The 1,050,646-nt window shown below is 38.0% G+C and overlaps 9 protein-coding genes, 3 long non-coding RNA genes and 1 other non-coding gene across 39 annotated transcripts; 5 read left to right on the plus strand and 8 right to left on the minus strand.

The window, feature by feature from the left end:
* Window positions 1-1,192: 1,192 nt before the first annotated feature.
* Window positions 1,193-24,107, minus strand: LOC142040331 (uncharacterized). Of its 2 annotated transcripts, none has more exons than XR_012653173.1 (5): window positions 24,009-24,107; window positions 22,305-22,377; window positions 4,167-4,229; window positions 2,077-2,200; window positions 1,193-1,968 (listed from the first exon to the last, which is right to left on the minus strand). It is a non-coding gene; the product is annotated as an uncharacterized LOC142040331 (long non-coding RNA). The 2 variants fall into 2 exon arrangements; XR_012653172.1 differs by lacking the exon at window positions 24,009-24,107 and adding an exon at window positions 23,235-23,365.
* Window positions 23,444-57,799, plus strand: AMPD3 (adenosine monophosphate deaminase 3). Of its 4 annotated transcripts, none has more exons than XM_075048073.1 (15): window positions 23,444-23,745; window positions 27,228-27,453; window positions 29,968-30,163; window positions 30,625-30,790; window positions 33,191-33,410; window positions 35,925-36,054; window positions 46,252-46,446; window positions 46,692-46,823; window positions 47,680-47,843; window positions 49,015-49,141; window positions 49,980-50,143; window positions 52,203-52,323; window positions 54,316-54,489; window positions 55,610-55,720; window positions 56,658-57,799. In XM_075048073.1, exons 2-15 carry the CDS (start codon window positions 27,233-27,235, stop codon window positions 56,832-56,834), a joined length of 2,298 nt encoding a protein of 765 aa, XP_074904174.1. In that variant the 5' UTR covers window positions 23,444-23,745; window positions 27,228-27,232; the 3' UTR covers window positions 56,835-57,799. The 4 variants fall into 4 exon arrangements, with proteins under 4 accessions (XP_074904174.1, XP_074904175.1, XP_074904173.1 ...); XM_075048074.1 differs by lacking the exon at window positions 23,444-23,745 and adding an exon at window positions 23,945-24,335 and having other exon boundaries at window positions 27,197-27,453; XM_075048072.1 differs by lacking the exon at window positions 23,444-23,745 and adding an exon at window positions 23,945-24,335.
* A 5,930-nt stretch (window positions 57,800-63,729) lies between these two features.
* Window positions 63,730-74,693, minus strand: RNF141 (ring finger protein 141). Of its 2 annotated transcripts, none has more exons than XM_075048077.1 (6): window positions 74,556-74,693; window positions 72,387-72,586; window positions 70,774-70,882; window positions 69,598-69,779; window positions 66,285-66,392; window positions 63,730-64,577 (listed from the first exon to the last, which is right to left on the minus strand). In XM_075048077.1, exons 2-6 carry the CDS (start codon window positions 72,569-72,571, stop codon window positions 64,427-64,429), a joined length of 735 nt encoding a protein of 244 aa, XP_074904178.1. In that variant the 5' UTR covers window positions 72,572-72,586; window positions 74,556-74,693; the 3' UTR covers window positions 63,730-64,426. The 2 variants fall into 2 exon arrangements, with proteins under 2 accessions (XP_074904178.1, XP_074904177.1); XM_075048076.1 differs by having other exon boundaries at window positions 72,387-72,589.
* A 2,121-nt stretch (window positions 74,694-76,814) lies between these two features.
* On the minus strand, window positions 76,815-88,695 carry LYVE1 (lymphatic vessel endothelial hyaluronan receptor 1). Its single transcript, XM_075047070.1, has 6 exons — window positions 87,906-88,695; window positions 83,131-83,290; window positions 82,885-83,024; window positions 80,048-80,347; window positions 79,178-79,256; window positions 76,815-78,430 (listed from the first exon to the last, which is right to left on the minus strand). Exons 1-6 carry the CDS (start codon window positions 87,985-87,987, stop codon window positions 78,244-78,246), a joined length of 948 nt encoding a protein of 315 aa, XP_074903171.1. The 5' UTR covers window positions 87,988-88,695; the 3' UTR covers window positions 76,815-78,243.
* A 2,443-nt stretch (window positions 88,696-91,138) lies between these two features.
* Window positions 91,139-171,143, minus strand: IRAG1 (inositol 1,4,5-triphosphate receptor associated 1). Of its 6 annotated transcripts, XM_075048086.1 has the most exons (24): window positions 170,847-170,930; window positions 141,215-141,312; window positions 137,420-137,473; window positions 136,529-136,717; window positions 134,684-134,795; window positions 129,847-129,947; window positions 126,949-127,019; window positions 120,980-121,153; window positions 119,917-119,994; window positions 119,427-119,476; window positions 118,955-118,996; window positions 117,192-117,785; window positions 114,788-114,866; window positions 111,654-111,774; window positions 108,904-108,934; window positions 107,661-107,801; window positions 104,697-104,828; window positions 103,790-103,931; window positions 103,108-103,157; window positions 101,174-101,281; window positions 99,966-100,033; window positions 96,892-97,011; window positions 95,868-95,999; window positions 91,139-94,564 (listed from the first exon to the last, which is right to left on the minus strand). In XM_075048086.1, the coding sequence occupies exons 4-24, from the start codon at window positions 136,645-136,647 to the stop codon at window positions 94,324-94,326; spliced, it is 2,706 nt and encodes a 901-aa protein (XP_074904187.1). In that variant the 5' UTR covers window positions 136,648-136,717; window positions 137,420-137,473; window positions 141,215-141,312; window positions 170,847-170,930; the 3' UTR covers window positions 91,139-94,323. The 6 variants fall into 6 exon arrangements, with proteins under 6 accessions (XP_074904187.1, XP_074904182.1, XP_074904185.1 ...); XM_075048081.1 differs by lacking the exon at window positions 134,684-134,795 and having other exon boundaries at window positions 170,923-171,143; XM_075048084.1 differs by lacking the exon at window positions 134,684-134,795 and having other exon boundaries at window positions 91,139-94,561.
* Window positions 171,144-217,075: 45,932 nt separating this feature from the next.
* On the plus strand, window positions 217,076-240,193 carry CTR9 (CTR9 component of Paf1/RNA polymerase II complex). Its single transcript, XM_075048087.1, has 25 exons — window positions 217,076-217,234; window positions 219,379-219,477; window positions 220,078-220,317; window positions 220,774-220,891; window positions 221,554-221,643; window positions 222,941-223,089; window positions 225,657-225,764; window positions 226,219-226,326; window positions 226,447-226,683; window positions 228,498-228,587; window positions 228,690-228,818; window positions 228,923-229,106; window positions 230,146-230,234; window positions 230,494-230,679; window positions 230,859-230,946; window positions 231,193-231,341; window positions 233,396-233,512; window positions 233,689-233,834; window positions 235,318-235,389; window positions 236,582-236,717; window positions 237,267-237,413; window positions 237,842-237,999; window positions 238,283-238,379; window positions 238,728-238,840; window positions 239,105-240,193. The coding sequence occupies exons 1-25, from the start codon at window positions 217,190-217,192 to the stop codon at window positions 239,511-239,513; spliced, it is 3,504 nt and encodes a 1,167-aa protein (XP_074904188.1). The 5' UTR covers window positions 217,076-217,189; the 3' UTR covers window positions 239,514-240,193.
* Window positions 240,194-249,886: 9,693 nt separating this feature from the next.
* Window positions 249,887-256,778, plus strand: LOC142040337 (uncharacterized). The gene is made up of 3 exons (XR_012653182.1): window positions 249,887-251,770; window positions 254,881-254,975; window positions 256,405-256,778. It is a non-coding gene; the product is annotated as an uncharacterized LOC142040337 (long non-coding RNA).
* A 2,266-nt stretch (window positions 256,779-259,044) lies between these two features.
* EIF4G2 (eukaryotic translation initiation factor 4 gamma 2) lies at window positions 259,045-268,848 on the minus strand. The gene is made up of 21 exons (XM_075048088.1): window positions 268,785-268,848; window positions 268,558-268,623; window positions 267,992-268,060; window positions 267,509-267,611; window positions 266,685-266,816; window positions 266,525-266,591; window positions 266,289-266,440; window positions 265,741-265,851; window positions 265,055-265,138; window positions 264,874-264,972; window positions 264,489-264,630; window positions 264,243-264,403; window positions 263,702-263,815; window positions 262,775-262,900; window positions 262,431-262,535; window positions 262,128-262,343; window positions 261,555-261,813; window positions 261,119-261,323; window positions 260,428-260,639; window positions 260,159-260,280; window positions 259,045-259,869 (listed from the first exon to the last, which is right to left on the minus strand). Exons 7-21 carry the CDS (start codon window positions 266,370-266,372, stop codon window positions 259,804-259,806), a joined length of 2,106 nt encoding a protein of 701 aa, XP_074904189.1. The 5' UTR covers window positions 266,373-266,440; window positions 266,525-266,591; window positions 266,685-266,816; window positions 267,509-267,611; window positions 267,992-268,060; window positions 268,558-268,623; window positions 268,785-268,848; the 3' UTR covers window positions 259,045-259,803.
* LOC142040667 (small nucleolar RNA SNORD97) lies at window positions 263,503-263,660 on the minus strand. Its single transcript, XR_012653263.1, has one exon. It is a non-coding gene; the product is annotated as a small nucleolar RNA SNORD97 (small nucleolar RNA).
* A 2,048-nt stretch (window positions 268,849-270,896) lies between the features above and the next one.
* LOC142040336 (uncharacterized) lies at window positions 270,897-619,743 on the plus strand. Of its 8 annotated transcripts, none has more exons than XR_012653175.1 (8): window positions 270,897-271,623; window positions 373,893-374,028; window positions 377,548-377,631; window positions 394,618-394,781; window positions 398,118-398,267; window positions 583,102-583,198; window positions 591,735-591,769; window positions 617,950-619,743. It is a non-coding gene; the product is annotated as an uncharacterized LOC142040336 (long non-coding RNA). The 8 variants fall into 8 exon arrangements; XR_012653178.1 differs by lacking the exon at window positions 617,950-619,743 and adding an exon at window positions 592,305-592,382; XR_012653174.1 differs by lacking the exon at window positions 591,735-591,769.
* On the minus strand, window positions 571,514-824,380 carry GALNT18 (polypeptide N-acetylgalactosaminyltransferase 18). Of its 6 annotated transcripts, none has more exons than XM_075048089.1 (12): window positions 824,087-824,376; window positions 823,680-823,945; window positions 701,930-702,122; window positions 689,179-689,345; window positions 654,223-654,406; window positions 653,096-653,293; window positions 650,496-650,610; window positions 632,927-633,112; window positions 627,857-627,994; window positions 623,687-623,782; window positions 590,183-590,347; window positions 571,514-571,997 (listed from the first exon to the last, which is right to left on the minus strand). In XM_075048089.1, exons 2-12 carry the CDS (start codon window positions 823,912-823,914, stop codon window positions 571,851-571,853), a joined length of 1,824 nt encoding a protein of 607 aa, XP_074904190.1. In that variant the 5' UTR covers window positions 823,915-823,945; window positions 824,087-824,376; the 3' UTR covers window positions 571,514-571,850. The 6 variants fall into 6 exon arrangements, with proteins under 6 accessions (XP_074904190.1, XP_074904195.1, XP_074904194.1 ...); XM_075048093.1 differs by lacking the exon at window positions 571,514-571,997 and adding an exon at window positions 581,085-581,179 and having other exon boundaries at window positions 824,087-824,378; XM_075048090.1 differs by lacking the exon at window positions 571,514-571,997 and adding an exon at window positions 583,867-587,253 and having other exon boundaries at window positions 824,087-824,379.
* Window positions 824,381-918,129: 93,749 nt separating this feature from the next.
* USP47 (ubiquitin specific peptidase 47) lies at window positions 918,130-975,377 on the plus strand. Of its 5 annotated transcripts, none has more exons than XM_075048099.1 (29): window positions 918,130-918,642; window positions 932,279-932,338; window positions 935,424-935,627; window positions 936,572-936,688; window positions 937,855-937,993; window positions 939,661-939,757; window positions 940,297-940,442; window positions 941,257-941,336; window positions 942,172-942,321; window positions 948,513-948,608; window positions 948,693-948,845; window positions 950,249-950,413; window positions 952,744-952,875; window positions 953,570-953,646; window positions 953,959-954,014; window positions 957,266-957,378; window positions 958,290-958,394; window positions 959,415-959,622; window positions 960,045-960,160; window positions 961,207-961,326; window positions 962,647-963,424; window positions 965,261-965,436; window positions 965,623-965,703; window positions 966,778-966,893; window positions 968,280-968,398; window positions 970,773-970,903; window positions 973,046-973,093; window positions 973,184-973,314; window positions 974,332-975,377. In XM_075048099.1, exons 1-29 carry the CDS (start codon window positions 918,604-918,606, stop codon window positions 974,504-974,506), a joined length of 4,128 nt encoding a protein of 1,375 aa, XP_074904200.1. In that variant the 5' UTR covers window positions 918,130-918,603; the 3' UTR covers window positions 974,507-975,377. The 5 variants fall into 5 exon arrangements, with proteins under 5 accessions (XP_074904200.1, XP_074904198.1, XP_074904199.1 ...); XM_075048097.1 differs by having other exon boundaries at window positions 918,131-918,642; window positions 950,246-950,413; XM_075048098.1 differs by having other exon boundaries at window positions 918,132-918,642; window positions 936,575-936,688; window positions 950,246-950,413.
* Window positions 975,378-978,649: 3,272 nt separating this feature from the next.
* DKK3 (dickkopf Wnt signaling pathway inhibitor 3) lies at window positions 978,650-1,008,323 on the minus strand. The gene is given in 8 exon segments (XM_075048102.1): window positions 978,650-979,015; window positions 981,293-981,449; window positions 983,952-984,096; window positions 986,092-986,190; window positions 1,004,944-1,005,027; window positions 1,005,528-1,005,665; window positions 1,007,683-1,007,939; window positions 1,007,942-1,008,323. Coding segments are annotated over 8 exon segments (1,506 nt in total). The 3' UTR covers window positions 978,650-978,771.
* Between the last annotated feature and the right edge of the window lie 42,323 nt (window positions 1,008,324-1,050,646).

A 1,050,646-nucleotide genomic window follows, 5' to 3' on the forward strand; every position in this document is an offset into this window, starting at 1 on the left:
ATATTGCTTGTACTGTGCAGAGATAGAGGAGGGTTTTCATTTCTGTTGACTCCTGTCTGAAAAGCTCCTCCAATCTCTAAGTTATTTTCACCCATGTCTAACATGGAAGATTTTTGAAACAGCATTTAGCTAAAAAGGGAAGCTGACATAGAAGTGTATGCCAACTTTTCAAATGCTAAATTACAAGTACTTTCTTGCCTCACTGCCACCTGTGAAGAATGTGGCTACACAGATAACCTAGAATTGGAAACATTAATCTGCAATACAGCTGCTCTTCACTAAATATTTAAGTAATTACAGAATTAGAAAGCTGAACCTGTATGATGGTTCAGTTTGTAAGCTTGTGGGGACATCTCTGTCCCTGACTTGTTAAGATAAGTTACCTCTTTTAGCAAAAACTTACTCTTCCTGGGCTTGGTGACAGATTGGGGTTTTCTTCCTGTACTACTATGTACCTGACACTCATTTTGTGAAGTAGTAGGACTCACTGGGCAAGGAAATACTTACCACTAATCACATTAGGGCAAGAACAGGAAACAAGGATACTCTGGGGAATCTGGGACCCAAGTGGACACGAAGAGGCTACACCTTCATGGATGATGTCATCTCTTCCAAGGAGCAATCCCTAGTCCCTGAGACAAGCAGTTCTATGACATTCATGCCCACTGTGCTACATTGCCATGCAGAGTGGTTGCCTATGTCTGTGGTGACAGCTGGGGTGTGGTTGGGAACTGGGACTATCTGGATTAAAAACAGCCAGGGTTCAGTCTCTAAATGAAAACATGGACACTCCAAAAAAAAAGAGCTAGGAAGGGTCAAAAACCTGAAGAGTGGACACTGGGGGCAGATAGGCAAGGAGAATGAGACAGGCCAGATATAACACAGATTAGAGAACCTGTGGTAGAAGTCAGTCCTCAGGGAAGAGACCCAGGAATTCATTAGTCTGTAGGGGAACACAGTGTGTTGTATACACTTCTACAGAACAGCAACACAGGCTCCTTGTGCAATAAAAGTTATCCAGAAAAATAAATGCAAATAATAGCATACTATGTATAACAGTGCCGAATCCAGAAGATCTAAGAAGTAGTCAGAAGATGATATATCTGGTTAAAGATACCTTTTATTGATAACAAGAATTAATTAAATGTATCTAAGAAATTATGAAATGTATAGAATATCATGATACCTAATATTAAACTTATTTAGGTGTGGACTTCTCTATAAGTTTGTGGAATGTTCAACAAGAGGCATAAATGTCCATCTTCATTTGTTTACTGTCCAAGAACAGTATCTGTGCTCCTAAATGGATTTCCAAAGCACATAGTTGCTCAGAACTGACCTTTGAAAATTCTAAATGAAATCTGCATGTGTATGCCAGTGTTTAGGTGTTACTGTTTAGCTTTGGAAAAAGCTCGTTGGAAGTTTAAGAAAATGGGAAATGCATCAAGTTAGAATCTTTTTCCTATTACCTCCTGTAGGAATCTGTAGTCTTTGTGAACTCATGTTTTTCTTCAGCAAATCTGCCAATAATTTTCAAGGAAACCAAAACCACTGTGTTAAGGTTCCAGGATTATCTGTTTCTGTTATTTTGGTTATTTTCCCTCTATATACAATTCTTTAAAAATTTGCATCTATACATGGTTAAAGAGGTTAGGTGGTGCATGCAGATATGCCCTCACTTGGACAGAGGACTAACATTCAAAATGCCTTGAAAGGCAAAGTGGTAAGAGAGAAATAACAATTCATAAAGACTGTTATATATTACAACAGAGAATATTATTTTTAAAAGTTATAGGCTTATGGTTTACCTTGCTGAATTCAACACAATTACAAAATGGAGCTCAGTTTACCTCCCACAATCTTCAGTTTTTCTCCAGAAAAGTGCCTTTTCCTGCTCCATGTTTCTCTTTTGTTCTTCATGTACCACTTGATGGATCCCTTGCCAGTCTCTTTAGTTACTAGAAGGCACTGAAAAGAATACAGATAATAGCGAGAAGGATTTCCTGGTCTCACTGCAATATCAAGGCACACTTTAGCCTTGATCAGCTATGGCAGGGAAGAAAACTTTCACTTTACCTTGAGAGCTGTAATCTCTGCTCCCCTTGTCACTGGCCACTGGAAAAAGCCCATGGCTGATACTCTTTTCTTCAGGCAGCGTCTCAGTTTATCTCATCACATTTTGCCAGGGTGGACATTTTTCCTGAAGCAGTAAAGAGAAATGTCTACTGCCTGCAAGCACCTTTCAGTGACATGTTTTCAAACAGTTAGGCAAAAAAGTATCAAGGAGGACGTGGGTTTTCAGGGGCTGCCAGGCAAGACAAACCACCCCCTTTCTGTGGCTCTGGTGACATGCTTATGTCCTGCTTCTGAAAGCTCTGCAGGTAATGATGAAACAGAAACCTATTTCTTCTGGCAGAGAGCAGTTAACCTTTGGAAATCTAACTTGTATATTACAACAGAGGCTTTGACTAATGGTACTTTGAGGGAGTCTTTGTGAACACAGACACAATGCAGTCAGTTAACTGTCTTCAACGCCAACATTGACAGACTCTTCTTGGTGGGGTACTAGAAGCCCCCTCTGGGCTCCTGAAGCAGCAACCCAACTCTCTGTGTCCTTACTCTAGTTACAGATATGTAGCTTTCCCCTAGTCAGTGCTTCTGGCAAGGAAATTGTTGCTCTTGCAAGAGTGGAAATGGGAAAACCTGCATTTCTCCAAACTTGTCTGGATACCCAGGAGTCAGGAGGACTCTTCTAACAGACTGCCAGCTGGACCAAGAATAATGAAGTTCCAAGGTTTAAACAGTGGTCTGCTCTGGCCATTCTTGATGTAAAAAGATACTTTTACTCCCCTCCCCTCCAGTTCAGTCCTCCCACTCTTTAATTTTTTAGTTCCCTTTCTTGGACTTCTACGGATTAAAACCAGAAAAGAAACAGCATCCCTTCCCCCACTTCAGATGAACACTTTTTCCTGCTTTTCTTGGCTGAGTGCTCCTTTCATACTCAGCGGGTATCCTTGGGATATCTCCCAAGGCAGGCTCTGCACAATGGCTCAGCACCAAGAAGTGTGGCTGTCTAGTGCCTAGCAACACTGACATGACCTCGAGTGGCTTAATTTTATAATTGCTGTCTCTTAGATAGTATGTGAACTCAAACCGGTCTCCAAGACTCATAACCACACCAAATCTCCTGAAAGGAGCAGACACTTTCACTGGCCTCAGTTCCCTTTCTGAAGATTCCGAGATATAGAGCCTGTTTTCTCTGTTTTTCATTCATGCAATAACAGGAAATCCCAGAGAGCAGAACAAGAGATTTCATTGTTTCCCAGAACTGGTAACACCTTGATGGCTAATTTGGTTTAGCACAAAATTAAGTAAAAGAACCCCAGAGAACCACCCCCCTCATTCAGCTGTATGGTCTTACTACTAAGCAGCAATTGCAAACTTACATTGACCTCAGTGGAGCCAAGATTTCATTCCAAACATATTATCAGTGCAGATGACTATCTGCCACTGTGCTGTGATCCATATTCTCAAATTCTTTCTAAGAGTTTGAAATCAGACATCACTTGCCACAAACATCTTCTGAGTAATGTCAATGCGGAACCACAGTGTTCTAAGGTAGTTGATGTCCTTCACAGTAACAGATTAGATTCACAATGTAGTTAATTTCCTGAACATACTAGTCATTTAGATACCTTAGCACTATTTCAAAAGCTGGCAACATAATACTTGAAATCATATAATTCATAAGTATTAGGGGAGCATATTCTGGTAGCTCTTCCAACTTCTGGCCAACGATTGAATAGTTTGGCAAACATCCTTCAGTTCTTCAGACACAGAGGACAAACACAGAATTTGGACAAGAATACACTTCCATTTCTTGGCCATGTCATGGTCTTTGCAGGGATAAAAATGCATCCAACTTATATGAAGTTCATCACAACATTTCCATAACATCTGTTCCATAGCATGGTGGTTGACCTTGGTTGGCCACCATGTGCCCAGCAAGCCACCCTATCACTCCCCTCCTCAGCAGGACCGGTGCGGGGGAGAAAATAAGATGGTAAAGAACTTGGGGGTCAAGATAAAGGCAGTTTAATAAAGCAAAAGCAAAAGCAAAGGCTGTGTGCAGAAGCAAAGAAAAAAAAGATTCATTTTCTACTTGCCATTAGCAGGCGATGTCCATTTACTTCCTCGGAAGTAGGGCTTCAGTATGCATAGCGGTTGCTCTGGAAGACAAACAAGGTACTAATGAATGCCCCCCACACCTCCTCCTTTCTCTTAGCTTTTATTGTTGAGCAGATGTCATATGGTATGGAATACCCCCATGGTCACTTTGGGTCAGCTGTTCTGGCTATGGCCCCTCCCAAGATCTTGTCCACACCCAGCCTACTGGCCTTTGGAGTTGAGAGGGGATGTTGAAGAGACAGCCTGATGCTGTGGGAGCACTGCTCAGCAGTAGCCAAAACACTGGTGTGTTATCAACACCTCTCTAGCTACAAATACAAGCACAGCACTATGAGGGCTTCTATGGGGAAAATTAACCCCATCCCAGCCAGACCTTGTACAGATAGGTTTGCCAGTTCTCTGGTCCTTTAAAATTGTGGAGGCAATGTTCAACATACAAACAAACTTTCAGTTACCTATATTGATTTGCTGCAAACAACTGATTGCCAGTTGCCATGATAAACGTTAGTATTTTCCTTTAAAGTTTGGTATTTGCCCCCTCTAATATGTGAAGGTGTTGACTCACAAACATAGGCAGATTTAACTGATGGTGACTTTCAGCTGCCTGTCTTTATGATTGCTCTTTGCTTCCCACAACAGGGAAATGGAATAATCCATCCAGCCATTTCTAAACTGTTCCACTATAAAATCAGGACTGATTTTGCTTATGTTATAGAATGTGGTGACTTGGGAGCATTTCTGTATGCAGTTCAACTGTCCCTGCAGCAGAGATGACAATCTTTGGAAGAAGCAAGTCATAAGCACTGGGAAGGCCTCCACTTCCAAGCTGAGTCCCGCTGTGCTGAATCCCACTGTGTCACTGTTGGGTGTTATCAGCTGTCTTCATTTCTATACAAGAATTTAACAGCATATTGTTTACGAATCTCAACAGAGGACTTAATTCCTCCAAAGACTTGGGATATGAATAATACCTCTCTGTGATAGGCCAATGGTGACAGTTATTCTTAGACTATTTACAACATACATTGGCATTGGAATTTAAAAAGCAGTGGACAAATGTTGAACTTACTTAGACTGTTCAATTGATAATTCAAAGTGAAATAAATTACCCGACCACTCTTGTCTAAAACATAAGAGATATACAACTGGACTATTGCAATTTAGGTTACATCAGTCCCTGAATGTAAACATGAACTAGGTCAAAACTGTTTTATAAAGAAGGTTTGCAACATTTTAACCAAATAATCTAAAGGTATGAATCTATAACTAAGGTTTTATAATTTGACTAAATCTAGTTTTCACATCTTGTTAAGCCTTAGTTTATTTAATGATGGAAAAAAGCCCCCACAATTAGGACTGGATCATCACTTTGTAATCTGCCCTGAACAAAGCAGTAACATGGAGTTGTCTGTGTCCCCAGACTAAGAAAACTGCTCCAGTCTTGCATCAGGTGAAACTGAAGGCTCTTTAGTGCAATGATCTTAGCAAATGATTGGGGAAAGTGAACCAAAGCCTCCTTTGTAGTTCTACAGAGCCTGCTTTACCTCTCTTACCTGTAGGATTAAGAGAAATAAAAGGAACACTTTATGCTCACTTATATCTCCATGTAGGGCCATGATATTAGACCTTAAGGAACTGTTAATTAACTGACAGACAAACCATCAAGACATCAAAGAAATGGTTGGTTCTTAACAGCTTTTGCATGACTGATAAGGCAGCTTGGGAATTAGAACGCACATCTCCCCCTGCCCATCCTCAAGTTCTAAACATAAGAGATGTTTTACTATTCATTTAAATAATAAATGAAGTTCTGGATCTATCTTTAATCAAAATTTAGCATCACATAGCTTATTTGGAAATATAAAGAGAACTGGGGGTCCGATTGATCCCACATGCATATTAGGAAGTACATAACATACTGCAAAGTTATAAAATACCTGCTGATTTCTATTTGTTTTAATATTAGGCAATATGTGTGCTTGATTAACATTCCAACTCAGTAAAAGCCCAATAAGTTCCCCGCAAGTTATGTAAGAATAATTTTGAAGTATTTCATGAGAGAAATTATTTTCCATTAAAGAAACTGGGACAATTCTAGATGCCTTCATATGTTAGCCAGCTAAAAATATTTTATCATAGGAACCACAAAACTTATCTCTAATGTTCAGGAATTCATCATTATTTCTTCAGTAAAGCATGTCATTCCTAATAATTCCATATTAAGTAAATGTACTACTGATTTTCATAATAAAAAAGTGCATACTTGGAACTAATTTGTAATTACATTGTGTTCTTTAGCATTTTGTTGAAGGTGGACTATTTTATAAGCTTTCATTGTTCATGAGGTTAAGTTAGCTTAATTTTCCCATCACATATAAATGTATCTTAATTTTTTTCTATTCATATGTTGAAGTCATGGGAATTAATCTTCCACAATCACATTCAAAGGAGGCTTACTCACATCTGCAGACAGAGACAATAAAAGGGACTGTAGCCATTCCCAATGCCATTACACATGGTCTGGCCCAACTCAGCCATGGGGCTTATGGCTTCAGTAGTAGGAATGGCTGAATTAAATGCATATCCACTCTTTCAGCAGTCTCAAATTGAAGACCGATCCTTTCAAAGATAAAACCAGAAGCAGCTCTCACTAATACAGCCATCTGTAGCTGAAGTAGAGAACACTACCTCCATTAAGCGCTTTCAGCTCCAGAGACTGTAAACTCCAAGAGAGGAAATGCATGTGAATAGGCCATCTCTCAAGAGTTTTTACAAGCAACCTGGGGGAATTCTGACAACTGCAGTACACCTATAAATTACTGTCACTGTTTGTGACAGCAGATAAGCACCAGTAACTCAATTTATAGTCCTGTCTCCAGCCTCTAGATCTCTCTTGGTTCCCCCACATCTCTGAATTCCTGTCAGCATCAACTTGGAAATGCCTCCATGTGATGTTACGTTCTGAGTGATTCTTGCTGCTCTCCTGGCAGCCTTGTCATCCTCTGCAGCTGGTTCCCTTCGCCTCTGCTCCAGAATCATTATCCAGCTCAACCCCTTTCTTGCTGAATGGAGTTTGCAAGCTTCCTACATCACACTGTGACAACTAAATCCACTTAGGACCATGAGTCAGATACATCCCACAACATGAAGTTCCAGTATTGCTTCATGCATCAGACATGTCCCTCCTGAATTGCAAGAGCAAGGGAGTTAATTGATTCATTTTTAATTTGGAATTCTCTTTCTAATCTAATTTTCAAAAGGTCATACTAAAAAAAATAATCAAAGATATGACTGGTGTTATGTAATGGGGTACGTTTGTTTCCCTCCCCTAAATAGCCTTTTAATTTCATTGGAATTAGTTGCATAAAGCAAGCTGGATTTAGCTCATGTTCTCCTTCCTGCAGATTTTTAGCTTTAAATTAGATATCTTGTGATTTTTTCCAGTGGGTATGAATATGAAAGACAACAAATAAGAGCTATTGAAGATACTTCAACAAGATCAATGAGATGGCAGGTAAATGTTGGGTTGAACAGGAAGAACTTATCATGAGGTGGTAGGCTGAGGAATTGTTTTCCAGAGGGCTGACTAGACCTCTGCTCCTGGGATTTCTAAAAGCAATTTCAATGCAGGAGCATGAGACTGAATGGGTGTCAGCAGTTAGGGGAACACATTACACATTTTTTGGAGTAAAGCTCTAGCATATTCTGCTATTTCTATCAAATGCTATTTGCTCTCTTAGTTTCCAGCTAATTAATTTTATTTAAAGATAAATAAAATGTTCCATGTTGCTTTGTTTTGCCATAGCTCTGTAATTGATCTGTTTGCTAAAATGGTGTTGCGTTAGGTATCAGTGAGATGTGGACTGTACTCCTTCAAACAGAAGGAGTACTGCTCACCATCTCATGATGTGAGAAAGAGGCATTATGAAGAAAATTAATTTTGGGGGAATAAGATGACCCAAGAGGCCTATTGTATTTTTATTTTTCATTACCTGGGTTTTTTTGTAATGTGTTCTCTCCTACAAATAGATACTTAACTGGATTTGGACCTACATTTAGCATTTGTGGACCTTATTTCCTTTACCTTCTCTGGCGAGATCAATGTTCTGCTGTGATTCACAGAGCTATGTGGATATGAAAGCAGTTTGAGAAAGAAGAGTTGTCTCGCAGGAGCTGAAGGAAGGAAAATGCCCAAATCTCACTGGAACCCTATGAGAGGTAAGTCCCATGCCTTTTGTTGAGCTGTTCTTTTTTTCTTCTGTTCCTTCAGAAAGGAATTTGTAGCCTCTTGGTGGATGGGAACCAGAAGGATTCAGGTATGACCTCTACCTCACAAACTGATGATTACTGGAATTTGGGAAGATATGCAGAGAAAGGGTGACTCAATACCTGCCTTGTTCTTATGCGCTTTATGTAAGCACCCATTAATTTTGCTTTAGTCATTGTATACTAACTATATAATATTGTTCAATGCTTATGTGACCAGCTCACTAGTTTTTATGATAAAACACTGCAATATTAATCTAAAACCAGAGTATAAATCAGAAAACAATGTAAAATTCACAATTATTTTCACTTGCAGAAATATTCACTGGAGCATAGAAATCAATGTGAAACCCTTAGGCAGGACCTTCCCTAAGTGATTTTGCAGGGCAAAGGAAGGAAAAAAAAAAAGCACTATATAGAACAGTTCGAATCTTGCAGATATATCACATGGATCCACATAGACCTTGGGGACATATTTTTGTGTAGAGTCCCTGTACCTGTGCACAGCACAGGGCCCTATGACCTGATTTGAGGAAGCCCGTATCTGAGGTGTGTGATTTGCTCGGCAAGTAACAACGGAGCTGTTATTTTTAAGAGAGATTTTCCCTATACTGAGGATGCTACAGAAGAATCATTGGGCCTATCAGTGTTTCTGCAGGGCTGGTGGAGGCTGCACTACTCTCCCACAGAACTGGAGTGATTAGTGGAAGGCATCACTGCTTCTGTTGGGCAAAAGAGTCACCAGATAGATCTAAGTCCTCTGTTATACCCCCTTTGAGACCATCTCTTTCCTTCACCATTCCCTCCAAATCATTATTTTTCTCTTCAAGGACTGAATTATGGCACCCTGCCTGTGTCCTTGTTAAGATCTCAGCTAGAAAAATGCTTTTGCTTGAGAAAATAACATCATGGGAAAGGCCATGGCAACACAAACACTTGTTTTGCCAGAACACATTTATACTGGATGGGTGGGTAGTTCAGATGGCCATGAACACTTAATAAAGCTCATTTTTCTAGTAATTCCCCAAGGCACTTCCTTCAAAAAAGCTGTTATAGAGAGACAGGCATTTCAGTGGAAACTGCCAGAATTAAACCAAATATGATTACCTTCTTTTCATAATTTTTTCCTGTCACCTTAGCAATCTAGGGAAGGCAATTTCTAGTGTAAATAAACTGGATCATATTATGCCTTTTGAACTCTTCAGTCTTTTCTAAGCTTTATTTTTGCATCCAAAATCCTAATAAGAGCCTGTAACACATTTACATTCCTACATTCTTGCCTCTGTTTTGTTGGGTACACAGTATTCCTTCTTCTTTTTTTTCTCTCTCCCTTTGGTAATATAATCATTCCACATTTTTCCAGATTTGGACAAACAGAAATGTTTTCAGCCTCAAGTTAGTGTTTAAACAACAACCAAAAAAGCACCTCTGGCCTTCAGGCACGGATTTAAAACATTAAACTGAATGCAGAAAGAAGCAATATGAAGTCTAGGATGAGGAAGTCAAAGCTGTCTAAGAAATTTCGCAGGTTTAGAGAATTTAAGGCCAGGATGAACCAACAGATCTCTTAGTTTGACTGCTGTTTGTCAAGGCCATTACATTTTACCCATTTATTACTACATTGGGATCCACAACTCTGTTCAACTGAAGCATTGCTTCCAGAAAAGTACTCTGCTTTGAAGCGAGAACATCAAAAGGTAGAAAATCAACAACTTCCCCAACACTGATTAATCATACACACTGTTAAAAAGCATGCCTAACTTCTCAACTGAATTTGCTGGCTTCACCTTACTGCCTTTGGTTCTAATTTTCCCCTCTTTCCACAATATTAAAGAGCCTTTATGTCCCTGATAACTTCACACAGAGAAATTATTTGTGAACTCATCTACTCACCCTTGGTCCATAGATCTGTTCAAACTGCACCATGGGGAGGAACATATGCTCCCCAAACTGCACCAATATATGCTCCCCAAACTGCTGTGCTGGATTTCATTCCACTTGTAGCACTAAGCTTTTCTTAGTAGGCTACGGCATTACCTCTTCCATTAGCCTCCATGGTATATACATGTCCTGGACCCTGGTTCTTTGCTCCCCCTTAACAGAAATAGACCCAACAATTGATCTGTCTCCAGTTTTCAGAATTGCAAGGGAACCCTAAGGCACTCTCTGCAAAACTATAGTTGGAATTACATTTTACACCTTAGGAAGTACCTAAGGTGGAAGGTATATCTACTATAACACACATTGCGTGTGTTTTTAAAACATTACTGCTCTTCATTTGGATAACACAAGAAATACAATGTGTATTTTCTTGACACATCCTAAATCATTTGTTACAAGTAGAAACGGTATGTCTGGAGTTATCTAGAAACCTCCTCTGAAAGCCGGAATCTCCCCTGTCCAGCTCACTTCCTCAGATCTCACTTCCTGCAACTAACTCAGACCTCCCATCCCATGTTTTAACTTCCATCCTATATAAAATCCTTCCATTTCTTTCTCTAGTACTTTTATGTGCTTGAGCCTTTTCCACTTTATATACCTGTTTATAGCACCTGGCTTCTTTGGGTTTTTTGTTGAAGTTTCACTCCCCTGCAGAAACATTTGGAGTAAAAGGTTCATCTGGCCTCCTTGACTAATTGTTTGGTCAAACTATAAGATTTAAAACAAAGGACTCCCTTTTATTCCTAATCTCAGACAGAAAGGCTTTCTTAGCAAATGTGTATACACATTCATACACAGGCATTAAAAACACACCTAACATTAAAAAACAGGTAAAAGTTTCCATTGCATAGATAACATTGCCTCAGTTATCACAACTAAGATTAATTCAATTTTTTTAATGAAGGTAATCTTTTATCAGCTCCTGAATTATGAAAATAAAAGAAGCAACACTTCTGTAAAATCACTTTAGCACCTGATCCTGCATGGATGGGCAAAATCCATCCATAAATTGTGTGGGAAGCAGAGAGACTAGGGGCACACCATCTCAGACAGTATCTCAGGGCAGGTCTGATAGGGTGGCTCTGCTTCCCTATTCTGTCCTTATTGTCTCTTGTTGCACAGCATGGGTCCTTGTCATTTCACCTGCTCAACAGCTTGTGCCATACGTGTAGAAACAACATAATTTTCCTTCAATCTATCACAGTATTTAACTCTGCTAGAAAGACAGAAGCGTCTGCCACAGGGAGGGAAACAAACAGCAAGTTGCTTTGTACTGTTCAAACCAGATAGATACTCAGACTGAAATGTCACAGAATTTGGCTTTGACATATTGTGAGTAAATGAAGCAAGTAATGAAAAGACTGGCAGAACAATGGCATGCAATGGAGAAAATACTGTCTTGGCATTGGGACCTACGTGAGGGATGTGTAAAGTCACTCTGCAGAGAAGGCTGAATTCAATGTTTAATGACTGCTTGCCTAAATTTAGGACTATATGATACACTTAATGTACAGCAAGATGCACACCGATATCAGCGGGGTACTGGCATTAAGATCAAGGGGATAAATTATCCTTCTGTAGTGTAGTAGCTAACTCAGGCTTACTACCATGATAGTTTCTCAGTTGAGAAACACTCCCATCTTAACTTTCGCTGTTATTTCTGCACTTTGATTTTTCTTCTTTACAGTTTTCCTTTTGCTGCTATTCATTCCCTTTCAGTCCCCTTTTCTGTCTTTTTCTTCCCTTCCCTTGGGGTTTTCCTCCCTGAAATAATTCCTCTTTCTTCTCATGCTTAATTCCTATTGCCTCCAATCAAAAAGTTTTAATAAGCATTCCAAGTCATGCCATTAGATTTTAGAGTTAACTGTTCAAAGACAACTAACGTCATTCAGAATATTATTTCAAGTTGTCTATTTGTAGAGTCTTGAAGAAAATGTTGCAGAACTTTACAATGAGTTCACGTTTAGAATATTGTAATGGATTTTTTTATCTCCAGGGAAAGTGATGGGTGTAACCACTGTAGCATAAGCTATTCCACAATAGTTGCTCTTAAATAACTAGTTGCAGCTTTTAGAGTGGCTCAGAAATAGCTTATGCCATGAAAGATGTATCAGTCAATTTTCTTGTGTAGACAAAAGCTTTTGTAAAAAGGACGGCTTGGCACATGATCTACTTTAATGTAAACTTAAAATTCTGGAGTAACTGGATATATCATGGGTTTCTGCAGTATATCATCTAGGGAAAATGGAAACACTTCACAGACTCAGATAGGTCTTTCTTGTGTCTTTTCTATGAACCACATTGTTGGCTCTTCTCTGTCCCTAATTGTTGTACTATGATTTTTCTGGACTCTGGCTTTTTGTTCTAATGATTAAACAAGACTAACATTTTTTGAGGTCATAGTGATAATATGATAGTCTCTTTGAAGGGATTCAGTAAACAGAATACTGCAATAATGCACTGTGCTATTATCAGAATCTTAATTTTAACTTTTGGCAATATCATCACTCAAGAACCTCTGACTGTTTTGAAAAACTTTAAATATATAGTGGGCAGAAGAACCACCAATGATAAGCAAAATAGATTTATAAAGCACAAGACTCACTCAGTTTCCTTTCTTGAGCACAATAGGCAATTACTAAAAGGAGTACAGCTGTTAAGTGATTCCTTTAAAGGACAGCATTCTTATTACATAGTCCCCCCTGTCTAAAATGGCCATCCAAAAGTAGCTTCCAAAATAACTAATATAATTCTGCCTCACTCTTGAGATTCCAGGTAAGCAACTGATTTTCAGTAGTTACTGTTGGCCACGCGGGATTCAACTCTTGAGAATAATTGACTCCAGCATTCTTAGGCACCTATGTGGAGATCAAAAGAAACCATTTTTTACAGTGTTTGCTTCTTCTCACAGACTATAAAGAATCTTAGAACACCAGCTTAGATTTAGACAACTATCTTTCAAACACCCAGTTAGGTCAGATAAGTTCCCATGCCGAAAGCCTGTCCTACCTTTGAATTACACATATGCTAGATTGCTAAATGGACATTAGGATTTAAGCAAATCACTGCATGCTACCTAAGAAAACCATACTATTAGACCAGACTTGGACAGGAAAAAAAAAAGAAAAAAAGGAGAATGATTATGGGACAACGACTTCTGACATGGACCCAGGAAGAGGTGGTTTGTCTCAGAAACATCAGTGGCTCTATCTCGTGTGACTCCTTTTGTCCCCTGTCCTACAACTCCCATGGCAGCAGAAGCTGTTATGTTGGCTCAGTCATAGACCCAGCTCTGCTTTGACCCCAGGTTTTTCTCCATAGGGCAGCAAAATTCTGTTTTGCCTATTTGTTGAGTAATTAATTGATCTGCACTCACCTTCTTAGGTTACATTAGGAGAACAAAGCCAGCCCAACTATTTAGACAATAACTATAAAAATCATGTTTCTTCTTCTCTGTAAGTTATCTATGGAGGCAGAAAATGACAAAGTGAAAATGTCATAAGGGAAATGACTGTGGATGACAAATGTTGAGCAATTATATCTGAGTTCACCATGAGAAATGATGAGGAAAAAATCGGTGTAAATTTTGTGCATGTTTGTCGTGTGCATGCATGTATGCTTGTTGATTACCAGCAAGGGAGATAACAGCCATTGGAGCTTGTTGCAGCATTTTGAGGAAAAAAGTAAGAAACCTGCAGTGTGGCCTCTTCCCAGCTTTCTGACCAACTCCAGAGCATTGCATCAAGTTTGATATGCCAGACTGCCAAAAAGACAATTCACAGAAGGAATGCCACAGTACACCCTGAAGCACCAGGCAGCAAAGCAGCACAGGTATCTGAAGGTTTTAAACGCCAAAAAGAAATGAAAATATATAACTAAAAATGATAATATGAAAGTGGCTGTGGCTAAGTATCAGATAAAACTTTTTGACTAGTCTTGGGCATCTCTAGTGATGTAATAGAAATCTCCACGTACAATTTTAACACTGTTAATTCTAGCATCAATAACTGTACAGTTTGTAAGAAACAAGAACTGTCAGGGATTAATATGAAAGACTATGAGCTGTTTTCCCTCTTTGACCATTGAGATCACACCTAGATCTTGCTCTTCCATAAAACTGTACATTTTTAATTTAAACACTAGGTGGCTCTGTTGGCTTTTTTAAGTACAGCATTTCCCAAGTCTGCAAGAGTTTTGAAAAGTAGATGGCATTCAGAGAGATGTGCTCCATTGACAGTCATTATGGACTATGTAACTTTTTCTAGCAGGGCCTATATATTGTGAATGATCACAATAATATAAATTTTAAATAAAATTTTAATAATATCTATTAAAAAAAAAATTGTCTTCAGCCTTTGGCCAACTTGGAACCGATAGCCAGCATAAGAGGCAAAAAGGCATTGGCTTTCAGTTTCTCTCCCGTGTTTTACCGAATTGTCACAGTTGGCAAAAGTTTTAAGTCGGTTTTAAGTTGTTGATATGCTCTTCCAATTCTTGAACCACTTTGCACCAGTCTGTGTTCTACTGGCACAAGAAAAACTCTCTCCTTTTTGTCTTGAGCTTGTTACAAGTAACTCAAGGCACTGCTAAGGCAGCTATGGATCCCCAAGTCATGTAAGCACCCCTTCTTTCCCACAATGCTGAAAAATGCTGAAAAATTGTCCTGAGGGATTATACTTGCATTCCATTCCTCCAAAGTGATCATCCCAGAGCTGGCTGGGCTGACTGGCAGTCAGATAGCTTCTTTTCAGAATAAGGGACCCAAACTAGCCTAATGTGGAAAACTGATTCCACATTATCAATCAGCAAAATTGACTAATTTCATTGGGGACTGTGAAAACATTTTATATGTCTTTCAGAGGTATTGCAGATTTACAGGCCTTTCTTCTCTAGTCTTTAGCCACAGTTAGCATACTTCCTCATGTCAGAAAAGAAATGGATGCATTTTTTTTCTTGGCAACCTTGCAACTATCACCCTGGACATAGCCGTAATGGTTATGCCTTTAACACTTTTTTATTCTTCCCTAGTGCACAATTTTCACCTGTAGAATTCATCACTGGAGTAATCCTTGCAAAGTATTTTGGCAATTGACAACAGCTGTATTTTGCATGAACAGATTCAGTACATTATGAACTGCCTAAGTGTATCTGGAAAAGCAAAGAGATAGAATGTATGTGAAGTTTACTCTTGCTCTTTTACCAAATGTCCAGTTTTGGTACCAGATTACTAAATGTTTGCATACAGCAAATTTGCCTTTCCCCACTGTTTTGGGGTAGCATACACATAACGGTTTAAAATTTATATTTCAATTACATGAAATAACAACACAATCTGAGTTTTGAAGAAGGACTAAATCAAATTGAAAAAAACAAAGTTGAAGAAATATCAATGTGATGGTCTCTTTTTTAATTATCTACTAATTTAAGTTCTAGATTCTTCTGATGCTTCTGTTTTGTAAACAAAAGGCTGTCAAAACTCAGAAACTGATTATTAGGGAAGCCAAACAATTAGTTTAACAGCTCTTTTTTTCTTCCACTTTTGTCCAGATCTGAGAAGACTGGCTGTTCCCCTACTCTCTGCTTATGCCCACTGGATCACACAGGAGATGACAGGTATAAGCCATTCAAACAGCTTACAAATCTAGCAGGTTACCTTTCACTTCATACTTTCTTCCATCTGCTCCAGTCTCTATTGACTGCCTGAGTCTCAAAGAGATTTGTCTACATCAGAGCTACTCCCTGTGGAAATTAATTCTTTTCAGCTGCATGATGTAGCAAAGAGTTTATTACATACAGAGACCTTCCCCATAGATCATTTGTCTTTCCATGGTAACACAATATGCCTGAGGATGGCAATCTGTGGCACATTCATTTGGCTTAATAGTGCATTGCTGTGACCTGTCTAAGCATCAGTTAGAGGATGTCTTTGCAGTATACCCGGGGGCAGACATGAGCTTACACTGGCTGTAGTCTTGACCAGCAAAAGCTAAGAGCTCAAAGAACTGTGCTATATCTGGTCGTACAATTTTTGGATCAAAGCTGGCTCACATCCCCCTGGCTCATAGTGCACAATGAAGCTGTAGAACAAGCTCACTACTATAGGATGTTGTGGACACCAAAATAGACACCGTTAAAACTGGAACCAGACTCATTCTTGGAAGACATTCACTGACTGATGACAATCAGTTAGGATAGTCCAGATTCATGGAGATTATACACCAATCCAGGTGAAGCACAACAGGAAAAGGATTCCTCTGCCTTTGACAACATCTAACTATCTACTAATGTTTTTGTTCATACTGGATTTTCCTTATAGGGCTGGCTGGGCATTAGCAACAACTGAAAAAGGAAAGGGGTATGAAGGTGTATGGTCAAAAATGTTTAAATAGGGAACCAGAGCAAAACCATGAGCAGAGCACCCCTGTACACCAATCCTTCAAGGTATCCATGGAATTCAAGGTCTTTCTGGGGACAAAAAAGGCTAAAGGGGAAAAAAACCAACATAAAACCAACCAACCCAATGCCCCCCCCCAACTTATCAGGGGCACTAAATCAAAAAGGAAAGGTATGTAGGAGTTGCAGGATCAAAAATAAGTATAGAGGTCATAGAGTAAGCATCAAGCACAGAAGCCCTGACAGCATCTACTACTCTGTGAAAGTATCCCAAGTGTACACCACCTGATGATGCCTTGCCTGCACATGAGAGGACAAGGGAACAGAAACAGGCCCCACTGTCTCTGGGATCTCTCTCCTAATACCTGCTAGAGACTGAGTTATGGGGCTCTTTTCTTTAGCCCCGATGGCACTTAAGTGACTTGGAAATCTATGTTTGCACACAGACATTGGAATCAGGTCCTCTGATTGTGGCAGCAGCTGAAACATAAAGCTTGAGATACACAGAACTTGATTTCCCTTTGTCCGTATTGGATCAAGTTTACTCTCTGCAATAACTATGAATCAGTAAAGTCTTCCTTAGACCCCAGAGAAGGGCAAAAACATGACTTAGGTATGTGTGCTGGTTTTTTTGAATAGAAGGGAACTTCTGCCAGGTCAGAGGAGAGACAGGAGTCTCACAAAATTGCCCGAGTGAGAAGTATGACAGCAGCGAACAGGTCAAGTCACTCTGGAACCAGAAAGAGATGCATCTCTAATAATGCAACCGCTGATTTTCCCTCCTCTTAATTTATACGCACTAATGGCACAAATAAAGAAGTCTCTGATAGGAATGAACGGTTATGTAAGGTGAAATCTGCATTCCTTGCGTAACTGCTGTTTACATAACGCCGGCGCGGCCACAGGCCGCAGGGAGGGCGGCGAGCTCCCGCCGCGGCCCCGCGCAGCCGCTGGTGCGGCGGAGCCCGGCCTCGGCGCTGGCCGGGCGGAGAGCGCGGCGGGGCCGGCTGCTGCGCGGCGGCAGGGCGACGCTGCCCTCTTGGCAAACCGCGGTGACAAAAAATAAAAGACGTTATTTCCCCACGGCCTGTAGGGTGGGGAAAAAGGATGGGAAATTTCACAGGCTGTAGCTTCCCATATCTAATATTTCAGATGAGCTTTAGGGAAAGAAGACGGGGACTTTCTAAGTCACTTTGCGTATCAGCATAGGCCTAACTATAGCATTTTTCACTCGGGCAGGTTGGATAAAAACAATCAAGCAGTTCTGCCCCAGGTGAAAGTTTAAGTTTCTACATGAAAATAAGAATGTCTTGGGTTGGATTTCTTGCCAACTATGCCTGCTTAGCACTAAACAAGCAATATAGAGGTTTATTTGGGCTGTAAGCGGACGCTTAGACCGAATTCCTGTGTACAAACGAGCTGGCGGCTTCGGAGGTTGCAGAGTTTCACTCACACTTGTAAAAGGAGACTTGTAAATTACGCTTATAAAACAAAGAGAAGACAGGAACACGGAAGACTGCAGTTCAGCAACACCTAGCCGAGTTTATTTAAGGCCATATAATGTTTCTGTGAGGTTATGACTAAACCATATCTTGCGTTTCCCAGTTTCTGGGCAGTTATGTGCTCCACCCACATCACACAGATATGTTATTTAGGAATGAAACTTCTGGCTTGAGGGCCAAATAATCCAGATGCAAACCCTTGTCACAGATCATCACAAAAACCTTAATGGTCATCTAAAAGTAATACAAATGCAGAACTGAGTATCACTTAATGGAACTATTTGCATTGCCACTGCAAACATAATATGTAAACCAATTCTAAACATACAGTTTAGATTCCAGTACTGATTTTTGCAGAAATCAAATAATTCAGAATATTCTTTATTTTAGGGTTTTCCAGAATAGACCACAGAGTTCCCCTTTGTGAGCTTTAATTACACCGTTTCATTATTTATCACGCACTGGCAGTGTCTAATTTATTAGACTGTTGCTTGCTGAATATTTTATTTTATGTGCATTCTGAGCAAATAATATTCCTCTGAAAACAAAGCTGAGTAAAACAGCATTGTACACCAGAGCGGTGGTTAAAAAGTATTTCATCTGCCTATCACATAACTGATATGAAATGTAATTTTCAGAAAATCCTCCTTTTTATAAATCAGATTAAAGGTCTTTCAGCTCCACGTACAGGTTTGTCTAATACAGTCAGATCTCTCCTTCTTAGAACAGTTGCAGAATTTCAGATAAATTAGGTATAATATCAGAGCAAGGCAGACTTCCATCAATGGTAAATACTTGCAAAGTCCAAGCTAAGTGGGTTTGAGATAAACCGGTTTTAAACTAGCATTTTTACATGGCTGTTGTGACAATGCAAGGCAGTTAGTCTATGCCAACAAAGAATCTGCCAACTGGCTGGAAAGAAAGCTTTCCAAATATCTGAATGACAGCTTACAATTCCAAACACACCAAAGGGTCCCATCTTGCTTGTAAACCTTTCTTGTGCAACAAAGTATTACAGTATATTCCATTTATAAACTCATGGAAAACTGCTGTTATTTCGGACTCAGATTATTAGGACTGTACAGATACTTTCCTAGTTTATTTTTAAAGCAGTGTCTGAACAGTCACATCCTCTTATAATTTCTATAGTTTTCGCACTACCATTTCAGTTTTTAAACAACCAGATTTACATTTGCACACTGTATTTTATTTTATAATAATATACTACAGGATAACTATACTCACAGGTATCCTTTCAGAAAGGAGAATGTCATTTGACTGAAAAAAAACAAGAAAAAGGATTCCAAACCTACTATCAGTTCTAATGTCAGTACAAGTAATTTCCAAAACATTTTGCATTTTATATAAGCATAGTTGTATCTTGTATATACGTACTCTGAACACCACAACTATCCAAGATGGGAGATTATGAAAAATTGGCCTAATCATAGTTTCTCCTCCTTGTTGCCCCTCTCACATACTTTCTCAAATAGCCTTGAGCAGTCTCCAAAGCCTAGAAAATTTGCTGCTTATATTTAGAGTAGGAATCAAACTTTTAGATTTACAAATTCTAGTTTAACTCAATACTGAGAAAGACCCAATCATCTGTATCAAGAGTTCTTAACTGGGTCTCATTCAAATAGACGACTGAAAACCCATATGCGCAATTAATTTCTACAAGCTTTTTGAAAAGCAGTGGATAAGATGCTTTTTGATTTGCTGACTTTATAAAACAGACAGATACTACTTGCTTTGTATAATTTCAATCACTCAGTGGAATAATTCTCTCCCTTTTTGAATGATTACAATTTTCATCTATTGTTTTGTTTAAAAAGTTGAATCATTCTTCCTTTCTAGTAGAGCATTTGATAATGAGATTAAATTATGTTTCACATTTGGCACAAACCTCCCCTCCAGCTTTTGGAGATTACTTTATTTAACTGTGTTTTTTTGCTGTTGGAACATCAGTTACACTTCTGTAAGTAAATGCACGTGGGCCAAGCATATCATTAACTGAACTGACTGAAGATCAGAAAAGTAAGTACTAGGTCTAATATTGCTTGTACGCCACTAATGGGTACGTTATAGATTGAAATATTTCATTTGATCCATTAGTTGTTTTGTTGTTATCAATATCACAGTCAGTAATATGAATCTATTAAAAAAAATGAATTCAAAATCCATTAGCTTTTAAGGCACTGTTCAAATGAAAGCAGTGTGTTATAACAACAACAAATGAGAGACCATTTCCTAATTTTGATGAATATGCATTCCAGCTTTAATCATCTCCCGGACAAGATTTGTCTGTTTCTAAAAATAAGTATTAATAATACAGATGTATATTTAGGGTTTTCTTTATTTTATTCCACTCCTCAGTAGATGTTGACATGCAAGCAAATCTTTAAAACTTTTATTGCATTTCCTTTCATTAAAATAGACTGATTGCAAAAGAGCAGTCCAAATACCACGTACACTGGAATAATCATGAGTTTACTACTGTCACCAAAAGAATAATCTCTAAAGTAGGGCTTAAAGAAAGTTAAAGGCATAATAGAAATACAGAGTTTAAAAAATAATATAAAGAAATGTAATCAGTTGTAACTTTGTGGTGAAAGGAAGGCAGTAACTTTTTTCTTGTATAAGATTAAGAAGATAAAAAGAAATACATTTTTACACAGTGTAAAATTTTCCTGAGAGAACTACGGCTCACTACACAAAAGAAGTGAACCAAAACCCACACAGCTTCAGGAAGTACTGACATTTTACAGTAGGAATCAGAACACTTAAAGTAACTCCAGACACTTGCACTAATCTTAATAAGGTGTACAAAGTATAGTTCACCCACAAACTGCACTGGCAGAAAGACTCCTTCATGGGCCAGATGGCAAGTGTTTAACATGGTGTTGACTGACATCACTGGGCTGTTCTAAGTCTGGACGCAAAATTTAATGCTTTATGTTTTACAGGTGCTAATGGAAGAGTACAACAACATCTACTATTGAAAATATGCTATTTCATTGTTGTCAGCTGAGTGTTACTTCTGTTTCCCGAAGATACATGTGAATTGTTCATTATGAGAGCAGAGATGGGACATGAAACTAGACCCACTAGTCGAATGTATGTTCTGAAAACAGTTTGTAAAATAACTGATCACAATAATTACTCCTGCAAAATGTGAGAGGACTTGAAGTATTTTCTTGTTAATTTATTACCATTACCCTATTCTTACAATCCATCCTGACGTTATTACAGATCTTGCAATAGTATTTTCTTAATGCTTCAATTACTATAGATGAATTTACTAAGTTATTATCTCAGTTTGCCTTTAAAGGTTTCCAACTTGTTACGAAAGGAGAGCTCACTTAAATAGTCATGGTCACCTAGAACAAGTGTCCTGTGTCCTTGTGGATTTGTACTCCAGTGCTCATAGAAGCTTTTTCTTTGTTAAGGCATTTTTAAGGTCTCCCTTTTGCATGAATTCTCTGGCCTTCATAAAGTGTGAACTCACACTGCAATGCTTTCTTCACTTGAGGCATACAGAGCTGCCTGTTTCCATGAAAGAAAACTGTAGAAACTCAGTTGCCTTTGAGACCGTTATTTTTTCACTGCAGTTGGTACAAAGCCAGTGATAGCATAAGAGGGAACTCTTCCAGTCTTTTGCATCCCATAGTTAGAAGAGAGATTAAATCAAGAGTGGAGGCAAGACCAATTTGCCAAGCTGAGAAAAGGAATCCAAGAAGCCATGGCATACCTGAGTCCAGCAGGTAGGGCACAATTATGATTAGAGGGCCACTAAGGAGCTCAAACTGCCAGGCAAACTCTGTGATGGGAAGCAGGCAAGTTTGGGCAAGTTCAGGCAGATGGTTGGGAGAAGGACATGGGAAACAGGAGAAAGGAAGCAGGACTAACAGATCAGCAATCAATGGGTGTACTAAATGGCCAGCAGCAACAGGTGTCCTTTACTCATATATCATGTGGGCAGGGCAACCGTGAGTCAGAGTTACAGACACTTACAGTATGTAGCTTCCTGGGTGGCAGATGGCTTGTCTGGGTGTAGCCTGGCAGCAGCTGATGAAGACAAGAGTTACTGTGGGAGAAACATGCACACACAGCATAAGCTTTTTCTTCCAAGCTAAGAAACAATGTCTATTATTTTTAGTAGTATTATTTTAAAATAAATTATATTTTTATGATTTTGGATGGCTGACTCATTTTCAAATGCTTTGGATTGGTACATGTCTCATACAACAGCTGTGGCCATAATTCTTAGCTTTTTTTACGAGCACATGAAGGTGATCATGTTGATACTAGCACAAGAGTGAAAATACCTAGTCGTCTTTGCAAACTTTTGCAACTCTTCTTTGCAACTCAAACTTCGTATGGTCACCTACTTTCTTTTCGCTTCCATTTCTTCACTATCTGTGTAGAGGAATTTCTGGAGCCAACCCCCCCGGCAGTTTATGAATGGAGCATTTCTTCATTTACCAAGTTGGGAGGACAGCACACTTGCCACAGAACTACCTGATCCCTCACACTTTTTGGGAAATCTACCCTTACCCTGCTTGTCTTTTTACACCAAGGACCTTGTTCTTCAGTCGCTACCTTCCTTCCCAGTGCTTCCCACCACTGTAGATAGTTTTATATTTAAATACCTTCAGATTAGACTCCAAAGTACTGTAAGCCCAAACTTACCACAAACGCCCCTAAACCTTTCAGCTTCAGGGCCCAGAATCTCTCAAAATAAGGTAAAATTATTATACATATTAAGATCCTCATTCCTGCCAAGTCATGCTTGTTTTGACCTTCAGTTATTTGTCTTGGGCTTTTTACCCGGGAAGATTTTTTATTTTTTGTTTTTTTTTTTTAGTATATACGAGCACCTGAACCACACCCGGTACATTGTTGAAAGCACTTCTGATAGGGATACATCGTCCACAAACTTACTTGTCGGGTGTCATCTTTGCACCAGCCTCCCGAGGTTCTGGTCTCGAACCAAAGTTTTCTGCATTAAAGCGCTTTTTGAGGAGGAGTTTTGAAATGAGCGCTTGCGAAGGCGGCACTCGTGAGGCGCCCCGCGCCGGCCACCCCGCGGCTGAGGAGGCCAGCTCAGGCAGGCTGAGGTGGGCCGGGGCCGGGCTGAGGCGGCGCGCCCCGGGTAGCTCCCTCCCACGCCGGCGAGGAGACGCGTGACAGCGCGACTTCTGTCTAGAAGCCGCCGAAGGGGAAGGGGAAGGAAGGGGCCGGCGCGGCGGACGAAGCCTTCCCCTCGGATCCTCTAGCTCCCGCTGAGGCCGCGGCCCCGAGGCGGGGAGGCGCCGTCCCTGTCCCTGCCCCCGCCAGTCCCGTCGCCGCAGGTGCAGCCGCGGGACGAGCGGCGCCGGACAGTGCCCGAAACGGCTGCCGCGTCCCGAGAGAAACAGCTCCCGCCGCCCCGAGCGGGCGTCTCCTCAGCAAGGTACGGACAGGGCGCGCGCCCCTGCCCGCCCCACTCCGCCCCGTCCCGTCAGGGCGACCGTTAACGGCCCCCCGCGCCGCTCGCCCCCCGCGTCAGGGCTGGGCGGAGCGGGGCGGGGCAGCCCCCCCCTCGCCCCGCCGGACCCGCGGGCAGGGAGGCGGGGGTCGCTCCTGTGGCTGGCGCTTCGCCCGGCGGGAGGCTGCAAACCGCCCCCCCCCCCCCGCCCGCCTCAGCGCCCTCCTTCCGTCTGCCCCCGGCCCCACCTGCTGCGGAGCCGCCCCGGGCCGCGATGCTGCCGCCCAGGAGGCAGCTGGCCGGCCTGGCGGGGCCGGGGGCGCGGCGAGCGGGCTCCTCCGCCCGGGGGCCGCGGCGGCCATAAAGGGCCGGGGAAGCGGCGGCGCGGCACTGCGGTACCAGGGCGGCCGGCCGGCGGGTGAATGCGGCAGAGGGGAGCGGCGGCGGCATCTGGCGGGAGCAGCTCCTCCCTCCGCCTCCTCCGCCGGCGGCTTCCGACAGAGTCTTTCCAGCCGGCGGGAGCGCAGGTGGCGTGGCCCTGCCCTGCCCCAACATGGCTTTCCCCGGGGCGCTAGGTAAGTCCCGAGGCAGGAGGCAGCGCCGTGCTGGGCTTGGCCCGCTGTGGTGGTGACCTTGGCCGCAGCCCCGGCGGGGACGGACCCCGGGCTGCCACCTCCGGGGCTCCTGCGGCGGGAGCGCCCGCCGCCCGGCCCGGCCCGGGCCTGGCCCCACCTGCTCGCGGCGGCGGGATGCGGCTCCCCGCGGTGCCAGCTGACCGCCCGCGGGGGGTCGGAGGCGGCGGGGGCTGCTGTTTTCATGGCGTGTGCTCATTACACAGTCAGTCCCATTAAATTCTTGGTCAATACTTGCTTTTTAAATAGTCATTCCATCATGTCTTTTATGCAGCGTGTTTCAAGGGAAATAGCTTGCTTTCCTTCCAGAAAGGTGCAGAACTAAAGAGCAACCAAAGCAGTTGCTCTGTGAGAGAGAGGTATTTAGGAAAAGAGCATTTTTGCTGGTTGGCATTCGTACCCTCTCCCCATCCCATTAAGATGTCTAGTTGTCACTCTCCCAGGCACTCACCTTGGGTAAAGGACAGCACTTCTGTAGAAGGATACTGGATGCAAGATCCCCATCCGTCTTCCAGTTCGGGATGGCACAGTTTGCATGAGTATCGCATGAAGTGCCTCACAACAATTTTGGGTTTATTGAACTCATTTTGGTGACATAAGCTAGTAAGTGATGTGGGTGAACCTACCTTTCAAAATGTTTTGTGCATTAGTCTCTCATTTGCTTTAGTGGAGAACATGAGATCAGGTTCTGTAAGAGAGAAAAAAACCACCCTTTGGTCTCAGTAGAGGATCACGCTTGTACCTATATATTCTGACTCTTCACTATCTTATTGTAATGATATGAAATGCAGTATAGTTTCTCATGCAGTCCTACTGCATTTCTGTTTCTGACCACAATTCTCTAAGAAAAAGTTCATTTGTACTAGGAAAATGCTCAGCCAATGATAAGCATACAAACAATTGATTTTTCCTGTTCTAGTCAGCTAGTACTGAAAATACTTTAATTGCTGATTTAGCAGCAGAAGAAACATTATTATTCCACATTTCACTATTATTACTAGTACTCTTACTGTAGTCGAGTAACTATAAAGGCTGTTCTTGCTTGGCTGAAGTGGCCCAAAAGGCCCTTCTTGCTGGCAGCTGTATGTATGGCAGTTACTGTTGCTGACAACTGCGTTCATTGAGGTCAGTGGAAAGACTCCCATGACTTCATTGAGGTTTGAAGTTGAGAAACCAAATCTAAGTTTGGATGCTTCTGGGACAACGTAGTGCATTGTCATTGAATCATTCAGCTAAAAATGTATGTATTTTTATATTTCTTGTGTAGTTATACTTGATTTTATGAAGACTTAATACTAACTGTGAAACAAATACTATCCAGGCAGAAAAACTGCATAGAGTCAGATCCACAGTTCTTTAAAAGCAGTGATGTTTTTCCACTGGGCTGTGAGTTGGTTCTTACAAAATAAGAATGAAGAATAACGTAGATGATGACTAAGTCGTCATGTCATGGTCCAATATATCTCTTGTCACCTTTTGATACTATATTTGCTTTTAGAATAAAAGCAAAAGTGTTCTCAAAGCAACTGTGAAAACAGGTGGACATTAATTATAATCTTTTAGGCTGAAAACAACAGGATCACATATCATAAGGATCACATATCAACACGTGAAACTTGCAGCATGCCTACAGAAATACCGTAATGGGGGCCCTGATAAGTTATGCCTGGAGTGATTAAAAACTACCATGCTGACTTTCAGCCTACATCATTATTTGAATGAGTACCATCTTATAAAATATGTTTGCATTTTTGTAACCAAAAAGGATTCTGAAATGCCAGTTTTTGGACCTAGACTTCACATTCTTGGCAGTGCTTGGATCCATTTGTTGTGACATGTTCATGGCTATTTTTAACTTATGTAATAAGAATTTAATCTTACTTGTTACAAACTCCATCATACTGAAGGCATTCAAAAAGCTTTATAGTACATAATAAATAACGCTGGTCAGTAGCTTACAAGCACTGTATTTTTTTCTCCTCCAGAATGCTACCAGATATGTCAAAATTGACATTTTGGATTGTATGAGAAGGAAATATAAAGCAAGACATGAAACTACAGAAGAAATACTAAAGATGGTATTTTCAGTAGTGCTGCTGTAACAAAATGAAAATATTTTGTGATGAAAGGCTACTTAAATAAAAATTTTAAATATAAAACATATTGTTTAGAAAAATAATATTTAAATGCCAAGTAGAAATTAAAGTCCATATCCTCTCTGCTTCCTATGTACAATTCAAAAGCAGGATATGAACTACTGAAAACAAATTAAAAAAAAAAAAGTCACTGAATTAACTACACCATGTTTGCTCCTGTTGTGCAAACATTTTACTTTACAGCAGCTCCATGACTTTCTTATTTGTGGAAAGGATGGGGTGAGGTAGAAATGTGCAACCTTCTTTTCTAGCTTGTGGCTCCAAAATTGGTTTGAAGTCACTGAGCAGGGAAGAAGTCAGGCAACTGAGTGAATGTTATTTTCAAGTTCAGTGCAAGTACATACAGCTGAGCATACGTTATATTGCAAGTAATAGTCTATGTGATTATGCAAGTGGAATTTACTGGCAAATCTGTACATACATATCATAGGAATTTTTATGAGTATGCCAAGAAGTTCCTGGTTCACAAATTGGCATGGCTCCACAAGTAAAGATGCTCAGTGGATACCCGTGGTTCTTGTGTGCTGCATAACAGTTTAAATTCTGCATAGCTGTTCTACTTTATTGTGCTTTTGCTCTAAGCTCTTAATTTTCATAGGCATATGATGAAAAACCCCAGTCTCTCACATATCTTTATTCTTCTTGTAGTTGTAATTTTGTCAACTGTCTTCCTTATTAGCTGAGATGCCCAGACAGTTTCCAAAGCTGAACATCTCTGAGGTTGATGAGCATGTACGACTTCTAGCAGAGAAGGTATTTGCTAAAGTTCTACGAGAAGAAGACAGCAAAGATGCCTTGTCACTATTCACTGTGCCTGAAGACTGCCCTATTGGGCAGAAAGAGGCCAAGGAAAGGGAGCTGCAGAAGGAACTGGCAGAACAACAGTCTGTGGAAACAGCTAAAAGGTTTGTTCGGTAGTTGCTTTCTTAGTGGAAAATAGTTTTTTTTAAATGAGTTTGAGTTAATATTGAAATATCTGGTGAATAACATTCTGTCTCTTAGTACTTCAGGAGAAAGGTCAACAGCAGGTACCGGGACATCTGTGTGATGTTCCTCCGTGCTACGCGCAAGTTGCAGGGATGGGCCCTAGGGAGCTTAGATTGGTGAGGTCTCGGCTGTGTTTCCAGCAGTAGCATAGGTAACTGCTTATGCAAGTTTAACAAACAGCATAGCTGGGTAGAAGTGAACACAACCCTAAGACTCTTTAATGTAAAACCAGTCAGAAAAAGAAACGCTTCCCCCCCACTACCCTTTATTCTAGTTTCATTCAGAGAAATGGAAAATTTTAACACGGAGAAAATGACAGTGATATGATACTTCTTTTAGTCTCTGTAAAAATAGATGAAAGCAAAGGCTTGACATTTAACATCAAGGGAGAAGATGAAAAGTGGTATTGGCATAATGAGGTTATTCATAGGTTTCCTTAACTCACAGAGATAAAATTTAACCACTATCAGCCATGAAAGCACGCATTTTGAGTTTTCTCAAAAAAAAAAAAAGGAAGTACAGTCCACCTTTGGTTTACCCATGAATCTAATGAAGCCAAACTTGATTTGGTTTATGATTCTCTTCTGTGAGAGGTAGCCTTACCGCCGTACCCTGATGTCAGGCTGTTCCAGTGTCTTAACTTTAGTGGACTGGTTAGACTATCTCCTAGAGGCACATGAGCTCAGCAGCAGTCTGACACCAAATGGCTTGGATGTGTACAGACTCTTCAAAAAGCTGGCAAACAAGGAAGCCTTTGAAAGTGATAGCTAAACACATGTACCCAGTTAGCTGCAGACAATCAATTGGGCAACGCTTGGCATCATACTTCTGGAACAGAAGGGAGAAGAGTCAATTTAGTTAAATTAAGGTATGACATGCTGATGATACAGGCTGAGACTTTAGGTTTTCAATTGTGCAAGTGGGTTTCCCAGTTGGCATGTTCATAGATGTAAACAAGCACAGAAGGGAAAACTAGATGTTTTCATTCAAACAACTATTTGGTATATAGTTCCTCCTGAACTGCTAAGTTTCACTTTTAATTTGGGAAATTGTCTTATAGAAATATGTTCCGTCAAACTGTACCTCAAGTTTTGCACAAGCTTAACTGTGGTAAGTGGCATATTGTATGTATGTTGTTTACCTGTGGGAACAGAACAAGTATTCATCCCTGTCCTACAGAACTGAAGTGTACTTCAAGGACAGTTAGATGAGTAAAACTTCTGTTTTCAGTTGCAGTTGATCCAACACTGCCTTTCAAGAATTTCATACTGATTTTAAAGGTGGCTACAAGTCCTTAAGAGAGGATGGAATTTGGTCGCAGGGTATTAATTGTACCAGCACTATATGTTCTTATTCTTCAGAATGTCACAGAAGTAATGCAACTTCCAGAGAGTATTCTAGTATTCCTTTTTCTTTGTTAGTGGTTCTTACTAACATTTTAAGGTTTTACTACCTCATTTTATAAACTAGATGCTATTTCCACAGTGCAAAAGAAAGTGGTATCACAGGTGGTTTATAACATATGTGAATATTTAATATACATTTAAATACATTTCAACTGAGTAAGGAAAATTAAATCTTTAGAGATATTCCAAAACTTCACTTGAGGTATTACAATTAATTCACTGAAAAATACAGCATTCTTTTTTAGCTGGTTTGTCTAAGGTACACATCTATCACAGTTTTGCGGAGAAAGGGCAAAAGGTTTTAAGTGTATGGGGGTTAGCCATTTACTGCCCCGAGGGGAGGAATGGACTTGTATATCAAAGCCATGCTATGTTGTTACTCTGATAACCAACATTAGCCTTTTGCTCAAGTCTCATCAAACAGTGCCTAAGGAATAACTACGTGCTTATCCCTTTTCTTACAAGTTTAACTGAATGACTATATATGAAGTTTTGATGCATAGTCTTGTCTGACAACTAGATGAGTTTTTAAATCCTGCATGTTTTGGGAAGAATGAAAAGAATGTGTAATAGCATGGTAACTTACAACAACTTACTGTACGTAACATTTACTTGTTTCTGTCTGATACTTTGTGAATTCTGATGCTACCGGTTTCTAAGAATCAACTCCCACTAAAGTAAGCACAGTGATTGCATTTTCCTTCTGTACAGTGACGTGCTGAAACTGAATTTGTAACAAGTGAAACAAACTTTAGGGCATCTTACAGTGATTGTAAATAAATTATGGCATATTGTATTCGTGTGGAGGGTAAGCGCAATTGTGTGCAGCGTATATCATGTGAAATGTCAATAGAAAAAAGCTAAAAGCACAAATATTTTGTGACTAACATTTTTCCTGTGGTATGAGAGATTTAATTTAATTTTTAAAATTTCTTAGGGGGTGATTTCTTTGCTGTAATCAGTTTTCCAGTGTATTTAATGTTTTATACCATGGTTTATTTTATGCTTTATACCATGAATTCATAGGAAGAAGAGTTTCAAGATGATTCGATCCCAGTCTTTGTCATTACAAATTCCGTCTCAGGAATGGAAAGCACCATCAGCCAATCCTGTTCCGTCTCCTGCAACGCCAGTTCTTCCAAGTGCTTTTCTGCCAGTCCAAGTGCCATATGATGTGCCAGAGTTTCAGAGAGTTTCAATTAGTGGAGACTACTGTGCAGGGGTAAGAAACCATTTTTTTCCCCTTTCTGTATCGAGGGGGGGGCGGGGGAACATTCCAAACCACAAGCAGCTAAGGTATATGAAGTGTGAAATGTCACTATATTACAGCTCTCTGCAACAAACTAAATTGCTATGTGAACACATTAATTTATGAAATAGTTAAAGTCAAGTTCAGGTAGTTTTATACTTTTTATCATAAAAAATAAATAGATAAAAACATAATCAGGCATTAAAAAAATGGATAATATATGATTGGAGAAAAAATGTGTGTGTGTTCTGCACATCATATTTGGACTCTGTTGCTGTCACTGGCTTCCTGAGACCTTGGGTAAGATCCTTATGGTTAAGCCACATACACTTACATTTCTGGAAATTCAGTCTCCTTGTTACTGGCATGGGTTCAGTTTGTTGCTAAAACTGCTGTTTTATTTTTGTCAGTATTTATCCAGGCTTTCCTTTCAGGTTACAGTTGATGATTATGAACAAGCTGCCAAGAGCCTGGTGAAAGCTCTTCTCATTCGAGAAAAGTATTCGCGTCTTGCCTACCATCGCTTCCCAAGAACAACGTCTCAGTATCTGTGTAGCATGCAAGATGAAAAATGGAAGGTTGAAGATGAAGTGTATCCAGGTGAATATCCTTGTTCTTCTTTTTACAATATAGAATTAAACCCATGCACTGCAGTAGTAAAGGTAAGTTGGATTTTTGTGATGATCTCTTCTGAATGTCTTTGCCTCTGTAATTTATTCTGTTAGTAAGTGGTGGAGAATCACTGATGGACTGAAGTCATAAATTCTGTGTCTAATCTGAAACTTAGAAGCTGTCAAACCTGAAAAAAGATACTAGATGCTCATTGATTATTTTTTTTTTTTTGCAGCAAATGGGATGGTAAGTAGTACACTTGTGTTCCTCCAGGAAAAAGATATATGGATATGGTTTAAAGTGAAAAGTCATTCCTCCTGATCTTGGCATGGTGAAATAAAAGGGATTATGAGCTCATCTACATTGTAAATTGAAGCACAATACAGACATGCCTGTTAGCAAGCCCTGATTCAGTAATTTCACAGGCATGGTACACTTACCAGACTGGAAGCTGTGTAGTCATATTTGTTGGACATTCTGCCTGGGTTAATAAACTGCTCTCTCAACAAAGCTTATTAGGTTGAATATATTCCCTGCTATGTATGTCACAAATTATATTTGTCACTTAGGTGGATTGTGTCTTGAAAGCTTTGCTTGTGCATTAAACTGTTTGCACTGCTAGTTTTTGGATTAGCCTGTGAGGATCAACCTTTGGTCTGTACAGATGTGCCATTGTAGATGTGTCCATATTGTTGGCAATGTATTCTCAGCCATAAAGTGACATTTTAAATCAATTACCCTCTAGCTCAGTGGTTGAAAGAGGGTGAATTAACATGTTTTCAAGCGTTTGTTATATAGAAAGAGTGTAAAGAGGACAGTATGCTGAATATTCAAGGTGGGAAAGGTGTTTTGGAACAGCTGCCGGGGAGGTATTTTCAAGCTATTATTACATTAATAACTTTTTTACAGTTATGATTTTAAACTTAAGACATAAAGAATAAAATCTCATTACATGATGTCTTAATTAGGACAAGTTTGAGCTGGATAGTTATGAATATTAGAGATAAGAATGGTATCAGTTTGTAACATATGTTCAGGTTCTCTAGGACTGGCTAATTACTTTTCTGTCTTGGCTTAACTGAACAGGTAAAAGAAGAAATCTCGGTAAGAAGACTGAGCCCAAAAATGTGGTTCAGTTGACATAAATGTAGTTGAGACACTTATTTTATACTAGTTGCATTAGTAAGATACTGTAAAAGAAGTGATGAACATTGATTAGCATGAGTGATAATGTTTGAGTTGTTCACATAAGCTGAATGTCCCAGAAGTATGTGTGTTTACCTGATTCTTAGAAAAAAAAACAACAAACAAACCAAAACCCCCTGTAATTTTGTAAAGGGATTACAAAACTGTACTGAACAAATCCCAACTGTAATTCTGGTGCTGTTGGATTTTGGTCATGATCAGAAGGCCAAGGGGAAAACTAGAGTTGTGCTTCTGGCTGGCTTCTGCACTTCTTGGTTCTATTCAAGAGCAATTAAACAAAAATAAGGAGTTTTATTTAAAAGAAAAAACAAACAAAGAAAAAACCCAAAGAAAGAAAGAAAGAAAAAAAACCCCAACAAAAAAAAAAACCCAACAACAAACCAAACAAAACCACAAAACCCACAAACCAAAACACAAACAACAAAAAAGCACGAAAGAAAAAACCCCGATCAAAACACAACAAAACCAACCAACCAACCCCCTCCAATAAACTACAAACCAACCACTGCCTTGGTCAGAGTGAGAAGCACTGAGTCTTATATTTCCTGCTCTACCATGACTGAGGTATATTCACTAATGGTTGAGAGAAAGAGGAAACAGTCCTAGTATGCATGCACTAGTCTAGCTCATTGGATTGTGGGAAGGGCAGAGGTGAAGAAGTAAGGCACAGCCAGTTCTTTTCTCACTGGTGTTTCAATATGAGAACAGCTGCATTACTGTGTGCTTAAATACAAACCTCCAAAATTACTGCAGGGAGTCAGAAGGTGAAAGGAAAATAATGAAGGTGGGCATGAAGTCAACAACTGTTTTATTGTTCAAAAATCTCAGCTGTACTTTCAACCATCCTAACATACTTCTGGAAACTTATTTTGAAACTTCTGCCATCATACATTAATAAAAAATACTACTAAATCTATTTATACATTGGTTCAGTGAATAGTTCTAATAATGTATAATACTTGAATTAAGGTAGGTACTTAGCTTAGAGAGGGACTGTAATTAAAGCCTGTCAGAATAAAGCTGTGTTGTAAAAACAGATCTTTTATAGTAACTGAAAATGAGATTTTAATGAAAGTACTAAGATCCATTAGAAATTAAGCATTATAGAAGCAGAAAGTCCTTTTTGTAATTATTTTGCCTTTTGTGTTATTTCTTCTAAACATAATGTAAATTTATTTCCAGATTTCCATTCACCCCCAGAAGAAAATGAAGATCCTTACAATCTTGATGATGCTCCAGACAATTTGGATTATGTTATCAAGATGAAAGGTGGCATTCCCTTTGTTTATGATAACAAAGAAATGATGGAACTCAATGAGCCTCGGAGTCTGCCATATCCTGACCTGGAGACCTATACTCTTGACCTGAGCCATGTTCTTGCTCTAATTGCAGATGGTCCAACGTATGTTACTCTTTCTTCTCTGCCCCTTCAGGCTGCTGGTTACCTTTAGTTTAATACTTCCCACGTCTGTGATATTTAATTCCTCAATGTACTCATTCTACTGTAATGTTTTGTTTTGCCCTTCTTGAGCATTAATGCATCATGGAAGGACTTAAAAGGAAAAAAAACCAAACCAAACACATACAGCTATATTTAATTTCCTTAGTTTCTTTGCATCTACCATGGCAAAATGAGAAGCAGTTAACAGAAAAGCAAGAAATTGGCCCAATGTTCCCATTCAAGTCAAATCTGACCCAGACTTCTTGAGGCATGGGAACTGAAACTTGAACCTCACCTTTTTAATTTTGTTTTGGCCTATGCTGAATTTGAGGTTTTTGAACAGTTGTCTGGAATTCCTTCATGTCTGTTGTACTATTGTTGCATGAAGAGAAACCCTGCCTATGTAGAGCATACAGAACAGCTCACCAACATAAATATTCAGTCTGATTTGTTCCAGATGTAAATTAACTGCTCATGTGCTGCAAAACTGATCTGCACGTGCACAATCAAAATAGGCCTGAAATTTCCTAGAACCATCAAACTCCTGGCAAATCTGTAAAAATCAGAACTACAACAACTCTAGTATGTATGGTCACTGACACGCTTGTGACAAAGCAAGTCCAGTGCATAACAAAAACATATGCAACCAGTTTTTAAGTTTACTTCCCAGCTGAGGACTGGAAACATCAAGGTTTCTCATGGCCTCAACACCTGGAAAGGAAAAGAATCCACCCTAGGATGGAACAAAGCAGGAACCTGGACTGTTCTTAAGAACTATTTGGCCTGCCGGCCAGCACTGCATTCCTAGTCATGCCTTTGAGAGATCATAGCTTACAATGTGACAAGTTAGTCACACCTGATGTATTCTTTCCCTTTTGGGTCTGTCTGACACCTGCAGCATAATCTGTCTGCCTTGCACATTCATAGTGGCAAACCAGATGGGCTGAACAGAACTGTCCCATTCTCTAAGCACTTTTTCAAGGGCAAAAGCCTATGCTTCCACCAGCATTATCAGCACTCCTGCTCCAAATCAAAGCTAGCTTGAGTCTGCTTGTTTACAGTATGCAATAGGTAAATGCATTTCCAGTTTCAGCATGTTATATTCCAAGATGCAGACACTGAGAAGATTAAAGGACAAGAAAGAACTTGAAACAAAAGTCATGCCGAAGACCCTTCTTTTTGCAGCTTTTGTTAACAGTCTTTATCAGGAAGCCATAAATAAGAATGGCACTTGGATGTGTTAGAACACTCGGCACCTTTGTGAATGTAGGAGCAATCATCTGCTCCTTTCACTCTTTCAGATTAAGCTTTTGCAGGCTGATTTGCACTCGCTGATAAATACACACAAACTAAAAGGAAAAAGTCTTTTCAGTAATCCTGTTGCATAAGATCTTCATACAGTATTGTTTCCCTGTTTGCAGCAAGTGCTTTCCCGTCATTTATGTCTATCACACATGGGGCTGCTTGGAGATCAAGAACCCATTGTTCTTTAATCTGTGCTGTTCTTAAAGTGGTGAAATCTCACCCCTACTCCTCGGTCTTCCAGTCTCTTGAATAATAATATAACCCGACAAAGACTTCCTGCAGCGAGCAAATGGGTCTTGATACAGTGAGACTGTGTGTTTGAATCAGACTTTCAAATGTATAATGGGATTTGTGTCCCATTGAGGAGAGATTGTCAACAATAAAGCAGAAAAAAGAAGGCTATTACATCAATAGTGCTACAAAAATATTGTAGATTCAATAAGAATTGACAGATGGTGAAGAGAAAAACCATGTCCTTGGTTAAAAATAGTATGAGAAACATAACAGAAGATGAACGTGAAGACAGAGGAATAGGCAAGCAGGAACAAAAAAGCATGATTTTTCTAAGAAGAACACAATAAATTACTTTGGAAAAAAAAAAGTATTTCTACACAATATATGTGTTTTTTAAGGGATAAAAGATGAAAGTGGATTGGGTTATATCTTGGCTTCTTACATTCACATTGAAAAAGCAAATAAACTTAAATGGCAAATTTTTTTAAAAAATTATTTCCATAGTGAGCAAATCTGGCTTACAGATTGTTTCTATTATATATGAGGTGATGTGCTCTATTGGAGATATAGTTTCAGAGTAGTAGCAATTGACATCACATTTTATTATAGGTTTTATGCTTTCTCTGGCCATCATTACTAACGATGCTAAGTAAAGATACTAAAAGAACTGCAGTTTATGCACAGATACAGTGATAACAATACATGGACAACTTAAAGGACATAGCACAGTTACGTAGAGCTCTGTTTGAGGTCTGAAATCACATTGGATATTGACTTACATATTTGTTAACCAGAAGGATAAGAAAAATGAATTTGTTTTCCTCTTCATTAAAAAAAAAAAAAAAATGTTTTTACTGTGAAAACTTTCAAGTTCTCACTGAACTTGAAATACAGATAGTTTTAAGTTACAGTTAATTTTTGTGTTTTCTTTTACAGAAAAACATATTGTCATCGGAGGCTTAACTTTTTAGAATCTAAATTTAGTTTACATGAGATGTTAAATGAAATGTCGGAATTTAAAGAACTAAAGAGTAATCCTCATCGAGACTTTTATAATGTGAGAAAGGTAAGTGTGTAAAGGATTAAAGGCATGACATTGTTTGTAGTAGGAGTTCCAGCAATTTTGCTTTTCTTGTGTGAGGTGTAGATGATATGTGTGAAGTGGTGTGTGCATACCGCTCAATTGAATTATGTTACTTTAAGAATATTAAAAGTTTTCTACATGGGAACACGTCCAGGAAAATTAACTTGAATGTAAGTGGGTTAAGTGGATTATGCTAAACTCATCTGTTCACATATTCAGAATCAAAGGGATTTCATTGTATGTAGATTGCTTTAAAGGAGTGAAACAGTTAATCAAATGAAGCTCACTTGGATTATGAATGAAAATATCCACGTGGAGGTTTAGTTCATTTTAATTAATTCACTTAAAGACAGTCAAGTGCATTTTCCTGCTTTCATGTAAGTAAGTCATACTAGACATACTACTACATACTAGACATGTAGTGGGAACAGCTGTATAGATTTTGGCTAAAAATTTCACTTCATATTGAAAATAGGTGTTCAAATACATGCCAGAAGAAAAAACACCTCCCACAGAAACTGAACTGAGGGTTCATGCTGCCATCAGTATCTGGTAAAAAATGTCTGTGAAATATTAAGTAAAGAGATTGTTATTTTGAGTTATATTCTTAGCTGCCTCTGAGATACACTGGCATGTAATTAGGAGACAGGTAGGGGAATCACAGAGCTGATTTCATTTCCTGACATACTCAGACCCAAGGGAGCTGCATTCTCTTCAGAGCATGGAAGCAACAGTGTTAATGCTGCTTCATTTGCTTCCCTTTCCTGAAATTAAGAGGAGGTTATTGGAGAGATAATGCTTCAGTTTGATAGGTGAGATTTCTTCACAAAGCAGTAATTGTTGCTGGTGTTTTTAACCACTTCAGGTCCATTTTGCATTGTTTTTATATGCAACTGGAAGAGGTAGTCCTTATTTTGTAACTTCAGGGGTTAGATCAATGCTTTAATCCTTCTGCTATGTTTTGGTTAGCGCTAGTACCTCAAAAAGTCGTTTTAGCTTTTCTCTATAGTGTGCAGTGTGCTGGCTACTGAAAGTTTGCTACTGTTGTGGTAATAAACTGTCAAATACAAAATCTGCTAAACAAAAGTATTTGATGGATGTACCCCTGTCCATCGCAAGACTAGAAGCAGATGGATTGTTAGGTAAATTCTAATGAATTTCACACTTTTATCTGTTAAGCATATGGATGGGAGGATCTATTAGCTAATTCACTCAAGCAGGATTCAAGTGGTGGAGACTCTACTCCTAACTTGACAGTTTTTTTGTATAACCCCGGACAAGATATTTACTCCATGCCACATTTGATAAAACACTTCACTAGCTGACAGAGACCTTAATAATAAAACACGTGGTGACTGAGAGGTGCGAAGGACAGGTGTGGATCGAGTAACTGCCTAGATGATCAGTTTGATTACTGCGAAGTTGTAATTAACAGGATTGTACTTGCCGAGTTCAGCTTTTGATTTAAAACCAACAGTTTAATGTTTCTGGGTGTATCTTAATTATTTTCTAATTATCTACTATTAAATAAGCTAATCTACAAATGCATTAATGTTGTTCAAAAGCACAAAATGTGCATCACTTCCCCTCTGGCAATACCCAAATTCAAGAGAGCAGGAACAAGCTTGCTCTCCTCTGGCAGAGATCACTCCTTCTGCTAGTTACTGCTTTAAAAATTCTTGCTGCATACAGTTAATCTTGCTTAAAGTAGTATTTTTATGAAGCAAGCACTCTCTATGGAAAGTAAACTGCATTGTAGATAGAGTTCCTCTAAGACCCCAAATCTTGTCTTCTCTATGTCTTGCTAACCCAAGTAATGCTTGGACCTGTAACTTCCCTGAAGTGCTTCCTCCCTAATGACACTGTCAGCAGTGAAAGTTATAATATGAAACAGACACTTCTAGGGCCTATATTTTCAGGATGTCTCTCTGTTAGTCTGTCCTAAACAGTGCGTACTGCTCACAAGGAAAGCAAGAAATAAGATTCACCTCCCAAAAGAGCTGTTAGTGAAGTTGTCTGTTGCATCCCTCAGACACTAGTATGGAGATCCTACTACAATCTGTTTGCTTATATAAAAGAGCCAAAGTAACTGATGGAAAGTGCCAAAATTAAAACAATTGTGAATGTAGTGGCAAGGTCAATCAGTGAACATGTACTACTGCATTTAGAAAGGTACAGTAGAAAGCTGGCCAGCATTATTTGCTGGCATGACAGTCAAAGGTTACTGGGTTTTTTTCCCCCTTCTCCCTGTCACCTTCCCCCCTTTTTTTTTCCTGGTTTAATAGGTTTTCTCTTCCAGTGAGCTCATCTATTTAATAAATCCCAAGATAAGGCTCCTATTAAATAAGGGAAATGTATGTGTGTATTTTACACATTGGACTTAACCAGAATGCAACCAAAGGTAGGTTTTGCACTGATCAAGCTGGAACTGGAAAAATGCCCTTTAATAACGAGACAAATACTTCTCTAGACAGACAAGAGTCCATAGGTGGTAAGACGGTGTGCCTGGCTCCACTTGGCTCCCCACAGGAGGTGGACAACTGTCTGTGTAGGAGAACGCTAACTTTAGAGAAGACTCTTGGGTCTGCCTTCAGCAGGGTTCTCCCACATTTTCTAGCTGATGCATAGCAAAGTGCAGTCAGTGCAGATTCTCCACATAACTCCTGGGTTGCCTGTATTAAGGATGAAATTTAGTAGTAAGAGTTTAGCTCTACAGCACACAAACTTGGAACTGAGTTTTAGGCTTTGTGTACTAGGGTGTCTTGCCTTCCAAAGAAAGTATGTGAGTTTTTTTTGAGTGGAGCTTCCAATAGACCACTGTGCCCAACAGCCTCAGATAATTCAGGGCTGATAGTTCAGTTTAACTGAAATACACCTTCAGAGTAAAGGACCTACACCTGAATGTTATTTTACTTTTAATAAAATGTGGCTAATTGCAGGAGGCATTTACTGTGTTTTCTTGGTCTTGGAGCTGTTCTTGTTATTAGCAGCTTTGGTTTGTCTCTCTTCTTTCTAGGGTGGAGGCTGTTGCTTTTTTTTTTTTTAAGGTGAAGCCAAGAGATTTGTTTACCTAACATGTATTTGCTACCTTTATGACGTATATCTATGTAATGCATTGGCTTTGATACATTTTTCTAAAGATGACAAAATGACAGCCTAAGCCTCCTTTTGTATTCTTATTCCCTTTAGCCATTATTTCAGTGTGTCAGCAAACCAAGCCTGAGGATATGTCATAGCAGTGACTTTTACACATCATATTCTTCTACCTACAGACTCACTAGCTCAGATGCCTAGCCTTGTGTGGCAGCAGAGCTTTAACTCAGCCAGGGTAGCTCTGCATAGAAGAACGCAGTTTCTAGAGTGGCTTACACAGCTCTGCTGAAGTCTGTGTTGCAATAGCTGGTTGCTGCAGTGAGATACCATTTGGTCTAGATCGTTGCAACTGATGTTTTTTTTTTTAAAATATTGGTTAGACAAAAAGAAAGTAAGTTCTAGCTTTTGTTTGTGACCACAGGGTTGAAATACCACTTGTTACTTCTAAGAAAGGAAGTTAGAGTGCGTTTATATACTTCTAAATTCTGTAGATCTCACAAAATACAGAATGAAATTAACAGATGTCTGCTTTTTAAACATATGATTAAAAGCCTCGTGAGTGAGCAGTGAATCTATACCTTAACTTCCCTGAACTTTGAGTCATTCTGAGGTTGCTTCTTTTTTTTTCATTTCTTTTCTTCTCTTTTTCCTCCCTTCTTTTTCCTCCCTTCTTTTTCCTCCCTTCTTTTTCCTCCCTTCTTTTTCCTCCCTTCTTTTTCCTCCCTTCTTTTTCCTCCCTTCTTTTTCCTCCCTTCTTTTTCCTCCCTTCTTTTTCCTCCCTTCTTTTTCCTCCCTTCTTTTTCCTCCCTTCTTTTTCCTCCCTTCTTTTTCCTCCCTTCTTTTTCCTCCCTTCTTTTTCCTCCCTTCTTTTTCCTCCCTTCTTTTTCCTCCCTTCTTTTTCCTCCCTTCTTTTTCCTCCCTTCTTTTTCCTCCCTTCTTTTTCCTCCCTTCTTTTTCCTCCCTTCTTTTTCCTCCCTTCTTTTTCCTCCCTTCTTTTTCCTCCCTTCTTTTTCCTCCCTTCTTTTTCCTCCCTTCTTTTTCCTCCCTTCTTTTTCCTCCCTTCTTTTTCCTCCCTTCTTTTTCCTCCCTTCTTTTTCCTCCCTTCTTTTTCCTCCCTTTCCTTTTTTTTCCCCCAGTAGCTACATACTGACTTTGGTGATGAAATTCAGTTTCATCATACAAACCAAAAGTGATAGCGAACGGGAAGGCTTATCGGTTAGCCTAAGATTAAAAGGACAGGAATGCCTCTGTACCTCTGTTAGCATTACATGTAATGGTGCCTTACCACTGTTAACTGACAGTAAAGCTGTATTTTGTACTTCCAAAGCAGTGCACATACTACTTCTCCCCTCCTGTCTTGCAGAGATGCTGAGGCAAATTCTTGTGTCTGCCCTCAGTCTTGCAAGTAAGCACAAAATGTTGAGGCAGAAAGCCATCAATCATTATAATGCAAAAATTCTGTAGAGACCATAAAGAAAGCTTTTCCTCTGTCCTTTCTTTTAGTAATTAAAAGACCAAAAAAAGAAATTTGTTTCTCTTCACAGCAGTGTTATTTCTGTATTCGTGTGAATACAAACATTATAGGGCTTGATTCTTTGCATTTTGCAATGAGTACAGCCAAAGAAGAAGCTGGAGACACAGAGATTTGCATCTCCTGTCTCCTGGGTTTGGGGTTGCTCTGGATGGTGTAAGTATGAATTAGACAAGCTCCTGAGGGGCTCTGCCCAGCTCTAGGGACTATTTTGGCTGTCAGGAGCGTTACTGCTAGGGCAGAGTATTTTGTGTCTTCTGCCTCTCATGCTGATTACAGAGCTGCAAGGAAAGAATCAAGCTCATTGTATAAAGCTGTTGCATCCTATCTGAAAAGCTAATGCAATATAAATATATTGGTGAGCAGGGAATCTAGCAGTGGGATGTGAAATGACTTCCCTTCAATCCAGCATTGAATTAAAGGCTGCAGAGGACTCACTGTCAAGTTCATGAAACCCATAGCTATCGGCGTAGAAGTATTTCCGAGTTAAAGTGCATGTGTTTGGAAAATCAGGTAGTTGTCAACTGTGGATACTAATCTATGCACTGGAAAAGTTCAGTATCATTTAAAGGGCTTCCCTTGGCATTTGTTTTTGCTCTATTTATCACTTATTGCTCTGAATCTAGAGCATATGCCTAATTCAGTGCAACACTATTTCTGATATGCACAGCTAAGCATCCATAAAATAGATCTGAGCTGGGTGTTTTGTGGAGATTTGAGAGACAGTGGAAGGAAGGAGAAGCAATGCAGGAAGACAAGGAAGGCAAGAGTGGTTTAGGGAAGTTGGTGCTGGTGAGACATGATTTGGAGGGCAGTGGGAACTCCTTCAAGCTGCAAGTTGTACATAGATGTAACTATCTTGACTGAGAAGTACAAGCATTTAATCCACAAAGCCTGCGGACAGAATGGCTTGGGTGGTCAGATCAATAACGACAGGGAAGGGCTAGCCTGAACTGGGAAGGTGCAGCGGAAGACAGGCTGGTTTCATTACATGGAGAACTGCTGAGTGAAGGGAACTCTACCACCCTTTAATTGCAAGGAAATTGATGTCCACCGTTGCTTGAATGACATGATGGAATTAAAAGAATTAAGGAAGCCTTTGTGTTAACAATTTTTTTCATTTGTTAAAAAGGCGAGTTCACTGAAGGCATATTATGTGTTCCAAGCTAGGCTTCTGTCACTCATTGTGTTTCTTCTTTTCATTGAAGATTAATGTGACCTTGAGTAAAAGGTGTCCTCCTGGGGCGAGGGGAAGATAAGAACTGCAACAAGAAATTTGGCTAAGGGCATGCCACTGAGGTTTTTTTCCACTAATGGGAAATTGGGCTAGAGTGGCATCGTAACAAATTTGGAAACGCAAGTAGAATGTTCGCAAATAGAAGCAAATAGACCTTGTGGTAGGGGCTTATTACTCATGGCCCTGAAAAGCCTCAGCTTACTTCATGTATAGTATGAAGAACAAAATAATAACATCTTAAAATGGGACTGGTTTTGTCTTTTTTGGGGGGAGGGAGGAGGCAAAGGTGGCATTTGTCACCCTTATATAAATGCAGTCTGTTCAAATTTTCATAGATGCCTTTCATAATTAACAATGAAATTAGTAACAATTTCTTAGCACGATAACATTGATAATAATAATAATAATAATAATAATAAAATCCCTATAAGGTATGTCTAAGGATTCTGTGTTTAGATGCTTCATTTAGATAGGATTGCACACTGAATTGTGAAAGTGCATAAAAGCATACACACTAATTATGTGCTAGGGTAGGTCAAAGCTCAAATCATTAAAACCTTCCAAAAAGTTGCATTGCTTCTAAAAAAATGAAGAAAAAACCATGTGATACTCTAAGACTTTTGTTCTTACTCAAGTTGCTGCTTACCCAAAGGTCAGAATACACCAGGTAGTTAAAAAAGGTAGCCAAAGTACTGCACATTCTCTGGAAAAAACCATGAAAGAGACTCTAGGAAAGTCTTTTTACTCTTGGGAATAAATATATTTAGGGAGAGGGAGGAGGAAAAAAAAGGGGGAAAATCTTGGTTCTTAGAGGATAAGCCTGACGTGATCAGCTCAGCTATAGAGCTATGTGTGATATGCTTGTGGGGACCAGAGAAGATTTCACAGGAGCTTACTGAATTGCAGAAGAACACTTGAGAGAATTATTTCTCAAAGGGAAGCAGGACTTTAAAAGAAATGCAGTTACTACTGTGTCATTCATGTGATCCTTGCATACAAGCAAACAAAACAAACAAAATGTGGCCTTGCTTTCTGTCCTTACCCTCCTAACAGTAGTGAATTCATGTTGATTTAAAGAAAGAGGAATTGTTTTTGTTTGGTTTGGTTTTTTTCAAGACTCATTAATTCCAGTAACTGAGCCACCACTGGAACTAGTGCGTTCTGAAATTCAATAAACTACACTTATTCAGGTTCCCTACACCTGGTATTCTAATCTTGTGACTTGCTTTTCCTGAATGTTTAATGCTTATAAGGCATCTATTAACTGTTATTTCATTCTCCCATGTAAGTTGACCAAGCCTAGCAGTTTGGAGTATTTCACTGGTCCAGGAGGAGTTTATAGTAAACAATATTTGTTTCTAAAACAGAAGATGTTTATTATCCTGAGTAAGCATATATATAATACATTTGGGTTTAAATGGCTATACAGGTACTCTGAGGAGCGTAATAATATGTCAAGTGGAGCTGTTTTTACTATTTTAGACACAGCTTTGTTTACTGTGCATTAGTAGTGTACTTCACGTTGTGTACTTCATGTTGTGTACTTTGAGAGAGTAATATGTTTCTTGCTTTTTCATTTAAAGTGTCCAGCATATTTGAACTAGGCAGTGATTAACAATTAAATGTTAATGTTTAGGATTCAGTTTATATCCTGGTCTTCAGTTATGCTATTAACAGTCACATGGAGATAGATTTACCCTTAGAAAGCGACAACTTCTGTATGCATAAACTGCAAATTTAGTGACTACATGTGCCAAGTAAAACAGGCATTTCTGTGGACTGTATGTCATAGCATAAGCTGAGGTTTACATTGCAGGAGTACGGCTGTTACTTATTCAGGTGCTCCATGATCTGCTTCCTATGGATCCTTAAAAGCAGATCAGGATGTCTGTTGGTGGAATCTGAAAGCTGCAGACATAGTCACTACGCAAAGGGGAACACACTGGTCTCACATACGTGTCCATGTTTGCAGTTTCCTGGACAGAAGAGTCCTGGATGAGAGTCCCTGCAGAGAAGTAGGTTCAGTGACTCCTTGTAGCTAGCTGGTTTATCTGAGAATTCCTTCTAGTGTGAACTCCTGCATACAGGCTGTGCAGCTCGTGTTGGGAGTGTGTCCCTGGGAATGCTAGTTATTTCCATTTTAAAAAGCATAGTGCAGTGGGTTCAACTTGTATTCAATGTCAGCATCCAGCCTTCAGATCTTGTTCCATTATTGCTTGTGAGACTGAAGTGTCCCCTCGTTGTCTCTTCTGGATGTACAAATACCTGTTTACAGTTGATCACATTAAGTCTCAAATTGCACCTTGAAAGCCAAATAAGTTTCATTTTTACAATTATATGGCAGGGTGGGTTCTCCAGCTCCTATTTCCTTTTGTGATGTTTCTTGGGAATGTTGTCAATATTTGGGTTTTTTAAACCTTTAAATGTAGACAGCAAAATGGTGCATTCTGACAGCTGCATTACCAGTATTGTGCAGAAGTAAGATTATTTTTTATTTCTGCTTTGAAGCTCCTTTCTTACTCCATATGAGGAGTTGGAGCAGCCTTTTCCACTACAGTTTCACATAAGACTTCATGGTAAAGTGTTACTTATAATAATTCCGAACCAGCTCCTACCAATATATGGGACAGTACTGTGTGGTGCTTTTTAGACTTGTTATCTGAATAATCATGTCCCTGTTACATTATCATCTTGAAACTTGTATTACAAACTGACTGTCTAGCTTCCTACTCCTTCTGCAGAACCATTCTGCCAGTTGGTCTTGTAAGACTTGTCTCCAGTACCAGGCAGTTGGTGCACAAGGCACATGTTAGAAACAGTGAACGAGTTGGTGATTGCTTCTGACCACAAATCCCTGTGCTCACACCCGTCTGTGTCCAGGTAGGGCCTGGGCCAGAGGAAAATGGGAAGCTTGGCACACAGGCTGCAGCACTGTGGCTTCTGGGTGAGCTGAAACTGCTTCTGCTAGGATTTGGCAGTCTGGACTTGAAGGTAGTTTCAGAGTCTGTCAGACTGTCCCCAGGGCCATTGTGCTCATTATGTGTCAACTGTGAAATCTAATCAGAACAGTGGTTTGGTTTGGTTTTAAATTGATAGGAATTTGTTGGTAGAGTAATTTCATTGTTTCGCCTAGGACATGCGTTAGGCTGTTTTCTTGTTCGGTCAGAATTTCTCCAGGAAATTCAAAGCAAATGGACCCTGGAGCAGCAGCTCTGCTGCTCCACACACTGGATATTGCTGTGCTGTTAGATTCCTTAAGGCCATTATTCCAGCTAAGGCCTATTCTTCCCTTTAAAGTACTTGGTCCTTAGAAACTGCAATTAGTATTACCTGCCTTTTCAGACAAGAAGTAATTGGGGACTATACCTGGTTTTCTTCTGTTCTTTATTGGTGTAGTTAAGATAACAAACGCTTGACTGCAAGGAACTGCAATGGATTTGTTTTACATGTCTGCTGGAGGCACCTAAGGAATTACACGTACTGAAAGGAAAACTTAAATCAACAAACCAACCCCCAAATCTCATCAGTTATTTCTTTGGATTGTGTTCTAATATAGGCTGCTCAAATAGCAGTGCAAGCTTCTGAGTAAAAGAAAAGTATACCTGTGGAAACCATTTGGTTCTTGTAATTTTTTTTAAAAATGGGACTTCAACAAAAAACTGAAGGAGTACACTCAGCCCTTCTGTGAAGCTTGCACTTCCCTTAGTGTGTGAAGAGATCTGAAGAAACTGAAAAATCTGTCAGCATTATGAGTAGCTGTATTATTATTAAACTTGGGAAAAAAAGGTGACGAAATCTCTCATATGTTCATTTTGCAGTTCTAGTGACCCAAGGTGTTTCATTTGGCTGAAATAAAAAAATGAATTGTACTTTTAAAAATGGCTGAGAATTCCAGGTTCTTTCAGTCAGAGAGGATTGTTATAACTACAGTCTATAACTAGGAAGGCATCATCAATTTATGGATGAAATAAAAGGATACTACAGGTTCAGAGTGTCCTTTAAGGAAGTATCAAATTTAATTTGAACTGAGGTTCTGTGATTGGCACTTTTAATGTATCTTAACTTGTCAAAAATTTTCTTATTTAAATAGGAAAGTATTAATTGAGGGCTATTTTATTTATAGTTCTGCTTATTGAATAATTCCTCCAAACCCCAAATCTCAGGGTTCTGAAACATTTTGACTTGCTTAGGCAGTAATCCATTTGTTACTTAAGGAATATTGTAGAAGGCTTTAGTCATTGTTGTCACTGACATAGATACTTTGCTAATTTAAGTTTATGTATATGGATGATGAGCATGAATAACCTTTTGATTACAGGTTGATACTCATATCCATGCTGCTGCTTGCATGAACCAGAAACACTTATTGAGGTTTATTAAACACACATATCAAACGGAGCCCGACAGGATTGTTGCAGAGAAAAAAGGCAAGAAGATGACTTTAAAGCAAGTCTTTGAAAGCCTTCACATGGACCCTTATGACCTCACTGTAGATTCTTTAGATGTCCACGCAGTAAGTCTATTAAAATGGCAAAATAAATGAAAGAAAGCTAAGTTTTCTAAGTGTGAAATTCTGGTTTCTACAGTTTTTGCATGATAACTTATTAAATCAGAATTTGAACTCATGCATTACTTTTCATGTTTGAAGTAAATTAGCATAGGCTTTTTCTTTCTGTGCCTTTTATTGCTAGGCAATTTAATTTATAAACTATTGTATGTACTTAAAACCGTGGTTATTTGGGTTTTTTCCTCCTCCAGGGTCGTCAAACATTTCATCGATTTGACAAATTCAATTCCAAGTACAATCCAGTTGGTGCCAGTGAGCTGAGGGACTTGTATTTGAAAACTGAGAACTACATTGGTGGTGAATATTTTGCTCGTATGGTCAAGGTAAATAAGTTTCAAACTTTTCCAGTTGTAGAGAAATGAAGGTTTGTAAAAGATTTGTGATGTCGTAATTGTATCTAGAGCTAACACTATGGTTAAGTGATTCCAAGTATTGGGCTTGCTCTAGCAAGTCATCGGAGAAAGACCTCTGCTAAGTCAGCCACTGCTGCTTGCTAAATAATTTTATGAATTAGAAATTCATACACATAACTTGTGTACGAGTTCAAAGCAGAGTTGTGTGCAGTTTCAAACTAATGGAGAGCAGCCAAGGATCAATTCACTGGCTTAATATTTTGTTAGGCTGTAGTTGGCTAGTGGTAGCTGCTGGGAAGGAGGAGCTCAGGAAGCACCTCTGCATGAATCTCTATCTGCACATGCATGCACAGGCTTCAAATTCATTTCTTACAACAAAAGAATTAGTAGTTTTCATCAACAGGATGCCAGCTCTTCTAAAATGTACAGAAGTGCTTGTCTAAAAAATTAATAGCCTTTAAATTGCTACTACCATGGATTCTGGGTCAGAGTCTCCATTGGTCTGCAGATTTTATGTAGTCATTTACTACAGTTTAAATAGTATAATTCTGATTTACCAATTTTAACCATATGTCTTACAGAGGTGTTAGGAATAACTGCACAAGAATATTGTCCTCTAAATCTAGGTGTTACAGTTAGTTATACTCAAATGGTATCTGAGGTAGCTTGCTAGTAGAATATTTAGATGCCTAGAGATTACCTTTATCTTTAAAGGGTGACAATACAGTTATTTCTGGTCTGAGGAAAATACAATGATAAATTACACTACTAGGTGTAAATGATCTTCAGTGTTCATATTAAAGCAAATATATTTATTACTTACTAGGAAGTAGCCCGGGAACTAGAAGAAAGTAAGTACCAGTATACAGAACCCCGCTTATCCATTTATGGACGGTCTCCAGATGAATGGCTGAACTTGGCAAAATGGTTCATTAAGCATAAAGTTTATTCCCCTAATATGCGCTGGATAATTCAGGTTCCCAGAATCTAGTAAGTATTCAGGAGCTCTTGGTAATTTTAATAGTTTGAACTCATACCAATGATTTGTTTTAATTTCTGATATTTTGTAGATGGTTTATGAGCTGTCCTGTAGTTCTATTTATACGCAACAGCTTGGGAAATTTATTCTTGACCATTGCTGTGGTTTTCCTGACAGTCTGGGGGTGGAAGACAGGAGATGGGGTTTCAATTTACTCTTTATGAAGCTGTTCATACCTACTGTGAATTATTTGTAAGTTTGAAGATACTGAAACCAAAAATTACAACTGGGTGAAATTAAACTGCATTCAAAGGCAAGTTAAAATGCAATTTAGTAATGAAAATAAATCACCTCATAAAGGAGTAGAAAATGCTCTGTAAAACTGTTACCATCAAACCTCCTCAAGATCAGTGACAAATGACAGTGAACTTGGAAATGCAACCCCGATTGCTGATTTGCAAGCTTAAATCAATACCAGTTTTTCTTAGTTTTTAAGCATCCTTTGGGACTTTTATTAAATGGTTCTTTGTTTCTAATACTGTATATTGTAATACAGTCTCCCATGATAATTTTGTCAGCCTTAATAGCTGAGCTTCATGTTTTGAAATTGCATAGTTGGAATATGAATAGAGAAGGAGCTGTCATGGTCGCATATATCCCCCAGAGTGCGTTTCTCATTAGGGAGAAAGTTTCTCTAATTTCCTTTCTTACGTACATAGTGGAGTCAACACTTTCATTACGTCATGCACTTAATGATACACTGAAGTACTGTCCCTCTTTTCTGAGAGGCTCACTAAAACAGAACATTCTACTTTGATTTGGAGTAGTTAACAACTTTGGAAAACAACCTGTCATGAGAGGTAATTCCTTATCTCACCTATTAGTATTTGGATTGCTATAAGGGAAAGGGTCACTGTACTTGAGACGGCATCTACCCCTGCATGCTGTCTCTATTTTTGGAGCACTTGGGAGCTTTAGCAGAGCCTGTATGAAGCAGAGTGCCAGGCAGTGCAGGAAACAGAGCACAGAAACAATCCCTGCCCTGACATAAACTTTGAATTTCTGAATCCTGGTAGAACTGAAGTGGTAGAATATACACAAATAACAGAAAATATGAAAGTGGAGGAAAAATATAAGCTGATTAAAGAATGATCAAAACTGTGTATATTTTTTCCCCTTCAGTGACATATTTAGGTCAAAAAATATTCTGCCTAGTTTTGGGAAGATGTTGGAGAACATCTTTGTACCTTTGTTTGAAGCAACAATCAATCCCAAAGACCACAAAGAATTGCACCTTTTCCTTAAATATGTAAGTATGTTTGGATTTTCTGTCTCACGTGAAATAGATCATCTCCTACTCATAAATTTTGTTTGTCCACAGCTGTTTCCAGACACTAAAAAAGCTTCCTCCTCCATAGATTACTTGTATTATTGTTTTAAAGCCCTGACATAAAATTTAATAAAAGCCTGAGTAAGGTCTTGTTGTCAAATAGCTGCTGTTTATTTCCTCTGAAACAGCTCAACAGCTATTTATTTGTCCTCTCAGTAATCCTCTCCATAAAGAATCACCAAAAAACATTTGCACACTATTGTGCAGGGGGAACATTGTAATCCAGGATGTGTACTTTGAGTTTACCTCTGGGACTGGCTTCCAAAAAGGAGGCAACTGAAAGGAAGCATTATGTAGATCCTGATGGGACTCAGGAGAGAGGTGAGGATGTAGCTGCTAGGATGTGATTAAGAGACACTTCTGAGTGTGCCCCAAATCAGAACTCTGAGGTTTCCTGGGAGCTTCTGGCCTTCAGCTGCTTTTCAAATAACAAAGAAGATGAGTTTAAAGGATTATAATCTGGATCTGAGGGAGTCTTACAGGCCTGTGCCTCCCACAGGAGTCTGAAGGCTTTTGTGCACCTGGGCCTCATATATGTCTCAGAAGAAAAAAAATGGGTGAAACTTCCTTCAAGAAAACACATTATTCCTGCTGTCTGCATGGTGTGGTAGGAGGGCAGAGCAGCAGGACTGCTAGCGTAAAGAGGGAAATGAAGGAAGAGGACTAGATGCTTTGTACAAGCAAGTCCTGAAGCAAAAGTAATGTTGAAGTTTGCTTCTAGAAAACACTGATTTCTGTGAATCTCTTCTCCCACCAGGTGACTGGGTTTGACAGCGTTGATGATGAATCCAAACATAGTGGCCATATGTTCTCTGACAAGAGCCTTAACCCTGACCTCTGGACCATTGAGAAGAATCCCCCGTATAGCTATTATTTGTATTATATGTATGTGAACATCATGTTGCTAAACAACCTTAGGAGGCAAGTAGTCATTTTTCTCTTTTAAAAGCTTCCAGAAAGAAAAAACAATAATCTTGGTCTCAATCTAAGTCAGTGTCTAGATAATGTAACTTTTGAAGCAAAGGTTATCTTGAATTATTTTAAAGAGTTCAAGAGGAGTATGTGAGTTATTTTGAAAATGTTTAACTGCAAAATGAATTCAAATGAAATGTTCAGAAATTGTAAAGGCATCAGATTATTATCTTGGTTTGACATTTTTGTTTTGTGAATTCCTTAAACCTGAATATATCAAACAAAACAAAAGAAGAAACCCCACAAAATGGACTTGTTGACCTTTGCTTGGATTCACAGTGGATTTCCAAATATAATGTACCTCTTGGTAGCTTGCTAACTCCTGGTAATTTAAAAGATACAAAGTTATGTTGTGAAATACTGGTTTAAGGGCTGCTGCTGTTATCAGAGATAGACAAAGGAGGACATAATTATGAACTGCACATCTAGCTAACTTACGTTAGCCTGCTTGTTGATTCATTCAGTTTTACTACTTTTGAGACTGATGTCTAGGCAATGCAGGGAGTTACAATACTGAATGTGAGATCATGACTGTAAAAGCAGATTTTGGCATCAGGCTCAGTAAAGCCTGAAATTCAACTTCAGGTTATGTTCCTGACTTTGTGGCTGACTCACTGAGTGATCTGCACAACTGACTCAAATTGAGGCACAATGAGGTTATCCACTGATATTATGATGTCATCAATTACCTTGCAAGGATTTGGTTCATTATTATTTATAAAACATTTTGGGATTTTCTTATAGGAGGTGCACAGATTTGTCATTTTAATAGGTCTTATCCAAGCTAACATTCAGAATGTTACTTCTTCTCTCCCACTGCTACCTCAAGCATTTCTTTCTCTACCACCCTATATAATCAAAACTCATAATAAAAACATCCACCTTAAATTACCTTGTACCTGCAACACAGGCCTAGTTGTTAGTTTTCATTCTATAATGGAAAGGATATAGTACAGCAGATATCTAAGTCATCCCTTTCTCCTGACTTCCTTTACATTCTCTATAGTCTACGGTTTTTTCTTTTCCAAAGACAGAGATTCTGTCAGAACTTACACATTTCTTTTTACCTCAAGATCATTTCAACTACTGTTTGAAAATCTCCCTAGATAATCATTAAATATTCTTTACAGCTAAGGCAGATAATGACACAATTCATCAATGAGTCAGTAAAACTGTTCACCCTGTTAAACTGAGGCACCATAGCCAGTCCATTACAATAGTGTTTTATGCTTTTGGTAGCATTAATGAAGTCAGCAAGGATGGATTACACCCTCACATCCATTTTCAGGAGAAACGTTACTAAACATCCGTTCTAGAACTGCCTTATACTCTAGCAGTCCTTGTTGAAATTCTTTGTTTTGAACATTTCCAAACACTTACAGGACATTCGTCTGCACTGAATAACAGGGTCCATTATAATCTAAAACCCAGCATCACTTTTAATATAGATGATAAAAATAAAATAGTTCTAGAAATTATAGTGTGAAGTCTGGTGTAATAACTAACACTCCTAGATCATCTCTGTGCTACTGAGGGTGTGGTTTTATGCTACACTTAACCTGGTGAGATGGCAGGTTGTCATCACACTAGATAGTGTTAGCTAACACTTGGCAACATGCTTCCTCTTCTTCCCTCATTCTGAATCTAGGAATTACGTGGCCACAGGTTGCATCAGTTCATTTAGCTTTCCATCTGCCAGTTCCCTCAACTGAAATCAGTTCAGTAACTGTTCACCCAGTGGCTAAGCAATTGCTAAATGAGATGTAACTGGGGAAGGAAAGAAGAAGGAAGACACAAATATATCAGGTAGTGGAAGGGTCTTGGGTAGAGGGACCTGCCTCTTTTGACAGCAGCCCACAGGCAGGCCTGATTAGATGTCACATCAAATTGTATGAGAATGTGTAACTTCTAATTTTTTTTAAATTTTCTTATTAATGATAATTATATGCAAAATAAATGAAGAACAGTGCATTTTTTTGTTAGCGGAACTTGTGTTTAATCTCCTCAGGGAAAGAGGCATGTGTACTTTTCTGTTTCGACCTCACTGTGGAGAAGCTGGGTCTATCACACACCTTGTATCAGCCTTTCTGACAGCAGACAACATTTCTCACGGATTGCTCTTGAAGAAGGTATTGCTTGGTTGGTCACGTAATCACTGTCTGCTTAGACATCAGTCACTGGTTCAAACAGTAGTCACCAAATTGACTTTATCTGGGCAGCCCAAAATTAATTTTCTTAGCAAGACACAAATAACTCTTTTCTTTGATCAGAAACCCCACCTGCAGTACTGTGTTCAGTTCTAGGGCCCCCAACATAAGAAAGACATGGACCTGTTGGAGTGACTCCAGAGTAGGGCTGTGAAGATGCTCAGAGGGCTGGAGCACCTCTCCTATGAAGACAGGCTGAGAGAGTTGGGGTTGTTCAGCCTGGGGGAGAGAAGGCTCCAGGGAGACCTTACTGCAGCCTTCCAGTACCTAAAGGGGGCCTAGTGGAAAGCCGGAGAGGGACTTTTTACAAGGGCATGTAGTGATAGGACAAGGGGTAATGGCTTTAAACTGAAAGAGGGTAGATTTAGATTAGGTGTATGGAAGTTCTTGACTGTGAGGGTGGTGAGGCACTGGAACAGGTTGCCCTTAGAGGTTGTGGATGCCCCATCCCTGGAAGTGTTCAAGGCCAGGCTGGATGGGGCTTTGAGCAACCTGGTTTAGTGGAAGATGTCCTTGCCCATGGCAGGGGGGTTGAAACTAGATGATCTTTGTGGTCCCTTTCAACCCAAACCATTCTATGATTCTAAGAAATAAATAAGCTCAGCTGAACTTCCTATTTCTTACTTAAGCTACAAAAATACAGCTTTTTCCAAAGTATTTTAAAGCTATGTCTTTATAGGGAAGATCAACTGTTCAGATACGTCAAGGACTTGGTGGCACCTGTTTTTGATTACTCCAAGCAGAGCTAAAATTACATGGAAAAAACTGCTTAGACTTGTTATTACTCCCTGGTATAGGTCCCAGAAGAATTTAAGGAAAGGTCTAGTTTTTTCTGTACAGAGACAAAGGCCATTTTCCCTGACTGGCATCCCTTTACTTAAAGGTTCATTCAGAAGTTCATTAAGGTTTTGATTATTTATATCTAGAGTAACTGGGATCACTTGATCAAGAAATTTAACACAGCTGTATAACACAGCAATATTTTATATACAACTTGATTGTTACGACAGGACAAACGTTATCATTCCTGGCATATGGGTTAATAAAAACTATCACACAACTCATTGCCAGGCCACTGTTTTGTAATTAAAATAATTGGTCAGTGGGTGGCAGACTTGCACTGAGTTTATTGCAATTTTTTGGACAGACTTCTCTTATAAGTTGGATTTTCTGGTTAATGCTGGAAAATTCTCACTGTATTTTTCAACATACCCAAGAACAAAGAAAAATTTTGCCTGAAATCATGTCTGATGTAATGCTCAGAATGAGTAATTCCTAAAATATAAACCCAGATAGAGTAGTACTAAGGCTGTATGTGACCAAAGCATTCTCCTTTTCACTCTCTCCTGTTTAGTCTGGTGTGATAACCTGGCACAGCAGACAATAATAATAAAGGGACTTGTTAGGTTCACAGGTTGGTTAAACCAAAAATAGTAATAAAGATGAGGTGACCACAGATTATTTACATTGTGTGCAACACCAACACACGACTTCTAATAAAACTTTTTCTGCTCCTACAATTTACCTGTTGGACTGCAGTTTTGAAAATAACAAATTGCTTAGCAGTTCTTACACATCTATTATCTATGACTTTCAGGTTTTGGGGGAAGGTATGCAGTTAGTATCAAATGCAGTGCTCTTATTAGTCATCTATACTAATCTACAGTAATATTAGTCACTGTATTTTTAAAAAAGTGACATAGGAGGAATATAAATTACTTTTATAAAGATCAGTAACATTTAAAATTCAGACTTTCAAATATTTTCTAAAGAAGTCAGAGTTTAGTTTCAACCTACTTTTTTTGGTCTTAGTCCTCCCTCTGTAATGCTTTTTCCAATTTTATCCAAGGGAAATCCTTCCTTTTTTCATTATCCCATACTACCATTAAATGCTGATTGTGTTTTGTTTTGCAGAGTCCTGTGCTCCAGTATCTTTATTATCTTGCACAAATACCCATTGCTATGTCTCCACTTAGTAACAACAGCCTATTCCTGGAGTACTCAAAAAATCCACTACGGGAATTTCTACATAAGGGACTTCATGTCTCTCTCTCCACAGATGATCCTATGCAGTTTCATTATACAAAGGTAAGAATTGCAAAAAGCACTTGTCTTTGAATTTGGCAACAGTACCACATAGGTCCAGAATGACCTGAAAGCTATTTTATGTCATTGCTTAGGATATAAAGTTTCATGTCTTTCAGTCACTTCATTCATTATTCTTCCTCATTCTCAGTCTGCTACTCACTGTTAGGTTTCAGAGGGAAATGTCTGATTTCCTAATTATGTTTCTTTTGTACTCTTGCCTCTCCAGTGTTGGCTGTTGAAGTATAGATTGAAGGATGAGGCTGAAGGGAGATTTGAGCCTTCATAAACAATCCTCTAGAGTGCCAGGAAAGTCCAGTTTCCTTACTAATAAATCTGGGGAAGTACATTACAAAAACACTATGTGGAATCTCAGAAGATGACATATGAGCTGTTTGCTCAGTGAACGGAAGCTGATTCTTGCCCTTGGGTGGCCTGGCAGGACAGAAATGCCTGGTCACTGGTTTTGATGCCCCAGTTGTGTGGTTGGCGCTGACTTGAGTCATGCTGTACCTTAGAGTGGCCTGTACGTCGCTCAATTGTCTGTGTTCTGAGGACAAGCTGAGCTCTGGTGTGCTTCACCCAGGCTTGCTTCTGGCCTATGACATGTCTCTGCTAGAAAAGACAGCTTCTGTGGGGGCTTTCTGCATGGATGTAACGCAGCACCAGCCGAGTTACACGTAGCGTGGAAGATCCTCAGCTGTGACAGCCCACTAGAGTCAGACCCAACCTCCTTGTGTGGAAGGTCAGAAGTGAGAAATTGCCCTGCTATCTGTCTATGTTCATATTCATTCAAGATTTACGACTAGATCCTCCAAGGTGTTTATATACCCCGGGATCTCATTTGAAATTGCCTCATAAATGCCTCCAAGGATCTGGACTGCAGGCTGCAATTTCTTAGGCTAAGATAACTGGATATCCAGTGCCTATTAACAGTTGCCCTTGGGAAATTTGAAATAAACAATTCTGTTTGTTAGTAATTGTGATTTTAAAGTCTTAAACCTCTAATTTTTCACAGCTATCTAAAGAGCATGTATAAATTCCTTAATTAGTAATGAGTACATATCGCCGTTTACATTTTATTTACATATAATTTAATATTAAGCATATTTTGGTGATACAGGAAGCTCTCATGGAAGAATATGCTATTGCAGCCCAGGTGTGGAAACTAAGTACCTGTGACTTGTGTGAAATAGCAAGAAACAGTGTACTACAGAGTGGATTGTCAGATAAGGTAATTATGGCTGAAAAAATCTCTTCTGTGAATATTAGGGCAAGTGGGAACTGAAAAGTCAGTAGTCTGAAAATTGAATAGTTGGTGCTTATGTGATTTATTTGTGCACATCCCTATCCTCTTTTCGAGAAATGTTTGCAAAGTATCTGCTATGCAGTCTTACATTTAAAAAAAAGTATTAACATTACATTTTTCCTCATTAGCTTTGTTTTGGAATTCCCAAAACATACAGAGAGACCAGGTGCCTGTTTATACTCAGTTCTGCCTCCAGTCCCAAACCTTTAATTATTTGGGTGATATCCCTTTGCCAGTAATTTTACACATCCATGTCTTGCCTTGAGTGAAAACAAACTACCTATCATAAGCAAGACATGTTTTCGCTTAGAAGGGAGTATTACAGAAAATATTCTGGTTTAGATAGGCAGATTAGATTAAATTCCCTTTGGGCTTTAAAATTCTATATATCCATGGCTTTCCCTAGGACTTATTTTAGAGCATCCTCTCCTCTATGTCACTTTCAAACATTCCTCTCAAGGAGCTGGTATGTGAAGGGGCTTTACAAGTATATTCTGTTGTTTCTTCCAATATTCTCTAGTGACAACTACTAATTTTCCTCTTGTGCAGCATTTAACTAACAAAAGAAACCTAAGCCTCTTTCTGACTTCTCATATGAAAGATGTAGTAGCGAAGACTGAACACTAGCACAAAGGGTTTTAGCAAGCCAGACTGAGTGCACTGCTTAGTAATTATATATATAAACCTTGGCCTTAAAACTCCCAAAACTGGTTAAGACTCTGAGGTAAAGTTCAACGGCCAGCTGGTTGAAGCTGCTCTTTTCACTTGCGCTGGAGTCATCCAACTAACAAATACTCAGTTAAACAATAAATCAAAGCAGTTGAACTGACTTATTCCTTTTTACATTTAATCCTGTTCACAGGAAAAACAGAAATTCTTAGGGGTGAATTACTGTAAAGAAGGGCCTGAGGGAAATGACATTCGAAAGACAAATGTTGCCCAGATCCGGATGGCCTTCAGGTATGAGACACTGTGCAATGAACTTAGTTTCCTGTCTGATGCTATGAGAACAGAAGAGATTTCTACTCTGTCAAAGTAGTTACAAGCTCAAAGAAACCAGAACATTTCACTCCTAAACAGGGTAAGATGCTAATTAACATTGAATCATCTGTCTTTGATGCTACCAAGACATAATTGAACAGTACAGAGAAAAATAGAGTATCTATGGAAGGTAAACAGCATTTGCTGTTATCTTTTACTGCATTATTCTCATAGCAAAAATTTCAGTTTCTACAAACATGAGGCTTTGTAAGATTGCTGTAAATATTAAATGCAAACTCAGAATCATGTAATATTTGTTTCATACTGTCGTAACTGTGCACTGTATTGTAGCTTGGAAAACAACACAGAATATTCACAGCACATCTGTGGTAATGCACCTTAGGATTCTGCAGATGTGGATAGTATACATGCACCTGTTTTTGTCCTGCTAGTCTCAGTAGCAATCATTACATTTAGCACTTGTAAGTTTAACCCTTTATTTGCTAGCATTTTGTATGGGGTGCATAATTTTGAGGCTACCCTTTCATTCTGGAAGGTGTTCTGACAGTTTTTATCAGCAGTTATACTAGAAAACAAGAAAAAACAAAGTCTGGTAGTCTTGTTTAATGAGTAATTAATTACTTCCTGTTGTCATGTAGGATGTCTGGGAAGAACAGCAGATTAATGCTTTTTAATCTAGTAAGTAGAAAACATGGTGTCAAAATCATCACTATTGTACATTGTAATAATGAGTCTAATTGTATCATGAAAACTTTGCCTTGAAAGTTAAGAACACTTTTTTATTGCTTCGTAATGGGAATATGTGGATATACCAGTTCAAATTACCTGGAAATTTATGCAGATAATTTTGGTTGCATGTGAAGAGAAATTTTTTACTTGAACAAAGGAAGTGTTCTTATGAATCAGTGGTAGAAACTCCAGACCTGGGTTCTGGTCCTACTTCTGACATCTTTTTACACATTTGTGTTAGTTTGTATTTTAGTCAATCAGAGTTGAATGAGAAGTCAAACTGTCTATTTATACAGAAGCTTGCCTGCTTGAAATATGTCATTAAAAATCATGTTATGTTAAACTTTTTATTTATGATGGAGTGGCTAGTAACATACAGCTACTGGAATATTTATCACTTTCAATCTTTTTTCTATTTGATCATCCTTTGTAAGACACAGTACTACTCATTCAGAAAGGATTAAAGGTAACATGATAGCATCTATGTATTGTAGAAGCTGCATGTAGTTTCACACCAAAAAATACTCAGGCTAGGGCCAGCAGAGGATGTTGATGCCTGCAAGTCCAACATTACACTACTTAATTTGAAGGCCTATAGTCCCTAAACTAGGATCTTGAGCCTATAGTTAGAGACCTGGGTATCTAATATAATAAATACATAGGGAGGTTAGGCATGAGAACATTAATTCAGAATTAATGGATAAAAAGCAAATAATGAATACTAGCCAATCAAGCCTCGCTAGACCTAGAACCCTGCGTGTTTTACTACATCAGCTGTCTTGTGCAACTTGTATTTCTTAGGCCAGGCTCTTCTCCTGGGGCTTGGGCACCTACATCCTTCCTTTCAAGAGCTGATCAGGTCTCACTTTCCCTTGTAAATGCAGCCAGAAGTAGCAGTGGTGACATCACCAGTACCAAACAAGTCATTAATGGCATAAATGTATATATGCACTGAAGACATACGCTCTCTCCTTAGGCTGTGGCAGTTCAAAGCAATACCTACAGGGACACTTTTTTAATGTGCCTGCTGTCCTGAATGGTGATTGCAGGGAAATGGCACCAACGGAAGGGAGGGAGGAATCCCCCATCACCTCCTATAGCTGTGCAGCCCTGTAAGAGCTGCGTAAGAGAGATTAAACCTAAAGACCTTTAGGAAGCAGCCTGGAAGTAAGGCTGCTCCGAGGGAGATCAAGACACAGGAGCAGAGTTCTGGCCATCCAGTCACCATTACAGTTAGCCAGTGTTATGCACAGGAAGCTGCAATAATTGCAGACATTTTTCATCCAAAATATGGTTGCAGACAGGTGGTGGGAGACTTGACTTCAGTGCTTCAGTAACCTAGCCTAACGTCTCCAGTGTTCAACTAGTGCCAGATTTTGTATTCTTTGTGCAGCTAAAAATCACGTGAAATCGTGCTACGCTGCTCAACTGTATGATAATATAATTGTCCAAAGTTCTTGGTCAACAGTGCCTATTGGCCTCACTGTTAGAAACTTCAGCAGCTTATATAATGCATTATCAGGATTGGCGAGTGTAATTTTCTTAGGTTGAAGTCTGAAAACAGTGGTTCAAGCATTTTAGCTGCATAAAATGCAGATGTTTTCATTCGTACCGCTTACTAATAAGTTGTTATCAACATAACATTATTTACCGGAGAAAAGCATCTGCATCCAGGCTAAATAAGCAACACGCCTGGTTTTAAGAATTTAAATTGTAAGTATTTTCATCTGATAAACATTGCTTTACTTGCGTTGTTTCGCCTGAAGTTTGCTATTAGTGCTGCCTTTGTTGTCACTTAGATTTCTTATTTAGTTTTCTTAATATTATACCAAATCTGTTATGTTTGTTTAATACCTTTTCAGCTTTCCTTACCTCAAACACATGAGGTTCTAATATGGCTGTAGCTCATTAAAGAAAAAAACAAAACTGGATTTGACTATTCAGTTAATGGACAGTAATTGGGATTTTGACAATAATAACAATTAACACACAAGTGGTCATGACCACAAGTTCTGCTTTCTGTGCTTCTTTATGTGCTGCTTTTAAGGATAAATTGAGCTAATAGTGTTACATTTTGGGAAACAAACCAACATCCTTTCAAGCTTCCACTACCCCATCTCTTTTGGTCATCTTTTAATTAGGCAAAAGTTATTGATTCTCAAGCTCAGTTCTTAAATTTCAGCTTGTTTTCTTTTTTAAAGTTGCACTTCTGTTCTGATGTATGGCTGTTCAAAGTAACGTTGCAGTCTTAGGATATGTATGTAATGAAGGGCAATCCAGTGTTGAAGTGTTACTGACATCTGAATTACTGTTGTACACGTTTACTCAAATGCACGACAGAGCAGTTGCTGATTCCCGCCCCCTTGCCAGTGATGAGATCAAACCTGGTTACACCACAGCTTACGTTTTACTCAAACAGAAGGGGACTAGAACAACGTCACTGTAGGTAGTGACTGGGACAGATGTTGCTTCAGAATGGAAGAATATCCTATTTTCTCATCATTTCATTGGTGTTAAGGTTCAAATGTTATTCAAGACTTCCTTAAATCTGTTAGCTCAGAGCATTTTATACTTTCACCTAAAATGGTTAATTCTGGTTATCTGATGTTTACAACATACCTATCTGAACAATTTCTAGTGAAGCTTTTCCATTCTGATGTTACTTCAGCAAACCTAAGGCAGCTGCTCTGCCCCTGGATAATACAATTCTTTATCTCACCCCAGAGCTACCTTATCTCCTCATATCATTGTTCTTTACTTGTGGCTAAACCTTTCTGTTTTATTTGCCTAGTTAAAATCTAAGTCTGAAAAAGGGGGGGGGGGGGGAGAGATGTCTGTAAAAACTGCTTTTTCTTTCTGTGCCTGGGTTAAATGATGTTTTATCTTTTGCCTCTTGTTGAAGCATTAAGCTAATAAATAAATTATAAAAGAATATGGTTAGGGTTTTTGTGTGTGTATCTCAATAAAACTCTAGCTGCTCAAGATCTCTGCATTTAAGTAGAACTAAAAACCTATGCAATTAGACTGTTAGCAGTACAGAAGACTGAACCAAAATTAAGGACTACCGCAGCATGAAAACTGAAAAAACCCAGTGGAGATAGAGAAGATAATAAGCAATATTTAGGAGAAGGAGCTAACAGCTTAGCTGACAAAGCAATTCAGTATTAATGAAAACCAACTGTTCTGATTTGTGCCAACAGAAAACCTGGCACGAAGTCCTGAAGTGAAGCTGTACTGCAGGGCTGCCCCCATTGTCTCTTTGGTTCCCTGCTCATCCAAACTGGCCATCAGGGTAGGGCATGCAGCACCTCTCTCTCATGCTGGAGCCTCATCTTGATATTAAAACTGAGAGTCAAAACACCTAAATTTGGGAGCAAGAAAACAGTTCTGACACTCACAGTTGAAACAATTTAAGCACTATAGACAGCAGTTTTACCTGACAAAAAGAACAAAACTAAGAAGCCAACAAGTGACAAATTGAAATAAATAGTTAAGATAAACATTGACAGTCTGCTACAGTCAAGATGACTTCTGAGGAAAAAAGTTTAACACAAATTACTTTCTTCAGTAGGAAATGTAATAAAGATTTTTAGATGAGATTAAAATGTGCCTCTCTTTCTGTACATAAACCCTTTATTTCTGTACACAAGCAGCACTCATGAAGCACAAAAGTACAGATTCATCTGTAACTGAAGAATGTGCTTTTCTCCCTCATACCTCTCAAAGCACTAAATACCAACGTTAAGCAGCATAGAGCACAGTATAATATAATAGTGAGACACCAAACACAGCTAATTCATTAATCATTAACCATGACTAATGGCTAGTCTCACATAAAATGTTTTTTGGAAGGTCTATTAAAGTGGGTTGGAACCACATTAACATGGCAGCATAGACTGTTGTATGAAAACCCTACCGGCTTCCACATACAATCAAATCCCAGAAGGGCAGGTTTCTGACTAATTTAAGCTTAATTCATAAAAACACCCTGTATTTTTAAATAGCACTTTGAACCAAAGAAGAGTGCTCATTTAATTACCTGTTGGATAGTATTCTTCATTCCACCAGACTCATACTGGGCAAAATTTCATCCAAGTTCACAAAACTTAGCTTTTTTTTTTAATTTTAGGCCTACAAAATTGAGATTAGAATTCAGTTTTCAGACTTTTGTGGCATTAAAGCTAAAAGATTCCTTAAGCTTAAAAGAACTTTGACATTTCTTCCAAAGTAACTTTATTGCACAATTCATACACAAAGTTTAATATACTGGAATGTCCTTAGCTATTAATACACGCTATAATGTTTAAATTACAATTTCACATTAAACCTGTAAGAAATCTTCACTTAACACAAGAAAGTTTAGTTTGTTCTAATGCCCCTCACCAACAGCTATTCGTAGTAATTCACATTTTCAACGTCTAGCTTCTGGAACCCATTGCCATGTCCTTACCAATGATGTGATTCCTTTTCCTTTTCCAAAATTGTTTGCTAAATGTAGTACTTCGGACTAGGTAATACCAACCAGTATGAAATTACTAGTTTTTCAGTGTCAATTTACCTATTATCCCATATAATATACAGTACATATATTTTACAAGGCACACATTACAGTACCTACATCACAGCAGTGTGAATTACAGCAACTTAATTAAAAAAAGCTGTACAGAATACAAAGTTTACTTTTTCACTATTTAAATAATTTTTGCATTAGTTTATATTGTAATTGCAAGTGTCATTATGCTGCAATTAATAATCTGTTTGCATCATTACAAAATTACATTTTAAGTTCATGTAAGTTCTCAGCAGAAAGTCAACTTATAAAATGTTAGTTCAGAAGTATAATTCTTTAAATACTTGAAAAATAAAGTTAGCTTGAAGCTTTAATTTAGATGCTCTTTCTGTTCCAGTGATATAAAAAGTTTAAAAAATTCAAAGGTTATTTGAAAGTTCTGAACATGGACTAATGCAAGCTCAAAAAGCAAAAAAAAAAAACCCCAAACCCAAACTGGTGTGTGATTAGGAATATTTGCAAATATTTTAGTGGAAAATCCCTGACCATTAACAATTTTTAGCCCAAATAATAACTGCCTTTATGCAACCAAACAGGCCATACATTTTCTGAAGAATATCTCATTGATATCAAAGGATTATTAACAAAGGGAAAAAATTCGTTCTAAGCTATCTACATTCATAAGGGGATTTTTCAATAGTTAAATACAGATTTACACACTAAGCCATACTGGCTTTCAGAGGATACACACAAGAAGAGTATGTTGCTTATCTGTCTTAATATCTATGATAAATTTGACAACTGTGCCATAAGCCAGGCTCACATGGGTGCCATATGCTATGCACATTCCTTAACAAATTGAAGTATAATAGAGGAATTCCCAATATCTAGTCCCCAATGTAATTACATTATTTTGTAGCCAATTAGGAAAAATAAACAAATGTGCATATCTATGTGTGCACAGGCCTTTTAGTTCAGAACCTGTCTGTGATAAAAGGCCTTAGCCTTATGGCATCACTGAATTTTAACAAGTATGGTAATTAAAAATAGAGTCTTACAGTAAGTGAGATTTATGCTGATATTCCCTCAAATGCTACACTCGAGCATTTCTCACTCAACAGCCTCAAGTTAAGAGTAGTATTTGTTAATATATGTTAAAAAAAATAATCAATTCTCTACAATAGCAGTTGATTTTCATAACACTATGCAAAAGAGGCTTAAGATGGGTTTCCTGATACTTAACGATTTATTTTAGACTGTCTAAACTCAGCTCTTGTGCTAGACACAGAAATATACTGTTGCGCTACAGTTATGATATCCCTTCTCCCTAGTCGTATGCACATCTCACTGCAAGCAACATTATTAATAAAGTGGAAGTTTCCCTCTGCTACATAAAAGCATATTGCACTTATAAAGCACAGCACCCTTACTTAGATTATCATCTTATAACTCTTAATATATCTTATAACTCTGATTTCATCACTTCAAAAACTCAAAAGAAGCAGATAAAACCACAGCTTCGGACTAATCTACACCTTAACTGCTAATTCAAATAAAGTCATTCTCTTCAGATATGCCTCATGTTTAAAAATAATTTTGGCTGTTCTTGATCAAAAAACTATAAAGAAACTGATTTACTTTTTTTTAGGATTGTGTATGAAACTTTAATGTTTCCAAGCTAGTAAGACTATGCTAAATATCATATTTAAAAAAATATTCTAAGAGATAATCTTGTTAGAAGAATAAAGGGAAGCGCACAAGTATATCTACAGAGCTGCCTACACTCTCCAAAACAGATTTAAAATAATTAATACTAAACCTCCTAATAAACCAGATTGAAATCAGTGTCTGTAAACACTAAAAGCAGCAATAACTGGCTACTGAAGAACAGTCAGTGGGACATCTTCAAGTTTCAACAGTAAAATTTCAAATCAATAATCACTAGTGCTAACTTCTCTTTATTCACATTTGTCATGAAACTAAAAGGGACTGCTTTTAAGGATAAGAACTATGAGGTCAAGCCATCTGACATGGTTCATCTTCTGTAGTAGTACACTGTGATGTTCAAACAGCAGTTAGCAGTTGTAGTTGTGCTGTTATAAATTGCTTCATCTAGTAGTCGAACTGTTAATTAATATCACAAGTTCTTGTTAAAATAAACTTTGTTAATGATCAAAGAGTTTACTGAAAGTACAGATTAATAATTAAGACTGCACACACATACACTGGCTCATATACTCTTGTGTTTTAAAAGAGCAGTGTAGATTCACAGCAGCCAAGAAGAGAAGTAAAAGACAGACTGTGGAAGAACGGCAATGAGAAGTAAAAACAGACGTTCATGAAAACGAAAGCTTCAAGTGCTTCTGCTATTATCAGCTTGTTGGCCACTGTCAGGGTCTGTGAGGCTGGCCTGCCTCATCTACCATGTTAAGTATATAAGTAGCAATATCATCTTCTGTAGGTGCATCTGAGACCACCCAAGAATCACTTGCCCCAGTCACTTGCCGACGGCAGACAGGACAGCTTCTGTGACGATCACTCCTGTTAGGAAGTCAGAGAAATTAGTATTTTTCATCGATGGTCTCTTCCTGGCCAATAAAAGCCAAAAGAGCCCCAAAGAAACAAACGAACCCAAAACAACCCAGTGAGAACTTCAAGAAAATTATCAGGTTAACTGGATTAGACCACCTATATATTTCTTTGTTTCTTTAAAGACTTTTTCTTGTGAGGAAGATTGGCCAACAATTCTGAATGTAGCCCCATTCTTTGAGTGACAAATTTGGAGTCATGTTCCCCATAATCAAGTTTGCCCAGGTTAAACAGAATGCATCTAGCTACCTGTCCAGAAAGTTTAAATAGAAATTCACAGTCTAAATTAATTCTTCCTATCTTTACATATTCAGCTGAGGTACTTCAGAAACCAGTCCCCATAAGCCTCCTATATAAAGAGAAAAAGGAACCCTTTTCCTGGATCGTTCAGCCCACTTAAGTTTAGGATTGGTCCCTCAGGGTCCCATGCCCCTCCACTGACTAACTCAGGGGTCCCAAACAATTATGCTTCTGAGCTGGGAGCCTCTGTTATCTGCCTAGGTTAAGAAAAGATTAATCTTAAAAATTGATTAGCAAAAAAAGAATGGTATAACTGGAACTTAGCTAAGAGTTCAGCTGATTCATTAGACAAAGTAGAATATAATCCACTCTCCACCACAGTCACTAAACTAAGCCCTGTATTGCTGATAGATGTTAAAATATTTTCCCAGAAAAGAGATGACTAGTTATACTCCGAGATCCAGTGATTTTTTACATTTTTTCCTTGTGGGAGCATGGTATTACAAGAGTAACTTCCTTGATAAGCCTTTGAAAAAGCCACAAAACAAATTCTTGTGCACAAATTAAGTGACTTAAATGTAAAATCATTTACATTAACTAGTCAAAAAAAGCCTTTAACTGAGAATATCTGTATCACCTAATGCTAGACTTCCAGAACACCTGCCTAATCCTTGTAGGTCTTCTGCATGGTCAGAGAAGAGCCATGCTCCTCCACGAAGTAATTTTTCTCTCTCTTCCCAACAACTGGTGTATCAGACAGATGCAGAAGCTGAAAAGCTGTTCAGGTTACTATGAAGCTGAACATACATTATAAGATACATGTTCTACATAAATTCGAAGGCATTGCTATTGAGAAGAAATCTCTTCCTAGAGAAGTCTGATATATTTAAATTAGTAAATTGTATACTATTTGTTTCAAGTGAAAGCATAATATATGGAAAAAAATTCCTCTGATAGTTATTTTCCAAATAAGTGGTAAGACTGTCCAACTTGCCTTCATATTTGCATAGTCTCACAAACTATTGATTTTTTCCATAAAAAGACGCTTTAATGAGATTTTGTGAAGCATAACATGCCAGCATCAGCATATACCCTGTCTTCTCTAGTTTTTGAGCAAGAATACAATGATTTAATTTTACAAGAATAAAGAGATAAGAAATTATAAAACAAATGCTGAAAAGTACTTTCACATCTTTTTCCAAAATGAAATTCTTCATGTTTACAAATTTTGAAATCCTTCTTTCTTTCTGCTGTAGTCTGATTTTACTCAAGCTTATTACATATCATATGTACATTAGCTTGCAAATATCTTCAGACATTAAATTATATGGGTACTAAGTAATCTGTCAGACCAAACTGAAACATGTCAGATAACTAGTACATACTATAAAATAAGGAATATCCTTTAATATGTATTACCATTTATCAATGCATTTCTGACAGAAACTGTGAGCACACGGCAAGATTAAATCAGCACGCCCATCCATGCAGATGCAACATTCCTCTTCATCTGTCAACAGTTTAACCCTGCAGAAGAGAAGACAGTATTTTGTCCCAGATAACTAAAAAGTTTTATATTTATGCCCTAGTAACTACACTAGTTACTACATTTTTAATAATAATTAGTGATGGACAGAAAGAAACACCTGTGCTTATCTGCAAGGAACATGTAATTTTGTGAACGAACTAGTTACATCATCCCAGTCTATGTCAGCAGACATAGCCTCAAGCTACCAAACAACAGCAGTAAATGAACTAAACTAAGTTAGAATATGCATTTATTTTTTGTGTCATGTGGTGCTTTCGGTGTTGCAAAGGTTTATGCAAATCCTTTTTCATATCAACAAGGAAGTGTGAGAAGTTGTAACTGTTATGTATCACATGACTGGGCAAAAGAACAGAAATACTGTTTACATTAAAGGCAGGAGAAGAATCTGCCTTCCTTTCACAGAGTGTCAGGCTGCACTATTTCATAATGAACTTTGTCACATTTCTGTGTACTGGCTTATATCCTAGATAAAAACATGCATGGCCAGAGGATCACTACTAGAGTGCACGTTTGCTAATTTCACATGCCACCAAAATGCCAAGACCTAAACTGCTCATTAGATTGAAAAGGCTGGTTTGAGCTTACAATACCCTCCTCATGATTGTTCCTTGAAATTAGGACTCTCTCTCAAGTTGACTTTTACCAGAGCTTTTCCAGTTAAGCTTCTAGGTGTTGGCGGGGGGGGCAGAAATGTAAAAATTAGATCACTCCCTGGGACAGACATTTTCATTTTATCTGTCTTCATTCCCCACCACCACCAAATAATAGATATCTGTATCTAAAGTTCTTAACAGTAGTATCTCAAATATTTGCATTACCAAGACTTCTCAAACATTAAAAGGTGCAGAGAATCCTCAGCTTTCATGGACCTAACTAGATGTGCAAAGTTCCCTAATTTTATAGTCATGGCTCACTTCTAAGACAGCCAAGTAAGTGTTCTGAAATTTTTAGGTTTTCCAAAAACCCTGATTTGGGAATCCCTTTTGTGACTTGGGGCACAGAGGCAGCATTCTAGAAAGAATGGCATTTCAGGAGAGACAGTCCATGTTAATAACTATTGACCAGACCGCTTTTGCTTAGGTATCTTGGGAGCCTGTCAAATACAGTTTAATTTTTTTACCTGTACAGATTAGCCAGCTAATTGACAGCAATTAACATGCTTTTGTTTTATTCTTCAGTAGGTCCTTGGGGTTTCCTTTTCAATCTGCTTTTTGAGAAATTACTTTAGAATGCTAGGAGATTTTTTTGGTAGAATTAACAGATGGCGATTCACATACAGTAAGGATAACACTTTCAAAAAAACCTATCTTTTGATTAGCTCACTATGTTTTTTGGACTTGCTCCCTTTCACTTCCCTCCCCCATGCAACTCCCAAATACTAACCTTTGATAACACTTCAATTTTTGAGATTTGCTGCTGTATATACAAGCAATTATACTTAAAACAGATGCCCTATTTATAAAGTTTCTGGAACCTAAGATTTAGCCATTTTAAGTTTCTGAAGAATGGTAAAATACAAGCGTGACAAACTGAGGAAATGCTTGTCTCTTCATTATCAGAAAGAATAAAACACTTAGGGATATTTTGGAATGCTCCAAATAGGAAGTGGATGTTCTAGAGAAATGGGCTATTATTCCAGTGGAAGAAGTTAAGATAAGAAGAAGAATGAAACAGATAGTATTTGCTATTTTTGGACAGTGATGGCTAGCTCTTGCAGAGCTGAAAAATGTCTAAAGGTGAGAAGAATTTAAGCAAATGGGAGGACATAATGGAAAAACAAACAGAATATTTCCTCGGTGTAAAATACTTGAAGGTGCTTCAGCCTCTATTTTCCTTAATGACTTGAAAAACTTGGATAAGATATAAACTTACTAAATTCCAGCATATTAGAAAAGTATACTCCTTCTTTGCAGTTGTTACTTGTCACTAATACTACCTCAAGCGATGAAGTTCACAAATATGAAGGATACTCACCTCCCCCATCTCAAAGTCTGAAAATTGAAAAAGAAACTCACCTAGAAAACCTTATATCTTACATGTTTTGCATAAGCATCCAGGGTTTTTTTGTTCGGTTTATTTGTTTGAAGTAAAAGGCCATTTCCAGATACATATGTGTTCTAGTATAACCATATATCTTTGAGAAAGAGTAGGAAAAGATGCTTTCCCAAACACATCCACAATTTGCTACCTAATTCTAGCATTTTAATAACTCAGAACAGCTAATAATTTAAGATTATTTGTTCCGAAAGAAGAGAAATGGGAAATTTAATGAAAACATTCTGCAATCCAAAGACTTAGAAAAACCAGTGGGCTCTATCTGTAGAATGACAACATAGTTGACCCCTTTCTCATTCTAACAGCTGGAGTATGACATTCTAAACACAGTTAACTAGCTCAGCAACTTGTTTTGTTAAAATACCTGGCTACCAGCTCTTCACTGGTTGATCTAGAGAACTATACCATTTACTACTTTTTCTTGTAAAACCTATCTCTACCTCACTTAGAACTGAGTTAGAACTCTGAACTAATTCAGAAAGTTAAAAGTAAGGAATTACTGGTAGCAACATTTCCACATAGGGAAAGGGTGACAAGTTTCTTGCTGTTACATTCAGTTTGAACTGAAGTTATTGCAGGTGTTGACCTCAGTCTTTTGCTTTTCCTCTAGTTAACAAAGCAGGATGTCAACATGTGTGAGACAGTTCACATTTTTCCAGTCTTACAAGTTAAATTATTAGTATAATTGATGACTTTCTAGTGGCAACAGATGGGAACTTTCACATGCCAAAATGTAAAAGAGGAAGAGAAAGTTTAAGTGGAACAATAACAAAATCTGTTTAAACAAACACTGTCAAACCCCCTAGATTTGTAGCTGCAGCTGATTCCATTTCCTCCTGTTTCCTTATTCAGGAGATTCAATATATACCTTGTTTGTATTAGAACTGGTCGTCAAAACAATTGTTCTTAAGCTAAGGTATGGCAGCACCAACAGAATTTCACCCAAGTACGCTACAGCTCCCTTGGTACAAGAGAAGGTGTGCTATTCATGTTTGTGATGATACAAAGTCTGCATCTGCCAAGAGCATGCAGTTTTGATCGCCAGGTGTTTGTAGTTCAGGTTCTACATACAACGTCCAAAATATTTATGTTGTAATTGTGGTCAGAAGCTAGAGTATATCAAAATACCTTCCCATCCACAAGCTGGCCTGACAAGATGACACAGACATCAAACTCTCAGCAGCTTCTTCAGAAGTACCACTCTGTGCAAGAACTCCTGCTGCTTGACTGGTGATATCTTTATAAAGTTGAATGAACTGATACAAGTTCAAGATTCTGGAAGCTTCCACGATGCCACTTGCTTTATTTATCTTAAGATATAAGAATTATTTACAATTACATATCAGATTTTTACTTGACATTGCTCAAAATTCTTTTAATGCACTGCAATTCTCATGGCAGTAGCCACCTTCCCAAGCGTCCATCACTGTTAGCAAATTGCAGTCTGATTCAGTAAGAGTTAAGACCTGCAAACACAGCTGTTTCATCATGAGGAATGCCACAGTTAGGATTACATTTTTAGGGCAAGACAGTTACCATCACTACTTAAATGGATTAAGTTGTGAGTAGGGACCTAACGCCTAAAAACTGGGCTAAACTTAGAACAAAGAACAGAATAATCAGTCATTTCATATTTGAACTTAAAATACCCTACAATGATAGCTGCCTTAATGAAAACTAAAAGCAAACAGAAAATTACAAACTGTTAGTTTCCAACAAAGTTTGAGAGCTGGCTTGGTTGAAACTGCATGTTAAGATTGCTCAGTGGATTCAGGAGCATTTAAGGATGTTACTTGATAGGCTACAGAGGGGAAAAAATCTCATTAGAGCAAACTTAGTTTGAAGACCATGACAAAACTTACCAAGTTAAACATTTAACTTATAGATTGGTTTTCTAAGGAATCAGAATATATTCAGTTACACTAGCTCAACTAATAATGCTTGGAATTGCTGACTAACCTCTACTACTACCAAACTATAGAGGTCCCAGTTTGCTGTACTATTTGATTACCATGACTTGGCTTCACAAATTACCTGAATTCATAACTAATGGGCTGTAAGCACTCCATTGGAAGATATCATTCCTTTAAACTTAGTTATGAAAATTTTTTTGTTAACCTGCTTTTTGCAGAAACTTAGAATTTAGACTTAATTTATGTCAAAAAGTATCCTTGAATACATCATCTGTATCAAAATATATACTCAAAATATATGTAGCAGGTGTTAATTTTACCAGCGAAAGTGACAGTCCTCAAATATCCGTACACAAAACCCCCACCAAATTAAAATTTTCAACAATCTTACTTTAGTACATATTATCCGAACGACCACCTTCCAGAAAGCAGAAGAATCAGAACCAGGCTGCACCTCAAATAACAGATGTTTGTCTTGTCCAGAAGCCAATTTTTCAGTACTGAAATAAAGAAACATCAGTTTTAAATCACGTGCTAGACGTGCAAAGATCAACAACCTCAGCCACTGTGGCAGTATTTACTGTTCACCTATGTGCTCTTTATCCTTAAAGATATTTTATCAATACTGCCCAGAGACATGAAAAGAAAGAGTAATGACCTTCTTAGCATGTCATTAAATATAAAATACACAGTCCTTTTGCACTTTAAATTGCACAGTAAATTTCAGAAAATGATGTACATGTCTTTTGATCCAGCATCAACAAGCATCCTTTATAGACATTTTACTTTATATATACTTTCACTGTTTATTACAGTAATCATACAATCTTGTGGTCCAATCTAGAAAGGTTATTTCCTTACCATGTATGTAAAAAAAGCATGCAAGTACCAACACATGCAGATGAGATGTCTTTTTGTTAGTATATATTAATAATGAAGCAGTCAGGTGAAAGGTTCATGTGACCCTGGGATTTATTTTTTTTTTTAAATGGAACAAGACACAAAGGTCTATTCTGTAAGAATCAGAACAAGATATGTTACATTCAGGCTGAAGTAAACACTATAAAGAAATTAAAAAAATTTAAACAACAATGATATTTTGGAGTTAATTATACTGAGATATGCTTAGATTCTCAGGCAAAACATAAAGAAATGTTCTTCAAAATCTATTTATGTGTCTACCCAAAAGACAGCTATCTGTTCTTGAAGGTCATTCATAAAAGTATGACACTCTAGAAGACAATTTCTAAACTGAATACAAATTCACATTATAGTTAAACATCAAACGCTACCAAATGCCACACACTACAAAGCCCCTTTTCAGTGTGTATATTTCCATTTCCTATCATTTTATGCTATAAATATTGGGTAAAGGTGACAACTCTGCTTTTCTGTTCATTTCTTTTTACCGTCAATGTATCAATCAAACAAAAGGCAGGCTATGAAAAAATCTTACTTATGCAGCCTTTTGTTTGAGATTATCTTGGCCACTGGTTTCAGATAGCGAAGCATGTCTCATCTTTAATGAGGAACTGCGCTGCATGTCCACAGAGGTGGGAGAGATGGTCACAAACGGTTCCATCTCAGGTACTACCTTCCTTGTGTACTTATACTGTCTTTATAGGGCTCGTATTGCTTCTTTCCACCAAAAGTGATGGGCAGAGAGGAAGCAGCACTGCATCCTTAGGTGGCTGGCAGAGGGGGGCAGAGTAAGGGAGACAGGTAACACTAACAAAAAGATACTGCTATACAACTACCTCTTGTGAACTTCTGAAAGAAAGAAACAACACTTGCTGGAAGAAGAGTATTGAAGAAAAGAGATTTTTAAGGAGGAGAAATAGGTTTGGTTTTGAAGTGTAATTACAACCACAATAGAAATTTAAGAACTGAAGGAAACATTTCAAAACCAGATGGCCAGTTCTGGCTTAGTCAGCACAGGAGAATATATTGCATACAAGGTCTCTGTAAAACATTAAAAAAAGAAGGAAACGAAGTAAGGCTTACACATCATTAAGTTCAGCTACTCTTCCCAGAAACTCTTCATACGTTAGGAAACCACTTTCTTGAACCAAAGAGGCATGCTTTGCTACTTTTTCTGGCAACTTGTTAATTACAGTTTGTGTGTGGTTTGAAATTTGTTGACCCATGGTGAAGTTCTTCACCTCAGTTCCGTAGAAAGAAGTTCTCATTCACTTGTAGAGTCTCTGCTAAAAATATTTTAGAGAGTTACATTTGTGTGTTTTATGAATTGCTACTCCCTCATTTTCTTTTAGTGTAAGAGTTTAGCTACCCACTAACCAGTCTAATTATTCTACAGTAACACAACTTGAGCAGTCAAATCAGAAACAAAGCAGAACACTTAAGAGACTGGAATGTGGCATTAACAGCTTATGAAAGATGTATTATTTTGCTTATAGCAATACTTGTATTAAATAGAGATAATTTTTCATGCAGATTTTTCAGCAGCTCCAACACACACATATAAATACATCCAATGGAATGCAAAAGAAAATCTTAAGATGACAATGGTAATTTATTACGAACTTTGTTTTTCCTAAATATTTGTGCATGTGAAAGTCAGAATGTCTACAAATAAGCATACCAATGTATGTCTCTGCACAGACATTACATTAGGAATTAGCTTTCATACATCAGACTGACACCGGCAGATCAAAAGAACTCTCACAGCATTCTTAAACTGGTAAGCCAAGGAATCCATGTCAATATAAACCCATTTAGAAATCTCCCTATCTACACAAAACACTCAACTTTAGGATGTATTACTGAACTGACTTGCTCAAACCTCTCCCAACTTCAACTTATTTCACCTTTCCTTTACACTCCTCTTTTCCCCCAAGTCAGCATAAGGATCAACCCTGTGCCTTCTGAGTCTTTATCCATTTCCTCCCCTTGATCCCTCACATCTGACATTCCCCCAAAATTCCTCTTTGCTCTTTGTCTTGAAATAGCAGAGGCATGCAAATTAATTGTCTGTACAGTTTGTCGCTTCTAACGCAAGCCAGTAGTTTCACACCCTTTCAAGACTTCTACAGATAGAGGTCTGCAATGGCAAGCTAACTGCAGAATATCAACCTTAGCTTAAATGTGGAATAATCTGATACTAGGTACATTACAAACGCCTTATGAGAGACATCACAGAAAAACAGAACTTCATCCTGCATTATGTATCGCTGCGTTTGGGCATAAAACTGCCCAGGAACATGGTCTACAGCTGTCAAGATCTTGCCACGGCATAAGAAAAACATGGCACATACCAGAGCATTCTGTGAACTATTCCAGTATTTCACACGAGAATTAACTTCTAACTTGATGTTTGAATTTTGACCAATTTCTATTCTCAGACAGATGTGTTCCCACTCAAGTCACTTTTCTCCTTCCAAATTACCCTCCAATCAACTCCTCTTCCACTATCCAGACCTCACCTTGGGTGAGCACTCACCCAGAAGATGCACTTGAAGCCCAACCTCTCAGCAGCCTCACCTTTCGCCCCTCGAGTACAACCTATCCCCTAGCTTCCAGTTTTTGTGTGTTCCCTCTAGCCGCAATACACTCTTCCTGAGGAAACAAAGTGCCGCATGTGAGCCTACTGAACGAACAACGTAAGGTTGTACCACAGAGAATTTGGACCACCCCCCCCGCCGAGACGTTTGCGGAACTGGCTCCTCTCGTATATTGTCCAAGACCAGAAAAACACACAACCCTACACAGGTAAATCAGGTGTACCGCGACCCTTCTCCCTTTCCCGCCTCTCCGAAGCCGCCAGCCCCTCACGGCCAGGGCACAGCAGCGGCTTATCCTCGACCGTTTAACCGCCCTCAACGGCCGGGCTCGAGACAGGCCTCGCGCACAAGCCCGCCTGCGTCACGCCCGCACGGGCCGGGCCGGGCCGGGGCGGGGCTGGGCGCGGTCCGCTCCCCCCGCCCCCGCGGGTAACCGCCGCTCGACCCCTCCCGCCCCGACGGGCGCGGCAGCCTAGGCCCGGCTCAGAGGGGGGGCGGCCGGGCCTTGCTCGGGGCGCCCGCACCCAGCGGCGCCCCGCCGGCCCGGACCCGAGGCCGGGCCTTGCGCTCCCGCCCCCATGGCGCCGTGACTGCGGGCCAGCGCGTCAGGCCCCGAGGGTCCGCGGACGGAGGACCCCGCCAGCAACCTCACCCCAGCGCCCCGGCATCCTGCCCGCCGCCGCCGCCGCCCCACGGGGACCGGAGCGAGGCCGCCCCCCCCGCGCGCCTCCGGCCGTCGGCTCCGGGCGCAGGCGCAGGGGCGGTGGCTCCCGGCGCGGCTGGGTGACGCCAGCGCGCGGCTCTCGCCGTTGCCGGGACACGGCGGACGCCGGCGCGGAGGCGGGGCGCGGGGCGGCAGCGGCGGGCGCTGAGGGGCGGGGCCGCTGCCGGCCTGACCCGCCGCCCGCCCGGTAGCGGTCCGGGCTGGAAGAGCGTTGCGCACGGGGGAGCCGGCGATCGCCTTACGGCCGGGCGAGGCGGGCCCCGCCTGGACATCCTTTCTGTTCTGCCGCAGAAAGCTCGGTGTACCGAGCTGTTTCCGTTAAGAGTCGTCCTGTCACAGCTGGAACGACCGCAGCGGGGTAACTTTTCCGCAGACGGGCCTTGCTGCACCCCCAGCAGGTGCCCACTCGGCGCTGCACAGCTCAGGGCTCCCGGCGTCTGAAGGGACGTGCGGCTGCCTGTACTATTCTCTTTTCCGTTAGCTCTCATCAGTAGCGATGTACATGATACTTAATTGCCTTGGGGAGACCATCCCAGGCCAGCAACTGCTGGTGCAAAACACCGCCCCACCCTGCCGTAACAGCCCGGGGGGGCGGGAAGAGAGCACCCCGGTCTGCGCGGAGGGTGTGGGAGTTGGATGTGTGTGGCAAAGGTCAACGCTCGCTGGCCTTTTTACAAAAAAACCAAACATAAATGATAACAAGCCATTTAGGAACAGAAATTGTAGAACATCCTCTAGGTCATCCACATCCTGATGCCTCAAGGTTTAATTCTAGAGTGGTTTGGGTTGGGTTTTTTTTTTTATTTAAAGAGGAGAAAAGGAGTAGTACTTCCCCTTCCTGCCCGCTTCTGTTCACACATAGGCACGTGTACTTCCCACAATAAAGGCATCCCTGTACTCCAGACAGGGATGGGGTTGGACTGGGAACATCGCTCTGTTTCCTGCAGGCCAGCCACCCCGTTCGCTGAAGGTCAGCAAACATCTGTAGCCTCAGTGTGGGAATCTGGGTAGTGTTACTGTCAAATGACTAATACAAACTCATCTCCTGCTAGGTGGAATGAATTATTTGTCCAAGACACTTGAGCATAATGCCATTTCTGAGACGGCAAGGACCTTCATAGCTGTTGAGAATGCCTTGTAAAAAAGAAGCACAACACTTGAGAAAAGTCAGAAACATAATGAAGAATTTCTCTTAAGTTTCTGCTACTACCGGTTAAGGATTTGGGTTTTTGACACTTTCTGTCTAGAACTTAAATAAATGTTTCCTGTTTGCTTTGTAGTGGTACATCCCTTGCAATTCTATTAAACAATGAGCAAGTATGTTTTATACCTTCTAGTTTGAATGTGACTGAGCAGTACTCATTATATACAGACAATATCAAATACAGTACTTGTTGATTAGTACTTATAGCTAGCTTTTATTACATACAGAACAGTGTAACGGGTTCCTTTTAGCCTTTGTAGTGTTAGCATAAATTGTGTGATGGAAAGGAGGGGCAGATTACACTACGTGCATTGGCCAGGTGTCAGTGTGAAGGTCAGGATGAAAGCTATCTGAGCTTTTAAGGTACATGATAAGACATTTATAGGTTACAGCAATATCTTATTATATTGGCTGGTATAGATTTTTTAGAAAGTAAACACTTCAGGGGAAAAAAACCCTTATTTAGATCTAAAACAAGCAATAAACTTCCAGCCGGAGTAGAACTAGAGAACAATTTTCTGAATTTCTTTAGGTGTGAATGAGACAATCTGAGAGAAAAGAAAGTTGATACTTGTGGAATAGAGGTAATGTCAGTAGGAGAGTAAGAGAAGTGATAATTATCTCTTGGTGGTGGAGAAAAAGAATAGAAAACCAGGTAATTTCTAATCTCTAAAACATGGAAAAGAGAGGTGGAAGAGAAATTGTAAAGTGTCACAAAAAAGTCCAAAATTACCTGGAATCCACTAACATTGCCTGTGTCCTTAAGCCCATTTGCTATTCTGACACCATCATGACAAGTGTTGGCTGTGGCCTTTCCTGATGGCCTTATTTCTGCTGTGTACTCTCACTGCTTACACAGCATAGAGTGCTTTCATTCGGGTTGCCAGGAGAGATACATGGCATTACTGCAGTATTTTGCAATGAGAGGAATTACTTATCTGAGTGGGAAGGCTGTATCTAGTGTTCCCTCTGTTGCACATTTTTCTGCTGAAATTCTGTTGATGGACATCTGAAATTAGTAGTTTTTAGAGCTGTACTGAATCACAGTCTTTCTGCAGTAGTACAGTAGTATAGCTTTAATGGCAGTGGTGGACTGCATATCAACACAGTCCAGACTCTTGGAGGCATGAAATATTTCTGAGCTATCAAAAAAAAAAAAAAGAGAAAAAGGAAAAAGAAAAAAAAAGAGAAAACAAAAAAATAACAAAGGGAATTGCTAAGTATGCTATTAGCAATACACTATAACTCACTATCGAGTGGAATATATAACCACTGGGCAATTTTTAAATTTCTGTGAATTGAAAATACGAAAGTTCATAACCCAGTATCCTACACTGTAGAAAACACAATACAGGTGAGTAGTTCTATTGCTATTTTATTTAAGACTTAACGTTTTTCAACTTGCTGGATCTAAAAAGAAACTCCCTTTGCTATAATAACCCCTTCACATATAAAAATAAGTTATCCAAACAACTTAGTCAAGAAAATATTCAATAAATTGCCAGTGGTGTTGTTTTAGAACAACTAATTACTTCTGTAACATTAAGGTTATATGAACTCTTTTTACCATGAGACAGCTTTCATGAGAATAAGTTGTCCAGACAGATATATCTACCATGCTTTATTTTTTTATGAAGTACTGTAAATGTCCCATAACATTTGAGATCTTTATTATGAAAGCCACACTTAAATATACATAAAAGATCTTAAATATAACTGTTGAGATACAGTTCAAGGGGTTTTTTTCCCTGTCAAATATCTGATACAGAAGAATAATACAGGTTTTAATAAATAAAACAGTAAATTATGATATGATGAAGATATCTAAGAAAGTTATTAATTGCTATATATATATATAAACATCAGCTTCTTTGTACCCTTCCTTGGGTATTTGAATGACAGTGGGTTGATCCTTTTTTACTCACTTGTAAACAGACTTATTTCTTCTGTTTGTAAACAGACTTTTTGAAAACAGTATGCAACTACTTAATGGAAATAAGCTAATCTACATGAGGAAGAGCTACCGTATCATCATTTTATTTTAGATGTTAAGTTAGCAGACATCCTCTGCCCATATAAAAAAAACCCCTTTCATTATATATTGATCTGAATTCCATGCAAATAGTTAACACACTGCATGTTGTTAATAGCATATTCCTATTTACTTCTTTATTAAAGATGAAAAATGAGCTGTAGTATGGATTTCTTATTTATTTCAGGTAAACAAGATACCATATTCTTCTGCAAGAGCATTTATAGCTAAAGATGTAATTATTAAAAAAACAAGTTTTCATATGTTAAGATAGAGAAAATGTTCATTCATGAGTATTTACAATCACCCATGTTTAAAAGCATTGCTAAATTCTGTTTGCTTCATTTTACATTTCTATCAAGAAGTATACATTCTTCCCCTTAAACTTCTGCTTCTAGACATTTTACTGTTGCCTCAGGCTTGGTTTTAGACTCTTCTACCTTTTTTCCATTATTTGTTGTTTCCTTCTCAGGTGTTTTGTCATTTGACTTAGTCTCTTTGAGAGCAGTAGTTTCAACCATTTCTTTTTGCTGATTCTTGTTTGAAAATGGGAAGGTTTGCTTGTACCTTTAAATAGAAAAAAGGTTAGTAAAGCAGGAACACTGACATAGTTTGGGCAGTATCACTCAAGAAATAAAGTGAAGAATATCTAGAATTAACTTTCTTTGCCATACTCAGGCAAAACTCTCACAGAGAATAGTGGCATACTAGATCATTGTACTTTTTCAAGCAGTGTGCTTTTTAAAGAATTTTTTTTTTTTTTTTTAAACAGACAGTGTATATTCAGGATTCATGGTACATAATGATAAAGCTATCTGGTCTAGGATGTGAGAAATGCACACAACTTTTTGATACGATTTAATGATGCACTGTGTTGAAGATCTTTAGGCATGACAAATGAGCTCAACAATTATTTTTTTTCTCGACACAATCATAGTCCAAGAATAAAAACTTTTACCTTGAGTCTGACATAGAAAGAAACAAGAAAAAACCTGCATAAACAGGCTTATATACAAACAGATGCACACTTCATTTTTTCTATTTTGGCACTCTTGGAAATGTTTCATGCTAGGCATGACTGACTAATCAAAAATAGGCAATGCTTGTCCTTGGTTCCTTTTCTAAAGCAGGGAATGGCAACAGCAACAACAATCTTTATCTGCATAACAACAGGGTTTCAGATTTTGTTCTTTGTGCTACAGTGTTATGTCATTATCATTATTTCTCTGCTCTTCAGCTATATATTGAAAATATTCACTGGTTGTACTCTAGGAATTGACTCAGTCCAAGAGTAAAAAAAAGAAAAAAACTTACTTTTTGATATAGCAGACTGCTAGAACAACTGAAATAATGAAGAAGATGACTGCCAGTACAAGAAGTGCAGTGGGGATGCCTAGAGATAAAAGTGTGGAGGTAAGCATAGAGTTTTTATATGTACTTAATCCTGGCTTTCTAAAGGCTCATGAGCATAAATCCAGATTATTCTAAAAACAGGCTAGTGTAGGAGGTACATACACATCAACTCAGGAGTAGGGGTATTAGGAAATCTCAAAAGGTTAGTTACTCCTGTTCGTTTTTTCAAGAGAGACTAAAACACATATTTAGGCAGTCCCTGACAGATGCTTGTCTAATCTGCTCATTGGAGGGTTTTTAGAACCTGCCTAGAGAACACATTTTTGTGATTAACTATCCTTACAGTTAGAATGCTTTTCCTCATATTTATTCTATTTCTCAATTGCTGTATATTAGGATTACTTATTCAGACCTCATATCTTGAGACCACCTCCATATTTGGAGAACAACAATTCTCCTTAAAACTTTCTTGGCTTCTTTTGTTTTTAAGAGCCTGCAGAGTTTTCCATTACTCTGAGGACATGGTGTTTGCTAAGACTTTCTCAGAAATGTATTTACCCCAAATCACATTAACCAGAATGAACTTCCACTATTTCGTATAAAAATATTATCAAAAAGTTATAAAATAAGATCTTACTTAAAAATTATTTAAAGATCCTCGGCCTTCAAGCTTTGCTTTTGCAAAACTATAACACTCCTATTCTGCCTCTGGGTTCAGCTATATCGAAATGGATGCTGGAGTAGCAAACAAAAATAGCAGTAAACAGTTTTACTGCTAACATCTACGTAACTAGCTCTTCTAATTAAATAGCTACCATATATGATCTTTACCTCCAAAGACAATGGCATCATTCTTAAAAGCAGCATGGGAATTGTAGTTAGGAGAGTTGATCGGTGAGTGTTCCTCTGGCATTTTTGTAGTAGTCCCCTCTGTTGGCAATATAGTTTCAGTTATACATATTACGCGGAATTTTATGTTTTTCAGGGATTGTTCTGACTCAGTCACATGGGGCGCTGCTGTGATGTTCTCAATCAAATCAGAGCCTGAATATGCAGTTAAGTCCGTTGGTGCACTTGATGAAGGTAGTATGGTTGTAGTTGGATCTGGTTTACATGAATTAATATGAACATCTGCAGCAGGGAAAGGTAATACATAAGAGTTGTTTCGGATGTTAGTTTTGTACTTAGTGTATACACGTGTTTATTGAAATTGTTCCTCAGTCACTCCCTTCTGGAAATTACTATTTGTTTATTCACAAAAGCGTTACCCAAATCAGGCATGCCTATTTCAAACATGTGTCTACCACCCAGATTACGCACCTTTTATCATTACTCACACAGTTAAACACTTTTTTGAGGAAGTGTGGCACTCATTTTATAATTACATACCAATGACAAGATTCTTCCTGAAATGTACTTAGAATGATAATGCATATAAAACCCAATAATATGACCTCCTGCAGAGCAGGAGACTTAACTGCAGATCCCAGATTCAAAAATATTTCTATTATATTGTGTATATATTCAAAAGATATATATGCACTGTTGCTACTCGGAACACTACTTTGATTTTCTGGAAACAGAAGTAGCCCATAAAACTTTCAGGTAAACCAGGCACCAGCATGAGATTAAAAAGTGACACAATTCTAATGGGGGCTAGAAAGAAACAAACTTCAGGCGTGCTCAGAAATTAAGTAATTTAAATGATGTGAATGTTGTCTATATAAAAATGTGGGTGCAAGTGGACTTTCATATGTAAATGGAAAAGCTGAGTTCTGAATCAGGCTCATGTGAAAATGTGAAAATTCTTCTTTTCTAGTGAGGTTCTATATTCTATAAAGCTATAAAAATTTCACTAAAGTAACAAGCAGATTACAACATAAATAACAGGGAAACAATGAATGTACTGTTCTCCAGATGAATCCCTGTGGGACGTCTGATGACGCAGTTACATTCACAGAATAAAAAGCTAAATGGCAGGAGCTTTTTACTTTTTCCACTACCGTTTTCAAGTGATTTTGGCATTTCTTTGGCACAAAGAAAATTGACAGAATGAGTTTCTGCCAAATACTTTGGCTAAGTAATAGCCAGAACAGGCAACAGTTTAGCAATTAAGATGAAGAAATGCAGAATCATCCCAATAGTAAATATACATTACTTTAAGTTATTTTCTAAACATTCAGCAAGCTTAACTTTCTTCACATACGGTAACAGTATAATTTTTTTGAGTTAAAGTTAAACAAAACAAGTAATTTGGAATTACTTGCTACCTCCTTAGCATTACCCAACCTACCCAACATTTCCGACACATATTTCATGCACTGAAACACCATGTTGCATAGGAACAGAAGAAATAACGGTACCAATAGGAGCAGCTTCTTTTAAAGCATGTTGCCCGAGTTCTAATTCACCTATGCATTCATCAATAAAAGCTATGGGCTGTAGAGAAAAACTAAGTTAGCCCAATCATGTAATTTTTAACTCTACAGGTTAGGTGATAAGTCAATTATTAATGGTGCTTTCTCTCTGCAGTGCTTTCTTATCAGATACTTTGTAAGCTGACTGCTTATATTATGTACCCTCCTTCACTAAAATGGCCCAGGATCATGAAAAAAGTCCCGCTAGTGAAAGCATGGCCTTCTCCCTAACAGCTTTATTATCAGTCTCTTCGTAAGCTCCAATGTGCACAGTCACCAGGCATGGTCTTAGGTCTTTGTATCTATGAATGGGTATATCTTGCATATCCATTTTTCTCCTGATCTTTCCAACTCTTATTCACACATCTTTCCTGAAAAATTTCAGGATTTTGTACATAATTTCTTGCTCTTGTTATCTAAAACTCATTGGCAAGGTCTGGGGACTGATCAGAAATAATTTATTGATCCTGTATATGGTCTAATTATCGGGATAGTTGTTACATAATAACCATAGATACAGGACAGTAGCAGGAACACAATGTCTCTCGTTAAATAATTATTTTTAGTTAATACCACAGAAGTCGTTAAGAAACAATATTGATCTATTGTGCTGAGAAGATCTAACTTATATCAAGGCCCAAGTTCCACTGTTGTATCTTCAATCTGGAAACAGGCAGTCAAGAATGAGGGGAAGGACAGGTCTTTTCACACATAGGATGATGCACATTAAAGGAAGCTGTTTGATTTTACTGATAGTAGATTGGGAATCTAGTTAATTTTATGGTCTCTCAGCTGTTCTAACTTATATTTTAATTTAGTTTAATGGATACATTTCCTTTCATGAAAAAACATTCAACTTTTCCTGAAGTACCCTACTCTTGGTCTTTTAAAAGAAAACGCACACCTCACACAGATGCTCTAGTTAAAGATTCGATTCACTCTCTTTCAAATTAATGTGCCTAAGTAATCAAAACATATTAAGACCATTATGTCAACATTACAGAATGGTAAAAGCAACTCTTCTTCAAGAGCTTTCATGGCAGCACCAAATTATTAATTCAGATTAACTGAATTGACCTTTTGTATTTCTTGGAAGATTTTTACACTACAGAGCTAAGTACAGCTTGACAACATGTAAGACTAGGGGGGAAAGGGCCAACAAATTATAAGAACTCACTCGTGATTTTTTCATGCAGGTATTAATAAAAAACAAACCAAACCACAAAAAATGTAGTTGTCATGCTTACATACCTGAGGAATTGAAGCAGTAAACTTTAAATGTTTTAAAGGGTTCAGCATGCCATGGCACTAGTCCAACGTTGCCCTTACCACATTTCTTGTTTGATGTTATCCGAGGAATGACAACCAATCCATCTTTTACCCATCCATAGCTACAATAAAAAGCATCAGTACTTTTAATATTAGGTTTATCACCAGCCTCAGATGTGTGTAAAGGCATTCACTAAAGGTAATGAGACACTAACTAATGTCATATACCTGCATGTTTCAAAGCCATGTTTCAAAGCCTTTTCAACTTGGTCTTTACTTGCCAATTGTAGATTCAGTTGATTACATGCATTACTTGCTTCTGAGAAATTAACTTTCTCCTCAAGATAAATTCCTACACCTGTGATCCTGCAAGGTGAAAGAATGGAACCTGTAATTTAGACATAAATATTCAAGGTTAGTATTTGAATATTAACATTTATTCCTCATGAAGAATTTAAGATCACATTCAACTGAATTGAACATTGTTAAAAGTTTCTAGCTTGAGGATAGTAGAAAAATAATTTCTAGCAAAAAAGATATACTTTAAAAATACAACATATTTTCTTAACACAACAGTCCAGAATTTCAAGAGGTTTGGCTGTTGTTAGAATAAATGCATATACAGTTGGCATTTGAGTCATTACCGGGAGTCAGTTTCTTACAAAAGACACTCTTATTTGTCATACTTATTCATGCAAAATGGGAAGAGTAATCAGACAGGGTTTTTTTTTCCTTTTCTTTAAATTAAAATGATAAAACTAACAGTTGCACTGAGGCACTGATTCTGTTAGTACACCACTCTTACCAATATGAGTTCTATCAAAGGTATTATACATAATTTTTCATGGAATTAATATACCAATAAGAAAATATGCTTATAAAGACTTTATCATTCCTTATGTTCCTTATTCCTCCTAAACTTATCATTTTTTTTCCTAGCTTGGCATGATGCTTCCACCCCCCAGCCACTGTCAAGTGTTCAATCTACTGAGTGCTTGGCAGGCAGCAGGAAAAGAGGACATAGGCTATGTGAATTTATGACACTTTTCCCCATTCCTCCTCCATAGGTAGTTCCTCCAGCTTTTTTCGGTAACCACAGCTGGCACACTATTCATGACTTCTGCACCAGGAAATGGATAGCTTAGGTCTCATTACACCTGCTTTACTTTCTTAGCCTGTGTTAAGGACATAGGACAGAATTCAGGATTTGACACAGATGAGGGGAAAGGATATTGCTCTTTTACCTCTATATTTCACTGGAAGCATATACTGGAAAAAAGATTTTTTTCTTTCTTGAGTTACATACAGTAATTGCCATATTAAATGAAACATTTCAGCGTTTCCTTGCAAACATTTCAGATAACCAACAGCCACAGGTGTTACTTCCTTACTCAATATGCTTTTCAGACGGTGTGCTCACCAGGTATGTACCCTAATGAATATTTGATAAAATCTATGCATCAGAATACAGGCAAGACACAAACTCTGAAGGCAGGATGAAGTGATGCCTGCAGATCCACCACATGGCTTATTAGCAACAGAGGTTAAACTGAATTTTATGAATGAAAAGATAGAACTAGCAGCCAAGTCACTCTCATGATGAGAAGGGGATAAAAAGATGACTAAGCTTTTGTGGAGTGCTAAAAGAAAGGCAGGCTTTTCGCTCCCACTGAGTGTGGTGGGGTTGGAAATGGCTTCTGGTAAAAGATGTATCTCTGCTGTCCTTACATTTAGTTTAATTGACTTAAATACTTGGTACAGCAATCATTGAATTAGGTGGATTTATCTTAGCAGCGATGGAGGCTGTGGCCTCCCATTAACTCTTTTTGGTACTGTGTAGACCCAGTCACATGGCAGGTGAGCCACTGAACACTTGAGCAGTCTCCATAGCCAAATCATGGCTGCATCCAGCCCTGACTTGAACATAAGACAAGCCCAAACATATTGCATGAGGATGCAGAGAACCCCTGTTGCTCAGTGAAGATGTGTATGTAGGTATCAAGGACCTCAAGTCTATCCAAGTAGTCCCAGTGTGAAGATGATTCACACTGTCAAATTTCTTCCTTTCAGCCAGCCTGTCTTCATGGATGTCCTCTTGTATGTCTTCATTTTGGCCAAAGCACTTCTGTGTCAGAGAGGTCAAATGCTGGAACAGGCTTCCTAGAGAGGTGGTCGATGCCCCAGGCCTGTCAGTGTTTAAGAGGCATTTGGACAATGCCCTTAACAACATGCTTTAACTTGGTCAGACCTGAATTGGTCAGGTTGGACTAGATGATCATTGTAGGTCCCTTCCAACTACTCTACTCTACTCTACTTGTTCTGGTATTAAGTTTTCTTGATTCCCTTTTGCTAGCAGGCAACTCTCTTGGTCCTCTTGAGAATAATTTCTGGTTTCCTGAATAACTCCCTGTCTCAGCTGCTGAGGCACATGCCACAATTCCTCTTTCTTTGTTTTCAAGACCTCACTCCTCCTCTAGGGTTTATGCCTAATTCCTTTCTCCCCTTACTACTTTTTATGCTGAGACTTCAATCTTATTGTTTACTTGGTCAATTATTTTCCTATCTTTAGATATGAGCTAATACAACTTTTAAAAAATATAATGTGGAGAATGAAAGTTTCTCAATGACCAACGTTACAAATTTCAAATAAAGTTGAGCAGCTGACTGAATGGAATTTCCTGAAACCTTAGAAAGTTGCTGAGATACTTGTAAACTATGACAGTCTTTAGTCATTCAATTACAGGACAAGTATTTTTACATGAGAAATGCATTATAGATACATAGCATAATATAAAAATTCAGTACCAGAAAATTAAGTCTTAAGTGATAAGAAAAGTGACTGTAGGACATCGACCAAAGTTGTACCTTAGAATTCACTAAGCCTTTTAAAACAAAATGGTGAAGTAAAAGAAATGTTTTGGAAAAGTTATCAGCTTCAATCTAAGTTCCAGACATTTTTACAGTACAAGGAAGAAATCCAGAAAAAGAACAGTAGCCTCTTCAAGTCTTTTCATCAGTTCTTAAATCACCTCTGAACTCTGTTCTAAAGATGACTGAGTTTGTACAGGAGACAGACCAATCCTTCAGAAGCATATTATCCTTTTTAGTCCTCAAGCTACACATAGCTGTACTTTAAGCTTTGCTCTATTTAGTTAACCTACTAATAATAGGACATTCTCCTCAGTATTTGGGTCTTGTGTGAAAAAACTGTTATACTGAGAAAGGTGGGAAGACCTAGACAGAAGAATCTCACAACAAGACAAAGTTGTCATAGGACAGGAAGAAAATTGTTTGATTTTTGTAAGCTATGGGTATTGGCTTTATTGGGCATTAGTTATCTTATTGCTTTTTGGGGGAAGCTCTTGTTTCTATCTCTTTGCCTTGCACCAAGCCTTCACTCTGATTTATTAGAGAGAGTTTCCTTTGGCTGCTGATGTCAGGGAGCAGCAAGAATGAGGCTGTTGCACAAGGAAAGAAGACCCAGGAGCTGAGGGTGACCACAGCACAGGCAGGACAGTGCCCTCACCACCGGGGCACAGTCCCACAGCACCTGAACAGGACCACAGTGGTGACAGTGGCAGGTTTCACTGGCAGCCACAGAGAGAGCAAGACAATGAGTCAGATGCAGAGTTCATCCAGAAAGTCCATTTGGGAACAGCAGAAGATGGTGCTACGTGTAACGCATGCCTGAAGTCCATCCTGGAGAGAAGGCTACCTACAACTTAAGTCCAGAGTACGTCTGTGAAGCCCAGTCAGTAAGTCACTACAGGAGGGGACAGGGCATGCTACAACACAGCTCCAAGACACAGCTGGAGATCAGCCCTGAGCTTAACTGGAGCTCTTGGACCAATGAGCAGAGGATGCATGAGTAGGTACCCCAAGGGAGGCTTGGAGGGGAAGTAAGAGGGGTCCTAACAGCTGGAAGGAATAATCTTAAGACTCAAGCTCTCCATTTCCCCAGTGAAAATTATTCAGTGGTTGGGATTGCTGGAGGAGACTACTGTTGTTAGGTACTCCAATCCTGTGGAATTTCAATAGGATTTGAGTTGAGCATCTAATTCACAGTCTAGGTTTCCTTCAAAAGCCTTTCAGTAGATAAGAATATCAGTTGTCTGCAACAATGGTGTATGTTCTTTTACATAGGTAGAGCAAGCATTTATTCCTTGCAAATTACAGTGAAACATGTGGAAACATCTGATGTACATTGAGTATCTGCAGATATCCTAGTAGCTACTGCAGTTAGAATAGATTGCATCAAGTTCATTATGGAACCTGAAGGAGAAGATATTCAAAATTCACTAACACATAGAAGAAAGGGCTATTATATGACCCTGACTGAAAAAATAGTTTCATATAGTAACATTTGAGGGAGGAGGGTTATCTAAGAACTGTGTGATAAAGTTGATGTTGGCAATTCCCTATGTTAATTTTTTTCACAGATAGTTTATACAGAATAGGAACTTTTGCACTGTATTAACCAGAGACAGGCATGACTGCCCTGGAGATGATCCCTGCCACACATTTCCTTCGATGTTGCAAATTAAGACAGTGTCAGGATATTGCCAAATCAGAGCAAAACACTGCATTAAAGGTAGCATTTTATCACAGACACACAGAACTGGTTTCATGCATGTTTTGCTCTCCGAGGATTGTACAAAACTGTTTGCTGTGGTATTTTAAATAATAGAAAATAAAATCACATTTCAATAGATCTGAACTTAATCCTAAATGCAATACCAAATCTTTAAAACAAACAGTTCTGTAGCACTTAGACAATAATGCTACAGCATTTAAACTGTAATTGAATTAGACTAACAATGAAAGTTCCCCTATATGCTAGAGTAGTTTCCATTGCACGGTATTCTCAAAACCCTGTGGTTTCCTATGCCAGAAACACATTTACACATGCTCCCTTGCCCCCATTTTTGTTTGTAAATCCAGCTACTTTTTTCAAGTACTTCACTGTTCAACTAGGAGACTTTAAAAAGTGGAATTTTACATACCTGTTATAAAGTAATTTTGAGCCATGAATGTCATAATCCAGACGAAAAACACTGCTGAAGTAACTCCAAAATAAGTTGCCATTGTCACCAACTTGGAAAATTAGGAAATTCAAGGTGATTTGTCTCCTTTGCTAAGAAAAGTTAAGGTATTGGATACTGTCAGACCACCTTTGAGATGACTTCTTGAAAGCAACTTCAGCTGTCACCGCACTGCTTCATAGAAAGAATGTCAGAGCAAATGTGTTGATTGTCCCACTCAAAGGTGAGGTCACTGACTGGAAATCCCTAATCACCCTTTACACTTTCTTTCATGTAGGGCTTGCTGGAAAATTTAACTACTGCTGACTCAGAAAACACAGCTGAGGAAGGGAGATAAGACTGTTAGACTGCTAAGTCAGTAAATGCTTTGAAATAAGTTGTTCTTTTGCTATTTTTTCCTGTTTTACTGATTAATAGCTCATTACTCATGTTGTCTATTCATCTGGTAAATAAAACAAATTCTCTATTGTATCACAGCACGCCAGGCAGGACTTTTCTTTTGGAATTGGAAGGGCATCCATTCCCCACTATCCTATTTGTCTTCATGTAGTACTTTTACTTTCCTTTGCCTTAGAGTTCCAATGCAAAAATAGGTACCATAACACAGAGATACCTAGTTTTGAACAGATTTGGAGATACACTACTGTAAATGGGATTCCTTGTGAGACTGTAGGGACAGAGGTGGAAGCCAGTCCCTTCACTGCTGCCTTTTGTGAAGTTCCAACAAACAGTAACTCCAACAGATTGATTCAAAACACTGATGATCCTCACAGCTATAACTTAAAAAACCTTCAGGAAGCCTTAGCAAAGAAACAATTTTTTTGCAGAGATTCCAACACAGAGCAGGAGTGGAGTTCAAGAGATCAGCTAGTGACCTTTACTGTCAGTAGGATCAGCTGTATTTATGTTATTCCTGACGGATGTTTGTCTAACCTGTTCTTAAAGACTTCCAGTGACAAATTCCTAACATTTCCTCAAACGCTCTATTCCAGTGCTTCACTGTTCTTTACTGTTAAAAGGTATTCCCTAGTCTAAACTGACTTACCCACACTGTGGTGTAAACCTATCACTTTTTTTCCTGTTGGAAATGGACATGAAAAATAGTTTATTCCCTTATGTTTTGCATCAATCTTATGTATTTAAAGAGTTATGCCTCTGCTCCCACTTTTCTTTCAGCTAAGAAACCCCAGCTTGCTCACTCCTTCTCTCTAGCTGAGGCCTTGCCAATGCCAAGTACTGATTAATAAATTACTTTACCTGCTTATACAGTTCAGAATGGTATGAGCCTTTTTTTGCAACAGGATGATTTTGTTACATCGTGTTTGTGATTCAGTAAACTTTTAGATGTCCTATATCCCCACGCTGTTTTCAAGGTCCTGTAAACACAAGCATAACAGTAGCTACCTCTTTAAACTGCGGTTTGCATTGTAGAAAGTTCCCACTTAATATATTAAGATAGTATTAACTTTTATCCGGGCACAGGCTCAATCTCTTCCAGCAGCATACAGCATGGTTATGGGTATACTATAACATAGACAGGCATCTACAGGCTGACTGGAGAATGCCATGGGTTAATGAAATGATGTCTCCGTTAGCAATAAAGAAATGAAAATCGGGTTGTGTTTGGGCTGTGGTTTGGAACTGAATATTGGTAAAGCTCCTTGAGATCTTAAGACAAATTTCTTGCTCTAATTTCTATTCACTCCTTTATTGAGTTGTACTTACCTGCCTCTACAAAATGATGGCAACCTGAAATAGTGTAATCAGACTTAATCTCACTGAAGCAAGTTCTAAGTGGATTCACTTGCATTTACAATGCAGGAGCAGAAACTAATAGTTATTCTATAGCTCTCACAGACTAGTAGTCTGTGGCTGTAAACCACTGATAACATGAAATAAAATCTTACCATCTCCATGCTTACCTTGAACTGCTAAGTATTTCCTACCCTGAAAACTAGTCAAAAGCCGAGTTTCTGACATTTTAAAATTGCATGCTAATTGTCCTTCCAAGTTTTAACACTTTGTGCCTATTATCCTCACTGTGGCAAAGTTTCTTTAGTCAAACACTGTCCATGCTACTGATGTTTAGTAGGATTTTTAGCTGGAAAAATGAGATAAACACCTTTGTAACACCAAACAAAAGTATAAGCTCCTTCACATGATTTTGTAAGAGCAAACTACAGATTAGGAGAGGGAGAAAAGAATTTTGGAATGATGAAGTGAGACTGAAATAACTTTTTTTTTTTTTGGTCAGTATCTTCCTTTTTATATTTCAGCTGTTCCAAGACAGTGTGGAAGATCACTTACCTGGACTGTAACAGTACAAAAAGTCTTTAACCTGTGTGTGAGTCTTCATCACAACTTGTGTGGTGATAAAAAAACAGCCTTATACTGAATGTTTAATTAGCATTTGACCTACTTATAGTAACCTATAAGGAAAATTCCCAGCATTTCATGCCAGCATGTTTTAAAATGCTGATGAGGATTGCTAAACAGAAAACTTTTGATATGGGAGAACAGACTTAACTGTTCTCTACAATCATTTGTAAAGGAACCTTGAAGCCTGAACAACAGGAGATGACAAAAGTTTAAAAAAAAAAAAAGTTTATGTGGAAAATACAAATGTCAGGGTCTTTTCCTGGGAACAGTAATTCCTTTCAAGGTTGTTGCTGTCCCAACGTTTTTCTCCCTGACACAGACCATCAGAGATTCATCTCTATTCTTTGTGAAAATTGAGCATTGTCTCCTTCCTGCTGGTGTGGCAGTTCAGCTCTCCACAAAGCGCAGGCTTCCCAGATCTCCCAAGCCTACAAGAGCACAAAGCAAATAAAGAATCCTAACCTTTCACTCAATCTCCTTAGGTTACAGATTTCCCTTGTGGCTTTCTGGGTTCAACCTCCTCAGTGACATGCAGCCTCCCTCTGATGCAGGAGTTAAACTCTTTCCAGGATATTTCAGTTTCCTCTCTCGTTTCTAGGGTATGACAGGGATGACCCTGCTTACAAACACTTTCTCTATTGAAACAGGAGTTTGCTTGCTTCTTCTACATCATTTTCCTGAAGAACTGAAAGACTAAGAACAAGATCTTTGGTATGTGTAACATGGCACCACATTATGCAGTATATACAAGGCAGTATGTATTTCATAAGAACATAACCATTAATATGCAGACAGAGTACATGTAAAAAACAAACCACTAAGGTAGCAACATTGAGGACTTTGAAACCATACTTTTATTTCAAAACTCAAGTATGTGATACTATACAGTACAATACCAGCACACTTGTGCAAAATCTTACAATATTACAAATTTAAATATGATACACAAAAATAGTGCCCTTTTAAAATTCTTTTACTAGAAACATCTGTGCTGTGCAGGAAAAACAATAAATGTGTCTTGTTAAAGCAGAAAAATAAATATTGCACCTCAACAAAACTATTTGTGTTAATAGCATAAATAATAGATCTATTTCTCGTTATCTGATGTGATCTTTGAACACAGAAGAGGTTGGGGTTTTTTTCTGGATAAAGAAAACTAATATCCAACAGATAAAATTACATTTAGAATAGTTTTTGAGCTCAATCTAGTTTCCTATTAAAAAAGGTGTCTTCATTAACTAACTGAAAAATATAAGCAAAAATATTTAATGTGCTGTTAGTCATTGTGGTTCATTATTTTTAGTGGACAGTTTGCTCAAAGTAGTTATAAAAAGAACAACAATCTTTTAAGAAATAAACTTTATATTCAACTTTTCATCCCATTAAAATCTCTTGCCTCTTTCAGTCCATTCCCCGCAACAATTAGTAATTTTGTAGCTGAATTATACTTGCCTTAGACATGCAAGTAGTTCAGTTCAAATCAGTATATCTACTTATGGAAATTTGCCTTTGTGCACCAAGTCCACAAAAAGCCAGTGTGCTGAATTTCAAGAGATGATGGAGACTTCGTTCACCCACTGAGCAAAAAAAATTTAGCACGTGCTTAACATTAAGCAGTTCAAGAGTCCTATTGATATCGATAATTTTCTACATGTATTTAAAATAAAGTGTTGGACCCACATCAGTACAGATGTAAATAAGAGCTAATTAATTTGATTATAGTCACTGTTTATTTTTCCTCAGCAGCCCAACATTTCCATAATCACATAATCAAAGATGTGCCATAATTTTTGGCATAGAGGATTCTGAATCTTCAGGACTATTCACCTTCAATTTTTTTTGTCTTATTAAGTTATCAACATTATTTGTAAAGAATATTAAGTTAAAGAAGCTGATTTTAATAAAGTATTCAAAGAGCAACTGACAAGGTTCTTCAAATACTGAAAGTATGTGAAATGTCACAGTAGTTCTTCATAGTCAGATATTCTAACTGAACCAAACAGATACCAAGTAATTTGCAAGAAACTTCCTTCTGTCTTATTCTTTACCAATTACAATTTTAGACCAAATGACACTTTCCCATTATCCTTTTTGAACTTCCTTAAGCACACTTATTAAATATTCCTCAACAATATATACTTTAAAATAAAAAACAAACCTCCCAACTGCTTATAGACTTCCCCCCTGCTTCTCCCACCCCCCAAAAAGTGGTAGTAGTCTGCTTTTTTTTTTTAATCTATTTTTTCAAATTTTTCTTTTCTTTCTCCATATAAATGTCTCTTAAGAAACATGTGGCTAAAGATGTAACAAACAAAATTCATCAGCAGGATATATGTTACTGGTGCCAGATATGTGAATTAAATTTCTGACTGAGTTAGAAACCTGTTTTCTTTGATAGTTACTTTGAGGTTCAGTGTTTACACCAAAAGAAAACAAGACAATACTAACTGCATCTGAACTGAAATTACAGTCCTTCATAACATATCCTTCAGTTGGTAAACAGACTTGCTTATCAGTCAGAAAATACCAGAAGAATGCAATCACACTGATTTTGATATTGTGATTAGAGTCAAGCATATACCTATGGAAAGACATAGTTCATCTTCAATCAGAAGTGATGTTCAGCAGGTACATATGGTATACCTTAAGTGACATGTTTTGGTCTCAGCCCTAGATGGTGTGGTTTTTTACAGGTAATGGCTTCACCATTTTGAAGTTGCTTGTCTAAAAATTTCAGGCTTTCACATTCTTGTGTAAGAACTCACAACTCCCAAATAGGCAGAACTGTTGAAAAATCTGGGCAAAAGATTAATCCATCATGATCTCATAGTTTATATTTGAAAGCATATCAGAACACTTATATATACTTGGCATCAGATTCTGAAAATGAACTACGAAAAACATGCAGTGACTGCTTTAAAGTCCTCTCTGCTTTCATGTCCTGATTCATCTAGGCACTGGTAGGGTTTTGGCTGTATGCAGAACTGTGTTCCTAATGCAGATCTCAAAGGATATCTATTTCCAGTATTAGCAGTAGGGCAGAGCCCACTTAGTGTGATCACTAGTATACAGAGGTTTGAAGAGTTTTTTTTTTCTTTTTTTCTTTTTTCTTTTTTTTTAAATAAAGTATTGAAGATTGCTTCTCATGTCCAAGACTGCTGTATTTTGGGCTTGGGCAACACATCTAATCTTCCAGACAGCAACTACTTTTTGCTGTAACCAGTATTGACTCTGAGTGGCATACACAAATTTGTTGCAAAGCATGTCCCTTTGATATATTGTAAATTCCAAGATTTATTTGATGATATCAACTGTGCTACCTAAAGCTCATTTTAGGTTTTGGTGTGTATCCCATTTAAAAAAAAGTGGTGGTCCCATTCTTAAAGTATATCACAAAATACATTTATGCATGTACTTAGTATTCCATTTAAAGAATCATACAGATAACTCCTCTTATAAAATTACTTTATCAGCACAGCATTTGGTCTGATAAGATAATTCTAATGTTCCATAGAAGAGCTTCTGTTTCTACGCAATAATAATGAATAAGGAAATGAATTAGAGTCTTAAAACCCAAAGGACTTAAATGGCATTAGTACTTCAACAATCACCAATAAATTCAGGAAATGCAAAATAAAGCACTAACTGCAAATGCAGGTTTTATGATTTTCTTCAAAATTATAGCAGAGATGTCAATATCCTGTGCAAATCATTCTTTTAAATGTCATGCTGGTTGCTCATTACTGCCACAACCTTATGATTCAATATTACTTTATTTCTATCAGTCATTTACAATAAGAGGACAGACAAGATTATTTATCAGATTGTCATTTTGGCAAGGTACGTTCACAATGTATCCCCAAACCTCATGGTGTGGAGTAACTCACTTGTCTAACAGATCACATTTAACAGCCATAAGGATGACTAAGCACTACCTTTAAAAACAGTGTTCTAATACGCATACTTGCTCAGGTACCATAAATACATGATTGTTCCTTTATTATTCAGTGCGTTGCTCATGTTGAAATCGTGAGTTCCACCAGGAATACTGATGGGCAGCAGAACAGCTGGCCTTCCCTTCAGGTCCCTCTGATTTTTCATCACAGGAGTTGTATGAATGGTATATTCCCAACACCACAGCAAAAATGATTATCGCAGCCACTACAAGCCATACCACATTCCAGTGTTTACACAGTTTGGGGTACAGTATATGTAAATAATTAATGATGACTTCAAGTCTGCTGTAAAATTAAAAGAAAACTGTTATATATTAATCATATGCAAATTTATTATCTTAAGCTTTTCAATTTGAGAAGTTTCATAGATGTACAGTGCACCAACTTTCTTCCAAATACAAACACCTTGTCAAAGAAGAATCAGACTGTTCTTAAAAGAAGAGCTGTATGCTCAGATATGTGTGATATTTGCAAGATGGCTGAAGACTGTAAACTTGACTTCTACTTCTCCCACCTGTCAACTGGCAAATCTCAGAGCTTGATGTGATGTAAAAATTCTGCACTGTTCATAGCTTGCTCAACTAAACTAAACATTAGAACAAGTTGTAAACATTTCTTCCTAAGAGTTTCACGCCTAGTGAGATAGTTGCCCTTCTGAAGATGGCTGAAATCTCAAATTAGCAGACGTTTATAACCATAATGGTTATGGAATGGAAATTAATTCTTCTGGACCAGGTAAGGATCCCTACCTTAGCTTGGAATTGGACACATTACTTGCTTTGGTGAGCATTCAATTCCTCTCTAATGCAGGAAATTGCAGATATATTGAATTGAGTGGTAGAACCACCAAGGAGACTCAATAATTAGCTCTAAGAAAAGTTGACAATTTCAGAAAAGTTTTCCAGTTAGGCATCAAATGCTTCAGGTAAGACTATAAGCAGATGATTCAAAAGTCCCCAGTACAGACAAAAAGCATTGGGTAGAGATGAACGCAATAAACATGTCACTCTGCTGAAAGGCAGGAACTCCAGCACAGTGCTGTTCTGCTGCACCTACAGAGCTTCCAGAGGGGGCAAGCACCTGCCTGTCCAAGTCAGAGCAAGTCCAACATAACTGAGGAGCTTATCTTAATCTGCGTTTACCTTGTAGATGTACTGAAAGACTCACCTGTGAAGACCCTTTGGGAATGACATATGGCACAAATACGGGCATCAGATTCCTGAATTACGTTTCATGAGACAATGCATGCCTACTGAGAGATACATTCTGGCATCTAAGAACTTCTGCGGAATATTTTTTACCTCAAATCAAAACCAAACCCCATCAAGAAGAAGCATCTTGATGTCAACATACAATTTTAGTTGAAATATCAAAATAAAAAGTTTTGCGTTTTGCAACTATGTTATCTTGGAATATGCCTTTCTGTGAAAATACTGTTATTTCAAATATGCTTCCCCAGACTGGAAGAAAACATGTCAAGGTAGTAGAATAAAATACTTGGAAGATAATAGTATAAAATACTTGGTTGGGTACCACAAATAGAAAAAAGTGGCTCCTCTTGTATGGACATATTACACCACTGCCTCACCTGCTTTTCAGGTTTTTTATCTCATCTTCATGTTCACTTTCTTCATGTTCATCATGACTTTCTTTTGGTGTGTCTTCATCTTCTTCCTTCAATTCCTGAAGTTCTTTGGTTTTCTTCAAGCCTTCCTGATAGCTTTAACACACAAAACATTTTTCTTAATCTAGCACGCTGTATAAACCTGTTCTTATGTGATGAAAAATTAGCTTTATGTTTTGTTACATGCAATAATACACAAGTAGCAGTGTTGCAGCACTTGGAGAAGAGTAAAAATTAGCTAAAGACCCTGAGTATGGCACACAGACAGCAACCCTTCCTTAACAGAGGATTATATTAGCTCTGTTACCAAACTTATCTTGAAAAAGAGATAATAGTCCTCAGCAGAGCACAACTTTTGTCTGTTGTAAAGGAGTTGGTAAGTATTTTTCTATTATTTTTCAATAATTTTGAACACCCTCTAGATATTTTTTTTGCTAGAGAATAAATGCAAATCAGTGCTGAAGATAGATGGCTTATTGGATTCCACAGAAGATCAAAATTTTTGTCTCACTCTTTACATAGTACAAAGTTCTTTGCTTGACATTCAAAAACAGATCCCCAAGTTGTTAATCACCCCAAAACATGCCATATAAAGCACTTTGTGACACAAACAACACAAGTTTACTGCAAGAGTTGATACTTTTTACTCATTTCCATGTATACTTTTGAGAATAAACATTTTAGAAAGTTGTTTTGGATTATCTTATCATGAAGCTGAACACTATTGACATAAAAACACCCACCCAGCTCAGAATCTCTAACTACTGTCCCAAAGTTTGGCTAACATCAATAAAGGATGAAAGCTATGATGCAAATACAATGAGTGAAGCTCACTTGCATTGTTTCCCACATTGCTTCAATTATGACCATCTTCTAGGAGCTCATATGGATGATGTCACTCATTTTGCATCTTAAATGACATTATAAAAAACATATGTCCTCATCTGGTAGCACATTTACAGATTTAGTTCACATAAAATATTCCCACCCTTTGTTATATGCTTCCTCTTCTATCTTGGCTTTAGTTTCAGGATTGATCTCTTCCAACCCACTCTGTGTCAGCACAGAAGTAGAGGTTTCACACTCAGGCTCTCCATTAGTCTTTCCACTGCCAAGGCAAAAGAAACAGACAAATAGAAAACCACTGAAATGTATTGTATTTGGAGTATACTACTGAACAAGAATAATAACACGCAATTTTGTGACTCCTGATTTTTCTTCTGCAATGTACATCGGAGAAATGAAATGTCTTTCTAAACAAAAAAATAAAACACTAAGCAAAATTTTAGTTTCCAAATGTTGTCGTTTAGGAGCAGTAATTAAAATGTTTCTAAGGTATTAAAACTTGCATTTTGTTTCTTCTTTAAAAAAGAAAAGAGCATTTGTTTCCTGGCTTATCCATGGCATTTATTTGCTATTCTTGAAAACACTTCCCTCGACTTTCTAAAAATCATCTTAGAAATTGTAGCCTGCTACATCAGAGGAAAATAATAGAAATAATACCAAATACTAATTTAATAATTTTTTTTTTTATTTGCCTTTTAGGTACTCCCTTCTGCTGACTTTATACACTGAACTGATGTAGAGGTTAAGAAAATACAAACTCATACATAGCTTTTGTCACTAAAACTTTTCTAAAGTAAAAGCTTCCAGCATTTAGCCTAAAAATAAGCCATTGTATATTGCTCTCTTTCTGCAGTGTTCACCTGCCCTTATTTATTTAAGTCTGAGACAAAGAGTTTAAGCGATTCACACATGACTTAGCAAATCTATCAAAGTCAAGGTTTAATAAGCTCAACAGTGGATCCCATTTCAACTTCTAGAATCTAACCCTTTTTGTAGGCCTTATTTTTCTGGCACTAAAATCAATGGCAGAATAATTTGTCCTGACTGACCCCATCTGTGGGCAATGGATTTTCTCTCAAGAAGTTGTATTAACAGTAGACATTATTTTCACTTGGACTTTAAACAAATCATGAGTGTAAGCTTCAAGTGCTTAAATATAGAAAACTGCTGAACTATATAATTTTACACTACTATAGCAGCTGGCCCATGCATACATACTTATGCTCAAACTTGAATTTCAAGTTCTACTTCTGTTACTTGATAACATGATTTGTTTTCTTAAGATCCAATAAGAAATACTGATAAGGGTTTTTTTGGTTGGATGGGTTTTTTTTAGAGTTTCTGTACAGTTTCAAAAGATGGTCTAAATCTTGCAGAGCTCTGTTGAATTGTAACAACTAGTGTCATAGTTCACCGTTTTTGTTTTCCCAGTTGTTGCATATTTTCATTCTTAGTAAAGCACAGAGAAAAAACAAAGACATAAGATAAATTTTGTCCTGCCTCAGCACTAATCTAAAGCACATGAAATTCAATATTCTGTACTGATGTGAGATCTACATATTTTAAAGCTTTTAATTTGCACGTTTAAAACATCCTAAAAAACTTTAATTTAAATTAGTATTACAGATATTTTATTGTGATATTGTAAATAGTCTAAACTACTGAAGTAGTAGTAGTAGTAGTAACAATAACAACAAAAATCAACATGATGTTTTAGTAAGTTTTACTGTTGAAACATCAGCAACCAACTCCCTTAGAATGTACGACATTTCCTGAAAGAGATAAGTATTTGGAAAAGTGCCTGACAATTTTTTATTTTTGCTATCTGGGCTGATTATACATACAAATAAAGTATATACACACAAGGGTTTGCAAATGCACCAGTACCTGTATCCATAATGGTAACTGTTTACTAAGACCTTGTAGAACAGCTTGAGTATGCCTTCACTTCTCATCCCAGTCTCACATGTTTTCATATTGCCCACCTTGGTATTCTATTAATATAGGGGCTTTACATTTGAATAACTTGTATAAAATTAAATTACATGTCTACATGAATTTCAACTGAAACAACTTAAAAGTTCTTTCCAGAAATGTTCAGATGTACATGCTTTCCAGCAGAACAATTCTTAGCTTTCCTTGTTCATATAACTATTATTTTGCTCCGAAAGTGGTACTATTTAAACCCATGGAATGACTCATGAAACTATTATGGAAAATGCCTAACAACAGCACACCTTAATCCAGCCAGGACATCTACACTAATGGTAAGTAATATAGAGTCAAAAGGGCAAATGTTTTAATAAATAATATTTTTGCAATTTATAGTTACTAGGAAAATATAGATATTGAGGTATTTGCTTGTTACTAGGCTAAAAAAAAATCTCTTTCATGTATCTATTTTTTCATTTTAAAATGCAGCCTTCTCTGGCTGTTAAAACTAAAATTGCAGGTTGTTAAAACTAAAATCTCAAACCTAATGCTTTAGTTTAGTTGAATGTTCAATTCATTTTATACTAAAAAAGGAATTACTACTCAATTTAATAATTGTTTTGACTTCTGCAAAATTCTGATGATCTAATATTATGATAAATAATATTATGATAAATTATACTTTGATAAATTATACTTATGTTTATTCATATAAATTTAAAAAGCTGTAGGACACTGGATATCATAGTATTTCAAAATATGACTCTTACCAGCTGGCAACATGTCGAAAAGGTAAGGGCAAAACACTAACTTCTATTACTGGGATAGTCAAGTTAAGAAATATTCATAACCAGGGTTGCTCATAGCCAACTTTAGATACAGCATTAATTTGTTCCAGGAAATATATTAAATAAATAAATAGATAAAAGCCATGTGCATTGCATGTAATACTCTTAGTTTTGTCAAGTTCTGAAGGCAGGCCTACTCAAATGTGTAAATGCATAATCTGCTGCATTTTTTTACTTGATGAGTTCCAATGATCGTAGCAGGCTCAATTTAGTTCTGAGATACTGCGTGTAAACTCTTTGAACATGAAAAGAACAATATGATGGTGATGTAATAAAATACAGTTACCAGATCATGAATCAACCTAAGTCAATATTGTGTCACTGATTTCAATACCTTATGCCTTGATATAACTTCTGTTAGGAAAGATAGAAATTATATCATTTTCATTTCATACTAGGATTTAATAGGTAACAAGATGACCTAGAGAAAACTTACTTTTCTAAAAGTGCTGGCAGAACAGGAGTAGATGTTAGATTGCTTCTTCCATTACCAGGTGACTCAGACTGTAAGTGAAAAACAGCAATATATGTTACATCCATGAATTAATTTCAAATGAGTCTTCAGTAAAATGACAAAGTCAATGTGCTGCTTAGGTTTTCTTCCCACACCCATAAGCAAGGTATCTGTAACACGGAGCTTCCAAATTACTCCCACTAACCACAGTAAACTACAGACTCGCACATTTTCTGTGACATTCCCTTCTACCCTCCTTATTTTGAAGAAGACTTTCTTCTTCATATATTGATCACTGAACTGTAAAATTACTCTATTGCTTCTCTCCATATTATCCTAGGAATATAAGTTTCTTAGCTGAGTTTTTGTTGGAAAATTTTAAACAAAAATAAATCATAATAAATCATGGTAAAAAACCCACACTTGGTTCCTGAAACAACTGACTCTGAGTACTTAATAACTAAATTGCACAAACAGATTGTTTTCTTAAAACTAAAATGGATTTAGCTTCTCAGCAAACCCCCTCATTTAAATAGCCCTATGTTTTTAACAGAAAACTGCATAATTTTCAGGTTATGTGCCATCACAGCTCATCTGTGAACAGTTGGTATATCTTGCAGTTTTTCTCCAAAGCATTTATATAGATTTATTAGGTTCAGATTAGATCCTAATTTAATTTATTAAAAATTTTATAAACAAAAAGTCAAGAGGCTGATAGCTCCACTAATCCCAGATCATCACAGAACCTCTAAATTTGTACCACATACTTTTCTATATGTTTTTCTGTTTAGTGGACTTTTTGGCAATGAAGAGAAGCAGTCCAATCATCTTCTATGGCTTCTAGTTAAAATTTCTCTCCTATAGTGGACAACTATTTTTACTACTTGAAACGTCCCAGTATGTTACTACAGATTAAAAGGCAAATTGCCTCAACTAATGTCCAATGCCTCTGAATCACCAGCTAGCCCTATTCAGCTCTGTGTCCGAAGTGATCATTTATGGTGGTAGATTCTGAAAGCATATTTCCCTTACACAACAGAAATAACCTTTGTCCATCCCCTTCTCTAGGACGAAGTCAAAACAAGTTAAACCAATGAAAGGGCTTACATTTTTTTAGTAACTATGGCTTGGCCCCATGCAAAAGTGGTTTAGACAAAAAGTAGTGTATTTAAAATGTGGGTTTTACTTACCAGGGATGGCATTGAAGGTATGGGTGAAGCTGTTGGTGACTGACCAGGAATGTTTAAGGAGTTAAATTTAGGAACAACAGCAACACTGACTCTCCTCCGAGGCATATTCTGTGAGAAACAACATTTTTTTTTTCCTGTCATACAACAAGATAGACTGAAGAACAATTCTGCAAGTTAATGGGTGTGGCAAAGATGTAGGTTAATGTCCCTTGGGGGAAAGGAGAGTTGGGAGCAAAATTAAGATAAATGGCTGTTAGGGCTGTGGTTTTCCCCAAAAATTCCTCTAGTACTGTCTGGTATGGCACGTGCTTAATGTGAAATGAGGTGTTGTACAGGGATGCTATTCTTTTCCCTCCACACTGAAAGCCCAATAGTGTAAGTCACACAACAGGTATGTTCTGAGTTGATATTGTCAGTTCTTATTAGAGGCTATTATCTTTGGTTAAACCAGGTGTATAATGATAGTGGGAAAAGTGCCAGTGTCACAATGACCTGAAAATAATGAAGTTACACATGAAACTCTTCTCTTGCTTTGTGACCATTATGATATACTGTACCCACTAAGATATATAATTATTTCTAAACCTACAAATTATAACTTTCAGAAACAATAACATCCGTTCCCTCCACTAAAGAGCAGTGCCTTCTTCCCCACCCTTGAGTTGTTAGATATCTATCTAGCATCATGCAACATTGCTTACATTTCCCAAAGACCATGGAAATTCTTTATATGATAAACACATGCTAGCTGTACACAATACATTCTAGCTCAAGTACAGATCATGTAAGTTTTTGCTGTCATTAGGTAACCAAATGCTTCATCCTGTGATATACAGCCTAGTAAAATCTATGCTTCCAACTGAGTAAAAAATCCAAGCATCTAACTGCTTCATCTTAGTGCATATCCAAACACTTCTAAGATTCTGCTCTAGATAACTTTACAGGAAAGTAGTTAAACACAGATTCAGTAAATATAGAAGAGTCACCTACTCCATGATTCTGGTTCTAGACGAAACCAACTATACCTATTCATTAATGACAGATGTTTACCTAATGAGCCTCTGAAAAACTATATTGGGGGGTCTGCAGCCATGTTATGCAGTTTATTCTAGTGTTTGTGGGTGTCCCCCCCCGTTATTATTTTGGGGGAAATTTTTAATATTTACAAATATTTAATATTTTTACTTGTCCTTGTTGAATTTCTTCTTTTGGGGGGACTTCTTTTTCAACTTATCTGGATATCATTCTGAAACCCAGTCTTGTCCTCAGCATGCTCTGTGCTCTAATTCTTTCTACCCAGCACTCAGAGGTGGCAGGAATAAACTAAACCTAAAGGACTACAACCCAAGCAAATAAAAAAACCACTTGGATTTTTGCAGAAATGGAACACTGGCCATGTTAAAGTTATTAATTGGTCAAGCCAAAACAGTCTGAGATAATCTCTCACTCTGAATGCTTTGTCAAACCAAACAAGATACTTGGAGGCTAACTGAAAAATAAGCCCCACATAAAAATAACTGTTTACATCTAAGGTACTCTGAACATGATATAATTCTTAAGATAATGAAAATGGTATGATCATGGAATCCTGACTCGTATAATAAGTTTTGATCCAATGTTCAGCTTCCTCACTGAGGAACTAGAATAAAGCACAGGACCTAAGCCATTCTCTGGAGCACAGGTATGTGTCCTGGAATACAATTATTCTTAAATAAATAGGTCCCTTTATTCACAGCAAGCATTATCATTATTGCACAAAGACATACTTAATCATGTATTCAAAATTACAAAGCACTTGCACTAAATTACCTGAACAACACTGAGAATTTACCAGCACTATGTTTTGAACACAGCCTATCGAAGTGAGCGTATATAGACAAAGAAATTTCACTACATAAAACGTCCCTTTCATTTTCTTTATATTGTAGAAATACCTTTCCAACAGTAAGAGACATGGATCTAGATGAACGAGGTACTCCATCTTCTGCATAAAAACAGTAGAGAAAGAACAGTCTTAGACTATATGAATATCTATAAATAATACGAATAGAGCCCTTGCTTGTATTTCAAACAAGGTCTGTAGTTACTGCATATTTATCTGTCATACAGTCCTGGTCTCAATTACACCTGCAAAAGAGATTTGAAATAAGTGCAAAAAATTGAACCATTAGTATCTGTACTGAGATCAGGCAAAAGCCCACTATTTACCTCCATATACAAAGAAAATACTCATATTTCAGTTTCCAGCAAACTAGGAAAGAAAAGGTTGCAAAAAGAAAAAAACTTTTTAATAATGAAAATTTGCCATCATCTGTCATCTAAGAGGTAGTTGCATTAAAACTGTAAAAGCTACACATATGTGCAAGAGGCCAATAAAAATGTCATTGGATCTCATCAGAATTTGGTAAGTGATAGTGATTTTACATTACTGTACGATAGCATTAAATATGTCTTATATGAAATATTTTAACTGTTATATCTGTAACTTTTTGAAATCTACTCCTGTAGATCAGAGCTTCACGAACAGGTTTCATGATACTTCACATTTATCATTAATAGCACCAACACATCTCTGTATAGAGGCAAGATAAACCCTTAAATTTTAATTTTTTTTACCAGGTGCACCATAGCTTCTGCTAGAATTCTGATTGGCAAGTTTCTTGAACTCCATTAGCTCAGCATGATCCTTTTCATATGTTCTTTTCAGATTTTCCACATACTGCATCATTACTTCTGTTGCCTTTGACATACGCTTCTCCTAAGGAAGAAAAGAGGGGAATACTCAGGTAACCGCTACATTTCTCAAACAAATCATTTGCCTCTATGTGGATGCTCCCTGTCAGGGCTAAATCTGGAATAGTTGTTCTTAAAGAAATATTGGTACCTCCATGACTGAAAATTCCTAAGGTAATTAGAACACAAATGCACATGCATTCATACATATCCACAGAATATCATAATTTATTTTGTCATATATTTATATAGTCTGCCTGTGTGCCTGTCTTATTAGTTAGGTGGTATACGTACATTTGTTTTCAAATCCTTGAAGGTCTTAGTCACTGCCATCAGTCTAGTTACTTTAGTGGGCAGAGGCAACAGTCTTGAATCTGGGGGGTATTGCTGTGTTCTCATTTATACTTGCTCTGTTCTTATACTCTTTATAGTTGTCTGACTAAGCTATTGCCAAGGGCAGGTGACTGAACTAGATGAGCTTTTTGACCCAGAAAAGTTTTCTTATTTGTGCTGCACTGACTTTAAGTAAGTTTCTTGTGATGCAGCTATAGTTCTGGATAATGTATGTGCTCCTATTGTACAGATGTTGAATAGCTTCATGGGTAATCTTCTGTTTGAATTCTATTTCCAACTGAAATGGTGTCTTATCCGACACTACAATAAATATCTTTAATCTGTCAAAATGGCAAATAAAATTCAAAGGGCTAATATAACCTCCAGCTAAGGCTGAAAAAGAGAAAGGGTGAACATGTGCAGCCAGGATACATGTTAGACACCAGGATGTTCTTACCTGGCGAACGGCTCCAACCATCTCAGCACGACTAGATAGTCTAGCAGCTAAACGCCGCAGAACAGCAATATCCTCCAATAGCTTCTGGTAAGCTTCTCTGTGTTCATAGTGATGCCATAAATGAGCTGAAGACTGAAGTGAAAATACATAAGCTTTATCATCATGTCTTGCCACTTTTATTTCAGATGAAGTAGCCTGAGCCACAGAATTGGGGTAGAGATGCCTAGGCAGAACTACACACAGACATATTAGCCCCAGACAAGTGCCATGACTACCACCATAGATAACCTAAAGAATGCTGCTGCTCCGTTTTGGAATGGTGCTTCACTGCATACTGCAGGCACACCTTTCAAGGAGTTAAAGAGGGCTAAGTATATTTGCAAGACTTTTTGTTTTGAAAGTAATGATGAATCATGCCTCGCTACCTGTGGACTTTACAAATACCAAGTTTATTTGAAGTAGTACTTAAAATGATTGCCAAAACACAAAGAAAATTTTAATTCACTGAGCACAAGGTATTAAGAAGGCCATTTTCTTTCAGTTCCATGATACTTCACTTATTTGGAAACTAAGACATTATAGTCTCAAGAATTCAAAATGTGTAAGAGTAATAAAAAATAATATGGCCTGTAAATCAAATAGCAATTGCAATTCCTTAACCATTTTTTGTCAATCAATATGAACATTTATGCACTGGATTAATATCATCACTTCGATAGCTCAGACTAATACTGGAAAGCATCAAAGCATACAAATTCCTTGGGATTAGTTATCAAAGCAAGAGTGAATTTAGATGTTTTATTAGCCAAAGCTTTAGTGAACACCTCTTCAATGAATGAGTTTTCTGTTCACAGAAAAGTTTGGTATGAGGAAACCTGATACAATTTACTTCAGACTTACAGGCAGATTTTGTGATGCTGGATGATTCCTATATTCTTAAAGTGCATTTTCAGGATGCACCAGTTTTGGCATTGAGGTTGTCTTTAGTAATTAATCATTGTGTTGCCATTCACACAATTCTGCCTTTGACCAGCTGCATTGTGCCCTAGTTCTCTGCAACCTCCCGCTTGTATTACTGCAAGAGTAAGTCAACACATTGAAATGATGTGTGAAAAGAATAACCTCTCCTCCTCCTCTTTTTCTTCCCGCCTTCAAAAGAAGGGAGTGATGTGCAGTAACTTTTTGAGTCAAGTCATTTGAGAAATTGCATTTGTAGTGCAAACTTTTGGTGTAGAAACACAGCCAAGTGACTAATGAATCTGGTGCAATGACAACAATTGCAACAACAAAAAATTCTTAAACTTATTTATCACGGAAGCCAGTGTGATAACAAATTGCAGCCAAAATTTGACTGCAAGACCCAAGAAGGCATAAGGGAATCTGTTTGAGAAAACCATGCACAGAATTTCAGACTTTCAGGTTTTTCTTGGCAACTGTAAGTTGCTTATTTTCTCAAACAAATCTGAAGTTCATGTAAATCAGCTTTCTCTTGAAGTTGCGTTTTTGAATAAAACATCAATTATCACAAGATTGATAAAAAAAATCATAAAGACTGGTAAACTGTCATTGAGCCATATAACATATGCCTGTCCTACAGAAATTAAGATAAACTCCCACTGAGATTGGAACAAGTCTAGGTCTAATATGATACAGATTATACAGAAGCCATCACTTCATTTAATTGCTTGTTATAGAACACAAGCTTTCATATGAATGGCAGTTTCCACTTTGTTATAAATTATGTAAAAAAGCTTGTAAAAGCCAGACTGTAGAATGTGAACTGCATAAAGGAGGAAAAAGTTGATCACATGTGTCCCATGCTGGCAACATGGTCCTTGGTGCCTAATTAGGGATTCTTAACAGAAATACATGTCAAATCTAACAGACTAATTGCTTTCAGTTTCAAGAGCCCTTATACACTAGTTGTAACAATGTGTATGTATACAAAATACTATAATAAACAAACCCCTGAGATTTAATAGGTTGTTTCTGCTTGGTCTTTAAACAGAGAACAGAAGGAAGAGCAACAAAATATTCAAAACTTTTTTTTTCAGGAACAATTAATCTGGAAATGCAGATTTGAAATTCCAGATGAAAAGATGTAAATATCACAATCTTTTTTTAATTGTATCCTTTCTTGCCTGATGATGTTCTTGATAAAGTAAATGGGAGGATCACATTCTCCTAACTATTTCTCAAAAGTATGGCAGCAGCTCCTTGTCATATGCAAATTGGGTCTACAGGTATTTCATTTAGCAGCATGGTATCTAAGCATCCCTTCCTTTTTTGGAAAAACTGTGCACAGCACATAAATTGATACATCTCAAAGACATATTTGTCATTTCAGTTAGAAAATCCAGAGAAAGCTGGCAAGGACTGAAATCTACTGCTGATAAAAGAACATCAGGGACAGCTGGAATGAAAGTGTATTCAGGCCCAAAACCTCATCTTGAGATTGTATGTATTCCTCAAGTAATCCTCACTGTTTCCTTTCCTATATCGCCTTCTACTATCTGCAGTTAAAAGGTCTTTCAAGTCACAAATCTCAGGACTCAGGCTTCAGATCACTCCAGTATCTCACCTAACTGGACACCTCACTAAAGAAGGTCTTGCCCAGGAGAGCATGGATCAGTGCTTAAATTGCAGTTCTGAATGCTCTTAGCTTTGTCACAGGCTTATTCCAAGAACTGAACAGCAAATTCATAGTATTTATTCCTGAAGTCTGCTAGACGTAGGGCAACATCCTTTATGCATTTCCAGCAATAGTAGCCTACTCTGGTAGAAAATGATCTCTCTTGTGTAGAGTGGTAGGCAGCTTACAGTAAGGAGCTCAAGCAGCAGAAAATGAAGTTTGGGGGCTGAATTTACAACAGGTATCAGCAAGCATAGCCACACATATTTCAAATGTGTGTGCACTTTCATGTCCGCTATAATTCAGAAAACAAATTATTGTTGTTTTCTTACCATAATGGCTGCTTTAAAGTTTTCCAGTTCCTTCTCAGCATTCTCTTCAGTGAGATTTCTTTCTCTCTCTGCTTGGTTAATTCTAGATTCCAAGGTATAACTATCATTTCTAAAGGCCAAGGAAAGTTGTACAAATACATTCTGTTTGGATTAAAAAAGGCACTTTTAAATAAGTGTCACAATAATGTAATTTCCAATAACAAGTTATGAATAAGGTATGTGTTTAACAAACTTTGGTGCTTAAATAAGTATTGAAACGGAAAATTGAAAATATTTTTTAAATTAGATTGTTTAAAAAAAATTACTTGTCTTTACTTCCTCTAAAATATGAATAAATGTGTTGCTGCCTCTTTTCCTGAATGCTTTTCTGGGAGATCAGTAGAGCAGACACACAATGAAGGAAGCAGCCTACCAGAAGTATCAGAATCACAATGGATCTGTTTTCTAGTTGGACTTCCTCCAAGGGTCCCCAAGGTTTTAAAACAGATAATCTGTGCAGAGGAAGTCCAGGGATGAGCTCACCATTAGCATTGTTTTACCTAAGGGATAAACACCTATCACTGAAGCCAGCAAAAGATTAAGTGCTAACATTTTTATTCTCTTGCACCCTGTTTTTAAAGATTGTTTCTTTCTTTACCAAATGCATTATTTCTTAGGATTAAGACTTTGCAAAGCACAAGGCACCAAGAGTTCCATTAGATTGGAGCTATGTAAATAAAGATCATTTTCTTGACTAGTATATGAAAAAAGAGAAGAAACAAAGCCAGCAAGCTAAAGAGCAACCTACAAAAAAAAATTATTGGCTTGAACTGAAAAAGTAAAAATTATGTAAACTAACTGCAAGATATCATCAAAAACTGCCCCAAAGCTCCTATTGGCCAGTACAAAAATGAAATTTAACTAATTTAGTTTCTGGTCTCATTAAAGTAGTAAAAAAATTGAGATTAAAGTAGATTATAGTGATTTCCAAAATGAATGCATATTTTATTACAAAGAATGCACAAACAAGTGTTTTATTTATTCCTACTCTAAGTCTTTTTACAGTTTATATTGCCTGGGACAATTGCCCATATTTCATAAAATTTTTCTTTTGATTGAGCTCAATATGGCTTTTTTCCGAGAAATAGTTTTTGGAGAAAAAAAAAAATCCCATTACCTGATTCTAATAACCACCCTTAGACTTACAGTAACCACTTAAAATTGAGGCATATGTCTAAAATAATGAGTTTAAGAACATACTTACCTCAACTTCTTTTTCAGTAAGTGGAGGGGAGCTAGAAATAAAAGCAAAAAATTCAGTTTAATTAGCTTTGTCTTTAAAAACTAAGCTATTGTAATACTTACTCAAGAAGAACAACAAAAGACATCCTCCCCTTAAATATTTTATGGTTTATTTTGGTGAAACCAGTATTTAATTAATTCAGTTGTACTTGTTATGACTAAGCCCCCTGGGTTTTTTTTAAAAACAACAGCACAGTATCACCTGAGTATTGGCGAAAACACCAAAGTGTCTGGCAACTGCAACTATCACTACATTGTGATAAATTGTGAGTAGAAGAGCAAGACAGAAGTTACCCTTTTGGAGCTGCGGGTGACTTAATACGCTATACTTTGGATTATTATCTTTACCCATTTTCCTTCTGTTAACAGGTGAACCTCATGATGTTGATCACATATGGGCAGAATTCAAAACCCAGCTCACTGTATACTGAACTATGCTGTTTTGGCTGCTAACTTTGTTAGAAGTTAGCTAAAAATGATTCTGACCATGATTCTGACACTGACAAAATATATGTTTGAGTTTTATGAGTCTTCCACCACAAGAGTGATTACTGACTGTACAAAAACTAGAAAAAGTTACCAAAATGCAGTTTCATAGAATACTATAAAAGAAATGAGATAGACAACATTATATTGCAAGACCTCGCTTAAAGGCAGTCATCCCATGTGTTTGAATCTACAGGTTCTTAATCCTTGTAGTTGTTCCAAAACAGCAGAGAGCTATTCAGTTTTATGCAAGTGAATAGAGATGAGAAACATCTGAAAGAAATGACAGGAGCTGTATATACAAATTCTAGTGGATGCCAGTGATAGAAGTTGTGGTTGACATACCTATCATGTACTGTGCAGACAGGATACTTTCAGAAAATTCAAATATTATTGTAATATTCATTGCACCATTAATCCCAAATATAGAAATCAATGCATCTGGCATCAATGAGCAGCAGATTTTTCTTGTTGGGTAGAATAATATTGATACTTAGAGTAGTGACTAGAAAAAGGGAGGCCAGTATGTCCCCTGTGTTGGAAAACCATTTTGTGCCTAAAGTATTAGTATTCCTATTACTTATTCTAGGAGGAAGCCTACTAGAAGGAGTAGTCCTTCTAGAAGGAAGTTCAAGCATCTGTATATGTTATATAACACAGCACAGGATGCTAAAATTTGTGTCTTTCCTTTGGCTGGGAACATTCTGAGAAATTTATCATAAGAATGAAAAGTTATGTGTGTACTTGTTCAATAGATTAAGCCAACTGATTAAAGAATATTACCTGAAAAACAGAAGTTCTGTATATTATCTGATCCTCAAAGCAAGTTCAGCATTCACTTATTTTGTACTTAGCTATGAAATTACTTTTCTTTTCAGTAGTTGATTACAATCAAGCAATGGTCTCTTAGAACTTCTTCATGTCATGCATTCATTTATATAAAATGTTGTATGTAACAGTTCCTTCATGACAAATGTTAAGCATTTATTTCATCTGCACAGAGAACACTTATTGACTGCTTCACATGACTGAAGGCCTCTGGTATTTATACTATAAAAACACATGGGTGAATTTAGGAAAAGTTTTGGCCAAATATGTTTGGAATTGTTTTAATGTCTAATAAGCATTTTTGGTTATGGTTTTATCTCTCTCAAAGAAGAGGCTTATGCAGAAATATGGAAGCTTAGCTTTGTTCTAATGCAATACAAAATAAAATATGCTCAGTCTCTAAAGTTACCAGTGGTGCAAGGTATGCAAGGCAAGTGGTCATAAATGCTTCATTTGAGATTTCTTCCCTATATTTCTTGGGCCAGAGCAAAATATTATCTGAAATTATGGACTTTTGTATCATTTTAAACATAAATCTTACCCACAAAAGGAAAATTCCACTTAAATTCTGTCAAGAAAATGTTAAATTTGGATAGTAGTAAAGTCAAATCAGAATGAAAATTGGTATTCTTAAAGGTCTGGACAAACACCTGGCAGGTATAGTTTATTTTGACTCTACCTCAGTAGAGTATGGACCAGGGGATTCCCTTGCTATAGTTACATTGCATTATGCAACAATAGCTCTAGTTTCAAATGATTTCTTGTATGGTGCTGCCCTACACATCTGTAACACGCAGACATATTGTTTCAGATTGCATAAGATAGAAAGGAGAAACTCCTGAGCCATGGCAGGTGTTAAGCAATCTGTTGATAAGTGCCTACTTGCACAGCCCAAGATCAGGGAATTCGCAAGCCAGGCCTTCAACTATGTTTGCAAAATAAACTCCATTTTCCTGAAAACTCATCACCTGCATAAAAACTGCAGAATTCCTACATGCCCAAATTTTACCACTGAAAAGCATTATCTGGCCTGATACTTTTCTGGGGAAAAGAAATACTAACATTTTCAATATGAATTTATATCTGCAGCAGCAATCCTGAAAACCAGGAGTGGACAGACAGTGGAAAAACCTGTATAAAAATGTACTTGCAGCATGCAAGTTAGGTTACAGACTTTTTATGTAGAACTTACAAACTAATTTTAAAACTTGGACAGTTACTGTAAGTTGGTACACTCACCAGATTTTTTCAGAAAAACTGTGTTGCACATTTTAAGATGCAGCAAGTTCTCTACTTATATGGATCCCCTATGAAAGGAACTCCATAAAGGGAGCTCACTGGAAACCATTAGTGTGCCTTCCCCCGGATGATGTCTTTCTACTTCTAATGAGCTTTTACCTTCCTGGAAGCGATTTGTGCACTCGTAGTTTTCGCAGCAATACATCAGGAATGCTGGGCATGACGTCAGAGCTATTCTTTGTCTCTTCCTCTTCAGTGGGGGAAGGGAGAGGTGAAGGGCCTAAAGACATTTTCAGATAAAAAACTTTTAATGTTATTTGAAAAGTCATGCATTAACTATCAATAGTCAGCATCTCAGAGCCGAATAGGACCTTGAAAAGGACACAGTTAGGCTAAAAAGTCAATGATGCTTTCACCCCAACTCTACTGGGAGCAAAAGTGACATGAAGAAAAGGTCCCTCCCTTCATGCAGAATGTTACTTCCTTTACAGTATATAGTGATACATCACTCATCTCTCCTTTCCTGCTAAAGTAAAGATCCCCGTCTTCCTTTTGAGCAGTGGCAACAAAAGTAATCAGTACAATTGTCATCCTTTATGTAGAAAGACTGAAGTAATATGAATTCTGACAGTCTCTAATGCACTGAGAAATAATTATTTTATTAGTATTTTTCCTAGAAGTCAAACTGATCCCAAATTCATTACTGGAACATCTAACCTAACATTTTCCATTTGGGCTTTACCAGTACCCTTACATTATTTCTTGAATATTTTAGCTTAGATTTTGTAATAGAGGGCTGTCATTTTCTAAGGCTTTAAATGCCACCTGCCAAGATGAATTCTAGTATAATGTACTATGCTACAGATTTTGTGCACCACTTATGGTGATGAATCTACAACATGTACTTGTTTGCAATGCACGTTCATTGAAACAGGACATAAAGGTTATAATTACATTCTCTACTTCTGTCACTTTCATAAGGACCAAGACATGTCTCAAACTTTTTAAAAAAATTGTATTACTTAACTTTTTAATCTCCATTTTATTTAATTTCATATATAATTTTCCCCAAGTTTTGCCTGTGACGGTAATTGGTTGAGTGATCTCTCCCTGTCCTTATCTTGACCTACGAGCCTTTTGTTATATTTTCTCTCCCCTGTCCAGTTGAGGAGGGGGAGTGATAGAGTGGCTGCATGGTGCTTAGTTGCTGGCTGGGATTAAACCACGACAATAATAATTCCCCTATCTCCTTCTATCTTGCCAGAATTTAATGAAGGACTCTCCTATAGGAAAGTTAGGTTCCCCAGTCTGAATCTCAGAAGGTATCTTCGTACAGGTCTCCTATTCATTTGGTGTAACAGAAAGATTCTTAGACTTGCAAAACAAATAGTGTGAAAAAGCTCAAATTTTATAGACATGGAGAGCGTTAACATGAAAGACAGAAAAGAATGGGAGATTCTTTCTAGCTACATTTTAGTTCTGTGCATTTCCTTTGTATTTAAAAATTCCAGTGTTTACTTAAGAACAGTCATGTGTGTCCCCATAAAAAGCCAGCCTGATACCACAATGCCTCCAGATCTAATACATCCCACTTATCTAAGCTTCTGTAGATGCAAAGTTGTGTTTACTCAGATGAGCACAACAACTTGGCATTGATAGCAAAACATGACGGAGCCAGTATATTTGATTCATAACAGTAATAATGAAGTATCTGGCTATTTCCTATTGTTTAAGCAAAGTTACTACTGCAGTTAAAAAGCACAAGGTGACTTTTCTGACAATGTAAGGAAGTAAGTCTCCCTAACAAATGAACTAAGGATTTGACCCCTCACTTCTTTTCCCCTCTGAGGAGAAGGAGTTGACCCTTAATGTTCTGGCTATCATTTAGATAAGTTACTAGACTTTAAAATGATGCTCATGAGACATTGGTTGAAAAGCTGGATAAAATAATGCTTAGCTTTTCATAATGTTTTACTCAAAAGTTTCAGATCTGCCAAAATTATCTAACAGGTTGGTAAAATGGCAACTATTTTACACTTTCAAACACAGCCTGCTAAATATTTTCTAGGAAATGATATATTAGCAGAGTGACAGGAATAATATTACTATATCTAAGAATCCAAAGATATAATCACTAAATACAGAAAGAGGACAAGAAGTCTCTTTAATCTTGTTTCATTCAGACTGAAGATGAGTCTGTTTCCAGAGATAACATGAGATGTAATCTCAGCCATCTCCCTATGTAACAGAAACTTTAAGGCCTTATGAAACAGTCCCAAAGCAAATCTAATACTGTTCCTTTTGCTAATTAATAGGAAAAATGGAAATTGTCTTTGGATCAAATCTTGGACCATCAGCTTCAGCTCCTTTCATATTAACCATCTCCATTTCAGTTAATGTGGCCTTAAAAACACTCTGAACAAGTCTTGACTACTTTCAAACAAATATACAGCTTTGGTTTAAATATTTTCAACTGATTGCTCAGCACTACTGCTATTTAGTTCTTCCAGTTGTTGAATTGTCCTCAGGATTATACCTTTGCTCTTTATTTCTATTCTGAATCTTTTTTAGATGCTGCCTACAGGCATCAAATCTCAATTGCTTGTGTTAGACTGGAAAAAAAATTTGGTGTCAGATTTCTGTTTCCTCATTTATGTAGAGTTTTAAGCCTTTTCCTTATTAAAAAACATATAAATTGAGCTAAAAAAACCCCAAACTTATTGCAAGGCATATTTTTCCAGTCCTTCAATCACATTTATGTCTCTTCTCTGGCCTTACTCTTACCTATCCACATTGACATAGAGCTGTAGACCACGAATGAACATGCCATTTCAATATTTGCCACACATATACTAAAATAAAAAAAGCAGGAAAAAAGCATTCCATCTCTTATTTATACTTTCAGGGATCAAATTCACCCTTACGGCCACAATATCTTGCAGAGGTCACATCCATTCAATCCATCACTGCTGAAACTTTTTTTCAGAAAGTCACTGAAACTTGAGACAGTCCTCCATCTATTAAGTACAAGCTAGACTCTGTTCCAGGTATGGATCTTTTCATTTGGTTGTAATAACACCTACAGTATCTTCTTGGCTCAGGTCATCAAGAAATTCAGGTACTTCCATTATTGGTCTCTCTTATTCATCATTTACTACCCTCGTCCATGACTGCTTCATTACAACTACTATTGCAATTGAAGAAAAAGACTTTTTTTTCCCCTCCATATTAGTCAATTATAAAAATCAGTGTATAACAAACAAACACCCCTTCCAGCTTTTATGATACTGCACCTTTTTCCTGTTCAGCTGCTTCACTAAGTTCAGGAAGTTTAAGTCCAACTAAATTTTGATTTCTCATCAAAATATGCTCCTGTTAAGAAAAACAGTAACATTTCTAATTAACTTAACTAGAAATCTCAATTTAAATATCCCTGCCATGTAAAGACTAAATATAACATTTACTTTAGTTAATAAACATAATGGAGATATTTATATTAAGCTATAGTCAGATGCTACATTGCATGGATACATGTACATTCACACACACACTCCGCTTTAAACATCAGATATTTCAAATTTCATACATGCATTATTTAGAAAAATTCCTCATCATGTAAACAGAGATTTACAACATGTGCCCCTTAGTCAAGTAGAAAAATTGAGTTTTGGTAAATGAGAGTTTTAGTAAATGAGAGCAAAAAAAACAATTTTGGATATAGCCATAGTAATAAGTAAGTATCCCAGAAAGGAGAGAAAATTCAGAAAACCAGACATATGAGACTTTGCCACTTTGACTCAATTCAGTAGAATTTATTCACACCAAAGCTTAGTATGCTACAGCTGAAGTTAATACTTCACTGTTAATGTACTCTGCCTCTATTTCTTACAGGTAGGGAAGAATGTACTCTCAAGGATTAAACTTTGTTATCTTTTCTCCTTCTATCATCTCCTCATTTTCTACTTTCATATTCTCAGGTATGTTTAAAATTCACAAACACCTGCTTTTGTTTATAAGTAGACAATTCCTACTGGGGACAGAGTTCAAATCTCACCTAACTGGAATTATATATCATGTTGTATTAATTTTCTGATTCTAGCTACTATTTGGGCTTAACAGCTTCTAGGACTTTTAAAGTTATATGGCTCAAGTGTCTCTATAATCAAAACTTCTAGTACGTATATGCTAAGAATATGTGTGTTATATAAACAGGAAAAGATGAATAACTAAGCTACCATTCCCAAGCAATACAATGGGAATGAATTAACCAAAGTGCAGAATTTTAGGTCCTCACTTGTCAGCCCTGTGTTCATCTTAAAATATTAACTACTAGAGATCAAAGAAAATATTCATATTAGGCTGTTAAGGAAACCACTACAGGAAAAAGGAAAAACTACTTTTTTTTTCTCTCCTTTCAAAGGTAATTTTTGCTATATACACATGGTAGTTGCTTTATGATGGTGGTTTATCATTTCATGACATTTCTACTTTTTTCAATACACTAATTAATTCTTAGGGTTTAATTCTTAATTTTTACCAATCATTTAGACAATCATTTAACAACAGATTAGTTCATAGATTTTGCCGTCCAAGTCTGTCCTTCAAGTAGCTGACACATTTGCACCATGTTAGAATTAGGAACTGTAAGTCTGGCCATCCTCTACCTGCCCTGGCTCTCAGAGACACCCAGTTTTAAAACTTGGGATGCTTTGAGACATTTTCTGAGAATGTCAATAAGCAAAAAGTCATAGCAAAACAATTTCCTGTCCCCTGAGATCTTGCAAATGTAATGTTACTGCAAAGGTTAGTATTCTTGAAAGACAGGACTATTGCCCTTAGAAGGGAGAATACCAACCAAGACTCAAAACCACTCAGCTGAACAAAGTAAAAGTGATCTTTAAATCCAAAGAAAGTTTACAAATAGTATATGATACACAGAGGCTTGTAAGCCCTTAAACAAGAGCATAGTAACCGTCTACAAACTTCAGTTAAAGATTTCTGTTTATACACAGGTCTCAGCCCACTTATACAGAAATCAGTCAATTAGTCAATGTATTGTGAGTCTGTGAATCTGAGGACAATTCCAAAGGAGCGGAAAAAGCATATCACAGGGAAGCAAAGGAAGTAAAAAAGCCTAAGTGACCCTTTTAAAGAGAATGTTGTTACATCCTGAGGAAGGAAAGATTCTTCAGATCTAAAATTCATTTTAGAAATCAAAATAGATCACTTTAGTACCAAGTACATTTTACAAATGACATGATTGTTTATCAACTGTTTCCTGTTTATAGGTCATGTAAATGATATAAAAATGAGATATATTGTGTTTTAGACTCACCTTTCTGTCACAATGAAAGCAATTAGTACTTTCTTGACAGAAGTATTACAACTTTTTTCTGGGGGCCAAAACCTGCATATGCACATACATATGTGCATATTGAAGATACCACAGTGCAGTTGATGCATATTTGAAGAGAACTAAGAAATAGAATAATTCCATACAATTTAGTTACAGATTACAATTTACTAAAGTTGCAATGGAAAAACACAACACAATTCTGTATTGATTTTGCTGAAACTGTTTCCCATTATATTACTGTATGTTTGTTGCAATGATAAAAATAATGCTAAGCAAGTTGAAAGTTTAATAAGATATGAAAATAAATTTAAAACAGGATACAAATGATGACTACAACTTACCTCTCTGAGCTTTGTCAATTTCTGCATTCGAACTGGTTGAACTTGGATTTGAAGGTCTTTGAATGCTTTTAATTGATTGGTGGGTTTATTACCAACAACAAAGCTTTTATCTTCCTCAGATGGTAATTTTAAAGGTGTTTTATCCTTCTGTCCAGGCTCCAAGCTATCCCATGATACAGCCCGTAGTAGAGGAGGACGTACTCCACACAGTTTAAATTCTGGTTTACATGAAACTTTATGGTCCCTCATTTCTGGAACAGGAATTTTTAGCTTCGAGTCTATATTTCCTATTCCTGGTCCTGGTAGATGGGTTCTTAAAGGAACATCATTATCTTTTGCTTTCTTGAGGAATGACTTTCCAAGTTCATTTTCACAAACATTCATGCAAGTGTTAAGAGACGTTCTGCCACCATCACCACCTGAAGGGGAGCATTTAGGTAAAGTATCCATATGTTTACGTGGATCAAAGTTTTCTTTTTGTTCTGAGAGCTTCTCTTTGGAGTTTTCAAAACCAGCAGAACGAGGAACCAACCTTCCCTGAGAAATCTTTCTTTGATCATTCTGCCTTCGATCAATTAATCCTTTTGCAGCACTCTGAAAGTAGAGGGTCACACATTAAACAGAGAAACAAGTGCAGATTTCTCTTTTCCCCTGCTCAAGGACAGATTTTCACTGTAAAAAGCCATTTCCTTTTCAGGGACATATGCTTTTAAATATGCGCTGTTGACAAGAGAAATAATTTTTAAAAGGCGCTTGAAAGCACACTGAATTGGGAATCTTTCCTCTGAACTTTTGAGATAACCTCCTCCCATTCCAGAGTCCATTATAGCAATCCTCATATAGTCAAGTTTCTCATCATCTTAATGTAAGGTTTGTCAGAGTACACACCTTTAACCTTGTATCTTATAGCACTATTACTTTCCTTTGATTGTTTTCATTAGTCCCTCACTTCCCAAGGGAAAAAACCATGGGCTTGTACACTAAGTTAAAGCACATATTGTAATTTCTCTCTTCTTTCTTTGTGTGCAGTACCATAGATTATAATTTGGCTGCAATCTCTACAGGAGAACAGGCAAAAGAATGTTTGCATATACCTTGGCTACTTTGGTACAGAATCTGTAATCTGTACAGAATCTGCCCCTTTGTCTAAGGGCAGCTGTGTCAGCAATTTAAGGCAACCAACATACAAACTGTGGGCTCTGCCTTAGATATATTACTACTCCTCTCCTTTATAGTTACTGCTCCAAAATTCTGCTGCCATACTGGTTTTTCTAAGTATTGCCTAATCCACTCACAGCAAAATCTCTTTAAAGGGCCATCTGATATTACCTAAAACAAATTAGGAAGCATTCATATAAACTGCTCCACCAATAGTTTTGTCAAGCAGTAACATCCCCTCAGTGGTGCAGAACATGAGGTACAGTAATGTCTTCCACTGAACCAAAGGGATCTGGAAGACGATGTCTGCCTAAAACACCAGCATACACCAAAGTGTCTATAGTAGATATTTATACTTTACTTATAAAGGTATTTTTTATATCCATTTTAATTGAGCTAGGGCAGGGTGCATGATAGGATGTAAAGGCTAGCTGTAAGGCCATTGTCCTCCACTACATTTGCAGGTGCTTCACAGTTTCCTAGAGCAGTATAATTTTTCTTTTCACTCAGTGAACAGTCTTTTAGCCTTTTTAGTCACATAAATAAGTCACGTGTGCTAAACCAAACAGACAGATTTTGTTCAACACTTGATGTGAAACACTTACCTCTGCAGTTTGCCTGTCATCCTCTTTGACGGTTCTGATATTCTAGCAAAAAAGGAAGAAAAAAGTTGCCTTACAAGGTTATCTTTCACAACTATGCTGCAAATATTAGATATAGATATTAATGGATGAACTTCAAATCTCTTAATTTTTACACTGCTTGTCACATTTATTTAGGAAGTAATTTTAGGGATTAGTTTTTCCATAGATTAGGATTATATTGGATCTTTTTCCATTTTCTACACTTAACAGATCTCTGTGATCCTTCAGTGCTTGTCACCTCATGGATTTTTATCTTCAGAGTAAACATTTATTAGTCCCTCACTCTGCAGAAAAAACGTATCAATAATCCAGTCTTGGCATATAAAATGGTATTCAAAACATTCGATTTTCCTCAGGGACTAACAGGACAGCATAGTGTAAAATAGTACTGTAATAACCAGGTTACTGTGCAGACTATACAGCTCCTTCTTACCTGCCCTGGAGATACTGACTCGACACTAGTGGTTGTGCATGCATCAGACCCTAGAAAGACACGCACATAATTAGGGCACATCCTGATGTTTTGCTCAAAATTTTTACTACTACAGTATTAGCAAACACACACATGCACAGTTCCACATAATATATTAAGGACAAAATTTAAATGTGGAAAACTCTATTTAAAAGGAGAAAAAAATTATCTAAAATATAGTCAGTGAAAGATCATTAAAGCTTCTCAAAACTCCATTATTGAAAAGAATAAAAAATTAGAACATGTAACCTAGCAGCACCACAGGAATAAAAACACAACAGAAAAAATATATATACGTAAAAATATATATTGTGGGCATTCATGAGCTTTGTCATATTCAGGAGGAGATGCTTGAATCTACAGATTTTAACTTCTCCTCAAGAAATATTAAAAAATATATTTTTGGTGAGCTTTTGTAAGTTAAAGTTTGAGCCTGCATAGATCATTTTACCTGATGGAACTGGAAGACTGAGAGAGTTGCTCCGAGATGCTACTGGTGAAACTTTAGGACTAAGTGTAGGGGAAACCGCTTCATTAAAACAAAGACAAAAACAACAAAAAAGGTAATTTTACTTTCTAGGCTTGTAGCTTCTGAATTTTTAAAATTCAGGTAAGATTAAAATGTGAATCTCATAATCATCAGTCATGTGTTTGTCCAAAACCTGACAAGTCATTTTAATTGTCATGTTGTTCTTGGCAACTAGGAACTTAGAGTAGGTTTTATCTTGTATACCTGCCATAAACTAATAGAATTCTGTTGATACACAGAATGTTTATTCTCCTCAGTTTTCTGATACTGTAAGCACTGCAGAGAAATAGATAAAGAGTGGGATTCACAAGGAATTTAGGAAAAAAAAAGGAAGATTTAATTTAAAAAAGTATAGTTGTTTTTTCCTCCAGAGAGTGTCAAGCCAATTTTAAGAGAGAACTTTGTTTTGAATTGACATTTCAGAGCTAAATGAAAGTTCTACTTCAAGATAACATGGCATTTTGTCCTGGTTCACAAACACTTCATATGAAGAGGGGAAAAAAATAATTTCAGTTGACATTCTAGAACATAACATTTTATTCTGCTGTTTTGAAAGGAGGATCTGGTCCATTTAGCTTAGTTTATGACTATGTTCAGAATAAAAGTCTGTGTAATCATGTCTGAGGGGAATGTTTTTTCAGTAGTATGAACCTTGCCATTAATATTTCATTTTATGTACAATAGGAACTTTAGGAAGAAAATCTTCACAAACAGAAATTTGTGACCATTTTTTAGATTTCAATAGAAATACTTCATGTTTTCCTGTTACAGTGTTTGCAGTGTGTCATTCAGGCAATTAAAAACTTTACACCATCTTCCACTGTTACATCTGAATATAGAAATTGGTCATTTCTGTTTTATATGGAATTGTGAGGAGGGGCAGAGGGATTCTGACCTTTGAATTAACAAAGTGTATTTATACAGTAGCAATGTATGCATTACAGTAGATGCTTATTTGTGCCTTTGCAGATGAATCTGCACCTACCTGTGGGTGATTCCGGAAGGCTGCTTCTTGACTTTCTGCCTCTGCGCATTAGAAACCTCTCGCTCACTTTCTTTGCTTCTTCTAGTAATTCAAGGTTCTTCTTTTTGTCTTCCTCTGATATTTTGACATCTGGTAGCTGATCATTTACCAGATCAATCACATGACCGCTGTTGTCTGGGTAGAAAACATCAGAATTAAGAGCTGTACCTCATATTTCCAGATATGTTGTGGAATTTCGGAGTGACAAGTACAAAACATATCTATAAATTTAGATTTGAGCTTGCATTTAACAAACATTAATGTCTGCTCATTTCTGATGTTCTTATATTCTCAAGTTTAGAGCAAGTCCTTAAGATACTATCATCAAAGATGCTCTGATACGTGAAACTGGCTTTTCCAGCTGTGTCCCCAATACAGTTTTTCTAATTCATTAGTAAAAGTGGCATTAGATCCATCTCAACTAGCAGTCATGGCATTTCTGTTGTAGATTCTGTTTTTCCGTGGATTTTGTATGTCCATTTTTTCATGACTAAGATCCCACAAACTCACCTGGCAAAGATTTATGCCCACTAGTTTTAACATACAGGTGATTCCATCAAGTAATCTATAAAATAAAGTGCAGAGTTTGGAAGTATAAAGATTTTATTCTATGCAGATAGAATAGCTTTTCCCACAAATGCAGAAGCAACAGTAAAGCTGCATCTGGCAAAGCTGCAGGCAGAAGAAGTTGAATAGCTAAAGTCTGAAAATTATAAAGCTATTTCAAAAAGCAAATCAATCTCTACCATGTGGTGGACCTCCAAGAATTTTCCAAAGGAATTGCAAATCCCATTAGAGTATCCAATGGTTAAAGAAGGCATTGTTAGAGATTGCTTTTCCTCATGGCCACTTACGTGGTTATGTTAGATATGTGACCCAGGAGAATGCATGGACCACAAACTGAAAGCCACTGCCTTATACTTAGACCTTTAGGTTAATGCATTGTTTTCTAAACAATTTTTAATTAGTTATAGAAAGAACCCATTAATCCCTGGCTTCCAAACTGGTCAAAACCACTAAACTTTGAGCACTAATTTTTACAATTCTCCAGGCTATGATTAAGCAAAGAATGTAGCCTGTTGTCAGAAAGGCCCTTTCTGTGTGAGTTGGTACGAATGGCTTCTATAAGCATCTAGGCTTGTATGGAGAAACAGTTACCTGAAGACAACAGGCCAAAGACAGGAAACATATATGCTGACAAGGTAGTGTGTGCAAGTTTTTCATGGGTTGATAAACTCTGCAGACTAGTAAGCTTGTTGGATCTGCAAGAACTGATAAATAGATCACCAAGAGTCTGCTTAATCTGTACAAGGCCACTGGCACACACTAGCATCAACAACAGGCTGCAGGTCAGACATTTATTCTCAGGTAACTATGAGAAAATTTGTGATTGTGTGAGTAAACTAACTGTATGAGTGAATGTGACTCTTGTGTGTGAAGAGGTATCTGGCATTAATAACAACTCGATCAAATTAACAACAGCTTAGTGAACAAAATGTGCTCTAAGAAATACCAGTTGTGACTGTCTCTCTCCCCTGCTTGTTGCCTCTATGAGGGAAGAGGGCATTTATAACACTGTTTTGCAATAAGAACAACTTACTAAAGAACAGCTTGGGTGAGGGAGAGGGAAGTCATCATGTAATATGAGAAAAGTATTTTTAAATTTGGCAAGAGCCATTACAGAACAATCAGTCTCCAGAAAATATAAGGACATAAGTAAGCAGCAAAAACTCAAGGGTTTTTTGCTTGTGGGTGTGGGGTTGTTTGGTTTTTTGGTGGGTTGTTGGGGTTTTTTTGGGGGGGGGTGGTGGTTTGTGGTTTGTTTTTAATTTCCATAAATTTAGTTCAATTTCAAGGCTGTCAAAAAGCATGCCCACAGATTGGATATTCTTAAAGCAATCTATTTTAAATGAAATATCTGTTTGTTTTACACTAAGATTTGTGTGTTGAAAGTTTGAGAGAGGGACCTCCCATGGCACATTCCTTGGGCCAGCAAAAGAGGAGAGCTGCAAGGCATGGTAATTTCTGTCTTCCTTGAGCAGATAAGTTTTCCTCACTATACTCAACATTGTTGCCTTTTTATATTTCCCTTGTCTTCTGCCTCTTCACCACTTCCATTTCCCTTCCTCTTTGCTGCCATTTCCTCTTTTCCCATGAATTCCCTTTAGTTTCTCCTGCTGCGTCCCATCTCAGCACCTGCTTACAAATGACAAGTGTTCAAAGAATCACGTGTTGATTATTTCAGGTCTACCAGTTTATGATTTTGTACATGTCCATTAAATTACATTTCTTTCAGCCAAGTCAGACCTCCAACAGGAGACATTTTGTAACAGGTTTAATTAGAAAATGCCTAACTTATAAAAGCAACATCTTAGAGTCATAGAGTAATTCAGGTTGGAAAGGACTGTTGGAGGTCATCTAGTCCAGCCTGTTCAAAGCAGAATGAGTGGTGTAATCAGACCAGGTTGCTGGTCTTTCAAGACAATCTGGTCTTGAAAAACCTCTAAGGATGGAGATGCAAAATGTCTCTGGACAGATTGTTCTAATGCTTCACTCTATAGTGAGTGAAAAGTTGTTCTTTATACCCACTTAGAACTTCGCTTGTTTCAGATTATGGCCATTGCCTCTTGTCCTCCTGCCATGGGCCTGGATCCATTTTCTTCATAATCTTCTCATTGGTATTGAAAGGCTGTATTAGGTTTCCCCTAAAGCCATCTCTTCTCCAGGCTAAATTAGGCCAGCTCCTTCAGCCTTCCCTCAAAAGGCAAGTGTTTCAGCCCCTGAACCATCTTTGTGGCCCTCCATTGGACTCACTCCCATTTATCAACACTCTTCTTTCACTGGAGATCCCAAAACCAGATGGAGTTTTCTAGATGCAGTGTAATGAGTGCTAAGTAAAAGGGAATGAACGCTTTCCTTGATCTATTGACTAAGCTTCTCTTAGTACAGTCCACGACACTGTTAGCCCTCTCTGCTGCAAGGGCGCACTGCTGGTTCATGTTCAACCTGCTGTCTACCAAGGCCTCCAGGCCTTTTTCAGCAGAGCAGCTTTCCAGCCATCCATCCCCCAGCCTGTACCTACTGCAAGGGGTTATTCCTTACCAGATGTAGGACTCCAAATTTGTCTTTGCTGAATGTCATAAGGTTCCTACTGGCTCATTCCTCCAGCCTGTCTAGGTCTCTGAATTGCAGCACTGCCCTCAAGCATATATTAATTAATCTCTGCCAATTTGATTTCATCTGCTAATTTGATAAGAGTGCACTCCATCCTCCTCCAGGTCATTGATAAAGATTGAAAGCACAACTCATTTTCTTGAGTGGGTTCCAAGACACAGCCAAAGGCCAGCCACAGCAGCTGAAACAGAAAGCAGGTTTGAAGCAAAGCTCTGTCTTCAGCAGAATGACATCTGCAAAGGTTTTTGTTTCTTTCAGAGAACCCTCTCCTTTTGCTAACATCTAGGGAGCATATGACCAACCAACCAGTCACTACCGTCAGAGCCAATTTTTTACCTGTCCAGTTGTCCACTCATGGGGGGATAATCATTCTTTTGTATAAGTCTGATTTCGGTCAGTACAGTTCCATAAATTTATTTAGTTTCCACAAGTTTAGTTACCTCTGAAATCAACTGCTGGCAAGCAGGATAGATTTTAAGTGTTCCAAGTTCCCTTCAGTGTATCTGAGCTGATTTACATGGATCTTATCTCTATCTTAGTTTTACAGGACATATAAAGGAAGTTTCCCTTTCAATGCAAGCAGCCAAACCCCACATCTTACTCACAAATTTAAAGGATCAATTACAAAACTGGAGGAAATGCATGAGAAGTCACAACTCTTCGAAGCCTCCTAACAATCTTTCAGTGGGCTTTCTCTCAACTACATTTTTACAGGCATACTGATGCAACTGAGTACCCAGTTACAAAAGCATCAGGATCACAAACTAGTAAGGATTAATTCTGACTGTTACTGATACGAATAGTTAGTACCTTATCTCTGCATGGCTGAGAAGCTAACTCTACTACAACAGTGGAAATACTACTTACATAAAATATTTTATTATCTTACTAAGAAAAAGGCAATGTTAAGGATGTTTTACTATATTTTAAAATCTCCAATTCTCTGTTTGTGTGAAACTAGCCCAGGATCCCAGATGTATAAAATTATTATGGTATTTTTGTCATGTCACAAATACCAAATTAATTCCAGCAAACTAACCCTCATAAATCCACAAAAAGGGAAATGAAATGTGTAATAATACATTAGATTCTGCCTGAAAGGGTTCTGGCCTCTCTGTTTTGACCACCAGAAAGAAAAAAATAAGGTATATACACTGCTAATAGCAGAGAGAGTTTGGGTTACTTTCAGAGGTACCAATTAATTTTTTTCTTCATGCAATACTTCCTATACAAGAGAAAGTAGAAACATAACTATAATTTCGGGAAAGTATTCTTAGCTGTAGCCATTTTTCATCCCTAGGGATGCATAATCTGCTGTCATCAGCAGATCAGTGCTTCTTATAAGAAATATTTGCTACGACTGCCAGGAATCCCTTTGCTATTGGAAAATTCAGAAATGCTCCATGAATCCCCATGCCTATGTTCAATATATTGGTCAAGAACAACTCCACATATCTGAGTTTCTTAAAAAAATCACACAAAAAGGACTTATTCATCAGAGTCCTTAATAGAATCTCAATTACTAAAAGCAATCTAGGTTGATAAAACATAATTTTTATTCTGAGTATTTTGAGTATCAGAGAGGTAGCAGGGCTCTGATGTTTGCTGGTTCTTTAGTAAAGAAAAAAAGGAACAGATGCATCTGTTTCAAGACGCCTAAGAACTAGGTTCCTTAGTAATAGTAGAAAGGGTGCTTCCCTTTAAAAGCCTCTGGGAGTATTGGAATAGTCACCTGATAAGCTTGGTTTTAAGTCTGTCACAAAACCAGTATTTTTTTTTTTTTTTAAAGTATGCAATGATCACACATGTCCATGATTTTACAGAAAACTGTTTTCATGCACAGCATAAAGCAGCGATAATTGGTTCAAATTAAGTTGATGGCTGGGAGAAAGTAACATTGTTGTAAAGATAAAAATAATTTAAAACATTTATTCCACATTTCTGATGTAGAAATGTACACTCACCCACTCCCCACCCTGATTTTGGTAGGAGGTCTCATATGCTTATTCCTTCATCCTTTACGTGTGATAGTATAAACATTCTATCATCAACTCTGTTCAACTTTTACTTTACAAGAAATACATAAATGGAGACAACTAACAATCCAAATGCAAACATACCAAGACTAAGAACTGATGGGAGCTTTGCCACTGACTTAACAGGATGAGCTTTTATCTCAGTCTGTAGTACTCATAAATCTGCATCCACACCATTAGTCCCCTTGAAAAACAATTTACTCCACAGGTAGCTACCAGAAAACTAATATAACTAATTATGTAGTAAGAGACTCATTAGAAAGTGAAGAAATGAAGAAAATCTTCCCCTGGATAGCTTGTTTTCATTTGAAGTTTAATCTGATATATTTGCCAAACTAAATAACTTGAGACTTAAGTGTCTGTTAAGCTCCTTGCTAAAAAGTAACAAAACCAGTGTTACTGAACGGTATTTTGCATACAACAAGAATTTTAAGCACGTGTATCTCCAGCCTTCTAAAAATGTTAAGCTAACACACTAATCTAACAACTTTATAAAACTAACAGGCATATTTCCCTGGATCTGTCTGCATGCGATCCACTTATGATTGTAAATGCATGATCACAATTCAACATGCTAGCAGTATTCCCTGTGCATGCATTACAGACAGTATGCACAGGAAAGAAGCTGTAGTCTATACAGCCAGACTCTATATTTAGGTCTTTATTGTATGTCACATTTTCTGAGAACACTCCTAACTTATATGAATAATCACTTCTTACCAACAGAAGTCAATGAACTTGTTGGATTCCTAGTGGCACGGTTAGAATGTCTCCTATGAGGACTACGAGGCCTAGAGAGAAAAATGAACAAGCAAAAATTATGGGAGTATGCCACCAAAAAAAAGTTCTAATTCTCTATAAAAATTTAATGTTAAAAAGAAAGCACTTTTTCTTTGATTAAAAAAATGAAAACAAAAAGGTTTTATTCCAATTTCTCTCATCTCCAAACAACTGGAAAATGGAGGAAGATTGCAGAAAGAAGGAAAATTACAGAAATTGCTCTCACAAAGGAGTTCTGACATTTGCTGATAACCTCATACACTGTGAACTTTTGATTTCTCAGAAAAACTACATTTCTTTAGTTCGTTATCATGACTTAAAACTCATGCAAATATGGTACATTGCAAAAAAAAAAAAAAAAAAAAATTTAGTCTTTGTAAATTGTTATTGCTTCCTAAACTAGGTTTTGTGACTGAAATAATTTCTTAGGCTCCCACACTGATGCTCCCATATAGCAATATGGGAACCTTCTAGATTGAAAACCAGATGAAAGTCTCAAATGACTACAGAAAATTAAATGCTGACCCAGCAAATAATGCTGCTTTTAAAGGGCTGCATTCTGACTCTTAAATAATCTTGAAGTTTGGGGAAGTACACTATAAAAACACAAGCAAATTATAGTATAGATTTATGATCAATACTTTCTGATTATCTTTTCCCATGTTTTAAGTCTAATGGGAGGTCAATAAATTAAAAAACCCAGGTCAAAAAGTATGCTTTATCAGAAGACTGAAAATTAATTCAACTCAAAACTGAATTGAAGTTTTCAACTTCAAACAGGATTATTATTTCCATTCAACAGTTTACTTTCACATATGCTTAACGTCAAGGTGGTATTCTTGCCCTGTCTACCTGAATGGGCCTAAACATCTGCTTCAAAACTCACTGTACTATAGTATTCAAGCTAGACATTTAATTTGTCCAACCATCTAGCTTAGAAACATTATCTACTTGAATTTTCAACTGATACCTATTTTATTTCACAAGATCAGGAATGTGGTCCTATCCCAGTTTTCAGGTGCTAGGGAAGTTCTTTTGCAGCTTCACTGAAACAGTAAGGAGGACTTAACAGATACAAGGGAGGAAGTGAAAGAAGAGAGTTGGGAAAGAGGCCTACATTTGTTGCATCTGGTTTTTAGATAGCAAAAAAGTCCAGTAACACAATTTCCAATGCTTTCAACTCTGGACTTTAGAAGAACGGAGCATATCTTAATTGGCTTTAGAAGAAAATTTTAAAGATGCTGGCTAATAATATCATGCTATTCTAATATCTTAGAATATTATCTCATGAAACAAAGTTAGTCAGCAATGCCAGACAACCAACAATATTTGTAAGGAAAGAAACAATATACAGTAACAGTAGCTTCACCAACATCACCTTAAGTTATATAACACAGTATGTGTTCTAAGTCAATACCAAGATAATATGCACAAGACTGGAGGGTACATTTATTCTGAAAGATATATGTAATATGCTAAACCTGTCAAAAGAAGATAAGGAGCATTTTCAGCAGTTCAAAAACTATAAAATGCTAAGTATAAAAAGTAAATAAAATCCTTGCAAAAGCTATTAGTTAAAAAATGCAAAGCATTTTTATGATCACAAGCCTTCCTTGGAAATTTTCTGCCCTCACAAATAAGCCTTATTATACAAACTGTCATACATTGCAAGTCCATCTTTTGCCAAAAACCTTCCTTCTTTGTTAAAACACACTTCAGTAATTTAAGGATCATGCAAACAGATTGTTTTTAAGAACAACATAGTTTGTTGCTGCATTTCCTTTCGATAGACGAAACAATTAGAACAGGTTGCAAATATTATTGCTACAATGTCTATTTTTCAGCACAATACTAAGAATATTGTTATAAGATGGTAATATAGCTAGTTCTTTAATTCAAGAAGGGAACAGACAACACAGGCTTTGTATATAAGATACACCCATTTGCAAGAGTCAACACTGATGGCTGACCATACCTTCAGAAACTTACATCTTTAGTATTTAAAAAACAGTAATTTTTTAAAGTCTTACAAGGATTAACTTCCTAACTCTACATCAGTCTACAAAGCTCTTATTGGTTCAGTGGAAATATTTATATGATTAAAGGCAGCACTACTGGTGTACATATATAATTAGTAGACCAGAATTAGGTATTTAGCTACTGAACTGAAAAATTTCTCTGTGTGTGTGTGTGTGTGTGTGTAATAATTCAGGAAACACAAAAATGCTCAATTGTACTTTTTATTGATCTCAGTTGTTCTTTGACTGGGTCTAAGTAAAGGTTAAAATTTGGACAGATGGACGGTATTGCACATTGCCATGCACAGAACATGAGGAATCCAACTGTCACTCATCCTTGCAGTAGGTGTAGGATTGTAGCATACACATGCACACCTCTATATGTCTACAAGAGGATTTGACCAAGCAATTTTTTCCTCACCAGGCCACATTTTATTTGCTAGCAAAAGGATGGACTTAAAAGTTACAGCTTTTAGTCCAAATTATGCAAAGCTTTGATTTACATTTTTGTTTTAGTTTCAAATTATGCTATTCTGAAATATAAGAAAGTTCATGTAAATTTACAATATACTGAGTCATGTTGGCAGGCTTAGTATTATATGAAACTCTACTCTTTTAGTATCAACTATATTCCTGTCCGTGCCAAACCCCCCATCCAAAAAATCATCATCAAAATGCAAAGACAGCACGATCAATTTACAACTAGAGATACAGCAATAATACTTTAATACAATATAAATTTGAAAGCAATATTTTAGAAACACAGGTCCTGGAATTACTGTACAATTTATGCACAGATTGGTAATGTATTATATAGTACCTGTTAAGCAGATTTTTATCAATTTCTACATCTGGCGTAACAGCACTCTCTGGAAGAACAACAGAAGGTGTACTGCATGTTGTCCCTTCAACAGTAGTGTCCTGAATGGTTTGTGACAAATATAAAAATGTAGTTAAACAGAAATTCAAAACACTGAATATTGATGCTCTATGTGGAAATTAATGTGTATTGCTCAATTTTGGTAAAACAGAAAATGACTGAACTAAGTGAGAATTAGCTCTTACTTGATAAAACAAATGTGAATTAGAGGCCTATACTTAAATTGCTAAAAAGTGAAGATGGAGACCTGGAATATCCCTTTTCTTTACAAATTTGTAATGCACACAAGCTAAATTCAGTAAGAATGGAACTAATAAGCAAGCTTTAAAATGGTAGACAAACTGATTTTTTACACAGCAAACCATTCCTCTACTGAAGTACACATATAACACTTAGTGAACTTAGGAGCTGAATGCAAGAGCGAAAAGCAGCTATGCATAACAGGGCTAAATTAGGCACACAAAACCTCCAAACTGTACTAGTGTGCAATGAAAGCTTGAATAAATGCAGTATTAAGAGTACACATGCAATCCAAAAAAACCAGAAAATAATTGTAAGGTTAACTTGTTAGTGTTCTACTTAGTTTTCCCTCCCATGAATTGGAAAAATATTCTTTTAAAATATAAAACTTCAGTATTTAATAAAATACAATATAGTTAATTGACAAAAGAAGCTGGCACTAAACATCAATGTATGCTTGCCTTCTTAAAAAATATGAGAACTTGTTGCAAGAACTTAACCCCAGACCTTCTACCACAATGATGCCAATCAGCAAGAGAAGAAATCTGTTTCCTGTGAGATATCCCAAATGGAGATGCATCAAGTTGGAATAAAGAACTGTGCATTTCTCATATGTAGTAAAAAAATTATTACTTCTACCCCATGTACTACATTCAGATTCACACACACACACGGAAAAAAAATAAAAATCAACCCCTGTACTGTTGAAAGGCTACATAAGCAATCTGGTGTTTACAGTCAGTCAAGAAGTTGAAGAAAGTGATTCACATAAAATCATGCAAAGGGGGGAAAGTGTAGGCACCTGTTAGAAGTTGCAATTTTTCTTTTAGAGTACAATCATGAGGTAAGTAGAACATATCATAGCAGCGTAAGTATTTATAGCTGGAGGGAAAGCTTCCCAAAAGCAGCAGGGGACTGCCATCAATCAACTTGTAAAACTGAAAGAATAATTTGTAAATTCTCAAATCCTAATTGCTTCTGCTAGGCACTGGTATGTATAAGTATTTTAATTTATTTAGTTATTTGGAGTCTAATTTTTTCTTGAAACTATATCCCAAAGTTTCTTAAGAAAATTTTACTTCAGTTGGCATTGGATTAGAAAATACAATAGAATAGAATGGAATATTTTCATTTGGAAGGGACCTACAATGACCATCTAGTCCAACTGCCTGACCACTTCGGGGCTGACCAAAAGTTAAAGCATGTTATTAAGGGCATTGTTCAAATGCCTCTTAAACACTGACAGGCCTGGGCCATTGACCACCTCCCAAGGAAGCAATGCTTCTGAATTTTCTAAAAAAGCATGCTTGCTATCCACGGCACAAAGCCAATTACATTCAACTGTTATAAACATAATTTTGCTTTTATTGAAATAGCATTTGCTGTCAGTTTTGCTTGCTCCTTTTAAGAATGTTTCCCTACTAGAGGTTGACACAAGTGTAATGAATTCAGAATAACATTTATTTTGGTAATATTCATTAAACAGGCAGGTAATAAAAAGTTGTTATAAAAGCATAATTCAGGCATTTACAGAATGATGCATGTAATAGCTCACAGTTTAACAAGTCAACATTTTAGAACAGAGAAAATTAAATAATTTCAATTATTTGAAATAAATGCCATCTATGAATAATTATTTCAGTCATCTACTGTCATGTGGAGAAATTAGCATAGTCATAAGGTTTGTTACAATAAACAAGTAGCCACGAGTATAAATTGAAATGGAATTACATACATCCAGAAAGCTAACAGTCACATGACTGCTAATATCTATCAGATACAATAGAACTCCTTTCAACACCTCTCTCAGTGATGCATTTTATTCTTGTTGAAACGAGGTATTTTCTGATCAATTCAAACAAAATGGCACAATATTAAAGTATATAGCATAACCTTTCTTCCTCCCAAAGGCAATAAAATATGCTTTGGTTTGGACATCTAGTTTAGGATTCTTGATTCTGTTGTAAACAGCTTTTTTTTTTTTTTTACTAAAATAAATACATTCCTTCCAGCTCCACACTTTTATAGTCATAATTCTCATATGACGTTCCTCAGCAAGTTTACATTGTCAGTCACAGGAAAGCAGGATGGGAAACATGCCAAGAAAATAATACAAAGATTTAAGTTTAAGAAAAATATCCTTGTAATATTGGAAATGTCAGAATGTAAAAGCATGATATATTATGTAATTTAAGTGCACAACTGACATTGTATGATAACAGTCTGAAAGCAAGTTTTAGTAGTATTCTTGAAAATGTTACTAAGTAACAATGTATTTTGTCTAACAGTCAATGACAAAAATTCAGGTGACTGCCCTGCTTGTAGGGCAAAGCAGCTGAGTACACATGTACATTGTTTGTACTAATCTCATGACTGCCAAAGAGCAAAAGCTTTTGAATGACGTAACATCAGCCTTGGAGTCATTCAAGTCCATTTTAGGACTCTAAAAACAGCTCATTGAAAAAGAAGAAAAGAGAAGAAAAAGAAAAAGGCTGTACCCAAGGCTGGTTCAGGTCAGGTAGAATACATTAATCTTGGTCAGCAGCTATGTAGCTCAACTTCTACACAGGTGAAAACTCATGCCTCTATTGTCCAAACCTATTGCACATCTGTATAGGATAGGGGCAGGAAGAGGTAGAGCATGAAGCTCTTTTCAGGGCCAGCTGGCTTGAATCAAAAGAAATCTTTGTATTATGAAGAGTACTCCGGCTGCTATATGCAGACCTTGGAACAGAAGGTTTAACGGGAAGCTTAAGCCGTCTCACAGTTGCACATCTGCACAAGACGATACATAAGTTTTCCACCACCCTCCCATTGCCTGCCTGCAACTGGTGTCTCTGTTAGCTTCCACACAAGTCTGCTCTTCAGCTATTCCCAACAGCTGCCTGATCTCCTAGTACCAGTGACGGCCTGCTACCAAGTCTTTGCTTCCTTTTTGTCCCAAGGCCTCCTCCCATAAAAATGTAGGGTAGAACTGACTCCACTTCTATGGCTCAGGTGGGAACTGATCCAGATGTTCTACAAGGACGACACCATGTGCCATCTAGTCTCGCAGGGAGAATTGTGCAGGGCTGAGAAGATGGCACATGCAGTTTGGTCCACAACAGAAGATCTAAGAGGCTCAGGGATACTCAGGGTAGATAGGATCTCCAGACATTCTGGCTGTTAAGCTCTACCAAGCCCTCAGTAAGCATACAGTAAAAGCATTTTTAGAAGTTTATAATCCAGCCAAATTTGGATAGATTTGAACAGTAATGGGGAAAAAAAACCCCAAACCCCCAAAAAACCCCTCTCTGCTAAAAGAGCTACCCTGCCAGGATAGTCAGATGATAAAGCTTTACTATATACCACCTGAAATCTTTAGAGCATTGGGAAAAAAAAAAACCAAAAAACCAATCCTCTGCCACCTGGTCATATTCTTAGAAATTAATTAAAGGTCTGGACTGAATTTCAGAATAAATTTGGCCTGAAACAGACACTTATGTGAAAGGCCTCAGAAAAGTTATGCATCTCAGACAGCAGTCTTTTGAGTAAGATGGGGTTTTAAATAACCTTAATTTTCGATGTTTAAGTGAAGTGCTGAGCTTAGAGTTTAGCAATTAAAGTAATGAAATTCAATTGTAACTGCATCTAGTTGAAACAGACAGGACAACAAAGTAAACGTGGGACATCTCCTTCAGAACAAAAAGATGACATACAGCAATTTGATAAAAGTACAATACAAATTTAAATAGGAATAATAATAAAAAAAAGAAATGCAGAAGCTTGAATGATGGAATAATCAGTGTACGAGAAACATTATGAACATCTGAGGCAGACTTTTCCTCAGCAGTCAGAAGAGCCAGTAAATTCAGGATACAAAGAGAGGAGAAAGCTGGAAATAGAATAGGGATTTTTGATTTAAAAAGAGGGAAAGATGGCAGCTCACAACCAACCCTGAAAGTGTAGGGAGATTTATAGGCCACTATAACATAACTGGTAAGGATCTAATTTTCTTTGCTGCAGGTATGCATTACATGTATAGAAATTACATTTTTAATACTAAAGACCTGAAATCAGTTTTTAAGAGTATCATTGAAAGCATATTGTAATAGTATACTATTCTATGTGAAATAAATCTAATGACATTAAAATATGGAAAGTACTAAAAATGACATCTGATTATGAAGTTCTATAATTTATGGTGGGAGAAATGATTCTGTATAAAACAGTTCTAAAATGTTCAATACCTACTGTAACAAGACAGCACACAAATTAAGAGTTCAACTACATACTCTTAATTGAGACAACATTTCAAACAAAGGCCTAAAGTTCTTTGAATTAGGCTAACTGGCCTCACACCTATGTTAATGGGAATTTCACATCCACTTTCCTGAGGAACACAGAGCTAATGAGTACTTTGATGAATGTTGTTTAGAGTTAGTCAGAATGGTGAACATAGGCTGCTTTAAGAAATACTGAAATGGGAAACCATATTTGTTTTCTCAAAATGAATTTGAGAAATATAACTCAGGTCTTCCCATCATGTAAAAGATACCTGAAGTAAGCAAGAAACTACATGTGGTGTAAGGTTCATTTTCTTTTTCTCAGAACTGTTTTGTGAATGTGTGTGCATTTGTGCATGCAGGGAAAAGGTGGGGAAGCATCTCCTGAAACAGATTGAGGAAGTTGTTAGACACCAGACAGCACTTTAGATAAGATGAGATTCCAGACTTGGAAAGTTTTGTTCAATGGCGGAAAACAAGTCCACAAGTTGTTAGTTCCTTCTGATGCCCTCTCCCTGCTTGCAAGTCCTTATCGCATAATGATAAACTATTTTACTTATTACATAGTCATGCTGTAGAACTTGGACTGCAGCAAGACCCAAGAATGATAACAGGTATGAACAAGATCAAATTCTCACCACACTGGTTAGCTGCAATCTTTAACTTAAGTAGACTCACGAGCAATGTGTTGGTTAAAAACCTTCCACTGTTACTTTGTGCCTAAAAATAACAATTTATCTAAACTGAAGCATTTTGCACAGTTAACTGGTTCATGAACTATCACATTATCATAGTTCATTTAAGACCTACCTTTAAAAGGCCTGTAAAATGTATAAAAAATTATTTTTAATAATTTTTTTAGATTAGGTGGTTGTAATTCTTCATTTCTCCCATTTGACAAGCATGCTCAGGATTAGATTCACTGATGTCTGGTCTGCTAGCTTTTCAGATTTTTTTCTCTTTGAGTATGTTTTACCCAGCAAGTCTTTTGTAATAAAATAGTCTTCACATAGGTGAGTTAAAAAATAAAATAAATAAATAAAAATCTTCTTGACCTAATATATGTTCTTAGCTAATAGTCTGATGAACTTGCATCCATCTGGAGTGTTTGTCTTAAGTCAGGAAACTAACAGGCAGCACAATGTGCAATTTCGATGGAATGCATGACATATCAGTGTCGGGCTCACTGCTGACAATATTTTCCAACAACGTTAAAGTAGCGGATGTTTTCACCTAAAGCGTAGAATACAGTGTCCTCAAATCCAATGACAGGGATACATTTTTAACTGAGAATGTGCCAGATTATAAAACCTCTCTTTCTTTACACCAGTTTGCATAAAACAGGATGATCTGGATAACCTGTGATTTTATAATCACAGTAAGGTTCTTTACTCCAGCTAAGCTAACAATTCAAAAAAACCCCCACTTTATTAGAACATAAAATTACTTTTTATCAGTGGTATAAAATATTCAAAAGGGAGAAGTATTATCTTTCTTTTTTTTTTTTAATTTATCTGCAAATAAAACACGTAAAAACATGTAGATGCCACAAATTTGAGTAGCAAAATGATGAATATGTCTGGGGAGCACCCACCCGCCCTCTGTACAGTTCCAGTATATGTTCAGCTACTGCTGTGGCAAATAAAACACTGAGAAAGACTACAAACCAAAAAGCAGATTTCCATGTTTCACACATACTTGAATAGCATAGCACCTTCTGTATCTGTAATGGCAACACTAGATGTTTCAAGACTACTGTGAAGTACAAGCCTAAGTTCTTTTCTCAGAGGTTAAAGTTTTCTGTAATAACATCACAAAGGACATTTTTGGACAGCTTTGATATAAATGTTTTCGAACAGACAGACATATAAGCCTCCAGATCAAATTGATAAACAAGTGCATGAGCAACTTCAGTTCTCATTCCTTAGTCTACAAAATATTTGAAGAATTCTAAGAACGTCAACTGAAAGATCATTCATGACTTCATCAATTAATCAAAACACACTAATACATAGCAATGATTTGATTTTATTTTATAAACTCCTAAATATACACAAACAGGTTTCTGCCTCAGGTTTCCAACAAGTGTCAGAAAACACCTTTGTAAGAGTGCTTACTTTGGCTGGAGGAGAACTGTTGTGTTGTGCCTCTTTTGATTGTCCCTTGTCTTCGGGTAAGGTTGGCATGGTGGACAGTGTGAAGCACGTGGAACTGCAATGTGGACTAACAGGACCATGCACTGCTGAGAATATCTGTTTCAAGTTAGCCTGAAGGCATAAGCGCTGAGAGGCCTTGTGATCTGCAGGCTGTGTTAGATGCCAAAAATACAAATCAAATCCATTTAAAACTCTGTGCTCTAACACTTTACAATAACAAACAGTATTAAGGTTTAAAATTAAAAATGCTATCTTGCGTTTTATTAACTTAAGCTTTCAAGATCAAGTATAACTTAGTAAATGCATTAAATATGGACATCCTATTCTTGCTGCTATTTCCATCTCTTCCCTCTGTTTTAGCAATTTTTTTTCATTATTATGACTGTTTTGGCTGTGACCAAACTACCGTCTCTAAAAATCCTCTACGAAGGAAACAGCATCCTGGATATCCGTAATACGCCTTTTAGTAACTAACAAAGTCCTAATGCTACAGAGAGTGATCTCAGATCTCAAAGAAAGGAGTAAAACTGTAAACCCAGATGGTGGCACTCTTCCTTTGAGCAACAGCAAGCCCTAAGCACATTGCACAAAGACTTGGTGTACATCTGCACAAGACAACACTGTGCAAGACACTTCCAAAGCAAAATAGCAGTAATGCCCAAATGGAAAAAAAAAAAAAAATCACCACCTATCAGGTGAGAAAATTCCTGTTATAAGTATCAACGGGAGCTACTGCTTTCACAAGGGTATTATTAGCATTAAAGCCTGTACAGTAGTCTGAAGATGACAAATGTTATGTACTAGTCCTTATAGCTACAGTGTATGTATTACAAGACTTACTATGACACCTACCGGATAGTTAAGGAACAGTCCTCATAAATAAATCATTCAACTCCTTGGTGGTGCCTACAGATGACAGACAATGCAGTTATCAGAGATAATCTGGCACACAGTTTCTGTCTGGACTAGTAAGAGCTAACTATATTCCCTTTACAGTTAAGTCACACCTGTGTATAGAATGGAGCTACACACTCCAACAGTAATGTAACAACTTCAGTAGTGTGCCAAACAGATAAATATACCCAACAAACATAGGTTCAACTTCCAAAACATGTTATCTTCTCCCAAACCTGAATTACTAATCTCATCTCAACTCTTTTACTCTTCTGGAAATCAAGATACATGGAACAAAGAGGTTGAGATGGGCAGATGATTTGAAGTTCAAGGCACTTAGCAGCATTGTAAGATTAACCTTCTACAGTTTTCCCTTCCATTTCAGGGAAGGGCCAAGAAACATATTTAGGAACATGTTGGTTTATGGAGGCTTACAATTAAAATTGTCGAAATACTTGTGTTGATTTGGAAAAAAAAAAAAAAAGGCTAAACCATCCACATGAAATACTGAAGCAGCCTCAGCAGTGACAAGTCCCTCACCTCAGCTTTCACAGAAAAAATTCTGTGTTGTAAAACCTACCGAATGTGTGAAAACTTTGGACTACAGAAGCAGCTAAGACCCATACTTTTATTAGATTTATTTCACATTATATTGGAAACTTAATTTTGTCTTTTACTAGAGGAATACAAAGCCATCTCACATAAATTTAATGCAGAACGAATAGATTGTAAAAATGATCTTTACATAAGTATTAGTGTGTTCAGAAAAAATAATTATTTCACTGAAGTTCTTTGAAAAGTTCTGTAGAAAAGATGCAGCATATATGACATCATTATGAAGACCAAGATAAAGACTTTTTTTGAACAGTCAGCATACATTTTTTTCAGAGCATTATATGCTGTAGGAACAGTGTGTTTCAAGCTTTTTGTAGACATTTTGAACCTGTTACAGGTGAATTTCTAGCTCTACTGCAGTAAGTGGAAGCTCATGTTTGTATCATGATTTTACCCACCTCTGACTTCAAATAAGAGTAGAGGAAGCTCTCTATGAATAAAAAGAAGATTTTAAAATGTTTATTAAGGCAAAATATCTTGAAAATCCCTAACATGATGGAAAACAGACATTTATGATTACATATTTTGATAAACCCACAGAGATTAGGCAGACAGCAGTAGCATTAAATATCTGTGTGTTTCAACAGTTAAGTATTTTTGTATCCAACAACAGTCACCAACTATTAAAAACACATGAAGATGAGATAGAAGCAAGGTAACTACAAAAAAGTGACATGGACTTGCTTTTCATCTCTGTAATGAAATCCTGTCATCCTACGCAACTTCTGAGTTTGCAAGAACTCAAATTCAAACAAAAAGAAAAAAGAGAAGATATAAATTTGACTTTATCTAATCCCTCTTAGTTTTTGTTTTAAGAATTTACAATGGTTCTGATAGGCTCAACTCAACAGAATGCTGGGCCTGAAAAATCAGGAACATTTCAAGTCATGACCAAAGTGTATTTGCAGTCCTACATGGAGTTGTATAAGCTATTGTATCAAAGTAGTTTATTTGCAGTCTTAGCTGAGTTCCTAGTACATACTAAACTTAAAAAAGTAATGCAAGTCATATTGAAACAAGAAAGAGCTATTAAGCACATCAAGTGTCAGTTCATTTTTCAGATTTAAAAAGCAAAAAAACTTTAAAAGAAAAAAAAAATCAGCAGGCTTGTCTAAGAATAGAAAGGGACAAATCCCGAGCTGTGTTGTTTTAGAGATGCAGCACAGAAAGTACAGCCAAGGGAGAACGGAGGGTAGAATGATGAATTTACGCTACCTTAACAACCCCCAGATTTGGAGTGGACTGAGTTCAGTCCATCTCTGACACAATTAGAACCTTACTCTGACTTCCTTACAGAGTTATCTTGCAAATAGGAAAAAGCTCCAAATCTTTGTGGTGCTGATCAGTAGGAAAATTTATTCTTCTGACTTTCCATTTTTTCCTAATAGCTCTCCAGAAAGCCCCAGTGCTGAGAACTGTGTTGGAGCAGTGAAAGCTTGCATTTAATTATTCATATTCTGAGGCTTGTAAAACAAATGCAGTCTTTGCACACCTTGACGGCTCTGCTGTAGTTCTCTAAGGTACTGAAGTAAGGGCTACTACTTACTGGTATTTCAACAAAATATATAAGGACATAGTTCAATTAATAAGCTATATGATTTAGAACTCCTGAATGATTATTTTTTCAATCTAAAAGCCTATTTTTAACCTGTGCAGTGTTCTTAAAATCAGTAGTCCAAATCCTTTAAAGACTTTATGATGCTTAACCAGCACAAATACCACATCTTATAAGTGCAAATGGATATAACCAAAGGAGCCATCTTCTTGCTCCATGCTATGCAAGAAGTTCAGCCTCCTGAAATAGTAGGAAAGGTGAAGGTTTAGAAATGATGGAACCTTAAGATACTATTGAATAAATGTTCTTCTTCCATCACTGCTGAAGTGAACTTATACCTATTTGATTGGGCAATGAAAATACCCCCAGTAAATGTCAGTGAGAGTCAAAACACATAGAAAAAGGGGACTTCATGAGAACACTCTAACAATAATTAGAGGAGCTTATCTGCATCTCACAAATGTAGGAAGAAAAGAAAGAAACGTCCTTGGAAAATTTATTTCCCTGGAAGGTACATTTTTTCTCCTTCAGCAGAGCATTAGGGAGGAGTACAGCTTTGGAACCTACAAAAATTCGCACCTCAATCTACAAAAACAGCTTACAGTCTCACTGAACCCTGAGCCAAAGTGCAGGGAGCATGACTATCCTGGTTTTAAGCCTGGCTCATCTGCCAGCTCAACAGCCTTTGGAATCATGCCGCCATTAGCTTTGCCAGCTTTATCTTCTTTCCACAAGCATAAACATGTTTCAGCCAAAGAAGGAAACGATATGTTAACAATACATGCAATACAGTGAGATACTAACTGAAACAACTGTAATTATTGTCCCTGAAGATATTGAAAGGATAGATAAAAAAATACATCTGCACTTTAAAAACAGTCAAGGTCCATAAGCACGTTAGCACCCTATTCACTAAGACAATTTCAAGATTCCATTATTTCTTTTGTTAGGTATTGATCAAACTCTGTCTGGCCTACCTCTATCCTACCAAAGGATGTAATGAGATTATTGTAGTGTAGAGTAAATGACCTCCCCAAGATTCCAGTCTTTTAGAAATTGCAAGAGCTTCAAAATTACCTTTTAAAATTAATACTTGTAGAGATTAACACATATGTCACAAGCAGAGTGGATGTGGGAAAAGATCCACAATCTTAGTCTGCATAAGCCTTTTGCACCTACAAAATGAGTTTAAAAAAAACCACAAATTACCTATCCTATTCACCAGATTCTGCTTATTCCCACACTAAGATGAGACAATGTAAAGACAAAAAGTAAGAAAAAGAAAGAAGAGAGGATGGAGTGCTTTTTAACATTTTGGTCTGTTACTGTAAACTTACTGCTTAAAATAGTTAGGAAAAAAATGATCCTCTGAGCTCAAATTTGTAGTCAGATATAGATCAGTGAATGCAGAGAGCTTTCTTTTACCACTGTGTAGACTTAGAGTACAATCTCCAGGAAATGGTGATCTGGGAGCTCTATTCCATAAAAGGGAAAAGTATTTAGAGGCCCTTTGCTTTCAGTGCGTTCTCTCTGCAACTCATTTTACCATAGCAGAGAAAGCTAAGTATAATCAGTTAACTTACCCTCTCTGAGTCACAGCTGAGTACTGTGTTAGTGAAGGCTTAGATAAAGGTGCTTTACTCCATCTCCACTGAGAGCTTGGCAGTTGACCTCAAATGCTCTGTCACATCACAGCAAGGATATATAAAAAAAGCAGAAATAAACAGTTAAGAAAGCATTTTAGTAATATTTCTTGACCTCATACTGCCTGCAGTCAAGTCAAGCAACTCTCATTTGTCAACAATGGGAGTTGCATACTCATGAACACAGCTGAACTGCACAATTCTGAGCTGCTTTTTGTAACTTTTTTCTTTGTTGTCCTGCAAAGTGGTCGTAAAACATTACCATATTAGAAAGGTATCTTTTTGCACTCCTTTTGTATAGCTGTAAAAGCATATGGAATTCATGTAGCATTTTGAATTAGGTTTTGCAGCTTTTAAGTACTTAAAAACACTAAACTAATTTCATTCAAACCAAGCATGAGCAAAACAGGGTGTTTTTCTTATGTTTGTACCACAGAATAAGTTTTCAAACACAAAGCATGGTTATAGCATTTAAGATACACAAATAAAGTTTGTTGGCATACATTAGCTATCTTATGAAATTTTTAAAAAACAACAACACAAGAAAAAACGCCAAACAAAATCTATAAAACCAGATTCAGAATATCTTAATAGAAAACCTTTAATATTTTGCAGTAGGACTTCAAAATTTTTGTATAATAGAAAAATTCACTGGAAAAGAAAAAAACTAAACCTGCAACTAAAGCTGACTCATTTACATTCTTACCCTATGTGACAAGAGATACTATGTGGAAATTGGAAGACTCTTTATTGTCTGCGACGCAGAAAAAAATTGACTGTTTCCTACTGCATTTAATTTTTATGACAAGAGAGTGGTTTCTCATATTAAATACTTAAGTTTGCAAGATATTAAGATACTGCTTCAGTCAGTTTACCAAAACACATAGTCACAGCCCTAGGACTAATAGAAGGCATCTCTGTGATAACCGTGATGATCTGAGTTCTACTCACATTAATACCCATACAACTGTACAAGGTAAAATCTGGAAGACAAAGTGGTGTTTCTATTTATAAGATACAGAACACCACCACTGGGGCATGCAAAGTGTATGCAACTACTACATGAATTCAAAGCATCTGTTTTCATTCTGAGAAGTATTGAGATTAATTCCCGAGCATTGATACTAATTCCTGAGAGACTTAAATAATAATTCTTGAAAATCAGAGCACTTTCAGGTTGCAACCTCAGAGACAAGGGATAAATGTGAATAATTCTGTCACAAAAATATTTTAAAGGAAGAAACTAACTGTCCTGGTTTCGACCGGGATAGAGTTAATTTTCTTCCTAGTAACTGGTACGGTGTGTTTTGGATTTAGTGTGAGAATAATGTTGATAACACACTGATGTTTTAGTTGTTGCTAAGTAGCACTTATCATAAGTTAAGGATTTTTCAGTTTCCCATGCTCTGCCAGCAAGCAGGTGTACAAGAAGCTGGGAGGAAGCATAGCCGGGACAGCTGACCCGAACTAGCCAAAGCGATATCCCATACCACAGAACGTCATGCTCAGTATGTAAACTGGGGGAGTTGGCCGGGAGGGGAGGATCGCTGCTCGGGCATCAGTCAGTGGGTGGTGAGCGATTGCGCTGTGCATCACTTGTCTTTTCTTGGGTTCTATTTCTCTCTCTTTTTGCTATATTCCTTTTCATTACTATTATTATTATTATATTTTATTTTAGTTATTAAACCATCCTTATCTCAACCCACGAGTTTTACTTTTTTACCCCGATTCTCCTCCCCACCCCACTGGGATGGGGAGGAGTGAGCAAGTGGCTGAGTAGTGATTAGTTGCTGGATGGTGTTAAACCATGACACTAACAAAAGCATAACAAGAATACAGCAAATGTCCCCCAGCTTCTAAAAAACTTCTCTCTCTCAAACTCAGTGGGCGCAATCTTCTTCAGGACTACAAGCTACCCATATAGGACTCGCTTTACAGAGTAGCATGACAGGAAAGAATCTCCTTTTCTGCTTCCTGTTTTCCTCATAGCTCAGCAATACATAAAACTTGATGGTTTTCAATAATCTGCTTGAATAAGAGAAAGGAAAAGTTACGTCAGGCAGAAGTAAAATGTTCTTTTGACGCATGTCCAGCCTGATCTGATTGCGACCATTCAGGAGAATATGTCTAATAATGGCTAGTTATGACACTCTGCTACGACTGAAAAACAAAAAGTTTGGGGGTGAGAGGTGATGCTGGCCCATTACCAACAAGACCAACTCCTACAACAAGGCATTTGGTTTGGTTATGTATCTAAAATTTTATATTAGATTTTAAAGAAATCTGATAACTAACTCCCACAGAGTTTAATGGATAATGTTTTCTGGGAGTTATGTACTTAACTCCAATAGGATCCATTCTGGTCCCAGCTTTAAGATTTTCACTGATACATTAAGGGAAAAATCAATTAGACCCAATTTCACCCACAGACAATTATTTTTAACATAGTTAAATGGAAGTTTAAGGCTTACTAAAACATTGCAACTGTATCTGAAAATAGTGGGCTTTGCTGTGAAATACTATCAGCCAGCTTCATTTGTTTCAGTGATAGTTACAATTTTGTTTTGTCAGCAGTGTTTAGGTTTACTTCTCTTACAGCAAAGCAAATAGAGGAGTGGCTCACAATCTTTTTTTGCAAGAATTCTAGGCTGACTTTTATGCTGCAGACAATCAGCAAATAAATGAAGAATGTACATATTTTAGAAACACTGAGGAGCAGTATTTTCTAACTTTTTAGACTACTAGACCCAGATTAAAAAAAAAAAAAAAAAAGTTTTTTCTTTTAAGGTAAGTGGTTTTTTTAAGGTAAGTGTATTTTAGGCAGCCTGGAAGTTTCCTGATTCCACTTTTTTTAGGGGCAATTGGGAGTTAATATTGCATGAATCAAACTTTTATAAATTACTCTGTTTTGGATGCAAAGTCTTTGTTTTCAGGTTTTGTTTTTATTTAGCACTAAAAAGAATTTAAGGAAATGAGGTTATAAGTAGCATTACCTCCCCATGAAAACAAATTATTGTAAGAACTGTAACACAAGTTCGCAATGGTGAACAACGGTTCATTTGTAGTTTTTCTTCATTCTGGGGTTTTCTTTGAACGAATTGGCTTAAGACAAAACTGCAGTAACGTTATTTTATCTGGTTAAGTATGTGCCTATTATACTGGACCCAGCTCTAAAATAGAAAGGACAGCCAAAGGCAGTTATGGGAAAGGATATATTTGCGAAGCTTTTAGAGCAGAAGCTTCTCCCCAGTCATGCCACTGCAAGAACCTGGCACTCCCCACTTCCCATGCTGGAGACAACATACAGCTGCGGCAGGAGAACCAAAGGGAGGTGGCACTTCCTCAGGGATTCCAGACCTGAAAGCTTTTACTCATCTGGTCTCCCTAATTCAAAGCCTTGCATCCAGCATGAGCTACAGTTACATTAACTTAACTGGCAGCTGTTTCCAGGGTCATTTTTAAGACATACTCTCCAGAGTACAGAACTAATATGGCCAAGGACTCTGTGACAAAAGAGAAGACAATACATGTATCTCTCTCCTTTCCTTTCCTTTTTTTTTTTAAGCTATCTACACTGTCTGTTTTGTTCTTTATTGCGCTCCAAGTACTCATGCATATTTCTTAGCCAAAAGCAAGGAAGCCTCTTCAGAAACGAGAAGAAACTGAAGTGAATATGAAGCCGTATGTTCAATCTTTCAAAACATAATAGTGAAAGCCACCTAGATATTTCACTGAACTTACTAAAGGTTTATGCTCAAATCTTTAGAGAAAGCTCTGCAAAAGTGAACAAGTTAGAGATTTAAAATTTTAATTATGGTAGATCCTTTACCTCACAGGAAATTGCCTTTCAAAGCCGCGTAACAAACCTTTGCTACACATGAAAAACAAAGCATACAAGCATGCCACATGCCAGAATAGGTCATGAAATAGTCATAACTGCCTAACAGATCTTACCATCCAGAAGTTTTTCGATACGCCTCCTACATTTTAAATTTCAACTAATCATTCCTAAACAAATTTGCTTTTATAATTTCAACAATTCTTTCCCTTGTTTTGTGTAAAAAAACCAACAAAACCACACACAAAAAAACCCACAAACAATTCCTCCAATGCAAAAAAACCCCACCACTCTACAAGTCATAGATAGCTGTTTCCATAAGTACTGTTAACTTGCAAATAAAAATTTTACCTCATCCTACTTCTTACTGACCTCATTTTTTTTCTGTCAGTGGGCTTTCAGCTAGAATCACAAGAACAAGAAAACAAGCAGCATTGCCTAGCCAGATGGCCTCTAGGAAAGCAGCTGGGCTGAACTTTGGGGTACTTTAAAATATATATATATTCGGAGAAAAAGATAGTACATGTGATATTAAGAAAAAATGAGGCCCTGATTTATTCAATATTATGCACAAGTTAAAGAATTCAGCCTGCAGTAGCAAGTCTGATGATCAGAAGACTGTCAGATCTCAAGGCAGAGTTGATATGTTTCTTAACTTGCAGATTATTTTTGATAGACTTTAAGGAAATGCAGTTTAAAGGAAGAATGTGAATGTGTGGAGTGGGTGGATATTTGGCATGGAGAATAAGGATTTTTAAGCATAAGGAACAGCATATAAGAAAGTGTGAAGATAAGAGTGGGAGAACGGTACATTAAGTGTCATTCAGGAGGGTAGTTCAAAAGGAATCTAGAGCCAGGAAGTATCTGGAAAAAAACCTATTGTCTTACAACATAAAGGCAGTGACCTTAAAATAGGAGAAAATCCAAAAAAGTTGAAAATTATATGCAAGTAAAAAATGCTGCTCTCTTCCTCCTCCTAAACAACTTAGTATTTGAAAGCAACATACAAATTTGTTTAGGAGGCAGCATCAGTCTTTGTTCCGTGGTCCTGAAAGATCCCTCTGATGCAGGACCTGTGCATTGATAGATCACCCAACAGAAATTGCTAATAATAGTAGTAAGAATACCAGGATATAACATTACCACCAAACATGCTTTTGCCTAAATGAGCATCATGTACTCAGTAACACAGAGTCATTTGGGTTTCTTCTTCTTCTACTCCTTCTCACAGATTTGGAGAAACCTAGGTATGATTCCACTGTCTGGACTGCATGTATTATACATCACATTCTAGTTATACATTTATTTTTGTCTATGATGTAGGCAGAGTTGGGAGCTTGAGATGATATTTTCTCAAATTGCCACTTGACTATATTCTTAGTTAATGTAAAAAGAGAAGAAATTTGCTTGTAGGAAAGGGAGACAGATAAGATCAGGGAAAAAAAAAATTGTGTCCTTTGGTGCAGATTTATTTTTGTTTAAGAAAAACCTTAAGGTCGTTACATGAAGTAATATTTTCAAATGCACTTTTTACATATAAACATTTGATAAACTCTTCTGTTTTCCAGGACAGTTGGGTATGAACTTTATATAATTTGGAAACAAAAGACTACCAAAGACCTAACTTAAAAACATAAATAAGCTGAAGGCAATTAGGGCAGAACACTATTGCTTAGTGACCCAGAAGTCTTGTTGCTAGTCAAGCAAAAAATTTTCCAAATGAAGAAATTAAACAAAATTCTTTCTTTCCCAATTACAAAGGGTAATCCCAGAGGGCACACTCTATTGAACAAACCAACAATAAATAGCTTTCTTTGGGATCCTAAAATGTAATTGTGGTCTTTCAAGCAGGGAGATTATACTCAGCTCTCCATCTTCCATAGATAAATGACAAAGCAGCAAAACAAGTATTTTACTGTCATTTTATGCTTCCTGGACAAAATCAGATTCACATTTGCTTACTTTAGTGACACAGGTACACATTTTTGTTTGCACTGGAAAAAATCAACTCATGTAAAAGAGCCTGCATGTGCCTCACTTCCTTTTTGTGAGAAAAGAATTACGAATCCAGTTCCACTGAGGTTTTTTTAAATGGTGCTCTACACCAGGAAAGGAGTAACTATAGTATCAACTTATTCAAATAGTCAGCCACTGTGTGGACTTTGACTGCTGACTGCTTATTTGACTACAGTTAACTTACATATTTTACTGTATGATGACCAGACTGGAGGATCAATTCCCAGAATCAAGGAATTCTTCAGGTTGAGGCAGTTATTTGGACCAACATCCTCCTTGAAGTAGGGTCAGCACTGAAGCAACTAGACTAAGTTGCTTTGGACTTTTTCCAGGTGGAACTTGAAAACTTCCAAGGACAGAAATTGCAGAATTTCTCATAGATCTGATCCAGTGTTTAATTACCCCCACAGTAATTTCCCCCACCCTTACATCCAGTCAGAATGTCCCGTGTACTTTATGATCATTGTCTCTCATTCTCCTGCCAGGCACCTCTATAAAGTGCTGAGTCCATCTTTTTAGTAACACCTTCTTAAGTATTGCAAGACTGCAACTAGTTTCTTCTCCAGGCTAAGCAGTACCAGTTTGTTCCCTCAGCATCCCTCCATGGGATGTGTGCCTCCTGACTACCATAGTGGCTCACCCTGGATTTGCTCAAGTTTATCAACATCCTGGGGATCGAAACCCAGACATGATAAGATATATCTGATGAGAATGTATTCCTACTCATCCTCCACACCTAATAAATGGATAAATAGATAAATGGATAAATAAATAGACGCTCAAAGAACTTCACTTGTAATGCCAAGTGACATGTAATGCCAAGTGACATGTAATGCCAGTAGTATGAACTAACTACATTATTTGAATCTAATTATTCAGCTGCTTTTTCTACTAATCTGGTAGTTCACTCGTCTAGACTGTAATGTCCTAACCTGGATACACGGATGCCTTATAATTAGATCACAAGAATTGTTGCTTTTGCTAGAAACAGTCCAATTTTATCCCTACATTACACATTGATTCTGCAGGCCTAGCTGTCTGTGAAGAAGCAAAACCCAACATATATACCTCTTTCCTCCTGCTAGCATGTGATATAGAACTGTGAATAAGCAATAACATTTTGTAATGCCATCTTTCAGGCTCTTTTGCTGGAAACAGAAACAACTTGAAAGCCAGCAGCTACACTAACTTCCCTTATCAATATCTAGCTTCAGAAATGAGTCATAATAATAAAAAGATTAATCATACAAAGGATGACTGTTCATTTCAGTATTATCCAACAGGGGGCGTGTGTCTCAGCAACTCATTGAGGTGTGATGTCAATGCAGAATCAGGACCAAAAGCCCTGTTCTTGCTCAAAAGATGCATTAAAGCAATACAAGATTTTGCAAGCACACTTTACAGAAGGTCTTTTGTCTGTATTGCTGAATCATCTACTGTTTTCTGTGGGCTGTGTTATTCCTTGCTACCGACAGTATGCTTCTGGGACCATATTAAAAATATGCTGAAGTGTACCTTTCAGATGTAGTCATACAGTATTATTTTCACACTATGAGGTTCTTACAGTAAGCATTCCCTGATTTGTTTTTAATTTAAATTTAATGTTTATAAGGTGTGATGGGAAGAGGCAATGTATTTACTGGACAGTTCAACTTACGTACTATATAAAATTAGACTTTCAATAGTTTGGAGGAAGCTTTTTTTTTTGTACTGGGATTTAAAAACAAAGATCCAGAATATCTAGAGACAGAAAGACAACTATGTTACTGCTGAATTTAGCAAAGAAATTCAATGTGCATTTTACAGGCCAAGTAATTGGATTGGATGACTCTCCAATAAGGTACATATATTAGCTGAAACAGCAACAAATTCCTCAGAGTTGTGTTTCCTCTTCTGCTAATTGTGCTAATAGAGACAGTTATGACATGACTGTTCTTATACGTTATACAATAAAATATTAATTTGCATTCGTTAGAAGAGTATTTCATAATGCAGCCACAGCACTGATTCAATCCTCATAAATAACATTTGGTGAGCTTTGTGAGAGGAACCCTTTTGCAAGCAGGCCACATTATGGCTTTCTATACTTTGTTCGGATTTCTAATCTGAATCGGTGCATGTTCCAGACTCCCAATGCAAACAAGTCTTTGAAATAAAAAGATTGAGGGCAGCTGAATTCTGACTGAAACTTCTAATAGAGCAGCGCATCATATTACCATTACAACTAACTAACTAACTACACGGACACTTCAACTGATTACTTAACAGTGAGGTTCTGCCTACTGTCCCTAGTTTGAAAATATCAGCATCCCAGAGGGAGACTTAATCTTAGGTAGTACGTACAAGCCTCTCTCAAGCAACCTCTGGCTGTGTCTCCAACCTGAGGCATTAAATGTCACGATTCTCTTCTGCTCTTAGATGCCATACTCCACTACTTGGCCTGAACTATATGTGGCCCAATCAAGGAACAGAAAGTCTGTCAGAAGGAGACCTCCCAGTGGCTGCAGTCTAGCACCCACAGCCAAAATTACAGGAGAAATAATTTGCTTTTGTTTTATCCTTATTTGACATGCAGATGAAGTAGCTTCAGGAAAAATAAACTTGAGCTCTTTATTTTAATGTGGGGAAAAGGGAAAACACATACTGCTTTATCACTTCAGAAGGAAGAGATTTGCTGACTTGCAGAAAGGATGGTCAGAAAATGAAAGCAAACAGTTGTTTGTGAGAAAAGAAAAGCAAGTTCCCATTTCCTGTGTTCTCAAAGCTCTGCCCTTAGGCTTCATCAGAATCCAAAATGAGGGATGAGAGATTATTGCTAGTACAAAAAAAAGAAGATATTCCAGAGCTGCCTTTCCACTATACCTATCATACAAAGTCTTCACCTACAGAATCTCAGGATTGGGAAAACATGGTAATGCAAAAGTGACAATTCAACATTTTCTTTTGCAGGTGTCCTTAAAAGTGAAGAGCTCTCTTTGATCATCCACTCCACTAGCAGCTCAATCATTCCATACTGCTTGACCTTCAAGATATTAACACTGAGGACCCAAAGAAGAATTTAACCATCTACTGCTGGTTTCCTCACTTTGAGGAAACACAGCTGTATACTGAACATGGACTACATTGAAGTCAGCAGTTTTAAATGTGCAACATCAAAGCTAAGCTCCTACGCCCAGATAAAGGTGAATGAAATATATAATTCTTCTTACTTTTAAATCCTTCTCAGCAGGATTTATGGGTATTCATTTGGAAGAAAATGAGGCCTGCTTTGGTTACTGGCTAAAGTTCTAGATTCAGGAGCTTTACAATTTGCACTCTAATTTGGAAACTATCATCATGGGCTTTCATCTGCTAGAAAGCATGGCAAGAAAAATGACAACTTTTCATTTTCTTTAGAAAGCTACCAAATACAAAACTCTAAGTCTTTAAGAACAGATGGTTTGCTAGCCTTATTTTTGCCATTTTCATAGAATCACAGAATGGTTTGGGTTGGAAGGGACCACAAAGATCATCTAGTTCCAACCCCCCTGCCATGGGCAGGGACACCTTCCACTAAGTTGCTCAAAGCCCCATCCAGCCTGGCCTTGAACACTTCCAGGGATGGGGCATCCACAACCTCTAAGGGCAACCTGTTCCAGTGCCTCACCACCCTCACAGTCAAGAACTTCCATACACCTAATCTAAATCTGCCCTCTTTCAGTTTAAAGCCATTACCCCTTGTCCTATCACTACATGCCCTTGTAAAAAGTCCCTCTCCGGCTTTCCAGTAGGCCCCCTTTAGGTACTGGAAGGCTGCAGTAAGGTCTCCCTGGAGCCTTCTCTCCCCCAGGCTGAACAACCCCAACTCTCTCAGCCTGTCTTCATAGGAGAGCTGCTCCAGCCCTCTGATCATCTTCGTGGCCCTACTCTGGAGTCACTCCAACAGGTCCATGTCTTTCTTATGTTGGGGGCCCTAGAGCTGAACACAGTACTGCAGGTGGGGTAGCACAAGAGTGGAGTAAAGGGGGAGAATCACCTCCCTCAACCTGCTGGTCATGTTTTCTTTGATGCAGCCCAGAACATGGTTGGCTTCCTGGGCGGCAAACACACATTGCCAGGTCAAGTTGAGCTTCTCATCAACCAACACCCCCAAGTCCTTCTTGCTGGGCTGCACTCGATCCACTCATTGCCCAGCCTGTATTTGTGCCTGGGATTGCCCCAACCCATTTGCAGGACTAATTTTCAACAACTGTTCTCCAAAAATGGAACTAGGAAAGTTAATAATAAAGATCAAAGCTATCAGAACAAGAAAGGAATTTTTATTGATTGACTGGCATGTACTGTACCAAAAAGCCACATGTTTCTGTGTAATTAGACAGTTCAGAACAAAGCTCTGAGGCAAACAATAACTCTGCTCTTCTGGAATAGCACAAGCCAAATGTAGCAAAACATTCCTCATGTCCAATTTGTCAACATCTTTCCCTGATAAAATTATTTAGCCAACACCATTCCATCACTGATTATATCCAGGAGTTGATCCAAAAACAATGTACCAGCTTTATCCATAATCTCATCTCAGCAAAAGCTAAAAAAACCCACACTCATTTATTATGGTTTTATCAGTATTGTGCATAGGAAGCCCCTAGCAAAGAGGTGAGCTTAAACCAAAGAATTACTTCTGCAGGGAAAGAAAATTATAGACTTTGGGGTTTACATTGTACATGCTAGGTTTTAAAATTTTGGCCTCAAAACTCAAAATGAAAATGGGGGAGGTGAGAAGGGGGTAAAAGGAGCAAAGTTACTCATAGAAGAGACTTTTTAAAAGAGAAACAGAACATATCATGGGTCAAGATTTGCAATAGAAATGTAAGATCCACTCCAGTTGTTCTCTGCGTCTCTTTCAGACTGCACCATCTCTATAGTAAGAGCAAGTGAATAAGGTGCATACTTGCCTTTCAGTCATCTCAGTTTATAACCAGCAGTTTAGCTCAAGCTGCTAATGACGGAGGTTGTATGATGTGTCCTGTTCCATTGTAGCTGCTAAAAGTCTGATAACTTCTGGCAGAGGAGCAAGGTGACAATGAGGGGGAGGAAGAGCAGCATTTACATCTTGATACTGAGCTAAATCTACCAGAACTCATCTCTCTTAGCCCTGTTTCATAGCACTTTATCAGCTATGCTAGAATTCAATATTGCTATTGTTGTTACTTCCTTAAGAAATTGTGATGTGTATCTAATTATGCTCATTTTACAACTTTATATATAATGGTATTCTGTATTTGCCTACTTATAAACAATTTGTATACAACAAGTATATAGTCTGTATACATTAGGATTTATTGTCTTAACATTTTTTATTCTTTCCTTATATTGAATAAACTAAAAGTTATATTAAAGTAATGGAATGTGGCTACTTTAAATTTAAAACAGTTGTAAAAAGTTATGGAAAGAAAAAGATTCAATGATTGTAATATGTTATGAAATAAAAAATAAAAGACCAGGGAAAATATTTAGAAAATGTGTCTTAAAAGAAGGTATACCAAGTCATTGTAATTTTAACAATACCATAGAACTACACAGATAAGACTAATCTAAAATAGAAGAAATGCTGAAATACCAGTCATTCAAAAGTTTTATTATTAATCAAAGTTTTGGGGTTTTAGAATGCCTCTGAAGAACATTCTGGCAAATGCTGAGACAAAAAGCTGCACATTAACTACCTGAGGTAATGCAGGGTGAATAAAAAGAAAACTTAAAGAGACTGAGATAAAGGCAAAAAGCAATGAATGATGCTCACTCTTTCCGAACATCTCCTTCAATATTTTCATGTTGACCTTGAAGTGCTTTGCTATTCTGCCAAAACACAACAAATTTCTTGTTTGAGGACTGATTGCTTTATAATTTTATTATCACTTAATGTTTTCATCCTAGTTCCTAACTTTAAGATAACTGTCCTACATAAGAAATTAATGTAATATTTTATTACTGAATAGATGCAGATATGAGAATGATAAATTAACACAGGGCTATACAGCATTCCAAACTTTGCTATTTCATTAAATTTCTTTACAGAAGTCAACAAGTATTTTAATACAGGCAATATGTATTTTCAAAGAGAGGTTTTGACAAAGTTCTCTACCAAACATCTTAAGGAAACTCTGCTCTCACAGCACAAGAAGGAAAGACCTCTTGTAATTTAAGGAAGAAAATAAAGAGTAGGTGTTACAGGTCTGCTTTTCTGCTACAGAGATTACACTCCCACAGGGACTGTGGCGTTCAACACAGTCATGAAGAACCTGGAAAAGAGGGTGCGTACAGCTTATTAAAGGTGAGATGGGGTAATCAGATCTAAAGCCAGCCAAGGCTGTTTACGGGATATTGAGCATGTGAATGATAAAATGGCAGGTGAAATACACTGCTGAAAAATGCAGATCAACGCACATGGGGAAAAATAACTGTAAAATATACTTAGCTAAATCAGAGCCCATCATTATGTTTTACCAGTCAGGAAAGACATCTGATTCATTTCGGATAGTTCTCTGAATACAGCATTCAGCAGCAGCCCAAAAGGCAAAAATGTTAAGAATTAGTAGGAAAGAATTGAGAACAACATAGATTATGAGCATATTATGCCCAAACGTTCAAAACAGTTCTAGTCACATCTCAAAAAGAAAAAAAAGTAACATCAATACAAAGGGTACATAGAAGAAAGAATGGTCAGAAATTGCAAATGGTTTTCACACAAAAAAGACTAGAGCACTTCAACTTGAAAAAGGGACACAACCTAACCTGGATAGAAACAGGTTAGCAATTTTAAAAAATCATGAACAGACTGGAGAAGGTGGCCTATTAATTATTTGCTCACAATTCCTCACAGTACACAACGATGAGGACAACTGCCAAAAGCAGTTATTAGGCAATAGATTAAGTACAAAAGAAGCTCCTTCACAACAGCATATAATTAAATAATTGAATTTGTTATCACAGGAAGTTGTAAAAGAATTGGAGCATTTGAGTGAGTTCAAAATGGGATTAGATGCATTCAGAGGAGAGGTACAGTGGTAGTTACACAGCCTCTGGATCTGGAAAGCCCTAACCTGCAGATGGTTGAAAAAAGTGAGGGTTAAAAAATGTTCCTGCTTTTGGCATAATGTAAACATGATCCTCATGTAGGATTAGGTGAATGGTTTGCATGATCTGGATATGCAGTTCTAATGTTCACTGGTGGAAGCAGGTTCAATTTCTGAAAGAAACTGATTTTGAGAAAGTGAACAAAGGAAAATTGCCTTTATGCCCATTATGAGTAATTAGCAATACTGAAGGAAGGGATGGATAGAACAACAGAGAGATGAAAGTAATGGGAGAAAAAATACCTTTTTTTTTTTCTTACATTTTTCTAGTCAATACAAGACAGTACATGTTAAGATCACAGCCAGGACTAAGATCCTGCTGTCATAGAATGGTACTGTGCTGGAGTCCTAAGTAGCCTTCTTGAAGAAGTAAACATATCTCAGTCTGAAGAATGTCTGGCATCTCCCTGCTTTGTCACATTTCAGATTCTTGCATATAAACAAACTTCAGACATTTTTAAGAGGCTATTTGGATGGTAGGCCACTGAAAGTATTTTCAGTTCTTTAAGATTCATCATACAAGTACAGGATTTCACAGGAGAAAAGACAGTGAGCTAGCACTTTTCAAACTTTGCGGTCTTACACATACATACACACATTTGCTCGCACACACACTAAATGACATTCCCAATTTTATAGCTGTATGAAGAAAATTCCATTTGACTGCAATACTATTTAATAGAAGACACAGGTGCAAATCAGTATCACAGGTGCAAACCAGTATAGAATCTTCTTCCCCAGCAGATCAAGAAACTGAGACTAGCATGATCATTTACACACCTCTCAATTACAAAGGATTGTTGCCGTTCTCCACCTTTTTTCCTTCTTATTATCTTAGCCTATCAGTTTCTTCCTTTGCCAACCCCTTACCTATCACATACATTCTGTTGCACAGTGCTGCCTACACTCCTGCTCCCAATGCCTCACGTGTGACTGAGTCAGAAAAAACATGAAAATAATCTCTTCTCAAATCAGCAGTACAAGCTGGGGGAATGTTTTAAGACACTCTTTCAACTCCCACTGTTTTTCTCCCACAGAATCTATACCAGTAGAGTGCAAAGGAATAAATCAAACTTCCTGAGATAGAGGCTGGAAGTATCTCTTCTCTTTCTCTAATTAATATTTCTTTCTAGTTCAGCCAGTATAAAAGTCAGGTCTCAGTAGGCAAGGAAACATTAAAAAAAAAATAAAAAAATTGGTCTCAGATACGATGGATGATCTTCCCCCCTCAGATATTCAAATTAAAAAAAAATAAAATTAGAAATACTATATATCAGCCACATGATTTTAGAGCTCTAGAAGTTATTTCACACTGTAAGTAATATTTCCCTTGTATACCTAGTAAGCTGAATCTATAAGAGAAATTCCACAATTAGATTGCTTTAACAACAGAGAGATAATATGTAACATTATAACTTTTCACTAGCTATTGCTAGATTCTACATCATAGGCTAACTGTACATAGACAACTAACAGTCCCTGCATAAGATCAAAGCAGACAAACTGAATTCTTGTCTACCAAACTTTGTAAGCAACCTACTTTCTTTTCCAGTAATAAAAAGCACAATCAAAGCTTCTACTCATTAAAGTAAGGCTTTGAAGTGACAGACTGTACATTTTGTTTGCCTCTAAACTTCCAAGCTTCCCCTGTGCTGGAATGCTGCAACACTAAGTTAAATATTATGCCTTTAACCTTAGGGGGCCACATCTTATCCTCCTGTTGTAAGGCCTGCAGGACAGGACTAAGCAAGGAAAGCTTACTAACATCAAATCCTGGGAGTACAGACAAGCAAAGGAACATGATAGCAAGCAGGGAAAGACTCATTATTGAAGAGATATTATGCTTCATTCACAGTCTCTGAATACGTATTACATGATTACCTTCACCCAGAAGACAGTTACTCAGAAAGTAGCAAGCATCTGTCTTTTGGGGTGGTGGATGGGGAATGTCTCAATATAAACACAATAACTGTATGTTAAGGAACTTAAAGGAATTCATAATTTCTAAAATAAAAAAGCCAAAATTCTTACCCACTGACATCACAATAGCTTTGCTTGACTACTCAGGATATGACCCATGTGAAAATTTTGGAGAAAATGTCAACTCTTGATAACAGACTAGTAAGGAGCTGCAATACTGCCTCCTTTTCAACCTAATAATTTTACATGAAACATCATGTTTTCTAGAAAATTATGTAATTTTCCATGCTTTTACCATATACTTGGGTTCTACTGTCTAGTATGTCCCTTGTTATCTTGCAGACCATCTTCTTCAGCTACATAGCACAGTGCATACTGGTAGCCACACCTGAAACAGCTCATGAAACTAAGTAAAGCTTTATTTTGAGAAAGTAACCAAACAAATGTTTTTAATCCTGGTGATAAAGGTTTTAAAATTTATCATGGAAGAGGAGCGAGAAAGTGGAATAACAGTTAGTATTCATGCAGAATTGGTTTGGACAGGAATACGCTCTTCCAGTTCACTGCCTCTTCAACTGAGGTAGGTCAAACGCAGGTTGAATTATACCTTTGTGGCACTCAAAGTATAAATTTCTCAGTAGCTACAATCTGTCCCACAAAACTGTAGCACTCCTAACATAATACTGATAAATGAGCTAAGACTGGGTTTGTTTACCTTTTTTTGCACATGCATTCTCAAAATAGAAATTACAAGTTAATGTCTGAGGACAGAGAATAGCTTTATGTCACTAATTCATTAAAAAATATTTGCCTCCAATAGAGTTTTACCATATTTCCTCTTCTTGGCTATAAAGAGAAATTGTCTTAAGAACAATTCCATTTAATTAAACTACAAAATATTTTTTTATACATCATTAAAGCAACAGATTTATTGTAAGGGAAACATATGTAATTTCAGTCTACCTTGTGTGATTGCTTTCATAGTCAGTTTTACAGGTATGCCTTTTCTTATTTAAAAGATTTTATTCCAGTTCTTGTCTTTGGCCCAGGGAGTAATTGTTATGAAATGTTAGTCATCATCTTTATCACATATGTACTCCAAGTTCAAAGCTTCTGTGATACAAACATAACACTTTAGTATCAAGCATATAAAAAGGTATATTTTCTTCCAATTAGAAGTCATTGGGATTGAGAACTTTAGATAAACAAAATATATCCACACACATTTGCTACAAAGTAGGAGCAAAATATAACCTGTTTGTTCTATCACTACAATGACAATTTCTTCAAGGAAAAAGAAGAGGTGTTTGTAACTTTTTTTTCCTTTCGCACATAAAAAAAGCATTAGAGAACTTTTAAAAAGAAACAGTTTTTCCAACATACGAAAGTCAAATTCTTGTCTCAGTATCCCTCTTCCCCATTAAGCTCTCATGTTTGCAGTTTTGCCTTAGAAATTGTGTTTTGGTAACTATTATGAGACTTTCTCCAGTTTACTTGTATCTCTTTATTAATTCAGTTAAACTGTAGTGAACACTAGCTTTACATTAGTCGTATTATAGTTATTAGGGTTGATATAAAGAAAGCAAAACTTGATAAGCTGAGGAAGTGTTTAGGTTTTTTTTTCCTTACAGAAAACGCAGATATTTGCTTTTATGTGTCAATTGAAAATGCTGTTTTCATTCAAAGATTCACCAGTTTGGATATGGCTGGATACAGTTGCTAAATACTGATCTAAGATTTCTTTCAAATGTTTCTATCAAATCCAGTAACACCAAATTTGATGTTCTCTGCGGGGGAAGGAGCAAGAGAAGAAAAGGAGCATAGACTTATTCCATTCTGTACATCATCTTCAATAAAAGAGCTATTTTAATACCACATGCCTTCAACAGACTGAGAGGCATGAGAATATGTATAAAGGGGACCTTTCAGGGAGATTCACTTTAGCCTAAGGCCATTTGTCTCCCTAAGTTTTCTGTTTGTTGGTTTGGTTTGGTTTTTTGTTTGTTTTTAAGTCAACTTAAGTTCCTGCCCTAAAATGAGGAACTTAATTTAGGCTCTCTGAATTGCACTCTGGAGGAACCTCTCTCTTCTCAGCTGACTCTAAGGGAAGCCCAGGGAGACAAACTTCATTAGGCTAAAATTAACCTTTTTTATGTTATATAGAAATTTCTGAAGTGATTTACTTCAGATTACCTTCCAAATAAATTGCTCAGGACAAGAGAATGAATAGTGGGCTAAAGAGAGATAGGTTCTATCCTTTTAATTCTTAATTTTATTGGCTGAGAAATTAATTTCTTAAGAATTAAAATCTTCTCTTTATTAGTCTTCTCTTCTATCCAAATCCAAGGCTGCAGTCATTAGGAATTGATCTTCCCAGTAGTTTTCCCTCACAAATTGAAAGAAATGAGAAAGCTAGAACTAGAGTTACTAGGTTTTCTATAAACACTTAATGTATGTTCCATTAATTTTTTTCACATCCTTCCTTTATTTCTTACTTATAATACGTAACAACTGACTATGAACAAGTAACACTTGCCAAACTAGCTTAACAAACAAGATATATAATGTATCTATGAAAAAAAAATTAAATCTATCTAAAGATAAATTAATACCAATGCTACTTTGTGTAAATAAGATGATGTCAAACTGTGTTGAGCGTGTTTCTAAGGCATGTAAAGATTTATTTCCAACACAAACTTTTTTGTTGTTAATGTTTCTTAGTTAGAACAATGTTTATTTTAATTTCCATGGCACTTAATGGCAACCCACAAATTCATTTCTAAGTGTTCCCTCCAAATGTTTTGTTTTTAACCCTCTTGGAGAAAAAAAAAATACATTCTTACAGAGCGAAGAGGATAAAGTTACTAACTGAACATGCCATTTTTGTGTTTTTGTTAATGAAAATATTTAAATTTAAAGTCAGAGCCAGCTATTTTTTTTTTTTCAAAATTTTCATTATCCAGTTAACTCAGAAATGATTTTCTTAAGAAACAACAGAATCTAGAAGATAAACAAATGGGCAACTACAATACTTTCCATAACAAATCATTTGGCAGCCTGAGTGAATGGTACCACACTGTTCTATCACACACGTGAAAAAAAAACCACTTCAATTCTAAATGCACATTAAGCACACTTTTGAACTAAGCTGAAGCAAAAAGCAAACTTCAATCACATAGCTTGTTTTATTACAACCAATACCCTAACTGAACATTGTAGTACAGAGCTTCATGAATATTCAATGACAGAGTAACCACTTACACAATATTAGTGGTTTTGGTATTTAAAATTACAGTTTCTTCTTCAATTTTTGCAGCAGAGTGGAATAATAGAATTTTATTTAGTTTACTCATCAGGCTCATACTCTGTCTTCATTTGTATTTCTGCAACTATACCAAGCCAAAAATCAGGCATTAGTAAGTCACATAACTTTTCTAGTCAATTTATTCAGCAAAGACATGCAGAAATTATTTGTTCAATTGACTTTCACAAAGCTACACGGTTGTAACCCTTGCTATGATGAGTTAATATTCCTTAGGGAGTATACTGAAAACATGCTGAATATCCTTTACATTGGTACATTACTCAATATTTATAACTGAGAGGAACGTTGAAAATTCACCAATTTAAATCATTATTTCATAGCGCAAATGAAGCAGAAAATACTAGAACTGTGTGTTTAAGAAAGCAAGGGATGCAACAGTTCAGTTCTGAACTATTCAAGAGATCTGGATCTTCACTGTATATTTTCACTGTATAACAGTACATCTTCCACTATATTCTGCAAATATTTTGGGAAAGTTGAGTTTTTGGGGGGGGGGGGGGTTGTTTTTCAAAAGATCTAGTTAAGAACCTCAGAGCATTCAAAATACTAGCAAAATAATTATTCAGCTTTTTGAAATAAACACTTGCTAATATAGCTAAGATTTACCACTGTGAAGAAGAAATGATCATTCCCCAATGCACTTAAGTGAAACCGGTCACTGTATCTTACTTCTTCACCTAGACTATTTATCAGAGGTTGGTATTGTGTAATACTGCTTCAGGATGCATCCTAATTATTAAATTCACTATAGTAAAACTCATCATGTTACCTAACAGTAGCTGTCTGGTCTTCTGCACTTCTGAATTAAATCTCACTTTTGTCACATACCCAAACCATATTGCACTTCCAGTTAGCAAGAATGCACAGTTACATACTGAGTTTTATGATGTAACTTCCATCCCTGAACACCCATCTAGGCAGAACATTGAACTCAGTGGGAATTATGTTTGACAGTTACGGACAAAAATATAACTTTTGGATATTAGTTAGACAATCCAACACTTATTTTTATCTTTTAGTTCATTAACTTCAGTTTCTGATCTGGACTGCAAAGGATTCATTTTTTCACAGACAGTAAGCTATTGCTGTTTTCTTCAATAGAAGAGTGTACGAACACAGAAATTGGTGTTATATAAATGTTGTCTTGGTATCCCATATCTTCTCATCTACAACTTTTATACTATTTTTTATGAACAATTTAATTAAAATTAGTTTAAAAACTAGCAAATAGCCAACATACACGTTAATCAACAAAAAAACCCCTGAAATATTTTTAAAATGTCAGAATAAAAAGTAGCAGACCTACATAACTCTTACATGCACAAGACTCCTATTAACTTCACTGAATGAGACCTACAAATGAGAAATTAGTCCAACTGTTTCAAATAACAGAAGTAAAATCTAAAATGCAACCAGAAAGCCAGATATTACGTATCAGAGGAATTTAAGGTCTGCAACTGTCATGGTCAGTATAATGCCCTGTAGCACAAGTGAAGAAAGGATAGTAAAAATTCAGCAGGCTGATGGTTGGAATGCTGTAGGCATGAGCTTTCTGTTTTAAACAAAAAAAGAAACAAATTTAATGTTATCTAGACAGAAAAGGGGTTTTTCTGTTTGTTTAAGCAAAACAAACAACTCCTTCCAAACAGACGATCAAGCTAAGAAAGAAAACAGGATGTTACCACAGGTTAATTTCTTTCAAATAATCACAGAATAACTAAGCAGTGGCTAACAGAAATAACATATGTAGTCAGTTTGATTAAGAACAATTGAGATCTTATTCTGCCATTTTTTACTGAAGTTAACTTCAACAAAAAGGGTCTCTAGAAATTTCTGAAGCGAGCTGAAGGAAGCCAGAGGGGGGGCTCCTTAATAGGATCACCATCTCTGGGTTTTGTGAGCATCTGTTTAGTGTTGCTGGTTTTCCCAAGGTTGTGCAAAACCCATGAAATCAAGGGCAGCGGGACAAGTACACAATCTAATCCATAAACCCAGTATTTGCATACTCTGAGTAATCTTCAGAGAAAGAGTCCAGTATTTTGCTGTATATTTTCAAGAAAAAAAACAAATCTATGACAGGTGATTAAAAGGGTACCTAAAGGAGCAGGTGCAAGTGAGCCGTGTCCGTGATGTGGAACTCCTGGAGCCCTATCAACCTTAGAGCTTGCATATTGACCTTGTATATGCACAAAGGGACATCATTAGTGGAGAAACCACTTCAGATGCAAGGAAATTTTCAGGGAACAGATTCTTGAGCTGATTCAGCTGTCTTCTTCAAATGACGAGAAAGCAGATGAGGGCTGCTGTCTCTGATTATTACTTTATTCTCCCTGGCTGAGCTTCAAAACCTCTGTTGCATAAGGAAAGACTAATTAGAATGGCTGCCTCTACTCAGACAGCTGACATTTATTCACCATGGGAAGAACCTGTCCACTAACAACATTCCCATGAGCCTGACTGACACGCCTGAAGGGCAGACTGAGTAGAGTCTATAGCCTGTTCCCAATGACTGCAGAAACCTCAGATCTTTTCCCTTTAGGCATTGCAGCCCTGATGGAAAAATCTGCAAAATAGATGAGGGTCTGTTTTACAATCTAACAGTGCTCTTCAGTGCTTTGGAAAGAAGACAAACATATGGACTCCCACCAACTATTAGAACTTAGTGTGAAAGCACAGGACAGCTATCAGCATGTAGCTTTCATGATCTGTTTCACACACATTTGCAAAAGTTTTCCAAAATAAAGTTAAGATTTCAGTGCACAGACAGACAGTTTGGTAACCTATGTCTCTCTACATTAAGAAACAAGTTGTTTCTATGCAGCTGAGCTAACAAAACCTGTTCTTCAGGTATTTTATTTTAATGATTTTGTATCTTATCTCCCTCATAACAAGTTCATGTGTCTCCTAGTCTCCTGCCAGTCCGGAGGGACAAGAGACAGCATTTGCTGTTCCTGGTTTTAAGCTTCACACATGCCAGGTTGCCAGCTGGCAGATCAAACAGAATCAATGACAATTTCAGCTCACAGTGGAGCCTTTCCCCCAGCAGCACTAAGCTGAGTCTCTTCTCTCCTACCACACCACTGATTTTCACTTGTAGGAACATAATACCTTTGAGATCCTCTCTTGCCAAAATCAACAAGTTGGACAAGTTCAAAGGCTACTGGGAGGGAATGAAGAGAGGGCAGGGAAGAAGGGGGAAGGATACTTGGCTGATGACCAGAATAACAGCATAATTTTTATTCCAAGGAAAACAAGACCAAAAATAGATTTTGGAAAGAATAAATGCATAGCTTACACTTAAAGAAGGCTAGTGGACAACACATAATGAGAAATGTGTCTCTAACAAATAGCCATATAATTCTTTTTTCCCTGAAAAAAAGCTTATGTAGTCATGTTGTCTGTTCAACTCTCTCTCTTCCCCCCTGCACTGCAATAACTTTTGAAGCTTGGTGACCCAGGGAATGGCAGGTATCTGGCAGTTTGCATTTCCATGGCAGATGCAAGTTCAGCAGTACAGCATCTGAAACAGAGACTATATAGAATAGCTTTGAAATATAGAATAAACTGACATCATAACAATTGTAGTGAGGGTGTTATATATATAGGACACAGTTATAAGGAAAATCAGGTTTTTGTGTTTCAAGTATTTGACAGTTTCATGAAACCTAAAAGCTACAGTTTACAAATTTCACAAATCTCCTCCTGTTGCCTTCTCCCCCTCCCCATTTAGGTTATTCATATAATCAGGTATTGTCAACAGTAAAAGTTATAATATTGTAAACAAAGCATAGATGTGCTAATTTTACAGGCACAGTGTGTAACCACAGAAGCATCTCCCAAGCTTGACATAAAAGATAATCATTGGAATTCTAAGAAAAATTTAATAAACAAGTATAAATAAATATTTATAGATCTAACATTTGTGCTCCTCTATGAGATCTGTTAAAAAAAAAAAAAAAAAAAAAAGGGCAAACCAAACCAAACCAACAATCAGTCCTGTTGACATTTTTGTTTAGGAATAAACCCATTTGGAAGGTGATTGTCCAGTACCCTGTGCAGAACAGTTGAGAAGGAAAGTAAACAAAGAATCCACAGAGAGGTTGAGAAAGACACACACTTCCACAAACATGGAAGTTTGTGCAGCTATAAAGCTACAAAATGACAAAATTTCTCAACTGTTAAAAACAAAATTGAAGTATTAAAATTAAATCCAAAAGATGCTCAAAATTCATTACAGAAAAATATTGTAATGAGGTTGCAAATAGCAGCTATTCTGTAGCAGAAATGAGAGGGGTGCTACTGTCTATGTAACATTGCAACTCTTTTTTTGAGAAAAAGTATAAGCCATGAACATGGTAGTAGTTTATTCAGACTTTTTACAAAAATAAAGTAGCCCAAATGTACTTAGAAATATTAGAGGATTTAGGTGTGCCCTCAAACTATAGAGTAGCATAGTGCCTCCAAAAATCACTTGATCTATGTGTTTACCAGCATAACAACCCTTGAACAAAAGTATTAATCATTCTCTAACAACTAACAAAAATTAAAAATACATTTTTCTACCACTAATACATTCTTGATATCAGACCTCACAATTGGACTTCAAAGCTTATGTTAAGCAAAATGCTTGAAATAATTACGTGACAGTTGTGGATTACCATATTCAAAGTGAACAGCACACTGTTACGCCAATTAGAGCCAATCTCATTTGAACCTTGAGGATTCTTCAATTAGGAATAAAGAGAACAGAATGGTTATATTGCTTTCAAACAAGGTTTCAATTTTCCCAAGTCTTTTTTTCCCCTAACTTGTTCCTCAACAGAAGAGAGAACAAGGCATAGAAATGCCTGAAGTAACAATTCAATTCCATAACTGAACTTATAGTTGCCAAAATAACATGCCTTCCTTTACTTGCTCTGTTTAATGAAGGAAGTTGAATTTCCTGCTCTCTTCATGAAGCAACTGAATGTTCAAGGCTTTGAGCCCCAGAGAGATGCTAAGGATTCCATTAGCTACTATTTCATTTCTTTTCTTTTTGATAGCAGGGTTCCCATAGCTGCTCCAGGACCAAGGGCATTTCAGACTGACTATTATAATGTTACAGAGAGCAAATCTACACAGTCCGATGCGCTCTGTATACCGATTTTCACACTTGATACCATGGGACTGGAGGAATTTAGAGAAAGGTCAACATTTTCAGCAACTTCTCTTGCAGAGAAATGGGAAGTTGATCAAAGTATTGAACTCTGTCACACAAGTCATGAAGAAGCAACTGAATTAAGTAGGGATCCAACTGTCCCTTTTGACACAGCCACTTTGGGATTTATACAGTTAGGCCACATTTTGCTCACAGAAAACAGCACAGGGCACCTGGAACTACATTGTAACTCCGCCCTCTAAAACACTGAGCATCTTTGTCATATTCTCAGTCCCACAATCTCCCTGTCCCAGAAAGGGCTGGTAATGCACTATGGCAAGTTGTACATCATTTTTTATATTTTTATTGCTATAGCAACTGAGTGTAGGCATTTAAACATAGCAACAGACTTTTTATAGCACTTTCTTGGATGTCAAAATGGCATGTTGTTTTATTTTCTAAGCAGATGCTCAGAAGATAAGTACACAAGATGATTGTATAGTACCCACCTTCAAAAGGAAGAAAAAACCTCCCAACTTCACAACCCCTGAATCATACAAGCAGACAGGTAAGCATAAGGCATATTGTGAGTTTAAAGGATTTTGTTCTGAGAAAGCATATCACTAACTACTACCTGAGAACAAGATTAGGTGAAAAACTTTGTTGATTTGTGCCCATTTTGTAAAAAGATGTGCAAGAAATTTACAAGGTCCTGCTCTCAAGGGAAAAACGTTCTATCAACTCTGATCTTTACCTGTTAAGCAACAGAAAAAGGGAAATTGTCTTCATATTAGGTGGAGCCAGATTCTCAGGAGGGATCAAAATCCACTGAGACAGACCCTTAGTTCACGCACACTGGCAAAGCTCTGCACATTCCAAACGCAGCAACAGTGATTTACAAGAAGTGAGAGTTTGACCTGCTTTGTGGTTTAAGGAAATACAATTCATCATTTTCATAAGAAGGGCTACTTTTCTCTGTTATAGTATTTTTCTGTGGGTCTTTTAAGTTCTGTATCATTTCTGCAAGTGATCAGTGAAAAAACACCACTTGGTGTTTAATGTAATTTCTGAACACATTCCTAGACATGGAAACACCAAGCAGCAACAGGACAGATTTCCTGTGGGATCTTTAGGTATTATTCACCTTTCTGTTATGGTTATATATCAGCTTTGTATAGAGTGGGCTGGTTGATGTTTGCCATTTTACCAACAAAAAAAACATTTTAAATCTGTTAAACAGCAAATATCAGAGACTTTAAAAAAAAATTAATCCAACAGGAAATGCCAAGAGCTTCTTATAAGGGTACAAGGTTGTTAATATTCCAGTGAGTCTATTCCATTAGCACACAATATACAAGTTTTGGAAGGGACATTTTAATGCTGTGCTTTATGCAGGAGAGATTTCAAACAGGTCCCAAAAGCTCAACAGGCAGATAAAAATTGAGTTTCTAGAATATATCACACAAATTCTTTCTCCCTGTCCCTCACAGATATTTTCACTTAATTCAGTGAGTAAACACAGAGCAGTTTTCAAGCCTCCCAGTCTTGCTTTAAGTGTCCTAAGATACTTGGGAATTCTGATACCTTTGCTTGGGTTTCTACAGTCTGCTCCACTGACTACTGTGCTTACTAAAAAAAGCTTTTGGAACAATGCTGATAATTATACCTATCAAAGAATAGGAACGGTAAGTTTATTAACTGCAACAGCTTTCAGGGAAGTCAAGATGATAGGCACAACTATACTTACATAGGGAACTGAGCAGAGTATTTAGATTTGCTTCTGATATTTTTCCAGTCTGAGATGATGTGCAGAACATCAACTCGACCTAGCACCTCCTCCTGGGGCAAACTCCACCCTCCATTGCAGCTAGGCCCCTAATTATATTGTACAATTTTCATGAGCCCCAAGTTCTGTCACATTCTTTCACTATTTAAAAAGAAAAATATGGGAAATTCAGTGGCTGAAATTGTGAAGCATGTGTGCATTTTTACACATCGTTAAATTATTTCTCTTCCTCTCCAGAAGCTCTCCTTCAACTTATGGTTAGACATTTTATTTTTAATTTTTCTGTTCAGCAGTTTGAGCACAGTTCAGCACAACTTCGGAATTTTTAACAGGAAATGTTAATCAACATATCATGCTTTATTATATTCCACCACCTGCACACATACACGCCCTTCCAAAAAGGCCATTTCAGAGGCATTACAGAGAAACCAGGGGTACATTTGAAAATGAAATAGCAGATTTTTCTTTTCCAAAATTTCAGAAAGAGATCTCATTCTATGGATCCTACCATGTTAGTGCATCCCTCTAAGTCCAAAATAAGATGGGTGAAAATAGACCCGCTGCTCCCATTCAAATTCTCCTAGATTTCAGACTCCTATTTCCTGCTAACTAACATAGCTTTTACCTTTGTGGTATTCATTAAGAGCCCGATCTGGCACCACTGAAGTCAATGGAAACTTTGGTGATGATTTCAAAAGCAAAGGCTCAGAGCCAAATTCCCCATATATAACTTCAGTGTTACAAAACATTCTGCAGAATTATATAAACAGCAATAATTTTACTCTGAAGGCAAGCCCCTAGCCCAAAGCAATTGCTGTACTTGACTCAGCAGCACAGAATTTCTACCATGTAACCATTTCCACAATGCAAAACCTTATAACTGGTAAGAAAAAAGTGTGCAACTCCTACATAAACTGCTTTCCCCACCACCACTGTTTGTTACATCAACTTTTCAACTCCTTTGCTCTTTGCTGAAATTGCAGTTACTAGCCCACTGGACCCCATTTTATAGCCATGAGATAGTGGCTCTGTTTGGACAATCACCAAGATAAGTATATTTGCACGTAAATTAGGGGACAGCACAGTGATTCTAAAGTATAACTTTGCATCACGACAAAACACAAAAGAACATGTGTTACCATTAGTTGGGGAAAGAAACTTTCATGTTTACATACACACTTGGCATGCATTAGCTGCCAAGTTTGCATGTTTCCCTTCCTGACCCTCTCATGCTCCCCTCTCCAAGCAATCCATGCTTAGCATTAAAAAAAAATAAAAATCATTCTACAGTCCTTACTTGTCCAAACCCACAGTTGATCATATCTACAATATTACATGTCCCTGATGACTTGTGATACCTAAACGCTCTGGGTTTTGTATATTTGAAGGGGAGGTAAAAGTTCTGGCAGATGGTAAGGTATTCTTGATTTCAGCTATTAGGTGGGGCAGGAGGTGGTTGTCGTTGGTGGTTTTGTTGCTCTTTAAATCTTTCAGATACTTAATACATTTGGTAATTCCTAAGTAAAATAAAATTTCTCCAATTATTTTTCAGATTGTAAAATTAACAATAGACACATTGAAATACACAAAAGTAAAGGAAAATAAAAGAAACATCTACCTACTGAAGAGGATTAAATCCAGGGATGCTGTTAGAGCCCAAGCTCGCCAACAAAACCTGAGGCTACAAGTCCACTTGCTTTAAGTATCAAATCTCCCCCTCCTTTTCAGAATTCTTAGGACATACTTTCCAGGGAGGGAAACTGAGTTATTATTTCGAAGTGCTACCATAACAGTCACACTCTTAGTTCTCCATAACATACCACTACACATGTACACAAGCAATAATTCATGTCTTTAGTCACTAGTTTATAAGCTTACAAAGATCCATCACCCACTCAGATTTCCTTTCTGTCAGTGATACTGAGATCCAAAATATCTCTTTGACCCACTTTTCAAAGGAAGTACGAGCGGAGAACACATCACAAGGAAATTCTTCTGCTTAATTTACAGGAAGGCTGCAAGTTAAGACAGAAAAGAGAGATCTCTCTGCCCACAAATCCCCCAGATCTTTAAATAACCCACAAACCTTGAAACAGCAAGGATTTTCTTTCCCCTTCCACTTAGAAACCATTTGATGCTTCTTTTTCCTGGACTTATACACTTCTCTAAGAACAGCAAACACATGAGGCTAGAGAACTCCATGACATGTAAGGAACATACACATGATCCTTGAAATGAGAAGCTTTCACATCTATCTCTTCTCAGTACCAACTCTCGATACCTCAGTTGCCACACTGTCTTATCCAGCTTTTCAAAAAGTGATTTGATACCATACTATCATTAAAAGCTGTCAGAAAGCAGACTGATCCAAAGGAGGATGGAAGAAGCTGGTGCTAAAGATTGCAACTATGAATCTGGCTGCTAGGTAATTCTTAACTTCCATTGCTTTGGTCCCAGGTAAATAGGACTATAGTTATTAAATCTGACTCAAACATATAAAAAGATAGGAGGGAGGTATACAGGTTTCATGTCTGCAGACAATTTAGGGCTTAATCCAGAGGGATGTAAAGCAGATGGATTTATGTAAGTTAAATACATTGTACATGTTATTATATAAGTTAAATAGATGTAAAAATAAGCAACTTATACTTTTTGTATTAAATTACACTTATTGTCATCATAACATCTTTACTGAAGATAAATTTACACATGGGCACTATATTATATATTCTAAGTTAAAAAATAAAAAAAGAATTGTATGGAATAAGAACAACAGTTGCTGAAATGCTACAAGATATCATATATTAGAAATATATACTTAGTTCAGACATGGAGGAGTTAGATGCAGATTAGTTATTCCAGTCCATACACAAAGTTAAAAATAACTTATTAAAACTTAGATGCTTTCTAAACACCGTCTAAAGTTGCACATACTTGCACAAGTTGAAGGGGTGCATAAAACATCACAAGGAAAGTAACACATGCAAGACCAGCAAATCAGAATGAGGGCCTTTGGAGGCTAGAAAATACAAGAATATTGAAAGAGCAAGGACTCTAGTATTCAGCATTTAGTATATTGGACTGTTTCTTAATTTCCACTGTTAAGTCTAATAAACTTAGATTTCTATGGGTTGCATTGTTAAATTATTAAGCTCCAAGTTTAGTATAATTGTTGATTTGAAACATGAAAGTCAGCTAGGAGATTAACCTAAAAGTACTAACCTGTTCACTAATGATAGTCCAGAGAAAAATAAAAGGAAAATTAATCGCAAGTTTTGCAAACAGAGCTGAAATGTTTTAACAAGATTCATTTATCACATTCTCTTGAAGGTGGATAAATTTCTTGAAGTGAAATTTCATTAAAGTATACACAACACCTACCATATCAAATATAAATGCAGTAACTGTTAGCACTTGCAGGAACAGTCTATGCTCAGAACTTTAAATTCACCCAGCCTTTGCATAGCATAAACTAAAAACTACTGTCTAATCACTCCACAAAGATGGAAATTTGCTGCTGATTGCAGAGATTTTTTTCACCAAACGAAACCATGCTACATACAGTTTGAAAAATCAACTCACTAACACAAGTTGTTACTAATATGAGTTAGTAACAGAAACCTGAGTCTTCAATTTCAGCTATCATTTCCTTGTACTGACCTCATTCTTTCAAGCTGTTTACATACTGCTGCCTGAAAAGAAGAGCTTAACAGACACATTAGTAAGACAAAAAGAAAGTGTTTTAATTTGCCAAGAAAATAAAATACACTTCAGTGCAGAGTATCTACCAAATAGCACAGATAAAACTAAAGACCAAAATACCAGGAAATGTAAATATTGTTATTTTTCATATTAAAGCAAACATGCTTTAACATTTGAAGGTGTTGGGGTTTTTTTTCCTGTACAGCATTCCAATTAGACAAAACTTCATGGTATTAAATTACATCTAATAGGATTAAAACCAAACATGTACTGTATAAAGAAATGGGTCTGGAAATGCCTTTTTAAAAGATAGGTTCCAGACACAAGAAGCTAATCCACCAAAATTAACAACTCCGTCACTGTTAAAAAGCAAGCATGTGGGAAGGAAAGTCATACAATAAAAAAAAAGAATCTGTTAAATATCTGTTTCCCCATAACATGTATTGCTGTTAACTAAGACTCTCTAATGGTTAGCACAATACAGATGACAGTATCTGTGAATCAGGTTGCCTTGAATTACTGACTACGTACCTTTGTTAATCAAGTCTCAGTATAATTAACACAGCTTTTTCTTTTTCATTCTTGTATGTTCCCAAACAGTACGTAAGAACTAGGTTTCATTAACTACACCCACTTTTTAAGCAGCTAAAATCTGAAGAAGAGGTAGAATTTGAAGGGGGTGGGAGGGAAGAGGTAGAAAGAACCAACTACTCAGTATCATAACAACAAGGTACTGTACCTTTAAGGAGGAAATATGGTTCCGTTCTGTTTCACAGCTGAAAAAGAGCTTATTCTCCGTTACAGAGATTACTTACCTAAAACTTCAGTTATTCCTCTTTTTCCCCTCAGGCCAGCCTCTCTTTCACTCTTGGGAGCTTTTACCATTTAAGGTCAATGTTACATCTGGCTCTAGTAACTAATGCTGAAGCAATTTTTAACTCGGAGATCCAACAGGCTGTCTAACATTAGAATGAGAGTTTAAATTTAAAGTAACTCTTCAGAAAGCCTTTTTCTTGTCTCTGAGAATTACAGCATAAAAGGTTTTCCTATTCTGGCATAAGTACTCTGAGTACAACACGATGCAGACATCCCATTAGCATTCTTCAAGTTCACTGCATATAAGGCTCTACTTACTCATTTCTGATTAAAATGGGCAAGTAGGAAGAACAGATGAAATAGTTTACATCATGTTATGTTAACCCTTAGAATTTTTACTGAAACAGCTGCTACTATTTTTCATTCCTTCCCCCACCCCCCACTTTGTTTGGTTAGGAGTCTAAATTAGAGAACCAATACAAGGCATGTGAACTTTTAAAGAACATTGGCTTCAGTCCAGTCATGGGCTCTGCTCTCCACTTGCAGAGTAGGAATAATTCCCATTGAAGTCCACAGAAGCTGCTTGTATCCCATGAGAGAATGTAGCTACAAATGGGGTATGAATAGGGAAAAGAAACCCAAAACATTTACCATGCTATATTCAGGTACCTGCAGGAGAACCACATGCACATGATTCAGAGATCTCAGCTCTGAAATGGACATAGATCTTACTCCAGCCCTTTAGCCAATTCAGATGATTTATTTCTAAGTATTACAATTACATCCACAGACCCCAAGAGTTCTGCTTATGCCAGGTGCTGTAAAGTTACTAAATATAAGTAAGCCAAACCCTGTCCAAAAAACCTTTCATAATTCAAGTAGAGACAAGAGAGCTGAGGGTGGGAAACATAAAAAAATGCACGAGAATGTATGTAAAATTATTAGATAGTAAGTTTGGAGGGGACATATTAGGGCTGCTTTAAGAGAATGGAGCAAACAATGATATTAAATTAACTTCCTTTTGATAATGGCTAATAAGAGCAGCAAGACAGAAACAGATCAGCCAAATGAAAGTAAGGATTTGATGATTTGACTTGGAAAGCACACTCCATAGGGGAGTGATGCATGGAAACATGAAGATGCTTGTAGAAGTGGGCAAAGATGAGTTGATTGCAACATAGCACAGTCCCTGTAACAGGAAGAAATAAGAGGCTGGGCACCTCACTTGTGCCATATCAGGCTTGAGGTTGCATTAGGAAGTCTATTATTCTACATTTAAGACATTCTCTGCCCCCCAAATCAAATGTAGTAAAAAAAGTTCTGAAAAACTTCTCTAAAATTGGCATTTAAGCTTGATCCCAAGACAACAGGAGTAGCTAGGTGTTTCAAAAGCTGTTTCAGGTTTTGATGTCCTTTGTTCACTTACAGTCCCTTGCACCATTACTGGGTCTCTGACAAGACATTTTAACATACCTTCTTTCATCTTCCTGAATTACTATTTTATTACCCACAAACTCAAGTACTGAAATATTCTCTTGTGGGTCAGCATGGTTACAGTCTTCCATCTAGTTACCTGCAAATACAGGTCTTACTAGCTTCTGTAATTCATTATTTTTCAGTTTTATTTTCTCAGAATTTCTAGGCCACAAGTGTCAAATGTTTCATTTGTCTGCAACAGAAGTTGTGTTTCTCTTAAATCTGCGTGCATCCCTTTCATAGCAACAACTACTTTGAATCCAGTTGGGGCAAGAACAAGTTGCTTACTGCCTTTTACCACTACCATCCTCTGGGAAATAAAACTTTTTTGATTAAATTGCTTGTTCATTGATCTAGCATCCTATAACCACTGTTGGCCAGATTTAGCCAAAGTTTGTAAAAGTAATGGATGTCTCAATATTTTCAAGTTCCTAGAAACTCCATGAAGTCAGTAGTTTGTAAAGGAGATTTAAGCTACTGCCCCTGCTATGGGAGAAACCTATAGCAACAGAGAGTTTTGGTTCTCTTTTGTTTGGTCCATCCACTTGTACCATACAATCATGAGCCCTGCTGTTTAGCTAGTATTTAGGGAACACAGAAGGACCCTGGAGGTACTCACAAGAAGGGAAAAATGATGCTTCCATCGATCTTCAGCTCCTGAAGCTGCTTGTATGTTTTTGTATGCTATAGCGTGCTCAATGCTTTGGCAGGTGCTTTACCCACAGATTTGTTTACAATGAATGAATGATCTTGGGCCAAATGCAGGTGAAACTTGCTAGCTAAAAACTAAGTTTTGAATAAGGGAATCTTAGCATCTAAAAATTAATTATTTTAACTAGATTGTTAAGATTATATTAAAAAGGCATATAACATGTACCATATAAGAAACATTTTTCATAGGGCTTTTTTGTTTGTTTGCTTTGGTTTTGTTTAAGATCTGGTGATACCAGCTTCTTTTAAAACATTCTAATACAGATGGCTGGCCACATACAGTAGCAGCAAACTCCACCCAAAATATTTATTTTGTCAGTATTACAGTAGTATATTCCCCAGGAACAGCATAAAATTATTCTTTTATGAATATTCTGAAGTATTTCAGAGTAGCTAATTGTAGTACTCTGGGGGGATACATATGCCTTGGCAGTGGGATGTATGTGCCTCTACCAGTTAACTTCCTGTTTTCTTGATTTTCATAGCTCTGTAACTTATGAAAGAAGTAGTGCAGTATGTATCAACACTAAGTTTCGTGAGTTGGGCTCCCTAAGTTGAAAGATTTTTACTTGTGCCTTTGAAGAGATGAACACAAGCACTAGAATCCTGGTCATACTGAAATAATTGAGAGTTCTGCCTTTAGGGCTGAAGCATAGGTAAGATTTCATGCAGGAACTTCATTTTGGGGGCACAACCATTTTCAAGTGCAAACTTTGTTTGAGCAACAGAAGACAAGTGATCTTGCTACACTTTCTTTTCTAGTTTTGGCTTTAAGTGGGTAGTCTGGGTAATAAGAACTTTAACTCAGAAGGCTTATTTGGGTAGAAATAATTGTAGGTGTTTTCATTTGAGTTTTTGATGGGCTCAGAATAAAGTCATAAATTCTCCACCATATGTATAGAGTAATGCCTAGAAAAGTATTATATAAAAGAATTCCCATATTCTTTTGAAGAATTTATGCTTCAGGACTTTAAATTACAATGTATTAAAAATGTTGCTCATCACCCTTTCTGCCCATACATGAATTGCCATCCATGTGATAAAAAGAAGCATGTAACAGCTGACGAAATATAAGTGCCAAGACATGATTATATGCTCTATTCTTTATTCAGTGACTAAAGTATAAAGATTATTAATCAGGCAGGCTAAAAAATTGCAGCAGAAGTGATAATATTTGCATTTAAAACTGGAGTTCTATGACATGATTTTTCATATTTCATTTAAAAAAATTCCCAAAGTATTTTTATCAGTTAAGACTTTTGTCCTACCTATCTAGAATGCGTTTCTGTCAATCTCAGGTCCACCTCACAAATGCCAATGAGCAGACAATTTTGTTTACTGAATCAATCGTATTAGCCATCCTCATAATCTTATTTCTCCTCAACTGTATGGAAAAGCTAGTTAACCAAGTTCAAATTTATGCCCAAGTTTTCCTATGTACCTTTGTTTTCTTGCACAGATTTTTTTGCTAATTTAAATATTTAATCTTGCATCAGATCTGTGCTTTTTGTGGGTTTTCTGGCTTGTATGTTGCTACTGCTATAGCGCACACAAAGTTAAGTCATCTTATCTCACATGCTGGCATCCGTTACACAGATTTCATTTATGCATGCAACTCTTAACACTGTGTGGCAATCTTACTTGCCAGTTTCATCCAGACAGGAGAAAAAAAACAAAACAAGAACAGGTCTGATAAGTAAATACATTACATAAAAAATATACAGGGCAAAACATGCAATAAACTTTCAACATCTAGGACTCACTCACTCTGCTGAATACTGAATCCCAACTAGAATCTAGAATACTTGAACTAAAATGTATGCTGGTTCAACAGGATCGTATTAGTCAACATTCACTCTGCCAGTCAGCTGAGCAGCTATGCTAGATTATTTGTGCAAAAATGTAACAAAACTTTATGGTACTTTTAAAAAAGTTTATGCAGCAACTTTTCTAGAAGAGTCTTCCGAAAGATGGGAGTTTTGCTTCCAACTTTTTACAACAAAAGAAAATAACTTCATATGAATCAGAAATGTTAAGTTAAAAGAATATGTAATTGCAGAATAAAATAAGAGCCTGCAGAACAAGATGAGACATATGATAGAGCCCAGTCATCTTAAAGAAAACATTTACATTGACAACAATATAAATAAGGTTTGCTTTGAGGTCATACAGATGATCCTGTAAACTACTCCATGTTATGTGGAAAGATTTGAGGCCTTAGAGAGAAGTACTTGAAGTGCTTGCAAAAAACCTACTAATTAAGCCATAACGAGTCTTTTTATTTATAAAGCTAACATTTTTTTCAGTCTCAAAATAGCCAGCTAATAACCTCCATATGAGAAACAGAGTCCAAGAAACAAAATGTCAATCTGCTTACTAGCATTCATTGCCAGATAATCAATAAAATGATCCAAACTGACAAACAAAGTTTAAATGGCCAAGTCTTTCTGCACAAAGGTTACACAAAGCATTTACAAAACCCATTATATTTTAATTTCCCATATTCGTGTCTTTGTCTTTTTTTTCCTCCTCCCTTTAAGAAAGTGGTTTTAAAAGTGAAGTTCCAATAAAAGTGCCATATTAAGACATTTATAATAGTTTACAGGGAAAGCAAAACAGTATCAGAAATTTAAACCTTTGTGGGCAAGAGATTCTGTTTCCATGCCCTTAAAATCTAGCCTGCCAAGAAGCTAAATACATCTAATACGTTTTAGCATACACAGATTCTTCCAAGGCCATCGACGCATTTCATTTAGACTAATGAACTCTTTCTGAGGTTCAGCTTTAATTTCTGCTAATAGTAATTGAAACCTTAGCTTGTGTACAAGTGATGTGTTTAATACATTGCTAAAGGATTGTCCTGTGTTCTGTGGAAAAACCTTTTGGGAAGATGATCCAAAATGAAGAGAAATTGCACTCATACTTTTGATATTAAAAAAAAGGAGAAAAGAAAAAAGTTTTTCAGTCAAAGAAAATATTCCAGAAGACTTGACACAATCACGGCCATTGGGTGAGTAATTATCCATAGAGAACACCTCCCATCAGAGCTCATTTTCTGTTTTGATTTGGGGGAGTAAGAGGGCGCGGGGTGAGGTGTTGAAAAGGGGTCTACAACAGCAAGATTCCACAAAAAGAGGAGGGATAAAGTTTTACAATGACTTTTCTGGATCTTTTTAGAAACCCGAAGGTGTTAATACTCACTGTAACTAAACTCCATCTTAACTTGTCTGTGAGAAGTTAGGCAGAAGTGAAGAATTAAGAGAAAAAAAATCCAAAGGATGACAGGCTTCTCCTTCCACATGGATGTACATACATATAATAGCATATTGCTCTACTCTAAAGTACAGCTGAAGGAGACTAGTACTGCACACTAATCTAGGCCAAAATAGTAAAGTCATACGTCTTCCTGAATTCAGTATTCATATTGAAGTTTTGTCTTCCTATCATATTCCAGCCTAAGAAAAGGGAAATTAAAATATTGCAATACGATATTTTAACCCATACAAAGAAAAGCATGACTTTGCTTTTTCTTAGGAAAAGGATGCAAGACAGACATTTTTTAGGCTTTAAACTGACATTCCCTTGCTGAATTAATCCTAAATAATAATTCTTAATCACATGTGAAATTTGATATCAGCATATATCCTATCCATATTGAGCCACAATGCTTGCAGACTTAAATAACAGCCCTAAGTTTTAAGAATTAGTTGCAGGGTGAAGAGTACATTTACCACATGGTAAAAATAAACTTATCAGGAAGTAATGTGGGAAGCTTTTATCAGGCACACAGTAAGTGATCTCGGTTCCTACAGCAGAAAGTAGAAATAAGTACAAACCCTGACCAGAGACTGATTTTGGTTAATACTTGTTTTCAATGCTGGAATTTTACTCTGCATCATTTATTCTAAACGTTCCAAGCAGCTTGTGAAAAAAAAATAAGGATAGAAAACATATTCCACCTCTACCACTAGAATGCTAGAGAAAAGCTTTAACTCACATTTTTGTTGACTGGATGATTGCTGCTGCCAGACTGTTGCAGGGTTCATTGGATGGTTTGTGTCTTTGTACTTCTCTTCAGAGAAGCTTAATGTGGTGCGCTTAAAATAAGCAAACAAAAAGGACAAATCCATAGGAATGTCTCTAGATAAAATTGTCTGTCACTTTCCATCGTAACACCGCAGTTTTGCAGTTTCAGTTATTTGAGATATGACAAAATTGTGATAATTTGTGTTAAAGTGATTGGCTTCAAAACACTGATTTTCAGCCACCATGGTTCAACTGTTTCCCCAACAAGAAGTAAAATTTGTTACATATGCTGAATATATGTAAGAACATTTTTGGAAAATTTTAAATAAGTTACTTGATATTTTACAGAAAGGGGATTTTGCCTGTCCCTTTGGAATTATCAATTTTTTTTTTTTTTTTTTTTTTAAGTCTCAAATAACACATTTCTACTAAGCACATGCTAAGATTTTGGCAGTTTCAGAATACAACATTATCGATTGTGCATATCCGGTATCACTATATGTATAGGTATATAGCTAAATGTTTGTATGCCTCAAAGAAGCACTGCAAGCAGAAAGCTGGGATTAAGAGAATAATTTATTCTACTTTTTCCTAGCTTCACATAGAAGTAGCTGTTGGGCATAGGACTGGTGCCTCATACTTTACCAATATTCAAAAGGATGTATTTCCAGTGAGAATTTTTGCCAGATCACACTTAAAGCACACTGCATTTCTGTCATGCCTCCAGAACTGCCTAAACCACAGTTTTATGACTTGTTGCAAAGATATACCAGTATCAACATGAGACTCTAAAATATCTTTTTGCTGCCTGCTCCTTTCCACTCCCCTTTTTATCCTTCCCTCTGATCTAGATTGTATCTTTTTTACCTCAAATCTAAAACCTAATACCCCCTTCTCTAAATTTCTTCCCATACTTCAGTCTGATCATAATTTCCTGGTGGGTGTTTCTTAATGGGCAACTATCTATTTTCCTGTATGTTCTCTTCCTAGGATTCTCTTCAAGGGGAATGTCCTAGTTCTAAAAGACACAAGTGTTTTTGTTCAAAACCGCCAGCAAAATCAGGGTTTTTTTGTTTCAGTTATGAGCAAGATTTTCTATTTTTCATAGACATATTCATCATTCAGAGAATTATAAAAAATAAATGTTTATCCTTTTAAAAGAAATGTTAAACCTCTAACAGCAGTCTTGTATAAAGAAAATCAACACCAAAAAGTCTGATAAGCAGATACCCTAACGTATATTTAAATATATACATATAAAAATCAATGTCACCTTATGAGATACTGAACTTTCACAAGAGACTGACACGCTCTTACTAGAAAATGCATATTCAGAGTTGGCTTATGTCATGCTACAATAAGGCAATGAAACATTCATCAGTGCTGTGTTTTAATCACTAGAGCAAGTGATTCTGTTTTTTGAGATAGTTTCTGCTTTATTTGAAACATACAACCTCCATCCACAACTGCTTCAGACCTTTCTTTCACTTACTGTCCCATAACAGAAAAAAAAACCAAAACCAACCCAGAAATCCAAGACAAAACCAAAACAACTCCAATGTTATTTAGAGACACCTACCTGAAAAAAGAGAACATATAAATAACAGTGGATATGTGAGAATCCAGTCACTTCGATGAGATATATTGATTTTCGAACTGAGAGAGTTAAACTAAATGTTAAGTATATTAATTAGCCTTGAGTCCAGCCATTTTATATTCTGATGCTGCCATTGTAGTAAAATTTAGTAAGAAAAAACAATTGCCAGTATGATATACAAGTGTGCCAACAAGTATACCCATGTATATAAATTAAGGATGCGTGTTGCATCTGGGAGTGTCATAATACTATGCTTTGAAGTGGATGTTGTAGCATAAGATACCAGTATTAATAGGTGCACAGTACTCATGCAGGTCCCAGGCTGGCAGCAAGCACACATTACCTCCTTTTCCCTCCAGCAAGGTTGGAACAGAGTAGAAACAGCTTTTCTAATTTTATGGAATAGGTCAAATGGGGCAGGTTGAAAGCCACTCCGCTTTTTACCTCCTATCCCACAGATGTTAATCAGAACATCTGGGCTTTCACCAGAAGGACAAGAACAGCTGGCAGCAGCTTGGCATCTAAAGCCCCTTTATTCCACCCTGAATGGGATTCGAACACAAGCATGTGCTCAGATCCCCTGAACAGTGCACTAATAAGGGATATAAACACAGCATGGCCAAAAACATGCTCCAATCCTCCACACAGTGATGGAGATGATGGTGGCATAGGCTTTGACAGATCAATGTTTTCTCTAGAACAAGCTGCATCGCTTTTACCAGGGGAAGGAAGAAAACTATTAAGTATTGCTTCATCATTCTCTCTTTACTGACAGCATTAGTTTTATTTGCAGAGGATTGCTTCTGTTAGGAAAAATTACTATCAGCATTCCTTTTCCCTGGAGATGCTCCCACTGTTTGAGTTAATCACATGGTTTCACAGCATTTTAGGTTCTGTGTCTTTCTTCCAGAAAAGCCATGTACTTGCCCTAGGTGCCTGCATCATTCTCAAAAGCAGCGTGTCAAACGAAGGTTATGACTGCCCTTCCTCCCTGACTGCAAGCTGCAAAGCATTTCTGGTTTCCCTTCCCTATGAAGTCTGGCTACTGTACAATATAATTCAATTACATGTTCTTTGTGAAAAGAGTTGGAGAATAAAAGCAGCTGCAGGCAGAGAAATAAACCAAGGAGGGGTATCAGTTGTAAAGTAGCCAATTCCACAGCAAAAGTGCCGAGTTGTACGACATCGAGAGAGGCAAATTATATAGCTAAAGAATTAGAGCATTCCAGGTAGCCTGAGATTTAAACACAATTCACCAATCTCTGAGCTGTTGCTGCAGGCTATCCAAATGTACTTAAAACTTTACTTACTTGACATAGATTTTTTCCCCCCTCAATTGTAAGTTAAGGCGACATTTGTCTTTTGAAACAATACAGAGTTTTAAAAATAGTTATTTCCTCAAGGAGAATACTCTACTTGACAATCTTCATCCCTCTTTGTGCATTGAAACCCGTATTTCTTTTGAATAGTTTTGTTAATACCAGAAAGTATTTAACAGCACAGGATAAAGGAACTTGCTCAACACAGCAAGAAAAATGATTCCTCAATATAAATACAATAAAATAATCCTTGTTCTTGTCCTCAGCCTCAGAACTTGCATGGTAGTATTTCATACCAGAATCAGTTATGCCAGATATTAGTTATGCCACAAACTGAAAGTTTCTGCATTGCAGTATTTTTAAAATTGCTTTAATAGTATGATGACACTGTCTTGGTATCACAATCCCCCCTTGTTTGTTTTAATTAATGTCACTAAAATATTCAAGCAATACAACCTACGTTAGTAGCCCATAAAGAAAGTATAGTATATCCTTCAATATTTTCAGATGCATTTGTAAGGAGACATAGTAAATAATGAACTAGAAAACGGAAAATAAAGAAAGCCCCAAACCCTTTGTTTACCTGATTCACAATCAATTCACAGTCCTAATTTCTTACTGAGAAAAAAAACAGGCAACATAACTAATGCACAGAGGTAAATATTTCCTGCTGATTTTTTGTTAAAAATAGCCACTAAGTTAACAATCTCTTCTTTTGAAATCTTAGTCCTCTTGGAAAATCATGCCGTTGCAGTTTTGACAGGAAGCAATTATCAGTTTTAAAAGAGTAAGAGACAATTAAATCAAAGGTATCATTAGGCACAAAATTTTTTTTCCCTCCCAAAAAAACAGGGCTTCAGTGAAGAAAAGCACGCTAAAGATCATGTTTTACCCATCTACCTTTTAGACTATAGGGACAGCTGCTTTTTATAGAACTGAACTACTGATTTCTGTAAGGCAAAAGTTTGGTCTAGAGGACAACAACAAAAAGCATGCTGAAATAGCACATTAAAATACTGGGCTTCAGAGTGCTGTTTTGTACACTTTACTATTTGATCCCTCTTTAGTGAAATGCACAGTTGGCTAATACCTTCTGATAAACGTTTTAAAACTTGCTTTCTATCCTGCTTTGATGCCTCTTCAGAAAAACCTACTATGCTCATTCTGGTTTATTCAAAGACTTATATGTTCTTTACATTTACATTTCTTAGACTTATTTGTTTCTTCTCCAGTTTTAGTCTCTTAAAAACTAGCAAGGCTGCTAGTCTTTGTGTTCTTGAATCTATGCTAGATTCTTGTATTTTCTTACCAACTCCTCAAAGTCTCATATCAAAATGTGTATTGGTATTTGTTTACACAGCTATCGCTGTTCTACTTTGCAGAAGAAAAATGGAATGCTGTACCTGGCAAATATGTTTTTCCCAATTGATTAAAATGTATTTCTATTTTGACAAAATTTTGTAGCCCAAAGTATGTAAAAAAAAAAAAAACCCTTTAACTCAGATTTCTCTTTTTACACGTGGTTTCTTATAGTGACTGAATTTATATCCAACTGAAATAAGCTCTGAAAGCCTTCAGTAAAAGGCAAACAAATGAGGAAGAACAGCATGAATTGGGAGAAATTCAGTCAATAGGACAGTGAAGTGCAGACAAGCTATTTCAGCTACAGAAGAGAATATGCACAATTATTTGTTATCAGGCAATTATACATATAAAAAATGAAGATGTAAAATCTCATATTATCAGCTTGCCATCTTAAAAAAATAAGAAGTCTTAAATGAGCATGTGCAAATACCATACAACTTTACAAGCTACAGAAATCAGAAAATATGTATAGCTAAGTCAACGTCCTGCATAACTCCATCCTTTTCCTTTGCTAAGGATACATTAGGTAGAGCTAGATATAGCTATATAAATAGAGTCTAAAACTACATTAGGCTTCTACAGAAGCATCAGTAGAATTTGATCAGCTTGAATTTCATAGGGAATCATTCGAATCTGGAACAAAAAAAAATATGTATCTTCTACGTTCTGAAATAAAAAACAAATTACCCAGTTACAACTCTACTATATAGGTAAAATAAAAATAGGAGGGGCTGGAATTCAGCCCCTGCCCAGGCTCTGCTTTTCTGCAGTTACACACTATCATCCTAGATTTAGAAGGAAAGGGAAAAGCAATCACAACCACCACCACCACTGACTGAAACAAACAAAAAACCGTAAACACACCTAGCAGCTTTTCCCCCTGTCAAGACAATAAAACTTAAGTACAACAACTGAACAACAGGTTCTTATCTGCACACTCTGGAGAAAATTCCTCTGAAATCTGAATTTGGCATCCAGTTTAAACTGAGTAGAGTGACCATAACTAATAATCTATGCCAATTATAATCCATTCTATCACTACATGACCAACCTATCCCTCCCATACTTTTTATTTTAAACTATATATACAAAGCCTACCGCTACTACCTGGGAGAAAGAAGCTCACCATCAAAAAAAAGGGGCAACAGACATGTTTACACAAGTGGTTTGGTGATTAAACTGTTAAACCACCTGACATCAGGAGGGGGCAACAAAAAGTATGCAGAAGTCACCTTAGTGATTTGAATTTTACATATAAAATTCTATTAAGATACCTTTGATTTGTGGCAATAAGCCTTCTTACCAATAGGAATCCAACTGGAGTGATGTGTAATTGTTCTTGCATCATGGATTGGAAAAAAGGTAATTAATTAATGACAAGCAAAAAAGGTTTCTTAGAAAGTCTTTTCAAGCTTTTCTGCTACTTTATTTACCACAGACAATGTGTATACATGCAGATTAAGTGGAAGTCAGTGGAACATATGTAATGTTTTGGGGAACTGTTATATGTATCAATGAGGAATAATAGATCATACAATATTATCACTATGAAGATTGCTGTATCCATAGAACAAGTTTATTTCTGCTAGTAGAGCATATATTCACCAAGCTAGGAACAATGAAAAAGGCTAAAATCTCTCCACTGCTTTGACTGATAAAGTAAAATGTTAAGGATATTGGCTAGAGTTTGAAAGAGCTACTACTTTTATCCATCTCAGGGATGGGGTTTGGGATTCACCCTTCCTTAAACAAAACAAACCAACCCCCCCCCAAAAAAGGAGTCTCCTGGGAAGAAGTCAAGCACTAAATCCACAGAAACAAAGAATAGACTAGCATAATCTTCACAAAGCTCGGAAAATGAAAGACAATAAGAAACAGGCAAGGTAAGTAGTAAAAACCTAGTCAGGATAAAGTGTAGTAAGTTGGACGAACTTCATGGTTTAGAAGACAATAATGATGACAGAGATCCTGGACATCTTTCATCCCCCAGATTGTTTCAGGCAGATGAGAGAAGACAAAGGCAAAGGAAGATTAATTGTTGTAGTTGAAATTGGGTATTTTTCATGCCATTAAATAAAGCTTCATGTTGTTTGAGGACTCCCTCAAAACTACTAGTTTCTTGTATTGCTTCTATCATTTTTGGATGCACTTAGACAAACATATCTATGGAGTAATGTGAGGAATCCATCAGTTAATCACTTGCCCTCAAACAAGACAGAAACCCAAACATTCAGGATGTTTCCAAAACACCTGGGACTTAGACTCCTACTACTGTGAAGCAGCAGCAGAGGAAAAAATGCCAGAGCCAAAGGAGGAAAGCATGTCAGTGCATACCAAAATCCTTGGAAGCTTACTTCATGCAAGTCCTGTGGGCTCAGTCCAGAAGTCTAACAAAAGCCTGAACAAGAAGAGGATGACCACATTTGTGGCACAATTTGAGAGCAGATCATATGTTTAAAGCCTTATAAGCAGTAAGTCATGAGGCACCTCATCCAAGTATCTATTGTTTGCTAAGACATACAGTGAATTCCAGTTTATTTCCCAGCTTTTCCAAGAAGGTAAAAGAGGTAAGTTTCAGCATGATTAAAACCAAACTACACTTGCACTACAGAAAAACAAAATGACTCACTTTTCAGAACATTGCCACATAAACAGAAGAAAGCTTGATAAAATAGGAGTGCTACTTGAAAAGTTCCAGGATTTCCTCAAATAAAATTTAGGATTATTTTCTCTCTAAGAGTAACTTAACTATTACTTGCCATTTTATTACCCATTTTTTAAACACTTTGGTCAGAAGTCTAAAGATGCCTTTGGACAAAATATAATTCTTCTATATCAGGTCTGGTTAACAGAGACCATCTCATGTCCCTTTTTAGTATGGTAATATTGCCCTGCCTTTTGTGTACACCTCAATTTGCTTGTACATTTTGGTAACACATGCTATGACAGGTAGATTTTGTTATGTAATGGGTGACTGGGTCTCCACCCACCTGCAGACAAATAAATTCTAAGAATTTACTTAGAGTTTTCATGTTCTGTCCCTCTACTTTGCTATATCAACCTATAATCCACTAGATTTCATATGCTGTGTTCTTAAGAGGAAGTATTCTAACATTTTGTCATCAACACTGTTCTTTTAAATTAAGATGTGGTACAACAGGTACTTTTTAAAAAGTTTTTTTTCTAAACAGCTTCTTAAAAGCAGGTGCATAAAATCTTCTTCAGGAAAACTTAATCAGAACCACTCAGGGAACTGGGAACTGTCACCCATGCTGTCTCCAAGGCAGAAGCTGGCTAAAAGGGTAGTTGCCATTTCTTCACTACCCATACAGTAAAGTGGTTTTATGAAAAACCTCATCCCTACTTGCTTACTGACAAAACATACCCTTCAGCACATGGATGTCCCAATGTTGCTGGAGAGAGGCCAACATGAGACAGGAAAAATCTACCCATTTACAAATTGCATCAGAGACAGAAATGTGAACAATTTATATACATATGTATAAAAATACACAGGAAAAATTAACCTGCATGTATGGTACTGTAGATGGGGATGCGGGGGGGGGGTGGGTGAGGGAGATAAGAAAGCACAAGATTGGAAATACTGAAATTTATAAAGGATCAGAGCTGTCAAGCAATAAAGTCAGAGAATGCAAAGCTTATGTGTGTTTGCAGCAGGAGAATAGCAATCCCTTCATACAGACAACAGTAAAATTTGCACATATTTTTGCATTTAAATTTGATTTTTGAGCTTGAGATTCTTTTAAATAAGGTTGGATAGTTTCTCCCCAAAGTCCAAAAGTAATTGGTTTTGGGTTTTTTTTGTTCGACTGGTTTGGGGTGGGGTTTTGTGTTTGTTTTGTGGTTTCTTTTGAAGTTTCAAAATCAAGCACATTTTCTGATCATTAGCATTAACTTAGAAGGCTTTATTTTGATATTTTCTCCCACCCTGTTCTCTTTCAAAGGTGGATTAACAGAGTTCAACACAGCAGTTGGAAGCCGGGATGAAAAATTTAGTTTGTCTTAATGTGTCTTAACACCTACCACCTTGCTTCTTGAGACTATCTCTAGTCCAATTTGCAAGATTCCTCTCTTTGTTTTTCATGCAGCTTCAGACTTGGACCAGTATGTTTTGGTGTGCTAAAGATGCAAATTATAGAGTCCCCTGACACCACTTTGAAATCCCAGGCTTTCATAGGAGGCTGCAAATCCCTCACCAACATAGAGAAATACCCACAGAAAGCCTCCAAAAAAAAAAAAAAAAAAAAAAAGCCCCTGTTTTCTAGATACTGCATGAAAGAATTTTTGGTGCTGCTAAAATACATACCTATACATACAAACATAGGTCAAGCACATTAACTATAAAATGAGCACTTTAATTTCATAATTTGTTAAAAGAATATTATTTTTTTTAAAAAAAATCTTCTTTTAGCCTGACCATGAGAAAAAACTTATGCTAATAAGATGTTACTTCTTAGCCAAATCACAGGAACTTTAGGACAATTCTCCTGTTAGAAAAACTTAACTCTTGCAAGGAACAGGAACAAGGAGTGGGGAAGAAGGTTTGTTTGCATATGCATGGCAGAATGAAGATACAGTATTGCAAAGAAGGAATGTTAAGCAGACATCGTTCCCAGGAAAGGACCTGAAGTTATTAGAAATCCTGACCACAAGTCAACATATTTAAAAAACAGGATCATGGAATGTTTTACTGATGAAACATTTAAATAAATAAATAAATAAATAACCAACACCCAAAGCCTTCAACAACATGAGAATTAATTATTAGCCAGAAGAGGAAAAATCTAAAATCACTGAAATCAGATCCAAATGTGTAGTCCCTAAACCAAAATGCTGAAAGACAGTTCAATATTTTCTATTGTGAAGACAGATTTAATGCTCTTTTTAATCATTCAGAGAGGATTAAAGAAACTCACACATGCTCTACATTCAAATAATCTATATATGCAAATTTAAGAAAGGGAAGGAAGAAATAAACTAAAGATGCTCTTTTTAAAGCCTATTAGCTTTTTAACACATGTGCTATCTTATCTGCAATGGGATAACTGCATGTTTGTCCTGTAGGAGTAACTTTATTCTTTTCCCTACAAACTCAATGTCATTAATTGACTTTTAAAAAAAAAGAAGTCCTCTTCTGAACCTGTGCAGTCCTAATGCTCTAGGCCAAATATAGATAAGCCAGCTCTAAGTGAGATATTGAAGAGAGTCTGGGCATTGCAAGAACTTAATTAGCTTTATACTGCCATTGCAGGGCTAGTACTTAAGCTAGCTCGTTTGTGCTGCCTTAGTACTGGTATGTCACACTCCAGCCTATAGTGCACAGGGGCTACAGTTTTATAAATTCTTGAAAGGCAAGTCATTTGAAGAAGCAGCCTGAATTACCCTACTTCAATTTAGCCCTTGTATAATCCTGTATTAGCCTATAAAACTCCAAGATTTGGTGGAGCAGTACGCTCAGTTAATGATCTGAACATGTTGATTTATACAAGTATAAAACCAGAAATTAAAATATCTGTCTCAAATTTAATCTCTTACCTTGCTGAGGTCTTTCTTGTTTCTTTCATCTAAGATGGATTCTTCACATACAGAGTAACTTCTCTGTTCACGTTAAGCAGCAGAAATAATGCAACACTTCAAGTATACAGATATGACTATTAAACAGTATCTTTGAACTGCATGAGAAATGCTCAAATGGGAAAACTTTGCAAAAATGTTGTCATCCTTATACTCTGTACAAGCAAGAATATAGCATCTGCATTTGTCTTCTATATAACTCAGGCAACAATATCCTGGCAACCACATTTCAATGGAACAAATCCAGGTAATTAAAATGACTAGATCTAGAATCCATCTCTTTTTATCATTGCACTTGATAGGCAAGATTTACTCATTTGGGAAGTGATGGTCAAAAGTCTGCTACATACAGTTAAGAAAGACATTATCTGTTTCTCAGCTACAGGGCCTTTAATTTTGTTTGCAGTTGTCCATTTAGCCGCCTCTTTCACAGCACTATCTTTCTGAGAACTTAAAAAGTTAACTTTACTGTTTTGTACATGTTGTACTTTTTAGACATACACATAGTTTGGTGGATTTCATTAATACTTCACTAATAATCCTGTCATGCTTTGTATTTTATGTGTAAAGGCTAAAAGGATTAAAATCACAGCACCAATAATCCACTTGATGCATTAACATCCTGCATCATGTACACTCACTCAAACGTTTTACTGGATTCCTAATACCATTAGTCAAAGCCTTGGCTTCCACACCTCTGCAACTGCACAGCTTAATCCCACTTTGGAAGCTGAACTTCTGCTAAATCAAACTATGGAATATGAGTTCAATAATAAAGAGCTTTTGGATTCACTTTATTTCAATGGTCATGTAAGCAACAGCTATGGTCTGTGTGTTGACAGCTGGAGACTTCCAACAGTCACACTGTTCCTCCGAAAAGGAAAATGAAATGAGAAGCAACTCTGCAGCAAAATACAAATGAATGACTGTTGATGTACTTCATATCACTCTTGATCAAAACAGACCTCAAACTGACAGTGTTGTACAAAGTAAAAAAAGCGATCTTGCATTTTGGCTTTTGGATGCATAAATTTAACTGTAGGGAGGTATTTTATCTAGATACCTACATTCAAACTCATTATCTGTAAGATTCAATTCTCAACATTAGGTACCAGGCTATGACCTCACTGTCCTGAAAGAAACACTAGAAGAGATGTTAAGAAACAGGCCTTATGGTGATAGCACCCTCATAAGCAGGCACAACAGAGCTGGTAACCTATAGGAATGCTTTATGTTTCCTTGCACCATATCACCACACACTTACCTCCAGTTCCCATAGTCTAACCTGTTAACAACTACCTCATTCTCTTCCTAAGAAGTAGCAACTTCATTAATGGAGAGGAAATTTCTGTTCTCACTTTTTATATCTAAGGTTGCTGGTACTGCAACAATGACCCATTTTAGCCAAGTCAAATACCCTGGGGAAACTCATGGGGAAGGGAGAAGAAGAAAGAAACTAACTCCCTCTTTCAAGAAGCCTGACTCACCATTCCCTTTTTCAAGCTTACCTTCACAGCCCTAACTATCACGTTAAAATAGGTTTAAGTGCACAATGTGAAGTAGATTGGATTCCCTTAATTATATCGCCTGGTTAGGAGACTAGCCTAACACAACAGGTCTTAAGTATGAATAAATTTGGCTTTGAATTACGTACAAACCATAGTCCCGCAAATACACAGAGATGCACAGTGTCAGTTTTTCTTACAGAATCACAGACAAAACACAGCTTTGCAACAGTCTGTCCATATCCGTCCACACAGTTATTCTCTTTTTCTTCTCAAAGTTTACCTTGCAGTTTACCTTGCTAAAAAAAATTTTCCCCATTTGATTACATGCTCAATCACTACCAGCTCACATTCTGCTGCCCAGTTACTGTGCTGAAACATAAGACACGAGACCAGGAAAACCTGATAGCATTTTTCAAACTTAGGGCAAAAGAGGAAAACACACACATACACAACATTCCCTGCCACCCAAGAGGACAAAACATAACATGCCGACAGGAACAAAATACATTGCTATCAGCTTCTGCACAGAGGACGCCCTTCTTGCATTTGAAAAGGGCAAGAATATTTTCATTACAAATCATGAAATAGAGCAGCTTTTGCTACAGATTCAGAACAAATAGCTCATACTTTCCCCATTTCACCCCTGTAAATACAAAGATTGCTTCAAATGGCTAGGGTATCTCATCTAAAGAGACTACAACGACCTAGCAAAAAGGAATAGATGGGAGTTGAAGGATTCCTTTTTTACTTTTACAAGGCTACTTTTAATTTAGTTTTTAAAGTACCTTAAGATTTTATTCTTTTCAATAGAAAATTTTTTCTTTATTGGTCTTATTTCTTTACAGAAACTCTGGTGGTTTGAAAGTTACTGTCAGTTGTTCTGCAGTGTACAAGCAATTCTTCACATGGAAAACAAACTGCACCAATCTGACAACAAATGGGCTGCAGCTACCCATCATATACATAGATCAAAGAACAAAAGAACAAAGTGGCAGCACATTTGCAAAGTCCAGCAGAGAAGATGGGTCTTAAATCTATCTTAGAGATTACTAACATACATAATAGAGCATGCATTAAAATTAATATGTTAAAAATTCAAAGTTAATAAACTCATACTAAGTATGAGTGTATTAGACAAGGTTATGCTGATTATGCACGAAGTATTGCAATTCTTTAACTAGATTTAACTGAATCTACACAGCAGCCCCTGCAGCATACAAAAAGCACAAGCATTACTTAATGAACTTTTCAACTGCTGTTGAACTTTCAACAAGAGGGGAGCATAAACTTCCAGTCTTGGAAACATTACTTTTCTTCAGCATTTTAAAGACAAGGAAAAGGCCAGTGAAAACTGTCAGCTGTTAGACTCAGTGATTAAAGTCACAATGATCAATGATCACATTTTAAACTTGCTGAAAGCTAACTTTCATCAAGGTTCTCTTAAACAAGTGATGTAATACAGAATAAGTATATTGGTGATATTGTTATTCAGAAGAGAACAACGGATGAAAAGGAAGCACCGCAAGAGTGCTGCCAAGAGACTGCAGGTAGTACCTACGCTGCCAAGAAGGCCAATTTCTGTTATTATTAGAGCTGAGTGTGTATACAATAAATTTGACTTGAATAGTAAATTCAAGATGCAAATACTATCTTTCCCCTCTACTTCATGAAAAAATGGGCTCTCAGAAAGAGAAAACAAACATTTATAAACTACTAGCAGTAGCTCCCAGGGGGTAAAACCAGTCTTCTACTGCCACAACACTCTACTAAACCCTCACTTTGATGAGAGCTACACAGCTACAACCACTGCAACCAGTTATTGCCTCTGTGTACACTTGAAACAGAGGCACATTTGCCTGTTGTTTCCAGATGTTCTGTAGTGAGCACTTACAAAAGCAAGCCTAAAGAAAAAACCTGAACATACAGCTGAGTCTTTAGGACATAAGTCACTGCTTCATCACCTCCTTGTAGTACTTGCATTTCTCACAGCAAGTCTGACATTCTTCTGAGACTATAAAAGGCAGCAACAGATAAATTAATGCAATTTTTAGAACAGAGCAATAAAGCGCTTTGAAGTAGCAAGCAACTAAAAAAGGAAATCAAACAGACATTGCATCAGATGAATGACAGTCATCTGAGAATTGGTTCAATATTTAGCCTGCCATATTCTTATGTGAGAATATTATTCAGATACATGTTTAGTAAAAGGTTTTATTGAATCTTATGACATTTTAAGCTTCTAAAGCCCCAGTTCCCAGAAGAAGTGATTATACATGAGTCTTAATATAGTTCAATGAATGATCAAATATCAGCTATACCTCACTGAGGTTTAAGCAAAGCATTTTTACCTCACATGGTAGAAATTTGTTTCAGTACTTGATTAGCTGCAGGTGAGTACATACTTCATGAGTTCTAGCAGGTAACATGGGACAACTGTTGTGTGTTTGAGCCTTGAGAGTTGCTGCCACATGCTTTTCAGTCTTCCTACCTTGCTGACCATAGAAGATGACTTTATAGACTTTGTGTAGCCTAGTGGGTAGGGAGGCCAAAACAAAGAGCGTGAATTCTACAATATCAAATACCCCATCTCACTGACCTGGCTTTTTGGTTTACATTATCCATACCACATCTTGTATTCCTTCAGTAAAGACATATCTCCAAATAAGCAGCACATAAAAAACCCAAACCCAAGGAATGGGACAGCTACCATGCACTAATTAACTCTACTTCAGATGTCTTCAGAGACATACCTTTCTCCTCAACAGTATATCACTCATATGTTTAGCTCAAAAAAACATGATTAGAAACCCTGGCCTTCAATTGTTTCTCTTGCTTGCCATCCCGAACAGTGTTCCATTTTTTGGTTTACATAATTCTTCATTATTTCATCTATCTTTATTTCCCTTTCCCCAGCTTTCTGACTATTTTGCTCAGAATAACTTATTTGCACTTTCCAGACAACATGGTTTTCAATTTTTAATTAAAATAACTGTTTTTCCAATTCAAAATCTAGAGCTCACTGTTAAACTCAGAACTGTGACTTCTCTCAGAAAACGTGAAAAATTGTTTCGACACTTAGCAATCTATCCCCAGGGGGATAAAACTTTGCTATATGCAAAAGGAGTTCTTACTGAAACAAACCTGAACCAATATGGCTTGCCTATTTCTTTTACCACACTCTTCCAATAGTCAAACGATTTTACATGCTAATATATTGGCTTTTCCCACAGACACAAAGCCAGTGAGTGGATTGGGTATATTTACTATAAACAATACCATACACATGGAATCTTCACTGTAAGATAGGGAGAAACTGAATACCTGAACATAAGATGAAAAGATTATCTCAGAAATCAAGTGTTTGCTAAATTGTACTGTATTACTTTGCTTCACAAATTAAAACTGGATTGTATTGCTCAAATAGCTTTTGCAAGGCAGAGAGATATTATAGAACTCATTCATATTTGTTGCAAACTGATTTTACCTAAAAGATACTCAGAAAAATAGTAAGTTACATGAATTTTACTTTGCACCACATTTATGCTTCCACCAGCATAATTAGTTAATGCCAGATCTCTTCTTTCAAAAATGGGTACAGTTTTACATTAGTAAGAGCTTTGAAAATTCTACATGAAATATGCAAGTGCTAACAAACATGCCCTTTGTTTACAGCATGAAACCAAGAGCTAGTCACGTTTACCTTTGCATTGCAGACTGCCTTTAACTCAAGTAAAACTGAAAGACTTGGTGAAGAAAGTTTTAACAACTGCAAGCATTAATTTCTGAAAACCTGCTGAGAATAGAATTATGAGACCTCCCTACCAGTTGTTTTGTGGATTTTTTTTATATATCTGTTATTAAGTGCTACTGCATTTTATTGATTTTACTTTCCAGGTTTATTCATGTTTTGGAAGACAATGATCCAAGAGTAATACAAGCACACATTTAAATACTTAATTTTTGTGCCAGATCCCCCAGTGAAGATTTTCTTTTAAAAGTTGTACAGGTCAGCTGAAAGCTAAGGGGAGAAAAATGTAAGGCTGAGATGTTTTAGAAGACAAAGATGCAATTAATAGATCTTCTCTTTTGGCATGATGCAAGAAAAACTAAGCAAAACCAGAACCATAAAGTCACATGTGATTATTCCTTTTATTTCCTACAAAACTTATAATTCAATTGCTTAGAAAGGTTCCCAAGGCCAGATAGGACTAGGAAAGATTGGGACCAGCATGGGTACAGGCCCAGCAAGTGCCTTAAGAGACATCAACAGAGATTTTTGAAGGCTTACAGAAGTTACACACTCCTTCTTTTTAAATAGGGATAATACTAACTAATCCAAAAACACTGAGAATGAATGTATGTTTGACAACTGGCATCATACTGTCACCTAAGAGTGTATTTTAATTGTAATTGTTTATAAAATTCAGGGCACTGATACAAACTATACAACACATACACAAACACAAGTTTGCAACTGCACTAGTTAACATCTGATTAAGAGGCCTTAAGCACAAAAAGACTTTGAAATATCAGTTCCTAACTGATTAATTTTACAGTCTTTGAATTCTTTAAAAATAGGTTTTGTTTGAAGGGTTTTGGGGATACAATTATTACTAATAGCATGCCATATCTGTGACAACCCTTTTGCATGTTTATGGTTGAAGGAACCATCTCCAAGGGAAAATTGTAGTATTTGTCACCTGAAAAAAAGCAGGTTTCATACTAATTTAGGCCTCACATGTCATTATATAGTTAAGAAGCAACAATATTTTATACATGCTAAGACAGGAAAAAAGTATTCCCACTTAAAGAATCTTTTCCTCTATTTGCAAAGTTTTATATAAAAGTCTTTATATAGATTTCAAATTATTTAAGTTTGATGAGTATTCTATTACATTACAGTACATTAGTAATTTCTAAATTTATTCATGAAGTTGTTTGCTTCCTTAAGATAATATGGCTTCAGTTAGATCAATTAAACATCTACTGTCCATTCCACTGGATGCATAGTTTTAATTTATTACAGCTAAAGTCCTACAAATTTATATATTTATCTGGTAATACTTTTGTGGAAGACTTATTTCTGCCTTCCACCTGCTGAAGACCTGCTCCCCTTCCTCATTGTTTTGAAAAGGATTTTGACCTTTATCAGGCATTGGGGAAACCACTAAGTTTTTCACTGTCAGAAAGCTGCAACTGAGCTGCTTGAAGCATTTGCACCCTATTCTACAGTTTTCCTTCTACTGCTTTAAATACCTCTCCTAAATATTTTTACCTGGTATGAAATACAGATGACACTTGACCTTGGATTTTGGTTTTATTTTGAAAACTGAAGTTCACATGGCCTGGGAAGATGGCAGAAATAAGTTATTCTTACTTTTCACAGTCTCAGTAATGGTTGGATTTTCTGCCTTTCTTGTACATTGTTTTGACAAATCCTTTATTTCATTTGATTTTTTCCAAGAGCAGAGGTTGTATTTTGATATCTTTGCTACTGTATAAGCAGAACAATATTATTTATTAATATTTACTTTTGTTATAAATATTTTATTAAAATATCTTCTTTCTCCTTAAAATATGAAACTGAGCCCTCTGAGCACAGATGCTTATTTTACATCTAGAATGACACCTTTGCTAGCTTACAGCAGTTTTTCAATGGCTTATTTGTTACATTATAGTTGACTTAACCAAACAATATTGAAGTCCTTACATCTATAAACTTTAGGTATCTGTGCAATCTCCGCTGAGTCATTCATAAAGAGTCTGCTGGAGACTGAAGCAAGTAAGTGTCATCTATGTCCCTTTGATAACGCATCTTCATACTTTCAAATATTTAAAATAGCTTTACTTGGCAAAGCTATCTGCTTGGTAAAATTATTTAAGTCAGTTTCTCTCAACTTATTCTTACTGACTAAATATATCAAGAGGGAGCATGTTTAGACTGCAAGGTCTTCAGGATGGGGACAGTATTATTTTTACAATGTCAGGAACAACAATGTTAGGATCTTTGTATCCTACTGTTAATTAAATAAGGAACTCTGTTGCAGAAGATAGATGGGCAAGTACAATCAAAAGTTAGCACTCTGCCTGTTTCTCCTTGTCCCTCCATTATTTATTGAAGTTGTTTGGATTTGTTTACAAAAAAGCAATAACAACAAAGTTCTAAATATATTTTTTTCCTGAAAATGACTGAAGAATAGCTTGCAACTCTTCCCTTTACCTTAAATAGAAGCAAAGCTGATTAGAACAAAAAGCCATTTCCATTAAAATTCAGACCACATAATTTCTCGTCTATGTAGAGCCACCCTAACAGTAGTCTTTAATCAAAAGCATTGTTATGATTATTTTATATGCCAAAACAGTAAAGACACAAAAGAACAAGTATACCTTCATGAAGTTTTCCCTTTTGACACTGCCCTTTGAAAGCAAATAACCAGCTTTCACTACTAAACACTAACTTACATATTCTACAAAATTCAGGTAATAAGAAATTTATGTGGAGGGAAGCTCAAATTTTATAATATGTGCTTACACATTATGGTGGCAATCCTACACTTAAATGAAATCAATGCAAACTCATGCCAGGAATATAGAGACACATACAGGCATATGGAGTGGATGTAGGCCTTTTGCAGCCGAAGCAGAAGAGGAAGGAAAAAATAATGATGCTTAGAATTTATGAATTTCACAATTTACATTTGCATATGTAGGTAAGACTACTCAGTCTTTACAGCAAAAAAGAAAGCAAACATTACCCCCCATTACAAAGAAAATGCATACATCTGAGGTCCCATCCACTTCTGAAGTCAGCAAAAATTTTGCCATTGATTTTAGTGACAGCGGGATAGAGCCTCAGGTGACTGACTACATGAAAATTACTGTCCTGTTCACAGCTTTATGCACAGTTCACTGAAAAAAGACGCCTTTCAAGATACTTGTTACAGAATGAATGCCTGCATTCCCAATTAAGTATTTTGACACTCATTCTCACAAATTCCTCACCAAGGAATGTTGCTATTAAATGTATTATTCTCAACAACCGGATCCTAAGACCAGCATGGCACTTTTTGTAATTATTATTAGCTATTATGAGCAGCTTTTATTTATCTTATTCTTCCCCTGCCTTAGTTATGACTCATTTTCTCCTCACATAAAAAAAAAAAAGTAAAAGAGTAGTTAAACGGTGGATTAAGTTTCTCCCTTTGCTGCTTGAGATGGTTACTATCTATCCAACTGTTTCCTTTAGAAAAATACAAGCACATATATGGCATGTTAGTGTGTGATAGGACAACTAAGTGTAGAAGTGTGTTTTATCCGCTACAAATAAACTGGCTGTAACACCAATTAGCATTGTCATCACTCTGAGTTTTTGTTACACTTGCAAGAAAACACTGGTATAATTCCCTCCTGGGAAAACAAAAACAACGAAAATATCTATGCAACAACAAAAAACCAAACTGAACAAAAAAACTAAACAAAAACCCCTCTTTGCTATAAACTAACAGTACCTGATTTCTAAAATCCTACTTAATTAGAATTTCTGCCTTTCTTTACTAGTTTGATACACAGACAAATGCTTACACTGCTGTTTTACTTTCAGTTACAAGAGCTTAGGTTCGAATGTGCTGCAGATTTTGCATTTCATCCTCAGGCTTAAAAGAAATCAAAGCAAAAAAACCAACCACACAACCCCCCCCACACAAACAACTTCTCAGAAAAGAACTGTCTCAGGAAAAATTACTTTACTGTAGTAGGATTCCTTATACAATTGATGCTTTGCAGCACTGTGCTATTAGCAGACTGTTGAACTCTCGTGGTTCTATTTAATCTCTGGGTTTCATCATTGAAACCCAAATGAAGTCAACAGAAGTGTGCCAAGGCAAAGTTTTTTTGGCTCATTTACTAGTATCCTGCTAAGTGGTAATGTCAGGAAGACTATGCATGGGGTGAGAGGGGAGAGGCAGCAGTGGCAGGGAAGATAGCTAAGCATTAAACTATTAAAATGTGTTTACTTATCCCATCATGATAGGCTCCATTTACAAATGCTTAGTTTACTGAAACTTAGTTATAACTCTAAACCAGTGAATTTCACATGAAAGCTTTAAAAATGGTCTTGACAAAAAAATGGGCAAAAATTTGGAATTTAATTTTATTGCGATATGTTTTCAAATTTTTCTGTGTTTTTTTTTTGTTTTGTTTTGGGGTTTTTGGTTTGGTTTTTTTAGGTTTTTGGTTGGTTGGGAGTTTTTTTTTTCAAAATATTGAGAATTATACCACTCATGAATACCCAGCAAAAGGAAGAGGGCAATCAATACAAAGTCAGAGTACCAAACTTGCATCTTAATTATGATTTTGTAAGTTACTGCTTTTTATTTGAATATTACAGTGGCTAGGTCATATAAGGTAAAGAGAAGGTCACAGAAGATTATAACTGGATAAAGTGATGTCTTTCAAGTGCCATGTGGTACTTGGAAAGCAACAACCCTCATAACATCTCAGTTGTAGTTCTACTATTCACTTCTGTACATATGTCACTTAATTATATTATAAGTTGCTATTGTCATACATAGCTTATCACCTGAGCATCTGCTTCTTCATCCACACCAACTGCCTGCAGATATTGTTGTATCTATGCTGTAATGTATTTGAGTGTTCAGTCTCATCATCTTAAAATCCTTGCCTGACAAATACCACTCTTAATGAGAATTCTGGTATTTTGGGCTTGTAATTGCTTCAGTTACTACTCAGTTTCCTATACAGAAGATAGTTTATTACACTGATAAGTTAGAGGAACACGGATGAGCCTTCAAGCATACAAGCACCTCTCTTGGTCTCCAGAAGCCTTCTCTTTTTACACATATCAGTCTAATAAGCCATAATTGCTGTAAACTTCTTTTTGTAAAGTTTGAATAAGTTTGCCCAGCCTTAAGCTTTCATAGAAGCAATACTATTTTTCGCCATGTGTTGTCATAACTTTTTGGTCTTACAAGTCACACCCAAATGTGTTTGAAAACAATTTCATTTATATGTAAACACCTTGAAACTGCTTTTCATTGCATATAATAAAACTGTGGTCACTATCTTTAAGTTATCTGCAATTGATTTTTGTCTTGCTTATTCTTTTTCATAGATGTTAGTTAAGAGAGAATGGAGTTTACTACATTATCACTCTCCCTTCTTCTCCCATTTCCCATCCCTACCCCCAAATCTTCTATATATCTTCAAAGACCTTATTGATATAACTGAATCCCTCCATACCATTCCCCACCAGGCCTAGTCCTCTTTCTCCTGTAATCTTGGAGAAAAGAAGATACAAATCTACAATTATTAAACACTGAGTGCTTCTGAACCTTACCAGTATTTTTCCAGGTCTTTTTTCCTAGGATACAGCCTCTGCAAAATTTATGTAATATGTATGCATTCTGTTTGGTTAATGAAATTAAACAGCAGTGCAAACACTGCTTTCATACACATCTCTATAGGTTTACCTATGCCATCTTCAAGGTCTTAAGACTTCACTTTGTGGCCCATAAGTTACTACTACTCTTTCCTCCATTCAGCCATCACCATTTAGTGCTCAGTGAGTAGGCTATCCTGATATATTTGGAAAAAATCAGAATGTTTAAGAAGGTTCTATTATGACTAATGCTCCTCTGATGTCCATTTAAAGTCCCTAGATGTTCACAAACAATTAAAACTATCTTTTTAATAAAAAATAAATGTCTTGTAGTCCCTTCAGGTGTAACCTTAGAGCTCCATCATGTTATCTTTGGATAACTATGCTCACAAATGAGAAAAATCCTGTACAAAAATAACAAAAATTTATAACACCCAACTTTGTTAAGCAGCACTAACATAGAGAGATGACAAGGGCAGTTCTGAAAATCTTTCTTTTTTTAATATAGCTCTGTTTCATTTTGTTCACAGGCACAGACGAGACAAAAAGTAAGAAAAAGTTACATAAGTTTCTACAGATGTCAGATGAGAAGGATCAGCTCTTTTTGAGGGAAGTTACGAGAGGAAGAAGGGACTAGAAGTCCTAAAGATTCTTGTTTGCATTTCAACTGGTATTCACAGGTCCCCAGAGGTGCCTTCAGTGTCCTGTGCAGCCTCTAAAAATCACAAATTCATGATTCTGTAATGCAATACAAGCACCTCTGCCAGAATTTAATCCACAACAGCTCCACCTTTCTACCCTTCCAGAATGCCGAGATCTGCAATAGTTGGTAATTCTCTGGAGGATAACAGCTCAAAAGCAAACCTATTCAACGGCCCAGCTCTTTCTGTACATTCAATATAATGTAAGAAGGAAAAAGAAAGTTTAAAAGAGTTGAGAGAACATCAGATAGCAACACCCAAGGCCACCTGCACACTTCCCCTCCTAAATTTGGGCAAGTATTATTGAATTTTCTATATTGTTAAGAACAATGCATCCACATGGGCTTTCACCATGAAGCAAATATCAGTTTTAAGTTTAATAAAATTCTATGCTTGTGCTAAGCACTTATCTGTTTAACAACACGACTTAAGGAGACAAGCAGCCACTGCTAAGGTAACAGTTTAAAAAAAAAAGGGGGGGGGGGGCAATCTACTTACATAAGCCAATAAGATGGCACCCCCCAAACTGGGAGGCATAAATTTTCACTTCAATTGCATTAGTTGGCACAGGATTGCTTATAAGAATGCTTATAGTATGCAGTCCTTAAAATTTACCAGGCATGCAATACCCCTAGTACGTATATTTTTTGTTGTTCTTTTGCTAAAGCCTTACCCAGAAACTCTAGGCAACTAAAAAAAACCCAAAAAAACCCAAACACCACAACCAAAACAAAACATGGATACAAAGGTTAGCAGGCATGTTGCATGGTATTTTGTAAACCATGAGGCAGCAAATGCATTAGCAGCCATTTACACACTAGTGTCTAACATTCACATGAATAGAAATGGCAAAATCAAAAGAGAGGCTAAGGCTATGCCATGCCATTAATGCTTTCACAGGTGCTTCATAACTGAACAGAAAATTGAGTTTCCAAAGTTCATTCCAGAAAAAGGAAAAAAAACAACCACCAGAAAAAACAACAATCAACAGCCGAACAGACAGACCCCAAACATACTTCTGTGGATTTTTAAGATATAACACGGGGGAAGGCACCATCTGCCACAAGCATACATATAACATCTGCATCCAATTATTTTCATGTGAACATGAACACTTATAAGAACAAAATTAGAACAGACCTAAATTTCTAGGCCCAAGATTCTAAAAGTCAAGCCTTAAGCTTCCCAAACACATCTGACCACTATAAAACAACATCAAAGGGAGCCAATCTCGCAGAACAACAACAGAATCAGCTCCACCACCCTCCACCACTTCCCTGCACAAAGCTTTACTTCTTTGGGAGGCTTTTCCTCCCCACCTTCATCACTCATATATGAGGTAAGATTTCCTGTCTTTTGCCTACCCACAAGAAACCAGACTCACTCTCTCACCCCTCTTCAGAAAAGTCTGTCTATGCTACTGCCTTGTTGTCCCCTTCTTCCAAGCTTTCTGCATCTGGGAAACAAAGCCATTTTAACAAGTAGGATTACTTAAACCACAATCAGCCTCATTCCTCAGATCTGACCTAATGAGGGAATAAACATGGTCCAGACAAACAATACAACAGATGCCACTACTCTCTATATTCCACCCTGCTGGCTCCAGCTTCTTGCCTACAGGAATAGTTGCCTGTCACTTCCTACCCTCAAGCATTGGCATTGTCTTAAAGCCACCTTCATGCAAGAAGTTTTGCATTTAGAAAACAGATTTAACAAACTGGTTAGCATTTCATAAGTGGAACAAGAAGGTGCAACACTGAAACATTCAGCATAGAATTTTATCCACTTCCAGGTGCTTTTTCAACCACTTCATCTGCTCAGTAGCAGGTTTGTATTTTTCAAATACACTGTTTGCTCACAGCACTGCATATAATATTGTATGCAATAACTCTACAAAGTTGACAATAAGTTTGTGTATATACTAATAAAAACCTTATTATTTTTGCAGTCATAGCAAGACAACATTGATACTGCTGCTCATGGGGCACCCAGCTTAGTTCACATATGCATTTACTTTTTAGGAGCTGCAGTAAGTTGCCCTACAGTTCACAGTGCTTAATTCCCCGCAAGCCCTCTTCTCACTCAGACTGTAAAGCATCTTTGTCAGACATTGGAATAGGCTGCCCAGGGAAGTGGTTGAGTCACCATCCCTGTAGGTATTCAAAAAGCACATAGACAAGGCACTTCAGAACGTGGTTTAGTGGGCATGGTTGATGGTTGGACTCTATGATCTTGAAGGTCTTCTCCAACCTAAATGATTCTATGATTCTATGATCTTGTATTCTTAATTTTACCTCCAAAACATTGATCCTTTTCATTACACATAATGTTTTCGTTGTTCTGATGTCACACAGAACACATACTGTATAGAACATAGTAAGTGCATTAGCAGAAAATATATACTAAATGAGTTAGCAGGCTTAAGTACTACCTGAGCATGGTCCTATCTTCTTCACAAGTAAGCAGAGTTAGCATTAGCGTTAGAAGGTTTATGGTTTTAAACTGCCAAATTGAGATACAGCATACTCGCTGGAGGGTCCTTGAATTGGTTTTCTTTCCAAGTGTTCAACCACAGACATGAGAAAATGCTAGAAAAAAACATAACAACTGATTTGACTATCAATAGTCGGTAAGTCAAGCTTACTGCCACACAAGATGAGGTAGCCATTGCCCACTGCTCTAGTTATGCATAAACTACCCAGACATTGAACTACTACAGAATTTTAAGTTGGTTTTTTTTTCTTTTTTAAAGAATCTCAGGAACAAGAAAAATAATACAACTTTAAAAACAGATCACTTAAATAACATCAACTCACCAATTATTCCCCATATGTACCCATCTGCTCAGTACTAAACCTCCATTCCTACTTGCAGTGTTGCAAAAAATGCCATTAAGTATCTGTGAGCTGAGTTAATGGTTAAGAACTTGACTAAAAGGATATAATAGAATTTACAAACCTTAACCAAGCTCAGAAGCCCTTTAGGACAGGCATTGTACAGAACCAAGTATAGACACACCTTCTCACTTTTGGAAATACAGCTATTACCTACCATTTCTTCAAAAAAGGTTGAATGAATGAATGAAAGGCAAGAGGCTTGCTTCCTTCCTTTATACAGTTGCTCTGTCTACATTTCACTAGTAAAAGAACCCGTAGATAATCCACCACTACCAGTGTCAGTCTTCTCAAAATAAATGGAAAATTCCTACCAATTTTGTTTCCAGATCAGAGGTAGAGCACTCATATGAAACTTCTCTTATTAGATATACTGATCTAATCTGTTTGCTTTTGGAAAGTTTATTGTAGATAATTAGCTACATGGATTTGGGAAGATACACTACATACAGTTGCTTCCAATTCCAGGAATTCAAGAAACATATGTTTATAAGTGCCCCTAGAAGTGTTTATAAGAAATTCCCCTCCCCCATGCTTTTTTTTTTTTTTTTAAAGGTTCAGAATAAATTTGGGGAAAGGAAGGATTTTAAATTCACTCTAACTTGTTCCACAATACAAGAACCATTTAAACATCCTTGACAGTAAACCCCACTGATTCTATTTTAAACAAAATTTTTTGAACAAAATTCAAGTTGCCAAAACAAGAGCAGCACCTTGGATGTCATCCTTTTCTGTATAATAATGAACTTAACTCTTCCTTGAAAACTGCTAAGGAAACATATGGATAATTTCACAGAGAAGTGTCACAAACCAAAGCCCTACAGAGGAAAGTAAAAACAAACAATATCCTCTTCTCTTCACTCAACCCATTAGAATAGTAACAGAATATAAACTAAGCAAGAGAGCAATTGGTCATCCTCATGGAAAAGTCACCAAAAGAGTCACAACTAAACTTTACAATATTAAGATAACAGAAGAGACCATAAAACTCTCCCTATAATTTGCTATGAAGTTGAAGTAAAGCTTGTCATGTAAAACTAGACAATGGTGTGCAATTTATTCTTTTTCCCCCTCAAAGAGTATACACAATAGAGTCACATTATTCAAGTACAAAACTGCTTGGCAGCCATTTGAGGGCAATGTGCTAGGGTTTGGGGCGGGGGGGGGAGGAAGAGGAACAGCAAAACACGGCATGTTACATGAAGGATCTGGAGTGCTATGTGCTTGAGTCTAATCAATCAGATTAACTTTGATCTCACAAAGTCATGACTAAAATAATTACTTGGTTTTTTGTAGATTCAGTACTTGTCTCTGAAAGCACTAGGGATAGGCTCCTTTTACAGTCTACCAGGTAAAATTCAGCTGCTTTCCCACATAATTTCACATATCTCAACTCTTTCCAGTTGCTGGATGATACAATGCATGACCTTACATTCCTTTTCACCAAGAACACTCCAAACACTCACTACAAGAAGGATTGTCAGCACAAGTGCTAAATGTGCTATTGTTTACAATAGTGTTCACCACTGTACCTTGGGAGTTAAGAGCGATAATTTAAAGGCCATTCATAATTTCCATGTTGTTATGGTTTGGTCAGTGCCTCATCACTGTCCCCAATATCCCTTTTGAGCTACATTTTCTGCAGGAAAGGTACAAGTTTACAGTAGGGGTCCTTCCCACATTAGCACTACTGGGACTGCCAAGTTGTGAATTTTACATTGCTTAAAGCCCGGACATTATACAGTCTCAGTCAGTACTCAGAAAAGACAGTATTGTCATTAGCAGTTGTCCTAAACCAATTTTTCCTCCTCTGTGCCTTGCATGGCCACAAGCCACTGTACACCATTTAAAAAATCACTACGGAAGTACTTTCTCACCTCCATGCCAACATCTTCCATCACACTCAACTATCATATTACCTTCACAGATGTTTATGCCTACCTCTGTTCTACAGCTAGTATTACTCATCTGCATGTTTAATATAAAATCTTTATTATTGAAATCAAATAGGAAAAAAAGTCCTCTGCTGATGTTATCTAAACAAAAAATAGAGACATCTTCAGCATTTTGAAACTAAGAATATTTCAGAATTTGTAAAAATATTGTTGGGTTTTTTAAATAACATACTGACTGGAAGTACATTTGCTGACTTTATATTATTCCTACATGACAAACATTCCCATCCATCAAAGACAAAAGCTTCTTATCAGTGACTAAAATATATAGTCTACTCATTTGGACCTGCCTCCAACTTTTCACTAATGACTTATTTTAACAGTGGCAGAAGGAGCAGTCTCATGCTGCTTCAGGAACCAGAGATACTGAGAGGCACAGTGCTGATATGCAAACTGGGCCCACCCAAGGTGTGCAGGCCTTGAAGCAGTGTAACTACGCTTATAAAACATCATATAATCCCTGCCAAAGTTCTGAATACAACCAAAATACATACCATACTCAAGCTCTGCTGGGTACTGATAACAGAACAGTTCAGGCCTAGTCTGCATCCACCTGAAGTCCCCACAGCACTTCCTAGTCTTCACCGAATTCCACATCAACTGGTATTTTCTCTTGCAAGGATATATACACAGCAACACTCAAAAATGCATGTGGCTCCTGCGGCCATTTGCCTGAGCTAGTTTAAACTAGTTTGCTTGGATAGTTGCCAGGAATCTAAACTGCTGATTTAACTAAACCCCCACTATTTATGTTAATGGAGTAGCTAGCCATCTAAGAAGAGCTAGAATTTTAGCTAAACAGCTTTCAAACCTAGCTGATTTAATAGAGAGGGAAAAGTGCTTTTAAGATGCCTTCAATCTCTTTTTGAGTTGTTCCAGTTTGCCATCAATAGCAGTAGGCAAACATTTGTGTTACTTGTAAGAGTGACTTAGCAATACTCTTGGTATCCACTTTTCTAGGAGCAAAAGGAGAGTTTAAAAAACATGTTCTCCTTTTTAGCAGTTCTATTTAATATGTAGAATCACAAATATTTTGTCTGAATAAACATTATAACTAATAGTTTGTCAAAAAAAGATGGACAACTATACACTGAAACGTAACAACATTGCTTCTGACTGAAGACAGTAGTAAAACATTTGTCTTAAAGTCAATTATACAAATGATTAGTACATCTAAATGGTTTAAGTAAATGTCAGAAGCACTTTTACATGACATGAGCATCAGTAAACTCCCTAATGTAGCATTGGGTTTAGTATTTTATAATAGACATTTGTTCCACAGCTCGGAAGTCTGCAATTTTGTCTCAAATACATTCTTGAAAAGCACTGCAGAATTGGATAAACTAAAGGAAAATGCTGTATCCTACAAAATTCAACAGTTTACCATTTTAGCCAACAAAATTTTAGCTAATGTAAGCAAGCAGATTGCAAAAAGGAACTGGAATTAATTCAAGTAATGCTAACAGGCTAGGACTGTGTTCCTATTAAAAAAAGAAAAAAATTCGTTAATAAAACTTACTGATTTGGAGATGCCTCTGATTTGTATACATCTGTCCACAAATTCAATACAGTAAGTCTTGGGAAAAAAAGGTTTTAAAGATGAGAACAATATTCACTTTTGCAAATTCTTCCTGTCACTGTCTATCTCAGGTCTCCAATAAAGGTGTAGGAAAAAAAAAAATCATACTATCGAGTAGCAAATACTATAGAAACTATACTTAAAAGCAAAAAAACCTAACAATAAGACATTGTTTCAAGAGAAGCTACACAGATATAACCATGCTGGTCAATCTTGCCTTGCAGAAGTAACAGACAAGATACTTGTAGGACTAATTTCCCCCGCCCCCCCAAGATGCTTGCCTATTATTATTAAAATTGATGAGAACACATAAGAGCAATTATTAAAAAATACTGTTTCCTGACCTTGTAAATAAAAATGGCTAAACATTTTTTTTTCTAGTATTATTCACACAAAATAACTACCCTTCAGCACTGGGCATGCTTTGCATCCAGTCTCACAACTGGATGTAAAAGTGGTTTGGAGACAAAACTAATCTGATTGCAGGTTGTTATAGAACACCCAACAATGTAGACACATTACCATGACCATATTGATTGTACCTAACTTTGAATTTGACTCTGAGACAGGGATTGAGCCAATGACCTTCAGAGACCCCTTTCATCTTAAATTATTCTGATTCTGTGAAGGAAAACTGAACACACATGGCAACACTTTTTTTTTTTTTTATTTGTTTATTATTATTGTATTTATACCTCAATACTGCCCTCTGCTGATGTTTATACTGCTTGATTACTTGCACGGAAAAACTGCAAGGCTATGTTACATGACTGTTTTAACACTTCTGCAAATGAAAGAAGGAAACAATTGAAGCATGTTCTTGTTCTCTGATATTCAAATCTGTACAGCAGGCCGAATCTCTAGGTTTATGGCAGAGAACGTTAAGTGGTCAATACCCTTACCAGGTCAGTTTGGAGAGCATATATATATTTAAGGTCAATGTAGATCTCTTCTCCCTCACACCCTAAAAGTTTAGGTTATTTCACAGCAGCCTTCAGAGCCACAAAACAACCCTATCCAGAGCATGTAAAAAGCTCCAAAAAGAACTATCAGCCTTCCTTGCTACAACAATAGCAAGTCCATGCAGGTAACTTGAAGGAGAAGATTAAAAAGGATATGATGGAGAAACCTCCCAAACCTGGAAGATCAGAGTGATCACAAGAATTAGCAGCCATTCATCTCCAGCTGCCTGAGCTATAGTTTTACATACACAAAACCGTGCAAATGATAGAAAAGAGACCTTAGTAAACTTAGAATCTCTAGTACAGAAAGGATTTAGGTATAATTTATTGTCATTAACTCTTGGCAGGTTCTACTTAGGAGGGCAACATCAAAAATGCTTTTAAGACACAAGTAGAATGGACATATGTAAAAAAAAACCAAACAATACAACACACAACAGAAAGTCAGCTTCTCCAAACACTTGTCAGGATCATGACTGGCTATTTTAGAAGTTCCTCACTTGTATGAGAATTAAATTTTATTAAATCTGCTATAAAGCTTTGCAACAGGAGGTCAAAATTTTCCCTTCAAAATGTTCAGTCTACTTAAATTTAGTTCCTAAGCAAAATTATTCTTTTCTCCAATGCTTACCCTAATGTCCAATCTTTGAAGTGTTCTGCAGAAGTGTTTTTTCTCAATTTAGGCATATCATTGCTAAATTTGTGCTAAATTTTTTCTTTTCTATTCCTACAGTTTCAATGACCAGTAAGAGATCCTACTAAATATACTGCATTCCCTAGTTAATGAGGAATAATAGCCTATTAAAAGTCACCATGATTGAACTTTTCTGAGGGAAAGTAATACAGGTATTTTTATATTAGAGTTAAGGTATTAGCAGAAATATTTGCAGAAGTGACATTACCAATCACATGTATATGAAATCAAAGGATTGATGGTTTTCACATCTCCTATGATGTTTACAAAGAACAAAACAGACCGCTCTATTTACATGCCCATGGTAAAATACAAATTACTCTTAAGAAAGGTAAAAAGACATCTTTTTCTTCGTACTGCTGAATGGGACGTAACAGCATTAAATATCAGCAAGGGAAATTCAGGCTAAACTTTCTGAAAAACATTAACAGCAAAGTTAAGCAATGAAACCAATCACCACAAAGATTGAAGGGTTTCCATCACTACAGTTTCAGACAGATTATTATCAGTATTGTATTCCTTGTGTACAGCTTCTGCACAAAATGGCACAGCTAAATTAAGAAGCATATCTTTTTAAGATTACATCACAAAATAGAACCACCTTTGGCACTGTTAAAAAAGGACTCAATATTAGAAGTACATCTGACTAAAAAAGTGAGAATCTGAGACATACATATCTGTTCTTCCAGACTTGAGTCACATAGCTGTCAAATGTACTAAGTCTACCAATTTTGCCTACATGAGTTGCCTAGTTTGTTGCTTGAGTTGTGTCACATTTGATTAACACAAAGGATTTATGCCTGAACAAAATATTTAGTTATTAACTAGTTAAAAGTGTTTCTCATCCAAGTTTTGTGTTTCCAGCACATTATTAATAACCATACATACACCTTGAAACTGCAAAATAATCTGCTGAGGTGCAAATAGGAGCCCCTCTTTAACCAGTGAGGTAATAACCAGAAGTAACTTGTGAAAGTTGCATCTTCCTTCATTTAAATAATCTGATCTGTATACATGCATAGTCACTTGACTGATATAAATAAACTTTTACTCATACTTGCAGAGGCAACATAGTTCTGGGAGTTTCTTTACTGGCCTCTGAATCCACAGAATTCTTGACTAAGTTCCAGCAGCAGCTCTATTAGTGGTGATGTGCAAGCCAGAAAGAACACGACTTTACATCCCAGGCTGAGCTTGCAGATAGAAACAGTTTTATTTATAAACATACTGCATCATGGATGGCAATTCCAGCAGCAGAGGACTACAAGACACTAACAGTACCACTACTGCTCTTTGGCAAATTAAATCAGCTCTGAACTCCAGGCAGACATCCATATGCAGCTTACTGAGAGAGGCCAATTTCATTCCTCACACTATTCAGTCTTAATCACACTGAGGATGATAGATATTGTTCTATTAATATGCAAACCCAAGAATTTCCAGGCAGCTTGCAATACAGCATTTCTAGCCTGGTAGCTTGCTACTGCTGTGAGCTGCACCCTAGACTCCATTAACAACATGGGTTGAAAATATTAAGTCCAGTATCTCCCTGCAGAACCACCCTGACATACCACGGAATACTGATTTTAAAAGATGCCTTGAGAAGGGGGAAGGAATGCCTGAAAACTTACAAGTGTACATTATTTCTCTTCCTAAAGGCTGTTACCTGCTTCTGGGAAGTTACAGTTAACAAGGAGTTGTTTAGTTAAATTACTTTTGAATGGATATTCATTGCTGCTCACACACCAGCATTATCCACTTGCCACATGACTTTAGAAGTTGAGCAAGAAAGTATACTCAGTGTAATACATGGAAATAGGTTCCAAATTATCTAGTGAACCAGTGCCTAGAATACCTCCTTGCTTCTGAAAATAACGTTTGCTTCTGAAAATAACGTTTGCTCCTGGTTGATAAGAATTACTGGTTGTCTTCCAATCTGAGGCCTTAATTCAAGAAGATAGCTAGGCATATGCCTAGTCAAGTTAAGAATCAATGGCTCTACTTGCATGGATCAAATTAATCATAAACTTAAGTTACATGTTGATAGGAGGTATGAATACAGTCTTCAAATATGGCATCCATCCACATTACTTCTCAAATAACTGAACAAAATGTCCCTGGCCTTCTAAGAAAAATGTGGAAATAAACACATCAAGTGCTAGACAGAAACACAGAACAGACGTTTCTTAAATTAATAGCTAGATAGACATTGTGCTGTTACGCTGGGGTTTTAAAGTAATCTGGTTTATGTTTTTCATCCACAATGTAAGATGATAAAAAATAAAGTGTTTTCCATTATTAATAGTAAGATGCATGTTAAGAAATTAAATAGAATCATTGGCATAAAGGTCAACTTTTAAAAGTTTATTTTTTCCTCTTCGGATGAAGTGAATTACAGAAAATAAACCTACTTCACAACTAGTAATTAGATCCAGTAGAATAATAGTTTCCATCTTGAGGAGAAAAAAAAAAATAATTAAATTTACTATTTTTTTTGCCCATACAAAGATCGTCCCTGCCCTAAGGTTATTAGTGTGTCCAACAAAAATTAGTGACTTCTGTTTAAACAGTAAGAAAGATGTGTTAATGAAACATTAGAGATGGAGGGGGAAGAGGTAGACATGAAAATACACTGGTGAGAACATAAAGTAAACCTTAATAAAGTCCCAACATCTCTTACAATTAATGCTGTGGTTAGGAGTAAATACTGTTCAACCTGTAACTATGTATTCTAGCAATGTTTCTATTAAGGTCAAAGGAAACATCCATGAAATCTAAGTTTATGGATATATAAATAGACAGAAGAGCTAGGTTACTTACAGTTTATCATTTTAAATGTATACATAATGTATTATACAGCATATTATATAGTATATTATAAAATATATTATACATGAAATATAATATGCACGGGTGTAAGGAGGAGGAAAATATATCTCTATGTGTGTACATATACTTTATTTCAAAATACAAATATTGCTTTATTTTGACATTCCTCATTTAAAAAATTGATCTTAAAAGGTTGTAGAATAAGCTTTTAACAGCTTTAAATGTTTACTCAGAAAAAATATTAAAAAGACAGGTTTCAAAACTCAACACAGGATCCAAACTTCCAAGCTTGGGTCTCCTGTTTACATCTTAAACTTCACATATTCAGAACATCTACACAGGCAGGAACTCCAAAGCATTTATAAATTAAAATATAAATCATACCCAGTTTCTGCAACATCCATAACATTCAACTTTGTCCTCATGCAGACTTGGGATTTTGCTCTCCATGTTTTCAAGCACATTAGAAATGAGCTTTAAGTTTTCAGAAGAATTCTCTGTGCTGTAAAAGAGATTTATATCAACTTTTAAATATTTTTTTTAAACTAGACTAGTAGGTATTTGCATTCACAGGCTACTGAACAGATCTTTCAGATCTCATTTGGCAGGATAGAGCTCTGCCCACAAAAAGTAAGGGCATCGATCTGTTTAAACATTGTCACTTTAAGTGTTTAAACAAAAGTGGAAAGGGTTCTGTGGAAGAAGAAAAGAAGGGAGACACAGAAGAAAAGTAAGTCATCAGAGAAGAGACTATGGATGTTAGAGACATGAAAATTAATTGCTTTTCCTATTTAATTTCTATGTATAGAAGTCAGTATATAGTTTATATTATAAATCACAGTAACGAAAAGGACATTGAAAGCAACCAGCCACCGCTAAGAAACAGAGAAAGATCTGTGCACATATTCCCAAAAGCTTTCTTCATCTTCAGACTGATTCTCAGGCTTCATTCTTCCTGAGAATTTCAGCACAAGCGTTCATTGTTATTTTTGGAACTGACTTCTACACTGAAGTACTTGCTTGTATAATGTGTTTTCCTTTCCTTAAACTTCCTGTTAAAAGCTTGGGTTTTAGAGAGCACGCACAGATTTCAGGATGAAAATAATTGTTTTAGCAGTGATACAAAGCAAGGAGGGGATATTTTAAATAAGGTGTAGACCCTCCACTACTTTCATAACATTTTCAAAAGTGCAATTATAGTAACAGAAGACATTGATTTCTGTACCTATTCTGCAGTCTTTTCTTACCTTTGATTTTCAGTACACAAATAACATTCCATTGAATATGGAGAGCATATTTTATTTTAAGCATTTTATGGAAATAACTGTCACTAAATTTCATTATTTTACATCAAAGTACCTGTCAAAAAAGCATTTTATGAAAAATAATTTTATCAAAAAGACTAGAGAATGATGGAGATGCTAGATCTCGATGTTCTTGGGTTAGCTACTGATATCTCTGTTAAAACATTAGATAATTTTGATCTACATGTTGAGCAATTTCATTTCAAAGAACATGGTATCAGAACTCAGGAGTGCTCCTGGAAAAAAGCTTTGGCAGAGAATAATCAGTGTAGTCTCCATCTCAAACTTTTTTCTTTTCTTTTTAGAAGTTTTGTTCTGTTCAAGTGCAAGCTTTTGTAAAACCAAGTATTTTCAAGAGAGAGAATACAGAATGGCAAAATTCCTGAAGTTCATCAAAGTTAAGAAAAAATTTGTATCTCTCTCTCTAGGTGTAAAACGGATTAAAATCTTAGATGCTAATTCTTCCTAGCAAACAATCTATAGTAGAAATCAGTGACACTTTCATTCTTTACATTTCAGCACTGCAATTTCATCTGATATCTCTGTAGTCTTTTGTATAATCCTCACTTGTCCTATTAATTGCTGACATGCATTTGAAATCTGTAATACTGTTGCATAATCCCAAAAAAAGCCTTTACCAGGAAGATAAGATGAAAAAAAAAAATCCGCCTTTGCTAAGTAGCTCTTTGTATATCAGGTGTTTATCATTCAAATAAAATTTATCATTGAACAATTAAGTATTTATCAATCAGAGCTTCCTGGAACAAGTAAGCATATTTTTTACATGTTGGAACATACTAAGGCCAAAGAAAAAAAAGATTACTCTAACAGGAAAATGCAAGACTGTGACTAGAAAAAAATACTAAACTTAACTTCACAGTATAAGCCGAAACCCTCTCTAAACAGAATGCTGGATAGTGACTCTGAAAATGAATCATTCTTTTTGTTGCCTGAAGGTGGCAATAATGATACCGTACTTACAAAGCATTTCATTGACAGTTTTATATTTTGAAATTTTGTGAGTTTTTAAGCATTAAAAAATTAACTGTATAGAATTGCACTTGTACTGCCAGCTTTTTATGGCACTATTCATCTTCCATTAGCCCCACAAAGGACAGAATGAAAATCTCCTGTATCGTGCAGCTGCCTCTTTAGAGTTTTCTAAGAGAAACTATAAAACAAGGCAAAATCAAGACTGTACTGTTTCTGTGACTAGTTTTTTTTTTTTAAACCACACTTCTATACCTACTAATCAAAGCTAGATGTAATTCACAAAAGGTAGAAGGCTATCAGTGCAAAAACTACCCCCAAAAGAAAAAAAATCATCCTTTGAAAACCAACCATGAACCATACTGGGGTCAGACCTGGTTCTGCATCCACAAAAAAATAAACAGAAATCCTTCCCTACACCCCACATGAAGAAGGATACTGAAAAGAAGTCCAGCTATAGTCTCAGCTCCACAATATTTCTGAGACATTACATTTTATGCAACCCAGGCAAACTACAATGAACAGTATAATAAATAGAAATAGAGCTGTATAAAGCTGAAATTCTTGGCATGCTAGTACTAGGTGAGAGGATCCGAAGAGTAACAGTTTTAAGTATCACAGAATATACTATTTAGATCAAGTCTAGTGATACACCATTTTTCGTGAAGTTACTTGCACCTTTCAGGTCTGCAGGACACAAGAGAAGTTCTTAATGTTAGGTGCTGATGTTAGAAATTAAAATTCAAGTTACTTTGCTGTTAGTGTTTCTGATGCTAGGAATTCAAATAAGCATATGGTTAATAGAAGTGAGAGTGCTAATGAAGGCTAGCAAACCAGTTCATTGACAGAGATTAGAAAGAAGTCAGCAGTACAGTTAAGAGTTAAGTGTGTCTCATGGTTTTGTACCTTAAACACAAAAGCATTCTCTCTCTATTTTCAAATATACAACTTGCTTGCAAAACACAAGCTATCACAGACATCCCTTAAAGCTTTTGCTTGCAAAACAATTCTTTAGATTTAAGTGACTGAATAGAACTTAATTATATTTATCAGATAAATAAGGCAAATACAATCATGTGAAGAAGCATGAACAACAACAAAAAAGTTACTAATCCTAGCAGCATAATATAACACAGTTTTTAGTAGCTATACAAAACATTGCTCAGTCTGTAGAAATACTACACTTTCAAGTAAAACATTAAAATAAAGCTGTAAAGACCATCCATTCTTACAACTCTGTCTTGTTACATTTCACGTTGTTTTATTAAAAGAAAAAGAGCTAGCTTTGTAGGAAAAGAATACCTATAACATTGCTCAAAGTACATTTAATAGAGCCTGCCTCAGTGTTCCCTTACCAGCAGAATAGAAATTCCTAACTCCTTACTGTAGCAAGTTTGAGATGCGCAACTAATTTAATAGCCTCTGGAACTAGCACAATATTAAACTATCTGATGATAGCATATACCTATTAACTCCATTTTTAGCACTGCCTAAACCAACAAATACTGTCCCTTCAAGGTACACATACCATATCAGGACCTTAAGTGCATTAATAAGCTTTAATGGCCCTGACCAGTGCATCCTGCCACACCCCTGCCTACAGCCCAGGAGCCCCATTGAAGCTCAGCCCAGGACTCCCAGTCCTGGCCTGAGTTACACTGTGAAAGCATTGGTTCCCAGCTCAATCACAAGTAGGTCCCTGTCTAGCTAAAGGTACACTCCTGATCTGGACCTTTGCCCGAGAACTGATTTTTATCTTGACCTTGGATTTGTCTTGTCAGTAAGGACCTGCCTGGCAAGCACTAGGCTGTATTAAACCCTGCCTCACTGACTGGCACTTCTAGCTTGACCTCAGACCTGCCTTATCACAGTGGACTTGCCTAATATCTGCCCTGCTCAGGTACTCTGACAAAGCCCCTGACCTGCTGGCTGTATGCGCTTACCTCCTAGGCTCCCTCCCTGAGTGAGCAGCAGCCCTCGCTGCTCCCTGACACACAACGCTGAGCTCTTCAAGCCACCAATGTGGGATCTCTTTCTTTTTTTCACAGCTCAGAATAGGAAGCTCAACAAGTGGGTGCTGGTCTCTTCTGTCAGCTGCCTGGACATAGGATGAGAGGAAATGGCCTCAAGTTGTGGCAGGGGAGGTTTAGGTTGGATATTAGGAAAAAATTTTTTACTGAAGGGGTTATCAGACATTGGAACAGGCTGCCCAGGGAAGTGGTTGAGTCACCATCCCTGTAGGTATTCAAAAAGCACATAGACAAGGCACTTCAGAACGTGGTTTAGTGGGCATGGTTGATGGTTGGACTCTATGATCTTGAAGGTCTTCTCCAACCTAAATGATTCTATAAGTGACTACTGGAGTGATGGTTCACACTGTTAGAATGGAATTAATTTGCACTCTGAAGATTTCTAAAACCATGCTTATCTTAAAAAAAAAAAAACCCCACACACAAAAAAAACTGAAGAAAAAAAATTTTTTACTCTAACAATAAAAAGTAAAGAAACTTTGCTACTAAAATACCCTGCTCTGAGCACACAACTGTTCTAAATGGAGGCTTATTTATTTAAGCATACACACCTCAAACATAAATGGTAATTTGCTTGCAAAGAGTAGTGGTCAGGTAGGTAGAGGCCATTTTTATTATGTTATTAAAGTAGCTTAGTTAAGCTCAATTTTCATTCCTGAAAAAGGCTTACAATTATATGTGGTAATAAAGTTTTTAAATATTATTTTTCACTGTATATAACATATCACGACGGGAAGTTCAATTTGCTATAGATTGCTTTCTATTTATATCAGTATTTCTGACATTGATAAAAATCCAAGTTTAAAAGTAGTAATGTAAATCTTCATAATAATAAATTTCAATGAAATAAAAACAAAAGACAGCAAGATAAAACAAGTCTCTCTTCTTGAAATGCTCCTAAGCATTCAGAAGGTAACCCCCCCAAACTCTTTTCACTAGAACAATATTTTATACATTAAAGAGGTTCTACATACCTAATAGTGATTTATTGTTATCAGTGTATATGGAAAAAAACGAGTCTTCCCGCTTCAAATAATATAAACGTCAATATTTTGCATAGTGTAGTAATAAAATTTTAAACAAATTAAACTGTTTCTACTAGATTTATACCAGGAAGCAAGAACGTTTTCACTCTTTAACTTTGGTTTAATATTCTGAAGGCCTGACCCTATAAAATCTTTCATTTAAACTAGTTTTTTTTTTCCATGAGGAAAGCTAGTTTACTACAGACACTAACTGGTGAACAAACACCTCAGGAACAGACTGCCTTTTCAGTCCAAATGGATTCAACATTAATTAAAATATCTAAAAAGTAGTTTATTTGTGAAAAATCAGCCTATAAATCAGAAAAGTAGGCTTAGGAACTCTATTAATTAGCATCTTACTCTGCATAACATTGGTTTTGGCATGTTTTTAATGAAGAAAATGCACACGTTGGCTCCTATTAATTTCAATGTTGCTCCACTTTCCTGCCACATGCAAAAGTTTCTCTGCAAAAGATATTTATGGCACATACCTACTCAAAGACCTATATGAGTAGGAGAAATACTAGTTACACTTCATTGGACCAAGTAACTCAGTTCAGAATAATTAGTGCATAAATAAAAATCAAAAGCTGAGATTCAAAATGTTAAGTAATTAAAATTACTTTCTTTGGCTTCAGAGAACAGGTGACACTGCAAGTAAGCTAGCCATTACTACTGTAACATATACTATCATAGTAATTCCAATTAATTTTTAAAATCAAATTGAGTAATGCTTTATAGTTGTGACTATCAGTTCAGTCAAAATTCTGTATTCTGTGGATGATTAGCTATAGGACAAAATCAAGTTTGTTTTAGGGTTTTAGGCTGTGTAAGTAATATGTCAGAGTTTTTTGTTTTTTTTTTAAATCTTCTTACTAGAAATGTACCAGAAGATCTTTTAATCTTACGTTGTTTTTTTTACCTTGGTACAGCTACAAAAGTAACTAAGAATGGTCATATGTTACTATGCATGCTGAGTTTTATCCAAGTACATCAGTGCGCCTACCATCGTAATTGGAAAAAAACCAGTTTAGGAACCCAATTTTGTAATTTCTTCTTTACTCGTGCACCTCCATGTGGCTGAATGCCTCACACAAATCAAGTTCCAGGATCAGGGCCTAGGTTCAGGATTCAGAATTTTATCAGATTCTGTGTATGTAATTAAAAACACTTGGATAATTTGAAAATAGTTGGCCAAGCTGTGGCTAAAAACTTGTAAATATGTATTAACAATATCACACCACCTAAGCTAGTCAGACAGTACATATTTGGATTTACAAATTATCTGTTTTTCCACAAAGATAGGGAAAAGCCACACATTTTTACGCATTTGGTTGGAAATCTTGAACGACTTTAAAATGACGTGAGAAGAGGCACAGCCCGAGGGAGTCGTGGTCTCAAGACCAGAGAGCAACCGGGTGCAAATCTATTCGATTTAGCAGTGTGCGCCTGTATAAATACAGGGAGTTATCTCTTGGTATGCTATATATATATATTTCTATGGGTAAGATGTGACATATATATGTACAAATTAGCGGGACTAATACCTGCCTGCAAGTCCCCGGTAAGCCCTCACTCTGTCCTGAGGAGACCGCTCGCGTTTTAAAAGGCCCCCCCACGGAAGACCGCCGCGAGCAGCCGCACGGGAGGTCACACAGCGCAACGCGGAGCGCTCCAGCCTGGGGAGGGCACAGGGCCGCCGGCTCCCGCCGGCTCCCGCCGCCCGCCCAGCTGCCGGCCCCGCCGGTGCCTCGAGGGGCGCTCGCTGAGGGGCGCTCGCTGAGGGGCGCTCGCTGAGGGGCGCTCGCTGAGGGGCGCTCGCTGAGGGGCGCTCGCTGAGGGGCGCTCGCTGAGGGGCGCTCGCTGAGGGGCGCTCGCTGAGGGGCGCTCGCTGAGGGGCGCTCGCTGAGGGGCGCTCGCTGAGGGGCGCTCGCTGAGGGGCGCTCGCTGAGGGGCGCTCGCTGAGGGGCGCTCGCTGAGGGGCGCTCGCTGAGGGGCGCTCGCTGAGGGGCGCCCGCGAGGCCGCCGTTGCCGCAGCAACCGGGCCGCGCGCGCCCGGCCTCGGAGCCCTCCGGCCTCCTCGCGCACGGGGGCGGGGCGGCCCTCCGAGCTCGTGCGTCGCTAGGATTGGCTCGTTGCGCCTCTGGGGCGGAGCCGGGCCGCCTCCCCGCCCCCGGCCCGAGCACGTCCGGGTCAGTCGGTGTTAGTGAGGGGAAGTGCGAGCGGAGCGGTCGTTGCGTGCTCGCGGCTCGGCGGACGGCGGCGTCGTCGTCGTCGTCGGCGTCGTCGTCGTCGTCGGCATCGCCATCATGTCGCGGGGGTCTATTGAGATCCCTCTCCGGGACACCGATGAGGCGAGTCGGGGGCTGGGAGGCGGCGGCGGCGCGGCCTGGTCCCGGGGTGGGGGGAAGGCAGGGGTGCGCTGTTCGATGCGTGCCGGGGCGCGGGCGTTTGTCGCTTCCTCTGGTAATTTTGTCCCGGGCTCCAGGGGCAGTGTCGCTCCCTTCCCTGCGCGGAGTGAGTTGCTGGGGTCACAGGTGTATGGCTTTGCGGAAGGAAACCCAGAGCTGCCTTCGCCGGTGCCCCTCGGTGAACGGTGTCAGCCCTCTGCTAGCCGTAACCTCCCTGCCCTTGCCTAGTGGCTTGCTGGTGCAGGAGAGCCGCTGGGAGCAGTCAGGCAGTCTGTCCGGGGTCCTTCCGGACCGCACGTCTGCGAAGAAGGGGCAGCCTCTTCTCCCACTGTGTGTGCTTCAAGCACATGCAAGCCAGGAGCGGAGACCCTGCGGGGAGCAGGATCTGATCTTTAGTTCGTGCTTGTGGACGGTGGCTTTGTCCAGCTAAACTGTCTCCTTAGTTCCTTAGACGCTGCTTTTTCTGACTGCACTGATTTGTAATCGGTATGCGTGTTCCTAAATCAGCATACAGACACAGGCTGGGCAGTGGGGTCCACTCTGTGAGGGTATTTCAGTGTGGCTTTAGAAATTTATTTAACTTCTCTTTATTTAAGGTAGACTGTCAGAAGGCAAGGTTAAAAAGATTTAAGAGAAGTATTTGGAAACTTACAGGGTATTGTAAAGTTTGAAGTTAAATCATTCTACAGCAGATATTAAATTAATACTGTAGCTAAATAAGGCATTGAAACATACTGCTTGTAGGTTGAAAAATGTTTTTTGTGAACATAAATCCATACTCTAGCAAATTTTCATATGAGTACCATTGAGTTTTGAAGTCTCACGAATGTACTTAGCTCTCTGTAGGTTACATGTTGGAGGGCTTTTTTTACTGTGACAGAAGTTTCTGTCTGAGGTGTCAGCATGAATAGTTGATCTTGGTGCTGCTGTTCAAGTTCTGGCTAGGACTGCTTGAATCCCAAAGTTCTGAATTAATCACTAAAAAGGGCTAGAAAATACCTTTTTTTTTTTACTGCTCTTTTTTACTTCTGTATTTATTTGCTGTGTTGGTAGTACCTATTTCTCATTAACTGCTATTTTAGTTTGTAGATGAGGGTTGCCCAGATTCAAAAACATTATCCATCAAACAGAATGTACTGTGCAAGACAAACTCAAACTAAAATTAACAATAGTAGCGGAAATATTTTTGCTGGTACTCTCGAGTTTTGCATAGTCAAAACTATAAGCCCTTATAAACTGGATTGCTCGAATCCAGTCTTCAGAGAAAGAGTCCCTGCATTGGTAATCACAAGCCTGGGTACATCAACTGGACCTCTTCCTTGCTGTAAAATTAAATTGTAATGTAGATGACTAATATTAAAGGCAGCATGACTGAGTAGCAAGTGAACTAACAGGTAGTTAAATTGTGTTCCCAAACATCCCACCTTGGGACTATCTGTTCCTTTTTACTCATTTTCCATATCAGAAGAGTAGATCAACATGGGAAAATAGTAATTCCAAAATAATACTTGTGTGTTGAAAAGTTGTTGATGTCTTTTGCTCATGATGACTATGGTTGTTAATAATCAGAAATTTAGTCTGTTCTTTATGATGTTTGCTACTTCAATAATCTCTTAATTTTCTTGGGCATAAAGATGACTTTACATAATTTCAGGGCTCTGAGATAAGTCTTAGGTATTGATTCTCTGACACCTGGTTACTTGGAAAATTTTGACTGTGTCCTAGATCTTTGTATTACCTGTAGGAGAAGTTTTAGAAATTCTACAGTGTGCAGTCAAGTTGGTTATTAGCTGAACTGTAAAAATTCTAAGCCTGAAGTCTATAGTGAAAGAAGTTGAGTTAGCATCTCTGCTTATTTTCCCCGACTAATATCCAAAACATTGGGCTGTCTTTCCTCTGATATTTGTGAGAGACCATCACTTTTGTCTTGTACAGAATACAGTACATTATCACTTCTTTCTTTGTCTGTAACCTTGCTTTAACACAATTATTTACATTTTGTGCTCTGAAATGTCCAGCTTCCTTTGAGCTCAGTGATAACATTGTTAATGCTTTGTGAAAAGAAAATCTGTATTGTTTGGTTCTAGGTTATTGAGCTTGACTTCGATCAGTTGCCTGAGGGTGATGAAGTTATAAGTATACTGAAACAGGAACACACTCAACTGCACATATGGATTGCCTTAGCGGTTAGTAGATATACAAATTGTGTATTTGAATATTACATTCAGATAATCAAATAATGATTTCCACTTCCTTACTTTTATGACCAGGGATAACTGCATTCTGAACAGGAACTTAATGGGGTTGTTCAGTCACTGATTCTAGGCCAGATATTTCTGATTGGACATATGCATAGTAAGATTTTAATTTAATCTTTTTTCATGAAACCGTGCTGCTTTTGAGGCCTGCTTTCTAAATTGTTTTGGGTTTGTTTTGTTTTTTTTTTTCTCCTCAATTCATAGTTTTCCTTGTTTGTGCCTTTGATTATGCACTTCATATAAAAGGAGGGGGCAGTATCTGTACTTTGGAAAGCATGGTGAAATGTGCAAAAAGTCAAAGAAGTTCAGAGGAAAACCAGTTGATTCTTCACTTATAAATAGTTGTAAGACTTGTGTTTTAATGTAAAAATACTAAGTTGGGATGATAACAGAAAAATATTTGGTGCTATCGGAATGGCTTTTTCTGATTTATCCCTACATCCTGGAAAAAGAATGTGTGTGACACCTAAAGCATCAACTTGATATGTTATGTACTTGCTGGGGTAGTTAAAACTGTATATTTTATAGCTGGAATACTACAAACAAGGAAAAACAGAAGATTTTGTGAAGCTGTTGGAAGCTGCGCGCATAGATGGTAACTTGGACTATAGAGACCATGAAAAAGATCAGATGACATGTCTGGATACTCTGGCAGCATACTATGTACAGCAGGCTCGAAAGGAGAAGAACAAAGATAACAAGAAGGAGCTCATTACGCAAGCTACTTTGTTGTATACTATGGCTGACAAAATTATCATGTATGATCAGGTAAAACCAAAATCTGTTTAAAAATCCATATTTGTAAATTATTCAGAGATTGTAAAGAAAACAAGTATTGATTCACAAAAGGGAAGATAGAAACTGCTCAGGCTTTAAAGTCTGTTAGTGTAGTACATGTAAGCAAAACTTGTAAGTATCTGAAATGTGTGCAGTGCCACCAGGAATAATTATCTCTAGCTTGGGACATCTGATAGAAGTATGTCAGTCAATTTTTGAGGCTTGGGAAGGAAGGATTGGTTGTTACTCTCTTGCTTGATAATATGTGAACTTTAGAAGTGGATGATAAAGACCCTTTTTGTTTTATTTTTCTTCCTGATGTAAGAGAAATAAATTCATCGTAGAAAGCATTATAGCATAGCTGTTAATCTTTGTGTAGTCTAATCTTCATATTTTACAAAGATAAATCTATTGGGGGTTTTGTTTGTTTGTTTTTTCCTTATCTAGAATCACTTGTTGGGAAGAGCCTGCTTTTGTCTGCTTGAAGGTGATAAGATGGACCAAGCTGATGCACAATTCCACTTTGTGCTCAACCAGTCTCCAAATAATATTCCTGCCCTTCTTGGTATGAGTTTATGGGTATTTGCATAAAAACCTGGTCTCTCCAGTTGAGTTTTGGAATGAATTATGTGCTTAAGAAGAGGTTGCATATGTGAGTAGAGAGAAAGAATGTGATAAAGAAGTGTGCACTTTTGACCAGAAACACGTGACAGATATTACTTTAAACTTGGGAAGTATATGTAGGTGGAAGAGCTAGGAAAAAGTATAATGCTAGCTAGCATCTTCTGAGACCTGTGGGCATACATCCAGTCCAACTACTTATATATCCCTGATGATGCCAATGAAGCTGTTTACTTTGTCAAAGGTGAAGATACCAGTAGTGAGGGGTCAGCGGGCTGTAACTATTACAACTAATACTGAACAAGTATTTTAACTTGTTCGCTAATTAATCTAGTCTTAGTAAGTGTCTCTCTTCTGGACCAGGAAAGAATTAAGTTTCTGCAGAAAACCATGAAAATGTAAATTTAATGTGTTTCCATGTTTGACTTTTTTCACTTGACATCATCAAAGATAATAAAAGTTGTAGCTGTCTGAATTTTCAGTTAGTTTTTAACTGTAACTTTTGAAAATCGGCACAGCACAAGTTTACCACATAATACTTATGAGCTGATTTGTAACTGCTTTGTTTATGTCTCTGATTTATTTGTAACTGGTATGTTCTAACAGGTAAAGCATGCATTTCTTTCAACAAGAAAGATTATAGAGGAGCCCTTGCCTACTACAAGAAAGCATTGCGTACCAATCCAGGTTGCCCAGGTAAGACAGAAAGTATTTGCTAGTGGAAGTAATTCAAGTCTTCCTAATTCAAATACCTATGGGCCTTTTTGTGATCTATATCCATCAAAAAAACCCAGCCCTCATTATAGAGGAGTTCAGCTGTTTGATGACTTGAAGTGTTCCTTAACTGAAGAAAATTGTGTTTAAGAAAATACTTTTCATTTTTTTCTGATCATTACCTTTTAAAGAGCTATTAGAAAATGAAAAGTTGCATGTAAGAGAAGTTAAAATCGTATGGGGAGGGGTGGAACTGTTCAAGACTGTTGCAGGACATATCTGTGAGCTCTTGGAATACGGGTTAAGAAAATGATGTGCTAACATGAATAATGAAACAAGACATGAAAAGTAAGATTCTACCCATAGTGCATGATGTGAGTTTTCCTGGTGTTGTATGATTTTAATTAATGCAAAAATCTGCTAAAGCTATTGGTACCAGCTGTAAATGTGCATGTAATTTAGAGGTATTAGTTCAGGGTATTTGCATTAGGATCATAAATACTCTAAAGTCTCTTGAGACATGTAGTATACATTGCCATAACCTATCTGAAAAATAATTTATTACAAAGTTGATGTGTATTCTGTAGTCTGGTTTAGCATAAGACTCATTGCTGCAAAAGTGATTTAGAAATGCAAGCCTTACTTTTAAACAAACATCTTTCATTCACTCCCCTTTTTCATACAGACACAGATTTGAAATTGCTGTATATAAATGTCTCTGTATTCTTAGTTCACAGGCAGTCTGAAAGGGCAATATGATGTGAATTCTCTCTATTAGTTCATCTGTACCTGATCATGGAAGTTAGAGGATGATAAGCAGCATTTTGTTGGCAGTGAATCAGTTGATCATTTGAGGAGAAATGTCTAGCTAACTTGTTTATTCATCTATGTTTTCTGAAGGCTTACTAGTCTCAGGTGAACTTACCCTGCCTAAGAAATTTCCAGCCCTTTCATCTGGCAATTTTTTTACTGCCTTTCTCTATCATTTTTTTAATACATTTCCATAAAAGCAATTTTTATTTGTTTAGTACCGGTGTCTTTTGGAGGTATAGACCAATGTTCTGGGGTGTATGAAGAAATGAAGTCTTACTAATCTGTTAAAGTTAGTTTTCCTGCCAAGTGTGGGAGGCTGCCTTTAAAAACAGCAAATCGTTAGATTGCTTCACAGGTTTTAAAGAAGTATTAAAAATTCTGCTTTCACTTTAGTTGATGTCCAGAATGTAACAAAGTCATAAAGTTGAAATTTTGTGATTCTGAATGGTGTCATCTTGTTCTCTAGCTGAGGTTCGATTGGGTATGGGCCATTGCTTCGTGAAACTGAACAAGTTGGAAAAAGCTCGCTTAGCATTCAGCAGGGCTCTGGAGTTAAATTCAAAATGCGTAGGGGCTTTGGTTGGACTGGCTGTTCTGGAACTCAATAATAAAGAGGTGAGTCTGACTTAACAAGAATCCATACTCAATTTACTTTCTTCTTATCTGAAAAAGCAGTCTTTTTATCCTTTGGAAGGTAGTCCAGTTTTTAAAAGGAGTAATAACTTTTGTGGTTAAATTGTTTTAAGTCTGTGTCACTATTGAGTGATATTATAGATAGGTACTTGTGATGGGAGCAACACATTCTGAGTAACTTCCTTCTGTTGCTAAACATCAACACTGTTGCTTACAGAGGTGTTAAGTACAGAAAAACAGTGCTAGCTATTTTAATTAAAATAATACAAATCCATGGTGAGATGTGTGAATACATGCCCAATCACTTAAAAAAACCCCATAGTGCTGATTTCAAAATCTTACTTTAATGAACAGTAGTTATAATATGTATAATAGCCAGCCTTACTTAGTCATTTGTGACTCTGTGAAGGTTAACTAAATCATTTTGTACTCAGGATGCTCTGAAAGCCCTCGAATACTTGGGAGACCTCACTTGCAATGGCAGCTCTATTCCAGAGCATCAGGAATTTTTTTTTGAAAGAGCGTCATGCTAACAGGAAGGTCAAGGTAAAAGATGTAGTCCCAGGAGCTTAGTCCTGGACTTTAAGGAGCATAAGCTTTCAAACAAGTGTAAAAGTTGTATTCAGGCTACCTTAGCATGCATGTCAAGTGGTAAACCAAAGAATAGGCAAGAACAAATTTTAACTAGGCTGATGAAACTACGATAAAGTGGTGATCCTACCTCACTAGGTGTTGTATCACTTGGAAAATATGTATGCTCATATAGCTTATTTGAGATCATAAGATCTGAGATGGTTAATCCATGCGAAGGAAGTTATCAGTGGAGGATGGGACCTTTAAGTGTTTAAAAAAAAAAAAATAGTTACATAATTCTTTGTTGCTGAAATTTAGTGTTACGCTATCTGTAGAACACGTAGCTCCCTAGAAAGGTCTTTTGTTAGCACACAATGTCTGAAAATTACTTAGTTTACTACATCATGGGAAAAAGAATAACTGTTAGGACTTCCATGAAGAATTCTGAAAAATGTGAGCATGAGAGTTTTCTTTCATAAAACTACAGAGACAACCAAAAATGTTCTAAAGTCAAATTTTATTAAATAGTTCCATGGGTGAGAAACTAATGAAACCTGGTATCTTTCTTTTTTTTCTGAAGGTGTTTTGACTAAAGTCAAGGGATGAGTCCACTCATCTTAAGCTTCAAAAAGCTGTGATAAAAAGCTGACGCATTCAAATATGTTTTTTGTTCTTTGTAAGAAATGTATCATCTGTGCTTTACTTCAAACTGTTTTCACAACTTGCACTGCAAAGTTAGTATAACATCAAAGAGTTGACATGGGGGAGGGAGACCACTTTCTCTGGGGAAAAGATTCTCTCAGAGCTGCAAACTACTAATTGACATCTTTTCTGTGCTTAGATATTTCTAATGTTTCTCTCTCCTAGAAGATGTAATGATGTCAAATCAAGGTTGAGAGTACACTGTGTTCTTATTGAGGTCTGTCTTATCTCTAGTTTTCTTTAATGAAAGCGCTTAGGAGCTCTGAGACCTCTAGCCATCTATTGGCTATGGTTGAAATTGGATATGAGACTCAAATTATTGGAGAACCCAGACATATACATAGTGTGCTTATAAAAAAAACCTCTTTGCCTTTGAAAATTAAACTAAGAAGGATTCAATATCTCCTAATCAAGGTATATTGTTATGCTAGGTTTGGAAAGATAATGCCTCTTCAAACTGAAATTAATGTTTTTTAGCTGCCTATTGGACTTCATCTTATGTCTCAACTTATAAAACCTAATCTGTTCAATAAGATAGCTTTCTGCTGCTAATTATTGCAAAGTAAAGCACAGATGTTACATGATTACTAGATACCATTTTTGGTGTTTCTGTTCAGAAGTAAATACAGATTTAAGTTGATGTGCTTGTGATAGAGATCTCATGGATGTCCCAAATAAATAGCAATTGTTTTATCAGTTATGGATTTGAACTTGTAGGTAAGTCAAATTTGTACCCATGGAAAACTTTCTTTAAACTGTAAAGAAAAGAGTAAGTTGATATAATGATATCTCTATGTAAACACAGCAAACTTTTACCATTTCTTTAATTAGAACTAAAGTTCTGGTAGCTCTTAATTCAACATCGGAAGTTCCTGTTTAGAATTTGAACAGGAGAATATTTTAATTTTGCTGTTGAATGAATTGTGTAAAATGTTGAAACCTAAACCAAACAGGAACTGGGGATATTGAACAGTAGAAGGAAGGCTATCAGGGTGTGAGTGTGAAATGTCAAAGGACACCAAGACTAAGTTGTTTTCTTTTTTTCCTAGAAAGTCCTGCTCTGCTTTTTTCCATCCCTGTTTGGTGGCTTCATTTCCCATTTTCCATCTGTATGCTGCAGAGAGATAAGCTAGTAGCTGAATTTACTCTTTTCTGTGAGCCCAGCAAGGTTTTGTCAGAGTTCCTGCAGCACCCTAGACTGAAGAATAGTTTTGAAGATGTTAATAAGATACAGCTATTGAGATGCTTCTGATACCTGTCAATGTTTCATTTAGGCTGATTCCATCAAGAATGGTGTTCAACTCCTCTCTAGGGCTTACACAATTGATCCCAGTAATCCAATGGTGTTGAATCACTTGGCTAATCACTTCTTCTTCAAGAAGGTAAGAGGTCTGTGGAACTTTACGGTTAAATACTTGATAACCTCTGAACAGCAAGGATTCCAGTGTTAGATTCAATCTCATTTCATCAGGCTAAGTGGTGCCTAATATGGAACTGTTAATCTAGATGGACAAGTGTAAAGTTTTTGACTTAAATTTTGTATAAACCTTTCTCAAGAAAGCCAAGAAAAGGTACCCTGATTTCTTAAGTCAATGTCACCTTTGTGTCCTGAAGGTTGTTGTTTTGCTGTTGGTTTTTCTGCACCACCACCACCCCACCCCCCCCACTAGAGAAAAGAACAGTAACCACTAAAACTATATCTGTTGTTATTAATTTAGTTGGTGCTGTGGCTAAAGCTTTCCTCTATTTTCCAGCTGTCCTTGTTTAAATAATAAATCACTTGACCATAAATAATGTGAAGGCTTTCAAATTTCCTTTAACTTCTTGTTTTTTCAGGACTATGGTAAAGTACAACACTTGGCTCTTCATGCTTTCCATAATACAGAAGTTGAAGCAATGCAGGCAGAGAGTTGTTATCAGCTGGCTAGGTCTTTTCATGTACAGGTGAGGCAGTTTTTTAAAGCCCTCTTTGAGATTACACTTAAAAAATCTATGTTATAAATGTTCATACAAAGCTTATATATGTAAACACTACCTGTTCTTTATTTACTTCTTTTTAATTAGGAAGATTATGATCAAGCTTTCCAGTATTATTACCAGGCCACTCAGTTTGCCTCATCTTCTTTTGTACTTCCATTTTTTGGATTGGGTCAAATGTACATTTATCGAGGGGACAAAGAGAATGCATCACAGTGCTTTGAAAAAGTTTTGAAAGCCTATCCTAATAATTATGAGACTATGAAAATCCTTGGATCTCTTTATGCGGCTTCAGAAGACCAAGAGAAACGGGATATTGCAAAGGTGAGTTTTGCTTCTGCCAGCATCATACTTTTACATACAAGAGTAGAACTTGAAAATCAGACTTGAAATCAGACTGTGCCTTAAGTTGCATAAAACTCAGGGTTACTTGGCTGTAGGTATAGAATATTTAATATTGGCTGTTGTGAGGGATCCTCCTAACTGTGGAGAGTCATAGTGTGATGAGTTGATGCTAGCTGGATGCCAGGTGCCCACCAAAGCTGCTCTGTCACTCCCCCTCCTCAGCTGGACGGGGGAGAGAAAATACAACAAAAGGTTCATGGATTGAGATAAGGACAGGGAGAGATCGCTCAACCAGTTACTGTCACAGGCAAAATAGACCCGACTTAGGGAAAATTAACTTAATTTATTGCCAATAAACCAGAGTAGGGTAATAAGAAATAAAACCAAATCTTAAAACACCTTCCCCCCACCCCTCCCTTCTTCTCAGGCTCAACTTCACTCCTGAATTCTCTACCTCCTCCCCTCCAGTGTGGTGTAGGGGGATGGGGAATGGGGGTTACAATCAGTTCATCACATGTCGTCTCTGCAGCTTCATCCTCTTCAGGGGCAGGACTCCTCACACTCTTCCCCTGCTCTAGCGTGGGATCACTCCCATGGGAGACAGTCCTCCACAAGCTTCTACAGTGTGGGTCCTTCCCACAGGCTGTAGTTCTTGACTAACTGCTCCAGCGTTGGTCCCCCGTGGGGTCACAAGTCCTGCCAGGAGCACAGTGCTCTAGCATGGGTGCCCCATGGGGTCACAAGTCCTGCCAGAAAAGCCTGCTCTGTGGGCTCCTCTCTCCACGGATTCACAGGTCCTGCCAGGAGCCTGCTCCAGCGCAGGCTTCCCACTGGGTCACAGCCTCCTTCGGGCATCCCCCTGCTCTGGCATGGGGTCCTCCATGGGCTGCAGGACAGCCTGCCTCACCATGGTCTTCCCCACGGGCTGCAGGGGAATCTCCGCTCCGGCACCTGGAGCACCTCCTCCCCCTCCTTCTTCACTGAACTTGGTGTCTGCAGGATTGTTTCTTGTACATGTTCTCACTCCTCTCTCTGTTTCTGTGCTGCTGCAACTTTTTTTTTTCCCTTCTTAAATATGTTATCACAGAGGTGCTGCCACTGTCGCTGATTGGCTCAGCCTTGGCCAGTGGCAGGTCCATCTTGGAGCCAGGTGGCATTGACTCTGTCGGACATAGTGAAGGCTTCTAGCAGCTTCTCCCAGAAGCCATTGCTGTAACCCTCCTGCTACCAAAACTTTGCCACACAAACCCAATACACATAGCTTCTGGACAGAACTGAGACTCCTACTGGGTTCTGACTAAAGCAAGTCCAAGAATTTAGAGGACCCCTAGCCTCACATTTGTATTTGGTACTATGAAAAGGACAGAATTCTTCCCATATGTGTTAAAAGTCTCTGGAGATGATAAGTTAGCTAGTGATTTCCAGAAGACACTTGTCTTAGCCTATCTGGAAGGAACCCTTAAATGAAAGGGATTTTAAATCTAATGTTGGGAAAGTAAATGCAAAAACTGTTAGACATCACTTTTCTAGCTGCTCATGTTGGTGTAATAGTTTCTGCTTCTCTAGGACTTTAAGCAGGTGTTACGTTCTACAGAAAAATACAATTATGAAGGTAGGAAACTAATGCCATTTTATGGTGACCAAATTGTGCAGATGTTTAGGATGTTTTCGTTTGCAGTACAGTATAGCTTTCTAGTGTTAAGGTTAATACCTTCACTCTTTGATTTTATTTATATGTTTTTTAAACAGTGTGTGTCCACAAAGAGGCATAATTATTTTCTACTCTTTTTCAGGGGCATCTGAAGAAAGTTACAGAACAATATCCTGATGATGTAGAGGCATGGATTGAGCTAGCCCAAATTCTAGAACAGACTGATATACAGGTATTATTAATATACACTTGGTGAATTATGTGTGTACTTTTCATGAGAGCATAAGAGCTCATTCTCTTACTTCTTTTATCCACTTTCCCTTTCTTTGTAAAGGGTGCACTGTCAGCCTACGGTACAGCCACACGCATTCTGCAAGAGAAAGTACAGGCTGATGTCCCACCAGAGATTTTGAATAACGTGGGTGCCCTGCACTTCAGGCTGGGAAACCTAGGAGAAGCGAAGGTATGTAATTACTCAAAGTTTGAATTGAGTTTCTTGATCACCCAGAAGTTTTCCTTTAAGAATATTCTGGAGTGCTTTATTCCTTTTTTCTTTTTATACTTTAGAAATATTTTTTGGCATCACTGGATCGTGCAAAAGCAGAAGCTGAACATGATGAGCATTATTACAATGCTATCTCTGTAACAACGTCCTATAACCTTGCCAGACTATATGAGGCGATGTGTGAATTTCATGAAGCGGAAAAGCTCTATAAAAACATTTTAAGAGAACATCCTAATTACGTTGATTGTAAGAAACATTTGGTATTTTAGTTCCACAGTCCTCCTTATAATACCAAAAATCTTCCCGTTTACAGTGTTTTCTGGTCTCCTTATATCTCTCTTCACTTCTTTTCTTAGTAGTTTTGGGGCCTGCTTACCTACCTGCTATTTTCCCTATTTTTTTTTTTTTTTTTTTTTTTAAGGCCTGCATCATCCTTATAGTCCAATCTCCAGCTTTAAGTCTTCTAATTATTGGTAAATCATACTGTACTAAAAAAATCTAGCAAAATTAGCTTATGTAGACTTGCATGCCTTTGCTCCCTTGCTCTCCACTCCCACCAAAGCCTAAGCACCTCAGCACTTGGGTGCAATCAAGGCCATCCACTTGATATGCCCGGGCTCTGCAACTCTATGTGGGTGGAAATAGACACCCTTTGGGAGAATCACTTTATCTTGGGTCTTGGCCTTCCTCCAGGGAAGAAGGGCTGTTGAGTATGTTAGCACAGCTTCTATGGCACATCCTGTTTTTTCTCCTCACTCTGCTCTTCCTCTTGCCCCTAAGTAGCTGACCTGTGATATTTGCTGCAAAGACGAGGTGGTAGCCCTTGCTCAGCAAACTGCAGCACACAGCATACCCCAGCCTAATCTGTAGCCTTTTCCCTGCTTGTTTTCCATTGTCACCTGCTAACTGATACTTTTCCCAAAGCTTGCAGAGACGGGAGAGCTGTTTAAAGTGGAGGGAGAACTATGTAACTGATGTATCCTTCTTTCTTTGAGGTTTCTCAATTGTCTTTAACTTATGAAACCAATTAAAAACATTTACATGACTTTAACTGTTAGAAATCTGCAATTCTGTATCACCATTGTGGACAGACATTCCTCTTCACATGGTGTGTCTCACTGTGAATAGAATATGAAAGGTGTCTTAATGTTTGCTGTCCTTAGCAGATCAAGAAAAAGATTGCTTTTGAAATTCATGCATGGCCAATATTTTTTTTGTTTGAGATGACTTTAACCTGTTTCCTGATTTTTTTTAATTTTATTGTATTTTCTATTTTTATTCTTAGGCTACTTGCGCTTGGGAGCTATGGCTAGGGATAAAGGAAACTTTTATGAGGCTTCTGATTGGTTTAAAGAAGCACTTCAGATAAATCAGGTTTGTAACCCAAGTTAAAACACTTGAAATACTACCTTAACTTAAAATTTTATTTTCCTTTTGTTGCATTCTTATTTTCTTTGTTCAGATAAACTAGGTGAAGAAGAGAGAGCTACTGTAATCTGCTCTCTGTGTGTGTTGTTTGTTGGGTTTTTTTTAATATGGAATTCTATTTAAGAAAAACAGCATTTTATACTTGAAAAAGTAACCTTGCAAGGGAAAATGATGCTTTTGCAACTTACAGTGAATTTTTATTTAGGACCATCCAGATGCTTGGTCTCTGATTGGTAATCTTCATTTGGCTAAACAAGAGTGGGGTCCAGGACAGAAGAAATTTGAAAGAATATTGAAACAGCCCTCCACACAAAATGATACTTATTCCATGCTGGCTCTTGGCAACGTCTGGCTGCAGACTCTACATCAACCCACAAGAGACAGAGAAAAGGTAATGAGCATCTGTCTGCCCTGTGTGTGTTTTATTTATTTAATTTTTGTATGCTCTTAGGTACTCAAAGCCTTTTCTTGATGCCTATTTGGCATCTTGTAGCCCATAAAACTTATGGGTAGATCTTTTAATACCCCATTATAGAAATGAGTGATCAATTGGGATACTTCTTTCTGCAGGAGAAGCGTCATCAAGACCGTGCATTAGCGATCTACAAGCAAGTACTCAGAAATGATCCAAAGAATTTGTATGCTGCTAATGGCATAGGTGAATATAAGACTCTAATTTTCCTTGAGAGGTGATGATATTCTTATGTTTCATGTTTTAATATAGAATTGTTTTTGCAGGGCCTGAACGCTATGTAGTAGAGCACAGGAAAGAATAGCTTTCATATGGCAGCTTTGTCACTTAGTTTTTAATGGGGAACTTTATTCAGGCAATACTTTTTCTTTGGTAGGAGTGCATAGTACATCAACCTGGAAGCTTACACTGTGCATATTACTTTCCCCTTAGGAGCTGTCTTGGCGCATAAAGGATATTTCCGTGAAGCTCGTGATGTTTTTGCCCAAGTGAGAGAGGCAACAGCAGATATCAGTGATGTGTGGCTAAATTTGGCACATATCTACGTAGAACAGAAACAGTACATCAGTGCTGTGCAGATGGTAACATCTCTAAATTGAACTACATAATATGTTGGGTTAGATGACTTCTGGATGTTTCTCTGCTGTCATAGCAACTGTGAAAGTTTCTGAATAATATTTTAACAAGTTATAGGTCTATTTCTAGCATGCTGTTGGCTGTCAAGTCTAGATTTAAAAACAAACTGCCAAATGTGGCTAGGGGGTAACAAACCACCTACCAACTTGTTTTTTTGGTAGCAGAGTTAAAACATAATTAGGTCAGAATTTTGGTCTCGGAATTGATTTTTAGTCAGAGGGGTTTCAGTTATTGTAGTTGCTCTGTGATTTACACTCAGATGTTACTGAAGTAAGTAAATGCAATTTGCTGCTGAGATTTTTTTAATAGCAACACTTCCTATTTTTTTTCTTGCAAATGATTTCATAAATAACGATCAGAGCTGTCTGACAAGCTGACTGTGCCATGATTTCTTTCACCACAGTTAACATTACAAGGTAATTCATGTTAGAAGAAACCTGTTGAGGTCATCTAGTTCAACCTGCTCAAGCAAACTACCGTCCAAGTAACCTATTCTAACTAAACTGACTCAGTTGATCAAAAGCATACAAGTAAGCTAAAAACAAAGTGGATGTTGGACAGAAGCTCAGAACAAACATGTTTCATTAAGACTGAGTCCACAGTGAGGATCTAAAATACTTAGTTCAGAGCTATCCTGAAGTTTTTTGTGATGGTTATAAGGAAGAGATACTGGGCCTTTCTTACCTGATCAAGACCTCAGTAGTTGCTATCCTCCAGGGAACTACTGTTACAGAGCCTTGGTAATATGATCAGGTTCATTCTGTTGTGTTTGAATGGGGTTTGTTGTCTTTTTAGCACCTCACCTGTTTTTATTGACAAAAAGCCTAATGGAAATTTAATTTTAGCAATTGTTAAAGCAGTGAATTACAATGGGAATATGGGTATCGTTTTCAGCTTTTGATTTGTCAGAAAAATATTGTACTCATTTGCTAATATATTTTAAGTAAAGCTGTTAGTAGAAACGTGTTTATTTACTGAGGTGCTTTATTGTTCCCTGGGTTCTGCTAAGCAGCCAGTACAAGCCGCAGTCTGAAATACGCAATATTGGACTCAAAGGGAGATGAATTGAATTTAATAGCCTAGCCTACTGCAGCCACAGCAATTATTCTAGTGAGTTCTCTACCATAAAGCATACAAATCTGAGAAAGACTTAAGCTAAATACAAAATTTTTTGACTAAAGGTGAGTGAAAATTGGGCACTCACAACACAGTGTGATCCAAGAGTAGTGAGTTCAGGCATTACAGATCAGGGCAGTTTCTGTATTTGAGCTGGAAATAAAAATTATTTTGTTTTTTTTACTATTTTGGAGGTTTAGAAAGGGTGAATGGTTCCCTGAGAAAAGAGTATGTCAAACAAAAGGCGCTGGTTACTCCAAAGACTAAGCTTCATAACTGTTTGAAGCTTTAATTCTAGACCCACAAAACTTACAGTAACGAGTCTTCTTTTATACTTTAGAACAGCTAGATATCCCTTGGTATGCCAAGTTATTCAGCTAGGTGGACAGAACAAATTTGACATTACCTGAAAGGTGTGGATTTATTTTTTTTTTAACTAATTGCATCAGATATGTGGAATTACTACATTAAATATATTTCAATTTGTAAAATATCTTGTATGAATAAAGAAAACAGATTCCCCCCCAGCAATCCCCCATACTGCAGAGAATAATTGAGTGCTCCTAAAATGAGTCATGTTTGTTGGACTTTGTTACAATAGATGGTACTTGCAAAGTATTCTATTGTATTTTAAGACCTACAGAGCCTCCTGGACTGCTGCCAGTTTCCAGAAAAATCAGGTACTTGCTATGGAATAGCAGAAAGAATTTTCTGATCAGTGAAAAGGAGGCATCCATGTAGCATGACACACTTCTTTAAAAAATAGAAGGCATATCAGCAATAATGTTTTTTAGGAATAGAAACATTTGCTGGCGTTAGCTAGCCAAAATAACTAACCATTGTCACGTCTTAATTTGATTATTTTTTTTTTTTTCCATTTCAGTATGAAAACTGCCTCAGAAAGTTCTATAAGCATCAAAATACTGAAGTATTGTTATATTTGGCCCGGGCACTCTTCAAATGTGGCAAATTACAGGAATGCAAACAAACTTTGTTAAAGGTATGAATATAAAACATCATATATCATAGAATAAAATTACTGTAAGTTGATGCATGTTTGTGTCTCTTTAAATTCAGTAGTCTGAGATTGAAATAATAGTGCTTATTTTCTGTATGTCACTTCAGTATACCTCTGTATCATGTAGCATACCTTAAAAACATGCTTATTATTTACAGGCCAGGCATGTAGCACCAAGTGATACAGTCCTTATGTTTAATGTGGCTTTAGTGCTACAAAGACTAGCTACCTCTGTCCTGAAAGATGAAAAAAGCAATCTAAAGGAGGTGCTTAACGCTGTGAAAGAATTGGAGCTAGCCCACAGGTAAAGACAACTTATTTCTACTTGTTATAATCTGTTTTGTTGTTCCCTTACAATAAATTTGCAGTATAGCTCACAAATCTGGTTAGAAGACCAATCATATCCTATAAAGCACTGTTTTCCTACTAGAAACTCTAGAATTATATTCAAAGATTGGGCCTGACAAAACTACATGTTCAGACTTTGCTCCAGAGCCAGTTTTGTTTGGCCAGGTGGCCAATAGTATTTCTCAGAGTGTTTTATATTACTGTGGCCAAGATGCACTTCTTCCTGGAAAAGCATAGTTGAAAAAAATGTTGAAAATTATTCTACGAATACTTTTTTGGATTATTTCTTTCAAAACAACTTAAAAGGCTTAAAAGCAAATCTATTTATATTATATAAGCGTAGTTAATGACTGGTAGCCCTTGAAAACCAATTTTGCCCTACTGTTGGCAAGTAAAGCCTAAGTACCCTAATGGCTTAAGAACAGAAGCAGTTTCTTAAGTGTGTTTGAGATCTTTTAGTTCTCTTTTAAAAAAAAAAAAAAAAAAAATTCTGGGCAGAAAACTGTGATTAATCTCATCCAGTTGTCACCATCTTTGAACAGAAATCTTTCAACCATTTATTCTGCTCCTAGGTATGGCTGGTGTAGCTGGTGCTTGCTTTATGCATTCCTAACTCTGGATGGATGTTGTCTTTCAGTAATTTTGTCAACTAAAGGAAGCCTTTCATACTAGCAAGCATTTCACAATTCTAGTGCTTTAAGTGATGCAAACTAAACATTTGAACACAAATTCTAATTTACATTAACTAAAAATTCAGGTATCTATCACACTTTAGAAAATATTTTCCATAATCTGAAACTTCAGCAAGGAATTACTTTCTTCATGTGCACAAGAATTTGAGATCAGTCTAGCGCACTTCATTTAAAATGTCTCTGATGGAATATGGGAAGAAACTGTGGCAACCTTGAAAGTTAGAAAGTTGTTTTCCTTTAAATGAATTGGAGAAGCTGTTATCAAAACTCTGATCATCATAGCTTACCCATTTACTTGAAGGTTTGTTGTATTTGCAAGGGCCTGTCAACTAGGTTTAAAGAGGCTTTTCTGGAAGGATTTTTAAAAAATAAGTTTTCCTTCCTTTTCTTATGCTGGTTTCAGGCACTTAAGCTGTGTCAGATGAGGAATAAATCTACTGGGGTCAGCAATGTACTTATTGCTAGGAGCCAGTAAAGGAAATCTTAGAACTCTTTTTAGAATTTTCTGAGTTTTTGTTCCACTCTAGAGTGGTTTTAGAAAGTTTTAAATTTGGAGAACTCTGAATGTACTTTTATGCTGTTGTATTAAAAGGGGCTGCACACAGAGAAAACTGGTGAAGTTTCCTCATCTGTTGAGTTTTATAGGATTGTAATTCAGGAGGAAATGCTCTGGTTTAAGGCAAAATTATAATAAATATGTAAGTAATGCCATATTTGCTTAGTTTGGTTTGTTGTTTTTTCCTGCAGGTACTTCAGTTACTTGAGTAAAGTAGGTGATAAGATGAGGTTTGACTTGGCACTTGCTGCTACTGAAGCCAGGTAAAAAAACCCGAACAACCAAAACCATAAACAAATCCTTCATCCAGATACCAAGTGGAATATTTTTGTCTTGTTTTTTCATACTAAAACTGGATTCCAAAATTTCAACTGACAATGTCTTAGAACAGTAGAAATACAAGTGAAGGGTTACTCCCTGTTACTGTTTCATTCTTTTCCTGTCCTTGCTTTCTAACATTTTTTTGTGTAGTCTAAAACTCTCAACATGTGGTGTCTGCCATTAGCTGGAGCCTGCAAAACTTCAGCTGTTTTAATGGTAAATTTTCCATCAGTGAGAGCGCAGTGACACTTGTTTAAACATCTCTAGCTCTCACTGTTTTGACTTTAAACATAATCCAACAGGTTTGCTTTCATGGAGATTTTTTGAGGTAGTTCATGGGTGAATAGCATGGGTCAGTTATGGAAATATGAAAAACTTCTGTTTTGCAGAGTCTAGTCTGCTTTAATTTTTGTTCAGGGTAATGAGCTTCTACACAAGCCTATTCAAATCAGTTTCCTTGTAAGCTTATTTCTCAGGTTTTCACTCAGTATGCCCCGTGTTTCATTTATGGCGCGTTCTTCTAAGATTTTTGTAGCCATATACAAGTAACTTCCGTTGGCCATCATGCACTGTACATCTTAAACGTATGGTTAAAGCACTTTGTACAGAGAAAATTTTAATATTAAAAGAAATGTCATTGTAACATTAGCTAAGAGGGTATTGAAAGTGCCTTGCTGTAGTTTTTCATGAGACTTGAACACTTCATGCAACCTTAATTCTTACACAACTGGGTTTTTTAAGATAGAATTTGTACCTACCTTTCTGATTAGGTTTGCTAGTATGTTGTGATTAAATACAAGTTCTTTTTAACCATACTTCTGCAGCTGCCCAAATTAGTTGGGATGATTCTTTGTATGTTCATGTGGGGTTTTTTGTATATGAATTGGCTAAATTTTAAGTGTGAAGCAATATGTTCTGAAGTTGTATGCTGCAAGATAAATTAGCTTACTAGAAAGTGACTTAGTTTACTCAAAAATCTGTACTACTCTACTCTTCTATTGTGCTATTTCAAGTAGCTTTTTTTTCCTTTGTCGGTTATATGAACATAGTGTGATGCATGCCCTTTATAAAACTGTTTGTTCTTGTAGTATGTGTCTGCCACCTTCCTTTACTTGAAAACATTGCATGTTACAGGCAATGCTCTGACTTACTGAGTCAAGCCCAGTATCACGTGGCTCGGGCACGCAAGCAGGATGAAGAAGAGAGGGAGCTGCGTGCAAAGCAAGAGCAAGAAAAGGAGCTGCTTCGCCAAAAACTACTTAAAGAACAGGTTTTGTTCTGTTACATTCTGTATGCTGTATTTTTTAAAAAGTATACTTGATTTTTAAAAAGTCTACATATCAACAATATATATGCTCCTGTTGCTCTGTGGTGGTACGTGGTATTACTAATAAAACATCTAGTAGCTATTTTTCTTAGTTATAGTAAGTGCTAGCAGAAAATGTTGTAGGTAACAGATGATACTCATTCTTTCTTCCACATAGCCTCAGAAATAGATTTTTTTATTTTATTTTATTTTTATAATGAAATCAAATTGGTGGCCCAGAAGGTCTGCCATCAAATTTCTGTACTGACAGTCTTGATGAGGAAGCACTTGGTGCAACAGTTCTTTTGGACTTTTGCCTACTCTAGCATAGGTTTGTAGAATTTTTTTCTTTTTTTTTTTTTTTTTTTTTTCCATGTGGACCTTCTGCTATGACACAGACTGTCAAAAGTCAATTTTCCTGTTTCTTGTCAGCAAATAATTTATACGCCTGTGATTATAATCACTGTGATGCTGCAAATACAATACTAATGGTTAATTTTCTCTCTGTTTCAGGAAGAGAAGCGTCTAAGGGAAAAAGAAGAACAGAAGAAACTTCTGGAACAAAGAGCTCAATATGTGGAGAAAACTAAGAATATTCTGATGTTCACTGGTGAAGTAGAAGGATCAAAAGAAAAGAAACGTGGTGGTGGTGGAGGCAGGGTAGAACAGAATTTTTTTTTTTTTTGTAATGTCCGTTTTCCCCTTTCAATACATGGTCTCTTGCAGTAGTACAGGTTTTTAATTTCAAGCTCCTAGGCTCAACTGAGTGAAATTGCACAGGTTTAATACCCAAATGTAAAAATTGGAAGATAACACTTAAAAGTTCCAAGCACGGTGGCATTGCCAAAATCTGTTCTATTCAAGCTGTGAAAATAACAGAAGAAGATTATTTTATTACGTGCAAATTTGGAATCACTTTCTAAATGATATCAATCTAGAGGTTATGGGAAGGTTGGCACAAGAAGGTCTGTATTTTCATATCTTTGAAAACGTCTTCAGATAAAGTTTCTATTATGAATTGTTTTCTGATATGTTTTTAATTAGAAGGTGAATAATAGCCTATATTGTGGGGCTTTTATTTATTGCAGCGTTCCAAAAAAGGAGCAGGGGAATTTGATGAGTTCGTCAACGATGACAGTGATGAAGATCTGCCCATGTCTAGAAAGAAAAAGAAGAGGAAGGGCAGTGGTAGTGAACAAGATGGGGAAGAAGAGGAGGGTGAGAGAAAGAAGAAGAAGAGGAGGAGGTAACTGATCCTTTAATGTTAGACTTTCCTGAGAAATAGTATGGCTTTTAAGTATATTCTTCTGCAGTCTTTCATAATGGTTTAAAAAATGAGCCGTTGTCAAGAGGTCACATGATTAATTTTTATTTACACATGCACATTATAAGACTTAAACAGCCACTCTGCAAAAGTAGTATGAGTTACACTTGATAAACTGGACATTTCTTGAGACTGCTATTTTTGCACATGTTAAGGTTTTTTTGTGTTGTTATGTTTTACATAATATAAAATGTTTCTGTTTAAGACCCCAGAAAGCAGATGAGGGGAGTGATGATGAAGAGCATGAAAATGGTCCAAGACCTAAGAAAAGACGTCCACCCAAAGCAGAGAAAAAGAAGGCTGTAAGTTAAACCCCAGATAACTGCATCAATTTCTAAGTATGCATTTGGAATTGAGCATTACCCTAGTTGAGATATTTATTAATGTTGAAAATTGCAACAAAACTTCTTGTAGCAAACTGCCTTTGAGCTTATTTTTATCCTCCCCTGTTGCTATTGCTGCTTCAAGGATGAAAAGGATAATTCCCAAGCCATCTAGAATTAAGTGATAGTAAATTGAAAATTTTTTTAAAAGCATGTCTGGTTTTCTGAATATGTTTCTACAGTTGGGCACTATGCTTTAACCAGCCACATGAACAAGCAACCCTTTTTTTTTTTTTTTTTTTTTTTTTTCTCTCGCCACCTGTACAGCCCAAACCAGAACGTCTGCCTCCTTCAATGAAAGGAAAGATCAAATCAAAAGCCATCATTTCATCGAGTGATGATTCCTCTGATGAGGATAAACTCAAAATTGCTGATGATGGGTAAGAACCTTAATTAACTTTGTATGTACTAAAGTTTCAAAGCATGCTTTCAAGAGAAACTGCAGTGTTAATAATAATGAGATAATGCGAAGATAATGAGAAGCCTTCCATTGTACTCAGAACATCACTTTCCAGTGCAAATTAATTCCACTCATTCTTCTCATTCTGATAGTGCTAGCATTACTCAAATCCTGGTGTCTCATTTTATTTTTAAGCTAAGGATAGCATCTTTTAATACTCATTTTTGTTTTCTTTTCCCTACAGACATGCTAGGAATAGCAACAGTGATTCAGATGATGGGGAGCATCAGCACAGTAAACGCATTGTTTCTGATAGTGATTCTGATAACAGAAACAAATCTGGTAGTGAGGCAGGTAGTCCAAGGAGGTCCAGTGTCCACCCATCTGAGGAAGATTCTGACAGTGACAGGTCGGCTAGAAAAAGGAGGCGATCAGATTCGGAGCAGTCTGACAATGAGTCTGTACAGTCGGGGAGAAGTCGTTCTGGTGGTTCAGAAAACGAATCTCGCCCAGCTTCTCGCAGTGCTGATTCAGACAGAGATTCTGAGAGAGGATCTGACAACGAGGGTTCTGGCAGAGGATCTGGTAATGAATCTGAACCAGAAGGATCCAACGATGAGGGGTCTGAAGGTGGTTCAGATGACAGTGATTAGATCTAAATTACAGACCATCTTTTTAAAAAGTTCATGTAAATATGTTTCAGTTATAGGGAAAATCCAATTTTTATATTTGAAAACTGTGATTTAAAAGAAAAACCTTAATGTTTTAGTAAACTGTTGTGAGACCTTCCTGTGATTCTTTCTATTAGCAACTAGTGGATGTTTCTCTAAGTTGGCTTATGGTGTATTCTTAAATTGAAACTGCTGTAGAGGAAGAACAGAATCCCTGTACTATAATCAGCGCACCAAGGATGGAATGCATGTAAAACCTATGGAACATAAAATCTCTGTTTAGGTGGTTCCAGTGTGGCTAAAACTGTGTGTTCTGTGCTTATACATGCATAGATGGATCTTAAAATCCTACCAAATGGAACAAAGAGCTGTGGATATTTATCTTTTTCCTCATTCTGAATAAAGGTTAGTAGGGAGGTTTTTCTTACTTTCTATTAAAGAATACATTTGCCATGATGCAGCTCCTTATGTTTCCAACAGTTTGTTCTTTTGCTTCTGTTTTTGTGTTGAATCAGTTGAAAAGATGCAGATATTAAAGAAATTTTATAAAGTAGACAGATGAAGTATTTAAATTGGCAGGTAAAAAAAAAAAAAGTTTAGAGAACTTCGTATTACTTGAGAAAGGTAAAGTTGCCAGTGTCACAATAAACTGTTCCTGCTTATTTGCTTGGAGTGATTTATTTTATCCCTTAAAAGGTATAAGCAGAAAACCTGAAAATGTTAAATTTGACAAAGGAATCTGTTTTGAGAAAGTAGTCTTAACATTATTTTAGCTTAAGTACATGGATTTTGGAATTAAGTCCTTTCATATAATGTGTTCAGGAACAACAATGAAAAATTGCTGTGTTGTAAAGTAAAGTGAATCTGATTTCTCCCTGCAGTTCTAAAAAAAAAAAAAAAAATCAGTATTTTTGCACCAGTCAAAACCAATTTTTTTCCTAACTTTTTTCATTGGGCATCAAGTTCTATGTTGAGCCTTTGCTAAGAGAAAATTATGTGGATCTGGATAGTGTATTACTACTGTTTTTAATAGACTGTATAGCCTAAATTATGTTGCTTTGTTTTTAGAAGGTCTGAATCGTCACTACTGATAATTCACTTCAAGTACTAACAGAAAGTTAAGTTTCCCATGCTGCTATTTCTGGTTTGCTGTTCTCATTGTGTATGGCTGGTTTTTTTCATGTGTTTATGGGCTGTTGGTAACCATAGCAGACAAAGCAGAATGTAGAACAGTTGCGATCTCTTTTTGTGCCTCAGTTTGGTATCAAGTTTCTATATGTGGTCTTACCTAAAACTTACACAGTTGGTAACATTCAGAGTAGAAGAACAGCTATCATATTTATTGGATTAGAGCAAAACTGAATCTTAACTCGGTCGTCTTGTTGATACAGTCACTTAGGTGGAAGATTTGCGACAGTCCAAGACTGGAAGCTAGATAGCTTTGAAAACATGTGCGTGAAGAAAATTTGTGGCCCTTGTGGGAAATGATTCTCCTGTCAAGAGAATCATGACCCAGGTGCTCACCTCTCAGAATCACAAGGAAGCAGTGCATAGATGAGGTATGTGCCCTTGATGTCACACTGCTTCACTTATGAAGCTATGAAGAAGTGTGAGACTAGTGCAACTAAGGAAAACTAATACATGCAAGGTGAAACAAATGGAGCACTGACAGAAATGGCAAGTATGAGAGTAACCAGCTTTTAGCAATAGGAAGGAAAAAGAAAATGTACAGCACTTACTGTGGGATCTTAGAAACTTTTTTCTGCCTCAAATACATCTCTACTATCATAGCCTTCTCTATCATGTTATTAATTGTATCTTGGTAACGAAAGGTCTGAAGGTCTTGGTTTGGTGCTGTATGTAGCAAAATAAATTTTCTGTAGGTAAAAGCTCTAGTTAAAGTGCTGAGTGGGTCTTCAGATGTAACAGCCAGTTGGAGAGAAATATTTTCAGTAAGTACAAAATAAAAGGGGTTTCCATACATCTGTTGTCTGAGGAGTAAGTGCATTTTTTGAGCTTTCCACAGTCAGAAAGGAGGCTTGTAAGAAGAGGTTATGACTTGAAAGGGCTTGAAATGCATGATACAAAAGAGGCCAATCAGCAGGGAAAGAAAGGGGATGGGATGCCTTTGCTTCTCTCTTCCTCTGCTTTTGCTGAGCAAAAGGAAAAAAAAAAAAGAAACAGGAGTCAACTTTTCTTTTTATTTCCCTTTGATTAGGTGGGTTGATGGGAGGATTAAGGTTACATAAAAAGTCACATGTTGCCATAAGTGGAGAGAAAGCTGTCTTTTAGCTTAATTCGTGTTTTCTAATGCTTGTTTTTTGAAAGGGCAGTGGTGGAACAATGTTGCCGTCATTCTCTTGGCAGCATTCCTTGCCTTCTGAAGTAGGTGGTTGGCTTGCAGCTATTAAATTCCTTTATTTATAGCAGTAATTATTCCAGAATAAAATACAGGGAGTTAGAAGTATAATACTGCATTGCTATAGATGTGTTTTATTCCTAGTTTCTATTATGCATCCACTAACAAGTTGCATGACTGTATGAAAAGAGCATTTCCTGTTGAGCCCTGTTGTAGCTTAGCGTTTTGCTTTCCTCACATGTGAGCAAGTCTTCTCTAGAATACAGTAGAAAAGGATTGTGTAGAGTTTGCTGTTAGCAAGCAGTTGGGTTAAAAAAAAAAAAAAAAGTGATCTCATTCCTGAGATTTATAGACTAGGCCCTTCACAGAACAAACACTTCAAATGTAAAAACTCAGCAACTTTTAATTATTTTTTTTATTGTATGGTTTTGGGTTTTTTTTTGTTTGGTTTGGTTTTTTTAAATCCACCTACTCAAGTTTTTCTCTTTCAGAAACTTTTCCAGGCCAGTACTTAGTGGGAAGGAGTAGCTGTCACTGCTGAATAACAAGGCATCTACATCTGCATGTAAATTGATTCATTATCTTTCTAAATGTCCACTTCTGCTAATTTAACTCTGAAAACAACAGTAGTCTATCCACATAGAAGCAAGGTGCAGGAGTATATTTGGGACTGTGCTGCCAAGGAATGCTTTGGACAAGGCAAGACCTATGGTAGGAGCACTACAACTAAAATTATATCAGTTCTTTTTATAAGGAAGGGCCTCTTTCTGGGAATAAGTTGCTTTCCATGTTAAATATTTCACTGTTTAGAGCAATGTTTAGTGTAGCAAGGCCTTTTCCTCCTGCACAGATTTAAACTGTTATATTAGGGGCTGATTAATACTCTTGTCATCTTACATCATAACTTGCAGGATTTCTGAAACAAGTTTCTACCCTACTTTGTTTTGTGCAGTTTCTTTGCTTTTACAGTGTAGTACTCTGATGATCTACCTGTTTGATAGTAGTAGCTAACTTACAGCAAGTCTTAAATTCAGAAGTTATCTGGAAAAATTCCTACAGCTGGAGCAGCAGTCAGCAAGGACAAATTCAGTATTAATATGGGTAACAAGAAAATAAGTTGACAAAATGGATGTGAAAAAGGGGTATGTAACCAAATACTTATTCTTCTCATAACTAGTAGTATTTACCACTCTTCTAATAATAGTCATTTATTATTTAGCTAAACACTGTAGTTGCTCTACAGAAGGGGGTTTGAATTGGAGACAGAATCTGAGGGAATACCAAATATGGGAATACTTGGGAGAGAAATTCAAAGTAAGTATACTGAAAATGTGTAGTATATCTATCTTATCTGTGAATTTCAGTCCACATGCACTCAAACTTTGTGTGCTTTATACTAGAAATACTTGAAACGTCAGGATTTTTAGTCTTGGCAGAACCTATAGAAGGTACAGTTGTATAGTCATGCAGCTTGTAACATCTTTTTTTCCTTCAGTCCATAACTACTAGAGAAGTTAAGAGTGCTCATCATAGTTATGTTCTTCTTTGAATTAAGCTTATTTTATTGTCAGTGATAGACCTGTCCCTCTGGGTTGTTCTCTTCCCTTTTTTAATTTTTCCTTTACACTTAGGCAAAAAATTCTCCTTTCTCTGCAGCCTCCTGGGACTGGCTAAATATTTGACCTGTGAACTATGTCATACTGGCACACTTGATTAAGTTTACCTTTTTCTTATTGCTCCATTTGAAATGGTACATGCTAAAGAGTCCATATTGCTGCTTCTAAATATGTATCATCCTTATCTTATGCATGTCCCTGTATCTGACTGTTTGGAGATGCCCCCAACGTTGTTCTGGTGTTGCCTGAACTCCAGACATGCTGTGTTTGGCTCAATAGCATACACGAGTCTCCTATCTTCCCATCCATCCCTTGTTGATCAAAATACAAATACCCTGCTTTAGCCAAAGAAACAGTTTCTGTTAGCACCTTAGAGTAAGTGTCACATGGTGGTGACCTCAGTGGTATTTTCTGTTGCCTTAAAAGGGCCAAAGCAATGCTCTGGCTCTTCAAACATTTTTGAACCCTTCAGAGTTCTTAGCAGATGAATCTGGTCTCTTGCCTCTCTTTAAGGCTGTGCAAATACCATATGCCAACTGCAACATTGAGGACTGTCATGGGTCCGCTCTGGTTTTTAGGGCTCAGATCACTGTCCTCCTGTCAAAGGTGCAGTTCAGTGGTCACACAATACCTTCAGTGACAGATACAGTCTGAAACGTTCTGGCTTAGACCTATATTCCAATGCATAATTGACTTTCTAATTTAGGTCACAGAGCTAGTAGTAGAAAACTTAATCTTTGCTAGCTGCTTATTCTGTAATACTAGGACAGAGAAGGTTGTAGTTTAAGAAGAATCTCTTGCAATACTATGTTCTCTCTGGCTGTTTCCAGAAATCTGTTCAAAGAAAATTGTCTTTAGAGTCCTCTCACCTTTGCACCTGATGGTTCTGGCTATACAGGCACTGCTAAATCAACAGACTGCTTTAAACAGGACTCTTTCAAGCAGAGGCAAGATATTAATAAATACCAGTCTTGACTTTTCTTGCACTGGTGACAGTTTACTACTGATTTTGAAGATGCATCAGACAATATGCAACATGTCCTCTTCATCCATGTCCACTCATTCAAGATGGATAACTATGTTTTGTTCCAACTTTCAGTACAGTTAGAACTGCTGTAAACTGGCTCTTCTGTCTGTATCTGCTATGCTGTACTAAATTGTCTAGTACATGTCCCGTTCTCACGGGAGTCTATCTAAGCAAAAGGCAACATTCTTTTTTTCTTGGGGGAAGCTGTCCTGGACCAGCTAGAGAGGAAGAATTATTGTCAGCAGCTGTTTTCTAGCACTAAAAAGGAAAGAGGAGTTGTGTCTCATTTGGGTTTGCAGGAGGTAAGCATATTCATGCACAAATTCAATTTGGTGATTTTAGTCAAAATGATCTTGACTTTCCAGGCAGATATATTTTTAACCTCCAGCATACCTATTTCTAAATTTCAGCAAGGACATACTTGTTAAGAATACTTGCACTTAATGGTAGGTACAGACTGCTTGTGGGGCATATTTTTCTGCTTTTGATGATGTCTTAACAGGTATTCAACTTGTTCACTCTCCTGATGACCTACAAGAAGTTGGAATTTGTTTCTCAATATCAGAGCTACTACTTCTGGTCAGATCTTACTTCTTTCAGATTATTATCACTTCGCTGAGTTTCTATTAATGCTCCTTGTAGGTGAAGACTGTGCTGGTTAGACAGTAAAAAGCATTTCCCTGGATGTATACCTGGATGCACTGGGTTTTCTGCCTAGTATTTGTGCAGACTAGTTCCTCTCATCTTCATGCATCTGTTTTGTTTTATGGTCACTGCATCAGGGGAATTAATGTGTACTTGCAGGAGTCTTAACCCATAACTTTTTCTTGGAGTGTTCCTCATTTTTCTTCAGTCTGTAGGCTGTTCATGGTTTGTGCAAGGCAAAAGAGCCTTACAGGCATCAGCTGAGTTACAGATATAAGGTAATTAGGTGTTGCCACCTAAACAAAATTATATTACTGGAAAGGAGAGGGAAGGAAAGAAACAAAAAGAAACGATGTGTCAGATTAGTGCTTAAAATACATATTATTTATGGTCTTGCTACTTAATTACTTAGGTCTCTGTATTTCTAACTTGGATCCTCTATTTTGGCTTTCTTTTGCTCTGCACTCATTTATTGATAATTAATTCCCGAAGAGACACTCGCTTTGCCCATGAGTGTTTTAATTTCCATTGTTTTTAAACAGTGCATGGGAAAGGATATTTTCTTCAGTACATACGCAAGAGCTATTGATCTATCCAACTATAAAACCAGGGAGTGGAAACTGTAACAATACATTAAAAAAAATAGAAAAAAATGTATCACAAAAGACATCAACTAGAGACAGAAAATCATTCACCCTTAAGAACAGCACTCTATGCTTGCAGTTGTAGAGGTGCTTTCTTGTATAAGCAGCAGCATTATCAGTGGAGTTAATGTGCCTTCCTCATGGAAAGTTAAGTTTTAATTGACCACGCGGAGAAAGACACGCCTTGACCACCTCTCTCAACTGCCATGGTATATCTACATCATGGATCTAAGCTGATTTGTCCAGTTCAATCAAATAGTTCTGTGAATCCAAGAAGAAACTAAGGCTCACATCAGCTGGCTGCAATGCAAGCTTGTACATAAGAGAAAGGTTGGTAACACCTAGTATTTACATAGAAATGATTCTTAGTAAAAAAGAATTGCAAATTTTAAGTTGCTCATTGTCTTGGTCTAAATTGCCTGCAAATATTAGCAGTTACCTTCAATTGTACTTTTGCAGAATGTCCTATTTGTTTATTCAGCTGAAGTGATATAGTGTTTCTGTTTGCATACATTTTTGTCTTTGATGTTACTTTTAAGAAATGTGTAAGAACGCGTAGTGGACAAGGAGATGGGCAAAGAGGTGGGCTAACAATTGTATATGAGGAGACCTGCATTTCACATAGGTGTTCTCACTAATACCTCTGCATGGAGAAACAACCACTCAATTCTTTTTACCCCTTTCACAATTTGTGTGATTTGAATAGAATTTAAGCAGCTTTGGGCCAGGATGATTTCTTATGTAGTTGTACAGTACCTAAAATACTGGAACCCAAACTTGTTCAGATTTACAGCTGTTATTTAAAAATCACATTTATTATTAATTTTTATGGTTGTTGTTTCTAATAATAATGCAGTAACATATTTTGCTGAACTATTGTACTCTTTGTAAGCATTTTATTTTCCTATATTTAAGTAGATTATTGAAAGCATGTGTAGTCATTACTGTGGCAAAAAAAATCACTTTACGAAAATAGAATAATACAGATTGGGTCAATGTTTCTCACTCAAATTCTAGATGACTTACCCTTTTTTAGCCATTAACTCACAACAGGAGAATACAGGCTCCTGTAATTCATGTCAGACCCTTTTCGTCTGCTCTGCAAGGTCCTTGGAGCATGAATTGTATCTTACTTGATTATAAAATGGCAAGCATTGTTGCTTGATTAATAATAGGATACTATTTACAACATGTACAACAGCCTCTTTCTCCTTCAGGGTAGAAAGACTAGTGAAAATGATCTGGTTTTGTTTTTGAATGATTTAAAAGAGAAGAATATAAACACATAATTTTACTATTAGAAAGGTTGAAGTCCTGGCCAAGAGTATGAGTTGCAAATAAATTAGGTCTAGAATTGTCTTACGGACTTAAACCTTTATTGCTAATAGTTAATCTTCATTGTTGATCTCCATGTGGAAGAGCTAGGTTTTGGGCCAGGCATGCCTTGATTCAATTCCTGTCTTACGTAAACTGCTACAAAGCTGCTTTGCTTTTAGAGTACTTTCTGTAGGCAGTTAATCAGTATCTTCTGGAAAGCTTCAGCATAGGCTGTGGTCATAGTTGCACAATTATTGAGGTTGCCAAATAATCACATGCATTGATTTTGTTTGTGGAAACTTCCCATGAAGATTTGTTAAAAACAAAGCCAAACAAACAAAAACCCCACACATACAGATAAAACCCCACAAACCAATCATTGGGGGTGAGGTGGGGGATGGGTTGCAGAACCAAAAACCCACAAAAAACCTCCAAATCCCAGATGAGTATAAGTGAGCAGCTTGTAAATCACTGGAAGACTGACAGCTAACTTACCCTAACAGAATTATCATGCTGTAGTTAGCTTTTCTAGTGTAGAGGGAAAAGAGAAGATACTTTCCTGGTGCCTGAAGCATACTAAGACTTACCTGGTGCCTCTGGTATTGGCACCTGTAGTGCCCTGAATCACTTCAGAGGTAGCCAGTACAAAGGGTTCCAGTCATGCCTGCGTAACCCTTGTTCCCTCACAGCAGGGGACGCGACAGACATGTTTCAGCTTAGATGTTTCTTTCAGGATTTTTTGAAGAAGCTACCCAACTAAACAACTGTCTAGGAAATTTCTTCTCAGTATGTGAGTTGTGCTTGAGGCTGGGTTATAGAAATGTTCATCTCATCTTTTGGACCTCTTGTAGCTGAGGCTGAAGCTATATGCTTCCCAGCAGAAAGCAGACCTGTGCTTCGTACTTAGGGGAGATGTCTGGCTATAGTAGAGGCAGAGAAATCCTGGGCAGAAACTTACAACTGGGAGCAGCAATTTCAAGAGAAAAAGGAGGCAGCTGTGCCTGAGACAGTTTAAAAGAAGAAAACTTTGAGCTGAACAAAGAGGTGTAGACTTCCCATCAAGAATACTTTACTTTCAAACAACTCGTAGATCCTGACATAAATTCTGTTATGTCAATTATCCAGAAAAGCTTCCCTAGACAAACCTACAAGCTCACAGATGATATCATAATCAGTGAATCAGAGCTGCATTAGATGCAGTCTAGTGAATGTATCTCCCTAGACTTAAGGGCTTATCCTAATATTTAGTATCCCTCCCCTGCCTTCCAATTTGATTTAGTTTAACATCTAATTGTAATTTTTTTTGCTGTGAACTCACTGGTCAACTGTCTTATGCTGTTAATTGCTACAAATGCAAACATCACTTCTCTTAATAGTTAGGAGTATGAATTTTTATTATTTCTTTTCAAGAATTAGTAAATGTGATACGACTAAAATGAGCTAGTGTTATAACTGTTGGGGTATAAAAGAAAAGGTACAGCAAGGCTGGTTATTCCAGAGCCAATAAATTTATTTTTCTCAAAGCAGAAATCCTTCAGATTTGCATCTATCTGATGGGGATGACAATTTTGATCAACATGTGGAATATACTTTCTTGTAAATGCTCTAAGTAGCTCATAGGTTATATATTTAACCAAAAAAAAACCCCTAACCAACAAAATTCAACACTGTAAGCAGGATTCAACTGCAGTTTTTCTTTTGAGGGGGCAGCGGGAAGAGGTTAGAGGAAGACATGCACTGGTTAAGCTTCTTCCCTTTCATGTAAACCGGTGTGCACACTGCCTTGAGAGGCAGAGTGCCATAGCCTGTGCTAGTAAATATGGTAAATCCACACTTAATCTTTGGAATTATGTTTAGAAACTTGTTACTTGGCAATTTTTATTTTTTTTTTTAACAAAAGCAGTCATTAACAGTAATTTGACAACTCAGTTGCTACTATATAACTTCATATTAACCTATGAAGTTTAGAGATGTAAAAGGGAATGCTATTGTCACTTTAGTTAAAGGAATTACAGCCACAATTAGTGTCAAGTGGAAAAGAATTATTTTGAAAGCAAGTTGGAGTTGCACAGAATAACCATTGAAAAAAATTATTTTAGAGAACAGTCACATAGAGCATGAAAAGAATAAGTTAAAAATCCAGCTGAGAAAATCAAGGGAGGACAATTCTAAATTTAAAAGAAAAGTAAGCTTCTTAATTAAAAGGTATCAGTAGATACCTAGTGATTTCTGTCAGATTACAAGACTTCTTTTCCTACTGTCTGCTTCACAGGAGTTGCTTTTGATTAACACAGTTTTACCTGAGAGAAAGAGAGCATCAAGCTTCTGTATTCACTATTGCCAGCTCATTTGATCCTGATTCTTGTTTTACCCAGTGCTTTCTCTAAACCTCACCTGCAAGAATAATAAAAACTAACACTCTGGTGGTGGGGTTGTTTTTTTGTTGGTTGGTTGGTTGGTTTGGTTGTGGGTTTTTTGTTTGGTTGTTTGGGGTTTTTAAGTGTTTAGTCCTTGTGGTTGCAGTGAAAAGTTTGAATGTCTGAAGTCATACAAAACTGGAAAAGCAAATAAAAATGAACCAGTATTTACTATGTGCCTCTATTTCTAATTTGAACCTTCTGGATTTAGGTTTTGATGGACCCATCTCATGTTTTTGAATGGTTAGGATTGAAAATGAGAGAGGAGGAGGGACATAACACATATACAGGGTGATGCATGGAGAAGTATGCATGGATTTCTTTCTCTTTATGGTGATTCTGAATTTTGTAATAATTGTCTCCCTTGGCCTCACGGAGAACACTCTCAAAGATACAGGGCTGCAGCAGCTGAAGAGGCTGTAGAGAAAGCAAGCTGGGGGGGGTGAAGTGAGGCTGGAAGGCAGAAACACTTACTTGAATAGGGGAAAGAATGCAGGCTATAGATGTGGAAATACAGTGTTTTGGAGAAACTCCTGAAGTCTTCAGAAGAAGAAAAATCAAGAAGGATAAACAAAAAGACAAAATAAATCTGTATATAAGATTGATGATTCAATAAAATGAGCATTTGAAAGGAGATATTTAAAAATATTAATTTTAGAGACCTTGTGAGACATTATGGTCAAGATTTTCTTTATGTGTAGCGCTATTTTTATTTTTCTCATGTAGAAGTATGTATTTCCTGCATCATGTCTCATTTTTTTCTTACAGGTCGCATATCCAAATTTAAAATGCTAATTAAATGGGTTACTCTAAGTGCTGTATAGAGAAAATTCCCATGTTGATTTCTAAGTTTCTTTCCCAAAGACAAGTCAATCTAAGACTGTGATCAGAAAAAAGAAATTTAGGGTTGGATCAATCAGATTCCTAAATTTTCCTCTACCAACAAAAGTGAGACAAGAGTCAGTGACTAAAAGTTGAAGATAACTTCATTTAAACAGGAAATAAGGTGTATATTTTTAATAATGAAATTAATTGAAAACTGATGGAGATTGCCAAAGTATGAAAGTCTCAGTGTTGCTAGCTACTCCCCAGAGTGGGGCTTAGATTTTCCAGGGCACAAACTTTAAAACAAATTATAACTTCTGTATATTAGGCAAATGGACCAACTCAAATTGTTTGAACTTCTAGCGATTCTAGAAATCTAGGCATTTGTATTTCTAGAACACTGCTAGGAACAGGAGGTTCAGCTGGTTCCACCAATACAGTTTGAAACTGGGTTTTGATGTATATTCTTCCCCACTATGTTCTCGCATTTTATTTTGTCCTATTGAAACACAATAAATGCATTTTTAAAAACTTAGTCTTGATGAACCAAGAGGGGCCAGTTGCTGCTAATGCTTTTCAGGGACAGTTGTGGTCTGCCTTCAGCAGGTGTCAGAACGTGGATGTGCCTAATCATGGCAGAGCACTGGGACACCACACAACTTGTGTACAGTGCAGTTAGGTCTTAACATGGGATTATGGCAAACTTTATTTCAGTGTTATATGGCCAGGTGATTCACATGAATTTCATTTATCTTCAGACATCTAAAAATTAGCAGTCTAGACACCTTGTACAGGCCTATGGAGGCCCATGGACTGGCATCCCCAGAGGGCAAATCCTCCTATCCTAAGATAATTATCTAAGGTAGGTGGAATGAATCACTTTTGAGGAACCTGTTTCTGTTTGTTGCCTAAGGAGCGTATAGATGTCTAGACACTCAACATTTGGGTAGTTAAATTTAAGTAAGAGGAATCCCACCCAGCAAAACAGTAGCTCAGACATTATCTTTGTTATTTGTTTGAATTGGTTTCCAATTTTAGATGCAATTTACCCCTCTCCTTTCCCCCAAGAACAATCTGGTAGGATCAAGTTTATGTGAGCTTGGATCGCACTCTGAAACTTAAAGGGAGATTTCCAAGAACAGGCTTGTTATACAGTCGGTACCCATCTACCAGTTCCCTTCATATTTTGGCTTTTATGAGATTTTTTTTTTGTTGTTACATTTAGGATTTTTTCCAAATTGTATTTTAGGTCTGCTATTTCAGCAAATGTCAACAGGAAGCTCTTTCTCAGTGTCAGCTAAACTTAAGAATTGGTTTTTGTGCATCTGTGAAAGTATCTAGCAAATTAGCATCTGAAAAAATCAAGATGGAACTCTCAGAAGTTTTGTGGTAAGTACACATAGACAGTACAGCGTGTAACTTACCCAAATTTATTAGCATTGCAGGGAGTGGGGGACTCTGAGTGTATGTACTGGTATCACAGAGGTCTCAGGTGGACGTATGTTAAGATTTAGCTGTTTTAGTGCATGCACTAAGTTCTATAGAAAGCCTATGCTTATTCTAGTGTTTTCATGATGTAGTGTCTTACTTCTCAGCTGCTGGTTATGTATTTTACTGCACAGAGAGGTGGATTACCAGTATTCAACTAAAATCTTTTTTATTAATGTTCCTTACTTAAACATGAAATCCAAAGCTCATATGATGTCAGAAATAACAGTATTACCTGAATTTATATTGTTTGACCAAGGAGCAGTCCGTTTATAAAAGCAAGAAGGAAAGGAAGTGTTTGAATCAATGAAATTTCCTCTTACACATCAGATTGAGTGTGGAGAGTTTTTTAGGAGAGTATGTGAAATACTAAATGATTTGCATGTTGGCCCACTTCCTGAATTAAGTTCTTTTTGAGTCCTTCATAATGATTACTATGGACTTTGCACTGGCAAGAATTCAGCAAGGAGAGCTGATTGATTGATAGAATAACATATTCTTTAAGATGGCTTATACTAGCAATGTATTTTATAAGAGATATTCCAGCCACTGGACTGCTACAAACAGTATACTCCTGCTGATTTCAGTGGGCTGCCACAGGTTTAACCTATTGAAGATATGTGCCAAAATGCAGCTAGAGGTGGGTTTTTTTGGCTTTTATTGCATTATGATCCATACCAACATTGTAAATATACTGAGCCATTTATCGAATTGAATTTATGAATGGCCTTCCATCATATCCAAATACTTCATGGTCTTGAAAGTTAAGAGTTCGTACTGTTATTACCTCAATTCTCTAGCTGGAAAACTATGGGAAATTGCAGGTCACCGTGGAAATATTCACTGGAGCAGGACACGAAAACCAATGTATTGATCTAGTGAGTAATCCGTTATCTCCCTATTCCTCAAAGTAGTGCAGTACACCTACCCTAGCTCTCATTACTTTGTCATGCTTTGCACTTCCTCCAAGGCTGGCCAGGGCTCTAAAACAACTTGCTTTGTTTGAAAATTGAGACAGTCTTGCACTTCTCAGATTGGCTCACTGCGCTACATGTTTTGAGAATATTTAAGGTTAAAGTGTCAGCTGTACCCAAGTACAGTTCGTGTTGTTTTCTTGTGTCAATACTGGAAAGGGGGATTAGTATTAATACTTCTACTGTTCATCAGAATCTGAGATACTAAACTCAGCAAGTAATGTAAGCTTAAAATAACTTAAGTGAATGGCATTTGTGTAAGTGGAACAAAAGAAATACAAATAAGTGGGGATATCTCTCTCAAATATGTATATAATGTACATATAGAAAATATATATATATGTGTGTGTATATATACTTATAGAAAAAAACAAGGCCTTAAATGCTTCCCCTGCTTTACGCATCTGGCTTGGAAGGAATGCAGAGATGGCCCAATGCGCATGCTTGGCACTTTGTGCGTTACTTTGCTGGGGAGAGCAACTGTTTTCTAAAGGAGCAGCTGTGAACTGATTCTCCAGATTTCTTTGTATGATGTCACCTTATCGCTGAATCATAATGGCAGTATAGTATCACAGCAATCTGCCAAATTCCTTTCCTCAGAATGTAAATTCCCAACACAAAAGTGTACTAGACTTTGGCTTTATAGTTTGACTAATGTATAGGAAAAATGTTAAGAGACCAATTCCAATTAAATATTTTTTCAAGTAGCTGATCATACCCTTGGGTCCCAGAACTGATGCAGATCAGTACTTGCCCTGGCAAACAGCAGAAATGAAGCAAGGCTCTAACACCATGAACTCTAACTTTGGTGTAATTTAGTATTATTTTGAATATTTAATTCAAATCTGCAAGATTCTTCTCTGAAGAAGGTCAGTCATTCAGTATTGTAAAGGGATTAAATCTTCAATTGTCTATGAAGTGTGAAAGAAAATGCAATCATTCCTTAAACGGTTAAACAAAATCACCTTAGAAATACAAATCAAACTTTCACCCATATTTAGATTTTAATTAACGTTTTAGCTAACTCACCCTTCATTTCTCAAATTTCACTTCGTCCCACCAAAAAGAAAAACATCTATTTTGTAACAGAACAAATTCTATAAACTCTTCATCCTCCACATACTTTATCAAACCAGTTAAAGATCCCTTTGCCTTTTACAATCTTAAGTGTTTTGCATAGCTGCTTAGATAATAAAATTCTGGGAATACTTCACAAATCAGAAAGCCTTCAGGCACTCTCACTAACATAAACAAAAACTAGCTGTAAGTTTTACATTGCTATTAACTTCAAAATATTTGAAAATAAAACCCCCACTCAGATGGTTGCTTTCTTCACTCCAGCCATGTATTTAAGCCAAGTCAACTCTGTTGTCATGGCTGCTTAGTAAACTCATTAAAAATAACATTTCACTAGGCTCCAACTACCAGCTGTATGGAATCTGTTAGAGGAATGGATGTGGGCTCCCTAAAATGAATCCAGATGAGCCTATATCACTTCAATATCACCACATTAAAAGCCACACCATTCAAGGACCTCTTTCTACCCCAGAATCTTATTCAGTCCCTGAACCTCAGAGGTAAAGGCCTGATTTTGTTCCAGAGACTTCTCGGTCATTTGGAAGTGAAGCTTATTCTGCACTACCTGGATAAGAGTGGATCCAGGGAAATACGGTAACTGGTTTGTATCTTAGTAGAGAGCAAAGTTTTCATGCAATTTTTGAAGCAATAGCAAGCTTTGTTTGGAGGTCTTGTCTTGGTTGTTCTGGAAGCAGATGCATAGGAACTCTGCAGGTATCTCAAAGCCATATTGATATAGTCTCTTTTAAATTACTAATCCTGTTAAACCCTAATATTTTCAAGTATAGATGTACTGTACAATTCTTTTTTTTTCTTTCCTGTTACAGTGAGCAGCTTAAATCTCAGCTGCATAGCTATTTCTATTTTGAAGATACAACATATGAGTAACTATACCAATTTATATATGTGCCTATAAGCATACTTTGCCCCCCTAAACTGAGACCTTATCTGCCTGTACAGGCAAGACAACTGCTGAATACTTCTGGTCTCGGCCAACATAATTCAAGATAAAAAGCAGCAACGATAAAGTTGGAAGATACGGCAATTTTTATGAGGTGAGAGGAAAAAGCAGCTTCACCAAAGTGCATTTGATCATGGAGTACTCTATGTGACATCCTGACACATTCTGCCACATTCCAATTACCATTTTCCATATTCATTCAAATCATAATTGTATGATGTCACTGGCTTCAAAGCTGGTTTGTATTCAATGCAACTACTTAAGCAACTCTTCAAAATTAACATATTGGTCTCAAACAGTGAGAATATTAAAAAAATACTTGAGCCCAGACCCTGTTTTAACCACAGCATACACTCACTCCTCAGCAATTCTGTATTATTACAACATAACATGGCATGTATCACCACCCTCCTTTTCCTCTATAGCCTGCTCCCTCCTTCCAGGAGGGTGCAAAGCATTTATTGCTGCTTTATTCTCTCCCAAACACACCCCGTTATCACCCTTGCTTCCCTAGTTCAGCACAGTACTGTGTCCTACCCACCCCTTCAGCTGTTAACATTGGCCAGACAAGGCATCAGTTGCAGGGAACTCTCTTTTAACAGCCCTGCATTAGTTCCCCACCCTAAAGGGAGTGAGGTGGAATGGGGGCATACACAGGGAGTTGCACTGTTGTTATTCATCAAAGTATCAACCTCTTCACGATTTATTCTAGGTTAAGGGAATACTTGTGACATTGCTGCTGCCACATACTCTAAACCCTCTGCACACAAGACGAGAGCACGCCAATATACTTGTTTGCCACTGTTAAGGCCTTAGCTGAGCAGCATTTAAGTAAGCACAGCAGCAAGCAACAGTTCATATATGTAGGTTTCTCCAGGTACATGCAACAGTAAGCTCTCCCCTTCACTTTACTGCACCAGCTATCTAGTAAATGATTTGAGAATAAGCATGAACTGGCAATAAACCCATTTTTTGTCAGTCACTGCAGCTGCTAGCCTGGATTGCAACATAAACTATGATAATTCATGTTTCCAGATGCATTCTAAAAATTTACAGTAACTATTCTTCAAGACTATGCTGGAATTATCTAATCATTTGGATTTATTCACTGCTCTGGAAAAAAAACAACTTGAAATCCAAACCACATTCAGGTGGAACCTTCCATCTGCTAAAAAAGCAGGTCAGTAAAGTCACACTCACAAAAATGTTGTTCTGTACCCAATCTCCTCTCCCCACCCCCCATAAGGCTTCTTCCTGCAATTTTCCCTGAGAAAAAAAATGCCTGTGCAGAGTTACAAAGATGTTTTGACTTCTGGGAACTTTTATCAGAACACTTTCCTGATCTATCCAAATTTAATGCACCAGGGACAACTGCAGCATGAGAAAGAGATCTAGTCTTCTACTGGTATAAACAGTGACAATAAACAGCAGTCCAACTATTACACTTAGAATTTCTTGGAAAAAAGGTGAGAATTCGTGATCACTGGTCATTTTCAATAACCAGCCTGTAACTTCTTTTGTAGGAACCTTTAAATCTGATATGGACTGACTCATTTAAATGGACATGCTTTCCAACACTTCACTGCCAAGTACACCAGGCAACTTTGACACATGGAAGTGAAGTTTCCTGAATGGTAACCACAACCTAGTACAACATTTCAGAAGATAAACTTCATAACTGGTATGAAACATCTTTTAATATGCATTTTTTCCCAATCCTCCTGTAAGCATAGTTATATTATACCTAACAAAGTAATACTAATAAAAGCCGTTATCATTCATCAGTTATATTGGTTTAATTTTGACTGTGACTTTACTATTTGAGTACGCTCTATTTACATTTGAAGTACAACGCAACTCATAGTTAGAAGCCACACAAAAGTCAGACCAACTGAACACCCACCCCCTTTTCCAGATTGACTTAAGTCACAAGCACTGCAATAGAGCACTAAAAACTGTAGTGAAGATCAGGTTAAGATCCTCCCTTTCCTATCTATGGAAATGCCATTTTGATGTAGACATTGCAGTTCTAAGAGCCATTTTTATATCTGTTTCAAACCAGATCTGTTCATGCTAACTGCATGTAAATTTTGCAAGTGACTCATCATGGAGAATAATTCTACAGTTCAGTAGTATTTTCTACTACATAGGTTCTAGTCCACATTTTTGGTCATTCTTCTATCCTACAGGAGTTTTCTATAAGAGCTCCTACCTCGGTGCCTAGTTACAAACAAGCCAAGCAGCAAAGCCTCCATGCACAAGTACGTAAGATCATAGTAATTGCATTTAGACTGGGCAAGAATACAAGGCTTAATTATGCTCTTCAAACCATCTACAGCTGCCAGCTTAACCCTCTCCAAAACTTCAGAAAAGGTTAGTTGCAGGTTCTGGTTCTATTCTCCTGAAGTTTTGACTAGGAATTGTTTTACTTGCACCTCCTTCTACTATTGCCTTTTTACCTCACCTCTGCAGGAAGTTTAGTTGGAGCTACTGGTTAGGACTGTTCTTTCACAAATTGCGGTTCCTCCCTATCTTCAGCTTTGCAGCATATGGGAATGAAGTGCATTGTTTATCTGGTGACCTATAACTGAAGTACACAAAAAGTAGTATTCTGGTGGCATGCAGCACTAAACTGATCAGCTGCAACAGCAAAGTTTAATCCCATTATTGAAACAATGCTAAATTTCACTACACTGCATCTTACTACACTCAAAGTAAAACTGCAGTTCTGAAAAAGAATTTGGAATTAATTAGGAGTAAATGAACCTTTAAACTATACTTATGTTCTTCTACCCCAGTCAAAGGTATTGAACTGCAGAACCTTAGTGAGTATAAAGGACATCCACTTGAGAAGCATCTTTGTCTACCCAAGAATGGACATGAAGTGAAGGGTAAAGCCTGCAGCCCCTGTAGATTTAACATCAGCTGTATTACTCTACAGCTAGGAAATACTTTCATAAATTGAAGATAGCTCTGCATCATGACTGGGAGGAACAATATATCATAAAGAACTTTTTTGGAGAGCCCACGATGTCACTGCTTGCCATTGTTACGCAGACATTGCAGCTACATCAAAAGCAGCCAGCTCCCAACCTCAAGCCACCTAAGTGTAGTTAGTGCTTTCCTTTCCCTCTTAATTGAACTAGTCCACAGAAATACCCTGCTCTCCCATTTACTGCTAGATACACATTTCTGAAACACAGAGATGGTTGTTTCGGTGTCATGAAATTGTTAGCAATTCAAGAAGTTAAAATAACCTTTGTGAATGTCATTTGGTTTACAGAATCACAGCACCTTGATTTACTGAGCTACACATTGTACAGCAAGTTGCTGAGGCATGTGAAGAAACTCACTGAAGCAAATCTAACAAGTGTACAAGAGGCCACTACTTGTAACTGTAGGTTAGGAAGCCTGCCTTTCACAGCAGACTGCCAGCAAGAACAGGAGAACCAGACCCACTGCCCCAGTCATAGCACTTCAAAAAACATAAATGCAAACTATCCCTCTCCTCAAAGCAAACCCTTTATCATATCTAGTTTTCTCATGCTCCACTTTTTCATTTCCCACAATGCAGAAGACAGTATGCAGTCTAAAGCACTTCCATCACTGGCAAAACCAAGTTTTAGTCAAGGAGACACTACTGTTTTGCCATTACGAATATATCACTTTCCAACTGTCAGTGAGGAAAAAAATTCCACTGGGGACAAGGTTCTAGGAAGTTAAGAATTTTGAGTATTTAATAGATGACATTTCAAGCCTGTACAATGCAACATCATTAAACTCTTTTGTGTTTGGGTTTTTTTGCCAATTTGATTTGAGAAACAAGCAGCTAATAATCAGTGCCGCTTAATTAAAACGCATGCATGTGACCCTGGGGCAAGTTCAAAGCATTAGGAAGTTAAAAAGCACATACTCACTGCTAAAGCATGTATTGGACCACAATGCAAACACCTACCATTTCTTCAAAAATTCTTAATTTTCCTCCTGTCACAGCAAGTATGTAGTGTCTAATTTTATCTGTGACCTTATTTAGAATTCATTTGCTTGTTAAGACAATTATGAAAAGAATCTTAAGATGGTCCCAGTCTAAGTCAACTCCCACTGAGGTTTCCTTCCATAACTAGTTGTCAAAGCTCTTCTACTGGGAGACATTCAGAAACAAGTCAAGTATCACAATGTTTATTGATAGATACAAGTATATAAAATCAGGGCATGAACATGTCTTGATAAATTAAGTAGACTTAATTTCAGTACTATAATAGAGGGACCAATTCAAATTTCTCACCATGTCATGTTTCACACCCACAAAAACCTCTTCCAAAGGGCATTAAACCATCTCTTCAGCTGATCAGTTTTTGTGCAAGTAAACTGTTTCTTTTTAAAAGACTTGTGCACTTGCCCAGGCTCAAGGATATTAAAACCTAGCACATAAAGCCCATTACTAGAGGTAGAAATACAGGCAATATACTATTACGGCAACAACCATCGATTACAGTTAAGGATTCTCTGTAACAACCAAATGGATAATCAAATATTGCAACAACTCAAGTATTACACTGAGCAAAGTGCATTTCTACAGTATTCAGTGTTGCTATTCAGTTTTCTAACTTAAAAACAGCCTATGATAACTGGCAGCAAAGAAGACCCTTGCAACAGACTGCTTCTGCTCGAGAACTTATGATGTAATTATTGCATGCTGCTAATACACTGTTATCTAAACATTAAAGATACTCTAAAATATTTTTATTGTAGACTATTAAGACATACTACAAAAACCTTTTGCAGAGGATATCCTATTGACATACTTCTGCTTTAAATATTGTGAAACATTACAGCGGAATGAATTTTCGCAGTGGTTAGGTCAAATGCAGTTACATCATAGCAACAGTATGTTTGCACAATTTAAGGCTTTGGCTGGTTCTTTAGTCAGCTTCTTCTTCAGATTCTTCTTCTTCAGCAGTTTCCAGCCAGGTTAGCCACTGGTTTACCTGCAGTTACATAAAATTGGTGTAAGGGAGCAGGTATTATTTCCCCGCTATGTACTTCCACAGAATGCTACTTCCCCCCCCCACTCATTTTAAAAATCTTTCAGCTACACTTTGCACTAAATGTAGGTCCCTAGTCAAGATCAGTTCATCCTGCCTCACTTCTTCCTAGTGAAATACTCCATGAAGTTTCTAGACATTAACAGGTCTTCAACACAGTCTGAAAGTGTTCTCAAACACTCCAGTGCACCAAAGATCACAAAAGGCAAGTGTCTAATGTTAGCAAATTTACCTGGAATAAAGCTTTGCCTTTCCCTGGAAACTCTTGAGTAATATCTTCTTTCCATGCCAAAAAGGCTTCTTCTTCAATGATCTCCATGTCATAGAAATGAACAAAGAAGCGCAGTAACATGCCTACAAAAGTAAATTTAAGCTTCGTTAGCTTCATAAACTTCTGAACAGCTTGACTCTAAGAAACATAGTGACAAGCCTGAAAGCCACATACAGACAGAAGCAAGTAGACACAAGTTAAGTTTTGGCTAAAGATCTTGATGCACATACCTTTTGGAAAGTTATTGTTGTAGCAGTGCACCTGGAGTGCATATAAAGCACTCACTTGCAGATCAACATGGTCATGGAGAAACTTCTGCATTACTGGCTTGAAGGAAAGAAGCAGTTGTTTTTCCTGCTCTAGCTGCTCTTTAGATGGAGCAGATGAAGAATCCGATTCGTCACTAGGTGGGTTTACTTCACTAGAAATATACTGCAAGAAACTGGACAAAAGAAAAAAAAGCTAAGTTCTGTAAACTAAGATACAACAGCTGGATTTCGTGGTCTAAACAGTTAAGATAAGTACTCCTGAGTTCAGTTTACTAGCTATTGCTAAAAATACCCTCCTGCTTCTATCAGCAGTTAGGTGCATGCATAGTGAATTAATATTGTGGTTGACCGTGCACCACAAAAATCAGTTTTGCTTCTGTTATGGCTCTGAAACATTTTAGAAAAAGAATACACAGGTCTAGACTTCTTCCCAAGGAAAGGCAACACTGGACACTCATGCAAGCCTGGAGACTTGCTTTTCTTCTCAAATACAATGTGTGTTTAAACACAGGGGATGTTTGCTCAGAACAATTTATCTCCCCATGTACTCTATCTTTTTCTGCACAGAGAACACATCAGCCTTTACATGGTTAATGACTTACTGGTAGCTTAACAAAACATGGGCCTAAACTACATCAAGATAGCATCTCACCTGGTCATCAATATATTCACAAATCCCTTATCTACATGAAGTTTGGGTGAAATGTTATCTTTAATCCACTTATAGATGGCTTGAGGGGATGGATCCGATTTTATTTGCTTTAGCAGTTCCTTCTCCAGTTTCAGAAGTGGGAACAAGAAGCTAAGCCCCTTCCCTTCTAAGATCTCCAGCATGCGGTCCTTGTTCTGGTCAATTTCTGACAAGTAAATAAGAAAGACACACTTGAGTGCTGGTGCTAACCAAAAGCTATCATCAATGGTTCATGGGTCTAACCACCTCTTAAGAAACACCATTCTTAAGAATCATGACAGTTGATTGTATCAAAATAACCCTGTATGTTATTTTACTTTGGTGAAAAAAACTAGAGGAAAAAACATTTTGCATACACCAATAAGAGGTGTCATAGGAGCTATTTGGTAACTCTTACCTGGTAGCATTTTCTGCATATTCACTTTGCTTTGTTGGAACAATTCTGTTAGCCATTCACGATCTTGTAACTTAGCTAACTGTTGAAGGCAAAGCAGGAAGAGAGGGAAATGGGTGCCGCTTTCCAGTGGTTGAGCCAGTTCGGAAATGCTCACCAGTTCTGAAATAATGGCACGGGCTGCAAACTGTGCTAAGTAGGATTTCACCAATGGGATGTCCACCTCCAGTTTTGGGCACTGGTCCAATACATTCAGGAATGCCTAAGGAACAGTGAACACACAAGTTGAAATTCTGAAGTAGTTTTGTTCCTGTGCACAGTAATACTCCTACTACATAGGAACATCATTTTTCTTTTTTGCATTTAACCAGTTGCCAGAAGGTTCCCCCTTTCTAGTTCATGAATCCTGTACCTACACTTCTTCCTTTCATCACTTCTTATGCCCGTTAGAGGTTCATACGTTATTTTTACCTCCTCAGATCAGCAGCATTTGAAAAGTTTGCACACTGCCTTTACACAAGCTAACACCATCAACAGCCAAACAAAAAGGACTGTGAGCCTAGCGGATTCCAGTACCTGCATGAAGTTGTCACTTGTGGCTATTCCCTCCTGCTTAAGCAAGCTGATCAAAGTACTTGCTTTCTCCTTGTCTTCATCTGATCTATCTAGGGATTGAATGATTACTTTGCTCAACATCTCAGGAATGAAGTGTTTTGGAGCTCTCATTTCTCTCACAGTATTGACAGCATCATTAGCATTTCCATTGTTCAGATACTCAGTCACAACAGCTTCCTAGAGGAAAAAAGTATAGTTAAACATTCATTTTTGAAGAGCATAATCAAGGCTTCAAGAAGCACTACTACTACATACTTAACTTACAGTTTGTTTAAGTAGCTCTTCTTTAGAAGGAGGTGGTTTCTTGGTGGTCTTTGCAGGCTTTTCTTGTATAAGTGGTGGATTTGTTTTAAGACCAAGTTGAGGAGGCTGTAAAAGATATCAGAATTTGTTTCTTTGCAGTACATCTACCTACATTTACATCAAGTTTAAGAACACTAAATATGTACAACGGCAGATCAAAGTCAAATTAGGTTTTCATACATTCTTATCTCCTGCTCTGTGCCATTAGAATTCTCTCTCCCTTCCCATACTAGAAACTTGTCTAAGCTTTCCATGCATGAAGAAATCAAGTATAACCAACAATATACAGTAGTTTTCATATTTACCTGTCCCAAAGGTGGTGTCTGAGTGCGTGGTGGTTGAGCACTGGGAGGAATCATAGTTATCTGGGGCTGAAGCTTTGGCACTTGGTTTTTATTCATTAGAAAAGACTGAGCAGGTCTCAGGCTAATCTGTAAGCAGATAAGTCAGAAAAAACTCGAACTGTTTCAAGTATTCTGACCAAGAATACATAGCCATGGACTCACACCAACTGATCCCACTGAAGCATGATTTTTCCATTTCTACAATGTTAACACTCAAATACAGATTAAGCCACGTTACTGAAATTCCCCCAAAAGCACAACTTGATGAATCACAACCTGCTGCAAGTTACTGGTATTTAGTTCCATTGGTATCAAGATCTGGAATCGCTCCTTTTAGATGCAGTATGTTAGAGACCCAAGAAGACACTTAGTGAGTTTGCTGATGTATTTTACAGCCAAGATAGAAGTCTACCAATTGCTCAGAAATCAAGATACAAGTCTGGTTAACACTCAAAATAACAATGCAGTTCACTTTGCTTTTGACATTTTGCCTATTTGCCAGTTCTAAAAAAAAAGAAAAAAATCTAAAAAAAAATAGATTTAGCCTGGTCCAGCACTTCAGGGTTTCTAAAGTTCAGGATTTTCTCAAGTTTTAATTAAATGTATTGTTATCAATATGATGCATGGGAACTGATGTCAGAGTAGTGTTCTTGGGGAGGTGTGGGGCAAGGAAGGGACACCCCAAGAAATTGCCCTCATATCTCAGTCTTGCTCATAGGACGCTGGATACCCTAAGGAAAGTGAGGGGTAAGGTGAAAGAGGAAGGGACAAAGAAGGAGGAGGAGAAGGAGAAAGAGTTCCAGCATTAGTCCTCATAATAACGCGTCTTGCTATAATCATTGGGCAATATTTAGAATAGGCTTTAAGTAATGTAGGCATGTAATGTACCTCATCTGCATTAAGCTGTCCTTTCTTAGAAAACCGAGGTGGCATATCCTTCGACTGTCCTTGTTGCTGGGATAAGAGTCCCTGATTCTGGTTATGGTAGAGCTGGCTTTGCCCCTATTTCAGAAAGGGAGATATAGAGAAAGAAGTGCAGATGATGGAGTGGTGTACATCATATGGTAAGTAGTACCAGAGGGACCAGAGGAACAAAGATTCTATTTGCCAGGAAGGGAGAAAGAAGGAGCAGGGGTGGTGGGAGAGTAGCATCTATCCCTAAAAACAGGGCTATCTTTTAAATAAAACACACCATTCTGACCCACCAAAGCCACATGCACCTTTTCTTGCAGTAAAAAGTGTATTCCTTGCATCTCTTGCACAATTTAAAAAATGGTTTAGAATTTTTGCATCAGCTGAGCATCAGTTCTTATCAGAATCAAATCTGAGGAAGTCTTTCAACATAAGCAGACTATAATCCATAACATACGCATCTGTAGAAGAGCTTCTAAACAAGCTGAGGTCACCCTGTGAACAGCATCTTCCTTACCTGACTTTTCAGAAAAGATTTGCCTAGTTCTCCAAACTGGGATTGAGCAGAAGGCATGAGGTGACCCCCATGGCCATTGAAAAGTTGGTTTGAACGATGGCGTCCCATGGTGGGTGAAAATCTATCCTGAATAACCCCTGGACCAGTACCAATTCCGCTACCTGTATTAAGGAGACAAAAGACATTTTCAGTTCTTCAATACAGTACAACTGCAGTCATCCCATCAGCCTTGCAGTTTCAGTGTACCTGGCATTTGTCCAAACATATCAGCAAGCCCTCCGAGTGGGTCCCTGTCAAGTTTCATCCTGGGTGGCATAAAGGGTCCCTCCAGAAAGAAGTCACTTCTCATCCCTTGAGACATAGGAGCAGGAATAAAAACTCCCAGATCCTTTGAAACAGGAATTGTAATTTTGGTCAGTTGGGAATAATAACCTCTGATAAAGTCAAGTTTTTAGCCCTGAACTATAAAAGTCCAACTGATTTTAATCCTTAATCCCTTACTGTCACACTCTGCTGTGAGAACTATTCATTAGTGCACAGCATGAGTTTTGTGACATGTAGTAAGCAGCATAAGGATTCACTTTAATACTTAAGCAAAAGCCAAGTACAAGCCTTCACATGCGACACTTACTTTTACTGCATCTTGACGGATTTGATTGATAGTCTTTGGTCCATTGTCAAGAAAAGCTTTGCGAGGAACCCAGTTGTGTTCTCTCAACTCCACAGTATCCTTAGAACATAATGAATTATTAGGAAAGGGTTCAAGAGAACTTTGCAAGAAAAGGATGCAGTAAGCCATTTTATCATCATACCTGCAGCAGGAAACGAATCCTTGCTGGCAATTCCTTACTTGACATCAAGGAGCGCATACGGGCAAAGTACTGATCCATTAAGGACTGGGGGAACAGAAGCGATGTTACAAGTGAGGGCTAACTCTATCCATGTCAAATATTTTCAGGAGACGCGATAACATTCAAGACATCTAAGATCAAGTAATAAAACAGAATGCCCTTTCCTGCCATCTCAATCTTCTTGACAGCAGTAGAGCTTAAGGAAAGCTAACACATCAAGACATCTCATCTGAATCAAAGATGAAAACCTGCCAAAAATTCTCATTACTATGACACCATTTCAAGTTTACATTCACAACTCACAAGTCAAGGTCCAAAATACATCTGTCAGATCACCTAGTTGTGTTCAGATTAGAGTTCCTCACCACATCCTTTCAAGGCAGCATTTAGAGAACCAACATTCTCACTTCTATGACTTGCTCATGACCCTAACTGCATTCTGGGAAGACATTTAAACCCATTTCAAAGATGGGCTCTTTTTGCTATCAAGAGATTTGATGCAGGCGCAATTGTTTGCACTCTTGCTTTCCACAAGTCAGACCTCAGTTTTGTACTTACGAATAGAACATTGGATATAGAAGGTTCGAGCAGTTAAAGTCTTAGCCATAGTTTAACTAGTTTAATGACTGCAGTGGGTATGCACATACCTTGGCTTTTGCATGGTCTAATCTAGGTCCCACTGTCCTCATTATCTGACAGAGGCACTCCAAATCCTCCCCCATATCTTTGAGTTGGACTCTCTTCTTCTTTTCCAAAAGCTGAAATATTAGAGGTGAATTAGCTCTTTCAACATATTATAAATGATGATTTACAGTAAGAGATAACTTTGTACACACACACATGCAGAAACATTTCATCCTGTTCTGACGACAAATGGACTTGAAAATTAGTTTAAGAATTGCTAATTGAAGTACTTACTACATGAATTGTATGTACTTTGAAGTACCTGCAGTACTTCTGTCTAGGCCAAACTACACCTTCACTTGGAGACAATTCCCATGGATTTGAACAACGCCAATTTTACTTTTTAATCACACCAAGACTGTTTATTTCAAACAGCAGGGGGTAGATAATTGACAGGAAACATTTTTGTGGTATTTTATGCTCCAAGATTCCCAAATCTACATGAACATTTACATTTTTTAGTTTAGAAGTCTTATTTTGCTCTTAGCCCCCAACCAATCTGAATACTCACTGTTTTGATGCACTTATGAAGGATAGATTCATGAATAAGATCAAGCTTGCCAAGTTCTCCAATGAATTTGATGTTCCCCAGCATCTTGATCTTGGCAATGGCTCTCTGTTCCTCCTCCTCGGGGAGGAGGGGACCATCATGCTTATCATAGACTAGAAAACAAAGAAGCCTGTTTAACACGGCTGTGGAAAAAAGAAGGTAAATAAAATCTCTATTAAAGTGGTTTTAAAGCTTACTATCAACATTTCTGGTTCGGTTTTCAAATTCATCTTGAAGTTTAGATATTAGGAGGCGTCTGAATGTCTAAGAAGAGAGAACAAAGAAAATAATTACGCTGGTCAGTGCAACTGTATGTGCTAGGGAAATTTATCATTCCAGATTGAGGGATATACTCACTGTGCTTTGCTTCTGTCCTGGATGACTCTCTGCTGATGGGCCATCAAAGTTGGGTGCATCTTCTGCCAGTCGCAGACATAGTTGAGCATACAGTGAGCTATACTTGGGCTCTTCAAGGGCTTTGTCTACGATCTAAATAAATTTATTTTGAGTAAGGTAGCATGTAGCAGGATGAAAAAGTTATTAGTAAAGTGAGTTGCAAGACACACAATGGAATATTACCACTCTGTATGATCTAGAACATCTATTTTTTGCTATTTCAAACATACAGAAATAATGGATTTTGTTTTAACACTAGTCTTACTGCTGAAGCAAAGGAAAAAAGCTACTCTATGCTACCAAAGAGCTTCTATAATCCTTAGCCAACAGACAGGACAAATTTGAAGTTTATCATCAGAACACCAAAGTTAGTATTGCCAATCTAATCTCAGATTAAACAAAGTGACATGATAGTGAAACCCAGTATACGAAGAGGTCACCTGTGGTAGCATTTCCAAGACCATTAGGCTTGTTTGTCAGGAAAACAGGAAAAGGAAGAGGGGGGCCAGGAAAGTAAAGATTGCTAACTAGCATGTTAGACTATTAAAAAAAATCCCCAGTAACCTTTAGTAATTCTTGAGACTTCTAAAACAGAAAGCTAAAGCATTAGGTCTACTTCCTCCTCAGTATGTCCTTTTTACACAAAAAGCTGGAATGCTATTTTTGTATGTTTGGATTATCAAACACCACATTAGCCATGCTACTTCTGTATCCCATCAAAAACAGACAACCTCTATTTTCAACATGCAAGAAAACTATAGTTAAAAGAAATGCAGCCATCTTACCAGCAGTATGACCCCTTTTAGGATGAGCTTAGATTCTACACCCACATTGAGGAGCTCAAGGCATAGCTTGTCAAACTTTTCAGGAGTAAGCTTATTTAGTATGCTAAAGAGAAAAAAACAAAATAAAAATCCAGATTACAAATATTGTAAACATGCTACAAGTAATTTAAGAAGTAAACTTGGGTCTAAAGTCTATTAAACAAAAACTGAGAATTGCACTTTCCATTCAACTATTCTTCTGGTAGAGCTTTAGAATGTAAAAAGTATTATTGAAAAGACTAATTCTCTCATGAGAATTATTTCTGAAGTGTTTGCTGCTGATGGCCTATCAGTTTCTGCCTCCTTCCCTCCCGAAGATATCCCTACCCTGGCTCCCCCCCCCACAACTCAAGACCCACATATCTTCCTTTCCTCCAACCCATTTATTAGATACATATTGCTGAAGAAAACAGTAAGGGAAAAAAAAACTCACAAAGAACTTACCCTCTTACTTTCCTGAAGATTGCATCATGTCGTTCTTTGTCATTTGCGGAGTCGTCATCTCGTCTAGTGCTTCGTGAAGGAATCCATTTCTGAGCGTTTTGCCCTGGGGTTTTCCCCAGGAACTCGCTATAAAAATTTTAAGAATATGCTTGTTAAACAAACAATTTCAGGAACTGACCTTTTAACCATTCAGTATTACCTTACTTAAGCTAATTCTGTTACTAGCTTTGGTAAGAGCAGGCACTCGCCCCTACCAACACTGCAATATCTGATGCACAGTAAAGTATTCACTCAACAGTAATAAGAATTAAAAAAAGACACCCAAGAAAACCCTCTGAACTTTAAATGAAATGCATGAAGAAGTCTGTGCACCTTGTATTACTCATGACACACACTTTCAACAAATTATATGCTATCTTGCCACAGACCGGAGAACATTAACATATCATGAACTCAGTAAGTATTCCTTGTACAACTTCAAGAATACTCTACTTTCAACTCAGTATTCACCATCAAGCATTCGCTGCCTTTGATATCATGCCAAATTGAATAGCAAGATGACATACCTGTTGCTGGCAGTCTTGGGATAGTGCTGAGGTGCACCCCTACCACCTCCTCCGCCTGAAGAAGCACTGTTAAAAACAAGCACGTAATCTTGTTTAAGTTACAAATCCCAATGCTTACAGTTACACATCAGTTTTGGTATAAACATAAGACAAATTTAAGTTCTCCTCAAAGGACAGTTTCCACTGCCAAGTGTTCATCAAACAAACATAAAAAAAAGCACTGGTACCTGAAACGAGAAGCACCCCCTTCTGCAATCGCACTCTCCACTTTGGCGGCTTGACAACGAAGAATCTTCAAAAGAATAAAATTAAATTGACGGGGTGGGGAAAAACAAAACCTAGAAAGACAAATCAAGCATTCATATTATAGTTGTTTTACTAGCAGCCATAGTATCTAACTTACAAGAAAAGTACAAACATTTGTTAGAGAAGGGGAACCCTCAAACACTAAACTTCATAAAAGGTAAGAAACTCTTACTTATGCAATACTGGGGATACTCATAGAAAGGCCAATTTCATTATTATTGCCATGTTTTCCAACGGGGGTGAGGAAGGAGGTAAGTGAATCCCAGACTGAGAAAGTAAGAGCCTCAAATTTACCCTGTCAACCGCTCCCGTCCCAAAAGCGCTTGCAAACAAGAAAAAAGCACACAAAAAGATGGTGGTTTTTTCCTGATAATATAGCATAATTAAATGAATCCTTTATTGGTATGCTTTACAAACTACAATTATGGCAAGACAAAGTAGTTAAGTTTCAAAGTGAGAAGTACCAGATCACAAAATGCACTTAATACAGTAAAAGGGATGTATTCTACATCAAAGTCCAAACAGCCAATTAAGCTGCTAAATAATGAAAAAAATATTGCCTCTGCCCACCTCAAATTTTAGCTTGCAAGACAGCAGCAGAAAGCAGAATTTCACTGCACTGCTCACGTAGCAGAACGCAAACCATGGGGATACAAACGCCTGGGGAGCACGAAAAAAGACCCACAGGCATTCTGAGGCTCCATCACAGATCTGCTCCGAGACCTTATGGTACTAAGCACACAGTCATCTCCTCGGAAAGCCAGCCTGAGAAACGCCCAACAGAACGCACCTCTCCCCACTAAGGCGGCGGCTGTTAGCACCGCGCCCCGGCAGCCCTCCGCACCCCGCCACCGGCCGCTCGCCGAGGCGGAGGAGCCGGCGCGGGCACGAGGAACGGCTCCCAACATGGCTGCCGCCGAACAAAAGGGCTGCGGGAGCGGGAGGGGCGCCCCCCACAGGAGGCAGGCGCTACCCTGCCGCATGGAGATGGCGGCTCCGGGCGCACCGAGCCGCCTCCCCTTCCCCCAGCGGGCGCCGCCCGTTTCCAGGCTCAGGCGCCGCCAGGAGCCCGGCCGGCTCTTTGTTCTCTGCGAGGGAGGTGAGCCGGCTCCGCTCCTTCGCCGCCGGCACAAAACGGCGCCCTCCACTCGCGGCACCCGCCCCGGTCCGCCCGGAAAGGGGAGGAGGGGGGAAGCAGTCGGTATCCCCCCGGCATCACCGCCCCCGCCTTCGCTTTACTCGCCGCCCAAGCCTGAACAGGAAACATAGGCGAGGCGAGGCTGCTGCCAACAGACACGGCTCCTCGGTAGTCCGCTCTCCCTTCCACGACAAACAGACAAGAGTACATGAACAAAAAAAAAAAAAAAGAAAAAAACCCTCTCGCCACCGACTCCTGAGAACAAACAACTCCCCCCCCAGCAATGCGGATCCCAGAAGATCCCGAGACCGCAGTCCGCTACGCGTACTGAAACTACTCCCCTCCAAGGGCAAATCTCTCGGGCACCCGGGGCCCCCAGACACCGCAGCTAGAAACAAGGATCCTCCAGCCGATCTTATCTCCCGAAAGGCAGAGCTACGAACCGGCGCTACCCGACGCCATCTCCCTCGCTGCAGATACGCGGTTCTACCCTCAAACGCTTCTGCTCAGCTTCCCTTCCGCGCCTAGCGGGGGCTGCCGATCTCCTCTACCTCTTCGCTTAGCACGCCCGGGATCCGAAAGCAAACAGCGGGAGAGGCCGTCGAGCCGGGCCGCCATTTTGTGCGGAAGAAAGAGAGAAGCAGCCGAGCAGAAAATGGCGGCCATTTCGGGCAGCCGCCATTTTAAGCGACGGCTGCAGCAGTACCCGTTCCCTCCCGGCCCCAGATGACTCTCCCGCCACTCTCGCATTTCTCACCTTCCCTAAGGCCTTGTCAGCTTCCCCGGGTCCCGGCGGCTACCAAGGGCAGGGGAAAAGGCAAGAGAAGGGGGGGGAGGGGAAGGGAGCCGGGGACCGGGGCTGGGGAGGGGAAGGGGGGAGCGCGCGAGACAGGGCGAGTCTCCGAGTCACCACAGCAGGCGCAGCAACGGCCCAACGCTTCCCTCCGCCACCTCCATAGAGAGCCGACTCGCCGCCGCGTCTAAAGCGCACCGAGACAGCCCCACTAACTTTATTACCCTTCACGCAACCTACCCCACCTCCCTCCAGCAACCGCCAATCGCCGCGAAGGGCTCCGCCCGTCTTGCCAATCACCACCGAGAAAGGAGGTGGCCTTAACGTCGAAGTGGGCGGGGGAGGGAGGAAGTTTGGTTGAACTGTGCCATCGCCGCAGTGCAGCATCCGTATTCGCCAAAGCCGTTACGCCACATGGCTAGCGGTAGGGCCTAGGAGGAAAGGGAAATTTGCGCAAGTGGCGTACTTGGTTAATGGCGGCGGCTTGGCTGCCTCTTTCCTTCGCTGTTTGCTTCTGTGCTTCAACCACCACAGAGCCCCAGTTCTAGAGGCCTAGAGTGTGAGTTACAGTTGATTCTGTCACGTTCATAGAAGGGTAGTTTAATATATATGTATTCTCGTAAGTTTTTTTTGTTTGGGGTTTGGGTTTTTTTATTATTTAATAAATTTATTTAAGGCTAGGTTTCCCTTCAGTCAGACCACGTTTCAAATTCGGTTGAGGTAAAAAATTAGCTGATTATAGACTGTAGTCCTGAGCTTGCAGTCAGATCCGAAGGAGGAGACTTGCCATTTGAGCTCCAAGAGCCTGGCTGTACGGATCCAATTTCAGGTTTGCTTTCTGGGTTTGGAAACTATTTCTATCTCTGCATGTGCTTTTAGCTATTAACTGGCCTGTGCGTGGCAGGGCGTCCTGCAGGCAACCCATGGACAAGGAGGATTCTTGAGAGACATTTTTGTGTATTTATCATGCTAAGCACTCAGCTGGTGCGGTTTTCTTGCTGCTGCTCAGTTAAACAAAACAAAGATGGCCAGGCTTTTAGCTGTAGGTGGAAGTTTGAGTCATGGGAGACTTCCAGAGAGGTTTTATCCTTTAACTGTCAGGTCTCAGTCCCAGATTGTCGCTGAAGTAGCAGCTACCTGGACTTGCCAAAGATTCAAACTTATTTGCCCTAGATGGGGCAGGACAGAAAACAAGAGCTAAGTAAACCTGACAACAAACTCCACAAACAGGCACATCGGCTTTGTTCACACGTACGCCTTCCGCTTTCAGTTTGCATGACTCATAATTCAGATGACTGGGAGAAAGTGATACATGTAACAACTCTTGAACCATATAGACAGCAAGTCCAAACAAATGATATTGCAGAACTTAGTTTCCCAGAGCCAACCTCATTCCTAATGTTTTCAACACAGTGTGCCACAATGTCCCAAGGGTTATACAAGGCCTAAAGGGTGCTGTCATACAGGGGTTCTTGCATTGCATCTTATGTGGGATGAAGTTTGTTCAAGATAAATTTCCCCATCTCATACCTGTAAGGATTAAGGACAGTTTACTTATCAGATTGTGTTACGGAAAATCTTGAATAAACTACCTGAAAGTAAGTTTTGAGCACATATGTGTCACATAAGGGTGAACATAACTGCGACAGGTACTTGACACACCAGAATTTTTATATAATGACTCTTTCCTGCATTTAACAATAGTCGTATTACTGCAAGAGCTTGGACCTGGCATGTGAATCTGTAAGAACAGAACTGTACAGAACTCCATTGTAACCTGTGGAATCCAGTTTGAAAGAAGGGGTCAATGGGCACAGAGGCAACAGCAAAGTCACCAAGATTTAAACCAATATTAAAACCAGTTAATATTGTTGAAGTAAACCTTCTCAGAATAAAAAGTAATAAAAATACTTGCAAATCTTAAAAATGGAAGTGAAAGCAAGGATTTTGTTTTGCATTGCATGGCAGAATTTTCTCATGCAGTGTAAGCAGTCCAACACTGTTCAGGGCAGAGACCCCATAAGTGAAAATTAAGGAGAATTTTTCTTTTGGGGAGTGGCAGGGGAGAGAGGAGAAAAGAATGGAAAACCTGCAAAACATGGTAGGTACATATTGACAGATTAAAGCATCACCTTTTTTGTTTATTTTAAAGCATACTATAAAATACTTATTACCATAACAACAGAAAAATACCCAACATTTGGTTGGTAAGAGAATAGCAGCAAATGATCACTGTTTTCTTAAAACTGTGATTCGTTTTTTAGGACTTAGTTCTGCATTATATTAAGACCAGCAGGATATATGCCATTCCATAGCTCACATTGACTTTGGCAGGTGGGAATCTAAGAAGTTTCTGCACTTGGCTGCTGATAGCTTTCCTGCACATCTGTGCCACGCTTTGTCAGCCTCATACACCAGCTGCACTAGTACAATTGATGAAGGCAATGAACTGTAGTACAGAGGACAAAAAAGGTTGTGAAATGCCTTCTATTTTATATATCTCACCTACTTCTTAAATTCCATAAACTAATGTGCAAGGCACCATTATTCATGTCTGAGAATGTAGCAGCCCAATTGTTGGTACGATTATTCGGTAACAAATATACCTAAATAATTTTTTTTCAATTTGTCGCCTTCACAAAAAAAAAAAAATTAAAAGATCAGCAAATGGAATTTAATAGCTATCAGTTTCAGTATCACCTTGCAACTATCAGTCACCTTAGTGCCTTGTCCAAATTCCACCCCCACCTTTGTATTTTCCCCCTTTCTGTCTTCCACTTGCCCTGAACACCAGTGATGCTTTAATTCAAATAAGCTGTTTTACAATTGACGTAGTGGTAGTTCTGGATTTGTTTCTGCAAGTCTGAACTTGCAGAATCTATGCATAATTCCAGCCTGAGTGCACTGCCACTGGTTATTTGGAGGAGAAGGGTTGTCTGTAAAGTGTTATGAGGAACCTATTGTGTTGCAGACTGTGTGGCACTGAAAAAGGAGTTGCTACCACAGATGCAGCATCTGGGTGAGAGGAAGAGGAATGCCTCTTGCTGCACATATGGCATAGCTCAGAACCTGGACTGGCTGCTGTCGTCTACCAAAACAACCCACAAAATGTGGGAAAAGAGCTTTGCAGAACTGGGAGTTTTTCCTTACTATTGCAAAGCTGGAATCACCGTGACTTATCCTGTGTAGCAGGTTGCATTGCAGTGATTACAAAGCTGAGCCCTGCTGGGTGGAGATTCCAGAGCGCTGATGACAAGGTGGCTGTAGCAGTGTGGCGCTGTACCATCTCCAGTAAATACTGGATCTCATCACTGTGCTGGTTGTGGATCCAGCTAGGTTGGGTTTTATGTAGACTGCCCCATTAATGTAGTACAGACATGCATATAATATGAACCAAAGCATCCATGTAGAGAGCTACTGCAAAGTAATTCACTGAAAATTTACATCCTAGTTTACTTCACGCTAATTTCTCCAACATAATCACCTCCTGTACCTTACTTTCCAAACTGTTTTTCAGTCTGCCTTTTCAAGTGAGCCTCATTTTTCTCCAAAGCGGTGTATATATAGTTCCTGACCCATCCCACGGATAAAGCAGCTGTCATGAACATTTAACCAAATGTACTCATGTAGTTTTTCCTGTGATAGAAGTCTGTCTCAAGGAGAGCTGTACTGTAGGAAAAAGGCCTGGGGGAGAAAAAAACCAACAAAAACCAAACCCAAACTGAAAAAGACACCTATATTTTTCATTTAAACAATTTTCTTGGCACTTCTACTGAAGAAGAACGCTCTTAGTGGCAAACCCATTTATACTGCGCAGATGCACTATTACAGGAAGTTTGCATTGTCTTTTGGAAAAATGCACTAATATATTGGTTATGTGCCTAATTTGTACAATATAGTACGGATGGTGTGAAAGTGTTGCAGAAGTCTTTGTGGTTGCTCTCCACAGGATTTTAATTTGCAGAGTATATATTGGTATTAAACTTCAGAATATCTGTAGAGATGACTTTTAGTGAGACTGATTTAACAATACTCACTGAGGCAAGAGCATTCCAACACTTCTAAACAGTGGTGGACTTCTAACCACCTGGGAGGTCACTTCTCTTTTCCCTTTCTTTGGAACATCCTTTGCAGTAGATTTCAGTGAGTCTTCCATCTAATAAAACAAATGATTTTGCTTTTGTCCAGTTGTCTTCTGAAATGCTGTTCCCTATACCTTAACTCAGCACCTGGATTTCCTGCTGCTCAGAACCAGTCCTTTATACTTTGTCAGGTATATTAAAAAAACCAAAAAAAATCTTTAGTCTCTATTTGAGACCGTGAAGACTTGCGAGATTTCTTCAGTATAACAATTAGTCTGGCAGTTACAATTGCACGGGACTGTTATTGTGGTTCTTTGTCAGAAATTTGGAAAGATATCTGGGGTGTGACTTTATAGTTAGCCAGTGGAAACTGCTTAGAATACTCAAATGTCCAAGATACTGATATTGCATCAGCGAATGTTTATACAGGCAACTAAGGAAAGTGAGGCAGTGCCTATAACAGTAGAGCTTGCTTTGCTTTCAGAGTCCTATTTAGAACAGTGAATATTTTTAGCAGATATAATTGTACTAATGCATAATCATAACTTTCAAAGAGGAAGATTGCATATGTATTCCCAGAATCGTTTAGAAAAAAAACCAAAAAAAAACCCCAAAACCAAACCCAACAGTGACTGTCTTCTCAGCAGGTCTAGTTCAATGAAACATGTAAGCTGCAAAATTTTTGTATTCTCTAATCTTCTAAAACGACAGATTTGTTCATGTTCTTTAGCATCAGCAGAGTGAGTGTGCTGTACTGCAATGTTCTGTTTCTGACATTGGTTAGCACCAGCTTTACAATAAAATAAGAAAGCTTTAAAATTTATCTTTTTCATTATTTGACGAGAAAAGAGCTTTTCCTTCTCTTAACCACTGCCGGTTCTTGTTTGAATTACCTTAAAGCATGGCTATAATTTGTAATTTTAATAGTTATTAGTATTTCAATTTTCTGTGTTAATGTCTAATTTTAGACACCTTTTAGGCCTCTCCAATATCATGTCTTAGTGAGTTCTGTGGTTTAATAGTACGGTGTTTAAGGAGTAATAATCCTTGTATCAGTTTTAAATTGTATTGGCTTGATTCCATTGTAATCTGCCTGCTTAAGTGGCTTTGTGGCAGTCATCTTCTGTATGAAATACTTATCATATTCATAAACACCTACTTGAGCTGAACACAAATTACAGTTGACTGAGTTGGAAGAGCATCAGAGTGTCCTATAGCTGCATTGCATTACTCTTATCTTTATAAAAATATATTATTGATGAATTCAGAAGCATGGATAGAAAATTACTTACTATTATTAAAATGCTGCACTTGGTATTATCAAAATGATTTTGTATCATCTTTTTCATTGCAGAAAATGCTATGTCATGGTTTGTGTGTGTAGGAAACACTAGGAATATACCACAGAACACATATATACTTTTAGTTGCTCGTACAAATGGGCTTTTGTTGGATGTAGTGAGCTACTCTGCTGTTTGCCTTACTTTTCCATGGTCAGAAATGTAGTGTGTCTTCTTACGATTTAAGGTAATATTCACATATAATAGTTATCAATGGTTGCTACTAATATAATTGCTATTAATGACAAAGGATAGCATTAATACTCTGTTACTGTAAGGGCTAGATTTTCTGTTATTTAGAGATCAAAGATCCACTTGAGCTAGAAGAAGGGTAAGGAAAAGCTACTTAGCATTTTCAGTCATCAAGAGGAAGCAAAAATACAGGGAAATCAGGCAAATAGTTATAAATCTGGGTTAACCTTTTGGAAGTCAGTGAAGTCCTTGTGTTTTACCTAGTTAACTGTCTGAAAAGTTCAAAATCTTCCCCTAATATAAAAAGATGATTACTTGTACATATAAGCATGTTATTACAAACCTATATTTTAAAATAGGTTCAAGAACACTAAAGCATTTGATTACAATGAACGGCATTTCCATTGTTTGACCTATGGTTTCCTTTATTAAATCCAGTGTACTTACAGTGTGTTAAAATTGTTCTGCATTTCTGTAGAGTATTTTTATATTGACATTCTTTAGTCCTTAATCAATTTAAAGCAAATATAGCTACTCATTGAAATTATGTAATTTTCTCCTATTGTGGTGAAATCAGTTTGGTTTCTAAAGAAATTGCATAAAGGAGGCTTTTTCCCATTCGTACCCAAATTGTTGCTTATACCTACTTTGGGAAGAGAGATGGGGGAAGAGAACCGAAACCACTATCAGAATGTGACCTAAATCAGGCCAAACATCTGAAGACTCTTAGATACTAAAAGCAAGCTAGATCTGACACTTAATCTAGCTTTTATTAACCAGTAGGTATTTCTGGCCTCATGTGGCATGATTTTATGTCATACGGTAAAACTTAAACAGGTCCATAGTAGGGCCACAAAAATGATCAGGGGGATGGAATACCTTTTCTATGAGGAAAGGCTAAGGGAGTTGAGGTTTTTAGCCTGGAGAAGAGAAGGCTCTGGGGAGACCTTATTGCGGCCTTCCAGTGCTTAAAGGCGGCTTCTAAGAAAGATGGGAACAGACTTTTCAGTAGGGCCTGTAGCGATAGGACAGGGAGTAATGGTTTTAAACTAAAAGAGGGTAGATTCAGACTAGATATAAAGAAGAAATGTTTCACGATGAGCGTGGTGAAACGCTAGAACAGGTTGCCCAGAGAGGTGGTGGATGCTCCACCCCTGAAAACATTCGAGGTCAGGTTGGATGGGGCTTTGAACAACCTGATCTAGTTGAAGATGTCCCTGCTTATTGCAGGGGGGTTGGACTAGTTGACCTTTAAAGGTCTCTTCCAACCCAAACTATTCTATGATTCAATGAAAATGTTAAATGTGTTCTGCAGATTGAAAATATTTAATTATTTGGGGCAATACAAGTCATTTCAGCACCATAGAATTATTTCCCATTAGCCAGCTTCACAAGTTTAGTAAACTTAGGAAATGAATCATCATTAACAAAACATAAAAAGGACTTCAGAGATGTATTTGAATAACATGATCCCATTTGTCTGGATTCTCTCTTGTGCACTTTTGAGTAAAAATGGAAGGTTTTAAAAGAAAAGGTTATGAAAACTTAGTTCTTCTGCAAGTTCTGAGCTAGTATGGCCTTGCCACCTGGCAATAGCCTCACATGCAGCTGCGGGAATTGCTATATTATGGTTGGTGAGCAATCTCATGAAGGGTTGTAAGGTGAATGGGGGTGTGGTGTGGGGGAGGTAAGCTGTATGTATGCCTATTTGTAAAATACCTGTAATCAGAAGAATCTCCAACTGGGGTGTTTTTTTCCTGGATTTCCTTGGTAAAAAGGAAGTGGTTTTGTTCCTGTTTTGTTTTGTTTTGTTTGTTGTTGTTGGTTTTTTAAGAGAAAAAATATGAGTAAGCATAACTTCATACTAGGTAGTTATTCTGGTTAATATAAATGGTTTACTGAAATTATTTTAATTTTGCAAGACTTTCAGGCTTAGCATTTACATGCTGTGTGTCTGAAACAGAAGTCCCACACACAGTGAATCCAAGTTAAACACATCTGTCCACAGACACATGTTTGTTTCAGATGTAAATAGCTGGATCCCTAGATTGAGATGATATTTAGTTGAATTACAAAATTTTCTAGAGATGAAGTTCCTAGATAATTTCTGGTTTCAGCATTGTTCAGATACTGTGAGAGCTGAGCCTGCTGGGATTGAACTATTTAAACGAGTGACAGAAAAAACACTCTTGAGCTAATCAAAAGCCTTTACTCCTTCTATAGACTCTTAGTACTGTATTTTTTGCAAGTGGAACTCTGTTTAGGCCCTAAACAAACAGAGAAGGACATAGCCTTGTAACTACTAACTTTATGTTAGTTTTATCAGGGATGAATTTGACTCAGCATCTTATCCATATTGTATACTTTATTGACTCATTTATTGAATGCAGCAGCTGTCAGAGAATTAGCTGAGAGCAGAGCTATAGGGTGCTTGCTTCATATATACTAACTCTGATTTTCATCTAGCTCCATTAGAAAATAACAGGTTAATTACTGTTGTTTCCTAAACAACATTGGTGGAAAAGCTTAAGAAAAATAGGAGTCAGTAATTTATTTAAGGTTAAAGCTTGTTCTAATTAAAGGAGACAGTTTGCTTTGTCCAACTTTGCACATTAGAAGCTACAGTAGAAAACTTCAGTAAGAGCTCAGCTTCTTACTCCTCTAAGGCGCTAAAGTACCTAGAGAAGCTAAAACATATACAAATGATGTCAAAACTATTCCTACCAAAGGGTGTCTCCATCCTCAGTTAGCTTGGTAAAAGCTTTCTGATGTTCCTTACACTTGTCCTTCTCTTCCTTGGTCCTGATTTTCTTAAGTAATAAATACATTCTTAGCCAGCTCCCCATTCATCCTGCTTCCAGCAACCACACTGTAAATATCCTCACATTATGTCTTTTAGCCAAACAGATATAGAATCATGATAGCACTGTGACAAATAGAAAAAGTACAAGACTGAGGATGTGTCAGCTAGAGAACACTCTGGAACATGAGTCCAAACGCACAAACTTTATGGATTAATTGAAATTAGAACTTGGATACTTTCAGCCAGGTGTCTTTAATGTTTAAATATGTGTCTTTAATTATTAAAGCACTTTCTAAGTAAATTAAAAAAACAGTTAAACCAAATTAATTTTGAGCAATAAGAATGTCTGATTAGAAATATAGCATGGTGTAACTGGTAATTTAAAAAGATAACTAAGATTACTTTTCCTGTGTATATCTACATAGAAGCCACAGAGAAGAGTCCAAGGACTTAAGTAAAGCAGTTTGCCACACATAGGTAAATAAGGACTAAAGCTGTCTGCCTTTAAAGTGGAGTGAAACAATAGCTATATTCTGTGAGTCTTTATAAAAGACTCTCTTCCTTTTTCAGTACTCTAAGTTGTGTTTCCCAGTTTCACTTTTCATGGCAGTCAGAATGAATAAGGGATTGATTTCAGGTAGAATATGTATGGAAAAAAAAATGCTTATTTGGTAGCATTAACATTTGCAAAAGGGAAAACAAATGGTACATTGCTCCTGCACAAATATTAGTGACATAGACCATGGTGTTTGGGTGTACTAAAAACGGGAAAAAGGTAATTTGTTCTTTATTTAGCATGAACTTCATTTTTGTTCTGTCTTTTTTGTCTTTTCCTGGCTTACATTTTCCTCATAAATAAAAGATACAGCTTCTCTATTTTCATATTTGTACCCTTCAATTAATAGTAAAAATATAATGCACATTTGTTTCTTTAACAACAGATTTGGGTGGCATCCTTAACCTCTGTATTTTCCTAGCAATGACCATGGATACCATTAATTTCTTCAATGTAAGCATTATTTTCTAGGAAATGGATAATGAAGTTTGGTAGGCAACAGGTGTTGTCACATCAAGTGACTAAGATGAGGAAGAACTGGTACAAAGCTAGATTATATTATGAGTAGGAGATTATCTATCCTCCTACCTGTAATCAACCAACACTATACCCTTCCTGTTTAACACACAGCTGTTATCTACAGATAATTCATTGCCAAGAGAGTCACTCGCAGAAAAGATACTTTCTTTAAGAAGACTACACTTAAAGGGACTGATGATTGCTTTGCACTCTGTGAATTGTTAGGAGCAGTACAACATGAGGAGGCAAGGCACAGAAAGATGCCAAGAACAGTTATACTCCATTTGAATTGACTGGAGGTGAGCTTTGGGAGCGGAGTGCTCCTCTCTAACTGTTATTTCTTTACTGTGTTAGCAAAAGTTGCAAAGCAGTAGAAGCCAAGTTACAGAAGACAGATTTTATCTGTAACAAGCTTCATCCTGCCCTAATTGTATTATAACTGCTACAGAAACATCAGATAGAATACAGGCAAAAAAAACCCAACCCAACTGGGCATGTACTCTACCTTCTAGCAGCTATGTTTTGGACTTCTGAAGTCTTTTCTCTCCTCTTATCAAAGTTGCATAAACCCTCTAAATGTCTGAGTGTAATCTTATCTAGTTCAATGCGGCCTCTTTACCCTACCTTGAGCACCTGTGTGAAAGTGGAACAGGAAATTTAACTCTATACTTGCTGGAGATCGTTGTCACTTCTCAATGGAAATAAAAACAAAAAAAGTCTTTTAAAGAAATGCTAATTCATGTTCAGGTCCAGTGACTGCCCAGATCTGCAGAAGTTCTGAGTAATAAACAGCATTTGAAGATCTGATATTTGTGTTGCTGATATATTAAACTCACTAGTGACTTCCTCCATTCTGATAGTGGTCTCTTTCCACAGATCTTTGCAGGACAGATGGATTTCACAAGTTAAAAGTTATCACTATCAAGGATATTTCAACAGAAAACACATCCTAGTTGGTATGGCAAAATTTGATCAGTCAATTATTGCTCCTTTATTCAAACTGCTATTTCATTAATTTGCGTGTTTTAGGGAGAAAGAATCTAAAAAAAGTATTCAGGCTTCTTTGAAAAAATGCAGAACATCACTATGGTATTTATGTTTTCAGATATGAATTCATATCAAGAATATTATCTATTTATTATATCTGATGAAATTTAATATATTTTTATTTCCAATCCCTGTAAATATTACTAAGAAGCATTCATTGTTTTCCCTGGGGTTTAGCCAGCTATCAAGAAAAAGAGAAAAAACCCCTGCTTCAGTATTTATACTCTAGGCCAGCAAAGTCTCAGAATCAGTGAACCTCAGGATTCAAAAGAAGCTTTTGCAGCTACAAACTTTACCAGAAAGTAAACAAACAAAACTGATGTCAGAAGGCTCACTCCTCAGTCTTGCTAGAGCTGATCTTAAAAGGGTTGTCAGTGATCCTTCAAACTGTTTGTTCTTTTACAAGATGCAAAATTGTCACTTCTGCTGTCCCCTCTCAGAATTGCTGTCACTGAGCTCTTGAAGGAAAATCACTTCTAATGCAACTAGGGCTGCCTGGAAAAAAAAAGAACTGAGAACACTGTTGGCCTTCTTTTGATGTCAGTTGATGATCTAGCCTCATATGATGCTATTTCCTTTGTATGGTGTTATAACCTATTACAGATAACAACTGTAACTATCTGTAATTAAAAAAATATGGTCAGACTACTATAATACTGGTTCTTGCTTTCATTGACTGTTTTTTAAGAGGGAGAATTCAAAGGGGTGCTCTTGAAGGACAACATCTTGCCTTACAGGCAGGATATGCCTGAGGTGTACCTGGCTAAGAGGACAACAAACACACAAAGTGGGATGGGTATTTCCTACTTACAGAGAGAGAGTACACAACTTGCTTTATCTCAGGTTTAAGTATGGTTACTTAGACAGGGAGTTTAAATCTCCAAATCTGTAGGTACAAGTATACAAAATATGCTTGCACCAAAATGTCTTTTTTGTTATGCAGTTGCAGGATTTATGCAGGCCTTATAATTACTAATTTTTGAAAGAAATTTTAGAAATAGACAGTGAAAGCAAGGTTTGTAGTTTGGGTGGTAAAAAAGGAAGAAAATAAGCAGCGTATACCATACTGACATCTAATTGAAGAACGAGTGGCATTACTACCTTGCTTATGATATTGTGAGTAGAATTTATGGTGCATTTAGCTTGATAACCTTTGCTATTAGGCCAGACTAAAAAATGTTTGGGGCTACATATATGCGTAACATATGTTTTATTATCAAATTTAATTGCCAAGACAGTTTCTTGGCTATTCACTGGTGCATAATTTAGATAAAAAGATAGAAAAGAGTAGTCACACTTCATACAGGGCATGTATAAATACTCACCAGAGCATCTCCTTTTCACATTGTCCACAATGGAGTAACCATAAGTAACCAGGATTACTGGATCTTGGTTGGGAACAGGAAGTATTTTGGTTTCTTGTGCAGCGTGAAGCGTTGAAAAATGTGAAATGCAGAATAATCTGTTACTGTCACAATACACCAAGTAACATATATCGTCTTGTACATTGGCAACATAGATTTGTTTGCAGGTGGTGAGTATTGTTAAGTAGATATTTTCATAAAAATACCAGTTCCTTTCAATTCATCTTACAAATTAGACATGATCTTTGTGATGTAATTGGCAGCACATCTTTGAATAATATTTAAGCCACTAGTGACGTGGAAATATGAAAGTGGGGAGACAGTGTACTACATTCACAATGAATTAAGAGTTCAAATTTATTATGTTACATTTCTTGTGACTCATCAAAAGAGATCAAAATTAAAAAATGGAGTGAAGAGCAGAGCTCAAATTACAGGTGCATGTAAATGAAATTAATAGCTCAAGCTATTTTGTTCCCCTGTACTTGGCACTGGTGAGGCTGCACCTTGAGTACTGCATTCAGTTTTGGGCCCCTCACTACAGGAAAGACATTGAGATGCTGGAGTGTGTCCAGAGAAGGGCAGCGAAGCTGGTGAAGGCTCTAGAGCACAAGTCTTATGAGGAGCAGCTGACGGAACTGGGGTTGTTGAGCCTGGAGAAGAGGAGGCTGAGAGGAGACCTTATTGCTCTCTACAACTACCTGAAGGGGGGTTGTAGTGAAGTGGGTGCTGGTCTCTTCTGTCAGGTGGCTGGAGATAGGACGAGAGGAAATGGCCTCAAGTTGCTGCAGGGGAGGTTTAGATTGGATATTAGGAAAAATTTGTTTCCTGAGAGGGTTGTCAGGCATTGGAACAGGCTGCCCAGGGAAGTGGTGGAGTCACCATCCCTGGAGGTGTTCAAAAAATGTGTAGGCAAGGCACTTCAGGACATGGTTTAGTGGGCATGGTGATGTTGGGTTGTTGGTTGGACTCAATGATCTAGGGGGTAGAGGGGTAGAGGGGGTTGACTGCATGTTTTTCTACAGTCGCAAAATTGTGGATGTGTGTAGAAAGACCTAGGAGCAATGCTTTTCATCCCAGACAATCTGTTCTTTGTTGACGGATCTCTGTAAACAGCAAGTGTCTTCTAAGGGATGTGTGCCTCAGCCTTTTTAGCATATAGGTGGTAGGAGCATAGGTGATTCAATTATTAGAAATCTGTAAATTACTATTATACAGAAAGTACTGTAATGAAACAACAAATCAATTTGCATGTCAGTAGGTTAATACTGGTTGAATTACTTACCATGATTCATATGTCAAAATCTTCACTTGTGTGTCCTTCATTTTTGTCTGCTTTTGCTTTTCTAGATATGTGTGTAGTTTCTATCACTGTAGTGTCTGAACAACATAGAAAAATCAATACTGTAAATTCCTGTGTTATTAAGACCTTTCATGTAGTAATTATAATTTATGTCCCGTTTAAGCATGTTTCACACTACTGTAACAAGGACATAGGGGCCACAGTGCAAGACCAAATGAAGATGTAGGTAATTAGTCTGTATAGCAGTCTCTGCAACTGGGGAAGGAAGATTGAGAAATAAAGGCATTGTCTTAATGGAAAAATAAGTGCTGTTTAATTACGAAGTTTGGGATATTCTGTATACAAATGTATGTTATGGACAGTGAAAGGGTATTTTTATGCCAAAAGGCAAAGCTGTATACAGTATCTAAAACTACCCCTAAATTAAATCAGAGAACATTTTAGAAGCAGGATATATATGACTAGATGGACGATATGCTGCTTCTGATACTGAAACTTTAATTTATTTTTGTAAAGCACTGCATTGTGGAATGTGATTACACCTTTGGATTTTACTATGACTGTCTTTGTTCAAAGTAGTTTAATCCATACTCAAAGTGTGAAAAGCTGCCTTTGCTTTCTGTGTGGTAAGAATGTTTATATTGGGAGTTAGTTCAGAATTGGTATGGTGGTCTGAATTGAGGCTGGTTTTTCTTTATGTTTACTTCCTTGTGTAGACAAACCCCAGGTAAGTGCGTCACACAGGAAGTCTGTGGAGTTACTCTAGATTTATGCTGGTGTGACAGGATACGAGAGAAATTTTATGACTGTTTCTGTCCCAAGCAGGTGGAATACTGTTAAGTGACAGTTCCAAGAGGAGCAGATCTTGGGAAGTACTGTTTTAAAGGCTTTGTTAAAGAATATTTTAAAGAAAGGTTGGAAATGGCAGGAAGAGGAGTCGCATGTCTTCCTTCAAGTTTAAATAATGCGTGAATAGTGCATTACAAGTCCACATTGCTTATAATGCTGGAATGCAATCCAGTGGCCTCTGTTTTCCCAGTTTTAATGTAGACTATTTAAATTTAGATTATAAGGGAAAAAGATCAATGTCAGTACTGCTCCAAAAAGTACGTACTTCCAATCTGTGCTGGACTTGTAGTATACTACCTATCCTTGGCTTGTGACCTTCCTGTTCTACCTCCGAAGTACTGAGAGAAAAAAATTGTAATATTGAAAGAACTGAGAGAAGAGACCTTATAAATGTGTTAAAAGGCCTCAGTGCAATTTTATAGCTCTTCATAACAAATAAGACACACGTGTGGACTTACTGTCTCTCCACCAGTGTAGTAAATGTCATCAAACTTTCCATTAGTATCATACTGTGTTTTCCATGAAGAGAAATGCCATCATGTTCATGCAGTTCAATTTTTAAAAATCTTTCTCTCTCTCTCTCTCCAGCTTCCAAACACTATTGAGGGGGCTGGACAAAGTTAAACACAGCAATTCAAAAGCCAGATCCATTAGCCAAGATGGAATTAGACTTTCTGCTAAAAGAAGAAGAACGATAAAAAATATTGACAGAGTGAGCAGACTGAAGCTTTCTTTAATTTAGATATTGTAGTTTCTTCATATCACATATTCCTGGAATAGATTTCACTGGATTGATTTTTTTCTGGCCTAGCATTTCCCTTTCTTCAATAGCCTTATGTTCCTTTCTGTATGATACATTAGATACATTAAATAATTTTGTTCCATTCTGTAATCAGTATTTGTTAGCTTCCAGGAGTCAGATCTTATTGCTAGGCAACTAAACAAGAAATCTCCATCTTTGTGTTAAGCAGTTTGCTGTATCAATGACTGACCCTATGCTTATCTATACATATATCTATCTATAGTTACCTAAGTGCAGCTGTAAATGCCAAATGTAAACATGCTGCATATATTATGCATACTGAATTTATCTTGAAACTGAGTTGTTAGTAGTCAAAACAGCTTGGAAAAAGACACAGATTTTTCCCTCCCCCTTTTTACATGTATTTCCTTCACGTGCAACTAGCTTTAAGGGCAGCCTTGGTGCTGAAAATTACTTTTGTATTTTGGGCTATTAAAAGAAGACCTATTTATATATTAACCACTACAATTTATATCTTTTTACATCAGGATACCTCCATATTTTTATTAATGTCTCTGAAAGATTTTGATTATTGTAATTCTCTGTTTGCAAGTTTTCCAAAGGAATTATGAGACAGATGAGTTAGTTTGAAAAACCAACAGCAGGGCTTCAGCAGATTGTACAGACAGCAGTCTTTCTGCAGTTTTAACAAAGCTTATACATTTAATATTTTAATGAGTTCATATCTGCCATCTTGGTGCTTGATTGCATTTCCAGTGCCATCCAGCTTATTTTGTTGATCGTCTAATAATATGTCCTCAATAACATCATAGTCTTATTACTAAGGATTTATTCTTCTTTTCTTCAGTGTCATTTTTACAGCTAGAATATTACTGTTCTGCCATGGAGAAAAAGGCTTCTTATGTCACACATTGGCATGACCTTTTTTTTTAAGCTATTTTATATTGATTTTTAACCAGTTCATGTCATGCTTTTAACATGTATATTCCTACATGTGATGTGGGAGTCTTAGCTTTAGAATTGTAGAATTAAGGTCAGAAAGGATGTGTGGAGGTCATCTAGTTCACAGTCCTGCTCAAGGCATGGTTAGTTGCAGATGCTCAGGACCTTGTCCTGTTTAGTTTTGAAAATCTCTACAGATGGAGTTTGTGCAGCCTTTCCAGGGCCTTGCCGCAGTGCTTAGCCACTCTCATGGTGAAGATTTTTTTCCTTGTGCACAGTCAGAATTGCCTTTTGTTCTTTCCTTGCGCACCTTGGAAAAAGTCTGCTTTTGTCTTCTCTGTAACTGTTCTCTAGGTGGTAGAAAACCGCATTGAGGTTCCTCGCAGCTTTTTTTTTTTTACTTGCTAAACAAACCCAGTTCTCTTAGTCTCAGCTCATGTAATGTGCTGCAGTCCCCTAGCCATTGGCAGAGGCTGCCTCTGGACTCCTTCCAGTTTGTCTTTCTCTCTCCTATACTGAGTGCCAAACCTGGACACAGTATTACAGTAAAGGGTATTCTGGATGTGGCCTCACAAGTGCTGAGCAAAGGGGAATAATAGCTTCCCCCAATATGGTAGCTATGCTTGTGCTAATGCAGTCGGGTATGTGGTTTGCCTTCATCACTGCAGAAGTGCATTGCTGACTCACGTTCAACTTGCTGCCCTGTTCTATACTGGTGTTTAGAAGCTCCCATCTCTGTCAGGGCCTCAATGTGCTTAGATCCACACAAACACCGTAATGAAACCAAGGTGACGAGGAGGTGAATCTTACAGGCATTGCTTAGGCATGCTACTGTCACCACCCCTTAGATGATTACTTAATTTAGCTGGCTGAATTACTTAGCCAGTTTTCTAAGTAAAAGCTTTGGACAGAACAGGCCTCTTCCAACACCTAGTTCTGTGTTTGGAATTACACTTTAAACCAGCTTCTGATCCTCAGTATCTACAGAAGGAGCTTATGGATACTCTTTATTCTGACTGGCTCATATAGGTACACCTACAGTTGGTTAGTATAAATAAAGCAACTGAACTGATCCATTTTTTGTTCTAATTTTGGTTCAGCGGTGATTAAAGTTGTTCTGCTGTCCTTCCTGTTCAGATCAGAAATAGATTGGTAACTGACTCATGTTAGAAAATATAGCATTTAAAAATAGGAATGATTGCATGCTGTGGGTGATCCCATGGAATGGGGCTTCAGGTGGAGGTAGGGTTTAAACCCTTTTTTCTGCTTTGCTGTCATAGCACTGCTATTATTTGCGTTTCCCTACACAGCACCACTGCTTTTCTCACCTCTTCAATCTCACTTGCCATATTTAGTAACTGAGGCAATCTGGCAAGTACAGTTGAGGAGATGAAGAAAAGCTGTAGGTCTGCACTATACTTAGTGTTTTAGTGGTGCTGTCAGCTGTGCCAAGTATGTGGGAGATCGGAAGGGAGATGCTGAAGCCCTCTGAGTCTTGCCCTCCTGGAAGTAGCATAGACACAGGTGTTTGTACTGTGACAGACATTGTTAGTTTTGTTGAGTGAAGGGAAACACAGGCTGGGGCCAAGTGGGGACTTGGAGTGTACTGGTGGCAGTGATAGCACACTATTGCTCAGGTTAGCCCACGTGACAGTTTGTGGTCATCACGTATCAGTTGACTGAGTGCACAAAGAAGGCAGACCGTGTAGCGGAGGACACAGAACATGTGGAAATAGCATACATTGCTTTAAAAGCGGCAAACCTCATTTCAATCGTAAGTTCATATCCAGACTAAATAAGTGCATTTTATTAATCTTTCAGATTTCTTAGTTCTTTCTCACTGATTTAGCTGTGATTTCTAAACCTGCATTTTTTTATGGTGCTTCAATGGAGACATGAAGCTGTTTGCCACAAAAATAGTCTGAAATGAGTACATAGGTTTTTAAACTTTAGGTAAAATGTGTTGGAGTCACAGTATAAGCATGATAGCAGATTCTAAACATGATAAAAAGAACTATGTAAACCACACATTCAGTATATTCATCTTTGTACATGCAGATAACATGCATGTACATGCCTGTAACATACCAGGTTGTGATTGCTAGAACTTGGATTTTCCATCTTGAACCTCCTGACGTACATGAATCTAACTTGCACCCATTCCTCCTATGCAAACAAAAAGATCTATTTTAAAAATAATTTCATCAAAGGAAATTTTATTAAGAGGAAAGCTGAGATGGAAGAAGGAAATATATCCTGCTGTGCAAAATATCCTGCTGTGCTCCAGCCTCCCCACTGCCCTGAGCTAATATTGCCCGTGTCTACATTAGCAACTAGTGTTGTGCAGTAAGATCCAATCTGTAGTTGGTGCTGAGAACCTGACATCCACATTATATGTGAGTGGGGGGAAAGGAGGGAATCTGCTTTGAACTAGCTCCGGTTTGCTCCTGCGAACTGAAAGTCCATTAATAGTTGCAGCACATTAGATGCTCTGGAGAGTGCATCTTTCAGCTTTGTTTCATTTGGGGGATATCTAGTTGTACTCTCTGATCTGTGCTGTGTGAAACAAAGGTAAGAGGGAATGAACAGGAGATTCACTTCAAAAGTTTACTCCTGGTCTGAACTTACAGACTCATGTAGATGCATCCATTGATTGGATGGTTTGAAAAGCTAACATTCAGCCAGACTGTAGGGAATTAGTACCTTCTCCCCTTTGAAAACAAATTATCTCTATATTCACTGATGCTGAAAAAAATTATGCCAGTATATATTCTCTGTGCTAGGATGAGAGAGAGGGAAACATGATAGAATATAAGGGTGTCCACAGTGGAAGCTGCTTGTTAAGTTAGTAACAAAGGACTAACCTGGTAAGTGATGACATTCTGTTTCAAAATTAAAATGGAGTGTACATGGACAGAAATATATCTTCTATATATGTGATTTTACTGTTTGAAAGCCTTCACTATTTACCTTTTTATAAAGCTACAACTAAAAGAACTTGCCCTGATCTAAAATTTTGTATTCTCCACAATCTGAAAACTGGTAAATTTAGGACCTTGCATGAAATCCAGTACATGACTTAATTCTATAGCATTAGGTGCAGACAATACAGTGAGACTATTGCTACCTTTTTTCTTCTGAGTTGTTACTGTAAAATACTACAGCCGTGAATACAGAGAAATATGATAGTTCTGTAATAATGATGGAACAGAGGAAGGTTATGTAATTCAAACATTTGTGAAAATAGTAGAATTATGGATTTCTTGCCAAGGCTTGTCTTCTGAGACTGCGGTTGTCTACAGGAGCTCTAGCATAGAAGCCCATGAGGAAAGATGATATGAGGAGGCTGATTCTGCAGTCTTATTCAGATGAAGCAGGACTTGCTCTGAGCAGTGAATACATTCATTTTCATGAGGTAGCCTAATAATGGAATACTAAAGCACAATGGAATCGAACCCTACATCTTAAGCGTTCAAACTCTGTTTAAATAACTGAACGCACAATGCTTTATTGTACTTATGTTTGGCATGGTTCTCAATGGAAACTGGTAATGTAGTACATACAACATAGGTAAAAACAAAAAGACAGAGGCCATTTCATTTAATACACAGATGTTGCTAAAAATAAGTAATTGATCAAGTGAGCAGAGGTAGTGAGCTATATAGCAATTTCTTACCAAAGTTTTTACAACCTTAGCGCTATAGGTGCAGCATTTATGTAGCTTTAAACATGAGTATTATTGGCTTTATGTAAAGGAAATCAATCCGTAACCAAAAAATTGTATTAAAAAAAATACGTGTAAAATGAGCATTCTTTAAACTCAAACTTTCTCTCCCCTTTTCTGAACCACTATATATTGGTGGTCCACATGTGGTACTTCCTTCAGCACTATGTCAGCATGTCTGCTGGTCAGTGGGAGTTTTGCCAGAGTACAGTCTAAAGCAGGTTTTGGCAACCCATGATTGCAGATTAGGAAAGGCTGGCAGCAGAGCTATCAAGGGGTTAGGAGCCATAACATATTGAGGGAGTTGGCCAAGAGAACTGATATCTTCTTCAGAACTCAGCAGAAATCCCTGACTTGGAAGTCCCTTCATCATACTGCTGATTTTAAGATCTGGTAAGCAGCGTTTCATTTGTTTGAGTTGGAGAGGTTTTTAAATTCTGCTAGGTTTCTGTGACCATCCTCAGCCTCTCATTTGGGAAAGAAGAGTATAGTCTAGTGCAACACATTTGAAAAGTCTCTGACCCCTGAGCATTTGAGCTTTGATATCTTACTGTGAACATCTACTTTTTGATTGTATGTAGGGCCTGAGTAATTCTAACCATTGCTTGATTATTAAGTGCTACTTGGTCCCTCAGGCTTGTTTTTTGAAAAAAGGCTATGGCATATGTAGGAATTAATTAATTCCCTGCAGGCCTTTGTATTCTCTTCAACTCCCGGTCTGATTTTCTGGATCTTTCTGCCTGTTCATATGTATGCAGCAGCTAAGTAACTATGGTTAAAAAAAAAAGGTCACTGTAAAATACAAAAATGGCATTTCCCTCCTCCCACTTTTCATAGGATAACTGCAATGGAGAGGGTCAGGAATTTAACTGCCAGCTGAATTGATACCTATGAGAACAAATAACTACACTACATTTTTTGCCCATGTCATCTTTGTTCATTATTATTGATTGAAATGAAGCTTAAAAGTACGTTTCTTCTGAAGCCTTTTGAGAAATGGTGGCTCTCAATACACATTTAAGGCTGAAACATCCATCAGCAGCGCTGTAAAGATGGTGAATTAGTTCTGCTGAAATATGTGTGACACCTCTGAGAGCTCCTCAGTGTGTCTGATGATGAAATCAGGTTACTTTAAAATTTTGCATACAGAAGGAGGAGAAGAAAAATTTCTGTGCAATGAGACAATTTATGGCAATGAGTAAGTGTAATACGCAGGTTAAAAGCACCTTTATTGAGAAAGCAGCGAAGAAGAAAGTATAACATTATGTCCTGAGGTCTGACCCCACAAGTACTCACCTTTACAAAAATTATCCACTGCGCAGCCCTGTAGAACTCAGAGAGACTTTCCTGGGGAAAAATTCTTTGTGCTTGAGTATAACGTCACTAGTTCCAGAGGGCTGTGATCTAGTGAAACTTAGTTTATTCTGTGAAACTTATTTAACTTCAATTACAATTGGAAGTATATTCCAATTGTAATTGGACAATTACAAGTAAAAGCAGAAATCATCACAAAAGGTATGTTTATATGTTAAGAAAAAAAACTTATTAAGTCTGCAAACTAAAGCATATAAAAAATAGGAATTGCCTCAGAATTTAAGTTACCTGGGCTTAATTGTTTGATCTGAAAAGTAGGCAGTATCAATAAGCGAGATCCAGAAAAAAAGATTTGGACCCAAAAGATTTCTGTTTATTGAAATTTGTGTGAATGTAATTGAATAGATGACTCTCAGATACACTCGTGCATTTAGATACACGTGATACAATACACTTAGTTCATGTGCAGATGTATACGCTACTCAAAAGCACATCATTAGCTATATCCTGGATAAGTGAAGTCTTACGACAGATGTGACAGATGTATACAAGTAAAGGCAAAGTAAAGTTGTTGCAAACCAGAAACATTTGCTAATTGTTCTACTGTCTGTATTTGGACAAGTAAAAAAACCACTTTTGGAAGTAATTACTAATTGGGGGTGTGTGGGGTGTGTATGTCTAAGGCAAATGTCCTTGCAGTTTTCAGAAGTACTAAACAGTCAAGATCACTAAAGTTGAGGATTTTGAGTTCTTAAGGAAACTGACTCGATATTTTTGGAAATCAACTTTTTTGTATAAGCCTAGTACACTTTAAAATCCTAATTTCACTCACCTCTGAAATGTTTTGCCCTAACCTTAACAGAATGATCATAGCCTATAATCTCAAAATAATATATTCTGATGACTGAAGAACTCATGTAGAAAATACTTTGGGTTTTTTCTCAGTAGTAAAAGACAACATATTTTGTGCTGCCTTTTTTTTTTTTCTTCAAGGTGATATTTGACTTCTGTCAAGTTGAAGGTCCTGCATAAGAGTGGAAGTTATTTTACCAAAAATTAGGTGTTACAGAAATAATTGATTTCCAAGTGCATGGTCATGTTTATGAAGTCTTAAGAAGATAATTTTCATTAATTTCTATTCCAGAAGGCAGCAGTACATATTTAAATTAAAAAAAAAAGTGTGAAGAATAAAGACAGGTATGTTCTGGTAATATATACAGGTTATACTTACTGATTTGGTTAATATATTATGTACAGATAATGTGTAAACTCCAGTGAAGTAGAACAAAAGCTTTAAAGATACTCTTATGATCTAATTTATGATATTCATAAATGTTATCACTGAGGAAGTAGAAAGCAATTTTTCCTGAACTTTACCTCCATGAATAACTGTTGACAAAAGGCTCTTCAGGATGAAATGTCGCATCATTTTTTTCCTGTGGTTTCTGATTAAGTCCTACAATCAAAATGTTAGGGTGACTAATTTTTTGTTAGGAAAGAGTTTATATGTCTACATGCCCAGAAAGTTTTCCAGTTCTCTGTGACTCTGAGGCCACAATATGTGATGGTAGTAAAGGACATTGAGGTAGTATTTGCGCCTGCTGATACAAACACAGCTGTACCACCTCTTAGTAGTTACATAAAAATTCTGTCTGCATAGTTCATATCTGGAACCAAATATCAAAGATGACCAACGTTAAATTTGTTGTTTAGTTTAGGTCCAGTGTTCAGTTTGTTTCCTACTGTAGTTTTCTGTGCTTATATTGGCAATCCCCACTTGCTTAAAAACAACTTAAACAGATAACTCATTTGCCTCTGCAGCTTAATAAAATAAACTCAAACCCAATTTTCTTTTCTCAAATACAGTTATGTCTTTATGGAGCACATTGCTGCATAAAAGTACTGAGTAGGGTTGTGATTTTTTTTGTTATCCTTTTAGCCAACCTGTCTAGGATGGCAAAAACTTAATTGTAGATCAGGTCTTATTGAGGATTTTTGCAAAGATTGGATTAATTTATTACAGTACGTAAAGCAAATGTAATTTTGACTCATCCTGTGTATAAATAGCTCCTGTAAGGTACTAGATTTTTCTCAATTACTCAGATTACCCATATGTTTCTTAGGTTATAAACACATTTTTTTATATAAAGAAGAAGGAGGATTGATTCTGACATTTTCTCAGTTGTGTGCAATGACACTTGAAATTTTAACAGTCTACTTCCAGCTATGGATGTTGACTCAGGCATGAGATTTTCAAAAGGCATGCTTACTTTAGAGACTAGTTTATCATGTTTCCATCTGTTGGATAAATATTTTTTTGACTAAGTGTAAAACCTCAAATATATGTCATCCCAGATGCTCAAGAAATTTTTCATCTGACTGCTGAAAAGCAACAAGATGAGATAGAAAATCCTTTCAAAACACCTGCCACGCAAGACTGTACACTCCTGTCTCAGGCAACTAGAAACTGCAGATTACAACTGGAACTGTATCGGAGGGTAGTCACCTGAGATTTTGGACTTCAACAATCCAGAGTTTAAAAACAGCAATCCGTATGACAGTGAGGACAAATCTTACTGATAGATAGCATATGATTACCCAGCAGGTGGGAGATGTAAATCAGTGGCCTGGAGAGAATCAGGAGATACGAGAATGGCAGAGGGTTGTACGCTCAAGTGCGTGCCCTCTGCAGCTGAGTTCCAGGAAATCTGACCTTGGGTTATTTTGGATTCTTGCTGTCTGAGCACTGTGGCTGAGGAAATTTGCATTTCTACTTTTTGCATTTTATCCTACTGGCTTTACCAGATAGAGCAGGTGAGATTACCAGATTGATCAGAGCAGGTGAGACTGAAATCCCATTGTGTAAGCTCCCTTGCTGGCATGCAGAGATTTCTTTGTTCCTCACAGGGATTATTTGGTAGATAGATGTGGTGAGTTGACCCTGGCTGGACGCCAGGTGCCCACCAAAGGCATTCTATCACTCCCCCTCCTCAGCTGGACAGGGGAGAGAAAATATAACAAAGAGCTTGTGGGTCAAGATAAGGACAGGAGAGATCACTCACCAATTACCATCACGGGCAAAACGGACTCAGCTTGGGGAAAATTAACTCAATTTATTACAAATCAACCAGACCAGGGTAATGAGAAATAAAACCAAATCTCAGAACACCTTCCCTCCAGCCCTCCCTTCTTCCCAGGCACAACTTCACTCCCGGATTCTCTACCAGCCCCCCCCAGTGGCGCAGGGGGATGGGGAACGGGGTTTACGGTCATTTCATCACACGTTATTTTCTGCCACTTCATCATCCTCAAGGGCAGGACTCCTCACACTCTTCCCCTGCTCCAGCGTGGGGTCCCTCCCACGGGAGACGGTCCTCCACAAACTTCTCCAACATGGGTCCTTCCCACGGGCTGCAGCTCTTCACGAACTGCTCCAGCATGGGTCCTTTCCACGGCGTGCAGTCCTTCAGGAGCACACTGCTCCAGCGTGGGTCCCCTGCAGGGTCACAAGTCCTGCCAGAAAACCTGCTCCAGTGTGGGCTCCTCTCTCCACAGATCCACAGGTCCTGCCAGGAGCCTGCTCCAGCGTGGGCTTCCCACGGGGTCACAGCCTCCTTCGGGCACCCACCTGCTCCGGCGTGGGGTCCTCCCTGGGCTGCAGGTGGAGATCTGCTCCCCCGTGGACCTCCCTGGACTGCAGGAGGACAGCCTGCCTCTCCATGGTCTTCCCCATGGGCTGCAGGGGAATCTCTGCTCCGGCGCCTGGAGCATCTCCTCCCCTCCTTCTGCACTGACCTTGGTGTCCGCAGGGTTGTTTCTCTTACATGTTCTCACTCCTCTCTCCGGCTGCCGTTTTCCGTCCCAGCAACTTTTTTCCTTCTTAAAAATGTTATCACAGAGGTGTTACCACTATCACTGATTGGCTTGGCCTTGGCCAGCGGCGGGTCCGTCTTAGAACTGGCTGATTTTGGCTCTGTTGGACACGGGAAGCTTCCAGCAACTTCTTACAGAATCCACCCCTGTAATCCCCACTGCTACCAAAACCTTGCCACACAAAGCCAATACAATAGACCTGGGGAAGTGTTCCTTCAGGATTCTAAAAACAGTATGTTAATTTGTAAATACACCTCTTTTTCCCTTCCTGCATTCACCGAGATAAAATAACACTCTAGTGGTACATTCTCTGTAATCCTTCTGTGCCTTCTCTTGAATAGATCTGGAGGGATCTGTTGCTCAAATAGAAGCCTCCTCTGCAACACCAATGTGCTTACATTGATACTGATTTTTTTCCTTTTTTTATATTGTGTCTATTGATGTATTTGCCTAGGAAAAAGCAAAATCAGTTAAAGTAGAAGAGATTAAGTGAGTATGACAGAAGAACAACTTTATACTCTTGACTACTCAACAGCAGGTTGATGACAGTAGGTAAGGACAAATTTGTATTTTTTTTTTTTTTTGAGTCAGTTATGAGTTTTACTTAATGTAGCCACTAGGAGACTTGGTGACCCTATGACCCTTTTTATATGGCATGATTTTAACCATGCATTTTTCCTCTTTTCTCTGGCAGGGTAACCTGAAAAGCAGGTTTCTTTTATTTTGTATTTAAGTTTGATTCTGACCAGGGCAGTGAACAACTATGGTCTTGGTGTAAGTTGCTGCTGTTACTTTCCCAATACTTTCCTGATCTCTAGCTGCAGAATAGGAATGTGAGACTGGAAGTGACTCTTTGGATCACAGAATCCACCTCTCTGCTGCAGCAGGCATCGCATCTCATAAAACCTGTTAAAAAACCCCAGTCTCAGTCCTGAAACTACTTCTTCACCCACCTTACCTGTACTGGGATATCTTACATTGTTTTAAAAATGCTATTCATGAACTTCAAAGGCCTCAGCTTTGCTCACTGCTAGCAGAGAAGGCCTCTCTTCATAATAAGCTTCCTCTCCTCTAACAGCACTACTGCTAAGTAAGCTTTTTTTCAGTTAATAAAATGCAGGATATACACATGAAAATATGGTGTGTAGCTGTTTGTTTCTTTCTGATTACTCCTGCTAGAATGCTGTTCTGGGACCCCACTGGTGAGAAACCCCATTTCTTTGTCCAGCCTTCACAGCTAGTCAGCCTGTGCTTGAAAGGTAGTTACCCAGCTTGCAGACTTGATCGTGCAGTTTCTTGGTCTGTCAAAACTCTTCTGGGGAGGTTTGTTTAAAGCTTTGTTTAAGATATGTCTAAGATTGCTCACTGAGGTGAGTTATGGAGTGCACAAACTATTATTTTGTCAATATGTGTTCCGTAAAGAATGTAGGAATAGGGTGGAAGATCCAGGGTTGCTAAATAACACTATAGCAGGGGAAGAAATGCTTGGCTTTTCTGAGTATTACAGGCTGAGACTGATTACAGAAGCCTTGTAAACAGGAATATTTCAGGACATCTCAGTTGTGTGTTTAAAGTCAGCATTATGGAATTCTTCTCATCCATAGGGAGGATTTAATTTTAGAATGCATTGAAAAGTAGTGTTAATGTGTCTATGATAGCTTTTCTAATTCAGTGAAAAAAAAAAAGCTTCAAGAATGATTCTATGATTTTGTGAAAGGAAGTAGCATGACCTGAACCTATGTCTTCTGGCTAGAAACAGGAAAGAGAAAAATGTCTTTAGAATTTCTGTTTTCCAGCTTTTTTTCTGATTCAGAACTTCAATTTTCTTCAGTGTTTATCCGAAATGAAATTCTAAACATGCAGAGGTTTGTCCATCCATAGCTATTAAGTTGTTCTCAGTTCTATCTGATTTCCTGGTCTGATACCATAACAATCTGCATTGATTCCATAATTTATGAGTAGTATTATAACTAAAGCAAATTGCTTTATTTTTATTTTTTAAAATTAAGGTTTAAGTAGATTTCATTTTCACCTGGTATTCTAAGGATTCATTTACCGGCCTCTGACAAGGGAAATAATATGGATTTTTTAGAGAAATGCAACATAAACCACATAGTTCCAGAAATACCTGTCTAGCACTATATTTTTTGGATTTATGCGCTAGTAATCATGGAGTCGTTCAGAGGAAATTTTACTCATGAGGTAGTATGAGGCTCTTTCATATATTTCTTGGAGTTGCTTATTGATGCTTTCAGGTCACAGATGCACAAATTACTGCTTTTGGTAGGGTTCTGGCAAAGACAGTTTGATCAAAGTGCATAGAAGGGTAAAATTTAATGCTGTAAATGGGACTGTGTACTTCTAAAATTTTAAAATGGCTCCTTGGGGCTTAGTAACTGAGGAAACCTCCTCTGAGTCCAGTCGTTCATCCACACCTTTGTAACAGAATTGCAGATCATCTCAATAATCCTCTCTCTTATCCTAATATCAAATATTGGACATTGCTTCTACATTCACGGAGTCCGTCAACAGTATTTAATATTTTTGGCTGCAAGGGGTAACAGCTGTAGATGGAGGTTTTTTTGTGGGGGAAAGTTACAGGGTCTGTTCATGTGCTATTCTGCCACATGATGTCCTCCTAACCTAGGTTAGAATCATCGAATGCATACAGTCCAATTTCAATGGTAAAATTCTGTAACATTCAGACATGTATTTATATAAAAGATATCAATCTTGTTACAGACTATTACTCTAATCAGAGGGATCGGTGTCATTTTTTTCGGTTGCTGTATATGAGTTGTGAACGTTTCTTCTGAGTCTGAGCATTATACGTACAGCCTTATAAATACCTGCTTTAAAATCCAAAGCTTAAGAAACTTAAGCATTTTCATTTTGTCCTACTGTAATGAACATAGTCCAGTTTAGTGTTATTGGTACTGCTCACTACTTTGTACAAATATTTTGTGCTAGTTGTGTATTTTTTGCACCAAGGCACGATTTGAGTGTTGCACACATTATGTGAGAGTTGTAATTAATCTTGTTATGAATAAATGACTGAGCAAAATTTCTAGTACTTGTATTTGAGGTATGGCACAAATGCAGACTTTAAATTCAGATACAGCATACTACTTATCCTTTAATTTGTACCATGTTATTTTTTGCTTAAATTTTTTGTCAAAAACAAGTATACTTTATAATACTAATGTAGCATATTTCTACTTGAATGGTAGTTTTCCGTCGGTTCATAAAAGTGGAGGGATAATCTCACATCTTCCTATTCCAAATAAAGGAAAATATTTAAACTAAAGAAGAATCTCAGCAGCCTTAAGAATTTCGGTGATAGTGCTGAATACCTGCATCCACTGGAGGTCAGTAATGAGTTGATGCAGTGTGCCGTTGAGCATTGACTCCTCCCAGCTGTGTCACAGTGATTAAATCTAGGGCTTCAGAATATTAACCAAAAAAAGGATTTTAAAAAAACCCACCAAATGCTTTGTTTGCAGCAGACTCGATAGATCTGTTTTCTCTCCATGCTTTATCCATGTGTATCTGTGTATATTATTATATGTGCACAGGTATGTATTTTTCACCATATAGAAACCAACAGAGATAAGAGTAAAACTTCACCTCTTCCTGCTCATCTGATCTTTTACTATGGTAGGGATTTACATTGGGCATAAACTATTTAATAACACGTTTTACAAGGTGGCTGGATAGTAGCAAAAGGAAAAATTTCCAACACAGGTATCTAAATTTTTGAAAGCTTACTTGCAAATCTGACTCTTAACTGTGTCCGCTAAACAAGACACTGAGACGTATGTCACACTGCAGGGCTTTCTTCTGATATGGAACTTAAGTTTGACCTTCACTTCAGTTTAGGACTTTTAAAATGAACACATTCCTCAGTTAAAAAAGGAGGAAAACAGTTACATAGAATATTATTAGGGAAATGAAAGGAACTGTTTTCCATGGAATACTTAGTAATTGGTCCATCCCGCTCCCCTAAATGCACCCAGTACTATTTAAAGTAATTATACTAATCATCACAGTATTTAGGCACAGATTACATTCATGAAGAAAAATGAAAATGCTGTTCTAACATGCCAGTGAAATCTGCTTTGACAAGTTAATCCAGTATTTATTTAATTAAACAATGGTAATAAAATATTTAATTGCACTTTAAGATTTCTAATTCTGTCATCCAACCAGGCAAAAAATTCAGAACTCAGTTTATGTGAAGCAATGAAAATACCTCAAGCACATCCAGTATCACTGTGTTTTATAGATTAGTGAAAGAGACTAAGCTGCAATGTGCACAGGTATAAATAGTTAATTATTTAATTCCCTTCCTGCTATTTGAGGCTGAAGCAAAAGGGAAATATCCCTCTCCTCCCCCAACCCAGCCCCGTTTGTTTCTGAGGAATGTTAATCAGCTTCCTAGTGCCAGCAGGCTACAATCACCAACTACTAATTAGTTTTAGATAATGATATTGGTAATGAGCCTCTAGTTCCTCAGAGGCAGTAGACTGAGATTGACTCAGATTTATTCGGTTGCTTATCAAGAACGTTATTGTGACAAGCAACGTGAACAATTTGGGCATGTTTAATGCCAAATATTTTCCTTTAATTTAATAATATCAATACACCATTTCTTTACAGATTTTGCTGAAATAACTGCTGGTTTTAAATTAACTTTCTATTAAACGATGATAATATTTGTCTCTTTGTTAGTCCAATTGTGTGATTACTCTCTTGGACATCTTTACTACTCAAGCAGTTACCTAATCACCTGAGGTAAGAACACTTAATTGGGGAAGATTTTTAAATTAACTACCTGTTGCATTGCCTTTCTAGGAGGTATGGGTCTGGTTTGATGTCAAACAATTATCTTACACTGCTTTTTTTTACAGGGTATAAAATTCTCTGCTTTGCAATCGGCTAGGTATTCCACAAGGGAGGTTATAATGTGTTGGAGCTGCCAACTGTGACAAGTAGAGAGAATAATTCAGTCTCTACTCCTTGTAGAGCTGTTGCTACAATTCAGATGTGGGGTTATTTTCTATGTTCCAAAAAGTTATCCTCAAAATACTTTTCATCATTATGGTAGAGAAAGAATACCATTATCCAGCAGATGATAACAAATATTGTGGAATGATTTCAAGCCTGGAGCTGCAGTAGGGAATTAGAAATAAGACATTTTAGCAGTTGAGGATGTCAGTTTGGTGCCACCTTTCTTCCTGGTAAGTTTACATTGGAGGATGATTGTGTTTAATGGGTAGACATGTGGAAAAAATGCCATGCCTGTTTCCTTGTAGCATTGAAAATGAGACTACAGAGGGCAGAAATGTAATTTACATGTTTCTTGACTGACCTGTCTCTGCTCCTGCTAAACATTATAGAACTTATTTGATCCTTAATCCCTTGAAACACCAAGCCCCTGTTAGAAAATTAATGGTTGAAAACTGTAGCATGTTGAAACATTCTGGACTCTGTGCTCTTTTTGTCTTTCTGTGCCTGTCTTCTGTTTATACATGTTCAGTGTCTTAGAGTAAAATCCTGAATCTTACTCTTGCTCCCAAAAGATTAGGTATTTGAAGGCATCATTTTTTGTCAAATACACATATTTAAATTGTAGTTCTGAAAATGCTTGCAAGTGCTTTCTGGTGGTGCATGGAGTCTGTTTTTGTTTAGCTTTTGTAATTGAAAGTGCCCTAGTATGACTAAAACTTTGTCAATTTTGACCAGTTGAGCATTAGAAACTAATGGAATTGTTATTCTTTTGTATAAGTATGTGGTGAGCAGGCTTCAAGGCATGTAATTATATTTATGCCATCAACAAAATGTGTGATATTTTTGTATTCCACTCAACAGAGCATCTGTCTGAGAAGAGAAATATTTTGAGGTTTTGTTCTGGCTTCTAGTAAAGTTTCTATTACTAATCTCGAATGTAAGAATCATTAATGAGATGCTGAGTTGCACTCTCTCATGTGATCCTTCTACCTGGCCCAAGAAGTCTTGAATTATTTTCCTTACAGTAGTGCAGCTTCAGCTGAATATTGTAGAATAGTTTCTAGGTTGCTTGTTAAGACCTTTTCTGTGAAAATGGAAGACATGAATTTGAGCTCCCTTGTTCTGAGGAGAAAATCAAAGCCAGGCTTTTTAGTTCATAGGTGACTGCTAGGCTCTTCTATGAACAATGAACTTCTTTTTCTCAAGTCATGTTTTACAGGAGTAGAATAGGTGCCAGTCAGCTCTTGAAGGAATCTGTACCTTTCTTAGGGGAGGGAGATCTAGGCTATGGATCTCTAGTGAATGAAAATGCTTTCCATCAAACCTGAAAAAGATATTTAGAGACATACTGTTGTCTATAAAAAAAGGTTTGTGTGTACTAGCTTTTGGTAATGCTACTCTTCTCCTGCTGACTTAAGTTTGTTCTATCCCTTCTTGAGCCCTGTGTAGGGCATGTGGCAACTTGTCTTAAGGTCGTGGACTCTGATTTGAGACCAAGCACCAAAATATACCTATTACAGCATCTGTATGTAAGCTTTTTATTGTATTTATCACTTTATTCTACTTCCGCTTATTTGTACTTAGTGTGGAATATTTTGTAGCTACTGTTGAATTGCTTTTATCTTTGCTGTGTCATGATTTTCAGATGCCCTTCCTCACAGACTGATCTGTTGAAATTGTGAGACGATAGTAATGAGTGTTTTAAAAAACCAAACAAACAAACCACCAAACCCCCCCCCAATCTCCCCCAAAACCCATAGTCCTCTGATCCGCTTACCAAAGATATGCTTAATTTAAATTGAAATTAAAAAAATAGCCCAATTAATATTGAATTTCTAACCCTCTGATGACAAGGAGATTTAAATAAAGATTTCATAAATTAAGCATGAAATTGGAAGTGGTATTAATAGCACTCTGTACTGCTGTTAGCTGTATGGGAATTCTGTGGTAAGTAGCAGTGTTAATGGCTCTGCAAATGTTAGTACAGAAGGATTACAACTTTTTCTCAGTGTATGAAGTATCCAGCTTTTTGATTTCAGGTTATACTATATTCTCTGTTTGGAAGAATTGCAATGGAAGAAGCTTGGATTTTTCTGTCCCTTTACTGAAAATGAAAGTAGAAGACCTAGTCAGCTATTTGTATTGTTACTAATATCAGGACACATACTACTGTATTCTCTGGCATGATGGCAAAGACATGGTTGTCTAAAGAACAGCTCTGCTTCCAAATAAAAAAATATATTGAGTGTCGCAGCCTCATAATCAGTCCTGCTGAAGACTAAGGATATTGGGATATATCAGTTATAATGAAAATACAGGTTCTGTGTAACTGAGAACCTAGGTTCCATTTAGGCTAGCTGTGTCCTTCTCTGCTCACTAGCTGTACTCACATGAAGCTTGTTTTAAAATATGCTTTCCTTGTATTAGGATTGTAGAAAGCAATTTTTTTTTTGTTTAATGTAACGGGGGACAAATCTACTCAAAGGATTATATTTTATAAAACCAAAATTGTCTACAGTAGGTAAAATTGTATTTGAGGTTAAGAGTATTAGAGTATGGTAACTTGTGAGTGACTATGCACTTTGACAATTAGGAAGAAATCTTGAATCAGGAGCAGGTTACTTCATATCTTTTAATTTTGCGTGTTCTCAAAGCTTGTTTATCAAACATGGGATACATTCCAGCTGTGAGATACTGGAATCTGACTAGCAAGATCCCAAGCATGGCCAATAGTGTAACTTTGTTTTGACTCCAGAATTTTATTTGTCCTATCCATTTAGTTTGTGATATTCAACTTATCGTTAATTGAGCTATTTAAATTCAGTACTACTGATATATAGTGAAAGAAGCTTAGCTCTATTTAGACTGCAGATGTCATAGTTGTTTTACTTCAAATAAATTGACATTTATCCCACTTTCATCCAGGACAGTAAATATTCTTTTGTGAAAATTCCATTTTGGAATTGCATGATTAAATGCTTAGAAAGACTTTACTGTATGACATAGGCAAATGGTGTTTTGTAAGCATAAGAATCATGCTGCATTTATTTTTTCTGATAACTCATGAATCTTGGTATGTCACAATGTTTTGTTGCTCACACTTTAAGATTAAGGAGTTTCTATGGAAGTACCTGTGACTTTCTACTTTCCTATCACTAATTATTTTTTTGAGACCATACTATGTAGTTGATCATTTGGTGCATGCATATAGCTATTCAGAACTGTAATGTGTAAAGTCAGTTTACTGGTAACATACTAAGGCATCTGTTTTGTTGTTTGTTGTTCTGAGAAATTTAATTGCTGTATTTCCACCTTCTTTCTATAGCTTGCAATTTCTGTGAGTATCTTTCAGGAGAAGCTTTAAGGGGGGGAAATGGGACTTTTCATATTCTAAACTAGTCAGGTGTGCTTCTTCCAAAAAATAGACATAGGAAGAATCAAAGAATTTGAGGAGGAATCATAGAATATCTCAAGTTGGAAGGGACCCATAAGGATTGTCAAGTCCAACTCCCCACTCCTTGCAGGGCTACCTAAAACTGAATCACAGGACTAAGAGCATTGTCCATCTGCTCCTTGAACTCTGACAGGCTTGGTGCTGTGGCCACTTCCCTGGGGAGCCTGTTCCAGTGAACAACCACCCTCTCGGTGAAGAACCTTTTCCTAACATCCAGTCTGAATTTCCCCTGACACAGCTTCATTCCATTTCCTTATGTCTTATTGCTGGTCACCAGAGAAAGGAGATCAGCACCTTCCCTTCTGCTGCCCCCCTCCTTGAAGTTGTAGATTGTGATCAGGTCACCCCTTGGCCTTCTTCAAACTGAACAAACCAAGTGACCTCCACTGTTCCTTGTAAGTCTCGTTCCTCAAGGCCTTTCACCATCTTGGTCACCTTCCTCTGGATATACTCTTATAGTCTTACATCCTTATATTGAGGTGCCTAAAACTGCACATAGTACTTGAGGTGGGGCCGCACCAGTGCAGTGCAAAGTGGGATGCCTCAGGACATGGTTGGCCCTTTTGGCTGCCAGGGCACACTGTTGACTCATATTCAACCTGCCATCAACCCAGATCCCCAGGTCTCTTTCTGCAGTGCTGCTCTCCAGTCTCTTGTCCCCCAATTGGTCTGTATAAGCAGGATTACCCCATCTCAGGTGCAGAATCCAGCACTTGCTCTTCTTAAATTTCATGCAGTTGGTGATTGCCCAGCTTTCTATCATAGAATGGTTTGGGTTGGAAGGGACCTTAAAGATGATCTAGTTCCAACCCCCCTGCCATGGGCAGGGACATCTTCAGCTAGACCACGTTGCTCAAAGCCCCATCCAACCTGGCCGTGAACACTGCCAGGGATGGGGCATCCACAACCTCTCTGGGCAACCTGTTCCAGTGTCTCGCCACCCTCACAGTCAAGAGCTTTCTGGTCTATCCAGATCTCTTGGTAAGGCCTCTCTACCCTTGAGGGAGTCCACAGCTCTTCATAGTTTAGTATCATTGGCAAACTTACTTAATGTACATTGGATTCCTGCATCCAGATCATTTATAAAAACATTAAAGAGCACTGGCCCTAAAATTGAGCCCTGGGGAACCCCACTGGCTGCTAGCCTCATGTAACCCTGGTTATTTACTATAATACTTTGAGCCCAACCTGTCAGCCAGTTGCTCACCCAACGTATAATGGACTCATCTAGCTGTATGCTAGATGTTTTGTCCAGAAAGAGACAGTAAGAGACAGTATCAAAACTTTTGCTAAAATCCAAAAAACCCTACTGGCTTCCCTTGGTTGACTAGACGGGTGATCTTGTCATAAAAGTAAATTAAGTTGGTTAAGCAGGACTTTCCCCTTGTGAACCTGTGCTGGCTATGATCAGTGATTGCATTGTCTCTCAAGTGTTTTTCACTAACTCTCAGAATAACTTTCTCCAGAATTTTACCAGGCCCTGGAGTGAAACTGACAGGCCTGTAATTACCAGGGTCTTCCCTCTTACCCTTCTTGAAGTTGGAACAACATTTGCCAGCTTCCAGTCGACTGGGACCTCTCTGGACTCCCAAGACTGTTGAAAAATAATGGAGATAGGTCCTGCAATAACATCAGCCAGCTCTTTCAGCATCCTGGGATGAATCCCATTGGGCCCCATAGACTTGTGTGCATCCAGCTGGAGCAGGAAGTCTTGAATGAGTTCAGAATCAGCTGGGAGTTTATCATTCCCCAGTCATGGTCTTCCAACATAAGGCTCCAGGGGTCCCAGGGCCCATCATTGGTGTTACAGGCAGAGGCAAAAATGGCATTAAATGTCTCTGCTTTGTCTACGTCCCTATTTGTGAGGTGACCAACCTCATGAAGTAATGGACCAATGTTTTCTCTGATCCTCCTTTTGAGGAAAGAAAGGAAATGCATAATACTGAGAAATCCAAGTAAGGGGGTAAAATGAGAAGGCGAAAGGAGATGAGGGTGAAATAAAGCAGTTTGGTTCTATTCCCATGGGTCAGATAACTTTCTCCCTTTTCTGCTTGTAAGCACATAATGCACATGGACATATTTTCAATTTATGCCACACGAATTTTCTGCTTCCTTTTGTCATAGAAAATACGAAGTGATTGCAGTTTACTGAGGTAGCACTAAGTGTGTACTTGCTCAGTGAAGAGCTCATGTTTTATTGTTTAGGCATGTGATATTGTGTGTCACACATCACCCCCAAGAGGGTTATGATGTGCTTAAATGCATTACTCTTTGCCAAACTCCCTATGACTTTAATTTCTATATTTATGTGGCAAAACCGCTTAATGATGGTGATTTATATTTCAAGTCTTCTGTTAGCTTCAGTTCTCTTCAGCTTGTCTGCTGTGTGAGAAATGTAGATCATGAACTTGTCAGTCAGGCAAAGGAAAGAATGTTTTACAGCCTTTTAATTACTTGAAAAGAAGAAAAAAATTTCTGTACACACATTTGTCCAGTGAACTTCTGAGGGTAAAGTTATCTTTGAAGTCTGAGAAGTATGGCAGAGCAATGTCGTAGCAAGTACTGCTACTTGGAGGAATTCTGCTGACTTTTATTATAAAGAACCTATTTAAGTTGACTCTTAAACTTGCTTTGCTTTTTTGTTAGCTACCTAAAAGTATAAGAAATTTATTTTTTTAACCTTCTTATTCTAGAGAACTGTATGAATTAGATTTACAAAGCTTGCAAAAATTTGTCTAGAGTTCTTTTGTTATTTCCATCAATGCATGAATTTTAATAGAACTACTTAAACTGGAGCTCTGTTTGTGACATTTGCATATGTTTCAGTGGGAAATTAAAAAAGTTAGTGTAGCCAGGAGCATATTTTATAAATATGAAAAAACAAAGGAATGAATAGATTGCTAGTCACATGAACAAACCATTCATCTTTGTATCCAAAAACATTGTGTAACATGCATAGAAGTCAGATTTCCATTAGAATATTTTCTAACGATAACAAGTGAAACTATTAATGGGATTTTGAAACTGTTCATATGAATATTGAAAAAAAAAAATCCAAAGAAGTGGAAAGAATTTGAATTCCTTTAACAAAAAGTTCAGAGTAGTACAGCAATGAGGTAAAGCTTGCACTAATACTGAAATTGCTGAAATGTCTTTGGTTACTTTAGCAAGGGCTTTAATAACATTTTTCCTCTAAAGATTTTCAATTTAATTATTGTTGAGATGAGCAGATCTTTAATTTCCGCTGAATTGAACTCTTAATTCTGTTTGAAAAGTTTCCGTGCAGAGCTAAGTTTTGATACAATGACCAAGAAAAAAAGAATCTGATAGTGTCTGGGGGGTGGTATCTTATTTTTATCATGACTTGCAATATTTGAATTCTGCTGTCCAGTGTACTAACTCATGACATCTGTGTTTTGGTGACCTCATTTTCCCACCTGGTCTTGAGGGCATGATTTTCTCTTGTTTTAGGATATTCTGTTGTGGCAAGAGGCTTTACAATGAAGAAGAGACTAGCCCATAAAAGTGATCATCTGATTCATCAGGGAACTTGGCCTATGGTTTTAGTGGAGTGTGACATACCTGTTAGACATCATGGTAGTATATCTGACTCAAGATATGTTACTTTTTATCTAAAATACAGGTAAATTTCTCCTCTCCCCTCACCTCTGAAAAATTTTTGTAAATTATTTCAACAAAGAGCTTTGAAGAGGTAGGGGTATGAATGACTGTGGCTGACTGCCATTTCTGGTTTCTTCGTTGTTAGAAAATACAAGGAAGGTGATGTCTGCCAGAAAGGCAAAACAGAATGTTCTTTTAATTGAAGCAGCTGTCTGTTTTGCCAGAGAACATGGTGTTTAGCACTAGATTCCCAAATTTGATATTTATTTTCTGAAATCTTGTAAGATAACCCTTTTTTTTTTCCCTTTAGTTTGTTGAGTCTATGTTATGGATGCTCCTGTTAAAGAAGTAACAGCTATTTACTGACATTCCTAAATGTGGCCTAAAAACTTCTTTCAGTTGATTGCAGTGTGCAAGAACCTTTATTTTATCACGTAGGAAACAAATGGGAAAAAAAGGTAACTTCCTTATATATTTTAAGTAAATTTCAGATCTTCTAGTGTTTGTATGTGAACATCTCAGATGGCTGATGTCATACAACATGATACACTTTTTTTTAATGAGAAAGGCACAGTAAAAATGAGTGAATTAATCCAAATTAAGACCAAGAGAGTAGAACTCAATGATTATCTGTAATTTTTTTGGTATTATATCCTGAAGTTCCGTGATAGCTAGTTGGCATGCTCTCAGCGAAAGGCAGTTTCGTGCAACCTTATTTAAAACATTTTGAAATGTAGTTTTAGAGCACTAGAAATGGAGATGGATGAAGTTCTTTTGACAGTTCAGTCTGAAAGATATATAAATGTTCAAGCTCAAACTCAAGTGTTCTAGTACTTCTGTCCAAGTTTATGCTATGCTATAGCATGTATCATTAGAGTTGTTTTTATGGACCTGTGAAGGAAGCCAATTTTTCAAAACATTCACTGTTATTCAGCTCTTCCCAGGCTTGTAAGACAACTTTTAATGCTGTCTCTTCTTTCTCCTCTTATCCTTTTAAAATGTTGTTAGTAGTATTCTCTTGCCTCAATCTTTATACCCTAGGAGTTGCAGAGATTGGAATTAAGAGTTGTAAAAGAAGCATTGCTTGACTAACCCCTTTAAAAAAACCAAAACCACATCAAAAGCAAAGCAAAAAACCCATGTCTTCACCTTGTCAATTGACTGAGAGGCTAAGTGAATTAGGACTTTGGTAAGTGTAGCTTGCTTACCTCCTTCCTCAAGAAGATAAAATGGATTTTTTTGTAGTAAGACGACACTTGTCAAAATCTACACTTCATACGCCTATTTTTCTATTTTTTTCAGGAACTCCTGATGTTTCAAGCTGTTGTTCTCTTTCATGCCAGAATAGTATGAAATGTTTTGACCATTTTCCTGAAATTGGGTTGTCAAAGTCAGAATTTCAGCTTTTTGATTTTGGGAAGTATGCATGTGTCTATCACCAATATGCATATCATGCATAGGGCACTAGCATGAAATGTGAGATTTAAATCTCTATTCTTCTTGGTTCAGAGCAGTGTACCTTGCATTACCCAGAGTCAGGCAGAGCATGGACTTGAGTATGGAACCCCTGTTTCAGACCATGCCATTAGACAGGCTTATGAAGCCAGACCACAAGTGCGTGTGAATATGTACATATGTATGCCTCTCTTGTATATCTTTTGTGCAAAGAATGCAGCTTAAAACAACATCTTATGCTAAAATTTCATTTAATCAAGAATACTCTGTCCATGTCTATGCATATAAATAGCAAATAATTCGTTATACTCAGAATAACTCATTAAAATTCCATTTGAAAGCCATTAAGGTTTATCTGGGCATTTAAAAGGTTATTATCAAGCAATTAGTTTGCTTTCTGTTGAATATTGGATTTTTTTTTTTTTAAATGCATCTGAAAGGGGAAATTGCTATGGAAGAAACTTTCAGACTAAGCAACAGAAATAAATAAAATGACTTGATGTCTCGTGAAGGAACCCTCCAGACAAGCAGATAGTAATTTCCAAAAGTAGGCTTTCTTTCTGATAGCCTGTTCTTTCCCCTCCCCCCTTAGCTCTGCAGAAAAGTTATGTTTCTGTCACTTTTAACATTTCCATTGTGGTTACATCACAGAAGACCAAATTATTTCCTTAGTGATGAAATGGGGGAAAAAAAAAATTACTTGAAAGATGAAGTCCTTATTCAAACAGTAGTTACCAAATTCCAGCATTCCATGCCAGACTGAAAGATAATGTCTTAAGCTCCCTATTTCTCACTGTCAGTCCTACGGAGTAGCATGTGTTCTGCATATCTGCAGAGTAAAAGCATCCCAAACAGTGGCAGATTTCCTCAACTTGATTTTGTTAATAAAATAATTAGCAGGAAGGCAGTGATACTGATGTTTTAATTGTATAAACCTTCAGAATTATCATGGCAGTCAAGTGACTGGGAGAATACAAGGTCAGAAGGACAGCCATTTCAGGGTGTCTGGAGACTCAGTCCATGTATCACACTTCACTAGTTACTTTTTCATGCATGGGGATAATAAAAATAATAAACCAATGCTTTAATTCAGGAATGCAGTTTGATGGCAATTTGAGTAACAAGATGATGTTATTAAGCAAACATTATGAAGTGGTTTAGGTACTGAATGTGGTAAAAAAGGAGATAGAAACTAAACTGTTATATACTGATAGTGTGTTCATCTGACCTTCCTTTTTTAAAGATGGGTTTAATCCTGTACTGAAATCTTTGTCTCATCTCCAAATTTTGCTTATAAAGCACTTAAATTCTCTAATTGTTACTGCTTTGTACTCTAGAGTTATGTATGAATGTAAAATAAAAAATTTTCACTGGTGAGTTCACAGAATAGCATAGTGACGTATTCTGTTAAAATTTCTAAGAGTTTCAGTCCAAAGAGATTGCTGGAAGTCCTTCTTGTGAGATAAAATACATTCTACACTTGGACCGAATTCAACTAACAATTTGGATTTTCAGTCTTATCGCTTGTCACAAAATCATTGAAGCAACAAGGTCTGTCCCAAATATTTTATTTAATTAGTTTCATTGTGCTGCCATGATGGATGTGAGCAAAGGCCAGTGCTTCCTCTTGATGATGCCTCATCATTGCCATAGTGCACAGAGGCACACCAGTTTTCATCTTTGAGAACTGGGTGTCTGGCTCAGTGTTGTCTCTGGCAGGCCTTGGTCACTGACTGTGTTCTCTGCTTTTATTCCAATTATTTCCAACTTGTTGTCTTTAATGTTTTTAAGTGGAGGATGAGATGAGCTGGCAAGTTAATTGGAAAGGGAAGACAGACTTATAAATTTTTGATTCTAGGGAAAAGAAATTGCTGAATTTGTGAAAGAGGGAATCCTGTTAATAGCTGTTAATTGACATCTTGGCCACTGAGATCAAATAGGTGGGTAGTACTTCCCCCCCCTCATTTCAATGGTCAAATACAATACAGAGTATTTCGATTCCTTACCACATAGGTTTCTCAAAAGCTTGTAAGAAAAGAGTAACTAACACTTAAACTTTTAGTTGCTTTCTCTCTAATCTTCAGGTCCAAATAAAGTTTTGGATCTAGATCTGATGTTCAACCTCTGTTTTGCTAATGTGTTTTATCCTGTTGTACAAATCTGCAATTATTAGTATGTGTGATTAGCTAGCCTGAGTAAAGGATTTAGGAATTGGGTTTCAGGTTAGAAATAACCAGTCCTTGAGAGACTGTAAACTGGCAGGTTAAGGGAAACCTAGGTTGCAACAAGGCAAATATTAAAATACAGATGCCTCAAAAGATGATTAAGTACCACCTTAATTGGTACTTTCAATAGTTATGCTATCAATTTCTGTGTGCCTCCTTAGTGTTTGTTCCATTGTCTAGTTAGATCTTGTTTTAAATGAGATTATGAACCTTCTGAGTAGTGATGAAGCATAGAACTTAAAAAAAAAAAAAAGTATTTTCAGCATAATTAACGTTTTGCAGAATAAGTCTGGTCTCTCGTGTTTAGGCCAAAAATGAAACTTGTAACTTTTAAATTAAGATCTGAAATCTTTTGAGGACAAATGGTGACTATTTTTTTTGGAACTGCTTTTATGACATTTTTCACAGGAGTTACCTCCTCCCCATTTAAATCAACTTTGCATGGAACGATTTCTTTTTGAATGTTTTGCTCTGCTAGCCTAATGGAGCTATAAGCTCTAGTGATCTTTCTAGATGCTCCTGCAATACACATATAACCACCCCCTCCCCCCAACAAAATAAACAAAAGCCAGCTAACCAAAAAAACCACCCCAACATGCCAAAACTTCTCGATGCCCTTATGATCCTCACAGAATGCATTAACCTGGACTGTTAACTGTAAGGCAAACACAGCAGATCAAGGCTATTACCGTTATTTGAATTAACTTGGTTTTGTTTCAGCACAAGCAATCTGCAGTGACTATTCCTGTTACAGTGTTTTCCGGAGTGCCTCAGAGACACTCACTTTGATTGGCAAGTGTTGTAGTACTGGGCTCTTCTGGAGAATTTATGCCTGTTATAGCAGCCACTCAATGTTGTTAGTTAATGTGCAGTGTTCTATCAGAGCTATAATTTACAGCAAATTGAACATATTTCCCACTCTGTTTAAAGACTGTTCCATTGTTAAAAGGCTCGTGTCCTCTTTTATGTTTTGTTGTTATTTTTGTGATGGTTTTTGAGCTTTTCCTGGTACCAGTGGCAGATTTATCTTGCTGCTTCTGTATTTAATTATAGTTCCAGTGGAATTTTTGCTGTAAAAGAGTAAGTGTGATTTGCACTCCCTCTGAAGCTGTTTTGACAAGTAAAACACAATGACTTTCTGCATAGTGCTATTCACAGTGTTTCAGGCCACATTCCTGACACAGAGAAAATAATTGTGAGAAAAGATGGATACTTTAAAAGTTCTCCTTCCTCCTGTTTTTGTGGTAAGTAGTTATAGGGTCCCCGTTCAGATTTGTGTGTCATGCTGCATGAGGTTCTGTGAAAACCTAGAGCTCTGAACTTAATGACTGCTTGTCCCTCAAAGCTTCAGAAGCTTGAGTAAGGATGGACAGATTATACTTACCCAGAATTTGTTTTAGCAATAACATAAACCTGCCTTGAGAGTTGCATCATATTTTGTGACTATTTTTCTGTGTGGGCAATGGATCTTTGTACACATTTTTCCTTCTCATGTTGTCAGTGTGAGCTGGTAACTTCATGGAATTGCCTTCAGGGAGCCTCGTTTGTTCTTTTTACCAACTTTGCAGTACAGCTGTGTTGTTTAATATATAGTTCCTTCTTTTGGTTTGTCCCTAGGTGGCATACTTTGCAGCGTGAAATTAAATTCTCTTTGTCTTTTACTATCAAATTCTTTAAATCTGGTTAAGCAACTCTTTGTTTACTTTTAACTTGCTGCCCTCTGTCCCATATAGTTACTCTTTCAATATTTTGCCAGCTTTTACTGACAAACCACTGGGTATATAAAAGCTTAGCCTAGCCTGATGGAAGTTTGGTGCAGACATAGTGATCTTTCCTCCCTTTGTTCATAGCAGAATTTGGACCAGAGGGAACCTTTTTATTCCTCAGTTGTTAAGAGAGATTTGAGGACCAGAAACATCCTTTTCTACCCTTAGCCTTTCTGATCTCTTATTCTGTTTACTTAGGAGACTTTAGTCCCTTGCTCTATGCTGCCTATGCAAGTCTGTTCCTAATGTCTTATTGCTCTGTTGCTATGTTCCTCTGTTTCATTCACATTGACTTCATAGGAATGGCTGTTGCTTCACTGTTCTGGGTTCAAGAACTGGTTATCACTGTTTGTAGCTTGAAGCCTGTTTAATCTGATGTGACTCTGGCTACTGAGGTGGCATCAGTATCCTGTTTGTGTAATTTTTCCCAGTGTGGTAAGATAACATGTATAAACAGCAGTTTTGTAATCAATTGCCTTTCTGTCTAAATATGTCAGATTCTCATTTTGACTGAGGCAGCATTCACAGCTTTGATTTAAATGGAACTATGTTGCTTTAAACCAATGAAAGAACTGTTCTCTGTTTTTAATACATTTTTGTGATTCTTAAACTGTACTTTGCTATGTTGTATCTACTTAAGGAGTCGTACAAAAATGACTAGGGCTATTCATAGTGACTGCAATTTAACATGTCCTCAATATTTTCAGTGCTAGGTTCATAATCTCTTGTTACTTTTCTGTAACTGTTTCTGTTTTTGAGAAGCAGGGCTATTTTTTTTGCTTTCCAGGTGGCTTTTAATTACAGTGAAACAACAGTAGACTTTTGACAAATTCTGTCAAAAAAGCAGACTTATGCTTCTGTTCATAGAATATTTCTTGAGCTTTTGCGTAAATGTGCTAGATTTTAAGGTTGATGTATTTTCTACTGAAATGAAATCTCCCATTAAAATAAAGGTGTAGTACAAAAAGAATAAATGCCTCTGCGTGCAGCTTCAGCTGCAGGACTGAGGTATAAATGGATGGGGGGAAAAAAGTGACACTTTTCTTTCAATGGACTCAGTAATCAAGAACTCTTTGGATGGTTTCTTTTTGTCTTTACTGAGAAAAATTCCAGTCATAATTATAGCATACCCAGTGCATCGAGGCATGCCTTTCTATTTTTAAGTTACCTTCCATGTTTTCCATCCAAAATGTCCTCATAAGACTTATAATCATTCTCTATTATTATAGCCACTATTTCTGTCCTGAAGAAAGATCTTTCTGATGTTTCACATTTCCAGTCATGTTCCTGGTTTAACCAGCTCCATCTTCTCCAATGCAATAATTAGAAGATCTACATGCTTTCTAGTTATTACAGGTAGGTATTTCAGTGTTCTGTTTTATTTGATTTCTTGTGTATTTTAAAATGCACTCTATTACACAATATTGCTTAGTTATGACTCTTATTCCCACAGCTCGTTGCCCATTTAGTAATTTGTAATATTATATGAAGTGCACATACTGATTAGATGTGAGAGTCTGTGTATGCAGATGTGCATCTCATCTGTTGCATCTTTGAGAGGTTAGTCCTTTATCCCTGTAGGAACTAGTTTTGTGGACTGAAATTCTGCTTTTGGATAGTGCTATTGATCATTTGGTTAGGTTTCCTTTACCACCTTAGTGAGCTCCTACTGTAAGTTTGAAGGAAAATAATTTTACTATTTACTTATGGAAGGAATATTGTATAAGGGTGATTTATTCTGAATGATGAATCCCCCCGCGCACTTATGCTACAGTACCTGATACTATGCATAGTTATTGTTATAAAAAAAGAATTTGACTGAATAAAGACCTTGTCAGTACCCTAAGCCCTTGTTAGATTTTGTGCATGGAAAGCTAAGCACTGAAAAGGTGCCTTTCTTAAAATAAGGTGGATACTTGTTCTTGCTTTGATGTCTTACCTTTTTTGTCTAAGAATTTGGAATAATCCTCCACATCGTAATTACTTCAGTATCTTTAGGTACATGAAATCTATTGCAGAATGGTAGAAATATAAATGTTATCTTCTCTTTATTAATGCTTATTTGATTTGGAAGCCAGGGAATGTATTGGGAAAATTACTTGAAGATGTAACAAAAAAAAAAAGGTAGTGCTTTTGAATATTGTAGAGATGACTACACCAAAGGAAGAATCTTTCTGCCATACCTTATAGGTAGTTATTGTTAAACTTAGGAGCTAAATACTTTCATTTTTCTTGGAGAGGCAATATTGTATGTAGGACAGTGGTAGTGAGCAGGTGATAGAGTAAAAGCTCCTGCTTGTGGATTTGAATTTGGCTAGCTATGAAACAGTGTCTAATTATATTGAGTATGGATTTACCTTGCAACTGCAATTAGAAGATACTTGGAAATTCTTTCAGGAGCACAGAAATCTTGCAAGAAGCTTCTTACAATCACCATGTGGTTGTCTACTTTGTCTTTAATCAGTGTCTGTTAACAACTGAGTACCTTTATTGACAGGGGCAGGGAGACTCTCCCATGCCTACCAGACTTTTGCAGTAGATGCTGTCTGTTTAACAAAGAGATTTTGACTGATTTAAATATGAGTTTGCAGAGATGAGACCTGCTGTGGTAAGAGCCAGTAGCTGAAAGGATACAGTGGAAAGCAAAAGCACTTTTTACCCCCAACCCTTTCTCTGAAGCCATGTTGAATCTAAGATCAAGCAAGGTAGGAGGCAGAGATAGTGAAAATGGAGCCAGAGTAGTGGGAAGCTTTCTTCCCAGTATGGTCAGACAATAATGGAATGAGAACCAGTGTGTTGGAACCATTGAGAACTCCAGAGAGGAAGGAGAGAGTAACATCATGGATGCCTGTTCTGCCTTCCTATGTGTATAGGAAAAAAAGTAGGGAAAAGGATGCTGGTGATATGGAGTACATCTCCCTTTGCTTAAGTATTCACATCTCCCACTGCTCAGAAGTGCAGAGAAATGTACCTGGGATTCTGTAGAGGGTATCTCCTTGGTTGGTTTTTTTTTTCTTTGCTCAAGCAGAGTATGTGTATATCCAAAGAGATGAATTGGGGAAACAGCCTTGTTCACATACAAGGGATTCATTTCCATCTTGTACAAAAAAATTTCATCTCGTCAACCTTCGCTTAGCTTTTTCACAGTTCAACTCCATTAGATCAAAACATAGTAGCTTCCATGTTTATACCATCTCTCTTTCCTTTTAAAATTAATTGCCATTAGGAAGTTGGATAGAGTATTACTAAAGAGAACTTAATTAGTCATCTATGAAAATAAATACCTGCACAAATGTATCATCAGAAGCATGTTACTTTTTTTGTGCAAGATCTTCAGTTGCTCCCTGGTTTAACAGTTAACTTTAAGGTAGATAATTGGTTGCGGTGAAACAATGGTAAGAATTTTGTCTCTTAGGCCAAATGAATCAAAGTGCAGCACAACTTTCAAGTCCATGGAAATCCAGTGCTATTTGTCATTCTTGCACACCTGTGTCTTCCCAGTGAGTTGTATAATACAAGACAGACATAGCTTTCTGAATATTCATAACATAAACTATTATGATAGGTTTTATCTGAGCTAAAGCTGTCTCCACAATAGCATGAAGAAGGAGAGGATATAGACTGTCTTTCCACTGGATGTCACTCTTAGCTTAAATCTGTGGTAACTTAATACTAAGGCATTGTCTACATAATCCTGACATCTGGTTTGTGGTTTTTTTGTTTTGTTTTGTTTTTTTAAGTTGAAATTTTAAAGAGGTTTATTTAACTTCATGGCTTTAAGAATTTTTTTTTAAGGAAAAAAGAGTGCTTGAAATATTAATGATGATTTGTGGAGTTAGTTTTTACTTGTGTGATTCTAGTGTATTTCTGAATGGGAATGAATTTGTGAAAGTTAATAGTGTAGAGAAGCACTTGGATAAGATTCTCAGTTATTAAGAGAATGTACTAATATGAGTCTGTTGCAAGCAATTCCCCTGTGCTTGGTAGACCTGATACTCCACAATGAATTTTCTTTTTCATTCTGTATTTAACCTTTCCTTATTCAGTCTCTTTGCTTAAAATTGTTTGTTTGTTTTAAATAGAGCTAGTGAATAAAAAGATTCTCCTAAAAAGAAGTCTGCTAAACCACCATCATTTAGGTGTGCAGATGTGGATATCAATGGAAAACTTAATTTTGTCTTAAAGCTTTATAAAACTCATTTCTGTTCTCATGATTTCTATGTGCTTTTAGCCTCAAAAGATAGATTATACGCTGTATTCATTAGTGTTTGTCCATCTTTATTTTTGGCAGTGGATAAAATAATGTGTAATGAGAGAAAAATGTTACTTGTCTGACACGCCTTTCAGAAGAAAAATCCAAATCCACTGAAGTTAAAGAATTACTCCCCCCCCCCCCGCCCCCCCCCCCCCAAAAAAAAAAAAGGTGGCAAGAAGTTCAGGGGTTACCTGGATATCTAAGGATAGCTTTTTTTTTTTTCCTGTCTAGGGGAACAGTGTTGCAGCCTGCCATACAGTATTGCTATTCACTAATCCTTGACATTGAACTTCCCAGTTTATAGCTTACAGAATGGCTTCCAGTGATTGCAGGGAGCATTATTCTGTGGACCCAGAAGGGGTGGCCTTCCCTAGGCTAAAGGATGTTCCAACATGCTAATCCTATTTCTACTTCTTACTGTCATTAGAACAGTTAGATCTCTGTGGATAGTAGTGGGATCCTGTGGAACTGAGAGGATGCTAATACAGTGTTTGCATCTCGTAATCTTCAGCAGAGCCTCTGTGTACATGAGTATGTGTTTATCTGTTTCATTAGGAGCTTGTACAAATGAAGCCATTCCTTTCTCCAGTGTAAAATGATATGTGGGAGATGTAGCTTTTCTACAGTCCCGAGACAGAAGTGGCTGGTGTGGAGTGGACAAAATTGCATTCCTTTCCATCACTTGCTGCCTATTTGATATGTTCAGTATATGAGAGAGATTTGACCCTAGTAAATATACTCCTGAAAGACATTTTAGGTTATGCCAATGAGCTAAACTGCTCATTAATTGATGTTCTGTAATGCTCCATTAGAAGCAGCAATTTAAAATATATCATGCATAGGTTTTGTTTGCCTGTGTTCCATTAAGTTGTCACAGAATGCTTCTGGTTCTGTGGCATTTTATTTTGCACTACTCCTCAGGGTCACACAGAACAGCACACAGCTGTCCCTCTATAATTACATTTCAGTGACACAACTCAGATGTTTGGCTGTTTGGCTTGACACTAACAATGTCAGCATATATTGCCCACAAATGAGCTTTGAAATTAACATTCCTTTAAGGTGATTTGTGAAGTTCATGTCTTTGATACTTAAATGTCACATTACTTTGATTCAAAGTCAGAGCAGAGGGGACAAAATTTATATGGATGCAGGAACCTGCTCTCCTTTCCCTGTGACTGCATATTACAGTAAACATTTACGTGGGCTGAAAGTGAAGCATCAAGGCTGAGTTTGGAAGTTCCGTACTATGATGGCTTTTGCTCCCACCGAGCTAGTTTAAACAGCTGCTGCAAGTTTGAACAGCTAGAAACAATACAGAGATTAAGTATGCCAATCTGGTTTAACTTGCAAAGTTTTTCAGTTGTCAGTAACATTTACTCCATGTGTGTCCCGTAAATGCCAAATCAGTGTGTTTGTATTCCAGTCTCATCTGCGAGTTATTGTACAAACATAAGCAGGCCTAAATTATTGCAGCTTATACGTGGCCCTTGGCTGCTTTCCTTGCCTTGGTCTTTTAGGCACTGACAAGGCTGATTTCTTGTCAGTGTCTGCTAAAGAGATGGATGACAGTTTTGCATGGTCACCTGACCCCACGTACAGCCTCTGGAGTGGGGAACAAATGAAAGGATAATTAAAGAGCAAATGGGATGTGCAACCTGTGCTTCTAGAACATCTGCATGAACACCGAGAAACATCCCACCCAGAGCGTAGCAACTTGGGTTATTTGTTGCAGTATCTGCTCTACTAAATGCAGTTGAGGAATCTAGCATCTTTTTGTTCATGCCAAGTGAAGTGATTTGCTACCATGGTACTTTGGTTTCATGTTACTCCTATACAGACTTTTTGTTCCTGTTTGGAAGAATATACTTTTAATATTTATATTCAGTTGTCTTTGATATTTCTATTGAAAATGTTGGCAATGATAATGATTAATGTATTTGATGATAGTATTTGAGTATTCAGGATCTACAAATACACCTCATACCCTAAGGTCTGATTAATTTTTGGGGGGCCATTGGTAAATGTTGCAGCAGTGTTTTCATGCCTGGTCTCCTGCTAAAAAGGAGTTGTCCAGTTAAGAGGTAAAAGACAATACAAAGCAGCTTAAACCATTTTTCATTTCCTTTCTGGAATCCATTAGTTTTCAAAGCACCGTTATATTATCCTTTGTAAAAAGCATAGTCTTCTGCATTCATTTTGTAAAGGTAGAAATTACAGGATGAGTGACCTCCCAATTCTAACTCTGCTGTCTTTTTTTCTTGGAGGAACTTTGAGCAAGACAGTGGCTACCAGTAGTTGAGTCTTGTACTGGTTTGAATTCTGGACACAGCCTCTGAACTAACTACAGATTATTTATAAAATAAGTTTAACTCTTTGACTCTTGCTTGTATTTTGAAATGCAAAAAAAAAAAATTTATCTTGAAATATATTTTGAGCAGCTTAAGCCTTCAGAGTTGTGCTCAAAATGTGCATTTGGGTCATTCACTAAAAATGAGAAGCTGACATACAGTCTGATCAAACAGGCGTTTACTGATGAGAAGAGACACTTTGCATATTTAGGCCTTTATGTGCAACTGGGAAAACTACCCCCCTCAGTTTTTTTTATCAGACATTTAATATGTATAATAGTAAACCTAAACCCCTTCTCTCTGCATCCATCCATAATTGCTTAATTTTCAGCAAGTGTGGTTATTCCATCTTATCCCAAACATATGTTTGCATGAGGCGTTGAAATGCAAATTGTTAATGGGTTTGATTATGTAATTATCTCATAATATCAGTCATGATTTTCCTGTTGAAAGGCAGAATTTTGTAAGCATGATCTTCCCTCTTTTTCTCACCTTCCCTCTGGCAAAATAGAGACATGTGAACTGAATGGCATATTATAGCTATACAGAACAGGTTTTGTATCAGTTTTTATAAAGGGAAACTTTTGAGGGGCTATTTCTGTTGTATTCACAGTACTTGCTACATTCATTTATATGCTCATTAAGACTTTAAAAAAATTATTGTAGATTTATTTCTTTGCATTTCTAATATTGAAGACAAAACTGTGCACAACTGATGATAAAGAAAAGTGGTATGATTTGAGGATATTATCACAGATTGTGCTTGGTGTTTGCTTCTGTGCTGAATAGCATCCCTTAATGTGTGAATATTGTCTGAACCTTGCCTGAGGGAAGCCTAAGGAGCTGATGGAATCACATGGGCCTGGAGCTTAGCTGGAGATACAGTGATGCTTTCCAATGCGATCATGTAGATCAGTTGTTCCATTAAATACTACTCAAATGTTAAGTTCTATTATGCTTTAGTAACAGAGTATTTAGTATTTTGTTTAGACTGTAACTGATTTGTTACTGTTTTAAACTGGAAGAAGTTGCACTCTGTTTTCTTACATTTGGGAATATGTCTTGCAGTAATTTTGAGTGTGAATTCAGATGTAGTAGTAGCAACAGTGGACTGTGTCTAGCTATTGGAAAAAATAGATACTTAGTAATATTTATCTGGTAGATCTTCTGAAGAGTAGTTGCTTTGTCTGAAATAACCAGATAAACAAAGGCCTGGAAGGGAAAGAGGGCTTAAACACAGGCTTAAAAAGGTTCATAAATAGATGTTTTAAGGAAGGGAAAACACTATACATAAAGAACTATGTCTTATCTCTTATTCTGGAAATTAGTGGCAAGAATGTCCCTGAACAGCAATGGAAACTATATATATTTTTTTTCCTTGAATCACACAACAATTCATAAACAAATACTGGAGTGGCATTTAGATTTTTTACACACTGGCAATGTGTAAATTTTCTTCCCACAGGTAGCGATCCAAACACATGGATCAGTAGCACAGTGAATCTCTCTACTAGTGCAGGAGTTTGTTGCTGTCCCAGTTCACTGTGGGAATCATTTCAAGAATGAAATGTACCAGTCTATGAGAAATGATTTGGTTTATCTCAGAAGAAAATATTCATATGAGGAAATGCAGCACAGTGTTGCCTGTGCTTTCTACATCATATAAAGAAAGGAGGCTGATGCAGTGGTAACTGAAGTATCAGATAATTTCCTGAATTATAGGTAGGAAGAGATTAATAGTTAAGCTATGTTCATGGTACTGTCAATGGGGGCTCTAGGAAATATGAAATAGCAGGGCTCAAGAAGTGTGTGTGTTTGACACCATACTTAGGGTATTTAGACACTGAATTTATTTGCAGGCACTTGTAATCCTGTTCTGACTAGCACTTTTAATGACTTCACAGATTAAACTATCAAAATTAAACTGGATATAGATGTCAATTTAGAAATGGTCTCTTTGGACTGGGATTAAGATACATGGGTTAAATTAAATTGCTGCTATCTAGCAGGTGCTAACTGTATGAAGAAAAGGAGAATTTCTTCCTCCACCTTTGGCAAATCTAGTACAAATCACAGGAATCAATTTTATATTTTCTAGAACTGAAACAGGAAATATAGCAATAGAAATCAATTTATTTCTGGTTTCATTGGAACTATCTGCAATAATAAATACAGATAAGAGTCCAGGTATATGTTACTTCTAAACAATGTGAGCCCTTAGACACTTAAAGGAGGGAAAGGTGGCAAAAGTAAAGAGAAAAGAATGAATCAGACTCCTAGTTCTGCTTGGGGGTTCCTGAAGAGATGGAAGGATAGGACATTTTGCATTAAAAATGGCATCTATAGCACCATTATGTGTTTTCCTCCTGTGTTTTGGTGTATGAAGTACATTGGTCAGAGTCCATTCCATATTAAGTATCTTAGAAACAGTCTGCCACTGTTTCAACTTACCTGGATTCTCCTTTGGCTGTCCTGGCATATCAGGCTTGTTACTGAACATAGGTGCCATGTTTGTATTTGTTCTTGCATTTATAGTTTACATTTGTACTCCTTTTTATTGCCTTTGCATGCATTCATTTAGAACGAGTCTCTTTTATTTGATGTTTCAATAGCAACAGGGGTTTGGGGGGGGTGGTAGTTTGGTTTTTTAACCATTACTTGTTTGAGAGTTACAGATACGATTTTGGCTTATGATTTCTGTCTTGGAAATGCCCTAAATATAGTACTGACTTTTTAAAAATTTTTGTTTCATTATTTCACCTTTTAAGGTATGTTCAGCATATTATTGGGAGTCTTGAATGTTTTCTTTTGTAAGTTGTCATCATGAAAAAAATTGACAGCCTACTAATCACTTCATGCCATGGTGAAGTTGGCAGTGTAAAGAAGAGAAGAAGAAACAGCTTCTCTACAGAACAACAAAAAAAATGACCCTACTATACTAACATTATTGTTTTTCCTAAGATAGGATTTCTTTTTCCCCTTAGGCCTCCAGTGAGTGTGGAATTAAATGAATAGTGTAGTAAGAAAATGGCTGAAGGACTGCTATTGAATCAAGCTTTGTAAAATCAGTTTGCTTAATTTTGTCTGTTGCATTTCTAATGTTTTCTTCATAAGGAACAGTTAGCGCTTTTATTGTGACTTTATTATGTCATCTATGTTGTTACTTAACATTATATGTTCTGCAGCAAGTACCTCTGAACTTTTCTCTGTAGCTTTTCTCATTAAACAGTGATCATCAAAGCAGTGTTGCGGAATTAGGGTGTAACTTCAGACCTTTCTGTGTTTGGTCTTTTCAAAATGCAGAAATACCAACTGACATAAATTCAGAAGTTTTAGAATCCCTTTTGGGAAAGCTATCAACTTTTGACATTTGTAGTCACTTTTTTTACAGCTTAAAAAGAGATTGAACTCTTTTTTGTAGCTCTCCTGTCAATGTTCTTACAAAGTTACCTTCATAGAATACCAGGGAATGAGAGTCTTGATTTGTTTGACTCTATTTTTTTTGTTTACATAACAACTGTAGGAATTTTCTTTTTCTAGCTGACTCAGTGCACAAAAAGAGATTGCCACTGTTCCTAGGTGAATGAGTTGAGATGTTTATACCACCCATCGTGTCTTCATGGTAGAAGGATGTATCAGTTATCAGAGCAACCTACATATGACCTAGCATTTATTTTTTGCTAGTTAGGCACAGGTGAAAACCTACATTCCTGTCTTGTGACCTTTTAAAGAACATTTATTTCCCTATTCGGATACTGTTTCCCAGACAGTTATTGTTCCCCACTCCCCCCTCCCCCCCCGAGTTAATCTCCAGTTTTTAACAAAAAACTATAAAACTGGAGATTCTCTGGAAGAAAAACAAACAAACAATCACTCCTTGATATCTGATGCACAGTGGAGGAGAATGTTTGAACGTAAATCCTGTTCAGCCTTTCTCTTACATTCTGGGGAGATGATTTAACCACTGAGCTTTTCTTTTTACACCTTCAACTCAAGTATTTAAATTGTCTGGTTTGTAAAGCAACTTCCCACACAATTACATCAACACAGTGGAGAAAGGAGTGAGTGTGGGTCAAAGGTTGATGCAGAGAGTAGGGAGAAGTTTTTAACTGGTGGAGAGGAGAAGCCGCAGCCTTTGTCCTCCCATATATGCATGACCAAAATTTCTCCTTATGCACAAGGAAGTCTTTTTTGTTTTGACAGATGCTGTATTAAAAGTGTGGAAAAGTCTGTGGTTTTTTTCTGTGTTGTGTCCCCGCCCTGAACATAACATTTTCTGGTGAAATTTTTTCTTGTTGACAATTTCCTAAACATTTCTAATACCAACCTATCCAGCTCAAAAGAAAATGCATGTAGTAAAATCTGGTTTTATCAGTCAAATGTTATATCAGACTTTACACGTGAATCTATTTGATAGTGTGTGTGGGGAAATAATGCAGGATATATTATCTAACTTCTACTAATAGGCAGCAGGAACACTTCAAAGTTTCTACAGTGCTGTGGTCCTAATCTGTAACTCTTGTTATAGAGGAGCATTTGTCATACTGAGAGGTAAATCCAGTATCATTACATGGGTTATCTCACTGGTTTTAATGTTGGCTTTTCCCCTAGTGATCAATTTACTTGGATTATGTATCTGGCTTGCTGCAACAGGATGTCTGCAAAATGGACAGAACCTAATAGGATGTGTAAGACTGCCTATGTATAGGGAGGAGGATGTATAATAGCCTGCCTCTAGAAAAAGTGAGAAATAGTCTCCATTCACTAGGCAAAGCTCACCCTTGCTCTAATGAACATGTAAAATTGGAATTGTTAAAAATAATAATCAAACTCTGTAAAAATCTTGAAGTTGCATTGGTTTTTGCATGAATAGAAGTGTTAACCTAAAAGGTTTGCAATGATCTTCAAGAGAAACTTGCTGTCGTGAAGATTTTGTGCATATTCTTGCACTCAGTGATGCATGTCTGGATTACTGCTAATGCTGTAAGAAGCACAATTGAGTCAACTTAAATTTTCCTAGTGCGTTGAACCAAGGGATGTTAGCCAAGCTTGCCTGCTGACAATAGCATTACAAGCTCATTTTTCTAGTTCAGATTGAACAGTATTTGCGTATTCCTTGCCACTATGTTAATTAAACAACTGTGATGCTGCTCAAGCTGCAGATCAAGTCCAGCAAACAGGAAAGAAAGTGAATCATAACTAGGCTATTAACTCAAATGAGAGTAATAAGACATTCTAAGCCTATTTCCTATTTCAGTTCTGGGCTTTGAAATTCTTGTTGAATCAGAACAAGACTGAACTATAATCTTTGGTCTGTTTCAGGTAATTCTGATTCCAGTATAGAATGTCCTAAATCAATTAATGTTAACACAGGTAGCTAGAATAGCTAGCTTGGGTCATATTCTTACTTTTTCAGAGATTACTAAAGCTGTATTTAGAAACTGAAGAACTGCTTGGGCCATAGTGACTCAGAAATTGTAGGTGCTCCAGAAACTGCTTGTGACAGGAATGACCTCCTTTATCCCAAATGATCTCAGAAGGGGTTACAGGCAAGTGTAGAACTCTGCACTGAGCTAACTAGCTTCCAAGCCAGTGGAGTTTAATCAGGTTGAAAGAGCAGGAGCACAACCAGGCAATTCTGAAAACCTTCCTTAAACTTGTGAGATTCATGAACTTCGATGCTGTTCCTAATGGTGCCACTGACAGGAATAACACTGGTCAGATCACTTAATTTACCTTTATAAGAGATCCTTTGTTGTACAATTGCAAAGAGTTATTAGAAGATCCCTGTCTCTCACTGGTTTGTAGTGTGTGTAGGTAGAAAAAAGTTAATAAACTCTTATAGTGATTTACATGGTAGACCTTCATGCTACTTTAATGGATGTGTATGTGAACATAAATCCTAAAATGATGTTTCCACATATTTCCACCTGAAATACTTTTTTGAAAAAGAGTAGTAGTTGGTATCATCTAAGGTACTAGGTATATTTGAAAGAATGAACCCCAAATTCAGTTGTTTTCTGATACTTTTATACACATTAATTTAATTGTCATTTTTTGTTCTGCTAGCAAAGTTCTTCACAGTGTCTCTAGTCCTGTTTTCTTCCCAGTGGCTTTACTGGAGACCGAAGCTTGTACTGTTAGTGTGTAGTAACTCATTTTTCATTCATTCAGGTGGTCTTGGTGTGACCAAGAAATGAAGGAAATGGTATGGAATGGGAGAATGGGCCCTACCACATTCAAGTGTATATTTTTAAGATAAAAGTTTGGGGTTTTTAATATGGTAATTAAAACTAAATAACCTTTAGACCATACTTGAATCCAGTGAGATTTGATTTCAAAGTTACTTTAAAGGAAGTTCTGTAACTTAAAAAATGTGTTCTGTTAATTTAATGGTTTAATACATTTGAATTAACTAAGTAATTTGAAGGAAAATTACTTTGCAATCTCTTTGAAACTTGCTTCCATTGGTTTCTAATGGGACTTGAATTCCTTTTCCAGATATAATCTGTTTCAAGAGGGTGGCTTCATGTTGCAATAATCCTTCTCATTACATTTCAAGGACTTAACTCCTTTTTTTCCTTAATAACGTACTCTTGGCAACTAGTATGTAGCAGTTTCCTGTTTCAGTAGTATGCTGCTTGTTAAAAATAACACTGAAGCTCTGAAGTTTGCCTAAGGGCACTTCTTGATGACTAAACTGGGAATTATCGTGTATCTGCAACATTTCCAACATGCAAAAGGGATCTTGAAATCTCTGGGTTTGTGTGCATTTACTGGACCTAAGAAAAATGTCTAGGGGGTTGGAGATCAAGGATGAGAAAACAGATTTGGTTTTGGATTTTTGTTGGTTTTTTTTGTTTGTTTGGTTTGTTTGTTTGTTTTTGGTTTTGTATTTTTAGCAGCAGTTGTTGTACAAAGCGTTTAAGAAAAGGCTGAGTGGGGCTGCAGCACTGCTCACATCAAGAAGTCTGTATGCAGTATTTCCAGATTGATGGTTCATAACCCTGCAGTACACTCTGGGAGAAATCCTGATAGTTTCTTGCTATGTGAGAAGGTTGTTTCCAGTGCCTGATGCTGGGGCATAAATGTCTGGGTTTTAGTGTGTTTAGAATACTCCTGCTCCTCAAACACAGTGGAGATGGTATACCTTAGTGTTTTTTCTATTTCAGTGCTATTTTAAAAACTGCATTTAAGTAGATGTAGCTGATTCTGCAGCATCTGAAAGGACTAAGCCTGCAGGGTGTCTCATTAGACTGTTTATGTGGTTTTGTGTGGCTTTGAAAAGAAGTACAGTGAAAGGGGATGTGACAAACTTGTCTTCTTTTGTGACTAGAAAGGCAGTTGGCAGGCTTCCAATGAAATGACCGTTGCAGTTCAACTAAGCACTGTCAGAAAACAGTCTTGTCCCATCAAATATGAAATATGAATATTATTATGTTGACTTTATTAATTTGGTCTCTGTTTTTATATATTGATTCACTTAAAGAATAAAGATTGACAGCCATGTGTGATAGGAAAAATGACTGAAGAAGCTCTGAAGCTAGGTACCATTCTTAAATGAAGTTAGAGAGAATCACTTTTTCAGTATCCAGCTTTTTGATGAGTTGCTCTGTATATTCCTCCATTAATGTAGGAGTTTGCTTTAACTATAGTCTCTTCCTTTCCAGGTTTTCCCAGATTTCTTCCTTCCCTACCCCCCAAGATGGTTGGGCTGCCAGCCTTGAAGCTAAAGCATAATTCAATCTTTTTATGTCTTCCTGTTCAGCTCAAGTCCAACTGATCAGTGAGTTATGACTAGAGGATTCTTGGTGGAGGCTATGATTGCCTTGGTAGCTGTGTGCACTGATTAGAGGAGAAACAGCTGCCTTTTGTGTCCTTTGTTCTGGTGGTCCTTTAAAGATTGGGCCTGTGTCAGAGCCTGTTTGCATGTCATTGCTTAGGTAGCCTAAAATAGTTGGGTGCTCTCAAGCTCCTGGCATACTCAATGATTTGTATTCTCCTTTATTTAAAAAAAAAAAAAACAACCCAAACTCTTCTTCAGTTAACCCTATGCACCTGCATTACAGGTGTCTTATCGCTTATATTGCTGCTTTGCATATGGTTTGAAAAGAGGCTATTGGCCAATAGCAGTCTGCATTATTGAAAGTGATCCTTTCTGAGCAAAGTATGAGAATGGTATCTTTCAATTTGAACGATATTTTCCCTATTAGTATCTAAATGTTCTGCAGTTACACAGTCCATGATGCAGATGCTCACCCCTGTATTTATACGAGCTCCATAAAACAGTATGCTCAGAAATGTAGAGGAAGATGTGAAATAACTATGAATATGCACAGACGGCCACTGGTAGCTCTTCCTGCCTCTGAGAGTGAGAAGCAAAAGATGTTCTTACTAAAAATCCAAGTCAGAGACTGTTAAAATTGCTATTTATATACAGCCAACAACCATATGTCAGGTGTAACTGGATGGTAGAACTCTAAATTGAGCCAGTAGTTAAACTCAGTGCTGTGATGAATATAACATATTGAATTAGTTGTGTGCTTTCTCCATTGAGGCAAAATGTTAATCTTTAATCCAAATTAGTTCTGAATATCTCAAATGCAGCTTTATACTGCTTTGCAAATCGTGCTGTAAGGACCTGGAGTAGTCCTCATCCTGGTTACAAGTGTTTTAGCTAATGGGGTCTTTATATAAATGGCATGCTCTTAACAGTAAGCGATGGTGTAACTCTTCTCTAGTTGCAGTGCAGGAAATTCTAAACTCTAGGTCACATTTATAATAAAATTTGAACTTTATGGCTTAAAGACTAGTGTTTTTTTTTTTAAATGGGTATATGCTTGCAAATCTTAGCTTGGGTTTCAGACATGTACTGGTTCAAAAAAAACCCCAAACCAAACCCCCAACATCCGTTGTTCTGAATGGAGTTTTGAGTTCTAAATCTGTTTGGTAAATGCATTTTGCTGTCCCCAGTGTTTTTGCTCCTGTTTTATTTTGGGTAATAAGATTTCTAAGATCTCTGTTCATCTGATAACTCGGGCACTGGATAAAAGCAGCATATTTTAGCTAGTTTCTGTTTTGTTGTTGGATTCAGCAGCATTGGTATAATTGCTGCAATAATGTTTAGTTAACTGAGAGTGTCAGGAATCACAAGACACCCAATAGTCTCTTAAAAAAGTGATACTGTTATGAGGTAGTGGGTAGCACCGTTCCTGGAATGGGCACTGTCACAGCAATACTATATGCTTGATCTGTCTATTGGGGTGTTCCCTTGCTTGCCAGGGAAAGTACTCCTTTCTTCCTGTGTCTCCTAACCATAGGAGTTGGTTTTGGGCTGTGTGGCATGACCGGAACAACAGGTTTTGTTTTATTGGCTTGATTTAATCTGAGATAGTTGAAGACAATGCTTCCCAGCAAGCAGCCCAAGGCAGCATGATTTTCATACCTTATTATCCCTTTTCCTATTTTCTGGCCCTCCTTTTTGCTGCCCACATACCTCCCTTTCTTCACCCCAGTCTTTTCCCTTCCTTGCCCCCCCTTACACTTTCCCTGTTGGTCCCAGTCTTGCTGCACCTATGCCCAGGTTTGGCATTTCTGATACCATTACCTAGATAATCTCAGCCTTTTGTGCTGTTACTGATCTGGTTACCTAAATGCTGCTGGCCTAGCACAACTCTGGTCTCCAGAAAGTCCCCAGCACTCTCCTTCAGTTATTGATGGAATTCATCTGTTTTTCATGTAACTTCCCCATTATCCCCTGTGAAGCTCAGTCATTCTTCATGGTGCTATCTGTAACTCTTGTCAGCTGCTCACCTTTGGCATTTTCACATGCCGTGTTCAGCGGCTTTCCATGTCCTCTGCAGTTGGCTTAAGCTCATGCCAGGGCCTGGTCAGTGGCCTAGTCCTTTGCCTACAGCCCTAATAGGTATATAGGACAAACTCTGTGCTTCTCCCATGCCTTTTTCCAGGTGGCAGGGCTTCTCTGGGAAAGAGCATATTTTTTGATCATGCAAGAGTCTACAAAAGGCTTTCTGTTTGCCCAACAACCAGGAGAAGTAAAATAAAACTGTCATGGCATGCCACTGAGCACTGAAACTCTGTGCAAACATCGAATTTGATTTGTTCTACTGGAACTTGCTTGGAATAGATATATCAGTCCATTCTTTTGAACCTGCTGGACATTTTATGGGAAAATCAGCACGAATATTTGTGTGATACTGCTTCACGTTTCTATTCTTCCAGGCCCTTCACCAACTTGGCTGCCCTTCTCTGGACATGCTCCCGCACCTCAGTGTCCTTCTTGTAGAGGGGAGCCCAAAACTGAACACAGTATTTGAGAAGCAGCCTCACTAGGGCTGAGTATAGGGGGATGATCCCTTCCCTGGTCCTGCTGGCCACACCATTTCCGATACAGGCCAGGATGCCGTTGGCCACCTGGGCACACTGCTGGCTGTGGTAACTGCAGCCTGTTTTTCCTTGTAGAAATAAGTAATATCGACAAGCTGCTGAGAAAATAAACTCCACTCCCACCAAATTGACACGTTACCTGGTGCTTGGGGAAATTTGGTTACAAAACTACATTTCTACCATGTTTGTCAGCACTGTCTGACTGCAGGATTGCATGTTGATTAGCATCAAAACTTTTCTTGATGCTTTCAGGCAGATCTCTTACTACTGTAATCTCTCCAACTACTGTTGCAGTTCCTTGGTGTAAGTTTGATTCTGATCAAATTTTACCAAAGACAACTTAGGAGCTGGTAAAAGAGGAGAAGTACTAAACTGCGAAGAAACTGGAAAGCAGCCACACTGTCTCTGGAAGTTATTTTTTTCCTAATAGACAAAAAAATTGCTTAAAGATTCCTTGAAAGGAATAATGGAGTGGGGAACAAATAGTAACTAATAGATTAACACTGCTTCATTAACATGACAAGTCCCTTTACCTGGCTTTGGCAGGTTCTGGGAAACACTGCTCCTAGTTCCTTCAGACTCCCAGGTACGGGGGTAGAGAGCGACTCCCAGATCTCCTTGCGTTGACGGAAAATAACAATTTCTGAGAACTCTTTAGAAATGTTTCTGATTGTTCCTTATCTTTCAAATAGCTCCATTGTTTTTCCTGATTCCTAGAATGATTTTGATATGAGTTGACATGTAAAATAAGAGATTAATTTATTATTTTGATTCAGGGCAGTTGTTTCGGGAAAAATAGTGAGGTTTGTCATCTGGAATGTCACAGTTTCTGTCTTGGAAATATTGCCAAGCTCTTACTTAAATGGTAGAGAGGTGGCTTTGCAACCTGTAGGAATGGACATCTTCAGATGCAATTCTTCTATAGACTAGATTACTGTTCTTGGTTGAGTGAACTTCTAAACAGTTGTTTCGTGTTGTGTGTGTTCTGGGGCATGTAGGAAAATACATCATGTATTATTATTTAGAAGATTTAAATGCTCTGAGGCCCCTACCTGTTGGTGATAATATATGGCCTTCTGCTTAGACAGTAAACCCATTAGAAGTTAATTTTAGAATAGAACATACAAATTTGCATCATTTTATTATGTTTTACTACCTTCCCTGTGTCAAAAAACATGATGTAGAAGGAACCTTCTTAGAAAGTCTATTTACTTTAAATGGCTTAGCTTGCCATTCGTATCAGCAAGCCGAATGCAAACCTATTGGTATATATTTCTTAATTAGTTTTTAATTATTAGGGGGAGCTCTAGGAGTTTACTGCCTAGATACATAAAGAGTACATGACTTCTAATGTATTTTGGTAGCACTCAACAAGTCCTCTAAGAGCCAGGATCCTGCTGTGTGTGGCACTATACATCTCGACTAATGGTTAGACTGTATCTGAAAGAGCATGAAGTCTAACGAGACAGAACAGTTGAAAGAAGAAGATTCTTCTTGCACAGATGGAGAAAAGAGGGTCATGGGGGAACTTGGTGGCAAAGCTGGATATTGGAATCATATTTTTATAGTATTAATCTTAGTACGTTTTTCATCAGAAGACTCTTCTACTTAAGTTCATTTTAGGCAAATGTATGCCTAACTGAGTGTAAAAGTCAGAACAGAGTTCTGTGACTATTATTCTCTGTTTTTTTTTAATGATAGGAGGGTATAAAATACACTCTTTTAAATGGCTATAATTCCTGGATATGTTGCAATTATTAGGAATTAGAATTGGTTTGGGGCAAAAGAGCCAATTAGAGCTGGTTGCATTTGTATGTATTTTCATTTTAAAAAAATCTTCATTTCAAGCTGAATAATCAGCTTTAAACGTGAACTTTCTAGTCTTTTCAAAGATTTTTATTCTCATGTGATTTCTTTTCTCTCAGAATTTACTGTAGTCAATAGAGTATTTCCTTTGTTTTTTAATGGGCTTTTACTCAACTTCTAAGGCTAGATACATAAAATAAGCCACAGATAGTTTCACAGTCATTAATAATGGATTTGTGCACTGCTAGATCACTTAACCACAAATACGATCTGGATCAGGCATGAGGAGAGCATCACATTTATGTTTAATTATTCAGAGCAGAAGATAGGCTATCTATGCCCACAGAAGTCTTTGGCATCTTATTTTGTCTCCTGTAATGCACATATGTCCTGTTTGCTTTTCTCTCCAGTGTGTTATGGTATGCTTACCCTGTTTTCCTGGGAGGATATTTTGAGGTTAGTCGAGGGGGAAAGGTCCTGGTGGAGTTGGTGAATGATTTAATGCTGGGGCTAAAATTCAGGAATTGGAGTTGGTTAGGCAAAAATTGTGGAAAAAATATAAAAGTTGCATATTTAGTCCATAGCATATTTCAAGATGAAAGAGTTCCGTGTCAGGAGACAGAAGTAGAATCGATAGATGCTGGAACAAGGGTAGAAAGGACTGGAAGATGTCTATTTTATTGGTCCTGAAAGAGTACAGAAGAACCTATGTCTTCACACTTGCTATGGTCTTACGTATGTGAAACCTGATTCAATAGCTTTTTTTACCTCAAGCCTTGATGAGTTTCAGATATGTTTCTCGAGCTTCCAGAAAAGTTTCTTTACCAGGTAGTGTGCCCTTGTTGGGTGGGATGGTATTCAGAGGTGAGGTGGAGTAAGAATTGCTGATGCCGTTAAAGCTGTGTCTCTGTGCAGAAAAAAGGGCAGGATTGCATGGGCTAGAGAGGAAAGGATGCTTGAACCCATATCCCAATGTTGAAAGCACTTACCTGGAAGAGAACAGGCCTGGTTTCTAGTCCTTTCTCCAAAACTTGTTTATGTATTTTACACTGAATATTCACTGGGTAAAATGCTTAGATATAGATACCAGTTTGTGATTCTGATGGAGTAGGGGAGATCAAGCAGACTTCAGAGGAAAAATTCAGAGCCTGGGAGGAGGCTGCTCTTGGATGGCACATCTGTAGAAGATTGGACAGTTTGGGTACTTTACTGGAAAAAATCTGCCAAAAAAAGGGCTGCATTTTCAATAGCCATGAAAGGGTTTTAAAATGCTTGTAATTGTGCTTCCAGGGAGGATTATTAAGGACACTTTATTTTAGATGGGTTCTCAAGTTGTAATAAAGACCTACATTTTGCAATAGGAACAATTAACTACCTGTATATAATACCTTTGAGGGAGATTTTCAAAGACATATAGGTGCCTTTCTTATAATAGCTAAAGAGTCATATTAAGGACGTAACGTTAACATCCCTTACAATAAACAGAATCTTGCAACTGCAGAGCTCAAGGCTGCTTGAAGTGCAAAGCAGCTGCTACCATGTGAGATGTCATGTGCAACCCTGCTGGGCACTGATGAGCAGCAGTGAGAACTGGATTTTTATTTGTAAGGGTATTTCTAGGAAGACACTTCTCCCTTTCTCTCAGGCTACTAGGCTTATACATACATTTGAACACAGTAAGTAATTTTCAAAATAAAATCTGAGAGATATACAGGAGGGCACCCAAATCTCTCATGATGCTGCAAAAATTCCAATCATATACTAAATGCAAAAAAGATCAGGTCATAGTTCTGCAGTTGATGTATTGGATGACTGCATGCCAGAGTGTACAGGGTACTGACTGTGTGTAATCAAATTGTGACAGAAAAAATACGAAATTCAGTGCACTTGTGGATGAGGAGAATCTTCCTAAAGAATGGACCCTTATGCTATATTTCTTAAATTACTCTAAGTTAGTTCAGGCCTTCTATCAGTTTAACACTAATGCAAGAGGAATAATTGAGATAATCATACCTCTTTTTTCACGGCAGTGAAACTTTGCTTGTGTTTTGCAGTCAATTTCAGATAACTTGAAGTCTGTCATGAAACAGTATTTATTATTGAAAGAGTTTTTTAGCAGGGGAGTGTAGAAATTAAATACAAAATCAATGGACCAGTTCATATAACAGCACAGAGAAAGCTGGCATTCTGTAAGCTTTCGGGGGTTGGGGAAAGGGTTGAGAATATGGTGATTATCTGGAAATTAGTTTGGCAAACAGCTTATGAGTGTGTTCCTGTGCCATTCTTCACTGTGGTGGCTAGCCTATTGCTACGCTTTAGTCTGATTTTTATAACCTGTGTGTAAACATTGACTTGGCTGTAATTCTGCATGCAAGCTCTCGGACTGCGAAAATGCTTCTTGCCCTTAAAGACTGCAGTTCTATCAGCTGGATGCTTTTCAAGAGTTCCTGTTTTAGAAAGAATTTGGGGATTTAGGATTCCACCTGGAATCATCTTTATGCCTATTATAGTATTCTTATAGAAGAAGAAAGATAACAGAGCATGAAAGATGCTAACCTTCTCACTGACCTCCTTTAGAACTGAAAAGGTAATGCCTGTGCCCAGGTTGTTCCTACGCTCACTGCTGTTTTGTACCTTGAAGTCATTGGATGATGGAGGAAAGTTTGTACAACAGGTCTGTATTTACATTCCTTACTTAAAGCCTTCGTGTTGGTTTTCTTGGGGACAAATTCCATGAACAGCTGCATTGTCTTGGCCTTAGGAGGTTTCGTGCAGGTGGCTTACTTGGAATGTTCCTGTGTACTCCTGGAGGCAGTCTGGACACCCTGTCCTCAGATTCACTCTCTTTCAGAGTTATTGTAGGCTACCAGGAAAAGCAATGTGGATTGTGCTTCTGTGACCTCGCATGCCATAGTCCTATTATTTCAAGTACATCCTAATTACCAAAAAATTCTGTCGTGCAGGCAGAGCTTCCATCTCTCTCTGGACTGATCTAGCTGCTGCATCATCAATAGACTGCTGGGATAGTTATCCATAATAGTACTGGGGAATGTCAAGTGAGACTCTTAGGATCTTTTCTTACATGCTGAGATCTGCTTGAATAATGGACCAACAGTACAGCTTAGTCCCTACCCCTGTGTTCTCACCCCTAACATAAGTGGTTCATACAGAACCATTTCCCACTTGTCAGCTGCTGACTGGTGTCTTCTGTGGAGCTGCTGCATCACTGAGAGTGTGTCTTTTTCCCTTTTGTAATCAAAACTAAATGTTGTTATGCTGAGGATCCGCCGAGCCTTTCTATTTATTCCCTGATGCACAGTTCCAGGGAAGTGATGTTATGCAAACAGGTCATGCCTTGGTTTTTGAGTCTTTCCACTTCTGTTCTTTGTTTTCTGCAAAATGCTCATACAGCACCTTCTCTGGACTACCTCTGTTCTGGAGGAGGATGAAATTTTGCCGAGCCTTTGGAACACAGTAAGTAATTGGTCTTTCCTGTAATGAGTCAGTGTAGGGAATGTAGAAAATGCAGTGTCAGTGTTGACACTCTTTGTGTTAGCCTATCAAGGTATGTCTCTGGTAATACTGAAAAGTAAAATAGAGAGAGGAAAGAGTTTCTCACAGAGCCAGTAGTTTTCTAGCAGAAAGTTTGGCATTCAGATGGTTTCCTTCATCTTTTCTTCTGCTGTTCTAAAAGTAGCAGCTTCCATGCCCAAACTTGTTTGCCATGGGACTTTTAAGAGTCACTGTCATTGCTGTGCTCCAGTAAAAGAGAGAGATTGTTCTTGTAAAGACCTTACAGATAACTGCTTTTAGTGATCAGTTCATGGCTTTTCAGGTAGAGGATAGATCTGTGATTTCCCTTTTCCTGAAAGTAGGATGTAAAGGATCTGGAGACAGAAAGTTACAATTTGGCTCTGTGGAGTATGAATGCAAATAATCACTCCAGTTCTGAGGTTACTTTACTGGTACAGATTATCAGAGCCATTCTAGCAACGACATGTAGTTATACTTTTCTGCATGTGAGTCTAGAATGTTTTCTGCCATAGAACAAGTGTCAGATTGTGATTCTGCTTAGGCTTTGATATAGCTTTGACACTAAGACAACTTTTAATGCAGCTAAACTGTACATACAGAGGAAAGAAAGTATTTGAACTGTGCCTTTTAATGGAATGTATGTGTATATAATGGACTGGGCTTTTATTCCAAAATGCCAGCTTTTATTGTAGATACTCTTCATTGCAAGATGCTTCCTTACAAGATGCTTACAGTAGTACATACTTGCAAAAAAGATAAGTGAAGCAAAATGTTTTACATGGATTAAGCCTGGCTTCAAGCTAAATACTGTTAATGTCTTATTACTACCTAGCAGGGAAGAAAATATACTTGATTCACTTTATACTTCTCTGATAATTTTAGAAAGCATGTTTTACATTATCAAAGTTGCATTGCATAGGCAGGCAGTACTTTTAAAGCTAATTTTTCAGGAACTTGGATTTTCAGAGGCATATTGGGAAGAATGTGTTGATGCTGTGAAGAGGGAGACATAAGTCAGCCAGTTTGCTGGGAGGGTGATGCAAAGCGGCTTGGAGTCACCTTACTTTGTGCTGTTGAGATATTCACCTAATTGAAGCCTGACTCTGTTTTGGCTCCCTGTGTTCTCCCTTGTGTTCAGCTTACATTTTAATTTTGTAGTGATGGTTAGATATTGTGCTTTTGACCTTGTTTGCTTTTTTTAGCGTAAACTGAAGCTATCATAAGAGCAAAGTGCTGCAGCCATTGCAACACTAATAAGCTAGATGTGGTGGGAAAAGTCTTACTGTGTTGAGATCTAGGCTTGTTTAACCATGAATGACTTCTGGATTAGTTTTTAAGCTAACTACCTGACAGATATTAAGATATGTTACCATCTGTGCCACAAAGATACATGATTATTCAGTGCAGTCTTGTCATGGTTTAACCTCAGCCAGCAATTAAGCACCAGGCAGCAGCTCATACACTTCCCCCCCACCCAGTGAGATGAGGGAGAGAATTAGGGAAAAAAAACCCAAAAACCAAAAACCCCATAAAACTTGTGGGATGAGATAAGAACAGTTTAATAGAACAGAAAGGAAGAAACTAATAATAGTTACAATAATAAAATGACAATAATAATCAAAGGATTGGAATCTACAAAACGTGATGCACAATGCAGTTCCTCACCACTTGCCAACCAATGCCCAGTTAGTTCCTGAGCAGTGATTACCCCCAGTTTATATGCTGGGCATGACATCCCATGGTATGGAATACCCATTTGGCCAGTTTGGGTCAGCTGTCCTGGCTGTGTCCCCTCCCAACTTCTTGTGCCCCTCCAGCCTTCTTGCTGGCTGGGCATGAGAAGCTGAAAAATCCTTGACTTAGTCTAAACACTACTTAGCAACAACTGAAAACATTAGTGTGTTACCAACATTTTTCTCATACTGAACCCAAACCATAACACTATACCAGCTACTAGAAAGAAAATTAACTCTATCCCAGCCAAACCCAGGATAAGTGTTCATCTTCCATCCCTGGCTACTGAAAAATGTATTTACCTACTCCTCCAAAATTCAGACTATATTGTATAACATCCCTGATGGGTGTTTTGGATGCCTGTATGCTGTGGGATATATGAACTAATATTGGGACTTCAATTTTTTTCATCTTTGTAATAATGCATCATTAGTCTTGGAAAGTCATTGACACTGGAGTTTTGGATTGCTGCCCTGTGAAGCATTAGCAGTAAAGCTGTATGCCGCATGAAAATCTTGATTTGGATGCTCTTATTAACTAGGTGCATATTTCTTGAAAGGCGTTGTTGCTGAGACTTGCAAACATTTGTGTGGTGGTGGTTTGTAGCAGAGCTTTGCACTGATATAGTGCAACCCCCCCCGCCCCCGGCTGAATGATTTTTAGCAGTCCAAGGTATGTGGTGAAACTAGTCTGTATGAAAGGGAACATCCTAGTCCCATCAGTTGCATATGGGAGAAATCCAAAATACAACAGTAAATATATTGTAGGTGATATGACCTAATAAAATACAGCTGAATAATATAGAGCTGTCTGATGTAGTATTGTTACTGACAGATAATAGTGGAGTGAGGACAGAGCGTCATCTACTGTGACTGACAGAAAAGGTGGCTTGGCGATTCAGGTAGCAGAGTCAAGGGAGCAGAGTGAAAAATAACCAACAAGTTCATTTAACAGCTGTTCTTCCTCAGACCCATGCTGGCTGATTCTGAAAGAGGAGATGGGGTGATGTGTCTGCCCTTGTGTCTCTTTCTGGGATGGCTGCCACCTGCTACAGCTCTGGACTTTTTTTATCCTAAAGGTTAGAAAGTACAAAACCGGGAGTATTAATTCCTCTGTCTTGGTACAGATTTTGTCTTAAATTGTCCATTTTCTAGAAATCTCAGTGTGTCAGGATCTATGAAAAATTATATACTTTGTGGTGTAAGAGTTTCAGTAGATGTTTGTTCAGATATGTGTAAACAGTAAATAGCATTACTCCTTTGTGTGCTGTAACATTGGATCTACTGCCTACTAGTTTGTACTCAGTAGAATCCAACTACTTGAACAAATAATTGACAGGAACTGCTGTGAAGGATGAAAATGTTTGCATAGAGCCTATTCCAAAATAATAAACAGATTTGAATCCCTCCTTTTAAGACATTACTTCACCTTTTATTGGATTTTTAATCTTGCTATACTTTCTTCTTATGTATGCAACATGTAAAGGAAAGAATAAGTGGATTTATCTCTTGGACTGTATACTAGGAGTGCAACTGAAAGTGTGATACAATGTCATTCATCACAAATGCTTTCACACATTGATGTGTGGCTGGGCCCGAGTAAATTTTTTTTTCTTCTGTTGATAAGCAAGTAAGTGAAATTGCATGTGTTTATTATCCTCATCTAAAAAAAAGTTATCTTAACCCATAAATTCATGTAATTTAATTTCCTCCTTTTTTTTTTTTAAACATATACTGGGAATTGCTGGTATTTCCTAAATAATTTTGAACCTAAATATCATGATGGTGAAATGTCTCTTATTTCTGTCTTGCAAGATCAATATGATCCTGTACCCCTTTTTAAAACTCTCTGATATAGTAGTAAGCCATTTCTTTGTGACTGTCAACACTGAGAAAGACAACACTAGTGTCTGTGGCAGACTGTACAATGGGCTATAACATTAATCAAAGAACAGATTTGCTTCGAGAGCATGTTTCTCAGGATGTTGCCATTTAGCAGGGAATAAAATTTCCCTATTACACCTTGTGTTCCACAGTGTTTATTACAGTGGTTGCCATCTTATTCCTTAAGGTTCAACTAGTATAGTAAAGCAACTTGAAAACTTTGATTGATAAAACAGCAAATTGAAGGGGAACGTGTCTGCTCTCCTAATGTTTCAGTGTTCTGATTTGATTTCTGTAAGAACACTCTCCACTAGTGACAGGTAAATCCCCAAACTAATTTACTTACTCTGTCTTCAGCTACTTCATTGAAAACTAATCTTGTTTGGGTTTCATTTTTGTTTTGTTTTTTCCCCCCTAAAGGAACTTGTGCACAAGTAAATATTGCACTGGCGGTTTCAATCTTGACCCTTTGTAATGTGATGCAAGAGAATGGTTTCTTAACAACAACAACAAAAATTACTTACGGGAATTCTACAAGCAAAATACCTTCATTTTACACGTTGACAATTCAGAAATTAAGATGCTGAAAGAAAATGTGTTTGTTTTAATTGTGCTTTGGCTTTAAACTAAAACAATATATAGTCTCCACTAGCATCCTGCTGCTGAAAGGAAAGGAAAGATACAAAAAACATTTATGAAAGGGTGTAATTTCTGAATTTATTTGAACTCCAGAGAAGGAGATAGGAATCAAGTCCTGAATATTTTTATGAGTTTGCTTAACTGATGGGTGTGTTTTGAAAGTGAAGTTCTTTCCCTTTATTTCTGTGCAGCTCCTCTTCCACAAAGGAAGATGTTAACTAACATTTATCATGCTTTTATGGTAACTGTTTGGGTTTTTTAGATAAAGAGACATTGGATAAAATTTGGCTCAGCATCTGAACTTATAGCTGCTTTATTTGAACATAGCTTAAAACTTTTTGAAAATCACATGCTAGTTCACAAATGCTTCTCTCTGAAGTCCCAGCTGTCAGATTCCTACTCATATTCTTCTCTTATTTATAAACTAGAACTATTTGTGCACAAAGAGTCCATGGGCATTAGATGTCTATAATCATATAATTACACTGACTTATAATGTATGTGTGTGTTTCAAGTTAAATACATTAATACTGAGGACTAGTAAAAGAACAGAAATTTTCCTTCACATTGAATCTCCATGTATAGGCCTGTTTAGTATTCTAAAACCTCTTCTGAAGAAATTTAAAAATTTCTCCTTGAGTAGATTTTAAAATTAGCTTTTCTTTTACAGGCTACAGATGCATAAGTAAAACGATGTGCTGGGTGCAGAAGCAAAGCACTGCTGGCATTTTAGGACTGTTAGCAATTTGAGAACAACTATTAATTCTGCCCTCTCTTGTCTTCTAAAGTTATTCCATGCATGTGTTATATAGAGCTTTCTATGTATTCATCCATTTATCTTTGTCTCTGGACATGATAACAGTTACTTAAACCCTGGAATTTTAATTAGTTGTGGGGAAAAAGTCCCACATTTGTGTATCAGTTATCTCAGTTTCAGCAGTGCAATCTTATTGAGATGCATAATTTGCATCAGTGTCATCTGTGTCAGAATTCAGAAAGGATGGTAATATATCACAATGTTATACATAAAGAAACAGGATAAGGGGGAAAAGGCACTATCCGTGTGTATAGGGACATTAAAAAAATTAGATAATCACTTCTCCATGAAGCAATTTTTGAATGAAAAATATGTCCTTCTGCTCTTGCTTCTATTATCCTGAAAGTTACCAAGTGATTTAACTTGTCTTTGAAGCACTTTGTATGTGATGCTAGCTCATCTCTTGGCATTAGCATCCAGTTGTTTCTTGGGAAAGTAGGTGACATAAGCAGCAACTAGGCTGGAACCCTCTGGCAGCAGTTCAGATCGTCTACCAGCTGAGCTACAAGACCTAGGATCAGTATTAGATATTAAGGGGGAAATCATTCTGTGCTCAAGGCATATGTTTCAGTATACAGGTTTGCACACTGTGTGAAGTATTGTATTTTAAGATGCAAAGGTAAACTTTGGACAGAGGTGAATTCTTTAAAACCATATACTTAAGATGGAGGCTGGGAGGACATGACTGAATGGGCATAAATAGAAATAAGAGCAGGTCTGACTGCTTGTCAGGTTCACCACAAGGAAAGCTAACCATTGGAGCACCCTGCCCACAGAGGCAGTATGGTTTTCATCATTAGAGATTCTCAAGGCCTGACTGGGTAAAGTCCTGAACAACCTGGTCTGATCTTACAGCTGACTCTGCTGTGAGCTGGAGGCTGGGCTATGAGACCTCCCGAGGTCCCTTCCGCCCCGAGTTATTCTGTAATTCTGTCAGAGTGCCCCAAAGTGCATATAGCCTGACCTAATGCCTCAGCATGCAGTTCTTCACTTTGAAATTCTGTAGTGTTGTTGATGTGTGTCTAATTCTACTTGGGATGTAATCTTATCTTTAATACTTCTTTGCCCTGACTATCTGTGCATACACTTAAGGTAAATCAACCCAATCCCTGGGGAACACAGAGAGTTCCAAGTTGAGTGTGTGAAATTTAGGCGGTTGATAACTGAGTCTTTCTGGGCCTTCAGCCTGGCTATGAATTTCACATCAAAGGCTGCAAAAACACTGGAACAGACTTGTCTCTAGGTTTCGCAGTCCACACCCATTGATTTGACAAAACCTGTAGACAGATTGCTGGCAGTCCTTAAGTGCCTGTTAGCCTCCAGGAGGTGTTTTGCCAGAGAAGACTTTCCCATAAAAGACTTACTTGGTTGATCTTCCAACTTATGCTCTAAATTTTGAATTGAAACCATTGGAGATTGTAAAATTGCATTAAGTCTTTTTTTTCTCCATGTCAGTAAAGCTTTTTACCTTTGAGATATTCCTCAGTCTTTTGCAGGCAGTATATGCTTGTCTCTGATTATTTTACAATTTCCCTCTTCAATACTGTTTTCATTACATGGTATGACTTTTACTTTGTCAGTATTATTTTATCAGTACTAAGTGTCTGTACCAGTGTATTTCAGATAAATATATCACAGCCCATAATCATGCCTCAAAGAATTCACAGAATATGTCAAGGATAGGTATAGGCAACCTTTCAAATAGCATATTCACTTAGAGCTTGATCTTTCAAAGTACTCCTGAGCGTATTTGTGTTTCTGAGCATATTCATATTTCTGCATGCAGGCATACTTGAAACAAGGAGGCATGAAAATGCAATGAAAAGCCAGTGGGAGTGACAAGATTAAGTAAAAATACTTAACAGGTGGTAACTTTTTCTTAAGACTGTCCCCTGGGTGGTAGACATAGAGAACTAAAACATCTCAGATATTTGGAAACATAGCTTCCATTTCTGTACTCCCAATCCTTCCCAAAACAGTCCAGTTTAAGAATGTTATGTGAAGGAAGTGCTTCTGTATTAGAAACTAGTGTCAAAGTTACCATGTAGAGAGGAACTCTAAGTTATAAGGGACCTTATGACATGTTAGATACCTTTCTTAGTCATTACAGGCAGCCATGTAATTTGATCACTTTCATGTGTGTTTTTGAAGGTGCTGCATATAAAGTCTTTCCTGGGAAAAAAGGTTGGTAGGTCATCTTTTGCTTGATTTTTTTTTTTATTTTTTTTTTTTTAAAAACAGTACCCTTTTTCATATCCTTTCACTCCTTCTTAGTGCTACCACACACTTAAAAACCACCACTGATGTAGTTAACTCCCTACCTCTGTTTAGTACCTGTAGGTAACGGAATTATTTCGTTTGCCTTTGTTAATCTGGAAACGTCACGTGCACAGCTGTAACCCTTGAAACAATCCCCAACTGGGTCATAATCTTGTGTATCAGAGGAAGTTACTACAACTGGTAGGCTCTGTGCTGTTCTTTGGGAGAAAAAAGAATAATATTGAAGGATAAAAGCAATGGAAAAGTCAGACAACAGATTCATCTGAAAGTTTCACAATTCTTAGTTTTGTCAGATTCCTCTGTCAGACTTCCTCTGATTTTTATATATATATATATATATATTTTTTTTTTTTTAAGTGAAATTCTGGCTTCCTGTTTAGTGGGCCATCATTTAACCCCAAATCTGGTACCAGTCCTTCCTCTGACTCCATAATGATTCTGAAAATTTACAGTGATTCCTTTTGAGCTTATTGTGATCTCAGTGGTAGTGCTGACAAAATTTAAAAGGCCATGCTTCAGACAGAGAAAACCTTTTTGTAGATCTTATCACACTAGTTTCATTGTGGTAAAGAGATATTAATTGGAAATGAATTCCATTAGGGAAGGTGAGATCAAACCCTACACCCTTTATGCAAGTTCTGTCTGATATTCTTCTGCCCTATGCAAAGGATTCATAGTGTGCTGCTTTGTTATTTTTCTCTTTATTCTCTTATTTTATGGAATTTCTATCCTGTCTCAGAAAAATGTCATTATGTCAGTTACTAGCTGCTGCATGTTTTCTTGCATATGTACCCTTGGGACCTCTCCATTCATATATTTTTCTGTTGTAGCCTATTATATTTTCACTTCAACATGCAGTGTGGTAAAACTAAACAGTAAAGGCCACCAAAACCAAGTAGTTACTTTCTGTTCCTGTAGGCATGTCTTCTAGTTTCCAAGGAAACTTAGAAATGCTAGATAATATGAGGACTCTACTTAAAGGTTACATACCTCCTTTTCACGACTCAGAGAGGGCATCAATGCTTTCAGCTTATGGGTATTCAAAAGACCCATATATATATATAAGACCCATATTCAAAAGACATTCATATATATGAAAGCTGTTATTTATTTGCATGGCCATAAAAGTTACATAAGGGCCATAACAGAAAGGTGTCCTTTGCAAATAGTTGACCATTTAGGTCCATACTTGAGATCTGCCGAATTAAGAAACTCACTTTGTCATCCTCCTAATTTTTGGTGGAGTTTATATTCAGATTCAGTTTATCTGTGTAAGGATCTCATTCCCTCAACTCAGTTGGGTTGTTACTCCAGCTAGGTCAAATGAGAACATTGATTTTTCTAAAGTTACAGTATGATACAGTAGAAGTATGGCTCAAGTTGCCTATTTTGTTAGTTAATTTTCCTATGATTAAATTTAATTAAATTATTTCTGTAGTCTTTCTTTGTGTGTCTATGGGGACAGCAACTTAAGCAACTTCAAAACAGCTAGAATTTTTTTTTTATAATAATAGAAGATACTGTTTTATTTGGAGTGAATTAAGTAGATGTGATGTGATTAAAAATTTTGAAATTCAGAGATGTGAAGATCTGGAACACATCTATAATAAGAACAATAGTGCCAAGAAACCCTATCTACTTTTAGGATGGACTTGATCTCTTTTAGAATAAAGTATTATATTTTGCCTCCTTGGGTATGATAGCCAGAGATCTTTCAATTCAGTATTCCTGTCTTTGGTGCTGATCTGGAAGTAGTCAGCCACAGAGATTAGTAGCAGAGATAGGTAGCACTGTTAAAATGGGTGGGTTGTAGCTCATCTGGTACGGCATTCACTCTTCAGTGGAGAGGGTAGAGGCAGAAACCAGAACACATATATATATATATATATATGGCACAGATTGCAGGAAGAAATCATGAAAAAGTAAGAAAGCATTTGAGGAAACTAGATCAGAGTCCCCCAAGTGCAAAAAGCATGTAGAGAAGAAGCATGTCCGACTGCCAGAACTAGACATCAAGCAGAGCATGGAGATGCAGAAGACAATTCTTAGACTTAACCAAACAGAAGTTGTTGGGTAAACTGGATACTCGGAGCTTGCACTGCAGGGAATTAAAGAAAAAATAAAAAACCCCAACTTGCCATGCAGTGAGAGCAGTCATCAAGAGTCAGTACTTCTGTGCAGACTCACAGGGGCAACAGGAGGCACAGAAGAGAATATACTTAAAGGAATGAAGATGGGAATAAAGAATGGCTACAGAGAGGAAAGTGAGAAAATAGAGATGCTGTGATAGCACAAATGACCCCTGCAAGGTGCAGAGAGTATCAAACACAGTGCAAGTGAAACAAGTGCTGAGGCACAGGATAGTATTCTTCCAGCTTTATCCAGTTTGAGGGCAACTAAAGTATAATCTTTCAGAACTAAAAGAAAATAATGTTGAACTCCATTGCAAAGTCAGTTGATTGTACCTATGCTAATCACTTCAGTGTATTTGTATGCAATGCTACTCCATTACTAGAAAAGCTTTAGTGGCATGAATGTTGAAAAAAGTGAAGTTATAGAGGTTTTAGCAATCTGCACACTTTTAGCTTTAGCATTTGCTTCTATTTATACAACTAATAAGAAAATATACATTTTGCTTTCTGCTAGACCATTGTAGGTGTAACAGCACTGCAACTAAAAATATGTTCAGAAAGTATTTGATTTGAAATTGATGTTAGACGCTCTGCTATTGCAAGGAACGAAGTAGTGAAGTAAATTAAATTAATGTTTGAAAATCAAGAGACTTGATAAGAGGCAGTGCAGCTGTATTTTCAGTATCCTTATGTAGACAACTTTTGTAAACTCAGAAGTGAATGGGGGACTATTTTATTCCTGTAATGTTCTCATTCCCATTACACCTTAAAGAATTTGTTTCAGTTGACTTTTAAAAGGACTGATGTAACTGAATGGTATTGGTAATGTCTTTGCTTACAGTAGGTAAAACCATGCATTATATTCTGATTAGAGAGTACAAGACGTGTTGTGATCGGTATAACATACCTGCCTGCTCCTCATTTGGAAATTGAATAGTCAATTTGAAAGTTTAATTCAAAGTTGAATGTTCTTGGCTTGATGTTCTTTTCTGAAGACCCTAGAAAAAGTAAGAGCCCTTCCTTGCTTTTGGTAAGGGTGTTACAAGCACTAAGAATGCCACCAGCACTCCCCATGTGCATGTGGAGATTTGGGCTGTAAGATAAGGAATATGATCCTGTCTTACTGACAAAACAATAGGCAAAACCAGAGATAGTACCTTCCTCTTCTTTTTAGTCCTCCTTCTTGCCTGGTGGGATTGGTTTCACTGAGTGTAATGCACATAGGTCCCCGACTATGTAAATTTTTCCGCACTAGCTGCCAAACTTCACCTTAATTACAGCATAGGCGTTACTGTTGCAGGTTGGGTTGAGTTTCATTATGTCTGTCATTCATTTACTTGCTACTTGTAATCATTACAGTGAAAATAATATGGAAAATGGCTACAATTAAAAGCTCACCAAGCTGAAGGGAAGAAGGAGCAGAAAGAGAGGCATAATGAAAAAATAGCTAGATATGTACCAGATACGTGAATGTATCATCTGCCTTGTTTATTCAGGACTATTAATAGAATTATAGGACTTTAAGCTCTCTCTAGCTAAAAGGCTTGGTAGCTTGAGGGTTTTTTAATGTTTTTTAAATCAAATACTTTTTGTGGAGAAAATGCATGTATAGGGATGTAGTCAATTTAATGGTACAAGCAGCTGGTAAGAATTTTTCCCAAAAGAGATCTAGGTGAGTTACATTGTGTGTTCTAATATGAATTTGTTTACAATTAGTTTCAAGGTAGCAGGAGAAATATGCCTGTATGCACAAGTCTGGAATATTAAGAGTGGTTGTGGCACTAATAGAGCTTTACAAGCTTGGAATACTTCTGTACTATTACCCAAAACTATACAATTGCAAAGCTATAAAAACCTGTTGAGGCAGATAGGAAATTGTGCATCACATGTGCACTACTTGGAAATAAAAAATCCTTTGTGTTTTGGAATAATTGCACTTTTATCAGATTTTTCTATCCTGTGATCTCTGCCTCCTCAAGTAGCCAGGAAAGGAATGGAAAGGGCAGAGAATGGGCAGAACCTTGATGACAGCTGCAGGTCAGACACCACACACATGGTGAAGAAGTGTGATAGCCTGTTTTTTTCCCTGAGGAGGAGGAAGGTAATTTCAGCTCATAATCTCCTTCCTAGTTGCTCCATGGGCAGCAATACAATGAATTTTACTTTGGACCAGGTTACATACAGGCTGTTTAGTCCTTACTAACTGTTGTTAATTTATCTGATGGTTTTGTAGTTTTTATAAATAAATGATGCATTTTACTGTATTTTTTTGTGCAACTCTTGGTGCACTAAAGTGCCTTCAAATCCCCTTTAAGGCATGCAGTTATCAAACAAATAGAGCAGAAGCATGTAGGTTCTCTCTGTGGCACATCAGGAGCTTATAGAACAGTTACATATTAAAGAGCTTTTCATTTCTGTTTTCCATCAGCGTTTGCACAGTGGAAAAAAGGTATCCTAGAGCCTGCATGCTGCTTTAAAGATGGCATTTTGGATAAGTTATGTGGTGGAATAAGTTCTTATAAATCCTCTGCATCAAAGGTCATTGTAACTCTTCTTTTATCTCCTGATTTCACTTGTACTTGCAATCCAGAGAGAGCAATACCATTTTCTTGTCCATCAGATGTAAAAAGCAGAATTTCTGCTATATAACATGCAGTACAATACGCAGCAGCTATTCAGTCAGGGAGCTGGAAACCTCAGCTGTTGGTATGTGGCAGATCTCCTCATAACCTGTTTCACCTTTGTTTCATTGAAATAATTATTTTCTTATTATGATTGGATACCACTGTCAATGAATCTGTGTTATAGAATATGTGATATATCAGATTTCCTTTGGAAAACCAACTTTACTTTTACAGCAGGATACTCACTCCATTCTGATGTGAGAAATAGACACTAGCTTTCCCTCCACTGTTATGGATCAGCAGAGGTCTCTACTAGGTGAATTTGCTTAGGATTGATGAAGAGTTATGGAAAAATGTCTTGACTGTGATTGTATTTCTATAGCCCTTCCCAGCCATAGCTATAGAAGAAAGCTGTTAATTTCCTTTTTCACTGAAGTTCCTTGAGAGAGAGGAAAGTCTGGCTGTGTGGCTTTGGGGGTGGCATTTTAGAAGTAAGTCAGGATAGGCTTGGGATAGCATAACATGTTTTTCTCAGAATATGGATGACAGTGTCCAAAACTTAAACAAGATTCCAGAAAATCAGTGGCTGCTTATTTTCGAAGTCTGTTAGAAGGTGACAGAGTGAGTGTAATGGGATGAAGCTGAGGAGGAGAGATTATATTAAAAGTCAGAAATAAACCTCTGTACTATTTTGGAGTAGTTTCCCAAGGGAAGTGTGGGATGCTTTATATCTTTGAAGTTGTGTTTAAAATAAGACAGGGCTGGAAAACATAGTACAGTACAGTAAATGAGTAATGCATCCTGCCCTAAGCGAAAGAAGGAAAATGGGCCTGCTTGGTGCTTTCCAAACCTGATTTCTCAGACTTTATAAAATGAATTAAACAATTTTTTTGGCAATAAAAATGCTTTATCTGAAAACATATTCTGCATCCATTCACAGAATGTATTTCAAAGTTCTCTTCTTTGCACTTTTAATTCGTCTAATCAGCCATTCAATAAAAGCCAAATGTCATTCATTAAACATTGTTATAATATTGCTTGGGAGATTATCTATCTAGCAAATGAGATTGTATCTGTGACAAATCTGATCCTTAGTTTTCAGAAGATAAGGAAAAAAATTTCATCAGACATTCCTCTTCTTTTTACTCCCAGCTGAGTCAACAAGTGTTGGCAGTTGCTGCCGACAGGATGTTGGCTCACATGAATAAATGGTCTGGTCAGTTATGGCAAATCTTCTCTGCCTGTTTGAAAGCCCTGGGCTCTGACTGTGCTCTTGTCTTTCTGTGGTTGTGTTTCTGCACTTACATAAACCCTTGACTACTTTAGCATAGCTTTGTGAGTACCCACCCACATCTTACAGCTTTGGGTAGGATTGGAGTTTTTGGACTTGCTTAAAAACCTTTCAATCGTGGTTTAAAATATCAGGAATATATCCTTTTAAATGGTATAAACTTAGCTTTCTGCATTAGGCGGTGCAAGTTAGACTTGATTCATGGGAATCCTTTCTATTCTCTCCTAACCTTGAAGATACCATGCTACTTCACAGCACTTTATAGAATCTTCCTTTTTTTATGCCTTGAGATGTCTAGTGGCTTCCTGTTTATTTGCTGTCCTTTACCTCAAGGGCAGGTGTATTTAGAAGTATATTCAATTTGTAAAGGTCATTTACAGGTCTACATGCAAATATAAAATGTTATTTGTACTTCATGCTCTTATTAGACTTCCTAATTACATGAGGCAATCAAAACGAATGGAGGCAGAGGCTTTAATCAATACTTATCTCAGCAATAAAAATGTATTGCATCAAGCCTATTAAAAATAAATAGTAAAGGTTAGCTGGCTGAATTCAGCATCAATAAAATTAAGTTAGTCTAAAGCAAGAATGCAATCAGTAGATGAATAACTCTTCACAAAAATGCACATGCAATGGGCAGTAGAATTAAAAGCAAGCATAATTTGGCACCTGTTTGATCTGGACTTCCTGTTGTGCTCCTGGCTTTTACTGTAGCCTTATTTTCAGAGTTTCTATCCAGAATTTTCGTTGTTTGTTTTGCTAGGTGAATGTGAATGCAGTTGTGACTCAGTGCGTTTTCTCCAAGATTCCATGAAATCAACTTTTTCAGTTTTTATCTGCTTTCCAAACATCCAAAATAGAACAGTTTTGTGAATATGCCATGGTTTTGTGGTGATATGTATTGGAAGCTTTACAATGAATGGATTGCATTGCCTTGCTCCTTTTTTTGTTTGTTTGGTTTGGTTTGGTTTTTTGGCACCTCCCACTGCCATGGAACAACAGTTGCCTTCAAGTTTGATAGAACTTACACAGCCAACACCCGGCACAGGGTGTTTCTGGACTAATAGGAAGCGCATTCCTTTGGGAAAAAAATGACTGTGGATGTTCCGCCTTACATTTGACTAAAAAAATCCACTTTCTTTTTCTGATGTGTGTCGTCTTCATCTTACACCCTTTCTCTTGGAGAGTCAGCCTTCTGACTCTCACACCTCAACATGTCACACTCTGCTTTTCACACTGCGGGTGCTTGATGCTGATGATGGTGCAGAGAACAGCTGGAATGAATGAATAGAGAAGAGAGGTGTCTGACTGGCAAATGTGCAGCTTGCTGTAATATGTTACCTTGTTTATAGCTGTGATAGCCTATGGTATAAAAGGCAGTAAGGTTTCTGAGGGGAAATTTGTTTTGTTGGCAAGGTAGTATCTTTTGTCAGATCAAATGAAACATATTAAAATGTTCATATTTCACTCAGAAAAACAATAGTTAATGTTAGTGCCAAGGACTGAGAGTATATAAAATTATTGGTCTTTGTTGTTATATGATATATAAATATACTTTGTGTTATGTGCTAATGATATGTTTGTGTATCATTGAAGATAAAAAAAGGATGTCTTAATATGATTAATGTGCAAAATCCCTGTTTCATAAATCACTGCACATATGGCTCTTGCTGGGAGGGTAAATTTATATACACTGTACAAAATTCAGACATCAATAAGCATATTTTAAACTTCTAATCAGAATTAGTTCATGATTCAGACATCTGTAGCTTCTGCTGACACAGGTAGGACCTGAAGAGGCCATGTATTTTTTGAATCAAATGGCTATTTTCTTAATTGCTAAAGTTAAAACATGCAAGAGGGAGAACTTGTGTAGTCTCTGTAGTCAATATAAAGTCTTGAAATGAGTTTTAATAGCTTTTGTGTTCTAAATAATATAATGCTATATACCATTCTTCATGAAATCAATCACTTTAGTTTTGTGTCTTTGCCTTGGGTCATAGAGGTTTGGAACCTATTATTTTCTAAATAAATGAAATTTAATATCTCCTTTATTATATTATCAAAGTTCCGCTGCATATCTGAAAATACAATTAAATGTCTTCAAAAGGGGAATTTAATCTTCTAGGCCACTGACAAAAATTGGACTCCAGGGTGACCAGGGGTCTGTTCACTGTCCTGTTTTTTTCTTAAGGATAAAAATTATTGCTATTCTTTGACTCAGCAGATCCAGATATTTTTCCTGCATTATGGACTCTTTCAAGATTTTTTTTTTTCCTTAGCCTAACTGTTCTTTTCTTTGTATGAGAACCATACTATCAGACATTATTCAGGCAAAAGATGAGCTAGGCAAAACCCTCTGAACTTAATAGAATTAGATACCTCTATGGGATATTGTCTTTGATGCTATTTTTTGAAGGCTCAGACATTGTAATTTATCTTTCTGAACTCTGTCCTGTTTCTTTATGAACCCTTGCTGTGATACTGAATAGATGGAAGACTCATTAATTTGTTTCTGTAAAGAAAGTAATTAAAGAAATTCAAATTAAAATAAATGAAAGAAGTTAAAATTGAAGGAATTAATGAAGTTTCTTTAGTATGTTTCATTAAGGAAGACACCACATAAAATCCTTCTGTTTATATATAGAACAGAAGGAGTGGGGGTTAATTTTGCAAACCCATAGCTTAATGTAGAATATTCTGTTAAATTTTATTTGATGTTCTGCTTTAAGACAGGTTTCTGTGACCTTCCAGGAAAAAATTTCTTCCTGATAGGAATATTTGGACAAACCTTGAGCTGGCCAAATATTAACATGGTTATCCAACACTGCTTTCTTGTTCAGCAACTAATTGAAGACTTCTTTTGTAAAGGTTTTGGTTAGGTAAACAGTAAATATAAACAGTGCAGTTTATCATGAGGAACAGAGGGCTTGAATATTGCTTTATAATTACTGAATGCACTGAAATATGTATGGTGTTTTAGATGAAAATAGGTTCTGTTGAGATTTATGTTAAATCTACCACTGGCCTAGCTGGGGTGTTTCAGGAACTAATCCATTATTCTTCATGAATACTTTTACCAAATGATGATATTTTTGAATACTAGCTCTTTGTTACAGTGTAAATCTTTACAAGAAAATGCCAAAATAAAAAATCAAAGTCAGTCTCATGTTTTTCTTATGAATGATGTGGGGCTGATACAAGGGCTTGTTATGAGCTAGAGAGATCTTTATTTCTGCTCCAGGATTGGGATTTGGGACAGCTTGGTCATGAATTCTGAGTAACGTCTGTGAAATGAATTATTTCCTCAGTCCAAGTTCTACTGAGCCAATAATGATGCTATTTGCAATATGACTGACTGTAATGAGAAATGGAAATCTGCGTAACTATTAGTTATGATGGAAATGCCTTTAGAAATACAGCATTAAATTATTTAGAAATAAATAATGTTCTATGGAAGACCTTTGGTATCTTTTATTATATATTTTGAAAATTTCCCTAATCTCTTATTTCCTTACTTATCAAATATCAGAAATGGGTTCTGTATTCTGCTTCAAATCTGTCACTAAATTAGCGCTTTCAGAAACTGATCTGAGTAAAGTTGCTTCTTTTTTTTTTTATACATCACTGTGGCTCAGTATAGAATATGGACCGTTAAAGTTGATGGGAACATTAGTGACACATAAGGGTTAAAGATAAACAACCATCGTTACTGGAGATCTTCTGATAGAAAAAGTGTTGCATAAATGCTGAACACCTTTCTGTTAAACTGGAGATGCTTACCAACTGTGCTAAAATTGGTTCTTAACAATTGTGGTTATCTGTCATGTTTTCAAATGGAAAGTATTGTGGAACATGGGACTTCGACAGAATTAAAAAAAACATATTGGACTCCATGGTGACCATGGGTCTGTTCACTGTGCTGGTTTTTCTTAAGGATAATAATTGTCAGGATAAAACATAGAATAGCCTCAGGGCTGTTACAAAATATAGTCAGGGGTGTATAGATAGAAGCAAGACTGGGAAAAGATCGTAGGAACTAGATGAAGGCTGAAGCTGCTATATTTATTTTTTTAATTAACATGGTTTTACTTTACAATGAATATTTTGTGAGGATGAAGTGAGACAAAATAACTCACTTCTGAAGGTACTTTGGCTATCAGGAAAAAAAATACTCAGTCCAAGTTGCCTTTATACAAAAAGGAACAATTTGGGGTAACATTTTATGAAATGGTGTACTGACACAGTGACCAATCATGAGATGAAGAATTTATCCCTGTATTTGAGGTCAGTTTGAGCTGTGGGAGCACATCAAGTGTTTTGAGCTGGTCTGGACTGCATGCTTGAAAAGCAGTGCCAATATAAGGCTTTAATGGGCTAATCAGTAGCCTGTTTGTATGGTAGGTGTGTTAGAAGGGGGCAGAATTTTATTAAATTTATGTACTAGCAAGTCATTCCCTCTGAGAGTCACATAATTTGATTACAGAGCACATAAGCATTAGGAAAATTTCTTAAAATTATTTGAAGGCAAAAAGTACTTCTATTGTTATCCTAGAACAGTTATACCTACAGATTTTACCTACTATAGTTCATATTTATTGCATACCATTTAACTTGATCATTAAGCAACTGATGGAAATTGTAGGGGAAAATTTGTGAAGCAATGAACCACTCATCGTGAACAATTCTGACAACATTAGGGCCTTGAATAAGTGATGTATATCTAATGTTACTGTCAGCTAGTTCTCATGTCTTTATATGGCTAAATAATTTTTCAAATGGTTTGTGCTTTTGGGGTTGGGGTGGAGGGTGTGGGGGTGCGTTAGTTAAGAAACCTGCTTGAGTTTTATCACTTACTTTAGTTACTGTTCTGATTGTCTAGGCAGAGCTCAGACTTCAGAGCTCAATGTGGTTGTACAAATTTTTGTGTCTCAAATCTTTTAAATCAACATCCTTGGTTCTGTAAACAATCCATACAGAAAGAATTTGAGATCTGTGCTTCTGATCTACTGCAGTCGGTGGATATCAGCACACTGAGAAAGAGGAAAGTAGTGCAGAGCTGGCTGTGGGATGGCTGCTGCTACTGTAAAACAAAATACAGTAAATACAGATAGTGAGTGGGTAGAGCAAATGTAGAACGGGTGAGCCTTAGAAGTGATGGGATTATTTGGTTACATAAACTAGGTAGCTTGATGATGGATTTAAGGGATGAGAAGATATTTGTATATTTGCATAAATAGAAGCATTAGACGACACTGGAAATGAAAAGACACTGTAATGCAAATCTATATGACAAAAGCACAATGTTAGACAGCTCAGTTGCAGGAATGTAGCTGATAAGCATTAGTAGTGACAAAAATCAGAATGTCCTTCTGTAGATTAATGTACCAAATACTTGATGTTTGAATCCAGATCATTTTTGACAGAAAGTACCTATATGTGGGATTTAATTAGAAGCAAATATAAAGTCAGCAAGTGACAAGTTGATTTGGTTACAAAAGTGATTTAGTTATTAGGAGGGAGAAGGGGACTACATCAACCCACTTCGGATCAACCTGAGGAGGACCATGAAAGACAACAGCAGTGATTTTTCTTCCCCCGTCCCCACCCTCACAGAAAGGATTGTTTTGTGTTATTGGAGCAGTTCATTCCTACATGTAAAAAACCTTCTTACTATCCTGTGTGCAGTATTGTAACTGAGCTGAAAGTTTCTAATCTCTCTCCAGGATCCTTATCTATCATCTTCAATAATATGGTATATGTGCAGCACAACAAATTTTATAGTTCCACCAGGGAACAAGTCTTGTTATACTCACACAAAGTAGCATATTGTTTTAAAGACAATTGTTTATGGCAGTTGTGACTCAAAATAATAGAAACTCAGCATTTGTTACATTATCAGAAGGTGAGAAACAATACCTTCTGCTGTCTTTTGAACTGGAAATAGTTGTAATGCTCTTGCACAATTTACTGTAATGATTGCATCTGTGTATTAAACATGGGATGGGAGCGGGGGAAATGTACATTATCATTAAGCTTCTTGTCTTGCTAATTTTACCCTGTAATCTTTATTTTAAAGCTTTTACTAGTCTGTTAGTTTCCTTGTGATCAACATGGCTATCTCTTTTGCCAAAAACAGTCACTCACAAAGAGAGGTCCAAGCTTTGATGGTCTCATTTGTCTGAATTCCATCAGTCTTCCACGGTTAAGCAAATTATGATTTTGTTTTTTCAATTTAGCTTGAACATAACTAGTATCTTATTTTTTAAAATAACGATGTAATCTGTAGCCTACATACCTGATCCAAAATGAGAGGAAATAATTGTGCAGTAGAGTAATATTTTGCTCTTGTATTGTATTGAATCTTGCAGAGTTAGTTATGTCTAGTGATGGTTACTAATGCTGTGAGAATAGCCAAAAACACTGCATGATTTCTCTTCAGGCTAATAATTATGATAAAAAATGTATAGTAAATTTCACAGCTGCATAGTTTGCTGAATTTGAGTAGGCTTCAAGCACAGAAAGAGCAAGCATTCATAGTTTCCTTGTAAAGTAAAACTCGTGTAAATAGCATTGACTAAGTAATGAGATCTGTTGTGTGTGTCCGTCCGTCCTGTCCCCCCCCCCCCCCCCCGCCCCGCCAGGAGAAGGTGATACTATGTGCTGAAGTTTAATAAATACATTGATTAAAACCAGCTTGGACATTTTGGTCCTAGTCTCTCTAGGTAGCTATTATTGCATTTTTCATACTCACAGCTTTAGTTACTGGAGTTTAAAATGCAGCACAAGGTTTTGGATGGAAAAAAGTACTGATGGCTTGTCCTTGCAAGAGATTAACTTATATATTTTTAATTCAGGGAATTATTTCCCAATATAGGTCATATAATATTAGCCAACCTGGAAAAATTGATATCTGTGGATATACAAATAGGTAAAGTACAAAGGGACAACTGTTTTAAATTGGAGCATCTAAAGTGGAGGGTAAGCTGATTGGGAAGAGGGGAATAATTTTTTTTTTTCTTTAAGACTTGGTTGTTGAATAAGTGGCGAGATGTGAGTTTATCTGTAGTACAAACTAATGCTGGGTCTGGAACAGGCCATATAGCATCTCACGGAGCCACTTATGGACTGGATTTCCTATTCTCTTCCCTGTTGTGTAACTTGAAGGTGTCCCACAACTAAAACAGAGTTGTTCTTTATGACCTCTTCAGAGCTGCAGACAGTGTGTGGGATGCCTGCACTTTGGATGGGTAAACTTGCTGTCCTGTGGTTGGTGAGAGACTGAGGGGTGGCCTCAAGGAAAAAAAGCCGAAAAGAGGCTGAACACAAGATTCAGTATTCCAAGAGACTGCAACTGGCCCATAGTGCACAGGTTTGACGCCTTATTGTACAAAGCAAATATAATCTTGAAAGCTATGGATTTCACTGTATAAATGAGAGATTCCACTAGCAGGAACTAGAAGATAAACAGAGGGAAGTCTGCATAAGTGTAACGATAATCATATCAAAACCAAGTTTAAAGGTAGATTTCTGTAAAGCATACTATTGTTTAGCTCAGAGATGTAAAAGTAAAAGATGAGGTATGTAGTTTGTCATGAGAACAAAGGCTAGTTAACCAACAAGTCTGACATCCTATTTCTAAGAGAAGATATTGTCAGAAGAAGGAGGCATGAAACCACTGTAACTCAGTGAATTATGTAATCATAGACCATGAAAGACTTCTGTCTGTTTGGAATCTATTCCCTGCTGCCTGGCAAGTTTCTAATCCTGTATTGAAAAAATTTGTGGAGCTAGAAGATGGCTAGAGTATTGCAAACTGCTTTTAACTCAATGAAAAATCTGAAGTCTAAAATCTGGATTATATATTTAGATAAATAGGGTGCTGTAGTCAGTTAGGAGGCCATACTTCCTGGAATTTGTAAAAATAGTTTCTCCCAAGGACAATGAAGTTAGATATTAAGAACAGTTTACCGGATGCAGTGCAATGTATAGTTACAGTCTTAAGAATCATAATTCTGATAGCTGCTTTAAGCCTGATGAATAATGGTCTACCGTGGTAAGAAGATAGACCATATGTAAAGGAATAAAATCTTGTATTTTTTTTTTTATTAAGCAGTAATCAATCTACTACTAGTTGGTTGATTAGCCTGCTTGTCTGCTTCATTGTAAGAGACACATTTGAGCTCCTACTGCTTCAGAGATTTTTTTTTTCTCCCCAGATCTTTATACTCAGTCAGATCTTGAATATATTCAGAAAAAGTTTAGCTTTAAAAAAAAAAATTAGTAAAGAGGAATTAGAAAGTGAATTATTAGAAAAAAGAATTAGAAAGTGAAAAATTCAGAATTTGGGCTATTGCATTCTGACCTGGATACTAACCAGGGGAAACTGAAGGAGCAACATCTACACTAAAATAAGTCAACTGAAAGCATTATTAGGCAGTACAATAGGTACCTATATCTCTTACCTGCTTAAAGTTTACTTTGATGACTGATTTTTTTTTAATTTCTCTTGATAGTCTGAGATATTTACATTTGAAGAAGAAATTAAATGATTGGTTATGGAGGTAGGACAGTGAAACCGAGTGCACATTAAGTGTACAAAACAAAGTGCAAGAATGTGTATTGTAGGGAGAAAGAAAAAGCAGGGAGCATATCTTTAATTTTAGTGATGATATTGCTAAGACATACCTGTTCAAGCAATGGTAGTATTTTGTAATGCAGATATCACTTCTATTGATGGTGCTACATTTGGCTCTCAATTTTTTTATCCACTCTACACAAACTCAGACAAATATGTTGACACCTCATGTGTTTCAAACGGGTTGTTGGAAAATCAGCCTCAACTGCCCTCCATTTGAAGTGCAGATGACTTTTGTAACATCCATCTCAGAGTGATGCTTTGTATGGTCTCTAACAAGTTAATCTGTTTGTGAAGAATTTTAATGCATTGTTGTCTTTTGTCTAGTTTGACTAAAGTTTTCAGAGAGGCAGATGAGTCTTGAGCAGAAGGAGCCCTCAAAGGGGGAAGGTAAAGATAAGGGGATGAAATCCAACAGACATAGATATGTAAGGAGAAGGAGAGATAGTGGAGGCAAAAGAAAGAACACCTGAATTCAAGGGAAATATTGAAAATCCTTTAGCATATGCACCAAAAAGCATTTATCTTCTTAATTGGTATGAATATGCAATAGATCTTTCCCAAGAGAGGAAGACAGCACCGTTTCCTTCTGTAGCATTCAGAACAGTCATAGTTAAATCCTTATAAAGTAAGTTCAACATGGAATGATGTTCATACTAGGGTATCCCTGTCTCCTGGTCATCATGCTGAAGGTGGACTTGAACTACTTTAAGCTGCTGAACACTAAGCCAAGGCCAAGGCACAAGTTCACCATTGGATTCTGTCACATTAGATCATCATGGCGTCATTGACTTGGCAAAATTTAAATAATTTTAAAACTTGTACGTAGAGTACAAAACTGCAGAAGTTACAGAGAAATGAAAGAATGAGAAAACACAATACTTTAACTCATGTTAAAAAATAGATGGTGGAGCGGAGCGCCTATCTCTCAGTAGGTGCATGCACTGGCATGACGAAACCAGTCATTTATGGACCAAACAAAGGAAACTGTAGTCTGACTGTAAATGCACTGACTGGACTGTTGAGTGAATCCATTCTGATTAGAAAGGGGCATTTCTCTGAGATGTCATTTCTATTATATTATAAATTTCCCCTCTTTAAAGAAGAAGAGGAAATATAGTGTATCATGGAAAGTAACTAAACTCCATTACTTTAGAAGAGTTAGAAATGTTAGTTTAATTTCAGTAGCATCTCTTATCTCTGAAAGAATATCTGCTCACTCATGATAATTAGATGCAGTTCCTATCCAGCTTTTGGCCTGGGGAGTTCACAAGAAAAAAATATTTAATGAAATTGTTTTAGAAATTCTGAAAAAAATGGATTCAGAATTTTACATATGCTGTGGGAAACTTTAGTAATGTGTATACTGAAAGATACCATGTCGTACCTGGTTTAGAGTTCAGAGAAAGTAGAAGTAAGAGAAATGCTCTTTCACAACCCAAATCACAGTGATTAAACAGTATCATGTTTTCAGATCTTTAAATGGACTTGACCTCACCTGGTGATCACAAGTCATTTACATCTTTTCCATATAATGATGTAAATTGGCAAGGTGGTCATCAGAGGAGCTAAAATGCTATAGTAATACCAAACTGTTTGAAGATGCATTTTAGACTTGTGAATTCAGAAAAATAAGTGTATTGAAATATCTGTTGCATAAGATATCAGCACACTTACCTATCAGAGCTACTATCACCTTTTTTGTTGCTACATTTGTTGCTTTGTAGTAGAGTTATGATGGCATTAATTACATGTTCCTAAACTCAACCGTGAAACTCCAGTTCTCAATTGCCAGCAGAAAGGTTGAGTCCCCCAGATTTTTTTGTGTGGCTTTTACTTTGTTAAACCAAATTCTGACTTGTTATAAACTACAAATCAAAATTACATCTGAAATACAGGGTTGTAGACTAAAGTGGAAGCCATTTGCTTAATCTATAGCTATTCTGTGCTAGATGCTATGTAACTTTTGTTATACTGTAATGGTAATGCTACATAGTGTCCTTGCTAGAACCATTTCTATGTTACTTTTTGTTTTAGCTACCTAAGCAATTTTAAAAGTATTTATATCTGTTTTTCAATATGTATATAAGTATTTTCCTCCTCTTTAATTGAGGAAAAGCTTTGGTGGAAAATAGAGTATTTGTAATACATTCTGAAGTTCTAGGTTAAATTTTTCTTACTCCTAAATATTTTTTATGTAAGCAATTTTAAGTTTTCACATCAAGACTCTTGCTAATGAAGAATAAACTAGGCCCTGTTTACACATGGGAGAGGAAGGGGTAAAGGAATACATGAAACTCTATAATTACACCATTTCCATGTGAAGGGCTCATCCATCAAGTAAAATACTCTGTATGATGATTTTGCAGCTGATGGGACTATATTCCAGATGCCATAGGAACAAAAAAAAAATTAAGTATATTGTATCAAGGCACCTACTGCTTTCTAGACAAGTCATTTTATCTGGGAATCAGAATAGTGGTTACAAATTTCTATGGAGAATACCGGAAAGCTATAAATATGGATACAAGTGACACAGCTGTGTGTCCCATTTTTGCTGTGTTATGCCACTATGTTCACTGTGGTGAACAATGCTAGCTGAGGCTGGTCTGGATTTGGTTCATCAAGTAGTTAGTCTAAGTTTCAACTTCTCCCTCTTTTCCAGCACAAACAGCATGTATGAACCTATTAAGTCACCCATGTCCAGATTTGCTTTTGGTGAGCTAGGGTTCTGGGTGTTTAGGAGATACTCAAGATTCTTATTTGTATTTTAGGTTATCAGAATACTTTAAAAATACAGTACTGTGTATTACTGCTTTCCCATTCTCCATTTCTGTGTGTCAGAGATGTAGTGAGGGTATTTCAGGCTTGTGATGTACTTGGATACTATGGTTAAAAAAACCAAAAACCAAAACTACAACCAAAAAACCCCCTCAAAACCCAAACAGCAAGAAACAACCCCCCCAACACCAAACACCCTCCTTGACAAACAGTCACCTCCCACCCCCCAACAACACCCACCCACTTGACTTAAAAACCTTAAGTGAAGGCTAGGCTTGACTATACCATCACACTCAGGAAACACAATCAGACTTGCAAGTGGGTGAAACACTGTGCAGTAGATCATAGGGTCATACTGAAGGGACATGAGGAGGTCTCTAGTCCAATATGCTGCTGGTCAGACATAGTCAGACCAGGTTGTTCAAGTTTTCCTCCAGTCAGGTTTAAAAACCTCCAAGGATCTAGACTGTACCTCAGGCAACCTGTTTTAGTGCTTGACTGCTGTCATGGGGAGAGTTTTTAATTTTCATACGTCCAGTCAGAGTCTCTCTTGCTTCAGATTATGCCTGCTGACTTGTACCCCTGCTATGTATCCCTTTAAGGAGCTTGGTTCCATCTTCTTGATGACCTCTTCATATGTATGACTGATGTTGAGACGATTTGAGCTGTTTGGCTTAATCAACAGGGTTAAAATTGTAATTTTAGGTGATTCAATTTGGCAAGCACAGTGCTTGAGGGAGCAGAGAAAGGAAATAATTCAAGTACCTGATTTTGAACAGTTCTGCTACTGTCTGTGTCCTTCTAGTGGAAGGATAAAGGTCACACATTGAAGGAAATCAGTGGAAATACAAGCTAGGGGAACACTGATCTTTCTTTACTAAAACTGAAAACACAAACAAGTAACAGAGCAGCCAACACCACCATTGTTCCTAATAATTTTTCAGAAGTGGCTTGAAACCATGGCAAACTCACACCAGGTGAGCATTAAAGAGCTGACAAATAAGCTTTTCTAGTGTCATTTTTTTGTTTGTTGTTTCAAAAGTTCATGTTGCAGTGTGATGGTTTGCCAACTGAACATTGCTCCCTGGTGTGGTGACCACCCCTCTGGCCATGCTTTGAGTTGCTCTCATTAGGTCATGAGAAATTCAACTCTCAGCTATAAAGGAATAAGATCCTGATTTACTTAAGCTGATTTTAAGCTTTTTTACTTAAGCTTATTTTACTTAAGCTCTATCAAGTTAATGGTGTGCAAATAATTGTAAACAATTGGATAAATGGGAGTATATATACTAATCCAGTGTTCAGTAGACTTCTGGGTGCAGTTGATGGGGACTCAACCTTTTTTTCTGAAAAAAAATCTGTTCAAATCCTAATTTGAAGCTGGATCCAACAGATGAGACTGAGGGTTTATAGCTATAGTCTCTAAGCATTGGTGGGCTATTTTGTCTAGTGACTTCTGTTATTGGTATCTTTAGATTTCTGACTTTCATGAACATAGACTATATTTAAAGAATGCTACAGAGTGTGTAGAAATATTGAGGATTTTTGTAAAGAAGATGTAAATGATCCTGGAAATGCAGTTTTTAAAATCTTCTTTACCTTTGTTTTCAGACTTAAAATATTGTAGCTTAGCTTCAGTTGAAAGTGACATGGAGGAGCATGTTTTCACATACGTTGAAGATGTCATGAATAATCTGTAGGCTGAAGCACTGACACTGTTACTGCTCAATTTCTGTAAAGAACTTAATGTTTGTCACACATTTTTAAATATGCATAGCTGATGTGTGGATAGACTCTTTTTGTCGGTGCCCAGTGACAGCACGAGAGGTGATGGCAAAAACTGAAACACAGGAGGGTCTGTCGGAACATAAGGAGAAACTTTTTTACTGTGAGGCTGCAGGTGACCTCCAGAGGTCCCTTCCAACCTCAGTCATTCTGTGATTCTGTGGTCAGCTGTATTATGCTTCTTAATTCATTCAAATGTAATTCCACTTTCACTATTTCTGTATTGGGTTGAAACCAACCTTAGTGAAGTATTTCTTCTGAGAGAAACATTTTTTTCATACCTCTACAGAATTGCAGGAGCAAAAGAATATTTTATGCTCTCTAGCTTAAGAACTTGGAGTAATGAAGTTTAGCCATGTACACGTAAATTTTTTTTTTTTAAGACTTTCTTTCCTACTATTACTCAATAACAAAACCTTTCCCTTGAGCGTGACGTATCTTAATAAAAGAAGAGGGTAGGGACTTAAGTAGGCAAATCTTACTGGTTATTTGAAAACTTTCTAAATTTGAGTGTAATTTAAGGTAAGCAGATAATGGCTAAGGAAAAAAAATGTCTTCAGAGACCTGACACACTGATCTGCCACAGGATTTTAAATGGTTATATAAACACTTCTATTAATTGAAACCATCAAATTAAAGTTATGACAGTATGTCATGTTGAAAGAAGTACAAGTCTGGTTAAACTTGAGCAACAGAATCACTAAAAGGAAAGCAGCTTGAGCATGAAACAAACTATTGAAATACTATTTTTGCTATAAGACAAAGGTAGAAAAGATGCTATAAGAGTTCAAGTTGGTTGTTTTTTTCTTCTTTTTAAAGACAACTAAATAGGGTGAGAAGAGCTATGGAGGTAAATGTAATGTGAAAAGACCTCTCTCCTCAGTTTAAAAATGTCAGTTTTTAATGGAGGAATAACTGGGAAAAAGAAAAAAAACAAACCTACACCTCAACTAGGAAAAACTTAAACCAAAAATATGGGGAAAACATTTAGTGAGCTTTTCTTTTATTGTATCTGGCACCACTCAGTTCAGCTGTGACTTTGCAGCACTGCTTTTTTAATTCCATCCCTAAAATGTAAACATACAGGGATGTTTTTCCTTTTGCATTTTATGACTGAGATTCCAATGCTGGCCGTTAGCACAGAGTGATTTTTAGCAAAGGATAAAAGTGATGGGTGTGAGTACCATCTGCAAGTTGTCAAAACTAACATGCAGTTGGATCTAGCCAGTAGGAACAGAAAAAAATGTTAAGTTTTTCTGAGCAGTTTATGTTTAAGGGGTAAATCTGAAAAACTAAAGATGATAACTTTCATCTAACAATTGATAATTATTTGCCACCACATGGTCTCTAATTTTGCTTAATTAATTGTTTCTGCAAAATTCTCAGAAAAAAACTTCCACAGAAAGAACAGTTCTTGAATGTAGATCATTAGTGGTCTTTAGTCATAATAGCTCTATCTGTAATGGTGGTCCTGTAAAGCTGTTAGGTTTAGACTGTGTCCAAACAGGGAGTTCAGCCTTCTCTTGAACTTCAAAAATGCCTTAACTTGCTGTGTGAACCCCTCTAGCTCACTTAAAACTTAAGTTCCAGCTCTTCAGTTCCGATTTTCTGGGAAACTAGATTTGCATACAAAGCCAAACTTCTAGCACTCCATTTTATGTGGAATGAAAAGAACTTTAAAACATAGCCAAGAATTAAGTCTTGAGCAGAAGTGCCCACTTTCAAAGCACTCTCATCTTACAAGTCACCCAGACTCCTAGCTGCACTTAGTGTTGTTCTGATGCCTGCATGGTGATACCTTACATGCTACCTGTCTGTCACTTTTCAGCTGCTTACAGCTATTTTATCCTTTTTAACTGGTTCAAAGTGGAACCAAAAATGCACTTTCTCTCTCCAAGTAGGCCTGTAGATTTCTGATGATGAATAGTAGCTTTCTCATCACTATAGTAGCATCTAATCTTCAGAGTGTAGATGGAGAGACCAGGAGCTTGCTGCTCCAAAAGACTCACTACATAGTCTGCTAGAAGCATAACAGGTTCTTTCATATCTTTATCTTGCCATTGATCACTGAGAACACAAAAAAAGAAAAAAGTATAATATATGGAGCAAGGAATATGCAGGAAGAAGAAGAATTTTTTGTAATCTTAATGAGAGGTCCTTAGAAATTGCTTGAAGTAGCTATGAAAAAGATGGAATCTAAGGACTACAAAGTTTGTTGTGCTTCTTAATGATGGTATTATTGGTGAGCCAAACTTAGAATAGCATGTTACACAGGTACAATGTTACTGTTGGTGTCACAAAATCATGTGTTCTGCCAACAAGCTTAATACATGCTTTTTTGTGACTAACACATACATGAGTAACAATAACATTGTGTGAATATTAATTTAGTAAGTTTGAAAAATGAAAGCTAGCTCAAATCTTGTACAGCTAATGTGTACATCTTTCCACTGGCTTGTTCAGAGTAAGTTTCTCAACATGGTGATTTCAGATACAAATAATCTGCACGACTAGCTGAGAGTGACCTGGCTCAGTTTTCTAGAAGGGGTTAATTCTCACTCGATTGATTTCATTTGAATTATGTGCTAGTTCTTGATATTTTAACTTGTGCAGCGAAAATGCAATTGAAGCAGGAGGAATTTAGCCAAATAGATTCATACCCCTGACACGTAATTAGCCAGAGTCAAAATTTCTCTCTTGCGCTCAGGAACAGCAGGAAAGTCCCTTGAATAACATCCAAATACCTGAGTAGTTCTACATTTTGGGGTAGTGACATGCTTTTGACAGCTGTTTAAATGAAGGGTGAGTAAGCTGTCCAGTGTCAATGAAGTTTGATCAGATACCACAGGTAGAGATGGGGTTTGATTTGTAATCTAAAGTATGTGGATTCTTTCTAAACTGTACACCAAAGATCATTATTAACTGATGACATATATGCCCTACAGCAGTTAACCCATACTATATTTCTATAATTTGCACCTTTGTGAGACATAACATGGAGCACTGAAAAAAGTAAAAAATGTGTGTTACTGCTAATTGAAATGAGTGGATTTTAAAAGTGGGAGTGCTTTTCCTGTTTCATTTGAAGGAGAACTCATGGAACAGCTTCTTAGTACCACCTTGGAATATTGCTTTAGTACTCACAAAGTCTTTGAATTGCAACCAGACCTTTTGCAACACTTCTGCTGTTCTGTGACTTTGCTTGTTTGAATACTAAGGGAAGGTAGCTGTTCCTTTATGGTGAAATTTGAGATCAGGTTAGCCTCTTGTGTATTGCCTGACAGGTGAATAAAAAGCTTTTAGTTAGTGACTAAAGCATTTTTCAATGATCTGGTAATAGCCTTTGTTCTCCAAAGACAAAGCTTGAGTTTTATTTATAGGCTATAATCTTTGGTACCTCTGCACGTTGTTACCTAATAAAAGATATTGTAATCCCGTCATTGACAGTAGCATGAAAATAATCTACTTGTCACTTGTTAAAAATAATTGTATGTTTTTATAACTGCAAGTTACAGATTTTTTTTTTAAATCCTCAATACTGTTCAAAAGCCATAGTTTCCCCATTGGTGATTTATTCCTAAAGCTTTTATCTACTTAAAAAAGGAAATTTCATATGTGACAAAAGTAAATTTTGTTGAGAAGGCTATTTTCTCTAACAAATAATGCTTGTTTCTAATGGCTGAACTTGTCTTGGATGGAAATAAAATCTAACAGTCTATAACAAGTTCATACTGATTTATTAGAAACTGTTAGCTTTCAAAATTGAAAATCTGTAGACTTCTATGTGCTGTTTCCTGAAAAACCTGTCTTTATTCCAGAAAAATAAATTACTATTTGAAACAACACATCTGCTGAAGGGGAGCTAGTGTGGTGAATCCATTGTGCTGTGCTAGTGAGTTTAGTGATGCTAGTATAATATGACAAGCAATGCGTTCAGAGAAAATACTAGGCTGTTACATTAAAAAAGCAAGGCTCTGAGACTGGCCTTCCTTAATTGTTAATCTGAATCAAGTTTCTCTCTCAGCCCCTGTGCTTTACTAAATTTCCTCCCACCTCCATATTGACAGTGTCATTAAAGTGTTGTCTACAGTGAAGCCTTTTGCATATGCACTGCTCTGTATCTGACCAGATGCTTTAATGATGCATGATCTATGCTCTTAAATGAGAAAAGCTTTTCATCATTCCTGAAAAGTCATTTTCTTCTTCTTTGATTAATTTTCTTAATGATGTTCAGGCTTTGGCTTACTTTAGTGTGTCATATATTCCAAAAATAGTTTAGACATTGAAACAGCTCTCATCATAAAGTATTTGCAAGTCCCTAAGCACAGGTGGAGAAAAGACATCCACTGCACTAAACCTGTTGTGAGGCTGGAAAAAAACAACAATGTAAGGGCAGCAGCTGATCTTACAGGGCAAATTCATTGGTATAAAATTAGCTGTATGAAGATGCAAGAATCAGTGGAATAGAGAGGCAAAGGAACTAATTTAAATAAATACATTAGAAGAAAGTAATTTTTTTAAAGCCCTTCCATGCTCGTTATATAAAGTTGGTATAGATAGTTCCATCTTTGATCCATAACATTTGCCAAATTGGAAATGGAGTATAGGAGTAACAAAGGGGACTGATACTGGTCCAGAGATGCAAAGATAATTCTTAATTAGTTAGAAATCTTCAGGGTTTTTGAAGTGGTATGAAGATGAATAGAAATTTTAAATGGATTTTCAAGTGATGTAGTGAGCAATAAAGTCAATTAAAGCATAATGACAGAATGACCAAAAAAAAAAAAAATCCTTTAAGCTCTCTCTTTCCCCCCCCCCGCCTTTTTGTCTGGAAACTAAAAACCAATGATCAGAAAGGTGAGAAGCTGGCAAGATGATAGGAAATCTATTGTAATACGCTGTGATGTACTACAGACAGAAATTGCCACAGGCTAATCTGGCTGTCAGACTAAATGCAGCTCCCCCCCCCCCCCCCCCCCCGCCCCCAACCACAAACACCATTCCTGCCCCTCCACCCCAGGATTCCTGAAACACTTTGATTTGTTCTCTAGTACTCTGCACATAACAATTTTGGGGATATATGTAGCCTTAAGACATAGTGAGGCTACAGAGGCTTGAGCAACCATATCTGTAATTATCATTGACATTCAAAATTATTAGTATCCATGGTAGGAGTGTAAGAATGTGGAATTTTGAATCTTTTCAGGCAATGGTCCCAATAGGTCCTAGAGGTAAGCAAATATTTTGATCAGCAGCAATATTCAGTTATTCACTGGGGAGGTTTGCTTGACCTGTAATGAAAGTATTATTATTTATATTTAATAAGTATAAATGACAACCTAGATTCACCCTATTCAGAACCTTCCTAAAATCTGATTGCTGCATTTGCTAACGGTGGTTTAAGGCTGTACTCACCATATTTCATAAATATGTATTGAGCATTGAAAAGACTATGTAATCAGAATGATGGTGTTGCATTCATATTTTGCAGACAAGTAAATAAGGCGGTCCTAATTTAATTTCAATAGAAAAGTATCGCAAAACATAAAGTACATTGTACTAATGAAACAGCAGTAATAGCCTTGGAAGACTAGTCTGTACTTTAACTGGCTATTTACCCCATGGATAGTTTTTTGTTATATGTTAGGAATGGATACAAGTGGAATAAATGAAAGATCATATAATATGAATTATAATTTGCATGAACGGGTGGTTCTTTCATGTTCTGAAGACAAATTTGGTGGTTATTAAAGTTACTAGGGCAAACAGCCAACACTGAAGTATATTTATATGTATGTTATAAATTTTTTGTGTCCTGTTTTACATGTGTATTTCTTGTCACTGAGGCACAGCCAATATAAATAACTTCTGCTGTTGAGAGAGCTTAAGCTCAGGGTCTAGAAGTTTGATCTTTGGTACCTGAAAATCTTGATGAGTAAGCCTGCTCAAAGGGCTGTCTCAGCTTGTTGTAAAATATTTGTTGAAAAGGCAAACAGTTACAAATCAGAGAGAATCTTTCTTGACAGCAGCCAGGGATTAATAGCTCACCTTTGGAGAAGAAAATGTTGGAAAAGGTTTCTGGTTTGAGAGATACACACTTCGTTCGGTGTTTTCAGGTTTATCAAAGGCAGACTCATTATAATTTACAGAATCAGTGTGCTTCTCTGCAGTTTCTTAGACTGCTATGCTTGCTAGTTCATAAAAAGTATATTCCTGAGATGAATAGTTTTATACTTTTTGCAATGAGAAAGAAACCAGATGAATAAGCATTGATTTTTCATCCCCAGTGACTGAAAAAGAAGGCAGGGACTCTGTTAGTATCTTTTACTCTTCATTTGTGTGCTCAGTCTCACTTTCTTTTTTTTTTTTAAGTTCTTCATAGCCATGTGAAGGGCTTAAGAGGTTTGTATGTATATATCTGTTTGTACTGCTGTACCATTTCATCTTTTGTGAGCAAAAAGACCAAATCCTCTCCAAAGATGTATTGGGTCTTTACACATCAAATCATGTAAATAGGGCCAGCATGCAAGCACCCTGTGGGAGTTTCAGGGTAGATTCTAGACTGATTTGTTTCTGTGTATATGCTGAAACTACATCATTACATATTCCCTTCAAAAAGATCTTACATGTAGGGTAGGTTTTTTTGTTTATTTTCCATGGAAAAATCCTGACCTTTCTTATAGAAAGGATTTTAAAATGCTTTACGAAATCCTTGAAATGTTCCAGAGCAGTATAAAACAGGCTTGAAAATGTTCTGTATGTTCTTCTTAGGAATGAACTATCTAAAGAAAAATTAGAGGGTTTTTTACATATTGAAATTAAAAGCTTCAAAAAAATTAGTTCTGATATTCCCTCAGTATCCAGTAGATGGTTCCCTGAAGTTAATACTAATTAAAACAAAATTAATTGAAACTGTAACTTTTTTAACTTTCAAAAGAGACAAGACCTTAATGCCTGTTATGAATTGCAGAAACTGATAAGATTCTGCACTTTAAGAAAATATGTTCAGGTTCTCTTCTGATGGTAACTTAATACAATTGTTTTGCATCGCTTGGAAGAGTTATTTTGGCAACAACCATTGAATTCAATCAATAATACATTGTTTCATACAAATAGGCAATCTACTAGGAACTTTTTGACATATAGGAACAGTCTAATCATTTTTGCAGAAGATAGGAGAAACTTGATGATAACCAGGTGCCGCTGGCCAATGCTATTGGGTTTTAATGTAAGAATTCCATAAAGCTTTTATGTTGTTCTGAAGTTCCCTATGTTATCTGATTCCTACCCAGGAGACTGTACTCCATTTGCATTACAGAAACAATAATACTGTCACAGAAACTGAGGTCTCAGTCATGACCTCAAAAGGTCCAAATAGTTTTATTTTACATTAATGTAAAAAAAAAAAGAGAAAGTGAATTATTTGACTGTTCCATTAATTTCTTAGAAATACCTTTGGATTTTGTTTTAATGAAGCCAAAATAAATTTAGGTTGACTAGTAGCCATTATTCAAGATTGTGTATTTCCCACTTAAGTAGGAAATGAGGGAAAGATATCGGACAACAGAAGAAATTTAATATAAATTAAGCTAGCACTATAGTGAACCAATTTGTCTTGAGTCTCGTTTATATTCTGCAAGAGGACTGGCAGTTGGCTGGTGTACTCTGTGGTATCACTTAAGTCTGACCAGTTTAAGGCAATGATCAGTTTAAAGTTCAGACTGTTTTCTGTATGTTCTGGACCTCTAAAACCTAGCAGCGACACCTCTGTGGGTAGCGGAACATAACCGTGGCTTGCGCATGGTTGGGCTGTGTATTGAGTATCTCTGGTAAGGACGTTAATCTGAATCTGTTCTGTCATTTCTGGTGTTTTGCCGGTTGGATCTTACACACCTGATCTTTATCTTATACAGATAGCACTGAACCTTTATGAACCTTGATGCTTCATCAGTTTGGATCCATCTAGAGCATCTAATTTTTTTGTCTCAGAGTTTGTGATCTTTATTTGACTAATATGCTTGTAAATGTTAATGCAGTTTCCACAAACTTCTGTTTGAGCATTGAGTGTTTATAATTTACCATAAAGTTCCAGCACAATGCTTGGAAAGGGTTGGGCTAACTCCCCAAATCAGTTAGCTGAGTTAGTTGCTAAATAAATCAAAATGGGACCTAATTAAAATACTTACGAAAATAAATATTTGCTGAGTGGATTGGTAAAGAATTTCGAGTAACTGCACTTAAGTTACTGAGTTTTAAAAAAAAATCTCTGCTTGCTCTAAGAAGTCAAATCCTGAAATGTTTGTCTAAGACAAAATATTATGTGCTCATGGCACCATCTGAGACAATGGCAAATTTCTGAAATTGTTGTAAATGTTTATTTAAACAATCTTAGTCCATCATATGCTTTTACTATGGAGGGACTTCTAAATATACTGGTATGAATAACTCTTCATTTTCTGCACCTCGGAGTGATTACTGTGCTTGTGTTGTAGCAGAAGGAGTTTTGGAGTCTTGGATCCTTCCTCAAAGAGAAACTGTGCTGTTTTGCCAGCCTTGAAGCTGATAAATACTGTCAGTGTTGTTTCTGAGTTCCTCTAGGACTGGTGGCCATATGCTTATTAAGATACCAGTATTGGTTGTACTACTGTTGTTAATCAGACAGGTCACTTTTCTCATGACAGTCTGTTACAAGCCAGTCTTAAACATTAACCAGCGGAGGCAGTATTATATAATTAATTCTCTAGGTACATTTAGCTTAATTCCCCAACCAGACCTTGTGTTTCAGCATCAAAGATGCATGGCAAATTTTATCAAAAAGATGCATTCCCTTTGAGCTGTTACTCTGTTTACAGACATTCCTAATATAATTAAGTCAGATTCATAATGCCTGTCACAAATGACAAAAGTAATTAATTCTGAAATCTGGACTATGGGACTTTATGTGGAATACATACCTTCAGGGGATTATGTCTCAAAAACATTTTGGGTCATCATTTATTGTGTCTGAGTCTAATAGCATGCCAGGTTTTGTAGGGTTTCAATTATGATATTTGAATAATGTAGGAAGCAAAGAAAAAGTAAGGTTCCATGCATTAATTTCAGTCAAAAGAGAAGGAACACTTTGCACTGGGGGCTACAAACAAACTAACTGCAATATTCTGTGAAGCCTGCAAAACAAAAGTAGGTTATGTTTTCAAAACTGGGTGAAAGTTGCTCATGCAAACAGGCAATTAAAGAAATCAATGTTACTTGCGTGCTGAAATACAATAAATGCACACCTACAAGTTTTGTTTGCGTTTTTTTTTTCACCTCTAATTGGATCAGAATGTTTCTAAGACTGTGTATGCGGTATGGTGTGTTTTTTCAGGTACTAAGTTTACAGTAATGCTTGAAACATGTGGCCAAAAGAATGAAGTCCTTCATAAGCAAAAATATATAGCTGTAACTTAAACTGCTTGCTTCAGACACTGCTATCTGCTGTAAGCACATCTTGGAACGAACAAAGTCCATGCTGGTGTTGAGTCATTTTCCCTCTCACACTTGAATTGCCCAGTCTTAGAAGTGGAACTGCTGATTTGTCCCTGTTCGTTCTTTAATCTGGTGTTCAAATTACCTTGTTCAGTGATACTGTATCCACTTTGAGGGTGGTTACATCACTTGAAGTGGTTTAGGACACTTCATTCTTTTCATTGGGACCACCAAGTGTTTAGGTGTGCTGCAAAATGACTGCAGCTGTGCAAAGAGCGGCGGATGCTCCATCTCCTCTCTCAAGTCTGGTTTAAGAAGCAGCTTGATACTTTAATCTTTTCTAAGCAAATTTTCTTAGAGGCAACTGATGTATTTTTTCAAGCACCAAAGTGGTAAACTATATGTGTGTGTTGTTCTTTCTGTTCCTGAAGACTTCAAATAAAGTCTGTCTATATTTGCTGTCTATATTATGGTGTATAGTATTTGAGATCTGGATCCACAAAACATCAGTAATCTTGGAAGATTCTTGTAACTCTATTTAAGAACTATGCTACTAGAATGGCAGGAAACTTCTCAAAAGCCTGGAGGTAGTATCTCCTGATTTAATAGCTAGAGGCAAAGATTTCTATAGTATAAGTTAGGAAAGCCTAGTCTAATATGACCAACTCATAGTTTGACTGTGAGTTTGAATAATTCAGTGTTATTTGCTTTTCTTATGCTTTTTCTTTCCTTTTTATTGTAGACCTTCTGCATATTACCAATTCCTGTGCTTTTTTATTTATTCATAACAGTTGATTTTAAATTCTGATGCATTGTAAAACCTGATTTATTGTCTTTATGCAACAATAATTAAATATGTAGACATCTAAAAGTTACACTGAGTCTCTATATTTCAAACATTGTTGCTTAAGGGTAGAAACTTTGAGCTGTGTTCTACTGCCTGAACAGATTAGTTTAACCTGCTAATGACACCTTTTCTATTTTTGCCACTTCTTGTATCATTATTAGTAATAGTTGTCATCATTATACTGGATTAATTGCTGACTGTACGTGACTAAACTGTAGTTTTCAGTTTATAAACCAGTGGTAACTTGTGAAGTAAACTGCCAGTGTGCAGCTTCTAAATCTTTCAGAACAACCAAATCTGAAAATGTCTGGCTTTGGATACTGCCTTTAGACTCTTAAATCTTGCTTGTCTGCAACATTTGGTATTTAGGGAAACATTTTTTAATGAGGATGACAGCAAAACTCCAAACTAATATTTCAAAAATGGTTATGTAGAATTAAGTAAGTAACTTTGGGGTGAATTTGTTCAGTAATATGCTTGAATAAGTAAGTCTGTGATTGCTCGTCCTTATGAAAAGAATGTGGCAAAGTACCGTTTATTGTATAAAACTGCAACACAGTTCATGAACTCCAGATCACAAATACTCTCATGTGAGAAATGTGGAAGCTACTTGGTGTGGCTTCCACTGTAGTATTGAAGTCAGAACATACTTTACAATCAGAAAAGAAAGGAACTGTATTTAAATTATTTTAAAGATAACATAGCAAATGAAAGGAAGGTTTGCAGACACTAAGAAATGGTATCCAGCTCTACAGTAAATTAAGCAGACAAAGAGGAATTTATCATGGGTGGCTTGGTGAGATGCTGTCTCTCTGGAGTATTAAAAAAAAAATAAAAAAAAATCAATGGAAACACATTAGAGACCATGTAGCAACCATCCTGTTGTCTAGGGGCATAAGCTATATGACCCAGAAGGCCCCTTCTTTTCCTGAAGGCCCTTTCTTTTTCTGAAATGTATGATTCTGTCTTTCAGTAAGTAAGCCCATTTTCCTTATGTTTCTCTAACCTTGCCCTGATCTTTTCTTTTCTGACACAGGAGTTTCACAACTGTTTCAGTTAAAAGCAAGCAGAGTTAGTGAGAGAAAATTTAATGCTTTATTTATTTATTTTAAATGGACAGATTAGACTTTTTTGTGAGTTCCATAGTAAATGCTCGGTCTAAAAAAAAAAAAAAATAAAAAAAAAAAATTGTGAGCAGCAAGCCCTCACTGTGGAACTTACTTTAGTGTTAAACCCAGGCAGCTTCACATGAAGGAACCCATAGAATAATTGTATGCTGCTGATAACTGAGAGAATTTGCATTGGTTAAGTGTTTTCCTTCTATCAACAACTGGCTCCAGGCAAACCTACCTGAGGTTCCTTTTTTCTGAAGAACAGTTATGCCCAGGGTATATACTTTAAGATGAGTAACTTTGGTCTGGGCAATTCCAAGGTGGAACAAGTTAGGGGCTAAGACAAAAGTCTGACAACGCCAGCATATTAAACTGCTGAAAGGGCTAGCACTGTAGCTGCAGCTTCTGAAAGGAATTGTCCACGTGCTGCTTCTAGTCTTTCTGTACAGGGTAAATAAAAACATGCTGCTAGAAAATATCTTGACCCTCCATCACTGTTTTCCTTTCAGTTAACAAGTGAACTAATGCAAGGCCCTGAACCACAGTGAAGGTGCAACTATACCAGCTACCACCATCCTCAGCAGTTTGTGAAGTTGATATGCCTCCTACAGAAGACTGAGGAGAATTATGAGCTTATGCCTAAAGGCAAGTAGCAAGTCACTTATACTTTGGAGTATGTAAGAACATACTGAGTGTAAATTGGGTATTTTACATTCCTTGGGGGTGTATGAATTGATTGTGGCCCTGTAAATTGGGTTTTCTCTTTTGCTTTGGGCCAGCTGATATGCCCATAGTAACTGTAGTAACTGTCTTGCTTCTTTTAGGAACTAACGCTTTTCTAACAGGCTGCTATTTGAATGGAGGGATGCTTGCTAATGGAGTGAGGGGAAAAGAAGAAGTTGCAATGCCATTCCCTTGCCTACTATATACATATTATACACACACACACACACACACACACACACACACACACACACACACTTACCTGTGCCGAGCTAAGCACAGTCCCTCCCATGGAGTCATGTGGTAAAGTGAAAAACGACAGGGAGAAATTACTATGACAACCCCACAGTGAGTATATGGAACATACAACTCACTGCAGCTTTTTGAGTTCAGTGAGTCAAATCCATAAGCAGCTGGCCTTTTTGTTTAGCTCAACGAGTAAAATGGAGTAACAGTCTGTTTATGCTCTGGAGTCTGCCTGATGTGTTTATAGGAAAAAATATCCAGCATCTGTGCCTCTATATGACTTTTTATTCTTTTAAGCATGTATAAGGAAAAGTGACAGAAACAAGATAATGGAATTTTTATATCTTCCCCCCCACCCCCAGTGGTCCTTTTCTGTATTTTAGGGCATCTAGAACTCTTTCTCTCTGTTAATGTGCCTATAATTTTTGGTTGTCCTATTTTATCCATAGCTCAAGTGACAGAGGCTATTAACCTTTGACAGTGAGTAGCAAATGATACACAATGGGTCAGCTGCAGACAGTTTACAACAGGAAGCTCTCCTAGGCAGCTACCATTTTTTTGTTATCTGTATGGTAGAATTTCTAAGTGGTCTGATGCAGCTAAAATACTGACTGTGAAATGGGTTGTGTACTGCCTGCCTTTTCCTGCCTGAAGAAGCTGCCACTTGATACACATGTGCTGGAATCCTCTGTCATTCCTTCTTACCTGCAACACTTTTACATGGGGGGATATTAAGGCGATGTGAGCCCTTAATCTTGATTTATTAAAGTATTCTTTGAGCTTCTTTGAGGTGCCCTTATCCTCAGCCAAAAGACAGTTTTTCTTCTGTTTTGTTTTAAACAACAAATAAAAACTTTAAAAGTGCTGTTGATTGCTGTTATGACTTGCTGTTCACCTGACTTAGCCATTTGTCATAATGGTCATTGTGGTCAAGTTGTAACCAGCAAAATACTTTGAGATACTACCTGTGGATTTACATTCCAGAGTAGAATGACAGTTCTGAATAAGGAAGCCCATGAATGTATTTAGGTTTTGTTCTTTTTCAGCTGGAGACCTGTGTTAAAACACATTGATGGGATATATTCTCAGGTGCTACCCTGTGAATTAAGTGTGTATACGATTTTTGTCTCAAGATGCAGACGATAACCTTTATATCAAGCAATCCTGTAGTTGAGAAAACTATTTCAGATGTTTAATGACTCATTATGTTCATGGGAGCACAGATATTTGCAAAACAAATTAAAATCGTGATTGTGAAAACTCAAGTTTTGCCCAAATATCCAGATATTTTTAAATGTTGTAAAGAAAAAATTAAACTGCAGTGACTGCAACCAAAGGAAGAAAGAATATGACTGAACTAATGCCTCTCACTTCTTGTGTTGCTAAAATGTACGTTATCTTGGAACCTGCGTGCATCCCTGTCCTGGTTTCAGCTGGGATAGAGTTAACTGTCTTCCTAGTAGCTGGTACAGTGCTATGTTTTGAGTTCAGTATGTGAAGAATGTTGATAACACTGATGTTTTCAGTTGTTGTTCAGTAGTGTTTAGACTATAGTCAAGGATTTTTTAGCTTCTCATGCCCAGCCAGGGCACCTGACCCAAACTGGCCAACAGTGTGTTCCATACCATGTGACGTCCCATCTAGTTTAGGAACTGGGAAGTGGGGGCGGGGGAATCGTGGCTCAGGGACTGGCTGGGTGTCGGTCGGCGGATGGTGAGCAATTGCCCTGTGCATCATTTGTACATTCCAATCCTTTTATTACTACTGTTGTCATTTTATTAGTATTATCATTATTAGTTTCTTCTTTTCTGTTCTATTAAACCATTCTTATCTCAACCCAGGAGTTTTACTTCTTTTCCCAATTTTCTCCCCCATCCCACTGGATGGGGGGGGGAAGTGAGTGAGCAGCTGCGTGTTGCTTAGTTGCTGGCTGGGGTTAAACCACGACAATCCCAATGCTATAGCCACAGATACAAGGTTGTATCACCAATGGTAGGATGCTAAGAAAAGTGAGGTTTCAGAGTTTCTAAGACTGATTTGCACTGTTTGTAAACAAGATCATACTCTTGAATACACTTCAATTAACAGAAGTGACAAGACTTATCCATTTGGAAGCACAGCTGTTTTTAGGGACAGAAGTCAGGGCTGTTGGGCATTGCTGGAAATCACCTTGAGTTGTGGACATGGAGAAGACAAATCTACATTGTGACTGAGAGAATGATGTGGCCTTAATCCTGAAGAGAACCTGAATGGCTTTCTGTGGTCAGATCAGGGCTGACTCCTTGGGACTGCACTGGTGGCACTTAACGTTCTGCAGCCTCTGATATTGACAGTTACGTCCACCTTTTGCGTAGTGGTTTCATAGTTAAGGCACATCACAGGATGCCTCTTTTTAATGCAAAATCCTGCAGAGATGTGAACTGAAGAATTCATCAGCAAAAATACTGCATCCTGACTGGGCAGGTCTCTGTACTTGCCTCTGATGTACTGGGCCAGACCTGCTATCAGAGATAGGATGTGGAGTAGATCATTCTCACACCTGGTCTGGTTTGGTGATTGCTGTAAAAAGACACCAGGATGTGGTAGCAAATTCTCTGCTGCTTTCCTTTGTGTATGCTGTAAAACTCTATTTCAGGACAAATTTAAAACTATGGTAATTGTGCATCATGTGGGATGCTCTTCCATTTTACTTTTTGGTAGCTGTTTGAAAGTGAGTAAATGACTTAACAGAATTAGATTCAGGGACAAAAGCATCAGAGACCTTGTCACTCTATTAATTTCTTCTCACTGGAGTTACAAAAAGTGGTGTTCAAATGTGATCTATTTATCCTCGTTTATTGTTTAATATGTTCTGCTGTCTAATTTTTAACAATCTTGTCTATGCAAGTGTGCTTACTTAACAAAAAAGCAAAGTCAGAGATGAAGAAGTCTCTTAACAGTGCTGTTCACACCTTCGGGGTAAGGGGCTGAGATGCTTATGCTAGTTAATCCCTCACTGCATGTTCAAACAGGGTGCAAAATAGGCATACAGTGCAGTAGTCTAAAAGGAAATTATTTTCTCCATTTACTATTCTGAAAGTAAATGAGTTGATTTTTCAGTGAATGTGGGATTCATCTGAAACTTACATTCTGGGCCCTTTTTTACATAAAGCAAGTAAAATCCTGAATTATTCATGTTTTTCTCATTTCTTTCAGTGGTTGGTTATCCTGGAAGGAAGGAAACTAGAGTTTGTTCTACAGGCACTCTTTCTTTATTGCTGTAATGGGAACATTGCACTGGTAATTATAGTTTTACTAATTATACTTACTCATTTTTTTTAATCCTCATAAGAAGAATATTATTTAAGTCTGGTTTGCTGTTTGACACTGTAGTTAAGTTATGAATTGTAAGCAGGAAAGAGGTCAAGTCTGTTTGTGTGATCTTGTCCCTGATGCTGTATTAGATTCCTGGGAGGTTCCTTCAGAAAGAAGGCTCAGTCAATTTTGAATAATTCAAATGGTCTACAGACCTTACACTTGTACAGTGCAAATATGCATGTTACAGGAAAAAATTGTAGAAGGATTTCTAGCCCTAGTATTGGTTGCATCTTGCTATCACAGTTGTTTTGTTTTATTGCTTTGTTAATAAAATCCTTAATGTCTTTCTGTCAAGTTAATTCTCACTGATAAATGTAGAGGACTCTATTTTGTTCTGCTTAGAGATAGTGTTTTCTTTTCTAAAGTCAGAAATAGGTTTGTTCTTTCTTCACAGAGAATATAGAGCCAGATCCAAAATGCTTCTGAAGGAAGATGACATTCTCTTTGTTGGTTTAAGCAGACCTTGGATCTGGCTTGTTATTAACAACCTCGGAATTTGAACACATCAGCAAAGTACTAATCCTAATTCTAGATTGTCATCTGATTCCTGTGGTTTTCCTAGGCAAGTTACCTTGTTTTACTCATGAAGTATTGGAGATTGAACAAAATCCCTTTAATTGCTTTAAGTTTATGTATACACTTGGAATTTATTTAAACATTTAATGTGTGCAAAATCAGAATGGCTGACAGTGGGTAAGACAAAGGGCAAATAATTATACAATATCATGACTAATTGTGTAAAGTTCAGTGAATTTTAATGATTCTTAAACATGCAAACTGAAATGTACCCAACAAAGAATTTATGTTCCATAAAAATCACCATTTAGCACATACATAAAGGCAGGAAGGGTTCCATTCACTGCCTGTAGAAATCAGGTAGCTGCTACTACATATTGCCAATATTGTTAATATGAAGTCTTTTAATAGTTGTGACAGGAGTTGATGGTGAGGCTGCAAATAATTAACTCCTGAATATCCATGGAGCATAAGAAGTTTCATAGATGATAACCACACATCAATTTCTGCAGTAGCTTTTTAACCCCCAAAGCTTCCTTTTGTATTTGAAAGCAGCCAAAACTTTTTAAAGGACAGTTCTATTATCTGGAGTTAACATGACCTCATAACATGGTGGGCTGGATCACTTATAAGAATGAACTGGCAAGACTGAAATTGGTGCGAGTGTGCTAAAGCATACCATCTGAGACTGCAAGACCTGAGCTTCGTAAGAAGTGAGTTTTCTATGACTCTGTCATTACTCTGTTTACTCTCTGTGGAAAAAATGCTTTATCGATAAAGGAAATTCCAAAAATAAAAATAACAAACTATGTCTCTTGATTGCTATGGGTGGACAGTATTAGTAGAAGAGCATTAGTCTACTCATTTGATGGAAGAAGACAAGTGCACAGCTGTTTCTCAAGAAGCTTGAATTCATCCATTGAGTTGTATGATATTAGGTAGGTGGACTCCTCTTTTCTCACTGAGAAATTTATCTCTTCAGGAAACTGGCTGAACAACCACTGGATTGCTTGCTTTCTGTAAGCTGTAATTCATATCTTACCACTGTAGTGCATGCCTGGGTATGGCAGTTATCCGATTGTCTGTTTTAAGATAGAGTGCTTTATTATACTTCATGTTAGTGGAAATGCTTCTTGCATTGACATTTGGGAATGTTCTCCCTTTACTTTTTTTATAAATGATTTATCAACTCTGTTACTGTTTGCATGGTCTTTATTATGCCTCCCAAAAGATTTTTCCAGAACCCTCTTTTGCTTAAGGACCACAGGAAGAAGATGAATGAAGTTCAAAAAGGCCAAGTGCAAGGTCCTGCACGTGGGTCAGGGCAATGCCAAGCACAAATACAGGCTGGGTGGAGAATGGATTGGGAGCAGCCCTGAGGAGAAGGACTTAGGAGCGTAGGTTGATGAGAAGCTCAAGATGACCCTGCAGTGTGTGTTTGCAGCCCAGAAAGCCAACCATATCTTGGGCTGCATCAAAAGAAGCATGACCAGCAGGCTGAGGGAGGTGATTCTCCCCCTCTACTCTGCTCTCATGATACCCCACCTGCAGTACTGTGTTCAGCTCTGGGGCCCCCAATATAAGAAAGACATGGACCTGTTGGAGTGAGTCCAGAGGAGGGCTGTGAAGATGATCAGAGGGCTGGAGCACCTCTCCTATGAAGACAGGCTGAGAGAGTTGGGGTTGTTCAGCCTGGGGGAGAGAAGGCTCCAGGGAGACCTTACTGCAGCCTTCCAGTACCTAAAGGGGGCCTATTGGAAAGCCGGAGAGGGACTTTTTACAAGGGCATGTAGTGATAGGACAAGGGGTAATGGCTTTAAACTGAAAGAGGGCAGATTTAGATCAGATGTAAGGAAGAAGTTCTTGACTGTGAGGGTGGTGAGGCACTGGAACAGGTTGCCCAGAGAAGCTGTGGACGCCCCATCCCTGGCAGTGTTCAAGGCCAGGCTGGATGGGGCTTTGAGCAACTTAGTGGAAGGTGTCCCTGCCCATGGCAGGGGGGTTGGAACTAGATGACCTTTAAGGTGCCTTCCAACCCAAACCATTCCATGATTCTATGAAGCTTAATATTTGATGAGGAATTTACTTTAAATCTTTTAAGCAACACTTTGTAACTACCGGCACATCCTTAATAGTCCCAGAAGAAAAACAAAGAAGGTAGCTGGTCTAAGTTGAATATGCATTTAATATCCTGTAATATGCACTGCAAAGTAGAGACTCAAGAAACCAGCCAGATACTTTTCCTAGGAAATCTTCAGAATATGTGACAGCAGGGCTTAGACTTGACAGTACTTCACTCAACTTTGAGACTCACATGACCCTCAGAAACTTCTAACTCTCACTGGCTTGTGTGTCTTTGAGTCCTAATTTGTTACAACTCCCAACCTAACCCTACAGTTTATCTTGTTTTAACTCCTTCATGGTTGCTGTACATATGTGTTTGCCACTGTAAGAAGTGATGCCTCTGGGTCTTCTGGCATACAGAGAGACTTCTGAATGTGTGAAGTATTATAAAACTGCTCAGAAGAGAGTTCCTGTTTTCTTAAGATCTATTAAGTAACGGAATTACTCTGGCATGTACTTCCCACTGGCCCATAATTCCTCCCTTTTTACCAGGAGAAAGCTGAAGCAGTTATTTGTTAAACCTCATAGAAGGGGTTAGTGTCAGAGCAATGCTTAAAATTGTGGATGACTTGTCTCTCAGATTGACAGGTGCCACCTCTCCTCACAGAAATCAGACTGGAAGTTGTGCTGATCGTGCTGTCAAAACAGCACAGCCTCTGTCTTTGATGGCATTGTTTGTGATGATGAGAGCTGGGATAAGAACTGCAGGTCACTAGGAGTGAGTGACGTGAGGTAGAGGGGTTCTTTTGGGTGTGAATTTGCATTGTGCCTGTACAAAACTTGCTGTACGCACTGGAGCGCATTATGTTTTCCTTCCTGCTGGAACCAAGTCTGAAGTCATGTATTGGGGTGCCATTCAGACTACTCTGCCTGTGGGGTAAATGAGGGTACTCCAGCAGTGAGCTCTCTGTGCATGCACAGTGTGCACCTAGGATTGGCAAGTGGCATGAACTTCATTGTGGGTAAAGATACAGTGTGGACATGTGATCCTGGAACCATAATGGAGTGCAGCACATCAAAGCCCCACCCCTCCTTCTTTATACCTCACTATTTGATCCTGTAAATGCACCCAATATCCTGGAATTTCTGGAAGGTGTTAATTTCAGATTATACCTATGTGAACAAAAGTGTAGTCTTAAAAGGAATTGTAACTATTTGAAAAGTTCCTTCATTCAGATAATATATGTATTTCTTCTATGTTTTTCATCTTGCAGCTGAATTACTTTAGGACTTTAAATGCTGTGAGTTTACATGTTTTCTTCTAAGAACCTGAAGTGGAAGAAACTAAGACTGAGTTTTGAAATAGCTTTGATCAAATATGCACAGTAATGTTCTTCAGGACAAATTAGGAAAAAAAAAAATCCCTTAGCTATTCAACACTGTGGTAACAGTACTAATCAATATGACATGATATTGAGACACTCCATAGGACAAGCTTTGCTCTTCTAGATTAATGTATAGAGCTTTATTCCTCAGGTGTATCAATGTATATGCATCTAGTCTCAGACCACGGACACAGATATGCATCTTTCCTCCATTTATTTTGATTAAAGTACCCTTACTTTGTATTTTGATCTGTTCCATGTGATATTTAATAGACAACAGAAAACTTAAAAAATACCTACAGCAGGACAAACAAACATTTGCTTGCAGGCTTTGTAGCTTTTCTTATGTGAGATCCATCTTGAGTGACCTGTTAGCACTTGTTTAGTGTGTGCCTCTGCATGACCATCACAGAAGTGAAATGGTACTGCTTGGTATCAGGCATATTTGTCTAAATTGCCATGCTGTGACTTACCAGAGCATTTTCTTATTGTGGGGCACTCTAACATAGTTCTGGGAACTACAAGAAAGAGAGAAAGGGAAGGGGATTCAGAGACCTGAGATCTGATAGGGTGTGGTGAAGGTAACAATCTAATGGAATAATTTCCCTGTATAGTATACATGGCTTCTGAAGGACAAGTGAGGAATGCCCCTAACTCAGTCCTGCTTACAGAGTATCAGTCAACCAAAAAATCACTACTTACAAGCAATTAGCAATGTAAGGAAATATTTTTTAGCATTGTCTTGTGTTTCCGCATTCCAATTTCTTCCTGTTTTGTTTTTTTTTTTTTTTAACTGCCTTCAATATTTTCCACAATCCTGCTGCATTATGTTTCATTTTCTTATCATCTGTTCTCAGCTCATCTCTATTCAAATCCTCATTTAATCTTGCATGCTCCCTCCTCCCTGGTACTCTTCCTCTGATTTCTTCTGTGATCATTCTTTTTCAGCCTTGATACTTCTGGTTTTTTGTATGCTTTAAGGAGAGAGAAACTCATACTTTCTGGATGTGGCACAGTATGAATTTTGAGTTGATAACATCCTTTTAAGCACCATTCCAGATCTAGATATGCCAACTTTTTCTCTTGTGGTAGGGACTGTGAGTGCTGCAGAAGCTTTAGAAGAAATTTCATACCCAAACATTTGACAACAGCAGCATTATTAAAAATAACTCACCTAATGGATCACCTCTCAGGAGAGATGAAACTAAAAGTAATGCAAGCAAGTAGTCTGTGCAAGAAAGGTAAAAGATCCAAGAGAACGAAATTAATAGCATCATTAAAAAAATAAAATTCTGCTTCAGTGCTTTTAATTTGTAAAGAAAACAGGTTAATGATAATGTAGACAAAGGGCAAGTTGTTATTGGTTTCTCTTTAATTAAAATCCTTGCAGTGAGTACAAAGCCATGGAAGCACACTAGAACAGAAAACCTCAGCATCTTCATTCTTTGATTATTCACAGAAGAGGAGGATCATGACAGAGCAGTTTTCAGTTTCTTATGTCCTTGGTATTCCCTGACACAAGGCTTAAGAAGCCAGCTTGTTTCCCGTGTTTGCCCGTGAATAAATTCTATCTATGAAAGAAGAGGGTGGAAAAGGGCAGTATTTCCCACACATCTGCTTAGACTGCTGAGTTGCAGGAAGGTAGGCATTACAGCTATTTCCTTTGCCCTGGGCCTGGGGGCTGTGCTGTAGTGGGGCAGGATTATTGAGAGATTGGAGATTTTTGGGTGCCAAACATCTTAAGCATCATTTCTGAGATGCTCTTTAGAGGCCTAATTCTTAGAAGTGCTGGATTACTGCCTTTTCATGGCATCCTATTCATGTACTTCGTGACATTTTTAGTGGCTTTACTGCTGGTAAATTCATCTTACCAGTCAGAGCTGGTTAGCAAAAGAAAAGGTAGAAGAACTTGGTAATGGTTCATCTTTAAACCTCTTCATACAAATCTACATGATTTGGGAATTGCTGTGTTAAAGGATTATTTATTTTATTTTTTTAGGATTTAAACTCTGCCTTGAATTTTTATAACACCCTTGAATAACAGCACATACTTAGGTGTGTCAGAGATTTGGGATCTACTCAAAGCAATGTTTTGATAAACTTTGGACTTAAGCTCTTAGAAAAAACAAAAGTATTTGTGCACCAGGAGGCAGAACATGTGTTTTAGTAGTTATCCTCTTCTAGCATTTTAGAGCTCTTGTAGTTTTGCTTATCTGCTGAGCTACACCCAGGAAAGAGAAACAAATGGTACTTTCTAGATAGCCTATTATTACGTGAACAAATATCAGAAGGAGAAGGAAAGATTAAGTCTGCTTCTAATCTTATACAGTGATCATACTTTCTATCAAAGCTGTTGTAAGAGGAAGTTTCTGATGATACTGGTTTGGTTATCGGGTATATAGCTATGGTTATGGTTCTGTGAGAGGCATCTGCAGCTACAGCAAGCTCGGTAGATGACTGGGCCTTTATAAAACATAAATGTTTGTGCCTTGTGCATGCACATGGATGTATGTATGGGGAAAAATATTCTTTTAAGTAAATGCATTTCAAGGCCATTCTGGTAATGCTGTCTTACCAAATAAATTTTTTTATCCACAAGACTGAAATCAAACCATTTTAATAATTTTCCTGTAAATCTCTCCTTTTAGGAACAGACATTGAGACTATAGAGAAGAAGGTTAAACGTGTACAGTGATACCCTATTAAGACTGGACCATCTGTTGTACTTCAAAACCAAGCTATTTTAAAACTGAATAACATTCTAAAAAAAAAAAATCCGTCAAAATGTTTTCACCTGACTACATGTAAAAATTGCTGCAAAAGGGGTCGTATTACTGTTTTCAGTATTTCAAAGGGGCTTTTAGGCATTTAGATGTGCATCTTCTGCTTTTAGTTATATTTAGGAACTGATGGAAAGAAATATGTATTTGTTTGTATAGTTTGCTGAGGTACCAATCATGGTACCAATTGTGGTATCAATTGGGATTTCACATTTGAGTACTTTGCTGAATCAAATCTTTTAAAGTAGCTTATCTTTTCTAAAATGCTAGCAAATGCTAGCTTTGTGCTAATGAAGGCTTAATGTTTGATTAACAGGTTTTCAGGAGAGTGAAGTGTTAACGCTTTTCTGTGGCTACATTGAGGTATAAAGTCAGATCTGACATGTTATAACTGCAGCATAAGATCCGAGATTTTTTTTTAAGCTGCATTTGTTGTTTAGGTATTCTGAAGATGATCTGTCTCCAATAAAACTGGCTAGTATTGTGGAGGAAAAATAAGTATTCATAAGTATTTAGGCGTATATAAGTGAGATTAATTACACATTGTAAACGTAGAGCAGCTGGTCTGAGTGTCCTCTTGCTTTTCACCTGTCTTGAAAACGGCTTTTCCTGTACTGACAGAGCATCAGCATCTCCAATATCCAGTTAGTGTTCTCCATCTTTTCTGCTTCTTTTTCTGGGCATTTGAGTACATTCAAGTATGAGTAGCTTATGTCTATTTTGTAAACTCTTGGAACTGAGTCCATTATAAAAGCTTTTGTTATTGACATGGTTTAATGTTGCTTTTGAATATTTTAAGAAGTATCTCTGCATTAGGGGTGCACTAGAGCAACACTGAAAAGATTTTTATATAGTCAATCAGCTATAGAATATGTTCTAATTCTTATTAAATACTCAGATTTTATTGCAGAATAAAAAGTCTTAATAGTGTAGTTTGTCTATACCTACTGTATCTGTGACAAAATCTAAAAATCCTTAAAAGATTGTTTAGATCAGCATATTTTTGAGAGATATAAAGGAACTGCCTATACTGAAAGCTAAGCAGATTCCTATTGTTTGAAGTATTTTTTTTTTTTTTTCCCTTCTACTATGCAGAAGTTCAAAGGTGTTATACAGACAGGGCAATCATTTTGGGATGAGCCTGTCTCCTGAAATTCTTGGTATCTTTCCCTCTCTTATAGAAATGAAAGTTTTCTCCCCTTTCACATTACATCTACCAGCCTGCAGGCATGTGGTTTCTACATGACTTGTTTCTCAAGTAGTGTAGTCAATGTTGCCTGTCCCAAAGGGTATGTGAGGAGAGGGCAGTGAGGAGGGCAGTCTAAAACTGGTGGAGAGACAGGAAAAAGAGGGCAACAAGTCTTATAGATCTGTTCCCCTCCATTCTCCCTCCCCTCTGTCTCCACAGTGTCCATTAGGGCCCTTCACCATTAAGAAATGTTGACTGCTTAAGGCTGTATTTCCTATTACACTAGGGCTATTTTCTTCTTCCAAAAACACACAGTGATTTTGGGAACTTGCTGTGTTTTTCAGGTGGGCAGTGAGAAACTGAAGTCTCAGTGGACAGTGGCATTCAGGCTTTTTAGTGCACTGTCCTGTAAAGGTACTAGAGTTAGCTCAAAGTTGTCTTTTGTGCTGGTAGCAGTCATGGTGTCAGCTTTTGAGCTAACTACTCTAAAGAGAAGCTTCCTTTGGGTGTCATGGTTGTTGGTTCTTCTGCTTCCAAAACCTAGACTAGTATTTTGGAGACATACCAGGCAATTTGGGGACTTTGACAAATGGACTTTGGTGATTTACTGGGAGCACTTAGGAGGTCTGCTGTCACCCTTCTGCATTCAGACCTTGCCAGAAGTTCCCGCCCCAGAAGAGTAAGCTGTGTGCCAGTGCTTCTGCCACTCTCATTCACAGCTTAGCATTTCAGTTGATGCTAAGTTGGTACTAATATGCTGTGTGGTGAACGTGGGGAGCAGGTTTGTATGCATGTACCCTGCTGTGCTCTAGTGAGGGGGCAGTAATTTCCTGCAAAGGGGTGAGATGGACACCTGGGAACCTAATGTCTTTTGAAAGTGGTACTTACCCACTTCAGTTGCTTAGCTGGAAAGCTCTTTGCAAAATATTTATCCAAGTGACAATATATCATAATGCTTATTGTGTGTTCACTATTGCTGTCTTGTGGGTTAATAAGGAATAAGAGAGAGAAAGTGGGGGAAAAAAAAAAGGACTGGAGCAGGAGAGAAAATGGAATGCTGATAAGGACAAATGCTGATGTTGGCAAAGAGGTGATGTAATTGCACTTTGATAAGAGACATTTATGGGTTATGAAATAGCTGCAGAAAATCTCAGAGAAGTAATTGAACCAGACATCTTTCAGTTCTGGTGATCTGTGAGCAAAAGATCCAATACTCCATGGTTTATACAAAAATAAGTTTATGCTTCATTGTATAATACAGATCTAATGATGAGCTGACTTTCAAATTATACAACATGCACTTTTGATATATAGCTATACAGACTGAGAGGTTTTTGTTCTGAATTTTAAATTTCTAGTAGCTTTGGATTCCTTCCTATCCTTGTCCCTGTCTAATTCATGTTGTTTCCTTCCTCCATAGAGACTTATTTCTTATAAAGAAGATAAAAGACCCAGAAAGATTCACATACGCCTAGCTCCTTGGAGGGCATGAAATAAGACCAACATAAGTGGAAAGATTTCTTTATCAAACTGAGTAACAGACAGACTCAAATTAAGAATTGGAAATTATTTTCTAGAAACTTGCTGCTCTGAGCTGTTGATGGTCTGGACCCATGAGCTCCCTGCTCATGAGCAGTAATGGCAGCAGTAATTTTAGAATTGGCATGAATGAAATGAAGAAAGTTCCCAACCAACTACCAGAGAAAAATGCAAAAGCACGTGTGCCTTTTCTGTCTGCGTTATTTCAGACTCTCATGTTTTCTTGTTATAACATTTCCATTTGATTGCATGGTAACATGAATTCTCTTTCCTTCTTCTACTTACAGTTTATAGTTAATTTTAAAGTTATAATTACACTTCTTTTAAATGCCTCTGGACAAATCTTCTAGATTTGGATGACAATCAAATACAATTATTGTTGAATTCAGTCTGTGGGAGCAAATAAGTCTTTATAATAAATACTTCACTGATGACACAAGCCTCATTACTTTCTTTTTTTTTCTTTTTTCTTTTCAGTGCTAATTGTTGTTGACTACAACTAGTTGGTTAAAAGGAGCACTGTTTCCCACTGTTTTCAGGAATTGGAATCTATTCCTTATTTGCTAAGGGATGAAGATTACAACAAAGTGATAGGTCTGGAATACTGTCCTATGTGCAGTAAATTTGTACAAGGGAGCTATAGAGCTATGGAGAAGCTTTTATGAAAGCCCTGAATTTAGTTTCTGTGTTCTCAGCCATTCCTTGTTTCTGGGATTCATTTAAAAACAGTATATATCTTCATCCTTCTATTGGTTTAAGAAATGCTTCTGTACCAAAGTCTATATATGACATGAAAAGCATGCATTTCCTTCACAGTCGTAACAGCAAGAAGTCATTTACATGGTTGTTCCTTCTAGGGTATTCAGTATTATTTTGGAAATGTAAAGGAGTCATCTGGTTACGTGCAATTTTGTTGATACTGATGGAACATGCCCTTTTCCAAGACAGATTATGCCTTCTTGCTTGTACACCTGTTAATATCCCCTCAGTCTTCCCTTGGCGTAGTTTCACTGTATTACTCTAATCAGGAACCTTTCATTTTGCCCCTGGCAGTGCTGAGAAATGCAAATATTCAAATTTGATGTGGCAGCTTGGTTACCTGCCTGTTGCTAAAGTCTTAGGGATATAGCCCATAGGCCTGTATGAACACTGAGGTTAACACAGGAAAGAAAACGTAGGTGTGTTGAGTGCACATCTGGAGAGTTCTGGAGGAGTGAGTACTGTGATTTGCCACTGCTTGCTGTAACTCAGTATATCATTCAAAGAAACATTATTTGTGTTTAAACCTTGCTAATGCTATAAATGGGTTTGCTGTTTTACCCAAGGAAGCAGTTTAGCCATATACTGTTCTGACACTTTTCTTCACAAACTAAAACTCCTGATAGTTCTAAGATATTTTTTATGCTTTTCCTTAAGCTCTTTAAAATTGATCCATTTCTACTCTGTGATCAGATCCATTAAATGGTGTATAACTGAAACCATAGCAGGGTGTTCAGAACTGAACCAGTTTATAGATTTTCAAAAGCTGTATATATTTACCATCTTCTGTTGACTTGTGAATCATTGGTCCCAACGCATTTCTGAGAAGTTGAACATCAGCTGCTTATTTCATACATATACCACTGTAGATCAGTCTATGTTTATTTGTAGACAAACCCATGGGTTTTTCTGTTTAGTTTTGTTTTGAGATTTTTTTCAGTTATTTTAGAGTTATGTAGGTATGTAGGGCTGAGCAAATAATCTGTTTCAAAATATGTTAAAAGTTTTCCAGTGTGGGGAAAAATGAAGGACAAAGTATATAATCTGTGAGATGAATTGTAACAATGGAAAATATAATTACACCACAAAGTAAGATACAAAACAAAGTGAATGCAAGGACTTGTAATTATCTAATTATCTAATGATTGAACCAAGGTCATAATGGTAAAGAAACAATAAAGATTGAGGTAAATCATAGAATTTATTTATTTATGTTCCTAGCTCATGTTGCCAAATGTACCTCCTTTGCTGTCCCATTCATGTGGTTGATCTGCACTGGAAACCTGTGCTCCTGTCGAGCAGAATGTCAGCTCATGTGGATGTTGCAGGGCAATGGTACAGGAAAGTAGCTTAGACACTGTTCCTGCTGGTGATTTGCTTCAAAAATGGTGTAGAAGAAAGCTACTGTCTAACAAAGCCAGTGGAGAGCTATGAAGTTTTAAAGAACTGTAAATACAAATTTAAAAAAATGAGTATTCTGTATTTTGAGCAGCTATTTTGGATTTCTTTGGCTCACATGCCCTTGTGCTGATTACTGATACTGTAAACGGGAAGAACAGGGAATGACCAGTAATTCAAGTTAAGGCACACACAAAAGGTCACAGTAATAAACTTTACTGCCATCTTTCAGAGGTAAATGAGGCACTGAAATGTTGGCTTCTCTTTCTTGTGGCAAAGATAGAAACAAATTTAGGATGTGCCCTTTCTTGTTCTGATTTGTTTGACATGAACACAAGCTTATTTAATTAGCACCTTCTAAACATGTACTTATCAGTGGCTCTTTTTAAAAGAAAATATTAGTTTAAAAAAATTTGGCTGTCGGTCCTTCAAGCTAGCAAACTGCTAAGTAAAGGCAAGACAGACAAGGGAAAGCTGCTTAGATTTAAATATATTCATGAAGGAAAAGCTAAAGAAATCTGGGACTAGGAAGCTGACTAAAGGAGAATAGCACTTAGTTAAATACTCATATGGTTCCCACAGATTATTAAAAAGCATATGGCTTTTTGAGCTAACAGTCTGGGTCCTGTGGGTTTGTGCTATTAAGCAAAAGTGTCCTGGGAAAGGGAAGGGAAATTGAAGGTTCTTTTTCCCCAGACTGCAACTGCTTGCCACTGAGCAAAGCTTGATTTCATTCAATCTGAGTACTGGCTTGGATTTCTGAGAAGGAAATTTTGGTAGCCTGCCTCATTCATCAACAATAATTTAAGGTGCCATCACAGAGGCAAGAGGGCTTCTTATTATTGTTTCCTGTATTTTATGATGTTGGCACTATTCCTGAAATAATTTGAGAATTTCAGATATAATAATATTTTGGATTGTAGAAAAGTAGATCTCAGCAATGAAATTCATATTTTATCTAGGTTTTGGTAATGTGCCTCTCCCTCAGTAAATACAACTTTTTCTGGAAAGGAAGTCCTTACTCTGAACAATAGCATCATTATGTCAAGTACTTCTGTACAAAACTAAAGTATAGCAATTAGCAAGAAGTGAAACAAATAATGTGAATGCTCTTATAAACTTCTATGGACTATCAGCAAAGGACTTTAAAAGCACAACCTACTGAACTGCAGGTCCTTAAAATAAGCAACTTGAACATTTCTGTGTGACAAAACCCATTTTTTGTTCTCTGTAGACATTTTCCTACCGCGCTTGCCAGTGAGAACTCAAGGAAATATTTAGGAGATGGGCAGATATAGAAACATAGAACCGTTTAGGTTGGAAAAGACTTTTAAGATTGAGTCCAACTGTTAACCTCACACAGCCAAGTCTACCACTAAACCGTGTCCCTAAGTGCCACATCTACATGTCTTTTAAATACCTCCAGGGATGATGACTCAACCGCTTCTCTAGGCAGCTTATTCCAATGCTTGATAACCCTTTGAGTGAACAAATTTTTCCTAATACCCAATCTAAACTTCCCCTGGTACGACTTGAGGCCATTTCCTCTTGCTTGCCAATATGATGCCCATTTACAAGAAGGGTTGGAGGGAGGATCCAGGGAACTACAGGCCTGTCAGCCTGACCTTGGTACTGGGGAAGATTATGGAGTGGTTCATCTTGAGTGCACTCACATGGCAGGTGCTGCTTGACCAACCTGATCTCCTCCTATGACCAGGTGACCGCCTAGTGGATGAGGGAAAGGCTGTGGATGTTATCTACCTTGACCTCACACCAAGGCCTTTGACACTGTCTCTCATGGCATACTCCTTGAGAAGCTGGTGTTTCATGGCCTGGACAAGTGTACTCTTCTCTGGGTGAAAAACTGGCTGGATGGACAAGCCCAGAGGGTTGTGGTGAATGGGGTGAAGTCCAGTTGGCAGCAGGTCACAAGTGGTGTTCCCCAGGGCTTGGTGTTAGGCCCCGTTCTGTTTAATATCTTTATTGATGATTTGGATGAGGGGATTGAGTGCACCCTGAGCACGTTTGCAGATGACACCAAGTTGGGAGGCAGGGTTGATCTGCTTGAGGGCAGGGAGGCTCTACAGAGAGATCTGGACAGGCTGGATCGATGGGCTGAGGCCAATCGTATGAAGTTCAACAAGGCCAAGTGCCGGGTCCTGCACTTCGGTCATGGCAACCCCATGCAGCGCTACAGGCTTGGGGAAGAGAGGCTGGAAAGCTGCCCGGCAGAGAAGGACCTGGGGGTGCTGGTTGACAGCCGGCTGAATATGAGCCAGCAGTGTGCCCAGGTGGCCAAGAAGGCGGCCAACGGCATCCTGGCCTGCATCAGAAACAGTGTGGCCAGCAGGAGCAGGGAGGTGGTTGTTCCCCTGTACTCGGCCCTGGTGAGGCCGCACCTCAAGTCCTGTGTTCAGTTTTGGGCCCCTCACTACAGGAAAGACATTGAGTTGCTGGAGTGTGTTCAGAGAAGGGCAGCCAAGTTGGTGAGGGGGCTGGAGCACAAGTCTTATGAGGAGCGGCTGAGGGAGCTGGGGCTGTTTAGCCTGGAGAAGAGGAGGCTGAGGGGAGACCTTATCGCTCTCTGTAACTGCCTGAAGGGGGGTTGTAGCGAGGTGGGTGCTGGTCTCTTCTGTCAGGTGGCTGGAGATAGGATGAAAGGAAATGGCCTCAAGTTGCTGCAGGGGAGGTTTGGATTGGATATTAGGAAAAATTTGTTTCCTGAGAGGGTTGTCAGGCATTGGAACAGGCTGCCCAGGGAAGTGGTGGTGTCATCATCCCTGGAGGTGTTCAAAAAGCGCATAGACAAGGCCCTTCAGGACATGGTTTAGTGTGCATGGTGATGTTGGGTTGATGGTTGGACTTGATGATCTTAAAGGTCTTTTCCAACCTAAACGATTCTATGATTGTCTTGTCCTCTTGTTATGTGGGAAAAAAGACCGACTCTCACCTCACTACAACCTACTTTCAGGCAGTTACAGAGAGCAATAAGGTCTCCCCTCAGCGTCCTTTTCTCCAGACTAAAGAACCCCAGTTCCCTCAGCCGCTCCTCATAAGACTTTTGCTCCAGGCCCCTCACCAGCTTTGTTGCCCTTCTCTGGACATGCTCCAAGACCTCAATGTCTTTCCTGTAGTGGGGGGCCCAAAACTGAACACAAGTACTCAAGGTACGGCCTTACCAGTGCCGAATACAGGGGCACGATCCCTTCCCTAGTCCTGCTGGACACACTATTTCTAATACAGGCCAGGATGCCGTTGGCCTTCTTGGCCACCTGGGCACACTGCTGGCTCACATTCAGCCAGCTGTCCACCAACACCCCCAGGTCCTTTTCCTGTATATAGCTTCATCCCTAGATACATAGCTGCTTTGGGGAGAAGGAGCCTGACAAATGCAATCTTTTTAAGTGTTTCCTTTTCTGATTCTACAGCTGTAACTCATACTAAGAAGCTCAGTTAGAAATAAAAAAAATCTTGCTGTGTACTTTGCAATTGCCAGTAGTCTGAGAGTGAAGCTATTTAACTTAATCACAACAGGCCTGAGTATTTTAATTATGAGCGGTCAGCAGCTGAAAATAAAGCACGGAAAGCAGCAGTAGGGCAAACTCTAAATGCTTTAAGCTTAAATGGTAGAATTATTTAGAATCTCTTTTCCCCTGACTGAGGGTGTCAACCTTTTTAAAAATTGAACTGAAACTGGAATTTTGGGAGATCTGGGAGTAAGACACTGAAGATTACTGAATCAGAGATGAGTCCTGGGGCGATAAAAGGGAGCAATGTTTTCATTCTTTGTCCATGTCATGATTAATAGTAGAGAATATATAATCAAGTAAACTTCAGAAATTCCTGAGAAAAAGTAAAAAAAAAGGAATTGTTCTGAACATCTTTGTTAGATCCATGAAGTTCTACTCTATTTTTAAGTACCACTTTTATTGAGTATGCTAATATGTTTTAAATAACCCCTGGAACTCCTCAGTTAATTTGTCACTAAGAGTGGTCCTGGTTTCCATTTTGGGTGAGGCAGTTTGCCATTCTGACATCTATAATAGAGCCAGACATGAGGTGTTATTCTAAAATTATTCATCTCTCTTGAACGAAGTGATAGTGCTAAACTTAAGGGGACAATTTGGAATTTCTTGACAGTAGTATTAGAAGAAAACCACTTCCCTTGTTTTTTACTGCAGGTCTATTCTTTGCCATCTTACATGTTAGAGGTTCTTTGGAACATCAAACTATTTCTCACCTGATTCAATCTGACAAAGTTGAAATATCACTGCCCTGCCATCATCTAGGATCCGAACTGCATCACAGCAGAAGTTGAGTTTATAGGTATGCTAAGAAAAGCCTGCAGAAGATGGGTAGTAGCTCAGTACCGAGCAACAACAAGCATTTAAAATAACAGAAATTCAGCATCTCTTATTCCTTTGCACAGTTTAACCAGCTAACTTTACTATACTCTATCGATATATAAATTAGCTAAACAGAAATGTCTTTCAATGTTAAACCTAGCTGATTATGGCTAATTAAATGTCGTCCACGTTAGGGAAATTCTCTGGGAGCACAGAAAATACAAATTACTTGGTTCTTGTTGCGTTTATTACAGAAGAACCATAGGATTTTGGACAAAAATAAGAAGAAAACTCATGCTCATTCTTAATTTAGAAAGAGCAGTGCATTTTAAAATATGCTTATTCATGACAAAAGAAGACTAATGAAATTTAATTTGGTCCTATCTTAATTCTTATGGCTAGAAGATGTTGATTCATGAAATGTTTTGTGATTTAGAATAAGAAATCCTTCAAAACCTTACAGATGCCTCAGTCATATCCTAATGAAGAGAGTCTCTGGGTAGGTTTGAAATTTTCTTGGTTACTTAGACATTTACTGGTCATTCATTTTTATTAATATACTTAGTGCATAATGATCACAGGAAGGAAGCCTGGGCAGGCACTTGTGGATTTCTTCAGTTCAAGGATTTATCATTCAGACTTTGTCTTTGTCTCACCCTGTATGTATTATGATTACAACACTCCACTGCTTTTTGTTTGTTATTGTTAGTTAATGTTGTAAAACAGACTCCTGGGAAGAGAAGCTAGAGCAAGTGTCTTGTTAAAAATAGCTCTTGGGGCAATGAGGCCCCAAAAAATGAAAGAAAGGAGAAAGGAGGGAAAAAGCAGAAAAGACACATTCAGGACCAGTAATATAATCATAGTGTGAAGTGGAAATGAAACCTAGCATTTTAACTGAAGTTCCGTTTTGTTTTCTGTTTTCCTGCCTGCAGTTTTCATCTTTATCATCAAAACATCAAACATGCTCCTCTTCAGTCGCTCTGTGACTGTGATAGCCAAGGGATGGTGTCTTTTTAACCAAAAATAGCAAACTGGTTTTGATACATCATTGGAGCTGGAATAATTCATCAAAGAGTGAACCTGTTGGCCTCAAACAGTAAGTAGTCTGTGTGATTTGGTGACCATTCTATTCTGTACCTCATGAAGGTCAATAATACTGAATCATTTGTCTCTGAAAACGTATAAAGGACATGGAGTTCAGTATATAGACAATAGTACAAGCGGCAAGCATAATCATAACATAAAACCAAACGGCATAAAAAACGTTGTAACAGATTGTAACCTAGCTGCTGAAATATCAAAAGTTAATTGTAAGAAACCTTCTTGTGCCTCAGTTTACTCAGTATGCGGAACTTGGGAGATTAAGGAAATTAAGTCAGATGTAGTAGCTGTAAAGTATTGTGACTTTTAGATTTTGAATTAGTTTTTTCCTAAATAGACTAGCAGTAACTGTTCTCCACTGCAGTTGGGTAAATTAATGGATTCTCCCATGCAATAATTCAAAACAGCATAATCCCACCACCATCATTCATGAGTTAGTTTTGCACACTGAATTATTCAGATACAGTAGATGACAACCTCTCTCGACTGATGAAATACACTGTCATGTAGGAGTAGGCCCCATCAATTTATGAACTTACTGTGTGGGGTTATAATCCATATTTTGGATTTTCAAGATCTTTCTGCTCTCTGTAATACTTTATGCTGGGGGTTCCCTTAATCAGGAATTCCTTTTCTCATGTTCAGAGCAATAATAAATGTTTCAGTAGGACTAGACGAAGTGGATGGATTTGTTTGGAGCCAGATTTGATGATGGCACTCCAGATAATACAGTTTTCATCCACTTTTTCTTTGCTAAGACATTTCTAAGTAAATATGTTAAAACAGACTTTCTTCATAAGAAAAGCCTATTAAGATTAGAAAGCTGGAATTTTGAGGATGCTTTGTGTTTTGTTCTCTACCCCTTTCAAGATGTTGACGATAAGCTGTCTTAAGTCAACTGTCTACAATAAAATTCTGTCTTAATTTTAAGATTCATAGTGGTGTATACACATTATGAACCTGTGATTGTCAGATGTTATGTTAAAGCATTGAAGTAAGTTTAAATCTCATCTTCTAAAGTGACATTGGCAATGACCTTGTATCTCCTTGTCTTTCACTGAGACTCAGAACTCATCTGTAGCTGTGTAAAAGCTATGTGGTGGCATAATGGCTAACTTACAAAGTCATATGTGGTAAAGAGTCTAATTTTCATAAAATCTACAACAGTCAGCACTGTGGCATAGAGCTCTATTAAATCCCCTTGTTGGTGTCTCTGTTGGTGAGGTGGGTCAATGGGTGGCAAAAGGAAGAATCCTGCATATTTGCAGGATGTGAAGTTCTTGGCATGCAGTTGTTTCTGGTATTCACCTCGCGTTGCACTGCAGGAAAAATCATATAATACATATGGTTCAGCAGTAGGTGTAGGGAGCACAGGGTACTCGCCCACGATGCTGTGATTTAGATGAAGGTCTGCCATGTGGAAACAAAGATTCACAGGAAACATCTAATGCTCTTGAAATATATTTAGAACAATATTTGTGTCAACTAAAGTAATCTACTATTTTGAGTCCCCATTGAGCAAAATTGTTTATCCTAACATAAACCATTTGACTGATTAATTTTACAACTCCATTTACTGTTTCTTTCTTTGCATTTAACTCTGTTTCTTTGCCTCTCCTGGACAATCATAGGTTTCCCTGCCTATGAAATTCCAATATTAAATTTTTTGATGAAATGGGGAGAATTTTAAGGTTTTTGAGAGTAAAGCATAACATCACCTTAAATAGATGCTTCTGAAAAACAAATTACATACTTAGTTATTTTAACTGTAATTAATGACATATGTGCTTTTCACATTAGCTTATTATTTAGATTTCTAAGTAAAACAGCAAATTCTAGTCAGGAGTCAGTTTTATTCTTTTTGAGGGATGGATTTTGCTGTGTAAATCTTCCATTAGCTGTTATACAAACAAACCACGTGACATGCTTACGATATGCCATTATTGCCTGGTAAGTTCTTGCATTTCATATCTGTCAAGATTCCTACCTTCCTCTTCAGTTGGCAGCCTGCATTACAATTGCAATGCTTGAAGGAAAACTTTTCCATTTCTACCCTGGAGCCATAATTACATTTAGGCCTTGAGCCAGAGATAAGCCTGTGCTAGCATCACATGTGTATCTTGGAAACATAACATCAGAATAATGTTAACTGGGTTCATGTATTATATGTGATACAGGCAAACCCAGCAGCCTTGTTCTTTCCCAGAGCAAGTGATTATCTTTATCTGATTAATTCTCTAAAGAATTGCCAGATTCAAGAGCTATTTGATAACCAGTGAAAGGGTTGTTGATGACAGCAGTAAGTTACAAGCCCAAGTTTCCAATCCAAGAAAAGATGTTTAACATGTATAATTAAAATAAATGGGACAGTTCCTATGTTGTAAACGTGTTTGCTGGATTGAGGCTCAAAAGCTTAAGCAAATATTTTGAAAGGTGTGAATTTTACTCTGACTTGTATGATTTATATGGGGAAAAAGATTAATATTTAAATTTTTAATGGCCATATGAACTTAGTCATCATGTGCAGATATTATATATTCTGATTGTTCTTGATAGCAGCATAACAATATATGGCTACTTAAGCTGTAAAAAAGGGAAATTTCATTGCTTAAGCTTTATTTCTGTTTTTGTCAGAAAAAAATACTTCAGAGTCTATAGAGGTTGTAGTGAACCACACTGTGGTTACAAATGTCAATTATAGAGAATTTCTTCTCTAAGCACTTACAGAAGTAGCAAGACTGTATATGGACAGTTCTTACCAAATACTGCTTTTCCGTGTTAGTTGGAATAAGACTGATAGATGGACATAATAAAGTGAAGAGAAAACTGGTTTCTCCCATGCACTCACGAACTTTTCTGTCCATCAGAGCAGACAGAGGAAAAAAATAGTTCAGACCGATGTTATCTTGCCATCCCCAAAGTGAAAGGTGGCACATGAAAGAAAAAGATGGGCTGCATTCATAAAGCCTGCTCAGGTTTCTGGATACTAAATGAGGGGGAGATGGGAGAGGGAGAAGAATGGAAGGCAGAGAAATTTTATTTTAATTCTACCAAAAATAGATAAAATTTAGGCTGTTTGGTCTGAACTGTTTTCCATTAATGTAGGTGGAAGGCATAGGACTGGATGTATATCACAGCCTTCAGCTAGGAATTATGTGAAGTATCTGTTAGCATATTAACTAAAACTTGCAGGGTAAGAGAAGGCTAGTGATCTAACTTAAGCCTATCTATAAGTGCTTGTAAAACATGTGATTTTTCCCTTTCTTTGTTTCCCAGCTAATGTGATGATTGTTATCTGTTCTTAAAAATAAAATGTTTCCTTTGCCTTCAGTTTGCCCAGACCTGTGTTACAAGCAATGTCAGAACAACTGATTGAACCTGAAGTGTTCCATTCTGTCAAGCAGTGATTCCAAACGTGGTATGACTGTATTTTCTTGAGATGACTGGCCTTCTCATTTCTCTTCCTCAGGACAACCAAAAGGTAAGAAAGGCTATCTCCACATAGCTGCCCAACTGACGCGTGAAATTGGTAGTTTAGGGGTTGACAAAGGAGAAAATGACTTTCACTGTTAGCCAGGAAAGGTTTTTGTGTGTCTTAAGATATATATATGGAAGTACACAGTCAGACTCAGGATTGTAGAATGATGTTTAATATTGGGTGTTCACTGAAAGAAATGAAAACTAGAGAACATTCCTCCACTGTGCCCTAGAATACGTTTTTTGTATTTCCTGCTCCCTCTGAAGGGCTTTTCAAAGGAAAGAAGTAATTTGACACAAAGGAAAACTGGGATGAGAGAATTACTAGAGGAAAAAGGATGGATACACTAATGTTTTGATTTAAATCAGAAAATGAAATCCTAATTTATTTTCCAGTACTTAATTTTAAACCCAGTTATGATTTTTCTGGCAGAACAGCAGTGCCTTGAAAAATGTTGATTTAACAGACACGTATTTTATGTCAATTCATCAGTATTTGAAGGGAAACTGGACAGGTGAGCCAGCTGACATGAAACAAGGATGTCAAGCTGGTTGGCTGGGAGGTTCTATCATTATCCAGAACTCAGAGTTCCCTGACTAGCAGCTGTGCAGGCTGTCCTGTACTGCAAGTTGTCTTGTGTGCTGGCTACCTGTCTGGTAGGGGCTATGTGGCTGCCCAGTTGCACAGCAATGAGGCTTATCGAAGGGATAATTTTTTGTACCTAAAATTTTCTTTGTCTGAGGGATTCTTTTGAATACAAAACCAGTAGGCGCATGCTTAAAATGCAGTAAAATTAAATGTATTTTTAAAAGTTGATAGATGAAAGCCAAATAAAAATATAGGAACAGCATAAAAAATAACTATTTTTTTCAATTAGAAATATGTTCAGTGGGTATGATGAATTTTGCTTATTCTGGCATTGTGCTTTTCTGGTGTCACTAGACTTCTTGTGGCTAAGACCACAATATATTTATCTAGTAACTGGAGTTACTAGAAAAGACATTACACAAATGTATGACTAGTACCACTGAAACCAACACAATGAGTCATAATCTCACAACATCTGCACATATATTAGTGCTTCCTTGTGTTAGATTAGGGAATTAAAATTAAATAACAGGTGTAAGTGATACAGGAAAAAAAAATGATCCTAAACCTTGTAAGCTGAAAGCATATAGGGTGCATAGGAAAGTCTTTGAGAAAGAAACAGTATTTATGCTGTTCTTTTTACTGTATTATTTTGTCCCACTAAAAAAAAAATAATCCCATGGCTTGTAGTGAACATTTGGAAAAGGTAAACGTAGAATTCTTTCAATACAAGCTAAAATTTCCTAATATTACATTAAAAAAAATAGTTAAAATTGATTGTGCTTTTCTCTGCTTGGTTAAATTTTTGAATATATATGCCTGTGTTTTTGCATTAAAACGGAGATACGTGTGTGTGTGTGTATATATATACATATGCTCTTTCTGCTGGAATAGCTTTCAAAGAAAATTGTGCATGTTCTTGTTTAATATACAAATTAGATTCTATTTCCTTTCAATTTGAAGAAATTAGTGCTGCTCCAGTAGTCATAGAAACTGCAAATAAGAGCAGACTGTTGAATATAATGATCGGCAGAAATTCTGAATATTGAATACAGTTTTCTTAAGTTTCTACCCACGCAGGAAGCTAAAAGAACATTTCAGAAGAAAACGTTGTCAGCAATGTATCAAATATAGCAGCAGCAATTTGATTGTACTTAAGTCTTAATGGCAGCAATTGTTAGGACTTAAAAGGCTATTCTGCATTTGCTATCCACCCTCTCTGAAATGAATATTGAAACATGTTATTTGACATTAACAAAAATCCCTCTAATTTGTAACACACTGCCATTTATGCCTTACAAACCAAAGAAAGATAGAAGTTGTAAGTACTCTTCTACAGTTAGATGAAAACTTTTCTTAAGAGCATATGGCCTTATCGTAATATGTGAAGTATAAAAATTGTGTATTAAAATTCTATATTAAGTATCTACATAGACTCTAAAAATGTATTAGCTGTCTGTAAAATATGTAAACAAGAATATATCAAATTTGTACTTCTAAATACTTCAACTACAGACACCGATGAAGTAATTGCATATGAAATTAGTAATCATATGATTGTGTGGAATTACCTGATCTGATTTGCATGCTTGACTGTGAAGATTTATGCATATGAATCAAGCTTAATAAATAATTCATACCTTATCCTATAGCTAACTAATTTAACACCTTTTTTTTTTTTTTGCACTTTGTGTAGGAATGCAGTATTTTCTTGAAATTAGCAGTCTTTCAATAATAATTATCAATATCTAGGAATAAGTTCTGGTTTGCAAACTTTTCAGTGCATACTAACTATTACTTGTTTAATATTTGATAGTGTTGATTAGTTCTAATTGGTCACACAAACCTCCTTCTTCTGTTTTTCTCACCTGATTAAAATAACGCTTGGATGTAGAGTACTGGTGTGAGTACATGCTTTAAAAACAGGTTTTCTGCATATATTTAATATGCTCCCCTTGCCTCTAAATCACAGCCTTTCATGTCCTAGAGAGTAAAAATAATTGATAATGGGGAGGTGAACTAAAGATCAGCAGCTTGGTTATTGGCCATAGCAAATACCTACAGTGAAAATTAGTACTGGAAAAATGTTTTCATGGGTTTAACAGTAGAATTTGGCTTCAGGTAAATAATTAGATACCAGTAAGGTTCACAGTATTGTAGGGGACCTACTGCTATAAATTGGGAAATTACTGGCATCTAATGATATTGCAGAAACAGTAGCAAGTTTATTAATAGGGTATAGGGTTGACTACTGGGACTTGTCAGTAAAAGAGAAAGCTAAATGAGGCATTTCACTAGCAAAGTGAAGGAAAGTGTGTGAAAGGCCTTTCCACGTCTATATTTGCTACACCCTTCAGAACCTTGGGGCAAAATGAAAAAAATACTAAATATTGTAAAGGAATACATATCTATTCCAGAAGGCTTGAAATGTAAAACTCGGCAGCCTTTTGAGAAACTCCTTGTAGTATGGTACAGAGTCCTTAAACTTTTGACAGCAGTTGCAGGAGTTTGGATTACTATCTGGATTATTTATAAGATTTTCATAACCAGGAAATATGTCAAAACAGAATTTGGTGACAGGCAAGTAAGTAGCAGGATGTTAATTTCTCCCTTACTTTGATATTCCATGAAATGAGAACTGTATAATCTTTTAATCTTGGAATTCTCTACTTATTTCAGAGGTTATCTAGCTAGAAGAAATGTGTTCCTGATAATCTTTTTAAACTCATCCAGAACACAGTCATCTTTTCATGGGCTGAGACTCTCCTCATGGATTAAAACTCTTAGTATCACAAACTAGGGCTAATTCTGTACCAACAAGATAGTGTGTCAAGCATACTTGAATTTCCCAGTGTAAATGCAGCCAGGAGTCAGCTGCTTCTAATGGTCTGCAATTTGTCAATGCTGTTAAATTGGGGTTTGACTCCTGTTTATGCTGATCTGGGAGCAGAGTTCAATCTGAACAACTGAAAGTATGCTGGACGTTTATTGACAAAAGTAGTCTCTAGCACTGAGTACCTCTCTAGTACCTGCTTTCCTGGCTTGCAAAAAGGGATGCATAGACCTCAGTGTCCTTTAGAGGGCTTGGATGGGATGACTTTGTAGTACTTTGGGTCTGGAATAGGTTGGGATATGCCAAAAAGGATATGTATCCCCACAAGCTATAGATATTTCTTTTTTAGAAAACAGCTGATATAGTTGCAATAATTTCCCTGATTAACAATGAAAAAAACCCCATAAAATGTTGTCAGTATAGAATTTCTCTGGCAAGAGAGGGATCAGTCTTTACTGGGAGAGATATTTCAAGTGAAATCAACATTCAAACAAAATCAACATTCTCTTAATGGAATGTATGTTAGCTTTCTAGAGGAATACGGATTTTTGAAAAAAAATTATAAGCAAGTTTCGAAATAACTTTCTAATCTCAAAGAAGAGGTGAAGGAATAATCCCAGCAAAATCTTCAGTTTTGCTGTTGCAGTTCAAATAGTGAAGAGACTAAAGAGCTTTTTATTGTGTATCAGAGGATTGACAGCTTGGTGTTCAGTCAGAGCTCCAAGTTCCAATCTAAGATTAATAAACATTCAAATGCTCAGTCTTAAATAGAAGACTTGTAAGAATCCAATCCTTAGTTTATGTAATTGAATGTTTGTTTGAAATGACTAGTGTATTCCAATTTAGTAAGTTGTCATGTTGTAAAAGTTGTCAAATTCAGACCACTTACAGGCTGTTGCAATTGGAACATATTTCAGGAAACTACAAGTTACATACACATGATCTTTTTGAGACAAAGAACCATTCTGAATATCAAGTGAAAAAAAGTAGGTCATAAAGATGCAAACTGCCAGTTGTTTATGACATACAATATTTTCAAAACAGTGGGTGCTCACAGCTGTGGCCTCACATATTTCTCTTCTCCAATACTATAGGTCACTACTTTATATTACATACAAAAAATGGGACTTAGCATTCACTGATAGTCTAAAACTACAAATGGCTTTCCAAATGCTACACTAAGTCACACCAGTTCTCTGTGTGACTGTGTGTAAACATTTGTTTATTATTATCTCATTTGTGCAAGTAGGAAGGTTCAGTCACTCTTCGAGAGAGGAAAAAAAGAGAATGACTTGGCCAAAATCACAGTGAGAGCTAGGTTAGTGGACAGTAGGACAGAATGCCAATTTTCAATGCACTTTTTCTAGGATGATGGTCAGAGCTATATAAAATTGGGATGTCTTTTACATTAAGAAAATCTTATGCATAACATAGAAATTTAATTTACATTTTACATTTTCTTTAAAATAAAATATCTGATGCAAAGTCATCCAGTACTAGATGTTTTTTTGCTTTTGAGTATGAATAGATCTACTTGTGAAGAAAGATGTCATGTATATTGAAAATATCTCCAAGCATTTTGTTGTCATAGCTGTTTAGCTTGAAAACAGGCATTTCGTTAACAGATTTTTATCAGCTCTCTAGGCTGCAGTCAGGAAGTTCAGCAGAATGCAACTGACAGTTATAGGTACTTTTTCTTGAGGGAATGTATTCTACCTGTGGGCTTCATTTCAAGGTGTCATTTAAGAAATTTGTTTAAATTTATGAAATGTTTTAATAGTTTGAGTCCTGGTGTCCACTGAAATTGCACTCTTTCCTATGATATAGTGGAAGGATGAAATATTTTAAGTATGGAGCATACATAGCACAAGCAGATTTGTAAAAATACTACAATGTTAAGAATATCGTAGTGAAATGTTTTGTTGTTTGGGATTCCCATAGAACAAGAGTTCTAACTACTTCCTTTAGTTTAAGAGGGAGGAAATACTTTCAATCTTCTCAGCTTTCCCAGTTCAGTAAAGTGTGTTCTTTCTTTAAATTTTTGAGGGGTTTTATTTGAATTTTTATGAACCCCCCCCAAAGCTTCTGTGAGCTTGTCATGAAGGTTTTATTCTTAATGCAAGTCTAATACTTTATTTATGTTGCCTTATTATAAAGCTACTTGAGGAACAAGATGTACATACATTCAGTGACAGTCTGGCTTGTTTATTTTGAATTTGTATCTTGAAAGGGAGGGTGAAGGGTGAAAAAGCAATTTGCAGTCCTTTTCACTAAGAAAATACTGCAGAGAAATTATTCCACTGCAATCTACTGCTCATGAAGGGAAGCAGCTTAGAGAAATCTTTACAACCAAGGGAATCTTAAACCCAGTGAAGCAGGAGGCTATGAAATCATCCCTAGGTTAGAAAGGGAGGCTTATAAGATTGGAATTTTAGTTAAACAAGTTTACTGTAAGTTAGCAGTTGAATAATTTTTCTGAGTTTATGCATTTTGGATGAAGAATGTAAAAATTCCCAGTGACATAACGGCTGATACTGTAGATTTGGTTTTTTCTGTGTTCCCATTTTGCATTTTTAGAATTCCATTGGGACCTGCTGCTCTTGCTGATCAATACCCAAAACATCTGGGTAATATCAGTTCTGCCCCAAGAGATCTGCAGAACTGATTTTTGGCCTAAAATATAGATATCTCTCTAGCATGTTTCATGCTTAATGTGTGACATTACTGTAGCCCTTATAGTCAGAGGTATGAAAATGATATTGCTATCAGAAAGAATACTAAAAATGGGATTGAGTAGATTGACACTTGTCTAAGGACATCTGTTGTAGCTGTGTCAGACCAGATTAGGCTGTGCAGAATAGAGAAGTGATGATCAGTTGAATTAGTTATCCTCCCTCTATTTTATAGAAAGGCTTAGGGCTGGAGGGGAACTGTAATACAACTGTGAAATGCAGAAATATTCTGGTTATGAATTGTCCAGTTAAAATTTAGATGGATAACATTTCCAGTAAAAGCTTTTTCTTCCCCTTCCAGTACCATCAAACCTATAAAGACCTTTCAGACATGTTCCAAACACAAACCAAGTTATATTTAGTCTGGACCATTTCAGTCATCTGATTTACAGTTTGGCTTCAGAAACAGCTGCATCACTGCAGCTAAGAGGAGGGAACTGAAATGCAATGGGAGGAATGAGGGCTCAGGCACAGGAATATCAGGGGCTTCTTACCCAAACTCTAGGCACTGGAATCAATGTCTCAAGACATCACAGCTGTCATGTTTTGTAAGTGACTTGATTTCGCAGTACATCTGTTTTTCTTAATATATGTAAGTGGGGTGGGGTGAGGATCCTGACCCATATCCTGCCCTCTTTCCTACAGAGATTGATCTCTTTAGAGAAGGACTTTCTTTCACTGTGTGCTTAGAACAAATTGCGAGCTCAGTCTTCTTTGGAGCCTCTGTGAATTTTAACAGATCAAGAACGTTTATCTCGGATGATAGATATTTGGGAAATGTTAAACATAATTTTAATAAACCTGCTTATATAACTATGTTGTGGTAGCTTTTTCCTTAAAGGAAAACCCTTTATTTAAATTCCAAATTTATGGGGAAATCTTTCATAACTGCCTAATCACACCTCCAGTTGATTTCTGCTGCCATTTTCAACGTCTGTTATTGTCACACCTATTCTTAGAAAATGACACAGCGAATATAAGCTTGTTTTAACAAATAGTGTTTCTGTTGATATCTTTATTCCATATTTTTTGGTTTTGCAAAAACATGCCACCAATGTTTTAGGAAATGTTAGGTTCCTTGTTTCAAAATCTTCTGTCTACTTCACTCCAGAAATGTTTGTAAGGGAACCAACACAGCTACCTATGTGCTCTATAGAGAGACCATTTGAGTTCTGTTAGTTTGGGCATAATTTGTTAGAAACAAAGCTAGTTTTCTGCCTGTCTTTCCTTGATCTCTAAGGAAAAAATGATGTATGCAGAGAAGCATTTCCAATTATAAATTATTCCAGGTTTTCAACTGACTGGTTTAAGGCTTCATATTCTGTTGTGATTCAAAGATGAGAGGATTAGGTTAGAAAAACCTTTCTTTTAACGTCAGGTAAGCAGATAAGCAGTACAGTAAAGTAGGATGGTTACTGCAACTTAAGTGGGATTTTGCATGTGGTGAAATAATTTTTTGACAGTTAACTCTGAATTTGAGACACAGGTCAGAGAAATAGTGGCAAAAATATTAAGCTTTTTCTATCTACTTTCTTGTCAGTGAAGAAGGTATTCCTTATCATAGTTGGAAAAAAAGTTTTCCTTCACAAATTTAGGCATTTGAAATTGAACATGAATTTTGAATAAACAAACATGCAAATGCTTAATCTTAAATAGAAGACTTACTTGTGAGAATCCAATCCTTAGCTTACGTAACTGAATGTTTGTTTGAAATGACTAGTGTGTTCCAACCTGTAAGATGCGCTTTGCTGTGCTAAATAAAACAAGCAATGAAATAAGATGAGATAATGCAGGACCACTGGTAAATGAAAGCAGACAAAAATATTTTTCATATGTTGTGAATATTTTCAAGATGCTAAATATTTTTTATACTACATCAGGCTGATATTTTCAACATGTGAGTGAGAGGGTATAGCCAGAATATGGTGCAATGGGGATTTGAACTCCATAGTTCAAGGGGGATTGCTCTAAGGTAGCCCAGGACTTTTAAAATACTTTTTTTCCTGACTATCCTGAGGGAAGCAGAGGGACAAGGGGAAAGATAGGGCCTGACATATTCATGCTAGTGCTGAGGGATGGAATGGGAGGGTAACTTTTACTGGTGGAAGAAGTCTTTTCTTTCAATCCCATCTTCTTGATGAGCTCCTGTTTCACTCATAGCTTTTCCCTCCCTGGCAGCAAAGGCAAGAGCGGGGAGAGATCCAGCTAGGGCTGTGGTGGAGGGGGCTTGGGCCCTGGGCCCTTAGTGGTGTGTTGCTCCCATCACTCCATAGCACCAGGCCAGAACCTGCTTTGTCCGCCCCTAGAATGAGCCTTGGTTGTACCAACCAGGTGCTTTTCTCCCCACTCCTGCAGATAGGTATCTTTCTATATGACCACACATGGGTTATTCACTGACTTTTATCTTTAGTAAATTGAAAAAAAAAAATTTCTTAAAAAGCAGCACAATCCAGTATTTTCTGACAAATAAAACCAACCGTCTCATTAAATGGTTCCTGAGTGGCATGGACATGACATTATGTGAAAAGTGGGACCACGTGGAAACCAAAGCTAAAGGGAGAAAAGGGACTGCTTGTCAGATCTCAGATGAGTGGTATTTGGCCCTGAGCTTATATGACTGTATTTTTAAAAAGGCAGGACAGATTAGAAATGTTAGATTTAAAGCTTTAAATATATGCTTAGCTATCTTCATGATATCAGTATAGCCTTCTTTCTATTTCCTTATGAATTACATGAGTAATCAACATAGGACCTATTTCTAATACCATACTGAAGTTTTATTTCACAAGTTTGCTGTTGACCATAGACAGTTTGTGAGCAGAAGAAAGTTCAGTGTTTTAGCAATATCTTAAATCTTAAGTTTAAATCTACATATTTGTGTTGTGGATGCAGCATGTTAGTTTTGTGAAATCTGCATAAAACTGGTGTAACAGAGTGACAGTCAGGCCTATTAACATCAGCCAGAGATTTAATCTTTTCTTTTACATAGATTTTCATATGGAGAGGTCTAGGTTTTCACACTACTCTTTTCTCTAAATTTTGGGACAAATCACAGTAAGAAATGTATTCACTCGTTTCAGTCAAAAGGATTCAGTAAGAGATCCATTAATTTATTTTCTGAATCCCACTATTTCATACTAACCCTAACCATCTAACAAAAATGTAACATTGCCTTAGAGTTAAAGCTATTGGTACATAAATGAGAAAGGTGAAAAAGAACTGTATGTTTTCTTGCCACATAGCCTTGTTTGAACTTCGTTGTCTTGTGGTACCACACCTAGTTTATCATGTACATTGGTATAAACTAAATCTGCAGCCAGGAGAAACTTACATAGTCATCAGCAATAATTTGCAGAATTGCCTGAAAATGAGCTTTCTTAGGAGTTTGCTTTAATTTGGTCATTTGCATGAAGCAGTTTCAACAATGCTTGCATTAAGGAAGTGGTATTTATCTCCCATCCTGTTCTGGACAGATTATTGTGCAGTTTGACTAATTTTGTAATTCATGTCTCTCACACCCATCTTGTGTGAAGATCAGCAAATATTCTTTAGGAATAACTCAGATGTGATAAGAGCCAACAAAGCTGAAAAGGATAGACTGTGAAATAGCAATGTAATAAGTACGCTTAATTTTCAACAATTGCTTATAATCCTGTGGCATTCCATAAATACTAAGAGCTGATTACGAGTTTGTCACTTACTGTTTTGGATTCTAATTAATGTAAGCCAATATATTCAGTGTGCTAACCTAAAGGATAATATGAACAAGAACTGAAATACTCTCTATAGCTGCGGGGATAAGAACTGCCACCCTCCCCAGTCTTCTAGTAGTTTGCAAGATTTCCAGAGGCTGTAGGATAAAGCCAAACCTCCATAGATGTTCTTCATGGAGGCTGTCTATGAAGAGACTAAACCAATTGAATTGGACTGTTTCCAATATGTTGAAGGAAATGAGATATTAAGGAGGACTCAAATGGTGGAAGTGACTCTATGACCATGAAAAAATAAGGTAACAAAACCAGAGTGAATACATGGCAACTCTCACCCCTTGAAAAGTTCTTTTTGTAGTACATTAGGGCAGTAGTACACTTCCTGGAGAAAAGGTGCATGTCAGGCTGAAAATGAACAATGTGGACCTGCATTGTAAAGAGAGTGATTCCTTGACGTGCTGTAGAGGTGATCGGAATGTTTCCTGTGAATTTTTTTTTCTCCTTTGCCAGTGGCCTTTTCATGAAAAATGTTAATATTTAACGTTTTAACCATTTTCTTTTTTTCAAGTAATATTAGTTGAAAATTCATAGTCATTACCTCAACAGTGAGGGATGTTCTATGATTCAGTGCCAGTCAAAGCTTTTTTAAAATGTGATTTCTGACTTTAAAGTAATAATTCAAGACATAATTATAATATCAATTTTCATATAAACACAAAATAATTTGATTACAGTGGCAATGTTTCAAAACATGTCTTTTTGTGAAAATTGTTTCTTTTGAAAATAAACTTTTCTTTTTCATTCAAGTGAAGCAATTTCAACAATACCTTTGTTAAGGAAGACTCCCCTCCATTTTATTTTGAAAAGAAACATTTCTTTTGAAAAGCCAATGGGTGACTGAGAACTGGCACAGGTTTCCCAGAGAGGTTGTAGAGTCTCTATCTTTGGAGATATTAAAAAGCTGTCTGAACATGGTCCTGGCAACCTTTTCTAGGTGAACCTGCTTGAGCAAGTGGGTGACAAGATGACAGCCAGAGGTCACTCTCTACCTCAGCCATTCAGTAATGCTGTGAAAAGTCAATTAATTGGTCAGCATTGTTTCAGAGTACTCAAAGCAACAATGCTTAAGTACATGCTGATCCTGTAGTATAGTTCTCTCTGCTTTTCACAGGCCACTTAAAGTTTGGTTTTCTTCTTCTTTCATTTGTTCATCTCTTTTTGTCTCCATTTTTTCTGTGTGCACATCATTTTCATTTCATTTCTGTTTCCTATTTTTCTTTTTTGTTTGTTTTTATTGAAATGTATCTTCTCTCTTGTTCTGAATGCAGTAAGTCTGTCTTGTGGGTCTCCTCTGATAAAGAATTTAAAAGCTTCCTGCTGTGAAAAACCAGTCCCATCCTTGCAAATTTCATTCTTGACTGTGAAGAGCTTCAGGGTTTGTTGCTTTGGGAAATAAGGTCTATCCCAAGCTCATTGAAAATTAGTGACAAAGTTTAATGACTTCAGATGCAGGATGAATCCATCACAAAAGGCAGAGAGAGAGTGATACAGTGTAGCTATCTCACTCCAAAAAGCAAAATTTGATTTAGCATAAATCCCTCTTCCCCCCCCCCCCCCCCCCCCTTATTTTTTTTTCTTCCAGGACATCCTTAAAATTAGAAAAAAAGAAACACATAGTGGTCAACTTCCCAGAAAGCCTAACAAAGCTTGCTATTGAATAATTAATGAAAATGACTGGTGTCAAAGCTTGTAAAAATTATTAGCCTCCATTCCAGGCTTGGTATACCTTCAAATAATTGAAAATAATATCAGACTTTGCAACTATAGTTTAATTATACTATTAATATTACCATAGCTTTACTACTTTATCAGTATAGACTTGTTGGTCTTAGAAGTAAAATTAATTTGTTTATGCTTTCCTTCTGATTCTATTTGTTTCAATAAATTGCAAAATGTGAGCCTAATCAACCATCAGGCAGTCAGCTCAACTGCATTTAATTTCTTCAGTAGAGCAAGCACCCTATGATATCTGATGGACCAAAATAGACATTTTATTAGTTTACATTCTGGATGCACACACGATTAATAGTTATAAACTCGGTATAGTGTGAAATGTCTAACAAAAAGTGTTGTTTCCCAAAGAATATTGGAAGAAGCAGTATAATATACTTGCAAATTTATTCCAAGAACTGGATTTTTTTGTGTACTGTAAAAGGATGAAGAGTTGGAAGAGAAAGCTGTAAGAATTGTTCCATATTTACTTCCCTTTACCATTTACATGGCTAATATGACAACAGAACATACTCAGATATGAAGAATATGCCTTGAAAATTATATAAATGCAACCAAGATATGGCAAAACATACCTTTGTGAAACAAGATTCTGTTTATTTTCCTCAAACTGCTCTGCATACTGGCACAACATGATGTTAGAGATTATTTGTTCTAGAAAATTTCTGTAGTAGTTTCTGCAATGAAATCTATGCAAAACACTTATTATTGTAGGACAGATATATCAGATAATTTAGTGTGCTGATCTTTATAGGTTTTAATCATTTTACAGGCATCTGCCTATTCTAACTTTTAGAAGTTTACATAGACTGTTATGACATTTAGGTAGCTAATGATCACAATACAATCCAGTGCTGCTTTTAATGAAGAATTCTTTCATTATTCCAATTTCCTTACTTTATGCCATTTTAGGATCTTTAGTGACTCATTGTTTCCTGCAGAAAAGCACTGAATCACGTTTATACTATCCAGAAATAGACCCTCTGAGGTCACTCTAAGCAGCCAATAGATTTGTCAGCACTAAGTACTTAGAAAAGCAAGACCTTTCAAATAAGGGTTCAGACTCTGCTGTAACTCTTCATTCTTGAGCCTAGCAACTCTTAAGAAGTTTTAAACAGCAAATACCCTTTAGCAATATGCAATCTACAGGTTAGGCAAAGAAAAACAGGATGGGTTGAAGTTTGTTTCATTCAGTCTTGCTGTGGCGGGACTGGATTCTTTGGAGCGTTTTGTTTATATTGTGTTACCTTTGGAGGTAGTCAGCTTCCCTCTGCTTGTGAGTCACTTCTCTACGTGGCTGCCATCTCTATATAGGGGCAAAGTTGGATAAAGAGCAGATACTCTGGCTTTGAGACTGATAGGAAATGGGTTGATAAGAACTTTCTCTAAATTTTTGCCTCAGTATTTAAGACTTATGTGCACATGAATGCACCTTAGCTTTCAGAGAATATATAAATGTAGACTCTGTCAATTAGTCCGTGATAACTATGTACATATATACTCTGACCTCTGGGTAAATGCAACGTCACTATCACTGTGGTTGAGCTGCTTCACATTTTCTGTGGTACTAGAATATGAACACAGACTGTTACTGTCAAGTTGTTGATGTGCTGTCAATTGACATCCTAGCTTTCCCTAGGGGATCAAGGACAATGTATGTTTGGAACCTGTGCCCCTACTGATACTAGGTTAAAAGCAGTTGAGAGCTGCTTTAACTTTGTCTGGGGCTGGTCTATACACCATCAGTGACCTGCTGTCAAAGACTTTCTGATCTCAGCTGGTGCTGAGTAGCCCTTGGCTACAGGAGAGAATCTTCTGAATTTCCAAACCTGAAGGACGTATAGCTCTTTTGGCATTACTGTTTTAAAACTCTTTGTTTGTTTACTTAGCAGACTGAGACAATCCAGTGTAGTTTCTACAGATGACTGCTCAATGAAATGAAAAATAACAAGTTGTGGGGCATTTGAGAGCCTTACATTGGTATGACAGTGTTTGCCACTGACTCATCTTCTCCAGAAGGTTTGTTAGCTGAGTCCTGTTTCTGACTTCGAGGACACATTCATTTTATTTGTTTACAGTTGTAGCTTGTTAATGGACCAAATTTTGTCCCTGTTCAAATTAGCGAGAGTTTTGCCATTAGCTTAAAAGTATCAGGATTTGGTGCTGTGCAAATTATACAGTAACTCTGAAGCTTTGTGTGTGGTGGGGGTGGGAAGAGGGAGAGTGAAGTCTCTTGCATAACAAAAATTTGGTAGCTTTAAAAATATCAGAGCAAAGAAGTACCGTGTGTACTTGTCTTTACTCTTCTGATTCTCCAAAGAGGCAGAGTGAATCCTTCAACAGTCACCCTAGTGCAGACACATATACCCAATACAACCTTCATTGTCATCTTCCAAAGCTGAATCTTAAACAACTGTTAAGACTTGTACAGTTCTTGGTAGAATTCCAGTCAATTGCAGCAAAGTGGTTTCTTTCTTTTTTCTTCTTATTTATTTAAATATCAATCTCTCTGCATTGTTCTCTGTCATGGGTCTGGAAGGTTCGAATTGGGTAAAGTAGCAATGAACAACATGTACTGTATTTATTTTAACCTAATAGTTTTACTGTGTGACAGAACTTGTCATCATAATTTCTAAAGTTTGTGCAACCAGTTGTAGTAGTACATATGTATCTGTGTGCATGTACATATATATTCTTAGACCCAGGCTGGCACTTTATGCATAAAAAAATTATTTTTCTCTTACCCATGTGGTTATTTGACAGATTATTTATGTATGTTTAGACTGAAAACAGTAAGTAGAGTGTATGTCTTCTCTTGCCTTTATAAAGTGCCTACATGAAAGATACTATAAAGGATGATGTTTGTGCTTTGCAAGATGCAGTATAAAGTAAATCCTTAACTGTCTTTGTAGATCCACTTTTTTTTTAATGTTTTTACAAAACTGCAGCATCATCTATTGTGTGCACATCCAGAGAATTAAGACAAAAATAACCTCTTAATTACACTTTCACTGAATCTTTTACAGTGTATTTATAAACTGCAGGTGGATAAGGTGTCTCTGTATCTTCTGTTCTCTGCATAAAAGCTGGTAGAAATGTCCTGCATGGTTAGCCACTCCAGCACTGCATTTACACTGTAATTTATTTTCAGCTGAGAGAAGGTAGATGATTGTCCTGGTTATGGCTGAGATAGAGTTAATTTTCTTTCTAGTAGCTGGTATAGTGTTATGGTTTGGGTTCAGTATGAGAAGAATGTTGGTAACACACTGATGTTTTCAGTTGTTGCTAAGTAGTGTTTAGACTAAGTCAAGGATTTTTCAGCTTCTCATGTCCAGCCAGCAAGAAGGCTGGAGGGGCACAAGAAGTTGGGAGGGGACACAGCCAGGGCAGCTGACCAAACTGGCCAAAGGGGTATTCCATACCATGTGATGTCATGCCCAGTATATAAACTGGGGGGAGTCGGGCAGGGAGGGATCACTGCTTGGGAACTAACTGGGCATCGGTCAGTGGGTGGTGACCAATTGCATTGTGCATCACTTGCTTTCTATATTCCAATCCTTTTATTATGATTATTGTCATTTTAATATTGTTATTACTATCATTATTAGTTTCTTCTTTTCTGTTCTCTTAAACTGTTCTTATCTCAACCCACGAGTTCTACTTTTTTTCTGATTCTCTCCCCCGTCCCACTGGGGAGTGGGGAGTGAGTGAAGGACTGAGTGGTGTTTAGTTGCTGGCTGGGGTTAAGCAGGATTTTATTTTCAATTTGTCAGTCTTACTGGTCAATTTGACAGTGGGAGAAAAACTTCCTTTACTCTTCTTCCATTACCGTGTTCAAGGCTTTATGATGAAATAATGCTTTTAATGCAGCTAGAGCCCTGTGCATTATATTCATGTTACATTTGTTTAACTCCTTGATGTGAAGTGGGATTAGGACCTGATTTTCCTGTAAATCAAAACGTTGTTATATTGCTAGAGAGATGTAAAATACTATTCATCCTGGATGAATGTTGTCTTTGGCATCTGTGTAGACTTCCATACTTTAGACATCCTTATCGCAGAACAGAGAGAAGTTATGATTAACAGTTGGAGTCACATTCTGTTGCTGAGGAGGACAAAACTCTGGAAAACTGCTATCTCATCATTACTGCCTTGCAGGTGCAAGAAGGCCATGGCTAGGCATGCATAGCTGCATCTTACATTTATTTTGTTGTGCTTTGCACTGGCATTCTGTCATTCTTGGCTGTCATCCTAGCTGAAGTAGATCAGACAGAGAATGATAAATTTCATATTAAACATAGTGCTCAGACTGCAGGTGAGGAAAAAACCTGTACACTGTTCCGAGATTTTCACAAGGCATATGCCAAACTAATGTAGGAATGGCATGCATGGATATGAAAACATATTTTCACTCTGTTGCTTTTTGCTTCAAAAAACTTTGTGCAATCTACTTTAGAAGGGTGAGAAGTCTTTGAACTTAAAAGACTGTTTTTTTGGGAGAAAATGTTATTATAAGGAGGAGTAAACTTAAACTTCCCATAGGATTTCTTGATGTAAATTATTTGAATTAAAATTTTTAAATATTCTGTCTCAGTCCAAAGGAGAATGATGACACTAATATAGATGAAGTAGCACAGAAGTAATGATAATACTTCTTGGCTAAGATTAGGGCTTTATTTAACTCTGTTTTGCACATACATACTTTATGATAGTTTTTTAGCTTGCTGTTTCATTTAGCTACAAGTGCTATTTGGCATTCTTAGCTGAGTACTATAAGAATTTAGTGGGAAAACAATTTTTAGTCTTATGAAGTCAAAACCAGTTTTTCTTCTGAATTTTTGAAGGAACTTTTCTTCTGAAAAAGTAGTTTTCAGGCCAGATTTCTGCTTTCCAGTTCTCTGTCATTTTAGCTTCAGAGTAATCTGAAATCATAGCCATTATTGATTTGTTTTAAGAAATATTCTTTATAGTCATAAATGCTCAAATTCTCTAAATTAATTCATTGATGAAAACATGCATTGTTTTATTCAATACTTTTAGGAAATATGCTAAACAATTTTCTTAAGCAGTATGTGACAAAGGCTTAAGATGAAAAATACTCATACATACATGAATTTTCAATCTTGCCATAATAGCTGCTACATTCTGTGTGTACTAGTAGAAGCATATGCAATCCTGCAAGTCATTAAGCACATACACAACTTTATACATTTAAGTAATTGTATTTGCTACAGTGGGGCCATTACGTTACATGAGTCAGACTATTTGGCTTCTGTAAAAGTCTCTGCAGGACTTTGATCAACCCTCAGTGAAGTCTTTATAGCGTGGTTAGCATTGGAATTAGTGGACATTTTACTTTCAGCATAGATTAAAAAAAAAAAAAATTGGGATGAAATTTCTTGGGCTCCCAAGAGATTATAATGGTCTGCATTTTAAAATCTTGCCCTGGAATCTGCACTGCAGAAGAAATGATACTATATCTACTCTGATGTAGAGCCCTGAACAGAAGTATACATGCATAGAATTACAGTGAGGAGACTGCAAAAACCTAAGCTGCATCTAGGATATCGGAGGAGGCAGAGGGGAGGGGCACATAAGGTCCTCGATTCAATAGTACTGATTCCAAACATGAACATCCATTGAGCCAGTCTTAAGTCTCTTAAATATTCTCAGCTCTTTAGCTGCCACATTAATAGCTTATGTTGCCTAGTACTGCAGTACAGTGACTCATATTTCCCCTTCATTGTAGATACATTCCACTTGACCTGAATTGACTGATCCCGAATTTGACTGCATAAAAAATTTCAATACTCATGCCATAATCAAATCTGGATGTAATTAAACTAGTTCAAATTTTTATAATCTCAATGAAGCAACAATATTGTTCTCCATGTGTGATTTTTGGTTATGCACAAATGTTCATGCATTTCTAGGTGGATTAAATAAATTCCAAAGTCATTACAAAGATTAGGCTAACAACAAACTTGAATCCCACTACTGTACATTGTGGTACTGAAGAAAAGTTTGCATAGGATGAGAGAGGAAGAAGAGAATAAGTAGGATTAGAAAAAATGTCTTCTAACTGGATTGACAAGTAAGATGTTGTTCTGATGGGAAAACTAATATTCTAATGACAGACTCTTGGTGAGATGCTTACCATATGTAAGGAAAGCATTAGTCACAGTTTAGACACTTTTTTTGCCCTAATCAAGGGTGATATTGGTGGAGACAGGAGAAGGAACATTGCACAGAGCTAATACATTTGGTGCTGTCTTAAGTGCTTAGAACACGGGGCTACTCTGAACTCCTAAGCTCCCTCTGTAAAGAAACCCCTTTTCAAAATTAACATGATGAAGAGTAACTAGAAGCGTTTATGATTTCTTAAGGTTCTAAGGAGAAACTGGATTTTGGTCTGGCTGATTTTCTTGTTTTACAATTGCCTGAATCAAAAGGAAATAGTAAATGTTTATTGCATGGGGGCATTGTCTTGACAGCACATGTTGCATTTCCTATGTTCAAAGAATGCTGTAGCCTAATCTACGCCTCAGAGTTTAAAGGGAGGATTTCAGTGATCATGCCCCTTACTGGTAGACTGGAAGTGGAGAGTTAAGTAATTTATTCAATATTTTGGATAGTTTAATATAACCTTAATGCCAATCCCATCTCAGGCCCTATATTGGCAGAATCTGTCAGACCCTGCTTTATGAAAGTTCTGCAAAAGGATAGTAAAAGATGGTAAGATTCCCTGCGTTGTATGATCTTAGGTGAAATATGTCTAGAAAAGACATCAAGAAATCATATAGCCTATACTTTTTCTCGAGCGCAAGATGAGCTATTCTTACAGAATTTGTGACAGAGAGCTATCTGGTCTGCTCTGTAAAAACCTGTGGCTATGGAGAATCATAACCTTGCTGGGCAGTATTGTCTTGTACTTCCCTATTCTTTCTATTACTAAGTCTTTTATATAGCCTGATTTTAAACACACCCCTCACCCTTCTTGCATTTGAAAGACATTCTTTCCTGTCTATCTAAGCAGGACATGGAGAATTGTTAATTTCTTTTCATAAATTTGAAGTCTTGTCTTCTCTCCTTCTTTCCTGTTTAGACTATAGAAAGCCCGGTGCACTTAGACTTTCCATGTGTCATGCATTGTCTCCTCTTGGGATTTCAGTGCTTACATCTATTTGTATTTTTTTGTCAAGTCTGGTTCTCCAAATGAAACATGTTACTGTGAACAGCTGGGTAGATTTAGCTGGCTGTGTTTAGTGTTCCAATAAAGATCAGCTTAAAATTACATTTAGTGGGGTATATTCCATAGCTGGGGCAATGATTAGTGAAGGAAATGTGTCTGAAGTGGCTGTACCTTTTACTGGATTCTTTTCCGCTTTTTAGACTATTTTGTTGCTTCTACTGTTTTGAAATTTCCATTTAAAAAAAAAAAAAAGAAAAATGTGAATATTTTATTTTAGGTATTCTATTTAAATGATCTTTGAGTTTTTAACTGAACATTTTGCTTTTATTTCTGTGTAAAAGTGCCTATTGATGTGATATTCTAAATATTCTGAAATCCTTGTTCTATGTATTAAAAAGCAATTCCCTTTTTGGTCCCTTTTAATCTCTCATAATCTTATATCTTTCTTCCCAAATAGATAGAAGCATTTTTACTGGGTAATGTCTCCCTAGCCAGAGTATTTGATATTAAAGATTGATTCGATAGGTCTTCTGATGCTTCAGAGACAATGTACCTCTGTTTAGCTTGCATACTTGTTTCATAAAATCTTCTTGTTGGAATGTATTTGCTTTTTCCCAGGTTTGAGCTTAACAAGCAAGTATGTGAGATTACCTGGGGAAACAAAATGCAGATGTGCTCAAGTGTTTGACAAATAATCATATATCAAAGGAGGTAAACCCCCTCCTTCTTCCCCAAATGTTTCAGAAAGCTTGCAGATTGATACCACTGCAAAAATTAGCATGTCTATAAAGTTAGCACTTCCGTATAGTTCTGACAACACACAGACACAATGAAATTGAGTGAATGTTCAGATGTCTGGTAACTTCAGTAGATTTTCACAGAATGTGAAACTATTTTCTGCAGTGCCATAATTCAGGGTGAACCTGTATATTCTACCTTGATGGCAGTGCTATAACAAAGTAGAGACCTTTTATTAATTTTCCCTTGGGCAAAATTCATAATAGAATCTACAAACCACATTCAGCCAGTACAAGAGCCAACAGCATTGTCAGGAACAAATTCAGCCTGTTGTGTCCATGGGTCTGTTGGCATTGCACTCTGGAGAATGTTCAAAGGACAGGTTTTCCCAAGAGCTAAGTACAGCCCAGCTCTTTGCTCTTTTCTTAAAACAAAACAGGGAAAAAGAAATAAAATGCCCTTCACATTCAGAGCCCAGCAGGTCAGTGTGTTTTGTTTTGGCGTTGTCATTAACTGTTTCAAAATAAGCCAAGCAGTCTGTGCTAATGCTTTCACCTCTGAATACTTTGCTGCTTCCAAAGGAAACTTTTTTACAAGTTAGAGTTCATGAAAAACAAACTTCAGGTGGACAGAACAATTGTTTCCATGATGAACAACATTTCAAAAATTGCAAGTTTTTGGATGGCAGAAATTACATTTTCTTCCCTCCTTGATTTTTAATCTTTGTTTCAGTCACCCTGGAATTAAAGGAAAATTGGAAATGTTAGCAGGCTGGAACAGGATGGATGAAAGCAGTATACGTTTCACTCCTTGTCTGTGTTATTTTACTCTTCAGTTTCCTTTGATTCTTCAGCAGATACTGATGGAGGTGTCAAATGTTTCTGCAGTTTATGTGGATCACAGAACTAACACAAGGGGTACCCCATAGGTAATACTCAAGAAATTCCTCCTCCTCTTCACAGTAAACCAGTCTTATTTATCTTGATTGGTAGCACATTGTGTTCTAGTATGAAAGACAGGCTCTGTTCTGAAGAGATATTTAACTAAACTATATATTATATCATCAAAATGACTTTGTGTTTTAAAGCAAAAAAAACAATTCAGAGCAGTAATTAACCACTTTATCATCAGACACTATAAATTTTGTTATGCCTGATGTTGGATCTATTTGGTTTTGGTTTTGTTTTTTTTTTTACAGTAGCTAATCCCACAAAATAGAGATACTTCTGGATATATGTGCTTATACAGTTGTTTATCCCTTTTGTTAATTTCCAAGGGTCAAGAAACTATTGATCAACAGAAAGAATAGACTTAAAAGAATAGTAAATTTTTTCCACCGGAGGCTTAATAAAATGCATTTTTTTGGTTAACGCACAGCTCTAGGTAGTTGAAAGTAGCTTCCATTTAGAAGCATGTATGTGTTCAGGGAGTAAAGCAACAGCCCAGTTTTTACAAAGATAATATATAGTCTCTGGCCTACTTTAGAAATGGATAATATGAGTTAAGTCCTGCTGAGATCTTTCAGATGAGGAGGGGACACTGGTAATTTAATATTACAAGAAACACTAGAAATGGAGTCTATTGAATCTAATGGAGTGAAATTTGTCTATTGGATTTAGTAGCACTGATAGAAGCAGTCTATTGCCCAATCTAAAATCTTCATGAGTGCTTAAAAAAAACCAGGTGACTATAGATTTTGTTTTCCACATCTATGTTGGCTTGGTTTTATAGACTTTTAAATTTCCATGGCCATTGTGGTAAGTATCATATTGAATGCTCCTGACAAATGCTATTGGCTTTCTAGTTACACAGCTTTTTACGTGTGCTATATCTGCTGAACATATTGGCTGGTTAGATCCAAAGTTTAAGAACTACTTTATTAAAGATATTTGTGATTCCAGTTATTTTAATTTCTAAAAAGATTAAAGCTTTAATAGGAATACCCTTAGAACTGAGAGAAGATAGTTCTCTTCTAGGGAGCCAGAGCCAGAGAGCCAGAGCCCTAGAGGAAAGGTGTAAAGCATTGCACGTGCCAGTTGGCTCTGAAGACTAAAGAAAGGCTGCAAGAAGGGGAAGCCACTTTAACCCTTTAACTGGTATTTTAATTCTTTTAGCTAGATGTCTCAGAACTCCATCCAGGTCAGGGGCCTGCATAGTTATGCACTAGACATATAAGGAAGAGTTTTCAGTCTTCAACAGATACAGTCTAAACAAATAGGCAGAGAAGGTAAATGAAACCAACAGATGGAAGGAAGTGTAGGAAGAGACCAAGTAACAGAAATAGCTGCATATTTTGCAATAAATGAATTGGATTCACTGTTCTTGACATATCACTGTCTATGACTACAATAGGACTACATGTTCAGTGTAGGTAATTAGCATCTCTTCAGCCACTAAACCAAGGTTCACATGGCATCTTTTGCTGAATACTATCCTTTAGTTTTACATTTTAAAATGTTGCTTTTATCGTCAGTACCAACGCAAGTTGCTGACTTTGAATGTAAAAAGTAACAACTGTGGAAATTTTTAGCACTAGCTTTTGATATACCTCAAAAATGTCAGCTTGTGTTCAGGAAGGGAAACTGTCTGTCTGTTTCCAGCTGAATTTGCAGTTCTGCTTTCAGTGTAGTAAGATACCGTCACAGGATACTGGATTCATGCCAGAGTTAAAGGTTTCCTTAAAAAAAAAAAAAACAAACAAAAACAAACAAAAAAACCCCCACCTGAACCACTGACAATACTTTTTTATTGAATGTATTATTATTTAAGATGACCAAAGAGCTGTAAATTGTTGCCTGATAAATAGGAACACACTAGAATGACAGATTTTTCAGTGTTGAGCCAATGTATCATAACAATGTACAATAACTCAACTGGGGAAGTGATTGCGTCCAAGAAATTCTTCTGAAGATATTAAGTACTATTCTAATGGAGGAAAGACTGGATAGGCACATTGTTTTATAAGCAAGCCATGCTTTTACATAGGAGCTAGTTTTGACTTGTATGTAGCCTTATATAATTGAATATTTAACTAGTCACAAGAATGTGAGAGAAAGCTGGCATTAGACTTGCTCTGGAACTGTCTGGTTTTTTCTCTCTCTATTGACTGGAGAGGGAGATCTCCCTCCCTAAGCAGGAGCATCCAGTTTAGGCTAGATGTCTAAATTCTAGGTGTCAAATATTGGTCAAATGAATACCTCACTTAAACTTTATAGTTAAAATGTAAGGATATCAGGAATTATCTTCAGCTGAAATCATAAATTGAGTTTAAGTTTAATGAAGCAAAAAGTGCCAAATCCTTAGGTATTCTGCAATTGCTTTATCTATATACTCAATCTGAAGCAAAATCTGAGTAAGTAGTCCAGTGAGTTCTGGTCTATTAGGCTTGCCTTTGAAACCATGAAGAATATAAACCTATGTAGGAAGCAGATATTCCTGTTTGCAAGCTCTTACTTTCTAAGAGCAGTTTGTGTTTGGTTGGTTGGTTTTGCAGCTTTTGCAACAGGCACATAGGATTCCAAGTACATGGGCCTTCTGTTATCCTGAGTGTAAGTCTTGCCTATGAAGTCAATAGGATTGTATGCATTTTCTAGGCTTAGTTCTTCATATATTTTTATGCCATGTCCTCTTGGAACTTCTCTTCAACTTAACACCCTTGCACCCTATTTATAAAAGTCCTTACATTTCTTTCCATTTTCGTAAGTGTCCTGCATATAAAGGAAAATAATTGGCTGCCTTGGTCTGAGCCTTTGCCTTAGTTTCCTTTCCAAGCTGTTATGAATAATTGTTCCTTCTTGGTGTTTAAACTTAACATGCTGATATTTTTGGTTGTTGATTGATTAGTAACCTGTTTAATATCTCTTCATCATACCAACAGCTACACTCTTGATCTTAAGTCATACTTACCTTCCTCCTTTCCTGGAGCCTGCATAGTATGTTCAGACTCCTAAAGAAGGCAGTTCATCAGCAAGTATTGGCTCAATCTGCTTGAATTCATCCCGTTATGAAAATGACACAGTGAAGGCATTACTTTTTCCATGGTCATGTTAAATAGTATCAAGGATAGGGAATCTCTCCTCATTATTTTCATACTGGTATTAAATGAGACAAATTTCTACTTTCTCACACACCAATTTTTATAAACAAGCAGTTGCGCTGTCTAAATATATAATAATGATCCTGTAATACTGTGCTGTGATATAAGGACTATTTCACAACATATTGGGGGAGGGGATTGACTGAAAAACTGTGTATTCTGACATGTTCCTTTCCTTCTTTGAATCATCATCAGTTTAAAATATTTTTTTCAGCACTGGACTAATATCTGTAGTCCAGACTGAGATTCCCTCTGTCTTTACTGCATACCTATTTATTCAGTTAGGATATTAAAAGCTGCTGTAAGGAGAGGATGCCTCTGTAGTTTTACATTAATTGGGCCTGATTTCTGATGTGTAGGGTGCCAGAATTAATTTGTGATTTTTTTTTTTTAACCTATTACTACTCATTATTACTACATATTATTTCTCCTTATTATTTTAATAATTTGGTGGAAACACTGTCAACAATGGATGCTTTTGTTATTTCTGATCATTCTAGAATCTCTTTGAAGCTGCATTTCCTGTAGATAATTAAGTGAAAACCAGCCACTTGTTCTTGCCCTGTAGCAACTTCAGCATTGAAGAACTCATTAAAGTACTAGATTGAGCTTTCTAGGGATGTGTTTTTTGTAACTGAATTTTCCCCCTCATTCTCTACCAGTCTTCCTTTCAGTCAGTGTAATTTCCTTCATATATTAGTACCTTATATAATGCTTTACATTATTTTTCTTTCTGTTACACTTCATTTTTTCCAACAAGTCATGGAAATTCTGGGTTTTGTGTGTTATTTTGTACTGTATTTTGTAGCTTGATGCCTGCAACAGAGCATGGCTAATTCTGTTCGGAGGGGGGCATGCCAACCTGAGTGTATATTCACACTCGGTTCTTTTGTCAGTCTTAAACCGTACCCACTTATTTTTTTACTTGAAATTCTTGCAGTTGTCTCTTCTGTGATTCTTCTGACTGTATCACTGATTATACTCCAACAATTTCATTATGTTTTTCATGTTACCATGTTTTTCATCTTCAGAGCTGTTCTTTATTACTACCTGGAATTCGTATCTGTACATTGGCTTCCTCAGAAATTCGCATTGCCTGTTCTTTCCGTTGTTCTTGCAAGAGATGGCAGGAGTCAAAGCTGCCTTTCTGTTCTCTTTAAAGATTCTGGACAGTGCATTTGTATCCTGATTCAATAATTAATTACTGTGGGATTTTCTGTGCATGCTTGTGAAAGTTTTAATCAGAGATTATGGTATTTTTCATAAGTGTAACTTCAGCTACAGTAACACTAATCTCATCATGTTTTCCTTAAGTGCATCATGAAGGACCTTATTCCCTAAATTTCATTTCCACAAACAAAGTTCCTGTATTCTTTTGCAATGTAGTCACTTGGAGTAATTCTTATGATGTATCCTGGGCACGTTCTCTACCTTCATTCAAGTTTTCTATAAAGCATTATAATGTATGGAGAATATGTCATCTCTTGTTGCTTCCCTGTAAACATATTGATGTCATCCCATCTTAATGGGTAGCATAATATCCTTCACTATAGACCTTATGCTCCCTAATCTTTCGTCCCTAATAAAAGAGTCTAATTTTGCTAATTTTGAGAGGCTCAATTCTCCAAAATACTGCTTTTCTCTTTTTCTCTTTTTCTCTTTCTCTTTTTCTCTTTCTCTCTTTTTTTTTTTTTTTTTTTTTTTTTTTTTTTTTTTTATTGGCAAGGCTATGATATAATACATGTTCCCTCCAAATTTTGGAGGGATCAAAACATTGACACTAATATACTAATTGTCATCTCTTTGTTTCTGAGGCTTACTTAAACATTTCTTAACAGTTATGCTTTTCATAAAATAACCAGTCTCAATTTCTAAAGTGGGGGAGAGAGTAGATTTCTCCATAATCTTTCCTGTGTTGTTTCATCTGTGAAAGAGGAAAATATCCATAGGCAGACCTCTTTAAGTTAGGAGATAAAAAACCAGCATGTCCCATCTGTCAAGTTTGTGCAGTTTCTTGAGAGATCCTGTGTAAAACACCAAGTGTCTGCCAGTTTTCATGCTTACAATATCAGGAGTATACTCATGGACAGACAAAATATGTAATTTCAGGGCTTCCAGAAATTCATATACTGTTAGTTTGGACCCATACAAAAATGTGGCAATTCAATTAGAAATATAGCTGGATAAGTAAAAGCCCGGATGGGGAAGTAAAGCCCTATTTCTGCAGTTGTTTCTTCATACAGATCCTTATGCCTGCACCATGATTCACGGAGGCCATTGAGGTTCTGTGTGTATTGAACAGCAACAGTCTCAAGCTCTAGAGACTTCTTTGATTCAGAGGTTTAGCAAAAACTTATGTGTGTGTGCATTTCTTGTTCATTTGAGTTAGAAAGAATTGGCTTTATGTTTAGTTTTCTAATTCTGAATCAAGTCAAGTGATGCAAACTCAGCTGAATGAATTTTCCATATAATTAGCTTTATCTATGAGACTATAGTGTAACACTACCTTTTGTTATACTTAACAGTAAAATGTATCTAAATACATACGAGTTATGTAGTTTCAAAATGAACAGAGATAACTTAATTTTACAGAAATCCTACTGTATTAGTTCTGTTTTGTGCAAGATGGCAAATGGTAATGTTAATTAAAATGCATCAATGACAAATAATATTTCTGTTAAATTTTATAGAAATAATTTCCTCAAATATATTTATAACTGAGATGTATACAAGCTAACAACTATGATTTCCAAACCCTTTGCTCTTCTGAAAGTGTCATAAACCTTACCGACAGGTTCTAAGCTTTATTAAAGTAATTGGCACTAAGCAATGCATAACATTCAGCTCAAGCATCTTTGAGAGATCCAGGCTTGTAACATTATTTGTATGTAGAAAACATAATGACTGGCTGGAAGTGCCAGCTTCTAACTGGTTATAGTACACACATGTGTTACTAAGTGATTGTTGACTTCAGTGGGACAATCTGCATGCTTCAGGTGGGACATAAATGTGGTGTACAAAGTTTCTAGTGTACCATGAGAAACTAAGAAGTAAATGAGTATCTGAAGGTTAAAGACTAATGTAACAGCTAAACATGCACATCTCTGGGTTGCTCTTTTTTAGGTAGGAGAAATACATACATGAAATACAGTTTCTTTTAAACCTCACTGGTTACTTTTTACCATCTGTAAATTATTTCACAGGCTCAAATTTCACATTTGCTTTTGGCCCAGGTATGCTATATAAAAAACTATCTTGTCTATCCCGTACCCTTTTTTTGCTGCATGAGTATTGAGACTAACGGGCCTGCCCCCTGCATGTGTTTGGCTTTGCTAGAAGCTTCCTCTGTTTTTCCAGACACAATTTTCCTTCCAGATGTTACCTTGTTGGAATTTATTTTCTGTGCCAGCTTCCTGTATGGATTTCTTCAGCAGGACACCTGGTTTGAGTCAAATTATACATAAGCACGCAGTAGGCTTCTGATTTCCTGGAATAGCTCAAAGATGGTTTTGCTAAACAATAAAATCTTTAGGCTGTGAATGATTTGAGTTTTCTGCATTGATTAGAGACAGTGATTATTTTAATCAGTGAATCATAAGAGGCATTTGGCTGAGTTGATCGAAAAATGTATTTAAATATCTCCTGCAAGGATATAGGGACATACCTCAAGATTCCTTTTGATAGATTTTTTTTTTTTGAAGATGCAAGTAATAAGTGGTCATATTTTTAGTCAACATTTTAGCTATTTTTCTAGACATGAAAATACAAGCATGTAGACAAAGTGCTCAGAGTGCAAAATAATGAGAAAATGATAAAATATGGACAATTACACAAGTACATACACTAGATAAGTGGAGTGGGTAGCTTAAAGTGAATGAACTATTTACCGCAAGGGCACTGAGCACTCGCTTCTGTGTAGTGGTAAATGCAGTTACAATATTGTTTGTGTAGCAATGAAAGAATTTAACCTTAGGAGTCATAAATGTATTCTAAAAAGAGTATCACCTGTGTTTCTATGCCCTCAAAATTCTACAGCAAAAAGCAAGTCAAAATATGCCAAAAATAAATACCAGTCCTGAAGCACTTCACCACCAGATCTTGCCTGCTAATGTATAGCAGCAAAATGGTGTGGTGATTAAAGCACAAGCTTAGGACTCAAGATATTTGAAGTTAAATGCTCAACCAGTGTAGAAATTTCTTCTATGACTTTGGGCAAACCTTTTAGTCTCTGTGTGCCTTAATGTCCTTCCATGAAAGGGGTACAATGATTCTCTTACAATTTGTCTGTTCCACACATATGCATTATAAGCTTTTCAGTGTAGGGTCTGTCTCTTTCACATGTGCAGCATTTGGCACCATGATACTCTGTTTTGTGAGACAAAAGGGCCCTGAGTGCACTTAAAGCCCAAAGACAATTCTCTAACAATGTTTTAGATGGAAAATCTTCATTCAGCTTAGCAATAAGACTTCACAGAGCCTTACTAAGGATTAGTCTTCCATGCAGTTTTCTCACATAAATGTATGTATGGAGGAGTCAGCACATCTGTGTTCTTTACATTCTTTGCATTGCTTATAGCCTTATTCAACAGGCTCTGGGCAAATATGACACTGTATATCAAACTTGTTGTTTTTGATGACAGCCAGGAGTCGAAAGAGCTTTTGCAAGTGGCATGATGAAATGACAAAGCGAGGAAGCAGATCTGAGAAAGTGTATGAATCTGAAAATCTCATTGCTTTTTTCCAGCAGTTATCAATCAGTATAAGACAAGATACTGCCTCTTTTAATAAGTCTTGCCTAATTTTTTAGGTATTCAAATAAAAAAAAAATTGAATACCACCTTTTTTGGCAAAGTTGTCATAGAAGCAGAAATATGTTTACCGAAAAATAGTTTGCAATGCCAGGAACATGAATCATGTTAAGAATGATAGGTCAGCAAATTATCTCTTTCCACTGAGATGATTTCATGCTGACCCATTGACAATATTGTAACCATAGACTCACACGTTACTGGAGTACATTATGAGTTACAAGATGGATCAGAAATAAAAAACATCTATGACCTTATTTCTCTGCTGTGGTGGGAAAGAAAAGCTGCTTTCATTGTATTGTTTCACTGTAGGTCAAATTCTTATAGAGAAGATGTTCAGCAACCTGCAAAATGGCAAGGAAGGTACTCTCAGGTATGCTTCTTGCACCAAATCTGAAGTATAACTTTAACAGTGTAGGAGCAGGTCCCATTCAGGTGATCGTATTTCAAAGCATTACAAGTTTGAAGCCAGATTTTGATTCCATATTCTGTTGGTTTACCCAGGATATTTAATCTAAAAGGATATTGACTTTTAAAAGGTGCCAGCTGTTCCTCAACAGTTAAATCTGCTCTCAAAGGTATGAAACATTCAGAATGGCAGCATAAAAATATGCCATATGTTTTGAAATGCAGCTGACTACACTGGCACTGCATGCTGTTATTGTCAGTTCTTAGGTGCTGGACATCCTGAATCACTTCTGAGTCATCATTGCCAGGGAGAAGGGATATCCCAACAGAGAACTTAGAGTTCCTCTGATACATACAGCAAGAATTTAATCTAAATTTGGTCAAGTAATTAATTACCATTCCTTAATTTTGCTTATGTGTTAGTTATTGCATTCTCTGGGTATGCAGTCTGCATCTCTACTTATATCCATTATCACAACATGGAGAATCTTTATTGAAAGACTTGTGGTTTCTTCCTTTATGAGCTTTATTGTTCATTCAAATATGCATATATAGAAGTAATAATAATACAGCATAACAGTGTAACATATGTTGAGTACATTTTTACTTGGGTCCCTTTTTAATACAGAAAAGTTGTTTTTCATGCTCAGATTTGTCTTGTATCATATGTGTACGTCTACACAACAGTGTCCTGAAACAGCACTGAAGGCCACTAGCAGTGACAAAATTGTAAAGCAGAAGAGTTTATAAACTGAGAGCCAGACAAATCCATGTGCTTTGAGTGAGTTATTTTGGTTTTTGCAGACACTAAATGGTGGGTTTTTTTCTGGCCTGGGGGAAAAAAAAAAAAGTCACAGATAAAGTCAAACTCCAGTTATGAAGAACCTAAACAATGTCATATATCTTATAGAACAGTAATATGCTGTAGTACTCCTGTACTTTTCACCTCTTCTCTGATGCAGCTGTTATAGCTTACAGAACAGATCAGAGGTTGTACAAGTGCATTTTCCATGCTTTTTGTTTGACAGGCTGGTGTGCAGAATGAGAACATGTTGGGAAACCCATACTGTACGCTAGACATACTAGTGCATATGCCATTGCATTTTTAAATGGAGATATAACCCAAGCTGCAGGAATATGTTCTGATGTTTGGTAACCAGCATGTATCCGTAATAATTCTACTGGAGTTAATTTTGACTAAAATCACAATTTGGCCCATATATCTGGCACGAAATTCTTAGTGGAGATATTTGATTTCATTTTCAGTAATTGTTTATTTTGAACCTGAGAAGCAGTTTGGTAAATATTTATGGTAAAAATTAAGGCCTATATCCTTGATAGCTGTCTATGGTTAAAATTATAAGAGCAATCTGTGGTCAGCTGAAGTGTTTAAACCAGTAGCATTCAATACTGGTGTCAGATACGGCTTCTGCATAGTTGACCTTGCCTTCAGGCAGGGAGATGGTCTAGAAGACTTCTTGAAATCAATTCCAGACTGGTTTTTTCATGTTCTGTTGCCTTCGTGTCTTCCCTGCAATGGCAGAAATGCATATTTGCTGCTACTTCTTACTGGGAGAACAGATGTTTTTCAAGAAGTTCTGATGTAGTATTCTGTAAGCTATCACACCAATGAAAAAAGTAGAGCTAGAGATATCTGTAACAGAAATAATAAGGATCCTAATTCTTGCATCTTTGCTTATAGATGTGGGATGGTCTCAAGGAATATAAGTTTCCCATCGCTGGATTCCAAAACTGGTATTTTAAGTTGTGAGTAATGTGATTGATCTCAGTATTAACACTGTGATCTGAAAACTAGGCCCTTTTCAGGTACCGCAGGCTGGGCACCCAGAAAACTTTTGAATAATTTTACATAGGAGGTAAATGCATGGATTTTGAAATGGATGCTGTTTTTTAAAACCCATTTAGAGCTAAACTGAGGAAAAAATGAGTCTGTGTTTTGATGAACTTTGAAGCAGTTGTTGCCCTGATTTGTGCTGTGGATGAGGCTAACGATATGTGGATTGACTGTGGTATGTCTGAAATTTTTGGTTTGTAGTAGGTAGAAGACTAGTGTATTTAAGAGTTCTGTTGGGCATGTTACAAGTTAAAGTCCAGTGTGTTTTCAGTTTACTAGAAAACTTTCTGAGAACATATTTCATCAGGGTTTCTGCACTTTGTGTGCTCTAACATAAGCTCAATGTTGTGACTGGGAAGAATGATGAGCAGAAGCAAGAGAAGGTGTGTGAGCCTTTACCCACACTCTTTTGAGATCATGTTTTTCAGCTTTGCCTTAGCTACTGGGCAGTCTCAGGAGAAAGCAGCAGGCTGTTGAGGGAGGCTTTGGATACTTAGTGTATAACTTTTGATGTAGCTCACATACAGTTAGTAGCATATACAGAACATTTTTGAAAGCCCTGCACTACAGCAAACAATGTTATGGCCAAAGGGTCAGATTTTCAAAGGCTAAATATTAACCAGTCCGTCTTTCACCATCTGATGTTCTTGCAAGGTACTCAGATGCTTGACAGTGAATTTATGTGGTGATCTGCTTGCTTTTACTTTTGTTTTTTCAAGGGCAGCTTAGCTCTACTGAAATTCCAGGTCCTGGATATAAACATCTTTCTGAGGAACCCAGCTTAAGCCTTCTGACATACCAAGGATACCTCTTACTGTTCTGGGGTTTAAAAAGAAAAGAAAGTGAACTGCAGAGGAAATAATTTGAGACAACAGTGAATTTGTATAGCCAAATGGAAATCATATATGGCACTTAAAGAAATTACTAGTAGTAGATTAACTTTTTGTAACACTATACACAAAACCTGAATTTTTAAAAATTTTGTTGTTGTTGTTGTTGCTGGTAGAAGGTAAAGAAAATCTGATAGGTGCTTGTGTGTGCATACATATATATATATATGCGCAAAATGCATCCTTTTTATGTTCTGATTCAGAAGTGATTCAGAATGTCAGTTGAGTCAGCACAGACTGAAAGAATATGATTAATATACATCAGTGATATGTACCATATAGACAAGATAATGTTCCTAATGTACTAGACTTTTTCAGAATTCCTTACTGAATCCCGTTTATATGTGTTAGTCCAAAAGCTAGTTAGAAGGAAGGAAAAACAGTGTCCCACCTCCCCTCCTCAACAAACCTGTGATAATTTATTTACATTTTGTTCACATAACTAAAAGATGTTTGTGTTCTGTTTTGAAGAAACCAGACGCTCCTGCAGAATTTTTTAGAGAGAATTTGTGAGTAATCCCACTTAGTACCTCTGTTTTCAATGTGGAGTTAACAAATAATGTAATGATTCTGTGTATTCTATAGTTTTTAGAAGGGTTTACACAGACTAGGTGTACACCTGAGAGTGCATGCAGTCTACACGTACATCTACATTAGCAACTCAGGGTGAAGTAGGGATATGTTTTGGTACAACTTTGTGCTGTGTCAGTACTGGGATATGCACTCAGCTGTGTCAGTGGTGTGTTCAAAGTGGTTTAATTCCTGGTAGAACTGAGGTTGAAATTGTGTACCTGGTTGCCACCTGGAGTACCCACTTGAAATGTGGATGTGGGGTTCTGCAGCAGTTAGCTCTCATGCATGGTGTGCACTCAGGCACGCAGCATCCAGTCTACACTCATTGCTAGTAATGACACAATGTGGACACTTTGTCCTCCAGTTGTGGCAGATTGCAGCAAAATGAACTCTGATCCTTCCCTTTTTGGATACCTCAGTCAGTTATGTGGATGCACCTTATGTGATATTTAAGTCCCTTGATGGCCATTACTGGCTACTCTAAACCACTCCATGGCTAATAAGAGAGGTGTTAATGTAGCAGAGTCCAAGATCAAGGGAGGATAAGCAGCATAAACAAGTAGCCATTTTCTAAACATTATCCTGATAAGCTTTTGAATTTAGTCCAATAAGCCTGTTAATGAAGACAGTATCTTACAGCACTTTAGAATTAAGTAATACGAAAAATCAAATTGAATCAATTAAAAGCCTGCGGTAAACGCAATAAGCTACTGTAGAGTTAATATATTTTTGAGGAAAAGTGACTACATTCAACATGCCTAAGATGAAATGGTGAGGAAAATTTAAGTTCTAATGTTCTTTTCAAAGTTTCAAATATGGTCAGAGCTAGTTGTTTAGATATTTAGTAGGAGATAGTAGAGGTCTCTCCTCTGTTATTCTGAGTGACATTTTGTGTAATGGATATGTCAAAGTAAAGATGAAATGGTAATTAGAGGAAGAGAGAAAGGAAAAGAGAGAAGGAGCAGGCCAAGCAGGTGCCAATAGCACAAAGAAACACAAAAACCTAGTAAATGCACAACATGACTGTTGCGACTATGCTCTGCTACTTCAAGGCTAAAAATATGTTGGGAATTAATATCCTTGTTCCTAAAAAACTGTATAAGGATTATTTTTTGTACCACTTGCTTGTTTAAAAGAAGGAATTCTGACAATGATAGGTGAAAATGCACAATAAAAGCTCACATTTAGTGAAAATACTTCTACTGATTTCTTCTTGTTTCTGGAAAAGGGACAGTTAGATACCACTCTGAGGGAAGTAAGATTCCTTAGCTCTAATAGTGTGAGATAAATGACATGCAAAGTCTTGTACACCCTCAAAAGCTTTACTTCCCATGACCTTCGCTGCAGATGGTATAAAGGTTCTTTTTCCCAGTAGGGTTACTTCCAGCCAGCAAAGAGAATGAGACACCACCACCGCCACCCACCTCTGCCTTTAAAAAAAAAAAAAAAAAAAAAAAAAAAATCAGTGGAGCTAGGTAAACATTAGGCAGTTTATCACTTCAAACCTGTAACCACACACAGACAGTCATTATCAACAGAAACCCTCCTTCCTGTAACATACTCCATCTTGCAGACCAGCCCTTAAACCTCTGTCGGCCTCTGCCTCTTTCTCCAGTTATCTACCATAACCCCCTTTCTTTTTTTCTGTTTAGCTTTTTATCTTCCTCTTGTCATTCCAAGATTTATTCCAGCTGCCATTTTCTCTCCTTTTTTTCTTACAAATCTTCCTCTAATCTTCATCTCTCACATCTTCTGTTTTTCCTTCTCATATATGGATTTGCTTATAAGGATTTTTCACTAGCTTTATCACCATAAAAACCTGCTGTGATTGCAGCTGGTACACACTAGTATCTGTCTCCCCATGTTATCTTTGATACTGCTGTGTGATAATCAAGGCTAGATGTTGAGATTTAAGAGATCATTGTGCCTCGTGACAGGCTACTAAACTGCTGTTTCAGGAAGGACTGACAGATGCTTCTGTTTCTACACATGGTTGTCAAAGCTGTGGGACACTGGTAGGTATTTAGATGAGAATGACTGAAGGAATCAAGCCCTTCCCATTAAGTATATTGAGATGGTTTCAGAGTCATCCTCCCAATTTTAAGGAAGGAAAAGAAGTCTATTTTGAGTGTTTTTTAAAGATCTTTACTCCTAAGACAATTGTAGCAGTTTATCCGTTCAGGGAGGTTCAAAGAGAGGATCTGTGAAATGTGTTCTTAGGATTCAAAATAATTACATGGTAAAACTTTTGGTATCTCTGTGTTGTGGCATCCTGAGACAGGTCTGCAAACTTCATTGTATTTATTCATTAATTACATTGTGATCTATCGCTCTTATCAAAAGAAACAGGATGAGGACATGTCTGTTAACTAAACAAAAGCACAGTATCAGACAAAACAGTTCCCTGAGAAGGAATGCATTTGGCAATCCAAAGGATAGCATGGAATTCATAGTAAACAGAGCACACATTTCTCAGCAATAAATTAGCCTAAATGTACATAGGCAATTCACAGTTCACTTTGTAAGTGTTATTGTAGCTGTGCAAACTATTATGCAGAAAAAGACAACACTATCTTGCTGCAGACTGAACTAAATAAAGCATTTACTTTGGCTGCTTGTAAAAAAATGTTGCCAGATTTCCCCAATGCATTTTCAGAGTTTATTTCTAGAAGATGGTTTGGTTTTTTTGTTTGTTTGTTTATTTTTACTGATTAATGTTAGTACTGGGATTGGAGATGGTAGTTTATTGTCACAGAAAAATACCTTGAGCACCTTGTAGTCCAGGGGCTGCACTGATGAATTAGTTTAGGAGTCTTGGGATCTTTTTAATCATTCATCTGCTGTTTGGCTTCAGTAAGTCTCTTCTGTTTTCTACATTGAGCCTGTTTTTGCTAATTAGGGAGAGTGAGGACTGTCTTCTGTAAGGTGTTAATGTACTACATATCTTCTACAGGGCAATGCTCATCTTGGTTGTGACCTTAGTGCAATAAAATAAACAATAATCAATTAATCAGTCCATTTACCAGTTAACTAAAGTAGAAGATCACCAACTAATGCTGTTTTTTCTAGTCATTATCCTGCCGTAAAACTTGGCAGATGATTGTTGTTCTGACTAGTTAGATGCTTAAGGTATAGTAAGGCTGATAAGCACTTAAGTCTAAGTTAGAGCTTTGACTTGCACATTGTTGGACCATCCTGGCTTCTGTTTAAAAGTTTCTCATTCTAATGGCTATGACATATATAATGTAGACACTTGAATGTATCTTCACCTTAAAATAAACATGCAGAGAAGGAAAATGTGGAGACCAGGTAAGAAAATGTTATTTTACAATTTGTGACTTAAGACAGGAAGACCACAGACCTTAGCTAGTGTAGTAATTGAGTAAAAATGTTGAGAAAATAGTCTAATATTGTGTCTTTTCATGCTGCAACTCTGTAAAAATATCATCATTATTATAGTAATCATAAAAATAAATGCAGTGTTGTCACTGTTTAGTAGCTCTATTATCTGCAAGAACTAGGCAATACCACAAATCTAATCTGAGGTAAAATTCTTTGCACAGTGAATACAAGCATTTCCATTAAGGCTGAAGATGGGCTACTGTGAACTCCATTTTAAAATATAGATTACAGCTTATGCTAAATTCTTTTTCTTTTACACTTTTTGTTTTCCATTTCTTAGAATCTGACAGATGTGCATCAGGGCAGAATGCCCTATGAAACTTCCTGCTTTGAGAATTCTTGATGGAGTTGTTCCAGTTCTGCCTGTGCAGTTTCAAATACATGTATTTTCTAGCTGATTTTAAGACCAGATCACAAAGAGCTAAGACAATTGCAGTAGAAAGCAAATTTAGGACTACATCCTACCTGGCTGGTGACTGGGTATGTAGCTGTACAAAAGAAAGTGAGAAATAGTTTCTTAAAGACTTAGGTCTTAGTTCTAATATATTTATCAGTGTGTGATTTCTATATTTGGTAGACTCTGCAAGAATACATTAGGATGTAGGGATGTCCTTGGAACATGCACAGCAGCTGGCCAGGAGGGTTGATTAGTATAAGTGGCCTCGGTTTGAATCCACTGAGGACTAGCTCCATGAATGACTGACATGGAGTTCAAGGTAAACATATCCCAAAATGTAGAAGGCAAAGAATGTAAGAAACCTGTGATAGGCATCCCCCACCAGTGCCCACCTTCTTCCATTCTAATTTTGGAAGAAAGATTGAATATGCATTCTTTCTTTTGGGCCAGCATTGAGTTATGAAGATAAAGGAAAACATAGAGAGCATACTGGCAGTAAAACTGAATGGAATGTACCATTTTTTTCATTATAGTATGATGATGGTGGAGGCTGGAAAACAATACTGAAAATAAGGGCATGCAAAAGCAGTTTTTAGGTGGCAGAGATCTACTTCATGCCAGAGTTTTAACTAGCCAATGCTGTGTATCCTGTGCAGTCAGTGCTGGTTAGTATGTGTTGCAAAGCTCTTTAGGAAGGTACTGTTTCCCACTATTAGGTAAAATACTATTCTTCTCAACTTAGGAAATTTTCCAGATCCTTTCCAACTCAGCTGTATGTTCAAATAAGTGTTGGAGCTCCCAGCTGTTCCTCTGATTCCATTATAGTATCATACATCTAATTTTTCAGCGATCTATGAAATTGTATGTAAGACCTGGATCTGCTATGCATTCTGAATGCATTTGCATGTTAAAATACAGCAGGGGAAATTGTGGTGACACAGCAAGCAAGAAAAATTTAAGTAACCTAACTTGGCATGAAAATAGTAAGACCTGATATATCTTTAAATACATTGATTTATATATCTAATAGCATTATTTGATAAAAAACTACCCTAACACAACAGTTTCAAACTTTTTTGGTGTACATACCTCTGAACGTTTTTTCAGTGATGGTCTGGGTCCTAATTAGGTAACGTGTATTTGCATAGGCTTGTTTCCTTTGGTAGTATGTCTTGTAGACATGAAAAGTAGTCCATGGATCCTCAAATGTCTTCAGAGTATAGGTTTTCAACCTATTTGTTGGTATTTTAAAAAAGCATTTGGAAAATAAATTTGTAATTAGATTTAAGGATGATTGTTTTCTTGGTGTTTCCCTTCAGTGATTGTTACTATTATCTCTGATCATGCTAAGTGGAAGCAAGCCTGGACCTAACCTTCATGATCATGAAGGTTCTCACTTTCATGAGTGGGAAAACAGTCGTTCTGTCTATAGTCTAGACAACTACAACAACTATTTCTTGTTAGAGAAGTGAAATCCATGAAAGAGTGATCACACTTTTGTCTATTTAGGGCAATATGATAAACAATTAGTTTGATATGCCCTCCAACACCCTCAGGTGCCTTTTCACAACCTCCTGCTGGAGGGCTGAGTGCCTGTAATGGAAGTTCTGACTGAGCATCTATATGCCGGAAGAAGGTGAATCTCAGCTCTTACACTTTTCTTCCTGCTGTTAGGCAGAAGTTGTAGTTTAGGCAGGCAAAATTGGCTTCCGCTTGCAATTTTTTTCCCATCTGTGCAAAGACTATGATTCAGGATAGAACAGTGAAAAACTGTGCCCTTCTCCCTGTTCCCCTTCTTCCCTTACAACTGGCAGGCAAGATTTCACGTATGTGTGTGTTAGCAACTGCCTTTTTCTGAACAGGAGGTTAGCATGATGGACCATAGATTCTCAGAACTGTGAATTGCACAGTTATCTTCATTTTTATCTTTCAAAATATTGCAACCAGGTAATATTTAAGGATTCTCAAGTATTTCCTCAGTACTGATGCACTTTGAATTATTAAAATATTCTTGAGCTGCAATGGATTCACTGTGTTCCTAGAGAAGGCACAGCTGAGTTTTTCTCTTTGATGTTCGGCCAAGCAACATTTATCTGTGTTTTAAAAGATGGCAAAACAGAGCTGGTGCTCCAAATGCTCAGAGCCTTTTGTTTTATTTCCCTACCTATTTATTACTATCAACTGCATTGGGAAGAGTGGAAGAATAAGAACCCCATCTTTATACCGGTTGTGTTGGCTCTTAGCAAAGCAAAGGAAAACAGCAGAACTTCAAATAAAGCAAAACGTTCTCTAGCTCAAGGATGCGTGGGCAGTCTTACTCTCTCTGAACCTCTGAACTGTGCTCTTACAGCTTCTCTGTGCCTCTATTTCTGTAATGATTTTAATTGGCAGATACTAATACTTTCCTGCCCACAGGAGGAATATGAAGATTATTCAATGTTTCTAAAAAGCTTTGAAGATGAACAAAGTTGCCCCTGCAGAGCTGTCTGTGGTTTCATTAGGAAGGTGCAGCAGGGCTGAAAAACTTACTGGTTTATTTTGCTGGCAGTTAGAATAATTTTTTCTGCTCACTGGAGGAAAAGTTGTTTTTCTTCACTATTTGATAGGGTGGATTGTCCTGTGAGGCTTGAACCAAAGCAGGAGGTGTGTGATGCGTGAGCTGTGGTATACAGCAGGTCTGCCAGACAAACTGCATGTTCTCTGAAGAGCCAGTCCTGGCTCCCTACATGACGTATTCATTCCTGGCCTGTAACATCAGCAAATTAGGACATTTCTGTCCTAGTCTGTGCAATGGGAAGATGAAGTTAAGGCTCTAATCTTTTCCCTTTCCTGACCACTGATTTTTTCTTGGGGGAGAGCTAGGTAGCAGTTCATATCTAACCATTCCTGTAGTCATGCACAAACTCCATGTGTTTGTCCAAAAAAAAAAAAAAAAAGTGTTCTGCTTTTTTCCATCAAGAGATAGACCAGGTTATAATTGCAGCCAAAGTGATTTGCAAATATCTATCACCTCTTAGTAATGGAGAAAATTACCACCCAAGCGAAATATTGAGTTGCTAGAATTCCTGCTGTTGGCTGTGCTAGACAACCTTGTACTTACTCATTCTTTCTTTCGTTTATAAAATTCTTGTATGATCATCACTAAGCCAGAATCAGATCCTATATTACCTCAGCCAAACTAGCCATGCTGGTTGGATTGGTGGCTACTTGGAAGTACTTATCATAATTGCTCAAAGAGATACAAATGTTGCTTGTTTTATATTTCAGGTAGTTGAAGTTTATTACTTGGGTTGATGGAAGTGAAGAGTATGAAGTATCAGTGCAGAAGAATATAATACAGAAAAATATGCTAGCACATAAAGGTTTCAAGCAGCTGTTAGTTTATGGATATAAAAAGAGGCAGTGTAGTTATCAAGAAGACTACTTCAAGGATAACGCTGAAGGCAATTCTGATTCATACAATCACAGAATCATTTAGGCTGGAAAAGACCTTTAAAATCATCGAGTCCAACTGTTAACCTCACACTGCCAAGTCCACCACTAAACCATATCCCTAAGTGCCACATCTACACGTCTTTTAAATTCCTCCAGGGATGGAGACTCAACCACTTCCCTGGGCAGCCTGTTCCAATGCCTGACAACCCTTTCAGTAAAGAAATTTTTCCTAATATCCAATCTAAACCTCCCCTGCAGCAACTTGAGGCCATTTCCTCTCCTATTACTTGTTACATGGGAAAAGAGACCAACCCTCACCTCACTACAACCTCCTTTCAGGTAGTTGTAGAGAGTGATAAGGTCTCCCCTCAGCCTCCTTTTCTCCAGGCTAAACAACCCCAGTTCCCTCAGCTGCTCCTCATAAGACTTGTGCTCCAGCCCCCTCACCAACTTGGTTGCCCTTCTCTGGACACACTCCAGCACCTCAATGTCTTTCCTGTAGTGAGGGGCCCAAAACTGAACACAGGACTCGAGGTGCGGCCTCACCAGTGCCGAGTACAGGGGAACAACCACCTCCCTGCTGCTGCTGGCCACACTATTTCTGATACAGGCCAGGATGCTGTTGGCCTTCTTGGCCACCTGGGCACACTGCTGGCTCATATTCAGCCGGCTGTCAACCAGCACCCCTAGGTCTTTCTCTGCCGGGCAGCTTTCCAGCCTCTCTTCCCCAAGCCTGTAGCACTGCATGGGGTTGCCGTGACTGAAGTGCAGGACCCGGCACTTGGCCTTGTTGAACTTCATACAATTGGCCTCGGCCCATTGATCCAGCCTGTCCAGATCCCTCTGTAGAACCTTCCTACCCTCCAGCAGATCAACGTTCCCTCCCAACTTGGTGTCATCAGCAAACTTGCTGAGGGTGCACTTGATCCCCTTGTCCAGATCATTGATAAAGAACTTAATAATAATAATAAACATCATAATAATAATGATAAACGGAACTGGCCTCAATACTGAGCTCTGGGGAACACCACTTGTGACTGGTTGCCAACTGGATTTAACTCCATTCACCACCACTCTTTGGGCCCAACTATCCGGCCAGTTTTTTACCCAGTGAAGAGATTGAGGGCAAACTTCTGGTTAACATTTTCTACTCATAGCTACCAACAGGGAGCAAAGTGCCAGTGTTAGTGTTAGAGACAGCATAGTAGGTGTTTTTCAATGGTAGTGGCTTGGTTTGTCCAAGAAAGAGGCTTTGGTGAAGAATGAAGCCACAGACCTGCTCAAGAGGTGAATATCACTGTGCATCTGGCGAAAGTTTTGTATCACTTCTACCTATAAGGACAATCTTGTATTTCTCAGGCTCATCTGCTTCCACTATGGGCTACTGTACTTAATGCTAAAGGACTGACAGTGACAACGGTGATTATTCCATTTCTTTTGAGCCTTTTTGTGTGGGAAGTAGAACAAACAAATTCTTGTTGCATGGTTTTTTCATGTTTCTGCATTCAGTTACAGTATACATCTTAATTTAGAAACTCAGTATTCAAGAGAAACCAGCTTTTAACACAGCTATCTGCAGAACTGCAATGCTGCAATAAAACAATGGGTAGCATTTATTCTACACTACAGTGTTTTTACTCAGCAAAGTATCAGAACCTTCTTGCTCAGAGTAACGTCATGTTTTGGAGTTTGAGTAATGTTACCACATAAAAACATGCATTAAGAATCAGTTAGCTTACAACTAGGGAATAAAGTAGAGATCCATTAGTATATTAACTCATTGGCAGTAATAACAAATAATTATTCATTATTGCAATCTTCTCTTGACATTTCTGCTGCTGAAATTTTTAGTGGAACTACAAAATGTTCTTAGATATATTAGCAATCTCTTGATGAATCTTCAGCTGGTATCAAGCTCTTAGAGCAAACTGCTCTTCTGGATTGCTGCCTAGTTAATCGGTGATTAATGAATGCTACCATTTTGTATATGAATTTGGAAGGCTGTGTTCTTGGCATTGTTGAAGTATGTAAATGTCTTCCTCAGATAAAACATGACAGACAACACCTAAAATACAAGTGCTTTGTTCTGCTACTTGTCAGATCAAGGAAAAGGTCTGGATTCTTAAAGCTATGAATTTAATTGGGAGAGGAGATGAACTGGCAATTACTCTGTACTCAGTTCTTTTTGTGACATCCTCCTGAGTCATTTTGCATAATGAAGGGCAAAACCAGTAGATGAGATATATGGATGTCATTGTCCAAAAAAATAGCGTATTTGTAAATAAAGACCTGCAGGCTGTTTAAAGTAAACATTTTTAAAAAGCAAATACACCTTTAAAAAAAAAAAAGACAAATGACCTTATTAGGTGCCGTACCACAGGTATGGCTGGATGTCTGAAACTCCAGAAGTATTGGTTTAAAAAATCCAATTACAATTACTGTGTGAAATCCTGGGTGGTGATAAATGCTGGCAAGGTCCTCTGAAATTAATGGGAATTGTGGGTACATAACACTTCCTAGAAATTGACCCAGAGTCTGTAGGAACAGCCTCTTTTAACTGTAGGTAATTAAATGGTTATTCTTGCAATGGAACTGCAAGCTGCGCTAACCATAGTGCTGCAATTGTTACCTTGCAATTAATTCTTCAGGGCTTTCAGAAGTAGCTCTTGAAACTGACAGCTGCAGCCTGCAACATATCAAGTGCTTTGTATAGCTACTTTAATGAAAACTCAGATGAGTGTAAGGTCAGTCTCTCTACAGTATGTTCTAATTACATTTCCACTTGCCTTTAAAAAGCAGATCACATCTAGCCCAAAGACAGAAGCCTATTGTACCAGACGTAATAGAATAGGTGTTGTTTTGTACTTCTCATCTCTGAAAGATAATGACGTGGAAAATTCATTTTCTTCTACTCTTTAGTAATCTTCCATCTGTTACTGTATTTGCGTGTGCAACTGGATACAAAAGCTAATCACAAACCCCTGCTTTAAAAGAGTTTTTTGTTAGCTCCAATGTCAACATGAGCTTATGCAGACGAGGTTGTTGAAGCAGAAATGTTGCAAAGCAGTGTGGAACGTTGCTCAACTGTATATGCAAGACTGGATTATTAATATCACAGCATCCATGTAAAGGAGTTGCTACAAATTTCCAGGACATTTTCATAGCTTATTGTCCACTTTATTATGTTCTAGGTGAGTCCTAGGAAAGCTGTCTTTACACTTGGAGCAGAACGTCAATATTTCTATCTTATGGAATTTAATCTGAACTCAAGGAAGAATTTGGCCCAGTGGATTTCTAATATTCTTTTCTGAGATGAGCAATTTGGAGACAGTATTTTTGTCACTTCTGGAGTAGCATATATTCTAACCCACAAAAGAACAAAACCTGCTTTTCTGATTTTGGAGGAGGGGGTGGAAGCATGGAGATGATATCCAGAGCAGGAATCACAGTTCTGCTGGTGGATCCTGGCATACCAGAGCAAAAACCGTACCAGTCGTTTGGCTTAGTAACATATGCATGGCCAGACATCAATATATGGGGGTGGAAGGAACAAATCTGTGTAAAGTCTTGACTCCTTTAAAGTGCCCATAATTTCAGAAGGGCAGAATTTCACTATAATATTTTCAAAGAAATTGAAATTACTTGAAGGGGAAATGACAGCTGTAGAGGAAACAGTCAATCCTTCCATTCTTTTATATGTAAAATGTACTTGATGCTCTTACTCATTTACTGCTGCATTGTGTCTGAATAGGACCAAAGGTAGTGATTTCTCTCTTGAGCTGTTGGTCAGAAAGGCAAACCCAAGTGAACTTTCAAGAACGATCTTAAAATCAGCAATGTTACCATGAAGGTACAACAGACGCACCGTGACTGGACATTTGCTTATAACGGATGCAGAACATAAGAAAACTCTACAACAGCAGGCTGAAATGCAGAGTTGAGTTGATTGGCAAGCACACTGAGAGAAGAAATCACAGGCTGTTCTTCAGGAAAAGAACAATTAATGCTTCCATATACTGACATGAGTGTACTCTTTGCTTGTCCATTCTGACCTAGGAACCTTAAGGTACTATATTCTAAGCAGTTAATAAATACTGTCTTTCCTGAAAAGGCTATATCCTGTGTCACTGTGAAATGTCTCCTACTGCATCTGAGTTGTGAGAAGGCTAATTTTCAGTGGAGATCCATCCTCTAGGTGAAAGAAGCCAAAGTAAGAAGTAGTGCATGTGCAAGGAATCCATTCATAATTGATCAAAAAAGTTTTGCAAAAAATAAAAGGAGTGATGATGGGTTGCTTTAAGCTCAGGGGGGTGAGATTGCTGTATTGCTCCTTGAGGCCAGCCAATTGCAGAAGCTGTAACAGCAAAATACTAGTTTAATGAGTTTTGTGAACAACTGATGCTCTGGAAGGCAGTGATTTTTTTTTAATTTTTTTTTAAATTTCCTTTTACTTTTTGTAAACATAGTCTTCCATTCCAGGGCTTATAGGAGTGTTTTATAGATAAATCATTAGTTATTTATAGGTAACAGTAAAAAATGGTGTAAAATATATATATATATATCAAAATACAGAAGATATAAGTAAAATGAATATGTTCCTATCTTTTAGTTGGGAAGGTAAGTAAACCTTTTACTCATCTCATACTAAGTTTTATTTTCTGTATCTTTCGTCCTAGAATGTATGAGAATATAACTTAAGGTGTCAGTGTGAATAGTTTGTATCCTTTGGTAGAAGGATCTTCCTATCCTTTTTCATCCATTAGCTATGTGCATGACCGAGGAGATTGTTCATTCATTCTGCCATGAACAGCCCTTTGGAGAAACACCACAGAACCACTTGTGTTGATGTGAAATGCATATGTGTTCCAGATGCACGTAACAGAGAAAGTCATCAGGCTTAGTGTGAGCTGGATACTTTGACTATAGCCATCTCCCTTCAAATCTTAGTTTTGTTTTTATGAGCATATTGAGAGCATCTTTATTCTAACTTTGTGCCATGTGCCTTGATCTGTTTCCTAATCTCTGATTTACATTCATTTCATTTGTACAGTACTAACGATTTAATGAAGAGAACAAAGAATTCAGAGTTTAGGCCTGTGGTGAAAACTTCTAAACATCTGAACTCCTTGCAGTATGTAGTCTCCTTCGTATGAACATCTTGCTATTAGCCATAATGGCAATGGTGTTCATGAATACTGTATGTCTGTTATACTTTAAGCAGACGTAGCGCAGCTTTCAGTCTTTGCATATTTGCTAGATTTTCAAAAGAAAATATATACCTACTAAAATGAAAGTCCCGGACCAGGGACATTTCTAAAATGAAAGGACCAGCAAGGTGCATCAACTTCATTCTGACTTTGAAGCCCATGAGGTTTGAGTATTTCTAGGCAGCATTTCTGACCTGATGGCTTATGAGTCCCAAACTGGGGGTAAAGAAAGGGCATAAGGTATTGAAAAATGATACCACATATGAAAAGATGCCCCTCTGTTTCTGGAAACTTTTATACATAGGTATTTTCTATCACGTAAGTAACAGAGTATTAAAATATTTGACTGCTAAACAGGTAGTCAACCTGAAAACTGTGCAAACCATGCCTAAGCTATACAAGGTATATGCTTTTTAGATTAAGTTTCGTTGTAAGTAAAAGGAAAGCTGGTAGCCCATTTGGAATTTGCATTTTTGGCAGCTTCACACAAGAGTTACAGTTTGTGGTCTGGGCTGAGCTCTCCAGAGGAGACAGACTGAAGATAGAGTCACAGTTTGTGATTCATTTCATTTCACGACATTTTTTTAGCCACATGGAAAACTTTCTGATGGTTGTTGTGCTTCAGTGTTTATGAATCTCACAGTGAGAAACATACCTAAGGAACCCACTGCCCATATTAAGCATAGCATCTAAGTGGCTCACAAGCAATGGATGAGCAATTAATTTGGAGTGAGTAGTAGTTATGGCGTAGGAGAGAAAGAACATAATTTGCAGCAAAGGTTTTAATGCAATCCTGAGAATATTGAGTAGTCGTTTTGTTTTATTTGGCACTTTCAGAGGTCTCCTGGTGGAAGACTAATGTTCACAATTCAGCAAGGTTGTTGATCACCAGTGAGAAGAGCCAGTGGAATAATTAAGGCATAGGAAAAAAAGGTATTAAAGAGGAAGAGTTCCAGGAGCTCAATCTACTTAATCTATCAAATTTAAGGTGAAAGGGTGGTTGTAGTAGTCATTACATGAGAAATATAATTTATATGTTCTCATAATGTATGAGAAATATAATTTTCCTATGGAGGGCTTTCTGAAATCTATCAGATGAAAATAAAGCAAGTTCTGATGTTTGAAATTGACAAATTGAGAATCAGGGGATTAAATTTTTTTTAACAATTCGACCCCCATTTGCCAGGGAAGCCATGGATTATGCTTCCCTGGACACATCTTAAATCAAGAATAGATATTGCTTCATAAAATATGAATTGCTGGAATGAGTTTTGCCTTTGACTCTCAACTTCGTACCCCTGCTTTTTCAGTTTTGTGTTATTCTTGACAAGAAAGTAAGTGTTACAGGTTGGCTGCAATGGTTTTGCATGTGGACTAATGGCCTTTAATGCATGCTTGTTTTTCCCTTAGGACTTACTAGGATTTTAAAAGTCTATTTATAGAAACAAATAGCTAAAGCATTCCCTTTTCCTACTTAGGAGCCAAAACAGAATTGCACACAGTTATCTGTATTCACTGAAGGTTATGCTAGATGTTTGACAATTTTAATTTAAAGTGGGTTAAACTTTTGCATATTGTTTACAAATTAGGTTCTATAAAACATCCTGACTACATGGAAATGACAGTGATTGATGTGAAGTAACATACACACAATTAATACTGACTGAATTGCTAATTACAGGATTGACATCTCATTTGCAATGAGATGCCACAGGTCTCGCAAAAAGAACTGGCAGTGTTGTCATGTTATTTCTCTGTTTCCCTCAGCTTGTAGTTTCATGCCCTGTAGTTAAAGTTCAACTAAAGATTCATTCTCATCTTGTAAAAATCTCTTGCAATGTAAGAAAAGCCTTAGGATGAAAAGCAAAATGTTCACCACTCCCCAAGAATTAAATCTCTCCTGACACTTTCTCCTATCAAAGGAGATAAATTGTGCTATGCTATGTTACTTGTTTTATTAGTTACACTAGCTTTCTTACCCTTTCTACTTTATTTCCCTGGCATGCAGAAAAAGCAAACAGTGCTGTTACAGAGGTAAGTTACACAGGAATCTGGCTTGAAAAGAAGGTGCATTTGAAATAGTACATTTTTATTAAGGAAACCCTTGTATCTGGAAAAACCAAAATACTAAATTTCAGAAGCTACTTAAAATGGTGGTTACACATAACAAATGCCAGGGTTCACAGAAATGGATGGGGCTGATGCAGCCTCACAGATTTAGCACAGCTGAGCATCTGCTGATTGAGATAGTCCAGTCACCTTGCCTGGCCACATGTATACAAAGAACAGTGTGGCTGTTCAAGAACCAGAGCAGGATTATTTGTTACAAGGTGAGTAAGGTTTAAAAGGGTTTTAAAATAAATGCTGTGGTCTGGCATGTGCTCATTAGTGGTGTAGGTAGAGAAGAGAGAACAGTAAGGAAGCAGAAACAACAGAATGATAGCACAAACACTGACAATAGAACCAGAAGCTGCACGGTAAAAAAAAGTGACTGTATGGGGTGTTTCCAATGCTAGAGAACTGCTACTATTTCTTGGCTGACTTAATGAATAAGGAAGCCAGTAGGGTGTATCCCCAGCAGACTTGCAGGTTTTGCTTCAGGCTTTCTCAGAAACAGAGACCCTATTTGTGTTAGGAAAGAGTCTTTTGGCTTAGGTGATTTCAGAGGTACACGTACACTTTTTGATATGATTCCACCATTCATCTGTTAACATAATTAATTTACAAGAGTGATGTATGAACTGTGCTCCCTGTGGCCTATAAGGAGGATCAAAAAGGGGCTCAGTCAAACTGAGCACAGTCCAGGAATGTCTAGGAGTCTGAAATATGAGGAGGCTCAAGTAGAAGCACAGAGGAGGCTGAGCTATGCATGGATATCTTAAGGCAGAAGCATTTCTTTACCTCCAGGAATAACACAGCGTGAAGGGAAGACTTCTGCATTCCCCCAAGCATTCTGCACATCTGCCCTGCCTGCAAGGAAGAAGACTGAAGCATGGTTTTTAATCACAAGACCTGCAAAATGAGAAGAGTAATTTTTTATCCCAAGAGATAGAAAGAAGCAGCTGCATTATTATTTGCATGGCTTATTTGAGACTTTTAGTCTCAATGAGAGCTGTAAGTGTGCACTACCCAGTGGAACGGACTTAAAGATACGCTTTCTTCTGGTATTTTTTTGTGCTTGTAGCATTACAAACAGTGTTGCAGAAGGAGAGTCTTAGCTTGGACTGCATCCGCAACATGGGTGCTTCAGTTAAATGGCTAAAGTTAGTTAGGTGGGATGAATGAGTGGCCTCACAAGTAGGAAAAAAACCCCAACTCTTTAAAAGACTTGAATGAGGTTTTTATAATTGAGGCGATAGAGTCAGTAGGTGTTCAAGTTATGCCGTGCCTTACCGAGAATTGGTGGGAACAGTGGGGAACAGAGATGTTGTCTTGTAAGTAATTATTCAAACAGTGGGTGATGTGTTAACAGCTTATCACCCTGATTGCGCTATTTGCTTACAAAATGGATCCAAAATGGAACTATGTTTTATACAGGAAGCATATACAGTGTCAGCCTCCCATGTCATATAATCTTCTACCTTTCAGGTTCAGTGGTGACAGGAATGAAAAAGAAAAACTTTGGCTTCTCAGAAGCTATTTAATTATTCTCTCTGACAGAAACTTAGTAACTCCAAAGTCTTTTGAGATAGAGAAGTAACTTAAAATATTTTTTACAGCATAAGGTTTGAAATAAGAACAGTGTCTAAAAATTTTTATCCTTTACTGGTCTTCCTAGTAAGATATGATATGACAGAAATGCTAAGTGCCTTCAGCTTAGCAAATGGACCTCTAATTCCTTCTTTAAAAGTATCTGGTTTACTCGTTCTGACAGCTAAAATGTGAAAATAGCTAGTAGGACATATACCCATATCATTAAAAAATGTCTGTCTTTCCCTAACAGCCAGGATCTGCCAGAAGAAGAATGTGCCCTGTATACATCAGTTCTTTTACTGTCCTTATTAATAGCATAAGGAATGGAAATACCTTGGTGTTCAGTGAATTTTCTAGATTAAAATATGCTTACATAGCTGACACAGACAAGAGGGATTTACTAATGGTAGCGGAAGAAATACAACACACAAAGACTCTCAAGAGTTTTTGAGTAATTTTATGCTTGCTCAACTTTATGTCCAGTCTTTCCCCAGATGAAGTCTAGTGGAAGACTGCCTTAAGATCAGAGGCAGGAGGATAAGGTACTTACGTTTGCTGACTAAAGTCATGGATATTTTTAACGTGATAGACTGACATGTTCTAGCCAAAGTAGAGCATAGAAGCTCTGTTTTCCATATGTTAATGTTGCTGAACTCATAAAAGAACTGTCAGGGAAATCACCACTTTTTTTGTCCATACTTTCCCAACAGCAGCATGTCATTCTTTTAATCCCTGTAGGGGGATAAGTATTTTATGGCAGATTAGCTAACGTGACATACCTAATAAATTGCTAGAAAACTCAGTCTGTGGTTGGCAATATTTATGCTAAGCATAGTATGGGTTTATGATAATGAAAGTGCCTGATGGTGTTGGCCCACTTCAAGGAAAGTTACTGTAAGGCTAACAGTGATGGCTGAAGATGGAAGAGATGATGTTGAAGAAGTAGAACTGATTGCTTGACCTGAAAACAAACATACCTCCATCCCATAGAAGTGAAATGTTTTTTCTGCTAGGGACAGCAAACATAGAATGATAAAGTTTTCCTGGTAGAGGCAGTTTATTATGGTGATAAAAGGAACATAAGAATAACAGTAATAATAATAAAAAAAAAACTTCACATGGAAAAATATAAGTGACTTTCAAATAGCAGACGTGTGAGTGATCATTCTTCATGTTATTTTTGCTAAGTACTTGTATGCATTACATGTATGCATTATATTATTCATGTATGCATTACTCATTGTCTTTATAGGCTTGATTTTCCTAAGAGTTATGTGAAAATGCCTACAATTTTAACAGAAGTTAATAAGTAAACTGGATGAAGCTGAATGTGAGTTTGTGGTTGGAAGATGAGATAAAACAGTGAAGAAAAGAGAACTAACAGTTTTCTTTATTCCGTTCGGAGAGGGCAAGAACCTGTTTTCTGCTACATAGCTCATGTTTGAGGAGGATGGAGGACACAAGTAGTTTCTACCTGAAGCTGTGCTTGTATGTGTGTTTGTATGTGAGTATGTGTCTGTGTGCAGACACAGACAGAAACCCCATGTTTTCATTCAGTCTAGCTTAATAAACTAGACTGCCACTTTTGTCAGTTGGAGTAGTGGTAATAATGAACTTGTATTGAAATTAGACTGATAACTCCAGAGAACTTGGTGATTTTTTTGTATGCTAATATTGCAAATATGCAGTAGATTGACTTTATATACACAATTTTTATGTACTGATGAGTAAAGATGGTATCCTGACAATATGTAAACTGGAGTCTTAATTAATAAATAATTAATAATTCAACTCTATCTTTAATCCTGACTCACTTGTTTGAGCAAGGAGGCATTCCAAGTCATCCAGTTTAGATGGGGATATACTGGAATTAGAGGGTTCACATCTTTCAGTGCTACCCTAATTACTGGTGATATGCAGTTCTGGATGCAGAACCATAAAAGGCAATGAGGCCACCTTGTGCACACTTTTCATAGAATACATCATACGTACACTCATAGAAAAACACACAGAAAAAGCATATGTACAGCAGGCGTAATGTAAGGGGGAACTAGGATGTGATAGAACTTAGCTGTTTGGCATTGTGTTGAATCATAAAACTGCTTCAAAACACACTGTTCTTTACTTATTTATTAAAAATAATTGCCTTTGAGGATCACATCCCTCCTTTCTTTGCTCATTCAAATTTAAGACCTAACTGTGAAGAAAGACTATGACCTAGGTCATCAACTGGTAAATCAAATCTGTTCACATCCAATAAGGAACCAACGTATTTTATGGAAATTAAAAATATATTAATAAATTTTAAATTATTAAATTATTAAAAATTACTGGAGTTAGTAAATCATTATTTATTATTGCTATTATTGAAATATCATTATAAAATTATTACAGTTATTTTATAACATTTAGGTAATGATGTAATGGTCATGTACAGCTTCTAAAAAGGTATTTCTGATTAGACTCTGGAAAAAGTGCATTTCTAATAGCAGATTTTCCTGGGCAGCATACTTTCTCTCAGAGAACATATTTCCAAAGCTTGAAAAGTTACTGAACAAAAAAATGGTAGGATGACAAAGAGGGCTGCTGTCTACCATCACTGGTACATTCCTCTCTGGGAACAGGATTAGGGGCTTGCATACAAGAATGATGGAGAAACTGCTTCTGTGATATGGGGGGTAAATAAAGCATTAGGTGCCAGCTGCAGACTTCTGTGAATAAAACAAGCTTCCTTCATACCAGAAGGATGGAGTGTTGAAATGCATATGCCAATGAAAAATGAACACCCTGGTGAACAGATTTGTTCCTGAAAAGAATTTCTTTATACATACTATGTAGTAGAAGAAAAATGAGAGACAGCACACTTTGTCAAGCAGTATTAAAATATGTATTCATCTAGCTGAGAGTTTTAGGGATGCATTTTTTTAATAGCTATTTCAGTATTTTATCATTTTACCAGTGGCTGGTTTGATTTGCCTAACAGGTTTATTTTTTATCTGGTTCTCTTTTAACAGGTTTTCACTGTATAGCTTTGATCTGGAATAACTGGGACAGAGGAAAGTTTTTAGCAGTTCTTTTCTTACATTGTAAATGGCATTTCTTTACAGATATTACATTCACAGATATATTAAGACACCGTTTTTATTAGGCCTAGTCATATAACAGAACTGGAAGTGCAGCTACTCAAACTCTATAAATTATGTAGATACAAGGACCAACTTTTCTTTCAGTTTCCTGAGAATGACTATTTTGGATAGGAATGGCTAATGAGCCAGTGCAGCTTACAGGAAAATGTACTTAGCTACGTGCTGTGAGTGGTTAAGTATATCCATACCTATAGTACTTCAGGTCTATGCTTGATTCCCATTGTCCTCAGTGAGCCAAAAATACATTATTCAGTGTTTTGCAGAACTGGGCCCAGCTTCATTGAAGTGCTTTAGCTCCAAGTTTTTGTGTAGGTTATAACTTAGTGTTGATATCAAAAGGAGCAGGGGGCTAAATATTTTGTTGAATCTGAACTATAACGCATTTGATTATGAAAGCATTTCAGGGACCTTTTCTTAGTAAAGTTACAGTTGAAAGGAACACAGGATATTCCCAGTAAAATGGAAGTAGGTCTTAAAGAACCAAGTACTGTTTCTCGTTTATAAACAGAAGACTGTGAACGTTTCAAAGTTTAAAAACTAATTCAAAGGGCAGAAAATAAGTATTTCCATTTTCTCTTTCCTAAAGTGCTAGTTCAGATATAGCACAAAATTGCTGTGGGAGCAGAAAAAAACACTGGCTGCATATAAAAGCAGGTATTCCTTTGCAACCCTGTAAATGTATTTTTGAGAAATGGAGAAACAGTCAGAGCATACTTTATCTAACAATTCCCAGTTTGATGCTTAGCTAGGCCATTTAACTTTTTTTAAAAAGTCATGATTAAAATAATAACCAGAAAGGACTGAAAAGTAGACTTTTTCCTGAGGGAAATGCTATTTCAACATTGTTTTCACCCTGAACTAACGAAAAAGTCTAAGTATCAAAACTTTTTGCTGAAAGGCTCGGAAAAACCTCTAAACTGAAGTGTTTTAGTCTCTAAGTTGGTGTCCGCATAGGGCATGGAATGGAAACTGCAGTTTTGGGCATTCAGCCTGATGGCTTCAAGAGTTTAACCTTGCCTGGCGGGTTATTCTGAGGGAGCCAGGTGAGGGAGCCCGCAGGCCCGCAGCGTGGCCGACTGGCTGGCAGGCGTGAGAGGTTACCTGGGACGCGGTGCTGAGGTGCAGGGGACAGGCTCCGCAGCTGGCTGAGGAGAGTAGGCAGGCCGGCCCACAGGGTGTGCAGGTAGTCCTTGCTAGGCCCTGATATGAAATAGTTCTTGGGGCCAGGAAATGTTTTGGCCAATGCATGACCAACGGACGGCTGAAAGCCCTCCAGCAGGCAGGAGATACAGCTCTGAATCCAAGTATCCCCCAGCGTGCGCACGTAAAACTGTGGTTTCTCAACAAAAACAAAACTGTGGAACCAACAAACAGAAATTTTGTTCTATATAGGCTTTTTACAGAGGGGTTACTACAGATTTAAATGTCTTTGCAAATAACACTTCCCAGTTGTTATTCTGAATAAAAACATGTAATTCATGAGGTGATTACCAACATAAAACCAGTGATAACTGCTTAAGCTCTTACCACAGATCACTGGTGGTATCACTGACTTTATGAAAAATATTTTATAAACGGGCACTGTTTGGATATAAGGGTTACCTAGACATGTTTATTTTTGTCATGGTCTGTTGGAGTTCAGACAAATGGATGGGGATTTAAGCTGCAGCTGGCTGTGGGATGCAGAGAGCCTCCGAGCCTCCAGCGAAGCAGCTGCGGCCAGCACCATTCTTTGCTGCTTTTGGGAGGAGATGCAGGTCCCGAAACGCAGCTCCAGCTCCCCTGCGGCCTCCCCCGCTGCCTGGTGTACGTCGCTCCCATCAGCCTCCGTGGCGGGCAGAAGGGAGCGCGCAGCCTGCTTCACTGCCATGTGTGGGGGATACTGAGGGCCGCCAGCTCTTTTGTTACTAGGCCCATACGTGTTGTTGTACGAGATTTAGGCGCAGACAGAGGTAGGAAGCAGCTTTGTGTTACTGCGCCCGCAGGGCTGGTCATCACCTGTGCTAGCGAGCCTAGCAGAGCGGCAGCTGTGAGGGGACCAGGCAGATGGGCAGACGGGGGACCTGAGTGCTGTCCTCCTCAGGCGAGCCGCCGGCCGCTGCTCTGCTTCCTGGAGACCGTTCCCAAAGGTTCCAACAAGGGATGTTCCACCTCAGGTGGGGACGGACTGCCCTGTGCTGCTCGACCCAGGGGCCAGAGGTGAGTGAGTGCGGATCATTTTGTGGCTCTTCAGCCTTTCAGAAGGCTGACAGCAACCCAGGGAAGTGGGTTCAAGCCTGATTTTTTTAATCTGAGAAGCAAGCAAGCATGCTGCCCAAGCCAGTATGTAAAGTCAGGGTTTGTATTAAGAGCGCTCAGGAAATTACTGTAGGAGCAATCAGTTCCTGCATCAGTGTATTAAAGTGGGACACAGTGGATAAGTAAGGCAGCCTTCAGCGTGCCGTGAGGTGCAGTGAGTCTGTATACTGTGTGCGCTCCAGGTGTAGGTACAAAAGATTTCCTGTTAATAAATCTTCCCTAAAAAAAAAGCCACAGTGTGCCACCTCCTATCTTGTGCTGCCTCCTACCTGCCCTCAGTTTTTAGAAGCTGGAGGTAGGCCATGGTTCAAAATAAATTTCTAGTAAATAGCCATATTCCTAAAAACTTCTTTGGTATGACTGGAAAGGATGACTGTAAGAGTGCCCAGAGGTGGTGGGATGGCAGTGTTCTTTCACTGACCTGTCAGGGCCAGCAGTCCACACTGCTGTGTACTGTGGGCTGCCTTCTGCAGTCAGGCTTGGTCAGAGAAGTTAATGCTGTATACCCTATCAGTCCCACCATGTATTTTTCTTTGAAAAGGCCAATTCCTTTGGTAATCCCAACCCTTTTTTTAGATTCCTTTATATAGCAAAGACTATTAATTAGCCTGCATTCCTCTTTTGCAGCATACAGTGTGGCTGTAATTGCATGTATGTAGTAGATAGGTTATTTGTAATTTTATTGGAATTACATATATGAAATACAGAAATGCTGCTTGGTTATATCTGTGGAGCTATGTTAATGTCTTTGTGGAGCGACATGGTGGCATCCTGGATGTAACCTACTGCCATGCTGTGATTCAAGGTGTGAGCTTATAGAATGGTCTGCAGTTGATTAGTCTCTGAAGAGAAGGGGCAGTGTGAAGCTGAGCTGTCTCTAGAGAGATCTGTGATAGTGAGAGAGGGACATTTTTTTTTACAAAGAACTAGAACAGCAACTAATTTTCCTGTAACTGTTGTAGAATTGTCCTTTATAGAGTTGCTGAAAGTATGATTTCTGTTCTGGAATAAATATTTTATTTTAACCTCAAATTTGAGATGTGGTTTAAATGTATTTTTATTCATGGGAACTATTTCAATTTTAGCTGCACCATTAAAGCAGAATAAAGATATCAGTATAGTATTTTGTTGTAGCTGTAAAGGGAGACAGTCTGTATGTAGACAGAACTCTTCCTCTCAAATGATGGTAGTTCCTTCTGACCTGCTTACCCAAAGATGATGAAAAGCTGCAGAAACAATTGTATTTACTGCTTCTTGAATACATAATGATTTGTTGCTAATTGTTGTTAATTGGAAGTGTATTGGAAAGTGTGGGATCTGGGCATGACGTAAATGGTGTAGGATGAGGGGTGGGTATTGTCCTGGTTTCAGCTGAGATGGATAGAGTTAATTTTCTCTTAGTAGCTGGTATAGTGTTATGTTTTGGATTTAGTGCCAGAATAATGTTGATAGCACACTGATGTTTTAGTTGTTGCTAAGTAGCACTTATCATAAGTTAAGGATTTTTCAGTTTCCCATGCTCTGCCAGCAAGCAGGTGTACAAGAAGCTGGGAGGGAGCATAGCCGGGACAGCTGACCCGAACTAGCCAAAGCGGTATCCCATACCATAGAACGTCATGCTCAGTATGTAAACTGGGGGAGTTGGCCGGGAGGGGAGGATCGCTGCTCGGGCATCGGTCAGTGGGTGGTGAGCGATTGCACTGTGCACCACTTATCTTTTCTTGGGTTTTATTTCTCTCTCTTTTTTTGTTACATTCCTTTTTGTTACTATTATTGTGATTATATTTTATTATTATTATTGTTAGTATTACGTTTTATTTTACTTCAGCTATGAAATCATTCTTATCTCAACCCATGAGTTTTACTTTTTTTTTCAATTCTCCTCCCCACCCGACTGGGAGTGGGGAGGAGTGAGCAAGCAGCTGTGTGGTGCTTAGTTGCTGGATGGGGTCAAATTATGACACTGAGACAAGAGCCAATAACAAGAAGACATTATAAATAGGTTACCATGTGGGTTTTCTTAATACTTAATAAAAGCTGTTTATGATAATGTCAAAATGATAATTCAAGAAGGATTGCAGTATTTTTGAATGGAAAAAACACAGTTCTGAGAGCACTTTAGAAAGTGACAAATCTATATTTCTTTTTTTTTTAGTGTAAGGACAAAAAATTTCTCACTCCCAAAATATCTTTGACAACATCTTTTCAAGTGTTCTTACAGGGGTTCTTGAGTACTCCTCTGTGGAAGTGGGAGCTCCATTTTGGACAACACTCAACCTTTTATCTGAAAGGCACACAACAAAATTCTGGCACTTAAGCAGAAGAATATAATAGCCCACATAGCTTTTATGAGGATGGACAGCTGCTCTGTCTTCTTTGTCAAGAAAAAAGTTCCTCAAACCACTCGATTTGCAGTTGGCAGATCTCCAGTTTGTGCTGTGTGGCATAAGACTGTACTAGGGATATATATTTAAAAAAATACAAGTTGCTGCCAGGTAGAATAATGAATGGATCCACAGTAAAATAAGCACAACATGCCTTTCATCTGATGATGTATGATGGGAAGACTGCTGTATCTGTAATGTTAGAAAATTTCTGTGCTACTTTGTCTGGTTTTATCTCAGCTGTGCAGAAGGAAAAAATTAATAAAATGAAAGATGTGGCTTCACATTTAGTCACCCATCAGTCTTAGCTTCAGCTTGTGAATTTCACACATTCTGGAATTTTTTTTTCTACATCTTTTATGAAACATTTTTGTTTCCACAAAAAGCATTACTTCTTTGCAAAGTAGGTGTATTGATGTTTCATTTTAATATATTGGTACCTCTTGACCATGATTCTGTGACTATTTTTGGAAGGCACAAACAATGGGGTACTCCAGACAATAATTAAGCAATGAAAATTGAACTATTTTGCTCCCACTCCTTCATTTGTAGTTTAGCTGCCTTGCTTTTCTGCTGTGAAGAAGGCAGAAGATGAAGGGAGCTAGTGCTATTGTGTCAGACATCTGTTTCTTTCTTTCAGAAGGGAACTTGACAGCTGATGCTGCGTGGTCCTGTCTCTGCAGTGCCTCTCAGAACCTGGTAGGAGAGGTAGGGCAGAGTAGCTACTGATATTGTTTGGTACAAACACGTAAGTGACAAATACACCTTGTGGTTATCATTTTGTCAGAGTCCAGAGGTTGATTCATGGATGTTTCAAGTGCTGTCACAATTGTTGGCTTGAATGAAAGTGGTCCAGGAGTGGGGAGGTTGTGTTAGTTGAAAAAGTAATCATGCAGTATGTCAGGATTAGTATGTACCTGTGCTGCTAACATGTTTAGCAATGAGTTAAAACCCATAAGTTTGTGAAATGGCATCACAAAATAGGTCTGGAAATTTAGTTTTCTTAAAACTTTTATGCACTAGAAGATTGTACTGTACTATAGTTCTAGTAATACTAACCTCCCCATTTTTGTCCTCTGCAACCAACCAGATATATTTGTGCATGCATGCTCATCCATGCTGCAAGTTAGTGTGGTTATCATAAAAGTGCTCTATAGCAGTCAGACTTTCTCTGCCTGGGGAAAGAAATGAATGGTATAAAGCATATTTCATACCTCCATAATTATGGCCATTTTTGGATTTTGGAGTAGCATATCAGTGAAACTTAAGTTTCGTGACTAGAGAAGTCATACCAGTCCCAATTTGTACCTGTAGGCTCATGTGTTTACAAAAGAACTGCCCGTAGCACTTCTGTTGCAATTTTCATTTAATGGTTCTCAGATAGAAAGTGCTTAATACGAGGATCTCAATTATGTTGTCCCTGGTGAACGTCTTATTTATGTGTTGAAAATATGAGCTTAGAGTTTGTCTTCTGAGAATTACAGATCATTCCTTTAGCTGAGGAAATGAGTTATACTGCTCTGTTCCCTTGCATTATGTATTTATTTGTTGCTTCGGGTAGGTTAGGCTGTATCATGGTATTGTTATAACAGCTTTTAACACTTTAAAAAAATCTTTTGGTTCAATATTTCATTATTCAGAAAAAGTTTGAAATATCTTCCTCTTTAGAGGAAGAGCCTAGGTGAATATAAAACATGGCACTTCCATTTTGTAGTGTTGTGATATTAATGCTCTGAATGCCTTAATATCTGTATTGTTCATAGGGTGCTAGCTTTACTGCTTCTGTCATCCCTTACCTTAAAACTGAGAATCCTTGTTTTATTTTTATGGCAAACCTATTATGTTATATTACGTTTTTAATCAGCAATGCTTCAGATGATACTCCAGCTCAGTGGTAAGAGCTTGCTTTGCTCAACCAATATTTTCCCAAAGCATATATTAATGCATCTACTTATTCAAAGTTGCTGTCATACTAAGAAGCATAATTACAGACTGCATTGAGGCTCTTGATAAGAAAATGGGAAAAAAATATATCAGCAAGATCAAAGAAGCACCTGAAGTTAATTATAAATTAGCACTGAAGTGTAGCCATCAAAATGCTTTAATTATTACTGGAGGTAAAAAAAAAACCAACAGTATGATGTTGCATGTTGGTTAACTTTACACCAGAGTCCTTTCACTGTATTCATTTACATCTAAGATAACTGAACAATCAATGACTTCCAACCTAAAAGAAAGACACTAGAGATGTCATTTGTCAAAGGTTTCTACTGCAGAGGAACATTATACATTTTTAGATATTCTTCACATCATTTGTGCCTCCTACAATGAGGTTGATTAGAGAAGCCCCATTAAAATAGGATGTATGGTTGATGAGTAAAACTGAATTATACTGTTAAACTATTTTTTTACATGCCGAGATCAGGAAGGTACATAAAACCTTACCATAAAGTTGGTTTCGAAGCTGAAGCCTATCAGAGAACAAATGTCTTTGCCAGTCATTGTTCACTGTGTCTCATTACTTGCAACCGAAGGTACATAGTGATAGCGGGACTCCAGTGAAGGTCAGAGACCTAGATCATGAGCCAGGCCTTCGGTCAAGGGTTAGCATTTGCTGACTGATGCAATGGTATTTTCTCTAATGTAATTTGGACACCTCATAGATTAAGAAGGATTGATGGTGATGGGGGAGAAAGCTATTACTTAGAGTTTCATTTTGTTTTTTAAAGAGATTAATTCTTTGTCTGTAATGTGATGCTGTTATCCACAAAGACCCGGTAGAAAGTTGAATAAATCCAAGCATTCTGCTTTAGAATCTAACTTGTCAAGAAATATAGGTATTTATTTGATAACTTTTCATCACCTACATATTCTAAACCATGTTTTCTTTCAATTTAAAAAGTATGGGTTTATGCTGATGGTAAATGAGTTATTCACAGGGAATAATTTAGCTGATGAATATGGGATTTTTTTCTTGCTTATGAATCTGCAAATAGGTTATAATTAGAGCCAGTTGAAAAATTTTGAAGAAATCAAAAGGTCATTTACTGTGTTCTCTACCACTGGCTGTCCATGAGATTTCAGTGTAACTATTGCACAATCTTACACATTTGTTACACATGAAAAACAAGTGAATGGGGAAGCAAGGGTGAATAATAAATGAATGTGTAACAAACATCTGGGATCTGAACTTCATTTTGATGAAAGGTATTGTGTCCATTTTGTCAAAAATAGTTTGTGAATTATCTTACAGACACATTGATTTGGAAAAGCTCAAAAACATTGACTTAATCCAACTGGATTGGTGTCATTCCATATAGAAGTTTATCATCTTTTCTAAGAGGACACCCCAGAGTTTCTGCAGGAAGTATAGAGCAATGCTTCTTTAGTCTTAACCATTTTCTGCAGGAAATATAGAGCAGTGCTTCTTTAGCCTTACCATTAGAAATTTTTTCCCAATGTCCAATATCAATCTTTCATGTAGAAATTTTAGCTCATTGGTTTTTGTCATATCCACTGTATAGGTGGAAAACTATTTTTGCAGCAGATAGTTATCATATATTCTCTAAACTTCTTTTCTGTAGGCTAAATGATGCTAGTTCTTTCAGGTTTTCATCACAGAACCTGGTCTGTAGATATCCATTCTCCATGCCACCATCTCTTTTATCCCGGATGGATCTACCTGAAAAGTATTATTAACAAAGAATAAATTATGGACTTAAATGCCTGCAAAATGAAAGAAATTGGACTTGGCAATTTGCACAACTTTATGCCTCACAATAATGATTTCCTGCGGGTTTTTTGAAAACCTAAAAAAATGATATGTCTCTTAAAAAGAAGTTTTGCTGTGAAAGGGGAAATACACTCTCAAATTGTACATCTGTGGCAAACCTGGGGCCCAGCTTCTTTATTTACTATCGAAACAAGCTGTATAATGTGTAATGGGCTCTTAGAGTAGTACTATAGGATCACTGTAAATAGATGTAGAATATTCAATGGATTAGAAACACAAATATATATAAATAGCTGTACCAGAATGTGATTACTTTTGTGTAATCTTTATTCTCTCTTTGGCTGTCTTTTTATCAGCCCAATACTATCTGAATCTAGTAAAGCTTGTTTACTATCATGGAAAAATCAGCTGTGGAAGCACTAGAATGTCACTCAGTATATCCTGAGAAAAGGGAGAAGCTTGGCCAGTGTTACAGCTCATTGATCTTCATTTGCAAGATGCAAGTTACTGCTGGAGTGTTTGTAGGATATTTTTAAGTGTCTAAACAATGCATTTAAATTGGTCATATAATAAACAATGTTCCCATGTATCATTGGTAGTAAGCTACTTCCAAATGCATGCGTGCAGAGTACAACTGGCAACACAGCATGCTTTAGGAGATGGCTAGATAGTCTAAAGTATGTTCTTTTGGGGGCTAATACTTCTGAGCTTCCAACTTAACACTATCTCTTCAAGTCCTGATCTTACATTTACAACTCAAGCGGTTCCAGATAGTGGTGTACAATGTCATTATGTTGTGCCATAATATTCATAGCAACCTACTGACATGGAACCGTGCATCAGATTGAGCCATATTATAATAAAAATTGAGCAACATATAGTAATAATTCTAATAGCTGAGCTCAGTTTTTATTTCATATGACCAATATTGCTAATAGAGGAAAATATATTTTCATTTATTTCTGTGGAACTAGTTATACACATTTCTAAAAGTGTGATAACTCTGTTCCTTTCACCTTGCTTTGATTTTTGTTTCTGGCTGTTGCTTGCAACAGCAGTGAGTATAAATCTGCCAAGTGCCCACCTGCTGGTGTCGTGGATCATTTTCAGAGTTGTCGCTAGCAGATATCAAACTAGTCAACTGCAAAAGTGCTACAGATAGGAAAGACCTAGCTACTGCAAAAGAAGCTGGTTTGATTACAGTAGATGTGAAAACTGATAGCTCCTAAAGTATAGGAAACTGAGTTATTTCTCATTTACACTAGCACAAAATATAATAACTCCAGCAAAGTCAGCAGTAGTAGTCCAGTGTCAAATCAAAATGAATGCGAAGAGAATCCCTCAACATTACTTTTTTCCCATCTTAAATCCCTGGTGGCCATCTTGAACAAAACTTCCAGTGGAAGCTAAGTTCATTAATAATTCAAGTAGAAAATGTACTGAAATCTGCCTGACTTGCCATCTGAAACTAGGGTGGAAGGGTGTAAAGTAAATTAATTTGGCTGTCAATTGATTCACAATAAACGCTCAAATTTGTTGACTCTTGTATTTGAAAACTAAGCAAAAAGTATCCTGAGGAATGTTTTTAATCTTCTCAAGGTGCCTCTTTAAACTTCTCACCATCTTTTATATCCTCTGGCTATATTTTGTGTCAGTGCTTGCTTTCTGCAGTTTTAGTCTGCATTAGTAAGTGTCCTATGATTATCTCAGCAATACAGGTGTGTTCATCAAATTTTACTAAAAAGATTTTAAAATAAGAGGTTTCTGAGGCACAAGATGGGCTGCTTATGGTATAAACAAGGCTACTGTATCAAGCTCTTGCTGGCTACTCTTTCTGTCATCTCTTCCTACATCCTGTAAGTTTTCCATCTCTAAGTAGTGTTTACTGGAGGGATTGTTTTAGTTGGAGCCTTATGCATGTTTCTCTGCGTACCCAATGGCAAGCTTTGTATGCCAGATGCATTGGCTTCATTCTCAATGTGTTCCAAGTCTTTCTGTCTACTTTTCAGGATGATTTGGTAGATGAAGGCTATGTGCTTCTGTGATTAATACTGGAATTTGTTAGTGTTTTGGTTTTTTTTTCTTAAATTATATTTAATTATTTCCATGGCCATTTTTTCTTTAGCTTTTTGAAACCTATCTGTAAACATGTTAGGGGTAGCAAATTTTAATGTAACTGGATTAAAAGACTTGGACATAGCTTCAAGTACATCACATTTGAAATAACAAATACATTTTTAAATTTCCTTCCAAATATCAATGATCAATGCACAGAGAAAGTAATTGTTTAGAATTTTAATGACTATCGTATTCATTTTTCAGTTTGGACAGAATATTTTTCAATTTAGAAAGAATTTACTTTTATTAAAAAAACTCTAATCTTACTATTCCAGGCTTGAAATAAATATGATTCAGTTTTAAGTAATGTGGCATATTCAGTTATGATTCTATTAGGCAGTTATGTGTCCTAGTTTTTAGCTTTTAGTAGTAGCATATTCTACATTGTATGACATGTAAAAAGCATGTTGCAACTGTCTGAAAAACTTAGAGACTCTTATTGATAGACATACAGTTTGAACTTAAGCTACCAAATGCCATATATCTGCAATATCCGCTCTCAAAATTAGCTGCTGTATTGTTTTCTGGTAATTCAGTGCCTCCCTTGTAATTAGATAGCTAAATTTAATTCTCCTTTTGTTGTACTGTACATGTGCTGGAAGCTGATGAGCAACAATCAATAGCAATTTCGTTAGCATAAATGCTTTTAAAGTAATTGCTCTGGAATCTTAAGGGGTATGGGGTGTTTCATTTTTTAAAGCATGGTCTTTCACAGGAGAATGATTTAAAGGAAACTGTGGTGTGTGCATGTGATGATCTAATAGGCAGGTTTGATGACATTTGAGGCATGGTCAGGATGTAGTGAGGTCTTCTCAGAAACTATTGACTTGTGTGAATCATAAAGACAAATGCATTCATTCAAACTAGGCAACTTTTCTTTCACTGTCCACACCCTATTACTTGCAGGGACCAGAGCATGCAGGTTTCATTACAACAATGCATCTTTGCCAGCCAGGAGAGACGGTCAAAAGAGCAACAGCAACTCCCATTCTTCTATTGAAAAGCAGAGGGAAACTTCCCTGTCCTTTCCATGGTATAGTAGATGAAGAAATTCCCCTTCTTTTTGCTCCCTCTTCAGTCCAACAGACCTCCTCCCTCCTACTCCAGTGTTACTATGATAAAAAGCACCAAGGAATTTTCAGACACTAACAATGAGAATGAGTGACTAGCAGTTTACACTAGAGAATAGTTTAGAGGTGCACAATGGAAGCCATTTACAAAGAGAAATAGTTTTAATGAGTCCCAGAAAATCCAGGAACCATGAGAAACTGAGAAACCCCAAGATGATCCTTTTGCAAGCTATTTACATATTTACTAGCACACAGCATCTTGAAAAAAGAATGCCATTATGTTTAGGTGGATTATAATTTTATCAGAAACTAACCCCCTGCCAGAGTTATGTTATCACATTTGCTTGTTGCACAGTTTCACAGGTAATATTTGGTCCTTGTGGTTCTTTGTGAGGGTGCCCTTCTGCTACAACTCTGGCACTCACAGTTTGGTAGCCAAAGTGATTGTCTACGTGGAAAAAATCCAGGGCTGGAGTATAGCTGCAGAACTGAACAGTATTTATTACTTAAATGTGGCTTTACCATTGCACCTAGAGGCTCTCAGGTCAGTGCACCCTGCTGGACTTTAACATGTATGTAGGCCCAGATTCAGATCTCTTTTTTGAGTATCTTAAGGTAGTATGAGTCCTGGGGGATGGTGACATTGGAGGTAGTCCCTGGTTGAAGAAGGCTGCAATCTGAAAATAGATTTTATTTATTTGTTGTGAAAGCAAGCAAATTCAAAGAATTAAAATTACTTGTGTGTGGCTGACTAGCAGATAAGCAGTAAAGCAAAAAATAGAATCACAGTCTCTTGGCACCATGACCGTTGCATAAGCTCCTTGACCAGACTGTTTCAAAGCAGATTCGTCAAATAGTTATCAACCACATTTGTAAGCAGGCAGTTGTATAAATGGTACATGGTAAACTGCCAGCAGGACTCCAGATCAGACCCTTCTGTTTGCAGGAATTGATTCAGGCAACTTTGGATTTGAAAGCAGAGAGAAAAGGCTGCAACTGGCTTCCACAACTCCCATACCAATTTAACAGACTCTCTCCTTTCCATTTCTCCTTCCAGTTCTTCATTTCTCCAGGCTACCACTCTGGCAGAGTTTAGTTAACTGGACAGAAGATTATGTGGCACCATGATGCTGACCTGCTTTGCACCACTTGAGGGAACAATGGTGTGCATGCTGTCGTCTATTTCCAAGTGGTACAAACATTGTACTGCACCTGGATCTCTGACTACTGGGCAAACTAATGAGGGTCAGTGCAGATTTTAATTCTCAACAAGTTTCAGGTATAAAAAAGAAAGGACCACCAAATATTAATTATAAAAACATAGAATTCTTTTTCCTAAAAATGGATGATAGTAGATTTTTTTTTCCTATAAAGGATAAAATATGTCATGGTTTCTGGGGCTGTATGTCACCATTTGTTTTTTAAGCAGAGGGGAGTTTGCCTTAAAATGAAATTCAAACACAGCCCATTCTCTTTGGGTTTTTTTTTGTCAGCATGTTTTCTACCCAGGTGTTCATCTGTGCTAAGGGCCGTTCAAAGTGACAGCCAATTATTAGACTGTACTGGAAACCAATTTACTACTTGTACAGGACTCTTACACCCCTCTGTGCCAAGGATCAGAATTATTTGTTTATAAACACTTTGCCCTTTGAGGTTTATTTCAGAGTACAGTTGTGTTTCTACATCATTCCATAGTCTCTCTAATTGTACAATAAAGTAAGGGATGCTGAGTTTTGTAGGATGATGTAGAATGACTGACTCTAATGTGATGGACAGGTGAGATCACAGCTCTGATGATGAGGAACTCTAATCCAGAGACTTTACAAAATCCTAGAATAGGTAACAATGTTAGAAATGAAAATATAGGAAATGGGAGAAACCTGCAATAATTTCTGGTCTCTGTCTGCCCTTGCCTTGAAAAGTTGCACGTCAGATGTAGGGTACTTTAATAGAGTGAGCATTTTACATGAGTTTTGCATCCCCTGGAGAAGATTTCAAGCCATAGTTGGAGGCAGCCTGAATAACTATGAATCAGTAATGAGAAACATCAAACTAGAATCCTTTTAGACTAATCCACATCCCAAATGAAAGTGAGTGAGAAGCACTTTGCCAGAACAATGGGCAGGGGACGGGGCCCACTTGCTGTACCCGTTGTGACTGCTGATGCCTTTTTCTCCCTGTTGCACAATCCACGGTTAGCAGAGCGGCCAATGAGAATACTGTTGGAGCTCAAGCTCCAACTCTGTCATCGCTCTGAGAACGAAATTATTTAGTTCGTGGCCCTAATGTTTTATTTGTCTCACCCTGGATGAAATTTGACCCAGTGTAACAGAGGTTTATGCTTTTCCTAGTGCTCTTTCACTATCTTGGAATCCAAATTTTAGTATAAACAGTATTTTAAGTATTTGAGTGATGCCCATTTTTTCAACAGAGGCATGAGAATTCTAGCATGTCTGTTAGATTTTAGTTGTTCTGCAGCTGCAGTGAACTGTATGAGTAACAATTCTTTAACCCCATCATAGTCCGTGATTTTAGGAACACGAGTCATACATGCACATACTCCATTTCCCTTTAAAGCAATCCCTTTTAATACAGTAAAGCACTTTTTTAAACAGAAATCCTTTCTGGGCAGCAAAAAAAGTTTTACTCTGAGGTTGATTTCTTAAATTCTTGAAAAATCACCTGCAGTTTTCACTTGCATACCTGGCTTTAAGAAGGGTCACTCTGGAGCTTTTCATATTGGGGCCTACTGTTTTTTAAATACTTTTAAGTCCTTGTACTCTATGTTTCAATTTACTTTTTAACTTCCTATAGAAATCTTAGGTAGTGTTGTGCAGATCAATAGATTCCCAAAGACTTGCAAGACCTTTGAGACTCTACTCAAATTGGTGAGCACTGAGAAGCACAGATTCGTAATGCACTACATACTGGACTGCTACGTATGAAATATTTATCAAGTTCATTCCAAACTGTATAAACAAATGTCACTGTTGAAATAATTTTAAAATTTGTATGCTTTATCTGCTTCTTCCTTCAATGTGGAAAACTGTTAGCTTTCCATAGTCTGAATAGTTCATAGAGGATAAATAATAGGACAAATTAACCTTGCCTGGTATTACAGTTGTTCAGTCAACCTTTAATGCTAAGTACAGTTACATAGAAATCAGCTTTTAAGGAATATTTACAGCTGCTAGTGAGATATATTAAGGATTTCTAAAGGTTACCTGAAATTATTTAAGTCTGTCTATAACTGCTGTAAATGAGATTCAGTTAGCATATAAAATGAGAAATTTTTTGGATTTTGAATTTTAAGTCATGGTATGGTTGAGGTTGGTTCATAAACTGTGACTCATCACAGCCTACCTGATCCAATTATAACATCAAATAGACAGAGGTAGGCTCTACTTCTACTCTGAATACACAAATGTTACTGCCATTAATGAGAATAAATCCCTGAATTGCTTTTAAATACTCCAGAAAGCAAAAGCTACTTACTGCGTTTGAATACTTTGCACAATTAATGCTTCCTTATTCTAGGCTAATGACACTTACCTGCCAATACAAAGTCAATTAACCAGCCCTCAAGCTATCTCAAGATAGCAGTAATTTCTGTCACCACAGGAATATTAGTATACTTAAAAATTGGAAGGGACCTCAATGAATGTGGCTATTAGTAAATGCTTAAATTTTTATGCATTCAAAACCAGTTTTACACAGGTTTATGCCACTGCTATGTTGTAGCTATACTTTAATAGCAAGTAGTATGCCCAGTTTTATGATGTCAGTGCAAATCCAGGAAGACTACATTAAGGGGATGAAAGAATCCACTGTTAACTGAAGTTTATGGCAACTTGGTTTTGAAGCATTTAAATGAAAACGTGGTACTAGGGTCACAGCCTCCAGATAACTGGACTGGAAGATATATTAATGTTAACGTAGTGGTATTACCGAACAAAGAGTGAGGAAGGAGGATAATTGTAGTGCAGGGAGCTGGAGACAGGACTCAGCTTCTGCATTTCCCCAGTACATCAAGAAATTGGTAACTTGTTACAGGAGGGCCAAGGAAAATTATTTAGAAGAGAGAATCTTGGAGGATGGTGGAGAGTCAGTAGAAATAGGATAGTGATTGGGACTCTCAAGGCCAGGTAAAGACATTGCTGATGATCATGACCTCTAGTTTGGGAGAGGGGAGTGTCACCTGACTGAAGTGCTAAATACCTTTTAACCTGGATAAAGTCTGTGGAAGTTCAAAGTCCTGCAAATGGCCCTGCTTTCAGCTGACTGATTAATAGAGCTTACAGGCTAGTACCTGTCTGCCTCTTCTGAGCAAGTAAGCTGCTTAGGGCAGAAATAGTTGCTTCAAAACAGATGTGCAAAAGTGAGGAACAAGAGTGCAAATTTATTTAGGAACTACTGTGAGATCTTAATCTTCTTCATATGAATTTTAACTCATGAGATAGCTGAAAGCAGCAGGACACAAACCAGAAAGAGAACAGTTTCCAATGTCGTGGGGATCAATTGTGAGGAAACTTCGTGGCCTGGTAGTCTCTTTTCTCTTTTTCCTTCTGAATGTGTGAGGTGTCCTTTCAGGCACTATGAGAAAAAGGCATTTTGTTCTCCTGGTGCTTTCTGTTCAGATAGTCAGAATCGCATTGAGAGGTTTCTGACTAAGATGCAGCTGGTTGCATATATGTAGTCTGAGTCTGATACAGCCCATTTTCAGATGATACAGCTTATTGTGTATATGTATGTGTGAACAGAAAGAAATGTAGGATATAACAAGTTCTTGCTTCAAATGGTATGCATGTTGACATTAATTAAAAAAAAACACCAACCCTTTTATTTTTCTCAGGTGCCATCTTTGCTTTCATTGCTAAGGACACAACAAATCAATCCTAATTAGAAGCTTAATTGAACAGTCCAGTTCTGTAATCAATATTAAACAAAATGCTCTTAATGGTGATCTGTCAGTTTTCTTTTTAGCAAGCTGCTGAAGTCATATCTTTAAATGCTGCTTTTAAATTGATTTTTACAAATATGTTTCAGCTGGATTTTAAATCAGCACCTACTGGAGTATCTGTGTCCTTCATCAGAAATTAGTAGTCTTATTAGTAATCTGAAACCCTAAATTACTAGGGTGACATCTAGTAAATAAATAAAAACTGCACGGTTAAATAATACTATTTAAATATTTTAAAAAGCCCAACCCTCTCATATCAGCTAAATCCCAAACTTTCTGTGCACCAAGGTTTCAACAGGTATGTATCAGCTGATTTATGTCAGCTAAGGGTCTCATGCTTACAGGAGGAGTCAAATTATGAGTTTTCCTTTTCTGCTCTAAATGTTTACACTAGCGTGGGAAGAAAAGATAATATAAAATACTGTAGTAATCAAGAATTGAAAGACTGATGCTGGAAAATCTCAAGAGCAGTTCCAGCTAACAATCAGTATAAAAAAGCAGTGTATTGAAAGCTGTGCATTGCCACGATAAATCCTTTCATTCTGAAGGAAATTAAATGGAAAATTCCACACAACTCTTAAATTGTCCTATGACAATTTAAATTAAACCCATTTTTGTAAAATGAGCATTCAGCTGAATTTTTTTCTTAATTTTTTTGAAGCCAAATGTGTGGCAGATCCTGATACCTCTATTATAGATGGAAACGATGAACCAATGTGTTGTGAAGAAAAGAACCACCACCACCACTCCCTTCTCCCCCCAACCCCCCAAGCCAAATTCTAAACTTTGGAAACATTCATACTTGTATCCAGTAACAGAATTGCAGTCAACACCTACATAGTATGTTTGCTACAGCAATTTTAGTTAAGTATTTTTGTCATTAAAAAAAATGTCTTTAAAGCCTTAAAAAAGAACTGGTCGATGGGCAATCATAATATTTAAATGATAAAAGACAAAATCATTTGTTACTTTCTTATGTTGAAAATTTTAAGAAGTGGTAGAGTGGCAAATTGGGTTGAAATGCAAACACCGTCATGTACTATCCTTTCATGGAATTACAGCATCATGCTCTTTCAAAGCTGCCATTTTGAACTTTATGTTAGAGCTGAGAGTCTTTCCTTGCTGCAGTCACAGTTCAAGTTATTTCAGAGTGGTTCTAGTTATTCAGAACTGGTTTCTCTGTGTGTGTGAATCATTAATCATTGCAGTTTTAAATGTTGTAAGAGATTTTTTTTATTATACTGCCAAGATCTTTTTCCTGTCCTCTGTTAAATCAAGTAATCACATAAATCAAGTAAATATTTAATCAAGTAAATCAAAGTAATATTTGAAAGAACAGGTGTGTCTCATAAAAATATGACAAAGTATTAATCTGATGTTTAATTATGTAGGACCCTGAAGTTAGTAACTAACTTATAAGACTAAATCCTTCTGCCAACTTTAAATCTGCAATATAAACCAGTCTCCTTCATTCACTAAGGTTCTTATGAGGGGAGAAATAGCATGTTTGTAAGAGCTACTATTATTCCCCAAATGCCCTAACTCTGATTTTGAGGTGATCCATAACATGCTACTCCTGTCCAAAGCAGGCTTGAGATAATGACGACTCTTTCACTGAGATTTCTTTGCTATAGTGTGGCATTTTATTAATGTGATACTTCTGTTCTTCAGTTAAAACCATGAAAGAGACCTATTTCTTACCAATTTGTTTGTAGTATGATTTTACCTAGAGGATTGTCAGTGAAGAGTTACACAGGTATGTGTTTTTGGACCTTAACTGATTGAATGGTTAAACGTCACAAAAATACAGTGAGTTTTATAAAATGAATTATTAAATATAAGATCTAAGAACAAATTCAAAACTAAATAGTTTGGTTTTTTTTTAAATAAAGTCCTACCTCAAGGGACAGTGAGGAAGACAGCCTGCAAAAGCTTTCAGTATGTCTAGAGAAATTGGAAAAGAAAGATGACTTAATTCACATATGGTGAAAGTAATGGAGATGTGGTAGACACCTGGAAAGAAAGAATGGCAAATGCTCAAAATTCTGCTGCTACATCAAGCAAAACCTCTGTGCAGGGAAATTAGAAGTTGAATTGGTCTCCAAATGAAAAACATAAGTTATGTAATAGAAGTAATTTTGGAAAATGCCTTTTCATTCATTTAATAGCCCTGTAGCTGGTGTGCGTAAACTGTGTACAGCAGTAATAATCAGGGAAACTATCATTATTCACCTATCTACCTTAATTTTTGCTTGGTTTTGGTTTGTTACTGATACCTGTATAGTGTCCTGTGCACTGTATGTAAGTGTTCTGATAAAAACGTATTTGGTAAAATGTGTGTTGGATTTATGGCCAGCTGAAACTTGGCAAGTGTAATAAGTAAGTCCTCCTTGCCATTTTAACTTCGATGAGGCAACTGGGACAGAATAAGATGAAGGGCCTGGAGCCTTGCATCTTGTCAGAATGAGAAATAAGAAGCAGCAGAGATCGTGCATTTTGATTGCAGATTACGAGGATGGTGGGAACCAGACATAAGGGACAAAGGCTGATGTAAGAAAAGTGGAAAATGAGTCGTGCAATGCCAGTAAAGGCCAAGAGGAATAGCAAAAGTGAAATGGTGGTAAAGCAGGAGAAAACAGGTCATATAAATTTACACTGAAATCCAGAGTCAGTTGCAGAGGAAAGCTGTTTACAGCAGGTTTCTGAGCTTGGCCTCTGCAGTGGGATTCTAATGCACCGTGAAAGGAAGACTTTGTTGAATTGAGCATTTTATTTTTCATTAGAATGTGATCTGACCAACTTTCATCAGATTAGACTGTGACATCAGAAGGTTTTGTGTGGCATGATACCTAGCTCCAGTGCTACTTTCTTAATCACAATGAACACAGGGATGGGGTGGGGTGGGGTGGGATGGGATGGTGGGAAGGAACAAAACCTCTCGCTTTTGCTACTGCAGGGAAAAAAATTCTAGATATTTATGAATTTGTTTGGGTAATTTTCTCAAATACAGGTAAAGAACAGACTGAAGATTTAGATTTTCAAGGAGGCTGCATGCTTCCTATTACCTCAAACCTCATACTAATGACCTTGTCAGGTGGCGTAATAGTGGGCTGTGATGCCTGTCCAGCTTACTGCATTTGCAAGTGTAATTGAATTCTCAAGTTCCTGACTTCTGAAAGATTCCCACTGTTGGGCCTAGAAGACTGATGTTTTAAGCTACTCAGAGTAGTGGTTATGGAGGATAGAAACTTGCATGAAAATGTAAAAATTTTGTTATAGAAAAGAGTGTAGAAAGAAAGATTTTTTTTAAAACTCTTGAACCTGTTGTTCAGGGTTTGAGAATTAAGGTGAGTGTATACATCATTTGAGCATTTTAGCAACCTGACTTAAGTAGAACAAATGCATTATGAATCAGGGTTTTGGCCAGGCACATCTGTAATCTGCCAGAATGTGACCACAAAACACAAGCAGCAGAAGCTATAGGTGCCAGTCTTTTTCTCATCCTTCTGTCTTCTTCACTGTGTATTTTTTCTAACCAGTATCATGTTACATACTGTCAGAATCTGGCCTTGTTTTCCATCATTGAAACTTGATGCCAGTCAGATTTTTTGTCACGTGAAGAACGAGGCAGGACAAGGATACTGGTCTAAGAAATAGGTGATGTTCTTTCCTAGGCTTAACTGCTGTTTTCCCCCTCTTCTGTATATGTTTCTGAATGTGGAAGAGAATTTTAAAGCATAAGAGTGCTAACGCAGCTGCTCAGTGTCAGTACAGCAAAGGTGATGTTAACCGTTTTGCTTCTTATCAAGGCATATAAGAACATTCTTGCACTTCAGTGTTAACATTTTCCAAAGTGTGTGTAGCAGGACACAGGAGGAGAGGGCTGAAAGACATGCAGGCCTTTAAAAATGGATTGCATTAGTATATAGAATCTCTCTGGGAATTAAAGGAAGAACAGGAAGCACAGTACTGGTTCAGGAAGGTTGCTCTGGTGGCAGATCCAAACTGCTCTAATACTGTGCTACAGTGCTACAGACAACCATCTGGTCTATTCGCATTCCCCAGTACTGAGGCTCTTTAGCTGGCTCACTACTTACCTCACAAATCCTGGCTGAGAGACCTGTGCATCTGCTTCTGCATGCATGCTGATATGGAGGGTGAGACCTCTGGTACAGATAAATGACTTTGCTCTACTTTATTGCCTCTTTGAAGGACAGGTGGCATTAGAGGCTTATGGTGATAGTAACTGGTGGAATATCAATTAACACTGGTTTTCAGCATTTTGGGCAGCTGATATTGCACGAAAGGGAGCAAAGTGGTGCAGAGCACTGTGCCCAGATACCAATCTACGTACACTGCTGAAATCTTGCCTATAAGAGTAATTTATTTTTTGAGAGGCACACACATTCAATAAACTTGTGCCTTTGGTTATGCCTTACAGCTGAAAACTTTTAAATCATTTGGTATCAGCTAACCATTCACTTCCAGTCATACTCTACATATGCCTCATATTCTTATGATTTGTTTATTGCTTATTCTTATGTGTTACCCTAACTGTAAATATACCTCTTGATTTGTCAAGTGGCTTGGCAGTTAATATGCTACTATACCTATGAGAGACATTTTCATGAACAAGTATTTACAGCAAGTCCTATATTCTGCTATATCATGTTGTATAAATACTTTATTTGTTTAAATTCTGTTCAGAATACATTCACTGGGACAGCAGTTGAAGATTAAAGAAATACATCAGGGGAAATAAAGAGCTAAAATCTACAAAGCTGACAATGGTACACACCTAGTAGCTATTGCAGTTTTGACAATGGACAGTACAGTCACTAAGCAAGAGAAATTGTGTGTCCTTCACTATCCATTTATCCATTTGTCCTACTACTGTGTGCACAGCTATGAAACTAAGGGACGTTTGTTTTCACTTGGACTTTTCAGAGCCCTTCTGATATGTGAAAGCAAATGGTATTTATGATAACAATTATTGTAGTCTGTTATAATCTAATAGAACTGTTATAAAGTAGTCTTTCTAGAATTTTCTTTATGAAGCCAATAGTTTTAGCATGCGTTTATTCTTCAGGTATGGAAAAAGACAAGTATCTTGTAGCAAAGTAGAATCAGGTAACAGTATCAGTTAATGCCTGATCACCAACACAAGACTTGTCGGACTTTTCCTTTTTTCAAGACACAGACCCACGCTTACCCATAGAATTTCAAAACTTTTACAGACACCACACACACACACACCTTGATGCTTGTTAAGTTTCTCCTCACCTTTGTTGTCTCTTCTGAGCCAAAAGAGGTCCCAGTCGCATGCTTGGTGTATCTTTAATGCCACAGTCGTATTGCCTTACTGAAGATGCAAAATCCTAGGAAAGCATTATCAGGAAATATGATAAATGGAGCAGTAATTTAAGGATACATGAAAGCATCTCACTTATCCCACCCCCTCTCTGCTCCTTGTTTTTCCAGTAGGAGGTCGGTGTCAAGGTTTTTGAATTTTGTATTGTTGTGGCATTCAAGCTCACTCAACACTGAAGTCCTGTTAGTGGTATTGTCTCAGTGGTAGCCTGCTTACCAAGGTGGCTAAGAAACAGTTAATGCCATCACAGTGGAAAAAACAGTGTGGAGTGAGTCCATGCCGCAGTTAGCAGTGCAGTTTCCTTGGTGTGAATTGATTTCCCTTCAAACTATTGCAGTTAATTTTGTGACTAAATAGCTATCATCTTAGGCATATTCCTCAGTCATCTTTACAGTAACTCTGAGACACATACAACATATATCTACTCTTTCCAAATGACCTTTAAAGGGATGAATTTTATGTTAATGAACCATCTTGGGAACAGGTTCCTAGAAGAGATCTTTTTGCTGTAGAAACTGGGACTGCAAAATAGTGCGAGGCTTTAACTGTAAAGAGCAGCTGGCTGAATTCAGGCCAGAGAGCACAGTCTCTCCTCCACATATTCCTGCCTAAAGCCATGAAGTCCCAAGGGGCAGCTAGAACTGGCCTTTTCTTTCTAGCCAGTAGAAGAGGGGCCAGAGGAACTGCAGTACTGATATTTTCTCCTTGTTATGCATGCTGTAGAGGCCTCTTATTTTAAGGTATTTTTTGTGTTTATTTCTTCTCTGCATTAGCAACAAAGTGAAGCAGATGACTGTCTGTCATTGTCTTGGTTTTTTAATACATTTCTTACACACATCTATGCCAGCTTCAAGGAGATAATTTTGAAAAAGCTTTGTCTTATAAAGCAAGTCTTTTCAAGCATAAATGGATGCCAGATACACTCAGGTGAAACAGTCAGAGATATTCATTAGACAACATTTTCTTGAAGGCTTCAAGGCAGCTTTTAACCATCAGTGAAGGGGGTGGAGTTTTTTTAATGAATCTTGAGTAGTGAAAGCTAATGTATCTTTTGAAAACTAAATGACTGGAATAGATTGTGCTTCTATGAGGTGATTTATGTTTTTTTCAGGACTTTTATATTGAAAAAAACCAAAACCACAACGAAACAAACAAAAAATTGCAAACCAAAACAAACCCAAACAAACCCAAACCCCAAACCCCCTACCTTTTCTCTAATACTCATTAATCAATGATGTTCAACTAAGGAAGCATTATTTTAATGAAATTTAAATGAGATCTGACCACCAAATAAATATATTAGAAATCTTAATTATCAATCTTCATCCTTCTTTATTCTATGGTGCTTTTATTTACTTATGATGAAATTGATTATTTACGTAATGTAAAGGATTTGTGTGCCTGAAATCTTTTTTTTTCCAGCTGTATTAGCTGGCTTAATGAAAGATACTCTGTTTTTCCACATCCATCACTTCTTTCTCTGAAGTTATTTGTCTAGTTCAGTTAGCTGAGAGGTGCCTAGAGGGAGTAATCTGTCCTATCCTAAGAAATGTCTGAATCTGCGGCATGGATTGCCCTCTCAATTTACCTATCACTCCTCACTGACCATAGAGGAAGTACTGATGGGTGACTGTGATTCCTGAAGTTGAGGGATAGGAATCCCCCATAAGTGTTATGTAAACGAAGCATCTTTATAGATTGGTCATTTGCTAGGAAAAACAGCAAAACATTTTTAACAGTATGTATTTGAGACCTGCATCTTTATAGTTTGTTTAAGACTTCAATTTTCAGAAATGACTGCTTTTTTCCAGTGTGTGATTGTTCATACTAAAAACGTGACAGAGCTGTGATTCTTATTAGAAAGCGTTAAGCACCTACCTTTGGAAATCAAGCCCTTTTAGGGGTATTTCAAATTAGTCATCCAAAATCCTTGCTGATAAGGACACACTCTGTTACCATGTTTCATTTCAGTTATTCAGTGCTTACACATTTAAATCCCAGATATCCCAGCATGTACCAAGGAGCTGCTCCTAGTAGTTTCTATTTCTACATAGCAGAAAGAGAGGACAGAGGTTCGTGTTAATTAGAAACACCCAAAAGTCACATAAATAAAAAGAACATTGTGAATACTAGATTGGAGTAAAAGTTATTTCATGAACTCTAGATTTTCGGAGCAGGCATCCAGTTACTCGCTACATAGTTCTAAGAGCTGCTGCATTGTCAGCAGTTTCAATATTTGCACATTTCTTTTGGTATTGTGGCACTTTCTTCATGTGCTACCACATTTGCAAACTTTGACTTGCTGATCCGAAGTACAGAATTGTATTAAACTACAATGTGTTTGAAATAGTTGACATCAAATGGTAACATTCATCAAGAGTTCTCTCTGCCACTTGTTATCATATTTCATAGGTCACATTTAACTTCAAGCAGTATTTAATTAGGTTAAATGTTACAGGGCCTGAAAAAAAATCAAATACTGATTAATTCTTAATATTTTCCCAATCTCTAGGTTTTCTGTAAATCAGTATGACTCTTGAATGTACTATATTTAATATCTGAGAAGTATCTCAGCAATTGCTTATAGGTTTATATCACTGCAGAAACAGGCTTACTTTTCATTATTTAGAGGAACCTCAGTGGAATATGATATCAAAGAGAATCTCATTCCTTATTTCAAGTACCTGAACTTTTAAATACATCCAAGTGCAGAGCAAAAGGTAATGTATACCATGTGAGAGATTTCTTCAGACAGTTCTGTGTCAGCTTTATACTAAGCGCTCTAACATATTCACGAGGTCTGAATACCATAGTGTTCTTACCTTATGTTACTGGCTTAATAACAGTATTCGCTTTAGAAGTCAATTTTACTTTAACCTTTTTTTTTTTTTTTTTAAATTAAATAGAGTTTATTTCAAATCAGCCTGCAGGAATAATAGTGTACATATATTTCTGGCATATCTTATTTGCATAGTAATAAAAGATGAGACAGAATTAACGACTAGTTGCATATCTTCATTATGGTGGTTGGTGCTACAACTAAAAAGAGGAAATTGTCATTCTGTTGTAATGCTGCATGCTTTATTCCTTTTAAGAGTGTTGATTTTCTTTCTTGAAATCTATCCAAATAGATAGGAAAAGGAACTAGATGGGAGAAATTGTGAATGTAGTTACACAGATAATCAGTAAAGGATAGACAACTCCTTATCAGAGAGAACATTTTTTTCACATATATCAAATCTCAGACCTCCCATTTCTCAAATCTAAACTTCACTATTCAAGGGAGATCTACAAAATGCTTTTAAAGTCTAGGAGGTAAAATCTGTAACTACTGCTTACTAAAAAACCAGGGCAGCAACAGAAGCATTTGCATTATGGCCCATTATAATCTACCGATCCCTCTCTGTTGGAAAGATGCTATTAATTATTTTCTTCTTTTGTTTCATGGGCCTATCACATCTTCCCATCTTCCCTTTCTAACACCAAGTACTGCTTCAAGTGCTACCTATGTTCTTGCTTTCCTGGTCTTTTTGATTAACCCTAAGCTGTTACCATAATTCCACCTATTAGTAACACCAGTTCCACCAATGTAACATTTCACTGGCATGGAAAGAGAAGGGCTTTTTCATCCCTGCTATGTTTTTCACCCCCACCCCATTCCTCACTTGATGCACCTAGTACTTACCTTGTGTCAGCTCTGGATTTCAAGGACCCATTCCTGGACAGATGTAACTCACAACTGGTGATGTGGCTTCATTTACTACATAGAAAGAAAAGTAGCAGAAGAAAAAAATAATTGACAGTTTCCTGCCATTTTGGTAAATTTAGTTGGCGCAGAGAAGAATGTTGGAAGCACAAGAGCCAGGTGAATGAGGGGAAATGGCATAGAAGTGAGGCAGTTGAGTTGGAACGGGGGAGGAGAAAGAGGAGTAAGTGGAAACCTTGCTCATTTTATTGCAGCCATGCATCAGATGAAATTATCTTATACTGTAAGAGTAGTTGCAAATCTGGTTAAATATAATTTCATTGGAATTTAACTTCTTTTTGTCAGCTTTGACAAAGGGATTCTATGTGCTGGACATGCTTTTAAAAAAGAGAATGGATGTTTCTTTTAAAAGTGCCTTTTGATACTTTTGCATTGCCTGATCTTTTCTGTTATGTGGGATAGTATTTATTCATACATATTATTTTGGCTACATGAGGTTTATTGCTTTCTAGGAAAATGTTGACTTTTGTTAGAGAGAAGTTTAATGTTTAACATTTTCTCACTTGAGTATCTATTTCTAAGCAAAGTTCATATTGATTCAGCAAAAGATCGGGCAGATACTGTTCTGTCAAGTGTTTTTCCCTCTGAACATGGTTTAGCTATTTCTGTGTTTTGATAACTCAGAGGTCCACTTTGTTTTCAAAAGAGCAGTTAGACTTTAATTAATAATACACACTTATAAGGTTGAAATAATACAGTAGTATTTCTGCTAGTCTGAACAATATGAGTGGAAGCAGACAATAAAAATCCATTGTATATAGCTTTGTTACATGTGCACAAGTGAAAAGCACTTTCATGATGGGTCATGCATACCACACTCCTTTATGGCATCCAGCTGGTATCCAGCTCAGAAACTCAGTCAACTCTTAAAGAAGAATTTACTGCAGATTGTCTTGTGTGTCTTCCATTGCTGGTGCTGGTCTCTTGTATATAGATAGCATTGCATTTTCGTGAACCTATCAATTTTTTTTTCTTTTTACACAAGAAATCTACCAGAGTTGTGTCTTATTCTAAATAAGCAAGGAACCGTGCACAACAAGATTCTAGTTCTGTCAGATGTCTTAGGGCTACCAAAATGAGAATCCTTCATTACTATAGACAATGGAAATTTTTTTCCATGAGCATCTTTTCTTCAATGTTAAACTTTCAAACTTTCCTTTAGAAGTACACATTTTGAAAGCCATGATTGTGTATGATGTGTATGTAGTTTTGCTTATCCTTTAGAGTGTTTCATGCTGAGGAATATGTTTTTAAGGAACCATTTTCTGTTTTTCCAGTGGCAATGGAAATATAGGACACTCTTCCATGTCCTTTTAGCTGCTGGCCCAACTCATCCAGGTGTGGCTGGATCCTGAGGTGCAGATGAGATTCTGGCAGTTTTCTTCAGTCAAAGACTTAGCCCAATGAAATAAAAGGGTATCATGGGCTGTATTCAAAGTCATGTAGAATGCCAGTCAGGCTTTTGCTATTGTTCCATTTATTAATTAATTTAGTAGGTGAAAACTGTTGAAAGTTCCTCAACAGATAATAATTTCAAAAAGGGGAAAAGTTCCATGGGCAGTGAAGAGTCAGGCAGTGGTTTGAGCTTTTACAACGTTTTACTGCTGAAATGCTGTTTTAGCAATTTATTTTTAACCTTCTTATTTAATTAAAATAAAGGTTGAGCTAGTGATCTTTTACTTCAGCTGTGTCACACAAACATCACTTCATTTCATTTTTATGTTCCTTGTCACAGATCAAGGTAGGTCATCAAGGTTTTTAATCTATATGTGTATAGTAAAACTGGTAAGAATGTACATTGCATTATAATACTTGGTGATGCTCAGCAGCACAGTCTGGGTAGGACATTGCCCAGGCCAACAAAAGGTGAGGAGATCCATGGAAAGCTTCTGTATCCACTTGACCCTTTAGGTTTACTTTAGGGCATTTTGTTAGTTCACAGGAGACTCTTGAAATAGAAGATTCTGATTCTATCCCATTTTCTAGAGCAGTTGCACTATTCTAAGTGAAAGTAGAAAGGGCTTGGGATGATGGTACAGGACTTGAAACTTGCTTAGCATCTCCCAAGATTGGGCACCCTGGTCATGATACAGACAAATACCAAATGTTGCTAAAGGAATGTACATTTAAGGTGAGATCACTTTAAAATGTTAAGAAAAATCACTTTTCAAAATACTTAGTGACACTGTCCCTTCATTTCTTTTTGCTGCAAAACTGGGGTTCTTCCTCTGTGGGAGATGTACCTAATATAGTCAGGAAAGGAAGCCTGACTGGAGTTAGGAAGCAGGAACTTGTTTCTTCCCAGAAAAATAGACCTCAAGCAAATTATCAAAGTGAAATTTTTTTTTTTTTTTTTTTGCTGCTAGCAGGTATTCCTTGTGGAGGTAACATCACACTTCTCTCACTCATGTTTGCCATTTTTTTTTTTGGAAGGTTTCCTGTATTTCAGTGTCTGTTTTTCAGTCATTTTTGATTGGCTTTTGAAAGGCAAACAAACTACATTCTTTGTGTGCAAGTAACTTACAGTGTGATGATCCGGACACTGGCTGGACCGCTGGTCTTCCCTAATGCACATCCTTTTCATCGTGCCATATTCTTTCTCCAAAACTGAATTCAAAATAACATCTGATCTTTTTGACTGCTCAACAGACTGTGCAGGAAAATAGTTTTTTTCACGTTTAGAAACACAAACCTGCCTAAAATATTATGCCATTATCTGTAATGTCAGTTTCAGGGTAATTGAAATCCCATATGACCAATGATACAGTCTCTTCAAAAGCCTCTGTTAGCTGTATAAACATTGGCAGATTTCTTTTTTCATCATGTCCCAGAGACCTATAACCTCTTCCATTGTCTTTTTTTTACCTTTCCATCTGTAACCTTAATCCAAATTCTCCAATAAAGTTGCTAATTTACATGTGTCATTTTTTTTTAATTAACGTATTAATGTCTTCACTTACATGGCTGCTTTCTATTCCTTAACAAGTCTGAGTTTTAACTAATACATGTTGAAATTGGAATATCGTAGCCAGCTTTCCAGTTGTGTATTTGGGTACATAATCTATTCTCAAAGAATAAAAATTTCGCCACTGTAGGTAGTGTCATAATGAGCCAGTCACCAGCATTGAATCCCTGTATATTTCAAAGATACATGATTTTATTCTTCTTGGTTCTTCAAATGTTTACTCTTGGGTATTGTAAATATATTGATTTCATATATTTAATTTGTTTTCTGAGCGCTTCTGCACTGTCTTTGCTTGCAGCCCTGCAATGTTCTTACTTTACTATACTATACTTTGAGAAAACAAAACTCAAGTCTTTTTAGGAACAAAATAATATTTAATCGCAGAACTTGGGAAGAGGGAAGGCAGCATAGAAGGGAGTGACAATTCTTGAGCTATTTATATTTCCATTCTTAATTTGTATAGCTTTTGGACTTGGATTTGTGGACTTCCTTCTTAGAGAATGAGCCTGGAGAGGAATATGTGGAAAAAGTGGTAAGTCATAAATGCTAGTCACATAAAGAGCAGAATCCTGAGGGCAACTGGATGCCTGTCCTCCATTGTCTGTTTTTGTATACATTAGCAGCCATTTCAACCAAAAGAAGCAGATTTTTAGTGCAAAACAGAGCTGAGGACCTGATACACTACCATACAAATCGCAGGGTTCTTTCACATCCAATAACTTTAGTCTGGTTCTAGTGGCTGAATGCCCATTTCCTTCTATAATAAGTTAGGTGACCTTCTGAAGCACATCTCCTAGATTATTTTAATCTGGAAAAAAGTCCATTTTATGAGCTTCAAGAACTGTTCCGTGATTCAAACTAAAACGCTGTAAGTGGCAACAATTGGCATATTTGCTTCAAAAGTGTGCTACTGATCTGAACTAAAACAATAATGTAGATGCCTTATTGTGGGCACATGTATACCAAAATCCAGAGGTGTAACTGCTACTTGTGAAGATGTGTCTAATACTGCAGATTTCACTAGACCACTCATAGTGCAGGTTTTGATAATTTTCAAATACTTTTAAAAACTTGCAATGCCTACATAGGGGCTTTATTTTTTGTCCATGTGGAAGATTTTGCTGCCACAGTGGTTCTTTTATAATCACTTAATCTAGATAGTTCTAGGAGATAATGGATATGTTTGCGGGAACTGCAGTCTCACTTCTAAATTGCAATGGAGGCAAATCTGGAGTTAAACAATCCTGAAGCTGGCTCATGTACTAGCCTTTATTCAGTAGCTCAGAGCAGAGATGCCTTAGAAGAGCCATCAGGGAATGCCTACAGTGCTGCTCCTCTTGCTGTGTCTGTTCAGTGGATAATGGATTCAGGCTTCAGTGCTGCCCATCAGGAATCTCCTCTGAGCTCCACAGGATGCCTTTTAGCTTTCTGGGCATACAGTAGATAACTCTTCCAGTATTGTCATTATAGGCCAGATGTGCTAGCTCCCTGTTCACTCTCTGAATATGTGGGTATTGGACTCACTTATGGGATCAAGCCCTGAGTATTTAGCTTCCTTATGAATGTTTGACAATACCCCAGCATGGTATGCCCGGAAACATGTTTTTTCAATCCAGCTGTAGCACATCCATCAGTCTCCTACTTCTCTTCTGTCCTTCACCATCTCATTAGCCACTTTAGGTCATGTAACTTGCTGCCTCCAGCTTTGAAAGGCTACGTACCCAAAGTCATCATTTCACTCCATTGCTGCAATTTCTAAATAAAATATCTGAACCTTTGAAATGCTGTCTCTGCTTTCTGTATTGCCATTTTTACATAGAATACCTATATGTGGTTAATATGCAGAGTATATATAAAGTACCAAGCAGGAGCTGGGGAAAGATTGAAGAGGTTTGACACAGGATCATCAACAGAAGTAGAACTTTGATGAAGGTCGTCACCTTTTGTTGTAGGAGATATGCCTTCTGACAGGCATAGTGTGAGGGTATGTTTTTAAAAAACAGAGTTTATTTTCCTGGACGTATGTTTTTAAGGTTCTTATTGTGGCACAGAAAAATATAAAAATAACAGAAAACAGTCACCTGAGTTGGATTTCCAATTAAAATATAAATAGCATCATAAAGTCATGACAGTATCATGAGCTGGATTACTTTTTTCATAGGAAGGGAGATGTCAGGCTCACTGCCCTCATAAAGATCCCCTAAAGAAATTATCCATGACGAATTTCCTCAGACTATCAACCCTCTAGGATGTATCTCCCGTACGCAGATATTTTTACCCACTGAAGCTCTGTTCCATAGATAAGTATGCTGGACAAAAGACCTTAATACATTAATTTGTAGGCACTGGATGAGTGGTATTGTACTCAGTTCAGACGGGCATCCAGTGCATGAACAATGTTGGCAACAAAGGTAGAACTCAGTTTATGTGGAGGCTTCCTTACAGATGTTTGTTGGGATGGGTGGCTTTCTTGGACAGATTGTGACTTTGGAGATAGACAGATACCCTCAGTTGTGCCCAGTCCCTTCACGATGAGTCTCCATTATAGCTGCATTTAGAGGACTTTCACCAGAGGAAACCAATTTCTACAAAGCAGCTCCTAGCTTCAAGGAGGGTTTTTCAAATTCTGGAGTCTGCTCTTGTTTGTATAAGGAGAGAGGTTAGCAGGGCTGTGATGTAGCAGCAAGCTGATGAAAAGATTAAAGGGAACAGATGCAATGTGCTAATGAACTACAACATTGAAGAGGATGGGTTATCTCACATAAACTGTGGAGGCAGTTGTGGTTTGAATACAAGATCATTTCTGGAATAAAATCACCGTATTTCCCAATGCTAATTGCCAAGCATTCATTCATTTCTCAGATACTAACCAAAATAATAATCTGATTTGTAGCAGTCTTTCACTTTGAAATCTCAACGATGTCTGAACAGGATGCAGAGTATGCCAGAAAAGAGGTGGAAGCTTCCAGAGGAATAAGAAATTAAGTTTATTCCAAATATGGGAAAATGGGGAAAAATAAAACTAAAACATTTCCTGTTCCACTCTATGACTTTATGAGCATTTTTATATCTTTTTCTATTCACATATCTATTTATAAAGTGTATTAATGCTTAGGGAGAAAAGGCAATACTTCACCAAAGCTGGTAATATATTCAGACGCTTTTGATTGCTACTTGTTTTATCCTCACATAAGTGAAACACAAAACACCCTGAGCAAATAAATGGTGATTTCAAGTGCTAGCAAAATGCCAAAACTGCAGGGAAAGCTATGGAAGTCAGGGGTCAGTGAAGCTGCAGTCACATTTTGTTCTGATTCCTATTCCCCCACCCCCTGCCAAAAAAACCCAAACCCAAACAACACGTCTATCAAAAAGCCCTCTACTTTTTCTCCCAGTATAAAACCATTCTCTCTCAGAGTAATCTTTTGACTATATTCAGTGGGTTTATGATGCATAAAGTATTTTTATTTCTTTAAATATTTTTAATGATGCCAAAGAGAATAATGAAATAAATGGAGTCAATCTATTCACCCAGATGAGTAGGTAAGAAAAAACAGGGTGAGTACTGCATGAAATACCATCAGTACATCAAAACAGAGCTGAGCTTGGGGTCTGAGCTCACAGTTTCATCTCAAGATACAATTCTGTGCCACACCCCTCCTACAATCATGGTTGCATTGTTTACATGATTTTAACATGCAGGAAGGAGACTGCTCAGACTGATGAAATTATGGTTGAGTTTGTTTCTGCCCAGAGATACCATAAAGGCAGCAGTAAGATATCTATGCTGTCTTCCTTGGACACAAGAGAACATAATGTTTTAGTAGTCTTTTAGAAAAATAACCTTTGCTCTGCATGGTTCTCTTTCCAGCTGTGAGCTAAATGTTTTATTATTGTCTACACATCCTGAATCTATAGCTCAAAAAAGACAGGATACTACTGTCTTCTGTTAAGTTCATAAGAATGAGGTTGGCATTGTCCTTTTTTTGTCATCATTTATCATTATATTGCTATCAACCTTAAATGCGGGGCTGAAGTGGAAGTCCACAGGTAAGATTTTTGGGGAACTATCAGAGTGAACAAAGTTCCCAGGGAAATATAGAGTTAAGGGGCAAAGGTGGATGAGAGGGAAGAAGCACAAAGGACAGAAGAACAGAGAAAATTGGGACAGGGACGGAGCAGAACCTTGTGGAATAGTGCAAGTCTGTACACTTGATGCCCTTAAAGTCCCAATATTTGAACTTGCAAAAAAGAGTTGAGCACAAACCATAGCTGCAGACCATCAAATCAAATTCTTGGCACGTTCAGTTCCATGTTTGAGTTTGTATCTGCCAGGTGTATTTATAAAAAGCTCAAAACGAAGCCTAGAATTGAGTGTCCAAAATGGCTGTAAGGTTTCATCCAATCAAATTCTCAGGTTTTTTTCTCCTCTTATGATTTTCAAGGCTCCTTAAGTATTTATTGTACCTTGAATTTCCCCATGAGAAAGAGAAATTTTTATTTCTAATAGGCAAATAATTTTCTGCTTTAAAACGTTTATTCAGTAGGTTGTAAGCAAAATTTAAAAATGAAGTGCATTCTTAAGCACTTGAAATGAAGCCTGTACTCATGTAGTATAATGAGTAAAAATGCTTTTCTAATCAAGAAATAAATACATAATTAAGGCACAAATAGTGATCTGGGGTTGGACATTGTTGACTGAAGAACACTGCTACCACTATTAATAGTAGTAATAACACTGGTATTTATTGAATAATATATTGTTCTGGATGGCATGAATGCTATACTTTCACTGTTTAGATATTTCTAGGGAGATGTAATTAGATTTTTGTTTATTTTCTTTATTCTCTCTGTTCAGGATGTTTCTTCCTCCCTTTCTCTTTCCCCACTGCCCAGCCCCCTGGTATCTGTGACAGAACGCTGTTCCTCTTCTGAGAATGACATACTTTTACCTAAGAAATGACTATGGGAAATATGTACATCCTATCTCAGGTTATATTTTCCTAGAATTTTGGTAAAATACAGAATACAGAGCAGAACTTTATCTATTCATAAAGACTTGAAGACGCTTTCCAATGCTGTTTCAATTGTTTTAGCATTTTTCATATTTAGTATTTTACAACACTTTTATTCAGAATATGAAGACTATTACAAAAATTCAGTAGAAAAAGAAGATTCATAAAGAAAGGCAATAGGCTTTAAAAGATAATTGTGAAGCAGGAATACAAGGTTCCCTTTTAGATTCTATGGGGTTAGGTATGATATGACCTGATTATTTAATATATCAAAGGAAATCTTCCATGTGGATCTTTCTTGCTCTAAGTTTGAAGGAGAAGTCAGCTGTCTTAGCTACTTGACCTATAGAAGCTCTTACAGGTTGTTAGAAAGCCCCAGCAAGAGGATATTTGTCTGGAACAAATGTACTTTCTCTTCACAAATATTGTACAGACTGTGACAGAAGTTGAATCTAATTACTGCAGTATGCCACTGTCAGGTTATTTTGTCTGTATTTGTGGTGTTTTGTACTGTTTTGGTGACAATGAGAGTCCTTCAAAATACAACAGAAGTGCATTTTGTATAGTTTATAAGTACACAGCAGTTGTTGAGACCAATTGGATTATTACAATATCAAATTATGATTATTACAATATAGAAACAGGAAAGTGGGGGTAATTAAATTATACCATTACCTCCTTGTAAGCTAACTACTGACAGTTTTGAATTGTATGTAATTTGTATGTGATAGTTTAGTGAAATACTGTGCTATGATAAGCATACAGGCAAGATAGACTTGGGGCTCTGAATGCAGCTTTAGAATAATAGTGTCTTTTCATTTGAGAGTTCAGTCATGTGGCTTTAATGTTCACTGAAGACGTTTTTGAATGGTATACGTACTGTTGTATTACATACAACAGGTAGAGATGGACCTTCCACTGTGTTCGAAGTTAGTTAGGTTTTAGCTTCTGTTTCCTTTTGATAGCTAATGATCTGTCATTATAGTTAATTAAAAGGTGGTGGAAATCTTCATATTTTACTTTATTATATTTTATTATATTACATGAAGTATACTATTTTATACTTTTTTCTAGAAAGTTTTCTAGTTACTTTCTTTAGTGTCAGAATAAATTACAGCATTGGGAAGATCTGTGGTGCTGTTAGTTTTGCCATGCCAAGGTTCTGTACTACAGCATTGGTTTTATGGAAATGTATTGTACTAAAAGCCAGAAGACATTTTCTTTGAACTCTCATTAGAATGAATTCTAAGAGTTGTTCCTTGAGATTGGGTTTTGCAAACAGAAGATATTCTGGAAAGGAGTCATGCTAGCATGAACTCTTTCAGTCTATAAGATTTAGTTATTTGAGCCTGAAAACAAATGCACTTATCTTATTAATTTCCCCTGTTGTATACATTAAAAATAATATTATGAATCCTTTAGACAGTCTTGCACAAGCTCTGCCTATCCAGGTGTAAAACTGCTATAGCAGTGCACTACATGCCAAGGATTGGCACTTGTATTTGTTTTACTACTATAGAAATTACATAAGGAGTTATTACAATTCCACTACTACATCTACTGATGTTCCTGGTATTCTCCTCTTCACCTCTAGGGTGTTACCCGAATCTTCAATATTTTTTTAAAAAACTGGAATTATCTTCCACTTCTTCACATAAGAATGTCTTCTTGTGTTATAAATTGGTAGCTATTCCTAAAAGGGATACAGGAAGCATACAAATTAAAAATAAATATTGTGAACTAGTCTCTTTTTGTCAAAAGTCGGTTTTGAGTTCAGAAGCAGATTGGAAGAAAATTGTAAGTAAATGAGGTATAGGGAAGGTTGCTAAAATAAAAATTAGATTTAAGATTGACATCTAAATTACTAAAATATTCCTTTAAAATTATTCTTATTTGAGATTAACATGATAATAATCTTCTTTGTAAAGTTGTAATGTAGTGCAATGTGCATGTGAATTGCTGAAATTAATGACATTTGCATTCTCAGGGACCTATCAGAAGTCATTAGATGTTTAATTTTTCAATAACCAAGAACACTGTTTTGTCATATTATTTCACCTGAAAGAAGGTGAAAAACCAAAAGCCTACGAATCTCTTGAAGCTATTTTGAACTATTCCCAAAGTGGCCTTTTAATTAAAATTTTCAGTAGAAATAATAGCTAGCTGGAAATATCCTTGGAAATAGAATGCATTGTAAAATTGAAATTGAGAGGCCGTGATTCTGTTTGCCACTACCCAGAGTAGCAGGGTATCAAACGTTACTTGCTAGCATTACCGGTTTAACAGTGAGTTTCAACAAACACTCAGCTACTTCATTTGCCAAGTGACTAGTACACCTTGGTCTGTGTGACTAAGGAAGTCCGGTTTGGAACTGTTCATAACAGATAGTTGTGACTTCTGTAAATAGTATGTCAGGACAGAGCATTTTGACAATGTTTGATGAATGTCTTACCTGGAATTTAATAGTAAATCTCCATTCATTTGTAAGTTGGAAAAAAATAATAAGTGCAACATATTTTTCAGTAACTTCACTTATTGAGGCCAGAATTCTCACAGATGGTTTTGGATGTCTCAGTGTTTGGATACCAAAGTTGGCATCTCTTTGTTCTGATTTTCTTAGAGTGACACCCATTATTACTTCTGTTGGAGCAGTTGGCAGTTGCAGTATTGACCAATTTACTTCAAGAAGAATAAACAAGTAAAAAAATAAACAGGATGAGCATAAGCATTAGTTTACACCCTCAAGAACACACACAAAACCCCTTGAAGGCTGAAAAGTCACAGTATTTAACCAATTAACAGCATTATAAATTAAACACTTTACTATTGAATCTACAGCAAGTGTTTGTATTGAAAGAATTGAATAGCAGGCATTTATTATAACTGAAACTATCTTTCTGCAAGATCTGTGAACAGATGTCTGGAATGTTTAAATGTTTTTATTTTTGTGATAAAACTGATAGTTCGCTTTTTATTATGTATTTGCTTTACTCATACTTGAAAACAGTAGGATCAGACCCAGTTTATATCAGTGACTGCACAGACATTTGGTACACATAATCTTTACCCGGAAGAGGTTATTATGTAAATATACAAGACAAATTGAAGTTGAGAAAAAGGGAGAATTAGTATCTCTATTTTAGAAAAGAAACACAAATGGAAAAATAATCAGCACTTTAATTAGATTGTTAAGTCTCAGTAATGTCACTGGAACTATCTAGGTGAGTTGCTTGCAGTAAGTATTAAGGGTTAACTGTCTCATCCAGTACACTTTTCAGAGTCGCCCTGGACACCTGTGACAGCCTGGTGTGTAACTGAGATCTGTTAGCTAGTTGAGTGCTTCTCTGAACTGTGAAATCATCCAGCTATGAAACATACCTGCTATCTATATAGCAATTGTTCAGGGTTCCACTAGCATGAAAACCCAGTAAAGAATTACTGTGAGGAAGGGAATAGCTGATTAGCTTCAGGAGGGAAATGTCCAGTTTCTGTGACTTTACAATAAAATTTTCACAGAAAGGTGAAGAGGAAGTCTAAGTCTGTTGCTTCAGAAGGTGAGAAGAAACCTCTGACCATGTGATTTTTTTCCCCAGAGGTATGTTCAAATTTGGGTTTTAAATTGGAGGAAATTAAAAGAAGAATGTAATGAAGGTTGTATTTTTATACTTAAGATCTTTTTTGAGAGGTTTTTGCATTTGATGTTTTTAATCAATTTTCCAAGGAACAATAAACTGAATTAAATTAAAAGATATGTGGAACAAAGTTTGACCAAGCTAACTGTGTGATTAACTATTGTCCCTTTTTCTCACGCTCACCATCAATCTCCCTTAGGTACTTTCTGTCTTGCATAGTGCATTCCTTAGTGTTGCAAAATATGTTGTCTGCTTCAAAGGCACCTTAATATGTGGGGCCCATTATTTTGAACTTGTTGCTAATGCAGTGGGAATACTAATATTTCCTGTGATCTATCATTTGATTTTCTCATTTATTGCTCCGTATTTAAGTTATAAGCTCACATGGGAATGCAAAAAAGCATTCAGAGCTTTTTTGGCATGAAATAAGTAAAATATCAGCAATAAATCACAAATATTTGCAAACCTTTCAAGGAATTCCAATAGCAAAAAAATGAAGTGCAGCTTACAAGATCCAGTGCTAATAAATAGCTGGTTCTTCAAAGCTGGTACATGCATAATGAACATTTGCAATCTGCATTGCAGGCTTTTGAGTAGATTATTGTGACCTGACAGTGATAGTTACATACTGCAATTTGCATTTCAATATATGAATAATTAATTTAAAATATCTGTAAAACATCTTCTCTTCTAAAAATTTGAGCAGTGCCTTTACCAGTGCTGAGCAACAGCAGCATTCTAATTAGCTCAGTCTCACTAGCTCTGAGACCTGTTGATTTCTATGGCATTCCACTGTTGGTGGGTTTGTTTTACTACCTTCCTTAGCATTTAGATGTTGCTATATCCAAATGACAAGCTACGTAATGAAATTCTTCTGGTCATTTAAAAACATGGACAAACTATTTTTAAAATTATTTTTATGATCAGCAAATGAAGCAGTATGTTTAACTTGAGCTACTAACTTCTACACAATAAAATGATGCAGTTTTCTTAGTAGAAAGAGAAAATCTTGGACTAACACCTTTGAAAATTACAGAGACATTCTGAAAAGATTTAAACTGAAAATTGTGCTATTTTTTAGCACAGCTTGGACATCTTCCTGTAAGTCTTGTGTGGCCAGTTCCATTGAGCAGAGTGGTCATATGAGGAATGACAGTGTGAAAAACAACTGCAGACCTGCAAACTGTAGTCTTGTTCATTTTCCATTAAACCATTCAGTATCTTCCAATGCATCTCTCATTGACACACCGTATTTCCACTTGAGAAGGAGCAGTGAATGGTACTAAGATCCGTTTATATCAGTCTTTCAAAACAATCTCATTTTTACTACCAATTCACTTGACTGTAGTTGTAATTTTAAATACATATTTAAATCTCTGTAAAAGCTTTAAAGAGAAACTGGAGTCCTGTTTATTTTGCGATCCCACCTAAGGCAATACTGTTCCTAATATGGCTCTGAGACTCACTTATTTCCTAGGCTTCATAGTGTCTCACTATTCCGGACTGCTTAAAGGAGGAAAGGAGATCTTTAGCATTGTCAGAAAGAGGTCCTGCAAACCCAGCCGCTACAGGAGACTGATATGGTGTGGGAGCTTCCTTCTTGTAGATGTGAATTTTATTTTTTAATCTCAGTGCGATGAGTTTACCCCAGCCAGCAGCTAAGCACCACGCTTCCGCCCACAGTGAGAAAACTTGTGTGTTAAGGTAGACAGTTTAATAAATGAAGGAAAGAGGAAGAAAAAGACACCAAACTAATAATGTGAAGGCCATCACTAACCACCTCCCACAAGTAGACTAGTAGGTCCAGCCAGTCTCTGAGCAATGTCTACCTCCCGCAAATCCCCTACCTTTTGTTTTATTGCTGAGCATGATGTTCTGCAGCATGGAATATCCCTTTGGTCAATTTGGGTCAGCTGTCCAGGTTGCATTCCCTCTCAACTTCTTGCCCACCTCGAGCCTACTCACTGAGGAGGGGTGGGGGGCAGCGGGGTGGGAAAAAGAGAAAGCCCTGACGCTGTGCAAGTACTGCTCAACAGTGCAGCCATCCCAACCAGACCCAATACATTCAGCTTCATGATTTAGCACATTTTCAAATGACATCCAGTCAGTCATCAACAATGGAGTAATAGGTGATGGATGGAGGATCAGTGATAACTGAGTCCAAAACGGAACAAAGCATGTGTTCTGCAAGTCAAGGCGTTTTCAGGACTTGTGCCACATCTGCTCTTCCTGGTGTTCTTGTCAAGCAGATAATGTAATATTATTATTTTCTCTTTTAAGATGGTTGTTTTCTAGTAGAAAACAAGGAGAAAGGAAATTTCCGTGTCCCTTGTTCGTAATTTTATTTTATTGAACAAGAGTGTTTAAGGGAAAAAAGCCATGAGTTGTGGCTCATAGTCTAAAATCACTGATGCCAGAAGTTTCAAAATAATTGCTCTGGTTGTTGTTTAGTTAAATATTTAGGTTATTTGATTGCATGTGAAAGGAAGCATTGTAGGGCAAGGTAGCAAGCTAAAAATGAGAATTATTATCTCCAGTTCATTTTTTTTGTTGTTGTTGTTATAATTAGATCACTAGAGCATATTGCTGGGAATATATTGCTAATAGACCAGCAGTGCATGCATCCTTTATTATTTAAAGGATATACACAGCTTTTGGAAGTCATACAGGACACATACAGGTTCATGGGAGAGCTCACTCTAAACCCTGTCGGACTTTAACAGGAGTGGAACACACTCACGAGGTTCTAAGAGGGAAGGCTGTAGAGAGACCAGAGACTGTATGCAGGTGCAATGTGAATAGATGAGGGTATGGTAAAATTAATGATGTTTCACTTGGTTACATTTGCTTTAACTAGGTAACTCTACTCCATAAAGCTCACAGTTTGTGTTTCTCAAGTGCCTGAGTTGTGGCATTCACAGGTGATAAAACCTTTTAGATAGGTAATTCAGTCATCAAATGGATGTTAGCATTCTCTGTCAGAATAGAGAACTTTACTTCTGGTGTTAGCTCTTTTCTTGTTTGGGAGTTGATTCAAGGGGTGGTTTCTCTTGCGTGTGTGCTTAGTTGCTTGCTTGAATCAGGATCTGTGTGTAAGATTTGCTGCAGAGCTCCTTTGGCTCTCTGAGATTTTGCTGTTTATTTCAATGAACTCTGGGTTAGACCCATTTAGTGTCTGGGACAAATACTGTAAATACAGATAAAGAGGATGCAGGTTCAATTCTGACCCATCCCTTTGACCTGCTGGAACAACTCTCACTGCTTTGAAACTAGCTCTTACTATTGTGTCTTTCTTTGTCTCTGTTTCTCTAGCTGCAAGCATGACTTATATCTGTCTTGTAAAGTGCTCTGAGATTTACTGATGTGTTACTGTTATTTATTACTATCTCTGAATTGTCCCTGGTGAATTTTACCCAAATGTTTTCATTAAGTCTTCCACAGAGTTTGGCCACTGCAGAGTGCCAGTGAGAACGTTCTGGAGGATTTTCCTTCTGTTCACACAGTCCTGACATCAGATAGTCCAATGCTCTTGGTGCAACCAAATATCCGTTGCCTTTCCTCAGGAGTGGAATGCTGAATCTTGGATCAGAAACGTTAGTATTGTTGATGCATTCAGTTGTTAAGTTGTTATAGTGCAGCAAGTTCACAGAACTATTATCTGTGTTATATGCATAGAGAAGTGTTTAAAGTGTTCCACTTTGGTAAGACATCAAATCTGACATAGGTTAGAATTAAAAGTTTCTGTTGCAAAGATCCACAGATGTTCATTTGTTTACTTGTTCCAAATAATGGGAAGCTTTTGCAATTCTAGGCTGGGAATAAAACAATCAGTCTTGAAATACAGCTACTGTAATTGTTTTTAGTTTATATTATTGTATTATTTAGGGTCAGATTATCCTCAGAAGAGGGTTTAAGATGAATTAACCTTCTCTACCGACAGTAACTCAAGCAATTTGAATAATTGTATACATAGTTTTCACAATCATATACACCGAGATGACAAGGTTCAGCCCTCTGTGATTTCTGTATCAGACACCTGATACAGAAATGAGCCTTTCTGAAGCACACAGTATCAATGTGAGTTTGCTGCCCTTGAAGCAAATGGGAGTTTTTCAGTCAGAGCAGACATACTCTACAAAATTGAGAAAAAACAAACTCCGTATGTGCTGAACCAGCAGGCAGAAAAAGTAGGTGTTCAGTGGTAAGTACTGCTGAGGCAAAACTTCTCTTCATTGCTCCTACTGACCTTTTGTGTAGGACCTTCTCCCTGTAAGCTAATTGCTTCCATTAGCCAGTGTAACTAACAATCTGAATGGCAGCCTGTGAAATCCAGTTTTGTCTCTGTTTATATACTCCTGCCAGACAGAAGAGCAGAAACCTATGTTTGTTCTCACTTCACTTTGTACTTTTGTCTCCTCAAGATGCCTTTTGTATGGATTTATTAGGACAGCATGGGCTATCCCGCCAACTGTAGAGTGTGGAGAGAAAAGATGTTAATGTTTTCAAAATAAAGCCCTTTTTTAGAAGCCATCATAGTTGAAAGAAGTAGCTTTCATGGCTGTCTGTGATGGATTCAAATTTTGATGAGTATTGAATGAGCAGCAAACCCTGTACATCACTGAAGACTTGTCTTTGGTAGCCAGTTGGCTGGCAAACTAACCCTATAACATTATTATCCTAAAAGGTATATGACTTGTTGCTTCAATAAGCTATAATATTGTAAAAAGTGAATGCCATATTTGAGCTCATGTAAAATGTACATGGATTTGTTTTGGAATCCAACCCCAAATTTCTTGACTGACCTGTTTGTAAAGGGCTGGTCCCAGAGAATTTTCAGAAAAATGCAGCTATAGACTTGTTTTGCATTTGCACTGGAGATTTTCTCTTTTATTTTTGCTTGCTTATCCTGGCAGTGTTTTTGTGTTCTGTTTAGATGCTTACAGAGGCAGCACAGCCCTCTATGTGTTTTGTTTTGCAAGCTGTTCTTACTGAAGCCTTGTTTTGTTCATTTTCTTAGTCTCATCTGAGTCATTAGGCTTATCTTTATGTGTCAAATGATACACATAGTCATGGCGAGGGGGAGTAATTCAACACTTGTATTTGACATTTGTCATGTCAAGCAGTTCTCAGGATTTTATGTGTAAGTACAATGAGGTTTTTGCAAAAGCAGTCTGCATTTGCCTGAGTCTGTACTCTTTAAAACCAATTACATTTTAAATTCTTCCCACAGTATAGAAGCCTTTATGTTGTATATATTTCTTTATAAATATTTTGTATTTTAAAATTATGCACAAGAAACTTACCAGGTTTTTGTATACAGAAGAGTATACGTGTGAAATATTATGAAGGCTTAAAATATATTTCTTTGCCATACTCCAGAACAACTTTTTTTTTTGTTAAATGGAAAGCTATTTTGAAAAAAACCCTACTTCCTGAATCTTCTTTTTTTTTTCTTTTTTTTGCCATGCTTATCCTGCAGAAATCTTATGCTGTGAAAGATAGTTTTTAATTATCTTGCAGTGTGGAAATTGCTTCTTGGAACTGGATGGTGCAATAAATGCTAATATTTAATTTCTTGTGATCTGAGTTGGGATCTTGACTTAGGTAATAAGTAAAGGGAAGTTTGTTGACTGTACAGTAAAGGAAAGGAGCTAATTGGTTTGAGGGGAGAACGATCTCTTTGAAGAGGCTATTAAAATGATAATGGGTAGGTGATAATTTAGCAGAATAGGTGTATGCATTTGTTCTGATTGACTGAAGTAAGGAGAGAATCGTTCACCACTAGAAGTTTTCTACTTATCTATTTGTTTCTTTACTGTGAATCCAAACTTTACTTCTAGCATAAGCCATATTTGCCAGCAAGGAAAGACAGTGATGCTGTTCAGACACAAGGCTGGAGTACATGGCTACCTTTTCCAGCTGTTAAAGGTTTTCTGTAAGAAAAAGGCAACTCCTATGTTCTCTCTCTCTAATTATCCCATTCATAAAGGAAGATAGCAACACACTGCTTGTTGATATGGCAAACTCTTAATAGAAGGGACAGCCATTTACAGTATGTTTCTACAGTTTTATCCTAAGGCTGATCTTCCACCACTTGGAAGAAGGTAGGATAGGATGGTGGGTGCCCCTAGTCAGACAGCACTCTGTGTCCAGAGAAATGAACTCTGCCTGTGAGTAACTAAAATAACTAAAGAGGAAAAGGAAACACTCTGCTTAAAGGCAACAGAATGCCTATGAGTACTCTGAGAGTTAACTGACTCTCATAATCAGAATGTTCTCTGTGAAAACTGGGATTTTTAACAAAACAAACCATACTTTTTTTTTTCCTACTGGTAAATCTGAATACTACATTTTGTAAAAGTACCCTGAAATGTTTCATTTCAAATCCACTAAAAAACAGATGAATCAGAATTGGCCTGTTGTGGAAATTGAAGTTTACATCCCTCAAACCTGAACTGTCTCAAAAACCCTCTGTGAACTTTCTTTGTCCTTACTTTCTGCAGTCTGTCATAGCATGTTTTAATCATAAGATAGATAAGCTGTCCATGGAGCCTGGCCTGTATAGGAAAAAGGACACAAGAATTTTCCGAAGTATGTGTCCAATTGTGACATATTGCATCTGGAAAATGCAGCTTAACAGTTAACTGGATTGAAATGAAATAAGTGGATCCCTTGCTGAAAGTTTAATTTTCATTGAAAAGGTTGAAATAAAACTATTTAGTGTTTCCAAAGCAAAAATTTTCAAACTGTCATTCCTTAATAGTTTTGAAATTTCTAGGCGATTGATGATGAAAGAAAAAACAGAGCCGATCATAGGTGGTGGTCCTTTAGGGAGAGACCACATAAAATAAGTAGGTGTGCTATTTCTCATTATTTTTTTTTCCCAATGCTTGCAAGTACCTCTGACTCACAAGAGAGTACTGTTCATCATTCAGTTCTGCAACATGAATTTGTGTTAATAAATGTCTTGACTTCATGTTATTGACATCTTTCATGTTATTTACATGCTATTTACATCTTTCTCCAAAATAATCTTTTAATACTCTTTCTGGAGGGGTTTTGAGCTTCTGACTATTGTTATTCAACACAGTTGCTTATGGTATAGCTGTACTCTCTTTTCTTTTTTATCATATCTTGGTGTCACAGTCTCTATGTTACAATATTTGAAATAAGTGAAACAGTGTGTGAGGGAGGAAACCTAAGTTTAAGCATGCTTCAGGTAGAGCAGCATGGATGTGTCTACAAAACTACCTTCATCTATTAACAGGACATTGTGTTTATAAAGGTAAATGAGTAATTGTATACAGGCCTTGGCAATTTCTTGACCTTTGTATGACATTGTTCGGACATTGGAAGTACTGCAGTTTTGTGAGAAGTGCTGTGGCACAATGCCAGGCTGTGAACTGTGCAAGCATCTAGCAAGAAGTAGACCTGAGGGAGATGTTTTAGGGCAGGCTTAGATTGAATCTTACCTCATCCCCTTGAGCCACCAGTACAATAGTTAAATAAAAGACTTTGAGACCCTTTCTTCCTCAGAAACATTTTGTGAGATGTGACTCGAATCTGTCATTTGGTAGGTCTTCATTTACCACGTTTTTGATGATAAAAACAGCTTTCTGTGGTTGAAGACAGACTTCAGCTATTTAATTGTCTTGTGTGTGAACGACTGCACACTGTATCTATCACCTGAGGCTGTCACACATCTTTCTCGGCTCTGTCAGACCACATGATGGTGAAGGGCCACAAAAAAAGGCTGTAGTCCAGGGGCCAGACTACTCTGAGGAGTGACTTCTCTCTTATTGCTGGATTCCAAGCTCCAGACACAGCTGAGATGCCAGAAATGTGTGAACTGATGGTGTCATGAGACAAAAAGTAGACAAAGGACAAGTGAATGATTCATATTTTTTGTTTTCAAATGTGATTAAAATCCAAGTATGTTGCATCTTTGAACAGATCGGTTTACATGACTAGATTCCAAAAGGTTAACATTTGTTAGCAACAGTTTTCTTCTGGATGTTATTTGTGCTGCAAAGACTTTAACTGTTGATAAAGAGGGGTTTTTAAGGCCTACTTTAATCTGCATTCTTGTGACTGCCTTTTTATTAAGTCAAAGTAATTTCTAAATATTTCTTTTTGCCAATTTTTAACATTCTTCTACTGATTGATTCATTCCTTACTTTACCAGTTGTCCAATGAAAAGATATGAGACCAAAGTGGGTTTTATTCCATGCTGGTAAAATAATAAAGCAGGAATATTTTTCATTATTTCCTGTGCACAGCTATTGAAATAGATGAAGCAAGAGAGAAGAGGAGCACTTTCCTTAGTGAAGAGGTTCTATAAATGGTTTAATATAAAAAAAGGCAACAGTTAGAAGGGGACAGCAGAATTTTAAACATTCATAATAGCAGGCTAATGAACAGAGGGAAGAGAAGAGGTGAGAAAAAGGATTAACTTTGCTTATATGGACTTTCTGAGTACCATTTGAGATTATTACTTCTTACTTCTTTGTCTTTGCTCAGAAGTACAAGCATATAGTAAAAAAGTCCTAAAAGTCTGTTATCTGGCCATAGAAAGAAGGTGCAGAGGAAATAGAAAGATTTGAGGGCCTAATCCATACTCTCAAGTGGTCCAGAACTACTCCCTAGCCTTCAGTCCGGTGGAGGTCCTGGGCACCTCAGCTGCTTCTAGATCAACTCAAGAGCCACGATGTTGCACAAAAGGTCCCTTAGAACCTGCAGTCACCAAAATGTACTCCATCTCTTTTGTACATCCTGATCACTAAGAGGTAAAGCCCAAAATCTCTTCTGTATACAATAAAAGAGAAAGGGTAAATTATGTAGTAATTAAACTCTCATCAGACCAGGGAACAAATAGTGTTTACCATAACTGTAATAGCCCATTCTGAGGGGTTATCTGCGAACTTTCATCAGAATTTTTCATCAGGGTCATGTCCTCTATTCAACAGAAAAACAAATGGAAGTAAATTATTGAGAAAGTACTCTGGGTCTAATGAATTCTAGGAGGAACTAAGTCATAAATGGACAGTGATAAATGATAACTGGATGGAAAACTTTTCCTAAAATAGCCTTTCAGTGAAGTACTTTAGACATCTTATGTCTTATATGATCAAATATTTAATATAAAAGCTCAAATACTCCTGGCATAATAAAATGTAAACTTCCACTATCAAAAGCTTCTGTAAAGTTTTCATGCCAGTTGAATGGATTGGTACCTGTTTTCTCTGTATGCAGGATTAGTTTGATGGAGAAAGATTTGTCAAAATGTTGAGTAAGCTGCTATCACATTTTAATGTCAGAAAAATTTTGAGTTGCTATTTCACAAATCATTGATCCACTGAACAAATCTGTGCAGCACAAAATGCCCATTGTTACATGCATGCAGTTGTTTATAAAGTTGCAAAAGCATGTAGGGCTTATCATCAGTCAAGTATATGGGCAGGTTCTCAGAATTTATATAATGAGAATAGATTAAGTGTTCCAGTACATATTTAGTATAAAACATGAAATCTTTATTCTTGATACATTAGTAATGCAAGATTTCAGATAGATAATTGATGAAAAGAAAATGCTCATCTTATGACATTACTTTTGCAAAATGGGATTATGTATCATGGACTGTGTGTTAATACCACCTTTCATCATAACACCGTTTTTGTCCTGTGTGGAGGTACTGATTGCCCTTTTTTAATTGCTCTTTACCAACCCTGTAATGCTCATAGTGATATTTTTCAATTGGGTTGTCATAATAATGAAGGATTAGGTCCAAAAGCAGGAGAATCTAGGTTCTAAATTAGTTTCCAGTCCTTTTAATTATTACAGTTAATTAAAGAATTTTATGTAAAAAACACACATGTGCAAAGGTACCAGCAGTTAGTTTCTGTGATGAGTAAATTTGAGGCATTCTTCCATTTAATTTTTAGTTTGAACCTCAGTGTCTGCAGACTTAAAAATTAAATTTCTGTCTTGGTCATCACTTGATGATTATTATCACTTGAAGTAAATTCTTACTGTAGTGAGGAGATAGGAAATAGATAAGAAAGCTACTTGACTCTGAAGGTCCATTTCATGCCAGGGCCAGATTGTGATGCATGTATTTCTGTTACGCATAACTTCACAAGTGAATTAAAATATAGATTAAAGTTTAGATGAATATAGGTTTGGCAGCCTCTGACATTCAAGTTTTTTGAGGCAGAGTTGCCAGTGACCATAAAATGATAGCTTTTCTTGAAAAGTCTTAGATCAGATGACCTAGTGGAGTTACAATCCAGTGTCTCAGTGTTTCACACCACTAGTTGTTTAGTAACAATTTAGTCTTTGTGCTGCTTAAGGAGCTAACGACCATTACATTGTCTTAAACACTTTTAACTTGCATTCTAAATCCTTATATTGTACACATATGAACAGAATATAGCTGGTCTTTTCAAGGCATTACTTCTAGGTTTAGAAAAACAGCTATCACTGTAGCACTGCAGCCCCAAATACAGCTCCCTAAACATGCAATTTGCAGTGCCTGTTCTTGTTTACCCTGGTGAGAAATGTAAATATGAATCCCCTTCAACTGCTTTCTCTGTCGATGTTGCTACGCAGAAGGCAAACTTGGCAGCTATATGACCCAGATACCAAGCTCTGGAAGATTTTCAAATTGCAGAAATTGCATCTTGGTTGCTTATTGAAAAACAGTAACATTTTCTGTTGCCTAAATTTTAGTTGAACTGTTCTGTTCAGGCTTGTAATTATTGTGATCATCCAATGTTTTTCTTTAGTAGTAAGTGCAGCCCTAAATTATTATAGTAAGTGTAGAATTTCATAATGACTCAAAAAACTTCTCAATAAACAGGTTATATTATAGACTGACACTCTGCAATAAGTTCTGCAGGATGCTCTTCTGGCTTCGATCAAAATATATAAAGGGATATGACATTGTGACACTAGCTGTTTTAAGTGACACCTTGAATAGTCTTTGGCATCATTGATGAAGGTTCTAGTGCTGTGCAATGTGCTGGAATTGAGTAGAGTCATTGGATGATCTGTAGTACTTATAAACCAGATCTGATGGCACTCCTGAATCCCTGATATTGAAATTATGCATACATAGTGAACTGAATTTTGTTTCTTGTTTAAATCTACACCTTATGTCAAGCACCTTTCTTACTGTCTGCTTTCATGCCGGGAAGAATTTCCCCCTCAGTACATATATAAACAAGTTATAGGAAGGTCACTGTTTTCATGAATTATTTGCTGTGGCAAACCTAGTGATTTAAAGCTGTGTAGTACTTTTACCAGCAGGTTTCTTGCATTGTTAAGCAGAAAAGAAGAGGGAGGATAAGAAGTGATTGAATAAGTATAAATTGGTGGCTCACAGGTACATGCTGCTGGCAGTTGTGATGGTACAAGGCAGTAAGCATGTTACTTTTCATGTAGATAAAGCAGGTTATTACATGGTAAAATGTTTATGCATATCTTTTAATGAAGATACTTTGTTGAAGATTTAGTGTTTTCTCTTGAGACTGCCTAATTTTTTCTGAAAAATGTCAAATGTTACCTAGTTGTTACTGGTATGAAGTGGGAGATCTAGCTATTCATAAACTCAGGGGGATTCTCATTCAGCACAAATTACTCTCTATACTTAAGTGAAGAAAACAGGGGACCTTCTCATTAAGGTCATATCTTTGTTGTATCTGTACAGCATTACTGAGATACTTTGTGCTTCATTTGATATAAAAGCTCCCTTATTTATTAGTAATTCTGTTGATGTAACGTTTTTTGTGGTTCTGGTGAATCCCATGAGATGACAAAGAAAAGCACAGTTCATAAGAAGCAAAGTAAATCTTGCTGTGCAGTAGGTCACGCAAGAGCTACATGGAAAGAGTGCAAAGTAAAAGGAGATTGGAGAACAATGTCTATTTCAAAATAAAGCAGGGTTTCATATAATATACCTATTTGATGTGACTAGACCTAGAGCTTAACTTAGATTCAAATATGGTAACAAAAGAAAATGTTGTTTATGAGTACATTGTGGCCGATGCTGTCTTTTTCAGTACTTTAGCAGTAAAAAAGTTCTCTGTTCTTAGGATAAAGTAAGAGATGTTCTAGGTCAGGTCTGTAATTTAAAAAAGGCAGCGAAAGCAGCTATTATTCATGTGGACTTCATTAATAAACGACAACAGCAGTATCTGATCTGTAACAAACAGTGAAATAAATCAGTGCATGGGGACTGTAGCTCTAGACCTGAGCACTCAAAAACTAAAGTGTAGATATCTATCTTTGAGAACTATTAGGTTGATAATCAATAGTGGAAGACAGAGAAAGGTTGACCGAGTCCCTTCTGCCAAAAAACCTTGACATTTTCTGAACTGAAAACAGGTGAGAATAAGGATGAATGTGTGTGGCTCACATCCACCTTTGACAGAAAATCTCTGAGCCTGATAATGAACTTGACTGTTTTCAGAATGCTGAGAGAGGATGAAATTGTTGTACCAGTTCTGAGTGGAGAAAATGCCAAATGCTTTTTAACCAAGTTAAAAAAAATTGAATGGGCTGTTACATATCAGAACCCACTGTCTCTTAAGCCTCTGTCTTGGTTTAGGCCCGGCTGGCAACAAAGCCCCATGTGGCTGCGCACTCACTCCTCCACCCAGTGGAATGGGGAGGAGAAAATGTAACAAAAAGCTCATAGGTTGACACAAGGACAGGGAGGGATCACTCACCAATTATGGTCATGAGCAAAAATAGACTCGACTTGGGGAAGAAAGAATGTCAATTTAATTTGTTACCAATCAAATCAAAACAGGATAATGAGAAGTAAAATCAAATCTTAAAACACTTTCCCCCCACCCTTCCCTTCTTGCCAGGCTCAACTCCACTCCCAATTTTCTCTGCCTCCTCCCTCCCCGGCAGCACAGGGGGATGGGGAATGGAGATTGCAGTCAGTTCATCACACATTGTCTCTGCCACTCCTTCCTCCTCAGGGGCAGGACTCCTCACACTCCTGCCCTGCTCCAGCGTGGGGTCCCTCCCACAGGAGACAGTCCTCCATGAACTTCTCTAATGTGGGTCCTTCCCACGGGCTGCAGTTCTTCATGAACTGCTCCAGCGTGGGTCCCTTCCACAGGCTGCAGTCCTTCAGGAGCACACTGCTCCAGCATGGGCTTTCCCATGGAGTCATGGCCTTCTTCGGGGGCATCCACCTGCTCCGGCGTGGGGTCCTCCACAGGCTGCAAGTGGGCATCTGCTCCACCGTGCACCTCCATGGGCTGGGGGGCGACAGCCTGCCGTCTCACCACAGGCTGCAGGGGAATCACCTCCTCTGGCGCACCTCCTCCCCCCCCGGCCTTCTTCACTGACCTCGCTGTCTGCACAGGTGTTTCTTTCACATTCCACTTCCCTCTCTGCTGCAGGTTTCTCCTTCTCAAATATGTTATCCCAGAGGCCCTACCACCATTGCTGATGAGCTTTGCCTTGGCCAGCGGCAGGTCAGACTTGGAGCCCAGGAAGCTTCTAGCAGCTTCTCACAGGAGCCAGCCCTGTAGCCCCTCCCCCAGTACCAAAATCCCACCACACAAATCCAATACAGCCTCTACATACATTACCATTGTCGCTGAAACTTAGATCCAGACATTTTAGAAAACACCTCTGTGCAGTGACAGAAATATTCAAGGTGGACCTAGTCCATAGCAGTTTCATTTTGATACTTCTGTATCCAGTGAGAGAGATAAATAGAGAAATTAAAGGTGAAAGATACCTGCTAGGTCATACATTCAGCTCTGTCAAGACAGAAAATACAACAAAAGTTATTAGTGGTGTAAAACCATTTTGACTTTGTAGCAGAACTTGTCAGCACAAGATCTGTTCAGCAGGATGCCCTATGCAAAGCAGCTGTAAACGGTTTGCATTATTTCTGGGGCTCCCATTTGCAATAGAAGACTGTAATTTAACACACATGGTAGTAGGAGGAGAGCATGGTAGACTCATCCTGACGTGGGTTTGGTAGCAGAATGGAGACTGTGAAAGAATGGTTTCAGTGTATTTTCTTTTGCACATTGTTCCATTTTTCCAAGTGGCACCTTCCAGGCTGAGAGCTTCAGCACACAGTGTGGTTAAAAAGCCATTGATCTTTATTCCTTTGTGAATATAGAGAGATGATAAATTTCAGGCTCGGTGGCTTGCAAGAGTAACTTGATTTCATGTTGCTGTCTGCAAATTACTGACTATTGCTAATTTATTATTACATTTATATATGTCAACACACAGCTAGCCTTTCAAGAATACCAGTCTTTGGTACTATTTGGAAAACTGTGCTTTTCTTTAATAAATTTCAAGCAGAAAGAAATAAATCCATTTGGCTATCTGAAAATGGTACTGGTCAAAGCCCTACTAGGGAAAATGCTTGGATGAGGAGACATCATTACGAGGACTTGGACATAAAGTCCTTGCCTTCTAAAGGGAAAAAGCCAATCTAAGTTGCAAGCAATTTTCATGTACTAGGTAATAACTGAGTTGTGCTAAGCAGATCTAGTAGAATCTCTATTTTAGGCTGTTTGGCATTAAATGACATATTAATTTCTGATAATGGAAAGACTGCTCAATTTCTTTTCTAATATTTGCAACGTAATTTCAAATGTCAGTGGTAACATAGTTTGCTTAAGTGTTCAGAGAGCAAAAGCCTGCCCTGAACTATCCTTTCTCTAGAGCCAATTACCTTCTGTAGCCTGGCATGTTCTCTAGGACCAAGGACTCATTCAGATATGCTCTATCTCTAGTAGGCCTTTCCCTGGCAATTAATGCAATCTGAAGGAAATACCAAAACATCTCAGTTTCAAGGGTGGATTGTACTAAAGGGTTTTTGTATTTCCAGAATAAAGCTGGATTTTTGCTCCATCTTTCTTATCCCTCCTTCTCTTTCATTCTACCTCTCTTCCATACCCAGGAAGGAAAGGAAATAATAGAACTGTGTTACCAAGCAAACTAGTTTTCAGCCATCCAACTACCAGCCTACGCTACACTGTAGTAGTCACATATCATTATAAACTGACTGCCCTGATGAACGGGTAATTTTACTTCGCTAACTCAAGTCATTTATTGTGCTCCTTCAAGTGTTAATTTTTATAGCACTCAGAAATGTGCTAGATACTTCACAGATATGTATAGGATTAAATGATGATGTATGTCCTGGTTTCAGCTGGGATAGAGTTAACTGTCTTCCTAGTAGCTGGTACAGTGCTATGTTTTGAGTTCCGTATGTGAAGAATGTTGATAACACTGATGTTTTCAGTTGTTGCTAAGTAGTGTTTAGACTAAAGTCAAGGATTTTTCAGCTTCTCATCCCCAGCCAACGAGAAAGCTGGAGGGGCACAAGAAGTTGGCACAGGACACAGCCAGGGCAGCTGACCCAAACTGGCCAACAGGGTATTCCATACCATGGGACGTCCCATCTAGTTTAGGAAGTGGGAAGTGGGGGCAGGGAATCACCGCTCGGGGACTAACTGGGTGTCGGTTGGCTGGTGGTGAGCAATTGCACTGCGCATCATTTGTACATTCCAATTCTTTTATTACTACTGTTGTCATTTTATTAGTGTTATCGTTATCATTATAAGTTTCTTCTTTTCCATTAAACCGTTGTTATCTCAACCCAGGAGTTTTACTTCTTTTCCCGATTTTCTCCCCCATCCCGCTGGTTGCGGGGGGAGTGAGTGAGCAGCTGCGTGGTGCTTAGTTGCTGGCTGGGGTTAAACCACGACAATGTAGATAACCCAAAGCACTTGGGTATAGTATAAACAGTTATGCTATATAAGCACAAAGTTCACAAGAACAGTTTCTGTGGCTAACAAAATGAGAAGACAAAGTTTTTTACCTTGCAGTGTTTCATATTGGGCAGTTTGTAAAGTTCAGATTATTCTTTCTGGGGAAAGTAGCTGAAATTGGTGACTTTTGCTACAAAACTGTGACATTTGGTATTTTCTGTTCATTACTCATTACAGTAACAAATTGAATTTAGCAAAAAATAATGAGCTGATACTATTAAATACAGAAGTGTAAAAAATACAGTAACTACATAAAGTGCAGTAAAATAAAAGCAACTGTCTTTCAGAGGCAACATAGTAGACTAGGTAGGCTGTTGGAGCATGAGACTTTTATAACCTTTAAAAAGGTATGGTTTGGGTGAAGTCTCTTAGAATCGTATGGACTAACATAAAGAGAAACAGAACAGTATGACTTTTGCAGAAAGATACGTAAATTTGTTGCTTATATATCATGTATTACTCATGGAGATGCAGTGCTTACTGATAGACATCGCTAAGCCTAAAAGTCAAGATGGGGCATCAGAAAAAGATTCTGGCACTAATTGTGCTGAGACTTTACTTGGAAGACAGCAAAATAAGGCCCAGACTCCTTTTATTTTTGTTTATGCAGTATGTAAAAGTTATGCTTCAAAATATATAGAATGCATAATAAAAAAATGGTTGCTTTAAACAGAAATAATTCCATCAAGAATTGTGAGAGCATCCCTTTACTTCCTTTTTTCTCTCCTCAATGGACCAATAGCCGTTTAATCCCTTTGCTGGAGAAATAATGTGATTTTAAATACCCCTCGGAAGGAGCTGGACACCAAGACCAGATTTCTTTTTAAGGGGTTTAGCCACTGAACTAATGAGTAAAAGGGAAAAATAATAAAAAATTTCCGAAATAAAGTTAGTCCTAGACTCTTGAAGAAAAATGTGGTTTATTGCACCAAAATCTCTTCTCAGCTTTTCTTCATAGCTACCTGAAGTCACCTGCCTCAGCCTGGTAGCTTTAGTGACCTAGTAGAAGACACCCTATTCTCTTCACTGGTATGCATGAAAATCAGGAGTATCCCTTGAATGTTACAAATCCTACCACTAGCAAGGCCCTGCTACCAAACCACACCAAAGAACAAGGCCCTGAGATACCTCTATCTCCCCTGAAGTTGCCCTGTGTAACCTTGAGTTCTAACTTATGTAGACAGAAAGTTTCAATGGTCCTGTGAAACTGTGTCCAGATAGCTTGAGAAACAGATTGTTGATAAATTCTGATAAACAGAGGTCTGCTAAACAGAATGAAGGAATTTCATATGCCTAGTTTTCCCCGTGTTTCTTTGTCCTACACAGGTACAATAGCTGCTCATTGCCAATTGATCTGACAAGTGACATGATGCTTTGTTTCAGTCAGTATATATTTTGTTTAATCTGTGAGAAGTTAAGTATTAGGCAAGATTTTTCTCTGTTATACTGTGTAAATTCAGAGTTACTTGAACTTAACATGGAAGGAGATGCTTTGTTTCAGTCAGTATATATTTTGTTTAATCTGTGAGAAGTTAAGTATTAGGCAAGATTTTTCTCTGTTATACTGTGTAAGTTCAGAGTTACTTAAACTTAACATGGAAGGATCATTTTGCCCTCAACTCGGTGCGCTCTTGTTTGTTTCTATATTGAAGACACCTAATTTTCTTTTCTAGGAATACTAGTGCACCTTTTGGTATTAACAAAGTTATAGCATTTGGCATCATTAATTAAGCTGCATCACTGCTAGTAACTGGATATCATTGACACATACCTGACATATTATATTATTACTAGGACCCATTAATTAAGTATGCCAATTTGTTTATAAATAATTGAAGAAATTTATGGCATTAGAAAAACTATTACAGTAGCTGATATAAACACATTTGGTAATGATAGCAATGCCAAGTTTAAATGCTTTCGAGAATTACTGATATTAATACCACAATGATTACTATTCATTTTGACAGCACTATGTAGATGTGGCAATTATTAGTTTTATGCTCTTTTAAGTCTATTTTAAATATCAACTTCCACACTATTAGTATCTTTTAAAAAATGTTGCAGAAAACCATTCTGGGGCTGTAAAACTTTGTAGCACAAAATATGCATGCTGCATAATAAAGAAAATCTCTGAAATCTCACCACAGTTAAATTGAAGAGAAACACTTGCTGACATTATTATTCACTTAAAGATAGGGTGGGGAATTGTGCTTGTGAAGTAACTCATCCTATTAAATGCTGAAAACAAGAAAAAAAGAGGCAATCTTGGTTTAAAAAGTGTGAAAAATGACTCTTGCATTTGAATGTATCGGTTGGATTTTTTTTATAATTTGCTCCTTAGGCTAGTATTTGTTTTATCTCAAAGCTAGCAAGAAAGTGATCTTTCATTGTGCAGCTGCAAAAAAGCAGACGTTTCAGAAAAGAGAATTACTGCTTTGCCTATGTCTTATCTGTATTAGAAATGTTTTCCCCACCTTAATCTCAATTTACTAATAACCTTAGGTTTGTTACATCACCTCAAGAATTTCAAGCTACTCTTTGTCATGATTAGTACTTTTAATTGTCTTCTGCAAGGAGCACTATCTAGTTGATGATTTAAACTTTACAGTTCACAGTGATGATAGCTGTTAAATGTTAATGTAAAGTAATTAATAAATGAAATAAATGATTGATGACAACATTATCCTGAATGCTAGAAGTACTGGAACTGAGGTGGGGGGAAATAATCAAGTAATAAACTAGCGAGATTTGTTTGTTATATACATATCTGTTCTGTTGGTCTTCATAGATGGGAAAAGTCATGATGTAACAACACAAAGATGAATGTGAATTTACTGCCGTTTTGAAATACATTTGGTTACTGGTATCTAGTTTGCAGGCAGATTGAAGAGTTTACACACTTATACACTTAATTTTGGTCTGAATTTCTCAAAGGTGTAAGTGCTGCTAATCCTACTGATTTTGAACGGATCTGTTCATAATCAGCAGTTTTGAATGTCAGTCATTTGAATCTAAAAGAAGCATACTTTCCTGCCTACAGGAAAGGCTGAGGTTTTTTTGGTGACTAGGCACTTGGGTTTTTAGTGTTATGAACTAAACCAGACCAAACCATAGTTTTTAAACAAAATCTTTTTGGTGAAAAAAACCCAGCTATAAATATGTATGAATAAGATGGGAGAAATTTCCTTTCCAGTCAGTCAGTACTAAATAGAAAGCATCTGTCTAAGCTTTGAAAATGTATTTCTGTTTCCGTAATTGCATGGATAAGACTAACTATGCCTGTTACACAGAGACAAATATGCTATCTATCTATGCATCTATATGCAACTTCAGTCCTTCAGCTTCTAGTTTGGAATTCTGTTCATGCAAAATGAGAAAAGTAAATTCAAAGGCTTACCTAAAAATACATCAACAATTAAATCTGCTGTTCTCAAGGTTAAGTAATATCTCTTTCTCTCTCTGCTATGTATAGAGACAGTGATGAAAGAGGGAATCTTCTCAGTGTTTCTAATACAGACTAATTTGGCTGTGGCATTTTTTTCTGGATTATAAAATGAAACCCATGTGGTGTTCACTACCTGGAAAAGGAAAAGTGGTTATTGGATGCAGTAGTGACTGTGCTCAAAAGCAAAAAAAAAGCCATTGCCTGTTTTTCCATTACCTAACAGCAATAACAGCCATTTCTTAGAGGGACTCATTAAAGAACACAGCAAGGCAGGAAAATGGTAGAAGGTAAAAAAAAATTGTATGCATGAGACACACTCATGTAAAAATGCATTGAGTTGTTGTGAACTGGATAAACAAATTATGTAAGTGACAAACTTAGATATAAATTATTTTTATTTCCTCATTTATTCCATAGTTATAGGAGATTATTACCAGTTGCCCAGCTGAAAAAGTCAGAATGAGTATTTTAGATGATCTCAGAAGGAAGCATTTGTTGTGTTTTTAGCCCTTGGTCATGCTATTTTCTCTTGCCACATGAAAGGAAAGCTGTTGAAGACAAAATAACAGAAAATTCCTGGGTCACAAGATATTTCTCATCTGCCTTGCCAAAGTGTCTATGCAGTTGGAGCCTAGGATTTAGGAACTCAACTGAGGAATCAAATTTAACTCACTGGAAAGGAGTTTATGGGAAGTGTTTCATTAAGCTACAGCGAATCACAGAGGTGAAGTCATCTCTGTTCCTAGACCTGGGAATATCTGGACTGTAAAGCTTCACAGACATGGGGCAAGAAAAAAAAAAAAAAGGAAAAGAACTGTGCTGCACCTCATTTAGACCAAGGAAATCTTCAATTCAGATGCTTCATATGCTTAATATCCCCATAAGTACTCAGTTTTCTTACTCAAAACTCTGTTAAGGACTGTGACTGCTGTTGGATGTCCCCAGCTGAAGTTTTAGTCTTTCAAGGCATTCAGAAGCCAATTACAATCAGTTGCTCTTGGAGGACAATCTCACACTTTGTAGCCTCACACTTATGATGGAGCAGAGGACAGGTTTTAGTCTATATTTTTTACCTTCTTTTCCATCGGTCTTCAGTGTCTCACTTTATCTGAGAGGCCTTCTCTGATGTAATTTTCCAGCCTCTTTGCAGTGATTCAGCAGCTCACAGCAACCTGAAGAAAATCTAAGGATCTAACACACATCATCTTCCAGCGCTGTCCCTTAAAGAACAACCTGAGAGGAACATCCTGTTGTGCCCCTGTGCTGATTTGGAGGCTGCTTTAAATCTTTACCTCTGTTTACATTTTTGCTGTGTGGAAAATGCAACAGGCAGAAAGAGAAAGTAACTTAATTCTCTGGAGTGCAGTTAGTGAATAGACTGTGATCAAAGACCTTGCACAGCTGCACAAAAGGCTTAAGAAGAAATCTCATTTATGCATCCTCAATCCAATAACCCATACAGAGGGCACTTTCAATATTATGCTGTGGACAAGTGTCACACCATCTTGCTGTGTCCCTCAATATCTTCAAGACTAAATCTGGTAGAAGAAAATTCCTGTGCCCTTCCTCCTGAAAGTTAGTTAAAAGGGAAGGAGATTTATTTCCATTAAGATAGCAAAAATAGGAAGGTGCACTCTGGAACCACTGTGCAGCTGTACATAAACTGATGTGAGGTCTCACATTGCCTCTTCTCCAGATGTCTGATAGTAAGATCTTGTTTGCTTTGTTTCTGAAGTAAGAAATTTCACCAGATGTTGAGAATTTCTGCTCTCCTACTCTGCTATCCCATTGTTATTCCAGGGACTGAGTGCTGATGTAGCAAACTGTCCTCTGGTTCTTAAGCACAAAGATCAACCAATCTACAATTAAAACCACACACAACATCATGGTAGATAATGGCCAGGATTTCATTTATTTCAGTATATCAATTCTGAGATACACATTTTAATATTCATTTATAAGTAATACATAGCACCACGCATAGAGATAATTTGCTAAGCAGGTTATTTCAAGGTCTGAAAGCTCACGTCACTTCTCATCTTTGGAGCTGATTGTCATTGCTGCTATCTTTAAGCAAAGCCTAAATCTGACATCTCTTATCATACCTAAATAAACAAATCATGAAGCAAGTTCAAGGGGATACATTAATATTAGAGTCACAGAGAAGCTGAATATATACTGGAGCAGTAATACATGATTCTTATTTATACCACACTGTCAGTGGAGATAAGCAAGTTGTGAATATAGCTGTATATGCATAACAGTTACAGATATTTTATTGCTGCAATCACAGGATATTGATATGTAACCACTGAAGAAGATTCTGGCAGTGGAAATGAAATTAATCAACTAATTAGCATCAACTTCACTTTGCCAAACTGGTACTGAATTATTTTTGTAGTGAAGTTACGTAAGTAGGGTTATAGAATCACAGAACCATAGAATCATTTAGGTTGGAAAAGACTTCTTTTAAGATTGAGTCCAACTGTAAACCTCACACTGCCAAGTCCACCACTGAACCATGTCCCTAAGTGCCACATCTACACGTCTTTTAAATACCTCCAGGGGTGGAGATTCAACCACTTCCCTGGGCAGCCTGTTCCAATGCTTAGTAACCCTTTTGGTGAAGAAATTTTTCCTAATATGCAATCTAAACCTCCCCTGTTGAGGCCATTTCCTCTCATCCTATCACTTGTTACTTGGGGAAAGAGACTGACCCCCACCTCACTACAACCTCCTTTCAGGTAGTTGTAGAGGGTCATTAAACATGTTAGTCCACTTTCTTTTCTCAGCCACATACTTCTAACTTAGAATCCTAAACCTACAGTCTTGGAAACATATGCATAACACTGATTGCTTTAGACAACTCCTATGCATTTTAGTGGGATATCCTTGTGAGTAAAAAAAACTTGCTTACTAGCCCTTTACAACTCAGTCTTAAAATAGCCTTCTATAGAGGTAGAAGGTTAAAGCTGGGTTAGATGATTTGTAGAAGGACATTCCTTTTGGTCTGGTAGCTCCAAGTAGTGTGTGACCAAACTGTGAGATTTACCAGGTGTAGTCTACATAGGCTTTTTAAGAAATTGTATGAGGGAGGACAAATTCAGTTGCAATGTGAACATTGGGTAGTTGAGAAGGCTTTTAATACATAGGATAGTGAACACAATCCCATACCAATTCAGTTTCATAGGTCAAGGTAACTAATAAGCTAGCTACTAACAAATGATGCGTACATTGGCTACCATTTCCTGACTATGTTTTGTGTAGAAGTAGAATAATATTATTTTAAAGGTGCAGTCAGCGCAGTATTATGTTCATAGTTAGGCTTTGCATATCTATGCATAATCAAGAAAAATGGTAATTTGGATATAGTGTCCATAGTAGTATTTTTTGTGAGGTGAAAGAGACGCATTAACCAGCATTAAAATTTCCAGAGAAAATCATAGTTGCAAAAATGTAAAACTAGACACCTAGTTGTTGGAGAAAAACATCCTGATTTCCCTTTGAAACTGGATAAAATATGTAAAAACTGCATCAACAAAAAAAAAAAAAGAAAAAAAAGAAAAAATTGATGCCTGTGGCTATTACTCTACAAATAATAGAATGCTGAGGAGTCCAATTAATTTGAGAGTAAAATTAGCTACACAGGGTATCAGGCAGCTACCATTAACATTCAAGTTTGAAATAGTAACGTGTTTTCAATACTTTGCCATAAATTGCTTATACAAATACTGTTTTTCATAACATAGCAGAGTCTTAAAGTTCCTTGCAATTTCATAGATTTTTAATGGCATTATATTGCCATACACTTCCCAAATTTACTGAAAGGGGAATGACGTTAAAGAGCTAATACACTGTCATCTGTGTATTGTCCACATAATGGAATATTTTAAAAAATAATCTTAATGATGAAAGTCAGGGAAATAATACCATGGTATTTGCAACATGTTCAATTAAGTTGTGTTTTCAGTCCTGTATCTTAATTCATTGGATAAAAATTGCATCACACTTCACATATAAAGGATGTCCTGAAAAGTTTAAAGTTGTATTACTGAGAACACAGGTCAATGTAGGCACAAAGACTGAATGATCACACCCAAGAATATTCACATAGTTAAAAATAAGATACCACCATTTAAACAGACACATTTTGTACTTCCAAATAAGTATTTTGCATGTAGTATAGGGATATTTATACTGTTATGTTCCTAATACCCAAATGATAAGCTCACACTTTCAGTTTGTATACACGTAGCTCTCCAATCTATGCGTGCAGAAGTTCAGGAAACAGTTACCTCATTTTAACCAAAACAGCTGCAGGTTCCATGTATGCCTGAATGTAATCTGGCAACTGAACTCAACATTCTTTTGCTTAAGTCTCCTGAAATGTCTGCTGCAGTACAGATTTTCAGAGCAGACCACAGCATCAGGTTCTTCACAGGCTGTTGTGGTGTTTGTTTTTTTTTTTCTTTTAAAGGAAATTTCCAGAAGAGACTAACACCCAAATTGTTAGAATCTTTGCCCAAGCAGTGAATGTGCTTTCTTACTTGATATTAATATTGACTGTGTTCATTGTGAGCACAACTGAAGCAAAAAAAGAAAAAAAAAAAGCACTCAACTTCAAATTAAAGCTGCTCCAGGCATGAGAAAGAATAGTGATCTTAGAGTCTAAATAAATTTTAGTTGGAATGTGTTTTCTGTATTTTAAATTAATTTACTCTAAGTGTTTAAAGCAAGCCATTCTACTGCTTTGTGTTACAGTTAGCTTGAAAACCCACATAAATGCTGCAAAGGATTTACTTTGTCAGAACATAAAACAAAAAGATGACATCATGGCAACAAAATTTAAAAACACTACAAAACATTGAGATTTTCTAAGTTTTTATTGTAGCCTCAAAATGCTAGTGATATTGAATTTATTACCAAAATTGTCATCATATTCCCCACTCCTCATTCTTCCTGCTTCCATGATTACTTGTGGTGTATTCAGTCGAAAGCAAATAAAAAGTCAGTACAGGCTTGGTGATTTTATATCAGCAGCAAAGCTTATCTAAAGTAGTATTTACTATAGTCATAGGCAGTCATGGGGTGGTTTTTTGCTTGTGGATGACTTTATTTCATGGAAAATGGCCTGAGGAAGAAAATGGTTCATTGTAAACATCTTATTACAAGTGGAAAGAAAGAACATATACATATATGTAAAGATCTAAATATAATATATAAGCATCTTTCCCAAAGCCAGCAGCACTATTTAAAAAGTCTGTGCAAGAACTCATATGATCATTCTGAGATGTTTGAAAAAGCATGCTAACTGCAATTAAACTAAAAAAATGGAAAGGACCTGTAGTCAGCCTTATTAGAAAGCAAGTACCATTTTCTGCTGACCAACATGGTAAAGAGCTATTAGGTAGCAAACTTAGCACTTGGGTGATTTCACTAGTATCAACAGAATTTTATTTGCTTATAACTGGGTTGATTTTGGCCCTCTAGCATGTAATATACACAGATTAACTGCCAGTGGAGAACTTACTGCTGCATTAGGCACAAAAATAAAGTGACTCAGGAGCTTACATTCAACAACAGAATTCACAATGGATAGTGAAGCTCTTCAGCTTCTACAATGAATGAAGAGAACTTATGGCTAAATCAACACATTCAGCACCCTCTTAATTTCTTCTGAAGAGATTAGTCACAAAGAAATATTGAATGGTTTGGTTTGTTTTTTTTTTATTTTTTTGCATTTACAAAAAAATGTTAGCTCAATAAGAAGCAATCTAGCAGAAGGGCTGACACTGGATTCTACCTGCAAAACAGACAACACGTCTTTCATATGAATGTAATGGACACCTCTGTTATTACAAACAACAGACGTAATCATTTTCCCACAATATTGGAAGACCACAAATACAGAACAGTAATAAAAAAAAAATAAACTGAGCTACAGTTTTTGCTTTTCAGTACTATCTGTCCTTCTTTCTCAGGGAGTCTTACAGTTTAATAATGATATTTGACCCACTATCTAACCTCTCAGTGAGCATTTGTATTCTATTAATGTTGGGTTTCCAGGTAATGTTTTATGCAATTTACAATGCATGTTCCCTCCTTGACTTGCTAGAAAATATATGCACATAAACTTGGTGCCAACACAACTGAGGAGGTCATACAGAAGCTTTAGCCCACTACATTAATTTATTGTTGTGTCATCAAAATAACAATGAGAAAATATATTATTCAATCAGGAACTTATGTCATTAGTGCTGAATGTATCTCCTCAAATTTATTGTATGAATGGATTTAACAATTAATCTTTGTATTGCTTTATTCTTTTATTTTCAAAGTTTCTGTTCAACTAAGATTAAACTGTACATGTTCATCTTACAAACTTCTTGGGATTCTGATAAAAACATGTGACAGATATAGAATGTTTTCATTTTTAAAATCATTGCTTAGTCTTACAGTGACAAACAGCGTATGTCTGTTGAAGTACTGTTACACATTAGTCTTGCCTTAACCTTACATTCCACTAAATCTTTGTTGGCCTGCACACTGAATTCACACTAATAGATCATCATTTGGTCATTTTGTCAGCCAAACAGTGCTTCATCTCTTACTCCCTTGTCAGCCTGAGACTTAATTATACTATTGTAGTGTGTTGTTACATTTTTGGTATTTGTGCCTCATAAAAATTAGGAAGCAAAACCAAAGCAGCAGTTCCCACTCCAGGAGAGACTTCACAATTTTAACTGCGCTCAAGTCAATTTAGTTCTATGGGTGTCCTGACTCGAGTAACACTGGTAACCAATGCAGGTACTTGGAACAAATACAGCTATGCGGTGGTTTGACCCTGGCTGGATGCCAGGTGCCCACCAAGCTGCTCTATTGCTCCCCTCCTCAACTGGACAGGGGCAGAGAAAATGTAACAAAAGGCTCATGGGTTGAAATAAGGACAGCAAGGAGAGATCATTCACCAGTTACTGTCACAGGCAAAACAGACTTGACTTGGGGAAAATTAATTTAATTTATCACCAACCAAATCAGAGTAGGGTAATAAGAAATAAAACAAATCTTAAAACATCTTCCCCCACACCCCTCCCTTTTCCTGGGATCAGCTTTACTCCTGAATTCTCTACCTTCTCCTCCCCAGTGGCACAGGGCGACAGGGAATGGGGGTTACAGTCAGTTCATCACATGTTGTCTCTGCTGCTCCTTCCTCCTTACATTCTTGCCCTGCTCTGACGTGGGGTCCCTCCCACAGGAGATAGTCCTCCACAAACTTCTCCATTGTGGGTCCTTCCCACAGGCCACAGTTCTTCACAAACTGCTCCAACGTGGGTCTGTTCCACGGGCTGCAGTCCTTCAAGAGCACACTGCTCCAGCGTGGGTCCCTTCCATGGGGTGCAGTCCTTCAGGCACAGACTGCTCCAGCCTGGGCTCCTCTCTCCATGAGTCCACAGGTCCTGCCAGGAGCCTGCTCCAGTGCGGGCTTCCCAGAGGGTCACAGCCTCCTTCAGGCACCCACCTGCTCCGGCGTGGGGTCCTCCCCGGGCTGCAGGTGGAGATCTGCTCCCCTGTGGACCTCCCTGGGCTGCAGGAGGACAGCCTGCCTCACCAGGGTCTTCCCCACCAGGTGCTGCAGGGGAATCTCTGCTCCAGCGCCTGGAGCACCTCCTCCCCCTCCTTCCTCACTGACCTTGGCGTCTGCAGGGTTGTTTCTCTAATATATTCTTACTCCTCTCTTGCAGCTGCTGTTGCGCATTTGATTTTTCCCCTTTCTTAAATAAGTTATCGCAGAGGCACTACCACCATTGCTGATGGGCTCAGCCTTGGCCAGCAGCTCTATCAGATGTAGGGAAGGCTTTTTGGTGTCTTCTCACAGAAGCCACCCCTGTAGCCCCCCCACTACCAAAACCTTGCCACACAAACCCAATACAAGCTAAAATATCACATATAAGCCAGTGCCTTCTGATTTTTTTTTTAACTGCAGGTATCAGAGAACATTAAATAATCTTGAAAAAATATTTTCCCAGTAAAATCATCATATATAGATAAACAAAAAAGGCTCTGTTCAGTAGTATTTTATAGTCAGCTTTGTCATTATGTTTCAACTGCAGACCTGAATTAAAATTCTTTAAAAAAACACCTAGAGATTTCAGTATTGATTTTTTTTAAGGTTTTCAGAGAAAGCATTAGTAATTAATTTTAAGAGCCAAAACAATTCTAACCACATACAACACATTCTTGCTTTATACCCTCTTATAGATTTAGGATCTAATGAGTCTGTCCTTTATACTTTTATTTTTTCCTTTCAGTAAAGTCTAGCAAAAGTGAACATAAATCACTAATGGGTTTCTTGTACTGTCATACCCACTTAAATTCAGAAGTTGTGAAATTCTTAAAGGCAGTGAGCTCCTTGTTAGAGCAGACACACAAAAAAAGTTTTCAGTCCTCAGTGATCCTAAAGAAAGAGTTTTGTCAGGTCTTTCACACTTACTGTGTCTGAACACAAGAAACCTTGCTCTATTTACCCCTCTTGTTATAGCAAAACAATTCAGATCAACAACACAGACTGTAGAGGTCTCCAAAAGTAAGTTATGAAGCAGAGGGGAAGGCGGAGAGTTAAAAGTGCCCCAGGTGTAAGGAGTTAGTTATGATGGCACACAGCTGGGGAGAGGCCCCAGCAGGCACAGCTGCAGAAGCCAGGCTACTGTCACAGGGGTGGAGGAGAGAGAGTGCTGGTGTGGTAGAACTTTAAAGGAAAAGGTGTAGTATGAGAGGGAAAAATAAAGCATTGATCAATGTTTGTCAAATGGCTTATTTGTCCTTGTCACTGCTAGCGTGACATAGTAGTGGGTATCTTCTAGTCTTGCATTATTCCAAATCCTAGCTGTCCTGGAAAGAAGATAGGGGATTGGGTGATTCTCTGTGCTGGTGCTAGTGACTACAACTAAACCCTCCTGCTCGGGAAACCAGGCAGCAGAATTAGCTTAATCACAAATCCTCTCCAGTTCAGCCTGCTCCTAGACTGAGACACAAGCAAAAGGTAAGTGTTATTAGGGTGATGGGCTAGTTATTACTAGGGGTCCTTTTCTTAAGTTTCTTATGATTGTGTGTACTCTTCCGTTTCTGTTCCTGGTATTTTTCTTTCTCGCTCTCCTTGGTCTGGTCTTTAAAAGTGGTATTTTCATTAAGTGCTAACTGATGACCATTTTGATTTTAGGAGCTGTTGGCTGCATTGGGGTTTTTTCCATTCTTGAAAGTTGAGACCCTGCTAAGTTACTGAGAAGGTATCACTTTGTGAGGCGATTGGAAAGAGATAAGTTTAGTGACTTTAATCAATATCTGTTTTTCACCTGTGTTTGTGTTTTTCAGACATCACCATTATAATTCTGGGAGTTTTTAGAGTGCACAATGACTGAAGATTGTTTCTTAAGTATGTCACAACTGATATTATCTAAAAATATGCTGAGGTAATTTAGAAAACTTTTGAGTACTGGATAAAGTAGCCATTATATCAAGCTTTAAAAAACTTGTCTATCTGTTGTGTGCACAAAAAGACAAAAAAATTATCACAAGTTTCCACTTTGGTTTTTTATTCTCATTCCTTTACACCTGGTAAACTTCTGAAACTAATCTACTGAATTACTGCCCCAACAGCAAGCTGTGCTGCTGATCTTAATAGGGTGATGACCCCCTTATTTGTGGTTCTAGTTGTCTCATCCTAGGTAACAGAAATAGGAGATGTTGGCCCACAGCCATTCAGACTTTCTCCTGAGTTTCTGACGAGTACAAAAGTACAAGATGAATTTAAGTACTTGCAGATAAATAAGTACATCCAATTTGCTACCCTGTTGTCAGAGAGAACCTTATCTTTTCCTGCTTTTTATTTCCAGAAGGCTTGATTTCTCTCTCTCTCTTTTTCTTTTTAAAGCTCTCTGAAGTCATTGTATTTGTCTTCAAAGTCTGTGATTATGACTACTTCCAAGGAAAAGGCTCAAGGAGGGCAAAGATTCTTTAATCTTTGCAGATGCACAGCTGCTTGTCACTAGTGGGCTCGTAGTGTTGATACTGTTATTTTGTACTTGTCATGAAAGCTTAGTTTAGGATCTATGACTTCCTGGTTGGACAATTAATTTAAAAGTAATGAAATACTGCTGCACTACAACATAGAGTTTTAAGCTGTATAAAATTTAATATGTGTATAAAAGTATGTCACAATTCTATACTGCTGCTTCTGCATTGGTGCTTTTATGATAAAATGAATTGTGAAACCAGAGCCATTATTCAGGTGAAATAAATAAGATAGGAACCTTTTTTTGGAGATAGTGACTTAATACTGCTGCTACAGGTTAAATTAACCATTTACTAACTTGCCCCAGGGTGTCTGCTTCAGGTTTTCAAGTGACAAAAAGAAAGTGGAGATTATCTCAATCTGTGTTTTCATGGCCATATACATGACTTAATCAGCTGAATCAAAATGTAGAAGAAAGGAGTTAAACATGTCACTACCATATTTCAGGGTTTTTAACCTACTTTACATAATAACATCTGGTAGTGACATGCTCTAACTCCTTTATTCTACATTTTATCTCAGCTGAATAACAGTCATGTACATGGCCATGAAAACATGTGAGAAGGAACGTGGCTTTTTTTAGGCTTCTCTGGAGATGGGTTAAGAAATCACAGTAATAGATTTCCTTGAAATGGGTTAAAAAAACCCCGAACTTACTAGTCTGACTTCTTAGCCCAATGAGAGAAGCCTAAAAAATTATTCTTGTTTCAGTTTATGATAATTAGTATATGGGAACTATACAGCAGTTACTTGTTTGAAACTTACATTTTTGTAAAAGCCAAGAAGGATTAGAAATTTAGTGTGTCTTTGAAATAACCCAGCACCAATAGCTGGACAAAACAAGCATAGCAAATTTTCAAAACTTCTGGCTTTAGTAAAGCCATGGTGTTCTAGGGTGGTAGAATGGATCTGATACCACAGGCACAGAGATACCAGTGAAAACAGGCATGATTTGGCCAAATATCTTATGCTACAGTCTCCTGATGTCATAGCTCATGAACCTGTTCCTTGGTTTCTCATTGAACCTGGTCATATATGAAGGTGCAGGTTTCAGTAGTAATTTTTTTCTAGCCAGGCAGTCATTGCTTTCTGGAGACAGAGACTGTGAACTTGGCAGCCTCTCTCTAGGTGGCTGTTACAAGGTGTGTGATTCTCTGTTTGTTGGTCGTTTCAGCATGTCCCTTCTATCTACTTCTTTCTTGTCTTCCACAGGCTTCCCTTGTCTTTTTCTACACTAAACTATATATGCTTTTCTATATGTTCTGGGTAATATGAAGTATGTAGGTGTGTGATGAAATGAGTTAATACTGAGTTGCGTGAGAATATTCATTTCATTCTTGAGTAACTCTTTCACATGAACCTAAAAGCTTGCTGTAAGAATTAAAAGATGAAATTACAGTAAAACATCTTGGATGCTGAGTTAGGGTCTCTAATTTTCTGTGTATCAGAGTCAAATAATGTACAAACTTTTCTCTAGGCATCTAGGTTTCCTCAAGATAAAGTATAAAATAATAAATTGCAGTAATAAGTTCAATGACCAGCCTCAACAATTCAGGGATTATTTGAGGAATACTGTGAGGTTCATTAAGACTCAGTCCTCTACATAGCTCTTTGTAGTAGACTGCAGTTCTCCTGTGGAGGACTGTTTTTATTTTACAGATGCCAGCTAAGGCAGAAGGTGGTAATGGACCTGGAGAATTGGCCTGCCCAGCCACTGCCTGATGTATGGTCTGGCCTGTGAAACTGAGGAGTTTGGGGTCCTATGAGAGCAAATCTAATATATGCACACAGAGTTACTGCTGAACAAGGGATGATATCTTTGTAATTTTCTGACCCTTGAATAGTTTGCATCCTAAACTATTATTTTATGTAACTTTGGCATAGGAAAATGTCTTTCTTTTCACGTAGAAAAGTTAAGACACGTGAATCCTGTAATGTGAAATGATTCATGAGATGATAGCAGTCTTCCACACTGACTAGTACATGAATTGTGTGAGAGAGATGCCCTTGCATTATTTAAGGCACAAATCCATTTCTTAACTATAATGCTGAACAGCTGTTAGACACACTTGTTTTGTCTGCCAGTTTCTGGGGGGAAGTCTTGCCTGATTGAGTAATAAAGGACTTGGCCTACAATCACTGCTGAAGCAGAGTGTAGAATACAAAGAACAGATGTAAAATGGCAGTCTTGGTGGTCTTATACTATCTTCTCTAGATTTTGTAAACTTCAAGGAAAAAACCCTTATTAATATGTGTATTGAATTTTTCTACTGCCTCTTGTTTTGGTTACAGATTTTTGCATGTAAAATTGTTAAGTCTACTTGTCATTCTAAAAGCTGGGCAACAAAGAAAGGTTCATGTGCTCGTTTGGAAAACTATGTAGTCACTTCATGGGGTTTTTCCCCTTTCTCAGTCAGAAACTGTATTATGTTCTGACAGTGAATGTGTTTATTTTTAAAACAATCAATATTTCCTCATATTAAATGGTAACACTTAAACTCTGAGCAAAGTCATTAAACAAATCAACATAAGAACTGTGAACACTCTTTCAGATTCACAAATCCTTTAGGTTAATTAAAAAACCCCCACTTTCAGTGTCAGGTGATACTGGTGTCCTTTTTAATTCATTGTTATCTCAGTAAAGTCTTTCAAAGCCTCAATGAGATAGATACCATAAGGAATCTCACTTCAAGTTCCAAAAATTAGATTAATTTCTGGGGCGAAAACTTTATAAATTTCTGTGTGAATGCAAAACATTTTTACTAAACCTGGACTGTATTTTCTAAAAGAATATGACTAATCGCTGGGGTGGCTCTCACTGTTGGAAGTATTACAGTTTATGCATTACTTAAAAGACATTGAAAAACTCACTTTATTGAATATAAGTTACAGTTCTCTCTGTAATTGCAAGAAAACTTCAATAATTACATCTCATGTGACTTCAGTTCTCCTTCCCTGGATAATGATATCTGAGATTTTTGTCTGGGATATTCACAAGGGACTTCCTTTAGGGGATTTGTCATTATCCTTGTATCTGGAAGCAAGTAGTTACATGAATCTGCAGACAAGAGTTCAAGCAGACTGCTTGGAAAATACACTGACTCAGTTTCTTTTAAATTCTTGATTCATCTTTTTATGTCCCTGGAAAAATAATTTGGGTGCAAAATCTGCTTCTCTTTAGGGATGTATATTTTGCTTGGCTTTCAAGTGAAGTGGGTCAAGTAGGAAAAGAGAAAGTGACTGTTGTGTGCTCATGCAAGTCAGTAACTCATTGCAGATTGGCGTTGTGTTTTTTCTTGAGCATTAGAAAAATGCAGTTTTCTGGAAGACATGCTTTTGTTTGCCTGAAAGTTACAGATTGGATACGAGAATCATCTGGAGAAACTCTGTAGTCTACATCCTGTTTAGCAGAACAGCTACTTAGGCCCTTTCTGGCATCAAAGTCTGAATTTGTATTGCTGTGAAGAGGATTAAATCTTTCAATGGGGAAACAAAATCTCAAAAGAAGAAATATTGATATATCAATTTAAAATAACCTCTAGGTATTTCCTTAGAAGGTCTATATAGTAGAGCATAAAGAAAGGGAAAAACACTCTAGACTCATCAATTTAGGAAGTGGTTCAGATACTAAGCACAGCCCACAGAAGGATGACTTCTATGCACTTCTCTTTCTACCTAATGCTCATGCTGCAAAGATGCTGCATTATGATGATGTAGATGCCACCATAATCCTAGAAGGACCCACCTGTCAGTGCTAGTGAATTGTTAGCTTAGAGTGGAAAGACTGTAATATCTTTAGCAGCTATTCCTTCAGCTACTTCTCCTTCCACTCTGATAACACTTCTGAGCTAAAGTTCTGTATTGGTGAATAAATTTAATGTTCTACTGCTGAAATTACAAAGCTCTCTATAACATCTTCTTTAATGACTAATATTCTTTCACACCAACTGTACAGTACTCTTGAAAGAATTGTGGTTGTGCATCCTTGTAATGGTCTTCCAGAGACTGTGGAGGGAACAGCTAATTGACACCTTACTTTCCTGGGTTCTAGCAAGGCAGAGCCTGTGCATTCCATGAATTTTCTTCCCAGTGTTCCAGGTAGCAAATAAAACAGTTCCAGTGACCTGTAATTCTGGGTTTTGGAGGACAAGCATTCCTCTTTTGGTGTTCCTATACTTGACCTTTGAACTAAGAACTCAGTATTTCCTCCCTCCCTCCCTCTTTTTTTTTTTTTTTTTTTTTTTTTTTGCGGGTGGGGGGGCAAGTTGTGATCTTTTGGGGAAGCAAAAAAGTGAAGAGCAGAAGTATTGGGAAAAAGAAGATTGTTGGCTTACCACAGGGAAAAAGATAAGTGCTTTGGAAACAGTTAAAAATATAGCATCTGTACTTTAGCTTGTTAGAAAAATGGACCTCTTCATAAAAAATTCCACATGGGGGAAAAAAAAAGTGAATCAGACTCCCTGTGCATTTTTGCTGCTCAGGTCTGTCTAGCATTAATTTTGATTTAGAATATTTCGAATGTTTAGAGGGGTGATTTTAAGATGGACTTGAAGTTAAAATCTTAGGTGGAATATTTTCAGTGCTGAAATAAAAAAATGACCATTTGCAGTTTTCTCATTCTTTTCAGAACTGCTGTAGCAGGTTATTGAGGTAATTCTCTACTAAAGGTATGTAAAATGTCTGAGAACAAGGTTAGGTATTACTGTGTAGTGAAGGCAGATAGATGACTGGCAAAGCATGTGTCAGGAAGAACAGGTTGGTTGCTCACTCTCTCTCTTAAAAAAAAAAAAATAATTGGGGTTTTTTCCTACTTTGAGATGACTGTCTCTCTAAATCAAATATGTCCACAGATTAAGTGGCATGCATTTCCCTGGAATACTTAAAAACTCAATTGACTAACAGAAGTGACATGTTTACAGTAATGATGACAAGAATTATAGCTCTGTACAGCCAGCCAAATAATATTTCATAGTGAAAAGTATCAGTAACAGTAGTTGATCTATGCTTAAAGTACTACAGCTGCCTAGCAGAAATATTTGAGAAGCACTCTATACATTTTCTGTTTACGAATTTTGACATCTGTGTAACTTTTTTCTCATGTATGCCCTTGTGTTTTGTATTGCTAGGGAATCTGTAAAAGGAAAACCTGCATTTCTGAATCAATGTCTTCCTTTTTCCTTTGAAATCTTTGTTCTTTTGTTATAGAGTAATTTGAAGGGATTAAAAAATTATTTCAGATAGAAACATAACAGCCCAATGACTCAATGGTATCCCTTTCTTTTAATTCAGTGAGTCAGACTCTCCATCCTGCAGAACAGCATCTCATATTATTTCTGAAAGAACGTATCCTTTGTAGGCCACTGCTTGGAGCACAGCTTAAAATGTTTTAGTTAATGTGTGCAGATACCAAACAAAGTCTTGTCTATAAAAGACATACTGCTTTAATTTTGTACTTATATACTTGTTTTAAAGACTACTGAGGAGCTTGTATTTTCCTTTTAATTTAATTTTATATTAGAAGCTTTTAGAGCTTGAATGGTGGCAAGAGTCTAAGCTTCTCCTTGCTGTTTTATAAATATGAACTTTCACAATTGAAATATGCTTAGTAATGGTCAAATAGTTCTTTCTGTTGGGTAATCTAGTTGTCAAATTGACTCAACTATTGAAGAGTCTATTGACTCTTCAAACAATAGTGCTTGTCTTTAGTTGCAAACATAGTGAAGCTAAAATAATGCTGAAAGCAATTACATTCTTTTTCTTTACCCAACTATTTCATTGCTTAGGTACTTTAGTCTCATTGGTTTCAGTTTTAGGAAGTTTATGTTTGTCACTGCTTATATTAACAGTAGTATCTCATATCTGAGATTTCTTTAGCATCAGACTGGACAAATACTTTGTAATGAATTCTACAGTCAGGAGGAAAGTGTGTTGGTTTGGTGTTTTGGTGGGGTTTTTTCCCCGCATGAATGATCCAACAGAGGGAAATCAGATAACTTTACATCTCTCCATCCGATGGGGATCAGGCAGTACCATTGACTCATGTTATCAGTCTGTCTTGTTAATGTCTGGAGAATGTTGGTGCTTTGTACTTCCCATTCACAGAAAATAAGCCATATATATTTTTGGTCTGAAAAACATAGTTTGGAATAAGGGAAACAAATAGGAAATGAAACAGGGAAAAAATTATTTTTGGTTCCATGAGAGAAGATGGTGACTGTTATTCACTCTGGCAGGAATATTGAAATAAACTCTTCAACTGGTGAGCCCTATCGCTGGTGAAAGGATAGACTCGTAATCTTTTAAAAATACAGCTCAGAGTATATGCTTGGAATTCTATACATCACAGAAACTTCTCTAAACAGATCAGGATTCCTAAATGGGCTGTAGTTATTAGGATGCTTTTAGATACCACTGTCTAAAGGTTAATTTTGCCTTAGACATACAGTGAAAACGCCACTCTCCTGTTATACTTAAAGATAGAGGTAGCCTTAATTAAATAAGAACATGCACTCAGTGCCCTCAGCTTTCCAATGTCATCTTTCATTGAAGACTGGGATTTAAGGAGCAGAACATGCTTTCAAACTTCAAGTGAATATGCTTTCATTTTTTAAAAGAATGCTCTGCTTTTCTGAGCTTTACTAGACCTGTTTTTCAACTTCTGTGTCAGAGCTGAGGATTATGAGGCCATTAGTATAAGCCAGCCCAGTTTAACCCCTTCTGAAAATGTGCAAAGAGTAATTAAGCACAAAAAGGAAGAAGTTAAGGGAAGTCTATCTTTTCAGTTTGATTGACAATGTAGATACTGGGACCTGACTTTGCTGAGTTTCCCATTGAGAGATCATCGGAAAACTGAAAAAGCAACAACAGCAGAATTTTTGCTCCAAGCAGCTAGGAGATTGGTTTTGTCTGATGTGAGAACATAAAAAGGAGGGGGGGGGGGGGGGGGGGAGAAGCTGCTTCATCTCTCCCCATCCTCTTTTCTTTCACTAGTTTCTAAATAATGCTTATAGTATAGTCTCTCAGTCACTTAAAGGTGCAGACTGAATTTTGCTGAAAGTGAATGGGTCCAAAACTCCAGCTTATTAGTTTCTCAATGACATCTAGATGTGACTGACTTAGTCCTTAGATTTTAGTACTGCCACAGGTTTTTTCATTTTTTATGTTGGCTATGGCTAATTCAACTGGTCTGTTGCTGTTCTGAATTTGACAGTATATTCAGGGGAGCAAATGATGCTCCCACTATCAGCAGCTCCAGGATTTTTAAGTGAGTAAAAATAAAACCTGCTAAAGATAGTGTTAAACTTGAGGCTTTGTCTCCTTGGAGTGTGTTTCTGCAATGGTGTAAGCCTGCCAAATAGATTTAAATTGCTAAGCAAGGCTCAAGTGAGGCAGGCTGGAATATGACATATCTATTTCATTAAAAATTTGAAGGTGCCTTAGAACAAAACCAAGACTTACAGAATTCTGTGTCAAACAGAACATTGACTCTTCATAGATAACTGATTCTTTAATTTTATTTTGTCTAGAAGTGCTATGCTAAAGCTGAATGTGGTGGTTTGACCCTGGCTGGATGCCAGGTGCCCACCAAAGCTGCTCTATCACTCCCCTCCTTAGGTGGATGGGGGAGAGAAAATGTAATGAAAGGCTCATGGGTCAAGATAAGGACAGGGAGAGATCACTCAACCAATTACTGTCACGGGCAAAACAGACTCGATTTGGAGAAATTAGTTTAATTTATTACCAATCAAATCAGAGTAGGACAACGAGAAGTAACACCAAATTTTAAAATGCCTTCCCCTGACTCCTCTCTTCTTCCTGGCCTTAACTTCACTCTCGAATTCTCTACCTCGTCCTCCCCAGTGGCACAGGGGGACAGGGAATGGGGGTTACAGTCAGTTCATCACATGTTGTCTCTGCCACTCCTTCATCCTCAGGGGCAGGACTCCTCACACTCTTGCCCTGCTCTGGCATGGGGTCCTTCCCACAGGAGACAGTCCTCCACAAACTTCTCCAACGTGGGTCCTTCCCACGGGCTGCAGTTGTTCACAAACTGCTCCAGTGTGGGTCTGTTCCACAGGGTGCAGTCCTTTAGGCACAGCCTGCTCCAGCGTGGGTCCCCCGTGGGGTCACAAGTCCTGCCAGCAAACCTGCTCCAGCCTGGGCTCCTCTCTCCATGAGTCCACAGGTCCTACCGGGAGCCTGCTCCAGCGCGGGCTTCCCATGGGGTCACAGCCTCCTTCGGGCATCCCCCTGCTCCGGCGTGGGGTCCTCCCCAGGCTGTAGGTGGAGATCTGCTCCACGGTGGACCTCCATGGGCTGCAAGGGAACAGCCTGCCTCACCATAGTCTTCCCCACCAGGGGCTGCAGGGGAATCTCTGCTCTGGCACCTGGAGCACCTCCTCCCCCTCCTTCTGCACTGACCTGGGCGTCTGCAGTGTTGTTTCTTTCGGCTATTCTCAACTCCCCTCTCTGGCTGCAGCTGCTGTTGCGCATTTGTTTTTTCCCCTTTCTTAAATAAGTTATCCCAGAGGCACTACCACCATCGCTGATGGGCTCGGCCTTGGCCAGCGCCGGTCCGTCTCGGAGCCGGCTGGCATTGGCTCTGTCGGACATGGGGGAAGCTTCTAGCAGCTTCTCACAGAACCCACCCCTGTAGCACCCCCACTACCAAAACTTTGCCATGCAAACCCAATACACTGAAATACTTTGTGTATAATATTTTTCTTTAAATCAGGGTTTCTAGATACATTAAGGTTCTTCTGAAGCAATTGTATTTGAGTGTGTCTATTTGTGGGATGGGAGGCTAGAGAAAATGTCCTCAAATACCTTTGAGCAGCCGTGGATCAACCCCTGTAAACTGCGTATCACTGAGGCCTAATGCCCTGACTACGTAGAACTGGTGTGTTGAATCTGCAGCTCTCCTGACATACAGAAGGAAGAGGAAATAAATATATTAAATGAATGACTGTTCTTTTCACTGTTGTCAAAAAGATAACAGGAAAGTAGTAATTGTGAATAATTGATAACACCTCTAAAACCACACATCTTTTGGAATATAAGGAATTTTGTTTTCTTTGGTTATCTTCTGAGTTCAGTTAAGTGTGTGTTGGTATTTGCAAAGACAGCATAAATCCTCCTCACTTCATCTTTTACCTTTGCGATGTCATGCACTTAAATAAAATCCAGTTCAGTCATGATCTTTCAGGGATACCAGCAAGAGATGTGAAGGCATAAGTTGCTGCTGTTTATATGGCTGGTGCTTTGGATCCAGTTCAAAGAGTTAGAAAGGGGAAGGAGGTGAATTCTCAAGAAAAGAACTCCAACTCTTGTTTTTCTACAAAAAATGAAGGCTACGCTCACCTTGTACCTCAAGGTTTTCTGTTTACCATTTAACTTGAAGGAGTTAAATTTTCACACACTTGTGTACTCTGCATGCAGTCCAACTGACTGGGTGACACATGTAGTTGTAGCTAGGAAAGGAGCTACATGAGATGAACTGCAACAGACAAAGTTTTTTATAATGATTGGGGACAAAGTCTTTCGTAATTTCTTTACACGCAAATGGTCTGAATTAGCATTTTATGGCTGGAGTGCTTCCTAAATTTTTTATTCTTGAATTGGAATATCATTCTTGCTTTAGTATTGTTGGTGTGTTTTGCTGGTTTTATATACTACATATGTCAGATATGCTTAGGTCCTTGGGTGTAAAACTACAGAGGACATGCAAAAATGTGCTGTCTGAGGAGCTGTGCTCTCTTTTATCTACTATTGGTTGTACCATTTGTGTGAAAGTTTTCTCAATCTCTGAAATGAGCATAGTTGTTACCTTTGTGAAACATTATTTAGACTAATTTTGGAAAGTCTTAAAATAAGTGCTAAATATTATTAATATTTTAGTTTTCTTGTTTTAGTACACTGAATGTAGGGTGGTATTTCATCAGTATCCTTTCTCTGACTACCCTGCATGGCATTTCCAAACAGATTACTATTCTGCATGTTTAACAGCAACCAGAAAGTACTGTAATGACTTTAGTGCACTTAAATAAGTGGAAATAAACTGCTGCTATATAGCACTTGGAATATTCTATAAGAGCATTTGATACCTATACTTAGAAGCTTCATTGGAATTAATATCCACTTAAAATTAAATATAGTGGGAATTCAGATGAATGAAAGCAACAGTTGAAAATATGTAGCTCAACATGAACAAGTTCTTCTCTGACTTGAAAGTGTTTTAATAGAAATGCTAGGAAAATCCTGTGTTGGATGTGGAGTATTTCTTTATGAAGATTCAGTTTGTTAAAGAAAGTTGTCAGGCTCATGAAAAAACATAGTTCCACTGCATATATGTAAGTGTGGGTGTATACAAAATGTAGTGTAAGCTTGTTGGAGTAGTACGTTTGTGTTGGGGAAGAGCATGCTGTGGAGAAGAAAAAAAAAAAAGGCCAAAAATTGAATATTTGTCTCCTGTGTCTCTCTAGTACCACAAGAGTGTATAGATCCCTGTCTGTTCTTTCTTTACTGTGGGCTTGTGGGCTCTTGCCAAAAGTTCAGTCTGTGATTTGCTCTGTGGGGATCTTTGCCCTCTGTATTGTACAGAGGAATATGTACCCAGGTGCAGTAAGAACATGTTTCTGTTGATAAGGTCTTAATCTCCAGTGGGAAGTAGCTGACTGGACAGAGATAGTTGAGGAGTAAGGATTTGCATGTAGGTCAGCTTACTCCGGGGTGCTTCAGAACAGCAATTCAGTAAAGGGAAAGCAGAGTCAACTGGACACAGGGAAGTCCTAAGGGGGGCCAAGAAAATGCTGTTGCTCTGTAGACAACCTTTGATTTTGATGTTCCCTGAATTTGGAGGATCTACAGTGTCACCATTTTTGTACTTAACAAATAGAATTAAGAAAAAAACCCCAAACCACTCCTAAAATGTCACATTAATTCAAATGCATTTTTGAGTTGTGGTGGCAAGCTTTAGGCTAATTATATTGATATCTGCATTGAGAATTGAGTTGTGTTCTCTTTAGATTGACACATAACTGGGATTAGACTCCCTTTTCTTCTCCAACGGTGTCTTTTGCTCCAGGGTCCCCTAACTATAACTGCAAAGTTGTTGGGCCCAGCTGTCACAGTGATGGATCAGTATGTGGAACTGATTTCTCATAACCCTTGTCTATTCAGCTTATATGAGAAATTGGTTTAATTAATGAAACATCAGCAGTACAGAACTAAGGGGCTGTATAAGGCACTGATAAGAGGCATCCGTGCATGTGCTTAGCATGTCCTGCGAACTAACTTAATTTGTGAAGTCTTGGTTTGTGTAGTGGAGATCACTATTATGATTTTGGGGTGATGTTATTTTATTTGGGACGCATCAAACTTATACTGATCTGAATAGCTCTCTTGCATGTGATTGTAACTAATTTCATTTTGTGTTATGTTTCCAGAAGCATGGCAAGAGTCCTTGCAAAGTCAAAAAGCTGCCCCAGACATGATCTGGGAGGTTTAAATTATAATCTCCTCAGGCTGAAAGAGAGGAAAATTAAACTGTCAATGAAACTGAGATCCATTACTTGTTTATTTTTTTAGAGTGAAACTCCAGACAGATTATATAATTGTCTTTTATATCTGGTCTTTTCTTGCACTATGCAGAGTTAATAAAGGAAAAGCTATTCTTGAGCTATGGGCTACCACAAAGTCATCATGAATGGTGTTCATTGGTTCATATGTAGTCACTTAACTAGTTTTCTTGATTCCCTTGCTATATCTACTTCTCTCTATTGACCAGAAAGCATAATTCATTTCACTCTAAGGTGTGCTTCTAAAATAAAGCAGATGGGTTCCCCTCTCAAAGTTCATGTAGAAAGCTAAGTGAGATGATTAATTTCCTGTTTATAAATTGTTAAAATACACAATTTTCATCTTCAGTGAACATTTTCTTCATGTTAAACATAACTGTCAATTGCAGTATTTTGTTTTTCTTTGCTGAAGGCATTATCAACTCAATAAAAGTAAGTGTCCAGATCTCAACTGCTTTTAGTGAATTTTGGTTCAAATCCTATCTGATATGAGTAGCAAATCTTTTAGAATCCTTAAAGACATGCAATAATTTCCCTTCGGAAATTTGAGAGAGAGACTGGACTTGACACATTCATACTGTTATTCCTGCATCTAACCCTCTGCTGTGACAGCATTTGGCACTTAATGTATTACTAATGAAGTAGTCAACAACTGACAAATGGGGAGCAACATCAATGGCCTATTTTGGCAATGGATCTGTTCACTTCCTGTGAACTTTAGGCATTTCTAAGGATTCCATTTACACATCTTGATCTTTCTTATTCTTGTTTAAATAAATAACAGATTTTAGCACTCTCATGGGCAGATATTTTTAGTATGGCAGCATACAATATACAAGAGTGACTGCAGTGTTGCAGCAACTTGGTTTATTAAGCTGATTGGTTAGCAAGTTGGGGTCCTGGTTTTATTTGACTCTTGCAGTAAGCCTATGAGTAACAATTCCTGAAGCATTAAAAAAAGCAAACCCAAACCCAACCAACCAACCAATTCCCCCCCCCCCCCCCCCGCAATCCACACTTTTATTTTAAGATATTAGTATACCAAGCTAGTTCAGAAGGAAATTGCTGTTTTCCTTCTGTGGTCTTGATGTTATAAGGCACATCCAGTGGCAGAAGCACCACAGGTCCCTCCTGGAGTCCCCAGCTTTGTGATGTGGAATGGTATTGGTGATGGCAAAGAGTAAACAAGTTATGTGGGTTGTCATGTTCCAGCAGAACACAGCCTCCTGCCCAGCTGGCTTTCAGTTACAGCTTGGGAAAACAGCTTGATGCCTGTTCTATTTTTACAGCTTTGAAACTCTGCCTTGGTTACATGGCAGTGCATGCTTAGGTTTTTTTTGCTAAGACATTGGAAAATATTTTGGAGATGCTTTTAGTTTGACTCCCTGTACTACTGTAAGCTCTAGTTTTAATATTACAAAGCGCTGCTTAGATTTCTTGTGATAATATCTTAGAACTGTGGTATTGTCTAAATATTTCAAAAATGAAAAGGACAGAAACAGTATGGTGGGAAGTATCAGAGGAGAAATATGCCTTGCATATATGGCAAAGGGCTGTTTTTTCTGTATTTCAATAAATACACTAAAACAGGATTTACACCTTGATATGGCAGAAGTGATATCCTGCCACTTCCATGACTTAACAAAATATGAGAAATTGCTTTTATAAAACATGAACCATGTATGTTGGATTTATTAAAGCAGGTATTCCTCTACATTTCCATATCCATGTTGACAGTGACTACTTAGACATTTTGGAAAAGACTGTATTTTATGAGTATTGTTGAGTTTTCTAAGCAGGTTGCTTCTAAGCAACCTTAGAGTTTGAGTCCAGACTTTGTGCTTAAGTAAATAGTTTAGTTTATATTCAAGGTTTTTATTTATTCATTTTAATGGAGTAATAGATTTCATATTCAACAAGGTTAGAAATGAGATCAAACAACAAAAAAAGTTGAGCTAGGTGCAAACTTGGCACAGGTATATTCAGAATACAGTATGTGGATTCTGCAGTCTGGCTTTGTTTCTGTACATGAAGAATACATGCTTCAGACAGTATATAAATTTTGGCATTGCCAGTGTTCTTTATTTTTCTTGTAACACCACACATTATAAACCAAAATTCATGCCTTGATCTATGTACTGGATCTAAGGTGCTCTTCCAACTTTCTAATGTTAACATATTTCTCTTGGGAAAGTGTCCCACTTCATTGCAGCAGGATATGGCTTTCATTACTTTTCTCTGGATTAGCTGCTCAGTTTTGTATCGATTCTTTTGCTTTTTCAACCATTTAGGCTCATGAGTTACCCTCTTTATTTCTCTCTTCTCAGAAATCAGAGTTGTGGCTTGCTTTCTCAAGAAGCTTAGGTAGTTTAATGGATGGAAGCTATGCAGCTAGAACTCATTTTAATGAACAATTCAAATAAAATACCTAGCCAAATTGGGAAAACATTGTATCAATAGTTCTTTTTACTGATATACGACAATTTAGAATTAACCACTGTCATGAAACCACAGTGAAGCAAGCTACTAACTTTTGGAAGAAGTTTTGGTAGAGATGTTGGTAATACCATTGCAGATTCTTTTCTTAAGATTGTAATTGCAGAGAATGTTAACCACTGAGCATTAGTACACCCACTCAGCCTAAGGGGCATGTTCCAATGCAATGTAGTGTATACTTCTTCGGGTGTGACAGAAAGAAAGCTCACTTTCTGTGGAGCATCTGAAATAAGGAAATGAGATACTGAAGTGGATGGTGTATTGACTTATTCTCCTGGAGCATATAAGTAATGAATTTCAATTTTTATAGCTGGAGAAACTCCAGGCAGCTAAGGCTGTTGTTTGGTTTTTATATATATATAAAAAATATATTTATATATAAGCACAAAAGACATTTATTCTGAAGAGCTGTTTTATTTATTGGAAAATTGAGGCAGATATACCAATATATCTATATCTATCTGTATATTCAATACTTTAAGGACTTTTTTGAGAGTCTTCAACTGTTTGGATTTCTACCATAGCCCTCTTCTAATATTTATATATTGAGCAAATAAGCAGTGCCAACCTATTCTAGACAGATAAAACACCCCCTGGATCTAGCAAATACCTTATCTGAATAAATACATTTTTAAACCAAGAAGATTCTTTACCAGAAAAACAGCAGTGATGCTTTCATTCCTACTACTGAAATGACAAAAACTGTTGTAAACTGTAGCTCATATTTTAAGGTCAAGAGTAACTGTTATGATTTATTGCAGGAGCAGATGTGCCTATATCTCTCCAAGTAATTGCGTTGTATGCTGAGGTCCCTGTAGGCTGTGGTCAAAATGTTTACCTAAATAAACATAGGTATTTCATTTTCAGTTCTTGGAAAGCTTTTATTAGACACTACATGTTTCTGGGCTAATAGCATCTCAATGAAACTTTGAAAAAGATTTTAAAGGGTGTCTTAGATGTAGGATTACAATCTACTGTGATAAATATGAGGATTTGTATTTGGAGTTTAGACACTGTTCCTCTATGAGCTGGCTAGTGCTGAAGTCTTGCAGTCATATGCAGCTGGACTCTTGCCTACTCTCCAACTCTGACTCTTCCACAGGGACCTTGCTCCATACTTTAATTTACTGGGTGGGGTTTTTTATTTGGTTGGGTTATTTTGGTTGTTCTGTTCTGTTGTTGTTGTTGTGGTTTGTTTTGTTTTTAAATCTGAAAGAGGGTCTGTCCAGGCATGAATAAGGAAGAGTCCTAGCAGTGTAATTTGTCACATGGAAACTTTGCATTACGTTTTCATTGCGAATATCTACTTTTTCATCAGTGTTTTCCAGTCATTCTCTCGGCGAGATAGAAGGAATCCCACAGAACCCCCATATCCTGGATCTCTCTGACATTTGTTGTGATGAAAAAAAATTAGATTTTAATTGTAATTATTGTGTGTGAACAAGGTAAAAGAATCACAAATGTAGGCATGTGGTAGAATTAAGTTTACTCTTTCTGAAACACAACAGTGGCCACTGATTTGTCTGATTTCCCCAATCAGTGTGACACTGATTTTCCCATTATTTGATGGCTATGTCATGGAAATTGGAGCTAGATGACTTTTTATGATGCTTCAGGGTGAAATAAAGCAGCTTAGGAATGGTGTCATCTTTCTCCTTTCTCTTGTGCTGCTGAAGCTCTGGTAGGCCTATAACAACTGAACCTTGATTGAAGATTTTGACAGGCCCATCATCTGTAAAGGGAAAATGGACACATGTGCTGGTTTTGGTTGGGATAGAGTTCATTTTCTTCACAGTAGCTGGTATGGGTCTGTGTTCTGGATTTGTGCTGAAAACAGTGTTGATAACACAGGGATGTTTTCTTTATTGCTCTTACACAGAGCTGAGGCCTTTTCTGCCTCTCACCCCACCCCACCAGCGAGCAGGCTGGGGGGGCACAAGAATTTGGGAGGGGACACAGCTGGGACAGCTGACCCCGACTGACCCAAGGGATATTCCAGACCATAGGACGTCATGCTCAGCATATAAAGCTGGGGGAAGAAGGAAGAAGGGGGGAATGTTCGGAGTGATGGCATTTGTCTTCCCAAGTAATGGTTACATGTGATGGAGCCCTGCTTTCCTGGAGATGGCTGAACGCTGGCCTGCCCATGGGAAGTGGGGAATGAATTCCTCGTTTTGCTTTCCTTGCATGTGTGGCTTTTGCTTTACCTATTGAACTGTCTTTATCTCAGCCCATATGTTTTCTCACTTTTACTCTTCCAGTTCTCTCCCCCATCCCACTGAGGGGGCAGTGAGCGAGCAGCTGTGTGGGGCTTAGTTGCCAGCTGGGGTTAAACCATGACAACACACTTTAAAATCTGACAGTATAATAAAACTGCCAACTTAAGTAATGAAGAGGGTCACGCCTTGTCAATATTGCAATAGCATTCATGTTCTGTGGCAGTCAAATCTGTGTCTCTGGTAGTTTAGATATAGTTTTCTTATGGAGCTATGGGGTTTTGTTACTTAATTTCACAACACTTAAAAGGAAATAAGGCAGATAAGAAGGTCTTTCCTGTATATAAGAAATGGAGATGGTCTTACCTTGATTTTTCTTGGGCCAATGCCTACTCTCCCAGAAGCTGCACTGAGGTAAAGAGCACAAATCACCTATAACCTACTTATCCCCTTGTATGTGTAGCTGGGAAGTAAATGGTCTTCCCATTTCAGGAGAGAAAAATGACTTTTTTTTTTTTTTTTTTACCCAACCCCCCCCCCCCCCCCAAACAGTGACAAAGTTCAGGAAGCTTGAAAATTCACAGCTGAGATCCACGTTGCTGCTTCTTAAAATTGAAAGGCTTTTTTGTTAATAATTTCTCTCAGACACCGAAAGCTGTACTGAGCTCAGCAACAACAGACAGAAGCAACTATAGTTCACATCTGTTTTGTACCTCCTTATCTCTGAATACTAGTGGAATAAAAAAGCAGATTCTTCTTATCATTAAGTTAAACCTGGACTTTTTGTACTACTGTTATTCAGAAAAGGGCAACCACAAAAACCTGTCCATTTTTGGCCTGTGAGACAAGGGTATCCACAGTTGATTCCTCTAACTGGGGAAAGTTATAGGAAGTGAGAAATTTCTTTCAGCCTCTTGCCTCTGAAATGCACTTACTTCCATAGTTTCTCATTGTCGTGGTTTAACCCCAGCCAGCAACTAAGCACCACGCAGCTGCTCACTCACTTCCCACCCCCCGCCACTGGGATGGGGGAGAAAATCGGGAAAAGAAGTAAAACTCGTGGGTTGAGATAAGAATGGTTTAATGGAACAGAAAGGAAGAAACTAATAATGATAATGATAACACTAATAAAATGACAACAGTAGTAATAAAAGAATTGGACTGTACAAATGATGCACAGTGCAATTGCTCACCACCAGCCAACCGACACCCGGTTAGTGCCCAAGCAGCTATCCCCCACCCCCACTCCCCCCAGTTCCTATACTGGATGGGACGTCACACGGTATGGAATACCCTGTTGGCCAGTTTGGGTCAGCTGTGCTGGGTGTGTCCTGTGCCAACTTCTTGTGCCCCTCCAGCTTTCTTGCTGGCTGGGGATGAGAAGGTGAAAAATCCTTGAATTTAGACTAAACACTACTGAGCAACAACTGAAAACATCAGTGTTATCAACATTCTTCGCATACTGAACTCAAAACATAGCACTGTACCAGCTACTAGGAAGACAGTTAACTCTATCCCAGCTGAAACCAGGACACTCATTTTTCTTGTCAAAGGACCTTGCAGTATTATAAAATAATAAAACCAAAAAAATCCCTGGAGCCTTACAGAGTGCCCTGTTTCCATCATGTGTAATGCAGAGGGTTATGCTGTGATGTCGCAATGACTGCATTTGGCTATACACTTCATGCACTTTCTGTATTCTATATATTTTGGTTTTGATTGCAATATTGATTGCCATCTGATCAAAGCCTCAGTCACACTGTTAACCCTATCACCACTGAAACAGTAAATTAAACAGAAAATCTGCCAACAGCTTACAAAAAGCTTTTTAAGAAGTGTATCTAAATGTGCAGCTAAATTTATCTGTTTATAGTGTGTATTGAATTTGCTTTTGTCATTTGCTACACACTCTTAGTCTATTCAAAGATGAGGAATATTTTCCCCAAGTGGGTGCGAGAATGTGTTTTTTTAGTTGAATTTTTATAGAGTGTGGTTAGGCTTTTTTGTAAGAAGGAAGGGACTGTCAGGAAAAATTGGTGATGGGGTCTATTTGATTTTTATCTGTTTCTGAAATTAACATAGAAAATAATCTTCAGTGCATTGCCCTGAATGTAACATTGCTCTATACATTTCTCTGAAACCAAATTTTGTCAAAAGACTGATGAAAGATGAAAATGGGGAGGAGGAAAGAGTAAATGGCATGGTTGATCAAAGTGTATCAATTCATAAATAAGGAATGTAGCAGGTTCTGAAGATCTGAGCTTGTAGCTCAAACCCCTGGGAAGACTGGGCTGCAATGATTGGCACATCTCAGAATATAAGGCGGCATGGTAAAGACCCTGTTTTATAACAAATTAAATACTCTATACTACCTTGTAGCAGAATTAACTTCTGTATTTTGGGGACTTCATTTCAAAAGATGTAATTTGTTACTGCCTATCAGCTCTCTGCCATATATTCAAGTTCTCATTGTTTTCTCCTCTTCTAATACAGAAAGGCATATTTGGAAGAAAATTCTGTACTGAATCACAGTGATGTGCTATAGGATTTGGGGGGGGGGCATTTGTTGTTGTTAATACAAGAGTAGAGATGTTATGTCAAACTGTAAAGGCTATCGGGCAGCTACTAATATATTTCCTAAAAACTACTGACTGTTGGAAAAATTTGCTTTCCTATTTTTCAGTGTTTGCACATCTCATTTAAATCTCCTGCCTCACTGTGGGAGCAGGGACACTGGATTAAAAGGTAATAGTTATCAAACCCAGTCTGTTCATCTGATGTCCCTGTATTGTTTTTAAAGACCCATGACCCCAACTTGTTTTTATTTGCTGTGCTTTGGAGTCCTTTTCTTTAAGCAGTGTTGATAGGATTAAAGAAGGGTAGTTTGCAACAAGAATGTTGCAAAATTATCTCAGTAGGTGTGGATTTTAAAAAAAACTTATTCTCAGCATTTTTCCAGAGGAGCTTTAAGATACACAGCAACAGAAAAGGAAATGGTGGTGAGCAGTTATGGAGGCAAGGCTCTTAACCATTCTATATAGGTAATGCCTTCCTTGGTTTTTAGAGTATAGTGGCAATTTATTTCATTTTTATAAAGCATTTCAGTGCTGCTGTGCAACATAGAAGCAGAGCTAGTTTTGAACAACACAGCACAGGTACAAGAATAAGTCAAACTTGGGTTTGTGATGTCCTTATAGAGTAGGCTAAACCTGCATGGCTGTTCTGTACACTATTTCTTTTAATGTAGCTCAGACTCAAACGTCATACCCTTTTTTCCCACTTCTTTCTCTAACCACATTGTGTGTTAAAATTCTATCCTTCTCACCAGAATGTGTTGATAGGTTTTCCATTAGTCATTGAGTGTTGAGATTCAGAATTGGGGGGTTTTGGTTTGGTTTGTTTTTTTGTTTTGTTTTTGTTTTCTTGGTATTAATGGCTTGTGTTTTGTTCTTTCAAATAAAATACAAGCAGTGTTATTACTTTTAGGGGCTTAATATCTAAGAACAAAATGGTTGCTCTTCTCTGAATACTGGAAGAGTGCTAAAATATGAAGATGCTGAACATAGAAAGTAAGAGGTTTAACATAACACTGATTCAGCTAGCATATTTCAAGGAGTTCAGGAGATGAGGGGGAAGGATGAAGAGAAGGGCCGCATCTCTTAGAATTTTAGCAAATTGTAATTGAATGTCCTAAATGGGCCATTTATTTGTTTAAAAGCTGGGGTTAAAATTTTCAGTAATTGCTGATGACTTAAGATTTTCTTTTGAAAATAGGTCACTTTGATTTCCAGGTTCACAGTAGATAGTAATGCTGAAGTTTTAGGGAAAGACTACTCCTACCTGGTTGAGTATGCGGGAAACTTGAAAAGGTGGTCTGTAACAGCTTGGTGCAGATTGCCTTGCTTTTTCCTCTAAAACAGGGTAGCTTTCACCATTGGAGGTGGCATAGACAGTTACCAATATTTCTCTTAGTTTTGTAGTTCTTAAAGTGAAGCAATTTCAGAGCCTTGACTTCACTTAAATCAAGAAAGAGCTACTGAAGAGAAGGCTTTCTCAACTGCAGTTTATCTGTCAGACTTCTGGAGCTGTTTAAAAAGGTGCATAAACCCACCCAGAAGCACTTTGTAGATTCTGATTAGTGCTTGCTGAAGTGGCACAGATTTCTCCAGGACTCCTCAAAAGTCAGTGTTAATTTAGAGTGCAGAGTCATCCTGAACAGTAGCTTTCCATTAAGATGAGTTTTCTACCAATTTCAGTATGAAGTTCCAAAGTTCAAACTGTTCTTTTCTCATTTCCCAAAGACTATGCATGACCGACTTAATTCGGCTATAGGATTTTGCAGTTCATCAGAAAGAATAGTTGAATTGCTTTCAACTGAAGATCAAACAAAACTTCTGCTTGAAAGATGATGAGGATTTTTCCTTTATATTTTAGTATTCTATAGAAAGTTCTTGTCTTCTGCACTCAGCACTGGAGATATTTGAGTGCCCTAATACTGATTGCATCTCTGTGTGTGCTTTTCAGAGTCTTTAATGTTTTCTGTGTAAAATTTTTTTACTTCTCAAGTTTTGATGTAGAAGTATGCCTGTTAATACACTGACAAATGTAAACATTAAGAAGACAGGCTGGCCTGTAGAATGTAGAGTATCTTGATTATTAATTGACAAGGAAAACTATTAATCAGCAGAATTCCTCGAATACTCATTTTGAAGCTTTGCTTAAGGCTTATGTAGCCACTGGTATGAAATTGGAGTTGAGGATAACAGATTCTCTTCAGGTGCTAAGAATAAAAGAGGACAGATGAGTTGTATGTGTCAGTAGCAAAAACATTCCTGTAAGATACAAGTTTTCTAAATGATGTTTCAGTAACTTTTGCATTCTTCACAAATCACAGGCTGATGCACAATCCAAAATGTAATTATCAACCAAAAGTCTTATAATGCTCAGTACTTTCTAGAATCTATGTTTAGTAGATAGGAAAAGAAAGATTTCTCAAGTTTTTTTACTTCTTCATGTACTTGTTCATTCAGAGCTGGAAGAGATTGGCTGCTGTGCCATGCATCTATATCCCCCACTTAGACAGAGATGGAATTGATTAGGGGCTCACAGAAAGGTGATGAATATTTTAATTTGCTATCCAGGCAATCTGCAGCACTGAACAGGGACAAATTATTTGTTGGATTCTGAAATAGATGGCGAAAGCAATACATTTTCCTTTGTACTCAAAGATATTTCTAAATCTGAACTCTAAAGTTTGTGCCTTGAGTATTTTGCATCCACTGTATTGAGCCACCTGGAATGGTTCAAAATGGTGCTCTCCCATCCGTGCCATGTTGCAAATAGCAGCACTAACTTCACAAACAGATTATGTATCATTTGAACTAACCAAGATTCAGGATGAAAGGAAGTTTTGTGGCTGTCTGGAGTTCAGACCGAGTCTGAATTTTGTTACTTCTGACAGACTTGATGAATGACCTTGGACAAGTTATTTCTCCAATCTGTGCTTGGGGGTTTTTTTGTTCTTTTTTTTTTTTTGGTTGGGTGTTTGTCAAGCTTATAATTGTCAGCCTGACAGGTATATTGGAGATCACCTCATTGTAGTTTGTAGTGGAAAGGGAAGCCTTCCAGTGGAAGGCACCACAGGCACGCAGAACTAGATCCTCAAATTAAATGCTGCAGGACAGGGACCCGGGGTTTTTATCATCATTACTTGATGGTGTTTTTCTGAGGGCCTGGTACTCAGAGCAGTACATGGAATATAATAAGTAATTTTCCTGAAGTGGGAGTCTTGCGCTGTTATCTTCTCAACTTCCTGGAAGGTGCTTCTCTCTCCTGTCTTTTGCAAGTTATCAAAAAGAAAATGAAACTACTAGCCAGAAGAAACAGAAATGCTGAAGAAAGGTAATGTGTTTACTCTGCGTATTAAACTGTTTCTTATCACAGGTAGACTCAGTGCTGTCTGTAGAACTGTCTGTACTCATCAACAGTCAAGTTCTTTTGCAGCAAACACTGGCAGATACCAAATTGCCAACGGCTTCATAGCTGAATGAGGAAGGAGGAACTGGTGTTGTGCAGCTGTTCGAGGGTGCATGAGATTCTCAAGACCTGTAGTTTAGAAGTCATGGTCCTCGTACAGTTTGCAGCACTGCTATTAAATCGTTTCCCAAGAGTATAATATAATGCATTTCCCTTGGTGCTATTACAGCATATTTATTTGTTTAACTTCAGTGCTCCTTGGATGAAGAAAGCTTTTCCCACAGGTTTTTTTTTTCCTTCTTCTTTCCCCTTTTTCCTTCCTTCTTTAAATGTACATGTGGCTTAGAATTTTTCAAATTCATTTATAAAAAAGAATTTTCAAATTCTTTTGTTGCAACTGTACCTTTCTGAAATTCGTTAAGGACACTTCTTGTATACTTTCATAATTTATTCCATCACAAACACGGGGAAAGAAATCTGATACCTTCATAATTTAGAGCATTGTAGGGAGGGTGACTGTCTTCGAGTAAAAATTTTTTTTTTTTTTTTTTTCTCTTTTTGGACTCCCGTCATCTTCCCTTCTGAGTGTTTCTCTCTGAAGAGTGGTAAAGTTGTATTTACATCTTGCTTTAATAACAAAGGCAAGTAAAAGCCTACATTTCTAGCCTCCCCTGTTCAGATCCTATTAATTTAGGGAATGAATTGCATAGGAAATCCATCATAAACTTTCAGGTATGAACACAGTGGTTTAAAAAAAAAAGGTGTGGGGGGAGAACTATTTATTAAAAAATTACAGGGGAATAGGCTATAGGCTATTTGTTTTGTTCCATGTCTTAGATGAAAATAATTAGCTCATTAATCACAATAGCAGCTTGGTCATTTTAGGAAGGTCAGGCTGAAGAATGAATAGAAACAAGGTATATCATTTTAAAATTTAAAAAGCAGACATTAAGAATGTCAGTGAAAGAAACTTCAGTAAAAAACCCCTTGGCATCTTATTACTTTACATAAGCAAAATTTTGTGATTAAAGGTATTTCATGTTTGGGGTTTCCCCCCACCACCACCACTACCTTTTTTTCCCCTCCTTCCCCCAGCTTATTTGGAAATATACATTGAAAACATATATGCATGTATATATACACACATATACATTGAGACAATATCATGAAAGTTAATATTGATTTCTTACCTTCAAATTTTTCTGGATGAGTAAATGTTCCTTTGGCTTTGCTACCTTTCCATGCATCTGCTATTTCTTTCCCGAGCTATCTTCTATTGCCTTTGAATGCAAGCAGCTGTTGCTAAAGCATGGAGAAGGCAGAACAGAAACCCTGAAAGCTTTCCACTCTGTAGGTTTCCCTTAACGTTTCAGATGTCAGAATTTCCTGTGGTAAGAAAGGTTTTGTTTAGTCTCAGCTCTGAAATATCAAACTTTCATAAGAATATTGTCCTATTTATAATTTTTATATTTATTATTAAATTTTAAAAAATTGAAGTACTTTGGAAAAACCTCATCTGAATATCTAGAAGCCAGAGAATTATTTATACAAGCGAATAGCTTTTCATACCATGTTTAAAACTAATGTTGTGATTAGAAAGCTTTCAGATGGGGATGACAGTATCATCTGTCTGTCTCTCCTTTACTGAGTCTAATCTATCTGTGTTTTCTCCCCTAAATCTGCACCACAGTATTATTCTCTGATATCGTAGTCTCTAGAGCAACATAAACCCCAGAGCTGCAGCACCACAGATTTCTAACTCTACAGCATATCTTGTGGTTGCTCATTTTTGCTTACTGCTTTTTGGGTAAGCTCAATACATTTCTGTTCAATGGCATTTCTGCTCAGTGGCATTCAAAGGATGACTATAGACATACACAATATACAAGCACGAAATAGGCCAGTGTAATGGATGCCAGGATGATATCCTAGTTCTGCTACAACCAGTAGGATTTTTAGCAGACAGAATTTTCTAGTTGCTCAGTACGCAGTGGAAGAGGTTTTTTCCTTTTGTAATAACTTTAAATAGACACTCTGAAAACACTTGTGCCACAACCAAATATTGTCTTGCAGTATGGACAGAAAAGGGGGTTTGTCTTAAATTACTGCACATGTGCAATCATCTGTTATGAAAACAGTTACATGATTAAAAACGTACAATTTTTACATTCATTGGATTATGAGTGCTTTCTAAAGGTTCTGGAACCAGGTCAATTAAATTATCATTTGTTTCTTCTTAAACTATGTGTACCTTCATGGGTGAAGTCCTAACCCTGATTTTTATCTGCTTAAAAGATTATTAACTAATGTTTTCAGGCTAGGTAATTCTTAGACCCCAATGGATGCATGCTTAAATACATCATGTAACTTTCAGTGAGGTACACCAGAGTGTGTGCTTAAGTCCTATGCATACTGATATATTCACAGCTTTTTACTTGATTGGGAATGAGCACTATCTAAATTGGCTATTTTTTGGAGAGAGATTCCCTGAAAGAAAGGCCTGAGATTTCAAAGATGGAGAGAGGAGTTGTATTCTGTTTATGGAGCAGCAGTACCTATACAGGGCTGTAAAAATACTGTGTTCCTTAATATTCCTGTAGCAAACTCTAAATGAAGTCTGAGGCTGCCCTATTTTATATATTCCTTTTTAATTTGCTCATTTATAGGGGACAAACTACAAAAAAGCTATGTACGCTCTATGTGAAATAGCATTGTTATTGATTAATCCTGTCAAATTAGTTTATGGCACTATACCTCCTATTCTTCATCTGAAAACTGAAGAGAAAACAATTGATAACCTGATTTTTAGGTATCTGTGCAGAATAATTGTTTACTCTCTACTTGAAATTAGTGAGTCTTGTCATGAATGAAAGTGGCTAATTGGTGCCATATTTATGCTAACTAAGGAGCTAAGAAGGTAGTATGGTATAGCAGAAGAGAGGTATGAGACCTTCCTATGATTAATCCATTGATTTTAACTGTCATTAGTCCAGCTGCAGGGTTTTGAACATGTTAAATTAGCAAGCTGAAAATTATGCTGATGTGGGAAAGGCCTACTTCTGTACTATAAGGGCAGAGAACGTCAGTGCGTGAATCAGGATCTTTGTATTCTAAGACTTCTTTGCAGGTGAGCCATATTTTGCAAGGGATGAAAAGCAGTTTTTAGTATCTGATTTATAGGTGAATCAAGAGAGAATCATGGAGTTAGATGAAAAAAAGGGATATGGGAATTTTCCAAACAGTAGTAACAATGATGTTAGAATTCCTGGATGAAGTGGAAGATAACTTATAGAGCCTGTGATGACGAGTTCTGCTTTAAGCTCTGCTAAATGGCAAGGGAAATATGTTCACCTTTTGATATTCTCTCCTCTCAGAGAGGAACAGAAATGCCTGAAGTAAGATATATGGCATGAATTACCCTCTGCAAGTGTATGTACTGAATTCTTTTTTGGAAAAGGACAAGAAATGGGCTGATTCTCTATCAGCTGCTGAAAGCAGCTCCAACAATGAGCTAACTTCTCTGCTGTGTAACACTTTTCTCCCTTCCTCCACCAGAGTTCAGAATTCTATTTCTGATGTGAGAATTGCTCTGCTCTTCACTGGTTGGAATGTCAGACTTCAGTTCTTCTCTGCTAACAAACCAAGCTTAATGTGTGATAGGGTGGATCAGCTAGTAATGTTGTTTTCGTTTTTTTTTTTCTCCTACATCTGCAAGGGCTGTAACTTATTTTCATTACTCCTCTCTTCCTTTCATTTTTGTTCTCATGTTTTTCCCTTTCTTACTGTGTCTCCTTTCAAACATACCTCAAACAAACCTGGCGAGGGTCTTGAATGTCTGAAAGTTCATCCACTCTTGCTTATGGTATCACTTAGTCAGGAAGACATTACCTTTTCCTTTACTAACCTTGCTTGAAATAGTCATCGAGACAAAACTACGTTTAATGTAACCTTTATTTTACTCAGAAAAACAAACCAAACCAAAAAGCAGATGGGAGATGAGAATCTAAAAATCAGGGTGATTTACCCTTTACTTGAGAAATTGAAGTTAGAAGCCTGTTTTTGAAATTGCTGACTATCTATTGCCTCTCACCTGGCAATGACTAGGACTTTAAAAGCTGGACTTCCTGGTATCAAGGAACACTTTTATGTAAGTGTGAATTTCACCCACAGTAAAATCTTCCAGGCTTGATGACTGCTGTGGAAGTCATTGCAGTGGCTTTCTTCCCACAGTGTGGAAAGGAGGAGTATGTGGCCCTCGCAGGTAAAACACATGTGAAATCAACATCAATTCTGCTAAAGCTGAGCTTGTAATAGGATTTGCCAGTTCAGCTATGACAAGGTTGGCAGTATTTGAGTGAGGTCAGAGCTTACATTATATTATTCATTCTTCATGGTTCTGTTTGTTTTTTAAACACTTGTATCTCTCTTACTCTTTTCACCTAACTTGGGACACTTCTAGTGCATGGACCTTAAGTAACTACTGTCATCTGGCCTTCAATTTAGAACCTAAATAAGGACAAAATCTTTCATGATAGAAAAGTACTGGGTTTGTTTTCCTCCCATCTTCTCCTTTAAAAAAGCAAATTGTAAGCCTGGAAATTTGAGGTCTTCAGAGCATGTGGATGAAAGTCAGGGAGTTTTGACAATTCCCTTTGCAGGTCCCCTATCAGCACATCATGTTTGACAAATCACCCCAAAATGGGACAGTGTGCTTTTTATTTTATCCTCTGGTTCACCACTGTATTGTAAATTGAAACTAAAGAAAATTATCTTTTGAGAATTAGCTTTAAAATATGTAAATAATAAATTGCTGCAATTTACTTCAAACCTTCCCTATCACATTCCTCATGTCTGGATGGAATATAAAACCATTGAAAATATTGAAAAATAAGTATATCTCAAATAAGCTCATTACAGTAAAGACTCTAGGGGCACCTTTCAATTCTTTATTAATAATGGCTGTTACTTCTGGTGGAGGAAATCCTGTCTAATAACAGGAAGCTTCATATTAACCAACCTGTTCCCCCTTTCTGATTTTCATTCAAGAGGATTGTATGGGACAGGACTGTATTTAGCAGCAGATATTTATGCACATAAATCTTTCAAAGAAACATCTGGAAATTTTAAGATCAAACTCTTCCAGCCAGTTTCCATGTAAACATTATATTAGTGCACTTTGCCATTAGTCATTATAATGAAATGGAGAATATTAGAAAAATACTTAACGGTTTTATATTTATTCTGAATTGTGTTTGTTGCTTCTGTCAATTGACTAAGCATTCAAAGTTGGGTCCTCAAGACTAATTTCGATGTGGCGTGGGCATTGCTGGGGCAACCGCGGGAGATTTGAACGGCCGTGAGGAGCGGCGGCCAACCGGAGCGTGGGGCGGCAGTTTGCGCGGCAGTTAGGGTGTGCAGGCGGGGCACAGCCCCCCTCTTCCCAGCTGGAGAAGGCTACTCAAGCGGGGGGTGTCGGCCCGGAGGGACACCCAGGTAGGGTTGCCGCTCGGGGGAAAGCCATTGTTAGGAAAAACGTGGCGACGCAGACAGAGGTGCCATGTAAACATGCGGCTGTCCAGGTCTCTGGCTGCGGGGAGTGCCTGAGTCTACCACAAATGATGGAGGTCAGCAGGGACACCTCTCGTGTGAGGTGTGACCAGGTGGGTGATCTGCTCAGCCTGGCGGTAGAGCTGAAGGAGGAGGTGGAAAGGTTGAGGAGTATCAGGGAGTGTGAGAGGGAGATAGACTGGTGGGCCCACACCCTGCCGTCCCTGAGGCAGAGGCAGCAGATGGAGGCTCCACAAGAAGCGGAGGTTCGTCTTGCCCTCCTGCCGCCAGGCAGGAGAGGACCTAAGAGATGGAGGGGAACGGATACAGGTCCCTGCTCGGGGAGGCAGGCGAATCCCCCCCCGGTCTCCCTCACCTTTCCAGTTGCCCCTACGCAGCAGGTATGGGGCTCTGGAACTTGAGGACCAGGTCAGCGAAGATCAGGGTGTAGATGAAGCCCTATCTAGGGAGGTGCCTAGGTCCAGTCGGGCAGCCCCACGCATTCTCACATCCTCTGAAAAAAGAAAAAGGAGGGTAATTGTCGTAGGCGAGTCCCTTCTGAGGGGGACAGAGGGCCCCATATGCAGACCTGGCCCATCCCACAGGGAAGTCTGCTGCCTCCCTGGGGCCCAGGTAAAAGACGTTACCAGGAAACTCCCTGGTCTGGTTCGGACCTCTGATTATTACCCATTGCTGGTTGTGCAGGTTGCCAGTGATGAGATTGCAGAGAGGAATCCAAAGGCAATCAAAAGGGATTTCAGGGCACTGGGACGATTAGTAGAAAGATCGGGAGCACAGGTAGTGTTTTCCTCAATCCCTTCAGTGGCAGGGAAATACACTGAAAGGAATAGGAAAACACACCTGGTTAATACGTGGCTCAGAGGCTGGTGCCATAGGTGGAATTTTGGTTTTTTTGATCATGGGGAGGTTTACACTGGGCTTGCTAGCGACAAATGGTGTCCAGCTATCTCAAAGGGGTAAGAGAATCCTTGCTCATCAGATGGCAGGGCTCATAGAAAGAGCTTTAAACTAGGTTTGAAGGGGGTAAGGGATAAAACTAGGTGCACCACAGATGAGCCTGGGGGCAGCATGCCCATGTTAGGGGTGGATTCGATAACCCAGCTCAAATGCATCTATGCCAACGCATGCAGCATGGGCAATAAACAGGAGGAGCTGGAAGCCATTGTGCTGCAGGATAGATATGACTTAGTTGCCCCCACGGAAACATGATGGGACGACTCCTATGACTGGAGTGCTGCAATGGATGGCTACAAGGTCTTCAGAAGGGATAGGCAAGGTAGGAGAGGTGGTGGGGTGGCTCTCTATGTTAGGGAATGTTTTGACTGTACAGAGCTACACGATTCTGATGACAAGGTGGAGTGCTTATGGGTGAGGATGAGAGGGAAAGCCCGTAAGACAGATATTGTGCTGGGAGTCTGTTATAGACCGCCCGACCAGGTTGAAGAGACGGATGAATTGTTCTACAAGCGGCTGGCAGTAGTCTCAGAATCGTGTGCCCGTGTCCTTGTGAGGGACTTTAACTTTCCAGATGTCTGCTGGAAATACAACACAGCAGTGAGTAAACAATCTAGGAGGTTCCTGGAGTGTGTGGAAGATAGCTTCTTGACACAGCTGGTGGGTGAGCCAACCAGGGGAGGAGCCTTGCTAGATCTGTTATTTATGAACAGGGAAGGATTGGTGGGAGGTGTGATGGTCGGAGGCCGTCTTGGGCTTAGCGACTGTGAAATGATAGAATTCTCAATTCTTGGTGAGGCAAAGAAGGTGGTCAGCAAAACCACCACTATGGACTTCTGGAGGGCAAACTTTGGCCTCTTCAAGGCACTGGTTGAGAGAGTTCCTTGGGAGATGGTCCTGAAGGGCAAAGGGGTCCAGGAGGGATGAACATTCTTTAAGAAGAAAATCTTAATGGCTCAGGACCAGGCTATTCCCATGTGCCCCAAGTCGAACCACTGAGGAAAATGACCAGCCTGGCTGAATGGGGAGCTTTTGCTAGGAGTCAAGAAAAAAAGGAGAGTTTATCATCTCTGGAGGAAAGGGCGGGCAGCTCGGGAGGAGTACAGGGATCTTGTTAGATCATACAGAGAGAAAATTAGAAAGGCAAAAGCTCAGCTAGAACTAAATCTGGCCACTATCATAAGGGACAACAAAAAATGTTTTTACAAATATGTTAACAGTAAAAAGAATCCCAAGGAGAATATCTATCCTTTAATGAATACAGAAGGGAATGTAGCAACCAGTGATGAGGAAAAGGGCGAGGTACTTAATGCCTTCTTTTGCCTCAGTCTTTAATAGTGAGTCCAGTCATCCTCAGGGTACTCCACCCCTTGAGCTGGAAGGTGAGGATGAAGAGCATAACATACTCCCCTTAATCCAGGATGAATTAGTTAGGGACCTACTACACCATCTGGACACTCAGAAATCTATGGGACCTGATGGGATCCATCCAAGAGTACTGAGGGAACTGGCAGAGGTCCTTGCCAAGCCACTCTCCATCATCTATTAGCATTCCTGGTCAACAGGGGAGGTCCCAGAGGACTGGAGGCTTGCCAATGTGACTCCCATTTATAAGAAGGGTCGGAGGGAGGATCTGGGGAACTACAGGCCTGTCAGCCTGACCTTGGTACTGGGGAAGATTATGGAATGGTTTGTCTCGAGAGCACTCACATGACAAGTCCAGGATAAGAAGGGGATCAGGCCCAGTCAGCATGGGTTTACGAAAAGCAGGTCCTGCTTGACCAACCTGATCTCCTTCTATGACCAGGTGACCCGTCTAGTGGATGAGGGAAAGGCTGTGGATGTTATCTTCCTTGACTTCAGCAAAGCCTTTGACACTGTCTCTCATGGCATATTCCTTGAGAAATTGGCGTCTCATGGCTTGGATAAGCGTACTCTTCCCTTGGTGAAAAACTGGCTGGATGGACGAGCCCAGAGGGTTGTGGTGAATGGGGTGAAATCCAGTTGGCAGCTGGTCACAAGTGGTGTTCCCCAGGGCTTGGTGTTAGGCCCCGTTCTGTTTAATACTTTATCAATGATCTGGATGAGGGGATTGAGTGCACCCTCAGCACGTTTGCAGATGACACCATGTTGGGAGGGAACGTTGATCTGCTTGAGGGCAGGGAGGCTCTACAGAGAGATCTGGACAGGCTGGATCAGTGGGCTGAGGCCAATCGTTTGAGGTTCAACAAGGCCAAGTGCCGGGTCCTGCACTTCAGTCACGGCAACCCCATGCAGCGCTACAGGCTTGGGGAAGAGTGGCTGGAAAGCTGCCCGGCAGAGAAAGACCTGGGGGTGCTGGTCGACAGCCGGCTGAATATGAGCCAGCAGTGTGCCCAGGTGGCCAAGAAGGCCAATGGCATCCTGGCCTGCATCAGAAACAGTGTGGCCAGCAGGAGCAGGGAGGTGGTTGTTCCCCTGTACTGGGCACTGGTGAGGCCGCACCTCGAGTCCTGTGTTCAGTTTTGGGCCCCTCACTACAGGAAAGACATTGAGGTGCTGGAGCGTGTCCAGAGAGGGGCAGCCAAGTTCGTGAGGGGGCTGGAGCACAAGTCTCATGAGGAGCGGCTGAGGAAGCTGGGGCTGTTTAGCCTGGAGAAGAGGAGGCTGAGGGGAGACCTTATCGCTCTCTACAACTACCTGAAAGGAGGGTGTAGCGAGGTGGGTGCTGGTCTCTTCTGTCAGGTGGCTGGAGATGGGACGAGAGGAAATGGCCTCAAGTTGCAGCAAGGGAGATTTAGGTTAGATATTAGGAAAAATTTCTTTACTGAGAGGGTTGTCACACATTGGAACAGGCTGCCCAGGGAAGTGGTTGAGTCACCATCCCTGGAGATATTCAAAAAGCGAGTGGACAGGGTACTTCAGGACATGGTTTAGTGGGCATGGTTAATGGTTGGACTCAATGATCTTGAAGGTCTTTTCCAACGTAAGTGATTCTATGATGATTTCAGAATAGCTTTTCTGAGTCTCTGATTTGACAAACTTTATCTGATCATTTCTTTGGTGAGAGTACATAGCTGATTCTGTTTGTGCACCTAATTTCTCAGGCACAAAAGCTTGAATATTTAGAAAACTTTATGCCTAGAGGATTTATGTCAAGTTCTTTAGCAACTTGGCATTTTTTCAGTAATAATATGGCTAACATTATATGGATTCTCCTTGAAGCCACAAAGTTGATGTTTTTAGATTGGGATTTTGAAAGGACTTTGGATATGTCAGCTGTTCAGACAGCAGCCCCAACTTTCATGTTACCTGGCTGTCCTCAGACTGGCTATGAGTTTGAATTTTAAAATTTGATGTCAACTAGTAGCTGGTCTGAATTGGCGTGTGTCATGTTGCCAACAATTTCCCTAACACAAGGAAGCTAAGGTAATCTATAATATTTTCTCCCCAAACCAAGTTGCTATTGTTTTATAATGGGGTTTGTTTTTCATTTAGGCATTCAAGTTGATTAGGTTTGTATTGTCCCACTTTTTGTGATTTTTCTTGTTAGCAAAATTACCCAAATAGTACATATTAACACTGAAAGCTATTTCTGAAATGGAATTAGGAAGTTCACTAATTCATGCTACAGAGCTGCATTCTAAATTGTTCTACCATCAGTGCATCTCAAAGGGAAATCTGATTATTTTCCTCCATAAATGGAACAGCTTTCAAAGAACTGTTAATGCTGATGAGTTCGTCAAGCATTTGTTGTGCCCGTATCCTTCCTATCTGAAACTCACTTGAAAAAAAAAAAAACAAACCCAAAGAAAATCAATTAATCAATCACCAGTATTTGCATTTAAAAAGCAGGTAAAAGTGCTACTGGAGATTACACTCCAAGTGCACAGCTGTAAATGGAGAAACTAGTTTTGAAGAATGGTTTTCTGTAGTTGCTTCAAATAGAAGTGCTTTATGAGCTGATTACAACGGGAACCCCAGAACTGACACTAACCATTCATCCTGTACCTGAGTTTACTCAGCTCTAGAATATTCAAATAACTGCTTGTGAACTCTGAAATATGCATATGGAGTTCTACCACATTTCTACTCCACAGCATTTAAATATGTTGTGTGAAGAATGAGGCTTTCTCAAGAGAGGAAAAATAAGATGAATCCTAGGGCAAAAAAGTGATGAAGTAAACCTGCATTTTTAAAGGTTTCTCCCTAGCTGTAACATAAGCAAGACTGGCAGAGAGCCAATACAGATACAGTGCACAGATCCCAAGCTTTTGTACTTAGACGAATAATCCTGTAGACATCAGTCAGATGTATCCTGCTCACCTTCTGTCTTGATTACTTCTGAAATTCCAGAGTTGTTTCTTGCTGTAGTACGCCCTGTTTCCCTGTGTGTAATAAAGAAGTAAATTCTCAGAGGAACTGTCTTGCTAGAACCCTTAGCAGGTACAGGCGTGATAGGACAGACAGCAGAAGACTTCTAATTGCTTTGTATTGCAAGTAGCCATGTTAGTGAAGTGAAATAAAACAAAAAGTTCATAAACATGTCATTTGTTGTAACTGGTTGTCTGAAATGGATTATTTCCATAGATTTCAATGGGATTTCATTGATACACAAAATGAGAACGCAATCTTAAGATGCTTTTTCCCTTTGATGAGCCTGATGCTATTTAACAGCAGTTGTAGTTTGTATTTGTTCTCTTACCCCCCTAGCACGTGTTCTAGATTTCACAAAACACATAGCAGCTCCTTGGAGGTAAAAGGGACACGGTAAAAGGTACATGTAAAAAACTTGTATGTGCTGAGGAATAAAGTCTGAACAGAATAGCCTAGCTCAGGACACTTGCATGAATTTTGGAATGTTTTATTCTTGCCTCATCAAAATATGAAAGCTGGCATCTACAGCACCAGACTTTCCTAAATAGCTCTCAACATTCAGTTTTGGTTCCTGGTCCATATTTGAACTTCAATTTTTAAGCGAGGCAACTGTAAAATCCTTGTTCACATGAGCATTCTCTATCTGGGGTTAAGTAAAGTAGGTAAGGTCTACCCATGCCAAAATTTTTTTAATCAACCTTCTTTCCTCAAAACGTATAAATCTCTCTGTACTGTGACATAGCTGATGTATCCAATGGGCATTTTAATACTAGTAATTTTCTGGGGTTTAAGTGCTCCATTTCTCAACCTTCATTCTGCCCTTTTTTTGCATGGAACATTAAATCAGGTGTCCTTGGTTTATATCCTCAAAGGGTCTGACTACAAATAGGAAACTGTTGCTGAGATAACAATGGAGCATTCACTTTTAAGATTTCTGTTTTGTATGTGTGTTCTGTTTTTTTTAAAAAAAAAATATGCAATTTGTCAGGTACGGGCAAGCTTTATCTTTATCCAGAGTCATACGCATTGTCTGTATACTGCACTGTAGTTCAGAGATGTTCATCTTTGATCCCTTTTAGTCAGGGAGTTTGATGGCTAGTGTAGTCTCTTTAATTGTATTCGTTTTTATATACCTCAGCAAGTCAAGACTTTATGTCTGGCTACTTCAGGTACATCTACAGGAGATATTACTTAAGTAAAACTTGCATTCCATTTTCAAGTGCGTGTTTGCCTAAATAGACTGTTGGGGTTCTTTCTTCAGTTACAGTTCAACTATGCATCTTCATATTCTTCTTTCTCCCTTCATTCCTGCTGTTACCATTCCTAAGCAAAAGAAGAGATGTCTAATGCCAAATTATTCACTATACAAAGTTGAGAGGGGAAGTTTGCTCTCCCACCTTTGTTTGTTTAATTTGGATTTCCTTTTGGCTGAACTGTTAGAGGAACAATTCTGTTAAGTGAGCATGGTCCAACACGCTGAGCTTGCCAAGTGAGCTTCTGTTCTGGCATCGCCCATGGGTCCATGCTAAAGAAACTCCAGGGTGACAATCTCCATTTGTGCCTTACTGACAAGCTAATAGTTCTTGACCTGTTGTAAGCTGGAGAAAGAAACTGGATGGAGTTCTCAAAGTTACTATTTATGCTTTGTGCTCCTTACTGTTGCTTACCTCTTCTAGCAGGCAGATCTTTGAACGGACTTATTCCCTGTTCTTTGTTTTGATTGCTTGCTTGTTTAGCATAGTGAACCACAGGAAATACTTAGGATTATTTATTCTGTTATGTATTACACCTAGAGGGCAAATTGGAATACTACTGTTTTAGATGCTTTTAGCTTAACAAGACATCACAGATGGAGGAGGAGTTTTGGCAGCATGTAGAGGTGGGGATAGCAGGATGTTTAAGTGTTGGACAAAGTTTATGAGCAGTCTTGGATTAAAACAAGGCAATTCCCTCATGTTACATTTGTAAGTCATACATACTGTTTTCTTTGGAAGTTTGTAATGCTTTACAGGTTTGTGTAAGGCTGTTGTTGACACTTGTCCTAGTTAGGATTGCATTGAGTGACAAACTTGAGTTCTTCAGGGGAGGAAAAACCATTTGGTTTATCTATTGAGTCCAGGGAGCTGTGAAAATGTGCAGTTCAAAGATCAATAGCTCTAATTATGAATGAGATTCCAATTTCCCTCAACAGTGGAGGGCAGCAAGAGTAAATCCTGTTCTCTGCAAAAAGTTCTCTGTGAATCCACCCAGACTAACTTGGGTTTGAATAGACTGAGTCAGACTAACAAGTGCTGATAATGATGATTCTTTGAAGACTTTAGATTTTACTGATAGAGGGGAAAGTGTATTTCTACACCTAAAAAGAAGACTTTGAAGAAGCCAGTCACGGTGATAACTGGAAGATCATGCCACTTAGGAGGTGGCACAAACAGCAGAAGACAGAAATAACTCCACAGGGAGATTGTCATCATCCCATAACAATGAATAAAAAAATCAGACAGTGTACATTCACTATCAGTTTTTCTGTCCCTGCCTTATTTATGTTCCTCTGCAGTTACTAGCCAGAATAAAACACAAGATCTGCAGTTTGTACTGATATATAGAGTTTGGTCATGGATTATGGATCTATTAAAAATCCTAGCAATACAAAATATCCCTTACTTCAGCCAGTGAACTCACATTCTGTTCTGAAGGTGCCCTGTTTAATCCTTGGAGGTGTTCAAAATAATGGTGTGATCAGTCATCCACTAACCCTATGTGAATTTTAGTGAACTGGTTTTCAAACACTGTGAGGGAAGTCTTTTTAATCTCTCTTTTTAAGATGTGGGAACTGACGGCAAGATAAACCATGTACCTTGCTCGAGGTCACGTATAGTCTTTGGCACAAATCTTGGTGAGATATTTTCTCCTGCTCTTGGCATAAGATGGCAACGGTGCTACTACTGTAGCAATAAGGCACACTAGGCACACTCTAGGGTTTTGTTATGGTGGGGCATAAGCAACGAAATGTTTTGGCAAAAGTCTATTAACATTCTTGCCTATGTTAGCCCAGGCTGAGAAATGACTGAATTTTCTGTTTATTTCTCCATACTCTCCCTTCCATCTTCTAATGGTACCCCCTTCTGATCCGAGAGGGCTTGGCAGATTTTTCCAAAAGGAAATGCAAAGGCAGTTGACTGAGCACAATTTTAAAGTGGAATCCCTATCTTGTAGCTGTTCTGTGGCTGTGCAGAACAGCATAACAAATGAGAATGCGTGGTACTTGTAAGCTCTGCTTCTCTGACTTCCTGGGGTAGGCAACAACAGAAAACATGAAAAAGAATATTGAAACCCATTTTAGCTTTGTATTTTCTAATTATTAGTGCTGGGATTCAACATTTAACTTATGGAAATTAAACTGCATGAAAACTGGTTTTTTATTACAGAGTTCAGACTATGCAGCCCACTTAGTGTTATTTGAAACAACTAGGCAAACAAAATCCACGAGAAAAAAAATCACTGTGTTGTTTGTACTAGTTCTCATTGGACTCCTAATGATATTGTATGATTTAAGGAAAATTGTAGTTTTATGTTTTTGTGTCAGCAGACATTTGATGGTGCCTAGGACATTCTATTATGCCATGCTACATTTATGTGTCAGAACGTACTGTTGCTTAGTTGTATCTGATATGCTCTGCATGTTTTATTATTTAGGATAATAACAAGCAACTGCCTTTGTGACACAGTAAAGTAGAACATTTAAGATTGTAAACCAGTAGGTTTTCAGATTCTGTGTACTTGGGTTTTTTGATAGTGACTTATTAAGGAACCATACATATGGGAAAATAAGGATGAGTGGACCATGGCACTCTGGTTATGCTTTTGCTTTAGGTTTTATTTTTCCCTTCGGTCCTATCATGTCTTTGTGTGTCAGTGGTTGTATACAGCCAAAAAAATCAGTCAGGTATTTCGTTTTGCTTGGGAAGTACCAAGTTATCTATTCCAGCTCTCAGAACTGTACAAAGTGGTTCAAGGTGGACTTTGAACTATATTTTTTAGTTAATGATTTTATTATGAGCATTTTAAAGTCTTGTTTATAATGTTTCCTGTACCCAGGACAGCCATTCTCTTCCTCAGAACCTGATTCTTTTCCCACAGGTCAACACTCTCAGCTTTCTTCTTTCACTGTTTTCTGTGTCTGATCCCTCACCTTGTCCTTCTGCCTAGCTTTTTCTTTGGAACAAACAATGCATGTGTTCCTGTAGCTGTTCCTCTGCTTTACTTTCTCTTCACTCGCTTCCAGCTCCCTTCCCTTTTCTTTGTATTTGTCAATTTATTTTGTGCATTCTTGGCCAGCATTTTTCAAACTAAGTGTTCTATTCTTCAGCCAATCTGTGAGCCCAATACAAGTGCAAGTAGATGAACTGGGGCCAGAAACACAGGCTTGGGGTAGTCTTGGGGTAGGTTTGGGATTTTTGTACATAAAGGAACTTGAAGGCATGCATTTAACCAGAGGGAATTCAGAATTTTTTTTTTTTAGAACCAGTAGCATCTTATCAGTTATTTTAAACAAAACTAAACTCCCAAAACCAACAAATGACAAAACCAGTCTGGAACTAATGAATTTTCTTCCTCTGTCTTTCAGCTTTTTATTCCCCTGTCTTTCTCCTGCACCCCTAGACACCAGAGAACTTCAATCTAGCTTCTCTTTTACTTTATCCTCTGTCCTGTCATCCTGTTTCAGCAGATAAAACCTTTTCTCTGAGCAATAGCATTTCTTCTTGATCATGCAGGTGCCTGAATTGCTTATCCTGGTTTAATGCTGGGTAATGTCTTTGTATTTGAGCCTAGGTTTCACAGAATAAAGGCTCGTGCATTACAAATACTCCTAAACTCTGTCAGGCTAGTGCTGTCAGCTTTTTCTCTGGTGGTCCTGCTTGCATTCAGTAGAACCACTACTGTTTTCTTTTTGATACAGATCTTGACAGGCTACTACAGTCATCATTTGCTTTCTTTCAATCCTGAAACATCTTCCCAAAGGTTCATATGCCATTTCTGTCCTTGTTACCATCTTGGCTGGATATATTCTTCTGTTTTATTTCATTGCCCAAGTGATAACACTTATTTAGAAATGTAAGTGCAGGGATGGTTTGTGCCTGGGTATGTGTATGCCTGCCTGCATGCAAAGAACATCTGAGACCAGCCAGCACCCTTCATTCTTTGTGCTTGTATTCTTTATGCAGAGGTATTCTTCCCCTCTGTTTTTATCTGTCTTTCAAATTGTGAATTCTTTGGAGCAAGGATGATGACTACTTATATTTTTGTAGAGCTGTGGCCGTTCTGTAAGCTCTGTTGTAATAATACATATTAGAAGCATTTCTTCTCAGACTGAATACCCTGACAGGAGGCAATGCAATGAATAATGCACTGTTGTTATCCCTGGAAGGTACCAGAACTCTCCAGTTCTGGATTTCTTGCTGAAATACCACTGGCAGCCCTTTCCCAACAGGCCTGTGCAGTCAGCTATATGCTATCGCTCTGTGACAAAGCAGCACTGGCTTATAGCGCCATGAATGCACTGGATGAACATACAAGCTTCAGAGAATTTGAGCTGTCTACAATAAAAATCCAGTACAAGTTTCCATGTACTTCTTATGTGATCATAAAAGCTTTTCTCTATGGTGTTACCTCTAGGAGAGGAAAAACAAAAGGGCCCTGCAAGAAATAGCTAACCATGTAACTTTGTACTTTTCTTCTTTCTAATGCCCCACTCCTGGGCCTGCCTCTGCCCCCCGCCCAAGAAAAAAAAAAATTGATGTAAAATTGCTGCTGCCTCCTGATGTGACAAGGGTGAGAAACTATTGCTTTTCCCCCCGGGTTTATTTTCAAAGTCACTTACAAGTTTAGGGTACATATTTCTATGTTCTCAGAGAGGAACTTGCCAAATATTCGTGCTGTACTCCTATCTGTTTATAATTTCCATTAATAGTGAAGTATAAAATCATTCTGTACTGCTTCACTTACTTTTTTTCCGATGAAATATATTTGGATGAGCTTGTCCGCCTCTTATCCTAGCAAAGTATACTTTTACTTACATTTCTATCTGCGTAATACAGCATGCATGTATTTCAGTTGTCAGATGTGTTATCTTACAAGTTTTTTCTTAAAATTCTGGTTTGTTGCTTGTAGATGAAATTCAGCATTTACATGTTTGGAGGGAATGTTAAAGTATTAGAGTAGGGTCTTTATGGTGATGTAAACTGAACATACACTTCAAAAATCATGGTCTACTCATTTCTTACTCTGGATTAGTTCATAGATTGCTGAATGGTCTGGACAAAGTACTTAATGTCCCTATGCCTCATTTTAACTCATTGTGCAGTAGAGATAAATTACTTACCTATTTCATGGGGATGTTATAAGGACTAGTAAATTATTTAGGCAGCACTTTAAAACACTGGTATAAGTAGGTGATGCGTATTAATGATGAAGATACTCAGATGCACAAATGGCATTTGGACACTTAACAGCCATTTCTGCCTCTGAAAATTTTCCCCTGGCTATTGGCGGTAGTGATTTGCTATAGCATGTGACCTGGGGGAAGCTACTTAAGTTCTCTGCCAAATGGGAAGACTAATGATGTACCTCAAAGGCATTTAATCTGCAAAGAGCTTTGAAATCCTTAGATGGGAGGGGCACTATCAGTGAGCTTATTAGAGTTGTCATAAGTCATCTGAGATTTTTTGAAAATGTTTCAGCCTGTGCTTCATCTTGCATGATAAGGATGCTTTCTGTTCCAAATATCAATTTTATTAATTAATTAACATATCCTATGCTATACTCTGAATTTACTTGGCAGAGAACTGGACATGTGCTGAGGATATGATTCATACTTGCCTTACAAGTGACATTGATTTATTCTTTACGTTCTTCTTATGTGACAGCTACCCACTGTATGGTAAAGCAACGGCAAAGTCAAACATTCTAGTAGTATTGTTTCAAGATGTTCAGATGAGAAAACCAAGCCAAACCTCTTGTTGGAATGGGAAGGAAAAAGAATTTATTAAATGCTCATTTAACATGCATCTTACATACAACATAGTAGCCACTCAAATGTTGACTGGCTGCCAACCATGGCTAAAGTTAAATATGATGGTTGACAAACACTGTGAGGTCAGTTGTTCAAAATGCCTTAGAAGATGTCGAGATGATCAGAATTGACAACACTTAAGAGTCAACAGAAAGGGGCAAATTAGCAGCAGTGTAACTAAGAGGAGAACTTCCCTCAGCATGGATTTTTGTTTTTCTAGCCAAAATTAGACTTTGAAAAAAGATGATTGGAGAACTTTCCACATCTCTAGCACAGCACTCCACCTGCTAGCTCTGCAGTATCAGTTAGCTCGCCGTATTATTCATAAAATATGAATAATGTTGATGAACAGATGTTTTGGCATGGTAACAATAGGAACATGCTGCTGGTATTCTTAAAAAGTAGGTTCCCTGAAACCTTTGGCTTGTGATAAAGTGCTGCACCAGACATCTGTGGGTTAGCAGAGATGGTGGCAGCAGTAGCTTTAATTTTTCTTCATCAAATATGGTTGCACTGCAGTAACTTAGAAACAGTGTGATAAAATACACTGAAGAGGAGAAAACCCTTGCAAGACTACTTTAAAAAGGTGTTGTTAGGAAAGTCACTCCCCTGAAAGTTGGGGAAATAGGGTTTTTATTCCTCCAGAAAGAAGGCTATTTAATATAACTGCCACGTCAGTGTGAATGGTCAACTGCTGATAAAAAGGGAAAACAGGCACACCTTCTCCTCCAGCTGTTTTTGAGTAGTGACTATACCTTTATGAGGGTTCAGAGAACATACCTGGTCACATCTTCAGGAATTACATCCCATAGTTCTGTACCTAGTAAATTTTTGGTGAAGCTGAAGCTTGAAAAAGGAACCAGGTACAGCAGAAGCATTTTTCTTTGTAGAAAGATGAGCACATACTAAGCAAAACCTAGGTCAGGGCAGGAGTCGGTGTTTAATCAACTAATTACTGAAATTAAGCACTTTATTTTCTTTGAACTCATACAAAATTTTCTTTTCCTAATGTTTTAATATAAATTTTCAGTGTTTTTCTTTACAAATTTCACTGAAAGTCCTTTTAGACTAACAAATTCCACGTAACAAAAACTGCAAGTGTTTTAAGTTTGGTTTCACAGAAAGCCTGCAAAGCAAAGCTGGCCAATAGACAACAGTGACTAAAATCTCAATGAGAAAATACTTCACTCAGGCTTGAGTACCTGTATTTGTCAAGGTCTGAGAAGGAATTGTGAACAATGCAGCTTGGTATTCAGATGTACTTTGATTGACTGATTTATTTTTAAACTGTGAGGCCTGGTTAGTACTTCTCCAGAAATACTTTAAATGATATAATGTCATATAATACAGCTGTTTATCAACAGTCTGGATTTTGGAAAAAAAAAAATAAAAAGCTTTTCTCTTTTATTTTCTTTTTTCCTCCCCTGACTAATTATATCCAGTCTCTTGACTGCAAGGTTGAAACATTGAGATGTATCCTTACTATTGTTTAATCTATGGTAAGTGTAAATACTTCATTATAATAATATAAAATTAAGTTCAGTATACCTGTGGAATTGCTGCTGTACCAAAATGGTCAGCAATTACAAGGTATCAATTCTGAAAAGGTAAATGATTGCTAGGTTCAAATAGCTGTAGTTCTTGGTCTTATAATTGTATAACATCATTATTGACTGAAACCTCATGTCCGTCCTGGGTTCTTGCCCAATCTGTCTTTAGGAAAACTCTGAATGACTATTTGTGTATTGCTTCTTTACAAAAAACGTGGTGTTTTGATTCAATAGCAAATAACTGGAATTAGGTATGTTGACTTAACTGATCTGAATGCATCACTACAGAGAAGTATTTAGAGGCAGATAATTTTGGATGTTTAGTAGATACAGCTCACAGAAGAGCATTTATGAAGTGGTCTTGATGTAGAAGGCAGTAGCTAAGTAATCTGGCCTGTCAGTGCACGTTGGACAGCATACAGACTAAATATAGAGAAGCTAAGGAGCCTTTTATTGGAATATTGGTGTCCATTAGATTGGCTACTGGGAAAAGAGCCTTGTAGAAAACAATAGTTCATGCATATTGTATTGCTGTCTCTTCAAATGCATTTGCAAATGCTTCCCTGAATACAGTTAGCAGTTAAAATTAGCAGTTGCTAATTGCTATATGTAAATATATATAGCAATAAGATACATCCCATGAAACAATTCCTTGGGATGATTTGTTGGGGAGTTTCTTCCAGAGGAAGTAATACTTGAATGCATAGGCTGTGTTAAATTACCAGTTTGCAGAATATATTAAAAAACGAAAATGGTATTCTCTGCTGTTGGATGAGAAACGACAGTGCTGTTGTGAAGTTGTCCAAGTACCTGCAGGAGTGAGGAGAGCAGGGCTGACCCTGAATTACCAAGTTGTCAAAATAGTTATTTGCAGAACTGTGATGTTAGGTACTTCTAGGAACAGCTGTAAAAACCAACTGGATTCCTGCTGTGTATAGCCAGTGGCCATGGTGCTTGCTTGCATAAGGGACACGGAATTACTTGTTTTCTAAGGTGCTACAAGTAGACAGAGTGCAGCACTAAAAAGAATCTGCAACATAATTGCAGATAATTGCCTTTGGGACTTTAAAAGAAATAATAAATAACCAGAAGGCTGTGCTAGCTAGTTTTCTCAGTGACTAGCTATTAAACAGGTTATATTCTTCCAGGACTTTGCAAAAATCTATGTGCATTCTCTCTCTCCAGCATATACGTACCCAGATACTGGAAGCTTTTCAGTCACCTTAAAATGGACTTTGTATCTTACGCCCTTTGTATCCACTGCTCACACCTAACACTTAACCCTCAGCACCCTGTCTTATGTGTGGCACAGCCTCTGTTAGGCAAGAGGCAAGGCTGAACAATTTGAGAATCCCTCCTGCCATTAAGAACTGTGAATTGTTTTGTGATCTATGAAGCTGTCACTTGTCGCCATGTTTCTCCTGCAAGATGTTGCACTTTGGAGGACAGATTTGTTACCCCTGTGTGTCTCATGCCCTTTGCCAACAAACCTGGTTCTCTTTTCAACTCTCTCTCTCTCTCTGACCCTTCCTGAATAGCAGTGAGTGTCTGCAGCCATAACTGTACATGGTTCTCCCTTCCTGGTCTGTAGCAACTGTTTCAGGCCAAACCAGCTGCTGTGGTAGCATTCCCTGTTTGCGTAGAGTGGATTGGGAACAACTGAATCTCTGAAAAGTGCAGTCTTCAAAAATGACAAAATAAAGCAAAATTCAGCCCCTGCCCCCTTTTTATAATCTGGTGGATAAAGAGTGAAAGGAAAATATTTTTATCGCTGTTATGGTCAGTGTTGCCTTGTGCTGTTACTGATTACTGGAACTTATGCAGAAGACAAAAATTGACTCAAGCTACCTGTGAAGCACAAGCAATGTTCTCCTACCAACAAGTTGATAGATGTTACCTCTGTTTCAGTAAAGCCAAATCTCATTTGCTGAAAAATTCTTGTGTTTTATGTATATATGTGGACTGGAAGTTGGAGAACCATATACCAGGACCTAAGGTATTAACTAGAATTGTTATTCTTCTGAACAGCAAAAGGCACCCCCCTTTTATGCTTGCAGATCTAAAATACATGCTCAAGAGTAACAGCTTTAAAAGAATTCAGCTCTTTACAAAGATCTACTTAGCAATAATAAAGATATTGTTAGTCTGTGGACAAAAAAGAAATTGTATTCCTTACTACAATTGCAGTTAAAAGCAGTTGTTACGGCAACTATTGCAGTATCTTTATCAGTATTTCTACTCTACTGTTTGGGAGGGCAAAAATCTTTTTTGCTTAACTGCATGTGACTGATAGAATGGGAGAGCAAGATGCTCCCCGTTGCCAAGTAGTAAGATGAGGATTCTGGTAATGTGTTTTAAGTTAACCTCCCCCTTCCCTAGGGGATAGGGAAGGAAGGGCTGCCCATAAATGCAGACAGATTGCACACAGATAGACACAGGATCAGAACACTATTTCCAAACCTCTCGGTACCCAGAAGGCCTGGCTGAAAGTACAGCCAGATGGTTTCGCATGTCAATCTTGGTAGCCAAATCTCTATGTGCTGCTCCCAGGGAAGTGTGATGTGTGTCATTTACTGAGTGTCTAGAGGTCCTATCCAAATTTCTGACAAGAGTCAGACAGAAACTGTTGCCTGTGTGCTTAATGGGCAATTTAAGAATACCTGCAGCAATGTTTGTATTACCTCTGTGGATAGTCCCACAAGCGCAATACCTTCCAGTTGTAAAATTAGGTTTGCATTTGGACATTTGTCTGCAGTTTACCTGCAAACTTGTGTGTGCTTGTGCTGAACGCCATGTGCCCACCAGAGCCGTTCTATCACTCCCTCATCCTCAGCTGGACAGGGGAGAGAAAAATATAACAAAAGCTTGCAGGTCGAGATAAGGACAGGAGAGATCATTCACTAATTACTGTCACGGGCAAAACAGACTCAGCTTAGGGAAAATTAGCTCAATTTATTACAAATCAGCCAGAGTAAGGTAATGAGAAATAAAACGAAATCTCAGAACACCTTCCCACCACCCCTCCCTTCTTCCCGGGCACAACTTCACTCCCGGATTTCTCCACCAAGCCCCCCCAGCGGCACAAGGGGGACAGGGATGGGGTTTATGGTCATCACACGTTATTTTCTGCCGCTTCACCTCCTCAGGGTGAGGGCTCATCACACTCTTCCCCTGCTCCAGCGTGGGGTCCCACCCACGGGAGACAGTCCTCCACGAACGTCTCCAACGTGGGCCATTCCCACGGGCTGCAGTTCTTCACGAACTGCTCCAGCATGGGTCCTTTCCACGGTGTGCAGTCCTTCAGGAGCACACTGCTCCAGCGCGGGTCCCCCACGGGGTCACAAGTCCTGCCAGAAAACCTGCTCCACGGCTCCTCTCTCCGCAGATCCGCAGGTCCTGCCAGGAGCCTGCTCCAGCGCGGGGTTCCCACGGGGTCACAGCCTCCTTCGGGAACCCACCTGCTCCGGCGTGGGGTCCTCCACGGGCTGCAGGTGGAGATCTGCTCCACTGTGGACCTCCCTGGGCTGCAGGGGGACAGCCTGCCTCACTAGGGTCTTCCCCACGGGCTGCAGGGGAATCTTCGCTCCGGCGCCTGGAGCATCTCCTCCCCTCCTTCTTCGCTGACCTTGGTGTCCGCAGGCTTGTTTCTCTTGCATGTTCTCACTCCTCTCTCCGGCGGCTGTTTCTCACTCTCCCAACTTTTTTTCCTTCTTAAAAATGTTATCACAGAGGCGTTACCACTATCACTGATTGGCTCGGCCTTGGCCGGCGGCGGGTCCATCTTAGAGCCGGCTGGTATGGGCTCGCTCTCTCTTGAACACAGGGGAAGCTTCCAGCAGCTTCTTACAGAAGCCACCCCTGTAACCCCCCCCCGCTACCAAAACCTTGCCACATAAAACCAATACAGCTTGTTTGGCTTCAAGGTTTGACTTGGACTAATTTTTTCCTCAGTTTTTTGTTTCAGTTTTGCTGTTTCCTTTTATAGTTTTCAACTTTGTTTTATTCTATTATTGTCGTGGTTATTACTGTAACAGTAGAGCACTTGCAGAGGTCAGAAAGGTGTCATATAAACCATTGCCATTTCACAGGCAACTGTTGGCACATATTATGCCAGAGGGATTTCTGCTCAGTTTTTTAAAAGCAAGGGTAATACAGGTGCTACTTCCGACTTAAACACTGGTGTCATGTGGAAAAATAGCTAGGGTCAGCATCTCCATTGTGATGGATTTCTAGCTTTAGCATCAGCAGTTCAGCACTTGACGACTGGAGAAAGGATGGAAAATGCCTAAGTTGCAGAGGTTAAACAGCTATATGAATATCAGCACATGCCTGTCTCACCATACATGGCTTTGTGCTGACTTTTATATCAGGAAATAAACTAGCTTTAGGCAAGTGTAAGCTGTCTGATCAGCCTTTTCTTCCTCTTCTCTTCCATATTGTTTTTTCTGCGCCTTCATTCTAACTAGATAGCTGCTTCTCTGCTGATGTTATTAAATCATCAATATCTACAATTGTGCTTTGCTGCTTCAGCTATGAGCTCCAAGGGACATTTGTGATAGCAGAAGAAAGTATTCTTGTTTGCTCTCTGACTTTGAAGTATTATATTCTGTCTTTACATAGATGAGAAGTTCTAGACCACTTCAAAGACACATCCATCATGTTAGTACCACTTTTATAAAGATGGTAAGATATTGACTATGTGTTTCTTTTGCCATATGCTGTGTACTATTCAAACCTTTCTGTTGGATCAAAGAACTAGAGAGCGGTCTCTGATAGCATACACTAGTTTGGGAGCCAAATGCAAAAATTTTTCACAAATTAGCACTCATGAAACTCATTTTCTCGAATGTTTTAAAGGCAAAAGTGAGCTCTGGACTGCAAGCAAAGCTCCTTGTTCATCCCATGGTAACAACATCTCTTCAATGAAAAGGAGAAAAGCTGTGGCCAGGTATACAGAACCCATAAGTAACGTACTGAAGGAGCCAGAGAACTTAGAATACTCACTCATGTACATGATGGCTTCTTGGGCATAGTGGGGAAAAAAGCAAAGCGCATTCTGAGCTGTAAAGTTTGGCTTTATGAGTAGGCAATAATTTTGAGCAGACTTTAATTCTCTTGTTCTTCAGTGTTTGAATACAAATAACTGTTAAGCACAAACTGATGTTATGTCAGCACAAGAGGCAGGACACAATTAATTAATTAAGACTAGCATGCTGCTACTTTGATCTGGAAAGATCAACTGATAAAGAAAATTGGAGAGCAAAATGTGCAGCATTATGTAATCATACAAGGAAGAAACTGTAGTTGCATCCAAGGATTCCTAGGAGTTGCACCATGGAGCAACCTGAGTCTGTGTCCCTATACCCTGTCTTATTCCCTCTTCATGCAGTCCCAACCATGCCTGGATACAGAGGGAATTGCTGGCCTATTACACTCCTGCAGCTTCCTTCCAGCAGTCTCACTATCAAAAAGGCAAATTAGCAGCCATGATTTTAAGAGACTATTGAACTCTGACACAGCTGATCGTTTTTAAAATCATTGATATATAGGTATCGGAGAGTGCTCTGTGGGGAAGTGTGAGGTGTGACTTGTCAGCAAATCTGCTGGAAAATTCAATTTTCCTGTACCTCTGACTAGTATAGTAATCCTTAATAGTCTGTTGATTCTACAGTTCCCTTAACAGTGCCACATGTTGTATTGAGGTAAAAGAAAGGTATGGATCAATAGGCCATAATTCAATTAATAATCAAGACTCAGTTTTTAATAACCATGTTCCTCCTGGTAAGCATGTGACTCTTCAAGTGGTCCCACAGAAATTGATATACAAGAAAAGATGATAGCTCTCTAGCTAATTTGATTATCTGATAATACTCATCCTTCATGAAAGTGCATGAGAATGTTTTCCATAAAGTAAATTATAGCTTCTGCAGACAATCTAACGTCTAACTGAATAGACAGGCTTCTGAAACTACATCAGTAAACCTTGACTTGTGAGCTTAGATACGATACACAATGTTCTTTCAGATCTTTTCAGATGATGAAAGCTCCATGTGATTTAATCTCTCCCAGGAAACTTCAGTCAAGGATTTAATACGCGAAAGCATCACTTTTAAGAAGCAGAATTATTTAAATTTGCCATCCTTGACAGCAGTTATTGATTGTGAGATCAAGTAGACAAAGTCATGCTATGGAACAATACAGTGGTTTAAATATGAACTGTTTTAAGTCTCAAGTGTCATCTTGAATATTTCTGTCTCTCTGCTATCAAATTTCAGAGTACAGAGGCTTTTTATTTAACTTTCTTGACTACTAAATACATAGAAATCATAACAGTAAGATGCCTAGGCCCAATATACACAGATTGGAAAAATGGACGTGGCATGCATTGCATTCAGCTGCAGGCAGAAGGATTAGGTATCTAATACACAGCCAGCCGGTGTGGCTTCAGAGTAATTCAGTTAAAGTTTGGACTCTACTTATTTAGAATAGGAAAATAAGACAGTTTAGAAAAGTGATACCTGCCAGAAATTTAAAGTTACTACTGCTACTGTTTTTGTGGTTTGTTTTTTTTTTTCTTGTGTGATGGGTACCCAGGTAAAATGTGCTCAATAGCAAAGCATGTGAGGAACAGTAAAAATCCAGGTGATTTACTTCTCTAGCATAGTGTTGATCTTTCTTCATCTCTTAATAAAACAAGCTCTCTCCAAGTGGCTGCCAAATCTGACTAGCTATGTTCAGCATAAATACTTGAGAACACAAGATCTATTTTGGAAAGTTGTTCATAGGAAAATTTTTAATTCTTGTGTCCTTGCAGTGCTTGTGTTGTACTTTTTCAACTCTTCAGAAAGGTATTCTCAGCATCCAATTTAGCTGGTAAGATCATTTTTTGTATAGGTTTACAGTGCAAGTGTGAGTTCTGAACACCACTTACACACCTGTATAAACAGGGGTTATTTGTGGAATTCAGCATGAGTCTTGCTTTGGGGATCCAAGCCAATTCCTCATAATACAGAATTGATGCTGTTCTTCAAAGTCAATGTATGTGTACTACTTTATAGTAGGTGAAGATTCATGCCTGTTACTAGCAGGTATTGGCACAGCAGCTTGCACAGCGTTTCAGTATTTTCATGCTAATGTTTGGCTCTGGATTTGAGTAAGAACTGCTCGGTGATCTTCAGACTGTGGGAAGTGGTAGGAGCTTTCAGTTTGTGATTTGTCACTGGTTATTCAAGATGATCTGTAGACATACTTGCGACAGAAGTTTGGGATATATTTATAGTATCTCCTCTTTAACTGCAAGCATTTCCAGAGCATCTGGAACTTAAGTGATAAAAGACTTACTTTTCGCTATATAGCTGAACAATGTCTAGGAGACTACAGAAAATTATAAAATAATGGTAAATAACAAAAATACAATGCACAGAAAACCCTTATGAACAGAGGCTGAAGATAAGAACGTAGCCTTTGGTGGTATGTTTAGAATTGAAATGAATGCTTTTTTGTCAATGTCATCTGCAGCAAAATATTCACAACTGGTATGAGAATCACTGTCACATATGGGCACTTTAAATACAGGTATTTCATTTCCTATCTGTGTTTTCAGAAAACGAACAGATCTTCCTGAGGTTAACTGTTAGTATGCCAGTTCTAGAGCAAGTGTTAAAGGTGGGGAAATAAACCACTGAGATACAAGTGATTTTAACAATGAGAGAAGTTAAGGGAGCTACATCAGCCAAAATGACAAGCTGAGGCTTATGGTATTCTTTGTGTGTGCTGACAAGAGCTTTCTCTTCATTCTCTGGCCTAGCTGAGAGGTGGCAAACCTCTGCAGCCAGTGTGCTCTGTGCTGTGCTTGAGGCCTGGGGACTAGATTCACTCTACTACAGATTTACTGAGTTGCTGCTTTTGGCCAAGGAGATGCATTTTTATGTCCCCAAAAGCTGAGGCATGAATAACCCCCTGGAATTAGCTGGACAATCTGACTTCCCTTTTGTGGATAAATGAGTGAGCAAGAGATTGTTGGATAGCTGTGGACTTTGGATATGGGACACCCAAGTTTAGCTGGCAGAAGAGGCAGGATTTTGTAGAGCTTTCTACTAGTAAGACAGCATCAGTATTTTAAAAATTTTGTGTGCTATTGTTTATAAAAAAATCCATACCACCCACACAGAGGACCACTGACCAAGGATGTCAGCAGAGTTGAAAGGATAGACGTAACCTCTTAATACTTGCTTTTAGATCTGAGCAGTCTTCACCTTCTAAAGAGTGGTTCAGAGTTTCCTTAGAATCACTCTTCGTTTTAAAAGCTGAATGAAAATTGCATTTACCTCTGGCAAGTAATATAAATATTTGTTGTTTTCATATCGTAAGATGGAAATATATATATATTCTTTTAACTGGAAAATTCTGTCCTATCATATATGCGCTTCAAATGAGGCTACTTCACTGGAAATAATATGATGAAAGGTATATTTCTGTGGTGTTACAAGAAGTTTTCAGATGGTTTGTCACAAAGATCCCCTTCTGAGACCATACATAAGAAGACTGAATTCAGGTAAAATAGTCACTTCCACCTGGCAATGGAAAACTAATGTTAGTCAATAAACAAAAATACATTGCTTTGCTGTTTCAGAATATAGCTGTGAATGACATTCCTGAGCATCATGTTCTGCACTTTTAAGCATTTTCATGATAAAAGCGAGGTGTGCGTGTAATTTAAGAAATACTACAGAAATCAGTAGAGAACACACTGTTATTCAAAAGCTTTAATGATTGCCTCCTGAGCCTCTGTTTAGCACAACTATTTTGTATTCTGGTTTTGAGAAGTTATTCTGCCTTAACCCTCTGGAAAATCTTTAATATCTATTTGAACAAAAGTTGAAATATGATGATGTTATGTTCTGCTTTTTTGTCCATGTTAAAACCAGAAGTAGTGCTGCAAGTATTCTGGGTAGCACAGTGATAAAACTGTGATCCAAACGTTCCATTTTGGTGTCTTGTTTCGATGTCCTCAAGACTGTGGTTGGATGAAGTGCACTTTAATGTGATTTTTTTTTTTTCTCCAGTAAACAGTCAGTATGTGAGTGTGTACATGCATGCTTACGTTTATATATAATTTTATATATATATATATATATATTTGGGGGTGTAGTGTCCTGGGTTTGGCTGGGATAGAGTTAATTTTCACGGAAGCTGGGAGAAGGCATAGCCAGGATAGCTGACCCGAACTAGTCAAAGGGTTATTCAACACCATATGATGTCATGCCCAGTATATAACCAGGGGAGCTGGCTGGGTGGGGAGGAGGATCACAGCTCCGGAATGGGCTGAGCATTGGGTTCCAGATGGTGAGAAACTGCATTGTGCATCATGTGCTTTATGCATTCGTTTATTAGTAATATTGTTGTTGTTATTTTTCTCCTTGTGTTGTCCTGTTAAACTGTCCTTATCTCAACCCGCAAGGTTTTAGCTTTTTCTTTCGATTCTCCTCCCCATCCCTCTGCGGAGGAGTGGGGGGCGTGAGCGAGTGAGCGGCTGCATGGTGCTTAGTTGCTGGCTAGGCTTAAACCACAACATGTAGAGATATATATATACACACACACAAATATATATAATTTAGGGTGTAAACAAAATTGTGGTGCATTCTACTGATGTGTGACCTTGAAATCTCAATGTTTCCCTTCCTCTGTATCTCTGGCTGAGTATTCAGTGCTACCCACTACAGAATGACTTGTGACAGCTACTTGCTTAATTATCACCTCTTGATCAACATACATAAAAAAAGTTCAGTGATGGGTGTTGACTGATTAACTTCTTTTTAGCAAAGACACAGAAGGTAGTACAACTAAGCCCTGCTGTTGGTGGATTAAATTTTGGTCTTTCAAAAAGATGAAACCAAAAATAGCTGCCTCTTCCGTAGCAAAAGAGGACAATGCTAAGCCCTATTCTGCACAGTCACTCCCAACAGATGTTAGCAAGCATGGAAAGACCAAGCAGGTGAGGGCACTTTTGTATTCTTTTGTCTGAGTTCTAGCTGGGAATGAACAAGTATGGTCTTGTTACTCCATGCTCCTGAATACCTCTAGCTTTGTAAAAATAAACAAATACATGAATAAATTTCTAGAACCTGGATCTCTTCTGAAGACTGTACAGCTCATCTCCAGAAGTATTACCTAGGGATCTCTGATACAAGCCAAACCCTAGTATCTTCTCCCCAAGGACATGAAAGTGTTCTTTTCTGCATGTTGTGCTCACGTCATCAGCACAGCTCCTTTCCTCCTTGTTGCTGGTGCCTTATCCCACATGCAGATGTTGTGAGAGGACACATAGTGAAATTCTTATAGCTTTGAGAAACTGTAAGTTTCTGTACTGTAAGTGATATCCTGGTATAACAATTTGGCTGAATGATAGCTGAGGAGATAGAGGAAGCTAAGTGTAAGTTATCCATAAATATTTGAAGAAGTACAGTAGGAGGAAGGCTTAGGGTAGCTTGAAATTTTCTTTTTTGTTTAATTGTCAGGATATCCTTACCTGCTAGTAGATACACTGTTGTTACTTGTCAAGAAAAACTCATCAAAATATATTGGGAGCAGTTCTATAGCAGCATGAGGAAGAAGGAGCTGACTGGATCTTTCTGGTCGTCTTCATCTCTGGCCATACTTGGGTGAGGAGGTATATGACTTCTGGAACAGTGCTCTTTTTTGCCCTTAAGTGCTAGCTTTCCGTCTTTAAAACAATTTAAAAAAAAAAAAACAAAACCAAATCATTGCAGAGGTAGATTTGGGAATGTTTTTGATCGTTTGAGGCAACTTATGGTTGAATAATATTCTGTAATTTTCCAGAAAATGAAGATGAGTTTTATTTTTCACTTAGTACGGCGATTACTTGTCTTTTACAGTGTGAGGCACTGCTGCTGTATCTATGTAGTTCCTGTGTATCTGAAAAGCAAACTGGTGATGAGGCAGTTCATGACTAAGAGTGAGTGCATGTCTAGCAAAAGATGGCTACGTCCTTCAGTTCTGCTTGTTCTGCTCTGTTTTTCTCTCTCTTCCAAGAGAAGAGGCATGTCAAAGAAAATCTGTTCTGAGACCTTAGGTCTCAAAGTGCACAATAATAGTGCTGCTTATGTACATTCATAATTTCTACTATACCATTTTAGTAGGCTTAGTCACACATTTAAACCCATCTCCCTTTTTCTACAAGTTATCATATAAAAATATTTATGATACAAAACAAAGGTAAAAGGATATTAAAATGCAGGTATTTTACGCATAGCTGAATTGCTGTAGTATAAAGTAATATTTCAAGTCTGGATTTAAGTCCGTGCCATTATCGTGTCGTCATCCCTGCTCCCCACCCCCCACCCCCCATGTTTATTTTGAGGGATTCTTGGTAATGTTGTTCTGGTCTGCAGAAGCAGAAGAAAACTGTTCCTCAGTGCAGGTCCCATGGGAATCAAGGGGAGCAGCAGACTTAGAACTGGTGTGTAGCTGGGAGGTATGGCTGGATAGCACCAAACATGGTTTGGTGAGGCTACATGGCTCACTTAAGTGTTTGGGTTGTTTTTCACTTAGCAGTGAACATCAGGACATTGCTGCAATGTAATTGGTAATAACTACAATCTTCTTTGGGCAGATGCTAGACATACAATATTCATTTTGGTATGAAATAAACCAGTCCAGAGCTCAGCTCAGCTCCTCCCTTTCACTTTTAAGTCTTTGCCAGGCATCTCACTCTAGTGCTCATAAAAAAAACCCAAAAGCACCAAAACAAAAAGTGACTGGTCAGAGTGCAGGAGGCCTGTAAGAATCGAGAGGAGACTGGTTTGATCCATACTACTTGTTTTTCCCTTAATGGCTGCGTCTCCATGCACTGAAGTCTTGGTATCTTTACTGAAAGGAAGCTTTGTTTATGTGAGCTACTCTGTACAAGTTCTGTGCTTTTTCTCTGTCTGAACATGCAGTTTCCTCCTCATTCATCTGGAATGCCTGTGAAAAGTAAGTCCAGTTGGTCAGTGGTGGAACTTGGGAATGCTCAAAATGGCTCTGCATGCCATGTACTGAGCCTTCTCCTGTCGGGACACTGCACGTGCTCCAGTACGCAGGAGGCTGGGCTTGCTTGTGTAGCAACCTCCTGTTTTCTCTACAGGGTAAAATTAAAGCTGCTTTACCTTGTCTAGCTGTGGTACCTGGACGCTCAGGTTATTGATGCTCTTTCAGGGTTCTAATTTTAATGGGAGTTTTCACTCAAACAGGCCTGAGGGACCTCTGAAGTCGGTCAAAGTGCAGGTGTTAACCCTGTCTTTATTGGCTGTTACTGTTTTCCTGTTGTTGGCTCAGCGTTTTCTCCTCTGAGAAGCAGATGTATGGTAACTATATATAGCAGAAGGTTGGACACATGTAATTAACATGCCACGTGACTTATTAAACAGTCATAAGAAACAATACTGCTAGCTGGTCCTGAACGTGAAGCCAGCCTGTAAAAGACAGTTTGGCACATAACCAGCTCCAAAAGAGGCTATGCCTGTTACTTAAGGTAACAAACAACAGAATAAAAAGAACAAATAGAGTAATAAAAGAAAGGGAATTTACATACAAATAAAAGCAGCTGGAAATAAAGAGGCCAGTAATCCTACTGTTCTGGTTTAGCTCATCAGATTGTTTCTTCCTCTCCTCATCCCAGTCTTAGCTGAGATGAAGTGATATGGCATTGCACTCACACCTCCTTAAAGGTAGGGAGAAAGGCAGAGTGAATTCATGCTTTTTGCTGTTGCTCTTGGATGAAGCCATTTTTATCCAAGTCTGTGGTAGCCAGGGAACAGTGCATTTAAAAAAAAGAAAAAAGTTGTAAGAACTATGAAAAATTGAAAGGAAAGTGCAGCCATTGAAACGGAGGCCAACCCATTGAGAAATGTCAGGGGTTTTTTTTGTATTTTTCTTCCAGTAGCTGCTGTTTTTCTCTTGTAGCTTTTTTTTTTTTCTTCTTTTTAATTAATTCTCTTCCCCTCACTTGAACCCTGGAGTTCTCTCTGTGGTTTTACTTAGTAGTACTGGTGAGGAAAAGTACGTGAGTGCATATGATACACCTATACACCTCCACACACCACACCACGCCTCCCCCCATATTTGCACACTAATAGCTACAGTGACCTAGACAGGTCTCCCTAGAGGGCGAAAGGAGAAAATCCTCCCTCACTGTATCTACTAGTGTGCAGGTAGGACATTTTACTACAAGTCTGGAGAGTACTGACACTTGGCAACAACTTGCCGAGATCAGGCTTCAGTTAATGAAAACAATGAAACCACCACTTAACTTCCAAATGGATTTCCATGGAGACAGCTAGACAGTAATAGTGTTTGGACTTTTTTATTCAATAAAAGTTTGAGTTATAAATATTCTCCATTTGTTTCCTATTTACAATTGTAAAATATTTTAGGATAGCCTACCCATCACCTGTCATTCAGCATCTCTATAAATGCCATGAAAACACCATTGTGAAATAAAAATGTCTTATTTTCAGCCCACAAACCCAATTTCCACACACTCACAAAATAAAATCAAAGGGACAAAAAAGAGGAGAGAAGGAAGTGGAGGGCAGTGAGGGGTGAGAGGAATATAGTACAGCAGGCAACAACGCAATATTTGCTACACAGTAGCAAAAGCAATGGGTAAAAATTGAGTCTGCTATGATGACAAGCTTTTCAGGACATTTGTTATAGACCAGCGTTGTCCAGTGCATTTCTGAAGGATGAGTTGAAATCCAAATTCATTTTCATTGTTTTCCTGCAATTCCAGGCAACGCTTGGATTTTCGATTCTGGATTGGACCTCCCTTTAAAGATGGGGAAAAAAAAAAGTGTTTGGATTAAACATTGTGAACTTGTTGCATTGCTACTGTGTGATAATATAGATTAGAGAACATTCCAATGTCCATCTACTAAATGCACTGCTACTGTGAAAAACGTTTCAGTTAGAGACAAGATAAGCAGTAGGTTGGGTTTGAAGTGAAGGTTCCCTCTGTCACCAGCAGGTTTAATCTCTGATGCAGTCTGGAATAGCCTCAATTCCTGGTTACTATTTCAGTAAATGGGGTTTCTAGAATCGAGTTGTGTTTCTAGCCATGCTTACCATGAGCCAAAAGCTTTCCTGTTTGCTTCAGTTACCTAGCTTAGTGGCTCTGCTGTACCTTTGAAACATCAAAAAAAGGCAAAAGAGGACCGCTGCCTGGGGCAGGGGTGTCCTGTATGTAGGATAAAATGCAAAAAATCATTTATTCTTTGAATTCTGAAATGAACTGTCTTTTATAATCTTATGTTGGTAACTCTCAGTATTGACTCTATTCAATTCTCAGCTTAATACTGCCATATTAAAGCCCTACCTTCGTTGTTGAATTGCAGCAAACCTTAAATCACTGGGGCTATCACACAGTTAACTATAGACCTAAATTACAATTAAATCATCATGTAGGTGACATAAATGACACTTTTTTCCATTAATTCTTGTTTCAGTTGGTTCTTTCACCCTCTCTCTTGTCCAATAAAGATAATAGATAACTTGTACACATTAGTGTCAGGGAAGTTTCTTCCAAGATATACAGAGTAGAGTAATTCGCACAGAAGTCTGAGAGTCGGACTTGTGTAGTAGAGAATTACTGGCTTAATCTGCAAATCAAAGAATGGAGTGTAAGTCAGTACAGATTAGTACAGCTGGAGTATGGAAAAAGCAGCCACATTTAGATTAGTTATTTGTACAGTGGGGAAAAAATAGTTGCTATGAAAAAAACCCAAACAAGTACCCAACCCCGTACAGAAAAACCACCTCATCGATTTTGTTCAAGTCTGTGTTATACCTTGCATTAGAAAGTCATAACTGTGATAGATTTCTATTATAATCACAAGGATATTGACATAAATTCCATAGAAATGCTTAGTTTGCTTTTTCAGAGAAGGCTGTTCCTCAGGCAAGGGTAGCTTGTGCCATTCAGTACAGGTTCTGCTTCATTCAGACAGTGGGTCTCCTCTCCTCCTATCCTACCAGTAATAGTAAGTACTTTGTCTGGGAAGTGACTTCTAAAAACATTTTTTGAACCTGGCTAATGAAATAGAGAATTAGGCTTGAAAGCTCTAAGTTTTAAATATGGCTTTGGGTAAGAGAGAGACCATTTCTAGAATAATCCACAAAATTCAAAACATGAGGCTCCTATAAATCCTCCTTGGTAGGCCTATGTGCAGTCTAGATACAATTTTCACTGATTACTTTACTAGACAGACAGGCATACAGTAGGCATTTTAATGTACCTCCATAACGAAATGCTGAGTGAACTGTATTTTCCTACTGCTGTATAACTATTATTGACATTCATATTAATAACGGTAGTTAAATTTGGGTATCTGGTGGGAGCATAAACTCTAAGCTATCTAGAAGCAATAAAACTGCTTGACATACAGGAAATTTGAAGAAACTAGGATGGGAAATTTGTCAAAGCTTTATTATATGCTATTTGTTCCCTTATCCTAAACACCCCCACCCCCACCCCCCGCAAGTTACTTTGGCCTTCTAAAGCTCACTGTGGTGAGATTGTTTTTTTTTTGTTTGTTTTGGTTTGGTTTGGTTTGGGTTTTTTTGGTTTTTTTTGGTTTTTTTCCCCAAATGAATTCAATGAGCTTTGAATTAGGTCTTTTAGATATGAAACACCAAAGTAATGTATATTTTCTCATTGCCAAAAGAAACAGTTCTGGTGTTTTGTTATTTTCTTCCAGCAAAACATATGGTTTCTATTCTTAATGAAAACTGTTGATTATGGTTTTTTTCTCTGCATAGAGTCAGTGTTGCATGGCACCCAGGTTCAGCTCTCTGGGTTTAAATTGGGAATTACAGTTTACCACAAGTGCTTCTGCTTAAACCCAAAACTGAGATCAAGTTCCTTGTGCTTCCAGCTGATGCTGGAGGTGCTTGTCTTGCTGTCATTTAAGTTAACTAGTTCTGTATCTTTCATTTATCAGTTAGTCCTTGTCTCAGTTTTGGTGTCTAAGACCTCCTCAGCTCAGATCTTGTGCTAAGGAAGCAGGAGAAAGAAGTTCTCCTGCTTTCTGTCTTGTCAGAAAACTAACCAGTTATGGAAGATTAGTTCAGTTCCATTACTTGCCTGATTTTTGGACCTGGGATATGAATCTGGGTATGGTACTTTTAGACCTCTCCTGTCATTTCTAACTTATTAGCATAAGTGAAGGTACAGAATTAATTCTCTCTGTTTTATGTATAGCATGATGGCTAAACCACAAGTGTTTCCCTGGTACAACTCTTCTTGCCCCAACTCTGTGAAATGAACTCTGTGGTGTCCATCTTAAGAACAGCTTTTATGCTCATGAAGAAGAAGGAGGTAGGATGCTCAGGTCCAGCTGGCTTCAGCAGCTGGGCTGGGGCAAACATCTAGTTTGTTGGCTGCGCTTTGTGAATCCTGTTCTTTGGTGCCTACTTTTCCTCCCCAAGGACTCTGTATGGAGCCTAGTCACCTAACTTACAGCTCTGCCACAGCACTAAGGCTTAAATACTGTTATGCTGAGTTGGAATTTCTTTCTGCCTAACTCCCATTTGTTTCAGTGATCAAGGGTTTCTTTCACTTGAACAGGCCCAAATGCCTTCTATTCCCATTGAGGATTTGGGGGTAGAAGGAGGAGGATGTTCACAGCGGAGACAATGGTTTGCCTTTATTCTAAATCATGCAGAGCACACATAGATGTTACAGTAAATGCATTCATGCAAAATACTTTAATATAGGCAGTTACATAAACAAAGTGTAAACCACTCCTAAGAAGAAATAAAACAAACAAGCAACCGAAAAAACCACACAAAAAAGCCCTCCCCCTCCTCTTTTCCTGATATGCCCTCATGTGAAATCCGGCTTCTATTTAACAGAAACAAGTGACTCGGGAGATAAAAAGCCAAAGCAGCTCTTTTTGACATGCTGCAAAGCACTCTGCAGTGGCTACTGAAAGCCACCCTGCTTAGTACATTGGAGCTGCTATATGGAACATAAAAGAGACACCAAAGTTAAGCAGTGGCTAATATGTGTGAATTGAGTGTTGTAGAGAGCACAGATGCTTTTAGCAGAATGATTTATTTTTTTCCAACAAAGAGAAATGTAAAGGCTCAAGTCCTGTTAGAAACAGCACAATTTAGCGCCTAAGAGATGTGAGGTCTGTGCAGAACCAGGGCTTAATCCCTCAGAAAGGGTGCAGTCTACACAGCTTTGGTTCCTTTCAGTAAGGATAGAAATGAAAGAATTGCTTTGAAGTACAAGGAGGGGGGCTTGTATAGCACTTACTTAAAATTTCCTGTTGTTAGCCTACTTAATTGTATTCATTTTATTTTCCCCTTCATATGCCTAATGCAAGCCTGCGACCAGGGGTGATGACAGTGCATCCACTATATGTTGCAAGGCCTGAATGAGCACGGTGTTTAATCATTAAAGCACATGAACTGAGTAACTCCACGGAAAGAAGCAGGGAGCAAGCAGGACTGACACACTGAAAGCTAACACTACATTTTGCTGCTCTGATGGGCTGGGCCTCCAAATTACAGTATTCCTGAATGGCTTCTGCAGTCTGTTGTCATCATTAGCATTTGCAACCCTAAAGCCAAATGCAGACAAAGGTGTCCTTTTAGTTAAGTCTTTTTTTTTTTTAATAACAATTTAGCAAATCTTGTATAAAACTCTGACAGTCATGTTTACTGCTTGATCAGCAAAATGGTTTATTGTAATACTACACTTCAGGGTAAGTGAAAGGCATGTTGCCTATCTATCTGGTTCCCTTTCCCCATCCTAGGTAAGACCTCTACTTTCCAATTTAAAGGCAAAAAATTGATAGCCTAGGGTAATGTCTTTAATCATAATACATAAAATATAGTTCTATAGGTTGAAACAAGTTAAAGAGGAATTCTGCCCAGTTGAACAGAATCAGGATTAAGATAATTGATGATGAGAGGCAGCTCGATGGCAGTAGAAGTCTCAAGAGGATAAATAAATATCCAGGTCAACTATTTTATAAAAATAGACTGAATGTGACAGCACTAACAAGTTTGACTGAAAACTTGATGGGTTTTGCAACGTAAATTGAAGCAATTTCTGAGAGAAGCACAAATGCTCTCAACGCCTGCTGGTAGCCTTAGACACATATAAAACTGATTGAGTGCTTCATAAGCATACTTTTAATGTTAACACTATCTCAAGTCACACATCCTGTTACGACCAACAGCTATTGGAATGTGACATAACACACGTAGTGGGAAAGCAATACTTTTGACTTCCTTTAGAATTATTGTACTTTCTGCATATCTACCATTATGTGAGAGGTTTCCTTTCAAGCCTTTTACTAAAGTAAAATTTATCCAGTAAAACAGCATCTAAGAATACCATTTGATGTGCCTGCAAACCACTGCAGTACAAGGATGGTCCAATGTGCATGGTAGGCAGTCCCATGTGAGTCTGTCGTATGTAAAAAAACCCCCAACCAACTGGCTTTTAGAAAGAGCAGCATGTTGCAAGTATATACTTACATATTCTAGGTTAGAGCTGGAGTGCTAATAAGCTGTGCAAAGTAATTAGACCGTCTTTGCTGAACTGTTCTGTGGCTTTTGTTTTGGTTTATTTGGGGGTACTGGATGCACAGTTCCCAAAACTCCCCTTCCTGTGTTTGCTCTGCGGGGCAGTAAAGTGGGATAGGTCTTCTCTGGAATATTGGTCCTTGCAGAACCAGGCTTAGTTGAAAGCTGTCATAAAGTTTCTTTAGTTTCTAGAAGGCCTCCTAGCCAGAGGGCTACAGAAGGGACAGAACACTGGTACAGCTTTCTTTGCAAATACCACAGGTGTTAAATAATTTTTTTTTTGTAAAGAAACATGTAGTGTACACACACTGTGTAACCTGGAACTCCCGCCCCTCCATACCACTGCTACTGCAATACTGGGGTTATATACCATGTTATGCTCCTCAGCTAAAGTGCCTTCAAAACAAAGCATGTTTTGACTTCACAACAAAAGATGCATTAAGAAGTTTCTGTAAATGTATATCTAGCCATAAAGTTCTGAACAGCTCATGGGTTTTCTTGCGAAAAATCTCACCTTATGGTTACTGAATGACAGACCTTTTAATCAGATGATATTTTACTGGTTGCAGTGTAAAATCTTTTTTATTTCTGGCTGCATTTAATAGACACTTACCATCATATTTACTCTCTAATTTTCTTCCATAAGAATTCTCTTCAGCAAGAGCCAATTTTCTGTTCTTTGTTACTCTGAAGTCAGATTGCCAAGGTTGTGTTTCGATATATGAACAAAAAGGCACTCGGCAGGAAAAGAACAAAGATGCTACTTCACATAGTTTAGGTATTTTAAAGGAAGAATTCAAATGTGGATATGTGGCATCATTAAAGCTGAATAAGTAATTCACAACATCTAATTGACTTGGTCAATTTAGTCATTGTTCGTATTTGGCACATCTGCTAGATGTGATCCATGACATTCCAGGTGTTTAGGTAGGTGTGATGGGTTCTGTGAGCTGCAAGTTGTTGTACTGGGTTTCCAAATTTCCCAGAAAAAGCAATGTAGAAAGGGAAAATGGGGAAGTGAGGTTGTTGCTTTAGACCGAACCAGGGCTTCATAAGCTAGTAAAAGCTCTTGGGCATTAAACTTAAGACAGGGTTTCATCACTTGTAAAAATGAGGGATATTAAATGAACGCTAGAGGTTGTCAGCATTACTGAAAATCAGACTGATAGCTCTTCTTAACAAGTTTCTATAAAGTGTACACTTTTGTTACAGAGTTTAAACCTACTATTGGCTCATCACATTAAAGCTCATGTTATTCTACCTAAAAGAGAAGAAAAGAAGTGCTCTTACCAGCTTGCCTAACCATGGCTATTTCAGAAAAGGTCTTAAAAGGTTACTCAGTGTATCCAATCTTGTCTCACATATGCTATATAGATCGTTGCATTCACTAGTCTGTAACTTTCTATCTGTACCTCAATCAGTGACCTCAAATATTTACATGTTCACTCTACCTTGGAGGCAGAAACTCTAATCTTCGCTACTGCTTTGATACACTTGAATCAAAAAATTATGCTGAGGTATATATAACACAGATAATCTCCACTCCAAACAGAATGCATGGTCTTCTCATTCATTTCCCCAGAATACTGGGGTAAATTTTCAGTGACTGTTAGTACACCTAATTTAGTCCTAAAAAAAATTACTCGATTTTTACAGGTCATTTTGTCTTCTATGTGGTCACTTCTGTATGGATGTTGCTGCACTAAGAAAATATTCATAGGAAAAAGTGAATAATCTATCCCATACAGTAATTCATGTATTTTCAGTATTGTCCATTGCTTGGAAATATTGGATGATGTTACTGTTTAGAATTTCTGCTTCATAGTTCTATAAAGGATATAGGTATATATAATGGTATATATATGCAATTGATTAATTCCTTCTCAAATCTAAAGTCGTATCACAAATTTTCTAATTCTTTGGCGAACAGGTGGTCTGTAAGTAAAGCAGACTCTATAACATACTCTGTTGTTCAAATCTTTCAAAAATTAAACTATTTAAATTGAAATATTCCTCAGTGAAGTATATTGTTAGCTGTTGGTCTTCAAAGGCACTTGGTTCCTAATATATTTGATATGGCTACTGTGAAAATAAGGGACGTTTAACTGCTATTACGTATATGAAATATTATACACAGCAGTATTATATATTAAAAAGGTGTCTGTCAGCTCTTTAGATTGCTATTTACAATTAGATAGGCAAATGAGAATCTTTACCAGACACTTTTAAAATGTAAATTTATTTCTCCAATACTAACCAAAACTAATTGCTGTGTACAATGTAAACTTAGGTGAAGTTATAATAGGGATCAGCCAAAACATTTCTTAAGGGAAAAAAAAAATATTTTTTTTTTTTTTTTTCCCTCCTCCTCCTCACTACTTCTCATGCACTTAGGTTCTGCTGTCAGGTAGCCATCTGAGCACTGGTCTTCATCCGCTTGCTGGTACCCAGTGAGTAAATACTATGAAACATCCTCTGACAAGGGAATTAGACGCATCATACAACAGTTACAACAATTTAATGTCTACATCACACTTTGTCTCATTCCACTCATTCCGCTACCGAGACATCTGAGTGAGTGTTCAGATTTACATAATCATAAATGTTACATTTCTATATTGCTGCAACAAATTTTTAATACTACAGCTGTGACAAATCAAATGATGCAGCCTTATCTGTATGTCCAAACTAGGTTTTAGTAACTAGTGGACTGTACAATCATTTTGTTTTGTTTAATCTAGATTGGCTATAGGAATGTAGAGCAGTCTAGGTTCCAAGCACAGCCATCTAAAGGTGTAATAGTTAAATACACAATACTGTTAATTATTAAGTATTTAAATAAAAGCAATTCAACCTGGCAAAAGGAAATGCAGTTTCATACAGAGAATGTAATTGGAATAGAAAATAAATTACAGAGAAACAGCATAAAAATCAGAAGTTGAATGTATGGTTTTATACCTATCAGTAATATTTTCCACATATATATAAAATTTTATCATAGATTTATAACAGACTACAAAGGCCCATTGTTAATAGCAAGATTAAGAAAATAATACCTCGCAAAGAAATAAATTCAAGTCTTCACTGAAATACAAAGAAGCTTTTCAGGATATGATAGCTGAAAACACATTTTACTACAGAAAACAGTGATAAAACTAGGAAAATTGAAGCAGGCTTTGGAGTAGAACACATTAGCCAGACTGGAAAGATCATTAGGGATTTTTCAGAAAGTAAACACGAATCATTACTGTATCAGCAGTGGCCAGGAAATCTTTCTGACATATTATTAGAAAAACACCTGCAGAAACAAATATTCTAGGTATACAGTATGATATTTAAAATTAATTACTGAACACTGTTTCAGGGGGGAGTGAGTGGGAAGTAGTAAAAAGGGAATCTTTTATCCATACATAGCCCTGATAATTGTGGCTAAATGCAGAATTTACAGCTGAACATATTGTTTGGTTTTGTTTTGGCAACAAATCCAAATGATGATGTATTATGTTGACCTTCTGATCGCTAGGATTACCCATTAAGTCCTTTGTAAAAAAGGAAAAACTAGCTTTATGCTATGCAGGTGATAATGACGTGCACGGCTTTTCCAACTACAGCTGCTGTCCTGAGTAACAAGTTAACAGGACAATTCATTTAGAAATAAATTGAATGCCTTTTTGAGGACTGACAGTCACAGAAGAGTAAGCTCCAGAAATTTATGTCGGTGACAGATGATACACAGGTTGACATTTTCTGAAATTTTTTTCTTACTATTAAAGGGGATGCTGTTTGTAAGTGTCTCTTCTGCATCTTCCTTTTGTCATATACTGCCTACTGTCCTACTTGGTAGCATTCAGAAAACTGTAAACGCAGAACCCCCTATACTGAGTAGTCGCTGGCTATTTAGTGCTCTAAATTCAATACTCTAATGTTCTGAATTAGAATTTAAGATGTTGTTGTTAACATACATAATGTAGAAACACAACTGCTACATTTTATACCTCCTTCTACTAGCAGGAGTGTTAGATACAGGTAAATCCCGTGTTTCTAAACATCTCTGGAGTCTTGAGTGAGACCTGACCTATAGAAAAGAATCCAGAGTTAATGCTCTGCACCAATGTTTTCTGCAGGGTGATTTTACTCTAACTAAAAAATAGAAAATTTTTTCTTATACAATCTTTCTTTTCATGGATTGAGCCATACCGTAGCTGCCTGTGTCAAGAAACAATATTATAATTAGGAAAAAGATGGGAGTGCTGGATACATTGGCTTTATTTGCATGTTTTACAAATACATTTTGTGAAAAGCTTAGAAAAGTTACCTTTTTCTCTTTCATTCTGAGATTACATATAAATGACTTCTGCAAACAAGTCAGGCTCGATTTATCTGCCTTGATCTAGGCTTGCTTCAAGATGTCTAAAGTACAAGACAGAGAAAGGCAACAAAGATGCTTTGAAGTGTGATGGAATATTCAGATGGTGGGGAATTACAAAATACACTAAAATGAAATAAAAATAGGACTTTGCTTAGGATGTAAATGAAAATTAATGGAATCTGACTTCAGTGATCAGAAGTACGAATACCTGTGAATACCAGTGTGAAACTGGTAAATGAACTTTCTAAGGAAAAAAGGATTGTTAGAGTTAGCAATTTGCAACAACTACTGTGATTTATGTGGGTAAGGAAACCTGTTGAATTCATTGTCGCAGGCATCAATGTTCAGTGACTAGATGGTTTTAGTGGGCTAGGTTAATTTGAAGAGTGCTGATAAAACAAGTTTTTATAGGCATGTTGAGATCATTCAGACAAATCAAATCTCGGTCTTCATGAAGAGAGCACTTTAGGGGTCAAGAAGGGAGTCCTCCTCCTGATGTTACAATGAACTGCTGGCTCAGAATAGAGCTGATTTTTCTGAAACAGCAAGCATTGACCATTGCCTGAGGGAATCTTCTAGATGACGTAATTAATCTAGTTAATTTTCTGATCTGTGATGTGGCAAATTGTGTATTCCTAGGTTTTGCCTTTTTGTTTGGTTTTGAAGCAATCATCACTTCTGTGTATGTTGCTTTCTAAGGCTCATTCTGCATTGCTTGTCTGTGCAAACTCTTGTTAACATGTCTTCCCTCCCTACTTTTGAGTGTGCACAAGATGCAAGATTAGTTTGCTAATGAAAATCTGTTCACCGCATGCACCTGAAGATCATGTCTAAGAGCACCTTACTGTCTTATTCTTTCTCTTTTTCTCCTTATGGATAAAAATATTGTTGTAACATAGCATACCTAGAAAACTAATGTAAAGAAGAAAAGTTCACATTATTATTTCCCAACCTTAGCACAGGGGATACCTAGTTATTCATCTTCAGCCAGACAAAAAAGAAACTCCTTTCAGCACAATTAGAAAACTCAAGATTTTTATATTTTCCCTAGGAAAGATGAGATGTTTTCCCTAGACACCTGAACAGATTTCCAAAGATTTATGGATTTTAGATGAGAGAAAATATGGATTCCTATTTCTTTGTGAGATGCAACTCTTACTAAAATGTAACTCCTTTGGAAAACAAAAATACTGAATGACAATTTTATTTCTTGTGTGTGTGTGGTGTATTCAATTAGCCTAGGTTTTCTAATCTGAGTGCTCAATATGAAGGCTTCCTAACTCATTTTAACCCAGAAACTGAACTGTTTGCATTGTCATTATATACTTAGGATTAAACCAATCCCTAGAGACCAAGAAATAAATTGAGTGCCAACTGAAGAAAATTAAGGAATGATTTGCACTAGTATTTCAACTGATCTGCATATTCTCATGTGGGAATTTAGGTTGAGCTCTTTGGGACTTTGGTCACACTATCTAGTTATTGAAAATGGCTTTTTCCCTAGTAACCACACAAATCTGTTGCTGATTATAATTGATATTGGGAAAGGAATGTCCTTGCAGCTGCAGCACAAACCTTGCACAGTTTACTCAGACAATAATGGAAATAACTTATTTTTTGTCTGTTATACTGGGTGTTGTCACTGTCAGGTTCAGGATACCAGACTTGATGCCCTGATCATCTCACTAAATAACAAACGCTCTTTTCTTGTCATGTATATCATTATTGTATCCTGATTTAACTGCCTTCCAAGTGAACATTTTTCTCAATTATTTGCATCTTGGATTGCAGGTTGTTACTTGGTAGCCAAACCTTACTTACATAGATATTGTTCTTGTTTGCATTGAAATTAAAGATGCAACTTTTACTGACTTGATCAGGACAGAGTTTAGTTTTCATCTGGGAACTTAGAAATAATAAAAGATGTATGCTAAAGGTAAACATACGCCCATCCATCTTGCAGCTGAGGAATGCAGAACCCAAGAAGTGATTGGTCCAGTAATGCCAAAGAGGGACTGAGAACAGAGCTCACATCTCCTGAAACCCAGCCACTTCATTTGGTAAGTGCTGGTTATCAGTCAAGCTGTAGAAAACATTCTGGATTTAGCCATTGTTTTGCATGTCTCTCATTATAATGCCATGCAATACCTTGTCAGCAGCAGCTGTCATCTGCGATTTTTGGATGGAGCTTATCTGGACATCAGAAATTAGGGAAAATCAGGTGGAACTAGGACAAATAATTTCCTTGTAAATAAATGTGGTGTTTAAAATTATATGCTAAAATATGCAAATAGGGTATCTGTTTTGAAGGAAAAACATGGCTATGTGTTAACTTCCTTCTAAATTAATTCAGCACAAGTGTCCTTGGAGCTTAAATGTAGTCCTCGAGAGAGTAAATACTGCATAATGTGATATGCTGGAAAAGACTTGAAATGCACCCACTAAAAGCTCATTTTACTGCTCTATTCACACACAAACTTTCTAGCTGGCAAGTTCTACACCTAATTTGCAAAAATTAAAACTTGCTACTAAAGAAGTACTCCAAATAGAAGACTAAACTTATACAAGGAAATTATGGTTACCGTTAACTACAGCAGCAACTGCAAGCAAATTTAACACCAATTGCTAAAACACAGTATTATATAGTAATATTTGTATTTAATATTTTTTCTGCATGTGTTTTGCATATACATTTTCATATTTAAGTTGAAGTCAGGTATTCATTCAATATGGAGAAAGACTGAATGCTTTCAGATTTTTGTACTTTTAAACAATTCCATTTGCATGAATGGGACTAGAGTTTGTAGGCTTATAGTAAGACATAGTTCAAGGAGTATGAAAAACAAATACTCTAATACACCTGTTTTTAAAAAGTGTTATATTAATAACAAGAATATTGGTTAAGTTGCACATGAATTAGGGACAAATTTACTAGAGCAAAAAGAAAATCAAAACATTAACTATCACTTTCATGTCTAAGCAGAACAATGGTTCAGGTTCCTTGTCTTCCAGCTATAACACCTTGTGCAGTCATCCAGTTAGTTCAAATATTAAGTACAGGCAAGCTAAGGGAATATTTAATCAAAGATGGGCAAAGAGTAGCTAAGTATAAAAAAAAGTGCTGTTAATGTACTGGACCCATATGCCAACACTGCACTAAGGCCCCTGGGGCTTGTGGAAGTGCTCTTTTGTGGTTGAGGTTTAAAACTGAAAACTCTCTGACACTGGTCATTTAAAATTCAGATAGCCTCAGTAAAAATACAGGGCTTAACCTAGTCTGTTGGCTCAATTAATTGAATAATTAGGTTCTGTTTTTCTTTATATTTCTCCTGCAGGATCACAATCACTTTCTGTTCTGACTTCTTACGCAGATAGCACTGCATTATTATATAGCTGTATTGCAGTATAGCATGTCCTATACTGCAAATACATATTTAGTGTATTTGCATCCTTTGGGGTTAGAAGTACAGTATAAATTCAAATTCTTGATAAATTAATGATGCTGTTTTTCTACCCTGTGGCTCTCATAATGCAAGAATCTGAAGAAGTTAATGGGGACCATTGTTCCCTTAGACACAGCGCTCTACTGAAATTAATGCCTCTTGTACACCGATGTCCTTGGCTAATATATGGGTTGAAAACTGGGAGTGGACATTAGAAGGAAACTGTCTACTGTTTAATGGTGTTAGCCTCCACTTCTGCACTGTGTACACTCAGCAAAGGGTCATATGATATTGGTACAGAGATTCTCTGCTTGCTTCACAGGCCTCCAGTTTAATCCTACCACACAATCTGCACCCTGTATTCCCTTACTTGTTTGGGATGTGGTTCAGGTAATGGTTCCAGCTAGTGGTAGTATTGCACATCCTTTAATTTCGTAAGATAAAGGCATGTAAGAATAATTCAGAATGACTGTCTGGCAAAGGCCAAAATCTGTAGGAGGAGCAAGATGTAAATGCTTTCAGTAATTTTAAGGTCTATTCTTTCTTTATATAGCCACACAGAATATCTATTTATCTATTATCTAATACATTTTTAAATGTGATCTGAATCATCACGTTTATCTGTGGAATACTGTACCAACTGAGTAATTCATTTGCTCTCGTCTGTCTTCCCTTTTCCTTCCATAGCAATTCCTACTGTGATATTTCGGAAATTATACATATGGTAACTACCATATGTAGTTGTCAGCAACAAATTTTATTTACAGCTTCTCAGGATAGCATAAACCACCCCCTCTGAACACTTCTGAACTGGAAGATTTCCTGTGGAAACCTCCAGCACTGACTAGAATCACAATCCTCCATAAAATGTAAAAGCAATGTTAGCATCGCAGGCAGATGCAACTGCTACTGGATATGGGTACCCTGCAGTCCTGAGCATAGGCTTTGCACAGCCTCTCCTTCCCATGAGGTCTGCAATGAGTGTCCACTCTTCTTACCTTTCTATGGCAACCACACTGTTGGTTGAATTACTTAAATTAACAGAGCTTGCTGTAGTGAAAAGGATTCAACATGGAACAGCCTTAAAAGCATTCATCTCTTCATTTTTTAGGTCTGCCTCGTGTCCATCCTTATATGTCTTCTTACACGGAGCCCTCACCTGTCACATTTCTCACAACAGCAAATAGTGACAGCATAGCTAGTCTGGTTAGAAGCATAAGAAACAGTCGCATCCCTATCCAATTAAATATAAACATGAAGACACTTCAAGATAAAGAGTAATTATGGAAAAACTTCCTCCTTTTGCCCTTGTTTTGCTGCTGGAGGAGTCTTAACATGCCGTAAGTGTACTTTCTAGATGACCTGCTGGTCACCCAGGTGATGTATGTAGAGATGAATTTTACTCACAGGGCAGGTGTTACGTCACAACTGCCTTTTTATCAGCAATAAACCTGAGAAATCAGACTAGAGACTGAGAAACTTCTTAAACAAACCCATACCCCTCTTCCAAAAAAACCTGACTGCAGCATTTAGAATGTACTATTTCTTAGCACACAGAAAAACCTTGATAATGTAAGATAGTCAGTTCAAAAGAGCATGGTTTTGGCCATAAGCAGTTTCTACTGAAAGATGTCCCAAGGAGACATTTGACCAGGTGCACTGGCCTCACTCTCCTACATCTCAGTGCCCCTTCTCTGTCACACAACAGACCACGTAATGCAACCACTACAGCAGTCCCAAGGACAGCAGCTTGCCTGAGCACGTGGACAGTGACTGTCATGCAGATGTGCTGCTGAACTGAGGCTTCCTGCAAGCATTTGGTTACGGGGGTACAGGCTGCTGCCGCCAGCACACTGCATGCGCACGTGCTCCGCGCCGTAAAGAGCTCACAGGGTGTGAGCAGGACTAATTGTTTAGTACTACATAAGGGGTGCTCAGGAGCAACTGAGATTAGTTTTTGCTTTCCTGATGATTCATGATGCCAGAGCAGCTTCCTTGATACCATGTTTAAATTAATATTTTAGTAAAATTCTTATCATTTTACTACCATGTAATTCTGTCCTCTCTGCCTTGTGTAATTTCTAGGGATTACTTGCTATTTTGCTATAAGGTCTGTTTTTGCTCAATTAAATGAAAAAGTGGCGAGATAGACTGAACTAGGTGAACTGGCAAACACCTAGAAGACTTTTCAGCATAAAAGTATTCCCAAAATAAGCATTTCCCTTAAGAGAAGACTTGACAAACAACCTGAACAATAAAATTCTTGAACACTACCCAGTTGACTGGAGTCTTTTCAGGGCTAATTTACATAATTTGACATAATTACAGTTATAAACACTTGAAGAAGCCTTGGAAGGAAGAATGTCATTGAAGCCTACATTTTATTGGGTCTTGTTGCATTTGGCAGCTGTACAAAACTGTGGAGCATGGAAATTTGCTCAGATGGATCCTGATTATACAAACACATAATATGAGCTTTGAATGCTCAATGCAAGTTTTTCCACTACAGAAGGATACCACAGTCTCCCAAGGCCTCTGTCCAGTCAGCCAGTATGATGTATAATGAAAACAGTTTGAGGTACTGGTGGCAGTTCCCTCCATATGAATGCCCATTAAATGACTATTTTGTCCACAATGTAGCAGTAAACATCCGAGTGTCTGACTCCAGCTGCCTACAATTGAAGGTAGCAACATAACTTAAAATTTTAAAACCAAAGTAAAAGATAACTTGATTTCTTTTTTTTTAAATTTAAATATACACACGCACAAGTGTATATGTGTGTATACACACACACTTCTAATCAAAGATGCAAATTAAGAATTAAATAATTCTGTAATAGAACTACAGAAGCAAGACCACTAGCTGAGGATGACCCCTATTTTCTACTTCTGTCATAAGGATTTCTCTCATCATTAGATTTCAACAATGCAAGGGAGGAGGAAAATGTTAACTGAAGAATCCTTTTTCCAAAAAGCTGTACAGTCTTCTATCAACCAGTCTGAAGTCCATGTCCCACCACACACTATTAGGGTGCCTCTCAGAATATATAGTGTGTTTTGCAGAAACATGAGAAAGCTTCCTCATTCAAATTTTAAGATACATGTCTGGAATGCAGGGCAAATACTGATTTTTGTGCTGGTCAGGGAAAATCTAGTTCAATGGGTTTACCCTGCTTTGGTTGGTAAGTGTTATTCCCATTTCCTTTCTGAGACAATTTCTCTATTTGCACTGCTATATTTTTATTTATCTATATCATCAGACATTCTTGTTGAATAGCTAGAGAATCCAGAGAAGTGAAAGCATACTTGCAGCCAAAGGAAGGTGCTATAAAAACCTGTGGCCAGCATCTACATTTTAATTAATATTTCACAAACCTCAAGACTACATACGCATCAATACTTACAATCCTGCTTATTTTCAGTAGTTCTGCTCACTGCATAATATGGAAAATAAATACCAGAGCTTTAAAAACATAACAAAAAAGACTCTTTTCAGATAAACAGCTTCCAGTGTATTCACAGAAACACATCCTTTCACCAGACTAAATGGGAGCATTTCAAATGGAGTTCATCAGCTGATCTTGGCAATCCTTGATTACTCTCATTAACTTTCTTCTGGCTTACAGAGGGGCTGTGTACCATGCTGTATGTTGAGAAATAATGGCATTTTAATTGCATTGGGTATTAACAAAATCCTTTTTGAACAGCAAGCTTTTAATTATTTCATTTGTCTCTAAATTTATCATAAGGAAACAACTAATTAGCTTTCACTTCTCCTGGGCAGAAGTTTCTTTGTAGAAGACTTAAGTACAGTCCATAGAGCCTAGTTTAACAGCACTGCACCTTCACTGGGAAATTGTATTTGGAACATGGAATAGAAATACAGACAGAAAACAAACCTAAAGTAGTTAAATACCATTTCTGAAGCTTTTAATAGCTAAATTATCAATGCATTCTACTGCTGCTCCCCAAATCAGATCTAACATAATTAGTATTACAAAACAGCAGCAATATTCTGGAGCAGAAACCATTAATTGTCACCAAAGGGTTGGGTTATACAGAGCAATCACTGAATAGGTGGACAGTACTAACATGTTACTGAAATACTATTTAAATAAATGTTAATTATACTTTTTTAAAATGGTACCAAAAATCAAGTGCAGAGATGGCCACAGTGAGCCCCCGCGCTCACGATGAGACTATTTTTACAACTTCAGAGAAGACATAATTAAAACTCTGCCCTTGAGGAGACTGAAAGTGAAAGCTGGGATGTCTTTCCAGGTTAGGGATTTAAGGTCTGCTGCTTGAGAGCTACCCCTTAAAGACAAAGATCTGGATTACTTCAAAATATAAATACAAATTATGTTAATAGTATGCTTTATTGATTACTGTCCAAATGCTCTCTGCATTAAGGTGGATGCTAAACTGTATTACCAATGTCCTAAAATAGACTGAACATGGCTGTTGAAGTCAAAGAAAAAAACCAACAAACTAATGAGCTGGCAGAAGAGATATTCACAAACCTACATGGATGATACAGAAAAATTAAATGCAGGGATAGAATTACCTTAATGGTGAGCCTCAGCCCATGGGCTGGAGTACACAACTAGATTTGTAGCTTCAAAACTGCAGAGGAGCAACTGTGACCAAACTCACACTAGCTATTAAATTTTTCACAGAAGCTAAGTCAGGTACTTGGTTTAGAAAGCATTGTAATCTAAATTTTTATTTATCCTAAGCAACCGACATGTCAGTACCTGACATGTTAAACTTCCGATGTCTTAATTCTTACCTTAGGAAAATCTTACCTTCCTTTGAAAGACCAAATTTGACTATGTTTAGCTTCCAACCATTGGAACCTGTTTTGTCTTCAGGATAACCTATGTCCCTCTGTGGAAACACTGGTATGCTTTGAGTCACCTTGTCACTTCCTCTTAGCTAAACTGAACAGAGTGATCTCCGTAAGCATTACATCACAAAGTGTGTTTCCTAGCCCCATAACTTTTGTGGCTTCTTTATAGTTCTCCCTTGTATTTCTAAATCAGTTATGACATGCGGACACCAGGCCTGGACTCAGTGTCCTATCAGCATTGTCATCACTTTGAAATCATTTCTCAGCCTTCACTTGCACTTCTTTTTATCTCTCTCTCTCACACATAAAAACATTAGCCTTTTTAAGTAATGAACTGCACAAGTAGCTCATGATGCGGCTGTTATCATCAATGACCCGCTATCCCCTTTTCTGAGTTGCCACTTCCAAAAAACCAAACAACAAAAACGCTTTCTGTTTCTTGCTCCTAAATAGGTTACTTTGCATTTGACTCTACCAAAATAACTTTTTTTTTTAATTGAGATAATTCTGTAGCAGTCACTCTGCCTTAGAAACAAATAATTTCTTGTGAACTCAGAAAATAGAACACAAGTTTTATAACCTCCTAAGGTAGCTGACATTGGGATCAAATGTAAACATAGCTTCCTGCCTCTGTGCAAAGAAAGCAAGGATAAATCTGGTTCAGTTCTGTTAGTAAAGAGATTACTCACACTTCAGTTGCAGAAACAGAGCTTTTGAACTTTCTGAAATGTCTGCTGAGTAAGAATTACCTGAGTAAACTGCCAGTAAAGCTTCATTCTCTTGGCTTTGGCATAATTGCATTCAATGAGCCTGGGCCTGCTGTTCACGTCCACCAGGCATCTGTTGTCATCATCGTCGATAGTGGGACTCAGAACACCCACATGGAGCTGCTGATTGCTTGTGTAATAAACATTCTGCAACAGGAAGCACAAACAAGATTTGTGGCCTCTAGACAGAAGCAGCACTTTTACCAAAAAGCTAACGGCAAAGATAAATATGCTGAATAGCAGTACGCTGACCCCATAGTGGCTTTTAAATTATTTCTCTTCATGCAGGAGGCAACAAAACATTTAAAAGTTGTTCTAAATTAACAATTAATTGTTACCAACAAGTAAATGCTGGTTAACTATTTAATAAGAAATATGCAAACAAAACTGCTTGTTGCCTTATTGTGTGCCTTTTTACTTCTGTTTCCTATGGTCATGCACCATGGGTCTTCACAGAGCAAGATGTACACCCTCTAGCAGGAAGTGGGGTTAGTTTGAGTATTGCCATCAACTGATTAGACTATTACATCTGAGGATAATACCTAACTGGAGAGGTAAGAAAAGAGAACGGCAGCACAACGGTTCAGCAGGAAGGATCTCAATCTTTTATATGACACATAGAAAGATAAATGGAAGGTTTTCTACAAATGCTAAAAAACAAATTTGAGGGAGCTAACCAGAATCCAGTATATACAATAAAAAGTTATTAGCAGTTGGTGACAGACAGATATATGGCAGGAAAGAGACCAGAATGGCCATGTTTCAGGCTATTTGTTCTCATTTTATTTTGTATATGTATATGTCAATACACACAGACACAAGAGACTGGAAAAAGGGACCAGATGCTGACTGCTCTGGATTTGTAGCAAAGGAGTGCTCTCATCGGCCTCAGTGATTATACTTATGACTGAAGGCATGACACTACTATAGTACACAAATTCTTTCTACTCTGACTACAAACAGATATGTGGATGGTTTCTCTAGAAGGAAGAAAAAGAAGGAAGGTGAGCTTTCCAGACAGAGTCAATAACGTGTCCTCTTGAAGATAACAGGTTACATATAAGCCCAGAAAGGTTAACACAGGACTATGCTGGGATTGTCTGTTTGCTAATCACAAACAGAATTTATTTTGCTAAAATCAGACCTTTTTCCTGAGAGGACCATGAGAAAGATGAAATGGCAACATCATGCTTTAGGAACCTTATCCGGTAAGGGTAGGTCTAAGGCTTTGACAACTCTAGTGGTATCAGAGTCACAACAGACAAGAGCTGGACAGATGCACCAAATTAATGTCCCCGTCATCTTACTGTATCCATTCTATGTGTCTGTAACAAAAGGAGAGCTGGAAATTATACGGTGGTGTTTCTGTGCAAGACTATGTCCTCTGTTTACCCTCCTGGAACACTTCTGGGGCAGATGCACAGCAAATGTAAACTGACATACTTGCATAAAAGTTAATGAAGTTACCATTAATGGTTTACACTAATCAAAGTTTTGACCCCCTTCATCCAGTTTCATTCTTTTCACCCCACAGAAATGATAACAGAAATCTGAGCTGGCTGAACCAAGGTGAGTCTAGGTTTTAAGAGTCCAAATAGAGAAAAGTTGAATAGTTCAGTGATGCCTTACAGGAGAAGAGAAGGGTAAATAAAAGGACCTAGCAGAGCCCATTTCCAAAATGGTTGGTTGTTACTGATTGAAGTAAACAGTAAGAACTGTAGAAGGGCTAACAAGACCACACCCCAACAGACTCCATCCATAAGTTAGATAATTAACATTCCTGCAAACAAAACTGGTGCTTTAGAAGAGCAATAAACATTGAGAATGGACTTTCTAGACAGACCAACGGCAACTATTTTAGATATGTTTAAGATTTATCCAGATGCTTCTTTTGTAGAGAGATTGAGGTAGTGATATAGCAAGGCAGTAAGATCAAGATGATCTTTTAAGGGGATTGTTAATACACTGACTCTACAGACAAACATTTTGTTGCAGCTCATTTGCCTCTTACCTAAAATTACTACTAGAAAAATGGGAGGGAAATTGTCAGTTATTTGCATTTTTTTTATTAATAGAAAGTAATTTGTTAATTCAATTTTCTCAGCACACTGTCACCAGAGATGACACGGTAGAAGAAAATCAAGGGGGTTTGCATTTTTTTCTTTTCTTTTCTTAAAGATACACATCAGTCACTGAAAACAAATGAGCAGGCTTGGCTGTAACTCTGAGAAGACCACAATATAGCTCAGGGTTGCTTGTGCAAAAAAAGTGGTGTACCTGCAAACCCTCAGGGCTGAGCTGTTTTTATTAGCTCAGTCTCCTCAGCCTTTCACAGAGTGACCTGAAGGTAATAATTTCATCTTCCTGGATAAAGCAAGCCCAATTCACAGTGCAGCTTCACCAGGTGTTTTTTTAGTGTCAAATCAGCAATGGTTCAGTCTAGGCAGCCTTCTGGGCAGAAGTAGAACGATGGCTCTGGCTGGGGGAATTACCCAATTCTGTTTGTTGGCAAAACTGTGCAGAAATAGAACAATCAAATGCACTTATGATTAATAGGGATAATTAGCAGGTTGATCTTTATCTTTAGAGAGCTCACCCTACCTACTAATCTCACTTCATTTTTTATTATGGACCAGTTTAGAAAAAGAGGTGTGAAATCTTGTATTCTCACCTAGTACTGGGAAAAGCACCTTTCAGCTGTTAAGTGGCATGTAAAAATAAGCTCAAACTGAAACAGACTGTGGTACAGTGGCAGTTAGTCCTTCTAATTAGGCTCTCTCAGGATGTTGCTTTGCTTATCCAGTAATATGGATATGATTTAATTATTCTATATATTCATTATTATAAATATTTTAATATCTTATCCAATAATACCATATCTTTTTTCAGAATTGAAAACATTGCACAACCTAGTAATTTAACTACTATGTTTTCCTAATGGAGGAATCACATGAAAAGCACATACCCTCTACAAATTCTACTTGAGCAGCACGCTAGCAAACAGTGAGGTATCGGTTTGTGTTGCACTTGGCCAGAAAAGTTTTCTTAGAACTGGTTCCTTTCCCCCAACCCAAGTATAAAACAGTCCCTGCACTGAGACAGCATAATAATAACAACTGTGTCAGGATGAAGGGAGGACATCCATTTGGTAAAACAGAATTAACTGTTGAGACTACTGATCAAACTCGAATGCTCTTCTAGGCTGAAACCTAAAGCTATTAAACTTGAAACCATGGTAAAGCCTCCCTTTAAATAATTTCATATATTAAGGAAAGTATTTTAATTGCTTTCACACTATATCTCCCTGCTTCTATTTGATTATTTTAATTTTCCAGAGTACTTTGGGGTTTTTTTTTTTTGTTTCTTTTTTTTGTGTGTTTTGGTTTTGTTTGGTTGGTTGTTTTTTTAAGATGGTACACAAATTACCTTTTTGGAGTGGGCAGTAAGAGATTAACCAGCTGAGTTACTTAAACTGAGTTACCATCTCATGTACTTATTAGGTATGCACGTATATGCCTTTTTATTGATCATATTTTAAATTGACTTGCAGGTAAAATACAATCTTACAGATTAAAACCATGCTTACGTTTCATCATCTTATGTGTAGCCCTATAAAAAAGTTTGTACTTGTGATTTAAATCAGTTGTTAAAAGATAAATGGCCACAGCATTACTTCTTCAAGAGGATGCTTTTAACAAGCATCAAGTACGCTAGCTGTTTTGCAGTCCACTTCAGCACAAAATGGACAACTGAGGCACTTTTGTTTAAAACACTTCAGAAGATACAGGCAAAACACATTTTACCAGCACATCTGTTCCTACAATATTGCAACACCACCATCAACTAACAGAACAAAACAGAAATTTTGCAGTAATTTAGGAAAGTAACTTTTGAACAATCACTCCAGTACTTTCTTGGAAGTCCAAACAACTAAATATTGAATACGGACTACTAAGTCATTATGGTAACTTTGAAAATTTTACCAAGAACTCAGACCTTTCATTTCTGCTACAACAGCAAATGTCACAGCAGTCCTTGTTCAAGGGACTGGAGACTCAATAACCAAACATTTGCTTAGTTCCACTGAAGTCAAAACACTTGCTGTATGCTGATATACAGATTCATTCAAACTTCCTTTGCACTTTCACTGAAGACGCAACCTCAGCAAAACACAGCCACACATTTTCACACCACCATCACATACATACTGCCTGAGGAGCTCCTGAACTCCCACAGAAAAAAATCTTGCTTGGATGTTGGTACCAAAGCACACGGTTAAAAAAACCCAAACCCAACACTCCCTTATTCTCTAACAAAATAAGCCTCCCTACATTTCATGAGTCTGCTGTAGCCCACAGCACTTTACCATCTATTTCTTTCACTGTAACAGTATTGATGTACAACTGTGTCTCCTGGGCAACTGGAAGGGAGCACCTTTGTTCAGGAAATCAGTTAGGTTCTACAAAAGGCACTTATCTTCTCAAGAAGCGAAATTACAAGGATTCAGCATTACTGTCAGTTAGAAACTCTGTAAAAACGTAGGCAGGATTTGTGATCTGCAAAGTGTCAGAGTCAACATGGGGCCTGAGCCTTAGGCGCTTCCACATCTCCTTCAACCACAGTCCCAGCAGGTGCTTTTCAAGGGTGGGCGAGTGCTGTTCACACACTGACAGGCTGGCTCTGGAGGCTGCCGCTTGCTGCCTGCTTTCCCTGCCCTCGCTACAGGTCCAGCTGAATTCAGTGTCCTCAAGAAACTTCCTCTGGAAGCCTGGGGCTTGCAGCACATTAAAGTGATGCAGAAGAAGTTGTTCAAAACAAAACCTGGTGTTATTAATCTGAAGGTTTACAGCAAGCAAATGATTAAAGTAACAAAATCTTCATACCTGGGTCTGAAAAAAACCACATATCAGTTGCCTTCAAGGTTTGACACAGGTCTCTGCCAGAAGGCTTCTGTTTCAGTCTCCCTTGTGTTCTTGGAGAACAGCCCCATAACTAATCACCTTCATAACTAATCCTCCTCTGGACTGTAAAAGGTAAGGTTTTTTTTTACATCTGCTGAGAAACTTGGCCTGCAAATATCCTTGTGCCTGTAAAATGGTATCTTCCAACTAAAGGACCAATAATTCTGTAGCTTGCTTTAATTTATTTTCCTAGAAGTGTCCTATTTAAGGCCATGGCTTCATTTCTTGTTTGCTCCACCTAATAATCTGATTATTCACATTAAGACATAATATAAGACAAGCAAACCGAGATTGGTATCACATTAATAAAACTTATAAAATGGTTCCCAAAATCTTAATTTCACCTTAAATAAGGTGAAAGAGTGAGATTTAGAATCACAGATTCACAGAATGGTTTGGTTGGAAGGGACCTTAAAGATCATCTAGTTCCAACCCCCCTGCCATGGGCAGGGACACCTTCCACTAGACCAGGTTGCTCAAAGCCCCATCCAGCCTGGCCTTGAACACTGCCAGGGATGGGGCATCCACAACCTCTAAGGGCAACCTGTTCCAGTGCCTCACCACCCTCACAGTCAAGAACTTCCATACACCTAATCTAAATCTGCCCTCTTTCAGTTTAAAGCCATTACCCCTTGTCCTATCACTACATGCCCTTGTAAAAAGTCCCTCTCCGGCTTTCCACTAGGCCCCCTTTAGGTACTGGAAGGCTGCAGTAAGGTCTCCCTGGAGCCTTCTCTTCTCCAGGCTGAACAACGTCAACTCTGCCTGTACTCACAGGGGAGGTGCTCCAGCCCCCTGATCATTTAGTCACGGCATACTTATATACTTGTTGTTTTTTCTAAGCAGTTTTTTTAAGAACAGAATTTATTTATCCTAAGGAGACAGCTAAAGGATGAAAATACAAATGAATGGTAGTTGAGAGGTGCATAGCCTAGAATTCTTAAGAAATCTTCGTGATGACTAGGAACCGTTAAGAGAAAATTTGGTGTCCTAAATATTCTCCCCACCTGCATTTCAGGTGAACTAATTTGCTGTATATTACTTTTTCTATTTAATATCCTAAGCCTAACTTTTTCAGAAAATTTGCTTGAATATCAGGAAAACTTGCAATACAGTATTGCAATGAAAACAAAAGCTGTATACAGTACTGATACTCAAACAAGCTCCAGAATAAAGGAGCGGCAGCTTCACCCTTTATTTGCCATCGGACCAAGGCACACGCTTGCTCATTTTTGGGGAATGCAGGGACTCCCCCTCCCTCTTGATGCAATCTCATGTAGCAAATCAGCATGGAAGAGAAAAAAGGAGAGTTCATGCTTGGAGTCACAGTCTCCCCTAAATCTCAATTGTTACATTCAGAACAAAGGGTCCTTTTGCCCTTCTGTTCCACCTATCTCCTAGACAAATTCTGCTTTTAGCTGTAATTTTGAAATATCACTTGTACAGCCAGCCATCTAACTGCCAAAGAGTTCATCCTCTGCTAAGCTAATCCTCACTGGGAAAAACATGTGCACAGCAGATGCAAGTGCCAGAGGCATAAAGTGGGCATAGCAAAAGGAGATCTGTGTCAGCAGAATGCTCAAAATCAGAAAAAAATGAGTTTGTGCTTTATCGAAGCTTACAGCAGAGATAATGCATACTGAATCTAGCATATAGGTATAGCAGATACTTCTTTCCTGGTATTAGAGCTCATCTGACAAGATTTAGCTACCTTTGTTTACACGGGGGGAATTATGCTAAGCACAATTTGCAAAATCCCCAGTTAGTACTTCAGTTCCTTCTTAACAGCAGCGAGGCTCAGCGTAGCCAGATGGAGCAGACCAAAACCTTGGGACAGACTTCACTGGTACAGATCAGCCAGTCAGTCAGGGCCTAGAAGGCTGAAAGGTGTTGCTGCTCTTTCTAGAAAATTACTAAAGGATTGCCATGGCAGGTTTCCTGTAGGGCTAGAACGATAATTTTTGTGGGATACTCACATCTTGCGTGCTGCCTTGCAGTGGTACAGTACAGAAGACACCCCAAATCTGCCATGAGAGCAATGAAGGCCCAGGTAATTCAGCCAACTTTTTTGCCCAGTGAAAATCTTTCAAACACCTACATGAAATAAAATCTGCACAAACATGATGCTGTAGAGAACAAGGGAAGGTACATGAGCTCTGCTGACTCGGACACAAATACACGGCTTTGTCCTCACAATGATGTGATGTAGTTTCTATTCATGAGAAGTTTGCCCTAAAAGAAAGATCAAAATGTGATTCCTGTTGCAATTAACACTGAAATTCTGCTGACTTGAAGTGCAATGACATTTTTGGCTCCAAGTTTATTATTAAACTTTGAAAAGCCACCAGAGTTGATAAAGACTTCAGAGCTGAAGTGGGTTGCCAGTTGCAGTAAATTATTCATAGGATCTGGTTTATCATGTAGCAAAAAGTTACAGTAAGATGTTCAACTTAACACAAGATGATTATCTGAAGGATAAATTGCCAACTCCCCACTGGAAGTTTAAAGCAATACACACCAATTTTCAGGCTGAAAGCCATTTGTAATCCTTATGGCAATGTTCCCAGATGAAATCATGCTGAAGACTGGTACATGACTCTGCATTTATAATGAGCAAACTTAATGCTCAGCACCAGCAGTATTTATTTGCTACCCTGCTTTTGGCATAATAACTACGAGGGATAAGAAGCCTGATTCACCGCTACTTTATTCCATCTTTGAACTGTATTTTTCTTCAAATGAGTCTATGAAGTCATTTATTGTCAGGAGTAATATATTAACATATTAGGTCCAAAGCCTCACAGCAGATTCATACTTGACTACAACTCCAGCTAAAGAGCAGTCTGGTGGATTCCAGTAAATCCAGATTTAGCTAACATTGCTGTTATTTGGCTATTTATGTTGTTCTTGACTTTTATTCCAGCATTTCTTGTTACATAAACACATCTGAACAAAAGAACTTTCCAACCCTGATAAGAAACTCTTGACAGAACCCAAATTCATTATGAATAACACAAACAAATACATCACTAAGATAAAAATCAAGCGTTTTCCCATTTACTGTTCATGTAGGAAGCGACAGGAGAGAGAGGCTGTGCTGTCCTGTAGCCACAATCAGCAGCATCGCTGCGTCTTGTGCTCCCCTAAAAGACTTCCTGCTGAAGTACAAGCATAAGAACACAGGCTGAGAAGTACAGAAAGTTATCCCTAAGCCATAGGTCAACCTTTAGAAGATTCATGTTACTTTTTTTGAGGTAGGTTTTCAGCTGGTGCAGCCTGATGATACAACTTTAAACCAATAATAACCATATATTATCCATGTTGAGGATCTATTCACTATGAAACTTGTCTTACTGATGACCTGACAAACAGCTAGCGTACCAAGTGTAGCAACACCGTAGTTTAGACTTAAATTGTAAATCATGTAAGAAGAAAACAACTTGCTATTTCACTTCAGTGTTTAGATTTGTATCTACTGAATTAACCCACCAGCATACTGATTATCTGACCTACTTGCTCTTCTTCATGCCTGTGTACTAATTAACTTCTGAACTCTAAGCAACAATCAATATTTGATAGCAATAAACCCAAGGTGCTCAGAAACTTTAAATAATATAGTGTAATGCTATAAATACAGGTTTAAAGACACAAAAATGTTAACATTATTTTAATAGAAAACAGACAGGAATTCAATGCCAGACTTTTTAATTTAAATTGATGAACCTATATTGCAGTGGAATACCTAATTCTGCTGTTGCCTACTTTGCTATTCTGCTTTGGTTTTATTTAAAACAAGCAAATAAAAATCCTCTTACTTAAGCTCCACTTTTTAAACTTAATAGAACTGTCAATCATTGTTTTTATATATGCTTTCAGTAATTACTTCCATAGTTTTCCTAATGCTGGTAACTACAGAATTAACAAGGCCTGGATAAATTAAAATTTTACTTGATTCACTTCCTAAAGCTTCTCTTGGTTTCACTCTTTCACAGGAAAAAAATAAAAGGCAGTAAAAAAAAAAAAAATCAGAACCATTCTAGCATAGACAACAGTGTCCTTTTTTTTAAAAAAGCACACTGTCTTACAGCTCCTGTGACTTTGTCCTGAATCTGAATTTTCCTTTTCCCTCTCCCACCAATCCCTCTTTACCCTTCACAGTTTTCTTTGTAGATTCCTACAGAATCTCTTGTCTTTCTTACCCTGTTTCTTCTTCTTCAACACATACTCATCTGCAAACAAACTCAGCCATCGTCCCCACATGCTGATGCACTGGTCCATACTTTACACCAGAGCTGACTCCTTCTGGCCAAATTAAAATCTGAGCTAGTTCATTACCATCTGTGTATAAGCATTTGGTAGCTTAGCATCAACAGGTTTAAAAGCAGATTTTTACCTTTTCACAGCTACACCCGAGTGTTTCACATTAACATGGGCATAGTCACATCCAGGTAATCATGCATTTATGTAACACACATCTTCACCTTGAACCTCTTCCAAAGTCATCAAATCTTGTTATACAGCCTTTTTTTCCTGCAACACACCTCTAAAATACAGCTTTTCTACTCAGAGTTGACCCCTGCTGGCTTCCCTCACTGATGGCAACACTCATGCCCTCTTCAAATCCATCCTGAATGCTTCTGAAAACTTGGTTTTCAGGTTGCCTTTCAGGAAGGCAGTATCCTTCCACTTGTGTTTCCCATGCTGCACAAACTGCTTGTCATCATTTTCAAAGCCCTTCTCAACCCCTCCTTTTACTTATCAGCCTAGCAAGTATCAATAGGTTATCTTCTAACTCCTAATTAGATCAGGATGCTAGCCTTCATTGGTCACACTTTTCAAGCAAGTATTCCTGGAAGCTAGGAAAAGTAATGCTGGCATCTTCCAAGGAACTTAGCTTCCTCTGCACATTCCACAGAATTTCCCTTTTGCCCAGATGTCTCAAAAAAAACCCAACCCAAAACCCAAACAATAATTTTGCTGATGTACCAAAAACATTAACCAAGAATGGTATGTCAGTACCTGATAGCATTCCTTTCCTCTCTCTTCCACAATGTCCTACAGTCTCCTGTTCCTAATATTCTATGTGTAGACTTCAGCTCTTCAAGTCAAGGGCGTACTTTTTATTATGAGGCTGTACAGCACTCCATAGAATATATTTCTGGGTCATTATTGGGATGCATAGAACTACAATAACGAGCATAACAATAAAAAAAATGTAGTGCCAGGGGTGAGTCAGGTAGCTTACCACTTGTCAGAACAAATGTACGTGTTTTTCCTGCTGGTATAACCTTCTGAACATTTGTTAAAATAAATTGTGTTATTTCTACTATTATTACCTTTTTCTAAACTGAATTTGATGAAATTTTCTGTCTGCAACTGATAAGTCAGGCAAATTACAAGTAAGTGCCACACCTTCTAAATGAAGATACTCTACTAACATCTTGATCTTGAGGGTTTGGTGGGGTTTTTTTGTTGTTTGATTTTTTAAAATTTTTTAAATTTATTTTTTAAATCCAATCCTATTATCTTTAATCCTGTATGGTAGTGAGCAATGACTATGGATACAGAGGTTCTTCAATTCGTCTTGTGTTCCACAAGTGCTGTGAACTTTGGTCATTTTGTGAAGGGAACAAAGTAAGGTAGTTACATGTACAACTTTGAGAAGAATTCCCAGCTCCCTACAGACATTACTTAACCCCTATGCCTACTGGCTCTCCTGGCTTCACTGAAAGCAATCTCAAATCTGTTTTTAGTTTCTGATGAGGCAGATCTCACCCATTCTTCTTAGGATCATGCATGCATTTGATTTAAGGTTTCCAGAGGTACCACACTGATACCAACATATGCAAATACAAGAAAAAATTGTCTAAAAATTATTTTTTTTGGTGCCGAAGACAATAAAATACAGACATTAAAACTTCTACATGGAAGTGAGGCATTATGTACAGAAAAGAAAAACAAAAAGATAGGCAAAACATTTCAACCTCAGCTGGTTAGCAAAAGTCTGGTTATCTTTTGTTTGTTTGTTTGTTTAGGCTACCATCAGGGACATACTTATTTTTCCCCACAAAACAAAATGAAACACCCACAAGAGTTCATCAGTCAAACTTAAGTTTATAAAGTGACCGTCTTGCAAGCACCTTTGAGAGAAGAACAAATCGAAATGCAAAACCAACTGCTCTTAGTGTCTTAGAAAGTCTCAGTAGTAGTTTTTTAGTCTGCTTCTACAACATGCAAAGGAGTAAATCCCATAGCAAGAAGAATGGGGCTTAATTCATTCACAGCAAACCTAAAATAAGTCTGACATAATTCTACTGAAATCAAATGAACTGTCAGGATCCAATAGTCTCTCCCCCTCTTCCTTTGCATGTGATAAAGTTTATAGATGATATATACCAAGCAGCACCATACACTGACCTAAATGAAAACATATACTGACTTTACTCTACAAAGGCTGCAGTCAGAACACAAGTGGAACATCTTGTTGAGACTGAGGTGAAGCTGGAACCTAAAGATCCTGTAGGAATCACAAAATGTAAAACAGTAAAAGGTGCATCATACTGAGATTTTTAAAATCACCCCAGATTTTATGGGAAGGTGGGCTACCTGTCATTCCATGTAGTCTAGGCTAGAAGAGTAGCTGATACAAAGCTATAAAGAACCCAGTTAGAGACTTAAGTTACAATGGACTGAATAGGCTGAAATTAATGTGCAAATTAAAGCTGAAGTAAGAGCCTAGGACATCCCACAGTCTGTCATTGCTCTCTGACAAAAAGAAAGCTCTGAAGGTTTCACCTAGTCCTATTAGCGGTGTTTCCTTCAGCAGCAGTTTTAACCTCCCACTTGACCTCCTAACCTCTCAGTGCTTGGTGTTAAATAATTATACTCTAAAAGTCTTATTATGGGTATTATTAAACTCGTGAATTAGTTAGGAGTGCCATATAGCGACCTGTGAGATAAGCAGCACTAGCTATCTGGAGTATTATCAAAATTCTAACACAGTGACTAGTTAGAAAGTTCTCTGCAGTGCAGCAGAGGACCTCAAACACCAAAACAAGGAAAAGAATTTTTCTTTGTTTAAACCCAGAAGTGCAAGAGAAACTCAGCACAGATGTACAGCACTCGCATAGACAATTTTCCTCAGTTTTCAGGCTTTCGCCTGGCTTCAGGAATTGTATGGCTGAGATTGTGACATATTGCCATCTGGGAGCTCCATCTTAAAGGCTTATTACTTGCAGGTATATTGTGCATTTCCATACACAGAATATTTAGTGCTGCAATTTCAGTGGTAAGCAGTTCTTTTACCAAGCTCTGCCACTTGAGCTGTTCAGTGGATACTTCTGTAGTCTTTCCCCAGGTTAGAATTAGTCATTTTTCAGAGTAAAACCCTGACATTATTAAAGTGTGCAGAAGTTTTGCCTCAAGTTTTCATGCCATATACAGTCTATAATTACAGAACAGGCAAATGCTATATATGGCCTACTTTCATGCTCAGTAGCATTATTTGTAATAAACTACTCTATAACAAATCTCTGCCAGGTTTAGTAGCCATACATTAGTACTTAAAAGCACCAGTGGCACTTTGTCATAATATGAATAACATTTCAGATATCTGATGTCTGTGCTGTGATTTCCTTTTCTTTAAATGACTTTAAATGACTTAAATGACTTATATGACTTAACAGACAACTTCACAACAGTTTATTAATGGAGGATGAGTTAGTTTGAATACTGGTGATGCAGACATGACTAATAACCACCAAAGCAAAGAAAGAGCACCTGTACCATTTCTTGTTGGTCATTTCTGTCACCGACAGTTAAGCTTTTCTCTTTTTATAAAATGTCAAAGCGTCATTTACATTTCACTTTTAAGTTTGTGCTGATGGCTTTAACAGATGAGGGCCTGTGGCATGGTTATTCAGTGGATAGGGGTGAGTGGGGCAGATTGGTGCAGCTCTCAGTCCCGTGGAGCACAAAGGAAAGTTACTCAGTGTTCCCACCCTGGCACGTTCGGTAGTGTTTTGCCTAGTTAAGCCCATTAAGCAGAATAAAAGAATTTCTAGTATTTTAAATGGACAGCATCAAAATCAAAACAAATCCTTAATTACACTAGCCCACAAAAAGTAAAAACATTATTCCTTAGCTGTAGAGATGTATTTCAAACTACAAAGTCTATCACTTCAACTGATGTGTTTCAGTCTTTATTGTTGGTCTCTCTGTAGTGACTACTCATGAAATTTTATCCAACCCAACTGTATCCTAAAAGGAAATTTCTTTCCTCAAACGTTTTTAAGCCTTCCAAGGCAAGTGGAGAAGTATATGTACCTTAATAGAAGTGGTAATTTTCCTGCCCACCAAATGTCTGGAAGTAGTGGCTCCACTGTTTGACAGCAAATGACACAGAAAGAGAAGTCAGCATCTAGAATTTAAATGAAGAGCCTGTATACTATGACCTCATTCAAAAACTGTAGCTTCGATCTTGCCTGTGTTCATGAATAAATTGCAAAGTTCACAAAGCTCTGCAAATAAAATCGAAACGTGTCTTGGGCTGGAATACTGTGCTCACATCCCAGACATTCCTCCTTTCTTCTGCTCTTCTGGTCCCCAAGAAAAGGGCAGAGAAAAGCATCATCTGATACATTTTCATCACTGAATGTACTTCTAGAGCTAATGACATTTTTTTAAAGGAAAGATGGAAATGAGGAAGGATGTTAGAAGTAACCATACACCAAGATTTCTTACCATAATTACTTCAGTCTTAAAAAGACTTTCTAGCCTAGGAACAAATAAATAAGTAAATCTGTTTACAAAGCAGAAAATTGCTTTCATGTCAAGCAGGACATTAATGCCAATTCAACTGTCCTAGCTGTGTGGGAAGCCTTACTGTGCTTGGCCAAGTGAGCTTCATTTCTCCTGGGACTAAGAACACTGCCAACGTCGTATTGTGCCCCTTGCACAAATCAGGCTGTAAACCTTGGCAAGAAATGAAACAGTAAATGCTGTGATATGCAAAGGCACATTGCTTAATTGTGCAAATAGTACAATACTACCACCCCACACCCCACACCCCCCCCCGCTTCTTATTCATTAGGGCTTGATTTCTGGGTCCTTCAATCATACTGTGAAGGCTTGCATATAAACTTAGGCCTTACAGGTACCCTCGGCCAAGTAGAAGAGGCTCTGTGTTTCTGAGTAACATCTTACCAGGTGGATGAGGCAGCAAAGTAAAACCAACAACTCTAAAACCAGGTTGTTTAAATGACCTTCAAGTACAACAGTGAATAGCTAAAATAGCTACGCTAAGCTTCAGGCTGCCGAGGTATCACTCAGCTGTGAGGCTAAGCTGCCTTCATCACGAAAGGCAGATTATGTCACAGATCTTCCCCTGCATTTTCTGCCTGTCTTAAGAGCCTTTATTTTATTATCTGAAGTAGATTATCCTATAGTGGTATCTGCAGCACACAGACCTAAAGAAAAGAAAAACCCCTCTGTCTTGCTCTTTAGTATTAATACAAAAACTAGGCACATCAGTCACTCACAATTAAAAGTCACTGAATATTTGCAATATAAATAATACAGTTCTTTTGGGACTCTTTTAAGTAAATTTATTTTACAACATCCTTTTGATTGTTCTAAAACAACAACAATTACTACTGTTAGCAGCTTCCTGGTTTGCATATGAATAAAACCACTAAGAAGGATTATTACAATTGTCTATTGTACAATAAACTATTTAGTGATTTGTACTATTTTGCACAGCTAATTCTCCCTAAAGAGCAAATCTGTGTCCCTACGTGGGCCCTCTAGGACCGGATCCTCCTTAGGAGTGCAGGGGTGGCAGGGGCATGCACCAGAGAAAGAGTGGTTTGGGAATTAACTGCTCTCTCCCTGCTCCTCCCCTCCTTCCCAGGGGACAACGGCCCATGCCCACGACAGAGGAACTGCCATGCAAAGACACTGCCAAGGGGAGACACACCACTGCAGTCCTGACCCATGCACCCATGCCAAACTGCCAGGAAGGAGGGGAGTAACCCTCTCGATTCTTAGACACTTGACTCAAAGGGCCAGGTAGCCTGTGCAGAAGCTTACGAAAGAGGCAATTCACTATCCTTTCCGTAACTGGGTTGTTGTGACCACAAAGCTAGTGTAATCCATTGACCCAGCAGCTATGTCCTGAGTTTCTTGGGTATCCCAATGGAGCAGGTGACTGCAGATTGTGGGGTCTACAGCCTCCTGCTGTGTGTTTTGGAAACCTTACTGTTCTGTGGGAGACACATGCTGGCCTCACACTGCTTCAAAGTTCTTGGATTTTTTGCAAAAGTGAGATTTCTCCTACACCGAACCTCTGCTTACAATAAGATTACTACATAGGAATACCTTTTTCACTGGGTGGGTTTCTCTGTATTGTACATATTTTGTTGGTCTCTGACACAAATTAAGTGTAGCAAACCCACAAAAGAGCAGAGCTAAGTTTAACTCAAAGCCACATTAATTGTGCTTAGCTTTCCCCCCCAAAAACCCCAGACTGGAGTAAAATGTCAGATTTTCAGTCAACAAACTGCTGGTCCAGATCCTTCCTTGGTACGCATCTGGAGGGCAGAACTACAGCCAACTACAAGTTATTTCCTTTGGCATGCTCCTTTCAAAAAACACTGTTGTTATCCTCATAAGCAGAATCACAGGGGAGCAATTAGTCAAGAGAATCTCCAGTACAACTCACTCCATGACTTATACTTGTCAGATTCACAGTGGGAAAGAAACTTGGAGAGTTAAAAATTACACTACCAATTTCTCAGAAATTCCGGATGAAATTTCATGGTCTGCTTCAAGTCAACAGAACCCTTTCCTTGTTAACTAAACTGCATCGGCCCTAAAAGCAGGTACCAGAAAATATTTTTCCTGCAACGTTCAAAGAAAACTTGGGAGATGAATAGGAAGCTGAGGTGACAGGCTACATCCTCATCTGAGATGCTGAATCAGACTAATGTACCTGATCCCGATATGGTGTTGAGCACAATCTGACCTGTTAAGATCTGTAGAGATTTATTATAATTTTGTGCTTGTAGTCATTGAAGGGAAGAAAAATGTTTTGAAGATCGGGCAGAAAAACAATCTGAGTCCATGTGGACCCATCTGGTTTTGCATCAAAGAGAAGTGAGAGCAACATGTGCCAATCATTGATCCAGCTTTCCAGCTTTTAGTTTACAAACCTGGAGAAAAAGTTCTTCCATTTTGTAAGATTAGAAATTCATGCATGCAGAACTGCTCCCAAGCAGCCTTTTCATATACATTAATGTAGGTTTTTCACTTGGCTGTTATACCTTTCAGTAGGAGAGGTCAAATTCTGACATGTCTCCCTAAGCATCTCTTCATAAGCACTCCTGAATCTCCTGGACAAAGCCTGGTTTTGTAAGCGATTTCTTTTAATGAAGTAGCATTTCTTAGATGACTTGCATCCGTTTGCACTTGTGATACAAAATGTTTCCTATTCACAGGAGTACCACTCTTTATTTACATTATTTTGATGCTTCCTTCCCTCAACAATCAACTTAATACTAATGAACTCAAACTTCCTCAGATTTCATTATCTCAAAATATGTATATGAAGTGATCTGCGTTCTCTTAATAAAACTGTTACTGATCTTGCATTCTCTACTGCACATGGGGCACTAGATTTGCTCTCCTGGTTGCACAAAGTATCCCTCTGAGTTGTCTGAATGTGGTCCACATTTAAAGCCTGATCCACATTTCATGGGTGTTAGCCAGATAGTGTTTCATTGCAAATTGACTGAAATCCTTGGGACAGCCTTACTGAAATTAGAGCTTTCGTCATTGTCCTGTTAGCCTAAAGTACTCAGAGTTTATCCTTCACTATCAGCTGGGAGGCTTCATCCCAACTGCTGTATGGACTATTGAATCACAGCTGCTACTGTTTTGTACTGAAGATGAAACAGTTTTATGGGTTATTCCATTTAGTTAAAAGTTACCTTATATCCCTAATAGCTTGGCTGGCTTGCTTTGTGTTTCTTTTATATCTGTCTCAGTTCTTGGGGAACTTTTAGCCTTTTGGAGAAGTGATGATTACATGAGGCCATGGAACATTTTCTTGATCGGAACTTTTCTTCAGCCCTGGCCAGACACAATCATTGGCTTGGAGTTAGCAAATTTGGGAAGAGACAGAATTATTTCAATGCCACTTATATTTGCTTATACAGGGGACTCTTCGCTTGCCCAAGATGGGCTGGGTTTCATCTGCTTTGTACGGACAAAATAAGAAAAAAAAGTATCATGAGATATTTTCCTTGGCAACTTGCTCTAGCTGACCCTGCTTGAGCAGGGGGGGTTGGACTAGAAGATCTCCCAGAGGTGTCTTCCCACCTCAACCATTCTGTGACTCTGGGAAATAGTCTCCCATAAGCACAAGACTGCAAACAGTTGGAGAGCAATGAAGTTGGAAGGACAGGAAGAATCCTAAGAGGTAGTTTGTCTGATTAACAAAAAAGTTAATCAGCATTGATCTTTAGAAGTTTGAAGAATGCCAAGGAAGTCAAAGAGAAATAAACATCAAACCTGCCACAGGTTTTTTCGTCTTAGTGATCATAACTACAGAGTTACCATCTCAGGCAGTGTTTCTCAGATTACAGTATTCCTTCAAATTATTTATGTGCAGTTATGAATGGAGTCTGCAGTGGGCAGGTTTAACTTCATTTGAAAACAAGCTACATAGGGTATTAAAAATATATTTGGAAGCCAGAAATGGGCATTCTGCAGCAAACAGTTAATCCATAATTACTCAGTATGACTCCTATTGAAAGTGAGAAATTAGGTACTTGAGAGTATTAACCATGTATGTCACACATCTGGCAGAATAGCATTTAGCTCACTTTACAGTTCATATTTAAATTTGCCCTGAGTGCTCAAGAAGGTCCCAATTCTCACAGTCCATCGCTATGCAAACACAATTAACTCCTGTTACTTATCATATTGAATTAAAAAATGTGATCTGGGAAAAAAGCAATCATTGCTCTAGAAATTCTTAAAAACCCCAAATTCATAGTTACTAACAAGAAAGAGGTCAAACTTGATGAGAGCTTAAAATCAATCCAATAGGTGAAAGGACTTAGTGTCATGACTACATTGGGCACAAGTAAACAACAACATGATTAGTCAGTCATTGTCATAATTCTATCCACAAAGCAATTATATGATGCTTATATAATGCTGACATCACACAACATTTTGAAGTCAGTCGGTACCCACTATATGACCACATTGTGAAAACACTGTGCAGGTGCATTATAATAAAGGAAACCTTTTTATCACATTGTGCTACACTAATGCAATGGTATTCATAATTTCTGTTTGAACAATGGGAGATTTCCTCATTTTAACACATTTCAGGACAAATTAAAAATTTAAGGATTTGGTTCAGTGTTAATATAAAATAGAAGATCTGACTAAAACCCAAAACTCACCTGAAATTCACAGCTCTGATTTACCATCATCACCATGATCTTCTTACATACTTAGTTCTGTCCCTGCCCTTTGGTCATAGACCTCCATACTAAATGCAAAACAGCATGATCTGTAAAAGTTGCAGGTTTAATGTGGTAACCTATCTCATTTTCTCTAGTCTTTTATTTGAACTTCATGTTATTTTAACAAAACTTGTGAGTTCATAAGCTGTACTGCTATTTTTTTCCTTCCCAAACTGATGCTATTAGTGAGCCAGTCAATGCAGACCTCACAGTTTTAAGGCTAATTTCAGAGTTTGAAAGCACTAAAAATAAATGCTGAAATGGAATATACATGCTGAATAAATCACTACATCTTTAACATAGCAAGAGCAGCAAAGCTCCAATGTTCGCAATCAGTGCAGCTCCCTGCTAAACAAATACAAAGTTAATATTGTAGTAACATCTGAATGACTTAAATGCATTCATCAGCTTTTTCACTTGATTGCTCTAAGCTTTTATGGACAGCCAGCTGAGCAGATAGGCTTGGCATAACAGAGCTATCCCTGTATAATTTGTTTAATCACACTTTAAGAGAAAAGACAAGGAAAAAAAAAAGGTGGCAAATGATTCAAGAAATTGAGCAATTATTTTTAAAGCTATAAGGTTCTTTACCTTACAAAAACATGTAAAAAAAAAAATACCAATGCCTTTAAAGGCATACCATTATTCTTCTAGTGTAACAGTGTCATTTCTGTACATTCTAAATTGAATCGAAATTCAAAGAAGTACTAGCTGTGATTGCCACTTAGTTGACATGTTAGTAGATTTCAGAGCCAGAGAGGACCATTAGGTTTTTTACATTGATCTTCCATATGCCATGGGCTATATACTTCCACCTGCTTACCTCTAAGTTCAATAATTTGTATAACATTAAATTATACTTTCCAGAATTGTATCAGCTTTGATGACTCCGACAGTTACTGTCACTGCTTCTTATAATGGATAGTCATCTGCTCTGGTATGAATATGCACCTTATTCCTAACTTGTATCCAACTGGCTTTAAATTCTAGCCATTGGTTCTTGAAACAATCTCTAGTATACCATATTTTCTTTGGGGGAAAATACCTTTACTCTGTAAATATAACCAGGTTTAGATTGAACTCAACTCTTGCTAAGAGCTAGTTTGATTGCTGATTTCAAATAAATTATCTGACAAACATAGCTCTTTTCTTGGCTTACAAATCAATGCAGATTTTTTTTTAAGAGTTACTCATAAATATTCAATCAAGATTTTATGTGAACAAATAATTTCTGATATTCTGTCTGCTTCCTGAGTGGGCAAATGATGGTTAATGAACAGGAGAAAAAAAAAATCTCTTCTTCACAGAAACACACTGTGGATACAACCATTCCATAAACATTTCTGCAAATAACCCTACTCTGCTAGTAGTGGACAATACTAGAGAGAAACTAGGCTGAAACTGTATTGCTGATCAGAATTTGAATGAATGCTGTGAAAGTAATATGGCTCGTGTAATTACAGAGGGAGTTAAATATGCTTTCCTGGGGACTGAATTTGGTCCATGAATTCTAAATGAGCCAGTGGATGACTTCAATTAAGGGAATGACACAATAAAATTATCAATAAAAATAAAGAAATTATAAAGTGAATCTTCCATCTACTGTATTAACTACCTTTTGTAACAGTTTTTCACATACTGTCAAGAATCTGACAAACAAAAATCTGACCTTCAGAACTTTAACTCTGATGAAGTAACAAATGAGATAGTACAACATCAGTCAAAAGAATGTTTAAATTGACAACCATCCAACAATTACTACAACATCAATCTCCAAGTTCTATACATGTGTCAACTATGTTGATTTTATGCTCAATTTATATTGTAAGCAACAATTGGTTTAAAAACCTGCTGATTGAAATGCTAATTTGCAAAGAGAAGTGACATCTTTAAAATATGGATAACTCTAGTAATTGCTACATAATATGCAACTCTGATCTATTTCAAATTAATGCACTCAGAAAATGTGAAATGCTCAAATAGTATTAGATTATGAGACACTGTAGGTACCCAACACAGCTGCTTTATTTCTCCAAAAGCATTAATTAATTAAAAACATTTTCAACTTAGCATAGGAAAGCCCTGTCCTTTTTTGACTGTACTATATATCTTTGAGATTAAAATTAGCTGAAGTATGGAAATTTTAAAACCTACTCCACCTGGCAGAGAAAGACTGTTAATAAAAAATGGGAATTTAATGTCACTTTTAAAAAATTTTCAACTCAACGCTAAAGTAGTGTATAGAATATCAGGGTACTGTGGGTGTGTAGCCTCAGGATAGCCACTTAATAAATTTTTGTTAAGAGAAAAAAAATACATGGATGCTTGTGAAGCACCACTGAAATGCTTAAGATATAACCAAGTAAGATGGAGCGCACTTTTCACCAGTTACATCACATCCAAGGCCAGAGACAGTTACCGCTTTCACGTACGGACAGGAGGTATAGCTTCTAGCAGTTCTCAACTGCTATGCTGTTGACAACAATACTCTAGTATGAACAAGACCTAGGAGGAGTCGTTCCCTCCAGACACCAAAAGCGTACCTCTCGGTGGAGTAAAGCTGGCTCCACCTGGGGAAGGCAGAGCGTACCGTTCCTATGGCCCGCTCAGGAGCTCCCAAGGCTGGGTGTTCTGCAGGGCCCCGCTGGGTGCGAGCACCACATGGCACAGCACAGCTGTGCTGCCCCACGGCCTGCTCTTCTCTGTTGAGATCGCGAGGTGTTTAGAGCCTTGGTAGCAACATGGCTGATGGCCTCAAGCCAGTGAATACCACTTCACTGATGCCAAGCTACAAGCCATATTCCCTTCTGAAGGTACGTGGTCCCTCTCCAGCAGCCCTTTATTACTTCCACTGGGTCTAGTACCCGTGGTGAGGAAACGCCACTCGTCACTCCATACAAGTAGTGCTCATTTGCAAAGTGCTGGAGTGAGATCTCCGAGTGGGACAACTTTAGGCTCCAAGATCAGGGTATTAGCCAACCGTTGCAGAAGTCAGCAGCAGCTGCAAAAACACAACAGCGGGTATATTTTGGGGGTGTTAGCTGCAAAGCCCTTTGGCACCAGCTCGCTGGGTGTATGTAATAGACTACTGTAAGCCTGTACTCCCGAACTGAACCAAATATGAAAGGCAGTGTTACCTTTAATCGGCTTAGTGTTCAACATGAAAAGCACAGAATCTGAATCCAAAATCCAGTGCCAGGCTCATCATCTAGAGCTCAGCAATATTTCACCTTCACATTTCAAATGTTTTGATGTTTTAACTTGTTGAATCCTTTTGGCCAAAACTATCCATACAAAAAAAATTACTTACTATAACACACAAAATATCCCCGCCTGGAAATGCGTGTGCATTTTTATTTCCCAGATGAGAATGGTTTTGAACTATTGTATAATATTCAGGCTAACAACTCTAATCTCTTCTAAATTAAAACACTACATGAGAGCTTGAAAGGCTCTGATAATTTAAAATTCTTAGGCACTGCAGTTGCTTACAACAGTTTGTTTCAATTACATTTTCAAGGCAGTTTTTTTACTACAGATATGCTGGGCAAATTGCCTTAAAAATGTAAACTAGAGATGAAAGTTCTTGCAGTGACCATCATAGTCTCAATAACCATGTTCTGAATTTTATAAAATGAAAAAAAATCAAAAGAAGACATTAACTTTAAGCAGCCTGAAAACCAACTCCTTTGATATTCCACTTACCCTCTTCTCCTGCATCAGCCTCACCTATTTAACAAAACGCTGAATAAATTGTTTTCAGTCAAAACTATAGAGACAACACATATACATCCTTCTCCTCCTGGATCGATGACAGACATATCAACAGTGGACAAGCTAACCAAGAAAGGTGATAGTGATGCTAAAGTAGGATTTAGTCATATAGAAAGGCAACAGAATTCAAGATGAACAGGGCTGAGAGGCAAATAAAAAAATTAAAGCAATGCAGAAAACATGCAAGGTAATGATAACATGATACACAAAACATGAAATGGAAATTCTTCATAAATTATTAAAAAAAATCTGGGAAAAAACTTCTATAATGTACAGCAATAATAATTAACCATTTTTTCTTAAAAAAAACCCAAACCAAAACACCAAAATAACCAATCTGAAAAAGCCCCAGATCTGTAAGCTATATAGTACAACAGAAGAGAACAGAGATGTTAGTTTATTAATCCTATTGTTTCTGTGTACGAGCATTTTTTGTGGCCCCCAGCGTACTTCTGTGTGCACTCCACAAGCTTGCTTACTACTATTTTTTGCTGACATGATGCATTATTCTTTTCTGCAGTAATATGACGAAAGCTAAGTTTATCAGTTCTAGGTAAGTTACATTAGAATTTTTGCCAGTTGCAGTTTCTATTATCTCTATGGAAATCCTGCTTTACTAGGCAAAAGCTTTCTAACTGAATATCTTTGATAGCACTTTCTGAGTACCCTTCTGACATTACTTTTGATCAGCATTTGCAATCTTTCCTCCCATTAAAGGTCAACATATGCTTCTGTATCTTTTCAGCACATCTTGTAATGTATGTAAAATTGCACCAGTACCTCTAACTGTAAAATATTAAATAGTACAGCTATCTTAAAAGAACTCTTATCCATTCTCTGATGATTGAACAGATATGGCATATTACAGAAAACTGCTTTTATTCCTGTTGCATTTTGTGGTTAGGGGTTTTATTTGCTTTTTCAAACACGTCATCTGTGGCACTGGCCGAGTTACCTTTGACTCTTCTGCTGCATCTACCTGCATAAAAGTCAGACATGTCTCAGTCAGGAAAACATTTATTGATTAGCCAATATTAATTTAAAAAGACCTTTGTTTTCTTAGAGCCTTCTTGGCTCTAAGTTTTCAAGTAATTCAAGTTCTTAATGTTCTTCCTTCTAGTCCTGAATATTCATAGCACTCAAAAGAATTGAACTACTTTTTGAATTCTTGCTTTTTAACTTCAACTTGGGTCCTGGAACGTGAATGTCAAGATTACTACTTTAGCCAGATCACTGGTTTCAGCTTATAGTGGTATTTTCCTTTTTCATTGTTCATGCTCACCTTCAGCAGTGATCCTGTACACTACGCAAGAATACAGATTTCAAAAGCATCTAAGACATTTATAAGTCTTTTAATTCTAGGCCATCCTATCGAAGCAAAGAAAAAAATTTCTTCAACACAACCCCATTTCTCCAAGAGTACATAAATGCTATACACTCCCAAATGAGAAAATCAATGTTACTCTTAGGAAAAAAATGATTGCTTTTCAACTATTTCATTTCGCTATGGTTGAAGTTTCAATTCCAAGTGATCAGTTCTCTCAATTCTCACAAGCATACACAATGTTTTTACACTACATAGTTTCAAAAGCAAAAATAAATAAGCAGCAATATCTATTCCATTATTTCCTAATTGAGGGATGTAGAAGATATTTCCTCTGATCCAGCGTAATGCAGTTATACAGCTATTTGTCTTTGCTTTTGTTTTTAATCAGTGAAGTGGAACACATGAAAGACCTATCTTAGATCTGAAACCCGAAGGAGGACCTCTGTGCCCATTCTTTTGAATTCAAGTGTCTTTTACCCTGTGAACAGAGAATGACGTTCATTACGTCTGATACTTTCATAAAATGAAGAGCCAGGTTAGCCTCTGGTGCTACCATCATAAAGACCTATGGTTAGTTGCAAAATACAGTCTACAAATCACTCACCAGTCTATGCTCAGACAATGTCCAATCAAGGGTTGGACTCGATGATCTTAAAAGTTTTTCCAACCTAAATGATTCTATGAATGGACCTAGTGATCAGATCCATACCTGTACTTTACAAGCTAATAATTCAACACCACTGATTTTCACCTGCGAATGAACAACTTTCTTCAGTTTAAAAGAATCTCTCCTGACAGGCAATAGATACTGATTTTGAATGAGGTAAGCAATACAGAAGATTGGGTAACAGTCATATTATTTATATCAACAGAAAGCCTCTTGAATCAAACCACAGCAAGTACAGAAATAATTTACTCATGGCAAACGTTTCAGTACAAAATTTGCTCCAAAACTAGAAATTAGATTAACAGATTCTCTCTCTGAAACTTTGCACTGAAGTAAAGAATGAGAATTTGGCCAGAATCAAACTCAAGGAAAAAGATTTTTTAAAAGAAAATAATATACAACATGAAATTATATATTACAGCCTTCATCCACAACAAATCCCCCAAGAAGAAAGTGTTGTACTGCCTGTGCTAGGCCAAGGAAGGACTGGTTGGTTTTGGAAACCTTTGAAACATCTCTGTAGCTCCCTCATGCACCTGTCATATTCTAAAGAGGCTGCAGATTTGAAAAAATGTTCACTGGATTTAGCTTCTCCAGCATACACCAGAAAAACTGTCTACTTTGAAAAGGATTGCAAAAAACTAACACTAGAAAATACGGTCACAGTTTCTATTATCTTTACTATGATCAAAATCAGGATTTATGCACTGAAAGAAATTAACAGCAATATAAATAGCCTCAATAAACTACTCAGCAGGAATGTCTTTTATGTAAGACATTAATGCCATAGCAAGCAGGCCTTTTACAGAATATGTTTAAAATAAAAATTAGAATTCATTAATGCTTATAACTATCCTTGCTAGGCAGTTTCACTAACTCTGTACTTTTATCTTCTATTACTTGGACCTTTACTAAACTGAGCAACCTAGATTAAAAAAACCCAGTTATTATAGTTCCAGAAGCATTTACTGTGGAAATACCCTTGTTCTCAGAAAGCATGTTGTATGTACATGAAGTTAGTGTTAGGCCCCGCGCTTGGATCATTCCACAAGACTTAGTGAAAAAGGCAAAGGAAAACAATGAGCCTGACTGTGCTCTGTCAGATGCAGCCTCTGGAAGAACATGAAGAGACCCCTGTGCAGGGACACTAAGAATCAGGCTGACCAGCTAAGCTGCCACTCTCGTGATGCAGCTGCTTCACTTTGAATGAATAACGACGTACTCACTTTGCCTGTACAAAGAGGAACGACTACTCTCTCTACCGCATGGTATGACTTTTCACTGCAAAGTATCTGGACCAAGATGGAATTGGATGCTTTGTTCAGTTCAGTTTCTGTATACCACTCTGTATGTGTCTGCATACATAAAATAATCATCGTAAACCAGGTAATTGCTAACTTCAGACCAATGCGTTAGCAGGTCCTTAGAAATGGTACTATGCAGAGCAGACTTTTATACACAGACATTGAACGTGTCTAACATTTGCCTTGAAGACAAACATGAACATCAACCCCGAGTTTGCATGTGACTGACAGCTCTTCAAACAGCTGCTGTGCTTCTTTTTATTGCTTAAAAAAGACTCCCTGAAAATGTTTATTGTAGACATCTCATCTTCAGGGCAGTGATTTTTCAAGTTTGAAGGGTCAGTCATTGATCCACATCAGCAGGTTTTGTTCTGTTCTTCCTTATTCCCTGACAACCACTGAAAAATGCTAGATGTAGGGCCTTCTGTTTAACTATTTTCTTGCACAGAGTCTCGGTTTGCAATGCTTATGTGTTTTACACACACACTTAAGAACTTGATCCTACTTCTAAATACCGGAAGATTTCTTGTTTTCTGAAATGTATGTATTTCATAGTAGTTTCTTAGAAATCTGTATTTTTGGCCTCAAATAATTACGATTTCACTATAAGTTTAATTTGCAGCTGCAGGAGAAAAAGAATACATATTCATCCATAAGCCAGCTCAGGATCTGAGTCATCACAGCTATATGCTATTCTTAAACTTCAGAAACTCCCTTATCTAAAACTTCTCGGGACAGCAGTATTGTGGTGCTCTGTTGGCAGCAGTGTTAAGACTGTCAAGGAAAAGCAGCTGCAGTATTCAGTATTTCCATGATTTTTTATTTTTTTTTTTTAAGTAAATGGAAAGGTGTCATGGAAAGCCTGACCTGTAGTAAATGAGATAATCACATTTTGTCTATTAATTTCTCCTCATAAAATGGTATATAATGCTTCTTGGTCAGGATACTTCACATACACAGAAAGCCAGTCTTAAGAGGGCTACTGTTTCTGCTTCCAAATTCCCTTAGCACTCATTCTGACAAAGTACGTGGTTCTTCTCCCAGCTTTCCTGGCATTGACGATTGTCCAATACAATATGAATTTCATTAGGCACAGGAATCTAAAGAAAATTTTTAACATTGCAACATACATAAAATTAAGGCACTATTAAAACTCAGTTTTGAGATGTTTATATTTGCAATGTCTCAATAACCTGAAGATCACACTACCTTTACTCTAGAGATGTCTAAATTATTCATTTAAAATAAACTGACAAATTTCTTATTCTCCCCTGCCCCCTCCAAATTATTTGCAAAGCAATTTTAGTTCTTTTGATAATTATTTGCTGAACATCTATGAATCGTTCCCTCTCCGAGGTTTTACAGATTGCACGAATAACTATATGGTGTTCCTGATCAATCCTGTACTTTTTTACCAGAATGTAAATGCCTTCAGTGATAGCCAATTTTAGTCATAGGTATTCTTGGTTACAAAATAACAAATATCTGTGTATGAACAACTACCATGCTAAGAAGGTTAACTGAAGAAAAAAAATATTTTTTACAAAAATGCATATGAATAACATTTAAAAAAGGAGCACTTATGAATCATACAAAGAGTTTTTAGAAGTTCATGGGAGTTTTTGTAACTGCTGTTTCCAGTACTTCATGCACTGTGCTCAGAATACAACATTAAGCTTTCATGTCAGAGTCTCATACAGTGTAAGCTGGAATAGCTCTACTTGTTGGCATGACTTCCTTTCATCGCCCTCAGCAGAGATGCAATAATTCATACCAGATAGGGCTGTACTCATCAGTTTCCCAGTGTCAGTTCTGCAATATCTTGCAAGAATATGAAAGGATATGAACGGGTGTCCCTTCTCGCCTGCATTTCCTTTTTAATAATTCTGCCAATCTAGTCTTTTGACCCTGGTTCTCAACTTGAATTCCTCAAAATCTAACTGGTTTGTATTGACTTCCACATCCCTGGATGAGCTTTGTGGTTTAACTGCTTATAAATTGAGAAATATATGAGCCAGAAACTATTGAACAAGGGAACACACAACTGCCCATTATCCCCTCAATCACAAGCACTTTTCAAGGTAAATCTGTACTTAAAATATCACTTCATTGACTGATGGTACTTGTTTATTATACAATAGTTGTAAAGTCTCTAATAATGTGGTGTTTCATTCTCAGCAAAGATTCTTCCAAATTATCACTCGGGAGTAGTTTTAGTGCAAGTGACACACTGTCATCAGTCTGCCTTCAAGATTAGAGGCCTCGTGTGGTGGTGCAGCCCCCTCCGGCCACATTGTATTGTCAGGACCAGCCAACATTGTGTTCTTGTGCAGTGAGTTGGGACAACCTGGAACTTTCTTATCCTTGGCTACAGTACAGTACAGGCACTCCCTAACTGTGCCTGAAACTCCTGCTGCCTGGATCATGGCCCACCTTTGAGGGTGACAAGAACTGTGGCCAGAATGGAAATACACTGACTGAAGTCAATCATATCCTGAACCTATAAACAGCGGTCCTGAGTGACGCCCTTTGAGCTCTCCTGGACTGCAGCAGGCTGTGACCAGCATCTCCCTCTGAGTGGGACATCTCTCACAGCTCACAAACTCTCCAGTTTGCAAAATTCGGACGACCATCACTGAAAGCTGATGATGGGACCTGGGCTGAAACCCTTCACTCCTTGAGGCTCAACCCTCGCCCGCTGAGAAATGCCGAGACATTTGAAGTGAGTATTTCACTGGACTTGAGATGAATTTTTAACAGATATACCTTTATTTATATATGTATCTCTCTTTGTGTCTGTGTGCATGCGTGTGTGAATTGACTTAGGTATCTGATAAAAAGTATAGTATAAATATTACCATTTTGAATCTATAATTAAGTCACTTGGGGTTGTAGTAAATTTTATTGAATCACTTTGTAAATGTTAAACTAGTCAATGATTAAGTGCTGCTAAATCCTGTGATCCACCTTAAACTGTGAATGAACCTTAGACTGCTGCTACACACATATAATCCCTTAAAACATAAAACATTGACCGAGTGTGGGAGTAGGAGTGGATCCAGCCGCACCTAAGCTCCATCAGGAGTTCAGAAAGCAAGGGGGTCTTCTCTGAACCTCGTGACTCAACGGGAGGGTCTTCCTTATTCTTCGTATTCCTTCCATTAGACAAACCATTGCCCAAGTCTGAGACTAAGATTGCACCTAGCTGCAACTAACCTCCATGAGGAGTTTAGAAAGCAAGGGGATCTTCTCTGAACCTCGTGGCTCAACGGGAGGGTCTACCTTACCCTTTTGCATCTTTGGTCTCTATATAAATCATTCTAGTTTGATTCTAACTTGATTTGCCTTTGTACGTTTCATCCATGTATTAAGTAATAGAGTGAACCTTGCCATCAAACTTCGTGAAGTCACGCTTTTATAAACTCCTATTAAATCGCTTTTGCTAATACCCTTGACAGTGATTCTTTAAGCAGCCCAAACCACTCATTTGCAACACCTGGTTAAGCAGCAGTCTTAAACAACAACAAACCTCCAGGCTCAGGTGGTTCCCAGAATTAGGAAGTGAAAGCAGTCAGGCCTGGGACATTCGCTTGCTGCAGCTACAAGCAACCATCTCTTCTATGCAAAATGGGGCACTGCTGGAAATGGACCTTTAAAGGCCTAAGTGTCTGACTCAATTGTAGCTTTGCTTCAACAAGTTCAAGAATTAAAACAATACCTTTATCCTTTTCTGCATGAACCACTTCTAAAAAACCAGCAAAACCTCACAGCCTGACATGAACTTTGTTTTGTACTGTTTTGCCACTACTGTTCTGTCTTCCTTTCTTTCCTTTCATCTCCTCTCACTTTCTCCCTTACTGCCACTCTGCCTCATCTCCCAATTTTCCTGTTTCCCTCTATCATTACACTGAAGGGGGGCTGCTTCCTCACACCCCGCAGCTGTCTCCAGTGTAGTCTCTTTGGCCAAGAACAACTGTGGGCTGTTGTGCTTTGCGTCTGAGCTGTTCTCATGCAATTAAAGCAACGTGATTTTTACCACCACTGAATGGTGTAGTAGGAACCTACTTTAACTACTGTTGTTAACTGTTTTACCATGTTACATTTACTATGTTAGCTATTTTAATAGTTTTGCCAGTTTTGTCAGTTTTGTTCAGCCGTTCTAAGAAGCAGCAGTACTGCACAGCAGAGGAGGCTTGATATGGCAGGCTAAGACATACACTAAAAGCCCTTTCCAAACAGTTGACCATCAGCACACCAAAGGTACTAAAACCACCTTACAGCCTTGCCTCAGGCACATCTAATAGCTGGCCGGTACCCATGGTGGCTATGAGAAGTAATAGCAGATGCTCAGGTGTGATAGTGATGTTCTTGCTGACGAGTCTGGGAAATTATGCCAACATACTGTATGTTGCTGTACACATGGGAATAGTAACAACAGTGTTCATTTTGGGCAGATAGCGACCAAAGGCAGAAATGGAAGGATGTGATGCTTAGGAAGCAATACAGTCTAGCAGCAGCAGATCAGCGGAGGATGAGCAACTTAAAAAGTTATGCTGTTCAGATGCTACCACTTAGAAAGACAAAGAAGTTCTCAACAGAACCTATAATTATCTGGGCAACATTTTGTAATGAAATAATTCTTACTAATGTAATAGCAATTCTTCCCTTAGATTCATGAGAACGCCTTGGAGAATTGCCACCTGTTCTGTTTTTTTCACTGGTTGAGCGTGCAAGTTGCTCTACTCAGTGGATGGTATCGTAACTCCTGAAGTGTCCAGGCTCCTGGGGACCAGGACAAAATACAGCTATCCCCAGGAAGCACTCTCTGAAGACAGGAAAAGGGTACAAAACATAGCTAATCGTAAATTCTAGTTTTTCAAGTGCCCTCTGTCTTTTCAGGCCAAGCCAAATAACCTGCTGTGAGAAATTCTTTCTCATTAGTAGTATCAGAGGACTAAGGAAACAGACAGATTATGTTCTGATTTTCCATTCCATCCTACTATTTAACCACATGTAAGATTTGCATCAGTTTCTCTATTTGTAGAACAGTACTACAAAATAAACACAGTTATAAAGCACTCTAAGATACTTGCAGGAATGAACTATGAATATGCTAATGTTAGTTACAGTAGACATATGGAGTGGATTGCTGAAAGGTTGGGGAATCTGAATCACAGCAGTCTTACCATCACTAATTCTGATGTCTATTTAACATGAAATTGAAGTATGGCAGGAAAAATTATTTCTGATCATTTCATTGCAATATTTGAGGATATTTCCTTGCCATTTTCTACTGCTTTTAATTATGAAACTACACATGATGTTCTCGATATTGTCTGCAAAAAATGGAGCATGGATTTTTAATTCCCTTTCTGTTGACTTCAATGATTTCTTTCTTGTATAAAACATGCTAAAAGAAAACAGTAGCCGTAGATACAATTCTGAAACTATCAGTTGATGTCAAACACCCCACCTAAGCCATTTCCCATGCAAAAAGATGAAAATCACAAAACATCTGAGAGAGTTTAGTGGGGGGAAAAAAAAAAAAAAAAAAGGAAGTTACCCGATTTAGAAGAGAGGCTACAATGGTAACTAAGAACAGCAACTTAAACTGCGTATGAGGGAATGGTTCCTGGCAGCCAGATATATTAATGCACATCTAGATGCAATTGTGCAAAGCCCTCCACGGTGGCAGCTCTAAAACCATAAATGGTATAGCTGCAACAGTAAAAATTTGCACCAGAGGTAAGAATGGCATCACCAAAACCCTCAGTTATACAAGCAGTCCTGAATCAGGGGACTAATCTTTTTGACTGATCTATTTTGATAAGGACTGCCAGGTGGGCAAAATACCTCCCTTTATATAGCATTGCACCACTACTAGAATAAAATTAGCATCTCACCAATATCTTTTGTGGTTACTGGCAGGTTCACCAAGATTAAAAGTAGTGCTTATTCATATATTTCCAATATGCTAGAGGAAATGTAAATGGCTGCAGCTCTGCTTAACCAAGAGATGCAATATGTGCAATGGAAATCTCATAGTAGCATGCCAAATAGTGTTTGTTAGTGCTTTCCCTGTTAATACCATAATCCCTAACAAAGAGAAAGTCTACTCCTTTTTTAAAGAAAGTTCTCACTCATTACCAGGATCTTGCTTATATATGGGCCTTTTTGGGGGTTGTTTTTAACATCATTAGTTACAAAATTAAATACATAGTAATGGGAAGGAGACACAACTTTGTAATTATGAAAGGAGTGGAATCTTGGCAAGAAAAGTCTCCCTTGCCTTTTTTCCCCTCTGTCATTTATTTGCTGCTATGTCATTTAAACAGAACCTTATCTGACATTCAAAGGTAGTTTTTGATCTGGTGAATACTGAACTGTGCTAATTGAAGTGACTTTTTTTGTTGTTGTTTGTCTCAACTATAATTAAAATTTCTAACTGGAATTTACAGCCATGCCTGTAGTGTGTTGTTATCACAGATGATATGCCAGAAGAGAGTTATGGCGTCCTCCCAGAAGATGAAGAATAATGGCTCTGGTGCATGGGTGAATTACACAGTTCCTTAGCGAACACTGAGGACTAGCTTAAAAACCTCCTGGAGGCAAACAGTGGTTACCACATAATTATGTGACAAATAAGCCACAGCCCATGCAGTGAGCGACTCTGATGGATGGGATTTTCAGATATTTTTGTCTTCATCATTCATAATTTACTCAAGCATGATGCCACTAGTGATCAATATTAAAGGCCCTCAGCGAAGGAAGCCAGCACAGAACACAGTTTGCAGCACGTGTAACTTGGCAAGGAAGTGTAGAATCATAACCGCATTTCACCAAACTTATGTTTCCAGGTCACTATGAGATCCAGGTACAGAGGACAAGATTACCTTGTTGCTCTGTGTTTATTTCTGAGATACTAGTAGGATTCATTTGCTGTATAGTCAAATCACGTAACTGACAATTCCATGGGTAAAACCACAATGCATAACTTAAGTGGAGCATAATAGGGTCCTTTTGAGAAAACAAATATAAAAGGTAGTCAGAGAAAAAAGTGATTCAAACTGGAGGGATTTTTCAGTTTCTTCAGTCACTCCCACAAATACATCTATTTCCTTTATGTCATTTTTGCTTATGTTACTTTTCAGAGTTAGATAATCTGCACATCTGTCTTTGACAAGCATGTTCTAGACCATGTGATGTTATTTTTACTGTCAAGATTTGCCTAGAAACACTTTCACCTATGCCCATATACTTAGCTACTTGGGGAGATACAATGTCTTAACCCTTGTGTTTATCAAGTTAAATCCAGCTGTTGTGTAAGACAATGGAAAGGTTTTGGTAATTTGAGTCTTTGGCACGTACTACAGTAACAGGACAACAGCAGAGAAAGAAAAAAAAGGAGCTTTAGAAGAAGGGCTTTCACAAGAGCAGTGTGTGGAATTTGACACTGCTGTATGGTGTGAAGAAGGTGGCTGTACATTGCAGATTTGTGAAAATGAGACAGAAAATGCATCAAGTAAAAAAGATGTTGCTTCAGATGTGTAAATAAACTGTGAGTTGAGTATACATATGTATGTATGTAAAATGTTTTAAAATGCATTGTTTCATTCATATGGCATGCACAGTTAAAGATCAGAAATGAAAGCTTTTATCAACAAATCTGGGTCAGTGCTGACTCTCATATTCCTTACATTCTTTCAAAATGAAGAAACAAACTTCACTGTCAAAGTGCTAATGTACCAGTGATTCTCAATTTACAGCAGAAATAGTGTTCTAGCTTTCTATAAAAGAGCTACTAAACAGCTTACAGAGGTATTGTTGCAGGAAAACAATGACAGGTACAAGATGGTTCCTCCTACACAGTCTACTAAGAGCAGCAGCAGTATCAGAGATCATTAGACAAACTAACCTGTGGTGTCATTCCATGGCAGATATACATGATTGGGATATTCTCCGTGTCTGGCCCTTGATCAAGGCACAAATCACTTTTCAGGGAATTCTGCAGCTAAAATAAACAGAAAGAAAAATAAGTCAAGCACGTCTTACATAAGAAAAAGATGGTGTGATTATTTTCTTTGCAAAAAAATCATATGTAGTTGAACAAGGAAATACACAAAATTAAAAATACTTGTTGCAGTGAAGATATTGAAGAGAAAGTACCTGGTCTAAATTCTTCCTTGTAGATAATCTAACACTACTGATTTCAATAATATTGCACAAGGTTTCAGGAAGGGTAGATTTCAAAAAGCCTTCAGAGGTAACAATGATTTTTGATATACATTTTTAAAATATTAAGTCTAATGAATCTGTGGTACACACTATATACAAAAGACAAATTTTTTATCAGTGCAGCTAGTGGCGCAGTACGGATGGAGTTTCAAACATAGGAGAAAGCCCTGTAATTAAACAGTTTTTCAGAATCACTCAGAAGAGTCTTCTGATTTCTGGAAATAATTCAAAAAAATCCTTTCTACTGATGCTTAGAGACTTCTGGCCAATTGGTATGCACTAGCTCTTCTTTGCATTATTCTGGGCTAACCCACGCACAGCAATCCAGCTATGAACAGACTGCAAAGTACTTGGCCCTGTTCATCACAAAGCCCTATATATTACTGTGCAATGCTGAGACAGAATTTTCTGAAAGTGAAGTGCTAAATTAATGAGCACAGATAGCTGGAAGGTCTCTTTAGAGTGTGAGGCCAAAGATGTGGATTGCATACCCTTGGGCATGTATAAAGGTGTTCAGTGGTATAAGATCAGTTCAGAGAACATGAGAGAATTGTCTGATGGAGGGAGTGAAGAGGTGATGTGGTTTGCAACCATCTGTGATTACCTGAGCAGTCCTGTCAGCTGTGTACAGGGGCCTCCTTTGAGGAAAACAAATTGATATGCTTAGAAAGGAAGTCTAGAAGTGCACTAGTATGTAAGAAGTGTGGATAAGCGAGAGACTGAAGCCAGGCAGTGAATAAAATCAAAAGCATGAACTCATCTCTACAAGATTTCCAACTCCAAATGTAACTCTAAATTCAATAACAGACAGGACAAATCTCAGCATTGAAGAGAAAATATGTGTTAGGTATCAATACTGCCCTTATTCTTAGCCACAAGCCTCGAGAATTAGATAGTTTCCTCTCTCAAAGCTTTGTATTTCTTAGCCATAAACATAACCACAACCATGACTCTAATCGTAATCAGATGTTAGGCACCACTCTCTATCCAAACCAATGATAAATATCAGCCTTATTAATTCATGCCTGTATCCATCACTACCTTCGGCTTTTCAAAACTTCTTCCACAAACTCAAATTCTAATGCTTGTTCTAGCCCTAATGTTATAACCTTTTCCACAACAATCCCCATAGTAAAGGAAGCAAAAAAATTTGCCTTGACCAAAATCAGCACGTGACTTAGCTGAGAGGGCCAACCCAGCAGTAAAACAGATACAGAGACTTTAGAGTCCCAAGCTCTAAAAAGAAACATGACCCTAACCCTAGCAGCAGCAGTCTGGTGATCAGGGACTACAGAAAGAGACAAAACACTATATTCCTTCTAACATCAGTCCTCCTCTTATGAATCTTGAAAACAAAAAAATAAAATGAACTCTTCAGATTCAATTTCTCAAACTCTTATCCCAATGACAACTCTACAGTTAACCTGAGTATCTGTAGAGAAATTGTCCTTACAGAAAACAGAAAAACAAAAAAGCCACTGGCCTGTTAACTAATAATGCTGTTTCAAAACCTGAGGCCCAGACTCTTAGGAACCATCCCTTTCCAAAATCTAGTGGCTTTGTGGCAACCAACAATTAACTTGGGTAATGCAGTTTTAGACTAGCAAGACTTAATTACAACCCAAAATATAACCAGGTTGCCAGTCCCCACACTGAAAAACAGAAATAATTAGTCAATACTGCCATTTGCTCCCTTTCAAACTTAAGAGCCTTACAGGACACAGAGATAAACTAGACTACTGAAATTTTGAATTTGCAAAATTATCTCAAACATGAAGCTGAAGTCAGGGAGCCGGTCGCTACACTAAATACATCAGCTTGTGGTCCACTGACATCACTTTCTCCTAACTCTAAGGGTACTGCAGAATTCAGAAAGAAATTTGGTTCCCAAACCTTTACTCTGCCACCAACCCTTACCCTAGCTATATGCCACAGCATAAACTAGATATGAATGATACAACTATTTTCCTAACTCTCACAAAACGGGAGGAAATTTAGGATTCAGGAAGTAAATGTGGGTGGTGATACCTAACCTTCACCTCTATTCAGAGAACTTTTGTAATTACTCAGTTTTTTTTTTTAAATTAATGATAATCCTATACTCTATTTTCTACAAAAAAAATGAATACAGTTGATGAATGGAAGCACTTACAGAATATGCAAGCAGCTGACTTGCTTTGAAATACCACATCTTTCTCCATTATAAGACATTCAAGTGAACAGGAAAGCAGACATGAAGGAAGATTAGAGATCCAAGCAATTCTTTTATTAAAAAGACTGGGGCACTTTTTCTTTCATACAACAGTATTTCATAAAACAGTAAGCTGTGTATTTCATAAAACACTCCCCCTTTACCTGTACAGATATGTTACCATAGCTGTCCACTACTTCTTTTGTGATAGTACAAATGACGAAATAAGACTTACTCCTCACATCTTTCTTAACTGATGAGGCTACTTTCATACCACAGACAAAAGACTGCCTCATGTGCATTACTATGCATGTTCTGCTGACCAGTGAGTTCAGTATTTCTGTAACAAACTCTTCTGATTCTTTTTCGTTTGTACATTGCCAGCAAGGAACCTTCAAAGGCTGATGAAAAAGTTTCAGCAGAATATAAATTCATAGGGTGCCTGTTCGCTGATTTTTATTTCGACTTACATGATGTGGAGTTAATCCTGAGACTACACAAGAAGTACCTTAGCTATTCCACTGGTCTTCCTTTTTTTATCTAGTATCACTTCTACCTGCAATCAAAGTCTTTTTAGCCAGAGGTACCTACAAGCAGAACCATGCGCCTGTTAGCTGCTATGCCTCCTTCTCCTGAGGAAACTCCGCACCTGATTAGATCATGGCGCTGCTGAGGGCGGTAACCATTATCTCATGCATTTAACAACGACCTAAACCTTTGTTGGAAGTGTTTTTCTTTGCTTTTTTGATTGTATGAAAAACCAGCACGATAATTTTTGATCATCAATTGATCATCAAAGGGGTCATGGAACTTTGTGGGGCATACAATCATTTCATTTGCCAAAACAGAGTAGCTGCTCTATGGCACCTTCAAGGGTCTTCTCAGAGCCTGGCAAACTGCGTAATTCAGACTTCTTTTTGAGGAGGAATGTCTCAAACCGAATCTTTCACTTGTATAGTCTGCTCTTACTAGTTATGTTTCCTAATTGGGTCTTGCATGCAAAAAGGTGAATTTAATTCACAGGAATCAATTTTTGTGACTATGACACTGGATAGAGAATGTGAAAAGGATGTCCTAGCTCTACTAGCTTATGGGCCCATAGTAACTTACTGTGGTCATCTTCAATGTCATGCACAACTGCCCTCACTGTTTAGATTGCCAGTTTTCTAGGAGCTTTAATTAGCACAGTACAACTCAAGCATGATTTCAACATAGACAAGGGTCCTACTGTCACACAAGTAATGATGAAGATGATCCCAAAACACAGGCATTTGAGGTTCTGGGTACAATATTAAGGAGCTTGCAGTTGAAATCCTGAGCCTGTTTTGTTCATTCACCTGCTGCCACAAACCTTCCAACTGACAACTCCAACATGTGTAAAAAATCATGCCTTGAGTATCTCTGAGTGGAATGCAAGCCATGAAACAAACAAACAAACAAAAAATCAGGGAGGAAGATAACGTTCAGAACACCTCAGCATAAACTACAGCAGAGAAGCTGTCTCTGTCAACTAACCAGTCTAACAAATTATTTAACTAGCGACTTCAAGTTTATCTGATTCTTCTACTTCGAGCCAGGCATTGTCCTCATGAACTGCTTCCACTATGACACCTTTCTCCCCCACCTGTTTAGAACTGGAAATGTAAACAAGATCCTTACCACCCCATAGGCGACAGTATCTGAATACATTCTCATTTCTGGATACACGCTGACAAGATACCACCTAAAGGTCTTGCACTGGAGCTTTTTCCTCAAGGCCTTCCTCTCAGAAATATCACCAATATCAATTCCAGAGTCCTGCACATAAAACAAAGGACAGAAAAAGCAGAAAAGACATCAGCGATACACCTCTGTGTAAACTAATCATCCATAGTCTCCCTCATTGCAAAGATGTTTATGACCTATGATAATTAACAGCTTTTGGTTGCGAAGTACGTCTGTTACCCACACACACTCTGTAAGTGCCCCAATTAAATATGATACAGGTCACCATGGCAGGGTCTCTTTCAAAGTCGTCTTTGGTCAATGGAACCACTCCTATTGACTTCAGTGGGGTTTAGATCTAGCTTCCAATGAGTATCACTGTTGTTCTCTAATTTCCTGGCACTTTCCAAATCCAAAAGTAATTGGCAGGAAGTAGCAAGTTACCCTAGAAACCACTTTATTGCTGGTGTCTCACTGTGGCCTAATCGTTAGTATATGACACTTTCTGGCCATTTCTGAAGCCTGCGTTTACTGCTTCACTGCAAATAGCAGAAGCTCTGCTCACCTTTCTGAAGCATCACCTATTAAATTTCTCTTGTAACGTAAAAAGAGAAGTTGCTATTTTTGTTAAAAGCAATTCCGGAATATTCTCTCCCCAAATTTTTATGCTCCTTTACATTTCTGGCTAACCTAATTTCTGCTTATCATAAGAGCAGATCATAACGCGTGAGTTTCATGAAGTCCCGGTATATAAAAATCAATAATTTATCACATTAAAATCATGCAGCGGAAATTTGAGAGAGGGATCTAAGTGCAAATCCATGGCTGCTATTTGACAGAAAGTAAAATGAGACATTTTGGTCCACACTGTGTTCTACCACTCCTGCCTCAGAATAAAATGCAGGATAAATAAATTTTCATAGAGAAATCCTATAATCTATCGACTTAAACAACAGTCTTTACTGGGCCATAAACACCCTGAAGATTTTGTCAGCCACCAGATATGATTTAACAATAACATTGGAAGCATTGAATTTTCTTAGTTACACATCAAAAAGGTATCTTTATACATATCGAGGTTTATAAGCTGCTGAAGCAACGACTGCTTCTTACATCCCAAAGCACTGAATTAATGTTAATCTAGAACAAGTATATTTTATTATGGAAGCATTTTCTAACTAAAGTAAAATTGACTTCCACATTAGCAAAGTATACTAAAAAGTAGGAAACTGAGGTCTGGCATAAACAGACATAACTCAAGTTAATCCTTAAAAATGACGATTCCCCTCCCCTCAAGCCCTATACCATTCATAAAACTTTATGTGGAACTATTCCTTAAGCGACCTTTTTTTCCTGACTTTTCTAGCAAGTGACTAGATAGAGGAACATGGTGTAGGGTGCTGCAAGACAACCAACTGGTCCATGGACAAATCCCGCTCATGCGCCACTCTGGCTGCACTTGCACTCGCCAGTGTATCTTCCACTCGTGTGAAGGAAAAGGAGGATGCCAGCTCACAGACATTTGACTTCCAGCACTAACAAGGATTCCTGGGATCAGGTACTAAATTGGTCCACGCCCCCGAAACATAGGGGAGGACACATGGAGGGCACAGCTCTTGCTTCTGGGACTTGAATTCTTTTTTCCTTTGGGTTTTAAGTGCTTTTCTGAATCTATTTATCTAAGTAGTTGCAATGCAGAAATCACCATGGTATCTGAGATTGCCTTATGAAGCACTTAGTACTTCAGAGCCACCCACAGAGATCCCAAGAGGACAGTCACAGCACAGTGCCAAATGAGTCTAACTCCTTTTTATTATTATTAGCTCTCAAAGACTAAAACCTTTGGAAACATCTGACTGCGAGGCTTCTTGGAGATCTGGGAATTCTTTCATGGAAAAAACCAGGTCCTGTGGTTAACATGTTGGAATAACATATTTCATGGAAAGTCCTGACTGTTGCAACTGAATACGTTTCTATTACCTACTCAGTCCATTACCAGTGCACTATTTCATCAGCTTCCACATAGAGAATTACTCCTGTAGTTATCCACTTGTGTACCAGTATTTGGCTATGCTATCTGTCTGTCCTCTCTGCACATCTCTCACAATGATGTCCCAGCATCTCTTTGCCCCCTGCCTACTGGAAGTCTGTATTACAAGTGTCCCACAAGCTCAAAGTTATTTTTTAGGTTGCTGCTTTACACTGAATATTCCCTCTCTACTGATGTTTCTATACCAACCAGAGACTGCACTGCTCCTAACCTTTTGATGTATAAAAGAGGACTCCCACTAATGATGTAGGTTTTCTTTATACTGACTGATTCATTTACAGTGCTTGGGAATGTAATTTTGTACTGTATTTTCCTCTTTCCCTTAAAAGGCTAAAAGCTTTCCTTAATTTAAAATTCCTTAATTCTGTTCTACAATCAGTCCAGTACTCGCAAAGTTTAGCATGGGAAAGGAAAAGGAAGTCTCAGGTCTTCGGAGCTCTTCCCCTGATTCTTGGCACCAGGCCTCACACAATGAACACAGCTAGCTTCAAATTACACAACTGATTTGGGATATGCGAGCACCTGGCAGGCTGTCAGAACAAAACAGAGCCCTGACACTCTTCTAAGTCCTTCCCTATTTTCCACATGGCACAAGATGGAAGCTGGGTGAACAACACTTGAATGTACCCAGCTGTAAGTCACTGACCCCGTCTGACAGGAAAGCCTTCTGATCATCACAAAGGTGCCGTACTGCCTCTGAACATCCTGTAGCAATTAACTAGGTAATGAGTAGATTCAGGCTTTATAGGCCTGTTACAACCGGGAAAACTAAGCTGTCTCCTACTATCTTTTAAATGTGCGTGTTTATTTGGTTTCCTACAGCGGTGAGAAATACAAATGAAGGTTCTTTGTGCTACAGGTTCCGTACATACATGCAGTAATAGATTTCCCCCTACAACAGAGGCATCTCATTACATTACAGAAGAGGCTACCACTATTAAAAGCTGATTTAGCACTTGCCATTTCCAGCTTTTAAGTCTGCTCTACGGCTTGACAGCAGTAGCCTTTGAGAAGATGAAGAAAGAATATAATCTGCATTGCAATTTATTCAGGCAGTTCAGTGCAATGATTAGTACATTTGTGGTAGGAAAATGACTGGAGGTTGAAGTAGTAAGAAAACTTGTTATTCGTCTTCAAAACTATGAACAAAAACAGTTTTGGCAGTACAAGATCTACCGTGCAAACACCCTGATGCACTCTGTGACCTGAAGAAATCGGTTCAATCCACACACTGCATTTATTTTTCCTCTGTTTAATAACACATATCTCTTCCCTTTGTTGAATAAATGAGTTTTAAAATTGATCATAACAGGCTTTTTTTTTCTGATCTATTGGCACAGTCAAGACTGTGTTATTACTTGTTAAATTTCCATTTAACAAGCAAAAATAACAACAACTTATCTTTGTATTCTTTAAGAATATGATTTCCAAATTGCATTTAGATATCAACTTTGCACAAGATTAAGAACCACCACCATCATATCTGGATGAATATTATGCAAATATGTGTTAGCAAAAGGAATTTCTAAGTTTTGTGTTAATGCTATGTTTGCAAGTCAAAAAACTGAAACTTGATCAATGAAGATCAACCAATCTTCAGGAAAATAACTAACAATAAAAAATAGAAACTGAAATTTAAATCTATCAGGTTAATCACAAATAAAATTCATTTGAAATTGTTTTGATGTAAAATAAGTAACCCTATCTTCCAGAAATGTCTTTATTCTTGTATGCACTGCTGTGCGACTACTCAAAACAGGGACACTTAAAGGGTAGCTTGGATTCTGTGAACAAGGGACTATTTTCCAGAAACCTCCTTTCCCTATACCAGATCATAGAGGATTTTTTCCTGGTGCTTTCATGGTATATTATGTGGCTAATTCTGTAACCTGAAAATATGACAATCACTTCACCAAAATTACTTAATTTTAACCATGAGAGATGAAGGAGACTATTGAAAGCAGCTGAATCAACATCAGCATTGATATATCTAGCTGGTTTTTGGTTTCTAACCTTTTTTCCTTATTAAACTAAAGGAAGAGAAGTACAGCATCTTATTTCTCGAAACAGAAAACACTGCAAAACCAGTTTCTCTGAACAGTTGCAAAAAGACTCAGAGAGATTTTATTAAAGAAAAAATAAATGACCAAGCTAATTAATTAAATCTAGAAAATTTGCTTTTGCTGTAACGAGAACGGTACACTGTAAGTCAAACCTCAAATTCAACTACAGCCATGGTTTCCACCCTCTACATGGATCCTGAATATTTTCCAGAACAGGTCTCTATAGCTCTTAAGAGTTCATAGATTAAATACGATTGACTACAGAAGTGAAGAACAACTAAAATCAGATGTCATACTGAACTCTCAGGTTAGCCATCTGATGTTACCTTTTCAATACAAAATGGACCAATCATTGCTCATCTATGGAAAAGAAATCTGGACAAGCAGGCCAAAAGGGAGTTGCAGCTAGATTCTGCCATATGTCAAGACATCCAGCCACCCTTACTCTGATGTGAAATTACTCAAGAGTGATACACCCACACTTGAACTGATTGATGTTAACACCCCTTGGCAGGACTTCCCTCACAAATCTGGCGGAATTATAGCTTATGGTAAATAAGAAACTCAAATTCAAAATAAGATATGTAATATAGATATGATGCCTCTTTTTTCCACATTTCTGCAGCTACTAGATTAAAAATTCCATGAAGAGTCACCAGTGAGGATAATGAACTTGACAAGAAATAAATTTTTAAGGAACCTGAAGACAAAGAAATTATTCTAGAATAAGACACAAATACATATATAAAAGTGTAGGTATAGGCATATCTTATGCCTATATGTAAGACATAAATACATACATATGTGTATACAAATAACAAAATCCTAGCAGAAAAATGAAAATTCAGAGTAGAAGCCAAACCCAAAAGGATCTAAAGCCAAAGCTTGTAAACACCAGTCTTTGTGACTTACCTCCTGGGGTATGTTCCATGCCATATAGACATGGCTCTTAAATTCATCCATCCAGACTTCAGCCACCCTTAGTGCATTTCTCCGGACATGAGCAGTTAGGTCTTCTGTGTATGGTTTATGTGCTCTTTCAATGTGGGCAATCCTGGAGCAAGGTAGAACCTCAACACTCCCTCCACATTGCCATACCTAGTAGGAAAAAAGACATTCTGCTAGTGAGAGCGCCCTACATCACTGCTATCCTTTAATAAATACGCTGAAATTATTTTATTTCTATGCTTGTCATTGTAACAAAGAAGAATAACTATTCAAGACTTATTTGACTATACAGAGGGTTTTCTTAGACAGTTGTGAGAGGAGAGAGTTATTACCTTGCCTTACCATGAATTACTACTATTACTTAACCTTCCTACAGAATTATTACATTGCCAGTAGCCTCTCATCACAAACTTCCTGGATCAATTTAGCTATTCTCAAGATTATTAATAAAATTATTTATAGGGCATCCAAAACAATAGTGCCTGGGTCCAAGTATTAATGCCTTGCAGGCATTTCTCTTAAGATTGTGCACAGTCCATCTCAACGCATACATGCACTATTCAGAACCTTGAATTAGGCAGCCTTACGTAGAAGGGAAACTAAGCCAATCAGCTTTTTAAGATCACTAAAGCTTCAGGTTCTAGGAAGACTAGGAATACGAATGCATCTTATGCTTTGTTTTAAACACAGCTCAGAAAGGATCAGGTTTATTTCTTTTGAGAAGGAGTGACAAAGACTAAGTCTGCCTAGTGAAAATGTTCTATGAACAATTTCAACACATGCTACATACTACACACACAATATAATTTATAAAATTATAATACATTTATAATGTAGGTTACTGTACCTGCTCAAGTGTGTTTCAGTTTTGCTTTCAGTTTTGCCCACTACCACAGTTGAGCTAACGTCCATAATGTTAATCATAAGTATTGCATCCATTTCTGATTTTCTCTCTTTCTGCTTTCAACAAAAGAGAAAACCACTTTGGCAGCCTTAACAGCCAGTGAAGTACTTCAGTTATTTTACAAAGAAGCTCTTTTTCTGTGTACCTTGTACTATGTAAACTTCCTAACAAGATCAAGGCAGCCCATTCATAATAGTTGAGTGGATGCTGCTCAGGTGAAAACCCAGATGTACTCAAACTGCTCCTGCTGAACAAGAACCTCAGTGTCCCAGAGGCAGGTGTACTCACTAAGAAGTGACAGAGTTTGCCTTATGATACTGCAGACATTCCTGGGGCTTGGTATCCCATACCAAGAGAGCAAAAAGTGAGAGCGAGGGGGTGCTCCTTCCTCGTACAGCTCATCCAGGAGACGGTATATTCTGGTCTCCCTCCTAGTGGCCAGGGATGTAGGTTGGCAGAACACCATGTTCTGGAGCTGATCTGTGACCCCTCAGGTCTGTCCATCCTATAGGCATATGCTCTACTAAGGAGGCACTTTGTTCAGTCATTCATTTTATGTATTTAGACATCTGGCTTGAACACAGCATTTAGGCATTTGGCAGCTCCTGAGACCAGAAGATGTGGCACGGATTCAGAATGTTTACAAAGCCTTTTCTGAACTGGTGCCTAATTGCATTCAGCATATGCTGGGAGAAGAGATAAAGCCTTGGTTTTCAGAGCTCTCTGGAAGATGAGCTATCCCATTAACCTACTGTACAGTCAAGGGAGCTGAAAACACTTCAGCATGTTTCCATGTCCAGAACTTGGAAAACCGTAAGAGTAAATAAACATAACCATTACCAACATCAGGGCAAAACTGAGATGATCATAAATACTTAAAAATAAATGGACAATTGATCTGGCACAAGAATAAATAATCTGGAAACAACACTTGTGTCCTGTCTTTCTAAATATCATATAAAGTAGGCAATCCAGTTTAACGATCTAACAAAAATAATAGTTTGTCAAACATTTAGTTCTAAATGGTTCAGCTACATTTCCTAATAAAGTTTAAATGTGAAGTATCATCAGGCTTTGCTCATACAATGCCTGCTTTCGGTCCAAGCCATTTCTCAGTATGGCATTGACATCCAGCTATAAATCGTTTCTGTTACTCACTGTACACTGTTTAAATTAGTATCATAAAAGACAAGGAAGATGTAGAGATGGTCATAACTTAGCCTGGGACAAGACAATTCACATACCGCATATGCTGCCTACTCTGCCTAGCCTTTGCTCATTTTAACTAGGAATGGCCTCGATCCAAGTCCAACACGTGAACACCATATCTTTTGTAGGATTTTCAGAGTCACATCTGAATGCCATCTTGACAACAAGCTGAGCCAAAAATTCACAGTCTATAATAAGCTGAATTTCCAAGTAAATTTCTAGGATCTGAAAATCTCAAAAGCGTACTCATCTATAATTTTAGTACTGATTCAGTAATCAGTAAAATAGAATTTGACTTTATAATGAAGTCATATGTGTTTTCAAAAACATCCTGAGATGACACAGTCTTTAATATAGTTTGTAAATAACAATTACCCACTACCTGAATAAACACCAATTAATCAACTCTGGTGGCCACTCCTTTCTCTTAGACACTGTCAGTCTTTGTTCTATTTCCAAAGACTAATTAATTGTTCTGCGAGAACTATGGATTCACTTAAAAACTTAATGCTAAGAGGGAGCTGTCAATACAGATGTTGACAGAACAGGCGAGTTGTATTAAACAGCTTCAAAACCAAATCCTATTATTTCTAAGAAAAAATCTCCTGCAATCCATGACAATGTGATTAGCATGTACCAAAACTGGACTAGAGATACATGCTAATGATTTCCATATATCAAGACGAATAAAAGTCCTTTATTGACTTTTTAAAGAGGAAGACATGAGAAACACATGTGATCTGAAGATTCGGGAATTGTAAGTTGGTGTGTGCAGAGCTTGCAGTTACAGCACTAAACCTGTAGTAGCACTACCCTAGATGTAGGCTATGAAGCCTCGCAGAGCACTCGGAGAGTGAAAGCAGATGCAATACTTTGTAAGGGCAGAAAGTGCAATCGTGACTTGCTCAGCTGGTCACATTTAGGACAAGCCATAGTACCCTTCTCTCCCCCAAGCATTCTTTGCCAGTGGGATTACAGTACAGTGGGAAAGCTCTTTTCTCCAAACACTTCATTGCACTTAGGGAGAGGCCAGCTGCAAAAAAAGAAAATTGTAGGTAGGCCTTAAAGTGGGATTTTCAAATGGCATGAAACTCTCCTGAAATCTGAAGGGATTCTGGATTCCCAACTCCCCAAAACATGTACAAAATCTCCAGCCAAGGAATGAAGGGCTTTGCTAGTCATACACTAAATATTAAACACTATACTGAAGAGGATTATGTGAATACTACACAATATAATATGATTAACTGACTGCTACAGAAAGTGTTAGGTTTTTTTCATTCTTCCCTGATTATATTTGAAATAAGGAAATTCCTTGCAGCTAGGTCAAGAACACCCATCCATTCTTTCTTTCTTTCCTTCTTAGACCAACCGTCCTCTTGAATCTGACCACTCCTACCTCCCCCCATCTCCTTTACTTGTGTAAACAAATCCATGGTACTCCAACCATTGTGCTGGGAGCCACTGTGGATGGTTGGATGTTTTTTCAAGACATCTTGAAAAGATACAAATCTCACATCAAAAGTGCACAGGAGAGACTCATTAATTACTCTGAACCAACACCTTTTGGTCAAAGACAATTTTTAGTTTTGTTTTGGTTTTTTAGTTAATATTTTAATACTAAGAAATATATTTTCTTAAAGACTCAACTCCGAGAGAAGCTGAGAAGCCTTTTATAGCGGTCTGTTCTTCATCTAATAAAATTCCTGTAGACAAGAGATTGTTTTTATAGTTAAGAAATAGGAATAGCAATTGAGGGGTCAATTCCTCACAGCTTCACACATTTTCCCTGTGAATTTCACAGCTATTTTTTTGCTGTCATTAGTAATCTTTATTCAGGCTTCATCCATACTGAATAGCACCTCTCTAGTTCTCCAGCACTGTTATTTTATGTGATGGCTATAAATAAATACAAAGGTTTAAAATCAGTGAAGCTCTTCCAAATTATCACCCATTGCTTTAGCAGGAAGTCTAAAGATAAATGGAATGGTTTGAAGTAAAATGTTATCTCTCTGAGCATACTGTTGCTGCAATCAGTAATACTTAATGACAAACCCACTCGTACAAATTGCAAGGAAGGAACTTGATGAATTTCCTAAACTATGGTTAAAAGGAAATGCAGCACCTTTTCCTGTTGCCCATGAAGATGTTTTACCTATGGTAGCAAGAGGTGGAAATTGCTAGCAATAGTCTCAATTTCCTGCCAAATCCCTAAACATACATATACACTTGTCAAAAATAACATATGCTTCCATCATTGTGATACAATAAATAGCAATTCACATTTCATTCTGTAAAGTATCAATTGCAAAACTGTACCAATAGGTCTCAGGCTTTGCCTTAAAACAAAGACCTTAGAAGGTTTTCAAGTGCGAGGGACTGCTTATCTTTGGGAATATTTAGCATGACTGCTGGATCCCCAGCAATGCAGAAAGTTTGCTTTTCTTTGGAGGAATTTCTTGAGGTTCTGGTCCTGTTCATTCACTTTGCAAAAACAGTCTTTTAAAAAAAGAACACACCAACTGGAGTTTCCCTTCCAAAGAGCTCTCAGAATCTACTTCAGTGTGTTTTCAATGCTCCCTTCCAAGAGGACCTTAGAAAGGCTCTTTATTCTTGAATTTCCTGAGGAGGTTCATACATTTGCTATAGTCCCAAGAAGGGCTTAGAGGGCTTCCTCTTCTTGAAAGAGTTCCTTCAACCCTAGCAAAAGGTAGTAAAATTCCATAAAAAAATTCAAGGTGTAAAGGGACAGTAGCAGTGCCAAGGCGACTTCTAACAAAGCTGAAAGACTACAATCAGCAAAGCCTGTGACCTAAACTAAGCAAAGCAAGTGGGAGATGATAGGAACACTAAATGAATATGGAGAATCTATTTGGGGGGGAAAAAAAGGGTGGGTGGGTGGATCTTCCTTTTGAATCTTCAGTTGTTGTGACTTATGTGGAGAATTTGTCCAAGCTCTAAGCACTTCTTACTGTTAATTTACTGAAGGTACATTTACACATAAGCTATAATTGTGGCCCTACATCTGTGTCAATTTATGTTCACTAACGTTAAAGTAGCCCCACAGAGCAAACAGAAAACATGTTCTTCACATTGGAAGAGCCAGGAGAGCAGTGGACACGTAAAACTGCAGAGAGAACAGAGGCACAACAGATCAGCTGCAACTTCCCCTCTGCTAAAGGAGTAAAGGACCAAAGTACTGGAGAGTCCAGCGGGATGGCACAAGTGAGGTGGCTACAGAGGCATTAACACACCAGATGGCTTCCTTAAGCATTTTGCAAAGGCATAAGCCCTATTACCGCTATGCTGTCATCACTCACTCGTTCCCACCAAAATGAAGGCAGTAGTGACAGCGTTTGCACAGCCTTCAGTGTGCGGCAGAGACGGGTGACGCACACATCCTTAGAAATGTCTATCAATGTGGTTATAATTTTTCTAGAGCAAATTCCATTCGCATCTGGAAAATCTGTTTCACTAGACAAAGGGGCTCTGTGTCTATTTAGTTTTATTTTTAAATCCACATCCTTTAGTAAATACTTTTCAATTGCATTTAAACATATTTGAATTTGCATATTTAATCAAAACAAATAAAACTCTGAAGCTGATGCCTCTCGAATATTTAATTTATACTTCATTATAAAATTATATAACATTAAAAGTGTTTCTTTTTATCTCTTTAATCACTGAGTGTTCTTTTCATGTCATGGAAGCTTAATCTAATAAAAAAATAAACTCTACAGGATGCTGAGCAGTTTATTAGCATGTACTGCATTCATTAAATTTACACAGATCATGCAGTTCCTCCAAGAACTGATGTGACCTTGTTTGAAACCATCATTTCATTTGGACTGCAAACAAAACTTTTTAATAATTAAGTGATTTCTCAAAAAGCTGAAGCAATTTCTAGCTTCTGTGAAGTCTGCAAATGACAAAATTAGAACTCATTAAAGATGCCCTGAAGATTAAAAAAATAGTCAGTGTGAATTAATTACTACTGTGGATACAAACAAATAGTCACCAGTATCTTTAAAAAATATTTTGGGGAACAATTTAATGGAAAAAATATTTGAGAATCTTGTTAACCTTTGCCATTACCATTAATTGTTTACTGATAACCAATAATGAGCTTGCTGCTTTACAGGCAAGTATGAAAAAACTATTTTTATTCAATACCATGAGCTAAGTCTGTGATCATTTTGGGTCTGCATTTTTATTGTGGTATCTTGACAGGTGACTGCAGAAAGGACAGAGACAATGGTCAGATACAGCGATCACTGACATCAATGTTCATGTTTTCAGTAGCAATCTGTGGCTTTTGGATTGCACCCTGTAAGTTTTTGGATTGTCATGTACATTTGGGTATCTGTCTCTGTAAACCTAGAAACTATACTGACTGGATGAAATACGTTAAACTTTATTTAGGTCATATCTCCACTGAAGTCAGATAATCTTCACTAAATAATTGCAGTAGTGAAATAAATACTGATGGATTTGGCTGACTTTCCCCAAATTCAGCAAGAAGCCATGCACAGCTTTGCTTATGCCACTGGTCTCAAATAGCTTCCTCTCACCAAAGAAGTCTGCCCAAACAGTAGAATTAAACACAGAATCCTGGCCTGAGTCACAAAAACTCAGGATTAGAAAAATGAGAATATAGGTGGACAGGAAGAGAAGGAAAATACACTGCTTACAGAAGCTATGATTCTGGTTTACTCCCTGCTTCTAGATGCTGAATGGGCTGGAAAAGAGAATGTCATTGGTGTGTACCCCTGCAGAGTGGGAAGTCAGGGTGTAACTTTGTTTCAAGAGGTGACTGCCTATAGTCACAGCTCAGAACAGTATGCATAGAGAAATCAGAGACTGGAGAGAGAGATTTTTACAATTACTTATCCATTTTACTGAAACCCTGTGAGGTTTTTGAAGACTATTCTACTTACCATCATCATACAAGTGTGTGAGAATAGCTTTTTTTCCATAACCAAGCTGATGATCTTAACATGAAACTGTAAGCAACCTACAAAAACACACAGGCATGACAGACTTCACATCTGCTTGCTTTGCAACAGAGGGACCCTATTGTATGGACAATCTAAAAGACTTTTTTAAAGGAAATAAAGGCTTTAACGTAACTACAGCTGTTCTCAATTTTTAACGTGTAAATTATCCCTTAAATCTTACTTTTGATGTCACCATTAATTGCCTCATAGGCCTCATTTTACATTAATTGTGCCTTTATAAAACACTCTCATTGAAAAAGTAATACATGTAAAGATTCTTCCCATATTGAACTGTCAGTAGTTTCCTTCCTCTTTTAGCTAATTGCTTCATTATGTACTTTTAAAATTGTTTTGTTCTGCAGGGATTAATTTTGCACATATCTTCATGAGCTGTGAAACTTTTACAATGTATTCTAAAACTAGGTATGTTGTGTTGCTGGTTTACCATTTCAAGAACTACTCTATGCCTTGCATTACTAGGAGATAACATGCTTCAAGGGTCACTGAAAGGATACGGCTTCATTCAGTTCTCTTTCAAATGTGTCTATCTCATTGCTAGGCACAGCAAATAACTGACACATAAATCACTACATTGCCAAGTTTAAGTCATGAATAGGAAGTAAAAGAAATCACTTTTCATCTTAAAAGGCAAAAAAGCAGCAAACTGAATAACCAGATCACTACTGGTTTAGTATTCATGGAGCAACTTACTGTACTGCCCATCTTTTACATTTTTACCTCTCTCCCTTACCACAGCTGTACTTAGCTTGATCAGTTTTGTTAATCTTACACTAATCCTAAAGACTTGATCAATACCAGAATACCAAGCTAAGAATAGAATAGAATAGTAGAATAGAATAGAATATTTTCAGTTGAAAGGGACCTACAATGACCATCTAGTCCAACTGCCTGACCAGTTCAGGACTGACCAAAAGTTAAAGCATGTTACTAAGGGTGTTGTCCAAATGCCCCTTAAACACTGACAGGCCTGTGGCATCGACCCCCTCTCTAGGAAGCCTGTCCCAGGGTCTGACCACCCTCTCGGTAAAGAAATGCTTCCTAATGCCCAGCGTAAACCTCCCCTGGTGCAGCTCTGAACAATTCCCATGCGTCCTGTCCCTGGATACCAGGGAGAAGAGCTCAGCACCTCCCTCTCCACCTCCTGAGGAAGCTGTAGAGAGCAACGAGGTCACCCCTCAGCCTTCTCTTCTTCAAACTAGACAACCCCAAAGTCCTCAGCTGCTCCTCACAGGACATGCCTTCCAGCCCTGTCACCACCTTTGTTGCCCTCCTCTGGATGCATTCAAGGACCTTCACGCCCTGCTGAAATTGTGGGGCCCAGAACTGCACGCGGTGCTCAAGCGGAGGCTGCACCAGCACTAAATACGGGGGGATGGTCCCCTCTTTTGACCAGCTGTGCTTGATGCCCCCAGGGTGCGGGTTGCCCTCTCGGCTGCCGGGGCACGCGCTGCTGACTCCTGTTGAGCCTCCGTCAACCAGCACACCCAGACCTCTTTCTGCAGGGCTGCTCTCCAGCCACTCCTCTCCCAATTTACACTTGTGCCCAGCATTACTCCATCCTAGGTGCAGGATCTGGCATTTCGACTTGTTAAATTTCATCCCCTTAATCACTGCCCAATGCTCCAGTCTATCTAGATGCCTCTGCAAGGCATCTTGTCCCTCAAGAGAGTCAACAGCACCTCCCAGTATGGTATTATCAGCAAAATAGAGTTAACTGTCTTCCCAGTAGCTGGTACAGTGCTATGTTTTGAGTTCAGTGAGTGAAGAATGTTGATAACACTGATGTTTTCAGTTGTTGCTAAGTAGTGTTTAGTCTAAAGTCAAGGATTTTTCAGCTTCTCATGCCCAGCCAGCGAGAAAGCTGGAGGGGCACAAGAAGTTGGCACAGAACACAGCCAGGACAGCTGACCCAAACTGGCCAACGGTGTATTCCATACCACGGGACGTCACATCTAGTATAGGAACTGGGAAGTGAGGGTGGGGAATCACTGCTCGCGGACTAGCTGGGTGTTGGTCGGCAGGTGGTGAGCAATTACACTGCGCATCATTTGTACATTCTAATCCTTTCATTACTGCTGTTGTCATTTTATTAGTGTTATCATTATAATTATTAGTTTCTTCTTTTCTGTTCTATTAAACCGTCCTTTTCTCAACCCACGGTTTTTGCTTCTTTTCCCAATTTTCTCACCCATCCCACTGGGTCGGGGGGAGTGAGTGAGCGGCTGTGTGGTGCTTAGTTGCTGGCTGGGGTTAAACCACAACACTTCCTAATGGTGCTTTCAACTCCTGCATCCAGATCATTCATACTGGCCCCAGAATTGAACCCTGAGGAACACCGCTGGTGACTGGTCGCCAGCCATATGTGTAGCCCCATTCACTACAACCCTTTGAGCTCTGCCCTTCAGCCAGTTCCTCACCCAGTGCACCATGAACCTGCTCATCCCACAGCTGGACAACTTGTCCGGAAGGATGTGGTGAGGGACAGTATCAAAAGCCTTATTAAAATCCAGAAGAACTACATCCACCACCTTCCTTTCATCCTTTCCCTTTGCGAACCCATGTTGACTGTGCCTTATGATTCCATTATTCTTTAAATGCCTTTCAATAGCATGCAGTATAATCTTCTCCACAATTATCCAAGAACTGAGGTTAGACTAAGAGGTCTGTAGTTCCTGGGTCTTCCCTCACACCTTTCTTCTAAATTGGAATAACATTGGCTAGCTTCCAGTCAGCAGGGACCTCCCAAGACCTTTGGTAGATGATCAAGTGGGGTCCTGCCATAACATCAGCTAGATCCTTCAGTACTCTTGGATGAATCCCATCAGGCCCCATGGATTTGTGAACATTCAGCTGATACAGCTGGTCCCTTACAATGTCAGTGTCCACAAATGGAAAGTCACTGTTTGCACACTCAGGGGACCGGGCAGCCCAAGGTCTACCAATATTATTAAAGAATGAGGCAAAAAAAACATTGAATGCCTCTGCTTCTTCATCCCTATTAGTCTGATGACCATCTTCAACAAGTTCGGTCCAATGTTTTCTTTAGAACTCCTCTTGCTATTAATGTACTTTAAAAAGCCCTTCTTGTTATCTGACACAGCACTGGCCAGTTTCAACTCTAACTGACCTTTGGCCTTTCATGTCTTCTCCCTGCATATGCGAACCACAGCTCTGTAATCTTCCTGTGAAGCCTGACCTTGCTTCCAGAGATCATACAATTTCTTTTTCCTCTTGAGCTCCATGAGGAGTTCCCTGAGCCAAGGTTAGGCCAAGCTGGTCTTCTGCCCTGCTTGCTTGACTTAGGACACAAGGTGCTGTGACACATGTAAAGGTGTCTGGCCTTTGCAGCTTTGACCCAAATATGCTGGATCCATCCTGGTGAATCCAACCCAGTCATCTACTCAGTTCTGTTACACCACAACAATCCCTTGGTCTCCCACATTAGTCTTCCTCTAATCTTTGTTAGATTACTAAATCAGTCTTGCAGTACTAAAAAGTCTGCATGAAATTAAATTCTAGAGAGATCTCATGTCAGTATCACGTTAAATATGGAATCTTCACAGACTAGGCCATGAAGAATTGTAATACCAGAAGCTGCAATGGCATTGCCACCATGCTGTGGCTTAAAATGCAGAAAGATATTAAACATGAGGCTATCTTATAATAATGCACTAATTAGTTTGCATCTTACCTGAGTCCACCAATTTGTAAGGGCATATTGACTTAAACTGTTTTACTTCTTTCCATACCACTATAAACAACAGTTTCCTCTCATAAACCATCAAGATGTCTATATTACTGCCCAGCTGGTAATGTGCAATCTCACAGGCACAACTGGTGAAAAAACATCTGTGAGAAATCTCCAAGTGCCTCGTCCTCCTTCCTTGTAGGTATAGTGATGCCACGCGTTAGCTGGTGCTGTATCAATCATTTGCTTTCCTGTGGGAGCAGCTAATAAAATGTTCTCTCCCCAGAAAGAGCAAAAACACAAAAATGATTCACTGGTAATGTTGTCTGTATGTATAATTACACATGCTGTAGCTGCAGGTTACCTGCTGAGGCATTCATGGGCAAAACGGGGCGGGGGGGGGGGGGGGGGGGGGAACGACACCAATTATTCCACTGTAGATTTGACACAAACTAGAACAAGCCACAGAAAGCTAGTTTCTGTTGATGTCATGACTGACACCCGTTTGGAGGCATGACAATTCCTTATTTTATTCTCAATAGAGGCTGCAATTTTTTCCTGTTGGAATTACGACCCTGTAAATAGAGAATTTTAGTCTGTGTCATCTTGGGATTCAGGTTGTTAAAACAGTGAGGTACCTTCCAAAACAAAATTGACCTTAGCAACGATTCTGGCCACACTGAGAAGCCACTACTGGTTAAACAGGGTGCTAGGCAAGTACTTACACCATACTTGCACTGCCAAGGAATTATTTTTATCTTGATGAAAGTGTGGGCTATGAAAAGCATTATCCACATCTTGTAAGAAGTAACATTTGGTCAATCTTTACAAATTTTTCTTGCAGGGTTCAGTCTAGAAATGATCTCCTCTTAATTCACAAAATGGATAAAAATAGAATAGACATATCTCTATTTAAAGCTTTAATGTAAAGTTAAAGAGAAATCACTATCTTAAAAATCAGTATTTAAATGTTATTTAAAAGTAGCAAAAAAGAATATTCTTATTTTTGTACTTCTCAGCCCTTCCCCTTCGCGCATCATCAACCTAATACTGTTCAACAGCACCTGTGATCATACACTAAGGATTTTTTCTTTATAGCAAATCATTCCCTAGTGGCAAGGGCTATGGCCTACTGTATTAAAATCAAGTTAAGAACATGGCTTTAAGACCACAGCAAGTGACGGAAGCTGTAAGTGCAAGAATGGGGGATGTCTGGATTCATTTTCCTGAAGGGAATTTAGGGAAGATCTACATTGCTTAGTGGAGTGCCATGAAAGGGGACCCAGCAGCAAGGACAAAAAGGGACACTATGCACAGACGACACATCCCACTGCTCAGTCTCTGTGCAAACAGTTCCACAACATAGCAGCTCAGTGAAAAATCCCCTCACTTTCTTTGTTCCCTTCCAGTCATTTCTACCTCTTGGCACACCAGCCTGTCAATTTTCCTAACACAAAATTAACCCCACAGTTTGAAAAAAATTACAACGTAAAGGTTTACTTCTAAACTGGAGGTGTTCAGAGACAGTGGGTACAGGGCAGCCATTCAGACAACTGTGCTGGCAGAGCCAAAGCACTCGTGTGCTGCAAGAGCGAGAACAAGAGGATGGCGAGGAGGAGGAGGAGAAAATGTAAACCAACGTAGCTGTTTAAGCCTATGTGTTGTGAAACTACACCCTAGCTTGTACACTGTGCAAAGACTTTCCTTAATAAAACCAGACATCTATTTACATGTAATATATTCACGATTTCATATAATTGATGGCCTGTATTAGAAACAGGTAAAATTGCTGGAAACTTCTAGGGAAAGATGAAAAAGTCCAAAATGTTTCCAGATAAATATGGAGATTTGGGGGCAAATGTAAATATCTGCACTTGCTCATAATTATCAAAAAGAACACTCTTGCAAGGGCTTATTATAAGAAAGACATCTCAGGTAAGAAACAGTTGGGATACACAAACACTTTGGATTGGGAGTCACTGGACTTGTAAGCCAGCAGTAGGCTTCTATGCACCACATGGGAGAGACTGGGTCAACTAGTCAGCAATGAAGAATCATGTTCCCAGAAGTTGGGGTGGGGGGAGGTTAAAAAAAAAAAAAATAGAGCCAGAAGCACCTTCAAAAAAAACCCCAAAACACCATCCCAAAACAAACACACAAACATAGGAAGTCACCTCTGGAATTTAAGAAAAAATAGATCAGGGAGAGGCATGACAGACTTCACATCTGCCTGCTTTGCAACAGAGAGACCCTATTGTATGGACAATCTTCTGATCAAATAACTAATTTCTGCATCTCTTTTCATAAACTGCATTCCTTTAGTTCTCCACCAACATAAAAAGCATCAGCATCAGCTTCATGCAAGTTCTATAGACAAACCACCAGACTAACAAGAAATGAAGCAGATATATTTATTATAATGTTATTTTATTGCAAATACAACTAATTTTACTACTATAAAAGTAGTGTGCCATACTCAGTCTGAACTATAAATGCAATTTTCCTCCTGGGTCAGCTGATGTCAAGTCTTGATATATTGTTTAGTGGGAGCAAGCTCTATTCCTTTCACGTTAAAGAGCTATTACCTTCTAACAAAATTTCCTCTTACCCATTTAACAGGGCCATTATATCCCTGTGAACACGAATTCATCTGCAAGCACAAAGTCTTTGTGACTTACATAATTACTCTAAGTCAAAGCCTGGGCTTACATTCCTTTGACTCTGATGATGACTTAGTCTGTGACCTGAAGCAAATCACTGAATATTTATTCAGGCATCCCTAAAAGTTGTACAAACAACTTGATTGTAACAGATATTTGGAAGCTTTATCAAACATGTAGGCTGCTTTAAAAAACAAAATGATTGCTACAGGCTTGCCCTTGATAGAAAATCTTCTGCTGACTTCAGTAGGAATTGGAATAGGCCTTTAAGGAGCCTACTGAAAACCAGACTTGAACCATCTAATGCAGGATCTAATTGATTGCAATAGATTGGTAGGGGCTTCCATAACTACAAGTACTGCTTGTGCAAGCACAACCCAGAAGCAGAGCCCAAATAATGGTGAGAAACACCAGCCTTACATTTTGTGTCTACTATAAGGCAGTTACCAACACAGTTCCTGTTTGGTTTCTTGGATAAGCAAGAAGATTCCAGTTTGCCCTCCAAATGCAATCTGGTCCCTTAAAAGCACACTTAAGTCCATTCAATTGGGAATGATTGAACATAAACCAAAAAGAAGCATTACTCATCCTAACGTGAATTTAAGAATATGATTCTGGGGAACAGTAAATGAATCTTTCAAAAATCCCATATAAAGTGATCACGCTGCTCAAAAAGGATGCTGTCCAATCTTGTATCAACCACCCTGCTTTTAGTTTCTTATGGGGCAACCAAGTAGCTTTGCAAGAAAATACTTGCTTGAGGAAGAAATACAGCATTGCTTCAAAGATTCAAAATGCATTCATATTTTGAACTCATCTGTCAGCTTCTAGCTCAAGGCAGCAGAACTCTATTAGTATTTACTTAATAATATATGTTTAATATTTTACAAATGTTATTAAAAAGCCACAGACAAGGGTAAAAATCTTAGAAGTTAAAATAATACATCAAATTAGAGATGAATAGAGCTGAGTAGAGATGCTAATTCATCAGAGTCAAGAGAATAATCTTCTAATCAAAGACCTGTTTTCTGTGGCTTTTATGGTTTACCAACAATGAATGCTTCAGATACAGTTTCCAATAATTTGGGATTTTCTTGTACTCACGTAACAGAAAGAACTAGATATCTGTGCAGATAATGAGGTGACAAAAATACCTCCTGGGCGAGGATACTGGGATAAGCCTCCATTTCATCAGGGTCTAATTCCCATCCCTGCACAGTGAAAACCCCATCAGTTCAGCTGAAAACAAACCATTTCAAGATTTTAGAAGACACAGTAATGGTTTCTCCTTTATAAGGAAAAGAAATCCTAAATAGGTAGACTTTGCTTCCCAGAAGCATCTCAGCTGGGAGATTAAATCTTATCTCACATCACTGAAGATGCAGCTGGTAACAAAGCAAATGGAGAACGAGGCTTTGACTCTGTGCACAGGCACAGAGATAGCGATTTACCCAGTCCTGTCATCAAATGATGCTGCAGTGGGTCTGCATATGAGTTTGGCTCACAGTAGTTTCACATCCTCTGGAACAAAATTAGTAATATAAGGACAGGGGACCATGCTCTACTTAGCATCTTGAACATAAACAGGTAACTCAAATGATCCTAACTCTTGGTGCTATTTCTATAGTTGAAAGTAACCTCTCCTGTTCCTGTAAATGTTTGCTCTTACGTGCTTATGAACAAAATTTCCCAATGAAAGAACTGACTTCCAGTGCCAAAAGCCATGAAAAAAATTAGGGAATTTTCAGTAGATATCAACTCCATCATATCAGAGACTGTGATACACAACATCCTACCTCCTGGCTAGCCTGAATACCAGGCCAGTTTGGGCAGACGGTGTCTGCTTCTCCACCCCTACATGATAATGCATATCACACAGCAGAATACTCGATGAAGCTAGATACTTCTTAAAAAAAGAAAATGGCAATGAAAGATGAAGCACAGTGAGCAATCTGTAGTCATGGATTGGAGAGCACCATTTTAAACTGGAAACGTTATTTATTGCACTAATACTGTAATTATAATGTAGTTTTTATAGAACAAATACTGTCTTTATTAAGTGATTCATCACAGGCCTTGCAGTTGAAAGCAACACAGGTAATCTAGAGATTACTTTGGTGCTGCAGAGATGAAAATATAGTTCAGCAGCAGAGACGGACCATCTAGCCTGAAATCACCTGGTGACCACAGTTTTCCATGTAGCCCTATCTAAAGGAAATGAGAGGCAGCCCCTGGGAGCTGCACCTCTACAGACAAGTGCTTAGGATGCACCTGAATAACATGGCTACCCAGCATAACATGAGAGCACGTTTGAAGCAGCCACCTGTATTTTGCCAAGACATGGTGTATGGTCCCAGGTGTGTGCCAGAAGCAGGTGGCTGAGGGAAGGAGCTTGCTTTTCAAGCTTAACATCTGTAGAAATAATAATGTGCTTCCCAGAAGCTCTAGTATTGCATTGTACATTTATATTCATCCTGGTATTTCTGGGATATGCTGAGAATTGTGAGAAGACTTGGTAATAAACTGCTGAAAAATCTGTTCATTACACCACAGTAATTTGTTTTGATATAGCCAGGAACACAGATCCAAGTCAGGATAAAGTTAGATGAGGCAGCATACATTATGCTACCTTGCACACCACAATCTGTTACAGATGAAAGTATTTTATGTAGGTCAGGCACTGCTTCCCTGGAGACAGACAAAAAGCCATAAGGAAATCGGAGCAGTGTTGGGCCTTATTCCAGTGATCCAGTCTACTCCAAAGTCTCAATTATGCAGAAGATTTGTGTCTCTGGTCTTGTCTATCAAAGTACTCTTCCCAATCAACTTCTGCAAGGCTAAGTATAGCAGACTGGACAGCATGCACCTCATGATGCAAAACTAGATAAAACTTCTCGCACTCACACGGAGACAATAGTTTTGTCAGTTGGAAAAAGAAAAGAAAAATCAAAGTGACACTAATTTTCAACTCATCGCAACACTGAGCTGCAAAATCAGGTTTCGGGAACAGAAGGCAGCTCTCTGGCCCTCACAGTGAGGAGAATGGTGTTATTAAAAGAAGCAGTCTTGCATTTCTCTCTCCCTTTCCTTAAAACTGTGCTCTAATGTAACTGAGGGGGGACCTGCGCTTCAGTCTTGCTGCAATAACACTTCATCTCTGACAGGTGGGAGAAAAAGAATTTCAGGAACCCAGAAGTAAAAATGAGTATTTTTTGTTATATCTCACAGCCTTAGCAGAGAATCCTATATTTTTAAAATAAATTCCCTTTTTTTGCTACTGTATAACAGTATGCTTTTATTATGGCAACTAAAAAGCACAAAATAAAAGCTCCCACTAACATTTCATAGCATAGTTCAGAATTTAATTTTATAACGCACATCATACCATTTTTCATTACCACCTATCTAAGAATTTCTCTTGTATCAAAAACCTGAAAGATTCTCAGAGAACAGCACTGTATTTTCAGAATGGTATTTAGCAGTGAAGAGATATAGAAGGAAGTACACGAATCACACACAACACTGCATATAGTAAACAGATGAAGAGTGTATGATGGAAGAAGAAAATATATGCACTTATGCACTTTATGAATATCTTAATTCCCCTCCAGAGGGAAGGCAGCATAAATGCCTATATATTCCAGTTTGCTCCATAGTGATTTTCCTAATTTAAATAAATTGAGAAATCTAGAAAGGCTTTTCCCATTATGCCTGTGAGAACCTATCCTCCTTACCGAGTCCAGGATCACAGGTAAACAGGGAGTTTTAGGTATCATCTCTGCCAAATTCTAGCATTGTTACTTTAACGAAAGAATAATACCAAATTCTGTATTTCTGTCCTTGTCCCAGATAAGTTCTTTAAAAAGATATAGGAGCTTTTGCTCTTTTTTTTTTCCCTCCCTCCTCAAATACAACAATGTATACTACTGCAGAGCTGTGGCTCTCCTTTGCATGCCATAATCCATACATTTTTGACTGGTTTTTTTCCCACATAATAAGAAGTAAGCTCTATTTTAAATATAAGCCACCAGTGTTGGTTGGTTATGTTCCTTACCCTGATTCCAAGCTCCACATTTTCTCCTCCGTATACTTCCATGCCTTCATCCAGTAAGCCAATCTCTTGGAAATATTCTCTATCTACTATGAAGCATCCAATCAATGCAGGACTTCTGGAAGAATAAACCAGCAGCAACCAAAATTAGCAGATATAATATGGACAATTTTATTACTCAGACATAGTTTATAATTGCTGGGTCAAATGGTGCATCAAGACAGATTCCTAGGGAGGTGTTTCTCAAACAGATTTGTTCAGCTTTGTCTTCTAATGTTCTTGATTCTATGGTAAAATAAGCACCATTGAAAGAAAACAGACTCAAAATTATTGGATGTACATATTCACCAGAACAGGTAGGATTTCAGTGCTAACAATACTAGATCCAGGAGCCCCAACTTTGTTTTTGAGGCACCAGCCATTCTAGCCTCTGTCCCTGCTAAGTCCTCAGGTTTCTTGTCTGTAATAATTAACAAGGATACACAATGATGCATAGTTTTGTGTGTTCAGCCAGAAGCTAGGTTCATCTACAGCTAAGAAAACTTGTGTCTGTAAGCTTAGGTAAAAGAAGAGATTATTTCTTGAATAGGAACACCCAGATAAGGTTTTGTAATACAGAATCAAGAAATGTCTGCGCTTACCAGCATATTGTAACATTAGTCCATTGTCCTGAGCCAAATTTAAACAAGTCACATATCTTTACCAAATCAGTAAGCTCTATTTATGTCATGATCTGAATTAACCAACTTTTACTATGCAGAGCCAATCTTAAGAAGGTAAGAGTTCATGCACAGAGAGTACAATTTTACCTTTATAAGATGCAGTGGAAGAAAATAGAGAGTAATTCAGCCTTTTCATTTTTCTCCTACCTTATAATCCACAATGGCAAGAAATAAAAATGTCTTTTCTGATCATTATGCTGGTATCGGGAACTCTGGTAACAGGATATTAATTAGCAGTACAGGGGAAATCATCCTGTATTTACTGGGAACATTCAAGTTGCAGTAAGTGTAGACATCTGCTTTCAAACAGATTATAGGATGTCTTAATCACAAACTGTACAATTCTACAGAAATCTATACATTTATACCTTTAACTTGAAGTGCTACAGTACCCACTTTATAATAATGAAAGGCTGTTTCTGATATATTTATTAATGAAGAAAATAGCAGTTAACTTCACTTCAAAAATTATGCTTCTTTTATGACAAAGTACCTTGCTGCTGGTGGTGTTTTTGAAGTATTTTTCAGAGTACCTGCTTCCCTTTGTTATAATTCTAGAAGCATATTGGAGGCATGATAGAAGCCATCAATCAATACATGTGGCTTTTTTTTTTCTTTTAATTATCCAGCACACACATGCAGTGTACTGCACTGAATAAAAGGCACCAGGGAAAGGGCTAGGGAACAAACCTAAACATCCAGTATTCATAAAGGACATTCACTCCACAATCCTCACATAGAACAGAGTTTTGGAGTAAAATGGAAAAGTATGTTTGCTCTTTATTCTGAGTTTAAATACTTTTAATTTAAAAAGTCACCACAATTAATATCGAAGGTTTGCCTCTCCTGGACTTAGTACGGTATTTCAAAGCATTTCCATAATGTTATCAGAGTTCATTAACACTGATAACCATTTCTAATGATGTGGAAATTACCACCCCTTTTTACATATGTCTGTGGCAAACCTGTGAATTTTTATTTCCTACTTTCCAGTTCTCGGTCCTGTTCAGGCAGTTCAGAGAGTTTAAGCTGATGACTCCCGAAAAAAAGCTGTCTGCCTGAAAAGACAGACCTACTGGATGAAAGATACCCCTTACACTGACTGCATGGGAACTGATTGGTAGTGATGACCCCCTCGCGCTGCCACTGCTATTTAAGGTTCTACTTTGCAGCTAGTGAAAACAGTCTTCACGCTTTCTTTCAGCAGAGAGCTAGAGTATAGGTACCAGTGACCTCCTTGGTATGAATGCATGGCTAGAAAAAAGGCCTGGAATCTCAGCAGAAGTGCTGAGGGGATTCAGAGGCACCTACTCCCCTCCCCAAGATAAGGGTATTGTTCTGTACCAACCTAACAATATTCTAGTCATGATATGAAAGTACAGTGCTAGATGGCACCAAAGCAAGGATCTAATACAATCTTTGCTCACACACGATCAATGGACCAGCATTAACTCCTAGGACATAACACAGCTGTAAAGCTATGTGACAGTATCATAAAGAATATAACTGTCAGATCAGTTCTGTTTATATAATGCATTTGTAAAGAAAATTCTGTTTCTGGCCCATTACCACTAAATTAGCAGAAAAGACATTTGGAGAAAGCAGTGCTGCTGAGCATTCAAGTCTAGCATTTCACTTCAACTGTGTGTTTTGCCCCATGCTAATAACAAGGAAACTTATTAAAAAGATCTACTGAAAACAACAGTTTTCTTGATGACACTGGGTCAAGGACAAAAGCTGAAGAGGACAGCTCAAGGACATTTAACTAATTTAACATTACAGTCAGTAAAACCTGTTACATAGCTGAGACCACTCACCATCTGTCATATCTAGATAAGCATTGCCAGTGACACACTAATCTAGGTCACAGTTGCATGTTACCTTATTGGAGCAGTTGTGTTCTCCAGCTTCCACCAAGATTTAGGAGGGTTCAGATATCGGCACCACAGCTCCCAGTCAAACCCCTGCGCTGAGAGGGGATACTCCTCGATTTCAAAATTATCATACTTAATGTTATCAAATGATGGAGAAATTACTCTTTTTCTGTCTTCTTTTATCCTAGTGAGCACTGGTTCAGCCCTAAAAAAAAGAAAAACAAAATGTTAAGATTATATCAGTGGAAGCTTAGCACTTATGGAAATCATAGAATCATAGAATAGTCTGGATTGGAAGGGGCCTTTAAAGGTCATCTAGTCCAACACATCAAATATATAGCAGGTTATGCTGTATATTTCAGAAGGGGCAAACTCTACAGCTGTTACCCATTTAGAGCTCCCTTGGCTTTGAGATGGAGTTTTGACAGAGCAGGATCTCCCCCAAAATAACATACTGCAATATTTTATCTAGGATGCCCTATTATTAACTTTCATGTTAGCTAGTAAATGGAAGAAATAAGTATCTGCATATCATAGAGCATTTACACCCTTGCTACCAAATAACAATAACTTCAGGCTGTCAACATTATCAATGACATCAACCTCAGAGTTAATAACAGATCTACCCTAGGGACAGAGGCTCCTGCCTTTTTACCACCTTTTTACTCAAGAAGCAACAGAGATATTAAATCCAAACTGAACAAGTTAAAATATATAGTTTTAGTTATGCGCTACTTTTGCACAGAGCGGCAACCTCAGTGCTAAAATGACACTGCTTTGTTTACACTGTAGAACATAAAAGAAACATAATATTTTTAATTAAAAGAAGGTAAATTTGCCCCTATGGGCAAAGGACTACATTATCAGAGGAGGTTTTTAACATGCAGTTTTCCAATACAGTTTAAATACATTGTAATTAGACCAGCTGATAACTCACCTATAAAAATGGATCTAGATTATGTTACACAGCACAAGTATATTTTTCATGCTGGTGTCCATGATTGTGTCTGAATCCTCATGAAAAAGATCAGAACGCTAACTCACCCTCTATATGCAAGAGAAATGCCATTCAGTAATTTATAAACAGTGCTTGAAAAAGGTCCCTTGGTCAGAGAAATTCAAGGAGACACATACCATCCCACATTGAATTCCACATGAGCATCAAAGAGAGCGACTACTGGTGCTGTGGCTACTCTCCATCCACTAACTCGAGATCGAATCAGCCCCTCTTGTTTGCTGTGTCGAACAACCTTGATGAAACCAGGCTTACGGGCGTTCACTTCATCAACATACTTCTTCAGTTTCTCCTTGAGTTCTTCTGTGGAAAGGAAAGAACTGGATGTTAACAAGAAGTATCAGCTTGACAAGATGTAAAAACCTGTTCTTTCAGCAGAACAGGAGTCTTCACACATGGAAATACTCCCTTTTGATGCAACTACTAAGAATTCTCAAACAGTCAAGTCTAAATGGAGGCAACCAAAAAGTAGGAGGACCATAAATTATATAGTAATAAAGAATTCCAGGTGTAACTATTTAGTCTACATGGCTGACATCAGAATCCTGCCACTGTTTAATGTGCCACAAAGTAAAGCACTCCATCATCAAGTACCACAGCTACATAAGTGCATATTATGTTACTGTAGCAACAAAAAAGATAACTATTTTATATTTCCAGAAAAATATGCCCAAGTATTGTCCATGAACTTTCTTTACCAATATTTCAAGAAAAAAAAAGTAAGAATAAAATGAATTATTTATCCTTTTTCCATTTTTCTTTGTAAACTTCAACAACTCTTTCTATCTATAGAAACTTCTGCCCTTTTCTCAGCAGAACAAAGACCAGTAGAAGTACTGGAGGAGAACCATTCCTAATTAAAATATGGTAACTTTTAAATAAACAGCTATCATCTCTCTGGTTTAAAGACCACTGCATGAGAAATTCCAACAGGTAGAGCTGAGGTATACTGTTCACTATTACTATTAACTGAAAATACTGTTCACTACTATTCCTTATTAGCATTGCTATGTTCTATTTACGTTAAGGTACCACTCAGAATTCCCTTGGTGTTATTAAGTTCCCTTTCTTCCAAATCTCTCCACAAATCCAGAAAAGTCTTTGCTGTGATGTAGAATAACGCTCCTGTGGTTACGATGCTAAACTGGCTATCATCAAATCTGCATTAAAAGCTCAATGCTGCCTACCCCTTTCTGTGAAATCTTGAGCAAGCTACTTAACTCCTCCATAATCAGTTCCTCATCTGTGACATGGGATCACCACACTTATTTCTCTTTTCAGTCTATTTAGACTTCAAACGCTAGAGAACACCAGTTTTCTTTTTCTCTGCATTTGGCCAGTACCTAGTGCCCTGGGGCACTGAGCTGAGGGGAGGCTGCATCAGACAGGGGATGGCACCAGAGCCCAGCAGAGGAAGGAGCAGCACCCAGTCACCAAGCGGTGTGGGAGGGAGTACAACTTCTGTCGTGTTCGCTGGCCCAAATTGCTTCACAATAAAATACAACAGGGTTTTTCTTTTAAACCTAACCAATGAGACTTCCTCTTCTATTGTTTTGCTGACATTAGAGGTACAATCTGCTCCTAACTAGGTGCCGGGGGACATTTCTGCACTGAGCCCAGGCAGCTTCTCCACATGATAAGCCAACCACTCTGCGAAATGGTCACCTCAAACAGATCTGGGCAACATGCACACTAGAATGGTTAATGCAACAGAAAATTAAAAGCAAGCGCACTTTGTTAGCCACATTAAGTGTTCATTGTTGGAAAGGAGATGGATGTGTTCTCTCTTAGACTAACAAAAAAGAATAGAGCTGTTTCACAAGGGGTCCTCTAACCTAAAGGCTGTTACAACCCGTATGACCTCAGTCGACCTGCTTCTCTGAGGATACGGAGGAAAGGACAAGATGGTCAAGTACAAAGGCTCCTTAAATACACCCCTCATTGTAAAGACTCTCAGATAGCCACCAGGTGTAGATGCTTTTGCAGCTGGTTCCATGGCATTGCAGGACTGTGCATGCCACATACATTCGTGTAAATGAACTCTGCATGGAAGTGAGAGGACACCTAAGAAAAGTGCTGATACTTACAGTTTTTCATAAAGAACAAGAATTAAAAAGAATTAATCTGATGGCCATGTCCATCATAGTACTTAAACTGCAGCTATATTTTAGGAATGGACTCAATATATTCCTAGAATTTTCCACATTATATTGCCAATATCTATTCAGATTGTTTATCTATGGCTGCATTGCCTTGAATAAACAATATGATGCACCTACACACATAGCATAGAGCACTATTCTGCTTTGTATTAGATTGGCTGTGTATTGTTCAATACAGTTTTTCCCCTTTATAAAGTCAAAAAATCATATTCAGGTTTTTCTACCACGTTTGTGCAAAGCCACACGTTCTTATTGTTCATCCCCTAACACAGAGAGATTTGTAGCAAGCACAAAACTATCAAACCAACCACTAGCTAAGAGCACTTTAAATTCAAAAGAAGACATTTACGTTACTGAAATTGTGCCCACCTAAAAATAGTGCAAAAGAGTTCTCTATTCCCAAAATGTAACGTTGTTGAGGGTGAATATCAAAACATGAAGATCAAAGCTTTGTTCTCAGTGTAAGTGGCTGTTCATAGCTTTGCAAGACCAGGAAGCTTTCTTTGCCACAACAATGCAGCATCACCACTGAGTATAAAATATATAAAGGAAAGCAGGCTCTAATCAAGGACTTGAAAATCAGTACCCTTGATAGAGTCATTGTTCTCTCAACCACCTTCGTTTTTAGCTAGCGGGCTATTCTTACTCCTGTCATATACTTTTCCTAATGTGGACTGACTTTATAAGCTTCAGTAAATACAAAATCTTTTTTCATAGCTAGGTGTAGTACAGAAATAGGTGGAAATGGAATAGAACCCAAATCTTGGCTTGCCACCAGCACGACTTCAGCTGCACATTATAGCTGTGACATTTACTAGGCAGTACACACTTCTAGTTTTCTGGTTACACTGCAGCTTTTTGCAAATTAAGTGAATGAGGAACCTTGAAGGCTTTCCCATAGTCAGTCAGTATGGAGGAATCCTTCCCTGGACTTCAGTATCAGCCTCAGGAGGCGAAGTGCTGCATTTTACCGAATCTTCAATACTGGCCCACAAGCAGTGACTTACTCTGTAGCATGCCCACAGGAGACAAAGCAATAATTTTGCAGTCAGGCGTTTTCTGGCCTTTGTTATTTAAAACAGATTAGCCTTGCTTTGCAAAGGCAGAGTGCTGAGCAGAGCATTATGTGCACCCTTCGTCTTACAAAACCTATTGGGCAGACTCTCCCAGAAGGAAAGATAAGTCTACAAAAAAAAGTATCATTTTCACTCAGCCACAGGACACAGCACACATGTAAATGAAGCTAAAAAACTCATGCCCTAGCAGGATACTTAAGTCCATTTTTTTCATGCATTCCACATTTTCCTGAGTTTTACATGAGAAATCCGAGTTCAGTTGTCTTTGACAATTTTAGAGCACCCTGCCCAACTGGACTGAATGACAGGACTCTCCCCTTAGAACTGATCACACACTTTGCGATGGCGCTGATGGTCTTCAGCAATATATTTTTAACCCATGCTTTGGGTTTTTTTCCATTTCAGATACATTGCCTGAATAATAAACAGTCTTTTTCATTAATTATTGTGCTTCACTGCTTTATGCCACCATAGGGAGAAGAAAGGGAATGAGCAAATGTGTCATCTTCAATACACTGTTGATTCGGTTTCTAATTGTGGAAACAGGCTTATAAAGATAGATGCATATGCCTTTCGGCGCAGAATCTCTCAAATAAGGATTCAAATTTGACTAAGCTGAATGAGTATCTGGAATTGGAGAGAAAGAGCAGCCGTATATGGAATGAGAAAATGGTGCCGATGTGGCACTTGGAAACGTTACACTCTACCACCTGTCTATACAGTACAGATGTCTGGAGAGCACAGCACAACTCTCCTCATAAATGTAGAAAACATAATTAATGTGCCATAATTATGTTTAATATTAACATAATTAAGTTCTAATACTTCTAAGAGGTTGTTTGTTTGTTTTTAACAAACCCACCAAGATTTTGTTTGTCAAGTTTCCCTATTCAGCATGACAAAGCAGTGCTGAAGAATTCATGTAATTTTGCCTTCTTAGGAAGGGGCAGAAGCAGGGCAGGATGGAGGCAGGGAGCATAAGGAGTTAGAAGACATCAGCCATCCCACAGCTACAGAGATTTTATGTGAAGGGATCACTCAGTTCATGAAAATCCCTTCACAAGCCATCTTCCTTTCAGGATATGGTCTGAGAGAATGGTGGCTTGAGAGAGGTGCTGGCAATGCAACTGCTCTCCTTGCAATACTGCAGCTTGCTTGGGTTGTGCGAGTGGCCGGTCCTAGCTCAGAGGGTGATCTGGACCGCAGTCCTGCCTCCTCTTTGAACGCTGGGAGGGTTGCGGCAGGCCATACGATATGGAAAAGATTTCTCAAATATGCCCCAGGGAGTTTCTCAGAAGGAAAACCATCTACAGATAATGCCCTTCATTCAGTTGGGTGCAAGTGGCCTACATTTTGTATGCCTCTACCCTCCCGAAACTGGGAAGTTATCAGGCTAGATGCTCAATGATGTAAGGTGCCTTACCCCTTACTCCAGTGTCCTACAGCAGCTGTGATCTGTCCCCAGACTTCACATTTTAAAGTTATTGATACAAACAGTATTGTCATAAATAATGAATTACTGCCTCACATTCATAGAGAAGTAGCTCAGAGAACAGTCAATTAAGCCTCACTTTCAATAACTTTCATGCTTTAAGGTACTCCCATTCTGAGTGCTTAAATGAGTCCTCACATCTCTCTGAACTATTACATTTGTAAAGTCTAGCACTCATGCTTTGCTGAGACAGATGCATTTTACTGACTTATTAAAACTCTTCTTCTAGCTGTAAGTTTGCCAACAGAGCTAAAATAATAAATAAATAAATAAAAGCTCTCTCATAACTTTATGCATTTTCTAAAGCCTACAAGTCCCTGCTGACTTCGGTGCAGCAGAATGCACGCTAGATGTTATTGCCATCTCTGCAAGCCTTGTTCTTTTACCTTAAGGAAAAAAATTATTTCCATGTCAAAGGCCCAGGAATTAGCATGTCCCTCTTTAACCTTAGCACAAACATGGCTTCTTTTACTGTGAAGGGAAAGAAATTACTCTTCAATACAGAATGGGGTTTAACGTAACAATTATCCTCCCTGCGCTAGAAATTGTGGATTGACACATTATATGAAAGGAGCAAAATCCTGCCAATCATTATTTTTATGCTTTAGCTTTTTGTGTTCATTGAACCATCCAGAAGGCACACTCTGGTTCCCAGGTAAAGAACCATGCTGGATATTTTCTTGGATCATAAAGGACACTTTTAAAGGCAAATCATTACAGCAGCTGCAGGAATACGCTGGACCTACTGCCTGTCTCGCAGCCAAGAGACCACTGTTCAGTTTGCTCCTGGCAAGGATCCCAGGGCCTTCCTGAACACCCTGTGCAGTAGGTCAGAATGGGATCCGCTGCCTTGCACCACGGTAAAAGAGCCAACTGGCAGAGCACAAGAAAACAGTATGCCACGAGAGCTGCTGCCATGAAAGGTAAGTAAATTGGTGAAAAAGACAGAATTCGCACAAACCAATTAATTTTAAACCAAGATTTTTCCATCTTCTTTATCTGATCATTTGTGGCCCAAAATCCTAGGAACAGGAAGAGCTGCTTTTCCACTGTTCCAATAACAGTTTTATAGGCTTCAGAAAACAGAATGTATTAATATAGCTAACTTTTTCTGGCAAATAAAGAAAGCCTGTTACACCAGATTTGCTGCAAAAAAAACCCCTCTCAGTCACTTTGTAGGCATACAACCTGAATTCATGTAATAAGTTGAATTTATGGCAGCAGCTAGGCATGTGAGAAAAACTGTTTGCTGCACTTTATCTAATAGGCTTGTACATTGGATTATGTCACTTATTTCGTATGCAGCTCAGTGCTTCGTAATTTTTATTTTCGTTTCCTCTGGCCCCTTATCTTTCATGCCCAAGTGATCACCTCTCATCTCTGTAGCAGAAGCTGATAATTCCAAATGGAAAATATTTATAACCAGATAGAGGCATCATCTTTAGTAATGCACATGTGTATATAGAATGCTTGCAACAGAGGGCAACAATGCACAAACAGATAAGGAGGGCCTGCTGTGCACACGTATTTAATAACCTCATGTTATCTGGTAATAGATAAACCACCCAAGGGAAATTACTAACGTGATGCAAGGAATTGATTTGGACAGACCTCAAAAACAAAAAAGCACTACAGTCCTTTTCCTCCATTACTATACCTAACTTGTATTGCTGACAGAGATGCATAATCTAATCTCAGAAATTCAGACTATCCACATGTTAAGCCAGATAGTGTAATGAACTTTCACAGTCACAACCCTTACATGCAGCAATCCAAAGTCTCAGCTGCTGTCAAACCTCCCCAGGTCTATTAAGATAAATGACGCTTACAACAATTCACTCCAGATCACATCTTGGACTACAAGCCAAGGATTTCTTTAGTCTAGCACATGAACAGCACCCTTCTCCCACAATAAAGGTAGGAAAAATAGACACTTCCCCTCTCAGCCCCTACACACAAATACACACTCTTTCAATTGCCCACGAGAATCTAGTACAGAGGAATGGGAAGCACACTGCTTTCAAAGGGTTTGGTGGGGGCTGCTTTGATCTGTTCTCAGGTCCTCCCACAAACATCACGTCTATGCATGGAAAGAGCTTAGGTGGACACTTTACTGAATCCTATTGCTGGTTGTAAGGTCCTGGGAATCTGACAGCACGAGAACCACATACCAGCAAAAAATTCCACTTCAAAACAGTAATCAGTAAACTAGCACACCTCCCAACACAACACAGGCCTTGTCTTCTACACCTGTGCCAGCGACTATTCCTTGAGCGATCTAACAGACACGTACGCTACTTGGGTTCATTTTGTTTTTTCCTAAATGATGCATAGTTCCAATCCCAGCCATGAAAGTGGGATACCATGCTCCAGATCATTAAGTCCTACCTAGAAATATTGCTGCATCTTAATAAATCCCAATAGTATGGGAAGAACAATGAAAATCATCTTTTGGAAACTGTGACAGCTGAACACCATGTTATGGAGGAGAGGGATACTGGAGAAAGAAATATTAAGCCTGTTATTTTTTGTCAGCACTATTCTCTTGTAGTAATGTCTTTATAATAAGGGCTGTAAATCCCTTTTATTTCCCTTTTATTATTTATTGAGTAGTGTTCAAAGACAGTACTCCATTTCTGTCTAAAGGTGCATCCTATCATAAGTATCACCGAGCCCACATTCTAGCAGCAGAGTGGCTCGCAACACTTTGCAAGACAGAGAGATAAATTGAGATGCCAGATGAATCTGCAAGGTCACACCAGAAGTTGCAGACAGCGAGGAAGAGAACCTGGGTCTCCCAAATCCCAGGGCAGCATATTAACACTGCATGACTTCCCTGAGGCTGTGATTCTGCAGTTTGAGCCATGGCCCATATGGAGACCAGAGAACTCTGTGCAGATGCAAGAGCTCATCCACATCACTTGGTCAGGATTAAGAGGCAGTTGATATCTGGAGCTCTTGTTAATGTCAACAGAAATGTATTGCAACAAAGGAATTAAACATGGCCCTTCGATTCCCCTAACAACGGGAGAGATTCATGTGCTTACCTCCGAGTACAGAGCAGAGCTTACTAAAGTGTTAACATCAAGAGAGGAAAAGAAAACAAATCTGCTCCCAGGTGAACATTTCTTCCAGCTCTTTAATGAACTTAAGTGTATGCAGCAAGGCAGGACTAAGAAAAAAAGCACAAAGTATCTTTTCTTAGATTACAAAATTCCCAAATTAGAAAGTTGACAACTGTCAATAAAAGCCAGTTGGGCGTATACGTGCTCACACCAGTGAACATGCAAACACAAGCTAACAGTAGAACAGGGACTTTCCAAGCACTGCCAATAGTTACCAATGCCATACAAACAACAAAGCAAGGGTACGGAGGCTGCTACGTATCTCTTCATGGTGATACCTAGAACCCTTTGATCGCAAAGGTGTTTCGATCTTCAAAGTATCTTTAAACACAGAGCTGTAATTATATAATCTTAATTGTTCCACTCAACTTTCTGATTGCTGGATGCTTGAATTAAACTCAGCAGGAACACCGTTCCACTCTGGTTTACTGTGTATGACTCCCTCCTGTTTAGGGACTGTTACTGGATATATTCTGGTTACAATAATGTGATCACAGCAATGGTTAAACCTGGTCAGGAACAAGCGCTATCACTGAAATTAGATATTCATATCACATCTGATCCAAGAACTACTTCTGATGCTTATTTGGATACAATAGTTTTAGAAAGGGGCCATAAAGTAAGAAGTCCCAAGCACCAAGACCATGCATTAGAGCTGACACAGTGAATATAATACACTGCTGGAAGAACCAATGCCAAAATTCTGAGTTCATAATTTCATTTCTTGGTGTTCCTGGATTCATTTGTAAAATGACCTTTAAATGTTAAAGAGAAGTGCCTGAGAAATACATTCTAGTCCCAGCTGGATAGCAGCTGTTTCCAGTAATCCACGTGGCTTTTTTTCTTCTTTTTTTTCAATATACAGTATTTAATTCTAATCTATTTCTTGGACATGTATGGAACAGAAAAATCACTATTCAGAAAAAGAAACTAAATGCCTGAACAGAGCCAGAGCAGACTGTATAAATCTAGAAAAATACAATCTGAAGAGCACATTAGAAATACTCTGTATTTCTATAACCATAAGGCGCAGCAAGCCGCCTGCTGTACTGTAAACTTGATAAACAATCATGACTCTAAGAAACAGCGTGGCAGTTCACATTATGATAACAGATTCATAAGGAAAAGGAAACTGCCAATTAAAACACAATAGTTCAAGTGTAACTCCTTTATTTCTGGAGTGGATTCAGAGGAAATCAGTCACATAAATTGCATTAAAAATGGAATACGCAAATATGCAGTTAGAAATGTATGGAACAGAGCTGCTTACATTCCTCTGTGGATCAAATCTCCCTCTAACAGCAAGGAAGTTGGGAACAGGACTACAAAAGGAAGAGGAAACAGGAAGTAATCACAGAATACTTCTGGTTGGAAGGGACCTCTGCAATCCAAGCCTTGACTCAAAGCAGGTCCAACTAAACAATACTAAGTAACATTCACTATTAAAGAGTTATTTAAAAGAATGCCAGAGAGATTAAAAGATAGGGTTTGGTTTTAATAAATAGGACTTAGCCTTGCATGCCACATTGTTTTTTATGAAAAACTTACTTTGTATCAGAAATTATAATCCAACTTTATACTCAATGCAGAGAATTACTTCCTTGGGAGCAAAACAGTAGGCAGCATGCACCAAACCTGATAATACTGTGACAACATCCTTGAGGATCAGGACAGCAATAACACTATTTCTACAAATCAAAGTGCAGTTAAGGAAAAAAAAAACCAACAAAAAAAAACCCCAAACAAACCACCTTCTGTGGTGCATTTTTTTAACCACATCCAAATGTAGAGTTACCAGCTCTTTTTTTGAATGAATGACTCTTATTCCACCAGACAACTCTTACACATCAGATGCAGAATGTTCCATCCATACTCCAGGTCAGAAAGACTGATTTCTTGACTACCTGTGATCATGTTGTGTGTGACCTGCTATTATCTTCTCCTTTCAAAGGTGGACTGCTGCTTGCAGAAGAATGCAATTCACCACAGCAATAGCAATATAGCACCAAGTACACCAAGGAAAAAGACAGCCTGCCTGGGCAGGAGGGCTCTTTTCAACAGATGGGATTAGTTCACAAAAAGGACTTGTTTTTACATCAGCAGAGCTGCATTCACACAAGATGTTCCTGTCAACAGGCAGAAGGAAAAAAAAAAAACAACCAAATTATACCAATATGAGCAATATTTGTTCATTATTCTAATAGCTAATATGTTGCTGGCAATGCAAACAAGAATAGATTGGATAATACCACTTGCAAGTAAAAATTTCACAGGGTGAAATACTGATATCACTGAAGCCAATGAGAACTTTTCAGAAAAAAATGTTACATGTCCAGGCCCTGAATGCACCATCACACATGATGTCATAGCAAGTGCGAGTTATAATTAGTCCTTGTAAAAGCTGTCTCTCACATGCCCTCGTATTATACCATATAGTCTTGAAAAATTCTGCTGAATACAACGTATTACATTGCACATCCACCAGAGTCTGCTAACCTGGCATAAAAAGAAGGAGCAGGACCTATGCCATCACCTACCAAGCAAGCAGCGTGCACTTCCACTACAATCCTAGGAGGAATGTCACCTCACAGACCACTGCCAAGTTCTTTGGGACAATCTGGTAGGTATCTACTGTGCTATTTAAGTCATGGGTTTTAATTCACATCATTTTAATAACTTGGAAGTTACAATTTCTCCTTTTAGAAACTTCAAAAAAATATGGACAAAATCCAAATAGTTCTTACTCCCGTAAAGCACCCATTCAAATCAGAAATGATTTGGTTTGAATACCATCAGAGCTGCAGGATTTGTTTCTATCTAAAGATAGAAACTGGTTTTTTTGAAGAATCAACTATGTACATTTTCAAATTAAAGCAACAAATTCTGACTTGCTTCTTTCCCAGCATATTTGATTACTCCTTAGTTGTAACACAGTTCTGGGACCACGCCATTTGGCAGCTGTGGAAAACCTCTAAATGCGGCATATATGATCTCCAAGTAAAGGACTGCTTATTATAATAGTGTATCATCCACTGCTTCCTAAAAATCCCAGAGTCCACGTTTTAAGAGAACACAATAGCATACAATTTGTATCTTTAGATGAAATATATCAGCATGCAACAAATTATTCCAAGCCTTTCATCAGCTATTATGAAAAATTTCTCCGTAAGCACCTAATCACAATCTATCCATTAGTTTTAAAAAATGTTTGCGGTTTAATTGTTATATTACAATCGTTGTTCATGTCCTGCCTTTTTGCATCAGAAACATGTGAGGGACAGTAGCAGCAACCCTTATGTTTTCTGGAAAATAGGCAAGACATTAAAAATAACCCAGGCAGTAACTTGAAACTAAAATTCATACTACCTTTTCAATTCACAACCCAGGAACAGCATTGTTACCAGCAACCTACTGCAGTCTGGGAAAGATTTGGTTAAATCCTGCTTAATTGGGAGTATGTTATTTTAAAACTAAAGTATGTTAATCTGGCTATTAGTATGCCTCCCAGCAGGGTGGAAGCCTCACTTGCATAAAACACGCACATAGAAGAACAAACACCAGCCTTGCCTTTCCTGCTCCCCAGAAATAACCGGCAGTAGTGTCAATATTTTTTGACGTTATAAGCAGTGCAAGTGGCTTTCCACAGTGCTGAGACAGGACAGAATCCCATCGACTCCAGCACTCCCTCCTGGAATTACAACCGAGCGAGCAGCTGGAGGCTCAGGTGACTGGGCTGCTCCAGGTTTCTGCTTTACACTGCAGATGGCTGGAACTACCAGGGAGGGACAGTCCCTGCTCCAGACTACAGGAAGCAGGCTGGGCTACCAGTTCCAAGTTCTCATCTTGTCAGCAAAAGCAGAGCTGGCTGGCGCTGGCCGAGAAACCCAGAAGGAAACGCAGGGCACTTCTGGAGCTGCTGCCCGGGGTTCAGCAGGTAGCAGCCCTCTCTCTGAAGCAGTCACGCATCAACACCTGACACTGCCGAGCACAGCAGCTCGGGCGGTGCTGTGGGTAACAGTCCCAGAAAATGGACTGAAATCAAAAGCACTAACTGGGCACTGAAATTTAGATCTTGGGACATCCCACTAAAGAAAATTTGCATAGGTGAGGGCAATGACTAAATTTAACAAAAACATTTAAATAGCTTCTAACTTACTTTTTTTTCATTGAGTATTAGGCAAACAAGAATCCAGAAGAATATTCTGGAATTGCAGTTTCTCTTAATAATATTTAGATATTTTACAACAGGTTTGTTCAATGTTTGTGTTCTGGTAAAGATTACATTAATTTTAGTTTGTTTCCTTTCTCATTATTTTTTGTCATTTTAGCTCTTTACTTCAAAATTTACCTTCTAAAGCAATGCTTTAACACCTGTGGTCAAAGCAGAGACTCTCAGGACTCAGCAGCCACTGCCCAGTAAGTAGAACTCTGGATGTGTCAGACTTATCGTTCATGTGGAAAAACTATGCACACAGGCATTTGTATCCAGGCCCTCCCCTACCACATTTTTTCAGAGAGCTTCATCTTCTCAATAAATGCAGCAAATTTAAATGACTTCATGAAGACCTCCCAGCATAATTTTTACTGACATTATTATTTCTTATACACATTATACTTCTGATTCTTGACATTTATATAAAATATTGCTTGGGAATTTTAAGGTCTTTTCCAGGAGATCTTTTTACGATGGACTGTTAGCATTAAGTACTGTCTATATCTCACTTAGCTAGCCATGATGTGGCCTGTAGCACCATAAACTTACCAGACTCCATTTATTATAGAGATTCAAAGGCTTGAAACTATCACCTCCTATCCAATTCTTCCAGTATACTGTTCAACCTTTCATTGTGAATAATGATTTTGCACAGATACAGGCTAATTTCCTTGAACTGGATTTTGATTTGCAATGATTTGCAATTTGATTTGCAGTATATCCACATTTTTCAGAACAGTTACTGTCTGACTTCTCAGATTGAAACCTTTTAGCATCTTCAAAAGAACGTTTCTTGCACAGCTAAATTTCATAATGAAATTCCATGATTAAATTCTCTCCAACTATGAGCATTAAATTTCTACCTTGTCTGCATATTGCAGTATGTTGTATTGAAGACCACTTGACAACTTCAGACCAGGTAATGATCTCATTTTCCTATATGGCATTCATCTTAGTTAACCTCAGAGGGTTATTATACAGCTACAGTGTTATTATTATGTTGCAGGAGGAGATTGCTCCAGAAGGTAGTAAACTCAGAGTTATAACTAATATCCAAATCTTTAAAATCCTAAGCAGCATTTATTCCATAGAAATTTTGCTGATCTTTCCAAAGCTCAAAAAGCCTCAGACATGGGTGTCTCAGAAAATGCATAGCAAAAAGCTCCTTGAGGCACATGACTCTTCTATCTTCAAAGGCCTCACATCACTCCCCTTTCTAAATTTGCCCTGATACGAGAAGCTACAAATGTGTAAATTGTACTCTACATAGCAAACATAGCTGTGCTACCCATGTTGGAAAGAGTTAAGTGGCCTAAACAAATGCAGGTTAACGTAAAACTTCTGTGATGTTTTGTGAGTCAGACCAATAAAAGTATATGAATATCACACAGCCAGCCAGCCTGATGCATGTTCCCAAGTTCTCACTCTTTGCCACCAACACTGGAGATTACAATTATAGCCACCGTGCCACACTGGGAGAAGGCAAGATAGATCAAAATAACACGGACATTTTGGACTCCACCTTGATCCCAAGACTGTCACCTCATCCATGACCTGAACCAGCAGGTTACATTTCATCTGACCAAACCAAAGGAGATGCTGCTTTGATGCTCACCGCCCTACTAGCACTGGCTAGCCGCTACTTCAATCTATAAAGCACCAAAAATGTTTATACAATAACACATCTGCTTCCTAAAGTTAGGGTGTAATTACACCAAATTTATCACCATGCAAATCTTTGCCTTTGGACAGCAAAGTGGCACAGCTTTATACAGTCCTTGACCACTCGCATTCTGCACAGTATTTCCACTGAAGAAGTTTACACACTCCTCAGAAGAGCTATTTGCAAAGCTGTTGTCAAAGGAATTGGCAGGGTTTGCTACCAGAGCTACATTTGCAGCTCACGTGAAGAACCTGAACCACATGCTGCAGTTCCAATTAGAGAAGTCAAACCAGGAAAATAAGAAACTCCAGTAAATGCCATAAACGGAGGAAGACAAAATGCTTGAAGTGGTAAACAAGAAGTGGTCACAGTTCAAATACTACGAACCGGAGACTTGTCAATGTTCCTGTCTTTCACCACAGACAGATCAGGGTGATGAAAACAAAACACAGAGAACTAGTAGGTTTCATAGCATCTCTTTGAAAAACATGGCAGATATTTTTTTTTTCTCTGTTAGACTATCCAGAAGAACAAAAACCCCCAAACCTACTCCACAGCAAAAGCAAATAACCTTCTGAAATGCAAGAAGACCACCAACTCGCAAGTTACTCTCAGTCTTTTTGCTAAGCTGCCTGTGAAAACTTATGTCAGAGTTCCTTTTTTTATTTGCTATGTGAGAGAATCTTCTCTGTAGCGAAAAAGTAAACACTGTGGGTGTTAATTGGAAGCATTTGTGAAAACTAATTAAAATTGCTGTGCTGCAACCGTGCTTCAGAAAAGGTTTTTTGTATCAAATCCTAATAAAGATTTGTTTTTCTTGTACACGCTTTGTTTAATCCCTTCAGGTAGATAAACAAAGAACCTATCGGTCATATCTTAACAAAGAGAGGGAGTGGCAATTCTCTTCTAATCAGAGGATTTTCTTTACAGTTGAATCTAAAGCCATTAATTAGGGACCTTGGTACAAGTTATCCCCAGCTACATACAACTCTTACACAAAGGGATGTCAAGAAAAGCACTGGGAAAGCATATACCTGGGGAAGACAGTCATGCAACACCGCTTCTGGAAAGGTATCCGTGCATGTCAGAAGCCACACAAGCAGGTTGGCTACAGTCTGGAAAGAAGCTGTTGCTACCTTATGATCAGCCACCTCAAACGTAACTGGCAGGTTCTGAAATACTCCACTGATGGAAACTTCTGCTCTTCATCTCAAAACAAAACTGTTTTGTGTATCCTTCCAATACTAACCAATGCCACCACTGCTTCCATGTGACCATTCCCTAATGAACTAGTCCTCCCTGTCCTTTTGCTCTCATCAAGACTATCCTTCCCTAATGATGTGAAATGGACCTGCTATTTGATATATACTAGCATCACAAATACCTCTGAAATTAGCTGGCATCAAAGATACATAAAATTTAGAAGTGTGATGACCTATGTCTTCCTTTCCTCATCTGTATCCACACGTAACATCTATACTTATCAAACAATACCTTATTTTTCTCCACCCTTCTGCTACTTTGGTTTTGGAACCCATTGATCCCTTTGGTTTGATTGACACTGTACTGAACAAAATCAGCAGCAGTACCAAGGCATACCTCTTAAAGGTTCTTCAATATTCTCTTCACTAAAATCCAGTCATTTCTTTCTCTTCATAAACACTTCGTATTTCACTACTACATGACCAATCACCATTAAAACCTCTCTGTTTGAAAGCCTAAAATATCCACTAGCGTAGTATTATCAAGTATACGTGATTGGGATTTACCATTCAGCGAGTGAAGACTCTGTCCTATAAGGACAGGGCACCATGGCACCCAAGGACACAGCTGTACTGTGCAGTTCACAGCACACACCGCCACCTCAGCTAGCACTAAGGAATTGCTACGTCTGCATACGGAGCGTTGTGCAGATGTACCGCCTCCAGCTCTGGGAGCAGCTTGACTGATTTCCTTGCAAGACTGAGCCTACAGTACAGGATTGGGAAGAGAGTTTGTAGATGTTTAAGATGGCAATGACAAAGAAATGGTCTTTCCAGTAGAAGAGAACAGTAACATTTGTAATAGCAGCAGTTCACAGGGAAGTCCACCCTATAGGTTTTGACTGCATTTCCCTTGGAAGATTGTACTCCAGCCAGACGTGTTAGAGCTCTGGCAGAGCGCTCTGTAATGCCAGAGGAAATGACCTGTCAGCTACGGTCTTCCGACTGGAATGCCGAACAAATATTTAGCTATCCTGGACCCAGGCCATGCAGCACGCCTTACGGATAAAGGCTGAGACCTTAGATCCACTTCAAATTGTTAAAAGAAGCTCATGCAGAGCATGGGACGGGCTGCTACATACAGTATAACATAACTGTGGCTGAAGAAACATACTGCGGTGCTCTGAATTAGCGGTAGTTCCCTTAGATGCTGCCCCTATCTCTCACACTACCGCTCTCCAGGCAAGGAGTGACAGCATTTGTGCCTGTGGCCGGGCACACTCTTTGGGCTGACTTTACTTACCCAGACCCTGAAGCATCGTACAAAACCACCTGAGCTGGTTCATGCACAGCTATCTCAGGTCCATTTCTTTGACAAGTGCAGTATCATTTTAATTTTTCACGCCAATATGCCATTCTTAAAACGCTACTAACCATTCTCTTTGAATCTGTATTTTTAATAACAACAACATTTTAGTCATGAGATGTAGCTCTGAAGCTCTATCTTTTTAATTGTTGAAGGGAAGGCACTTTTACAACCCCTTAGCATCTAGCCATCAGAAATACTTCTGTGAATTCAGATGACAAGAGCAGCTTTGGTAAGAACTATCCAGTGTCTGAATTAAGCAAATACAGTCAGTGAGGCTCAGCTGGGCTCATAGATCAAAAGAGATTATGTCCACATGCAAAAACGCAGCCAAATTTTTTTATCTTTTAACTTTGTATTTCTGGCTTAAATTTCCAGTCACTTTAAATCTTTTTTACTAGTGTTACAAAGATATTACTGATGTTGGAGATTTTGAAAACCTAACTGGACATGGTCTTGGGCAACTTGCTCTAGCTGACCCAGCTCTGAACAGAGGGGTGGGACTAGATGATCTTCAGAGGTCACTTCCTACCTCAGCCATCCTGTAAGTCTGATAAGAATTCACAGCTGCCTTGGAGAGAATGCGTTAATTTCTTTTGCTGCACACCTATCTTCTGATAAAATAAACAAGCAGCCATAGAACAAATAACAACATTGGATAGATGGTCTGAGAGCAATACAGGAATTGGGACACATATGGTTTAGCCCTTGAACACTTCCGTGAGCTTGCAACATCCAGCCATAAAGTCACCAAACCTGATTTTAATAATAATATATTTTCAAATTTCAGACACAAAGTAAAACCTTGCCAAGAAAGTAAGTGCATGTTTCTGAAGCTGTAGGGTCAAGGTTTTAGAAACAGGTATCTGAAGCATGACTCCTAAGCCCATGGTCAGGTGATTGAAGAGAAGTTTTCTGATTTTCATAGATCTGCACAGAGACTAACCACTATAGCATTCAGCTGAATGAACAGGTTCACCAGTAGTGAGATAATGGGAGTGAGTCTGTTTCACTAATGTTTATGAAACTCTGCATATCAGTAGCTAAGTAAAATTATAAACTCCTTCCACTTTAAAACTATATACATCAGTTAATAAATACAAAACAAGATGAATTTGTTCTGTCACGAGTCTTCCAACAGCAACAGTTTGCTAAAGAAACTGAGCCTTGCAATCACTTGTTTGCAGATGGTGATCTTACCGCACCATAGGCTGTTACACAAAGAACAAGCTGTGAACCTTTTAACATATATTCTCCATATAGAATTCAAATGGATTGCAGAGCCTGACTGATTGTTTTTCTTTCATATACAGCAATCTCTGTTCAAAAGCACGTCTCAGAAAATTTGGTAGTGTGGACACAGTCAATGTTTACCAATGACTTTGAATACTACAACATGAGAGATACTAAAGATATCTCTGGTTCTGCCTATTGGCACAGGAGCATTCACAGGACTGTTAAAGGCTTTCAGAGGATCTAATTTTTCCATATTTGCCTAAGCCTCACAAAATTTGAGGTCAGAAATTATTTATAGTAGAATAAAAATAAATCTACCAAATACAGAGAGGACTTTCTACTACTGGTTGCAAGTTTTCCACCTTCCCTTCAACAGGAAGAACAGCTCCCAAGATATTTTTATGACACTCAGAATCTATAACAGGTTTCTTAGAATGTGCCCTGAAAATCCACATGCTGACTAATCACTGAGTGTTTATAAACTGCACCTTAGAGCTCTTCCATTTAAAGACCAAAAATAGTTTGACAAATAGATAATCAAAGACTGAAGCACTGAATGGACTTTTGAGAGATTGTCTGGTCCTTCTTCTTGCCCCAACACAGAGGGAAACATGTTTCAATTAATCCTGACAGAAGCTTGCCTCATCTCTTTTTAGGTTTACTCGGCAAATATTGCCCCATGCTTTTTATAGATGGATGAAATGAAGCATACAGAAAAGACAAATATCTTAACAGTACAGACTAGTTTGTTCTGGCACAGTTAAAAATCACAATACCCCAAGCCTATGGTGACTAAACCTAGATATTTGTGTGTTTGAAACCATAAAAATAACTTGATTTAGACTAACTACTTACAAGAACCGTAAGCCATAAAACAAAAAAACTGCAAGAAATGATCTAAAACTTTTTCCGCAACTCTCTGCCGACAAGAATATTTTTTCCTCATAAATCTGAAGACTGAGAAGAACTCTTGAGTAACAAGTCCTTTTGAACATTCATAAAAATTAACATATTTCAGACAGAAAATTCATTGTAGCAACTTTGCTTTTAGAGTTGGTATTTCAGGATCACCCTTCAATGGGGGAAATAGAATGACAGATAGCAATATCTCTCATCGCCAAGCTGGAATATCTTTTTTGGAACAGAAGTTCACTGGAAAATGCAGTATCCTCCCACGAGCAATACTGAATAGTCACACCAGCAGCCTGCGGGGGATGATAGCTTCAACAATTTGGCAAGACGGATAGCTGGCTCTAAATACTACGCAGTCATCAGTAACATTTAAGAAACAGCTTTTATATGGAACACGGAAAAACTGTCCAAATTCACTCACTGCCAGATCACTTGAACACAACCAAAAAAAAGCAAAGAACTAGTTCGACAAAAAACACTTCAAATACTAAACTGCAGGAGAAACACAGGGAAAGTGTTAAGATATAAAGCTGTCAATTTCAACAAAAGGAGAAAACAAAGAATCATTTAAGACTTAAAAGTTAAACCAGAAAAAAACCACATACATCAAATCACACCATGGACATAACTGATTCAGCCCATAAAAAAAATCAAAATCTACTAAAATCAAGTGACTAAAAAGGAAACTGATCTACAATCTCAGACAAAATGTCTACAGCTGTTTTGTGATTTGTATTGATTTCCCTTTCAGATAAAAAATAATTTGGTTATTTCAATTATTCTCAATTATGTTAAAAGGAATAGGGTGGCAAGAATCTGTAGCTTGTCTAATAAATATTGCAGGCAGTTGTCACAGAACCTGCAGTTGTCACAGTACTTACAGTCCCTTGTTTTTTTTTTTTTTCCCCATGTGTATACCAAATCAGAGGTAAACTAGCACTGTGTTTATGAAAGCCAAGACACTGATGCTCCTATTTATGACTTACGGTACCATACGGTGTAAATATTTTCATTGAATGTAATGGCATTAAGGAAGACAGGATCCATTATGAGTCTAACTGCTTAGCAGCACCTTAACCAAAGAGTACCTCACTGTTCCCATGTGATATCTCACAAAATAATATAAATCACACAACTAAATCAGGCTTACAATCTATTATAAATACACACTACTGGCTGTGACCAATTAGGCTTTATGATTAGGGTGACACAGTGTTCAGTCCCTGATAAGCAATCCAGGACAGTTAAAAGGGTTAGATACTTTTCAAAAGGGCACTAAATTTTAAGTGAGATTGTCTTGAGGAGACTTGTTCCCATTTTTGCATCTGTGCCAGGAACAGCACAATAGCAAATGAGTTTACTGACAGAAATGCCAAATAAACACACTGAGGAGCCTGGAAACTGACTCCAGGGACAGACCTGAGCAAGCAGTATAATTTCTCAAGCCTTCTTCAGTGGAACTGTGACTTGGCACATGTTAGAGAGACATTTATTTCCTAGGGAGAAAGGAAGGAATATCCTGCAGGGCCACAAAAGCTATCTGTCATCACTCCTCCCTGCCCTGGGAAGGCTCACCTATTCCAAGCAGTGTGTGCAGTGTAGATCCATCCCCTAACAGTTGTGGTCCTCCCGCTCTGCGGGCACGTCCTGCATACTCCTGTACACTTACTTCACTCGCTAGGCAGCTGACCCACAGAAACAATGTAAATTTTTGCCTCCTGCGGGAGATGAACAGTTGGAATCAGAATTGTATCAAAGTACACGTTGCAGAATATTTACAGAGAAATCGGACTAAATTTTTCCAAAAGAATACCAGACAGAGCATAGATGGTGCCTCATACTACCAAAGAAACACAGAACTATTAGACAGCTACACAGGTACTCTCAGATTAATGTACAGTACCTATAGTGGAGTTCTTCCAAATGAAGTGCCAGGCCAAGAATCTGTTCAATACTCCCTTCAAAACTGGCTATTTATTCTATGTAATTTGTGTATTTCTCAGCTGTCACTAGTCAAGCCTCCTTTTGGGATGCTACTGAGCCCTTGGGCTGAAGCTTATGTCAGCAAGGGTTCTGTTGTTAATAGGATAATGAAGGCAGAGTTTACCCCTCAATTTCAACAATATCTTTGACCAAATTATCCAAAACTCACAGAGAATTCCCTTCCATTTCTAAAAGAATCCCTTAAAAAATAGGAACATATTTATTTTACAGTTACTGATGGTTTTATGGGCCTTTTTTAGTCAGGAAACTACTGAATGGATAACTGATTACACAGGTAACTACATGATACTGAAAGTGGTATCAAACTTTAAAAATATAATACAAAAGCAGAGAAAACACTTTTCCCCTATTACATCCAGTTATATAAATCACAGGAATTTCTACTGTAAAGGGTACATATGGCACAGGCAGAAATGCAGTTTTCACACTCATAGGAACCTATAAAAATTGCCAGAATCAGAAATCCACTTAGTTCAACTGGAGATGGGTAGGTAGGAGACGTTAAGCCAGCAGAAAACTTGGCTCTTATAACCAAAGTAACCTGCTGCGATAAAAAGTTTGTGTGTGGACTGAAACTTATTTGAAATAAAATCCATCTCCAGCATACAGATTTGCTAACTCAGGCTATATCTGGTATAAGTTAAGTGATCATTGTTCTGGATTAAATGAATCACCCCCATTGCTACTCTAATAAAAAGAGGAAAGTCAGCCAGAGCAGCAAGTCCATCCAGAGAGCTTTGCGTTTTTCATTAAAATACCCTATATGAACTCAAAACCAAGGATATATACAACGCTGTGCAGCACCATAAAAATCAATGCAATTTGTGGAATATGTTTTGTCATATATCAGGGCTAAGTCTCAGTACATAAGATCCTGTGTGAGAGAAATAAATCACATGCTGCTGTTTTTCATGTTACTTTGATAATCCAATCCCAGGAAGTCAAATGAACCATTGAGCATACATCTTCTTCTACTGTTCTACTAAATAATTCTAAATAATTCCTCTACTTTCTTTCTTCCTGACCTAAAGTTGATTGAGCTATTGTGCAGTAATCCACAGTTGATTAAACTCAGTTTGATAAATTCTGATGCAACAGGCATATTTTTCTAGGGCACTTTCCATTATAAGGAAAGCTGATTAGACTCTTTTTTCCATTTTACTGTAACTAAGTCATCTCTCAGCGTTCCTAGTTTAGGGCCATAAAATGAAAGTTAGTTTAACAGACCATTTTATTAACTCACCTCCCCTGAGGTTTTTCTTTTTAGGTATTTTAAAAGACCCCGACTTCCTAATTTTTATGCCTTATTAAAAGAGTGCTAAAAAGAACAAATATTGGACACGGCTAACCTATGCTGAGCATGCAGTCAGAAGTACTTATCTCTGAAAGCGACTGAGGCTTAGTTTTGCATTCATCTTCCTTACAGTCTCCACAGGCCAGTCCCTCAGACAGGAGCTCCAAGGAGCTGCAACTTCTGATAAGAACTGACAGGACCACAGAGGTTCCAGTTACATCTATTTGGGAAGACAACTCTTTTGTTTAATGATGAACCATTTCTAATTTGAGGAGGTGGGATATGTAAGCTTCTATATTGACCGAACATCACTGAAGGATTGGATTTCCTTCATTTTGTGGTAATACTCTCTGGACTAGTTGTATGACTTTATGGATAATATTTTTCTATGTCACAAGAACGAACCTACATCACACTGTAAATTGCAACCTATTCATGAAAAAGGAAGTCCTAGGAGGCAGTCAACGCCTTTTAAGATCAGCCCTTAAACTAACAACAAAACCTAAGAGCTTTAGATATTTGGTAAAGGTCTAGTGCTGACATAAGCAAAGGGTAAAAAAGCTCTTCCTATTGGGAGAAAAAAAGGTAAAACAAACCCCAAAGCTCTTAAAATAAAGGAATATCCTCTTTCTTTCCCTCTCATTTTTAAGAATAATTTTCAACTGAGAGCTCACATATCTAATCTTGTTCTTTAGATTTGCTACCATGCCTGGTTTAATCTCAGCATCGTTTTAAGAAAGGCAGCACACCACAACTTAAAAAGAGCTGTTTGTGGTGGAAGCTTGAACACTACAATTACTGTACCATTCTCACCTCAGGGACTATGAATGTACATCTGCAAAACCAACAGAAAATCCAGTTCTATAGTGTGCAGTAAAATGGTAATTTTGGCTGCCTTAAACTGGATTTACTGATCTCTCTTCTGCTGAAGTGCTCAGCTCTGCACGACGCCTGAAGGTCTGTAGAGTATTCCAGGCTGTTGTAGGACCATCTGAGAGAGAAACACAGAGTACTTCACATGCTCAATGTATTTTCAAGGATATGAACCACCACTATTTCCCACCACCAAACTCTTTCCAGAGGTCCTACTGGGGCACACAATAATAGAGCCACTTACTCAGTTTTCAAATGTGAAGTCAAAAGAAGAGTGGATCAGTGAAAGTTTAGTCACAGTTGCATAGAATACTGCTACATTTCAGGGTTGAGTGAGTATCAGGCAACCTGTAAAATACTGCTGTATCAGTGTATAACAACTGACCTTTTCAGGCTTGTAGAATAAAGCTAAAGTACAAATTTTCTTATTTCATCTGACACATTTCTCTTCCTGTGATCAATATGGTCATTCTCCTGGAATGCCATCTATATCCACATGTGATGATGCTCTTTTTACCAAGCCATTGAGGTTTCTTGTAATTTCATTATAGACCTGCTCAAGACAGTCCAGAGGAGGGCCACAAAGGTCATCAGGGGGCTGGAGCACCTCCCCTATGAGAACAGGCTGAGAGAGTTGAGGTTGTTTAGCCTGGAGAAAAGAAGGCTCTGGGGAGACCTTATAGTGGCCTTCCAGTACCTAAAGGGGGTCTACAGGAAAGATGGGGAGGGACTCTTTAACTGGGACTGTAGTGATAGGACGAGGGGTGACAGTTTTAAACTAAAAGAGGGTAGATTTAGATTAGATATTAGGAAAAAATCTTTACTTTGAGGGTGATGAGGCACTGGAACAGGCTTCCCAGAGAAGTTGTGGATGCCCCATCCCTGGCAGTGTTCAAGGTCAGGTTGGACGGGGCTTTGAGCAACCTGGTCTAGTAGCAGGTGTCCCTGCCCATAGCAGGGGGGGTGGAACTAGATGATCCTTAAGGTCCCTTCCAACCCAAACCATTCTGTGATTCTATAATTCTACCTACTGCCTTCTTCCGTGTCTCTCTCAATCTCTCCAGTTTGCTAGAGATGCTGGTAAACAACAGCTATGAATTCCTAACCTCTGCTCAATTTCTGATGAAAAAGCTTCCCTCAAATCTCTTTTCTAACATTGGACTAATGCTCTAAGTCAAGCTGCCATAAGATTTATTCCTAGCTGAATGGGAACCTTCAGTGTCCAGTAGTTCTCCAGCTTTCTACATCCTGGAGACAGTGTTCCCAGAGATCACAAATTGATGGTCTCGGCAAGAATCCATTTTGGACACAAGGCATTCCAGAGGTTGTCATGGCACATCCTCATTCAGTTCTTGCCCTTCTATACAACACTGTGCAGCACAAATAGCATTAATTAAAACTAATGCTATTTGTGGAATATGTTTTGTCTTACATCAGGGCTTGTCTCAGTACATAAGATCCTGCATGTGAGATATAAACCGTACACACAGTCATGCAACTTTTGTCATGGTATTCCTTAAACTTTATCTATTTGTATGGGTGGGAAATGGGTAAAGACAAGAAACATTCCTTTGGAAACAGAGATATCTGATGAAAGAACACAAAACCAGAGCCAGTGCTACACAGTTTCACTTGCATGTTCAAAACTGATTGTCAAAGGCACAACGAAGTTTCAAGCATACAGATATCACTAAAAAGTAATCCTAGGTATTTCATATAAGCAGCAAGCTACAGGGAAATGTTTTAAACTTGTTGCTCATGCAGTAATAATACTACTACAAGGCAGGGAGACATAGTCACTTATTTGACATGGGGATGTAAGCACATTTTTCAGGTACTGACATTGCACTTGTTCATGGTAATAAAAAATAGAAATCATTGTTTATTTGCTGGCACAGGAGTTGAAACTTGTCTTCCGTTTTAGAAGACCTTGTTGTTCTCCTTCCAGTTTGTGCACATGAGCAAGGATTGAGATTAGGGGCAATAGGTCGGGAGAAACAATCATTCCATAGCATGTAAAACTGATAGACCGTGTATTTAGCCACAGAAATATCTTTAAGCTTCCTAAAACTTCACCATAATTTGATTAGGTGTATGGTATTTTTTTCAGCTTCATAAAACATTAATGCTGTTTGCATCTCTCTTTATTTTTTTACTTTATTTTTCCAATTATTTCTACTTTATGGAAATCTGCTGGTATTTGTACTGCTTGAAAAGATTGCCTCAAATAGAAGATGGCAGCTTTTGAAACATTAAACAATGATTAGACAGGCATTGGGCCAAAGAATTGTGTCAGTTAGGAGCAAAGGAACAATGCAGCAGCAGATAGTAAGCTAACTTGAAAGAACTGAGAGCACTTAGCAATTCCAACAAGATTTTCTCTGCTGCCAAACCAAAACAACAACGATTCGTGCTGCCATATTATTTAGCATTCATCATGATTCTAAATTATTTATTGGAGAGTTTATACTGCAGTGCAGACAAACCCTGTTACATTTAATGAAAGGCAAATTGTCCTTTGAGTTGGCATCAAAAATATCTGTGAGAATGCTTTGGAGCATCCACCATTTCTCTCAGATTACACTTGAAGGGAAACTAATATTTAAAAAAAAATATCTGTTTATTCACCTATTCCATTGCAAAATACCATAGAGATGCAGCAGGAGGCTAATGGGGAATACAGCTCCATGCAGGTCCCCCAGTCAGAAGTCTTTGCCTATCAGACTGCCAGGAGAGCAAGATTTGCCTTATCCTGTAGGAAGTAGGTTGCAGAACTTACTCAGAAAACTAACAGGCTTCTAGACATATGTGAAGATCATAAAGAATATGAAGGGTGAGTTTTTAGTATATAAACTGTATCTCTTTCCATTTGGCTCGCACCTATATTTCTCTCTACCCAGACTCTCAAAACAGACTTCCAGTAAGTGCTGTTAACAAGGACTCTGGTTATGGAGGCCCAAGAAAAAACAAAACATCTTTTCCAAATAAACTGGGTGAGGAAAAACAAGCAGAAATTTTCACTCTCATACAGCCTAAGCTCTAAGTCTTCATTTTTCCCATGTTAATTCCACCATCATAAATGGAAGTTTTAGCTTTTATGTCTAGTTTCATCACAGTTTCCATAAGGTTTTAAGCAGAGCTTTCCCAAACTTCCCAGGCTGCTACTTGAAGTATACTACTTAAAGTATGTTACTTCTCCAGTGCAAAAGGAAAGAACACCATCTGAGCAATGGCTCCACAAATAACTAACAGCAAATAATTTAAAATTTGATCATCCAATATACTTGGAGAACACTTTCAAAAATGAAATGCCAAGCATATCTACAGAAAAAGTATGCCAAAAGAAAAGTCAACATGAATTGATTTTTTTATTCACAACAAGAATTCAAATATCCTTTGATAAAAGGTTCTATACTTGAACTTTAGACTTACAGTAGGTTCCACAATGTCTTTAAAACATCTAGCAATGCCTATACATGTGCCTTTGTGTATGCCTATTAGGTGAACACAGAAGAGTCTGTAATTTATTCATATATTTGTGCTAACTGATTTTTATCATTTGGTGATACACTCAAACACCCTTAAATATTTCCTTAGGCAAATCTCTTGTCATGTATTGGACGCTTCAGCATATTAAGAATTTTCAGGTTCTATCACAAAGAAGTTGAAGTGTTTGAAATTCTCAGCTCTGGCAGGAAGTTTTACCATCAGTTTAAGTTAAGAAATCAGCATTAATTTTGTGTAAGTTACCTTTTTACTAATTTTTCTTTTTAAGAAAAGTATGCTTGGGTTAGGCAGAAAAGGTAAATTTTAATGAAGTTCATTTAAAAGTCAGTTTGTATTTCTCACTTTGTATAGGAGTCTATCTTTTAACTCCTTTGCTTAACACTACAGAGTGTTTTCCCCACCCCCTGTCAAACTCTTGCAAATATAAGTACCATTCTCTTGATAAGGAAAGAGAACAAAATCCTTTAAAAAGTCATTCAGGTTCTTAACAGCTTACATTACTAGAATATCTCAAATGCAAATTCTACTGGATGCAAGGAGATGTCTGGATACTTGATGAGAAAAGATGTCAAAAGGAAACAATCCGATCAAACCAGAGTTACCTTACTGCCATCAACAGACATCAGCACTTCTCTCACAAGTTCTACATGACTGTTTGTCACTGCATTGGATCTACTCATATAGCTGCTACTTAAATTTCGTGAGATGTGTTTGAGAATGTTATCAATGGAAACCATTCAAGCATTCTTGAAGGCAAAATAATCCCACAAACATGAGAAAGGGAAGAAATGGGAATTATTTTTTTTTAATCAAGTAATTTCTCAGAGATCTTTAGTAATTAATTTTAAAGCTAAAATCACAGTAATGGTACTGAGAAGCGGACCAAGGCAGCATTTATACGCTAGCATTCTTAGTCAGGATGCCACCAGCCAATAGCACTTCCAATGCACATGGGGTGAATTCCTCATTGCTACTAGAACTTAAAACTAGCCTGTTCTTACTGAATTTGACTGCAGCCTTCAACACTGTGGGCCACATATTGTTTCTGAAGCACACCTGACACAGGTGATGCTATTTCCTGTAAGCTGGCCCAAATCATTCTTCCAAAAGATTCCAAAGTGCCAATGTGCAGCTATTTACCATCACCTAAGAAACTTCAGCTGTATTGTCTGTATTGGGCTTTGATATGATCAGTAAGTAACCTGAGAGCACATATGTCTGTGCTTACACTAAGGATTGTGTCATTAGAGGATGGCAGAACAGACACAGGGATGAAGAACAAGGAAATACTAACTGTGCATTGCGCTGCTTGACATATATAGGGTACACAGCATACGTGAAAGTGATACATAGTATGATTGGGATTCAAGCTAAAACAAAACCACAATCAAAAAATGCCAGTATAGCTTTCAGTTTCATTTGCTATATGAAAAAAAGATAATATACAAAAAGCTCTAAAACTACTGCTGAAATCATCCCTGCATTTTGTTTCCTATCTCCAGTTTTTCAGCATTTCCTATATTGTAGTTCAGATACTCCACTTTACTACCTGCCATTAGGATTAAATCTGGCATGTAGATACCACTGAGATGATACTTAAATTAGTTCCTCTCATGCTGAAATGAGATACATTGTTATTTCAATCTTAAAGCTTAGTTTAATGGCAATGGGCTTGTCTGATTAGAAAAAAAAAAGAATTATCTGGTGATAAGGTTTGGGTTGCATAAAATAACTTTTTCCCTATTCTGCTGCCTACGTTAAACTGCAAGTACAGAAAATGCTGGTTTTAGAAGCGGCTGTTCTGTCCTCCTGGACTTGCTGTACTGAATCTGACATAAAAGAAGGTATTTATTAGACTGCAACAGTGCAAGCATATTAGGACTGAAAGCGTTAAATTACCTTGTGGATGGAATAAAAGATAAGATGACCATATATTAACTTTCAGCAACTGCTGGCTAGGGAAGATTCAGTTCACAGTATTATATGAACGTTTGAATCAAAAACTCTCATGTCAGGAGACTGCAATAAAAACTCTGCTGCCCACTGATGACCCCCAATGTGGACAGAAGTTAGGCTATCAGCTTTCACACACATTGAAATTTTTCTTCTCCAACCATAGAAAGAGACTGAACTATATTATATTGCAGATGATTAAAGTAACTGTTCTTTTGAAAGACCGCTTTGTCACTGCAAACACCTGCTGAGCACACACTTCCACAGAGGCAAAAGGTCCAACAGATGTGTGAGTTCTCCAGGATGCACCAGAAGAGCCACACTTAGCTGCAGTGGTCCTGCAGCCCCACCTCACTCTCACAGCGCTGCAGTTTCCCCAACCTTCCAGAAAACGAAGGCTAAGGACCTTCCCCGTAAGTTATACAGAATGGAGAATGTGACAGTTCCCATTACAAAACAAAGCAAACTGCATGCTGGTTATCAAACAGCTTTCATACAACTATAATTACAATGCTAAAAAAATCAGAGCCTTGCCTCCAGCAAGGGATGCTATCCCCACCCCCATGCGTGACTGAACACAAGGCAATGTTTCAGTCTGACACAGCATGGAGTTCAGACATGGGAGAGTTAGAAACACTGATCTAAAAGAATACAACATAATTATTTTTGAACGAAAGCAAAAGAAAACGGAAAAACATGTCTGAAAAGGAGGTGTCAGAGAGAAAAAGGAGGAAAATGGGACAATGATAAAAATATGCCACGAAGGAGCAGAACACTGCTGGGGGGAGGAGGAAGGGAGGGAAGGAGGGGGAGATGGATGGATGGATGGATGGATGGATGGATGGGTGTCAGGCAGGAGTTTAATTACTGGGGCTAAAGGCAAGGGGAGCTGAATGATGTGATGGGAAAAATGGAGGAGTACAGTTTGTGAGAAAAAGCAGCAAATACTGGCGTGGAGGAGATAGGGAGAAGAGAAGAGGTGTGGGTACACTGGAATTTGAGAACACGGAAAATGGAGACCCCAACTGAAGGACACAAGCTTATATAAAGAAGGATGAGGTGTATGGAATGGGTGCGAGGAAGTGAACATCCAAAAAAAGCAGACTGCTAGGGTGGAATGAGGAGAAGGAAAGTGGACTGAGGGAATAAAGACTGAGGATTTAGACCACCTCTGGATGAAAAAAGAAGGAAAAAACACAGGAGGAGAAAAAGGGGTGAAGAGTGATAAATCAAAGCAAAAGAGGGGCAAGAATAGTTGGCACAGATGGCCTTCTTAATCGGCAGTGTCCCTCTCTTTTCTGCTCTGTTGCTCACTTCCTTTTGATATCCTACTCCACAACCTCTTCCCTTTAAAGCAGGAATCAAATACAATGTCACAAGGACTGACAAGTAAGAGGAGAGAGCAGTCTGCAGCCACTCTAGGACATCATCTTCAGGACCTACTGTCCTTATAAAAATCTCACAGTCCATTTACATTAGTGTTCTTAATTTTTTCCACAAGAGTTTTGAGCTGCATCGCCAGGCATCATTGGGACATGAATCAGTGTTCACATACTCCTCTCTCTCATACCTCAGAATACGAACAACATTCCTCATTCTGCTAACTTCTGCTGACTGCTGAAATAGATAACCAGAAGCAAAACATAGTCCACTGCCCATTTTCTTCAGATGCATCCACAATAGCTGGCACACAAGCCAAAACACACCACCTCACTGCAGTCCTAGCATCACCGCAGAACATGTAGCAGTAAACATATGCTCAAAGAATTGTCTTCATTTATTCAAGTTTCAGTGCTAAATGTTACTATGCAAGTAAAATGCATAGTTTGTAACAACAGCTAACGTTCTCAAATCTACAGTGGAGACAGACTTCCCGGTCTATACATAAATATATGTTTTTTAGCATCTGATTCTTAAAGAGCATTACACAGCCCTCTTTCATGTCAATCCCTGCCACCACTACTGAAAGCTTGCTTGTATAAAGACTGTGCAATAATAAGGATTTCAGCATCAAGACCTTTAACTAATGAGGGAAATGAATCTAGGCAGATAAAGAAAAGCCTTCACAATGCATAAACCATGACCCAAAAGTGAATGCAGGTTTGAATAAAGTTGGGCTTCTTCCTTGTTTTTAAATGTTTTTATTTGTCTTTGAATTTTGCTGGCATTCAGGTAAGAGAAGAACAAGAAGCCAAACAGAAGGACGGCAAGTCCTAAAGTTTCCCCTATAAGATTGTTATTAATAGGTTTTTATATTCATAGTTGTCTGGTCTACAAGTAAACCATCTTCCAATTATGCTGTAATATGAAATCTAGCATGCATTTGAACAATACTTTTGAGGTTTATTCATCACTGCTTTTATAAAGAAAAAAAAAATCAAACAATATTCTATTCCCAAATATCTCTTAAAAATAACCAAAGAAGAAATACACCTTTCTAATGAAAAGCTCTGAATGCTTTTTGAAAAGTTTCCTTTTATTCACTGTTTTGAGGACAATGTTGCAAATCTCTCAAAGGTGTTACAGTTGCATCTGACCCACTTTCTACCCCTCTGTGCTAATTCTCTTCAACACTGCAAGTCATAAAATTAGCATCCTGTGATTCCCAGCATTATTACTGCAATTCAATAGCTGTATTCATGGAAATGTCAAGACAAAATGAGAATCGTTAAACTGAACATGTTAGAATATTTCATTCATAAGTAATGATTCAAAGAAAAAGGAAGAAACCTTATGAAATCTGAGCCTCTATTGCAACATTTATTATTAACTTTAATATGAAAAAGTGTCAGAGGATGATAATTATTGCTATAATATAAAATTTTGTAAGGCATACTCTGGACACATTAATGCATACTGCCTCACCATGAAAGTGAACATATCATGGCTCACAATGAGCTTTTTAGAGAGATTTCATATCATCTTAAAATATCTTCAAGAGGTGCTTCATAATGCAGCGGGGCTCAATGCCAGCAAAAGGACTCAAAAGCCAAGACAGGACTCCAGTGGCACAGCAGGTCACCACCCTGTCCCCAGAGGGCATGAGGCAACAAGCCAGAGAGTGAATAAAACACTCTTCCAGTAGTCTCCAGCTCAGGCAATACTTTTTCTGAATACATTCCTGAGGTCTAATTAACTACCAGCAGTCATGGGCATGGTCACTTAAAAGTTTTTTTAAAGCCTCTTCTCTGCAAATCCCTCTCCTCAAATGTATTGAGTTAGCTGGAAAACTCTGCTACTTCTCAAGGCAAAAATGAATAAATTATTTTATTGCCAAGTTATAAACTAATTATCTCTGAAAAGCAAACAGTGCTCCTGAGGAGAATAGGAAGGATTCTGATCTGACAGACAGCACTTAAAACTACAGTAAGACAGCTGAAATGTGTGCAGTTGCTCTATTTCACACCAATGTGACTGAGACCCGAATGAGACCCAAATGAATAACACTGATATTTGGTTTGGTTTTTTTTAATAAATCTTTTGTTCTCGTTATACAGTACACAGGTACTCACTGAAATGCACTTTTTTTAACCTTCAACTAAATTAAATTTTAATACTAATGTACCTGACAGCATATATGAAACATTTCAGTGTTATGCTTAGCAGAATTCCACCGGAAAAGATGGTCTGGCAAAATACACATATTAAGCCATGCAAATGACTTTATTAAAATAAAGGAACAAAATTTTGGGACCTGTTAAATCTATTTTCTGCTTTTAAATGGCACACACTGGCATTTTCACGGTTCCCTAACTTGAAACATTTATTTAAAAAAAGGAAAACTTCACAAAGAGATTAATTGAGGTCTCCTGAAACATAATTGGGAACTTGAAAAACTGCACTGAGGTTTAGAGAAAGTCATAGATAATTTGCTTGACATACCTTGAAGTGCATGAAATAAAATACTATAGCTTATATCGTTCAAGACAAATGAACAGACTTTAGCCATACACTTGAATATAGGGTTTCTGAAATCAGCCTTCTGGAATTTTAAAAAGCAACTAGTTCTTTCACTGCTCTTTTCTGAAACGCAGATCTACTGAAATTAGAGATGAATCCAAGTGTTCATTACCAGATTCAGAATTTGGCTTGCAGCAAGAATTTATACCAATTTACCAGTATATTGCTTCCCCCCAAAAGCAGGAAATTCTGGTGCCCTCCTCTAGTGACAATCATCATATCTGCTTTTATTTTAAATCACTAAGCTATATGAATCCAACCAAATAGCACAAGAGACTCAAAATAAAAAATGTGTTCATTTGCACTCTGCCCAATCTCTGTTCTTTTTCTTTCTAGTCACTTCCCATAGTGCAATGTTTCTTGCCTGTGAAATCCAAGGCTGTGGCATCACAGAAAAAAAATCTTACATCAAGTTATAAAAGTTCCCATCCCCAGCAAAAGCCTGAGAGTAAACATACTGCTTACAATTAGGATTCTGACAGGTCCCTGCGAGAAGCAGAGTCTAGAGCCAGATGCAAGCACAAAGCAAGCTTTTGCCCCCTTAGGTAACATTACAGGGAAACTCAGAGTAACCCACTTATCTTACAAGCAGCAACAGTTGCAAGCTAAAGAGCTACTAACAAAAACATAGGATGACACTAAATATAAAGGATTAGTTTCAGCAATGCTAGAAGGGAGAAAAAAATTGAAAATAGAATATTGTAAAAGCAAAAACAAATTGTAAAATAAATATTTCAGGATTTAAACTAATAATAGAAAAGCCCATAAATCATCTTTACAATTGCTGCCTTTCCTACCAAACATCTATCCTCTCCAAATGGATGCCTATTACCACGCCATCAGCATACATTATGGGATAAAGAGGACTGTAGGAATCTAATTTACTACTGTGGGGAAGAGACGTCAGAGATAGGGTTAGAGAAGTCACAGAAAATCCTGGAGAGACTTGAATTTTTCTAGGAGACTAAGTATCACTCTGCACACTGTGATTTTGTATAGAATGACATGTCACACCAAGCCAAGACAGCCAAACCAAAGGTTACCTTCCCCTCAATTTCTGTCCTGTTTAGGGCCAGGAACCTAAGGATTTAAGGCACTGGAGGCTAAGAAAGGCAGGTCTGAATAAAAGGCACAGCCACCCATAAAAATATGATACTGTACAGTGCCAATATTGGTAGTAACAAAAAATGCGGCTGAAGAGGTCTTCCTGAAAGATTAAGTGGTTCTTGTGATTTCTTATCTATTTCAGGTAAGAAATAACGAAAAAGAGTAATTTCAACAAGCCCATAGAGCACAGTGCAAAGTGTATTTGTTAGTGAGCTCATCACAGTGATGACAGGCTCTTAGACCACTGAAGTTTCTGACATTGCTCTGCAATGTGCCCACTGGAATAACTGTCTGTAAATTATAGAAAATCAGACTCAAACTCTAGAAAGCACTTTTTTCAGCCAGATTTTCTTTTTCTATGGCTGCCTTGTTGCCAGTCCCTCTGCATCCAGAGGCCTCAGACCCTGTGGCACCAATAGCCACTTAGATTCATTGAGCTCCTAGCATCACATTAACTGTACCTGTTTGAAAGCTGCAGGAGTGAATTTCTACAAACACATTCCAGAGCCCAAGTCCACCAGCCAAAGTTGTATTTTAATTTTAATTTTCTCCTATCAAACTGCCATATATTGCATGACGGAATGGGCAAAAATTAAGGCCACCAAGAGTGCATCAGTAAAACAACATGTCAAATGATTGAACTACACACTGAAGCAAATCAAAAGTCTACCTCAGTTCACAAGATGTTTCTGAATCACATGTATGCCTGCTGACACGTTGATTTTTTTTTTTACTTTGCTAATAGTTTACTGTTTCATGTGATTTTTTTGTTTACTTCATTGCATTGCTACATCATAAATTGTGCCATATACTAAGAACAGCAACTCATAAATCCTGCATGACAATTTACCCACACTGTTCCATAAGCAGATGTTTCAGAAAAGCTTGGTCAGCCTTAAGTAACTCTAAACACAGTATTATTCACTGACACTTGAATTAGTTTTGACATAAGCCTACATCAAGTTGTTGGGTTTTGTGTGTACTTTAAAGAGTCAGGATTTTACTTTTTCCTTCATTGATAGTCAGCAGAAGAGGAGATGATAGAAGAGAAGTGCATAGCCTGGGGTGGGAAACTTATTCACTTGTTTCCCAGCTTCTATTTTGGACAAATCTGAGATACATTTATGATCAGCAGTGAGTCACAGGATGTAGCTACAGGGATCCCATAACAGCTGTAAGGATGGCAAGGATAAGAGAAGCCCTTTGTTCAGCATTTTCCTTCAACAGGATAAATTCAGATTCTCCTCGTATTTTAGGAGTTTAGAATTCACCCACCATCAGAGCAAAAGTTTTTGTTAAGTTCAGCATCCTGTGCTTATTAAAATTTCACCGCTAAAGTTGCCAGAAAATAAGTCTTGTAAATAATGCCCAGCATGGCCTCATTGACAAACACCCAGGCAAGTACTGAACAATCAGATATGGGCAGTCCAGTCCTTCAGATCATGGAGAGCAAAATCTGGGTACATACAGTAGAAAAGCAGCAAAGTAAATGCTGTCAATGAGGAGAGGAGAACTGGAAACCTAAAGAACATGTCCAAGAAACACAAAAAGGTGTTTTATACAAAAGAGAAAGTGAGTACACACGTGCAATCATACAACTGAAACAGGAAGAGCACAGAGAGCATATAATCTGGAAAGCACTCTGAAGTACTAAAACTTACATCTCTCATCTATTGTTACACTCAAAGTTCTGCTTACCAGACACCTTAAACATACAGAAACAGCATCCTCTCTTTGAACATACTCTTTTTAACATGCCCCACTTGTGCATATTTGAAGACAGCCCAGCAAGACCGAGATGAAGAAGGGAGGAAATGCACTGACAACGTTTGAAATGCCAGTGGGATGAGGATGAGCCTGAATTCAAGGATTCTCATGTATGATCCAACCTCAGGGCGGGGGAGGAAAGAACAGAAGCAAAACCTCTTACCATTACTACTGTTATCATCAACTAAAATAATCTCTTTGAGCAGGTGAGCAGGAGTCCGGTCAATGGCTGAATGAATGGATCGCAGAATCACAGAGAGAGCTTCATTGACAAATATGAATACAATGCTGACCTCAGGAAGCCTGTCAGGAAATGTAAGGTTTCTGCACCTGAAGAAAAAGGTAAAAAAAAAAAAGAACAAACAAAAAAAACCCAAGATGTAAATTGTTGGAAGTCACAATGTCAACACAAATTGTTTCAGAGAAATCTATCCCCAGCCATAAGACTGATAAGAGAGCTTTTGTAGGCACAGATCAGAAGGTCCCCATACCTGCTTAGAGCACATATAGGCAAGAACCAAATGAATTACTATCTAAAAAAAGGAATCCCTGAAAACAATCTTGTGAATCTGCCTGTGCAACCAAGGCCTAGAGTGAGCTCACTTTTCCACCCGAGGCCCAAAACACTGCAAACCAGATGCAAACTCTTGTTTAAAGGCAGCTTCCAACAGCAGTTCACAATGCCTTTCTGGACAGTGCAGACAGGAATAAACAAGAGACTTAGCCCCTTACTTTTAAAAGCACCTGCTTAATAGCCACGTTAATTGTTTTTGCTACAGAATCTACCATCTATGTCAGTCAAAATCAGAGGTTTCTTTCTCAACTCAATAATAACACAGTAAAGATCCAGGTCCAAAGAACATCCTGCTACAAAAGCTAAGACAGACAGTGTAGCCAGAAAAACAGGTACAAGGATGGAAAACTTCTTTGTAAGCTCAGTCAAGAGGTTTAATCAAAATGAGGAATACTCTCATAACCTGGTGGATTTTTCTTTGCTTTTTAAAAAAATATATATCTTAGCCACAATCTAATTTGCTTATGCAAACAGCAGTATGGAAGTGCTGCCCACAACTTTGAAGTTCCTTAGTGTTTTATTGGGTTTTTTCCTTCCTTCATTTCAAAAAGGATTCAGATTTTGTAATTTTATGAAGAATAGAAAGCCTTTTTACAAATTTATATCTTTTAAACTGCCAGCAAAACTTTTGCTTTTTTAATAAAGCCACAAGTTAATTAAGTAAAAGTAATTAACTTTTCTCTGAAACTTTTAGTATTTTGATGCAATGTTTCTGAACAGCAATTAATTCTACCTTTTTCTCAGATCTGAAACTATTTACTAGGATGAAATTAGGCCACAGGCTGACCCAGGCATCATTTCTAGATAGGCTCTGGAGATGGAAAAGATTGATGTTAATGCTCTTCTCTGCCGCCTGACAACACTGAAGTGGCTATCTTCTCTCAAGATGTCTAGATTCACTACATCCAGGGACTCCTGAAAGCTGTGGAAAGCATTACTAACAGCCAATGTTTAGCATACAGAAAGCATGGATGGATTCAGAGTTCTTAAATCATGCTTGAATATGACTCCTTGAATAAATTTGTTCTTCAGTTTGAAAAGAAAGCATAGCATTTTTTTGGATTTTGTATTTTAATCTGTATAGTCAATAAATACAGAGAAGTATCGCAAAAGCATTACTCTTCACATGCTGGATGTTGCACAAAAATTAAGTTCAATCAAGATGATGAGTTTATGTGTATGTTTTTAAAGCTTCTAAAAAGAGTCAGTGTACAGGACACATGACACCCCAAAACACTGAGATACATATAATATTCAAAAATTCAGCTGGTCAACCAATTTTCTCAATTCAGTCATTAGTTTTAAATTGATAGAAATCACATTAAAGATGTTATTTAATATTTCAGATACTTTTCTCTCTGTGACCATGTGAAAGAATTATATAGACAAGCAAACCAAAACACAATCTTGAAAAAGTAATGACAACAGTTTTAGTCTTAAAAGGTGTACTATACATTGTTTTACAAGCTGGTTCATCTTTCAGAAACAAATAAGAAACCTGTTCACAAAGATCCACAGCTTTTTGTTCCATGGCATTCAATACAAGAGAGAAACAATTAAAATGGTGTTTGCATTTACCAATTCCCACTTGTAGCTTGATCTTTTGGCAGCATAAAAATCAAAACTTACTTTCCAAATCAGTTTGTATTTCTACTGGTGTGTTACTCCTGTATTTTCACTTGTAAGGGAGCTTTCAGCTTTAAGCATCAGACTGAAAAGTTTCCTTTGAAGCTTTCAGGAGGGCTGAAAGCATGTATTCTCATAAAGGCTTACATTTGGACATCTTCTACACCTGGCCTTTAAAAGCAGGTGCAGTTATGATTCTTACTGGTTTGGGGGAGTTTTGCTGGCAATGAAGATTTTCTAAGAAGGAACTATCAACAGATTCACAAAGGAAATCTAAATAATAATCTAAATATTGCATCTTTCAGCAGATTGATAAGTAACCTCTAAAGTACACAGCTGCTCAGAAGCACACATCCAAGACAGGAAAGGAGGAGCTTTCTCCATGAAGCACTATGGGCCCTCTGAATTAATCAGAGGCATAGGTACTTTCCTAGAGAAAAGAACCTGAGTGGTTTTTATGCAAAAATAAAACACTACATCAAGAGGCAGAGGGAGGTGCCTTTTCTTCCAGAAGACAACTAGTGCAAGGCAGCACTGGTTTTCTCTCTTAGCCAGTAGTTCAGGAGTTAAAACCTTCAACCAGGACAGAAGGAGCATGAGTTCAATCTTCTCTGATCTCCCCAGAGAGGTACCTAACTACTTGCCAGCTCTGTGTATTTTCAGTCGCCCTTTTCAGAGTCATTTGTCATGGTTTAACCCCAGCCAGCAACTCAGCCCCACACAGCCGCTCACTCACCTCCCTCACAGTGGGATGGGGCAATCAGAAGTGTAAAGGTGAGAAAACTCGTGGGCTGAGATAAAGACAGTTTAAGAGGTAAAGCAAAATCTGCACATGCAAGCAAAGCAAAACAAGGAATTCATTCACCACATCCCATTGGCAGGCAGGTGTTCAGCCATCTCCAGGAAAGCAGGACTCTATCATGCATAACAATTACTTGGGAAGATGAACGCCATCGCTCCAAATGTCCCCCTCCCCTTCCTTCTCCTTCCCCCAGCTTTACACACGGAGCATGATGTCATATGGTCTGGAATAGCCCTTTGGCCAGTTTGGGTCAGCTGCCCTGGCTGTGTCCCTTCCCAACTTCTTGTGCCCCTCCAGCCTTCTTGCTGGCTGGGCATGAGAAGCTGAAAAATCCTTGACTTAGTCTAAATATTACCTAGCAACAACTGAAAACATCAGTGTGTTATCAACATTCTTCTCATACTGAACTCAAACTATAACACTATACCAGCTACTAGAAAGAAGATTAACTCTGTCCCAGCCAAAACCAGAACACATTCCACTTTCTGTGGAGCAATTAAATGTATGCTAAGATGGAGCGATATCAAGTAAGCCTCTCTAGCCTCATGTTTAGGGTAAATTTCTTGGAGGAAGGACCTGTATTGTAGTACCCATTCCAATGGATGTTCATGCATTTTAAAACCCTGGGCTTCACTCTTCACAGCTATCTTCCAATCATCTAGATTATAATGCCACAGTAACTCTTGTGATCACTTTTTTTCTTTCCTTTGCAAGCTAATATTTATTGTTTTCATTTAAGAAGTGCTGCTTTGGCTAAAGGAATAAAGGCACCTTCACAGAGCCTGCAAATGAGGTGTCAGGGCTGGGAAGCAATACAGAATCACAGAATGCCTGAGGTTGGAATGAACCTCTGGAGGTCATCCTGTCCAATCCCCTGCTAAAGCAGCATCACCTAGAGCTGGCTGCCCAGGACCCTATCCAGACAGCTTTTGGGTATCTCCAGGGATGGAGATTCCACAACCTCTCTGGGCAACCTGTGCCAGTGCTTGGTCACCGTCACAGTAAAAAACTGTTTCCTGATATCCTGACAGATCCTCTGTGTTTCAGTTTGTGTCCATTGCCTCTGGTCCTGTCACTGGGCACCACTGCAAAAAGCCTGGCTCCATCCTCTTTGCAGCCTACCTTCAGGTATTTATACACATTGATGACATCCTCCCTGAGATTCCTCTTCTCTAGGCTAAACAGTCCCAACTCCATATACACACATGAGGTTTCAAATATTCTTAAGGAGAAAAGATAGTTCTCCACACCTGCCTCCTGTAACCTAGCGTAAGTATTTTAACCTTTGAAATCATTCATTAAAGAAAGGTCACCTTCCGTGGTGAACGATCTCTGCTTAAAAACACTGCCTAGATGACTGAGGAAGTAAAGCAGGCAAAAATTGACTTGGGCTCAGCACTGTCAAATTTGAGGTCAATCTTTGGCAAATGTGAATTTTAGGTGCCACCAGGGTTAAGTGGCATCTGAAAATAGGATTTTCAATGTGTACATTTCAGGCTCAAAGTGGCTGGGAGGTACCTATACTTATGATCATACTAAAATTTTTAAATACTAACCCTCACAGTTTTCCAAAAGATGCTAAGACCATTACAGATTCACTCCTTGAAGAACAGACCTGTTCATGGCACACTGTGTGTGTGCATGTGCATGCCATTCTGCACTGACAAAAAAAATTTCTTATGCAATCTGGGTATTATATGGATGTCATCTCTTACACGCAAGTTAGATGTACAAATTTGCATGGGTATAATGAGAAATTACTAACAAAATTCTAGTCTCCTGTACACCTTTATAAAGCTAGCCCATTTCCGTTTGATGTAATAATTGACATTTCATCTGAGTTTTGAAAATTGGGCTTCTGACAGACTATGAGCTAGTTAACAGGCTTAAACATACTGAAATAATTTTCAGTATTAGCCTGTAAAGAATCTACAAAGCCTGTTATTTTAGTGATTCACTTGCAGCCAAAATGCATAGAGAAATAAAATTGTCCAGCAAAAAAAGCTACAGCCAATCCATCTTTTAGCTGTCTAGGTTAGGCATAGTAATATTTATCCTCAGCCATACAAATGTACAAAGAAGATAAAAATGAAACTCTAGCAAAAATGGTAAGACATGTCACCTATCAGATAAAGAGTAACACAGTGATTTCGGAAAATATTTTAAATGGCAATGAAAATACACTGAAAATAGTTCAAAGAAGTTGCTGCCTTAATTTTTTTTTCTCCTCTGTCAATAAAGCTAAGGTTAAGATATATGTAAAATATACTTTTGTAAGAAATTAGTGACAAACTATATTCCAAAAATGTTCCAGATGACAAAACCAGCCCCCAAAACACTGCTGTCTTACCACAAACCCATGTATAAACTGAAATGTTCAAACAAAATTTCTGCTTCTGACATGTCTTCCATCCATTTAAAAGAAATTATTTGTATTGGTTTTCGTACCTGCATTCATTTATATATTTACAAATTAGATCACACTGGACAAGATTTTCCATTCTTTGGCAACTTGTGCTTACAAGAGCAAAGCGTTTAATGCTGTGAATGTCATTTGACTCCCTTTTTGCTCCACTGTACGTTAAAAGATAAATACATACAATACAAGTGAATAGAATTAGGCTCCCATTGTGTCTAATTTCTTGAGTCTTTTCGAATGGTTTCATTTTCACTGAGGGTACACTCCTGAATTGAGTTCATGTGTTCCTTCTTCACTTCAGACTCATTTATCATCTTTACTTCCACCTTGAATTCACTTCTTTTTCAATGTGTGTAGAGTTTTGCATTTTCCTGCCTACACTGTTTTTTGTATCAGATGATGACAATAAAAATTACCTACTTTTTTTTTATTTAAACAAATCAGAATGAAACAGCAGACCTCATATCATGCACAGAATGGAGAGCAATTGTGCAGTTTCACAAGTATGTCTCTCTTCTTCTTTATGCCAAGCTTTATGAGGAATAAAACTCCAGAATTCTAGGAACGAACAAAATAGCTACAAAGAAAGGGCGCGTGTATATGTGTATAAAACATGCTGAAGATAGAAAAAGGGAGGAAATTGCGTGGATCAAAATCTTAGATCCATTAAGCCCTAAAAATTGAACAGTTGCATGGCAACCAGCAACGTTCAAGTTTCAATGACAGCTCTGCCTCCGACTCATCCAGGGGTCTTGGACAAGACCCCTAACCTGTCCCTCTGCAAAGTGAGGCTCTTGCTAACAAAACAAATCCATGAAGTATAGAGCATATTTCAGTATTATGACTAAGTGATTTTTAAACATAAATTCTAAATATTATTTAGAATTACAATAATGAGTATCAGTCCAATGTAGCTAAAAAATTACCTCTAGCAACCTACTCTGCTAAATTACATTGGGCTAATAACACTAAAGTAACAGTTGCCATGGTTACCAGAAATTTAGAGAAACTCCTGGTGTTCTATTTCAAGCACAACTCTGGTAAATGGAAGACAGCATACATTATGAATCTTCTTTCAAATATTTGTCCACAAGAAAATTATATTTCTCTAGAATATATGCATTATGATAAGAATATTTAGTCAGTCACATTAAAGTTAGTTTAGAATAACTATGCAGTAAGAACAACAGAGCCAGAATGATTTCCTGTATTAATAACTTATCTCTGAGACCTTCTACAAATATGTATAAAAATTATGAAAAAGAATTATATTCTGCAATGTTTGAGAACCTTTCACCAAGAGTTACACAGGTATCGCAGCCAGCAATGCCAAGAGAACACTTTTTTTGTTTTAATCATTAAAGTATGTAATCTATTCCACATTTTTTTTAAAAAACACAGGATGCAATACAGTGTATTACTAAAACATTTGGGGTTAAAGTATTGTTTTAAGAACATATGTGGGAGGGACCTTTAGTTTCAACTGAATAAGAATTTCTCAGAAGCACAAGCAGGAACAGAATCGTATTTTCTTCAATATCTGGTAACATTTTGTCATCAGCCAAAATGGCAAATGGAAGTTTAAGATGTATGGGAGAAAAAAAAAAAATCCCATTCTGGCATAAATGAAATAAACAGCACTAAAACTCTTGCAAAAGAACTAAGTCTTATAAGAATTCCAGCTCAACTATTTCTGTTTATAATTTCATTTTGTGATCATTCTTCGGTTTTCCTTTTGCTATTATAAGTGTTAACTGAACTATGCTAACAAGGCTGGCGTTGAACAATACATAAAAAGGGATTTTTTCCTCATCTCTGAGGATTACGATCTATTACTACAGAACTACAGCCAGTAAGACAGTACTTCTGCTGCAAATCTAGAAATCTTTGTGGTCATCATCTTCTATTACAATGGAGCAAAGGCAGGCATACAATTGTGTGAGGAATTTGAATATAGAGTTAGTTACCATGTAACTATAAGTGAACATGGCTAACATTTTTTTCTCACCTGGCACCAACCCCTAAAAACAAACAAAAAGTTTGTAATAAGGGAAGATTAGATAACAGGCAGGGAACTTGATAAATACGCAGATAAGTTCCAAGATTGTAACACAAGAGTGATTAGTCCTTGGTCTCCTAAGCATCTTACAGCATAGATTTAATTATAACAGACTGATTCCCCACTTCTTTTAATAAAAGCTATTCATGTCGATAAAATTATACAATAAAGGTCCATTTTTTTCTTGGTACTTAAAAACAAGATCTTTCTCTGAATAAAGCAGTAATAACAGTAAGCTGGGAGTTGATTATCTCAATAAAACTCATTTTTGGATGAACATGAGAAGAATTCTGTACAGCTATTTGGCCAAAAATTGTTAGCCTCTCACAGTATTATGCCAGGGATTATTTGGAGTATGTTTCAGTGCAAATGTAAGCCAAGTGAAAAACATGACTAAAAAGAGACTGAGAGAAAATGAGAGAGAGAGTGTGCAGATTACTGCATCGCATCTTTCATTTAAAGGAGACAATGGGAAAGATCAAAACCAACAAGTGTACGTCATTATTAACTTAGGTTATTGTAGCATCTTGGAGATTGCATGCTGATTTGATATCACTGCTGGTGATATTAAATACATCTAGACCAGCCATTTGAGGAGATACATTCAGACAGGACAAACTGAAGCACAAATCGCAATCACAGGGGGTGGCTACCCAGGCAGTACACACCACTGCTATGAGTCAGTTTGAAGGCAGGCAAAAGTGAGACAAGAAAAAGCAGAATCAAAGGTAGAGAGATGAGTACAAGGGAGTGGGAAATATGACAGAGTTAAACGTTAGGTATTTAACAAGAATGCTGAATAATTTGGTAATTTTAGGACTTCTGTCCCAAACAATACAATAGGTAAAGTACTAGGCTTTTGTGCTCTTTTTAAAGGATTCCTTTGAAACATGAAATAGAACATACAATATTTATGCTATCTTTCATGACTAGAAACAAAAGAACTGGGTCAGAAATTAACATGGAGCCATATCCATCACTAACATAAGCCCAGTAAAACAGAACTATTTCACAGACACATGTGGAAGCAAACACTTACAGAATGCAAGTCTGTAAGAGCTGGTTTTTGGGGAGAAGCAGAGCTAACATGCAAATACCCAGCCTGAAGCTCACAGTTTGAGATCGCATGTTTTTCTTATATCAGTTTTAATAAAGGAAAAGTGTGATGTTTTGCACACTACATCCAGGACTGCATATACCACCATAACACTGATGGACATTTTGGACAGATGTACACACATAAACAGCTTTTGTCCTAAAATGCATCAATCTCCTCAACCAGCCAATGCTTAATTTTTCTCCCTTGTAGTCACTTTCTCATTCAGTGGATTTCCCACCTGCTCTGTTTGTGTCAACTTTATCACAAACCTAATTCTGCTGCTCTTCAAGGCTTCTACTATTGTCCCTTGCCGAATTGAGCCTCAAAGTAATACAATTTGGGACTGGTGAACTGTTTGAAACAAGAAGTACTCACAAAATGGACAAAGCCTTTCTCCGCACAGGAAACAGGACATCTCTGCACTTGTCTAGGTGCCAAACAGCACTGACTCAGCTAGGAAAAGGGCAAACCTGCTGCACACCAAATGCTATATCATACTATTTAGCAATCTCCAAAGAAGAAAAAACATCTGAGCTTTAAATGCTTCTTTTCCCCCTCCACCTTTCCTGCCTTTGCTTCTTCATATAAATACTGTTTTTACCAATGCAAAAGAAGTTTGGCTGACTGTAGTTACACTGACTGAAAAAGTTGCTTTATGCCTACTGGTCAGCTCCTTCATATCATATGGGCTATGCAGGAGCAAAACTCTGCAAAAATAGTTCCTCTGCTGGGGTCCTGCTGCATACCTCTTCTTCCACTACCCCTCGCTCTCTCATCACATAAGCAAAGAAGAATGTTCTCTCTCTTTCCCACATGTGCTTTGCCACACTGATCGGGCAACAAAAATTTACAAGCCAACAAAGTAGAATCCTAAGTGCATCCACTCAAAAGGAGATTTGGTACACAGCTTTAGGATCCCTAAACAACCTCACTTTTAATAATGTATTTCTGTGTGAGCTTGTTCAACATTTCAATCACAACAAGCTTTGTGGGTACTTACTGCCTGCCCTACTTAAAGTAATGAGCACAACAGAATTATAACTAACACAGAAGTATTATCCTGTTCCTGCACACAGTAAGGGCAACATTGCCTTCCTCGATGCTTCCAAGTTCATTAGAGGCAGTAGTTATTTGTTAGTCTGTGATGTAGATATGTTACGGGCTAACAGATCCACATAAGGGTGGTAAACAGCAGAGCACCCCATTTCAGCAGCAGAAAATAAATGGAGGCCTTGGGAAAGACAGTATAAGCAATGTTCCACAATACTGCTTGTACTATCTACTAAGTACTGCAAAACCAGAGCCTTCTTCAGGATGTGACGATTACTTCAGGAGGCTGGGATATCCAGGGGAGTTATTTATTACAGTCTGTATTGTAATAGATTATCTTGGACTGTGCTGGGGACTCCACTGTGCTAGCACAAATATTCACAGGGAAAAGTAACCCAATTCTGAACGTTTTATCACAGGACATGAGGCTCGTGGCTGTACAGAGGGTGAGAAACTACTCTGCAGTACCTAAAAACATGAGAAGGTCCCACTGCAAGGTGTGACGACTGCCACAGTCTGACCCAGCTGCAATCTGCCGGATGTTTCTGTCTGACTGATGGTCATTTTTTTCCAGAGAAGCCAGAGACAGGGGCTTGCACAGAGTGCACTGCCCTTACTACTGAATATGGTCTCCCACCTCTGCATCCCACCCACATTGGAGGACTGGGAAAGGTCAAATATTTGCTCTCTCCTCCACAAGTATCATGGCTCAGCAATCTCTAATTGTCCTCTGGTTTTCTCGTGGCATTAAATGTTGACAATATCAACCCTACAAAATCCTCTACGCTATAATACAGGGTTATTACATATGTGGAATAGCCTTTCGCACGGCAGAACCTTGCAAAGAAACACTGAGCTCCTCTGCAAAGTTATTTTGACATGAATTCTCAGAGCACTGCAGGCAGAAAGAAGGTCAAGGCTGAGTCATACCAATGTGATATAAAAGGGGTACTAACACTACACGTTCTTGGCAGATCACTTAATTCTCCCAGTCTCAACTGGGGCCAACCATATATGAATTACATTAGACTTCAGTTATACATATATTTCTGTTGTCTTTCCAACTTCCTATACTTCATATGATAGGTTATGAATACAGATGATAGACCACAGTTGAGCCCAGACATATCTATATGAACTCCATTCTTTTAGCTACCTGCCCACAAGCCTTTGCTGGGATTCTAATGTCACGCTGACTTTTGCAGAACCACTGCTAAATGCAGGCTAATGAGCTTGGTTAGACCTGGGCTAACTCCGTCCAGAGCTATTGTGGTACCCCTGTCATGCCTGTGCTTGTTCCTAGTCAGAACAGGAATACCACAACTGACTAAGGCCCAGCAAAGTTGATTAACTCTGTCTCCACGCCAAGTGCTGTGTACTTTCTTCAGACCAAGCTGTCCTTGGCTTTCATGCTACGCTGCTTGAGCCTAGTATCTGCCCATGGATAATTTAAACACATCTGTATAGACTCTGGAAGTGACTAATGCAATTGGCTTTAAAAACAGATGCTAAAAATCAGTTATTACAGTGGAAAACATAATCTTGCAGAGTAGGCTTTTTTCCCACAATAGCCATGCATGTACTCTTACACAGATGAGAATATGCATATCAGGAGTGGGAATTCTTTTTTCAGCAACAAGACGTTCAGAATACCCTGTAGCTCTGTACTCCACAGGGTGCCATAGATACAGCAAACAGTTTACATACTACCTGACAACACACTTCATTTCCTTCAGTATCAGAATTTACTACATTTCAGTGTCAGATTACCTGCTTGCTCCTGAACAATAATAAAGGGGGTAGGGGGAAAATACCTTCCTGAGCTACCATTACTAAGCCATTATTTTATATGCATGCGTCCATAAGCACATTGTAAAGTCTAACATGTTTCTGGCAGATAGTTAATTAAGGATCAAAAATCTCATAGAAATTAGGATCATGACTCATTTCTAACTGGAGTTTCTTTTAAAATCCCAACCGTAATTTATTTCTTTCAGCTACAGTAACATTCATTTTCTCTGTCTTTTTCATTTTTAAAACCTATAGTTATAAAAAATTTAGATTGAAATCATTCAGGAGAGTAATTTCAAAAGAGGTATAAGAACAGAAACATTTCTGTCATTGATGTCTTGTTAGTGACAGAAGATTTATTTTTCCTCTAAATTAGTTTACAATTTAAAAAAAAGATACTGTCCCTACAGACAGTGCTAAACTGATTTAACCAAAATACAAACATAATTGCATGGACTTTGATTTTCTTAAAGTCGTTATTTCAGCAAATCTACAACATAAATATTTCTAAAATGTAATATATAATAATTATAGCATAGATATATTTTAAATTGCTAACGTGCTGCCTGGAGTGGTGTTAATATCTTTTCATTAATATCAGACAACTTAATATACAACAAAATGCACTGCTTACCGCTTTAGTTATTAAAACATTTGGTTAAAATAAGTAAGATTACATCTTCAATTCAGTAAGTACCCATCATGTTTACTTTAATAATTTTTTTTTTAATGAGCTGCAAAAAAGCAGTTTTCCCTCCACCCATTTCCCCATCCCCAGAGCTGCTGTTTGTTCAAAGGATCAGATGTATCACCAAGGCTGAAAAAAAGTTGAGCATTAACTGTCTGTGTGAATGGTCCTACCAGACCAGGCCTCAAATGCACTGAAGGGAAGGTTGTTCACTCCCTTGGTCCCATCCATCTCACCAAGCCATTGTGCAATAACAGTGGCCATATTAACCCCACCTGACATGCATGCTTCCTAGCAGAGAACAGTCCACTGAAGGAGGCTCCATGGGCTTTCAGCTGGTACACACTGCTTGATTAAATCGCATATTTCACCAATAGAGCTCAACAGTTTCACCTGCTTACCGATCTTTATCAGACAGTTCTGGGCTTTCAAAAAGAGCAGTTCTTATTTTCGTCCTACCTTAGTCAGATACTGTGATAAATGTAACATTAAAAGGTTATTCTTTTAGCAATAAAACACTTGCTATCTAATGTAAATTGTAGGTGAGATTAAGGTTGCAAAGGATCTAAGGGAACTTTTAATGGATGCTTAGTGGGATTTTAACAGGACTTAATTTGAGCACTCTGGTACTTCAGGAGACATTTGAAACATCTAACCTTCATATATTTGATAGAAATTACTCATTCTGGCCACTGTATGTAACCTACCTTCTACGTGATCAAACAACATAACACTTCCAGGTGAAAAAGAGCTAACAGACTCTATAATTCAGGATCTACAATGCTAGGTTGAACTACAGCACTCACCCATTAGGCCTAAGGTCAGGCAAGGGCCTGTCCAGTGGCAAGCGATCGCTCAGGTAAGCATTGTAGCCATAATACTGGAATTGTTTAAGTGCGATACGTCTATTTTCAGGACTGAGATCCTGGCCCCAGTGAGCAAAGAGAGATGAATCAGTGAACGCTTCAGCAGGATTTTCTTCCAGTTTTGGTGGAGCTTCTACAAAAGACAAAGACAAAAAGAAGCAATTTTAGACTCTCATTCCAACAGGCTCTAGGGTACGTTACTTTAAAAAGCGTAACTTTAGGGAGAACACCACACAGAACAGCACGTGCTGCTGGCTTACAGCAGCCTGTAAGTCTTCACATAACATGCCCTCACATACCTCTTGTGGCAGTGTAACTATTAGCACCTAAGGTTCAAAATTTAATATTCAAAATACAATTAGTTAAAAACAATTCTTTTTCATCATAATCAGACTAAAGGCCGGGACCAATAAATCTAAATGAATTAATTTCAAAAGGATTCTTATCAGACAATAAGAACATTATTTTGTTTCAGCCTGAATTATCTTGCTAGAAAAAGATTAAAGTTTTGAAGGGGAAAAACAAAGCCAAAGGAAGAGAAGAGAGAGTCTGTACAGACCACACAAAATGGCTGGCAAAGTTTGTGTGTAAAATAAGTTCTTTGAAGCTACAGATTCAACAGAGAGAAAAAATTCCCTGCACTTGGCATCCATGTTTAAATAGCAAACCAGTTTCAGTCACTCAATAATTTTATGGTCCAGTTTACCAATCCAGCCTATCTAAATTTTTAGTCCATATTTAGGTGTGTGCAACGATGCTACTGGGATTATCACTCTGTAATATTTGTGTCATTATAAAATGCTTTTGTTCAACAAGGCCACACCTCTGGCTGCAATAACCAGTAGACAAGATGGGAAATTATATTCCTACAACTTAATTTAAAAGCTCCAGGACAATGAAGTCACAGCATCTGTTCTCAATATTTAGTTGCTCAAGAAGTCTGTTCAAGGTGACTTGTAAGGCTTTCTGTCACAGCACCGTCTCACCCCTCCAACCATCCCTTCAGTCTTTACGAAGTTGACCACACAATCTAACCCAGAGAACCCCTTGCCTCTGTAAACACTTCATGATATACAGTACACTAATGAAGAAAGATCAAATGCCTTACTTGATCCCGATTTGTCATCATAAACTAGAGCTTCACAAAGAAAAAATGTCTTCATTTTCTGGAAGTTCTAATTATTTATGAAGAGTCTCCACAGCCATTAACAACTAACCAACTAAATAAAAACTCTCATTTCTGATGAGCTGTACTCATAAACCATAACTGCTGGGTCATGCAAAGACTTAGAAAAATAAAAGTGAATCTTTCAAAAGTCCAATAGGCAGACACTTCAACTGTGTCCAAAGTCCCTTATAGACCTGACAGCTGGCTTAAGGACACCTAAGGACAACAATTTATGTACTAGTAGTATAAACCACCAGAATCCTGACTCCCAAAGAATGCCAGGAAGCACTCTTTGATCTCTTACTAAAAAGAACCTGAAATGCAAAAACATGAATTGAGAAGATTAAGTTGTTTGATTCATTCAAGATGTTTTTCTTTTTCCCCTGACAATACTGACAGGAAACTAATGACACTTGCTTCCCTGCATTACATTCCAACCTCTGTAAATATGTAACATTTCTTTACTTGTTGAAGTACTGCCTCTCAGCCTGAATCCTAGAATTGGCTCCAGTTCTTCAAAGACTAAAGACAGACTAAACTCTCAAATGAGGAAACTACACTGACAGCCCCCGCTACCACATGATAAATGTGACAGAGTGGAGCTTGTGAGTTCACATACAACTCTGCAATGGAAATTAAAAAAGTTTGATAAATTCAGATCATTTTAGAAGGTCCTAACTTGAGAAAGGCAGTATAGTTTTTAAATACCAGTCCAAAAATCACAGCAATGGGGAAAGTCCCAGGTATCTCTGTTTTTTGATAACTATGTGATCTCCACAAAACCAACTTGAATTTACACAAAGAATCTCACAAACTACCTTCACATCATAAGAGATATTTAGATTAGGTACAGTCCTGATCCTGGCCAGTAGAAATTAATGTTCCTTGGCACTTTTCAAGAACACATACATTCACGCTAATCAAGAAAAACATGCAAGTATTTGTTTAACCTGTTGTATGTTACATTAACCTGGATTTCTCCAAATCAAGCACATTTTCCCTGAAGGTTTTAACTTTGATAATAATATTACACTTATGGCAGAAGACTGTAGGATCCACCCACATGCAGACAGCATGATGCGTGAAGACGTCTGAATAAAAATAAGACTCGTGGTAAGAATATTGCATGCATATGCATTTGTAACTACGGGCAGTTCCAAGGATCATTTTCCATGGATGAAGAACCATCCCAGAAACAATCGCCTTCACAGAATCACACTCCCACAGGCATCTATTGAATTTTACCTAACGATCACATGGGAGGGAGTATTTCCTAAAGTGGTCTATGAATCTCTTGCTGTTTTTTGATTGAAAAAGCACTCAATAATCCAGGTTGCATCTGCAAGACTAATATTTTCCAGCAATGGAGATCTGTGAATTTAGTTAACAAGCTCTAATAAACCACTTGTCAAATGCAGCCATTTTTTGTATACTAAGCAAACATGTTATTTCAATATGTTATTCTACAGGAAAAAAGCGTTATAGCAAGAACTTTCAATTACAATTCCAATCAATGGAATTAAGCACGCATCTCTGATGACAAAGTCTTTCTTCCCTTTATTTGGCTGAAAATCCTTGGGACTTCATTCAGCCAGTTTCTCACAAGAAATAAAAGCAATTATTATAAGACTATCAGCTGCCTTTCAACTAGCCAACAAGCATCATTTGATGCCTTAGTCTCTGTAAACAGATCTCGGCCTGAAGTCTCACAGCCACTTCTTCTTCTTCTTACCACTTGATTCTACAATCGCAGAATGGGAAGCTAAGGCTCAAAGGTGAACCAGTAAGTAGTACTGCCTGAAGCAATACAAAGGTAGGCACATTTATCTGCTCAGTTATTACTAAAAAGGAAAGATTAGTTCCATTTTTCCTGTGGGAAGAAAGCTTACCATCCACAGCACATTGCTGCAAATATTAACATGGAGTCTTCTCTATATTAACTTTTCACACCATGCAAAGAGCATCAGCGTACACAGATATGAGCCTGTAGTATTAACGCTTGGCAGACTGACACTTTGCCATTAAATCAATTGGTACTACAGATAAATCGCACAGATGTCAGCTGGCTGTACACCCGGGTGGTAGAAGTCTCCCTCCAGAAGCCTGGCTGTTCATGGCATCAGCATGGGGTTGGTCACATACTGCTTACCTGACTCAAAAAACTCACAGCTTGTTTTCCAAAAGCATCTGTGTGTCTTTAGCTCATACTGTCTGGATCATGTTTACTAGTTATGCAATTAATATAAAATCTATTGCTTCATCTGATCTCACTGACCAGCCTCCAAGACGGAAATTCCTCTCCTCTTTCTGTTGCTCGTTACATAGAATAAGTCAGAGACACCAAATCAGAAGACACTGCTGAAATCCAGGTTGTACATGACATGAAACCAACTCTCTCCTAATAATAAAAGATATTTTTATTAGTAATTGAAGCTTGAACTTGAAGTTAACACTGCCCTTGTAACGAAACACACACACAGAGGTTTCAATAGCCTTTTCTAGTGTACTGGGTACAAACAGCAAGGTTTGGGTAGTGGAAGGACTGCAGGAGTGGCCTCTGTGGGAGAGGGTCAGGTGCCGCTCTGTCAGACATAGTCATTTCCCCAACAGACTCACTGCTGGCCAAAGCAGAGCCCATCAGCAAAACTGGTGGCGCTTCTGTGAAGAAATATTTCAGAAAGGGCAGATAATGATGAGGAAAAGTGAACAAGTGTACAAGGGAGCAGCAAAGAGAACAACAGAGGAAACAAGGAAACGAGAGAAGGGCAACCAAGTTGGTGAGGGGCCTGGAGCACAAGTCTTATGAGGAGCGGCTGAGGGAGCTGGGGCTGTTGAGTCTGGAGAAGAGGAGGCTGAGGGGAGACCTTATCGCTCTCTGTAACTGCCTGAAGGGGGGTTGTAGCAAGGTGGGTGCTGGTCTCTTCTGTCAGGTGGCTGGAGATAGGACGAGAGGAAATGGCCTCAAGTTGAGGCAAGGGAGATTTAGGTTAGATATTAGGAAAAATTTCTTTACTGAAGGGGTTGTCAGACATTGGAACAGGCTGCCCAGGGAAGTGGCTGAGTCACCATCCCTGGAGGTATTCAAAAAGTGAGTAGACGGGGTACTCCAGAACATGGTTTAGTGGGCATGGTTGATGGTTGGACTCGATGATCTTGAAGGTCTTTTCCAACCTAAGTGATTCTATGATTCTATGATTCTAAGACCAAGGTCAGGAGAGTAGGAGGTGCCCCATGTTGTCTTCGTTTCCCAATACCCAAGCTAGTAATTAAAAGTATGTGTTAATTGGTAATAAATCGAATACTTGCTCTCTTCAGAGGTTGTACAACCAAGCAGCAAACAAACAGACAACAAAATGTCTATCCCTTATTATTAGTAAGGCGCTGCAGGCAAGCAATGTGTTAGAAGCAATAAGAAAAGACAAGACGGTCCCTATCCCATCAAAAGTTATGCATTTAGTTTTACTGATCTCAACTGCTGTAAGGTACCAGTGTATCCCTTTCCTTCCTCCCCCTTCCTTCATTTGTTATCTATTTATAACCTACACTTACTTTGTTAAGTTTTTCTCAATACACATTTGTCTCTGCCAGTTTTCATAAGGCAACTCATACAACTAGTACACAAAGAACAATATAATAAAAAAATCTGACCAGACAGTAAGGAATTCAAGAAGGGATTTTCTTGATTACCACAAAGCATATATATAGCATCATTTGATAACAGCAAATAATGGCACAGGAATCATTCTGCCCACCATGAAAATGCAATTATTTCCAGGGTAGTACAGGATAACCACTTAATTTACAACAGCATTCTTAAGTCGTGAAAGGAAGGAAATGAAGACTATTGTATCCAACTGTAATTGTAGTAGTCTTCAGGCACCTTGGCAAAACATAATTATTTAATTACCATTGGCATAATGTAATTATTTAATTGCATGGGGATATTTTCGAGCCAACAAATGCCTGTCTTTTTCAGAACCACAAACAGCACCTCTAACAGCACTGATGCATTGGTTATGCAAAGGTTTAGCAGTAACCTTCCTTGACAGACTGTCTTCAGTTTTGCCACCAGTATAATTTTATGTTTGTTGTGATTTAAGCCCAGCCAGTAACAAAGCACCACACAGCCGCTCGCTCACTCCCCACCCCACCCCAGCCACGGTGGGATGAGGAGAAAAATAAAGGCAGGCTCGTGGGTCGAGATAAAGACTGGGAGGGTCACTCACCACTTATGGTCACGGGCAACAGACAGGCTCAACTTGGGGAAGAAACAAAACCAATTTAGTATACTACAAATCAAATCAAAACAAGGGTATTAGGAAGTAAACCCAAACCTTAGACCACCTTCCCCCCACCCCTCCCTCCTTCCCGGCTCAACCCCGCTCCCGGTTCTCTCTCCCTCCTCCCCACAGTGGCGCAGGGGAACAGGGGATGGGGGTTGGGGTCCGCTCATCCCACCTTGTCTCTGCCGCTCCTTCCTCCTCAGGGGGAGGAGGACTCCTCGCTCGTCCCCTGCTCCACCGTGGGGTCCCTCCCACAGGAGACAGTCCTTCATGAACTCCTCCAGCGTGAGTCCTTTCCGCGGGCTGCAGTTCTTCCCAAACTTCCCTGGCGTGGGTCCTTTCCACGGGCTGATATTCAGTCACAGACTGCCCCAGCGCGGGCTTCCCCATGGAGTCACGGCCATCTTGGGGGGCCTCCGCTCCCCCGTTCCCCTCCATGGGCTGGGGGGGGACAGCCTGCCGTCTCACCACGGGCTGCGGGGGCATCCACCTCCTCTGGTGCACCTCCTCCTCCTCCTTCCTCACTGACCTCGGTGTCTGCAGAGGGGTTCTTCTCACATTCCAATCCCACTACTCACTGCTGGTCCCCCTTCTTAAATCTGTTCTCCCAGAGGCGCTACCACTGTCACCGACTGGGTCAGCCTGGGCCAGAGTGGGTCCGACTTGGAGCCAGGGAAGCTTCTGGCAGCTTCTCACAGGAGCCAGCCCTGCGACCCCTCCCCTGCTACCAAAAAAATCGCGCTACAAACCCATAACAATGTTGCATCAACATATTTCTTGCATTATCTGCTATGCAAGTGCTGATTCTGCCCATTCATACTTCCTTATCAAGATTTAAGAAAGACCATGAGAACACCAGTGGCTGCTTCAAGTTTCATATGGCCTTAACTAATAAGTTCGTTAACTCATGTAATAACATTAACAGCTGGCATTTAGCAGATTAAATGGGTAGGGAATATTACCATATTTAATCTAATTTCAGTGGTAGCTAAGTCATAATGATACTAAAGCATCTATAAGGAATAATTTTTAAAGTGGTTTAGCATCTAAATCTATAACTGGCTCTGTGGCTGTTTGTGTTGTGTCATGATCCATCTATGGAAGCCTTTAAGCTTTAAAACAAATCAGTTGTCCTCTCTTCCAATATGCATCTGCAGTTAACAACTACTTGATTTACAGAAAAGGTCATAAAGACAGCCCTGAACAGTAAGAGTTCAGTACTTCACAATTCAGTACACTGCATGTGCCTTATCCTCCTCTGTGCTGCTTAATTTGGACCATCAGCTGCTGCCAGAAATACATCATTTTCCTTATTTTTTCTCTTATTTATTTTCCTAAGCTGTACACTGCATAACGTTTATCCAGTTTATGACCGATGCTAAATTGACTCTGTTGTGATGTTTCTCATTTCTCATGTCTATATCTCCTTGAAGTTTCATCATATAAGAACAGCCTCCTTAGCTATTACTAACAATTTCTACAAATAGTACCATACATTGGGTTTGCATGGCAAGGTTTTGGCAGCAGGGGGGCTATAGAGGTGGCTTCTGTGAGAAGCTGCTAGAAGCTTCCCCCATGTCCAACAGAGCCAATGCCAGCCGGCTCCGAGATGGACCTGCCACTGGCCAAGGCTGAGCCCATCAGCAACTGCGGTAGTGCCTTCGGGAGAATGTATTTAAGAAGGGGGACCCCCCCCACGCAACAGATACTGCAGAGAGAGAAGAAAGGAGTGAGAATATGTGAGAGAAAGAACTCTGCAGACCCCCAGGTCAGTGAAGAAGGAGGGGGAGGCGCTCCAGGCGCCAGAGCAGAGATTCCCCTGCAGCCCGTGGGGAAGACCCTGGTGAGGCAGGCTGTCCCCCTGCAGCCCAGGGAGGTCCACGGGGGAGCAGATCTCCACCTGCAGCCTGGGGAGGACCCCACGCCGGAGCAGGTGGGTGCCTGAAGGAGGCTGTGACCCCATAGGAAGCCCGCACTGGAGCAGGCTCCTGGCAGGACCTGCGGCCCCATGGAGAGAGGAGCCCAGGCTGGAGCAGGTTTGCTGGCAGGACTTGTGACCCCACGGGGGACCCACGCTGGAAGAGTCTGTGCCTGAAGGACTGCAGCCTGTGGAAGGGACCCATGCTGGAGCAGTTCATGAAGAACTACAGCCCATGGGAAGGACCCACATTGGCGATGTTTGTGGAGGACTGTCTCCCATGGGAGGGAACCCACGTTGAAGCAGGGGAAGAGTGTGAGGAGTCCTGCCCCTGAGAAGGGAGGAGCGGCAGAGACAACGTGTGAGGAACTGACCCCAACCCCTACTCCCCGTCCCCCTGTGCCACTGGGGGAGGAGGAGGTAGAGAATTTGGGAATGAAGCTGAGCCTGAGAAGGGAGGGGTGGCGGGAAGGTGTTTTAAGATTTGAGTTTATTTCTCATTACCCTACTCTGATTTGATTGGTAATTTCCCCTAGTCAAGTCTGTTTTGCCTGTGATGGTAACTGACGAGTGATCTCTCTCTGTCTTTATCTCAACCCACGAACCTTTTTTTATATTTTCACTCCCCTGTCTAGTTGAGGAGGGGAGTGATAGAGTGGCTTTGGTGGCACCTGGCAGCCAGCCAGGGTCAAACCATCGCATACCACAAGGCCAATTCTGGTAACACACTATGGTAACTAAATGAATGTGGTTCTGCATTATGAACTAGCAAGTTTCATAAAAAACTCACATGCATATTGCATACCTCAAAAAGGAAACTCTCTTCAGACCAACGCTGTTGAGAACAATGAGACTAACAAAATAGCCAGCTTCAACAGAAAAGCACACTAACATCATTAGCTCTATCTCCATAAAAACCTTTCAAGCTCTTTAAGTAATAGTAATTTTTTTCAGCTGCATTCAGATTTCAGCTTTTCTTCCTAAAAAAAGATTACCGTGAACAGGTTTACAATTAAGAGAAAGGATCAAGCCAGAAAAGGGCTGCAAAAATAGTTGCAGAGGCAGACTCAGACATGTTTGTTGTTACTAGTCCATAAGATTTGTTTTGGTTATTCCCCTCATTTGACTGCAGGCCTACTCACAAAAGTGGCAATGTTTCATATCAAAGCTTTACCATTGTGAAAATGCCTTCCATGGTATCAGAAGTGCTTTAACAAAATCCACAGTATAACTTTATATGCTGATTTCAGTAAGTGCCAGTAACAAGAAGGGATAGACAGCAAGTCAGCAAAAATACCCTATTTGAAAAAATACCCCTCTGTCAGCTAAAGACATGCAGAATGCATCAATAATTGAACAAAACTAAACACCCTCAGGTGTAACAGGTTGGTCACAAAAGAAAAATGACTTAGAAGTAGTGCCAGGATGTAGGCAAAAAGGCTTTGATCACGTGCTCTTCTGAGTTCTCCAGTGCTTGACACTTCAATTTACCAGCCTAGAAAGGAAGGACTATGCAATGATTAAAGAGGTAATGCAGTAACCATGCCTTACCTTAAAGGTGGACTAAGGATGCAAATCTAAGTAGACTAGCATTAAAAACAAAATAAACCTCAGCTCGCTCTGAAGTTCAGCAGCTAGATTCTTGGAAGTCAGGATGATCTATTAAATGCTTTTATGAAAGAGTACCATAGTTTGAAGGAACTGAAGGAACTGAGCTTCTCACACAAACTCAGCAGCCTTCAGGTTCTTGAGACAATCATGAAGCTCACAGCAACTTTATCTGTTAGATTATCTCTACTGGTACTCTGGGGATTGTTTCAGGATTTTAAGTACCAACTTTTTCATAGGCCTAATGGCCTCAGACTGTGGGTCCCAACACTCAAAAAAAATCTATATTCGATTTCCTGCAGGCAATAGTATTTCAGCTGCCTGTGGAAGGAAAGATCCTTTCATCCTTTTCCTCTACATGTGCCCTTCATCTGTTAGCCAATTTATACCCTCTATGCCCTCTCGCCAGAGGCTATTCTACATGACAGGTAAAAATCCCAGACTTGCATTGGGCCATAGAGCCTTGATATAGTTTTTAGAAGTGCGAAAACTTTACCTAAATTTTGTCACACAGGAAGATACATAGAGGAAGATTCCACTTTCAAAGTCTGTTGTAATTAATGCAAACACATTGTCAGCATCCTTAATAATTACAGTCTGACAATTCCTGTCTTGGAAGGCTGATCCCATGCAGGACACTGCTATAAATTCTCTATCAGATGAACGAATCTCTGAAATGAAAACATTACCTCTATGTTTGTACAGCCTGATGAAACACTGACAAGCAACGGCAGAAGCAGCTCACCAAGATGCAACACTACATCAGCCATGGAGAAGAGTATACTCAGAAGACAAAATCTAAAGTTACAGTAACAGTGACAGAGCTTCCTCTCAGAAAGTTATTTTATGTATTCTCTCACCCCCCAAAAAAATCACAATACTGTCAACAAGGTGTCAACATTAACACTGTTTTATGCTGAAAAGTAAATTTTACTGTTTTGAATATTCAAGTTAAGTTAATTCTCTTTGTCAGAGTCTAGTTTTGTTCCAAAAGAATTTACTTTAATGGAAGTACACCTAAGAAAAAATAAAATATCTAAGTGGGTTAAATTCTGCTACCACTGCTTGCTTACAGCTCAGTAAGTCACACTGAAGTTTCCAGGGTTCCTCAAAGAGACTGACAGAGCCTGTCAGAGTCTGTCTTCACAAAAAGCAGTGAAGCCCTAATCTTAAAAAAATATAAATCTGATCCAAACTACATACAAAACACAAAACCACCCTGAGAAGATTCAACTAAATATCCACTCTTTCCATATTCCAGCACACTCTGTAGTTAGTGTCAACACTGGACAGATCAGACAGTCAGGGAATGGGAAAAAAACAAAAACGTGATCCTTTCCTGAAGAGTTAACTGTCAAGAAGCCAAGATAATCCTATGAATAGTATACAATCAGTACAAAATTTTACAGATTGAACTGTATATGAAAGCACATATAGAAGAAAATGCCAAAAACTCTCTCAACAAATTTTTGACATTTTTGAGAACTTGAAAAGCAATTTATTATTATTAATTGTTATGTTAACAGTACCGCATTTTAATGCAACCAATACACATACATAATGATAGCTACTAGCATGCTGCTACCATTTATTTTCATTTGTTTCTAAACCCCAAAAATCTCTTGGAGAAATTTGATTTTTTTCTGAGAAATAATCCCATGCTTATTGTGTGTATTAAGGTGGAAATTCAGTCTGGTTCTGCTGCTTAGCAGAAGCCCTTTCTCTTCCTGAAGTCACTTACAAGTTTTAGAAACATAAACATCAGACTGTATTTTCCCTGTATGAATGACACAAAGAGATGTCAACTAAGAGTCAGAGAGAGGTGTTTGGAATCCTTACCTAGATTCACGCCCACACCAAAGTGCTCTGTGGTTTTTTTTTCTCTTTCATTTTTGGTCAAATAGGCCACCCTGGAACACTGCGCCCTCGGGAAGCCTGGGTCTCCCCTGAAGGCACAGTGACACCAGCGTACACAAACACTACACAGAGAGCCTGAACAGCTCCCCAGGGCCGGGGTGCCACGTGTCTCCACAGCATTCTCCCCTGTATTCATATTGCCTAGATTTTCCCATTAACTGTTCACTAGACTAGACTGCAGGGAGCTAACTATCTATCAAATACATGCTCACAAAGGGATTAAGTTAATTATGCCACACATTCTCAATAATGTACTGATTTGTCGTTTCCTTTCAGGGACTTCTTATCAGAAGCTGTCCACAGTGTCCAGTGGATGACCCAACTCATGAAAATGTCAGAAGGCAGCTCACTTCTGCTAAAGAGTCACCTAAGACTCTGCTTCACTTTGCTCAGGATCAAGGCACTCGCAAATGTAAGAGATGCAGATGATTCTCCCCAGGAGGAGACATAGGGGAAGCCACTGGTCCCAGAAGGCTACAGGTCACTGGTACAGAATACTGCAAGACCTTCTACTTACCTGGGCTATGGGTCCTGAACTTCATTTCATTTGACTGCTGATTGGTGAAGATGTCAGGCTGCAAACATACGCAGCTTTCAGGTTTTGCAACTGGATGTTTGTCTCATTTGTACAAAACTCTGCCTGTTCTACATAATATATATGCGAGTATGTTCACCCGAAAAGGACAGACATTCATGTAGAGAAGTTGGATGTTTCCTGCCTTGGCAGACTTTGGTAACCTAACAGTCCCTAAAAAGTCATTGCACAAAAGCTATTTTACACTGAAAGAAAGAAGTTTGAAGATGACTCTCAAAATGTGCTCAGCGCTAGAGGGCAGTGTAAGAAACAAGAAAATTTGTCTTCTAAGAGAAATCTGAGGTTTTTAAGACTTCTTAAGAACTTGTTAAAGAGCTCTCAGAACTGCAAGTAGCAAACTTATAAACTGCTAATTAACTAGCAAATTCTATTACACTGGTTATTTCCTAAGGGTGAGAAAACATATAGGAGAAAAAGGAAATAATTATTATTATGTCATCAAGCAAACGCTAAAAGATATGTTTTGGGTACATGGAAACAACGCTTTATAGGAACAAGGTCTTGGTAAGGGCTCTATATTTCTCCTGTGTACACTAGAACTAGCCTATTCTGATCTGAAAACACTATAAATCCTGTCCATTGTTGTTTCTACTAGATATCTTCTAACTACTAGCCTATTAAATTCCTCTCTAGCCATAATTGTGCTATGGATATGAATCAGGCTAGACAGGTCCCTGCATCATTCTGGCAAAGTTAACATAAAGTTACTACAAGCCTGGACAACCTGAAACTAGGGTAAAAGTTTTTAACTTACTGGAAAGATAATATCAAAGGAAATAGGTATTTCCAAGTACAATCAATTTCCTCTTATATTATTTACCAGATGAAGACATACAGCTCTCTGACAGGTACCAATACTGCACTTTTAAGGCTTTGTGTATCCATTGACAGCAATATTTTGACAGAGACCAATTTTGTCTTCTCAAACGGGTAAAAGGCTGATTTTCAACAAATACACTAAGGATATTGAAAACTAAGGAGTAGCAAGTTCCGAATCTTCAGACTTTCTAAAACACATTTTTAAGATTGTCCAAAGCAATACCTCTCTGCATTCCTCATACTTGGAAACCAGAGTTTAAAAAAGCATTGATTCATTTAGACTAACACATAATTGCTTAACTACAGGCCTTCAAGATAAAGGGCAGTCAGAAGAGTTATTTATTGACTATCACTTAAAGGACTACTATTGTCTTCATTACAAGAATACATTTTAAATTGCAAAATTATTTTTCTCATTTCAAAAAATTCTGTACTTAAAGCACTAACTTAAATTTAACCCACAGGCAAACATGCAATATTTTTTGGAATAATAGTCTAATCTGTCAAAAACTGCCTGAAAATTAATTTGGCAACTTTATTTTAGTTTGTGATACATAGATCTCAAAGTTACAAACTGCAGTGCAACGGCCATGAACTGGCAGTGGTAGCCATAATGGAAACAGAGGAATGAGATGGGCACAGTTACCAATATAATTTTTCAGATAAGGAGCATGATAGTCTTATTCCAAGTCATGGTTCTGGTTAGCAGGAATAAATGCCCCTGCAATGCTAATCAGCCCAGACTGTCAACAGAAGTGCTAAACCAGTTTAAGCTCATCATCTCTGATCTCTCCTGTTTTGTGAGAGTTACGGCACTGGTCTAACATGTTTCCTGTCTTGGACCAAAAAGACAGCATGCTATCGCACGTAATGGCCACTTTTTTAGTTATTTGTTATAATATTTTGCAAAATTCCCATCAAATTTCATTCGAGTGGGCACTGTACAAACAGAAAGAAAAGAATGTACAAATTAAACTCTACTTTTACAGAACAGCCAAATGTTCAGTAACTTCACAAAGAAAAAGTTCCACTGACTTTGGTGCCTTCAGGAGGACTTGAACAAACGACTTCCATGCATACAACCTCATGCTTGCCTAACAGTTTGTCATTAGGTAAGTTGGTCACACTGCATATTTTTTCCAGGCAAGAGCAGAAGACAACAGAATTTCACAGATGAGAGACCAGTTTGCGTCCAGGAAACAGAGAAGTGCCAGAAATAGAGACTGCTTCTACTTGATGCTCAGTAACAAAGCTGAATTTCTAAAAATGACTTTCCTCACTTCCTTATTACCATGGAAGAAATAAGTGGAAACCCAGGAGGTTACTTATGGAAGGCCTAGCATTATGCCATTACACTACTGCATTTACAAGCATTTTTTATGTGTAAATGGATGTAAAACAACTGAATTATTGTGGAACTTTGGTTTGTTCTTTTTTAATTCAGAGATTTACCTCGGTTTAAACTGGAGTCAGATAGGATTAATCATTCTTTGGTAAGACCAGTAACTAAGCATTGGTCATTGGATTAAAGCTATGAAGATTTTTGCTCAAAATGCACACCATTTTTGCCACTGGATGGAATAGGATCTCTCACACAGTACTGAGGCAGGGGTTTCACATCTTTACTACTCCACAATTGCTGCTGTCACAGAAGACAGTGAAAACGTCATCGCTGACCACTGTAGGATGAGCGAGCCGTGGACACAGAGCCCTCTAAAAATCCTACTTCAAAGGTGACATTCAGATTCTGTAAATACTTCACATTTAATACACACAACTAGTTCTTCTGGGTCAAATGATCAATGTTGAGGCCCGCTATATTATTTAGAATTTTCATTCCCATGCCCATTAAGATCCGTACCTCCTTCTTCTATTCTTTGTTGGGGAGCTGACATGTTGGTCATGTAAAGCTCTGAGCAATTTCCAACACAACAAAAACTCTCCATGCCAAAAGTCCTCCTGCAACTGACACTGAATGCCATTTCATGTTTTCCCAACTTGCTTTGTTCCACTCTTGCACACTGTAGAACTTCTGTTCCACCAAACAAAATAATTAAATTCTACTAATAGGGAATTTTATTATTACTGGTAGAATGGTTAACAAGTGTAAAGGTTGTTTTAAAATTCAGCTTATTTTGTATTCAGAACTAACATAAAGTTTAGATGATAAACAAATAACTTTTGATAACTTTGGGAGTTTTGTTTTGGGTTATTTGTTGGGTTTTTTTTTGGGGGGGGTGTTGTGTGTGTGTGTGTGTGTGTGTAATTACCATGGTTTAAGGACAGCTTAAATTGTAAACAGAGTGCATAGCTGCCCAGGGTGGCAGACCACCTACTTCACTTATTGAAAAGGAAGGGGATGACTTTCTCCACCAATGGCCCATTCCGTGGTGACAGGCTACTGCAATTATTGCTCCAGCTTGAGCCTCTCCTCTAGATTCCTGACCCAACCCCATCCTGGCCCTTTCTTCTCCCCTCCTCTCCCCAGCAAGCCAAAAGGGTGAGCAGAGGTTCTCTGAGAGAAAGGAGAACAGTGGATTTTGAAAAGGAGGAGAAGCAGTAGCAAGCCCTTGGACCCTGCACAGCCGGACTCCCAGTGGGCAGGGAGGCAGGGAAACAAGGGGCCATTCCAGGCTGACTTCCAGCCTTCTCTTGTCTCCTCTCCCCCACTAGCACCCAACCAATTCCTCCCAGCACAGTTACTCCAATAACGAAAGTACTTGCTCGCTACCATCCTCCTGTCATCACAGCTGAATGAATACTTGAATCTACTAGGCCCTAGCATTCCTCAGTTCTTAGCAAGTATGGAAAGGTTTGCAAAGCAACCTTGAAGGGTACAGATCTACAGTCAATAAAATCTACATATAAAGAGCACTCTGCAAAGGCAACAGAATAAACCAGGTTTCACAGTAAGACTTAGGATCAGAGACCTCTCAAAGATACAGCACAGTGAGTTCCAGTGCAGGAAAGGAGATAAAAAGATTCAGAATATTCCACTGATTGTAACTGCACATGTTCCTAAATTTAGGCATCTGCTTATGTGCTTACTAAAAAAGGAATCTCATCTGCATTTAATGAATAGCAGACCACATTTTTCTTTGGGATTAATGGAGTTTGCAGCTGTGCAGCTAAGAGGATTTAAAAGCTCAGTGTGTTTTATATCATAAACCCAAATCTATGTCACCTGAAGTAAACACAAAAGCACTTAACTATTTTGAAAACTTTATTTTGCCAAGAGCTGTCAGGCTGTGACACTACTTAGTTGTATGTACAGCTATTACTTTTATACAACACTGAGTAGTCACACCAAAAGTGAAGTTCATATGAGGAAACAGAAACTACTCATACAAGGAAACAGAAAACACTTATCCAACTCAAAGCACCCGAAATAGGCTTCCTCTTCCAGTAATCACATAAAATGAGATTTGCTCTGCCTACCGGGCTGTACTGAGCTTCCTCAGATTAGTTCTCCTTCACCCATTTCCATTCAGTCCTCTGAAGAATTCTGTTTGGGCCCCTTCTTCAAAAACACAAAAATTTTAGAGCAGCAGCTCCCCCACTCAGGACAGCCTTTTCACTTTTCATAAATGCTTTCAACATTATGATAAACGTTGTAAGCTATTTCACCACTTCCACCAAAGTATATCACTGGCATCTCAGTAAACAGCCATTTTGATAAGTGGGCCTGTGCTTGACAGGGCTCCTATTTCAAAAGTATTTTTCAAACACTTGCAGATGCAATTGTACATGCTTGGAGCTAGTTCAACACTTTCAAGATTTTTCCTAGGCTACCCCAAGAGACAGAGATGAGCTTCAGTTTTAAATTAAACCTGAAGAAATCTGAAGAACAACAGGGCAGTTTCAAAGAAGAGCCCACGTGCACTTCTGTAAAAGCATCTTCCATCCCCATTTGCCACTGCTCTTTTCATGCTTAAAGCACTAGACATATACAAGTGCAGCAGCAGCAAGTACATTTTAAAGATTTGCAAACTACACTGCAACAGAAAAAGAAAACTAAGCATAATATAGCTTCTCCTCTTTGCAGAAAAACATGAATGATGTTAAAAGCACTCTTCCATCTTTGGTAACAAGTAGATGATTTGTGCTAATGTTAATGGCAATAATAAACTGAGATTATCAAGATGTCATGAATTCTCCTTGAAATAGTAAGAAAAAGTAAAGAAAAAGCAATCAAATGAAGTCCTCAGGTTTAATACGTATTTGGTAAATGCTGTAAGACTATACTTATCTTTAACTTAGTCTTGGAAAAGTGATAGTAAGTAAAAAACATGCTAAAAGATGACAACAAGTCATGTAGACAACCACCAGTCTGCATAAACAGAAGGCAAAGAGAATTTTCTAGATTCTACCCAGCAAATACTTTGGCTTGTTTACTGTTCTCAGCTGTATGCACTGTCTATCCTACAGCTAGGAACTCTGAAAAATATCTACTACCTAAGGTCTTTTCCTCTCCTGCGTTATTTTATGAACTGCAGATAAAATGGCTTTTAAACTCAACATTCTGCATTTCCTTTGCAACTTTAAAAACCAGAATAACTTTTTTTTTTTTTTCCCCAAAGTGGCATTAACTCTGCTCTTCCTCTGCTTCAGTCATGTGAAGAATGGAAGCATCTGACCAACATCAGCCCTGTGGTATTCTGCTCCATTAGCAAGATTGTAATTTTTGCTGAGTTTACACAAATATTTCCAAAATTTGATAAATACATCAAAAAAACACTATGGAAGAGGGTATCTCCCCAGTGTTCTCCACCATCAAGGTCATGAGACTTCTCTAAAGATTGGACTGTAATGAAGAACGAACAAGAGTGGAAAACCGCATAAGCACTATTATTCCTGAAGACATGAGGAAAAAGATGCACTCAGTTCTCACTAAAGCATATGAATGCCCATGGACTTTGATGACCATTACATGAGGCAAGAACTGGACACTGGGTGTCACTCCACATCACAGAGTATGATCTTCAGATGAAAGGAATACAGACAGTTTTTAAACACCCTATCTTTGTATCCACAATTGGGTCCCTCTTTGGAAAACAAGGCAATAAAACTAATAAAACCTGCAGAACAGCAAAGCTTAATTATTTAATATTTGTTAAGCAGTTTGGAGGGATAAAATTGCATCTGTTTTATACTGCTCTTTACAACACCCCAGGTTGATTCTTCAGAAGAGATTTTGTGCAGTTTTATGGATAGGGGAGTTACGAAGCCATGAATGATCATTACGGGGCGAGGAGTGGTGCAGTGACATGATCATTACTGTTGAAAGAGATCTAAAAGCTTAGAACATACCTTCTTAAAAGGGTGCTGATTGCTACAAAATGACAGACAAATTCCACTATCATTTACACTAGAAATTAAAGACATACGGAGATGGTTGGTTAAACTAAAGAAAAATCAAGGAAAATTCCATTTACTATGCAAGATACAATTGCGCATTTTAGTTAGTAATTTCTCATCACAGGACTAAAGATTTCCCTGTAGATCTGCTATGACTTCAGTGTGAGAAGTGTTATTGAAAAGGGCTGAAATTCACAGATCAACCTCTTGTAAATGTGCTAAATCCACACAAAAGAACACAAGCAGAAACATTTTCAGAATTTTTTTCATTTATTACCTCTCGTGCAACATAAAACAAAGTTATAATTTGCCAAAATTCAGCCATGTCTGGTTTTTTCCTGTCCTCATCCCACATCTGTAGATCAGTTTCTGGTAATCCCACAAAGCAAAAAGGATGAGGGGAAAAACCCCCACCCCTTAGGCATATATTTTGAAATTATGCAAGAATTTTCTACTTTTCTATTTCCTTCTAATAACTCTGTGTATCATACATCCTGAAGGGAAATACAATTGTTAATTAAAGATTAACAGTTGTTCATTTTGTCTAAGATGAAATTCGAGATTCTTTGATAAGAACTCTTCCACTCCTTTTAATGGTGGTCACGGGTACTGCACCCCAATTTAAGCCAAGGCAAAGGAGTACTGTGCCCACTGTGCAGCACCTCCAAAAACATCAACATCTTACTGAGTTACTGAGAATTACTGTTACTTACTAAGTTAGCTACAGTAATTCTGCAGAAAGCCTATTCTTCAAGTTATGCTTATCATCAATATGGTCCAAACCTACTTATTGTAGAAACACTGACAAAAATCACAGCTGGACATGTTGTTGAAGAAATGCACCATTTTATGATTGCTGTAACTTAAATTAATTGTGTTTGCAGTATGCTTTAAAGAGGAGGAGACTGCATCCAGCAGCAAATGCATTTTTACTCCCATGTTGTTGCCTCTCTGGGAAGTCTTTCGAGTGCTTTGATAAACATCATTACATTTCACATTCTCTTATGTTTTCCAGCAAAAACCCCAATACAACAGAAAATAGCCTGGAAAGGTTTTACTAATAGTGACTGTGAAATAGCTTAACTTCTAGGCACTTAATGATCTTACCACACTCACACCCTTCAGGTGGGACACAAGTGACACTCGGATGTCAGCATGCACATTATGAAGCCACTCAGGCAGGCAAGAGAAAATGTAAAGGGCAGAGAGCCTTGCCTTGAATTCTCTCTCCCACAATGACTCATGCTTCCTGCTGCAAGGAAGTGTCTTCCTTCACTTGCAATTCACAGCTCTGAACACTCTCCTGGATTTATATGTCCACACCTTCTCTAAAACAGGCCCCTAAGCCTGCCCTTCCTCTCTAAACAATTCAGAAAGCAGGTCTTCCTCTTCACCCAATATTATGCAGTAAGAGTATCTCTGCACGAAACAAACCATTCAGGTTTACTTCTCTCTCCTGTGTAAAGTGATTTGAATGTACATCAAGGCTGTACTGGGACCCACGACAAAGCTGCTTAAATGAATGAGAGCACAAGTGCTGCTACTGATTTGTACCAGATAAAGATCTGGAAGAACATTTTAAATAGTCTATTATAGGATAAATTCTCATCTCAGCTACATTAAAATGGACAGGAATAGAATTTGCTTAAATCAAAAAGCTACCAAAGGATACCACAGTTATATTTCATGTTATTGCATAGAAGTATTTTCTACCAATTCTTCTGTTCCACTGTAAAAGAGAGCAGAATCGGACCTGGATCCTACAGTCTGTATATTAAATAAAGGAGTGCATTTAGCAGGTATCTCATATACATATAATCCCAGACAGGTGGTTACTAACACTAGCTGTTCTAAATAGGAACAGAATTATCCAGCAGTGTAGCAAACATCAGCAAAATGCCTAAAAAACTGCATAATGAAAACAGACTTTCACCAATTTTGTGGAATACCTCTAATAATAGAGGACCAGAGACTTTATTATTATATTACTTATTATCATTACTTTTAGCAGAGACTATTAGGATAGATAGCAGAAGAATATACTCTGATAAAACACCAGAGAATTGTGAGACATTCAATTTTGAATTTACATAATGCTTTTAGGAAATGTTATGCATGATAACAGATTTCATTAATCCCAAGGTTATGTCCAAAATGAAACACGGTGGTTTTTTCATTTGCTCCACCTGCCCAGCAGGTATTTGAAATCTGCAGGGCTTGCAAGTTAATTACTGATGAGTCACTAGGGTGGGACGGCCTAATTAAACTCTATTCGAAAAAGAAAAGAATGAACAAATCATTTTACCAAAAGAGTTAGGCTATTAACTGCAGACTAGTAGTGAAGGAAGAAATTCTAGAAACAGCCAGCTCTGAAGAGAAGACTTGAGAGAAGCTGATATTACTTTGGAATAGGTGTTCATCAATTAAACCAAAGATTTTCTACATCCACAGTGGAAGTGATCTTCTCTAACAGCAAATGATTCTTAACAGCTTGTTTCCAATTAGTCTTCACTCCTGGAGAAAAGCTGCCGTTTACTACTTTGAGGCTTAAACACAGTTGGCATAGATCGACAAAAATCCGTAAAGGCTCCGGAATTTTGTAGACAAATCCTAGCTCAAGGCAATGTCAGAGAATTAAATTTCTTACCTGGAATGGAATCTGGGATATTTTAATCCAATATTTTGTTTTACCTGAGTTGTTTTCTAAGTGCAACCTCTGAAAAAGGAATAATTATGAGAGAAGTTGAAGCCAATTAGAAAGTGGGAGGTAATTTCCCTGGCAGGAGAACTAAAGCTCATTGTGTTAGTCCTAATAGTCATCTCCAAACCTTAGCCAGAAGTTTCCTAAAGAAGCCCCGCACAGTGTTTCATTGTGTCACTGGGGAAGAGTGATTCGGTAAGCCTGCTGAGGAGGCACGGCTGTCTCCGTCAGCAGAGCCACAATTTGGCTGGGAATGTTGTAATGAATCTGCTTCTCTTTCCATCTAAAATGCACACATGGAATCCATCTCTCCATACTGTTGACTCAGACTTTCTCAGTGTGATCTTGAGATCAAAAGTTATGTCAAGGTTGCTACTCTGCCCCGTACTGATGTCTAGTCATTGGTCATTGTCTGAAAGAGGTCAGCAGGTGCACAAGGAGTTGGAGATTTAACTCCAAAGTCACTTTTGCATTTTAACGTAATCTACCAGAAAAATGTGTGTCTCCTTTTTAAGAGCTTAACACTCCCAGACAGCAAGTTTTTGGTATGCCACCCAGGGCCAGTAAGCTTGCCAATGCTTACCCAAACACTGCTGAAAAGAAGTAGAAACTGATACCAAGAAAATTCCTACATTAGTTTAATTCCATCCTAGTTTCAGAATAGCGGCCTGCAAAAAAGTTCAGTGAAGGAGTGCTTCCAACTGTTTTTAGCATCTCTCTGCTGCTGTACATATGCCAATGCAGGAGTTTAAAAATACATGCAAGGAAACACCAATGAGACCCTTCTCATCTCATATATTTTACATAAGAGTAGGTTAATCAGAAGCAGAGAACTGAGCACAATCTTGTATGGTTTCTTCTCCAGTGAATGTTGTTATAGAAGTTTCTGTCCCTTCAGACATTTGCTCTGATAACACTTTCTTGTTTATGTATTTTCCTGCCAAATACCTAGCAAGTTGTGGAGGAACAGATGTCTGTTTTTCCATCACCACTTTTTTGGCTTCATCTACCATCAGGTTCTCCACTTCCCCAATGCTCACAGAAATGGAACCACAGATACCAGATTTCCACTTATTTAGGATCTCAGCTTCACCTACAATCAGTGGAAGATTTGCCATTGTTATTTTCCTGTATACTCTCCAGTCTAATTTTACATGGTCTTCACAAGCAGAACTTTCTATCTGTGTTCATAACGTATTCTCTGTACTTTCTGTCTGTTCCTCCTGACATCTCTACTTCCTGACTTTGGCCTGCTTTCAAACTGCTGCAAAGAGTAACAACCTATGGGTGGGCACATGGAGTGTGCAAAGCTGCATAACACTGGGTAAGTTACTTAGATACCAAAACATCTTCACCTTAAAATAAGTGCCTAGCCTTCAATGCAAAGAGCTATTCCCAAGATAGCCTGTTGCGTCAGACCAGAAGTAAAAGGAGAAAATGCTGAAACTCAAGAGCCAAACTGTCCACAACTGCAAACACATCCTTTGGCCTCCTGTGGATGATGATGGTTGCCCTGGGAACTTATGCTAACGGTAATTTTCTCCTGTTGCTGCTCATAGTATCCTTCAACAGTGGTAAAGGAAAAAGAGGATTTAATTTTCTGCCTAAAATAATTCCTTAATTATCTTTGTACAACTGAGCACTTACAGAAAAGCCAGAATGTTCTCCCTGTGGATCTCATCTTGCCATTGTAAAACAGGAATAGCACTGCTTCCCCCGCCTTGCAGGAGTATTAAAACAAAGCCACACTTCTGAGTGACTCGGTACCAGCCATCACTGAAATGCCTATAAAAACAATAAAAATCCTCTTTCGTCTCATTAGCAAAGATGTTAAGAGCAGCCATTTTTCACAAATTCCTCTGCATCAGCAGACAGTTTGCATCACCAACAATCTTCAATTACTTGTTGTCCCTGTCCCACAAGAAGTTAATACTGAAGATGTCGGTTTCACTATTTCCAAGCCACCTGCCTCTAACACTCTCTGTATTACAAGGAGCAGATGTTTACTACAATTCCATTTCCTTAACTAGTAACAGCGGATTTGTTTTCTGCATAAGGAGATTAACTAGATTTTCCAACCTCTTTGGAGTTTGGATTGTGAGGAATATTTAATATTTTAGTAGAACTATCTTGCCCACAGTCACGTGGACTCAGATATTAATTGTCTTACAGCCTGATAAAAATGTGGTTCTATGAACAATATTAAATTGTTACCAAGAGGGTATCCATTCCCAACAGACCTAATCGTACAGCATGTAAAGAAGCAAAACCGCTAATTTTCAAGTTAGAATATATTGCACTCAAATAATTTTTTTCAAAATCCTTTCTTTAAATTATACCTTTTAGCCCCAACAAAATGTGCACTTCTTTGCTTAGTTATACAGCCTGCTTTACACCTCTCTTTTCCCATTCCCCCTTTTTGTTTTTTTCTTGCTCAGAGGTATGCAAACCATCTGTGCAGCTAACATGGTCTAATAACTATCTGCAAATCTGTTTCCCTGCAAGTGACATTACCAAAGCTGGAAGGCCAAATAGTACCAGCTGCTTGCAGGAGTGCAGGCTTGCGCATCACACGGTCCCTCTGATTTGCTTGCTCCCTGTCCTAGATGGACAATACATGAAAATATCTTAAGGCTCCACAGGTCCCATATTTCTGCTTGGGTCAAACATACCTGCACATTTTTTATTTTATAATACCAGAGCATAAATGCCAGTATTTCAAATAGTTACAACTGAGTTTTACATCTCTCATTTCTTTGGGAGACAATGTCCACCAGACATCAGACCCATTTTGAGAGAACTTCTGAAGAACAGTTTTTTTCCACTGACTTTAATAAAATCTATTTTAAATAGAAATATTGGCACTTACTCTCAACATACTGTTCAGTGCATATATTTTCCATATATGCTGCACTGTACTAATCATAGAATCATTCAGGTTGGAAAAGACCTTTAAGATCATCAAGTCCAAACATTAACCTAGCACTGCCAAGTCCACCACTAAATGATATGATACTTTTTTTTTTACTATTTTTCTTTATTGACAAAGGGAAAAATCTTCATCCCAAAAAGGCTAATAAAACTGTTATCGTTTGTTCTTATAATGTTAGACCATTAAAAACTTCTCTGAACTTTTACTGAAAAGATACTTAAATCTGAGTATTCTCATGACACTTCCATAATATAGGAATGCATAATATGCTGATTTTCATTGCTTTTTTGGTAAGATTTAAGTGTTTGGGATAATTAAAGAAACTCCAGGGGATTTACATTCTCCATCTCTGGAGAGGAAGATTCCAGGGTTAAAAGAATACATGCTTCACCCACAAAAAAAACAAAGCATGTTTATAAAGCCTTTGAAAGTGTCTGCCTTCATTTAAATTTTTACACCATTTTCTCTTAGATTATATTTTGGGGATCTGGTTTAGAGATTTGCATTAAATACTTCACGTTATTTTTTAAATTAAATTAGTAAATGTACAAATGATACACCTAAAGTGAGGTGTTACTTATACAGTTATACTACCAGCCAGAGCATCTCTTTAGTAAATATGACTATTTTTACTACAAGAAAAACACTGACATAATCTTACTTTGAATACTACTGGTGTGAAGACGACTTGCAGCTTTACAACAAAGTACAAGTGTTGCAACTGGAGCAAAGACATACTTTTGACCAAAGCTAAAGCCTGTCTCATAAAAAGAGCTCTTTTTTTCTTTTTTTTTTTTTTTTTGGGGGGGGGGGTGGAGGGAGATATCTAATTTAGATACACTCAACAGACTCAGAGGACCTTCTTATTTTCTTATTAAAGGTATTTTCTTCTGGTAGCACTTGCACATTAATGCTCACAGCTTCCTACCCTTAAGAAAAGCCATGTTCTACAAAACATGATAGTAACTTCTTTTGAACTTGCATTTCCTATTAATAACATTAATCTCAGCTTAACCTTAATATTAGGATATCTCTTAATATATCTCTTACAATATATTGCTGCCAGCGTAGGGAATGGTAGAAGCAGAGGACAGGTAAGAGCAAGAAGAGAAAGCGCTTTTATTACATTCACTCCAATATACTAACCAGCAAAGCAGAGCTACTGCATGGAAAGTAGTAAATTATGCAGGGAAAAAAGTCAATATAAATCTGTTTTCTCTTGGAGTAAAAGGACACTCTACAGGCCACAGTGTTGTTCCTTCTTGAGTTTTCAGCAATGATTACTCAGATCCTCCTACTGGGGACCAACTCAGCCCTTGCTAATTTTTAATTTAAGTACTAATTTCTAAACCACACCTTTGAGGCAAACAGTCCTTAATAGAGAAGATAAAACATAAAGGGATATTAGAACAGGAATTTTAATGTTTTAACTTTTAAGGAAAAGGAGTTATTCTTTCACAAATATCAATTAAATGAACAGCTTCAGATAAAGTATATTCAGAGTACAAGGCTTACAATAAGATACAATATATCTTCCCAAGTGGTAACAAGACATACTGAGGGAAGAAAATAGTGCTGGAAACTATGGTATTACCCCAAACTTTTGTTTCACTTGTGACTGACTGATGGATGATTGTGTCTTGCCCGATGCTTAAGTGGGTTTCCAAGGTCTACCTTTTAACATGATCAGCTGTTTGTCTTCTTGACAAATAAAATTAAGTAGTTTGGATTTATGCTGGCTTCTTCACAGAATTTCCATTTATAAACATAGAATTCAAATTTCTTATTTAATATTTCCCATTAGAAAAGAACAGGAGAATGAGGAATGAGATTTTGTCATATAATTCTATTTGATGTCATTCCTCTCTCAGTGATTTCTATCTGCCTAATTTAATAGTTCATTATCATATTACAGCCACTGAATCTCAAATAGCCGGTAACGATCGTATTTCAGAACCTGTTAGCATCCACTTGCTACAGTCTTGTTCTTCCCACCTTCCATGTGAGCCATTTCCAGCTGATCAGAGGTGGGGGGGGAAATATTAATAGTATTAAAACAGCAGGTAGAAAACTTGTATCATCCAACATCCCAAATGGTCAGGTGGATGTTTCCAACCATCCTAAAGAGGTTTCTATGCAGCTTTTAGTCATACTTTATACTAGACTCCATGTGCATTATTTAAAAACAACCGTATAGGTTAAGTTGTTGAGGCTTTTTTCTTCCATATTTTCAAATATTTAAAATAATGCCTTTCCCTGTAAGGGAACTAGCTTTATATTTGGATCTAAAATCATTAGTATTTCTTTCATCTCAGGTACTGCCCAAATCGTACTCTACCTATTAAATAAAAACAGTCTTTATCCAAAGTCTTAATTGAGCATGAAAACACACAGGGATTCCTCAGCCAGGCAACCAAGCTGGATTTTCTGCCCCCCCATCTTATTTTTTTCCCCTCTTCTTCCTCAGAGTAGCTTCCATACAGGTCACTGTAATAGGCTGAAATATTCCTCATATGCTACTTTGTGGAAAACCAGCTCCAGAGGACTGAAGGCCTGCAATTTCTTTGTAATTGCTGTTGATTCTCCATGATAAAACCAGGCAAACTCAGGATTCCTTCCAAGGTCAGGGAGGCCAGTCTGCATTACTATTAAAGATTAATGCCTATTTACACAAAGTCATATCTATAAATTTATTCCCTCAGATCAAGAAAGCTAATGACTCTGTAGCTGATAAAAACCCCCACAACTGTCCGCAATTTCTCTGTTAGCACAAAGACCAACGTGACCCCAGTCTTAATCATAACAGCAAAAATGAAATTGTGTGTTAGGGCCTGGTGAGTCTCCAGTTTCTATTCAGACAAATATTCTTTGATACCCAAACTTACCCTTTTCACAGCTTATTTTATGTTCAGTATTTAATGCAAAATTGACTTGGATATGTTTTCCTACTGCAGTACTAGAATAAATTTTTTTGTTATAAACTATTTCATAGAATGATAGCGTATCTCAAGTTGGAAGGGACCCATAAGGATCATCAAGTCCAGGTCCCCGCTCCTCGCAGGACTACGTAACACTAAACCATATGACTAAGAGCATTGTCCAGACACTCCTTGAACTCTGACAGGCTTGCTGCCATGACCACTTCCCTGGGGAGCCTGTTCCAGTGATCAATCATACCTACATTCACCTTATAGAAAGTGACTTTGCAAAAATGCAACCTGTATTTCTACATATGTCTGAACCTGTAATACGTAGAAAAATGTGACTATCAGGTTGTCTTTTTTTACTACATCCTACAGACTGCCATGAGCTACACCCTTGCTGAATGTTAGTTTCTTGGTGGTGCACGTTTCCAGCAACATTCAAATGCAGCTACTTCTGAATGTGTAAAAAAAGGGGACATCATGTAGAAAGCTATCAGAGTACTTGTTCTAAGCAAAGAAACTACTGTAACCAAAGACATTGGGAAAAAAAATTTGGATGAGAGCCACACAAAAATATTGGGTTTTATTACCAAAAAAAAAAAAAATCTCCATCTTCAAAGGTACGTATATTGGAGATCTATTATATACAAATTTAAATACTTATTAACTTATGCTTGACTGTTCAGGTATATCATAATCCATTATGATATTCTAAAATTTAAGAAAGTTTTGTTACCTACATTTTAAAAATATAATTTGGAATAGCAAAGGGTAGGTATCACTGGAACATTCCTACAATTTCTACAATGAAAACATTTTTCTAATTAGTTAAAATTCACTGAAGCAAATATGTTCAAGCAAGTGTTTAGCTTACACATAGATGGAATTAATTAATTGGATGAAAATTTAAAAACTTTAGAAAGATCATTACTCTTTCTGTGAAATCAGATTATTCTCTTAATAAATGGAAGCCTTCATGAAAAGCCAATGAGAAACTATTGTAGGTTTGAGAATTCTGTCTTCAAGTTAGGAAATCCATTTGCATTCCTAACAGCCACCAGCACTATCAAGCTCATTACTTAACGAGGGCAATCTAGCCAGTAAAACCAACTGGCAACTCAGAAGAAATAGCTTTTAAGTCAAGAATGGTCTCTGGTGACATGCTACTGATGATGATTTTTATGTCAATGGCTACAGATGCAAAACATGCAAAATCCAGAGATTTTATCTGCAAGGTCAGACTATCGGATGTACAGAGTACTCCCCAGAATACAAAGGAAAAGATTACTTGATTTTAGTAGTTATTGAGTGCAATTATCTATTCTATACCTTGCAAAAATTAAAGTGATCTATAAAAAAAAAAGTATTAGAAGCATTTTCCATGAGTTTGATGATGCTATTTATGTCTCTTTTTAAGAGCCCATAAAGCAACTTGTGAAACTATGGTCTCCCATACTGAGCAACTTGGTGATGATGCTGATGCATCAGCTTACTAATTAGCACATACACTGCAATTGCAATTATGCTTTGCTTCTTTTCAAATGATTTCCAGTGGCACAAAAACAACACAGGCAGATGATAAATCCTTTTCTCTCAGTACAAGGGGACCCTCAGACTACTCCAGCTTAAAGAATTCACTTTAGATCAGAGAGAAACCCAGACTCAGTGTGTAAATTAAGGGAGAGACACACATTGGCTTCTCTTTCCTTTCAGGCTCTGTCTTCTGCAACTGCTGTATCCCCTAAAGGAACCACCAGAGAAAACAGCTCTGGGGGTTTTTTCAGCTCTTGTGCAGGTTCCTGCCATCTGCAGTTCCTTCTTCCATGAACAAGTGCCTTAATTTCCACTGTACCTTGTGGACAAGGACAGGTGCAATGTGATACCAGGATACCAGTTCTGTCCAACTTACCAGAACATCTTGTCTTCACACATGGACAGAACTTTCAGGGTACCATTCTGAAAACTCAGTGCAGCTTGTTAAAATACTCTGCCAAATCCCACAAGACATGCTGAACAAGAGCCAGTACTGAATAAAGTAGCATTAAGAGCACTGGGATGCCTTTTATAGGACCAGCTATCGATTGTGCTTACTTGCAAAAAGTTTTTTAATTTATTACTTCTACTGATTAAGAAGATGGGAAATTATTCATATTTTATTATCTGCTTAAATTTTTGCATAGCCATCACTCTTGCTAGCAAACAAAACCTGCAACAAATAGCTTTCAGGATGGTACTGGCCAACTAAAAAAAGACTGACAACCGAGAAAATGTGACAGCAGAATGAAGTTATCTTCCACAAGATACACCTGGCTTGTGAAGCTGTGTCAGGAACACACATCAATTTGGCAGGTGGGTGGAAGAAGCAGCTGATGCAGACAGATAATCTATTAACTCTTCCAAAGCATCTTGAAGGTCAACCAAATACCCACAGTGATTCTGAGGTGTTTTGATAGCTAGATAACCCCCCTATAGGGAGCAACAGCAGTGACCACAGCGGCATCAGGTCTTGACATGAGCATTTAACAAGCAACCTTGTATTCAGAGGAGAATGCTAACTGACATGACTGCAACTTGTGTAAGTCAAATTTGCTGGGCTGGATTCGGTTTTGATCTTTTCAAACCATAATCTGTCCATAACAATAAATACAAGTTTAGTCCTACATCAAAACACTTCCGCTTCCACACACAAAGCTGAATTCGCTCATTAATTGTCACATTATTAAATCCTCACTGTTCAGTGACCTGATTAGGAATGCATTTTGGCAAATGCTCTAAGGAACAACAGATTCCACTGCACTCTTATAGTCTCAAGTATCAGGACAGACATTCTTAGTTTCTCTTCATCAAACATACATACTAGCTACCTCTATACAGCTCAGCTGTACTTGTGCTCCTAATGACACCCACTGGGAGCTGGAAACACACAGCCTCATCCAGTATTCCCTACAGCAAAACAAAGACGTTGATTTTCCAGTTCAAGCAATAGCAGCAGGTTGCCTCAGTTTCCTGGCCAGTTTCTTCTTCAGCAAAACGTTTGCATCTTTACAGCTATTAACCTTATCACTCCATGACATTAAATACTGATTTGTTTTCTCTTTTTAACAGAAGGATCTGTATTTCTCTAATACTTAGGTTGTTGTTCTTTAGTGGTAAAATATCATCTATCAGGTGCTCAGTAAAGAAAAGAGCTCTTCTGTTCAAGATCTATTTTCTAAAACTACAGCTATGTTTGGCACGTGATTCACATATTGTAAGTGATCAAAACTGAAATGTCTTCAGCCTCAAGTAGGACGCAAAGCCTTCCAAAAATGAAGCCTGCAGTTGCTGCTGAACTGACTGATAATTAGCACATGGTATTGGCATTGATAAGACAGTAAATTTAAACCCTTTAAATAAATGTCTTTAATATGGTCTAGAAGATGAATTTTTTGAATTTAGCTTTTCTTGCTCCTGATATTTATGTTGAAAAAATAACCTGGGACCAGAGATAGAGAAGAAATGCTGAAAGAGTAAATGAGATATCACAACTGAAATGAAAAAGCCTCAAGCATAATGCAGCTGTACCTACCTAACAGCTCTCTTCTCAATCTGTTGGACTCTGCAAGGCTGTCAAACCAGAATTGAGCATCTTTCAAGAAAAATCCAAGAGATCCCTCCACACTTGGAAATCAAATTTTTAGCTGAGCCAATATGCATATTTATACATTTTTTGTAAATGTTAGGTTTGTTTAAACCATTGTCATTTATAGTTTTCAGATCAAATGGAATAACAAAAAACCTCAAGAAAAATTACCACCAGCCCAGAGAGTATACAAACCGGAAAGCAAGTTGTGAGTAGAGGTGGTTATAAATTATACAGTGGGGTTTTTTTATTTCACACACTGAAGAAACCTCAATCAGATTTGTTGCCTGCAAGGAACAGAAACTCTGGCTCTGCTTTTTGACAGCCACAGATGGTAATGGACAGCCTCGTCTCAGCAAGCCTTTCTACAAATGTATTACTTTAATATTGACCATGACCCAGCCATGGCATCTGCCAGCTCCATGCTGTCCCAAATTCCCCCACCTCAACCAGCAAATGCTGAACTAGGTCCGAGACCACTGAAAAACTAGTCAGTCAGCCTCACGGAGACAGCACAGTGGTGTTTGATAGACTGAAGTGGGATTCCAATCCTACTCACAGCACAACCACACACTCCCCATCCTCACTTCTTAAAATACCTTCCTAGTTATTATATACACTTTTTAAAAACTTTTCAGTATCTGAAGCGTAACCTTTGAGAACAAAATAACTTCCCTTCCCCAGAAGTATGCACAGAATTTTCTGCTGTGTTTTTTTAGACTATATCACGGCAGTAGTGCTTTGAGCATACTTCAGACGAGGCAGGTTTGCTTAATAAAGACCACACAATATAGATAGCCTTGCATTCTATCCCAGCTGTGCTTTACCCATGCCTCTCTGGTCAAGAAAAGAAACACCCATGAAACATGATAGATTTAAGATACACCCCTTCCCAAACCAGTAGATCATCAGAACAGATCAACACTCCATAGTAACACACATAGGACTAAGCTTGCAGAAATGCCTCTGAAAGCTGAGCAGCTCAGAAGGTGCTTCCATTCTCTACCCCACCTGTCTTTTGGTTTTTGTCTTTTTGTTTTTTTAATAACCATTCACAACTCCAGACAAGTTGAGAATATACTGAAAATGTTTTTTCTTTAGAAAAGTGCTCATCACTTACTGTGTACCATCTTTATTACATTGGTACTGACATTTAAAGCTCAATGAATCTGCAGCCCTTCTGTGGAGCTCTGCCTTACAGTTAAACTCAGACTTCTCCTTTTCCTTCAATACCTGAGATTTTCCAAGGAGCAGGAGCTGGTTCCATATCTGGCACTTAATTATCATGCAAACCACTTGCATACAATCCTTCCCACTGGCAAGATGAATCAAGAAGAAAGGCTGAAAAAATCGTCCTAAGCACCTTTCACAGAATTTGACAGCTGTTTTATTCTGAACACACAGAATCAAATTGTGTGCCATTCCACTCAGCTGCAGTTTGTAACTTCTCCAACAACCGTCATTGCAAACTGAATGAAGACAACTGACAGCATTCCCAGCTAGATCTTCTGGTACAAGTTCATCATGAGACCTGATGGGGAAGGGTCAGGGGATGCTGCTGACTGATGGACATCTCTCTCAAAATGGGGTGATGTAATAATGTCTCAGGTAAGAATTCCTGCGCAGAAGCAACCCCGTGAGGTGGGGAAGGCAGAGCACCAACGTGTAGTGGCTAGGAGGGTTCTGAGAGAGAGGACTTTTACACTCCAGCTCAGAATCCTTCCACCTCAGGAGAAATGTTCAGATAATTTTCAACTAGCAGCAGAACTCCCTCAAGAAAAGCACTACACAGGGGTTTGTGGCAGGACTCAGTGCTAAGCACTTTGAATTCTCTGAGATACAACAAAAAGGAGAATTCAGTTGATTCATTTAAACTGGGGGCACACAAATGATTCCAGAAGACTTTTTATTCAACTAATGAATTCATGAGCCCACTGGAGGCTGAGCAAGGGGAGCGGCTCAGGGATTACTTCCTACCAGGTTTAGGATTTGGAATAGGGGTGGCAAACCACAGAGAGCAGGGGTTAACAGTGTCAAGCCTGGGATCTCCAGGCCTAGAACAATGACCAAAAGAAAGCTCCAACAAGAAAAAGAATTGTACTTTAAAAAAAAAAAAAAAAAAAAAAAAGGCTAAGTGTGTAATCAGAGGTGGACAATGAGTCAGCTTCCTCAAAGACATGTGTGAGAGGTGTGTTGATAGCCTGCAGGGTCAAACGGGCTGGATCACATTGTATCACAATGCCCAATCATTACTGAATGATGTAGAGAAGGGATCCTACCTCTTCAGTTACTGTGATTATTAAAAAGAAGTTTCCATATTGTTTAAAGACTTTTAATAGGCATTCTGTCACTGATTCTGAACTGATAGCTTGTTTTCAAGAAGCTTCAATCTTTCATGTCTGTCAGTTACGAACTGGAAAACCACACTTCTAGATTATCAGCTGCTGGAAACTGGCCTGCTCCAGCACCAGAAACAGCCTAATTCCCACTAAGAGTACAGCTGATATGACCCCTTCACGTAGAGGACAACAGTGAATGAAGAGTGAAATGTGACAGCTAATATATTCCTTGGGGTTAGCTTCCATTCCAACTCATAAGTGAAACATATGTAGTGGTTGACATGCATGCAATGTATGATACGTAGGAAACCACTTGTTTTATTGTGAGCTTTCTATTCCTTAGTAATGTTTCTTTTAGCCACAAACACTTAAATTCATGACAACTCCAGCTTGCCTTAAGAAAAGAAAATTTCTAGCACTCTGACTGCAGAGTAAATCCACAAGTCCCAAAATGTGTAACAGAGAGAGCTCACAAATTGAAATGCATCATGGAAACTAAATCGTACCTTTTTTGGTCAATGTTATGATTCAGGTATTTGAGTAAAAAATGCTTAGATTTGATAAAGCTATACTTATTAATCACAACATTTCATTTTGCCTTACAACATGCTTACACTTTAACACCAAATTTTACTCTAGGTTGTAAAGAAATTGAATGTAACTGTACTCCCTCCAGAAGCCATTTTTAGCTTTTAGTGCAGTACACAGCATTAATATGCCATTACTGCAATGTGAAGCAGCCCCTTTCTTCCTCTGAGACTCTGTAATTCACTTTCTGAAACAAGAGCATGAACGTAACAGAGAAGTTTTGCATACTGGTATGTTGTCACCTTGACTGTTCATTTGCCCATGCCAGATTTCCTTCATATAAAGGTTCCCAACTTTAGTATGTCTCCATAACTGCATCATTCTTCCCTGCTCCTACTGCAGCAGTACCTTGCCATCTCTACTCTCGCCCAGTCTCTCTTCAGCCATACCTCTCACCTCAGGACAAATGCTGAGGACATCCTGTGCCAAGATCAAGGCTATTGCAGTCTTTGTGTTCTCTCTGCCAGTCCCCATCTCGTTTTTGTCAATACCTACCTGTGCAGTTCACAAAACATTTGGCAAGAACACACTGATTTTCTGCCTGGTTCTTTGTTATTTATGGTGCAGTAGGACAAGCAGTTCTTCATACATAGGTAAAGCCATTTCAATACATCCCCCGGGAGAAGGCTCATAACCTAACCCTAGCCCATGTAGCAATCATCGTGGGAAGGTGTTCAAGAGACCTGATTTCCTACTCATATGGCAAGGCTTCTACCTGTCTCAGCTTACCCTCTTCCATAGCACGCACTCAGTACTCTTTACATTTAAAATTATATTTACCCCAACTGGCCCAGAGGCAGATTCACTGGCTGTTTCACCATCTTTATGTTGCTGCTTCACATGCGTTCTTTCATTTCATTCTATTCAATTTCATAACTTCCTTACAAACACGGTTGTATTATCACTGCATTTAGCAACTCTTAAAATACAGAGATCATCTACCTAATATATAAGGAATGCAATTGTGATATGATTTACACAACTGTGTAAAAGAAAAAAATGCTATTGTGGGGAAGCAAGTTGTCATGCCACAATCACCAGCAAATTCATTAAATAAACCCCTCTCAAATTTTCAGCCAGAAAAAGCACTTTACAATAAAAATTACCTGAAAGTTGTGGGGCTGGCTCTATTTGTAGTAATTCTGTCCTGTAGTAATAATTACATTGTCCTACACTATTTGTAACAATCTTCTGCAGCACGCAAGACAGTATAAACCAGATATCTACCTGGCTCTGTACCCCTACTTTCCAGTGGTATAGATAGCAAAATTATTGGTCAACAAAATAACAGTGCCAATAACTAATTATTTTATAATTAACTAACTTGTTCTGGATTAAAACAGAAGGATAGACTATCTTTAAGGAGATAACATAATATTAGTGGCTCATACAATATCTTGGCAAGTAAAACAAAGATATCATATCTGATTTTAGCTTTGTGACTGATTCTCCACAGCTTTCTAGTTTAAACATTTATTTGCACTTGTGTAATGTGATGTGATATACTGTCACCAGTGGCCATGACTGAAGAATACTAGTCTGCTGGCCTTTTATACCCACTTCACAAGTTCAAATGGCTGCAACTAAATAGCAGGCCATTTCATAGCATTCCAATCTGAACAATGTGAGCAAGTAAACACCCAGCCCAAGATGCAGAATGCAACATTAAAGGCTACCTAAGCCTTTAATAATGTATTTTTAATAGCAGTACTAAAAGTATTCCACTAGGGACACCCAGTCTGTAGACAATACAACATTTCACCTTGCACTTTTTATTATTCATATTCATGTGCGTACTCAATGCCTTAAGATTCTTCCCTAGGTTTCTACACAATATACAATACTCTATTCTGGAATAGATACATTGGAAAAACAAAGCAGTCATTTCATGATCCATTCAGAATCATCTACCATTATACAACTTCAAACACGTAGCGCAAGACACAATAAAATGACAGCACTTTGTTCATTTTCAAAGACAGAAGTGACCCTAAAACACAAGAAAAGACACTAAACTAGTATGATGGCATACTATTAATAAAGTGAAGTATTAATTTTAATTACCTTTAATTCCACCTTATAAAAGAAATAATCTGCAGATATATCTTTCAGCAAGACAAAATAATTTTTAATTAAAATCTTACATGGATTAATTTTTTTTCAGTACACGTAACAAAGGCATTGTGCTAGAGTTTTACTTTGAAGCATGCTAATAACGGAAACAAAGCATACAAATGGATGCTTATTGACGCATACTCATGGATAATAACACTACTTATTTTACTGATTCATCTTTCTATCATTCAAGTAGATTTCTTAATGCTAAAATTTGACATTTTATCAAAAGAGTAAGATACTGGGTATATTCAAGTAATTAAGAAGTTTCCCTATAAAAGTCTAGCACTGAAGTTTCAGCTACACACCTAGGCAGTTCAGATTTCATTTTAACTCAATTTTGATGCTCTCTACATATCATAGTCAGGTGCTGAATTTCATATTTTGCACCCAGTTTTAAGAGGTATACTCCATATGGAAATACAAAATTCCTCTGTATTTTATCGTTACAGACTATACAGTTTGGATTGATTTTTCCGATTTGACTACCTTCCCCAAGGACTACATAAATGAAACAAACCTTCAGGCTACATATATGTTGCTACTGTTTTCTTTTTCTAAATGTCAAGTCTTTGATTAATTTGATTCTAATTATCACACACAAACTGGAGCTCATCCAAAATGGGGACATGAAACACAAAGACTGCTTCATCCAAGGGGGGGGAAAAAAAAAAAAAAGTAATCCATTAATATTCCTAAAGTGAAAGCCACATCTATGGAGTTTCTTTTTTCATGAAATATTTAAAGCAGTCTAACAGATATATAAGCTGCTATTTTACCTGTAACTATAGCCTATCAGAAAATTTTCAACATAATATTTGTTGAAAGACAATAATGAGTAAACCAGAAAGACCTAAAACTTTTGTCAAAATATATTCAGTCATGATACTCCATCAAGAATGATTTCTGAGCTCCAAAAGCTAAATTTTCATCAATTTCAGAAAGATGTTAAAGCCTAAACTAAAAGAAGAAAAAAAAGGAAGAGCAGAGATTCAAAATTGCATCCCAGATGACCACCATGACTACTAGTTGGTTATTAGCTGAATCAACCTATTCTCAAGCCCCTTTTTAATGATAAACAGCAAAAATTCCTCAAAGTCATTAAATGAAAATTTCTGCAATCCCTGAAAGCTTCTGGTAATGACAAAACTGACTTCTGCATAGCTGTACTCATACATTGAAAATTATTAAGAGGGAGGCGTGCTAGCAGATGCTTCTATGTTTAAATAATGTTGAACTCAGTAAAATAAATCTCTTCTCAATCAGCAATGCTTTAAAAACTAAATTACAGCTAGAGTATGTAATGAAGAGATAAAACTCTCTGAATAAGAATCAAAATTAATATAAAGAAATTAAGTTATAATTGCTTGAGGAAAGGGAACTATCTAACTTTATGAGATAGTTACAAAAGTCAAATCACAGTAGTTTCACAAAACTCTTGTTCAGAGCCTACTTTTCTTCTAATCTCAAAATTTCCGAGGACTCAAAGCAGAATTTGTGTAAATTTTAGGACAACACAAAAATGTGATCCCACCAGATCAGATTTGATAGAATGTCTTAATTTTTAAATGATTACATACTTTCCAAAGCATTGAAAACACTGCTACAGGGTATGCATGAGTAGCATAAATCAATTTAGGAAGTCTGTTAAACAGCAGCATCTTTCCTATTACCCAGGAGAAGCAGCACATACTTTTATGCATGTTATTTTAAAGATCTAACTTACCCATTTTATGGATTTTTTTCAAGGTAATGAAGCTCAAAGAAAATTATCCTTTTTATTAACCAAATATGTCTGCTTTTCATAAATGCAACCAAGTGCTAAAGAAATAAATAAAATGAGATATGCAAAATGGATATGATCCTTGAGACTTGGATGTCATATATTTCTCGGTTACAGAGAGAACACTAATGCCACATCCTCTGGCTCAAATTAAATCATGAACTCTCACATATAAGAGCAGTAACAGAAAAGCAGCTTGCAAATTTTCAGCTTAGTGCTGGGTGGCAGGCCAGCACCTGCCAATTGGTGTTAGCATTAGACTCCACATACAAAATACAGAATGTATTAATTATATAATTTGAAATACATACTCCTCCTTGAAACATATACAAACATTCATTTAGGCATACTACTACAGGTTTACTCTTTCTCTGTAATACAACTCTAAAGATGATGTATTTCCATGGATTACTCTGTTCAAAATTTGTATTAGATATGTACTGTTTTAGTCCTTTATCTTACTAAAAGGTTGCAGATGTCAAAGTCCCTGATCTGAGCATCATTGCGTTCACTCAAAGAGAATGACTGGATGCATATCCCACTGACAGTAACAGAAAAATTCTTAGGAGATGTTGAGTACTGAGAGCAATGCAAGATGTGAATGCTTAAGCTCTCTGAAAATAAAAACCCACCAGATGGGGCAGCCACTGAAGTTACACAGCATCTTTGGATGCTCTGACTTACCAGCTAACATCTTGCTGACACTTCAAGGCAAAATGACCTGAACTTATTATCACAGTCACGCCCTACAAAGCCAGGCTCCTCAGGCAAATTTTGAGTTGCAGCTTGCAGTCCAGCTGAGAACCAGCACCCTGAAATATAAGATTCCATTCAATGTCAGCTTTATTTCAGTCTTGAGAAATGCATTACCATTCAGGTAGCCATACTGTTGCCTTTATTGACAGGCTTAATACAACAGCTCTTCTTCCTCTTTATGAACATACATACTCTATTTTTCTTCCAGCAGCTTCACAGTTGTATGATCAAAGAAATTAATCTAGACCATGTTGCCATTATTCAGACCCACAACGAGTACAGTCTTCTTAATGGTAAGGCAACATTTCAATCTTGCAGCCATAACCACGATTGAAAGAGATTCCCTCACACCTGATACGCTGTTTTACCAAAGCAAAATTCAATTGCACAGGGTTATATACCAAACCCATAGTCTGCAGTCTGATAGAACAGCTCCAGACAGAACCAAGATTAATCTTCCAAAGAACAGCAGCTGGGAAAGAACTAACAATTTCACTCTCATTGCAGAAACTTACACAGACTGTGCCGTATCGCAGGAACTACGTGGACCTTAAATCCTAGCTAGCAAGATGGGAGAAAAGGAAGGAACTTGTGGTGAATGTTCAAGTAAATCAAGTGTCTGCATTCAGTTCTGATATTTGACTGTTTTGCTTCAAAGGTATCTGTAACCTCAGCAAATAGGAGTAGAAAGTAGTTTCTAAAATCTTTCAGACAAAAAAAAAATCTCATTTTCTTTCAGTTAGTATGAACAGTACAGATAGATTTGTATGGATTAAGCTGAAAGTATCTATAGAACAATAAGAGAGGAACAGATTTTCAAAACACTGCTTCTGTTATAAAGTAGCTGTTTCTACAGAGACAGGTATTTACATAAGTTAGTTTCTCTTCTATAGCTTTTGTTTCTCTGAAAAAATATTTCTCTCATTAGTGTTTCTTCTTTTCTCATATTGCATCTTTTTTCTCTCTTCTTCTTCTCCCAAAATGTCTAGGCCAGAGCTTTCAAAACAAAACCAGAGAGCATTCTCTCACATTTGAAAAAAGAGACAATATTGGAATAAACCCCTAACAACAAAAATTAAACTTTTAGTTTTTCTTTGACAATTTTCCAGATAAAATGTTAAAAAGCAAGAGAAAAGTATCTGTGAGCTGAAACAGAAGGAAAACACTAGAACTAAAATAAAATGAAAACACGGTTACCTCATTTTCTTTTCTCATAACCTCAGCAGACAATTGATATTACCAATTGAAAAGCTTGAAATTGTACATTTTCCTTTGTTTATTGCTGCAGTAATCAAATGGAAGGGATCTGCCTAATTTTAAATATAATATATATAGTCTTGCCTTGTTTTTGTTTTCGGCAAGGAATTGGGAATATCTATTTAAGTAGCCTGAGGTCTCTGTAAAGCTCTTTTTGTGACTCTGTCCATTCACCTGAAATGACAGGGTAGTGAGACATCAGTAGTGTTGAGATTACAGATCAGAAACTGCCATTTAATTTCATGAATACTGAAACCAGACAACAGAAAGGATGGAATTTAGGGCTCAGTTTTAGGGCCAGTGCTCTTTAATGTTTTTATAAATGATCTGGATGCAGGAATCGAATGTACATAAGTTTGACAATGATACTAAACTAGGAGGAGCTGTAGACTCCCCGGAAGGTAGAGAGGCCTTACTGGATAGACTAGAAAGCTGGGCAGTCACCAACCATATGAAATTTAAGAAGAGCAAGTGCTGAATTCTGCACCTGGGATGGGGTAATCCTGCTTCTACACACAAACTGGGGGACGAGAGGCTGGAGAACAGCCCTGCAGAGAGAGATCTGGGGGTTTGGTGTGATGGCAAGTTCAATATGAGTCAACAGTGTGCCTGGCAGCCGAAAGGGCCAACGGTGTCCTGGGGCACACCAAGCGCAGCATAGCTAGCCTGTCGAGGGAGGTGACTGTCCCACTCTACAGTGCACTGGTGCAGTCCCACCTCGAGTACTGTGTGCAGTTCGGGGTGCCCAGTATAAGGAGGACACCAAACTATTAGAGTGTATCCAGAGGAAGGCAACCAAGATGGCAAAAGGCCTCAAGGGCAAGACTTACGAGGAGCAGCTGAGGCCACTTGGTTTGTTCAGTTTGGAGAAGAGAAGGCTGAGGGGTTGACCTGATCTCAATCTACAACTTCCTCAACAGACACAACGGAGCGGGAGGTGCTGATCTTCTCTCTCTGGTGACCAGCGATAGGACACGAGGAAATGGAATGAAGCTGCATCAGGGGAAGTTCAGACTGGACCTCAGGAAAGGTTCTTCACTGAGAGGGTGATCGGTCACTGCAACAGGCTCCCCAGGGAAGTGGTCACAGCAGCAAGCCTGTCAGAGTTCAAGGAGTGTTTGGACAACACTCTTAGTCACATGGTTTAGTGTTAGGTGGTCCTGTGACGAGCAGGGAGTTGGATTCGATGATCCTTATGGTCCCCTTCCAACTTGAGATATTCTATGATTCTTATAAACAAAACAAAAACTTATCTTACAAGACTTATTCATCAACCTTAATGGTGAAATCCATACTTTTTTCTCTTCTAGGTGATATTCTGATTCCTCTTCATGTAACTATATTTTTGCCCACCATCTAACTCCATTTGAGAAACGTACTATAATGGCTAGCATGCATGTCACATGCAAATACACTTACTAGTACTTGGTGCAGGACGACAGTCTACAGTAAAGCTTATTTATTTGTATTTCAAAACTAAAACTCAAAATTTGGCAAGGATGAGAAATCTTCCAAACTTTCTTTCCTTTTTTTTCTCTGTAATTTTGAAGAAATTAACAGGCATGAGTTTAAGATTCTTCATGACACTGATTAAAATATTCCATGTGATATAAAGTATACAATGAAAGTATGATATGACAACATTACCCTCTCGGGTCGCTCTATAAACAAACAGGTGTCTCTGCTATACCTATTTATTGCTACTTTAGTGCCCACTTAACTGTGTCAGTACTAAAAGAGTGTAACCTATGTCATACAGCTCATTATCACAGGCTGTTTTAGACAAATAAGGTACATGAATTCCCAAGCAGAACAGATACTTTCAGGTTCACTGAGTGGTTATTTTTACTGTGTGTGGTATCCACCTCAGCAATTCCCTGAAGTACTCATTGCTGAAAGCCGGAAGAATATTCTGGGGAAGCTACTGCTTAACACATTTTTTTCTTTCCTCCATATGCATCGGCTGCTGCCAGGGACAGGGCAACAGACTAGAGAAACCTTTGTATGATTAGCTTTATATTCATCATATAATGCAGACATTATACTATGTATGATGCACTATACGATGCAGTGCTCATTACACAATGCATACATTATATAACACACTGACAATTTCAGAAGCAGGTAACTATGCAATGTATCTTATTAACCAAAATTCATGCAGAAAATTCTGATCCTGTGGAATACATGTTATTAGGCATTTTTTAAAAATTAGAAAGTCAAAAGAAAATTGGGGATAGAAGCTTGATCTGCTTCTGCTTGGTTATCAACAGTTTTTTTTGACACCGAGAGTCAGATATGCAAAAGCTGCAGCTAAAGTCCTAGAACTGCATTTTCATCAGGAGAAGATCCAGCCAGAGAAAAGCAAGCCCCTTTGTTTCTCATGCAATGCTGGTCATGCACAAACTAAATGCATATAACACATCAGTTGTACGTATTTACAGAGACTTAATTCAGAAGAATAACATTCTAGTCTTGTGTACTGGCCTGAAGGAGGCTAAATAAAAATGCATGTGCTTTTGCTTTATCTTAAATGGGAGAGCTCTTAGTGTGTTTTGTTACACCAGAGAGTTATAATTTAGTTGTATTTCTGTTACTCTACACTTTACTGAGAGGGAAGGTATTAACTATTCATAATAGTGATATATTCATTGATGAGAGCCTTAGTAACAAAGCAAAATAAGCAGAGTACCACATAGTCTCTTTCCAGTTTTGCACAAGACATCTTTCTGAATCTCTGTACTGTACTTTCTTAGTGAGGCTGTGCCAAAAGGTCAAAACATGACAGGTATTAAAGAGGGTAATTAATACGATGCTTGGTTGTGCCTTACATTCTTTGTAAGGTAAAATGTAAGGGCATGTCAGAAAAAGAGGTCAGCTGTAATCAGCGAGTGAGGAACTAAGCTGCAGTATGTGCTGTGGTGTTTCAGATCAACACAGATTACATTAATCTGTGTGACCTGCCTGCAGTGACTCCTGCCATGTGACACAGAAACTAGTCAGCACTGAGAGTCGCAAGATGTCTTCAAGTTCCTGCAGATTAATGCTTTCACAGGAAGCGGGGGGAGAGGCACTCAGCACAACTCATCACCTCATAAGAAGTGGAACTGACAGCATAAATAAGATAGATTTCCAAGCAAAGTACATCTTACTGAATTTATATGTCACTTGGGTATGCTTGCATTCAAACACAAGCCAACAGCAACTTGCTTTTATACCTTTCTGCATATGATATTCCATGGTTCTAAAGACAAGTTTAGTAACAACCTCTTAAGGATGCAAATGTAAAACACCTCGTTTTCAAAAGGGAACTCTCACCTCCTTCTTGAATGGAGGCCTACTGAAGGACTTCCATGAATAAATTTTGTTGTGGAAATCCCAAGGCCATTGCTGAATGAACAGCAAGCACCTTTCAGAGGTGGTATGTCAGCAAACCTTTCCTTGTCTCCATGAACAAAGAAATACACACAGCCAAAAAGCTGCAAGGGGTGTAGTCACACACACAAGTGTGCTATTTGATATGTATAAATAGCTTTCCATTAAGTGCCATTAAAAACAGCCATAAAAACCAGTTTATATTCCTGCAATGTGCTTCAATTCCCAGTTTAAGCTTGGTTTATACATAAAAGGTTTTTTGCTCTTAGGCAAACAGAGAGATGACTATCAGTTTCTCCATGGAACTCCACATGCCAAACTCTTTATAACCCAGGGACTTTATTACATGCATCTTCATGCCAAAATATGAAATTGCTAATGCGAGCTTTCATTTTTCTTGCACTCACCAACCTCCATCTGAAACAGATCCAACTATACAATGCTTTTCCATATTCAGTTTTTTCTAGGATCCAAGTTCCTTGGATCCCATGTTCCAGCTGGGATTTATTTTTAGTCCAGATGACATTTGTTCTAAAACTCACAATGTGCAAAGAGACCTGGATCAAGTGTTTACTATGGTTAGCATTCATTTCTCAGTAAAGCTTACTGTGAAGGAATACACTTAGTACAGGACCATTTCTGTGGACAATGCAGGATTGCTTCAGAAAAAAAGGCATAGCATTTATTAGCCATCAACAAAAACTGGATTTCTTCACTGTATTAAGCCTTAACAGTATTTTCATGAAACTACATATTGAGAATACAATAATTATATTAATTTGTGAGACACAAGACACCTGATGAACCACTAGGATTAAAAGGGTTGGAATTCATGCCTATTCCATTCAGGTTCAAACCTTCTATTTCCACACTTTCCAGCAAAATAGCATAGTGGAAACTTTCCTGCTAGCCTAGTTTCCCATGATTATAATTTTCAAAACTCATTCTTTATCTCTCACTGCACAGACAACCAAAAAGTTTTTTTCTGTTAAAGACGATCATGAATTTTCTTCTTCAAAATATAAAGTAACTGTAAAATAGAAGATGTAAATTGATAGAACTGTCAACTTCAAAAGACAGATGAATCTTATATTGCCCTGAGGAAGACTATTTGGGGCCAAGACTCAGGCGATTTCCCTTTAAAATATTCTTGTGTCTGAATGAGTCTTTGAAAACCTTTTGATAAGCAAAGCAGGGCGAGGATACAACAGATAAATTTCCTCTCCTGGGTTATGAGGGGTTGTCTTGCCTGCTGACATCTCAAAGAAAGAATTTTTCAGCCTTGATTTTAACCATTACAGAGCAAAGCAGCTCAGGTGAGCACAGGGCAAACTTGCCTGACAGCTTCCAAAGCACACAAAAACTTTTATTCTATTAGACATTGCTAAAAACAAGTTTGTCCTGGTGTTGCTGCATAGGCTGCTAGTCATTTGTAAGATATACCCATAATTCAGAGAAAGGCATCAAGGTCTGGAAAGTCCCAAGAATGTATTCAATAAACTGGATTATTTAACAGTTTCTTGTATTTCAACGTACCACTTCTCCACAAGCATAGCGGGAGACAAGCTCAGTTTCTGTCAGTGCTCTCAGATACTGGGATTCCTCAGGAAAAAACCCTTCTCTTTGAACTGTGCAACTGCTACACTGTTATGTGTCTAGATTCTTTGCTGGCATAAAGCAGAATCATTCCACCTAATTCTGTAAAACTACACAGAGACCCTGATGAAAACCTACTCTGCCTAAATAAGTAGTTAATAACTTACGGTGTAGTACAGTATAAAGGTTTTATATCTATTTATTCAAAGTGAGCTTTATAACTGACTCTTGCTTCATAAATTCACAGAGTGAGTAGCACACTCCTCAAAAATATGTATGCATTAACATTTTTCTTGAGAAATGTTTATGCTGCGCACAAAAATCTGTGAGAATAGAAAGTTCTACTAGTTGAAACTAATTAGAAATTATTCTGGTTGATTAGATTGCTATCTTTATCTATGCCAGTTAAGGATTTTTATATCATCCATTTTACTACAGTCATCTGGATTTAACAAAGCCATTGTTAGAGGAGTTAAAATACCTTTCTCTCACCTTTTGCAGAAAATGTTTTACTAATAAATCAGACTGATGCATAAAAAGAGTACACGTGGAATAAAGCCTTTTGCATCCATGAAATTGTCCTGTGGCCACCTGTTCAGAACACTGATTTTGGTTAAAAAAAAAAAAAAAAAAAAAAGCCAATAAACTCCTACCATTTTCAATCCAAGCCTATATTAATTCTTCTCCTTAAAGAGCACAAAGAAACCAGGGTGAACATTTTGTGACCAAACTGAGTATGTCGGATAAGTAGCAGTTGTTATCCAACTAAATGGTAAAGGAAACGATGCATGAACAAGAAAATTGCAGTGCAGCCACGGATCATTTCTGACACTTTCAATTAAGGTTTTTGTTTAGTTACGCACTTACAAATTTTAATGAACAGTTTTGCAAAAAAATAATTAATTAAAAGACTTCCAGTTTTCTTAAATTGTCTGACTTCTCCATAACAATGTGTTGTATTTCTATTTTATTATTTTCACACATTTCACTCTCAGATAACTGCACTCAAGAGCAATACTAAACTCTGATGCTGAATTCTTGGCAAACTAAGTGCTTTACATGGTTTGCTCTTTTGAGACGTTTGCACCTCAAGATTCTTAAATTAAAAACCACAATGAATTTGCATTATTAACACATTTTTTAATAATTCTGTTTCAAGACAGGATTATTTCACCTACATAAATGCATCTAGTAAGAATTGAAAAGCAACTTTATAACTGAAACTCTCTCCATAATTAAAGTAGAAACTAAGTAAATGCCTACTGTGAACTTCAGCATAATAGTTTCATCTGGCAATGCTCTCCTTCCTGGTATTTACTGAGGATGTGTGTAACTATGATACAGGAAAAATCCTCATGGTATTTGCTCATACTCATTTTACAGTACTACTTGTAAAAACACTGCATTTATGAATGTGCTACTTTGAAAACTTCTGTCTTTCCTTCTAAAATAATTTTCATTCCAGCTACTACTGAATTTATCAATTACCTTCAGAATGAAAACCCAACTGTTGAGGGAAGGGAGTGGAGAGGTGAAATGCAATTTTGTTTTTATTTATTCTTGGATGCATCAGACATGTGGAATGCTTTCCCAATCACAGGCTGGTTTGATGCCTGATAATGAGATCCACCAGGAATGAGAATCAGCACAAAACACACAGCTTGAGATAACTTTGTTTCAGAAAAGGAAAACAAAACAAAACAAGAAAACCCTACAAACAGCAGGCCTGACAATTCAATTCATACTGCAGCATCTCACACTGCATTTCCTTATCCTGGAACAAACACAGCAGAACTAAAAAGAATCCACACTTCATGGACCACATTAAAACTATGACTACTCTGACAATAGACATATATAAAAACACATACTTTCTTATCACAGTAGTAGTTTATGATCTCTTGAAGATGCATGCACCTGATAACCTCTAAAACACTGAAGGCACTAACACTATGCTAGTGGAATAGGAGATAACGCAGTAAGGCACTCGACGACACTGAAAAGCCACTCTCTCTCCAGTGGCACATAATCCCTTCAAGCTTTTCCTAGACCTCAGTTTAAAGACTCAAAATTAATGGAGTCACAAGCCTCAAATTAATTGATACATTCTGAAAATTCACACCAAGATAAAGTTCTTGTGGTATGAAAGTCACTACACTGACTGATTAAGGCCTCAGTCTTAAATGTCATTAATGATATCTAGATACAATATAAAGTGTAAAACTTTTACGATCAGCTTTAAGTGTGATGCACAAGCACCAAAGCCTCATCCCAGAGATTTTTACACCTTGCTGGAAGACCTTAGCACCATGTGTTGCCATTTAATTCTGCCTGAGGAGATTGAATTACATGCACTAAGGCCATTGGAAAGTATTTGCAGTATTAGCTAAAATACAGGACTAACTCTATAATTATAAATGTGCAATTATTATATTTCAATGGCAATTTTTTACCTGAAAGAAAATAACACAAATTGCAGACATCCACTCCTAGGGCATTTCACAATTTCAACATTTACAAACATCATTTCTTTCAACAAGGCTTAATGTCCCTCTTGAAGTTGTTCAGGAAATTTGCCCAGGTTTCATTCACTGAAAACACAGGGGATTTGAATCATAGCATAAATATTCCAATGGTTCTGCATTTCCTATTAAACAGTAGTACATTTCTATGCCATCCAAACCAAGAATAACAGAGTACCTGTTCTCATCAAATGGAGTATGTTACCAAAAATGATGACATCACTTTTATTCATTTCAATATAAACTTTAAAATAGTTTAATTAAATAGTGACCTACATTATCATACTTTCAAATTTACCTTTTCCTCAATATTTCTCAAACACAATCTGAAGAGTATGCTTGTTAAAAAAGCAGGAATGTGTAATTTTCAGGTTAAGTCCCACTGATAAATCATAAAGAGGAGTGCTAAATTATTTTGCAAAATCAGAGATGATGTTGTCTACAGGGTAATTAATTCAATTTCCCAAGAAGCATGTTTCCTGACTAAATTCATGTGCATTTATGGGATGTCAGACAATATCCTGATCTATCCCCTAAATTGCAATTCAATACAATAGCTAAGATCCAAGGAAAAAAACATCCTCTCCCTGTTTAATAGCTTGATGCTATTAGTGGCACTGCAGCTATTACAGAACCAATAGCACGTTTCATATTTCAGAATCTCTGTGTACATTTAGTAGAAGAGAGACAGAGATTGGTATCAGGAGGTACACAGCTGTGGAAGTAGTCATGAGCAATGATCAGCGTTGGGCCCTCTCCATGCCTTGTCCCAACTTGGTTAAACTGCAGTTGCTTTGCAAGGTGAGTGGGTAGCATTTCCTCCATGCAGTATTAGGTGGCCATGTTACTGGGCACATCGTTAGTTACTTCCACTCAAAATATGTCATGTCTCAACAGACTAAAGATGGGCCAAAGGCCAGCTGCATAAATTGCTGGTGCTATACTTCCACCAAAGGCAGTAGAGGACATGGAGGTCTCTCACTTTACATAAGGGTTTTTAAAAAAGCTAAAACAAAGAAGGGAAAAACCAAAAGCTACTTGCAGCTTTCATTTTGGAAAATAAAACGTTTTCACAGGAGATAGATTTGGGCCACTTTCTCTAGTTACTATTTTCTTTCTTGGGGACACTAATAGACTATACAGATGTTACAGAATTCCACCAGTAACTTTAAGCCTTCTGCTTCCAGCAAGGTTGATTACAAAATTATATTTATGCTTGCTTGGAAAGCAGTCAGACACAGTAGAAATGGGCTTTTAATTCTACAGAGATTTCTCAACCATATACAAGAACTTGTACAGTTTGGTGCTCTCTTTACAAAGCAGTGTTCCAAATCCACCTCAATATAAAACCCCGTAAACTGAAGATTCCTTCTTCTTACCATTGTGCTGTTTAGAGAATGATTTAACCTCTGTAATAACGCCTTCACTTAGCTTTGAAAGGTCATTAATGAAGGCAGTTAGTGCAGCACCACCCTCAGAAATACCTTTAAAGCATATCTATACATTTATTCATGCATAAGGTTGACATTGCACCTCTTATTACTACAGTGTACTGTTTTGCTAGTCAAAATTTTTTATAACTGTTTAAAAACTTACTTGCTTAACAGCTGCCTACAGAAGGAGTCCACAATTATTTTTTTATTCACTTCTCATTAGAGTCCAAAATTCTAACTACATGGTATCATTTTGTGCCCTTTTTTAACCATCTAAGATAGGTTCCCAGTCCGCAATACCGTATCCTAGCTTCTTTTCTATTTCTGGGATGTATATTTTAAATAACTTATTCACTACCAGTGCCAACATGCTGACATACCGCAATATTTTTTGCATGAAAAACAGTACTTTGTCCCTTGTGTTTATGCAATTAAGCAAGTTTTTTTGTTAAGCAGAGTTTTTGTTCCTTCCTATTTCTCACACAAATCTATTATAAAAGTTACCCAGCACAGCAATTCTATTTCAGTTGATGCTACTCAAATAGACACTACTAGACTAAGTAATGCCAGACTCTGGACAGCTGAAGAATAGCTAATACTAGCAGCGCAGGCTGAATGCCTTGTATACTGAGCAATACATTGCTTTTTAAAAACTTTATATGTATAAATACAGCCACACCTTAATTATCTCCACTCCAGTTAAATATAACTCCAGATTATCTCTACAAGTGCTTCTTACATCCATTTATGCTTGCTAAAATCAACACAGTCTTTAAGTACCCAGTATATCCACAATGACATCAAGCTATACTTTGAGTAAGGTGGACTGCTGTTCATATTTGAAGACTGTTTCGGGGTGACCATCAGAGATCAGTTTTCTTTGAAATGATCACTGGAAGTAAGGCATCTGAGCCACTATTTCAAAGTCAGCTGAGTTCATCTCCCAGTTATCCCAGGGTGTTGTGTGTCATGGCTGACTTTCTGATAAGGATTCACCTATGCTTCTTCCCTTAATCCTGAGCCACTGGAATCGCATTACTGAGATGGAGTGCTTAATTAGTTCTGGAAATGGTACAGAACTCAGGAAGAGTAGGTTCACTTGTAACACCCAAGACAGAGTTCATCAGAAATAGGTATTCACCGCGTATAAGCTTGCTCGCTGAACTAAGGCACTCAAAAATAGTCTATGGAAATTAACGGTCTGACACCCTTAAGCTGTTTTCAGATTTGCAACAGCTGTTCTGTAACAGCTGACTTTCCATCCTGGAATCACTCAGTTGCAAGTGACCTCAGTAGTCCCCACGCCACATGAATTTTGTAGGAATTTGAATCTTACTGGCAAATAGGACAGCAAGGCTCTGCAGCTGCCTGGCTGCTGGAAACAGGAGCCTCACTTGGCCCCTTCTTCACCCTCTTGGAGAAACACAGGCATTAGCTTTGGAAGATGAACAGTCCCATAGAAGTCATCAACACAGCTTGCATGCTCCGTGTCTACCTTTATTAGACTTTTTTCCTTTCTTCTCACAAAAGTGACAAGAACCACATCTGAAGAAAAAAGCCTGAAGCTGAAATGGGACAAACAGTTGCTTGTTATTTCAAAAATATTAAGAGAAAGTTAGTCCACTCAACCAACTCTAAGTTGCACGTGGGTTCTGGGCTGATATAAATGGCAGATAGGAAACAGCTGTCATTTGTTAATGACTTAAATCATCACTGTAAACTGACACTGGTCTCACACAAGTGTCAAGACTATTATTCAATATTATAAACCAAATCCAAAGGAGTTACCGTAACAGACAAGATTTTTGGTCAATCAGCTGCAGCATGCTGCCTCCAGCAATAGCAAAGAAATTTATGCTTCGGAAGAAAAACGACTTTTGTCTGCAATGTACCTAATCAGCCTCCAGTTGAATCACTGTTCACTACTCTCCATTCTGACTTCTTTCCACAAACAGACCCTCATTCCACTGGGAAAACTCTGCAATTGCAATATATTGGGAAAGGACTACAGTGCAGGAACATACAGTCTTTCCTCCGTCCAGGAATTGTGGTCCTTCTGCACGCTGTGGATAGGGCAGATTAATTCCAAAATAAAGGAAAGTGGCCAATGTAAATTTTATTGCTAAGAAGCTAAAGTGCATTCAAATAAACAGTATTTATAGCAAAGCTCATCAATCAGCTCTTTTCAGACAAAACATTCATATCTATTTCAATTCAGCTCAGCAAGCACGGGCAAGTAAGCGTTGCCAAACTATTGGGAAAAGTATCAGTACCCTCACTAACTGCGGAAAAGGAGATACGACTTTCTAAAAATTATTTATTTTCTTTTTAAATAAGGAATCAATTAACGCAAGACTTTACAGTTTGATTAAGAGCAGTCACTAGCTTTCTCTGAAACACAGATTTGGGCAAAACATACTTTCCTATTTATTAGACCAACCAAGTTTTAAATACTTGTTACGTACATTAGATTATGTCTAATCGTCTGCCCTGGTTTCAGCTGGGAAGAGTTAATTTTCTTTCTAGTAGCTGGTATGGTGTTATGGTTTGGGTTCAGTGTGGGAAAAATGTTGATAACACACTGATGTCTTCAGTTGTTGCTAAGTAGTGTTTAGACTAAGTCAAGGATTTTTCAGCTTCTCATGTCCAGCCAGCGAGAAAGCTGGAGGGGCACAAGAAGCTGGGAGGGGACACAGCCAGGACAGCTGACCCAAACTGGCCAAAGGGGTATTCCAGACCATGGGACGTCACATTTAGTATAGGAACTAGGGGGGAGTTGGCCCAGTGGGATTGCTGCTTGGGAACTAACTGGGCATCGGTTGGCAAGTTGTGAGCAATTGCATTGTGCATCACTTGTTTCATATAATCCAATCCTTTTTATTATTGTCATTTTATTATTGTTATTATTATCATTAATAGTTTCTTCCTTTCTGTCCTACTAAACTGTTCTTATCTCAACCCACGGGGTTTATTTACTCTTTTTTTTCTTTCCCAATCCTCTCCCCCATCCCACTGGGTGGGGGGGGATGAGTGAGCTGCTGCGTGGTGCTTAGTTACCTGCTGCATGCTGCTTAGTTACCAGCTGGGGTTAAACCACGATATTGCCTCCCTTGACTTGTATAGCTCAAGACATCTTTGAGGTCCACCCTCTGGAATACAATCTTCTATACTACCGTAAAATAAGCATGTAACAATCAACAGCTGTAATCTGTGACCGATGTAACGTACAATTCTGACTGGCACTGCCCTTTGGTCCTAATAAGATTTTCATGACCCAGCACACAGGGTAGCATAAGCTGAGTGGCTGAACTAATCAGCAGGTGCTTTCACTTCATCAGCTTCACCTGGCCCAGGAAATGGCAAATAACACTACAGCTTTGCCTGTGCTGCGCACATCTAGTTCCTCAGGTACTGGGCCCTGGCAGCAGTGTATCCATTTAACAGAGTTGGGAACCCTTAGTTGACACAGGCAATATAGCAAACACCAGGAGAGATCTGGGACACAGATATATTCACAAAAATATTTTGTTCCAGTAGCTTTTGATTAAGCAATAATGCAAAAATACACCCATCAAATATGAATTAAAGCCTGTTGCAATTAAGAGGATGATATATTCAGATAGCAATTTGTAATTTCGCTCTTCTATGTATGCTCAGACAGACACGGCTGGCTGTACCTTACAAAGCTGAATTAGGTAGTTAATCTAAAAGAGGGGAAATTAAAATTGGCCAGCAGGGTTGCTTCTGATGATTCCACCTCAATTAGACATAATTATTCCAGATCCTAGCACCACAGTTTGAAGATACAAATCTCAACTAAGTGATTCCCAACAGCTCACCAGTTTACTTTGCTCTTATGTTTTATGAGGCATGCATGCTCTATGCACAAATGTTTTGGTGTCTTAAGAAAAGTTTCTCTTGCTATTTGCTGGCTGCAGGAAGCTGGCTTTTGCCCATGGATGGCAGATGGCATCATCAAAGTAGCACAGCTGTACTGTAAGTAACTCCCACACTAAATGAATTACTGTCTCAGAAATGAAAACAACAGAATCCGAAGGAAGTGGAAAGGCAACTGGGCAGCAGTGAGTGGGGGGAACTGGACTACCTTACCCTCTCCGTTGCACATGCCTGGTAAATCTGCTAAATGGTTAAGTGTCCCCAAACTGAGAAGACTCTCACATTACCAGCTGGAGGAGGCAGGGTGTTCAGTCACTTTTTGAGCCTGTGGACTGGAAGTCCTAAGCTGGCCAGTGCTGCTGTATTTTTCTAGCAACAGAGATGACTATCAACAGAAAAACACTATGTCACTGCTAATATAGGACAGGATCTTTGTCCTCCAATCTTATTACTGCAATATCTATCAACAGTTTTCTTAACCACTGCTCCAAACAGTGTCCTACTGCTGCGCCGGTCTACTCTCTGATACAGAGGATCAGCCTGGTCACTCCAGTGGCCACCTCGGTGCTGCCCAGTGTGCTCTGCCAGCCACAATCCTAACAACCCATCCTGCACCCTGACTTACCTTCTAGGCAGAACAGCCAACATTGACACACACAAATCTCTCTGCTGGCAGGTTTAAAGAGGCTCTCATGTTTCCAACACATGACAGGGAACCCTCTGCACACCAGCATCAAAACCCAGTTTGTGCATTCCATGGAAGACGGGTGCAAAGCCAACACAGTCTACAAGGTAGAACAGCAATGCCATACTGCCCATGTACAGTATTTTGCAGGACTAAAACAGGCAGCCTATTTGACACACAGGAGAAGATTCCCCAAGTCACCTATTCTAATGACCAATTGGGAACACATAGGGAAAGTTCTGCATACTTTTGCCTGTAAAAAAAATTATGCTGTTAGGCATATGAGGTACACCTGGTTAAAAGTGGTATAATACATTTACAAATGAACAAGCTAAAAACAAGTTACTAGTATAACAGAAAGAAATGCAAGCTTTTATTTTACACAACAAAATATATTTTAGTATATCAGAGAGTCAAAGCTGTATCAGTACGTTTTCAGAAATTATTAGGTCTGCTCTTTTCATGGTAAATAAATACTATTTAACATCGCAAAACATCACCAGCTGATTAAGTGTTTCACAGACAATGAACAGAATGAGTTTTGTTGTGGTCATGCCATGATTTCGAAGCCACAGACAACTCCTAGAACAAAAACTGCTATGCAAATATCAGCATTTCAAAATGAAAATAAACAAAACAAAAAAGCAAAAAAACCCAACCTTGCTTAAAGGACAGCTTGTGCCAGATCAAGGCTGAACACAGTATATTATTTGTGCAGAACATCAGCCAGGAAGCCAGTAGACAAATCTCCTCCTTATTCTGTCCACCAAGAAGATAGCTGGACTATGGAATAAACAGAACCACTCAACTCTCACTTTTTGCACAGCTGCAGAAGCCAGTCCACAGAAGAGTTTAGAGGGGGGAAAAATGAGCTACTGAAGTGTTGTGTCCTGGTTTCAGCTGGGATAGAGTTAATTGTCTTCCTAGTAGCTGGTACAGTGCTATGTTTTCAGTTCAGTATGAGAAGAATGTTGATAACACTGATGTTTGCAGTTGTTGCTCAGTAGTGTTTAGACTAAGTCAAGGATTTTTCAGCTTTTCAAGCCCAGCCAGTGAGAAAGCTGGAGGGGCACAAGAAGTTGGCACAGGACACAGCCAGCACAGCTGACCCAAACTGGCCAAAGGGGTATTCTATACCATGGGACGTCACATCTAGTATAGGAACTGGGGGGAGCGGGGGCGGGGGGAATCGCCACTCAGGGACTAGCTGGGTGTCGATCGGCGGGTGGTGAGCAATTGCACTGCGCATCATTTGTACATTCCAATCCTTTTATTACTACTGTTGTCATTTTATTAGTGTTATCACTATCATTATTAGTTTCTTCCTTTCTGTTCTATTAAACTGTTCTTATCTCAACCCACGAGTTTTACTTCTTTTCCCGATCTTCTCCCCCATCCCCGTGGGCCGGGGGGGGAGCGAGTGAGTGGCTGCGTGGTGCTTAGCTGCTGGCTGGAGTTAAACCACGGCACATTGGTAATGAATGCTGAAATTATCAACTTTACCAGAGGATTCTGATTGACTTGCACTCTTTTTCAAAGGAAGTCAGTCAGCGTGAGAGGCTGGAGGCAGGTACATACACAAATACATTAGACAAGTCCAGCCACAGATTCTCAGCATGCTACATTAAGCTACATTAAGCCAACAACTCAGACCAACAAAGCACAACAGAGAAAAGCAAGAGCTTTCCAGGTTGTTTGTTGCACCTTCTACTGAAAAAAAAAGCTATAGAAGGATTCCATGTATTGCAAAGGTGGAAGTTCAGCATCTCACTGTTCACTTCTACTGCCTAAACATGTCTTATTGTGGGTTTTCAATCCCAAAGTAGTTTCAAATTTACAAACCCAAACAGATCATATAGAATTCCTTGTCCCCAGCACAAATCAATTATTTCACTATTTTGTCGAAGTTAAAATCACTTGAGAAATGCATCTCCTCTTTGCCCATGACCTCTCTATTGTCTGCACACCAAATAAATAAGCATTTACTTTGTTTACATCTATTTCAGGAAAAAAGGCTGTCCTAATTTTTTAAGTAGTGTGGGTTTAAACGTGACTGCCGACTGAAGAGAAAACACCATGTTAAGTGGTTCACAGGCTTTATGATTATAGATTAATATTTGTTTACATAAAAAGCTATTTTTGCATGGAAAACGATAGTCGTCCTTTGTCAGGAGTAAGTAGAACTTCTTCAAACTTGATGTCCATATACAACTCTGAATACCATCTGAAATCTGATTACAGTGATAGTTAATGATCTTGTATACAATATTGTGACTGATCAAAATAGACTACCGACTAAGATCTTTTAAAAAAAAAAAAAAATCTTTTCATTCATCCAACTCATTATGTGAAAATATTACAGCTGTTAGAGGAAATACTGTAAGTTCTCCCAGTAGGAGAAACAAGATGGAAGTACAACTTGCACAACTAAGAAAACAGAAATGTTCCATTTTTTCAATGCTATCATATTGAATAATCTCTCTGTATTGACAGGAGTAAGAAAAAATGATCGCTAAAAAGAGATCTTAAACTACAGAAACAACCCTTTCTCCAAGTCTCAGACCTATAGGGGTGGTGATTGGTTGGTTTTGCTGTTAATGCATCTGATGTACATCTGAATTTGCAAGTTACACCTATTCATTAGCTACTTCAGATTATACTTGGATTATTTCAACACTGCTCTTACTTTACAATTTCACCCAAGTCACAATATTTTCAAACATTAACTTGGCCAGAATCTTGAAAATGTATTCTATTCTTGGCACACCTTAAAGATACTGGATGCTAGAACATCTCCATTATGAATTTACAAAGACTTAAACTTGACATATTGGCTCATCAGAAGATGAATTACCCTTTCAAGTCTGGGAATAACATACTTTGGAGAAAGTTAAACTATAGTGCATATATTCTTATTAACTGTAATATTATGTCCCTCATGGAAATGAAATGCTGAAGACTTTTAAGTAGACTTGTCAAGAAATTAACTGGTTTCTAAACCTCCATAATCATGATTACCAAAAGTCTTAATATATAAAAACCTTACTATAGTCAAGAACACCTTTGAATTGAGGTATTTATATAGCTTATAGAATACAGGAAAATATAAATTCTGTAGAACATGAACTAAGGAAATTATGTCTTGAGATGTTTCCCACCAAAGTCAACTGAACAGGCAGAGAAAGGGGACAGGCAGAAAACTTCTAGAAAATGGAACACAAACTGTTCAAACTCCTCCCTCCCACTGCTCATCTCACGGAAAGGAACTGGGATTCAGTAAAGATATGAAACTATCTATAACAATATGGTTTCACAAACTAATATAAACCCAGAGTTACTTTGTCAGTGTTATAAGTTAATATAAATTATTATTACTGCAGCTGGGATCAGAATCTATTCCCTAGATGACAAAGAAGGTAAGCAAGTATTCAGCACTTATTAGTGCTAAAAAAAGGGAGAGCAGTGCTTCTTGGCTTTGTTCTTCCCAGCTGCCTGACAGAGCACGGGTAATCCATCAGTCTAGACTGGTGAAGGTCACAATTTAGAAACAGATTCTCAGGCAAAGTCAAGGACACCCCTGAAAAACATAGAAGATACAAAGCATCTGGCTTCTTATCAACCCTTGTGTAAGACAACAAACATTGATGGTTGTCTCTTTGCAGATACAAGAGACTGCTTCACAATCTCTAGATGAGATAGTGTAAATCCCCCAAGGCCAACTGCCACACATTTGGCAAATATCCTTGAAATCTTGACGTCTTTTTGGTTTTTTCCTTAATTTACACTACATTTTTATGGGGCTTTCCCCTTCTTTACGTCAAAACACATTAAACTCATTAAGTACTTAATAATGTTCAAACAAGACCAAGAACAGATCAAAGAACTAGCTGCAGTAATTTGAAATGTGCAAATTCCTCTTCAAATAAATTCTTGCATTCATCTCAAATGCCAGCAGATCAGCAAATGCCCTTAGCCCAGCGCTGCCAGACACACTGCACTATTCAGAAGAAGGTACAAACTGCAGACTCGAAAGAAAGGTGGGTGGTACCTAGCCCTATTGCACTCAGTCCCACACTTCTCCATAGGACACAGACCTGGGGTAAACCTGCAGAAAAGTCAGCATAGCAAAACTTAATGCCCATGATATATAAGGGAATCACGACATACTCTAATAAACACAATAATGAACAAAAAGAACTATAGTGAGATGCTAAAGAGAATTGCTTTCATTTTGTTTCCCAACACCAATGGCCTGAGCAAGAAATCCCCCTGAAAGTTTGTTACTATCCTGAAGAACAGAACAGGTCTAGAAACAGAGAATGGCTGAAGAACTTTACTACACATACTGCAGCTTGGCTATCGTTTATATCTCCTTGTGCATCTCACAGGAAACTGATGTCTCGTAAGGCACTCCTATAGCTGCCCTGTATAAATGTTATTTCAGTGATGGATTTGCATACATCGTTCTGCAATTCTCTAAGTGCCCAGATTTTATACAGGGAGAGACCATTTAATTGTCCAGCTTCACAGAGAATGGAAATGTCTCAAATAAAATTAAAAGTTTAAAGTGATCAGATACATGGTCAACAGTCCTCACACTTCAATTTAAACGCATGTGTGCATGAAACTAATTAATACACTAACTCTTTCCTTGGAGTTCACCTCCAAATTTGAAGGCCTCTTTTCCCATGTATACTGAAGAATGGATTAGGGACATGCCTATACATACTCATATAAATATTCATATACATTCATATAGCACATTCATATAAATATTACAGCAGTCAACACATAAATGGGTGGGTGGTGTGTAGAGGTGGGCGAATTCTCCTCACTAACCTCTACGGTGTATTACCCATTGCTCTTTGTTATTGTAATATCTATGATTCCCTGTAGCAAACTCTGAATTTGCTGCTATAAGGAATACAAAGCATGTGCTAATAGCACACAGAACAAGATAAGATGCAGGTCACGAGAGAGCAAAAACTGGAAAAAAATCATAATGTACAAGCTCTTTTTGGTCTTGTGTTCCATAATCAGTCTTTTTTGAGAGTGCAGTGTATGATATATTGCTACCTACATCATCCAATTCCCCTGAAATATCTTACACTGCAGCAGGGAACAATCAAACCCTAAAAATCATATCCTAAAAGTCCTCCAAGAGCAACATGTCTGTTTGCTTAGAGATAGTTAAGCACAACTAATTTGTTTGGCCTCCTGCCTCCCCAACTTATTAAATTAAGTAGTAACTCTGTGAAAAAATGAAGGATAGCTGTGACTCTGGAGATCATCGGAGTTGTTTAAGATTGACAGATAAGTGTAGAAGCAGTACCTGCCCACTTATGCTGTCATCAAAGAGAAGTTAGGACCCATGAACAAACAAGATTTTCTTTGTCACCTGAAGTGACAGGATAACTTTTGAATACTGTAGCTGGTGAACATTCTAGGCCCCCCATCTTCTAAAGGCACTTGACATGTCAGTTGTCTGGATAATCTTCTGCCCAAAAGAGACTAAATAAATGATTCTACTTCAGCAAGTGAGATTCAGTGGGTAAGAAGAAAGCTGGGAGAACCCTGAGCATGTGGGGAAAAGGAAAAGTGGCATGGAACAACAAAGGGAAAACACAAGAAGGTGGCTAAGAGAAATGAGACATAAATCATATTGCAGAAAGGAAAATGAGGGCACACAGGAGAATACGAATTTGGAGAAGACTTCAGGCACTGGCCTGAGAAACATCTTTTGCAACTATAGCTCACTACATCGAATTCTATAAAATGGTATGTGCTACCTTTGCCCCATGTCACCACCTATGGTGGGGATAAAGCAAGTAACAATTCTGATGCCTTCAAGAATGACAAGAGTGGAGCTCTTCAGCTAATTTAGCAGGTTATTGCCTTCCTATTTAACTGCAGCTCTCTATTTTATTCTAAATTTTAATTACAATTCAAATGCAACTTCAAGCAGAGAATGGCTCTTGCTTATCCTCCTCCTCTTTTTTATGTTTAAAAAATAAGAGGAGACAAAAAAAAAAATCTTTGAAGACTCCTCCCCTCCCCCAAATTAGAACATTCTGGCAACAGTAACACTACAAACACCACCACCTCTGTATTTACAGCAATGCTTTAGAGGGTGAGAGTATGGGGATTGCATCAAGGAATTTCCAGTTTACAAGTCTGAACTTCTTCTGTCCATTATAAGAAAGGTCTTTTTGCATAGTCAGCACTTCTGTGTCTCCTCATCAGAAAGTTTGGGTTAATGTATGGTTATTCACAACCTCTATCACCCTTGTATAACACTGTTTCCAGCACTTCACAAATTAAGAGGTATCATGAAATTCACTTACCAACTGAGAAACTGGGGAAGGTAGTGGGGCAGAAATGGGCAGTGGCTTGTACACAGTCATGCAGTAAAACAAAGCACTGCTCTCCACTCCAAAAGCCAAATCTGCCTCTATTTCCTCAGTCTTCTTTTATGTTTTAGAATTTTTCTTTCATATATATACCATCAAAAAGACTCATACATCTGTTCTTAGGTAAAATGATGTGGAACTAGAAAACAGTGCTTCAGCTGTGTTATCAACAGCTGGTGCTACTCTGACTGGACAAACACTCATTTCCATTTTGCTGGATTCCAGGAGGTAAAAAAAAAAAAAAAAAAAAAAATATTGCAGGAATAACTAACAGACCAGTTTAACTTTGTTGGATTAAAAAACAAACAAACAAAAAACCCAAACAGCTGGATGCAAAGGCATGCATCTCAAAAAGCCATTATGCCTTCTGTAATTTCCTTCATGGTTTTTGTTTGTATGAACTATTTACTTTTCAAGACACTTATGATCTACAAAAGTAACAGCACTAGAGCCATTCTGATGGCTAGGTAGACATTAAATTCACCACAACTTAACAATTCACTCAGTTTCTTCAGGACAAGGACAACAAAAGCAGTGCCTTTAATTTATAACATTGTTTTAACATTTAACTGATTTGGAACAATGTAACCATAACCAATGTCCTTATACTGACCCAAGAACTCCTATACCTGCAAAATAATATACTTCAATTTCATGCACAAAGGAATTTTATAAGAGTTCTTTATATTTACAGGCTAAGGCCAGAAAGCCCCACTGCTTATTAAGTTCTACCTCTGACACAGCAGCTCTCTAATCTCACCCAGGTTTGCACTGGCCCCAGTAACTTGTAGCGTATCTTAAAACAGTCTTTCCAAAGCTTAATCCAGATCAGGTTTTACCCTGTAAATTCTGCATCAAACTCAATGTTTCAACTACGTCAATCTTTACTTAAGGACAAAAAGCATTAAGGACTAAAGTTAAATTTAAAAAAACCTCCTGTCACATTTACTTGGATCATTAAAAATCAGTCTCTAATCTGAATTTACTTAGTCTAGGGTTCAAACCTTTGCATCTTGCTCTACTTTTTATCTAATAAACATACAATTCCCCCTCAGTCACTTAAACACTCTGGTAAAGGACAATAGGGTCATCCTTTAATCTGTGTTTTTCAATTAAAAAATAGACTTCAAGTATCTGACTTTAAGAGACATTGCTAGTCGTGGTGTCTAGGCCTTTGGTAATCTGTAACACCAACACAGCAAACAAAAACATTTGACAAAAATCGACCTTGATATCATAGCTTCACCCTGAAGAAAAAAGCTTCATAAACAATACCTTGCATAGCAAATATGTGGCTATTCTTATGCCACAGGCCTGACAGTGCATATTAAGAGAAAACAAGAATAGATGAAAGGTCTGACTTTGATTTATTTTCCCCTGCTAGCATTCCAAAGCCAATGCCAGTGTTGGAAAGAAAAAACAAACTGAATTCTCTACTGACCAATATTTCTTCAACAAAACTGTTAACTAGATTTTGATCACTGAGCATTTACCTTGGGGGGGAACACAAGCCAGAAATAAAGAACCACCTCACTTGGCAAAGCAGATTGTTGGCCTTTCCCAATAGTCACTTGCTAATTTTAAAGACATCAGTGTTAAGAACTGATGCTTCCTCTTCCTACAAGAAACCATTTGCAACATATGCAAAGGTATTAATCCAGTACTTGTTTTCAAGTCACAGATGTAATGATGCAGAAATAGCTAGAGCAAAAATAAAAAAAGCAACCCAATATCACTAGTTTGCTTTTCAGTTTGCACAAATATGAGTATTCTCACTGTAAAGCTAACACTGGCAATGAGACCCATCAAAATCTCTTCCTAACAAGTAAAAAATATTCCCCTTTGCTTGTAGCATTTCCCATTCTAAGTATGAGAAGATTAAAATCAAAACCAAAGGAAGGAAAGTAAAAATGGTGATTTGCTGTTACTGTTGTTTTTAATGCAATCTTGGAAACAAACTGTTTCTGCTTCTTAGGTTTTACATTGCGTATCTCTTATTTTCACATAATTTCTTTACTAGCAATTTTTCTTCCTGTTTAGTAAGCAACCACACTGTGACGACAAACTTTTCTACAGCTTCTGATGTTTCTTAAATGCCATGTTTATAAATGTAACTGCAGATACAAATTACTCTTGCCACCTGTCTCTTAAAATGCAAGGCTGCCCTTTAAATGTTTATTTTACCTGAAGTTCATCCATGTTCTGGAAGTTAATGAGCCCCCTGAAACTCCTCTATAAATACCTTCCTTTCTGCAGCATTTCTTTTCTATAGAAAGTATCTGGGGAACCTCTATAAAGATCACTCATATGTAGTAAGAGCCATAAGCTATTACCAATTTGTGCATCTTAAAAATAGTGAAGATTCTTTGTAGCAGCTGCATGCAAGGTGAGATAGCACATAGACTAATTGAGAAGTGCCATTTGTTTCCCATGTTCGAAATAGAAATAGTAAGAACATAAAAGGGTGTTACCTTTACTTCCAGGACATCTGTCTGTTGGCAGCAAACCAGGCTTGTACTCTATTGGCCTACTGAATGTGTACATTCAAAAGCAGTTCAGCAATGCCCCCGCTCCCATTTAGATCTCACAAACAAACAAAAAAAAACCCCAAGGTGGAAACTTTACTAATTGTTCTTAGTGGAAACAGATTAGAGATGTTTGTTTCATATTTGTTGTCAAATGTTCTTTTTATTTTTAAAGACCTAAATTTTTAATGTCTACCGTCTCTACAGGCAGCATTCATTAGTACAAATGAGAATAGTACTGTGAACTATGCACAAATCCATGGTGGTCTCATGTGTGTAAAATAGTTGGAGATAATCCAGGTTGTAGCTCTGGTCTGTATCTATGTGTGCGTGTTTCTCCTGGAAGGAGGAAGATGTTGTTTGTGAACTAATAGTTACACTTCACGAAGTCCTGTACAACCTTCTTTAACTACCAGAGATGCCTTCAAAGCAGAAAAATAGTTCAATCACTGTTTTCTATAGCCCCTCCTTCACACACCCGAGATCATTTGGCAGTAGTACCAGAGTCACATGGTAGGACGTCACTCCATTAAACAGTCAGAGCTACTAGCACTTAAAGTCTGATGTATCTTGAAAGGCTGCCCATCTCACTGCCCTCATCTTAGGATTCTACTTATTGAGCATGGGGTTGGAAGGGCAAAGAACAGCCCTAGGGGCTCTCATGAGCAAACCTTAAGAATTCCAGACTGCTCATTAGTTGCTGCTGTAAATGAACTGGGTTTCAAAACTGTTTTGCAACAGGAAAGATAAGCATCACAAACCAGATTCAGACTGTGTGTAAACCCTCTTTAGGTCAACTAAACTGCCCTTGCTTTCCTCAGTTCTGGACCAAAAACATGGAGAAAAATTTTGTTTTTAAGTTTTATCTGTGCAGTCATATTCCTTTCAATGGTATCACATGGGAATAATTACACTAGAATTTGGTTCAGTGCACAGGAATCTCAACATAGATAATTTTTTCATGTGAAGACCCATCAAGGGAAGCTAATTTTAAAGAACTGTTTTGATAACATGCTTTCAATGGGAATAATGTTACTATCTTAGACTTTTTTTTCCCCATTCCAACCTTGACAGACATCTTTCCAGACTGTAGGCTGCTTGAGAATATGTGCACAAAACTCATCATGGTGAGTAACCCCACTGACATCAGAAACCTCAAAGACAAGCACATAACTAAGCCACTGAAAGGAGTGCTCATTAGCAACACATCTTTTGGAAAGCAAAACGAGAAAATGGACATAAACTAAAGAAAAGCTCTAGCATTTTGACATGTTTTAAAATAAATATGAGTGTAACTAAGGGTCAATACAACTATTATGGTTAGACTGCTTATCACAAAAATAATGGCTATGACGCACCTTCCCCTACACATACCTAGTTGTCTTATAACAAAGTACGTTTCCTGTTAAAGTCCTCATTCATATAATAGCACTGGTGAGACCATACCTGTAACCCTACACACAAATTGAACTTCTCAGCCACAGAGCTGACAAGAGTTTACTGAGAACACAAGCCAATGTAATAAAATCAGAAAGTCAATTTCTTCCCCTTTGCAAAGTATAAAAGGAAGCAAATAGATTTGCTAAAGCCAAGGTACAAATAACCCAGAGGAACAGGAGAGTTATATACCCGCCAGTGATGGGACTCTCTATTGACTTTAAAAAGGCCATTTGATACTAGCTTAAATCCAAAGTTGATAGTCTGTACAAGAGCAGTAGAGACTCCATTGCAGCCTCTATATGAATTAATTCTGTAATACACAGAAAATGAAAGAGAGTCTGTGTATATATGCAGGAGTGTGTGAAACTGGGGGGAAAAAAAATGCAGATGGCTTGACCTGCCAGATGTGATCACTGTCTATTTTTAAGCATGTTTATGGAAGGGCAATTGAGGGTTCAATATTAAATAAGTAAACCTAGCCATGCACGTTAAATTCATCAGCCCTTCATGTACAATGGTAACTCTTGTATGTACTCAGCACAACCTAAATCCAAGCCTGTTTATAATTTATTACAGAAGAGACTAAACTGAAAAAATCGCAAAAAAAGTTTAAAACTGAAGAACAGTTTATTAAAATCTTTAGTAATACAATCTCAGGCCCTTTGCCCTCTATAAACTTCTACCTGCATATTACTCTCTAGGAGCTCTATTGTCTCTCTGCGCTGCTCTGGTGCTGCTAGCGAAGACATGCTTTTGAAGGGCAGTTCCTAGAAAGGCCTGTTTGTTTCATGCTAAGAGCCAAAAATAAAACACAAACATAAGACACTAAGTAACGTGCTTAAACCATACACCAAATCTAAGGTGCCAGTTCCCTCTTCACTACTCTTCTGAAAATTGGGCACATTTAACAGAAATTCAATTTGGTCTCAGCAATTCAGAAGATAAGTCAAATAAAGTGCAAAAAGGATGAAAAGGCAGCATAAAACAAGTAGGTCCATAACAACCAGAACTAATGACACCTAGTTTCCCACCACCTTCTGTTCGGTATTTCGATTCTCTAATAAGATACAAGCTCTAGCTAAGCCTGCTTGTCAGCTAAGGGACTGATAGAGCATATGTCTGTTTAAACTCTTGTTCTCAGTGTGAGCTCACACTCCAACACTTTCTGCAATAGGACAACATCAGTAGGCCATTCTACACCTGGCCAACTACTTTTCAAAAAGCAGTAAGAACTTAGCACGTTTGTGATCTCCCCTTTGTAAGGTTTAGCCCCAAATCAACCAGCCAGGTTCAAAAGTTCCTGTATATGAACGCATGTTCTTATACCCACAGGCAACCTTATTGCTTCAGGACATAAAACTGCACTTTATCTACTGTTCCATAATGGTGAAAAACAGAAAACTCTCTACTTTTTTTTTTTAAAATCCTCATTTCCATCATATCATGTGTTTTGCAATTACAGCAATATCGTCTTTACAAACTGACTTCATGAAAACAGCTAAGATTATCTGCACCTCTTAAGCTTTGAAGTATAAATCAAGCCAAAGAGGGGGAAAATAGCTCTTTCATCTACTTGCTTTTTAAGCAGCCATTCTCGATATGGGAAACCTTAATGTACTTGGTAATTGAATTTGAAGAAGAGCGGAAGTTTAAGTAAATGTCTTCTCTCCCACATCCCCTACCAGCTACACCAATAATATTTGCCACTTCCCTAGTGTATAGAATTGGTTAAGAAAGGGATAAAAAGGTGTTGAGACAAAGGTGAGAACAAGTCAAGCCTGAAGGAGAAAAAAAACAGTCCACAAGCTTGTCATTTACAGTTAAACGTGCAGAAAATAATGAGCCATTCTGCAGGGAGGTCTGCTTCATGTTCAGACATCTTAAGTGATCTAAGTAACAAGCTGGCCGGCTGTTGCTGGCTCTCATTTGCAGGCTTCTCACCACTGGCAACACATGCATTGAACATTGCAAAAACAACTGTTGGAAACTCAAGACTGTCAACTGCAAACATAGCAAACACTGCAAAAGCACCACAAGCTCCTGAACATTTAGCCTTCCAGTCTGAAAGCACGTAGCCCACGTATTTTATCATCTCTCAGACTACATTCTGTCAAACAGAAAACAGACTCCAAAGAAGAGATGATCTGCAGTCAGAAATGCAGAACGAATCAGCTTTCTCCAAAGAAAAAATGAAAGCAAGTGCTAAAAACATAAAAGACATCAAGTTTCTGTAACTGAAGACAGGCAACATGTTCAGCTGCAATAATAATGGACTTTAAGAAACACCTCAATAAGTTTATAGTCTCACAGTATACTTTTTAGTATTTCTAATGCTTTGGTGCTCCAGATCATCACCCCATTCTGTACACAGGATAGAAAATACCTTTTGATCTTTCTAAATTAATAACAAAAGTATTGCAATAGCACTAATGCTGCACTATTTTAAATCCTTTCATGAAGAGCAAAAGCTAGTTAAAGAGTGTCAAGGACATGGACTGGCGTGCGTTGGGAGAACTTACTGGCTCTCCAGCAGCCTGACTAACTCTCTGCTCAGCAGCTGAGTTGGTGTCCCCATGCCTGCACCACCAAGCTCTGTGTAAAATGGCTGAGAAAGGTGTAAGAGACACAGCCAGGCTGGCGGCCTAGGCTGAGGCACAGCATTATAGATTTATTGGTATTGCAGCAGCAGCACTGTGCATCACTTGACACCGTGCCATTGCCCACATTGGAAGGCACAGTACTATCATAATAGCAGTATCACTAACACGTGCCTTCTATCTCTCTGCCTCCAAGAGCCTACAAGTCACACAGAATAGAGCAGGACTTTATACCACATACCTGTAAAAGCTGGCCCTGGAATCACTGTAGCTGCCTCGGAGACAATCAGTTCCTCTGCTAAACGTGTGACTCCCCAGCAGCTTTGAAACAATAGTGTAGTGTAGCAAGAGAAAGGGTTTTTAGCCCAGAAACAATTTCTAGTGCAACAAACTGCCCCTACAGTTTGGCTCATGGCAACATTTTGAAGCCAAAGAAAGATAAGTTCTCAAACACATCTAATTTAAATAAGGGACTAACCTTTTTGGAGAGCTCCAAGCAAAGCCAAAGAGTGGAAAAGCAAGATTTAACCCGCCATTACTCAGCCTTTGCTTTAGCTAACATACACTTTACTCAAACACAGCCTTCATTGCAAATTAATTAATGACTCTTACTCTACCAGTTCCATACTACGTTCAGTGCAGTGCACAAGGCAACCTTCAGAAGTTGCTTTACCAGAGGGTATTCAGATATGACTGTGGTTTTAAAAATTATTTTCAAGTATTATACACATAGGGTTTTTTAAATCAACTGATAAATAAAAGTAATAAGGAGCAAGAAACCTCAACCAGTTGGAGGATTGGTTACAATATTAATTTTACCCTCAAACTCTAAGAGGCTGACTAATTGCCTCTGCAAATGTTGTCTCAATCCAAGCAAGACTAGCATGGCTGCCTGATTAAAGTCACAAGGTCATTGTTTCTACCTACCAGAGCTTCCCTAAAAAAATCATAAAAGAAACCAACAAAGAACACCAAAATTGCCTTTTTTCTATCATTAATGCACTAATTTTAATACCCGCACAATACTGCTACAGTTGCATTAATAATCTGACTTGCCATGCCACTGCTAGATCATCATTTGACTCTGAATTTCAACTCTTATTTATCTTTGGTCTCTGTACCACAGTCCACCATGAAACATCACTACAACATTTTAGGCCTTACTTGCCAATCATGCAACATACCCAGGGACCTGCAAATGCATTCCTACCAACGAGATGTGTAATTATTGGGCACTTCTATTAGTTTTCCTTACAAAAGTTCTCCCACTTAAGACCATACTGTACTGCTGTTATGGGTGGAAGAACAGATTCTCCACTGCTCACACCCCCTTCAATTTACTGGAGTCACCTCACTGTCATCAGTAATACTGAGAAGAATATAGATGGCTACAATCAACGTTTTCTATCAAATGCTATCCACTTAGAAGCTTTTAAATTATTACTGTCTGGTCACCTGAGGTAACCAAGGTGTCATCCTTAGTAATGACTAGATTTTCTGTATTTGTAAGAGGTGCTGACTATGAGTAGAAAACTCAGTTAACAAATGGTTTATAACCTTGATGCTTTTGCTCCCTGAACACCTCCAAACCTATTCTCTTAGCACTTCCGTAAATCTCTTCTTTTGCCTTTTCTCATGATGTCTTCTATATTCAGAGCAGGTACTTACCACTTGTGCAGAAATCATCCTTCTTCCCTGCATCTCCCTGGCAGTGTTTTTTCATAAATCCTTCTTAGGGTGCTGACATCTAGTACTGGTCTGGTCTCAGCCTGCCTGACATATTGTTCCTATCTTTGCTGGCCTTAAGGTATCTTAGAGCAACACTAAGAGACTTCAGGAAGGATTTGGGTCCTTTTTATGCTAATACATCTTTCCCCATTTCTTCCAATAGATCTCATATAAACTTCCACAGAAAGGTATCTACTAACACTCCCAGAGAATGGCAATCAACAGGTCACAACCCAATTTGTCACCTAACAGAATGAACAGAAGGCCAAAATCAGATTGTGATCCAAAAGAGTATTCTACTGTCAACATTTGACGTTTCAAAAAAAGAACAAGGAGAAAAAAGTGTACATTCAAGCTACAAAAAGTTCACTCTTCCTCATAACGCTTGGGCTAATTTTCTTCTTCGTCCTTGAGATTAGTTTAATCCTTATTTTACTCTAGATCCTGGATATAAACAGTTAACACTAACAAAGAAATTATGGACTCTGCTCTTTCGTAAGCTAAAAATAAGTTATGCTGTAAAAGGCTTCATAAATAAATCCTGAAGACCCTCTTAGGCCCCCACTCAAGTACATTTTCTAGGACCTTAATAAGGATATGATGCAGAAGCAACCTAGTCCATCAGCTCCTGCTGTGAATAACAACACTTAAGCACTCCACCTTCTACAATTCTTGAGCATGTTACAGGGGCTCATCCTCCCCAGTATGTCCTCCTCACATACCTCAGATGACTTGCTAATGATCTGTCCGCTCTGTTTCTCTGTTTACATTTAATGCAGTATGTTAAACTAGAAATGTAACAAAAATTGGGAATATAAAAATAATAATAACAATAAAAAGGAGCATTTTGAGTAGGCACTTCATGTAACAAGCTGCTCTTGCTTAGTGACAATTATTCGTCTTAGCTGATTTTTCCACTTATTCTCATAATACTGCTGCCAAATCACTGACAAGGAATAGCAGGAAAGGATAACTAAACACACAGACAGAAAAAGAAGAAAGGCTTATCTTGAAATCATACTAGATCTTACGTTATTTCTTTTAGCTTCACAGATTCAAGACAGATTTCAGCAAAGCATAATTCTTCTAATAATTCTGAATTACTAAACAAGCCAGTTTTAAAGTAATGTGTGGTATTGTGCACACTGATGCAATTAGTATTGTTCAGAAAATTTGTTCATAATGCTATACCTCTTTCAAATAGGGGCAAAAGGCACAAAGCCAACTATATACTGCATAAGGGTACATTAGCAAGACCGAAGAGTTGTAGTTACCCAGCTGTATACTATTTGTTCTTTGTCTTCCACACCTAAGTCCAAGAAACCCTTTCAATAGCAGCCTAGCTTCGCAGCTACTCATACACTTAAAGTCAGGAAAAGCACTCAGCTACCTCAAAATGGAAATCATTAAATATTTTACTACATCAAGGTGGGCCTAAATCAACACATAATTATTCAAACACCTTTATTTCAATCATCTATAATGAGTTACTTTCTGCAGTGTTGCTACCGTAGGTTACATAGACCATCCTGGGAGAAGAGTTGGCAGTTTTTGTTTAGAAGCATGTTTGAATGTGTTCAAAACATGGGTTTGTACGTTTTCTAACACTACATGTTTTCCAACATTTCATTTATCTCATCTGGGATATCAAGTGACAGGCATCAGAATGCCACAATAATGTTTGCATTTTCAAAGAATTGTGACATCCTCTCAAGCTCACAAATCTGCAGATCAACAGTTAGCAGTGTCTTCCTTCACAGGTTCCCATACTTAATAAAAATGAATCCCCAATACACAGGAGGAGAGAAAAAACGGCATTGCAACAAGAGCAGTGAGATACTATCTCTGAATGCAAAGCCTGTACTGCAACCTATCAGCCCCCGAATTATACATTCAGTGCATTGAGGCTTCCACATTTCTTCCAGGAATGAAGGGCAGCATGTTATTAAGAACAGCCTAAGGCAAACAGAATGACACCACCAGCATTCTCCTGCAAACATCACTGGCTTCTCAATCACACTACTACTCACTTAGGCTTTTTTTGCTATCTTTTGTAAAATTTAGCATACATTTAGATGAAGTATGTACGAGGGCATTACACAGCAAAATCTCAGGCAGTCTGTGTTTCTGTGCTAGCATTCATCTTTACAGGAAACCTTTTAGGTATATACAGCCTTGTCTTCTCATCTGTAGTGAAATCTCACAAAAAAAAAGTGAATAGTTTTGTTAGTTTCTGGCTGATCTTCTTTTTAGCAAATGTACTTTCATCCTTTGTGGCAGAGAGCAGGTTATATGAAAAGAATACGTGAAGAAATGCAATTTTGAGAAACAAAGAATAATGAAGACCAAAGCCATAAAAAAGCCATTTGAAATAAAAGTCTAACAACATCTAGGAGAGACTGCAGCTTAACTTCATTTACTCTTCACTCCTAAGCTTTAGAGATATTTGAGACACAGAGTTCTGACTGAGAAAAAGAGTACCTTGTGATGTATATTCAAGAGTCATGAGACAGTAATATCATTTTTATGTAGTATAAAGCATCATCAAGAAAGCCACACTGAAGAGTGAGTCACGCCCTTTTGCATGCCATCTGTAGCTATATAAAGAAAAATGTAATATTAAAAAATTCATTTAGTTTCTTTGAGCAAAACGTGAATAGGCACAGGTCAGATTTACGTGACACAGGGTACACAGGCACAACAGTGACCAAAAAACCAAACAAAATTATCACTACCGTAGATATTTTCACAAGTTAACATGAACAAGATCAGTGAAGTGCATTTTTATTGTCTGTTAGCTAGACTATCAAATTTGTACAAAGAATCACTGATTCTGAAAAAAAGACCTGGCAGAAGAAATGTTATGCTATAGCTTAGCTTTAGGGGTGACTGTCCAGTGTGATAAGGAGCAGAAGTTTACACAGATCAAAGGGGAGCTTGGACAAGTTCAGGGCATGGAAAACCACAGGTAGTTATTAAACACAGAAACCACACTTATCTCAGTAAATCCATGGGCTGAAAATGGTTGAAGTCTCAGAAGGAAATGGAAGGCATTCTTGTGCATGCTTGCCCTGTTCTTGTTCTTCCTTGTTTACAGCTGCTGCTCAAGACAGGACATCTTTTGTCTGATCTGGTACAGCCTTTCTTATGTTCTTAGGTAATCAAAAGTAGCGTAACAGGAAAACAGACTGGAATAGATATACTACTAGGAGTGCCATACCACTGCCCACATGAGATACAATCCAAATGGAAGTCTCCAAAATTTCCCAGAGCCTGTCACCAAACATTTGATTCAAAATCGCTTTCAAATCTAATGGATGTTGGTGGCAATCTGACAAAGCTCAACTGGCCTCAGCCTACCACCATCTGAAGAGACAGATAAGGTGCAGCCTTTTGTGGGCTAACACGATTGTTGAAAGCAACTGTGCACACAGCATGGTCAGTAATACAGTCCTCTAATCTTGTCTGCATTCTTTTCTGTCCTCTCGCCCATCCACTTGCTTGTTTCATTTGCATACTATGATTTGTTTGTTGCAGTGTAAATTGTTCATCAGGGCAGGAACTGTCACTGACATTTGTAGAGGGCTTTACACAGCAGGTAGCATTCAGTGGAAGCCTCTGGCCTCTACCAAAACAGGAACAATAGAAAATAAGACAGACATTTTAGCCCTTTCTTAAAACTCACTTTTTCTGAAAGGTAATTTGTTCATGCTCCACAGCTTCGCTTACTCTATATTAACAAAAATCAGCTGCATAATAAAGCCCAAGTTTAGTTTTTATTGTTAACAGAACGCTCATCATCTCCAGCAACATCCCTATTTCTCTCCTGATTGTTTCTCTCTCCCACGTCTCTTGTTGCTCCATTTTTTCTTCAGCCTAACTAAATACAGTAAATCGATCAAAAGGGCTCTTCTATTTCTGCCTGTAAGGTAAACTTAAGACCCGAGCCACTGTTAATTCACTGTAATTCATGTTAATACACAGGAGGTAATAAATAAAATTGGCACAGTAATAGGGCATCACAGTAACACAAGGGGAGCTTTGCTGCTGCCACTGACTCCAAATGAAGATTATTTTATTTTTTTTTTTGTAGCCTTGTGTTCATAGCATTTCTAATTTCAATATTCTACAGTTTTCTTTACTGCTCATAGAAAAGTCCAGGTTTAGTGTTTCCTCAGATTTCAGTTTGGTTTAGCATTCTTACATCTCAAGAAGCAAGTAAAAAAATTTGCTGGGGAACATTGTTTTGTCTCTGATCAGAATGTTCAAAGACAATTTACAGAAGGAACACTATGGTCTCACTTTAAAGCGCATCACAAGAAAACTGTGGTTTTGGTGTTTAAGAAGAAAAAAAATCTTCTTGATGCACATCTTGGTTCCCATCATAATATACTAAAAAGTCAAAATAACACACTTCTAAACTTAGCTACTTTGACAACACTGTTGATGCAACATGTCTACTTGTTCTGGTGAGATTCTTAGAAAGTCAGAGATGATGTTAATTTGCTGAAATTCTCAGATACCAGTGCAGAAATTAAGAACTCGTAATTTCATCCTCCTTTCTGAAGCTACACCATTCACATTAGCTCCAAATTTGGCTTACAGCTGAACACTGCTCTCTCATACAGCTCTCAGATTCCTGAACAGCTTTCCTTAAGAACATTTGCAAAATTTCATGAAGTTTCTGGGCCTTATTATTCTTCAAATCCCATCTGTGCCGTATGTCATCATTTAACCCCAGTCAGCAACTAAGCACCACGCAGCCACCCGCTCACTCCTCCCCTCTTCCAGTGGGATGGGGAGGAAAATTGGGGGAAAAAAGTAAAACTTATGGGTTGAGGTAAGAACAGTTTAATAACTAAAAAAATATACAATAATAACAATAATAACAATGATAACAACAACACAAATAACAATACTAATCGTAGTGAAAAGGAAGATAACAAAGAGAGTGACAGTCGGCGGCGAGGCCAGCAGAGGCAGCGGTAGGCCGGCGGTGGAGCGCTGGACCGAGGCGGACCGGGAGGGGCCCGAGGCCCGGCAGCGCCGGGGAGAGAAGAGCGGAGGGACCGGCCCGGGCCGGCGGCTCCGGCGGGGGAGGCTGGCGCGGCGTGGGCCTTGCCGGGGGCAACCGCGGGAGATTTGAACGGCCGTGAGGAGCGGCGGCCAGTTCGCGCAGGCGGGGCACAGCCCCCCTCTTCCCAGCTGGAGAAGGCTACTCAAGCGGGGGGTGTCGGCCCGGAGGGACACCCAGGTAGGGTTGCCGCTCGGGGGAAAGCCATTGTTAGGAAAAACGTGGCGACACAGACAGAGGTGCCATGTAAACATGCGGCTGTCCAGGTCTCTGGCTGCGGGGAGTGCCTGAGTCTACCACAAATGATGGAGGTCAGCAGGGACACCTCTCGTGTGAGGTGTGACCAGGTGGGTGATCTGCTCAGCCTGGCGGTAGAGCTGAAGGAGGAGGTGGAAAGGTTGAGGAGTATCAGGGAGTGTGAGAGGGAGATAGACTGGTGGGCCCACACCCTGCCGTCCCTGAGGCAGAGGCAGCAGATGGAGGCTCCACAAGAAGCGGAGGTTCGTCTTGCCCTCCTGCCGCCAGGCAGGAGAGGACCTAAGAGATGGAGGGGAACGGATACAGGTCCCTGCTCGGGGAGGCAGGCGAATCCCCCCCCGGTCTCCCTCACCTTTCCAGTTGCCCCTACGCAGCAGGTATGGGGCTCTGGAACTTGAGGACCAGGTCAGCGAAGATCAGGGTGTAGATGAAGCCCTATCTAGGGAGGTGCCTAGGCCCAGTCGGGCAGCCCCACGCATTCTCACATCCTCTGAAAAAAGAAAAAGGAGGGTAATTGTCGTAGGCGAGTCCCTTCTGAGGGGGACAGAGGGCCCCATATGCAGACCTGGCCCATCCCACAGGGAAGTCTGCTGCCTCCCTGGGGCCCAGGTAAAAGACCGCCTGCTGACTGATGCCTGAACAGCAATCCGCCCCTCCCAGCCAACCGCTGCAGTTTACATACTGAGGGTGACGTTCTATGGTATGGGATATCCCTTTGGCTAGTTCGGGTCAGCTGTCCCGGCTATGCTCCCTCCCAGCTTCTTGTACACCTGCTTGCTGGCAGAGCATGGGAAACTGAAAAATCCTTAACTTAGTCTAAACACTACTTAGCAACAACTAAAACATCAGTGTGTTATCAACATTATTCTCACACTAAATGCAAAACACACTGTACCAGTTACTAGGAAGAAAATTAGCTCTATCCCAGCCGAAACCAGGACACTGTATCACTTAGGTGTTATCAAATAGAAGTAGATTCCATCAGCTTTATATTAATGTAACATCACAAAATGCTCTTGAATTGGTGTTACTGACCCTATTCTCTAGGTAAAATCAAACAAGAGTTGCAGAGCAGGGGGGAATTAAGCTCTCAATCTCAGTTCGACAAAAACTGAATCATCTTTCCCCCCTGCTTTCTAAACTCTCAGATTAGTGTACAAGTAATCTTTTAGAGAAGATCCCTCAGAAAACCATTCTCAAATCTTCTGGCATACAAGGTCTGAAAATAACATGGCTAAAGAGAACTTGTCTGATTTGCCTCCCAAACACAACATGCTGTTGTTTTTCTTCACTCCTACTCTAGTTTCATACAAAGCCTTTTCTTTCTAGTGGCATATAAGTCAGTATATCTTCTTCTGTCATACACAGCATTTTTAGCATACTTTTAAATAACAAAGTGAGCAGAAAGGGGAATATTACATGTTCTCTTAGTTATTAGCAGTTTTTAACTCTATTCCTATTCTGAAGATCATCCATACACCTCTGAAATAAGTGCAAGCAATCACAGAAGTAAAAAACTTGATCCTCTTCAGATCTCAAGTCTTTACCCTCTGCTATACAGTCTTTTCATAACACTTCAAATTAAGAAAACACTTTTATTTAAAAAAAAATAAAAGGAGGCATTGTTTGCCTTTGGAAAGCAATTAGAGAGCAAGAAGCAGCCATATGGTCAAACTAAGCAACATTAGTTTATGAACAACTAGCTGGCTAATAAAATGAGAAGACTTGGTTTTCACGTGAACAAAATGACAAAAATAAAGCTTTCAAAGAAGTCTTATTAAAGTTCTAGAATACCTCATGCTGTCAGATGGAAAATGACAGCAAGGAGAAGCTTGAGAACAAAGAAGTTGAGTGGATTACAGGTAACACTGACAACTTGAAGGCTATCAATATTTCCAAAATAAAATGTATTGTCTCACTTGATTTAATGACACACCCACAACCAAAAGTAGGAAATAAACAAACCAAACTCTGCACTAAGCTTTCTTTCTTCCTCTCTCACCCTCCCTTCCTTCTTACAAATGCAGAGCTCTAGCTCCCTCCCCAAGCTTGCCAAAATGGTAACTGAAACTGATATCTGAAGCCTCAGGCAAAACACTCACATGGATTTGTTTCCTTATGGTGGTAGAAACTTGGGATGGATGCCCTAAGTGAGCACAGACTGCCAAGACCAGTGAACAGCTATGGAATTTGCACCTCTATTTCACCAAGCAGTCTGGGGAAGCTTAGCTGACAATACAGCTTGTCTTGTCTGCCGGGGGGGGGGGGGGGGAGGGGGGGGGAACAATAGGCACCATCTGTCCTGTCTCATTCAGAAGTGCAAGCATCTGAAATGAAGGATCCACTCAGAGCACCAGAAAATGATGGCAGCGGGGAGTTGAAACCACACTGATTATTATTATTAGCATAGTATTACAGTTCATCTCATTTAAGTACTTACCATGGGCCTGAGCTGAGAGAGAGCTGCTCTTTCAGGCCACTGATTTCTGCTGTCCTCACGCCATGCAAGAGGCTTTTTGCTAATAATGTATAATGAAAAGTCTAGTAACTATAATGCACTGCTTGTCAAAAGCTACATAGGTGGTCTGTCACCCCTCACAAGAATCCAGTGATTTGATCAGATGTCATACTCAACAAAAATTGCATATATACAAAGAAATAAAAAAACCCTCTTGGCATTTACACATCGCTTAAGTAACACAAAGCATTTTTATATACAGGAATTGTACCCATTCTAAGGAACTGCAATTTTACAAACAGAATCCATTTGCCCTATGGGTGGATACATTGAGAAAAGAGTGTATTTTACATAGCCCTTGTAACACAGAAGGCAAGAATGAATCCAGAACGTAACAAAGCCACAGGAAAATTCAAAGATCACACTAACTGCATTTACTTGTTACAGCTGCTGTCAAGGTCTTCAGCTTAAAATTAAAAACTGATAGTAAGAAATTATTATGAAACTCAGGAAGGAAAATGTTTATGGTAAAATAGGATAATTTTAAGACTCATCTTTTGCCTACGGCATATTCTTAAGGAATGTTATTCAACAGATATTGTAATTTGAAAATATTAGAAGATAGTAACTTTCCCTAGCCTCGCATTTCATCATCAAGATCTCCTACTGTAGTCCAGATACTTGTGTTGTAGCTTCTCCAAAGCAAAAAATGCATATGGCCAAAGTATTCGACTTTGGATATGGATCTAACTCTATCTCAGCTACTAATGTTTCTGTCTCCAGCTGACTGCTGCTAAGCAATGAAACATCAGACCTTATAATGAGAACTCTAAAGATATTTTCAAACACAGGGCTACCTCTGTAGGGTTTTTTGCATCCCTACTGCAAGTTTTTTATTTTATCTGCATGTGGTCATTCAGTACCCTTACTGAGATGAAGCAATGCAGTTATTAGGACATATTTAATCACCCAAAGGAAGGTAATTTGCTTTCATTTTTCATAAGGGAAGGAGAGGGATAACAGGTGAGGAAAGAAGTGAATATTGACCCTGTCAGAACTTTTTTTTTTCCCCAAAGCAATGAAAAAAACATTCTTTCAGAAAAATATGGGGTTGAGCCAGCAAATGTAGCATTTGCATAATGAAGTCCCAGCAGGTTACACACTACAGAGTAAATTACTAAAGGGAAATACTCCATATAGAGGATAATTTTGCTGGAATACTCTCTGCAGAACAACTCAAGAGTGAAGATACATAAAAGATGTCATTATTCGTAGATATTATGTGTATATATCTGTAGATGAAAAGAAACGTGAGGAAATACATGACAAAAACTTACACTATATAGAGAAATATATGTCTATAATATATTAATATTATATGCATATTATAATATACATGTAATGTATGTATTATAAATATATGCATATATTTATATATAGGCATTATATATTTTATATTATATGTATTAAATACATATAAAATCTGTGTGTAACATGAAGAAAAAGTGATGCAAAATTGCAGTGCAACAAGCAGTCATTTTCTAGGCAGCAGGTAAAAGACATTAGGCCCCAAGAAATCTTAAAGCTCCAGTACATTTTTTCACACCTTCACATTCCATTAGCAGTGTGAACAACTGCAAATAGAGAAAAGTTTGAATGTGGAAATCAATATTCTCAGTAAAAACAATAAGGGGAGACTATCAAGCTTATGGAATACAGCTGCAGCTCTGTATATTAATTCAGACATGCTGCTGTCAGTGTCCACTGACACTGAAAACAAGGATTGACTTGTTTTCCTCAGCACTGTCAGAGACTGGCTGTATTTTACCTAACACCGCTGTAAACCGTTGGGAAATATGCTTACAACACCTCTTTTAGTAACTGGAAATCTGAGAAAGTCAGCTTTTCAGCAAGGCAAAAGGATGACAGAATAATTCGTCAGAATATTTAATAAATACCATGTACAATAAAAAAAAAAAAAGAAAAAAAACCACACATCCCACCTGTAATATGAATTTCCAAATATTTTGCTAATATCATCAGCATCATCCTCAAACTTCAGATTCAGTTATCACATGATAAACTTATTCAAAATGCCAGATGGAGTTTTCTATTCCATTTTCAACCTGAGCAGTATCTTGACACTAGGTGCTCCATGGCACTGCCTGTTTAACTCTCACGAGAATCTCCTTCAATTCCACAGACCTCTTAATGATAAGAAAATCTTTTATGTATGTAAATCTTAAGGATCTATTTAAACATAGCTACAAATTTACAGTCATCATACCTGGAAAGATTCTCATCTTTGAAACTGTAGAAGGAAAAAATAACCCCTTCACCTCTCCTACCCTCCCCTCAAAAACCCAACAAACCCAACTTGACACTTTCAATTAATCCCTTCTTTCCTTAAAAGCTGAAAAACCACCAGTCATAACTAATATGGAGTTATTATTAGTCTTGTAATACAGACTATGAAAGCTTTGGGAGTTCTCTAATTTTCAGAAGTTTTTATGATGATTTACAATTACCAAGTATAGAGTCAAATAGTAAATGAGTGAAAAAGTAGGTTGATTTTCTTCTTACTAATTGCTTACCAAAAAATTTTGTCCAAAACTAAATGCCACTGGATACGTACTAAAATCTTTAGAGAAGCTGAATAAGTCAATTACACTTTTTACTGAAATTCTGATGTTCGCAAACTGAAAAAAAGGTAAATAATAGCATCTGGCAAGAAAACATCCCCTTCTCCACAAAGTTCCTTTTTTGCTTTAACTTCGATTTTCACTTTGTAATATTTCCACACAAATACAGTAAGAAGGAATGCGACATTCTAACTGCTATTCCTTTGCAAAAGTTGAAAACTAAAAAATGGACTAACCATTTAAAAATATTTTCTTTTAAAAAAGTTTACACATGCCAAAGTCTGGAATAGAATGCAGACCATCGGGATTTTCTTCATAAAACTATGTGGGTTTTGTTTTTTTCTTTTCTTTTCTTTTTTTTTTTTAATCTTTACCAAGCATGAAACTCGAATCGTTTGTATAACAAGAGCTGCTGGTTTTCACTCCCATTGAGATATCTGTATCATCAAACCAATTCCTCTTTTCTAATAACCAGCGTCAGGTATTTCACTTGCTCTACAACTGACTTTGGGTAATCCTGCATAGCCAGGAAACACACCATTACAACGGTATTTTGGAAATAGAAGCAAGGTTGAACCAAAAAACAACTCTAGAGCTTTGGTAAAGTCAGGATGCAGGCCTGGGGGGACTTCTTCCTCCGTGCTTTTGTTTTGAAACACTGGTGTAGTTATGGTTTCCATTGAAGTTGGTTGTGTATTCACTCCTTACTACATCTTTGATAAAGTTACAGAAGAACATGTAAAATTTCACCTCTTTGCTGACGCCACTGCTCTATTATTTTTCATCACCATTTTCCAAACAATACAACAGTCAAGGAACATAACAGTAGGAAGCTAAAGAGAACAAATCATAGAAGGCCTTTACTCCTAAGTCTGTAAATGATCTGTCTACTCACTGATAGGTGAGAATCCTCCATCCCTTCTCACACAACGCCAGAGGCGCTCTGTTAGCTGTCAGCCTGATTTCAGAGAGAATGCTTTCAGATGAAAGCATATATAAGTGGACTGTACTTTTCCATGTCTGCTTAGCTCTATCCACGTAAAGCTCCTGAAAGCAGAGCAACTTAGTTGTTGCTCTAGCAGTCAACCATGCTCTAGCCTCCTCTCTGCATCCTAAGCTGTTATACTTGGAAATGACTACACACCCAGGTACAACTGAGCCTTTTCTCCTTTGCCAGGTAGCATTACCACAGGGAAATGACTGTAAAGCAGGGCAAAACCAAGCTGGTAAAAGCAGACTGAACAATCTCAGTCCATTAGGCCACACATTTCAGATTGCAGCAAAACACACAAGCGGTCAGTGCTCACTGTTCTGGATCAGTCTGCAAGGCTTAGCCAGGAATTGGGTTAGAGTTACATAAACCCTAATTCAAAAAGGATTTCAGCCTCGTTGTCTGGTTCAGCTAACACAATTACAGAAAAAGCTTTGTCAATACAGTGAAAAGATTTATTCTTTGCAAATGTTCCTGTTGCATTTAGAGTCAGAAGGGAATTAGGACAGAGACAAATGATGCCCACTATGTAGGCGAAGTTTCCAAAAAAGACGCAGAGATGGAGAGGAGTTAAGGTTCACGCTGGCACACCACAAATGATGAGGAAGTGAACCCTATGAAATTTACAATGGGCAGAAGAAAGAAACCATGCTTTTTCCCCAACAGCTGTCAGCATTTAATCTGTTGACTGAAATGCAGGGGTTATGAAATGTAACTTTGAAAAGTTTTTAGTTAAAGCTGCTACAAAAGCCTAGAGTAACTGGCCATTTACCTTAAACCATAAAAGTGTTTTAAGCAAACTAACCGACTGATTAAAAAAGCACGAAGAACAAAAAAAAAAAGCTATGGTATTCTCAGCTTTCATTGGTTTCAATGCCTCAGGAGGTGTGCAGGTAAGCAAAAGGCATCAAAGAAAAAGCCATAGACTCTCTTTCACAATGTGATCTGCTAGCCAGAATACCTTTGACATACACATATATAGTGTCCCATAGAAAACTTGTCTGATCACCACTGAGTAAAGAAAAGGTTCAGCACATGTTACTGGACTTTACAAGCCAAAACTAAATGTCTCATAAGTTCTCCATCTTTCACTTGTTCCAGGTGCTGACTATTCCGTGGCAAGAAGGAGAAGGACTCTGCCTGTCTCAGGCTGCACAGACAAGAAAACAGGCAAGAGCTTTGGTTAAAACTTTCAGAATTAGGTAAGATATAATATCAAGCCAAATAACTTTGATATTTAATATATGTTAATATTCAAATTCATAATGCTTCACACATACTGTTTAAAAGCTATTTTGACTAGGAGAGGAGTAGCTGTACTGTTTTATGGAAACATACAATTGATTCATACATGCAAGGTCTGCTTGATGTAAGAGACTTCCGGAGGACAGTTTTGCAAGTAGGTTCTATGAAAAAAACAAAAATTATACCTGAAAAATCAGGTATATCAATCCCAATTATAAGGGCTGAATCAGAATTCATCTGTCTCCAACCTTTGGCATATTTGAAACACACAGCATTGCTGTTTCTAGTGATACTCCCAAGTGCTACTGATGGTCTCCACATATTTATACACCTATGGAAGACACATATTATTAACTAACACAGAGTGCTAGTCAGAACAGAGAAATTGCTTCACAGCGGTTTGCCTTTAAGTTTCACATCTGATACATTCAAATAATTGCCATGCATGCAAAACTGCCTGGCATGCCTCTCATTTGGGGCCTAGAATGTGCTGCTGCAGGAACACACTCACTCTTACAAAATGCATTAACACGTTCATGATGGGTCTCTTGAGTATTCTTTATCAGAATGTAAAAGACACATTTCAATTTTCACATACAATACTTTATAATTATAAATTGATTAACATTCTTGCTCTCCAGTACTGGTCATAGCACAGCTCTTGATGACCACAAAGAGATTCACCTGTAGCATGCGGCAAAATCCATCTCCTGTTTAGTCATTATATTCCTACATCATTACTATTCTTTTCCAATCAGAACCATATTTAATAGACTTCTGATCAGTCAGAAGACTTGGGGGGTCTGAATGACAAAGTAAAAACACAAAACTGAGAGAATAGCCAGCAGCTAACCACAGTAAAGGCACACCAGTGAGTCCCATTAGGACATCATATCAGAATTTAGCATTCTCTCATGAAAACAAGGAAAAATGTTACATGTGGGGAGTTCAGACAGAGAGATCAAGGACCTTAAAAAAGTCTATGGCAGAACACAGAACTGATGCAAACCTGAACACAGACCTCCTGTCATCACTTGAACCAACCTTTGGGTTTCTGGTTTTGGATCGTTAAAATTCTTCAGAGAAAAGAAAAAAGAAAGTGGAATTGCCTGGATACCTCTGAGAAAAGTAGAATGACATGCAAGGCAGCTGTGGGACTATTAGCAGATCCTGACAGCAAAGATAAAACACGAAAAAGTACACATTACTTTCAGGCTTAGAAAAGTCTGGATTTAACTCAAAGGAAAGTAGGCTGAAGGTTCCTAGTCACTGTAATGGAATGCTATACTAACTGAACTACAAAGCCATGAAACTTGGTTTCTGTTCACACTAAACATGTATTTCACCATGGGATGAAGTTCAGCTGCTTAATCTACAAAGCAATGCTATTTTTTGGCATTACGTACGTACTACCAAAAACATTGTCTGCTTCATTTTAACACAATTTCACCACCTTGAAAGCTAGCAGGAAAGGAGAGTATCAACTTGAAAAACTAATGTGCTCAAAACAGTATGTGTAAAATTTTCTTCCGAGAAGAACAAAACTCTGACTGCATTTTTAGTTTAAATAGGCCTGTATTTCTTTTCACAAATCCAGTTATTTCTCTATAGTGTGACTTCCCATACCCTGTGGTTTCAGCCACATGGACTATCCTGGGTTCGGCTGGGATAAACTGTCCTTATCAAAACCCACGAGGTTATCCCTTTTTCTTCCGATTCTCCTCCCCATCCCACTGGGGGTGGGGAGGTGGGGAAGCGAGCAAGCAGCCATGTGGTGCTTAGTTGTTGCCTGGGCTTAAACCACTACATAGACATATTCCAGGTATAAGATGCAGCTAATAAGTAGCAAACTACCCCAACACTAAAAAGGAAAACAAAGGAGATCCATTAATAGTAAATAACTATGACAGAAGAGTTGGTAAGAGAAAAAAAAAAAATCTTCAGCTTAAAAAGATAAAATAGTAAAGTCTCCTTTCAGATATGAGAAAATACGTTTCTCAGAACCCCACAGCGTGAATGGAAGCAGTAGTGTACCAGGATTCCTGTGGAAGAAGCCTTACAAATAAGTGTGAGATTATCATTGAACTATGGATGGAGTCTCAATTCAAGCAGATATCAAACTGGGATGTTAGCCATTTACTAACCTAACAGTTGATCTCCAGAAGTCAAGTTCTCCCTTGATATACTGCAGCCTTTAAGATTGAGCTATTTGAATTTACTCTCAGAATTTTTAGCCTGAGGGCTTACTAGTGTCACAGCTATTTTAAAATAGGGCTCAGCACTACACATAGATAACACCACTGCAGCATAAACACCTGTCAGCTAAACTGACAGTTCTTCAAAGATGTCTCTGGACACCAATCCCAAAAGAGCTAATAGCAGCTGAGTTAAGCTGGAGGTTCACAAACGGGCCACATGAAGAGCCCAATGTATACAGACAGCTACCTCTCTCAGCCTGAAGTTTCACTGTCAACAAGGTTCAGAAAAGCAAATTACGTACAATCGAATTCCTGCATTTTGCAAGTAATTTTTCATATAAACTAATTACTCAGTAAGAACCTGCAAATCACGTTCTAAATTTAATTAATGTATGTATCTTGATTTGTCAGTCATATCAGTATACAAACACCAATCAAGCATACATGTAACACAGTATTATTGCTACATAAGCAGCCTCAACAACCACCATGACTTTCCTAAGCTAAAGAGACACAAACATAACGTGGTGTCATTTGGTTGATACCAGTGGTGTGACATTACAGCTGAGTTGAGCAACGACAAGTATGCGTTTTCTGTACTGATCTCAAAATATACCAGCCTATGAATCTACAGAGAAGTGCAAAACCAAAATTAATAGTATGTTCTAGTTATACTGAGTAACTTGCTGCAAATGGTCACACTCCCACTCAGTGAACCCAACTGTTCTGAATTTTCCCTTAGCACTTTTAATTAAATAAATAGTGACATCAAATAATAATAAAAAAGTTTTATCAATTTGAACTAAATCAGCAAGTCCTTCACATAGCCATAACAGAGAAGTGATAGGATTAGTGTAACACTCCCTGCCTTCTCACATTCTTTATTAAACAGTTACTTCACCACATGTAAAATGAGGTCACACTTCAATCAACTCTTTTCTGAGAGACCACTATCTACTTTAAAATTTATGCAAGGCTATTAAGTTTTGCAATGGTAAAAGGGCTAGAGTGCAGTAGAGATGTCAACTGCAAGACTCTGGGACAAAATTCATATATTTCAGTTATTACTACCAAAACAAGCTGAACGGACAAAGAAACAATTTAAGCCAAATAAATAGCATTTTATGTACCTTTTAAAACAAATGGAGCCTTTAAATTACATACTGCCTTTTCCTTATTTTTCCCCCGTATCACAGAATTGTTTAGGTTGGAAAAGGCCTTTAAGATCATCGAGTCCAACATTAAACCTAACACTGCCAAGTCCACCACTAAACCATGTGTCTATCAATACAAAGAGATGTAAATCCAGTCAGAGCAGCGATCCTGCATCTGGGATACTGTAAAGAGGTGTAAGGCAGGAAACAAAGGATTGAGTAGTATGGTAACAAGTAAGAGACAATGCAGAGCAGATACAGAATTTCTCAGGAAAGATGTTTAAAAACCAGTTTTCTTGGGTTCCTCCATGACACAGACCTTTAAATACAGAAAACTGGATGTCAATAATAATACAATTCGGCAGCAAAAATTAATAAAAAGAGAGGCTAAGTGGCATGAAACTGAGGACCCACCAGGCAAGTGACAGAAATTTCTCATCTTGTAACAGGAAACCTAACCAAGAGGGTCACGAACAAGAAGCTACTCAGGAGCAGCAATGTTTTGTTATTCTGCTTATGTAGCCAAATGCAATCTTGTTGCTCACTTTTATTTAATCTGGCAACATATCAAAGCATTCCATGTGACTGGAAAAGTCCAGTCTTACTTGTTATCTGCCCAGCCACAATGATTGGTGTAGCAAATGACCTAGAACAGGAGGAAAAATAAGACTAAACAGGGCAGCCTTGAATGGGAATATACTACCAACTTACATAACCAAAGCAGAACCTGAATATTTAGGCTCACTCCATTATCCTGGGGTGCTCTACCGCAGGTACAGTAGCTGCACATTCATCCTTTAATGAAAATAAATGTTGAAACACATTCCTGCATTGGAGACCAGAGAGCAGCTCATCTAGCTGCTTGAACAAATCTACGTGATGGTTAACATCCTTTTGTTTTATCATCTTCTGCTCCACAAGTTTGATAATTCTGGTATATCAAGGCTCAGAAGAAATGCTGGATAATGTGAAACACACCCCCCCCCACCCCCATAGCTATTTTAAAATTTAATGTTTCAGAAACCTGAGTTAATTTCATTAAGAACTGTTTACCTTCATTTATAAAAGTATACATGCAGTACAAATTCCTAATTAAACAAACTAATGTTGCTGTGCTACCACTAGATGTTTTTTATGGCTCAGTTACAGCAGTCAAAAATCTCCACTGTAAGGATGTAACAACAACAACAAGAAGAAGCCTGCATAGCAAAAACATTCTGTGCTTTTAATAGGTTGCTATGGAAATATTTTTCTTTCTGTAATATCGAAGCAGCTTCACACACCCAAGCAGAAGACTGGTTGCTCAGTCATTAATTTGATTCACTTTCAGAAGCCTTCTCCATTTACAGGATGATAACAAGCTAAGACCCTCATTAAACAACCACCAAAAAAAACCATTACAAGTTAGTATAAATAAATTAAAAAATCTAAATTGACAACTGGGAAGATAAAGCAGGTAAAGACATAAGTTACATCGCAGAAAAATGGAATTCCACCAGTCAGAGAAGTTCTGCAGTTTGTTAGAAATCTACTAAGTTCACAAAAGACAATTTCTCAGCTCAGTGCAAAATATGCATTTCAAGGTTAGGTTCTCAAAAACACCTAAGGAGGTAAAATGGAATATCAGATAACATACCTTGTCATGAGTCATTTTTTTAACTGTAAGTACTTCAGCAACGCTCAGGTACATGCGGCAGGTTTAGAAAGCAATAGAGAAACAAGCCCACTTCAGCATGATTAGGGTTTCACAACACCACAGGATAGCTCAAAGGTAGAGAAATGTGACAGCAATTAAATGTATCAACCTCAGAGTCCAGAGACGTGGATTCAATTTGCAGCACTTTTATAGACATCCTCAGGCATACAACACCTATACCCATACATCTCTGCTCCCTATCAGAAAAATGGCAATGAACAGCATCTTCCTATTTCAGGAGGAACAGTGTGAGGATAAATACCTTACAAACATGTGAGGGATTCAGACATCATAATAGCAGGAGTAAACACATCCCTAAAACAGGCAGAAGAGTTAGTGTTGTACTTGTATAAATGTAACTCCTTTCCCTTCCTATACATCTAAACAGCTAAGCATGTTTCAGAGAGACACTGTCTCTAAAAACAGGGCACAATTCCGCATTATCCAAGTTTCCAACATCACTTGAATTCATTTGGGCAGTTTCACTACAGAAGAATATAACCAAAATTCACAACTATTCCCAAGATGGCTGAAGTGGTTAGAGAACCAGCTGTTCTCCATGTCCCTGTACCATCATTTGCTACCCCCACAGAGCCTGTGGTCTCTCAGGACTGGATACATCTTCTCTTCTACCATCCTTGTTAAAAGCATAGTGACTTCCACAACAGTCAGGGACCATTACTACTTCAGCTATCGCATCCAAATCTGCTCTTCAAAAATATAGGCCCTGTCTTCTTTGGGCTAACCTGAACATGATATTGCAAGCACAGCTGCCCCTACTGCTGACAGATGCCAAGAAAACTTTGTCACCCAGAAGTGGTACTAATCTTTATGTATTGTCCCTTCAGTCAATCTGCAAGCTTATGGGAGTGCATATTTAATACCTATTAAAATCTTCTAGGAGTTACCCAACAAGAACAAGGTCAAATGCCTCTGCAAGGATCCTGCCTTACCTACCAGTGAAGGGTATTCTGCTTTGATGACTCCTCCCCAATTTACTTTCATTGGTGGTGTGAAATGATTATATAATGGAGAACCACCAAGATTTAAATGGAAAAATAAAAATAAAACCCTAACTGACCCAGAAAAAACCTGCACTGTTTACTTATGGAACTTATGGACATTTTCAGAAGCCAGACTCACAGATATCTGCTGATATGAAGCGTAATATATTAAACACCTTTTTCAGCTACATTTTTTAATTAGAATTTGAAAACCTACACTAAGAGAACCACTGCATCAAATTTCAACAGAGATTAAGAAGAGGAAGTAATACTTTTTCAAAAGTCAAGTATTTACCTTATTTTTCAAATTACTGCAAACAAGTACAGGATTTAAATATGCATTTCAATAGATATCAGAGCCAATATATTGATGATTGCCTGATATTTAACAGGCTTCAAATCAAAACACTAGAAAAATATGTACCTGATGTTCTAATTACATAGAGCAGTCACCCCATTAACCACTGAAACTTAAGCACCTTGGCAAATGAAAAAGCAAATACGTGCAGGAGGGCAGAAGGGAGATCAAACAGCAGCTTGGGTTTAAAGTGCTCTAGTGCCTCATGACCCCCTTACTAACAGGGCTGCTCTTTGGAAGCCCCAGAACCCAGCTCTGCCCCAGCTCTTACTTTCCTGTGAGCATTTAATTCAGGCAAGTGCTTGCAAAAGTTTGAATATGACTATCAGAGGCGTTGTCCATCAGTATGAATGGCAGTGCTGCAACCAAGCACCTCCTAAAGTCAGAACCTCAATTTGCCTCAAAGTACTCCGTAATTAAACAATGTCAATCTGAAAGATCTGCTTCACCACAGGAATAAATGCAGACAGTTTTACAGATTTGATTCATAAACTGTACTGTTCCACACTTTTTTTTTAATTATCATTTTCCAAAGTACTTAATCATTTTTCTTGCTAATAATTAGCAAAACCAGAATTCAGTTGCAGAAGTCACACATCTAACATCTGCTTCAGCACTCACTGAACTACACAGAATTTTTTCATCCTTTCAGTACACTCTGAATTATACCAACGGATGTGAGATAACAAGACAAGCGCTAGAACTGAACTCACTACTAGTAATACAAGGAACATGTTTCTTTTCAGATAGGCCTTCCATGGAAGAAAATTTGGAGATCCATAATCACATCACCAGTCTTACTCTGGATTTCTTAAACAGCACTTTCAAAAGGGTCCCAAATCCTCAAACCTACCTAATCATCAAGCCATCCCATGTTGCCTAAACCTAAGTCAGAAAAACCTCTCTCTCCTTTTTAAAGCACTACACAGCAATGAATAGAGCTTAAGTGGTTTTCCCACTAGAGACAGACACAGATTGCAAGAAAAGCCTAAGTGGCTGTAGCTAATAATCTTACCTCTACCCACACTGACTGACAGCAGAAAAGTATAGAGCGTGCTCTATGTATCCTAATCCTCCAATAAGCCTCTTCTATTCATCAAACACTGTGTTTACATACCTTTTGTTGAGTCGCCTCTGTGCAAACTACAGATGAACTATTTAAAAGCAAGAGTGTTTTAATATACTGTTCTATTATTATTGCTATTGCTATCACCATCTTACTTAAGTGGAGTTTTTCTTTGCTATTAACTATTTGAGTTCTCCACAAATGGTGTTAACTGTGCTGTTTCCATTCTTCCTCTAGCCTCCATTAGATTTCTACTTCCAACATTATTTTGTTTTATGTAGCATTTAATGTTTAGTTTCAAACGTATATATTTGTATTTTTAACACTTTTCTTTCGGTTCGTCAAAGCCACCCCTAGGAAATAAGCAGCTTTGACAGTCTTGAAAAAAAATTCTTAATGACTGAAATTCGAAGTGAAAAACGTTAAAAGGAAATTTGAGCAGAGTACAGAGATCATGCAGCAGAAAAACCTGCGCATAGAGACTATTCAGCAGTTCCAAACCGCAGCTCTCTTCTTAAAGCCCAAATGTGCTCATTTTTAAGAAGTAGAAATCTTCATGATTTAACAGGCACTATTCTACATCGCAATGTGCTGCAAAGAATGTAGATCTCTACCAGAGCTGGCTGAACAAATGAAGAGCCTTAAATGAATTCCAATTACATAAAATGAACCACACAGTCTTCTCAACCTTGTTTTTCATTTGCCCTCAACGTGTGTGTCTAATACCTCAGTAAACTTAAAGACAGGCCTGGAAAAATGGTATAGTACACATTTTTGACAAATAACACTGAATTAACACTTTCTTTAGCCATCTGAATCTGTGAAATTGATTGCTGCTTGAATACAAACTAAGTAAGTCTTCCTAGCACCAGCAAACTCTCATACACACTCTCTTGTAACTAACAAATACCAGATAAAGGTATCATCTTCCATGCAAGCCATCACTGTTTTAAAATTTTGTTCCAGGTCTCTGTGTCACTGCCTACAGGAGATTTTTTCATAAAACCTTTCCATATCTGTCAGAGGCAAAACATGCAGCTTGTTAGTATGACCTACCAGAAGAAACCAAACCCCAAATCCCAGAATCTTCCAAGTTAAATTTCTTCCAAACTCAGCAGCTTTCTCAACTAAGCTGCATCTTTCTTCCTTTCATATAATGGGATTGGTACCAATAGCTACAAATGGTTCATAGTGTAACTGTTTATACTGTAAACACTGTTTATACTTACAAAATTAACTGAAGACCTTGGTACTATATAATGTATTTGGTAAAACTACAGATACTAGTATCTCTGTCACACAGGAAACACTTGATTTATGAGATTTGTTTTCACCCCAGACTGACAGTTGAATTGTAAGGCTGAAATGGTATTTTTCACTGAATAGAAAATTCAAATAAATTTGAATGAAGAACCACTAAAATGTTTGGCACTGCAGCTGTCATCACCTACTCCCATGATTCAGAGCAGTATTTAGTCCAAGGAAAAATGGGCACTGCAGTGCAAAAGTTTGTCTAGTCCTAATTCTTTAACTGTCCTTATTTAAAAAAGATTATTCTGGCCAAATTAAGGGAACTTTTAAAACAAAGTATTGTTTCATATAAAAAATATGGAGTGCACATGCAGTAAGAGTGACGTGCTATACTTCCTGTTCACTGTAGATTTTTTACAAATTACCATTCCAGTTCTGTTCCTAAGACCAGGAGGATGCCTGCTCTACTTTCAGTCATCTTTTGCTGAGATTTAGAGTTTACTTTTGGTATAGTAAGATTTGAAGCTAGACTGCAGCCGAGAAAAATCTCCCACTGAGAGCTGGATTAGGTTTGAATCATGACTACCTGAAGCCCTGAGCAGGAAGCACACAGCCTTCATGCTCTCTACTCAAGAGCTGCATCGGGGAGAGACTCTCACATGACAGACCCATTTTCCCACCAGGCCAGGCCACTTCCAGAGGGATCCCACCTGATGCCATCAAAGAGCTGTGTGGAAGGAGCCACTCCACTCCTCCATCCTAACCTCCTACCTAGCAATGCTAGTCAACCCAAAGTGCAGCCCTCATTCATATACCTGTCACTCTGGGCAGCGCAATATTTTTCAAAAAATAATATCAAAATATGAGTACACCTATATGCATAATATGTTTTGAATAACAAGTTTCAGGACCAGACAGTAAAAATTAGAACAATTCCATGGGCTAATGTTATACAGCATAGACAACTTAGTTTTTTAATTTTCCCCTTCAATTTACCCAGTGGTTCCCAGTTGAAACAAAATTACTTCCTAAGCATTTAAATTTAAGAAAATTTCACTGTATTGGCTTTACAGTGGAGTTACGCGAAAATACTAATTTTATGTGGTGATGACCAAAAGTAAGAGGATTTGTAAGGAGACTGAGACAAAGCTGAATGTACAGCGATAAATTCAGAAGTAGAGATTTAAATTTAGGGAACTCCAAACAGGAGCTCCATTGTACACTTCTATTCCCACCCATTCATTAATTATTCAGAGATGCCAGATAGGACAGTATAATGTCAGCATTAATTTACATGTGAGTGATTATTAATGTATGCTCCTGAATTCGATGTATGCATGTGAGAGGAAGGGATCCTCAACTCAGAATAGTACAAATGGACAGACATCATTCAAAACCCGATCTACCAATACAGTACACTGAAATAATTATGTTGACCAATTCTAGAATACCACCATCCTTTCACAACTGTAAGGCACAACGCAAACATTTTTACTCTAAGCTTGCACACAAGAAAGAGCACAGAATGACCAAGTCCTGGTATTTCAAAGTACTGGATGGAACAGTGCAGACAACAGCTGTTCCAGTAGCATAGCCAGCTTAGGCAATAGAAGACCAAACAGGTCAAGTACTTGCTACAAAACATGAACAGAGTGAGTCAGAGGTCATGAAGGAAAAAAAGCTCTTCCACAGGAGAAAACGTTCCAGAACTCAACTCCAGGCAATCGGAGACTGAGCTTGGCAACTTTGCTGAAGCCCAAGACCCACACAGGATAAATTGGTCCCATGCAACATGCAACAACTGCAGACTCTTACCTGCGGGTTCAAGACTGAACCTCTAACATCTAAATTCGGCACGCCAAGTTCAGCCAATGCCTTTTTAATATTCAAACAACCTCTACCTGTGTTAGAAGTAATTTCTTCCAGACTACCTATGCTCTGATATTTACCACCTTTTGCACATTTATGAGTAGAACACTTTTTACAAAGTTAAATCTACACAAACTCGTGTATTTTCTGTGCCGCCCCTGATACTAGTCAATTTGCACTTCTTTACAAAACTGAATTCTGGAAATGTTCCAAGTAAAGCCTTCCTCTCTGAGCTAAAAAAAATTGCACATTTTAATCAAACTCCGGTCCACTTTCAAGTTTTCTATTTATTCTTTAACATTCCATTCCTAGACAAACCAGGTCCTTTACAAACATCCATAAATTCAGTTGCAAAAGGTCCGTCTCAAGCAGATTACTACTGAAGTCCTGTATTGTAACCATGAGATCTTTTTGCACCACACTAATATCATAGTAGTAAACTGATTTTGTCACACAGTAATATTAATAGATAATTAAATAGAATAATAGATTATTAAAAGATAATAACTATAGTTAAGCATTTATACATTTCATATATACGTCCATAATTTATATATTAAATATTTGTAGAATAAAGGATATTACTAGAAGCTATTTCTTCTGACAAAGTAGTTTCATTACGCATTCAGCAAAAGATGTTATTGTCAATTTTGTTTCTATCCACAATGTTGTGGTAGGACCATACAAAGAGTTTAGGAAATCCAATGTCACGATAATATTAAAGATTTCTAAAGGGAAATTCTGACTGATGGGCCAGATGTTATGAAAAATAATTCTCCCTAATTGGGCTTATAATTAATTTTCCAGTTAATTCTTATTGGCACTGTTTGTAAAGAGAACTGTTCTGTCATTAGTGGGTAGTGTGCAGAACAGTTTCCATGATATTCTCAAGAAGCTTGTGGAAAGATTGACATTATAACAAGAAGATACCAACACCTTCAAACTTTATACCACCTTTAATTTCTCTCTTCTTCTATTTTACAATTCAAATCACTTCACCTACATTTAATCTGGAATTCCACTTGTTTTTTAAATTGTTGACTGCTTAATGAAATCAAGATCATTCTATCCGTTCTGAATGCTCATAAATAAGATAGTAATATATTCTATACAAGAGGAAGCATTTGTCAGATTTATTGTTGTGTAACATCCCAGCTATACAAAAAGCTCTTCATATTTATATGCAGTTTTCTTTTACTTTATAAAAAGGGATTTAGACTGCTTTAAAACCACAGACTAAAAGATCAGTCTCATTCTCTGTGTGTACAACTTCCATTGCAGATGACAGTGATAACTTTACTTGCGAGACCAGACTCTAAGATGACCATGTACAAGTCAAGGGAAATGCAGGGTTCAAAGAAAACTGTCTTTGCTAAGTCCTCACTGTTGTTAAATTAAGAGCCTGGGGTTTTAGGTACTAACCTAGATATTGCAGCATGCAGAGATTTAACTGATTTGCACACTAGAAATACCAGAAATTGGCAGACACTAACTGGGGACGTTTGTTTTATTACAAGCATGATTAGAACACAGGTTTTATTTTTGTGCAGACAGTCTTAGCTGTCAGAAGGATAGTGCCAATTCTGTTAATAAGAATAATGGTGATATTTTGCAAACAACTTGAACTTCCTGTAAGAAACAAATACTCAGTCATACTTTCTTTTTCCCCTTAACTGTATTAATAGTCCGCATCATAAAAATACTAACATCTCCCAGGCTTTGAATGAGTTCCTTAAAGAAGTCACTTCCTTCCCAAGCCCATTCTGCAAATGGGAAGGATTTGATTTTTCAGTTTGCCAAAACTGTAGCATCAAAATATAAATAATTTTCTTAGAGAATTCATACCTTCTTGCGGGTGAATGCAGGTTGGTTGTTGAATTAAGTCAGGGGTCCGGAAATGGCAGGTGCTTCAAGCTAGCGCTGCCCCATTACCTAACCTAAGACCACAGCAGTGAGTATCAACATACAGCAGAGTCAGGAGGAAAGCAAACGAAAGTAAACCCTACATCAAGCACAGCAATTTTTTTTACTTTGTCTATAGGGGCATTCATTGTATTTTTACATCAATTTGAAACTCAGAATTTCTACTTGTTTTTCAGGTGTTGCTGGGATAAAAATCTCAAGGGCGTATCATCCATGAATATCTCTGTGCACTGACAGTTAGCTAGCAGGACTTAAAGGAAGAAGGACAAAAGAAGGAGAAAAAGTGCACAAGACATTAATCTACAGAAAATCCCATGAAACAAGGTCAGTGTATCGGTCATTGTCTGTCTGAGGTGAGAAATTCAATGAAGTTAGAGCATAGCAAATCTCCTGATGAATCTCTGTAACATCTTTCATTTCAATAACAACTTTTATGGCTGGCACAAGGTAAAACACCTTGTGATAAGCAGCTCTTGGAAAGCCCCAGATAACTGCAGTTGCCAGCCTCAAAATAACCAGAGATAGCTTGTTGCCTTGAAACATCTACCAAAATTTGGCAATTCCACAAGATTTTCATAGGAAAGCCCCAACTGTGCAGAATTAATTTCTCAACACAAACTGTTTATTTGTATCACAATACTCTCAGGACTCCCCATCACCTTCAGGGACAATTTTATTCTGTCATGTACAGCTATACAGGTGAGGAGTAGCTGTTCTTCCTTAATGTCATATGCAAAGAGTGTAACCTGTTTCTGGACTAAAAACTTTTTACTATCACTCTATTTCAAACCAAGCTCAGAAAAAGCCTATGTTTCTTCAGCCCCATCAAACCAAGAAATTCAACAAACGTTCCTTATCAGAAGTAGAATTTAAACAACATAGTTCATTCCTAACCATTGTGATTCCTAAAGGAGTATCTTGCTGTATCTTCTAGGAACAGGCAGCTGATTAAAAAAAAGATCTGGTGGCCTAAAGTACAGATGCAGAGTTAGTGCACAAACATATTTTTCTCCCCCTCCTACTTCAAATTCGTGGGGCAGGAAGCCTCAGTTACGAAACAAATAAAGGGACAGAATTTAATAATATGACCTAATCAACAAAACTTTTGAAATTAAATGAAGCCATGATGTCACATCTGCCCCTGAAAAACAGGCTGACTGTTTTCTATGGGACCTGTTACCAAATTCTTGGATGGCCTTAATTTCACACCAGCAAACATCATCACATACTTTTTTTCCACTGATGCATCTAAAGCTGTTAAGAGTTTGGAACACCATGAACTGAACTAATTCTGTACTGAAAAAGTCCTGAAGAAAAAGATGTCAAAGGCTGCACTGTCACAAAACTTTTAGATTAAAATTTTGGTGGCAACCTCTGGACAATCACCTGTGCTGTGACACATATAAAAAGCTCACAGAAGAGTCTTAAAATTAATTTGAATTAATTAATTCTGTGATGTCCACAAATTAAATATTCTTGTTAAACATTAAATGAATCCTACGACCAGAAAAAACTCCTTCTTGAATTAACATACCATATTTTGTTTCCCCTAATTAGTATCTTACATATAACAAGTAGCAACTGTTTAACTGTTTGTACGAAACCACAGTTAAGTGGATAGAACCAACCAGCTTTTAATTTGCCCTATGCCTCAAATTATGTGTCCATTTAACTTGAAGGTGTACAAGGTGCAAGATTCTTATTTCTCTCTGTGTGTTTGCTTTCTTTTTTTTTTTTTCCCCACCTTGAATCTTCCCATTTTGAGTGGAGCCACTCTAGAATTAAATAAATATCTTGAATAAAATTAATCTGACACAGAAAAACTTTAAAAGGGATCTTCAGGGAAATTAAAAAAATATGAAAGATAAATATTTAATAAAAAGGCACTGAGGTGAGACTTGCATGACCTTCAGACTCTCTCCTGTCATAAACACATCAAAAACTGTAATCTGGCATTGCTAAGGCAGGTAACAAGTTGTGACAACCAGTTGGCAACTATGCATAATGTTATGCTATTCTAAAGCACAAGCCTATATATATTCATCTTGACATTACCCAGTTCAGCTCATCAGATTGTTTTATCTGCAGATTAAAAATATATATATACCTATGGAATTTCATTAAATCCAGGCTTTCTAAATTGCAGGCTAGCATTGTAACTACTGGAACCATCCTTCTTGGATTGCATTGATTTTAAAGAGGTATTTAAAACCTAACACAGAGAAGCCCAAACTAGCTGTGAACAGCCTGGTCTGCTGGTGTAGCACAGGGCAAAGCTGGATCTCCAGAGGCAAGGATGGCCCCCATTAGGAAAGCAGCCTGCCAAGGAGTAGGTCTGGTTAGTCCAGGCAGACAGCAGCACAACACAGCCACTCTCCTCTGGTATCACAGCTGCACAGCCAGCCCACGTATCCTATCACCACTGCATTGCATGCTGCGGGCAAAGCCTAAATTCTCTGGGAGCAGTTACTTATGGTTTGATTTCTGAATGCCTAGAACAACGAGGCCTGACCCAGTTAAGGCTTCAATTTACCACCACTGAGAAGACTGTAATATAAAATCCTGATAATTAAAAAGGCAGACTGATTTACCCTCAGCATAATGTATTCTTAACTATGTAGACTAAAATTTATTTTTCACTTGATTTCAAGAGAGCTAGAGACTATTTAAAGAATTTTAAAATATGTTAATTACAGCATATCAGCTGCTGCTAGTTCATCTTTGTTTTGTGCGGTTTTATCCTCCTCAAAACCAATATACACATTCAAATGCTAGCATATGGTATTGGCTTGAAGAACAGCTGCCCTTTTGGATCTCCAACAGGTAAGACATGACACACAAAATACTAAAACAACCTTAAGAGAGGTTCAGGTTATCTGTGAAACAGTTCATGTTTTGTCCCATTTTGGACATAAGATAAACCCTTTAAAAATCCAAAAATTTCATAATCTTTACATTACGAATTCCTTCTAAATGGCAGCATTTAAAAGCTTTCTTTTTCCTTCCATTCTTATTATCTTTCCTGATTTCATTTTTTAATGGAATAAATCATTTAGTGTTTGTGAAAGGCACCAGATCAGTAGCCCTAGAGACTCGAGTCTAAGCTGTTTTCAGAGTGTATGACTTCCTTTTTCCATTACATAAACAGAGGATGGCAACCACCCAAATTACACTGAGGGTACCCATAACAGCCAAAATCTGCTTCCCACTGAAGTCAAGGGTCCTGATCTCTCGTGCTTTGCATTTTCACTCTTCCCACACTATCAGCGAAGAGACAACATGCTAACTTCATACAGCCACCCTTCACCAGCAGAAATTATCACCTTGGTAAGGGAAGTGCACTTCAACTCTAACCTACAAACCAGAAGTTCGTATGCTGTGGCAGTACAGCAGGACACACTGCCTCTGTCCCTGCTGTACCACAGAAATCCCTCCTGTTCATGACTAGTTCTTTATAATATTGGGATTTTTTTAAGCTAAACTCTAACCTAACTGTAAGCTTGTAACAGCATATGCTGAGCTGACCCTGACACTACCGTAATACTCCTGGTTAACCCACAACTGGGCTCCTTTCCACCTCACCTCTCGCATCAAGTTGGGAGCTGTCAAACTGTTGCTACTTCACCTGAAAGCTCTTTATGTTTCAAAGATTAATACTCACCATGAAGCTCTATGCACCTATTTACATATAAATCTCATGCCAAATAGCACCAAAACAGCTTTAGGATTCAATATTAAGGAAAAAAAAAAAAAAGAAAGAAAAAAAGTGAGAATTTGTGCCACATGCAAGATGTATCATCTCTGTGATGCTGCACTGAAATCTGCACAAAATAAATGAACCCAGTACTCAATGGAACCAGCAGTCTAAAGGAAAAGCTAGAACTGACACATTACTATAAATTGGGTTTTAGCACTCATAAAGGCTTGCTACTCAAAAGTCCCAAATGGCAACAGAAATCCCCTCCTGTAGTTCTTATATAATATAAATTAATATCTCCAATCTGTACGGAAATATTTTGTTTGCTTACTAGCCTCCTGTCTTACATATTATTTTCTGGTCCAGATTCTGCAGCATCACTACAACTGTGCGTAACACATCCTAAGTCTAATGTTTGAGGGAGTTTTATTTAATGAACCTTAGTATCCCAAGTAAAAGGCTCAATACAATGAAGACAGTTAACTACCAGTGAAATAGGGATTATAGATGCAACTAGAACACAAAGCCACTATGTCAATGCAATTATATGTGCTTTCACATCTACAACAGACAATGATATTCATGCTAAAATACTGAGATAAACATCTTGGGACTGTATTTATTTCAACAATACAGCTTACATATGACTGGTTGAGCCAATCTAAAAAGACTACACCACCTCATAAGAAAAGCTAATGTCTAACATAAAACACAACAAAATATTGGTTAGCTCATACAGTGAAAAAAAAAAGCTTCATTTACTTGCTAGAAGACATAGCTTAAAACTGGCCAACCTCACTCATGTAATTAGCTCTATTGATTTCAAGAGCTTTAGACTGACAAACCTTTAAAGCGGGGTTCATCTTATCTAGCTGTAAACACAAAGTGGCTATCTCTGTGTGGGTTAGTCAGCTTAAGCTCCTTTTACAGCAGGCATCTACATGTGGGTTATTAAACTTCAGTCCCCTTTACAGTTTGTGGAGAGAAGCAGGTGCTTTTATGGAGAAATCTACATGCTACGTTGGGTTGAGTTGAGCCTCTTCCTTTACAAGCAATCTTGACACAAACTTTCAGTCAGCTAAATCCTTCTCCCACTCTCCATAATGCTCATATAAGGGGAGTGCAAGTGAAAAACAGAGTGCTTTTTAAGGCTTAAGGGAAAACAAAACAATACATAGCCTTTTGCCTTTCTTTTCTACTCTGAACAAAGACATCTCTGAGTAGGAAGAAAGATAAGCAGAGCTCACGCTAGACCTGTGGAGGCCCTTTTTAAAAGCGTCCACTCTGGGCATGGTTCTGCTCCTTCAGATTCTGCAGAATAAAGACTGTTGCTGATTCAGAAGAGTTCCTGTAAAGCACTGATTTAAAATGAGTAATTTTAAAGTTATCGTGCAAGATAATTGCTTACTCAAGCTAAACAAAATAGTTCAATGTTAGTGAGACAAAAAGTCATCCAAACTGCTAACCAAAACCATATTAGAATTAATTTGAAGCACTTAAGTAGACACTTTCTTTAAAAATTAACCTCTTGAATTTTCTTTTCTTTTTTTCTTTTTTTTTTTTGAAAACAATGAGGTTTTGTCATTTCCATGATCTTTCCTATCTTCTATGCTTTCATGCAAAATCCAACCATTTAGGGTAACATTCAGCAGCCTTATGCAAGGAATTAGCAAAAGACCCAAGTACATTTAATTGTCACTGGAGTATTATTACAAAACTTTGCACTGAGGTAGGTTTCAGTCTCATGGAAACTTCCAGGAAGAAAAGCAAGTGGAGAAACAGAAGACCCTCTGCAACACTGGGACTTCCTTGTCTTCCTCTTTCCTCTTACTGGACAACACCATACAATATAGAAATGGACAGAAATATTCTGTTTTCCTACTGATAATCTTAATTCAACATTTGCCTAGAACAGCAAATCATGATGAACCTCATACATGCAAGCAATAAAAGTAAAGAAACATTAAATGCATGCCACACCCAGAAAACTACTCTATATACTGTATCCAAGCTACAAACAATGGCTCTATCATACATTCAAGGCAGAAGAAATTCAATTTAGAAGTCAACTCCAGGCTAAGTACACCTTTTAAAATATATCCTGGCCTTCATCAAGTCAAAGAAAGGAGGGGACAGACTCTTGGCCAAGTTTGTGGATTTGGTGGGTTGGTTTTTTTTTCCCTTAAGTTGTGATTGACTTAAAAACATCAGGCAAAATTCTAAAAGATATCACAGTACAACTACTGATTTGATTCAGTAAATGTACTAGGATGAAAGCAAGCTCTTAGTATGTGTTTTGCTCCATTTTGTTGTACAAATACATTTGCGTGTGGGTATTTTTCTTTCCTTCTTCCTCTCAGCTGCACAAGTAAATAAAGATGTAGAAACGCTACACTGGAATTCTCTCTCAAGATGGTTATTTCATAAGAATGTTTTTCAAAGTTCGTCTTGGACTTTTTTGCAAGGGAATAAATGCATTTTTCCCCAAGGTGAATGACTAACATTTGCCCTCTCCATCTTAACTGGCACACAGGGATAAGCTGAACTCATCAATTCCACTATCTTAATAAATTTTAACTATGTTCTGCACACACTTTAGTTTTCTTATTCTTACATGACTAAGAAAGGAAAACTTGTAAGAAGAAGGAAAATACTACCTCTTCATAATAATCTGGAATATACAGAATAAACCACCCAGGCTTTTCTGTATTCATAAAAACTCAACAGTGACTGCTCCAGCCATAGCTTTCCAAAAATTACTCAAGGAACAGGCTACAGATTGGCCTGGAAAAACAACAGGGTCAGAGTGGAATTTATTTCTATTAAAATGCATAGTGGAGCAGATTCTACTACTCTCATTCATCCTAACTACTTCTTTATTAACCAAGTCAGTAGGATTGCAGGAGTCAGTAGGATTAAAAAAAGTGTAAAGTACTACGCAATTCAGAAAAGAAAGTATTTTGTCTGGAAAAATTCCAGGTCCAATACAAGGAAAATAAATTGAAATAAGTAACTTTTAGTAGGGAATTGTGCATGATGGTAGGTTCATCTAATGCAGCATACATTTTCCAGATTAGAAAAATCAAACATGCCAATCTTGGATGCTTATATTCTGGAGAATCATTATGGGAAACTCTGTGTGTGGAAGAAGAAATGGATGTACAGAATGAGCATTTCCATTAGTTAAATTCGTTTCTAAGTAAAGTCCATTTATTAAACTCCCTGAGCACCTAAAACTCAGTGAAACTTAGGGGTAGACACCTTTGACTTGGAATACTCGCTGTGAACTGTACAGATGCACTTCTGGAGTAAATGTGCAGAACAAAGAGCTGACACCCCTGACTTTTCTTTGTACCTTAAGGCATACAATAAAGTCAGCTGAAGAATCGATAGATTGAATCATTCCATTAGAAGGAAAGTGTTCAAGGAACTGAGGCCATTAGCACAAGCTTAATGGAATTAAGTAGTAATTGGCAATCCAGCTCTTCTGTAAGTTATACTGCAGTTCTGAGCAAAGACCATCTTAGTCAGATGAAGGCATAAGGGTCAGTGTTTCAGGGATGTCAGAGGCAGTGGGAGGAAGGAAAGAGTTTTTGACTTTAACCACACATTAGAAATTGGTGATTCCTGGATAGAGATTTATTAATAATTAAACAGAGCTTCTGGGTTGAAAAACCAATCAATAATATACATTAAGATCAGACATTCCTTGAAACATTGGCAAGCATGGGTTTCAGAGGTTATGTATTCACACATAAGAATTTCTATTTACATCCTTCATATCTGTCATTACTATATCAAATTAATGCTGACCTCGAGATTTTTTAAACTAGTTCCTTATATTGAGTGTTATAAGCCTGTAGTCATTTACAAACTATTCCTAGTTACCCACCAGAATTTTCTTTATCATTCCTCTAGTCAAAGATTTAAGGGTTTGTTTTGTTTTGGGGTTTGTTGGGGGCGGGGGGTGATCTACATGTAAAGAATTTAATGAAAGTGAAATTTTAAAAGAAAAACAATTGCCTTCTCTCAGTAAGTTGCTAGGCAATTCTTACTAAGGCATGAATTAAATTGGCTTTTACTGTGGTTAGTATAAGCCTACCCTAAAGAACAGGAATTCTTGTTCACGTATAGTACTACTACAATTCTTAATAGCTTTGTTGCCTTTACAGAAATTTTTAAGACTTCATTTGAGGAAGTTCTAACAAGATATAAAACCTTTGCTATAGCACTAAATTAAATTACAGGAAATCATAGAAAGTATATGCTTTACAAAGCAACCATACTGTAGTCAGCAAATAAAGTAAGATTTTGTAGAAGTTTCAGTCATTGTCAAGACTATTCATAACTCTACAAAAGCTTGCAATACAAAGTAGCAGAGTTGACAACACCAGAAACTGATGGACTATGAGAGCTTCCCTTGCTATGCCAGGCTTCACAATTATTATTTTTTTTCTGAACGGGAAGTGGTAACACTACCCTGCAAATGTGTCTGCTTAACTGCCTTGAAATAGCACACACTTTCAAAAAGGTGGAATAAAACTACCTCTGTACCATAAAAAGCTGCTCTCAAAAAGAAAGACAGCACCTTTCTTGCAAATCCTTGTTTCTTATTTACTAATTTAAAAGCATAAGGTAGTATTCCTTGTGCAATGCAAAGCAAGAAAAGGAACTTCATCCAACCTAGTGACAGAAAAGAACAACAGAATGGCCCCAGTCCCAGTGGCCAGTCTCACTGCCTATATACAGAACTGTCACAAGGTCAACTGGCATTTTACCAAAGCAGTTAGCATATAATTTGACCCTAAGCAAGAAAAGATAAATACGTCCTCTTACAAAGAAGATTCCTAACAAAAATAGAGAAAGAATTTCCATTATCGAAGCAAAAAATGCACTTATTAAAAATGTAACAATGCTTATCTTCCTGCTGCAAACATTCTTTCAGCAATTCTGTTCATTGCAGAGGGCCCCAAACAGTGCCAAGTTTCTGTGCTTTGTTTCATAAAAATATTCATACATAGGCTGATTACAATGTATCCCAAACACAATTTGCCACGTAAATATAATGACTGATTGGATTTGACAAGCCTCCTTCTAGAACAGTAAACACTGAAGCTTTTGTTTAGGGATATTAATCAGCTTAGCAAGACAAACGTGTCACCTGTGCCAGAATGAAAGAAAAATCATCCCCACCTGCTGGTAGAACAACCACCAGTAATATCAAAATGAGGCAGGACCATTAATTGAAAGAATTAATCCAGATCCTAGCTATTCACAGTGGCAGGCTTTCACCAGACACTCATCTTTCCTGTAACTGATCACTCTATTAGCAATAATGATCCTGCTGTAATGGCTGTGGAGATCCAAACTGAAACCTGGAACAGCTTTCTGCAAATTACAAACTGCAAATCCAGATAGATCTTATAATTCCCCTCCAGACTGGTCCAGGGGCCTGCATTTGCACCTTAATACAACGCAAAGACAGTGTTGACTACACTGAAGATAGCTTTATGTCCTATAAAGCTGACTTTAATTTAAGAATAAATAGAAAACACAGATGTCAGGGAACAGTATATCAAACTTTTTAACTGCAGCTTGGCCATCAGCAAGACTTACTCACATTCTTACCTTACTCTGCCCAGTGGTAAAGAACATTACTAAAGATCTGTTCTCAAGTTCACGTTCCTGTAGAATGGCAATGATTATGTAAAAATCAACTGGCTAACTTTAGTGGTGAAGTAGCGCTCTGAAGTATGCCAAAATGCCATCCTCAGCTGTAAAATGCTTATTATAGGAGGGTATCATACAACCTGAGCAAACAGGAAAAATCTTCAGATGGTGAAAGAAACTACTCTCCATGAATTCAAACATTGAAACTTTTATCTGTCATACCCACCTAAGACCACAATTTGAGGCTTTGCAAGCCACAAAGGAAAGTAATTGAGAGTAGCTGTTCTACCTTCTAAAGCGATACATCTACACATTCCTACAGCAAAACAAATCCTTTATAAAGTATTCTGCAGACCACTGAACAACACATCTGAAGATCTTTTTTTCCAAACTAGGCCTTCTGAAGTTTCACATCTGTTAAATGTACATTTTTACATAGCTGTTACATATAAACATATACTCATACATATAAATATTCATGAGGGCTTCACAACAGTTTCTGCCTAGAATGATTCTTTTCATTTTCTACATCTTTCTTACTACTCAGAAAACCTACCCACCTCCAGATTATATGTGTACATACCAACACATACACTAAAGATCTCTAGCATGATTATCACATACCAGTGAGATTCTGCCGCAATAGGTGTATCTCAGCCTAAAGCCAGCACTACCAGAAAATCAAGTAATCAGCCCACAGGACAATGTATGTTTTGACATTTCCGAGCTTATAATAATTAAGTCCAAAACCTGTCAAAAGCACACCCCTTCCCACTGACTGATGCTCCCAAGCTCTGCAAGTATGCATATGCAGCCTGGCAATTTCCCATCTAGATTTCACTTATTTTTACATTCTCATCCTTGCAAATGGGGCTGCAGGCTCCTGAAACTAAGACTAGAGTGGTGAAGAACCACCTTAATGTTTCACTGTCCCACTTCCAGAGATGCTGGATTCCAACAACCATTGTACTTCCTAGTCACAACCTTTAAAAGACCATAAGATCTCTGCATCATCAAAAGAAATCCTAAAGCTGAGGAAAATGGACGACCAGCTCAGAAGATATTCTGCACAATACATGAAGATAGCAAAGTACACTTTCAGTCTCATTTATTAATACTGGTGCTAATTTTGCTGTGTCCCAGTTTTTCACCCATCTGCAATCAAAAATCAGTTTAGCTGATAAAAAAGCAAATGTGCTGCAGTACAAACCAGGAAGCTGCAGTCATATAAGGAGAATGAATAGTCCCTTATCTACACAGGAATTCTTTTCAAGAAGCTTAGAAAGGACCTAGGACACAATTAAATAAATCAGATTGCTGAGCACAAGAACAGATAATGCCAGTTTTCCTTTGGACTTACTTCTGGGGTTATGTGAGCTCTTTTGAAAATTTTCCAATGTTTAGGAAATTATTGGGGGCAGGCAGATGTTCTTTTCCATGCACATCCTCTGACAGTGAATATTAACAAATGGAGCTTTTCAGCTGGCACAAGGAGAGTTCCTACAGAGTCTCCCTCTATTACCTGTGGGAGACTCATATGGATATAATTATTTCCAAGATTTTTAAAGTCTGATTCCCATCAAAATTACTACTAGATTCCAAGACACTAGAAAGGTAGACTGATGAACAAAACATTGTTTTCTTATTAATTCAGATTCAGCAGTAAACGATGGAAAGGTTATGAGATAACTCAGTAGGTATTTGATTCCTCCTTTTAATGCCAATATTACTAGTCATGATTTTAAGCAATTACATAATAACCAAATTTTATTGTGTGAATTCCTCAGCATTTGTATTAGTTGGTCTTTACCTCTAGTTCTCTTAATAGGAATAGTTATATAGCATGGCAATACAGTACATTTACAACTTTCAAGTCTGATAAAAAGATTGTATCTGAAGTCAGCAAGTAAGCAAGCGTTGAAAGTAAACTGGCCACAGGCAGACACACCTCCACTGACATAATGGAATTATAACATACTGCTGACACAAGCTCTGAATTTGTCCTAGAAAGCAACAAGATTTAGTATAACTGTCAGCCCTTGTGCTCTAGACAACCATGTAGATTTAATCACTACTGAGTCACAGTTCAGGCAGCTGCTGAGGCAGAAGTAGTACACAGTCCGGCTAACTGCGTACTAATGCAACTACTGATAGCCACCAACTTCACAGACAAAAAGCCCACCTTCTGTGACAAGGAAATCACTCCTCTCCAAATGGAGTGACACCTCTACCCCTGAATGATTCAGTCCAAGACAAACCAAATATCTGTCTGTAAACAGAAAGTTCATTTTGTGTTACTAAATAGTAGGACAGCAGTGGAATCTAATATTCCATAATATCACAGTTGTCCAAGGAAGCATCAAAATCCTCACAGTAATTTTTAAATTTTCTGTTTATTTTTTAAAAATATTATGGACTATATACAAATATATTTATATACACATGTATACACACACATGTACATAAGATAGGGAAGAAAAGTACTGCAAATGGTGTAACTACCAGAGTGTCTCTTATCTGAATTGTAATACCAGTAACACATGTGAGAAAATTCTGAGGTATGCCTTAAGCAATTTAAGAGATTTTTTTTTCTTTTTTTTTTTTCCTCCTTGGAAAGGTAACATGGATTAAAGGAAGTTAAGCAGTTGAGGCTTCAAAGTCACTTATGGAAAATTTTTTCAAAACAAATCTAAGAGACTTATAGAAATGGGATTTACAAGTTTTTAAAAAATATTATAATGAAAGCCTGCTTCTCTGACAGCCATGAGTTTTGTCATCATTTCTAATTTGAAGGTTTTTACTCAATGTCTACTGATTTGACTGCACTTTTTGTGTCAGGCAAAAGGCAGTGCTAAAACATGTCAAAACAATCAAGAGCCAATTTAAAACATATTTATAAACAAACTCTTTCAGGAAGTTGCATACACCAAACAACTGGGAAAACAACTTGCATTCAGACCTTGGAGTATTTGTTGCAAGAAGTTGTCTATGTGGGGCTTCACGACTGAGGCATTCAAAGAATGGCATTCTTCAGAAAGCAGAAAGGAAGCGTGTTGGACAAACAGGCTGCTTCCAGACTTCTGGAAAATGAGTTATAACAAGAACATAAGGAGGCTAACCTTACCCTCAAACACACAAGAAATGGGAGTTTAAATTTTTAACTAAAACCACAAATAATGCAAATTCTGAGCTTAATTTGCACAACTGGAAAGAACCACACACACAGAAGCCTGAATAATTTGGCAGAATCACAATAAACTCAACTGTTTTGTTGATGCATGTATGAGTCCATCCTCCATAAAGGTACTTGGGGGAGAAGGGCAACTGCCCACATCCACCCTGTCCTTTTCTCCCTTTTCAGCATACAAGCGAGTTTCCTGGTTAAGCAGTACACAGTTACTCTGCCTGGCAAAGAATAGCAGACTAAATAAGAGGGAGCAGACATTTATCTTACAAAAGCTTTAGAGTATTTAGACATTTTGTCTGTGAGAGAACCTACCAAAAAACACCCTATCTATATATACAGCATGTTTGTTCTATACACAGAAAGTGTGAACTGAACAGGGACTTAGCTATCTTGGAAGAAGGAAAACTCACAAATTTGTAGGTAATCCTAAAGAAAGAAAATATGTTGAAGTAGAATTAACTTGAACACAAGTTTCACAGAAAGACATTCTATTAGAAGTCAACACTAGAGCAAGATCATAGTTCCTTTGACGAGATTCTTCAACAGGAGCCTCCAGCACCACGGAGGAAGTCTGCCACCACTTGCAAGGGTTAACTGTTATTTCTGGTTGGTTTTCTTTTTTTAGGAAAGTGGATCAACTTGATGGGGACAAATGAATTTTCATTCCCACTTACGCTATTTGACATTGTAAGTGCTCACTGAAATTTAGCTGATTACATAGTTTAACATACCTTTTTAACAACCCCTTAGTCTTTTTTCAAAAATCTTTGTTCTTTTTTGCGAAGAGATAAGCAGCACTGGAACTCCTACACATTTGCAAGAGACGTCCCATGACTGAACTTACCTTTTCCTAACCACTTTTATCCATAGGTTCCCAAAGTCCACTAGCCGAAAACTCCGAACTTATTACAATACAGGTCCACAATGTTTAAGGAGTAAGGTTAATACAGAGGTTAAAATAACACTCCTAGAAAACAAAGTGACATTAGCAGAGTTTGGCAAAATGGAAGGAAAAAAAAAAAAAAACCAACCAACCCCAAAAACCCCCACCAAAACCCCAAAGGAAGTCATTATGCTCTTCACTGTACCATGAGCACATCCTGCCACATGGCACTGCTGCAGTGTTTTAAAACTATTTAAATTTTCATCCTCATCCAAATTCTAATTGCTTGACTGCAACCTTGTTTGTATCTCTAGTTAACCAGTTTTAGTTTATATTTTGGTTTTGGAGCCACTAAGGCAAGCTGTAACAAAAACACTGCTAGACATGAAATATCTTGAAAACAGATACCCTGCACAGTGCTGGGAAAGTTATGTAAGTTACACAGCCAAAACACCATACTCACGTTTTAATTTTCCTAAAGGTAAATATAATGATTGATACTTTCATTTGTCCACTTAAGGAGAATATAAGACTTCCCCTTATGAAGTTTGAACTGAAAGAGGTGAAATTTAAATGTGGAAGTTTCTTCAGCCAGGGCTTCTACTCCCAGTGTTACTCACACTGTTTGAGGTGACTGCAGGTTCCAGACTCCACAGAAAAGGAGGGGTTGTGCCAGAGTTGTTGAATATCCCATCAGTTTAACTCAAGAGGGCTAACTCCCATCTTGCTGCTTTCACTATTCTGTAGTGTAAACTGGGAATGACTCAAGCACTGTATTTATACAGGTGTGCAGTTCAGTGAGAAGAAACACCCTACAACAAGGGAGCTTTTGTTTATCTTCCTTCCTAAGAAGCAGCAAAAACCTTACAGTCTATCATGTTTAAATTTCAGTCTTCAGAAAATTATTGAGCTTCATACACATCATGTATTGAACACGGGCGTAAGTATGACTTTATAAAATTGCCTTTTTTTTTTAAAAAAACTAAAAACCACAGCTACTCATTCTGATGAAATGAGTAAGACTTCTCCTGAGTTTATTTTAACTTCAGTGAAAAGGGTATTTTTTTCCACCCTGTGTTGAATTGGCCTTTGTAGGTAAATTGCTTGAATAAACCCTGCTTGTTGGATGATAATTGAATGAGCTTGGGGAATTTTGCCAGTTCCAGGTGTCGAGAAGTTGGGAGAAAATAACATCTGTTCTCATCAAATAGCAGAAAGGCAAATTCAAAGTCACTCTTAATAAATTCATAGCATGAACATTAAATAGACAGTAAAAGAGATACATTAAAAATTATTTTTTTAAAGTAAAAATACGCTTTTTTTATTAGCTTAATGTAGCAAAGCTAAGCTGCTACATCCTACATTGTTATTTTATCATTTTTTTTCTGTCATATTTTGCACTGTCACAATTTGTCATTGTGGCCAAAACTCTCACATTCTCTGCACCATGTTCCTTGTAAAAACAGCCAGACAATTACATGGCTACACACTGACATGCAAGAACAGCCTGGCTAGCTAGGTGCTAGCTAAGCACAAGTTTTAAAAACAGACAGCAGCAAACACATTGCAAAGTATTTGCCATTGCCTGTAATTTCACACACTATTTTACATAACCCCTTTAATAATCACATTATCTTTTATACTTGTCGATACTTTGATTCTTCTTTCCCATCCCCTTCTTTATGCTTCAGACCCAGTTGCTTACATGGTGATATGAGAAAAGTAACTCCATAGACGTGAGACAAGTAAAAGCCACCCTTCCTGATTCCAACCTGGTCGTGGGTAACCAGGGTAGATTTCTGAGGCAGCAGAGGGGACAGAGAAAATGATTTATTGCTTTTTATACTGTTCTGCACAGATCATTCCGCTCACTTCCGAGCCCCACAATACCTCAGATGTATGAATTACTGCAGCATGGCAATGACAGCAATTTATGCAAGTCCAACAGAGGACAGAATTTAGAGCAAGAACTTTGAGAACATTCACGCTGACTGAGAACTCTGACCAGGGACCCTCTGTTATGTGGAAAGAATGTAATAAAAAAAAAAAATTAACATCTTTCTGTACCTTAAGGTTTTTAATGTAAGGGAAAATCTCAAGACAGAACAGCCCCTACCAGGACCTCCTTGGTCTCACTTTCACGTAAAGACCTCTTATTTCTTTAGTAGCAGAAAGGGTGCAAATGCATAGTACCTGCATAGATAGCTTTACTATTTAAAGTTTCTCTTAACTGGACAGTTAAAATGATAATCCAATTGCTGGAGAAGAAAATATCCGGAATCATCTTCCATTGAATCTGTGCCAACGCACACAGTATTGAGTAATCCTTCCTCCCTGTACTTTCTTTCCCTAGGGCAGCTAATCAACTTTTTATGGAAGTTACATGGCATTCTTACCTGGCAAAACCAGCCACAAAAGCTAGGTTGAACACACAACCTCTTTGTCTTAACCTGCCAAGAAACTTATTCCCTATTGTTGTCCCAACACTGCAAACATACTGAGAATTCTTACTCATATAAGCATGTTCACAACTTCAGCATAGCCACGCACAACCTAAAAGCTGCTCAAACAAAGATAGTAACAAAGTGTAATCAGAAAATCACTGGTGAGTATAACAAAGTATAATTAAAAAAAAAAAAAAAAAATCACTCTCCATGATCATGCCAGTTTTACATTTACTACCTCAACAAAACGTGGGGGGATGGGGATTACTCTACAGCCTACACTTATGTCCATAGAGTTAGCAACTGCGATCAGCATGTTTCACTGCTGGCAGCTGCACAAAGAGTACTTTGGGCCGAATGGCTGATTATCCATCAATTCCTGTATAATGGATACAGGTGGTAAACACACAGCCACGTGGGACAGCATTTGTAATGACACTTTTACACTACATCATCTGGTACCTGTGTGCTTTTTTGCTGCAGTCAGTATCTTTCTCCACGGTATGAAGACAACACCAGTATTTGACCAGGTACTACAACCTTTTGCCAGACTATAACAGAAGCTTTTGTTTTCCTATTCGTCCCAGAACACAATAGGAACACTCTTTAAAATATCTTTAGACTAAAATTTTTTTTTTTAATGTTAGTTTTCAGGAATGTTGCCAATCTGTTTTTAGCAGATGGTTTGCTATTTAATGTCTCTAGGCAAGGCAGAAAAGCTTTAATCAATAGAATCAAAAGAAATGTTGAGAAATTACATGCAATTTTACAAAATCAAAGGCATTTCCTACATATTGTCAAGCAGACAAAAATATATTGACATGCTGTTACTGCAAGGAGCCAAGGAATGTTTCACACATTAGGACATTAAATTTCCTTTTACGTGTTTTCAAGTCTCCAGGCTTTCTCATAACAAGGAATTTTACTCTTTCATAAATTTAAAAAGTCTCCAACAGCAGCTTATTTCTTAATTATGAAAAAAGAATCCAGGGCTGAAACATTAAAAATCTACCCTCAAGAGCTAAAAGTTGCAACATAAAAAGCTTTACCTTTACTTACTTCTTCAAATGAGAAATCAATACTGTGGCTCCCCACTCACTCTGACCCAGTATTCTACCTGCATCTACAGCAGTCAATCATCCTGAAAACGGTCTCCGCTAATAAGTGATGAAATGTGCAGGGCTCAGTCTAGCCATCAGCTATTACTCAATTACTGCAGAGAGCACTAACAACTGCCTGAAAACCTAATTCTAAACACACTTCAGGCAATACTTCTGTCCTTTGCATTTCCAGACTGCAGGAGTCTGTTCCTGTTGCCACCATACTTGGATATTATGCAAACATGCTCCCATTTGCTCTAATCAAGTTCTTGCTTCAGTGCTTGTATTACCATTTACAAACTCTTCCGTGTCAGTCCGTATCAGGCAATGGTGAAGACCCTTCTCACCTTCAAGACAAGACATATGGATCCTTAGTGTAACCATTAAAAACACATACATACATTTAGAGAGAGAGATATTACTATTATATAGAGAATATTTTAATATATATTAAATATTTGTATATATATTTCCATATTTATTTGCATGCAAAATTTTTCTCAGTACTTAAATGAAAATAGAGTAGTAGAATTAGCACTATGAAAGTGCTTTTAAACTATTTTAATGTAAGAAAGACATAAGCTGTGCTGAAAAACTCATGTACACTGACAGAATTTTACTTATATTAAGTACAACAATAAATCAATAAGATAAAAATGTTTCTATACCAAAAGCATTCCTGTTACAATGCCTGCGTTTAGAGAAATGAAAGCTCAAGTGGGAATGATCTAGCCAAACATAAGTCTTCTGTCGTCATTTTGCTACTGCTTTTTCTGGCCTTGCTGCTTTTAGTGCATAAATTCACTAGTCTTCCTGGCATTATGTACAGCTTTACACATTCCTTTGGAACTTGTGGGGTTTTTTTTGTAGTTGGTTTGCTTGTTTTATGTCCAATTTGAAATTAATTTTAAACTTATACAGCTTTACAGCCATATGAAAATATTAGCTAAACACAAGCTTAAAATATGTCATTCAATTACATCTAAGTTTAATGATGTCACAATCCTTTATGGCTGACATCATGTTGTAAAGTCATAGAGTACTAACTCTACTGCCTCTTGAAAAACCAAAATCAAAACAACAATACCTGATTACAATATTGGAGACCAATAGCGACACAATTTTGGTGCCAAGACCAGTATCTTGCTTATGATACTCTGACTGTATGCAAGCCAAATATTTCTTACTTCATTAAAGATACTATGTATGTTTTAAAAGGTCTATGTAAACTAAATCAATTAGCTTTACATCTTGCATTTTTGAATACTAGATTTGGGTTTAACAAGCCAATATTTATAATAATCCACTAGATGTGAAACTGGTTTTGAGAGTGACAAGAAAATAAAAGGCTTTCAGAACAGAATCAGAAATGGTGCATCGCTTCTCTCCACTCCATGGAAACTCAATAGCACTTGTTTCACCAATTTCAATAACACTAGTGGAAACTCAATAGTTTCCACTCAGTAACTGTAGTTTCATATTAACTAAAAAGGGACAAAACATTCAGGTATTCTTATGCAGCCTTTAGCTTTTCCTATACTTCTCTCCTCCCTGACCCTCCTCATCCTACAAATTGTTACACATGAAGTAAACACGTCTTCTAACCAGAAATACCACAGAAATTACAGCATACCACTCCCCCACCCTTCACTTGAGCTACTTAAAATATTCCTGTTAGCACAAGTAGAAGAGGGAAACGCTGGCATCGTGTGATCATGCAATAAACTGCTGGTAAAATTATAAATACCTCTGAGAAAAACAAACAAATTGAACAAAGTTATTTTTAAAACTATTCTGTGCTCTATTCTGCAAGCCCTATTTATTCCGTGCACAGAGAAATCCCAAAAGGTGTTTTCTCTAACCATAACTTTATTGCAGTGATAATCCTGTAACGGGTGGGTACAGACTCACTGAGTCTGCTGTGCTGGAAAAGTTTATCTGACAGTTTTTCTTTTACCTACGGCATGCCAAACCTTCTTGCAAAGCCTTTGGCAAGTCATGACTCGATGCAGAAAGAAAAGCTTCAAAGGAATTTGAATCCACCGTGAAAGCAGGGACAAGTAATTCACTGCATTAGTTGGATGAGTCATGAAATAGATCTCTAGCTAGATCCAGATTACATATGGGCAAGTAACACAGTCTAAAAATCTATATTAGCTCCCTAAAATGAAGACTAGAATGACCACTTATCTATGAAGAAAAAACCAGAAATACTACCTCTTCTTCTTATATTCTTCAGAAAGCTGCTTACTGAAATCCTCTTTTCTCAGAGATCACCTGTGACAGTTCTAATAAAAGGAAAATTCAAACATTCACATTTAAAATAAGGGGTTTTATTTAGGAGGTAGGAAATGGCAAAACCAAAAGTACAATAGGATTTCCACACCTCCACCAACATTACTGACACAAGGTCACCGAGATCATGAATTTTCAAGATGGAAGCAGAGAATTAGGCAATTATGTGGTATTTAAGAAGTGCTAATTATAACATGCACGTTGGGAGATACATCTAATCTCATACTTCAGAGCTCATGTCATTCTCAAATTCCTATCAGCAAGGCCAAGATCTACAGTGGGAGAACAGATGCAGCTACTACACAACACTGCAACGTTTGCATACTGCAGGATTCACACATTCTCTCTAGGCTGTTACTAATGGGAGGAAAGATGACCTTCTGTCTGATTCATCTGAGCAACTCCAGCAGCAAATCAAACCTGCCACCAACAGTCTGTATAGATTTGGCCATATCAATTCTCTATATCCCTCTCCTCTGCCCAGCTCCAGCAGATCTTATCCACGGAGACGAAGATCTCCGAGTCAAGGGTTCCGCTACACATTTGTACAGCACTGATCACAAGACAGCTGGGATTTCAGCTAGCTGCCACAGTGTTACTGTCATAGAAATAATAATTTTTTTTTTAAATCATATGATGTAAGTAGAGGATACAGTAAGAATCCATCATAGACTTGAGAAGACGCATTCTGGCATTTCAAAGACAGAGAATTTCAAGGAAGCAACCTGGACCTTCCATCTCCATATTATAAAAAAGAAATTAGAATATTCTCATTTGTTCATTTTCAAAGCCAAGTAGAGGAGGTGCTGGAGAAATGTAATGGTTACAGTCATGGTTGTGGCTCCTAAAGATCTCTGTCTTTGCCTCAGGAAACTTAGGATATCATGTTAAAAATAGCACCTTTGGTACAAAACACCAGTTGAGCAGGGAAAATTTATGAAGCAAATGGAAACAATGTTGTTTAACAGAGAACTCATCTGCACTGCACAACTGTACTCAGATTTAATAGTAACAGCAGCACGAAGACAGAGCATTAAGTTTCAGGTACCTGGGAATTTCAGTGTCTACTCAGTGTATCTGTCCACACTGTCCCACCAAACAGCCTGTCACTGAGGTGCTTCTCAAGTCCCTAAAATAAAAGAGCCCAGAAGTTTCTGGAGAGGCTACAGAGGTAGCCTCTTTGAAGGCCAAGAGCAACACAGAAAGATTCCTCCACAGGTGATGGAAGTGCCATTGGACTCTGATCATAATACAGCTTAGTGGACAAAACAAGGAAGACTAGAAGACATTTTTAAATACCAAAAAAAAAGGGAAATTAAAAGGAAAATAATGTACCAGAGAAATGAAAAAGAATCAATCTCAGAGGATGCATGACAAGATATGAAGTTAGTTTTCACTTTTTCATGAGAGAAATTTAATTTCATTAAAGAAGTAGTTTTGCTAGTTGTGGACCAGTAAATTACTTCACTTATTATCAGCAGTCACACAGTATCTGCTCTGGACTCAGGGACAATCCCAAGACACCACAGCATGCTGTACTAAGTGCAGTCTCCAGTCTCTGGGCCAAGCGTAAACAACATAATCTTACCAGTGCAATAAATGAGGACAGCCGTTAACCAGTTAAAGATGATTCACGTCCCATTATGTCCCTTGCCACACTCCATACATTAACAGCTGATGATCAAGTTCCTGGGCTGTTCTAATGGCAACCAAGGATTCCCCATCATCCTTGGGAAGGCAGCTAAGCCATCTCCACAACTGCCACTGCTGTCTCAAGATCCGAGCCCAATATTCACTTAAAATCACCATAGGTTTTCTTTATGTCTCATGTCTCTAACATTCAGATGGATAATATTAGCTTATCCCATCACACTGCAGCTTATGCATACTTTCATAGTATAATGTTGATGACAAGACCCTTCTCTTGAACACAAAACTAAATTAAACTGCTTCTGTGGCTTGTCACAGGCAAAGGAGCAGTGTTAGGTAGAGACAGGCAACAACTTCAATCTTTTGGCCCTAAAGACAATGGGGAAACCACATAGCCCATCCCAGGCTCAGTGATAAACAAGTGTTTGTAGTCTCTTTTTATAATATAATGGAAAGCCTTATACTTGCACACATGCACTTATAGGTCCAGATCCTGTACTACTGGATGCAGAGTACTAGACTCTTTCATAAGCACTCAGCTCATGCAAGAGAAAAAAATAAACTACATCAGCCACAGACAATACTCTGGGATGCAATTCTAGAGTTTTGTCCTGCTCCTTAAACAGAGAGAGTAAGTATCATTAGCATGTAGGAGCCACCTCTGCAAACACAGTCTTGAACTCAATGTACAATAACACTCTTGCATTTATTTCAGAAATAAAGGGAGTGCACCTTGTGTACAGATAACGCCATCTTTTTCTGACCCAGTAAACAAGAACAGGTGTATCACAGCATATGGCGGCTGCAGCACCATGCTCCTCTAAGCAAAGACTCTTTTGAGTTTTAGGCTCTGAGAAAAGTCACAGCTCTCACTGCTCTCTTTGTCTGCCCCTGTATGCACAACAGTTAATTGGCAGATCACAATCAACCCCAGGCCCCAGTATGCCCAAGTGGAAGAGTGTTTTTTACGTTGGGTTGCTAAGGCAGATATTGCCATGAGAGAGTGTGATGCTGGGACCAAGCTGATCTCATACATAATACACAATTCCCAGCAGCTATGTGTAGGTCTTGCTTTATGTTTCTTTTCATATGTATTTATCTAGATTTTGGTCATATAGATAAAATCACTCGTTAGTACTAAAATGGGCATAACAGTCTAGCAGAAAGTCAAAAGATCTAAGTTCTAATCTCTGCACAGCTGCAGGCTGCTTGTGTCAACCTGAGCAACATTTTCCAAAGTGACACCTAGCCAGCACAAATGAAGCAATGAGCTGAGTCCAGAACCTTAAGCAGAATAGCTATCTCCATCTCTGCACAGCCCATAAATCATCTGCTCAAAGATTGTAGTACACAATCCGCTCTTTCCACTGAAGCTGTGCCATTATGCAGAGATAATAAATGTCAACAAAAATGAACTTTTTCAGAGAGAAAAAGCAAAATTCTCTAGCTGAGCAGTAAGAGAAGTTGTGGAGGGCACAGAAGTCACAATTCCCAGTCTCTGCTTCCAATTCATTTTTTAACCTTTTGTTGAAGACTTTCATGTGAACTACAGAAATTGCCTAGATTGAAGGAAACAGAAACCAGGTCAATTCCCTTCCCAACTACAAAGCTACCTTCCACTCTCTCTTTGTGGCCAAATAAAACTTTTCTTGTTTCTGGCTCAAAAGACACAATCGCAAAAAAAAATTGCAACTGGAATGCTTTTCCCATTGCATAAACTCAAAGAATTAATAGAGCGATCTAGCTGACAATCGGGGACCATGGGGGAACCACAACCCATACCTCATTCTGAAAAAACAACTTTAATCATTAAAGGAATCATTCAATCTCCAGTAATAAAATACAGTTACCTTAACAAGGCCAGCCTACCACTCCTCAGTTTTGGCCACTGCATCCTAACTATAGCAAAATAAATCCTCGGTGGAAGAACCACCAGGAAAGAACACAATTAGAAGAGAACTAAAGATACTAAATGCACAAAAAAAGTTAACTTTAATATGGTAATAATAAATTACCAAGTTGTAATCAACATAACCAACATCATTAATTCTTCAGTAGATGGTCCTTGAAATACCTGCACCTCCAGCAGTGCTTGAAAATTTATAGCAATTTAGGTCTTCTAGCTGAAATCACTATATTAAAGTTTTCTTTAGTGCACCCACTCCTAAGCATGGAAGAACATGAAAGTTAAATTCAAATTAATCTGCACTGACATGCAGCAATCTAGAATGACTTGAGAAGTCACAGCCTAAAGAGAAAAAATAATGGGATTAATCCTGCATGTCTTACATATCCAAGTAGTTCCTTCTCTTGCAATTAGTTACATTGGGACAGCAGGTCTCTCTGCTTGTACAGAGACTGTGAATATAGGGCCCTCTGTAGTGCAGCAAGGGATGTGTTCCCAGGGCTACTGCCTACTGCTGATTTGTTTCTCAGTAAAATAAATACACTGCAGTGCGTGACAAACATGCCTAATTGCTTTTGAGCTTGACAAAAATAAGCTGGGGGGATTTAACAATTAATTATTCCCAAAAGGAAAGTACAAGAGTAAGAGACATGGTGGAATGGCCATGAGAATCCTAGTGAGCCTGACTTTATGGAACCCAGCTAGCTAGCAGGGCTGCAAAGGATAGCTATCACAAACCAGAGGTTTATATACTACATTCTTCCTCATGTCTGAGATAAATAAATAAAGGGTAGAAAATAAAGGGTCAATATCAAACACGAATTTACTTACCCAAGCCTTTAGATGGCTAAAATTAGGAATCTTGGTTGACCTAGTTCCCAAGCTCAAAATATGCCATTTCTGAAAGCAAATCATTCTACCCTAACATCTGTCCAAGACAGGGAATGAATCACATGCTGGAGATTTCTCCCTCCCACAACTGACCACAGAGAGTGATTACATACCCAACTACAGGACAGCTAACGTTAGCTGAAGTAAATCCACAGAGCAAATCATTCTAAGCAGCGGGTCGAGAGAGAACACATACATCTCCTCTCTTACAAATTTTCCCAAATAAGTCCACACAGCACCTGACATTCCATTTATGACAACAGATGCAGCAGCTTGCAAAGATGAGGGACCAAAGTCCTAGTACAACACAGATGTCTTAGTAATCATCCATTGATCTTACACTAAGAATTCAAACTGGTTCAGAAATTACGAAGACTGAAAAATATTAAAAAGACATTGCATAAGATGACAAACAGGATGGCATGCATGAGGTGTTTTAAGTGATATCGAATCAACCATAGCATAGCTTTTCAAGAAAAAGGTTCAACTCATCACCTATGACAGCCTAAAGCTAGGCTGCAGAAAACAATAAATTGCTGCCTTCTTGCTAGTGTTTTTCCCATTGTCATTGTTACAAACTAAGTATATGATTAAGAGCAGCCTGCCTGCTCACATGACCTTCCAACTGCACATGCAACTTTGGGCAATTTTTTAGTGACAGAGCCAATACACGATGCATTAGTAAGATGAATGAGGCATTGTTACCTGTCTGAAGCACACTTGTATTGATTTGATAAATAAGAATGTTTGGGGTTTTTTGAACCAGTATGTTCCTTGTGAACTCAACAGAACATACCATTTTCAAATAAAATTGAGGAAAAACTAATCTCAAATCCTAGGCTGGAACCACAGATACTTCATTTAATACAAAATTCATTAACTTTAGCCATTTAAAGTATACTTTCTGGCAATAAAGCTCAATAGTACTAGATAATACATGTGCCACACACCTTAGTTAGACATAAAAAAGGACTGCATTTTGCATAAAACTATCCATTTGGTCTTTTCCTCGCTTTCTTTCACACACATAAAAACACACACAGACACACAATTAATCTCAAAAAATACACCATTGTGCTTGCAAACACAAAAGGAAGTAGAAACTAGAAGTTTCTCTCAGTGGGTTGCCTGCTAGCATAAAACATATACCTCCTACTGAAGTCTGGGGACAGGGGGGGAGAATCTCTTTAGTACTAGCTGGGTAGCATTCACATGTAATTAACACCATTATCACAACACACTACCATAGAAAAGCATGCAGATGATCATCATTGTAAAAAGGTGAAGTGATTTGACCAAAACCATCTTGTAAACTGTGGCAGGCCGCAAGCCAAGAATTCACGATTCCCAGGCTTAAGCTCAAGTTCCAGCATCATGCTTCCACTCCACAAAATACTTCTTTCTGTGGTCCATATTGCCCAACTACACTGCAACGCTGCCAGTCCTGCCCTAAACTGCCTATCACAAAAGTCACTATACAGACACGACTCTTGTGCAGCACACCCATAGGCTACATGACATAAATTAACACATAATGAGGAAAGAAGGAAGCAGAGAAGTACCATACAGGCAGAGCAGACACACATGCTCTTATTCCATTTCCAGCACCCAGAAAATTTGTGCAGAGAAATTATTATCCTTCAACATTTCCAGAAGTGTGAATACACAGCAGTGTAAGACGTACAATATGGCAGGTACATACTTGTGCATTCTAACTTTTCAATTCTTGGCCAATACCAGTACAAATATTTCCCTTTCAAACACGAGGCATGCATACTTTCATTCTCTCTCAGCTTCTCTGATCTGGAAATCTCTTTGTGGTGGTGCATTTCTTTCCCCCTCTCCGGGCTGATTTATGAACTCGGGAAGGCTCACTAGGCCTTAGCATAAGGGTAATGAGTCAGACAGTTAAGCGACCCTTGACTGTGCCAGGAACTCTTACACAGCTAACACAGGGAGATACGCTGTGCGTCTCAAGGACTCCCGCTGCCTGGCAAAGGTGGGGGATGGGAGTAGACACGGCCAGTTATCAACCTGCAGCCAGTTCTTTCTCCTAACAACCTTGAGACATTACAATCCTCCCCTGACAATCTTGGAGCATCCTGTATCTATGTTTTGAGTTATTCTCAGTCTCGGACTTTTCCAGAGCAGCTGGGATTCTAGAATTTTGTTAATGATGAAAGTCAATTATCTCCCAAACCTATAAACAGTGGTCCTAAGTGAGGCCCTTTGAGCTCTCCTGGACTGCAGCTGGCTGCAACCAGCATCTCCGAGTGGGATGCCTCTCACAGCTCACAAACTTTCCTGTTTGCAAAAATCAGAGGTCCGTCGCCAAAAGCTGACACAACCTGGGCTGATTCCCTTCACTCCTTGAGGCTCGACTCTTTGCCCGTTGAGACAAATGCCGAAGCATTCGACATGAATATTTTCCCCGATCTCAAGGGGAATTTTTAGCAAGTATACTTCTTTTCTCTCTCTCTTTTACTCTGTTTTGTTCTCTTATATGTAATTCTCTCAGTGTCTTTATGCATACATGTGTACTAACTTGAATAGTCTACAGTAAGTTACAGCAAGTATAAGATATTAAGCAAGTTATAGCAAGTACATTATAAGATATAAGTTATTAAGTATGTTATAGCAAGTATATTGTAAGATATAAGTTAATACTTTCAAATTTATACTTAAATTACTGTTGTGATTTTTATTCAACTGTGAATGAATTTCAGGCTGCTATTATACTCATAATCCCTTTAGATATAAAACATTGCCCAAGTCTGGGACTAGGAGTCGATCCAGCCGCACCTAGACTCCAACATGAGTTTAGAAAGCAAGGGGGTCTTCTCTGAACCACGTGATTCAACGGGAGGGTCTCCCTTACCCTTTCCCACATTTCCTTTTACCCCATTATGTTTTCAGTCCCTATACACATAAGTTTGGTTTGATTCTGACTTAATTTTCCTGTGCGCATTTCATCCATGTACTAAGTAATAGAGTGAACCTTGCCAACAAATTCTGTGAAGTCACACTTCCATACAAATCTCTATTAAATAATTTTTCTATTACTAATACAATTGGGAGGGGATTCTTTAAGTGATCCGAACCTCTCTCTCATTTGTAAATTCCCCCCGCAACACTCTTTTCAGTCTGATAGTTTTTTTGCCATGAAAATGTCTTTTTAAAAATACTTACTTTAAAAAGTGTTTTATATGAAGGCACCTCATATTCCTTCTCATTTCCAGGACACTTGGTAAAATATTACAAGACTGCAATTTATACGCCAAAGGAATTCCCAGATGGCATCTAATTAAACAATTCAATCAGAAAACAAATTAAAATGAAATACTAGCGTAACCCCATGTGTAAAATGTGGCAGTTAAAGCTCTCTGGTATTTGCAGGATATCCTATGGAATGCAATTCTATTACCCGTGCTAATTTCATGCCTGTTCAGCACTGCAGAACATCTGAGCTATTGACACCTCTCCCCAACATAAAAAAGAAGTGGTCCAAGGAAAAGTTTAATAGGAAACTACAGATAACCCTTATAATCTTGTCCAGAACCATTACAGCAGCTGGTTTACCCAATTTATGGCAATGAATCTCAAACTTATAATTTCTTAAAGCTGACCTTCAAGCTCATCCCAAACCCAGTCAAGCTTGGGATATGCCTTCCAATGACTTCAGTGAGTTTTGCACCATGACCCAGAATTCCCAGCTTCTCACAGTGTTAAGCAAAATCTGATTAAAGTAACACCTTATTGTGCAATCTCTGCCACTGGAATCCCTTGTGAACCCCAGTTATTGTGATCTGGCAAGTAAAAGTACAGAAAATCCACTTAATGGTCTGTGATATTTATTTTATTTATTTCTTTATCTATCTCAAAGAGTAAGTGGCTTCAATAAGGTATGAGAACTTTGTAAATTTTATTTTTTCTCCTAAATATATTATAGTACTTATTATCAAACTGTTCACGTAATTATTTTCAGAAGGCTCTCTTCAACTTTCATACAAATGTTATTTAAGGAAAATATCTTCTGGTTTGGTTTATGCATAGTGACAAAAAGTCACAAAAAAAGTTTATGCTCTAATCCATGCTATACTCTTCCCTGATTTAAGTATACCTTTCTCCACTACTCTGAGAAAAACTACTGACTGAAGGAACATGCCGATATGGACATTGTTATTCTCCTTGAACAGAAATAGGAGTATTTAAGCTTCACACCAACAAACCTGAAGGAGTTATGCTCCAGCATCATATGGAAAGTGAATTAATTTCATGTATCTAACTCTTAACAGCGCCTTTTGAAAAATCTCTGCCTTCATACATGCTTCCACAGTGCACTCCACTGGCACACAGACAAGAATATATCTCCTTTTAAAAATCCATTTCGGGAATCAAGAAAAACTTAAGGACTGCATGAGAGAACTTAAAACTTGCAAGAGCTGCTATAACTCATCCTCCAGAAAAAAAAGTAGTATTTTACTAATTTACCCAAGATGACAACACTATCCGAGAAATGAAAGGATATACAAACTGAATAGCGATGTGTTGTATTTTTTAAAATATTAATACAAGTCACACCAAAGTAGCTGGGCTTTAATAGTGCTGCAAATTTATGAGTATTGACAAGCAGGGGAAACCCAATTCATATGGGATTAGCCATCCTGCCTGCTCCACCTTTCTTTGTATTCCCAGAAGACCAGCTGGCCAAAGCTGCCTGGAAGCGAGTGAGATTATTTTTTTTTGCACTGGTGATAGCTATCCTTTACCAGATGGTTTGCTCTCCCTTTTCATGTTTAGGAGAGACTAGAACTGGGATTTGAACATTCAGCGGAGGTTATGCAGAAGCCGAGAAACACGGTCCCTCTAGATTTTTTTGAGAGCTCTCACCTACCCCCACCTTCAACCTCCTCACTATCCAACCCACTTAGCAGACTGAGAGAATGACTGTATGATGCCATGCAGATGATGAAAATATAAAGGAAGACACTACAGATCACCCAGCAAAGCAAACTCGTATAAAATCCCAAACTCCCAGGAAATAATCATATTCTCCCCCACTGCTCACCCACTTCAACCCTTCTCCCAGAGCTCCCATTAAAAGGAGATCAAATTAAAAAGGCATTACACATATGAGAGAGTGCCCCAGTTATAATCCCAAGTGGCTCCCAGCACTACAGCAGCGCTAAGGGAAAAACCTTGAGCACACCCGAACACGCACAGACTCTCAGCCCGGATTAGCAGTCAGGTTTACAGGGGGAGGAGAACAAAAACTCCCCTCGCAACAACCCCTTTAGGAAAAGAAAAATAACAAATGCAAAGCAACGACGATAACAGCAAGAGGGGAAGAGGCTCCCCTGCCCTTCGCGGCGAGCCCTCCCCGCGGACCCCTTTCTTCAGCAAGACACAGACGGCCACGGGGCTGAGGTCAGGTTTATTACAGCACCAGGCCGAGCCCAGCCCGGCGGGGCTGCCGCCGCCGCCCAGCGCCCGGGCGCTCGCCCCGGCGGCCGGCACCCAGCCCCCGCCACCGCTCCGCCGCCCCGGCGCCCACGGCCCGCTCTCCGCGGGGGAGCGGGGGGCGGCCTCCCGCAGGCGGCGGCGGCGGCCGCCCCGGGAGGAAGGAGGGAGGGAGGGAGGGGAGCGGGGCAGGTCCCCCCCACGCCGCCCGCCTCCGCCGCTCATCTCGCCAGGCGCCGGGAGGGGAGCGCCGGGGACTCCCACACGCACCGCAGCCCCGGGCTCTTCCGGGCGGAGGCACGGCTCTCCCCGATCGCGACAGAAATGTCACACGCACACACAGCATACGCGGCGGGAGGGGATGGAGACCGCACACGGCAAGCGGCGGGGTGGGGTGGGGTGGGAAAGCAAGCGGGGGTAAGGTGGTACCTTGGATGTGCTGCTTGATGACATTTTCCAAATGGTCCAGCCTTTCTATAATCCTTAAAGTGTCCCCTTTGTCTTCCTCTAACTTTTTTTCCGAGATCGGCTCCTGCACTTTCACATAAACACTGGCAATGTAGTTGGTGACCCAGCCCACGTACAGCAGGCAGACGATGTTAGTCATTCCACTCAAAATCACGCAAGTGGACACTAAAGTTTTGGTTTTCCTGGTGCACACCATCCTGAGATCCCTCCATATAGCTCCAAAAATCCTGCGATCCAGAAAACAGAAATAAACTGCGATGAAAACAAATCCTTTCCCCCCTCTCCCCGAAACGGAGACCACTCCGAAGTCAGTAAATTTCCATGCAAAAAGTTCTCTAATCCACAGAATAAAAATATTTGTCGCCTACCTAGAAGGAGAGGTGGGGGCGGGGAGGGCTGATAATTAAAATCCTGGATTTTAGTACATTAAAATAGCTGAAACTTTGCGATAGCAGTGCCGACAGCAGACCAGCGAGGCGTGCCAGCCGCCTGGCCGCCCGCCGCTTTTAGGCACCGGCTCCTGCCACGGGCATCAAGGACGCGAGCAGCCAAGTGCCCAAGTGTTGCAAACTTTGTTCCCTCCGACGCCGCTTCCCATTGCAACCGGCCACGGCTCCAGAATCAGACCTTGGGAGCAGCTTGCCGGAGAGTGGGGCTTGCTCGGCCGCGGAGTGACAGCCCCCTCCTCCAATAAAGAGCCTGCTCTGGCACGGAGGTTGCTGCCATCACCGTATGGCCGACGGGGACCCGCGCGGGGCGGGGTTACCGCGGGGCCCACCTGCTCCTCTCGCACACACACGCACACACACGGGCGTTGGGGCCCCTCCGCCTGCTGCCAGCCGGGGCGGGAGGGCGGGGACGGCGGCCTCCCTGCTATTTCTGTAGCTGGCTGCAAAGAATTTCCAGCCTGGATAGGAAGAAGCAGCAGCAGCCAGTTCCCGTTTGCTGCTAGGTGAACGCTCTGCTGCTTGGCTGGAGAGAGCAGCCGGTATCATTAAGATACATGCTCACACAGAAAGTCATCCATTTGCCTGGAGGGGGTGAAACCGGAGACATGCCTTCGGCTCACCGGAGCTATCGGTTCCGCAGGCCCGGATACCCAGCGACCACCCACTATTACAAGACGTTTGTCTTTTATAGCCCGTTTGTGTGCTCCCGCCCCGGGGCGGTTATGTCAACAATAGCTAATTGTTGCTTGCATCCACACCAGCAAGCCCCAGTACCCATCCAGTTCCACACGAATACACTGTATCGGAGTGTAGCCATCCAGAATTAGCCTCAGTATCGGGGACAGTAACTCACAATTTAGTTCAGCACATCCATGCTGCTTCCCTCTCTTCACCTCACATTTTACATACACTTTTGGAAACGCACTAAAAAGGCAAATTCCTCTCAATATGAAATCACGCTGATTTGAGAGAAGGCACACAACAGATGAATCTCTTCCATTCCTGTTAGATACGGACCTTCATACTAAATAAGACTGATTTCCTTTGATAGTCTCAAGACAGAAATGTAACATTAGCATGACCAGTATTAGGAACAATGAGGCACCTGTTAATTAACACACTAACATTATTTTAAGTACGTGCTATCCAGTGAAAGCAAGTAACATGCTGTGGATCATACTGTAGTACGTAATCACCCTCCACAACTGATCATTACGCTTGGGTTATCCTGTCTGTGTGCAGAAAGCACAGCAGACATGAGGACCTGCTACTCTGAAGCACACATGTGTGAGCATTCAAACTCTGCAGTATCTTGAATACACATTTCAACATCTCAGCAGAAGTCAAAGTAGATGATTTGTCTTAGGGTTTGGGGTTGTTATTTTTAAATTAATTATAAGCAAGACCCAGTATTCAAGAGAGAAGGCAGGCAACTGTCCTGCCAAAAGGCAGAATGACTTCTTCCTTTCTGTCAGTTGGTACTCCATAGAAACAGTAAAAACTACGGATACTCAAACAAATACAAAACCAGCACCAACAGAAGCCGCAGTAAACTCTGCCAATGAAGCTCAAAAAACAAACTGCCTCCTCAGTCTTCTAAGCCTCTCTGAAAACTAACTGAAATTTTGACCCATTTACAAGTACTTCCCCAGTGATAACACTAAAAGAGGCTAGGACAACAGAGCTCATTTGGAAATTAGAAAATATAACACAAGAATTTGAATAGGAAAAAGAGTATACATTCACATTTAAGAAAAAAATATTTTTAGCAATACAGGAAAGTTTGCTAGACAAATCAGTCAATGAACAATTTCAAGCTTTATAAAAGACAAAATATTGACAGAATATACTAATACAGCTCCATCACATAAGTCAATTATCCTGCTTGGTCTGCAATGAATGTTTGTCTACAGCATCATTTATTTCCTTATTTCCTATCTTTGTACTTCAGTGTTACAGCTTCACATCTGGTAGCAACCAACAGCAGTGACTGCATATTGCTGAAGTCTTTAATAATAGAGTTATCTAGACTTGCTTTAATCTTTGTAAACTCTGCCTGCAGACACAAAATACAAATTCTTCAGCCCTGGCAATTTAGGCAGAATCCAGGGCTCAGCCCTGGACTTCTCAATTCAAAGCAAAACTTATCTGAAACCAATCCAGATAAGGGACAAATAACAACCATTAGTAAATCATATTTTCTGTGGAAGTTTATAAAATATTAACAACCAACCAACTGCTTTTATAAACAAATATGAACAGTACTTGTTACTAATGACTGTCAGCACATCCATAAGTGACATAAAGATTTGAAAAAAGATGGCTAATGTGTCTCACAGGCCTAATGGGTTGCTTATAACAGCACATAATTGATTAACCTTTTATTACAGTAACTATTCATAGTTCATTAGCCCTTTGCTCCCAACAGTGTTCTGATCATGTTTAAAACATAATTTCATTTATAACTACATTCTACTACTACCAAAGCTGCACTCCTCAACAGCAGAGAACACTAATTCCCTGTCTCCTCATTTGAGCCTTGATTTTACTGAAGCTAGTGTAAAAACTCTGACTTCATAGCAGAACCTCCAGATGCTTTAATACATGAAAAATACACTTGCTTTCATGTCTCTGGCAGTAATATTCTGGACTGGTCTCTTTAGAAGTCTTCTTTTACGAGTTTATACAAAGTTGGAAGTATCCAAGCATATGCCGTTTGGAAATTGGTTGGTTTTGTCATTTTGATTTATTGTATAGTATTACAACGCAGATGAGACCCCTTTGTGCAAGGTATTATACAAATACATAAGCAGTCCACTTTTAAAATTTAATTGGAACAAAAACAGGAAAAGGAACAATAGGAGAATAGAAATGCTGCCAGCCTCACATTGTAGTCGGGGAGAAAATTAGGTGATAAAAACCTCTAAATGGTTCTTTTTTTTGAACATTTAAATTATAGGGGAGCATAGGGTCTATGAAATTTGTTCTCTTAAATCACAGTGATGTTTCTGAAAGTTCTACTTCAGGTGTTTAAGCTTGAGGCAGTATAATCTACTGTGCAGGTCATTAAACTAGGTGTCTGATTTTATCCTTGCCCTCATACTGATCTGCTGTGTCATGCTATGCAAATTATTTCACTTCTGTTTCACTCTAGATAATGGAAAAAATAATTTCTTAAAATTTGTGTGTATCACAGGCTCCAATACGGATTGCCCCCAACTCCACTACTGTAGTAAGAAACCATTTAAACCAGTGCTGAGGAAATATTAACCTCATAACCTAGTAAATATAGCCACCACTTATCTTGCATTAAAGTGTTCTGTAAGGAAAGTAATTCAATTAGTATTTCTTACATATCATTACAGTTCAGGGAAAGGAAATGATGGAAAGACAGACATGTTTAAGAATTACATTTTTATTGGTGCATTTTGATGTGGGCTAAAACATTTTTAGTAGTGAGAGGGTCCTTGAAGAAAGCAGTAGCAGAACACCAGAACCAACAGTATTTACATCCTATTTTACAAGAACAGGTTTCTTACACCTTGTTAGAAATCAATGGAAAAGCTTAACTTTTTAACATTTTGATTGCATTCTATTCAGATTCTTAGCTGAAATCCAGTTAGTTTGTGGAGATATAATCTTCATTATTATCTAGTCTGAGTAGATTTTCTTCTATTTTTCCTTCCCTCACTCATAACAATCACATCTTTTGTTCGGAAAGATGATAAAAAATTCCAAAGGCACTCAAGAAGTAACACAGCGTTTTACATTGTGGAGAAAGATGACCAAATACATGTAGAAAAGTCTGAATTACCCCGAGCAGGTAATTTTTTTGAAGCTCTGATGTACAGGTCTGCATACACGTGAATCAAAAACTATCTGGCTCTTGAGAAGAGATTACCCCTTCTGCAGATGAGTTCTTCCCAACAGTTCAAGTTATGAAGCTGGTTTTTTAGCTCCCCAAAAGAGGTAGCTTTCTGTATTTTGAAGTTAAAGGTCATGAATTCAGTCCCCAGGGAAGTGATCTGACGATCTTTGGTATCTATTGTCCCTAGTCATCTCTCTCACTAAATTTAAACCAATCTTAAAACTTTTATTAAATCATAAAAAGACATATGTGGGTATTGCAGAGATGCCTTTCCATATTCTGGAGCTGGGTTTTGAAGCAAGGGATTTGTTATATGGATGTTGTAGATAATGAACATGAACTGAATGCAAAAAAGAAAAAGGGAAGGAAAATAGGAAAAAAAAAAGCTGAATGGATGAAAAGTGGAGTGGAAGAAGACAAAAGACAAATAAAATTGCTTTTTCCTTGTTATGCTGGGATACCTTATCATGATCTTTATTCCTCTGGCATTTTCTCTCTTCTCCACTACTCTTAACTCTCTTCTCTTGCCTTCTTTGGGTCCATATCTGCTCTCTTCATTTTCTGTTATTCCCTGTCATCTTTCCCATCCCTTATTTAAAAATAACCACCTTTAAGTTTACACTAGTTCTGTTTCATGTCACCCTTTGTAACTTTTTTATGAATCATCAGTTCATTTAGGTTATACAGGACTCCTCATTTTTCACTGCTTGGCAAAGACTGCTCAGCAAAGTATCAACTCCAGTGAAATTCAGCCCCATACCACCATACTGCAGTCTCCTAAGGAGGAAAGGTAATGTGGTGCCCAACTCACAGACATTCAATGGCATTTGGATAACTAACATCCATGAAGCATCATTTCAAAGTCATTCACCTAGAACTGAAAGGAAGAAATTAAACAATACAGAAGATACAGAAACAAGAGAGTGTGTATTATTTCAAGTTGAAAACTGAACTGGATATTGTCTTCTGGATTGTGCTCTCACTGCACATAAAGCAATGAGAAAACACCTCATGCAAAGGGAACAGGAAAAAGCAAAGCTAGCAGGAACATTAAAACATCTAATGGAAACATGTACAAAAGCAACCTGCAAGAGATAGGGCACATGGGTGCATCTTTTCTTCTCCTTCATCACCAGATTCACGCCTTAGAAGATATTTGCCAACCCCTTTATACAGTTGCTGTAAAATTTATGTCTATTTTTTGTTTCCAGATGGCACTTTCCATTCTCAGTGTTTGCCAGGCTTATCTTGTCCATTTGTCCTTCCAAAATGTTTTTCTACCCAAAACATCAAAAATCACTTTATACTTTAATTGATCTCTGCTATGCTGTTTTATTAGTTACTTTTATGCACTGGTGTGATTTATTTTTTTCTGGCAGCATTACACTACACTATTTGTTTGCCACAAAACTCTCAGTTAATCCATCTCAAGTGAATCATGTGTGACCAGCAATTCACCAGTATGAGTAAAAGATACAACATATGGTCCTTTGCAAGCGGCATGTCTACAGTTACTCAGAGAAGCATTATGTTCTGTTCTTTTCAAAGCTGTCATGTGTCTACCCCCCAGTCCCCCCAGTGACAACCCTGTCCCTAAGCAACTTCAAGTACCTTCATTTTTGGGTGTTAAACCTTGGATACATTTGAAACAGATTCCCAGAAATTACAGCCCACTCAATCTCCGAATCTTTTTATTTTCAAAAGTAAAAAATTAGTAAACAAAAAATCATTCAAGGTATCTAAGAATCTTGGCTTTCTCAACCCAGTTCTTAGTGCTGTTTTTTCTATCTTTAACTATAATAATACAAATCATGGTACTATGTCAACCATAGCTGAAAATCCTATTTCCAAATATTGTCTAGCTCTGAACATTGAGGGACAAGAATAGTCCTTTTGCCAGGCTTTGCCTGGCAAAGCTTCAACACATTTAATGACTTAAAGACTTTCTGTGTCGGAGGTTGCAACCAAGCAATTGCTTACACTAGCTATATAAGCAATTTCAAATTCACAAATTAATCCTTTTTTGAACCTGTACTTTCTCATATTCCAAAGAAACATGAACAATCACTTTACAGTCATTTTTCCATCTCTGATTGTATAGGCCGATCATACTCCTTCCTAGATGGCTCTTGGCCAACCTGAGTCTCATATATGTAGCCCCTTCTCACATGACAGGAACTCCATACTTCAATTACTTTTTGTCTTTTTCTACTTTCACCTTTTTTTTTTTTCTTTTTGAGATGGGATGACAGGGCAGCCCAGATTGATGCATCGTTTTTATATGCTAACTTGTTCTCAGCTCCTTCCTTTATAATTCCTAACGCTGTTAGCTTTCTCAACTGTCACCAAGCCTCAGCTTAACCTCAGCAAACTAGTCACAAAGATCTCAACCTCAGTTATAAAAATATAAAACTCAAAAATAAACTAGATGTAGTTTTGTAAGTCTTTCTAGGTGTAGGCTACCTCACATTTTGCTATTTCATCAACTCGTCATTCAGGGTCATGGCTTCTCCAAACTTTTGCAGTTAGCTTTAGAAATTACCAGTGAATATGGTATCCTCACTATTTACATGCTTGTCTGATCATATCTACAGATGCTGAACAACACAGATCCCAACCTCCCCTACTCATGACTGTCTTTTTTTGGAAAGTAATGATTTCTTCCTATTCTTTGTTCTTTCTGTCTTAATCAGTTTTTAATGCATGAATGGAGCTTCTCCTTATGCATAATGAGTATCAAGAGCCTTTGGAGAACAAACTCCTAGGAAGGCTTTGCAGCCCAAGTACCAATTAAATCCAGCATTAACTGTATCACCATTATCCATGTCTCCAAAAATGTAGTAAATAGGTAGGAAAGTGACTTCTTTCAATTGCTCATAGGAGAACTATTTATCTAGATAGTATTTGGAAGAAATAATCACCCTCTGTCTTACAGGATAAGAGGAAAAGGAGTATTGCAGATTTTTAGGCTTCTTATAAGGGATTTTTTTTCTTTCTGGAGGCTCAGAGCTTCATTTTTTTTCAGAGTAATGGACACTGAGGCATTCAAGAGCATTATGACAGAGAAAAAAACAGGTAAAAACCAGTACTGAGTTAAGCAATAGAACCTCAGAAGTGACTGTAAACTCATAACAGATCAGAGAGAATGGAACATTAAAGTAATTGTTCTTTTTAATCTGAAATGATGGTTAGAAAAATGGATGACTTCTGTACACTCAGTTTATTGTTCAACCAAAAATTATAAAGAATCTGGATGATTCTGCTTTACTGGGTTAATGCTAGGTAGGACAGACACCCTTGAAGGACAATGCTGGTGAAATCAGTCGGTTTAATTCTTCCGTTTCCCAAATCAACATTATCCCAGTCTTTTTAAAGATGAATTTTGGCCAGCTGTCCTTCAGCCAGTGGTTAGAGTAAATGCACAAGACCCTCTGTTGATGTTCTTTTACCAAATTTACATCCCAGCATGTAGTTTAGCTGAAACATGGGTTCTACAATTTGAGACTGTTGAAACAATTTTCTGGATAACACTTTCTTTCATCAGATACTGCAGCCACAGCTTAAGGAAACCAACAATTTACATTAAAAGACCTAGACTATGTTAGTAATTCATTCTCTTTTTTAGGTAGGTGAAAAAGTCTTCAGTTTTGGGTGTGTTTTTGTTTGGTTTTGGTTTTTAAAGGATCTGTTGATGTCCAGGAGTAAACTCTTCTCTGGTCCATTCACTGCATAAAAAACCACAATAACAACAAGCCCAAAACAAACAAAAAAGCCCTTGTGCCACTTTTAAACAAAACTGACTCCAGAACAAGAAAGCTTTCAGTCCAGCTTCGTATTAGAACAACTCTTACAGCACGAGAGAGAAAAGATGGAAGCTTTTATTTGGTTAGGCTTGGAATATCACACTGGTCTGTGCTGCAAGAATGTCTAACAAAAGTAAGCAACGTATTAATACTTCCAAAGGACTTTTCTTTTTATTTTAAAAAAGAGACACTTAAAAAAGTTATCTAAGTAATCCAAAAGGAAGCCTGCAGAGGAAGCAATGGATTAGAGCCAAGAGTTATTTCAACAGCCAGTACAGTACCAGCCAGTACAGCTCACCCAGTATATGATTCAGAAATTTATACGTAAGTCTTTAGTCCTTCATGTAGCTCTCCTGATTTTAGAACTTCTGAGAAGAATATTTCAAAGAATAAACTTCAGAGAACTTACAACCTCCACCCCCCCCTTTTTTTTTTAAATAAAGGAAAGGTTGGTACTCATAAAAAAAAACAAAACAAAACAAAAAAACCACCACATTTTAAGAATCTCACATGCAGTTCCAACCAGATTCTTTCCTTATTAAATAACAATATTCCAGATGGTATACATTTGAGTCATATGCACATACTCTTTTGATGTGCAACAATCACATTCCCTGCATTTTGTTCAGTGGAATACATATGCTCTATGGTCTTTGGCATAACAAATCAAGCTTACCCCCTTCCATCTTAGAACTGTTCAAGAGCGCAGAAGTATTGAGTTACAACATGGCAGTAAAATTCATTTTTAATGCAGTGCCTTATCTCAACCCATCATCCTGGGGTAGTCTTTTATCAGTTGAATATTCCAAAAGAGGATCAGAAAAGGATTTATGGTTAGATTATAAGTGCAACAGGCTTCCATATAACTATTGGCTTCAGTATGCTTGCACCAGTTAGAGATAAAAGTTCTTCGTTTACATTTTCAGAATCCATGGCTCTAAAAAGCACTTAAAAAATACCATTAATTAAAACTTGCATTCCTCTGGGAACAGACAGCAAATATTTCTTCCGTCACAGCTTCGTGGAGCCACAAATCAAAAGATCTCAGTGTTTGACAGACAGCCATTAAGAAATTCAACACAGGTTATGAACATCCTTCAATACATTGAGATGAAGCATGAAGATCAAGCATAAAGCATGAATAGTTCATGAATGTGAACTATTTAGATTCAACAGATCTGAATTGTTACTTGAATCAGACCTAGACCACTAAAATCTTAGCATTTACTTCTAAAAATTAAGTGTCATAGTCTTCCTGAAAAATCAGCTCTTTCCTTCTTCATCAGACCTGGCACAATTAGCAGCAGAGCGCCCTAATACACCAGAGAAACAATAGCCTTTGAACACTGGATGAAGACAAAGTAACTACCTACTGAAAAGCTTCCTGAAGTCTGACTGCAATTTGGAGATCTTACATAAAAACAATGACCGCAACCCCAACAGACATTGGTTTCAAAAATTAAAAACATAGCATAAGTGAGAGTTATTTGTATAAATGAAGAAAGGCCTGAGGGAATCTAGGCTTGACCAAATCTCTGAATGGTCCATATAATTCAACAAATTCTCAGTTACTGAGATAATCAAAAACAATTGGGCACTAGCAAAGAGATTTAACAAATCAAAGCAAGCTCAAAGCATAAAGTAGCATTAACTTTTATAGAGTTACCATATCTCTCTGAGCCTAAAGAATTCTAAGTTGGTGAAAAAGAAAAAAGCCAAGGAAGATACTTTGGTACTTGTAACATGAGGAAACGAAGCACCAGTTTCACTGAGATTTTGCTTAGATTAAAAGTACTGGGCCACTGAAGGTATAAGCATGAAAAGTTGGAATGAAAACAAATAACATGAGGATTTTAGAGGGAAAAGTTATCATGCGGCTAGAAATATCGCCATAATTGTGCAAAATCTCTGGATGACAGCTTGAGGTGATTGTGAGTTACTTGAAGCAAGGAAGAACATTGCTTCATTGTACTTCTGTGGGTTGATGGTACAACAGGTAGAAGATTTCCAGTGTAGAAGCTGGCTTCAGATACAGTCAGTTCTAGGCTCCAGTTGTAACATTATTTACAACTTAATTGACAGCTTGAATTTTTATCAGCACACCACACACACAATCCACAGCTTCTTTAGGCTAAATAAAAGCTACAAAATGTATTTCATAAGAGGCACGCAGTAGTTCGCTAACCCATAACTTTTGCTCTAATGATCACATGACAGGATTGCAAAAAAGCCCAGGCTTTTTTGACTGGAGTACTGCAAGTGAGTTTGGTTTTTTTTGGTTTTTTTTGTTTTGTTTTGTTTTTGTGCTCAAGTGGTTTTATCCTTCCTTATATTGTCTTCTCTAGTCAAGTTCGGAAGTAAACAGGATTCACATCATCATTATGGCTACCGTTTTGTTCGTTGCCAAATTCATACCGGATGTCAAAAAAATACCAAACTATTTATTCCTTTGTTGATCTTAAATAGCCTGCACACTAAGAAAAATAGTTTTGTTCTATAAAATCACCTACATTTATAAAGCTCAAGACAGGAAAGGGTATAAATTTCTATTTGCCTCTACTAATGTCAGCTCACAGTATGTCCAGTCACAAAGTTACCAATTAGCAATGCTACAGGATCTTCTAAAGAAACAAGCAGCTGAATTTCCCTGTGTAGGCATCCCAGTTTACCTTCCTGTTCATTATAGTATTTGCTTCATACCTGCTGGAAAAGTCTCTTTGAAATTCCCTTCTGCTCTACAGAGAGCTTCCATAAAAACCTTACTGGCTCATGGGGTCTAGAACAGAAAGTGAGAGCTCAAGCAACTATTGGAATCTTTCCTGTTATTGAAATACCAAACACCACACGTTTAAAGAATAAAGTCAACTGCACAATGACTTTACTATGGAAACTTCATGAGCAAAAGATATTCAGAAGTATAAATTTATGCACTAGATCTGTAGTATAAATCAGGAGATGGGTTCAGAAAGCATCAGTCCGCAACCGGAAGACATAGAAGAGTTTCAGACATTTTTAGAAGTTCCATTTTTTTAAGTTACCTCAGAATAGTCCACATAAGAGACATTGGTTCAGTTCCTTAGGTTGCCACAGCTTTAACGAATTAAATAGCCATTTTTGAAGTCCAACAACCTGACCAACTACTTATTATTAAGTCCTGGAGGATATCCAAGTAATTATTTTTCAGCCACTGAGATGGCATCCAGACACTTTAAAGGCTGCTGTAGCTTGTGTTTGCCAGCCTATACAGTTTCAAAAAAAGCTACAAGGTAGCACGTGTTTGAGAGTAAGGTGCAATCTGTTTAAATCATACCACATCTCTTCCTCCTTAGCACCTGTTAGTTTTGTGTTTTCAACTACCCAGTTTTATGGTGTTGATTTGATTAGACAATCTCCTGTATAGGATTACATTCCATTGGCTTCTTCCCAAAAACATTCAGACTGGAAGAGCTGAAATCTTCAACCATCAACTAGAATAGTGTAGCTGACATGTATCTTCAAGCAACTGCTGTGTGACATCTACAAACACCACTGTGCTAAAACACAAATTTCACTAATCTTAAACATCACTTCACGCTGAGACTTAGATATCATTATACCAGCAATGAACATAGGCCAGAACTGTTGTGTTTAATGCCATCTTCACAGCAGGAACTCAGGTTAGCCTCAACCATAAAATAGTGCTAACCGCAACAGCCTTTTTCAACACAATGGGGAGAAGGGCAAAGAACTTCAGCTGAAATAAATCAGCATAGATATGTTGAAACCATAAAAGAACACGAGTCTCTATCAGCTAACAGAGTTCCTTTATTTAGTGTTCTGTTCATCAAAAGATCTTCTAATTTGTTGTAGTTATTGTTACAGGATGCAATGTGTTGATTTATGATTTAGACAAGTCCCTAGTTAATGCAAGGTGCCCAAGCTGGCTGCGTTTCCAACTGGCAAGGTAGCTGTAAGATACTCCAAGGTCAGTTGTATAGCAATTGTAGAAACCAATTCCCAGTTTAGAGCCAAGAATGCTCCATCTCCTACCGAAGAAAACAAGAGAAAGTTGAATCCTGCTGTCAGTCTCTTAGTGGTAACTACTGAACTGATTAGAAAGCCTGATGAGGACAATTCACTGTTTATACCTAGCTGTTGATAAAGAAGCGCAATATAGACCATAGATCCCAATTTGTAAAGCGTGGAAATCGCAGCAGACACTGCTTCTCTGTAGCTTGTAAATAATAGTTATTTTAGCAACAGAAATTCTGCTCAAGGCTCATGTGTTATTTACAACAGCCTCATGCTTTCCAGCCCCAGAGCATGCCTCAGGAAACTTCTGTATCTTTCACCAGGGTGTTAGAAAGGTTCCACTGCAAATGCTTCAGAAATAAAGTTTTCAACTCTGAGAATTAATGTCAATTCTTGATGGGTCACTAATGCCATGGAAAAGTAGTGTGAAGTGTCACTGCTAGTAACTTCCTAACAGACAACAGGCCTTCCTCCTCCTGCATCTACACTTCTCAACTGAAGTCCCTTAGGAACAAGATGACATAGAATCAAGATTCACATACTGATTTGCATGGTAAACAATCCATACAAAGAATATTTTAAGCTCTTGGAGTGGAAAGTAAAAAGCAAAGGGTAGACAGAAGGTGGAGGATTATGAGAAAAGATAGGAAAACAACTCAACCTGTAAGCAAAGGGAAAAAACAAGGTGCAATAAAAATTTTACATTTAAGTGTTCACCAGTGACACAAGATACAACTCTATGCTTTGTTTGTTTTTTTCTCTCAAGGGAAAAACCACTAGAAGGACTGAAGAGAAGCATCTAATCTGCTGTTCTGGTGATATTCATTTATTTTACTTCCTGCTGTAAAAGACTTGGGGAAAAAAAACCAACCATGTTTCAATGTAATTTTTCCCCCAGCTCAAGCAATTTCCACCAGTTTTAACTTAGATTTATTTATCTCCTGCCAAGCATTATTTCATTAAAATGCTGTGTTCTGAGGATGACTCATCAGTCAAATAATATTTCTGTAAAATATCTGCAGAACTCAGTGATACCAGGCTGCGGAATACACTGCTAGCTCTTAAGAGCAGTAATAATTCTGGTTGCCATTTTTGATAGGAAAAATAGGTAGCCATAATTTGGGAGTTATTATCAAGGAGGACCTTCTGTTTGCTACGCAGAATCTGAGCACAAGTTCATCATTATCCATTTCTCTCTGTAGACCTGTTTTCATGCTTGTAAGTGCATTCTGATCCATTCTGATAATCAAACGGCATTTACAACACTCAGCACACAGCAATAAGGTGACTTCGGCATTTTGTAATAGGACATCTGTTGGTAACGTGTTGTAAAGCCAGTTTGTGGCAAAGAGAAGAACTCATGAGGCAGGCAATACCTCTTCTATGGTGCTAGTAACTTAGATTTGTTGCATTTTCCAGAAAAGTCAAACTGACATCATCCTATAGTACCTCTACCATCTTGAAAGTTCAATTGCAAATCCTTTTTACAAGGCCTGAACACAGAAGTTAAATGTCTTTAAATCTTCAAGGGCAATATAAACGCCAAGCACCTCAGAAAACTTTGGAAAAAGTGAGCCAGTCCTCCTGGACTCACTTCTATATTTTTTTTTTCTTTCCTTGTTATTTTTTTGTTATTTTCCTTAAAGCAAAACAACTTAATAGCAGTGACAAACACAAAAGGGGGAATAAAAGTAAAGTGCCACAAGCTTCCTTCATTAAAGCATGTTTTCCAGTTCTCTATGTCTGGTAAAAGAGCCCAGGAATATCTCTACAATGCCAACATTGCTTCATTATTTTTGTTTTGTTTAAATGAGGCAACATACATCAATCCAGTGGCAAGAAAAAGAATTCTCTTTCTCCTCTGACATGTGGGCATATGCAATGAAACAGCTTACATTTTGGCTAACAGATCAAAATTTTATCATTAGCACTGTCATAGTGAGACAAAATACCACTTTGTTGATCAAAGGCTAGAGAATATTACTACTTTGGACAATAGGGAGCAGAAAGTATTTCAAACTCATTTATGTCTACTGTTAGAAGAAACTAATTTATTCAAATCAGTTTTAAAAAAATGAGAAAAGACACCCAAATATTACTAAAATAACTACATTATTTCTTTAAAGCCATTCACTTCAGGCAACATGCAGCACAAATACAATGAATAGCTCATTGAGAAATATTAATTTCTTCCCTGGGACAATTTCAACAAAGATGAAAAGCATTAGTCTCAAATTAGATTTTAAAGCCTTTGCCTGAAAATGAGGTGGGGGGGGGGGGTCCCCAAGCTTTTCCACAGAAAGCATTCCTTTTTGTGGGAAAAGGCATTTTAATTAAAAAAAAAAAAAAAAATTTGATTACCACCATGCTAACTTACAGTTTTTTCCAATTAAGTGGTACTTTTAATGCTGTGTATTTATGCTGTGTTACTTCTAAGCTGCCTGACATTCTTACAGTGGAACAAAAAAGAAATCAGTCGGTTAAAGGACATACTTGTTTGCAATAAAGAGGAAAGAATCTGTGGACTAGTTTAGAAATAAACTAATCATAGAGTAGGTTTACAACCCTGTAGGATATTTACAAAACTTTTTGAAACTGTGGTAAGTCTATCATGCTTTTAAAAACAAAACCAAAACACCAACACCACTACCACAAAAAGAAAAAAAAAAAACACATTCCTTTCCTGTATCTCAAAACCTAAGCTTTTAGAAAAGAACTGAAACATTTGCTTTCAACCTTTAAGCCATCTTTAATGGATACCCTAAATCAAGACATAAGATGCCACATGATTTATATCGATCTTCATGAACTAGAAAAAGAATATATTTCATATCAGATAGGATAAAACGTTCTTGCACTGTTTCTGTGTTGGAGAACATTACAAAGTTTTATACATCTTCTTCTGCAGCTGGAGTTTAATTAGATTAAACAAAGTGTATTTCCTTGTTTTGTTTATTGGACAAGGAGCTGAATTACAACTTCTCTTATAGCAATACAGCCACTCACAATCCACAGAAGATGTCACCTTAGACAGTAGGCATTCCCCCATACCTGTTCCTTGTTACTTGATTGCCAAGCAAGGTATCTGGCTCAGATAACTAAGGTTAAAACCCTCCCTAGTCTGTGTGTTGGTCTGTCCTTCCCTAATGATGGCACTACCTCACAGGGAGGTTAATGAACCTGCTTACTGCTTTGATCAACAAAGCAGGCTCCTCTCCCTCAGGCAGCAGAGGCTCAAACAGCTCAGTTTAGTTTCTGCTATTGACTTACAGAAGGAGCATTATATAGGCATCAGGGCACAGGAATAAGACTTCCTTAAGACAGAGCTTACAACTAGAAGAAAGAAGAAGGAAAAAAAAAAAAGGCAGCAAAGCTTCTCCAAATTTTAGACAGGAATTTAGGGAGCACTGAAGTTTGGTGCTACAGTAGGAAAATATACAAAACCCTTGTGAGCTTTCATGGAGGAGTAGAAGGAACACCAGCACAAACATCCCAAATTGCAAAGATCATAGTAAGTATTTCAGACTAATTATACAACCCAGTATTCTGACATATTTGTGGATGCTATTCTGAGAGTATTCATTAAGAACAACAGGCATGAGTGGCCCCAGCTCATGATCCAGCCTCAGCCACTCCTTACACAGAAACACTGTATTACCAAAAGGGGCACATCTTTGGGGCATCAGACTATTTTAATATACTTTTTTTATTCTAATGTTAACAATGAAAGTTTCCGTCACCTACCATAGAAGGCTCAATAGCCTCACAGATGTAAGAAACCATGAATTCAACTACTTCCTATTACATAAATAAATCTTTGACTGTAACCCACTTCTTATAGGAATGATACTCCAAACAAGATTAATACATGGTACAGTAGTATTGATAAACGTTAAGTAATTCTTTATAGAGAAGAAAATTCTGACACTTAGTCTTATCTAAAATTTTAGAATTGGCAAAAAAATCATGCTTAGAGCTTCTGTTTTCAGTTTCCCTTCAAAAAGAAGAGGATTTCCCTTAAAATCCTTGATCTGCTCTTCTCTCTCCTTCCCTTTGTCCACTTCCTCCACTACCACCATTAAGAATTCCCCCAATATTTTAGGAGTTTTAATGAGTTCCAGTTAGGCAGCTAAATCGGATAAAACCTAACTATAGCAATTACTATGCCGAGTGGAGACAAATTAAAAAAAAAACAGAGCAGGGAAAACCTCTCAAACTCTGCAACTGCAATTATCTCTCTACTTTCACTCATTAAATGTAAGAACCACTGAAGTTGCTATGAATGCCACCTTCTAACTTGTGTCACTGGCAGTAGAAATCTAGAACCCCTACTGAAATTTTGCTAGATGCCATTGTCAAATGCTGCAATTTTCTCAGAGCTGAAAGAGAATACAGATGGAGGCTAAAGGAGGCTTGACACCACTAATTCATGCATCACTGTCACTGGGCTTTGCTGAGCATTTCACTAAACTGCTTTCTTTCCAGTAGGCTAACACAATGAATCTGCATCAGAGACCAATAATTCCATTAACTGATTGAAGCTAGTTGGGTTGGAACATGAAAGATTTGGCAAGACTGTAAATTAGAGGGTGTATATTTACACAGTTTTCTCCAAGTGAAGCAGAGTTCATTCATAAAGGAACTTAATGGATGGTAAATTTTATTGCATCTGTTAAAGAAAAAATTTTTTCCAAACATATTTAGCTGACAGCTCAAGTACAAAGAAAGGGATTCTGCAATCACCAAGTTACCAAAGTACAATTCAGGAATCTAAGGTTACATGTTTGTCCTTTGCTGGTTAAAGAAAAGTCTTCATCTTGCAGCACTATCTTTCCCAGAGGACAGTTTCCATTAACCACATGTAAACATGAAATCCATGTACACTGGCGGTAAACATTACTGCTTTTCTCTCCTAGTTGCAGCTGGAAATAGAAAGTTTTCTTATTACAGACTAATAGGATTGTCTGACAGAGAATTGCGATATTGTTAAATCTGAGATTGCTCAGAAACGCCAAGAACCTATTTTAATAGCATGCCCCTTCAGATCAAGCCTATAGTGTCATAGATTGAAACCATGACTCTCTTACCTTTTTATGTACTATGTTTCTTTTGTGACACTAAAGTATGCCTTCTGTGGCTTTTACTCCCTCTCAAACAGAAAAAATAAGGATTTACAAAACTTGCAAGGAATTAGAACAGGAAAAACATATGACTACATCAAAGTTACTTAAAAAATTAAAAGTAGCTTCTCCTAGCTTTTGTTGTATTTGGTTGTATTTGTTCAGGCAACAAAGCACTCACTTTTACTTTTGTTTGCCATAAAAATATTTTTGTTTTGAGTGCCCATGTACACTGCAGAACAGGTCCAAAGGATATGGAGAATCCAGCTCTTTTGTTCCTTGAACTAATTTTATGCACACAGTAAGGACTGACCCTAACTGACAAATCAACATACCTCAACTTAGTTTTCTTTACTTGCAACAGAAACTTTACCATTCTTATTTAAAAGAAATAGGGAAATGAACATGCCACTCACATTAGATTTCACTCAAGCTAGATTTCTCTCAATATTTATTTTAAGACTCTCCCTTCCCCTTCCCTCTACAATTCATTTATGACAGGCATCACAGGCAAAACAACCCAGAAGACAGTTAATAAGACTCTCAGGCTCACAAAAAAAAAATAATTACAGAATTACAGTCTTTTTTCCATATTGTGAAGTCACTATGATACAGAGATGACCCATAACAACACAAGCAAAAATTGCAAAGGGACTTCCTTCTGTAAGAGAAAGTTTCCTGTTGTGCAGGGAAAGACTTCAGTAGCTCCAGTTAATATACACGTGCTTATCCTAGACCCACAGCACAGATTCTTGTTACTTGCATGTGCACACACATGCATTCACATACATTCAGGTTACTTCAGCACTGCTGTAGCCAGAGCATATGGGAAAAGTTGACCCATTACTATACATTGGTTCTGTCTCAGATCCCACAGAGACAGGTTGCATTATGTTTTCAGCCTACAACAAAGTAAGAATTTTCAGATTCCACAGTTTAACAGCTAAAGTTTCATGAGCCCTTTGGCACATTTTACACGAGCTGCTGAAAGCCACCCTTTCTTTCAGGATTTTTATTAACTTTGCAAATGTTGTCTTTTCACCATTGCATATGCAGTTCTCGACAGAAAAAGAACAAACCAAAACTAGCCACAAAGTTCACTTTAATACTGAGAAACTGATAAAGCATAAGTCAATATCATGAAGTTCCAAACAGTTGGCAAGAACGTTATTTAACAATATTTTTTTAAAAGAAAACTTTATAGATTGCTCAAAGTCAGTGGCATATACTATGTTTTGAAATTTTCCCAGTAGAATCAATTGCTTTTAATGCAGCTAAGCCTATCCTCAATGTTATGCTCTAAAAAATCATCTCATCCAGAGGTCCAAGTATTTTCCAGGGAAAAAAGTCCCCTGAAAGTCTTGGGTTCCTGGCCTCCTAGGAGCTTGAAGCTTGTAGCAGTTGGCATGTTTGCAGTTGGATCCAGCATCAGCAGAAGCACACCACTACTCTTGGTGAATGACTTGTAAAAGCAGTGATCATCATGTGGAATGTTTGTTCATTGGCAACTAAGTTCTCATTAAACTAATTTCAGGATTTGACTGGTTAGTGTTGTCATCTTAAGGTTTTAGCAAAAAAAATGACTTTTCTTCTGTAAATTTTAATAGAAAGTCTTTGAAATACCTTCCTTGCACACAATAATGGGACAGAACAGCATGACTTCCCTGCCTTCTAGGATCTGATTTTTTTTAATGTATCTAAGGGAGTCCAGTCCTAGCCATCAAAACTTAGTTTTCATTTGTAAAGCTGCCAAAGAACAACTAGCTTAGAGAAAATATTTGGAATTTATCCTCTGAAATAAAACAAAACAAACAAACAAAAACCCACAAAACTCAGTTAAGCCCAGGATGGCATTAACCATGTAAGTATACTACAGGTAACACAGCACACTTGTAAAGCAGAAGTGTGCGCCCAACACTTGGGCTGATGACTGCCCTTACCATCAGTTCCCATCTGCTTTCTGTTACCATGTTATGCTATGCTATGCTGAGTGCAGACCTGTGTTATACATCTGTTCAATAGCAGGAGAACCATGGCGACACATGGGGGAGCTTTGCACGAGGGAGCCATCATCTTGGGAGAAGAACAGGTGCTTCATTCATCCAACTCCCAATGCTTGATGAATTAAATCTTCAAATGTTGCCCCATCAACACATCTCTCATGCCAATGCCTTTAGTTATTCCCCACTAGCGTTTAGAGTCCAGATCAATGTATATACCTGGTTTTTGTCAGAAAGAGGATGTTACCACACCAGTCTTTAGAAAGGCAAGGAGACAGAACATGCCCCTGCTTCCCAAATCAACATGGGCTCCTACCTCATTCTTCCCTCCCACTCCAAATTAATCAGGTGGGATACTTAGGGTTTGACATTATGATATGGCGATGACTGAAGTCTATGCGTGTACCTTCATTCATCATCTGGCAACACACAATGCATTCACTGTGGCAAACACTAGATGCACCTAAGATACATCTACAGTTTAAGACAGTGAAACAGTTTCACTTCCTTCAGCTGGGAAAGTCTTATGAAAAGAGTTTGCCTTTGAAGCCAGTAAAATGACTACTTAGCAGCTGATAATTAAAAGACAATTATACATTGACAAGCAAGATGATAGCATTTCATTGACAGTTTTATATAAAAATGAAGACAGAAACCCAAAGAATAACTCTATTATTTTAGTGCTAGACTCAGCACCCTTTTATTAACAGACATTTTCTTCAGTAGATATTAAACGTGATAAATGTCATGTTCTCAAGTTACTGAAGGCTGCTTTTCTATCACTTGCAGATTCAGTTGAACTGTTGGGCAGATGGTGAGAAAGAGGGTGCATAATGTGTTCTCGATCTGACACAGATTATACTCGTCAAGCAGTAACTGAAGCACTTTGATATACCAGTTCTTCATCCAGGGCCATCAGATAATGAAGGTTCCTTAGTTACATTGATGCTGCCTCCCTCATAAACTGTATTTCAATTATTATGCAAGTCACAGAAGTCTATTTTAAGATTCTTTCCTTTTATTACAGTACACATGGAGGAGGTTCTCTCCTGACATTTGAATAATCTGTCTTCACCTAGCAGGTGTGTTTTCCTTTCAAAAATTTTTTTTAATAACCTCCTGAAAAGTAATCAGAAGAATTGGAAGAGAATGAACTAGAATTATGCTGATGGGCATATGTGCTATGTTTAACAGTGCCCAAGAACAGTGCATACCAAAAAAAAAGCATTAAAACCACACTTATGGCAGAGTAAGCAAATCAAGTGAGAACATCCATGCATTTCATTTTCAGGTCAGCACACAACTCCCATGCTCTACTCCTTCTTATGCTAATGGTAATAGTCTAAGAGTTGAAGTAACCTCGGTATCATTCACGACTCCACCTAGAACCCAGCTTCTGGTTGCAGAGACCTCTCGAAGCCAGAATAATGGAGGGACATAACTTCACTTCCTTGGAGGAACATGGTTACTATCAGACAGGTGTTCCCCCTTCAGACATGCAGTGAAATGGATCTTATCACAGGCAGCTAATGTGCATTCTTCAGGAGCTTAGAAGCATTTGGCATTGTTTTCTGGCAAGCATCTTAAAAGTCAGTGAACAGGTCCCAGCTGAAGAAATGTTTCAAGAAGCAAGAAAGATATGTAGCCCACATCCTGATAGAGCATGTTTGATCACTACCAGTTAGTTGTGAGGCTTCTTGTTCAAAACATAACTCATTGCGTAGTCCTTCTGCAAGTCCTCTGCAACTGGGTGGTTCAGACTGACAAAAATAGAAAGTAGAAAAAAAGAAAGACAAGCTTACAAAGCTCTGTAGAAAGATGAGTTTAGCTGGGGTAAGGGAATATACCACAGTTCTATATGAATCTAAGCCAACTTGATGAGATTCATTTCAAATAATCTCACATTCAGCTTTATGACAACCTGTGACCTCCAGACCTTGCATCAATAGGTGGTTCAAGTAGGCTGAATAAGGAGAAAAATCCATAAATGATTTGATTTTTCTAGCTCAGAGCTTTGGCCAAGTGCCCAGTGAGCTCTCAATTATTTTAAGTCATTCAGTTACAGCAATGAAAATATCTCCTCATTAATAAGATAAGAACTAGATGTTTAAGTGCCAGTTTACAGTGTTAGGAAGGACAGAATATCATCAATTTGCTGACAGAAGGAACACTGGAAATCGACCTCTGCCCCTCCTCTGAACACGATCAAGATGAGCTCATCAATGCCCAAAGCCATGAGACCAAGGCAGACTTCATTCTTACAAGAATATTTGGGCTCAGAAATATTTACTTCCTGATCCAGTGGAAGCCTTGATCATACTTCTACTATTAGCCAAACTGAGGTGAGTGCATTCCTTCCTTCAAGACAAAGACACTATATGCATGGTGACCATCATTATCAGCAGCACTAACACAGATGGTGGTCAGGTTACTAAGAACTTGGGCAGCAGCAGGAATCTCTCACAGGGAATCCTGGAATTTTTTCATGCTAGGTATTTTGTACCAGTGTTGGGTGGTTAAAAATCTGTAGACATCTTGCATGCTGTAGATCTTTCTGCTTCCCTCAACTTTGCAGTGTCTACCTTTGCAAAACAAGCATTGTGCCTTTTCTACAATCTCTGCCTCTCTATTTCATGCCAGATTTCGGGTGACTGAATGGTGCGCTTCTATCTCAGTGCCACATGTATTCATCTGATGCCAGTGGCAGCATGGACTTCTTTCTCTTCAAGTTTGGGCACAACTTATCTGGTAAGTGATTGTAGCAGCAGGATCCTAAAATTAGCCTCCTTCCAGAGATGATGTTAGGCTACTCCTAGATGTAATGTTTGACACTTGTGCCTCAGGACTTGCATAACTTTATCAGTATGCCTATTGCCTTCTATTTCACAGGTACGTGCAATCATGTAATCATAAAAGCATGCCCATCTTTTAAGGGGATGAAGCCAACACAAAAAGAACAGGCCACAAAATTTACAGATTTCGGTGCTCGAAGAAAGGCAAAGCCGGACAACAATTTAGGCAAGGTAAGAATACAACGGGTCAAAGTTCTGCAGATTTAAGAAGTTTTATGGTATGGTTTAGCTAAAACTAAGGACCTGAACACTCGCATTTTCGTTACTATAGGATATTATTTGAAGTAGATGAGGAAAATAGTGGGTGCATTCTTTATAAGGAGTCATTAGCTGACACAAAGGTAAAAACAAAACTGCAGCTGAAACTGCTATTTGAACAATTACCACTGGTTACATAAAACACACAGGCACCTGTAAGGAGGTCTGTTTTAGGAATGCTTGCTTTAAGAGTGAGGATTTCTAACCACGATATTCTCCATGCTTTCAGACAACTGCAGTTTCCCCTCATGAAGAAAAGCTTCCCTTCACCTCCTGCTAAAAAGATCCCCAAAGATATGTTAATTTTTCTTTAATGTATTATCTATCCTATCACCACAGCTGTCTTATCTGCTTTTTCCTCAAGGACTAATGCAGTTGCAAATACTTTTCTGCATCCCATGATAGATTTTGTTAATGACATCAAACACTGTTTCATGCTTTGCCTTGTTATTAAGTTCTGCAATGGTAGTGGATATTTCATTCCTTGTGTAAGTTCTGTAATTTTTCCGAGTTTTAATAAGGCCATTAATCACAACATGACTATGCTAATCCAGACTATACTGGTGTCCAAGACAATGCTAACAATAACTGCTCTTTAATAACCATTCTCCTTTGCGTACTACTTACCTGTACAGATCTTCTCTGCTTAGGTAGTAGCCTTTTGTAACAAATATGGGAAAAGATGAGAACTAAAGTAACACAGTAAAATTTCTTCTGAAGAGTCAGGACAGGGCTGACCTTCTGAGCTCAGCTTCTCATTATGTCCTAACTGACGTCACATCCTAATGACTTCACTGGTAGTTGAAAATATTCAACATCTGGCAATACTTGGACTTACAGGATGCAAAGCACTTGAATATTCACAAACGAAAAGGGATATAAATAGCACTGAATTCTTTGCTCCTCTGTATGGTAGCCTGACACTGCAAACCTTCTGCTGACTGCAAGTATTTGTGCTCCTTCCATTTGCTAACCAAAATGCTGGCTTCTTTCAAAATAGCTTGTGAAAGGTCAACACCTACAGAAATCACTCTGCCAAAGAGCACAATTGAGCAGCATTTGGCAGGCTGCTCTTCTCATTTCATGTTTTGCTCTTCATTTATCTCAAAGTTTTTGGGTTTTGCACTATTCCAATTGGGTACTGAGTACCACTGAGAAATACATTTCAAAATAATGTATTTTAGTATTATTTTATTCTGCACCTCACTACCCACAGAGGTCACATGTGCCTGTATTCACATCCACATATAAAGCACAGGCACTGTGTTACATATGACCCCCCAAAAAAACAACCAAGGCATGTAGTATTGGGAAAGAAAACACAGACTGAATCCATTTCCTTCTTTGCAGCTAGGGTTTACTTCCTTTGTAGCACCTACAGCCACCTACTTTATTTTAGATGCCTGAAGTACAGAGATTACTTATCCCTAGTGTCCTAGATAAAGTGCACTCAGCACTTCAGAGGATTAAAACCCAGTAGGTGTTAACTGCAGCAGGGTACAAAAGGAGCCCCTTGCATTATACCTGCATATAGCCAGCCTACTACAGGAGATTGTCTATGAGTAAGGCAGTAGAACTCTTGGGAGTCTGACTCCTTTCCTAAGCCCGCTAAGTATTTAACACACTGCATCTGAACGACACAGGTCCAAACAAGTCTTTATTTGACTTTGTCCGTGTCCTCTACAGCAGCCAACAGCAAGTAGCCCAGAAAGAGTATATATATGGAGCACACAAGAGAGTATTTTTTTTTCTCCAAACTATTCTTCTAGCCTCCAGAGGTTTACAGTAGACAGAGTTCACGATTCAAAAGTGGTGCTCTGGTATCGTACAGCCCTGACTCAATCTCCCAGAAATACAGGAAATTATTGAAGTAACTTGGAACACAGAGAAGACCCAACCCTTGACAAATGAGTTCAATACATATGCACAGACTGGCTTTGCTCCTTAGTTCTGTTTCCTTCTCCCAACCTTCCACCATCTGATGCATCTAGTTGTATTAGAAAACAGTCAGCAGGCATTCTTTATCAACCACCTCAGTCACCTCTCTTCCATCTTAGTCTCATTATTTCTTGTTCAGAGGACAAGGTTTAGGGCAGACGCACATTTGAATGCAGGAAGTGCCTACCTCAGGCTATGCATGTCAGCTCTTTTTCTAGAACTAGCACCCACCTAACCCAACAAGGAGGGAGCTCAGGAGGATTTCTGGCAGACAGTTCAGCTCTCCGAGTTGACTTGCTCACTGCAGTCAGCCACGCATTGGAGCCACTGCAAAGGAGAGGGCAAGACTGTATGGTGACGAGCAGCGACAAAAGCCACAGCAGTACAAAGCTTGGCTTATGTGGAACTGTGTGGACTGGACTGCTCTGTAACCTGGCTACTTCTTCATATAGTAAGCATGAGGGAGGCAAGCTCCCCCCCATCAGTGGGTGGGTGAAAATTACATGGCAATCTCAGGTACTAGCTTACAAATAAAGCTACGGTTGATCTTTTTGGGTGTGAAAAGGTGGGCTTTTGCAGGTACAGTGTCAGCTACGGGTTTACAGCAAGACAAGAAGTGCGCTCATGATGTACATTTATCACAGAAGTCCGTAACAGTCAAGTGATTTCATCCTCACATCTCTTATGAAGTAAGTATTACAGCTTACTGTGCTTGGAAACAGGAAATATAATTTCCCAAGTTTAAGTAAACTCTATTAGTTACCCCACATTTAATTTTTCTTCAAGGAGCTCCCTCATACCAGCTCATTTTAGAAGTCTCCAGATAGCCAGCTTTGGTTTTGTGGAGGGGAGGAAGAAAACATGTTTGGTTTTCTTCATTGTACAACAAAGCTTACTATTAAATTGCTTTTTAACTATTAACAGCATTCACAGAAATGTACCTAGCATTTAATAGTACAACAGTTAAAACAGGGATCATTTCCTGGCTCTCTTCTGGCTGTGATTCTCTTCTCAGGCAGCCCAAAGTACATTATAACTGTGTGACTGGAAACAGGATTAGGTGTTCTGCCCGTAAAAAAGTAAAAGCATGCCCTTCCTGCAGCATTTCATGAAGCTATCTCTCTGGTAAAGTGTAAGTAATATTATGATAGGCTTAAGTTACACTAAGAGTAGGTGATCCAAAAGACAGGGACAGAAGTCACCTGGACCTAGATGCTAAAGGACTGGGCATAACACACCAAGGAAGGACTCAGATCCAAACATCCCTAATTCTTTGTGTGAAACGTCAGTGCCACTATTAGAAGATAAGCCCATATCTAATTGCATACAGTAAGAGGAAAAACAACTTAAAAGATGGTATATGCAAATCTCCTGTATTTCTGGGAAATTATTACAGTAGCCTGGAACGTCAAGAAGACCCAGCCCTCAACAACTGCTAGGTTAACCAGAATCAAGATGTGCTCCATATTGTTATTCCTCTGGAATGTTAACCTTGCTAAGCATTCATATATTTTGAAAATCTGCCCAACAGTTATGCACTTCATGCTTTCATAACAGCAACAACATCTAAAAAGGAGAGAGAAAGAAATCCCTGAGCATATCCTTTTATTTAGAGCAGTATAAGTGTTTATGATAGCAGAATACTCTTTCTGGAAGTCAAATCACCAAAAGCTACACAGAATCAAGCAGAGATTACCACGACTGATCCTCCTCTCCCTTCCCTTTCAGAATAATAAAACGTGCTATTTAGAACAATTTCTTAAATTTGGAAAAAGGGAAGGATAAGAACAGACCTCGGAAACCTGTTCAGTTTTGAGACCCCATCCCTAGGTACCCACGCAATCTATGAATAAAACCAAAAGGATCATGCAGTGACAGAACATGCAAGTCCTAGAACATACTTCTGTGAAAATAAGCCAGATTTATTCAAACATGAGCTAGAATTAGAAAAATAGCAGATGGCCAATTGCAGCACCACTGAAATTCCAACAGCTTGTTTTGAAATGTTAATTCTTAAAATAAGGTTTTAGAGTTGGAATAGATTCTCTAGGGATGACAGGAAACTTGGTTCAGTCACAGCAACTCAGATTATTTTCAAAAATTGACTGGACGCCATTAGCTAGCTGCATTTTTTGTCCTTTTTCCTCACATCAGAATGCTGCTTTAGGTGTTCCTCTGGCAGTCATAACTGAAGATTGGTTGTTTGGTTTTTTTAATCTATCCTCACTTTGGACCCGTTTCTCCTGCCAGGCTTGAAACAACTCCTCACATCCTCCTCCCCAGCCCTACCATCCAGCTCTGAAGTTGTTTTTACTTCAGATGTAGTAATTTCATAACCTCATTGCCGCTTTGCTGTGGGTCCCTACATTTGGGAGCAAGATCCCTCATAAAGACGAAGGCGTATTATTAATTTGCCTTCTATGTCATATTTACATTAATGAAGAGGATAAGGACAGGAATAAAACTACTACGAACGGAGCTCCTTGTGTTTTGTGTCCTTGGTAGAGACTGAATTCAGCCAATTCCTCATAGGCTTCCTTTTTTAGGCTGAACCACCTATTCAAAATGTCCACTGAGAGTTTCTTCTCTTCCTTGTGAGAAACAAACCTTATTTGGGAGCAAGGGGAAGAACCTAACCTTCCATACCCAGCTTTCTCCTCTCTCAAGCCTGTTAAAGAATTAAAAGTAAACAGGACAGAAGTTCTCTTCTCCCCCAGAAAACACTTTTCCCCACGTACTACCACCAGACAAGTTAAAGATACTCCAAAAACCACGCTGGGCATGTTGATATTACCGTGTCTTTGTGTAAGGACAAACAACACAGGAAAGCCTTGCTTTAAAGCTGCGATCAAGTGCTTTTCGTTACTCTTGGAAATTGAAGCGCTTATGCTGTCAATCCCTTCAAAAGAAGCTTGCTCACAGCTTTAAGGCAAAGGGGCATTAAAAATGGAAGCTGAACCCAGAATCCCAGACTCGAAACCCTACGCAACGCTTGGAGTTTAGCGGGGGCGGTACTCGTACACGGTGCAGAAGTCCTCTTTCGAGTGCTCGGAGACTTACGACATTCAGAACGCCGCGCTGCTCCCTGCGGCCGAGCGCAGCACCCAGCCACCGCCCGAGCCTCCCCGCTCGAAGCGAAGCCAGGGGCTCCCTGAGGCAGCGGCGCGAGGCGGAGCGGCCGCCCGCCGGCGCCATCTTGCGGCCCCCGTCCAGGTTTACCGGCGCCGGCAGGACGGACCGTTGCCTGCGGCAGCCTTCCCGCAAGGCTCCAGGCGTGCGGAGGCCGGGGTGCCCGGACCCCGCAGAAGGCTGCCAGCCCCCTCCGAGAGCAGGCCGAGCGGGCACGGCGCCTGGGGAAGTTGCTACGGCGGGGGCAGCGGCGTGCGCCCCCGTCCTCCGGGCACCTCGCTCCGCCGCCTCACGCACACCGCCTCGCTCCCCGGCCGGGCAGGGACGGGGCTGGAGCCCAACCGTCCAGGAGAAAGCCTCACCCCACTGCCCTTCGCCCGATACACACAGAGGAGTCCCGACCACAAAAGCAGTATCAAAATTTAAAAGCAAGACACCCCGCTTTCACTCTAGGGATTAAAAGAGGATCGATCTTACTGTCCCCCCATAATTTAGCCCCATCACCTACCAGGCAACGTCTCCCGGTGCCCCAGCTGCCCTCTCTCCTCTGAAATCATGGGTGACACCATCTTTCTGGGTCAAATCGTCCTTCTGGCGCTCCAGGCAAAGCAGCATAGACCTCCAACGACCATCTTCTTCAAGACCGTGCTTCCTTTTGGAGCAAAACGAACAGAGCCCCTCCACGGGCGTTGCCTTGTGACAGGGGCAGGGGCAGCCCAGAAAGTTCCAGGCCCCGCAGGGCCGGGTGGGCCCCTCCTCACACACCCATCAGCCCCGCTGCCCGCCGCTCCCCACAGAGGCCCAGCGGGGCTCCCCTGCACACAGCTGTGTGCGTTTTGCTGGATGTCCCTAATGCTGTTTAACTTAACTGCAGGTGAATGCAAAGCAAAAATAAAGTTGTTTTTTCTCTAGGGTAGGTGTTGAAGTCAGGGCCTCGCACATTCCACAGAATGGTTCTGTAGAGACAATAGAGATTGTCTGTACAGACTAAGTGTCATTAACATGGTAATACTGCTTGTTACTTCCAGGGGCTGGCACAGGAGAGTTTTAAGGCTTTCCTCCTCAAGTTTCTTGCTGTTCTGGTCCTATACCAGACCCTGTAAATAATTATTTGTACATGTGTTTTCTTTTTTTTGTGTTTCACTGTAGAGACAGATTTGTGACAACATACTCAGTATTTCTTAAGGTACAGCTTTTTCAGCAGTCAGCAAGACTAACATTAAAGTCAGGTCACAGTTCCCATTACAAACACTGATTTCCAGAATCTTACTACCCTTGAATAAAAATGTCCTGCAAGCAGAAATAAAGCTCTGTAGAAAGCAATTAAAGAACTAAAACAGAGGCACAGTTTTGCACCTCCTGCCACTGGTTTTATGAACCTGTTTCCACTTTTCACCAGTCAGTAATCTGACCCTTTAAAAACTGTCTTTTCCCAGTGCAATGCAAACCAGACACATTGTGCAGATGACATCCAAGCACCTATCGCGACAGGCTGGCAGCTGCAGCCAAACCCTTGTGACTACCATTGTGCAGCAGGGACAGGACAGTTTGTACTGTTTAAACAAACGTGCTAATGAAGGTTTGTTTTAGAAAAAACTGAGAAGCATTTGAGCACCCCAAACATTGAATCCTCATTTAATGATGGGAAGTATTGTATGTCCTTCCAACACCCAGGCACAATGCTGTGGCTTTAACAAGCTGCTTGATTTTCTCTCTAATGCCTAAATATATGTGATGGACATATGGTGCCATATCACCTTTAGCTGGGAATTGCCTTAACTTTATTGTTTTCTGTCGCAGTCTGTATGCTCTTCCAATGTTTTGGTGATTGTGAAAGATCAGTAAAGGATTACTCTGAAACTCTTTGAAAAAGAAAAAATCCATGAGGGAACTTGAAACAACAGTAAACCTGAGACCTATTGTACAGCACAAAAGATCTCATGAGAAGGGAAGAAAGCCTTTCAATTGTGAAAAATAATGAGAGATATGCCAGTGCAGGAACACTGCCAGAAGATATTTAAGAAAGAATCAGAAAAGATAAGTACCCAGCTTTTGGGCAGCATTTTGCTCCCAGGGTCCCATCCTTGTGGATCGATACAGTACTTACTGTCGGCAGAGATTATGAGTTACTGCTGTTGCTGTTACAATGGACATCTCAAATGCATTTTCACTGGTCTTCCCTTTTAAATTAAAATTGGTGTGCAAAGACTGTGGTTCGAATTCAACAGGAACATAAGCAGCACAGTACTATGCATTTCTAACACATTACTGATTAACAAGGATCGTTTGGGCACACTTTCATCATGTCCACAAGGCCAATGCTGGCCCAAGGGACAGTACCACTCCACCTACTAGACATTTCCATCCCTTCTCTGGTTCTGGTATCAACATTTGTCAATTGACCTGGCAGTAACATTTCTTTTTTGGTCAAGTTTCACCATAATGCAATATAAATGATAGGAGTAGCATATGGGAGGCAAGTGGGACCTAGGCCCCAGCTTTTAGCAGTAGCACAGAAGCCAGTTGTGAAACCTAGAAAATAGGAAGGAACATTTGTCAAGGCATATGACACCTTTTATTAAATGACCTAGTGCAGCTGGGGAAAAAATAGCAGTTTCAAACACTCAACACCTTCTTCAAGAAACCTATCTGCTGAGGAATGGATATGCCAGTCAGTTTAACACTGAGAAAGGCAGTTACCTGTCAAAACCAACCAAACAAAAACTTTGATAAGTCTTTGGGCCAGAAAGTGAAAATGACCCCACAACTTGGTAGCTGGATGATCTGTTTGTAAGACCAAGTGCAGGTTCTGCTGGAATTAGTATTATTTTATATACAGTGGAAGTATTTCAACTGGACAATACAGAAAACTTGCAACAGAATATTCTTGATCCTATTTGCTAACATACTCTCCTGAAAGACTCGGATTCTGTCTCTAAATTGGATGGGCAAGTGAATTAAGCCTCTCTTTTCTTCTTGTGTTAAGCAGGTGAAACAAACTTGTGCTATTCAGTGTCTATTGGGCATTGCCACCTCCCTTATGTTTCCAGGAGGGCTGTGCAAGTAGGAAAGACAGGAAAACATAACTTGTAAAACTTGCATCAGCTTTGATTTGGTATAAGTGCCATGATGTTCAAGCTAGAAGCAATTTTTCACATTAATAGTGACTGACACTTAGTGGATCCTGACCTTGACTGGATTAGGTGGCAGCTACTGTCTCATAGGAGAAAGCTCTTATGAACAGTCTTTAAGTGCATGAACCTGTTCTCTCAGCTACTGAATTTCTTCTCTTTTATCTCTTGCCTGTCCTCAAGGTTATTTAGTTCCTCTTTATCGTACTCTAATTCTCTTGCACAGTAACAATGTTTCTCAGCTGCATGCCAACAGCAGGTTTCATTAGCAAACTCTTCATTATTGCACTAATGAAAGCATCACATGTTTGGCCCCAAGAAAATTCCTTGAAGATCTCAAGTAGCAAACTCCCTCTAGTCTCATAACTCTTCTTAAGGAGGTGCCAACCTCACCTTACATCCTTAAATCCCAAAGCTTCATTATAATACTCAGTGTGTGATTTATCTTAATCTGCTAAGTACAGAAATAATAATGCATTGTAATGCTATAGCGAGCCATACTTGCACAAAGATGTAGATTTCTTCAAATGCAGCATGTCTATCCTAATGCTTGCATGTAAGCAGTAAAAAGATGATGGCCTAAGAAAGTAACAATTTACCAGAGGACTAAAAGGGAAAACATTTGCCTTGTATCAGAATCAGACATAACAAGATGAACTGACCTGAAATACAGTGGTCTGAGTAAAAGCCACACATAAAATCTGATTCCAGCAATATCAAAGAGGTAGCAAAATACTTGTTATTAATTTATCAAGAAAAAGAAAGAAAATGCCTGTTTTTTCAAGAAGCAGAAATATGTATGTATCACATACTTTTATTAAAACACAACAGTGGATATGGATTAATGACTTAGATATTTGCATTAATCAAAGAGAATGTTTTATTATTATCCAAAATTAAACAAAAGCCCTCTTTAGACTTGTGTTGCACGCCAGGCACAACCACCCACCAACTTGGCCAGCTGAAGAAGGGAAAATTCACCCGCCAGAACACCCAACCGAGGGAATGTTTTTGGTCCAGTCACCAACTGGTTCTTGGAGGTGTGCAAAGGAGTTCTCATAAGCAGGGTGAATCACTGACCTGGCTTATCTGGAGCCCCTAAAATGAGTAAGGTATCACATCACTTACTGTGTGACAATTATCAAAAGTACAAGACACACCAAAGTTGTTTAACAGCTACTGCAAGTAAGCAGGGAGACGGAGATCTTGTGTTGTTTCCTGATGCTGTTAGATCAGCATCTTCTTCTCTCCACTTTCTCCTCCACTCTCTCATCATTGTTCAGTCCTTCAAGGTTCCCACTTACTGTGCAGAACCCATTTCCTCTCTCCAGTCAAGAACTCTGTCATGTCCACCTTGGCTTCAAGCATTATTTCTTGCTTCTTGTGCCATATCACCTGTTCTCTTCTTCTGTTTGTTTTGTTTCAGTCCTGGCAGATTTTTAAACTGCTTTATTCTATGCTATACTTAATAGTAGGTTAGCTTAATAAAACATGGTTGATTTGTAGTCACAGGATTAGGTCTTCTTTCTAGTCTGTTGTCTAAAAGGTATCTGGCAAGTTTATTTGGGGCACATCATCCTGAAAAGCACTGTTTATGTTGGACAAAATAATAAGTAACCCAAAACAAACGTAGCTATATGCAAAAAGTACATCAGAAGCTTTATTTCATTTGCTATTCTGTATATTATAAACGCATATATGCACCTGAGTACAAGAAAAAACACGCAAATCACCATTTAAAAATGAAAAAAAATAGTAAAGCAGTACAAAGAATACAGCTTCATTAAGCTAAGATTTCTTAAAGATGTTTATATATTACTTATAAGAATAATTTACAAGGATATGAAAAGTACAGCCAAGAATTAATGAATTAGGAAATACCAAGATTAAGACTGTGCATATTCATTATGATATATGTCTTTACTACATGCACATCTACTATTTCTTCTGCATGACCCATGCCTTATTCAGAGTTAAGACAAATTGATTGCTCTCCTATTGAACTGCTATCCACTATCTGATTTTGTTCTTATTTGTTCACTGGGCAAAAGCCAGTACTGTACTCATCACACACTATTCCATGACTGCTTTAAAGGAAGAATATTGGACTTAGTGGGTATGAATGTTCCTCCCTCTCCTCTTAGATACAAATGGTTTCATAGCAGAGAGAGGGCATGACTGTACCATGCAATGGAGCATAGTGCAGAGTGAATTCAACTACTCCAGTAACTCCACAGCAAACTCAGCTCATGCTGTCCACATCAGAGGATAAACTAACTTGGGTACCAAAGGCAGGTTAGAGCAGCACCATGCCCATACTAAAACACTTGACTCCTAGTACAGCTAATCAGAGCTGACATGCTGTCCTGCTTGTAGTGCCAAATGTGGCTGAGAAATATTTCTGTGCTGCACGGATATGGAGAGGGCTGACGGGCTCTTGGCGTCAAGCCTGGTTATTATAGGGAGGATGAAATCTGCAGAAAGTTTTATCCCTTAAACTCTATGACCATGTATCAACTTTGATACTGTTGACAGCTACAAAGCAAAATATTTTAGAAAAAAGCATTATTTAAGGAAGAGATCAAAACTAGTATGTTTTAATTAAAATGGTTTAATCCAAATGGCATTTCTGGTGAAAATGGTGAGATTTTCCAGTAGACCTCTAGAACTAGCAAGACTGTTTTATTGGTCAAAAACACATTAAAAATTACTGGATAGACACCAGACAGTAGATAAGACACTTTGTCTGAATCAGGGCTCGAGTGACTAGCCCCAGATACCCTTGACCAGCAATCCCTCTTGATAATTTAACCTATGGTATAATACCAGACTTTTTTACTGGTAAATCTAAGAGGTCCTCTTATTAATGCAGTTTCATAAAACAGGAACTTCTTGCTACTTGATAAACAGATAAACATGCTTAAATGTCTGAAAGCCAATAGAAAATTATGATCTTTGGTGATATCTGATGGAAGAATCAAATTAAGTTTTTCTCATCCTATTCACTGTCAAAAAGTAGGGGTCACACACCAGGATTTCAGCTTCGTAAGGTATGGAAGGTAACTGTGACATTCAGTCATGCCTTCATTGGCAATGTCTTTATTTCACATAAGTGAACATACCAATTTGTTAAAAATGCTTGAGTTTGCTTTAAATAACAACAACAACAACAAGAACAACGTACTGTTGGGAATGCTGTGTTCATGTTAAAGATATTCCTAAGGCCCTAAATAACAATTAGTATGTTTGTGTTACACACGCCATTATCTTCATAAATATAATTTTAATTTATAATATATTGTTTGAAAATAGGTACTATTTGAATGAAAGGCTGTACTGAGTAGATCTCTATATGCTAAGAGAACTGAAGGTCAGCCTGTAGCATCCAGAAGATCATTTTTACTAATTCATGCAGTGTTTCACAGGCATGTTATAAGGACACAATAGCAGCATTTTCACTTCTTGGTATTCTGCAATGGTGGAGAGCTTATTGGATTTTTCTCACTTGCCTGTCATGCCCTAAGGGTTTCTAGATCATTAAAGATCAATAGATCCATTTAGATAAGAATGATAATTCAGACAATTGAAAAACATACATGCTTCCTTGATGGGTCTGTGGTATTAGTAGCAAATGAATTCGCTGTTTAACCCTCCCTTGAGTAATAAATGTGCTATTTAAAGAGCACATTTTAGAATACCAGAGATGCTAGCTTTGATGACTCCATAATAACTGCAGTGTAGTATTTGGTTTATTTGTCCAAACACTTTACAAATATGCTTCCTTTAAACTTATCGACTTTACTAAGATCCTGAGCTCTGTTTAGACCTTATGACCTCATTGTGTATTTAGTTACTGCAGCACCCTCTGCAGTTACAAATGTAAAAATGTGGTCTCTTAAGAAGCTGCTGTGTTGCTGAAGGTTACTTATAAGTCCAAAGCAGGCAAAACCCAAGATCGAAGAACACAGAGTCCTTATTGTCTATACATTTGAAGCCACCTTCAATCTCTGCTTTATGTTCACCATCCCTTTTGCCCATGATCCAGGCCTTCTGTATGCGTGCAGTAATGACAGGCATAAATGTAGAGTTAGACCAACTGGGAAAGAAGCAGGCATGAGGTTGGCACATAATAGCCTGGGAAGCCAGGTGGTCAACTATGTGTAGGAAGGACAGCCGTGACAGCCCCACACAAGAAAATACCCATCTAAGGAATTGCTTTCCTTCATATATTACACACGCTCCTTGCTTCTGTATATGCCACAGACATTTCATACACACATGATTCTGTCTCCATCCATCCTTCCAGCTGCTTTGCTGCCTCTTATATACAGGGGACATTCTCCAAAATTCCTTTGCCATCTGGTCTACGCACCACCCAGTTCTTCCTCACCAACAACATGCACACTCTGCATCATTACACATACCCTCCTATTCACTCCCTTCTTATTTGATCTTGTTCCTGGAGAAACATCATAATTTATTTCTCTAGTGACTCCTGAAAATACAGATTTTTGTCTTGCTTTAGACTAATGAAAACAAGACAGACAAAACTCATCGCAGGTGAGACTGCATAGCAGGTGCAAGTAGCTGGTATAGCAACCACAGGCACCTTGAGCCAATTCAGGTAACTGAAGGGGTGGCTGGGGAACTCAGGTTTCTGTTATTTCTCATGTTTATCCAGTTCTGATGGAGATCTTTTTTCCCCAATGGTTTATCTATATGCTCAGTAATCTTAATCTTTATTATCAAGTTTACCATCTTTTGAAGGATGGAAGTCAGACTCATGGTCCATCATTCCCATCCATCCTTTCTAGAGCCATTTTTGTGGACAGGACAGACTTTGGCAATCTTCCTGCTTTTCTTATATTGAAATAACTTTTACTAATGATTTTTTTTTGCATTCTATGCAATGTACTCCTCAAATTATTTCTTAGCCTTCTTAATTTCCTGGTTACGTTTGATCTGCCATGAGTTATAGCCTTTCCTGCTCTCTTCTGGAGGACAAACTTTGTTACAAATGTCACTTCTTTCTACATGATAATCACCTTAATTTTCTATTGAGCCATGTAGGGTTTTTACTGGACCACTCTGTTCTCTTTTCAAATTTCAGCACGGGTTTGTCCTGGATTCCAATACAGTATTTTTGAAAAATGTCTAGGCTACCTCTAGGCTTCTTGCTTTTTAGCCTGCTCCTCCCTTAATGCTTTCTCTTCCTTTTGACCAGTTGCCTCATTCGTATGCAGTTCCCTTTCTTTAAATTGAACACTTGTGTTCTGGATTTATTTTGTTTAGTCTCTCCTGCTACAGTGTTAAACCTAATCATATTGTAATTGCTGTTACAGATCAGGTCTCCCACATAGCTTTGAGCTGGTCCTGTGCACTATTCAGGACCAAAGCCAGAAGAGATCTTTTCCAATATTGAAGGCTAGTTGTTCTGGAAAGCAGCTATTTGTTACCTCCCAAAAATTTATTTCTATGTCTTGTCATGGATGACGAGGCATTAATTCTGTTAGTAGCGTACCTGTCCTGAATTTGCAGGTTCTCTAAACTCTACCCTCTGTCTATATCCTGATTGAGGGTGGGGGTAATTATACAATCCTTATGCTACATTTTTATTATTACAGTGTGATACTTCCAACCACAGGGATTTCATACCATTTTCTCTTTTTCAACAATAATTTCATTCTGCCACACTTCATTTTAGACTCCAAAAACAATGCAACCCCTCCACAGGCACATCTTATTCTGTCAATTTGTGTAATGTTGATAGCCTGGGAACATCATATACACTGATTACCCTCTTTCTGCAAGGTCTCTGAGCTGCCTGTCAGGCTCATCATATGAAACCAGAGCATCCCAGTTCTCCCATCTCATTTACCAGGCTTCTAGCACTGGCAAGTTTTGCCCTTGTTCTGTTGCCAACTATATTGGACACATTGTCAACTGACATAGGGAAGGAGTTTGATTTGCTTTCCCTACTTATTGCAGTTGTGCTGCTTTCTTCTCAGCCTTTTCAGACACGTACTGAATGTTAGCCACAGCCGTTTTGGGGGATCACAGCCATCTGAGATCTGTGCTCCTCTACATCTGTCAGCTTTCTCCCAGCTTTTAGCACTTTTTTAAGTTTTCAAGGCCAGCAGCCTGGCTCCTTTCTAACCAAAGTTTCAACCTTCCTTCCTGTTCCTCCTCTTCTGAAATGTTCCTCAGTTCCTAGTGTATGTAAATCTCTTAACCGAATATCTAAACTAAGTAATTTCTAACTGAATATTATGTTAATTTCTGTTCATGAACAACAATTGATCATCATCATCTTAAAAACTCCCCATCTATTACAGATTAAACTGCTACCAGAGCACAGAATTTCTAAAATGTTTGAATTTTATGAAAGGTTATTAACAGCCAGCTGCCAGATTATTAGCAGGCAGCTCAAGTACCCTATTTATCCAGACAATAACACTATCAACACTGTAGTTCAAGCTTTTCCCATACAACTCTATCAATTTACCTCCATCATGCCCAGGAGAAATTCCAACAGGGAAAAGGGATTGTAATGAGTCCCATGAAGCCTCATTCATGCCAAGCTGTTACAGATAATGATTCAGAGAGAGAGAAAAGGACGTGGGGCAGCATCCAGAAGCTGGGGAAGAATAGGGTGTTAAACAACCAGCACCTGTTTGCAAAGTTCAGATAAACACTAGGCAAAAAACTACATTCACTCATCATTTGTCTTCACCTTACAGGGTGACAACCACACTCCAGCATGTGTGCAGCAGGGGAAGTTCAAGTTAGTTGGTTAATATTTTAAAAAAAAAAAAGTATCCCATCCCAGAAATGGTTCCTTAAGAGCAAAGCAAATACATTTTAACCTGCTGCACATCTGTGTTCTCATTTGGACCCTAGCTTCTGAAATCACAGGCATTTCCAGCAGAGGGAGGACTGTTAAAGGCATAGCATCTATACAAAAGCATACCACAAACAGTAATGACTTGTAGCCAACAGCAATTCAACTTTAAAACAAAATCCTATCTTTGCCCCTCTTGAAAGAATTACCACTCCAATGACTATAATAGGCAAGTTATTTTGCCCCTCTTCATTTTGTCTCTTTAGTTTGGCTTGTGGAGTTATTCATCAAACCATACACAGTGGCATATCTGATTTACAATGTGAAAGGTATATGGTAAAAATAATCTTATTCAACAGAAAGTACACCATTTGAAAATGTCCAATCACTTCTCAGAGCTGCTCAGTCATATGGTAACTGCCATGAGCTACATGAACATTAGGAATGAATAAATTCATGTTCCAGATCTGTACAATTTGTGGTTTGGAGTATCTGTTACAATATAAAAAGGATTTCCACAGCAGTCAGATCAGATCAGTGAGAACAGGTAAGGGAAGCCAGAGCTGCAGAAAGCATTCTGAAAGACAGGTGAGAGTTAATGGTCTCCTCTTCGTGTCAGAGAAATGTCATAAAGCCTCCATCATACCTGGATGTGGCATTGCTATAAACTTAAGAATCAGAATGGGGAAGGGGTAAACAAAATATTGATTGTACTGTCTGGTGTGACAAGCACATTACTCCTTGTAGGAATATACCAAAGACTCCACAATAACAATAAGAACTAAGATATTTATAACTCTGAAAGCAAGTCTGTGTCGTAATGCCAAAGTTTGCATTCATGGGCCAAAGATAATTTCAAAAAGTTTTGCAAGAAAGTACCTCAGCTGTTCAAGGGATTAGGTGTGCTTTGATTCATGTATGACCTGTAATTTGACAATGTATTTGAAAAGTGACATTTTCCAGTAAGGTAACTGCCAACAGTGCTGGGTGCTTTAAGCAATGGTGAATATGAAGCCTACAGTGCAGGAAGACTGATCGGTTTTGAAGTGCTTGTTGTGCAACAAGGAAACATACTTACTGATCCATAAAATTAAAATAATCATAATCTGTGCCCCTTCCCTTCAAACACCACACATTTAATAAGAAGCAGCAGCTTGGCGAGTGTCATCTCTCACCTCTGTAAGATCTGCACGTAGCAGGTGTGTTTTGACTTCAGCATCACACCCATACATCATAGAGGAAGGATTTTCTTGGATATATACATATTGATTCAAAGAATGAAACTAATGTCTTACAGTTTAATGAGCTGAAAGTTTCAGTGAAGTTTTCAGTCCTTCTCCAATATCCATTTATCCCCACTAAACAACATTCACTCTCTCAAAATTAAGTCTTTCTATCCAGATTTAGAGTTGTTGCATATCCCTCAAAATCCAAGCATTGTTTGCATGCTGTGTGTCCTGAAACTGTTAGTGACTTACAGAAACATTGATATTCAATACACTGGGCATTTTCACATATTTCTTCTCAATGCCTTTTTTTGCCCAGATAAACACCATCTTTGTCCTGCTACAGTGACACAATTTCCAGCAGCAAGATCCTGTCACCTGCCCTTTGCCTTGAGCACAGCCATTCAGTCCCATCACTTTCTTTGTGTAAGTAAGTCCAGTATTCATGAGGCTGGGAGGTGAGCTCAAGCCAATTAAACATGCCCATTTCTCAACTTATTTTTCAGATTGTTGATTACTCTGCACAGCTGCTGTATATAGCACATAAGCTCATGCCAGCACAAAGAAAGCAACAGAATGAAGTGGTCACGGCTAAATTCTCCTTTCAGCAACAGCCCAGAAAAGTTACATTAAAGACACGGTTCACCAGTGCCGAAATATTTCATTAGAGCAAATAACATACCGTCCAACCGCAAGACCTCATTTACAAGTACCCACCTGTGGAAGTGGTATCTCCAGTAATGTCAGGAAAGCAAAAGATTTTGTTTTAATAGCAAAATAGATGGCTAGCAAAAGATGCAGCTCATACAGGTCTTCACACACCATGATCTTCTGACATTTTCACTGGTGATGTGGTTGCAAAGGCACACCAGAACCTGGCAGATTTTGAAGAATCACTAGAATAGGGTTTCTTATGTTAGATCTTCAGTGAAAAGAAATGATTATATAATTCACTGCACAGTGTACAGAGACTCAGCTTAGGACAGACAGTAACAGAGCAGCCGAGTGAAGAGGCACAACAGAAGAGGGTTTAAAAACAACTCTCTCTAAAGATGCATTTTGATATAGTGAAGTGAGACACATTCAGAATTCATAATCATAGACTCATAGAATAGTTTTGGTTGGAAGGGACCTTAAAAGGTCATCTAGTCCAAACCCCTACAATAAGCAGGGACATCTTCAACTAGATCAGGTTGCTCAGTGCCCCATCCAACCTGACCTTGAATGTTTCCAGGGATGGGGCATCTACCATCTCTCTGGGCAACCTGTTCCAGTGCCTCACCACCCTCACTGTAAAGAACTTCTTCCTAATATCTAATCTAAATCTACCCTCTTTCAGTTTAAAACCGTTACGCCTTGTCCTATCACCACAGGCCCTATTAAAAAATCTGTCCCCATCTTTCTTATAAGCCCCCTTTAAGTATTGAAAGGCTGCAATAAGGTGACCCCAGAGCCTTCTCTTCTCCAGGCTGAACAACCCCAACTCTACCAGCCTTTCCTCATAGAAAAGGTGCTCCAGCCCTCTGATCATTTTCGTGGCCCTCCTATGGACCTGCTCCAACAGGTCCACATCTTTCCTGTGCTGAGGACTTGTGCTGGTTTTGGCTGGGATAGAGTTAATTTTCTTCAAAGTAGCTGGTATGGGGCTATGTTTTGGGTTTGTGCTGAAAACAGTGTTGATAACACAGGGATGTTTTCATTACTGCTGAGCAGTGCTTGCACAGAGCCGAGGCCTTTTCTGCCTCTCACCCCATCCCACCAGCGAGCAGGCTGGGAGGGCATAAGAAGTTGGGAGCAGACACAGGTAGGACAGCTGACCCCGACTGACCCAAGGGATATTCCAGACCATAGGATGTCATGCTCAGCATATAAAGCTGGGAGAAGCAGCAGCAAGGGGGGGGGGGGGAACGTTCGGAATGATGGCGTTTGTCTTCTCAAATAACTGTGGAACTGTGGAAATAACATGATGGAACCCTGCTTTCCTGGAGATGGCTGAACACTGGCCTGCTGATGGGAAGCAGTGAATGAATTCCTTGTTTTGCTTTGCTTGCGCACACAGCTTTTGCTTTACCTATTAAACTCTCTTTATCTCAACCCACAAGTTTTCTCACTTTTACCCTTCCGATTCTCTCCCCCATCCCACTGCAGGGGGAGTGAGCGAGTGGCTGCGTGGGGCTTTGTTGCTGGCTGGGGTTAAACCACAACAGGACTCCAGAGCTGGACACAGTACTCCAGGTGGAGTCTCACCAGGGTGGAGTAGAGGGGCAGAATCACCTCCCTCAACCTGCTGGTCATGCTTCTTTTGATGCAGCCCAGCATACGGTTGGCAAGCGCACATTGCCAGCTCACATCCAGCTTTTCATCCACCAGTACTGCCAAGTCCTCTTCAGCAGAGCTGTTCTCAATCCCTTCATCCCCCAGCCTGTATTGATACCAAGGGTTGCCGTGACCCATGTGCAGGACCTCGCACTTGGCCTTGTTGAACCTCACGAGGTTCACATGGATCCACCTCTTGAGCTTGTCCAGGTCCCTCTGGATGGCATCCCATCCCTCAGGTGTGTCAACCGCACCACTCAGCTTGGAGTCATCTGCAAACTTGCTGAGGGTGCACTCGATCCCACTATGTTGTTGATGAAGATATTAAACAGTACTGGTCCCAGTATGGACCCCTGAGGGACACCACTTGTCACCAATCTCCATCTGGACATCAAGCCATTGACCACTACCCTCTGGATGCGACCATCCAACGCATTCCCCATCCACCGAACAGTCCATCCATCAAATCCTATCTCTCCAATTGAGAGAGAAGGATGTTGCAGGGGACTGTGTCAAAGTCCAGACAGATGACATCTGTAGCTCTTCCAGAGTAAATAGAATAAATACTTTATAATATTATCACACAGTACAGATTGTTCATAGCTGGCTACTGAAAGTTAGACAAAATTTTATTTATGCTCCTGATTTTCAAAAGTGCCAAGAATCTTACTGCTATCCCTGAAAGTTTTTCTCTAAATAAGGACTACAAGACTGAATTGGATATGAAAGTCAAGGAAGGCTTGTTAACAAGTATAGCAGTACAAAACATCACCTTAGTGCACCCAGACTGGAGTTTTCCTTTTTCAGGTGTTTTTCTCCTCTTCCATCTTGCCTCACTCATCGGTGTATATACAGAATATATTTTGAACAACCTAAATTTTTGTCAGAATCTACTTTCATAATACAAAGAACAAACAGACACCATCCCAATGTTTTGAATGGCTGCCTAGATCAGGAAACTGCTTGGAGCAGCGAGCTTAGCGACTGCAGTCTCATGTGCTTTATAGCCTACAGTACTGGCACAATCCACCAGGAGACCGAGAGAGACGTTCCTGCTTGCCCTCTGCAATATACTAATTGCACTGCTGAAAATAGCACTTACCTGAAAATGCAGATTTTTCTAATGCAGAACACTGGGGGAATGGCACAGGAAAATATTAGAGAAGTGAATTATGTGTCAAAAGCAAATAAAGGACCAACAACTAAGTCTCTCACTGCAATCACAGGAAAATAATTATGCACATTACATTCATTTGTTCCCTTCAGTGTTACTGCAGAAGTTATACCAAAGTTCTTACTAATTTTATTTAAATCCTATGTAGGCATGAAAGGATTCATCCTGAGATTATGATAAATGATGAAACATAACATTAACATAAACTTATTTATTAGAGGAAACCCTGCTGACAGAGTACATGCTTCTTCAGTTTATGTTTTTACATTCTCTCTTTCAAAGATGCTCAGCCAGGTCTCCCATCAATTACACCCACGCAAAAGAATAACTTCAATAAAGCTTGTATAAATTCATCATTCTAAGAGGCAATATGTAATAGTAAGTTGATTTTGACAAAACTAGTAGGTCAGAAAAATAAAATTTAAAACCAAAGTTATCTATATTGTCCAATGAAAAGACTGCTAGATTTAGAACAGATAGCACAGCATATATGATTCTTTCTACTTGACTATGCAAAATTACTTGTGTTAACAGAAGGAATCTAGCTGTGTTTGTTCAGTTTAAGTTCACAAGAAGGGACCTTTCCTTTGCTGTATCTGTACTGTCCACTGTTAGAAAACAAGCTCCAACAAGAACTTTGCTTTCCTACAGGCACCCCTCTGCTCTACTTCAGACCCTGGCACTGTTGTTCTCAACTCATAACTAGAGCTTGAAAGTCTCCTGCACAGTACAGTGAACTCTACCTACATGATTCAGGCAACCTCACTACTGTGCGGTTAAAAAAAAAAAAAAAAATCTACCACTACTTAAACCAATGGTAATAGAGGAAAGCAACATAAGCACCACAGACAAAAGTCTCAAGACACTTCTAAAAAGAGTCACCATGACACTTTTATTCCAGAAGTAAGCATATACTCAAGGAAAGACAAGCAAATCCAGGAGTACAGTGGTAAGACAACTTAAATAGTGGCAAAAATATTCCTTGTAACTCCCAAGAATATTTGGTTTGATTTCTCCCCTGTTGGGGATCAGAATTTAAAAAGCCTAACATGGACATTTTTTAAAAAATGTCTTTTACCTCTTAAACTATAGTGCAGCTATTTTGTTAGACAGCAATGTAAAAACAAAGCAAATTAAATACTGGATTAGCAGATGACAGCTCTTAAAAAATATTCTCATTAAAGTTGCTCAGAGCACCAGAAACAGGTTTTATGTTTTAAAAATTGTTACAGGGAAAGCTTCCTCCCTCTTACCATATCCTTCAGAATCTGTGAATACTGTTGTGGGTGGCAGTGTCTTGGCAAAGCAAATGCCAGCAAACTGCCTCCCCTCACACAAGTGATTGATTTATCAGTTTAATAGAGCTGTAAATCAAGAAAAATGTTCCTCAAGCCTTAACAGTGAACTACAAGCAAATAATAGGCAACAAGCTCTGATGCCGAATTGAAAATAAAGCACTTGTGAAATACAGCATATGTTACATTTTCCTGTCAGCAGCCCATGGAAAATCTGACCACTATGATTTCTAGCTACATGACACAGTCCTTGAATTCTGATGACAAAGCCTTATAACATTAATGTTGGGTGCCCTTGCTTTCATGTGTAGGCAGTACCCAAGCGGTTTTTATTACATTTTGCTCAATTTAAAACAGAAAGAAGCCAGTACAAGGGAGCTAAAAACAGGGCTACAATGCATTAAAACAAGAAAGGATCCTCCAGCCATATAGCAAAAAACAAATTCTTCGCAATCACTTGGTGCTTCCATATTTACAGAAAGCTACCAATGTCTGTAATTGTTTGTACAAGATATAAAGTGCTGGTAATATGTATAATTCCTCTATAATTCTCAAAAGATTCCCTAAGCACTTTTCCCCCTCCATCTAAATACATCACTGGCATATACTACCTGCCTTTTTTTTCTTTGCAAGACTGTTTCTAGCATATCATGCCATTTCTGCCTGGAGTTTCTCCTTCCTTCTTCCCATCCTTGCAAATTTAAGAGGACATTTGCTAGTTAACTAATCTATACTGTGAAACAGAGAAAGCAAGCTGCATTGGAAAAGGATAGATGTTATCTAGCAGCCTGCAGCAGACAATTTCCAGCTGGAACACAGGCTTGAGCCTGTAAACATCTGTAAGATAGTAAAGGTTTTCAAATGATAAATTCAGTTCTCACTCATGATTAATTATATTTTTGTAATGCACAAACTAGTTTCTAAGTAAAACCTCAAAACTTCAGCCATTACATAAGTATTTGAGATTCTCTTTTTAAAAGTTATTAACATCGGACAACTCAAGGCGTTTTGGAGATAGAAGTCGGGGTGGGGAGAGTTTAACTTGAGATGAGCATTCTGTTTCAATTACCTGAAAATATTCAGCTTGGGTTTGATGAATTTTTTTGCTCCAGGTTTGCTTCCACATTGAAGCAAATATGGTTTTTTACTGCAAATAATAGTAGGTTTTAATTCAGGGGCGGGGCGGGGGGGGGGAATTTCAACACAAACATTGTTAAAAATATAAAATTCTTCTTTGTGGTTGAAACCAATTCTGTCATGTAAAAAGTTTAGTCTTTAATTGAAAAGAAAAAGCACTCAGTTGAAAAATTTCCAACTGCTTCTAAGCCTTACACAACCGGAACACCAGACCTCTATTCCATCTTTCACTAAATACTGGCAAATACAGCAAGGGAAAGGCCAAATACTCATAGAGATTCAGCAATATCTCTGTAGGCCTTCAAATCTTTTCCCAGGAGCTGTGACTTTAGAAACAAGTCAGGCACATCTTCTGCAACCTTGTCTGCAGCCCAGGGGAAATAAAAAGACACCAATCACATGGGATTGGCCTCATAATATTGGTCTTTTGTTCTTGTGGTTGCTTTTGGTTTTAAAACAGTGATTGTCCTTACTGTACCTGTTGTAATAGTCAAGAACACACCACAGCATGGCCTTTGCCCTATCTCCTGCTGCAAGGCAAAAGCAAGGAACAGAAAAGAGCAGGCAAAAGTAGTGAGGGAAAAATGGCTTCACCCTGCCAGCACATCACATCCAACAGCTTGTTTAAATTCTGCAATGCCTTTTAAATATCAACCTCCATTAGCTTTTGCATAGCCTCTGGCCTCTTGAAGGGCTTTAATATGCCCAAATTCATCAAGTGCAGTCTTTTCATTATGATGTCAACTCTCTATTCCTTCCTACCACAATTTGTAGAAATTTTTTTAAACAATATTTAATTAGAAGTCTGAGCTCTGTACTCACCAGCAATAGAAGTCAAATAATACTGATCTGCTTCACAAGAACTTGTTTTTACTACTGAAAAAAAACCCCAAATCCCCAAAATGCAAGAGCTTCCAAAGTCCCTATTATGCCCAAGAAAATCAGCAGTCTTCTGTATTTAAAAGGAATTCAACATATTTCAAGAGTGCTAAAATGCTTCTTTCTTCTTCTGATAGTCTAGGAGCATATGCACGTGCAATGTCTGTCTATCGGACTAAATGCACTAAATGTTTAACATAGATTAAATATTACTGAAGAAGCAAACACTGAACTCTGGCCCTTGGTGACTTTGCCTCAGTATTTTTCTTGCCTTGCCTTTCTCTGTTAGAATTAAATCAGTAAGCTGTACCCTCAGCCTTTCTTTTCTAGAAAATAATCAGACTAAAATTAGTTTTTATATAGTGGAGATAAATATGATCAACTTCAGTGAGAAGACTACATCCCATGAAATTAAACTTGTTTATTTGCTTCGGTCTTTTAAAGTATTGCAGCAGCAAATCTTAAAGTATTGATACAGCAAATGATCTACCAAGCAAAGAGCCCAGACAATAGTGATGCGTGCCCTAGCTTTACAGAGATACAGTCTGTGTATGCCTGATAGCTTTGTCTGCTGCTGACTCATAGGACCACATGCTACTTGGAAGCAGTACCTCAATGTAGCTAGTATTAAATTCTCTAGTTTCTCAGATTTTTGTCTCAAGAGCACATTTAAAAGTAATTAGTTAATGAACTTGAAAGGAAAGAGAAACTCGGTTCATTCTAGAATTGTATTTACCAGAAGTTTAGCAGTTTTTCAGAAAAATGTCATTTTCCTGAATCAACTTACACACTGGCTAGACCATTACAAACTTAGAATCTCATTTCGGCTTGAAAAAAATCAAACTTACTGAGCCAAGTCAATAAATAATGCTGTTCAGTATGGTCAATAAATAACCAATTTAGCTCCTTTCCAAATCCATTTATGAGTAATCATGCAGACATTAAGCAGTTTTATAACTGATACCTAATGGCTACATAATAATACATTTATTAGAGTTAATAATTCCTGTTATGCTAGTAAATGGACTAGCATGGTTCATCACCATCCCTAATAGTCTCTTTATGAACTAAAAGGGAGGCTGTCAGGGAGTGGTGGGTATACCACATGAACAAAGCTTCTTTAATGCACTGTTTCTCATTTCTGGAGAATGATGTTCAAACACAGATGTCATGGGCCTGTCATGTCATGTTATGACAGATTCATTCTCCCAAGTTTTGTCTGAAGAGTGCAGTGACTGCAGCAGGCTGGAATATGGAGAAAACTAGAAACCTTAAAAAAGAAGTACAAAAATAGTATGTATTATCCATACATATTATCCGTCTTGAAAACTCTTTCTGCTGCTGCATTTCCCATAGAAATGTGCAAAGTTAGTTTTCATCTGTCAATTAAAACTTTCTGGTCCTCCACACACACTTGATAGCCTTTAAGCAATTTGTTTTGCAGTTAGAGTTGCATAAGAAATTGTTCCTATTCCAAATGAGGTGCCCAGGACAGAAACCAAGCAGGAGAAAAGAGACTCTGAAACCCCCTTTATGTTCCTCAGGCTATGGGTGAGGCTGTGGCTCCTCCTAGACCATGGTACAGGCTTAGTTAGCCCTGGCTTATACCTTGTTTCTCAGAATCCCTTTCCAGGCCCCGGGGAACAGCTGTAGTGCAGTATACTTCAGCTACATCCCCATCTCACTGTTGGCCTATTATTTTTCTTTTACTGCCATATGTTCCTCATGTCCGGGCTAGAAGTAGGGCTGGTGTGAGCTATTACATGAATTACCCTTTCCAGCCTTTCAAAAACAGCCATGGACAAGGATACGTATTGCTGTTTCCTCTCTCTAAGGTCCCTTATATATTGCCAGAACTGGGGATTTTGCATACAAGTCCTTTCTATTTAATTTCTAGAGAATGTTCCTTAGCATTGATTATGTCAAGATCCCATTTTTCCCCTCCTGCTTGCTAAAACTTCTTAAAAAACGCTTACAAATCCTCCACACTTAAACTTCTCTTCATATATCATAAAGTGGAAATAAGAGCATTTTTAAAACAAAACTCACAAGCTTGTAGCCATTTAACTAATATATTGAATGCAAAAAATATAGATGGGAAGACTGATTTTTGTCTGCTATCCTCTATTGTTTTAGCTATGTGAATCCCAAGCAGAAGCCTGTAACAGCCCTTCATGTCATCAGTGCAGAACATCAGTGATGTCCTGGACATAGGCCCATCTAGCCACAAGTGCCCACTCTGCTGCAGGCAAGGAAAAGTGACTCACTATCCTCTGATGCCTTGTAGAACCACCTCTGGTGACTATGAAGGGAATTATCATATTTTTTACTGACAAGGCATATAAAAGATATGAGAAAGAAACAATACTGCATCAGTGCCAATAGCAATAGAAATGACTTGCTTAATCTGCTAGTAGCCTGAGGGAGAGAATGTCACTGAAAGCTTACCTTCATAATATTGCATTTGCAGGCAAAGCCTTGTCAGTCGACAGTCTCATTTATGGTTTCTTATCTCTAATCTATCACTGAAGGAAAGTTTTATTAAAAGTAACTGACAATATCATTCCCTTCCTTGTCACCATCTTAGCCTGAATCCCTGTCTGTTATGGATATACTAAAATCATCTCACTCGGCATAGCATTTTCTAAGGAAAAAAAATGTCCCAATGCTGCCTAAACCCCTCCTTCTCCTACTTCACCTGTCTGTCTCCGAATAACCATTCATAAGAACAACAACATTAAGCCAAAATGTAGAATTTAAGGCCTGCTCATCCCTTTCTTGAATAAGTCCCAGTGAGGGGCTATAGCATGGGGGTTAAGCTCAGGCTTGCACCCCTCCTGCTCCAGGCTATGCTCTGACAGGGACTGCTCCTCTCACTCAGCGGGCGGCTGCGGGACTGGCTGGCAGCACACACCCTGGGCTCCCTGGCAATTGCCCAGCTGGATTTTGGTATGGGGCTGGCCTATCTCCTCCTATCCTCGTTGCCTTGGGCCACAAATCTGAACAAAGGCTACGAAATTCAGTGGAAAGAGATGTCCTCGATGCTTCTTCCTGTCCTGGGAAGGCAAGTAGGAGGAAAGGTTGCCCATTCCTTCTTTTTTTCCAGCTAAAACGTAACTGGGATTTTGGCTTCATAATCTTTGCCAGTCAATGTCATTAGTATAGATCAGTAAAGCAGCTTTCCTAAGGCAGGACGTGGGTTTGCACTCACTACTCAGGCTAACCTGATTTTGAGCTGAGCACTGCTAAGCAGAACTGACTTTGGTGGAAGTCTGCCCAAGTGAAGAATGCTGTCTAAGCTAAAGTTGAATGTGCCCTTGTTTTACACATTCTATTTATTTGAAGCTACCTTTTAATTAACAGTGATTAAAATATGAGAAGCTTTTAAATTAAAAATACATTTATATTAGCAAAGCACTGAAAAAATATAGAAAACAGCTGAACAAGGAAGAATAGGACCTGCATGACAGACAAGGAAAATTTCTGTGATGTGATATTAAGATAGTGACTTGTGACTAGCATGTATTTTAAATAAGAGACTCCCTTTTTGTTTTAAACAATAATGCTTCTCAAAGATGATTCCAGAGTCCCTCACCAGAAATGTGTTTCTTATGAGCTGAATTAATTTTTGCTGACTTTAACAAATAGTCAGCAGTCAACCAAAACGTGTCCACCAGAGAATAAAACAGGCAGCGAAACTTCACATAGGTCTAGAATTTATATGCTTAAAATATGCATTAAGTATTTCAAACCAATTCTAGGATGTTTTAGACCATAAGGTCTGCTTTCAGCTATTGTAGATCACTGGCTCTGCTTTACAAGAAACATTGTTTTACAGGTTTATAACTCAGCTATAAAAATGTGCTCCAAGCTAAAGCTCAGTATAAAAAGGTCTCAGTTAAAGGGTAATTTTTTTCATTACAACTTTTTTCTGCTTTGTTTAGCTATTTAAGATTACAGGTGTCTTAAATAAAAAATCCCCTTCCACTGTGGGATTATTACCAATACCAGGGGTCAATTTATACTCTAAAATGCAGGGAAGAGAAAGGTAATCCAAATTTTAAAAATAACAACAACAAAAACCCACAAATACTGGAACTATGAGTTTTACATGGTCAAGGTTTTAGATTTTTAAGATGGTGTATTAGAACACATTTTTAAAAGAGCCGTAACTTACTATGCACTTCAGACCATACAAAAAGATGTAATGTAATTAAAGTATTACCTTTACATACTGGAAGACCTGTGACAGAGTGTTCCATCATTGCACCTCTACATACTGACAATTTGGAGTTCTTCAAGAATTATTAGTATTATGTTACATGAACCTACTGTAAAAAGACAGGCTTGGGGTTTTTTTTCCTAACAACTACAGAAGGGACATTGTTGGGAAAAGTAGACATGCTTTTTCCCCAGTCTTATCCAGAGTGAGAGGTATTACTGTATTTTGCTAGCTTTCTGGACAAGTTGAACCTGTACTGTTGATTGGAGGGTACTACACAGTAAGTATACTCAGTGGAGAACATATGCATCAGAGTTCCTGGACATCCACAGCACATAATCTTGTTATAATACCATGCCCATATTCATTTAAGTGTGAAACCTTTTGGGCTTACTGTTCATTTACTACATAGTTGTTCTAGGCATACAGGGTAGAGTTACACTTCCTAGAAACATCAGAGCTGTTGCTTCTACATTTAAGATGACCCAGAGAAAACAATTCTACTTCTTATGGTTATATAAACAGTTCAAATGCTGATCAGCTTCCTGCCCCATGAGCCTCACAAGAATATTTCATACATCTTTCAGAATCATATGGTCATAGGTGTTACAGGACAACCCACTTATAAGCTGCTATTCACATCCTCTACAGTAATAGTTCCCTAATGTTTACTACTAGCTCTAAAATACCTGGCAGCCCACCACGCACCATCATCATCTAAGTATTAACTAAAAATACAGCACAGTAATATGTTTCCATGGATCAATAACAGAGTGCTTATGCCTTCTTAGACCAGCAACATTATGAAGACCATTACATACATCCGATTTTGCCTAGTGTAGTCCAAAGAACCCACAATCAAACCAAAACATACCACAAAACCCTGTGGATAGCATGCAAAGAAAATGACTTCTATACGAAAAACTTTCTCCTGATCTGTGTGATATTAACCTGCAAAACAACAAAGGTGATGCTCCTTTTACTTTTTATATAGACATCAAGCTTTGACTTAATAATTATTAAAATTAACATATCCAACTAAAACGATACATTTATTGTCAATTAGTTGTTATCCACAACCGATGGTGATTTCACAAGTGGCGTGTGCCACACCAGATACTACATCAGGATTTACCAAAAAAGGTTAACTTTGTCTTTGGATGTTCAAGAACTATATGAACAGTATTAAAAGTTGAAGTCTACTGAAGTAGAAAAAAAGTTAGGATTTTCAATGGCAATCTAACTTCATTCATAAGACTGAAATTTACTCATAATTAAAACTGGAAGGGAGAAAAGCCATTATGGAGACCCCTGGTTTCCACCTTTAAACTCTGTCACTCTGGTAGCAGCTAGTTCTTATCAGAACCACTCAGAGCAGTAAACCTATCATTTTTAGAAAATGCAGACAGACAATGCATGGCCCAGGTCATATGCCGTAGGTTAGCGTGCTCACTTCAACATTCTCAGTGAAAACACTGGTCATACAAGTTTCACAGATTTATGTGGGACTATTTCCACAAACAGTAGTGCAGGATAATACTGGGCAGAGACTTCCCTAACATGATGAAAGAAGCTTAACTAAAAGGAAAGGAGGAGTAGGAAATATTCCTCATTCATTTTATTTATCATTTCTGTTCTTTCTGTACATTGTATCTGGACAATGTTTTAAACCACCCTGTTATTAAGCTTTTTTTCTGCTCAGTGAGGACATAATTTTAATCACTGGGATGAAGTTACAGTTAAGTTAAACAGCTCAGCCCCTCTGTGGGTGAGAAGCATTTATATGATGATCTGTCAGAGGGAATTCTGCAAAACTGCCACTCCCCTAACAGGGTTAAAACGATGAAGGTGCCCAGACTGAAATACACCCTTTCTGCTTAATTCTATTTCCAAATCTCATCAGGAATGGGATACAAGTACAGGCTCTATTTGTACTAATGTGAACAGAAACACACACAGAAATGAGTCATAGGAGAGACTCAAGGACCTGGGAGAGACTGTAATACTGTATCTAATTTTGGAAACACTTGATGATTTGTATCTCCTCTTTCAATGCCAATGGAAATAACAAAAGTTAATACCAGGTGCACCAATGCTTCCTGGCAGTTTTGACCTTTAAAAGAAAGAATTTGGATTTACAGATGACAAGATTCATTGCAAGCGCATCACACAACAGTAAAGCTTCTGACTTTCAGACTCACTAAGATTTACTGGAATACCCCAGCCCTTACAGCAATATTTCAACACCTGCAGGAAGGGAATTTTTAATAACAAACATCCCTGTCGGCAGTTTTTACCAGTAATTCCTAAGACCTTTTTTCCGCCTTCAAAATCATGTTAACCAACATGATGTAAATTTATAATATGTTTCCTCATAAGACTCATTAGCATTACACATTGCAAATCTAATACTAAGGCCTTTTCAGTTGCACATAAACATAGTACAAATATAAACATGAAGGAAATGTGGATCACCTGATCATAAAGTCTAGTGTAATTAATGACTTCTGGCAAGCAAAATTAATTTAAGCACTTATCCAAAAACTTGATTTTCTGTTATTTCTTTTTGAATGCACTTACCTTACTGAAAGTCACCTGAGTTACAGCTGTAGGTATTTCTGTACAAATTTACTGTATTTTGGAGACATATGTTCTGCTAACTCATGCTACAGCAGAACTTCTACCATGTGGAAGACCTACAGGTTTACAGTAGTTAAGGCCCAATTCTTAAAATCCTTTACTTATAGCTAAGCTTTTACATTGCAGGAACAGCCAACCAACTCTTCCAGCAACTACGCACTTTGAAATATTGCTGTGGGGTTTACCTGTGAGAATCATAGAATAGTTTGGGTTGGAAGGGACCTTTAAAGGCCATCTAGTCCAACCCTCCTGCAATAAGCAGGGACATCTTCAAGTACATCAGGTTGCTCAGAGCTCCGTCCAGCCTGACCTTGAATGTTTTCAGGCTCACCTCTCTGGGCAACCTGTTCCAGTGTTTCACCAGACTCATCGCAAAACATTTCTTCCTTATATCTAGTCTGAATCTACCCTCTTTCAGTTTAAGTTTCAGTTACTCTCTGTCCTATTGCAACAAGCCGTACTAAAATGTCTGTCTCTCATCTCTCTTATAAGCCCCCTTTAATAATAAGGGTTAAAAATTAACACTGGAGATACTGCATTTGTAAACTGGGAGACCAGCTATGACTGTACACCTAAAGTGTATTTGTGCACCTGTAGGTGTACAGACAAGAGCAAGCCTTTATTTGGAAATAGGTTATTACATGTGCATAGACATGTAGGATGCTGATTTCCTTTTACAATCAATATGAACAATAAATTAGGTCTGGACTGGATAAGCAATGCAGCATGTTGAACCAGACTTCTCAGTTTCAGAAATTTCTCTCTCCTTTTTCTTTCAACAGCTGTTGTTCTAGCCCTCCTAGCTTTATCTCTGGCCTATCTGGGACCTGGAGACCAAGAGATGCTTCAATTTCTGGGTTTTTTTTTCCCCAAATCCCCTGAATATCACGGTTTTTCTTGACATGTATGGCCACAATGAAAAGAAGGTGGATTACAAAAGTGAAATTCCTCCTTTCTGCCTGCCCTTAAATCCCTTTTCTGGTTCCTAAAGTCAAACAGTCAGACAACTGCAATCAACCCAATACATTGTACTGCTGTTTCTCTGTTCTATCCTTCCTCAATGATTACCATGTATCTGATGCAGTAAATCCTGGGCACTGGCTCCTAACATCCAGAGATTAACTGAGAAGCCTGCCTTGCTTGCCTGTAGTCATAATGCTTTTCCAGCACTTCATATCCCAGAGAGCCATTTGCTGACTGTACTCCGAGATCCAATGGAAAGTTTTTCACACACTTCCTTTGAGTAGGGAGAAAACCCATTTTATTAAAAACAAAAGATTATTTTACTTTCAGTAGTGCAGTGCCACAGTAAAAAGTTTTTCTGCCTTCATAATATATCACTGTAATGTTTTATTTACAACAGAATTTGTTCCAGAGATCTATGATTAAAATTTGCTGTAGGCTAAAGAGTCATAAACTTTCAGATCTCACCCAACTAGTTTTAAGATGTTGCGTACATTAAATTTTTAATTAAAAAGCAACTCAACTGCAATGTCATAACTTGAACAGTCCAGAAACTTTATGAAGTCCAGCTTGCATTCAATTACACTGAAAACAATACACTGCATATTTCTATATATGTCTGAATTTGCCTCTGGTTACCCTCAAACTTCTCTTTTCTTCCAGTTAAATAAATACACTCTCACAGTCAAACCTGAAAGAAGTCCCAGAATAGCATGTAGCCCGTGAACTCCCAAGTCAACAGAAGGCCTCCCAGTGACTTAAATATGCTTGAAATCAGATCTTATAACAGACTGTGTTGATAGCTAACTTCTTTTCTTTGCCATACAGTGGCCCATAGGCCTCTAGAACTAAAGTACTATAGAAAAAAAAAATCTACACAACTTCATTTTCACATTCATAAGGCATATAATTTGTCACATATTATGGCATTTTAAAAGTAATTAATAAATGTTTTTTAAAATGCAATTTATCTGACCTTGATAACCAATTAAATATACATGTAACAACGTGAAACCTTTACACCTGGGACTGCTATGTCAATTTATGTCCAGTTATCAACTGTGAAGGAAAAATATTTTCAAGACAGCACCTACCTATCTCAATGACTTGAACGGGATTTTTCTTTAAGCCTCATTTTGTTAAAACACAGATACACACGCTTAACTTCAGAAAGGCAGGCAGTATAAGGGAAGCTAGCAGTAACATTGCGTTCAGAATCAAATACATGTTTAAGCACTTTTCCAAAAAGGTAGGTCCGGTGGGACCCTATTGATATTTCTAGAAGTTATTTGGAAGTCCTGGGAACATTGCGTTCTAAAACCAACCTCAAAATTCCTCTCCCTTATTTTCATTTAATGCTGTTTCTCTCTGCTAATGTCACCATTAACACCAGCGGCAGTGATGCTAAATTGTCTTAGTGTCAGAGATTTTTGGGACATCATGGCATCCTTCTGCACCATTTTCTAACTCTATCACACAACACCTGATACTGGTTCAGCAGAAATAGTTCATACTGGTATTGGACACTTATTCAACAGAAATCTTGGTAGCAAGAACATTTCTGCATGTTACTAAAATGCCTTAAGATAAAGTTTAGAGGGATGATCGCGTACCTAACTTGTTTCAAAACTACAGTGCTACTCCCAGAGCATACCATGTTTCAACGTTCAGCAAAATATCATAGAGGGACATGAGTTTCCAGAAGCAGTGTGCTATGTACCAATCATTCTGCAGGCTTTTGAATATTAGTACTTCATTGTAAAGACATTCAGTAGCTATTTTCTTAACTCGCCTAACCATTCCTATGGAAAAACTGCAGGATAATATGGATCCAACATCTGTTTCTGAAGCTTATCTTAAGAACTGAAGAATATGCTGGCTTCTGATCAGCAAAATATATAATAGGCATGGTCCTAACTCTGTCACAGAAGCCTGATAATGTTTTATTTAATCAGATCTAGAGTTAATCCGAGTCAGACTTTGTTCAAGGAGTTATAACAGTGACAGTGCTATGAGCAATCTTCAGGCATGTAAGAAGCAGAAAGAATGTCTATTAACTTTTACTGATATTTGCCTATTTTTGCACTATTAAAATATTCCCACAATGTTGTGGCCCCTCAGTGCTAGAATAGTGAGGAAACACTTGCATAACAATGCTTCCAGAGTGGAATAAATAATCTTCATTGTTTAATAACTTCTGCTGTTTAATAAATAATGGATAATACTTAATCCTGATTTCACTGCGTGACAGAAAAATTTCGTTGGGAACCCTGGTTTGATCCTATTCATTAAGGAGCAGAATCTGCTCTCCTCAGAGATGAGTGCAAGTATTTAATCCGTGATATGTGTCTCTGACTACAGGTAGTCAGAAAGACTATCTGTACTAACTGTACTGTACTGTTTGCATTCAGATACAAAAAAGACACTGCTTAGTCCAAGCCACCATATAGCTCAATTATCTTTTACCCTAAAATCAGGCCCATGAAAGTAAATTAATGCCGTTTTCACAATCTACTTCACCTTCTGTAGCATGATGCACAGATCCACCTCCCTTTCTTTTGTTCCATGAATTTGATTGGCAAGTAGAGATTGCTGCAAGTGTAGGCCACAGCACAATCTTATTCTTCTCCCCTTTGTAGTAACTTAGAAAAACAAAAATCTATAGCCCACAAAGATATTATTCATTTCTTTTATTGACTGAAAAGTAAGACAAAAGGCGCCTAGCAGCCCCTGCACCACAGGAGAAAACAGCCTACTAAAATAGATGTAAGGACCAGCAATGAAAAACACTAAGTAATGAAACAGAAGATATAAATTATGGAAAGTAAAGCTAAGAATCAATATGCTGCTTTTCTGAAAGATTGTGCTCAGTTTTAAAAACAGAGTAGTTTTTGCTGAATGTTTAATTAGCTATAGATTGTTAAAGAAGGATTCCAGACCATCTGGAGCCTATTCTGTAACTTGATCTGGAAACCTCTAGCTCAAAAATAATCCCTGTGGGAAGGCACAAACATACATACCACAACCTCATCAGCAAGTTTCTGGTATGTATGTTAGATAAAAATATGCCATCTTTACCTCCTGGGAAATCTGAAATAAAAAATAGAAAACAAACATCCCAGTGAAATACCAAAATACTAGAAACAATTGGAGAAGCAAGGTATCATTTCTTAACAGATCAACGTAAGAAGAAGGTTTAGACCAAAAAGCCTGATAAGCAGCTTTAGCTTCTAAACATTAAAAGATGCACTTATTCAACAATGTCAGACAATCACCATAATGATAAAGATACACCTTCTGAGTTCTGAGCTTTTACAGGAAGCTGAAAATAAGACTTATAATACCAGAAAAGAAACATAAGCCCCCACTGCACTGGGGAAGAAGAGCACCACACAGAAACTGAACAAAAATTGTCCCAAAATAGAACTTGGAATGATGCCATAGTTAATAGCTATAAATACAGAACACACTGATGTATTAAACATGGTCTTTAAATACAGTTTTAACCAGAAGGGGAAAAAAAGGCAAGTCTTCAGAAAGATTTTGGTCACCATCAGCAGTACGAAGAAAACTGAAATCATTCTAGACCAGTGACTAGTGAAAGATTTTTTATTTTAAATTATGTTGGATCAGATTCAAAGGCTTCCTCCCTGCTTCTATACTGGGAATGGAAGAATTAACAAGATGTATCTCAGAACTAGAAACACAATTTATGTACGATATTTGAATTACAGTCCAGCTGGTGCAGTATCTCCCAGGGAGGCCAGCAAATAATGTTCCAGAGACAGTATAAAAAACCCTTATTAAGCAGTTGACATACAGTCTGTGTTAGAGAACTTTGCTGCTAAGAATCAGAGCAGACCTTTCCAGAGTATATTTTCTCTTCTTTGATAAAGATGGTATTCTAGGAATCTAAAGAATGAGGACTGAAAGCATAAGTGAGCTCATTTTGACATTGGAAAGGGTTTCCAGAAAGAAATAAATGAAAAAAGCTCTAAAATATGAACTAACAGCCTAACTACTTAAAAAAAAAGATGCAACCTGGAAGTCAAAAATGAAGATGTCTCTCTAACCTGGCCCATGACTGAATGATATGATCAGGCAGAAACTTCTCAGACGGTGCTACAGGCAAACTTTCCATCCCCTTCCTTACCATCAAGGAGTGCAGCCTGTGCTCACAGGATGAGATACAGATGTGGATACATATTTTCCCACTTAGACTGGAGCTGCACCTGGCTCTGCACATGGTGACAACAAGTATTTCAAGCATGAAATACATTTCCTTATAACCCTAGGTATGTTGTGAACTACAAATGTGGTATTTGGAGCTGTTCAAGAACTGGGAAAACTGTTTTTAGTAAAACCTTTTGAAAAATTCCCATTTTCACAAAAAATATTGACGACATAATTGATAAATCAAGATCCTTATCAAGCCTCTTCCAATGCTTAACACAAATTCCAAACATCCCTGTACTACAGCAATTCACCTGCATCTAAATGAACAGTTTTAAATGGCATACAAATGATCTTTAAGGGATGAATACATATGAATGGAGATGTACAAAGCAGAAAGTGAAAAGAGAGGATTCAAACTATATCTCTCCCAAGACCCCAGAGACTGTTTATACATGTAGGCAAATTCAGCTCAAGATTTTTAATATAAAAAGAGGTTTTTGCAGTTCCTTCTACAATTTTCCTTAATGTTAAATAAGATTAAATATCTGTCACAAACATCTTTGTAGATTATTTTAGCTTCATTTAACACGTTACTATGTGTAAGTATGATGAAACAGACCCTACAGGCAAGTTTTTCTGTGTTTAATTGATTTACAAGGATGATGTACATTACAATTAATATATAAAATATTTTTTTCCACAATGGTTCCGCACTAATTCCATTTCCTTGAAAAAGGTCACAGAGGAAGCATTACATGGGACAACCCCCAGGGACCCTTTGTTTCCACAGTGCTCCATGCAGCACATCACTAAGGATTCTCCATTTTACTCATTCTTTAACTTCTTCAGCAGTAAGTGTGTCACTGCTTCCAACTTCTAAACTCAGAGAATTCAGAGAACAAAAAAATCACAATATTCAAGTCAATTACTTATACTACATTTAACTCATAGAGGAGGAGGAAAGGCAGATTACTGTTGCTCTACTAAAATTCAAGAGGAGGGATGGTCACAAGCTATCTCCAAACTTGTACCAGTCTGAGCATCTATTCGTACAGCATAATACCTCAAGTAGCAAAGCTTCAGCTCTCAGCAGCCCAGACTCCTTAAGAATTCATGGATTGAGCTTCCTTAAGAGACCAGTTCTTCATGAATCTTGCTCTGATGCTCAAAAGAAAATTTTTGAGCTGTGGCACCAATCTGCAGTCCTTCCATTCTGGCTGACAGATTTGGGACCTGTGGTCTCTGCAGCACTTCAGTTTCACAGGGGCTGTAAAAATTTGATCTCCCAACTGTTGCAGCTCCCAGACCTGTATTTTAATACATAATATCATCAATGGTGGTCTAACTTAATTATTCAGGCTAGGAATGGCAGCAGCCCAGAAGGCCACACATGGCCCTTCTGCCACCTGAGCTGCACAAGCTCCCAGCAGCTTCTGGTGAAGAGCTGGGAAAAATAACCTTTTAAATATCCCCAGCAGGAATGGCCAGAGCTCATGAGTGAGCATGCCAACACTTCTGACGCACTTCAAGTGCCTTGGAACAGTCACAAGGAAAACATATCCTCACAGTTAAGCAGTGCTCAATGGGGAGTCTGCAGATCTACATGTCCAACAAAGGTGCATAAAGTGACAGCCAGATATTCAAGTGGCTGAATCAATGTATATTGGCTTTACCGGGGAGCCAGTAGTGATTTTTCTTTTTCTCAGTTCTGTACTATCTTCTGCAGGAATTGCAATTGCTTACTTTGGCTTTCCAGATACCTATTGAAAAGTTTTCATGGTTGGAAGGGTTTTGGACAAACAAAAAGCTTCATTCACATGGTAAAACCCTGCCTATTACCTTAAAAGCTTACCTGTTGCATCCCACAGGATGTCTGAGGACAAAGGCCAGCAGAACGCACCAAGAGCGTTGCTACTTTATATTAGCAATGCAGCCACAAATATGGTGCAATGGAAGCAAACATTGCTCCTTTCCTTCCTAAAAGAGCGCTGTCATTATAAAAACCCTCTGAACAGAAAGCTCAAATACTGGAACTAGCCTCGTGTTACAAGGGCCCATGTCACTGGTATTATGAGACATCTGCCTGGAAAACAAGTCTGACTATAATTTTTTCTGCATTCACTGTTTCTCTTCCTTTAGCACATTACAGAAAATGTTAATTCAGTAAGATCAAAAAAGCAATAATAATATTATACATACAATATTTAAATAAGTTCTCATTGTTTCAGAAGGAATTAAAATAATTCAACTTTTTAACATCCAGCTGCAAAAAGACAATGCCTACACAAATAACATAACGAAAAGAAAACTAGGGAAAAAAGGAGCCTTAGGTCATTGGCTTCTTGACTCACTTTTGAATCTTGGGAGAAATGGTTTGATGATTTTAGAATTTATGTATCTATCTATATATATTTCTATTCTAGTAAACTAAAGTCAAATTGATAAAATCATATGGATTAAAGCTAAAGAAACACTGGCAAAAACTGCTAAGACAGTAATATAAAAAAAACCCTAAACATTTCTCTCAGGGTGAGCCCAGACATTTTCTCCAGCTCTATCATTTTTTCTCTAAACATGGGTTTTTTTATTGATTTCCTATGCTTACAATGGATCTGCTTTTGAAAAACATCAGTCTCTGCAAATGCATGTTCTATTCCAAAAGAAAGAAAAATATAGACACCACAAGTCATCACCCAAGTAACAGAAATGTAATAGATGCAAACATGTCTGTGTGAGACAAACAATGCTATTTTACCTACTTACCCACGTCTCTAGCTTTTTCATTATACAAATCACAAATAAGCAAAGGTGCCGTGACAAACCCAGCAACTGGGAACAATGCACAGCAAATGTCCCATGCTCAGAAACATTTAATCACTTGACAGAGGTCAGTAATGGGATATTTACTTTTTATTCCTACCGCATAAAAACTGAGCTTCTACCTAAAACTGTGTCTGTGCTTAGGAAGCCGGAGTGAAAAATCCCTCCTTTAAAATGGAGGTTGAAATTTACTGCAGCCACTTGTGAATTTAAATACTTAAAGTTGTCCATTAAGGTATAGTTGAGCATAAGAAAATGTCCACTGCCTTCATTATGTTCTATTAAACCTTATCTATTTACAAATATATCTCTGTGACTTCTACAGCTCTGACATGCACTGAAAGGGATAGCAATAATCCCACGATCTAAGCTCACACTCTCTTTTTCTGTAATAAAAATAATGGACAAGCAGCCACGTAATGCAAAGATATAATTCTGCCAAAGGTTCTAGCGATATAAGCCACAAGAACAAAGCCCTGGGAGCATCATTACAGTTAAGAGTATCTCAGTACTTTTGTGATAAACTCTGATGTACGGTTCAGGCATGCTAAACTGCAAGAGGCTCCAACTTCTTCTAAAGGACAGGCTAGATGTAAATCCTTACACACAACAGAAGAGCCACGAATAAATCAGATAGCTTGGAACTGAGTGTTAAACAAAGAACATAGAGCTATTTCAAGGACATGGGTTTTGGAGGGAGGAAGAAGCTGCTTCCTTTGGCTGCATACTTCCTGTAAAATGAGGTGGGTTTTGTTTTTTTTTTTAAATGAAATGACAGTTGTTCTGTACAATTATGTCCACACATAGTCCTCAGCAGATGGTCAAGGCATCTGTACTGTTTTAAACTTGCTTCAAAATTTTAACAAGTTCACTTGATGGATCTGCATTCTTCCCTCTCCCTTGGCACACTAATTTCATCACTCCCAGCAATGTTTTTACTCAGCACTTCATAGACGTGCTACAACTTGACAGCTATACAATTTACTCTTACTAACAGCAGAACTAAATGCACTGATGTCCCATTATACTTAACAAAGTCTGTCTTGGTCTGAGATTGTAAGAGCATTAAAATTTCTATTTTGCTGCAAAAGAGCAAACTTAAAATTGACTATTTTCCCTTCTTTTAAAAGGATCTTACTTCTGGTGCTTGATTTAAGGACGACTTTTCTTTTGTAAGGCAAGCTGATGCAGACTAGCATTAATGATTGTTTGGTACAGTGCCTTTCATTGCATTCATCTTACCATTTGTTTTCTTTGCCATGTATGACAAATAAGCCCAGGTCCAGAGTGGGATCTTTACAACTAAACAGCAGCAGCAACTAAAACCAGACCCAGTTCTTTGCAGAATGTGATGATACAGCTCACTAGTGTCAGTGGAGCAGCATGCATTTTCATCAGCAGAAAACGTAATCCTGTGTTTTTAGCCAGAGGATAGCTACAGGATTATATATTCAATGGGCTAAATAATTCTGACAGTACTTTTGGTTCATTCTGTACTGGGAAGGACATTCTTGCAGGGGACATCTTCCCAAATCTACTATTCATGCAGATCCCTGGGGCAAACATGCACCTCCATTTATTGTATAGCTCACTGTATTTTGAAATAAAGTTAAAATGGAAGCATAAGAGAGTCTATCACTCTCATAAACAGTTTTTTCCTGTTTCAATGATAAATATATAAAAAGTAGATGTATCTTGGGAAAACTTTTACTTCTCTCATTTAACCCTAGTGCTCTCAGTACTTTTTTTTTTTTTTTTTTAAGATATGATCCAAACCCTACTAAACTTAACAGAGAGATTTCCATTGACCTCAGCAAGCTTTGAATCAGACCTGTAAATTAGATTCTGACCCCTTTCAATAGTGTGCATAGGATTTATGGTCTATACAGCCTCTCACCACAAAATTAGGACATTGTGAAAGCAGTGTTTTATGCATCTTAAAATAACTGCCAACAGATAGTGCAAACTATGCTGTTCATTTAAGGATATCCTTGAACCTGTGGTTATTTGTCTAATTTCACTGTAACTGACCCCTTGCCCCTGATTATGCTTCCCTCCTCACAGTAGTTGTAGGCCACCTGTCTTTCTGCCAGGGTATGAAGCTCAGGCACAAGACAGGAAAAAGAACTGTTTGGCCATCTAGTCTCAGATTAATAATTTAAAGTGTAGTTTTAGCAATTTTTTCTTATATTGTATGAAAGGAAGCAAAAGATGAATGGTTAGCAATGGTCATCCTTGACTATTATAATATGGAACTTCTACATAATATTTAAAGAATATACACATTCATATACAGAGAGAAAAAAATGTTTGAAGTTTAACTGAGTTTTTCTCTAACTCTCCACAGTTCAGCCATAACCTCAATTTACATCATGCTTAGTGATATCACACCCACTTCAAACTGAAGTGACCAAACACATGACATACCAGCCCCTCAGCTTTACTGTTCAGATACTGATTTAAGCAAATACTCCAAACAACACTAATTTTCACAGAGTTAATGTTCTTGCTTTAGGATCAGTTTTCAAAGAACAGAATTCTAATGAAAAGGGATAAATCATAAGTTTGGAACTTCAAACTAACACGAGAACACTGGAATCCCAGGCTAGGTCTACCTTGAGCAGGAGCAGATGGTTCAGTACCCTAACCCTGAACCCTCACATGATGATGGCAGCCATTTAGGGAAAACAAACAAAACCCCCTGTGAATCACCTAGCTCAGCCTTTTTGCATTTTGGAGCTTCCTCTGGCAATAAGCAAATTGTTCTTCCACCTGTGCTTCTCAGCTATACTGTTCAATGCCAAGAGAAAAGGTGTGCGACTGAAGAAACATCACATCCTGTTTACAGCCAGTTGCATAGGAGAACCACTGGAACGGAGAGCAGCCTTGCAGGGGACACCCAACCAGTGCCAGGTGTCTGACTTGATGTTGTAAAAAGAAGAGGTAACATTAAGCCATCTTCCAGTAATTCACAGGCAATCGTACAATGTAATATCCTTACTGAAAAGAGGATTACAGCCCCATTGCTCCATTGTCACACCTATAAAGTCACTTGCCTCTATGCTACCACTGGTGTGGCCAAACAGGTGTTCTGATTTAGTAGCATTTTAAACACTCTGTTTGGAGGCATAAGTGACTCCATAAATAGTGAGGCAGCGAGAAGCCAAGGCTAGCAAACATATCAGCAATTCTACAGTTAGGGAGAGACTGGTATGTTTTAGCAGGAAGCCAAATTCATGTTCTATTCACTACTGGCTTATGGAACCCATACTATACACTCAGTTTTGTAACGCTCTCATTCAACCAAATTTTTTACCATTACTACGATGTCATACTTGGGGAAAAATGTAGACAGAATAGAAATTTTGCAAAAGCCAAAGTTACCGAAGGAGAAAAAGAATAGCTAAGTACTTGTTGTTTGAGTAGCCATTTGACTGGTATATTTGGTCAACTACGACAAGGGATAAATTTCTATTTGGAAAATAGAACACTTCACTGGACCCAGTTGGCAAAGTAAGAGAATTCAGGTTCTATTTATATCTACTTGCAAATGACTGACCTGTCAGGGTGACTTTGCTATTCTTTGATACTCTGCTTTGCCATAGCTGCAGATATTTTCATTGTTTTGAGCTTCAAAGTTTCCAGAGGGTTGCAGTGAGTTTCTGTATTGGAGGCTACCATTTGGTGCCTCTAGGTTTTCCACAATGTTTTTTTAACAAATAGATCTGATTTTAATTAAGGGAAGTAAAGAAACAGACCAGATGCTCTATAGTTATACAGATCCCTGGTCAAATCTTCTGTCAGAGGAAACCCAGTGGCAACAAAACATCAGCTTAAAACTCAACAGCAGAACACAACCAGGATTATACAGAGAGGGCAAAACACTCTCTTGGTTTACAGAGGTTTGTGATGCATTTTGATTCTCCTACATCTCCTTCAGGTAAAAATACTCATTTACTAAAACTCTAGTGATACACTGGATGAATCTTCTTTCAAATACAACTTATGCCTACTCTTTTGTAAGGCTCTTGTTAAGAAAGTCAAAGCTTATCTAGAAGCTGCTCAATAGATGCATTTACTAGGCATCTGAATAACTTGTAGTTAATTACAAGTATATTTGACTAACACAAGCATCGTGATAAATTGTTGGAATTTACAAAAAAAGAATTACTTATAGCTTTCTCAAAAGTAGAACAAGAGCAGGAGAACGATCATATTTAAAATAAATGTTGTAGCAAAAAAAAAAGGAAATCAAGCCTATAGAGACTTCCTTATAACCAATGTTTCCTAGGCAGTCTTCACAGCTGTCTACTAGGGGGGGATTTACTGCTATGTATGTATGGAATTAATCCATAATTTAACATTTATGTTAGTTTACATTTCTTTGAAAGTCCTTCTTCCTACTTGATTGACTGACGTGCCTCTTCCCTCAGATCAGCCAGGGAGATTATTATTTAATTGAAAACAACCTCAATTTGCAAATTACTTGTATCTAATGGGGCTTTATTTCATTACCATACTGGCTGCAATTCCAAGTCAACATTCATTACTTGCATAGTTCCATTTAATGCAAACAACTATGCATTTCTGAGAAGTTATTTATAATATCCTAAATATTTTACTCTGGGAGAACATGTGCACTTTTGCCTACAAAAAAGTAAGAAAGAACCTACACCATTCTATATTATATAAATATATGAAAATCTGAATTCAGGACTTCCTTGCCTACGATAATGTAGGACATACAATTAAAGAGCCATCTGTCCAGACAATGTTATATATAATGAGGAAGTACTATTTCACTTACATATCTGCTTCCTCACCATATCAAGAGCCTATTAGCCATGAACTTTGGTGACAAGCTGTTGTTTGTTTTCTTCCCACTTTCAAGTCCTCAAGAGTCAATTACTGGAGTCTGTCATTAACCCATTTCCAACCTGAGCCATACAAACACTGGTCAGAACTCATTTTTTCCACTCTGCCGTGGGGGCAGGTGACACCAAAGGAAACACACTGAGATAAAGTAGAACCCTTCATGGATCTGTCTCAAAACAAGCACTTCTCCAAGTCCAAGTGACACATAACGTCCTACATAACAAACAGGATGATGTATGTACTGTTCTTTCATCTGTAAGGACAGTAAAAAATCCACCAACAATAAAACAAAACTAAACAGCTCTATGAAGTTCACTACTATTTGCAACTCCACTGCATTTACAGGCTGGATATCCAGCCAGCCTAGATAGCTGACTTCCAGATTTCTCTTAGGGATTGAGGTCTGTACATTAACACAGAATCTGAGATGTGGACAGCTGTTTTCCAAATTAGATTTTTGTTCTGTCGGCCTGCTTCCAGTCCTAGAACAGATAATCATTACAGTTCATTGCTTCCAGTTTTCATCCTTGTATGGACAACTCCTGTTTTCCTTATTTCATTGCATCTTTGTGGATTAATGCCCTTCAGCTCATATCCTGGTCCCTCTCTCCAACAACAGAGGCTCAAACCTTACCAGGTTGGTCTGTCCCCCCGAAACAGTTAACTGATAGCAAGAAGGCAGCAAATATAAATTTACAATGTGCTTAATAATCTGTTTGTAGCAGGTCCCTTTCCAAAACTCCTTTAAGATAAGTAACACAAGTGAAGTACTTAAATTTTAAACTAAACACTGATGATTTCTTAAGAAGTTTTTCTTATATGGGTCACTGCCCATGAACTATTAAAAAGTAACCCATCCAATTTATTTTGAATGAGCCTTGGCAAACAGTCATGAACACTCAAAAAACTCAAGGAATGCCAGAGGCTCTTTTCCATTTCCCGTATTTGGTACATTTCTCACCTTCCAGAGGTTGCTTATTTAAGGATAGGACACCACCTCAAACTGCTTTATCAGGAGCCAACCATTCAGGGACTGAAACTTTGGTGCCAGCATTCTGCAACCAGCAAGTTATAAGCCAGGAAATCTGAACTAAATAATTCACTCAGTAACAGTGTTAACTTTAGCAAGTGTACAAACCCACCAGAATCCAGACAGAAATTGTTTGCAACTCACCATGGTAACAGTGCACCAAGGCCAGCTATCAAAACTCGCCTCTCCCCACTAGATGACTTATTTTGCAGGAATAAACAGAATATCAACAACCCTCTCCCTAGCCCCCCTTTTAATTCTAAAACAGATTTCAGTACCATGCTTTGGAAATAACATGTAGGTTGTTTGTGGTGGCTTTTTTTTTTTTTTTTAATTTCTCTTTCTGTACTTAATTGAAACACTGAAGAGCTCTCTGTGTCGCTCCTCTATAGATCAGAAATAGGCCAGGCCCGCTCCCACTAATGTTAATAGAAGCCTTGCAATTGACTTCAAGGGGGAAGAGAATCAAGCCCTGTAGAATGCGGGAGTATATTGATAAGCACAATAATATTTGTTTCACCTTCACCCGTTTTAACCTCTTCAAAGGTTTGAATTTATGGGCAACAGTGTCTGCTCCTCTCAAGGGGCTTTTGCAAACGCATAGCATTAATCTGTCACTTGATTTTCCACTTGAGCTAGTATACATAATGAGGCAAAAAGAAGCAGTAAGGTATGTTGGTAATGACTCCCACTGATAAATCCATACATATTTTACACTGGAGTGTGACCCCTACACAGATTAGGCTTTTATTCCCACAAAAGCTGATTTGCATCTAGTTGGCTTCCTTCCAGATGGTGACCAGAAAGTGCACCAGGGAGACTTACACAAGACACCCTCAATATTATAATAGCCTCAATATGGCTTTTGGATTTATGACCAAATCATCCCATTAGTATACAGCTCTATTGTAATACAACTGTAAATGTAATTACGTGAGATAAAGACTATCCTTCAGCAAGGACAGTTGTATAGCACTAGCAGTTTATTCTTACCTGATTCAGCATATGTTATTTTATTCATATATTTTGAAATAGAAAACAAGAAAAATGTCTGTGTCATATCATAGTATACATTAAACATCTGCTACGCATTTTCTCTGATGAGTCTTCTTGCTCTGAGTCCATACTTATCTTTCAGCTTTACCTCATAAATACTTTCGATGTAGTCATTTATTACAAAAAAAAATATTTCTATGATACCACATTTCTTTCTAATGTCACATCATCAAAGATGAAAGCAATAAAACAGGTTCAAGAATTGCATCCTTTTCTGCATCTATACACAGAATCTACACTTGCTGCAAGCTGTACTTTCAAAATGTATCGTAGTGATTCTAGTTCAAGCGTGTTTAAAGTAATGCATCTATTTATGTTCAGATACAGTTTTTCTGTAGGTAAGTCAAATAAAACAACTTCTTTTGTTTGCCAGGGAAATGGCTGAGAAATGTTTAACTCTCTCCTGCCCCTAATCCACTTCTTTCGAAGAGACTAAAAGAAAGCAACTTCTACCTCCCTGCACTCTCTCTCAGGTGGGCTCCATGCTCCCAGGCAGTAGGACTGCATTTCTGCTTTGCCCTTCCACCATTTCAGCACGGATTCAACACTGTTGCTTCTGCTGTCTCTGCTCTCACACTGCATGCCTGCACACTCATGCGAGACCCAAGAATTTGGTCCTAAACTTCTGTCAAGGCAGGTGTTAGTTTGTGCTACTGCTTCTCATATAAATGGGGTCTTCCCTTTTGGCTGATCACCAGTTCCTCAGGTGCTGAGTATCCCTAGTTCCCTTCTTCCCTGCTGCCACTCACCAATGTATCTGACTCACCTAACAGATGTGTGATGTAACAGCTTTCTCTTTGCAAATATATTGCTGCTCTGAAGCATCCTGTGTAAATATATTTTACATTAATATGGCCCCTCTGGGCCACTCCCATGCTAGCCAGTGACTGGCAGTTATCTTCATGCTAGATCATGCTGCAATCATTCAAATTTTTAGCTCCCTCCTTAAGTCTGCCAGTTCTTTAGACAAGAGCTTGCTAATTCTCAGATTCCAGGCATTCCTTTCAACAGAAATTACTCCGACTTCACTGCAGTGAAATCAGTTATACCTGATCTGCAACATAGGTTCTTCCTGCTCATTTTGTCCTTTTTCCTCAGTCTGGAAATGTACCAATGTTTATCGTTTTTAGTGAACAAGTATCACAGTCACTAAAGACCCCATTTTACTAAGCACCAAGCTTGTATTTGCGGGTGATCAACTTAGCCTCATTCTCTCATTTACGTTTTGGAACTGAGACATTTTTAGTGCTGCACCACAGCTTCTCCTCAGCTTCCAGGTCCCATGTGGTGGCTGCGGGAAGCCAGAGTAAAGTTAGGATTTCATGTCATGCAAGAATAAATCCACCTTTGTGTCCTGTTCAGAGCTGCATGACGGAAGCGGTCTCTCCTATTCACTGTCTCAGCACACCCCCTGAACAAGCACATCTGCACCTTAGAAGTTTAACAGATCATACCATTTATGACTTTTATAAGAGAATTAATGCAAAGTATAAAAATATAAATAGAGTTGCTGAAAGCAGAGCACAAAAAAATGGTTGCTTCCCCCCACGCCTGCCTAACTGCACTATGCTTGAATGTAGCAACACTGGCAGAGCTGGTATTAGCCTATCACAGTGTTCTGCAATCTCCTATCCAACATCCTAATATCACCTTACATCTCAAAAATTAATTCCATACTGACAGAGACTGTTAAGAAACTAATATGACTTTACGCCATTCATCAATAGTCACACAATCCCTTCTGTTAACTAATGAGCCATTTTTTATCAATTATGTAACGTCCAGTGTCCTTAATGTTCAAACGTCTCAATAGAAGCATATTCAGAAAGCAATTCATATTCAATTAGCTCAAAGCCTTCACATTTGCATATTAATCTTTGCTTTCTAAATCACACAGAAAGGTATTTGAAAGGCTAGGAGTGCTCTGATCTTCTTGAAAAGTAAAAATGTTAGGATTATTAGATTTTGAAAGCCTTTGGGGCAATAACTTTAAGATCACTGATCCTCATATATTTTCTTGCTGGAACTCTAGTTCCTTTACTGAGAAATCTGACTTTAAACAGTTCAATTCTATTACTGGTGCAATCATAAACCAGATTGAGGGTGTACAGTCTACAGTATTGCATAGCAAAGAAATAGTCTAAACTGACATATTTTTCAAAGCAAAATTTTAAATATGTTCAGGACTAAAGCACAATATTGATTTTGCTGGTTGTATGACTGTGGCAGACACTTCCTAGCAGGAAAGGGGTGTAAATGATAGGAGGGACTACCTTGATTACTGAGTTGAGTTTTCCCTGAAGTCCTAAACATACGTAGTAGATGTATTAAACTTTAGCATCAACACCCATTCTGCCCATACATACATACACAGCAGTTGAAAAACACTCATAGCCTGCAATGTATATCTTTAGTATAAAAGATGAAAAAAACGCAACCCTTCAGACATCACACAGAAATAAAGAGCAAGCATAGTTAGCAGCACTGTAGGTCTTGCACTGTCAGAGAGTTACAGTGAAGCAGTTGAACTGAGCCCAGAAAGTGAACTTTACTCCATAAAACAGAAGAGCACAGAAAAACAAAAATCCCAACAGCCTCTGCCAGCATAAACAAGGATGAGAGGACTGGGGGAGAAGAGAATTCCTTACTCCTCTCAAATCTGGTAACTGCAAGCCAGATGGCATTGCCAAGCATGGGTGGAAAACACAAACAGGATCCTGAAAATTTCTCATAGGAATGATAGTATAGCATGTTCAGACTCCCATCTTTAGTTCCCAGCAAAGATAAAACAAAGAAACAACAGATGTAATTATGCAAAAATAAGAACGCATGAGGGAGAGACAGGGGAAAGAAACCTTCTTTGATCCTTCAGGTAATTAATGGCAATCCTCGACTAATAGATAATTGATTAAAACCAAAAGACACTCAGTTTAATAACTCTTTCTAATCCATTTAAAATATTCAAGAACATCCCAGCCAGTCATATAACTCCTTCCTTGAATTCGTCAAGGTCCATTTTCAAATTCTATGTTCCTTAGCCTTTTGCTCTACTTCAAAGTTAATTTCATAACTTCAGTTCTCCTGGTTACAAATTCAGTACTGGTGCTGAAATAGCAGTGAAAACATTGCATAGATCACAGAATCACAGTTCTTTCATCCTTACTAATGGGTTAGTTTAAGAACATTCAATAGCACAGAATATTGGAAATCTATAAACTTAATTATCATTGTATTTTAAATTAACAAGAGGCATTTCATTACTATCAAAATTTCACACATGGCTTCCAAACACTAGGTGACAAGACTATAAATGTCATCTGGAACAATGCTTTAAAAAGGGACCTCAGAAAATAGAAGATGTTATATAGAAAATATGGGTAAGAGAGCTAAACAAAACTCGCCCACAAGGACCTCACTAGTTCCCTTTTCCAGACAATCATCCAATCCAAAATAAAAACAAACTTTCCTATCATCTCTTTTCCACCAAGCCAACCAGACACATCTATTGGCCTGATTTCTTCCGCTGAAGAGAGGTCAGTTTTATCTTGGTTTTTCATCCTCATTGTTTTATGCTAGCTTTATCCTAAGTTGTAACGTTGCTTCTCATTTCCTGTTCCCTAAATAAACAGAAAATTAGGTTCTCAGTGCAGATCCCAAGTTCTATCTTCTTTCTTTCCTGCCAAAAATAACTTGTTTCAGTGAGCTCACCGGAATCATCACAATGCTTAGATTTAGCAAGGCTCTGTTTTTATAGCCTGTTTAAACATCTTTGATGGTATCCCATCTGCAGCTGGTCTGAACCGAAACAGAAATATTCACATGATCTTTGTCAAGCTACTGTCTCCACAGTTAGGAATCTAAACTCTTTAGATAGCATCTCCTTCAGAGCACCTTCACCGTTCAGTTCAAATGCTTAACAAATACCATCCTATTCAACTATAGTTAGAAGACAAGATTTGCCATGAAGGCAGAATGTAGCCTGCAAAGTCTTTATTGCTCTTAACACAAATTACAAAGAACTAACTTTATTTCTGGTTCCAGCGCTAAATTTCTGGCTAGTCAATTAGAAGGTATATTTTCTCACCTGCAAATGAAACAAATCAGAACATACTTCAGTGCCATTGAGCAGCGCACTTCAGAGCTGAACTAACCGAGTAACATGGAAAACACATGGAAACTGTGTCTCCAGAAACATTAAATGGTTAAAAAAAAAACCAACTTTGTATTCAATATAAACATCAGGTGTCTTAGGTCAGGACCCTGATAGTAAATCTTAACTCTATATGTCAGCATTAAAATGAAATTTCAGGTTATTATATGCAAATACTATTGCAAAAGGTATTGAAGATTTCCTCTAGCAACCTCTGAGCTAATACCATACCTATATTTTGCCACTACATGTTACTCATTCAAGAGAAAATACAAAGGTGCCACAGTCATCTTATGCCAATTCATTTCTTAGCAAGAGATTAGCATGTTACATAGATTGTACAAACCTATATTGTATTATGCACCTAGTACTCTTGAGCAATGTCTCTCAAAAATGTAAAGTCAATTTGTAAATGAAAGGCATAGCATTTGCTTACTCTGTCCTATTATACTGAAAGTTATTTCAGATACTGGATGGTTTGGGGAGTTTTTATCTTTCAGAAAAACACAATCAAAGGCTCTAGACTCACAGCAGGTGTTACTGCTTCTTTTTATTACAATACTGTCAAGGTTTCTGTTTCTCAGTTGATTGTTCTTCCAATCTTACTTCAAATATTCTCCACAAAACATGCTGCCTGCAAACTTTTGTTGTTGGCAATGCAAGTATCAAGGTCATGCATCAATATACATCAGTTGTACACAGCTCTGTTTCTCCCCCCTCTGAGACTGGAATTACAGAAGCTCTTCCTGCATATGTAGCACAGCTCTGTATCTTGCAGAGAAGTTTTCAGAGCCTACATCTTGTTTTAGTTTTAATAACTTTAATAACAGTAGCTTAGTTAAATATGCTAATGAGAGTTGAAAAACTGAAACAGAAAGATGTGTTCAGCTTGTGTCAGAACTGTTGCTCCCTATGCTAGCTCCACTTCTCTGTACTAAAACCAACCCCTTCTCTCCATTTCCAAGTGCACACAGGATGGGGTTGGGTACTTGAGACACAAATACCAGCAGGAGAATCCCAGAGGACAGGAGCTGGGACAGCAGACAAGAGTTAACCATAACTAACTGAGGTTAGTTCTGGGGAAAACCAGGGGCCATCCTACAGCTATGCTGCAGGAATGGATTTCCTTGAAATCAAAACACAGCAGGGGAAGATGCCAGAAGCAGGAGTGGTATCTACAGATGTACATAGGAAAGTATGCAGTCTGGAACTGTTTAATGGTACATTATTGTAGATGCTTCTCTCAAACCATGGACACTCTCTGGATTTATCTGGCCTCTTCTACTTTAGGCAGGGAAAAGTCTTCATGATATGAAGTCCTAGCAGGCTTTCCTTTGAGCAGACAGTAAGGATTTTCATGAGACGTCACAGACTATGCTCTATGACAGTCCTTTTGGGTATCACACAGAGCATAACATTGTTTATTCTTACATAGAATAATTATGACATCTTTGCTTATTCTGTCCCTTCTGTGCATTAACTCCCTATAGTTACTTTTCATTCACATTCACTGTTCCATAACCACTCTGTTTTTCTCTTCTTTCCACTACCACCAATTTTCTGATCCCCATTCCCATCTTCTTGCCTCTTGCCTATATTTTCTAATTCATCTTTCCTTAAGAGTTCATGCACCACTTAGCTACCCTATTTCTTCTGTTCCAAACTGTTCTTCTAATTTTCCTCCAGCCCCTATTTCTAGTACCCTATGTCTCTGAATAGCTGTACATTTGCCCTTCACTTTCAAAAACACCTGTCCACTTAAGCTTGCTATTGATAATGGTGGAAACTAATATAGCCTTCCATACTTAGTGCAAGAAACAAATACCCTTTTCTCTTCTGACTGCTCCTGTGTGCACCTTCTGCTGACCACTTTTGGTGCAAATACTCAAAGTAATACCTGCTTTTCAGCTTTTACTCTTGCAGAGGGGATTTGAGAAAGAAACAAAGAAACAACTGCCCCTAGAACATTGTAAGGCACTTTTTTTTTTTTTTTTAAGCCTACTTCAACTAAGTGTTAGGATACTGTCAGATGTTTTATCTCAATTTTGTCACCTACAAGAAAATTCATTGCAAGTATCTTTCAGTGACAGTTATTTTTATAATCTAGGATCTCTGCAACAGCCCAACCATAAACAATTGAACCACTGCATTCAAATGTAGAACTTCTATCCCTGCTCCAAATCCGCTGAGAACCCTCCTGCAATTCCTTAATACGTTGTTTCCACATAGGCCTGCACACAAAACTGAGCAAAACAATCTGCCCTTTGCTAGCACTGTATGGAGTTCTAAATGGCCTATACAGATTCCGTGACATTCACACTTCTTTCAGTTGTTTACATTTTGAAGACTGAAAGCTTCCTAAATCTTCCTGTTTCTTTACACCTCTGCCCAGATTCCTAAAAGCTTCCTAATATTCTCACCCCTGCCTTTCTCCAATCACATATTCCCATATATTCTGTCCACTCTTTCAATTACTTATGATTCATGCAGACACTTCTGCCTTCATCCTGCCTTTCTCCTGGTTTTATTTTTATCTGCAAACTCCTTTATGACTTTTAATTTACCTTCTTTTTTATTCTAAGACCTTTCAGCTTCTTCTCCAATATCTCCCAATTTACTGTTATTCACAGTTTTTCCTGTTATTTATCCATTTTTCCTTCTCTTTTATACATCATCTTCAACCATGTTACTGAATGTATGTATCTACAATCTTTCACCTGTCAAGTGTGATGAACTACAAAAATATATTTAATATATAAGTTTAGGACATATAATTTTAATATATAAAATACATCATTTGTAACTTTAAAAAGATGTCTCTCTTTATGGCTCCGATACAGAAAGGTATGTACCATAAAGAAGTTAGTCTGTTAGGAACGCTTAATGCTGCTGTATGAAATAACCACTCATATGTCCTGGAAAGCTCTTCCACAGCCTACAAACCTCTGTTTTGCTTTATTAGTTATGAATAATTCCTGAATAAACAGCCCAAAGATCTGAAGACTTAATAAAGAGAATTTAATTTATACAGATTCTTCTGAAGTAAACAAGCCAAATTGTTACTGAGAGCATTTTGCCCTGCTTTCCTCTGTTAAAACAATCTCGTGTTGTATCTGAAAATGGGGTTTGAAGTAGCCTATATCATAGATAAATAACAAGCCCTTTGCCTAAGCAAATCACAAAATTTTACTCTTCAGGACAGCTCTCATTTCAGCTTTCTTGAATGAGAATTATTCTTTTTTATATGATTAATTTAGATATTCTTCCACATTAACAGCCTATCCTTAAGTGCCCTTTACCCTAATACTACTGCTTTTAGGTTTTATTTAATTCTCCCCAACCTCCAAATGATGGAATATTACCAAATTTCTTCTTAGCAATACCGCGTAAAGCATAAAAATTATTTATTGTGCTACTTTTCAGGTAAGCCAATATAATAGACAATGCTCAGGACTAGGTAGTATGTACTGTAGTTACCACATATATATTACCACTTAAAAATTTATATACAGCAAATGGAACAGATACTAATCTCAAACATGCCCATATAAAATCTTTGCAAGCAATAGCTTGTGCTTTTCTGACATTTTTCTGCTTCAAATTTATTCCACACCTATTGAAGCAGAAAGAGAAAGTGAAATCTGTCCCAAAGACTACTTCTAATAAACCCTTTCCTTTATTAGTAGAAATGTTATTATGCACAATACAACATATGTTCCTCTAATTATGTTTTTGAGCAAAAGTATTAATGACATTTTGGCCATATGTCTACTTACTCATTTCAGAGTAAGTTTTCTTTTGACAAATTTGCATTATATAATGGTCAGAAACTTTAATTAAAAGTTTGGGGTTTCAATATATCTTATTTGCAGTAAACAGAAGCCAAATGCAGTCCCACCCAATGATTTTGAGCAGTACTCAGTTACAGAAAAGCATTTTTATGAACATTACAACATAACATATGCTCTTGAACAATCTATTTTCTAATGGTGCCCCTTTATCAGGATATGAACCAACTGAAATTTAAATGTTTATCTCTGCTTATCCTTGTAATGCCAACATAAATCCTTAAAGCATGGAGAAGTAAAATAGGATGGGAATTTGAAGCAGAACATTTCAGTGTTTCTGAGTGAGAAACAAATTTTGGTAATCTGGTCATATTCAACAGTATCTTTGCAAATACTTTCATGACTGAAATGAGGTATTGAAAAATGAGATGCTCGTAGTTCTTCGTACATTACTTCTGATAATTTTTACTCAATCAACATGGCTTTCAAGAGTGGCAAACAACAACAAAGCTATCCTATGATAATTGCATATATGGATCATAATATCAACTTGAATGAATATTATTCTAGGACTGCAAATAAATAGGCCATACTAAAAATGAGAATAAAACCAAAATTCAGCATTTCATTAAACCATTTGAGATACATACTGTCTTTGCTACATGCTTTTCTATTATGTTCTCTGAATACTTAGAGACAATAACATTATCTCTCTTCTTTCTTTATGTGCTTTGTATTAAGCATGTGTGAAAAGTACTGACTTTTGAGTCCTTAAAAGTGAAATATTCTATTTCTTTGTGGGTCAGGTAGACAAAAATGCTTATGGAATCAACACGTGATAAAAGCTATGTCAAAAAAAGTTTAGTTTTTGTCTTACAAGTGCCACTATAAAGGTTAAGAATAACTCATTCCCCCGTGTCTTTCAAGCATGTTTCTAAATAGCCCTGAAAAACACAGTAAAAGCCAAACACATTTTAAATGCTTTCTAAAAAAATAAATTGACTTAAACATGTACATCAATACTTCTGGAATAAAGGAACACACATATGGTCACTGCTGATTAAACCAGTGAGACCCATTTATAACAAGAATTCTCATCCACTAGGAAGAGGAGAAATTCATTTCACAGAGTCTACTAAAAAAATAGCTTCTGACTTTTAATGGTGTGGGTTAGATTTGAATGTGATCAATATTGCATTTCATCACCAATAACCTCAATTATTTAGTTTCCTTAAACAATCTCTCTTAATTTTCTGCTACAGGCTAGCCCTTGAATTATCTTCCTCTTTAAAGCAGAATGTCTTTCAATTTCCTTTGGAAGCAGCTAAGGCCAGACCTGTTCTACTGCCAGGATGAGTGAGTGAGGAGGCAAGCAGCAGAGGGCTCATGGAGAATATCACAGGCTTTATGTGACCAGGAGGCTGGATTCATGCTCTCTCTCTTTTTTAACCAAAAAGAGTTGGAATGATGGAGGTGTGCTGACCTGCAAGAGCCAAAACAACTTTCAGTGTTTGAACCGACTTTTCTGAAGCTCTCACACATTGCTATGCACATTTTCCAGTTCAGTTCTTACAACATCACAGAAGATATGTTAAAGTGGAGACACCAGCCTCTACTAATGAAGATACCATCATGTACATTTCTTCTATTTACTGAGACTCTATGCTGGGGTAGGAAAGAAAGAACAGAATTCAGCATTCTTTATCACGCAATGGCCTGACTTCATTCTCTTAATATCATTTATATCCATGGCTTTCTTCCTTCAGCAGTTTTAGAAAATTGCTGTTCAGTGTTCAAAGCCACAAAAGTAAATGATGTTAATGGTAAGTTACTGTTTGGGAGGCTGCACTGTGAATCGCTGAAGATTAGCAGAACTGCACCAATAAAAATCTCTATGAACATTAAAGAAGAAATTAAATACTCAATTCATACATTCCAGTCTGGGAAAGTATGAAGATATGAATTTTAATATCTCTAAACATTAAGTCAAATGACTTGCACTGTTAGTAGAAAATTATACTTGCAGACTAAACTTACCATAGTCCTAGAAGTGCAAACTAAGTGACCACCTCTCAGTAAAACCGTATCTTAGCATGCTGGATTTTGAGAAACTAAAAGAAAGGCAAGCTCATTTTTTTGTGCACTCAGCATAAAATGTTCAAAAAAAAAGAAAATACAAGACTTAAATTTTTTTTTTTTTTAATTTTTTTTTTTTTTGGTTAAAGTGTTATAACATACCACCCAATATTTCCTTGAAATGATAACCATTGCTATTCAGGATAGCAAAGTATATTTCCTTCAGTACTTTAAGTATAAAAGAGACATTTCTCCAGGCAATCATGGAAAATGCTTTCCTGATTTAAGAATGAAAATGGTCTCATTAGCATTTTTGCCAAGTGGAATATCTGAACAGAGTTATAAAATGACAATATGAATTAGAAAATATTATCCTTCAGCTCACATCTCATGCTGTAAAATCTGAACCATAGGCAAAATGATAATTGAAAGAAAAAAATATGTAACTGTATTCTTGGGAAGCTCATCTGTGTCCAAGACAATACAGTCTCCTGTGCAGAATTCCTGTATTTTGAAGCTTTTTACTCCTTATGGGTAAGGCCAAAGTGGTAGACCTGTTTTTAGAATCAGAAATAAACTTGACCTAATTCCTTCAGATGTTAATCAGTGCTGCCCTGAAATCAAATAAAGGGATTGCCTGGAGGTAACTGAAGGTCAATGCTTCTAATGGTTCAAAGAGCAGTTCTTTCATCATTCCTGATTATTTATCTAGGGAACAAAATAAAAAAAAAATTAAAAAATTTATTTTATTCACCTTTCTTATTTGCTGTTCCTATCTCCTTACAGAACTTATCCTAAAATTCTGACTCAGACATTGACTTCAGAGAGAATAGGATCAAGCCCTGAAAGAATAAAAGCACTCAGTGGACAGGAAGGGAAATATATATGAATCTGAAATTAAAATTCCTGAAAGATATTTCTGCTTAGTGCAATTGAAACAATAAAATTCCAGGTTTGCAGCTGAAGTCTCAGAAATGCAACTCCAGTATTAACTAGAGTCACTATAATAATGACAAAGAGTCAAAATAATGATATAATTCCAATACGATCCACAAAACTCATTACAGCCCTGGTAACTTATTTTCATTACAAAGCCTGCAAACATAGCAGCAAATGAATGAAATGCATCCATTCTCCTCACTGATGTTAATATGTAAATTCAGATAACAGAAATGAACTCATCTGTCAGTTTCACATACTGGACAAAATGGAAATACTAAAAACGTCAAGACCTCCTGAATGGTGCAGGCGATTTTATTCCCTGAAGCAATGCTGCCATCTTGCGAGGGAAATGCTTAAACCAAAGCTGCAGCTTTCTAGATGTATCCTAAGCAACTAGGGGTTTATGACACACAGAGGTAAGGAATCAACAGGGATGTGAACTGGACATATATAGGTCTTTGTCTGAAAACATAGTGGAGCTGATAAGCAATACTATCCAAGAACTAAGAATTCTTAAAAGTAAGCTCTACATTCAGCAGCAAGCAGAACATTCAACGTTGCAGTGGGACATTCAAAACTAAGTGAACTTGAATTTCAGGTGAAAATGAAAGCAAAGAACTACAGACAGTCCATGCTAAAAGTTGGTGAATTCCACTTTCTTTCTTTTAGCTTTCACTGTGCAGCTGATATCTTGTATTGCCAGATTGGAAAATCCAAGCAATTAAAAAAAATTTGATTTTGCAAGGTCAGAAATTTATCTCCATTCTCAAAGTTACATCCATCCATCCTTGACATTAAGGATGAAGGGAAAGAATGCAGTGTAAGGGAAAAAAGTCTTTTAAGTCATTGATCAAATAGCAGGCCATTGTATATAGAGAAATGTTTTCACTTGTGTTTTCTCACCAGGAAGTCAGGAGTATGTACTAACATCATTCCTCTATATTCTGTCTCTAATACTAAAATATTTTCTACTTCTCTAATCCTCTATATTCTTTCTCTAATTCTCTATCTTCTAATTCTAATGTGCACACAGAGATTTCAAGACAAGAACTATGACCACCTAGAGCTGGACTGAATTTAATGGACTAAAGAAACACCAACTGCTATTAAATCTAGAGGGAAATTTTCTAACAATGTTTTTACAGCTGAAAATGTCACTTCAACAAGCATTACACACCCTCAGCAGGAATCTGTTTTGAAAACAAAGTAGCTTTAATAAGATCAAAACATTCTGACTTCACCTTTGTGAATGGAATATTTCGATCTTCTATTTCCATGTTTAAAATGTGTAATGCAGAAAGTAAAATTTTAAAAGTTTCATTTTATCAAAGTGAAAGTAAGAAGAAAATTTATAGTATTACAATGACCATATCCCATAGAGTCTGCATGAATATTCAACTTTCACCTGGGAATACTGAAAATCTCCTAAAATTTATTTTATTAGCATGCCTAAAGTTTCCCTGTGTTGCTAGGAAAAAAAAAATCACCTGCTCTTCCTGGTTGCAAAATCCATGTCTTCCTGTAAACCTCTCACATCAGAAACAGCTTCATTCTATTTGGGTTTACAGTTGTAGCTATAGACAGTAACCTCTCTACTCTCCCAATATGTAAATTTTTTATAAGATACTACAAGGAGTTATTAAAATAGTTCCTTGCAGGTGTTACTAAAATGAAGCTGTTACTTTCCCATTAAAGCAACTGGCTGGTAGACAGAGGACTACCAGTTTCTGCCATTGCTGCATAATGTTAGATTTTATTCTTGCTCTGCCAGTCTGTTACAGCTCTGTGTCTTCATTTATTCCTTTGAAAAAAATAGTATAAAACACCATCTTGCTATGTGTATTTGAGTAACACAGTTATTTACACAAATGTCAAATGTTTGGATATCTCTGCAGGAAAGGCACTACAGTCTCAATTATCAGACCTTTTGGCACTTACTAGTTGAAAACTAGGTGTAAAATATTTATTAGCTTGCATCACCACCCCAGCATGCACCACCTGAGCCAAGAACACCTTTATCTACTTCCCTGCTCCTGCAGGACAGGCAGAGGAGGGAAAATTCTACTCTAGACTTCCCAAAGAACAGCTCTTTGCTGGGAAACTGTAAACCAGAAAATCTCGCACTATATAACCAGAAAATGTTTTTGTTGTTTATCTCTACATAAGAACTGTATCAAAAGTAGATAAAAAATAGCAAGCAAATATGTTAGCACAGTGGAAGTGAGTAAAATGTAGAAACATAAGAATGCCAGCACCTTTTCTGCACTTTGATAGTAACTTTCCCAAATTTAAAAATATTTTCTCTTGCCTTCTCTATTTCCTGCATGTCATCTTCACCTTACCTGTTTAATTAGGAACGCTTCTGCCGTAAGTATTTAACCAAATCTGTTTATGCTCAATTTGTTAACAGGTCTCACTTTCACTGTTGTCAATGAAGGATGTTAACTCCTTTCAGTATGGCCTTGCTAGTTCAGGTACTCTTACCCCATTTTACATAATAAAAGGCTTATCGTGTACCTGCTTAGACAAAAAAAAAAATCTAGTTTACTGGAAATAGCAAGTTTGTAATAAGAGATCGTTACAGAAGCTTGTATTTTGGCCATGTTGACTATGCTATCCCAGGTATTTCATATTCCTTCCACATACAAGCATTGCAGACAAATCAGTGATAGCTTAGGGAACAGGTCAGTTGCCTCAATACTACGAATGGAATAGGCACACAAAACCTGATTGAAATCACAAAACCAGAGCTATCAAACTGCACTCCCCCATCGCTTCTTTCTCTGGATCCCTATGTTGCCTTCCCATCTATTCTTAACATCTGGGAAAGCACATGATTTCTCTTTCATCAGCAACATTGAATCTGACAGATCTATATAAATAGGAATCCGAAGTTACTGTATTTTACAAATTTAACAAAGTGCGTTTAATACCTTATCCTTTCTTGACCATTTATTTGCACTTCGAAAAACAGTAGTCAGACTAGAAAATACAAATGCCTTATTACGTGAATAACAGGTCTTCAGACTATGAAAAGTAAAGCACCTTGAGTATTTCACTAAGACCTAGAAAAGAGAGAGTGCAAAGTTAACAGAAGAACAGCTTACTACTGTTACCACTAGAGCTATGCCTGAAGTATTTAAGAAGGTTACATGTGAAGATTAAAAAAAAACAATATATGGCTGGTGCAGATTGCTAGATGGAGAAGGATCACGTTCCCTGCCTATACTGAATTTCAAATTAATATAAACCTCTGTAGAAAACATACAAGTAGCAGTAAATAAGAGTTTTATTTAAATAGCTGCAATGTTTAAATCAAAAGCTAGTATGAATTCTTTTAATGAAAAAGAAACTAATTTGCTACAAAAATAAAAGATTAACAAGTAAAATGCTTTCCTAATACCTTTGTTATTTTTGGACTAGTGTTAAATTATTTTTTAAAATAGCAAGAACACAAAGCATTTCTTTCCCATACTTTAAACTCCTTTAAATGTGCTAGACCTAAATGCAACAAAGTTTCATTCAGTTCAGCTTTCTGCCTCTCATTCACTTTTCCCAAAACGAAAGTCAAAACGCTACTAACTACACAGAAACGCAGACTTGTCAGGTATTCCTTGAAAATAACAAAAAAAAAAGGGTCTAAATATAACCTACAGTAAATTATTCTACAGCTTCAAAGATACCCAAGATGCACACATGATGTGGTACCAAGGACAATTCCTACAGTATCGTAAAAAAACAGCATAAAGGTTTTTCTATAGTGCTGACAAAATCCTTCCCTATTTAGTAGGCCTTTCTTTCCCATTACAGAACTTAACATTAACACTGAAACATGGTCACTGAACTTCAGTTCTTCAGCTAAGAACCTAATTAAATTATTCCCACCTCAGATATTACGAAAAGGTATATTCTTATAACACATCTTAACTGGCTGAGGATGTAGAATGGAGCACAGAAGCCTCTGGCCGTTATTGTGCAGAAGGCTTGGGAAAAATACAGACCTCAGTAAGGTAAATCAAGCATTGTTTATCTCTGCTAGAGGTGTAATAATTTCAATATCAGAGCACACTTCTTTCCAACCCACTCACTACACTCTGCTATACTGAAACAAGTCAGCCTTAACAACCTCCAGTGAATCCATGTAAATACATTCCTTTTAGTTTGCTCAGCAGTGGAACAAGGATGTTTTAGTCTTATTAAATTCCTTGTGGGTTCTCCCCCCCCGCCCCCCCCGTTTTCTGGCAATGGATTTATGTATGGTGTTCTAGAATACTCAGCTTCTGAATCACCTTTCACTGTAAAGAAACAAGATTATTTTCAGATACTGCTTAATTAGTTTACCTCATTAAATATCTATGACGGTGAAATCATGATTTTTCCCTTTCCTGTGAAAACACTACACCTGCAGGAGGATGTTTAGCAGATCCAAATGTTTACATATGCTTAGGAAAAACGTGAAACCATCACTGGTAGCTCCTAGTGAGGAAAGCACTCCTGCATTATCATCACTTGTTCTAATTCCGCAAGGCAAACTGAGGTCTAGTCACTGTTTGAGCCAGTCTGCAGGTATTTCCCTACTTAATAAAGAGGTGTCTAAGGCTGGAGAACTGAGAAAGGTCTCTGCATTGCACCCTCTCTCGTTGAGGAATTTCTCTTCCCCATCTCCCTGTCATACTGCAATGAGAAACCTGACCCTCTCCATCACAGGTTTCTCTGTCCAAAGATCCTGAGAAAACTGTAAAATACCTCTACAGCACAGGAGAAGAAAGGTAGGAGGTGTTTTTGGGGGGAGGTAGGGTGGGGCAAGGCTTTCAACTTCCATGTTTGTCTATTAAAGTTTTGTTTACAGAGCAATACTGGCAAAAACAACTTCTGGATTTAAAAAGCTCTTGTCTATGATCAAAACTACTGCATATTGTTTGTTTTCAGTCGTATGACAAGCTCCCTTATCCCTTAGGCTTCCTTCATTCAATTCGGGGCCCGAGCTTTAAGTTTTCATCTCCAGTGCTGCTAGGCTAGATGACAAAAGAGACACTGTGCTGCCAGTACAGCTGTTTATTCCAGTGGCATTGGCTACTAGTAAACAACCAACAGAGACGTCCTTATGCAATTTCCTGTTCTCAAACCTCGCTCTGATTCCACCACCAAAACAGCTCACAGTAGAATCACAAACCTCCTGTTTGCAAGGTGTCTGACACCTAGAGCTGCCTCTGTGATTCAGGACCTTAGATTCAGTTTTCTCAGCAACAAAAGACTGTTGTGATAAAGAAAGGAGGCACAGATGGTTTTGCTCAACTTAATATTTTAGCATTTTTATAACATAGTAGATTTTCTTATCAAAAGCTTTCTTAATTATCACTATCTACTGCAGTACCAGGAAGTAGCTTTATTGCTTTTGCCTTCTTTCCTATAAGTGTTTCCATGGAGAAGTGTTTTGGTTGCTCTCAGAATCTCATTGCATACAGAAACAAACAAACCAACCAAGCAGGTGGACTGTACCATGCTTGTTCTTTTAAAGATGTTTATTCCTTTTACGATCAGTGTCACAGCTACCCATGCATCCACCCCCATGCAGCCAGGTTCTCTTTTTACTTTATAGACACTAGATTTAATTTGCTTTACTTCTTCCTTTGTCTCCCATTCTTTTCCAAACCTTTCTGATTTGCCTTTCACTTTGCCATTTCCTTTTCTAGAGGGTTCTCTATCATCAAGCTAAGCTTCAAATTTACATAAAATACGCAAGTTTAGTTCCTTCTTTCAGGTTTAACTGGGAGAGCTTAGGAAAAGAGAAAAGTCTTGGAATTAATGTGAAAAAAATCTAGTATATAAAATAACTTGCAAAATTTTAAGTGTCATGAATTACATCATGCATAGTAATGTATCATGTTCACACACAGGTATGTCATGCTGTTCCCATACCTGAAATTTGCATATTTTTTTCACAGGCTTTCTGATGATACAATGTTCAGGAAGCACAAGGAAACATTGTTAAAATGATGTTCTTAAAATAAAAATAGTCTCTCTGCATACCCAGAGACGTTAACCTCACATCGAGCCTCTTAGGATAGTGATACAGTAAAGTCTAATTGTGCTTTCAAGAAAATCTTGTTTGTCTTTTTTAAATGCTATTAAGACGTGTTATAAATTCAAAGAAACAAAAGAACATCATGCTGCAGTTAACATTTCACAACAGGATTCTAACATATAGCTTCTTTTAACGTATAGATACATTTAGTTTACAGTAGAAAAGATTGCCCAGGTTACTCTCAGTTTTAAAAAACACACTTCCTTCTCTGGGTTCAAAATAGCAGCACTCATCCATACTCCAGTTATCTCAGGATTGACATACTTGATAAAAACCTCTAAGTTTAGATATTTCAGCTATGAAGTATGTTTGCTAAGTAGTACTAGCTAATGTTAATAAATAAAAAGTAGTATATAATAAGTAAAGGCACCCCCCCTTAAAAATACAAGAAAATGCAAAGTAGCTAATGAAATGTAAGTAGATAGTTCAAAATCATAAATACCAGCTATTTCCAAGATTTAAGGCTGCAGCAACACTCAGATACATTAAACATCTTATGTATTTAACAATAACAGTTACAGACTTCTGAAATGTACACAAGCAAATAGTCATGGGAACATAGGACCAAACAACATAACCATGTATTTGAAATCATACTTCTCGCATCTCAAGACTTTTCACAGATGAAGTGAGTACTGCATTAAGAAACATTGGCTTGTTTTTTTTACTTCGTATCTAGCTCTTTAGCACTGCCTCTGAATGTCCTGCAGGTATTACGGTTTTAACAAAATTTCTTCATACTGCATATTAGTACCAAACTAACTCCGTGGTTGAAACAACATCTTACCTAACTACTGTTTTACAACATAACATTGCCTAGAAAATAGCCATTAAGCAATCCAAGTGCATTGAGTGGCATCATTCTCAGTCACATGATGGATTTGAAATAGCCAGTGCAGCACAAGTAACAAGTAATTACTCTGAAATTTCCCAAAATATTCTCTTTCATTGGAGATTAAAAAAAATAGCCTGTCCACTTTAGTTCTTACTGCTTTCACTTTTTCTCCTTCCTCAAATTAAAAAAAAAAAAAAAAAAGCACTAGTTACTTCATCCCAAGGTATAGCCATGGTTTAAGTAGCCAAAGAACCAGAATCCAACTAGCAGTGAGGCTTTGAGAACTGTTTCTTATACCATGAATTTCTTATTTCCAAAAATTAAATCACAAAACCATTTTCAAAACACCTTTTCATGAACTTTATTTTATTCATTTTAACATAGGAATTCTTGGTTTGATTAACTGTTTACTAAATGTTGTCCTTTCAATTTTCAAAAGAGGCACCATAAAATTGCTATTACTGCTGAGGAATGTACAAAAGGACCCTAAAGATTCTGTTAAATCTAGTTTGGCTGTATAGAAATGTGGCAATCAAAAAGGATAACAGTCCTTCTATGTGACTGCAGGCAATAACTACCATCCCAAGGCTGCCAAGAACATGAATGTTTTTATGAGGTAGTTAAAGCTTCATTAACCTCTTCATGCCTGAAACATGTATACTACCTTAGTGCCATGCTGAATAAATTCAAAGACATTGAAATAAATAACATGGGAATACAAAAAGCAGATTAACAAAAGACAGGCTACTATAGTTTCAGCCTGTCTTTGAAGAAATCTGGGACCAGCAAGAACAGGAAGAGGCTGAAGGAGTAGCAATAAAATAGGGAAGACCAGACTGAAGGATGGTCAGGGTATCAGCAAAAATTCTGCAGTTAGAAAAGCATGTTATAGCTAGGCTTTTATTTTTCCTAGAATTCAGTGGTCAGAACAGACAAAAACCTAAAAGACAAATATGACTTACTTTATTATCTTTGTTTATAACTTCTTGAGCCTTTTTGATGATAATCCTCTGACGATCTGTGGCTTGCACTTTCCCCATTTCAGAAACCCTCCTAGACTTAAAAAAATCTGCAATACAACCCAGATCTTGGATGCAAAACAGGATGGGGGGTTTATTGTATATGCAAGTTTTCCTGTACACAGAAGTAAACCTAGAACACCAAAAAGTTCATGGATGCTTTTGGCTCACTCCTATCCTGGTAGGCAGCATTCCCATCAGCAAGTCTGGAATTTGGTTTCCAGTATTTCCATTACTGGTGGTATCAAAAGCACAGTTCTATCTGCCTGTTAGTATTTAAAACTGGTTTGGGCTGCTTAATGTAAATCTTTTGTTACCATAAGGAACACAAAACCAGCATGTATGCAAAGGCATAGGGCATGAAATGCACACATTTCCAGTGCAAGGAAGGGCATAGATTAATTCCACATGTAAAACACTGTGGCAAATACTACAGTTCCCAGTCTATTATTGTATCTATGAGTCTGGCATTGAGAGTGTTCTAATTCACGCACCCCTGCATTCCATGGATGCACCCTACATTGCTAACCAGCCAAACAAAATACCCCAATGAGCCCTCTTCTTTTAACATCGCCATATAAAAGAACATATAAAAGAATCCTCTGCTGAAGAGCTAAGTCTCATGAATGGATTTGGATCCAATCCAAATGATCTGGAATTTGTCTCTACCTATCTGGGCATCTCTGGTAGACATGCTTACATCTAACAGGCCCAACTAACAAGCCTGGTTTAAATCACAGGTGACAGGCAAATGGGTATGCATCAAACTTATAACAGCTGACAATTCATTGCAAAGAAGTAACAGTATAAAAAGAAATTTACTTGCCACACTAACAGCAAATAGGAGATTCAAATTAGCATAAATGTGCACACATTTCAAAGTTCTGCAGCCAAGCCTTCTAATGAAAATATTGAGGAAACACACCTGCTCTCCAGAGACATCTTCTCCCAAAGGCAATGATGACAAGCAAGCACAGTAGTTACAAAATTTTTTTATTATTTTTCCCACATTAATGCAGTCCAACCAACAGATGAATTCCAAATATTTCAAAGAAAGTCAATTAAAAAAAGCCTTAAAATTGAGATACATGTGAAAAAAATGATTGTTTTTAGAAACTACATTCTTTCTTAAGACTCTCACTACTTAGTGCTTTGCCTTCATCTTTCACCCAGAAGAGAGACTACCAGTTCGGCAGGATTACTTTATCAATGTAGCCCCCACACTCTGACAGGCTACTTACAGTCATTTCTGAATACAAAACATGACAGTCAAGAGCCAGTAGCATTTCCTTAGATATGACCCAAGCAACACAGGAGACAACTTGCTGGGAGATTTCAAAGGGCATTTTACCAACGTCAGGATACTCTGTACACAAGTCCCTGCCCAGCCTGACTCACGCTGTGTCCACACTGACATTCCCCACATTTGCCCTGTGACAGCATTCCCCCTGCCAGAGCTCCGGTGCTGGCAGCTGCTCTAGACTGGCAGCTGACATTTGAAATGCTATGCAAGACCTCTGACAGACTCTTCGCTGCTGCCAAAGGTAAAGCTACATTAATTCATGCAAGAAAGAGCTTAGCAACCCCCACAGCAGACCAGCCCTTAAAGCCCAAGAAAGCTACAGAGGTTCAGGGGACAGCCTATTGCAAAATGAGGACAAGGTTGGAGAGCCACAGACCCAGCAGCAGGTTTTAGACCAAGCCTCCCAACAGCTATGCACATATCACCCAGAAGCTACTTTGGAGACATCTCACTGCAGGACACTCTGAGCCCCTACCATTGTGGGGACACAATGTTTGCTATGCTATGCAGACTGCACAAGCAGGAAGCTACAGGGCTGCAGACACATGGCCCTCCTGCGATAGACAGGAGGGAGCCCTGGCATGAGGAATGACCACAGATGAAGAACAACTCCCCTCCTCCCAGCAATTCTGAAACAGTTATAAAATAACCCCGCCCACCCCAATACTCATCAAAATCCAAAGTACCTCCCATGACCAGTGGAAGAAAATTATTAGTGAGGGCACATAGCAAAGCAGAAAGAGTGGTGTCAAGCACTGTCAGTAAGCAGCATTCACAGAGAAATGGGAAGAGAGGTGACAGCCCCCTCCTGCTTTCTGCCCCTGCCCCAGTAGATAAGGCTCGCAGGTGTCTACTCCTGGGCAGTACAGAGAGGCCAAAGGCAGACCACACCACAAGGCAGGCCAGGGCTCAAATCTTGCTGCAGGTACTGTCCTTGCATTCAAAGCCATGAGACAGCACATTCAAAAGATGCCAACTGCTGCACCTCCTTCCCTCCCCTCAGTGAGGGTATGGTGTGAAGCCCAGGCAGCTGCAAGCTACACTGATAATCATGACACCTTACTAAGAAAAGGTGAAGAAAACATGTTTCATCGAGGGGAAGGGCACCTAGGAACTTACAACTGGGATGAAGGAAAGCTCCCTATGTGCTAGGGCTTGCTGAGGATGGGAAACCACTTCCTGCTTGCCCAAAGAGCTGTAAGCAGTATAATTAGCACTTGGTCATTAATATTAAACATCACCAGATCTAATCTGAAGTGTCACTGGGAACCCCTAATGCAAACCCAAACTATTTAACGCCCCTGGACTCAAGGGCAGCTATAAATACTTTGAGTATCCACACTGAGAGCAGCCCCATGTGAAGGTAAGCTCCTCTGTTATTTTTGCACATTACACAGTCTTATTTAGTGCTGCCTTTGCACTGTTACTGTGTTTCTCCAACAGCAATTCCTCATGTGCAGTAAGTGTTAATGTTTTTAAATATACTGGCTATGTCACTCTAAGCTTTTTTTGAACCTCTGAAATAACTGAACCATTTTGGTGACTGACTTTACTATCACGGTATGCATTCAAGGCAACTCTCCTTTCTTCTTGCTTTCCCATAGGTAAGCCTTTGCTGTGTTGCTGTGCATAGAGATGCCTTCCCCCCCGCCACCCCCCAGCCTTAGAGGAGGGAGTTAAATAACACACTAGCCCATATTCCAGAAAGGATATATGCAGTACTCTCTACTAGTCTGCACATTTGAAAGACAGCAGATTTCCAAGCTAGTGCACACATTTTAGGTAGACAAGTTACAGTCTGGCCATAAGCCTAAGTCAGCAAACTCCATGTGAGATTTGCTTGGATCTCAAACTCTACATGATACCAGCCCACATCTGCTTCCAAATTCTCACTGCAAAAAGTGGAAGTTAGCCTGCTAATGCATGTGTTTTACTCCCAATGACACCAGGAAGGTTTCAACAAGTGCAAGAGGTCAAACACCCTGTAACTGTGTTTTATTTAGACTACTAATGCTAGAAACTGCTCTGTAGTTTTAAGTACACAATGTTAAAAATCGTAAGTCAAGCTGATAAAAGAATTCAGTGTTAATAAAGGAATCCATGGTCCTGCAAAACTCTCTGCAGGATTTCTATTTCTCTTTACAACTGTAATTTCAGCCTCATGTTCCTTTGAGAATTCATACACAAGATTAATGCTATCATGGAAAAGAAAACTAACTTCTAAGCTAATATCTGAACACTCCGAGTCTTGAAACCAGAGTAAAAAGATAATCTTTAACAAAAATGTCAATGAATCTTGACTGCTGATTTATAATTAATTAAAGTAATCCCCTACTGGTTTTGATTAAAAAGGTCTTGGCATGAATTACTGTGTCAGAGGACAGAAAAGCACTTGCATGCTTATAAAGATTATAGCAGAAAACACTACTGAAGAACAGCAGAACACAGTGTTTAGCACTGAACTTAAAACTGAGGTCTTTTCTTAATCTCATGAAGTTTAACTTCACAGGGCTGCTTACCTATCTACTAGACCTATAAGACCTACTACAATGGCCTTTCTAAAGCTAAGGAATACTTTTTTCCATAGTAAATCTCCCATTTAAAGCTTTAATTTCCCACAGCATTCTCAACTCTTAGAAATTGATTTTTTCATTTCCTAAAATTCTGCATACACTTCTTTAGACATGGAAGACTAATCTTTCTCTCTTTTTTTTTAAGATACAGATCACAGAAAATTATTTAGTGATTCCTTATCTTTAAATTAATACCTGATTCCAGCGCTTAACACATTCAAGAAACAGTCCAAAATGCTAAAATATAAAAGCCCCCTTCTAACAATAGTTACAGAAGAATTAATAATAAAGTGTTCCCTTTTTAAAAATCTTAATTCGCTCTTTAGCCTTTTATTGGCCTGCTTCATATTTGGGGAGCTAAGATCAAAGAAATGGAAATCTAGCAAAAAGCACCTTTAAAGATGCAGAATTCTATAATTTTCCCTTTTTTACCTTGTATTAATTCTACTTATTCTTCCTAATAACTCTCCCCTGTTCTCCCCTCACCCTACCTTCACTCCATCCATATAAGGGACAAATTTACTGGTATTTTTTTTTTCTCTGTATTGAAGGGACTGGATGGTGCAGTCAGTAGGCTGCAGATTTTCAGAGAAATGCTTCAAAACTTCCTGTGCAATTCTGGAAAAGTTACCTGAGGCTCAAACAGCAAAGTAACCAGCAGTGCAATGAACTTCTGGCTTGTGGTATCCTGAACTTTCACACATCTCTATCATTAGACTTGGACTTGCCAAAGATTGAAAAGGGGAGAGGCCTTCAGCTGGTTTTCCTTAAAGTGCTGACAATGCAGAAGAGCTCTAAAAGAACACTGCATTAGCACTGGCTACATTTCTACTGCTGGCAAATACAGAATGGCTATGTAATTTTGATAATTCATCAGCAACTTGCCGAGGGTTGCAAACTTCAAGTTTGGGGGTTTTGGGGGGGGTTGTTTGGGGGTTTGTTTGTTTTTTAACAGAGCAACACAGAAGAAAACACACACTGCAATGCTGGCTTTACAAATACGGCCATCAACCTCTGAAGCAGGAAATGGATCTCCCACCAACAGCCTTTTTGAAAGATCGAAACTGAAGTGTTTCAGAGAAGACATCCCAAATCAATGGTACTAGTCTACACAATCCTCTTTACATAGGCTTTCTATTTCAAACAGGTAGGATAATATTACTCTGGGAAAGACAACATCAGTTTGTATTCTGACATTTACCTGTTTTCTTAAGATTTTGCAGCCCTAGAGTTCTTAGCATATAACTGCACATATGAAAGAGCTAGATGGCAGCGTTCCCTCCATTTAGTTTTTAAAACTTTTTTCGTAAACAAATGTGTCAAATCTTGGATACGGATGTTGGGACAGGAGTGAGTGAATTCTTACAGAGAAAGAGAAATGATTAAAGCATAAACTTTAAAGAGGCTGCAGAGGAGGGGAGGTATCACATTCCCACAGACTAATTTAAAAGTTTGTCATCTCTTATAATGAAGGCCTGCTATTTACTCTAGCATACTGATGTTGCGTAACTACATTTCCATTAATATGAAGCATACGTTAGTGTGGTAAGTACTGTATTGACTAAAACTAGCCAAGTGTCATTGACTGAAAACTGACACGCTTCAGCACTTGTGACTCTAATGCATCTCTGAACAATAGTTTGACAATCAACAGCCTAAGAAATTTACCTGTAACTGCAAATCCAGCATCATTTTTAGTCTGAGGTATCGATTTTTCTTCTTCACACTAATAACAAGTTAAACCTGTGGTATGTTAAATCGGTCTTTACATAAGGCTAGTATTCCCTTCATGAAACTCAAATTCTGAATATTCTTCTTTAAGAAGTCTCATGTAAAGAGATTAAACACTGTAGCATCTACAAATTACAAAAGCTCCTGGAGATTTAATTATTAACTAGAGATTATTACTCCATTAAAGATGTTTCATGCACACATGCTACACTTGATGTTTGCACAGTTTTAAAGGTTGGCAGGAAGATCTAACAGAGTATTTCTTTAAAAAACAAACTCCTGATTCTTATCTAGTAGGCACATATTTGTGGTAGCTACCCCTTTATCCCAATAGAACAATATATTTTAATTAAAGTCATTGAGTCCCACAGCTTTGCCCCTTGTTAAGCACAAACAGCAGCAAAAAAAAACCCACCCTAAAACCATAACACTTTAGAAAGTCAAAAGAACTTTCAAAAGTAACATCTCTGAAAGCTTCTTGTTCCTGAATTCTAGATTCCTTACAAAACAGAGTAAGAATCCCCCAAGTTCCAGAGGTTTTGGTGTGTGTCCCCACCGAAAAAAGGGAAAAATAAAAAGTAACACCAGGCCCATCAGTCACATACTACTGTTGAAGGCTCCTAGACAGTACTTTGATGACTGTATTGCCTTCTTTTCCAAGCTCACATCTCTGTTCTGGCTCTTCAACTCAAGTACTTGCTCGCTAATCTCATGGATCTTTGGACACTACTGGACAACAGAAGATCACCAGGCAGCTGTGCTGCTTCATATATCTACAAATGTTGACATCTTTTTTCATTTCTTCTGCAGTTACTCCTTTTCTCACACCAAGATGTTTAGAAAAGTCCCCCTCCAAAAACCCTCAACTAAATCCCAAACATTTTAATCAACAACACAGCTGATAAGCATTAATAAACACCCTCTTTTCTAAAAGACATGAGTTCATTAATTCCATACTGTCTTTCATATTAAAAATCCCAGGTGTTTTACATACTTTTCCCTCTCATAGAGGGGTAGTTCTCCACAACCCTGTGCTTAACATAAAGTATCATTAAATGCAAGGTACTCCCAGGTTCCTGCCTTGATGCTTGATTTCATCATATTAGAGCTCAAATGTCTAAAGTGCAGAGCTTTCAGGTGCAACATATTTTAAAACTAGAGGGCAAGAGCTCCTGTCTCAAAGAACCTCCTGAGCTTTACTATATAAAAACTTAATCCCATTAAGTCACATACTGAAAAACAGGTCAGAAATACCCCTAAAAACTGCTTCGAGTAAGTTTTCAATGAGGTGATTTCTGTGCTTAGTTCAAGGAGCAGAACTGGAAAAAAAAAAAAAAAAAAGAAACTTAGTACCTACCATAGCACACCTGAAAGATGAAAATATAACTACTAATGTTGTTAGTCACAGAAATGACTGCTTTGAAGCCTTTTTTAAAGTGTTAAAATACTGTACTAATATAAATATTAATAACATATCCCAACTCCAAAACATGCTACTCATCTCACCTCTGAGAAAACAGGGTGACAGAGAGGAACCCGGCAAGTTACATACTTTAAACATGAAAAGGGAGAAGAGATTATTTAATTTTACTAAATCTTCCAACAGTTTTCCAATAACCTTCAGTACAATGGGTTTCAAAAAGTATCCCAAAACACAAAGTTTCTTGGACACAAACCCAAAAAGTATCCTCATTTCGGTATTTTTCCACAAGAGGACACTAAAATAACGAGAATAGTTGTACAAAAATGTACATCTACCACATACCATTCTTCTTCATTAGCTAAGTAGAATATTTTTCACTTAAAAACTATTCTGTAGTGAAGTAGACATTAACATATAATTACTTTTCTACTAACGTGCATTTTAGTCATTCTAGTGATTATTATTTGGCTTTTAGTGTGCCTCAGGTGGCATGAAAAATAGATGTATTTAAGTTTGTTGTAGACAAAAATCAACAGTTAAGAGATACTACAAAACCAGTCTTGCATTTCAATTGAAAATGAACTATTAACCCTAAATTTACAGGGAAGCAAGCACATGCTTAACTTCACAGTATGACTTCAAAGAACAACTTCTGGGCACCAAAGAGAGGGCCCGCATGTTAGTGGGATCAGGCCGTGCTTATTCTTCCACTCCTGCTCTCCTAACCCCACAGCCAAGCACAGGCAAATCACATCCCGATGCGAGGACAAAAAAAGCAAGTAAACAAACTGAAACCGCAGCCCGCGTCCCCTGCACCCCTCGGCTCTGGCAAGGGTCCCTCACAGGCAGCAGAGCAGGGAAACGCTGTGGAGGAAAGCAGGCCGCCGTGGTGCGAGGGGCCGGCTGGCTCCCGGGCCTCCCGTTACCTCAGGACAGAGGCCCAGCACCCGAGCACACCACCGGCCCGGCTGCCGAGCCCTGCTCTGCCGAGCGGCTGAAGGCCCCCGCGCCCACGGGAGGCCCTTAGAAGCTCTCTCCCGTACCTGCAGGACACGACCTCCGGACGCGCTACCTCCCCCTGTACCTAGTGCAACTCACTTTTAATCACTTGCTACTCTCTCCCCGCGCCTGCTGCAACCCCAGGGGCACCGCGGCGCGGAGGGGGACGCCCCGCCACGGCTGAGGCGAAGAGACAAACAGCGGCGGCAGGCCCGCCCCGTCCCGCCCCCCGCCTGCCCTGAGGCCCGTAGCGGCCTCCCCACAGACAGCGTTTCCCGTCGCTGTCCTTTGGGTCGGGGTAACGTGAGGGGGAACTGGCGACAGCCGAACGCCATTTACGGCCCCCGACCGCGGGGCGCGGCAGCGGGAAGGAGGGAGGCAGGGACGACTGGACTGGGAGGGACGGGACGGCGCGGCGCGGCTCGGCTCTACCCCGGCCGCCTGCTGGGGTTAGGCACTGCGCCTCCGACACCCCTCCTCGTACTTCGCCGACGACTGCGCACCGGCCGTCGGGGCGAAGGGGAGGACGGCGGCAGGGCCTGGCCGGCTCTCGCGAGAGCGGCGCCGGCGGCCATTTTCCTCATTGATTGGCGGTGGCGGAGGGGGCGGGAGCTGTGGCGCTGCCCTCGGCGGCTGGGGCGGCGGCAGCGGAGGAGGAGGAGGATGAGCCGCTGGCGTCCCCCCGCCTCCCGCTGCTGACGACGACGACGCTCAGCTCAGCCTGCTGCGGGCTCAGCGCCGCGCCACCGGCCATGGTGCCCAGCGAGGAGAACCAGCTCGTCCCCAAAGAGGTGAGGCGGAGCGGGGTCGCGGCGGGGGAGACCTCGGGCCGGGCGGCGCGGGGGGGGGAGGCCGCGGCGGTGGCGGCGGCTCCCGCGGCGTGCGGGAGGCCCGGGGTGCCGGAGCGGGCCGAGGGGGGCGCGGAGAAGGCCCGGCCCGGCCTGGCTCGCCTTCGCTATCTCCCTGCGAGGCCCGGTGGGAGGGAGGGCCCGTCTTTGTGAGGGGGCCGGGCAGCCCTCGGCCCGCGCAGGTCCGGACCGGGGGTGAATGGTGGTGCGCGGGGGGGGAAGGGACGGCTTTTCCGTGCGGGCTGGTGTGAGGAGGAGGCCGGGGCCGGGCCGGGGCCGGGCCTGGGCCGCGCGAGGCCCCGGAGGCGGCCGGAGAGTTGCACCTGTCTGTGTCGCGGCATGCGGGGAGGGCGGCCTGCGTGGCGCCGGGGCCGGGGCCGGGCCGGCGGCGCCTGCGCTCGGCCGCGGGCCGGGCCGCTCCCCGTGTCAGAGGTCTTGTGCGGAGCCCTGCGGGAGGGCAGCCCGCCTCCGGGCTGGCGGGGAGCGGCGGCTGCGGGTGAGGGCCCTGAGCTGAGGGGGCAGAAGAGAGAGCAGGCCCCGGCGGCGAGGCGGGTCTCTGGGTGCCCGAGGGCCACCTCGGTTGAGGGAAAGGGGCCGGCGTGCGAAATGTGGGGGGGGCAAGGGGGAGCCGCTGCCGAGTTTGTGGGGCGGCTCCGTGCCTCGCCGGTGCGAAGCGCTGCAGAAAACAGGCAGTAGTGTCTGCGGTGGGTGCCGGAGAGAATGTGGCCCGGCTCAGCAGTGGATCGAGTTTCCTTTATTGTGGGCCCCTCATCTCTCCTGTGGTGCAGGAGGAGGGGAGGAAGGCTTGGTTTTGGCCGTAGGCTAAAGATAAGGGCCTGCGTGAAAGAGGAAGGCTAAGCCTCTGTCCTCCAGCGATAGGCAAATGACACGTGTCAAGTAAGAGCAATGCTGTTCGGGGAAGGAGTCTTTGAGTGACGGTGTGAAATGTTTGGAAACAATTACTCGTAGAGTAGTGTTAGCAGAAACTTTATTTCGTGAGCAGGTACGCTTACATATTCAGCCAACTTTTCTGACAGTTTTAGTGTTCTGATAAATTATTCAAACTCTTCTTGTTGTTTTTCGTCAAATGTCAGTGGCTTCTTACATCTACGTGTTCCATTGTGTATTCTTATGGGAAGCTTTGTGGGGCAAGGACTTCAATTTTGTAGGGTTTAGCAAAATGAGGTTCTGATCCTTAAATGGTATCCCTGAGCAGAACTGTGAAACCAATACAATTGTACAGGTAAGTACAGGATATATGTAGAACAAAGGTAACATTACCTGTTGTTTGCTTTCTTAAAATCCTGAGGTTTAAAGGACTATGTTAAGTCTTTTTGCAGGAAAGAGAAATCTCCAGAGACTTCAAACAAGGAATGGAGTGTAGTGGCTAGTACGCTTAAATATTTGCTTTAAAAAGAAAATGTCACCAAAAACTTAAGACCAGGAATAGAAGATAAAAGCTAATATACTAAAATATTTCATTTTAAAAACAGAGAAAAGGGAGACTGGCAGGAGAAACCTTGTGGCATTAGTTGTAGTTAACTGGAACAGGCAAGATGATAACAAAATCAGCTAGCTGAGGTTGTTTCTTTAGTTATACGTATTAATAGTATCCCTGTCGGCTTTAAAGTTGTATTCAGAATATACGTATGATTCAGATGTGTATTTTTAACTGACTCATTGGACTAGGATTTTGAATGCACTTTTATCTGGAGGGAGGGGAAGTACGGGTAAAGGAAGATGAATATGTGTTGTTACAGATATCCATATCTTAAACACACAGCATGAAATCTATAAACTTTGTACATTGATAATGCTAGTGTGAGCTGCTTTTTCTCAGCAAGTTTTCTCAAGTTATTTATTGCACCCCTATGCATTTTTGTAAGTAAATGAAACTGAACAGAATATAAGAACAATTGAATTGAGGAGGAAAACAGATTAAGAATTTGTGTTAAGCCCAGCTGGTTGTATATATGTATGTTGTAACAGAAGTTTATCTTCAACTTTTCCAATGTTTTTCAGTATATCCTCATTTTTATTTCAATGATAGGAAGTTTAACAGATATTATGCTACAGCATTCACAATAAGTCCTTCTGAGATTCATTAATAGTCTCATTGCAGAGAACACTGTGAGTAATGGGTAAACAGAATTCTCCAGGTCCCTGAGTTCTCAACAGCCTTCTCCTAAATATTCCTATTATGCAATTATCAGCAGCTGGAGGCAAAGCAGATCGTTTGGAGTTTCAGTCTGCCCTTTAGGGGTGGATAAAGGATTACAGTTCATATTTTTTGGCCCTCCCCAACGTGCTGAGTGGTATCACTTGTATAGCTCTCTGTCTTGTGCTGCTTCAAAGATTAAACCAGGATGTGAACCAATGTCTGCTAAAGATGAGTACACAACCGTATTTTTCATTTGCATTCCAGTGTAAAAGAGCAAGAAGAAATGTTATGTTTGCTTTAGGCTGATCTGGGGAATGACTAATCATCTAAAGGAGTGGATGGGAAAAGGATTTTGGTTCTTGTCTACAAGCTTACGTGATGCCATGGTAGATATGGTAGTGGGAGGTATCTGTAACATTAACAGCCTCTGTGTTTTAAGAATGGAAGGATAGGTATTAGGTTGTTTATAAGTCTTCAGTTTGTGTTTGTATGTATATATATCTGTGTATGCTAACAGGAGCACAGATTGCTATTTTTAAAGTGTATTGCATGGATTTTTTTCATTAGCTTTTGTAAAGAGTAATAGTATATTTTCACAAAATACTAGCAGTTTCACTGATGCACTTAGAATATCTTTCATTAGTCTCTTATGAAAATTTCTCTTTTGGACTTTGCATAGGTTCAGCTGCATCGCTGAAGTACAGGTAATCAGGGCCTTGTTATTTTCTCTTGCTCATAACTTTATGCCAAAGTTCTTTTTCATTTGGAACAGATACAATAAACCAGTTTCTAATAACCCAGTGTTGGGATTTCATATTAAATTAAGATTTTTGCCCAAGTTAGACGGGCATTTAGTAAATTTGTTCTTGCATCCCTACCACTGCCTAACGCTTTCCCAACTGTTCCTGTAATTGCGCGACCAATAATACCTTATGGTGGGGGCAATGAGAATTCCTGTTTGCTAGATCTGGGGTTTGGTGTGAACTGGTCTATGTTCCTTTTCCTTCCAATCCTCAATTCCTTTTCTCTCTTCATCTGAAAGATAAGTCAATTTGGTCTTCTTTTACATCCAACAAAACAGAAGGCACTGAGTAACGTACAGGACATTGCTGCACCCTGGTAGTAAATGCTAAGTGTGTTCTTTAAAAATTGCTTTGTTATTAGGTGCCAATTTTCCCCCCATTATTCTAGCCCTGAGGTGAGGGGGAATAGTCTAAGTAAGATAATAATGGAAATAAGAAGAAAATGGTGCTATTAGAAGGGAAAATGCTTCTGTGGCTTTCAGTGTTTCTTAGAGGAAAAGTAGACTTGAAACTTGTTTTGGGCAAATCTACCTCAAATAGAAAATAATAAAATATTCTAATCAACACAGTTGATGAGAAAGTTAGATGTGTATGTTTCTTTGCTGGTAATGTAAGTGAACTTTACTAAGACTTTTCTTGAAAATTGAGATATATCAGAACTTAGTGAATATTGCCCAGAATAATCAGAACATAAAAAGAATTGGTCAGAATATAGAAAGTATGGTCTGCTATGAGGTTTTTGAAGTGTCTGTGCCACTAATTAAATAAGTGCTGTGCAGATACTTTCTCAACATGTTTCAGCATGAACTATCCAAAGTACACCTGTCAGAATAAATATATATATACACACTTTGTACTTGCTGCCATTAAATCAAAGGTAGTGTGAGTTCTCTCTCAGCTAACTGATGTGAGTCTCTTCATCCCTACATTAATGAATGCATTTTAGTCTTCTGCATTGAACAAATAAAATATGTTTCTTGATGGGTATCACTCTCACTTCTTCAGTAGAAGAGCAGGAATCGGATTAAGATATTTTGCAATTCTGTTTAGTAAAGGGATGCCATTCTGTTCAATGCTGATGACATCCTTGTTTTTTCATTCCTGTGTACTAAGAGATTTTACAAGTGGTTACAGCTTGTGTAATTTATAATTTTTTCCTGCTTTCCTTCTAGTGTGCTCTGTTGTAAAACATAAATGTATGATTGTGACAAATACAGAAACTGACTACTACATTGACTGAGCAGATATTGTGGAAATCAAATTCAGGAAACAAACAGAAAATCTACCCAGAATTCCACCAAGTCATTTGTTCCTTGCAAGCAGATGCTTTTTGAATAATATTCCGTTCGGTGAATATTATACTTTAATGAAATTATATGAAATGTAATTGGTTTGGTGAATAAGGCATGAGAGTAGAATGCAAGATCTTTCCTTGCTTCCTTCAGCCACTGAGCTTCTCAGTCACAGTTTAGTTCCCCTTGCTATATACATCTGGTTATTTAATCTGTAGTGTAAGAAAGATGATCAGGATAATTATCTAGTAGTACCTCGAGATCATCTGATGAAGTTTTTGCCTAAGAGATACCAACTACCTCTTAGGTAGTAGTTGATACTGGAACCTCAGTCTTTAAATGCTGCTAGGTGAAGTTGTCACTCAGTAGAATAATCTGACAACTAAATAACGTATCACTTTGTTTTGTTTTGTTCTGTGATAATACATTTTGAACATGACCACAAACAGGAAGTGCAGTTTTCTTTAGTGTTTTATGGGTCACTGGTGATTAAAGTTTCTAACTCAAATGGGTACAGTAGTATAAGTATAATTCTTAATTTTTTTTTGTGCAGCTGCACAGTTTCTCAAACTAGTAATGAACTTTCTCCTTAGGTGTGAAGTAGTTATCTGGAGGCAGAGAGTACTTTAAAGATCTGTCAATGTTACATTCTACACTTTCTTGAGCTCAGAATTTCAGTATACAACAAAAAAGTTTCTAGTCCTTTGTTTGTTGCCATTTTTAAATAAAGTCCACTAATTCTATTTCCTGTTGTTTTTAAAACCTAAGTACCGGTGGATTTAGATCAGTGTGGCCTTGCATCATAGTTTTAAAATATGAATTGTCCTGCCACACAAATACTGATGAAAATCATTATTGGCCCACTGCCTTTTGCTGATACAATATGTTGATATTAATATAAGATTAAAACTTGCAGAGACTTACTGAAATAGACCAGTACCTTGACTTTGTGTTACCTTTGACTTACATGTTTTAGTCCTGTCAGAATTAAACTTGGAGTGGGGTAAAGGGAGAGAAGGTATTATTTTAAACATTTTCCTGGTACATTACAATTGATACCATAATGCACGAAAATATGTACAGGTGTTCATATATGCAGTCACAGCTTCACTCTTTCTGCTGCATTTGAAATATATTGGGTTTTATGTAAGAAACTAAGTAAGAAAGTTACGTCTTTAGAAGGTTGAGTGATTGAGTTACATACACATATTCAGCCTTTTTATTCAGTTTGAAAAAGTTTTTAATTCCTTTTGTGAACACTTAAAGACAATATTTTACACTTTATCCCTTTGAGAATTAATATGGTATACCTTCAGGTGAGCTGCCTATTTAGCATTTTGTTATTTTTCTTGTCTTGAACAAAATATTCTCAAAATAATGCCACTAGTAACTAAAGAACTGATAATTGAAAATACTAGTAAGTCTAAATTTTTTTGTAAACTTCTGATAAAATGATAACCAACCTGATCACAGTTTCAGCCACTGTGAAGTGTGTAGTATTTTCTTTGGTTTTTGCAATGCTTGGCATGTAATTAGGTTGCACTGAACAAATGGTCGTGTAGATAAAATAACTTCTAAGAAGGACATGTTGGCCATGTTCTAAAAAATTCAGGGGTAAAATTGGTAAAAATCACGAATCAATTTAATCTTTGAGATTGTGACCACAAGGATACTTTAGGTGCTTCTGAAAAATGACAACAGATTATTTTTAGATTGGCAGTTCTGTGAATAGCTTAAAACTGGTTATCGTGCTGCAGTTCAGGTGTATCTTCTCAAGAATCATGTATGATGAAAGCCTTTTAAGTAACATGAGGAAGCATGCAAGAATTCCATCAGATTGGTGAATGCTCTAATTTTGAAGCTGTGAGAAATATACTTGATAATACTTGAAAGTTTTCACGGTAAATAATGTCTGAAAACAGATGTGAATAGTATTTTTTTAAGAAGTCTGGCAGAGTACTGCAGGAGGTAAAGGAATGGAAGGCAGGTATGTTTACCGATTTGTGTAGATATTGTGTTGAGATCCATAACAATGACTGAAGGACAAAAAAAGCCAAACAGATAAAGCAGCTTAAAGTAGTACCTGTTATTGGTAAATAAAATATTTTCATCAATCGATATATGGAGAAATCATCTAGGTCCTTTCTCATATATACATTGTTGTATCTATACCTTCTATGGAGGCATTGCGCTTCAGAGTTCCATGTTCTCCCTGGAGCCCTTTGTGGTAGTGGTAGCAGATAGAGTTTATGCCCAGGCTTCATGGGTGCTCACATTCTTAACTGTTATCCTTCATTCCGTAAAATATTGCTAGAGAACTACACAAAGAATTCCTGATGACCCACCTTACTACAGCTTCTCTTTATCCTTCCCCAGCAGCAGGTGGACTGTTTAAAATTAGAGAGTTGTTAAAGAGTTAAAAATTAGCTCTGTGTTCACATTTTTTAATCTCTACACTGTATAAGAATTAAATTTTTTAGCATACTTGTCTGTTGGTGATTTTGTAGTGTAGTAAACCTTCATTTCAAAATTGTCCAAAAAAAACCCCTCTTCTTCTATTATTATTTTAGTCAGACTCTAATTTGTTTTTATGCTGACATTGCATTTGTAACTCAATCCAGCAGAAAGTCCTTTAGAATATTAGCAGCAGAGGAAAATGTTTCAGTGAAGTTCATGGTAGTTCCATACTTGAAGGAATGGAGGGCAAGTGTGAAAGCACATCCGCTGCTTCTGTGACTCTCCGTAGGCAACAAATGATGTGATTATAGGTTAATATATAAAAGTGTAATAAGTATCTCATGATGTTCTTGCACCCCCCTTTTTTCAGATTTTTTTTTTTTTTGAAGGAGAATCAAGGAGCATGGTGATTAAGAAGGTGGAGAGAAGATGCAAACAAAAGGAAGCCATGTAAAGATGAGGCTTTTTCAGATCTGAATATAAAGTTTGTACCGTAATGAAGGTATAGGGTCTGGCAGCTAGTTTGCAAATATAGAGAACTTAATTTACATTTATTTGTCAGAATTATTTTAGTCTGGTTACAAAAAACTCTTGGAAATTAAACAGTTCAGGGTCATAGGATGAAAGAAAATATGATCAGTTGAAATTATAACCTTTAAGAATAAGAGAGTGAAATACTTAAAATGTCCAGTGGTTAAAGAGAAAACTATTTAGATTTTAAAACTCAGTCTGTTACTAATGTGGATGTATTCTTTGTTACCCCTTAGTTTCCTTAATTTAATAACAGGAAGCTTTGTTAGGGTTCTTGTGTGATCTGTAGGCATGACCAGGAAATATTTGTACTCTTTCATTATTGACAGTTGCTATGTTTGATTTTTAAGGGAAGTAATTAATCCTGAATCACCTTAATTTACCATATTTAAAAGACCTTTAGGAGATAAGTGTAAGAAGACTGGTTCTTCAGGATGTTTTTAAGTAAGACATATTTAAAGTCTTTTAAAATACAGAACTTGGATGGAAAATAGCCTCTGTAAAACTGAAAAGTAAATGTTTTGATCTCTAGTTCAGCTGTCCCCAGACATGTCCCGTCCCCCCGTCCCTCCCATATCCTTTTCTGTAGTCTTTTGAACACCCTGGATATGTGTACTTATCTCTAGCCCCACACCAGCTTTTTCTGATTGTAATTTCTGTTCTTTTATAAATGCTTTTTACAAATGACCCAGTAATCCACAATAGTAGGAACAAACTTTCAAAGGTAAATGCTAGCCTCAAAACATACTCTTTATTTCTGAGGTATAGTGTTATTTTTTTACGTGTTTAGAAAGTTGGAAGTATTAGACATGTGCATGTATTGTAAAAATAATTTGTCCATGTGTGTTTTACAGGAGTGACAGTTAACAGCTGGCATGCAACTCTTTCAGTGAGGTGGCAAATATTCTTGTTAATTTTTTTAAATTAAAATTTCATTACTAGAGAAGCATTTCTGAGGAGGTGGTCTTTGAAAACAACAAATGAATCCATAATCTACATGAGGCAGAGAAGAGAGTAAAACATGTACCCCTTTTTCCAAAAGGAACAAGATCACAGAGGCCCTGCTACGTAATTTTATTTTGTACCTCTTCTCCTTTCTCCATCAGGTCATCCACCATAGGAAAGCATTCTTAGGGTTCACGTAACCAGGGCCGTTAGTATGGCCCCAGCCTTCTTCCGTGGTCTCCAGCATTTATCCTGTATCTACAGCAGGCTGGAAAATAGATGGGTATGTTCATATTATTGTATAAGCACCTTAAGGTCTTCTATGAAGAAAATTACCTCTATCCCAGCCTGGCCCCGTACGCACCCTTTTGGTAGTTTTCCTTCCTATTTTTCCAGTCTTGTTCCTATGCAAGAAGATAGACTGAAAGGGCTTCCCTAAATCTTGTGAATCCTTGATACCCCATCCTGGCGAAAAAGAAAAAAAGGGAGGGGGCGAAGGTTCAATAATCAGGAAAGCAGTCAGAGTCAGGGTATACATTCTTGAATGTGGATGGTATTTTAGGCTTGGTGTGAAGAATTTTTTTCCTCACTAGTAATGGGACAGAAAACCTCTGTTTAGTTTCACTAGCTTCAAAGCACAGTTGTTGGATTTTGCCTGAAGTCTCTCCAGGTATAATGAAGAATTTAAAGTTGAGGATAAAGTATGTTATTCAGGTACTCACAAACCTGATACCACAAAGTCAGTCAGATTCAAAATTAAATGATTGTGTCTAAAGGTTGTTCAGAATTATTTTGCATCAGGAAATGTTCCAACATGAGATATATCAAGTTAACAGCTCAAAATGATTCTATTTATTGAGACCTCCTGGGATCAGTGTTTAAAAAAAGTGTATTCAGTTTGCTACAAGTGTACTATAAAATACTTCTTCATAAAGTATGTTTTGGTTCAGGCATTTGTAACAGAATTCTAAGTGCACTCTTCCCTCATGAACTCAAACCAGGCTGCAGTGAGGCATTTGTGTTGAGTAACAACTCACAATGCTCTGACAGAATTAGTCTAGTAATGTCTTTCAAAAAGAAGTTGCTTCATTCCTCTAAAATAAAGCCAAATGTGAGTCCATTTTATATTTTCTTCAGTAGGTGAGTAACTACAGCAGTGTCTAAAGCAATGGAGACCACCTGCTCAATGCTTCACTCATTCTGAGGACCTTTATCACTACTTGTTTACTTCCCAGGGGGGTGACCTGCTCACCTGACTGCATCAGGGAAGCTGGCCTCTGTAAAAAGAGCTTTGTTGGGCTAGGAAGAAGCATGGAGTGTGTCTAGCCTGGCTGTGGGGAGAAGGGAATTGTGGGCTGTAAGGACTCTGAAGTCCATAGTTCAAAATGCACAGGGTGAAGAGAGAGTTTTTTAGAGTGGAAATGGTAACCTAGCTCTCTCTGATTATTCTCCCCTTACTTGCTGTATATTTGAAAGGTCTTTGGCCTTCACATTTTGTGCAGAATGCAGTGCTGTCAGTATGTATCCCATGTGCTGTTTAATGGGTTGGACCTCTTGGAATAGGTGAAGGAATTCCTAAAATATGGTTGTGGTTTCTCAAGGAGCTGATTTGATAGCAAGTTGTCATTGCTAAGAGTCGAAACAAACTTCTGTTCAGTTGAAGTGTAATTAATGTCTGAACGTTTCTGTGTGGTGATACTTTAGAAGTAAAAGATACATGTGCAGACTACTTTTTTGTGATTGAAGCTACCAAATGTCATTTTACAGTTGTAATTGCTGGACATGCACACCCAATCAGTTACATAAACTTGGAATGTACACCCCAAAGTTTGACCAGCAGTAATGTGATAGGCAGTAGTCACTTGTGTGCATTTCATATGGTAGTCTTAAGTTGCTGAAGCTATGTGAAGTTTGAGAATTGCTGCTTTAGGCTTAATCATCCAAGTAATTTTGTGAATGTAAGCATGATGGCTGCCATTGCCACTTGCTACTGATCTCTTTGTCTTTCCTCTGTATTGCAGTGATTTGTGAGAATTATTTATAGGGTGTGGACATGTAGGAACTTCTCTACTGGTGATCATTTTAAGTCTCAATAGGCCATTAACTTTACTTGGCAGTCAAAATTCACACATCTGTTATTTAAACTCTTGACCTAAAACTTGTGATTTTACTTACTGATTCATGCTGTCAATATTTTTGCCTGTTGCAAATACTGGAATTTGGAAGCGTTTGGTAGATTCTACATGACGTTTGAGCTTAGCTTTAGGTTTCATTTTCAATCTCTGAAAATAGTTTTATAAAAGAACTGAAGCAGGAGTTAAAATCTTTGGAGAATCTTCTGTCCTTTGAAAAATAAAATATGTTTGTGTTGATTTGCTCTCATAAGGTTACTAAAATGCTGCTATAGAATTTTAACGAACTCTGTGATTCAAAGCTGAAAAATAGCAAGCCCACAGCTAAATGCAGTGTTAAAACCACTACAGTTTTGCGTTTGAATATTGTTTTGACAGATCTAGTAGCACTGTAAATTTTTTGTTCCTCTATTTTCAACAAATGCAGAACGTATATAGTCAAAGTTAATGTCTCAGTCTTGCAGATTGTACTAGTACTAATGCTTCCTTTGTTAGTATATACAGAATTACAGCTTGAATTACTTTAGTGCTATAGTATGCTTTATGCTCTGCAACTTGCAGATCGCTCCTGTAAAAAAGATGAAATATATTTTTAGAAAGGTATATGGGGTAAATGCTTATGTAGAATGGTGCTCTAGAATGTCCACCCACGTCAGACCTGTGTGTTGATTGCATGTTTGTATTATAAAGTGTCTTTTGGAAGTCTGGTCTAATACATAGTCAGAAGTCTTCTACATGCAGGTTTGAAAACATTTATCTCCTTTCTAGAACTGGAAGAGTGTAAAAGATGGCATGACTTGGGATGAAAGTGTCAGTGTTTCAATATTTTTAAAAGGTTAACATTTGAAATTACAATTTCAAATATTTATTGACCAAAATATTAGCTTGAGATGACTTCTGTGGTAAAATAATCATAGGATGGTTTCCTGAATTTGTAGCCTTAAGTAGTAGTCTGCATTTGCCTTTTTAGAGGGTTATGCAGTTGAGGGTCTGCAACTTATTTTATTAAGCTACTGGTGGTGTGCATTCTATGTCACAGTATGGCAAAGTAGCAACATCTAGCTTTGAGGACTTCTTACAAGTACAGAATAGTTGTGCTTGCTACCTTAGCTGCTCTTGCCTCTTCTGAGGAAAAGGCAGTAGTATGTTTTCTTACGTACCTGTGAATGCCATGTGTATGTTAGTTTGAAGCCCTTGAACTATGTAGTTAATATGCTCATCTATTTTGTGAGGTGTAATAAATAATTGGTTTGGTGAATTCCAGAGTCATTTTCATCAGGGTAAAATTTAGGCAACTTTATGTACAGTATGACTTTTGTTCTCTTAATTGTACTTTAAAGCATAAATTTCCATGGTGAGAGGAGCTTTTCTGTGAAATGTAGAATTGAACTAGTGGTTATAAAGTATATTCATAGAGTGGTAGAGTGAATGCTTTAATTGAAAAGTAGGGAATGCTGCATTTGAAAGATTGACACATCTGTGTGATATTGTGATTTGGCTTGTCAGAGCAGCTGAAGGCTCTTGGTTACTTCCAAAATTCCTGAACATCATATAAACAGTATGATTTGTAAATTTGATTTTTGATGTATTATGTGGAATATTGAAATTTACTTTTGCCATTCAGAATTTGTTTAGAGTGAAATAACCCTTGGAAATCTTCCAGCAGTCCCTTACTGAGAAATCCAGAGCTGAGAAGCCAGCATAAGAGCATTCTTATGAAAGAAGCAACCTGTAGATATTTCTGTCCAGTTCAGGTGATGCCTGGAGCCTGTCCTCCCCTTCCACCCTCCCCTGCGTGCACCAAATAAAATGGCACACTAGAAAATTACACATGCCCCTGTGTATACAGAACTTAACTTGCCTGTCTCTGGAGAGAAGGAATTCAGGCTAAAGTAAGAGCTCTTTGGAGACATCGACTAGGAGGAAGATTGGAAGACTTAAATCTTTGGCACAGGGCAATGTACTTGATGACTATCATAATATTATAAATCAGCAGTTTCAAAATTATGCATCTGGAACTCTGTTAGCCTTTAAGTCACTTTAGCAAAATGTATGTAACTTTCAATTGAGAGCAGGTAAAACTAGTAAGCAGCAAAACATATAAATTGTGGTGGTGTTTGTTTTCTGTTTGTGTTGGGGTTTTTTTGTTTGTTTGTTTTTTAATTTTTAAAACATCTGTCAAATCTGAAATTACAAACTGGTGTGTAAAGAAAACAATTGCTGGATACAATTACTAATCTTGGATTATTAAAACTTCAAAACTGGAACTTCAGTTCTTTGTATGCAGAGAAAGAAATCTTGCCTTATGTGTCATCCTGCTGAGAAGTTAAATGCAGTGGTATATATAATTTGGGCTATTTTTGTAGGTCATTTGGTGGAGCAAATAGGGCACATCAGTAAAGATTATGTCAGTATTTTATGTTTTGATAATCTTTACTGAGGGTGCGGTTGAAGAAATTTGGAAAAGAGCAGTGATGTTATTAGCATCTTTATTCTTACTTCCTGTTTTTCCTTTCTGGAAAAATACAAAGTGCAGTGCTTCAGATTCAGAAATTAGTTAATTTGATGTTTGTCTGTAGTCAGAAAACAGTTTTGTACAGGTAATGTTTTTTGGTGGTACAACAGAGATACTAAGGCAGGCTTTCTTTAAGAGTGTTAGAAATGAGAAAATTCAGTAACTTCATCTCTTTATTACCTTCAGCTGTATAATTCAAAATGGGTTCATATTAATAAAAACTTTCCTACAGGAAATAATTCAGGCATGAAGGAACAGTTTCATATGAAACTGGATAGCTTCATAATTTATAAATGAAATAATAAACTGAATTACAGGGTTATGTGCTAATCTTGTGCTTGAGCCATTTGAGGTAAAATATTTACCCATGTCTGGAGGGCTTTTTTAATATAATGAAGGAATTTGTTAGTATGAATTTATGAATTTATCTCTTCAATTGTTTGCTTTTTGTTATCCACTTGTGTTTTTACTTTAGGAAATGTAGTCTGTTGTGTATTATAACTTAACTAATGGTTTATGTAACACTGCTCCTATGATAATTTAAATGTTAACATAGTGTGCACTGACCTTCATGTTAATAGAGAACTTGTTACAATATTCGGAGGCTATTCCTTTTATTCTTTGAATGGTGGTTTGGAACTCAGTAATAATATTTTATACTATAAAACTGACTTCATGCAAAAAAAGTCAATTTACTATTTTAAAGGATTATGACTTGTTAATTTTGTTTTTATATACTATAGGATATGTTTTGGAGTTGCAGACAAAGTATCTTTGCTGAAATGAAGAAGAAATTTTCACAGGTAGACAGATGATATCAACTTTATAAAATGATAACCAAGATACATAGTAACAGCATGATGCTGTAGCTTTTGTTTATTTCTTAACATGAGCATGAGCTATTGAATTTTTTTTGTGCATGTTCTTGCATACAAAGATTTTGTATGTATTAAATGCAGTCTTAACAGTAGAAGCTTCAAACTGAGTATGTGTTTGTATGCTTTTACACTGGTGTGTGTGGTTTTAGCCCTCTAGCTTTTTGTTTAAAAAAAAAAAAAGGAATTGTGTAGCTGTCATAATATATCAGATTATATAATGATTAAAATGAAGTTTCGCATTTACTTTGTGGACTCAGTTTGATAACAGCCTGTCAAAATAGTTTAGAGGCCTGTTGCTGGCCAGTATTCCCTTTTATACTATTTTTGTAGTAAAGTAGCCACAAACAAGATGTTTGCATTGTTGTCTAATAGTTCAGATGGTATACGTGAATGCTTGCCATGAATAGGGTTGGACTGAGGTTATTTTTGCTTTATCTATTTACCGTGAACAACTTGAAGCAGTGACAGCGTGAATGATGGCTTACTACCCTTTGCTATACTAACCCTGAGTTAAACCAGTTTAGTCTGTCAGAATTACATCTGTGAACAAGGAAGAGAGGATTTGTCTAACATGGAACATCCAGCAACCCAACCAGCAAATCTTCTGTAATCTTCTATAGTTTGTTTGCTTAATGTTATTTCCATCCATCAGATACTGTGTGTCTAATTATTTTTCACTAACAACTCCAATATAAGTCACAACTGATCCACAATCAAAGGTAGTGGAGAAGGTGTGAGTAGGAGGAGTTGATTTTACAGGTGTCTTCTGCAGAGAGGAGGGGAGCTAAGGTGTTGGTTTTGTAAAGGCAGTAGGACAACAAGGAATTGAGTCTTCAGTGGAGAACTTCTATTCCTGACATGCTTATATACAGTAGCAGATCAAGTTGTAGGATCAGTACAGAATTACTGTGGGAATCATTAAATCTGAGGTAACTTACATTTTCCTAGGTGAAGCTGTATGAATAGTAGCAAATGCCTCTTAACCTCTCTGCACTGTTCTACAGAGGAAGGTTGGCTTCCACCCAGAGCAAGCCTCTACCATTGCTGGGGAATCTGGGTCCTAAGTGTAGGTTGATCTTATGAGTTTGTTGGGGTTTAGCTGCTGCTCATCTTCTCCAAGAAAAATCAAGAAAGTAGACCACTGAACGAGCTTCATCTAATCTTTTGTAACCACACAGTGAAAGAGACAAATTGTGTGCTTGTTTAGCCAAAAAAAAAAAGAAGCTGTGCTGGGAAATTTAAAGGAAAGAACACAGGAGAAGTAATCAACTGGTGAAATTCAATTTTCGTCTATTCAGGTACAGCTCTGTGTGTCTGTGGGTGCTGTGGATGAAAGTGAGGATATAATGTCAAAATTAATTTGACCTCTAAATTGTGTTTTCCTCTTAATGTGTGGTTAATATTTCAGGAATAGTTTTGTCTGTTTTCATGGAAAGTAGTTCATAAACCTAAAATTCTCCAGTAAAGATTAAATGTATGAAGATGAAGTGTTGCAGTTTTGCTGGAAATGGTGCCTTGAATCTTTTTGAGCATGCAGTTAATGAAGATTTCCACACAGGACTTTAGATTTGATAAACTTAGAGAAATTGGACTTTAAAGTCTTAAGAAAAATCACAGTCTAAAGCAAACTAACATAATACGGGTTGGGGTGCGGAGGGAGGTTTATTTGCCCTTCTGACAACTTTTTTTTCTGATGATAGGAGTAGATGCTGCAGTCAGCTAACATTTTATTTTATAGTTGCGTGAAGACTGTCAGCTGATCTTGAAGTTTTGCAAAATGAAGGGATGCAGCATCAGCTAAAATGTTTCTGTTCCTTTTTAAAAGATTTGGTCACGTAAGAACTCTCATAAGGGCCTATGCCACTTTGGTGGTCATCTGTGTTCTGAGGCTGGTTGTGTAGCAATATAAGGGATGCTGAAGTTGTTTAGATCTTCTTAGTAGTTCTCTAGAAGATGCTTATGACATGGCTGACAGTTTTAGTGTTAACGCAGTTCTTGCTATTTATTAATGGGTTTTATCCACTGAAAATTGTGATAGCACTGCATGTATCTTTTTGCCTTTTTAAATGATGTACCCTTTAGCCATGGACTGAGATGTGGGTGCTCTGACATGCGTTACTAATGCTTTCTGTGTTTTACAAGTTGAAAAGGCTGAGTCCTTGGGCACTAATTATTCCTTTTACTGACCTGATGCTTTTTTGTGTGACCTGTATATAAATACCAGTTATTCCTTATTGTTCTACAACTTTGGATAACTGAGAGAATTCATTGTGCTTAGATCTTTGACTTCCTGGGTTTTCAGTGTTGGAAAGTGTTGGGAAAACGCCATTTTCCTGGCTTACCTGGGTCTGCAAAATTTTATCGCTATTCCATTGCCACTTTCATTCAAGATAATTACTTTTCTGATTTCAGATTTATTGAAGTTGCTGTTTAAAATCTCTTTGTCTAGTAGCCATTTGGCAATGTTAATTTTCTTACTCTGTTCAGGCAGAAGAATTTCTCATGCAGCAGTGGATTTAGTGGAAGAAAGTTGGTAGGTTCGTTGTGAAACTTTTTGTTTAATGGTCAGCTTCCAAGATTATTTGGAAGCTTGCAGATCTTCTGGGTTGCATTCCTAAAAATCACAAAAGGTATACTTCTACCTCAGCAGGATTTATGATCGTGTCAAAACAAAATATGAGTTTGAAGTGATGATTTTAAAGTCTGTTCCTGATTTGAAGCAGTCTTCTATCTGCTTGCTGGCTGAAATTCTGTGCAGAACTTGAGCAGTTTATCTCTCCACACTGTGATCCACCCATACAAATTCCTTCGTGTTCTACAAAATGTGTTTTCCAAAACTGGAAGGTTCTTAATTTTCTTATGCCTGCTTTCAAAAATAAAGTCCAGGTTTAGGATCCTTAGGTTATAAAAGTGTACTACATTTTATTGGTGAAGCCTTGTTTTGACTTTTCAGTTAAGCTCCAAAACGTTGTTAACTTTATTCATGAGTTGTTGCCTGCTGTCATTTCAGGTGGAAAGTGCTGCTGAGGAACCCAGGGTGCTGTGTATAATACAAGATACCACAAATTCCAAGACAGTGAATGAGCGTGTTACCTTGAACCTGCCAGCTTCCACACCACTTAAAAGGCTGTTTGAAGATGTGGCTTCAAAAGTGGGCTACGTGAATGGAACTTTTGATTTAATGTGGGGAAATGGAGATAATGTAACTGATACGGTATGGCAAAAGTGCTTTTCATTTCCTCTTGATAGCAAACATTTAAATCTTCACATTATAGAAAAGTGCTGTCTGTATTGTGTAGTACTCGTTTAATTCCTGTAAAAATTTGTAGTAGGTGCACCAAAGCAGACTGACACCAGTATTTTGATTTGGCTGCATTTTATTTTGTATTATATCTACATTTTAGTCTGAGAATGTGCTCTTGGTACATGTATTTAATAATTAAACAAAAGAAACGATTATGATCATTCAGATGTAATGCTAGTTTTCATTATCAGTATGTATTTTTAATAATAATACCCATGATAATTCATCTCTGTTTCCTGTGGTCTTGTTTGAGAAATGTTTTCTTCTCAACTGGAAGCATGTTGTGTAGTGACTTTCCATGTTTCTTACACCTATTTGAGTTTACTACATACAAAAAAATTATGATTAATATTGCTTCTGTGCTTTATTGTAAATCAGTGTTGGTTTTAATTAATATGATTTCTATAGATGCATCTAGAAAACTTCATAAGATTCCTTAAAAAATAGATGTTATTTTATTTCAGGTCATGTTTATGCTTGCTGAATTTTTTTTTTCCTAAAAAAAAAAAGTATATGCAAGCTGTATAGGACACTAGGTGGTTTGATGTTCTGCAAGAAACTTGTAGACCAGTGTCTCAACTCCTGAATAGGTTAACCAACTTCTAAGGATTAAACTGTACTGTAATACTTAATTTACACTGTTCCTTAAACTGTTCCCAAGTTCTTTCAGTATTAATGATGAGTATGTTTTGTTTATACTGGATAATTATTTATTTTCATTTCATCTTAGTGTATCAGATGCTACTTCAAGCAATGTACTTGGATGGACTCTGTTAATTGTGTATAGATCTGATTTTAAAAAAAAAAAGTGGTGGTTTTGTTTTTTGTTTTTTGTTTTTTTGGTTTTTTTTTAGCAGACTCCAATAGATCAGAACAGTGACAAAACTATTCTCGATGCTGGTTTTGAGCCAGGGAAGAAGAACTTTCTGCATTTGACAGACAGAGATGGTGAGCAGCCTCATACAATGCCGGTAAGTGAAATCTTCACTCAGCTACATAAGCTATAGTGTTGGGGGAGAGAGATGTATGTTCTGTGTATTGCTTTTGTGAGATCAGAAAATGAAATAAAATTGGGCTGTATATTTCATACAATAAGCTTTTTCAGGAACCTTCTCAACAGACTTTTGGATTACTGTTTTACACTTCTAAGTTTCTCCTGAGTAGGACCAATTCCATTAGTAATGATTTGCTGTCGCTTTTTATTCATGCTTGTCAAATATTTATGTAATGTTTTGCTGTGAGTAATTTTCTAAGGTTATATAATTAATCTTTGACATGTTTAGAGATAAGTCTTAACAATATAGGTTTAATCATATACCTAATTCTTTTTCTCTGGGTGTTTGAAAGCAATATTAGGCCACTCTGACAGGATTGTCAGAAATGGCAGTCTTGTATCAACAACAGTTACCTGCTTCCAAATTTAGCTTTAAGGAAAGAAAAAAAAATACATATATATGTAAGAAGAGTTGTCAGTGTTGCTAGAAGTAACTGTTTGCAGTAACAAAATATTTGAAATTTCCTATTTCTCAAATATGTGATGCAGTGAAAGATAAACACAGCTGCAGTTTATTTAAATCAGGGATTGGATAGACCAGTGATACATTAAGATTTATTACTCTGCTCTCATGTCAGCATAATACTGACCTACTTAGCCTTTGTTGTGGACTTAATTACCTGAAAAGTGGAAAAAACCCCCCATGTCTAAATAATTGTGCACAAGATCAGAATTTGAGGGTGATTCTGAAATAATATTTAACTGTAATTCTTGTATCTGAAAAAAATCTCATTCTGTATTTCAGTGCAGAAAACTTGAGACATAGGAGATGCCAAATTGCAAACTTGTTTGTTGTATGTGTTATAGTACTGTATTGGATTATACAGTATTCTAAAGGGCATTTGCTTCCACTAATGCAAGGAACGATTTCTCAAGGGGTCGAGGATTTGGAGGGCAGAATTAAAGTTGCACAAGCAACTGTATATCTGCAATTCTGTAAAATTTGTGTGATGTGCTTCGCACAATTGTTTGTTTGTTGTTTTTTTTTTATATTTAGCCACAAGAGAAAAGTAAACTTGTAGGTACTTCAGTAAAAATTTGTTGTCTAAATTGTGCATAAAATCAGTGTATTCGTGTTTTCAGGAGGAGTCAGGTACAACAGATGACAGTGCGCAAGACAGATTTATAGGCCCTCTTCCAAGAGAAGGCTCTGTTGGCTGTACCAATGACTACGTCAGTCAGAGCTATTCTTATTCATCAGTCCTGAGCAAATCGGAGACAGGTATATTGTTCTCTCTTGTAAAGGCAATGCTAATTTGTAACTATTTTAGCATATTTTCAAATAGCAGTACTTCAAGATTTTCTAAATAAATTGCAATTTATTTTAAAAAAGCCCTCCACATTGCTACTGCATTTTCCATCATGTTTTCTACAATATTCTCTTATCACTTTTGGGAACCAAAGAGCTGTACCCCATCCTTTTCTTACTTGGGACAGTGCAATTCAAACTCTGTCAGGGGCCCCCCTTTTCAGTATTAAACTGCTGCTGTGTCCCTAGTTGAGTAGTCAGGATTGTATTACCAAAAAGGATTCATATCAAGCTGTGTGTTTACTCACAGCTTAATGAGTACTTGATACCCTCTTATAGAGGGGCTGTTGCCAAATCTCTGCAGTTCGTGCATTAACTGCAGTCTTCCTACTGTAGCCCCTGGTTGCAGTTTCTTTGCCTGCACCATGATTCCCCAAGAGGTTCATCCTCCACTGCCTGGTTCCCCACCAGCAAGCCAGAGACTCCCTCTGGAAGGGAAGTGCAGCTCAGCTTTGCAGGCAAGTGCCAGGGCAGATCCCAGGAGGCTGGCTGGGTGCCTTTGCTGTGCAGGGGCAGGAGGAGACAGCAAGTTACAGCTCAGTGATGAGACAAGCTGCTGATACTAAATTTGTTGAGCAGAGACAAAGATGACATATTACATCAATTCAAGCATGCTCAAGACTTTTTTGAGAGATAAAAAAGTTTATCTGCCACATACCTTTCTTCATTTAATATAACTGTGAAAAGATGATCTGTATAGAGTAGAGTAATAAATAAAATACACATTCTAACTCAGTCTCTTCACAGAAGGTGCTTGTGTTTTGCATGGAGTAGCTGCCTTTTCATTACTAGTATGGAACTGAGATTTATTTTTTTTAATACTTACAAAGAGCTTCAGAGTATAAATAGGCATATTTAATTTCTTTATTACACTATGCTTCAGTATATGCTGCTTACTTATCAGCTGTTGTTAATATTGTGTATTTTGGAGAAAATCTTAAAATTACATTAAAAGGAATATAAGTAAATAATTCCCTTTCCAGCTAGTAAAAATCACACTGATTTTTAGTACCTGTTTTAATTGATTATTATGGGAGAAGTTTTTAGAAGATAATGTGTGGGCACTTTAGAGATTTATTATTTTTTTTAATTTATAGTTCTGAAATGATAGTACAAACCAATGCAGATACAAGTTATATTTACATTATAACTCTGATATTTTTAGTTGACATCAGGCAATAAGTAAGCTAGTACACAACTGTTTCTTAACAAATTCTAGTTCTGTAAAATATCTAAATCTACTATTAAAATATTTAAAGTTACCTGTGTCCCCATTGGTGCAGTATTCAGCATTAAATGTTGGTTGTTATTGTGAAACATAATTCATGGTCACTAAAATAGCTTTGGGTCATTCAGGGAAATTATTGCTGTTGTGCAAACTATTACCTTCTATTGCTCTCAGAAATGAGCAATTATAATATTCCGTCAATTTTTATAGTGTAAATAACAATAAATGACAACAGATGGATGCAGTTCATAACAGTTCTGTGATAATGTTTATGTTTCTTGTCAAATGTTTTAACTCTGAAAGTATTTTTCCATTTTTTTCCATTATTTCCATTTCATTATTGTATTTTTAGGTTATGTGGGGCTAGTAAATCAAGCAATGACTTGCTACTTGAACAGCCTTCTACAAACACTTTTCATGACTCCTGAATTTAGAAATGCATTATATAAGTGAGTATATGGAATAAAAACCTGTTCTTGAATTTGTGCTGGTATATATTGGTAGGAGACCCTTTTGAATTTCTCCTGTCAAAATTTCCTTGTTTGGATATTGAAAAGCATATTTGAAGTCAAGCTGCATAGACTTATAAATTATATCTGCTTAAAAGCTTCAGATTTTTAGTAAAATAGTTAGTAAAGTAATATGTTATTGGTTGTGGCATGGGCAAGCTTTTTAAAGAATTTGCTCCATCTCGAAAACATCAAACTTGAAATTAAGTTTTTGATACTAAGTGCAGTTCATGTCTGTATTTGTGCAGTGAATGGCTTCAAAATTATTTTGTGTTGGATTTGTACATTTAAAGAATTGTATTGTTGTTTACTGCAGAAATGGAAAGCAATTTCATTTGACTTTTCCCAAGAAGCAGAGCTTCAGTTAACCTTTCTAATCTTGCAGACCTCTTGAAATGTAATAAATGCTGATTTAAATGCCTTTTTGAGTAATGTTTTCAAAGCATTTTTAATTGTCAATTATCTTGTGTTGTCAATAGATGGGAATTTGAAGAATCTGAAGAGGATCCTGTGACGAGTATCCCCTACCAGCTTCAAAGACTGTTTGTTTTACTGCAGACCAGCAAAAAAAGAGCAATTGAAACAACAGATGTTACACGGAGTTTTGGATGGGATAGTAGTGAGGGTAATAATGGAGCTATTAAGCTTGTGTGATTTGCTTCAGAAGCTGCCTGTTAGGGGTCTAAACTGCTGTCGATAGGGGAAAAATACTGGAATAATTAAAAGTAATTCTTAGAATCCACTTTGTTTCAATGGAAACAAAATAGCCTAAATAAATACTTTGTGGTGTGTGTTTGACTTTCAAAGAAATGTCTGAATTTTAGGCTATTAAAGTAAAAAGCATTATATTTTTGTAATTAAGCTATCATTACAGTTGTTAATTGTTTCTAAAGTAGCTGTTTATGAGAAACTTGCATGTGTTTTGAATCACAAATGTGAAATGCACAAGTTCCACTTAAGTAGAAAATAATACGGATAATTCCATAAAATCAAACACTGTTTTTGTCTTCCTGACATTTGTATAGTGTAATTTTGCCTGATAATCTGCTGATTTTTCCGTGGAGTAATCACATGATGATAAGGAGTTGAAAATTGAGTTTTAGAGAATCAGTGCAAAGTGGGAAATAAGTCAGAACCTGTTTATTTTACAACAGTGCATATTAGCATTTCTGGGGTATTTTTACATATTCTTGCTTATGTATGCAATTCTTGTTTATGCACAAACATTGTCTGCAAGCTGGCTGCTTATTTTTCTAACTTAACTTGAGAGGCAGCTGCTGGTGGAATTGAACACTGGCCCAGTAGTGAATAGTGTAGTAAATAATAGGGACACACTTGAACAAATCAGTAGCTTTCTAGGAAGTATTCTGAGGCTACAGTTAGTATTGGGGCTAATAACATCTCTTGTATTAATTAACATTGATTTTCATTTCCAATAGCATGGCAACAACATGATGTACAGGAGCTTTGCAGAGTCATGTTTGATGCTTTGGAGCAGAAATGGAAGCAAACAGAACAGGTAAGTGTATAAAAACTTTCTTCATTCAGCAGTGTGGTATTGTGGGGTTTTGTTTGGTTTTTTTTTTAGGGACGATTGTGAAAAATGTTAATTGAATTTTAAATACCAGGTTATTGAAAGTTTGCAATAGTTGCCATTTTATTGTTTGATGCAATAGTTAAGCTACTATAATGTACGACTTTAAGAGTGTGCTGCTTATGTTTTTGTCCCCCCAATTAAAAGTGGAATATTCTGAACTCTGGATACTTAGTCTTTATTTGAAGCACAGAAAGTGACTGTAACTCCTGTGATAGCTTCCTTACTGTCAGTATTTAGTAGGCTATGTTGCAGGCTCTTGAAGCTCAAGCCCACTCTTCTAATGTAAGACAAAGTTAGGAATATATTCGTAACACATGCTACATTCTGATAAGCAGCCAACTTGTAGGCCAATTTTCAGATTTGTAAGATCGGCAAGTACTTCTTTATCTGTCAGCATCTACCTCTGGACACACAGGGAAGGACTTGCAGTATCAATCTATTAACAATGTCTGCAAGATCAGGCTTGTTTTTAAAACATAAACTTCAATTTTTGTAGTTTTGTAGTCACTCTTGAGACATGGCCATAAAGTACACTGTGAAGTTTCTATATCGTGGTTTGAGAAGCTCATTTGATATGTGTTTTGTGCAGTGGTGGGGCAGGGGAAAACAAGAAATCAAGAGATGGATGTCCTGCTGGGGAATGGTATTCTGAATGTGAAGCTATGCAATTAAGACTTAATTAAAAAAAAGACATTTTCTTGTAAAACTAAAGAAAGGAAATGTGTTTAAAGTTCTGTTGAATATCTGTTTGTTTCAGGCCGATCTTATAAATCAGCTGTACCAAGGCAAACTGAAGGACTATGTAAGATGTCTAGAATGTGGCTATGAAGGCTGGAGAATCGACACTTACCTGGATATTCCTTTGGTCATCCGGCCATATGGCTCCAACCAGGCATTTGCTAGCGTGGTGTGTACTATTATGCTGACTAATAGTGCATCCATACACACATAGAATACATAATGCGACAGTGGTATAATTTGTTACATGGTAAGTATCATCCTAGATACTCCATCTTGGGGTGTTCGTCTTTGTGCAGTGAACCAGCTAGCAAGTTCTAGAAGATTTTTTTTGGCTTTTTGGTTTATTTTTTGTTTTGTTTTTTTTTCTTTTGCCCTTCAATGAGTCCTACTGGTGCATGTATAAGGGGAGGGGAAATGCAACTTTATTGCCTTAGGGCTGCAGTAATCAATTATTTTCTTCCTGATAAAATCTTCAGCATTTACTTGAGATATTTTTGAGATCACTGAGTTATATTTGGGTTGTTCTCTTTATTGGCACATTGCTAAATATTCATAGCATTGTTGAAAATCTTAGTGAAAGAACGGAACTTTGACTTAAAATTTTTAGTTTAATTGCCATGTTGTTGCTGTGCTTCTTAAAGTTCACTTCTCAAATACCATATGCTTTTAACAAGCAATTTAATGATAGTAAAAAATCCTACTGTACATCAGTGTTCTTGGTCACTTTTGCTCCAGCATTACTGATGTTGGCAAGCGTATGTATTGCTTAGTAAATATGTGGAAGTTTCTTTGTTTTATTTTTTTCCACCCCCCTGAAAAGAAGTGATTACAAACGGTGAAATTCCACTGTTGTGGCTTAAAATACTTGTACTATGGATGAAGTTGTGAGAAAGAATAAGAATAAATCAAACAAGTCTTTCAGTAAAGGTTGTTTTAAACAAACACTGGTTATGTAATTGGCTTACCAGGATTATTTATTATATATATTCCTTTTGTATTTAGTATGCTGGCAATATTTTTTAAGCACCAATAGTCTGTGATTCTTAACAGTAATTCTGTTAAGAGGAGAATTGTTAGAATTAGGTGAAACTGCAGTGTAGGTTCAAAGCACTTCATACTTTAAAGCTTTAAATACCAATCTTGAAGTAGTAAAGATATGAGGGACATGGATCTCACATAAAGGATTCAAGAGTAAAGTCCTTTGAATTCTTTTTAAGATCACATTAAAATATTTTAGAACTATCCAGCTAATTGATGCTGTATTGATACAGGTTGATATTTTATATAGATGGCTTCCCTTTTCACCTTTTAAAAGTAGTTTCTAGAAATATTGCCTAAACCAAAATTTATTTTTGTAATTTTTAATAGAACAAAAAAATCTCATTATTGAATAAAGTAATGAAAACTATTCAGTTCATGTAGTTGTATTCTGCATTTTAACAATGCATTGTACATGTGTCTCAAATTGAAATTTTTTTCTTTGTTAGTAGAGAAGTCTATAGTGGAATGCTAAAAAAAAAGACTTTGTATATTTGTAAAAACACAGAAAGCTTGAACAATTAAGAACTTAAATATCAGATTAATTTCAGTAGTATTTGATATTTCTCCTGTAAATCGGCATTTACTGGGTTTACAACATTGAGGAAAATAGTTTTAAGATTTTTGTTACACAGAGTTACATGGTTGCAATTTGTATTGATGCTTCAATTTTTGAGCTTTTTTAATTCGTATTCTGATTATATTCAGTTGATTCTCCTCCCTGCATTTGTATTATCTATAGCAGATGTAATTTTTAGTTTTGTAGTCTTCAACAGTGGGGAGATATGGAGGATACTTGCTTTTGGAGAAGGGAAAAATCGCCTGTTTCTAAATGGAATTCTCTGAAGGTAGTATCCTCCATTGATCCATAGATGGTGGTGATTTAGTAGGTGTAGGTAAAAGGGTATGAGAGAGAGAGCAAAAACTTCACACATGCGCTAATAGGGCTTATAGAAGGGAATGTAAAACTTTTTAGACCTTGCTAGTCAGCTCCTGAGGGAACTTGCAGCAGGCGACACAACCCAAGATAGGGGATCTAAGGAGGATACTACCTTCAAAGAACTCTAGTTAGAGGTAAGTGATTTTCCATTACTTTCTAATAAGAGAGAATGGATGTATGAGCTTTAAGTAAGGTTAATCTGTAGAATGCCGCATAAAGTGTATTATCCCACTGTTCGACATTGTGTACTACCAAAAAACATAGATACCTAAAATGTTGCATTTACCTATAAATATATATGTATTACTTCTAAATACACGGGAATATTGGAGAACTGGAAGGATAATGTTATGCTTGCTTTATTTCCTAATACGAACTAATTCTGAAATTCTTCAGTATGTTTTTAAGCTTTGCATTTTGAAGTATTTTTTCTGATTCCCCACTCCATCCTCCAAGTTCATGTAATAAGACTACATAGCTGCAAACTCATTAGGGCAGCTCTGGGGCACTGAGATCTTGTCAGTATGTATCTCAAGATAGTTTCTGAAAAACTACTTATGCTATCTGCATTGTTCAAGAATATGGTTTAAAAAAACCTGAATCAGTCTTTTCTGGAGGTCAGTAGAAATATAGATATAAAAATATATAGCTTATTTCAAGGAGGTAAACAGGAGCAGCAATTCACATACTGATTCTTGTAGGTACTGGTATCTTTTGTATAGATGCCTGAATTTAACAGCAGTAGACATAAGCTAAACTTAAAAATTTTGCAAGATGAAGAACAGCTGAGAGAAGAGTGGATGCAATGGGGATCCAGCTGGAATGCTGAAATTATGTTACTTAGAAAACAGTGGAAATTGCTTTGTAATACCAAAAGGCTAGTAATAATACAAGTATTCCGGAGATGTAGCACATACAGTTCTGTTTTGTTAAGTGTTGTTAGTTTCCACCATCTTTTGTATGTTAGTTTTTCTCTTGAGGGTGTAAGTACGCATACAAGTAGACCACTTTTGGGCAGAAATTAATTTGGACTTCTGTGTGAACTTATTTTGTGGTGTCATTGCCAAACTAAAACTGTTGAAGGCAGTTAGAATATGGATGATTTGATATTTACTTTTTTTAAGCTACATTGGTAACAACAAAGTCTTGTATTTTTAGTTGAGCATATTATTTGGACATGGGAAAACTAGATGAGCTCTGAAAATCTGAGATGGCATTTAGTTTCTAGTTTTCTCCAAGAACAGTTTTGCCTTTTGCTATTTATTGTGTAACTTTTCATAAAGGTTTTACTACTCCTGCTCACAGGTTTTGCAAATTTACACATTTACAAATGCTTGCAGTAAGATACCTGTCAAACTACTGACTATATCATAATGCATTTTTGTGAAGAGTGTGTCCGAAGTGCCTATCTTTTGCCAGACAATAATTAGTTTGAACTGTTTGTTATGGCATTTTAGTATGCTAAGTGTTATAAAACTCATAATCAGAATATTGAAAACTGGGTATTCTCAGAACTTGGCTGGACAAGGCCCTGAACAATGTGCTTTAAGTTGGACCTGCTTTGAGCGGGGAGTTAGGATCAGATGATCTCCAGAAGTCTCAGCCTATATTGTTCTTTTGGTTCTGTGAACTATAAAAAAAAGTTGAAATAGCCTTTGTCATACTAATCTATTGCTTAGTCATATACAGTATATTTTGAAGTGTGTGTTGGGAATGTTGGAAATGCATGGTAGCTCTAAGGCTACATAATAGTTACCTCTTTGAAGATAACTTCAAAGGTAACATTTATTCTAAAAGTAGAGTTGCACAAAAATGGGAGATGTCATGTGATAGGTTGCGCAGCGTAGAAGCTTTGTCACTGGTTTTGCTGAGTAAACTGTCAGAGTAGAAAATGGTGAACTGCATTAGAATAGGAATTGTATTAAGAAACGCCCTATCAGCAGAATTAACTTTGGTGTAAAGATTATATAGGAGGAAACTGCAGGAGACACAAATGAGTAACCCTGAGAAACAGCGATGTTCCTTATACAAGGATTGAAAAATACATGGAAATTCATATAGCTCAAAAATACTGGAGTTTTCAAGAGTTTTAATCAGGTTTTTCAAAGCATAGCTTGCTATGTGTGGTAAGCAGTGAAACTGCAAGAGTATTGTAATAATACTTCATTCAGTTTTGGGGGGTCTGAAGGATCATTACTTTTTTCCATATGTAAAAACTTGTAGCATGTTTCCTTGTTAAATTGCACATCATGTGAGTCTATGTAAGCATTACATAACCATTTATGTCCCATCATTCATATATTCCCATTCATTCATATTCGTGTTGATGCATGAATTGCAAGTTTTTTCGTACACTTGAAATATATTTTTATTGTCATAACTGGCATTTGATTCATAAGAGTTCATTATGAATGAATGGTCATTATGTGATGTTTTCTACACTTCATGTTTTCTGTGGTTATTAACTTTTTTCTTTCATTTAAATAGTTCTGAATATTAATTCCTTAACTAGTTCACAGAATAGTGAAAATGGAGTAATCCATTTCTTCCCCTTTCTAAGCAGGGTTATAACTTGCTTAGTCTTCTTTCTTACATTTTAGAATAAGATTCCTCACATTTCAGTGCATAATCATACTAAACATTAGCTATTTGTTGACCTTGAGTAAAAAGCAACTCAGCCTCTGCAGCATTTAGGAAGTATATGTAGACAGCAGTTCAATTCAGACTCTAAAATGTTTTCACATGTCTAGAAAGTATCTCTGCCTAAGAGCTGTGATTTCAGGGCTGTTCAAAGGCTTTTCTGGCTGGATCCAAAAATGGTAAAGTGAGATGACTGCCTTCAATGTACAGTTGTTCATTGAGTTTGGCACATTTTTCGTTTGTGAGTAGTTGTCACCCTGAATACAGTCCTTTTTCAAAAGTCCTTACTCCTACAACAGCAACAGAGCTGTTTTAAAACATTTGTTGTATTATTGTTCTTGCTGCTTCCCTGAGTTCTCAGAAAGAAAGAAGGGAGAAGGGAAGAATTGGAGGCTTTTTGAAGAATTTGGCGTATCCTTGATTTCCTCCCAAAGTGTGACTTATCAAACAATATGATGTAGATAATAATCTTAAGTTCTGTGCCAGCCATGTTAAAATTGATGAGTTTACTCTGCCCAGTTAAGCCCCTTCTTACTTATTCAGACTTCAGGGAACAGCTACAGTCCTTTGTAAGAGATAATGATTTTTAAAAACATTGTTTCTGTTGATCATCTTTGCTTTCAACTGAATGTCTAAATATGCAAGTTGTATTTGTTTTCACCTCCATAGGTGAACAGAGAACTAAGGGGTTCCACTTGGAGTTTAGAAACCCAGAGCCTATTGGCTTCCAAGCTGACTGGGTTAAAGGTTTTAACTTTTAAAATCTCTGGGTAAAATTCTTCACTGAACCCATCTCAATATTCTTAGTCAATTTTGTTTGAACAAGTTTGTTCTCAAGTATATAGAACTTATATGCAACATCGTTGTTGCAAATTATATTAGGGGGAGGACAGTTTGGTTGTATTTTGAATACTGTTTGCTGTAGAGGGGAGCAAAGTAGGAATCATTAAACTCCTGGATTTAAGCATTAGTGACAGAACTTTTAGGCAGCTGTCAGAGGACAAAAGTGCAGTTATTGGTCAGTTGCCTCATAAGGTTTACGCTAGGAAGCTAGTTCTGTCTTCGTAGAAGATGGCCATATCTGATTCTCACTCCTTTGGGAGTGAAGCTCAAATACTCTCCCTCGGTCCTTTCCCCACCTTTCACTTAGAAATAATATCTTCAAATGTAGTTTTCCACGTCCCTTTGTAGAATGGGACTAAGGTGGTCTTCAGGCAGGGCGCTGAGGAACTGAGTAACATTTTTTGCTGCCACCTCCCTCCCACCCCCCCATAATTATTGGATGGTAGCTGTTGGGAAAAACTCCTCTTGAAATGCAGAACAATCATCTCAAAATTCTGGGAGAACAGGGCCAAAGCAGGGTTAGAAAATAAGCTCGTTTTCACAGCAGTTGACTCAACAGACATGACTAAATGTGGTGTGCAAGCTAACAGGAGTCAATGTCATTTTATTTCATATGTTTATTAAAACAAAGACAATTTGGATTCATCAAATACTGAATGAAATATAGTTAGCAGTAATTGTGGTTTGACTATTTAACCTTGGGCTGAGTGGAGAGGTTGGTTTCTCTTCATATTTTCCTGACTGTGTCTGTATCAAAGTTTGTCAATCAAATTTGGGGTGTATTTTTAATTGAAATAGTTGTATGCGTTTGCAGTCTCATTGTAAATTTATCATTCTGATTTATACCTACATAGTAAACATTCTTTAAAAATCAGGTACCATCTTTTTATTATTAGGAAGAAGCACTGCATGCTTTCATTCAGCCTGAGATTCTTGATGGCCCCAATCAGTATTTTTGTGAACGATGTAAGAAGAAATGTGATGCAAGGAAGGTAAAGACTGTCCAAATCACTTGCGAAAATTGCTTTTGGTAAATCCTGACAATGGTAGCATAATCTTGTCTTTGCTTCATTTAGGGTCTGCGGTTCTTGCATTTTCCGTATCTGCTGACATTACAGCTGAAGAGATTTGACTTTGATTATACCACTATGCACAGAATTAAACTCAATGATCGTATGACTTTTCCTGAGGAGTTAGACATGAGTGTCTTCATTGATGTTGAAGATGAGGTAAGGTGTTTGGTTTCAGAGAAAAGTCTTCAAGAAAGTTAAAGTTTCTCAATTAAAATGTCAGTCTAATAAACCCATTTTAACAACATTATTCATCTACATAAATGTTCTTTAACCATGGCAATGTTTTAATTTGAACTTTTAAAATCTGTCCATGTGGATTTTTGCTATACTGAAAAGGAAGCATATTCTCTCATCACTATAGGGTTTCCATGCTTCTGTAAAAAAGCTGTTCCTAATTTCTTCTATCTTCACATGAGTGATTTAAAAGCAGAACTCTCAGGGCTTCTACATATACTGCAAATCTGAAATAAAACCTTTTTTTTCGACTTGTGTCTGAATCTGTTTTGATCACAAGAGGTGATGTAAAGTTTTGAAACTCTGGACACTGAAGTTAGTCCAGAAAACATTAATGATTAATTCCTTTCCTCTGACTCACAATGTTGTGTATGCTGTAGAAATTAGATTTTTAAAATTTTGTTTTTCACTTCCATCTGGCTTTTAACTCTTCTGGTTTTGGCCAAAATTCATGTTGTGCAGTTACATTCGCTGAAAAGCATTTAATGTGCCTTCTGCATTAAAGACTAAATTTATTCCTCTAATTTCATTCCTGAAAACATTATGTCACTTTGCTAGTTCATAGTGGCATAAGAGAAGTACTGCGCTGATGTGCATATGGAGAGGCTTTTCTGACTCTATACAAACCTTTGTTTTATGAAGTGTGCCATTTAAGCAATTTGATACCTCTCAAAGTGTTACTGGGGGGGCTGAATGAGAATGAAGATTGATCTGGGAGAACAGAACTTGAGACAAAATTAGCAACTATCAGAAAATCAAAAAAATTATCCAGAGGAAAGAGGATCAGGTAAGAGATGGATATACTGACCTGTACTAAACGAACTGTATTCATAGTGTTGTTGACATCAAGCTTTTAAGCTAATAGAGCACTGACCAGTCTTACTATAATACCTTGACTCTGTCCAATGAGTTGAAATGGAAAAAAAATCTTTGACTGTGGATGAAAATATTTCCAGTCAAATCGGTTCTGATTAACAGGCCCATGTTACAATAGGATTTGTTACCTGATATTAGACTTACAAGATATTTAATTGAATGGAATAGGCTAGTAACAGATATAATCCTGTCAAGTATGAAACCAGGTAATTGCCACTCAGTTGCACACGAGATGAGAAAATATTGATCTAAGACGTGAACTGAAGACAGTTACTAACAGAAACATGTCTGTTCTCAATGCTGAATTGCAGAGGTCTCTAGGTTTTTGAGGAGTTTCATTGTTTTGCAGATTGGAATTTTTTAATTTCACAACCGTATTGTCATTTCTTGTTCCGTGTAACTTTAAATGTTGTATAATATTAGTATGTATGTGTTTTATTTTTAAGAAGTCTCCTCAGACTGAGAGTTGCACTGATAGTGGAGCTGAAAATGAAGGCAGTTGTCACAGTGATCAGATGAGCAATGATTTTTCTAATGACGATGGAGTTGATGAAGGAATCTGCCTTGAAAGCAATAGTGCAGCAGAAAGACTTTCTAAAGCTGGCAGTGAAAAGGTACGTTTAAAAAAAAGGTTGTACTGGGTCCGATTGAGATGGAGTTAATATTCTTCATAGTAGCCTGTATGGTGCTCTGTTTTGGATTTGAGACTAGAACAGTGTTGATAGCACACCAGTGTGTTAACTCTTGCTGAATAGTGTTGCACAGTACCAAGGCTTTCTCTGTTTCTCATTCTGCCCCTGTAATGAGTAGGGCTAGGGGTGGGCAAGAGACTGGAAGGAGTACGTAGCTGGAATGGCTGGCCTGAGTTGACCAGAGGGATATTCTGTACTATATTTGTTGCTGTGTGATGTTACGCTCAGCAGTAAAAACTGGGGGCTTTCTAAAGTAGTTGTTGCTCAGAGACTGGGTGGGCATTGGTCTGCTGGTTGGGAGGTGGTAAGTAATGCCTTTGCATCATTGCATCTTTTTTTTTTTTTTCTTCTTATTTCCTTCTCTTATTAAACTGTCATTATCTCCAACCACAAGTTTTTCTCACTTTTGCTCTTCTGATTCTCTCCACCATCCCACTCAAGGGGAGGAATGAGTGACTGGCTGGGTGGGTGCTTAGTTGCTGGCCAGAGTCAACCCACCACAAATATAAACGATAAAAATATAATTAATGCTGATATTGGGTGTGAGGGAGTAGGAGTGTATGGTTTTATTCAAATTCCAAAAACTGATATTACAGCAAAGGAAAGCATGCAACTGATTTTGAAGGTCACCTGAGAATAAAGGTTTTCCCAGCTTGTCAGACTAAGAATTCCCAGGTAACTTGTTTTGGCAGCAGACCATCAGATTGAAGACTGCTTTGTCTTGTGAGCAGTCGATTTTTTTTGAGGCCAATTGTCAAAGGCCTACCAGCTTTGGCTGCAAAAGCGTCTTGCAGCTTAGTAGGATAAGATTATAAAGTTTTGATCAGTCTCTGCCATCTGTTTCTTGTCCTTATAAAAATGGCCATATAGATGAGGCCATGGGTCTAAATGTTAAATATTCATTTGGTCATCTTGAGTTAATATAAAGGAATTGAGCAGCCAGTCAGTCTAGGATAGCAGTCATCCTTCTGTGGGACATAAAGATTAGCACAGATCTTCGAGAAACCTGAGTTTTCTTGCCAATACAAAATTCATCAAAACTCCTCTGAGTTTTATGGTAATGTCTACAGTATGTACTTCATGTGTCGTTATTCAGTGAGCTCACCTGAAGTTTGGCCAATAGGTTTTATTCAGACTTGTTAGGAAGCTGTTTGGCTGCAACTGTTACTTCCATAAATATTTAAAGGCTGACTTGCATTTTAATGTGTGCATCTGTCCCTGTTTACATTTATGTTAAACCATTTGAGAGGGTTTTCTGATAAATGTTCTAAACACTGTCAATCTTAGCTGGAAAAAAAGAAAGCAATTAATAGATAGTCACTTGACTGGAATAGGGACAGACTATTGTAATGTATCTGTAATGCAAATGTCATGTCCTAGTATTGACAGTAGCTTTGCCCAATTAACACATACTACTTGTTCTAGGCAAACTAGCTGTCAAGCCATGCTGTTAGCTTTTTGGTTTGGATATCTTAATAATGGATGCAGTAGTCCATGCTAAGAATTTACAGAGCATTTCCTCTATACAATCTAAAAAAAATTTAATTCTTGTAACACCTATGTGAGTCAGTGTTGTTCAGTCTTATTTTTTTTTTAATGTATACACAACACTGAATGGATGTCCTTAGTACCATTTATTTCCATCCTTTTAGTTATGAATAGAAAGGTTTATGACAGCAAACTTGGAGTGGTGTGAGAGAAATTAATGTAGAGTGCTGATAAGCGTTGAATGGCGTGTTGCTGGTTTGCAATATACATGAAGGGGCAAAAAGCAATCTTCAAGAATACAGAGAAGGGTGATAGCAAATAAGCCTAAACTTTGTAGCTACAGGCAAGTTAGTCATTACTTTTGTTTCTTGTGTGGAGATATGTTTCATATATATCTAGCTAAGAATTCACAAATTCAGAGCTTTTACAGAAAAGAAGTAACAGTAATGCATTAAGCCAGTTCAAAAATGTTTCCATGATTATTTTTTTCTTGTTTAGTCTTTTCTCTTTCTCTCTTCCCACCAACGAAAGGGGAGACTCCTCTTTACTTCCATTATTACATACTGTTGTATAATGTTTAGCATATCAGACCTCTAATTTTGTTCAGTGTCTGTTGCAGTGATGCGCTTCTGTTATACCAATCCGTTTTGTAATGTACAACTATTTATATATTTGGATTTGTGTAATTGTTTTAAAAATTTTTTTAAATGATCATTTGGTTACCTTTACTTCATATGTATCACACCTTTTTCTTCTTTCCCCAGAGTTCTTTACTGTATGAGCTCTTTTCTGTTATGGTTCATTCTGGAAGTGCTGCTGGTGGCCATTATTATGCCTGTATAAAATCTTTTAGTGATGACCAGTGGTACAGCTTTAACGATCAGCATGTTAGCAAGGTAAAAATGGTATTTTTATTTATCTTGTGTACTCATAGATGAACCAATAAGTTTCTATTTTGCATGTCGTTTTTCACTGACGTATAATGAAGCTGATTTTATGTGCAGGTGTCTCAAGCATTTACTTTGTTTCATCTTCTCATCCTAATGTCCTGCCATATACATGTTTCACTCATTAGCTTACCTGATTTCTAGGGAGGGTGGTTTATTTACTTCTGTATGGGGTTTTGAGCATTGCAGGGGAAGAGTGTTTCTTCTTGATGGTGAAGGGGGAGTGGTTCATAAAGAAGCCTTTATTCATGTACAGACCAGGCTGGATTTAGAATTTTGCCTTCTATACACGTGAAGAATATTTCTTGCTTAGAGAAATGTATTTGTAGATCCATTACAACCCAGATTGTGCTGTTAAACCTGTTCTGCTGATGCATTTCAGGTGTTACATGTATTCATAAACATTACTGCAATCAAGAACCTGGATAGTGTTTTTCTAAGAAATTCCTACTTCTAAAAAAGAAGAGGCAGATCACTTTGAAATAGGTTTTTTTGCAGTCAGCAGATAAGCAGAAATATTTTTAAAAAATTAGAAGTATTAATATTGCATGTTAACTATGTAATGCCATTTTTCCTAATGAGAATAAATGCATCTTGATTAGTGCAAGTTTCTCAAATAATCATTAAATTAATTTTCTGTTAGATAACTCAGGAAGATATTAAGAAAACATATGGTGGATCTTCTGGAAGCAGAGGCTATTATTCCAGTGCTTTTGCTAGGTTAGTAGTACCGTAATATTACTTTTCTTTCTGGTGGTGTTTTAGTGTAATCAGATGAATGGCCAAGATATATGTGCTTAACGTGTTAGCTTAAAAGTAATAGTAGATGCTTCAAATAGTTGTAAGAACTATGCTAACTGCTGTTTCGGATCATTAAAATAACATGATATTTGTTTTTGAAAATTCTTCTTGGTGTATTGCTAAGATATGTATGATAGCTCCTTACTGGGGGAAAAAAACAAACAAACAACTTTTGAAGTAATTATTGTCCTCGTATCTGAGAAATTCAGATAACTATTCTTTTCTCTACAGCTCCACAAATGCATACATGCTGATATACAGACTGAAGGATCCCACAAGAAATGCAAGTAAGTATGTTTTCCAGTTCTTCACTAGTAAGATTGTGTTGTGGAATAAGGAGATGTTTTACGTGTGATGAGTACTAATTTTTGTGAGGATGTTGGTATTGGTATTTTTAGGGTAAACTAAAGTAACTTTTATATAGGAAGCCTTTTTTTATGGCTTTTTGTTACTCTTTTTATAGTAAACCTTTATGGATCATTAGGAGGTCATCACAAAATAAATTTTCTGATTTTTTTTTTTTTTTTTTTTAGTATTTTATATACCATAGAAATGACAAACACATATACTGAGTGACACTGAATAAGCTATAATGTAATGCTATATAGTGTCACGATTGATAGTGGAATAAAAATTATGTTCTTAAAAATGAGTATGTAAGAACTTCATAATGACAAAGTTTTACACTTTATAACCAGCCCTTATTGTTTGTGTTTCAGTTAAGAGGTGAGAAAATATAGTATAAGTTACATAGTCAGAAACAAATCTTGGATTTCACTGTCTTTTATTCCCCTCATCTCTGATTAGTTCACTAGGGCTTAGAGGATGCCTGGCCCCATGTAATAGCTGACAGGTCGATTAATCTTTGAAATATGGTACAGTGGAAAATGAAGATTCTATTTGGATTCAAAACAGGAATGTCTGGTTGGAGTCTTCATTCAACTATTGGCTAATTTCATAGGGTCTTAGTCTTTCATATTACTAATAAGTGTAAACTACCAGGATTTCTCTTGTAGATATTTTTAATACTCTATTATTTGCTTGAAAACACTTAATGTTTCTCATTTAAAATCTGAGCACATCTAAATGATGCAGTAGTAAATGAAATTTTGATAAATAGAACTTTTTTTAACTAATACCAAAATAGAAGGAAGCATGTTAGTTTGCTATTTTCCCCTTTTTTTTAATCCCTTGTTAGAATCACAGCTGTAGAAAGAGAGCAAGAGCAGCAGTGGCTAGCCACACTTGCTCTCACTAGCAGTAAGTGCCTGGAAGAATCAAGTATTTTTGTTAATACTCTAACTGGTTGAATTGAGCCAAAGATTAATTTGCTTGCAACATCAAAGCTGTATTTATTTTTTCTTAAAGGAAGAATTCAGTAGTCTGCACTTACAAAGGGTAATTTGTCAGTCTGTAGCCTGGCTGAAGTTAGGCTGATAAATAATGCAGACTGTTCTAAGTTTTGGGGGTGTATATAGTTCAATTGTCAGAACAGTCAATGAATAATTTTTCCTAATAGCTTAAGCAGATGAGAAGCCACAAAAACTTTCAAAGGCAGTTAAAAAACTTCTAATATCTCTGCATTCCTACTTTTTTTTTCTTCTTTTCCATTAAATGCTCAAGAGGAAGAGGTTGGGTGGCCTAAAGAATAGATTCAAGTTCTCAAGAATCTTAAAATCATCCTTTGTAGGGAGAATATTTTGATAGCTGGATTTATTTTGTTTTTAATTGGTGAACTGAAATTATGTATTACTTAAGAGTAGAATCTTACAACTGAAACCTTTGGCACCTCACATTGTGTAGCTGCTTTTGGGGCCTACTCATTCTTTTTGAAGAACATGCAAGCGTAGAAAAGACTTGTATACTTGAGAAAGTTTGTAACACACCAACTTGTAATGTGTCCAGTGGAGGAGGGAATAAAATACCTTTGAAAATAACATTTTGTTTATCTTATTCTGCTGCTGTAAATATTTTGGAGGGAATTGAATAGTTGTCTGCTTCCTTTAACTGCTGCTTTTGGGGTAAAATTTTGAATTCCACCATGAGAAACTGAGGATGACTATTAGCAAGAATAAGGAAAGAAATGAGCAGTGCAAGGATGAGTAAAACAAGCTTTAATGTTTTTTGGAATGCAAACTAAAAAAAATCTAAGCTTATACTAAATTTTATTTAAAAAAAAAACCACAAGAAAACAATACTAAAATTAATAAAAGTAGATTTGCAACTATTTCTATATCAATATATTCTAAAAAGTGTTTTATGATACTTGGAGCAAATTTGTCATCTCATGTCAACATCCTAATAAACACAAACCACCTTTATTTTTAGCAGCAATCTGTTTCATTATACACAGAGTGCTTTCAGACATGTTACTATTTTCTACTTTTCTACTTCTTTCTACTTCTTTCTTTTACTTTTCTACTCTTTTCTCGATACAGTTGAACAATGGTATTTTCTTTGAGGAAATAGGGAGGGAGGGGAAAAACTAAGTATCTCACAAAATTAGTTTTGCTGGCTTCTCTTTGTTTCTGAGAATTCATGATACAGGGGACAGTGCAGTTACAAAAATATGTTATTTCATTTTAAAGTAACAGTATCTGAAGTAGGTGCTTTATATAGTTTTGAAGTGGATTCAACACAAGAAGGATACTGTTAAAGCCTTTTATCAACAAATTAATAAAGTAGTAAGTCTTAAGAGCAACCCAAAAAAATATCATTTCAATGTTTGAGTCATTGAAACAATATTATTCATTCTGAACAAGAAGTGATTGTAAATTGTATGAAGTTTAAGAATAAATAGCAGCCATAAACAAAGTCTATGGGTCAAGAGCTGCCTTTGGAAATAGGTTTTCCTGTAAGTGCTATGATTGTTAATTCCTCAACAAGCAAATGAAGAAACTGAATCTGCTATTTCAGATTACTTGAACATGCCAAACACATCTTTAAATTCGAAAAATTATTTGCCCAATTCCTTGCAATAGGAGTGGCACCAGGATTGGAAGACAACTGTATTTGCAAAAGTAGATTTTTTTTTTTTGACTTAATGAAGTATTGCATGTTCTGTTTTTGTTTTTTGTTTCTCTTTATGAAACAAAATCTCATGAAGTACATTAATCTTTATTAAGTGCAATATTTATTTTACTACGATATAGACAATACCTGATGTCTCGTGACGTTTATTATCAGCTAATTCACTTTCTAGAACAGAATTTACCTTTATTGTAAAAACAGGTTCAAGTCTTAGTATATTTCTTTACAACAGCAAAGCTTCCCTTACTGATACTGGAATATTAATCTTGTGCTAATAGCATTTTCTTGTGTTGCTGATGTATAATTAAGGGGAATAAAAGGCTGACTTTGGTTTCATTTTAATCATGAAAATGAGAACAGGACGTGGTATAGTGGGAAATCTGGGCAGAGAAGAGAGAGGGAAGAAGGCAAGATAGATTAACTATTAAATATACCCATATTTCCTAAGATGTTGCCCACTGTGGAAAAATTTATTTTTTAAAACTATTGCTTTTTTTTTTACTGGCAGAGTTTCTTGAGGCACATGAGTATCCAGAGCATATTAAACAGTTGGTACAGAAAGAGAGAGAGCTGGAAGAACAAGAGAAGAGGCAACGTGAAATTGAACGCAACACTTGCAAGGTTAGAATTTCTGCTGAATAAAGTAACAATACATTTCTAGCAAGAAATGTCTCTATAGTAAATAATAATTTTTTACTACAATACAAGGGCTCTTGTGATAAGTGTATTTGTATTAATAACTCTTTAAAATGAATTGTACACCTTTTGGAAGGCTGCACACAGTGGACGCATCTGTTAGAGGTATTCACCAGAGATTTTTGTTGAGTGCCTGTCTTCCATGTGAATTGGAATTGGTATTAAAACCAAAACAAAACTATAGTTAATCTGACATCACTTGATTTTAGCAAAAAGAATTCCAAAGCATATGGAATGCTCTGTTAGGTGTTTTGTACTGTTAAATCTTTTCATGTTGTGACCCTTTGCTTTGTGAAATGATGTTTCTTAAACTAATTTAAAATTATTATTTGGCAGAAAGAGCAGAACCTTTTTCCAACCTAGATTCAATAGTAACAAACAAAATATTTTGTCTATGACTTACAAGCATGACAGTCAGCTGGTCTACCTGTGAATCAAGTGATTGTTTTACTAGAAGGTTCTCTATGGTTGTGAAATAGGTAACTCTGTATGTGAAAAAGGAGTTTCACATTCATCGTTCCTATGTGCATTTTGTTTTGGAGGATTTGCACGCTGGTTACGGTTTAAAGATGTTCTGGTTATAGATGTTGTACCCTAGCTTGCAAAAAGATGTAAACACACGTACATACACAGTAGTGCTATCTACTTTGTCTTTGACGTTTTCTATCTGCAGTTGTGTAACCAGCTGAAAGGAAACTGTCCTGTAGCTGAAGTAGAGCTAAGGATATATTTTGTATTAGATTGTTTGAATATGGGGTTGTAAATGTAAACGTACTTGAATGTGAAAGGTATTTGCACATACCTTCATGATGATTTTTTCTTTTTGTATTTCATAGATTAAATTGTTCTGCATGCATCCTACAAAACAAATAATGATGGAGAACAAATTAGAGGTTCATAAGGACAGGACACTGAAGGAAGCTGTGGAAATAGCTTACAAGGTATGCTATGCATAACAGAATAGTTTAATTGCTAGATATAACTTTTTCTGCTATTATGTATCTTCAGTTTTTAAATTTATAATGCTGTGGGAGTGTTTGAGGGGGGTTGGCTGTTTTTTTGTTGTGGGTTGGTTTTGGGGGGTTGGTTTGGGGTTTTGAGGGGGGAGCATTAAGAGATGTTCTAGTTGGGGATTATTGACCGAGTTTTCTGTTAGTAGCCATCAGAGGATTTCCGACTGGAATGATACTGCTTTTTAAAAGGGCAGGCTATGTGATTTTTACATACACTTATTTTAAAATCAGATAGTGAGAGCTGCTGTTGGACTCACCATAGCCTCAGTAAGTTGAAAGGATTCTGAATGCTTATATTTGTATTGCAGTAAAAATGTTGTATTAGATACGTAATAAGAGAATTCTTTCAAGAAACTTCCTGCATAAGTAATGCAATAACATCAGTGGGCACCAAAGCATCTGTTGATCTGTGCCTTCCACAAACAGGTAGAAGTTGAAGACTTCTATTCTTGCTTACCTACTTGTACTCTTTGGTTCTTGCCATATGTGTCTTTGGCTGGGAGAGTACCAGCAAGGCAGTTACAGATTTGGAATGTGTTAACATTTCCTTGAGATGCATGAAATATAATTAGTAGTTATGACTTCCTCAGGCTTCTAAGATGCCATTTGGTATAACTGCTGGCAATGTATTCCTCTTAATATACTTCCAGGTTCTGACTTCATGTGCTTATATACATACTTTTCAAACTTCCCTCTTCTCTGCATTTTGATGCAGGCTTCTTTTTTGATTTTGAAAGCCGTGCATCTATATTGCACATGCATGTGTGTATATAATATATATGATGTATTCGTATGTTTTCTCTAAAACCAAATTGAAATCTGTGCATTCAAAGGATTCCTGGATGTACATGTACTGAGATACTTCTAGCTTACAGGGGAAAAACTAAAATCACAAATAGACCATTATTAAATGTTTTGGTTTTTTTTTTCTGTGTGTGCATGATTTAGCTAATGGATTTAGAAGAGGCTGTTCCTTTGGATTGCTGCCGTCTTGTCAAATACGATGAGTTTCATGACTACTTGGAACGATCTTACGAAGGAGAAGAGGATACACCAATGGGTTTATTACTTGGAGGTGTCAAATCAACATACATGTTTGACTTACTGTTGGAAACAAGACGACCTGACCAAATTTTCCAGTGCTATAAACCTGGTGGTAAGACACGTAATTACATATAGGCAAGGATAGACTAAAATCATATATTGCATGATGACATGAAAATAAAAATTGTAAAACATGGAACTTCATTATGCTGTGTGAAGGAAGAAAAACTTTGTTGTACTAGATTTTATGAAGTCAGTACTCAGAACTACATACTGTGCTGTGTTGCCAACTTCTTTCTAATTGAAACTGTTCTAAGGTACACTAAAATTTGTCAAACTGGAATATTTTTGTCTCTGGCATTAACATTAATCTGGAAATGAAATTTTGAATTTGGACCACTTTTCAAATTAGTTACTGTTTGCATGTATTTATGCAACCCCTTAATCAGTACATCAGACAAGCGTATGTGTGTTTTCTTTGCCTGTTGAATTCTCTTATATGTGGTTTTGTTTTCTTTTTTCTCTTCGCTGCAGAGGTCATGGTAAAGGTTCATGTAGTTGACCTAAAGACTGAATCTGTTGCTCCTCCAATAAGTGTACGAGCTTATTTGAATCAAACAGTTTCAGAATTTAAACAGCTAATTTCAAAGGTAACTTACAGTCATTAAGGACTTGTATTACAGAGTTTTTATTCATTCTGACTGTGAAAATGTGTCATAGTTTAAATACATAAAATGAGAACCAGCACCTTTTGCAGTTCATACTGTGTGTCATGACCAGTAAGGTTAGGATGGTTGTTACAATTGAGCTTGTCTATCTGTTCACTACTGCTACAAGCAGCAATCTGCTTCATGCTTCCATCCAGAGTTCTACCTTGGCTTTTGCACAAGCTTAGCCACTGTCTGGCTGTATTGCTTACTAGCTTACCAGATAATAAGTTTTTTGGGGAAACCAAAGAGTTGGGTTCATGTTCTTCTGGGTTAGTAACTTGAACCACCTCACTGAGTATCCAGTCAGTTACTGGATACCATGCAAATGAATCAAAATTTAACTTCCCCCATTGGCTTCAGTAACTGAAATTTAACATCCAAAACTGTCTACATTTTCCCTGCAAATCCTCCTTTTCATCCCGGCAGACGCTTGTTACTAAGGTGCAGATCGTTTCTTAGATGGTCTTAAACCATGGGATGTTAGTGCTTCTATTGAATGGGAAGACAGACATCTTACTCGGTCAGTTCTGTGTAAAAATAGTTCAGTGGTTGGTGTAACTTCATAGTATTTGTTATGAAACATGATTTCAGTAATTTGAATTCAGTCTAATTAAGAATTAAGGGAACAGTGTGCAAAACATGATGCTTGAGAAAATTTTTTATTTTCAGTTGGTTCATACCCTAAGTAATAAGACCAATTCCTTATATTACTGGTCATTAACAATTTGCCAGTTCTCTGCAAAGCCAAGCCATTTTAGTGTACTGACCTTTTGGGAAAACTAACATTTGCTGTATATCAAAGGATGGAGGAAAGGAACTGGGACTGAACAGGTTTGGGAGGTTTTTCCCCCACATTGTCTTTTGCGATTTATAAGTCAATAAACAAACCTTTCCCTATGAATAATTTCAAAAAATGAAATACTTGTTCCAGTATTTGAAATTATGTGTAATGTGCATGTTACCTTACTGTCAATGTTCTATTTTAGGCTACACACCTGCCCGCTGAAACAATGCGGGTAGTATTAGAACGTTGCTACAATGACTTGCGTCTTCTGAACGTTTCCAGCAAAACACTGAAAGCTGAAGGCTTTTTTAGAAGCAACAAGGTACATGCTCTGGTTTTTAAATTGTTCATTTCATGTATTTGTAGAGTTCACTGGTGTGTTGTAAAAGGTATGGATATCTATATAGAATTTATAATGGATAACTGTCATGTATTTCACTGTGTACTGTGTGGGGTTTTTAACCAGCAAATATTGTGGTGTTGATGAATACTGTAGGCTATATATGAAACCAAGCGTACATAACAAGGTAGAGCAGATTCAGAATCAGACATCTGGTTGATACTCTGTGGTTCAAACGATGGTGAGGTTAACAACCTTACGATGAAGATTTTTAAGTCAGCCCTTCTTAGGGCACAAAGGTTGGCACAGTACTATGAAACCTGCCTAATTTGTTTTCTAAACCTTCTGAACTGCTGTGCCTGTTCTCAGTATTAAAGTTCCTAAGAAACAAATGTCAAAACTAAGAGCAAGTTTTTCATGGGTTTGTCTTAAATTCAGTAATTTTTACTATGCAAATTACCCCTAGCCAAATTTATATTATTTTTCCAAAAAGACTTATGATAAATATTTCCAATAATAGTTGTGAAATGCGTTCAGAAAAAGAGTAACTTGTTATTTATTTAAGTACTCTCTGTAGCATTGCCCTTTTTACTACAGTAGTAATAGCACATCTTTCAGCACATTTTGCACATCCTCTGTGTCTGAAATTTAAGCTCAAGAACACACTGTCCTCGATGAAGAAAGATTAGCGAAGGCTTTGATGGCTTATAGCTGAGCAAAACAATGACATTGACTTGTTACTCAGTTACTTCAAGGCCTTTGGCATTCACATTACTACAACAGAGTGGCCTTTGACAAAGGGAAAAGAGAAATTTGTTCCCTGTGTTCCAGTTTGTGCTATTGCTTACCCATGTCTACATTTAAAGATTTCTTATTTACAGTGCTATACTAGAAAATAAAGACAGACTGCCAGCTGTAGTTGTGGGCCTCGTTACTACCATAACTAGTGTTACTGTACAGGTGAATGGTACACATGAAGTGATACATAAATATGTGTCTGAACATAAAAGTATTTACTGCAGCTGGTCAGTCTGGTTACAGTTCACTCCGATCTTAACATGATTATGAAAATAAAGAAAAGCGAAATCATTATTGAACTATCTTTTTCTAAACATATCTTTTTATATCTTTTTCTAAACATCTTTTAGTCTCTCTTTTTCTAAACACGTATTTTTTTTTTTTATAAAAGGTCATGTTTCTTAGTGATGGAATTTCTAATGTGTGCTCAATCCTTTCTGTTTGCTATTTTTACTTTTATTTAAAATAACACTACATAATAAAACACTGTTATTTTATGTTCAGGTATTTATTGAAAGCTCAGAGTCTTTAGATCGTCATGTGGCGTATACAGATTCTCATTTGTGGAAACTTTTGGATCGTCATGCAAATACAATCAGACTATATGTTTCATTACCAGAGCAATCACCTGGATCTCAGTTTAGACGAGCAGTTTATCAGAAGTCTAGTGGAGATTCAGGCAACTTGGATGAAGCCTGTGAAAGAGTAAAAGGATCTGTAGGTAATATGAAATCTGTAGAGGCAATCCTGGAAGAAAGCACCGAAAAGCTTAAAAGCTTGTCCCTGCAGCAGCAGCAGGAGGGGGATAATGGAGACAGCAGCAAAAGCACAGAAGCTAGTGATTTTGAAAACATTGAATCACCTTTAAATGAAGTAGACTCTTCAGCATCAGCAGAAAACAGAGAACTTGAAAACCAAATTCAGATTTCCGATCCAGAAAATCTCCAGTCCGAGGAACGGTCAGATTCAGATGTAAATAACGACAGGAGTACAAGTTCAGTGGACAGTGATATCCTCAGCTCCAGTCATAGCAGTGATACTTTATGCAACGTGGACAATGCCCCACTTCCCTTGGCTAATGGACTTGATTCTCATAGTATCACAAGTAGTAGGCGATCAAAAGCAAATCAGGGGAAGAAAGAAACCTGGGACACAGCAGAAGAAGATTCTGGAACAGATAGTGAATACGATGAAAGTGGCAAGAGCAGAGGAGAAGCACAATATATGTACTTTAAGTCAGAACCCTACACTGCAGATGAAGGTTCGGGAGAAGGGCAAAAATGTATGTATTCTTTTTTTAAGTGCCTTAAAATAATACTACTTTTATTACTATTTAATTCATATGGTATGTTAAAAAGTCTAATGACAGTATTGAAAAACTTAATTATATGTCAAATTAAAGCTAATGAAAGTACGAAGATGGGACGTGGTGTCATGTTCAGCAAAAATCTAGGCTAATTTTGAGTTTGTAATGAGTGATTACAGATTTGAAGTGTCTTGCTTTTTGGTTTTTTAAGAAAATAAAAAGCTACTTCTGATACATCCATTTCCTTATTGAAAGTGTTTTCTGGAGAGTAAGCTGACTTGTCTTCCAGTGAAAGGAAAACAGTTGCATCTGATGATGATGATTCACCTGTTCCAGAATGCAGTTATTTACTGTGATTCTCAGAGCAATAATTCTGTTGACGTTTAGATTAACAAGCCTGAAAACTCCTAGCCATTTGACTGTAAAGAAAACTCAAGCATACTTGATATTGATCATTTAATTCAGTAGACTGTTGCTTTTTCATGGACCGAAGTACAACAGGTACAATGAAGTGTATGGCTGACACAAAAATGTCTGAACAAGTTCAGTGTAAAAGCCTAAGGTAGTATATTAATTGTCAGAAAGATAAATCATTTAAACAATGCTCAGTAGCTGCGTATGTTTTGTAATTAACAGAAGAATAATTAAAGAATAGCAGGATATAAGATAAATATTTTGAAAGGCAAAGGTTTTCCTGTCAATCAGAAATCCTAATGTAATAATAATAGATAAAGACTAAAATAAAACCTTTTTGCTGATTTTTTTTTTGTTTGTTTGTTAGTTTTGTTTTGTGAGCAAACGTTTTCATTTTTAAAACCACAGAGAAGTTTAATTGCAGCTACTAAAGTTTTAATAAAATTACTCCTTGAGCCTGGAAGGATCTTTCTTTGGGACTAACTTTGAACTACTTTAATTTCCCCCTGCCCTTTTTTTTTTTTTTTTTTTCCGTAGAATTAGTTAGATGCAGGCATTATTATTTGTTTACAGTAATTTTTATGCTTTCATCATATGCTGTATAAAAGATTATTCTGCGGGGAAGCTTTTATGTATTTTTAGTATGACAATATGAATGGGTTTATAATTCAGATAATTTATTTGTTCATTTAAATATTCTGAATAGCAGTTTTTTTAATTCTAATGAGTCATGGCACAATATAATCATACTGCAGTTTGTAGTGTAGTCCAAATTGCATATATTAAGAAACACAATTTCTAAAGACAAACTATTCACTTTATTTTGCAGAATTTCACATTACTACAGTGGCTTTTCCTTGATTACAAAATTATTCCATGAAAAATTCTCTTAATCTATACTTGATCTTGCCATGTGATATCCTGTGGCTTTCCAGAACACAAGAGTTAACGAAGTTTTTAATCCTGAAAGCCAGGAGAAAAAAAAGGTTTGGCGGCATGTGCTTGGCTAGCCCCAACTCAGAAGCACTCCTGTCTCTGCCTCGAGGCAGGTGAAACCTGTAGGGGGATTATCTGCAAATCCGCATCTGATTCTATTTGTTGTCTTACTGAATGGAGAAGACTACTTTGCTCCCCTACTTCACTGATTGCAAAATAGGGCAGTTTGGAACTGCTATGTCTTCCAGGATTATCTACACATAAACACTTTAAATACAGCAAAGCTTTTAAAGGTTACAGTAACACCCACAGATAAAATGTAAATGTGGTCATTAACTGTAATTCTGACTTTGCAGTACTGTTTTGCTGCAAGTGATACCCGAATGTATGGAAATATACACTAGAGTGCTTTTTATTTGTAGTGTGGCGTTTCATGCTGGTTTTATCTTTATTTTTGCTTAGGGCTGATGGTGCATGTTGATAAAAGAATTACACTGTCGGCCTTCAAGCAACATTTGGAGCCTTTTGTTGGAGTTCCATCTTCTCACTTCAAAGTCTTTAGAGTCTACGCCAGCAATCAAGAGTTTGAGAGTGTTCGGCTGAATGAGACACTTTCGTCATTTTCTGACGACAATAAGGTTATTCAGAAGTTATTTTGAATCATTAAAAAATATACTGGTAGAATATAGACAAACTTAAGAACATAATTTACAACTTCTTGTTAACTTGCCAGGTGAAATCATTACATTGGTCTTGGTAGTGCATTACAAAATGTAATTTTGATTTTGATACCAGTTCTAAGAGATACTCCTTTTGCCTTCTAGATAACTATTAGACTTGGGAGAGCCCTTAAGAAGGGTGAATACAGAGTCAAAGTCTATCAACTTTTGGTAAATGAGCCAGAGGTAAGGTGTTGAATATTTCAAGATTGATTAATGAAAATATTAATGTGTGCCTTGACCAAGATTTTTCTCTGAAGTCTTGGGGGAAAAAAGAAAGTCCCCTTTTTCTCTGCATTTTCCTGCAAGTTCTTCTGGATTTAGAAAGGGAACTTGAGATTATTTCTGTTTATGGTGTTCCAAGTATGCAGTTGGAATGTCATCTACAGTATCTTTCAAGTGTGTCTATTTCTGCAGTATAAATGGAGGACAAAGGAAAATAATTTCTTCTTTGTTTTCCTTAAATGTACAAAAGTCATGTAGAATTCTTTCTAAATAAGAAACTGGTTTTGCTCATGGTTGCAGTTTTCAGTAATGTTGTACTGATATAATTTGTCTGCAGTTGCACTGCAGACGGTGCTTATCAGAATGGTTAGCTGGATAATAGTCCTCTCTGCATAAGACAAGCCTGAAACAAAAATGTTGCTCTGGCAATAACGCAGCTCACTTGCTTGTTAACATCTTTTGGGACATGAGAAGTATAAAAGTGATTTCAGTATATGGATTGCAGTCTTTAAAAGTTGACTTTGCATGCACCTTAATTTCTGATTTGATTTTTTGGACCAAACTGCAGAATACATATTAATAATGGATAAGCATAAGAGACTGAAGCTGAACTGATAAAGCAGGGAATAAGATAAATTTAAAAGTCACTTTCAGTCATGGAGTTCTGGTCTGTCTGACCAATGAAAGCCAAGAAAGGGGCATTTTTATTATCATATGGGTTATTTAATTGAAAAGCTCTTTTCAAATTGTTTAGAATGTTAATATAATGGTAGCAATTAGTAATACAGACACAAGACACTATTTCTGCAGTGGCCTGCATTCAGAGTGTTTGAATGACCTGTCAAAGGACTGCTGCTACACAAAATTAGTTAAACCTAATTTTAATAAATTCATTGCCAACCTTGTTTACAAAAAGTGTTCTAATGGTCATTTTGCTAGGTGGATGGGACTGGTCACAAAGCATGAACAGGAGGCAAATCTACTTTTTTCTGTTAAAAAAATTTGTCTTTAATCACTTTCTATTTATGTTCACAGCCATGCAAGTTTCTTCTAGATGCAGTTTTTGCTAAAGGAATGACTGTCCGACAGTCAAAAGAGGAGCTGCTTCCTCAGCTTCGAGAACAATGTGGCCTAGACTTGACAATTGACAGGTAAAGAGACTGCAATCCATTGAAGTTCCCTGATGAAATATTACTTTAAAATGTGGGTTGGTTTTGGGTTTTTTAATATTTGTGGAGAAAGGAATTTATGAACAGAGCAGAAATAATTTACTGTGCTTTTTGAATCAGATTGTGAATTCAAACATTAATTTAGCAATTCTTGGCTTTCATGTCACATAGAATGACATAGCGAATAATATTTACATAGAATTGCCTGTGTGCAACACATGTACAGGTTTAGTTCTGAGAAGTTTTATTTTCTTTAAGGATACTTTTCTTCAGAAAAGAGAGCATTAAGTAAATCAGTTCACAAAAAAGCCACCTTCTCTCTAGATGCAGTACCAGCGTAGATCACTGCAGCAAACTGCCTTGTGCACTATCACAGCGTGTGTGTACAGCACCGATCCAGTACCGTCTTCCCTTTACCCATAATCAGTTATCTCATCAAGGCTGAAGTTTCTTTGGGGACTTGATTCCGCATACTCTCTACTGTTGGTTACAAGTGATGTGGTTTTTTACTGTGGAATAGCTGACACTGTATTCACTGGCATTAAGAAAAACCTGTAAGGTGTGGCAAACAAGCTGGTGGGGCCTTAACGTATGCCTAAAATCAGGCTGGAGCAAAACATTGGAAGACAACTGTTGGTCCTTTCCTGTTAAGTAAAGGAGTGGAAACCTAGATTTGGACCAGGTTTTTCTCCTTTCCTCACCACGACTGGGCCAAAGGATTTTTGGCTGCCGTACCTGGGTTATGTTGTCTAGTGCCCTATAACTATGGGGCACATCACAAAATTTATGCCTGTTTTTGTGTGTGGAGAAGCCACTACAATTAAAGTTTTGTACTCATGTTTAATCTCATTTTAGTTGTTTATACGTTTATTTATCTCCATATCTAAATAAAAGCTCATGCTTTTATATTGTGACCCAATTGATGCAGTAGAACTAAGTACATAAATCAGATACCAATCCTTTTCTAATCTTCCACCTCTCCCCTTCTTCCCCAGTTCCTGCTCAAAAAAAAGAAAGAGAGGAGCAGCAAAATTGCATCAGAAGTGTTTGGGAATATTCTGTTTTCTCATCCTAAATAGGAAACTGTTTTCTTCCTCTAAATTCCTATACATTTCTTGAACTGAACAAGAACAACACAAGCTTGTTTTCCTTGTGTTTATGAATGATACAGCACTAAGAGCCAGTAGTGATACCTTGCTGTTAGGACTATTTCAGAATGTTAAAGTCATTCCTGATAAACCTAATCAAACCTCGCATAAATTAGTTGTATTTCAGTTTTGTCAGAAAATATTCAGTTTTGATCTCTGGCAGTGGTAAGTGTTTATGAGCAGATAAAAATTCAGTGTTTTCTTCGTGATGTATTTACAGGTTTCGCCTACGAAAGAAAACCTGGAAGAACCCAGGCACTGTGTTTCTGGATTATCATATCTATGAAGAAGATATCAATATTTCAAGCAATTGGGAGGTCTTCTTAGAAATACTTGATGGTAATGATATAGCATCAAGAGAAAGTAAAGATAATGTTAGAGATTTTTTTTTTCCTTGGAGAACATTGGAAAAATGTACTTTCTCTTTTTTCCTTTTTTTATAGACTATTACTGACATTTTAATAGTATTTTATTAGGAAAAAAAAATAAAAATAATAAAAGCTCTGCATGAAGCTAGAGGGGGATTGTGCAAGTGCAGATTTCTTATGGCTGCGATGTGCTAAAGGTCTAATAGCAGCATGGTTTTTTAGGTTTACTGGAAGCTTTTGGACATACTGTAGTACTGTAGGCAGCTTTTTGAACGTGTATGCTTTCATTGTACATAAAAACCATAGGAATGCCTGTATGTTATGCTTTTATTTGTGTGTAATTTTTGGACTAGTATTGGTGATGTTTGTAGTTAGCTGAAATGTGTGTGTGTGTATATACACCTAATACATACATAATTAATTTTTAAAGTTGGCACAGCTGTTCAATTATTTAGTAGTTTTCGGACAGGAGTGAAAAAACACCTTTTGTCATGAAGTGCTAAATTTTTGAACAGGCCCTGTTCATTAAAAAAACTTTGGAATCAAGTATTAGAGAGCAGATTGTTACATACCATTAAAAATATGGCATTTCTTAAGCTATCCTTTGCATATACACTTAAAATTTTGATTCTGAATGCAAAAGCATAACTTAAGGGGAAAAAGTAGGCCATGCTGTTTTTTCCTTTAGATTAATAGATATTGCTGTTAATGGATAAATGAAGAATGTGAATTCCACTCATTTGGGAACTTTATTTACAAGCATACATGGCTTAAGGATTCTCATTTAGCTGTTACTCCAGTATTTTGGTAGCTGTGTTTGATCCTGGTATTTTCAATTTTTAACAGAATTGTGCCAATGCAAGTACCAAAATCTGAAATAAACCTGGGAGGTTCAGGAGGCCTACAGATTCCTATAGACACATTTATCAGCTCACACTTCGGTTAAAACTTTACAGTTTTAAATATTTTTGGATTAGTTTTAGATTAATTGCTGTACTCTTTCTGTAGTGAGTAGGTCTTGGATGTACTACTTTTTAGACCACTGCAGCCCACCTGGTTCACACACACGCCATATTATAGACTACAGGGCTTTCATGTATTCTGTAATATTTTGTATAACTGTCTAGCTCTGACCAAAAGGTGCTGCTTTAATCCAACTGTAGAAGATGCAGCTAGATCCCACTGTATTCAGTGAAAATTAAGTTGTATGTACCTGCTGCTACCACAGAGGCTGTTGAATGAACATAAATGCAACTACTTTAAGTCAGGGTTTGTAAGGCCTTCCACCATCACCGTTGCTTTCATCTTATTCTTGAGCTAAGCACTGAAGACGTTAGGAAAGTAAATAATGCAACTTAGAATAACTTACAGTTAAGTTTCTTAGCATAGCAGCTTTACATCACACTGTTGCAGGCATTTAAATTAGTTATTCTCTGGTTCTGAAGAGAATTTATGTAATTGCTTCAAACTTGAAATAAATACCAAGAAGCATTAGGTGGCTGTATCTTCATTTGGAAAAATAGGTTAGTGTTGAAAGGTGGCACAAATGTAGTCATAGGCAAGACTGTAGAAGGTATTTAGGGACAAACTTTAACAGTGGTGGTTTCATGCAAAACAAGCATGTAACAGTAGACATAAATGTTTAAGCCACAAGTTCTGCATGCTAAATTACAAAATTATAGACTGATTTAAAATAAAAATAAAATCAGCCCTTTGATATCACTTCTGTTTATCTGATTGTAACATTAACAGTATTACCCTGTCAACAAGAGAAAGCTCTGTTACTTGAAACTGATACAAAAAAGCTGGAGGCAGTACATACTAGAACACTTTGTGGTAGGTATAAAGCAGGCTTTAATAAAAAGTGTGTATTTAGTGTGTGAAATCTAGAAGTCAAATGTGGAAAGCTTATTTTGGTAAAGAAAGTGAAGTTGCATTAATAAATACCAGACTGCTGAGGAAGGCCTCATGCAAATGCAAGATCTGGAGGCCAGCCTCTGATTAGGTGGATAGATAGTGTGTATATAACCAAGCTCTGTATGATGGAAAAATGCACCCAAAAGAAGAATAAATGGCATGGCTTTTAAGAGATGCTGCCTATGAAAAATTCCTTCAAACGAGTTGATAACAAAAAAAAGTTCAACTAAGTCCTACTCCCTCCCTGCCCTGCCCCCCCGCTTTTTTTTTTGTGTGTGTGGACTACTTGCAGCACACTTATTGGATTACTTTGTGTATGTATATGTAGTGCAGCCTTCTGTATTTGAGAATGCTTCTGCTATGGAAAACCCCTAATTTTAAGTAGGATGTTTTGTGATGTTAATATAAGAAATTTCTCTCTCTCCTAGGAGTAGAAAAGATGAAATCCATGTCACAACTTGCTGTTTTATCAAGACGATGGAGGCCATCAGAGATGAAACTAGATTCTTTCCAGGAAGTAGTACTAGAAAGCAGCAGCGTTGAAGAATTAAGAGAGAAGGTAAAATGTGTAACATGATGCAGTTTCTTGTGGTATCGTAGAGCCTTATTTATGTCCTTACTTGGGAAGCACAGATGTCATACCTTCAAAAATTTTGTTGCATGGTGGTTATTTTTTTTCCTGGGAACTGAGAACCTGTCCCATCTTGTTACCAAAGCCATATGAATTATCAGCTTTACTTCTAAGTTTCATATAATGGTCTGGTATCAAAGTATTCAGGTCAATGCCTGAAAAAAAAACCCCAAACAAAAAAAAAAAACAACAAACAAACAACAACAACAAAAAAACCCCGGCTATATCTTGAAGTTTAAGCAGCACAATATTATCTGTGTCCCTTATCCTTGAAAAACACATGTGAAAGAAAAGCTAAACTATTGTCACTTTAGTTTTTTAAGCTATAATTTTGACATTCCAAAATACTAAACCTTTCAGCCTCTTCATACTTGAATTTGAGAGCTATTGCTCAGGGACAGTGTAACTGTACCAAGTAATTGAACTATATTTTGGTTGGAAAGAAATATGGCTTTGGTATGTTTTTATCTTTAAGGCCAGAACCCTCGAACAGATAAGCACACGTGTGCCATCCTAGCAGAAATTTAGAGTAGATGTTTCATATTAAGACTGTTTTATTAATCCAGTATATCACAGGGTTCCACTCTTAGAGAAATAGTTAGTTATATGTGGCAATACCCAGATGTAAGAAGGCCACTTTGGATGTTGAGGCCAGCAAAAATCCTAGTATCAGTGAAGTCTGCCAAAGTATTACCTTACTAAAACAGTTGGCATTTGTAAGTTAGGGGTTAGTTCATAGGCTGGAAAGAGGAACGTTATTCAGCTACCATAGAATGCAACAGCCTTGGATTTGTGTCTACACAGATTAAGCTATGGACTGGCTTCTTGTATTCTTCAGGTAGAAATAGTTATGACTACAGGTTCTTGCATGCAGTCTTCAAGATTGCCTCTTTGCTTGTATCTGAAGAAAGAGTTGACTGCTCTTGGCTTTTTGTCTTAAGAATTGATGTGCAGGGAGCAATTTCAGCAGCACTCTCTCTGAGAGGCCTTAGTCTTTTTACTCCCACCAGTAATGAGAGAAATTTGAATTTGACACATCTGTAGTAATAGATGTGTTCAGCCAGCTCGCCTCTTTAAGACAAATTTTATTAGCAGAGTGTAGGGCTAATACATTTCAGAATTTGTCTGGCTTTTGTCAGTATTGTTTATTTATCCTAGTTTCCTAAGGAAATGGGATAACTGGCTGTTAGTCTTTTTCTCACCAGGAGTTTAATTTGAATGTATCTGTTTTAACGGCAGATTTGAAAGAGGCAAGAATTTTAGGGAGGAAATCTCTTCAAGTTTTGGGAAAATAAGCAGCCAGAGATAAACACAAATCAAAGTTAGTGTCTGCATTGCCATGGAGACGACACTGCAGCCTGCGCTTGAGTTAAGGGCGAGGCAGTGATGAACCTGTCTGTGAGACTGCTCAGTGGAGGAAGAGCTCCACCAAGGCTGTGCCAGGGACAGCCAGGTGACCCTGTGAGGGGTGCTGGGACTGGGCAGCAGCAGCAGGGGACAGGGGACGGATGATGCACTCTGTGTGCTGGAGAGGTGCACGGCAGGGGCAGTTGCAAGGGGGAAGAGCAGCCAGTGGTGCTTGTTGGGGAATTGTGGGGTTGTTATGGTAGGAAGCGCAGGTGTGTGTGGAGTTGGGGTTTAGTTGTGCGTATTTTATGGCTTTGCCTGCTCACAGGTTGACTGGATAATAGCTTTCATTTCATACAGGGAAACTGCTGAGGGCTAACTGATGGACCTGAAGGTTTAATGTGAGGCAGGTGGTCTCTTTGTATCTTGGAACTTGGATGTTATTAATTAATTGTTTCTATTAACTTTTATCTGCCACCCCTTCACTGTTAAACGTGATGAAACACCGTCACAGCCAGTGTCATTTGTGACACGCTAGTAACTTAGGAATGTAAAAAATTTGTACCTTGTCACTGTAATTATGTACTAATACTTGGGATCGTTGTAGGACTTTCGAATATTTTAATAGACTTCTAGATTTGGCAGGTCTATTGACTTTATGTAGACACTGCGTAATGTTGTTGTGGAATAGTATTAAATCCACCATTTTTCTTCACTTTACAGCTGAGTGAAATAAGTGGAATACCCTTAGAAAACATAGAATTTGCAAAGGTAAGTAAGATTTTGTCTATTTTTACTTTTTAATGGCATGGATGTGTGATTATGAGTTATTTTATTCACTAAGTGATTGCTTCTTCTCAGGGTAGAGGAACGTTTCCATGTGACATTTCTATACTAGAGATTCACCAAGACTTGGACTGGAATCCTAAAGTATCTACATTGAATGTCTGGCCTCTGTACATTTGTGATGATGGTGCAGTAATATTTTATAGGTATGTATTTTATTAGAGTATAATAAACCATGCAAAAATCTGTGTCTAAGATTTGAGGGGTGATGTAATCAACAGAAGCATAAAAAATACTCTTATGTTGTCTTAAAGGAGAGTTTAAAACATTGAGCTGAAATGTTTGTGCTCCTCAGATTCCTAAAAACCTGAATATTAATTATGTTTATTGTTTAAGAAAACAAACACTGCACCCTTTTTTACTCAATCCTCCCTGCCAAACCATTGAAAACAATGCTGAATGCAAAACTAGTTGCTATGCTTGAGTGTATATGTGGATTTAATGTTTGAAAATAGAACCATATCCCTTGTGGAGTCTGTGAGAGTCTTGCCACAGGTTTTAGAGAGCAAGGGTTCTATTTTCTGAGTTTATTTCTTCGAGAAATTAGTATGGCTCCTTTGGAAAAAAGGATGTTATGATAAAAACTTTGTTAACGTGAAAAATGTTCATCAGCTGGCAGCAGTAGCCCAAAGGCAGTATTTTGAGGACTAGGAGCTTGAATATTGTCATTTCTGCTAAACTTGGTGGGCGGGGCAATCTCATGAACACATTGCTCCTACAGTATTTTTCATAATTACATGTGAGTCTGGGGGAAACAGCTGGTTGGTAACATGCTGGCCTTGAAGAAAATAATTTGGGAGAGCAGCTGGTAGTTTCTAGTAGGGGCTGGCTGATGTGCTGCTTCCAGTTGTTGTCACTGTGACTGAATAAAGAGCAGGGTTGTAGTTGTCTATAAAGAACAGGAGTTACCAGGTAGATGGAGGAGGAAACATAGGATTGTTTCTTGCTGCTTTCCCCTGGGTCTGCTGTCAGTTAGAATGCTGAATGTCTCTGTTAGAAAAGCAGGTTTAGGCAGATCGTTAGTTTCTGGAGAAGAAAATAATCTCTAAGGAGTATTATGCTTAGTTGTATTTTTTTACTAAGTTGCTCCAAGTGAAAAAATTACAGAAATCTAATTATGGTTATTGTATTAATCTGAATTTTCACATATATTTACATTTCAGGGATAGAACTGAAGAGTTAATGGAATTAACAGATGAGCAGAGAAATGAACTGATGAAAAAAGAAAGCAGCAGACTCCAGAAAACTGGACACCGGGTAACCTACTCTCCTCGTAAAGAAAAAGCACTAAAAATTTATCTGGATGGAGCACCAAATAAAGATTTGACTCAAGACTGATACTTGCTATAGCATTTTCCCTGGGGAATTTTTTTGTTTAAAATAAAAAGGTTCACTACTACTGTGTAGTGCCATTACGGCAGGACATTCATTAGGTGTAAAGCGCTGACACCAGCACTGATTGGGCTGTGTTACCAATCAGAAGCGCAGTGCCCCATTGGGTCACTGTTTGACTTGGAATCATGTTGTGCACTATAGTCAAATGTACTGTAAAGCTAAAAGGGATGTGCAAATAAAAGATTAGAACTCAAAAGTGGGTGGGGAGGGAAACGAGTGGAAATTTTTGAGGACAGTGTGCACATAGTAGCTAGTGAAACTAGCCTCAAACAGGATACTCATAGCTTAATAATAAAAGCTGTGCAAAGGCCATGAAAGAATCCTTTTTTCTGTTTGTTTCACTGATACACGCATTACCTCATCAGAGAGTCTGAAGTAAATGTTAACACATTGGTTCTAGAAAAGCAGCAGAAAAGGGTCGAAGATGAAATGGAAGTGCTGCAAGTGTAAGATTTTAGAATATTCTTCCATAAAACAGGTAGTCTGAGAGGTGTCTGCAGAAAGCTGCCAGCAGGTGGTGGTTCATTTTGCAGAAGTGCTGTTGTAAGGTAAACTGGTTTTTAATAGGTTACGGAAGCCAATGAGCAGCTCTATTATATTGCGTTCAATGTGTAAATAAAATTTGCCCTATCCATTTAACAGAACTGCAGTTCAGCTATTTACCATGGTATTTCTTTTCACATATCAACATTAATTGTGTACATTTGGAATTATAGTTGCCTATTTAAATTTGTATTCATTTTATGTTTGACAATGCTGGGTACTTTAGGGTTGTATTTCCCCTTGTTAATGAAGTTTTTGTTTTGTTCAGCTACTTTTTGTACGTTTTGTTTTTGAGACTATTACAAGTTTGCATCTTCTCCACCCACTGAAAGTCATTTTATTTTTCCCGGAGTTGATTCCGTAGCTGTATGTAGTCAAATACTGGGGCAACCTCTAACACCTCAACATACAAACTTGGTAGTTCAGGTTGTGGTGCAAAGACTGACGCAGTCAACATGATTTCATTGCAAAGCCTAGGAACAGCAATTTTTTGCTTTGGTCCATAAAGATCAATAGAGAACAATTCTGCGTAGTTTTTGGAAAACCACCTAATTTATAACAATCAAAAGATTTTGGTAAACTTTTTCATGCCAGATGCTGTTTACAACAATGAACATGCCAATAAAACATTTGTTCATTCTGTTGTGTTATTTTAATCATTAAATGCTGTGGTTCTTATTTGAAAAATTACAGAATTATTTCATGGAAATACCGCTTTTTCCCAAGGCACTGTCAGAATTGTAAGGCTGTGTGTATATATGTGTGCATATGCACACCTCCCCCTGCCCCCTGCGTGTACACAGTATTACAGGAAGTGTTTTATAGCCTGTCTGCTGCTCCTCTTCACTTTTATTCACACCAAATTTTTCTTCGAGTTTCGTTTTCCAGAATTGAGTTCCTCACCACTGAAACTTCTAAGCCCCAGATATGTATGGCAGCCAAGTTCTGCTCCAGAGAGGAAAAAGGATTTTCAATAACTGAATGTTCAGTTTTTCCTTGCATGCTGACCCACAGCAGCCTAAAAATCCTGAGGAATCTGGCAGCTTGAGAACCAGGCACTGCGCAGAGGAATTCCCTCATTCTTCCCCTTCTGTTTGACCTGTGCCACCTCTTGTCCAACATAGATGAGGTGGAAGCAGGAGCAAAGGAAGCATAGAGTGAGTACCATCCAGTAGGTACTACTTCATTAAACTACCATTTACATATTTATATACACTGCTAAAGGATCCTTGGAGGTTTTGGAAGAGAGAAAAAATTTAACTATCAAATGGGTCATGAATTTTCTTCAAACTCAGATGTTGGAGAGGCAAAAATGTAGAGATGGAATAAAGTAGGGTTAAAGGAATTCCAAATACTCCTTGCTTAATCTCTAGCCCTATTCGGGAAACTTCTGTTGAGAACTTCTTTGAAGAAGCTAATTTTAAATCTGTAAGGCTTGGCAGAAGGACTAACTGGCATCCTTATAAAGATTTCCTGTCCAGTGGTGCACTTCCTACTGTACAAGTACTGGAATATATTCTGAGTTGTTCTGGGAGACATTTGTCAGCATCTGCTTTACATCCTCATAATTTCAAACATTTTTGAGTTTGACCATGGGCATTTTAAAGAAACAAAAAGCCTTGAGTTTCTAATTTGCTTAGTTCAGCAGAGAACTTGCTGAACTTCTGATGAATAATAACACTTTAAGGAATGGAGGTATCAAGAAACTTGAAGGGAGAATAATGCTATCCTTAAGGAGGGCAGTATTTATGGACAATTATTGCTTTTAAGTAGTATTTTTTTTAACAGGAAAATTGCAATATTTAATTCCTTCTCTTTGTATAGATGGGCTGTCTCTAAAGCACAGTAATTTTACTAGGGATAGAAAGGAAAGGTAAATTCAGTGAACTCTTGAGAGCATGTGTATGTGTGCATGTGTCAGTGTGAGAATTGGTGGTAGAAATGAATCCCTAAAGTCAGTCTGTTCTGATGAAATACCCTTCCTGTTCATAATGAAAATGGTTATTAACATTATTTTTGGTACTCAGGGGATTTGTTGAAAAGCTTTCATAGACCAAAAGTGGTAAAAGACTTGCAAGCCAGTAGCACAGTCTTGTAGCTGCTCTTGTTATTGGTGCTCTACTGTTCCAAATTGGACATAAGCAGTAGGGATTATTTGGGAAGAAAGCTCCATGAAAAGTTACTTGGCTGGAGCCTCATGTCATCTTTTACCATGTGCAGTAACTGATGGTGAAATCTATATCCCAAAAAAACATTAATAGTGGAAGAGACATTGCAGCAAACTGTTGAGACAGCTGGGAGCCAGGAAGTTTGATAGATTTTACTCTTGGCTTGCTATTGATTTCTTAAATCAGTGACAAGATGGTAATGATAATCACATTTTATAATACAGATTTATGCCTATGAAGTGTATTAAAAGCACAAACCATTTCTCAGAGAATTTTCTCTGGATGTAATAGAATCAAGTAGAAGCTCAAGTCTTTAAATGCAAGAAGCTATTTAGGTTGTCTTACTGCTAAACTGAAGTATTGAATTTATGTTCACTGCCTCTCTCAAAAAGGGTAGGTGATGATGGAGTATAGTCAACAGATCCCTTAATCGACATTACCTAAGAAGGTATGTTCATGTAGTGCAGAATGCTGCCGTATACATGGCACTGTATTTAGCTCTAGCTTACGCATAGCCTTCTAACTGCAGCTGCACTGTTCTCCTATATATTATTTTACGTATTCCATGTACAATAGGGAATCTGTATTCTTTGTATTTAGCCCAGTTAGCTGTTTGTTCTGCCTTTTTAAATAGTATACTTTGCCCTTGAGAAAGAGAGCCCTGAGCAGTCAGGTTGAAAGTTCCTGTATAGAAGCCAATGCATTATATGGCTATAAGTATGTACACGCTATTTGTTATTTATATGGAAAATGTTGTAGGCTTTTTATGATAGTATGCCCCTTATGTAGTGGGGGAGGCCAACAACCATTGTATATGAAAGTATAAAACTCAAGGGATCCTCTAGCTATGGAATGCCAGTTCTTAAGTTACGCTGAAGGCTGCTGCAGGACAGATGGCATCCATTGTACACAGCTGGAAAGAAGCTCTGGGTATATTAATCTAAAAGGGTAAGCATCCTTTCTCTTTTCTATCCTTCCACAACGTGTGTGTGGTGGGGGGGACATGACACCCAGAATCTGTATGTTGCAGCTTCACTGATCATATTTTCTAAAGAAAAAAATAAAAAATTGCTTAAAATCAATGACTAAAACAGTCCAAAGTAGATGGTTCTTACCCTAGAAAAAGAAACGATTCTAAACATACATACTCAAAAGTCACTTCTACAGTCACTAATAACTTCAGATTATTTATGCTTATGTGTATTTTTTAATGAGTACAAGTACTGGTAAGTTTATTTCTAATGTACAAGGGGAAAGTACTAATCCAGAAGAAACACTGATATATTTCTTATTTGCCTTTGACAGAAGGTTTGGTCCAAGGATTGAATGAATTCAACAACAATTTGAACATGCAGGTTTGGTACACAGAAAAGGATGCTCATCAAAGACATTGTTTATTGCACTTCTATCCAGCAGTGTGTGTTTAGGGTTTATATAAGCAAGACACTAGACAAAAATTTCTAGAAATAACTAACTAAACTGTCTGGTGTTTGGACTTTAAATTTCATCTCCCAAAAACAGGTCACGAGCTGAGTCAGGCTCAGGCTTCAAACCTGCTTGGTCCTCCAGACTTTCTAATTCTTTACGCACTTCCTGAATGACACTGCTTTCTTCGTAATCGGAAAGAATATCTCTGGGTATCAAGCTGAGAAATGGCATCTCATCCATAGTTAAGGGATCTTCTTTTTCATTATTCCTGGTTTCATTGGCAGACAGTTCACACACAGATGTAGTGCTGTGGCTGTTGGAAAAAGAGAGGCATCTGGTCATATAGTGCATCTTTTCATGTTCTTTTGCTAGTTGCTTAATAAAAGTCTTCATTCTTGCCCCACATGAAAGCATGTTAAATGCATAATACTGTCATATACTGTAGCTGACTTCATAAACATCTGGTTTTTACGTGCTTGACAGCTGGACAGTTAAAGATGAGATTTCCACATACAGAGCTAGAATAAAGATCCCAGTAACAAAAACTGTTTTGAGACTGGGACACAAGATGGCAGTGGACCTCAGCACAATCTGGCCCTTCTACCTACACGCAATGGTGTTGACTAGTCCATTCTGTTCATGTCATAATACCAAGTTAAGAAACATGATACTCCAGCTTAAAAGGAATGCAGGAAAAAATGTCGTTTGCCATCAAGCAGTAGAGTTGAGAAAACTGTGAGCATTATATATATATTTGGTTCTAAAGAGGATAGTATAATAGCTGTATTTGCTGCTGTCCATCTTGAAAAGTAGCTTCAGCTGCCTGCAAACAAACATCCCGCATTTGTTGTAGGAACTTTAGAAGACAACACGAATGATTTATGTTTGTTGACAAGAAGCAGGGGAATAGAACTTGATCACGGTGCATCTGCTACCTCTTTGTGCTGCATGGGACAGAAGAGGGCTACAGTTTCTGACAGTGCAAGGTGACCACTGCTTGTGCTGGGCACCCCTCAACAACTGCTTAAAGCTGCAGCCTCCTTCACTGGAAACAAACGGTAAATGAACTAAAGGTGTTCCTGAAGCTTATTTTGTGTACATTTTAAATTCTTGCATATTTTGCTTTCTAGGAGTTCTAAGACTTCCACTTGTGGGCAGACCATCCCCATATTCTCTAGGATATAATCTGATAGTTTCAGTGTTTATCACTCACTAGTAACATATAGCCAAAGGCCATTTCAGGCAGAGGTGGGCTGTTTCTTTTAATAAAAAATGTTATCTGAACCTTCAAATTCACCATGTAAATTCACAGAAGCAGCTTTATCTTACTGTCAGTGCGAGTCATGGGCAGGTGGTGTGCACAGTATTACTGTATCTGTGATAACTGTAAACAGATAAGTAATTCTTGTGACTATAGCTGGACAGTTCAGTTACATTCACACCTTAATTCATTTCTGTGTTTCTATATCCTCATCTGAAATGTTTTCCTCCTTACTAGACATGACATTTGCTGACGTACCTTCTCTGAGGTTAATGGTACTTGCACATTAACTAAAATCTTGGTGCTGAAAGGATGGGATCAACTGTGCTTGCTTCCTTAGATCACATTTATGAAACAGAATGTTATCTAATTACTTTTCATGCATGAAAAAAAATGTATAAACAGAGTTGGACACAGAAAAAGAGAGAAATATAATCTACATCTCTATCATAGCTATGCTGTTTTGTTGAAAGTCAATGAAAATTGTAGTGTAGGAACAAACTTAGAGAGCTTATTTCATAAATAACATGTAGGTTTTCTAAAAATGCTTTTAGTGCAAAACTGAAATGATCTCAGTTTCTCCCAAAGAAATTGCTGATAATGCAAATAACTGTCCTTTAAAGAATGATTAAAGGCATGATATATTAAAAGTTTTCGCTTCTAGTAGAAAATATGGAGTCAGCCCACTTCCAATTCCATGAAGCTCAATGATACCAAAGAAGTCTGCACAGTGTGAAGTGTTTCGAGTCTGAACAGTGGATCTTAAGTCAGCAGTAAGGAAACTAAAGTCAGCAGTAAGGAAACTAGCTTCTCAGGTTAGTTTGAAACTGAAGGAAAGTGGAAGCAAAGATACCTTTTTTCTTGTGATAGAAGTAACCTTCTGTAAAGCTGATCAGAGTACAGGAACATGCCTGTTTATACTTACTGCATGTATTAAAATGTCTTTAATATGTCTTAGGTATGAAAGCAAGCAAAATGCCTAACAGGAGCCCAATCTAACATAGAAAGTCAGTGGACAAGAGCTGTATGTAAAGAATTAAATTGGAATGTTACATCTCAACAGCTGTTAGTACTGTCTGATTGATTAAAAAGCAGTACCAGCCTGATACACAAACTTAATTCACACTGGATTAAGGTGTTGTGAAACACAATTAGGCTTATCTGTGTGGGACAAAGCAGTAAGTTTGAGAAAGGTTTAATGCTACCAATGACAAAAGCTGTTAAAACACTTTATAGTGCGGAAGAATCTGCAAGCGCTGTATCCATTTACCACAGAAAGAGAGCCCTCAAAAATTTCAAATAATTTGCTTGCCGGGGTTTGAACTTTACCTCTGAGGTTGGCAGATCAAGCCACTTGCACATGGGCATCTCTCAAGCACTCCATCGGGTTCCAGTTCCCAGGTGATCAGATTGAGAAGTCTGTTGGAAGGATCATGGCAGGGTTCACCTTCTTCAGGTAAGGGAGTGCACACAGGAAACAGTAGTTCTGCATGCCAGAGTAAATTAATTTTATGAGTTGTTGTTAACTGTCTGCTAAACTGAGATGGCCTAATCTTTCAGTCTACATGCCAGATATAAAAAGACAGACTTGATCTCTTTTTAAGTCCCCTTACGTATTAGGGAGCCATAACTTAAATGTTCTTTCCACTAGGTGGGAGTAAGACATTTGAAGTTTATGCTTAATGAGCAAGATCAACTCCTGCTTCTTCATGAAGAGACTACTGTCAATACAGTAGTACTGCACAACTCCATCCCTTGGAGATTTGAAAAACTCTGATACAGTGAATCCTTTGCAACGCATAGCATTAATGGTTTAAAATCCGAATAGAGAAATATCTCTATATTTTAGAACTCTGTTATTTTTCTTATTCTATTTCTTTGCAGAGGTCACAAATACAGAGCAATTGTTCAGAGACTAAATAACGAGGTTACAAGAACTACTCAGCCATTTAATTTCTTACAGTAATTCTACAATAGGTAAAGCTGTCTTGTGGCATTTGGGGCTTGGCACCCTTGTTTCTGCACAGGGGTGAATTTCCACTTGTGTAAGAAATTATTTATAAGGATACGTCGTTTCCTGATGCTAGTAACTCATAGTGTCAATCTTGAATTCAGCTCTTACAGATGTTCCTATCAAACGTCCCTTCTTCCTCTTGTCTTCATTCACCTCTTTTTTTGTGGTAGGGCAGAATAAAATATGTGAAGAGTTCAGAATTTAAGTTTTTAGAACAGGCTTGGTCAAAATATTTATATGTGTGTGTATATACAAAGACGCACACATATGCTTTAACGTATATGACTTACCAGTTCCTAATTCCAAAACATTATATGTTAAGCAGCGAATGCTCCATAGTTTACTATAATTTTATATACATGTAAAGACACTTTAATCTTTATTAGGACAACCTTTTGCAATACTATAGTGATGGAGGAAGACCTGAAAAACCCTAAAGCACTGCTAAAGCGGGCAACTGTAGAGAATAAAAATCCATTGCTGTTAACCAACAGCTGTATTTAAAGTTTTAATAATAATGTTCCATCAATTTCAGTCAATATTCTTATCTTTTGTATTGTTCCTTCCTGAGCTACAGGTTTGTACTAAATTTCATTTCAAGCCAAGCACTAACTTATACTCAAATTAGTGTGAATGTCTTATGCAGCTGAAATAATAATCATGAAGACACAGCTTGCTTGGATCCCATAGGAAATCAGGGCTACAGAAGCAGCATTACCTTCACAGTAGACTAGCCTAGTGCGATTACCGCTAATGAATGCATACTACTGATTACTCATCTCTGCAGCATAAGCAGAGATTCAAAGTCCTGCATGGTAAAAGTAACAGGCATTTATTAAAAGTGCTCTTTCTGTCTCATTTCAGAATCTGGGTACAAAGAAATCTCTGACAGAGCTTGGTAAAACCTGTAAATGCTTTAAGCAGAAACCTGATGAAGAGGAAAATAAAACTGCTCTAACCAAAACTTGCTGAAACCAAACTTCGGTAACATCAAAGGTCCACTGTGTAATGCTCAAAACCTGTAAATGGTTTAGGCATGCTTAAAATTGACAGGGAAAAGCTGAGCAGACCCACTTGCCTTTAAATGTTGTTTGAGCTTTCTCCTTTGTTCTCCTGAAATGCCCTAGTAGCCTTATCCACCAGCAGGCTGGCAGCGAAACAGGCAGCCCAACTATCAGTGAAGGTACAAGGTCACCTCTTGCTCATAGTAAGAGCCAGAAAAAAGCTGTCTAGAGGAGTATCTACCTGGTGTAGAGAGATGGTTGGAATTGTATCCTGTTGCTACACAATTAAGGTGAACTATGATAAAAGCAGGGAGGAACTAGTGGGTAGAAAACAGTAGAAAAAAGCTGGGCCCTCACCACGCAGGATTTAGGACTGATTTCAGGTCTGATACCTTCTCCTCCTCTCCTCCCTTCTCTAAATCAAGTTTCACATTCCCACGTGGACCGACAACATAAATCTGGCACATCATTCGTTTATGGATCTTGGCTGTCGGGTCCGTATTGCATAGCATAGTGCCCTGGAGGGCTCAAAAAAACCCTCCAAGTATGAAATGTATCTGCAGTCTGATTCTGATGGTCTGCTTGCTGATATGAAGGAAAAGCCACTTTCAGTAATCTCATTAATTTATTTTGTACATTTTTAATTCTCTTATTTTTGCTCTATTGGGTGAAAATTTGTCAGAGCTCTGCCACTTTTAAATGTCTGAGACTCCTTTAGAAACAGTTGATTTTTATGCTTCTCATGCTGGTCGCATCTCTAGCTTTTCTTGCACCATTGTGCAGCCCATCAGAATGTTTCTCCTAATTCTTTTGAAGTTTTATAATGAAGTTAATACAGTGCACTGCACAGGCCAAGGGAGAATGACCTATTGATACTGTAGAGATTTAACCACTTCACCTGGGCAAAAGAGCTCAATATTAACACTCCTGTATTATAAAATGAATAGGATAAAAAGCAAAACCTCTGTACCTTTCTGAAAAGCACAGCACATTCCAGGGTTGCAGTCATGTTGGTTCTCACAAATGGTGCCGTTCTCTCCTTTTGAAGTGGATTTCCTGCACTCGCCCCAAACGCAAAGCTGGTCTCCACAGCATTCAACATCCCGTGAGCAATGCTTGCAAATGGAAAAAGCACATGACAAAACTGTCACCCTAGCACTAATCACATATATCGACAGATGGCTAAACATAGAATTAGACTTTGGTCCTGAAGACAACTGCATATATGTGCTTTAAATATATGCATGTCATATTCCCACTGTTTTAACAGAACTGCTTAGGTTCTCAACTTCAAGCATACCTAGAACTATTTGCCAGACAGGAACCTCCACAGCAGAGTAACAGCACTCCTTCTATACTATTATACTTTCAATCTTACAAAACCTGAATTCTTATTTTAGCATTTACATCGAAACTGATCAGCAGCCAGACATCCTACAGTGTAATATGGTTTTCAGGGAAGCCTTTTGCAATCAAGGAAAATAAAAATTAATAAATGAAACATTATCAATAGAAAATGTTACTGATTTTTTTCCATTGTTAAATGCATTCAGGAATTTACAAATTGTTCAGAAGGATTGCTTTCAAAGAGCAAAGCAAAAAAATCTTACTAAAATTCAATTTTTAGTTGTATTAAGAACCAGACCTCATTTGTAACCAAGAATCTTTGAAAAAAATCTCTGAAAAAAAATTCTCTCTGCAAATCAGAAATGCAACTCTCTAGCTAAAGATAGCTTTGTATGACAATTGACCCAGTGTTTCAACTATACATGCCTAATAAATCAACCTAATAAAAGGGGTGTGTCACTTTGTTTCTTTTTTTAGGTAGTTTGATTAGCATCTTAAAGATGCCTTGGAGGTCAGCATTCTAACAGCTTTTTTTCTATCTGTGTAAAGCCCTGTCTAGGCAGCCATACAAAATCAGAATTTCTTTTCCATTGGATCCCACAGGAAGTGCTTAACACAGGGCAAGAAGTAGGACTATGCTAGCACTATTAAGACCTGCTAATTAAAAAGAAAAATGTTTTGTAATTGTGAGGGTTCCATGTCAGGGAATTGATCCCACCATCTTCAGTCTGAGCTCACTTTACAACAGGAATGTAGCTAGGACCTAATTTTTACTTTATTTATCCTACAAATGTTATACTGAGGACTCCAAAGGGGAGGGGTAGGTATTAGGTCATCCCAATCTTGATTTTTAATTATTCCATGTTAACATGAAAAATTATCAGTTTAACATTTTCTAAAATATGAAGAATAAGCTTTCTTAATGACACTTGAGCATACATTCAGGACTTGTGTTTAAGCAAGCATTCAGTCCACTGAAGTCAATAGAGCTCCCTGAAGTTATCAAAGTAAGTATTTAAATAACTTCAGGAACAGCCTGGTGCTTTTAGAGGATAATAATCCTATTGATTACATGACTTTACAGTAAGGTTTGCCTGCTTGTAGACTTAACTGTCTGGCATTTTTCAACAGACTGCTCTTAAACTGGATTTTCACCACAGAAAAAGCCTGAACTTCTCAGGCACCTATCACCTACAGAAGATAATCTAACCATAACTACTACCAAGAACATTTATCCTTTAGCTCAAATGACAGGAATCTACTGCTTCCTGAGGTTCACAGATTTAAATAATGTAAATTATCCATGTAAGAGGATCATTTATAGTAACAGTTGCATTACAGCATTGTACAAGTTGTCAACGAAGGGAAAAGCACAGGCTGCTGCAATTCTCTGTGTGAATGGAGAGCTGGAAATGACCAACTGTCAGCTGAGCCTTAGGAGCTGGCATGGTATTTCCTTTGCCCATTCCACTGCCAACCTACAATGCGTTAGTTTACACTGTCCTTAGGCCACCCAGCAAGTCAAGCCTGAGTCAGGAGGAGCGGAGTGCACATTTTAAAGCATATGAGAACAGAAACCTTAAAACCTAGTGAACAGGCAGAAAAAAAACCCCAACTCAAAACACTCTATGCTTCCATTTTTTAATCTCATGCAGAAAGCTTTGCATCTTTTCTATCAATTTTGACTTGCTGACATTAGCAGCAATAACTTCTTTATGGAGTTTCTAAAGACCACATAAAATCACATCTCATTCAGGACTTACTGTATGCTGGGTTTTACAGAGCTGACATTTGTATTTGTATTCAAAGGTGGAGAACTGGCAATATTTCCCTGTTTCACAGTCTTCGTCAATGATACACTCCTGAAGAAAAGGATAAAAGTGTAATTTGCCATGGTGTGAAAGAAATCCATACCTCTTCTTGAAATACCAGAAGGTCTTGATTATATTTCTTATTTGGGAACCAAGAAAAAAAGCTTGCTTCGGTTCTTCATACAATCACAGTTCTGTAATAGAACAATGCTATCTCCCTGGCATACCTAAATATTGTAGCCTCAAAGTGTTCGGTTGTATAAATATTAATACCAGCAATCTCAAGAAAATAAATTATCTTGTTCTGCAGGCTTTTTGGGTTTGGTTGGGTTGGTTGGGGTTTTTTGGGGGGGGGGGCACTGAAGGCATTTGTATTAAATCTATTCTACTTGTATTAGAGTACAGTTATGATTCATTACTTGTTGGCTGTTTTTTCAGATGTGGGGCAAGACCAAAGGAAAGAGGCTACGCTACAGCAGCTGCAGCAGCTGAGAGTATCATTATGCTCTGTGGGAGACCATTCTGCAACAACTTTCTTGATCCCAGGCCAGGACGGTTTATGCTGTCCTCCCTCCTCTCCCCCAGCAACATTAGTGCTGACCTCAGGAACTCTGCAGCATGGTTAGCTTCCCTAAACCAGCAAGTACAGCCCTAAGGGAGAAGGGAAATGTGTTTCCTTTTCCTTTTAACTGCTCCTCTGCTCCCCTTTGCAAGGAGCAGACAAATTCTTCTCAGGCAATCTTTGCAGTGCCTGAGCATTTTTGTCAGCAACCCCTGCCCTATGCTGAAAAATGCAGTGCTTCTTTTCATAGGAGTGGTAATGTTAAATGTTCCTGGGACTTTATGGTAACAGCAGCACTACCTTACAGCCAGTACTTCTAGGAAGCAGTAGATATCATACACTACTTGATTTCCTTTTCTTAGTTGATGGCATGTCTCTCATGCACCTATCACCATAGCCCATCACCTGCAAGCTCACAGCTGCAAATGTCTAAATACCTACACATGTAAATTTTAAATCCTTACTTTAATTTAATTTGAATATTGCAAGATATGCAGGAGCAGATTCTCAGCTGACATCATTCCTCTGGCATCTCCTTGCTATTGATGGAGTTAATTTACATTTAGTAACGTTCCAACCTGTCGAAGAACATGATTTCCACATCATATGCTTTCGAAATGCACGTAACAAACCCAACGTTTCCTTCCCTGTCGTCTGCTGCACATGAGTATTCAGCAGCCAGGTTTGAACATTAATTTAAGATTGACAAGTAGCGAAGAACCGCGTACATCCTATGGAAAAAAAAGCCCCACAGTTCCCTAATGCATCAGCCTTTGCTACCCAGTTGAGATGTTAGAGTAGTCCTCAAGCTAGCAACGTGCTTGAGCATGTTTAGCTTTTCAAACCTGGAATCATTTAATGGCATTAACAAAAATGTCCATGTGAGAGGGACACCTGAGTTCCCATCTGAATCACAAATTCAGACTAAAGTTTCTTCACCCAGAGGTCCCACAAGCACTCTGATAGAGATGGCTCACCTTTCATTCATACTGCACAGGATGAATGTACAAACCAGTCAGAAATTCCTCCTAGAACACAGCTCTGCAGGTATGGCAGCGAGGATAATAGAGAGAGTAAGTGTAGATGTTTGTGTACCCCTGATGTATCTGGTTCACAGGCAGGGTGTGTTTTCTCTTCCCAGCTAATGGTTACCTCTTAAAAATCATGTGATTACTCCTGTTCTCTAAAATGTGTTTTCTCCATGCTGGAAACAATCCAGCCAACAGAAGAATAAGTCATAGCACTGTCCTGAGTCGCTTGTACTCCATCATTGGCTGCTCTTTGGCAGATATTATCTCACTTGCTGGAGCAGATCAGCTGTCATCTGTGCAACCTTTATTGAAAGTTTCCACTAAGCTTTTAATTTTCTATTTCTATTTTTTTAGATCATTTTTCCCCAGACTGCTGACGTCTTCCACACCATCCCAGTTGTTTTTTGTGTTTCAGATGGGCTGAAAAGTAGCTCCGCAAGAAGTTTAAGTGAAGCTCTTAATTACTATAATCACTGAAACAGGAAAAGATTACACTGTGAAACAGCTATACTGTCTTCAGATCTTCTCTAGATTAAACCTTATGGAAGCTTCTTGCCCTGTGTGAGACAAGGCTGCTCTGCGTGAAGAGCAATTCCTAATCTAAGTTACCCATTTTGGCCACCTGAGATGTTGTCAAACAGTTTAATTACACAGAACTTAGAACAGAAGCCAAATACAGTCTACGGCCCAATTCTTTTCGTGTCAATGACATGATGTTCAGGTTATATGTTCATAATTAAGAAGCAGTCATTTCAGCTATTTTAAGACATTAGTATCACCAGGTCTAGGCGGCTATAAATTATCATAATATTTTTGCAGCTTGATTATTCCAGCACACTGTGTGTTCTGCTTGTTTGCTTTTGTGTTGCTACATAATCAGGTGGGTCAAAATCCAAATGTTACATAGTATGCTTGAGGTTTTGTGGTTCCAAGTTAGCAGTTAGCCACTTCTCTTCAGCAGCCATGCTCTTTCCAGCCAGTTTTCTGTCTGTAGCTTTGTCAGCTTCTTTTATGAATCCCTCTGTATAAACCATACTCAGAATAAACCATACTGTTTCATTCCTGTTCCATCCACTTTCAGGCAAACAGCCAGGTCTCAATGTAGTCAGTTTTTCCAGTCGTCCCTCTCCACAAAGGAGAAATCTTGCCATGATCGTTTTTTAAGCTCATGGAATAACTCCCTCTCTAGCTCTAAAACCACCTAACACCAAAGTTGCAATTGTCCAGTCACTGCTTTCTCCTGCACTAGTGAGTCCCCCATCAAAAAACTTCTTTTTCCTGTCTTACTGAATTGTGTCCCACCAGTTCAGACTTCCAGTTTTATAAGGGTTTTCAGCTGGGGAAAAAAATCCCTTCACAGTTTTCTTTCCTGGCATGGAAAAAGCATGCTTTCATATGCTCTCTGTGAAATTTTGTGCCACACTCCAATTTCCTTCACCCAGGTATTATAATCCATAGTCAATGCAGAACTCAGTAATGCTTACGCATGCAGATGTGTAACCGTTTATTTTTTTTCCTCTCTTTTTTTTTTTTAATTTATTTGATCAGGTTATAGACCTTTTCTAATCGGACTACCTTGAGACACAACAGTTGCTGGACAAGGAGCAAATGTAAACATCTTCATCAGCTGCAATAGATTCTGAACAATCCATTTTTTTCTGGAATTCTGCAAACTAAGTTATTTCTCAGAATATTTTGTCTTTGCAGGACTGTGTAAACTGAGGAGAGGGGGTGCTGGCTTCTGACATGCAGCAGAGCATACAAGTTGAGCAGATAGCTTAAAGACAGAATTAGCTACACTTATAATGGTGTACATCTCTCTGAAATCCATTACGTTGTTATACCAGTTAATTTAACGTAGCAGCAAAGCAATATGCTGTTTGAGAAGTGCTAAAGAATAATGCAGAGTGAAAGCAGGTTTGCCTATTTATTAATGGGTATACTAGGACCCATAAACAACAGAAGCCAGGATGGAGAAAAGCATGCTATGTACCTGTAAGAACATACTCAGCATCCTGTGGGCTCTTATTATAATATCGTACTCTGCAGTGAATAGCCTGCAACACCTGAAAGCAATTTGGGGGTTAGGATCTGTTCCAAAACCAATGGGGGGAGGGGGGGGGGGGGACGACACCAACAAAAGCCAACAAAACACTGAAACTCATAGAAAAGGTTCCCTGTATTATAATACTGCTAAAACAACTGCTGCTGAAAGACACTTCAATTTTCTTGTCTTTGGCAGATTATGCCAAGCTATTGTTTGCTTTCCTAAAGAATGGTTAGTCTCCACACTTGAGAATAAAAAAGTGACTGATGTTAGTGATAGTGAAGTATGGTAGGACCATAACTACCAGAAAACTGAAACAGATGCCTGAGTGCGAGATGGTACAGGAGTGTACAGGTCCGAACTGGTATAACAAGTTTTGACAAGAGTACTTTCCTTCGGGCTGAATGTTTACATATACATGGAATGGCACAGGAGAAAAAAGTTTTCTTTCAACGTGATAAGACAAAATCTTCACACTTCAGCCAATAGCATGCCTTTGACCTAGAAGGTGCTATGGGCTATTTTGGCAGACTGTACTTGACTGGTGGAGTGTAGCCAACTGTGGTGTGGACCACATTATCCTCTGCCCATATAACACACTATGGATAAAAAGAGAGAAGCAAAGAATTTCTCAGTTCAAGTTATGAAAGCAGAACTACAAGGCCAGAGTTAACCTACTTTCACATAGAAACCCACTTTCGTTTACAGTGTTCATCTGGTTTCTGTACCTCACTATGGTAATATTTTTAATACTCTGTTTTGGTGGTGATACGGTATGTACTGAAATCACGTTCATTTTGCTTTGTTCTTTTTCCCCTTAATTCCTTATTAACACCCTAAGTGTAGACTAGAAAATATGCTCAAGTCTATTCTGATACTGTCTGACTTTCAAAATGGAATCATTGATTTTAAATTAAAAATGGACATTTGATTTGTCTATTCCCTCTCCTCACTCACACTCACCCTACCTCCCACATTCTCAAAAAGTCATTCTTCAAAGATAACTTTAAAAAAAACTCTGTCACTATTCATATCTTTAGCCAATATTTGTCAGGGACAGGCAAATGACTGTCTGGAATGAGCTCTCCTTCCCTTCTGGGCTCTTTATGCTTCAGTTTAGAACCCAAGAAAGCAGAGGAGGGTGCTGTTGATGACTTTATATACAACTTTTCAATGGTGATTAATACATCTATTAAAGCCAGACACTGAACACTAAGGTGGGATGGGGTATATGGAACAAAAAATGCCCTTGTGGGTAAGGGGCAGCTGTAGTGGAGAAACTCAGTACCAGTTTGTCTGCCAAGGTCATTGTCAGCTCTGACTTGAGAACAGTAAGTGGGATTCAAATAGGAGAACCACTTTTCCCCTCCTTGTGTAAGCTATATGGCCCAGTTTGCTGGCTTATTCTGATCCAGTGGCAGTTTGTGACTACAAACCTTTTGAAACTGCCTAACAGCTAAAGGAGAGGCAGGCTTTTTTATTTTTTTTTTTTGCCTTGGCACTGTCCATACAGCTGTAAGCCAGAACAGCTGTTGCAAAGTGTTCATTCCTAACCCTCTATGGACTTCAAGTTCACAAGCCATAAAGTATAGAGGCAAAATTCATTGATTTCAGAGAGTTGAGGCAGTTTTGCCAGCAGGTACACAACATAGGAAGCAATGCTACAAAAGCAGTTGGTGTAACAATTAGAAAATGATTTTTAGTAACAACCTTGGAAATCCACGGGGGCACCTCTCGCAGTCTACTGGGACAACTATGCTTCAAAAGCTTCTCTGAACAAAAAGCCCTTTTACGTGTTTCTTAAACGCTCCTGATATAAAGAAATTTCCTTTTCAAAAACCTGTAACTCAAGTAAAACACAATGTTAACCTCCATAAATGGTAGCCTTCCCAAACACTTCCAACCGTATCTGTGAGACAATGATAACTTCAGCGATACATAGCTGAAGTGCTCTAGCAAAACCACTTGTTGATGTTGAAACTGACATTTCTTAGCAATTAGCACTTCTAAGAGTTAATATTTACCTCTGTGTTTACATATCCCCTTCTGGGTTTTAATTTCTAGAAGTCATTTCACATAGGGCTGGTCTCCATTACTGCAGCAGATGGCAAAAACTGCTGAGTAGTAAGGAAAAAAAAGCATAAAAACTGGTTTATATCCTACATGCACTACATCTATTAGAAAAATGGTAGAATTACATAGAATGGAATATTGTTTTATGGAAACTACTACCATAGTTTGAATTGCAGTAGTGTTCAAGCTCCTAATCTCTTAGTTGTCTAGACAGGGCACACACTGCATTTGTCTTTAATGAGATATGAATTAATTTGCCTTGAAATACCTCAAAACCTCTGTAATACTTTCCAGCAGAGTGAACCTCTTACCACTGTCCTGCCAAATACATAGCACTCATAAAAATAAGGACTACTGTTAAAAAAAGACATGCTAAAAAGAGCAGACATGTGAGTTGCAAACTATGGTATTAGTCACATCCCAGTGCTATGTGGGAAAGTCAGCTATTTGTGTGGCTGTTCAACGGAAATGTGACTTCTGAGCTCAAAACTAATAAATAATACAAGTGATTCCCTCCGTTTTGTCTCAAACTTCTCCATAGCACTAATCTCACCTGTTTCCTTTCCCCCTGTCAAGAAAACAGAAAAATCTTAATTGGAAAAACTTCATTTCTGGCTCTCCACATGATGGAAAATGAATGAATGCAAAATATATTTACATGACATAATTGAACATGACCCAAAGGCACTTGAACTTGGCTTTAGGTACCAAATGCGGCATAGCTATGTTAGCCTTAACATGCTGTCAAAAAGCCTAGGAAATTATTCGAGGTGGGTTGTAGTCACCCAATAAACTGCCTGCCACCAAAGCTAGTGTAAGAAGTCCACCCCTTTCTACACCATCTGCTTATTCTCACCACAAATACAGCGATGCTGTCACTGATCAGACTCTTATGCAGTTAATGTTCCAGGTCAAAAAAGAAATAAATAAAATGTCATATTATCCACAGCTTCAAGGAACTGAGACTTCAGTGAAAGAAGAAACTATATATAAAAGCAAAAAATAAAAGATTCCTGACAAACACCTCAGGATAATGAGAAAAATGATGTCTAGATGCTCTATCAGATCATGTTCTATTCCTCTGTACGTCATGCAATAATTTCATGGTAGGTCACTCTGCAGAAGCAGTCACTTTATTTTCTTCCCTCACCCCCTCTTTTTCTCAGTAAGCAATGTAATAATCTGATCCTGGCAAGAATACAGCCTCTGCAAATGCTCCTGAGTAGGAAACACAGTGCAAAATACTTATTTCAATTTATTTTGCAGTGGTATCAGAGGAGGCACACTAGAACTGTTCAAATTTGATAGAAAATCCCCACAAATTATAATCTGACAGGTAATTAACTTAGTCTGGAAATTAAGAGTAATCCAACTAAGAAAGGAGCAAAGGTCTGTGTATATGTATATATACATACATATATATGTATACAGCCATAGATATATATATATAGGGCTACATATTGCAGTGACTGTCTGCAATAGCAGAAGTCTCATCTCATCCCACCACACACATTTGCCCTAAAGCAGGCAGGACAGGTTATAACATGAAATTTCTTTTCTCTCGTTTGTCAGGTGTACTGTAGGCAGAGCAGGATGGTAGAAATTCTGACAACAAAATCTTCCTTTAGGCCTTCTGGAAACTTGGTGCCATGCTATACACTCAGTCCATTGTTTTTTAAATACACAGAGACTCTATAATCTTCTATATCCATAATTAGACAGAGAAGGAATATTCTGAAGTTAGACAATCTGAGACCCAAAACCAGTAGCCATGCGCTCCATGTTTAATTGTTCCATGTTAAGAAAAGCTTTTCACATACTATGAGATTATCAAATAAGGTCAAAATACCGATGCATGTTTATAAACAAAGTTTTCCTAATGATTTCGCAATTAATTGTCTTACTAGAGAAATGCATCTACCTGTGGATCTATTCATTGGAGAATAACAATTCTTCAACCTTTGATAATCAGAAGATGTGTCTAAAAGATCTTTGTTTTTATTCTAAATGTCTTGAGATACAGTAACAGTTATGGAAACACTGTAAAAGTGTGCTACAAAGCTCTAAAGTGCCATTATTTCTAAGTAGTCAGTAATCATATAAAGATACAGCTTTCATGTAATGGTGTGCCCAGGGCTGAATTTTAATGCAGGCGCCTCTTCTGTCTACAACTGGCAGCTACAAAAGTTTCCATGATTCACTACCAAACTATGTAAATTTTGAAAATTTATAAAAGCAAAACAACACAGAGTAGCTGTACACAACAAGGATGTGAAACAGCTGTGCAAAAGTTGTAAACAAGATTTCTGTACTTAATAGCTGCTTGCTAATCTTAATCACTAAATTAAGAGTAGCACACTGAGTAAGAGGCCAACCTGTGCCCGGTCCCTCACACAACTTATTTCAAACCCTGAATCTTATGTGCTTTGTTCTTATATGGCATACTTTTTTGGTATTTTACAGTTTCAACAAACTTATTTGCTGTGTTTAAGGTGTCAGCCAAAGATCATAATACTAGAACAGAAATACATGGGTAAGAATTAATCTACAATGGATTTTGCCTATAGCAGAGTTGACAGTGTGGGAGACTGCTGTTACTGTAGAGGAAAGGGAATAATTTATTTTCAATGAGCTGTAGATGGAAGAAAAAGGGTTTTAAATTACAGCAATAGAAACTTTAGAGTGAGCATCGAGTAGCATTGGAATGAATTGTCTCCAGCACTCGAGGATTTGGAGAACACATGGGACAAATGCCTGCCTAAGGATGCAGTAGGCACCTGGGTGGTAGATGTTGACTTTTTGAGGCTTCTTCCAGACCTCCTCTTTGGGGCATTTGTTGGAATTACAGTAGAGCCTTTTTTTTTTTCCTTAATTTAATTCTCTGTCTGAAATCATGTGGATAGGATATCCAAAAGGATATCAACAACATGAGATGATGACTACTCATGAATATTCACTCCATTTCCTAAACAAACTCCAGTGAAGAAGAAATGAAAAAGGGTCTTCAGCATACTCTTTACGTCCTTCCAAAAAGGACATAAGAATGTGAATGTATTAGATTTTTACCATGTATGAAGTCCAAGACAAACACCTACTAGGGAACCAAAGCTTTCCCTTGCTGGTGGCTATGAAATATCTTGGACACAGAAAGACCACTAAGGTTGCCCTTTGCCTGACACCATGATGTCAGCCTCTCTACATGCCGTAAGATGCTTCTTCCCTGCCCTGGGATGAATGGACTTTCTAAGAGAACAAGTTTGAGGGATTCCTCATGTGATATAAATTCACAGAACAGGCTCTGAGTCACTTCCGGACAGAATAACAAGTAAACAAATCCGAAACTTCGACCCCACCCTGTATATCTTTTTACCAATTATGCTATATTATGATATATTAGTAATTGGAAGGGAGAAGTGGACTTGTCATTAAGGTAAGAATTGGGACAGGTAGAAAAGTTGGAGGGGGGTTCTCTCTATAAGCTGCAGTGGTGAACAACCACAATTTGACAGCTAATGCATTCAGCTGGTGTGATATTCCTCAGTGCTAACTATCAAAGTGACTCAGTCCCTCAAAAGGCCAGGCCGACACTCACTCTGCAGAAGGTGCCAAAATGCTGGTTTTGAATCAGATGGGAGGAAGGACAAAGTGAGATTTACTCAGCTGACATCAAAATGCATTTCTCAAGGGAGAAAATTTGAAGCCACGATTCTACAGTGCTTTTTTTTTCTCACAGTTGCCAAATCCTTGATGAAACAGAACTAAACAGAAAGATACTTCAATTCACTACTTTCCTTCAGTTTCCCTTAGTAGATTGTAGTACAAAATGCCATCAAGCTGGACTAGTAGCATCTCACACATCTTCCTGACCATAAACAACTGCACAGAAGGCCAAGCAATCACAGCTCACATTTGTTCTGTCTCCTCCTACTCACTGGTGCAAAACCAGTGTCATTCTACTGATTTTGATGAATCAACCCCTCCTATGGTCCAGGAAAAGGTCAGAGAAGACTTAGGCTCATCGTATATGGAACTATGTGTTACTGGGCCAACCTCCCAGCCATGGCGAATTACTACCATCCTGCCACCTTATATATGACAATACAGATGTAAACCAGCTGCAGATCTAATCCATTCATCTGTATCCTTTGTATCTCAATCATTCTAAGACTACAACAGATGTAAATAAAAAATAAAAAGTCAAAACATTTATGCTTTATATCCAGTATCGTAGCCTGTATTTCCTAAAGCCTTTGCTACTGTTGTTACTCTACCAGCTAAAGCTTACTGCTTAATTAGATAACATGACTTCAGCTAAAACCTCAAATAAGCATCTGCTGGAGCCAATGGATTAAACCACATAATCAAAACCAGTGGAAAAAAATTCTCGTTTGCCTTAAAGCTTTTCCTCTCAAGCGATTAATTTTGCTACACGGGTCTGACCAGAGGAAAGAAATATTGCTGATGAATGTTGTTGCTGTCTAAAGACAGTCCATACTATGATCTCTTAACAGACATCAGTAGATCACAGAATTGTCACCAGTCCACATAAAAGGTTCACTCTCCTGACTGTATGTTACCTTACAGAGAAGATAAAAAAAAATTAATTTCTCTTAGCATAAATAGGTAGATCTAGTAGAGGCAGAAAGTAAAAGCATTCACGATGATATGTTTTTATATCTCCCTACAACTTGGACATGATCGGTAAAAGACATTTGGATAGCCTTGGTTCCCTAAACTCAGCATGTTATGTGTGAGAAGACTGAACTAAAACCAGGGGAAAGGTAAACAACCACTTTTTGATTTACACTACTCCCTTACCACGGCTTGCTTGCAGAAGAGTTGTACCAACCAATATGCAAACAAGGAAGAAGCAGATAACTGAACATGATGCATACCTCCCCACAAATGAAAACTTTCAGACAAGCCAGAATTCATTTCCACAAGTAACAAGAATGCTGTAAGCTTTAGAAGTGGTGCATGGCGCTCAGATAGACACTTATGAAGCAGCGGGTGCGCACTCACTCTCTAAGAGAAAGTCTGTTTTGTAGCCTTCTGGAGATAAACTTACTGGTTTACTGTTGTGTTTTTACTAACCATCACCTAGAACACTGAATCAATTCTAGGCACCGTAACTGTGTTACAGTAATAGCTTGGCTTTGGTGAGGAGAAATTTATTCCAAGAAAATCTTTCTCTCTTCAATATTTAGCTACTCAAAGGGTAACAGTCCAGATGGATAAAAATGGTGAGGCAATTCTTCAGCCAACTTGATTTTGCATAAAAATATTCTTTTTCTTTGGAGTTTAACTGGAATAGAAATACCACATGAGGATCTGGCAAATTTTAAAACAATTCTAAACACAGGCATAGACCTGAATTACTAATGAAGAATGTTACTTTCAGAATATCTATTAGTATTACACAGTTTTGTTTGCCTAACTTGACATTAAAAAACTTACACTAAGCTAGACCAATAGGAAATATGAAAGAAATCCTAGTCACTCTTTTAATTTTTTTTTCATTACTAGTAAAGTAAATCTACTCATGTTATCTGAATTATTTCAGACTCCCACTGATAAAAAGGAGAGCAGGATTTGATACTTTTAATTAGGAGTAACCCCTTTGCCGTTGCATCAGTTATTTGCCTGTAATTCCAAGCCACTATTTAAGCCCCCAAAAATGCAATCATGATCTGTGTTCTCTGACCTTTGGTTGTTGTGTTTTCAGCTGAAACACCTGCCTGGTTTGCCTTACCTCTCGGCAAAAGGCACATTGCTTCTCTTCACTCTGATAAGGTCTAGCAGCTGTTTACACCTGCTTGTTTGTTCAGGGTCACCAAGCATGATATCTGAGTCCATGGAAACTGCAGTCTCACTTTTCTCCACATCATGGCCATTGCAGCATTACAGTATTACAAAACCATCTTATGTTTGTACACACTATCCATTCCTGATTCTCTATGTGGATCCTTAACTTTCTACACAGCATTCTCTCTGAGAAAACAAACCACCTCAGAATGGACTAAGTTCAATAAATAAAGATGCGGTCACTGAGCTAGCTGTATGACATACACCTCAGCTGGCAATTACAGAGATTTCCCACCTTCTTCCTTGGACAAGTTTCTTCATGCAGGATCAGAAGTGACACGTGTTTTTCAAACTCCTTATGACAGGTCTTTCCATTCATTGAGGCTAACATTCAGATTTTTTTGGCTATAGTCCAGCAAACATCAGATGACCAGTAAAAATGTTGGTTTAGAGATACACTGTGACTGACAATAAGGCCATCCCATCATCCATGAGCTAAATTAAACCTCTTAATAGATTTTGCATCACTAAGAAGCATTTGCTGCTTATGGAGTTACATATGAATACTCAGAGGTGGGCGCACGCTCCATCACACCTTTCATACAGGAAGGTTACGTCCCTTGCTCTACAACAAGATTCATAACCTAAAAGTATTCCAGATTAACAAGAGCAATTCAAAATACTAATTGCACAATTTTTCTCATCTTTGGCTACATTCTCTTCCCCTTTGCACCCTTCTTCACATTCTTTTCTACTCTAATAAACACAAGCTACTAGTCCTCATGAGCTATTTGCACCTTCCCCTTAGCTTCATATTCTACACTGCCAAGACTGAAACTGAAAAGAAAAGGGAAAAAAAGGGGTTTCAGTAAAATGTTCACAATGTCAGAACCCTGCCTGGCTGAAGAGCTCTGGCTCTCTAAAACAAGCTGGGGGATGGATTTGCTTGTTTTGAAACAAGACATGGGTATTCAAGCCTCTCAGGATCACTGTCAGAATACTCTTTCACTAACTGGGCTCAAAAAGCTCAACATCTAGCTTCAGTTCGCATGGCTACTTCATAGCTTTTCCAGCAGAGTAAGTCTAGAGTATGAGCAGATTGCTAGTATCAGACAGGTTAGCCAACTTACTTAAAACATCAGAAGGGCAAAACACACATCACACTGCCTTGGAGACGTTGTGCAAGAGAGTGAAAGAACTGAGGGTAGATTTGCTAGTGAAAAGCAATAGTTCTTCATGCACAGAAAGATAAAAAAATGCTTATTAGTTTTCCTGCAGGAATTTAGGTGGATTGGGACTGGATGGGAACCTAGCCTACAAGAGGTGTTTTGTTCTAAAATGAAAGCTATGACTTGCAAACACTTGAGATGTACTACTTAAAAAGTATCAACTGAATGTGACAAAAGAGAGTGCAATAGCATGCAGGTATTCTGCTTACAAAAGGCTATCGAAACTATGGTTCACTTTTTTAACTGATTGCCATTGTAAGCTATTCATGCATTTATTTATTTTTTCAGAAAGCTTTAGCCTATATTATAACTGTAATAATCTATTCAAGTTACTGTGTACTGTATACTGTGTAGTATATGAACAACAGTGACACGGTTCATTCAGATCTCTTAATTCTCTCCTGGAGCATTAGCTAGGAAGTACAGTTTGCCTTATCTACTCCTACACTAAGAACTACCTAAAGGGTGGGGTGTTTTGAAAAGAACTGTACTAGTCAAGACATGATTTATGTAACAGCTTACGTCAACAGAGCAGGCTGGACAGTTAACAGAAAAGCAAACTAAGAATGGTAATAAATTAAATTATTAAGTATACAAAACCTACCAGATTTAGATGTTATGGGGGTTTTTTTGCTAGACAGAGACCAGGATTTCAACCCAGGAATGCACTTAGTGTGTCTATTGGTAGTTTAATGTTGTTGAGTGCAAGTCACTGAGAACTAAAAGTTCGGTGGAAAACGAAACAAAAAAAAAATGGACCCAAACGTAAGACTGGGATGCCCAAAACAAGTGTCTTCCCTGAGACACTAGCATGCCAAAGGGAGCAGAATTCAACACCAAGATGCTGCATGTTCAAATTTCTGCCATCAGCTGTTCTCCTGCAGTGCTGCTGATGGAAAAATTGCAATTTCCATTCCATTAATGCTTCCTTCTCAATTTTCAAAGCTCATTTTCTCTTCAGCACTGGTAGGAACTCCTCTCCCTGGAGCAGTATGAATCTCAAAGACAGCAACTCCAGCATGTGTGGCTGAGAACATGCTTAGTAAAATCATATAAAAGTTGCTCAGATAGGAATCAAGCAGTTACTTTAGCAGTTCTGGATACCTGCAGAGAAGTGGAAGCTTGGTTATGAAGTGCTACAACTTAGCCATTTAAAACACATTTTTCTCTAGAAAAGGGGGAAATAGAACCCCAGAGATTAACATTTCATTCTTCTACTATTTTCTTTCTTTTTACTCTTTATTGTGAGACTAAAGATAAAGGCTGAAAAATGATTTAAATACGGCCATTATAATGGGGATGCTATCTATTCTATCTCTACAGATAAACCAGTGACCTGACAGACGGTCGCTTCAAGAACCTGCCAAGTCAGCTTGTAAAAGCAGTTCCACAGTGACAGAGTCCTCCCTGCCCAGAGCTGCAGGGATCCAAACAGCAGCTTCTAACCATGGAAATAAAGGCCTGGTATCATGGGGCCTCTCTTCGAAGGACCCAAGAGTGTTTGAAATTACTTACTAACCAGCTACTGTATTTGCAGAAGGCGGGTGCCAAATACATGTGTGCATACAGGCACACACCCACCTTTGCAGAGAAAGAGCAAGCACCTTGCACAGAATCACACTGAAGGCACCTCTCCTTACTCTCCCACAAAGAAACTTTGACCTGTACTGTGGAACTAATGAGAAGGCACAGTCATGCCCTCAAGAGCCTCTACCATCAAGGACAGACAAAAGAAAGGAACGTTTTTTATAGTGCCAAAGCCAAATGAGAAATGCATTATACTATTCCAGTTCCCCAGTACACTCTCCCTAGATACTAGCATCTTTAAAAATCTCTTTCAAGAAAGAGAATTGAAAGCAACCAGATATACTTCTATTAAAGTTTGAAAAAAAGGAAAAAAAACCCACCTTCCTAAAAAGCTGTTGCTATTTTTATTTATCAAATTAATACAGACAATAAAAAACACCTTAGGTACACTAGATTTGAATTAGAAGAGAGAGCTTATATAAAATACTACTCTGAACACAAATGAGAAGAAACACAACTGATCTTTGAGCAGCAAATCTTCCAGTACTAATTTTGTTTCCTTTTATTTTTCATGCTTGCTTTTCATTGGTTAGGCTAATGTATCACAATTGAAATAGGACTAATCAACAAGCTAGAAAAGATTTTGATTTTCATATGGTAATAAAGACCACTGTTACTTTATCTGTGTTCTATACTTGACCTTACTACTGGAAATAATCTATTAATTTGCAAGCTAACCAGTGTTCCCCAAAGAAATAAATTAGAGTATTTGAGCCTTAAACCCAGGAGCAAGTGGATGTAAAACTCCGCACAGACAGAGAAACATTCACATCCAGCTACCTCTTGCCTGTATTCGGCCTCTAAAGATACAAGACTGTTGGATCAAAGCCTGATGTCTATGCTGGTGACTGTCAGTCCTCACTGACATTTGAGAAAGTGAATGTTAGTCTGGGAATGTAAATGGCGCCTGCAAATAATGCAGCACCTCTGAAGAACTGGATTGCATTGCCAGAAACGTCAAGCAGCCCAATTCCTCTTCTAAAGACTTAAAATACTGATAGTTGTCTGGCCATCAAAATACTGTCAAGTAAGCCATTCTGTAACAAAGAACACAGTCTTAAGAGAATACTTCTGTGATGCAAAGCCAAGAAATACTGTCTGAGAGGGAAAAGTGTGTGTGTGTAAGATTATGCCTTATGTTTCTGTAACAGTGTATCTGCACTATATGTATGTGTATATACTTATACATACTTATATGCACTATATAGATGTGTATTTCTACCTGTTTGCAGGAGGACATGGGGTGGCACAGCCACTGTGATTTAAAAGGCAGACGCAACCTATTTTCCGTGAAGCTGCTTCTCCCATGCCGAATTTCATTCCAGACAATATGTAGATTTTTATTGCAACACAGACCCGTTGCAAGACACATCTTTGCCTACCCGTGAGGTTTTTGCATCATGTCTCGAAGCTCAAAAATGTCACTGGAAAAACTTTCCATTATTTCAGTGGCTTTTAGCTCAGCTCAGAGAATAAATGTGAACTGAGGGTTGTAGGGTTCCAGTTATTACTAATTACTGCAGAGTTTACATTTCAGAGCAGGTGGTTTGCTAAGGTGTTTGATGAACTCTTACATTTACCACCCAATTTTGTACCTAAAGTGCAGGAGCTGTGGAAATCCTTAACTTTCATAAACTAAGCCTATAAACTGAAACTATGAAACAGGTTTAGTTTTCAGCATTCAGTTTCCCTACAAGCATAAAAGTTGAGCTTGTGTGATAGCATGTGCCTATTTCTTTTACTTGGCAGATTGAGAATAAAAACAAAAGTGCTGTTCTAAAGAGGCACCAATCTGAAGGCTACGGGAGTAGCATCAGAACAGAGGTCCTGTTCCCAACAGCTGGCTCCCTACAGCCTCTGCTACCAAAATCTCCATCCCCAGAAAAAAATGTTAGTATCACCCTTTTCAAATTACTGTCAATACTTACAGATACAATTATACAAACCTTTTGTTGCATTAAGACTACATGGCAGGATGAATCACTGATGGGTATTAAGGATGTGTATTACAGAACAGCATATACTAACTATAGTTAGAGATCCACTGAGATAATCTCCAAACAAATTTCAAAAAGTTTCCATTTTTAACTGCCTGAAGAATACAAAACCTATACATGTATTACTTTGTTGCTAACGTTTAAAATAAGCAGCAAAGAAGCAGAATTATCATCCAGTGGTCTGTGAAGCCTGCAGCCTGGACAGTGACTGGGACATCCCACAATGTCACATGACACTTCAAGTATGAAAATTTATATATATATATACAAATGGCCTAAAGGGCCAGTGCAAAGTTTTCTGCAACTCATTTTCCCAATGCTCTTAAGTTTACAGATCTAAGCAATAGTGCTTTTTAATTTGGACAAAATTTTTCTTCCACCTGGTAGATGTCTCCTTGGCAGCATGTTTTTCTTGCTGTAACCCAAATTTTCCAACTCTCAATCTCATGCCATTACTTCTACAGTAGTTCTTCACCCTTGTAGTACCCTAAGTAATTCATATTCCTCCTTAATGCTTAAAGTTTTCAAGTATTTTCAGATTTACTTCTGTTAGGCATCTCTTAGTCGAATTAATATATGCATGTTTGCCTGCTCTCCTTAAATAACAACCAAATATATCTGTTGGTTGCTTTTCCCATTTAGCTTTTTCTCTACCTTGGCAACCTCTAAATAAGGTGTTTGTACCATGGGCATGCTGAGAGTTCAAAATGAGTGTGAGAGGGAAAATAAACATTAACAAATGTAGTTTTGTTTCAGCAGCTGCTGTAGTAAGGATGTTGATGAATAAAGTGCCCCAGGATTTAAATGATTAGGAGTTAATGTGATTGCTTCTGATTATGCTTACTTCATAACTGAATAAAGACTGCTGCCATGAAATCTGACAAAAATTTGTATTCAGCCCTCAAATTCTTCAGCTGGAAGACTAATAACAGTATTGGGTCTGGATGCAGGACTGGCTTTGTAAGTGAGGCAACCTTCCCATAATGAAAATGCAGATGTCACTTGATATATGAAGCTTATAAGGAACTTTGTAGAAACGTTGGAGCAAGCTAATTTAGAAATATTTTTTACAGCTGTGAAGAATGATTAAACACCACAAGCAAGCCAAATACATTATGAAACAACATCAGTGTTGTGTCCCACTTCTAAGAAGGTTGAAAAGTTTACCTGTGTACACTGGGTTTGAAGATGATGACCATATTTGCTTGAAAAAAAAAAACATTTTGATTGTCTTCATTACACATATCTCATTACTAAAAAGCATTGTGGAGTATGTTAACACTTTGTATAAAACCAAGCTGTAGCTCAGAATAGTTGCAATTTCTTTTGTACCTTGGTTTACCACTTAATCTATAAACTTTGCAAAATAGTAAAAAAAAAAAGTATAGCATACACAAGCAACTTTATTTTGCTACTTGCCTTTCTCAAACTTTAATAGCAGTATAAAAATATGAGCTGAAAGAGGGAAAATTTAGTCAGAGGATGATAGCAGAAAAGATGCACTAATTTCAGGTTTTATGCCCATTAAAAACAGGAACTACCACCATAATTTTTTCTTTTTTTAATGCTTTATGAAATAGTTAAAGAGCTGCTTCTGAGAAAGAACTGGAAGAAAGTTACTCTAAAAAAAAAAAACAATACAGAGCATGTTAAACTAAATTAAACCACAAACTGTTAGTCAGATGAAGCCAGCTATCAGAGGAAACACTGGCAAGTCCTGTCTTAGTAAGAGCATTAAAAAAGTCCATTTTGGAAAGACTATAACCAAAGAAAACCTAACAGTTGTTCTAAGTAGTAGTATGTGCCAAATTTCTCATGGGACTACTGATGTTTAGCAAATGTACCTGTGTGCAAGACTTGGGTGAAGAATATTCTTGATCTTTTAAACTTCTTTAAGAATCCTTAAACAACCATATTTCCAGGGAGGAGGGGGATTTATTGTCCCACCCCTCTCTCCCTCCCCAAAGTGACATTTCACAACCAGTTGTCCATCACTAGGTTAGGCTGAAAAGCAAATAGAGTTATATACTGTTCCACAGACTCCTCATGATAGACAATTTATTTTCCAGTGTTTAAAGTCTAAAAACCAACTTTTTAATGAAACCAAAAAGCATAGAGAAGACATACATGAAGCACTGTTATACTAAGGGTTTGTTTATTCACACTCACTGGAAAGGGCTGTGTAACTATCTTTGCTATTTGAGTACAACATTTGCATTTGACAGACAAATTGAATATTCAGATCAAGCACCTCAGTTAACCACAACATTGAAACTCTGCTTCCAATTCATAATATAATATTCCTAAGTTAAAGAAATTAAAGAACAAAAACATTTTTGACTGCTTACCCCTAACGGTTTTGTGTGTTTTAAGGCATTCAGAAATTTCGTTAGGTGAACTATATCACCTTCTTCTGAATGATGAACCCAAAGTATTTGTTTAATTTTCAAAAGGAAAAATAGTGTTCACTTACATGATTTCTTTTGTTTTCTCCATCTTTTACAGATGTAATAACTGTCTCAGAAAAAACTGTTGTTCCAGTTTTGTTATCTGTAACCTAATACAGCAAAAGAAGAACAAAATATCAAACTACATTTTTTTATTAGTCCTTTGTTACTCTCAGTCCTACGTTCTCTAATAATAAACCCACTCCCACCTTTTTTCCCATTTTGCTGTCACTTGTATAAAATCCTAATATGGGGGAAAAAGCAGATGACAAGACTACCTCCTTATCTATTTAAAATGTCACTGTAATGAAGCTAACTGTGTGGGAGATGGTCATTCTTTTATGACCCATGTAACAGCTGTACCTATGTTCTGTTTTTAGCAGGCACTTTTTCCAAAATAAATTATTATTTCACATTAACCTTTTATGACATGTGCCCCTACACAGTGATTATGCAAGCAAATAAGATACAATAAAACCCCAAAGTAATTATCATCAGGAAAATTTATGCTCCAAATTATCTTATTTCTCCCCAAAACATGCAAAATTGTTTTTATTTCTGAAGAAAAGGTGTGTAAGAACCAGCAGCTTGCTCTACAGTTTTCTCATACCTTATCAATTTCTTGATGAGTCTGAACAGTTTTATTACCAATTCTGGTTTCTGTGTTGGACTCATTATGGTAGTTGGGAGGTAAGTTTTCAAAGTTTACTTCTGACAGTTTTTTTGCCCCTTCCTCTTCAGCTTCCATCTGCCAAATTTAAAGAAACCAATTGAAAATTAACAATTACACAAAAGAGAACAAGCTTCTTGTGCAGCCCTCAGTAACACCCTGTTTAATTATGTAATTCTGTTAGTACAGATCCCCCTGTATGGGAAAGCTTACTCAGCTGTTTCAGTGACCACAGCAGCTCTTTTAATGGACTAGAAAAACAGTGGCGAGCTAAACCATTGAGCTCTGGACTGCTTAAGCCAAAGTCAGTCCCTGTGACAAAAAAGTGTGTGAAGACTAGTGACAATCTGGTATCTCTACAGGCTGATGCCAGTCAAGAGCCCAGCTTTCTATTTTTCCCAGAAAACCACTAAATACTTAAGACACTTTCCCATCTGACAAAGAAGAGAAAATATTCTGGCAGGACAGAGACATAGCCAAAGCCCCTTGAAGTCAACAGAAGCAGTCCTATAGATCAGGGTGCATACATCCAGAATTTAATTCTCTATTTCAGTCCCCACTGCCTTTGTTTCCAGATGAAGACTCAATACAGAAAAGGAGTGTTCTCTCAATCAGAAAACAGAATAAGCTCAGCAAAAGGGCATGAGTCTTGTAAACAACACAAACTCTGAATAAGTTGTGTTCCTTTGTTATTTGCAACTGCTGTAAGAGAGCTAGGAGGCCACAAGTGCAGCCAGGCTGAACAACAGAATTTTTCCCAAGACAAATTTTTTCTTTCTGGTATGTCCATTTATTTTAAATGACAGCTGCAAAACTTTTTAAGTATAAAGCATTTATCTGCTAAGATGCAGCTCAGACAATCCACATTTTGTGCTGTATACAGACCATTCCTCAATTCAGAACTGACTACAGGAAGAGTAAAACAGGCAGAAATTTTGACTACATCCTTATTTATAACTAAGCATATTTTCAGCATTGTAAAAAATACTTTTTTAAAAATGGTTTGTCTCAATGTGTTTGCAGTCTAAATGAAGTGGATGACAGAGGTAGATTTCAGCAACCGTCCAGAGGACAGTAAAAATGCAGAAATTATCCAACTACAGTAAACAAAGGTCTGTTTCCCCAGTGGGTTGTCAGTAAAAGGTGTTTTCGGACTATGTATTTTTGAATGAGTGGAAAAGAGAACTTGGAAGGATGATTCTTAACATGAAGGGAAAAAAGTGCAGAAGTAAGGGAAATGCAGGAACAAGGCCTTATGATAGCGATACGAGACAACGGCTCAGGGTCCAGACTCAGTTCTTGGCTTTGAAACGGGTCCTGTGCGATTCTGGGCAAGCAATTTGCAATCAAGACACGGAATTACATCAAAAGTAACACGCTTCTCCACACGTGTTTTCAGGACCGTCTTAGACCTTTGAATCCTGGTTTGGGATAACCTCCTGCGCCTTAGTCCCTGCTGTAGAAAGACAATAAAATAACTCTTCACTCCTCCCCTTGCCACGTACTGTTATTTTCTCACTTCAGGATCCAGACGGACCGTTTTGCCTGCCTTTCTGCCTCACGACCTGCCTGCGTTGCTGCAAGAGGGTGGCTTTCCAACGCGACCCCCAGCGCCGCAATACACACGCCGGGCGGACGCCGAAGGGCGCAGAGGTGGCGCGGGCGATGCGAGAAGCGGGGCGGGAAAGCCTGCCTGTGGCGAGAAACGACGCCAGCAGCAGAGGAGAGAACCTCCCGTGGCAGCGGGCGGTGGCGCCGGTACCCCCCACAGCTCCCGCCTTCCCCGCCTGAGGAGGGCGGCAGCTCCGGGCGGGCTCACGGCGGCGGAGACCGAGCGGATAAAGGGTTTTCGCGCTCCCCCGGCCCAGCAGCGCGCGGGTCGTCGCCTGAGGCGGCGGCTCCTCACGGAGGGGCGCGGGCAGGGCCGGCCGCCGGCTCGCTTCCCCGCACGCGTGGGGGCGGCGGAGGGGCGGCCGCTCACAGGAATCGACGAAGGCGGGGGAGAGGCTCGCGCCGCTGCGCTGCCCGCAGGTGCGGTGCGGCCCGGCCCGGAGGGAGGGAGGGAAGGGGCCGCCACCCCCCGCCGCCCCCTCACCTCTTGCACCGCGTTGCGCAGCTTGTACTGCGTGTCCTCCATAAGCGCCTCCACCTCCCGCAGCATCTCGCCCAGGCTGGCCGCCCGCCGCCGGCCGCCGGCGCCCCCCGCCGCGGCGCAGCACAGAGTCCCCAGCAGGGCCGCCAGCAGCAGCAGCCATCGCGGCCCCGCTCCCCGCCGCATCCCGGTGGCGCCGCTCCCGCCGCTGCTCCTCAGCGGTGCGGGCTGGCGGCGAGGAGGTGGGGCGGGGCGGGGTAGGGCGGGAGCGGGCGGCTCCGCAGCGCCGGCCCGGCTCCGCAGCCGCCCGCCGGCCCCGCAGCGCCGGCCCACCTTGGCCTGGCCTGGCCCGGCCCCCGCAGCCCCACGGCGCCGGCCCCACAGCGCCGGCCCGGCCCCCGCAGCCCCCCGGCTGGAGCCCGCAGCCCTGGGCGTGAGGCAGGCGGGGCGGGGCGCGGGACTCCGGACAGAACGCCTCGGGCCGGGAGGGGGGAGCGGGAAGGAGAGGGGCTGGGGGCGGGGGGGGAGATGCTGAGTGAAAGGAGCAGCGCGAGTTTCCCGTTCAGCCCCGAGGCCTGCCTGCTGTTGATTTTTTGAACAGGTTTAATGCGAAGAGGATGGTGGGAGCTGCTTGGCATCGCCATTATGTGTTTTGCTTTCCAGTCTTCCGCGAAGGTTCTCAAAAGGTGTTTTCAGCTCCGAGGATCAGCTAGGTCTCTGAGAGGAGACGCATCCTGCATCTGGCTGGCCAGCACCCCCCTCCCCCTGATTGTTTCCTTTCAAACTTTTTTCTACAAAATTTCAGACAACATCATCATTTTGTATCTGTGTGCGTCTTCCCCAATTTCCGCATTATTTTTCCTCTTCATGCTGCACCCCAAGAATTTCATGGACAGTTTTTGCTGCAGTCAGCTCGCTGCTCGGAGGCAACATTGTTGTGCCAAGAGAGAACTGACCTATAAGCCTCATTTTATTTTGGAGCCTGGGTGAGAGGTAATAGTGAGTAAAGTATTTCTGCAGAAACTATTTAAGTCCTGAAAATTTCCTGCAAGTGAACTATTACAATAATCACCACTATAAAATCCAGTGTTATTGGCAACCTAAGGCAGCTCCAGTCAGCTCTGAATGCTAGCAGAAATGCAGTAGAGAGCAGTGGAGATGGGAAGGCCCCTGTGTCCCCAGAGGGAAACCCTTCCCTCAGTCTCTCAGCCACTGCACATCATACTTCTGTTCAGTGCAACACAAGGTTTCATTCTGGACACACTGTAAATCTTAGTTTGTTGATAGAGTAGTTTGATTTTTTTTTTTTTTTAATGTAGACCTCTTGGACTACACAATTTAAGTAATAAAGAATGTTAGCAATTATCTGGAATTAATTAATAGTTTAACTGTGTTCCATCACACTGTGGGAAGTATGGCATATGAAACAATCCTGTACTGTCAGAGAAATGTTGAGACAACATACTCCTCTTTTCTACCTCTGTCTTTATGGTTAGGTTTCCAGTTCATCTGCTGCCTCAAATCAGCTTAATAATACTGACGATGTCCAGGTGACACTTAAGTAGCATTTAGAATTTTAATTTTCTTAGCTTCGAGGAGTAACTGAAGGTTAGATCAGACACAATGGAAACATTCACAAAAAAACACCTGAGGCCCAAATTCCCAAAGGTATTTATTCATCAGACTCCCAAGGAAATGGAATAGAAGCTAGATGCTTGTTTGTAATATCTTTGTAAATTTGGCCTCAAACCAATTTTCCAAACAATCTAAGCATATGTGTTAATTGCCTAAGTACTTTAGAAAAGATGGGTCTAAAGAGCTAAAGTCTCTCTCTCTTGCAGTGAGATGAGGGCCACAGTCCCAAACCCTGGCTTGGGAAGACCCTCCCATGCTGCCTTTGATGAATGTAGTTAAAAAAAAACAACCCTGACGTTGACCATTGCATTGTTTGACCATTTAACAAGATGCTGCAGCATACACTTCATTCAGTATTGTTATAGTGAATTAAGACTACATTCATCTTTCAATATGGAGAAGTACTGTGGAATAAGCTTACAATGCAATCACAGTTACTCTGACCGTTTTCACGGATTTGAACTCAGTTTTCCTAGCTCCTTCGAGTGAGCTTTCTTTGGATGGGGATTGGCCTGAGTGGTGAGGGTGCATTTATATCCCAGAATGGAAGATCTGCAGCTGAGGTCAGTGCAGAATAGCTCTTCCAGTTTTCCGCTGTCACCTTGGTTTACTTCATAATAACTTCCTTGTGCACACAAGGCTTTAGGCTGACTATGATTCTAGCCAGAGGAGCCAAATGATGTCTTCTAAGCTCAACCTGCAGTACTCTAGAGCACCTGCTTAGATTTTTGCCCTGGAGCTGTGCCCGTAACTGTGTCTGCGAGGACAGCCATGGACACAGCAGTGCTGTGCCTTGCTCACATGTTGAGCCAGCGAGACACGAACCAGGTCTAGTTCACAGTGACCCCATGTAGTGCCTGAGCTCATTAGCCTGACTGAGAGGCAGGTATATACATTAGGGCACAGTGCTATGCTAGCAGCCTGACGTGATTCCCAGCATGATTAGGTTCTTCCCTGCATTTGGAGCTAGGTGCTTTTCCCCATGGTATCACTTGATCTGCTGGGTATAGGGATGTTGCAAACTAAGGGAGAAAAATTGTCATAGATGGTAGTGCACCTAAAACTTAGGATTTGTAATGATTAACCTTTATCTTTCTCCTTGGCTCTGCCCTGAGTGCCTGTGCAAAAGGATTTATCTGTATGGAAAATTTTGGGGGTGCACATTTATTCTAATATGGTTGCATTACTATAAATGCCCAAGTCTGTACTCCTATTCTAGTACCTGAGTACGTTTTTGATTTACAGTTAAGTCTTAGCAAGGCATGCAGCTAACATGAGAGCTGTTACTGGTTTATTTTTCTTTCAGCAGAATTTGAATGCCCATAAAGAAAATTACACCTTTATAGCTACGTGTACAATAGTACAAAAACTAGCTACACTTGTATAATTGTACTGACATACAACCTAGATCAGGGCCTTAGGTACTTTAATTACTTATACTGAAAATGTTAAACCTAGATTATCTCTCACTGATGTTAGTGGAAAAATTCCCTTAAGTTTTGGTGGAACTTACACTCTATCTTTAAACAGAATTAATGAGGATCAGAAGGAGCTTGTAGTATTGATCACCTCTTCTGGTCACTTGTTCTACCATTTTTATCTTGTATGATTAAAGCAACAGTGACAACCACAAAAAAATCAAAAAATGTAAGAATTCATCTGTATTTAATGTAACAAACCCTGTAATCAGGTTATCTCTACTGCATTTTTTACAGCAGGAAGAAAGCCACGTCTGTTTTGAAAATACTGCTTCTGTTTAAAAGCATGCTTCTGAGGACATAGGATTAACTATGAATAACATGTTCTTGTATTGGACTCATGCAAAGTCATGTTTAAAATGATGTTAGGTAAAAGATGTCAGAGAATATGTTTTGGACTGTAACAGATTTTCATAGCTAAGGTGCAGCCGAGAGAGCTGATGTTTTTCTAAGACAAAGGAACACAGCTAAAGAGCATTGCTTCTGAACAGATACATTATGCAAAAACCCGTACATTACACAAAAAACACGTATGATCTTTTTGCCAGGATACACATATATACATGTATATTCTTACACATTAATTTATTAATTTAGAAAGGACATTATAAGATGGAATAATTTTAGCTGGAAACATAGTTAGTAAAAGCATATCCCAGCGATATTGCATAAAAAAAAAATTGTAAGACTTAGGTCAGCCTCAATACAAGACCCTTAAGGTGGATTTGAAGCAAAAATGGCCCCCGCCGTGGTGAATGCACTCTTGTCAAAGGCAGATATCATCTGAATCAGTGGTTCTGGAGAATAGAAACCACCTTCTGGTTGGATGAGTTTTGAGACAAAAGACCATGCTCCTGAAAGCAGCAGGGTAGGGATTTGTGCATGTTTGATTTATTTTTTCCCACACATTGTTTATTCATTTAAAGGCAGTATATTATATTCTGTTTTCTGTGTTTCAAACATCTATTATTTTGCATGTTCTTTTACCAATTAATTGAGTTCTTTTTCCTTTCCAACAATTGTACTGCTAACAATCAATCAATTAGCTGCAGAAAAAAAAGAATGGCAAGATGTCTGGCTAATATACAACCTATAATATGAAAAGGCAGCCTTCTGAAGTATGTAACTATAAACAACGTCAAACATCTGTACAACAAAGACAAAATCTATCACCAGCAGGCAAAAATTCCAGAAACTGAAAGCCTAAATTCCCTGCTGAAGGGGAAAGGAGAGCATGAGAGAGGGAGAGCAGAGTTAAGAGAGGGAAATAACACTAGTAAAGTTTGCAGTTTCTATCATTTTAGGCTGCATGTGTCTTGGCTGTTCATGTGAATTTGCCCACAGAGGCTGTACCATATGGCTGGAGTCAGGCCGGGAGGGCTGCTGAGGCTGATGCTGCCAAGAGATTGCCCTGCTGTGGGGCTGACCCTGTCACCTGCAGAGCGAATTTCCCTTTACTCCCCTTACTCCCTGCAGCGCTCCTTTCCCTTACTCCCCAGTTATGCAGGACATCTACACCAAAGTACCCATTTGTGGCTTTTGGCCCATGATGATTTTGCTATGAGTCTTATGGGAAAGCTGGCCAGTTCAGTGACGGGTGGTCAGTGGAGGATCATAGTTGACGTCCTGCGGGAGACTGTGTTCTGCCAATGAGTCCCTGCTAACAGCAGCTTGAAAGGCCAGGTGTGACAGCAGCCAAGGGCAAATCAAACTCAGTGCAGCTAACTGACAAAGTGGAATAACAACAAGTGACAAACTGAATGCTTATGGTCTACAGTGAATTTATATATCCACACTGCAGTCTTGAAAAATAGTGTTTAGCATGTCAGCAGTAAGTTTAATTCCCTGGTGAAACTGATTGCTTTATTAGTACAGTATCAGTTAGGGGTTTTCCATGGGAGAGACACTATCCAGACAGACCAAGATGTGATAACAGTATTGATTGTCTACTCTTTTTACTGGTCATTAGTTTTACCAGATTGCTTGCACTTACAAAGCTCTGAGTTGTAGTAAAATATTTTTCTACTCACATGAGGTTTTACAGTATGGAAACTTGTAAATGTCAGGACTGAATAAGTGTAAGTATAAAAACCCACAGAGTTATTTTGCTGGGTCAGCTCAATGTTTAACTTTTTATATGTTAAACATATATAAAATTTTTAAGCTCAATCTGAGATCTAGGAGCTTTAGGAAAGATTTAGGAAAAAATTAGGGATTTCAAAGCAGTTAGAGCAGATTCATTTAATGATCATAGTTTTGTCAGGTCTCGCTCAAGTAAATAGGTGTTAAGGACACTGAAATGCTAACATATGTTTGGGAGAAACCTGACTACAATGAGAGGAATATCAACAGAGAGTTTTCCTGGAATTATTGGTCCTGAAAAATTCCTAATTTAATACTTTTTGGGAATAACTGTGCCTCATTCTAGTTTAATTTAACTTGCTCTATGAATTGATTAAATCACAAGGTAGTAAGACCTTGTTTAAAAAATGCAACAGTATCACACATAGATTTGATTATGAACAGTTATGGTATTTAACTTCGTGCCTCGTCAGAACCAGAGCAACATTCAAGTGTAGGTGAATACATCGTGGGCCTTTATTTAACAGATTGAAGAAGAGATTTGTGGTTTTCTTAATTTTATTTTCTTAAAGAAGAAAGGGACTTGTATTAGTTTTATCTTCACAGCTGCAGAGTTTAGAGTGGAGCTCTATTATCTCCTTCTAGCCTTCTCATGGATGATCGTAGAACTTTCTAGAAGTTAGATTATCATATGCCAAGAACTTATGAAATATTGACCTATCAGCACACAGTAAATCCTTGACAGTCTTTTCAAAAAAGTCATCTTGTGGCACCTGTACTTTACTCAGGAAAAATAGAATGATGAAAATACAAATATTTTTCAGTTTTAACGGCACATTATTTAGCAAGATAGCAGCTATGCATTTGAAATATGAACATGCTTTGATCTCATTTTTATTGCTTTGTGAACTGTACTTTCCTTTTAAGGTACTCCAGGTTTTAACTGGTGAAGGCCTAACTAATCAACAATGCCTATTTTTTTTTAGTGTGCCTTGTATTGTCTCAGTTACTCATGACCATAGCAGATGGAGCAGTGAGTCACCTACCAGACATTATTAGAGCTGTGACAACAAGAAACCAGATGAAACCTTTAAACTGTATCTGCTTCCCAGACCACGGAAATACAGCATATTGACTTTGCTTTGACTTAGGCGAACTGCAAAGCCTGGTAAGGACTCTTTTCTACAATCACAAGTGCAAATTATGTACATAGGCAAATGGCTGTATTCTAGTACATGTCCTAGACACTTTAAATGCTACTCCAAGCCATTGGCTCGGTTTAAAAATAATGACCTGTGGCAATAAGGTTCTGAAAGTTATAAGGAAGTATTTATTTCTGTTTGTAATGCATAAGTCCATGGCAGTGGATGGAAAACTTCCTGCTGCTCAAACATATTGTCTATGTGCATTCAGACATGTAGATGTGGTGCTTAGGGACATGGTTTAGTGGTGGACTTGGCAGTGTTAGGTTTACTGTTGGACTTGATGGTCTTAAAGGTCTTTTCCAACCTAAATGATTCTATGATTCTATACAATCAAATTACACTTTAAAACTTCTGCATGCCAAGTTATTCTAACTATCCAGGAAGTGCAATATTGTCTGATTAATGAAAATGTAAATTCTTTTTACAGAAGTGTGCACATATGTTTTTGTTGGGGCACGAGGAGAGTGTCAACTGATGGTCTGTAGCTACAAACACTCTCATGAGGACTGTCATAGTATTTCATGCTTTTAAGACTTGGTGGTTAAGAAAACTGGGAGTGAAATACAGAAATTCTATCTCCTGATCTTTTTTAGAGTGTATTTCAGATCAGTAAGTAATAGTTGAAAGTTTTTAGTGGTTCATATGAAATGAATCAATGTCTCCACTCAGTTTGTAGTAGATAGATAGTTGGTAACTTTGTTGATACCAGTTCCAAAAAGTGAGACGGTTGGGTATCAACAAATATTAAGCCATTCTCTCATTATCAAGGGGGATCCTTCCAGGCCACCGTTGAATCATATTGCCTGGATAGCATAGGGAAGCAGGTCTCCTTTTGCTTAGAGGTGATATGTGTAGAGAGAAGCCATCCTAGAGTCAATTTTTTTAGTGTATTTCATGGAATTACTTGGTGACCAGTCCTGTTAGCTTCAGCACTTCGTAACATGAAGTTAGGTATGACCTAAGTCTTAGTACAGAGCTCATCTCCTAGCTCCAGTTCCCCTATTCTGCTTCTTGAAATTGTACTATAGGCAAACATAACATGTATATATGAGAGTTGGGACAAAAGAATCAAGAAATGGGCAAAGAGCTGCCGTGAAATTGGGCCAACAGTAACTTATGAAGAAGGTGCCTGCAAGAGAAGGAACCAAATATAGTAAGAGATGAAATGGGTTGAAGTAAGGTAGACAGGAACTCATACAAGGAGAATTTAAAAGATAACCCCTAGAGCAGTAGGGAGGTTTTTTGAAGTGATAGTGAGAAGACTGGCTTGGGACATGGGAAAAGAGAAGCAGTATGAAGGAAGAGCTGCAGAGAAAAAGTGCTTGGGAGGAATTTGAGGAAAAATTTGTTTGCTTGCCTCTTTTTTAACAAAACATAGGGAATCTAATGTGTAATTGTGCTTTGGTTGTGTATGAGGATAAAAATATTTTCATCTCTTGGCCAAGAATGTGTGTCATACGTTGGCCAGTTTTCTCCTCTTTCATGCTATAAGTTGCACTTGCTGCTACCAAAAACCGCAAAGATAATAGTTGTGTTAGGAAAACATTATAGATCATGTATTGGCCATTCACTTCGATCTTTGCAGATTCTAGGCATTCAAGAAATCCCCCAAAGGTCGCACAACCATTTATTCCTCAAGCCTTTCTCAAAATGATAAGCAAGTAAGCAATGACAAAATACTCATGAAGTTCGCGGCTTGGCAGCAGCAATTTCATAGATGACTCACTAGCCAGTAGGTTGTCTAAGGATTTGCCTAATCATACAAGCAATCCAATCTTCCCTCTTGTAGATTTAGTGAAGCTATGTCAGTGTTATGCTAGATGGTGTTTAGCCACATATCCTATACATTTATGAAGTCAGGAGAAATACAAAACTGTATATTAAAACATCATCAAAACCATCAGGTATGATTGATTAAGACCTAACAAGGTAATTTGTCTTCTGTAACATATATAGCCTTTCTCTACCAGATTTCCACTCTCTCATTATTTAATTTTTCTGGTTTAGTACATAGTCAAAACTTAGTTTAATGTCATTGTCACTTCAAAATAAAAAAATGCAAACAATGTGATAAAACCTTATAAGAAATTCAATCATTTCTATATTCTGATTTTCCATTTCCTATTCTAAATATATCTAATGAACGTATTTACCCTGTGCCTGTGTAAATAACATCACAGGGCATTATTATTTCTTTATTTCACAAAAGACAGAACATAATTTCAGCTAAAATTGGGCGTTGCACTTTACTTTCACAGATTTTAGTGGGTTTATCATTATTTATATCCATGTAAGAGGAACAGTTCCAATATTTCCAGTTTTAAAATTGCCTGCCATTCTGAATTTTGGTGTTTTGTGTATCTTTCCATTATGGAATTGAAGTTTGCTTGAATTAGTATTCCTTCAAGGATGGATATTGCTGCCTTTTTTTTTTTTTTACTGTTTTGTGCCACACACATTTTAGTGGTTGTTATGGTGAATAAGTTTGTGTATTAAATAGAAGAGAACAGAAATCCCACAATAAAGGTTAGGCATTCACAGCTGGCTGCTTCCCTGAAGCTACAAAAACATATGAATCCTTCATTTGGAAAGATGTGAGTTTTAAAATTTATAAATTAAAGATGGTCTAATGCATTTGCTCAAACTAGGAGTAGCCAATATTCTCGGCTGACTGTGTATCTTCAAAGTTGCTAGTGCAAGTACAAAGTCATTGATACACCGATATTTAACTCGCATATGGCCTTTGTTAAAGTACACAAGAAAAAGGCATTGAATGGTTCAGAACAAAGAAATGTATTTCATTAAGAAAAAATAGGTGTTCGCTCCATCTTGCCTTACTTGAGTTTGTGGGTCATTATATGATCAATTTTTTTCATGGATATGGACTTTTACTTTAGCACACTATTTCCCCACATCATCTACTTTTCAAGCTTGTTGTTGAAGACAACAAAACAAGGATTCCTCTGTGAAAACCAATTCATTCAATTTCTCTTACAATTTTTCTTTTCTGATAAGAAATAATCACCGGTGACTCAAGTTCTCACATTTGAGGACACAGGAAGGGCATAGGTGGACCCTGGTAGCCCTCTCACAGTCCATTAAGATTTAGGAGACACCCTCCCTGTGTCCCTCCCTGCATCTCCTACCACACCCTCCACTTGCCTGCTGCCCTGGAGAGATCTGCCTCTCTCCTGCAGCGTTTTAAGTTGCTGCTCATCCCCAAGCATGGGAGACATCTGAGTGAGATTCTACTAAGAAGTGGCATTTCAGAGAAGGCATCTGTTCTGGTGTCACAGGCTCCAGCCCCCTCGCAAAACCACCAACAAATAATTGCAGGAGCTGGCAACACTCTTGTAAATATTCCGAGATGTACTTTCTGAGATAAGATAAAAGAACTCAAAACAGCATGCTGTCTTGAATGTGTATTCAGCTGCTATTTTCTAGCTTCTTTTTCCAATATTCTTCTGGCAAGATGCTTACTTAAATTCCTATTGAAATATGAAGGGCAAAGTTCATAATCCATATGGAATAGCATTTGAAAAAAGTATTACTGCATATCACTCTGTAAATTCACATTATCTGCAATCTATTAGGGCTGTTATTATTATTTAGCTTTACTACAAATTTATTATGCACACAAAATATTTTTAAACAGTTTTCTTTTAAATTCAGGATATTTTAAAATTTCAAGTAATGGACTGTGATATCTCTTGCAGACTGTGAAACTAAATTTTTATTGTTTACATCATAAAACATAAACCTACTAAAATAACAGAATTGGAAGTGGGTCATCTACATGGAAATGTTTTAATAAGCATCTTATTTTTAAAAAAATCAAATACTTCTCTGTACTTCAATACAAGGAAGGATTCTGCTTTTGATGGAGGCCTGAATCCTATGTTATTTAAGAATCAGAAAGGTTCTGGGAGCAGAGGCAATAACCAAACTACAAAAATTACAGCAAGTACTTTGTTTTGCAAGTTATTTTCAAGGACTTAAATGCAAGTGGGCCAGAGTGGTACTGTGGAGTGCAAATAAATTTTTGTGGTCACATTTTAGAACAGGAGCTGTCAGCCCCATACAAAATAAAATCTAGGTGGCATTAGCATCACAAGTGACCCAAAAGAGAGGTAAAATGTGCTAGAAGAGTGGCATATGGATGGCAATGGCAACAAGAATTGCTGCATTGCTGCAAGAATTGTGAAAATAAACAGCAAGGGGTACCATGAAAGCAATCGGGACAAGACGTCCCAGAACATGAAGGTTGTCATTGTCCATAAAACGCTGTTAAAACCAATCCTCAGAAACTACAAGTAAGCACTAAAAGGAGATGCTTTACAAACAGCAGATGGTGCAACACTGCAGCTGGAAGGAGTGGCAGAGTGGTGACACCAAAGCAGCTTGAATGGAGAAGGAGGGATTTGCCATTGTTGCCAGGTGCCATAAATGTTATTAGTAGATGTGTGGCTGCACAGCAACAGTTGAAGAGGATCACAGACTGTTAAAAAGTGTTATTGACAAGCATTTAGCTTTTGCACTTAGTCTGAAAGTTATAAAAATATGACTTGCCAGGAAGCTGAAGATATATTCCCGTTGCTGATCTTATACTGTGCAAAGATAGGAAAAGGAAGAATTGTTGGAAGAAGTTTACATCATACTACCAAATTTATCATTTAGAAACAGGCTGTCAGAAAGAATAAAAAAAGACGGATGATGGATGTGACTAAGCTTTAAACCGAAAAAACCACAATAAAATCACAATGCCTGCAGAAAAGCAACATGTTCATTACCCATAGGGAACAACTGGAATTAAAAGTATAAGCTGTGGAAAGAGAGCAATTATTGAAAGAAGAGAATATACTGATTTCAACTAAAATTCATCAAGAACTTCTCAAAAGCATTAACAATGGCCACTTTAACATAGCCTTAAGCAAGAGAGGAAGAAACACCCATAATTTGCCCAAAATGAATGAATGGATAAAAGAAATTGCCAATTGTTCAAAGTAACAAAGACAGAATCTGGGGGAACTGAGGTAACATTAATGATGTGTCCGATAGAGCTGGGCAGACACAGACATACAACTATCAGTCATATCCTAAAATAAACTAATGAATCAACATGGTCGTCAGCCAGCAGCAAAATAAGTCATGGTAACTTTCTAGATCATGCTCTAATGAGATGAGATAACGGGTGCAGAGCAGATGTCAGACAACTACACAGAGACAGTGCAATGAAGGAGTCATCTGTATTGTGTGTTTGCCCAGGATGAGTGAATAATTTACTGGGTCAGTGACTCAAATCACATTCTTTTCACCTATGAAGCCCTTCAATTTTTTAATAATGTGACTTCTCTGGCTTTTGGAAGAGTGTTAGTCTTCCAGGAGCATACTTTTTATTTCAGCACCTTTGAAAGTCTTTCTGCAGATAGGCTACAGGTTATGTCCTTGTCCCTTATGGGGAATATCAGTTGCTGAGGATCTTTGATTTGTGTGCCCTATTTTGGGGTTAGGAGACAACCCCTGTACTGACAGAGTTGTTGAAAGCCTTTTTAGGGCAATGCCATGGAGTCTGGTAGAGTCCAGATTTCACATGATTTCTGAATTCTTCTGGGTCACACTCTTCTCCCTGTGAGCAAACGGACTGCCTAGCACCTAGGAGACGGGTCTTGTAAAGAGACAGACCATCATCTTCTTTCAAAGCTTTCTTTGTTGTGCCCAGCCTAATACCCCTGTGCAAGTCACTGCTTTTATTCTCTTGGCATCATGTTACGGCTGTCCCAGGGAAGATATCTGCTGACATTGGTCCAGAGTTGGACTTCTGTTTCAGATTTGCCTAAAAATCAACTTATAGTTTCCCTCCTTCCTGTTCCCTGGGCATTTGAGACAGACTTTGAAGCCATATTTTCCTTCTGTATTTCAATTTTTATAACTTTTATTTTAACAAAATGTATTCCTACTTTTGTTTTGTTTAGGTAATATCGTTCTTTTCAGTTCTAATATCATTTCATAATGGAAATGACATTCACTTCCAAAGTTCACATGTATTTTAAGGTATTTAAGTGTAATTTTTTCAACTAATCAATAGTAGGCTGTATTTTTCACCTTATTTTAGTATGCTACCCTAACTTAACAGGATTACTAACTTAACAGGTTTCTACTCTTGACTGAAAAACAAAGAACATAGAGAATTATTTTAAAACTCTTACATAACTTTCTTCTTTCCTTGCAAGGATTGCTGGACAATAAGGAATATAGAACTGTAATTCTTGGGGTGAAAGAGTAGATATACATATATGCATGTACCTCTGTGTGTGTGTATGTATATGCTGAGAGCACATTAATAATTTTTAATGTATTTAAAGCATGAATGATTAGTCCTTCAATAAAATGAATATAAAAGTAGTAAATTTCATAAGCAGTCTTTATGTGTCTTATGGTAAATAATAAATTAAAGTACTGCTTTATTCTCTTTACATGTCTACTTCTTCTGGTGTGCCATTTCATATATGCACTATGCTGGATGTTTCTGTTGTGAGCAATGGCTCCTAATGGCACCTGTCAATGGCACTGATGGATGTTAAAAAGGCATATATTACAGAACCTCTTCGCTATTATACTACAGCATATTAAAAGGTGATGTCTGTTTTAATGCAGCTTCATCTGATGTTAGAACAGTTTCCTACACTTATCTTGAACTTTTGCATTTACTGCAATGGTTTTTTCTAGCTACAGTGAATGCTTCAGGCTTTAATTGCCCTTCCAGTTGCAGTGTAGACTACTGACTGTGCAGAACTTGTCCTGGAACAACAAGGAATTTGGCATCTGGAAACGGGTCTGACAGCTCCACAGACCCCTATAAGCTGACTGACCTCTAAGGTAGCAATGGCAGAAAACAATTCCCATAGTGCAGTAATAAACAGTGAGGGCACAGCCCTGTAGGAACTTGAGTTAATTCTGTTCTGTGTTGAGATTTTTTTGCTAGCATCTCTACTCTGGAACAAAATTGTGGAAGGAAATAAAAAGAGGTTTGATTTATTTGGGTTTTGGTAACCTTTAAACTGGACCATATAACCTGATAATTCTATTTTATATGTGTCATGAAAACACATCTTGCTGTAGGTACTTACTGAAGTAAAACAAGTAATAAAGCAAATGCCCCAGGAAGAAGTTTCAGTTTTTCTCCCTATCAGAACAGAGAGTCCACTGAGCATGCAAAGGATCTTGCACTGGTTTACAATAATGATTTTTGTATCCTTACATAGTTCAAGGCAACTGCCTCATGATTTGTGAGTTGAGTTTTCACTTTTTTTCCAGACTCACACAGCCTAAGGCAGGCAGCCCTGTGGCCAGGAGCTGACTAGGAAGATGTCACCATTACTTAGCTGGAATAAGACATTTATACTTCAGCTTCTATCTTTCACAAGACTGCATCCTTTCTTATATCCCTGATTGACTGCTCCCAAGCCTCCAGTCAGAGAAATACTTTCACACAGTTACTGATCTGTCAAGTTCTGCAAGAGCAAATCACAATTTCTGATCATGCTGTATCCTTCATCCCTTCTGTGATACATATGTGATACAGATGTGGCAAGGGACAGACATATCTTGTGCCTCATTTCCCAGAAGGCTACAGTATTGCCATCGTGTAGGGCAATAGATAGGTTAATAAGCCATCTATCTCAAGGTTTTAATATACTTTAGTAAAATTATACACTACACAAAGCACAGATTTCCCTATGGCTTTTTAATATGCATATGTTTCTTTCCAGCATAATTCATACAAGTGGGTGTATATATTCGCTGCATGCACATGCATCTGTGTCAGCCTTTGAAGGAAAAGAATTTCACCCTAAGTTATTTACTTTTTCAGCTATGTTATATTTAACCCATTCTGAATTTTTTTAGCAATGACCACTCTATACTTTTTTGCCAGCTCCTGCATAGAGATGTTTCCATGGACTGGTCTGTCATTCCTGTGTGTGTTTGTGTTGAATAAGCTCTCCCTTCTTTCTCTTGGCTGCTCCATTTGGAGCCTGGGGTTAGACACAAAAAGCATACCGTTAAACTAGAAGCCGTAACATTAGTGTAGCACACCTACACTACTCCCCTAATTAATTAATTTTCACCAGTATGGCATCCAGTTCTTTATTTGACATATTCTGAAGTTGACATGAAAATCAAGAAACATGCAAACTCTTGGTGCTGATTTCAGTTACAGCCTCCCTCTTTCTTCTTTTGAGATTCCCTTTCAGGGCTTGGGCTGGCATGGACAGATGTCTCTGAAATTAGGGTGGGCTGAAGACTGATCAGCAGAGCACAGACCTCATTCCTGGACCTAAGCCTGGGTCAGAACTGGGTCTGATTGATCTGATATAATCAGTATCTCTACAGCTATTCAGCTGGTGAGGTTAGCTTTTAAATGACAGTCAAAACAGTTGTCGTAGGCTCTGCACTTGTTTGATTAAAAATGTTTCCCCCTGCTGTGGTGGGAATGATGTGGAAGCATAAAGATGTGTTTGTGTGATAAGGAACTGTGAAAATGAGAGTTGCTACTGAACAACACAAACCATGATACTGCTAGCATTTTTATAAAAAGATAAGAGAGGGTCATACTTGCAGTGTGGAACACAACAAAGCTGTAACAAAAGTATTTTCTAGTGACTAATATTTTGTTGTAAATGACAGTGAGAGTTAAAAAATGAATCATTAGACATTACTGTCTTTACTGTTGTCTCTGTATAATTCATATGCCGGTTTGGATTAGATTCTCAACTGTGTGTTCATCACTCTCTTTTCAGCTCTGGAAAACAAAAGTGGTTTTTAATCTAAGGGATTCTGCAACCTCTGTTGAAATGCAAGGCTGAGCTCCCTGATGCCTGAGCACATCTCAGAGAGCTGCACAGCACCTGGGAGTCTGCACCATGCACGGACTTATCATTGCTTTAATGTAAAGACTGCTGAACTGTGTCCCTGGTATTACCATCCTGCCTCTCCCATGGTGCTAACCTTTTTTCCTCAGTCACAGCTGCTGGACTGTGATTATAATGTTCTGTTTTGTAGTTTATATCTAATACTGTTTACACACTTTGTAGTAAGCTTTCATCAATGGTATTTCAGTCTTTGGAAGGCTTTCACTCTACATATTTGAGAAAGGATCTCAACATTGCACATGCATGAAGTTAATTTAGGCATTTTTTTATAGGACTTGTAACACCATGTAAGTATCAAGAACAACTTTTTAAATTCAGTTTCTGATTGTTTTCTCAATGATGTGTACTCAAACTGAGATATAAGATGTTCCCCGCAGCACTTTGAATACACCAGTGTTTTTTGAAGTTAATGGGATGTTACAGTTTGAAGAAATATCTATTTGCTGATAAACAAAGAGACTGGGCAAACACTTCTCTGAAAACATGATTTTACAAAGACCATCTTGCAATATAATAAAAATTTGTTTTAGCTTGTCTTGGACAACTTTTTCTGGCAGTTCCACTGGATCATACCTCTGATGCTGGAAAGTTGTCCAGAATTAAGCTTGCATCGACTACTGACTGATGGTTTATTTCAGGAAAACTGCAGGCTGTGGATAAATTGTCAGTTTTCTTACTCATGGTGTATACAAGTAATGAGATGGGGCCGTAAGTTGTTTTTTCCATATGTTATACATAGCTATAGTTTAATGCATACTAGTTTAATGCATGCCTTTAATTTGCCATTTGAAATACTTCTGAATAAACAAATTAGGAGGGGGACAAAGAAAGGCACTGCAGAGATTTTGAATAGCACCTAACACTTAAAGGAGAACTAGCTGTGTCAAAGAAATATAGCAGAGACCAAGGAGTTAATTTGTTCTGGTGGATCATCCCTACATACTTTTCTCAGCCACCAGCTGAGTTATTTCTCAAATGCCAGCCAAGAACTACATGCAGCTGGCAAAAATCCACAGTTACCAGTGCAATGGAAAAGGGGTGAGATACAAAAAGGAGCAGTGTGGGCTTGTTGACAGAGGTGTGGGTTCCTGTGCTCTTATCCAGCTTGTAGGGTTAAGAGGATAAATAGTCAATGAAGATAACATTTATACAGTGATTCAGCTCAGTGGTATGTGTGATGATTTCCTAGGTCTCTGGAATCTGTTTTGTGGAGTGTATAAAGTTCATACAGGACCTGTGGAGTTCATATATGACCGGGTTTCCCTGAGGTTCACAGAAAGACCACTTTAATTGTAAGTGATTTCAAAAAATACCAAACAACTAGTTCTTCAGTTATTCTGGGTATGACACATTAGGAACACAGAGAGGTTGAGAGATGGAGAGAGCACAGATGAAACACTGGTAACAGAGCACAGAAATCTTCCAAAATCATGACTATGTGGTGTTTAGCCTGGAGAAAAGGAGGCTGAGGGGAGACTTCATTGCTCTCTACAACTACCTGAAAGGAGGTTGTAGCGAGGTGGGTGTTGGTCTCTTCTCCCAAGTAACAAGTGATAGGATGAAAGGAAATGGTCTCAAGTTCCACCAGAGGAGGTTTAGATTGGATATTAGGAAAAATTTCTTCACCAGAATGGTTGTCGAGCATTGGAACAGGCTGCCCAGGGAAGTGGTTGAGTCTCCATCCCTGGAGGTATTTAAAAGACGTGTAGATGTGGCGCTTAGGGACATGGTTTAGCAGTGGACATGGCAGTGTGAGGTTAACAGTTGGACTCGATGATCTTAAAGGTCTTTTCCAACCTAAATGATTCTATGATTCTTGCAAACAGGAGGTGAGTGGATCTAGCGTATCCCCAAAGCTCCCCAAACCTGTGCAACATAGGGTGAAAATAAGGGATATTTCCAGTTCTGAAGTTAACACCTATACATAAAATAGGACCTCATAAAGCTCAGCATTTCTGTAATTCGCTATTCTTTCTGGACCCCATTGCATAGGAAGTACTGACCAGATTCTTACAGACTGAAAAAAATACTGGGCTGCAGAAAACAATCTTACATATAGTCAAATCAGCCTTGGCTGAACACATACAGGAGGAAGTGAGCCATGGAAGATTTCAAGTGGGGGTGAATATTGCTTTCCAAAGAACTAGGAGTATCAGATAGGAAAAGCTATGCTTCTTGTGGCTGGTTAATCACCACAGTTAGTTGATCTCTGTAGCTTGTACTAAGGAGTCCTGGAAAATCAGACCATTGAAATTACAAAAAGCAAACAGCATTAATGCATTCTGGTGCCTTTTTCACTGTAATTGATGACTGCTTAATATGCTAGATGTCTCTCATCAGGCAGTCTTTTGCACACCACTTACACATAAGCACACACATAAATAAAATCAGAGTGTCTGATTTTCAAGCAAACCTGAAATATTTTTAAAAATTGTAACTGAGTTTAACTAATACCTAACACATAAGGGCCATTGAAAAATTAGTCTGTGCCCAAAGTCTTGCATGTCTGAGTTGCCTGTTAAAGGCTGTGGAAGCGCTTACTCCAGCTAAGAAGCAGTAGGATCTGTGCTCCATTTAGGCTCTTGAATACATCTATATGTGTGTGTTTGTGTGTGTGTGTTTGCACACAGGCACATGTTCATCTGTTCTTTCTAACGTAAAAAAATTATTTGGATCTGCTGTTCTTTAAAGAGAAAGTCTCCCCAGGCTGTCCCAGACTGCATGTTACTGCTCTGAATTACTATTTATAACAAGTTAACTCTGATCCTATCCAAAACTCCAGAATCTGAAACGTGAATATGAGCTGATGTTGGTACCGTCGAGGCAGACCGAACACTGCTGGCTGGGGAGGCCAGCGCCATTCAGGAGTGTCCTATGGAAATATCCCCATCTAGTGGGTGTCACTGGGCTGAGGACATTCCTCTGATGTACCAGCACACAGCCTGTCCACTGTTTTAATAGCAATTGCACATCTGTTGTTTTCCTGAGAGAAAACAGCAAAAGTAGGAACCTCCTATTGTCTGTAAATTTTTTTCAGATTTTACATGGGTATTCTGAAGACTTGTGCAATATTTAATATGCTCTTTCAATGATAGACTGTTCTGCTTTTCTCACTACAGTGTATACAGAGTCCCTTATGCCTAAACAAGCTAAAATATCTCTGATGGTTTGTCCAGAAATTTTCTTAATTTAAAAAAAAAAAGAAAAACACTGAAAGGTTTTCAGGCTTGATATACAGTTCCCACAGTTAAAGGTACTGTTTTTCTCAGAACATATTTTACATAAGAAGAATGAGTTCATTGGGATTTGAGAACTGGTATGTTTGTAAATATTCATTATTGTCTTCAAGACAAAACATACGAAAGCAACGTGAAAATACAGTATTATCCTGACGTGAGACATGGCTACAAAATCCTGTATCTACTCTCTCCCCTATCTTTTTGAGGGAGTTGTTCTTAGCTGGTGAAAAAAGAAAGTTTGCTCCTAGACCCACTAAAATTAGTAGGAGTTTTAACATTAATAGAGTTAGGGCTTAGTGAAGAATATTTCAGGAAGGAATACAGCATAGAAAAACTTGCAGTACATTCAGTCCTAAAGAAAGTATAGTACTCATGTAATGGTCACCCAATTAACGCTTTCTTACTTGTCTTTCTCAGAAAGGATTAGTGACTGAAATAGTGTAATAGTTATTTAAGGATGGCTGAATAACGTAATGGCATCTAACTAATCAGATGCCTATTGCTGATATTTGTAAGCAAGGCTTCAGATTCTCCAGCATCTCATCCACGCTAGGAATTTCTGTCTTAAATCCAGGCTGAAGCACATTCTGGGGTTTTAGGTAGAAGATGAGAAGGGTTTCTGAGAGGAACTATGCAGTACCTCAGGCAACTGGGATTGTAAAAAGTCCTTGTCTTTCTTGTCACACTTTTTAATGCTTATCCTATTATCAACACATATAGAACATACATAGTTTTACACACACACACATACATGTATACATATTCCTAAAAATAGGTAAGGTCCTTTCTCTATGAACACATTTATTAATATATATTACTTTCTTATTCGGATGGCTTATCACATGTATGCATGTTTTTTCTTCTCAGTAAAATTTTCCTCAAAATAGTTTACATTACAATCTACAAGGTATTGTTTTAAAATGTAGGTTTGAATACTGTGGTTATGAAACCAGGAGATTAACATCATTAGCTCAAGACAGGCACCGTGGAGACAGGTGCCGTGCATGTTTCTCTGCGTAGCTGTGCCAATGCACATTAATCTTGATCTGCAACATTCCTGCTATTCCAGTCCTGTGCCCCTCTTGTGCCAAAGTGTATAGTTTATTTGTTTATAGGTACAGCAGTGTTTCCACTGAAGCAGAAGTTATTGTGAATACCTTGTACTCATTTTCAGCTTTTGCTTTTTACTCTGCTGGTATGATCTGTCTTGTCCACGGTGCTTGTTACAAAGGGAAGGGCCCAGACTTGGGTCTGACTGGCACTGAAATAATCCCATGATTTTGCATGATCGCAATGTCAGAAGCAAAGAACCCTGAAGTTAATCATTGCTTACTATGACTGACTCAGCCTCTCTAATCCTTTTCCATCCTCAGTCCTTGTCACTGTGCCACTTGACCTGCTTCCTCAGGGCTGGACTATGTACCTCCACCATGCGCTGCACAGGAATCCAGGCTGGGAAGGCTAAATGATTCTTGCAAAGCTTTAGGGGCCAACTCTGCTCAGACCAAAAGTCACTGGGGGATGGGATGATGCCTTTGAGCTCACTGGACATAAAACTTCATATCTCAGGATCCAGTTTCAGACAAAATGGATGTTTGTATGCGGGAGTTTTGCCTCCAGGACTGGGAGTAGAGATATGATCTCCTGCTACCCCCACACCTATTCTGAATCTACAGGAGGTCATTTTTATTTCCTTTCATGCCATTCACCTCTGGCAAAGGGATAAGGACAGCAGAACCCTGCTGAGTGATTGATAAGTTTGTGGTGCTCTGTATTAAGAAGTAATCTTTTTACATCACTTAGGTTACACACTTCTAGTATATTCTGTTACCCACAACTTAATCCTTTCAAGATTTTTGTGCCAGCAGGCAAAATGGAATGATATGTTTTGCTCCTACTTAGCTCACATTGTGTACTCCTCCAGAGGAGTGATATATGCCAAGTACTTATGACAGGAACAAAGTGCAAGTTTGTCATAAACTCCAACTGGACTAGGATGGGCTTTGCAAAAAAAACCTGTGAGGTGATAATGTAGATTTCTAAAACTTTTCTCCCTACTTTCCTGGTGTCACTGTTAGCACCTTCTACTAGCTCAGATGCAAGAAATAGCCTTGCAGGAAACAACAATGCACTACAGCAATCTGCTTGAGTGAAACGTTCTCAACACTGGAGCATCTGCCCTGACACATGGTTCTCGGCTGCTTGCCCAGAACATGCTACTGGTATGGCTGGGAGGAATGAGACCAAGCTCTGTCTGCACTAACACTTGCATCCACAGGGGTGAGGAGGCAGGTGAGATGGACAACCCCTTTCTATGTGGGACCCTGGTGTATATTGTGTCCACCAGCATGAGATCTCACTAGAGGCGTATGACATACAGATGGGCATCCTTTGGTATTTCCAAGATTTCACTTGTCTGCTGCTCAACACAATGAATAAATTCAGCAGGGTCATTCTCTTGTGCAGAAGGTACCAGGTATTTACAACTGACGCTTTACCAGCAAGACAAAATAGTGTACAGGACCATAAGCCACAAGATCCCATTGCCGGTATTTCCAGTTTTGTAAAGCAGTAAAATCTGTATTTTAGTTCCTTAGAGCATCCAGCTGGTGGTGCCAAATAGTAACTGCAAAGGACATTTTTTTTGTATTTTGAATGCTTGGAATATAATTTTTGTGGATAAAGGCATCTTTACAGTTGTTACTTAGACTCCTTTTAACAACTGTCCTTCTCTCTCTCAGTGAACTTAGCAGGACAGCTTCTAAAAGTCAGCTGTTGTGTGTTTATGCCTCACACAAAGGGACATCACCCCCTTCCTCTCTGATTTATTTGAAAGCTCACTCTGTGCGCGAGGAGTAGAAGATGTATATAGATGTACACTGATGATAAGCCGTGGAAGATCAGGCCCAGGACATTTTGGCCTGAAGTAATATGTTTTACTTCATAAATCATAGTAAAAAAAAAGAGCACATACACCTGTTTTCTTGGGTGGTGAGTATCTCTGTACCTGGCATTTATATAACTTATATGATCTGATGTCCTATCCAGGATCTTTAAACACATTTGTTATAGCTGTTGATGAGTCAGCTTGTGACCTTCTTTTTCTGTGAAGTTCAGTGCTTGAAAGTATTTAGCTTGGAAGAAGATACCTGTTTTCAAATTTTAAAAGGGGGGGCAAGAGGAATGTGGTAAAGGAACACCGTGTTATGTTTCATTGGCCAAACAGTGACCTATAAAATGTGCTGGTGAGAACAGAAAATGTAATGTACCAATGACTGCAGCCACAGTTTGTTTTCATTCTTTTTGATATTTGATTATAAAGGTTAAAGCAGGGGAAAGGGAGTGCTAACCTGAAGTGCTAGGTTTCCTATGGCTCCCTGCCACGTAAGTCAGTGCTGATTTGAAAGGGTCAGGTTCTTTGCTGGCAGGTGGGAAGCAATGAGGAATAAACCCAAGGAAAGCCAGTTTTACAACAGGGTCAGAGATATGGTTATTTTAGGAAGTGTTTTGCCCTGCTCTGGAGGGTGCCCGCTGTTCCCATGGGCCTCCTGCTTCCCACTGAGAGATTGCAACAGACTGCTGCTTGCACAAGAGGTGGGTTTTGCTCAGATAGGCTGAGCAGATGCCAGAGTGCAGTATGACCAGTCGGGGCGGGGAAAGTATCAGAAAGGTGAGTCAGGCAGAGAGAGGCACGTGGAGAACAGCACAACTAAATCATGCTTCCTTCCCTGAACTCCAGAACTGGTAGACTTGTGCCCAGTGCAATTCATCCAGGCACTGTGACAGTCATTTTCCAGAGCATAATATTCAGATCTTTGGTCACTAAAAGAAAGCAAGTAAATGTTATATGCTGAGTGAACACTGAGAAGGACCTGGCTCCAAAGGCTTAAGATCTCCACTTTTCCACATTTCCACTTAGAAAAATAATTCCTTAATTTGGTTTCAGGCATAAGGGCACTTCAATGTGCACATTTATGGTAAAATCATGATATGAGAAAGAAATTTTAATTATATTGTCAAGAAAAATTTTACATATAGTTTCTGGTACAGTAAAACCAAACAGTGTGATTGGTTTGTTCACTATTTGAAAAATACATTGTGCAGTAGAAATATTAGAGGAACAGCTCACTCCATTCTGAGACCTTGTGTCCAACAAGTATGACTCTGTTGTTTTGCTCTGCTAAAGCATACCTCATGAAATCTCCTGAAGTATTCCCTGTGCCACTATGGAGGCTAATGATTTACTCAGACTCATTAAGAAAATTAAATCCTCTTCAAAGAATTATATCCAAACATTCTGCAGATGTTTTGAAGCACAATGGCTGCTCTCTGCCCCCATTTGCTCTTGTGAAATCCTGCTGTAGTGAATGGAGGCTACGTGTGAGGAGAGGGCTGGACTACAGCCTGTTCGTACTGGCTGAGCAGTTACGGCTTACATTTACAGCACTTCTTCAGGGAAGTGGGGAGCCCATTTAAAATCCCCATGATATCAGTTGTTCTTGCCTCCACAGTACCTTGAATCCACCTTACAAGAATGGCTTGAGATGCAGCAACGGACGAAATATGGGACAAATACTGCCATCTTTTACATCCACACAAACAATGAACATGTTTGAATGCAGAGAGGTAAAAAAGCAATCACTTGTTAAACTCTAGTTGCTCATGCCTGTGTTGCATGACTACAACTAAGAACAGAGTGTAGCTGATTATCCTTATGTGTATGTACAGTCATTTAACATTTGATGAAATCAAGAGGATAAATTGTACTATCAATGGAATTGGTCAAGTGACGTACATGCTGCCTTTTCTCCCGGGTGTTTAGTTAAATGACGGTTTCCCTTTCCTGAAGGCAAGCAAATTGTTTTTTTTTTCCTTTTGATCTCCCTGGACTCTGTTTTTTGGCCTGCCTGTCTTACCTTAATTCCTTTTGATAAAAGAGCCCTTTTATCATGCATGCTAAAATTGTTGGATAGGTCTACTTGACATGCCATGACAAAACTAAATAAGCAGCTTTTTAAATGTCATGTGTCACTTCATTTTTCCATATGTCTCATCACTAGATTTCACAATATCACAAGTGTCATGATTTTTGGTGGTTTTTGTTGAGCTCCAACTTCTGGATTTTTTTTCCTTAAAATAAATATGAAAATAGCTTACATACCAAGCTTTTGTGGTTGCAGAAAGGGACTTAATAACCTGCTCAGTTGTATGTGAAAAGCAAATTAAAAACAAATTTATCGTGAAAAAACTCCTGATTGGGGGGGGCCTGAACTATGACTTTTGAATGCTTGGGATTGGTGATATTTCATACACAGTTGTTTGTTGTTTATTAGCAGATAAGCAACAGGACAGGACTTCTGTGCTGGAGAATTTTGGATTAGGAATTTAATTACTATTTAGTCACAATTACTGGCTGTGCTGTCTTAGGTACATGGTAGTTTTCAACACACCTAGAAATGTGACTAGTAATTTAGCCAGTAACTATAAAAATGAAATCTATTTTTATGGGCTGGTCAGGTGATCTCATGCTTTTGAGTTTTTCTAAACCAGGAATATCTAAGCTACTTAATGGATGGGGCCTTTAGTTCCTGGGAAACCCCTACATTGAACATTGTATTTTAAGGAATGACTAGAAAAAAATAGGCTTTATAAAACTTTTCTAGGATAAAATTTGTTATTAGATATAGAATTGTAAAAACCCCTCAACTTTCAGGGTTTTGTTTGGACGGGTTTTTTTTCTTACCAGGCTGTTTTGTGGTTTGGAAGCAGCAAGCTGTTTTTGTACCCTGTCACTTTTATTTTAAACAAATAAATTAGCATTCAAATTTCATGTCCTAATCTAATTAACACAGTATTTTCTGTAGTAAATAATGGTAGCATCTCCTTTGACTCTTCAGTCAGAAAGTATAGAAAGATACTTTAATTATTACCTTGAATTTTTACTCTAAACTAAATTTTAGAAACTTGTTTAAAATATTGAAAAAAGACTACTATAGGCCTTCATTCTGCAAGGATTTAAGCATATGTGGGATCTTGATGAACTCTAACAATGTCATTTAGAAATGACAATTCTTTTATTATATTATGACATTTTCTGGATTTAGCCACTGCTACTGTATTTCTGACTTGTAGCTTTTCAAGACCTTAAGATTAATGCTTTTAATAAATTACTTTCAAGTGAAGATTTGTTCAAAACCTTGAATTTTGCAGCAGACATCCTGTAATGATAGAGGGGAACTTTTATTTGTTTATCAGGAGTGAAATCAATATACAAGCACCGAAGACATATTTAGCTGTGAATTTGCTGTGGAAGCTACTCTCCGATAGCAGGGACATGCTGTTGTAAAATAGTTTGCATGTCATAACCTCAGTTTTACAGGCATCATATCAGTAAAAATATGCAGTCTGTAAAAAAAGAGTCGACCCATTATGCAACTGTTAGAAATTAACTATAAAGGATAATAGGAAGTGATAACTTCTAAAGAAGCGTTCATACCAAATGTTTCTATCATCACCAGTGAAAGTATTTTTTACATGCGATTTATAAAATAGATGGATTTATTTTAGAAATAAAGGACAGATTCTGCACAGAATTAGATTCTCGGTAACATGCTAAGGATTGTTCCTTTATACATGTAAAACTTGCACTGTTAACTATTTGAACACTTATACATAATTTTCAGATAGGCAGGAATTTCTGAATTTACCATTTATACTCTGGTCTTGCCCAGTTTTCTTCCAACAGTATCTGAATCTTAATTGTACACTGATCTACAAAATCAGCAGTAATGACTGTTGGGTTTTTTTCCGGTCTTATTTTCTTCATAATTTAAAAAATATATGCAATAACTGGCATTCATTCTTCATGTATAAATCGAGTAAACCAGATTCCAGGTCCAAGTAGTTGTTTTCCTCCTCTTTTATTTCCAGAACACTTTTCATTTTTCTAAGAGTGTTTATTCCTAAAATATTATATGATTTTATCTCTGTAAAAGAAGATGTGTAAGCAACAGAGCAGAAGCTTTCTAATGACAAATGCCAAACTAAACACAACAGGGCTATAGCAGATCCCCAGGCAGAAACGCTCATGCAGAATTAGATAATCTTTTTAAATTATCCAATAGCAAACCTAAGAGACTGAGAAAATACTTCTCACCTGACATATCTGTACTCTGCCTGATGTTTTAGAAGGTATTTTGTTTGGATACCTCTTTTTCTGCTCAGTTTCTTCTCTCTTCTGCAAAACCACACAAAACGTGTTCAAGAAATGCAGCTATTTTCCCTCAAATTAAAATTCCAGTGCTTTACACAAAAGGTAAGAGGCCAAATCCACAGCCAAAATTTTTGAGGTGACAAGGGCAGGGTAGCCTAGCTCAGCTGAGGGCTATAAACACTCATTGCTTAGCCTTTGAATTAAAGAGTAGCTTCTCTCTTTCAGTTCTCCTATTTCTAGCCTTGTCTTGGTTGTTGTTGTTACAGGTAAAAGCCTCACAGCATTTGCACTCTGAGGTATCCAGGTAGGTATCCTGCTTGATGGTTTGGAGGATGAAGGTTAAAAAAAAAAAAAAAAAAAAAAAGGAGGCTTAGAAACAGAGAGGGAAAAACACTAAAATAGGCATTGGGTCAGAGCAGAGTGCAGAATATTTGTGTCAGAAGAAAGACTGCTACAGCCCAGGTCCTTATCTTCTGCAGATGTGCTTAGCTTTGCATGCTGATTAAAATCCTTTGAAGCTGATAGGACTGAATAGTTGTGGGTGACTTTAAACTGATACATAAGTCCTCAAATGCTGCGTATTCCTAAGAATCAGGTTCTATCAGAAGCCACTCTAACTTTTTTCTTGTTTCTGTTGTATCCTTGATAGATATAACCAAAGCTGGAATTTGTTGAATGTTCCAGTTCTGACCCTGATCCTCCAACATCCCATTTAACTACTCACATGATAAAGTTATTTGTAAATGTTAAATCTTTGCAGGATTATGATCTAAAGGAGTATTAGAGCCTGATCCAACTACTTCAGAGGCCTGCCCTAGATTTTGGTGATCAGTGTATCAGAGCCATACTAAAGGGATTAAGATGCTGCCAGTGCTTACTGAAGATACAGTTTTCCTAAAAGCACAGTTCAGTATTCTAGTATTGACACATTCAGAGCATGTGATAAAACGGTGCACATCATGTCGTGTATCTCACTATACTTAGGCTAGCGTAACTCTGATGGTTTACAGTGGCTTCAGTAGCCTTTACTTTATTTATGCTTTCATAATCCAAATGCTTAGCAGTGTAAATATTTCCTCTATGTGGCTATACACAGAGAGATGTATTTACTTATGTAATGTGTGAGGCTATGTCACAGAGAAACGTAAAGTTTTTACTAGTGTCTGTCCGAGAGGAGTGGGTTACCCGCTGCAGCACGCGGAGGCGTTAGGCAGGCTGCCGTGGCCCTGTCCCAGTGACTCTGCCGTGCCCAGAGCTCTGCAGCAGACTAAGCCCTTCCTCAGAGAGGGCAGCATTGCAGAAGTAGAATTACACTTCATAGCACTTCAGCAGCTTGTATATGTTAGGCTTTTGTAAAAAATAAAGGAAGAAGACATTAGAACCCTTTTCCCACTGCTGGTACAGAAATATTCTGAGATCGTCTCTTTTCCTCCATCCATTTGTATCCTTTCATTTTATTTCTCTGTCTTCCCTGTGTCAGGAAAAACTTCTCTTTATTTCACAGGTGTGGCAAGCAGGACTGGGCAAATGATACAGGGAGAGATTTGACACTTTTTTCTTTCACCAGCTGGCAGGAGATATAGGATGACCTACAATGGGAGAGGGGTGCCCTGAATGTCTGTGGAGTATTGCTGAAATGTGAACCAGGTGATTGAAGACTAGGCAAAAAAAAGAATAATTTCTGTGCTGAGTCCTTTTTCTGGGTGTGAGAAATCTGCTAATGAACCAGAAAGGCTGGAGGCCTGGTAATAGCAGGCAACATGCTAGACCGGAAGACTTTATGTACCAAAAAAAAAAAAAAAAAAAAAAGGTATTACTTTTTCCTTACATGGTTTGCAATTTATCTCAGGACTACAGAAATTATGTTGTCTTGTTTGATATAATGATAGTCCTATTATGTGTTATATGGCCATTCCATCCAAGCAGCTTTGCATCCATCACAAACATGCATTAGTTTTGCTTAAGAATGCTAGGGGGAAAAAAACCCCAAGTATTATCAGTTCTACCTTGTGGTGAAGAAGGTGAAGGTCTGTGATGTAGCCATGCCACATGAACATGGAAAATTTGAAGCAGCCAGAATACAAGTTCCCTTGGCAGATCTGAGTGTCTAGCTTAAGAATAAATACTTCCTTTCTCATTATGTGACATCATCATGAACAAACTGATATTAAATGGTATAAAATCATCATTCTTGCATAATACCTTTCATCTCAGGATTTCAAAGCACTTTACAATCATTAATCTGTACCTCTTAACCCAGTAATCACATGAGTAAGGTCTTCCTCACACAGAAGAAACATTTCTAATACTTTCACATCCTGTTGAAGATGAGAGGAGAAGCCAAGTTTACCCAGACAAGAACTGGGATTAAAACTAAGTACATCTGTTCTCCATAAGCATCTTTCTTCCTTGCAAATGCATCTACAGATCCAAAAGTCCCAATAAATATTGAGATATGGGTGGGTTTGGTGCGTATCTGAAACCTGATGCTGTTTGGTTTAAATTTAGGATCTCCAGCTGACACAGGTCTGTTCTGTTGCTTCATAAAGAAAAAATTCTGTCATGTCATGCACATAATCACAGCTGTTTGGTTTGTTTGTTTTACAAATGGCTTCACAAGCTGGATTTTGTTCAATATGCAATACCCATTCTGGCACATTGGTCAGCAGTGTTTGGGACAAGAAGAATACCTACTCAGATGAATAGTCTTCTCCCTTGTGAATAACTGTGGTGACTTCTAATCCACTCAATCACTCTGTATGAGAGAGTATAGAAACAAAATCTGTCAATAGGACAAGAACACAGTTTGACTCAGAAAAAGCTTTCAGAATATTAACTGCAAGTTACTGGAAGATTTAAATTCTTCATAAAAGACAAAATATTGCTGCAACTTTTCAAAGTCAAATGTTATATGTCATGCTTTGTGTTCCAATTTTGCCCTGATTTTGTTTTAGGGTCGTATTTGTTTGTTCTAGGGTGAATGGACTTAGGGACAGTATTAACCTGGATTTACTATCTGAGAGTCAAGGGTGGCAACTCCATGAATGAAATTGTTTCTTCTGATTGATCTAACTCTGCCATAGAAATCCACAATATCAGGTTTTGATCCCTTGCATAGTGTCTACTATGTATGATCCAGTGCGGCCTTTCACTATCTTTTTCTGTTAAGTCTTGTCCATCTTTGTGCTTGTTTCTCATGACCAAAAAGCTGCCTCTTTGATATGATTTATCTTTAGAATGAGGGTTGGCAACAGTTCATTACCAGAAAAAAAGTCGGCACTAAGGCCTTCTAAATATAACCACTTACTGAATTTACTGATTTTATTTTTTTCTTTATAAGGAATTACTTTTCAGCTACTGTATTCTTTCAGATTCAGGCTGTTGTGGTATTTTTTAATCTTCCCATTCGAGAACAGTATTTCAAGCATTTGAACATTTTCTTTTTACCATTTGTAGAAGAGTGGTAGGCTTTGACCCTGTCACCACCTGAGTTGTTTTGAAACTTGCCGACACCTTTATTTACTGTGGGCTGGGTTACTGTGATTCCTGTCAAAATTCCTGCCAAACTGCTATTAAAAGGGTTTGTTAGAGTCAATATATTGAGACCAGAACTTTATAATCTCTTAAACTTTCAAGTCACCTTATTCTGTTATTGATTCTTTGCATTGTGTGATGATGCGTCCCGCTTGATTCCTACTTTTAATTTGTTGTATATACAAAGATATATTTACAGCTTTGATTGTAGTCCAATAACTCACAGGATATAGCTGGGATGGTTAAAGAATTTTTTGATCAAGTAGCATTTTTACCAAATTGTAGGATACAATGGACTAAAAACAGATGATGTGCCAGTATTTAAACTGGGAAAAGGTATGGATCATGAACTTCAGAGTAGTTACTCCAAGACTGCTAGAGGCAAAATCAGACAAAAACTGAGATGGGTTGCACTAAGAAAACAAATAATTGATGGTAACATAATTAATACCAGTTGATGTAGTTTTATGGGTGATAGAGCTTGATAATGGACTTATAATGCGCATTTTATAAGTGTTGCTAATAAACATACCTATGTTGATCTAATATACGAGTCAATCATGCTAAGGACATTGGACATTCTGATTTAAAATACAAGAAAGAGAGAAATGCAATATTAAATAGCTAGTTAACTGATAGGCTGAAAAAGTCATTATAAGATTAGTTAGTTTGAATTATTTCTGTTACTCCCAAGAATTTGTTCTTGCTCTGGTGAAATGCCATGTTTTTATCAGAGTCAACACAGAAATTGCTGATGACTCTAAGTCACTTATAAAGCCTGACCTGAATAATTTGGTAAGGCATGATCACTTGAATAATACGTGTTTGAATATTAACAACCAGTGCTTATGGAGAAAGAGTCTAACAAAGGCTAATTTATTTGTTTAATCCAGGAATTAGCATTTATCACAGCCCACAAGTAAAGGAAAGGTGACTGTCAGTTCTATAATCAAGGAGAAGAAACACCCTAACTTTGGAAGCAGAAACCAGATACATTCAAGCCACAAATAACCTGCAGCAGCAGGTTTTTTATTCTGAGGGAAGCTAGTTCTTGGTGCAATCTTCTTTGGTATGTAGAAGCTTCTTTAATACTTGAGCCTTTTTAGTAAAGACTAAAATATTTCTAAAATGGGTACTATAATGCAAGCAGAAAGCATATGGTTGAAAATCAACAGCCTGTGTTAGATAGGAAGTCAAGTTAAATGATGATAAAGTTTCTCAGGTCTTAATCTATATATATATATATATGTCTCTTCATTTGAATCCTATTTTCCTTCTGATTATTAATAACCTCTGCTATCAAGGGTATATTCAACATATGTTGAAACAGTAGAAGACATGACTCCATTCCTGTTACCTTCTATTTCCACATACAAATAAAATTCACAGAGTTTATCAGAACCAGCAAAAGCAGTGAATGGTTTTAAAATAAGCCAGTACTTTGAGTGCTTTAATGTTCAGTTTTGGTAAAAAGCATGACTTAAGATTATCCATTTACTTTGCATGACAATAGCATTATTGTCAGATGAGGTGCTGCATCTGGGGGAGTAGTAACTCCTAGTCAACAGGATGTAACTGAGTTTAGAAATCACTTAACCTATGCTATCTACAGCCTTACCTTTTTGTCATATGTAAGCACTTCCTGAAAGAGCACTGAAGAATATAGTTATAATTTGTTGTAAGAAATTAAGTTACTTTCTTATTACCCAGATGCAGATCTGATCCTGCACCACTGAAGTCAGTGGAAGTGGGATGAAGCTAAATGGGTGTTAGGCTTGTGAACTTTTTATATGTGCAAAAAATGTGCTTGTGCTGCATCCCTTCAGGTTAGGAGACGGAGTTCCCTCTGGGGCTAGCAAGACTTTTTCAGGGCCAAGTTAGGGAAGAAGCTTTAATTTGATTTGTCACTTTGGGGAGTCTTCTCTCCCTCCTGAGTAAATCAGCAGCCCGTGGTGACAGGTTTCCCAATTTACTACCTGACAGTCTCTGAGTCTGTGATATTGATGCCGACTGATAAGTTACTCCGTCTTGATGAAATTTTCTTTTGTGACCTCCCTGAAAAGGTACGCTGAATTACCTATGGATGGCATGTGACCAAGCTGAACTCTAGCTGGTTTGCTCTTTGCATCCACTTCTGAACTTACCATATCAGAGTACGGGGGAAGGCGGAAAGGAGAAACCAAGCTAGTTACTCTCCACTGAAGAGGGTGAAGGAGTTGTTTAAGAACACAATACAAACAGGGACCTTGGAACTAACACTGGTGCCTGGTATTAGTTTACTTTTTGTTCTGTACTGTATACATCTCATTTTGCTCCATCTAATCTAAAAAAGGCATTGGCACGACATTTTGTTAAATAAAAGGTACACTGTTGAACTGTTTAATTATACTTTGGCTGACTTGCATGCATTTTCAAATCCTTATTTCCTAATAACTTTAAAAGAGATGGAGTTTGCCAAGGTCTCTGTTTAATTATTTCACGTATGTTTACTTGGGAAGTTTTCTTTTTAATCCAGTTTCTTCCCTCTTTCCCTCTTCTTTCCTGCTTCTTTCCCTTTCCCCCCTCTGTTGCAGAACACAGGCCCAAGCATTCAGACTTAGGCAGTTGTTCAAATCTATTTTAAGACAAAATTTTAAATCAAAATTTCTTGCAGCTATAGGGTGAGGGTCACATGTACTTTCCCTGGATCAGCAGGAAAACTTGTGATGACATTGCAGACCCACCTCTCTTTCTTCTCCCAGGAAATATATGCGTAATGTAGAGCTATAAAAATGTTATTTTTCAGGAGAAGTCGAGGCTACCTTGTCCCATATAGGACCAGTTGAAAGAACTTTAGCTCAGAAAAGAGGGAAGGTAGGTATATCTTACCTAAGAAACTTAATTTTTTTCCTGAGCAGCAGCAAAGACTTAGCAAAGCATGTCTAGATTTTGCAGTGTTGACAAGCAGCTTCATTATTACCATAATAACATCACTTAATATTAGAGGCAGAGAAATGTGGAACCTGAAATGCCATTCAGAGATGGGAGAAATCATGGCATTTTGCAGATACTGAGACACACAAAGCTTTTTAAGTTCTAGTTCATTGTTCACACCTTCTGTCAGTTTTCCATACTGAACCCACAGTAAGCCTCTAGTGATGTAGAAAGGTAGATACTTTGAACAATACTTGCAGTAGAAATAGATGTTAACAAATTTGAAGCTGCATTTGCAGCTGAAAACATTCTATTTTGATTTTTTTCCCCTGATATTTCTATGGTAGTTATCCTTCTTTGTTTTTCAGCTGCTTTTGAATCACTTGGCTGTACTGCTGGCTGTGAAAGTGAGAGAACAGCTTCTGCAGATGAAAGGCCAGCAATGATAGCATTGGAATGTGACCTCAGACGTTTATCAGAATGACATTGTCTGTCAGACGATACGGCATTCTTATTTTTCCAACCACTTTTGGCATGGAATCAGGTCAGTTCAGGGTGGGGGCATATATTGCCATGCCATGCATATACCCATAAATGGCATATTAAGACTCTCAATATGAAGTTAGCATAGTTAATATGAAACAGGTTTCATTTCAAAAGCCCTCTGTTGCATGTAGATATTTAACATGTTCCTCTGTCATTTCCAACCTGTTTTAAAAGTCTGCTTGAAAGAAACCACTGGGATTAGAGAAAGACTGGTTATTCTCTCTGAAAAAAATTGAAATAAATATCAAATGAGGATAATTTCCTTGCTGTGGATCATGTGTATTCTTCTGCTTAATAGACCACAGTCTCATAAACTGTAAGTGATTATTCTTTCCTGCCTCAGATTTGCAAAGTACCTGAAACAATAACAGAAAAGAAGCTGTTATTTAAAAGACAGATTTTGAGTAAATGATGTTTCTTGGGTGTAATCTCCATAGCTTCCTTCTCCCTACCTGCCATGGAAAAAAATGGAGGTAAGTGTTTGATGGATAGACTATGAGGGTGAAAGCTGGGACTATATGTTATTCCATTCTCAGCCTGGCTGTTGGCTTGCACTGTGAGCAAGTTATTTCCTTAAGCTACAACATCCACAGCCGCAAAACAGGGTGAGGCTCAAGAGTCCTCAAAATAAAAAACTGTCCTTTGTAATGCAAATTCTATTGTTTCTATGGTACTACTGAGGTGTTGCAGGTCTGAGATTTATTTGTAGATTGTGTCCCTCAGGAGATTCCGAAGGGTCAGGAATAGTTTTAGGGTTTGTTGGTGCATACAGATTAGGACGACACATGCAGGTGGGGCTGTCTTTAAGCTAAATGGTTGAAATGCCAAAAATTTGGTGCTTTTACATCTGGACAAAAGGAAACACTTCTACTGCTCTTCTTTTACTGTGGAGTGTGAAGAAATTCTGTGGTTATTTCCGTGATGAATCATGCAGATAGTTATGCCCAAGTTAATGTTTTAGGACGAAACTCCATTCTTAGTTTTTTCTTGAAAGGAGAATTGAGATTGCTTGTGCTCTGTATTCCAGTTCCATCTCTAAGTTTTTTTGCAGATGAATATGCTGGATGATGTTTATGGATGAATATTAAACAACATTCATTTTTGTGCATAGAAAATGTAACAAGATCTCTGACATTCTACAGCTGAAAAATTAGCAGTGAGTTAGTAAATAAGTAAGTTCAAAATGACAATTTTAGCCAGTTATGTCTTTGTGTTTCCAAGATAGTTATTTATGCAAGCTAAAAAGATCAAACATTTCTTCATAACAATGCCCACCCCAGACCAAAGAAGAGCAGCAGGAGAGTTAACCATGTTCCAAATCTTGGTCATAAGCCTGTTTGTTTGCTTTTGAAATATAATACTGTGGTCAAGTAATTACAGAAATAGAAAGCATTTCAGAGTGAATGAATGAGCAAAATACTCTTATTCTTGCTGAACAAGTGTCCAAGTACTTCCAATGACAAGGTGAACCATTTCTAACATATTTCTGATCTAGGAAAAAAGAATCAGTTTAAACAGTATTTTGACTCATCAGTCAAGTTTTGAGCATGCTCATAATTTTCTCACTAGTTTTGAATCCTGTGTTTGGGAAGTGCCTGGGCTGATTGGCTGAATCATTTTCTGGTGATTAAGTGGTATGTCTGGACAGGAAACACTGCAAAAGGCTTAAGGGGATTTATAAATAGAAAATGTTCTGAGGGAAAGCCGTGACTCAAAAAGCAAATTTTATTGATACATGACTGCAGAGATGTTGTCTGTTGTACAAGACCAGGTTTTTTTAATGGAAAATTTTATTTCTTTTTTTTTTAAAAAACTTTAATTACTTAATACTATTTCTTTACATCTTTATCTTACTCAGATGAATGTGTGGGGACAGTAATCACTTTTAAACTTCGAAATAAACTGCCTTGATAGCTGTCGTTTTGTTCTCAAGGCCTATGCTTTTGACTCCAAGAACAAATATTTCTTTAAACTTACCCTTGTTAAACTGACAAAAGCCTGATTTACTGTGCACTTCCTATGTGCTTTCTTCTGTGATACAGTATGTATATGTCATATGTCATATGTCATACACACAGAGGGAGCAAGGAACGGGACACAGAAGCTAGGAATTCCTACATTAATACTGCTTCTGCCCTTGTTAAATTAGTGAGTCACCTTAGACAAGTTCTTCTATCAGTTCCCTAGTTTTTCCTAGGGCTGTGATTTGTCTTTACTTTGTCCTTCTGGAAAGGTAGGATAACAGCTGCTCCCCCACTTCAGAATGGTATTTTACCACACGCTGAATACAAAGCATAATAGGATACTGTACGATTCCCTTGAAGTCAATGACTTTGTCCACAAAACCGGAAAGGGCCTCTTTTTTCCTCCTCTCCAGTTAGCAGCAATCTTAGGATCCCTATCTGGTCATATTACAGTGTAACTTACTGACAAACTGACCACTTGACTGAAAAGAGCAGTTCTACCACTGTTTAAAGAGGAGCTATGTGGTTAACACAGGGAAAAAATATTGCGGACAAGTAATGGAACGAAAATCAAACTTTACTAATTTATAGCCGGATCCAAAGCTAACGAAAGCCAGTGGGAGTCTTTCCACTGACTTCATTAAACTTTGCATATTTGTCCACAGAAGTGCTAGTAATACAGCCCAGCCAGGCCCTGGGAGATGCTCCAACCCCTTGTTCTCAGCTGACCTTCTTTGGCCGGCGTACAGAGCTGCTAGGATGAAAATGGTACTACATACAGTACCAAGGGTAGGCCGAACTAAAACCTGAAACAAAAAAATGCTGTAGGAAAACCCTCACTAAAAAAGAAAAAGCTAACTATAAATAACAGTAAATGGTAGCAGCATTATGGGTTCTTTTGCCTCCAGGCAAGTGCCTGCACATTTATAAACAATGACATGCAGACATTAGTTTAGTTTAAGATGCTTTTTGATGCTTTGTAGACTAATGTTTTAAGCAAAACAGAAGGCAAGAGTGGGCGAGTTTCCAAAATCTGGCTATATTGTGAAATAAAAAAGTACATATAAATTTTCTCTCCATGAGTGCAGAGTGAAATGTATGTGTTGGCTAAAAATCCTACTCTATCGCTGCCTGGAGTAAATGATAAGAGAAGTGGCAGGGCTCATGAAGGAAACCAGCCATTTAATTCAATTAATTAAAGATGGAAGTCTGCTTGAAATGTAGAACTTTTTTTTTTTTAATAAGGAAGTTTTATCTGTAAAGTTTCACAGTAAACCATTCTCTGAAACAGTCTGTTAGATAGCAATGGTACTTAAAAGAGTATTTTATTGAAATTTAATATGAATTATCCATGTATATCTAAGCTTTTATTTACTGTCTTGACAACAAGTATTTGTCTGCGTGGGTGAAAGTGAAAGGCCAGACAGTGATCTCTAAATCACCAGGAAGTATTGCACTACTGTAAATAAACTATGTGAATCCTGTGAAGTTATTTCAAATTGACCTTTTTTAATACTGCAAATACCTTTTAGTCTTTAGCTTATAGATTGTTAGACAGTATGTTAGTGAATGGGTGATGCCAGATGCATATCTTGAAAGAGCAGCATAATTACTGCTTATTAAGAAATTGCAAGGATGCAATATAGCTAAAAAAAGCACTTCACATGCAGAAAGAAGTGCTTTCAAATCAGGAAGGTTGAATGGCAAAGGAAGACTTTTCAGTTGTGCTAAGTTTCACAGGTCAATCTCATGTATGAATTTTAAATAACCTGTGAAGTGCACTTGAAAGAAATACCAGTTCTGTGAACAACATGGAGCAATCATACAACAAGCTGATGGACTAAGTTTCTGCTCAACAGGATTTCCCCTGGGAATGTGGCAGTTGTTCAATGTCTTCATTTCAGCTGTTGTGAAAATGCACTTGTGCCCAGGCTTTGTTTTTTCCCCAAGTGCTGCTGTTACCATTCCAGAGAGTTCAAAGTGGTTTTTCTCTCCGTGTGTTCAGGCTCCTCCTTCACCAGCTGAAATCTGGTATTTCAAACTCTGGGTATGCACCAGCAGGAAGGGTGGAGGGATGCCAACTGCCCATTTGACAAATTTGCAGATGCACAGGACCTTTTTTTTTTTTAATTAAAGAATACCTTTTTTTTTTATGCTGGCACTGAGACTGGAAAGTTAGTGGCAGATGGTGCAACTCTGAAAAGGTCTCTCTTTAAGCTACGCTTGTTTGTTTGAAGTTGTTGACATGTTTAAATACTGAATTATGGAGTTCATAAAAATATTTTACAGGTTGTCAAGAACAATATTGCTTGTGCTGTGATCCAGTGAGATCTCACGAGCTAAGAAAACCCAAGCAACAGAAAAGAGGCTGTTCAACAAGCCTTAGTGTTCCCCTGGGAGCTGGAGGCAATTCATTAGGTGGCACCTCTCTGTCAAGCGCAAAGCTAATAGCCAAGCGGTGGTAGGAAACGTGGTGCTGCAGAGCCTGCTGTCTCGGGGGGGAGGCAGCAGTAGGGCTGAATTACCTGCAACGTCTTTGAAATCTCCAAAGCTTATGGCAGGGAGGAGAATGACCATGGCCTTATTCCACATGTGGTCTCAACAGGTCAAATGCTTGCTGTAAAACTGCTTTTGCTCTGCCAGGTGGGCTATAGCACTTGTCTTCCCTCTCATAAGCAGTGTTGAAGAGGGTTGTGTCCTCCTGAGCCACTCCGAATTTGGCAGATGGGTTTTGGTAGCACTGATGTCTGCGGATGGCCTGCATCTGTACGGCAGTGCTGAGCTTCTCTGGGAGGCATTATGTCAGGCTGAGCTCTTCCCTATAGGTTTATGGAAAACTGACAATGCTGGAAGGGGGCCAATTTAACTGGGAAAACTGAAGTTGACTAAGCTTGAACAACTTAATTATCACATAAGGTTAAAGAGATAAATGGCTTTAGGCCCCATTTAAGAAACCAGGGATGAAAGGGTAGAAACAGGAATAAGCTGCTTTTTTTCTGTGATCAGATAAGAGAGAGAAATCTTCAATGCTGCTGTGGTTGGATATAAAATAAAAAACCTGAAGTTGCAGTGGGTAGTTAAAAAGCAATTACACTTTCAAGAACATATTCCCGAGTAGCAGTTTGAGAACACTGTTGTAATTTTTACACAGAAAGAAATCCAATCATTTGAGGATCATTTTCCTAAGGTTAAGATAGTGACTAGAGACCTGTAACTCACAACTTTATAACACCAGGTTTAGGAAAAAAGTCTCTTTTGTGTCTGTACTGTGAGTAGCCTATCAATGCCATGAATATCTTTAGCTTTAGCAGTTGTGTTGCTGTGCTGCTATTTGGCCTCCAGTGAGGACTGTGGAATCCTTGCTTTTAACAGATGTCTTGGTCTTTTTTTTTTTTTTTTTTTGCAGTCAAGTGAAGTCAGAAGAAAAGTTAGTTATTGGTTTAAATGAGCATAGGATTGACTCCAGTGAAAGGTAGGAGGCTGGATGAAATTTTCTTTCTTACTGATAAGCATAGCAGTGAAAAATGTCAATATACATATGTCATTGAGCATAACCACTTACATCCTGAACCATGACAACAACTGAGTATTTTTGAATAAAATTTACATATGCAAATATTTGTAACATATAAATCAGATTGAAATGCAAACCTACAGGTGAACCAAATTTTTATATGCATCAACACTTTCCTTGCTGAACTATATATGACCATAATATGCAAAATTTCTGTGGAACCTATAGGTCCTTAGTTATTACACTCTTATTGACAGTATCCTTTGGAAATCTGTATCAACATTATCTTGAAGAAAGAGTAAATATGAGCGTAAATATGTCAGTGACATTAATTGACATTTCCTACAGAATCCAGAACATGGAAAGGAACTTTAGAAGTTATAATTATACATTGGCCAGGGTCCTAATTATGACATGACAGTAAAATCCACATTTCTTCTTTGTCCAGACCACGAGTTTGCATTTTAGTTGCACTGTAATAGTTTCCAAGTGCATCATGGCTACATTTCATGTTTTTATATAAATGCTGATTGTAAATTGCATTAAACATGCGTAACTCTTGTTTCTTAGCAACCTTACTTTTTAAACAAAGGGGGGGTTGAATACATACAATTTATTTATTTTACGCTGTCAAGACAGACAATAATGTATAACAGACAAAACTGATACCCAGCAGTTGCTGATTGTTTTCTATTATCTCCATAGAGCAAGTTAGAAACATTTGTATTAGGTAATTATGAAAAAAGACTACATCTTCTTCCTAGCCATTCCTTCCTGGCTAAGCATGAGAAACAAGGTCATCTCTTCTCTAATACAGTATAATGCAACACAGTAAATGATCAGTCACTAGAATCTCCCAAAGTAAACCCTGGAATTGCCAAAAAAAGTACCTCCTTCCCTGAGAATGAAAAAAAAGAAGATTTAGCATTAAACTTCTAATGCATATGGAGTCATATTCATTAAAGAAACAATTACAAAAGCACAGGCTAACTAGAAGTGTTTAACTTAAAAATGAAAAACGAGAATCTGTGAAACTGGAAGCATGGCAATTAGAAGTGTTGTGGTTTCATCCTTGAGCTAGGCAAGTATGCCTGAGTGTTCAGCTGTCTGAGAAACAGTAATTTCCCTAAAATATCACCAGAGACTATCTCTGCACTCAGATTTATCATGATGGTCCTCACTGGTTCGAACTCTGTCATTCTTCCATTAATGACACTCAGGGAAGACTTTGTTCAGTAACACCCACAAAACATAAGTAACATTTAATTAAATAAAGTCTCTGCTAAGATTTAATATGCTAACATCAAAGCATCTGGAAAGTGATCTTTGTCTCTAACAGAAGGTTTCCCACAGACAAGAAATAATCTCAGGTTCTTGCTGACAACACATACAGGATAGTTAATTTGTATTAAGCATGTATTTACAGAAGATTCCCTTTATTCACTGATAGTCACATTCTAGGAACTGTTTTCATCCAGGTGTGCATAAGTCTTCCATGCTGTTTTTACTGGTGTTTGGGTTTGGTGGTTTTGTTTGTTTGTTTATTTTTTTTGGGGGGTGGTTTCCACAAAATTTCCCCAGCATGTCTATCAGAGATCACTATATTTTTCTCCTGATATAATCTGAAGCAACCTAGCTGGCTATTTTGCAACGTGACATCCTTTAAGCAGCTGACAGTTACCGGCTCATGCAGATGTTTTAGCACCCTAAGCAAGCAGATTCTATTTACCAGCTGTACACAGTCTGGAATCATTTGGCTTGAAAGACACTGCATTAACTTAAATTTCTTTATCACTTTAGCTGACATTGAAGTTTCACTTTGCTCTGCAAAGTCTTAATCTGAAATCAAGTATGACCAAACTCAGAGTACGTTTTCAGGGAAGGTGTTAGCACAGCAGTGCAGGAAGGAAATCTTATCAGCTTTGTTGAGCCTGGTTGGTTAGTTTTACAGAGAGTCGTTTGTCAGCAGAATCCAAAGCAGCAAAGCTGCAAGTACTAGCTAGGAAAATGAGGCCTGATCCAAAGCCTATTGGAATCCATGCAAAACAATGTTTAATTACTTGATCCTTCTCTCTCTGAAGTCAATGAGATGTTGACATTTATTTCAACAGAAGTAGCTCTATGCCTTTGATATTCTCTCATGTATTTCTCAGAGAAGTGACTTCTGCAAATCAAAGCAGAATCAAAACTGTATCTGAGCACACAAGCCCAAAAGTCAGAAATGAAAATATCTGTGGAATAAAGCCCTTAGGGCACTGAGGACTCGGCATTAATAAAGTGAAGACTTTTAGTGATATTCCTTAGGGAAAAAATCCAAATATATCCCTATGGAAGACTAAACCTTTTAACAGCTGACTAAAAGACTGGCTACAACAAGGACAATAAAAGAAGAAGCAAATGCAAATCTTTACAATAATGATTTCTTGTACCTTTCATAATGTCCACCTTATTTGATCATCTGTCAACTCCTCTCAAAATTCAAATATACCTTACAAAATCATATGTGCTACAAGAGAAGTTTCAAACTTCTTAAGGTTCTGGTTGTTGCTTTTCAGAACTCAAAAAATGTTTCCATGATTTGTAATTACATCATCACTAAAGCTGACATTATCCCTTACACAAAGTGAAATGACACTGAGATGTGACTCTATTGTAGGAATAAAAACAGGATTATAATTTTGTGCCTTACTAAAATGAGAGTTATCCTAGAGAGTATGAGGGTCATTTCTTCTGCCTTCAAAGAAGGGATTTTTTGATTAATGAACTGAAGATTTTGAAGAGACTGGTGCTGGCTAGCTGGGTACTCTGTAGATGAGATTGCAGTTATCAAAGTGCCTAAGAAAAAGAATCAGTTAATATTGCATGATACTGGGAGCAAGAGATCATCCTGTGCTCAGATTTGATGTATTATTAGAAATTTCACATCAGTAAAATCGTTTTTAGCTTCAGGGAGATTTAACCAGCAAGGATGTGACCTAAAGAGTGAAATTTCCTAGATTTGTGTCAGTAACCTGCATCAGACAAGCTCTATCTCCTTTCTTGTCAAAACATCAGAGAAAATATTCACATATGGGGAACCCCCCCCCCAAACAAAACTAAAAAAAAACCTTCCCCCCCATGCCTAAACCCCAAACAACAGAGTATTTGCATTGAAGAAAGGAGGACTAATGTTACTAACCTGGGGATGTGTTACTGGCCAGGTGTGCTGTGGGATAGTTTGTTAGAGCTTGCCCTCTTAAAGGAGAGAGGCAACACAGGGCAAATACAAATCTTGGCAGTTCTGTGCCAGTGTGGGGGAGCCCTACTGCTGTTACTGCAGCAGAAGCACTGGGTGTATGAGAAATTGTGAATATGAGGAAGGTAGGGTGATGAAGGACCCATCCCCAAACTTCCCTAACAAATTAACTTGTAGTCATCTGTGGGAAGAGGGCTAGCAAATTAACTAGGTGTGTTTTGTTGGTACTGTTTTTTAATTAGGAAACAAGGACCCTGTGGAATAGTTTAAATATTTATTATTTGCCCACGAACCAGTGTTTTGAACTGTTCCTCAATAGACATGTATAAATCCGTTAATGCGTTTGGAAACTTGAACAGAAATGTTGCTTAGAAGGTGTATCACACTAGAATAGTTCCATTATATGCTAAGGGTATTATGTGATACTTCAGGATCAGGTAGGAAGGGCTATTTCCTGCACATGTGATAAGAAAATCCAGCTATTCCAGGCTCCAGGAAAATTATATGCTCCCACATAAAGAAATCACCCTCCTTTCCTTAGATCTATTTTCTTTTCCTCAATCTATAAAGCCAAATTCCTTTAAAAGAACCACTCTAATGGCTTTATATGTTCATTTAAAAAAAAAAGCATTACTGAAGGAAGAGAATATGAAAATTTATATTTAACTAGTGATTCTTACCAGAGAGGAATATGATGACAAACTTCAAGACCAGGAAAATACCTATGCTACCCATAATGGCCTTTTATGTGACGTAGTAGAATGTCAAGGTTTTACCCTCATATGAGGGTTTCACCCTCATAAGCCCCCATAAGGTAAGGAAGTCTTATTACCTGCACCCTATAGGTCACGAACCGATACACACCATGGATGCATGAATTCTCAAAGTCATATAGGAGATGAGTGGTGGAGGAGGGAGTTTGGCACGGTCTCCTGAGACCCAGGCTGCAACTTAAAAACCAGCCCATCTCTTTTGTATACAAAAGTTCAGTTAACTTTGAAAAAATCCAAAATTAATCAGAAAGGATCAGGCAGGTTGTTTAAATACCACAAGAAGAGCTTTTATTGTGTTGGATATGTAGATAGTATTACATCTACAAGAATTTCAATAGATAGGCTTGCACATGTCAGGAAAGGGAGTGCTTTGCATAATCGGCCACAGTGAGGGGATGAACATCCTGCAGCGCAGTTAGCACGCATGGCTTTATACTAGTTAGTAAGGCTAGAGTGTTTTTCAGAAGGGCTATTCTTATTCTTTTCTCCTGTCTTTCCAGTGTGGGAGAATGGGCTAGGACTGAATGAAAAAAAATTACAAAGCAGCTGCACTGTTAAAAATAATGGATTAGGAACTCGGTCTCACTGGAAGGGGAGGCTGTGCAGCACCCAGGAAGTTGCTATTTCCCTTTATAGCTGAGTGTCCTGTGCTTCACATAAAGGAGGGTGGGCTAGGGTAGCTGACAGAGCCACATGTAATGCCAAA

This window comes from Buteo buteo, chromosome 16 (genome assembly GCF_964188355.1).
Source record: "Buteo buteo chromosome 16, bButBut1.hap1.1, whole genome shotgun sequence".
NCBI classification, from domain to species: Eukaryota; Metazoa; Chordata; class Aves; order Accipitriformes; family Accipitridae; genus Buteo; species Buteo buteo.

Excerpts from the sequence above, each read along its gene's own strand:
- AMPD3 (XM_075048072.1), top strand. The coding sequence starts at position 24,314 with ATGGCTTTCCCCGGGGCGCTAG. Across the intron at positions 33,411-35,924 it reads CTAATTGCAGATGGTCCAAC|AAAAACATATTGTCATCGGA; the intron begins GTATGTTACTCT and ends TTTCTTTTACAG. Across the intron at positions 52,324-54,315 it reads ACGGATTGCTCTTGAAGAAG|AGTCCTGTGCTCCAGTATCT; the intron begins GTATTGCTTGGT and ends TTTGTTTTGCAG.
- RNF141 (XM_075048077.1), bottom strand. The coding sequence starts at position 72,571 with ATGAGAACTTCTTTCTACGGAACTGAGGTGAAGAACTTCACCATGGGT. Across the intron at positions 70,883-72,386 it reads GTAGCTGAACTTAATGATGT|TACTGAAAAATTGGCTTCTG; the intron begins GTAAGCCTTACT and ends TCTTTATTTCAG. Across the intron at positions 69,780-70,773 it reads TTCGGATAATATGTACTAAA|ATAAATAAAGCAAGTGGCAT; the intron begins GTAAGATTGTTG and ends TTATATCTTAAG.
- LYVE1 (XM_075047070.1), bottom strand. The coding sequence starts at position 87,987 with ATGGCAACTTATTTTGGAGTTACTTCAGCAGTGTTTTTCGTCTGGATT. Across the intron at positions 79,257-80,047 it reads TGATGCCATTGTCTTTGGAG|GCATCCCCACTGCACTTCTT; the intron begins GTAAAGATCATA and ends TTTTATCTCTAG. Across the intron at positions 78,431-79,177 it reads GCAGTCTGCTATATCAAAAA|GTACAAGCAAACCTTCCCAT; the intron begins GTAAGTTTTTTT and ends TTCTATTTAAAG.
- IRAG1 (XM_075048086.1), bottom strand. The coding sequence starts at position 136,647 with ATGGTCCTGTTAGTCCACATTGCAGTTCCACGTGCTTCACACTGTCCA. Across the intron at positions 108,935-111,653 it reads CACAAATCGCTTCCAGGAAG|CTCCCCTCCACTTACTGAAA; the intron begins GTAAAAGCTCAT and ends TTTTATTTCTAG. Across the intron at positions 107,802-108,903 it reads TTACTGAAAAAGAAGTTGAG|AATGTATTTGTACAACTTTC; the intron begins GTAAGTATGTTC and ends TAATCCAAACAG.
- CTR9 (XM_075048087.1), top strand. The coding sequence starts at position 217,190 with ATGTCGCGGGGGTCTATTGAGATCCCTCTCCGGGACACCGATGAG. Across the intron at positions 220,318-220,773 it reads AAATTATCATGTATGATCAG|AATCACTTGTTGGGAAGAGC; the intron begins GTAAAACCAAAA and ends TTCCTTATCTAG. Across the intron at positions 221,644-222,940 it reads TACCAATCCAGGTTGCCCAG|CTGAGGTTCGATTGGGTATG; the intron begins GTAAGACAGAAA and ends CTTGTTCTCTAG.
- EIF4G2 (XM_075048088.1), bottom strand. The coding sequence starts at position 266,372 with ATGCTGGGGAACATCAAATTCATTGGAGAACTTGGCAAGCTTGATCTT. Across the intron at positions 265,852-266,288 it reads TTCATAAGTGCATCAAAACA|CTTTTGGAAAAGAAGAAGAG; the intron begins GTGAGTATTCAG and ends CTAATATTTCAG. Across the intron at positions 264,631-264,873 it reads TCCGTCAAGATGCAGTAAAA|GATCTGGGAGTTTTTATTCC; the intron begins GTAAGTGTCGCA and ends CCTGTTTCAAAG.
- GALNT18 (XM_075048089.1), bottom strand. The coding sequence starts at position 823,914 with ATGGTGTGCACCAGGAAAACCAAAACTTTAGTGTCCACTTGCGTGATT. Across the intron at positions 653,294-654,222 it reads GTGGAATTCAATGTGGGATG|GGCTGAACCAGTGCTCACTA; the intron begins GTATGTGTCTCC and ends TCTTTTTTTTAG. Across the intron at positions 650,611-653,095 it reads AACACAACTGCTCCAATAAG|AAGTCCTGCATTGATTGGAT; the intron begins GTAACATGCAAC and ends TTATTCTTCCAG.
- USP47 (XM_075048097.1), top strand. The coding sequence starts at position 918,604 with ATGGTGCCCAGCGAGGAGAACCAGCTCGTCCCCAAAGAG. Across the intron at positions 959,623-960,044 it reads CCAGTGCTATAAACCTGGTG|AGGTCATGGTAAAGGTTCAT; the intron begins GTAAGACACGTA and ends TCTTCGCTGCAG. Across the intron at positions 960,161-961,206 it reads TTAAACAGCTAATTTCAAAG|GCTACACACCTGCCCGCTGA; the intron begins GTAACTTACAGT and ends GTTCTATTTTAG.